Source organism: Pleurodeles waltl, chromosome 4_2, assembly GCF_031143425.1.
Source record: "Pleurodeles waltl isolate 20211129_DDA chromosome 4_2, aPleWal1.hap1.20221129, whole genome shotgun sequence".
Taxonomy (NCBI): Eukaryota; Metazoa; Chordata; class Amphibia; order Caudata; family Salamandridae; genus Pleurodeles; species Pleurodeles waltl.
Window position 1 is genome coordinate 231,054,244 of NC_090443.1, and position 1,153,433 is coordinate 232,207,676.

Here is a 1,153,433-nt window from a genome sequence, read left to right on the forward strand (position 1 = left end):
GGGGGAGAAAGAAAGACATGTTGAGTGCATGCATAGGCGACACCGTTGGCGGAGAGGACAGATACAGAAGCCCCCTGCACTACGCTGCGCTCTTGGGGTCCACTACCCAATCAGTGGGACATGGCCTACAAGCCTATGGACGACAACTGCACACATAGATGACACAGGGCCACGATTAGCTGTACTTGGCACCCTACAGAGGTGGGGGGCGGGGGCACAGGGCCATGCCTTACAGAGGGGCCTAGCCTACAGAAATCGCCCTGGCCTAGGGATACCCACAGCCCACCTCCCCCACCCAGACACCTCCACTGCGTGCAAAGTCACCAGAATGAGAGTGTACTCACCCCCTTGTGTCTGCTGTGATGTCCTCACGCGCCCATCCAAATCGGGGTAGGCCACTGCCAGGATCCGTGACATCAGGGGGGTCAAAGTACGACTGGCACCCCTCCTACGTTGGGAGGCCATCCCCAGCTGAGCCTCCGCAGTCTTCCTGCTCCAGCGTCGGATGTCCTCCCACCTCTTCCGGCAGTGGGTGCCCCATCTGTTGTGGACCCCCAGGGTCCGGACGTCCTTGGCGATGGCACGCCAAATAGCGACTTTCTGGTGGGCGCTGACCTATGTGACATGTACAGGGGGAGAAAAAAAATCATCACCTTCTGCATGCTCGATGTGAGTGGCCCCCCATCCCCACCCTTGCCATGTGGCCAATGCTCTCATCTGTCGTCTGATGCATGCCTCAATCGCTCCCCTCCCCACCATCTTTCATCCACCCGACTCAACCAAGGTATTGCCCACAAAGCATGGTCCCAGTGTACTTACCTGTTGGTCTGGAGGACCGTAGAGTAGCGCATACTGGGGAGGACCCCATCCACGAGTTTCTCCAATTCTTCAGAAGTGAAGGCAGGGGCCCTTCCCCAGTCGCAGCAGCCATTGTCTCTTCCAGACCGAGGTCACAGCAGCACTTGCAGTGTAGGTCCTCTCCTGTGGAAGATCAGGTATCAAGTGATTAAGTAGATAGAAAATGGCGGTCACGCCCGCGGCAGTGCGTACCGCGGCGGTGCGTACCGCGACCGCCGCCGCACATCGTCATTGGCTCGTGAAACCCATAGGGTTCAATGTTAACCAATGCGGCTTTGCGCCGCGGTCTTCGACCGCCTACCGCCACGGTGTGCCACGCCAGCGCATTGACCTCACATCCCATTGTCACACTTCACAGGTCAGGCAGCTGCCATTTCAAGGGCCCACATGGCTTAATTTCTACTGCGTCACACATACCTAGGCCTTTCCTCAACACTCATACAAACCATTCAATGCATAGTGAATCGTGTTGTGTGCAAGCTGTGGGAACGTACCTGTGGGTTGATTGACTCTGTGCTCTCTGTTGTCCTTCCTAGGCACCGTCCGCTGGGCCATGCGAGTAGATGGAGGAATCTTCCCGTGTACAGACCGCTGGTGGACCTGTCGACAATGGAGGAACGACATGTCATTCTGACATACAGGCTTGACCGAGCCACTATACATGAACTGTGTGCCCAGCTGGAGGCAGACCTGATGTCACCCATCCGCCAACCCACAGGGATCCCCCCTCTAGTGCAGGTGCTGTCAGTACTCCATTTCTTAGCAAGTGGGTCATTTCAAACAACAGTGGCAATATCATCAGGGATGTCTCAACCTATGTTTTCCAAGGTGTTGTCCAGAGTGTTGTCTGCCCTGCTCAAACACATGCGGAGCTACATCGTTTTCCCTGAGGTGGGGGATTAGCCTACAGTGAAGGGTGATTTCTATGCCCCTGGACATATCCCCAACATCATAGGTGCCATTGATGTCACACATGTGGCTTTGGTCCCCCCCAGCAGGAGTGAACAGGTGTACAGGAACAGGAAAAGTTATCATTCGATGAATGTACAGATGGTCTGTTTGGCAGACCAGTACATCTCCCATGTTAATGCCAAGTTCCCTGGCTCAGTGCATGACGCCTACATCCTGCGGAATAGCAGCATCCCGTATGTGATGGGTCTACTCCAGAGGCACCGTGTGTGGCTATTAGGGGACTCTGGTTACCCCAACCTGTCCTGGCTACTGACCCCAGTGAGGAATCCCAGGACCAGGGCCGAGGAATGCTACAATGAGGCCCATGGGCGGACTAGGAGGGTGATCGAACGCACCTTTGGCCTCCTGAAGGCCAGGTTCAGGTGCCTCCATATGACAGGTGGATCCCTAATGTGCTCACCAAAGAAGGTGTGCCAGATCATCGTGGCCTGCTGTATGCTTCACAACCTGGCTTTGTGCCGCCAGGTGCCTTTTCTTCAGGAGGATGGTCCAGATGGTGGTGTTGTAGCAGCTGTGGAGCCTGTGGAGGGTGAAGAAGAGGAAGCCGAAGAGGACGACATAGACAACAGGAACACAGTAATAGAGCAATATTTTCAGTGACACACAGGTAAGAGTACACACCGGCATATTACATTTACTTAAAGACTCCTACCTCTCTACTGTCTGACTTTTTCCACCAGTGTATGGTAACTGTGTTGTGACTTTCCCTTCCGTTTTCAGAGCTGTGGGCCCCACTGCATGACATCTGCTTTGTTTCCCCATGGACTACAGCTGTGTGACAGCGGTTTGTTGGCATCACAATGTGAATATACATTTTGGCACTGTCATGTCTAATACATTTGTTAAAATCACAGACAGACTCCAGATTGTTTATGTGCAATAAGTGTGTTTATTCAAGTGCTCTAATCTGGATGGGTGGTTGCAAATCGGTGAGGGGTGATGGTGGAGGATTGTCCATGGCAGAGTCCAGACTATCAGGTTCACAGGTGCATTGTCCAAATGCCTGTGGGAAGTGGAGCAGGGGCAGTTTAAGGTTGGACAGGGTGACAATGTGGGACAGTGGGATGACAATCAGGGCGGTATCCTTTGCTGGCGGGGGTCTTGACATGTTACTCTGTCTTCTTCCTGGATCTCAGGGCCCGCTTGCGGGGTGGTTCTCCTTCTGCAGGGGGTGGGGTTCTGGTGGCCTGTTGGTCTTGTGTCGGGGCCTCCTGTCCACTAGCGCCGGCGGAGGTGGTAGCCAGTTCCTGGTCCATGCTAGTGACAGGGGCCCTTTGAGGTGCCACAGTGTTCCGCAATGTGGTGATTAACTCATTCAGGGCCACTACAATGGTACCCATGGCGGAACTGATGTTTCTTAGGGCCAGATGTAGCAAAGGTTTTTACCCATTCTGTGTCTATGGGAAAAAGTGTTGGTACATATGACCCTTAGTTCCTCCCTGAACCCCATATACTGTTGCTCCTGCAGAAGCTGGATCTCCTGAAACCTGGCCAGGACCATCGCCATCGTCTCCTGGGAGCGGTGGTATGCTCCCATGATGGAGGAGAGGGCCTCGTGGAGAGTGGGTTCCCTTGGCCTGTCCCCCCCCTGTCGCACAGCAGCCCTCCCAGTTCCCCTGTTTCCCTGGGCCTCTGTCCCCTGGACCGTATGCCCACTACCACTGCCCCCAGGTCCCTGTTGTTGTTGGGGTGGTGGGTTAGCCTGGGTTCCCTGTAGTGGTGGACACACCGCTGATTGACGTGTCCTGGGGACAGAGGTATGGGCCCGCTGGGTGGGTGCTGTGCTGGTGTTCCCAGAGGGTGGAAGGTCTGCTGTGGCCTGTGACTGTCTGAGGGGAACCGACTGTCCCGAGGTCCCCGATGGACCGGGCTGGTCATCTAGATCCAGGGAGACAGAGCTGCTGTCATCACTGTGGGCCTCTTCGGGGGGTGGAGTGGACATTTGTGGACCCTCCTGCGCGGTGACCTGGCGTTCGGGTCCTGCAGGGGTATAAAAGTATGGTTATTGCTTCTGTGTGTGCCAATGGCGTGCAATGGGTGGGTGCCCGTGTACCCCAGTGCTGGCATTCCTTTGTGGGGGCTGTTGTGACGGTGTTTTGGGGGGGGGTGATGGGGATGTGCATTGGGCATGCTTTGGTGATGGGTGTCCATGCTTTGGGGTCGCATGCAGGGCTAAGTTTTGGGATGGGTGGGTTGTGATGGTGAGACATTTGCAAGGGGTAGTTGTGATGGGGGTGGGGGTGAGGGTGGGGGTATGAGTTGGCATGCAGGTGGGATGGGGGGGATGAAGTAGTGAAGATGAGACTTACCAGAGTCCATTCCTCCGCCTACTCCTGCGAGGCCCAGAGAATGCAGGATGTTCAAGACCTGCTCCACCCATGTTGTAAATTCTGGGGGAGGAGGTGGGGGTCCGCCGCCAGTCCGCTGCACCGCGATGTTGTGCCTTGATACCATGGAACGCACCTTCCCCCGTAGGTCGTTCAACCTCTTCCTGATGTCGTCCCGATTTCTTGGGTGCTGTCCCACAGCGTTGACCCTGTCGACTATTCCGCTCCATAGCTCCACCTTCCTGGCAATGGTGGTGTGCTGCACCTGTGTCCCGAACAGCTGTGGCTCTACTCGTACAATTTCCTCCACCATGACCCTGAGTTCATCATCTGAGAACCTGGGGTGTCTTTGAGGTGCCATGGGGTGGTGTGTGGGATGGATTGTGTGGTGCTAGGTGTGGTGATGTGTATTGTTGTGTTGTGTGAAGTGTGTGCTAATATTGCAGGGTGACAGTGAATTGGGCGTCTGGGTGCTCGGATGTCTTTTCTCGGTGCATGTTCACGAATCTCTAGGAGTGGAAGTTTGTGGGTGATGTGGGTGTGTGTTTTATATTGTATTGGGTGTGTGGGAGTGGTGTGTGTATGTATATCAGGTGTGGGTATTTCGAATTGTCCAATGTGGTAGTGTTTTGTACGAGTATGTGTATTTCGACCATGGCGGTGTGTACCACCAATAGAATACCGCGGTTGAAAGACCGCCACGTGGATTCATGGGTCGTAATTGCATGGGCGTATTTCTGTTGGCGTGACGGTGGAGGTTTGGTCATCGCCAGTTTATCGCTGACCTTTGGTGTGGCGGACTTTTGTGGATGTCGGTATTTTGGCGGTTTGCCTGTTGTGGGTCAGAATGACCGTGGCGGTTTACCGCGACCGCGGCGGTGTTATGGCGGTCTTCTGTCTGGCGGTAAGCGCCTTTTACCGCTGAGGTTGGAATGACCACCTTAGTCTCTTTTTTGGAGGTTTTCTTCACCGGGATAAAACTGCAAGTCAGGCCAGGTCACGGTTGAGGCAAGCGGCTAGAGTTGCCGCAGCGGGTCGGTCCCTCTATGGAACTTTTTTCCAAAAGTTCTTCAAAGTTCTCCAAATTTCTGGATCTTCTTCCAGATATTCTTTTAAGGTTCTTTTGGGGTCTACAGCCCACCCCTTGGTTCCAGAAGCTCTGAGATGCTCCTTGGGGGGTGTGGACTACAACTCCCAGAATGCACCTGGCGCAAACTCTTTTTTGGCCACTGGACAGTGGTCAGCTGGTTGCCTTCCTCAGGAGTTGGTGCAGGGTACTCTGGTTAGCAAGTTTTCACCTGTAGCAAACAGGGAGTCCCTCCATGAACCAGTTGAAGCCAGGAAAAGTCCTTCTTGTGGTGAAGCCCTAGTGTGCAGCTGGTGCAGTCCTTCAGAGTGCAGGGTCCAGGTGCAGGCCAGGGGTCCAGCAGGGCAGTCCTTCTTCTTCTGTAGTTCTTCCTGGTAGGGATCTGGTAGGGAACTGAGGTGTGGGTGCAGGTCTGCCAGGTTTATCCCTGCTCCTGGGTGAAAAACGGGTGGTCCTGGTTTTCCAGTCAGGTGCAGGGTCCTTCCCACTGTTATGACCACTTCCTGGGAAGTGTGGCAAAAATTAATCCCAGGGAGCAACATTCCTCAAAAATCCATCATGGTTGAAAGTGATTTTTGGAGGTTACATCTGGCTGAGCCCACCCACTGGTGTTGCAAAAATCCGAAACACACCCCTCTCCTGCCCTCTCCTAATCTAATCAAGGGGCCACCTAATTGTCTGGGTTTGCAGGATATGAGGATGTTGCTGGGTTGCTCCAAAAGTCCTTCTCTGCCTTTGAAGACCAGTTTGGCAGCCCTTCCTGCTTCACCATCTGCTGAGGGGAGACCTCCTCCCCCAGGTACATCTCTTTGCGTGGAGCCAGGCCACTTCACACCTCATCTAGGCAGCCTGGCCAGGCTACCAGAGGCTGGCCAATCAGAGAACATCAGCAAAAACACTGCAGGGCTGAAGTTGGCAACTTTTCAGGTAAAGTTTAAAACTCTTTACCTGAACAAGTCATATTAAATACAACAATTGGAAGTTGTGGGATTTATTATAACAATTCATTTGAAACCAAAATTCTGGTATCTGTTACTTAAGGGGACTTTTACAATTAAAATAAAGTCTCCCCATTCTAGCCTATGGAGGCCATTCACTAAAATGAGGGGAAAACAAATTTGGCTGTTTTACCTCACCAGGGCTTATAAAACTATTTTTATAAGGTCCCTGCTTATAGTTACATGGCACCCAGCCCTAGGGGCATATAGGGCACACCATAGGGGTGACTTATATGTAAAAATAAGGTAGTTTAAGACTTTGGAACTACTTTTAATTCCAAAGTCGAATTTGCATATAACTTTAATTTAAAAGCAGCCAGCAAGGTAGGCCTGCCTCACTGGGCACCTCAGCAGTGCACCCATGGGGGCACTACCTATGCTGGGGTCCCTAAACCTCCATGCCCTACCATATACTAGGGACTTACAGGTAGGTTGATTTAGCCAATTATAACTAGCCTAATTTGCCTACTGAGTTTACACAGAGCACAGTACTGGTTAGCAGTACCAAGGGCACCATCAGAGTCAAGAAAACACCAGCAAAAAGTGGAAAATGTGGGCAAAAAGGTAGGAGGCCTCTGCAATAATCCCTGTTCTCTCTCATTCATATTCATGTAATACTTTTAATAACACTTTTAGTATAAATTCACATTAGTACTTCATTTAATATGAATACAAAACTCTCATGTTAAAATGTAGTGTTTAATTTGAATGGTGGCCACAGGGTTCACAATATTTCAAATGTACACATTTTGCAACTGATGTTATTTTCTCTGTTAGGCCTTTCAATGTAGGTTAATTAATTACCATATGCTAAATTCTATGCCATTAATATAGTAATGAAATAATATCTCTGTCACTTACTTCACCCATAGAGCATGCTGAGGAAATGGACCTATGGCTCAGCACCAGGGTCCACAATAAGGTACCTGGAAGGGGTCACTAAAAGGGTGCACAAGGTTCTGACCAGAACTAAGAGTGCGGAGACAAAAAAGTAAAATAATGAGTTTTCAAAAGGCCAACAAAAGAGTTGTAAGAGAGTTGTAAGAGGAAGGATTTCCATTCCTAACCTGACAAAAACAAGAGTGGTTACCCTAAAAAGAAATCCTTAGGGAAGTTCTCCCTCAAATGCTATTAGTGCTACAGTTATGGGTATGTCAAGGGAGACGCCAAATGCCCTAAAAATACATTGAAAAAGGAAAATAACTGGTTTTCAGTCTGTGTTTATCTGTAGAAATCGACATCAATTTTAATCCGGGAGACCTAATCATAACCTGTAACTGCTCCGGTCCTATTAGCCGTTAGAATGCAGACAACACACAACAAATCTGCTACATAGTTCAAAATCACTAAGACACCATATAGACATAATTGACACTATTTTTCCTACTTTTTCCTGCAACCCACTAACCCACCAATCGAAACAGACTCTGGATAAAACAGTTTAACTCCTGAAAAGCTCTTGCAGGGAGAGAGCGTGGAATAGATTGAAATAAGCTTTAAAATGTGGCTGGACAACTATCCTGACTAAATTAATTATTTCATTTAGGAAAAGCGGTAACCACCACTACTTCTTCAATTATGCTTTAGTTTAAATGAGGCAAAACTTATAATTTAGAGCATGTCGTTTTATGATAATTAGAGACACCTGAATTCCAAGGTATCTGAAAGAGAGAACAAATGATTTTATCTCACATGCATTGGAAATCAGGGATTGATCTTGAATCAACAATAAAAACGCTAAAAAAAAATCTGTTTATTTTGTATCCATAGAGTTGACTAAACTCAGTGATAAAGTCTAGCACATTTAAAAGATCTTCGGATAGAGGTTCTAGATATAAAATATTGTCATCAGCATATAATTTACTTTTTTGTTGGCTCCAGGTGTCTTACATAGTGCCCTAGATTTCATAGGATTGCCTAATGATACCAGCTAATGGCTTAATGAAAAATGCAAACAATCGAGGTGAAATTGGTCATCCTTGAAGTCTTCTCATAGGTAAATATTGATCAAAATGCCTCTGTCACTTGTACCTTATGTCCTTCATAGAGATTTGCAAGCAATCTGTGTTAACTGAGCCAGAAACCTAATTTGAGTTAATAGCAGTTTTCTGGGCTCACTGCGTTCTCAGGTATGGAATGCATGGCTACTAAGTTAAGTGTTTCCATTAAGGGGTTGGGGTTTAAATCGAGTTTGGTGCCAATAATGTACCTAGAATGTAACCACCCTGATCCTTTCCTAGTAAACCCCTCACACAGAATTGTTATCAATTTAAAAGTACTTTCAGTAAAAACTCATAATCTACATTAGGAGCATTATAGGGCAATATGATCGATACACACGAGAGTCCTTATTAGGTTTTAAAAAAACAAGTCTTCCCAGTGGCATAGCAAAACTTCAGGGCGACCCCCATGAAAATTACATGGGAGGCCTCCGTCCCCAGCCCACCACCTGTCACCTCCTAGACCCTGTCAGTGCACTGTGCTGAGCGGTCCCCCTGGAAGTCAGGTGCACCCACGCACTGTGGGGGTTACGGGGGCTCTTTATACACCAGAATTGTAGTGTCAACATGACAGCTAGTTATGCTCTTCAACTCTTGTACTAATCCCATCTTCTCCTGGCATTTTCCTGCTTGGAAGAGATGGGGATACAACAATTACTTTGGAAAGTATAATTCTATTTTAAGAGCTTTTTGGTGTGGTCTAGAAAATTTAGGGAGCACCACATCAGATAACAAAAAAATCATAACTCAAACGTCACTCTTCCTATGCAGATTTTTGACAAACAACAGCAATATCCGATTTTTACTTTAACTCAGTTGGGCTTCTGGTTCATTAATAGTCCCTGTAATATGAGTCTGTATGCGACTTTCCCAAGCCAATAATTTTCCCAGCCTATTTACTTAGTTAAGGACTTTATGTTGTGCAATTAGCTTTCTTAAATATTGTAAAGTTATAGTGTACTTTAACTTGATCCTGAAAATCCAATTAGTAGTTTGCGCTGCAGCTGACACAACTTTCAACTCAGACCGGATATGTGATAACCTTAACACTGATTAAACCCGATTCGTTCTAAAGTAGCCGTGCCATGAAAAACTGTTTTGGTTGTCTCCCATGCCACTGATGGTAAAGCAAACCCATTATTGATATGAAAGAAGAAGCTCATCTATGCATGCAATCAGTCAACAAACTGCTAACTTGGTTAAAATAATGCATGTGTCTATTTTTTTTTTTTCTGGTAGACCTAGGTCTTTTACTACATCATTGGACATGTTCTTACTTTACTCTTTGTAAACTAGTCTGGCACAGTTTATATTGATTTTGAAGAACACGCCTGTCAATCCAGGTTGTTCATGCTGTAATACAATCTCTACATATCGAAAACGGGAGAGAAAATGCAGATAATAACACAGCCAATTCTTATAGTGGCTATCGGTCATCAGAGTGTGCAGGTATTTATGTTTATATACTTTTAACGCTGCTCTACATGCGGTGGTATCCATTGAATAAATCACTGTCTCACCAAATAAGATTTTCTCCTGTCAATGTGTGATCCTGATCTCAAATGATACTCTTGGTATGCCATCACATATTTAAATTTGCATGCGTTATTGAACCCATTTACTTTTGCTCAAATAAGGTCAATCTGAAAGACAGACATAAAATCATGTGGTTAAGCAATTCATCTGGCTGGCAACTCATGTTTTCCCTGCATTACCACAATTCCATCCCAGACAAAGAGAAGGCATTGCTGGCCATGCGTGCCCCCCTTGGCCAACCATAGAGAAAAAAGTCCTTTAAGGTTATGCTAAGCATTCACCCTGTAAAGTGCTACAGGTTCTGGCATCTCACCCCTCCGTAAGACCACCCTCCTTCACTAGTGCTCCTAAGACATGGACATCTCAATTGTACTTGGAGCTTTCTACTGAATTTCAATAGTTTTGATAGTGCTGTAAATAACATCTATTGTTAATAGCATCCTTTAATGCTAATTTAGTTATCGACCATAAACAGAGCAGACATCCTAGAGTTAATTTTGGTGTAGAGTCATAAAATATAATGCTCTATTAGTGTGACTCATTTCTGTTGGGTTGGGTTTTTGCACAGTGCATAAGCATTAACAGGGCTTGGAATTGAAATTTATCCCCCTGCATGAACTGCATGAAGAAGATGGCTGCCAGGTGCGTCACAATCGTACTGGGCTAAAAAATCTTTTTCCAATTACATATTTTTGTAACAGCCGTTCAAAACGAAACTATGTTGCAGACTAAGCCCAATTAATTTTGTGCTCAAGCAAGAAGGCTTGTGTGTGACTTAGGGAGACTTGACAGTGCCTTAGCGTTAATGCTGATTGGAAATGCGAAATACCCCCAGCCTGCTGCCACCTGTTGGTTGAATTACTATCATGATGCACGGATAAAAACTGCCTGTAGTGATACTCGTGTTTGAAACAGTCCAATCATACAGACATAAATCTTTGTCACTTATGTGTGGAGTTTCCTGCCCCTACTTCACATTCATAAACTTACCATTAACTCATAGTTTGTAAATACCCAAAAAATGTAATCTTACACAGATCACGCCGTCAGTTTCAGGATGTCAAAGTCATTGGCCCTCATTTACTGTTTAGTGGGGTGGGAGCAACAATTTAAATCAGTATCGGTCTTTAACCACCAATTGAGCTTCCTGCTTTTTTTTGGGTTTTGTGGAAGTGCTACTTCACACGTCAGGGATCGCCTCCAGGCAGGCAGAGATTTCTAGAAAGAGTGAATGGTCTTTCAGCCATGGCACTGATGCTTAGGCCAACTGGTGTACATCTGCCTGCATCTGAATGACCACAAACATTTTTAGCATTCACATCCATGATCTTTGCTCAAACAAACTTTATTTTGGTTTTCTACCGCAATATCCACAAAAAGAGTGCATCATAATATTGTGATCTTAATATCATAAATACAAAAAGAATCGTGGACCAAAATACCTAAGGGAAGTATATCTTTTTATGGTATTACTATAATGCCAAAGTTTAAAATATCACTTACTTTAGTATTGTGATTAATATGGTGATTATTGTTTTCTATTATGATTTTATTTTCTTAAAAATATTACTGAGATTGTTATTCCTTCAAAACATATTATATATAGTAGTATATATTTTTTGGGGTTCTTGCGTTTGTTAGGGGATTTGATGCGAAGTGTTTTAAATTATACTATTGCTATTAATTGATAAATAGTTATATAGGGTAATTTTTGATATATGTTCTGATGAGTAATGTATTATTTGTTTATGTAATAAATGTTAATTTTGGATTGTGGAGTTTACTGAGGGATTAGTTTGGTAGTGGTAATTAGGATACTTATATGTTTATTAGCAATCATCAATTTACATGTACATTTTCTTGCACCATTTTATTTTTACTTATTTGTTTAAATGTTCATTTATAGTAATCATGAATTACATTTTAATTTTAGGTTGTGGGGAATATTTGAGATTAGGTAGGTAGTATTTTAAATAATCTATATAAATAGTAAATAATTGAATAATGTATTAATTTTGCAAAATGTAACTAGAAAGTTATCAATTTTATGTTTTGTTAAAATAAGTAGGTAAAATATCTGTTTATATGTTTTCAACTTTAAGTGGTTTGCAAGGTATATTGAGCTACTGGGCATGATTTCTTTAAAGCAAATCTACAGGCATGTGTACTTTTACCATTGTTTGAAAGACTGGAGTTAAAACAAGAGATCTGTTCCCCTTTCCTGAATAGATGCACTTCCCCAATTATCCCACCCCAACATTTGTTAGATGGGAGCTACTAATTCTGACCATCCATCAACAAATTGTGTACTTCCCCTATCTGAGTAAGATTGTAGATAGAACAGATCATTTGAATTGATCTTTTTACATTTTATTTATATTTTTGTTCTGGTTCCTTTCTAACACATTTGAGGGCATTTGACTAAAAAGAATATATTTAATTGGAGCGGTTTCCATGCCCACACAATTGCTGCATTGACTTCCCGAGTCCCTGGCTGGGATAGGATTACATCCACCAGCCTCCCTATGGTTGAGGAGGGGCCTGGCAGCACTCAATGTGCCCTGTGCCAGTACCACAGCACGGGCTCTTCGAATAGAGCAGTTTCCCTGCCCTCACACTTGCTGCATTAAGTTTCAGAGTCCCTGGCTGGGGTAGCACTACTTACCCAGCCTCCTCTTGTTGAGGAGGGGTCTGGCAGTACCTGACGTGGTTTAAAGTGCAGTGTCAGTCCAGCAGTGCTACCTCCTCAATTGTAGCGGTTTTCCTGCCCCTACACTTGCCACATTGAATACCTGAGGCCATGGCTAGGGTGGGACTATGTACCCAGACTCCCTTTGGTTAAGGAGGGGCCTGCCAGCACCTGATGTGTTCTATGGCACTGTGTCAGACCCACAGCATGGGGCACCCAAGGGCAGCTGAGGTGTGTGCCTGGGTGAAGACCAGGAGAGAGAGAAGCAGGTCCATTTGTGCCCATCCGATGACAGACGTGGCTGAGCTGTGCTCCATCACTTGGCCCCTAGATATACCTTCCGGGAGCTTAGTACCATGGGAAAAATTGAAGCCCCAAGGGAGAAGGTTGCTGCCCCCACTAACCATCCTAGTGGCACAACATTGGACTCCTTCCTGGTACATGCAGTTAATGTTGTTTCCAAGGAGATGAAATTTGCAGAGAGGTAACTCTGCCGGGACTTTGAGGTTGCTCCGGGCTGTTTGTTAGCTCTTCCAGCTAGCCCATCTGCAGACGCCAGTACCACAGCTACTGAAAGTATTTCTGAACTGCCCCTTGTTATGGCTGCTGGCCAGGCTGTTGCTGTGCCAGCTAGCACTTCCCTCTACGATTCTGATATTTTGCTTTATAGTGACAACAGACCTTGTGATGAATTAAGTATAAATCAAAGAAAGGGGGCTTTGTCAACTGCAAGGAAGAAGCGAGTGAAGCAGTACGCCAAAAGAGCTGGTGGATCCTCTTTCACTGCAGATTGATGTCTATTGATTGGGATGTCATCATGGACCTCTTTGAGTCACTGGTATGAGCATGTATGTCTCCCTTGGTGGAAAGGTTCTACTCTTTAGAACTTATAGTTAGACAGCTACCCTCATCTGTAAACATCTTTACTGGTCAGGGGACTTCTGTACAAGAACAGGATTTTAGCATAACTGAGTATGATGATATTTTGATAGTAAGAAGGGTGGGTTGGGCTGGCCCTATGATAAATAGCATTAGTGAGGACTTTGTAGTTAGCAATTGTAGGAGCCCTGGTCTAGCTCAACAGTTGGTCAAGAGTGGAGTGGGGACTTGTAGAAAGAGAACTGGTAAAAATCTTGTTATCCAGGAATTTTTCCACAAACACCTCCAATTGAGGTCCACGGAGCTCTGTCTCAATGGACAATTGGTGATGGTAGGCCTCCAATCCCATGACCATTACTAGATTCCTGCCCTTATCCGATTTGGATGGTTTAGACTGACAACCAATATAGGCCAATAGCTACAGCGATCCTCCGGCCAGTGAGTCAGCTGAAAAATGGGGGAAGGTTTTTCCTATATTAGCCCCAGATAGAGTGGCACCCTCTTTAATTACTTTTCCTTGTTTTGACATTGTCTCCTCTGGATTTCGTACACCGCCACCCAGGTGTGAAAGGTTATCCCCTACATTGCTCATGGTGTTAGGGGTGCATGAGTCAGGTGATGTTTCCCTCTGTCTTCCCCATCTCACTACAGTAGTTTCTTGGAACGTTGCTGGTTTAACATCTAAGTTTTTGTGTCCCAACTGGGGCTCATTTATAGATTTGTTTGATATCTGTTTGTTCCAAGAGACTAGGGCACTAGTCCTGCATCTCCGTGCAGGATTTATTAATTTCTTTGTGGCTGATATTACCTCGGGCAAAAGGAAGACCTCAGGGGGATTATCAATCTGGGTTAAATCTACCCTATGTTGCACATTCAAGGAGATCGACATGGCAGCCCAGACATCCAATGTGTTTCCCTCTCTCTTTTCCATCTGGTAGGATATACTATGTAAACAATGTGTATTGCAGACCTGCAGGTAATGAAGCTGAGATGCAAGTAATTGATTTCATTAGTGTCAATTTGGCAGATTTGCACATTATTTTTTTTAAATATCTGCAGTTCATTTCAATTTCAAACTTGATCCATTTTCTGCTTTCCATGAGTATTTTAACAGGTATGAGGACCATGATTGGTGTATTCCTGGTGTTAAACTCCCCTTTGTCAAGAGGTGGTCTGCCACAGTGTTGCAGATAAATGTGTTCATGCTTAATCAAGGCCTAGGAACATGAAACAGGAGAAACAAAGCCCAAATTTATATTTTTCGGTGCAAAAGTATGAGAATGCAGTTTTGCACCAAAAAGTACAGTGTTGGCTTTTGTCAGTTTACCATGCCAGCCTGGGCTGTACTAATAGTATGGCGCAAGCCGGCACTAATCTTGGGCTAGCATCTAAAAAAAAGATGCTAGCCGGGTGGGCGTGGCGGTAGGGAATGAGGGGGTTGTGCGCCAAAAAATGACACTATCCTGGTTAGAGGAAAAAAATGCCTCTAGTCAGACTAGCGCCATTTCCTGTCGCACAACCACCAAAACGTGACTACTATCTTAGGAAAGACAGGAGTGGTGGCCACCAGCCCAATGGCCAGCACAGGGTACAAGTGTCCCCTGGGCATGGCCATTGCACCCTGTGCCAGGCAAGGGGCCCCAAGTTAGGGCCCTCAATTGCAAATTTATTTATTTTTAAATACTTACCTGGACTTACCTGGGATGGGGTCCCCCATCTTCCGGTGTCCCTCTGGTGGGGGTGGGGGTGTTCCTGGGGCTTGGGGAGGGCATCTTTGACCCATTCCATGGTGTTGAACCATGGAAATGGGTCCACAGGTCCACTAAAGCCTGGTCTGAACCAGGTGTTAAATAATGGCGCTAAGCAAGCTGAGCACCATTATTTAATCCCTCCTCCCACCCGTGTGTCATTTTACAATGAGTGGATAAATATGGGGCAATAACATTTTTGTTTGGATGGGAAAGCCTACCTTGCATCTCATTGACACAAAGTAGGTTCACTCATCCAAAAAATGGTGCAAACTCCTATATTTTGACGTAAGACGTGTCTAACGTCAAAATATAAATATGGAGTTAAGTTTGCACCAAATCTGTGTAGTAAAAAAAACTAGAAAGCCCCAGAAAGCCCCACATGAGCTTTTAGTCCAAAGGTTGGCTCCCACCAATAATCGCTGTAGACTTAAGTGAAATGTGGTGGCAGAATAAGAGCAAACCTTGAGAAAAGTTTTATAGGATGTGACTGCTGGATTGGATGCTGTATTAGCTGAGAATATGTCTAGTGATCACTTAGATGATGAATTTGTACACGATTAAATATGTTATGTTTGCTTCCCTCGGAAATGTATTCCTGAATGAGGCTAAGAGTATTTGGAAGAGAAAGAAGGAGGCCACACGTTACACCAAATCATGTACTGACAGTAGACTAGTTTTGTCAGGATCCATCAAAGCAGGGTCCAGAGTTGCCATTTGGGTGGCCAGGAAGCTTTACAGAGCCACCATCTCTATCTCTAAAAGAGCCTGGAATAGTACCAAATGGGACTCAATGTTGAACGCCATTTAAAGCAACGATTATCATACTTTCTAGTAAATAGTCACCTGTGGTGGGGCAGGAACCCATGCTCCTCTTCATAGTAATATCACTGTGGCTGTATAGGTTGAACATTTCCCCCAGTTATATTCCGCAGATGTAGCCTGGAAATTGAGCTAATTATACATAAGAGATGCAGTACAGGAATTGACCAGGGCTAAGTCCAACGATCAGGAAGCTAGGGAGGAGAATAGCAACCCTCTTTGGTGCAGTTTTTGTTGGGCCCCCTGCTGAGGAATTAACCCCAGCTAAGCCTATCTGCCAGAGGACTATGCTGAAGAGAGTCAAATCTTTTGACATGGCTTCTGTTGAGTCGCTTGTTGAATTAGTGTAGCAACAGGTTCCTCATAGATCTAGTATACGGTGTCGTAGTTTGACTCTTGCTCTAGGCAATACTGCTGGTTTAAGGATGACAGTACTTATGTTTGTAGGCGACTATGCCAGTCCTACAACAAATCGCAACTGTCGTCCCAAACCTCCTTGCTCACAAGCAGCACCTCACCAAAAACCCAAACAGTAAAAGCAGATTTGTGGCAGCCTTTATGCATGGACTCAAGAGTGCGACATCTCAGGGAGTGTTGTGGTTAAACGGAGATTGACCCTTTCTCAAATGAACAGCATATCTCAATCAAACACAGGCCCTGAGAGAGAGGCAGTAAAGATTTAAATAAGTTTTATTAACAAAACTGCAATCTCCGATAAATTGCATGGGCTGCAATGATAATGATAATGAACAATGCAAGAAACAAAATTGTGAACATGAGAGTCAGTAACACAAAGACCCCCACCATCTTGCAATAACATGAAATGACATGAGATATGAAATATGTCCTAACACCCTAGCATGATGAACGTAATCTCTAACCTAAAGAGAGCTAGGTGTGTTAAACCTAGTCTGCCAATGCCATGTCCATGAGAAGAGCCCCCCAACCCTCATTACCTTGGAATGAGGTCTCTAGCTCAGACTCCGTAGGGACACGAAAACTGGTTCAGCGTCAAGGCGACGTGCAGCATGGATAGCATTGATGGCATCTGGTAGGAATCCCTCTGACTATCTGTCTATGTGAGGTGCATTTATACAGATCTGCTCGGACCTCTGACGTAGGTCTGTCCCCAAACAATAGATAACAATTTCATAAACAATTCCCTCGAAAGCACAAAATGGGAAAGTACCTTATGTGCATACCTACATCGTATCTATCTCTGGTGCTGACAGTGACGCCTTAGCAGAGTAGCACTGATAGCACGGAACTAACACATTGTCCTAAGTAAAAACAATGCAGCCATCTTGGAAAGATATAATCAAATAACTGTTCTAAAACAGAGCAAGCTAAGTAGGGTAAAAGTCATTGGGTGACGGGGGCACAGGTCTGAAAGCCAGAAGGCTAAGCTAACTCCTGCTTCCCATTAAAACAAGGTAGGATTCTCTACAAGGGATTTTCAAAGTCCTGGATTCAATCATACCTAACAAGGAACCAGGGCAGGATAAAGGGCCAAGTGATTTTTTTCAAGTCATTTAAGGAAATATGTTGCCCTTATTTTGCCCTGTTTTTTAACATCTTATTGACTAGAGCACCTATGCCACCCACTTGGGCCAGGGCGGAGACAATTTCAATTTTTAAGACGGGTTGTAGGTTTCAAACTACTACTACAGGCCAATTAGTCTTATTGACAGTTCATACAATTCTGAACAGGCTGAGCGAGTGAATGATTGAGTCGAATGTTCTGACACCATTAAAAGCTGGCTTTAGGGACGGTATTGGAGCAATCAACCAGGTATTCCGCCTGCAGTTACTGTATCGAAAGTATGCTTGTCTGAGGGAGGAAGACTTGATGTAATTTTTGTGGACCTTCCATCTTCCTTTGACCTCATTCTTAGAGAGTCTCTATGGAGAGTGTTGTTGGACATGGGGGTCCCGGATTCTTTTTTGAAATGTATTATTAAACTGCACTCGGAAAATTAAGCCCGGGTCAGATGTGGATCTCAGGGTGAGCTAACTGACCCAATTTCTGTAAATCAGGGAGTGAGGCAGGGGTGTGTGTTGGTTCCAACCCTCTTTTTTCTCTACATCAATGATCTGGTATCCCAGCTGGAGAAATGTTAGGGTGATGCTCTATGCCTTGCCGGGGTTAGGATCCTGGCCCAACTGTTTCAGACAGCACCCTCTTGTCATCTAAACCCCCCATGTGAATTCAAAAGCTTCTGGATTGTTTTGGGTCCTTCAACAGCCAGCGTGGGCTAGAGATTAACCTTGGCAAGACTAAGGGGGTTATTACAATTTTGGAGGAGGTGTTAATCCGTCCCAAAAGTGACGGTAAAGTGACGGATATGCCACCAGCCGTATTACGAGTCCATTATATCCTATGGAACTCGTAATACGGCTGGTGGTATATCCGTCACTTTACCGTCACTTTTGGGACGGATTAACACCTCCTCCAAAGTTGTAATAACCCCCTAAATGTATGATTTGTAACCCCTGTCCAACATCTCGTTCAAATCCAACTTTTAATGTTGTACATTTTTAGCACTGTTCAAGTATTTGATTATTTGGGAGTTACTCTCACAGAACATTTTGAATGGACACTTCATGTCCAAAGTTCAGGCTGAAGCTCGAGCTATATGTGAGGGCATTTTGAGGGCCTAGTGTAGTTTTTCTTCTCTCCCAAAGGCCCCAGCACTAGAGATCTAGAAATGTCAGGCTCTAGGGATTACCCTATACAGTGGAAAACTGTGGGGCTTTTTAGATGCCAGAACCCTTGAGCAAGTAGAAAAATGATTCAAGAGGAGCTTACACAGCCTTTCAGCAGGTACCTCACTGCATTGTGGTTAGATTATGGTCTCAGACGTATTAATGATATAGTAGGGCTGAAACCACTGTTGTACTGGTGGAGATCATGGACAGGCCTGGAGCTCTTATCTTTTCTAAAGGCCCTAGAAGATGTAATGGGGCAGCCTGGGGCTAGCAAGACCTCTTGAATTAGGGTGGTCAAAGATCGATTGAAGCAGATGGGGCTTGAGAATCTTTGGTCTACTCCAGAAGATGCAATATTAGTCTTGAAACTGGTTTTAAAAGGCTCCTTCTGGCACTATATTGACCATCTTACCCTAAAGAGTGGATTCTCTTATTGCCTGGAGACTTATTTGGATAAGGATGAACCTCCTTTGGCACAGACCTTATACATTAAAATTTGCATGGAGATTCTATTCTTTTACAGCTGTATGGAATCGCAATGACCCTGATTCCATTAGATCTTGCCCCTTATGTCCCCAGGTGGTAGAAATGGCTGAGCATGTTGTACTTTTTTGTCAAACATATCACAGGTTCAGAGGTTTAAAAAGAAGTGGATTTTACCAGTCTGCTATACCCTGGGACTTATAAACTATATGACATTAGCCAATGTATTGTCTTCCCTGTCTCAAGGTTCCTGATGTACATGTGGAGGTCTACACAGAAGAAACTGCTTATTTGATGGATTGCGGTTCTTCCCTGCTGCTGTATTTTTATTCATTTTTATCTGTATTTTATTCGCTGCATTTTTATCAACAGATTTTTATAATATATTTTTATAATATGCACTATGTTGGATTTGTATATGAAAAATAAATTATATTTCTGGATTTTATTGTTTTATGTATTGTGTTTAAGATGTTCTTTTATGGTCTTCGAGCAGAAATAACGATTTTTGATGATGATATATTTTTTAATGAATGCATTTTCTTTTACTATTTTCGATTTTTTTATTTATTTTTTCTTATTTTTTTCATGTGATTTAGTATTTGTAAATATTTTTTTTTTGCATATTTCTACATATGTATTATTTATATGTATTCCCTGAATAACTATGAAATATATATGCTGTTTAAAAAATGATTAATATGTATAAATGGAACATTTTATTGGATTATTTAAGATTAATTCATAATATATTTCTATATAAGTAGAACATTTATTTATATAATACATTTATTTGAATTTATATGTTTGATTATTTTCCAGTGCAACATGCATTTTTAAGAATTACAATTTTAAAGTTAATAATTCTTTTGTATGTTACTGTTTGTATTAATTTGTAATATATATTTTTATGTTAATTGCGTTTTGTTACTCAATTTGTTTGTAGTCTATATTATTGTACTTTACATTTTATGCATTTCAAGTCAAAATTATGGATGTTGAAACTTTGACAACGATATTTATGTACCATTATATTTTTGTGGTCATAATTCTGTCGTGTAGTTGTGCAAAACATGAAAGGCTTAATCTTACAATCGCTGGACTAACTTGAGAGTCACATTCTCCATTTTTGATAACACAAAAAGACATGAGGACGCTTTTCAATCAGTATACAGCAAACTGATGCGGCCATTTGCCACTAAATGAGAAATTGTGTCAACGTTTGAAAATGTAACAGACGTGCTCTCTCGGCAATTACCAGAATCTAAGGGTGTGTAAAATTGCATACTTTGTTAGATACATTTTTTGGAAATGTTATGAATGTTTGAAGACAGTTTATTAAACTATGTTTTTGCACAAAACGTATTTGATGGTATAGTGGGTCATTTTTCCATGCATGTTTAGCATGAAAACAAACACATGGAAAACTGCCAGAAGAATGATTACAGCAAAAAGGTGTTCAGATGAGCGAAAATTACATGAATTAACACAATGCAAAATGCTGAGGAATTTTACAAATTTGGCATAGCACCAAATTTGGGAATTTCACATATTTTACCTTTCAGAAGTATGTTTGTCTCTGAGGCCTAAAAGAAATGGAAATGATTGAAAGTCAGAGAATAGTATCTACTTTAAAAAAACATTACAGCAAATAAAAATATATAGAACACTCGTTAAGCTTTTTAACAAATATATACAGGATAGAGACTTGACCAAAGAGTTGTTCTAGATTCTGAATAATTTCCGGAAGCCTTACGTGATATAAAATAAGACAAAGTCATCTGAAACAGAATGAAGAAGTTGCTGTACATCCACATTAGAGGTAGTTAATGAGATGAAATGTAGATATCTATATTTCTCCAGAAGTTGATCTGTATGGAAGCAAACCCTTCCACCTGGAGTCCAGAAAGTAATTAGTTCGATATACCTGGTGTTACTTCATAGAGTATTGTTTTGCATTTGAAAAAAGTGTCTTACTCATAGCAGTGTGCCATAGCACATTGTTGGACATTTAGCACGGTACGCCCAGGGGGAATGCTTGGTTGAAGGGTGTTCTTGCTCAGTACCTATGTCGAAAGCATTTTGGTGTTGTTCGTGAGTCAGTGCTTAATTTGTAAATGTGCCGGTGCCCACGGCCCCCCTCTTAAACACGCAGCTGCTGCCTTTAAATGTGCAAACAGGGAATACTGAGGCAGCATAATCCTTTAGACATATAGGGTCCCTTCAATCCATTTACAGACACCCCCTGCCACTTGGCTCACTCTTGCAGCTTTCTGCTTTCTCACATTGTGAAGCTTTTTTGTTTTTCTCTTCTGTCCGCAGTAAATGCTTGAGGCAGAAAAAAAAGTACCGGCCATCAAAAATGAGGCCCATATTTATACTTTTTGATGCAAACCAGCGCCGGTGCTGGTTTGCGTCAAAAAATGTACCGCCGGCTAATGCCATTACTACGCACCAGGCGGGTGCCTTATTTAAGGATTGACGTTAGCTGGCGCTGCGGGCTGGTCAGAGTAAAAAAAAAAGACTCAAACCAGACAGCGCCGGTAGGGAAAAATGGGGGTTGTGCGTCAAAAAATGGTGCAAGTCAGGTTAGAGTAAAAAATCATGGCTCAAACTGCACTTCTGTCCCCTGAGCATGGTCATTGGGCACAGTGGCATGTAGGGGGGCCCGAGTTAGGCCCCCCTATGCCACTTTAAAAAAAATAAAAAAAATATACTTACCTCAACTTACCTGTACTTACCTGGGATGGGTCCCCCCATCCATGGGTGTCCTCCAGGGGTGGGCGAGGGTGGCAGGGGGTGCCCCTGTGGGCAGGGAAGGGCACCTCTGGACTGCTTCCAGTCATAGACCATGGGCATGATCCCACAGGTACCTAACGCCTGCCCTCACCCAGGCGTTAAAAAACAGCACACATCAGGCAGGGGGCCGTTTTTTTAGGCCCTCCCCCTCCTATGTATCAAAATGACACGGGAGTATAAATAAGGTGCACATGACTTAAAGTTATTTTTTGGACGGGAACGCCTACCTTGCATGTCATTAACGCAAGGCGGTTTCCCACATCCAGAAAATGACGCACACAGAGGAATTTTGACATTTGCGGGGTCGGGCGTCATAGTATAAATATGGTGCAAGGTTTGCGCCGAATGTGCGTCAAAATGTTTGCTGCACATTCGGCGCAAATAGAGTATTAATGTGCCCCTAAATATGGTGCAAGGTTTGCGCCAAATGTGCGTCAAAATACTTGATGCACATTCAGCGCAAACAGAGTATAAATATGCCCCTTAGTGTTGGTGCCCCGCACCGGAAACAACAAGCACAAAGTAAGCACTGGCGTGAGTAACCAGAGTGGTGTGCTTCTTGTCTCTTGGTTCGCAGTAAGTAGCAGTGTATTGGGGACAATAAAAGTGAGAGGTAGGGTTCAATCATCTCATCAGTTTAATATGTAGGTACCGAGTTGAGTGTACAGTAATTACCAAACTATTATTAATCCATCTCCTGTGCTGCCGAAGCAATTAGGCCACCCATACTGAAAATGTTGTTTCTCTGAGGGGGAGTGGGTGATAGAAGATAGAGTTCTACCTGGATCGTCTGATTAACAGTCATCCTCCATATAGGTAATCTTTGTATGCCACATTTTTAATATGGTTAGGGATAAGGGGGTGACCTGCAAGGAGAGATTTTATTATAGCCCTCCGGGATACCAGACAAATGTGGTAGAGCATTTCAGTCTTTGATTGCATATCTTCTTTGGTGTTGAGTGGCTTGAGTTCTGTGGATTGATGGTGATTTTCTGAGCATATAAGCATGCCCTGCGGTATTTCTGATCTGCTCTAGTGATCTGAATTGGCTAAAGTATTTTATCATGACCTGCATTTTTTTGTCCCAGTTGTCCAGATTTCAGGCCCAAAGACAGAGCTCACTATCGAGTTAACGATGAGGAATAGGGCCCAGTATGAAAGCAGTGCTCATGCATAGTCTTGTCTACCTGAGTCCTAAGAAAACATTTCAGAACCCAACTGCAATGGCAGAGAGTTGTGTATGAGGGCTCCACTTTTGAAGCAGTATGGTGTCAACCTTTTATGAAAAAGAAATACCATACTGTACAATGGTGCAGGCTTATGTGATTCACGACCGAATGGTGCAGACAATCGCCTCAGTACAGTCAGTTATGGAGTTGCTCAGCTTAGGTGCGGAACACTTTTAGCTCTTAACACTAGACTGACAAATCCCTTGGTTTTTGTTGCCGTCTGCTGCCTTTGTATTTGAATAAAGGTGTCAAAATGGGTTTATGGGGTCGTGGCTATATGATTTGCTTTCTAATAATGTATGTATTTGTATTCCGTCAATATATATAGGTACTCGTCTTGTCAAATTGACAAGCATTCAGGACCAAAAGCAGAATTTCTGGTGACTGAGATGAGGACTACTGCTCAGTATCAACATGGTATGCATTTGCTCCCCTAGCTACTTGAGGCCTAGGGGGACATCCCATAACTCATCTACATCCTCAGTGACCTGTGTGAGCTAGTCGGTATAACTTTAGCTTTCTCCCACATGTTTGCTTGTCAGGGGCATAAAAGGATCTTGTCAATATACATTATTTTTGTGAGAGATCTGTCTTAGTGCTTAACACTCCCAAAAAAGCCTCAGGGAACTTTGATGGAAGACAGATACCACTGTGCAAAAGCTGGCATTTTAGCAAGGCTTAGGGCATACATCACTGAATGGAGTAAGCATTGACCTGTCATGTCTGGATACACAGCAACACAGTTTGGGTACATAGAACTGTTGGACATTAACAATAAGCTTTGTGTTGGACTTGTCCCTTTCTTCAGGGTCATAACCAAACGTTTTTGCCTTCACCCTCGTTTTTTCGTAACCTATTTTTATTTTCTTGTAGAATTCTGCACACTATACCACTGCTAACCAGTGTTAAAGTGCCTGTGCTCTCTCCTCTAAACATGGTAAATTTGCTTACATCCAATTGGCTCCTTTCATTTACTTGTAAGTACCTAGTTAAGTGGTAATGTGTGTACCCAGGGCCTGTAAATCAAATGCTACTAGTGGGCCTGCAGCACTGATTGTGCCAACCACTTCAGTAGCCTTTTAAACATGTCTCAGGGCTGCATTGCAGCCTGTGTGTACAGTTTAAACTGTCATTTCAACTTGGCAAATTAAACCTTTTGCCAGGCCTAAACCTTCCTTTTTGATACAGACACGTCATCCTTAGGTTAGAACCTAACCAGTCGTAGGGCAGGGTGTGGCCATGTTGTTTTAAGTTTTACATGTCCAGGTAATGAACTCCTAACTACATTTTTTCACCACAGCAAGGTCTGCCTCTCCCATAGGATGATATTTGGTTAGCTTATTACATTTAATAGGTGATGACTTTCAGTTGAAAGCTGGTCACAATGTCTAAATAATTGCAGTTCAAAAAGCTCTTTAATGGCAAAATCGGATTTTAAGTCATAATTCTGAAAATGCTACTTTTAGAAAGTTGGCATTTTCTTGTCCTAACCATTGGTGTCTGAGTCGATTTCCTGGGTCACATGACTAGGCATAGCTGGCAGTTGGTCTTTGTATATTTCTCCCAGATAGTGAGACCAAGTAACATAAGTGTTGTCACGATGCTCCAACTATGACTTGCTGAAGAGGAGGAGCTTTTACCTACTACACTTGCACATCATAAAGGCTTTGCCTGGGCACACTCACAAAGGGTTTGACACTCATCTATTGTGTCAAGCTGGGGCCAGGGCAGGGATGCAGGAAACTCCATACACCTTTGGGGGTGAAAACCCTCAGAACCTTCTCCTACATCAAAGTGGGCACCAGAGATAATTGTGCACCCTCAGACCTAACCCTTTAGTACACCTGTGGACTTCTGAAAGACTCAGAAGAACTGCTGTGCTGCTCTACAAGAAGGACTGTGCCCTGCTGCCTGCTGCCCTGCTGCTTGAGTGAAAGTACTGGACCTTCATCGTAAACCCAGGAACACCAGAGTGACTCCAAGGGCTAGTTGGCTGGCCTCTGGATCAGAGCCTCAGGGACAGAAAAGGCTCCAACCACCTTGAACTCAGCACCTGGACTCAGTCTGATGTGAGTATTACTCCCCTAGTGGTGCCACCCAATCCTGGAACATTGGGAGTGGGCCTGAAAGTGTTCTGCTAAACCAGGAGTGGTACTGTGAAGCAGAACTGACACAGCACAATGCATCTACTCATATCTGTAGCACAACAGTTGCAGTGCGGTGCATCCATGATGCTGGACCTTGCATCGCAGCTCGCAGTCTCCTCAGAAGCACTGCTGCTCTATGCATCCTCACAACAGAGCTATGCATTGCAAGGTCCTTATCGACGGAATCCTTGTCAATGACGCAGGATGTTGCATCACAACCTTGCAACTTCTTCAAAACCACCAGTGCTCAATGCACATTAGATGCAGGACTTCACATTGCAAGCCCCTCATTGATGGCATCCTCGACAACGATGCAGAACAGCACAGCCCAGCAGCATCTCAAAACTGCTGCTGTGCCACACTATCATGAAAGGGATCTAGCAATGCTCTGCAAACTAGGATTAAGATACTTTTTATCAGCATGTCTAACTTGGTCCCTGTAGCCGGCCTGCATTCCGATTCTGTCAATATGAACTTGTAACATTGTCCTGGTCTGGGGTGACCAGATTACCACACTTCACGCTTTGTGCTGTTAGGGACTATTTTTGCTTGTCTCTTTGATATTCCATATCTCCGGTTCTACTGACTGGATTTTTTTAGTTTTGGTCTCAAATAATTTATTTCATTTTACTCTACTTTCAGAAATTGGTGTGGGATGTTCTTCAGTTGTGTTTTCACTTTATTGCTGTTTGAAGTGCTGTGTAAATTCTTTACACATTGCCTCTACGTTAAGTCTTTGTACCACGCTCCCAGAAGGTTAAACACAGGTTAATTTGGGTTTTGCTTGTGACCTCACCCTGACAGTAATTGTGGTTGCTGCTTGCATATAGTTTCAGCTCCCTCTACCACTAACTACATTTTTTACATTTTCCTATTCCTTGTTTGTCTTTGTGGCATTTCTTAGAGAACAAAATGCACACATTTGTTTACAATATGTCAGTAACATGTTCTATTTAGTCAAGGGTTGGCTGGAATATGAGACAAGAAATATAGCCCATTATAAATTTAATGTCTTTCAGCATGTATCTTTGATTGGGCTGTTAGGGATTAGGCCCTTTATTCAGTAACAAACACAGCCGGTATATATGGTATATAGCTCCCTGGGGCCATGAAAATAGTGATCACATTTTTAAGTACGCCTAGAAGCTTGTAATTTAATTAAGACAAATAATTTCATATTGTATACATAGACGCAGTGCAGGGGTGCAAGACAAGGGATGTATTTTCCTCCTCCGCCATACTTAGTGCTAGAATACTAACCCGTGCACTTGGAGCAAATAGAAGAGTACAATGAGGAGGGTTGGAATGGTCATATGCAGCACAAGTAACCGATCTAGCAGGCTGGAAGGCAGTGCTCTGCTTTCATGGCTCTATGAGTTGAGGGATATGTTTTCTACAGACACCATTGCTTTTTGTGCTATGGTTGTTTTGTTCTTACCATGCCTGTCATCACAATAAATGTTGTTTTTCATTCCTCCCATTCTGTAAATGTGTGTTTAAGTTGTGGGTGTTTTTTTTGCAAAAAGTAGTATTTTGAACCTAGTCATGCACCCTTTAGGGAGTGGCTCTCAATGAGTTTGTGGACTCAGTTGTGCTCTTATTTTAAGTGTGCTACAACATGTAGAAAAGGTAGCAAATTGAGGACATAGAGCGTATAAAACACTAGAGGCCAGATGTGCAATGCTTTTTCCTGCTTGCAAATGGCCTTATTCGCAGTAAATGTTTTTGGCAAATCACTATGAGGAAGGGGCGTGCCAAGTGTGTCCCTTCTTAATAGCAGGTCGCAGGACATGTAAGATTGTTTTGTAACCCTCAATCCAGGTGCAAAACAATCACAGTTCCCACCATCTTCAAGTTGGTGGTAACTCCTTCGCAAACCGGAAGTGAAGGGGGTACCCGTTTGTTAATGGAAGCAAAAAAGTTTTTCAGAGAAGGTAGTGGTCCCACGGACCGCTGCCTACTCTGAAAAAATTACATGAAAACTTAGGTTTTTTTTTTTGTTTGAAATGCATCCCATTATTCTTTGAGGAAAATGGGCTAAATTAAAAAAAGTATAATTTATTTAAAAAGCAGTCACAAACATGGTGGTCCGCTATACCCAGCAGGCCACCATCCCTGTGAGTGTGGCCATTCCCAATGTGGTTGCAAATTGTGACCTACCCCATGAATATTAATGAGGTAGGTGATTTGCAATCCCATTGGGAATCACTAAGGCCCTCATTACGACCCTGGCGGTGAGTGATAAAGTGTCATTAATACCGCCAACAGTCCGGCGGTAAGTACCACTAAATTATGACCATGGCGGTGATAACTCCTGTAGACAGCCAATGTACCACACCAACCGTCAGGGTGGAAACAACACACACCACAGCGGTAGCCACCAACAGCCAGGTGGAAGACAAAGAACCGCCCACCATATTTTGACCCTGTAATCCGCCACCTTTTCCGAGGTTGTACCAACACCATTAAAAGCCTGGCAGAAATGCATCACAGAAGAGAAAGGACTCACCATCAGAGACACAGGGAAGAACAATGCCACCATGGAACCCAAACTGCAAGTTTTCCCGATGATCTTCTACTTTATGCTCCACCTGGAACACCGCCGAAGTCGATGATGGTGAGTACAGACGCCTAGCACATAAGGGAGGAAGGAAAACGAGAATGACACACACATGCATGACACACACCTGACACTCACACACCATACACACAACCAGCTGCACACGAAAAACAATTTGTCCCCGAAACACGGCAGAATAATGCAAGGACAACAGGAATGGACGAAAGTGATTGTAATCAAATCAATGTCTAGAAAACGTAATTGAGATGTGAACGAAACAGATATGTACACATGTACACAAAGGGATACTGCCCAGTCCAATGTTCAAAGGGCCCACATGGCCACAGGGCACAGTTTAAGGCCCAACTCGAATCCTGACTTCATCCGGATAGTACTCTGCAGGGGCATCAATTTGCAAATGGACAGGCACCTCAGCCTGATGCAGTAACAAGCCCACTGGTTCTAGATGGGGCTCCATGCCCTTTATTCTGTCCTGGGGAGTGCAAGGCCACAATCTCTGGAGTGGGAGACTTTCCCACTGGTTCTGGAGGGGGCAACTCGTACCACTGGACGGTGGCCTACATGGCATCCACTGGTGGTGATGGCTGCAGTGTGTTGGCAGATGGAGGTGCCTCCTGGGCAGCCCCTGCAGTTGCTGATGGCTCCAGTGTTGTGATGGATAGAGGTGCCTCCTGGGTGAGCGGGCACGGGCAATTCGCTGAGGGCAGGGCTGATACGGGGGTGACAGCTGTACCTGCAGCTGGGGCGGTCACATAGGTGTCCGGTACCACCAGGGAGCTACCATCGGAGGAGGTATCTGAGTCTGTGTTGTCTCCTCCAGTCTCCGCCGTGGTGCTCCCCTCGCCCTTCATCCCACTGGTTCCCTCGGCGTCGGTGGACTCTGCCTCCTTGGTCCTGTGGGATGCAGCTCCCTCGGTCGCCGGTGCCCCTGCTCCTCCGACACATGATGCTAATGCACACAAGGACAGGATGACAAAACAAGAGAGGGGGGAGAAAGACAAAGGATACACTGGGTCAATGACTGAACCAACACCATTATTGGCATACACATCACCATCACACACAGGGAACAGGCTTAAGCACTATGCATTGCACTACCAGTGATATGGCTAGTCTCTAAGGCAAGATGAGAATCACACACAACCAACTGCAGCACTCCTGGGACCCACAATGCCCTGGCTGAAATGGACTGCTAACAAGCTAGGTTACCTGTATTTGCCATACACCCATTATCCTTCAGATGGCCCATGCTGCAATGTCTGGCCTGGACTTAGGGGCACCCACTAACACACATCCACCACCCGCATACCACCCCACTAGCCAAAATATGTAATGATACTCACTGTACTCACCCCCTTGCTGTGATTCCCTCAAGCGCCCATCCAGCTCACTGTAGGCCACCGACAGTATGCGGGCCATCAGGGGGGTCAGGGTCCAATGGACACCCCTTCCTCATTGGGAGGCCATCCCCAGCTGGGCCTCTGCGGTCTTCCATGCCCAGCATCTCAGGTCCTCCCACCGTTTCTGACAGTGGGTGCTCCGCCTGCCATAGACCCCAGAGGGTCTGCACATCCTTAGTGATAACAGGCCATATTCTCTTCTTTTAATGGGCGCTGACCTGCAGAGGCAATAGAGACAGGAGAACACTATTAAACAAACAGTCTAGCCTGTCACACAAATGGCCCACCATACCCGTTTCCATCACCATTGGCACACACACAGCCCAGCGCATGCCATGTACACTGCCACAAGAGATTCCCCCACCCCTACTCCCCTTACATGATGCATGCACACACATCTCCATGCAGCCTTCCCACATGCATCGTGCCCAAAGTGTACTCACCTGTTAGTCTGGAGGCTAATACAGCTGACAGTACTGGAGTAGGACCCCATCCACCAGTCGTTCTAACTCCTCCGAAGTGAAGGCTGGGGCCCTTTCCCTTTCCCTTTCACACAGGCCATGGTAGGTTCCAGACACAGGTCACAGCAGCACACGCAGTGTAGCTCTTCTCCTGTTGAAGGTCAGGAAACAAGTGAGGAATCAGATAGAAAAAGACGGTCACGTCCGCAGCAGTATACACCGTCAATGACGGCGAAAATCCCCATTGGCCACTGTACTCCATAGAGCCCCATATTATCCAATGAGGAATTGCATGGCGGTGCAAGACTGCAGTCCGCAACAATGGCCAACGTTGGCGGAAATACCTCACTTCCACCTGTCCCTACATACAGGACAGGTGGTTGCCATTTGGGGTAGGGGAGCAGGCATATCGACAATTACTGTGTCACAAATTAGATTGGCACATACTTTGCCATTAACACGTTCCCAATACATAAGTGCACCATGTGGAGTGCAGTTGTGGTTTTGTTGTTCCAATTGTGACAGCCTACTCACTCTTGTGTCCCTTAGATACCTACTGCCGCGGATAAATAGGAGTTGGAGACATACCCCCGTGTACAGACCCCTGGTGAACTTAGCTACACTGGAGGACAGGCACATTATCCTCACCTATAGACTGGACAGGGAAACAATCACAGAGCTGTGTGTCTAGTTGGAGCCTGCCTGAACTCATCTATCTGTCATCCGACTGGGATCCCCCGTCTTTTGCAAGTGCTATCAGTGTTCCATTTCCTGGCAACAGGTTCTTTATAAGTGACAGTGGGCTTTGCAGCAGGAATGTCACAGCCAATGTTCTCAATCGTGCTGGCAAGAGTGTTGTCTGCCCTGATAAAACACATGTGCAGCTACATTGCTTTCCCTAGGTGGAAGATTTGGCCACTGTGAAGGCCGTATTCTATGCAATGGGACATATCCCCAATATTATTGGGGCGATTGATGGTACACATATTGTGTTTGTCCCCCCCTGCCAGAATGAACAGGTGTGCAGGAATTGTAAGAGTTTCCCCTCACTGAATGTGCAGATGGTGTGCCTAGTGGACCAGTACATCTCCCACGTCAATGCTAAGTATCTTAGGTCAGTGCATGCGGTCTTTGTTCTGAGGAATAGCAGCATCCCACACCTGATGGCCCAACCACAGAGTCACTGGGCGTGCCTAATATGTGAGCCTTGCTCCCCACCCACTGTATGTTAGTGTATGCCTCTGGTGTTAACCCCATAGGATTGTGTTTGTCTAAATGTTGTCCCTTAATACCTGCAGGTGACTCTGGCTACCCAAACCTATCGTGGCTGCTGACCTCTGTGAGGAATGCCAGGACAAGAGCTGAAGAACGTTACAATGAGGCACATGGGCAAACCAGACTGATCATCGGATCGGACCTTCGGCCTCCTGAAGGCCAGGTTCAGATGCCTCCATCTGACAGGTGGATCCCTGTGCTACTCACCCAAGAAGGTCTGCCAGATTGTAGTGGCATGCTGCATGTTGCCCAACCTGGCCCTCAGTCACCATGTACCCTTTCTGCAGGAGGAGAAGACAGGAGATTCCCCTGTGGCAGCAGTAGACCCTGATGACAGACAGGATGAAGAGGCTGAGATTGAGGATGAGGACAACAGAACATCAGTTATCCGTCAGTACTTCCAATTACACACAGGTGATACATTGCAACTTCAAATTTCTATGACTATTGGTGTACTCTGTGTGGCTGTGGCATGATGACATTAACTTTCCTTTACCTCTACTTACTGTCACCCATGGTTTGTCATTTTACAGATGTTGGTGATATAACAACTGTGTACCGATATGCTGACTATAGCCAGCTACAGGTCATTATTTCTGTGCTCTCACAAAGTACAGTTCATTTACAATGGAGTTTCTATAGATACACATTTTCAACACATGACATACAAGTAGTCAAGTTGTGTTCAAGGGTGTTTACTGTAGTGCAAAGAAATTTAGGGGAAGGTGCAATGGAATGGGGTGATGATGGAGGAGAGTCCAGGGTATTGTTCCAGTCTGTTTGTAGCACAGGTCCAGTGTCCAAGGGGCCATAGGAAGGGGAGCAACAGCAGTTCAAAGTGGACAAGGTGGCTCAGTGGGACACAAGGGGGACAATCAGGAGAGTCTCATTTCCTGGTGGGGTCTTGGCAAGTGTCGCTGGCTTCTGTCTGGGTCGCAGGGAACGTTTGCGGGGTGGTTCAACTTCTGCATGGGGAGGGATGCTGGTGGCCTGTGGGTCCCGTAGTGGGGCCTCCAGCCCACTAGCGGCAGCAGATGTGGAGGGTTTGTCACTGGACTGGCTAGTAGTAGGGACCCACTGGTGTGCTGTTGCCTCCATTATGATGTTAGCCATGTCTGCCAGCACCCCTGCTATGGAGATCAGGGGGGTGTTAATGGCCTACAAGTCCTCTCTGATCCCCTGATACTGTCCCTCCTGCAGCCACATGTTCTCCTGCACGATGTCAAGGATCTGGCCCATTGTGTTCCTGCGAATATGGGTAGGCTCCCAGGATCTCGGTGAGTGCCTCCTGGAGAGTTGGTTCCCTGGTCCTGTCCTCCCCCTGGCATCTGTTCCCTGAATGATGTGCTCACTGCTACTGACCCCAGGTCCCTGATTGTCTTTGGGGCGAGGTGTGGCCTGGGGTCCCTTTACAGGTGGGCACACTGCTGATTGACGTTTCCTGGGGACATAGGTGTGGGTACGCTGGGTGGGTGCTGTGATGCTGGATCCTGATAGTGGAGGCTCTGTGGTGGTCTGTGAGTGGGCTTGGGTGACAGGCTGTCCAGTGGCTCCTAATGGGCCAGGTAGGTCATTCAGATCCAGAAGTCCAGAGTTACTGTCATCACTGGGGACATCTTCTGTTGGGGGACTGGATAGTCGTGGCACCTCCTCTCTACTGACATTGGCTGGGGTACCTGTGGGGATGTAACTGATGTATTATGCTTCATGTGCATGACATATTGTACATCCCTGGCTTCCCCTCTATCATTGGTGTTGCCCTGCCACCTTTTGTTTGTGTATGGTGAAGTATTGTGGGATTGTTAGTTTCCCTATGCTGTGCATGTTTTTGTGATGGGTGTACTTGCAGGGCTGGCAGGGCTGGCCATGCTTTGGTATTGCATACAGTGCCTGGCATTGGTGTTAGTCATATGTGTAGGTGCAGTATCTGGGATGGAGTGGAGTGATGGGAGTGAGGGTGATGGGATGTGATGGCATGCAGGTATGGGGGGTGATAAGTGGTATATGTTGACTTACCAGGATCCAGTCCGCTGGCTACTCCAGTGAGTCCCTCAGGATACAGTATTGCCAAGACTTGCTTCTCCCATGCTGTGAACTGTGGGGGAGGAAATGAGGGTCCACCGCCAGTCCTCTGTATGGTGAGCTGGTGCCTTGCTGCTATGGAACGTACCTTCCCGAGTAGGTCGTTCCACCTCCTCCTGATGTCATCCCTAGTTCTTGGATGCTGTCCCACGGTGCTCACCCTATCCACGATTCTCCGCCATAGCTCCATCTTCCTTGCAATGGATATTTGCTGTACCTGTGCTCCAAACAGCTGTGGCTCTACCCTGACTATTTCCTCCAACCTTAACTCCTCATCTCTGAAACTGTGTCGCCTTTGTGGGGACATGGGTGTTGTGTGGTGTGTGTTGGTGAGAGTGTGTTGAGTAATGTGGTGGGGTGTGTAATGAGGGGTACGTGAGGGATGTATGGGTGTAAGTGGTGTGTGTCTAGTTGTCTAAGTGGTCTTGGTGTCAGTCTGGTGGTAATGATTTGCATTCGTAAAGGGTTTTGGGTAATGTCGGTGTGTGTTTTATAGTGCTGTGGGTGGGTGTGGTGTGTGTATTGTTGCCAGGTGTGTGTTTTTTGTATTGGTTAATGTAGTGTTGTTTTGTATGTGGGTGTCCATTCTGAGCGCAGCGGTATGTACCGCCAATGGTTTACCGCTGCTGAACGTCCGCTGAGGTGATTCGTGGGTCATAATGTGGTGGGCGTTGTTCTATTGGCATAACGTTATGTGTGTTGATACCACCACTTTTGCACTCACCTTTGGTCTGGCAGATTTGTGTATATGGCTGTATTCTGTCGGATTAGTGTGTGTGTGTGTCATAATACACCAAATGGATATTCGCCACCGCAGCGGTATGTTGGCGGCTGTCAGCGTGGCAGTAAGCGGCATTTCCCACCAATGTCATAATGAGGGCCTAAATGTGTCTCTGACTCACTTGCATATTTCATTTCATGGGTCTCTAGTTGTGATTTGCAATGAATCACAATTAGAGACCCGCAAAATGAAATGGTCGTACGTTTGGCACTATGTTGCAGGAGAATGCAGTGTTAAAAACATTGTAGCAAAGACCGTGCACATTCAGGGGCAAGGCTTCAGGGGAGGTGTGGGGTGTTTCACCCCCCCAATGTATTTTGTGATAAATAGTTGGGTGGAGGTGCTTTCAGTTGGGTATGGTGAGGTGTTTGTCGGATTTCACCAGGATTTTTTACACACACAGACAAAAACACACTCTCCCCCTCTCTGTTTGGAAAAACTTCAAAAATGTTGGTTATTTCACAAAATAATCCCCTTTCTCTCACTTAGTGCACCTACCAATACACATTCCTCTCCCTTTCCACTGCCCCTTAGGCTCCTCTTGTGTGCCTTGCTTGTCATATAATGAATTTTAACATCATGTGCCAGTGTGGTTGCCTGGAAATCTGAAGCTAAGACCTCCCAATCACACTGACCAAGCTACGCCCCTGTGCACATTCTTCACAACTGCACAGGAAAATTCATGATTAGAGTAAACAATTAATCCTATATCGTGAGATCAGACAACTGTATTTTGCCTCTTTTTTGTCCCCAATTTTTACACAGCACTAGAATGTGGCCAATGGTGCTTTCTGTTCCTCGTTTCAGATGGATAAATGTCTTCTTGATATAGTTAGTTTTTACTACCATTTAGGGAAATTTCATTGCTTAGCTGTGGAATTATTGGCGCTTCCATAATTGTTTCCTGGTGTCCTAGGCACAAAGGCCAGTTTAAATAGCTTGTGCTTTTCTATACAGAAAAAATATGTTTATATTCAATGTGTATTAATAAAAATACTTCAACAATCTCTAGCTTTCCTTCTGCTCATTACTCGCACGTTGTGTTTTGCTTTATCACATGCACAAAAAGATTGCATTTGTAATTCTTTGAATCATCCAAAGACATTTAAAAGGGGTTTTCTTGTCTATTTTTTCCAAAGCTGGCACGTGTAGATAAATGATGTATGAATGATTTATTATAAAAGGCATAGAATTTCTTGTTGATCATGGGAACATTAGAAAAAATGGAAAAATGCTCATGGGAAGGCTAATTAGCCATGCATGCCATCAGATAATGGATGTGTGCGTGAACGTTTTTGGGTGCTTAGAGAAATTATACATGAATGATCATGAAAACAAGACTAGGCTTAAATGTTTATTGTGTACAATTCAGGATTAGATCAGAGCATTTTAGCGAGCCTAAAGAGCAGTGGAGGCCAGTAATTTTATGATGGAGGGGGGCTTGAAAGGGGGAGGTTACACATGCACAAATACACCTCACTCCCTCCCATTTCTTCACACAGGCCCTCATACATCCATTCACAACACTCAATAAGAAATGCACTTACAATCATACATTCACGCACCCACATACCAAACATAAAAAAGCAAAAAGCAAATCTTACCTCAAGAATAGCAGCTCCAACAGGGAAGCCTCTGACGTCCCAGGAGGATTGCGACAGCTGCCTTTGCTCTTTGGCCGACCTGGGGTCAGTCACTGAGGGAAGGCGGCCGTCCCAAGACTCTGAAGTACCAAGAAGTTTGGGACTGCTACCTTCCCTCATTGGCTGCCTAAGGTCAGCCAGTGAGGGAAGGCAACAGTCCCATTCTCATCACAGAGTGGGATGGGGTCAGTGAGACTGCTGATCTCTCCCCACTCTGTGATGAGGTGTCACTAATTGACCCCCCGGCACAAGGCACTTCGGGATTAAAAATAAAGCACCCGGGTCCATGGCATTCGGTGATGCTCCCCTCATCATAAGGGGGAGGCCCTGGATGCACCTTTTCCAGGCTGAACCGGTCATGCCCACAGGGCTGTGACTTCTTCAGCCCAGCAAAGTTCAGCTCAGGCAGCCAGGAGTCTGCACATTTAGCATATGTCCAGCTCCTGTCTGCCTGACCTAAACCAGAAGAAGTGTGGGCTTTGCTTCAGCCTGACAGACATTCTTCACTTAGTGAAAAAGGTAGGGAAGGGGCGTGGCGCCTCAGCCTGTACGGACGGGTCACTGCTGCTGAAGAGGAATATCGGTTTCATGAACTTGGAGGAGTATAAAATGCACTTGGGTATTCATTGTTCTCCGTTCTTTAAAGTTCTAGGCAGAAAAATCTGAAAAGAAATTAGCAAAAACTCATAAGCATGGGTTTGAATATATTTGTTTTTATTAACAGGTTAAAATGCCACATACAAAATTGAATACATTAGTTGATGGCATGTGAAATAGAGAACTGAGGCCCATATTTATACTTATTTGCACCGCATTTGTGTAATGTTTTGATGCAAAAGCGGTGCAAACTTACAAAATACAATTAGATTTTGTACGTTTGCGCTGCTTTTGGGACAAAAAATGACTCAAATGCGGCGCAAAAAAAGTATAAATATGGGACTGAATGTGACTGTACCAGATGCATCACACAAGTAAAGTGCCCAGTCTTTATTTCCATATCAATGTAGATATCTCTATACTACAATTCCAGACAACAGCACTAGAGCACTTTAAATTTCTTCATTGCCACTCTGGCAGTGGCCTGCCTGCAAGTGCTCTGAGACCCATCGGGGATGGTTAGTGTCTCAGCCAGATTGCTCTTCATATTAGGCTCATGAAGTCGGACTAGAAGATGATAAGTGCATGTTAGGGAAGGGAGCAAAGTTCCTTCAGTATGTGGGGGATGCGGTCGACCTTCTTCAGGCCCATGATGAGATCTGCGGTGGCATGCGTCATTCCATTTGATGGGGCAGTGGGGCGTCTAGTAGGGTATCGACCAAAGTGTTGCCTTCGTTGAAATTTTATAGTAATAGGACTGAGGGCTGGGATACCAGCTCTAAAATCACTTATAGGGAGGAATGGTTTCACTTTTATCAAGGGCAGAAGTGGTAGCCTTTCATCTTGGTTTTTATGGCTGTATGTTCCTTGTGGCAAAGGTGGTTATCAAGGGTCAATTCAAGTGACTTGGCACTGGTGGTTAGTTGGGGCTTCAAGTCATCAGGATCATGCTAATAAGCCAGGATGTGACTAAGTGAAAATCAATCTTGGTAGGTGCCGTTTCAGGTAGAGGCCTGCCATGCATGTCTGAATGTAGAAGAGACTACTTGAATCACTGTAAACTTTGCACTTGTATAGCACACTACTCACCCGTTAGGGTCTCAAGGCGCTGTACTCATACCGCTATGGAACCCCTCCTGGCTTTTCCATGTGAGGTGCCCACTCCTGGGCACCCCCAGAGTGAAGCCAGGCATCCAAGCGCTGTTGGGGCCGTTGTGGAGATTAAGCAAGCTATTGCCCAGAGTTGCAGAGTGGTACTCATTAATTAGATTAGGCACCGAGGCGAGAATGATCTGGTCCAAGGGAATTGAGCCCAAGACCTGCCGAAGCAGGACTTGAACCCTGGTCTTGAGCCAGATCTCTGCTTCAGGGTCTGCCGCTCTAACCATTGTGCCACACTTCTCACGAATGTACAAGGGGAGTTGTGTGTCATCAGTTTCTTTGTATATTATGTTGTATCTGTCAGTGAGTAGTATTTAAAGGGGCTGCAAGTTCAGTGGCAAGATGGTGGGAAAGTGAATAAAACCTAGGGGTAGTCAGGATTTGATGGGAGATTTTTTACTCTTAAAGTCCGCTTCAGGATGAGATGATTGGGTTAGATAGATAGGAGGTAAATACCCTTCGAAATGTCAGGGTGCGAATGAGGGGTGAGTGGTCGGTGTAGCTGAAGATAGCAGCGAAGCCCAGTCATATGAAAAGGCATGGATTATTCTTGTCTGTGGTTTAGGAGGGCATCATTTATTATTTGTATAGTGGCAGTTTCAGTGCTTCAGTATGATCTAGGATCTGAAGCCTTTTTAATAGTTGTGAAGATGTGTAATATTTATAGGCTCTTGCAGTTGAAGAGGACTCTATTTTCAATTATCTAAGCATTGATACGTGATAGGATTGCATCTGGCTAGGTCTTCTGAAGCTCTTGTGGATTACCAAAGGAGCTGGAAGTGGCGTTTTGACCAGTCGTAAAGTCTTTAAGGAAGTTGCTATGAGCAAGGGGTGGATTGAACATGGTGAGCATAATCAGAGGACTTCTACAGTGAGATGTTGATGAGAGCTGTTAGTAGAATTGTCTTCCCAGGAGCTGTGTTTGAGGGGACTAAAGTTTCAGTGAGCTCTGGGAGAGGGAAGATTGAAACTCATTAAGGGATGTGTGAAGTAGGATTTGTAGCATTGGGGAAGTAGGCTTGGTGTTGTCAGTGTGTTGTCAGTAATTCCGTATTTTATCCTGAAGAAGTTGATGGAATTGCACGTGTAGTGAATTGTTGGACTGGTAAGTCTAGAAAGATTTTACACTGTGATTGATCATTTTGAAGAGTGCTCTGTTGTATTAGTGTGTATTAGTGTGGACTGAGCTGTACTGATTGTGTACAACTACAAATGCACAAAACTGTTAGGATCACAAACTATTGGTGTTTTTTTACATCATGCCTAGGTATCAGTTGTGATGCAAAATGCATGCACACTGCTTTAGATCATATTCATTAAAACTCGATGTTCCATGTGTTTCATGGACAGATGTGTCATGCAAATCAGGGAGCGCATATTGCCTCAGTGCCTGCTTCTTATACCTTCACTTAGGCCGAAAATATAGACCACTAAGAAGGTTATGGAAATTTTGCACTCCCAGTATGGCTCTGATAACTTCCGATGATATCCTACATAGCTTTGAAAGACAACCAAAAAGCTTGTGGTCAGGCAGTATACTCACCATAATAGTTGGGGCCCCCTTTTAAAGCCAGGAAGCTGGTTTCCCAAACAGAACCAGGCAGTGCTATTACAGTGAGCTAGAGTAGTTCTGTTCCAGAAAACCAGTTTTCTGCAGTAGAGTATTATGTGTGGACTCTCGTTTGGGCTGATGACATCAGAGAGTCCACAGAAAATTGTAGATGCCATTATGCACCAGCCATTAAGACTCAAGTGAGCATTACACACACTTGCAGCTAAACATGCGAGTGATGCTGCGTTCATGTTGCTCTGGGCAACTACAGCGAAACGAGTTGCACATTTCCGTGAAACTGTAGGCCATATTTACAAGGCTCTTTGCACTGCCGTCTGGCCGCGCACACTGCGGGCCATATTTACAAAGCACCCCGCTTGGATTTTCATTGCCTTGTAAATATGGACTGAGTCATTGCAGTGCAAGGCGCTGCATTGACTCACCCTGCGACAGGGAGGCGTTCCATGGGTGTTGCAGTGGGTGTTCCATTGCAACACCTATGGATTTTGTTGCATTCCTAAGTTTACAAGGATTTGAAAACCTGGGAATGCGTGAAAAGCCTACACAACCCCATTCTTTATCTATGTGTGCTGCATTTTTAGCACTTACCAGCAGTGGTAAAGTGTGCAGAATCCTAAGGCCAGCCAAAAGGAAGTCAGCAAAAAAAGGCTGCCTGAAGGTAAAATGCTAGAGGAAACTACGCCAAGGATGCCAGGACTAACAACTATCATCTAGAAAATTCCCTGACACATAGGTCCTCATTATAACCCTGGTGTTAAGTTGGCGGTAGCACCGCCAACAGGCTGGCGGTAATTACTGCCAAATTATGACATTGGCTGTTTGGCACATGCAAAATCGGCAATATACCAGACCGTCCACCATGGCGGTAATGACCGCCAGACTGGAGACAACGGTCTCCGGCCCGGCAGCAGTCACTAGTCCGCCTGCGGGATAATGACCCTGCATACCGCCATGGTTTTCAAGGTTTTTGTACTGCCACGAAAACCCTGGTGGTAGGCAAATTCCTTCCCTGGCACTAATAGGGGTCTCCCCCACCCCCCTACCCCTCCCCAGAGTCTTCCCCCAACAGCCACGGCCCCCCTACCACACCCCAAAGGTGGTAGGGCCCCCTCCCCTCCCCGTCCCCCCAACCTCCATGAGCCCCCCAGGCCATACCCCCCACCCCCCCACTCACACACGCACACACCACTAACACACATACACAAGCACATACATGTATACATGCACACATACATACACAACACATCTCCCCTACCCACATCACACCCCGCATACATTCACGCACTCACACCCCCCCATTCACGCACACACCACATAACACCCCCACCCCTATCCCCTGTCGGACGATCACCTTACCTGACTCGGTGCTCGTCCAGGAGGGAACTGGTTTCATCTTGGCTGCTCCGCCGCCAGCACCCTGTCACCAGAACACCACCACATAGAATACTGAAATGTAATTCGGTGAGCGGTGTTATGATGACATGGCGGTGACGGAGGAGCAATCTCCACTGCACCGCCAACCGCTAGTATGGCTGCTGGTGGCGCTCCAACCTAAATATGGCAGAGGGTCGTGAGCAGTCATAATATGGTTGGCCAAGACCGCCAACACTGGCGGTCTTCGGTCTGGTGGGACCTCGGCGGTCTTCTCTGAAGACCGCTGAGGTCATGATGAGGGCCATAGTATTTTTACCTGTTTGCCCTAAGGCAAGTAGGAACCACTGATACAGTGAGTAGGATAGCACCGAGGAACTTTTACCTCATTGGTTAGGGAGTGCCAATGGGTCACCCCGTCCTCCATAAGCTGCATAAATGTGGCTTCCTATCAGACCATTTTGTAGACCTGCAGAAGGACAGAAGGGGGCTGGACCTGCTGTGCGTGACCTGGGAGGAGTCCTGAAGGACTAAAACTGTTCCCCCTAATATCCATGACAACAAGGGGGGACAAGGAGGCCACAGCACACAGAGTATAATGTCCAACAGTATAGCACGAAAAAGTAATCCTGGTGACGTGTTGCAGGTAACAGGAAATATCAAGTTGAAGAAAGTCTCAAGTCCTTTTTTGTGTGGCAGATGATGTCTTTATTAGTACAATCGGTAATGCGGGCCACTAGACGCTCTTGAACTCTCACGAAGCCCGACGCTGCTCCTCTTCCAAGGTTACGACCACGGGCTTATCAGGGCCCGCATTACCGATTGTACTAGACATATCGAATTCCTGCACGCACCGACAGCTGTTTTAGCAGCCATACCACATGCAGATCTACTACTTTCTAATAGCCTTGATGAAGTCACTTGTGTGACGAAACACGTGTTGGCTGTTTCTCCATGATGACACAACCATCTCTAAACACCTACTAATAAAGACATCATCTGCCACACAAAAAAGGACTTGAGACTTTCTTCAACTTGATATTTCCTGTTACCTGCAACACGTCACCAGGATAACTTTTTCGTGCTATACTGTTGGACATTATACTCTGTGTGCTGTGGCCTCCTTGTCCCATTTTGTCCTGGGGTACTCCTAGTACCCGTATGGTGCCTATCGGGTAGTAAGGCACCGGGCCAGTTTGCACCAGACTTTTTGCTTTGTACGTTTATACCTATTAAGATACTATATGCTTACTGCCTAGAAGTGCGGCGCCTTTCACCCTTACTACCCCTATGTCTCTCCTCCCAGGTTATTTTCTATCCATGACAACAATGTAGACTCCAAGGGCCAGTTGGCTGACCTCCTCTGTGGCTACTGGACAGAACAAGCTGCAAGAGGCCATTTCCTGAAGTTACCCAGCTGACATTTGGCAACTGGACCAGGCCTGGACCCTGGTGTTGGCCTCTGCCTGACATTATGAGTTTCTACTGCCTCCCCTGAGGCCCTGGGGCCTTTAGAAGGACACTTATGTGGCTCTTTAGGCACCAGCACGAAAGACTGGAAACATGTGAAAACTCTTTCTCCAGACCAGTGAGACTTGGAAAATGTTTCAAGCTTTTAGACCTCAAGACGTTCACCTGGATGGCCTGAAATTGCACCTGGGTTCCTGTCCACCATGGTCCTTGACTATCATTTGCAGATTACATTTTCTTGTTTGGACTTTTTCCAAATAAATATGTTATTCAAACCTCTGGTTCTCCTTATTGTATGTCTGTGGTATTTGTGTAATTTTGTTTATTACATTTTACTGTAGTTTGTTAATTCTGTTTTAACTTTTTATTGGTTGGTGTTTTGGTGACTGCTGTACCAGTACAGCATAAACAATGTATTAATTGCCATAAGCCTGTCTGTTCTGTGCTATAGGTACCAGGGTTTGGGCTAAGTTTAGTTTAGTGACTTCAGGAGTTCACCCTGACAAAAGTCATGATTATTCCTTGAGGTGGGCATGAACCCAATTTCTTACAGGTATCCATTGTCCCCTTTGTTTCTATTAGCCACTGAACTACTTACAACTAGGCCTGATGTAGGAGGCTGGCCTGGCTTATAGTGGGTACCTTGTGGTACTTACACCTTGTGCCAGGCCCAGTTATCCCTTATTAGTAGAATAGAGGTGTTTCTTGCAGCTTAGGCTGATAGCGGTAGCTATAGCTGAGCAGCTTAGGCTGAACTAGGAGACATGCAAAGCTCCTACTATACCACTTGTATCATATAGCACTATATCACAAGTAACACAATACTCAGAGTTACTAAAAATAAAGGTGACAATATGCCAAAAGTATCTCAGAGGATACCCTCACTTAGGAGGTAAGTAATATACACAAATTATATGTACACAAACCAAAATCAGGTAAGTAACAGTAAGAAAAGTAGTCAAACAATGTAGAATCATAATAGGATGCAATAGGTAGAACTAGGCCTAGGCGCAACACAAACCATATACTCCAAACGTGGAATGCGAATCACGAATGGACCCAAGGCCTATGGTGGGTTGTAGAAGGTCGCTGAGACTGTTAGAAAACACTAAGGGTGTCCAAGATACCGAACTCCAAGACCCTGAAACGTAGGAGTAAAGTTACCCTACTACCCCAGAAAGACAGTATAGTCGAGATAGGGGATTCTGCAAGAACAACAACTGCCTGCACAACACTGAAGATGGATTCCTGGACCTGACGACCTGTAAAGAGTCACGCAAGTGTCCAGGCTACTCCTCCCCAGCCCTTCACACCTATTTCCAAAGGGAGAGGTTGTAACACCCTCTCTCAGAGGAAATCCTTTGTTCTGTCTTCCTGGGCCAGGGCTGCCTGGACCCCAGGAGGGCAGAAACCTGTCTGAGGGGTTGGCAGTAGCAGCAGCTGCAGTGGAAACCCCGGAAAGGCAGTTTGGCAGTACCCGGGTTCTGTGCTAGAGACCCGGGGGATCCTGGAATTGTCCCACCAATACCAGAATGGCATTGGGGTGACAATTCCATGATCTTAGACATGTTACATGGCCATGTTCGGAGTTACCATTGTGATGCTATACATAGGTAGTGACCTATGTATAGTGCACACGTGTAATGGTGTCCCCGCACTCACAAAGTCTGGGGAATTTGCCCTGAACAATGTGGGGGCACCTTGGCTAGTGCCAGGGGGCCCACACACTAAGTAACTTGGCACCCAACCTTCACCAGGTGAAGGTTACACATATAGGTGACTTATAAGTTACTTATGTGCAGTGGTAAATGGCTGTGAAATAACGTGGACGTTATTTCATGCAGGCTGCAGTGGCAGGCCTGTGTAAGAATTGTCAGAGCTCCCTATGGGTGGCAAAAGAAATGCTGCAGCCCATAGGGATCGCCTGGAACCCCAATACCCTGTGTACCTTAGTACCATATACAAGGGAATTATATGGGTGTACCAGTATGCCAATGTGAATTGGTAAATTTAGTCACTAGCCTGTTAGTGACAAATTTGGAAAGCAGAGAGAGCATAACCACTGAGGTTCTGGTTAGCAGAGCCTCAGTGAGACAGTTAGGCATCACACAGGGAACACATACAGGGCACATACTTATGAGCACTGGGACCCTTCCTGGCAGGGTCCCATTGACACATAGACTAAAACAACATATATACAGTGAAATATGGGGGTAACATGCCAGGCAAGATGGTACTTTCCTACACAAATTTAGGAGTCTTCCACTAGCAGCACATGTAAAACACATATGTACATCTTCTGTCTTGTACCTACGTAGCACCCTGCTCTATGGGTTACCTAGGGACTACCTTAGGGGTGTATCATATGTAGAAAGAGTGGAGTTTAGGTTTGGCAAGTACTTTTAAATGTTAAGTCGAAGTGACAGTGAAACTGCACACACATGCCTTGCAATGGCAGACCTGATACACAGTTAAGGGGCAACTTATGTTGGTGGCACAATGAGTTCTGCATGCCCACTAGTAGTATTTAATTTGCAGGCCCTGGGCACAAGTAGTGCACTTTATTAGGGACTTATAAGTAAATCAAATATGCCAGTTGGGGGTGAACCAATGTAACCATTTTTAAGTGAGAGAGCATATGCACTTTAGCACTGGTTAGCAGTGATAAAGTAAGCAGAGTCCTAAAACCAGCATAAACAGTATCATAAAAGTGGAGAGAGGGAGTCAAAAAGTTGGGGAATGACCACCCTAAGGCTGTCAGATCTAACAGGCCAGTAGGCAGGTTGATGAACAGAGAGCAAGAAAATCTGGCACCAGTGGATTGAAGGGGACACAGTCCCTCATTTCGAGTTTGGCAGTCAGCATTTCGCCACGGAGGAGTGGGCGGATGCACCACCGCAGACCCGGCGTTGAAGACCACCATATCACAAGTACTGAGAAGGCACTTGCAGAACACAGTCAAGTTACCATTTGGCCCGCCACAGCGGAAGGGCTGGCGTGCCAGGCGGCAGCCATTGTCAGCCTGGCGGTCAGGCAGGAAGACACAACCATATTACAAGGTTGCACACTGCCAGGATTTCCGGATCGGAACACTGCCACCAAAAGCCTGGCGGAAATTAACAATATAACACCAACCATAAGTACACCAGCCTAGCACACACTGGAGGGAACAATGTCAATACACACACACACACAACACACACACGACACGGTAAGCCATGCTGTTAGAAATGGGGTCTTTGTTTGGCAGTCAGGTTATCCCCTGTCAAAGCAAGGACCGTCACTCTGGTCAGGGTAAAGGAGAATCACCCTTAATTTAACCCCTGTTTACCCCCTCTGTAGCTTGCCACGAGCAGGCAGGCTTATTTTCAGAAGCAAGGTGTAAAGTATTTGTACCAACACACACAGTAACTCAGTGAAAACACTACAAAATGACAAACACAGATTTAGAAAAATAAATAATATTTATCTAAACAATACAAGACGAAAATGCCAAAAATCCAACATACACATGTTGAGTTATGAATTTAAAAGCAAAAAAAGTCTTAAATCCTTTAGAAAACAGTGAAAACGTTGTTAACATATGAAAGTGCCTGGGAAGCGTCAAAATAAAGCCGCACAGGTGAGCGTGCATCGAAAAAGGTCAGTGATGCATCGATTTCTCACTCGCAAGCGAGAGCGTGCATCGTTCCTCCTCCAGTCGGGTCGGCGTGCATTGTTTCTTCTCTCCCGCAAGTGAGCGATGCGTCAATCCGGACTGGCACCTCAGGTCCGGGAAGGGTTTGCATTGATTTTCCATGCCCAGCAATGTTGCGTTGAAATCCGGTCGAACGGTGTCAAGAAACCGCACTGCGTGGGGGCTTGCGTCGATAATAGCAGCCGCTGCGGGTGCTACGCATCATTTCTCCAGCCATGTTGCATCGATCCCCTAGCTGCGATGCAGGTGGAGTGTCTATTTTAACCGTGAGGCCGGCGGTGCATCATTTTTCAGATGCGAAGAGGGTGGTACGTTAAAAGTTTCCCCACATGGTGGTCTTTGCGGGGATTTCTGTCCTTTTCAACCAGTTGCACCTTTCAAGGGCCCAGAGACAGGTTAGGGCACCACTTGGCTGGCAGGACTCTCAGCAGAAAGCCCAAATGCTGACAGAGAGAAGTCTTTGCTGTCCTTGAGACTTCAACAACAGGAGGCAAGCTCATTTTCAAGCCCTTGGAGATTCTTCACCAGTGGGAAGTCACACAAAAGTAAGTCTGTCATCTCACAGGTAGAAGCAGCTACTGCAGGCCAACCCAGCTAAGCACAGTCACAGACAAAGGGGCAATATTCCTCCTCCAGCTTCTCCAGCTCTTCTCTTTGGCAGAGGTTCCTCTTGGTGCCAGAAGTAATTTGATTTTCTGGGGTTTTGGGTGCTCTTCTGATACCCCTTTCTGCCTTTGAAGTAGGCCTACTTCAAAGAGAAGTCTCTGTTCTTTTCAAGATCCTGCCTTGCCCAGGAAAGGCCCCAGACACACACCCGGGGGTTGGAGACTGCATTGTGTGTGGGCAGGCCCAGCCCTTTCAGGTGTAAGTGACCACTCCTCCCCTCCCCTCAGCCCAGATGGCACATCAGGATATGCAGGCTACAGCCCAGCTCCCTTTGGCCCTGATTTATTCATTTTGACGCAAACCTGAGCTAACGCAAAAAGTGTGTCAAAAAGTTTAGCCCTGGCTTGCGCTATTTCAGGACGCCAGCCGGGAACCATATTTATGTAATGGCTCAATCCAGTGCAAAGGGTGGGCTAGCGTAAAAAAAATGTACGTTAGCGGGTGACAGTATGGGAGATGGGTGTTTAGCACCAAAATACGACGCTAGGCTGGTTAGAGTAAAAAAAGATGACTCTAACCAGATTAGCATCATTTTATGTCACTAAACCTACCAGGCCACATGACTCCTGCCTTAGAAAAGGCAAGAGTCAGGCGCACCACCCCAATGGCCAACTAAGGGGACAAGGGTTCTCTGACGATGGCCATTGCACCCTGTGCCATGTATGGGGGCCCATATCGGGCCCCTTATGGCATTTAAAAAAATGTAAATACTTACCTTTACTCACTTGTACCTCCCTCCCGTGCGCAATTTTTGCATGGTAGGATAAATAAGGCGCAAGGGCCTTAGAGTCATTTTTTTCCTGGGAACGCCTACCTTGCATCTCATTGATGCAAGGTAGTTTTCCGCAGGCAAAAAATGACTTTAACTCCAATATTTTGATGCTAGACGGGTCTAGCGTCAAAATATAAATATGGAGTTAAGTTTGCGCTGAAATAACCTAAAAAAAGACACTATTTTAGCGCAAGCAGAGTATAAATATGCCCCTTTGTGTCACTGTCTAGAGGAGAGGTTTAAACAGCCCAACTGTCAAACTGACCCAGACAGGGAATCCACAAACAAGCAGAGTCACAGAGTGGTTTAAGCAAGAAAATGCCTACTTTCTAAAAGTGGCATTTTGAAACACACAATCTAAAAACCAACTTCACTAAAATATGTATTTTCAAATTGTGAGTTCAGAGACCCCAAACTCCACATGTCTAACTGTTCCCAAAAGGAATCTGTGCTTTAAAGGCAGCCCTCATGTTAAAATATAAGAGAGATAGGCCTTGCAACAGTGAAAACCGAATTTGGCAGAATTTCACTGTCAGGACATGTAAAACACACAAGTACATGTCCCACCTTTAACATGTACTGCACCCTGCCCATGGGGCTACCTAGGGCCTACCTTGGGGCTGCCTTACATGTATAAAAAGGGGAGGTTTAGCCCTGGCAAGTGGGTACACTTGCCAAGTCGAATTGGCAGTTTAAAACTGTACTTCCGGACACTGCAGTGGCAGGTCTGAGCCATGTTTATAGGGCTACTAATGTGGGTGGCACAACCTGTGCTGCAGGCCCACTAGTAGCATTTGATGTACAGGCCCTGGGCACTTCTAGTGCACTTTACTAGGGAATTACTTAGTAAATCAAACATGCCAATCATGGATAAGCCAATCTTCACATATCATTTATACAGGGAACACTTACACTTAAGCACTGGTCAGCAATGATAAAGGGTCCAGAGCAAACAAAACAGAAAAAACTGATTCCAGCACAGAGAAACAACCTGGGAAGCAAAGGCAAAAAGTTAGAGGAGACCATTTCAATGATGCCAAGTCTAACATACGCCCACACACACACGCAAACACCCGTACCTACACACACACACACATACACACACACATGCAAATACATTAATACCCACAACCACAACATATATATGTGGAAGGAACGCCAGGACAAGGTAGGTACCATCAACACCAATGGTGTTGTGGCACAGATATATTAAAAAGTTAACATTGTGAATGTACTTAATAATACACATGCCCAAGGCCAGTCCATTAGTTGCCCTGGGCACAAGGTGATGCCCCAACTTGACTCCTGACTACAGACTAAGTGTGGGCCTGTACAGGGCAGGGGCATCAATGGGGAATGCAGGTACCTCAGGGGTTTGGGGGTGGGATGGGGGGGTCCTTGGGCTTGGAAGGGGGTGTCATTTCATTTGGGCTTGGGGGGTCCTTAGGGGTGGACTAGGATGGGGGGTCCTTGGGCTTGCCCTTGGAGGGAGGGGTTAGCCAGGGGGAGGGGGTGTTGGGCTTGGCCTTGGAGGTAGAGGGAGTGGACTTGGCCTGGGAAGTGGAGGGAGTTGGCTTGTCCTTGGAAGTGGAGGGAGTGGGCCTGGCCTTGGATGTGGAGAGGGTGGGCTTGGGCATGGCAGCAGGAGCAGTGGACTTGACAGGGGTGGAAGTGGCAGGTGACGGAGGGGCATGGCCAGTGACAGATTGGGAGGTGGAAGGCAGGGGTATTGAAGGGCAGGCATGTGCTTGGGGGGAAAAGGGATTGGTTCAGTGGTGGAGAACAGGGAAAACTCATGAAGCAAATGTTTTTTTGGGACACATGGGGGGTCAAGGAAAGGATGTTTGGGAGTGGAGGAAGTGGGTATTGTTGTGAGGTGAGTAGGTGGAGGTGCCTTGAGTGCAGGTGCAGGTGGGTGGATGATATGAGTGTGCTAGGGAACTGATGGGTGGGTGAGTGTGGGAGTTTAGATGTACTGGGAGGAGATGGGGAGGAGATGCAGGGAGATGACAGGGGGGCATGTGACTGTATGTTGGGGTGGTGTCTGCAAGTAAGATGGATGTGCTGCATGTCGGTGTATTGACAGTTGTGGTGTCTGCACCAGTGGTTGTGGGGTACATGAATGTGGGTCAGAGGATGTGGTGACGGTGTCAGTGAGGGCACATATAGCAAGGTCACTGACTGATGTGGTGCAGACTGCAGGTGTGAGTGGTCTGCCGACTGTGAGAGGGATGTGGTGGGGGTTGGTGCAGCGTATGGATGTTGTCATATCTGCATGTGTCAGTTGAGTGTGTGCATGGTGGTGGTGGTGTCTGTGGTGCTTATGTCTGTTCTTGCATACCGTGTCTTTTGATGCAGATGCATGTGTGTCAGTAGGTGTGCGTTGATGGGTGAGGGAGTGGGGTGTGGGTATGGGAACAAGTAGCTGGAGGAGAGACGGAAGTAGAAGGGACACTGGCTGCCATTAAGAAGGAGGCCAGAGCCTGAAACAATCTCTGCAGGCCAGACAATGCACTGTGACTGCCTTCCAGGACCGCATTGCACTGTCGCATCTGAAATGTCAGTCCCTGGATGCCATTCATGATGGTTGTCTGCCCCACAGAGATGGACCTCAGGAGGTCAATAGCCTCCTCAATGAGGGCAGCAGGGCTGACTGGGGCAGAGGTGCCTGCGGCGAAGGAGGTGCCCAATTCTTGGGTGAGCAGGGACACGCAACTTGGTGGGGAGCTACAGGGAGGAGGGTGCTGGTAAAGGGGGTGGCGGACAAGGATGATGCAGCCATCGGCCCAAATGGGTCCGCCATCGCCAGGGAGTCGCCATTGGAGGAGGAATATGAAAATGGAGTGGTCGATCCTGTCTCCCTTGTGGCACTCCCCTCGCCCTCTGTCCCACAGGTCCCCTTGGCTCCTCTGGTATCAGCCTGTGGGCTGCAGCTTCCCCGGTCGCTCGTGCCCCTTCTCCTTTGCCAGAGGATGCTGATGCATACAAAAACAGAGGAGGAGAAGGAGGGAAGCTTGGTGGGAGAGAGAAACAGGGTGCAATTGGTCAATGCCAGCACAGCAGTCACACAGGGTAACTACATTATCTTCTGATGCCATGCCATGACAAGCCATGCCCTCACCTACACATGATGCAACAATGGAACACCATGGGGGAAAGCATAACTATGTACATGTGCACCGCTGACGCTGATACAGATGAAATTGTGTACATGATGAGAGGTATAGCCACCACACCTGCCCAATACCTGCCAGCTTCCCATGCCCATTGAAACACACAAGTCCTAGACAACCGAAACTACATAATCCTGCTTGGGTAGTTGGCATGCCTACTAGGCCATTGTCTATCTGTACAGTGACATCTTGCCCCACCTTACCTCACAACGCACAACAGATTGAGGACTCTACATTCGCCCCTGGCACATTGATTGGCAAAAACTGATTACAATGGCCTGACACCCCAGATGTAATGATCCTGTTGTGCTGCCTAGCCTTTCTTGGTAGTAGGTGACAACACAGATACCACATTGAAGGTAACTGCCTGTTTATTCACTGACTGTATGCATGGCCACACATCTATGATGTAAATCCTGCCCGGTTGTCTAATACCCACAAAGGACATGAATCCACCTAGTACCCATGCTACAGTTCCCCAATAGTGCTGACCCCAAGCCACCATGGCAACACATGTTGTAAGTGAGACTGTGTACTCACCCCCGTTGGCTGCTGTGCTGACCTCAAGAGCACATCCATGTCAGGGTAGGCCACCACCAGAATGAGGGCCATTAAGGGGGTCAGGGTCTGACAGGCACCCCTCCCACATTAGGAGGACGTCCACAGCTGGGCCTCTGCCATCTTCCGGGCCCAGTGTCTCAGGTCCTCCTACCTCTTTCTGCAGTAGGTGCTCTGGTGGGCATGAACCCCCAGAGTTAACACTTACCTGGCAATGGCACATTATATCCCCTTCTTCTGATGGGCACTGACTGTCAGGATGTCTGGTTGGACGTCCTCCCTGGTCTTCCACACCATCAAACGGAATTGCACTCAGGATATAGGCCACCTCATCAGATGTCAGATCAATGATTAGATTGGCAGACACATCCACCGTGCAGTAGTGCGCACTAGCTTCATGCGCAGACACATCCGCAATATCCATAGTAGCGAAGAGGGCCCAGACATCCACCAAGTGTAGCTCATAAGTGGCCTAGCAAATCATCCTTAGTCTCAAGGGACACATCGGTAAATGGAGCCTCAATGAGGACATCAGCAGCTCTTGGTCCACAGGAGGCACTGGCGGAACAGCAATGCACACGAGAGGTAGATTTTCAAAGTGGCACTATGTGCAGTGAAAGACAGACTGCACACACCACAGGGGTGGTTGGAATGACAAGGACCAGTCGTGCTCCAGTTCCTCCAGAACAGAGCTCCAAAGAGCTGTACCATGCGATTACGGCACAGCTCGGTTGATGGTAGTGGCTCCATTACTCCATTTTGCTGGAAAGCAACAACCACTGCGTATCAGGTACAACAGCAGTAGTATCCCGCCTAATGATGCCAAATTAACAAGGTAGCCGCAAAAAACACTTGATGGGAGTGATGGACGGTTGTAGGAATGAGTCATAAAACTGTATGGCAAAGGGACACTAATCCAGACCCGACAGACTTACAGCATTTCACAATCCCTGTAGTGCTTGCAGCGTTGGTTATACTGGATAGGAGCTCTCCAGAGTGGTTTGCGGAGTTGGAATATGATGGGGATTGTGTCTGGCAGACGTCTTCAATCTGCTCAGCTTGTTATAGGTAACATTCATGGTATCAGTGTGGGGCCACCTTTCTACTTCTTTGATCTGTTATGTGGGGGGGTTGTAACTTTCCGGCAACATGTTACAATATTTGAGACTGTGATCGCGAAGGCAACTCCTGGTATCATTGTGCAACAGCTGTGGTTGTTCAGGGCCACCTAACTTCCATTGTAAGTGTACGGGAGGCTGGATGTATCAAAGGGTCGGGAGTACCATTCTGACAGCAGGCCAAGTTTGCAATCCCCGCATTGCAAAGGCCATGAAGGGACACCTGTTTGCATATCATTGAATGACTAACAGCAGGCTTACAGGAGACCTAAGTTTCACCGTACCACCATTTATGTTGTAAGGACAACTTCCACTCTACTTTCATGTAGCTATCTCCTAGCTGCTCCTCTCTGCCCACTGCAAGATGTTTAATTAAGTTGGAAACACGAAACGTGGTAATGGGCAGATTGATGATGCAATGCATGAGGCATACTGTCAGTAGACTCTCTGCAACCGTGAAAGGCATGTTCACTGACTTTTCTATGTGACACATGGTGAAACTTACTTTCCTTCTGGGACTGTCCCAGCACCATCCTTGTCTGCCACCCTCCTTACCAGCACTCTCCTCCCTGAAGCTCCCAACCCAGTTGTCCGTGCCTGCTCACCCAGTGAGAGTGAGTACTTAACCCCATGTGGCTGCTCTGCTGTCCTCAAGCACCCATCCACTTCAGAGTAGGACACCACCAATATGTGGGCTATTAGGGGGGTCAGGGTCCGACGGGCACCTCTCCCTCGTTGAGAGGACGTCCCCATCTGAGCCTCTGTGGGCTTACAGGCCCAGCGTCTCAGGTCCTCCCACCTCTTTCTGCAGTGGGTGCTCAGCTGGGCATGGACCCCCAGGGTCCGTACCTGCCTGCCAATGTCACACCATATCCCCTTCTTCTGATGGGCGGTGACCTGCATGGGTGACACGGACAGAAGGACACAGTTATGTAGAGGGGTATCCCTGGGACAGTAGTGGAGAGCACGCAACACACTTCCACACCCACAAGTCCTCAGCCAAAGTAGACCCCTCGCACACGTCCATGCTCCATACACGCTGCCACCTACCAAGGCTCCCATCCACATGCGCACAAATCACATACCGGACAATGATATTGGGCTCACCTGCTGCTCAGGTGCCCCATACAACTGTCAATACAGGGGCAGGACCCCATCCACGAGCCGCTCCAACTTTTCTTGGGTGAAGGATGGGGCCCTGTCTCCTGTAGGACGTGACATCTTGGCTACCACAGTCAGAACACAGCAGCACATGTAGTGGAGGTCTTCAGTGCATAAGGTTCAGAACTCAAGTGAGCAAGAGCACATGAAATGGTGGTCACAGCTTCTGCAGACATGACCATCACCACCGGCGGCGGTCACCATTGGCTCCTGCCACCCATAGGCAACAGTGTTAACCAATGGTGAGTTGCATGGTGGTCGTGACCGCCTTGATGTGTTACGCCAGCGGGATTATCTCACAACATCTGTACCATGCATTCACACAGGCGACTACCATTTTACATATCTAATGTGTAATGTGTGTGAAAATGTGTGTGTCATGGGTGACATATGCTGGTCTGTGGCCACATCAACTCCATCAACACAGTCTATGGTGCACGACATGAAACCAACTCTCTCCTGTTCCCAGGTACGATGGACAGTTGAGGATGAGGAATACACCGGAGTACAGGCCCCTAGTAGACCTTGCCACCCTGGAGGAGCGTTACATCATCCAGACCTATCACCTGAACGTGTGACCATAATGGAACTAGTGGCCCAGTTGGAGCTGGCTCTGTTGCCTGCCATTCACAATCCCAATGCCATCCCTCCCACAGTGCAGGTGTTGTCATTCCTCCACTACCTTGCCTCAGGCTCCTTCCAGGTCAGAGCGGGCCTCGTAAGTGGGATGTCACAGCCCATGTTCAGCAACGTCCTCAGGGATGTACTGTGTGCCCTGGTAAAACATATGGCTAGCTACATCGGGTTCCCCTGATGTGCAGATTTGCCCACTGTCAAGACTACGTTCCATAATGTGGCACACATCCCACATGTCATTTGAGCAGTTGATGACACCCACATTGCCCTGGTGCCACCCAGGAGGAATGAACAGGTGTACAGAAACCGCAAAAACTTTCATTCGGTCAATGTGCAGGTGGTGTGTCTCGCGGACCAGTACGTCTCCCAGGTGACCGCAAAGTACCCAGGCATTGTGCATGATTCCTACATCCTGTAGAACAGCAGCATTCCATACATGATGGCACCACTCACTCCAGAGGAACCGGACCTGGCTCATTGGTATGTACCCCTGCATATGTGTGCCCCTCAGCTCATTGCACCCTTGTGTCCCTGCCCTATTACTCTCCCGGTCTTGACATGCCTCTTCCCGCTATGCACACAGGTGACTCTGGCTATCCCAACCTGCCCTGGCTCCTGACACCCGTGAGGCGTTCAACCTCAGCTGCAGAGGACCATTACAATGAAGCCCACAGTCTTACCAGATGGGTCATTGAGAGACACTTCGGCCTGCTGAAGGCCAGGTTCCGCTGTTTGCATGTCAATCAAGTCAAGTCCAAATAACTTTATTTAGCTTGTCAAAAAAAAACATAAATTTATGCAAAAATAATAGTCAATTAAAAAATATACAAAATTACAGTTTTGTGATCTGTTCAGTAGGCCTCAACCAGCATAACCTGACCAACATTAAAAATATATTTCTAGTACCAAAAACTCTATTAAAGATCAGCCAGTTAATTCTCTGTATATGCAACATTCATTAAACACTGTATCAAAAATACATTCCTGTCACTAAATTACAGGCATACTACGTAAAATATTAAGATCCCTATAAAGTGCTCAGACATACAATATTCTGATTTCGTCTGTTTCAAATTTAACAGTTATCAAAAAAACATGCTGGGTGAAATCTCCCAGCTCAACTAGGGACATAACTTCATAAAGTGCATATATATAAAATTAACGATTCACTAAAAGTCTAAATAGGGAAACTGATGATATACAAAAACATAAAATACAATTGCAAGTGAGGGTACACCAATTAATACCCTACTAGTTGTTCCCCATTGTTCTACTACTGCAGATAGCATATTTCCAAAAAGTACACACCCCAATGCAGACATCTGTGTTGCCTAACAGCTGAAGAAAAGTTAGAGCTGCTTTACACTTTCGAATAGCTGATTTTCTTAACAAGGGCTTAAAGTATGTATGAAAAAGTCTCCAATAAAAACCACAAAAAAACATAAAATGCAGTAGGGATTGTTTTGTGCCACCATTGCATGGACAAGGTGGCAATAAAGTACCCCACACATCATTTCCATCATTAAAACAGAGTAGTCGCCATACAGTACCTGACCTAAATCTAAAAAGTATTGATCTCTCCAATCTTGATAACTCTAATGTAAGATACGAGGGCATATCACCAACCGCCAGGGTGAAATACAAATTGCAGATGTTTGACTTAGTAAGAGCTTCATGAATCCTCTTTTGGGTGGTGTACTCCTCAAATCTCTGCTTCACCACTGTCTTGTCTAATTTGACAATCAGATCAGGGTTGCTAAACAAGTGTGGTAGGCTAATGTTGGTCAGGGAATTAGCTATGTACATTAACAAAGGTATTATGGGCCTTTTATCCAATTTCAAACAATCCTTAATTATTTCCCTATTAAGGCTCGCCTTATTATTGCACCACACTCTAACCCAGAGCAGGAGAGGAGCCCGCTTTATCAAATCTGTAATGTACTCCATGTTCAATTCAGAGTGTAAAATAAAACTAGCACTTGAAGATTCAATAAACACCTTAGGATTCTATTTTCTTCCACCTGAATTGCTGTGGAATTTTCATAGCCCCATACTCCTACACGACAAGTTGCAGTCTGTATACATTTCATTTTGTAGATATTCGCAAATTGTATGATCTTAGACCTTCCATCTTTCCTTACTAAATTAAGTAGAGAACCAGCAGATCTGCCCAATTTCCAATGAGCTATAGATACATGATTTGACTGGGAATCGATTGTAGAAAAGTCCTGTACCAAATAACAAAAGTTCCTAACAGCGCTCTGGGATTTTTCTCCCACTCTCAAGGCCACTACTGATCATTTTCCATGTTCAATGGTCATGATGTGCGATTTATAAAAATTGGTGTTCATGTCTAAGTTATGCATAATGTTCACAAAAGCATCAACTAAAATCTGTAAGGTGCGCGGCGTTCTAGCCAGCAGAACCACGTCGTCAGCGTACAACAGAGCCGGCACAGGGAGACTAGCAATTATCGGTACATCCTGCGCTGAGCTAGAGAGGCAGGCATGTAATTCATTAAAACAAAGAACAAAAAGAAGAGGTGCTAGGACACAGCTCTCTCGGATGCCAATTTCTAATGAAAAGGTGTCTGATAATTCACCCTGTCATCCATAACATACCCTAGCACCTACATTTTCATGTAAACCATACAAAAAGTTCACAAGATCAACATCCATCCCTAAGTTGATTAACATCATCCAGAGCTTACTTCTATTTACCCTGTTGAATGCAGTAGACAGATCCAGAAACGCCAGGTACATTGGGCAACGCTTAGCAACAGTATATATACATACAATGAGAGGAAATTCAAACACTGCTCCACAGTTCCAAGACCTGGTCGAAAGCCTTATTGACAGGGAGACAATACTTTGTTCTCTGCAGTCCAAGCCTGCAAACAATCAAAAACGACTCTCTCCATTATCTTAACAGCTCTATCAACTAAATAAATGGGCCTGTAACATTTAGGTTATCCCCTGTCTCCTTTTAAAAAAAATTGGGACAATTGCAGAGAGTGACCATGACTCAGGTATCTTATTGTAAAAATAATTATTGAATAAGTTTGCAAGTAGGGGTCCCCAGAAACCTTGGTGACATTTAAATAGATCCATAGGGATCCCATCCGGGCCTGGTGCCTTTCCCCCTGCACTCGAAATAATGGCTGTCTCAACATCCTGGACTGTTACTTGCAGCGGGCCAGCAGATACAAGGGACTTCTGCAAGACAGTCTCTAACTCTTTGTCCGCTATCTGTGAGTAAACATTTTTAGAGTGCCTTACTCAATCATGACCTGAAATACTACTGCTTATATGGTTTGTTTGTGGCACATCCCTTTAATAGAGTCTATTGACTTTCTTCCAGAACACCTTACTATTACATGTCCCAGTCCTTTAATGGCCGCATTATAAAAGCAACTTGCCTCCTGAACCTCTTTTTTATCTCTGGGGAGCTTCACCAACATTGATCTCAAACAACGATTAGCAATAGAACACTTTGCATCGAACCAACAAGGACTGTTTATTATGGGTTTAAAAGGTTGTGATAACATATTCTTGACTGCTTCACACAATAGCATATAGCACTGGAACAACTCAGCCCCAGAACCTTCCTCTAAGCATCCCAAAATAATCAAGCGATTATCTGTTATACGGCCCTTTAGTGTTGATGTAGGGTCTTTTAAATGCCACACTACCCTTAAACCATCCCTTTTATGTTATTAATACCATCATACACTTTTGGGTTAGCGCCCTTATTCAAGGGAAAACGAGCATCTAAATGGATGGCATTATAATCACTCCATGAAGTTTCTATCACCACACTATTAATACACCACCGAAGACAGTTTTTTGTGGCAAATATATAATCAGTCACAGAACCATGACCCCCTTCTCTGTACATTGGTTTATCTGGACCAGAGCCTTGAAAAAAATGTATTACATCTGTCAGATCATATGGAGCTAGTAGATTCCGCTGATACAGTCCTCTCGCATCATAGGGCACTATTTCTGTATCCTTACTCCTTAGCCCAAAATCTACATTTTTTATGGCCATTTTAGCATTAAAATCACCACAAATTAAAATTCTTGGTTGTTGAGTGATACTCTTCCCATAAAGCTTCAGGCCTATAATAAAGCTAAATAGCTCCTCAAACAGGTCACTATAAGTATTGGAAAAGAGTTGCTATGAAAATGTACTAAATACAAGCTGAACACTTGGTTATTGTCTCTAATAAGTGAGGCCTTATAAGCAGAACTACGTGAACCTAGAACTATAATAGTTATTCTGATACTAATATTTGCCCAGATAGCAAGACCACCACTATCTCTTCTGAATTGAACGGCTACAGAGGGGTAAGAATAACAAGAAAAAACATTCAAAACCACAGAAGTGATGTCCCAAGTTTCTTGGAATACAATAAAATCATGACCTTCAATAAAGGAAATCCACTCTGGGTTGTCAATTTTGCTTCTCAGGCCTGCCACATTCCAGCTTAACGGGGAAAACTGACTATCCCAAACCTGACTATTACAGTAGTTCTCACTTCCTTTGCCCCTTTCCCTCGATAAGGTATTTAACAAAGGCATAAGAGGGATGGAAGAGACCCGTTCAAAAGCAGACTCGTCATTACAAAGACAAACTATAATAAGAAATGGGTCTAGAGGGAACATCCCCGTCCTATTCCCTATCTCTGGCACATAGAGCTCCCGTATTAAGGACCCCTATACTGACAGTCCACCTCGTTATGATCTTCCAATAGCTCAAAACGTTTTTTACACATAACACTGGAAAAACCTAAGGAGGGCTGTACTGGGCAAGTCAAGGAAGGAATCTCGTTAAGATCTACCAATGGGCCAAAACATTTTTTACTCATAACACTGGCCGCACCTAAAGGGGGCTGTGCTAAGTAAGTCAGGAAGCAATCATAATCTTTCGGGGGTTATTTGGTCTGCAGAAAAAGCCAAGAGGTACAAGTCTAATTTTACCCAAATTGCCAAGGTCTCCGAAAGCTGGGTGAGAATTTTCTTCACCAAATGTGGATAACTAAATTTAGCAATAATGCTTTCACTAGAGATACATTTACCAGAGGGATCGATCCAAGCAACACGTCGAGTCAGCAAGATATTACCATAGTCATGGATATCAAATTTGAAATGATTAACTAACCAATGACAGACCTTGTTTTGTAATTGAGAGGTAGATTCTAAATGTGAGTTTTGCACAGAAGGAACATCAGCCAAAATGACATCATATGAACAGAAAGCAGGAGGGAGATTAATCACTGGTAAGTAAGAGGGTGCTACAACTGCTCGAGATTCTTGTAGAGACACGTCAGGGGCTCTTGAAGACACATTGGGAGCAGATGAATTACCTATAGAAGCTGCAATGGGTGCAGATCGCTTATCATGCAAACACAGGCCAGGGCACAACCAACTGCTTCCTCCTATGTCTTCCTGTCTGATGTTTGCAGGGGGGAGGACATTCAGTAAAGAAGGGTGTCTTGAAGGGGTCTTCACACAATCATTAGTAGTATCTATAGGCCTCCTCGTGACAACCCTTGTTGACTCTGACATAATCCTAAAATGTTCTCTATTGCTACTTCTAATTTCCCCAGTGTATCTCTCAGGGGGGTTAAACACTTGTTCAAGGAAATTATAAACTTTTGGGCAACTATATCCCAATCCGGTATTTGTACCATACCCTGATTGACTGTTCCACCATGCTCTCCTAAAATTGGCCCTCTTAAAGGAGGTGAAAAGGCATTGATAGTCTTAGCTTTCCTCTTGCGCTTAGTGGCAGGTGGGGCTGTAGTTGTAGATAGGTTTGGGTGCTCCGCATGAGAATTAAGTACCCTACTACTGACCATAGGGGCATCTGAACTAATTACAGGGATAGATCCATTTAAGGCGCTAATAGCCAGCTCTCTTTTCTCAATTTCTGCGTCAGGCATCCCTATCATATCAATATGGGGGGAACCTTCACAACCAAGATTCAGACGCATCTCTGCCAAATCAATCTCCTTAAAGACAACACTGACTGCCCGCACCAAAAAGGAATCGATGGTTGTAGGATTGCTCCCTATAGGCAGGACTAAGCTCTTCTTGCCCATGACTGCTTTCTAGTCTGATATTGACCACTACCAATTGACGTAAGCTTGTTATAGCCCTATTGCAATCCTTATTGTGCACCCTATTTTATTCACCACTTTCTATACTGTATGGGTTAGCATTCTATATCTATGCATAAAATCCGAAAAGAGAAAAAAACTGAAAAACCAAGAGAGTGGGCCCAGCCCAGCCTCTTCCGGCTGCTGACGGGTGTGGATCCACCCGCACTTGGCCTGGGATAAGTAGCATAACGCTTCCTGCGCTGCAGTGATCTGGCTGCGCTTTATAGTGCTCATTGGTGGGTTCTGACTGAGAGCAGCTGGTCTCCAAAATGGTTGACTCCTGGAGCCAAGAGGAGTCTGGGATATGTAGTTCCCCAGAAGTAGCTTAGTGTGTCCTGTGCTGCAATGATCTGGCTGCACTTTATAGTGCTCGTTGGTGGGTTCTGAGTGAGAGCAGCTGGTCCCTAAAATGGCTCCCTCCTGGGGCCAAGAGGAGTCTGAGATATGTAGTTCCCCAAAAGTCGCTTAGTGTGTCCTGTGTTGTGGTTATCTGGCTGCGCTTTATAGCGCTCATTGGTGGGTTCTGAGTGAGAGCAGCTGGCACCTTAAAATGGCTGCCTCCTGCGGCCAAGAGGAGTCTGAGACATGTAGTCCCCCACAAATAGCTTGGCGTGTCCTGCGCTGTGGTGATCTGGCTGCGCTTTATAGCGCTCATTGATGGGTTCTAAGTGAGAGCAGCTGGTCCCCAATATGGCTGCCTCCTGGGGCCAAGAGGAGTCTGGGATATGTAGTTCCCCACAAGTAGCTTAGTGCATCCTGTGCTGCGGTGATCTGGCCGCAATATATAGCCCTCGTTGGTGGGTTCAAAGAGAGAGCAGCTGGTCCCCAATATGGCTGCCTCCTGGGGCCAAGAGGAGTCTGGGATATGTAGTCCTCCACAAGTAGCTTGGTGCATCCTGTGCTGCGGTGATCTGGCCGCAAGTTATAGCCCTCATTGGTGGGTTCTAAGAGAGAGTAGCTGGTCCCCAATATGGCTGACTCCTGGGGCCAAGAGGAGTCTGAGATATGTAGTCCTCCACAAGTCGCTTAGGGTGTCCTGGGCTGCGGTTACCTGGCTGCGCTTTATAGTGCTCATTGGTGGGTTCTGAGTGAGAGCAGCTGGCACCTTAAAATGGCTGCCTCCTGGGGCCAAGAGGAGTCTGAGATATGTAGTTCCCCACAAGTCGCTTAGTGTGTCCTGTGCTGCGGTTATCTGGCTGCGCTTTATAGCACTCATTGGTGGGTTCTGAGTGAGAGCAGCTGGCATCTTAAAATGGCTGCCTCCTGGGGCCAAGAGGAGTCTGATATATGTAGTCCCCCACAAAGTAGCTTGGCGTGTCCCGCGCTGTGGTGATCTGGCCGCGCTTTATAGCGCTCGTTGGTGGGTTCTCGGTGAGAGCAGCTGGTTCCCAATATGGCTGCCTCCTGGGGCCAAGAGGAGTCTGGGATATGTAGTTCCCCACAACTAGCTTAGTGCATCCTGTGCTGCGGTGATCTGGCCGTAATTTATAGCCCTCGTTGGTGGGTTCTGAGTGAGAGGAGCTGGTCCCCCAAAATGGCCACCTGCTGGGGCCAAGAGGAGTCTGGGATATGTAGTCCCCCACAAGTAGCTTAGAGCATCCCCATGAGTGCCCTGAAGGTGTGCCAGATCATTGTGGCCTGCTGCATGCAGCACAATCTGGCCCTGAGGCATCACAACCCATTGCTGGATGCAGAGGACGGGGTAGCTGTGCCAGTGGCTGATGAAGGGGGCATGGAGAATGATGAAGAGGAGAATGTTGAGGATGTAGCTGACTCCAGGGCGGAGCTGATTCAACATTACTACGGCTGAGATGTAGGTATGTGAAAACTGTGTAGTATGTGTCCTCTACAACTGTCTGCCTTGTCCCTGATGCCACCTGTGGTCTGGGATCACTGATCATTGGTCGCAGCTCTGATTCTCGGTGGGTTGGGAGAATCTCACATGTGCCCATGACTGAGGTAGTCATAGTGTACAGGTCAGGCCTATGGTCAGGCAGATGTTGTGCTGGTGCACTAGTGCCATCAATGTGTATGTAGAATGCTCCTTGAGTTCCCAGTTCAAGTGCTTAGTGTGTGCCACACAGGGTTTCTGCATCTGTGCAGCATCCATCCTGGGAGTCGACATTGGGTGGGAGTGCAACACTGTTGTTGGTGGCAGTGGGTATAGGGCCAGGTCTGGGGCTGGGAGCTGTGAGGGTGGGACCTTTGGGGTGGTATGTGTTGTGTATGTGTGTTGGTACTGGTCATATGGTTGTGGATGTGACTGGCATAACTGTCCTGGATACCTGTTCCTGCAGTGCATTTGTGCAGAGTTGGCATCTGGGACTCCTACAGTGATTGTTGTCCCTGTCTTGTTCTCCTTTCAGGAAAATGTTGTGGAGTTCTGTGCTCCCTGCCCAGGCTGTTGCGTCCACTGACACATATCTCCAGCCATTGCCTGTTCCCACGATCGACATCCCGCCATTTTGCTCCCTCCTCTTACACCCTCCCATGAATGTGCTGGGTAATGGGTTGCCACTAGAACATATATTGTCAGTTCCATACATACTCAAGGCAAGTAAACACGTAGACATGGACTGTGCTCAATTGTCAGTTACATGGGATGTACAAGTGTAAGAAGTGATGAGTGAGGTTATGGCTGCGGAGATCATCAGAATGGTAAGGCCAGCTTTAGGTAGTCCAGGTCCAGTCTGCTGGCCATAGGTAGACTGAGATATGGGAGTGGAAGGTCGACAGGGTGTCACAGTCACACACAAGGGAAAATGTTTAGGTGAGGGTCACTTCCTGGCGGTGGTCATGGTCTGGGCATCATGTCCGGCTAGATGTCTACTCGGACATCCTCACTTGCGTGGGGGTTCCTCAACTACAGGGGTAGGGATTCTGGTGTCCTGCGGGTCCTCTTTCAGGGCCTCCATGCCACTGGCTGCCGCTGACCTGGAGGGCTGTTATGGGATAAGGCCAGTGGTCGAGTCCTGCTGGTGGGTGGGGGACTCACGTATGATAGTGGTCAGGTTATTGAACACCCCTACAGTGGAGGACAGGGTGGTATTGTGGGACTGCCACTGTTGCATGGCCTCCTGATGGTATTGCCCCTGCAGCCCCTGGGTCTCCTGCACGGTAGCGAGGATCTGGGCCACTGTGTCCTGGGTGTGCTGGTATCCACCCAGAACTGGTTGAGGCCTCCTGGGCAGTTAGTTGGTGTGGCTGTCCGAACCCGTGGGCCACAGTTCCCCTCCCACTAATGCTGGCCCCCTGTGCCTGTGCCCCTGGCACAGTGTGCCCTATCCCAGGAGCAGCAGGGCCATCATTGTCTGGGATGGGTACCCTTGACTCTGCCTGCTTTACTACGGGGCACACCTCTGATTGATGGGTCCCTGGGGCACAGGTTTGGGTTTCAGGGTCTCACTGTGGTGTTGTTGTCCCATGGGTAGGGTGTTCCGGTGTGTCTAGGGTGGGTGTGCCGTTGGTGGACTGTCCAGTGGCCCCACACGGCCCTTATCCAGATATCCAATGGGGCCTTCATCCTGGGGAGGGCTGTTTGAGCCTGGCATCCTCTGCAGGGTGTCAGTGGCAGCAGTACCTGTGGATGGATATAGTAGATATTAGTTGTGTGAATGTTTTTGTTGTGTCCCGTGTGTGATTCATGCAGTGGCTTGACTTGATTCCCATTGATAGCAATGACAGCTGCTGCACTGCAGACTTTGGTTTGGATTGGATTGTGGGAGTTGTGGTTCTTCACATTGTGGTTGAAATCCATGCATTCAGGGTGTGTGAGTAGGGATGATGGGAGTGGGGTTGTGTGGCATCCAGAGGAGGGGCGTGGGGTGTTTGGAACGGGGTCAGTGGGGTGGGTTGCAGTGGGTTGGAGAGCGGTGGGGAAGCATGCTGGGCATGGGTGGTTTGTGCTTGGGGGATATTGCTGACTTGCCAGTGTTGAGCCCTCCGCTGATGCCAGTCAGGCCCTCAGGATACATAATGTCCAGGACCTTCTCCTCCCAGGTTGTCAACTGAAGGGGAGGAGTTGGAGGCCCACTGCTGGTCTTATTACTGGCTATCCTCTGCCTGGAAGCCATGGAATGGACCTTCCCTCTGACGTCATTCCACCTCTTCCTGATGTCCTATCTTGTGCGTGGGTATGTCTTGATTGCATTGACCCTGTCGACGATCCTCTGCCATAACTCCGTCTTTCTGGCTATGGATGTTTGTTGTACCTTGACTCCCATGAACTGTGGCTCTACTCTGATGATCTCGTCCACCTTGACCCGCAACTCATTGTCAGTGAACCGGGGGTGCTTCTGGCGTGACATGTTGTTGGGTGGGTATGTGTTGTGCGTGTCAAATGCAGTACGGGGTGTATGGTGATGTGGGGGTGTTTGCCTGTGTGTGCTGGTGAGCTGTGGTGTTGATTTGTGCAATGTGTGCTGTGTGATATTTGTTTTCTGTGTTTGGGGTGTGCTTAGTATCGAGTGTGGCTGTGGCTGCTCGTATTTGTCACAATGGCTTATTGGGGGGTTATATGGTGGCGTGGTCAGGTGTGCATGGTGTGTGTATGGTTATCAGGTGTGGGACATTTGAATTAGCCAATGCGGTGTTGGCTACTTTCCGCAGTGCTTTTTTGTCCTATGGTGTCCTCTGTGCATGTTCTGCTGTGCTGGAGGTTGATTCATAATATGACAGTCAGAATGGTGTTGGCGTGCTGGGGACAGCGATTGATCAGTCACTCTTTTGCTGTGGGTTGGTCTGGTGGTGTTGGTTTTGTGTCTGTATTTCGGCGATTTGTGTTTTGCGACTCGTAAACTGGCGGTCGCTAAACCGCCACCGCTGCCGGTAGGGTGGCACCATTTCGCAAAGTAGTCTTGCTCAAAAACCGCCAAGATCGTAATGAGGGCCACAGTGTTCAAAATGGCAGTGTTATGTGGGGCAAGGACATGAACAGACTCAGTGGTACAGTGCTTGCTGGGGTGTGGCTCCATTCCATGACATATGTAATATATTCCTGGGATGGGAAGATATAGGAGCCTGACAATTAAGATAAACGCTTCTTGAAGCATATTAATACTTTGTTTGCACCACATTTGCGAAACAAATGTATGCCAATGCAGCGCAAACTTAACTCCAAATTTATATTTTGACGCTAGAGACGTCTAGCGTCAAAATATTGGAGTTAGTGCTATTTTTTGGATGCGCCAACCAACCTTGCGTCAATGATATGCAAGGTAGGCGTTCCCATCCAAAAAATGATGCTATCCCCTTAGCGCCATATTTTTCCCCGTGCTAAAATGATGCACCGGTGGGAGGCAGACCCAAGTGATGGCACTAAGCTTGCTTAGCGACATTATTTAATGCCTGGGTAAGACCAGGTGTTAGGGGACCTGTGGACCCATTTCCATAGCCAAACACCATGGAATGGACCCACAGGTGCCCACCCCAAGCCTCAAGAACACCCCCACCCACATAAGAAGGACACCAGAGGATGGGGACCCTATCCTAGGTAAGTAGGTTAAGTATGGGTAAGTATTATTAAAAAATGTTTAAAGTGCCATTGGGGGCCCTAACATGCGGCCCCCTGCATGACACTGGGTGCAATGGCCATCCCTGGGAACACTGGTCCCCTGTGCTGGCCATTAGGATGGTGGCCATGACTCCTGTCTTTGCTAAGACAGGAGTCATGTTTTTGGATGGTTGTGCATCTGGAAATGACACAAGGCTGGTTAGCAGCATTTTTTTTTTGCCTCTAACCAGCCCATTGTTATTTTTTGATGCAAAACCACCTACACTCCTACCGCCACCCCCACCCGGCTAGTGTTTTTTTTTTACAATAGCCCAAGCTTTGCGCGGGCTTGCAGCATTCTATAAATTTGCCATCCGGATGGCACTTTGGAATGACGCAAGCCGGCAGTAAACTTTTTGATGCAAAACTACGTTAGCGCAGTTTTTCACCAAAAAGTATAAATATGGGACTCTTGTGCGTACAATACCTTCTTAAAGCCAGTTACGAACTCCCATACCATTTAAGCATTTTGGGCCCTATCTTGAACGAAGGCTATGGGAGGGTGAACTCAAGGGTTAGGGATCAAAGTGTAGGTTCTGGTTAAAGATGTATTGCTGTTTTGCATGATAATTATGTCATGTTCTCCGTTTTTCTGTATCCTGTTATGTCCGATCAATGAATTGGCTAGCAGGCTTTGAAAGGTATGGTAAATGATGTCCAATGTTCTCCAAATATTATGTTTTTCCATTACTCTTTTTCTTTCTTTGTGGTTTCCTTTTTTGAACATTTTAGATGTCCCACACTATGGTTATGAATTTGGTCGCATCTATATATTGTTGTAAATTGTTTAAAAACACTGGCTAGTAGAGATCGCATTACATGATGAGCATGAATATTAGTCGGACTGGTCTAAACCACTTGGCAAAGAGCTCACCAGAGTTTACATAGATACACTCATTTCTGGGTTCACCCATGGTTTTTGGATAAAATATGGAGAAACAGATATATTGCGTGGACAAAATATTGTCTCCAAAATATTGATGACCAAAATGTTGTGAAGGCAAGTTTCTATGTGTAAGCATAATTTCACCGCACTTAACTCCACATATATGTACCATGATGGAATATACATCATCAAGGTACGGAGATGTGGGGTTATGATTAGAGAATCCATACTTTCCTATCTGCACTTACCTTCTCAATATTTTGGTTCTGGATATTTTGGACACAATATTTTGTCCACATAATATTTTTGATATCGATCTTCTACCAATGAATCCTCACCGCCCTCATCACAGAGTCTAACCTCAATGCAATCCAGCAGTTTTGGTAAGTATGAAAAATTGCAAGTCCATTCCCATAAAACAAATCAAATCTTAACAAATACAACTTTGCATCTCTGTCAGACCTTCCCAAAAATTCAGTATAGAAAACCAGTTCAGGCAAAGTCCATTCCTGATCCCTTCTTCCTCTAATGAGAGGATGACTATGGGCGAACTCAGCAGGAAAAATGTAACTATCAAAGATGGCAGCTTTTACTTCACTGATGCTGTCTACTATTTTGAAGTTTTAGCATGGATGGATGAGAATCAATGCTCTGAGTGAGGACCACCTGCAGGTAAGCCTGCAAAGGAAGCAAAAAAGTGCATGTTTGTGCTTCTATGCTTATGTGTGTATGAGCACTACATAGGAGGGTGCATGCTTGCGGCTTTGTGTGAGTATTAGGCATGGTCAAAATGTTAATGGCACTCATAACATTCATGCAATTTCCGAATCTTAGTTACATCGAATTCCCAAAATGTATCAAAATGTCTCAATATTTGATTTTCACATACTTTTTTTATATGAAGGCACACCTCATGTCAGAAAGTCTAGTGAGATGCCAATATGAGGCTAGTACACACAATAATTATCTTGTAAAGAGATATTATGGAATCAAATTAGTCTTGTGAAATTCTGATGTATCACAAGACTGTTTATGCAAGATGTCAGTTTGCATAAAAACGTCACGCGGGATACTGGCAACCACATTTCACTACAATAGTATAATTTCACATAATTTCATGACATTTTCATGCAATTTCACAGACGTTCCAATTTCATAATTTTTTTTGTCTGTATTTGTTTTTGGAGAAAAGAGTGAGGCTTAAGAGTTCATCAGTGCCTATCGCTGTGCTGCATAATAATTAGGGGTATTCTTGATTTACAGTGGACATTCTTGGAAACATTCTGGCAATCACTGGCATAATATTGGACATTACTTTTATATAGAACATTTTCGGCAATAATAGTATCAATCCTTGCTTTATTGTGAACACATGATTCTGGCTATTTCTGACATTGTGGTGGTGAAAATTCCAGCCTTATAATGAACATCCACGTATCCGATGATAGGAAATGCCCATTGAAAGCTGATACTGGCCCTGTGTGACTGTAAAACTTGTGAGTGGTCAGTGAAAATGACAAACTGATGCGTGGAGATAAAACATATATCTACTGAAAATGAAAATCTAATATTTCGAGCAGCAGTAGTTTTTTCATGAAAATGCGCTTCTGTTTTTGAGAATTGAGCTTAACTACACAAGATCAAAATAATGTATTTTAAATACAAAAAAAATGCTTCAGAAGGCATATCACTTTTTGATTTTGTTTTTTTGGTGTCCGAGGTTAATCAGTGAACAAATACAACAATTGTTTTTTGGAATTGTGGAACAGAATTGCACGCAGTGAAGTAGATTTCATTAGTTGACCTTTAAAAAGAACATTAGTGAATGTAATATAATCTGTCCCAGACATTACGCCTTCGAGGAATAACTAGTCTGACATTAAAAAAAAATGTGAAAGAGTACTAGATTTAAATGCATACCTGTGATGGCATACCATGTTATGGCTACATTTCATGACGTGGAGATATGTCATTATAAGAAAATCACTTTTTATTATGATCATCCTCACTTTTTATGAATTGATGCTGATAGCTTTTTGGCCCTGCACACGGAGCCAGTGCATGTGCTCTGACTCCACATGTCAAAATTGGCTATACTCCTGATTGGCATATTTATCTTACCTATATGTCCGTAGTATATAGTACTATAGTGTACCCAGGGCCTGTGAGTTAAATGTCACTAGAGGACTACAGGACATATTGTGCCACCACTATAGTGACAATGCAAATCATGTCTCCAGGCCTGCCCCCACAGACTAGATGGGCAGTTTTAAAGCTGACAATTTGACCAGGTAAAATAGACCTTTTGCTAAGCCTAACCCTTTCTGTTTGAAACTTCTAAGTCACCCCTAAGGTATGGCCAAAAGTCTATTGGGCCGGGTGCATGGTATTTAAAAATAGGACATGTATATTTTATGTTGTACATGTCCTGGCAATGAAAAAAAGTAATTATTTTACTGTGGCATTGCCGTCTCTCTACTGGGAAAGCCCTGTGTTACATTATAACATGCTATAAAGCCTAACTACAGATTAGAGTAGCTAGAAAATGACCCACAAAGTCACTGTAATAGTCAAGTCAAAGAAACTTTATTTCGGCTACAAGAGCCATAAAAGCGCATAGCAGCAATAAATACAAATAAATACACAAGGTAATAAATATAATGATACATATAATGAAAAAAAAAGGAATAAAGATAAAATACACTCACACAGTGTGATGGGACAGTCATGTTGGAATCATTAGACAGATAAGAATTTCCTTCTGACAAACCAACTAGCTCCGAGGAACTTGGCAACGGCGATCACTAGCGTTGGCCTAGTGTCTGATATGAGGATTCGCAGGATGATTTCAGAGCTGCGGACTCCCAGCAGTCTGCATGCCGGGGCCAGCCATTTCCTACGTGAGGCGGTGTACGCGGGGCAGGCAAAAAGGAAATGAGGGAGATTCTCCACAGGGGCTTTGCAGGCTGGACAGGCGGTTGATTCTTTGTGTGAACAGCGGCTGGTGAAAAGTCTTAATGGTAGCGTTCCAATGTGGAGCTGAAAGTACAGTTTCCTTTCCATTGGGACCGTGATTATGTCCCAAAAAGCCTCATACTTGCATGTCAACAAAATCACAAGATAATGTAGTGTGAAGTGCGGCCCCTATATCTTCGTGATCTGCCATTTGCCAATATAGTTTCTTTAGTTCGCTTTTCGAGGGAAAGACGGAGGTGGTTGGTGAATTCACTGAGTCCGAGTGAGTAAAGTGACCCCTTGATGTATCATAGCCAGGGGATTCTGTGAAGATGATCAGCTTTTAAAATAACCTGCAGGGCTTCAGTAAAGGTTTCAAGCTCTGGGGTAGGCCAGAGACGCCGCCAATACAGCAGAGGGCGTAGGCGGGCTTTATGACCGATGCGTTTTATGCCAAGATCCTTAAAAAGGGGGAACAGTGGAGTGCTTGGCAGAAGGGACACAAGGTTTCTCAGGAAGTTGTTCTCAGCGATGGTTATGTCTTGGATTTTGGCATAACCCCATAGTTCAGCCCCGTAAAGTGCTGAGGTCACAGCCTGGGCTTCGTATATCTGTATTGCTGGGCGAATTGGTTTTGTGTATGAGAGGTGGAAGTTTTTTGATAGTGCCCCTGTTGTTCGCTTTAGTTTTAAGGCTTACTTTCCTATGTGTGATTTCCAAGAAATGTTGTCAGTCAATGTTATACCCAGGTAGCTGAAAATGCCCACCTTCTCAAGTGTGGTGCCCTCTTGTGTAAACGTCCCTCTAAAAGATATATGGGGATTAAGGGTCATTAGTTTTGTTTTAGAGGCATTGATTTCAAGTCCCCGCGTTGAGCAGAATTTCTCAAAGCACATGAGGAGTTTCCTTAGTCCACTAGGGGTCTTGGAGATCAGGAGAGTATCATCTGCAAAGAGCAAGACAGGCATTTTGTTTTGTGCCAAGTGATGGTGCATCAGCCTCCGCTCTAAGCAGGGAAGGGATGATTTAATTGATATACAGAGAGAAGAGGGTTTAGGCAAGGACACACCCTTGCCGCACACCCCTTGATACATGGATTCTATCAGTTAGTTGCCCCTTGTTGTCCCACCTAACTTGTGCGTAGTTGTCCTCGTGGAGCCGCATCAATATTACTAGGATATGCTCTGGGATTCCAATTCGGGAGAGAGTGTCCCATAGTTTGTTGCGAGGTACTAGGTCAAAAGCAGACTTTAGATCCACAAAAGCAACGTAAAGGCTCCCTTTACCAATGAGCACTGTTTTCCAGTATAAAAATAGGAACCTGAGGGCTTGATCAGTGGTAGATATTTTCTTCCGGAAACCAGCTTGGAGGGGACTAAGGATATCATGTTCAGTCATCCAGTCTTCGATCTTTCCCAAGAGGCAGTGGCAGAAGACTTTATGCACACAGTCAATTAGACTTATTGGTCTGTAGTTGCAGGGGAGTGATCTGTCGCCCTTTTTAAAGATTGGGATAACAATAGCCCCTTTCTAGGACTCAGGGATAGACTCCCCAGATGCTATTGTGTTCGCTATGATGGTGAGGTATCTTGACCAGAATGCTATGTCAGTTGAGAACAGGTCTGCTGGGACACCATCTGAGCCAGGGGCCCTGCCGTGTTATATGGTGCCTAGGGAATAAGTTATGTCACTTTGAGAGAACAGCTGGGGTACTTCAGTTGTGGGTGCTAAAGAAGTGTTTAGGCAGGGGTCCATGCAGACAGGAGTGGGGCTATCATAGTCATGGGAGTACAGCCTGCTAAAATGATCTACCCAGTCTTTCGGGGTGATGTTGATTGTAATGTTCAATCCACTGCTTTCTGGGCCTCGCGCTGCCAGGGACCAGAACATACTACAGTTCCTCTCACGCACATCTTCACTGAGTGCTGTCCACCACTTTCGTCTTGGTCACACGTGGCTTTGCGTATGGCTTATTTGTAGGACTTTCTAGCTAGGCGGATGGCGGCGGCATCCTCAGATTTAATAGCTTGGATTAAGCGCTTATTTAGGGACCAACACATTTTATTGAACCAGCGGTGCCTACCTATGGGTCTCTTGCCATCATGGACTGTGGATACTGAGAAGTGGGCTGCGATATCCCTGAAGCATGAGGTGTGGATTAAGCTTATTTCCTTATAGGGGATTGCGGGACCCACCTCTAGGTTCATTAATGTAGTCTTTAGGGTGTTAATGGCTGCGTTGATGAGTGCGGGCCGAGCCGCAACCTTGTCCCACTTTAAGTGTTGTTTGTCGTTAACCAGACTAATACCCTCTGGTGCTGCTACTGAGGAGTTAATCGTGGGTGAGAGGTTGCCCAAGGCTAACGTGTGAACAGAGAGAGGATTCTGATCACTTTCAGTTCTTTCAACCATCGTCATATCGATGACTAGGGGCCATAATCTTATGTCAAATAGACAGTAGTCGATTCTGCTGGTGCGGTTGGTTTTGTTGAATGTGTGATGGCCTTTGGCGTCTGATTTGGTTCTGCCATTTAACGCCCTGAGCCTGAATTCTATGGTCAGTGACTTAACTTGAACTGCGACCTGCGTCCATCTTTTAATGGGTGGAATGGACAGGGCAGGGATAGACCAAGCTCGATCCTCCTCATCTGTGGACCTGAGATCATCCCAGTCTAGAGTTTGAACGTGACATTGAGGTCACCTGCCACAATGGTTTTTATGATGGCGCTGACAGTTTTGCAAAAGGGCTGCCATGACACAAAGGGTTTTGGAGACGACCCCCCCTGACCCCTCGGGTGTAGATATTGAAAATGTTCACAACAGTGTCAGGCCCCAATGATAGACGAAGACCTAACAGGTTGGGAGAATCAGTGGGTAGCTGTAATATATGACAGTTAAGTGATGTTCTGATCCAAATTGTCAAGCCCCGTGAAGGCCTGCTTCTAGTACTGGGCACGGCAGGGATGTAGAAGTTTGAATAGCCTTTTTGAAAAAGTGGATTGGTTGACCATGTCTCTTGAAGAAGACATATGTCATGTTCATCAATAAAAGAGGGGAAGGATGGAAGAATGAGAATAGATTTCAAACCTGCCACGTTCCATGAGACAAGTCGTACCCCAGTGAGTGGTTGAACTATCCTGTATAGTTGCCTGGTATTTACATGATTAGCTGCCAGAGATTGATTTGGCAGGTATGGTTGGGTGGGAAGAAGTAGATCAGTGCCAATGTTGGTCAGTGAGACCTGGGGTGAGTGGTGATGTTCCTCTAGTGGAGCTGACCTGGCCCTGGTGAGGGAAGTGCTTGCAGGCTTGGCTATCGGTTCTTTATTTGGTGGGCAATATTCCTGCAAGATGAAAGGTGCAGTATTGTCATATTTGCACAGTAAACTGTCAAAGGTCTTGGGGAATATGTCATGAATGGGAGAGAGAATACTTGCACTGGCAGTGTTAGGGATTGCAGCAGGCCTGGGGGTGATTGATATTAGTTGGTTGCGTGGTTTATCAGCGTAGATTTTAGATGAAGCTTTAAGTCAATCGTTCTCGCCAAGGGTAGATACATTTTTTGCTGGGCTGTAGCTCGGGCAATCCCCGTAGTGCGTAGGTGGCCTAGGGTATTTGAACTGGATGCGCGAATGTGCTGGTGGGCTTGTTCTAGCATCTAGGGCCACCAAATTGTCCACCATTGTCCCGTCCTTGAGTGTCAGTTTTAAAAGGTCAAAGTGTGTTCCCGGGTCTGGCCATCTTGCTACATTGATTATGTCCTCGCGTATTACAGAGCGACAGCCTCTTACATGGCGAATCCAATGGATTGCCTTGTTTTTAATAGAGTCTGCCCCTTCCTTATGTGTTGAGGTGTTTAACTTGGAACGTTGACCATTAGAACTACATTACCTGATTGAGACCAATCAGTGGCAGGCTGTGCAGAGTATCTTGGGGCAGTATTGCTCATGAGTTTGAGGATTTTGTGATGGTCGTCTAGTGTTTTCCCTGCACCTAAACTGTTGTGCGAAGGAGGGTGGAGTAAGTTCTTGGTCTTAGCACCGACTGGGAGGAGGCCATCTTAGCTGGGTGCTGAAAGAATTGGCAGATTTCTCATGGTGCCTGGTAGAGTTTGGCTTTGGGTAACGTTCATGGTGGCTGTGCCATCTGCAAAAGTTAACTGTTTTACTATTGTAATTAAGGAGTTAACCATGAGTTTAAGTTCTAGTACTTCCTTTTTAAAATCTTGTATGCAATGAGTGTGCTGGGGGTTTATGTGGGTTGAGTGTGTGCTTGCGGCTGCTAGCCCATCCACCCTGATACCTGGGTCGATGTCATCATGTGATTCTAGGGCGTTAATTAACAGGTTAAAGCGGTTGCTGCACTGGATGAAATCGTTAGGGCCCAGTGGTGGCTCCTGCACTAGAGATGGAGCAGTGTGGGTGATAACATTCCTGCCCTCTCCCTGCCCTGTAGTGGCTGTGTCTTGTTGCCCACATTTCACAAAAAGTTCAGCAATTTTCTTTGGGCCAGCCGTCCTATTGGTTGGGGCGTGCTCCCTCACAGTGCCGTTAGAATTATTTCCCTGAGGAGTAGTTAAAATTCCCTTCCATTCACCCAAAAGAGAGTCAATTCTGTCCATAAGAGAGTTACTAGCTGCATCATTGTGTCTTTTTCGCTTAGCTTTTAGCACAGCCCCTGCCCCAGCCTCTATTGCATTCCTTTTACCCATCTGGGATGGTTATTGGTGATAAAATGTTCTACAGAGTATCAGTATAATGAAGCAACCTACGGGATGGCACAGTGTTGGCAATACCGCATAGAGCTCTACTTGAATGGTCAAATGTTAGGGGGGTGACCCAGCCCAGCCTCTTCTGGGCTCCGATGGGCGTCCCGTGCAGCGAAGTGCCCCCACGCGCTTTATAGCGCTCGTTGGTGTCAAGTGGGTGCAGGTGAAAATGGCCGCCTCCTGGGGCCTCAAAGCAGCTTGGGATATGTAGTCCCTATCGAGTCTTTAGCGTGTCCCACGCAGCGAAGTGCCCCCACACGCTTTATAGCGCTCGTTGGTGTCAAGAGGGTGCAGGTGAAAATGGCCACCTCCTGGTGCCTCAAAGCAGCTTGGGATATGTAGTCCGTCTCAAATCTTTAGCGTGTCACAAGTCAATGACGTGAACAGCAATGCTCCAGCCTAGCGACACCAAGCCCATTGCTCACAGTTCCTCGGCATAACGGGTCTGAACGCAAACTCTAGGAACTGGCTCTGTCAGCACTCCCTGACATTGTAATAGTAATTTAAACTCTAGCTCAATGGTCAATTGGGGTTTTATACTGTAATTTTTTTAAATGAAACTTTTTTGAAAATTGTCATTTACCTGCTGAGCCAAATGTGTCTTTCTGACAGTCTTCAGCATGAACCAGGAGCTGAATTGACCCTTGATTAGGTGTGAAGTGGCTCCCAGGGCTGATAAAAAGGAGAGGGGTTGACCCATGGCCAGTTGGCCTTCTGGGGGGTGCCCATGAACTTAATTCTAAGGATTTCTAAGGATGCCTACCCTGTCACTGGTAGATATAGGTTACACCTGGGCCTCCCCCATTTCTTGTCTTGCTAGCCAGCTAGGCACAACTCCAGGGGGAGTAGACCTGCTCACAGAACTGCTTTTGAGTGAGTACAGAGGAGGTTATGCTCATTTCTATGGCCACACCTCTAAGGTGGTCACAGGAGCTCTGCACAGGGTAGGGGAAGACAGATTCTACCACGTCCGTTTTAGGCAGGGGTGGAACTGCAAGAAATTATATAGTAAAACAGATGGCAAGTGCTGCAAAAGTGGGTAAGGCTGCTCCTGGGAACATTTACCTCATTGTTTATAGAGTGGTCAGGAGGTTTTCCTACCCACAGCTTTTACTGAGCATAAATATGGCTCCCTCAGTACCCTCCTCAGAACACTGCTGACCCTGTGGAGAAGAAGGACAGCATCTGCTGTTGTGACCTGTGAGCAGAACCATAATGGCTGGTCCTATTCCCACTTCTACCAAGGACTAAGTAGTGCACTGCAAGGGTCAGTTGTCTGACCTCCTGTTAAGCTACTGGGACACACACGCTGCAAGGAGCCTACTTTCCTGAACAGCCCAGCTGACCAGTGTCAACAAGACCTGACCTGAATCCTGCAGATGGCTCCTGTTTGAATGACTCCTGACCCCCACACTTTGTTTCTGAGGACCTAGAGCCCTTGGCTGGTGTTAGAGTGTACTGCCCTTGAGACCAAGCTTCAAAAGATGGTATTTAGAAACCTTTTGTCAAATTATCTTCTGAAAAGCTAGGAGGAGACCAGGCCTGCCAATAAATCACAGCTGTATATATCAAATTGTGGGTCAGATCCAACCTGCCGAATGCCCCACTGCAGGAGAACTTCCAGGAAAAGTTTTGAATCCGAACATAGATGGCTTCACCGGGAGCTATGCTGTGCTGAAGCTTTGAGACCTTCCTGGGCATGGACTTTGTACTGCACCTGTTCTGAGTTTTCCCATCTTCATAGATGACTGCATTAATCAGCAACCACACATCATCGAACCTTGACTCGGATCCAGCTTGCCCTGCCAGCGGCTGGTCTACGTCAACTTTTCTTCAGAAAAACATTTTAGGCCTGAAGGTCATGCTTAGAGTAGGACCTGCCTGGGCCTCATATCTAACCTGCATTCCATTGCAGTTGACCTCAAACCTTACCTTAACCTACTCTGTCTAGTTTGACCAGCTAGCTCTCATTGGCTCTTTAAGATTTTTGGCCCTACTTTTTTTATCTTTTTTGGAATTTTAATTACTGCTTATTTAGTGCCACTTGATGTTTAATGACTTTCCTGAACATTGTGTTGCAAAATGTACAATTTGGGTCTGTTTTTTTAAACTTTCTTACTGGAGAACCCAATCACATTAAAACTGTCTGGCTAACTTGCTCACTCAGTGCTATTCGCAATGAATATTTATGTCCAGTCACTTGACATTTTTACTTCCCATCACCAAGATCTTGTTCCTGCCACATATAACTCTTATCTAGTGCAGAATGTCTTCACGAAAGATCAAAAGTAACTAGATACAGGATAGAATCAGTGTTTATCCAACTTTTGGGACCATTGGTGAGCAGCCAGAGCCAGCCAAAACTGAAAAGTGGTTAAAACGTCCAAAACGTCTAAAATAAGAACAATGGCCATCTGTTTTAGACAAAGCAGAAAATAGCTGCATGTATATATACATATATATCACTGACATGTAATGTGACCCTATAATTAATATTGCAAATTACTGCAGGTCAAGCATCTTCCATTCTATGCACACTGTGCAGAGTCACAGTCAGACAAAATTAGTGTAATTTGACACACACATACTTACACTCACACACAGGCATGTGTGCAGCACAACCACACACACACAGATGAAAAAGCCTCTTCCCCCTGAAATGATGATAAGCTTCAACCAAACATCTGCTTACCAAATATCTGGTTGGAATAGCCTCCCTCAACTATGTGTAGGGCTACAATCTGGGGACACACGATCACCTGGCAGAAACAGACATTACCCCTAATTAAGGAGCATTGACAGTAGACATATAGATTGTGAAATGTTTAACTAAGTCAGTGTGGCCAACCTATTCAAGCTATTTCTAGACTTTTGCCTATAGGCAACATATTCCATATTATTTGACTACCTTTAGCTTCACCCTGTAAGGGGTCATGTAAAAGTTGTTTTTTTTTGTAATGTGTGTTGTAAAAGTGAAGCATGTACATAACTTTTCTATGTGCACACAAATTCTAAATGTGCATGATATTGCCTCATCATAAATATCTCAAAAACAATGCCCTGCCTCTTTGTGCTCTCACTATAAACAATTTTATGCATGTGTCACAGACAGCACTGCATGCAATACTACGTAGAGTGGGATATGGTTCCCAAAATGCCCCACAATAGTACTGTAATGTATTGGACAAGATAAAGAGAGAGCAAAAAAGGAATAATCATCTGTGAATAAGACTTTTTATGGTAGAAATGCACCGATACAGTGAATGTTACCTTCTAGAAAATAAAGTATTCTGTTATAAAGCTTTCTGTAGTGCAGCATTCCTGTGTTTGGTGATGTGATTTGGTTTGGGAGGCGTGGTTGCACCTCAAGCATCTGCTACAGCAGAAAGAGCAGGCCAGGATTAAAGTGATCATGTTGGGGTCAAATATAAATATATATGGAGTACGCTCAATAAAGAATTACAGTTTAATGGTCTTCAGAGTGCTGTTCTCTTTTGATAATTTGGTGAGAAAAGTAGAAAAACAACAACAACAAAAATATATATATATATATATATATATATATATATATATTACTTTGTATTATTATTACCTAGTGACAGTCACCACTAGGTAGTTATAGTTAGGACCTAGTTTCTATACAAAAAACATTTTTTTTATTTGCCTATATCTTTGGCACTGCTTGATGAATCTTCACAAAACTTTCCAAAACATTTGCCAGTCACGTCAGCTGCTGTCTGCAAATTTTCATGGTGATCCGTCAAGGGGTGGCCGAGAAAAAGGGTGGTCCTCAAAAAAAATGTTCCCATTCATTTTTCCATTGGGGTTTTGAACAGCAATTGGGTCAAAACTACTGGGCGGAATTACACCAAATTTGGCAGAGAGGAAGGTCCTGGTCTAGTAGTTTTAGTGAACTTACAGAAAATACTGATTTGTACATATAAGGACGTAAAAGATTCGTGACCCCATCTGATCTCATGCTGAGCTCTGATCTGAAGCTGTTGTAGTGTTGGCGTACATCTTGAGTCCCAGAAAATAAATACAAATAGGGCAATGATACAACACCCTGACCCCTTAGCTCTTGTTTTGGGGTTCCAAAAGTAGTCCCCAGGACAAAAAAAGCTAAAAAAAAAAAAAAAAGCATTACCACAAATTTGCGATGGGATTGTGAATCTGTGATGTAAAAAAAAAAAAAAAGTGTAGGCTCACACGCTTGTTTTGAACTAAGCCACAGGGTGGGCCATGTCTTTTTAATGGGGGGGCCTCCTGGCCCCCCACAGTCCCAGGGACCAACACCTCCCAGGGGCTAATCGTAAAATATGAGTGGAGGGTGCACCACCCCAAGGAACAAAAATGCTTTTAATAAGTGAGGGAGGCCTAATGGCCTCCCCCACAGTCCTGGTGAACCATCACCTCCCGAGGGCTATACTGAAATATGAGTGGGCCGTACAGCCATCCCATGCCCCAGGACAACTAGCCCTGGGGCATAAAAGTTTTGATATCATGGGGGAGGACCGATGGCCTCCCCACAGTCCAGGGGACCACCACCTCCCTGGGGCTATACTGAAATATGGGCGGGGGTCCTCACAGCCCCCCTGCACCCAAGGGAGTACCACCCCCAGGGAGTTTGAGAACTTGGGTCCAGGGGGGTGCTCAGGCCCCCAACAGCCCCATGGCCCACTACCCCTTGGGTGCAGGGGGGCTGCTCTGGACCTCCAGCAGCCCCGGGGATCACCACCTTCACGGGGTTATTATAAAAATGGATACAGGGGGTCCGTTTTGAACCCCCTTAAGCCCCCGGGATCACCACCTCCCTGGGGCTATGATTGTTGGAGAGCAGCTGCATGGCCCCCTCAAGGAGCCACTGATGGCCCGGGGACCGCCAGCCCCCCAGGGACAGTTCTTGCTATGTGCTGGGGTGCCCACCCCCAGGACATAAGCATTTTTTGTGGCTTGGCTGCAGCTGCACTTTGGTTTTTGACAACGGGACCTGTCAAACAGGTCCCATTTTGTCAAAAAACAAAGCTTTCATCTCTGTTCCCTTTATGTAGGTATGCATGCAGAGAACAGAGATACAAAGGTGAGTTTCAGAAACCACAAAGCTGCTGTTTAAAGCAACTCTTTGGGTGCTGAAGCAATTGGACTGCGCAGGAGGCCCTGAGGCTCCCCACAAAGTCCCAGATAGCCTGTAAACGGCTTCCAAAAAAAAGAAAAAAATTAGGTGGGACTGCAGAGGAGACCTTGAGACTCAACCCTCACTTTCCTACCCAGGCACGCAATATGACAGTCACTCACACCTCCAGACACACCCTCTTACACCTATTCTTACACCCAGAGAGACCGCGTCAAACTCCAGTCATGCACAGCCAAAGGAACGTGCACAGCATGTGGTAGGGTGGTTAGGGGAGATTGGCTACAGGTTCTGGCTGCAGGCCGGGTCTTGCAGGCAACCTTCCCACACATAAACAATGATCATGATATTACTGATATGGAAATACTCTGTACACCAGGGGCATATTTATGAGACCCTTTGCATTGCTCTTGCACCACATTGCACACATTAAAAATGAGATTTATGAAGCCATGCAAAGCCACCTTGTATTGTCCTGTGTGACTTCATAAATCTTGAAAAATGTAAAGCAGCACAAATTGTTGTTTTGTTTTACTCAGTATATGTGTAAACTTTTGAGTAGCTCAAATTAACAATTTTGTGAAGGGGGTGGGTTTTCCCTGATGTTCATATTTCTGTTATCATGTTCAGCTTTATTATCAGCTTCAGGTACTCTACTAACTGGTAGGCAAAGTTTGCCATGTTCATTTCTTCCTAAAGAAGGCTGTGTATTCATCAAATGTAAGACATTGGTACTTAGCACTCCTGAGTCTTTCCCAACACTATGGGAGAAATGGGAAGATCTTAACAATTGGATGATTTTGAATGTGCGATATCGCAGATGGTCCTTTGAGAATCGCTAGATACCTCTGCTGTTGCAACTGATTCAATTCAAATACCTGCATTCTATATATTTACCCCAACAATGATTGCAGCAACTGAGCAGAGCAGCAGATCTAGCTTGTCTCCATTGTAGTCTGGCTGAGGGTGATTTTCCACACACTATGTTGGGTTGTATGGTCCTTCGCCCCTGCTGTGAGTCCCTTGAAGTGGCAGTCTGTGCTGTAATTGGCTGCCTATTTGGTCTCACTTGCAAAATGGTTCTTCTTAATGTAGTGGACGATGATTTTATGCATGCTGAAGAGGTGTTTCTGTGACCCAGGCTTATTGACTGTGAAAAGAGATAGCCTGTCGGAGGAGACACTCTTCAAAATTCAAATTTCCAATAAACAGATTATATAAAAAAACATACACTGTAAAGGGGCTACTCTGATTTTCTAATCTCAAAGGATATCCTGCTGACCAATGATGGCCCTTCCCAGTTCAGTGTTCTGATCACCTTCAGATAACAATCATACTGCCATTTGTGCCAGAAACCAACATTCCTGTGCTTCCCTAATATCTATACAATGAAAGTAAATATCTAAGAAATCTCAGGAAAAAGTGGAATCAATCCCCCCTCCCTCTAATCTGATTCAATTTATGGCTACCAGAAGAAGCTTAAAATCCTACATTTTCAAAGCTACATTTTGTCACATCAAATTGCTTCTGGACATCTCTAAACCTGTCCAATACCTGTCTTCCAACTGTACAAACAGTCATGTAACCTGTTCTCCACTAGAACAGTACATGCTCCTGAAGACAAGTATGAAAACTTTTTGAATTTGTTTGCTGAGAAAATAAAGACTATTTTAATAACCTCTTCCCTACTATATGACATCTGACAATCCAGGTGACTACATAATAGTGGGTAAAGCACAGATATAATGAAGGGTAAACGATCAGATTGTTTTAATGATGCAGTGTCTGGAACCATCAGAAAGGAGCTTTTCAAAAATCTGCTTCCTTATTCACTTTGGAGAACTTACCGCTTTTTAAGATATTTTTTCCAGATTATTTGAAAATTAACCTTTCTTAACCATATTCTTCCCATGGAAGTTGGTAGAAAGCTAGGAGACTCCCAGCACTCTTCACATAAAAACAATCAACCTCTTTAAAGATTTCGAATCTGGATTTAGAAAGGGTTGCAGCACACAGACTGCCTCACTAAACGTTGTTGATGACACTCTCCAATTACTTGACTCATGTAACTTCTGTCTTCTTGTTCTTCTAAAGCTTTCAGTAGGCTTTGATACAGACAACCAGAGCTCGCTTGTCAACATTTTGGTAGAACAAATGAGTATTAAGGGAACAGTTCAAAATTGGTTTAACTTCCATCTAAAAACTGCTCCCAAATGGTTAGAATAGGAATCTCTTATCTAGTAAAGTCAGACTAATTCCAGGGCTCCAAAGGGATCAATTTTCCCCACTTCTATTTAACCTACACCTGGAGCCCCTCTGAGAGATCCTCAAAAACTCTGACATACACTATCTCAAGCTCTATTTTAAGATTTCCTCTCTGAACATCATCTACCTGGTTTCCAGTACTCAAAATTCAAAAGCGAATATCCAACCACCACTTAAACTACACCTGACCAAAAAATAATTCCTAATAATGTCACAGAAAAAAATCTGCCCTATACGTCCAGGTATGGATTAAAATGTTTTCCAAATCAGATATTCTGGAGAAAGCCAAATCCCTGGTGACAATTGGCCTAAAAAAAACCCACTGTCCTTGGCAAGAAAAAGCCCAGTACTAACGCCAGCCACTATAAGGTATCAGACAGTATGGGCCAGATGTAGCAAAGGATTTGCGCCTCGCAAACGGCGAAAATCGCGGGACCGACTCGCAATATGCATTTCCGAATCGCAAATAGGAAGGGGTGTTGCCTTCCTATTTGCGATTCTGAGTGGTATGCAATACCATTTGCGACCGCATATGCGGTCGCAAATGGTGTCGCAGTTACCATCCACTTCAAGTGGATGGTAACCCACTCGCAAATTGGAAGGGGTTCCCATGGGACCCCTTCCACTTTGTGAATGGACCCACAAATATTTTTTCAGGGTAGGTAGTGGTCCAAGGGACCACTACCTGCCCTGAAAAAAAACCAAAACTAAAGGTTTTGGTATTTTTTTTAAGTGCAGCTCGTTTTCCTTTAAGGAAAACGGGCTGCACTTAAAAAAAAAAAACTGCTTTATTGAAAGCAGTCACAAACATGGAGGTCTGCTGACTACAGCAGGCCTCCATGTTTGTGAGTGCCTAGACTCGCTATGGGGCCGCAATTTGCGACCCACCTCATGAATATTCATGAGGTGGGTCATTGCAACCCTATAGCGAGTCCAGTACGGTGTCTGAGACACCGTACTTCATATCAATTTGCGAGTTGCAAATTGCGAGTAGCAGGGACTCGCAATTTGCAAGTCGCAAATTGTTTATTTGCTACATCTGGCCCATGATCCTTAAGTAGAACTTAAACTCTCTAGTCAAAGTGCTACTTCTCTTCTGTCTGCATTATGAGAACTCTATTATTTCCAAACTCCCAAAAGTTCATCTGCTGCTTCTGTGTTAGACGAGGCTACCCACTTTGTTTATTGGAGATAAGAAATTCAAACACATCTCTCCTGTCTCTTACTCTTTAAAGGTTCAGCAGTACAATTTAAGACTGTTGGATCACTCACAAAGCCCTGTACAACTTCACATCCACCTCACTGTTCAAGAATCTGAAAATCTCTGCCCCAACATGGGTTGAGAAATACTTAATCCCGGTTATTTGAGTATTCCACGCAAAACTGGTGTGTGGAGAGGTCCTTCTCTGGTAGTACAACAAAGATCTGGAGAACTCTCATCATATTTCTACATTTGGCTTTGTCTTGCTATCTTGAAAAAGGAAACCATACCCCCATTCTGAAGTCACTTTGGTTAAGATTGTACAAAGCTCCTTCAGACAATGTCCATTGCTTTGACATAACCGATATTAGGCGCTTAATCTTTCTTCTGTTTGTTTATTATTTGATACTTAACCTGTTGGGTACCAAGGATGTGCTGAGCACATCCTCAAATCTGGCACTTGGGTGGGCCCCCGCCATATGCCACCGCTAGTGATGGCAGGAAGAGGTCTTCTGCTGCCACCCCCAAATGATGATGACATTGTGTGCTCACAGTACACTAATGTCATTCTAAGGAACCTGGAAATTGCTGCCAGTGTGTCATTGGTCCAGGACCTGTTGCAGGAAAGTCTGCTGACTGGGGGAGGGAGTGGGTTTGAAGAGGTACACATGGGGAAAGGAAAGAGTTTTTCCTTTCCCCAGGGTCTCTCTTCAGCACATTGCTGCTGTATGAGCTTGTCAGGGACTGTGATCATGCAGAAGGAATGCACCCACTAGACATCAGTAATATCTTTTTGATGTGAGGAGAGGCCGGATGAGCAAGGGTCACTGTCCAAAGTATTTTGGCATTTGTTTTGGCTGTTTCTGCTCCCTGGGGCAGATCAGCCATTTGTTTGGGCTAATCTGCCTTCAGGTTGCGGAGCGCCACTAGACACCAGAGATTGTGGTGTAGATGTATGTTATCAGAAGCAAACCCTTGGGCAAGGGTTGTTCCACCTCAGGACTCCAATTTTCCATTATTTTCACCCCACTGAGGGCAGAGTGGACACTTTTTAGGCCAAACTGCCCCCTGGGAAGCGGGGAGGTTGACACCCACTAGATGCCAGGATATCAGATTTCTGTGTGCTGTGGAGTGGCTCCGGGGGCAAGGGTTGCTCCCCCAAAGTATTTGGCCATTTATTTTGGTTGTTTCTGCCCCTCCCAGGGTGACATCAGCCATTTATTTTAGGCATTTTACCAGGAGGAATCCTTTGGGAAAGGGTTGCTCTCCATTTTTCGCACGACACATCTTGTTTGGGGTCAAGAGCTACAAGTTTTTATGTTTACTTTGTTCTTGGGACAAGTAGGCCCAACCCTCTGCAGCACAAACCCTTTGGCTGTTTGTTTACAGAGAGTGGAACTCTCTGCAGTTGAGGTAATATGTTTCCAAAAAAGAATGCTGTTCGAACTTGTATTTATGGTTCATTATTTGAAAGCCTTCATTATTAGGGTGAGTGCTGTAAATAAATGTTTTAAGGTCACACTTCACTACTGACGTTGGTTGCAGTACAAAAAATAAATAAACGTGTATACACATGTTTGAAAAGTTTAGGCTATGAGGTTTAAGTATAATGCTCCCAGAATGCTCTCTGTTTAGATGCAAATGAAGTGTCATTTAGTAAAATGTTTTGATGCATGCTAGTATTTCCCAAAAATATTTCTGATGGAAAATCAGTGTAACCATTTTCAACACGATTATGAGAAGCATGAAAATAAACACTGACAAAGCCAACTGATCTGACATATTTTTATAAGTCTTTTAGTTTCATCAATGCGTGTCTTGTTTTGACATGGCTTTTGTAACACTTTATTGTTGTGGGAGCTACCAGGCCCTCAACATTGTAACTAACACTGGCAAAAAAAAACCACAATGTTTTTGAACTCTAAAAGCACACGTTGCCACCAGTGGCATAACAAAGGCCCCTCAGCCGCCCTCCAGGGGGCCCCTTCAGCACAGCACCTGCCCTGAGTGAGTCTGGAGAGGTGGCTCCTCCATGTTCTTTGCAAAGGGGCACCCTCCGGTTTCGTTACGTCACTGATTGCCACTGTAGTTCCTGACACTGAACAAAACTACTTTGTGTGCCAATATGCTCCTTGTGAAAGAGCAGAATGCGATCACTCACAGTAAAGCCAGCCGAAAGAGAGAGAAATAGAAGTTTAATAAAAACTAAATGTCTTTGTTAACACCAGACCTAATTAGGGACCAAGACCCACATGTTGGTAGCTTTTTGCATGTCGCAAACAGCGACTTTCGCTGTTTGCGACGTGCAAAAAGCACATTGCGATGCACAAACCCAGTTTTGCGATTCGCTAACCTGGTTACCGAATCGCAAAACAGGTTTGCGACTCACAATTAGGAAGGGGTGTTCCCTTCCTAATTGCGACTCGCAGTGCAATGTAGAATTGTTTTGCGAGCGCAAACCAATCGCAGTTTGCACCATTTCAAATGGGTGCTAACACTTTCGCCAAAGGGACGGGGTCCCCATGGGACCCCTTCCCCATTGTGTATGTCACTGTAAAAAAAATTTCAGAGCAGGCAGTGGTCCTGCGGACCACTGCCTGCTCTGAGAAAATGAAACGAAAACGTTTCATTTTTCGTTTTTGTAATGCATCTCGTTTTCCTTTAAGGAAAACGGGCTACATTACAAAAAAAAAAACTGCTTTATTGAAAAGCAGTCACAGACATGGTGGTCTGCTGTCTCCAGCAGGCCACCATCCCCGTGAGGGCCGCCATTCGGAAGGGGGTCGCAAATTGCGACCCACCTCATGATTATTCATGAGGTGGGCATTTGCAAAGCCCTTGCGAATCACAGATGGTGTCAGGGACACCATCCTACATTCGGATTTGCGACTCGCAAATTGCGAGTCGCTCTGACTCGCAATTTGCGGGTCTCAAATCTGAACCTACCTACATGTGGCCCCAAATTCTTAAAGAAAGTCACAAAAGTGCAACCATGGTGTTTGTCGTACCCCTATAAAATATTTGTGAACTGTATTTTAGCATGGGTAAATACGCATGTGTAGATTTGCTCATGTGAAAATCTGTTGAGCATTTGCAAGTTCATTTTCCCTCCAGCCACTTTCTTCCCAACCCTGGAAGAAGTTCTAATTCTGCCATTGTCAGGAGTAAATGTCCAACGTTTCTTATTATGGGAAACTATTAGAGAGAAGCTGGTGAAAATCTTTAAAACATGCAGGTTAGTAGGTTTGCAGACTCAAAGGCATTCCAGCCCTGGAACTATTGCTTACTGCTTCCTCCAGCCCCAGTATGCAGATCTGCAGAAAGGTGGCTAAATAAGGAAATTGCTACAGTAGGGACTGAAACTGCAAGTATTCAAGCCCTACTATGGTAGTAGCCTTGGCATAATCAGAGAGGCTATTATCAGAGCTCTTACATAATGAAATTGCTGCCATAATTTGGCGCCACACTACATGGCACCAAAGGGACAAGTAGATCTTTTTACAGGACAAGTAGATCTGAGAAGCAACCTGTCCCCTGGACAAGTAGATATTTTAATAAATTCCACACCCCTGAGGGATTCTAATGTTTATGCATTTTGAGGAGCAGCTCCTTGGGCAAGGTTGCTCCCTATTTTTTGGGGCCTGCTTGGCTCCTTTCTGCCCCCCCCCATGCTGGGGGAAGATCAGATACTTTTTAGGCTAATCTGCCCCCAGGGGAGTGGACAGCCACAAGACAAAAGGGATTTAATTTTTATGCATGTTGGTCGAGCTGCCCCTTGACCAAGAGTTGCTCCCCAGCACTGCCCACACATGTCCTTTATTTTCTGCTCTCCCGGGGAGGAGGGCGGAGATCAGAATTTTCTTAGGCCAATTTGCCTACGGGGGAGGGTAGAAAACCACTAAACATATGTGTGTGTGTGTTTGTGTGTGCAAACTGGTGTTTGGCTGGTGGTGTGCATGTACTGGTGTTTGGCTAGTGGTGTGTTTGGACTGACTTGTGGCTGGCATTTGACTGATCAATCAATCAATCAGTGTATTTGTAGAGTGCACTACCACCCATGAGGGTCTCAAGGTGCTGAGAGGGGGAGGGTGCTGCTACTGCTCAAATAGCCAGGTTTTGAGCTGCTTCCTGAAAGTCAGCAGGTCTTCGGTCTGTCGTAGGGGCAAGGGAAGGGTGTTCCAGGTCTTGGCAGCGAGGTGGGAGAAGGATCTGCCTCCGGTAGTCGCTCTTCGGATGCGGGGGACGATGGCGAGGGCGAGGTCGGCTGAGCGGAGTAGGAGGGACGGGGTGTAGAAGGTGATTCGTCTGTTGAGGCAGGCTGGACCGGTGTTGTGGAGCGCCTTGTGTGCATGGTTGAGGAGCTTGAAGGTTATCCTTTTGTTGACGGGGAGCCAGTGTAGGTCTCTCAGAAGGGGAGCGATGTGGCTGTGGCGGTGGGCATCGAGGATCAGGCATGCGGAGGCGTTTTGTATGCGTTGCAGTCGTTTGGGGAGTTTGGCTGGGGCTCCTGCATAGAGGATGTTTCCGTAGTCAAGTTTGCTGCAGACATGGGCTTGGGTGACTGTTCTTCTTGTATCAGTGGGGATCCATCTGTAGATCTTGCGGAGCATGCAGAGGGTGTTGAAGCCGGATGAGGAGACGGCGCTGACTTGCTTGGCCATGGAGAGTGTTGAGTCACGGATGATGCCCAGGTTGCGTGGGTGGTTGGTGGGTGTTGGGGCTGCTCCCAGAGTGGTCGGCCACCAGGAGTCGTCCCAGGCTGAGGGGTTGGCACCGAAGATGAGGACCTCCGTCTTATCTGAGTTCAACTTCAGTTTGCTGTTCCTCATCCATTCGGCGACGGCCTTCATTCCTTCATGGAGGTTGGATTTGGTGGTGAAGGGGTGCTTGGTGAGGGAGAGGATCAGTTGGGTGTCGTCAGCGTAGGAGATTATGTTGAGGTTGTGCAGCCGGGCAACGCGGGCGAGCTGGGCCATGTAGACGTTGAAAAGTGTAGGGCTGAGGGACGAACTTTGGGGAACGCCGCAGATGATCTTGGAGGCTTCGGAGCGGAATGGGGGACGTTGATGCTCTGGGTTCTGCCGGAGAGGAATGAGGTGGTCCATTCTAGAGCATTGTCCCGAATCCCTGCGTTGTGGAAGAGTCTGCGTAGGATGCCGTGGCAGACGGTGTCGAAGGCGGCTGAGAGGTCCAGGAGGATGAGGGCCGCGGTTTCACCGTTGTCAATCAGGGCCCTGATGTCGTCGGTGGCGGCGATGAGGGCGGTTTCTGTACAATGGTTGCTGCGGAACCCTGACTGGGATGGGTCCAGGATGTTGTTTTCTTTGAGGTAGTGCGTCAGTTGTCTGTTGACGATCTTCTTGAAGACCTTGGCCGGGAATGGGAGCAGAGATATGGGGTGGAAGTTCTTGATGTCTCTCGAGTCTGCCATGGGTTTCTTGAGTAGGGGTTTGATCTCAGCATGCTTCCAGCTCTCGGGGTACGTTGCGGTCTCGAAGGAGATGTTGATGACTTTGCGGAGGTGGGGTGCAATGGTGGCGCTTGCTTTGTTAAAGATGTGGTGCGGGCATGGGTCTGACGGAGATCCAGAGTGGATGGTGCCCATGGTTTTGATTGTGTCGCCTTCGTTCACGCTGGCCCAGACGAGCAGGGGGTCGTAGTTGAAAGTGGGTGGAGCGTCTGAGTAGTAGGTGATTGCGGGGTGGTCTAGCTGTTGAAGCTGTCATGGATGTCTGTGATCTGGTGGTGGAAAAAGGCGGCGAGGGACTTGCACAGGTCTTGTGAAGGTGGGATGTCGTTTGTGCTGGAGCTGGGGTTGGAGAGTTCATTCACAATGTTGAAGAGCTCCCTGCTGTTGTGTGCGTTGTTGTCCAGGCGGTCTTTGATGGAGGTTTTCTTGGCAGATTTGATGAGGTGATGGTGATTGCGGATGGCGTTCTTGAAGGCGGCATGCTTTTCTGGTGTCTGTTCGAGGAGCCACTTTCTCTCCAGTTTCTGACAGGTTTGCTTGGAGGCTTGAAGGTCCGAGGTGAACCAGCTGGCTCTCTTACTGGCACCTCTGTTGGAAGGTTTATTGAGGGGGGGGCGAGAGTGTTGGCACAGTCGTCGATCCAGCGCCAGAGGTTGCAGGCTGCGAGGTCAGGATTGGTGGATTTAGTGGGTGGTTTTTGGCTGAGGCTGGTGTTCAGCTGGTCTTGGCTGATTTTGCTCCAGTTGCAGCTGGGGATATGTTGAGTGCGGTGGTGCGTGGTGGGTTTCTGGAAGGTGAAGTGGATGCAGCGGTGGTCGGTCCATGGGAGTTCGGTGGTGTGGCTGAAGGTGATGTGGGGGCTAGCAGAGAAGACGGGGTCCAGCGTGTGGCCAGCGGAGTGTGTTGGGGCAGTGACGAGTTGCCTGAGTCCGAGGGTGGCGAGGTTGTTGATTAGGGTGGTGGTGTTGGGGTCGTTGTTATCCTCCAGGTGAAAGTTCAGGTCGATGAGGAGGACATAGTCCGCGGAGGCTAGGGTGTGCCTGCTGACAAGGTCGGTGATTGAATCGCAGAACTGAGGCTGTGGTCCAGGGGGTCTGTAGATGAGGGTTCCTCTGAGGGTGGTGTTGGGGTTGGTGTGGATCTGGAAGTGCAGGTGTTCGGCGGTGCTGAGGGTGTCGTAGGTACAGGTCTTGACCCTGATGGTGTTCTTGTGGACGATGGTAATTCCGCCTCCAACTCCATTAGTGCGATCCCTACGGGGGATCTTGTAGCCATCCGGAATGGCTGTGGCGATGTCTGGGGCAGAGGAGGCGTTCATCCAGGTCTCCATCAGGAAGGCGACATCCGGGGTGGAGGTGTCGAGCAGGTCCCAGAGTTCGACGGCATGTTTGCGTGCAGAGCGGGTGTTAAGTAGGATGCATCAGAGGTAGTTGCGGTCAGGCTCGGCAGGAGGTTTGGCAATTTGGAGGCTGGTGAGGTTGCAGTTCCAGTAGGTGAAGGGTCCCTGGGTGTGCTTAGGCGTGTGTTCGTCTGGTGTTGAGTGCACGGAGGGTGCTGGCGGTGTAATGGCATTGCTGCAGGGACACAGCGGAGGGAAAAGGGAAATTGAAGTTGAGGGAACGGAAGGGGGCGGGGCCGCAGGGATGCAGTGCTGGGAAAAGGAAACTTGAAGTGGAGGGATGGGGGCGGGGCTGCAGGGACGCAGCGGCGGGGCAGAAAAAAAAACTGATGTTGTGGTTGAACTCTGCCTTTTTCTCATGGTGTGTGTGGACTGGCTTCTGGCTGTTGATGTATTTGGATGGTGGTGAGTATGAACTGGTGTTTGACATTTGTTTTGATAGTGACCCCTCTGGGGTGCCAATTTCTCACAGTCACAGGTAGGGCAGCACTTCTCCTCAGCACTTCAGCTCTTCTCCAGGCAGAGGTTCCTCTTGTTTCCTGAAGTGTTCGAAAGTCTGTGGTTTTCGGTGCCTTTCTTATACCCAATTTCCCCTTTGAAGTAGGCCTACTTCAAAGTAAAGTCTCTTTTGAATGTGAAATCCTGCCTTGCCCAGGCCAGGCCCCAGACACTCACCAGGGGGAAGGAGATTGCATTGTGTGAGGACAGGCACAGCCATTTCAGGTGTAAGTGACCACTTTTCCCCACCATCCTAGCACAGATGGCTCATCAGGAAAAGCAGACTACACCCCAGCTCCCTTTGTGTCACTGTCTAGTGTGAGGTGCAACCAGCCCAACTGTCAAACTGACCCAGACAGGGAATCCACAACCAGGCAGAGTCACAGAAATGGTATAAGCAAGAAAATGCTCACATTCTAAAAGTGGCATTTTCAAACACACAATCTTAAAATCAACTTTCCAAAAAGATGTATTTTTAAATTGTGAGCTCAGAGACCCCAAACTCCAGGTGTCCATCCACTCCAAAAGGGAATCTACACATTTAATCAGATTTAAAGGTAGCCCCGATGTTAACCTACAAGAGGATCAGGCCGTGCAACAGTGAAAAACTAACTTAGCAATATTTCACTGTCAGGACATATAAAACACACCACTATGGGCCTGATTCTAACTTTGGAGGACGGTGTTAAACCGTCCCAAAAGTGGCGGACATACCACCTACCGTATTACGAGTTCCATAGGATATAATGGACTCGTAATACGGTAGGTGGTATATCCGCCACTTTTGGGACGGTTTAACACCGTCCTCCAAAGTTAGAATCAGGCCCTATATGTCCTACCTTAACCATACACTGCACCCCACCCTTGGGGCTACCTCGGGCCTACCTTACGGGTGCCTTACATGTAAGAAAAGGGAAGGTTTGGGCCTGCCAAGTGGGTACAATTGGCAAGTCGAATTTACAGTTAAATCTGCACACACAGACACTGCAGTGGCAGGTCTGAGACATGATTACAGAGCTACTTATGTGGGTGGCACAACCAGTGCTGCAGGCCCACTAGTAGCATTTGATTTACAGGCCCTGGCACCTCTAGTGCACTTTACTAGGGACTTACTAGTAAACCAAATATGTCAATCATGGATATGCCAATTACATACACATTGTGTAAAGGAGCACTTGCACTTTAGCACTGGTTAGCAGAGGTAAAGTGCCCAGAGTAACAAAAACAGCAAAATCAGAGTCCAGCACACATCAAAAACCTGGGGAACAGAGGCAAAACGTTAAGGGACACCACGCCAAGAATGAAAAGTCTAACAATACACCTGTGTTTGTTGAGTTCTAATTTGACATAGCATTTATTGTTGTCTTGTTTGTTGTGCTGGTTTCATAAGTAAGCATTATGGCTGCCTGCAAACTGCCTGTCCAGCAGGTTGTAGGTTTGCTGATTCTGCAGCTAAGGCAGAGGACCACGTTGAAGATTCTTGCAATGAATTTGCTTTTCGGAAGGAATCATCTGATGATGAATCCACTATTAGTGCTGATGAAGGGCCTTTTTGAGAGGAGGACAGTGACATGTCAGTAGTGCAGCAAGAGCAAACTGGACTGCAGCCTGGGGCTAGGCGCCTTTCTTTTGGAAGTGCTGAACCCTTAGTTGCCCCTTATAGGATGCAGCCTGTTTTCCCTGCCTTTAATGGTCTTCCATAGTGTGGAGACAATACAGAGAACCTTCTGCCTATCAATTTCTTTAAACTCTTTATCAATGATGTAGTTTTGGATGATAGTGTTGAGTAGACTCAGTTATATGCATAACACTTTTTGAGGGACAGCAGAGCCACATTTAAGACCTACTACAGAGCTACATATGTTGACTCCCACAAATCTCCATGAGATTAAGCATTTCTTGCGTTTAACTTTCCTTTTAATAAGGAAGCCATCACCGTCTTTATATTGGTCCACTAGTCCCATGATGGCAACTGCTATATGTCTAGCAACTATGAGTCGAGATCAGCATTTGTTTTTGCAGCTGATGCTGCATGTTGTGTATAATGCTACAGCTTTGTCAGGATTATGACCATATCTTCAAGAATCCGCCTGTCCTTGACCATTTAGTAGATTGTTTCCGAGAGATCTATGTTCCAGGAAAATATAAATCTGCTGATAAGTCTCTGGTCTTGTTAAATGGCCGTTTGGTTTTCAGACAATATATTCCCAGCAAGAGAGCACATTATGGCCCTCATTATGAACACAGCAGTCAAAACACTGACCAACAGCATTCCCGGATCCCCGCCAGCCGTATTAGGAACATTCCTGTGGACCGGCGGGCAGAAACATTGTTTCCGCCCGCCGGCCCACAGGAAGGCCTGGCTGGGACATTGACGGTGGCTCCACATGGAGCCACATCCAATTCCTCTGTGTGCCAGGTGCAGCTGCACCCATCGTGCAGATAAGCGTGATGGGGCACTGCACCAGGCCCCTGCACTGCCCATGCCAAGTGCATGGGCCGTGCAGGGGCCCCCAGGGGTTCCCTAGTGCACCCCTTCCGCCAGCCTTTCCCTGGTGGGGAAAGCCGCCAGGATAAGGCTGGTGGCTGAGGAAACATTATCCAAGGGGCAGCACCGCATTGGATAATGTTTCTGACCACCGACAGGCTGCCTGATGGAGGCAGCCTGGCGGTGAGTGAGGGCTGCCTATGGCGGCCCTCATGGGGTTCATTATGTGGCGGTGTGGCCCACCATGCCGGATGGTGATTTTATCCGCTACCGCCGGCATGACATGTTCATAATGACCGCCTATGATATTAAGCTGTATATGCTGTGGGATAGTGGCACTAGATATGCGTATAATTTAAGGGCATCTATGGGTAGGAATTTTTCAATTGACTCCCTCCGTTTGTCCTTCCACATTTGGAGTCAGTGAGAAAATTGTGGGCACTGTGCCATGTGCCGCAATCCACTCTAACCACATCATACTTATGCCTACTACCCCTCCTGGGGTAAATGCCATCAATCAGGGCTCTCCAGCCGTCTTTGTGCTGGGCTTTTCTTTCAATCTGACTTCAGGTGTCACCCACCTCCTTGCAGTCAGCCTCGAGTCCTCAATGTCAGGTCTTGGCCTTCCTCTTTTCCTTCTTCCAACAGGGTTCCAGTTGAGGGATTGCCTGATGGTGTTTAATGCAGGCTTGTGGAGGGTGTGACTTATCCAGCCCCACGGTCTTTTCATGATTTCTTCAGGAGCCGGGAGTTGGAGAATCTGCTGCCATAGGTATTTTCTGCTGATGGTGTTTGGCCACCAGACCAGGAGGATTTTCCTCAGACAAGTGCTGCTGAAGGTCTGGACTTTATTGATGGTGGACACTGTTTTCATACAAGTTTCTGCTCTATAGAGAACCGTTATAGGTTACCCTAAAGAGCTTGTGTATAAAAAACTAGAAAGAGAACAGAACACTGCTTTGCATAGTAATTAACCTCTTGCTGTGAAAGTTTCAGACAGTAGAGATGTCCACATGCTCACAACATTTCATGATGAAAGTCCTGTGCCTGTGACTGTTTGGGGTCAGGTTTCAGAAGTGTGCAACCAGTGTACATTCTATACTACAAAAAGCACATTGGAGCTGTAGATAAATAAGATCAATGGTTGGATCCCTACAATGCTGTTTGAATGCCCTATACCAGGCACAATAAGTTGACTGCTGATTTATTTCATTTATCATCCTTCAATGCTGATGTTGTTTCCAAAGATTGTTCTCCAGAATCCAAGATGACATTTCATACAGTTTCAGCAGTCCGTAATAGGCAGCCTTTTTGCGTTGAGCAGGCAATCGTTCCTAAAGTGGGAGTGGTGGTAGATGTAGCTTGATTGAAATCTCACCACTTTCCTGAATACATTCCTCCAATACCCATAAAGACTTGTCGGAGATGTAGTGTTTATTTCTGAAGAGCAGTATGAAAGGAGAGTTGTATGTACTGCCCCAAGTGTCCTCCTAATACTGGCCTATGTGTGACCACATGTTTTAAATTGTACCAACCACAACTTAAGTATTGGGACTAACCATAAGAGTAAAATGGAAACCGGCTGAGATATACGTTGCTATCTATTTTCTGTTTAGATACCTGATACGCAGTAGTTTGATGTGCTTAGCTTCACCTGTTGCGTATGCAGCCATACTTGGTATTTCATATTCTACTGGTAGGTTGGTTCTTTCTATTAGAAAAATTTGCTAGTTGGATGTTTTATGTTTTCCCGTCTGTGCTTTGTGTGTTCATTGTGGAGGTGTTTTTAAAAAAATGCTGTGGAGCTTCAGGGTGATGTCTGAGTGGTATTTGGCTGGTGTTGTGTATGACTGGCATCCGTCTGGTGCTGTGTGTGGACTGGTGTTTGTGTGTAGTGACGAGCAACAATTGAATACACACACCATCACCAAAACACCAGTCTACTCATTTGGCGAACTGCAGGTGGTGTGCTTGCTGTGTATGAAATGGTGTCTGGTTCGCAGTGTGTGTGGTTGGTGTTAGGCTGGTAGTGTAGGTGAACTGGAATCTACTGGTAGTGTCTGTGTGTGTGTGTGAAGTAGCTTGCTGCCCCTCACTACACACTCAGTGGCAGTCAAACCCCAATTCACACACTCTGGTAGCTGCCAGGCAGTGTGATTGTTGTGTCATTCCTGTGGATGTATGAAAGAGATTGGTCCTTGAATGACACAGATTGTTGATGTGAGTGTTGTCTTGTGCTGGGCCCACGGCTGGCAGTGTGATGCATAAAAGGTGTGTGAATGTCCTATAAAATGGTACGTATGGCTTTACAGAGCACGGGCTGTGATTCACTGCCTCAGTCGTACTAACTCTAAATTTCCTTAATACAAGTAATTTCTATGATTTAATTTGCATGACATCTTTTGTAAATTAAATTTACATTTTGAACCTTTCACTCACCTACGTGCCAAATTTAATCAGTATGTGTTGGTGTACTTGGTGGTGCAGTAATATGTGTCTCTTCTATCTTTCCCTCCCAGGGAATACATTGTCTCTAGGGAATGTTAGACTTTTCATCCTTGGCGCGGTATTCCCTAACTTTTTGCTTCTGTTTCGCAGGTTGTTGATGTATGTGGACTCTGTTTTTGCTGTTTTTGTTACTCTGGGCACTTTACCACTGCGATCTAGTGCTAAAGTGCAAGTGCTTCTGTATAAAATGTGTATGTTATTGGCTTTCCATGATTGGCATATTTGATTTACTGGTAAGTCCCTAGTACAGTGCACTAGAGGTGCCCAGGGCCTGTAACCTAGTGGGCCTGCATCACTGATTGTGCCACCCACAATAGTAGCTCTGTAAACATGGCTCAGACCTGCCACTGTAGTGTCTGTGTGTGCAGTTTTAAACTGCCAATTCGACTTGGCAACTGTACCCACTTGCCAGGCCTTAACCTTCCCTTTTCTTACATGTAAGACACCCCTCTGAGCTCACAATTGAAACGTACATCTTTTAGTAAAGTTGATTTTAAGATTGTGTGTTTGAAAATGCCACTTTTAGAAAGTGGGCATTTTCTTGCTTAAACCATTCTGTGACTCTGCTTGTTTGTGGATTCCCTGTCTGGGTCAGTTTGACAGTTGGGCTGTTTGCACCTCTCACTAGACTGTGACACAAAGGGAGCTGGGGTGTAGCCTGCATATCCTGATGAGTTATCTGTTCTAGGAGGAAGGGGAGGAGTGGTCACTTACACCTGAAAGGGCTGTGCCTGCCCTCACACAATGCAGTCTCCAACCCCCTGGTGTGTGTCTGGGGCCTGGCCTGGGCAAGGCAGGATTTCACAAACAGGAAAGACTTTCCTTTGAAGTAAGCCTACTTCAAAGGCCAAAATGGGTATAAGAAGGGCACCCAAAACCACAGACTTTAGATCACTTCTGGACATCAAGAGGAACCTCTGCCTGGAGAAGAGCTGAGGAGAAGTGCTGCCCTGCCCATGACTGTGCTTTGTGAAACTATCCTGCAGTTGCTGCTTCTGCCTGTGCAAGAGGGTGAAGACTGGACTTTGTTGTACAATCCTGTTTGTGAAGAAATCTCCAAGGGCTTGCTCTGAGCTTTCCTCCTTTTGTTGAAGTCTCAGGGCCATCAAATACTTCTTCTGCCAGCACCTGAACTCTCTGCTGAGACTCCTGCCCTGCCAAGTGGTGTCCTATCCAGTTCCTGGGGCCTTGGAAGGTGAAGTTGGCAGACCAAGACTGAAAATCCATGTACAGACTGCCGTGCGGGAAAAATATCGACACACATTGCAAGACACAGCTGAAAAATAATACGCTGCCGGCTTCTCTGCAGAAATCGATCCTGCACTGGCATCGCAGCTGAAAGATCGATGTACGCAACTGGAGAAACGACGCGCAACACCAGCTGACTGAGTCTGATAAAGTTGCAACCCACATTGCACGGTTTTGCTTATACCATGCGTCAGGATTTTCTATGCAAATCTTGCTGGGTGCAGAAAAACGACGCAACGCCAGCACGGACCCGAATGCTGCCCGGATCCACACATCGCTTCCCAGCAGGGAGGAAAAACGATGGCTGCCGACCCGACTGGAGAAGGAGAAACAGGGCACGGTCTCGCTCGCGGGTGAGAAATTGACGCACTGCTTACCTTTTTCGACACACACTCACCTGTGTGTTTTATTTTGACGCTACCCAGGTACTTTTCAACGCTAACAGTGTTTAACCTATTTACAAAAGGGTTTAAGATTCTTTTGCTTTTAAAATTAATAACTTCACTTGTGTATGTTGGATTTTTTTCATTTTGTTTTTGTTTTGTTTATATAAATATTTTCTATTTTTCTAAACCTGTTAATGTCATTTTGTAGTGATTTCATGAAGTTACTTTGTGTGTTGCTACAAATACTTACAACTAGCCCTCTGAAGTTAAGCCTGCCTGCTCGTGCCAAGCTACCAAGGGGGTGAGCGGGTGTTAGCTGAGGGTGATTCTCCTTTACCCTGACAAGAGTGAGGGTCCTTGCTTGGACAGGGGATAACTTGACTGCCAACCAAAGACCCCATTTCTAACAGGGAATATCTTCCAACTCCAGATATTTTCATAAACTAGATACCAGAGGGACTCCAAGGTGCTGTGTCTCATGTGGACTTCACAAGGGTTTCTTACACAGAAGACCTTGCAACCAAGAAAGGCTAAAACACACCTTTTCTTCATATTTCTGTCACTAATAGTACTGGAATCAGCAGGAAGCTACAAATTTCCTTCCACCCAGATTTCCTACACGTCTCCAGATAAAAAAGGTACTTCACCTGTGCATGTGGGCCTAACACCTGCTAACGGGGGAATTCAAAGACACAATGGGGCATTATCAACAATAGGGGTAGTTTCAGTTATTAAGGGGGTCATTCTGACCTCGGCGGTAAAAGGCACCTACCGCCGGTCAGAAATCCTCCATAATTCCGCCGCGGTCGCGGTAACCCGCCACGGTCATTTTGACCCGCAGCAGCCAAACCTCCGAAAATCCGACAGCCACAACAGACCGCCAGACCAGCGGTCGGCGGAAAAGTGGAGGTGACCAAACCTCCACCGTCATGCCAACAGAAATACGCCCATGCCATTACGACCCACGAATCCACGCGGCGGTCTTTCAAACGTGGTTTTCCATTGGCGGTACACACCGCCGCGGTCAGAATACACACAAACGAACAAAACTCAGCCACATTGGCCGATTTGAATTCCACACACCTGATACACATACACACACCACTCCCACACACACAATACAATATAAAACACACACCCACATCACCCACAAACCCCTACGACCAAAAATTCAGAAAGAAGCACTGAGAGACACATCAGCGATCACAGAATACCATCACACAGAGGCACACTACACCATCACCCACACAATATCCACACACAAAACAACACACACCACCACACTCAACACACTTAACTACACATACTCCACCCCACACATCATACACACCACTCCATGGCACCCCAAAGACACCCCCGCTTCTCAGACGAAGAACTCAGGGTCATGGTGGAGGAAATCGTTCGGGTAGAGCCCCAGCTCTTCGGCACACAGGTCCAATACACCAGCATTGCCCGGAGGACGGAGCTATGGCAGAGGATTGTCGACAGGGTCAACGCTGTGGGACAGCACCCCAGAAATCGGGAAGACATCAGGAAGCGATGGAACGACCTACGGGGGAAGGTGCGTTCCATGGTATCCAGGCACAACATCGCCGTGCAGAAGACTGGCGGAGGACCCCCACCTCAACCCCCACAATTTACAACATGGGAGGAGGAAGTCTTGAACATCCTGCATCCTGACAGCCTCGCAGGAGTCGGCGGAGGAATGGATACTGGTAAGTTGAAGCTTCAATACTGCTTCCCCCCCACCTGCATGCCAAATCATACCCCAACCCTCACCCCCATCCTCGAACCCCACCCTCACCCCCACCCCCATCCTCACCCCCACCCTCACCCCCACCACCATCCTCACCCCCACCACCATCCTCACCCCCACCACCATCCTCACCCCCACCCCCAGCACACCTATTCCCTGCCAATGTCTCACCATCACAACCCACACATCCCAAAACCTAGGCCTGCATGCGTCCACTAAGCATGGACACCCATCACCAAAGCATGCCCAATGCGTATACACATCCCCCCCACAAGCCACCCTCACCAAAGCCCCCACACACGAATGCCAGCACTTGGGGACACGGGAACCCACAGATACACCCATATGCCACACATTGAAACTATAACCATACCTCTATACCACTGCAGGACCCGACCGTCAACACACCGCCACGGAGGGCCCAGAATTCTCCACACCCCCCACCCAAGAGGCCGTCAGCGATGACAGCAGCTCTGTCGACCTGGACACTGATGACCAGCCCGGACCATCGGGGACCTCTGGACAGTCGGTTCCCCTCACACAGGCACAGGCCACTACAGACCCAAACCCCTCTGGGAACACCAGCACAGCTCCCACCCAGCGGGCCCATGCCTCTGTCTCCAGGGCGCGTCAATCTGCGGTGTGTCTACCACTACAGGGCACCCAGGATAACCCACCACCCCAACAACAACAGGGACCTGGGGGCAGTGGTAGTGGGCACACCGGCCAGGGGGCAGAGGCCCAGGGAAACAGGGCAACTCGGAGGGCAGCTGTGCGACAGGGGGGGGACGGGCCCAGGGAGCCCACTCTCCACGAGGCCCTCACCACCATCATGGGAGCATACAACCGCTCCCAGGAGACGATGGCGACAGTACTGGCCCGGTTCCAGGAGATCCAGGTACTGCAGGAGTAACACTATCGGGGGTACAGGGAGGACATCAGAGCCCTCACCTCCACCCTGGTTACCATGGTAGGGCTGCTGCAGGACCTCATCAACACCAGGACGGACACTCAACAACAACAAAGGGCTCCTGCCACTAGCCTGGACCAAGAACAGCCAACCACCTCCGCCGGCGCTAGTGGACAGGAGGCCCCCGCACAACAGCAGCCCACCAGACCCCCACCTCCTGCAGGAGAAGAACCACCCCACCTGATGTCAGCCCACTGTCCCACATTGTCACCCTGTCCATCCTTGAACTGCCCATGCTCCATCTCTCCACAGGCCTCTGGACAATGCACCTGTGTGACTGTTACTCTGGTCTCTGCCATGGACATTCCTTCACCATAGCCCCCACCCACTTGAAACCACCCATCCCATTTTGAGCACTGAAATAAACACCTATTTTGCACAAAATCTATCTGGAGTCTGGCTGTGATTTCAAAATATTGTAATTGACATGACATTGCAAATATGTCCTTGTACATAGTGAAGTCAACAAACAGCTGCCACAAAGCTGTAGTCCATGGGGAAACGAAGCACAGGACTCGTAGTGGGGACCCCAGATCTGAAATAGGGAGGGAAAAGCCACAACTCAGTCATCATACACTGGGGCAAATAGACAGGCAGCAGAGATGCAGGAGAGTAGTTCACATTTACTAAATTATGTTTGAATTGTTACCTGTGTCCTATTGGAAGTACTGTTCAATGATTCTGTCCCTGTTGTCTGTTTCAGCCCCGTCGTCTTCCTCCTCGTCACTCTCCACAGGTTCCACAGCTGCCACAACACCACCGTCTCGACCATCCTCCTGCAGGAAAGGCACCTGGCGGCGCAAAGCCAGGTTGTGAAGCATGCAGCAGGCCACTATGATGTGACACACCTTCTTAGGTGAGTACATTAGGAATCCCCCTGTCATATGCAGGCACCGAAACCTGGCCTTTAGGAGGCCAAAGGTGCGTTCGATCACCCTCCTAGTACGCCCATGGGCCTCATTGTACCGTTCCTCTGCCCTGGTCCGGGAATTCCTTACTGGGGTCAGTAGCCACAACAGGTTGGGGTACCCAGAGTCCCCCAATAGCCATACACGGTGTCTCTCTAGCTGTTCCATCACGTAAGGGATAGTGCTATTCCTCAGGATGTAGGCGTCATGCACTGACCCTGGGAATTTGGCATTTACATGCGAGATGTACTGGTCAGCCAAACACACCACCTGGATGTTCATGGAATGGTAACTTTTTCTGTTCCTGTACACCTGCTCCCTGTCTCTTGGGGGAACCAAAGCCACATGGGTCCCATCAATGGCACCAATGACGTTGGGAATATGTCCAAGGGCATAGAAATCACCCTTCACTGTAGCCAATTCGCCCACCTCAGGGAAAATGATGTAGCTCCTCACGTATTTCATCAGGGCAGACAACACTCTGGATAACACCTTCGAAAACATGGGCTGAGACATCCCAGAAGCAATTCCCACTGTTGTCTGAAATGACCCACTTGCCAAGAAATGGAGTACTGACAGGACCTGCACCAGAGGGGGAATCCCTGTGGGTTGGCGGATGGGGGACATCAGGTCGGGCTCCAGCTGGGCACACAGTTCATGTATAGTGGCACGGTCAAGCCGGTAGGTCAGGATAATGAGGCGTTCTTCCATTGTCGACAGGTCCACCAGCGGTCGGTACACGCGAGGATTCATCCGTCTCCTCGCCAAACCCAGCGGACGGTGCCTAGGAAGGACAACATGGAGCACAGAGTCAAGCAACCCACAGGTACGTACTCACAGCTTGCACAGTAAACGATTCTCTATGCAGTGAATGGCGTGTCTGAGTGGCTATGCAAGGCCTAGGCCTGTGTGACGCAGTTGAAATTGAGCCATGTGGACCCTCGAAATGGCGCCTGCCTGACCTGTGAAGTGTGACAATGGGATGTGAGGTCAATGCGCTGGCGTGGCACACCGCGGCGGTCGGCGGTCGAAGACCGCGGCGCGAAGCCGCATTGGTTAACATTGAAGCCTATGGGTTTCAGGAGCCAATGGCGAAGGGCGCCGGCGGTGGCGGTACGCACCGCCGCGGTACGCACCGCCGCGGACGTGACCGCCATTTCCTATCTACTTATCCACTTGCGACTTGAACTTTCACAGGAGAGGACCTATACTGCAAGTGTTGCTGTGACCTCGGTCTGGAAGGGACAATGGCTGCTGCGACTGGGGAAAGGGCCCCTGCCTTCACTGGAGAGGAGTTGGAGAAACTTGTGGATGGGGTCCTCCCCCAGTATGCGCTACTCTACGGTCCTCCAGACCAACAAGTGAGTTTAATTCTATATGGATTTGGGGCCACTGGCTGGCTTGGGGGCCTGGCGGCGGGCCTGGCGGGGATGGGGGGCATGTTGGGCCTGGCGGGGGGCCTGGCGGGGATGGGGGGCATGTTGGGGCTGGCGGGGGGCCTGGCGGGGATGGGGGGCATGTTGGGCCTGGCGGGGGGCCTGGCGGGGGGCCTGGCGGGGATGGGGGCATGTTGGGCCTGGCAGGGGGCCTGGCGGGGATGGGGGGCGTTGGGCCACTGGCAACGAAAATGCAGACAAACTTGAACGTGGTATTTCTCCCTCCCTGTACGTGTCACATAGGTCCGCGCCCATGAGAAGATCGGGATTTGGCGTGCCATCGCCAAGGAAGTCCGGACCCTGGGGGTCCACCATCGACGGGGCACCCACTGCCGCAAGAGGTGGGAGGACATCCGCCGCGGGACCAAGAAGACCGCCGAGTCTCTGCTGGGGATGGCCTCCCAACGTAGGCGGGGTGCCTGCCGTCAACTGACCCCCCTGATGTTCCGGATCCTGGCGGTGGCCTACCCTGATTTGGATGGGCGCGTGAGGGCAGCACAGCAGACACAAGGGGGTGAGTACAAGCATTATCTACTCTGTTGTCGCGCAGTGGAGGTGTCTGGGTGGGGGAGGAGGGCTGTGGGTCCCCCTAGGCCAGGGCGATATCTGTAGGCTGGGCACCCCCGTAAGCCCCTGTGTCCCCAGCCACCACCCTCAGTAGTGTGTCAGTACAGCCATCCCTGGGCCGTGTCATCCATGGGTGCAGTTGTCAACTCTAGGCGTGTAGGGCATGTTCCACGGAATGCGTAGCGGACCCCAAGTGCGCAACTTAGTGCAGGGGGCATCTGTGTCTGTCATGTCCGCTAACTGTACCGGTGATCCATGTACTCAAAATCTCTTTATTTCTCTCTCCCCCCCCCTTTTTGTTTGTCTTTCTGTGCTTGTGTGCATCAGCATCATCAGGCAGAGGAGAAGTGGCATCGGGGCAGGAGGGAGCTGCATCTCACATGGCCCAGGAGGGCCATGCCACAGAGTCTGACTGGACCAGTGAGACGGAGGGCGAGGGGAGCTCCACAACGGGGACGACTGGACCCTGCAGCGACACGGACACGTCCTCGGAAGGAAGCTCCCTTGCGGGGGTGGCACCATCCGTGCCCCCGCCATTACAGGTACAGCCGCCACCCAGCGCACCATCTCCGCCCTCCCAGCAGCCCCTCAGCGTTCGCCCCGTGCCCGCTCTGCCAGGAAGCCGGGCATCTCCTTCGCCCCAGGCACCTCAGGCCCTGCCCCTGTTACCCCCGCTGCCCTCAGTGAGGAGGTCATTGACCTCCTCCGAACGCTCATTGTTGGGCAGACTACCCTTTTGAATGCCATCCAGGGGGTGGAGAGGGAGGTTCATCGCAGCAATGCGTACCTGGAGGGCATTCATTCGGGTCAGGCTGCCCATCAGCGATCGTTCCAGGCTCTGGCCTCAGCACGGACGGCAGCCATTGTCCCTGTCTCCTGCCTCCCTCTATTAACTCCCTCCTCCCAGTCTCCTGTTCCTCTGCCTGTCCCACCCACACCATCAGACCAGCCTGCACACACCTCAACACCCAAGAGCAGCTCATCCAAACATAAGCACCACAGATCACGCTGACATTCACACAAGCAACATTCCGATGCAGACATGCCAACAGTCACTACCACCTCTGTGACCCCCACCTCCTCGTCTCCCTCCTCCCTCCCTGTGACGTCTACACTCACACCTTCATTCACCTCACCATCAGCCAGTGTTTCCATCACCAGCATACCCTCCACTACAGTCCGCACACGTGCAGTCACCACCCCCACTGCCATTTACACGTCCCCTGTGTCCTCTCCCACTGTGTCTGTCACCCCCTCTTCCACACCACACAAACGCAGCCACCCAACAGCCATCCACCTCACGACAGCCTCCCGCTCCTGCACCTGCACCCAAAGACAGCAAACTTGTCTCGCCTACAACCACATCCTCTCCCTCCACTCCCATACCCACTGTACCTACCACTCTCCATTGTCCCAAGAAAATCTATCTCTCTACTGCTACCTTCTTTCCTGACCCTGAGCCCCCCCCTCCTTCTCGTCGGGGTAAAAAGAGCACCTCAGCCACCACCAGCCCTGCAGCCCCCTTGACAAGGGTGCAGGGGTATTGGAGCCCACCAGCCCGCAGGTCTGGATCTTCGCCCAGCAGCAAGGGGGCAGCCAGCCCACCCCCTGGGAAGAGGAGCAGAAGGCGGAAGGGCCGCCGCCGGAGCCCGGATTCGATATCCCCCCAGGACACTAGCCAGCCACCGTCAACAGCCACAGCTCCAAAGGGAGGAAAGGGCCACAGACTCCCGACTAAGGAGGGCAAGGGCAGCAAGGCGGAGAAGTCAGGCAGCAGGCCTGCTGCCCATGGAGGACCCGTCACAGCTGCCCAGGAGGAGCCCGCAACCCCCATAGCCGCTGCCCCGGGAGGAACCGGCACAGCTGCCCCGGGAGAGCCCACCACCCCCATAGCCGCTGCCCAGGGAGGACCCAGCCCAGCTGGCCAGGAGGGCCCCACCACCCACAGCCCAGGTGGGCATTGAAGGAGCACCATCCCCGCTGCCCAGGAGTGCACCACCAGCTAATGAGCAGTTGGCCATAGAATGGCCGCCGTCTCCAGCACCGCTCCGCTGGGGACCGCCGTCTCAAGAACCGCTGAACTGGGCCCTTCAAGGCAAGAACCGCTGAACTGGGCCCCGCCGTCTCCAGCAAAGCTCCGCTGGGGACCGCCGTCTCAAGAACCGCTGAACTGGGCCCTTCAAGGCAAGAACCGCTGAACTGGGCCCTTCAAGGCAAGAGCCGCTGAACTGGGCCCTTCAAGGCAAGAACCGCTGAACTGGGCCCCGCCGTCTCCAGCACCGCTCCGCTGGGGACCGCCGTCTCAAGAACCGCTGAACTGGGCCCTTCAAGGCAAGAACCGCTGAACTGGGCCCTTCAAGGCAAGAACCGCTGAACTGGGCCCTTCAAGGCAAGAACCGCTGAACTGGGCCCCGCCGTCTCCAGCACCGCTACGCTGGGGACCGCCGTCTCAAGAACCGCTGAACTGGGCCCTTCATGGCAAGAACCGCTGAACTGGGCCCCGCCGTCTCCAGCACCGCTCCGCTGGGGACCGCCGTCTCAAGAACCGCTGAACTGGGCCCTTCAAGGCAAGAACCGCTGAACTGGGCCCTTCAAGGCAAGAACCGTTGAACTGGGCCCCGCCGTCTCCAGCACCGCTCCGCTGGGGACCGCCGTCTCAAGAACCGCTGAACTGGGCCCTTCAAGGCAAGAACCGCTGAACTGGGCCCTTCCAGGCAGGAACCGCTGGCCCTTTGGCAGACGTGGCAGGGCAGGATCTGTCTCGGGCAGGGCTGCAGGATGTCCTCTGGCCAACATGCCTCCTCCAGTGGCAGTGGAGTCTGTTATGGACTGTTTGGACTGTGGCTTTGCTCTCCCCAGGATGGCCCAGTGGGCAGGCCACCCACTGTATGGACTGTTTGGACTGTGGCTTTGCTCTCCCCAGGATGGCCCAGTGGGCAGGCCACCCACTGTATGGACTGTTTGGACTGTGGCTTTGCTCTCCCCAGGATGGCCAATGGTCATGGAGTCCCCTCGTGGATCTGGCGTTGTGTACTCAAGTGGCTGAGGTGCCCCCCCTTCCCTTCCCCCTGAGGTGCCTGTCCTTTTTTCTTTCTGATGCCCCTGCAGTGTTCTCTCCGTGGAGTTCTTGTCGTGGGACTGGGCCTTGCCCCTTTGCTCAGGACCCCTGTGGTCCACGGACAGTGGTTGGACTACATTTAGTAGCTGTATATATTTTGTACATAGTTTATTTATTTATTTGGATTACTGCTGTCCATTTTTCAATATCTGCCCGTTTGAGATCTCTTCTTTTGGTCTTTGCATTATTTCGGAAGGGGGGGGTTTGTGGGTTGTGACAGTGATCTGTGGGAATGCATTGATGTGTGTGTTGTAGTGGGTGTGGGTGGGTGGGTGTGTGCCGGTAATCTTTTCCCTCCCCTGTGTCGTAGGTGCAGTACTCACCGATGTCTTCCGCGCCGCCGGGCGTGCTCCTGGTACAGGAGCAGGTATAGGAGTGCGGGGATGACCTGCAACTCGGGTTCCATACTGCCGGAATCTCGCGTGGAGTATGTGGAGGTGAGCGTTTTCCCGTTCGTAGTCTGTTTCCGCCGTGTTTTTATCGGCGGTGCTCCCGCCCCGGAAAAGGTGGCGGATTGGTGGGTCGTGATAGGGTGGGCGGTACATTGTCTGCCGCCTGGCTGTTGGCGGGGACCGCCGCGCTGTTTGTTTGTTCCGCCGTGGCGGGCGGAGTGTTAATGCGGCGTTCTGTGTTGGCGGTTCCCGCCAGGGTCAGAATTGCATATTTTGGACCGCCGGCCTGTTGGCGGGTTGGCCGCCGCTTTATCACCGACCTCCAGGGTCAGACTGAGGGCCTAAGTCTGGGCTCAGGAGCCACCCAGGAAACCCTACTGACAACATTTTCTTAGTCACAATGCTCTGAAAAGCTCATATTTTGTCTAAAATCACACATTTTCCTGGCATTTCTGTGAGGTATTTTTCCAGAATCAGCAATAATCCACAGAATTCATACAACCCAGCATTCCCCCACTTGTCCCAATCCAAATGCTGCCCCACTTGTATGGCAGGATCTAGTGCCAGTGATAGAAATGTATCAAACTAAGGTCAATGGAGTCCTCCCTAAAGGACAATCATTGACCTCGGTTTGAGTTGTTTTTGTTGTGGGCACTAGGCCCAGCCCCACAAGCTAGGTGCTATTTTAATTGGGAAACTTGGGTAAATGGTAAGTGGTGGAAAATGTGTTGTTCCCTGTATATTACAGAATTGTCCATCACAGAAAAGTGAGTAAAATGTATTGTTGTAGTGAAAGTTTGATGTTTACAAGGGCTTCTGGGTAAGCAACCCTTTTGTAAGCCACACAAGTCACCTAACCTTGGATTCTCCTAGGTGCCTAGTTTTTAAAAAAGTGTAGGTTTGCCACGTTTCCCTAGGTTCCCGCCGATCTAGGGCCTAAAATCTACAGCTAGCCACACTGAAAAACAGGGACAGTTTTCAGTGAAAAAATGTGATGTGTCCATGTTGCGTTTTGTCGCCTTTTGTTGTTGAAGCTACCAGCCCCACCCACACAACTATGAAACATTTTTTTTCTGGAAACTTGGGGGAATGGTAGATAGTAAGATATATGCAGATTCCAGAATTTTCCATCAGAGGAAGTGGAGGAAAATGCACTTTTGAGACAATGTTTGATGTTTGCTAGGGCTGCAGGGTAAGAAAATCTGGTAAGAGCCACACAAGTTAACCCACCCTATGCCCCCCTGGGTGTCTAGTTTAAAAATAAATGTGCAGGTTTGCTATGTTTCACTGGGTGCCAGCTGAGCTAGGGCTCAAAATCCATAGCTAACCACATTCCAAAAAGGGTCCGTTTCCAGAGATAAAAAGTGATGTGTCCATGTTGTGTTTTGGAGACTTTCCTGTGAGGACCACTATCATTTTTATCGGGGGACATGGGGGAATGGTGGGCGATAGGTAATTTGTTGCTCCCTTCAGATTCCAAAACTTTCCATCATAGAAATTTGAGGAAATATGTCTAAAGACAAAGTTTGATGTTTGTAAGAGCAATGGCTAAAATCCACAGCTAGATATATTGCAAAAAAGGGAAAAATGTGATGTGACTGTAACAAATTTGGGGGCATATTTATACTCCGTTTGCGCCGGAATTGCGTCGTTTTTTTTTACGCAATTCCGACGCAAAACTAACTCCATATTTATACTTTGGCGTTAGACCCGTCTAGCGCCAAAGTCCATGGAGTTTGCGTCATTTTTTAGCGTGGACGCCTACTTTGCGTTAATGATATGCAAGGTAGGCGTTCCCGTCTAAAAAATTGACTCCGAGGCATGTGCGCCGTATTTACACTCCCGGGCAAAATTCACACCCGGGAGTGGGCGGGTCAAAAAAAATGCCGTACGGCCGCTTTTACGCCATTTTTTAGCACCTGGAAAAGGCAGGCATTAAGGGACCTGTGGGCTCTGAAGGAGCCCAGAGGTGCCCTCCGATGCCCCCAGGGACACCCCCTGTCACCCTTGCCCACCCCAGGAGGACACCCAAGGCAGGAGGGACCCATCCCAGGGACATTAAGGTAAGTTCAGGTAAGTATTATTATAATTTTTTTTGTGGCATAGGGGGGCCTGATATGTGCCCCCCTACATGCCACTATGCCCAATGACCATGCCCAGGGGACATAAGTCCCCTGGGCCTGGCCATTGGGCAAGGGGGCATGACTCCTGTCTTTGCTATGGGGGTTGGGAGTCAAAATAAATGGCGCAAATCGGGTTGAGGTGAAAAATTTGCCTCAGCCTGACTTGCCCCATTTTTTGACGCCCAAGCTCCATATCCCCCTACGCCGGCGCTGCCTGGTGTACGTCGTTTTTTTCCACGCACACCAGGCAGCGCCGGCGGCTAACGTCGGCTAACGTCATTGATTAAATACGGCGCCCGCATGGCGCTTCAGAATGGCGTTAGCCGGCGCTAATTTTTTTGACGCAAAACTGCGTTAGCGCAGTTTTGCGTCAAAAAGTATAAATATGGCCCTTGGTTACTGGTTGAGGGGGTGAATCCCTTCTCAACAGCTACCACAATTCTTGGGGTGAAGTCACAAGTAACCCTAAATGAACCTGTGCTCAGCCCACTGATAGCTTGGCACAGAGTAGTCAGGCTTAACTCAGAGGCAATGTGTAAAGTATGCGTGCAACACTACAAACAGCAACACAGTGAAAACACACCACAAAAGCAGCCCACAACAGTATTAGAAAAATAGAGTGTTTTTTTTATAAATAAAACAACACCATTTTAAAAATATTTAGAGAAAATAGTACCAGAATGTATAGAGCACCAACTGTGGAAATCTGATTGTACTGGACTGGAAGAAAGGTACAAGTTCAGGCCAACCAAGATGAAGCATGGACAGGCTACAGAGACCCAGCTAAGCCCTCTGAACAGAGTACCTTAAACCTTGTATAGTGCAGAGTTGTGTGGATCTGCATTGTAGATGTGTCTCCTACCTGAGGTGATGCTTCTGTTCTGAGATGCGGCAAGGCTGCAATCTGAGGTTCTGTTGTGTTGATGGTGAGGATCCCATCGACAGGGCTTGCACTGCAAAGTCCAGTGTTGGATATGCAGTGCACTGTTGGTGTGATGCGCCGGTTTCAAAGAGCTGCTAGGCTGCGATGTGGAGTCCGGCATTGCTGTCAAGGCTGACAACGATAAGAGATGCAAGGGTCTGCACTAAGAATGCATCACACAGTGTTGGTTCAGAAGGCAATGTGGGCTGCAGTGGTGAGGCAAGTCTTTGTGATGAGTGCAAACCATGCAGCAGCAGAGATGCTTTGGTTTGCAGGGTTGCACTATGCAGCAGAGGTGATGTGTCTTGTTCTGCAGGGTTCATCAAGGCTGTCAAAGCACCTTAAGCCCCCTTCCTAGGGTCCAGGACTGGGGTGGGACCACTTGGCAGGGTGGGCTCACAGATGGCAGAATCCAAGTGTAGATACGAGGTTGTTCAAAGTATGTTAGTTCCATCAGGCTTCAGATCAGAAGGCCTATCAGCTAGCCCTTGGAGTCAATCTGTATGCTGGGTTCAAGAGATGCAGGTTTGGTTCTTCTCACCCAGTCAAGAAGGCAGCAGGTCAGCACAGCAAAACAGGAGTCCAGAAAAGTGCAGTCCAACAGAGTGGCAGTCCTTCAGCAGCAGATCAGACTTTATCCACAGGTCCACAAGTGTAGTGAAGTGACAATGTCTGAGGTCTTTTATACTCTGGTGCCCTCTTTCTGGAAGGTGGGAGAAGCTTCGAGACAGTGCCTTTAAAGTTTTAAAGTGCATGGAATTCTTCATCTCCCTGCCCTGGCTCAAAGCTGGCTGAAGTGACAATGCAGGTTTGTTAGGCCTTTTCTGTTTTTTAATTCTCCTAAAATATGTTTATTTAAAGAGTTTTCTACAGAGCTGGAATGACCCAAGGGTATCAGAACGCTTTACAATAGTACATGTTATTAAACACATCAATTATATAAAAGTATAGCTTCCCATACTCATACATATTGGAGTGTAAATAGGAGTTTGGTGGAGAAATCGTGGTGGAGGGGAATAGGTCTTGGGGTGATGGATGACTCGCTAGCTAAGATGTTGGTTGAGGAGGAGTTCCTTCAGCTGCTTCTTGAAGATCTGGAAGGAGGGGTTTGACCTGATGTTTTCTGGGATGGAGTTCCAGATTTTAGGGGCGTTGCTTGTAAAGGAGCATGTCCGGGTTTTTTATTTTTGGGCTTTAGGCGGGATGAGGAGTAGGGTGTTTGAGCTTCTTAGTTTTCTTGTCTGTCCTGCCTTATTGAATTTAGAGGCGAGGTATGCTGGTTTCCCAGTGTGCAGGGCTTTGTGAGTTAGAGAGGTAGTTCTAAAGGTGCAGCGAGTTTCAATTGGGAGCCACTTTAGTCCTTTCAGGGCAGGGGAGATGTGGTCATATTTTTTAATTCCTGTTACCATTCTGGCCGCTGCATGGAGAGTGGATCTCATGGGTGCAAGATGGACATTTTCCATGCCTGTGAAGATGGCTTTCCCGTGGTCTAATCTGGAAAGCACCAGCGCTTGAATGGCATTTTTTAGGTGATCTGGCGGTAGGAATGGTTTGATTTTGTTCAGCAGTTTCAGGATGTATAAAGAATTCTTCGCACTATTCTTTATATGATCCTTCATAGTCAAATTGGTGTCCAGAGTGATTCCTAGGGACTTGACAGAGTCTGTTGGAGTAAGATTGCATTTAAGAGCGTCTATGGATTTTATCCATTCTAGCATCCGGAGGAACTGCTTTGTCTTTGATATGAGGAGAATTTCAGTCTTATCTTGGTTGAGTTTTAGGTGGTTGCAGGATAGCCATAGTTGTACTTCTTTGAAAGTGGAATTTAGTCAGGGTACGTCCTCTATTGAGGAGATTTCCATGTAGAGCTGGGTGTCATCTGCGTACAGATGGAAAGGGATGTTGGCTCAGTGGAGAATGACGGTAAGGGGATCCATGTAGATACTGAATAGTGTAGGCGAGAGGACAGAGCCTTATGGAACACCTCTGGTGATTGCAGTTGGGTGAGAGGTCATGTTGTTTACTTTTATTTGTTGAGAGCGGTTCTGTAGAAAAAATGAGAATCAGCGTAGGACCACTCCTTCCACGCAAATCCTTTTTTGGAGGGAGTCCAGGAGAAGCTTTTGGTTGACGGTGTCGAAGGCCTAGATCGAATGGTCTAGGAGAATGAGCAAGCAGCATTGGTCAGTATCTAGAGATTTGTGAAGGTCATCTATTATGTTCCGAATCGCTGTTTCTGTGCTGCATCTTTTTCTAAATCCTGATTGAAGAGTGTCCCGAAGGTCGTCATTGTCTATGTGTTGGTTTAGCTGAGAGAGAACACATCTCTCTAGAGTTTTGGCAAGGAAGGGTAGATTGGAGACAGGTCTGAAGTTGTTGAGGTCGTTTGGGTCTGTTCCTGGTTTTTTAAGCATTGGTGTGACTTGACCAAGCTAGAGGCAGTCTGGTATTACGCCGGTCTGCAGGGAGCTGTCAATAATCTTAGCCCAGATGGGGGTAAGAGCGTGGTTAAGTTTTTTTGCCAGGGAGGCTGTGAGGGGATCTGCCAGGTGAGAGGATGGTTTGGACGTAGCCAATGAAGCAGAAATGTCCGCCTCTGAGAGTGTGTTGAAGACCTTCCAGCTTCTGGGAGTTGCCGTAGGCTCTTGTATAAGATGACATCCGTTGTTTACAATTGGAGAGATAGATGGTAGGGAGTCCGTGGAGAGAGAGCAGTAATTATTGTTTTCCTTTCTGGGAGAAGGTTCTCCGTTGCTGACCGATTATCAGTTTCCAGGGAGAGCTCAATCTTTGTGATTTTGTCATTGAAGAAGTTGGCAAAGTTGTCACATCGTTCCTTGGAGGCCTGAGGGTTCATAAGGGGCGGTTTGGATGTTTGTTGTTTTTGGCCCTATCTAGCACATTGCGGAAGAATGTGTTTTTTTAATTCGTGATGTGTTTTTTGTAGTTTCTGCATTCTCTCCTGAGTTGCTCAAGGTGCACTGTGAATGGGTTGGATCTCCAAAGTCTTTCAGCTGCTCTCAATTGCCTTCATTCAGTATTTAGATCTTTTTTTAACCAAGCTCTTGTGGGTGTGTTTCTCACCCTTTTCAATTTCATAGGGGCTCCTTGGTCCAGTATGGAGGATACTGTTGAGTTGTAGTGGGTGGTGAGTTCAGTTGTTGAGAGGTTATAGGATGGCAGGGAAGAAGTGTACTAATTCTTTCTTCTCGGACTGCTATTGAAATTTGTCTTATGTTTCTTTTCCATTGGAAAGATCTTTGCTTGGAAGTTGGGTGTTGAAATGCTTTGTTGAGATGGAATAAAATAATGTGATGATATGACCAGTCAGTTGTCGATCGTTAGTGTTTCTTCCTGAGCTAATATAGCATCCAGTGTTGAGTCTTTGTTGTGTGTTTGATCTTTGCAGAACTGGGAGAGGTCCTTGCTGTGTAAGAGGTCCTTTTACGGGTTGGATTCGAGTATTGTTTTCATTGTTCCACTGGAGGTTGTCACCAAAGGGGAGAGTATTGCTAGGTGGGTGGTAAAGCAGGCGACAGATCATATTGATGTTATCTTTCATCCTTAAGGAGGCGCTAAGATATTCAAAAGAGTTGTTGTTGAAAGTGTCTTTTACCCCTATGTTGATGTTGTTCCTGTGAATAATAGCGATGCCTCCACTGTGGCGGTCCTTCCTGTCTTTTTTGATGATTGAAAATCCCGGCGGGACTAGTCTGTCCATGATCGGCTGTGAGTATTCATTTCGCCAAGTTTCTGTGATGAAAGCAATGTCAAAGTTGTGGTTCAGGATGACATCTGCTAGTTCTGTTGCATGTTTGACTGCAGACCTGCAGTTTATGAGCATGCATTTGGTTTGGCTTCTGTTCTTATGGTCCTGAGTGTCTGGGGTCAAGGGGATATTGATGAGGTGTGCTGGAGGCCTGGTCGAGCTCGATGGTGCGTGGTTTCGACCTAGTCCCGTGATAACCTGGATCTTAGATGAGGGATTGATTTTGGAAAGTTCCTGGTTGTATGATTGGACTAGTTCCTTGGCTTCGTTCTGCAACAATGTTGCACTTGTTCTTTTACGTTTTTAAAGTTGAGGGGCATTGTGGACCAGCTGACTGGTTGAGGTTTGGCTCTACCAAGGCATAGTGTGTTGGTATCCCTCAGTGTATGTTTTGGATATGGGTTTAGGTTCCTTGTGATATTGTTGATGCCCTGTATAACTATCTCTAGTTGGTTTTCCAGGCTAATTAGTCGCTTGTTTATTTTGGACATGGGCGTGTGATTTAATGGGGGAGTGTGCATGTTTCGCTTCATATTGTACGGGGTATGATGAGCCTGAGTCAGATGGTGTTCATCAGAGGTGGGAATTAGAGTCGAGGAAAAAGTGTAGTGCAGTTAGACATGCTATTAGGATCTTTATTTTTAATGACGAGACTTGGGGGGAAATCTTGTGGGTCTCTTAGAGTTGAGGACCTTAGTGTATTAGTGGAGGGTAGGTAGAAGGAGTTGGGAGCATGAGCCACTCTGTTGACATCCTGAGTGGTCTTTGAGGCAGGGGAAGAGGCTGAAGTTTGAGTGGGGGACAGAAGTAGGGGGATTTGTTAGATCGGGAGATGGGATTTGTGCAAGAGTTCAGGCCTGAGCGGCCAGTTTGGGATGGGATAGGAAGAGTGTTGGTGAGAGAGTCGAACATATTATACGAGAGAGTTGTAGTGGTGAGGACCTGTGGGCAGCCAGGGCTGCTGGGTTCATTACTGGCAGGGGTTAGGGCGCTATGAGTTGTGCCACGGGGTGGAGTTTGTGTTAAGACTCATGATTGTTTCATTCTGGTTGTAGATCTGTGGGCGAGGTCTCTGAGGGAGAGAGTTTTGTGGCTTTAATATGGCTCTTTTTAGTGTAGGGAATATGGATTCAAAAGAGCATAGGTTGGTATCATTAGCTTTTATCATGATGGTTGCATTTCTAAAGATGGTAATGTTGGCATTGCCCTGGAACGTGGGCAAGTTGGAGATCGTAAGTTTGCAACCATATGGGATGTTGGTGGATTTGGAGATGTGAGGATAATTGCTTAGGAATGTGTTCCATCTCGCAGGGTGTGTAGTGTAGGAAATTAGGTCTGTTCTTTCTAGGCTTTGGAAGCATTGAAATAAGTGTCAGCAATTAGCAGTTCGGGGTGTTTTTTAATCAGTTTGCGTTTGAGATATTTTGCTGCTGTGGGGAAGAGACTTGGGGGAAGGGTGATGAAGAAGGAGTTGGGACCATGGGTTTTTAGGAGGGGGGATAATGCGGGCTGGCGGGTTCTGTGGGGGCTAGGTTCCTAAGTCCTATTATGTGAACTTGTACTTTTAACTGAGAGTGGACTGGCAAGTTTCCGAGGTACTCTTTAGAGGGTCTGTTGAAAATGATGGCTGGAGGTCTGTGATCATCACTATGCTCTGTTGTGGGGGCAGTATATAGGAGTGGGGTGGGGGGTAGTCTCTCCACTAAAGAATGTTAATGTACTTGGAGTGAGAGGGGGTACGCTCACCATTAAAGAATATTGGTGTATTTGGAGAAAGGAGGAGCTCCTGGGGGTAGTGTACTTTAGAGCGGAGTGACAAAAAGTCATCCCATTCAGAGATGGCCACTAATCTGGGAGTGAGGAGGAATTTGTATTCAGGTGAACCTTTTTTACTTTCTTTGGTGCTTCTAAGGCTTGTGATCAGGTGGCCTTCTTTTTGTTTATATTGTTTGGGGGTTGGGCCAGGGATACTCGGGCCTTACTGGTCCCTTTTTAGTGTTGATACAAGACCCCGAGCTGTTGGGGAATATCGAGGACAAAGAGAATGTAAATATATGAAATAAGGATGGTGGATCTGATTACCACTTCAGTTCTTTGTAGGTGGGGACACCATGAGGAGACCAGGAATTCTTCTCTCTTACAGGGAGTGGCCCGAACCGAGGTGGAGGACACACAGAGGCCAGGACCTCTCCTCTCTTACAGAGAGCGGCTTGAACTGAGGTGGAGGGCACACAGCACCACCCCAAAGCACCGTGAGATGCTCCTCGCGACAGGTGGGCGAGAAGCTGGCACAGAGCCTGATCCCAAGGCCTAGGCATCCTTGAAGAAGCCCACCACAGCTCACCTCCTCGCTTCCCCCGTGGCTGGAGGGAGGGGCCCGGAGCCCACAACGAGCCTCGGCGGATTCGGACAGCCCACAGGACCACAGGTCAGGGGTCTCATGTGCAAGGGGGGCATGCTAGAGCTCCCGAGGTCGGCCATTCAGGGGAAGATGGTCTGACAGTCACGAGATTGTGCTACCTGGCTTGGACAAAACGATCACCCTACCGTGCTAGGGTCCTCAGCCCCTTCATCCTCTCAGACACTGAAGCGTGGTCCCAGTCGTGGTTCCAGGTCAGCTCCACAGTGACGGCAGATGGTGGAGGACTCCCACCTCTAAACGGACGGGGTCCAAGGCGTGGCTCTAAGTCAGTTCCGCAGTGATGGTAGACAGCCTCAACCTCAGTGCGGGTGAGGGACTGAGTCATGGCCTCAGGTCGGCTCAGCAGCAATGGAGGAGAGCCCTTAGGTGAGTCAAAAGTTAGGTAGACTCAAATATTCTGGTATTAGATTAGTTTCTTGTGCAGTTGCAGTTTATCAACATTTGTAGATAGGATGTCCAGGGGATTCCCAGGATTTTCATGGATGGTGATCCCATCCCTCAGGAGCTTGTCTCCGATGCTCCTTCTCTGGCGGCCATCTTAACAATCATCATTCTGTGAAGAAAGGACACAGCCTATTCAGGTATAAGTGGAGCTGTGCCCTGCTCCTCTCTTCCATCCTGCCAGTGATGGCCCATCCAGTCACACCTAAGCTCCCTTTGTGTGTCGCTGTCTAGGAGGAATACACAAAGCTCAAATGTCAGCTACACTGAGTCACGTGACCAAAGACAGGATGGAAGCACCAAATTGTGAAGGCAAAAGAAATGCCAACTTTCTGAAAGTAGCATTTTCAGAACTGTTATTAGGATTTTAATTTAGGATTCCAGAGACAGCAAACACGAACCAGTTATCTATTCCCATTTGGAAATTACACTTGTAATGCAATAAGGCAACTCCAATGTTATCCTATATGAGAGATGGGCCTTGAAGTAATGAAAAACACATTTAGGAGTTTTTCCATACCAGGATATGTAAAACCTAAACGTACATGTCCCCCTTTATAAATACATTGCACCCTGCCCTCTGGGCTGTCCAAGGCCTACCCTAGGGGTGACATATGTATTAAAAAGGAAGATTTGGGGCTGGCAAAATATTTATTTTGGCAGGTCAAAATGGTAGTTTAAACTGTATACATACGCTTTGCAACTGCAGGCCTGAGAAATTTTTTAACGCCTACTTAAGTGGGTGGCACAATCAATGCTGCAGACTAAAGAGTAGCATTTCATTTACAGGCCCTAGGCACAAGTAATGCCACTTAACAAAGGATTTATAAGTAAATTAAATATGCCAATTGGGTAAAAGCCAATTCCACCAGGTTTTGAAGGGGTAGCACAAGCACTTTAGCACTGGTTAACAAAGAGTAAAGTGCATAGAGTCCTAAGGCCAAAGGAAATGTATTCAGAAACAAGTAGGAGGAGGAAAGCAAAAAGTTTGGGGATGACCTTCAGAGAGGGCCAGGTCAAACAGCGTCCATCTTGCATTTTGGCGCCTTTCCTGTTGCAGCCATTAGCCCTAACCATACAAGTGTGGTGCCATGTTTATCTAAAGATTTGGAGCAATCATAGATGGAAGAAAAATTGTTGCTCCTGCAGATTCCAGAACTTTCCATCACAGAAAGTTAAGAAAAATGTGTTTTTTGCCATTGTTTGAGGTTTGCAATGGCTTCTTGGCAATAAACTCTGGTGAGAACCAAGCAAGTTACCCCTCCCTGGATTGCCCCAAGTATCTAGTTTCCAAAAATGTTCAGGCTTGCTAGGTTTCCCTAGGAGACAGCTGAAAAAGGGCCCAAAAGAGTTGGTTTTCAGTGAGAAAATGTGACATGTCCATGCTGAGTTTTGGTGTATTTCCTTTCCCAGCCACTGGCCTTACCCACACAAGTGAGGTACCATTTGTATCAGAAGACTTTGGGGAATAGTAGGTGCTAGAAAATGTTTTGCTCCTTGCAGATTCCATAAGTTTTCAGCGCAGAACTGTGAGAATTTTTTTTTTTTTTTCTGGTCAAAGCTTGATGTTTGCAAGGGTGTCTGATAAGAAATTCTGGTGAGAGCAGTGCAAGTTACTCCACTCTGGATTCCTCCGTGTGTCTATTTTTTAAAAATATGGGCAGGTTTCCTAGGTTTCACTAGGTGCAAACTGAGCTAGGCCGTAAATTCTACAGCTGGCTACACTACAAAAAAAGCTCAGTTTTCATTGGAAACATGTGCCAGAAGTAAAAGTTTCTGTCCATGTTGTGTTTTGAGCCCTTTCCTGTCACAGGCACTGGGCCTACAAACATAAGTAAGATATAATTTGTATCTGCTGACATGACAAGATCAAGAAAAAAAAATGTGTTATTACTAACTATATTTCTCTGTTTGTGCCTTCCAAATGTAAGCCAGTGCGTGGGAAAGAAGATATTTTAAAAATGCCCTCTGAATCACATGCATGCTATTATGGGCACCCACAAATGTAGAGATGTTCAAATAACCACAGCTCCTGAGCTCTGTATCTAGTGCCTATTTCAGAAATGCATAGCTTTCCTTGATTCCCATTTTTTGGTCTTAATATTTTGCCATTGGCATTGCTCTATACTTGGTACACAATGAAAAACCATGGTAAGTTGCAGTTCAGTTGTTGGCTCTGGGTACCTTGGGTTCTTGGAAAACCTACAAACCCTACATATCCCCACAACCAGAAGGGTCTGATAGACATAATAGTGTATTGCTTTTTTAAATCAGCCAATGCGACCAATATTTACAAATGAAAACTGTGTCCGAAATTGACTTTTTTTCCTACTTATTTTTTATATTTTTTTTCAACAGTTAGGTCCTCATTTGCAAGGTCCTAGCGGCACTCTCTGCCACAGGAGCGTCATTTATTTTGAAGCTCCTGTGGTGCAGTGTGCCTGCCCATATGTACAAGGCCACGCTAAGCCACCTTGAGTGACTTTTCATGGCCTTGCAAACATGCATGAAAGGGGTGTTCCATAGGTGTTGCTGTTGGTGTTCCAACACAACACTCATGGAAACTTTTAGGAAAGTACCATCTTGCCTGGCATGTTACCCCCATATTTCACTGTATATATGTTGTTTTAGATGTATGTGTCACTGGGACCCTGCCAGCCAGGGCCCCAGTGCTCATAAGTGTGCCCTGTATGTGTTACCTGTGTTATGACTAACTGTCTCACTGAGGCTCTGCTAATCAGGTTATGCTCTCTCATTTCTTTCCAAATTGTCACTAACAGGCTAGTGACCAATTTTACCAATTCATATTGGCTTACTGGAACACCCTTATAATTCCCTAGTATATGGTACTAAGGTACCCAGGATATTGGGGTTCCAGGAGATCCCTATGGGCTGCAGCATTTCTTTTGCCACCCATAGGAAGCTCTGACAATTCTTACACAGGCCTGCCACTGCAGCCTGAGTGAAATAACGTCCACGTTATTTCACAGCCATTTTACACTGCACTTAAGTAACTTATAAGTCACCTATATGTCTAACCTTTACCTGGTAAAGGTTGGGTGATAAGTTACTTAGTGTGTGGGCACCCTGGCACTTGCCAAGGTGCCCCCACATTGTTCAGGGCCAATTCCCCGGACTTTGTGAGTGCGGGGACACCATTACACGCGTGCACTACATATAGGTCACTACCTATGTGTAGCTTCAGAATGGTAACTCCGAATATGGCCATGTAACATGTCTATGATCATGGAATTGCCCTCTCTATGCCATCCTGGCATTGTTGGCACAATCCCATGATCCCACAGGTCTCTAGCACAGACCCGGGTACTGCCAAACTGCCTTTTCAGGGGTTTCACTGCAGCTGCTGCTGCTGCCAACCCCTCAGACAGGTTTCTGCCCTCCTGGGGTCCAGCCAGGCTTAGCCCAGGAAGGCAGAACAAAGGACTTCCTCAGAGAGAGGGTGTTACACCCTCTCCCTTTCGAAAATGGTGATAAGGCAGGGGAGGAGTAGGCTCCCCCAGGCTCTGGAAATGCTTTCATGGGCACACATGGTGCCCATTTCTGCATAAGCCAGTCTACACCGGTTCAGGGACCCCTCAGCCCTGCTCTGGCGCGAAACTGGACAAAGGAAAGGGGAGTGACCACTCCCCTGACCTGCACCTCCCCTGGGAGGTGCCCAGAGCTCCTCCAGTGTGCTCCAGACCTCTGCCATCTTGGAAACAGAGGTGCTGCTGGCACACTGGACTGCTCTGAGTGGCCAGGGCCAGCAGGTGACGTCAGAGACTCCTTCTGATAGGCTCCTTCAGGTGTTGCTAGCCTATCTTCTCTCCTAAGTAGCCAAACCCTCTTTTCTGGCTATTTAGGGTCTCTGCTTTGGGGATTTCCTTAGATAACGAATGCAAGAGCTCATCAGAGTTCCTCTGCATCTCTCTCTTCACCTTCTGCCAAGGAATCGACTGCTGACCGCGCTGGAAGCCTGCAAAACTGCAACAAAGTAGCGAAGACGACTACTGCAAGTCTGTAACGCTGATCCTGCCGCCTTCTCGACTGCTTTCCTGATGGTGCATGCTGTGGGGGTAGTCTGCCTCCTCTCTGCACTAGAAGCTCCGAAGAAATCTCCCGTGGGTCGACGGAATCTTCCCCCTGCTACCGCAGGCACCAAAGAACTGCATCACCGGTCCCCTGGGTCTCCTCTCAGCACGACGAGCGAGGTCCCTTGAATCCAGCAACTCTGTCCAAGTGACTCCCACAGTCCAGTGACTCTTCAGTCCAAGTTTGGTGCAGGTAAGTCCTTGCCTCCCCACGCCAGACTGCATTGCTGGGAACCGCGACTTTTGCAGCTACTCCGCCTCTGTGCACTTCCGGCGGAAATCCTTTGTGCACATCCAAGCCTGGTTCCACAGCACTCTAACCTGCATTGCACGACCTCCTGAGTTGTCCTCCGGTGGCGTGGGACTCCTTTGTGCAACTTTGGGTGAGCACCATTTCACTCCTCTTTGTAGTGCCTGTTCTGGCACTTCTGCAGGTGCTGCCTGCTTCTGAGAGGGCTCCAAGTCTTGCTGGGCGCCCCCTCTGTCCCCTAACGCAATTGGCGACATCCTGGTCCCTCCTGGGCCACAACAGCATCCAAAAATCCTAACCGCATGACTTGCAGCTAGCAAGGCTTGTTTGCAGTCTTTCTTCAGGAAAACACTTCTGCACAACTCTCCACGGCGTGGGACATCCATCCTCCAAAGGGGAAGTTTCTAGCCCTTGTCGTTCCTGCAGAATCCTCAGCTTCTATTGTCCAGTAGCAGCTTCTTTGCACCCACAGCTGGCATTTCTAGGGCATCTGCCCACTCTCGACTTGGTCGTGACTTTTGGACTTGGTCCCTTTGTTCCACAGGTATGGAAATCCATCGTTGTTGCATTGCTGGTTTTGGTCTTTCCTGCAGAATTCCCCTATCACGACTTCTGTGCTCTTTGGGGAACTTTAGTGCACTTTGCACTCACTTTTCAGGGTCTTGGGGTGGGCTATTTTTCTAACCCTCACTGTTTTCTTACAGTCCCAGCGACCCTCTACAAGGTCACATAGGTTTGGGGTCCATTCGTGGTTCGCATTCCACTTTTGGAGTATATGGTTTGTGTTGCCCCTATCCCTATGTGTCCCCATTGCATCCTATTGTAACTATACATTGTTTGCACTGTTTTCTAATACTATACTGCATATTTTTGGTATTGTGTACATATATCTTGTGTATATTTGCTATCCTCATACTGAGGGTACTCACTGAGATACTTTGGCATATTGTCATAAAAATAAAGTACCTTTATTTTTAGTATATCTGTGTAATGTGTTTTCTTATGATATTGTGCATATGACACTAGTGGTACTGTAGGAGCTTCACTCGTCTCCTAGTTCAGCCTAAGCTGCTCTGCTAAGCTGCCATTATCTATCAGCCTAAGCTGCTAGACACCCTATACACTAATAAGGGATACCTGGGCCTGGTGCAAGGTGTAAGTACCCCTTGGTACTCACTACAAGCCAGTCCAGCCTCCTACAAAACTGACAGATTCCCTGATTTACTCCAACTCAGGGGTGGCTTTAATGTGGCGTGATGGGAAGAAATAACATTATTTTCCCTTGTTTTTTCATCTTTTTAAAGAGGAAAACACCAATAATGATTGTTTATGTGCAAGAAGGTATCCCTTCGTCCACATAAACAATCATCCCTGCAATGCAGGTGCCCTTGCACCTGTTTGTGCACCAGCACTGAGAAAAGTATAGGATGCGTCGCATTTCTGTAAATGATGCAGCGTGGCGCAGCAAGCTCCATGGCAGTGCCACACTGCATTATTTCCTCATAAACTAGGCCCTTAGCTTCTTTGGAAAACCTTAAGGGATCTGCACAAGTAATCCCTAGCTGAACTTAGAATGCTATCTCCTTTTCAGAAACCTATAGCTGTCTGGGATCACCTCAGTTTTCACCCCAACTTGGAGGTACGTTCAAAGCACAGAAATTAGGAAAAATGGTCTACGCCTTTGAAAAAAGGCCAACACTGCTGTAAAAATTTAATTTTTTGATTCACCTCTGCATGTTCACATTTTTGCAGACGTTTTTTATTCCTATATTTCCCAAAACCCCCAAACTGTAGCTACATTTTGGCTATTTTCTCTAGGGGAATCAACAAACCCTGGCTACCTTTGGAATTGTTGGAAACAAGGATGCAAATTTGGGGTGGATACCATTTATGGGAAAAACGCTATGGAGGCCTAAGTGTGAACTACCCTAAATATCCCCCAAAAAGCTTAGTATTCTAGGGGGAAAAAATAGGCAGCTAAAGGATTCATTTTCATTCTATTGTGAAGCACTCCACTGCTCTTGGGCCACTTTGTGCTGGAGATAAATGCATAATTGAAAAGAATAAACAAAAAGCAATTACAAAACTGCATTTGTTGTCTGAATTTGACACATTTGTTCAGTTATAGATTTATTGATCCATCTGGGATTAAGCCTTTTGCCTGGAATTCTTCAACAAAGTGAGAATTGTGGCACTTGAACAGTACTTTTCTTCCATTATCTGAGGCAGTTTCATATGACAAGATCTGAATCCCTCACTGCCTTTATGAGGTTGGCAGTGGGTGTAAAATACTCATTTGTCAGAACTGTGTCTGAGGCTGAAAGGTGCTTAAAGTACAAACCAGTCAGGTTGTTTCAAGTCTACAATAATGTTGATACAGTTGGCTTCTTTTTGGTGCCATTGTACTAATATGTGGATTGGTTGTTCAAATGAGAAGCCTTTCATCCAGATCTAAGCAGACCTGGTGCATTCCATGATACAGACACTGACAGGTATAACATATTTTCCTAGCAGTCATTTTTGGCAAGAGTTGCAATACATCTGAAGTCTCCCAGTTGAGGCTCTTTGTTCCAGCAAATGTAACAAGCATTGGCAAAGCCAGTGGTCCTGGTTTTAAAGTAACACCAAAAGTAAACAGAGGCATTCACGAAATGCATTAACATGACTTAGCATTTTAAAATGAGCCCTACTGGGATAGTAGGATTGCTGACAGTTGGGGAAATATAAACATTTTTTGTGAATCTGCCAGTCTCCCTGTTGTTTTGTTTACTTATTCTATGCTACAAAAGCCATTGTACATTAATCCTGACGAGTTGTCAAAGAGACATTAGCATGAATTTCACATATGTACAGCTGTTTGCAAACTTTACAAATGGTTTGGGAAACAAAGTAAAAAGAGTGTCATAAAGCCACTGTCGAAGGTGAGGCAGGAGGAGAAAACACTTTTTTCCTTAGGAGATTTATGGTTTTTGGTTATTTCTAATCTGAGAGAGGTGGCTGTTAACATAGAGGCCCGTATTTATACTTTTTTTGCGCCGCATTTGCATCGTTTTTTGACGCAAAAACGGCGCAAACTTGCAAAATGCCATTGTATTTTGTAGGTTTGCGCCGTTTTGCGTCAAAAAGCGGCGCAAATGCGGCGCTAAAAAAAGTATAAATACGGGCCAGAATGTTTAATGTTGCATTGTGCAATTGTCAAAGTGCATGTATACCTACTGAAATTTCAAGAAAATAAGTTTTGGGGAGATTTCACAATGTCCTGCATAAACAAAGTAGTTGAAAATGCTATGATATTCCTTCTAGTACTTCAATTTAGGGCCTTATTTATGAGCCCTGTGCCCATTGGTGCATCACTTTTGTGTGGCTTTTCATTTACTTGTAGATATGGTGTAAGACAACGCAGAGAAAATCGATGTGTTACCTTACACTACGTCAGAAACGCACTTCATGGGCGTTGCAATGTGTCTTTCTATGCAACATCCATGGGTTTTGATGCATTCCCAGATGTACAAGAATCTGTAAACCTATGAATGCATCAAAATCTTACTTCTCCCCAAGGGATCCACAGCAGGAAGATATCTTTATTTCACCTCATGTTTTCCTCTTTCTGCAGCACACATAGAAAGAGCAAAAGGCGGCAATGGATTGTTTTTGTGCAGGAAGGTGTCCCTGGTGCAAGGGTGCATCTGTTGGCAATAGGCACCCCACTGTGTGGCAGAACAGGGGGAACATATAGATATATGCCATATCATGTAAATAAAGCACAGTTCTGCCCTTTCCCTGTGGCACGGGGCAGTGCAGCAAGGTCAGTTGCTGTGCTGCCCTTGCGCCATGGTGTTGTAAATAAGCCCTCTAGGGCCTCATTTACAAGAAACAAATGCATTGAGTCAATGCATCACATTTCATGCTCCTGTCACAAATCTCCTAATGACACCATGGATGGACTATATTTACAATACAGAGCTCCAGGACACACATTTTCTTGGATGCTCCAGAAATTCAGATGCATCTGTTGCCACTAAAGTGATGCATTGCTGGAGTTTCATTGTAAAACTGATGTAACTCCAGCAATGTGTCAGATCACAGAGGAGAGCTCCATTGGCAATTTTACACCTGGTCTGAGAAGGCATTACAATTTTGATGCAGTGAAGTTGTAGAGTGATCCAGTGAAAAGTTGTACATTTCACTGCATCATTTCTATGTGGCTTTTTAATTGGGGACACCTATCATGCATACATTATACCTGGCATAGGTAAAATGTGATGCAGGGCTTTACAAACTGACCCATTGGTCCCAATGCATCAGTTTGTAAATAAGGAGCAGTGTGCAGCACCGAATGCACCGCCACTGCATCAAAAAAACCAATAATGCAGCAGTGGTGCAAGGTTCTTGTAAATGAGGTATTTAGTCTTACATGTGGTTTATCACAGCACCAGTCTATGCCAGTCCAAGCCATCTTGTGAAGCTACGATAAAACCAATGGATTAACTGCACAGTTTCAACACTGCTGAAGTGCTTTCTTGTAAATAGCCCAGAGGTGCCAAATATTCTTACTCACTCTGCAGCTCCATTGGTGAATAGGGGCTTATTGTTTGGACCACCATGACCCTGAAATGGCCATTTCACAAAGCCTTGTTAATCTTGTGGTACTTCAGGAAATAGCCATCTGTGGGTCAGACTGATTGTATCTAAGGCAGAACAGTAGAGTGGCCATTTAAAAATCAGGCTTGCCCATGAGCTTGCTTAACACACTAATAAAGCTGTGGGTCCCACAAAGTCCTCTTTGCAGGGCTGAGAGGTCCGCTGATGATTCTTGTGGTTTTGCAACACAATCGTCACAGGGCAAATCATTGGTGGATGCTGGTGCACAATTTGGGTGACAAATCTGGTCACAACCAACACTCATGAGCAGCAGTCATGGTTGCACCTTTTGGCTATCTCTAAATTGTCCTTACGGGTGCCTGGCATCCGATAGCGGCAAGACTTCTGTGGTGGCTACTAAAGATGAGACGTGCTCTTCCAGCTTTAATATCCCCACTGCCATTTTGGGGGAACATTCAAATGACCCTTGGATTTGCTGCTACAGGCTGAGCATGGGAAATCAACTTTTCCCCAAGCCAGAAACACAGAACATGGTCCAAACTGTGCTAGACCAAAGTGCAGCACATGCAGTCGTTCCGCCTTCGCAGCCTCTATTTGTGCACTTCTAACAGCTGCAAAGCAGTCTTTTTCTCGTCCTCCTTCCAAGTCCAGCGAGTACTGACGGTCAACATGCCAAGGGTGACATATTTATCCCAGGAAAGTGCCCCGAGTTGACCACGCAGTCACATGGGTTACTGGGTTTCCTGCTACCTAGTGAGGAACCTCCTGTGATGTGTGACATCCGGCTATCCCAGAATGACAAATTCTTGCCCCTTTCAAGATGGCATGACCCTTCCTCAGCTGTGAGAAGCAAGGTAGCCCACTCTAGAGGTGAGGCTTCCTGAGGGCAACACGCCTACTGTAAAACCGGTTTGGGGCAATATTCCTCTCTCTGGCCCTCTCTTGACGCTGTCTACAGGAAAAAAAAGGCATCCTGCTGAGGCTGTTGGGCCAGACAGCACATCAAAGGAAACTTCCCCTTTGAATCTCACCTCTAGGCTAACCCCCACAGTGGGCATCCAGGCAAGGAAAGTTACTCCTTGCTGCTGCAGCACTGCCCTTTGTTCCTGAGGCTAGGAGTCATTCACACATCTGCCCAGGCGGTCAGAAACCTGTCTGAGTGTGTATGCCTTTTTGAGGCTGCTGAGCAAGCAGAACACAGAGGTTGGACTACTTTCTAAAAACTGATCACCATTAATAGTGACATTCATTTTGATCTGGCCACCAGGTGTCCTTCCATGGCACACTTAATTTGACATGACCCAGTTTGGTAGTCCCAGTCAAAAGTTAGCTGGGTGGGGATGTCACGCGGTAACCCTGTATTAACCAATGTATCTGCTAACTTTACCTGCAGCAACACAGTAATTTGGACATGTTGCTGCCATGACATATTGAAAAACATATACCTTACTTAACAAAACATTGTTATTTGCCCCAGGAGTCAATAAGACTTCCTTATTGGAGACTTACATATAATGTTAAGGTATATGGTGGCTTTGCCATACGTTTAAATGTCAAAGTCAAACTGGCAGTGTAAGAGCTGCCCCTCCTGTCTGCAGTGGCAGGCTGGGGGGCATTTTGCACGCAGTCACACAAAGGTGGCACAAACAGTGCTGCAGCCCTCAATAGACACTGCCCTGGTTGCAGTGGTTACCATAAACTAAAGATTTATTAGTAAGTCAAGCCTTGCCAAATGGGTGTATCCAATTCAACATGCAATTTGTAAAGGATTTAACCAGTGACACTAAGGTCTGGTTAGCAGGACTCAGTGCACTGTCAGAGTCAGTAAACCAGCAGCATCCGCCCACAAATATGGGGATAAACATGCAAAAAGAGGCATTTCCTTCACACTGAAGCACCGCAAATGACTAGAAAATAGGGAGGTGGGCAACCTCACCACATTCTGATACTTCTGTGCTCTCCCACCTCCACCTCAATGCATTACAACATACAACAGAGAGCAACTTTCGCTTTTCAGCAGTTACAGTTTAGCTTCAGTAGCTACAGCTTACCTTGGACAAATATCATTTTGGAGGGGAGAATAATGATAGGATGTACAGGTGGCATTTCAGCTTCACAGACAAACTCCTATTTGTACAAAACACAAAATAGTATAAAAAATAACATGGGAGTAGACACCAGCAACAAAAGTCATACCAGAGAATATTTTTCTACTGAAAAACTACATTTAGAAGTGAATATTATGTTTAAACAGAACATCAGAGAAATGTTGTCATAGCAAATATTGAGAAGTAAAATTAATACACCCACAAACCTGAATCTTCCAAGTTACCATCTGTGAGTATCAAATGTACTTATATATATAATAATTATTGACAGCTCACTCGATGGTAATGTCTCTCTCAGTAGCGTCGATATATGTACTTTAATCTTTGCCAGGCTAAACATATGGCACAGTGGTGGCACTCATATTTAAAAGCCACAGTAATTTGAACAAATATTGAGACCAGCTGGCCTAATAAATACTGGCACAGTCAAAATTCTAATATTTTACCTTGGGAATTTCGCATCCACTGTACATTCACTGTCTCATTGGCGTGTAAGTGCTTTTTTCATTGTTTCATTAACGTCAGGAAATCAAAAATATGGGCAGTTTACCATTTCATAAACTGACACATCCATAACGGTGACAATCATAGCAAACATTTGCCAATATCCCATCAAAAGATGAGCCATTTTCCGATCAATGTCAAGAAGCAACGCGGATGCTGTCATTTTCTACCCACATTCACACAGAAAGATTTGTTTAGGCAAAACCCGCGAGGAATATGATACAAGACGAGCAGTATGTGACAATCTCTTAGATGATGAACTGGCGAATTGGACTGATGGTATCTAGGGGATGTCATCGGCCAATTCCAGACCAGCTTCGGGACCCACAGGTTGTCCGCCTGCTAGAATTCTTTCATTCAGTAAACTTAGGAGCAGCAAACAGGGGACTACCTTCTGAAGTCCCTATTAATGAGACACATAATTTATCACAGTATCACAGACAAAGGCAGTGCTAGATTATATTTTTGTTTCCTAATGTTTGTGTTTTACAACTGAAATTTTACAAATCTTTGAAAGCGACCATAGAGCACAAGGACTTTGACAGTCAGGGATGCCGAAAGCAGTAAGGGGACTCCCTTCGTCATAACACCACGCTGAGTCCAGGAGGAGGGGATTGCCACATCCCGTGCAGACACAGCGATTAGGAGCACATGGGGACCCACCGCTCCCGGAACCCGAAAGCAGTCAGCTGAATGTACTCCCCATATAACACCATGCTGAGCCCAGAAGGAGGGGCTTACCATATTCCGTGCAGACACAGCACTTAAGACTGCCAGGAGACACATGGCACACAGGACATCGAAAGCAGTGATGAGACTCCATTCCCCATAACACCACACTGAGCCCAGGAGGAGGAATTCCTGCATCCTGTGCAGACACTGCGCTCAAGAGCGGCCGGAGACCCCTAGTGCATGGGATTTGCCCGGGCACATGCCTGGCTGAAGACTGGCCCATCTGAGCCTGTTACAGCCCTAGAAGAGACTGGGTCATGTCCCGTTCATCTGACTCATTGCAGGTTCTTTGACTACATTCCATTTGTTTTACAGCTTGTTAATTACTGCTGGCCATATGGGGAAACGGAAGCCTTTGAGGAGTGGCTCTAAAACCACCGACCGTGTCACCCTTGATGGATTCATACAGGGTGCCATTGGTGTAATCAGTAAAGGAAATTCAGCAAGGTGAGCATCGTTTGTCGCTGTCCTCGCCCCCTTCCCTTCTGCCACCCCAACCTGTTGTTAGCCCCCATGTGCCTGGATCAATTACTACCTTCCACTTCTGTCACTAGTTCCACTGCAGCCTGATTGAGCCCAGGTGAGCGTGCTACTACTTCATCAGAGAATACCACTAGCACAGAGCCGGAGGAGGAGATAGTTCATCCTCTGCCATGACTAAAGGCATGTAGCGTGGCAGCAAGGGTCCCTACGGCGAAAGAGGGCTGAGCCTGCTACTAGGTCTAAGAAGCAGTGTTTTGCTGGCCCCACTGCAGGGAGGGGCTGTGAATGTGTGGCTCAAGGATTTACTTTTGGATTCTATAAGGGACCTGCATAACAGTGCCTGCTACTAGGTCTAAGAAGCAGTGTTTTGCTGGTCCCACTGCAGGGAGGGGCCTTGAATGTGTGGATCAAGGATTTACTTTTGGATTCTGTAAGGGACCTGCATAACAGCCTTATAGAGGCCATGGTGGGCAAATTGGAGTCTATCTCTAATCATTTGGCATCCATTGAAGCTGAGATATGCAAGATCAATATCCCTCCCACTATGTAGCACCTCCTGATGCTCACAAAAAGATCCAGACCCATATCCTCACATCTAAAAGACCCGCCATCCCATTCAGTCAACTCTCTTCTACCCAGCTGGTAAGATGCCTCTGGCTAGCACAAGCAACGTAAAGGGCCCTGTTCACCCTCCGAATGTGCCATCCCCCACAGTGAGGCCAACCTAAGCCCTTACGTCTCCCTCCCAAGTGCACTCCATATGTTATCATTTTGGAGAGTTTTCCCCCACTGGATGAAGGCAACCATGAGCACTGGAATAGCCTAACATGTACGGCAGCATATTCTTGTAGAAAGAACACAGGATGGCAAACAGACTTAGTGGATGACATCATAATGCCCCGTAGAGTAGACTGGTTAGGCCCTTTGCCAAAAGCCTCCCAGGGAGACTCCATTGTAATCAACTTTAAAAACCCAGGTTTGTTGAGATCCCTTTTGCACCACATGAACTTTTTAGCAAATGACCAAAGAAGGATTCGTGCCCTTCCTTTGGGTTTCTTTTACCGTCCACATTATCCCCTAGTGGTTAACTCAATTAGCTCTAGATCTGACTCTACTGTCACTCAGAATCCCACTACCCAGCTGCCCATTAGTAATCGTTTTGCACCCCTATCAGGCTTGCCAGAGAAGGACGGATTGACTCCTAAGCGACTTGTCATCAATTCACTTCGAGGTTGTCGCCAGTACCTGAGTCAGTCAACTCATGGAGTTTTTCACCAGAATTGGAGTTAGTCCAGGCTTCAGTGTAGGTGCTGGGTTGAAATTGCTTTTTTGGAACACCGTGGGGTCTGACGTTGTCAAGTGATGACTGGCTACGATATATTAAAAGCTATGATATTGTATGTTGCCAAGAGACTTGGGCCTTAGACAATTTTTATATTGATGGCTTTCAATCCTTTTGTGCACCTGCCATCGCGTCCACTTTGCACACCTGCCATCGTGTCCACTTCAGGCAGAGCAAAAGGGGGGTTAGTGGTTTTAGTTTCCCTTCCATGTGCTCACTCATACGCAGAGAAATTGTTGTCCACTTCATGTTACCAAATTTTAAGATTATCTTTACCTGATTACACCAATGTTATTTTAATTAATTTGTATTTGAACTTTTTAGTGGATAGAGTGCAATATTTCAGCTCTCATACATAGCATTGGGAAACAAGTGTCTCTTGTCTGGTCAGGGGATTTTAACATTGGTAGGTGTGTCTTTAGTGGTCAATGTGTTTATGGGGTTATGGACTTGCGGGGAGATAATATTACCCACTTTTCACATACTCCCTATAGGCAAGCTCTAAACTGGATTGTTTTGACTCACAATCTATTTTCTTCATTTGATTTACATGGAGTGGGGGCTGTTTGACCACTAACTTTTCCTGGTAGAGGAAGAGGTAGTACTGTTGATTTGATACTATTACCTTCTGATCTCGTAGTGAACTGCGTTAATCTCAAAGGCAGTCCGACCATTATGAGTGATCATAACCCCATTGATGTTGTCTTTTTTACTTTCCTCCCCCAGGATAACCTAGCATGGGAATAGGGCACCTATACATTACCACGCTAACAAGGGATCCCATATGAGGTGGGACAGTATTGACCCTACTGTTGTGAATCCTAGTTTGTTTTAATGGGATACAGGAGTTAGCTTAGCCTTTGGCTTGCAGACTCGTGTCCCCTTCACCTCGTGACTTTTACCCTACTTAGCTTGCTCTGTTTTAGCTCATTTATTTAATTAAATCTTTTAAGATGGCTGCCTTGTTTTTAGTTAGGCCCATGTTTTAGTTTGCGTTTTCAGTGCCACCGCGCTAAGGTGTAAATATCAAGCTGTAGATGTTCACATTAGGTACTTTCCCTCTTCATGCTTTTGAGGGAATTGTTTATATAAATTACCGTCCCAAGCATGTCTTGTAATCTATTGTTTGGGAACAAACCTAAGTCAGGGGTCCTAGGAGATCTGTATAAATACTCCTCACTTAAACAGATAGTCAGAGGGATTCCGACCAGATGCCATCGCTGCTATCGATGCTGCACGTCGCATTGATGCTGACTCAGTCTTTGTGTCCCTACGGAGTCTGAGCTAGAGACCTCATTCCAAGGTAATGACAGTTGGGGGGCTCTTCTCATGGCATTGGCAGATTAGGTTTAACGCCCCTAGCTCTCTTTTAGGTTAGAGATTACGTACATGACATTAGGGTATTAGGACATATTTCACATCTCGTGTCATTTCATGTTATTGCAAGATGGTGGGGGCCTTTGTATTAATGACGCTTGTCTTTACCATTCTGTTTCTTGCACTGTTCATTATCCTAATCATTGCAGCCCATGCAATTTATCACAGATTACAGTTTTGCTAAATAAAACCTATTTAAACTTTACTGCATCTTCTTCATTGCCTGTGTTTGATTGAGATATTGAGTTTAAGTGAGACAAAGGTAATGTCTGTTTAAGTAAAACACTCCATGAGAGGTCACACTAATGAGTCCATGCGTAAAAGCTGCCACAAATCACCTTTTACTGTTTGGGTTTTTGATGAGGTGCTGCTTGTGAGCTGGGAGGGTTAGGACGACAGTTGCGACTGGCATAGTTGCCTACAAACATAAATACTGTCATTCTTAAACCAGCAGTCTTGCCTAGAGCAAGAGTCCAACTACGACACTACCCAGTTCTTTAAAGACCTTATCATAGGAAACTTTGAAGACATTGGCCCTCATTACAACCCTGGTGGTCGGTGTTAAAGCGCCGGTAATACCGGCAACAGGCCGGCGGAAAAAATTGTATATTACGACCGTGGCGGAAACCGCTAACATAGACAGACAATTTAACACTCCGACTGCCACGGCAGTACAAACAGTGCGGCGGATACCGCCAACAGACAGGCGGAAGACAATGTACCGCCCACCCTATCACAACACAGCTATCCGCCACATTTTCCGGGGCGGAACTAATGCGAATAAAAACATGGCAGAAACAGTACACAGAAGGGAAAACACTCACCTCTCCACACCCCACGAGGAACCAGGACGCCATGGAGCCAGATTTACAGATACTGCCGGCGATGGTCTTCCTGCTCCTCTATCAGGAGCTCCAATGGCGACAGCAACAACCACAGTGAGTACTGCACCTACAACACAGGGGAGGGGGGAGGAAAAAGAGAGCGACACACACACACAACACACAACACGCAACACCCTCACCCCCACCCACAACACCATACACACAAATACATGCTGCAACATTACATATACACCCCCCCACCCCTCCTTGAATAACACAAAAGGAAATGATTGTCACGATTGTAATCAATAAAAATGCATGTCAAAAGTCCAAATCCAGTATATACAATTATGTACATCAAATACACAAGTCCGGATAGTGCACAAATCATTGTCCGTGGACCACAGGGCCCAAAAACCATGGGCGAGGCCCACACTAGATACCTGACTCCAAACGTAGAGAACACTGGAGGGGCATCAGATAGAAAATATACAGGCACCTCAGGGGGAGGGGGGGGCACCTCAGCCTGGTGAACGCAGAACACCACTGCTCAACAATGGGGCTCCATGCCCATAGTTTGGTCCTGGGGAGTATAAAGCCACAGTCTCTCAAGTCTTTTCAGTGGGTGGTTTGCCCACTGCTTTATCTTGGGGAGTGCAAAGCCACAGTCTCTCATGTGGATAACAGTCTCCACTGGTTCTGGAGGGGGCTTTGTGCCCAGAGTGCTTCATCCTGCCAAGGGCTGGGGTAGTGGATGTGATTTGTGCCCAGAGTGCTTCATCCTGCCAGTGGATGTGATACTCCACTGGTTCTGGAGGGGGCTTTGTGCCCAGAGTGCTTCATTCTGCCAAGGACTGGGGTAGTGGATGTGAATCTCCACTGGTTCTAGAGGGGGCTTTGTGCCCAGAGTGCTTCATCCTGCCAAGGACTGGGATAGTGGATGTGATACTCCACTGGTTCTGGAGGGGGCTTTGTGTGCAGAGTGCTTCATCCTGCCAAGGACTGGGGTAGTGGATGTGAATTTCCACTGGTTCTGGAGGGAGCTTTGTGCCCATAGTGCTTCATCCTGCCAAGGACTAGGGTAGTGGATGTGATACTCCACTGGTTCTAGAGGGGGCTTTGTGCCCAGAGTGCTCCACGAGCATTGTTGCCGGAACAAAACACTCGCCTGGTTGTGTGTCCCACGAGATTGCCGAGGTACAGGTAGGATGATACGCCATGGAGGCAGAGACATACCCCACACTGCTGAGGCTTTGTATTCCATATGCAGGTGACAACTGTGATGACAGTGATGCTTCATGGAATCTGCCCAGGGTCCACAAACTCACCACCAGCCTCGGACGACTGACCACTGGGGATGGTAGCCATGTCTGCGGTGGTGCCACTGTCTGAGGATGTCGGGGCGGTGCTGGCTGCGGGCTGTGTGGCGGCGGTGCTGGCTGCAGGCTCTGTGGTGGCAGTGCTGACTGCGGGCTCTGTGGCGGCGGTGCTGACTGCGGGCTCTGTGGCGGCGGTCCTGGCTGTGGGCTGAGGTACTGAGAACCACAGGGCTCTTTCGCAACGGTGCTGGCTGCGGGCTCTGTGGCGGTGGTGCTGACTGCGGGCTGTGAACGTGGCGTTGTTCTCCGCCGTACAGGTTGGCGTCGATGTGGACAGAAGTTGTGACACTGGTCCCTCAGTCGGTGCCACCACGCCCTCTCCTGACCTGTCCTTCAGTTTTTGGCCCATCCCCACCTTTGATGGTGGCGCAGCTGTCTTGCCACTATCCCCTTTCGTTTTCCCTGACCCCTTGGTGGCAGGTGTTTTCGGCTTCTCCTTCCGGGATGTGGGCACCCAGGAGGATGTCCTTGCCCTCGCTCCATGGCACACTGGCAGCCCTGATGGTCGGCGCACTCCAATACCCCGCAGTTGCTGGCACCACTGTGTCTGGGGATGTGGTGGCTCAGGTGCTGGGCTGGGACCTGGAAAGTCTGGCCCTAGGGGAAAGATGGGGGGGAAGTGGAGGGAAGAGGTCAATATTAGCCAGGAAAAGTTTTTTAGACACACAGGTAGATGGAGGGGGTTTGGGAGTGGAGGTAGAGGTAGTGGTTGTAGGAGGTGTACATCTGTTGAATTTGGGTGAAGTGCATGGGCTGGAGGCTGTTGTGAGGTGGATGGCAGGGAGGGAGGAGGAGGACATGGAGGAGGGGGACACAGTGGAGGCAGTGGATGTTGCTGTGTCTGCATGGTTATGATGCTTGTGTGAGTGCCTGTGGGTTGTGTGGTGCTTATGTTTGCCTGAGCCACCCTTGTGTGTTGATGTGTGTGCATGCTGGTCTGGTGGTGTGCTTGGTATATGCAGAGGTACAGGGGATTGTGTCTGGGTGGAGGATGTTGGAGGGGGGAGGCTGGACACAGGGACAATGGCTGCCATCAGTGCTGAGGCCAGAGCCTGAAATGCTTTCTGTTGGGCTGCCTGGCCAGAATGAATGCCCTCCAGGTATGCATTTGTTTGTTGCAAATGCCTATCATCACCCTGGATGGCATTCAGAATGGTAGACTGCCCAACAGTGAGGGATCTCAGGAGGTCAATAGACTCCTCACTGAGGGCAGCAGGTCTGACTGGGGCAGGGCCTGAGGTGCCTGGGGCAAAGGAGATGCCCACCCTCCTGGGTGAGCGGGCACGGGACACACGCTGAGGGGCTGCTGGAAGGACGGTGCTTGTAGGGGGGTGGCAGCTGTACCTGTTGATGCGGGGGCACAGAGGGGCCCACCACCGCAAGGGAGATCCCATCAGAGGAGGAGTCACTGTCACTGCTGTCTTCTCCTGTCCCCGCCGTGGAGCTCCCCTCGCCCTCCATCCCTCTGGTGGCTTCAGACTATGTTGTTTCGCCCTCCAGGGCCAAGTGGGATGCAGCTCCCTCCTGCTCCGGTGCCACTGCTCCTCCGCCTGATAATGCTACTGCACACAAGAACAGGGAGACCACAAAAAGGGGGGGAGACAGAAGAAACATATTTTCAGTGCATGCAACACCACTACCGTTGGCGGACACTACAGATACAGCAGCCCTCTGCACTAAACCATGCACTTACAGTTCCTAGATTATTCACCTGCCCATGGGGTACAAGGCCTGAGCCTGATTGCTGCACACATGGAAGTCACAGGAGCCTGACTAGGTGTAGATGGCAATAACCACTAGTGGGATTGGGGTGCCAATGAGCCTGCCTCACAAGGGACCTTGCCTACCAAGATCACCCTGGCCTAGGGGAACCCACAGCCCACCTCCCCCACCCAGACACCATGTAATGCGTGCAGAGTCAGCTGAATGAGAGTGTACTCACCCCCTTGTGGCTGCTGTGATGCCCTCAAGCACCCATCCAGCTCCGGATACGCTACCGCCAGGGTCCGAAACATCAGGGGGGTCATGGTGCGACAGGCACCCTTCCCACATTGGGAGGCCATCCCCAGCTGGGCCTCCGCCATCTTCTTGCTCCAGCGGCAAAGGTCCTCCCATCTTTTACGGCAGTGGGTGCTCCATCTGTGGTGGACCCCCAGGGTCCGGACGTCCTTGGCAATGGCACGCCAAATATCCTTCTTCTGGTGGGCGCTGACCGAGAGGAACAGTACAGGGGAAAAGGAAAATTTCTACCCGTCCGGACCGTCATACACATTGGCCCACGTTCCCACCCTTGCCTGGATACACACACACTCACCGTACGCACATGCAGGCCTCAGTCCCCTCCCATTTATCATCCATCCACACCACTCCAAACAGGCATTGCCCATGCAGCATGCTCACAGTGTACTCACCTGTTTGTCTGGAGGACCGTACAGTTGTGTGTACTGGGGGAGGACCCCATCCACTAGTTTCGCCACCTCCTCCGAGGTGAAGGCAGGGGCCCTTTCCCCAGACACATGAGCCATCATCGCTTTCAGACTGAGGTCACAGCAGCACTTTCAGTGTAGGTCCTCTCCTTTAGAAAGTCAGGAATCAAGTGAGTGAACAGACAGAAAATGACTGTCACGTCCGCGGCGGTGCATACCGTCACCGCCGGCGTACATCATCATTGGCTCCTCGGACCCATAGGGTCCAATGTTAACCAATGCAGGATTGCGCCGCGGTCTTCGACCGCCTACTGCGGCGGGGTACAACGCCAGCGCAGTTACCTCATATCCCCTTGTCCCACCTTACAGGTCAGGCAGCCACCATTTCAGGGGGCCACATGGCATCAATATTAACTGCGTCACACCAATGTAGTCCTTGAATACACACAGTTACATGCAAATTACGGAATAATAAATGTGTGCAAATGACATGTTGTCATACCTCAGTGTTGGCTGACTCTGCTCGCTATTCTCGTCCATAGGGCACGTCTTCTGGCGCAGGTGATGAGATGGCGGCATCCTCCAGTGTACAGACTGCTGGTGGACCTGTCGACAATGGAAGAGAGACACGTAATAGTCACCTACAGATTTGATCGTGCAACAATCCATGAACTGTGTGCCCAGTTGGAGCCAGACCTGATGTCAGCTATCCGCCATCCCACTGGAATCCCCCCTCTAGTGCAGGTCCTGTCTGTACTCCATTTCCTGGCAAGTCGGTCTTTTCAAACAACAGTGGCCATGGCATTAGGGATGTCAACAGAAACAACATAATCGTGCAATATTTCCAGTGAGACACAGGTAAAAAGATGTCACTGCCTCCCACTCATACTATTGTTGGAGCTAGCATAAGTCTGTCATTTTCACTCAGTGTATGGACCATGACTTGTCACTTTGCCTTTCCATTTCACAGATGTGGGTCCCACTTTGTGTCCTCTGCTATATTTCTTTCAGCCCTACAGCTGTGTTACATCGGTATGTGCACATGTAATTTGACATTGCTGTATTCCATGGTTATTGCAATTACACGTTTGTGAAAGCACAGACTGACTCCAGATTGTTTTGGAATTGAAGTGTGTTTATTTATGTGCACGTAAGTGGAGGGGGTTGTAAAATGGGCAGGGGTGATGGTGGAGGAATGTCCATGGCAGAGTCCAGTCTATTTGTTTCACAGGTGCATTGTCCAAAGGGGCATAGGAAGTGGAGCAATGGCAGTTGAAGGATGGACAGGGTGACAAAGTAGGACAGAAGGGTGACATTCAGCGGGGTCTCATTTCCTGGTGGGGGTCTTGGCAATGTTCTCTGTCTTGTTCCTGGATCTCAGGGACCGTTTGCGGGTTGGTTCTCCATCTGCAGGGGGTGGGGTGCTGGTGTTGTGTTCCTGTGGTGGTGCCTCCTGTCCACTAGCGCTGGTGGAGATGGAGGGCTGTTCATCGTCCAGGCTAGTGTCTGGGGCCCCTTGTTGTGCCACAGTGTCCCTCCTGGTGTTGACAAGGTCTTGCAGCACCCCTGCAATGGTGACCTGGGTGTTGTTTATGGACTTCAGATCCTCCCTGATCCCCAGATAGTGTTCCTCCTGCAGCCACTGGGTCTCCTGAAACTTGGCCAGTATCGTTGCCATCGTCTCCTGGGAATAATGGTAAGCTCCCATGATGTTGGAGAGTGCCTCATGGAGGGTTGGTTCCCTGGGCCTGTCCTCCCCCTGTCACACAGCAGCCCTCCCAGTTTCCCTGTTTTTCTGAGCCTCTGTCCCCCTGAAGCGTGTGCCCACTGCCACTGCCCTCAGGTCCCTGATTTTCTTGGGTTGGTGGGATTTCCTGGGTTCCCTGTAGTGGTGGACACACTGCTGCTTGACGTGTCCTGGGGACAGAGGGATGGGCCCGCTGGGTGGGTGCTGTGCTAGTGTTTCCTGAGGGGGGAGGGTCTGTGGTGGCTTGTGCCAGTGTCAGGGGAACCGACTATCCCGAGGTCCCTGATGGGCCGGGCTGGTCATCTTGATCCAGTTGTGTAGAGCTGCTGTCATCACTGTGGGTCTCTTCTGTGGGGGGACTGGATATGTCTGGTACCTCCTGTCCGGTAACGTTGGGTTGGGGTCCTGTTGGGGTGTAAAGGCATGATTATTGCATCTATGTGTGCCATTGTGTGCAATGGGTGAGTGACCCTGTAGTCCAGTGCTTGCATTCTTGTCTTGGTCCTTGTTTGATAGTTGGTTTGGGGTCTGTGTGGGTATCTGTAGTGGACATGCTTCGGTGATGGGTGTCCATGCATAGGTGTTGCATGTAGGGCTTGGTATTGGGATGGGTAGGTTGTGATAGTGGGGCATATGTGAGGTGTTGGAGTAATGGGGGTGAGGGTGGGAGTATGTGATGGCATGCAGGTAGGGTGGGGGATATAGTCTAAAAGATTTGACTTACCAGAGTCCAGTCCACCTGCTACTCCTGCGAGGCCCTCAGGATGCAGTAGTGCCAAGACCTGCTCCTCCCATGTTGTTAGTTGTGGGGGAGGAGGTGGGGGTCCACCGCCAGTCATCTGTACAGCAATCTGGTGTCTGGAGACCACGGAATGCACCTTCCATAGTAGGTCGTTCCACCTCTGCCTGATGTCATCCCTTGTTCTTGGATGCTGTCCCACTGCGTTGACCCTGTCGACAATTCTGCGCCATAGCTCCATCTTCATTGCAATGGAGGTGTGCTGCACCTGTGATCCAAATAGCTGTGGCTCTACCCGGACGATTTCCTCCAACATAACCCTGAGCTCCTCCTCAGAGAACCTGGGGTGTCGTTGAGGTGCCATGATGTGGGGTGGGTGATGTGTGAGGTGGTGTGTGTTGTGATGTGTGAGGGGATGTGTTGTGTGTTGTTTGAGGTGCGTGGATGTTGTGTGAGTGATGGTGTTGTGTGTCTGTGGATGCTAGTGTTGTGTTAGGTGGTCTCTCTCTCTGGCCTTCTTTCAAATTTTTGGTAGTAAGGGTTTGTGGTTGATGTGGGTGTGTGTTTTATATTGGATTGAGTTTGTGGCTGTGGTGTGTGTATGTGTCAGGTGTGTGTATTTTTCGAATTATCCAATGTGGTTGTGTTTTGTAAGTGTGTGTGTATTTTGAGCGTGGCGGTGTGTACCGCCAATGGAATACTGTGGTTGAAAGACCGCCGCGTGGATTCGTGGGTCATGATAGTGTGGGCGTATTCCACTTGGCGTGACAGGGTCGGTTTTGTTATCACCAGTTTATCACTGACCTTTGGTGTGGCGGACTTGTGTGGGTGTCTGGATCATGGCGGATTCCAAGGAATGAGTCGTAATAGCTGTATCGGAATTTCACGGCTGCAGCAGTATGTTGGCGGTCTTCTGCACGGCAGTAAGCAGCATTTACCGCCAGGGTTGTAATGAGGGCCATTATGTGTTGCCTGTCTGAAGAGGCGGAGTCTGATAAGGTTTAGTTGGGCTTTGCTGCAATTTGCAATAATTCATCATGCATGCTGACTTCAAAGAAACACCCCAAGGAACCACCTGCCCAGAAATGGTTGGATTCTGCATGCACCACTGCTCTAAATTCCCTAAAACAAGTTACTAATACCTCACCACCTAATGCAGTAGCTATTAGAGCAGCCAGACAGGAAAACAAAACACTCTTAGACCGAAGAATGGAAGAAATTAGATCTAAGACCTGGGCTGATTTTGAATTGGCCTCATATTCCAGAGACAACAGGTTATTTTGGGAAGTCATTAACCGTCCCTTTTTCTCCAAAGGTTCTCAACCGAGCCTGGTTTGCCATATTCAATCGAAAGATTGAGTATCCCAATTTACTAACATCTTTGACCCAAATAATCAGCCAAGCGCCAATTTAAAAACCACAGACCTTCCTCCTTAGCCAATTAAGTGACTCCATTGATGTTTCTGATGTTGCTATTGCCATTTTAATTTTTCTAGTAGGCAAAGCGCCAGGTCTTGATGGGGTTCCTATTGATCAATTTAGGCACAATGCCACCTTCTGAGTGCATTTATAGGCAAACGTATTCTGTGCTGGAATTAAAGGATCCCCGCAGAAATCATGGATGGATGTAATAATAGTGCCTATTTTTTAAAAAAGGGGACAGAAACCTCCCAGCCTGTTATTGCCTCATTTTGTTGCTGGATGCAACCATTAAGATCCTGGGGCAAGTTATTTTTCGAGAAGCTGGAAGAATGAGGCTAACTCCTTTTTTTCAGTTATGCAATATGGATTCCGGCCAGGCATGGGTACGGTGTAACAATCTTTAAACCTACTCCTGAAAACGGACACATACGTCAAACCCAAGAGAGGTTCCTTACATCTGGCTCTATGCACCTCTCCTGTACCTTTGACTTGGTGAAGAGTGCCAATCTTTGGGATATGAGGGAGAAGGCAGGAATTAAACTATCCCTGATAGACCTGATTAAGCAGTGGCACAGGGACACCACCATTAGAGTGCACTATGGTCAAAATAGAAACTGCATACAACCAATTCGGTCAAATCGGGGTGTAAGGAAGGGATACATACTAGTACCCTTTTTATTTTGATTTTACATCAACGTCCTTGATTTGGTGGTTGTAAAAACAGGTAAAGACTTATCTAAGGTTGGGTGTTGTCCAGTCCCTGTTCTTTTATACGCTGACACGGTTTTAATAGCACAAACGGCAAATGGCCCTAGGTCCTTGTTCAGTTCTTTTAATGATTTTATGGATAACCTTCATAAAAGGTGAACAACCAAAAATCATACATCAGGACCTGTGACCCTATGAATACCCGTTCTCAAAAATTGTTTGTATGAGGGATCCCAATTGCAAGGTTCTCAATTGCAACTATTTTGGAGGCCAATCTAAAATAGGAACATTTACTCACTCAGAGAGTACAGAAGCTCACAGGGGCTTGTGGGTCAGTTTTCGGATCTGCAGGGAAATTAGGCCACAAGCCCATTAAAAAGCTATCTTGCTGTATAAAAGCAAATGCCTTCCTGTGGGGGCATATGGGGCAGGAGTCTGGGCTTATGTTAATTTAAGAAGTCTGCAATCCAAAATAAATAAATTCCTGTGTAGGATTTTAGCTGTTTCTAAAACCATTGCTAGCTATATGGCACACACTGAATTGGAAATTCTCTGTTTCGAGGTTCTTGTAAAAATCGCTCCCTTGCTCTCGTGGCTCATAATATGGTCCTTTTCCATGACGGACTTCTCCAGGTTTGGTGCTGGAGAACTGCATGAGGCTAGCCTTTCATGACATAGGTAGGCCTGATTACATTAATTCAACCACCAGTAATGATACTAACGCCAAGGGGTTAGTAAGGTCTTTATTTTACAAGTCCCAAATGGAAGCTAGAAAGGCTTGATTGTGAGCAATGGATTCAGTCCCCTGATATCTATCGATCTCGACCACCGATCAGTAAAGTCCTATTTATTATGGATTGCACACCCTTGATATAGATTTTAACTCTCACGCCTGAGATTATGCACAGTGCACTTTTTAGTTGCCTTCCTGCTAACAGTTTGCTGGTCTTTCTCTCTGCCCTGTTGCTCATGTGACTTATTTTCATTACAATTAACCACTCATTATATGCTCCTTTGTGAATTGTATAGTATTCTGAGTAAACTCTTCTTGAGCCCAATTTTGCGTTCACAAGGTATTTTATCCTATGAAAATGGCATTCAATTTCTACAGCTCTTAGACACAGAATCTACTTGCTACTCAGTGGTCGGCTATATTTGTTGGGCCATAAAGATCAGGAAGAACTAGGCTTTGTCATAACTATGTCTTAAGGCATTTGTTGTATTTCAATTTCCACCAGGGATGGAGCTCCTAGATGTTCCTTATAACAGCAAGGACCGTTTTTGAAGTTTTTTATTTGATAAGTTAATGTTGAGGGAGTCGGCCGGGCTCTGCCCCTGTCATGGTGTTTTGTATATGCAACCGTGCAATACTATTTATTGTGGAATGACTGCTTTGATGTTATGTTTTTTTTTATTCTTGAATCATGTAGGTGTCTTTATACATATTTATATGTGTACGCTGTATTTTGTTATGTGCTTTTATGGTCAATATTGGTCAAATAAAGTGTATTTGACTGACTGATTGACTGACTGTCTATTTCGAGAAACAATTAGGGAAAATTAATTATCACATGGGGATTCAAGGGGCCAAATATTTGTGACATGGGGGAGTTGCATGCTATCTGAGGTCTGGTGAGTCGAATATGTCGTCAGACAATTTTCAGTGCCACATTGTGCGCCTATTCAAAGATATGATGAAGTGGATCTGTGATGAAGCTTTTGATTCTTCTCATGGTAGGATTTCTAAACGCAGGAGAGGTCAACGTTAAAGGGACTGGTTTAATGTTCCTTTTTTATAACGTAGAAAAGTTGTACATAGAGATCTGAAGGTATTGGGGGAATTACTAGCTACCCACATAGTAATGTCTACAATAAAAACTCGGAGGCAAAATGATAAACGTGCCCTTGCGGGGCATAAGAAAAGATTATAAGAAAAGCAAATATTTGCATATTCTGGAATGGATACTGGCTTTGAGTCGGTTTCTGGCAATTCTATCCTAAGCATAATGTGGGAGAAACACATTCGAAAGTTATATTTGGACTTATTTGCTACTGGGTGGGATGCATTTTTGTGCAGAAAATACAAACCCCTGTGTCCTGTTAATGATGGTATTAGAATTAATAAGGCTCTAAGCCAAAGGACATCCTAAACAATGTCTTCAAACTCTATACAGATTACCCGGCAAAGTGACTTTCATCGTACAATTTTTTTGAGAGCCAGATTACACCATCTTCAGAAAGGGGGCTGATTCTTTCTCCACTTTATTTAAAAGGCGACTACCCCCCAATAAATAATTATAGAATGATAGCTTTGCAATTATATAGACTGTGCACTATGACCACCCCATCCTAATTTTTATTATTTTTCTTTAAGTATTTTTTTAGATTTTAGAATGCAGGTAACTATGATGCTTAATAGCATTTGTCAGAGACAGCGAGGCAAAGTTGTGCATTTGGTTCTTGTTCATGCCAACAATCAGAATATAACAATAGTGATTCCGCCATAGTTAAGAGTTTTTAGCGACTCTGGTGTATGCCGGGTTGTAATAGCCAGAGTGCCTTATCAATACAATAGGGGAAACAGAGAGTATTAGGGAAGGTGAGTAAGTGAGAGGGCAAGATACCAGCAAACAAGTGTGTATGGCATTGATTCTTGTTCGGGCAAGTCGGTAGTTAGGGTGGCAGTGTGTGTGCAGGGGCGAACAAAAAGTGGTTGTGAGAGGGTGCTGATGCTGGGACCTCTGGCAGTGGTGTTAGGTGACAAGGGTGTGTGGAGTGTTCAAAAGCACGGGGGAGATCATCATTGTTCACCTCCTGGTGGAAATGTGTTAGGACAGTGACTCACCGGGAGGAAATTGTGTTTTTTCACACGTGTTGCACCTCTTCATAGTGGAGGGTGGTCTTTTTGGCTGTACTCCACTTTCGCATTGCCCTATGCCAGACCGTTACTGGGGGACATTGGAGGACCGCTAATGTTAATGTGAATTTAGCCAGAAGAGCTAGGGACACAAAGTGGGTTGGCACTTTTTGTTGTTTCTTGCATTTAATGACTCCCAGGGAACATGCCTCCCATGTGAATGTCTGTGAGTTCTGTGACGGTTTGTAAGATCGTGTGAAGTGATCACCAACAATAGCTTTGAAGAGCTGGACAGGACCAGAGCATAGGTTTAAGATCGTCACCCAGAGCCTGGCAGTGTGGGCAGTTTGTGTGTCTGGAAAGAGGCGGTTCAATTGAGTCTGGGTTAATGCCCTGTGAAGTATGAGGAACTGTATATTTTTTGAAGCAGGAGTTTCAGAATACGATTTTGGGGAGTTGAAGTTCTTTGTCCCCTTCCTTGCCATTAATGATCCTCCCAAAGTTCCCTCCCATTTTTGGCACTGTGTTTTTAAGGAAACTAGTGTAAGTTCACGGATGGCTCTATAGATCAAGCATTAAAGTGATGGCCAGGGCCCATAAGTAGGATAAAGTGGATGACTCGGTGAGTGGGGAGGCTATCTCTCCACGGCGTCCAGTGTGCACAACAGGTATGGCTGAGTTGCCTATGTAAAAGTAACTACTATGGTGGGATACAGTATTCCTCAGTCAATTGTTCAAAGGGGAGGAAATGTCAGTCAAAAAGAGATCACCTGCCCCAAGCACAGAGTGTTCTATCTAGACCCTCAAGTCTCTCGAGCTGTGTAGAATCCCTGGAGGTGGGGTAAACCGACAAGGGGGAGTATCGGGGTATAAAGTGGGGTAGTGCAGGAGAGTGGATGTATTTGAATCATGCATATCCGGTCGACTATTATTTGTAAGGGCCATGGGAAGGAAGGCTGCAGCTTCAGGAGGAGAATACCCTGAATTATTGGAATCAGGATAGGCCTATGCTCATTGGTGGCTTCTCACAGGTAACTGCCCGCAGTCCAGCAGGACAACCACATGAGTTGTGCCACCAGAAAATATGCCTCGAAGGATGGAGTCCCGAGACCTCCTCAGTCTGTCGCCAGCTGCAATTTAGGAAGGGCAACCTGCTGGCGTTTAGTGCCCCAGATGGGTGTAATTAAGAGAGTGTCTAGCGATCTGAAGAAGGAGCATGGTGAAATGACTGGGAGATTCGTAATGTGATAGAGAAGGTGGGGTAGAATAACCATCCTTGCCAGAGCTATTTTGCCTGTGGGAGCTAAAGGATGAGTTTGCCAGAAGTGCACCTTGGCTCTGATTCCTGCCAGGACCTTTCAATGATTCCTTTCATAGAGGTCTGTGGAGGTATGATAAATGTAGACTCCCAGGTGTCAGACCACTTGTGTGCACCAGCTTAGGTGGGTATCACCCAAATGCACCTCATGTGGTTGTTGATCCAGATATAATGGATATGTGGTCGATTTTGGCTAGTTAACCCACAGTCCAGCAATGGAGATTAATTCAGTTAGAGTGTATCAAAGTGGCATGAGGTCTGTGGTTACATGTCACTGATATAAAAGTAGAGTCTCCACATATGGGGACACTGCATGAGCCCTGCCTGCGGGGGTATACTCCAACCCTGGCTTTCTATGCACAGGTGTATTGCAAGGGGCCCCATCGCAAGTGCAAATAACAGTGGAGAGAGTGGGCATCCCTGTCTTGTGCTGGGACTGACAGAAAACAGAGCTGAGATCAGGTGGCCCAGGCATATCGAGGAGGTAGAGTTGGAGTATAGTAGTTGAGTATACACTAAAGGGCATGTTTGAGAGCCCCTGGCACCTCCTTGCGCTACATTACATAATTTTTTTTTAAAACTAATGTGGCCCAACAAGGCCAAAATCCCTGCACCATATTTACAAAGTGGAGCAATGCATGCATTGCACCACTTTGTAACCCTTTGTGCTGCATTATGTTTGCACCAGGCACAATGTATGCAAAGGGGGCATTAAACAGATTTCTTTCTGTCATCTTTATATGCACTTTTAACGCCTGCTCAGAGCAGGCGTTCAAAGGAGGCACTCTACTGATTACAATGAGCCTCAATGAGCTTTTCAGGATTAACGTCAACATTTTTTACGCTAATCATGCAAAGCTCTGGACTAGCATAAACAATTCTGATGTTAGTCCCCTAAGTACCTCCATGATGCACTGTATTTTAATATGGCGCACACATGGTGGCACTGGGGGGGAGGCACTAAGTGGCGCAAGAAAAGTGTCTCTGCAATGTTCCAAGTGGGAAGGGTATTCCCAGACGTGGGTCCAGTGCTCCCTGCGCCACTGGATTGAAGCTAGCCTGGCTGGTGAAGGGTGATAACCTGAAACCAGTCCTAGTATGTTTGTTTCTGGTCCAGGGAGGATCTGGCTTTGCAATTCGGGCGGGACTGTTCCATGGGGAACAGGATAAAGACTCATTTGCATATGGCTGGGTCCAAACTGGGGTGGTGTGATGAGCAAAAAACAATGGATTAAGCCCAGATTTTTGTGACTGGGGTGAATGTTTGCATTGTTCAGCATTCTGTCCATCATCTGTTATTTTTTCATTTGTTTCCTTTTAGTGGGAAGGATATGCACAGATGTAGGACCTGTGCTCACTGCGCTACTGGATTCAAGCTAGCCTGGCTGATGAAGGGTGATACCCTGAAACTGGTCTTAGGAAGCTTGTTTCTGGTCCAGGGAGGACCTGGCTTGGCAGTTCAGGTTGGACTGCTCCCATGGGAAACAGGGTCCAGACTGATTTGCATATGGCTGGGTCCAAAATGGAGTGGAGTGGGCTGCAAGAAAACAATGGATTAAACCCAGATCTTTGTGACTGGGGTGAATGTTTGCATTCCGTCCATCATCTGTTCTTTTTGCTTTTGTTGCTCCAAGTGAGAAGGTTATGCCCAGGCGTACGTCCCGTGCTCACTTTGCCACTGGATTCAAGCTAGCCTGTCTGATGAAGGGTTATACCCTGAAACCAGTTCTAGAATGCTTATTTGTGGTCCAGGGAAGACCGGGCTTGGCAGTTCAGGCTGGACTGTTCCCATGGGGAACAGGGTCAAGACTGATTTGCATATGGCTGGGTCCAAACTGGGGTGCAGTGGTGAGCAAAAAAAACAATGGATTAAACCCAGGGCTTTGTGACTGGGGGTGAATGTTTGTATTGTTCAGCATTCCGTCCATCATCTCTTTTTTTGCATTTGTCGCCCCAAGTGGGAAGGGTATGCTCAGACGTGTGTTTCATGCTCACTGCACCACTGGATTCAAACTAGCCTGGCTGATGAATGGTGATACCCTGAAACTGGTTCCAGGATGCTTGTTTCCGGTCCAGGGAGGACCTGACTTGGCAGTTTGGGTTGGACTGTTCCCAGGGGAACAGGGTCAAGATTGATTTGCATAGGGCTGGGTTCAAACTGGGGTGGCATAATGAGTAAAAAAACGATGGATTAAACCCAGATCTTTTTAACTGGGGGTGAATGTTTGCATTGTTCACCATTCAGTCCATCATCTGTTCTTTTTGCATCTGTACTGTGTGCAGCGCCACTTTTCTTATAATATGCCCTCCAGAGTTTCGGCCCAATCCCCATGTGGGCAATAACAGTGGAGAGATACTGTCATGTCAGAGTATGAAATGCCTTTTCTAAGTCAATAATGATGAAGGCCGCCCTTGGAAAGAGGTCCTGGACTTGGTCCTGTATGTGGAAGAGGTGATGGATATTCAGAGATGTGCTACGTGTCAGTACAAAGCCGTTTTGTCCTCTATGGATGAGGTCTGGTAGAGTCTGGGCATATCTGTCGGTGAGGATTTTGCCTAATGTTTTGTATTCTGCACCAAGAACATTGATAGGCCTGTAAGAGTCCAGGCATGTTGAGTGTTAGGGATAGAGATCAAGATGGATTTGCGTAGTGTGTAGTGGAAGTTCACTGGTCTGCAGCGCTGTCTCATACATTTCTGCTAGGTGGGGAGCTAGCAGGGATGAGAAGGCCCTAACCTTCCCTTTTGTTACAGCTAAGCCACCCCTAACGTAGGCCCTAGGTAGCCCCATGGGCAAGGTGCAGTGTATTTAAAAGGTCAGACATCTAGTTGTGTATTTTACATGTCCTGATAGTGAAATACTGCCATATTCATTTTTCACTGTTGAAGGGTCTATCTATCTCATAGGTTATCTTGAGAATTGTCTTTAAATATATTTTAAGGGCAGTTTCCCATTGGGAGCAGTTAGAGAGCTGGAGTTTGGTGTCTCTGAATGCACAATTTAAAAATACACCTTTTAGTAAAGTTGGTTTTTAGTTTGTCATTTTGAAAATGCCTTTTTTATGAAGTGGGCATTTTCTTGCTTAACAATTCTATGCCTCTCTCTGCCTGTGGAATCCACGTGTGGGTCAGACTTACAGTTGGGCTGTTTGTGAATTCCCTCTACACAGTGACACAAAGGCAGCTGGGTTATAGCTTGCATAGCCTGCTGAGTCTCCTGAGCTAGAGTGAGGAGGGATGACCTGACACTTACACCTGAAAGGGCTGTGCCTTGCTTCACACAATGCAGTCTCCACCCCCCTGGAGTGTGTCTGGGGCCAGGCCTGGGCAAGGCAGGATCTTGTGAACAACAGACACTTTCCTTTGAAGTTTACCTACTTCAAAGGCAGAAATGGGTATAAGTAGTGGACCCAAAAACCCAGACCTTTAGATTACTTCTGGATCAAGAGGAGCCTCTGCCAAGGAGAAGAGCTGAAGTGCTGGAGGAGGTGTACTGCCCCTATGTCTGTGAGTGTGCTTTGCTGGATTGGCCTGCAGTTGCTGCTTCTTCCTGAGAGAGGACAAGGGCTGGACTATGTTGTTTTTTCCTGCTTGTGAAGCCTCCAAGGGCTTGGACTGAGCTTGCCCCCTGTTCTGAAGTCTCATGGACTTCAAAGAGTTCCTCTGCCAGCACCTAGATTCTCTTGCAAACACCCCTAACCTGCCAAGTGGTGCCCAATCCAGTCCCTAGGCCTTTGAAAGGAGAAGCTGATGAAACCAAGACTGAAATTCATGCACAGGAGCTGTGAGGGAGAAAAATCGATGCAGCACCTGCTTTGTGGCTGAAGAATTGACGCACCACCCGCTGTCGGCTGCCAAAATCGATGCATCACTCATGCAGAACAGCTGTTCACCACTGTGTGCCGGAATTTTGCATGAATCGTCCCTGGGTGACAAAATCACACTGAACCTGCATGGATCAGTGGTTGCCCATTCGGAATTGGACGCATCGCTCTTCTGCACCTACCCAACTGGAGAAAAAACAACGCATGGCCTCACTTCCGAGTAAGGAATCAATTTCTTGCTGCCTTTTTCAACTCACGCTCACCCATGCGGCTTTATTTTTTACACAAACCAGGTACTTTCTGTAAAAAGAATGCATCCATTGATTTCTATCGAATAAGGCTCTTTTTACTTTAAGAACTCATATATTTGCTTGTGTATTATGGAGTTTTGCTGTTTTGGTCTTGTGTGATTTAGATAAGTATCTGCTATTTTTCTAAACTGGTGTTGTGTCCCTTTTGTAGTGTTTTCACTGTAATACTGTGTGTTGGTAAAAATACTTTACATATTGCCCCTGAGATAAGCCTTACTGCTTATGCCAAGCTTCCAAGTGAGTGAGCAGGGGTTACCCTAGGTGTGTATCTCCCTTACCCTGACTAGAGTGAGGTTCCCAACTTGGACAGAGTGCATACTGACTGCCAACCAGAGACCCCATTTCTAACACTAGTGTATGCAGGGCAGGCGTTACATTGGAAAATCTGACTTACAACATACACAGTGATATTTACAAATGTTCCAATGTGTGACACTTTTTTCAGATGTGTCTTGCAATGTCTAGAATGCACCACCATTCCTACACCTCCATAACCCAGTCGTAGAAACTGACGCAGTGGCTGTGTAATAGGAATCTGATCATCGGAAGTGATTTAACACACTGGAATAAGTTATGAAATCACATCCCCGCTACTAGTAGTAGGTCTACACATGTGACAATCATGTTGTAATACCCCTTGACCAACCAGGAACCATGTCACTTATGACATCATCATCCACTGATGCAAGACAAAGTGACATTGTGTACTCCATGAAAGGAACAGGCCAGGATTGTCACGTATCCATGGAGGAATGGGGCCCCAAGTCCAGCCAAGAAAACTCAAAAGTACAACAGGTAAGTACATCCAGAAGATAGGCAACACAAGGATTGGCACTTAACATTACTGCATGTACTGGTATTCACTCACATTCAAGTGGAACTCACTATCTCACACATACTTAGGTCTCTACGTACACATAAGTAGTGTAATGTGACACATAGCCATACTTCACACTTGTATGCATTACATCAAGGACCAATGTAATAATGTTCAAGGTGACTATTCCACTATTTTACAGTCTATTACTTTGGTCCCCACACATTAGGCTACTTGCATCTGTCAGAACTGATGCACCACCTCTGCTTTTTAGAGCATTGTCCAAGTTTCATCGGTTGTAAGGCCAACTTCAGAAATGCACCCCTTTTGGGGCTGATGCGTTGCAGCATCATTCCCACTGATACATCACAATTTCTGACACATCCTTGAAACTTTATGTCATGGTGCTTTCTGTTGTAAATACAACACATCCATGGCATCATAAACTGTCGACGCAGCGCAAGGTAGATTGACGCATCACTGCTGCAATGCAGAAATGCATCAGTCCTTGTAAATATGCCCCTTAAATCTATGTTCTATCGTTTCTTTCGGCGATTTACATGAAATCACATTTTTTATAACAACAAACCAACTTTCTATGGAGTTCTTCGTCTTGCTTATAAAATCCCAAACTGATTAAAAAAAAAAAAAAAACAGTGAAACTGCTCTCTCACTGTCAGCATCTACATGAATGTAATTAAAAAGTGAATAGCTATTCTAAGGACTATCAACATATCTAAAATTACACTTGGCAAGGCACAGTTGATTTTAGAGTTTGAGTGCTGGTATTTCCTATATATGAATTCAGGTAATCGCAACAGGCTATGTTATGAATGACAATCTTTGTCAAAACACTGTTACACTGTTACATGTGTTATGCATTTGTATTCAGTTGTTAGTTGAATGGAGGAGATCACTTTTCCTATGCGTTTTAACAAGCCAAATAAGTAGCTCTCCAGCTGCACTGAAGCATACAGTAATCATAAAAGACGTTCAAATTGCAATTAATTAATCTTCATTTAGAATGGTAAAATTGTTTGAGATGTTGCATGATTCATCAATTTTGGCTGTTTCATTTGTATTGCAAGATGTTAATTAATAACCAACAAAAATTTAAAAAATGCGGGCCTCATTTACAAAAAACCAAAACATCGGCCCGATGCATCAGATTTCTTGCGCTGCCCAATGATCCCATAAAGATACCATGGATGTGCAGTCATTTTGATGCATTTGTTGGCGCTAAACTCATGCATTGCTGGGATAGCGTTGTATAAATGAGGCTATTCCAGCAATGCGAAGAGGCTACCATTGGAAAAAGTCCAGCATCAATTTTACACCTGGTCTGAGCAGGATGCAAAATTTTGACGCAGTGAAGTCACAGAATGACACAGTGAAATGTTGGAAATTTCACTGCATCAGTTTTGTATGACTTTATGCCTGGGAACACCTACCCTGCTCACAATATACCAGGCGCAGGTATAATCTGACGCAGGGCTTTACAAATGTATGCATTGGGCCCAATGCGGCTGTTTATAAATCTGGAGGAGTGCGGTGCACTGCTAGTGCCAGTGCTGTTTAAAAAAAAATTACACATCAGCGGCACAAAGAGCCCTTAGGGGCTCATTACAAGACCCTAGCTCCACTGGAGCTTCACTTTCAGCAACGTTGCAGTGGTGCTGGGTCTTTTTCCATATTAACAAGGTGGTGCTAAGCCACTTTGCATGGCTTAACGCCGCCTATAGTTTTCTGTGGCAGAGGGGCATGCAATGGGTGTTGCTGTGATCCCTCCACGCAGCACCCATTGCTTTTGACACTGCTTCAGATTTACAAAAAATTGTAAACCTAAAGTAGTGCTTGTTTCTGCGGCACACATAGAAACAGCAAAAAGACATTCATGATTAAGTAATCAGTAAATAATCATTAAATAGTGATGATTTGCTACTTCTATGTGTGCTGCCTTCTGCAGCACATGTAGAAGTAACAAATCCCCATTATTGATTGTTTATGTGCAGGAAGGGACACCTTCCTGCACATAAACAATCATTAACTGCACCGCAGGCACACTTGCACAATGGCGCAAGGGTGCCTGCATTGGTGCTAGACAGCTCATTTTAGCACCAGCGCTAGGGAACACAAAGGGGTGGAACATATTGTTGTAAACATGGCACATTCCTGCATTTTTCAAATTTGTCACAGCTCCATGCTCTGACATTTCCTAGTAAATGAGGCCCTTAGGGCTATATTTAAGAGCCCATAGCGCCACCAAAACATCACTTTCTATGTGTGCTGCAGAGTGCAACAGACAAAGAAAGAACAACAAAAGAGGAGAAATGAAAGCATTTCTCCTTGTTGTGCCCTGATAATGACATCCCTGGGGTGGCGTTATATTTTGGCACTGCCTCAGGTTTACAAAAACCTGTAAATCTGGGGCAGCATCAAAATGCAATGGGTGTTGCTGTGGCATGCTCTGATCAACACCCATTGCATTGCCCCTTCCACGAAAGTGCTGCGTTTGAAGGGGCCATATTTACAAAGTGGTGTTAATCCACATGAAGTGAGTCTCCTGGGCGTGTGGGCTGGGGGGGGGCTTGTGTGAGAGAACAGGGGTGATTGCAGAGGCCCCCTAACTTTTTGCCCCCATTTTCCACTTTTTTCTGGTGTTTTCCTGACTCTGATGGTGCCCTGGGTACTGCTAACCAGTCCCAGGGCCTGTGCTCTGTGTAAAATCAGTATGCAAATTAGGCTAATTATAATTGGCTAAGTCAACCTACCTATAAGTCCCTAGTATATGGTAGGCCATGTAGGTTTAGGGACCCCAGCATAGGTAGTACACCTATAGGTGCACTGCTTAGGTGCCCAGTGTCATTTTAAAGGCAGGCCTGCCTTGCTGGCTGCTTTTAAATCAAAGTTATATGCAAATTCGACTTTGGAATTAAAAGTAGTCCCAAAGTCTTAAACTACCTTATTTTTACATATAAGTCACCTCTAAGGTGTGCCCTATGTGCCCCTAGGGCTGGGTGCCATGTAACTATAAGCAGGGACCTTATAAAAATAGTTTTTATAAGCCCTGGTGAGGTAAAAACAGCCAAATTAGTTTTCCTCATTGTAGTGAAAGGCCTCCATAGGCTAGAACGGGGAGACTTTATTTTAATTTTAAAAGTCCCCTTAAGTAACAGATACCAGAAGTTTGGTATCAAATTAATTGTTATAATAAATCCCACAACTTCCAGTTGTTGGATTTAAAACAACTTGTTCAGGTAAAAAGGGGGTGGTTCCTGCTTATGTATAGGGGGATGACATAGACAAGTGGTTGGAGGCCTTTGCAAGGGCACTCCAAATGAGAAGGGTTAGGCCTCAATACTGGGGTTTACTTTTATGGGAGTTGGTCCCCAACTCAGGGAGGGATAGGCTTCTGACCTTAAGTGGGGAGGAGGCAGATTCATACCCTATTATGAAGAGGTGCTTAACCAAGAAGTTTGGTCTAACCCCAGAGCAGTATAGGATGAAGTTCAGGGACACCCAGAAGGTCAATACCCAGTCTTGGGTTGACTTTGTAGATACCTCACTTAAGGCACTGGAGGGCTGGATTCATGGTAACAAAGTAAATACTTATGAGGGGTTATACAATCTGATCATGAGAGAGCACATCTTGATCAATTGTATCCAAGAAAGGTTACGCCAGCATCTAGTAGACTCTAAGCTGACCAACCCTAGAGAGCTAGGGGTGGCAGCTGATGAGTGGTTGAGAACAAGGGGGGTTGTCAAGTCCCAGGGGGGAGACTCCAAGAAGGGGGGGTCAGGTCCCCAAAAACCTAAGGAGGGAGGTGGTAAGCCCACCACAGAGATTCCCTCTGTACCCCAGAACCCTAAGAAGGAGGAGAGTAAATCCCACTCCCACTCTGACAAGCAGAGACAGGGAGACCCAGGGTTAAAAAAGCTCTTGGACTGTAAGGCTTGCCTTGACTGTCAGAAGATAGGTCATTTCAGAGGAGATGCAGCCTGTCCAAAGAAGGTGGTTAGCACTGGGCTGTCCAGTGTAGCCATGGAGGAGGATTCCTCAGATGATGAAGTCCTCCTAGCATTGAGCTGGGAGACAGGACCAGATGGTAAGCTGGTGATCCCTGAGGGTGGGAGTAGGCACTTCCACCCTATTCAGGTGAATGGGATCCCTACCACTGGCCTGAGAGACACCTGTGCCAGTCACACTATAGTGAGTGACCGGTTAGTGACCCCAGACATGTATGTCCCAGGAGAGACCAGGAAAGTCAGGATAGCCACAGGGGAGGTCACCTCCAAACCTGTAGCCACAGTGCCCCTAGAGAGGGAGGGTTTTCTTGGCTGGTTTAGGGTGGTAGTCAGTGCTGACCTCCCCCTTGATTATATCTTGGGCAATGACCTCCCAGAGGTGAGTCTGGTCCCACATGGGGCGGTCCCCCAGGGCGCCCCCCCAACCCAAAGCCCTGGGGAGTCAGTCCCTACAGTTGGGAGACGGGGGTCCCCAAGAAAAGGAAAGAAGAAAAGGAAGGGTGGGCCACTCTTAAAGAGAGTTCCAGGGAGCCAAAGGCCATGAGCCCCAGTAGGGGGGAGCTCCGAGTTGGCCCTGGTGAGGCCTCACCTGACCCCAAGGAAGTCCTGAGTAGTCAGGCAGCTGTTCAGATGCAGGGTGTTGCCCCTGCACTGACAGAAGGGAGAGTGGAAGGAGGGTGTCTGCCACAGAAGGTGGTAGCCCCCCACTCTAGACAGCAAAAGGGGTGCAAGGACCCCACAGTTGCCCCCAAAGCAGCTCTGCCAAGAGCTTAGGGTGTAGTTCTGGGTACTGACAGCTGTCAGTAGCCTCTGCTGGGTGCTAGCCTTCCTGGCAGCAGTGTACTTGGCCTGGGAGGCAGACCCCAGGGCCAAAAGCAAAGTAGGCCCCCTGACCCTGTTGGTCATGGTGGGGTTGCTCAAGTGTTGGGTAACCTCTTTGGGTAAGCTAGGTGTTGCCCTAGCAAGGTTAGGAGCAGGGGAGGTGGGCACCTCACTACCCAGGTTGGCAGAGAGAGAGGAGGAAGACCCCCCTAGAGGGAAGTTTCAGTTTGAGATGGGTCCTTTCACTGTTGGGATGGGCTCACTACCCAGAGGGAGTGACCATGGCAGGAGGATGTAAGGCAGAGTAGGCCCTGCAAAGGGACAGCCTGTTCTCTTCACTGTCTTCCTCGCCTGACAAGCCAGGAAGACTCTCCCAGAGTGAATCGCCATTTAAGATTGTTTTTGTGCAGGAGGGTGTTCCTTCCTGAATAAAAACAATCTCTCCCTCAATGCAGCCATCCTTGCACAATGGGGCAAGGGTTGCTGCATTGGCGCAAGGCAGCAAATTCAGTGCCAGTGCAGGGGGATACATAGGGGTGCACCATGTTCTATTAAATACAGCACATTCCTGTGTTGTGAAAATGACGGTGCACAACGCTCCCAAATTTGGCGCAGTGACGTGCACCGTAATTTCCCCTGAAATCTGGTCCTTATTGTTTTAATCCTGCATCCACCTTATAGTGAGATGCATGAGGACATTATGCATTGCATGATCATCATTGAAGTAACCTAAAGATGCAAACATATTGAGATTAATGATGTCTATAGACAATGGGTACTTTACATAAGTGCCAGTACGGTGACACACTTTGTAACGATCCTGATTAGTTATTCAGTAATTATATATTGTAATTCTTGACCAATATAAAATTAGACATCAAAGATCAGTTGTGTAATATGCAAGCTGGGTTCATGAGTGTGGAAACAGGTTTTGATTAGGATGCTCCCATTTCAATTTGGAAATAGGAGCTTTGCTCCTCAAAGTGTAGGTTTTGTTGAAAGTGGGTGGCATTTACCCTTCATTGTTATAACAAAGTTGTGAGTAGTAATCAGTCATACATGATCCATACATGATCCATGGTCACCCATAATATTTAATTGTGTGCAACTTCTGAGATTGTTTATAGCTAATGTAGCTAAAAATGCTCCTTCAAAAATAACATTTTAGTAGGGGTGGTTGTAACTTGTGTGATGTGCTGTAGCGTAGTTACTTAAAATTACCATAAAATTATGCTAGATTATACAGAATTATGCAAGGAGAATAACCCAGCATTTAGCACTATTTTCTAGTTCAAAAAGCACCCAGGTGTTCAAAATGGTCTAGATAATGCATTTTTCACTAATAAAATAGCACCAAGTGCAACAGAACATGAACAGCAGCTACCAGCAGCCACTCCTGTCGTAGACGTTTTTTCCCCAAAATGACTCTAATTTACATCAGTGTGAGTAATCATGTAATTTCAAAAGAGTAATCCAAAATTACTGAACAGTATGATTATTCTTATGTAATTAAAATTCTGCCAAACAAAGGTAACAGGGAAGTTATAGTTTACCTACACAAAACCATAGAAATTCAGCAGTTATAGTTATACTTATAGCTATACTTACGTTAAGAAACTATAACTCATAGCCAAAAGTTACTTTCCGGCATATATAATTTCTTCTGATAGGTATAATGATAAGGATAAATATGACTGCTGAATTTCTAAGGTTTTGTTTTTTTGGTGAATTTCTAAAGTTTGACAAAAAGTGAGATATAAATATTGTACCATAATCCAAACTCAGTGTCATGCACAGCCTACGTCCAGGCCCTGCAGTCAACCTCCGAACATGCAACCAACCCCACACTGCACATGGCCAAAGGCTGGGCAGGGCTATGGCGTATGAGTTTTTTTTTTTTTTTTTTTCAAATCGGGCTTTGGATCAGTGGGTGCCTGGCGATCCCCCACTGGTACCTGTGAATGTGCAGAGGATCTGTGTCTCTGGATATCTGTATATTTTCCCTTTAATAACTCCAAAACTCATTAACAAATTTACACCAAATCATAAAAAACACATTCTAGCTTCCTGCCTAATTTGGTATAATTCCATTCTATGGTTCAGGCTGTAGCTGTGTCTACAGATTGCAATATCCCAATAGACACAGAATGGTGAAAAATCATTTTGGAACCCCCTTTTATCAACACCTGCTTGATGAATCACCACAAACATTTTCCACACAGCAGCTAAGGTGAGTGGCAAACTAGTTTTGAAAAGTGTGTGAAGATCATCAAACACCGGCAAAGTTATTAGCAAAACAAAAAAAAATCCACCTATAGGAAAAGTTTGTGCTGACTATAACTACCTACTGGCTATTGCCAGTAGGTAATATTTTGGCTGCATTTACCTAAAATATAATCACCCAAGTGAGTATCAGTATTATATTTTGTTTCATCTTTCATTTCATTGTCCTTACTAACCTTTTTATTTTTAAGCTTTTCACACTTTTCAATTTGATTACTTCTCTCATTTGTCTTTACACAGTATACTCCAGTACCCTCTACTATACATTTTTTCCATCTTTGAACATCCCAAATTGTATCTGCACAATTCCTCATTGCCCTTTTTGTTTGTTTTCTGTACTTCTTCGCTCTTTATTTCAAACCATTTTCTCCCAAGCACCAAGTGCTTAAAACTGTGTAGGTCTAGGAAGTGGTTTCATTTCACATTTGTTTTTCATTATATGTCAATAATTCTTAAATTAAATTGATCCCATTTAACAAAGCTCAATGCTCCTTCTTTCTCTGTGATCTTGCACCACTGACAAAACCAAACACATCTGTGTATCACCTCTTTCTAGGCTTTTAAGTGCTTTGAAAAATTTCTAATTTCAATTTAGTTCAGCAAAACCAATAATCAAAATTGCAGCATCTCAATGTTTTGAAATTGATTTGTATACGTCAAACCCCGTAACCCTTTTCTCCAAATCACAATGCAGTTCAGTATTCCCATCAACTAATGATTGAGTGACCCTTGACATAAATCAACCAATCACAGCACTGCGTTACAGCGACCAACCAATAACAACGCAGCACAATATGACCCAACAACTGACTCTTTGCACCAGCTCACTCTCCTTTAAAATGTCCTCACAAAACACAAAAGCTTCTATTATAATAACTAAGCAAAATAAAATAACATCAATCTTTGTCTGCTTCTTTTAAAGGAAACAATATACAACTCAATATTCAGTTCAGTTTGTTTTCCAGTTTTTACACCTCCCGACCTTTTAATCAACCAGATTTTTTCCCTCACAATGATGAGTTCTCGATCTGCAGGACGATCACCTAATGAGTGTTGTGTCACCTTTGCGCATCAGGTTTCATAAGCACTGATCAATATTAGTACAATCACAAGAATTTATTATGCCTCTATATATTTGTGTGCACAACAACATCTGACGACTTACACTTCACCTACCAGACAAGAATAATAAAACTATATTTCTTACATCTCTATCTTTATCCAAGGATATTAGAATACTTCTTAGTCTTATAACCTTTATCTAATTTTTAGCAAAAATAAATGTATCATATAAACACTAACAGTGCAATTCAAGACAACAATTAACAATTTTCAATGCAATTCATAATTCATGAACTACATTAATCATTACAGTTTGAACACATCACCCTATTGATACTCACACCCGTCACATCACTGGTATTCAGCTGCTTTCTGCAACTGCTTCAGAAACTGCACTCCATCAGTCTTCGAAATTAGGTTCTGTGCAACTGGGCTTTTATCTAATGTGGGCCCGTTTTAATTATTGCAGCTTCTTTCTCTCATCATCTAACCATCCTCTGCTACCAGCGTTTTGGAAGCGCAGAGCAACCTATGAATTCTCAAGTAATAATCTCAGTAACTCTTGGGCCATATACCTATGGATCTTAGTGAGAAGGGAAGAAGCTGCACACTCAGGATAGTCATCGGTTTCACTCTGATTTAAGTTTTGATTCGGGAGTCAATAATGAGAGATGGGACTGATTTGCAGAGGTTTGTTAATCATTAGTTCTCAAAACATGTATTTTATCAAATCAAGTACAAACTACAGAGAATAGCATAAAGACTGACCCATAATTAACTGATCCCTAATCTAATTCCCTAAATCAGAAATCATACATTAAGCTGACTAATTCTTAAAAAGTTTTTTCATATGACAGCTCTAGAAAACTCAGCAACTGAGAATAATCAGACAGTTATCAAAGAATAAAATATAAAATAGCAGAAAGGAACAAGCATCTGAGAGTCTGTCTAGCCACTAGAGCGTAATAATTGTGAATGGCAAGATTTAAGCTGGAGAGGAAGATCAGGAGAGTATGTCAACCAGCCAACTATTCTTTCATTGGTATGGTTTTATACAGAGTACAATAATACAAGACGTTTAATAATTTCACAGATACCATTCTTCTTCTGTCCAATCAGAAAGTGAAGCTTCCAGTTTCCATTGAGATGGTAAGCTCTAATAAAGAGCATTCTTAACACATTTAACATCTTTAAAACATCAACTTATGTTCTCATTCGCATTAATGTCTGAAAGACAGAAAATTCAAACAAGTTTTGTGTGCAAACACATTATTATTTCCATGCTCACACCTCTTTACTCTAGAAGCCTATTCAAAAAGAAACATGTTAAGATTAGCTAAGCAAACTAGCAATTAAGGTGCATATTAAGCTGTTGAAACATGATTTCTTTGCTAGCATAGGAAGTTTGCATTATGAGAAGTTATGTAAATGGTCATGCTAGAAGTAAAGAAATATTTCAGCTGAACTATAGCAGTTTGGAATTTGCCAGCATTAGCATTTTTGTCAAGTGCATGTCATGCAGGCTTTAGAAAACAAATGCTTGTTTAGTATTCAATGTTTAATTGGGACTACAATTGACTCATACTGGTTATTATTTTTATTGCATTTTATTTCTGTTAACATCTCTATCATATGGATGTTCCAAAACGTGTGCTTATAACTTAGTGATAGACCATTTGTAGCAAATGTTCCTACAGTGTTCTTTAATTCATATTTCTAAATCATTCCAATGTATTTTAGTCTACACGAGCAGTCCATAAAATGGATCACACTCTCACTGTTACAACATTTGAGCATTTGAGCATTTGAAGTTTCCACGTCGTGTCTAGGGCTAAGTCAAGTTGCATTGTTCTTCACTAAATAGGCAAACCCGACAAAATCACACAGAGAATGTTCTGTTATGTGTGGTATGTTCCATGCAGTTCTTCATTGTTTTTTTGCCCTCTAAAAAGATCTGCTCTGTACCAACATGTCCTTCAAGTTCCTGCTCCTCATAAAAACAGAATGGTTATTTTTATTGGAGACTTTTTTCAGTCTGTTTGATAACCTAACATAGGTTTAATATGCTTTATTCTTCTGATAGTTGTTTCATAGAAGGGATGATCTTATATTGTTCCTAGCCCTTTCCTCTCCTGCTGGATGTTAGACTTTTCATCCTTGGCGTGGTTCCCCTAACTTTGTGCCTCTATTTCCCAGGTTGTTGATGTGTGCTGGATTCTGTATTTGCTGTTTTTGTTACTCTGGGCACTTTACCACTGCTATCCAGTGCTATGGTGCAAGTGCTCCTGTACAAAATATGTATGTAATTGGCTTTCTGTGACTGGCATATTTGATTTACTGGTAAGTCCCTAGTAACGTGCACTAGAGGTGCCCAGGGCCTGTAAATCAAATGCCACTAGTGGGCCTGCAGCACTTGTTGTACCACCCACATGAGTAGCTCTGTAAACATGGCTTTACACTCCCAATTCGACTTGGCAAGTGTATCCACTTGCCAGGCCTAAACCTTCCCTTTTCTTACATGTAAGACACCCCTAAGGTAGGCCTAGGTAGCCCCATGGGCAGGGTGCAGTATATGTTTCAGGTAGGACATATACTAATGTGCTTTATATGTCTTAACAGTGAAATACTGCTATATTCGGTTTTCACTGTTACAAGGCCTATCCCTCTCATATGTTAACATGAGGGCTGCCTTTAAATATGATTAACGTATTGATTCCCTTTGGGAGCAGATAGACATGTGGTGTTTGTTTTTAAGATTGTGTGTTTGAAAATGCCACTTTTAGAAAGTGGGCATTTTCTTGCTTAAATCATTTCTGTGACTCTGCCTGTTTGTGGATTCCCTGTCTGGGTCAGGTTGACAGTTGGGCTGTTTGCACCTCTCTTTAGACAATGACACAAAGGGAGCTGGGGTGTAGCCTGCATATCCTGATGAGCCATCTGTGCTAGGAGGGAGGGGAGGAATGGTCACTCACACCTGAAAGGGCTGTGCCTGCCCCCACAAAATGCAGTCTCCAACCCCCCGGTGTGCATCTGGGGCCTGGCCTGGGCAAGGAAGGATTTCACAAACAAGCGAGACTTTTATTTGAAGTAAGCCTACTTCAAAGGGAAAAATGGGTTTAAGAAGGTCACCCAAAACCACAGACTTTAGATCTCTTCTGGACATCAAGAGGAACCTCTGCCTGGAGAAGAGCTGAGGAGAAGTGCTGCCCTTCCTGTGACTGTGCTTTGTGGAGCTATCCTGCAGTTGCTGCTTCTGCCTGTGCAAGAGGACAAAAACTAGACTTTGTGTGCCTTTCTGCTTGTGAAGAAATCTCCAAGGGCTTGAACTAGAGCATGCCTCCTGATGTTGAAGTCTCAGGGACAGCAAATACTTCTCTCTGCCAGCACCTGGAGCCTCTACTGAGACTCCTGCCCTGCCAAGTGGTGCACATTCAGTTCCTGGGACCCTGAAAGGAGAAGCTGGCTGAACAAGAGTAAGAAATCCACGCACAGACCGCTGTGCGGGGAAAAGATTGATGCAACAACGAGACGTGGCTGCAAAATTGGCGCGTCGCCTGCTTTGCGGCTGAAATCAACGCTCACCTGCAGTGCAGCTGGAAGATCCCTGCACGCAGCTTTGTGTGCCTTCCTGCTTGTGAAGAAATCTCCAAGGGCTTGAACTAGAGCATGCCTCCTGATGTTGAAGTCTCAGGGACAGCAAATACTTCTCTCTGCCAGCACCTGGAGCCTCTACTGAGACTCCTGCCCTGCCAAGTGGTGCCCATCCAGTTCCTGGGACCCTGAAAGGAGAAGCTGGCTGAACAAGAGTAAGAAATCCATGCACAGACCGCTGTGCGGGGAAAAGATCGACGCAACAACGAGACGTGGCTGCAAAAGTGGCGTGTCGCCTGCTTCGCGGCTGAAATCAACGCTCACCTGCAGTGCAGCTGGAAGATCCCTGCACGCGGCTGGTGAAATGGCATGCAGCATCACTGACGGAGGCTGTTGAGATCGCAACCCATGCTGCGACGCAAACATCACTGGGCGTGTAAAACGACGCAATGCCTGCTGGGACCTGAGAGTGCAGTTCAGATCGACGCATCACTCTCCTGCGGAGAGAAGAAATGACGCACGCCGACCAGACCAAAGAAGAAACGATGCACAGTCGCACTTGTGAGTGATATTGACGCATCGCAAGCCCCTTTTTGACACACACTTACCAGCGCAGGGTTATTTTTGACACGCCCAGGTACATTTCTATGCTAACTGTGTTAGCATTGTGAGAGACACTTTATTCGGTATGAGAATATTCAACCATAAAAACAAACAACATTTCAATACATAAAATCAATTAACAATAAGTCAATATATAAAAATGTTAATCCAAGATTCATTAAAAAGATAAAACATCAAAATTGAAAATTATAAAAAAACATTCTTAAAAGTGCTCTAAATTACTGCGCCAAGTGATAGCTCCCTTCAGAAAAGATCCCAACCCCTGCCACACCAATACATGTAATATAATGTAATGTAATTCTAGATTTATAAAGCGCGTTCCTACTCAAAGAGCATCGAAGCGCTGGGACGAAAGCACGTAGTAAAAAATAGACAGAGGATAAGAAAAATAACAGAAATAATGAAGATAGAAAAACATCCAATAGAAGAAACTGAAACAAACTGAATCAAAGACCCTGATCTTGAGGTACCAAAAAATTAACAAGGAAAGAGCCAAGTTTTCACCATTATCCTAAATTTCATATAACCTGATTCGTGCCTAATATTCTGTGGGAGAGAGTTCCATCCTCTGGCTGCAGCTACTGTAAAAGCTTTGTCTCCCCATTTGACTTTATGTTTGCGAGGGACCTGAATCAAGTGAGCTTGGGAAGACCTCAAGCTTCTCTTAGGTACATGCAGGAGGAGTCTGGAAGTCAGGTACCGTGGTCCTATTCCATGAACTGCCTTAAAAGTAAGACAGAGCGACTTAAACTGGATACGCTGCGCCACTGGTAACCAATGTAATTTCCTGAGACTCTCTCTAACTGATATACATCGTGGGAGATTAAGAACGGCTCTGACAGCAGAATTCTGAACTAATTGGAGTCTTTTTATCAGCCCCTTATCCAGATTTCAGGAACAGTGCATTACAGTAGTCTATCTTGGACATTATCAATGCCAGGATAGCAGATACTCTCCATTCATGTAGCATATAGGGGAAGATTTTTCTGAGCATTTTAATTGACCATAAACTGATGTTTACCACATGATTAATCTGTTTTTTAAAAGACAGATGTTCGTCGAACAAGATGCCTAGGTTTCTAGTAACAGTAGTGGGCACAGGGCAGTTACCACATTCAGAGGGCCACCACCGTGAGTTCCATAAATTCTTTCCAGGTCCAAAACATAAAACTTCAGTTTTGGTGGCATTCATTTTTAGCTAATTGGTCTTCATCCATTTACTCACTTCCACCATACAATTACTAAACCGATCTGCAACCTCCTCCCATGGCTGATTAATAGGAATAATAAGCTGGGAGTCATCAGCATAGGAAGATGGAATGAAACCAAAAGTACGAATTAGACTAGCCAAAGGCGCTACATACACATTTAACAATGTGGGGCTGAGGGAAGATCCCTTCAGAATCCCACATGCAGAAGATAAGGTCTAGATTTGAAATCACCACAGCTAACTGTGGTCCATCTATTTGTAAGAAAAGACTTCAAAAGTTAAAGCGCCTTGTCCCTCAAACCTACATGACGCAAACAGGACATTAATAGTGTGGGAGAGATAGTGTCGAAGGCAGTGGATAAATCTAAAAGAACCAAAACGGCCCCCTTGCTTTCATCATCCATCCTTCGAATAGTATCAGAGGATGAGATTAGGGCAGTTTCAGTACTATGCCCTTTTCTGAACCCGTATTGGGAGATATCAAGAGCATCCGCTTTTGTTAAAAACTCAATCAATTCAGAGTTCAAAATTGTTTCTAGAATCTTTGCCAAAAACGGGAGACGTGCTATTGGCCGCAAATTACTCATGTCCTGATTATCCCCCTCTAGTTTTTTCTTGAGGGGTACTACTATTGTTTCTTTCCAGATAGATGGGTACTCCCCAGACATAGATACCTCTTGGTAAATGGGGAACAACATCCGTGCCATTAAATCTGGAACCAAGTGAAAAATGGAAGGAGGACACGGATCCAGAGGGGAGCCCGATTTAATTTCAAGAATCTTCTTTTTAATAGTATCCATGGAAGGGGGTTGGAAATATGACATTAGTGACTGGCCATCTGCTGTAGCACTCTCTGTTATCATGGGGGGTAATACTTCGGGATTGATCTGGGTATCAAAGTTGTTATGTATCTGCAATATCTTATTTTTAAAATGAAAAGCAACTTTGTCACAGAAAACCCTGAGAGTTTTCTAGACCAGCTGGCTTCATGGGCACAGTTAGGGCCTTAATAGTCTTAAAAAGTTCCCTGGGGGCATTAATAGCCTCCTTTACTTTGATAGTATAAAATTTAGATTTGGCCATAAATTGTGCTGCTTTATAAGCCTTTAGAGTGGACTTAAGGGCCACCCTTTCCTCAGGTACTGGATTAAGTTTCCACCGTCTTTCCTGCTGTCTATACTTTCTTTGAAGGAGTTTGAGGTCTTTTGTAAACCAAGGGTGACCTGGTTTCTTCTGACTATTTGGACCATTTCTTCCATGGTCATTTCCACTCCTTTCAGAAAGCTGTCAATCAGGGGCAAGGCCATAGCTTTAGCCTTATCCTAACCAGGTTCTAAAGCTGGGCCTAATTCCTCTACTTTAACCTGTTTCCATAACCTGGCTACCTTGTTTGTTTCCACGTTAGCAGCCCCAACATTCTTTGAGGCGAGTTTAAATTTCAGCAGATGATGATCCGTCCAACTCAACTGTATCATGGTTACCTCTACCTGTTGAATAGCTCGTGCAAACACCCCATCCAGAATATGCCCTGCAATATGGGTGGCCGACGAGACTCTGGAGGTCCAATCCAGGGCCTCCATAAAGTCAATGAATTCACGGATCTTAGGAGTGGACGTCTCATCAAAGTGCATGTTAAAATCGCCCAATATCACAGCTTTTGCAGACAGAACCATAGGTTCTATCAACTTAGGCCAAGACTGTAAAAAATGTTTAGTCGGTCCCGGTGGACGATATATCAACAGCCCCTCTAGTAGTACCCCACTGTTTTGAGAAATTGTAAATGTCATCAGAAGTCATTCGCAGCCACAAAAAGGCAGGGTGATATTGCACAAAACCCTTGGGCCGCAGCAGGGGAAAAAAAAAATGACACCTAAAAGGTGCATAAAAAAAACAAAACAATGTAAAATGAGTCAAAGTCTGCAAAGACACCCTGTCACAGGGACAAGGTCTAATAGATTTTTCATCATACTGGCCTAGCGGGAAGCATAAATTACTTCTAATAACCCCAAGGCGAAATCGTGTTTTTCTCACGGCTGGTCAGACCCTAGGGACCCTCAAACATGTCAGGCCGCCCCAGTTCGTAGCGCAACCTTTCTTATATACATCAGCCAGGGAATATTCTTCACATGGTCACAAGCCAAACAATCCCGTAAAATCTCTCTATTAAAAGAGGCACACTCATTAATCTAAATAGAGATCCATAACAAGAGGGGATCAAGCTGGATGGTGTCTTGTACAAACTCAAGATCTAATTCCAAGTGAAGGCAGAAACCAGAGGTGTTTTGGCCAACTCCCAGTATCCTTCTGCAGAAATTATTTTCTCCTACAGCACGGGCTCGGGTGTCCATACACCCCCAAAGTGCAGCACCATATAACAGGACTGGGAGACATTTACATCTGCAAACTTCAAGCAAAGACTTAATAGGTTTGTTTCCTACTCTAGCAACAAAGTCAAATGTAGCACCAACTGTAGCATAGAAAAGCGTTCCTCTTCTGGCAATACAGGGTTTCCATGTACCTTTATCAACAAAGATAACCCCTAAATAGGGGAAGTCGTGGACCCTGCTAATAGTTTGCTCTTTAATCTTCAACTCCCCCACCCTGCTAAGAGGTTTTCCGCAGACCATAAAATGTGATTTTTTGCAATTAATCTCAAATCCAGAGCTGACATAAAAGAAACATAGGCTCTAACTGCTTCACGGAGGCCATTCATAGTGCTAGCCATAAGGACCACATCATCCGCATAAATCAATACAGGGACACTATTACCATTAACTTTAGGAATATCCCTACAGTGTGCCACCACAAAATCAAATAATCCATTTGTATATAAAAGAAAGAGAGTAGGGGCCAGGACACATCCCTGACGTACACCCCTATTAAGCTTGAAGGCATCCGAACACTCCCCATTTGTCCCCACCCTCACATTTGCAACCGTTCCTGAGTGGAGGTACCGAAGCAACTCCACAATGATGGGATCTATCCCTAACTGATTAAGCCTCTCCCAAAGTATAGCTCGATTTACCTTATCAAAGGCACAGCTTAGGTCCATAAAGGCAAGATAAAGGGTGCCCTTCCTGGCTTGAGTATATTTCCCAATCACCATCAGCAGATTTAGGCACTGTTCCCGGGTACCAAGCCCTTCCCTAAAGCCGTACGGGGTCCGGCTCTGAAATTCATTATCGGCCATCCAAGCCCCAATGCGCCTTAAGATAATCCGGCACATGATTTTCGCTGAAGAATCAAGGAGGGAAATAGGGCGATAAGACTTGGGATCATTCCGGTCCCCCTTTTCAAACACTGGAATGATACAAGCCGATCTCCAAGATGCTGGAATTCTCACAGTGACTGCTGCATTGAGAACATTTAGCAGAATAGGCGCCCATAACTGGGGACAGGATTTATAAAGATCCATGGGGATCGAATCCGGGCCTGGAGCTTTGTTTCTAGCGCTACCCTGGAGTGCCTCCCTGACCTCATGAAGTGTAAACCTAATAGCTAGATTGGGAGACACATCAAACTCTCTATCCCAGTTATTTCTTAAAGGGCTTCCCTGAAAAATTCTGCAGAAATAATTCACCCAGACCTCCAGGGCAATATTGGAGTCCAGGCCCGCAGATGTTTCAGTTTCAAAGGAGCCCCTACCTACCACCTTCAAAAACAAACCAAGGTTCTTAAGCACTGTTGCATGCTCCAAATAGTCCCAGGCTATTTCCTTAAGTTTTAGCTTTCTGTCCCTCAGAGCACTTTTATACTTCTCTCTTGCATCTCTGGCAAGGGCCCTATCTCTGGGGTGTTCTTTTAGGGCCTTCTTAAAGTTTTTCTTAGCATCATAACAGGCCTTACTGAACCACCCACACCTGTGCTTACTGGGGGGATGAACAACTGATAATAGACAGTCTTTAAAGGCTATGTTTATACTGAGCATCGCAGCCATAACTTCCTTTGGACTGGGAGTCTCTGCCAGAAGTATACCCGTGATCAGATTTAGGTTGTGTACTGCTATTTGATGGAGTTTGTTTTGACCAATGACTTTGTGTTTCACCACTGCGCATATTAGTTGCTCAATGTTCACCAGTAGCACATGGTATGTTTTGTTCAGTCTAGCCGCCTATTGGCTTTGACATGGCATTAGCCATTACTTTCTGTATTCAGTTGAGCCGCCTATGGGCTTTGACATTGCATTAGCCATTACATTCTGTATTCTGCCTATTGGCTTTGACATGCTGTATCCAGTCTAGCCGCCTATTGGCTTTGACATTGCATGCCTATTGACTTTGACATGATGTATTCAGTTTAGCTGCCTATTGACTTTGACATGCTATTAGATATTCTGCCTATTGGCTTTGACATGATATTATATATTGCATTTTGTATTCAGCTCCGCTGCCTATTGGCTTTGACATGATATTATACATTGCATTTTATATTCAGCTCAGCTGCCTATGGGCTTTGACATGATATAAGACATTGCATTTTGTATTCAGCTTAGATGCTTATTGGCTTTGACATGACACTAGACATTGCATTTGATATTTAGGTTAGCTGCCTATTGCCTTTAACATGACATTGCATTTGATATTTAGGTTAGCTGCCCATTGCCTTTAACGTGGAGTTAGACATTGCAGTTGAGAATCCAAGCTGTATTTTTCCAAGCTGTGTTTTTGCACCAGAGAACCAAGATGTTTTTCTCACAGTAGACTAGACATGATAAGAGAGAGTACATGGGTGTTGTTTTCTCTTCGCTTGAGCTTGGGAACAGGAGTAGTCTTGGAGACCTGGCCAGTCTCCAAAAGGCTTGCTCAGTTTCCCAGGTCTGAAAGGAGGGGGCACACCTTTGTAACGAATGTAACAGGCTGCAGAGAGTCAGATTCTAATCTGCCGGACCTCGTGCTGGAGCTTGGCGCCAGCTGCCAGCATCCAGTGTGGGTAGATGAAACTCTTTCTCGCGGCTGACAGGGGTCATCAGCTTGCAGACCTTAGAAAGATGTAGCTGTAAATAGTTCCTACACGGTGAAGTATTTGTTTTCCTTTGCATTCAATATCTTATAAATATAACCTGCTGTGTATATTGCAAACTGATATATTTTGTTTGATTAACGCGGACTGGAAAGCTACTAATTCGTCATTCATATAACAACAATAAAAGTCTTCTTTGACCTCAGAAGTGCATTTCTGTTGTGTTATGTTAGTGCTTAGAAACTAAATAAGAGGAAAGCACTACAATTGGTACCTGGAGTCGTGGGGTCGGTCATTAAGAGGTGATTAAGAAGGGGTTTGACGAGTTAGTAGATTTCTAAGTGCACACTTTAAAAGTGTAATTGTTTTTTTGTTGTTTGGAGAGTTACAGAAATTGTTTTTTGTTGTTTGGAGAATCACAGTAGCACGGCAGACCATGTCATGTGTTGTTAAACTGCCTGATGGTGCTACGAAAAACTGTGAATTGTTTGTTGTTTGGAGAATCACAGTAGCACGGCAGACCATGTCATGTGTTGTTAAACTGCCTGATGGTGCTAAGAAAAACTGTGAATTGTTTTCTGTTTGGGGAATTACAGAAGAAAATGCATGTGTAGCTAGAATGCCTGATGTAGAAAACGTGTGTTTTGGAAGTAATGATGACAGAAAGGTCTGGATACCTTTATCTGCTTACAGAGAAATGCAGGAGAAATGTAGGAAGTTGGAACATGAAAATAGGAATTTACGTGAGCAAATTAGCCCGACTGAAAGTCATAAGAGGGCTGTTTTTGAAGAATCTTTCTTGTCCCATTCCAGTAATGAGGGGGTACCGTTGCAAAATGCACAAGTAAAACGAAGGATTTTAGAGCAAGACACCCCGAGTTTCATTAGCTTGTTTGATTTTTGGAAAAAGAATAGCCTTCATTTGAGTGAAATCCTAACACTTTTGTATATGGTCACTGTGAAAAATTATATGCAGCTGCGCGCTTGTGATTTGGCAAATGAAATAATGCAGACTTTAGGTTTCTGCGCAGTGCAAGAAGGAAATACTTATGTACATGTAACTCAAGAACAAGGAAAGAAAATAGTGCCCCTAGCTAGAATCATACAATGGATCTGGTACTTGCAAGACAGGGCTAGAGTACCACAGGTAAAAGAGTTACCAACGAAGTTGTGTGCACCATTTGAATTCGTGTCCACTGAAGATAAAAAGCATGTTTGTTTTACTAATGATTCATTGACTGAAATGTTGTTTTCTGGCACAGGAGAAGGAATGGAGTTGTATAATGTGTGTCAGATTTTAATGCAAGAGCTACGTGAGATGTGTCATTTTTACGCTGATTTTTGGTTTATTGCTAATGTTTTAGCTGTTTGTTTTTACATATGGCTTGTACCTAACTGGTTCAATTTCCCACATGATGTTAATGAGAAAAATGCAGAGAGAGAAGTGTTCACCCAGAATTCTGCCTTAGTGGGGATGGCTAAGTGGGTGCCCCAGAAATGTGAACAGCTGAGAGAAAAAGCCACTTACAGGTGGGCAGAGATGAGAGAGATGCACATTCCCCTAGATTTGATAAAAACTGTGCAGCATGCACAAAAGCAATCTGTCATGCAAGCAGTCACAGAGCAGTTGGGGAGAGGAAAGTTACCAGGACAGAAATGGCAAATTGATCAGGTTTTAGGGAGAGTGATTGTTGCAAATTACCAAGGAAAAATCGAAATTATGCTGATACCTAGAAAAGAATCTGATTCATTCATACAAATTGGAGACAGAATGGCCCAACTTGGCAAAAATGCAGTGAATGGAGGTTTGGTAAAGAATGAGTCTGCCCCAGCCCTTCTGACAGTGCAAGAAAAGGGAAGCTGTGGCGCAGCAGATAAAAACCTCAGTGCTGGTGTGTGGGTTGAAGACCCAAGTGACCCTCCAGAACCTGCAGAGAATATAACAAAGGGCCCCAAAAACGTCCTGCTGATTATAAAACAGGGAAAGAAAGAGGAAGGGTGCAGTTTAAATGAAAAATGTTATTTGCAAGAAAAGTCATACTTGTTTCTTTTGCAGATCCTACCACGTTTCGCCACTGTCCCTGAGTGTGCTGTGTGGTCCCCCTTCCGGTGTGTGCGTGTGGGGTCGGGGAAGGGACCGAATCCCCAACCTGAACCTGGCTGAGTAAAGTGCCAGCACCATGGATCCATTTTGCGCAAACTGCGCCTTCAGTTCAAGTTCAACTTGTTTGATTGCATTCTGTGATTTTTTTTTTTTCCCTTCTCGTTTGGAACTCTGACTTTTGCTTATCTTCCAGCAAACCTTTCAGGTGGACCGTGCCTCTTTACATGAGCAGAACTCATGCCACATCAAATTGCTAACACTGTTGAATTAGAGACTCATTCAGAGAAAAAAAAAATTGCTCAGTCTTTTCTATGTAGATGTATCTAATGTGAAAAGTTATGAGATCAATGTGTTAATTCACTTCTATTGCTTTACAGGGATTGTTTTGATCATTCAAATCTGATTGGCTGATAATGTTTTTTTTGTGCTGATGTTTTTTGTTTTTGTTTGAAACAAGAGATATGTGAAACAAAAATTCATTGGTCAAAGGGCGGAATGTACTGCTATTTGATGGAGTTTGTTTTGACCAATGACTTTGTGTTTCACCACTGCGCATATTAGTTGCTCAATGTTCACCAGTAGCACATGGTATGTTTTGTTCAGTTTAGCCGCCTATTGGCTTTGACATGGCATTAGCCATTACTTTCTGTATTCAGTTGAGCCGCCTATGGGCTTTGACATTGCATTAGCCATTACATTCTGTATTCTGCCTATTGGCTTTGACATGCTGTATCCAGTCTAGCCGCCTATTGGCTTTGACATTGCATGCCTATTGACTTTGACATGATGTATTCAGTTTAGCTGCCTATTGACTTTGACATGCTATTAGATATTCTGCCTATTGGCTTTGACATGATATTATATATTGCATTTTGTATTCAGCTCCGCTGCCTACTGGCTTTGACATGATATTATACATTGCATTTTATATTCAGCTCAGCTGCCTATGGGCTTTGACATGATATAAGACATTGCATTTTGTATTCAGCTTAGATGCTTATTGGCTTTGACATGACACTAGACATTGCATTTGATATTTAGGTTAGCTGCCTATTGCCTTTAACATGACATTGCATTTGATATTTAGGTTAGCTGCCCATTGCCTTTAACGTGGAGTTAGACATTGCAGTTGAGAATCCAAGCTGTATTTTTCCAAGCTGTGTTTTTGCACCAGAGAACCAAGATGTTTTTCTCACAGTAGACTAGACATGATAAGAGAGAGTACATGGGTGTTGTTTTCTCTTCGCTTGAGCTTGGGAACAGGAGTAGTCTTGGAGACCTGGCCAGTCTCCAAAAGGCTTGCTCAGTTTCCCAGGTCTGAGAGGAGGGGGCACACCTTTGTAACGAATGTAACAGGCTGCAGAGAGTCAGATTCGAATCTGCCGGACCTCGTGCTGGAGCTTGGCGCCAGCTGCCAGCATCCCGTGTGGGTAGATGAAACTCTTTCTCGCGGCTGACAGGGGTCATCAGCTTGCAGACCTTAGAAAGATGTAGCTGTAAATAGTTCCTACTCGGTGAAGTATTTGTTTTGCTTTGCATTCAATATCTTATAAATATAACCTGCTGTGTATATTGCAAACTGATATATTTTGTTTGATTAACGCGGACTGGAAAGCTACTAATTCGTCATTCATATAACAACAATAAAAGTCTTCTTTGACCTCAGAAGTGCATTTCTGTTGTGTTATGTTAGTGCTTAGAAACTAAATAAGAGGAAAGCACTACAGGTTGTCACCCACAACCCTTTCTACAACTTGCTGAGTATTTACCTGTTTCCAACCAACTCTCCTGCCCTTATCTTTTATCCTCACTAATGCAGGCCCACCCCGTCCTAGTTTACATAAGACCTCTGAGAGATTAAAGCAGACTGTGAGGGGGTTATGATCGCTAAGGTGCTTCCCTAGCACCTCTCCTCCTGTCACCGGACTTTTAGTGGTAGGAACACAAAGATATAATCAGTTGTTGAGCCAGACCTTCTACCTACAAAAGTTGGGAGCTGGTAAGTGTCTACCACTTCAATGTCACAGATATTCAGAAGGCCCATCTTCCTTAGTCCCTTAATCAAAACCCTACCTCTAGAATCCTGTACACCTTCAGCCGAGTGATCCTCACAATCAGACTCAAAAGTATTCACCACTGTGCCAAGTCGTCCTATCTTTGCATTAAAATCTCCAGACACAATATCACAGAATTCCAGCCCTACCTCTTCCATTCTACACTTCAGTACCTGAAGAACTGAAAAAAGGGCCCTGATTTGGCACCCCACATCCCAGACAGCATTATAAAAATTAACCAAAAGAACATTAAAGCTATTCGGAAAAATTACCCAGACAAGTAATATACCCTGGTGGTTAAAGTTAATTTGAAATGCAGCCACTATTTTGGAGAAACAGATTAGGGTAATCAAACCACCTTTAGAGCGGCCTCCAAGAGACCGGGCAGCCGGGACTGCAAATCTATTATATCCATCCCACGCAGCCTGCCCATCCGACCAGGTTTCTTTAAGCATAATAATATCATAGTTAGCCAGACACCTGACCCATGCCTGATCATATAGCTTAGCATCATACCCTGCAACGTTCCATGAGATAAGGCAATACTGCGTAATCTTCCCCTCCTGCACCACCTTAGGCATATCAGCATTAGGGGATACTACCAGGTTCGCTGTATGTCTCCTAGCACATCGTCAATCCACCCCTTCCAAGTCAGGGTCTCTAATGAAATCAACTCTCCTACTGGTTGGCTGCAGGGCACTCTGACCTTGGGGGGGGATTCCTACCGATTTCAGGTAAAAACTCAGCACCCTGGCGCATATGATAATAAAAATAACCCAAACGGACCCTGCCAATTTTTCCCACTCTTGAGGAGGCTAGGCTATTTGTGGAGAGAAGCCATTGGGCCAGGCCGGGATATCTACAATTTATAATAATACAATTCTCATTACCCTCTTTTTTTGGGGGCCCGACCCAGTCAATTCTTCTAACAAACAAAATGTCACTAGGGTCCTTGCATGCAAAGTCTCAATTTTTACTCAGCCAATGGCCAGTGTTATTTTTAAGTTGTTCTGTGTAAGAAATGGGGTCTTTGGTTGGCAGTCAGGTTGCCCCGTGTCCAAGCAAGGACCCTCACTCTAGTCAGGGTAAGTCACACACAATCCAAATTATCCTGTGCCCATCCTCTGGTAGCTTGGCACTGAGCAGTCAGGCTTAACTTAGAAGGCAATGTGTAAAGTATTTGTGTAATAAAACATACCATAACACAATATAGCACCACAAAAATACACCACACAGTGTTTAAAAAAATATATAATTTATATCTGGATATTTGCAGGTCAAAACGATAAAAGATGCAATAAGAAAATGTAACTATATCACTGGAGAGTGATGTAAAGTGTCTTAAGTCTTTTAAAAGCAAACAATGTCTCTTTCAAGCACAAAGTACCTGGTTTGAGTGAAAAATCTCCGCAAGGGCCCGCATAGGAGGCGATGCGTGGAAAATGGTGTGTGCGTCGGTTTCGTCCCTTCATACACGGACTTGCGTCGTTATTTTCCATGATTTTTTGGAGAGCACTTCTGCAGCAAAGCAAGAGAGCAGCAAGACAGCAGGGCAACAGAAAGGCAGCAGGTCTCTGTAGAAAACAGTCAGGTGAGTCCTATAGGTAGCCAGGCAGTTATCCTTGTAGGGGTGCAGGTTCTGGTTCAGGTTTCTTCTCCAGCAAGTATCTGAGGTGGTAGGGCAGAGGCCCTGTTTTATACCCAAATGTGCCTTTGAAATGGGGGAGACTTCAAAGAGTGGCTTAGAAGTGCACCAGGTCCCCTTTCAGTTCAATCCTGTCTGCCAGGGTCCCAGTAGGGGGTGTGGCAGTCCTTTGTGTGAGAACAGGCCCTCCACCCTCGCAGCCCAAGAAGACCCATTCAAAATGCAGATGTATGCAAGTGAGGCTGAGTACCCTGTGTTTGGGGTGTGTCTGAGTGAATGCACAAGGAGCTGTCAACTAAACCCAGCCAGACGTGGATTGTAAGGCACAGAAAGATTTAAGTGCAGAGAAACGCTCACTTTCTAAAAGTGGCATTTCTAAAATAGTAATATTAAATCCAACTTCACCAGTCAGCAGGATTTTGTATTACCATTCTAGCCATACTAAATATGACCTTCCTACTCCTTTCAGATCAGCAGCTACCACTTCAACAATGTATGAGGGCAGCCCCAATGCTAGCCTATGAAGGGAGCAGACCTCACAGTAGTTTAAAAACAAATTTAGGAGTTTTACACTACCAGGACATGTAAACTACACAGGTATATGTCCTGCCTTTTACCCACACAGCACCCTGCTCTATGGGTTACCTAGGGCACACATTAGGGGTGACTTATATGTAGAAAAAGGGGAGTTTTAGGCTTAGCAAGTACTTTTAAATGCCAAGTCGAAGTGACAGTGAAACTGCGTACACAGGCCTTGCAATGGCAGGCCCTGGGCACATATAGTGCACTCTACTAGGGACTTATAAGTAAATCAAATAGTCCAATTTGGTGTGATCCAAGGTTACCATGTTTAAAGGGAGAGAGCATATGCACTTTAGCACTGGTTAGCAGTGGTAAAGTGTGCAGAGTCTAAAAACCAGCAAAAACAGTGTCCAGCAAGTGGAGGGAGGCAGGCAAAAAGTTAGGGGTGACCACCCTAAGGCTGTCAGGTCTAACAGTCTATGGATTCACTGGAGCCAGGGGCAATAGCAGGAACATTTGTCAACACCACCACATAGGGGGCACAGGCCGAGGGTATCTCCAAACGGACCAACGGGGAACTTTTCTCCAACAAGTACTGATTATGATTTCCACCATTCTGTTGAAAATCCCCCCAATTACCACAAACCCAATATCAACTTGCCTGCCACCACTAGATCTAGTTTCTGCCCTCACACCTGTTGATTAGATGATTGGTTGGGCCAGCACAGACTCAACACAGGCACCCTGTGCCCCAAGGTTTGCAAATTTTTCCTGTTGCTGTGTCACTCTCTCCAAAGCCCCAGAAGCACCCTCCTGCAAAAACACCTCCTCACTTGGTTGATTCAAACAGCTGGGGGCCACGTGTCCTCCTGTGAATTGGCTAGACCTCTTCTGCTCACATAACTGGGAGACTGCTTTTTCAGTAGCCAATAGTTTCACCACAACTGGAGAGAAGCTGGTCTCAATCATCTCCTTAAATTTTGACAGTAAATTGGTTACATCACAACCCGAGGGCTGGCAAGAATCAGTACCATTATTCAGCCCAGCGGAGCTTTCAAGAAGGGATGATTTCACTTTGGTCCCTGCTTTCTTCAATACCTTTTTCTTTCTCGGGGAGGGCTACAGTTATCCAGGGAGCAAGCCTGAGGAGAGGCCAACAGAAGTCTCTTACTTTTCCTCGAAGGCCCCAGGCCACCAAAATCCCCTATTGAAGCAGTTAGGGAGGTCTCAGAAGCAGCGCATTGTTCTCTCCCAGAATGAGCTGCGTCCTCATCCAGGGCCCCGAGGGATCACTAACTACAGAAACATGGCGCCAATCATACATCTCCATGGAAAGCCTCCTCTCGGCCAGATCGATCTCCTTGGTCACAACCCCAATGGCTCTTGCAAGGAAGGAATCCAATGTGGTATTTAAGCTCCCCTGCCTTCCACCACCACCCAGGGCTCCAGTTTGCTGACCCCTTTTCCTACCCATCTCCACACAAGATGTGTCCTAACTGGGCAAGTCAGCAACAGTCACAGATAAAAATGTGATCAATAACTTAAATCTCTCAAGGGATCTCAGGCATTAATAATAGATAGAATAGTCACAGACTCACCCTCCACAGAAGAATTAAGGGGGGTGGCCCAGCCCGGCCTCTGTCGGTCGATGACGGGCGAAGGACGGGCCCGCTCTTGGTCTGGGCTCCGCCCAGGTGCGGCCCGCGCGGCGGTGGAAAGTTTCTCGCTATGTAGCGCTGACAGGGCTTGCTCCGCCCCCTGCCTCAGATACCTTCTGGGACACGTGTCCCTGCTCCCAAGCAACAAATGCGCCTCCCACGCAGCGCTGGAAAGTTTCACGCACTCCGAAGCAACAAATGAGCTGTGTTTAAAATCACATGAAGACTCTTTTTGGTTTTTAATTTATAACTTGACTTTTGGATGGAGGATTTTTGTCGTTCTGGTCTTGTTTTGCTCAGATAAATATTTTCTATTTTTCTAAACCTGTGTTGTGTCCTATTGTAGTGTTCTCATTAAATTACTCTGTGTGTTTGTACGAATTCTTTACACCCAGCACTCTGAAGTTAAGCCTGCCTGCTCGTGCCAAGCTACCAAGGGGGTGAGGGGAGGGGGTTAGCTGAGGGTGATTCTCCTTTACCCTGACTAGAGTGACGGTCCTTGCTTGGACAGGGGGCAACCTGAATGCCAACCAAAGACCCAATTTCTAACACTGGATGACTATGGGGGGAGTGTAATGTGTCTAAGATTTCTCTGTTACTTTTTTAGCTTGTTCCTCAATTCATCTTGGGCGTGAACAATTTCAGCTCCATCTGAAGAATTGCTCAATTGGCAAGTTTTCTCTTTATGCTGTAAGGTGAAAGCTATCAAAGCAAAGAGAATAATCTCTATCTGTTGGTTTGAGGTAGGGTCCTGTGGCAATATGGTAAGTGTTGGGTACAATCAAGAGGTCGAGAAAAACTAGGTTGAGTTGCTCAAAGTACTGGTGAAATGAAGATGATGTTTAAGTACCTTCACCCACTCCATAATATAGTTGACATTGTCTTGCCAGGTTATTAACATAGCAGTGATGTAACTCTTCCATAGTTTAATATAGAGATGTATGGATTATACACATCATACATATAGGATGCCTTAAATCTCTGCATGTAAAGGTTTGTTAGATTTGGGGAATAGGTACTGCCCCTAGAAATGCTTTCTATTTGGAGATATAAAGCATTCATATAGCAAAGGAAGTTCTCCTTCATGATGACAGGGTGCATTTTATAACAAGCAAGACTTGGGTATAACAGGTCTGTAGGTCTATAGTTGAGAACCCACTTCAAGCAACAATCACAATCCTTGTCAAGTTGAAGTACAAAAGTCACTAAATAAACCTGTGCTTAATTCTCTGGTAGCTTTGCACAAAGCAGTCAGGCTTAAGGTAGAGGCAATGTGTAAAATATTTATGCAGTTCTCAAAAAGTAATAAAGTCCAGTGTTTGGAATAAAAGGACAGTGTAGAATTCCTTTGTGAACCCTGCACCACAGAAGTAATATGAGCAGGCAAACCTTGACTCTTTAGAGACCTCAGTTCAACCGCAAAACCGCTAGTGTGAGAGGCACCAGCAGCTGAGGGCAGGTTGATTTCAGAGGAGACAGAATCCGAGGAAGGATCCAATGTGGAGAACAGCCATGCTCTTCAACAATAACCACGATTTCCGTGGCTAAAACATAATCACTGCCACCACTTGTACACAGTGTTGTTATTTCTTTATCTGCAAGGACTGAATGAGAAGAAAGGGAGGAAATGCGTACAGTAATGTCGGAAGATACTTAAGCGACGGAGTACCTGTCAGGGACAGAAAACAAAACAGGAAGTGCTAAGGTAAGACTGGGTTGTTATAGCCTTAGTGGGAGGGTTCGTGGGGTCAGCAAGCATTTCCTGTTTTGTTTCCTGTATCTAATTGGATATCACTCATTAGTAATGACTTTGTCGAGGTACATTGATGTAATGTGAAAGTGACCTCTTTTTCGAGTAATGTTTTGCTTTGAGATCTTTTGATTAATTTCATCTTGGCTTCTATTGGCAGTAAAACTAATCCCATTACAAGTTGTTCCATAATCTAGTAAATTACTCTACACAATAAACACCTGCTTAGATTCCTATATTTGCCTCTGTTTCTTTTTCACCAATACTCAGAGACTGCTCCCAAGTCTCTTTTGAACAGACCTATGTTTCATTTACAATTTTGTCTTAACTATGGCGAAGTCACTGTATCCCACTGTCTTCACACTTTTTGTTCTTGTAGTCTTTTTCATTGGGGTGTCCAAAGAAGTTACAGCAGAGCCAGATACGTGTCTAATTTCAAAATAATGAAAAATCTCATGCAATGAATCGAAATGGAAATCGTTCACACAGTGGTTCTTCAGACAATCTGTCATGGGTCCTTCCTCCTAGAACTACACTGCATTTCCCTGTTTTTTTTTTCATTTAATTTCACGGCGTGGCTGCTGCAGCTTCCTTGTTTGCATGACAGGAAATGTCAGGTTGGGGTTATCACTCAATTTGGCATTCAAACTAATTCCTTGTATAATATACCACATTCTCTCGGATGAGCGTCTCCTTAATTGTGATATATAGTCATCTCAACACTGCATCTAATTAGTATCCCCCCCTTACTGGAAGTGGTCTCATGGGGGAAAAAAGCCCTGGCTGATCTCAAGCATTCAGCTACTTCTATCAAAATAGGACTCTCAATGTGTAAGTACTTTTTACACTGATTCTTAAATCTGCCAGCTGTGATCAATTAACAAACACCTAATTTGCATAGGGCAATTTTCCATAATCCATAATAGTTTGAAGCGACGCTTGTACTGCGGCTAATGTAAAAACAACTTCTGCACTGACTAACCAATGCAAAAATATCTTTATGTTCCAGTGCCAGTGATGGTTGAAGAGTGGTGAAGAACTGCCCTCACCAGTGCAAATTTTTACTGGCACAAGCTCGAAAATGAGCTGGCACTGGTGAAATGTATATAATGGGGATTAATTACACAACGTTGCTTCAATGAATGCCTATTTGGAGTATAAACTGCGAAAGTGAACGAAAAATAAGGCGCTAGATGTAGCGGATGCTGGCAAATGTTTAATTTTCCCCGCCCAAAAAAAAGAAAATCGACTTTGTGTAATGGAATTGGGTGCTCAAGTAAAGTCCTCTTATGCTGTTTGGCCAAGATTGCGCTATTATTATATTGAATTTATTGTTGATCTTATCCAACTCACATTTGAGCTATATTGGTAAAGAGACTAATCTGAAAACAAAACTAGTCTGCTTAAAATTTGTCAATTAGGCTACAATTCAAAATTAATTAGAAGACATTGCGCATAAACGAAAATGTGAGTATTGAAAAAAAACAAGGAGACTGAGGCTGATGGTTTGGTCTGGACCCTACCTTGTGGGGAGTGGCCAGAATTGAATCGGGTAAGGTCGGTCACAGACAGTAAGTGAACAGATGAGTTAAAACAATTAGCTAGAATGTAATTAAAAATGGCTGTGATTAATTCAATCGTTACTCTAATCACTATTCAACGCCGTTGATCTAAATAGGCATCGACAAAGCCAATAGCTCTAGCTTTACTGTGCTAATGCACGTAAACTTTGTCATCACTCTTGCTTCAACAAGAGCCATACTTTAACTGCTTTAAAGACCCCACACCAATGGCCATATTATCGTACACCATTGATATCGCAAAGGATCACAAAGGATCCATTTCTCTGGTTACAAGTAATTACAACCAAAAGGCTTTAATCGTTGATACAGATATAGGTTATTAATCGTAAAATTGAAAAGAATGAAATCAATGAAAAGCAATGCACCGCATCATAATAGATGCTTGAACTTATTTACTTACCAAAATTCTGCGACTGAAAAGAAGTAATATTTTTCAGGATTCAAACATCATTTAATATTTTGATGACATCACCAGAAATTATGGCATATAGCATTAAGCCTCTATGATGACATGAAAGGCAATCACATCACTGGAGCAAAATCAGCAGACATGGCAACGTGATTTTCACTCAAACGACATCCTAAGAAGACAATAACATTAATGAGTGACTTTTGAGAACCCTGGACTTCTTTAACCTCATTGACCTATGTAATTACTAGCAAACAGTTACCGACCTGTCCAACAACAGCCCTTCAAAACACACAACAAAAATTTTAATAAAGTACTGCTACTGTAAAGTAGTAGGCACTTTATTGTAACACATTTTTTTGGGTTTATGGAGTAACTATTTTTTTTTTTTGAGCCTTCCCCGTACAACCCTCTCTCCTGCTATCCCACCTGCAATGAAATTGTGAGAAATGGAAATCTCGACATTTTATGAAAGTTGTCAATTGTATGCCCAGGAAATTACTTTGCAATAAATGGAGCAGTGTGAAGTGGAAACAGTGTTAAGGGCCGTGTCTTTTGAAAATACTTTTTTAAAGTTGTAGAACTACGATGCTCCTCTTGTGAAGGGTAGAAAATAGACATCACGCAAGAAACATGCAAGTATGTTTTCATGTTTTGATAGTCAGGGTATGCACAGTGTACAACCAGGAACCACCGCTTCTGGTCAGGCTAAGCTAGATGCATACTTAAAGATAACCTGTGCTCACCTTCTGGTAGTTTGGTACAGAACCGTCAAGATTATTTGAAGAGGCAATGTGTAAAGTATTTGTGCAGTCAATCAAAAGAGGGACTAGGAGTTGATAAAGGACCAGCACCCATGTTCCTAAATTATCGTAGATATACTAAAAGGGGATGCTGTTTCTTCAGAAAAGAGAAGGCAACACAATGAAAAGCTGTCAGTCAGGACCAAGAAATGTGCTGCAACTGGATTGGGGGATCTGGGAGATAAGAAGTGACCCGAGCAGGTGTCATGCTTCATCATTGGGCTGTTCCTTGTTAGGCTGGCGCTGCAATGCCCAATGGGCCCCTCGAGGGGCTCTTCGTCAGAGACCTTCTGATTTCTTTGCCAAAATGATGAGTACAAGTGATGAGTGGAGTGGTAAGTGAGTTAAAGCTGTCTAAGGGGTATCAAGAGTGATTTTAATGAGTTGTCCCTTTGACAGGAATACAACAGAAAGAGCACTGACACAGGAACAAATAAACCTTGACAGCTTCAAAGTAAGTGACCTAGAGACAACATGTTGCATGCCTTGTGGCACAAATGAATCTTAGGCATTTCTTCAGGACCAAAAAACTGATCTCTACCACATACCTGATTGGGAGCCAAGGCGTGTGGAATGAATGTGTCTAATCAAAGTAGCCTGGAAGTTCGGGCTGCTAGACTCTGCCATCTGTGAGACCTACTCTTGTCTGAGGTGCCAATCTAGTCCTGGGCCTTAGAAGTGGGTTTTGCAGCTGCTTCTCTGCAAGAATTGGCACATCCAACTTGTTGCGCCACTTGGAATCGATGCAGTGCCCTCTGACACTGCATACTACCTTTTAATTACATAGTGCCCTGCCCTATGGGCTGCCTAGGGCCTACCTTAGGGGTGACATATGTAATAAAAGGGGAGTTTAAGGTTTGGCAATGGGTTTTAAATGCCAAGTTGAAGTAGCAGTGAAACTGCACCCACAGGCTCTTCAGTGGCAGGCCTGAGACATGTTTAATGGGCTGAATGTATGACGGAACCACGCCTGCTGGAACAACGCATGCCTGAACAACGAGGTCGAACAACGACCTCGTTGTTACCACTAATGCCTTTATCACGAATGCCTTAACAACGATTTTTCGTTGTAAAGGCATTCCTGGTCAAGGCATTAGTGATAGGCATACATTGTTCCAGCATGCGTCCCCCCTGGCTCCCCACCCCCACCCCTAAAAATTACCCGACCCCCAACCCACCCCTAAAACCTAAAACCACCCCAACCTCCACCCCTAAAACAACCCCAACCCCCACCCCATCCCTAAAACCTAAACTACCCCAACCCCCCCAAAAACAACCCCAACCCCCACTCCATCACTAAAACTTAAACGAACTCAACCCCCCCAAAACCACCCCAACCCCCACCCATAAAACAAAAAATACCGCAACCCCCCACCCCTGCCCCTAAAACTAAAACCCCAACCCCCCACCCCACCCCTAAAACTAAAAATACCCCGACCCCCCACCCCAGCCCCTAAAACTAAAACCCCAAACCCCCTCCCTGCCCTTAAAACTAAAAATACCCCGACCCGACCCCCCACCCCACCCCTAAAACTAAAACTAAAACCCCAACCCCCCACACCTCCCCGCCACCTAAAACTAAAAATACCACAACCCCGACCCCCCACTTCCGCCCCTAAAACTAAAACTAAAACCCCAACCCCCCACCTCGCCCCTAAATCTAAAAATACCCCGACCCCACAACCCGCCCTGAAAAATAAGACCCCACGCCCCTAAAACTAAAAATACCCCGACCCCCCACCCCCACCCCTCTTACCTGACCCGACCCCCCATCCCTGCCCCTAAAACTAAAACCACAACCCCGCCCCTAAAACTAAAAATACCCCAACCCCCCACCCTTGCCCCTTTTACCTGACACGACCCCCCACCCCGCCCCTAAAACTAAAACCCCAACCCCCACCCCCACCCCTGAAACTAAAGATACCCTGACCCCCCCACCCCTGCCTCTAAAACTAAAACCATTACACCCCCCTACCCCCGCCCCCTGCCCCTAAAACTGAAAATACCCAACCCCGCCCCTAAAACTAAAACCTCAACCCCCCCACCCTGCCCCTAAAACTAAAAATACCCGACCCCCCACCCCGCCCCTGAAACTAAAACCCCAACCCCCCACCCCCACCCCTAAAACAGAAAATACCCCGACCCCCACCCCCACCCCTAAATCTAAAACCCCAACCCCCCACCCCGCCCCACTTACCTGACTCGTTGAGTCGTCCTCCTCAGCCAACTCCCTTGTTTGTGCCTTAACCATGCATGTGTGTTGTTCAGCACATGCGTGGTTAAGGCACAAAACAACTAAGTCGTGGTTCATGAAAGCGTAGTTCTGCTTTCGTTGCCAATGACTTCGTTGTTCCGGAGTCGGCCTTTAGGGCGTTTCCCTTAATGGGCTACATAAGTGGGTGGCACAATCAGTGCTGCAGGTCCACTAGTAGCATTTAATTCACAGGCCTTGCGTATAAGGAGTAGTGCACCAGGACACAGGTATGTGAGGGGCCCATTTTCCCCCAAATAGTATGTGTGTTTTACTATCAACCTAAAAGAAGGGATCAGAAGGGACAAGGTCTTTGCTTGCATTAGGGCCGATGGTGCACTTGCTACCACTGTGCATGTCTGACTTAGAAATCATTTAGCAACTGATACCTGGTAAATGTTTTTTACTCTCAACCTAGAGAGTGGTGGCACGTGGGGGTCAAGGTCTTTCTTGCACTATAGCCCATTTTGCCCTTGCTATCATTGTGCGCGTCTGGTTGTGAAGTCATTTTGAATATGATGCTTCGGAATATAGAACTTTGCAAGTCATTTTGGGGCACAGCACCAGTACGTAAAATAAATTCATGAATCAGAACTGCGCAGAACTGGAGGTCTTTCAGCACACCTCAGATCTGATCTGGTAGGACTGAAATTCTCTTCAGCATGTACTCTGAATTGACAAAAATTGCAAGCTAGCATCGTGGTACTGTGTGTTTATTCTCTGAAATGAGTTAACGGAAAACAAGCTCTGTCAAAGTCAATAGGTCTGGTTAGTATTTTCAGTTATAAGTAAAACCTATAGGCTTTACTAGGGCTCAGGTCTCACTAATGCATGTGTACGGATACAGAAAAGGTATGAGATAGCAGATGAATGGGCAGAAAGAGGTGTGGCCATGAGATAATGCTAAGTAAAGAGAGTTGCAGATGGGAGAGGTGCAAGCAAGGGGATGTCCAGGTTGTGATATTTATTGACAGGAAGAGATAGGTCCAAGGATAAGTACAGAAAGGGAGAGGCTTAGAGATGAAGAAGCTGTTGCTTGGAGGTTAAGGACTAGGAGACAGGCACATATCCTGCCACTGATATCCCTTTCACTTTATACAGACTAACAAAATATATGGGCTCATTTGTCACATATGTTTTGTTTTTCACATTAACAGGCCAGACAAGGGCTTTTTCCCTCCTTCTGCTGCATTTTCCACTACACAAGCTAGCTGGGGATCTGCTTTGCAAACCTAAGTAGTCTTGCACAGTTTTGTACAGGAGAAAGGGAGCAATACAACAAGTGGCAGCTTCCATATACTTTGCAGGATTAGCGTAAAAAATGTTGACGCTAATCCTGCAAAGCCCAGTGAGGCTCATTGTAAACAATGGTGTGCCTCCTTTTAATGCCTGCTCTGAGCAGACGTTAAAAGTGCAGAAAAAATGACTCAAAGAAATCTCTTAGATTTCTTTGAGCCTTTTTTCAGCCCCCCTCCTCCCCTTAGTGGGGAAATTCCCCCTTTGCATACTTTATGTCTGGCTCAGGCATAGTATAGCGCAAAAGGTTACAAAGTCGCGCAATGCATTGATTGCGCCATTTTGTAAACTTGCTGTGGCAATTTTGGCCTCATGGGACACATTAGCTAAAAAAAACAAATTGGTGCTAATGTGGCTCAAGGAGGCGACAGGGGCTCTTAAATTTGCCCCTAAGTGTTCAAAACTAATTCTGTTCATTAATATAACGACAGAGGGTCATGGGCGGCTGACATGCATAGCAAAAGAAATAAAGAGGAAACATGAACATTGGTTGAAGTGGAGAGAAGAACAAATAGAAAAAAACGAGCATGAGAGAGAAAAGTAACAAAGGAAACGTGTGGATCAGAAACAAACGATTGGTAAATAGAAATGGGAAGGAAAGAACGGGGATTAAGGAAGAGTAAAAGTATACAAGAAAGAAAATGGGAAAGGTAGGATGGAAGGGTGAAAGAATGTGAAAACGGAAGACTGAAAGGATGGATGGAAGAGTGTAAGGGTTGACAGGTAAACAGGTGAATAAATAGAATGTTAAAGAACGGACAGAATGGATGTAAATGTGAATGGACTGACGGGCGGGAGAGCCCATGGATGGGTGGAAGAGAGCGTAAGTCCAAAACGTAGGGATAGGCTGTCTTACCATACAGCGTGATCAAAGATGTGGTATTTTAATATTCTAGCTACTCCATTGAGGAACAAGATGGGTACAGGCTGACAGAGGTGCACTCAGGCAGCAGCACATAAACCAATGGGTGTGGGATCGGTGCTGGCTGCCAGCGGTCTGGTCAGGGAGACATTTGTACGGGGATAGCTGATGGTAAGCAGAGGCACAGGTGGAGTGTTGAAGGATAAAAAAACACAACTTGACCGGTATATTTTTTTTTAGCCTAAGGGGTGAAAAGCATGGAAGCGTTTTATTCTCTTTCATCATTTTGGGGCAAAGGGTTTGAGGATGTCCCTCCACATACCAGAAAATGGGAATGAAGAAGTACAAGTGGTGGATTGGGAAGCCACGCAATGATTAATACATTACGAAAAGGGCTATGTAGGTGAAGGAACATAAAGCTAAAAGGTGCACGTTTTTTTCTGAAATGCATAGGCTGTTCTTGAGCCTCAATAAAATATGAAGCAGCATTGTGTACATCGTTAGCAATATGCGCAGTTATTGGTGTGGTTGAACTTATGTTAAATCGGTTTGAAACACTAAAAAAGGAAGATGCACCCGGCAGTTGAACACCCACCCTCTTTTAGAGGCACTACAGACTGCGAAGTTTGAAGCGCTCTCTTCCAAACGTGTAATTTCTAAACAAAAGACAGATGTGTGATGAAAGCGGTGAAAGAAGTAACAATGCTGAAAATGCACGTAGTCTGAAGGCTAGAGTCGTGTGCAATGCAACACAGACGAGCATCCAAAATGCATATTTCAGCTGTGATGAGCCAAGGCACGTGGCTCATCCTTAAAAGTGTCTGACTTTCATCACAATGCAGGTTCCTTGTTGAAAAGGGTATTTTAAATGCTTCAGAAGAATTTCAGAAACTGCGATTTCAAACCAGTACTGGTGTCGGACTAAGGTAGAGTGTGGAAGGGACAGGTAGATGCCTTGATATTTCTCACCTGATATGAGCACTTTGTCATGCTGTATGGTTGTTGTTATATCGATGGGCCATTTTGAGAGGGAATACAGTTTAAATACAGAAAAACAATGTTCAAAACCTAGTCATGATAAGAGGTGGGGGCACTGTTGGGGAGATGCACCAGGCTAGGGTACATAGGGAATCACATACGATTTCCAACTCGGTAGGTTTGCATCCAAGTAATGGCGAGAATGTGGAAAGGCTTTAAACCTAAATTTTCTTGGAGGGGATGGATTTTGGAGTGAGAAGTATTTTCAACATGTCGATGGTGGATTATTCAGACACATACAACAGACAGTGCGGCTTTGTCCCATCGTCAAAACCATATGTTACACTATTCCCTGGTTGAAGTGATTTTGGTTGAATGCAGCTACAAATGGACCAGTTGGGAACAGGTGAAGGAAAATTGGCAGTAGCTTAATCAGGAAATTTGTTAAGGCCAAAGAGTTGCGATGTCTGGGGTTAACTTTAAAAGATGATCTATGCCTACTCATCACACACCATTGTACGGTACACTGTATTAGTTCAGCTTAGACAATATTGGTTAAGATTGCGCTCCAGCATACATTACAGTAGTCGAATTCAAACGCTACAAGACCGAATAACTCAAAATCACACATTGCAGTGGTCCGGCTCTGTCAATGCAAGAATGCAATACACACTGCCATACATTTGCATAGTCCATTTCAACACTATCAATTTATATTACACATCCCTACATATTGCAACAGTCCAGTGGAAACATTACAATAGCACGTTACACTCTCCCATACATAGCAATAGTTCCACTCAGAAATTACCAGCTTCCACCAAGCACTTCTATGCATATAGTTACTCTCAGATACTACTAAATTCCAAAATGCCCAAAATGTATTGCAACCACTCAGGGTAGGCATTTACGTGTCACCCAAATGGCATATATTATAATAGCCCCCGTTCCTCCTGAACAAATCAGGCACCACAGTTTATTGCAATAGTCCAGCCAGAGCCTCACCATATCACTTCCATCCATATGTCAAGCTACTTACTTTGCAGTCACACACTGCCTTGTACTGCTGTAGGGGAGTTAAAAGTTTAATATGTCAAACTCGTCTTCGTTTTGGCAGTTTGGACATATGTATTATGGATCACTCATTACATGAATAGGCTCATCGTGTGCATCGACCTGCTGGAGAGATATGCAACTGTATTTAATAAGACTCGTGTTCATGAATACTGCACTATTATTGTCATGTCAACACATCTTACACATTCACTCCCACTCAGTTTGCTGAGCACATTAGACACGTTGTCACATTTCTTCTGGTTCCTTGACATACTCAATCAGTTCTTTCCTCTTTTGGTATTTCCATCAAAAACAGTCTTTGTAGCCTATGCACTTGCATTAAGCACTGCTAGAACTCGGGGGAGGGGCGGATTAATAATCCCTGCGGAGGCAAATGACAGATAACTAGTTTTACGCTCTTACAAGGATGTTTATAGGAAACCTACCATACTGACAGTCTTTCAATTTCCCTAGGATAAGGAAAGAGATAAGATGGACATTTATAAAGTGTCTGATACTTGCAAGGTGTGTCCTGGCCCTGGACCATAGACGGAAATTCACCTTAGGTTGAAAAGCACTGTTTTGAGTTTCTTCCTGAAATAACATTCTGAAGAGATGTACCGAATGTCAAGACACATGTGGTTCAAATACTTTGGGACAATGTCAGAAAAAGAAGGTCTACCCTGCCTCGCATATTTGCTGTTGGGAATGGAGGCCACCTTATAGTTAACAGACCATAGGTACCAAGAAAGGTGAAAAGGATGAATGAACTTGAAGACTAGGAAGACAGCTTTGAAAATCGAACGTGTTGCTATGGATAGCCAGTGCAGATCCTCATGATGTGCCAAGATGGAATGGTGATGGGGATTTGATGGTGGATAAGTAAGTTTGGCAGTCTGAGATGTATAGAATTGCTGTAATCCAAGCAAGGGGTGATCAAAGCATGGGCTGCTGTATTCCAAGATGGCAGAGGAAAATCCATCTAAGAAGCAGACTGCAGCTACCTTGGACAACTGAGATGTAAAAGAACGGTTGTGATCAAACCAAACACGTATATGTTTTTGCAGAAGCCAATTCACCAGGGGAAGGTCTAGTTATGAGAGCAACTAATTGAAAGACCAGGAGTGAGGTTGATTGCCAAACAGAAGGATTTTGGTATTGTCACTATTAGGCATAAGGCAGTTGTTGTTCATCCATTTGGCAACCAATGACAGGTAAGAACAAAACTTGCAGTGGATGGATGCCAAGTTATCAGTGACTGACACAACCAGCTGAATGTCATGTGCATGTGAAATAATCTTCAAACCTAAGGAAAGAACTAGTTCAGCTAAAGAGGATATATACATATTAAAAAGTGGAGACTAGAGATAATCCCTGCAGAAGACCCCGCAAGAAGGTATTAGAGGAGCTTCAATGAACCAAAGAAACTGATTGTGAATTGTCCGACAGGAAGGAGTGACCCCAAATGGAAGCAGATATTCAGACTCCAAAACAGGGAAGGTGATTGTGAAGAATGGAGTGTGAAAGGCTGTTGCAAGCCACGGAGGGGTCTATAAGTATCAAGGTGGCAGAGGCTATTTGATCCAAGATGAAATGAAGGTTATTCACAACTAATTACAGTGCCATTTCAGCTCTATGCTGAGGTTGGAAACAGGATTAAGAACGAACTAGAAATGGGTTGGAGTCAAGACACTGTGAGCGATGAACATTAACAAGTTTATCTCATGTTTTGGTAGGAGTAATAGGGACCTCTAATTACCAAAAATGTCGAATATATTGTCGATTTTTTAAGGAGAGGAACCATACTAACATGTTTCCGTGAAGGGGGAATATTTGTGAACGTAGGTGAGACTAATAAGCCAATGTTGCCTTCTCCTTTATGCTTCCTGTAGATTTATAGCTGGTTATAATTCACCGAGCAGAGGATGCATTTCCAGCTGTTGGGGGAGGGGCGGGGAGGCCACCATTCTGCCCGATCACTAACCAGAGTACACTAAATGCAACACATCCTCTTTTACTACCACTTTTTAAACGACTACCTTGAAACTGGCAACCACGTATATGGCTGCAATGCCTATATATAGCCCTGATAGAAAAGGGAAAAAAGTCCTAGGCTGCGAACATGCAGACATCACACCCGCAAGCTGCACACCCTTCCAGTGAGCATTACTCATTAATGAGCACTGCAGACAGTGAAGCAAATGGCCGAAGCGAAGGGGGGCATGGCTGTATATTGGGCATAGTCCGTAGCTTGTTCACGACCGTGTTGCTTGGTTTTTATGAGGGCGCAAGCTGCCACTTCTGAGACTGCCTCCCTCGATGTTTGCTGATTGGCTCCGGTGCCCGTCCTATCACAGACGAGCCTACCAGCTGTTAGACAGGGGCACACTTCTAGAGCAGGCAGGTTCGTGGGCTGCTTAGACGGACGTTTACCAAAGACCTTTCCTGCTGAGATGGTATATGATGATATTGCAAATGGTTCTGTACTTGCTAGCGTCTATTGGGAACGCACGGGCTGTGCATACAGCAGTGAAATGGGGGAGCTAAGTGGCATCTGGGAAGACTGTGAGTCAGGACTTGTTTCTCCAAACCCCCTTACATGTTGTGCACCAGTTACAGCCTGGCTGTTACATGTCAAGAGATATCCTGCCTTGAGCCTGGTGCACCAATGGTCTTCAAAAGCTTGCAGTCATTGAGACAGATTTCAGAGCAACGAGTCTGTCACCGGCTGCCAGCCTAAACAAGATGCATGGAGTTCACTAAGGGCCATCACAGTCAATGAGCACTTGAGATTTTTGTGCAGAATCTTGGGACTGGATGATTTGGCGCTCATTCAGATAAATTGACATCTTAACCCAGTTTTCCTTCTTCCCTCCTGTGACAGAGAAGAGGTGGCCAGTTGACAGGCTCGGCTGTACAGGGCTCTCTGTCCTTCTACCTGTCTTCTGTACTTGGATGTGCAGGAACCGTTGCTGCTTTGCTACCCAGTAGCAGCAATCATTTTCACGTGCTCAAAGTGCACGGCCCGACTTGTAACGGGTGGCTGCACAAAAAGAGCACTCACTTGCATTAGCTACTGCACATTTCTTACTTGCACAAAGTAATTTTGTGTGGCTGCTTCCTAACCATCTCGTGGTGCACGGGTCTCCATCAGGAACTTCCCAATGTGCTTGAGCAAACCCATGTTTCTTGACACAATGGCCTCGCAGTGGCTCGTGCTCATATGGACTCTCCACCTCTGGTTACAGTAGGGAGTGGGTTCTCTTCTGTTAAAAAGTGTGCACCAACTGCTGTGCCTTTCTCCAATATGCCAGCTGTCAGACTGCGCCCCAAGCTTTTATAAAACAAAATCCTTAGCACGTCATGACACGTTTCCCATTACAAGCATTGCATCATGAAGCTTGACTGCGGCTGCCATGTTGGTTAAGGGAACAGCCCCTGGAGCCACCAGGAGTGCAACAAGCACTCTTTTTCAGCAGTGCCACTGTAGTTACAGCTATCAGCATGTGGGAAAACGAAATGCCTCTCTCTCAAAAGTGCTTCTTATAGTTCTTTAAGAGCTACTGAACAATGCACTGCTAACTGCCATACATGAAAGTAATTGCTTTTCTCAGATCAAAAGAGAAATTACCTTCAGTCCTCTGAATTAGACTTGCCACAGATATTATAGCCAAACTAGTGGTTGGCAGGCAGGTTGCCCCCTGTCCAAGCAGGGACCCTCACTCTAGTAAGGGCAAAGGTGGAACACACCCGGTTAACCCACGCTCACACCTTTGGTAGTTTGGCGCAAGCAGAAAGGCTTAACCAAGAGACAATGTGTAAAGTATTTGTACCAACACACACAGTAATACAATGAAAACCCTAAAAAATTACTCAAGACAAGGTTTGAGGCTGCAACATCGTCTGGCCTGTGGGATCATCGCACTCCAGCGAGGACCACGGCTTTGGTTATAGGCAGCTTCACAGGTTTTGGCAGCGGCGTCAGTCTGGAGTCGTCCAAAGTCAGTTTCCTTGGATCTTCTTAGTTTTCCACCAGCTTCTCCTTTCAAGGGCGCATGGACTGGATTAGGCACCACTTGACAGGGCAGGAGTCTCGGCAGAGTCCAGGATGCTGGAAGAGGAAGTCTTTGATGGTCCTGAGAATTCAGAACAGGGGGCAAGCTCAGTCCAAGCCCTTGGAGATTTTTCTTTATCATGAATATACCACAAGGCCCAATCTTTGCCCCCTTTCACAGCAGAGGCAGCAACAGCAGGACAGTCCAACAAAGCACAGTCACAGGCAGGACCAGCACTTCTACTCAACTCTTCTCCTTGGCAGTGGTCCCTCTTGGTTCCAGAAGTGAATCTTGAAGAAATCTGAGGTCTTGGGTTTTGGGTCCAATACTTATACCCCTCTCTGCCTTTGAAGTTGCCCAACTTCAAAGAAAAGTCTCTGTTGTTCACAGGATCCTGCCTTGCCCAGGCCAGACCCAGCCACACACCAGGGGGTTGGAGACTACATTGTGTGAGGGCAGGCACAGCCCTTTTAGGTGTAAGTGATCGCTATTCCCTCCACTCTAGCCCATATGGCTCATCAGGATATACTTGCTACCCCTCAGTTCCCTTTGTGTCACTGTCTAGAGGAGATTCACAAACAGCCCAAATGTCAGTCTGACTTGGACAAGGAATCCACAAACAGGCAGAGTCATAGCATGGTTTAAGCAAGAAAAGGTCTACTTTCTGAAAGTGGCATTTTCAGACTAACAATCTAAAAAACAACTTCACTAAAATATGTATTTTTAAATTGTGTGTTCTTAGACCCCAAACTCCAAATTTCTATCTGCTCTCAAAGGGAAACTGGACTTTAAGAATATTCAAAGGCATTCCCCATGTTAACCTAAGAGAGAGATAGGCCTTGCAACAGTGAAAAACAAACTTGGCTGAATTTCACTGTTAAGACATGTAAAACACCTCACTACATGTCCTACCTTTAACATACACTGCTCCACGCCCATGGACTACTAGGGCCTACCATAGGGGTGCCTTACATGTATAGAAAGGGAAAGTTTGGGCCTGGCAAGTGGGTGCACTTGCCAAGTTGAATTTGGCAGTTTGAAACTGCACACACAGACTCTGTAGTCGCAGGTCTGAGCCATGTTTACAGGGCTACTCGTGTTAGTGGCACAATCAGTGCTGCAGGCCCACTAATAGAATTTGATTTACAGGTCCTGGGCACCTCTAGTGAGCTCTACTGGGGACTTACTATTAAATCAAATATGGCAATCATGGAAAAGCCAATTACACATACAATTTCACATAGGGAGCACTTGTACTTTAGCACTGGTCAGCAGTAGTAAAGTGCCCAGAGTAACAAAAACAGCAAAAACAGAGTCCAGTACACAGCAACAAAGTGGGAAGTAGAGGCAAACCATTAGGGGAGACCATGCCAAGGATGCCAGGTCTAATACTGTGTAATCACCCATTGTTAGAAATGGGGTCACTAGTTGACAGTCAGTTTACACCCTGTCCAAGTAGGGACCCTCACTCTAGTCAGGGTGAGGAAGATACACAGCTCAAATAACCCCTGCTCACCCTCTTGGTAGCTTGGCACAAGCAGTCAGGCTTATCTCAGAGCCAATGTGTAAAGCATTTGCACAAACACATCCAATACCACAGAGAAAACACCACAAAAGGACTCCACACCAGTTTAGAAAAATAGCCAATATTTATCTAAATCATACAAGACCAAAATAACAAAAATCCAACACACAAAAGTAAATATATACATTTTTAAAGAAAAATGAGTCTTAATCCATAAGAATCAATGGATGTGTTGTTTTAGCATAAAGTACCTGGTATGCATCAAAAATAAAGCTGCAGGGGCGAGTTTGCATCCGAAAAGCAAGCGATGCATCGATTCCTTACCCGCAAGTGAGGTCGTGTGTCGATTCTTTCCCTGACGGGTAATCGATGTGTCTTTTCTTTTTTCACAGGGAAGGGATGTGTCTGGTCTGTGTGGTGATGTTGAAGGTTTGATGCTCAGGGATGAAGCGTGGAAAAATCCGGGATCACGACAATGACGAATCCATGCTGCGCTGGCAATGTGTCGAGTTCTGCAGCCTCGAGGCAGGCGCTGCATTGATTTTACAGCTGCAAGGTGGGTACTGCGTCAGTTTGTCTGTCAAGTTCACAGGGCTACTGATGTGGGTGGCACAATCAGTGCTGCAGGCCAGTGTGTAGCATTTGATTTACAGTCCTTGGGCACACACAGTGCAGTATACTAGTGACCTACTAGTAAATCAAATATGCCAATCATGGATATTCAATCATAATGACATGTTACACAGGGAGCACTTGCATTTTAGCACTGGCCAGCAGTGGTAAAATGCCAGAGTACCAAAACCAGCAAAAACAGATCAGAAAAAATTTGAGGAAGAAGGCAAAATAAAATTGGGGATGACACTGCAAAAAGGGCCAGGTCCAACACAATAAATAATTATATTGAAACCCCAATGGTCCACAAAGTTCAAAAAAGATATTCATGCCAGCCCTCTACCTGTAGCCCATTCCATAAACCTCATAACATCTAGTCAGTTGGCACTTTGATAGACATACTCATAAAAGGGCGGTATCAGGGTCAAATGATCCCCCAAAAAACACGATTCGGAACCCTGCTATGTCACTAAGTAGGTAGTTTTAATATTACCCTCTCCCATTTCCATACTATACCAACTAAAAATGATTAGTGCACCATGGAACTAAGTGGCCTTATTTACTTAACAAGAGAATTGGGATGCAAATGCTCCACCACACAGGCTTGAGCCCATACATTTTGAAGTGTTTTGAAAAGTGCAAAAAATAGGCCCTATGATAAAGCATGCCACTGATTGGTGAGTGAGGGCTCAGTGTCTTTTAATTTAGCAATCTTAAGTGACATTAATAGATTGCTGCTGGAATGGGTCACAAGTAACCCTTTTTGGACCTACAATACAACCAGGAAGATTCTGTTTTTCTCTCCATAAAGTATTTTCTGCGGAAATGGTGTTAGTGAGGAGGATTTACTTTAGGTGGCACTTCCCCTTGCACACTCCCTAAGTGGTGCACATGAATGCACAGTTGCTTAGCTGTGGGAAGCACGGTGTAGTTGTAACTAAAGGATTAGCTGAGAAACATTTAGGTTGATGATTAGAAGGTACTCCTACTCAGACCAACTACAAAAGCAAGGTACAACACCATCCCAACAGACAGCACACAGTTAGGGAAAGAAAAAAAGCAGATAGAACATGCCAAACACGAACCCACTCTTAACCTTGAAATTATAGAATTGTGATACCAAAACAGGAACAATGTCCTTGCCTTCATCAGCACTTACAAGGGATGAAATTTAAAGTCAGATGAGAGTCTGAGGACTTCTTCCTGATGATCCATCTCAGATTTTGCTTCAGTGCCTCAGGGAATGAAAGGGCAAGAGACACCAGCCCAGGAACAAGGAAGAAAGACACATTTTATCTACCCCTACACACTAGTCCTCGTAGTGTCTTATCTTTTGAGAAGGCAGTCCTCAAAAAACTATCCAAAATCAATAGTAACAGCTTTCAACAATTCAAAAAGCTATTCTGTGTAGAAAGACACGCAATCAAAGATCTAATAATGCCATCTATGTGGCCACTCTCAAATAGGAATGGAACTCAGCAATAGAGTTCAGCTGTGGGTTTCATGTGTAACACGTCAGTCGCCCTCCTGATGCATTCTGGTTGGTGTGGTCCATCCCTGCAAAGTTGTTGGTTTACCGGTAAAGCAAAGCTTGATAACATTTAGTTTCTTCCAAAATTTCATTTTCTTAGCTTGATAGCAATTACGTTCTCCAAATAATTAAGTTGTTTAGCCCCATAAAGGTGTGTCACTCTTTCATGGAGAACAGCAAAGACCGGGAGCTGGTGTGCAGCCATTGCCCACGGGAACCATTGTAGCCACCAGAGCCTTCATGTGGCTTTACTGTAAACATAATCAGTATTCACCAACAGTTTTCAGCTGTGGGTTTCAAGTGAAAAACTAATCAGAAGAACTCCTAGTGCATTCTAGTCAATGTGGTCCATCTATGCAAAGTTGCAGTTTTTCCAATGGAGCAAATCTCCATAAAATTTGGTTTCTACCACTATTACAGTTTCTTAACTTGACACTTATTATTATCTCCCAATAGTTCATTTTCTTATCCCCAGACACAAAAGGTATTGAACACTAAGGCGGTTATTAGGACCCTGGCGGTCATGAAACCACAAGGGCCACAATGGAGGTCAGACCGCCGCCAATACGGTGGTACAGCCTCTACATTTTGACTGTGGCAAAACCGCCATGGTCCGACCGTCTGCTCTGCCAGGTTGCCCCCAGTCCACACCCTAGCGGTGACAGTGGTCTTAATCCATCAGGGTAGCGCTGCATGGGGGTTCCACTACCATGCAAAGTCCTGGGGGGATTGGGTGCTGAGGCCCCCTGGCGGCCCCTGCACTGCCCATGCACTTGGCATGGGCACTGTAGGGGCCCCATGGACAGCCCTGTTGCACTTTTAACTGCCTGCAAAGTAGGCAGTGAAAATTGCCGCCGGCTCGATTACGAGCCGGCGTCAATGTTTTGGTGAGTTTCCCACTGGCCCAGTGTGAAACCTTTAATAGGGCTGGCGGGCAGAAGACTGGTCTGTCAGTCTTCCGTCCTAAAGAGTTTGGCGGGCGGCCTCCCTAAAAGTAATTGAGGCATAAGATATAAAGCCCAGTGCCTTTTTAGATTTTCATCAAACATCATTCTCCAGCAAGGGTTGTCTCCCTTTGATGAGTAGCAATTGAACCTAACATGCACTGCATGCAACAACATCCTCCATATAGCCACACTCGGAACAGGACTAGCACGCACAAATAGTCTTCAGCAATTGGCTTCAAGTAAAATACGAGTCACTAGCCATCTCAGTGTATTATGGCCAATGTGGCACATTTATGCAAATTTTCATTTTTTCAAATGAAGCAAAGCTTGATAAATGTTACTTTCTACTAATATTTAAAATTGTTAGCTTGATAATTACTCGTTTTTTCAAATATTTATTATTAATCTCAGACATGTGTTTTCCTCTTCATGTTGTTGGAGGTGGAGCACATACGTTAATGAACACCAATTGTGTATGCAATACAACATTTAATGGCCAGTACCTTTTGTAGGTGGTCATTACACACCATGTTACAGCAAGGGTCATAACTCTCTGATTTATAGCATTGACCATAACACCTGTTATGTGCAACAAGGCCATCCATATGGTTCCCTCAAAACAACATGCCCACTTACCTACAGCTTTCAGCTGAAGGTTTCAAGTGACATACTACTCAGCAGCCCGACAAGTGCATTCTGGCCAATGAGGTAAATTTATGCAAAGTTGCAGTTTTCAATGAAGCAAATCTGGACAGCTTATAGAATCTGCCAATATTCCATTTCTTAATATGATAATTATAAACTTCTTCCAGTATTATATTTTCTTAGCCCCAGGCATGTGTGTTGCACGTATTGCTAAATTACAGCAGGGATTGTGCCAAAAGTATTTGTAGCATAACATTTTAAAACTGGTACTTTCTTAACGGTCGATCATAGAGCCAGTTTCTGCTAGGATCATGTCCCTCTAGTGCGTAACCATTGGCTTTTGGAGCCAGCTTATGCAACAACAACCTCCTTGTGACCACTCACAAAATAGGAGGTTGGTCTTACAGTCAAAGTTCTAAAAACTGATAATTCAATCATAAAGAGAAAAAAATGTGTAGGGACGACATGCTACAGGCATATTGAGGTGAGTACTTCAATCTTCTTCAGGATAGGAAGACCTACATAAAGATACATCAATACCCTACCAACATATTGCATCTGTTAGTAAGCTGCATGGCCAATAAAACATTACTGTTAGTCAGGATCACAAAACAGGAAGCAGATTTCTTACCAACAGACAGACCGGGGAACCCATACCCTGCACAAAACACACAGAAAGTAAAGAGACCACCACCAGGCAAAGCTTTTATGTTGGGCATAGGATCTTTCTTTGAACAACATTTGCAATGCAGCAAAATCTCCCTCAGACATCTCATCTACCTGATGCCATCATACTTTAAAAACACAAATGAAGTACTGTGTATACTGGAGGAAACGTTTGTGATACAACCAAAGTCATATTCCTGTGCAGAAATGTTTTATTCTGCATTGTAACACTGGAGCAGCATAAGTTTGGGCTCCACCTTCTGTTTATCATTGATGTGCATTTATATGTAACCAATATATTCAATGTATGTTTAACGTTATTAACATGTGTGTATCACTGTAACAGGAATTGTGGTAGGCCATCACTTTTGAGCATGTTAAGAATTCATACGTAGATGTACTCAGTTGAATGCTAACCCAAGTAACCAGATTTACTGAATATTTACATTTGAATAATAATTGTTTGATTTTAAAGGATTAATAATATTGTAATGTGTTTCCATTTTGAATTTTAAGACAACTTAGCTTGAAGTTGGGTCATAGCTGACTACTGCACAATTTAAAGTTTACCAGCCTGCTGTTTTTCTTTCTTCTGGAGGTGTTGCTCGTTACCTAGAGAAAGGCTTATTTTTATTTATTAGACAGAGAGTGAGGCCTGAGAAGAGAAACTTGGCAGATGATGTGGGCCACGTGGCCCGCTCCCCTTTAAAATAAAAATGGCCCTAGAGGATGGGTCCCAATGCGCCTAATGTGGCTTAGGGAGTGGGCTGCAATGGGTGACTACCTTGTAGCAAAGCAACAATGCCAAAGAAGAGAAACTTGACACATTTAGGGACAAGTTGCTCTACCTCCGAGCACATAATAAATACCTACAACTTCACCTGGAGGTTGAAATAGATCTCACTGGTCTAATATAAAGAATAGAGGTGTCACAGTCCTTGCAGACTCAGGCAGCCTAGAGGGCTATGTCATCCACCTCTTCCACCACATGCATCCAGATATTTCTGGCAAAGACATTGTGCCTGATCATACCGACAGAGCAGCAGAACCATCTACTGTCATGGAACCCACGCAGAAAATACTTACCAGCAGAAGGAAGCTATCATTACAGCGCTCAGTCACCAAGTTCCTATCCTATTTGAAGGTGTAAAAGTGTGCTTATACCAAGACCTACCAACTATCACTCTCCAGAGTGCACCTTCCTTAAAGCAACTCCCGCCTTTATACATGAGAAAGGGTCAAATAGAAATGGGGAAATCCATTTTGCCTCACTTTCATATGGAACAAAAAATTAGACACAATTTATAAGAAGGGGAAGGCCCTATTAGTCTAAGGGGTGAAAGCTCCCCCTGATGGGATAGGTCAGCCTGTTCAAACTTCAAAATCCATCCACACAGAGAACGAATGGCATGGGAGAGTGCTTTGCCTCAAAGAGATATGCACACAAACCACCAGTGGACAAAAGCCTTGAGAAATGTTGAGCACTGCTTCATCAACACCGCAATGCCGCTTAGAATTATTCTTCAGCTTGACAGAGACTTGATTAGCACAAAGACACCAGAGTGCAGCAGACTTTAAGGAGCTTATAACCCCTGGCTCTAATATCACAGAAATAGTCACTTATAAAGAGCTATGGTTGAGGCTTCACTTTACTCTTGTATGCCATCAGGATGGTGGAGGGCATGCACACATTTCACACCTGACTTGCTACAGTGTTCATCACCATGGCCCCCACAGAAGTAGTGTTCATAACCCACATGGAGGGAGCAGTTGAATTACATGTTACACCCACAGTTAGTTTTCCCTCTCCGCCCATGGCTGCACACCTCAGCCAGCAATTCTACTCACATTCTACGGGGTATCCAACTAGACAACTTAACCCTCATTCACTCCACACCTCCAAGCTACCAACTCTACACTGCACACATGGATAAGATCCTGAGCTTCAGGTTTTGCAGTCTGAACACACCCACAAAACGCTTAGAACTCTTGTCCTTGCTCAGAGATTCTGACTGTGACATGTGCCTATTGCAAAAAGATACACCTCCTGAACAAAGACTGGACAAGGATGGAATCTCACTGCTATAACAAACAATAGTTCTCATCAGGTCCTAGTGAGCAGGCTGGAGTATCAATTTTGTTGGCCATTACATTTCAAGGCTATGTCATGCAGACTCAAGCAGAGCTGACCTAGAGACTACTCTCTGTACAAATATTGCTAAGCAACTACGTTTTCAGCCTTTCCAGTCTCTGTGCACCCAATGAACAATAGGAACAATTTATCCTGCACAAACTGGGTCTAGTTACTTCCTTTGCTGATATTAACATTATAGTTTGAGGAGACCTTAATCTCGCCACTAATACTGTGCTGGATAGGTCGGCTCAAAGACCCACTCTGGCGCTTTCACAGTGGAAGGCTTATGATAGCTGAGAGATGTAGGACTTACTGATGCATGGAGGTCTCAATACCCTTCAACTAGAGAATACACATTCTTTTCTGCCTCCCACCAGACATATGCTTGAAAAGACTACTCCTAACCTCTCCTCATGTGTTGGTGAACACCACACAGTCTGAGATGGGCATTCCAGCAGTCTCTGATTAATCCCCTAACTTGACCACCTTCCATATGCTGAGGTTGCCCTCCCCCCCACGAATCCCGGTGACTTAACAACACCCTCTTAATATATGACTTCATTCTCAAGGAAGTAAAGCTGGAGGTTCAAGACTTCTAGCAGCGAATGACACACTGAACATCTATATCTCCCTGTTGTGGGAAACTCTGAAAGGAGTGGTCAAAGGGACCCTACTAGATAGCTCCATAAGATTCAGAAAGATTAGAAAGGCCAAATAATCCACTTTGGAGAATCAAGTGTGAGCCCTTGAAGGTGCTCACAAGCAAACAGGATCCTGCAGTGTATGGAGAGCTCTGACACTGGCTCACAAAAATCTCAAGGATTAAGATTTAGATAGAGCAGAATATGCCTTTTCTCCACATAAAGCAAAATACTATGCACGAGGAAATAAGGGTGGGTGACTCATCCGTTACAAGCTCTGGGCCCATGTTCACAAAATTAGAGATTCACTTGCAGACAGAGAGTAATAGGTACAAAGATGAGTAGATTGCTCAGGCCTTTGAAAATTCCTATGCTGACATCTGCACTATGGAAAAAGTGGACCCTGCAGAAACTGATGACTATCTTGCCAGTATCCATATAACATTTTCCAGTGATAAAAATGCAACCTCTAAAGGCTTATAACAACCTGGATGAGTCCTTCCGGCCATATTGCGACTACAACCAGAGAAAGCTCTGGGGCTGGATGGCTTCACTCCAAGCATTTACAAAGTATTTGCCAATTAATTGTCCCTTCTCCTTACCTCTAATATGATTCTTTTGGGTGCACAGGTGCCATCACTGACACCATGAGGGAGGCAGTGATTACAGTCACTCCTAATCCCAGGATGGAGCCCCACAAAATATTCTTTGTATCACCTTATCTCCCTCTTGAATGTAGATGCCAAACTCTTTATGGGCATCGTTGTGGCATACCTAAACCCACTCATGCAAGACCTTGTGGAACCAGGCTAAGCAACATTTATACCAGAGAGGGGTTGCAGCTTCAGTACCAAATGACTGCTGCACCTCATTGATAAGGCACCCCACTTCCAGATTCTAGTGGTCCTCATGTCAATCAACACTAAAAAAACATTTGATCGAGTGGACTGGCCATTTCTTTGGTGGGCGCTTGACAAGATAGCCCACGCCTTAGAAGATGAGAAATGTCTAGCTCCACTAGCTCCACAGAACGAGTGAGAGTTAATGATCTAACCTTGTGTGCCTTCTCCATTGCTAGAGGCACTCTCCAAGGCTGCCAACTCTCCCTGCTTCTCTTTTCTCTTTAAATGGAGCTGCTAGCAAAGAGGATCCAAGCAGCTACGTAGATCAGGGGCATCACTGTCAGTCATCAAGAACACAATATATCATTATATGTGGATGACTACATGGTGACTGTTATGCAACCCCTCCCCTCATTGCCTGCTTTACTGAATGAACTAGAGAGGTTTGACATTGTAACCAGGTTTAAAATAAACATCCAGAAATCACAGGCCCTCAATTTCACAATCTCACAACATGATAGGCTCCAACTGGAATGTCGTTTTCCACTCCTGTGAGAGGACTCTTTGGTTTCCCACCTAGGGCTTAAAATCTGTTCTTCACCCAGGAAAACATCTTTTGACCACAGCACACTCTGGCTTACAAACCTAAAAGGGTAAGGAGCCCTCTTTCACAAGCTGCATAGTTACAGTAAAAATGAACACCCTCCCAAAGATACAGTATGTTATGCGGACACTCCCCCTGTGACCACCTTATAAACTGCAACAAATGTTAGAGGCCTACATTTGGAGGAAAGGAATAAAAAGCCTTGCATGCCCCAAAGGAGAGCTCAATTATCTTTAGCAGAGGGGGGACTTGAAATACCCCATCTTACTCACTACTATCTCGCAGCCCAACTGTGCTATATGGTAGAACAGACCACTCAAAGACTCACTTGTGCTTTATGTACCAATGCATTGCCAGGATACATATTTGGAAAGCCCCCCGGTTCCTTAAAAAGCATTGTCCCCTGGTGGTTTTCATCTCACTTGCCACCCAAGCCTCAATATTGTCATGACTTCCAAGGGCTTGTCTTCACACATTTCCCCCTCACACCTATTAAAGGCAACCCTGAGTTTCCTCTTGCCACATCAGGGCATGTTTTCCAAGCATGGCAAAAAGCTAACTGCTATAGAATAGGCTAACTATTCGACCACACAGGCCTCATAGACTTCACACAAACCCAAGCATGTTCCGTGCTACCAGCTGAGAAAATCGGCAATATCTGCCATCAAGCACAGGGTTTCAACCCTAGATCTGTGTCTTAGCAGACACCTTACTAAATTTGAGAAATGGCTGATCAGTAGCACGATGATAAGGTCCTACTTTCGGATGTCTATGCATTCCTTTACAAACTCTATAGAAAAGCACACAACAATGACTCAAAGCTGCCTTGCAACTCTGCTGACTATGGTTACGGACTTAACACAGTTTTTTTTTTTAAAGCATTGCATACTGTCAGGACTGCTCACTACTCCGACTTACTTTTGAATGAATACTAAATCGCCATGATCTATTACCTTTTTAGATACACTCACTGTTTTCTATTGGAATTTGCTTGTGGATACTTGACTTCATCAGGACAAGGTGGTCTGACTACCCAAAGCTCTTTGACTCTTAGGACTGCTTTAGTAGGTGCGCTATCCATTGAGCTTGCTAGATAACTGGTTACATTCCAGCATTCACTCTGGCTTCCATAATACAAAATTTATGCCTTGAACAAGTCACATTGGTGACAAAACACATGTTGGCTGTTTAGTGTTAACACAAAAGACTAATAAAAGGATTTCAGCTTTACCTGTTCTTCTACGCATCCTTACTGTAAAAGGATTGTATGTGGAAAGAGAAAAACCTAGAAATACTGGTGTGTTGAGGGTATTTTTTGCTTAGAAACTCTGTAGAAAATACCAAAGGCCTATCAGCACACTGTGCCATCGTATTATTATTTGTTTTAACACTCCGGTGGTGCAGTGTGCCTTCCCATATTTACAAGGCCATGAAAAGCCACCTTGAGTGGCTTTTCATGGCCTTGTAAATATGGGCCCCTTTTACTCATAGATCTGCGTGAAATGGGTGTTCCATGGGTGTTGCTGTGAGTGCTCTCATGCAACACTCATGGAACACTAAGGAATCTGACACATTCCCTTATTTCCAAGTCTTGGAATGTATCAGATTCAAAGAAAGAGGAAAACACCTTTCTTGATTGCTTTTGTGCAAGAAGGTGTCCCTTCCTGCACAAAAACAATCATCTGCACAGCGCAGGCATCCTTGCACCATGGTGCAAGGGTGCCTGCGTTGGCGCTAGGCAGCAATGGTGCAGCCCAGGTGGAGAGGATAGAAATGTGCTGTATCTTGTACATACAGTGCATTGATGCCCTTTCTCGGTGGTGCAGGGTGGTGCAGCAAGACACTTGCTGCACAGCCCTGCACCACGGGGCTTGTAAATAAGCCCCCAAGTCCCTAGCCCAAAGGAGATGAGAGGTGGAGCTGAAGCGCCCATTCCCCTCTAAGAAGTAGGACCAACATACTCCATAGTGCGTGTGTTTTGTCCCTCGGTGCATCGGGCAGGAGGCATTTCTTAGGATTATGCAATACTGGTACTATACACCTGCAAGGTTTCCAAAAGGAAAACCAGCAGTATGGATGCGTGCAGGCACAACTGGAGCCACTGGGCACACTGTCATTCTTTCTTTGTCAATGCCTCAAACTTAAATGGTATTGGGAAGAGGTACTGAAAGACATCAAGGAGATTTTTGACACAGAGATCTCCAACCTAAATACTTTTGGGGTTATCTATTGCACTGACCTACCTACTACATTCTGGAAAGGGAAGGCCGACACCATGGCATTATGTGAAGCTAAGCAGACCTTTAGATCTAAATGGGTCAATGAATCCACACCTGGCCACACTGATTAGCTGCTTAAACTATGGGATACCAATGAAATGGGAAAACTCACAGCCTCACTGGAAGTCAAGTTGCCACAATTTGACAAAATGTCAGGTACATGCTTGTGATTCTTAACATACGAATTCCAGCAAACTCTCCTGTCCAAAATACCTCTGATTTCTTTGACTTACACAGAGTGAGAACATAGGATACTCCAGAGGAAGGGAAGATTGCACTTAATATGGATGCCTTGTTAGCCCCTTCTCCATGGCACTGAACCCTAGAAGGGAAAGATGGTGCTGGGGTAAAGAATACACCTTCCAGTTAGGACTACATCAGGGAACCTATTCCCCCATTACCTCCCTGCATGTTCCTTTCTCCTTAATCCTACCGCCTTTGGTAGTTTTTCCCCAATATTGTACCTCACCAGCCACTGGATGTAGGTGGTCATATGTCTTATGTGACAAAAATGAATAAAATAAATCTGAACAATAAAGAAGTTAAAACTCGTATTTACTTTTTAGCCACAGTTTAAAAATTCAAAACTAATGTTGATAAATTCCAGAGGATTTGCAGTTGTAGTGTGCTCAATGGAATGGTAAAGTAGACTGATCCGGGAACAAAACTTGCAGACTTGTCTTTTATATGTGCCCAATGTTCTTTTGAAGAACCTCCGTTGTCGATCCACACTCCGAGGTAACAGTATTTCCTTTGTCTGTCCACTCTGATTTCACCATAATACCATTTAGTCAACTTACAGTAATGATTACTAGAAATTAAAACTGTTGGTTTGTTTGAATTGATTTTAACTTGTCAGCAGCACAAAACCTATTCAGAGCACTGTGTGATTCCTGCAGGCAAGTGGCCATGTGATCTATAATGACTGTACCATCCGGATATTCCAGAAACTGAAAGACAAAACAGCCCAAACCGCCTTATTTTGGGGGATGGATCACTTGTGTCTTAATGGCACCAAGCAAATCTGCTATGTACAGATTAAAAAGAAGGCCCAGCACACAGCCCTGCTTCAGTCCTCTATGGGTGTAGGAATATCCATCTGTTTGCATGATCATCCCCATTTGTTTAGGACTGATGCTTCTAGTTTATGTCTCTGTGCACTGTGATTCTGCTAACTAGGCCCCAGTGCATGTGCGCTGGCCCCTAAAACATGTTGAAATTGGGTATACTTCTAAATGTCATTTTTAACATTTCTTATAATTCCCTAGTAAATATTACAAAGACTTACAAGGGTGCGTAAGTTAAGTGACAGTACCCACTGTGCCACCCAGTACAGTGAGACAATGCAAACATGACTGCAGGCCTATCACTGTAGTCTGTCTATGCCTGTTTTAAAACTGTGAATTCTATCAGCCAAAATATCCCCTTCTGACAAGCCTGGCATCCATCAGATTTGTAGCCTTATTTACATTGACATCATGGAAGAAGTGGTGCTGGGGTTGCTACAGCATCCCCCCAAAAAACCTCACTGGAGTCGAAAAGGTGAGTAAGCAGTAAAGGTGCTTTAGATTTTGTGTTTATCTTATTACATTTGGGTGCGTTCAAAAGCACAGGTTAAATGTCAGATTGTCTGCTCTGATAAATTGCTACTTATTTGAAACTCCTGTTTGTTTTTATTTCTCTGATTACAAAGTGAGAGCATTTTTTAATAGTCACCTAGGCGACAATCTTGCTGGGTAATGGAAGTTAAAGTAGAAGGCAGAAGGAGGTGAGATTTTTTCTACCACTTCCTAACACACTACACCTTTTAAATACTTGTAAATGAATTATACATGTAGTCAACATATATCAGCAATTAGGAGAAAACAAACGAAGCACATTTTTTGTAATTCTGAAGAGTCATGAAAACAAAGATTTTAACTGATAACAAAACTGTTGGAAATGGGGTCTTTGGTTGGCAGTCAGGTTACCCCCTGTCCAAGCAAGGACCCTCACTCTAGTCAGGGTAAAAGAGAATCACCCTCAACTAACCTCTGCTTACCCCCTTGGTAGCTTGGCATGAGCAGTAGGCTTAACTTCAGAGTGCTAGGTGTAAATTATTTGTACCAACACACACAGTAACTTAATGAAAACACTACAAAATGACTCAACACAGGTTTAGAAAAATAGAAGATATTTATCTAAACAAAACAAGACCAAAACAACAAAAGTTCACAATACACAAGTCAAGTTATCAATTAAAAAGCAAAAAGAGTCTTCATGTAGTTTTAAACACACACTAATACTGTTAGTGTGAAAATGTACCTTGGGTGCATCCAAAATAACCCCTCACGGTGAGTGTGAGTCACAAAGGGCTTGCGATGCGTCAATTTCATTCACAAGCGAGACCTTGCGTCATTTCTCCTTTCGCCGGATCTGGGGGCGTTGTTTGTTCTCTCTGCAGCAGAGCGATGCGTCGATCCGGTCAGCACTCTCGGGTCTGGGCAGGCCTTGCGTTGCTTTTACATGCCCAGTGGTGCTTGCATCGGAAATCCAGCTGCACGATGATCTGAAAACCACACAGAGTGGGTTGCGATCTCACCAGCCTCTGTCAGTGATGCTGCGTGTCATTTCTCCAGCTTTGTGCATCGATTCTTCGGTCGCTTTACAGGTGAGCATCGATTTCCAGCCGCAAAGCCAGCGGTGCATCGATTTTCCAGCCGCAGATCGGAGTCGCGTATAGACCTTTTCCCAGCACGGCGTTCTGTGCGTGGATTTCTTCCTCTTAGGCTGCCAGCTTCTCCTCTCAGGGTCCCAGGAACTGGATGGGCACCACTTGGCAGAGTAGGAATCTCTGCAGAGACTGCAGGTGCTGGCAGAGAGACATCTTTGCTGTCCCTGAGACTTCACACAACAGGAGGCAAGGTCTAAATCAAGCCCTTGGAGATCTTCACAAGAAGGAAGGCACACAATGTCCAGTCTTTGCCGTCTTACTCTGGCAGAAGCAGCAACTTAGGATAGCTCCACAAAGCACAGTCATAGGATGGGCAGCTCTTCTTCCTCAGCTCTTCAGCTCTTCTCCAGGCAGAGGTTCCTCTTGGTTTCCAGAAGTGTTCTAAAGTCTGTGGTTTTGGTTGCCCTTCTTATACCCAATTTTTCCTTTGAAGTAGGCCTACTTCAAAGCAAAGTCTCTTTTTAATGTAAAATCCTGCCTTGCCCAGGCACCAGAAACTCACCAGGGGGTTGGAGACTGCATTGTGTGAGGGCAGGCACAGCCCTTTCATGTGTGAGTGACCAATCCTGCCTTCCCTCCTAGCACAGATGGCTCTGATATGCAGGCTACACCCCAGCTCCCTTTGTGTCACAGTCTAGTGTGAGGTGCAACCACCCCAACTGTCAAACTGACCCAGACAGGGAATCCACAAACAGGCAGAGTCACAGAAATGGTATAAGCAAGAAAAGGCTCACTTTCTAAAAGTGGCATTTTCAAACACACAATCTTAAAATCAACTTTACTAAAAGATGTATTTTTAAATTGTGAGCTCAGAGACCCCAAACTCCACATGTCCATCCACTCCCAAAGGGAATCTTCACTTTAATCAGATTTAAAGGTAGCCCCCATGTTAACCTATGAGAGGGACAGGCCTTGCAACAGTGAAAAACGAATTTAGCAATATTTCACTGTTAGGACAAATAAAACACCTTACTATGGGGGTCATTACAACCCTGGCGGACGGTGTTAAAGCTGCGGTAATACCGCAAACAGGCCGGAAAAAAAAAAAAGGGAATCATGACCGTGGCGGAAACCGCCAACATAGACAGCCACTTTAACATACCGTACGCCACGGCGGTACAGACAAGCAGCGCGGCGGTCACCGCCAACAGACAGGCGGAAGACAAAGTAACACCCACAGTATTACAACACACCAATCCGCCACCTTTTCCGGGGCGGATTCACTGTGGATAAAAACATGGCGGAAACAGCTTTTGCAATGGGAAAACGCTCACCTGAACACACTCCACGAGGAAGGAGGCCACCATGGAGCTCGAACTCCAAATACTCCCTGCGCTTGTCTTCCTGCTCCTCTACGAACACCAGCAATGGCGGCGCCGAAGACAACGGTGAGTACTGCACCTACGACATAGGGGAGGAGGGAGGCAAAAGTCACGGACACACACACGCAACACCCCCACCTTCATCCCGACCCTCGCACACTACAACACACACACCAATGCATTTCCAAACATTACAGGAACAACCCACAACCCCCCCGGAAGACTGCAAAGACAAAACCAAATTACTTGAACCATTGTAATGTATCCAAATACAGTAAGCTCATATATTCAGAAATATATACACATTCCAAATATATACATCACGATTAGTAGTGCAGGTATGCACATTTCAATGTCCGTGGACCACTGGGCCCACAATGCATGGGTGAGGCCCACACTGTATACCTGTCCACAAACGGAGAGAACACTGCAGGGGCATCAGATAGCAATACAACAGGCACCTCAGGGGGAAGGGAAGGGGGGCACCTCAGCCGGATGAGTGCACCATGCCAGATCCCCAACGGGGCTCCATGCCCATTGAGGTTTCCTGGGGAGTGCAAAGCCACAGTCTCTCAAGTCTCTCAAGTGGTTGGTTTGCCCACTGTACCATCCTGGGGAGTGCAAAGCCACAGTCTCTCAAGTCTCTCAAGTGGTTGGTTTGCCCACTGTACCATCCTGGGGAGTGCAAAGCCACAGTCTCTCAAGTCTCTCAAGTGGTTGGTTTGCCCACTGTACCATCCTGGGGAGTGCAAAGCTACAGTCTCTCAAGTCTCTACAGTGATTAGTTTGCCCACTGTACCATCCTGGGGAGTGCAAAGCCACAGTCTCTCAAGTCTCTACAGTGGTTGGTTTGCCCACTGTACCATCCTGGGGAGTGCAAAGCCACAGTCTCTCAGGTCTCTACAGTGGGTGGTTTGCCCACTGTACCATCCTGGGGAGTGCAAAGCCACAGTCTCTCAAGTCGATTCATGTCTCCACTGGTTCTGGAGGGGGACTGGTGCCCAGAGTACTTCATCCTGTGAAGGATTCAGGTAGTGGATGCAGTTCTCTACTGGTTCTGGAGGGGGACTGGTGCCCAGAGTGCATCACGCTCCCCGTGACGGTCCCAGTTCCGTCACTGTCCCAGCTGCACATGGGCTAACGATGCTTGACTTGGCGGTCTTTGCCCTGTTCAGCGGTGCTTTGCCATGGCGGTCTTTGCCCTGTTCAGCGGTGCTTGACTTTGCAGTTTCTGACCTGTTCAGCGATGCTTGCCATGGCGGTCTTTGGCCTGTTCAGTGGTGCTTGACTTTGCAGTTTCTGACCTGTTCAGCGGTGCTTGCCATGGCGGTCTTTGCCCTGTTCAGCAGTGCTTTGCCATGGCGGTCTTTGCCCTGTTCAGCGGTGCTTGACTTTGCAGTTTCTGACCTGTTCAGCGGTGCTTGCCATGGCAGTCTTTGCCCAGTTCAGCAGTGCTTTTCCATGGCGGTCTTTGCCCTGTTCAGCGGTGCTTGACTTTGCAGTTTCTGACCTGTTCAGCGGTGCTTGCCATGGCGGTCTTTGCCCTGTTCAGCGGTGCTTGACTTTGCAGTTTCTGACCTGTTCAGCTGTGCTTGCCATGGCGGTCTTTGTCCTGTTCAGCTGTGCTTTGCCATGGCGGTCTTTGCCCTGTTCAGCGGTGCTTGACTTTGCTGTCTCTGACCTGTGCAGTGGTGTGTGGCATGACGGTCCCTCAGTGCCCAGCGGGGCTGTGGCTGACGGGGCCCTCCAGGGCACTGACGCTGGCGGTGGTCTCCGGACCAGTGACGATTGTGCTGCCCTCCTAGGCACTGACTCTGGCAGTGGTCTCCTGACCAGTGACGATTGTGCTGCCCTCCTGGGCACTGACTCTGGCGGTGGTCTCCTGACCAGTGACGATTGTGCTGCCATCCTGGGCACTGACTCTGGTGGTGGTCTCCCGACCAGTGACGATAGTGCTGGCGGTGGCGTCCTGGCCAGCGGGGAGGATGGCGGCCTTCTCCGCCATGCTGCTCTTCCCAGACTTTGGAGACTTCTTCTGCCCCTTCACTACCTTGTGAGGAGTCACAGCTGACTCCGCACTCCCCCCGGGACCCTTGTGAGCGGCTTTGCCGGCAGGAGTTTTCACCCTCTCCCGTCGGGCACTGTCCAACTTCTGGTGCTTTACAGGGGGTGTACTGGCAGTGCTTTGGCTCCGTGTCACACTGGCTGCCCTGGTGCCCGGTGCATTCCATATACCTCTAACACGCCACACTGGAACCAGACTTTTTTTGGCTGAGGTGCTAGTACGGGACCTATGAATTGGACGGGGGGGGTGGTGGGAAAGAGGTCAACGTTGCTCAGGAAAAGTTTCTGACGAACACTGGGATGGGTAGCTGGAGGGGGTCTGGGAGTGGAGGAAGAGGAGGTGGTTGTAGGAGGTGTAACTTTAGATGATTTGGGTGCAGGTGCATGTTCTGGGGGCTGTCGTGAGGTGGATGGATGTTGGGTGTGTGGGTGCCCGCATTTGTGTACTTTGGGAGGGGGCGTCACAGACACACTGGGAGAGGGCACAGGGGATGTGTAAATGGTAGTGGGGTGGTGAGTGCAGGTGAGCGGGGTGTGGTGCTGGGTGTTCTGGTGCGAGTCTTAGTGGCTGTAGATGTAGTGCATGCAGGTGAGAGTGTAGACGACACTGGGAGGGAGGAGGGAGATGACGAGGAGGGGGACACAGTGGAGGCAGTGTATGTTGCTTTGTCTGTATGTGGGTGATGCTTGTGTGGGTGCCTGTCGGATGTGTGGTGCCTATGTTTGCCAGAGCCACTTTTGTGTGTTGAGGTGTGTGCATGCTGGTCTGATGTTGTGGTTGGGATAGGCTGGGGTACAGGGGATTGGGTCTGGGAGGGGGAAGTTGGAGGGGGGAGGCTAGACACAGGGACAATGGCTGCCATCAGTGCTGAGGCCAGAGATTGTAGGGTTCAATGAAGGGCAGCCTGACCAGAATGAATGACCTCCAGGAATGCATTACTGTGTTGCAACTCCCTTTCTACACCCTGGATGGCATTCACAATGGTAGACTGCCCAACAGTGAGTGACCTGAGGAGGTCAATGGCCTCCTCACTGAGGGCAGCAGGGGTGGCAGGGGCTGAGGTACCTGGGGCGAAGGTGATGCCCACCCTCCTGGGTGAGCGGGCACGGAGCGAAGGCTGAGGGGCTGCTGGGAGGGCGGTGCTGGTAGGGGGGGTGATGGCTGTACCTGTAGAAGTGGGGGGCACAGATGGTGCCGCCAACACAAGGGAGCTCCCATCGGAGGACGAGTCCGTGTCGCTGTCTGCTGATCCGGTGACCGACGTGAAGCTCCCCTCGCCCTCCGTCCCACTGGTGTATTTGGAGTCTGTGGTGTGGCCCTCCATGGCCATGTGGGATGCAGCTCCCTCGTGCTCCGGTGCCACTGTACCTCCGCCTGATGATGCTGATGCACAAAAGAACAGGGAGAGCACAAAAAGGGGTGGGGAAACAGAAGAAAGACAGGTTGAGTGCATGGCTTACCGCTACCGTTGGCGGACAATACAGACACAGCAGCCCCCTGCACTACGCCATGCTCTTTGCCTCTACAGATGCAGTTCCTGGGATATGTCCTGCATGTCTATGAGTGTCATCTGTCCACATAGATGACATAGGGGCATGTATACCTTGGCACTCTACAGAGGTGGGGTGGAGTGGCACATGGCCTGCATTCTGGAGGGGCCTAGCCTCTGGAACTCGCCCCGGCCTTGGGAAACCCACAGCCCTCCTCCCCCACCCAGACCCCTCCACTGCGCGCAAAGTCATCAGAATGTGAGTATACTCACCCCCTTGTGTCTGCTGTGATGCCCTCAAGCGCCCATCCAACTCAGGGTAGGCCACCGCCAGGATCCGGAACATCAGGGGGGTCATGGTGCGACGGGCACCCTTCCCACGTTGGGAGGCCAACCCCAGCTGAGCCTCTGCCGTCTTCTTGCTCCAGCGGTGAATGTCCTCCCATCTTTTACGGCAGTGGGTGCTCCGTCTCTGGTGGACCCCCAGGGTCCGGACTTCCTTGGTGATGGCACGCCAAATATCCTTCTTCTGGTGGGCGCTGACCTACATGACATATACAGGGGAAGAAGAGAAGTCATTAGCAAAAGCGCCGTCGAAGTGAGTGGCCCACATCCCTGCCCTTGCCATGTGGCGCATGCATTCACACTCCTTCATGCTCGCATAACTCTGCCCCTTCCTACTTACATCCAGCCCTCTCCACCCAGGCATAGGCCATACAACTTGCACCCTATGTACTCACCTGTTGGTCTGGAGGACCGTAGAGTAGCGTGTACTGGGGGAGGACCCTGTCCACGAGCTTCTCCAACTCCTGTGCAGTGAAGGCAGGGGCACTTTCCCCAGACGCACGTGCCATTGTCTCTTCCAGACCGAGGTCACAGAAGCACTTGCAGTGTAGGTCCTCTCCTGTCAAAGATCAGGTATTGAGTGATTGAACAGATAGAAAATGGCGGTCACGTCCGCGGCGGTGACGTCCGCGGTGGTGCGTATCATCACCGCCGGCACACTTCGTCATTGGCTCCTGGGACCCATAGGGTCCCATGTTAACCAATGCAGCATTGCGCCGCGGTCTTCAACCGCCTACCGTGACGGTGTACAACGCCAGCGCAGTTACATCACATCCAATTGTCCCAGTTTAGAGGTCAGGCAGCCGCCATTTCAGGGGCCCACATGGCTTCATTTAAAACTGCGTCACACATACCTAGGCCTGGACTCAACACACTTACAGACAACTTTTTGGATTATGTTTCGTGTACTGTGTAGCTGTGGGTACATACCTCTGAGTTGCTTGACTCTGTGGTCGCTGTTGTCCTTCCTAGGCACCGTCAGCTGGGACATGTGAGGAGATGGCGGAATCCTCTGGTGTACCGACCACTTGTGGACCTGTTGACACTGGAGGAGCGACATTTAATCATCACCTACAGGTTTGACCCTGCCACAATCCAGGAACTGTGTACCCAGTTGGAGCCAGATCTGATATCACCAATCCGCCATCCCACAGGAATCCCTCCTCAAGTGCAGGTGCTGTCAGTACTCCATTTCCTTGCAAGTGGGTCATTTCAAACAACAGTGGCCATGACATCAGGGATGTCCCAGCCTATGTTTTCCAACGTGTTGTCTAGAGTGTTGTCTGCCCTGCTGAAACACGTGAGGAGCTACATTGTTTTCCCTCAGGTGGAGGATTTGGCTACAGTTAAAGGTGACTTATATCCCCTGGGACATATCCCTAACATCATAGGTGCCATTGATGGGACCCATGTGGCTTTGGTGCCCCCCCCCCACAAGAGTGAACAGGTGTACAGGAACCGGAAGAGTTATCATTCGATGAATGTACAGATGGTATGTTTGGCAGACCAGTACATCTCGCAGGTAAATGCTATGTTCCCTGGGTCAGTGCATGACGCCTACAACCTTCAGAATAGCAGCATCCCGTATGTGATGGGTCATCTCCAGAGGCACCATGTGTGGCTATTAGGGGACTCTGGTTACCCCAACCTGTCATGGCTATTGACCCCAGTGAGGAATCCCAGGACGAGGGCAGAGGAACGCTACAATGAGGCCCATGGGCGGACTAGGAGGGTGATCGAACGCACCTTCGGCCTCCTGAAGGCCAGGTTCAGGTGCCTCCATATGACAGGTGGTTCCCTATTCTACTCACCAAAGAAGGTGTGCCAGATCATCATCGCCTGCTCTATGCTTCACAATCTTGCTTTGCGATGCCAGGTGCCTTTTCTGCAGCAGGATGGTCCAGATGACGGTGTTGTGGCAGCTGTGGAGCCTGTGGACAGTGATGAGGAGGAAGCAGAGGAAGAAGACATTGATAACAGGGACTCTGTCATACAGCAATATTTCCAGTGACACACAGGTGAGAACACATTTTTTTACTATTACGTTTACTTTCACACTTCTACCTCTATCCTGTCTGTCAATTTGAAGCAGTATATGCTAACTGAGTGGTACATTTCCATTACGGTTTCACAGGTGTGGTTACCAACGTGTGTCATCTGCTTGCATCTTTCATGGGCTTGTGATGTGTGACATAGGTATGTTGACATTACATTTTCGAATGGATTTTGTCATTGTCATAGCTAATAGACATTTTATAAATCACAGACTGACTCCAGATTGTTTTGTGGTTCAAGGGTGTTTATTGAAGTGCTATTTATTAGAGGTGGTGGCAAAATGGTGATGGGTGATGGTGGAGGAATGTCCATGGCAGAGTCCAGTCTATTAGTCTCACAGGTGCACTGCCCATATGGGCATAGGAAGTGGAACAGTTACAATCTGGACAGGGTCACAAAGTGGGACAGTGGGATGACAATCAGGGTGGTCTCATTTCCTGGCGGGGGTCTTGCCATCTTGCTCTGTCCTGTTCCTGGATCTCAGGGACCGCTTGCGGGGTGGTTCTCCGTCTGCAGGGGGAGGGGTGCTGGTGTGGTGGTCCTATGGCGGGGGGGCGTCCTGTCCACTAGCGCCGGCGGAGGTGGTGGGCAGTTCATCGTCCAGGCAAGTGTCAGGGGCCCCTTGGAGTGCCACGGTGTCCCTCATGGTCTTCTGTATATCCTTCAGCACCCCTACGATGGTGCCCAGGGCGGAGCTGATGGTTCTGAGCTCCTCCCTGAACCCCAAATACAGTTCGTCCTGCATGCGCTGGGTCTCCTGAAACTTGGCCAGCACCGTCGCCATCGTCTCCTGGGAGTGGTAGTATGCTCCCATGATGGAGGAGAGGGCCTCGTAGAGAGTGGGTTCCCTGGGCCTGTCCGCCCCCTGTCGCACAGCAGCCCTCCCAGTTCCCCAGTGTTCCTGTGCCTCCTTCCCCTGGACCGTGTGCCCACTGCCACTGCCCCCAGGTCCCTGTTGTTGTTGGGGTGGTGGGTTATCCTGGGTTCCCTGTAGTGGTGGACAAACAGCTGTTTGACGTGTCCTGGGAAGGAGGTATGGGCCCGCTGGGTGGGTGCTGTGCTGGTGTTACCAGAGGGTGGAAGGTCAGTGTTGGGCTGTGCCTGTGCGAGGGGAACCGACTGTCCCGAGGCCCACGATGGTCCGGGCTGATCATCTGGATCCAGTTGGCCAGAGCTGCTGTCATCACTGTGGGCCTCCTCTGGGGGTGGAGTGGACATGTCTGGACCCTCCTGTGTGGTGACGTTACGTAGTGGTCCTGCAGGGGTATAAAAGCATGATTATTGCATGTGTGTGTGTCATGCTGTGCAATGGGTGGGTGAGCGTGTACTCCAGTGCTAGCTTTTCTGTGTGGGGGCTTGTGTGATGATGGTTAGGGGTTGTTATGAGTATGTGCAGTGGGCATGCTTTAGTGATGGGTGTCCATGCTTAGTTAGGTCATGCAGGGCTTGGTGTTGGGATGGGTGGTTTGTGTTATTAGTATATTAGTGAGGAGTTGGAGTGATAGGGGAGGGGGTGAGGGTGGGGGGGTGTGATAGCATGCAGGTAGGGTGGGGGATATGATAGTTAAGATTTGACTTACCAGTGTCCATGCCTCCACCGACTCCTCCGAGGCCCTCTGGATGCATAATGGTCAAGACCTGCTCCTCCCATGTTGTTAGTTGTGGGGGAGGAGTTGGGGGTCCGCCGCCAGTCCGCTGAATCGCGATGTTGTGCCTGGAGACCACGGAACGCACCTTCCCCCGTAGGTCGTTCCACCTCTTCCTGATGTCCTGCCGATTTCTTGGGTGCTGTCCCACTGCGTTAACCCTATCGACGATTCTTTGCCATAGCTCCATCTTCCTAGCTATAGAGGTGTGCTGCACCTGTGATCCAAATAGCTGTGGCTCTACCCGGACGATTTCCTCCACCATAACCCTGAGCTCCTCCTCCGAAAACCTGGGGTGTCTTTGGCGTGCCATGGGGTGGTATAGGTGATGTGTGGGGTGGTGTATGTGGTGATGAGTGTGGTGATGTGTAGTGGTGTGTGCTGTTTTGTGCGTGGATGTTGTGTGGGTGATGGTGTTATGTGCCTCTGTCTGGTGGGGTTGTCTATTGCTGTGCTCTCTCTGTCGCCTTCGTCTCTATTTTTTGGTCGTAGGGGTTTGTGGGTGATGTGGGTGTGTGTTTTATATTGTGTTGGGTGTGTGGGAGTGGTGTTTGTATGTATATCAGGTGTGTGTATTTCAAATTGTCCAATGTGGTGGTGTTTTGGAGATGTGTGTGTATTTTGAGAGCGGCGGTGTGTACAGTCAATGGAATACCGTGGTTGAAAGACCGCCACGTGGATTCGTGTGTCGTAATAGCATGGGCGTGTTTCTGTTGGCGTGACGGTGGAGGATTTGTTTTCGCCAATTTATCACTGACCTTTGATGTGTCGGAGTTGTGTGGGTGTCTGAATTTCGGCAGATTCCGAGATGTGGGTCATAATAGCTGTGGCGGAATTCCGCAGCCGCGGCGGTGTATTGGCGGTGTTCTGCACGGCAGTAAGCGGCTTTTACCGCCAATTTTGTAATGACCCCCTATATGTCCTACCTTAACCATACACTGCACCCTGACCTTGGGGCCACCTAGGGCCTACTTTAGGGGTGCCTGACGTAAGAAAAGGGAAGGTTTAAGCCTGGCAAGTGCATACACTTGCCAAGTCGAATTTACAGTCACAACTGCACACACAGGCACTGCAGTGGCAGGTCTGAGACATGATTACAGAGCTACTTATGTGGATGGCACAACCAGTGCTGCAGGTCCACTAGTAGCATTTGATTTACAGGCCCGGGGCACCTCTAATGCACTGTACTAGGGACTTACTAGTAAATCAAATATGCCAATCATGGATAAGCTATTTACATACACATTTTGTAAAGGAGCACTTGCACTTAAGCACTGGATAGCAGTGGTAAAGTGCCCAGAGTAACAAAAACAGCAAAATCCAGCACACATCAACAACCTGGGAAAGAGATGGCAAAAAAGTTAGGGGAGACCACGCCAAGGGTGAAAAGTCTAACGAAAACAAATTAGAACACTTAACTTGATAATGGTCAAATGCTAAATATTTTCTGAAACCCGATTTCCACACATTGTTATTTGTGTGCTACATAGTTTTACCTGGACGGTTTCATAACAGTGCACCTCAATGCACTACGGCTACATAGCACAACCTTAACACTCCTACTGAATCAACATGGTGCATTTGCCACACTTGTTTTTGGTGTGACACTTGGATTTTTCACAATCACTTTGACTTTAGGATGTAACATTAATGGCAGCATTCCACTCTGAAAATTGTTCCAGCACCAATGCATTCTGCAGTAGATGGGAGACAACAGGAGCGGCCATGTGGGCTGAAGAGTAGGGGCAGTCCCGTCCTGTAAGTTAATCAATATAGCACTCTTCTATATGGGCAATATAAACTAGTTCTGAAATAGAACTGCCTAAATATTGTGTATTATGCAATTCAAGTGTGTTTATAAATTGGCAGAATTTGTTTGTGAATCCTTACTTGCTGATTTGTACAATTTTATTTTCATTGACTTAAGCTTGAGAGGAGGTGATACAGCTTCTTTGGTTCCATTTCAGCTCCATGGCTAATATATTATCACACCTCTATATGTTGAGTCAACTGTACATATAAAAGTATTTGCAACAAAGGAGAGCTCGGGTGTCACAAACTAATGGCTATGTTTATGAAGTAGTTGTGTTGCTTTTGTACCATGCAAGTAGGTACTAGCACAACACAACTACTAAATGTGATTAATCAAGCCATTCAAGAGAAATCCAGAGTAATGAACTGCAGTACAAATCACTGCATTGCGTTACTCTGTCCTAAGGAGACATTCCATGGGTGGTGCATTTGGTATTTCCACACGAAACCCATAGATTTTGACGCATTCCCGGCTTTACCATGAGTGGTAGACCTGGGAATGTGCCAAAACTGCTACACCTCCAACAAGGGGAAATATGTATATTTCCCCTTGCTTTTTGATCTTTCTTTGTGTGCTGTATTCTGCACACAGCACAGCAAGGCAATGCTTCGCTGCATGATTTCTACATAAATACCCCAGAGAAGTCTGCATCTGCAAATAGCTTCAAAAGGCCAAAGACAATCCAAGAGCGTAATTAAACTGGTTCTTATCTCGATGTAGGTTGAGAATGATTCAATTACTTACCATTAACTTTCATTACTCCTAATACTCTTTTTCTCGTATGAATACTTACCATCATGAGGTATCCCACCTCTACCCAAGCCCATGTGACCTAGCCAGAGCAAATCATAATGCTCAATGCAAAGTCCCCCCTTCCTGATCTCCAAACCCCTCCACCCACGCTGGTGATAAAGAGGAATGGAGCCCAGAAAATATCCTGTTTTCTTCATCTTCTCAAGTCCACGTTTGTCCTTAGAGCCTTTTGTTTTTACTTAGATAAGCCCTGGGAGGTAAGACATCTCAGGGATTGTATTTTTGGCTTTCCTTGTTCTTTCTCGTGGTCTGTTGGGCACAGTATCAGCAGTTTAGGGGTTTGGTACTAATTATCCTGGAACCCTTGGTTGATCTGAATGCAGGGCCTTCTTGTGGTGTTGTTTGCCTATCGACCCTGGGTTGCTGAGGCTTATCTCATTCTGGGTGCTGTGTGCCCATCTTCACCCCAGACAAAGTCTTATTCACACCAGTTTTTTCTCTGCGTGTGCTGCGGTTGCTCCGAGGCAAACACACATGTTCTCTTGTCCTGCAGTTTTTGGGCACCTTGCTCGAAGCTGCGTTGTATTTTGGCCTTTGGCAGCCAGGTAGCACAGCAGCTGCATCATCTGCATATGGACGCTTCATGCCTGACCACCGTGCTCGAGAGTTGCTTGTGTTTTTGGCACCGTTTGCGTTCTCTTTAAGGCGTATGATGTCTGGGAGTTCTCCAGTGCCTCATTTGTCTCAGGGTTATTTCCCTGACTGGCTGAGCTTCCTTTCTGCTGCTCTGGCTCAGTTTCCTTGCTGGTGCTTCAGTGGCTCTCTCCTGCGGTGGGAGGTCTGTTGTTGCAGCTCAACCTAATTACAGCATCTAGAGGTTTACAGAAGCTCTGTTTGCAATTTGTTTTCTATGTATGGAGTCAGGACTGAAAAAATAAAATGAGGCAGGAATATATAATACTGCATTTTATTATATATACAGTATTGGGTAAAAGTATGTGATATGGCACATCAGTTGCACAGTTTGTGAACTTTTTCTTTCAGGCACTGAGTGGGCCTGGTTGGGGTCCTTGTGGTGCTTAAGTGAGGTTGCAGGAGCCAATGACGATGTACGCCGGTGGTGACGGTACGCACAGCCACGGACGTGACCGCCCTTTTCTCACTGTTCTTCGACAGGAGAGGATCTACACTGCAAGTGCTGCTGTGACCTCAGTCTGGAAGAGACAATGGCTCGTGCGTCTGGGGAAAGGGCCCCTGCCTTCAGCACGGAGGAGTTGGAGAAACTCATGGATGGGGTCCTCCCCAGTACACGCTACTCTACGGTCCTCCAGACAAACAGGTAAGTACACCGTTACCATGCAGTGTGGGCAATGCCTGTGTGGAGTGGGGTAGATGAAAGATAGAGGGGTGAATGAAACGACGGTGAGTGCATGTGCCTCATGGCAAGGGTAGGGATGCGGGCCAATGACTGTGACAGTGGCAGTTGGTAATTACTTCTCTTTTTCCCCTGTAGAATTCCTGTAGGTCAGCGCCCACCAGAAGAAGGATATTTGGCGTGCCATTGCCAAGGAAGTCCGGACCCTGGGGGTCTACCACAGACGGAGCACCCACTGCCGGAAAAGATGGGAGGACATTCGCTGCTGGAGCAAGAAGACGGCGAAGGCCCAGCTGGGGATGGCCTCCCAATGTGGGAGGGGTGCCCGTCGCACCATGACCCCCCTGATGTTCAGGATCCAGGCGGTGGCGTACCCGGAGTTGGATGGGCACTTGAGGGCATCACAGCAGCAACAAGGGGGTGAGTACACTCTCATTCAGCTGATTCAGCGCGCATTGGAGGTGTCTGGGTGGGGGAGGTGGGCTGTGGGTTCCCCTAGGCCAGAGCGAGTTTGCTAGTTAAGTTCCCTTTTTCAGGCAGTCCCTGTGGTACCCCACCCCACCTGGGTACAGTGCCAACTACACCTAGTCAGGCTCCTGTGACATCCATGTGTGCAGAAAACGGCCATAGCCTTGTAAGCCATGTCCCAGGGATTGAATAGTGGACCCCAAGTGTGCGACGTAGTGCAGGGGGCTTCTGTGTCTGTCGTGTCTGCCAACAGTAGCGGTATTGCATGCACTCAACATATCTTTCTTCTGTCTCCCCCCCCCTTTCTGTGGTCTCCCTGTACTTGTGTGCATTAGCATCATCAGGCGGAGGAGCAGTGGCACCGGAGCAGGAGGGAGCTGCATCCCACATGGCACTGGAGGGCGAGACTACGGCGGGGACAGGAGCTGACACCAGCGATACGGACTCCTCCTCTGATGGGAGCTCCCTTCCGGTGGCGGCCCCATATTTGTCCCTCGCATCTACAGGTACAGCCGCCGCCCCCCCTACCAGCACCGTCCTGCCAGCAGCCCCTCAGCCTTTGCCCCGTGCACGCTCACCCAGGAGGGTGGGCATCACCTTCGCCCCAGGCACCTCAGCCTCTGGCCCTGTCACCCCTGCTGCCCTCAGTGAGGAGGCCATTGACCTCCTCAGGTCCCTCACTGTTGGGCAGTCTACCATTTTGAATGCCATCCAGGGTGTAGAGAGGCAGTTGCAACAAACAAATGCATTCCTGGAGGGCATTCATTCTGGTCAGGCAGCCCTTCAGCAAGCTTTTCAGACTCTGGCCTCAGCACTGATGGCAGCCATTGTCCCTGTCTCTAGCCTCCCCCCTCCAACTTCCTCCACCCAGACCCACACCCCTGTACCTAAGCCTATCCCAAGGACAACATCAGACCAGCATGCACACACCTCAACACACAAAGGAAGCTCAGGCAAACAGAAGCACCACACATCCCACAGGCACTCACGCAAGCATCAGACACATGCACACACACCAACATCCACTGCCTCCACTGTGTCCCCCTCCTCCTCGTCTCCCTCCTCTCTCCCTGTCTCGTCTCCACTCACACCTGCATGCACTACATCTTCAGCCACTACGTCCATCACCAGCACACCCACCACCACACCCAGCTCACATGCAGTCACCACCCCTACTACCATTCACACATCCGCTGTGTCCTCTCCCAGTGTGTCTGTGAGGCCACCTCCCAAAGTACACAAACGCAGCCACACACTCACCCAACAGCCATCCACCTCACGACAGCCTCCAGCCCATGCACCTTCACCCAAAGTCAGCAAACGTACACCTCCTACGACCACAACCTCTTCCTCCACTCCCAATCCCCCTCCAGCTACCTGTCCCAGTGTTCCTAAGAAACTTTTCCTGGCCACCCTTGACCTCTTTCCCTCACCTCCCCACCCAGTCAGTCTCCTAGGGCCCGCCTCTCCAGGTCCCAACCTAGCACCTCAGCCACAACATCGGCGGGACCAGTGGTGCCAGTAGTCACCGGATTATGGAGTGCACCAGGCAGCAGGGTAGGCAGTGTGGCAAGGAGCCACAGCACGGACAGTCCCCCACCTGTCAAGCATCAAAAGTTGGCCAGTACCCAGCGGGAGAGGGGAAAGACACCAGCCACCAAAGCTGCTCCCAGGGGTACAGTTGGGATTGTGGAGACAGCTGCAACACCATCCAAGGTGGGGAAGGGGCACAAGAAAACCGGCAAGTCTGGGAAGATCAGCACGGCAGACAAGACTGCCATCAGCCCCGCTGCCCAGGAGGTGACCGCCATCAGCCCCGCTGCCCAGGAGGCGACCGCCATCAGCCCCGCTGCCCAGGAGGCGACCGCCATCAGACCCGCTGCCCAGGAGGCGACCGCCAGTATCCCCACCACCCCAGAAAGGACCGTCAGCAGCAGCCCCGCCTCCCAGGAGGCAACCGCCAGCAGCTCCACTGCCCCAGAAAGGATCACCAGCAGCAGCCCCGCTGCCCAGGAGGCGACCGCCAGCAGCCTCACTGCCCCAGACAGGACCGCCAGCAGCAGCCCCACTGCCCAGGACACCACCACCACAAGCACCGCTGCCAAGGACACCGCCGCCACAAGCACCGCTGAACAGGACAAGACCGCCAGCAGCTGAACCGCTGCCAAGGACAAGGCCGCCACAAGCACCGCTGCCAAGGACACCGCCACCACAGGCACCGCTGCCAAGGACACCGCCGCCACAAGCACCGCTGCCAAAGACACCGCCGCCACAAGCACCGCAGGCCCATGAGCGCCAAAAGCTCTGACGCTACTGAGGCCGCCACGAGCAGGATGAAGCACTCTGGGCACAAGGGCCCCTCCAGAACCAGTGGAGATTGACATCCACTACCTCAGTCCTTGGCAGGATGAAGCACTCTGGGCACCATGCCCCCTCCGGAACCAGTGGAGATTGACATCCACTACCTCAGTCCTTGGCAGGATGAAGCACTCTGGGCACCAAGCCCCCTCCAGAACCAGTGTGCCCCCTCCAGAACCAGTGGAGATTGGCATCCACTACCTCAGTCCTTGGCAGGATGAAGCACTCTGGGCACAAGGCCTCCTCCAGAACCAGTGGAGATTGACATCCACTTGAGAGACTGTGGCTTTGCACTCCCCAGGATTGCACAGTGGGCATGGGGCCTCTTCTAGGATTTGGCATTGTGCACTCAACCGGCTGAGGTGCCCCCCCTTCCCTTCCTCCTAAGGTGCCTGTTTTATTTCTATCTGATGCCCTTGCAGTGTTCTCTCCATCTTGTTCGGGTATCTTGTGTGGGCCTCGCCCATGCCTTTTGGGCCCAGTGATCCACAGACTATGATGGTGGACTCCCTTGGACTTGTGTTCTTGGTGTATTTTATTGTATATAGTATAAATGTATATATTTGTAAATATTTTTGATGTATGTAATTGAATATATCACAATTATTCGACTCATTTCCTTTTGTCCTTCCATTCTTCCAGGAGGGGTTGGGGGGTGTAACTGTGATGTATCAATATGTATTAGCGTGTTTGTTGTAGTGGGTGGGGGTGGGGGTGTAGCGTCTGTGTGTCACTGTTTCTTTCCCTCCCCCCTCCCCTGTGTCGTAGTTGCAGTACTCACCGTTGTCTTCACCGCCGGCGTTCATGCTCCTGTTAGAGGAGCAGGAAGATAAAGGTGGTCATTACAACCCTGGCAGTCGGTGTTAAAGCGGCAGTAAGACCGCCAACAGGCCGGCAATAAAAAAAATGGAATTACAACCGTGGCAGAAACCGCCAACATAGACAGCCACTTTAACACTCCGACTGCCACGGCGGTACTAACAAACACCGTGGCGGTAAACGGCAACAGACAGGTGGGAGACAATGTACCGCCCACAGTATTACAACCCACCAATCCGCCACCTTTTCCGGGGCGGATTCACCGCGAACAAAAACACGGCAGAAACAGGAGTTTGAAGGGAAAACGCTCACCTCTACACACCCTACGAGGAACCAGGATGCCATAGAACCGGAACTCCAGATTTTACCAGCCTTTGGGAGTTATTACAACTTTGGAGGAGGTGTTAATCCGTCCCAAAAGTGACGGTAAAGTGATGGATATACCACCAGCCGTATTACGAGTTCCATAGGATATAATGGACTCGTAATACGGCTGGTGGTATATCCGTCACTTTACCGTCACTTTTGGGACGGATTAACACCTCCTCCAAAGTTGTAATAACCCCCTTTATATCACTTTTCAGAGATAGCCTTACATTTTGTTATTGCATCTTTGATCGTTTTTGACCTGCAAGTATCCAGATAAATATTATATATTTTTCTAAACACTGTGTGGTGTATTTTTGTGGTGCTATATGGTGTTGTTGTATGATTTATTGCACAAATACTTTACACATTGCCTTCTAAGTTAAGCCTGACTGCTCAGTGCCAAGTTTCCAGAGTGTGGGCACAGGATAATTTGGAGTGTGTGTGACTTACCCTGACTAGAGTGAGGGTCCTTGCTTGGACAGGGGTAACCTGACTGCGAACCAAAGACCCCATTTCTAACACCTGGGCATTGTGTATCATCACAGAAGAGTAATATTTGGATTTTACCATCAGACTTCCCCAGTTAGACCCTGTAGACTCCCTCACAGCCTCATCCAACGTTTCAGTTCTTGCAGAGAAGATTGCGGACCTCCGCGGTTATTCTGTGTTTCCCGCTGGGCTGGCGGGCGACCGCCAGAAGGCCGCCCGCCAGCCCAGCGGGAAACCCCTTCCCACGAGGAAGCCGGCTCCAAATGGAGCCGGCAGAGTGGGAAGGATGCGACGGGTGCAGTAGCACCCGTCGCGATTTTCAGTGTCTGCATGGCAGACACTGAAAATCTTTTAGGGGCCCTCTTACGGGGGCCCCACCAGTGCCCATGCCATTGGCATGGGCACTGCAGGGGCCCCCAGGGGCCCCACGACACCCCTCACCGCCATCCTGTTCCTGGCGGTCAAAACCGCCAGGAACAGGATGGCGGTGAGGGGGTCGTATCACAGGGCAGCGGAAAACCGGCGGGAGACCGCCGGTTTTCCGTCTCTGACCGCGTCCATACCGCCGCGGTCAGAATGCCCTTGGGAGCACCGCCAGCCTGTTGGCGGTGCTCCCGCGGTCCATGACCGCCAGGGTCAGAATGACCGCCTAAATGTCTTCCTGAAAAAGCCTTGTTTCAAAATTCAGGGGGTCATTCCAAGCTTGGCGGGCGGCGGGAGCCGCCCGCCAAGCGGGAACCGCCAGAAGACCGTACCGCGGTCAAAAGACCGCGGCGCTCATTCTGGGTTTACCACTGGGCTGGCGGGCGACCGCCAAAAGGCCGCCCGCCAGCCCAGCGGGAAACACCCTTCCACGAGGAAGCCGGCTCCGAATGGAGCCGGCGGAGTGGAAGGGGTGCGACGGGTGCAGTAGCACCCGTCGCGAATTTCAGTGTCTGCTAAGCAGACACTGAAATTCTAAGTGGGGCCCTCTTACGGGGGCCCCTGCAGTGCCCATGCCATTGGCATGGGCACTGCAGTGGCCCCCAGGGGCCCCACGACACCCCATACCGCCATCCTGTTCCTGGCGGCCGAAACCGCCAGGAACAGGATGGCGGTATGGGGGTCGGAATCCCCATGGCGGCGCAGCAAGCTGCTCCGCCATGGAGGATTCCCCTGGGCAGCGGAAAGCCGGCGGTACACCGCCCACTTTCCGTTTCTGGCCGCGGCTGTACCGCCGCGGTCAGAATGCCCAAAGGAGCACCGCCAGCCTGTTGGCGGTGCTCCCGCGGACCACGGCCCTGGCGGTTTTTACCGCCAGGGTCAGAATGACCGCCTCAGACTCTTCAGACCATAATTCCACTCATCTGCCCCGGTAAAGGCCTGGCATCCTTGTGCTTGTGAGATACCTGTTAATTCCTGTTTCTCCAACTCATCAACAGTTCCTCCGCTTCTGTGTTGGGGGGGTCTTCAATGGCAGTTTAGGGTCCTTCCCTTCGGGCTCCCTACTTCTCCCAGGGTGTTCACCAAGGTCATGTCTCCCCTTATGGTTTCTCTCCTCACAGTCTGGGGCTGATGGTTCACCCTTACCTAGACGACATTATCTGGTGCAGTCCACCCTTCAATCCCAGGTCACTCTGGTGTGCCAGACTCTGTAAGACTTTGGGGGTCATTACAACCCTGGCGGACGGTGACAATGCGGCGGTAAGACAGCCAACAGGCTGGCGGTCTTTTTTTCAGTATTATGACCATGGCGGTTACCCCCATGGCCATTCGCCGCTTCCCCGTTCCGCCCGCCAGGGCGGAGACAACCGCTGGGCTGGAGACCTGGGTCTCCAGCCCGGCGGCCGTGACAATACCGCCGCTGGTATTGTGACCCGGCTTACCGCCGTGGATTTCCAGCGGTAGGAACTGCCATGAAATCCATGGCGGTAAGCAGTATCAGTGCCAGGGAATCCCTTCCCTGGCACTGATAGGGGTCTCCCCCACCCCCCACCCCGACTCCCTCCCCTACACCCCCCACCACCCCTGCCACCCCCCAAAGGTGGCAGGGCCCCCCTCCCCACCTCGACCCCCAACACACCATTACTGACACACACCCGACATGCACGCAGGCACCACCAACACACATACACGCACACACACTGACATACATGCCAACATCCACACACACACTCAGACTTGTACACCCACATTCACACATTCACGCACACATCCATACAGACATACATACAGACATACATACAGACATACACGCACACATTTCCGAAACACGCATCACCCCCGCAAGCACACACGCACTCACAAACCCCCCCTACATACACAGACGCACACCCCCATGCACCCACACAACTCACAACACCCCCCACCCCCCTCCCCTAACGGACGATCGACTTACCTGTTCCGTCGATCCTCTGGGAGGGGACGGGAGCCATTGGGGCAGCTCCGCCAACACCACACCGCCAACAGAACACCGCCGCGCAGAATCACATGATGTGATTAGCTCAGCGGAGTTCTGTTGGCGTGGCATGGAGGTGGAGCAACCTCCACTTCCCTGCCGCCCGCAAGTATGGCTGTTGGCGGCTCTCCGTCGGAAAAACGACGGAGGGCAGCCAACGGTCATAATACGCCGCGCAGCAAACCACCACTACTGGCGGTCTTCCGCACGGCAGTCCCTCGGCGGTCTTCTTAAAAGACCGCCGAGGTTGTAATGACCACCTATGTCTTCTGACAAATTGGGAGAAAGCTGCATCTCCTCCCCACTCAGGATCTGCAGTTCATTAGGGCTCGTTTCGGAACAGATGTGGGCGAACAGTATTGGGATGAGAAAGACGGTTGAGGATGTAAATATGATTATGCTGGCAAAGTGCAGGTCGAGATGTCTAACATGATTCTTTGCTATCTTAAGTGTGCTATACATAAGGTATGTGTAGATGAAAGCCAAAACCAGTCCTCTACCTTGTACTGGATCTGGATTGTATTTGCAGCATACGCAGTTCCTGCTTCCAGTGAATACTTAGTTGATAAATCATTTGCTAATGACGTAACATATGTAGAGCCTCGGGACCCATCTAAAATCCACTGAAGGGTGGTTTTAGCGCTCTTGGGGTCAGTGCTATTAAGGATTAAGGGTATCCAGTGCATGCATATTTGTAGAAGATACATGCAAATGCACGAAAGTCTTCCCTGCACTCCAAATTAAGTCACTCGCTTCCAGACTTGACCAAATGACCTTTGTGAGTCTCTTAGCAGGAAGAACAGCCCGCTTACAAACTAATTGCCTTCAATGTCATTATCGTTTAACCCTTTTAGCTTATACACATTAAGGGGGTCATTCTGACCTCGGCGGTAAAAGGCGCTTACCGCCGGTCAGAAGACCGCCAGAACACCGCCGTGGCCGCGGTAAACCGCCACGGTCATTCTGACCCGCAACTTGCAAACCGCCAAAAACCCGACATCCACAAAAGTCCGCCACACCAAAGGTCAGCGAAAAAATGGCGATGACCAAACCTCCACCGTCACGCCAACAGAAATACGCCCATACCATTACGACCCACAAATCCACGTGGCGCTCTTTCAAATGCGGTATTCCATTGGCGGTACACACCGCCGCGGTCAAAATACACACACACATAGAAAACTCAGCCACATTGGTCAGTTTGAAACACACACACCTGATACACATACTAACACCACTCCCACACACCCAACACAATATAAAACACACACCCACATCACCCACAAACCCCTACGACCCGAAATTATTGACGAAGGCTAGAGAGAGAGCACAGAATAGACAATCCCACAACACAGAGGCACACAACACCATCACCCACACTACTTCCACGCACCAAACACCACACACCACCACACGCACCACACTCATCACCACAAACGCCACCCCACACCTCATCCACACCACCCCATGGCACCCCAAAGACACCCCAGGTTCACTGACGCAGAACTCAGGGTCATGGTGGAGGAAATAGTCCGTGTAGAGCCCCAGCTCTTCGGGGCACAGGTGCAGCACACCACAATTGCCAGGAAGATGGAGCTATGGCAAAGGATAGTGGACAGGGTCAACGCGGTGGGACAGCATCCACGCAATCGGGATGACATAAGGAAGCGCTGGAACGACCTACGGGGGAAGGTGCGTTCCATGGTATCAAGGCACAACATTGCGGTGCAGAAGACTGGCGGCGGACCCCCACCTACTCCCCCAGAATTTACAGCATGGGAGGAGGAAGTCTTGCACATCCTGCATCCTGAGGGCCTCGCAGGAGTAGGCGGAGGAATGGACTCTGGTAAGTCAAATCTTCACTACTGCTTCCCACCCCCACCCCACCTGCATGCCAAATCCTACCCCCACCCCATCACACCAACTCCTTGCAAATGGCTCACCATCACAACCCACCCAACCCAACACCAAGCCCTGCATGCGACCACAAAGCATGGACACCCATCACCAAAGTATGCCCACTGCACACACACATCACCCCCACAAGCCACCCTCGCAAAAGCCCCCACAAGGGAATGCCTACACTTGGGTACACGGACACCCACCCATCACACGAAATGCCACACACAGAAGCAATAACCATACCTTTATACCCCAGCAGGACCCGAACGCCACCACACCGCCACGGAGGGTCCAGAGATGTCCATCCCACCCCCAGAAGAGGCCCCCAGCGATGACAGCAGCTCTGTCTCCCTGGACCCAGATGACCAGCCCGGCCCATCGGGGACCTCTGGACAGTCGGTTCCCCACAGACAGCCACAGGCTACACCAGACCCAACCCCCTCTGGGAACACCAGCACAGCTCCCACCCAGCGGGCCCATGCCTCGGTCTCCAGGACACGTCGATCAGCGGTGTGTCCACCACTACAGGGCACCCAGGTTGACCCACCACCCCAACAACAACAGGGACCTGGGGGCAGTGGTAGTGGGCACACCGTCCAGGGGACAGAGGCCCAGGAACACAGGGGAACTGGGAGGGCTGCTGTGCGACAGGGGGGGGACAGGCCCAGGGAACCGACTCTCCAAGAGGCCCTCTCCTCCATCATGGGAGCTTGCCACCACTCCCAGGAGACGATGGCGACGGTACTGGCCAGGTTCCAGGAGATCCAGGCACTGCAGGAGGAACGGTACATGGGGTTCAGAGAGGAACTGAGGAACATCGGTTCCGCAATGGGGACCATCGTCGTGGCCCTTAACCAGATAGTCACCACATTGCGGGACCATGTGGCACCCCAAAGGGCCCCTGTCACTAGCCCAGGCCAGGAACAGCCTACCACCTCCGCCGGCGCTAGTGGACAGGAGGCCCCCACACAACAACAGGCCACCAGAACCCCACCTCCTGCAGAAGAAGAACCACCCCGCAAGCAGAACCTGAGATCTCACAAGAAGACAGAGGGGGTCATTCTGACCTCAGCGGTAAAAGGCTCTTACCGCCGGTCAGAAGACGGCCATTCTACCGCCGCGGCTGCGGTAAACCGCCACGGTCATTCTGACCCACAACTGCCAAGCCGCCAAAAACCCGACATCCACCGAAGGCCGCCTCATCAGTGGTCAGCGATAAACTGGAGATGACCAAACCTCCACCGTCACGCCAACACAAACACGCCCATGCCATTACGACCCACGAATCCACGCGGCGGTCTTTCAACCGCGGTATTCCATTGGCGGTACACACCACTGCAGTCAAAATACACACCCAGCTCCAAAACACAGCCACATTGGACAATTTGAAATACACACACCTGATACACATACAAACACCACTCCCACACATCCAATCAACTATAAAACACACACCCACATCACCCACAAACCCCCACTACTAGAAATTCGGAGAGAAGGCGAGAGAGAGAGAGAGAGAGCACAGCTATCGAAAACCCCAACACACACAGGAACACAACATCATCACCCACACTACATCCACGCACAAAACACCACACACCACCACACACACCACACTCATCACCACAAACACCACCCCACACCACCCCATGGCACCCCAAAGACACCCCAGGTTCTCGGACCAAGAACTCAGGGTCATGGTGGAGGAAATAATTAGGGTAGAGCCCCAGCTATTCGGCACACAGGTGCAGCACACCACAATAGCCAGGAAGGCGGAGCTATGGCAAAGGATCGTCGACAGGGTCAACGCTGTGGGACAGCATCCCAGAAACCGGGAAGACATCCGAAAGCGCTGGAACGACCTACGGGGGAAGGTGCGGTCGATGGTGTCAAGACACAACATCGCTGTGCAGAAGACTGGCGGCGGACCCCCACCCACTCCACCCGAATTCACAGCATGGGAGCAAGAGGTCTTGAACATCCTGCATCCTGAGGGCCTCGCTGGAGTAGGCGGAGGAATAGACTCTGGTAAGTCTAATCTCAACTACCTTACCCCCCCCAACCACCAGCATGCCAACCCACACCCCCACCCTCACCCCCAACCCCCCAGCACACATCCTCCCTGCCAATGTCTCACCAGCACAACCCACCCAACACAACACCAATCCCTGAATGCCAACACAAACCATGGACACCCATCACCTAAGCATGACCACTGCACATACCCATCCCCCCCACAAACCACCCTCACAACTCCTCCCACAAGGGAATTCCAGCACTGGGGGACAAGGGCACCCACAAATCGCACGCCATGGCACACACAGAAGCAATAACCATACTCTTTTACCCCTGCAGGGCCCGAATGCCAATACACCGGCCAGGAGGGTCCAGATTTGTCCATCCCGCCCCCAGAACAGGCCCCCAGTGATGAGAGCAGCTCTGTCGACCTAGAACCTGATGACCAGCCCGGACCATCGGGGACCTCTGGACAGTCGGTTCCCCACACACAGACACAGGCCACAGCAGACCCAACCCCCTCTGGGAATACCAGCACAGCTCCCACCCAGCGGGCCCATGCCTCTGTCTCCAGGACGCGTCAATCAGCGGTGTGTCCGCCACTACAGGGCACCCAGGCGGACCCACCACCCCAACAACAACAGGGACCTGGGGGCAGTGGTAGTGGCCACACCGTCCAGGGGACAGAGGCCCGGGGAAACAGGGGAACTGGGAGGGCTGCAGTGCGAGAGGGGGTGGACCGGCCCAGGGAACCCACTCTCCAAGAGGCCCTCACCACCATCATGGGAGCATACCACCACTCCCAGGAGACGATGGCGACGGTACTGGCCAGGTTCCAGGAGATCCAGGCACAGCAGGAGGAACGGTACATGAGGTTCAGAGACGAACTCAGGAACATAGGTTCCACAATGGGGACCATCGTCCTGGCCCTCAACCAGATAGTCACCACATTGCGGGACCATGTGGCACCCCAAAGGGCCCCTGTCACTAGCCCGGACCACGAACAGCCTACCACCTCCGCCGGCGCTAGTGGACAGGAGGCCCCAACACAACGACAGGCCACCAGAACCCCACCTCCTGCTGAAGATCAACCACCCCGCAAGCGGAACCTGAGATCACACAAGAAGACAGAGTAGGATGCCAAGACCCCCGCCAGCATAAGATACCCCCTGATGTCATCCCACTGTCCCACATTGTCACCCTGTCCAACCTTGAACTGCCCCTGCTCCATCCTTCCACAGGCATATGGACAATGCACCTGTGCGTCTGAGAACTGGACTCTGCCATGGACATTACTCCACCCCCACCCATCACCGTTTTACTATCATGGACCCATATGCAGCACTTAAAATAAATCACCAATTGCACTTCAAAAATCAGGAGTCTGCTTGTATTCTTTACAAATGTATTACACATAACAGTGCAATAATGTTCAGTCACATTGTGATGACAACATACCAATGTCTAGCATTAGTCCATGGGCAAACAAAGCAGCAGTCACGCTGTGGGTCATACAGCTCTGAAAGGGGAAGGGAAAGTAAAAAATCCGTTAAAAGGAACTGGGGGGAAACACAGAAAGTAGAGATGCAGGAGGGCAGAAGTAAATGTAAAATGGCGTGGGTGACTCTTACCTGTGTGCTACTGAAAATACTGTTGTATAACTGTGTCCCTGTTGTCCGTGTCGTCCCCGTCGTCTTCCTCCTCTTCACTCTCCACAGGCTCCACAGCTGCTACAACACCACCATCTGGACCATCCTCCTGCAGGGAAGGCACCTGGCGTCGCAATGCAAGATTGTGAAGCATACAGCAGGCCACGATGATATGACACACCTTCTTTGGTGAGTACATTAGGGATCCACCTGTCGTATGCAGGCACCTATACCTGGCCTTCAGGACCCCGAAGGTCTGTTCTATAATCCTCCTAGTTCGCCCATGTGCCTCATTGTAGCGCTCCTCTGCCCTGGTCCGGGGATTCCTCACTGTTGTCAATAGCCAAGGCAGGTTGGGGTAACCAGAGTCACCTATTAGCCACACACAGTGTCTCTGTAGCTGTTCCATCACATAAGGGATGCTGCTATTTCGCATGACATACGCATCATGCACTGACCCAGGGAACTTGGCATTTAGATGGGAGATGTACTGGTCAGCCAAACAGACCACCTGGACATTCATCGAATGGTAATTTTTTCTATTTCTGTACACCTGCTCATTGTCTTTTGGGGGTACTAAAGCCACATGGGTCCCATCAATGACACCAATGATGTTGGGGATATGTCCAAGGGCATAGAAATCACCCTTCACAGTGGCCAAATCACCCTCCTCAGGGAAAACAATGTATCTCCGCATGTATTTCATCATGGCAGACAACACTCTGGACAAAACCTTAGAAAACATAGGCTGAGACATCCCAGATGACATGGCCACTGTTGTCTGAAAAGACCCACTTGCCAAAAAATGGAGTACTGACAGAACCTGCACCAGAGGGGGAATCCCTGTGGGTTGGCGGATGGGGGACATCAGGTCAGGCTCCAGCTGGACACACAGTTCATGTATAGTGGCTCGGTCAAGTCGGTATCGAAGTATAATATGTTGTTCTTCCATTGTCGACAGGTCCACCAGCGGTCGGTACACAGGAGGATTCATCCTTCTCCTCGCAAGTCCCAGCGGACGGTGCCTAGGAAGGACAACATGGAGCACAGAGTCAAGCAACCCACAGGTACGTTCACCCAGCTTGCACAGTACACGAATCGCTATGCATTGAAAGGCTTGTATGAGTGGCAATGCAAGGCCTAGGCCTGTGTGACGCAGTAGCAATTAAGCCATGTGGGCCCTTCTAATGGCGGCTGCCTGACCTGAGAAGTGTGACAGTGGGATATGAGGTCAACGCGCTGGCGTGGCACACCGTGGCGGTAGGCGGTCGAAGACCGCAGTGCGAAGGCGCATTAGTTAACATTGAACCCTATGGGTCTCAGGAGCCAATGACGATGTGCGCCTGGCGGTCGCGGTACGCACCGCGGCGGTACGCACCGCCGCGGGCGTGACCGCCATTTTCTATCTGCTTAACCACTCGAGACCTGACCATCCACAGGAGAGGACCTATACTGCAAGTGCTGCTGTGACCTCGGTCTGGAAGAGACAATGGCTGCTGCTACTGGGGAAAGGGCCCCTGCCTTCACTTCAGAAGAGTTGGAGAAACTTGTGGATGGGGTCCTGCCCCAGTATGCGCTACTCTACAGTCCTCCAGACCAACAGGTAAGTACACTGGGTGCACGTTGAATGGGCTATGCCTGGGTTGGGTATGGTGGATGTAAGATGGTGGGGTGGGGAGCGAATGAGGAGTGCAAGGCACAACAGATGAGAGCATGTGCCACATGGCAGGGTTGGGGAGGGGGGGCAATCACATCTAACATGCAGAAAAATGTTGAACATTCCTTTCCCACCCTGTACATGTCAAATAGGTCAGCGCCCATCAGAAAGTCGACATTTGGCGTGCCATCGCCAAGGAAGTCTGGGCCCTGGGGGTCCACAACAGACGGGGCACCCACTGCCGAAAGAGGTGGGAGGACATCCGCCGCGGGACCAGGAAGACCGCCGAGTCAATGCTGGGGATGGCCTCCCAACGTAGGAGGGGTGCCAGTCGTACCTTGACGCCCCTGATGTCCCGGATCCTGGCGGTGGCCTACCCCGACGATTTGGATGGGCGCGTGAGGACATCACAGCAGACACAAGGGGGTGAGTACCAGCACATTCTGCTATCTTTACGCGCAGTGGAGGTGCCTGGGTGGGGGAGGAGGGCTGTGGGTGACATTAGGCCAGGGCGCTTTCTGTAGTGTAGTCCCCTCCTTTAGGCATGGCCCTGTGCCCCCGCCCCCACCTCTGTAGGGTGCCAAGTACAGCAATCCATGGTCCAGCATCACCCATGTGTGCATTTGTTGTCCATAGACCTGTAGGCCTAGTCACAAGTACTGAGTAGTGTACCCCGATTGCGCGGCGTAGTGCTGGAGGCTCCTGTGTCTGTCCTCTCCGACAACGGTGTTGACAATGCATGCACTCAACCTGTCTTTATTTCTCCCCCCACCCTTTTTCTTCATCTTCTTGTGCATGTGTGCATTAGCATCATCAGGCAGAGGAGAATTGGCATCGGAGCACGAGGTAGCTGCAACTCACAAGGCCCCGGTGGGCCATGCTACTGACACCGAGGTCACCAGTGATACGGAGGGCGAGGGGAGCTCCACAACGGGGACCCGTGGTGACACCAGCGACACTGACACGTCCTCGGAAGGGAGCTCCCTAACGGTGGCGGCAACATCCGTGCCCCCGCCTCAACTGGTACAGCCGCCACCCAGTGCACCAGCCCCGCCCTCCCAGCAGCCCCTCAGCCTTCGCTCCGTGCCCGCTCGCCCAGGAAGGCGGGCATCTCCTTCGCCCCAGGCACCTCAGGCCCTGCCCCAGTTACCCCTGCTGCCCTCAGTGAGGAGGTCATTGACCTCCTCAGGACGCTCATTGTTGGGCAGTCTACCCTTTTGAATGCCATCCAGGGGGTAGAGAGGGAGGTGCATCGGAGCAATGCATACCTGGAGGGCATTCATTCGGGTCAGGCTGCCCATCAACGATCGTTCAAAGCTCTGGCCTCAGCACTGACGGCAGCCATTGTCCCTGTTTCCAGCCTCCCTCTTCTAACTACCTCCACCGTCTCCCAGTCTCCTGGTCCTCAGCCTATCCCATCCACACCATCAGACCAGCCTGCACACACCTCAACACCCAAGGGCAGCTCATCCAGACATAAGCACCACAGATCCCACAAGCATTCACCCAAGCAACATCCAGATGCAGACATGGCAACAGTCACTACCACCTCTGTGTCCCCCTCCTCCTCGTCTCCCTCCCCCCTCCCTGTGACGTCTCCACTCACACCTGCATGCACACCAACATCAGCCAGTACTTCCATCACCACCACACCCGCCAGTACAGTCCGCACACGTGCAGTCACCACCCCCACTGCCATTTACACGTCCCCGCCGTGAAGAAAGGCACCACTGAACAGGGCCCCGCCATCTCAAGCACCGCTCCGCTGGGCCCCGCCGTCTCAAGCACCGCTCCGCTGGGCCCCGCCGTCTCAAGCACCGCTCCGCTGGGCCCTTCCTGTCAAGCACCGCTTCGCTGGGCCCTTCCTGTCAAGCACCGCTCCGCTGGGCCCTTCATCTCAAGCACCGCTCCGCTGGGCCCTTCCTGTCAAGCACCGCTCCGCTGGGCCCTTCATCTCAAGCACCGCTCCGCTGGGCCCTTCATTTCAAGCACCGCTCCGCTGGGCCCTTCATCTCAAGCACCGCTCCGCTGGGCCCTTCCTGTCAAGCACCGCTCTGCTGGGCCCTTCATCTCAAGCACCGCTCCGCTGGGCCCTTCCTGTCAAGCACCGCTCCGCTGGGCCCTTCATCTCAAGCACCGCTCCGCTGGGCCCTTCCTGTCAAGCACCGCTTCGCTGGGCCCTTCCTGTCAAGCACCGCTCCGCTGGGCCCTTCATCTCAAGCACCGCTCCGCTGGGCCCTTCCTGGCAAGCACCGCTTCGCTGGGCCCTTCATCTCAAGCACCACTCCGCTGGGCCCTTCATCTCAAGCACCGCTCCGCTGGGCCCTTCCTGTCAAGCACCGCTCCGCTGGGCCCTTCATCTCAAGCACCGCTCCGCTGGGCCCTTCCTGTCAAGCACCGCTCCGCTGGGCCCTTCATCTCAAGCACCGCTCCGCTGGGCCCTTCATCTCAAGCACCGCTCCGCTGGGCCCTTCCTGTCAAGCACCGTTCCGCTGGGCCCCGCCGTCTCAAGCACCGCTCCGCTGGGCCCTTCCTGTCAAGCACCGCTTCGCTGGGCCCTTCATCTCAAGCACCGTTCCGCTGGGCCCCGCCGTCTCAAGCACCACTCCGCTGGGCCCTTCCTGTCAAGCACCGCTCCGCTGGGCCCTTCATCTCAAGCACCGCTCCGCTGGGCCCTTCATCTCAAGCACCGCTCCGCTGGGCCCTTCCTGTCAAGCTCCGCTGGCCCATTGACAGTGCCGGTTCTGTGTCGAGCTGGTGTTCACGCTGCACTCTGGGCACCCTGCCTCCTCCATGAGCAGTGGAGTCTGTAATCCACCTGATGGACTGTGGCTTTGCACTCCCCAGGATGGCACAGTGGACATGGTGGCCCCTTCGTGGTTCTGGCGTCGTGGACCCCTGTGGCTGAGGTGCCCCCCCTTCCCTTCCCCCTGAGGTGCCTGTAGTTTTGTCATCTGATGCCCCATCAGTGTTCTCTCCAACGGACTCAGGTCTCCTGTGTGGGCTTTGCCCATGTGTTTGGTAGACATTGGCCCACTGACTGTGGATATTTGACACACTGAGCAGGACTTATTGACTTTGTACATAGCTTTCGCACTGTTCATGATTTTTGCTTTGATATTTCATACCGATAATTTTCCATGACTTCAATGAACCTAATTTTACATAAATTTAATTTAAAATGTTATTATGTCTTTGCATTTTTCAGGGGGGTTGGGGGGGTGTCACTCAGTTGTTGCTCTGCATTGGTATGTTGATAGTTGGGGGGGGGCGTATGTGTGTGCCCGTAACCTTTCGTCCTCCCCCCTCCCCTGTGTCGTAGGTGCAGTACTCACCGTTGTCTTCTGCACCGGAGTTCGTACTCGTGGTAGATGAGCAAGTAGACAAGAGCTGGTAGGATGTTTAATTCGGGTTCCATGCTGTCCTCCGTCCTCGTGGAGTGTATAGAGGTGAGCGTTTTCCCGTTCGTAGTCTGTTTCCGCCGTGTTTTTATCGGCGGGGCTCCCGCCCCGGAAAAGGTGGCGGATTGGTGAGTTGTGATACTGTGGGCGGTACATTGTCTGCCGCCTGCCTGTTGGCGGAGACCGCTGCGCTGTTTGTCTGTCCCGCCGTGGCGGTCGGAGTGTTAAAGTGGCGGGCTGTTTTGGCGGTTCCCGCCAGGGTCAGAATTCAATTTTTTTAACCGCCAGCCTGTTGGCGGGTTGGCCGCCGCTTTATCAACGACCGCCAGGGTTGGAATGACCACCAGAGTAGGATTGCAAGACCCCCGCCAGCCTAAGATACCCCCTGATGTCATCCCACTGTCCCACATTGTCACCCTGTCCAACCTTTAACTGCCCCTGCTCCATCCTTCCACAGGCATATGGACAATGCACCTGTGCGACTGAGAACTGGACTCTGCCATGGACATTACTCCACCCCCACCCATCACCGTTTTACAATCATGTACCTATATGTAGCACTTAAAATAAATCACTTATTGCACTTAAAATAACAGGAGTCTGCTTGTATTCTTAACAAATGTATTACACATAACGGTGCAATAATGTCCAGTTACTTTGTGATGACAACATACCAATTTCAATAAGCTTTAGTCCATGGGCAAACAAAGCAGAAGTCACACAGTGGGTCATACAGCTCTGAAAAGGGAAGGGAAAGTCACAAATCAGTTAACAGGAACTGGGGGGAAACACAGACAGTGGAGACGCATGAGGCCTTAAGTAAATGTAAAATGGCGGGGTGATTCTTACCTGTGTGCTACTGAAAATATTGTTGTATGACTGTATCCCTGTTGTCCGTGTCGTCCCCGTCGTCTTCCTCCTCTTCACTCTCCACAGGCTCCACAGCTGCTACAACACCACCATCTGGACCATCCTCCTGCAGAAAAGGCACCTGGCGTCGCAAAGCAAGATTGTGAAGCATACAGCAGGCCACGATGATATGGCACACCTTCTTTGGTGAGTACATTAGGGATCCCCCTGTCATATGCAGGCACCTAAACCTGGCCTTCAGGACCCCGAAGGTCCTTTCTATGATCCTCCTAGTTCGCCCATGGGCCTCATTGTACTGTTCCTCTGCCCTGGTCCGGGGATTCCTCACTGGGGTCAGTAGCCACGACAGGTTGGGGTAACCAGAGTCACCAATTAGCCACACACGGTGTCTCTGTAGCTGTTCCATCACATAAGGGATGCTACTATTTCGCATGACATACGCGTCATGCACTGACCCAGGGAACTTGGCATTTACATGGGAGATGCACTGGTCAGCCAAGCAGACCACCTGGACATTCATCGAATGATAACTTTTTCTGTTTCTGTACACCTGCTCACTTTCTTTGGGGGGAACCAAAGCCACATGGGTCCCATCAATGGCACCAATGATGTTGGGGATATGTCCAAGGGCATAGAAATCACCCTTCACTGTAGCCAAATCGCCCACCTCAGGGAAAATAATGTAGCTCCGCATGTATTTCATCAGGGCAGACAACACTCTGGACAAAACCTTAGAAAACATAGGCTGAGACATCCCAGATGATATGGCCACTGTTGTCTGAAAAGACCCACTTGCCAAAAAATGGAGTACTGACAGAACCTGCACCAGAGGGGGAATCCCTGTGGGTTGGCGGATGGGGAACATCAGGTCTGGCTCCAGCTGGGCACATAGTTCATGTATAGTTGCTCTGTCAAGCCTGTATGTAAGTATGATATGTCGTTCTTCCATTGTCGACAGGTCCACCAGCGGTCGGTACACGGCAGGATTCATCCTTCTCCTCGCAAGTCCCAGCGGACGGTGCCTAGGAAGGACAACATGGAGCACAGAGTCAAGCAACCCACAGGTTCGTTCACACAGCTTGCACAGTACACGAATTGCTATGCATTGAAAGGCTTGTATGAGTGGCAATGCAAGGCCTAGGCCTGTGTGACGCAGTAGAAATTCAGCCATGTGGGCCCTTGAAATGGCGGCTGCCTGACCTGTGAAGTGTGACAGTGGGATGTGAGGTCAATGCGCTGGCGTGGCACACCGTGGCGGTAGGCGGTCGAAGACCGCGGTGCTCAGCCGCATTGGTTAACATTGCACCCTATGGGTTTCAGTAGCCAAGGAGGATGTGCGCCTGCGGTCGCGGTACGCACTGCGGCGGTACGCACCGCCGCGGGCGTGACCGCCATTTTCTATCTGATTAATCACTCGAGATCTGATCATCCACAGGAGAGGACCGATACTGCAAGTGCTGCTGTGACCTCGGTCTGGGAGATACAATGGCTGCTGAGACTGGGGAAAGGGCCCCTGCCTTCACTTCTGAAGAATTGGAGAAACTTGTTGATGGGGTCCTCCCCCAGTATGCGCTACTCTACGGTCCTCCAGACCAACAGGTTAGTACACAGGGTGCACATTGAATGGGCTATGCCTGTGTTGAGTGGGGTGTATGTAAGATGGTGGGGAGGGGAGCGAATGAGGAGTGCAACGCACGAAAGATGAGAGCATGTGCCACATGGCAAGGTTGGGGAGGGGGGGCCACTCACATTGACCAGGCAGAAAAGTGATGAGATTTCCTTTACCACCCTGTACATGTCACATAGGTCAGCGCCCATCAGAAGATCGACATTTGGCGTACCATCTCCAAGGACGTCCGGGCCCTGGGGGTCCACAACAGACGGGGCACCCACTGCCGAAAGAGGTGGGAGGACATCCGCCGCAGGACCAGAAAGACCGCCGAGTCTCTGCTGGGGATGACCTCCCAACGTAGGAGGGGTGCCACCCGCCAATTGTCCCCCCTGATGTCCCGGATCCTGGCGGTGGCCTACCCCGATTTGGATGGGCGCGTGAGGACATCACAGCAGACACAAGGGGGTGAGTATCAGCACATTCTGCTATCTTTGCGCGCAGTGAAGGTGTCTGGGTGGGGGAGGAGGGCTGTGGCTATCTCTAGGCCAGGGCGCATTCTGTAGGCTAGGCCCCTCCGTTAGCCATGGCCCTGTGCCCCCGCTCCCCACCTCTGTAGGGTGCCAAGTACAGCTATCCATGGTCCGGCCTCACCCATGTGTGCATTTGTCGTCCATAGACCTGTAGGCCTAGTCACAATAACTGAGTAGTGTACCCCGATTGCGCGGCCTAGTGCAGGGGGCTTCTGTGTCTGTCCTCTCCGACAACTGTGTTGCCAATGCATGCACTCAACCTGTCTTCATTTCTCCCCCCCTCCCATTTTCTTTGTCTTCCTGTTCATGTGTGCAATAGCATCATCAGGCGGAGGAGAAGTGGCATCAGCACACGAGGGAGCTGCATCTCACATGGCCCCGGAGGGCCATGCAACAGATTCTGAGTACACCAGTGAGATGGAGGACGAGTGGAGCAGTGGAGCTCCACAACGGGGACCCGTGGAGACGTCAGCGACACCGACACGCCCTCGGAAGGGAGCTCCCTTGCGGTGGCGGCAACATCCGTGCCCACCGCCACAACAGGTACAGCCGCCACCCAGCGCACCAGCCTCGCCCTCCAAGCAGCCCCTCAGCGTTCGCCCCGTGCCCACTCGGCCAGGAAGGCGGGCATCTCCTTCGCCCCAGGCACCTCAGGCCCTGCCCCAGTTACCCCTGCTGCCCTCAGTGAGGAGGTCATTGACCTCCTGTGGACGCTCATTGTTGGGCAGTCTACCCTTTTGAATGCCATCCAGGGTGTAGAAAGGGAGGTGCATCGGAGCAATGCATACCTGGAGGGCATTCATTCGGGTCAGGCTGCCCATCAGCGATCGTTCAATGCTCTGGCCTCAGCACTGATGGCAGCCATTGTCCCTGTCTCCAGCCTCCCTCTTCTGACTCCCTCCACCCAGTCCCAGTCTCCTGTTCCTCTGCCTATCCCATCCACACCATCAGACCAGCCTGCACACACCTCTACTCCCAAGGGCAGCTGATCCAGACATAAGCACCACAGATCCTGCAAGCATTCACCCAAGCAACATCCAGATGCAGACATGCCAACAGTCACTACCACCTCTGTGTCCCCCACCTCCTCATCTCCCTCCTCCCTCCCTGTGATGTCTCCACTCACACCTGCATGCACACCACCATCAGCCAGCACTTCCATCACCAGCACACCCTCCATTACAGTCCGCACACGTGCAGTCACCACCCCCACTGCCATTTACACGTCCCCTGTGTCCTCTCCCAGTGTGTCTGTCACCCCCTCTTCCAAACCACACAAACGCAGGCAGCCACCCACCCAACAGCCATCCACCTCACGACAGCCTCCGTCACAAGCACCTGCACCCAAAGACAGCACACTTGACTCTCCTACAACCACATCCTCTTCCTCCACTCCACTCGCATACCCACTACACCTACCCGTCCCTGTCCTTCCCAAGTGCTTTTCCTTTCCAACCTTGAGCTCGTTCCAATCACTGACCCACCCCCTCCATCTGGTAAGAGTCAAAAAAGCACCTCAGCCACCACCAGCCCTGCATCTACTATGACCATAGTGCAGGGCTATTGGAGTCCACCAGCTCCTAGGGCAGGAACATCGGCCAGCAGCAAGGGGACAGCCAGCCCACCCCCTGGGAAGAGGACAAAAAAAACTAAGGGCCGGCGCGACAAGCCTGTGACGGCTGCCACCAAGGACAGTAGCCTTGCCCCGTCACCTGTCACATCATCATAGGGAGGCAAGGGCCACAGAGCTTCAGCGAAGGAGGGCAAGGGCAGCAGGGCGGAGAAGTCAGGTAGCAGGCGAGCTGCCCAGGAGGGCCCCACCAGCCCCATTCCGGTTGTGACGGACGACACCCACGGGCCCAGGACTCCATCACAGGAGGGTCCTGCGACCGCAAGGTCGGATGGCGACTGAGCGGGAAGTCTTGGCCAGGTCTGGCTCCCTAGAAACACAGGAGAAGCACCGCTGAACAGGGCCCCGCCGTGAGAAGCACCGCTGAACAGGGCCCCGCCGTGACAAGAACCGCTGAACAGGGCCCCGCCGTGAGAAGCACCGCTGAACAGGGCCCCGCTGTGACAAGAACCGCTGAACAGGGCCCCGCCGTGAGAAGCATCGCTGAACAGGGCCCCGCCGTGAGAAGCACCGCTGAACAGGGCCCCGCCGTGACAACAACCGCTGAACAGGGCCCCGCCGTGACAAGAACCGCTGAACAGGGGCCCGCCCTGAGAAGCACCGCTGAACAGGGACCCGCCGTGAGAAGCACTGCTAAACAGGGGCCCGCCGTGACAAGAACCCGCTGAACAGGGCCCCACCGTGAGAAGCACCGCTGAACAGGGGCCCGCCGTGACAAGAACCGCTGAACAGGGCCCCACCGTGAGAAGCACTGCTAGACAGGGGCCCGCGGTTCGTGCAAGAACCGCTGAACAGGGCCCCGCCGTGAGAAGCACCGCTGAACAGTGGCCCGCCGTGACAAGAACCGCTGAACAGGGCCCCGCCGTGACAAGAACCGCTGAACAGGGCCCCGCCGTGAGAAGCACCGCTGAACAGGGCCCCGCCGTCAGAAGCACCGCTGAACAGGGGCCCGCCGTGACAAGAACCCGCTGAACAGGGCCCCACCGTGAGAAGCACCGCTGAACAGGGGCCCGCCGTGACAAGAACCGCTGAACAGGGCCCCACCGTGAGAAGCACTGCTAGACAGGGGCCCGCGGTTCGTGCAAGAACCGCTGAACAGGGCCCCGCCGTGAGAAGCACCGCTGAACAGGGGCCCGCCGTGACAAGAACCGCTGAACAGGGCCCCGCCGTGACAAGAACCGCTGAACAGGGACCCGCCGTGAGAAGCACTGCTAAACAGGGGCCCGCCGTGACAAGAACCCGCTGAACAGGGCCCCACCGTGAGAAGCACCGCTGAACAGGGCCCCGCCGTGAGAAGCACCGCTGAACAGGGCCCCGCCGTGAGAAGCACCGCTGAACAGGGCCCCGCCGTGAGAAGCACCGCTGAACAGGGGCCCGCCGTGACAAGAACCGCTCCGCTGGGCCCTTCATCTCAAGCACCGCTCCGCTGGGCCCTTCCCGTCAAGCACCGCTCCGCTGGGCAACGCCGTCTCAAGCACTGCTCCGCTGGGCACCGCCGTCTCAAGCACCGCTCCGCTGGGCAATGCCGTCTCAAGCACCGCTCCGCTGGGCCCTTCCTGTCAAGCACCGCTCCGCTGGGCCCTTCATCTCAAGCACCGCTCCGCTGGGCCCTTCCTGTCAAGGCCCGCTCCGCTGGGCCCTTCCTGTCAAGCACCGCTCCGCTGGGCAACGCCGTCTCAAGCACCGCTCCGCTGGGCCCTTCATCTCATGCACCGCTCCGCTGGGCCCTTCCTGTCAAGGCCCGCTCCGCTGGGCCCTTCATCTCAAGCACCGCTCCGCTGGGCCCTTCCTGTCAAGCACCGCTCCGCTGGGCAACGCCGTCTCAAGCACCGCTGGCCCATTGACAGTGCCGGTTCTGTGTCGAGCAGGGCTTCACGAAGCACTCTGGGCACCTTGCCTCCTCCATTAACAGTGGAATCGGTAATCCATCTGATGGACTGTGGCTTGGCACTTCCCAGGATGGAACAATGGGCAAGCCACACACTGTAGAGACTTGAGAGATTGTCGCTTTGCACTCCCCAGGATGGCACAGTGGGCAAGCCACCCACTGTAGAGACTTGTGAGACTGTGGCTTTGCACTCCCCAGGATGGGACAGTGGGCATGGAGGCCCCTCGTGGATCTGGCGTCATGGACTCATGTGGCTGAGGTGCCCCCCCTTCCCTTCCCCCTGAGGTGCCTGTAGTTTTATCATCTGATGCCCCAGCAGTGTTCTCTCCAATGGTATCTGGTCTCCTGTGTGTGCTTTGCCCATGTGTTTGTGCACATTGGCCCACAGACTATGGAACTTTGACAGAATGGGCAGGACTTATTGCCTATGTATATATTTTTAACTATGTTCATTCCTTATTTTGTATCTTTCATATTGCATATTTCCCATAACTTCAATGGAGCTATTTATACATATATTTGATAGATCATTTTAATTGTGTCTTTGCATTATTCCGGTGGGTTTGGGGGGTGTCACTATGACTTGTTGCTCTGCATTGGGGTGTAGGTATTTGGGGTGGGGGGTGGATTTATGGCGTATGTGTGTGCCCGTGAGCTTTCCTCCTCCCCTCTCCCCTGTGTTGTGGGTGCAGTACTCACCGTTGTCTTCTGCGCCGGCGTTCGTACTCGTGGTAGATGAGCAGGTAGACAATAGCTGGTAGGATGTTTAATTCGGGTTCCATGCTGTCCTCCTTCCTCGTGGAGTGTGTAGAGGTGAGCGTTTTCCCGTTCGTAGTCTGTTTCCGCCGTGTTTTTATCGGCGGGGCTCCCGCCCCGGAAAAGGTGGCGGATTGGTGAGTTGTGATAGGGTGGGCGGTACATTGTCTGCCGCCTGCCTGTTGGCGGTGACCGCCGCGCTGTTTGTCTGTCCCGCCGTGGCGGTCGGAGTGTTAAAGTGGCGGGCTGTGTTGGCGGTTCCAGACAGGGACAGAATTCCATTTTTTTGACCGCCTGCCTGTTGGCGGGTTGGCCGCCGCTTTATCACCGACCGCCAGGGTTGGAATGACCCCCTAAGAAGCTTAGGGATATTCCCTCTATTCAGATTATCTTGTTTACCCCATGACATATGTTCTAGTGTTAAGAAAAGTACATGTGAAGCCTCATCTGTTTTCACAGTTTAGTTTTTAAGGTTCTTAGATACAATGGGCCTCATTATGACCCTGGCGGTAGAGAACCGCCAGGGCCAACGGGGGCGGGAGCACCGCCGACAGGCCGGCGGTGCTCCCTTGGGCATTCTGACCGCGGCGCTTTGGCCGCGGTCAGAAAGGGAAAACCGGCGGTCTCCCGCCGGTTTTCCACTGCCCCTAAGAATCCTCCAAGGCGGTGCAGCTCGCTGCGCCGCCGAGGAGATTCTGACAATCCTTACAGCCATCCTGTTCCTGGCGGCTCGCCCGCCAGGAACAGGATGGCGGTAAGGATTGTCGTGGGGCCCCTGGGGGCCCCTGCAGTGCCCATGCCAATGGCATGGGCACTGCAGGGGCCCCCGTAAGAGGGCCCCGCTAGTATTTCACTGTCTGCGTAGCAGACAGTGAAATACGCGACGGGTGCAGTAGCACCCGTCGCACCTTCCCACTCCGCCGGCTCGATTACGAGCCGGCATCCTCGTGGGAAGGGAGTTTTTCCCTGGGCTGGCGGGCGGTCTTTTGGAGACCCACCCAGCCCAGGGAAAAACTCATAATACCCTCCGCGGTCTTTTGACCACGGAGCGGTATTATGGAGGGCTGAATTCTGGCGGGCGGCGGAGAATCAGAATGAGGGCCAATGTTCTGTTCAGGTCGATTGTGTTTGATGAGATGAGTTCCTCAAAGTGATGAGGGGGAGGTGCCTTTGAAGGAGGGTGAATACTACGGAGAGTTAATAGTGTTCAGGGTACAATTTTGTAACTAACTGATCTGGCTCTGATTTCGTACTTAAGATTAAGGGGCATATTTACACTTTTTTGTGCCACATTTGCGTCTTTTTTTAATGCAAATTTGGCACAAACCTAACTCCTTATTTATATTTTGACATTGTCTAACGTCAAAATTTAGGAGTTTGCATCATTTTTTGGATGCGTGCACCTACCTTGTGTCAATGAGATGCAAGGTAGGAGTTCCCATCTAAAAAATTGTGCTATTCCCATAGCCCCATATTCATCCCCGTGCTAAAATGACTCACAGGTGGGAAGAGGGGCTAGATAATGGTGCAAAGCTTGCTTTGCACCATTATTTAACGGCTGGGTCTGACCAGGCATTAGGAGACCTTTGGACCCATTTCCATGGTTAAACACCATGAAATAGGCCCACAGGTGCCCTCCCCAAGCCCCAGGTACACCCACAACAGAGGGACAACAGAGGATGGCGACCCCATCCCAGATAAGTAGGGTAAGTGTTGGTAAGTATGTTTTGATTTTTGTTTTAAAGTGCCATCAGGGGCCCTAACTTGAGGCCCCCTACATGGCACAGCGCACAATGGCCATGCCCAGGGGACACTTGTCCCCTGAGCTGGCCATTTGGGTGCTGGGCATGACTCCTGTCTTTCCTTAAACAGAGGTCATGTTTGTGGTGGTTGTGCGTAAGGAAATTTTTGCTAGTCTGGTTAGAGGCATTTTTTTGCCTCTAAGTAAGCTAGCGTCATTTTCTCACGCACAAAGCCCTCCTTCCCTACTGCCACCCCACACATATAGCATCTTCTTCTAAGATGCTAGCCCAAGTTTAGTGCTGGCTTGCTCCATTCAATAAATATGGCATCCGACTGGTGTTGTTTAATGGCGCAAGCCAGCGCTAAGCATTTTGCCCCAAATCTGCACTACAACAGTTTTCAGCAAAAAGCATAAATATGGGCCTAAGTTTCTCTGTGATCAGGGTTTCATTGACAGTAAAACTCAGCTCTTAATTGGTGTAAGAAGGAGTGCCAGTGCCCAAACTCTGCTCAGAAGCCTGCAGCAGTTGCAATTAAAAATCAGTCTTAAACCACCTGATGTCTCTTTAATCCACTACCAAACAATTCCTGCCTCTTTATCTCACTCTTGCAGGTCCCTTCTTCCTCCCTTTGAGACAGTTTGTGTTTCTTTTTCTTACTTCATCTTTTTGATTTGTGGGTTTTCCCTTTCTTCCTTTTTGTTAATATGCGATGCAGAGAAATAAGAGTCAGTCCCCAAAACTAAATGCCAGGGGCCCCCACTGGCAACTACCGGCTCAAATTAAGCACTAGTGAGGCTTCTCTCCTTTCTACTGTTAGGAAACAATGAAGTACATTGTGAAACTTTGTCATGGGTTCCGATAGGCTTGGTTCAGCCCGAGAAGCTAAAGGAAAAGAAACTGTTGGCCAAAAGGATTTTGTTTTGCTAAGTGTGTCATTGCAGGGCGTTCCAGACACTCCTAAGCAAAAGGTGGATGAAAAAGCTGCTTATTATTGGCAGGGGGATGTCATGTTATTCCATGACTTCTAAGTGAACTTGGGTTGGTAACTTTACATAAGGGTCAGTCTGAGGTAATGGTAGATCCTTTACAACATGAGAAATGGTGAGTGTATTGGTGGTTTCTTTTGGCAGGTCTAGGTTTGCTTCCAGTAAAGTGGAGTTTAGGCAGCTAAAGAAAATTGGGTATTTTTAAATGTTTGGCCTTATGTTTGTATGAGAATTCACAAAAGCTTTTGTTCTGTGTTTCATGTCTGAGCTTTTTCTTCGCTCTCCTGATGAAAGATTTTTAGGTCTTCGGAATTTCTATGTGAGGATGTGCTGACTAGTTTGTGGCACTATCTTCTGTGATGGCATCCACATGTGATGGAACAAAATGTGTTGCTTGTTAGGAAACACAGGTTAGGCAGGTCTCTCTAAAGTGATTGATGTAAAATGATCTCTCAGTGATCTAACTCCTCTGAGTTCCTCAAGCATCTCGGGGAAAAGTTGGTGTATCGACTTACCCAGCCTGGTACTCCCTGAATAACTAGGCCACAAAGGAGCTGTAAATCACACATCGTCATTCCTCTGTGTTTACCTGTGAACTCCAAACATTCTTAAGTAAACTCTTATACATTCTATTCTAGTATTTGCATCACACAGAGATATGGTGTTCTCAGGGAGCCATAAACGTTCTGTTCTAAATCATGAAAGACACTACCTGGTGCATCAGCTCTGATGCGCCACTTTTTCTGCTCCACACTACCAGCACCTAATAACACCATGGTTCAGTTACATAAAATAAGCCTCACCACGGCGGTCAGTAGAACAATAGCATCAACCTTTTTTACGCTATTGTGGCGCTTCACTAAACTAGTGTCAAAAATGTTGGCACTAGTGTAGCAAAGTTCAAGGAGGCCTATTGAGTTTTATGGGTGCATCTTTTTAATGGCTGCTCTGGGCAGGCATTAAAAATGACTGAGAGAATGGAGCAGTGAAATATTTCAAATTTCACTGTGCCATTTTCTCAGGCCTTCTAGCACTGGAACACCTCCCCTTGCACACATTATGCCTGGTGCAGGCATACTATGGTGCAAAGGTTTACAAAGTGGCGCAATGCAAGAATTGCGCCACTTTGTAAATGTGGCATGTGAGAATGCTAACTTAACACCACATTTGCATGAAAAAATTGACACAAATGTGACACAAGGTGGCGTTAGGGGCTTCTTAAATATGCCCCTACTTCTCCCTCTCTATTAAAAGAAAAATTGCAAAGTTATAGAAAATGATTAGACAGACACAAAATCTGTATGTAGAGAAACATGTACAACTATATCTTTTCAATTAATCTTCTCAGTGCTTTGATCTGTCAACCCGATCTGGTTACTGGAAGATATGATTGGTCATCTTCAATGTTATAAATTGCCAAGAATGGTAAGGAACCAGCACCAGTCAATGATTTTTCACAATCAGACTTTCTTTCACCATAGTAAGCTAAAGACCAATGAGACAGAGGGCTGAAGTGAGAAGAGTCTCTGGTAAGGGTCTTTCCTGGTCTGCAAGCCACCATGTGTCCTTTGGGAGACACTACTTGAAAACGTTCAACACCATAAGGAGCATCAGATTTTCTTTTCCATTGCTGTTGAGCAATCACCAAGTTTCCCGATCTAACAAGAGGTTTTTCGTGTCGCCTCTTGTCTGCATACATTTAAATTTTTTGTATTTGAACCAAGTCCCTCAAACAAACCAAATTTTAATGTGTATCTCTTTCTATCGTCCATTGGGGTATCTTGATTGCCAGTGCCCTCCAAAATATCAAAGTCTCAGTACTTTCACCTGAAGTTTAGGCAGGGGTCAAACAATAAGCTAGTAGAGTAAAGTTTAGCACTGTTTTTAAACTGAGCTTCCCAGGAGTTACATTTTGCACTGCTTTTTTAGCATACGACTAAAAAGGCTTGTAGCTCAAATGTGGATTTACCTTAAAAAATGAAAGACGAGGTGTTGGGCAAAACAGGAAAAGTTGGTTTTATTAAACACAGCCGCCAGGAGAACAGTGCAGATTTGGGGTCTGATGACTTTCTCGAGGTCATATGCATTTCTTGAAGCGTCATAAAACAATTCTATGCATTCTTTGGAGAAAGAAATCTGGTCTTAGTCACAGAGTCATAAATCTAACCATCTGATAAAGTACACTGGTGGTTCATGAACTTGCGTGGACATATTGTGGGCCAGAAGGTAACATGTCCAGATGTCCAGCATGGGGAGCACATGATCACTGTCTGTCGTGCGTGTGTTGTATTCTGATTGACTGAGTGTTCTAACTTCATGTGGCATCTAACATTTATGGTGTTTTGGGTGTTTTGGGAATGTGCACCCCTCTAGCCAAATTTCTTTTATTGGGGGCTGATCTCTTATGATTACTGTGGTGAAGCTACCAATCTAGGGGATTGAGCTATGTTTTTCCTGTTTGTGCTCTTGTCTACGGGCTAGGTATATCCCCACCTTTGAGCTGTCAATCAATTTCTTCAGGCCTAGGTCACAGGGCTTTCCTGAGTATTTCGGACTGGTTGATCAGGAGGTCACATCGGGTGGATTTAACAACAGTGATGCAAGTTTGTTGTTGTGCTTATATATATCCTAGTGTACACTGACATTGTTTTCATCGCTATATTAGCTACCCTATACTACATGACAGTCACATTATTTGAGGTCTGGCATGTTTCTGTTGTGTCTATTACTGTTTCCCTAGATACCTGCATTCTCCCTAGTTTGAGGACTGTGGGGGTCATTCCTAAGGGGACGGAGGAAGCACCGCCAACAGGCTGGCGGTGCTTCTGGGGCTATTCTGACCGCGGCGGTAAAGCCGCAGTCAGAAAAGGAAAGCCGGCGGTTCCCGCCGGTTTCCCGCTGCCCCTGTGAATCCTCCATGGGGATTCCGACCCCCTTCCCGCCAGCCTGGTTCTGGCGGTTTTCGCCGCCAGAACCAGGCTGGCGGGAACGGGTGTCGTGGGGCCCCTGGGGGCCCCTGCAGTGCCCATGCCACTGGCATGGGCACTGCAGGGGCCCCCTAACAGGGCCCCACATTGATTTTCAGTGTCTGCTTGGCAGACACTGAAAATCGCGACGGGTGCAACTACACCCGTCGCACACCAGCAACTCCGCCGGTTCCATTCGGAGCCGGCTTACTCGTTGCTGGTGCTTTCCTGCTGGGCGGGCGGCCTTTTGGCGGTCGCCCGCCAGCCCAGCGGGAAAGTCAGAATGACCGGCGTGGTCTTTTGACCGCGGTACGGTCTTCTGGCGGTTCCCGCTTGGCGGGCGGCGACCGCCGCCCGCCAAAGTAGGAATGAGGGCCTGTGTTATTACAGCAGGAAATCCCCACTTGTAGGAAACAAAAAAAAACAGCACAAGAATGAGGATCAGCATCAATGACATGCAGTCTGCTCACCTACTGGGGGAGCCAGAAAAAACAATCAAATAACCAGTCCTGCTCAGGGACACCTCCCTTCTTCTTCATGTCAGCTTGTAGACAATGCAGTACTTGGATGGCAAGAGTTAGAGTCCCTTTGTTGAGGTCGTTTAATGGGGATAAATGTACAATAGTATGCAACGATCTTGGAACACACCCCATCCTCCATTGCAGTCATCAAGTCCAACACATAACGATGACGCATCACCCTGAGGCGGATAGCTCTTAGGGCCAGATGTAGGTACAAACAAATTTGCGAGTCAGAAATAGCGACTCCATGCGAATCGCTATTTCTGACTCGCAAAACGATATTCCAGTAAAATTCACCATTCCAAATAGCGAGTCGCAGCGGAGTCGCACCGCATTTTGCGACCTCGCAATTTGCGACCTTGCTTTTAGCGAGGTCACAAATTGCACGAAGGGTGTGGTCCAGTGTCGCAAATTGCGACTGACTCGCAAATTGCCTACAGGTGGAATAAAACTTTTGAAATACCGACTTCCTGGTTCTGTGTGATGACATCAGAACCAGGAAGTAACAACATGAAACAGGGAGGAGGGAGGACCCCACCCAGCCCAAACTGCAGAGCCACACCCAGGTGAGAGGAGCAGTAGCAACAATGGCTACACAGGAGAAGGAGACACCCAGTGGAGGCAGAAAATGAAAAATCAAGTTTCCTGACAAGGAGTTGGAGGTGCTGACTGAGGAGTGCTGCCTGTACCATGAACAATTATTTGGCAAGGCAGCAATGCTGACAACCAAAAAAAGAAGATCTGGCAGGACATCCAGAACAAGATCAATGCCATTTGTGTGAGCCACCGCACCCTGGATGAAATACGCAAAAGATGGTATGACCTTCGCTCCAGGACCAAGGAGAGGGTGGCGGAGCACATGAGGGATATTCAAGGCACTGGAGGAGGGCCATTTACTGTTCCACCCCCTACAGCAATAGAAAGCATGGTGGAGACAACTCTGGAGCCTGAGGCTGTACTGGGCATTGGAGATGTAGACAGTTCGGCATGAGGAACATCGAAAAGTAAGTACCGAAATATATGCATTCACACCCGCATATGCACTATGCACACAATCCCAGTACACATCAGCAGGCACCTCCAGACTAGCTCCATTCACAGTTTAGCAACCTATAGAATAGTGCACTATGGGCAATGTAGTACAGTAGTCCAAATATAGGCAAATGTTTATTTTGAGGCATCAACCATATGTGCGAGACTGACAGTGCATCCCCTATGTCCCACAGGTCTCCCACAAGGCCCCCCCCATCAGTGCCACTGTGCAGGGAGAGGAACATGGCACAGACCCACAGGAGGAGGCTGTCACAGACACCGCAGGGGAGTGCAAGACCACACCACCTGTGGAATTGGCACAGAAGACCATGGACGATCCTGCGCTGGGTATGGAGGCAGCCTTTGAAACACCAGGGCCAGTGCTTATGGAAAGGCAAACACATGCATCATCAGGCGCAGTGCGTAGATGACGACACACATTGCAGTCTGTGCGCAGTGAGGATGTGTCATATGTAGATTTTGTGGGACTTGAGGCATTCTTATTGCAGAGTCAGTGCCTGCAAAATAGACAGATGAGGTTAATGAAGCGGGACCTCTCAAGACTGCAGACCACTATCACACATGGGCTGGCAAATGTGGACAACCAGTTCACAACAATGAACACACATCTGGGTAACCTGACGACCTCCATTGACAATTTGGTCAGGGAACTGGTGACTGACAGGACACAGGCACGGCGCAGGAAGTGCAACACTGCTGCCCGTTTAAACAGGCTTGGGGCATCCATAGTGCGCCTGGCAACAAACACAACCTGCCTGTAAAGGCGCACTTTCAGCCTGCAAGTAGAACTGGGGCATTTTGCAGGAGATGTGGCACGTGGACTTGGCTGCATCAGCCCTGGGGTAGATCTGCTGGAGACCAGACAGGCTGCAAGGGGAATAGGGGATACCCCGCAGGACAGTGAGGAGGGCTCAACTGTGAGTAGTGTGTCTGCCACTGATGCACATGTGTTGCGGAGTAGCAGTGCATGGCAGGGCTCAGGTGACTCAGCTGGAGTGAGCCATGGTGGCCGCAGTCATAGGAGGCTGTGAGCCACTGACACGTACTGGTACAGAGGCACATGAACATAATGGGGGTCATTACAACATTGGCGGTAAAAGCCGCTTACCGCCGTGCAGAAGACCGCCAATACACCACCGCGGAATTCCGCCACAGCTATTATGACCCACATCTCGGAACCCGCCGAAAATCAGACACCCAACAAGTCCGCCACACCAAAGGTCAGTGTAAAACTGGCGAAAACAAAACCTCCACCATCACGCCAACAGAAACACGCCCATGCTATTACGACCCACGAATCCACGCGGCGGTCTTTCAACAGCGGTATTCCATTGGCGGTACACACCGCTGCGCTCAAAATACACACACATCTCCAAAACACCGCCACATTGGACAATTCAACATACACACACCTGATACACATACAAACAACACTCCCACACACCTAATTCAATATAAAACACACATCCACAACACCCACAAACCCCTACGACCACAAGTCACGACCGAAGGCCAGAGAGCACAGCAACAGAGAACCCCACCACACAGAGGCACACAACACCATCACCCATATAACATTACACGCACAATACACCACACACCACTACACATTACCACACACATCAAGACTGACACCACCCCACAGATCACCCAAACCACCCCATGTCACACCAAAGACACCCCCGGTTTTCCGAGGAGGAGCTCCGGGTCATGGTGGAGGAAATTCTACATGTAGAGCCACAGCTATTTGGCTCACAGGTGCAGCACACATCCATAGCCAGGAAGATGGAGCTATGGCGCAGAATAGTCAACAGGGTCAACGCAGTGGGACAGCACCCAAGAAATCGGGAGGACATCAGGAAGAGGTGGAACGTCCTACGGGGGAAGGTGCGTTCTGTGGTCTCCAGGCACAATATTGCGGTTCAGCGGACTGGCGGCGGACCCCCACCTCCTGCCACACCACTAACAACATGGGAGGAGCAAGTCTTGACCATCATGCCTCTAGAGGGCTTCGGAGGAGTCGGTGGAGGAATGGACACTGGTAAGTCATATCTTAACTATCATATCCCCCACCCTACCTGCATGCCATCACACACCCCCACCCTCACCCCCTCCCCTATCACTCCAAATCCTCACTAATGTACTAATAACACAAATCACCCATCCCAACACCAAGCCCTGCATGACACAACTAAGCATGGTCACCCCTCACCAAAGCATGCTCACTGCACATACCCATAACAACCCCCTAACCATCATCACACAAACCCACACACAGGAATGTTTGCACTGGAGTACACAAACACCCACCCATTGCACACCATTACACACAAACACACAATAATCATGCTCTTATATCCCTGCAGGACCACTAAGGAACGTCACCACACAGGAGGGTCCAGACATCTCCACTCCACCCACAGAAGAGGCCCACAGTGACTACAGCAGCTCTGCCCTACTGGATCCTGATGACCAGCCCGGACCATCGTGGGCCTCGGGACAGTTGGTTCCCCTTGCACAGCCCAACAACGACCTTCCACCCTCTGGTAACACCAGCACAGCACCCACCCAGCGGGCCCATACCTCCGTACCCAGGACACGTCAATCAGCGGTGTGTCCACAACTACAGGGCACCCAGGATAACCCACCACCCCAACAAGAACAGGGACCTGGGGGCAGTGGTAGTGGGCACACGGTCCAGGGAACGGAGGCACAGGAACACAGGGGAACTGGGAGGGCTGCTGTGCGACAGGGGGCGGACAGGCCAAGGGAACCCACTCTCCACGAGGCCCTTTCCTCCATCATGGGAGCATACCACCACTCCCAGGAGACGATGGCGACGGTACTGGCCAAGTTTCAGGAGACCCAGCGCCTGCAGGACGAACTGTATTTGGGGTTCAGGAAGGAGCTCAGGACCACCAGCTCTGCCCTGGGCACCATCGTAGGGGTGGTGAAGGACATACAAAAAACCATGATGGACACCGTGGCACTCCAAGGGGCCCCTGACACTAGCATGGACGATGAATTGCCCACCACCTCCGCCGGCGCTAGTGGACAGGACGCCCCGCCACATGACCACCACACCAGCACCCCACCCCCTGCAGACGGACAACCACCACGCAAGCGGTCCCTGAGATCCAGGAACAGGACAGAGCAAGATGGGAAGACCCCCGCCAGGAAATGGGACCACCCTGATTGTCCTCCCACTGTCCCACTTTGTTACCCTGTCCATACTTAAACTGCCCCAGCTCCACTTCCTATGCCCATATGGGCAGTACACCTGTGTGACCAATAGACTGGACTCTGCCATGGACATTCCTCCACCGTCCCCCATCACCATTTTACAACCCCTTTCCATTTTTGAGCACTTAAATAAACACCCTTGAACCACAAAACAATCTTGAGTCAGTCTGTGAGTTGGTTAATTTGTATAATCAATGACAGTGTCAAAATGCGTTCCCAATTGTAAAGCCAACATACCAATGTCACACATCACAAGTCCTTGAAGGATGCAAGCAGATGACGCACGTTGGTAACCACACCTGTGAAACCGTAATGGAAAGGTACAACTCAGTGACCAAATACTGCTATTAAGTAACAGACAGGATAGAGGTAGAAGTGTGAAAGTGAATGTAATGTGAAAAAAAGTTTTTCTCACCTGTGTGTCACTGGAAATATTGCTGTATGACTGACTCCCTGTTGTCTATGTCTTCTTCCTCAGCTTCCTCCTCATCACTGTCCACAGGCTCCGCAGCTGCCACAACACCCCCATCTGGACCATCCTCCTGCAGAAAAGGCACCTAGCGTCGCAAAGCAAGATTGTGAAGCATGGAGCAGGCGATGATGATCTGGCACACCTTCTTTGGTGAGTAGAATAGGGAACCACCAGTCATATGGAGGCACCTGAACCTGGCCTTCAGGAGGCCGAAGGTGCGTTCGATCACCCTCCTAGTCCGCCCATGGGCCTCATTGTACCGTTCCTCTGCCCTGGTCCTGGGATTCCTCACTGGGGTCAATAGCCAGGAAAGGTTGGGGTAACCAGAGTCCCCTAATAGCCACACACGGTGCCTCTGGAGTTGACACATCACATACGGGATGCTGCTATTCCGCAGGATGTAGGCGTAATGCACTGAGCCAGGGAACATAGCATTTACCTGCGAGATGTACTGGTCTGCCAAACATACCATCTGTACATTCATGGAATGATAACTCTTCCGGTTCCTGTACACCTGTTCATTCCTGTGGGGGGGGACAAGAGCTTCATGGGTCCCATCAATAGCACCTATGATGTTGGGGATATGTCCGAGGGCATAGAAGTCACCTTTCACTGTAGCCAAATCCTCCACCTCAGGGAAAACGATGTAGCTCCTTACGTGTTTCAGCAGGGCAGGCAACACTCTGGACAACACGTTGGAAAACATAGGCTGAGACATCCCTGATGCCATGGCCACTGTTGTCTGAAAAGAGCCTGTGGTATGGCGGATTGGTGACATCAGGTCTGGCTCCAACTGGGTACATAGTTCCTGGATAGTGGCAAACCTGTAGGTGATGATTAAATGTCGCTCCTCCATTGTCAACAGGTCCACCAGCGGTCGGTACACCGGAGGATTCCGCCATCTTCTCAAATGTCCCAGCTGATGGTGCCCAGGAAGAACAGCAGCGACCACAGAGTCAACAAATTTCCAGGTATGTACCCACAGATACACAGAACACGACACCAAACACAAAACCCTTCCTGTATGTGTGTTGAGTGTAGGCCTAGCTATGTGTGACGCAGTAGTAAAAGAAGCCATGTGGGCCCCTGAAATGGCAGCTGCCTGACCTCTAAACTGGGACAATGGGAATGTGAGGTAACTGCGCTGGTGTTGTACCCCGTCGCGGTAGGCGGTCGTAGACCGCGGCGCAATGCTGCAGTGGTTAACATTGGACCCTATGGGTCCCAGGAGCCAGTGACGAACTGTGCCGGCGGTGATAATACGCACCGCTGCGGACGTCACCGCCGCGGACGTGACTGCCATTTTCTATCTGTTCAATCACTCAATACCTGATCTTCGACAGGAGAGGACCTACACTGCAAGTGCTGCTGTGACCTCGGTCTGGAAGAGACAATGGCTGCTGCGTCTGGGGAAAGGGCCCCTGCCTTCAAAGCTCAGGAGTTGGAGAAGCTAGTAGACGGGGTCCTCCCCCAGTACACGCTGCTCTACGGTCCTTCAGACCAACAGGGAAGTACACAGGGAGCACGTTGTATGGGCTATGCCTGGGTGGAGAGGGCTGGTTGTAAGAGGGAAGGGGGCAGAGTTCAGGGAACATGAAGGACTGTGAATGCATGTGCCACATGGCAAGGGTAGGGATGGGGGCAACTCACATCGATGGTGCAGTTGGTAATGACTTCTCTTCTTCCCCTGTGCATGTCATGTAGGTCAGCGCCCACCAGAAGAAGGACATTTGGCGTGCCATCGCCAAGGAAGGCTGGACCCTGGGGTCCACCAGAGACGGGGCACCCACTGCCGGAAAAGATGGGAGGACATTCGCCGCCGGAGCAAGAAGACGGCGGAGGCTCAGCTGGGGATGGCCTCCCAACGTGGGAGGGGTGCCCGTCGCAACATGACCCCCCTGATGTTCCGGATCCTGGCGGTGGCCTACCCGGAGTTGGATGGGCACTTGAGGGCATCACAGCAGACACAAGCAGGTGAGTACACTCTCATTCTGGGGACTTGGCGTGCAGTTGAGGGGTCTGGGTGGGGGAGGAGGGCTGTGGGTATACCTAGGCCAGGCAGAAATACGTAGGCTAGGCCCCTCCGTAATGCAGGGCATGTGCCACTCCACCCCACCTCAGTAGTGGGCCAAGTACAGGTATAGATGCCCCTGTGGCATCCATGTGTGCAGATGTCCACCATAGCCATGTAGGCCATATCCCAGCAATTGCATGTGTACTGGCCAAGAGCACGGCGTAGTGCAGGGGCTGCTGTGTCTGTATTGTCCGCCAACTGTAGCGGTAAGCCATGCACTCAACCTGTCTATCTTCTGTCGTCCCCTCCCCCTTTTTCTGCTCTCCCTGTTCTTTTGTGCATCAGCATCATCAGGCGGAGGTACAGTGGCACCGGGGCACGAGGGAGCTGCATCCCACATGGCCATGGAGGGCCACACCACGGACTCAGAATGCACCAGTGGGACGGAGGGCGAGGGGAGCTATACGTCGGTCACCGGATCACCAACCAGCGACACGGACTCGTCCGCCGATGGGAGCTCCCTTGTGGTGGCGGCACCATCTGTGCCCCCCACTTCTACAGGTACAGCCGCCACCTCCCCTACCAGCACCGCCCTCCCAGCAGCCCCTCAGCATTCGCCCCATGCCCACTCACCCAGGAGGGTGGGCATCAATTTCGCCCCAGGCACCTCAGGCCCTGCCCCTGTCCCCCCTGCTGCCCTCAGTGAGGAGGCCATTGACCTCCTCAGGTCACTCACTGTTGGGCAGTCTACCATTGTGAATGCCATCCAGGGTGTAGAAAGGGAGGTGCAACACACTAATGCATTCCTGGAGGGCATTCATTCTGGTCAGGCTGCCCATCATCGAACCCTGCAATCTCTGGCCTCAGCACTGATGGCAGCCATTGTCCCTGTCTCTAGCCTCCCCCTTCCAACTTCCTCCACCCAGACCCAATCCCCTGTACCCCAGCCTGTCCCAAGCACACCATCAGACAAGCATGCATACACCTCAACACCCAAAAGTAGCTCAGGCAAACATAGGCACCACACAACCCACAGGCACTCACACAAGCATCACCCACATGCAGACATACCAACATCCACTGCCTCCACGGTGTCCCCCTCCTCGTTGTCTCCCTCCTCCCTCCCAGTATCGTCTACACTCTCACCTGCATGCACTACATCTACAGGCACTAGGACTCGCACCAGAACACCCAGCACCACCCCCACTCCCATTTACACATCCCCTGTGTCCTCTCCCAGTGTGTCTGTGACGCCTCCTCCCAAAGTACACAAACGTGGGCACCCACACACCCAACATCCATCCACCTCACGACAGCCTCCAGTACCTGCACCTGCACCCAAAATACCTAAAGTGACACCTCCTACAACCACCTCCTCTTCCTCCACTCCCAGACCCCCTCCAGCTACCCATCCCAGTGTTCGTCAGAAACTCTCCCTCACCAACGTTGACCTCTTTGCCCCCGCCCCCACCCCTCCAATTCATCAGTCCCGTAGTAGCGCCTCAGCCAAAAAGACTCCAGTACCAGTGGTGCGTGTTACAGGTGTGTGGAGTGCACCGGCCCCCAGGGCAGGCAGTGTGACACTGCCAGTCCACCCCCTGTAAAGCATCTCAAGTTGGCAAGTGGCCGACAGGACAGGGTGAAGACTCCTGGAGGCAAAACTACTCACAAGGGTCCCAGGGGGATTGCAGAGTAAGCTGTGACTCCTCCAAAGGCAGTGAAGTGCCAGCCTCGTGAGAGCAGCACGGCGGAGAAGGGCGGCCTCCTCCCCGGCGGCCGGGATGCCACTGCCAGCACCGTCATCACTGGTCCGGAGACCACCGCCAGAGTCAGTGCCCTGGAGGGCCCAAGTATTGTCACTGGTCCGGAGACCACCGCCGGAGTCAGTGCCCTGGAAGGCCCAAGTATCGTCACTGGTCCAGGAGACCACCGCCGGAGTCAGTGCCCTGGAGGGCCCAAGTATCGTCACTGGTCAGGAGACCACCGCCGGAGTCAGTGCCCTGGAGGGCCCATGTATTGTCACTGGTCAGGAGACCACCGCCGGAGTCAGTGCCGAGGAGGGCCCCGGCTGCCACAGACCCGCTGGGCAATGAGGGACCATCTTGCCACACACCAATGCACAGGTCAGAGACCGCCATGCAAAGCACTGCTGAATAGGGCAAGCCCCGCTGAACAGGTCAGAGACCGCCATGGCAAAGCACCGCTGAACAGGGCAGAGCACCGCTGAACAGCCCAGAGACCCCCATGGCAAAGCACCGCTGAACAGGGCAAGCACCGCTGAACAGCCCAGAGTCCGCCATGGCAAAGCACCGCTGAACAGGGCAAGCGCCGCTGAACAGCCCAGAGACCGCCAAGGCAAAGCACTGCTGAACAGGGCAAGCACTGCTGAACAGGGCAGAGCACCGCTGAACAGCCCAGAGACCGCCATGGCAAAGCACCGCTGAACAGGGCAAGCACCGCTGAACAGGGCAGAGCACCGCTGCAGAAGGAAAAGACCGCCACATCAAGCATCGTTATCCCATGTACAGCTGGGGCAGTGACGGGACAGGAACTGTCACGGGGAGCCTAATCCAGTCTAGGCACCATTCCCCCTCCAGAACCAGTGGAGAGATCCATCCACTTCCTATGTCCTTCACAGGATGAAGCACTCTGGGCACCAGTCCCCCTCCAGAACCAGTGGAGGCTGTTATCCACTTGAGAGACTGTGGCTTTGCACTCCCCAGGATATGGCAGTGAGCAACCCATCCACTGTAGAGACTTGAGAGACTGTGGCTTTGCACTCCCCAGGATGGTACAGTGGGCAACCCACCCACTGTAGAGACTTGAGAGACTGTGGCTTTGCACTCCCCAGGATGGTACAGTGGGCAACCCACCCACTGTAGAGACTTGAGAGACTGTGGATTTGCACTCCCCAGGATATAACAGTGGGCAACCCACCCACTGTAGAGACTTGAGAGACTGTGGCGTTGCACTCCCCAGGATATGGCAGTGGGCAACCCACCCACTGTAGAGACTTGAGAGACTGTGGCTTTGCACTCCCCAGGATGGTACAGTGGGCAACACACCCACTGTAGAGACTTGAGAGACTGTGGCTTTGTACTCCCCAGGATGTAACAGTGGGGCAACCCACCACTGTAGAGACTTGAGAGACTGTGGCTTTGCACTCCCCAGGATGTAACAGTGGGCAACCCACCCACTGAAGAGCCTTGAAAGACTGTGGCTTTGCACTCCCCAGGATGTAACAGTGGGCAACTCACCCACTGTAGAGACTTTAGAGACTATGGCTTTGTACTCCCCAGGATACATCAATGGGCATGGAGCCCCGTCGTGGATCTGGCGTGGTGCTGTAATCCGGCAGAGGTGCCCCCCCTTCCCTTCCCCCTGAGGTGCCTGTTGTATTTCTCTCTGATGCCCCGGCAGTGTCCTCTCCGTTTGTGGACAGGTATCTTGTGTGGGCCTCGCCCATGCATTTTTGGCCCAGTGGTGCACGGACATTGAGATGTGCATATCTGCACTACTTCTCTTAATGTATATACTTTTGAATGAGTTTATATATTTCTGTATATATTTGAAAAATGTATTTTGACACATTACAATGTTTGAACTGATTTATTTTTGTCTTTGCATTCTTCCGGGGGGGTTGTAGGTTGTTACAGTGATGTTTGGAAATGCATTGATGTGTGTGTTGTAATGTGCAAGGGTGGGGGTGGGGGTTTTGCGTGTGTGTCCCCCTGACTTTTGCCTCCCTCTCCCCTATGTCGTAGGTGCAGTACTCACCGTTGTCTTTGCCGCCGCCGGCCCTGGTGTTCGTAGATGAGTAGGAAGACAAGGGCAGGTAGGATTTGTAATTCCGGCTCCATGGTGTCCTCCTTCCTCGTGGGATGTGTTAAGGTGAGCGTTTTCCCATTGCAAAAGCTGTTTCCGCCGTGTTTTTATCCACGGTGAATCCACCCCGGAAAAGGTGGCGGATTGGCGGGTTGTGATACTGTGGGCGGTACATTGTCTTCCGCCTGTCTGTTGGCGGTGACCGCCGCGCTGCTTGTCTGTACCGCCGTGGCGGCCGGAGTGTTGAAGTGGCTGTCTTTGTTGGCGGTTTCCGCCACGGTCATAATTCCCTTTTTTTGTCCGCCGGCCTGTTTGCGGTATTACCGCACCTTTAACACTGTCCGCCAGGGTTGTAATGACCCCTAATATGTCCGATTTTACTGTTTTATAACCATACTTTAGCATAGTTTACAATGATTTCAACATTATAGTTCTGCAATAAAAAGGTTTAGTTTGTTTGACTACACAACTGGGCTATGTGTGTCTTAAGTACCTGCCAAATTAGTGGGTTGCAATGTGGTTCCGTCTCTGTCTGCCCTCCATTGCAATGCTTCTATCCCCAGGCTATTGGTGTGGTAGCTCTTGCTCCTCATCCTCAGTATCTGTGTCTTCAGGGGTGAGATATAGCCCACGTCTGGTGGCAATGTTGTGTAGGATTGCACAAGTGGCAACTATCTTGCATGCTGTTTCTGGGGCATACTGGAGTGCTCCTCCACTTTTGTGGAGGCATCGGAATCTTGACTTCAACCAGCCAAACGTCCTCTCGACTACAGTTCTGGTCTGCCGATGTGCAATGTTATATCGCCTCTCATTCTGATTGCCAGGTGTTAGGTATGGGGTGATTATCCATGGTCTCAGGGAATATGCACTATCACCTGTTTGACAAAAGAGGCAAATTTAGCAGGGCATCACAGGGTTACACAGTGACCTGTATGTAAGGCTTCAGAGTGTACTTGCCAATACCTAATAAATATCCTTCTCCAAACTCCCCACGTTCTAGGCGTTGGTGTATCCCACTGTGCCTGAATATTTATGCATCATGTGTACTCCCTGGATATTTTGCCACAATGTCAGTAATGACATTATGGGCATCACATACCACCTGGAATTTTAGTGAGTGGGTACATTTCCTATTGCGGAACACATATTCCAGATTTACTGGTGGGCAAATTGGTATATGTGTCCCGTCCACACACCCTATTACATGGTGAAAGTTGGCAATTCTGTAGAAGTCCAACTTGGTGCTGTTCATTTCTGCCTCATTTCTTGGAAGGTGTATATATCTGGACATTTGTGCGAGTACGGCATCTAGTAAACATCTGAAGAATCATGAGAGTGCACTTTGGGATACCCCACCTGCACAGCAATTACCCTCTGATAGCTACCCGAGGCCAAGAGGTGCAGTGAGCATAGCACTTGCACATTTGTGGAGACGGCGCTGCCGCGCATTGTCTGTTGTTCAAGCTGAGGTTTCAGTAGTTCAGTTATCTCTAAGATAACAGCACTGCTCAGTCTGTATTTATCATATATCTCCTTCTCAGTTTGTTGAAATAGTGTCTGCCTGGTCGATATATCCTCTCCTGTCTCTGCCTCCTCCTCCTCTGCTGGGCAGCCTGGACTCTCCTCCTCCATGCAATCACGTATAGTGCAGCAATTTTGAGTAGCCAGATGCCTTCTGGGTCTCTTTTTATACTTTGGTTCTGGTTAACACCTGCTCTGAATCAGTGGTAATCTGGCTGTGCAAAACGGGCTTTTTGCAACTAGTCGCAATTTGCGACTGGCTTTTGCATACGGTTTGCGACTCGCAATTTGCGACTTCCCAATTGCAGGTCGCAAAATCAGGTTGCAAATTTTGCGAGTCTGTAATGGGTCGCATCGCTATTTGGTGACTCGAAATGGGATTTCTACATCCCATTTCGCATTTTGCGGGGTCGCAAATAGCACTGCGAGCAATTTGCGATTCGCAATCTTTTGCTACATCTGGCCCTTAGTTCTTCCCTGACAGCATTTAGACAGAGCTCAGTATTGTTGATCATTTTCAGCATGTCACACCTTGTAATTTGCAACCAGTGGGCTTTTGCTTTTGTCTGTAGGGTAAAGAAGGGTATAGACCCTCCTGCATTTACATTGAGTGACAGTAAATAGTCTAAATTCTTCCACTAATCCAGCCAAAATTATCAGCAGTTTTTTTTTTCTCAAGCTCGATGCAACAGAGTTATTTTCTTCTGTAGTGGATATTGAAACAATTAAGACAGGTATTTTCCAGGGATGGTCAGGGTCAGGGTGTGTATGGTCATGAGGGAGCAGAGGCCCTGCTATCCTGGGACAAGCTGAGCATAAGCAAATTCTCCACACTGCCAATAGAAATCCATCAGAGTGGAGGTGCCCCAGTGCACATCTGGTACGTGAAGAATTGCTTCACATTTCTCATTTCCACCGAGCGGAGTTGTCCCTTTGCCTCTGAAACACAAGGAATACAGTGTAAGTTTCAATACAATTAGGAGTTGCCCCTTCCCTTCTAACCACATATACCTATCTATCTCACCATCCCAGATTTCATGGGATGGGATATCTATGCTGGCATTCAGTCCTCTCCTATGAGACTCATTTCCCCTTGTGTCATTGAGTTGGATGACCCTACACAAGAAATTTGTGTCTGAGGTACATTTGTTATTAAAGAAGACTGCTTGAGATGCTCTAAGGCCCACCCTGGGACCACATATGAAGGTGGAAGTGGATGTGTTTGTGCACTGGTGCAGTGGTTTTGCTTTCTCTAAGAACCTCTTTTCTGGAAAGCCTTGGGGCCAGACAATGACCTTCCCCACAGTGCCTGGCTGTGCATCCTGTCTAGCTCAGATTGAATATTGCTAGGCTCAATGTAAAGGTACAGTGCGGTTGTCCGAACACGGCTGGTGCGCGATCTAGGGCCCGTTCCAGCTAAGTTACCTGCGCGCTAATTATTACCATTGTGTGCCAAACCATCTTATGGGGAAGCTCATGAAGCCACCTGCAAAGCCAACTGCTGGTCTTGTTGCTCGTTTTCTTATTAAACGGTTTTATTACCTTATGATATATCTGATGGTACTATTTGGCATGTCTTGAATTTTTAGACAAAGGTTTGTTGGTTCATATAGTTGTGTGCTAGAGTTGTGCTGCTTCATTCTCTTTTGTTTTTGTAGTAGTCTGTAGGAGACTACAAATCCCAGCAGGCTGTAAAGCCGCCATCTTGGGTGTGGCACCTAGTATAAAACCTGCCCCGACCAACAACCAATGCTCACTATCCTTTTCCGGATTCCTTCTGAAGGTCAGCTGATTCCCTGTGCCGATTTCATTCTCCTCTGCGATGCTCCAGCTTAGAAGAGCCTTCTCCTCTTCTAAGGTCATGTTTTGTACGGTAAGGCACATGGAGTGTTAATATTTTAGCCCAAAGTAACATATGCGCAAGGTTCGTTTCACTTGGTGTTTTAAGATTATTGTAGAGCTAACGGCCACTAACCATTATTGCACCATTTCTTGAGTTGCTTGATATTTTGGGTATTGCTGTGGAGTGTATATTTGTTTACGAATCTTTGACTCACATTGAAATCACAAGTGTGAATTATGGTATAATTTGAATGAAAGCGAGTGCAGTGAACTCATTTGGAAATTACAGCACAAATCTTGTGATTGAAATAGAATTGGCAGCAGAGATTACAAGAGTTTGGTTTCTTTGATGAAGACGACTCATATTTGTCCATAGGAAAATAAGTTTATGAAAAGTGGTAAATGAATCCCACTCCAGGATATTTACATATACAGGTCTTCTAGAATTTCTATGCATGAATAGTAAGAATATTCAGAGTTGTACGATTAGTTTTTTCCTTACAGGTCTCCTTCCCTGCTGAACCCATCCCACACCCTTCCTCTCATCAGATCACTCCAAGAATCTGCGCTATAAGAGCATTCAGATTTGAAGGTATCTGGAGGTGGGCCCTGTTGAGCTTCATACAGACCCTGAGGAAGTGTTGCTCCACCTGACAGAATAGTGATCCCTGAGGGAGGCCACTTTACGCTGAATGGAGTCCGTCTTGTTCTCTATCATGCTGCTGCCAGTTTGGGACGGGTAGTTGTTGTGGTCTCTCCCTCATGGCAGCAGCTATGTCCACCAAACACTGCTGGACTCCACGCAGTGGGAAGTGTGTCGCTTGGGTGGCAGCTGTGTGTTTATTAGCTGTCACAAGGCATGTGCACACTCCCTTTAGGCTGTCTGCACTTTTTTGAAGGATACGACCCATGTTCTTAACCTGATTGAGAACATTAACTTATCCAATGAAGCAAAAGCTCTCATTACACTTGACGTGGAAGCTCTATACACAAACATCCCACAGGATTCGACCTTACAAGTAGTGGAATCTGCCCTACTTGCCAGCACATGGACATCTTCTACTCCTGTCCATTTTATTATGCAGTGTGCCACTCTTGCAATGAAAAACAACTTCTTCCAATTTGAAAATTCTTTATTTCATCAAATTCAAGGGACCTCAATGGGAAGTACTTTTGCCCCTAGTCTGGCATGTTTGTATATGTATAATTTTGAAAAACTCTTTATATTACAAACATCCAATCCATTCCATAACAAGATTTCTTTATGGAAGAGGTACATTGATGATATTCTCATTATTTGGAATGGCCCTTATGATGAAATTGACAAATTTACCATTTGGATTAATTCTCTGGATCCCTTCCTGAGATTTACTGCCCACTCATCTCTCACACAAGTATCATTCTTGGACTTGGTGATCAAAATTGACAATGGTGTACTTACCACCACTACCTTTCATAAGAGCACTGATCGTAACAGTTTACTGGTATACGATAGTCATCACCCTAAAGCATTGAGGGACAATCTTCCATTTGGGCAATTTTTGAGGTTACGACGGAATTGCAGCACTACTCAAACCTTTGATATCCAATCCCGTGATTTGAAACATAAATTACAGGACCGACACTATCCTGACAAGATTATCAATTCTGCGTATAAAAGAGCCCGCAACAACCATAGGGAGGCTCTGTTATCTCCAACACTTAAAAATCCTGAAACACGTTTGACATGTGTCTCGACCTTTACTCCATTGTCAAATACCATCAAAAAATTAATTAACAAACGATGGAACATACTACAGAGTGGTGGTACGGGAATCCCAAAACCCCTCTTTGCTTTCAAAAGGTCAACTAACGTACGAGACCTACTTGTTCATACTCGCCCTCGCATGCCCAACGAGACACAAAAACAAACGACATTATGGAATCTACCTCCAGTGATGGGTCATCACCCCTGTGGCACATGTAATGTCTGTCCCCTTACCAAACGCTTAAACAGCATTGACCTTAAACATTTCGGGATTTGGCATTTAAACAAACACACTAATTGTAATACACGACAATGTATCTACCTGATTTCCTGTCCCTGTAACTTAATTTACATCGGAATGACTACTCGTCCAGTAAAATTACGTATTAATGAACACCGGAGCAATATCAGATGCTCCCGCATCACCACAAAGCTGAGTGCCCATTTTTTGGAGGCGAAACATGGCCCCGACGATATGTGGTGGATAGTACTACAAGTACCAAGATGTGACAACAATAACCCTAACTATCTATTTAAGACTGAACAGAGATGGGTGTTCCGATTAAAAACCCATAATGAAGGATTGAACGATGATATACCTTGGAATTTATTAACACCCTAAATCATATTCCAAGGACATTACGTTAAACTTAGACAGAGTGACAGTCACTAGTTTGTCTAGACTTTCCTGCAAAGCACCATAAGCATTACCAATTAAGAGATTCCTACAGATCAGGCGTTAGGTATATATATATATATATATCTTAGCTTCAACATGGATGATTTCTCCTCCTTCCCCCTCTATCTATTACGATATGAATATTTTCATTACTAAATTATTTTTGACTTTTTTGTTATTTAATTATAATGAGAAGGTGTCTCTGGTTACCGTGTCATTCCAGCCCCATTACATGCACTGGATATTCTTGTGTTATTCCGGTTTTTGTTGATTAAACATGGCCGCTATAGTAACCTGTCTTTGAAGTCCAGACAGGATTAGCTATATGCAACAACCACTCGACATCTTTATGATTCCCCAAGATGGCCGCCGAGATACGAGTCCTTTTTCGATTTCTAGTACCCGGAACAACCGGACGGTTTGTTCCGGGTTGCTCACGCTAGACAGCGTGAGCTTAAATAACCCCCTACCGCCTTGACTCGCCGTCTACAGGCGCGCGGCAGGGGGGTAGGTTTTCCCGATGAATCAAGGATAAAACCAAGTAAGCACGGGACTACGGCGATATGTGTGGTGGTGTGTTTAGCATAAGGTATTACCTATCCCTCACGCTGTTTGATTCATCGTTTGCATGGTGTCTTTAATTCAATTGGGCGACCACCTTGATTCAGCTTAGATCTTGCCGCACTTTGCTGGACACCGTGTTTTTTCATGTTTTTTCATCTTTTGAAGCAAGAATGGATATGTGATACATACATGAGGCCCTCCAGGGACAATCTTAGCACAAATCATCCACGTAAATAGGTCATTAAGGGCTAAAATATAATACGTGTGTGTCTGCTATATATGTTTGATGACAGTATGACTTTTATTTATTGACAAAGCAACCTATTTTGAAGATAACTGTTCAGTCTACAACATCTACATTCTCTAGGTTAGAGACATTGCTATCAAGCACATTTGAATACTTTCTCTTTTCCATATCAACGTCATTTTACCAAATTCTAGAAATGTGAAGACACACATCTCTTTGCACAAGTGTGTCTCATACCATATTTAACAATAGAAGTCAGACAGGCATTCTTAGACTTGTTCAGTATTATGTATTACTATGTGGTTTCACATCATTACATATCATTATTATCTCCATTCAGTTTGTTCTCCTTGGTTGATGCTAGCGCAGACCTAGGGAGCCCAATCTCTAACATGGGATGGTAAGCATTGCAATACCTTGATATCTATATATTTTTTACACACGGGTTAGGGTGGTTGTCACTATAATAATTTGTAATTGTGTCTTTTTCTGCGTTTGATCACTGGCACTAATTGTACCGTGTCTTTTTGATTACATGCAGGGCGACTGTACTGACCAATTGACTTAGACATATTCTGTCTTCTACACTGTAAGTGACTTGATATGCACTTAATTTATTATTGACACATAGGAGAAGTAGTTTAATAATCAATAGTTTTTTTGTGTGGGTCCTGAAGAAGCGTCACTGGATCACTTTGTGACCAACTACAGACGCGAAACATGTTGACCATGCAGGATTAGGCTAACTACCTTCCCTGAAATATAGAGTGTGACGGTACATTATTTCCAGTAAACACTCTTATATTTATTGTTTTTAATCTTGGCCTGAACCCCATTTCTATCACATTAAAATAATGGCTCAGGTTCAGAGCTAATTTTAAGATTTTTCTGTCGTATTCTACACTCTCCTTTCCTTACTCAGTTTTGTTCCCAGACCCTCGTTGCTAGCGAATTTACAATGGTTGAGTGCCACCCAGAATGCTGGGAGGCCCGCCAGGCATTGCAGCACCAGTCTGGCGAGGAGTGAGCCCGATGATGATACCTGTCACCCTAGTGGGTGCTTGAGGGCCCTCCTAAGAATACTCAGTATAGATTCGCCAATTTCTTATTTGATTAGTTTTCTCGTTTCCCTCTCGCTTATGGAACAGTGTACCCCCTTTTTCGATATTACAGGTTTAGTTTGGGAGACCGTGCACTGGACCAATAATCTCCCAGTCCCTACCTTGTATTTATAGAGTTCAGCACAGCAGCTTCGCTGTGGGACTTATATACGGGTCTGAATAAATAGACCCCTTTCTTTTCCTTTCTTTCAACTTCTATCTGACCATGGACAATTTCCAAGGTCTGAGTTTCGATGACGAGGCGGTTTCTGCGATCCTACAAGCTCCGTCTATACTTGATAATGATGGAACTGCCCCTGCTGGTAGTTTAAAAGAAGACTGGGATAAACTCTCCTCTCTCAAACGTGACTTAATAAAAACTGTCATGCACGGCACAATAATGACAGAATATCTGAGAGCCAATATTGCTCCTAACGGTCTCTTGGTTGCTAATATACCCAGGATTTTTCTACACGATCTGGCATTCAGGAAAGACTGGGCACAGATCGCATGGAAATGCACCAGAGACTGGTTAGTACTAATCATCAATGCTTCAAAGCGGTTAGCTGAATCCATTATGATCCAGATCACTTGCATTGAAAGTACTATAAAAACAACTATAACTCTGTCTTCTTTTAAAAGCCGTCTTCTAGAAATTAACACAGAACTTAACGAGACGAGGGAGTTTCTAACTCAGCAAAAAATAACAAAACTACAGAAAGACATTAGGAGATTCGATCGTGAGAAAGTCTACCCTTATATTAAGGAGGACTATGATATAGGTGCTCAGTCTCGCTCATCTGATGACTCTACAACTCCCAATAGAAGAACCCGCAATTACAGCAACAGTTCTTCATCCGATGGATGGAGTACTGATGACGGGATGCAACCACCCAGATTCAACCACCCTCCCATGTATAACCAGCTACCATACCCCCCCAACCAACCTCTCTTTTGGCAGTCACCATACCCCTTTTTCCAGCCCCGCCCTATGCCCCCCTATGTGCCTTTTTTAGGCCGCGGCCAGGGCAGAGGAAGAGGAAGAAGGAGAGGCAGAGGCAGACGGGTTCACTGGAACAGAGAAGAACCTCAAATGGTTACTCGAAGTCAGGGCAAAACCCCTCCTCCACCGAGAGCCTAGTGGTTAATCTTTCTAACAGACATCTCTCTACTGATGAATTCTCAGCCCTGAACAAAGGCTTGGGCTTTGTCCCCACTCCCTCTGAAGATCCTTTTCGCCTCAACTGTGAACTGGCGCAATTTTTCAGGAAAATACGCCTTCACTTTTTCTTCTTAGATAGGCCGGTTCCCCCTGGAAACAATGACACAGGCCTCAAAAAACCATCTACTTTCATTCCCCCTTCACATTCCCTCCCTGTTGAAGTACTGACTTTTGAAAAAGCAGTCATGACTGATCTAGCCACCATCGGTCCTAGCAGACCGTTCATGAATTTACCTACCAATGAGAAGAAGGCCCTGAAAGATCTAGCCTCTGATCAATCCATCATCATAAAACCAGCTGACAAGGGGGGAGCGATCGTGATTATGAATACCGAAGATTATAGACAGGAGTGTCTACGACTTTTAAGTGATAGGATTCACTATGCCGATTTGACTCATGACCCTACTGCTGATTTACAGAAAACTATCAGAAATATGATAGAAGAGGCTAGAAATAATGCATGGATATCTCCTAAGGAAGCCGAGTTTCTAGACACCATCCATCCTAGGACTCCATACTTCTATTGTCTGCCGAAAATACACAAAGGGACTCTCCCACCTCCTGGGCGACCGATTGTATCCGGCATTGGATCTGTTTTAGAGCCCCTCTCAGTATTCTGTGACTTCTTTCTTCAACCACTGGTAAAAGAATCAAGCACTTTTTTGAAGGATACGACCCATGTTCTTAACCTGATTGAGAACATTAACTTATCCAATGAAGCAAAAGCTCTCATTACACTTGACGTGGAAGCTCTATACACAAACATCCCACAGGATTCGACCTTACAAGTAGTGGAATCTGCCCTACTTGCCAGCACATGGACATCTTCTACTCCTGTCCATTTTATTATGAAGTGTGCCACTCTTGCAATGAAAAACAACTTCTTCCAATTTGAAAATTCTTTATTTCATCAAATTCAAGGGACCTCAATGGGAAGTACTTTTGCCCCTAGTCTGGCATGTTTGTATATGTATAATTTTGAAAAACTCTTTATATTACAAACATCCAATCCATTCCATAACAAGATTTCTTTATGGAAGAGGTACATTGATGATATTCTCATTATTTGGAATGGCCCTTATGATGAAATTGACAAATTTACCATTTGGATTAATTCTCTGGATCCCTTCCTGAGATTTACTGCCCACTCATCTCTCACACAAGTATCATTCTTGGACTTGGTGATCAAAATTGACAATGGTGTACTTACCACCACTACCTTTCATAAGAGCACTGATCGTAACAGTTTACTGGTATACGATAGTCATCACCCTAAAGCATTGAGGGACAATCTTCCATTTGGGCAATTTTTGAGGTTACGACGGAATTGCAGCACTACTCAAACCTTTGATATCCAATCCCGTGATTTGAAACATAAATTACAGGACCGACACTATCCTGACAAGATTATCAATTCTGCGTATAAAAGAGCCCGCAACAACCATAGGGAGGCTCTGTTATCTCCAACACTTAAAAATCCTGAAACACGTTTGACATGTGTCTCGACCTTTACTCCATTGTCAAATACCATCAAAAAATTAATTAACAAACGATGGAACATACTACAGAGTGGTGGTACGGGAATCCCAAAACCCCTCTTTGCTTTCAAAAGGTCAACTAACGTACGAGACCTACTTGTTCATACTCGCCCTCGCATGCCCAACGAGACACAAAAACAAACGACATTATGGAATCTACCTCCAGTGATGGGTCATCACCCCTGTGGCACATGTAATGTCTGTCCCCTTACCAAACGCTTAAACAGCATTGACCTTAAACATTTCGGGATTTGGCATTTAAACAAACACACTAATTGTAATACACGACAATGTATCTACCTGATTTCCTGTCCCTGTAACTTAATTTACATCGGAATGACTACTCGTCCAGTAAAATTACGTATTAATGAACACCGGAGCAATATCAGATGCTCCCGCATCACCACAAAGCTGAGTGCCCATTTTTTGGAGGCGAAACATGGCCCCGACGATATGTGGTGGATAGTACTACAAGTACCAAGATGTGACAACAATAACCCTAACTATCTATTTAAGACTGAACAGAGATGGGTGTTCCGATTAAAAACCCATAATGAAGGATTGAACGATGATATACCTTGGAATTTATTAACACCCTAAATCATATTCCAAGGACATTACGTTAAACTTAGACAGAGTGACAGTCACTAGTTTGTCTAGACTTTCTTGCAAAGCACCATAAGCATTACCAGTTAAGAGATTCCTACAGATCAGGCGTTAGGTATATATATATATATATATCTTAGCTTCAACATGGATGATTTCTCCTCCTTCCCCCTCTATCTATTACGATATGAATATTTTCATTACTAAATTATTTTTGACTTTTTTGTTATTTAATTATAATGAGAAGGTGTCTCTGGTTACCGTGTCATTCCAGCCCCATTACATGGACTGGATATTCTTGTGTTATTCCGGTTTTTGTTGATTAAACATGGCCGCTATAGTAACCTGTCTTTGAAGTCCAGACAGGATTAGCTATATGCGACAACCACTCGACATCTTTATGATTCCCCAAGATGGCCGCCGAGATACGAGTCCTTTTTCGATTTCTAGTACCCGGAACAACCGGCCGGTTTGTTCCGGGTTGCTCACGCTAGACAGCGTGAGCTTAAATAACCCCCTACCGCCTTGACTCGCCGTCTACAGGCGCGCGGCAGGGGGGTAGGTTTTCCCGATGAATCAAGGATAAAACCAAGTAAGCACAGGACTACGGCGATATGTGTGGTGGTGTGTTTAGCATAAGGTATTACCTATCCCTCACGCTGTTTGATTCATCGTTTGCATGGTGTCTTTAATTCAATTGGGCGACCACCTTGATTCAGCTTAGATCTTGCCGCACTTTGCTGGACACCGTGTTTTTTCATGTTTTTTCATCTTTTGAAGCAAGAATGGATATGTGATACATACATGAGGCCCTCCAGGGACAATCTTAGCACAAATCATCCACGTAAATAGGTCATTAAGGGCTAAGATATAATACGTGTGTGTCTGCTATATATGTTTGATGACAGTATGACTTTTATTTATTGACAAAGCAACCTATTTTGAAGATAACTGTTCAGTCTACAACATCTACATTCTCTAGGTTAGAGACATTGCTATCAAGCACATTTGAATACTTTCTCTTTTCCATATCAACGTCATTTTACCAAATTCTAGAAATGTGAAGACACACATCTCTTTGCACAAGTGTGTCTCATACCATATTTAACAATAGAAGTCAGACAGGCATTCTTAGACTTGTTCAGTATTATGTATTACTATGTGGTTTCACATCATTACATATCATTATTATCTCCATTCAGTTTGTTCTCCTTGGTTGATGCTAGCGCAGACCTAGGGAGCCCAATCTCTAACATGGGATGGTAAGCATTGCAATACCTTGATATCTATATATTTTTTACACACGGGTTAGGGTGGTTGTCACTATAATAATTTGTAATTGTGTCTTTTTCTGCGTTTGATCACTGGCACTAATTGTACCTTGTCTTTTTGATTACATGCAGGGCGACTGTACTGACCAATTGACTTAGACATATTCTGTCTTCTACACTGTAAGTGACTTGATATGCACTTAATTTATTATTGACACATAGGAGAAGTAGTTTAATAATCAATAGTTTTTTTGTGTGGGTCCTGAAGAAGCGTCACTGGATCACTTTGTGACCAACTACAGACGCGAAACATGTTGACCATGCAGGATTAGGCTAACTACCTTCCCTGAAATATAGAGTGTGACGGTACATTATTTCCAGTAAACACTCTTATATTTATTGTTTTTAATCTTGGCCTGAACCCAATTTCTATCACATTAAAATAATGGCTCAGGTTCAGAGCTAATTTTAAGATTTTTCTGTCGTATTCTACACTCTCCTTTCCTTACTCAGTTTTGTTCCCAGACCCTCGTTGCTAGCGAATTTACAATGGTTGAGTGCCACCCAGAATGCTGGGAGGCCCGCCAGGCATTGCAGCACCAGTCTGGCGAGGAGTGAGCCCGATGATGATACCTGTCACCCTAGTGGGTGCTTGAGGGCCCTCCTAAGAATACTCAGTATAGATTCGCCAATTTCTTATTTGATTAGTTTTCTCGTTTCCCTCTCGCTTATGGAACAGTGTACCCCCTTTTTCGATATTGTCTGCCATGATCTCCATCCCCACCCGCACTTGCTTGGCCAGCTCCCACTGAACTCCTACCACAGTCCTCTTGAAGCTTGTCTCTGGGTACTCGGAGTCAAGAGCTGTGTTTGTACTGGCAGGTAATATATTTTGGTTGTTGGGTGGGTCATCTGCGGATAGATGATTGACCTTTTTGCAACTGGAGGTGGTGTCTGGAAGGATGCCAGGACATCCTGGAGAGTCTGTTGGCTGATGGTTGTCAGCTGGTCATCCAGGTCATCGGTGAACTCCAGGACAGGCAAATCAGCAGGAGAGCCATCATCCTCTGCAATGAGATGGTGTAAAATCAATCTTTCTATGTTGTGGCAGTTGACTTGGAAAATCATTGAATTGCTATTGGAGGCTTAGTGACAACTTACAGCCCAAACATTGTTCTTGTACATTATGGGTCCTATTTATCAGCCCTTTGCCCCACCTGAGTGTCACTTAAAGGGAAGCTCAATTGGCGCAATAGGCTGTGTCATATTTGCTAAGTATGAGGTATTTCCTCATAGTGTCTTGACACCACCTTGTTATTATGGCCCCTTTCCATGCATCAATTTGCATGGGAAGGCCTTGCAATGGTTGTTGCGGTGATCAAGCCATACCAACACCCCTTGCATTTTACCCCGTCCCAGTATAACGTGTTTTCATACACCTGAGGCAGCACCAAAATATTACACTACCCTAGGGATGGCATTACCAAGGCATAATGATGAGGTTTACTTTGGTTGCTCATCATGTTTAAGTTTGTGTATGTCTGCTGCATTTCACAGCACACATGGACCTAGCATGTTGCCATTTCAGTTTATGGTTGTGCTGGAAGGTGCTCCTCCTACACAACTACGATCTCTCCCTCAACGCAGCCAAACTTGCAGTATGGTGCACGGGATGCAGCATTATGGCAGGGCAGCTAATTTACCACTGGCACAGGATGGACCCAGGGATGGCCGGCATGGGTATCATTTATTGACGTGAACACCATTTTGTACATGACAGTTCCTGATTCCACTAAATTATGGACATAGCAGGTGGACTTATTTTCAACTTTGATCAGGTCCTCTAGCTAGTTTGATGGAGATATTGCATCTAGTTGTAGCAGTGCACACATGGACCCTCATGACAAGTCTGGCAGTCCTATGATAACCAGACTGCCATTGACAATAAGGGCACCGCCAACAGCACAGGTGGAACTGGCACATTTTGACCGTGGGGAAAGCTCCATGGGCCAATGGCCTAGCACTGGCAGGTTGCCATCACCTAACGGACTGGCAATGCCACCTGTCTTGTGACACCAGCCCAACATTACGATCAGCACTACCCTCCAGATTATGATCCCCCTTTTCCACCAGCCTTTGCATGGCAGTCCAACAACCATGCACAGGTTGTTAGTAATGTTGGTGATAATGTGGTGTGGTGTGTGCCTGGGTGCCCCTGCACTGCCCATGCACCTGTCATGGGCAGTGCAGGGGGCCCCCATGCCCAGGCCATTTGCGCTTTCCACTGCCTGATTTGCAGTGACAAGTGCAGCGTGTGCTGTCACGCCCAATGCACCCCAATATTGACGTTGGCTCTATGTGATCCAGCACCTTCCCCACAGAGCTGACTTGAGAAGACATATTTCCATCCCAGAGTGAAAATTGTAATGCCAACCACGGAGGGAAGACTGCACTGGCAGTCTTACCAATGCCAGACTTCCCCATGTGCCATCCCCCACCAGCCAATGTGATAATGTGCACCATGATGTTCACAGACACACACCATATGTTGTGTTTGTGTAATTGTTTCCCCATTCCTATGTGGCTCACATGGTTGTGTCAGAGTTGTTGTGGGTTCAGCCTGTATGTGTTGTGTTCTGTAGTGCACATTTTTCTCTAGTGGCACAGTTCTGATCAGTGTCTATATGTGTGGCTCAACACTGCACTAGGTTAGTTACGCAGGGTAGTGCCATGCTTACTGTGATACGGGACCACTCTGCAATTCTCCCAGCAGCCTCACAGATTAGTTCTCCCTGCACCCAGGCAGGCATTGATGCAGCATGATGAAGAAGTGGCTTCCTTGTGAGGATGTCTTGTTTATGTTCAGGGTGGTGTTCCTTCCTGAGCATGTACAAGTAATGTTAGCTAAGGTGCCATTTTAATGTGTTATGTAAGATGCAGCACAAATGTGTTTTGACAATGGGACATGGCAGTAGTGAAGTGTTTCTATAAGAGACACCACCATGATGTAACCCCAGGAATGGTATTGACTTTCTTCATCATCTCTAATGTCTCAGTTGTGTAGGTAGGGTGGATTTGACTGTATGCAAGGGGTGTTGTGATGACGCAGCCACAGACACAGTAATTAGACGTGCCTTCTATCCAATGTGCTGCATATGTACATGTTGGTGTATAGCCCTGGGGATTGACATATGTCCAGGTTGTGTATGTGTTGTGTACATGGCACAACCAAGGCGTGTGTTCATGTGTTGCTTATGTGTGAATAGTGCATCTTGATTCTTGGGCAATGTGTCCCACTGCACATCTTTGATGTGCATTGAGTGTGTCCTATGTGCCTTGCCCTTCTGGCATTAGACAAATTGCAGTTATTTATCCCATGCAACTCACCCTGCATTTGTGGTGGTTTTTGGACGTCAGCGCTGTCCTGTCCTTGTATTCCTGTGACCAGCTCTTCCGGGATGACCCCTGCAAACATCTCCTCCATGTCATCCAGGTCCTCCTGTGGTGCTAGACTTCTACCTCCAGTTTGTAATGCTGCCTTTCTGTTCCTGGCCATTTTATCCTTAGTTCTACACTTACAATCATGCCAGCGCTTCTTGCATTCAATGACAGCTCGCTTCACCTCTGCCACACTGTTGATTTTGTCTACTATTTGATACCATTTAGCCTCTCTCTCTTACCAATTGGTAATTTGGAGGTGACAAAGAGCTGGTGTTGGTGCTCCATCACCTCTCTGACAAGAATGGTGTGCTCCTTCTCACTGAACCAACACTTGTGCCTTTTCTTTTCCTTCTCCTGGGACTTCTATGTATCCTCCTGGCTGGTTCCTGGGTGTATGGGGTCACGCTGTGGTCTCTCCTGACCTGCTGCTTCCATCTTCACTTTAAACTGCACTCTTTCCTGCGTGTTGGTCTAAAGTTGATGCAAATGCAGTGTTAAAATGGGACAAATCCGTTTGCTACATGTTTATGTGCCACAAAACGGGTTAGAGTCAGTTTTGCAGCATTAACGTCATTTTGTCTTACGACAGGGCACAAGGGTTTACGTCAACATTTTGTACTATAAACATTTCTTAGCACCATTATACATCATAGTATTAATATGGTGCATGGATGGCGCTGAGAAATGGTGCAAGCCGGCACTAAACTTTTTGGTGCAAAACTGTGTTTGTGCAGTTTTGTGTCAAAAAGTATAAATATGGCCAGAAATCCTTCCTGAATAATGAGCTACCACACTGTGAAGTTACTGGTACGGACTGCCAAAATGTCATATAGTGAATGTCTGCTTCCACAATATTGTAAAGCTAAGTGTATATATTGTAATGTATGAGTATAGATTTACCATTCCTAACTCAACATCAACATACCTTGTAGAGATGTGGAACTAAAAATAATAAATGTAAATATACTTATATAGGTGATTTCACAATATTATTGTAGTTGATATTATGGATATAATATTATGGTAAAATGATATTTTGTCACTCAATGTTGTGCCATACATCCTGCTAATGTTCGCATTTGACATTGAGCCTTGTTCCAATTTAGATATTCAAGGCCTTATGGACAGTTTACTTTTGTAAGGACCTTTAGATTCTTCCAAACACGTAGGGGCAGACTTAAGAAAAGTGGCACTGCACCTAGACCCCCCCCAACACCACCATGTGTGCCCCATAATTAAAATATGGCACACTGTGGCACAGGGTAGGGGGCAATAGTGTCATTTTTTTATGCCATTGATGTACTCTCCAGGAATGGCGCCAAAATGTTGGTGCTACTCCTGCAGAATACATAGGGGCCCATTATAAATATTGGTATGCCCCCTTTTAACATCTGCTCTGAGCAGGCATTAAAAGTGCCTAAAAAAATGACACAAGGAAATCTCTTAGATTTCCTTGCACCATTTTTTTGGCTCCCCTAACGGTGGAGCACCCCCTTGCATACATTATGCCTGGCACAGGCATAATGGGGCAAAAGGGGTTGCAAAGTGGCACAATGTATGCATTCCGCCACTTTGTAAACATGGCATGGAGAAAATGTTACTTTAGCACCGCTTTAACATATAAAAGAGGATACTATGGTGGCGCTAAGGTGGCACTAAGGGCTCTTAAATATGTCCCTTAGAGTCTGATTTAGATCTCAGCAGAGAGTTTATTCCGTTGTGACAGTTATGGAATCACCTCTCCATTAAGATCTAAATCAGGCCCTTAGTGACATCCTCATTACTCTATCAAGCGGTGATGGTAGCTGCCATGCAAAAGGAAAGGGGAATATATGTCAAAACCTAACAAGTGTGAAGAACTGCTGGTATGATTCAGGTGCAGGATCTCATGTCAGGTTCTAAACAGTAAATGATGGAAATTCACATCTTGCTAAATTGTTTTACATGACTAGCATCATCCACAAAGGTTTAAAGGCATTCTGGTATGCCTGGGGACCATGGACTCCACAATCCAGTCCCTGAAGGAATGAAGCACCAAAGAGGGTTATTTTAACCTTTAGAGCAGATACTGAGGGTATTCACCATTTTGTGCATTCTAGTTCAAAAGCAAATTAAATATAAACTACAAAAGTGCTGTTGGCCTGAACGCAGCGTTGAGAGAAGAGATGGTCCCTTTAGTAGAAATACAATGAAACACCATCAAGCAACCCTACTGCTTCACTCACAATGTTTCCTCCTAACCTGCAGACTTACCAAGCAACCACAACTGTCCGTACACAGTCCAAGCCCCTAAAACTCCAGCAACTATTCCAGTGGTTCCTGAAGTATGTTTGAGTAAAATCTTACCTTTGAAAACCCTGAGATTCCTGAAACTTCAAATAAAAGAGTTTAGGTTTATATAGGTCTAAATATAATCTCTTCACTCCTGCCTCTGACTCCCAACACTACATGCTGGTAATGGCGGGTAAGCACCAGAAAGCTGAACTAAATACGCAGGTCTTGGCAGATTGATATAGAATAGACTTTGGGCATGACTCAATCATGAAGATCCAAAATTCAGTAACATCAATTCAGAGAGCAAAACAAAGGAGTTTGTTTAGGATCACAATTTCTAAAATGTGAAAACATGACTCCATGAAAATCTTCAGGAACAAAGTCTAAGTGTGGGCTCAGGGTTTGTATGCCAGACAGTAAAACACCAATAGCATCTCTGTCAAGGACTGCGGCATAGAAGAAGATGGCATGATGTTGAATTAAGGGAAGACAGTCTTCCTAAAACATTGTCATTTCTTTGACAAACCAAGACTTTCAGTGGAAAAGGCTTGTCCTACAATTATTTCTACACTCCACGAATCATGTCTAAGACAGTTTTTTTGTACTAGGAAGCAATTGTTTAATCTTTTCATGTTGCAACACTGAATACCTTGAATACCCATCTTTAAACAAATTCTCACTTCAAACCCTATTTAACACTGTAGCATTAACAAACCCACTCTTATGTCTTAGGGCGTGTGTAGCTCATTCATCTTCTCTGCTCAGTCACCCTGGACATTTTGGCTTTTTCTGGAGACAAATGTTGTGGTCATTAGGATTTTGTACACTATGACATTGATATTCAATGTTACAGTTAATATGCTTTGGTCCCAAAACTGTGATGGTAAAAGTTGTTTAATCTAAGTTAACTGTTTTACTTCCTGTAAGGCCATGGTAGATGGTGCAGAAAATGCACCAATAGCACAGGGCTTCAACCACATTAGTGGGATGCAATGTATATTTAGACCATACGCATATATGATCAAATATTTCACAACCAGGAACACCACTGTTGTTTGGATCCCAGGAGCACTACTGTACTCTTGCTAGGCTGCAGCTTAAAGGCATTACCTTTAACACATGGCAAGGAGAAGTGGCTTTTTCATAAAGTTCAACCAACTTTTACATATTGACTATATCGATTTCACTCCTACAGTATGCATTGTAATCCCAAAAGGCTGGGTTCCTAATAAATAAAGAGTAGTGTTCTATATATTTACAAAGTATTACTGCAGGTTCCTATCCTTTAAATTGTCAGCAGCAATCAAAACCTTTGCAGATGCTATAAGACCCTATCATGTTGGCACTTTATTTGTTAAATTTGGAATAGGAACCTTGGAGGTAGGCCAATGTTCTAATAAGTCCAAATCCAAGCAGGACACATAGATTTTCTGTCCGTCTTTAGGAGCTCTGTAGAAGACGATGAACATTTGTTCTTTTTTTGCCCACTGTATAAAAGTGCAAAAAGAACATAGGTTAGACCATTATGCTTAAACCTTGTCATTACTCAATACTGATTTGCTTTTAGGATACTTTGGACAAATACTAATTTGGTTGTTGGGTATTGTGTAAGCTGATATCTTTATGCCCTTTGGTCAGTAAGGAAGAGGATGGTGTATTCCTTAAGAAATAAAAATCCTGTAATAATCTTTTAGGAACTTAACACAGTAGTAAGGAGGTATTGATATGGCTTTGTTTATTGATTGTGAATTTTCTATAATTCTGATTTTTAATAGATAAATATTGTTTTTTTGACTGTAAAAATTATTATTTGATTTTACTTTTTCCATATATTGTTTTGAGTGCCTAATTAGCTGGATTTTACTTTACAGAACTTTTTCCTCATTATTATATCGATGTTATGAATTTATTGCCATTTGAAATGATAATTCTGCATTGTGTCTTGGTTTGTGTGAGTAACACTCATTCTGATGCTTATGTATTGTTATTTTATGTATGTACATGTTTTATGGGGTAAACACCCCAAACTAAACTTTATGAATGCATAAATAACTTACAAAGTGGTCCCTCACAGTGACTGAAGGCTGAATACCTACTTGTGTAACTTTTGCTGCACTTTTTCTAAAACAATGTTTAATTCTACATCTCTGGGAAAAAGGCTAGAAGCCTAATTCAAAGGTATTTTCCACTATACGTTTACAAAAATCTGATTTTTAGAAATTGGGTTATTGGTTGACTGTGGTGGACATATTAGTCAAACAGTAACCATAATCCTAGTCAGAATAAGTTTCAGACAAACCCTAAATTAAACTTTGCTCACCCTCTGGTAGCTTGGCACAGAGCAGTCAGTCTTGACTTAAGAGACAGTGTGTAAAGTATCTGTGCAACACTTCAAACAGTAAAATAGTGAAAATTCCACACAAAATGAACCTACATCTGTTTAGAAAAATAGGTATGACTTAATAGATAAAACAAGACAAAAATGACAAAAATCCTATAAGTAGAATTTGACAAATTCATTTTTAAAGAATATACTTTAAAATAACGCTTAGAAGCAAGAAGCACTAATCTGGGATAACTAGTCGCACCAGACCGTGACAAAGTCAAAAGTTAAGGCCAACCATGATGGAGCACAGGCCAGTTACAGGGACCCAGTTAGGCCCAATGAACCAAAGTTCCTTAAATCCTGGTTGCAGAACATCGTGTCCATTGCGGTAGAAATGATGGGTTGGTTCTGCTCCAGCTGTCAGTGATGTTGCGTCAGTTCCGAGGTCCGACAAGGCTGCAGAGTAAATTTCTGCTGCATCAACATAAAGGATACAGGCCCCGTGGATTGGGAGGTGAAGACCGGTGTTGAGGAAGTATTGTGCAGTTGAGATGATACATTGGTTCCGATGACCACAAAGGCTGCGATGCAGAACTTCGGGGACATCTTCAAGGTTGCCACTGATGGGATGTGAGGGCCTTGCGCTGGTAAAAACATTGCAGTAGTAGTTCTGAAGGTGATGTTCTAGTCCCAAGGTGCAAGGTGAAGGGATGATGCTAGTCTGGTTGCGTCGGCTCAGACCCATGCAGTACCTGCAATGCATTTTTTCCGTTTCTTGCAACAGTGGCAACGCATTGAATCTGTCCCCACAGCAGAGCATGTAATGGTTCCACTGCTGCAAACACTTTATGCCCATATCTGAGGGTCCAGGACCCTGGATGACACCAGTTGGTAGGGTAGACTCACATATGGCAGAGTCTAGTTGCTTGAGCAGGATGGTTGGAAGTCTTTTATGTCCCTGAGACTTTGGATCAAGAAGCCAGTCAGCTAACCCTCATAGTCACCTTGGGTTCAAGTGATGCAGTTCCACTCCTTCTCGCACATGTAAGTAAGGAGCAGGCAGCAGAGCAGCACAAGACTGGAGTCTAGTAAAACTGCATTCCAGTAGAGTGGCAGCACAACAGTCCTTCTTCCTGGCAGAGTGGTCAAAAGTCCAGAACCGTACTGAAGTGGGTCAGAGGTCCAGCACTTGCATCCACTTGGGCTTTTGAACTGGAAAGATTTCAAAGACAGGTCTTTGAAGGGCACAGTGGTCCTGCTCTTCCTGCCCTGGCTCTAGACTCACTACAGGGGGGGTATGCAGCCCTTTGTGTGGGAACAGAACACAGCCTATTCAGTTGTAAGTGAGGCTGTAGTCAGCTTCTCCCACTCATCGTGCTGGATGACCTATCAAGTCACACCTAAACTCCTTTTGTGTGTGGCTGTTTAGGGGAATACATAAAGCCCAGCTTTCACCCACCCCAGACAAATGATCTGAAACAGGCAGCAGGCCCCGAATGGCCAAAGTAAGAATATGCCAACTTTCTAAAAGTGACATTTTCAGAATTACAATCTAAAGTCCAACTTCACCATAAGTTGTCTGTTTAAATTTTGACTCCAGAGACACCAATCTCAAAAGCTTATCTCTTCTCGATTGTGACTAACACTGATAAGATGCAATTAGTGAATCCCATGTTATCCTATGGGAGATATATGCCTTGACATAGTGAAAAACGACTTTGGGAGTTTTTCACTACCGGGACATGTAAAACTTAAACATATGTATGCCACCTTTAAAATACATTGCACCCTGCCCTTTGTGTTGTCCAGGGCCTCCCTTGTAGGTAACATATATATAAAAAGCAAAGGTTAGGGCCTGGCAAAAGGGTTATTTTCCAGGTCAACATAGCAGTGTACACTTCACACACACACTCTGCAATGGCAGTCCTGCGACATGTTTAAATCGGTACTTAAGTGGTTGACACAATCAGTGCTGCAGATCCACCAGTAGCATGTAATTTTCAGATACTGGCTACCCATACTACCACTTTACTGGGGACTTATAAGGAAATTACATATGCCACTTAGGGATAAACCAAGGTTACCATGTATGGTGGGAGAGCACAAGCACTTTAGTACTGGCTAGCAGTGGTAAAGTGCACAGAGTCTTAAAGCCAGCAAAAACAAGTTCAGAAACATAGAGGAGGAATGCAAAAAGCTGGGGGTAAGACCTCCCTAAGTTTGTGAGATCTAACACTGATTTAATGTGAAATCCGATTTGTATAACTTGAATGGAATGGTAACTTCATAAAATGTACTTTAGGCTGCTTGAGCCAGAATTGACTTAAACTTCTGCCACTCGTCATAATTTCAGAGCTGAAAGACACATCCTTGGCCAGTAGAGGTAACTATCAAGGCTCTGAAGAAAATAGTATGCTTCTGAGCCCAGTAGAGAAAGGTTATTGGTACGTAAGAGCAACATAGCATTGATTAGCCATCTGGGAGGGGTGCAGGATAGATGGCAGTCGTAAGACTTCCTTTTAGTTTTCAGTTGCTTCCTCCTTTTCATCCCCACGACCTGTCACAATAGGAGAGATATTCATCTTGAACCATGTTAGGTGAGCAAAAACCTCATCTATGTAGGGGCTAGCTAGTGAGCTGAAGAGAGGCCTGAGTGGTAGTGGAGACGTTCTGCTGATTTGAAACAGGGGCTTATGAGCAATTTTACAGTAATTTAAAGAGGAAGTGTTTCAAAAGGCGATGGGTATAGGATGAGAAAGTGGCCATGATTTTGTGGAGGATTTTCTGCAATCAATGCTTATTGGATCGGAAAAGACAGGTATGCTGACTATCACCTCCGAGCATTTTCTGACCTGTGATGACTATGCTTGCTATAAAAAGAAGACTCCTGACTCTTACTGGAAGAAGAGGATTTATTGAAGGACTCCTCACTTGTGCTGGAATCCAGGGAGTGGAACTATTTTCGAAGGGTCTTTTGGTTTGTTTCCTCTTTGCCTGTTTCAGGAACTCAAGAAGAAGAATAGCTTCTGACTCCGCAAGGTTACAGCTGAATACAGAGTACCAAGCCCTACAGGGGACCTAGCAAGAGAGAGACTTGATGCATAGAAGCCTGCCCTGAGGAGCTAGGGGCTGAAGGCCCGATCAGACTTTGCAAGCAGTTGGAGAAAAATGAGACCTAGTTATTTTTCTACTTCTGGAGGACTGGTGCACCCGAAGAGGGCAGAAAAACCAAGTCTGGCCCACTCTTGGCTTTTTGCCATGTTGAAAATGGACTCAGCTGTTAAAGGTTTGGGGGGCAGGTTACTCTGTCACAAATGTCACATTACAATCTCCATAGGCCATTATAGGATTGTAACATGGCTGACGGGATATAAGTCACATTTGTGAGGGAGTAATCCCCTCCGCCAAACTCTAAATCAGGCCCAAAGTCCAAAGTTAAACCTTTGAACAGAATCTAAGTGACCGACAAAGTGACATCAATGACTATGAAATCCATCTCTATTTTGCTTGGCTCTTTTGGTGACAAAACCCACAGCTTTAATAATGGGATATCTTACTTTGAGAGTCCGCCACACGTATTTGACTTGGAATTTTCCCAGCTGAAGGATTTTTAGTTCAATTTCAGAGACTATGGGGCTGATTTAAATTTAGGAGGATGGAATGATTACCATTGCAATGACAAATTACATTACTCCCACCATGGCACGGATACTCCAACCACTGTGGTTATAGATGTCTGCTGCTCCTGTGGATATATCTTGCATTTCCAAGAATCACTGTTGTAGTGATTCCTGGAAATGGATTATAAGTATCATACCAAATACCAAAGTAGAATTTCCTTTTAGAAAAAATAAATTCACAACTCTCCGAAGGTGTGGGGGCGATTTAAAAGTTTTCACTGCCCCTTACTCTGTCAGGCCATCAGAGATGGGTGTAGGCAACGGAGACAAAGATGAAGTATTCTCCGCAGTCTATACACTGAAGGTCCACCTGACTCAAAATGAGGTGGAAGGTCCTTCTGGTTGGCTGAAATGGTACTCCATCACTATTACGATGGACTTTCCACCAACATTAAAATCAGGCACTAAGGGCCTGACTATGACCTTGACGGAGGGGATTACTCCTTCCCATATGTGACGGATATCCTGTCTGCCATGTTACAATTTTCATAGGATATAATGGAACTTGTAATACAGCGGGCTAGATATCTGTCACATTTGGGACGGAGTAATCCCCTCCGCCAAGGTCGTAATCATGGCCAAAGTCTAAATGTGAAATCTTTGATCCCAACACACTTGGCTTATTCAACCTCCTTTCTCCATTGTCGTCAGCCTGAAATTCCAACTGGGTCCTGGGCAACCTTGAACCCTTCTTTTTCAATGCCACCTAACATTTTATACGTTTTTTGCCTTCAAATTTTTAAAATTCAGAACTCAAGAACCCTTCATCCTTGATGGTCCTAGAGGCTTTTTGCTCATTAAAATGTTCTCATTTTTTCTAAATTGATGAAGGATTTTTATCAGTTTGTTTTCTGTACTTTAGAATTGCTGGTACTGCTTGAATTTAAAATGTGCTTCTCTGGGGCATGCCTGTTGCTTTTGCCATCGCTTTCAGGGGTTGAACAAAGATTCCCAATAACTGTGTTTTGGCCTAAACAGACTGTTGTCATACCTCTCTGTAAGTTGACATTGTGATCAATTTGTTTTGATCTCCAGAATTTCCACCTTCATTTTGTGTTTGTTTATTAATTCTGTTTTACTTACCATACACTGAATTTGGACTTCTTGTGGGACTTTAAGCCCCTAGATATATATTTTTTAATCCTCAAACCTAGAACTCCTTGAATCATCTTAACATTAGGTTGTCTTACAAATAACTTTTGTTGTACTTACAGTGTTTGTACCATATTTTCTAGATTTCACATACTGGGGGAGTTAAAAAAACTAAGGGGCATATTTATACTCTGTTTGCGCTGAATGTTCGTCAAAATTTTTGACGCACAATCGGCGCAAACCCTGCCCCATATTTATACTTTGACATCCGACGCCGCGGGCGTCAGAATTCCACCATGTGCGTCATTTTTTGGAAGGGGGAACCAGCCTTGCGTTAATTATATGCAAGGTAGGCGTTCCCTTCCAAAAAATGACTTTAAGGCCTGTGCCCAATATTTATACTCTGACGTCATTTTGACGCACAGGAGGGGGCAGGCCTTAAAAAACGTCGCAGAGCCTGATGGGCGCCGTTTTTTAACGCCTGGGTCAGGGCAGGCGTTAAGGGACCTGTGGGCTCAGAAGGAGCCCAGAGGTGCCCTCCCATGCCCCCAGGGACACCCCCTGCCACCCTTGCCCACCCCAGGAGGACACCCAAGGATGAAGGGACCCATCCCAGGGAAGTTGAGGTAAGTTGGGTTAAGTATTTTTTTTCGTTTTTTTTTTGTGGCATAGGGGGGCCTGATTTGGGCCCCCCTACATGCCACTATGCCCAATGACCATGCCCATGGGCATAAGTCCCCTGGGCATGGCCATTGGGCAAGGGGGCATGACTCCTGTCTTTGCTAAGACAGGAGTCATGTCAATGGATGTTGGGCATAAAAAGAAATGGGCCAAATCCGGTTTGAGGCCTGAATTTTGCCTCAGACCTGACTTGCCCCATTTTTTGACACACAACCCCCATTTTCCCATATGCCGGTGCTGCCTGGTGTGAGTCATTTTTTTTGACGCACACCAGTCCGCAGCGCCGGCTAACGTCATTTCATAAATAAGGCGCCCGCATAGTGCGTTGGATTGGCGTTAGCCAGCGGTAAAATTTTTGACGCACAACTGCGTTGGCGCAGTTGTGCATCAAAAAGTTTAAATATGGGCCTAAGGGTCTGATTTTGAATTTGGCGGAGGGGGTTACTCCATCACAAATGTGACAGATATCCTGTCCACTGTATTGCGATTCCATTTTAGCCTAAGGGCATTGTAATATGACGGATATCTGTTTGTGACGTAGTAACCCATCTATCAAACTCGAAATCAGGGCCTAAGTGTCCTGATGAACCAGAAATACGGAGGAACTTCTTCATATTTGATATGGGATTAGGTGAGTCTTGATTTTCCATTAATAGGGGAGAATTTGTTATTGCCATTGTTTGAGACACTGCTGTAATGACTATTAGTGAGTGTAATTGGGCATTTAGAAATGCATTGGAACTGGAATAATTTTAATGTTTGTATCAAAATCAGGTAAAATGTATAAAAAGTTGGGAACCGTGAAAAGTAAAAGACCAAGGAAATGGCAAAATAAAAACATATACATTGCATTGAGAAACAAGTATTGCAATGTAGAATTAATTGATAATATAGTGCTAAATGAATTAATGGATCTTATGCCAATCCATACGTCTTTGGACAAGATCACATTCTGTTGCTATTTTTCATTTACTTTCCCAATTTCTCTATTTTTGCCTTTGTAAAATGTGTTTAATGTTTGCTTTATAAGAAATTGGGCAAAAAGTTAATGGTATGTTCAGAGATCTTCTTGTGAGATTGAAATGGATATAATGTTGTTACAGAAAGAAATAACACCTAAGGTATAGCATTGAATGTGTTGTCCCTGCACACCTATTTTTAAAGCTAAGCTATATAGGTGTCACGACTCACGTGCTGCTTGCGCCTGGAGTTTGCAGATCTTGAGGCGTGGATCTTGAGAGTTCGACTTTGGCCCAAAAAGGGGCGACTCTTTCTGGTAGCCACGGTGCTGTAGGGAAAGGAACGCCAAGGACAGACCGTGACCGTAAGAAAGTAGCGCCAGAGGGAAAAAAACCCTTCAAAAGAAGAGGAAAAAACCTCCAAAGAAGATTCACAGAGGATTCCTGAAACAAGAACAGAGGAACAGGAATCAAAAAGAACAGACGTTATAACACAGAAATGGCGAAATCCAGAACCAAAGGCTAGGAAATCAGGAGCGAGGACACTAACTAAACAGAGAGTGTTGCAGCGCAAAGAGGAGAAGAAAACACCACCCTTAAATACCATAAAACAGGAAGTGACCCACAGGAAGAAAAAGGACACCATCTTAGATAGGGAAAAGTAGATAGAATAGAATGGAGTAGAAACCATAGAGAATAGGGAAGGAGGAATGCTGGGAAGACAAGGGTAACCTGGGAAAGGGGAAAAGACATAAAGGAAAGTGCAAGAAACAGACCCAAAAAGAAAGAAGACAGAAGAAAGAAGAAAAGGAGCCCAAACAGGTAAGAGGGGTCAGGAGACCCCAACAAAACGGAGGGAGAGAGCAGAGCGAGGCCCCAAGTAAGCCTTGGGGCCTCATAGGGTGCAGGAAAGGCTCGGGGCGCGCCGCGTCTTAAAGACGCGAAGCGCGGCCCGAGCCGAACGCGCGGCTTGTGCCGAACGCTCGGCTCGCGCCGCGCGGTGCGGCGCGACAATAGGATTTAAAATGGATAGGCAATTATTTTGAATATGGAGGTGTTAACATGCATGAATAATCACTGAAAAAACGTAGTATTTGAATGGCATCCGATTGTTTTGTAAAACGTACGATATGTTTTAATTGTAAGCCTTGAGAAAGGGGATTGTCCTGGAAACGCATGTTGACTGTGGCTATACCTTAGATGCTGAGAACAAAGATTAATTTTGGAGTTGAACATTTCCTGTGATTTGGACTTTCTCTATGATATTATTGCTTTGTGAATGATTTAAAAAGACTGTGCTCATGCCTTCCCAAAATAATAACCTAGGGGCAGATTTATACCTTTTGCGACAAAAGGTATAGCACTGGCTAGTGCCATTCCTAAACGACGAATGTCCACTGGGCATGACCACTGGGGCCAGCGCCATGCTGGGGACACCAAGTCTTTGCATCCTCGTGGCGTTGGACAGAAGAAAAAAAATACCTACCCGAACTTACCTTCGGATGGGTCCCCCATCCGTGGGTGACCTCCTGGTGTGGGTAGGGGTGGGTGAGGGTGTCCCTGGGGACAGGGAAGGGTCTCTGACCATGGAAATCGTCCTGCCTACAGGTCCCCTTACACCTGCCCATACTCAGGCATTAAATATTGGTGCTAAACAGGCTTAGCACCATTATTTAGGGCCTTGCACAGGAGGATAAATAAGGTGCTAGGGCCTTTGAGGCATTTTTTGCCCGGGAACGCCTACCTTGAATCTCATTGACGCAAGGTAGTTTTCCGCAGGCAAAAAATGTTGTTAACTCCATTGTATTTACGCTAGATGGGTCTAGTGTCAAAATGTAAATATGAATTTAAGTTTGCGCCTGATTTGCGTCAAAAAGAATGATGTAAATCCGGTGCAAACAGAATATAAATATGGGCCCTAATTTCTGCTACTAATTATGTGAAGGCCACAGCATTGTACATTATCACAAAGTTTGCTGTTATTCTTCTTAGCACAACATCTAGGAATATTCTCACAAAATAAAATTTTCTTGAAGATTTTTTCTTTGCAAATCGTTTAGTGAGGGAATTCTTTCACTGGAAGTAAGTTTCCAGGATTTATCCCATGAAACCTACATGTATATTTAGATCTGATGTGGAGTTTAGCAGATAGCGATACCCTGTTCACCTTCCTACAAGTCTCATAAGATTCAGTTCTGTTGAATATATCTAACTTTCTTCATCTCTCCACACTCAGTCCCCCTCTTTTGTGTCTCAGCTATCCAACATACCTGCCCTTGCTACCTTTGATTGTGTCTTGAAATGGCTATTTGCCTCATGTTGGAGTGTCACGACATGCTTGTGTATTTTAAGATTGATATATATACCTGTATCTTTTCTATATTGTATATCAGAGGGACATGCTGCCACATTGATGTGCAAATAAAAATGAATGTACCTGGTTTTTGCCTTTTTTAAATTCAAATATATGCTTCCGATGTCAACATTTGTATAGTCAAACATCTTTAAAGAAATTATTAGAGAACACTTTAAAAAAAAAATCCCTTTGTGTATGACATGAACATATTTTCATGACCATTATGCCCTTTCCAGATCCTATGAGGTCAGTTTGGAATCCCTACTGCTGTACGGAACACTCAGGCCCTGATTTTTAAGAAAAGTGGCACTGAACCTCGTGCACGCCTCTTTTCTTGTGCCCCTTAGCGCCGCCCTAACGCCACCATGTGTACACCATATCTAAGATAAGGCACACCATGGCGGTTGTTAGGGGAACTAACATCAAAATTGTTGACGCTATTTCAGAATGTTGATGTTAATCCTGCAAAGCCCACTGAAAACAATGGCATGCCTCCATTTAATGCCTGCTCTGAGCAGGCGTTAAAAGTGTTGAAATAAATGGCGCAAAGAAATCTTTTAGATTTCTTTGCTCCATTTTTTTGGCCCCACTAACTGGGGAATGCCCCCTTTGCATATATTATGCCTGGTGCAGCCATAATGTAGCGCAAACGGTTACAAAGTGGCGCACTTCATGCATTGCTCCACTTTGTAACTTTGGCATGGCGATTTTGGCTTCGTTGGTAAAAAAAAATGTACGCTAATGTGGCACAAGGAGGCGCTTGGGGCTCTTAAATCTGCCCCTCAGAGTGCTTTGAATGGCTCTTAATTAGTTGAATTTCAAGTAACACATCCGTTCATTGATCTGTGAAAATAAAGATTAAAACGGCATTTTCTTCCCTTTAGGTTTGTCAAGGATTATTCCTTTTTGGCAGGCTTGTTTGCTGTTATATAGTATTTGATTTTATATAGAATCGTTACAACTTTAGGGCCGTACATCTATCCCCCATTATTGCCCTTAAGGGCATTGCTGGGCCCCTAATCTGCCTATTACTACCTTAAACACTTGCATGCAGCAATCTGTTCACCGCTGATGTGCAATATACCCAGGTCGTGCTGCATGTAATGGCTTTGCTTATGTTTAGCCCATTGTTGCAAATGGGAACTGTCAATGCTTGCACGCCTGTTGTTTGATTTATATTTACATAAATGTACAACATTAATCTCGCGCCCTCGCGAAGCGACAGAAGTAGTTTACTGAAGGTGTTTGCTAGAAAACCACATTAAATATTAGTCTCCGTTCGGGAAAACAGGTTTTCTGAAGAAAAGAAAAAAATTGTCATAAAAAATAAACGTTCAGAGGTGGGAATATTCAGAAAGGTGGGAATATTCAGAAAGGACAGCTTTCTACCCGATAAGTTCTTAGCTACACCCTGATGTATTTTTAAGAGGAACATAGCCCCGTTTAAGATAAAGCGGATTTACTCACGTTTAGATCTCGCCTACAGACTTCTACAGCTGTCTTTTGGAAACAGACCTTTTGTATTCAATATAGATTTGGAGCAGAAATTGCTACCGCCCCTTGATCTTGTAGCAATGCTTTCCTTGTCCATCTTTAGTCTCTGCTTCTGTCCTGAAGGCTTACCTCCCTGCTCGTGTGTTCATCGCACCTAAAGTGCATTTATGTCTCAGCGCGTTTAAATTGGATGAGTTGTATCCTTCCACTGTCGACAAGTATCTAAAAACCACTCCAGGATATCTGATGAGCATGTATGCCCATTCACGGTGTTCATCTGGGGGGAAACAAGCATAGCTAAAGTCAGTAGCTGTATCTGGTGAGGTCTATTTGTGTTGCCAATGTTTGTTTTCAAAGACTGCCGGCACACCAGCTTGACATCTCTGTAAATGTGTCGTTCATCCAGAAATGGAGGATTCAAGATCTAATGGCAAGGACACGAAATAATTCCAGGACAACAAGCACAAAATGATCCAGTCCAGACTTTCTTCTCCCATGCAATTGTAATCCAGTGACAGGAAGTTGTACTGTCTCCCTCTCTCTCTTCTGTCATTCTTTAACTCTACGTTCAACTTCTTGCCACACTCAGCCACACATAAGGTTTTGAGTGTTGACAGTGCTAAAATGGTGTACTCTATTTTTACAATGATTTCGAGTTCTATGACAGTTTTTTCCCCCACAATGGGGGGGGCTTAGTGGACTGACGCTGTACGGAATTTACCAGGGAGGCTGCGGTGGCGCCAAGCTCCTGTCTTGAAGTGTGCTGTGACTTAGATCCCATGCCAACTGTTTAAGGGGCACACAAGCAGAAAGCAGTGTTTCCCTCAGGGATATCATTCGTCTCAGCTTTGGTAGCTTTGCTAAGCACAAAGCTTTTTGTTTAGTGACGTGTGGGGTGTGTAGCATAGCAGCACAACAGACCGCAAACTGCTAAATAAGCGAACATCTTGAAGATCCAGGGCAAGTTGTATTTATTACCAAATACCACAACGATTTGATAAATTAAAAGGGAATTGAAGATAGTGATCTCTTCCCCGACTTGTTTAACTATGGGTTAAACATATAAAACTAAAATGTCTATAGAAATCAAGAGCCAAATTATAATGATCCTTTTGAGGTACAAATGCGATTTACAATTTACTGAGAAGTTTGAATCGGAAGGACAGAAGTATTCAGCTCCCTAAATATTTTTTCATGAACTGCCCCTAAGAAGCCACCAATAATATTCATGACAATGGCGTTGTTCTCCAGATAACAGAGGACAATGGGACTACAGTGATTGCCTTGGTAATTAATTATATATGATTTCTCTTTGTTAATGTTGCAGAGGTAACAGGTGTAATATCTACCCAGTATTTCCATATCCTTCAGGTTCGGTTCTTATGGCAGCTTAAAGTCATTTGAGGACTTAAATGAAGCAAGTACCAATAAGTATTTCAAATGAACTAAAAGCACAACTGTTCAGAACTGTGCAGCTTCCAGGAGCTTTCACGCTGAAATGTCAGATGATTGCTGAGACACTTAAACCAAAGATTCAACTGGGTCTGGTAGTTAGTCAGAAGGCATTCTTCCTTAACCTTGATGCAAACTGTTCTGGCAGGAAGACCTTCATACAATCCTGAAAATAAACCTTGCATTTTCTCAGGGAGCAAAGTTGTCGTTTACTTTTTGTTCTCTCATACAAGCTTGAATGCAAGCATTGTTAGTCCAGCATGATGTTAAAAAGGAGACTAGCTATGTGGGCTCTTAGACCTGTCATCCTTAGGGTGGGCTTCCCCTAAACATGTTTCCTACTTACCTCCTATTTTTGCTGTATATTTTTGTTGGCCTTAGGACTCTGATCACTTTACCACTGCTGAAAAGTGCGATAGTGCGTGTGCTTCTCCTCTAAACATGGTCACATTGGTGTATAGAAAAGTGGGATTTTTTAATTTATTTGTGAGTCCCTTGTAAAGTGGAATACCATTTATCCATTTTGCCACCCACTCAAGTAGCCTTTCAAGCCTGTCTCATGCTTGCCTTGCAGGGTGTGTGTGTGCAGTTTACTGCCACTTGAATTTAACATTTAAAACTACTTGCCATGCCTTAACCTATGGGCAAGATGCTTTGTAAATTAAAGGTTGGACATGTACTTTCAGTTTCACATGTTCAGGTAGTGACAAACAGCCACATTTGTTTATTTTACTACTGTGAGGTCTACTTCTCTCATAGGCTAGCTTTGGGAATTCCTTACTACACTATTTAGCTGATTAGAAAACAGTGCTGGACCTCTGACCCTGCTAAATCATTACACTACTGGATCTGGGAAGAACACTACCAGTTGTAAGGACTGCTGTGATACAAGGATTGCCACTCTGCTGAACTGCTGCTCTGGAAGGACTTGTCCCTGCTTTGCTGAGCTTCCATGCTGCCTGATGAACTCTTTCCCGCTGATGACAAGGACTGAACCCATCTCACTTGAACCCAGAGTGACTCCAAGGGCTTTCTGGCTTGTCCCCTGTTCTGAAGTCTCAGGGCCTTCAAAGACTTCCTTCAACCCTGCAACAGCACCACAACTCTGCAATCTATAAGTCGTGCCCTGGCAAGTGGTGCCAGTTTGGTCGTGGGCCCTTAAAAGTTGATTTCTGCTGTGCTGACCTATTAGAGCCAATGCATTGATGCGGTTGCGCTGATCGGAACCAGCGCATTTCAACCTGAAAATGATACATTGCTGATCTTCTCTGCTGCTCGAAGCTTGAGTTTCCCTGACTGACCAGCTCAACGACCGCACTGCACCTATATCACATAGAGATTTGTCGATGAAGCCTTCACTGACTGCGTGGTTCGGAACCAATGCATTGCCTCTTCTGTTCCATGCATTGAGCCTTCAATGTCAACACTTCCTTCATCCAGGATACTTTTTCAGTAGGACTTGCACGAGTCCTGTAGCCCCCCTGCCCTCCATCGCAGTTGGCCTAGACTTTGAACTTTCCCCGGTCTAATGTGACCTCAATTAACTTCTAAGTGCTATTGACTTCTAAGCACTACTTTTTGATTCTTTATTTAAAAATTCATAAATTTGATGCAATTTGCTGGTTGATTTTTGTTGTTTTGGCCTTGTTTACCTCCTAAACATATAGGCCACATTACAACCCTGGCGGTAAATCCTGCTTAGCACCGTGCAGAAGACCACCAACATACCGCTGCTGCTGCGGAATTACGCTACAGGTATTACGACCCACAGCCTGGAATCTGCCACAATAGTCAACACCCACACAAGTCCGCCACACCAAAGGTCAGTGATAAACTGGCGATAACAAAACCAACACCGTCACGCCAACAAGAATACGGCCACAGTATCACGACCCACGAATCAATGCGGCTGTCTTTCAACCACGGTAATCCACTGGCTGCACACACCGCCGCGCTCAAAATACACACACACTTACAAAACACAACCACATTGGACAATTCCAAATACACACACCTGATACACATACACACACCACACCCACACACCCAGTCCAATATAAAGCCCACACCCACGTCACCCACAAAACCTTACTACAAGAAGTTTAAAAGGACACAAGAGAGAGACACCACCTAAAACAACACCAGCATCCACAGACACACAACACCATCACTCACACAACATCCACACACTTTAAACAACGTACACCAACACACCCCCTCACACATCACAACAGACACCACCTCACACATCACCCACACCACATCATGACACCTCAACGACACCCCAGGTGTTCTGAGGAGGAGCTCAGGGTCATGGTGGAGGAAATCGTCCTGGTAGAGCCACAGCTATTCGGATCACAGGTGCAGCAGACCTCCATTGCAAGGAAGATGGAGTTATGGCGCAGAATTGTCGACAGGGTCAACGCAGTGGGACAGCATCCAAGAACTAGGGATGACATCAGGAAGAGGTGGATCGACCTACAGGGGAAGGTGCGTTCCATGGTCTCAAGACACCAAATTGCTGTACAGAGGACTGGCGGTGGACCCCCACCTCCTCTCCCACAACTAACAACATGGGAGGAGCAAGTCTTGGCAATACTGCATCCTGGGGCCTCGCAGGAGTAGCAGGAGGACTGGACTCTGGTAAGGCAAATCTTTACTACCTTATCCCCCCCCACCACACCTGCATGCCATCACATACTCCCACCCTTACCCTCACACCCATCACCCCAACAACCCACAGATACCTTCTAACACAACCCACACATCCCAAAACCAAGCCCTGCATGTAACACCAATGCATGGACACCCATCACCCAAGCATGTCCACTACAGAGACTCACTCATGCCCCAAAATCACCAATCACACAAGGACCAAGCCAATAATGCAAGCACTGGAGTAGAGGGTCAACCACCCATTGCACACGATGGCACACACAGATACAATAATTATGCATTTACACCCCAACAGGACCCCTACCCAACGTCACCGGACAGGAGGTGTCAGACATATCCAGTCCCCCCACAGAAGAGGCCCACAGTGATGACAGCAGCTCTGCACAACTGGATCAAGATGACCATCCCAGCCCATCTGGGACCTCGGGACAGTTGGTTCCCCCGACACTGTCACAAGCCATCACAGAGCCTCCCCCTTCAGGAAACACCACCACAGCACCCACCCAGCGGGCCCATCCCTCTGTCCCAAGGACACGTCAATCAGCAGTGTGTTCACCACTACACAGAACCCAGGCAACCCACCAACCCAAGAAAATGAGGGACCTGGGGGCAGTGGGCACACGGTTCAGGGGACAGAGGCACAGGATAACAGGGAAACTGGGAGGACTGCTCTGCGACAGAGGGAAGACAGGCCCAGGGAACTCACTCTCCACAAGGCACTCTCCAACATCATGGGAGCTTACCATCATTCCCAGGAGACCATGGCAACGGTACTGGCCAAGGTTCAGGAGACCGAGCGGCTGCAGGAGGGACACTACCTTGGGATCAGTCCATTAACAACACCCTGGTTCACCATTGCAGGGGTGCTGGCAGACCTTGTCAACACCAGGAGGGACACAGTGGCACAACAAGGGGCCCCTGACACTAGCCTGGACAATGAATAGCCCTCCACCTCTGCCGGCGCTAGTGGACAGGAGGCACTGCCACAGTAACAACAGGACACCAGCACCCCACCCCCTGCAGATGGAGAACCACCCCGCAAACGATTCCTGAGATCCAGGAACAAGACAGAGAACATTGCCAAGACCCCCCCAGGAAATGAGACCCCAATGAATGTCACCCTTCTGTCCCACTATGTCACCCTATCCATCCTTAAACTGCCATTGCTCCACTTCCTATGCCCCTTTGGACAATGCACCTGTGAAACAAATAGAATGGACATTCCTCCACCACCACCCCAGCCCATTTTACAACCCCCTCCACTTATAAGCACAGGAATAAACACACTTCAATCACAAAATAATCTGGATTCAGTAAGTGCTTTCACAAATGTGTAATTGCAATAACTATGGAATATAGAAATGTCAATTTACTTGTTTACATACCAATGTAACACAGCTGTAGGCCAGCAGTAAACATAGCAGATGGCACAAAGTGGGACCCACACCTGTGAAATGGAAAGTCAAAGTGACAAGTCAGGGTCCATACACTAAAAGAAAATGACACACTTATGCCAGTTCCAACAGTAGAATGAGATGTGGGAACCAGTGGCATCTTCTTACCTGTGTCTCACTGGAAGTATTGCATGATGATGTTTTTTCAGTTGTCGATATCCTCTTCTTCTGCCTCCTCTTCTTCACTGTCCACAGGCTCCACAGCTGCCACAAGACCACCATCTGGCCGATCCTCCTGCAGAAAAGGCACCTAGCATCGCAAAGCCAGGTTGTGCAGCATACAGCAGGCCACAATTATCTGGCCCACCTTCTTCGGTGAGTAGTATAGGGTACGACCTGTCAGATGGAGGCACCGGAATCTGGCCTTCAGGACGCCGAAGGTGCCTTCGATCACCCTCCTAGTTCGCCCATGTGCCTCATTGTAGCATTCCTCTGCCCTTGTCCAGAGATTCCTCACTGGGGTCCGTAGCCATTAACAGGTTGGGGTAACCAGAGTCACCTGCAAATGTTGACACACACTAACCCTTAGGGACAGCCCCATACCCAGACACCTATGTCAACTTTATTGTGACCTTGGCCTCACCTATTAGCCATACACAGTGCCTCTGGTGTTGGCCCATCACATAAGGGATGCTGCTATTCCTCAAAATGTAACTGCCATGCACAGAGCCAAGATACTTGGCATTCACCTGGGAGATGTACTGGTCTGCCAAACACACCATCTGTACATTCATAGAATGGTAGTTCTTCTGGTTTCTGTACACCTGTTCATTTCTGTGGTGGGGGGTACTAATGCCACATGTGTACCATCAATGGCACCAACGATGCTGGGGAAATGTCCCAGGGCATAGAAGGCACCTTTCACTGTGGGCAAATCCTCCACCTGAGGGAAAACGATGTAGCTGTGCATGTGTTTCAGCAGGGCAGACAACACTCTGGACAACACATTAGAGAACATTGGCTGTGACATCCCTGATGCCACGGCCACTGTTGTTTGAAAAGACCTGCTGGCCTCGTAATGGAGTACAGACAGGACCTGCACTAGAGGGGGGATTCCTGTGGGATGGCGGATAGCTGACATCAGGTCCGGCTCCAACTGGGCACACAGTTCCTGGATTGTTGCACGATCAAGTTTGTATGTGACTAGGATGTGTCCATTGTCGACAGGTCCACCAGGGGTCTGTACACCGGAGGATGCCGCCATCTCATCACCTGCCACAGCAGACGTGCCCTATGGAGGAGAACAGCGAGCAGAGAGTCATCCAACACTGAGGTATCACAATGTCTTATTTTCAGAAACATTATTAATCCTCAATGTGCCGGTATCTGTCTATATTCTCGGCCTAGATAGGTGTGACACAGCTAAGATCCATACCATGTGGCCTCCTGAAATGGCGGCCACCTGACCTGTAAGGTGGGACAAGGGGATATGAGGTAACTGCGCTGGCGTTGTACACCATAGTGGTGGGCGGGTAAAGATCGTGGCACAATTCTGCATTGGTTAACATTTTGCCCTATGGGTGCCAGGAGCCAATGGCGATTACGCCGACGGTGACGGTACGCACCACAGTGGACGTGACTGCCATTTTCTGTCTGTTCACTCACTAGATAACTGACCTTCAACAGGAGAGGACCTACACTGCAAGTGCTGCTGTGACCTCAGTCTGGAAGCGACAATGGCTCATGAGTCTGGGTAAAGGGCCCCTGCCTTCACTTCATAGGAGTTGAAGAAACTAGTGGATGGGATCCTCCCCCAGTACACACAACTGTACGGTCCTCCAGACAAACAGGTGAATACACTGTGAGCATGCTACATGGGCAATGCCTGTTTTGAGTGGTGTGGAAGGAAGATACATGAGGGGGGCTGAGGCCTGCATGTGCGGATGATGATTGTATGTGCATCAGGGTAAGGGTGCAAACTGGGGAGCAATGAATATGACGGTCCGGACGGGTAAGTAATCTCCTTTCCCCCTGTACCATTCCTCTAGGTCAGTGCCCACCAGAAGAAGGGTATTTGGCATGCCATCGCCAAGGACTTCCGAACCCTGGGGGTCTACCACAGACGGAGCACCCAATGCTGTAAAAGATGGGAGGACCTGCGCCGCTGGAGCAAGAAGACAGCGGAGGCCCAGCTGGGTGTGGCCTCCCAACGTGGGAGGGGTGCCTGTCGCACCATGACCCCCCTGATGTTCCGGATCCTGGCGTTGGCCTATCCGGAGGTGGATGGGCGCTTGAGGGCATCACAGCAGCCACAAGGGGGTGAGTACACTCTCATTCAGCTGTCTCTGCGCACATAATAAGGTGTCTGGTTGGGAGAGGTGGGCAGTGGGTTCCCCTAGGCCAGGGAGAATTTGGTAGGCAAGATCCCTTGTGAGGCAGGATATGTGGCACCCCAACCCCACCAGTGGTAAGAGCCATCTACACCTAGTCAGGCTCCTGTGACTTCCTGATTTCCAGCAATTGGCCTTAGGCCTCATAACCCATGGTCAGCTGAAATTTCTAAGAACTGTTAGTGCATGGCGTAGTGGCGAGGGCTGCTCCCTGTGTGGTGTGTCTGCCAACGGTAGTGGTGTTGCATGCACTGAACATGTCTTTCTTCTTTCTCCCCCCCCCCCTTTTTGTGGTCTACCTGTTCTTGTGTGCAATAGCATCATCAGGCGGAGGAGCATTGGCACCGGAGCAGGAGGGAGCTGCAACCCACTTGGCCCTGGAGGGCAAAACAACGGAGTCTGAAGCCACCAGTGGGACGGAGGGCGAGGGGAGCTCCACGGCAGGGACAGGAGCAGACAGCAGTGACAGCGACTCCTCCTCTGATGGGAGCTTCCTTGCAGTGGTGGGCACCTCTGTGCCCACCGCATCAACAGGTACAGCCGCCACCCCCCTGCCAGCACTGCCCTCCTAGCAGCCCCTCAGCGTGTGTCCCATGCCCGCTCACCTAGGAGGGTGGGCATCTCCTTCACCCCAGGCACCTCAGGCCCTGCCCCAGTCAGCCCTGCTGCCCTCAGTGAAGAGGCTATTGACCTCCTGAGATCCCTCACTGTTGGGCCATCTACCATTGTGAATGCCATCCAGGGTGCTGAGAGGCATTTGCAACAAACAAATGCATACCTGGAGGGCATTCATTCTGGGCAGGCGGCCCAACAGAGAACATTTCAGGCTCAGACCTCAGCACTGATGGCAGCCATTGTTCCTGTTTCCAGCCTCCCCCTCCAACTTCCTCCACCCAGACCCAATCCCCTGTACCTCAGCCTATCCCAAGCACACCATCATATCAGCATGCACACTCATCAACACACAAGAGTGGCTCAGGCAAACATAAGCACCACACATCCCACAGGCACTCACACAAGCACCATCCCCATGCAGACACAGCAACATCCACTGCCTCCACTGTGTCCCCCTCCTCCACGTTCTCCTCCTTCCTCCCTGTCTCGTCTCCACTCACACCTGCATGCAACACATCCTCAGCCACTATCTCCAACACCAGCACGCCCATCACCACACGCCGCTCACATGCACTCACCACCCCCACTACCCTTGATACATCCCCAGTGTCCTCTCCCAGTGTGTCATTGAGCCCTCCTCCCAAAGTACACAAACGCAGGCACACACCCACCCAACAGCCATCCACCTCACAACAGCCTCCGGCCAATGCACCTTCACCCAAATTCAGCAGACGTACACCTCCTACAACCACTACCTCTACCTCCACTCCCAAACCCCCTCCATCTTCCCGTCCCAGTGTGTCTAAAAAACTCTTCCTGGCTAACATTGACCTCTTCCCTACACCTCCCCCACGTCCTTCTCTTAGGGCCAGGCTTTCCAGGTCCCAGCCCAGCACCTCAGCCACCAAATCCCCAGCCACAGTGGTGCCAGCAACTGCCGGGTCATCAAGTGTGCCACACATCAGGGATGCCAGTGTGCCACGTAGCGAGAGCAAGGACATTCCGCCACCTACCAAGGTGAAAAAGGTGCCTACATCCCGGAGGGAGAAGCCGAAAGTACCTGCCACCAAGGGCTCAGCAAAAACCAAAGGGGACAGTGGCAAAACAACTGCAGCACCATCAAAGTTGGGGAAGGGCCAAAAGCTGAAGAGCAGGTCAGGAGAGGGCATGGTGGCACCGACTGTGGGACCAATGTCACACTTTCTGTCCACGACCACGCCAACCTGTACTGCGGCGAACACCACTAGCTGCCCCACCACCACTTCCACCACCTGCACCGCCACCTACACTGCCACCTGCACCGCCACCTGCACCGCCCCCGGCACGTCTACAGCCTCAGTGACAGTCCCCAGCCTCTTCCCCAGTGGGCAGCTGTCCGAGGCTGCAGGAAACGTCCTGCTGTGTCACTCTGCAGGTGCTGATCCATGCACCGCTGCCAGCACCGCCGCAACAGACACCACCGCAAGCACCACCGCAACAGACACCACTGTAAGCACTGCCGCAACAGACACTGCCGCAAGCACCGTCACCTGCACTGCCCCCGGCATGTCTACAGCCTCAGTGACAGTCCCCAGCCTCTTCCCCAGTGGGCAGCCATCCGAGACTGCAGGAAACATCCTGCTGTGTCCCTCTGCAGGTGCTGACCCATGCACCGCCGCCAGCACCACTGCAACAGACACCACCGCAAGCACCGCCACCGGCCCGCGGCGTCCTCGGACACTGGCACCACTGCTGACATGGCTACCATCCCCAGTGGTCAGTCGTCTGAGGCTGGAGGAGAGTTCCTGGACCCTGGGCAGCTTCCATGAGGCATTTCTTCCATCACTGTTTACACCTGAAGGTGGAAGGCGCAGCCGCAGCAGTGTGGGGTATGTCGCTGCCTCCATGGCGTATCATGCTACCTGAACCTCGCAAATCTCGTGGCACGCACACCGAGGTGAGGGAATTGTACCGCCCACACTGCATGTGGAGCACTCTGGGCACCATGCCCCCCCAGAACCAGTAGAGAGATACATCTACTACCTCAGTACTTGGCAGGATGAAGCACTCTGGGCACCAGGCCCCTTCCAGAACCAGTGGAGTATCACATCCACTACCTCAGTCCTTGGCAGGATGAAGCACTCTGGGCACCAGGCCCCCTCCAAAACCAGTGGAGAGATACATCCACTACCTCAGTCCTTGGCAGGATGATGCACTCTGGGCACCAGGCCCCCACCAGAACCAGTGGAGTATCACATCCACTACCTCAGTCCTTGGCAGGATGAAGCACTCTGGGCACCAGGCCCCCTCCAGAACAAGTTATCCACTTGAAAGACTGTGCAAAACAATGCCAACAGGGAAGATATTCATAGGATTTGGGCGCTCACAGTAAGTCCAATCAAGTAATAGTCCAATAAGTTTATGGTATGGTGCTCATGACAAGAGGATCTCCCTTAGTCCTCCCATGTTTCAAGGCAAACACACAGAAAAAGAACAGGTGTCAGAGCACACATGATATTCCTAATTAGGAGTTATTGATGTATCCAGTCTTCTTAGTCAATCAATCACCGACTCATGTTCATCTCAGAGTCCAGATTTTATTCTCAATGTATGGAACTCTCCATAAGTATAGTACAGTACAGCCAACACGTGTTTCATCCCATGAGAAGTTAATCTCTTAAGGACTTCATCAGGGCTGCAAATAGACAAAATAATATCGTCTACATATGTGGTAACGAGCGTTGGTCAAAACAGAGACCATATCAGCACCCAAAGTGACAATAGTGCATTTTAACAGAGCAAGATATAATGTGACTTTTGTGATATTCGTAAAAAATTATTAATGGTTAAGATAGAACAGTATAGACCGACAATTTTTATATTCCCATTCAAAAGAGGGTGAAATGTATAAATCAGTCATCTGTTATTAAAGCTTTAGTTAACTATTGATTATACATGTCATGTACCATATAGGTTTATATAATAAGAATGTGCACGTCACCCAAAGAAGACAAAATGGAGTGAGACGCCCTATGAGTAAGGCAGAAAAAAGGGGATCCAGGTTTTATGTAGAGATTATAAAACAAAACCCAGAATATATAGAAAACTAAACTAGAGATTATACAAGCAGAAGTAAATAAAATAAATAAATTAAGGAAAACCTAAAATAATCTGTCATTATCCCATTAAGGCATCTCATCTGTGCCATACCTTAATTAGAATTAGTCAGTTTAGTAGCGAAATATCCAACAAGGCCATTGAGTAACCTGTACGAGATCCACAAAAGGAAAAAGGGGGGGAGAACAATCAGTCTTATATAAGGTCCATATCAGGTATAGAGTATAAAATCCAAGCAATTAAGTAAGACAGTTCACAAATATACATACACCGACCTTAAGTTCTATGTTGCATCCAAAATAAAGTTGCACCGAGGTAAATTCCAAATCAATCTACAAAAAAGAATTATAGACATGAATCTATCATGCTAAGGTAAGCGTCACCGCGTGGGTTCTATGTCAAAAAAGAAAAGAAGAAAAAAAAACCCACAAAAAACAAGAAAGAAACCCCGATGTCGAACCTCGAACAAACGGAGCCAATCCAGATGTTACAAACCAATACACCCCTCACCTTCTGTGATAGATTAACAACTTATATGTGGGGAACCGAAACGGAGTCAAAATACATCCCGCTACGTCCCAGTCACAATGAGCCGCATCTCGTCTAAACGCCCGAGAAAGCCGTCCCTTTTTAAAAGGAACTGTATCCGCGGAAATGATTAGAGTGGAAGACGGACTTTAACCAAAAACCATGGGCGCCATATTGTAATGCCTAGAAATATCCGTAGAACGTTGATTATATCATATCGAGTACTTAATGTTCTAAAATTTCACCCGTTATCAATCGATATGCCACATGAGAGAAGCAAAACGGTCTATACTGTAAAGTGTAGTGTCCAAATAACGAAATGTCGATTCTTAACAATATGAGTAGCAAGCATACTGCTAATCAGGTAGATATAAAAGAAATACTGGGCAATGGTTTCTTTAACCTTGTTGACTCTTCAAAATAGGGGGAAAGAAAAAACGGGGGGCCTCGAAACCCAATCATAATAAATATCCCTCATCTTAATAAGGATAATAATAACTATCTATAGTCATAAAATTAGAATAAGCCAAAATATACAATCAGAAATGGGATGGGAAATAGCAAATGATCGCACTATAACCAAAAAGGAGGATAAAAGTGAAGTACATATTCAAAACATATATACCTAATGATAAGATCTGTAGTAACAACACTTTATCTATGAGAAATCATGATGTAAATATGTCGGAGATGGGATAGAAAGAAACATGTGGTCATTAATACAAAAAAGAGAAGGGGATGAAAATAAAATGACATTTACATCACATATAACATGATATGTCTGTTGCAGGGACAGCTCATAAACAGTGACGTAAGGACGTCTTTAAAAGAGAGATAACATAGTAGCCTCATCAGTTGCAATGAGTCAATAATGAAATGAAAATCACATTGAATGCATTTGGACATGCGTAAAGAGCTGAAATTGATAATAGTACCAAGTCTATTATATTGAAACAATGTATACTTCGAATCAACTATACGTACAAAATATACAGCAATAACATTGTATAACACCCCGTACGCTGCCTCAATAACAATCATTGACATGGATACATATCTAATGGACTGACATACGGATACAATCATTATGGAAATCCATAAGTATCACATGAACCTACACTGTATTCCAGCCATGATTGAAGATAAGATGTTAGTCACCTAAGTAGTACTCCATCTCAAAATTGGTGTTCAGGCCATCCTCCACAGCTCTGAGTTTTAAAATCCAATAGCATTCCCTTCTTCTAAGGGCTAACTCCCTGTTACCACCCCGAGGGTCTCTTTCAATGAGATCAAACCCAAAAAATTCAAAACCACATGAGTTGTTACGTTCAGGGCATAGCCGCATGTGATTTACAATGGGATATCTCCCATCATCCTGTCTGAGGGCTCTAAAATGTTCACTTACTCTAGTTTTTAGTGATCTAATGGTGCTGCCTATATAGTACAGGCCACACTTGCATACGATCATATAAATGACAAAATTACTGTCACATGTGATATTGTAGTTAATATTAAATGAAATTCCAGTGGAGCTCATGAAGGAGGAGATGCCAGATTTTGCCCATCTACACATGCCACAGTGTCCACATACATTTCTTAAGAAGCATATTAATCACGTCTGAAGAATATTCCCGTGCCTCAAATCTATTGCTCATATCTTTAATGCATAATTTAAAATCTTCCTCAAGGCTGCAGTTTCGTCTTGCCCTCACCATCTCACCATAAGGTATTGAATTGATCTGGTGGGTCGGATGTGCGCTCTTAGCATGTAAGATAGAGTTACAGGAAGTACTTTTTCTGTAGAGACGACTCTCTATTCTGTTGTCACGGATGAATAGTTCAACATCTAAGAATATTCTTCAGAAGTGATTAATAACGCCCGTACTCGGGCAATGCGTCTGAAGAGATCGGATACATTATGTCAGAAATCTAGACCTAGAGATGACACCATTCGTTGTATAGTTAACTATACGAAACCAGCTATGCTTCTTAAGAAATGTATGAACAGACATTGGAATATTCTTACAGCTGACCCTAACTTTAAGAAAATGATTCCTAGGACCCCGGTTTTTACTTTTAGGAGGGGCAGAACTCTTAAGAACATCCTATGCCTCAGTTTCCGCACTAAACTGAGACACAATGATTGGCTTAGTAAACGTAATAAGGGTTTTTTCAAGTGTGGACACTGTGGCATGTGTAGATGGGCAAAATCTGGCATCTCCTCCTTCATGAGCTCCACTGGAATTTCATTTAATATTAACTACAATATCACATGTGACAGTAATTTTGTCATTTATATGATCGTATGCAAGAGTGGCCTGTACTATATAGGCAGCACCATTAGATCACTAAAAACTAGAGTAAGTGAACATTTTAGAGCCCTCAGACAGGATGATGGGAGATATCCCATTGTAAATCACATGCGGCTATGCCCTGAACGTAACAACTCATGTGGTTTTGAATTTTTTGGGTTTGATCTCATTGAAAGAGACCCTCGGGGTGGTAACAGGGAGTTAGCCCTTAGAAGAAGGGAATGCTATTGGATTTTAAAACTCAGAGTTGTGGAGGATGGCCTGAACACCAATTTTGAGATGGAGTACTACTTAGGTGACTAACATCTTATCTTCAATCATGGCTGGAATACAGTGTAGGTTCATGTGATACTTATGGATTTCCATAATGATTGTATCCGTATGTCAGTCCATTAGATATGTATCCATGTCAATGATTGTTATTGAGGCAGCGTACGGGGTGTTATACAATGTTATTGCTGTATATTTTGTACGTATAGTTGATTCGAAGTATACATTGTTTCAATATAATAGACTTGGTACTATTATCAATTTCAGCTCTTTACGCATGTCCAAATGCATTCAATGTGATTTTCATTTCATTATTGACTCATTGCAACTGATGAGGCTACTATGTTATCTCTCTTTTAAAGACGTCCTTACGTCACTGTTTATGAGCTGTCCCTGCAACAGACATATCATGTTATATGTGATGTAAATGTCATTTTATTTTCATCCCCTTCTCTTTTTTGTATTAATGACCACATGTTTCTTTCTATCCCATCTCCGACATATTTACATCATGATTTCTCATAGATAAAGTGTTGTTACTACAGATCTTATCATTAGGTATATATGTTTTGAATATGTACTTCACTTTTATCCTCCTTTTTGGTTATAGTGCGATCATTTGCTATTTCCCATCCCATTTCTGATTGTATATTTTGGCTTATTCTAATTTTATGACTATAGATAGTTATTATTATCCTTATTAAGATGAGGGATATTTATTATGATTGGGTTTCGAGGCCCCCCGTTTTTTCTTTCCCCCTATTTTGAAGAGTCAACAAGGTTAAAGAAACCATTGCCCAGTATTTCTTTTATATCTACCTGATTAGCAGTATGCTTGCTACTCATATTGTTAAGAATCGACATTTCGTTATTTGGACACTACACTTTACAGTATAGACCGTTTTGCTTCTCTCATGTGGCATATCGATTGATAACGGGTGAAATTTTAGAACATTAAGTACTCGATATGATATAATCAACGTTCTACGGATATTTCTAGGCATTACAATATGGCGCCCATGGTTTTTGGTTAAAGTCCGTCTTCCACTCTAATCATTTCCGCGGATACAGTTCCTTTTAAAAAGGGACGGCTTTCTCGGGCGTTTAGACGAGATGCGGCTCATTGTGACTGGGACGTAGCGGGATGTATTTTGACTCCGTTTCGGTTCCCCACATATAAGTTGTTAATCTATCACAGAAGGTGAGGGGTGTATTGGTTTGTAACATCTGGATTGGCTCCGTTTGTTCGAGGTTCGACATCGGGGTTTCTTTCTTGTTTTTTGTGGGTTTTTTTTTTCTTCTTTTCTTTTTTGACATAGAACCCACGCGGTGACGCTTACCTTAGCATGATAGATTCATGTCTATAATTCTTTTTTGTAGATTGATTTGGAATTTACCTCGGTGCAACTTTATTTTGGATGCAACATAGAACTTAAGGTCGGTGTATGTATATTTGTGAACTGTCTTACTTAATTGCTTGGATTTTATACTCTATACCTGATATGGACCTTATATAAGACTGATTGTTCTCCGCCCCTTTTTCCTTTTGTGGATCTCGTACAGGTTACTCAATGGCCTTGTTGGATATTTCGCTACTAAACTGACTAATTCTAATTAAGGTATGGCACAGATGAGATGCCTTAATGGGATAATGACAGATTATTTTAGGTTTTCCTTAATTTATTTATTTTATTTACTTCTGCTTGTATAATCTCTAGTTTAGTTTTCTATATATTCTGGGTTTTGTTTTATAATCTCTACATAAAACCTGGATCCCCTTTTTTCTGCCTTACTCACAGGGCGTCTCACTCCATTTTGTCTTCTTTGGGTGACGTGCACATTCTTATTATATAAACCTATATGGTACATGACATGTATAATCAATAGTTAACTAAAGCTTTAATAACAGATGACTGATTTATACATTTCACCCTCTTTTGAATGGGAATATAAAAATTGTCGGTCTATACTGTTCTATCTTAACCATTAATAATTTTTTACGAATATCACAAAAGTCACATTATATCTTGCTCTGTTAAAATGCACTATTGTCACTTTGGGTGCTGATATGGTCTCTGTTTTGACCAACGCTCGTTACCACATATGTAGACGATATTATTTTGTCTATTTGCAGCCCTGATGAAGTCCTTAAGAGATTAACTTCTCATGGGATGAAACACGTGTTGGCTGTACTGTACTATACTTATGGAGAGTTCCATACATTGAGAATAAAATCTGGACTCTGAGATGAACATGAGTCGGTGATTGATTGACTAAGAAGACTGGATACATCAATAACTCCTAATTAGGAATATCATGTGTGCTCTGACACCTGTTCTTTTACTTGAAAGACTGTGGCCTTGCACTCCCCAGGATAAAGCAGTGGGCAAACCACCCCCTTGTGAGACTTGAGAGATTGTGGCTTTTTACTCCCCACGATAAAGCAGTGGGCAAACCACCCACTTGTGAGACTTTAGAGACTGTGGCTTTGCACTCCCCAGGATAAAGCAGTGGGCAAACCACCCACTGGAGAGACTGGAGAGACTGTGGCTTTGCACTCCCCAGGATAAAGTAGTGGGCAAACCACCCACTGGCGAGACTTGAGAGACTTTAGCTTTGCACTCCCCAGGATACATCAGTGGGCATGGAGCCCCCTTGAGCAGCAGTGACGTCGTGAGTTCATCAGGCTGAGGTGCCCCCCTTCCCCTCCCCCTGAGGTGCCTGTATATTTTCGATCTGATGCCCCTGCAGTGTTCTCTCCGTTTCCAGTCAGGTATCATGTGTGGGCCTCGCCCATGCATTTTGGGCCCAGTGGTCCACGGACAATGATTGGAACACTATCCGGACTTGTGTAGTTGGTGTACATATTTGTATATACTGAATTTTGACTTTTGACTAATGGATTTTTCATGATTACAATGGTTACAATCATTTCCTTTTGTCCTTGCGTTCTTCCAGGGGGTGGGGGGGTGTATATGTAATGTTTCTGCATGTATTTGTGTGTATGTTGTTGTGTGTGAGGGTGAAGGTGGGGGTGTTGCGTGTTGCGTGTGTGTGTCACTCTCTTCCCCCCCCCTCTGTGTTGTAGGTGCAGTACTCACCGTGGTCGCCACCGCCGCCGTTCGTACTCCTGGTAGAAGAGAAGGTAAACCAACATGGGGCAGTACGTGTAGTTCAGGCTTCATGGCGTCCTGGTTCCTCATTGGGTGTTTAGAGGTGAGTGTTTTCCCTTCTGTGTACTGTTTACGCCGTGATTTTGATGCCGTTGGTTCCGCCCCGGAAAAGGTGTCGGATAGGCCTCTTGTAATAGGGTGGGCGGTACTTTGTCTTCCGCCTGTCTGTTGGCGGTGACCGCCGCGCTGTTTGTTTCTACCGCCGTGGCGGTCAGAGTGTTAAAGTGGCTGTCTATGTTGGCGCTTTCCACCATGGTTGTAATCCCATTTTTTTTTTCGCTGGCCTGTTTGCGGAATTACCGCCGCTTAAACACCGACCGCCAGGTTTGTAATGAGGCCCTTAATGTATTTTTCTAATCCTGTGTGGAGTACTTTTTAAAAACTTTTTTTCTTTTTTTTATTGCTGAGCAAGAAAGAGCAGCAATAACATATTCATAACACATACAGGAACAAAATAAAATGGAGCAGTGCCCTAGGTCTGGGTGGATACTCAAAACAGAACTTTTGAAAATATAATATATAGTATAAGCAGTTACATAAATATCAGCATCATAATCCATTTATAAAAAACAATCAGTGGCATAATTTATATAGCATAATTAATGAACCATCATAGCTATTAAAGTGCGGACAGTGTCGATATTGAAGTGCAAACAGTGTCCATGATGGAAATAATCTCTAACAGCGCCTTAGCCTCTATAGCCTCCCCAAGGCTGCAGAAAATAAAACGCAAAAAGAAATACGCCCAAATCATCTCATATTTATTTACAGCCCCTACCCTTTTGGTGAAGTCTCCTTCAAAAGCTTGGGTCCTTTTCATTTTGGTGGACCATAGCTGAAATGACAGGGCTACGGATGTTTTCCAGCACTGAAAAATCAGGGAGTGGGCTACGGCAAGGACAACTGATAGAAAATACTGTTGGTATTTTCACAAACTATGCAGCTCATTCGAAAACCTAAAAAGCACAACAATGAAGTCGGGAAAATCTCAATCTGGGCACTCTACCTAATTGCAATAAAGACTTCACACCAGAATTGTTGAAGACTAGGGTAATCAAAGAAAACATGTATCCATCCACAACACCCCATAGCCGAGCACCTAAAGCCCTGATTGGGCAACAAAGAATATTTAGTACGAAGCCTATGGGGTGTATAATATGCCAACCATCTTGACAGAAAAGCCACACTTTTGAAATTGGCTGCTCTTAAAGATCTGTACCCTACCTCACTACGAAATTACCATTCCTGACTAAAAAAATCTGCAATTTGTTTCCTGAAAGATTTTCTGCAGTAGTTCAGGAAGTAAGGGCCATATGTACGACCACTTTTTCCCATAGACACAGAATGGGTAAAAACCTTTGCTACATCTGGCCCTAAGTTCTGATTTGCATGGTGACCTAACAAATGGTACCAATTCCCCACGCCTGTCAATTTGGTTACATTCAAAACAATATGCTATCAGCCTGACAGCTTTGTTCATTACTTTATAATTTTTATTAAGGAAGCTGCTATTTAATTGAAACTAAAACAAATTTAAGTGCCTAGATTACCAAATTGCTGTGCCAAGTTATCCCAGGTTATTATATTTGCCCTGTTATAAAAGTCAGTGAGTTCAGTGAATGTCCTAAATCGAAGTGCCTTCCAAATGTCTAAAACATGCTTAGATGCCCGAACCTCACAGTCTTGTAATGGGATAAAAGCATATCAAAACAGGATACACCAGAATCTAAGAATCTGGACAAAGACAGAACTGATACTGTCCTATATCTAGTCTTCTTTGGGAGTTTGGCTGTATGTACAAAGACTGGTAGCCTAATGTGGCTTTCATTGACCATTAAATTTAGCAGAAAGTTGTAGTAAACTAGGGAGTCTGATGCCAATTGGACTATGTAATAACCAAACGTTGCTTGATAGTATGTCTGAAGATGCTGTAAGGCTAAACCTCCCTGGGCTACATCTAATTGCAGTATAGGGAGTTTAACTCTAGGCTGCTTGCTTGCTCATATACAAGTTCTAAAAACACTGTCCATCTCCTTAAAATATGAACTAAAAATTCCAAAGGGGATGTTGGAGAATAAAAATAAAGGGAGGATAGACATCTTAATTAATGCAACCCTCCCAATCAATGCAATAGAGTTTTGACTTTCAACAGCAAAGCCCTATAGTTGAGTTGGAAAATTGAGAATAGTTATTCAACACATTTATTTCTATGTACCTAATTGGACAATTCTGAACTAACTGCATGCTAACGGGAAGTATGGAGCGGGCTGCATTAAATAAGAGGAGGTCTGTTTTAGCTTGGTTAAGTTCATACCCGCCTATCTGAGTAAATGATTGTTGATGGCATTCTGCACATTTTGCCATTTAGCCTCTAAATATAGACCTGCATCATCAGTGAACAGCTTAATCTTTGTTGTCCCAGTTTTAAGAGTCATAATCAGGGGGTTGGCATGAATCCTAACTGCTAGGGGTTCAATAAGCAGAACAAAAAGCAACAGAGACAAGGGACACCCCTGCCGCATGCTCCGTTTAGTCCTTACAACCCTTCTTCTTTCTCATTAAAAATAATCTTGGCCTTTGCGCCATTAAAAAGTTCTTTAAGCATAAGAATATATGAGGGCAGGAATCAATTTTTTTTAAAAAATGGCTTCCAATTTACAAGATCAATTACTTTTTCAGAATCAGGATTGCCGCCTTTTCCCTACTAATTGTAAAATAATTGATTGCTTAAATCAGAAAATGGGTATTGGTGGCCATCACCCTATTGGGCAGAAAACCATTTTGGTCCTCATGGATTACCTGCTGAACACAAGGTGCAAGACGTTCAGCCCATATTTTCATAATTACTTTATAGTCGATGTTCAGCAGGCTTATGAGACGCTAGGAATTAGGGTCTAAGGGATTTTTATTCTTTTTCCGGAAGCTTACTACTAAAGACTCTTTAAGAGTCTTTGGAATAAATTCAGACTGATTGATATAATTAAAAAGTATTACTAGAAATAGAAGAAGTTCTGCCACAGTGGCTTTATATACTTCAGTGGGAATACCATCACTCCCACTGGCTGTAGTGCTTGCCATACCTTTCAGAGCAGACTACTATTTGCTTTGACAGAACATCCTTTTGATTACTAGAGATTTGAGCTAAGCGTACCGAGGAAAAATAGTTGAACAATTGTTCTTGAGATAGTGCCTGACCTTCTTCAAAAATCTGCCTAGAATGATTGAGGAATAGCTCTGTTATTCCTATGGCACTGTCCTCCAACACCCCTGCGGCTGGATCCTCTAGATTATTATTAAATGCCTACTTTGTTGACTTTTTGTTGATTATGCCAAATACTTTCCCACATGATGGAGATTCATAGAGCTTCAGTTGAAAAGCTTTGCTCCTGGCAATTACCTCTAAAGTAAAGAAATTCCCAAACTCTTGCTTTGCTCTAATTAGTTGATCTTGCACTGCCTGCATGGGGGATGCAAGCATTAACTTTGAGACTTCTCTCATCGCAGTTTCTACAGCTGCCTGAAGATTCTGGATCTTATGCATTAAGGCCCTGGGTAAATTTGCTTTATCAGATATTACCTGCCCTATAAATGCTGCCTTAAAAATGCAGACCCACGCCATGAAGATGGGGTGGTGTTAAGATTTAACTAAAAAAAAAGTCCTGAATAAACTGACGCATTTCGTTTAGCCAAATTTGATCAGAAAGTAGTGACTTATCAAATTGCCATTACGGCCTCTTTACCTCCCCTCCTTCCCAAATACCTTCCAGCTGCACTATTGAATGGTCTGATAAGGAATTTGCATCAGTCTCAACCTTCTCACTTTTCAACCACCTTGATAGTAAGAAACAGTCTGTGCTGGAGGCAGAACGAAACCTGGCAGAGTAACATGTATATTGGGTGAATTTAGGATGTTTACGTTGCTGTAGATCTGCCAATGCCATATCCTGCTTGATTATATTCAGAATTCTAGCAGTCTTCAGCTTAAGCTGTCACTTATCTTTATTGGCAGTGTCTAAGAACAGGTCTTGTATAAAGTTAAAGTTGCCACCAAGAACTAATAATCTCTTTGCCTGAAGCAGGAGATTATGGGGGTCATTACAACCCTGGCGATCTTCGACCGCCAGGGCTGTTTTGGAGGAAGCACCGCCAACAGGCTGGCGGTGCTTCCAGGGGCATTACGACCGCGGTGTAAGCACCACGGTTGCTCCGCCGGGACCGACGGTTTCCCGCCACATTGGTCCCAGCGGTTTAAATCCCCCAGGGCAGCTCTGCAGGGGATTACGAGTCCCCTGCCATGGCCCCATGGAGCATTTCACTGTCTGCTATGCAGACAGTGAAAGGCGCGACAGCTGCAACTGCACCCGTCGCACAGCCGCAACACCGCCGGCTCCATTTGGAACCGGCTCCCGTGTTGCAGCCGAGATCCCTGCTGGGCCGGCGGGCGGAAACTGCATCACAGCAGACATATGCACATTTTGGGGCTAAACATCCACATACTGTTTCTGTCACAACATGCAATGCATTGTACATTGATGAAATGTCAGAAACTGACCAGATGCTCATCGTTTTGCCCCTTAGATTACAACCGCTGAGGATGAATAGGAGATGGAGACATTCCCCCCCTGTACAGGCACCTGGTGGACTTGGCAACAATGGAGGACAGGCACATTATCCTTACCTACAATCCAAGAGTTGTGTGCCAATTGGAGCCAGACCTGATCTCAGCTATCCGTCAGCTCACTCGGATCCCGCCTCTTGTGAAAGTCCTAGCTGTGCTCCATTTCTTGGCAACTGGCTCCTTCCAAGTGACAGTGTCCTTGGCAGCAGGAATGTCACAGCCAATGTTTTCAAATGTGCTGACCAGAGTGTTGTGTGCCCTGATGAAACACATGCACAGCTACATCGTTTTCCCCCAGGTGGAGGATTTGGCCACAGTGAAAGCAGATTTCTATGCAATGGGACATTCCCCAACATTACTGAGGCAATAGATGGTACACATAGTGCCTTTGTCCCCCCTCCGGAGAAATGAACAGGTGTTCAGAAATCAAAAGAGCTTTTACTAAATGAATGTGCAGATAGTGTGCCTGGCAGACCAGTACATCTCCCATGTGAATGCAAAGTATCCTGGGTCTGTGCATTATGCCTTTATCCTGAGGAATGGGAGCATCCCATATGTGATGGCTCAACTCCAGAGGCACTGGGTGTGGCTAATAGGTGAGCCCATGGTCCCCACCCAGTGTATGTTGGTACATGGGTGTGGGGTTGGCCCTACGGATTAGTGTCTTGCTAACAGGTAACCCTCAATATTTGCAGGTGACTCTGGTTACCCCAACCTCTCATGGCTACTGACCCCAGTGAGGAATCCCAGAACATGGGCAGAGGAACGTTACAATGAGGCATTATAGAGTGAACCTTTGGCCTCCTGAAGGCCAGGTGTCGGTGCCTCCATCTAACAGGTGGTTCCCTATGCTACTCACCCAAGAAGGTGTGCCAGATCATCGTGGCATGCTGCATGTTGCACAACCTTGCCTTACGTCGCCAGGTGCCTTTTCTGCAGGAGGATGAGGCTGGAGATGGACGTGTGGCAGCGGTGGAGCCTGTGGATAGTGACTAAGAGGAGGCAGACAATGAGGATGTGGACAACAGAACATCACCCATTCAACAGTACTTCCAGTGATACACAGGTAAGACACCATTACTTCACCTTCCATTGCAGTTTTGTGTTATACATTTTCACTGGCAGGCTGCTGTTCCCACTACTATGGCCACTTATTGCACCCTTTGACATGTCTATTCACATATATCTGTGCCATACTATGCCTCCCGGTGTATTGACTGCAGCAAAATACAGGTCATACCTGTGTATACATCACCACACAATATAATTGCAATGTCTACAGATTGTTAAACGCATACATACTTAAATCATTTGACATACTACATACTTGTATTTTTTCAAAGGGTGTTTATTCAATTGCTGAGAAATGGGGATGTGCAATGGGCTTGGGTGATGGTGGAGGAGAGTCAAGGACAGAGTCCATTCTATTTGTATCACAGGTGCATTGTAAAATGGGGCATAGGAAGGGGAGCAATGGCAGTTCAAGGTGGACAGGGTAACAGACTGGGACAGAAGGGTGACATTCAGGAGAGTCTTATTTCCTGGTGGGGGTCTTGGCAATGTTCTCTGGCTTCTGCTTGGATCACAGGGACCTTTTGCGGGAAGGGTCTCCTTCTGCAGGGGAGGGTGCTGGTGGCCTGTTGGTCCAGTGGCGGGTCCTCCTGTCCACTAGCATCAGCGGAGGGCTGATCATCGGTGTGGCTAGCGTCAGGGGCCTGTTGGTGTGCCACTACCTTCCTCGTGGTGTTGGCCATGTCTGCCAGCACCCCTGCAATGGTGACCAGGGTGGTGGGGATGTCCCTCAGGTCCTCCCTTTTCCCCAGGTACTGTCCCTCCTGCAGCCACTGGGTCTCTTGCAACTTGGCCAGTATGTGGCCCATTGTCTCCTGGGAATGGTGGTATGCTCCCAGGATGTTGGTGAGTGCCTCATGGAGAGTTGGTTCCCTGGGCCTGTCCTTCTCTTTGTCGCACAGCAGTCCTCCCAATTTCCCTGTTGTCCTGTGCGTCTGTCCCCTGAACCGTGTGCCCACTGCCACTGATCCCAGGTGCTTGATCGTCCTGTGTTTGTGGGGTGTCCTGGGGTCCCTGTAGTGGTGGACACACTGCTGATTGATGTGTCCCTGAGATAGAGGTATGGGCCTGCTGGGTGGGTGCTGTGGTGGTGTTTCCTGAGGGGGGAGGCTCTGTGGTGGTATGGGACTGTGCCTGGGAAACCGACTGTCCGGAGATCCCTGATGAGCCATGTTGGTCATCCAGATCCAGGCGAGCAGAGCTGCAGTCATCACCGTGGACCTCTCCTGGGTGGGGACTTGTTGTTGCTGGCACCGTCTCTCCAGTGACATTGGGTGTGGGACCTGGGGGGATATAAATGCAGTCTCATTGTTTCTGTTTGGGACATCTTGTGCATGGGTGTGTTGGCCTCCATGGTTGTGAGTGCCCTGTCAGCTTTGCCTTGTGTAAGTAGTTATTTTGTGGGCTAGGTGATTCTCTCTAGTGTGCATGCTGTGGTGATGGGTGTATATGCAGGGCTTTGAGTGGCGTCCATGCATTATTGTTGCATGAAGTGCTGGGCATTGGGATGGGTGGATTGTGATGGTGGGGTGTGTGGGAGGCGGTAGAGTGATGGGAGTGAGGGTGAGGGTTGGGGTGTGTGATGGCATGCAGGTAGTGGGGTGATAGAAATAGTGAGTTAACCTACCAGAGTCCAGTCCTCCTGCTATTCCTGCCAGGACCTCAGGATGTAGCATTGCAAGACTTGCTCCTCCCATGCTGTTAATTGTGGGGGAGGAGGTGGGGGTCCACGCCAGTCCTCTGTACAGCTATCTGGTGTCTTGCAACCACGGAACGCACCTTTCCCCATAGGTCGTTCCACCTCTTCCTGATGTCATCCCTTGTTCTGGGGTGCTGTCCCACGTCATTGACCCTTTCCACGATTCTCCGCCACAGCTCTATCTTCCTTGCAATGGATGTCTGCTACACCTGTGATCCAAATAGCTGTGGCTCTACCCGGATGATTTCCTCCACCATGACCCTTAGCTCCTCCTCTGAGAACCTGGGGTTTCTTTGTAGTGCCATGGGTGTAGTGTGAGTGGTGTGTGTGAGGGTGTGTGGGGTGATGTGTTGGAGTGTGTGCTGTGAGGTGCGTGGATGGTGTATGGGTGATAGTGTTCTGTGGCTCTGGTTATGTGGGTGCTCCTGCTATATCTCTCTCTAGTTGCAAATTAGTCGTAAAGGGATGTGGGTATTGTGGGTGGGTGTTTTATAGTAGTGTGGGTGTGTGGGTGTGGTGAGTGTATGTGTGTCAGGTGTGTGTAGTTTGAATTGTCCAATGTAGTGTTGTTTTGTATGTGTGTGTGTGTGTGTATTTTGAGCGTGCGGTATGTAACGCCAATGGTTTACCGCGGTTGAATGTCCTCCACGGTGATTCATGGGTCATAATGTTGTGGACGTAGTTCTGTTGGGCGTAACGGTGTGGGTTCTGCTACCACCATTTTATCACTGACCTTTGGACTGGCTGACTTGTGCGTGTCTGTATAGTGATGGATTGCTATGTGTGGGTCATATTATGGGTAGTGGTATACCGCCGCGGTCGCGGTATGTTGGCGGCAGTCGGCATGGCGGTAAGCTGGACTTACTGCCAATGTCATAATGAGGGCCTATATTGCTTCAAAAAACTCACCTCTTGGGCTACTTGTGTAGGGCCCTAGCTAGAGGAGGGTACAGGATGATTGCACACACCGGTTACACCCCTGACTCTAGAGGGGTGGAAATTCTATTGAAAATCTTAGTCCTGTTTGTTCCACACACCTGGACGGAACCCCAGGAGAAATATATTGCTCTGTCAGGCACATGGGAGGGGATACCCATTAACTTTTGCTAAGTGTCTGTCCTACTGCGTCACCAGAGTCATATGCTACAAGGGTTGGGAGACATCCTACTACAAGTACCTGACAGAGTGCTAGTCATGGGTGGGGACTTCAATGTCACCTTATCTGAAACCTTGGACATACAATCTCAAGCCCGAAATACACATTGGAATCCTGCATTTGCCACCTTTATATCGCTGATGGGGGTCACTGATATTTGGGGTCTTTGTCACCTGCTCGAGCGCCAATATATGTGCATGTCCAGAGCACAACACAGCTTCTCCCAACATGACTATATATTCATGCAGATGGCCAGCATGGCCCAAATCACTAACATACACTACCAAGCATGGGGGATCTCGGATCACTCCCCGGTGTGGTTAGAGCTATGGGGGACAGAATCCTAGGCCTCATGGACCTAGAGCCATTAATGCTTGGCACCTCTTAGATATAACAGTAATGCACAAATTGAAACTGGCAACTGTCTCCTACTTTGAGGACAATGAGGGATTGGTTGAATCCCAGCTAATACTTTGGGAAGCCTATAAAACAGTGGTCCAGGGACAGGCCTACTCCCTGATTGTGGGGGAGAAGAAAAAACAACATGAACACCTTCAAACCCTAGAGGCAGACATAATGGCTCTGTAGCAGCAAGACCAACAGGGGACAGATACGGAGTGAATGCACGCCGTCAGAATTAAACAAAAGGAATATGGAGGCTTGGCCGAAGAGCATGCACAAGCATGTCATATACTAACCCAGTGACTGCTTTATGACGTCAGGAATAAAGTGGGACAGTTGCTGGCCTGGCTGAAATACTGCAATCAGAAGTGCGGCCGGGTCCTGCAACTCAACATCAAGAGGGGGAAGACCAAAATCAGATTCAGCAGGATAACAGACAACTTTGCAGAATATTATGAACACCTCTATTCCAGGAAAACACACTGCACTCTGTCAGTGGTGAAAGCCTTCTTAGCTGACATAAAACTTCCCCAACTCACAGCAGACCATAAACTCCTCCTTGGGGCAGACATACAGCCACATGAAATAGGTCAAGCACTATGCACCATTAACTCTGGTAAGTTAAACCAGAACCCCACATACTGAAAATGTGGTCTGAGGCATGATCCGTGGGCCACCGATTGGAGGACCAAAGACAAATATAGTGGTAATCCGCAAGGCTGGGAAGCCTCCAGACAAATGTCATTTGCATCGGCCCATCTCCCTTCTTAACGTAGAGATAAAACTCACGGCTAAACTCCTGGCCAATCGTCTTCACCAGGTAATAACGTCCCTGGTCCATCCGGATCAATCTGGCTTTATGCCCAACATGGGGACTAGGATGAACCTCCGGAGACTCTTTAGGGTCATGACGGGATCTAGAGATGAGATGGTCCTACATTGGTGCTATCTATGGGTGCCACTATGGCATTCAATACTCTGGAGTGGAACTATATGTTTTGGTGCTGGAATGGATGGGGCTTGGTCCCAACTTCATAGGATGTACCTCCTCTATAGCGATCCTATGGCGCATTTCAAAGTGAATGGAGCGATCTCCCCAAGCTTTGTCCTCCACAGGGCCATAAGACAGTTCTGCCCACTCTCCCCGCTAATCTTTGCCTTATCCTTGGAAACCCTTGCAGCATGGGTCTGGGAATACCCATTGATAAGGGGTATATTCTGGGGGGAACCCTCGGAAGAGCGTTTTTCAGTATATGCCGATGACATCCTTTTTATATCACAAATCCCTCCATAACCAATGCTAAAATAACCAATTTCCTTCAAAATGTTTGTGCAATACCCATGATTTACTAATAACTGGGACAAATCCCTTGTGTGCTTAGTTAAGGGCCCTATGCCTGTCCTGCCCACGGCAGTTCATAGAGCTTCAAATATTTAAGGATCCACACAAAAGATCCTGACCTTTTCTACTAAAAGAATCTCATCCCTACATTGGTTCGCTTCTCAGCAGATGTCCTATATTTGAGGGGCTTGTCAATCTCCCTACTGGGTAGAACGGCAATTTTCAAGATGTTGATGCTACCCCAGATGTTGTATGCCCTCCAAAACACTCCATACCACATGCCAGTAAACATTTTTTGGAAGACTGAGAACTTACTCTGCATGCTCCTATGGAATATGAGCCCACCCTGTATAGCCCCCCAAAAACTCACATGTTAAGTATACTATGGGGAGATTGGCCTCCGAAACATCAGAAAATACTACTGGGCCACGCATTTGGCGGTGGTTAATGACTGGGCATTCGTCCCCTGGGATGAACCGGCACTCAAATTGGAGAGATTTTCATGGGGGGGTGCAGGCTGCTAAGGGGTAATCTACAAATCAAATGCCTTGGGTGGGTTACTGCCTCAGACCCAATCTATGGCGCAGGTATGGGGCATGGCAATGGCCTTTTGGGATTTAAAGAGACACCTACGGAGAGGACCCCCCTTTGGTCCAGTGATGTCTTGAAGGAAGTGTGGAAGCTTGGAGGGTTCACAAAATGAAACTCCCTTGGCATATCCATCCTAGGAGATGTTTGGAAGGCGTATACTATGCTCAATGTGACTGAAATGCAGGCTCAATATGAGTTGGCACCCACAGAAACCTACAAATACATCCAGGTTTGACATGCACTAATGACACATAATCTCAATCATACCCTGATTGCAGAGTCCTCACCTTTGGAAGATTGCGTCCTACTGGAACCATTACTGAAAAAGATAATCTACCTTATATATAAAAGCTGGTTAATAACTCTCCAGACACTCTTTCTGCACTAAGATCTAAATAGGAGATTGATTTGGGGCACTTTGAGGAGGGTGAGTGGAAAGAAGCGACTGGGGCTTTCAGAGAGGTGGCCAGCAATTCAGGTTTTCGTCTCATTCAAATCATGCTATGAGTCGCAGACCCTCAGATCTCTGTCTCCAGGTATGTGTGGAGAGAGGTACGTTTTTCCACACCATATGGGCCTTCCATTCGATCCAGCCCTATTGGTTGGCAGTGAAGAAACTAACAGGGGAGGTCCTAAGAATCACAATACCAGACTTGGACAAACCATGCCTCCTACATCTGAGGGGAGAACCCACCACCCAGATGAAATAACCTGTGGTTATATTTGGGTGTCTCAGTGGCTAAAAGGAATATAGCATGCCTACGAGATGCACTAACTTTGGTGGAGTGAGAGAAAGACATATACTGGTGCATGCTGGCAGAAAAAAACTATGGGTCATATTTAAGAGCCACTAGCACCTCCTTGCACCACACTAGCATCATTATTTGACGCTAATGTGGCCCAACGAGGCTGAAATCCCCCTGCCATATTTACATAGTCCCGCAATGCATGCATTGCACCACTTTGTAACCCTTTGAGCTACATTATGCTTTGCCAGGTATACTGTATGCAAAGGGGGAGTTCCCCCATTATGGGAGCTGAAAAGATGGCACAACATTTTTTCTGGCATTTTTAATGCCTGCTCAAAGCAGGCATTAAAAGGAGGCACACTTGATTACAATGGGCCTCCATGAGCTTTGCAGGATTAGGGTCAAAATATTTCACCCAAATCCTGCAGAGCTCCGGACTAGCATAAACAAATTCTGACGCTAATCCCCTAAATACTTCCATCATGCCCCATATTTTAATACAGCGCACACATGGTAGTGTTAGGGGGGTGCTAAGGGGCGCATGGAAAGTGGCGCTGCACGTTGTGCATCACTACTTTTCTTAAATATGCCCCTATATACCTGGGCAGAGGGTGCCCCCATAAATGGGAAAAGATTTGGTCCCTGGGGCGATCATACTGGGGAGTGGTGGAGGAACCCATTGATAGTCCTCGAGTCCATAACAGGGACAATACTTGAATTATACATCGAGAAATAATGTCTGAAGTATTGTTACTGTGTCCACTCTCTCTTGTTTTTGTATAAGATAAATAACTGATATACTTGTCCTTCACCCTTTTGAGATGCTTATCAATGCTGCACTGCTTGTTATATCTGTTATTTTATAAAACTCAATAATAAAAGGTATTAAAAAAATAATAATACCAGAAATTCAGAAGCCTTCCAGCTAATCTGGCCTTAATCCACATGCACCTTCATTCATTGTTTTTATGGGCCTCTTTTATATCCCAATCCAATGTGTTAGAAATCAGTAGCATTCCCCATTACCGTTCCCCCTGATGCATAGAATGCCCGTGTGCACTTGGCCATGTGGAGTAATTTTGTGGTGTTTTCATTGTCTTACTGTGTATGTGTGCATTTTACACATACTTTACTCATTGCCTAATTAGATAAGTCTGACTGCTCTGTGCCACACTACCAGGGGTGACCACAGGTTATCTCTAAGTGCTTATCTAGCTTACCATGACTGGAGTGATGGTTCCTGCTTGTACGGGGTGCAAACACTGAAAACCAGAAACCCCAGTTCTAACATGGGTCTTTTTTTTTTTTTTTTCAGCTGTATGCAAAGCCTTTCTGGCTCTTGTGTAACATAAAAAGACCATGTTTAATATAGAAAAGGAAATTCTACACACTATTAAACATTACCCATTATTACACTATTACATGTCAATGTGGCATGGCTGTCCCATGTTACCAGTGGATGCAACCTGAGAGAATAGTACACATTTTTAGAGAGCATCTAGAGGCTGAAGCTGTATGCGCAAAACTCAAAACCCAAATCATTCAAAAGCAAGACTTGTGGAGATTAATCGTACTACATGAGGATCAGTTGGCTCTAAGGGGGTGATTCTGACCCCGGCGGTACAAGACCGCCGGGGCCAGGGTCGGCGGGAGCACCGCCGACAGGCCGGCGGTGCCCCGCAGGGCATTCTGACCGCGGCGGTTCAGCCGCGGCCAGAAAGGGTAAACCGGCGGTCTCCCGCCGGTTTACCGCTGCCCTTAGATTCTGACACCCCCTACCGCCATCCTGTTCCTGGCGGTTCGCCCGCCAGGAACAGGATGGCGGTAGTGGGTGCCGCAGGGCCCCCGTAAGAGGGCCCCACAAAGTATTTCAGTGTCTGCCTAGCAGACACTGAAATACGCGACGGGTGCAACTGCACCCGTCGCACCTTCCCACTCCGCCGGCTCAATTCTGAGCCGGCATCCTAGTGGGAAGGTTGATTTGCCCTGGGCTGGCGGGCGGCCTTTTGGCGGCCGCCCGCCAGCCCAGGGCAAATGTCAGAATCACCGCAGCAGTCTTTCGACCGCGGTGCGGTGTTATGACGGCGGTACCTTGGCGGACGCCCTCCGCCGTCCGCCAAGGTTAGAATTAGGGCCTAAGTCTGCTTCTGAAGCCTGACATTTGTGCTAAAATTAGATAAATGAAAGACTTGGACATTTCCCACAATAACATGATTTTAAATCAGATCTTTTGGGGTTCTGCCTTCTGGGTTTGTTGCTTCTGGTTGTTTTTCATTCTCCAAACCAGGGGATAATTTTTATGTTTCTTACACATTTCCCTGAATCAACAAATAATCCAGACTGCAACAGCTTGTCAATTGATGGATACTCACAGACAAGGCCATTCTGCACCCGTGTCTAACAGATCCACTCCATTCCTGTAGCCCAGAGAATAATATTCAGTATTCCTTGCCACACACATCTGGTCCACTATAATAAAGGTCCTTATTGCCTATTTGTCAAGCTGAATTTTATAAGCTATGGACCTACCCATGTAACACTATCCTCTGACAATTCTGGGCTTTCACAGAGGGGGTACATGTGTGTGCTCCTTCTTGGTGTTGGCCCTTTCATTGTGGAATTCTGTTTCTCTTTCATTGAGGTCTCCCACAACAACACACTTGGAGATATGGAGTCAAGGCTTGTCCTATTGCTGTCTTGTTTAGTTGTTCCCCATACGTGTTTAACTTCACGGTTCACAAACTCTAGATAATTGTACTGCAGTGTACACAGTATGTGATCCAAAGTAACTCACAGTCACTAGTTATGTATATACACTGTATATAAACAATCTTCATTTCTGCATCAAGGACATTGACTATTGTGCCTGTGCTGGCCAAAGGCAACACAAACTTCCCTGGGCACTTTCATTAATTACTTTATGATGGAAATGTCCCTCTCTACAGGGTCACCCCCAAACTTGTTGCCTTTCTCCTCCTACTTTTTCCTGGATTTTTGCTTGTTGGGTTTAGGGTTCTGTGCACTTTACCACTGCTAGCCAGTGCTAACGTGTATGTTCTCACTAACCTAAAACATAGTCAGTTACAGGTCAGTGACTTTTTGTGGTTCACCCTGCAAGGGATTGTGGCTGTTGCTTGACCAGGGCTCACACCCCAGTCAACCAACAACCCAATAAAAACCCAAATTCTCACATAGGTGTTCAGCTGTGTGGTTCAGGACTTGTGTTTGTGTAGTGCCATACAGTGTTTTGTGTTACACAAAAATCCTAGTTAAATGATGTGGCAGCAGAAATTAGTTTGAAAAATTCTCCTTAGTTTCTGTTGGCCATTATTGTTTTATTCTAAACTTAAGTAGCCCTGTCTTCCTCTACTACCATGGAGATGGAGCTGACCAGTGTTGACAACCTTACCATGTCTGAGCTGCACAAGCTCTGCAAGGAGAGGGGCTGAATATGGGCAAGAAGGCTCCCACAGTAGACCTAGAGATAGCCCTCCAGGCCTTTGAGGAGGACAGGAAGCTGCAAGTAGTGATAGATGAGGATAATCCTGAAGGGAGCCTGGGACCAGATGAGAAAGAGAAAGAGAACCCAGACTCAGAGGAGAACCCCTAGCTGCAGCAGGAACATCCCTGCCTCACGGAGGAGAATCAGAATGCCCAGGATGGTGAAGGGAGCGGTGTATTTTCCAGAGGCCTGCAGTGGAGTGTGAGGACAGAAGAGAGGAAAGGAAGATAAAGTTGGAGGTGGCCAAACCAAGGCTGGAGGAGAAAAAGATTATGCTGGCTCATGAAATGAGTCTGAAGGAGCTGGGCATAACAGCCAAGCAAGTGGAGTTCAGCAGCAATGGTGACAGTGAATTAGCAGTGTCTACTGGAGAGGTTAGAGTAAGCATACCCAAAGACCTGGTGCCCAGTTATAGGTTAGGGAATGATATAGATAAATTACTTTCAGTCTATTAGGTAGCCCTGATGGTACATAGGGTTCCAGGGTAGCCTGGGCGGATGGTTTGTGGAAGTATTGCCTCTGGTGAGGAGGGACACACTCTTGACACTAGAGATAAAGGACCAGACCAAGTATATCCCCATGAAGGTCATTATTCTTGCTAAATTTGGGTTGACCCCTGAGAAACAAAGGCAAAGTTTGAGGGACAGCCACAAACTTCCAGACCAGTCTCGGGTGGAATTCATTGATTATGCCCGCGAGGCACTGTTGGTCTGAGTTAGGGGCAGCAAGGTACATGATTTCAATGGGCTGTACAACCTAACCTTGAGGGAGCACACGCTGCACCAACACCTGATAGATAGCAAGCTTGCTGATTCCAGGAAGCCTGCTGAGGAAGTGGATGTCTTGTGCAGAACCAGAGTACCCAAAAAGGTACCTGGGAGTGACTCGAAGAAGGGTGGCTCAGGTTTCCCCCAGCAGAAGGAGGGGGAGGTCAAGGGAGACCCAGACAAGTCTCACGGTAATGGGGAAGTAAAGGGTTCCCATGTCCCTTCTGAGAAGAAAGAGGGAGTTTCTTGTGGGCTGTGGCTCAGGGCACCCAATTCCCAACCCTGCTGCTTCAATTGTTCTCAACTAGGACACACACAGGGGGACTCTGTCTATCCAAAGAAACTACGCACTTGAGGGCACTCTACAGGAGTGGCCCATGCCTTAGAATGAGGTAGTCTCCATGGGCAAGAGATAGAAGATGCCCTAATCCCCCTTAGTTGGGAGATAGACTCAGAGGGTGAACTTGTGATCCCTGAGGGTGAAAGATATCACTTCCACCAGGTGAAAGTAAATGCAGTCCCTGTCACTGTTTTGAGGGACACTGGGCTCGCAGGACCATTGTAGTGAAAAGGCTGGTTTCCCCAGAGCAGTACACTTATCAGGTGTGTAGGATAAACCCAGACCCAGGGGCATGTCTCTGTCCGCCCCATGGCCCTGGTATCCCTGGAGTAGAGTGGGGTGGGGTAGGGAGGTGACCCATGGAAGGGGTGAGTCCCCAGATGCACATAGACTGCCTTCTGCGGAATGGGTTGGCACTGGTAACAGAAGAGCCAGGAGGGGCAGCTACCGAGGGTGCCCTGAAGGCTCAGGCATCTGGGCATACCACTCCCAGGCAGAGGGTACAGAAGCCCAGATGGGAGGGTGGGGGGAAGGACTCACCCCTGACTCCTGATCAGCCTCAGGGTACAGATCTTGTGCTGAATGACCAGTCTCAGGTTACCACTCCAGAACTGATGGGATGGAGAGTAGAGAAAGGGTACCTAACACCTGAGGCTACTGTCCCCCACTCTGAGAAATATCAGAGGTCGTGGACTCTGAGGAGAACTGAGGCCTGGCTCTTGGCACTCACAGTTGCCAGTGGACTTTGTTGGTTGTTGTCCTTGTCGACATAGTTTTCCTTGGGTTGGGGACAGAGGTCAGACCCAAGGGGTAGGGCAGTCCAAGTTACTTTGTTGGCCATGGTGATACTCTCCGTCTACTGGGATGCATCTGTGAGCAAATTAAGGTTATCTGCTGCACAGATGGAGTCCACAGCTGAGGAGAAGGGTTTCCCATGGGTCAGTTCAGTGGCTCAGGAGAGTGTTGACAGTGGGGTCCAACTGAATTCAGAGAGGTGTGGCCTCTGCAAGTGTCCCTTCTGTAGAGGGAAATTGTCCACGTTCTATCACCTAAGCAGGGAAGTCCATCAAGGTATTGATTAGTCTACCGTGTCTTTCAGCTGGAGGGGGATTGTGATGGAAATGGCCCTCTCCATAGGTTCACCCCCAAAAATGTTATTTTCCTACTACTACTTTTTGCTGGAATTTTGCATGTTGGCTTTAGGACTCTGTACACGTTACCACTGCTAACCACTGCTAAAGTGCAGGTGCTCACTCCCCTAAAACATGGCTTGACTGCCATATACCTGATTGGCATATTTATTATACATATAAGTACCTTGTAATTTACCCAGGGCCTCTAAATTATATGCTACCAGTGGGCCTGCAGCACTTATTGTTCCACCCACATAAGTAGCACCTCAAAACGTGTCCCAGGTCTGCCATTGCAGCCTGAAGGCAGTGTCCCATTGCTATGTCAACTTGACATTTAAAAGCTCTTGCAATGCTTAAACTCCCCTTTTATTACATATAAGTCACCCCTAATTTAGGCCCTAGGTAGCCCAATCGGCAGGGTGCTGTGTAATTGAAAGTTAGGACATGTACTTGTTAGTTTTACATGCTCTAGTAGTGAAAAATTACCAAGTTTGTTTCCTCACTACTGATAGGCCTACCCCTCCATTAAGATAACAATGGGAATTCCTTATTAAAATGAATACGTTGTAAATCCTAAACCAGAGGCGGTAGATATGTCCCGTTTGGCACTGATTAACATGTAATGTTAAACCCTCTTGAATGGTAAAGATGGATTTATCATCACAAGTTTGAAAATGCCACATTTAAAACATTGGCATTTTTCTGCCCTTAGCTGTCTGTGCATGTAACCTGCCTTAGGTCACATGACTGGCTCTAACTGACAGTTGGGACTTTGTTAATTAACCCCAGACAGTCACACAATAGAAAAGACTGAATTGGCCATTAACTGACTTGATGGGGGGCTGGAGCTAGGCACAGTCCATCATACAAATGAATAGGCTGGGCTCTGCCACCACACAATGGGCACGATTCACAAAGGTAAACCTACACTTTTGGTCTAAATTTAGACCCAAAGTGTACGTTTACAATTTTCAGGTATTCACAAAGGTAAGTTTCTAGTAGTATCTTTACGTCTCCACTCAGGGTAGATCGTTCGCATATGGACAGATCATCCGCACTCACGCCGAATGAGGCAAAAAAGCATACTGACACACATGTGTAAGGGCCTACCATCCCCCCACCCAGCTTCAGCTGAAACTCCTCTACCCACACCCAATCCCAGCCTTGCTGTACACATAAAAGCAAAACTGCTGCAAATAAACCCTTTCAGTTCTTTCAGCATGCCTCTGAATGTGTTTGTTGGTTTGCACCTTGCTATGTGACAAGGTGATGTGAGGAGAAGGAGGAGGAGGAGGAGAGTAGAGAGGATCTTCAGACAAAGGATCAACCTCTTTGGGATGTCCAGCCAAGATGTCATGGCAGGATACCATTTTTCCCCTGATACTGATACCATCTTAGAAATGGCTTGTCAGTTGGAGCAGGATCTTGACTCTGTTACCTACCACTCCCACGCCGTCCCATCCTTTGTGGGGATCCTAGCAGCTCTCCATTTACTTGCTGCAAGGGCACTCCATGGGGTCTCCAGTGACCCTGTGGGCATCTTCCAGGCAACCCAGGCCCGAAGCCTGCATCAGGTACTGAGCTGCATAAATAGGAGGGCCCATTGCCACAGAAAAATGCTCATATACTGTCCAGAAGGCATAGGTTAGCTAAGGAGTTCTACCTCATTTCCCGCTTCCCACCTGTGCTGGGTGCAGTTGATTGCACTAATGTGGTTCTACAACCACCTTGCCACAAGGCACACACCTTCTGCAACACACACCGCTGGCACTTCATCAACATGCAGGGTGTCTGTGATACCAGTGGTAGCTTCATTGATGTGCATGCAGTGTTCTCTGGCAGTACCCATGACGGCTATGTATTCCACAGGTCATCTCTTGCCCAACAGATGGCAGCAGGAGAATTTGGCAACATGTAACTACTGGGTAAGTATCAAGCACCACACAAGTATGATATGTATAATTGTATTTGTACTTGTACACAACCATTAGACACCACTAATCCTCATGCCACATACATGCCCTCAACAGACACAGTATGTACCATTTCATACAGCATCTACTGTACAGATACATGAGGGACACTTACAAATATTACTCTATTTCCTTCCTCAAGTGATGCTGCATATGCACTCTCCCCTCATCTCTTCACACCACACAGATGTGCATCCACTGCACCTCAGCAGAGGTGCAATAGGGCATACGGATGTGCACAAGCCATCATTAAGCACAGTTTGGGCCTCCTGAAGTCAAGATTCAGATGTCTCGACCGTATGGGGGGTGCTGCTGTACTCCCCTCAAGTTGTGTGCAAGATCATAAAAGCCTGCTGTGTTTTGCACAGCATATCATTGAATCATGGCTTACACATACCTGTGGACCCTCAGCTTGGTCTAAATCTTGGAAACCGGGCCACTGTACAAAACAGAGGACGGGGTATGCAGGTGTGTGACCAGCTGGGTGACAATTTTTCACCGGAGCAACATGTTGTGTCATGGCCTTCATGTGGTTTGCAGTCTGTTGTCAAAGATGATTGGTGGATTATTGAGACTCTGTCATGAGACTATGTTGTCAGCTATACATGATGTTTGTATACAACAGCTATTGCAAAGAGTCAAAAGATGGGCCATGCATTGTCGTGTGCACATGTCAGGGATTAGCATGGAAAATGTCTCTTAAGGTTTCATTGACTCTGGGATCAAATGTCTGCATGTGTGAGACCTCCCTGGACAGTGTCACAAAAGAGATCTGCTTCTCAAAGGCCTTGCCTGTTGGAGTGAAGGTGCCACATCAGAAGGTGACTACCTGTAACAAATGCAAAATTCCTTCTATGAGATTTTATAGTTTGGTGATCCTGCCCCAAGTGTGATGAATCCCCCACAACTGTGTGGCCTCTGCCCCAGGGGCAGAGGTCCCTTGTGAACCAGGCCCCTTGTATGTGTTTTTCTGGCAAATCATATGGCGGCCTGGCCATATGTATGACATAGGTACACCATGGAATAAGTGGACCAGTGTTAAGACATGGATAGTCCATGCTCAAAGCTGGTATGTTTGGCAGCTGCACATGAGAAGTGCCACTCCAGGCCTGTGGTGAATTATAGCGGAGATTGGGAAGTTTGTCCCTGTTTCTCCATGGAATGACTGAGACTACAAGACCCAGAACACATTATGATCATCAGACCCAGATCAGCACATCATGAATGGACCAGGTACATTTTGCAGGGCTGCATGTTCACAAAAAGTCTTCCTTATGAATCGGACTAACACCTACTGGAAAACATTCAAAATGTGTAGCCATTTTGTATTGTGTGTAAAGGAGAGTGCATCATACATGCAGGTCTCATGTTACCCATTGATGACATGCCACTGTCTCCTGGCAAACCAAGAGGCACCTTACAAGACATGTGACATGTAGGGGGCCACCACTAGCTGTGCATTAATGTTAGGATAACATATGCCCTGCTCTAAAGGTACATCCTGGACTATTGCAGGTAACAAGACACACTACCCTGCAGCATGCAGTGAACAAACTCCATTGGCTATCTACTACAAAATTCCCCAGGTATGCATTGTGAATGTGCGCCCGCTCTCTGCACCCCCAAGGCACATCTATAGTGCAGAAATACCAGCAGAGGCTTATGCTGCCCGTTCTGCAAAACAGACGGTGCTTGTGGACATATGGTGCCTGCACTAGCACCAGTGGGTGTACACTCATTGGAATATGGGCATAGCCCCCTGCTGATGATGGACAAACTTTGCCACTGCAGTCAAGCACATATTAGATGCAAGTGCAGAGCCAAAGAAGCTGTTAGGAGATGCACTGACAGTATGCCATATAAAATGTGCTCCACTGTCAGTGCATACCCTGTTGGGAACCCCCTAATGGGAGACAGGTGGTCCTATAGACCCCCACAGACATACCTTTGCAGGTGGGTCTAGTCATCCCCTGCACCTGCCTGCAAGGGAATCTCTATTTCCCACTAAAATGTGCATGTGGGTTGACACCTGCACAGTCCTACATGGAGCGGCTGCTGTATGACAGCTCATTTGTCAACATGACTGGGCTACACCCAGGGTAGTGAGAGTGTGTAGCTGCCTTCGGGGCACTGTACTCATTGTTGTAGGGCTCACTTTTCCACACTAAACCTTTTTTTAGCTCCGTCCTGGTGCAGACAGAGAAAGTGTATTCCATGTACAATCACGCCCCAGTCATCAATGTGGATAGCAGCATGCATCTGTTTCCCTAGGCCCACATAATACTGGGACTATCTAGCAAACACTGTCCATATCAGTATCACTGTCTTTGTGGGTGCCTCGGCCACAGATCCTTCAGCCATGTTTGGTGAGGTTGGTTCAGCAGTGCAGCAGAATGGCAGGGTATCCTGCTTGGATGTGAGGCTGACTCTGAATGAAATGAAAATGACAAGAAATGGATGTCAGCAACTCCATATATTGAAGGGGATTTGGAGGGCTGTTCACTTCTGATGGTCAAGGAAATTCCAAAACTCAAATCTGAGCCTGAGTCATTATGGCCCCAGCTCTTGGATGTCTCAGTGTGGAGATTGTGCCACAAGTTAAATTATTGAGGAGTCTCTGCACTAGCATTGAGGTCGTTGGGGTGGCTAGACTGGCCAGGGGGTTTACAGGACATTTGCTAGGAGGGGTGGAGGGTTGGGGACAGGTTTCATTGCTGTGTTTCAGTTCAAAACTGGCACTGCAGTATGTGCCCCAGTTACAAAGCAGCAAACCTGCATGATCCATACACTTGTGTTTATTGTCTCTGTGATGGGGCTGGTATGACAAACTTGCCAGTGCTGCTATGGGTTCCCTTTCTTGCTCTGTACCACTGGCCCTTGGTGTACTTGGCACTATGGCCTTCATTACAACCCTGGTGGTTGGTGATAAAGTGGCTGTAATACCCACCAACAGGCCAGCGGTAATTACCGCCAAATTATGACCATGGCGGAAAGATCTACACTAGACAGCCAATGTACCACACCGACCGCCAGGGAGGAACAACAGTCACCATGGTGGTAGCCACCTATAGCCAGGGCGGAAGTCAATGTTCTGCCCACCATATTAAGACACAGCAATCCGCCACCTTTTTCGGGACGGTACCAACAGCATCAAAAGCCTGGCGGAAACTGAGCTCAGAAGGGAAAGGAGATACCTGGAACAACCACGCTGCCATGGAGCCCAAGCTGCATGTCTTCCCTATGATCTTTTACGTGCTGCTCCACCATGAACATCAACACCGGTGAAGACGACGACGGTCAGTACAGCCGCCTAGCACACAAGGAAGGGAGGGAGGAAAACGGCAGTGACACACACACATGCACCACACACACCCCACACCATACACACAATCAGCTGCATCACAAAAAATATTTAGCCCGTAACTCGGATGAATAATGCAAGGACAAAACGATTTTGAAATAGGGAATGTAATGAGACCAACACATCAAGATAAACAACTTGGCAGGATAATAGATGTATACATATGTTCACAAAAAAAGGGACACAGCCCGGACCACAATATTCGTAGGTCAAATGGCTGCAGGCCAAAGTCCAAGGCCACACATGTCACCTGCATCAACACAGAGAGAACACTACAGGGGCATCAGTTGGTAAATAGGCAGGCACCTTGGGGGACGTGGGGCACCTCAGCCGGGTGATGGAACAAGACAACTGGTTCTGGAGGGGGCAACATGCCCTCTGCTTGGTCCTGGGGAGTGCAAGGCCACGGTCTCTCAGGTGGGTGACTTGCCCACTTGCTCTGGATGGGGCAACATGCCCTGTGCTTCGTCCTTGGGAGTGCAAGGCCACAGTCTCTCAGGTGGGTGACTTGCCCACTTGCTCTGGAGGGGGCAACATGCCCTGTGCTTTGCTCTGGGGAGTGCAAGGCCACAGTCTCCTGAGTGAGTGACTTGCCCACTAGTTCTGGAGGGGGCCTCATGCCCTGTGTCTTGATCCTGGGGAGTCCTGGCTATGTGGGTGTCTTACCCACTGATTCTGGAGGGAGCCTTGTGCCCTGTGCTCTTGTTCCTGGGAGCCTTGGGCATGTGGGAGTCTTACCCACTGCTTCCAGAGGGTGCCTCATACCCTGTGCTCTTGATCCTTTGGAGTCTTGGGCATGCAGGTGTCTTACTCACTTGTTCTGGAGGGGGCATTGTGCCCTGTGCTCTTGACCCTGGGGAGTCTTGGCTATGTGGGTGTGTTTCCCACTGGTTCTGGAGGGGGCATCGTGCTGTGTGCTCTTGATCCTGGGGAGTGCAAGCTCACAGTCTCTCAGGTGGGTGTAATACCCACTGGATTTGTAGGGTGCAGGCCGCAGAGCAGCCCATGGAGGCAGGATTACATTACCATTTGCCGACTGTGATGGCTGCTCAGTGGTGGTGCTGCTGCTGGTGGGGGAGGCTCCTGCCAATCCCCTGTAACCTCGAACGGCTGCTCACTGGAGGTGGTGGTGCTGCTGGTGGGGGGAGGCTCCTGCCCATCCCCTGCAACCTCAGACGGCTGCCCACTGGAGGTGGTGGTGCTGCTGGTGGGGGGAGGATCCTGCACATCCCCTGCAACCTCGGACGGCTGGTCACTGGAGGTGGTGGTGTTACTAGTAGGGATAGGCTCCTCTCCATCCCCTGAAACCTCGGACAGCTGCCCACCGGAAGTGGTGGTGCTGCTGGTGGGGGAAGGCTCCTGCCCACCACCTGCAACCTCGGACGGCTGCACAACCATGGTTGGTGGCGGGGGGCTCCTTTGAAGTTGAGGCCCCAGGCCTCTTGCTCTTCCTGCCAGCTGGTGCAGGCTGCTTGCTCTTTCTGGCAGCTGGGACAGGCTCCTTTACTTTCTTAGCAACTCCTGGGGCAGCCTTCATGCTCTTTCTGGCAGCTGGAGCAGGCTCCTTTACCTTCTTAGCAGCTGATGGTGTAGGATCCTTGTTCTTCCTGGCAGCTGGGGTAGGCTCTGTTACCTTCTTAGCAGCTGCTGGAGCAGGCTCCTTGGTCTTTCTGGCAGCTGGGGCAGGCTCCTTTCCCTTGGGGCTGCCTGGTGCAGACTCCTTCACCTTCAGGACATGTGGCCTGGATCCTTTTCCACCACGAATGGGTGTGGTGATGACTGGGCCCATAGACTGGGTGGCTGAGGTGCTTGGCTGGGTTCTTCCTACCTTGTTCATACATGCAGGATGGGGTAGGGGTAGGAAAGAGGTCAATGGTGGATAGGAAATGTTTTTTAGGGATATTGGGGCGGGAAGAAATGGGATTGGAGGAAGAGGGAGTGGTTGTTGGAGGTGAATGTCTGCTGATTTTCAGTGCAGGTAGATCGCTGTTGGGTGTCTGAGTGCTTGTGTTTGTGTACCTTAGGAGGAGGGGACAGACACAGGGGGAGAGGACACAGTGGATATTTGCATGGCTGTTGTGGAGGTGTCTGCCAGTGAGGTGTGTGTTCTGCTTGGTGTGGTGATGATGATGGTAGTGGATGAAGATGTAGTGCAGGTGTGAGTGTAGACAGAACTGGGAGGGAGGTAGAGGAGGAGGAGGAAGAGGAGGAGGGGGAGACAGTGGAAATAGTAAAAAAAAACTGTAAACTTCACACTTGTATAGCACACTACTCACCCGTTAGGGTCTCAAGGCACTGTATGCATTCCACTGTGGAAGCCCTCCTGGCTTTTCCCTGGGAGGCACCCACTCCTGGATAGCCCCAGGATGAAGCCAGGCATCCAAGCGCTGTGAGGGCCATTGTGGAGAATTGAACCCTGGTCCTGGGTCAGATCTCTGCATCGGGGTCTGCCACTCTAACCATTGTGCCACAAATAGCGGATGTTGGTGTGTCTGCATCTGGGTGGTGTTTGTTTGATTGCCTGTGGGATGAAGTGTGCTGCTTGTGTTTGCTTGTACCACTCTTGTGTGTTGTCTTGTGTGCATGCTCGTCTGGCTGTGTGCTTTGGATGGGTTGGGGTTGAGGAGAATGGGACTATGGTTGACTCCGCTACAGAGATGGATCTCAGGAGGTCAATAGCCTCCTCACTTAGGGCAGCAGGGCTAGCTTGGTCAGGGCCTAAGGTGCCTGGGGCAAAGGAGATGCCCACCCACCTGGGTGAGTGGGCATGGGCAACACGATGAGGGGCTGCTGGGAGGACAGTGCTGATACAGGGGTGGCGGTGGTACCAGTAGCTGGGGTGGTCACAGAGGTGTCTGCCACCACCAGGGAGCTTCCATCAGAGGAGGTATCTGTGTTGGAACTGTCCCCTCCAGTCTCCACTGTGGTGCTCCCCTCGCCCTCCATCCCACCGGTGCCCTCAGGGTCGGTGGACTTTGCCTCCTGGGTCCCGTGGTATTCAGCTCCCTCCATCGCTAGTGGATCTGCTCCTTTGCCAGATGCACATAAGGAAAGGGTGACAAACAAAAAGGGGGAGAAGAGACAAAGGACACACTTGGTCAATGGCTGCACCACCACCACCATTGGCGTACACAGCACCCTCACACACAGGGAACAGCTGTACGCAATATGCCATAGTACTAGCAAAGATATCGTTAGTAGCCAAGCCATGGGGAGGGGCACACACCGCCAACTGCAGCACACCTGGGACCCACCCAGCCCTGAGCAGTTGTGGATGCCTACGAGCTAGATACCTAGATTATCCCTTCTGAACACCTAGCCACCAGGGGACATATGCTGCAATGTCAGACCTGGCTAGGGGCACCAAGTGACACATCCCCCACCTGGATACCACCCTACCATGCGTAAGTTGTAATGATGGGCACTGTACGTACTCCCTTGTGGCTGCTGTGATGCCCTCAAGTGCCCATCTTGCTCATCAGGCCATCAGGAGGGCCAGGGTTCGACGGTCACCCCTTCCTCGCTGGGCCTCCGCCATATTCCGTGCCCAGCGTCTCAGGTCATCCCACCATTTCCAACAGTTTATGCTCCACCAGCCGTAGATCCCCAGGGTCCGCACATCCTTGGCGATGGCATTCCCTATACCCTTCTTCTGATGGGTGCTGACCTGCAGAGGAAATACACACAGGAAAATGGAATTAATCTATCAGTCCTGCCTGTTACACTTATGGCCCTCCATACCTCTTCACATCACCATTTGCACACACATGGCCCACCACACAACCAATACGCTGCCCAGAGGAAATCCACCCCCCCCCTTACACGAGGCCTTCACACACACCACTCCATGCATTCATACCACATGCATTGTGCCCACAGCGTACTCACCTGTTGGTCTGGAGGCCCATACAGCAGTCTGTGCTGGGGTAGGACCCCATCCACCAGTCTCTCCAACTTGCAAAAGTGAAGGATGGGGCCCTTTCCCAGGTCACACGGGCAAATTAGGTTCCAAACACAGGTCACAGCAGCACATGCAGTGTAGGTCCTCTTCTGTTGAAGATCAGGTAGCAAGTGAGCAATATGATAGAAAATGGCGGTCACGTCCATGACGGTCCATACCGTCACAGCCGGTGTAGATCACCATTGGCCAGTGTAACACATAGGGCCCACTGTTAGCCAATGAGGAGTTGCGCGGGGGTGCCTGACCGCTTCCCGCAATGGGGCACAACGAAAGCACCTCACTTCCACCAGTCCCTCCACACAGGACAGACGGATGCCATGTCAAGGGGTGTGGGGGCAGGCCCTGGATAATTGCTGCGTCACTGGTGAAATTAGGATATACTGTACAAATCACACTGACCCATTACAAGTTAACAGCATGCAAAGTTCTATAGTAGCCCTATTATTCAGATTATGACTGGCTCCTCACTCTTTTACCCCATAGATTGCTACCGCTGCGGATGAATAGGAGATGGAGACATACCCCGTGTACCGACCCCTGGTGGACTTCTCAGCAATGGAGAACAGGCACATTATCCTCACCTATAGACTGGACAGGGCCACAATCACAGAGCCTGACCTGATATCTGCTATCCGTCACCCCATTGGGATCCCCCCCTCTTGTGCAAGTTCTATCAGTGCTCAATTTCCTGGCAACTGGTTCTTTCCAAGTGACAGTGGGCGTGGCAGTAGGAATGTCACAGCCAATGTTCTCATCAGTGCTGACAAGAGTGTTGTCTGCCCTGATTAAATACATGTGCTGCTACATTGTATTTCCCCAGGTAAAAGATTTGGCCACAATGAAGGCTGAGTTCTATGCAATGGGACATATCCCCAACATAATTGGGGCGAATACTGGAACACATATTGCATTTGTCCCCCACCGTCAGAATGAACAGGTGTTCAGAAATAGGAGGAGTTTCCACTCTATGAATGTACAGATGGTGTGCTTGGTTAACGAATACATCTCCCAAGTTAATGCTAAGTATCCTGGGTTGGTACATGATGCCTTTGTGCTGAGGAATAGCAGCATCCCAAATATGATGGCCCAACTACAGAGGCACAGGGTCTGGCTGATAGGTGAGCCCTGGTTCCCACCCAGTATATCTTGGTGTATGGGTATAGTGTGGGCCATATGGGATAGTGTGTGTCTAAATGTTGTCCCTCAAAATTTGCAGGTGACACTGGTTACCCAAACCTATCATGGCTGCTGACCCCTGTGAGGAATGCCAGGAAAAGGGCATAATAACGTTATAATGAGGCACCTGGGCGAACCAGAAGGATCATTGAAAGGACCAGATAGTCGCATTGCTGCATCTTGTACAACCTGGCCCTCAGACGCCATGTACCTTTTCTGCAGGCTGAGGAGAATGGAGATGTCCCTGTGGCAGCAGTGGACCCTGTGGACAGTGAGGATGAGGAGGCAGAGGATGAAAATGTGGACAACAGGACATCTGTAATCTGTCAGTACTTCCAATGACACACAGGTGAGACAGTGTAACTTTACATTTCAATGATGTGGTTGTGTTCTGTGTGGCATTGGCATGCTGGTATTTCCCACTTCTCTTACTGTTACCTCTGGCTATTCATTTTGCAAATGTTGCTGATTTGACAAAAACTCCTGGTGTGATCACAATGGCCAGCTACAGGTCATTGATTCTATGCTAATTCTATGTACAGTTGCTTTGCAATGGTTGTAGCTGTTTTAATCAATACATATTTGAAATACATGACATAATCAAAATCTGTTTATATCCAATGGTATTTATTGCAGTGCTAATATATAGAGGCGGAAGCGCAATGGGATTGGGTGATGATGGAGGAAAGTCCAGGGTATTGTTCCAGTCTGTTTGTAGCAGGTGCATTCTCCAAGGGGACATGGGAAGGGAAGCAATGGTAGTTCAAGGTGGACAGGGTGACTAAGTGGGACACAAGGGGGACAATCAGGAGAGTCTCTTTTCCTGGCGGGTGTCTTGGCCAGTGTCTCTGGCTTCTGTCTGGATCACAGGGAACATGCGGGGTGGTTCACCTTCTGCAGGGAGAAGGGTGCTGGTGGCCTATGGGTCCTGTGGCAGGGTCTCCTGGCCACTAGCGGCAGCAGAAGTGGAAGACTGTTCAGGTGACTGGCTAGTGGCAGGGGCCTGCTGGTGTGACACTGCCTCCCTCATAATGTTGGCCATGTCTGCCGGTACCCCTGCTATGGAGATCATGTCCTGCAAGTCCTCCCTGATCCCCTGATACTGTCCCTCCTGCAGCTGCCTGTTCTCCCACACATTGTCTAGGATCTAGCCCATTGTGCCCTGGGAATGTTGATAGGCTCCCAGGATCTCAGAGAGTGCCTTCTGGAGAGTCGGTTCCCTGGTCCTGCCCTCTCCCTGGTGCAAAGCAGTCCTCCCAGTGTCCCTGTTGGCTTGTGCCTCTGTCCCCTGAACCGTGCCCACTGCCACTGCCCCCAGGTCCCTGACTGTCTTGTGTGCGAGGTGTGGCCTGGGGTCCCTGTATAGGTGAACACACTGCTGATTGACATGCCCTGGGGACAGAGGTTTGTGGACCCTGGGTGGGTGCTGTGGTGTTGTTTCTTGATGGGGGAGGCTCTGTGGTGGTCTGTGACTGGGCTTGGGTAACCAGTGGTCCCTGATGGGCCAGGTAGATCGTCCAGATCCTGAATACCGGATTTACTGTCATCACTGTGGGCCTCTTTAGTTGGGGGACTGGATAGTGCTGGCACCTCCTCTCCAGTGACATTGGCTGGGGTACCTGTGGGAATGTAAATGATGTGTTATGGTTGATGTGCATGACATATTGTATGTCCCTGGCTTCCCCTCTATGGTTGGTGTAGCTCTGCCAGCTTTTACTTGTGTATGTTGGTGTATTGTGAGATTGTTAGTTCTCTATGCTGTGCATGCTTTAGTGATGAGTGTCCATGCAGGGCTGTGAGGGGTGTCCATGCATTGGTACAGCATACAGGGCTTGGCATTGGGATTAGAGAAATGTGATGGGGAGTGTGCGGGGTGGAGTGGAGTGATGGGAATGAGGGTATGTGTTGGCATGCAGGTAGGGGGGTGATAATAGTAGAAAGTTGACTTACCAGAGTCCAGTCCTCCTCCGACTCTGGCCAGGACCTCAGTATGCAGTATTGCCAAGACTTGCTACTCCCATGCTGTGACTTGTGCGGGAAGAGGCGGGGGTCCACCACAGGTTCTCTGGATAGAGAGCTGGTGTCTTGCTGCTATGGAACGTACCTTCCCGGGTAGCTCGTTCCACCTCTTCCTGATGTCATCCCTTGTTCTGGGTTGCTGTCCCACAGCGTTGACCCTGTCCATGATTCTCACCCATAACTCCATCTTCCTGGCTATTAATATCTGCTGCACCTGTGCTCCAAATAGCTGTGGCTCTACCCTGACAATTTCCTCCACCATGACCCTTTGCTACTCCTCTGTGAAACAGGGGTGTCTTTGTGGTGCCATTGGTGTTGTGTGAGGTGTGTAGGTGGAGATGTGTAGGGTAATGTGGTGGGGTGTGTGATGTGAGGTGTGTGAGTGGTATGTAGGTGTGAGTAGTGTGTGGCTCTGGTTGTGTCAGTGGACTTGGTGTCTGTCTGGTGGCAATGCTTTGTTGTCATAAAGGGTTGTGGGTAATGTGAGTGTGTGTTTTATAGTGGTGTGTGGGTGTGGTGGGTTTATGGGTGTCAGATGTGGGTTGTTTGAATTGTCCAATGTGGTGTTGTTTTGTCTGTGGGTGTCCATTGTGAGCGCAGCAGAATGTACCGCCAATGGTTTACCTCAGTTGACTGTCTGCCATGGTGATTCGTGAGTCATAATGTGGTGGGCGTAGTTCTGTTGGCTTAACTGTGTGGGTTTTGATACCGCCAGTTTATCACTGACCTTTGGTGTGGCAGATTTGTGTATGTGGCTAAATACTGATGGATTGGTGTATGTGTGTCATAATATGGTGAAAGGATATCCGCCGCGGTAAGTTGTCAGCAGTCAGCGTGGTGGCAAGTGGGATTTACCGCCAATGCCATAATGAGAGCCTATGTGTCCAGGGATTGACATCGCTACCTGCGCCTACTTTGGTAATTCAGATCAGTCTACTTAGATGTAAGCAAGATATGTTGACCACGTGTACCATAATGCAATGCAAAGGGCCAAACCGTCTTTGGAAATGGTGTAGTGTACAGTGTATCTACAAAACCTTCCCTATCTCCCTTAGTATTCCTGCCCTTCTTACACATGTTTGCATATGTCCTAAGCCCCACATGCAAATCCTGCTCCCCACAAGTGGATCCTGCGATTCGTATGCGGAGCATACCCTCTGGGTAAGGATGATTGCGCTTGGGGGAAAGAGTCGTGAGATGGGCCAGGACAAAATGTATTTGGCCAGGAAATGACACAGAGGAAATGCAAGGCAGGAAGTTGCAGGCAGCTATTTTACTGTCATTCTGAGTCATCCCCACCTACAGATAGGATCCTCTACCATCCTGCTGCTCTCTTTACCCTAACTGCCTCCAACATGGCTGAGGGAGTTGATGAGAGGGCACACCCCTTCAGCGAATGTGAATTGGACATTTTAGTTAGACAATTACCCTCAACTTTATGAGGGGCCCTTAGACCAGCTGAACAATGTAGTATGCGCAAACTCTGAGAGGAGATTGTGCAGCACTGCAGTGTAGTTGGTATCTACCACCAGTTGGCCAGGACATGCTGCAAGTGCTGGGAGGACCTTAAACATTGTGCCCGACTGAGGGCCCAAGAACTATTGGGTCAGTCCTTCTAGCCCCAAGTGCTCTGGCCTCAACTCATTCCACTGTATAGGGAGTCCTGAGGACTGCCTGGCCAACCCTCTATGCCCAGTTGAAGAAGTAGGAACAGCAAAGACCTGGTAAGTGCATGGGCTGCAAACTGTGGGGGTCATTCCGACCCCGGCGGGCGGCGGGCTCCGCCCGCCAGGCAGAGACCGCCATAAGACCGTACCGTGGTCAAATGACCGCGGCGGTCATTTTGACTTTCCCGCTGGGCAGGCGGGTGACCGCCAAATGGCCGTCCGCCCGCCCAGCGGGAAAGCCCCAGCAACGATGAAGCCGGCTCCGAACTGAAAATCTTAATGGGGCCCTGTTAGGGGGCACCTGCAGTGCCCATGTGGCATGGGCACTGCAGGGGCCCCCAGGGGCCCCACGACACCCGTTCCCGCCAGCCTCTTCCTGGCGGTGTAAACCGCCAGGAACAGGCTGGCGGGAAGGGGGTCGGAATCCCCATGGCGGCGCTGCTTGCAGCGCCGCCGTGGAGGATTCCCTGGGGCAGGGGAAAACCGGCGGGAAACCGCCGGTTTCCCTTTTCTGACCGCGGCTTTACCGCCGCGGTCAGAATTGCCGCTGAAGCACCGCCAGCCTGTTGGCGGTGCTTCCTCTGTCCCCGGCCCGCCAGGGTCGGAATGACCCCCTGGGGCATATTTATACTCCGTTTGCGCCGGAATTGCGTCGTTGTTTTTTACGCAATTTCGACGCAAAACTAACTCCATATTTATACTTTGGCGTTAGACGCGTCTATCGCCAAAGTCCATGGAGTTAGCGTCATTTTTTAGCATGGACACCTACTTTGCGTTAATTATATGCAAGGTAGGCGTTCCCGTCTAAAAAATCGACTCCGAGGCATGTGCGTCGGATTTATACTCCCGGGCAAAATTCACACCCGGGAGTGGGCGGGTAAAAAAAAATGACGTACGCCCGCTTTTGCGCCGTTTTTTAGCGCCTGCAAAAGGCAGGTGTTAAGGGACCTGTGGGCTCGGAAGGAGCCCAGAGGTGCCCTCCCATGCCCCCAGGGACACCCCCTGTCACCCTTGGCCACCCCAGGAGGACACCCAAGGCTGGAGGGACCCATCCCAGGGACATTAAGGTAAGTTCAGGTAAGTGTTTTTTTTTAAAAAATTTTGTGGCATAGGGGGGCCTGATTTGTGCCCCCCTACATGCCACTATGCCCAATGACCATGCCCAGAGGACAGAAGTCCCCTGGGCATGGCTATTGGGCAAGGGGGCATGACTCCTGTCTTTGCTAAGACAGGAGTCATTTCTATGGGGGTTGGGAGTGAAAAAAATGGCGCAAATCGAGTTGAGGCAAAAAAATTGCCTCAACCTGACTTGACCCATTTCTTGACGCCCAAGCCCCATATCCCCCTACGCCGGCGCTGCCTGGTGTACGTCGTTTTTTTTAACGCACACCAGGCGGCGCCGGCGGCTAACGTCATTCAATAAATAGGGCGCCGGCATGGTGCTTCAGAATGGCGTTAGCCGGCGCTAATTTTTTTGACGCAAAACTGTGTTAGCGCAGTTTTGCGTCAAAAAGTATAAATATGGGCCCCTGTGTCTGGTAGTATGATGTAAGTGGTGACTGAGTTGTACCACCATGTATCATGTCACCATGTACACATTCTGAGCAATTGCTGCAGTAGTCATAAGGCCATTGCCCCATTGGAGCACATTGAAAGCACAAACCAGAATGCATCCTGGGACTTGAAGCGTTCTGACCACTACAGGGCAAATAGTTATCACTCTTGCATTTATATGAAAAAATGCAATGCCAACACCATGACTGGTGAACCAAGGGCCTTATCACTGCTGGGGGCAAGGGCAAATGGATGGCTCAGACACTGTCCAGTGTGGAGTCAAGATGTTTTTTTTTCATGTCATATGCCGTATCATGTATGCTTTTTGTGTGTCTCTTTTCACAAAATCCCAGTAATTGCTGCAGCACTCATAGGCCAATGCCCCTTGGGAACACATTAGGAGCATTAACCAGAGTGCACCCTGGGACTAGTGTACTGACCACTACAGGGAAACAGCCATCACTCTTGCAATTATATGAAAAAATGCAATGCCAACACCATGACTAGTGAACTAAGGGCCTTACCACTACTGGGTGTATTGGCAAAGGGATGATCCAGACACTGTCCAGGGTGGGGTCAATACATTGTTTTTGGTGCTGGGTGCCGTATCATGCAAGCCTTTGGTGTGTGTTTCATCAGTGTAAAGTATCATTTCATGTATCGGGGAATAAAGTCTGACTTTGAAAGTGTTGGTAACATTTTGTATGAGACAAGTATTTCAAAGGACAACAAACGGACATGTATTCACAACAGAGGTTTGTGGGTCCTATGTAACATCTAGCTAGCTGAGCCAACTTTGCACCCGTGTCAATTGGTGTACAGCACCAACAGGCAGTCTTGACAGGTCAAATATGGCACATGCCATATAGATTGGGTGATATTTTCAGACTCACAACTTAGCAAATGTCAGAACTAAGGCTTGGTTTTTAGATTTACACCCACTCAAGCATTTATGTGGAACTGGACAAGGCTACACATCAAATGACATTCTATAGTTTGAGACTATAAATTCTGTACTTGACAGGGTGATCATGGATACATGCTTCGGGGTGGACAGATCCATATAGACTACGGGGGGCATTGTGACCTTGGGGGTCGGTGTAATTGTGTCGGTAGTACCGCCAACAGTCTGGCGGTACATACCGCAACATTATGACATTGGCGGGTTGGGTGAAGCCAACCTGCCAATATACCCCAATGACTGCCATGGTGGTAGCAGCTTCCGGGCTGAAGATAAAAATCTCCAACCTCCAACCAAATTCGTAATGCCGTGAAAACCATGGCGGTAGGCCCTACCAGTGACAGGGAATTCCTTCCCTGTCACTGATAGGAGAAACACCCACTCCCCCACCACTCCACAGACACCCCCACCCCCCTCCATCCTAGCTTCCCCCTTCCAATCCTCCCCCCATGCATGCACACTTGCAGGCAATACACCACACGTTCTCTCACACAGGCATACACGTATGCATCCATTCATTCACTCACACATCCGTACACATATTCAAACTGACACGCAGACACGCATTCGCATTTCCATTCATACATGCATTCCCACACATGCACACAAACATGCAAACAACACTACACACTCATTCGCATTCACGCACACATTCATGCACACACCCCAACACACACACAACACCCCCCGCCCCTCTCCCATCTAAAAAAACCTGACTTACCAGGGGGTCTTTTGACATAATAGGGCTGGCGTGGCGTTGTTGGTGGTAGCAGTGCCACCTTAACACTGTCCGCCAGCATTTCTGGACAATGTCACAGGGCCTACAATGATATGTGTGTGTTCAGTTAACCTACTAGTTGACACATGTGATATACAACATTATCTAGTTCATTTCATAGGTTTGGCACCGTGTATTAATTCCATGTAATGTAACTATGAGCTAACTGATAACAGTGTAGGAGATAATGCCCTCCTCTGGCCATACTTATGTACCAGTTGATGCTGATGGTATGGGTTGTTGTGGTCCATGACATTTCCTCCCTGATGGTATAGAGACCTGTGTCCCAGTGTTTGACTGTTATTGGGCTGTATGTGGCAACAAAAAGGAAAAGTCATCAGACACAACCAAGAAAGTTAATTATGTGCAACCTGTCACATAACTACATATTTGCATCCATATGCAGCAATGGTAAATGAATGATGGACATTATCTATTGCCATGTACCAATGTTAAGTTGATGAGGCAGCACTGATGGGCCATTGCTTGGGACTGAGGGTTTGTAATTTGAAAATGCCGTTACAAAGGATTCTGGTACTTGTAGTGTAATGGACTAGCTTAGACACATGAGGGTCTGGGTCACCATGTAGATTGCACTTAACTGGAACAACGTTCATGGTCACATTTTTGCAATATCACAAACATTACTCATTTGGTGTCATTGTTAGTATCATCACATATTACTTGGCACCACATTGAGGTCATCATTCACAGGCAGCCCATGGAGCAGGTGGGGGTTCTGTGGTGACAAGGACATCTCTCTCAAGTGGGGTGAGTCAGAGGTGGGCTCTAGTTTGTACACCTGTGGGAGCTCAGGCTACCTCTATCCTGGAGTACTTCTCCTTCACCCTCCTCTTCTCATCTTTCCACTTCTTCTTGATATCATTTATGGTGTGTATGTCCTCCCCCAATGCAGTGACTAATGTGGCCAACTGCTGCCATAAGGCTTCCTTCTTTGAAGAACTGCTGCTATAGGTTGGGAAACAATGCAGTCTCTTGTAGTTACTTGCAGGACATGTCAGTGTCCTGTAGGTCTCCTCCTCTGTATAGTTTATTTTCCTTCTAGTGTGCATCATGGCTTCAGGATTTGCAGAGCAGGCAGGCTTAGTGTGGTTGTGGAAAAACCAGACACTTGCTTGTATGCTGCTTGTATCTGGTTTTTAGAGCTGGGTTGCAGGAGGTATTGATGATGTGCAGGTGCATGTGATTACACTGATTTTGGGCCATGGTCGAATGAGCTGCCCGAATGCGGATGATTTGCCCCAAGTGTGGATAATCCACCCAAGTGAGGATGATCTGCCCCAAGTGTGGACATAAAGATAATACTTGTAACTTACCTTTGTGAATACCTGAAAATTATAAATTTATACTTTTGGTCTAAACTTACACCAAAAGTATAAGTTTACCTTTGTGAGTTGGGCCCAAAAGGTTTAACGACCTGGTATTGTCAGTGCAGCCAGCTATTAGCCAGGGCTGGGGAGCCAGGAAATCCCTAAAACATCATAGAACCCTCATGAAAACTTCACCCAACTTCTAGGAGCAGGGCACCAAGGTATAAAAATAGGGCTCTCAGACCTGCTCCTCAGTTCACTACCGGACCCATGGAAGGAATCTCAGAGGACTGTCTACTGCTATGACCTGCTGTGCACCCTGCCAGACTGTTGCTGGACCTGGTAGGACTGCTTTGCTTCCTGGAGCCTGCTTGGAACTTTCAGAGGCTACATGCATCCAGGACTTCAGATGTGACTCCAAGGGCTAGTTTAGCTGGTCTCCTGTTCTGAGACACAGGGTCATAACAGGTTTCCACCATCTTAAACCAGCACTTGGACCGAGCCTGAGCGAGTCTAGAACCTCCAAGAGGTCTCATTCATTCCTGGAGCCTCGGTTGTGGTGATAAAGGTGCCCACTTGACCATTTTCAAAAACTGAGGACTTGCTATTTTTGAACCTTAAACTTGAAAAATGTCTAACTCCGGTTCTATTAATTGGGTTTTAAGGTTACAGTGTCTAATAATTCATTAAAATTGTAGCTATTTTTCTAAATTGGTTTAGGATTTTTATTGTGTTGTGGTTTCTCTGTGTTGCTGTTTGTGTACCGCATAAATCACATTGCCTCTAAGCTTAGCCTAGCTGCTTTTTGTGCCAAGCTACCCACGGTTAAGCGCAGGTTAAATTAGTGACTTTTGAGGTTCACACTGAAAGGGATTGTGGCTGTTGCTTGACCAGGGCTCATACCTCAGTCAACCAACAACCTAGATTCTTACTGTAGATTTCTAAATGTTGTGTCCACATCAGGCAGATTATCTTAGAGGTAGGACTGAACTGAGGGGTGGACACACCTCTCTAAATACTTATTGGCAGATTTATGGAAAGTGGCACTGCACCGAGTGCATCGTGATTTCTCTGCACACCTTAGCGCCCCCCCCTACTGCCACCATGTGTGCGCTGTATTTAAAATACTGCTCACTATGGCGCAGAGTAGGGGAAATAGTGTCATTTTTCATGACGCTATTGATGTACTCTGCAGGACTAGTGCCAAAATATTGGTGCTACTCCTGAAGAGTACATAGGGGCCTATTTTAAACAATGGAAGCCCCCTTTTAACACCTTGTCTGAGCAGGCACTAAAAGTGCCTTACAAAATGATGCAAGGAAATCTCATTGATTTCCTAGCGCCATTTTTTCACCCCCCCCTAACGGGGAACGCACCCTTTGCATACATTATGCCTGGTGCAGGCATAATGTAGCGCAAAGGGTTATAAAGTGGCACAGTGCATGAGCTGTGCCACTTTGTAAATTTAAGTCAAAATAAATTACGCTAATGTGGTGAAAGCTGGCGCTTGGGGCTTATAAATATGCCCCACAATTTCCTACCTGTCCAGGTGCCAAATGGGCCCTAGGTCAGGGGCGTCAGCATCACTCCTTTGAGTTAAGCCGGATCTGCATACCAAGGGAGTTGGGCTTCTTTGAATCTCCCTGCCTTGGAATTCAGGTTCGCAATTGGGTGGTCCTAGATCATGGTTTGTTTCTGACCGACCGAGAGTAAAGACTCTCCCCCTTGGAGGTTAGACTTGTGTCTGGTGGTGACAGGCTGGCTAAATCTAATCAGTCCGCACACTGGTAGTTGATAGGTTTATGGGGGGCACCTCTAAGGTGCCCTCTGGATGCATGTATTAATAAATCCAACACTGACATCAGTGAGGGTTTATTAATATGAGATGTTTGATACCAAGTATCATTGAAGCAATCATGTAGCTGACAAACTCGCAGAGACCAGTGTCCAGCACATGTACTTAAAATGGCTTCTCTTTCCACTCACTATGTCTGACAATTGACAAATATACAGCAGAGGCATATGTAATCAGATGTAATAAAATGCACCCTGCCTAGGGCTGTAAGGTCCCCTGTAGGGGTGATTTACATTTATTACATGCAGTATTTAGAGGACATGGCACACAGGCTGTGTACCATGTCGTGTTTTCACTTTTACTTACACCAAGGAACGGCAGCCTGCAATGGCATTCCGCTTGTGCTAGGTGAAGGGCCCCATACGGTGGCACAATACATGCTGTAGCCCTTAGGGACTCTCTTTGTTACCCATGCCTTAGGTACCAGGAGTACAATTTACTAGAGACTTATAGGGGGGCATAGGTATTGCCAATTGAGGAACAATTGTACAGTTTTAACAAAAGAGATCTGGCACTGGAGATCTGCTTAGCAGGAATCCAGTGCACTTTCAATCAAAATTGCATTTAATACCAGGCAAACAGTGGGGGGCACCATGTAATAAAGGGGCACTTTCCCACAATGGGTACATGGTGTATGAGTGAAAGGATGTGTGAGTGTGGGAAATGATATGTAGGTGGGTGATAGGAGATGCATGGGTGGGTGAAAGGATGGATGATAGGGTACATGGGTGAAAGAATGCCTGGATAGGTGAAGGGTGGATGGGTAAAGAAAAGAGAAGCTCAAGCAGGTGAATAGGTAATGAAGCATGGATAAATAGATGAATGGGTGGAAGGATGGTTGTAAAGGTTGATAGGTGAATATATGGATGGATGCGTGGATATATGAGGGATTGGAATGGTGAAATACTGGATGAGAGAATGTAAAGCGGGGACCCTGAGGATATGACGCTCATGGAATCCTGCCAATCATGCCCTGGGGGCCTATTAGTAGGAGAATGTGAGTGCAACGGAGGCAGCATGCACCAAAGGCAGCGTTGATAGGCCAGAGGAGCCAGGAAATGGAAAACACGACATTTGTGAGATGCCGAAGGTACAGAGGGGCGAGAGAGATTTGCAGTGTCCAGAGCAAAAAAAGAAGATGGACGGAGAGGATGGATCCACAATGACCAAGACGTGTCTGTGGACCACCTGCGAAGAGAGCAACTTTCACAGTCCAGGAGAGGAGAAGAGAGCAATCTCCAGCCACGTTCAGGAGGGAAAGTGGATCTCACAGGTCTGGGGCTTCACATGCAGTCAGTACGAGTAGTTTCCAGGCTGAAGTGTGGGACTTCAGTGTGAACGGGTTGACACACCAATAATTGATTTATTCTTTATATTGAACACTCTTTCATTTATGTTTTCCATTTTGCTTGCATATTCTGGATTCCCAAAATCCGTGGCAGTTCTGACACTGATTACAAGAGTAAAAGTGTGATTTCCAGTCGCTACTGATATTAAATAAGTGGCAAAGGAGAAACAGAAAACATGAGTGGGATAATTAAGAATATTCAATGCCCTCATAAGACCCCATCACTCCATTCCCTCCCGTCCCCACTTTTAGAACACTATGAGTATAGAAACCCCAACACTTACCTCATATCTTTCTACCTTCTCCTGAGGCAAAAAGAGCTTCCTGTCATCCAACCAGAAGAAAGAGCTCCAACCTAAAAAGAAAAAGAGAAGAAGAGACAAGAATAAACAGCAATAAAAGACCACATCCCTCAAGCTCACCGGAGAGCTATGTTGTGACAGAAGAAAAACATTGTGCATTCTTTTTTCCTTGTTTTATTTCTCTCAAAATTAAATTGACAATATAAGACCAACCTTCAGATTGCCTTCCTGATAGTTAATTTTGATCAAAACAGCTGACAGTGAATATGGCCTAATGAGTAAAACCTGCTACAGGTGGGTGTAAAAGGGTGAATGGAACAACGAAAGGATGAATGGATAATTGCTAGGATAAATAACTAAGGGAGCTCTTCTGGAGAGGAACGTGTTCACCTACTTTGCTTTGAATAATTTATTTGTGTCACGGTTTCGGGCAGGTCTGATCAGGACTCTGGTTGGGACACCCCTTGAGGCCACAGAATATCCCAAAGAGGTAGAGGAGAAGAGTAGCTAAAGGCATATACGGGAAAGGACAGCTATGGACAGGCACAGGAAACAGGAAAGTAAAAGCAGAGCAACCCTTGTGTGAACAAACAGGAAACAGATTACTAATGGAAAAAACACACTGGGGTTGTACACAGAGTAGGGCCCAGCACCTCCCACAGTGACAGGGAAAGTCAATGCCTCAGTGCAGTTTGCTCTTTCAGATAGTCACCCCACCAGCCCCATAGAAAGGAGGCAGCAGAAGTGATTATGGCCCTCATTCCAACCGCGGCGGTCAATGACCGCCGGGTTGGTGGACCGCGGGAGCACCGCCGACAAGCCGGCGGTGCTCCAATGGGCATTCCGACCGCGGCGGTAAAGCCGCGGTCGGACCGGCAACACTGGCGGTCTCCCGCCAGTGTACCGCCGCCCATTGGAATCCTCCAAGGCGGCGCAGCTAGCTGCGCCGCCGAGGGGATTCCGACCCCCCCTACCGCCATCCAGTTCCCGGCGGTTCTCCCGCCGGGAACCGGATGGCGGTAGGGGGGGTCGCGGGGCCCCTGGGGGCCCCTGCAGTGCCCATGCCAATGGCATGGGCACTGCAGGGGCCCCCGTAAGAGGGCCCCGCTAGTATTTCACTGTCTGCATAGCCGGCTTCATGGTGGGAAGGTCGTTTTCCCCTGGGCTGGCGGGCGGCCTTTCGGCGGCCGCCCATCAGCCCAGGGGAAAAGTCAAAATACCCGCCGCGGTCTTGCGACCGCGGTATGGTATTTTGACGGCGGGACTTTGGCGGGCGGCCTCCGCCGCCCGCCAAGGTCCGAATGAGGGCCTATGTCTCTGGACCCTAGAACAAAAACAAGGATAGTACTTACATACACAAAACAAGCTCTTGTGAGTCCAGCTGGAAACACAGTGGCAATTTCTGGAAGCATAGCAATAGCACACTGTTAAGCACAAAAGACAACGTACTACACTAGACAGATATGGGGGCTGGAATTGCCTCCTGGAAACCAGGAGCCAACCCCAGTAGAAAGGAGGACATATACACTGGTGAAGACTGATAGAACACTTACCAGAAACAAACACCGAGAGGAAACAGAAACAGAAGGGACAAACTAAGAGAGAGGCAGGAACTAGTAACAGGCTCAGGCCGAAGCAAAGGCAGAACTAGGACTGGAAAACAGGGTGCAAACGTCTGGCTGGAAAAAACAGAGACAGGACTGAGAACAGAGAGCAGGCTGTGGCTGGACAAGCAAGGACAGGGCTGGAATACAGGCAGTAGGAATATGTAGAAAACAGGACTTGGAAACAGAGAGTAGGCTCAGGCTGAAACAAGGCAGGAACAGGACAGAGAAACAGGGAGCACGCTATGGAAGAAACAAACAGGTACTGAGGTACTGGGTTTTTCAGAACCGGTACTGATCCGGTAACCCAGCGGTGCCAGGGTACACCCAAAGACCTCGGGTACTTTCCTGATTCAGACCACAGAAACTCAGAGTCTTCTAGGTGAAGTCAAAGATCGAATTTATTGGCTGCAGCCAAGTAACAAGCGTCCTAGAAGTACAACAGCACGGTTTGTATGTTCTCAGGAGACTGTTCTCCAATGCAAAGTCAGGTTTCCTTATATAGAGTTTTTTAAGCTTCAGGCAAACATTCTTGACATTTTGGTTGGTCATTCACATGTTTTCACTACAAAGGAAAAAACAGTGTCATGATGAAACCTCATATTTCATGTCATCCAACCCATAATAAATTACCCGGCAAGGCCTAGTATTTTACATCAGATAAGTGTGGACCCCCAATAAAAACGGGCACCTCCCCCTCGTAAAGTAAGAAGAAGAAAAGAGCAGGTGCAGGTGTGAGCAAGATTAGGCAGGGTGTGTGAGCGATAATAAGGGTTTTATGGCATGGTGTGCCTTGATGCTATCTGATTCGGCCACTGGGAGAGGGACTGACCAAACAGGTTTGGCCTGAGGCAATGGTTCCAGCTTGCCCAGGTCAGAGAAAAGTCAATCAAGGTGTACGTGTCCTTGGAATCAAATCTGACTGTATTATAAGCCTATGTGAGGGCAACTTTTAAAAATGGCTGCCGTGTATAAAATGGGAGCCACGAGTGCAGGACGAAAATGGCGATTTCGAGGTGAGAACGCTGCTGGAATTGAGCGAAAATGCTCATGCTTAGTGTACTAGTCATTATCGGTCTTTTGATACTAAAATCATACTGCTGTGGCAAAGTAAATTACATGGGTCCAGAATTTTTAGAACCACAGTACAATGCTAAGAGACAGGGAGAAGACTCTGGCTGGAGCAATCAGGAGCAGGGCAGAGAAACAGGAAACAGGTTCAAACTGGAACAGAACATGAACAAGACTGGAACTCCATCCGACAAAGGGTCTGTAACACAAAGGAATCAAACTCCAATCCACAACGAAGGATCTTGAGGAAATGGCTGCTTATAAGCAGTTCCATGCTGCAGAAAACCCCAGGTGGAATCACATGACTGGGCTGCACAGGAGAGGTATCAGGTATGTGTAGTTTCAGACACTTGCAAGTCCTGGGGGAGAGGATCCAGTGAAAAGGAGCAACCACAAAAAACAATGTAAAACAGAATCCAAGCTTTCCTGACTACTGGGCTGTGCATTATGGGATTTGCAGTCCCAGGAAGCAAATGGAATACTACAAAAGCATACCATGGTTAAAAGAGAAACAAACAGGAGTCAGCAAGGGACTCCAGATAAGTGTTCAAGGTGATTCCCAGGCTTCTGACAGTTCCCTTACATCACTCCCTAGAAATGGGACAACAGAGCCGTAACAATTTGACTTTATTCCACATGTCTTTATTTTGGCGTTTTACCGTCTTTGAACACAGCCTGTTTTTAAAATCTGTCTTACTACCCTCTGCAACTACATTGACTACTAGGGTGTGATTACCATTGCCTATATTGCCTACAAAAACATAGATACACACAAAAGACATTGTCAGTAGAAGTTAGTTACTAACAAAACAATTTCACTTCACTCCATACTACTCTTACCTGCATAGATGAGGTGAGGGTGGCTACCTCTCTCAGTCTTCTACTGCAGGTTTTCCCAAGGTGACATCTTATGGCAGTGGTAGTAGTATCAGGCTAGTGCACAAACAGGGAAGTCATCACAAGTGAGGTTTCATTCCCACCTAGGTGAACTCCAGCTTTAGGGTTAGTCAAAGGTTTATCCATCACAAACAACTAGATTGAAAGAGAACACAGGTAGTGAATTATATTATTTCTGTCATAACTTTCGAAAGACTGAGACCAGACTACCACCATGACACACAAAAAAAGCAGACTTCATAGGATAGCAATTTCTTTGGAGAAATGGGGAGACAGTATTTAATTAAAACTAAACATATTAAATTCTCGAGTCAGGAGAAGTGGACTTACAGTCAGGAGTGGAGTTAAGGTTAAGCATTTAAGCAACACAACACAATGCCTGAATGATGATGCTGACAAATGATGCATGGTGGGTAAATGAGACTGCTTTGGATTATTGCTCAGCTAATAGATTATCCCGCAGTAAATTGATGTCACTTTCACCATATCCGTACCACCAAGTGTGTGATCCATTTTTGGTGTAAAATTAAGTCACACTTCAAGAGGGTTAGGGGTTTGATGGGGATTTGGGAAAGGGTGTTACAAATAGAAACACTGCACAGTGACAATATTCATCAAGTCGCTGAGCAGCACACCATCATCAATCTGTTGTTGAAGGAAATGAAGGAATGAGTATGACACAGTTCAGTTAAATGCATTGCAAACAGTCCTTCAACCCCAGAGACCCACGTTATTATATATCTAAATGTTCTGTCATCTAGGTTTGAAAAACACAAATTATGTATGAGGGACCTCACTCACCCAGTTCTAAATATGATGGTTGTTAAAAGAAAAATTATACTATATTGCCAAAGTGAGAAGTGCATCTGCATCCTTATCTGAATGTCCATCACTCTTGGGTACCCTGCTGAACCAGTCTGGTAGGTAAGCAGGAGTGTTCAGCTTCCACCTTTTTTCGTGCAGGAGATGAGAAGGGCTGTGGATTGAAAAACATAAACTGTATTGTACAGTCAAAGAGAAGCACAGAAGGAAGGTAAGCTTCATGAGAAGTCAGGAGTGTACCGAGAATACTCAGAGGCAGAACAAAACATAGTAGGAGTTTTATCTTTATGTCAGCAGCTTTTCTCAATCAATGCACCTCTCTCCACTCCAAAGAGCTGAGTACTAGGTCTAAGAGTCACCATCATGGTTTCCCTTTGAAGTCAATATCTTCCCTCTTCTGAGTGTTGAGGTAGTCCCTTCCTGAGTCCTTCCATCCTTCTCCTGGCGCAGAGTAAGTCCGTGCGAGTCCAGACCCATGCAAAATAGACCTGCTGTGCACTGCTGTTAAAGAACGAGTAGAGAAACATAATTTGAGTATTTTGTTGTGTAGTAGATTTGTGCTTGTTAACTACTATGGTGGTCTGGTCTTTGAAGAACCAGAATAAAGGAGCAGACCCTACAGGTAAATTCCACTATGTTTGAAAGGGCCAATCTCCTTCAGGAAAAATGATCAACCATCAGCCCCCAAATATTGCAGATCATCAAGTTTACATATTTTTTTAACACCCTCCTTCACTGACTTTCACCACATAAGTTATCAATTATCACTCTCAAAAACTCAATAATATATCATCACTCATTGGTGCAATAGTTAGTAGTTACCTTTTACAATTCAAGTATGGTGGTAGGTACACAATTGTATCCCTCTTTGATACAAGGAAAACATTGGAATTCGGCATTTGCACTAGCAGTCTTGTAAATCAATGATCGTTTGGGACAGCCCTACTAGGTGATGCAAAAAAGGATAAACATGCTAAGGAGGCAGGCATTGTCTCTAATATCCTGAAGGGAATGTGAAGGCTTCTTCACTGCACGCTGGTCTAACTCCAATCAGGCCATACATGTGACATGGGGCAGCGTAAATCAGACACAAACATAATGTTCCATAGCTATATCTATTTTTTTTGGGGGGGGGGGCAAAGAAAGAAGTTTGACGGCAAATAATTCAAAAATAGTATGGTGGCATACTCAGTCTGGGAAGTAGAGTTTTTCCTCAAACTCGGGTGGTTTGCCCAGAAGTTGGTCAGATAACACACTTGATTCGGACCAATCATCCTCCGCCTCAAGTGTTGTTTAGGAACTGTATAATCCTGTGGTATGAAATGTTGGTTCATTTTGATCATGGTCAACCTCTCGATGTATTGAGGCGAGAGACTGGTACTTCTCACTATGACAATGTGCTAGCAGCACTTTATACAAACTCAGCAGAAACACTTATGTCATGACAAGCCAGATACTTTGGTCCAGATTTACAGGGCCTTAGCACCACTGGAGCATCACTTTTTCTAATGCTCCAGTGGTTCTGTGCAGTGCATCACATTTACAAGGAGGCGTTAAGCCACTTTTTGTGGCTTAATGCCACCTTTTAAATATGGGCCCTTCTGATGGAGTTTTCTGCATCAGAGGGGTGTGCAATGGGTGCTGCTTTGGGCATTCCACTGCAACACCCATTGTTTTCATTGCTGCCACAGATTTACAAGATGGATTCAATCTGTAGCAGGGACAAAAACTAATCCCAAATCAGACATGGCACAATGAGCAGGAATACATTTATTCCTCCTCGTTTTTGCTTTTTCCATGTGCTCTGCATTCTGCAGCACAAATAGAAAGAGAAAAAGGCCATGAATGAATGTTTAAGTATAGGAAGTTGGCCCTTCCTGCACATAAACATTAATTCAGTGAATATGGTCCATCCCTGCATTTCTCATGTGATGCAGCAAGGCAATGCAAATTTTGGTGTAGCACTGCGCTGCTCCACTTTTTAGTAAACCTGGCCTTTTATTGCCAGCGTGCTGAGCAATGGTCATTGGTGCATCTTTGCATTTTAATACACCAATCAGTTTTGATCAACATCAACCTCTTTTGGGTAATCCAGAAACTCAAAGGTCATTGGTGCTGCCACTTGCTCGACCTCTTTTGCCTTTGCCTTTACACTGACCGTAAGACCTGCCACTTGAAACCAATCCACTGCACAGGTTGAGGCTAATTCTTCTCTTCCTGTAGCTGTGGTTTTTCTGGTGTTCTTGTTACTGGTTTTTGCTGCTGTGAGTCAAGACTGTCCTCTCTGGAAGATGAAGGGGACCACACATAGGTTTTGCACAGGAGTGGGACTCCTGTAATTTCCAGCTGTTCTTCTTCCAGGTCTCCTGCATGCTCAACAATCTACCTCTTGTATTTTGAAACATCCCCTTTAGAAAAAGGAATGAAAGTGGCAAGAACCTTTAGGATACCTTCTTTAGTTGGTCCTGTAGCAGACGCAACAACAGTATAGCTTGGCCCATCGTACTGTTGTCCTTGCTAACTTCATGTGTGAAAACCTCAATAGGGAGTAGCATCTGTGTCAGGCATTTGACTACGCCCCATTTGCCTGCATCCATGGTCGTAGATTTCCCAATTGCATCCCCTCCTCTTTGAATGACATAGTAATTGATCTGCCTGTATTGCTCAAAGAGATGTTGCAATAAGTAATAGGTTGAGTTCCAATGTGTTGACACCTCCATTATGAGGGCTTTAACAGGTATACTATTAGAGTGCTAAATAATCCTCAACAGCTTCTGAGATTTAAAAGAATGGCTGAAATGAACACAGATGGTCAGTATGTTGCTGGCTAGAAATTCCTGCACCACCCGGTTGATGCAATTCAACAGACACAGGACCCTGAAATAACCACCATCTGACATGGCCTTGACTATATTACTGTGATTATCTGTGGCAAAAATACAGTTCTGAGACCTCTGGGTGTCATCCATTCACACACCTTGCTCTTCATTTCATCCAGGATGTTTGCAGCTTTATAGGAATTTTCCAAGTTGAACATAGCTATTGTTGCATACCGCCAAATGCTCATGAAAGTATCTTCAGATCTACCTTAAAAGTATGTTCAGTGCTGAGGACCGTTGCCTAACCCTCTGCCAAAGAGACCCAGTGTGCTGTGACACAGAAGTAGTCAGATGCTTGACAACTGATCCACATGTCTGTTGTCAGGTGGATAGTGTGAACAGCACTTTTCTGCAAAGCATGTCCAAGTAATTGGAGTACATTTTTGTTGGACCTGACAGCCTAGGGGCATAATCCCCCAGCTTTTTACCGACCTTCCTCCATTTTTTCAACCTGTTTTTGCTGGTTGTAGGACTCTGCACAATTTACCACTGCTGACCAGTGCTAAAGTGCATGTGCTCTCTCCCTAAACATTGTAACATTGGTTCCTACCCAATTGGCACATTTAATTTACCTGTAAGTCCCAAGTAAAGTGTATTACACATGCCCAGGGCCTGTAAATTAAATGCTACTAGTAGGTGTACAGCACTGATTGTGCTACCCACATAAGTCGCCCCCTAACCATGTCCTAGGCCTGCCATTGCAAGGTCTGTGTGTGCAGTGTCTCTGCCACTTCGACTTCACATGAACAAATACTTGCCAAGCCTTAAACTCCCCTTTTTCTACATATACATCAAACCCAAGGTGGGCCCTAGGTAATCCATAGGGTAGGGTGCTAGGTAAGTAAAAGGCAGGACATGTACCTATATATTTTACATGTCCTAGTAGTGAAAAACTCCCAGATTAGTTTTCCATTACTGTGAGGCCTGCACGTCTCATAGCCCAGCACTAGAACTGCCCTTACATACTTTTTAAGTGGTAGATTCTGATCTGAAAGGAGAAGCCCTGTCATGTCATGTTTGGCCGGAATGGCAATAGAAAATCCTGCTTACTGGTGAAGCTGGATTTAATATTACTATTTTAGAAAAGTCACTTTTAGAAAGTGGGCATTTCTTTGTATTTATTGCCATCTGTGGCTTACAGCCTGTCTCCAATCCATGTTTGGTCTGTTCTGGTTGATAGCTCCCCTTGCACATTCCACCCAGACAGCCATAAACACAGGACACTCAGTCACATCTGCATTCATCTGCGTCTGAATGGGTCTCACTGGGTAGAGAGGGTGGAGAGGCTATTTTTTACACTTCAAAGGCCAGTGGTCTGCTCTCACACAAAGGACTGATAACCCCCCACAGGATCCTGGCAGACAGGGCTGGGCTGAAAGGGGAACTTTGTGCACTTCCAGGCAACTCTTTGAAGTTTCCCCCCATCAAAGGCCCTTTTGGGTATATACTGGGTCACTGAATCCACCAAATAAGACACATCTGGACCTACAGAACTCTGTCAGAAGCTCTGCTGTGCTGCCCAAAGGACTAATCTGGACTGCTTTGCTGAAGGACTGCTTTCCTGCTTGTTGCCATGCTACCAGCTGCACCTGCCTCTGCTGGAAGGACTCTGCCTTCCTCCTAATGTGCACTCCAAGGGCTTGGATTGAGCTTGCCTCTTCAAGAAGATCCAGTTCATAAAAAAATCAATTCAATGCCTGCAAAATTCACTGCACCGCCTGCCAAAATCCACACAGTGCCTGTTTTGTTGCTCGAAAATTGCCTCACCACCTGCCTGATCGATGCAGCGCCTGCCACGTTCGGATTTCTGTGGCATTGTCCGTGCGCATCAAACTAATCCCCATATCTCAGTGAGGACCAAGCCTGTGCGACAGAAAATCAGGGTATCACCTTGTAGCGTGAAAAGAATTGACACATCTCGTGGATGCGTGTAAAGAAATGATGGATCACTTCACCCGCACCGGTAAAATCCACAAAGCTCTTTGTTTTTCAATGCTCCTCTTCCTCTGTGGCCCTCGGCTTCATTATTTTTGACCCACACCAAGTCAGTTCAAAGCATTCACAGGTTTCTGAGACTATTTTGCAACCTTTTAAAAGTGATAACTTTGCTTATGTACACTGGATCTTGATCCTTTTTACTTTATTTTTTCAGATAAATGTTATCTATGTTTCTAAGCCTTCCTACTAATGTGCACTCCAAGAGTTTGGATTGAGCTTGCATCTTCAAGGAGATCCAATGCATAAGAAAATTAAAGCAATGCCTGCAAAATTTGCTGCACCGCTTGCCAAAATCAACACAGTACCTGTCTCGTTGCTGGAAAATCACTGCACCGCCTGCCTGATTGACGCAGCATCTGCCTCATCTACCCAGCACATCCAGATTTCTGTGGCATCATCCCTGGGCATCAAAATAATCCCTGAATCGCAGTGAGGACCAAGACTGTGCGATGGAAAATTGGCCACCTTCTAGCGTGAAAAGAATTGACATATCTCCTGGCCACGTGTAAAGAAATGATGCATTGCTTGTCCTGTGCCAGGAAAATCCACAAATTGCTCCTCTTCCTCTGTGGCCCTCTGCGTCATTATTTTTTATGCACACCAACACCATGTGTTGTGACTTACCCTGACTACGATTGTGGTCTCTACTTGGACAGGGTGCATACCTCTGACAATTAGAGACCTCAATGTTTAACAATCATGATGGAGCACTAGAACAGCAACTCTGGCAAAATAGGTACAACTTGAAACCTTACATTTCGGGCAGATGGCTGCCACAAATTCTAAAAATCCCACTCCTTCTACACAAGAAAAAGGGAGGAGGACCAGCACTAACATTTTAGCCAGCTTCCCATTGTACAAACATGCTGCTGGGTGATTGGGATCATAGGGACCCTCTTGCCTAAACAGGTGCATAATAGTAGCCCAGATCTTCTTCTTTTCTGAGGCCACTGATGCAGGTGACTTCTGAGAAGTATGAGATAGTGGACTCAATGTGCGTCTTGAGGCCACTTTGAGGTCGCAAAGGTGGGTGGTGCTGGCATGCTGCTGGGGGCAGGCCTGCTCCATGTAAATATGTCACCCTCTTCTTCTTCATGACCTCCCACTGATAATGGAGTTGATGTGTCCTGTCTCTCCTCAACTTCACCATGACCATGTTCGGCATTTTGTTCCAGATTGCACGATGTTTTTTCATATAGGTTGTTCAGCCTCCAGTATCACACTGTTGTTGTGTAGCCATTTTAGTTATAGCTCCATGCACGTTGTTTTAACACACTAGGCCTCTGTGTATTTTAACCTAGAAATATTTTATTCAGCTTTGTCTTATTATTGTTACAATAACCATTTTTACGGTCTTGTTTTATTTCCGTCTATCTAACTGTTTTTGCCTACGCCAACACTCTGATCTCAAACAAGACATTCTTGATCACTCTGTGCTTTTTCCAAGGCTACAGCAAGGTACATTGCCGGTGAATGTGGTAAAAGTTTAGTCTCCAACATTTGCAGAAAATACACATTTTTACATCAGGACAATTTCTCAGAATATCAGCTGTGTTATTATAAAAACACTTCCTTGTCCCTCACACGTTAGAGGGAGATTCCAGCCAGGGAACCACAACTGCATGCCGATTGCCGAATGCTTTGTTACAGATGCTAACGCAGACCGCAGGCCTTTGCTCAGGTATGGGAGTTGATGTCTTCCCAGGGGAACCTGAAGGGAAGACTTAGAGCTTAACATGCTGTGCTCTATCCTAGCCGAGGTAGGGATTCGTCCATTGACAATAGTGACAATATGATAGCATTGTTTTTATACTTCACTTTTCTCGTCACAATTTTAATACTGTCATGTTGTGTCGTCCTGGTTATTGCAGCTCACGCCTTGCTATCTAAGATGCAGCTGTTTTAATAAACTCATTATTGAAACATATACCGCTTCTGTTTGTCATTTATATTTGAGACTGAATTGTAAATAAGAGAACCGGATGAGACCTGAGTGACCATGACTTCCTTGAGAAGCCAAATATGTAATGCGCTCGGCTGCCCAGTCATCCCTATCCTCGGGTAGAGATGAGGCACTGCTAGTTAGCCAGAGCAAAACCCGGATTGGAGCGACAGGTCTCACCAGCAGTGGGTTAGACAAAGTCTCCCACACCGTGGGCGATTTTGCAGCTCAAAATCCAGTAGTCTCATTAGAATAATGAGAGCCTACGCGACACTGTCAACTAGGCTTACTGCGACGAACATGCAAGTGGCAAATTGCAATATTCTTCTCCTGCTTGCTAAGCATAAAAAGTGCCAAACTGGGCAGGACTACTTTCTTTGTGGGCTGGTGCCAATGCTTGAAGAAGAACTGGAGGTAGGTGCGTGTATCATCGATTGCCTCTTTGCAGTGCATACCTTTACTGAAGTAGAGGTTGGTGCAGGTCTCAACTGGGGCTTTACAAATATGGGAGTGTCGTTGGTACCTGTGCCACATCCCTCAGAGTAGGGTGAATAGGAGGGGTAATGTCAGACTCCTCTGTGCCAGCTTCCACAATGACTGGCTCATCGTCATCCTCTTCATCATCATCTTCCATAATTCTCAAGCTTTCAATAACTTTTCTTTTTCCTTGCCTTGCCAGGTGTCTCTTGGACTCTGCAGGAAGCCAATTCATGCCCAGATCATCATCAGAAGGGGTGCTTTGAGAAGACGGTGGAATAGTACAGCTCCTTTTACTTGCTGGAGATCTGGGAGACAATGTTTCTAAAAGAAGATGTTCTTGATACCTCCTGTTTTGCTCCAACTTCAACAAAATCCGCTCTTGCCTGTTGTGGCTGCTGTTCACCTTGCTCTGTTTCTTGAAATGAATGGCTACTACTTTGCAAAGGGGACAAATCCAATTCAATTTCACTGTTCATTGGCATCGCCATAATTGCAGTGGCTGCTTTGCTGGCAGATGTCGGCATGGGCTGAGGCTGGGATAGTGCAGTTGATGTGAAAGTGCTGCTCCCAGGTTCTCCCTGGAGGCCGGTGCGGCAGGCACATGTCCCCCGAAAAAGGTTGTGGTCCAGTCTCAAGTGGTGGAAAGCTGCTTCTTCTCACGGGCCAATTTTTTGGCATCATCTTTCTTTGGGACCATCTTAAAGCTGGCAATTGACAGTGGCTCAAGCTGCACAAGCGGAAGAGACTGGCAGGCTGACATCTCATCTTTTTGTACAGGTCTTCTGTTTGGCAGTACTGTGGATGATGTCTCTTCTTCTCTTGTGCACCTAAAAGCAAACAAGCAACAAAACATTTAGTGATACATGGTATTGTTGCAGTTTGAATTATTAGAGACAAAGGCAATTTAATTTATTGTTTTTGATTACTTAGGTAAAGTCAAACACTACCACCATAACATAAAATTTCCTTTCCAGTCTGGATAACACAACAAACAGATTTAACACCTTGCATTATGTGCATCTACTCTTAAGGAGACACCTGTGGCAGTCTGGGAGGTGCATGGAATATTCTTTAAAAAATCAAAGCTAGTGTGCACCTATGGCAGCCAAGTTGGTCCAGAGGAAATGGAATAAACATTAAGAAATGAATTATCCTGGTGTGTGTGGGGTGCACCTACTCTATCGCAGGTGTATGGTCCCGGGGGAAATGGAATTATAGCTAAAAAAAATGAATGCTTTTGTGCAGAGCTGTGCCTATGGCAATCAGGGGAGTGGATGGATCAATTTGATGCAAAATGTAAAAAATAAAAGATAAAATTAAGTAAAAAAAACAAAAAAATCAAAATAAAACATTTAGACTAAAATCAAGAAAAAATGTAAACCTATTAGGAGACAAGGAGGAGCAGATGAACAATGCAAAAACATATGTGTGATATAAAGCTCTGTTCTTCATAATCATATTCATAATAGACATATACTACAATGATCCTCAAGCATATTTTTAACTTGGTATCACATGCAATCCTATGGCAGAAGCACATTGGCAGGCTGCACAAAATGGCCACCAGCCACATGGTCAAACAACAACAACAAGCACGGAGGTATGGAGAACAAAGAACAAATGCAAGCCTTTGGAAAAAGCACAAGGTTGGCTGCACAAAATGGCCACCAGCCACATGGTCATTTAACTGTGAGGAAGGAGGCATAGTGAACAAGGAACACATACAAGCCCATAGCAAAAGCAACTGGCTGTCTGAACAAAATGACTGCCTGCCACATAGTCCAACAACAACAGTGAGGAAGGAGGCATGGAGAACAGAGAACACATGCAAGGCTATGGCAAAAGCACACTGACTGAGTACACAAAATGACCTCCGGCCACATGGTCAAACCCACAGGAGCAAGCAATGAGGTGTGGAGAACAAAGAACACATGCAAGCCTATGGTAAAAGCACATTGGCTGGCTGCTGAAAATGGCCACCAGCCACATGGTCAACAACAGCAAGTAAAGAGGCATGGAGAACAAAGACACATGCTAGCTTATGGCAAAAGCTCAGAGCCTGAATACACAAAATGGCGCCGGCCATAAGGCTAAACAACAACAGCGATCAAGGAGGCATGGAGTAAAAAGAACACATGCAAGCTTATGGAAAAACAGACTTGATGATTTCATGAAATGGCCTCTGGCCACATGGTCATACCAACAACAGCAAGCATTGAGGAATGGAGAACAAAAACACATGCAAGCCTATGGCAAAATCACACTGGCTGGCTGCACAAAATGGCTGCCATCCACATTGTCAAACAACAACGGCGAACTAGGAGGGATGGAGAACATAGAACACATGGAAGCCTATGGTAAAAGCACACTGGCTGGCTGCATGAAATGGCTGCCAGCCACATGGTCAAACAACAACAGCAAGCTAGGAGGGGTGGAGAATAAAAAAACACATGCAAGCCTATAGCAAATGCACACTGGCTGGCTGCACAACATGGTCTCTGGCCACATGGTCAAACAACAAGGAAGGAGGCATGGAGAACAAAGAATAACACATTCAGACCTATAGATACAGACTATATAGAATGGCCCTGGCCACATGGCATGGAGATCAAAAACAAACAGTGGCCTATGGCAAACATACCCACACACATACTAGCCAGGCAAAGGAGGCATGGTAATACTGAAGAAAACACTACAGGTGATTCAGCAATGGTAAACATGAAAATTAACTGAGCTATAAGGACTTTAAAGCAACATACATCCTCCTATGACATCAAATGATGCTCCACATACACACTTTTTGCAGAAAAAAACGAATTACAAACAATAACCAACATTTAAAAAAAAATCAATATAATGCCATCCCTGCTCTCATTTATGTTTTAAATAAAACAACATAAGCCACAAAAAAAGTTCTTTCATGTATTGATGACTAGTACTGGGCCTATTGGCTGCATGGCCTGTTCGCAGACTAGGATAATTGGTAAAATAAATGAATATTTCAAATGTAACAACCATGGATAAAAGGTACTGAACTGTGCAACATGTCCTTTACAAAATGTGAAAAATGAAATGCAAAAAAATAACTAGTCCCCCGCTGAAACTCCAAGTAACTCACCACAATGAAATTTAAAAATCAAATAAAAGTACAAAGCAATACTGGTATATCCTCAAGCAAACAAACAATGCGCTTATACAATAGTTTTTGAAATTACTTTTGTGATATCACACAAACAAAACAATTAAAATCTCATCAGTTTAGAGATGTGGATGTTTTCTGTCTTTGTGGGCAGTTTCTGTGCTTAGCACCAGGACACTCTTGTAGTAGCTGTGCACTTTACAAAACCTATCATTCATTCATTCATATCACAAAAACAAAGTCCTTAAATCCAAAGGCATATATTAATCAGGCAAAGAGATTGATCCTTCTACCTTGAAATCCAAGTGAAAGGTAATCAGGAGATGGACAAGCACTAGGAGGAGCTTACTGGACAAGAAAAAGAAGTTGATGTCTCTTGGGTACTTCTTTCCTTCCTGTTGGAAAAAATCAGAGTCCAAAAGGCTTCTTGCACTAAAAAAAAACTTGAATGATCTGTTAAAGTAAAAAATCCACTGAAAACGTATTTTCTAGTAGATTTAGCTGCTTCTTGAGTAAAGAATCTGCACGTGGTGTACCTGTGGTCAAGCACGAGGGGCACTGTCACGGCCAAAAGCTGTGCAAGCATGCTCAAAATCTGGCACATGCTTGCTAGTGGCCTGAGAATATTGTGGCACTTGTGAGCTGGATGGCAGAAGTTACCTGCTAAATACTTGCATTTTCATTGTAAAGACATGCTTGGTAAACACATATTAGTGGTAAACATTTTCGCTGTAAAGACATTCACAGTAAAAATGCATTTGTTGTAAAGAATGCATGGTAAATGGTATTGTGTGGTTCCACACGCATTCCAAAGGCTGTTTCCCAAGCTTGTAATTACCATGTACCATGGTATACTGCAAAGTTATCATGGTATATCATGACCCAAAACATAACTAAGGCCTACTTGTATTATTAGATTGCAGTACTCTTGCATCCCGCATGGTGTCGCCTGGGCAATGCAATCAGATTTACAAAGGTATATAAGTCCTCCATGAGTGGCCCTGCATTGATTGGTAAATCTAGAGAAATACAAGCAGTGCAATTCACTGTTTTGTGATACTCTGCACACCATTATCTACGTTACTGCTAAATTTCACACATACCTGTATGCCATGCCATTGTAGCCACTCTACTACAGGCTATTCCACTTTACACCTCTCCACTGTAAGAGAATCCTCTTTATGACCCTCCACTCCACACCATTACGCTGCATCCAATGCCACTGTATGCCACACCAGCATATGTCACTCAACTGTATCCTATTCCACTTGACGCAACTCCACTGTGCAGGATTCCACTCGACACCATTCTACTGTATGCCTTCCACTCTACTCTTTTCCACTCGATGCCCCACCACTCTCTAACACTCCACTGTATACTATTCCACTGTTTGATTGGACCACACTCCATTGTATGTCACTCAACTTTATGTTATTACACTCTACCACATGCCACCATACCCCACTCCAGTGTGCACCACTCCATTATACGCCACTTGCTATACGTTACTCCAGGATATGCTATTCCACTCTACATCATTTCACTGTATGGTACTCCACCCTGTGCTATTCCACTATATGCCACTGCATTGTATGCTATGCCACTCCAGTGTATGGCACTCTACTCTACTCTACTCTATTCTATGCTATTCCATTGGATGCCCCTCCACTGTATGCTATTACATTCTACCCCATCCCAGTGTTCGCCACCACTTCACTTTACACCACTGCACTGCATGGTGCTCCATTATATGGCTTTCCAGTCTCTGTCACTCTACTATACACCACTTCACTCTATGCTATTCTACTATATGTCACTCCAGTGTACAACACTAAACTATATGCTATTTCACTCTACCCTACTCCACTGCATACTTCTCCAGTCTTCACCACTCTATGCTATTCTGCTTTATGATATTTCACTCTGCACTATTCTACTCTATGGCACTCCACTGTACTCCACTCTATACTATTCCACTGTACGCCACTCTATTCTATGCTATTACACCGTGCGCAACTTCAAGCTTTGCCCCTCTACTGTATGTATTCTGCACTATCCCACTCTACTGTATGCCATTCCACTGAATGCTATTATGTTCTACACCATCCCAAAATACACCAGTCCAGTCTAAACCACTTATCTGTATGCCACTCCACTGTATGCTTCTACACTATATGCTACTACACTTTATGCCACTCTACTGGATGCTATTACACTATACACTATTACACTCTCACTATATGCTACATTGCAGTCAGGCCCCATGGAAGCGCTATGTTCTGCTCCATGCATGGCCTTTGGCTGTGCGCAGTGGGGTTTGGCAGCCGGGTCTGGCATGGGGCCAGGCCCTACGGCCTACCCCACAACCAACCAACCATGTGCCATGCATGGCCTTCAGTCATGTGTTGCGGGGTTGGCCACAGGGCCTAGGCTACGGCCAGGCCGTGCAGCCAAAAGCCCAGTAAGCCGTCAATGCTGCACCTTGCACAACCTTGTCAAAGAAAAAAAAAAGGTCTGGGAAGAAATACCCTGACCCCCTAGCCTTAGTGCTGGTGTCCCTCTGTATTCCCTGAAAAGGCATATATATTTTTTTTTAATGTTTGCCCCTTCACTTGTTTAGCAAAAGTCCCCTGGGCGGACTAGGACCTGGTGGCATGCACATATCTTAAAAAAATAAAGGAGAGGGGCACATGGGGCCCTGGGATCACCATCTCACCAGGGCATTATTGAATTAAGGAGGAGGCCACTGAGCCCCCCCGCATAGGACTCTAAGAGCCCCAGGGACTGTAACTTCTGCAGAGCTTCATGCAAAACAAAGGAGGGTGGGTTGCGTGGACACCCCTCTTGGAGGTCACTTATTCCCCAGAGACCGTCTCCTCCCTGTGGCTAAATAAATACTAATGAGGGGCACCATGGACTCCCCGTTGACCACCACCTCCCTGGGGTCAAAGACATTCTTTAAATTTGGGTGGAGGACAGAACTGGCCGCCTCCCCGGCCACATTTGTCCCCCAGGTCCAGGCTACTAGCACCTGGGTGCTCAGCCAGGACTCCCAGAGTGTATCGCTGGAGGCCTCAGAGGAAGTCTCAAGGCCACAGCAGTCCCAGCCAGCTCCCCGCCTTCTGCGGGATCCGTCATTGCTCCCACACTGGGTTCTGCTAGAAATGCAGCTCCCTGCATGCGGGAACAATTGTTTCATCTGTGTCATTGCCTGCATGGCAGCGGGCAGGGAATCAGATAAAATCTCTGCTTCCATCAAGTGGTAGCAGTTTTCATGTTCCCACTTGCTCTAAACAAAGTTATGTTTGCTCTCGGTTGGCTGTAGCGGTCAGCTCTGGCCAAGCAAAAGCAAACTGCTATCTCCTTGGGGTAGGCACCTCCAGAGGTAACAGTAACCAGCCTGGGAGGGCGGTCCTCAGTGCCATTAATGGCTCCAGGAGGGGGTCCACACAGCCCCCACTCCTTTGAATAGCCTGGGCCGGCCCCAGGGTGGTTGTGGTCCCTGGGGCAGTATATGGCCCGGCACCCCCTTCCATTTTCTAATATGTATTTGGCCCCAGGAAGTGGTGGTCTCCGGGGCCTAGGGGTGCTGCAGGGCTCCCCCATTAGTATTTATTTAGCCTCCGGGAGGTGGTGGTCCTTGGGTATATAAAAGCCCAAGAAGGGATTATGCGTGGTCCCCCTTTTCATTTGTACACAAAGTCCCAGGGAGGTGGTGGTCCCTAGGGCTTTCAGAGCCCAATAGAGAGGGTTCCACATGGCCCCCCTCGCATTTTTTATAAAGCCCTGAGGAGGCAGTGTTCCTCCCTTTTATTTTTTTTTACATAGCCATGACCCGGGACCTAGATCACCTGAGAGCTTTTATTGAAAGAAGCACTGCATCCCGTGCTTGTTTTTTTTTTTTTTTACATTGTTGCCAGAAATTTGCTGCAAATTTGCTGCTAAAATAAAATAAAACCCTTTTTTGACTAGACTCGGTTTCAGGAGAACCCAGAATAAAGGCTAGGGGGTCGGTATCTATACTCAGCCCCCTTTCCTTTATTTTTCATCTTTTTGTTTGGGACACAGCTGAGTCTGAGTCCCAAAATGACTGGCAACACTTCCTTGTTCAAGTGTTGGCAACCAATCAGATCTCTTCATTTATGGGGGAGTGACTGTGTGCGAGATTGGTGTATGGGTGATTGAGTGCATCGGTCTGGGTATGCATTTGTGAGTGAGTGTATGAGTTGTGTAGGGGTGATTGACAGTACACGAGTGGCAAATGGGTCATGTATTAGTGGTGAATGGGTGACTGACAGAGTGTATGAGCATATCTAAGGGTGAGTGAGTGAGCGCATGAGTTCTATATCGATGATTGACTGAGTGCATGTACGGATTTGTGACTGAGTGCAGGAGTGCATGTATGTTTGAGTGAATGAGTGCATGTATGGGCAAGTGACTGAGTGCATGAGTGCATGTACGGGTGTGTGCTTGAGTACATGAATGGTGTATAGGTGAGTGAGTGAGTGAAGGATGTATGTGTGAGTGTATGAGTAGTGTATGGGTGATTGAGTGAGCTCATGAGTGCATGTATCGGTAATTGACTTACGCCATCATTATGACATTGGCGGTAAATCCCACTTACCACCACGCTGACTGCAGCGAACTTACCGCCGCCGCGGCACATATCCATTCACCCCAGTGCCAAGCCCTGCATGCTCCACCAATGCATAGAAACCACTCACAGCCCCGCATGGACACTCATCACTAAAGCATGCACACTATAGAGAATTAACTATCCCACCATGCACCAACGTACACCAGTGAAAGTTACCCGGGCAAATCCAACCAAAGAGAGCAAACCACAGATGCACAATATGTTAGACACAGAAACCATAACACACCATTTACATCCCCACAGGTACCCCAGCCAATGTCAGTGGAGAGGAGGTGCCAGCAATCTCCAGTCCCCCAACTGAAGAGGCTCACAGTGATGACAGCAACTCTGGACTTCGGGATTTGGATGACCTACCTAGCCCATCAGGGACCACTGGACAAACGGTTACCAAGGCCAAGTCACACACCACCACAAAGCCTCCCCATCAGGAAACACCACCACAGCACCCAATCAGCGTATCCACACCTCTGTCCCTAGGACACGTCAAGCAGCAGTGTGTCCACCTCAACAGGGACCCAAGGCCACACCTCATATCCAAGACAATCAGGGACCTGGGGTCAGTGGCAGTTGGCACAGTTTAAGGGACAGAGGCACAGGCCAACAGGGAAACTGGGAGGAGTGCTGTTCGCCACTGGGAGGACAGGCCCAGGGAACTGACTCTCCAGGAGGCACTTACAGGGATCCTAGGAGCCTACCAACATTCCCAGGACACAGTGGGCCAGATCCTGGATAACGTGCAGGAGAACAGGCGGCTGCAGGAGGGACAATACCAGGGGATCAGGGAGGACTTGCAGGCCATCAACAACACCCTGATCTCTATAGCAGGGGTGTTGACACACATGGCCAATATTATGAAAGAGGCAGTCTCACACCAGCGGTCCCCTGCCACTAGCCAGAGATCTGAACAGCCTTCTACTTCTGCTGCCGCTAGTGGCCAGGAGGCACTGCCACAGGACTTACAGGTCACCAGCACTCCTCCCCCTGCAGAAGGTGAACCACCCCGCAAACATTCCCTGCATTGCAGACAGAAGCCAGAGACACTTGCCAAGACCCCCACCAGGAAATGAGACTCTCCTGAATGTCACCCTTGTGTCCGACCCTGTCACCCTATCCACCCTGAACTGCCATTGGTCCCCTTCCTATGTACCCATGGACAATGCACCTGTGCTACAAACAGACTGGAACAATACCCTGGACTTTCCTCCATCATCAACCCATCCCATTACACTTGCCCCTCCATATTTTTGCACCTCAATAAACACCCTCGGGAAAAAAATAAGTTTGGATTATGTCATGTATATTAAATATGTATTCATTGAAACAGGTACAAACATTGCAAATCAACTGTACAGAAAATGAGCATCTATTAATGACATGTAGCTGGCTACAGTGATCACACCAGGAGTATTTGTGAGGTCACCAGCATCTGCAAAATGAATTGCCAGAGAGAACAGTAAGTGGGCAATGAAGTGAGAAATATCAGCATGCCATTGCCACACAAATTCAAAAAAATATAATTGAAATGTGAAGTAACACTCTTCTATCTGTGTGTCATTGGAAATATTGTCGGATCACAGATGTTCTGTTGTCCTCACTGTCCGCAGAGTCCACCGCTGGCACACAGGCATCTCCAGCCGCCTCCTCCTGCAGGAATGGGACACGGCGTCTGAGGGCCAGGTTATGCAACATGCAGGACGCCACCACTATCTGGCAGACCTTCTTTGGTGAGTAGCACTGTGATCCACCTATTAGATGGAGGCACCAGAGCCTGGCCTTCAGGATGCCAAAGGTCCTTTCAATTATCCTTCTGGTTCACCCATGTGCCTCATTATAACGTTCTTCAGCACTTGTCCTGGCATTCCTAACAGGGGTCACCAGCCATGACAGGTTGGGGTAACCAGAGTCACCTGCAAATATTGAGGGGCAACATTTAGCCACACACTATCCCATACAGTCCACACCATACCCATACATCAGAGTATACTGGGTGGGAGCCAGGGCTCACCTATTAACCACACCCTGTGCCTCTGTAGTTGGTCCATCACATTTGGGATGCTGCTATTCCTCAGGACAAAGGCTTCATGCTCCGACCAAGGATACTTAGCATTGACGTGGGAGATGTACTGGTCCGTAAGGCACACCATCTGTACATTCATAGGGTGGAAACTCTTCTGATTCCTGAACACCTGTTTATTCTGCGGGGGAGGGACAAATGCAATATGTGTTCCATGAATCGCCCCAGTTATGTTGGGGATATGTCCCATTGCATAGAACTCAACCTTCACTGTGGCCAAATCCTCATCCTGGGGGAAACAATCTTGCTGCACATGTGATTAATCAGGGCAGACAATACTCTTGTCAGCACTATTGAGAATATTGGCTGTGAGATTCCTGCTGCCAAGCCCACTGTCACTTGGAAAGAACCAATTGCCAGGAAATGGAGTACAGATAGCAGATATCAGGTCAGACTCCAATTGGGCACACATCTCTGTGATTGTGGCCCTGTCCAGTCTACAGGTGAGGATAGTGTGCCTGTCCTCCAGTGCTGACAAGTCCACCAGGGGTCTGTACACTGGGGTACGTCTCCATCTCCTATTCATCCACAGCGGTAGCAATTTAAGGGACACAAGAGTGAGGATCCTGTCACAAACTGAACAATGGAGCTACAACAGAACTTTGCATCCTGTAAACATGTAATGGGTCATTGTGATTTGTCCAGTATGTCCAAACTGCTCATGTGACGCAGCATTATTCCAGGCCCTGCCCGCCCCAGAAAGGGTGTCTGCATGTTGTGTGTGGAAGGACGAGTGGAAGTGAGGTAATTCTGCTGATGTTGTGCACCGTTGCGGGAGGCGGTCAGGAACCACTGTGCAACTCCTCATTGGTTATAATTGGGCCCTATGGGGTACAGTGGCCAATGGTGATCTACGCTGGTGGTGACGGTATGCACCGCCGCAGATGTGACTGCCATTTTCTATCATATTCTTCACTTGTTACCTGACCTTCCATAGGAGAGGACCTACACTACTTGTGCTGCTGTGACCTTTGTCTGGAACCTACCATGGCCCGTGTGACCGGCAAAGGCCTCCAGCCATTACTTCAGAGGAGTTGGAGAGACTCGTGGATGGAGACCTACCCCAGTACGGACTGCTGTGTGGGCCTTCAGACCAACAGGTAAGTACTCTGTGAGCATGATGCATGTGACATGAATGCATGGAATTGTGTGTGTGAAGGTCTTGTGTAAAGGGGAGTAGGTGGATGTCCTCTGGGCGGCATCAAGTTGTGTGCGGGGTGATGTGCGTGTAAATGGTGATGGAAACGGGTATGGTGGGCTATATGTGTAACAGGCTGGACTGTTTGTCTAAATCTATTTTCCTGTGTGTATTGCCTCTGCAGGTAAGCGCCCTGTAAAAGAAGGGTATATGGCGTGCCATCGCAAAGGAGGTGCGGACCCTGGGAGTCTATGTCAGGCAAAGCTCCAACTGTCACAAACGGTGGGAGGACCTGAGACGCTGGGTACGGAAGACGGTGGAGGCCTAGCTGGGGATGGCCTACCAACGAGGAAGGGGTGCCCGTCGAACAGTGACGCCCCTGATGGCCTGCATACTGGCGGTGGCCTATACTGAGCTGGATGTGCACTTGATGGCATCACAGCAGCCACAAGGGGGTGAGTACAATGCCCATCATTACAACTTACACATGGTAGGGTGGTACCTGGGTGGGGGATGTGTGTCAGTGGGTGCCCCTAGGCCAGGCATGACATTGCAGCGTAGGTCCCCTGGTTGCTAGGGTGCAGAAGGGCAAATGTAGCTATATAGCTCGAAGGAATTCACTACTGGTCAGGGCTTTGTGGGTCCCACGTGTGCAGCATTTGGCGATGTGTGCCCTCCCCATGCCTTGGCCGCTAACTATTTCTCTGGTAGTGCAATGCATATTGCGTAGGGCTGTTCCCTGTGTGTGAGGGTGCTGTGTACACCAATGGTGGTGTTGGTGCAGCCATTGACCAAGTGTATTCTTTGTCTCCCCTCCGTTTTTGTTTTGTCATCCTGTCCTTATGTGCATTAGCCTCATCTGGCAGAGGAGCAGAGGCACCGGTGACAGAGGGAGCTGCATCCTACAGGACCCAGGAGGCAGAGTCCACCTGAGGACAGCAGCCCTTCATTGTGTTGCCCGTGCCCCCTCTCCCAGGAGGGTGGGCATCTCCTTCTCCCCAGGCACCTCAGGCCCTGCCCCAGTGAGCCGTGGTGCCCTGACTGAGGAGGCTATTGACCTCCTGAGATCCATCCCAGAACCATTGTGAATGCCATCCAGGGGCTGGCAGCCCAAATACAACAATCTAATGCATTCATGGAGGGCAGTCACACTTGATTGGCGGCCCAATAGAGACCAATTTAGGATCTGGCCTCCTCTCTGATGGCAGCCATTGTCCCTGTTCCTACCATTCCCCCCTCCAACTTCCACTGCCCAGGCCCATTCCCCTCAACCCCAACCTATCCCAGGCATACATACAGATGAGCATGCACACAAGATAACACCCAAGTGTATCGCAGGCAAACACAAGCACCACACTTCATCCCACAGGCACTCACACAAACACCATCCAGTTGCAGACACACCAACATCCACTATTTCTACTGTCTCCCCCTCCTCCTCCTCCTCCACCTCCCATCCAGTTATGTCCACACTCACACCTGCGTGCTCTACATTATCATCCACTACCAGCATCACCACACCAAGCAGAACACACACCTAACTGGCAGACACCACCACAACAGCCATGCACACGCCCCCTGTGTCCTCTCCCACTGCGTGTGTCCCTTCCTCCTAGAATACACAAGCAGAAGCACTCAGACACCCAACAGCCATCCATCTCACAACAGCATAAAGCCCATGCTCCTGCACCCAAAACAGCAACAGACAGACACCTCCAACAACCACTCCCTCATCCTCCACTCCCATTCCTTCTCCCTCTTCCCACCCCAATGTCCCTAAAACACAGTTCCTATCCAACATTGACCTCTTCCCTACCCCTCCCCCCTGTCCTGCATGTATGGCCAGGGTAGGAAGAACCCAGCCAAGCACCTCAGCCACACAGTTCACAGGCCCAGTCATCACTGCACTCACTAGTGGTGGAAAGGGATCCAGGTCACATGTCCTGAAGGGGAAGGAGCCAGCACCAGTCAGCCTAAAGGGCAAGGAGACTGCCCCAGCCGGCAAGAAGGGAAAGGAGCCTGCACCTGCCTCCCTAAAGTAAAAGGAGTCTGCACAAGCAGGCAGGAAGACCAAAGAGGCTGCACTAGCAGTCAGGAAGACCAAGGAGCCTGCCCCAGCAGGCAGGAAGACCAAGGGGCCTGGACCGGGAACTGTGATGAAGCCCCCACCACCTAACATGGTTGTGAAGCTGTCAGAGGTTGCAGGGAATGGGCAGAAGCCTCCCCTCACCAGCAGAACCACCACTGTGCAGCGATCCGAGGTTGCAGTGTTGTAACTTAATAGCGATTAGATTAAGCATTAGCAGAAGACATCTTGTATTTAGCAACTATTGTGAACATTTGGCGGAATCCATTTTGTATTCATGGCAGCCATTTTCTCTGCCATGTGCTCGGTCCTACCTTTCTGTTAACTACTCTTGAAAATCTGTCTAGTGAAGTTATATTTAGCATCTCCCACTTTCGCACATGCCCAGTAAGATCTGCAGCTGTTAGTAATCAGTAACAGACAGTAATGTGTCAACTAGTCCTTGAAACTGTTAGCCCCTCCTACCTGTCAACTGTGCATTTACATATGACCTTACATGTATGTAAGTCTTGCTTCTATAATTGTACCACCTTCTTTTAGCCCCTGTGTGGGTATGAAAAGAGCATGCTCTCTTAGTTCAGTGTGCTACTTCAAACATTACCGAAGGGTGCTGTTTGAACTGTAGTACCACCTCATGAGGTTTAATAAACTTTGGGGGTGATTCTAACCCTGACGGGCGGCGGAGGCCGCCCGCCAGAGTTCCCCCCTCCAGAACACCGCTCCGCGGTCATAAGACCGCTGCAGTGATTCTGGGTTTTCCACTGGGCTGGCGGGCGACCGCCAAAAGGCCGCCCGCTAGCCCAGTGGAAAACACCCTTCCCACGAGGACGCCGGCTCCGAATGGAGCCGGCGGAGTGGGAAGGTGCGACGGGTGCAGTTGCACCCGTCGCTAATTTCAGTGTCTGCTGAGCAGACACTGAAATGCTTTGTGGGGCCCTCTTACGGGGGCCCCTGCAGTGCCCATGCCATTGGCATGGGCACTGCAGGGGCCCCCAGGGGCCCCACGACACCCCATACCGCAATCCTGTTCCTGGCGGGAGAACCGCCAGGAACAGGATGGCGGTATGGGGTGTCAGAATCCCCATGGCGGCGCAGCGAGCTGCGCCGCCATGGAGGATTCATTTGGGCAGCGGAAAACCGGCGGGAGACCGCTGGTTTTCCACTTCTGACCGCGGCCAAACCGCCACGGTCAGAATGCCCTGCGGGGCACCGCCAGCCTGTTGGCGGTGCTCCCGCCAACCCTGGCCCCGGTGGTCCATGACCGCCGGGGTCAGAATGACCCCCTTTGTCTTTTATTTCAGTTTCGGTGCCAACTTTTTCTTATATGGTCTGAGGACTTTGTGCAGAGAAGGGCGAACCCCTTGCACTAGTAGGTCTTGCTGAGGCTTACATCAACAAATTGGTGCCCGAACAAGGACTCATTGGCGACTCGGACGCCCAACGGATTGGTCGCGAAGAAGGATTGGGATCTCGCTGCAGACGATCAATGCCTGAGGAGACCCGAGTCTTGGCAACCACAACGTTTTTCCCTTCTTTCTGATTTGACCATCCAGGTGGCGCCGGTCCTCGACTGAGATCCTTTTTGTTCACCCTGTGATTGGTAAGAGCCGTTTTACGGCACTTGCTGTGGGTTTTGATGCCTTTGTTTGGTAATGAAGTTTAGCACTACTTACTGTGGCTCTCGTGTTTTGGGTGACTAGTCAATTTGTGTCCTTTGAATTGATATATAAATTGCAATTTATATAGGCAGGTAATGAGAAGAATTTTCTCCAATTTAATTTTGATTTGAATGGCACCTTAAGTGCTACTTTGATTATAATATTGCATATTCTGCACTATTTTTGGCATGCCGGTTTTTAGCGCACTTCGTAGGATGTGTTGCTTTTGTAATGGTACCAGTTTGAGATTGGAAGAATTGCAACCGGCACCCCCAGAGAGGACACCCAATAGAGATATGTATGTTAAACATGGTCTTTCTTTTATAATGTACAGCACATTATGGAATAAATACACTTGTGCGGATCCTGAGTTACGTTGGCCTATGCATGGGTCATTTGATTTGCGAAAGATTGAGTATGTGGAACACTGTATGTGTAAGCGAACGTCTAGGCAAGATATGTTTGACTATGTACAAATGTGGGAGAAAGAAGTGCATGGACGAGTGAAGCGTGAGCAAGCCTTGCTTGAGAAAGAGCAGCGGAAGAATGTATATGTGAAAGCATTGGAAATGAGAAAGAAATAAATAAATGACTTAAAGGAGCTAGAAGAAAAAGAATGTAAATTACAGGTAACTGGCCAATACACCGTTAGGCAACCTCTCTATCCTATCCTTAATAAACCACACGATGATTTTATGTTACTAGATCGCCCTCCACCTCAGTAAGTCGTTCCTTCTGCCCCTCATGAGTTAGCTAAGGTCTCCGGTTCGGAGCAAAAGAAGATACGAGACAGTCGCTCTATGTTGCCTGCTGACCGTGCGTCTGAGCTTAGATCTATTGCTCGTAAAACAATTTGTAGCGTTGTCTCTGCTTCTGAACTTTTTGACAACATGAAAGGGTGGACGGAAAAGGAGCAGCTATATTTTACTGAGGCATTTGGCACAGAAGTTATTGAACTATATCGGAAATATTCTGATGAGTTAGAGCCCGATGATGTAGCAGCTGATCATAAGCAAATGCGTGATGGTCTTTTTGTTTTCTCCCAGGTAGCTGATGCAATCAGGCGTTTGATGAAATTATGTGTTGTGGCAGTCCGTTTGCAAGAGGAGAAAAGGGCCGTGGACGTAGTTGCACGGACACCTCGGACCGGCGGGGTGCAAGCTTCCATCTTCGGAACAGATAAGACTATGATAGTTCACGAGAAAGCAATGCGGAAGGCCGCGCCTTTGTATGTTCCTCCTAAAGGACTGGGTACAAGTGATGATAAAACTTCTGTTGATGCTAATGGTTATTTTATTTATAATTGGGTGTATACTCCTTGGAATAGGGCAGATGTAATGGCACTTAAAACAGCATTACCTGACCCGTGGAAAAATCCAGCCGCCTTTTTCTGAGGAAGTTGAGGGAGCAATTAGTTCTTGTACTATGACTTTGGCTGACATTGATTTATTTTTCGGATTGATATTACCGCCAGATATGTGGAGAACTGTTTGTAAAGTTGATGATCGTGTAGTTTTTGGGGCGTCATGGAAAGAATTAGAACAGATGGACGGGGATAGGGAACCTGCGAAAAAGCCATATCAGTTGATTCAAGATCTTCCCGCAGCCATATTAGTTAAGTTAAAAACGATTATTCCCCCTAAAAAGATAAATTGGACTGTTTTAAGCGTCTTGTAAGCAAAAGGCAGATGAATCGGTCTCTGATTTCTTTACATGCTTTGAAGAAGCATTTCATAATTTTAGCGGCCAGTTATTTTCAGATGATACGGGCAGACATTTGTTTGTCGATAAATATGTTGTAAATCTGTTACCAGGAATAGCTAATCGTCTAAAAGCTAGTGAAAGTTCATGGACTATCTCTACTCCTGTTTCTCTTTTGACTATGGCTCAGTATTATGAGCATCAGGAATTAGAAGCAAAAGGTAGCGAGGATAAAAAGATTAAAGAATTAAAGACGAAGGTTATGTTAGCTCAAGCTTATGGTCCGCCTTTTAGAGGTAGTGATAGAGGTGGACGTGGACTTTAGGTTCTTCTTACACTCGTTCGAATTTGTCTGTTGATCAGTGTGCGTATTGTAAGAAATTTGAGCATTGGGCTGCCGATTGTCCAGCACTACATGTTCAGCAGTGTTCACGTGGTCGGGGACAAATGAGAAATCGCTCAGGATATTCAGGGCCTAGAAGAAGCACGAATGATCATGCTAGGGTTGATGCTAATGTACAAGGGCAGGATGGGTTTAACACTTTTGATAGACGGAACCAATACCAGATGTCTAACTATATGCAGCCTGATTTCCAAGATTCTGCTTATGCATAGGATTGCCTAGGATGGGATAAGGAATCAGTTGAAGTTCCAGTAGATCAGAGGGGTCCCTATGTTACAGCACATGTTTTGGGTTCTACTGATCAGTTTCTGGTTGATACAGGAGCTACTCGTATCGCCTTGTCTAAACAATTGATTCCAAGGGCTCCCCTGTCTGGCTTAACCATTACATCGATAGGTTTCGATGGAAGACCTTCCCCTAGCCCATTGTAACAACCACTTGCATTCCATGTTGATAAATTTACTGCTCCATGTCCATTTTTGCTTTCTCCAAATACACCAGACAATATTGTGGGTCTTGATATTCTCAAGTATTTCAGGGCTACAATACGATGCTTTCCTGAAGGGGTGCATGTTATTTTCAATGATAATCATCCTGTGATGGAAAGAGTTTGTCTTGTTAAAGAGGATATTGCATTAGCTTCACTCCCTTGTACTTTGTGGGCTACTTCAGATACTGATGTGGTACAAATGATTATTCCACCTGTACATATTAGTGTCAAGGAGGGAGCTGTATTGCCACGTTTGCCTTAATACAAAATTTCACAGGAGGGTGAAGAAGCACTCACACAAATTGTGCATGATCTTATTGCAGTTGGAGTTGTTGAGGAAGTTCTGTATAATGTTTGTAACAGTCCGATTCTTCCTATTCTGAAAAAGGATACGGATACTAGGATTTACTGATTCATTATTGATTTACGAGAAGTCAATAAGATTGTGATACCACAAAATCCTGTGGTATCTGACATCACAACACTTCTTACTTTGGTTCCCCCGACAACAACTACGTTCTCTGTGATAGATTTGAAGAATGCTTTCTTTTCGATCCCTATTCATCCTGACAGCCGATATTTGTTTGGTTTTACTTTGAATAAACGATCGTATAGATTTTGCTGAGTTCCTCAAGGCTATACTGAGAGTCCAAGTATTTATAGTCAAGCGTTAAAAGGACAACTTGATTCTTTTGTTTTGCCTGAAGGTGTGGCTCTCATACAATATGTCGATGATATTTTGTTGGCAGCTGATACCCCTGAGCAATGTGAAAAGTGCACTTTGTCCTTACTTTCTTTTCTTGCTTCACACCATCATAAAGTATCACGAAAGAAATTGCAATATTGCAGACCAAAGGTAACCTATTTAGGTCACCTTTTGTCTAAGGAGGGCCGTGCACTTACATCAGATCGTATTCAAGCAATTTTAGACACACCAGTACCCTCTACTCAGAAAGATGTTCGTGCATTCCTTGGTCTTACTTCTTTTTGTAGACAATGGATACTAGGGTTTTCACACATTGTCAAACCTTTGCTAGCATTTTTGACTAAAGATACTCCAATGCCCCTCCCATGGACAGATTAATGTGATACTGCTTTCTGGCAGCTACGACAAGCCCTTTGTTCAGCACCAGTGTTAGGTACTCCAGATTACATGAAGCCTTTTGCACTTTACGTACATGAGAAAGATGGATGTGCATTGTCAGTTTGAGTAAAGGCACATGGTGATAAGCAGCGTCCCTGTGCATATTTTTCAGCAGTACTTGATCCTGTCGCTCGAGCGTTGCCTGGATGTTTTCGTTCAGTTGCCGCAACAGCTGTGTCAATATGTCAGAGTGAAGGGATAATTTTGTCACATAAGCTGTTGGTGTTAGTACCCCATGCGGTTGATGCTCTTTTAAATCAAACAAAGACACAACATTTAACTAGCGCTCGCCTGACAGGATATGAATTGACATTGGTGGTTGCTCACATTACACTGAAGAGATGTGCAACACTAAATCCAGCCACTTTGTTGTCATATCCGGTGACTTAGCCTCAGTCACAAGAAACACATGATTGTATATTCCTTACCGAAGAACAGACAAAGGGTCGTATTGATTTACAAGATACGCCCCTTCCAGATGTAGACGGGGAATTGTGGGTTGATGGGTCTTGTTTGAAGTTGCCAGACGGTACAACCTCAGCTGCATATGCAATCACCACAATACACACGGTAGTGGAGACAGCTCGTTTGCCCCAGAAGTCAGCTCAAGCAGCTGAACTAATAGCTTTGACACAAGCATATGAGCTTAGTACTGACTTATGTGTGAACATTTATACAGACAGCCGCTATGCTTTTGGAGTGGCTCATGATTTTGGTTTGCTTTGGAAGGAGAGAGGCTTTCTCACATCCCACGGGATGCAGATAATGCACGGAGAAGTAGTACATAACCTCTTGACTGTATTGACATATCCAAAGAAACTAGCTATTGTGAAATGTAGTGCACACAAGAAAGTGACCGATAAGATAGGGCAAGGTAATGCCCTTGTGGACCGCGTAGCACGTGAGACTGCGATGCAGCGAAGTACTACTTCTCTGTATGTAGTGAAGTCACAAGCTGAACATTGGCATAATGCTAGACAAGACGTATTAGATATACAGAATTCTGCTTCTGTGAAAGAACGTGAGTCTGAGGAATTAGAACTGGATGATGAGGGCTGTTGGCGGAATAAGCAGATGGATAAATGGAAATTGCCTATAGCTTTTGTACAACCTATGGTTCAGATGGCACATGGGCTGGCACATGTTGGAGCTTCAACAATAACAAAGTTGCTTACGCAAGTTTGGGAGCATCCAGAAATTTCCAGTACAGCTAAGAGAGTAGTGCAGTCTTGTTTGATCTGTTTACAATACAATCCTGGAAAAGGGACACGTACTCCTGCGGGAGGGTTTGCTACACCAACTGCACCTTTTGAAGTTCTACAAATGGATTATATTCAGCTTGAATGCTGCAGCAATTTAAAGTATGTCTTGCTGGTGGTATGTGCCTTCAGTAAATGGATAGAGGCATACCTCACAAAGGATAATACTGCCATTACCACAGCGAAGGTGCTTTTGAAAGAATTTTTCCCTAGGTTTGGTGTTTGCAGAGTTTTATGGAATGATAACGGACCTCATTTTGTTGGGGAAGTTATTAAGTATGTCCTGAAAGCATTAGGGATCAAACAGAATTTCCTTGTGGGTTTCCACCCACAATCAATAGGGTTGGTGGAAAGGTATAATGCTACTTTGAAGCCTTAGTCCTTACGAAGTGGTGTTTGGAAGGCCAATGAACATTTGGGGAGTTCCTTAGCCAAATTCTGTATATGATGTACCTTGTGTCCTTCTCATGACCACACAAACTTGCCAAGTCAAATCAAAGAAGTGCATGAGAAAAGCAAAGAGATATCCTCAGGACAGCAAAGCCCAAACTGGAAGAAGGTTTGCAGAGTAATCTTGCGCTTATTTCAAAGGAAGAATCAAGAAGAGAAGATCCAAGATGGCCGCTGTGAGTCCTAAAGGTTAGTTACAGATCTAGTCTTGCAATCGGTTGGTTGCTAGGTTACGAGCTCTCCAGCTGGAAGCCTTGCACTTCAACTGAGGTCTGACAGGAATCAGCTGTGTGGAGAGAGAGCGCGCTTCAGAACAGAAACTCCTGTGAGGTAAAATTACATTTGAAGATTATATTACAGAAAACGGATAAATATTGTCAAGGTTTATTCGAAGAGTTTGATAGTAGACCGTTCCCGTGGAAGTCGGCAAGGCTACAGAGTTAATGTATGAATTAACCTTATGTTTACAAGGTTCTTGTTTAAGATATTAAAGTCAAAGAAAAAACGAACTTTAAAAGAGCAAGTATCTACAAATGTCAAGGTTATAAATGAAGGCCAAGTTTAAAGGAGAAACGAACTGTTAACAAATAAGCATTTACAAATTCAATGGTAATAAACCAAAATAGAGTTTAAAAGAGAAACGAACTTAAATAAACAAGCATTTACAACTACAAGTTATCGACAGATGTCGAAGTAAGGAAGGAGAAACTAACTGTAATAAACAAGCATTTACAAATACAAGTTATCAACAAATGTCAAAGTAAGAAAGGAGAAACAAACTTTAATAAACAAGCATTTACAAATACAAGTATTGACAGAAGTCACAATAAGACAGGAGAAATTAAATAACGTCAGCTGATTTGAAGAACGCATTATCCCCAACTATATATATATATATAGCAACATAAAATCAATCTCTAACAAAGGTTGAGAAGTTCTTCCAGAATCAGTAATAAGCATTTTTTTAAGAAGAGCTATCATTTATAGAGAGAAGCAAGGCTACAGAGAACTCAGTGTGAGTGAAGAAATAATAGAATTAAAGAGAATTAAGTGTTGAGAGTAGAAAGTGAAAAACTGATTTTGTATGTCCCTAGTAATTGTGACTGTGACTCTTGCAGGTGCTGTATCCAATCTTAGATGTGAAGAGGCAGACTGAGTACTGGTGTTCATCATCTCTGTGGCAGTCTCTCTACCATCCCATTCCCCTTTCCCCCTCCGGGGTACTCAGCACGAAGGATTAATATATGTTGTGAGTAGCTCGGGTCGGGACTGAGGAGTTATCTTCTGCTTCTGAGGAAATCGAATTGAAGTATCCTGACAGATTGAAGTGCCAACACCCTAATTTTAGGGACAAAACAGATTTCCTCCTGAGCAGAATGGCAGAAGGAATTGATATAAAAGCATTAGCCACCGTTTTGGAAGGGTTACAGAAACAATTAAATAACACCATAGAAGAAACAGTCCAAATAAAACAGCGAATAAATGAGTTAGGGAACACCGCTAAATCAAATGAATCTGTGTTTTCACAAATCCCTAGCCCTTCACAGTCTGCAGGTATATCCACTCAAGTAATTTATGCAGTTTCCCGTAATATTCCTTTGGCTCAACCCAAGCGCTTTGGTGGGGATCCAAATAAGGCGCAGATTTTTCTGACCCAATGCTCATTGCATTTTTTATGTAGACCAGTCATTTTTTCCAAAGACCAGTCCAAAGTGGCATTTATATTGTCTTATCTGACAGGAGATGCGGCCGCATGGTCCATGGCAATAATTTCCAGAAATGATCCTGTTTTATATAATTTCCAAAATTTCAAGGAAGAGTTCTTAAGAATATTTGATCGGCGAACTGCAGCTCAAGCCACTGACAATGAACTACTGAAAATCAGGCAAGGTAATAAAGGTCTAGTAGCCTATCTGGCTCATTTCAATAAACTCATTGTAGAGACTGCCTGGCCGGAGTCAAAAAGAGCCGCCATATTATATCGTGGACTGAGAGATGAATTGAAAGATGCCTTAGCACAAGTTCCAAATAGACCCACCGAAATTTCGTAGTTAATTGATCTTGTGTTACAGATTGACCACCGGTTAACTGAACGAAGAGCAGAAAAGAGAAGAGAGTATCGACCATTTCCCCTGAGAATTGATCGTGTAAGAAATGATCATACGAGAGCCGGAGAAGGGATAACGATAGAAGAACCAATGCAAATTGGTTCCATCCGAGGTCCTTTATCTAAGGAAGAAAAAGAGAAAAGAAGAGTGAATCAACTATGTTTATATTGCAGTGCATCTGGGCATTTTGTTAAAAACTGTCCCAAGAAACCCAAAGCTCTTCAGTCGGGAAAAGGCCAGCTTCATCAGTAGAGGGAGTTGCCCTGATGAAAGCAGAACCCAAGACAACTCCTTTAGATCAACGAGTGGCGAATACCTTACAAACCGCAGCGCCACATTTGGTACAAACAGTATCAGTTAAGACACTTGAGAAGGAAATTCGAGGGATCTCAGTTATGATAGACTCTGGAGCTACAGGCAACTTCTGTGATATCAAATACGCTCGTAAAATGGGTATTCGATTTATCAAGAAATCTGCTTTGGAAGTAGTAAGAGCTGTGGATGGAACCAATCTTTCTTCAGGACCCATTTCCCATGAGACCGAACCAATTCAGATGCAAGGTTTTGGTGGACATCAGGAGCAGATAATCTTTAATTTGATAGATGCTCCACAATTTCATCTCATTTTGGGTCTGCCGTGGCTTACAGAACATAATCCACAAATTGATTGGAGCAAAAGAACGATCAAGATGAATTCCTCTTACTGCAAAGAGAATTGCTTTCATGATGGAGTGGAAGTGTCCACCAAGTCCCAAGCGACCTGTTTATCATCACACTCTTCAGTGATCTGTGCACTAAAGACAGCAGAAATCCCAAAAGAATATGAGGATTTAGTCGCCGTTTTTGATGAAAAGTAGGCTGAGAAATTGCCAACACATCGACCCTATGACTGCAAAATTGAACTGGAGTCAGGTGCGATATTGCCATGTAGCAGAATATACGCATTGACCGAAGCAGAGAATCAACATTTAAAGGAGTATTTGGATCAATATCTTGCTAATGGTTTTATTCGTCCTTCTGAATCTCCAGTGTCATCCCCACAATTTTTCATACCAAAGAAGGATGGGAGTCTTCGAACTTGCATTGATTATCGAGCCCTCAATCAGGTTACCATCAAGAATCGATACCCACTGCCTTTAGTGTCAGTTTTATTAGATCAAGGAAAAAATGCTAGAATCTACACCAAATTGGACCTGCGAGGAGCATATCATTTGATTCGAGTGGCTTCAGGGGATGAATGGAAAACCGCTTTTTGGACTCGATACGGATTATTTGAATATCAAGTGATGCCTTATGGGTTATGCAATGCTCTCGCTGCCTTCCAGCATTTCGTTAATGATATATTACGAGAATTCCTCGACCGGATTGCTGTGGTTTATATAGATGACATTTTAATCTTTTCCGACAATCTACAGGAGCACATTTCCCATGTTCGATCCATCCTCACAAGGTTGCAAGAAAACCATCTCTATGTAAAATTGGAGAAGTGTGCAAGGACAGCAGTTCGAGTGACGAACCGAAAGAATTGGGTCCATTATACTCACTGCAAGAGAGTGCTACCTACCTTGGTGGACCCTGCTGTGCTGACCGATCATCGAGAGATTTTGACTACGGAGAAAGGGCGTGCTATATCACCTGACGAATCTGCGGGGGCCTTCCCGGACCATACGATTTCAGGAGTGTCGCGATATAATTTGAGACCGAGGAAACCCCTGTAGTGCTGGAAAAAACTGGTTGAGCTACCGCCCTGGGTTAGTGAAACGGAGAGCCAATGTGGCAAGGGGGGGGATCAGCCATGCATTAGAGTAGTGGCACCCGTCTTGGCCCATGGTGAAGAAATCAGCGGCTGCCCAGGGATAAGAGCTCCAACAATTGTTTTTAATTAATTTCTGAAAGGGTCGATTATCACTGTTGCTAAAATGAATAACAAACTGATCATTAGTACTATGGGGTTTGTTGTTGTTTTGGTGGTTATAGCAATAATCACCTGGTTTGTTGAAAAGAAGGCTCCTGCTCGTGAGTTTTTTCTTGCCACTACTCCAGTACCAGAGGATCACTATTACTTTACGTTTCCCTATCAGGAGCAGAAGCACCGTCAATCGTACTTCAATAATACTTTCATTCAGATGTTGCATCATACTCATAATGCTACAAATACTACTAACTGTTGGGTATGTGGAATCATACCTGCGCATCAAAAGAAAGGAGGAACACCTTTCATTCCGCTTCCTTTTTCACACAATGGTTCTTGTCAAGCTTGGTATACGCTTTTGTTTGCATCTGGAAAATGTACAGAGGGTGGACTTCTTTTTCGCCTTAATAAAGTATGCTACCAAGACAAAGATGGGTATCCCCAAGCCAAAGGAACTAAATGGGAATGGGAAGAGTATCAACCGGACAATGTTTCAATACCATATGTCTTCACAAATATAAGAGACTCTGACAAGAAAGAACAATTTGTGATTTCTGTTACAAAAACTAAAGCAGATTTATGTATACGTAGCATTGGGCGAATTCCAGTAGGGATAAGCGATTGTACCTTGATTTGAACTATTGAGGGTGTAAATAATAGTAGTATTACAGCTTCACATAATACATATTTTGTTTGTGGTAACTATGGATATTACCAAGTACCTGTTGGGTGGTCAGGTGTGTGTTATGTATCTTTTCTATTACCCCCTGTGTTTTTGGCCCCTGCATCATATCACCGAGATTTTAAACTGTACAATGACATCATTAAAAATAGATATAAAAGGACAATAAGTACAAATGAGGTACACCAAACGGATACTAGCCTGCAATAATAGGTTGATTTTAATTTAGGGTTGTTCTCCTTTGTGGGTGCTGCGTTAAACAGTAGGAAAGTGAGACGATTGACTAGGGTTGTGGAAGCTGTTACCAATCAGGCAGCTCTGGCACTTGGGAATATTACAGAGGAGCTCCAAATTGCAAAGATTGTAGCGCTCCAAAATCGTATGGTACTAGATGTGATATTAGCTGATCGAGGTGGTGCATGTCGCGTCATTGGTAGTAGTTGCTGTGTTTTTATTCCAGATCACTCACCTTCAGTATATGATGCAATATCTAAATTGCATAAAATTGCTGCAGAAATCCACACAGAGACTGGTACTTGGACTTTTTCTGGATGGTTTTGGGCTCTTGTTTCCGGTTGGGGCTGGAAACTACTGACTATCCTGTGTGTAATGATTGCAATATTTTTCACATGCTGTATCTGTATTCAGTGTGGTCCAATGTTCTGCTCCATGTGTATTACTGCTTGTATGCCTTCCAAAAGAAATATTACAGAAATGAAAGCACAACATATATTAGATAAGGAAATAGCTGAAATGATGAGCATAAATATACAAGATGAATATTTAGATTATCCCAGAAAGACGAATGTCTGCAGCTAATGCTGAAAGGGTTGTCTGTTGTAACTTAATAGCAATTAGATTAATCATTAGCAGAAGACATCTTGTATTTGGCAACTATTGTGAACATTTGGCGGAATCCATTTTGTAATCATGGCAGCCATTTCCTCTGCCATGTGCTCGCCATGTGCTCTGTCCTACCTTTCTGTTAACTACTCTTGAAAATCTGTCTAGTGACAAGTTATATTTAGCATCTCCCACTTTTGCTCAAGCCCAGTAAGATCTGCAGCTGTTAGTAATCAGTAACAGATAGTAATGTGTCAACTAGTCCTTGAAACTGTTAGCCCCTCCTACCTGTTGACTGTGCATTTCCATATGACCTTACATGTATGTAAGTCTTGCTTCTATAATTGTACCACCTTCTTTTAGCCCCTGCGTGGGTATAAAAGGAGCATGCTCTCTTAGTTCAGTGTGCTACTTCAAACATTACCGAAGGGTGCTGTTTGAACTGTAGTACCACCTCATGAGGCTTAATAAACTTTGTCTTTTATTTCAGTTTCTGTGCCAACTTCTTCCTATATGGTCTGAGGACTTTGTGCAGAGAAGGGTGAACCCCTTGCACTAGTAGGCCTTGCTGAGGCTTACTTCAGCAGCAGAGGATGGGCAGGAGCCTCCCCCCACCAGCAGCACTACTACTGTGCAGCCGTCTGAGGTTGCAGGGGATGAGCAGGAGCCTCCCCCCACCAGCAGCACCACAACTGTGCAGCTGTCACCACTAACGGACAGTATGTAATCCTGCCTCCATGGGCTGGTGTACGGCCGGCCCTCTCCAAAACTAGTGGGTGAGACACCCAGCTGAGAGACTGTGGCCTTACACTCCCCAGGATCAAGCACATGGCATGTTGCCCTCTCCATAACCAGTGGGTATGACACCCAGCTGAGATACTGTGGCCTATCACTCCCCAGGATCAAGCACAAGGCATGTTGCCCCCTCCAGAACCAGTGAGCAAGTCACCCACCTGAGAGACTGTGGCCTTGCACTACCCAGGACCAAGCACAGGGCATGTTGCCCCCTCCAGAACCAGTGGGCAAGTCACTCACCTGAGAGACAGTGGCCTTGAATTCCCCAGGACCAGGCACAGGGCATGTTGCCCCTTCCAGAACCAGTGGGCAACTCACCCACTTGAGAGACTGTGGCCTTGCACTCCCCAGGACCAAGCACAGGGCATGTTGCCCACTCCAGAACCAGAGGTCTTGTTGCATCGGCCGGCTGGGGTGCCCCCCCTTCTCCCGTCCCCCTAAAGTGCCTGCCAATTGTCCAACTGATGCCCCTGCAGTGTTCGCTCCGTGTTGAAGCAGGTAACATGTGTGGCCTTGGACTCTGGCCTGTGGCCATGTGGTCTACGCAAATTGTGGACTGGGCTGTGTCCCTTTTTCTGTTCATTTGTATATATCTATTATCTTGCCTAACTATTTTTCATACTGAGTTGATCTCATTACATTCACTTTTGCAAAATTGTTTTGTCCTTGCATTATTCAGCCAATTTAGGGGGAGTAACTTGCTTTCTTGTGCATCTGGTTGTGTGTATGGGGTGTGTGTGTGGGGTGTGTGTTGTGCATGTGTGTGTCACTCTCTTTTCCCCTCTCCCTTGTGTGCTAGGTGGCTGTACTCACCGTCATCATTTTCGCAGGCGTTGGTTTCGTGGTGGAGCAGAATGTAGAATATCATCGGGAATACATACAGTTCAGGTTCCATGGCGGCATGGTTTTCCTTGTGTCTCCAATGGTGAGTCCTTTCCCTTCTCAGCTCAGTTTCCAGCAGGCTTTTGGTGTCATTGGCACCACCCCGGAAAAAGTGGTGGTTAGCAGGGTCTTAATACGGTGTTCCGCCTGGCTGTAGGTGGCTACCGCCGTGTTGGCTGTTGTTTCTGCCCTGGTGGTCGGTGGGGTACATTGGCTGTCTATCGGAGATCATTCCACCATGGTCATAATCTGGCGATAGTTACCACTGGCCTATTGGCGGGTATTACCAGCACTTTATCACTGACCCCCAGGGTCATAATGAGGGCCTTAGTGTATAAGAGCATTTGTGAACGAGTGATTGAGTGCAAGAGTGCATGTGGGGTAAATGACTGAGGCCCTCATTAGGACCTTAGCAGTATGTACCGCCTACCGCTGTAGCGACGGCCGCCAAAAGACCGTCGCCGCAGCTACGAGCCGTCCGCCGTATCGTGACCACGGCTGGATTTCCACCAGACATATGGCAGAAATGCAGCTCTGGCCATATTATGAGAATAATACGGCCTGGCGGTGTTCTGCTGGCGGACGCTGGATCCAGGTAAGTGGGTGCTCTGATAGGGAGGGGGGTGGGAGGTGTTGTGTGTGTGTGTGGGGGGGGGGGGTGTATGTCTGTGCATCCATGTATGCAGGTGTGATTGGCATGTTGTATGTGTGTGCATGTTTGGGGGTTTGCATGCGTGTATGTTGAGTTGTGTGAATGCGTGGCTACGTGTATGCATGTGTGTGTGGATGTGTGTGTGAATGGATGTATGCATGTGTGAATGAATGTTGGAATGGGTGTGTGTATGCGTGTGTGAAGGGAGGGGTGTGTATGAAGGTGGGGTCTGGAGAGGAAGGGGAGTGGGGGAAATCTGGGGACGGGGAGGCAGCGGGGAAGCCCCTATCAGTGACAGGGAAGGGATTCCCTGTCACTGATAGTGCCTATCGCCATGGTTTTCGTGGCGGTAAGGATGCCACAAAAACCATGACGGTAAATGGGGTCGTAATCCCACAGGCGGGCAAGTGACAGCCACCAGGCTGGAGATTGAAGTCTCAGCCTGGCAATCGTTAACACCGTGGCGTTCGGTGTGGTACATTGCCGGTTTTGCTTCAGCCAAACCGCCAATGTCATGATAAGGAGGAAAATACCCCCAGCCCGTTGGCAGTACTTTTCTCCATATTAACGCTGACCGCCAGGGTCATAGTGACCCCCTGAGTTTATAAGTGCATGTATGGGTGAGCAGGCGAGTGCATGAGTGCATGCATGGGTGAGTGATTGGGTTCATGAGTGGGTCAATAGGTGAGCGACTGGGTACATGTGTAGCTGTATGGATGAATAAGTGAGTGTGTCTGTGGGAAAGTGCCCTTTTTGACACGGCTAGCCCCCCAATTTTTTGCCTTGCACATGATGTGGTTTTGAACTGTAAGTGCATCGGGCCACTGCTAAACCAGTCTTCAGGGCCAGATCTCTTTCCCCAAAACTGTAATGTGATTGCCACTTTAGCCACCCTTGTACTTTTCTAGTAAATGGCACCTAAGGTACCAAGGGCATCTGTACTGAAGAGGGCCCCCCCAGAGCTGCAACACTAATTGCATCTCTCTGAGAGGCCCCACAACGGACTCTTACAAACTGCCATTGCAAGTGCATGATAAGGTTTACCCAAAGTTGCAAACTCAATGTGGCACTCACTATGGGAGCCATGTCCACTAACACTTCATGCAATAGAGTTAAGTCACCCCTCTAGCAGGCCTTGCAGCACTAAGGCAGGGTGCATTATAATGCACGTGAGGGCATATGTGCATCGGCACATGTGCCTCAACTGTGTTTTTGCCAAATTTTAGACATAGCAAGTGTACAGAGAAGCCATAGCAAATGCACTGGACACTGGTCGCTACAAGTTCCCCAGCTACAGGATGGCCTCTCTGAACCCTGGGTGGTTTGGTATTCAACAACTCAGAATAATAAATCTACACTGATGCCAGTGAGGGATTTATTACAAAATGTACTCAGAGGGCACCTTGGAGGTGCCCCCCTGCAAAACCTAACAGCCATAGCATGGTTCCTGAATTGTCTCAAACAGCCTGCCACCACCAAGCATGATTCTGAACTCCTGAGGTGAGAGTCTTTGCTCTCAGGAGCCCTATGACAAAGGCCTTTTCTGGGTGGAAGTATCACACCTCCTCCCGCAGGCAGTCACCCTGCTCCAGCGGTCATCTTCACAGGCCTTACCACCTTTGAAATCTAACCCTCGCATCTGTTGCTAGCAGCAGAAGGCAGCCTGATGGTTCTACCCTCACTTTAACTGGGGAAAATGGGAGGAAACGTAGTAAGAATAGGAGGAGTGGCCACCCTCAGCCTGCACCACCCCTTAAGTGTGGCAGGCAAAGTGACCACTCCATTTTAATGTCCTCCATCTTAGTAGGAAAAATAACCTGGGATGTGTTCAGTTCCAACAGAAAGTGATCACTTAGTGGGTGTATCCACCCTAAGGTAGGTAGCCCAGTGGCCCCTACCCAGTACTCCTACTGCCCCCTAAATGCAGTATTTAGGGGGCATCCCCTGACCAAGATCTTAGACTTGATGGACACAAGAAGGCCAGTAACAAAGAAGACCCAAGGAACTAGAACTAAAGTCCTGCTGCACAAAGATAAAAGCCACCAAACTCTGCCTGCTGCTCCAAGGACTCAACCAACACTGCTGAGGTGTCGCCTCGAAACCTGAAGGACTCTACAAAACCCCAGAGAACCACGACCCTTCGAAAAATTGGCAAGAACCTTTCTCAGAGTGAAGGTATCACTCTCCTGCACCTTTCAGGCCAGGAACCTATGAAGTTCTGTTTACTTTGCTGCTGCTTACCAATGACCCAGATCAAGCAGCCCAGCCAAAAACTGTACTACAGCTCCAAAAGAGCAGACCTGCCACTGAGCCAAGATTGATGGCACTAGGAATTTCTAGTGCTGTGGCATACAATTGCCTGGGGTACTTGACCCTAATGTCAGAGACCCAGCAGCAGAGTCCACTACAGAATCCTAAAAGCACAGGAGCAAGCACTAGTCGAAGGACTTCAGGCTACCTGATATCTACTTCCTGAGTGGCCCTGCTGACCTGCAATCTACCCTCAAAGTTGCCTGCCCCTGAATTTGAGGACTTCAAGACACATGACGCCTGGCTGCCCCATCTGCACTGCACCTGGCCTCTCTGTCCCCCTCACCAATGAACCAGCTGTGCCCTTGTGGTCCCCAAGCCCTTGCAACCTCCTCCCTCCAAGTGGACCCGGCAAACATCTAAGTCCTTCTGTGCAGTGTGTTTCCAAGTGGCCCCTTCTCCTTTGTGCACCCACTCCAAGACCTTCAGCTGCTGTTCCCCAATTGAACCGGGAACCACCCAAACCTTTCCGGCTGGACCATTGGACCTCTCCATAATCTTGACCTAAAAACAGAAGGTGACAGTTGCGAGAGCATCATCTACTTAATGTATATGACTTTCTCTAGTTTTTCTCATTGATTTCTGCGGTGCATAATTATGCAGAAAAACAGTACATTTTCTAAATTTTGAATAATGATAACTAAAAAATTACTTACTGTAAAATGACAGTCTTGGGCTTAAAAAATTCATAAAAATCTGAAATAGTTTTGTAAATTTGACTTGAGTTATTCTTCTGAGTGTGTGTCTTCATTTATTGATAGTGTGAGTACAAGACATGCTTAGCACATCTCCTGGATTACCCTATTTGCTCGTCCACACTACCACAAAACAGAACATTAAGTGGATGTATGGACACGTGAGTGAGTGCATGAGTGCTGTATTGGTGATTGAATGAGTGCATGAGTGCAGGCATGGGTGAGTGACTGAGTGCATGATTGCTATATGGGTGATTGAATGAGTGCATGAGTGCATGTACGGGTCAGTGCGTGAACACATGAGTGCATGTACAGGTGAGTGCATGCAAGAGAAAGTTTATATGAGAGTCAATGTGTGAGGAGTCTGTGAGTGACTGAGTGTATGAGTACATGTATATGTGAGTGAGTCAGTGCTTGAGTGCATGTATGGGTGAAGGAGTGAAAAAGTGCATGTATGAGTCAGTGAGTGTATGAGTGGTGTATGGTTGATTCACTGCACAGGTGAAAGTATGAGCAAGTGAGTAAGTGCATGAGTGCTATCTGGGTGATTTACTGAGTGCATGAGTGCATGTTTGGGTGAGTGATTAAGTGTATGAGTGCTGTATGGGTAATTGAGTGCATGTGTGGGTGAGTGATTGACTGCATGAGTGCTGTTTGGGTGACTGACTGAGTGCATGAATGGGTAAGTGACTGAATGCACGTATGGGTGCATGACTGCATGTGGGGTGAATGACTCAGTCCATGAGTGCATGTACGAGTGCGTGATGAGTGCATGAGTGCATGTAATCGGCAAGTGAGTGTATGAGTGGAGTATCAGTGATTAAGTGAGTGTATGAGTCCATGTATGGGTACTTGGCTGAGTGTATGAGTGCATGTATGAATGAGTAAGTGGGTGCATGGGTGGTGTATGAGTGATTGAATGAGTGTATGAGTGCATGTATGAGCTAGTGAATGATTGCTTGGGTGCTGTATGGGTGATTTAGTGTATGTGTGAGTGAGTGAGTACATGAGTGCATGTATGGATGAGTGACTTAGTGCATGAGTGCAAGTATGGTCAAGTTAGAAGGTGCTTGAGTGGCTGTATGTGTAAGTTAGTATCCGTGTGAGTAGCTGTTTGGTTGAGTGAGTGGTTGTATGGGTTAATCAGACGGTGCATGAGTAACTGTATAGGTGAGTGAGTGGGTGGGAAAGTGACTGTACATGTGAGTGAGTTAGTGTGTGAGGGGCTGTATCAGTGACAGAGAGGGTGTGTGAGTGGATTGTGAGTGAGTAAATGGGTATGTCAGTGGCTGTTTCAGTGAACAAGTGGGCTCTTTTCTACTGTATGTGTGAAACAGTAGGTAAGTTAGTGGTTCTATCACCGAGTGACTGCTTCTGTAGATGTGAGGCTGCATGAGTAACTCATTGGTTGTCTGTGTACATTAACAAGGGCCTAAATGATTGAGTAAGTAGTTGGGTGCGTACCTGAAAATCGGTTGTATTACACTGGAAGTGTAAGTAGAAAATAGGCAAAATAAACTAATTAAAAAATATGGCAAGAGCAGTTTATGTTTGAAAACACTCTCCATGATATCTCTGAGCAATATGTCTGTGGTTGAAGAACTGTTTTGAGACGTGTAATGTCGTTCAACTGCAGCCTTTGTGGAAAAACAAAAAGAAGATAAATATATTTTAATATTTGAGCTTTGAAGTTACAAAAACATAACAATACACATTGCTTATATTGTAAGACTATATAACAATGTAGTAAAACATTCATTTTAACTTTTCAACAGTTCTCATCTTTTAAACTTCTTCACCGTAAATCATGGTTTGAATAAAGCATCATCTTTGAACAGTGGGGAAAAATAGTGACTGGATTGTAAAAAAAACAAAAAACCTGCACAGTAAATCACTATAAGTAAGTGATGCTATTCATTCCACTCACTACAATTCATTACTTGCAGTGTTTTTTTCTAGGCTTACTACAGTGATCTAAACAACCATATTTTAAGTATTACTTATAATTATATCTGGTAAAATAATCACAAATAAATATGATTCGCTCTTCAATTTTAGAGATTCTTTTGAAAACATCATCCCTGGTAGGCCAAATGATATCTAAACTGGTAATAATCAATATATGGAAAAACCCATGCAGTACTATTTCCCACAATTAGGACGTTGAAGTTTAGTTGGAGAAACAAAAGGGGATAATTTTGTAGTTTTGAAGGCAGCTTTGGTTTCACCTGCTGTAAATGAAGTATATCCGTTTAGTTTGAGATTTTAATTAAAGAGTGTTGCATTGCTTTGCTGTATTAACTCCTTTCTAGAACACAAAATAACTTATGATTTTTTAAGGTCTTTTTTAAAACATTACCTTTAATAGGCCAAATAATGTCTAAAATGAGTTGAACTACGTAGATAAAAAAATGTATGCCACTCCCTTAACCAGAATTCTTCCTTAGAACCTCAGCTGAAGAAAGAAAAGATACAAGTTTGGTAGTTTGAATGGCAATTTTGGTTTGTATTTTAGGTTGATGTCATTACATTCTGTCCATTCATTTTCACTCCTTAAATACACTTTGTGGTGTTGGAAAGTTGAATGAACTCGCCAAAATAGTAAAAGTTCTTCCTGAAAGTGCTTTTTGTCCAGCTTTGAAGTTTGTAATCTGAGTTTCCAATTTGAAACCATCTGCTCTGCATCGTTGTAGCATTACTATAAGGTATTTTGCGGTTGTTTGTAGGAACACAGTAGATGCAATGTCTGATCTGTAGTTTGGGCATTTCATATTTCGGTTAGTATTTCTGTACAATTTATCAAAAGACACAGTTTTAGAATCTGCTAATGTTAAGTACAGAAATTGTTGAGAATTGATTACACTGCTAGATGTGAAAGAGCAGTCTTTGCAGTCATTGTTCCACTTGCAACTGACCTCAAATAAATCATCAACATTTACTTATTCTTGTTCTAAGACTCCAACGATGACCATAATAAATTCTTGTGCATCTTGTTGATTGTTGAGAGTAACTGTCATGTACCCAAGAAATGTTGAATTCCTGAAGCAGAATGTATTTCACTTCTGTTACTCATTTAACAGTGCAACAAATTATATTGTGCAGAACACATTCTCTTATATAAAGTTTGTTCAATTTGATTTACTACATGTGGTAAATGGAACACTACATTGAGAACAACATTCGCATAGCAGTTGACACCTAAACTGTTTTCCAGGTGGTAACCTACAAATTCACAGTCGTTTTCTAATTTTCTCTTCTTAGCACCATCTGTGTTTTACAAGCAAAAAACATACAATATATCACCAATCTTTTTTATATAAACTAACTGATCAAATTTTATAGCCACATATTCTACCTCATCTCTATTTGGAAATGAATGAAATCAATATCTTTACCCACTACACCATTTATTATACCTTTAGGAACATTTGAATTAAGTCACAAAATAATTGGACAATTTTTCCAGACATGTAAACACTTTTCTAATCCTGCTGTCTTGGATACCCATTTCTCTAAAGAATCCAATTTTGATTGCAGTTTATCTGTTAGTAGTATTTTGACTCCCTCTTGTTCCATTTTATCAATAGCTGTAATTTCCAAAATCGCTTCTTTCTCCAGTTGCAGTAATGTTTTATTAACGTTGGAGCACTCTGGAAGTGTTGGCATTAAACAAACTGTAGAGTTATCTTCTTTTTTTAAATTGAACATTGGTTCTGGTGGTGTAATGTTAGATAGGAATACACTCTTGGCGAGGCAGCTTTGCAAAGCAAAAGTTCCTACTTTTGTGAGTAACCCCACTCTAATATTTTTCAGTATATCTCAGTTTTCCAGATCAAATGTATGGTACATATTTTTCACTAATTCTTTATATTCAAAGTTTAATCAAATATTCATGCTACCAATAATTCCAAGGAACTTTTTTGTTTCATTATGCAAACGTGTTTTGATACAGGTTGCCCTTTTACAGGGGTAAGATGGAGTAGCTTACCAAACACAGTTAAATGTTGTCCTCCAAAAAGTACATCATAGTTTGTTCTTAAAATCTGCTGCATGCTTAAGAGTATGAGGTCAAGTATTATGTTCGATACCATGCTGACTTCATCAATAATTAGAAGCTTCCATTTTTTCAATACTCCTGACACATCATGGCAAGCTTCACCAGATAAATTTTGATATTCTGATTTATTGTCATGTTCAACAGGTAGCATTAGTAGTCAACGTAGAGCTATTCATTTAATGTTATATGCAGCTAATCCTGTTGGTGTAGCAGCAACACATGACACATTTGAATCTCTAGCCTTCTGTAGATAACCAAAGAGAACTTTAATTAGAAAGCTTTTGCAAGTGCCAGCTTGTCCACTGATGTATAATATTGGTTTATATGAAGAACAATCACGTTGTTTCTTTTCATGGAGAAATTCATGCTCTATTTCATCTTCATCTTCATTGTAAATTTCTCTCTGTTCATTGTTCAGCTGGCCCACTGCCTGTTTGAAATCCACAGTGTCCTCTCTTGCCTGTTGTATTGCAATCTCCACCTCATTCATAGCTATAGCTGATTCATTTTGAATTACTGGTCCTCCAAAAGAATTTAGACTTCCTGGTGCAGAACTTTGGCTGCTTTGTGAACTCTTCCCAAGTATCTCAGCAACAATGGTTTCGTCCTGTTGAATCTCATCTTTCAACATTTGCGAGTATGTTGGAAACACGAAGCACTGAATATTGTCTTTTACAGCGTTGAATAATTCTTCAGAACAGTCATAGTGTCCAAGTAAATCTGATTCAGTACGTTATGGCTTGAACAGATGCAAAAGTGACAAGTAGAATAACTCTTCTCTCTGCATTTGGTAAATTAGCTTTCTGTGGTTAATTAGATTTCCTTTGTTGTGTCTCACCAAACAAACGTCACATCCAATGACTGCAAACTTTTTTTCTTCTATGCTTTCAGTTGCACTAGTACTATGGCCCTCATTACAACCCTGACGGTCGGTGTTAAAGCAGCGGTAATCCTGCCAACAGGCCAGCGGAAAAAAAAATGGAATCACGACCATGGCGGAAACCGCCAACATAGACAGCCACTTTAACACTCCGACCACCACAGCGGTAGAAACAAACACCACGGCAGTAACCGCCAACAGACAGGCGGAACACAATGTTCCGCCCACTGTATTACAACACGCCTATCTGCCATCTTTGTCGGGGGTACTAATGCTATCAATAGCACGGCGGAAACAGGACTTGGAAGGGAAACCACTCCCATCTCGACACTCAACGAGGAACCAGGTCGCCATGGAGCCCGAACTACGGGTTCTGCCCATGCTGGTCTTCCTCCTCTTGTATCTGGAGCAGGAAAGACGCCGTAGACGACCACGGTGAGTACTGCACCTACAACACAGGGTGGGGGGAGGGAAAAGAGAGTGACGCACACACGCAACACGCAACACCCCCTCCCTCACCTACAACACCATACACACAACTACATGCAGCAACATTACATATACACCCCCTCACTCCCTGGAAGAACGCAAGGACAAAAGTAAATGATTGTAACAAGTGTAATCAATAAAAATCAGATAGGGCAATTTAAGAAATCAGTATATATAAATATGTACACAAACTACACAAGTCTGGATATGAATCAAATCATTGTCCGTGTATCAGTGTCCCAAAATGCATGGGCGAAGCCCACACAAGATACCTGACTTGAAACGGAGAGAACACTGCAGGGGCATCAGATGGAAAATAAACAGGCACCCCAGGGGGATGGGGGCACCTCAGCCGGATGAACGGATGACGTCACTGCTCCACGAGGGGGCTCCATGCCCACTGATTGGTCCTGGGGAGGGCAAAGCCACAGTCTCTCAAGTCTTTCCAGTGGGTGGTTTGCCCACTGCTTGCTCCTGGGGAGTGCAAAGCTACAGTCTCTCAAGTCTTTCCAGTGGGTGGTTTGCCCACTGCTGTCTACCGGGGGAGTGCAAAGCCACAGTCTCTCAAGTGGATAACAGTCTCCACTGGTTCTGGAGGGGCATTGGTGCCCAGAGTGCTTTATCCAGCCAAGGAGTGAGGTAGTGTGTATATGTCTCCACTGGTTCTGGAGGGGGCTTTGTGCCCAGAGTGCTTCATCCTGCCAAGGACTGGGGTAGTGCATAACAGTCTCCACTGGTTCTGGAGGGGGCTTTGTGCCCAGAGTGCTCCATCCTGCCAAGGACTGAGGTAGTGGATAACAGTCTCCACTGGTTCTGGAGGGGGCTTTGTGCCCAGAGTGCTTCATCCTGCCAAGGACTGGGGTACTGGATAACAGTCTCCAATGGTTCTGGAGGGGGTTTGGTGCCCAGAGTACTTCATCCTGCCATGGACTGTGTTAGTGGATGCTTTTCTCCACTGGTTCTGGAGGGGGCTTTGTGCACAGAGTGCTTCATCCTGCCAAAGACTGAGGTAGTGGATAACAGTCTCCAATGGTTCTGGAGGGGGCTTGGTGCCCAGAGTGCTTCATCCTGCCAAGGACTGAGGTAGTGGATAAGAGTCTCCACTGGTTCTCGAGGGGGCTTGGTGCCTAGAGTGCTCCATCCTGCCAAAGACTGAGGTAGTGGATAACAGTCTCCACTGGTTCTGGGGGGGCTTTGTGCCCAGAGTGCTTCATCCTGCCAAGGACTGGGGTAGTGGATGTCATTCTCCACTGGTTGTGAAGGGGGCTTGGTGCCCAGAGTGCTGCACATGCAGTGTGGCATGTCCCATTCATTCACCTGGGTGTGTGTGCCACAAGATTGCCTGGGAACAGGTAGCATGATACGCCATGGAGGCAGAGACACACTCCACCCTGCTGCGACTTTGCCTGCCACCTGCAGGTACAAACAGTGCTGGGAGTCATGCCTCATGGACCCTGGGGGAGGACCAGGACGTCTCCTGCAACCTCGGATGGCTGCGCACTGGGGATGATTGCCATGTCAGCTGTGGTGGCACCGTTTGAGCATGTTGCGTGGCTGGTGGCAGTGGTTGCGGCGGTGTCTGTGGCGGAGTTGCTGGCGGTGGAGCATGTGTCTGCACCTGTTAAGGTACACAGCAGGATGTCTCCTGCATCCTCGGAAGGCTGCCCACTGGGGATGATGTTGGGGACTGTTGCTGAGGCAGCAGAAGTGCAGGTGGCAGTGCAGGTGGCGTTGCTGGTGGCGGTGTCCACTGCCGTAAAGGTTGATGTTGTGGTTGACAGAAGGGGTGACTCTGGTCCCTCAGCCGGAGCCATTGTGCCCTGTCCTCACCTGCTCTTCAGCTTGTGTCCCTTCCCCACCTTTGATGTTGCTGCTGGTGTCTTGCCACTGTCCCCTTTTGGTTTGGAGGAGCCCTTGCTTGCTGCTTCTCACTTTGGCATGTGGGCACCTTCTTCACCTTGGCAGGTGGCGGAATGGCCTGCTCCTTGGCCTTGCTAGGTGGCACACTGGCAGCCCTGATGGGTGGCGCCCGCGATGAGACCGGAGTTGCTGGGACCACTGTGCTTGAGGATTTGGTGGCTGAGGTGCTGGGCTGGGACCTGGACAGCCTGGCCCTAGGGGAAGGACGGGGGGAAGTGTAGGGAAGGGGTCAATATTAGCCAGGAAAAGTTTCTTAGACACACTGGAATGGGAAGATGGAGGGGGTTTGGGAGTGGAGGAAGAGGTAGTGGTTATAAGAGGTGTACATTCGCTGAATTTGGGTGAAGGTGCATGGGCCGGAGGCTATTGTGAGGTGGATGGCTGTTGGGTGGGTGTGTGCCTGTGTTGGTGTAGTTTGGGAGGAGGGCTCACAGACACACTGGGAGAGGACACAGGGGATGTGTGAATGGTAGTGGGGTGGTGATTGCACGTGAGCGGTGTGTGGTGATGGGCATGCTGGTGAATGAGGTAGTGGCTGAGGATGTAGTGCATGCAGGTATGAGTGGAGAAGAGACAGGTAGGGAGGAGTAGGACGTGGAGGAGGGGGACACAGTGGAAGCAGTGGACATTGCTGTGTCTGCATGGGGATGGTGCTTGTGTGAGTGCCTGTGGGATGTGTGGTGCTTATGTTTGCCATGTCCACTTTTGTGTGTTGATGAGTGTGCATGCTGGTCTGATGGTGTGCTTGGGATAGGCTGAGGTACAGGGTATTGGGTCTGGGTGGAGGAAGTTGGAGGGGGGGCTGGACACAGATACAATGGCTGCCATCAGTGCTGAGGCCAGAGCCTGAAATGCTCTCTGTTGGGCCGCCTGGCCAGAATGAATGCCCTCCAGGTATGCATTTGTTTGCTGCAAATGCCTCTCAACACCCTGGATGGCATTCAAAATGGTAGATTGCCCAACAGTGAGGGATCTCAGGAGGTCAATAGCCTTCTCACTGAGGGCAGCAGGGCTGACTGGGACAGATGCTGAGGTGCCTAGGGCGAAGGAGATGCACACCCTCCTGGGTGTGAGGGCACGGGAAACATGCTGAGGGGCTGCTGGGAGGGCGGTGCTGGTGTCCGAGTCACCAGATCCTCGGGGTCTGTGCACGTTCCCAACACTTCCACCACAAGACAGCTCCAATACTCTGATTAGATTTATCACAGAGTCTAAGAGAGTCCAAGTGGGGAAAAGGGGATTAGGACGGGAACAGCTGGGAAGGAGACCTGTAGGAAGCAAAAGGTTAAAACACAACATCAAAATTACATCTCATGAAATCAGTACCATGCTACAACTCTAAGCTTCGTCTTTTCCGAAAAAACATGAACAACCCTAGAATAGTCCTAAAACTGACTAGGCTTTAGATGACCGAATGCCTGAGGAGGAAACAGGAAAAGTTAAATAGGACTTTCAGATTTGAGTACTTTCTGTAGCATGAGAATCAGGAAACACTCTGAGCAATTTCTAAACAACCATATGAATCTCCTTTTAAGAATATATATCAGGAACACACAGCATTACATTTAGAACTCTGGTATTGTTGTGTTCATCTCAGAAAAAACATTGGGAAGTGAATTGCGCACATTGCAGATTTTTATATGAGTATTAAACACCATAAAGGATTGTGCACCATGAAATCACACAACGTAGATTCAAGGAATAAATCACGCAACGTGTCAACTTGAAATGCTACCAAGAAAATGTCTTAGAATAGTAGCGCACAGTAATTTACATTATTTATACAGGAGGAAAGAATTGCGCGTCTTGCCGATTCAAATGCCACCATACAAATGCCAAGAAATGGTAGGGCACAATGAACAACATGAAAAGCACTCAGGGAAAGAATTGCGCGTCTTGCCGATTCAAATGCCACCATGCAAATGCCACGAAAATGGTAGTGCACAATGAATAACATGAAAAAACACTCAAGGAAAGAATCGCGCGTGTTGCTGATTAGAATGCCACCATGTAAATGCCAGAAAATGGTAGCGCGCAATGAACAACAAAGTTAAATGCTCATGAAACGAGTTGCTCGTCTTGCCAACTCGTAAAACATCATGTAAATGTCAAGAAATATCAGCGCGCAATGAACAACAATGTAATAACGAAGTCAAATCTTTATGGAATAAATTGCGCGCCCTCCCTATTTGCAAACCACCATACAAATGTCAAAAAATGGCAGCACACAAGTAATCTGTTATTCATTTAAGAATTAAAATCAAGAATATGAAAATTCTCAATTACGGTGTTGGGAAATGTCCAAACACCGTCTTACCGCCTGGAAACAGTAATCACCAATGAGAGATGAGCGCAGAAGACTGGAAAATCCAAATAGGCCGCCGGGACAGGAGCTCAGGAAGAAGCTGCTGCTCTGCACCGGGACCTCTGAATAGTGAGCACTGGAAGTTGGGCTGACTCTCTTTCATAGAGTCTTGGCCCAGCCTAGAACCATGCCCAGGCATGTTGCAGGGAAAGTCTCTAGAAGGCCCTGGAAAGGGACCACACCCTAACACACTCTGAATGTCTGAAGCAATACATTGCAAATGTACAGTATTTATAAGCACCTTAAAAATGAATCTTTTGGGTGGAATTCTGCAATGCAAAAGGTTAAACAATAACATATCATCACAATGCATAAATTACATTATCTTGCGAGTGTTGGGTTTTTGCATTCTAGATGCCCGTAGAGCGCGCACTGTCCTGGTGTTGACAGTACTCCCCTCTCCCAGGCGCGCTCTAGGGCCTGGTTTATCTGGATTGAGACGATGAAAGCGTCTCACAAGTACTGGAGCATGAACATCAGATGCGGAAACCCATGAATTACTTTCAGGGCCATAACCTTTCCATGAGATTAAGTACCATAGGTTATGCCCTCTCAGTTTAGAGTCCAACACTTTGTTGACTTCATATTCTTCTTCCCCCTGTACTAGAACAGGAGCTGGATGAGGGTGGACCTTTTGGACTGCCTTTTTTAAGAGGGAAGTATGGAACACTGGATGAATCCGTAATGATTTTGGCAATTGTAGTTTATAGGTCACAGGATTGATTTGCTGAAGAACAGTGTAAGGACCTATATATAAATTTGGGGTTAAACATGTGCTTCTTCTTGAAGTTTATATGTTTTGTGGAAAGCCACACTTTGTCACCAGGTTGATACTGCGGTCCCTCACAATGTTTCTTGTCATAATGGTTTTTGTATTTTTTTTTGGCTTTTTCCAAATGTTGTTGAATCGATTTCTGTTTGATGCAAATGTTGAAAGATTTCTGACACAGCTGGAGTGAGAGAACTTTCTTGAAGAATTGTGATGGGCAAGGTGTCAGGATGATAGCCAAACAAACCAAAGAAGGGTGTAACGCCAGTAGACGTGTGGAAGGAGTTGTTGTAGGCTAACTCAGCTAACCAGAGCATTGATGTCCATGAATTAAGTGCTTTTTCAGCGTAAGCACGTAGGTATTGCTTCAAAGTCTGATTTAGTCTCTCCGTTTGACCATCTGTTTGAGGACGGTGGCTAGTAGATAGGGTAGATGTCACTTGGAGTGTTTTACACCATGTCTTCCAGAAGTTGGAGGCAAATTGCGATCCCCACTTTTGACAGTCCATGATAACGAACCACTCTATTCAGTAAGATAGTTGCCAGTTCACTAGAGGTGGGTAATTTCTTACAGGCAATGAAATGTCCATATTTCGTGAGACTATCTACTACCACCAGAATTACTGAATGCTGTTGAACCACTGGCAGACCTGTAATAAAGTCTAAAGAGATGTGTTCAAACGGATGACTTGGGGTTGGGAGTGGGTGTAACAACCCTTTCGGTTTTGAATGACTTGTTTTAGTGCGACCACAGACTTCGCAGTTGTTTACCATTGTTTTTACATCCTTTGTTAAGGTAGGCCACCAAAAATAGCGTTGGATTAATTCAAGAGTTTTAGGAGTACCAGGGTGACCTGCTGTAGGTATAACATGCAACCAATGAAACACTATCTTGCGAAGTTTGGTAGTGGGCACGAACAAACGAGCATCGTGAAAGGGTAATCCTTGCTTGATTGATCTTTTCGGATCTGCTTGGGCCCACGCCTGCCATTTTTCAACAGTGAATGAATTGCGGATGTCTTCAAATTTATGATACATAGGACCTTGTCAGGAGCAATGATAGCTCTGGAGGTTTGAACTGCAGGCAATGTGGTAGACTCTTGGCGGGACAAGGCATCAGCTTTGCGATTATCTTTACCAGGCCGGAAGGTTACCACAAAATCAAACTCGGCAAAAAACAGCATCCAGCGTAATTGCCGAGGAGTCAAAAGTCTGGCAGAACTCATGAATTGAAGATTGCGATGATCAGTATATACTGTGACAGTATATTTAGCTCCCAACAAATGATGTCTCCATTCTTTAAAGGTGTCACGAATCGCCAGAAGCTCTTTTTCAGCAATGACATAGTTCTGTTCGGCTTCGTTCAACTTCCGAGACATGTAAGCTACAGGATGAAGCTGACCAGTGTCTTTGTTTCGTTGTGACAAGACTGCTCCTATCGCCACATCTGAAGCATCAGCTTCCACTATGAAAGGTCGATCCGCATCTGGATGAGTCAAGACTGGGGCAGTGGAGAAAGCTTCTTTCAAAGTTGAAAAGGCTTGGTCTGCTTCTGGGGACCATACAAATTTTTCTTTCTTTCTTAATAACTTAGTAATTGGAGCCACTGTCTGGGAGAAATGATTGATGAACCTCCGGTAAAAATTTGCAAAGCCCAGGAAACATTGTACATCACGAACAGTCTTTGGGATGGGCCATTCAGATACGGCTTTTACTTTCCTTTCTGCATTCACCATACCTTGAGGGGTAAGGATAACCCCTAAAAACTCAACTGTGGTAACATGAAACTCACACTTGGTTAGCTTGCAATATAAATGGTGTTTACGAAGGGCTGCCAAAATTTTCTTGACATGTTGAACATGTTCATTCTCATTGTCTGAGTAGATCAACATGTCATCAATGTAAACTATGGCAAAGATATCAAGGTACTCTCTAAGAACGTCATTTAAGAAAAATGTAAATGCTGCTGGAGCATTGCACAGACCAAAAGGCATGACGGTGTATTCAAAAAGGCCATATCTTGTTTTGAATGCCATTTTCCATTCGTCACCCTCTCTCATTCTGACCAAATGGTAAGCACCTCGAAGATCAAGCTTCGTGTAGATTTTTGCTTTCTTTACTTGTTCTAGTAAGACCGGAATTAGAGGCAAAGGATATTTGTTCTTGATGGTGATTTTATTCAAGCCCCTATAGTCGATACAAGTTCGAAGCTCTCCGTTCGCTTTTGGAACAAAAAACAAAGGAGAAGCTGTGGGAGACTTAGAGGGGCGGATGAAACCATTCTCTAAGAATTGATCCAAGTATTTTTGTAAATGTTGATTTTCATGTTCTGACAGGGCATACACACGACAGTTGGGAAGTATCCCCCCTGGGACTTGATCAATTTGACAGTCATAAGATCTATGAGGAGGTAAGTTCTCTGCTTCCTTCTCATCAAATACATCTTCATAAGACGAATACTGTTTGGGCAACTGAACTTCTTTCTCTGCGGCGGTAGCTATGTAAGAATGGCGAACTTCCGATTCTTGAGTCTTTTGGAGACAATGTTCTTTACATAGCACTGATGAGAACACGATCTTTCGTTCTGCCCAATTAATCTCTGGATTGTGATGAGTTAACCATGGCAAGCCAAGGATGATCCCATACTGGGGAGCATGGATCACATCAAGGATGAGTTCCTCTTTATGTTTCTTTCTTTGATTTTTACCTTCACAAATTATTGTCAAGGGGACAGTCTGAAGAGTTATCGGACCTCCAGTCAAGAGTTTTCCATCAACTGCCTGGATGGTTTCTGGGGTCTTCTTTTCAATACATGGGATCCCCCATGGACGAACCAATTGGGCGTCAACAAAGTTTCCGGTAGCCCCAGAGTCGACTAGAGCCTTCTTGAAATAGGTCTTTTTCTTGACCTGAACTCTTATTCCCAATTTTAGATGTTTGGATTGTGAAGGATCCACGGTGACACCCAAGAGCAACCCTTCTCTGCAACTTGGGTGCTTTAGATTTTCCGACTCAACTGATGCATTGGTTGCAACTTTCTGAACTGGGCCTCGCTTGCTCTTTGTTTTGATTGGACAATCTTTGGCGAAATGACCTTTCCGCCCACAATAGAGACATTGCCCATTTTTTCTGCGTAGGTCCTTTTCATCTTTGGTCAAAGGTCTCCTGATGGTTCCAACTTCCATCGGTTCCGGCGTTCTTTCTCTCGGAGTTCTTGAGTCTTTGTTATCATGAGCATGCCTAGAATGTTTTTCAGTCTTTTTACGCGTTCCTTTTCGTTCGTTTAAATGATGATCAAGCCTTAAGACAAGGTTTATTAAATCTTGACAGTTTGCAGGTTGTGGGTCGATTTGCGCTAAGATGTCTTTTAGCTCCTCTTTGAGTCCCCTGTAAAACAAGGCCGCTTGTTTTTCTTCAGGCCAGGATGTCTCAGCGACCAGCCGATTAAAGTTGGCTAAATATGACACTAAGGGGGTCATTCCGACCCCGGCGGGCGGCGGGCACCGCCCGACGGGCGGAAACCGCCCAAACACCGCACTGCGGTCAAATGACCGTGGCGGTGATCACAACTTTCCCGCTGGGCCGGCGGGCGATCTCAAGCAGATCGCCCGCCGGCCCAGCGGGAAAGCCCCAGCAAAGATGAAGCCGGCTCCGAATGGAGCCGGCGGATTTGCTAGGGTGCGTCGGGTGCAGTGGCACCCGTCGCGATTTTCAGTGTCTGCTTTGCAGACACTGAAAATCTTAATGGGGCCCTGTTAGGGGGCCCCTGCAGTGCCCATGCCAGTGGCATGGGCACTGCAGGGGCCCCCAGGGGCCCCACGACACCCGTTCCCGCCAGCCTGGGGGTCGGAATCCCCATGGCGGCGCTGCATGCAGCGCCGCCATGGAGGATTCCCTGGGGCAGGGGAATACCGGCGGGAAACTGCTGGTTCCCCTTTTCTGACCGCGGCGGTAATTGCCCCGGAAGCACCGCCAGCCTGTTGGCGGTGCTTCCTCTGCCCTCTGCCCTGGCGGTTACAAACCGCCAGGGTCAGAATGAGGGCCTAAGTCCTGATTCCCTTGGCGTAAGTCTAATAATTCACGATCTGCTGACTGTGTTACAGTTCTACGATCGAAAACTCTCTCAAATTCACGAACAACATTTTTCCAGTTGTACAACAGGGGACTATTTTTACGCACAAGAGGAATAGCCCAGGAAGCTGCATCTCCAGACAGATATGACAACAAGAAAGCTACTTTAGACTGGGCATCGGGGAAAGTATGTGGTCTGCAGGTGAAGTGAATTTCCACTTGAACCAGAAAAGATTGCGCTTTCAAGGGATCACCTGAGAAGCGTTCTGGGGGAGCTAAAGGAATGGCTGAAGGAATATTGAGGGAAATGTTAGTTGGATTACCTCCAGAAGTCTGAGAAGAAGTACCTGGCCAAGACACACCTGTGGGACTTTGTTCTTTCTTCTCAACCTTATTCTGTAACTGACTCACCCTCTCAGCTAGACTATTTGTCAAATCCTTTGATGATACCACTTCTGACTGGAGCTGGGTGATAGCCTTGACTAGCTCGTCCAGTGTGGCCATGCTGAGAACATACACAAACCAGGAGGATAATTATTCGTGGGCTCACTATTCTGTCAGAGTCACCAGATCCTCGGGGTCTTTGCACGTTCCCAACACTTCCACCACAAGACAGCTCCAATACTCTGATTAGATTTATCACAGAGTCTAAGAGAGTCCATGTGGGGAAAAGGGGATTAGGATGGGAACAGTTGGGAAGGAGACCTGTAGGAAGCAAAAGGTTAAAACACAACATCAAAATTACATCTCATGAAATCAGTACCAGGCTACAACTCTAAGCTTCGTCTTTTCCGAAAAAACATGAACAACCCTAGAATAGTCCTAAAACTGACTAGGCTTTAGATGACCGAATGCCTGAGGAGGAAACAGGAAAAGTTAAATAGGACTTTCAGATTTGAGTACTTTCTGTAGCATGAGAATCAGGAAACACTCTGAGCAATTTCTAAACAACCATATGAATCTCCTTTTAAGAATATATATCAGGAACACACAGCATTACATTTAGAACTCTGGTATTGTTGTGTTCATCTCAGAAAAAACATTGGGAAGTGAATTGCGCACATTGCAGATTTTTATATGAGTATTAAACACCATAAAGGATTGTGCACCATGAAATCACACAACGTAGATTCAAGGAATAAATCACGCAACGTGTCAACTTGAAATGCTACCAAGAAAATGTCTTAGAATAGTAGCGCACAGTAATTTACATTATTTATACACGAGGAAAGAATTGCGCGTCTTGCCGATTCAAATGCCACCATACAAATGCCAAGAAATGGTAGCGCACAATGAACAACATGAAAAGCACTCAGGGAAACAATTGCGCGTCTTGCTGATTCAAATGCCACCATGCAAATGCCAAGAAATGGTAGTGCACAATGAATAACATGAAAAAACACTCAAGAAAAGAATTGCGCGTGTTGCTGATTCGAATGCCACCATGTAAATGCCAGTAAATGGTAGCGCGCAATGAACAACAAAGTTAAATGCTCATGAAACGAGTTGCACGTCTTGCCAACTCGTAAAACATCATGTAAATGTCAAGAAATATCAGCGCGCAATTAACAACAATGTAATAACGAAGTCAAATCTTTATGGAATAAATTGCGCATCCTCCCTATTTGCAAACCACCATACAAATGTCAAAAAATGGCAGCACACAAGTAATCTGTTATTCATTTAAGAATTAAAATCAAGAATATGAAAATTCTCAATTACGGTGTTGGGAAATGTCCAAACACCGTCTTACCGCCTGGAAACAGTGATCACCAATGAGAGATGAGTGCAGAAGACTGGAAAATCCAAATAGGCCGCCGGGACAGGAGCTCAGGAAGAAGCTGCTGCTCTGCTCCGGGACCTCTGAATAGTGAGCATTGGAAGTTGGGCTGACTCTCTTTTATAGAGTCTTGGCCCAGCCTAGAACCACGCCCAGGCATGTTGCAGGGAAAGTCTCTAGAAGGCCCTGGAAAGGGACCACACCCTAACACAATCTGAATGTCTGCAGCAATACATTGCAAATGTACAGTATTTATAAGCACCTTAAAAATTAATCTTTTGGATGGAATTCTGCAATGCAAAAGGTTAAACAATAACATATCATCACAATGCATAAATTACATTATCTTGCGAGTGTTGGGTTTTTGCATTCTAGATGCCCGTAGAGCGCGCACTGTGCTGGTGTTGACAGCTGGTAGGGGGGTGTAGCTGTACCTGTTGATGGGGTGGGCACAGAGGTGCCTGCCACCGCAAGGGGGCTCCTATCAGAGGAGGAGTCGCTGTCGCTGGTGCATGCTCCTGTCCCCGTCGTGGAGCTCCCCTCGCCCTCCGTCCCACTGGTGCCTTCAGACTCTGTTACGTCACCCTCCAGGGCCATGTGGGATGCAGCTTCCTCCTGCTCCGGTGCCACTACTCCTCCACCAGATGATGCTAATGCACGCAAGAAGAAGGTGACAAAACAAAAAGGGAGAAAGACAGAAGAGACACATGGTCAGTGCATGCAACACCACTACCGTTGATGGACACAACACACAGGGAGCAGCCCTATGCACTAAGCCATGCACTAACAGTACAGGGGAAAAGCACATGCCCTAGGGGGTCTCTGTCTAGACCCATTTCATGCACAGCTGGAACCCATGGGAGCCTGAATAGGTGTAGAGGGCAAATACCGCCTTTGGGGTTAGAGTGGGAATGAGGCTGCAAAACTATGGATCTACCTTTGCGTGTCTGCCCTGGTCTAGGGGAACCCACAGGCCACCAACCCCCAACCAGACAACTCGTCAAGCGTGCAGAGTCAGCTGAATGACACTGTACTCACCCCCTTGTGGCTGCTGTGATGCCCTCAAGTGCCCATCCAGCTCCGGATATGCCACCGCCAGGATCCAGTACATCAGGGGGGTCATGGTGCGACAGGCACCCCTTCCACGTTTGGAGGCCATCCCCAGCTGGGCCTCTGCCATCTTCTTGCTCCAGTGGCACAGGTCCTCCCATCTTTTCCCGGAGTGGGTGCTCTGTCTATGGTAGACCCCCAGGGTCCGCACACCCTTGGCGATGGCATGCCAAACACCCTTCTTCTGGAGGGCGCTGACCTAGAGGAAAATTTAAGTTATAATGGATGTTACTATCCCGTACAGTTCTTCTCATACATTGCCTAAAAACCTCCCACCCTGGACCAGACATACATACACACACATTACCCTCACATGCTGGCCTGTCCCCCCCCTCTTCCATCCACGACACTCCATACAATCATGTGCCATACACCATGCTCACAGTGTACTCACCTGTTTGTCTGGAGGACCAAACAGTTGTGTGTACTGGGGGAGGACCCCATTAACTAGTTTCTCCAACTCCTCTGAAGTGAAGGCAGGGGCCCTTTCCCCAGACACTGTAGCCATTGTCGCTTCCAGACACAGGTCACAGCAGCACTTGCAGTGTAGGTCCTCTCCTGTTGAAGGTCAGGTATCAAGTGAGGGAACAGATAGAAAATGGCAGTCATGTCCGCAGTGGTGCATACTGCCACCACCGGCGTACATCGTCATTGGCTCCTGGAACCCATAGGGCCCAATGATAACCAATGCTGAATTGTGCCGCGATCTTCGACCGCCTACCGCGACGGTGTACAACGCCAGCGCAGTTACCTCTTTTCCCCTTGTCCCACCTTACTGGTCAGACAGCCACCATTTCACAGGGCCACATGGCAGGCCAAATAACTGTGTCACACCTATTTAGGCCAGGAATACGGACAGACAAAGGCACATAGAGAAAATGTAAAGTTTTTGCAAAACAGCCTTGTAATACCTAAGTGTTGTATGACCCTCTGCTCACCGTTCTCCTCCATAGGGCATGTCCGCTAGGGCAGGTGATGAGATGGCGGCATCCTCCGGTGTACAGACCCCTGGTGGACCTGTCAACAATGGAAGACAGACACATCATTATCACTTACAGACTTGATCGTGCAACAATCCAAGAACTGTGTGCCCAGTTGGAGCCTGGCCTGATGTCAGCTATCCACCATCCCACAGGAATCCCCACTCTAGTTCAGGTCCTGTCTGTACTCCATTTCCTGGCCAGTGGATCTTTTCAAACAACAGTAGCCATGGCATCAGGGATGTCCCAGCCAATTATCTCTAACTTGTTGTCTAGAGTGTTGTCTGCCCTGCTGAAACACAAGCGCAGCTACATCATTTTCCCTCAAGTGGAGGATTTGCCCACAGTGAAAGGCGACTTCTATGCCCTGGGATATATCCCCAACATCATTAGTGGTACACATGTGGCATTTGTCCCCCCGCAGGAGTGAACAGGTGTACAGAAACCGGAAGAGCTGCCATTCTATGAATGTGCAGATGGTGTGTTTGGCAGACCAGTACATCTCCTATGTGAATGCCAAGTATCCTGGCTCAGTGCATGATGCTTACGTTTTGAGGAATAGAAGCATCCCTTATTTGATGGGGCAACTACAGAGGCACTGTGTGTGGCTAATAGATGAGCCTAAAGTCCCCACACAGTTTCATTTGCTGTCTGGGTATGGGAGATGCCCTAATGTCTGGAGGATGTCTAACAGTTGTCCCTCGATATTTGCAGATGACTCTGGTTACCCCAACCTGTCATGGCTACTGACACCAGTGAGGAATCCAAGGACAAGGGCAGAGGAACGCTACAATGAGGCACATGGGCGAACTAGGAGGATAATCGAGCCCACCTTCGGCCTCCTGATGGCCAGATTCCTGTGCCTCCATCTGACAAGTGGCTCCCTATACTACTAACCGAAGAAGGTGTGGCAGATCATCGTGGCCTGCTCTATGTTGCACAACCTGGCTTTGCGACGGCAGGTGCCTTTTCTGCAGGAGGATGCGCCTGATGCTGGTCTTGTGGCAGCTGTTGAGCCTGTGGACAGTAAAGATGAGGAGGCAGAAGAAGAAGATGCAGACAACCAAAACAACATCATCATGGAATACTTCCAGTGAGACACAGGTAAGAAGATGGAACTGCTTCCCACATCTCATACTATTGTAAGACCTAGCATAAGTCTGCCTTTTTACCTCTGTGTATGGACCCTGACTTGTCACTTTGGCTTTCCATTTCACAGGTCTGGGTCCCAATGTGTGGCCTCTGCTATGTTTGCTCCTGGCCTACCGCTGTGTAAAATTGGTATGTGAACAAGTACATTGACATTGCTATATTCCAGATATTTTGCAATTGCACATTTGTGAAGGCAAAGACTGACTCCAGATTTTTTGGTAATTCGAGGGTGTTTATTTCTGTGCAAATAAGTGGAGGGGTGTGTGAAATGGGCTGGGGTGATGGTGGAGGAATGTCCATGGCAGAGTCCAGTCTCCTGGTCTCACAGGTGCATTGTCCAATGGGGCATAGGAAGTGGAGCTATGGCAGTTTAAGGTGGACAGAGTGACAAAGTGTGACAGAAGGGTGACATTCAGGAGGGTTGTATTTCCTGGCGGGGGTCTTGGCAATGTTCACTGGCTTCTGCCTGGATCACAGGGACCGTTTGCGGGGAGGTTCTCCTTCTGCAGGGGGAGGAGTGCTGGTGGCCTGTTGGTCCAGTGGCAGGTCCTCCTGTCCACTAGCCTCAGTGGAGGTGGAGGGATGATCATCGGTGTGGCTAGTGTCAGGGGCCCGTTGATGTGCCACTGCCTCTCTGATGGTGTTGACAAGGTCTGCCAGCACCCCTGCAATGGTGACCAGGGTGGTGTTAATGGACTTCAAGTCCTCCCCGATCCCCAGGTAGTATTCCTCCTGCAGCCGCTGGGTCTCGTGAAACTTGGCCAGTACCGTGCCCATGGTCTCCTGGGAATGGTGGTAAGCTCCCATGATGTTGGAGAGTGCCTCGTGGAGTGTCGGTTCCCTGGGCCTGTCCTCCCCCTATCCACAGCAGTCCTCCCAGCTTCCCTGTTATCCCATGCCTCTGTCCCCTGAACCGTGTGCCCACTGCCACTGACCCCAGGTCCCTGATTTTCTTGGGCTGTGGGTTTGCCTGGGTTCCCTGTAGTGGTGGACACACTGCTGATTGACGTGTCCTGGGGACAGAGAGATGTGCCCACTGGGTGGGTCCTGTGGTGGTATTTCCGGAGGGGGGAGGTTCAGGGGTGGTTTGGGACTGGGTCAGGGGAACCGACTGTCCCGAGGTCCCTGATGGGCCGGGCTGGTCATCTTGATCCAGGCGGGCAGAGCTGCTTTCATCACTGTGGGCCTCTTCTGTGGGGGGACTGGATATGTCTGACACCTCCTGTCTGGTGACGTTGGGTATGGGTCCTGTTGGGGTGTAAATGCATTATTTTAGTATCTGTGTGTGCCATCTTGTGCATTGGGTGAGGTACCCTCTACTCCTGTGCTTGCATCATTGTTTGCCCTTTTGTGATAGTTGGTTTGGGGTCTGTGTGGGTATCTGTACTGGACCTGCTTTGGTGATGGTGGTCCATGCATAGGTTTTGCATGCAGGGCCTTGGTATTGTATTGAGATGTGTGGATTGAGATAGTGGGACATATGTGAGATGATGGAGTGATGGGAGTGAGGGTAAGGGTGGGGGTATGTGATGGCACGCAGGTGGGGTGGGGGGAAAAAGTAGTTAAGATATGACTTACCAGAGTCCAGTCCTCCTGTTACTCCTGCAAAGCCCTCAGGATGCAGTATTGCCAAGACTTGCTCCTCCCATGTTGTTAGTTGTGGGGGAGGAGGTGGGGGTCCACCGCCAGTCCTCTGTACAGCAATCTGGTGTCTGGATACCACAGAACGCACCTTCCCCCATAGGTCGTCCCACCTCTTCCTGATGTCACCCAATGTTCTTGGATGCTGTCCCACTGCATTGACCCTGTCGACGATTCTCCACCATAGCTCCATCTTCCTCACAATGGAGGTGTGCTGCACCTGTGATCCAAAAAGCTGTGGGTCTACCCGGATGATTTCCTCTACCATGTACCTGAGCTCTTCCTCTGAAAACCTGGGGTGTCTTTGAGGTGCCATGATGTGGTGTGGGTGATGTGTGAGGTGCTGTCTGTTGTGATGTGTGGGGGGATGTTTTGGCGTGTGTTGTTTGAGGTGCTTGGATGTTGTATAAGTGATGGTGTTGTGTGTCTGTGGATGCTAGTGTTGTGTTTTGAGATGGGTATGTAAGTGGCTGAACAAATACCTTACTGCCTGTGTTATGGAATAGAGGGGTATGTGGGTGTGTCTTGAACTGCCTTTGATACTGCTGCAAACATAAGTAGTTTCTGAATTTGTGAGTAGATATAGAAGTTCTTGTGTCGCTCTGTGACTGGGGGAGACAGAAGAAGCATGCTTTGGAAACATATATGTTAGTTCCCTATGAGTTGTATACTGTATGTAGTTCTTGACCTAGGGGTCTGCAAGTGTACGAGTAAGTTCCTAAAATTTAAAAGAAGATCTCTTATTCACTTGAGCACAAATCACCATCCTTGACAGCATACCTAGAGCATATCTCAGAGCTGACTTATTTGTACTAAAACGTGGGTTTAAGACTTGACAAAGGGGTTTTAGAGACCAACTTGAGTGGGCAGTGAGAGTGCCCACTCAGGCTCTACATTAGTAGGCCTCACCCATGACTAACGCAGTACTTGTCTGCATGCATAACAAGATTATGTCACTACATCCATACATTCTCACTGAATGCAAGAGAGCAACTACAGAAGTGCTATGAGATGTTACAGTACATGTGCTGGTATGGGATTCTCTGTTTTATACCCCTATGGCTTTCCAAAGGGGTATGTAAGTGGCTGAACAAATACCCTAGTGCCTGTGTCGCTAGGAGTGATAGATCATCTATGCTTTTGTGAATATGTATGTCACTTGCTTTATGGGTAGTTGGTGTATAGGCCTGCTAGTGCAATAGTTCCCTATTTTCCATGGGTTCTAGGCTCTACGTATCACTTGGCATAGTGCCCTGCAAATACATGAGTGTCTTATTCTTATTCATCTAAAAAACAAAACTAACTTCTTTTAAACACAAAGTACCATAGTTCATGACATATGAAGAGCATATTTCTGAAATGAGTAGTAGCTACTAAAACATGAGTTTCACAGCTAACAAACACCTTGTACATGCCCTGAGCATCTGCCTCTTTTGCAGTATGGACAGGATCTGCACTCCTAGGCATCACTCAGATTTTAAACACTGCATATTTAAGTATGGTTATCAGAATTGTGCTACATGTGTAACTCAATATACGTTTAAAGAACATATCTTGCATCTAAGAACACAGAAACCTGCCCTATAATTTACCAACTCCTATCCTGAATGGTATCTAATTCAGTTCTCTGAACTTTCACAGGTTTGTGCATCATAAAACCTACAGTGCATATGTATCTGTTTCAGTTTAGAGTCTTGTATTCCTCTTTTGACTAAAAATTCTGAAACTCTGTTTAGAACAATCTTTCAGCACATCATGTACAGACTTGAAAAAATGTACACCTACTAGTACATTATTGACTATAGGTTTAGCCCTTAGTGTACAGTTTTCTTTCTAGCAATTAGACAATGCAGTAAGCAGCACATGTACAATATGCAATACTTTGTCAACAGTTTGTGAACCAACCTCTCACACACCTAGTTTGTACTGAAGAGCGAATGCATCTTAGTCACCTCTTAATAAATAAATAAAACCATGTACACTACCACTCATAGATAATGTCAGGTACTTTTAATATTTTTCAATATATTTTGTAGTCTTTTAACAATTTCACATATGCATCTACATCTGTAATTATTTTTATCTTCTTAGAATTAAAATATAATTAACAAATCTGAAGAATTAGTTAATTGGTGAAATGCTTTTTTGTTCTTATTAGATGGATTCAATCGTCTCAGCAATTGTGAAAACTAAGCGTAAGAATGACACACCTCTCTCATGCACACCAACCATAAATGGCAACCTTTTCAACTTTGTAATATCTGATACTGTGGAAGTCAGCAAAGAAAAGTATTCCTTTCATATTTTACTTTTGTAAGTCCAGGTCTGAATGATTAGTATGTGTTAACTCTTTCATGCACTTTTCTAAAAAAGCCTATCATGGTGGATGTTTTGTTCATATTCACATCTTAATCATGACTATCACTGGAAATTTGTGGGAAAAAACAGGTGTTTCAAAAACAAATATAGCTTAAAAGGTTTATGACTTTAGCACTACAGCACAATTTATAAGTAATTCAGCACTAGGAAGTCAAACGCTTAATAATCAATAATGAGTACACCATCTTTAATTTTTAAAAAGACAGAAGTCTCTCTTTAGCACCCTTCCCCAATACACTCTTAGCACATTCACCATAACAACCCACTACATCCAGCAGGTCACACGTTTGCAGCATATCCAAGTCTGTACTACAATTTTTGCCAGACCCAATCATGGATCAACTTACTAATCCTTTCAAGACACTATCTAATTTTACTCCCTAGCACATTCACACCATCCAATTAAATATGTGTTTTTAAACATGAGGCACACCTCCATTTATCTGCCTTCTATTTTCAAAGCTACCTCATTTACACTGGCCTTCTGTCTGCTACTGCTGCTTCACTTCAAAATGATTAGTGTGTGGATTGTGGGCCACAGCTATGTTATTTTGGGCTGGGAGGCTGCTAGAAAAAGTGGTAGTGACAGAGACAATTTGGACATTAATTGGATTGGTCAGAGAGGGTTGAAGTGGCATCAATTGCTACCTTTAGTTCAAAGTATTAAGAATTGCCAATCCATTGACCTCATGATTGTGCACTGTGGTGGAAATGACCTAAGCACTCTCACTGGGGTAGGACTGGAAATCCTAATTAAGGATACCTTTGCTCAACTGATGTCACTTCTCCCTCACAATGTCTTGGTGTACTCCAAAATGTGCAAAAGACAGAAGTGGAAGTTATCAAATCCGTTCTATCCACAGTTTGAAAAAGTCAGAAAACATGTTAATAAAACTGTTTCTGCATTCATCAAAGACCATAACATGGGCTGTCTCTACAACAACAATCTGTGCTATGACATGGATGGTATCTATAAAAGTGAAAGTGTACACTTCACAGATGAAGGCAACAGGATGTTTCATTCCAACCTGAAAAATGCATCTGGTCTTACATGAAGGTGTCACATAATCACAATGAAAACAAAGGCTCTTCATTGAAATATATATATTTTTTCAATTTTGTAAAATATTCATGATGACGTTGTGATCTTCATTGCATAATTGCAACTGTGCAAAACAAAAGTAGGCATTCAATAACACCTGCCCATTCACAAATCATAACTATAGGAACTTTTTACATCCCACTTGTGACATCAATTTCTAAATAACACAATACACACATCTATAACTCTCTGAGTGTGCCTTTGACTGTGTTTATAAGAGTTAGAGTCTGTCTGTGAGTGGGCATGTCACTGTATGACTGACACTGTGTATGGTAGAATTAATGTCTGAGTGGGTCTGTCAGTAGGTGCTTAACTGTCTGCGTGAGTCTGTAAGTGGGTGTGTGAGAGTCTCAGTGGGTCTGTAAGTGGATGTGTGAGGGTCTGAGTGGGTCAGTGGGTATGTGTGTGAGTCTCTGAGTGGGTCTGAGGGAGTCTGAGTGGATGATTGAGGGTCTACGTGGGTCTGTGAGTAAGTGGATGAGGGTCTGAGAAGCTCTGTCTGTGGGTGCGTGAAGGTCTGAGTGGATCTGTGAGTGGGTACATGAGGGTCTGAGTGGGTCTGTGGGTGGGTGCATCAGTGTCTGATTGGGTCTCTGAGTGGATGGATGAGTGTCGGAGTGGGTCTGTCAGTGGGTGCGTCAGTGTCTGAGTGGGTCTGTGAGTGGGTGTGTGAGCATCTGAGTGCATCTATGAGTGGATGCATGACAATCTGAGTGGATCTGTCAGTGGGTATGTGAGTGATTTATGGGTCTGTGAGTGGGTGAGTGAGAGTTCGAGTAGGACAGTGAGTTGGTGCACGGGGTCTGAGTGGGTCTGTGAGTTGGTGCGCCAGTATATTGGTGAGTCTGTGAATGGGTGCAAGGGTGTCTGAGTGGGTCTGTGAAGGGGTGTATAAGTGCCTGATTAGTTCTGTGAGTGGATGCATGAGTCACTGAGTGGGTCTGTGAGTAAGTGCATCAGTATCTGAGTGGGTCTGTGAATTGACGTTTGAGGGTCTGAGTGGGTCTATAAGTGGGTGCATCGGTATATGACTGGGTCTGTGTACGGGTGCATGAGTGTCTGAGTGGGTCTGTTACTGGGTGTGTGAGGGTCTGAATGGGTCTGTGAGTGGGAGTGTGATGGTCACAGTGGTTCTGTGAGTGAGTGCATGAGGCTCTGGGTGGGTTTATGAATGGGAGCATCAGTGTCTGAGTACTTCTTTGAGTGGGTATGTCAGTGATTTTATGGGTCTGTGAGTGAGTGAGTGACAGTCCAAGTGGGTCTCAGAGTGTGCACATGAGGATCCGAGTTGGTGAGTCAGTATATTACAAGTGTCTGTGAATGGGTGCATGAGGGTCTGAGTGGGTCTGTGAGTGGATGCATGAGCATCTGGGCGGGTCTTCGAGTGAGTGCGTGAGGCTCTGAGTGGGTCTATTAGTGGATGCGTCGGTGTCTGTGTTGGCCTGTGAGTGGGTGTATGAGTGTTTGAGTTGGTCTGTGAGTGGGTGCATCAGTGTCTGAGTGGGTTTGTGAGTTGGGTGCATTACGGTCTAAGTGGGTGTGAGAAAGTGTCTCTTTTGTTATGGTTAGCCCCCACTTTTTGCCTGCAACATGTCTGCGTGGGTCTGTGAGTGGGAAGATCTTAGTGGGTCTGTGAGTGAGTGCATGAGGCTCTGAGTGGATTTGTGAGTGGGTCCATCAGTGTCTGAGTGAATCTGTGGGTAAGTGCATGAGTGTCTGAGTGGGGTTGTCAGTGGGTGTGTGAGAGTACGTGCTGCTCTGTGGGTGGGTGCTTGAGAGTTGGGATGGGTCTGTGAGTGGGTGTGTGAGCATCTGAGTGGGTCTAAGAGTGGGTGTGTCAGTGTCAGAGTGGGTCTGTGAGTGGGTGCATGGGTGTCTGAGTGGCTGTGAGAAAGTGTCTCTTTTGATATTGTTAGCCCCCCACTTTTTGCCTGCAACATGATGTGGTTTCAAACTGTAAGTGCCCTGGGCCCCTGCTAAACAGGTTCCCAGGGCCAGATCTCTTTCCCCAAAACTCTACTCTGATTGACACTTCAGCCACCCTTGTAAGTCCCAAGTAAATGGTACCGGTGGTACCAAGGGCATGGGTACCGAAGAGGGCACCTCAGAGCTGCAGCACCAATTGTGACACACGAGCCTCATGCAAACTGTCATTGCAAGTTGCATGACAAGGTATCCCCTGAATTGCAAACTCGACCTGGCACTCACCTTGGGTGCCATGTTCTCTAACAATGCATGCAATATAGATGTTGCCCCTCTAGCAGGCCTTACAGCCCTAAAACAGGGTGCACTATAATACATGTGAGGGCATATGTGCTTGAACAAGTATGCCCCTGCTGTGTCTTTGCTAAATCCTAGGCATAGTAAGTGTACAAAAGAAGAGCCAAGGAATCAGATTTGAAGCCCAGGTGCACCAAGAAAAAGTCACCAAACCCTGCCTGCTGCTCCAAGGACTCAACAATCATCGCTGTGGTGCAGACTGGAAACCTGAAGAACTCTACAAAGCCTCAGAGCCCCTCCAGCCTTCTAAAAACTGCCAAAACCTCCCTCAGAGTGAAGGTATCACTTTCCTGTAACCTGCAGGCAAAGAACCCACAAAGTACTGTTTAATGACTTGCTTCTGACCAATAGCTCCGACAAAGCAGCCCATTTCTAAGAGAGAAACTTGACAATTTGCAGTAGGCAATTATGTAACAGGTGCAGGAGTAAGACATCCCACGATGGTAGGTATTTAGGAGCCTCCCTATGCCTGGATTCCAACATTGCCAGTAAGTCCATCAAATGTAGAAACCATGCAAAAAATGCAATTTCTTACAGGATTGTACTGGTAATACCAGTGGATGAAATGCTGTGTGAGTACAACGAAACTGGCACAAACATTTTTCACAGTTGTTCTGCTTGAATTCAAGTGGTCTACTTCTGTTTTATTAATGCACTACCGAGAGTGGTCTGGGTACACACTGATTCCCTTTTACAAACACATTGTTCAAATTACAACATCTAAATAAATAATGTTCATTTCACTGTAGGCTTTTGCCTTCTGACTGCTAAAAGCTGTCACTGAGGGAAGACTTAAAAATGGTGATGTTGTAAAGCTGTAGAGTACATGGAGTCAAGTCGAAAACTTGTGGAGCTGAAAGAATAGAGGACTCCTTTGCTCCTCTTTGGCACTTTTCTGGGTGGGCAAAGGTACAGCTTGTGCTTTGTGTCGAATGGAAGAGTCGTGCATTTAACTGAAATAAAAGAAAGCAGCGACCCGTACCTCCTCTACTTTGATATCCCAGGCCTTGATTGTAGGTCTCGGAGGTCCTGGTGAAACTGGGCAGGTATAGAAGTGGTGGTTCATTATTTATTCCCTGGAACGATTGACCTAAGAGTCATGCGGGTGACTTGGCTCCCTGGCAAAGAAGATCGGCCTCTCTTGCAAGATACTGCAAGGTAGAGTGCAGGAGAGGCAGAAGCAATATGGAGATGGGGGGTGAAATCACCGAAGACAGGGTGGAGGTAAGCACGATGGGAATGGGGGGAAGCCATATGCAGGGTGCTGGAATGGACACAAAGTAGGAGAGAGTGCAATGTGAAGCTGAGGAGAAAAAGTAAACAGGTGACAGAGAAACAGGAGCAGGCAGGTAAAAAACACACAAGTAAGACAGAGAAAAACAGAGTGGGGGGGGGAGAAGCAGAGTCCTAGAAAACATACAATGTTGTGGTGTGCCGAAGAAAAAAGAGTGCCTGAAAAATTAAAAGTGGAAGGAGACATGTAGTGCATCCCTGGTTCAAGGGTGCGGCAAAGACAAGAAGAGCAAGGAAATCCCACACAACCTAATAAATAAGAAGTAAATGAGATTGGAAATGATGCTCCCAAGTATTAAGTAATTTGCGGATTCTAAGCCCACTGTAAGATAACAATATATTTCACAACAGACAGCTCATGCACAGTCCAGTTTCTGAGACCTAAACTTAGGCGCCTGGTTCTACACTGAAGCAGCACAGCCAGTCATTCTAAGGCCACAGCTTGGTAAGGCCAATGCAAGGGTGAAAAAGAACAACCCATTTTATGCCCTCAAATGATTTCAATGTGTGCGTAAAAATACTCACTGGTGACTGGTGTTCGCTGGTGAAAATCAACGTGTGCATGAAGTTGTCAAATTGTCCAATTAAAATACAAAACGGTAGTTCAAAAATGTGAAAGATACAATTAAAATAGAAAACGAGTAGACGTTTTTATTTACTATTGATTGCCAGTAAGTTTGGCATTGTCTCTTTCTTTAACTGTTAGTTACTATCTGCACTATATTTCTCAAAAATGAAAAATAAATGAGGCTCGGAGAAAGTGGAGCACACAGAAATGGAAAAGCTCCATTTCACACTACACTCTTCATTTTTATCACAATAACACTAGGGCCATTAAGCGCACAGTGCAATTTGTTATTGATTGCTTTCAGCCAGTTTGCCCAAGCTATGGGCCCTTTTTTCGATTATGAATGAGACACTCTCTGCATCAGAAATAATGTTTGTTTGGAATTAGATTTGCCTTTGATGAGAACTTTTGTCGCTATGGAACACATAATACCCTCACTCTGTCTCTGTACCAGTCAATTTTAATTCCAACTCACACTGCCTCCGGTCTCTTGAGGTGTCAGGCATTTGCAGACATCTTGCTGAAGCTTACTAAGCAACATTTGTTAAAATGGTTCTGGCCTTATTTACAGTTAGATCTGTGGGCGCCTGATAATGCCTGCATTGATTTCTGCTTGGTTTGACACCGTGTACACTCACAAGGATCAGCAGTTCACAGTTTCCTTTGGTGGGAACAGAAATACATTTTATTAAAGGGCATGCAGCTCTGAGAATTAAATCAGCAGATCTGAAAGCCCTTTTTCCCAATCCCCTCACCTAGCAAGCAGAGGATGAGATCAGAATAACTGATGGGAATGGCCATAAAAACGCTATAATAAGAAATCTGATTTTGGCATCTTTTCAAAATTTCTTGAACGAGGTGAACAAATTGCATAACATAATATTAATTTCTTTGAAATCGACGGCACTATTTTTCTGTTGTATTTTATAATTTTATTACTTTTTATTACGTGTATGCAGCTTAAAATATGACCACAAGATGATTCTTTTAATTTAACAATTGATTCAAACCCAACAAAGTGGAACAAAAACCTTGATTAACTCATAAATATAGTCTTAGACTTAATAATTGCATTTTAAATAAGACCTTCCCTGAGCTGTCTGTGCATTGTCCTGGCATTTAGCAGATTTGCACAATAAGTGCTATTAAAGCTTAACAGGAGTTATTTCGAGGGTATAGGTTGAAAAATTCTAAGTTGATGTTCAAGAATTATTAAACAGGCTTGTGGGAACGAATGAGTGGGCGGCTGGTAAAAAGCGAAGTGTGTCTTTGCTAAGATTTACAAATTGGTTGCCCGTAAAATACAGGACAGCTGGCAAAGAAAATGAGTTGGTAAAGATCTGTGTGGTTTGTGTAATAAATCATAGAATAGCTCTCGAAGACTTGAACGACGATTAGAGATTAGAGAATGGAGAAATAGAACTGCGAAACTTTTGGGAAAAGTGTTATTGTACTTGATGCTGTGCTATGTGATGTTGCATTATAATATGCCATGCCGTGATATCATGACGTTATGACCTATCTTGGGTTATGTCATGTTATTTTGTTTTACGTTATGTGTTATATGTATCGTGTAGTGATGCATTCAATAATCTATTGTGTTAGGTTATTTTATGATATGCTGTGTTATGTTGTTTGTTTTTGATAGTTTCGACATGTTGTTTTCAGTTTTTTATGTTGCTTTGCCTTATATTTCATTATGTTATAGTATGCCTACTCATTAAGCCCTTTGTAAAGCAGTAATGTTGCTGCTAATTTGATGGAGTAAAATTAACTCCATATCTGAGAAAGTGCAAAAAGCAAAGGAGAAATATTTATTTCATTTATTTATTGGTAACATTGTTATGTTAAGAACTCAAATACTAACTCGGGAAGCACATAACGATCTCACAAGGGAGAGCAGGGAATAAGCTGAGCGTGGAGACTATTTGCTCAACTATTGATCAAAACAGGATAGTGAATAGATCCCAATAAATCACAGCACAACTGATGTCAAGTCTTCCGGTAATAACAGATGAACTAGAATTTTCTAAGCTTCTTCATAAACTTAAAATACTAGGCATTAGACATTCCTCTGGTAGAAGAAAGCTTCAAAGTCTGGGGTTAGTGCAGTAGAAGGCCTTTCTGATTATCTGACCTTTTCACCTTGGCCATCTTGAATCAATCATCATTCTTCTGGCTGACCTTAGGAGTAACTTCAGCTATGGTCTGTTTATTTTTGGAAAGAATTGATTGATGTGCAGAGTCTTGTAATTATTAAAAAGGATTGTAAGTTTGGGTTTGCTGGTAGTATACAATGTAAGGACAGTGTAACATTAACCAGAAATGCCGAACCGCCTGTGCTAGAAGAGCGAGTGGGGAGTTCAGGTAACCCAAACATGTGACTTCTCTGTGGAATATGGTGAAAAATGTATCTTTGAATTCATCCATATGTAAGGGCATTAGGGGTATGACACCACAAACATGGTTACTGTAGTATGTTACCAACTGTATTTCAAATGAGAAATTGAGAAATTGGTGAAGTTGGTAAGGTTTGAAATATTTACAGAATTGGAGTGAATACAATTTGCAAGTACAATGCAGCTTTACTATTGATTTTACACACAGTGTTAATGAATAACCTATATGCCTATTAACATTGAAAATTATGCATAAGCCCAAATGTAGAGTTGGCCAGTTTTGCATTACAGAGATTGTCAGCCAACTCAAGCTATTCTCCAGTTCCTGGCATTACATGACATTAAGGGTGGACATAAGACTGATATTATGTAAACCATATCATCAGTGTTTCTGCAGGAAAAAAACTCTGGCAAGCCCATCAATATGCCCTTTGTTACTGAATCCAGAATCATGACTCAGCGCCTTTCCTGCCCTTCGACCACAGTTAGGATCAGCAAAACCTTGAGCACACTGCAGGCAGCGACCTCATGGTCTCCCTCTGTTCTGTGGCAACCCGAGAGTCGTAGGCAACTTGACGAACTGTAAACCACCTTTCTTTTGCCACCCTCAGCTCTCTGGAGACTGGTGCTAGCAGTGGATCAACCCCTGCTAAAGAACCTACTTTTAACCCAGTTTTTCAATGCTTCAACATGAGATCGGTGAAAATAAAACAGTTTTTAATGCTATGACATTGGAGCAAGGACAAATCAGATGTTGAAAACATTGTTTTTGCACACATGAGACAGCCAATCCCAAACAACCAGTGGGTGAAAATGTCATCTTTGTCACCCTTCTCACCATACACTCAATAGACTACCTTCTTCTCAGTGATCTCAACTTTCACCTGGAAGACAAAAACAACCACTGCTGCAAAGCACTCCTTGAAAGCTTGAACAACTTTGGGACCCACACTGGACCCCATCTTCACCACAGGTGACCCCATCAAACACAACTCCACCACACCACTCATATCACCCAACCAATCCATAAGCCACATCCAAATCAACACACATCAAGTCAACACCCCTGCAAGGTTCAGCATTCCAAATCACAGAAGAAGACTTGCTTTGCGCACTCAGCACAGATCAACCTAGCCCCACCGAGAACCTTGACATCAACAACGTTAACAACTGGATGAAGAACTTTGCAGACTCCCTGACACCCATCAAACCCAACAAGCATATTAGATCACACAAGCAGCTCAGCTAGTACACCGAAGACCTCCAAGACACCAAACAGCACTGTAAACAGCAAGAAAGGAAATGGAGAGTGAGCCACAACACAACTGACAGAGGTACCTACAAGGCTGCACTCAGACACTACCGGCAGCAAATAGGAGACACCAAAAAAAAAGCACTAGTGGATCGCATCAAAGGAGGCTTCAATAGCTACAAGAGGATCTTCTCCATTGTTAAGAATTCCTCCTCAGCCACTGTCACCAACATCGCTGTTTCCCAGCAACTCTTCCACAGCATGTCCAACTTCTTCCACAGCAAAATCACAAACATCTACAGCAACTTCACACACCAATTCAACCATAGAGATCTTGTTAACAATCTACCCACCACCAACCAATATGCCACCTGACTGAATGGACAACCTTCACCAAAAATGACATGGCAGCATTCATGCAGACTATCTACTCAGGGGCCTGAATGGACTCATCCTCCCACCATATCTACAACCTTGGAACATCACTAATCAGCACCAGAATAACTGACATTATCACCACCTCCATCATGTCCGCCACATTCCTGGATAAATGGAAACTTGCAGAAATCAATGACCTACTCATGAAGCTTACAGCCAATACGAATCAACTGAACAACTTCCAACCTATCTCCCCGCTTCGCTATCCAGCTAAAGTGATTGAGAAGTCAATCAACAAGCAACTCACAACCCACCTTGAACTACACAATCTTTTATGAAATACTCAATTAGGATTGAGAAATAACCACAGCAATGTAATATTACTCATCGCGGCCACCAATGGCATTCAAATCATCCTGGACTAAGGAAAAACAGTGGCCTTCAGCCTGCTTGACCTTTTTGAGGCCTTCAACACTGTTCCCCATAACACTCTCATCAGACGTCTCCACAAGATCAAGATTGACAAACAAGGATCTGCTGTCAAATGGATCTGTTCCTTCCTCATAGGAAAAGCCCAAAAGTTCAGGCTGCCACCCTTCACATCGGAGACTAAGAAATTGATATGCAGAGATCATACCTCATCCCCACCTATTTCATCATATACACGACAAAACTCACAAGTATCATTTGATTACAAGACATCACCATCATCTCCTATGCCAATGATACATCCTTGCCCTCACAGACAAAACAACCACCACCAGAACCAACTTTACCAACTTCATGATCATGGTAGCAGACAGTACGTCAACCAACTGCCTGCAGCATAACACCGACAAGACAGAGATACTAGTCTTTGGCAACAAGACCTCACCATTGAACTCCACCTTGTGGCTGTCGGATCTAAGACCAAAGGCACCAGACCACGGATACAAATCATCCTAGACGTCAAGTTCAACATGACGGCTCAAGTTAACAAAGTGTACACCTCCTGCTTCCACATCCTACACATGCTGCAAAAAATCTTCAAATGGTTCCCTCACACATTACCATCAGGATATACTACAGCAACCCTACACAACACAGGACCAGGATACCTGAACAGCTGCATACACTTTCACCAACCTACCAAACACCTATACTCTGCTTCACTCTCATTCGCACGCATTCCCGGCATCCTCAAAAGCAAAGCTAGAGGTCACGAAATCACACCCATGACATGGAATAACCTCTTTCTACACATCTGAGCCAGCTCCTCACTTCTTGAGTACTGCAAGAGGCTAAATAATTTGCTCCTCATATTAACACATAGGAACCACAAACTTACTCACCTGTCCAAGCTCCTGGGTACTCTCTCAGGTGATTAGTGTGCTATACAAATCAACATAACATAATGTAACATGACATAACATAACATATCATAACATACCATAACATAATGTAACATGTTTGCCTGTTTGGAATTCCTTAGTACTCACCATTGCTGTTTATACCAGCACACAAATAGCTGTGCCTAGCATGACATTTCAGATATGTGACCTCCACTCATTCTGGCAAGCAAATTAACAAACCCATAGTGTGTCTACAGCTAAACCATCCAACATGAGACTTAGACTTACCTTAAAAGACCGGTATGTCTAATGCTGACACCCTTCACCCTCAAATTACAGCATGCTGCCCTGCGAGAAAAAGCTGTTGTACTAAAGTGCTCCTTCATTCTCTTGAATGTGTGAAAAATAATACTATTGGTAGACATACATATGCTAAACACCACTTTGTTTCAAGATATATCATTCTGATGGTTTATAAATTTTTCCGGTTGTTGAAGCCCATAAGTTCCTCCTGGATTCTTTTGTAAATCTGCGATATGCTGTACATTGTGCGATCATGCTATATGTTGAATCTTCACGGGAAAATTCTTCAGAGACCAAAATTGAAATTTACTACATTTATTGAATTCCTTTTCAGTTGTGAAAATCAATATCTTGATGTTTTGTTTATGTGCAAAAATGATCAATTTAATTGAAATGAAGCAATGATGACAGAAGGATGGGCACTTAGTGGCATGAGAGCACTTTCTTTCCACTTGGTCAAAGGTTTTTCAATTAGACCTTGACATTTTCCAGCAGAGTCAGATGCCCTTGTGGGATAAAGTGAGAGCTGACAGTCAGTGAGAATTGAACAAAGTCACAGTTACTTTGCGTGAGAACTCTGTTAGAACCTTTTCTGGACTGAAAATGCTTATATATGGAGACTGCTGTTTGGCTATCAGACATAGTTGCATCTGAACAGGATATTCAGCTCCAATCAAGACCTCTAGAACATTTGAATAGGGAGCATTACTGCCACTAAACAGGCAAGTATTTTGCAAAGCAAGATTTTCAAAGAGAAATAAATAATCCCAGATGTTTTTTTCAGGCATAGTAAGGGATTTTTCAGTGCCCTATAAATTCCTAAATAAGTGTTCCATCTAATTCCTTTATCTTTCCACATAATTGGGAACGTATAGTGGTTTCAAACATTCTTAATTCAGATACCTTCTTAGGACCAGAAAACATTTCATCTACAGCTGGTCCCAGTAGTCCATAACAAACTAATTAGTAGTGTACATCCACTCAATATTTTCAATATTTCAAGGCAATCAGGAAGCCTCCACAGGCTAGTAATACTCTGAGGACATGTACATCAACCTCTAAACAAAAACAACAGCCATGAGCTGTTTCCCAATAGGAAAAGCACACTACTCAACAGTTAGTTCTTCCTATCGCTGAAGGCCAAATGAGAAATCTGTGATCGATGTTGTAGAACAGATACTAAAACACTGAATAATAGCAAGAGTGATAAATTCCCTTTCCAATATTTCTTTGCAGTTAAATTGGAATTCCTCACAACCAGATCGTTTCGGTGTTATGACTCAGTTCCAAATTTCAATCTGAGTAAAACTGTCTGTGTAGTATATTTTTTAGCAAAATCTTGGGATATGATTAGTAGGGACATTCAACTCAGTCATTTAGCTATCCTATGTTTTACAAACTATGAGGCAGTTCATGTGCATGGAAGGTGGATCATGGCAGTTACATTTCACAGACCACTTTGCAAAGCCACAGGAGAAACCCATGATGATGTTGCAATTGTGAAATGGAGCTCCCTTTTGAAAGCTCTTCATTCCTCCGCTAGAAGCCAAATGAGTTCTCAATAAGAACAAAGGCTGTCTTTATTCCTCATCAAACCAATGCACGGGAGCTTTATCAGTACATGACGTGGTAGAAAATGACGTCCTAGTGTATGCAATTTGGGAAACAATCATAAACAGGTTTCAAGCTGAACAAAGGGGGTCCCTAACATCTCTGACTTCCTTATGCTCTTTTTTCAGGAAATCTTTGATCTCCAGGCCTGGCAGAGTTTACAAAAAGTTTATTAAATTAACATAATTGAGTACATATCCAGACTGTGGGTCGCAGTTCTACGTTACACTTGTCTCTGTTTCTCAAAAAGATGACAACTTTCAGCATAAATATTTCAAAACATGAAGTAGATATTGCATTCCTGCCTTCTGATTGATTATATTACATAACAGAACCTGCTGCATGCTCACAACATGAACTGTGATACTTTAGATCACAGTAAAATGTATTTGCCTGATGTTTCTTAAAGTTGTGGTTCACAATCCCATAAGAGGATCATAATTTTAGCTGTGCAGGTCATGGTCTTATATGTTACTATACATGATTTCTGATATCGTCATTTGTATTTTATACTACAGAGGTGTAGTCAAGGGGGCTACCTTTATATCAGACATGTTTCAATAGCCACAGCAAGGCCGAAATCCAAGGGGCCAAAAAACTGAAAACAATACTGGAGGGCATATTTTTGTACAGCCTACCCAGGAAATAGACATTAATTACTACTGTTTTTACAGATTTTAAGAGATGCATGTTCCAAAATCCTCTGGTGACCATTTTTTTCATTACCTCTTGAACTGCCTACATTTAGAAATGTTTTCACAGCGAAAACTAACCAGAAAGAAGGATCATGAAAATTTGCAGACCACGCATCATTTTTGACATTTCTGATGGAGCCTAAGATTCCATGAAGCAGTTGATAATGACTGGTATGACCTTTATTCTCTGTGACGAATACCCTCCTCTAATTTACATGTATATAGAGTCCAAATACATAGTTCACATTAAATTGCTCCAATAAAATAAAAAACAATTTAGAACTATCAAGTGTGGCAACAAACATCATTTAACATAGGTCACATCCAGTATCATCATTCTTGCAATGAATTTTGCCTAGAGCTACTTTGCTGGCCTTCCTCTCTACAACAGGCTGTTTACTCATATACACATTTGTTCTACAGCTGCACTGACACAGCTTACAGTCTTTCCAATGCACCAGCAGTTTTTAACCTTTTGACTTCTGTTGAGCCATTACTGGAATCCAGGGATTCCTAATTGAATCATTACTGGAAGCCAGGGACCCTGTCCTAGGCAATTTTTATTATTTGAATCTCAAAACAATACACCACAAGCATTTTTAAATTCATTTGAAGGAGTGAAGTAATTTAATGAACTTTAGACTGTCACTTGGTCATGTTTGCTCCTAATGTGTAACTCATCAGCAATACTATATTCTTTTTGCAGTACTTAAGCTGTTCCTACCAATCCAGCTAAATATCCTAACTTAATTTTTAGTTTTCAATTTCAAATTCCTTTACACTTACAGAATGTTTTTTACATTTTATATTTTACATGTTTATTTACATATACTTTAGTAACCTCTTAATATTTAATTTTCTAAACAGGAGAAAACCCCAGGAGATGTGAATCCCCAGATATCCATGTACCACAGGTTAGGAATCATTGTGCTATACTTTGTGCACCACCACGGAAAGCACTTATTAACATCAGAAATTAGCCAATGAACATCTGCATTTCTCTATCCATCTGAAGAAAGATAGGCGATACCAATTCTGCATAGTGCCACAATGCCATACCATTGGCAGTTATCATATAAATGAAAAAAGGGCCAAAACATATTATGATTGTGAGTTTTGATAAATATTCAGGCAGGTAAATATTTAGATCTTCTAATTAAATGATTCTTCATCAGAAATAAGGACAAATAGCATAAGCAAATGTTCTGTCTCCAAGAAAGTATGGAATACTTACTGATCTTTTAAAAAAAAGTAATGCATTTGTCATGTTAAAGCTGTAAACACGCACCCATTATTGAAATTGATCAGCATTCCTGCTTGACACATACAACTTGAGAAAGAATTAATTAATAAGCACTACCCACTTTTGAGTGTTTTAGTATTGTTGACATTGTAAAGAAGGATTGTAGGTGTAATCTGGGTACTTTATAACATGCGGTTTATCCATTATTATTCAGCTATCACCTCTTACAATTATTGTTAGATTCTGGAAGATTGCTTCTTTCATCTTTGTTGATAGTAAGCCAATGTGCTAAATGCAGGGTTGTACTATTATTGAAGTACAGTTGAGCAGTGGCTCATGATCAAGATCCCTAACTCTGCATTGTACCAAATTAGCAAATCATGAAAAATGCTTGAAGCCTAAGAGTTGCACACTTGAATATTATATTCATTCCTTTATTGGTTTTTTAAAGAAAAATATTTACAATGCCATACATTTTTTTCTAAGAATTAACAACAATCATTACTGTCCAGTATCTTGTATTATTTTATTTTGCGAGAAGAGGTATAGCATTAAATTAAATATTAGTGGTCGAGAGTCGAAAGAGATTTAGCTCACAACGTGCTCATGATGGAAGCTGATGAAACTGAAAGGGTTGTTTAACTCTGCTTAGAGATGTAACAATTCGTTTGGCATGTGCTGCAAGCCTAACGTTTTTAGGATGACATTCGATAGCAAAGAAATATAAACAAGGCAAATTTGTGTCAGTCCCCAAGTATTTAACTTGGGTTGTACTTTGCAATTACTGCCGTTGTATATTAGTAGTTTGTTTTTTATCATAAGTTAAATAATCTGTACAGTTCGTCGACACCAGTATAGGAGCACTGCCATGTTTTTCATGCAATTGATGTGGCGCAGGTTTAGTTCCAAGAAGCAAAAGAAAGCCTACTACACATAGATGTTTAAGGTCTGGCATAGAAACCACATTCAATATGTTTTTTTTTTTACTGCAAGAGCTATTGAGAATACACATATAAACATACAAGGAAGGGCCTTTCGGTCAGCCCCTTAATTCATTGACTTGTCTTGATTTTCAGTGAGATTTAGGGCCAGGCAACAGAACTGCTACTTGCTGTTTCAATGAGTGATTGGATGTTGTTTGCTCACTTCAAAGTAAGTACTCGGAAAAGGGGGCAGCAACAGAAAAGAGACTTTCATGCTCATTCTGCATCTGTTCACCAGTAGCAGTATTTGGACAGTTTTGCTATGTGCCATGTCCTTGCTGCCTTGGAACCTGTCTGCTCTCTTGCCCTTCTTCAGTGGTGATTATGTTTGGCCGGTGTTATGAGCACTTCTTGAACACTGCTGGTGTTTGGTTCACTGTCCTACCCTTCTTCTTTCTATTCTGCACCTGTACTGTGTGCCTCTCCCTCACAGCTTACTTTGTGCAACATCTTGCGGCTATTCACAGATTCCTCCAGTGAGCAGTGCCAACACTGTGTCCAACAGTACTACTTTTATACTGGGGGCTACGTGTATTTAAGCAGTTTTGCCATCTGCTCTAGGAAGGACCTGTGAACCTCCCCACCTTCAGGCACTATCTATACACTTCAGTGTCCTACTTCAACTAGTGTTGCTAATTGTTCCACCTCACCCACCCTGCCCACTCCCTGCCAGATGCACAGATTTTACAATGAGATTTTTCAAAAGCCCTATGTGCAAGTAATTTGCAAGCAAGGGCAAATGTGCTCTGTGATGATGTGACATACCAGTAATTATTCTAAAAGATTAATGCACAAAATATGCTCTGAGAAGGTAAAGAACAACATTCCTTATGGAATGAAATTGAAACCGAAGTTCCCAGCGGAGAAGGAGACATATTTTTCTATTTAGCCTTTTGTTTCTTTGTCACATCAGAAATTGTGTGCTCTTTCTGTGCCCCCTGTGCCTCAGTCTTGAGCGTGAGTTTCAGTTCTAAAGGATGAGTACCTAAAGTTTAGAATGACAATTCCTCCTGCCTTCACACTGTCCTTGGTGTCCTTAGACTATCCCTTCTCAGCTTTTTCATCGCTTCTTTGAAACTTAAGTTGTCTGGCCCTTTTGTTTTGCTGAACACTAAAGCCCTCATTTCAGGCCCAGCGGAAAAGTCACATCAACATTGCTGCTGGCTCGTAAAAGAGCCGGCGGCAATGCTGATGCACAGTGGGTGCAGTAGCACCCGTCGCGCATTTCACTGCCTGAAATTCAGACAGTGAAATGCGCAGCGGGGCAATGCTATGGGGGCCCCTGCACTGCCCATGCATGATGCATGGGCAGGACAGGGGCCCCTAGTGCCAGCCCAAGTCCCCCTTACCACCAGCCTTTCCATGGTGGTGTTTACCGTTGTGGCCAGGCTGGCGGTCGGGGACTCATAATACCCAGGTCAGCGGTGCTTGCACTGCTGCCCTGGGTTTTATGACTGCCAGGCGAAAGCCTGGTGGTATAGCGGAGGGGCCGGTGGTATGGCCATGGCTATTGATCCACGGTCATAATAGCTGGAGAAACACCTCCAGCCTGTTGGCGGTGTTACCACCAGCTTACCACCGGCCCCCAGGGTCGTAATGAGGCCCTAAGTACTCTGAGTGTGTGCTCTCCCAGGATCATGTAAAGGACATGAAGAAGGGGTATTGGTATACTGAAACTGATCAGAATTTCTAATCATGGCCCTTCAAATTGTAACTGTCCCTGCTGGAGTCCTGTCTTGATGGAGATCCAGTTCATGTTGTCTATTTAACCTTTTCCTTCTTTTCCCCATGAGAAGGTGTGTTCTGTTTCGGTGTTTCCTCTGCATCCGTCTTGAGTATGAGTTCCAGTTTTATAAAATGAGTGCCTAAGGTATTTCAAGCTGTTCAGGTACATGTTTCAGAAATAATTTAAGGCAATTCATGTTCCTGCTACAGTAAGGGTAGGGTGCAAGACAGCGGTGTAAGGCCAACTATGCTCCTTCTCCACAAATGTGACTAAGAACTATCAAAAAGATTGCATCAACATTTTTTATGCAATAATTGATTGCTGGAGTAGACACATGCCCACTGTGTGTTCAGGCAAAAGTGAAATACATGTAATGGAATATATGCTAGCAAATGTTGTTCACCAAATACCATATTCTTCAATGGACAGTGTCATTCCAATAGAAAGGCACATAGTCAATATTCTTTGTTTACCTTGGGGCAATTCTGTCTCGCTTTTCATATCTTATAAGGATCCTTTGAATTTCATAGAGTATATATTTTACAGGAGGATGTATTGGCTTACATATGGCAAAGTGTGAGTAGCAATCTTAGCTGGTCCATCAACACGATAAGCTGGACCTCCTGTGACTACTGGAATTAACTCAATCCCAGTAGCAGGAAACCTTCAAGGTGATTATTTACTCAACTCCATTGTCCTTTATACGTACGGTCTCATCTGCCATTACGACAGACCAAGTACCTGATTACGAGTTTGGCAGTCTGGAGACCGCCATGGCAGCGGCGGTCCAACTGCCACAGTGTTGGCAGTCCAACCACTGTATTACGATGCATGAGATTAAATAGGTGGAAGACCATCACAGTCCCACCCACACCGCCAGCAAATCCCGATCACTATGGGGGTCATTACAACATTGGCGGTATAAGGCGCTTACCGCCGTGCAGAAGACCGCCAACACACCGCCGCGGCCGCGGAATTCCGCCACAGCTATTATGACACACATCACAGAATCCGCCGAAATTCAGACACCCACACAATACCGCCACACCAAAGGTCAGCGATAAACATGCGGAAACAAATCCTCCACCTCCACGCCAACAGAAACACTACCATGCTATTACGACCCACGAATCCACGCGGCGGTCTTTCAACCACGGTATTCCATTGGCGGTACACACCGCCGCGCTCAAAATACACACACATCTCCAAAACACCGCCACATTGACAAATTCAAAATACACACACCTGATACACATACAAACAACACTCCCACACACCCATCACAATATAAAACACACACCCACATCACCCACAAACCCCTACAACCAGAATTTCTGAGAGAAGGCCAGAGAGAGACAGCACAGAATAGAGAACCCCATCACACAGAGGCACACTACACCATCACCCACACAACATCCATGCACAAAACACCACATACCACTACACTCACCACACTCATCACCACATACACCACCTCACACATCACACACACACCACCCCATGGCACGCCAAAGACACCCCCGCTTTTCCGAAGAGGAGCTCAGGGTCATGGTGGAGGAAATCGTACGGGTAGAGCCACAGCTATTTGGCTCACAGGTACAGCACACATCCATAGCCAGGAAGATGGAGCTATGGCAAAGAATAGTCGACAGGGTCAATGCTGTGGGACAGCATCCAAGAAATAGGGAGGACATCAGGAAGAGGTGGTACGACCTACGGGGGAAGGTGCGTTCCACGGTATCCAGGCACCACATCGCGGTTCAGCGGACTGGCGGCGGACCCCCACCTCCTCCCCCACAACTATCAACATGGGTGGAGCAAGTCTTGTCCATCTTGCATCCTGAGGGCCTCGCAGGAGTCGTTGGAGGAACAGACACTGGTAAGTCAAATCTTAACTATCATAGCCCCCACCTTACCTGCATGCTATCACACACCCCCAACCTCACACCCTCCCCTATCACCCTAACTCCTCACTAATGTACCCATAACACCAACCACCCATCCCACCACCAAGACCTGCATGACACAACTAAGCATGGATACCCATCACTAAAGCATGCCCACTGCACATACCCAGAACACCCCCCAACCATCATCATACAGGCCCCCACACAGGAATGCCTGCACTGGTGTACACGCACACCCAACCATTGCACACCATGAAACACACACATGCAATAATCATGTACTTGTACCCCCGCAGGAACCCAAAGGAACATCACCACACCAGAGGGTCCAGACAACACCACTCCACCCCCAGAAGAGGCCCACAGTGACGACAGCAGCACTGCCCTACTGGATCTTGATGACCAGCCCGGACCACCGTGGGCCTCAGGACAGTCGGTTCCCCTTGCCCAGCCACAGCCCAACACTGACCTTCCACCCTCTGGTAACACCAGCACAGCACCCACCCAGCGGGCCCATACCTCCCTACCCAGGACAGGTCAATCAGCAGTGTGTCCACCACTACAGGGCACCCAGGGTAACCCACCACCCCAACAACAACAGGGACCTGGGGGCAGTGGTAGTGGGCACACGGTCCAGGGGACGGAAGCACAGGAACATAGGGGAACTGGAGGGCTGCTGTGCGACAGAGGGAGGACAGGCCAAGGGAACCTACTCTCAACGAGGCCCTCTCCTCCATCATGGGAGCATACCACCACTCCCAGGAGACGATGGCAACGGTCCTGGACAAGTTGCAGGTGACCCTGCGTCTGCAGGAGGAGCAGTATTTGGGATTCAGGGAGGAGCTCAGGACCATCGGCTCTGCCCTGGGCACCATTGTAGGGGTGCTGACGGACATTCAAAAGACCTTGAGGGACACCGTGGCACTCCAAGGGGCCCCTGACACTAGCCACGACTATGAAATGCCCACCACCTCCGCCGGCGCTAGTGGACAGGACGCCCCGCCACAGGACCAACACACCAGCACCCCACCCCCTGCAGAAGGACAACCACCACGAAAGCAGTCCCTGAGATCCAGGAACAGGACAGAGCAAGATGGCAAGACCCCCGCCAGGAAATAAGACCACCCTGATTGTCCCCCCATTGTCCCACTTTGTTACCCTGTCCAAATCAGAACTGCCCCAGCTCCACTTCCAATGGCCAGATGTGCAATGTACCTGTGAGACTAATCGACTGGACTCTGCCATGGACATTCTTCCACCATAACACATCCCCATTTCACAACCCCCCTTCATTGTTATGCACTTAAATAAACACCCTTGAAACACTAATAAAACTGGAGTCAGTCAATGATTTTGAGCTTTGTATTGTCAATTACAGTGTCAAAAATGGTTACCCATTGGAAGGCCAATATACCAATGTCACACATCACAAGCCTTTCAAGGGTGCAAGCTGTTGACACATAGGTTACCCCATTTGTGAAACTGAAATGGAAGGGGTCAACTCAGTTAAAAAATAGTGAGTGAAATGTAGGTACAGGATAGAGGTAGACGTGTGAAAGTTAATGTTATGTTAAACCTGAAAATGTACTCCCCTGTGTCTCACTGGAAATATTGCTGTATGACTGACTCCCTGTTGTCGTTTTCTTCTTCATCAGCTTCATCCTCATCACTGTCCACAGGCTCCACAGGCTCCACCGCTGCTACAACACCGTCATCTGGATCATCCTCCTGCAGAAAAGGCACCTGGCGTCGCAATGCCAAATTATGGAGCATGGAGCAGGCGATGATGATGTCGCACACCTTCTTCGATGAGTAGAATAGGGACCCACCTGTCATATGGAGGCACCTGAACCTCACCTTCAGGAGGCCGAAGGTGCGTTCGATCACCCTCCTAGACCGCACATGTGCCTCATTGTAGCGTTCTTCTGCCCTGGTCCTGGGATTCCTCACTGGGGTCAATAGCCAGGACAGGTTGGGGTAACCGGAGTCCCCCAATAGCCATACACGGTGCCTCTGGAGTTGACCCATCATATCAGGGATGCTGCTATTCTGCAGGATGTAGGCGTCATGCACTGAGCCAGGGAACATAGCATTTACCTGCGAGATGTACTGGTCTGCCAAACAGACCATCTGGACATTCATCGAATGATAACTCTTCCTGTTCCTGTACACCTGTTCACTCCTGCGGGGGGGACCAGAGCTACATGGGTCCCATCAATGGCACCTATGATGTTCGGGATATGTCCAAGGGCATAGAAGTCACCTTTCACTGTAGGCAAATCCTCCACCTCAGGGAAAATGATGTATCTCCTTTCGTGTTTCAGCAGGGCAGACAACACTCTGGACAACACGTTGGAAAACATAGGCTGGGACATCCCTGATGCCATAGCCACAGTTGTCTGAAATGACCCACTTGCAAGGAAATGGAGCACTGACAGCACCTGCACGTCAGGGGGGATTCCAGTCGGATGGCGGATTGGTGACATCAGCTCTGGCTCCAACTGGGTACATAGTTCCTGGATTGTGGCACGGTCGAACCGGTAGGTCACGATCAAATGTCTCTCTTCCATTGTCAACAGGTCCACCAGCGGTCGGTACACCGGCGGATTCCGCCATCTTCCAATATGTCCCAACTGACGGTGCCTAAGAAGGACAGCAGCGAAGAAACAGTCACCATTCCTCCAGGTATGTACCCACAGTCACACACAAGACTACAATAGACAATTAACCCATCCGGGAAATGTTTTGAGTGTAGGCCTCGGTATGTGTGACGCAGTAGTAAATGAAGCCATGTGGGCCCCTGAAATGGCGGCTGCCTGACCTCTAAACTGGGACAATGGAATTGTGGGGTAACTGCGCTGGCGTTGGACACCGTCGCGGTAGGCGGTCGTAGAGCGCGGCGCAATGCTGCATTGGTTAACATTGGACCCTATTGGTCCCAGGAGCCAATGAACAGGTGCGCTGGCGGTGATGATGCACCCCGCCGCCGACGTCACCGCCGCGGACGTCACCACCATGTCCTATTTCTTCAATCACTAGATACCTGACCTTTGACAGGAGAGGACCTACACTGCTAGTGCTGCTGTGACCTCGGTCTGGAAGCGACGATGGCTGCTGCGTCTGGGGAAAGGGCCCCTGCCTTCACTGCACAGGAGTTGGAGAAACTTGTGGATGGGGTCCTCCCCCAGTACATGCTACTCTACGGTCCTCCAGACCAACAGGTTAGTACACAGGGAGCACGTTGGATGGGCTAGGCCTGGGTGGAGAGGGCTGGGTGGGAGAGCGAAGGGGGCAGAGTTCTTACAACAGAAATGCGTGGGGATGAATAGGCCACATGGACAGAGTTGGGAGGGGCCGACTCACATTGACGGTGCAGTAGGTAATGACTGTTCCTCTGTCCTTGTGCATGTCATGTAGGTCAGCGCCCACCAGAAGAGGGACATTTGGCGTGCCATCGCCAAGGAAGTCCAGACCCTGGGGGCCCACCAGAGATGGGGCACCCACTGCCGTAAGAGATGGGAGGACATTCGCCGCTGCAGCAAGAAGACGGCGGAGGCTCAGCTGGGGATGGCCTCCCAACATGGGAGGGGTGCCTGTCGCACCATGACCCCCCTGATGTTCCGGATCCTGGCGGTGGCCTACCCGGAGTTGGATGGGCACTTAAGGACATCACAGCAGACACAAGGGGGTGAGTACAACCTCATTCTGTGGACTTTGCGTGCAGTGGAGGTGTCTGGGTGGGGTAGGTGGGCTGTGGGTGTTCCTAGGCCAGGGCGAGTTAGGTAGGCAAGGCCCCTCCGTAATGTAGGCCATGTGGGACTCTACCCCAGCTCAGAACAGATGCAAGTTGATGTATAGTTGCCCCTTTGCCATCCATGTGTGCAGATTTCTACCATTGCCATGTAGGCCATATCCCAGAAATTGCATGTGCAGAGGGCAGGAGCACGGCGTAATGCATGGGGCTGCTGCGTCTGTCTTGTCCGCCAACGGTAGCGGTATGCCATGCACTAAAACTCTCTTTCTTCTGTCTCCCCCCCCTTTTCCTGCTCTTCCTGTCCTTTTGTACATCAGCATCATCAGGTGGAGGTACAGTGGCACCGGAGCACGAGGGAGCTGCATCCCACATGGCCATGGAGGGCCACACCACAGACTCTGAATACACCAGTGGGACGGAGGGCGAGGGGAGCTTCATGTCGGCCACAGGATCACCAACCAGCGACACGGACTCGTCATCCGATGTGAGCTCCCCTGTGGTGGCGGCACCATCTGTGCGCCCCACTTCTACAGGTACAGCCGCCACCTCCCCTACCAGCACCGCCCTCCCAGCAGCCCCTCAGCGTTCGCCCCGTGCCCACTCACCCAGGAGGGTGGGCATCACCTTCGCCCCAGGCACCTCAGGCCCTGCCCCAGTCACCCCTGCTTCCCTCAGTGAGGAGGCCATTGACCTCCTCAGGTCACTCACTGTTGGGCAGTCTACAATTGTGAATGCCATCCAGGGTGTAGAACGAGAGTTGCAACTCGGTAATGCATTCCTGGAAGGCATTTATTCTGGTCAGGCTGCCATTCAGCGAACCCTGCAATCTCTGGCCTCAGCACTGATGGCAGCCATTGTCCCTTTGTCCAGCCTCCCCCCTCCAACTTCCTCCACCCAGACCCAATCCTCTGTACCCCAGCCCATCCCAAGCACACCTACAGACCAGCAGGCACACAAGTCAACACCCAAAAGTAGCTCAAGCAAACATAGGCACCACACACACCACAGGCACTCACACAAGCATCACACCCATGCAGACAGCAACATCCACTGTCTCTACTGTGTCCCCCTCCTCCTCTTCTCCCTCCTCCCTCCCAGTGTTGTCTACACACACACCTGCATGCACCACATCTACAGGCACTAGGACTCGCACCAGGACACCCAGCACCACAAGCCGCTCACCAGCACTCACCACCTCCACTGCCATTTACACGTCCCCTGTGTCCTCTCCCAGTGTGTCTGTGACACCCCCTCCCAAAGTACCCAAACTCTGGCAATCACTCACCCAACATCCATCCACCTCACGACAGCCTCCAGTACCTGCACCTGCACCCAAAACACCTAAAGTGACACCTCCTACAACCAAAAAGCCTCCAGTGCCAGTGGTGCGTGTTCCAGGTTTTTGGAGTGCACCGTCCACCAGGGCAGGCAGTAGGACCCGGAGCCAAGGCACTGGCAGCCCACCCCCTGTAAAGGCTCTGAAATTGTAGAGTGGACGACGGGACCGTGTCAAGATTCCTGGTGGGACAACAACTGAAATGGGATCGAAGGCGATTGGTGAGTCAGCTGTAACTCCAAAGAAGGTGGGGAAGGTCCCGAGGAAGTCTGCCCAGCCTGTTGTGAGTGTCACGGCGGAGAAGTGCGCCAGCATTTCCGGCGGTCCAGACACAACCGCCAGCACCGTCGTTACTGGTCAGGAGACCACCGCCGAAGTCACAGCCCAGGAGGGCCCAAGTCTTGTTACTGGTCAGGAGACCACCGCCGGAGTCACAGCCCAGGAGGGCCCAAGTCTCGTTACTGGTCAGGAGACCACCGCCGGAGTCACAGCCCAGGAGGGCCCAAGTCTCGTTACTGGTCAGGAGACCACCGCCGGAGTCACAGCCCAGGAGGGCCCAAGTCTCGTTACTGGTCAGGAGACCACCGCCAGAGTCACAGCCCAGGAGGGCCCAAGTCTTGTTACTGGTCAGGAGACCACCGCCAGAGTCACAGCCCAGGAGGGACCAGGATCCCACAGCCCCACTGGGCAATGATGGAACATCAAGCCACACACCAATGTCCAGTGTGGAGATCGTCATGCCACACATCAATGTCCAGTGTGGAGATCGTCATGCCACACACCAATGTCCAGTGTGGAGATCGTCATGCCACACATCAATGTCCAGTGTAGAGATCGTCATGCCACACACCAATGTCAGTATCCGAACCGCCAGGTCAGAGCACCGCTGAACAGGGCAAAGACTGCCATGTCAAAGCACCGCTGAACAGGGCCAAGACCGCCATGGTGAAGACCGCTGAACAGGGCAAAGACCGCCATGTCAAAGCACCGCTGAACAGGGCAAAGACCGCCATGGTGAAGACCGCTGAACAGGGCCAAGACCGCCATGGTGAAGACCGCTGAACAGGGCAAAGACTGCCATGTCAAAGCACCGCTGAACAGGGCCAAGACCGCCATGGTGAAGACCGCTGAACAGGGCCAAGACCGCCATGGTGAAGACCGCTGAACAGGGCAAAGACTGCCATGTCAAAGCACCGCTGAACAGGGCAAAGACTGCCATGGTGAAGACCGCTGAACAGGGCAAAGACCGCCATGGTGAAGACCGCTGAACAGGGCAAAGACTGCCATGTCAAAGCACTGCTGAACAGGGCCAAGACCGTCATGGTGAAGACTGCTGAACAGGGCAAAGACTGCCATGTCAAAGCACTGCTGAACAGGGCCAAGACCGCCACGGTGAAGACCGCTGAACAGGGTAAAGACCGCCATGTCAAAGCACCGCTGAAGAGGGCAAAGACTGCCATGTCAAAGCACCGCTGAACAGGGCCAAGACCGCCATGGTGAAGACTACTGAACAGGGCAAAGACTGCCATGGTGAAGACCGCTGAACAAGGCAAACACTGTGTGGGTATGAATAATCTGCCACATCAGGCATCCTTATCCCATGTGCAGCTGGGACAGTGACCGGACATGAACTTTCACGGGGAGACTCATCCTGTCTGGGCACCAGTCCCACCCAGTACCAGTAGAGAACTGCAGATACTTGCGAAAATGTAGCTTTGCATTCCCCAGGATGGTCTAGTGGGCAACCCACCCACTGTAAAGACTTGTCAGACTGTGGCTTTGCACTCCCCAGGATGGCACAGTGGGCAACCCACCCACTTGTGAGACTTGAGAGACTGTGGCTTTGCACTCCCCAGGATGTAACAGTGGGCAACCCACCCACTTGTGAGACTGGAGAGACTGTGGCTTTGCACTCCCCAGGATACATCAATGGGCATGTAGCCCCGTCGTGGATCTGGCTTTGCATTCATCTGGCTGAGGTGCCCCCCCTTCCCTTCCCCCTGAGGTGCCTGTAGTGTTTCTATCTTATGCCCCGGCAGTGTTCTCTCGGATTTTGGTCAGGTATCTATTGTGGGCCTCGCCCATGCATTTTTGGACTGTTGGTGCACGGACATTGTTGTGTATATATGTGCACTACTTCTTGTATTGTATATATAATTATGACAGATTTCGAGATATATATCAGTATTTTTTTGTATGACGTGTATATTGGCACATTACAATGTTTGACTGCAATTCGCTTTGTCTTTGCATTCTTCCGGGGGGATTGTGGGTTGTTCATGTGATTTTTGTAAATGCATTGGTGTGTATGTTGTGATATGCGAGGGTGGGGGTGGGGGTGTTTGGTGGGTGTCCCCCTAACTTTAGCCTCCACCCTCCCCCGTGTCGTAGGTGCAGTACTCACCGGTATCTTCTGTGCCTACGTCGCTGTTGGTCGTAGAGGAGCCGAAAGACAAGGGCAGGTAGGATTTGGAGTTCCGGCTCCATGGAGTTGTCGTTCCTCGTGGAGTGTGTTAAGGTGAGCGTTTTCCCATAGCAAAAGCTGTTTCCGCTGTGTTTTTATCCACGGAGAATCCGCCCCGGAAAAGGTGGCGGATTGGCCTTTCATAATAGTGTGGGTGGTACATTGTCTCCCGCCTGTCTGTTGGCGGTGACCGCCGCGCTGTTTGTCTGTACCGCCGTGGCGGGCGATGTGTTAAAGTGGCTGTCTTTGTTTGCGGTTTCTGCCAGGGTCGTAATTCCTTTTTTTTTCCCGCCGGCCTGTCTGCGGTATTACCGCAGCTTTAACACCGCCCGCCAGGGTTGTAATGACCACCAATGTATTGGAGAGATAGTCCAATGTGGCTATTGTAGGGCAGATCTCCAGTGTAACCTCAATCCCAATCACGATGTTGCTTAGCTCTGATGTGACCATGGTGGGCCAACCACCACATTTGAGCTAGCTGAAAGTGGGTATATATGTTCACAACTTACCCTTAGGCAGCCCCACACATCCAGTACCACCATGGAGCCGATTCTACATGTCCTGCGATTACTAGTGCTGATCGATGGTGCACGAAATCAATGGCGGAGGGGATGCTACCACAGGTAAGCCAAACACCTACCCATTCCCTCACACTCCACATCAATTCAATGGGCCGCCATTGACCTTGTATGTGGGCTCTACTCCTTGGTCCAAAAGATTGCCAATGTCCGGATTCGGAGCTGTACACAGCATAGGTCATAATCACAGCCCCATAGCATCCCCTTTGGCCAGGTCATTGACACTGCACTGCAACACGCTACAAAGCTGTCAATGTGAGCACATCCCAGTCACAGGGATAGTGATGTGTTCATAACATTTTGTCACAAAATAGCAGATCCTCATCAATCTCACACCTACAAATTGAAGTGACACCCTTACATTGTTCACATGCAATTGCCCATCTGATACATCTGCATGAATGTGTCATTGAATCCAAACACACCTCCCCTGCAAAATCCTTGTAATGGGCCCACACAAATCACCCACATTGAAAGAGAATGAAAGGTGAATGGGATATAAAATAGTTTGTGTAACAAACATCCAAAGCACACAATGTAAACAACCCCTGCAGAATAGTTATGGTGGCATAGGGGGACCTCAGGAAGGTTGCTGCCCTGGGACACATTCCACTTTGCACATGCCTCTAAATCACTATTTGCACAGGAACTGGGGCTTGATGAATATCAGGGACAACCACTGGCATTGCCAAGTGCCATGGCCATGTGGCAAATGTGTAAGTGCATGTCTAGTCAGCAAATACAACAGTAATAGCATGGGTCACACAGTTAGATAAAGTATGTTTGGGGTACACATTTCAAAAAGGACACAACCATTAAATTGTATGTGAAAGTAGCACAATTGAGCATCTTCCATGTGTGTACAAACAAACCTCTAGCCTGCACACATAATGCAAATGTCCAATCTACAACAGAGAGAGACATGAAACACAATAGATGTTGACAATGGCCAATCCAAGATGAAATAATTACCATATGAAACAGCACGCAATTCAATGCCACTCCAATTGGATTACATTCCACACATCCATCCATCCAACATCTCACCATGTCCTGGATGACTTCAGCACTGGTTTTAAAGTAAGATCTTCGCCACTACATAAAAAGGATCATCAATCAGGCTTGAACAAATCCAACTGTAGTCATAAATCACACATTATACATGAACATCAAAAAAGGTAGACAAGTAATTGCAGGACCAAGGTTTAGCACAACAACCAAATTAACTTTATTGTGAAAGCACCAAAAATGGAGCAAATGCCAATGACAAGTCCTTGAAAACATGAGCATAGCATATTGTTGTGCTCCAAAACATGCCTCAATAATCACTGCCACAGGAACCTCCACATGATAGGGCATCTAATGGGCAGCCCAGGTTCCTCAATGATCACTCTTGAGTGGAGTGGGGTTTGCTTTAAGATGGGTGGGTTTTACTTTGGGAGGGGTATGTTTCTTCTTGTGTGTGGGGTGGAGTATGCCTGGGTCTAGAGGGGCAGGTGTCACCGGGAAGGACTTTGACATGGAAGGAATGGTTTGGGTTGTGCGTGGGGTCCTTTTGGATTTGGGAGGGGGGATTTCACAGGAGTAAGGGCAAGGCTAAACAGGAAACATTCCTTGAGAAAATAAGGAGGGTGTGCCGAACTGAAAGGGGTTGGGAGTTTGAGGATATGCCTGTGTCGGCTGTGGCTTTGTGTGTTGTTGGTTCTGGTGTTTGTGTGTCTGAAGTATGTTTGTGTTTTGCTGGTGTCTGTTTCATGTGTGAGTGTGCAAATCTGCATTTCTTGGTGGGCTGGGATGTAGTTGAGCTGGGTAAGGTGGGAGTAGTGGGTGTGTTTGTGTGTGTTGGGGTGGTGCCCGGGGGTATGGTGGATGTGGTATGTGTATCTGCTCATGTTGGGGTGGTGTCTTGGGGTATGGTGGTTGTAGTGGCTGTGTCAGTGTGTGATGGGGAAGTGTCTGGGGATATGGTGGATATGGTGGATGTGTCTGTGTGTATTGGAGTGGTGTATTGGGGTATGGGGTGAGTGGTGACTGGATCTGTGGGTGTTGGGATGGTGTCTGGGGGTATGGTGGGAGTGGTGCCTGGGTTAGTGTGTGTTGGGGTGGTGTCTGTGGGTATGGTGGATGTGGTGGTGGTTGTGAGTGGGGTGAGTGACTGTTGAGTGCTTGGGTGTTTGTGTGTTTTGTGGTGTTTGTGTTCATGTGTGCTGCTTGTGGCTACTGAGGTGTGTGCATGCGCATGTGTGAGTGTGCTTTTAACAGGTTTGGAATAGGGAAATTGGATGTGCAAGTTGAAGGTGGTGGGGGAGAATTGTGAAGGGTGGAAGGCTGCTGTGAGGGAGGAGGCCAGAGTATGAAAAGATCTCTGTTGGCCAGACATAGCACTTAGAATGTTTTCCAGGTACACAGTTATCTGTTGCAGGTGGGTGCCCTGCACCTGGATGGTATTCAGAATGGCAGGCTGACACACAGAGATGCTCCTCAGGAGGTCAATATTCTCCTCACTCAGGACAGCAGGGGTAACAGGGGTAAGGTGTCCCGCACAAAGGAGATGGCTAACCCCTTGCGGGAGCAGGTCCGGCCTACTGGGTGGGGAGCAACAGGGAGGGTGGAGATGAGACTAGGGGTATATTTGTATTTACATTTATAGAGTGTTTTCCATCCATAACATTTAAGTGCTAGCAAGTGAGAAGAGCAGAGTCAAAACAACAGAACAGATTACTCAGAGAAAAACCAAGTTTAGAGGTGTTTACGAAAGGATATATAACCCTTCAGCCTTCTGATACATACCGGGAGGAAATTCCAAAGCCTAGCCGCAGCAACCCAAAATACCCTGTGTCCACATCTGACTTTCTTACAGTGGGGGTCAAAGACCTTGTAGAGACCCTCTGATCTTAAAAGGCGGCTAGGAGTGTACCACCTTAAAGTGGATTGGAGATATTCAGATCCCTGGGAATGAAAAGCCTTATATGTAAGACATAAAGGTGTTCATTATGACAATGGCCACGCCGGCGATGGTGGTGGGTCCATTGCCAGGCTGGTGGTGAAAACCGCCAATTCATGACCATGGCAGTTATCTCTCCCATAGACAGCCAATGTTCCACCCGAACCTCCAGTGTGGTCCCTCCAGTGACCACGGCAGTAGCCATCTTCAGGCTGACAAAATACCACACCCTACCCATCATATTATGCCATAGCAGACCACCAGGATTTCTGGGGCGGGACCACTGCCACCAAAAGACTGGCGGAAACAAATCCTATAAAGGAGACACCCACCTCCAGAGAGGAGTCTGTAGTTGCCATGGAATCCGAACTGGAAGTCTTCCTGATGCTCTACCATGCGATGGGGCAGTCCAGGAGCAACAACACCGATGACAACGGTGAGTACAGCCGCTTGGCACACAAGGGAGGGAGGGGAGAGTGACACACCCACCAGCACAACACACACCATACACACATACTACACACCGAAAACTATCTGCAGAGCAATTCAACAACAACATAACCCAGGAGCAATGAAAGCCAGGACACCTACCTTAGGTCGAACCACAATAATTAGGTGGGAATAGCGACCTCAATTAAATTTTTGTTACATATATATATATATATATATATATATATATATATATATATATATATATATACACACACAGAAAGGGCTATTGGCCAGTCCAATGTCATTGATAAGCCACAGGGCAACGTCCAAGGCCCAACTTGACTTCTGACAGCCCAAGTCACTCCACTGGGCTGGGGCATCATGCTGATGGTAGGCAGGCACCTCAGGGGGAGGGGGTGCAGAGGGTGGGGGATTTCTTTGTGAGGGATGTCCTTGGACTTGGGTTTGGGAGGGGGCAGGTCACTGCTCCGTTGCTTAGGGGGCAGGGGTGCTGGCTATGATCGGGGGCCATAGTGTCACTCTTGTGCTACTTAGTGGCAGGTGTGGCTGCAGGGGGAGTGGACTGGGAGCTGGAGGTACTGGGCTGGGGGAGAGGCAGCTTCTGCTTACTGGCAGGACAGGGGAGGAGGAGGGAAGAGGTCAAGTTAGGAAAGGAAAAGTTTCTTAGGTCCAATAGGGCGGGTTATGGGAGAAGGTTTGGGAGTGGAGATAGAGGTAGTGGTTGTAGGAGGAGTAGGTATGCTGGATTGGATTGCAAGTGCATGTACAGTGGGCGTGTGTGAGGTGGATGTCTGTTGAGTGTCTGAGTGGGAGCGTTAATGTGTCTTTGGAGGGGGAGACAGGTGAGAAAGGACAAACAGGAGATGTGTATGTATGTTGTGGAAGTGTCTGCAAATAAGGTAGGTGTGCTGCATGATGTTGTGATGATGGTAGTGGTGACTGAGCATGTAATGTATGGAGTGCTAGTCTGCATATCTGCTGTTGTGGTGACTGTGGGCAAGGATGTAAAGGTGGCAGGATCTGGGACTGAAGATGCTGTGCTTGCAGGTCTGAGTGTTGAGGTGACTGTGAGGGAGGAGGAAGAGGGTACGACAGTGGAGACAGTGGCTGTTGTTGTATGTGCTTCTGTGTGTTGGTTGTGTGCGTGCTTGTGGAGTGAAGTGTAGTGCCTGTGCATGTCTGTGTGAGTCCTGTCTGCTGTCTTTGATGCATGCTGATCTGATTGTGTGCGTGGGATGGGTGGGGGAGAGGGCTTTGGGACTGGTAACAGGTAGTTGGAGGGGGGAATGGAAAAACCAGGGACACTGGCTGCCATCAATGAGAAGGCCAGAGCCTGAAACGATCTCTGTAGGGCAGCCAAGTCACCATGAATGCCCTCCAGGTAGGCATTGCATTGCTGCATCTGGGATGCCAGCCCCTGGATGCCACTCACTATAGTTGACTGCCCTACAGAGATGGATCTCAGGAGGTCAATAGCCTCCTCAGTGAGGGCAGCAGGGCAGACTGGGGCAGGGCCTGAAGTGCTTGGGGCGAAGGAGACACCCACCATCCTGGGAGAGCTACTTTGAGGGTGGCGCTGGTAGTGGGAGTGGCAGAAGATGAAGTAGCTGGGGTGGTCCCAGAGAGGTCCACCACTACAACGAAGCACCCATCGGAGGAGGAATCTGAATCAGATGTCGTAGCTCCTGTCTCCAATGTGGTGACCCCCTTGCCCTCCAACCTACCAGTCTTCTAGGCATCGGTGGACTCTGTCTCCTGGGTCCCATGGGCTGGTGCCCCTGCTCCTTTGAAAGATGATGCTAATGCACACAAGGACAGGATGAGAAAAGGAGAGAGGGTGGGGGAGAACGAAAGGGAGCACAGGGTCGATCACAGCAACAACAGCACATATGGTATACACATCACAAGCACTCACTGGGACTATCACTGTGCAGTATGAACACAATGCCAAACCATTACCTGGAAACAACAACAGAAATTAACCCAAACACTGCCATCTGTACACCTACTGGGAGCCACTAAGCCATGTCTGCCATGGTATGGCAACTACATCTCATTACCAAATATACATACCACACTTCATTGTTAACAGTGCTCCACAAGATTAGCTAATCCAGAATATTGGGTCATCCACAGACTGGACCCTTGTACAAAAACACCCTGGCAGCTGATAAATAACACACAGTGTGTACTCCCCCTAGTGGCTGCTGGGCTGCCCTCAAGCGCACATCCAACTCAGGATTGGCCACCGCCATTATGCAGGCCACTGGGGGGGTCAGGGTCTGACTGGCAGCTCTCCCTCATTGGGAGGCCGTCCCCAGCTGGGCCTCTGCGGTCTTCTGGGCCCAGCATCTCAGGTCCTCCCATTGTTTCCTGCAGTGGGTGCTCCACCGGCTATGGACCCCCGAGGCTCGCATGTCCTTGGCAATGGCACGCCACAACCCTCTCTTGTGATGGGCGTTGACCTGCGTAGAGAACACAGATGAATGGACACCATGAACTCAACACTCCAGTCTGTAACGGAAATGGTCTACATACTACATAGATTCAACATCAAGCCCACACATAACCCGCACCTCTGTATACACACTGCATGCAGGAAAAATACACTCCCCAAATGACACATTGCCAGCACATACATACATCTTCAAACAGCCATGTTGCATCCAACTTACCCCTTAGGAACTCAACTGTTGGTCTGGAGGACCATACAACTGCCCATTCAAGGGTAGGACCCCATCCACAAGCTTCTCCAACTCCTCTGATGTGAAGGCTGAAGCCCTTTCCCCTGTAGCACGGGCCATTGCGGGTTCCAGACAAAGGACACAGCAGTGCACGCAGTGGAGTGTCACGGTTTTCACTGGGCTTACCGTCAAGCTTGATGAGGGTTGGGGAACGACCCCGATTCCGGCAGGTTCTGCTCTGACCGAGGTAGGGGCGATCCCTTCCGGTAGCCACAGTGCTGTTTGACAATAGCAAGCCACTACAGTCCGTGCCCTCCAGAAGGAGTCCCAGAGGAAAAACCCCAAAAAGGTGAAAAACCTCCAACAGGAACTCCCTGAAACAGAAGGAGGACACAAGTGCGTTAGAACTGAAGATCCGAGAGTACAGGAAACACTGGAGACGAAGACAGGTCAGGAAATACTGGATCCACAAGAGGAAACCAGCCGGAGTGTGACTACCACCAAAGGAGTGTTGCAACGCAATGAGTAAGCAGCTGAATTCCCCTTATATACCCCTATACAGGAAGTAGGAAACAGGAAGTAGAAACACCACCATCTTGGATTGGGGAAAAGAGTATAATAGTGAATAAAGAACATGCGTCCAAACAGAGAGAAACAATGCATGCTGGGAAGAGAGGAAGTGAGCAGCATGCTGGGAAAGGGAAAAGGCATGTATAAAAACACCACCATGTGCAGGTTTCCGGCTTTTGCCTGTTGTGACCGGTAAGTGGTGAAGAAGAAGGTTTCTTTGATGTTAAAAGTGTAAAGCGCACTAAATGCGCTATGCGTGGCAGGTCTGAGACCCACTCGGGGTCTCAACCCCTGCCGCGTCTGCCCTTGTAGCAGAAACGAAAGAATGGGGCGCGGTGAGTGCTGCGACCCCTGGCCAGACTCGCGGCTTCTCCCGCGGCCTGTCTGCAAGCCGCGGCTTCCCCCGCGGCTTGCATGCAGGCCGCGGTGTTCATCAAATGCCGCGCTGCGGCGGCCACGGCCTCGGCAGCCACGTGACAGAAGGTCCCCCCGAGGTCCTAGGTTTGTGAGGGAAGAGCCGAAAAAAGCGACGGACCAAAAGAGGGGCATGAACTGAAGGGGCATCTTCCCAGGAACACTCACTCATAGGGTAGCCTTTCCAATGAATAAGATATTGGAGGCGTCCATGGAAAAACCGAGAGTCACAGATTTCCTGGACCTCGTACTCAGGCACATTATCAATTAACAGAGGGGATGGACAGGAGAATTGTCTGTGAAAAGGATCAGGAAGGTAAGGTTTAAGTTGGGGAACATGGAATACAGGGTGTATCTTCCAAGTCCGGGGCAGGCGAAGACGCACAGACACTGGGTTAATCTTTTTGAGAATCAGGAAGGGACCATAAAAACGGGGTTTGAATTTGTTCTGAGTAAGTCGGAGAGGTAGGAATCTAGAGGAGAGCCAAACTTTATCATGGACTTGATAGTGAGGAGCCGCACAACGTCTCTTATCAGCTATCTTTTTCATGCGAGACTTAGTGGCCACAAGGTTGGAATGGATAACACGTTGGACACCCCGTAGCTGTCGAACATAAGAGGAGATGGCAGGAAGATTGGAAGTATCTTTCAAGGGAGTTGGAAAGGCCTTAGGATGGAAACCGTAGGAGCCATAGAAAGGGGAGACCTTCGAAGCGCTGTGTATTGAGTTGTTGTAGGAGAATTCTGCAAGTGGTAAATAGGTAGCCCAATTACTCTGCGTAGCATTGCAGAAGCTAAGTAAATATTGTTCGAGACCTTGATTGAGTCGTTCCGTCTGTCTGTTAGTTTGAGGATGGAACCCTGATGATAAGGCCACTTCGATTCCCAAGGTCTTACAGAATTGTTTCCAGAATCGGGAGATCTATTGAGGACCCCTATCCGATATAATGACCTGAGGTAATCCATGAAGTCGAAAGATTTCTTGTGTAAAGATTTGACCTAATTCTTTTGCCGTTGGTAACTTTCTTAAGGCCGTGAAGTGAGCCATCTTGGTGAAGGAGTCCACGGTTACCATTATTACGTGATTTCCCATTGAAGAGGGTAATGAGCACATAAAATCTGTGGAGATAGTGTGCCATGGACCTGGGGGAACTGGTAGTGGGCGAAGTAATCCTACGAGGTGTCTTGGCTTGAGCACATATAGGACAGGATGATATATATTCTTCAGTATCTGTCTTGAGAGTTGGCCACCAGAAGGAGTGAAGCAGAAGTTCTTGGATAGCTTTCATTCCTCGATGACCTGCTATGGGGGAATCATGGCACATACGTAAGGCTTCAGTCTGTACTAGTTTAGTGGGTAAGAACAGGGCCATATCATGATAATAATACCCTTGATCTATATGAAGTTGCGGACGCAACTTATGCAGCTCTGTATCTTCTAGACGGGCATATCCGGACTTGACTTGGTCTAAAAAAGTCTGTACTAACCCAATGATCTTGTTATTGTCAAATAGGTTCTGTACAGGAGAATCGCTGCACTCAGGGTAACGTCGGGACAAGGCATCCGCCAGGATGTTCTGAGAGCCAGGGATGTATGTGATATAGAAGTCATATTGGCTAAAAAAGAAAGCCCATTGAGCCTGCCGGCTATTCTGACACTGAAAGTTTCTCAAGCACTGTAGATTTCTGTGGTCTGTCCAGGCTTCAAAGGGTTCTTTCGAGCCCATCAGAAAGTGTCTCCATTCTGTGCATGCGGTCTTTAAGGCGAGTAATTCACGTTCTAGCACGGAATAGTTCCATTCTGAATCGGATAGAATGTGGGACAGGTAGAATACCAGGTGCTCTAAATCATCATTGTCTTGTCTTTGCAGTAAGGCAGCCCCAATGGCTCTTTCGGATGCTTCTGCGACAACAATGAATTGTTTGCTGGTGTCTGGGTGTCGTAGAATGGGGGCTTGAACAAAGGCTTTCTTTAAGTCTTGAAAGGCTAACTCTGCGTCTTGTGTCCAACAAAAGCCATTCTTTAGATGATCTTTTTTAAGGGTTTGAGTAATATAGCTGGTTCTCTGGGCAAAGTCTGCTATAAATTGTCAATAGAAATTGGCTAATCCCAAAAAACACTGAGGGGGTCATTACGACCTTGGCGGTATAAGGCGCTTACCGCCGTGCAGAAGACAGCCAATACACTGCCGCGGCCGCAGCAGACCGCCACAGCTAATATGACACACATCTCGGAATCCGCCGAAATTCAGACACCCACACAAGTCCACCACACCAAAGGTCAGCGATAAACATGCGGAAACAAATCCTCCACCTCCACGCCAACAGAAACACGTCCATGCTATTACGACCCACGAATCCACGCGGCGATCTTTCAACCGCGGTATTCCATTGGCGGTACACACCGCTGCGCTCAAAATACACACACAGCTCCAAAACACAGCCACATTGGACAATTCGAAATACACACACCTGATACACATACACACACCACTCCCACACACCCAATACAATATAAAACACCCACCCACATCACACACAAACCCCTACGACCAGAATTTCTGAGAGAAGGCCAGAGAGAGACAGCACAGAATAGAGAACCCCATCACACAGAGGCACACTACACCATCACCCACACAACACCCACGCACAAAACACCACATACCACTACACTCACCACACTCATCAAGACATACACCACACCACACATCACACACACCACACCATGGCATGCCAAAGACACCCCCGCTTCTCCGAGGAGGAGCTCAGGGTCATGGTCGAGGAAATCCTACGGGTAGGACCACTGCTATTTGGATCACAGGTACAACACACATCAATAGCCAGGAAGATGAAGCTATGGCAAAGAATAGTCGACAGGGTTAACGCTGTGGGACAGCACCCAAGAAATAGGGAGGACATCAGGAAGAGATGGAATGACCTACGGGGGAAGGTGCGTTCGACGGTATCCAGGCACCACATTGCGGCACAGCGGACTGGCGGCGGACTCCCACCTCCTCCCCCACAACTAAGAACATGGGAGGAGCAAGTCTTGTCCATCTTGCATCCTGAGGGCCTCGCAGGAGTCGTTGGAGGAACGGACACTGGTAAGTCAAATTTCAACTATCATATCCCCCACCCTACCTGCATGCTATCACACACCCCCACCATCACACCCTCCCCATCACTCCAAATCCTCACCTATCTACCCATGACACCAACCACCCATCCCAACCCCAAAACCTGCATGACCTAACTAAGCATGGATACCCATCACTAAAGCATGCCCACTGCACAGACCCACAACCCCCCCCAACTATCACCACACAAGCCCCCACACAGGAATGCCTACACTGGGGTACACGCACACCCAAACATTGCACATCATGAAACACACACATGCAATAATCATGTACTCATACCCCCGCAGGAACCCGAAGGAACGTCACCACACCAGAGGGTCCAGACAACACCACTCCACCCCCAGAAGAGGCCCACAGTGACGACAGCAGCTCTGCCCCACTGGATCTTGATGACCAGCCCGGACCATCGTGGGCCTCAGGACAGTCGGTTCCCCTTGCCCAGCCACAGCCCAACACCGAACTGCCACCCTCTGGGAACACCAGCACAGCACCCACCCAGCGGGCCCAAACCTCCCTACCGGTCAATCAGCGGTGTGTCCACAACTACAGGGCACCCAGGCGAACCCACCACCCCAACAACAACAGGGACCTGGGGGCAGTGGTAGTGGGCACACGGTCCAGGGGACGGAGGCACAGGAACACAGGGGAACTGGGAGGGCTGCTGTGCGACAGAGGGAGGACAGGCCAAGGGAACCTACTCTCAACGAGGCCCTCTCCTCCATCATGGGAGCATACCACCACTCCCAGGAGACGATGGCAACGGTACTGGCCAAGTTGCAGGAGACCCTGCGTCTGCAGGAGGAACAGTATTTGGGGTTCAGGGAGGAGCTCAGGACCATTGGCTCCGCCCTGGGCACCATTGTAGGGGTGCTGACGGACATTCAAAAGACCTTGAGGGACACCATGGCACTCCAAGGGGCCCCTGACACTAGCCACGACGATGAAATGCCCACCACCTCCGCCGGCGCTAGTGGACAGGAGGCACCGCCACAGGACCAACACACCAGCACCCCATCCCCTGCAGACGGACCACCACCACGCAAGCGGGCCCTGAGATCCAGGAACAGGACAGAGCAAGATGGCAAGACCCCCGCCAGGAAATAAGACCACCCTGATCGTCCTCCCACTGTCCCACTTTGTTACCCTGTCCAAATCGGAACTGCCCCAGCTCCACTTCCAATGGCCAGATGTGCAATGTACCTGTGAGACTAATAGACTGGACTCTGCCATGGGCATTCCTCCACCATCACCCATCCCCATTTCACAACCCCCCTTCATTGTTATGCACTTAAATAAACACCCTTGAAACACTAATAAAACTGGAGTCAGTCAATGATTGTGAACTTTGTATTGTCAATTACAGTGTTAAAAAAGGTTACCCATTGGAAGGCCAACATACCAATGTCACACATCAAAAGCCTTTCAACGGTGCAAGCTGTTGGCACGTAGGTTACCACAATAGTGAAACTGAAATGGAAGGGGACAACTCAGTTAACAAATAGGGAGTGAACTGTAGGTACAGGATAGAGGTAGACGTGTGAAAGTTAATAATATGTGAAACATGAAAATGTACTCACCTGTGTCTCACTGAAAATATTGCTGTATGACTGACTCCCTGTTGTTGTTTTCATCTTCATCAGCTTCCTCCTCATCACTGTCCACAGGCTCCCCAGGCTCCCCCGCTGCAACAACACCGTCATCTGGATCATCCTCCTGCAGAAAAGGCACCTGGCGTCGCAATGCCAAGTTATGGAGCATGGAGCAGGCGATGATGATGTCGCACACCTTCTTCGGTGAGTAGAATAGGGATCCACCAGTCATATGGAGGCACCTGAACCTGGCCTTCAGGAGGCCGAAGGTCCGCTCGATCACCCTCCTATTCCGCCCATGGGCCTCATTGTACCGTTCCGCTGCCCTGGTCCTGGGATTCCTCACTGGGGTCAATAGCCATGACAGGTTGGGGTAACCAGAGTCCCCCAATAGCCATACACGGTGCCTCTGGAGTTGACCCATCATATCAGGGCTGCTGCTATTCCGCAGGATGTAGGCGTCATGCACAGAGCCAGGGAACACAGCATTCACCTGCGAGATATACTGGTCTGCCAAACAGACCATCTGGACATTCATGGAATGATAACTCTTCCTGTTCCTGTACACCTGTTCATTCCTGCGGGGGGGACCAGAGCTACATGGGTCCCATCAATGGCACCTATGACGTTGGGGATATGTCCAAGGGTATAGAAATCACCTTTCACTGTAGGCAAATCCTCCACCTCAGGGAAAATGATATATCTCCTTACGTGTTTCAGCAGTGCAGACAACACTCTGGACAAGACGTTGGAAAACATAGGCTGGGACATCCCTGATGCCATGGCCACTGTTGTCTGAAAAGACCCACTTGCAAGGAAATGCAGCACTGACATCACCTGCACGTCAGGGGGGATTCCAGTCGGATGGCGGATTGGTGACATCAGGTCTGGCTCCAACTGGGTACATAGTTCCTGGATTGTGGCACGGTCAAACCGGTAGGTCACGATGACATGTCGCTCTTCCATTGTCAACAGGTCCACCAGCGGTCGGTACACTGGCGGATTCCGCCATCTTCCAATATGTCCCAACTGACGGTGCCTAAGAAGGACAACAGCGAAGAAACTGTCAGCATTCCTCCAGGTATGTACCCACAGTCACACACAAGACTACAACAGACAATTAACCCATCCGGGAAAGGTTTTGAGTGTAGGCCTCGGTATGTGTGACGCAGTAGTAATTGAAGCCATGTGGGCCCCTGAAATGGCGGCTGCCTGACCTCTAAATTCGGACAATGGGATTGTGGGGTAACTGCGCTGGCGTAGGACACCGTCACGGTAGGCGGTCGTAGAGCGCGGTGCAATGCTGCATTGGTTAACATTGGACCCTATGGGTCCCAGGAGCCAATGAACAGGTGCGCCGCCGCTGATGATGCGCACCGCCGCGGACGTCACCGCCGCGGACGTCACCACCATTTTCTATCTCTTCAATCACTAGATACCTGACCTTCGACAGGAGAGGACCTACACTGCTAATGCTGCTGTGACCTCGGTGTGGAAGTGACGATGGCTGCTGCGTCTGGGGAAAGGGCCCCTGCCTTCACTGCACAGGAGTTGGAGAAACTTGTGGATGGGGTCCTCCCCCAGTACACGCTACTCTACTGTCCTACAGACCAACAGGTTAGTACACAGGGAGCACGTTGGATGGGCTAGGCTTGCGTGGAGAGGGCTGGGTGGATGAGGGAAGGGGGCAGAGTACATAGAACAGTTATGCATGGGGATGAATGGGCCACAGGGCTAGAGTTGGGAGGGGGCCAATCACAACGACGGTGCAGTAGGTAATGACTGTCCTCTTTCCTTGTGCATGTCATGTAGGTCAGCACCCACCAGAAGAGGGACATTTGGCGTGCCATCGCCAAGGAAGTCCGGACCCTGGAGGCCCACCAGAGACGGGGCACCCACTGCCGTAAGAGATGGGAGGACATTCACCGCTGCAGCAAGAAGACGGCGGAGGCTCAGCTGGGGATGGCCTTCCAATGTGGGAGGGGTGCCCGTCGCACCATGACCCCCCTGATGTTCCGGATCCTGGCGGTGGCCTACCCGGAGTTGGATGGGCGCTTAAGGACATCACAGCAGACACAAGGGGGTGAGTACTACCTCATCATATGGACTTTGCGTGCAGTGGAGGTGTCTGGGTGGGGGTGGTGGGTTGTGGGTGTCCCTAGGCCAGGGCGAGTTAGGTAGGCAAGGCCCCTCCGTTATGTGAGCCATTTGGCACTCTACCCCAACTCAAAACAGAGGGAAGTTGATGTATAGTTGCCCCTTTGCCATCCATGTGGGCAGATTACTACCATTGCCATGTAGGCCATATCCCAGAAATAGCATGTGCAGAGGTCAGGAGCACGGCGTAATGCATGGGGCTGCTGCGTCTGTCTTCTCCGCCAACGGTAGCGGTATGCCATGCACTAAAACTCTCTTTCTTCTGTCTCCCCCCTTTTCCTGCTCTCCCTGTCCTTTTGTACATCAGCATCAACAGGCGGAGGTACGGTGGCACCGGAGCACGAGGGAGCTGCATCCCACATGGCCATGGAGGGCCACACCACAGACTCTGAATTCACCAGTGGGACGGAGGGCAAGGGGAGCTTCACGTCGGCCACCAAATCACCAACCAGCGACACAGACTCGTCCGCCGATGGGAGCTCCCCTGTGGTGGCGGCACCATCTGTGCGCCCCACTTCTACAGGTACAGCCGCCACCTCCCCACCAGCACCGTCCTCCCAGCAGCCCCTCAGCGTGTGTCCCGTGCCCGCTCACCCAGGAGGGTGGGCATCACCTTCGCCCCAGGCACCTCAGGCCCTGCCCCAGTCACCCCTGCTGCCCTCAGTGAGGAGGCCATTGACCTACTCAAGTCACTCACTGTTGGGCAGTCTACCATTGTGAATGCCATCCAGGGTGTAGAACGAGAGTTGAAACACGGTAATGCATTCCTGGAAGGCATTCATTCTGGTCAGGCTGTCCTTCAGCGAACCCTGCAATCTCTGGCTTCAGCACTGATGGCAGCCATTGTCCCTGTGTCCAGCCTCCCGCCTCCAACCTCCTCCACCCAGACCCTATCCCCTGTACCCCAGCCCATCCCAAGCACACCTACGGACCAGCAGGCACACAAGTCAACACCCAAAAGTAGCTCAAGCAAACATAGGCACCACACACACCACAGGCACTCACACAAGCATCACACCCATACAGACACAGCAACATCCACTGTCTCCACTGTGTCCCCCTCCTCCTCTTCTCCCTCCTCCCTCCCAGTGTCGTCTACACACACACACCTGCATGCACCACATCTACAGGCACTAGGACTCGCACCAGAACACCCAGCACCACAAGCCGCTCACCTGCACTCACCACCTCCACTGCCATTTACACGTCCCCTGTGTCCTCTCCCAGTGTGTCTGTGACACCCCCTCCCAAAGTACACAAACGCCGGCAATCACTCACCCAACATCCATCCACCTCACGACAGCCTCCAGTACCTGCATCCAAAACACCTAAAGTGACACCTCCTACAACCACCTCCTTTACCTCCACTCCCAGACCCCCTCCAACTACCCATCCCAGTGTCCGTCAGAAACTGTCCCTCTGTCAAATTGACCTGTTTTCCCCCACCCCCCCTCCAGTTCATCAGTCCCGTCGTAGCACCTCAGCCAAAAAGCCTCCAGTACCAGTGGTGCGTGTTCCAGGTTTTTGGAGTGCACCGTCCACCAGGGCAGGCAGTAGGACCCGGAGCCAAGGCACTGTCAGCCCACCCCCTGTAAAGGCACCGAAATTGGAGAGTGGACGACGGGACCGTGTCAAGACTCCTGGTGGGACAACAAGTGAAATGGGATCGAAGGCGATTGGTGAGTCAGCTGTAACTCCAAAGAAGGTGGGGAAGGTTCCGAGGAAGTCTGCCCAGCCTGTTGTGAGTGTCACGGCGGAGAAGTGCGCCATCATTTCCGGCGGTCCAGACACAACTGCCAGCACCGTCGTTACTGGTCAGGAGACCACCGCCAGAGTCAGTGCCCAGGAGGGCCCAAGTATCGTTACTGGTCAGGAGACCACCGCCAGAGTCAGTGCCCAGGAGGGCCCAAGTATCGTTACTGGTCAGGAGACCACCGCCAGAGTCATTGCCCAGGAGGGCCCAAGTATCGTTACTGGTCAGGAGACCACCGCCAGAGTCATTGCCCAGGAGGGCCCAAGTATCGTACGCCAGAGTCATTGCCCAGGAGGGCCCAAGTATCGTTACTGGTCAGGAGACCACCGCCAGAGTCAGTGCCCAGGAGGGCCCGAGTATCGTCACTGGTCAGGAGACCACCGCCGGAGTCAGTGCCCAGGAGGGGCCAGGAACCCACAGCCCCGCTGGGCGATGATGGTACATCATGCCACACCCCAATGTCCAGTGTGGAGTTCGTCATGCCACACCCCAATGTCCAGTGTGGAGTTCGTCATGCCACACACCAATGTCCAGTGTGGAGTTCGTCATGCCACACCCCAATGTCCAGTGTGGAGTTCGTCATGCCACACCCCAATGTCCAGTGTGGAGTTCGTCATGCCACACACCAATGTCAGTATCTGAATCGCCATCTCAGGCTACCGCTGAACAGTCCATAGCCAGCCATGGCAAAGCACTGCTGAACAAGGGCAAGGCTGCCATGGTGAAGACCGCTGAACAGTCCATAGCCAGCCATGGCAAAGCACCGCTGAACAAGGCCAAGACCGCCATGGTGAAGACCGCTGATCAGGGCAAACACCGTGTGGGTATGAATAGGCCGCCACATCAGGCATCCTTCTCCCATGTGCAGCTGGGACAGTGACAGGACAGGAACTTTCACGGGGAGACTCATCCAGTCTGCCCACCAGTCCCACCCAGTACCAGTTGAGAACTGCATCTACTTGCGTCAATATGGCTTTGCACTCCCCAGGATGGTCCAGTGGGCAACCCACCCACTGTAAATACTTGAGAGACTGTGGCTTTGCACTCCCCAGGATGGTCCAGTGGGCAACCCACCCACTGTAAAGACTTGAGAGACTGTGGCTTTGCACTCCCCAGGATACATCAATGGGCATGGAGCCCCGTCGTGGATCTGGCTTTGCAGTCATGTGGCTGAGGTGCCCCCCTTCCCTTCCCCCTGAGGTGCCTGTAGTGTTTCAATCTGATGCCCCGGCAGTGTTCTCTCGGATTTTGGTCAGGTATCTATTGTGGGCCTCACCCATGCAGTTTTGGACTGTTGGTGCACGGACATTGTTGTGTACATATCTGCACTACTTCTTGTATTGTATATATAAATATGACAGATTTTGAGATATGATTCAGTATATTTTTATATGACATGTATATTGGCACATTACAATATTTGAACGGATCTCGCTTTGTCTTTGCATTCTTCCGGGGGGATTGTGGGTTGTTAATGTGATATTTTTGACTGCATTGGTGTGTATGTTGTAATATGCGAGGGTGGGGGTGTTTGGTGGGTGTCCCCCTAACTTTTGCCTCCCCCCTCCCCCGTGTCGTATATGCAGTACTCACCGGTATGTTCTGCGCCTACGTCACTGTTGTTCGTACAGGGGCAGAAAGACAAGGGCAGGTAGTATTTGGAGTTCCGGCTCCATGGAGTCGTCGTTCCTCGTGAAGTGTGTTGAGGTGAGCGTTTTCCCATAGCAAAGGCTGTTTCCGCCATGTTTTTATCCACGGTGAATCCGCCCCGGAAAAGGTGGCGGATTGGTGTGTTGTAATAGTGTGGGCAGTACTTTGTCTCCCGCCTGTCTGTTGGCGGTGACCGCCACGCTGGTTGTCTGTACCGCCGTGGCGGGCGAAGTGTTAAAGTGGCTGTCTTTGTTGGCGGTTACCGCCAGGGTCGTAATTCCCTTTTTTTTCCACCGGCCTGTTTGCGGTATTACCCCACCTTTTACACCGTCCGCCAGGGTTGTAATGACCACCTGAGTCTCCTTGATGGAAGAAGGAGATGGCCAATTCAAAATAGCTTGCACCTTGTCTGAATCCATGGCGACTCCAGTTTGGTTAATGCAATATCCCAAGTATTTTACTTCCGTCTGATCAAACTCGCACTTTTCAGGTTTGCAGAATAAATGGTGTTGTCAGAGTCTCTCCAGAACTTAGCAAACATGCTTAGAGTGTTCCTCTGGGTGAACAGAAAAGATTAAAATGTCGTCGAGATACACCACCACTGTCTGTTGCAAAAGATCAGAAAAGATAGAATCCATGAACCTTTGAAAAATGGAAGGGCCATTGGTGAGTCCGAATGGCATTACTCGATATTCGAAGTGACCAAAAGGTGTTCTAAAAGTGGTCTTCCACTCATCACCTTTCTTAATTCTTAAAAGATGGTAGGCTCCTCTGAGATCCAGCTTGGTGAATCTCTTTGCCCCTCTGACTGCATCTAGGATGTCCTTAATGAGGGGTAACGGGTACCGATCCTTAATAGTGATCTTGTTTAATCCTCTGAAATCAATACAGGGACGCAAATCTTTAGTCTTCTTAGGCACAAAGAAGAGAGGAGCCCCTGCAGATGAAGAGGAGGGAGCAATCTACCCACTCTGTAGGCTCTCATCAAGGTATTCTTTAAGAATCTGCTTCTCAGGTTCTGTGAGAGAGTACATTCGCCCGAAAGGAACCACTGAATCTGGTTCTAAAGGAATGGCGCAATCGTATTCTCTATGGGGTGGCAGTTCAGGTTTTTCTGGCTTCTGGAATACATCGGGATATTCCTGATAATGCCTGGGAACTCCCTGTAGGACGTTAATAGAGCATCCCACCTTAGAGGGTGCTGCTAAGAGACCTTTTGGGGACCAATAATCACCTGCTAGGTAGCAGTGGTGTTGGCAAAAGTAAGAGGATAAAGAAATAGTTCTTGTTTCCCAGTTGATGTAAGGGTTGTGACGTGTGAGCCATGGAATCCCCAGGATCATGACGTGGTGTGGTGATGAAATTAAATCAAACAAAAGATTTTCTTGGTGTTTCCAAAACTGTAGACAGAAAATAGGGGTGGTATATTGTATGGGTCCTGAGGCCAAGAGTGATCCATCCACCGTGTATACTTGTTCAGGTACTTCCTTAGGTATTTGTGCTATCTGTCATTCTTTGGCCCATGCTTCATCTAAATAGATGCCACTGGCTCCGCAGTCCAATAAAGCCAGGGTTCTTTCTTCACGGCCATCAGTTAAGTGAAGGATAACTGGTAAAAGAAAAAGAGCAGTTCCTTCCTCCCTGGAAGAACAAATGGAAGATATTTCACGATATCCCGTCCTCACCCTTCTCACTGAGGATGGGAGTTGGCGTTTCCCAATGGCTTGGTTGGACGAATGGGGCAGGTGCGAATTAGGTGACCAGCTGCACCACAATATAGACAAAGTCCTTTTCTTCGTCTGTGTTCTCTTTCACTAGCTGATAAAGGTCCTCGAGTGGTATCAACCTGCATTGGCTCTTCCTCGGTAGTCCCCTTAGGTTCAGAACGGACTTCTTCGGTACGATGAAGGAAGGTGCGAGATGTCATTGGATGTCATGGCAAACGATTCTTCTTTTTCTCCATTCTTCGTTCATTCAACCGATATTCTATCGTCAGAGTCTGATCCATCAAGCCTTTAAGGTTTTCTATTCTAGCAGAGTTCACCAGTTCGTCCTTAATGTCCTCTCTGAGACCTCTGCGGAACAGTGTCACCAGGGTACGTTCCACCCAGGATGTTTCGGCTGCTAATTGTCTGAAACGGGTGATGTATTGTAATACATCTTGATTTCCTTGTTGGATATCGCAAAGAGCTTCTGCTGAAGACTCAAGTCCAGGGCGTTCAAACATCTGTTTAAAGGTAGTGACAAAGGTGGGATAATTAGACAGACAGGGGTCATTTCTTGTCACTAAAGGAGTGGCCCAAGCCAAGACTGGCCCCGATAAGGCAGTAGCCCCCAGCAGTACAGGTACTGTCAGTGCTCCACTTTTGGGCAAGTGGTTCCTTCCAGGTGACTGTGTGCTTGACTGCAGGAATGTCACAGACAATGTTTTCAAATGTGCTTGGAAGAGTTTTGGCTGCCTTGCTAAAACACATCAGCAGCTACATCTCACTACCCCAGAGTGAAGATTTGCCCACTGTGAAGGCTGAATTCTACGCCATGAGACACATACCACATGCGATTGGGGCCATTCACGGGAACCATATTGCCTTGGTCCCTCCCAGGGAAAATGAGCACGTATAGGAAGAGTTACCACTCTATGCATGTCCAGATGGTGTGCCTTGCTGATCAATACATCTCCCCCTCACCGCCAGGTTTCCTGGATCTGTGCATGATGCCTATGTATTGAGGAATAGCAGCGTCCCACAGGTGATGGCATGACTACAGAGGCACAGAGTGTGGCTTATAATTGAGCTTGAGTCTTCACCCAATGTGTGTCACTGTATACCACCTTAAGTTGTACTCTGTGCCATTGTACATGAGTGATGTGTGTCCCTCACTACTTCCAAGTGACTCCGGCTACCTAAACCTGTCCTGGTTGTTGACCCCAGTGAGGACTCCGAGGACAGGGGTAGAAAATCGATAAAATGAAGCACATGGATGTACCAGGAGAGTTATTGAAAGTACATTTGGGCTACTGAAAGCCAGGTTCTGGTGCCTTCATGTCACTAGTGGATCCCTATTCTACACCCCTAAGAAGGTCTAACAGATAGTGGTGGCTTGCTGCATGCTACACCTACTTGCAGGTTGAGGGGGGAGACAACGCAACTGTGGCAGCAGAGGACACTGAAGACAATGAGGATGAGGAGGAGGATGTGGACAACAGGACACATATGATACAGCAGTACTTCCACTGACACTCAGGTATGAATGTACTACTGTTCCTACCTCCATTACAGTTAAGTGGCTACTGTTTTATGCCAAGTGCTATCTTTACTTCTCAATTGACTGTCACTTATGCTATCCCTTTTTGCAAATGTTGGTGTGGTCACAACTGTGTACTGATGTGATGACTACAGACTGCTTACATATATTTGTTTGATGGATTCACACATTACAGGACATTTGCACAGGATAATACAGGATAACACTTCAGTTGTGTTCAGGGGTGTTTATTGAAGTGACGAAAAGGATGGGATAGAGCAATGGAGTGGGGTAATGGTGGATGTACATTTCAGTGTAGTGGCCCAGTTGGTCTGTTGCACAGGTCTGGTATCCATGGGGCCACAGGAAAAGGAGCAATGGCAGTCCAAAGAGAACAAGGTGTCTCTGTGCCACAAAGGAAGATATTCAGGAGGGGCTCATTTCCTGGTGGTAGTTTGGGTCTTGCAACAGTCTCTGGTGTCTCTCTCGGTTGCAGGAAATGTTTGCGGGGTGATTCATCTTGTGCAGGGGGAGGGGTGCTGGTGGCCATTGAGTGATGTGGCAGGTCCTCCTGTCGACTAACTGCAGCAGATGTTGTTGGCTTGTGAGTAGACTGGCTAGTGGAGGAGGCCTGCTGGTGTGCTGTGTACTCATGCATCATGTTGGCCATGTCACCCAGCACCCCTGCAATGGTGGCCATGTGGCATTTAAGGACTGCAACTGCTGCATAACCTCCTTGTGGTGTACCCCCTGCAGCTGCTGGTCCTCCTGCAAGAAGGTAACATCGTGGCCCATTCTCTCCTGGGATTGTTGGTAGGCCCCACAACATGTGTGAATGCCTCCTGAGCAGTGGGTTTCCTGGGATGGGCCTCCTCCTGGCGCAAAGCTAACCTCCCACTGGGCCTGGTCCACTGTGGCTGTGTCCCTTGACTGGTGTGCCTACTCCCACTTACACCAGGGCCTTCATCGTCTTGCATGTGTGGTGTCAACTCGAGTCCATGTACAGGTGGGCACACGAGTGATTGATGTGTCCTGGTGACAGATGTTTTGGAACTTTTTGTGACTGCTGTGTTGTTCGAGTCATATGGGGGGCGCCCTGTGGTGGACTTGGTGTGGGTTGTGGAAGCTGACTGACCACTGGTCCCAGATGGGCCAGGGACATCATCCAGATCGGGACATCCAGAGTTGCCGTCATCACTGAGGGCATCTTCTGATGTAGGAGTGGGTCACCCCGGCACATGCTCATCGCTGACATTGGCTGGGGCACCTGTGGACATGTAAGAGATTTGTTACTGTCATTGTCTGTCACATGTTCAGCATTTATGGCTTTCCCCATGGGTTCGGTGTTGTTCTCCTAGCTTGGTTAAGGTATGCTGGTGGATTGTGGGATTGGTAGTACTACATGCGGCCCATGCATTACTGTTGTCTGTGCATGCAGAGCTGGAAGGGGTGTGCTTGCAATGGGAAGGGCATGCAGGGGTACACAAATGAGGGAGGTTATGGGGTGGTTCAATATGTGGGATGGAGTGGGGTGAGGGGAGTCAGGGTGAGGGGGTGGCAAGGCATGCAGGTATTGGTGGTGATAGGGTAGTAATGGTCACTTACCAGTGTCCAGCCCTCCAGTGAGTCCAGTGAGGCCCTAAGTATTGCCAACATTTTCTCCTCCCATGCTTTCAACTGTGGAGGAGGGGGTAAGGGTCCACCACCAGTTTTCATGATAGCAACTTGGAGCCTGGAGGCCACTGCACGCACCTTCCCCCGTAGGTCATTCCACTTCATGCAAATTTCATCCCTTGTGAATGGATATGTTTCCATGGATTTCTCCCTGTCCACGATCCTCCATCATAGCCTCATCTTCCTGGCAATGGATATCTGCTGGACCTGTGCACCAAAAAGCTGTGGCTCTACCCCGACAATTTCCTCGCACCATCACCCGCAACTCCTCATCTGTCAAACTGGGATTTTTTTGTGGGACATGCCTATTGCGTGGTGGCTGTGGTATGTGTGGTGTGTGGTGTGTGATGCTTGAAAGGTGAATAGGTGGCTGTGGCTTGTGTGTGCAGTCCTTGTATTATCTTTTGCTGTCAAGGTGTAATTAGTTTTTTGTGTTTACAAAGAATAGTGGGTTGTGTGAGGGTATGTAGTGCTGTTGATGGGTGTGTATGGTGTGTGTATATGTGTCAGGTGTAGGTTTTTCAATCTGCCAGTGTTGGCTTTTGTTGGTGCTGGTGCCCAATTCTACTGCGGCGGTGTGCACCGCCAATGGATGACCGCCGTTGAGTGTCCGCTGTGGTGATTCGTGGTCCACAATTTGGAGGGGGGTGTATTGATAGCGTAGCGGGGAGGGTGGTGGGGCTGAAAGTTTGGGTCTGGTGAAATTGTTGTTGTGGCTGGTTTTTGTTGGTTTTGTGTTTGTGTGTGATAGCCTGGTGGGCGGACTGCTGCCTCCATAGCAGTCTGTTGGTAGCCATCACCACTGCAGTCTTCGAAAAAGATTGCCAATGTCATAATGAGGGCCAAAGTCTTGAAGGAGATGTACTTTCTGATAGGAAGCCATTGCATCTGTCTAAGACTGTCACTGGCTGAGGCTGACCTTAGAAGACCCATGACTAAGCAAGCTGCAATATTCTGTATGAGCTGAAGCTTATATAAGGAGCATTGATTAATGTTCAGTAATAATGGATTAAAATAGTCCAGTCTGGATATGACCAAAGCAAGTAAAACAGGAATTCTAAGCTCATTTGGAAGAAAAGGAAAACATTTCTTTATGGTTTTAATCATCCAAAAAGAGACTTTGGTGGTTTGATTAACCTGTAGGTCAAAAGTCAGGAAGCTATTGAATAAAATGCCTACATTTTTAACTTCCTACATTGTGGATGGTCAAGCCCCACAGAATTCGGGCCAGCAGTTGCCCCAAAAGGGCCTCTCTGTTCTGAAGACCAAAATCTCAGTCTTCTCTTTGTTCATTTTTAGCCAGTTCCCGCTCATCCAATTATTCACCTCCCTCATATAATTATGGAACCTGTCAGCAACCTCTTCACAGTCTCTAATATTAGAGACAATAAGCTACGTAACATCAGATTATGAAGAGACCTGGAAGGTGTATGAACGGACCAGTTTTGTCAGGGGTGCCACATACAAATTAAACAGAATAGGGCTAAGCGATGATCCTTAAGGTACACCTCAAGGAAGTTGAAATGTGGTGGATATATTGTCCCCACAACTCACAATAGTAGATCTCCCACTCAAAAAGGACTCCAAACTACCTAGTGTGGCGTCTTTCACCCCCCACCCCATTTGCAGATGTTGCACCATGAACTGTGGTGAAATGGTATCAAATGCCGCCGGGAGATCTAACAATACAAAGATTGCTGCTCCTCCTTGGTCCACATGTCAACGTATGGAGTCGGAGGTGGAAATTAAGGAAGACTCCGTACTATGGACCTGCCGGAACTCATGGTGAGAAGGATCCAGACAGCCTTTCTTCAAAAGAAAGTTTTCCAACTCAGTATTAAGATGTTTTACAAGTATCTTCGCTGGAGCAGCCAGGAGGGAGACTGGGCATAGATTCTTCAGATCGCTAGAATCACCCCAAGGTTTTTTTTTAAAGAGATATAACAATTGCCTCTTTCCAGATAGTGGGAAAACCTTAGTCTTCAACACCTCTGCGAAGGTAGTTTCAAGAACCTTCGAAATATGATTTGGGGCCAACTGGAACACCTTAGGTGGGCACGGATCATCCAGAGAGCAGGACATAATCCCCGCAAGAAGGGATTTTATCCTAACAGCAGAGAACCTAACTAGTGATGGTTCGCTAACCTCTCCTGTGCCTCCCACCAATACTTTAGCTCTCATTATGAACATGGTGGTCCGGACCGCCATGCCGGTGGTGGTGGAAATTACCGCCACAGGCATTGCGGTCCGGACTGCAATATAAAAAACACTGGGAGACCGCCACAGGTAGAACTTCGCCACCACCAGGCTTCCGCCGCCAGGCAGCCTGACAATGGCAGGGTTCCCTATCCGAAAGGGCAGTGCTGCAAGCAGCGCTCCCTGTCTGATAATGCACCTGTGTTCCCCCAGCCTGGCGGGAGAATGGGTGCCCTGGGGACACCCTGGGAGCCCCTGCACTGCCCATGCACTTGGCATGGTCAGTGCAGGGGCCCCCATGCATAGCCCCGTCGCGCATGTCACTGCCCAATTGAGGCAATCCAAGATCTATGTCATCAGTTGGAGCCACATCTCATGCCTCAAAACACCAATCAAACATGTATACCATCCATTGTGAAACTCATGGCAGCATTACATTTCCTGGCCACAGGGTGATTTCAATATACAGTAGCTATATCTGGTGGTATGTCACAAACTATGTTCAGTGTTTTTTAAAAAGATGTGCTATGAGCAATGATGAAACAGATTGTCAGCTATATCAGGTTCCTCATATGTGTGGAATTAGAAAATGTGAAGGTTGATTTCTAAGGATTTGGGTGCCTCCCACCTGTCGTGGGAGTCATTGATAGCACCCATATTGCATTTGTGCCACAGCATGCCAGTGAACAAGTCTATCACAACAGGAAGCACTTCATTCGATCAACATGCAAGTTGTCTGCTTGTCAGATCTGTACATTTCAAACATCTGTGCCCAGTTCCCAGGTTCAGCACATGGGGCCAGATGTAGGAAACGATTTGCGACTCGCAAACGGCAATTTTTGCCGTTTGCGAGTCGCAAATGTGAGTTTCCTATGCAGAAATGCATTTTGCGAGTCGGGACCGACTCGCAAAATGCATTTCCGACTCGCAAATAGGAAGGGGTGTTCCCTTCCTATTTGGGACTCGCAGTGGGATGCAATTCCATTTGCGACTGCGTACGCGGTCGCAAATGGAGTCGCAGTTACCATCCACTTGAAGTGGATGGTAACCCACTCGCAAATTGGAAGGGGTCCCCATGGGACCCCTTCCACTTTGTGAATGGACCCAAAAATATTTTTTCAGGGCAGGGAGTGGTCCAAGGGACCACTCCCTGCCCTGAAAAAATACCGAAACTAAAGGTTTCGTTTTTTTTTTTAAGTGCAGCTCGTTTTCCTTTAAGGAAAACGGGCTACACTTAAAAAAAAAACTGCTTTATTTAAAGCAGTCACGAACACGGAGGTCTGCTGACTACAGCAGGCCTCCATGTTTGCGAGTGCTTATACTCGCTATGGGGCCGCAATTTGCAACCCACCTCATGAATATTGATGAGGTGTGTCATTGCGACCCCATAGCGAGTCGCAGTCGGTGTCTGAGACACCGTACTGCATACCAATTTGCGAGTTGCACTTTTTTTTATTTGCTACATCTGGCCCATGGTTCCTTTGTTATGTCAAACAGCACCATACCCTAGCTGATGTCACAACTGCAGCTAGATAGCACCTGGCTTGTTGGTAAGTTGCATCTGTGTGATCTTGTGTGCTCATTTTCAGGTGTTACAATCAGGTAGTGTGTGACTCATTGTGGCACTTATAACTCACTACAAAACAGGAGACTCAGAATATCCCAACCATCTTTGATTGTTAACACCGCTGAGGAATTAAGCAACGCCAGGGGAAGTCCACTTCCATGAGGCTCATGGAAGAACACTACGGCCAGTTGAGCAGGCTGAAGGCCAGATCATGATATTTGGAGAAGACCAGGGGAGCCCCCCTCTACTCACCCAGGAATGTGTGTCAGATCACCGTTGCTTGCTAAAAGCTCTGTAACATCGCCCTGTGAAGGAACATCCCTTACGTCCCACAGGAAGGGGAGCATGAGGTCCCATTGGGTAAGAATCCAGAAATGACAATTGAAGATGATAGTGGTGAGGAGGAAGGATCTGGCTTGCGACAAGATCTCACCAAGAGCATCTTCTCATGAGTGTAAGTATGTCATGAGATGTCATGACTTTGTACAATGCACTCTTGTTGTGATAATGTGAGGAGTATATTTGTTGGAAAACTTTGGAAGCTGTAGCTCTGACAAATACTGACATAGTGTGTCTGATGAGGAAGCATTTGACACAAATACATTTTGGAGGTGTTGCTTTGTTTGTGAAAGATATTTGATATGGGCTGCATTCTCCAGACATTTGGTATGTGAATTGTGTCAAATGCATGGTTTCATACCTCTACTCCTTGTTTGTGTGTTTGGTCAGGTGACTTCACCATGATATCTTCTTTGGGACATTTCTACGTCGTGACATTGGCAGGTATATGATGCTGTTTGGACACACTAAGTGGACATGGATTGTTCCTGGGAATGTAGGTCACAGACTTTGGGTGTACTAGGCCTGTGCCACGGCAGCTTGCACAGTGATAGGATTGAAGTTTAGAAGACTGCATTGGACTTGTTCTCAGGTGTGTGGTGGCCCTGATGCATCATGTGTGTCATCATGTGGTCAGCAAAGATGTGGTCCTATGTCAAAATTTTGTATGTTTCCTTTCACATTGGCTAAAAATTATTTTTGTATGAACTATATTTAGCTGTTAATGTGTTTCATCATTGTAGGCTGAAGGGCCTCTGACAAATCACTGATATGTGTTTGTGTCATAAGCAGAAGCACTGGATTGTGATGACCCTGTGATCTGAAACTGTTGTACTGCCATCTGTCTGAGTATTGTTTTATAAGATGTTGGATTCCTTTTGTGAGGTAGGCGATATGGCTCCAGCTGATGACATCAACCAATTTAATGTTTGCCTATTGTACAGGACAGGACAATGGGGGTGATTCTAACCCTGGCGGTCGGTGTTAAAGCGGCGGCCAACCCGCCAACAGGCTGGCGGTAAAAAATATGGAATTCTGACCCTGGCGGGAACCGCCAACACAGACAGCAACTTTAACACTCCGCCCGCCACGGCGGTACAAACAAACAGCGCGGCGGTCACCGCCAACAGCCAGGCGGCAGACAATGTACCGCCCACACTATCACAACTCACCAATCCGCCACCTTTTCCGGGGCGGGAGCACCGCCGATAAAAACACGGCAGAAACAGACTACGAACGGGAAAACGCTCACCACTACACACTCCAGGAGGAAGGAGGACAGCATGGAACCCAAATTAAACATCCTACCTGCTCTCGTCTACCTTCTCATCTACCACGAGTACGAAGTCCGGCGCAGACGACAACGGTGAGTACTGCACCTACGACACACGGGAGGGGGGAGGGCGAAAGGTTACGGGCACACACATATGCGACCCCCCCCCCCAACTATGTACACACCAATGCAGAGCAACAAGTCACAGTGACACCACCCAAACACCCCTGAAAAATGCTAGGACATAATCAAATTTGGAATAAATATTTATGTACCAAAAAGCTCCTGAAAATTATCGTACAACCATGAAAGATATTCACAAGAAAACAAATGATATACACATCAGTGTATAACTGAAGTAACAAGTCCTGCACATCCTACGAATTCATCATGTCCGTGGGCCAAAGTTTTGAGAAACAAGGGCAAAGCCCACACAGGAGACCTGAGTCCTTTGGAGAGAACACTGCAGGGGCATCAGATGTAAAAACTACAGGCACCTCAGGGGGAAGGGAAGGGGGGGGCACCACAGCCACATGAGTCCACGACGCCAGATCCACGAGGAGCCACCATGCCCACTGTACCATCCTGGGGAGTGCAAAGCCACAGTCTCTCAATGTCTCTACAGTGGGTGGGCTGCCCACTGTACCATCCTGGGGAGTGCAAAGCCACAGTCTCTCAATGTCTCTACAGTGGGTGGGCTGCCCACTGTACCATCCTGGGGAGTGCAAAGCCACAGTCCATCAGGTGGATGACAGTCTCCACTGGTCAAGGAGGAGGCATGGTGGGCACAGTGAACCATGAATAGTGATTGAGACGGCGGTGCCCAGCGGAGCGGTGCTTGACAGGAAGGGCCCAGCGGAGCGGTGCTTGAGACGGCGGGGCCCAGCGGAGCGGTGCTTGAGATGACGGGCCCAGCGGGGCGGTGCCTGAGATGAAGGGCCCAACGGAGCGGTGCTTGACAGGAAGGGCCCAGCGGAGCGGTGCTTGACAGGAAGGGCCCAGCGGAGCGGTGCCTGAGACGGCGGGGCCCAGCGGAGCGGTGCTTGAGAAGAAGGGCCCAGCGGAGCGGTGCTTGAGAAGAAGGGCCCAGCGGAGCGGTGCTTGAGATGAAGGGCCCAGCGGAGCGGTGCTTGACAGGAAGGGCCCAGCGGAGCGGTGCTTGACAGGAAGGGCCCAGCGGAGCGGTGCTTGAGACGGCGGGGCCCAGCGGAGCGGTGCTTGAGAAGAAGGGCCCAGCGGAGTGGTGCTTGAGATGAAGGGCCCAGCGGAGCGGTGCTTGAGACGGCGGGGCCCAGCGGAGCGGTGCTTGAGAAGAAAGGCCCAGCGGAGCGGTGCTTGAGACGGCGGGGCCCAGCGGAGCGGTGCTTGAGAAGAAGGGCCCAGCGGAGCGGTGCTTGAGAAGAAGGGCCCAGCGGAGCGGTGCTTGACAGGAAGGGCCCAGCGGAGCAGTGCTTGAGACGGCGGGGCCCAGCGGAGCGGTGCTTGAGAAGAAGGGCCCAGCAGAGCGGTGCTTGAGAAGAAGGGCCCAGCGGAGCGGTGCTTCAGAAGAAGGGCCCAGCGGAGCAGTGCTTGAGATGAAGGGCCCAGCGGAGCGGTGCTTGACAGGAAGGGCCCAGCGGAGCGGTGCTTGAGACGGCGGGGCCCAGCGGAGCGGTGCTTGAGAAGAAGGGCCCAGCGGAGCGGTGCTTGAGACGGCGGGGCCCAGCGGAGCAGTGCTTGAGAAGAAGGGCCCAGCGGAGCGGTGCTTGAGAAGAAGGGCCCAGTGGAGCGGTGCTTGAGATGAAGGGCCCAGCGGAGCGGTGCTTGAGACGGCGGGGCCCAGCGGAGCGGTGCTTGAGACGGCGGGGCCCAGCGGAGCGGTGCTTGAGAAGAAGGGCCCAGCGGAGCGGTGCTTGAGACGGTGGGGCCCAGCTGAGCGGTGCTTGAGAAGAAGGGCCCAGCTGAGCGGTGCTTGAGAAGAAGGGCCCAGCGGAGCGGTGCTTGACAGGAAGGGCCCAGCGGAGCGGTGCTTGAGACGGCGGGGCCCACCGGAGCGGTGCTTGAGAAGAAGGGCCCAGCGGAGCGGTGCTTGAGAAGAAGGGCCCAGCGGAGCAGTGCTTGAGATGAAGGGCCCAGCGGAGCGGTGCTTGACAGGAAGGGCCCAGCGGAGCGGTGCTTGAGACGGCGGGGCCCAGCGGAGCGGTGCTTGAGATGAAGGGCCCAGCGGAGCGGTGCTTGAGACGGCGGAGCCCAGCGGAGCGGTGCTTGAGAAGAAGGGCCCAGCGGAGCAGTGCTTGAGACGGCGGGGCCCAGTGGAGCGGTGCTTGAGAAGAAGGGCCCAGCGGAGCGGTGCTTGAGAAGAAGGGCCCAGCGGAGCGGTGCTTGAGATGAAGGGCCCAGCGGAGCGGTGCTTGAGACTGCGGAGCCCAGCGGAGCGGTGCTTGAGAAGAAGGGCCCAGCGGAGCAGTGCTTGAGACGGCGGGGCCCAGCGGAGTGGTGCTTGAGAAGAAGGGCCCAGCGGAGCGGTGCTTGAGAAGAAGGGCCCAGCGGAGCGGTGCTTGACAGGAAGGGCCCAGCGGAGCGGTGCTAGAGACGGCGGGGCCCAGCGGAGCGGTGCTTGAGAAGAAGGGCCCAGCGGAGCGGGGCTTGAGAAGAAGGGCCCAGCGGAGCGGTGCTTGAGATGAAGGGCCCAGCGGAGCGGTGCTTGACAGGAAGGGCCCAGCGGAGCGGTGCTTGAGACGTCGGGGCCCAGCGGAGCGGTGCTTGAGAAGAAGGGCCCAGCGGAGCGGTGCTTGAGACGGCGGGGCCCAGTGGAGCGGTGCTTGAGAAGAAGGGCCCAGCAGAGCGGTGCTTGAGAAGAAGGGCCCAGCGGAGCGGTGCTTGACAGGAAGGGCCCAGCGGAGCGGTGCTTGAGACGGCGGGGCCCAGCGGAGCGGTGCTTGAGAAGAAGGGCCCAGCGGAGCGGTGCTTGAGAAGAAGGGCCCAGCGGAGCGGTGCTTGAGATGAAGGGCCCAGCGGAGCGGTGCTTGACAGGAAGGGCCCAGCGGAGCGGTGCTTGACAGGAAGGGCCCAGCGGAGCGGTGCTTGAGACGGCGGGGCCCAGCGGAGCGGTGCTTGAGAAGAAGGGCCCAGCGGAGCGGTGCTTGAGATGAAGGGCCCAGCGGAGCGGTGCTTGACAGGAAGGGCCCAGCGGAGCGGTGCTTGAGACGTCGGGGCCCAGCGGAGCGGTGCTTGAGAAGAAGGGCCCAGCGGAGCGGTGCTTGAGACGGCGGGGCCCAGCGGAGCGGTGCTTGAGAAGAAGGGCCCAGCAGAGCGGTGCTTGAGAAGAAGGGCCCAGCGGAGCGGTGCTTGACAGGAAGGGCCCAGCGGAGCGGTGCTTGAGACGGCGGGGCCCAGCGGAGCGGTGCTTGAGAAGAAGGGCCCAGCGGAGCGGTGCTTGAGAAGAAGGGCCCAGCGGAGCGGTGCTTGAGATGAAGGGCCCAGCGGAGCGGTGCTTGACAGGAAGGGCCCAGCGGAGCGGTGCTTGACAGGAAGGGCCCAGCGGAGCGGTGCTTGAGACGGCGGGGCCCAGCGGAGCGGTGCTTGAGAAGAAGGGCCCAGCGGAGCGGTGCTTGAGAAGAAGGGCCCAGCGGAGCGGTGCTTGAGACGGCGGGGCCCAGCGGAGCGGTGCTTGAGACGTCGGGGCCCAGCGGAGCGGTGCTTGAGAAGAAGGGCCCAGTGGAGCGGTGCTTGAGACGGCGGGGCCCAGCAGAGCGGTGCTTGAGAAGAAGGGCCCAGCAGAGCGGTGCTTGAGAAGAAGGGCCCAGCGGAGCGGTGCTTGACAGGAAGGGCCCAGCGGAGCGGTGCTTGAGACGGCGGGGCCCAGCGGAGCGGTGCTTGAGAAGAAGGGCCCAGCGGAGCGGTGCTTGAGAAGAAGGGCCCAGCGGAGCGGTGCTTGAGATGAAGGTCCCAGCGGAGCGGTGCTTGACAGGAAGGGCCCAGCGGAGCGGTGCTTGACAGGAAGGGCCCAGCGGAGCGGTGCTTGAGACGGCGGGGCCCAGCGGAGCGGTGCTTGAGAAGAAGGGCCCAGCGGAGCGGTGCTTGAGATGAAGGGCCCAGCGGAGCGGTGCTTGACAGGAAGGGCCCAGCGGAGCGGTGCTTGAGACGTCGGGGCCCAGCGGAGAGGTGCTTGAGAAGAAGGGCCCAGCGGAGCGGTGCTTGAGACGGCGGGGCCCAGCGGAGCGGTGCTTGAGAAGAAGGGCCCAGCAGAGCGGTGCTTGAGGAGAAGGGCCCAGCGGAGCGGTGCTTGACAGGAAGGGCCCAGCGGAGCGGTGCTTGAGACGGCGGGGCCCAGCGGAGCGGTGCTTGAGAAGAAGGGCCCAGCGGAGCGGTGCTTGAGAAGAAGGGCCCAGCGGAGCGGTGCTTGAGATGAAGGGCCCAGCGGAGCGGTGCTTGACAGGAAGGGCCCAGCGGAGCAGTGCTTGACAGGAAGGGCCCAGCGGAGCGGTGCTTGAGACGGCGGGGCCCAGCGGAGCGGTGCTTGAGAAGAAGGGCCCAGCGGAGCGGTGCTTGAGAAGAAGGGCCCAGCGGAGCGGTGCTTGAGACGGCGGGGCCCAGCGGAGCGGTGCTTGAGACGGCGGGGCCCTCTTCAGCGGTGCCTATCCTCACGGCGGACCCTGTTCAGCGGTGCTCTTCTCCACGGCGGGCCCTGTTCAGCGGTGCTCTTCTCCACGGCGGGCCCTGTTCAGCCGTGCTCTTCTGCACCGCGGGCCCTGTTCAGAGGTGCCTATCCTCACGGTGGGCCCTGTTCAGCGGTGCTCTTCTCCACGGCGGGCCCTGTTCAGCGGTGCTCTTCTCCAAGGCGGGCCCTGTTCAGCGGTGCTCTTCTGCACCGCGGGCCCTGTTCAGCGTTGCTCTTCTCCACGGTGGGCCCTGTTCAGCGGTGCTCTTCTCCACAGCGGGCCCTGTTCAGCGGTGCTCTTCTCCACGGCGGGCCCTGTTCAGCGGTGCTCTTCTCCACGGCGGGCCCTGTTCAGCGGTGCTCTTCTCCAGGGCGGGCCCTGTTCAGCGGTGCTCTTCTCCACGGCGGGCCCTGTTCAGCGGTGCTCTTCTGCACCGCGGGCCCTGTTCAGCGGTGCTCATCCAGCAGGTCAAGAGAGCCAGACCTGGCCTGGACTCCCTGCTCAGTTGCCCTTGGACCGTGACGTTTCTGGACCCTTCGGGGATGGACTCCTGGCCTCCTTAGTGTCCTCCTTCCCAGCTGGGATGTGACATGTGGGGTCCACCTTCTCCGCGCTCCTGCTGCCCTTCCGCTCCTTTGATGGGGCTCTCGGGCCCTTGCCTCCCCTAGATGGTGTGGGTGGTGAAGTGGCCGCACATTGCTCCTTGGGGGCAGCCCTGTCGGTCCTCGCACGGCGGCCCTTGTTTTTGCGGGTCCTCTTGCCGGGGGGGGGCTGGACGTGTCCTTGCTGCTGATCGATGTGTCACTGCTGGCAAAGGGTGGGCTCCAGAACCCATGCACAACAGTGACACCCGAAGCTGGGCTGGTGGTGGCTGCGGTGCTCTTGGGACTCTTTGCAGATGGAGGGGGGAGCTCATCGGAGGGAAAGAGGTCAAGATTAGCCAGGAAAAGTTTTTTAGGGCCAAGGTAAAGGGTAGGAGAAGTGGAGATGGAAGTGGAGGAAGAGGAGGTGGTTGTAGGAGAGTCAGGTGTGCTGTCATTGGGTGAAGGTGCTGGTGCTGTAGGCTGTCGTGAGGTGGATGTCTGTTGGGTGGGTGGCTGCCTGCGTTTGTGTGTCTTGGAAGAGGGGGTGACAGACACAGTGGGAGAGGACACAGGGGACGTGTAAATGGCAGTGGGGGTGGTGACTGCACAAGTGTGGACTGTACTGGAGGGTGAGGTGGTGATGGAAGCACTGGCTGATGTTGGGGTGCATGCAGGTGTGAGTGTAGACGTCACAAGGAGGGAGGAGGGAGACGAGGAGGAGGGGGACACAGAGGTGGTTGTGACTGTTGGAATGTCTGCATCTGGGTGTTGCTTGGGTGAGTGTTTGTGGGATCTGTGGTGCTTGTGTTTGGATGAGCTGCTCTTGGGTGTTGAGGTGTGTGCAGGCTGGTCTGATGGTGTGGATGGGATAGGCTGAGGAACAGGAGACAGAGAAAGGCTGGAGGCAGTAAGAAGAGGGAGGCTGGAAACAGGGACAATGGCTGCCGTCAGTGCTGAGGCCAGAGCAGTGAACGCTCGTTGATGGGCAGCCTGACCCGAATGAATGCCCTCCAGGTACGCATTGCTCTGTTGCACCTCCCTTTGCACCCCCTGGATGGCATTCAAAAGGGTCGTCTGCCCAACAATGAGCGTCCTCACCAGGTCAATGAGCTCCGCACTGAGGACAGCAGGGGCAACAGGGGCAGGGGCTGAGGTGCCTGGGGCGAAGGAGACGCGCGCCTTCCTGGGCGAGCGGGCACGGAGCGTAGGCTGAGGGGCTGCTGGGAGGGCGGTGCTGGTGCGCTGGGTGGCGGCTGTACCTGTAGAGGCAGGAGGCCCGGATGTTGCCGCCACCGCTAGGGAGCTCCCATCCGAGGACGTGTCGCTGTCGCTGCTCTCACCAGCGGTCCCCGTCGTGGTGCTCCCCTCGCCCTCCGGATCACTGGTGCCCTCTATGTCTGTTCCTGGGCCCACCGGGGCCTTGTGTCCTGCAGCTCCCTCGTGCTCCGATGCCAAATCTCCTCCGCCTGATGATGCTAATGCACACATGCACAAGAAGATGAAGAGAAAGGGTGGGGGGAGAAAAAAGAAGACCAGGTTGAGTGCATGCAATGTCAACACCGTTGAGAGAGAGGACAGACACAGGAGCCTAATGCACTAAGCCGCGCATTCGGGGTACACTACTCAGTACTACTGACTAGGACAACAGGCCAAGAGACGTCAAACGCGCACATGGGAGATGCTGGACCTTCAATGGCTGTACTTGTCACCCTACAGAGGTGGGGGCCGGGGGCACAGGGCCATGCCTAAGGGAGAGGACTACACTACAGAAAGCGCCCTGGCCTAATGTCACCCACAGCCCTCCTCCCCCACCCAGACGCCTCCACTGCGCAGAAAGATAGGAGAATGTGCTGATACTCACCCCATTGTGTCTGCTGTGATGTCTTAAGGCGCCCATCCAATTCAGGGTAGGCCACCGCCAGGATCCGGGACATCAGGGGGGTCATGGTGCGACTGGCACCCCTCCTAGGTTGGGAGGCCATCCCCAGCAGTGTTTCTGTGGTCTTCCTTGTTCCGCGGCGGATGTCCTCCCACCTCTTGCGGCAGTGGGTGCCCCGTCTGTTGTGGACCCCCAAGTTCCGGACTTCCTTGGCGATGGCACGCCAAATCTCGATCTTCTGATGGGCGCTGACCTATTTGACATGTACAGGGTGGAAAGGAGGAAATCATCAATGACCTGCATGTTAGATGTGATTGGCCCCCCCCACCAACTTTGCCATATGGCACATGCTCTCATCTGTCGGGCGTTGCACTCCTCATTCGCCCCCCACCCCACCAACTTACATCCACCCCAATCCACACAGGCATAGCCCATTCCATGTGCACCCGGTGTACTCACTTGTTGGTCTGGAGGACCGTAGAGTAGCGCATACTGGGGGAGAACCCCATCCACGAGCTTCTCCAACTCTTCAGACGTGAAGGCAGGGGCCCTTTCCCCAGTCGCAGCAGCCATCGTATCTTCCAGACCGAGGTCACAGCAGCACTTGCAGTATAGGTCCTCTCCTGTGGATGATCAGGTCTCGAGTGATTAATCAGATAGAAAATGGCGGTCACGCCCGCGGCGGTGCGTACCGCGGCGGTGCGTACCGCGACCACCGGCGCACATCGTCATTGGCTCCTGAAACCCATAGGGTTCAATGTTAACCAATGCGGCTTTGCGCCGCGGTCTTCGACCGCCTACCGCCACGGTGTGCCCCGCCAGCGCATTGACCTCACATCCCATTGTCCCACTTCACAGGTCAGGCAGCCGCCATTTCAAGGGCCTACATGGCTTAATTTTGACTGCGACACACAGGCCTAGGCCTTGCATTGCCACACATACACGCCTTTCAACCCATTGCCATTCTTTAACTGTGCAAGCTGTCTGTACGTACCTGTGGTTTGCCTGACTCTGTGCTCCATGTTGTCCTTCCTAGGCACCGTCCGCTGGGACTTGCGAGGAGAAGGACGAATCCTCGCGTGTACCGACCGCTGGTGGACCTGTCGACAATGGAAGAACGCCATATAATACTTCGATACAGACTTGACCGTGCCACTATCCATGAACTGTGTGCCCAGCTGGAGCCAGCCCTGATGTCCCCCATCCGCCAACCCACAGGGATTCCCCCTCTGGTGCAGGTTTTGTCAGTCCTCCATTTTTTGGCAACTGGGTCATTCCAGACCACAGTGGCCATGTCATCTGGAATGTCTCAGCCTATGTTTTCAAAGATTTTGAGCAGAGTATTGTCTGCCCTGATGAAACTCATGCGGAGCTACATCATTTTCCCAGAGGAGGGTGACTTGCCTACAGTGAAGGGTGATTTCTATGCCCTGGGACATATCCCCAACATCATTGGTGCCATTGATGGGACCCATGTGGCTTTGGTACCCCCAAAAGACGATGAGCAGGTGTACAGAAACAGAAAAAGTTATCATTCGATGAATGTCCAGGTGGTCTGTTTGGCTGACCAGTACATCTCCCATGTAAATGCCAAGTTCCCAGGGTCAGTGCATGACGAGTATGTGATGCGAAATAGCAGCATCCCCTATGTGATGGAGCAGCTACAGAGACAACGTGTGTGGCTAATAGGTGACTCTGGTTACCCCAACCTGCCTTGGCTACTGACCCCAGTGAGGAATCCCCGGACCAGGGCAGAGGAACGGTACAATGAGGCCCATGGGCAAACTCGGAGGATCATCGAAAGGACCTTTGGCCTCCTGAAGGCCAGGTTTAGGTGCCTGCATATGACTGGGGGATCCCTGATGTACTCACCAAAGAAGGTGTGCCACATCATCGTGGCCTGCTGTATGCTTCACAATCTGGCATTGCGACGTCAGGTTCCTTTCCTGCAGGAGGATGGTGCAGATGGTGGTGTTGAAGCAGCTGTGGAGCCTGCGGAGAGTGAAGAGGAGGAAGACTCAGAGGACGACACAGACAACAGGGACAGAGTAATAGAACAGTATTTCCAGTAGCACACAGGTAATAATCACCCATGCCATTTTACATTTCCTGAAAGCCTCCTGCATCTCAACTTTGTCGATTTCCCCCCAGACCTATAAACATGATGTTTGATTTTCCCTTCCCTTTTCTGTGCTGTATGAGCCACTGCGTGACCTCGGCTTGGTAGGCCCATGGACTAATGCTAAGTTACCTCGGTATGTGTAATTCACAATGTTAATAATACGTAATTGATATGTAGTGTGTCATACATTTGTAAATAAGACAGGCTGAGTCCTGATTGATTTCAGTGCAATGTGTGATTTATTATTAGTGCATAGATATCGGTACATGATAGTGAAACAGTGATGGGTGGGGGTGGAGTAATGTCCATGGCGGAGTCCAGTTCTCAGTCTCACAGGTGCATTGTCCATATGCCTGTGGCAGGATGGAGCAGGGGCAGTTCAAGGTTTGACAGGGTGGCAATGTGGAACAGTGGGAGGACTTCAGGGGGTATGTGATGCTGGCGGGGGACTTGACATCCTACTCTGTCCGTTTTTTTGATCTCAGGCTCCTTTTGCGGGCGGTTGTTGTTCAGCAGGAGGTGGGGTTCTGGTGGGCTGTCGTTGTGGTGGGGCCTCCTGTCCACTAGCGCCGGCGGAGGTGGTAGGCTGTTCCTGTTCCTGGCTAGTGACAGGGGCCCTGTGTGATGCCACATGGTCCTGAAACGTGTCCTCTATACGGTTCAGGGCCTGGACTCTGCTCCCCATAGCGGTTGAGATGTTGCTGAGTTGGTCGCTGAACCCCATGTAGCGTTGCTCCTGCTGTGCCTGGATCTCCTGGAACCTGGCCAGTACCGTCGCCATCGTCTCTTGTGAGTGGTGGTAGGCTGCCATGATGGTGGTGAGGGCCTCTTGGAGAGTGGGTTCCCTGGGCCTCTCCTCCCCCCCCTGTCGCACAGCAGCCCTCCGAGTTGCCCTGTTTCCCTGGGCCTCTGTCCCCTGGACGGTGTGCCCACTCCCACTGCCCCCAGGTCCCTGTTGTTGTTGGGTTGGTGGGTTACCCTGGGGGCCCTGTAGTGGTAGACACACCGCTGCTTGACCTGTCCTAGAGACAGAGGCATGGGCCCGCTGGGTGGGAGCTGTGCTGTTGTTCCCAGAGGGGGTTGGGTCTGCAGTGGCCTGTGTCTGGGTGAGGGGAACCGACTGCCCAGAGGTCCCCGATGGTCCGGGCTGGTCGTCAGGTTCCAGGTCGACAGAGCTGCTGTCATCACTAGGGGCCTGTTCCGGGGGGGGGGATGGACATTTCTGGTCCCTCCTGACCGGTGTGTTGTCGTTCGGGTCCTGCATGGGGTAAGAGGGTATGGTTATTGTTTCTGTGTGTGCATTAGCTTGCGTTTTATGGGTGCCCTTGTCCCCCAGTGCTGGCATTCCCTTGGGGGAGGTGTTGTGAGGGTGTTTTGTGGGGGGGGGGGATGGGTATGTGCAGTGGTCATGCTTAGGTGATGGGTGTCCATAGTTTGGGGGTGGCATACAGGGGTTGGTGTTGGGTGGGTTGTGCTGGGGAGACATTCTCAGGGAGGATGTGTGCTGGGGGGTTGGGGGTGAGGGTGGGGGTTAGCATGCTGGGGGGGGGTGAAGTGGTTGGCCTTGTACTTACCAGAGTCCATTCCTCCGTGTACTCCAGCGAGGCCATCAGGATGCAGGATGTTTAGTACCTCTTGCTCCCATGTTGTGAATTCGGGTGGAGTGGGTGGGGGTCCCCCGCCAGTCTTCTGCACTGCGATGTTGTGTCGCGAGACCATCGAGCGCACCTTCCCCCGTAGGTCGTTCCATCGTTTGCGGATGTCCTCTCAATTTCTGGGATGCTGTCCCACCGCGTTGACCCTGTCCACGATCCGCTGCCAGAGCTCCGCCTTCCTCGCTATGGTGGTGTGCTGGACCTGTGAGCCGAAGAGCTGGGGTTCCACTCTTATGATCTCCTCCACCATGACCCGGAGTTCTTGGTCCGAAAAGCGTGGGTGCCTTTGTGGTGCCATGGGGTGGTGTGTATGAGGTGTGGGGTGGTGTATGTGATGACGTGTGTGTTGGTGTGTGGTGCTTTGTGCTTCTATGTGGTGTGTGTGATGTTGTGGTGTGCCTCTGTGTGTCTGGCTCTCTATTCTCTGATGTGTCTCTCTCTCCTTCGTCTCTGGTTTGTGTTGGTAGGGGTTTGTGGGTGATGTGGGTGTGTGTTTTATATGGTATTGGATGTGTGGGAGTGGTTTGTGTATGTGTTTCAGGTGTGTGCCTTTCAAATTGTCCAATGTGGTAGGGGTTTGTAAAGGTGTGTGTATTTTGACCGCGGCGGTGTGTACCGCCAATGGAATACCGCGGTTGAATGACCGCCGCGTCGATTTGCGGGTCATAATGGGATGGGCATATTTCTGTTGGCGTGGCGGTGGAGGTTTGGTCTTCTCCAGTTTACCGCTGGCCGCTGATGTGGCGGACTGCAGTGGAGGGCGGATTTTCTGAGGTTTTGCAGTTGTGGGTCAGAATGTCCGTGGCGGCTGACCGCGGCCGCGGCGGTATTGTGGCGGCCTTCTGACCGGCGGTAAGCGGCTTTTACCGCCGAGGTCAGAATGACCCCCAATGTCTTATATATCCTCTTCTTCCACGGTCTGGAGGTCTGTACCTCTGACTTTGATCATTTAGCCAGCACTATTTAATCACATATGATTTGCTATGTTTCAGGAATATTGCCAGCCTATGAGCTGAGCAATCTATCAAATGTACTTCTTTGACAAGACACTTGTATGTATGTGTTTGTGTGTAATGGTTATAATTCTGAGCTGGACACTATACATGACACATATACATGTTTTCACAAGTAGTTATTTTTTGTTCATTGTATGGTTCACATGTTCTTACATATTTATAATGTAATACTCATTGCTAAATATGAAATTTAAAACAACAGCCAATGGGCCAGATTTGCAGCTGTGACGCGCCACTTTTCTTGCGGTCCCCCTTCCAACAACTAATGGCACCAATACAGTGCACCATGGCACACGTTAGGACAATAGCGTCATTATTTATGATGCTATTGTGGTACTCTGTAGAATTAGCAGCATAAATATTGGTGCCAATCCTGCAAAGTAAAGGGAGGCCCATTGAAAGTAATGCTCTGAGCAGGCATTAAAATGAAGTTAAAATGGCGCAGTGGAATGTACTAAATTTCACTGTGCCATTTTTACACGCCTCCCACTGCCAGAAAGCCCCCCTTGCCTACATTATGCCTGGCGCAAGGGGTCGTAAAGTGGTGCAATTCAAGCAAATGTAAATATGGCAGAGGAGAATGGCCTACTTAATGCCACATTATTGTTAAAAACTGACGCTAGTGTGGTGCTAAGAGGGGATAGGGCCTTGTAAATCTGGCCCAATGTGTTAGTGACTTGTACATTTATTACAGTACTAGAACTGAAAAGAAATTTGTGGCAAAAAAGTAACATAGATGAAAAGTGAACTGGTGAGCCATGGTGAATGACATTATAGGACTAGATGCCACACCATTGGAAGTTCAAAGTCCGGCATACTCAACCCATCAAAAATGGAATAGTTTTCAGGATCAGTCCATTGTGTGTATGTATGAGACACAAATGAGGACAATAGGATGAGGTTTCTTGCTGGCAATAGTGGGTGTCTTGCCATCCGCACCCCCTGGATTCTTACATGGACATCCCCGCTTGTCAGGAAGGGGGGGTCAGCTGCTGCAGAGTCAGGGTGTCTGAGGGTGGTTGGTCTTCTGGCAGGGCCTCCCTTCCTGTGTCTGCTGCAAATATACTTGGGTTTGATGTAGTTGGCCCACCCAGAGGAAGGGGTAGATGTTTGGAGAAAAGCCCTGTTCAGGGAGGTATGGATGCCCCTCAGCACCCCTGTTAGGGTGCCCATGCTGGTGTTATGGGCCTCCGTATGTTGGATTATGCACCTCTGCAGCTGCTTGATTTCCCAGGGTTTGGTTAGAATCTGACCCATCATGTCTTGGGACTCATGACAGACCCCCACGACTTGGCTGATTGTATCCTGGTAGTGATTGGCCACAGTGTCATCACTCTGATGGCCCACAGCATCTCTCCCATGGACCCACCCCCACACACTTGTATCTTTGGCAGATGGTGCCCTTTCCACCTGGGTCCTAGACCCTCAGTGTCAGGATTGTTGGTTTGCACCTCAGGATCCAGGACTAGAGGGAACAAGATGGTAGCTACTGTGCTAGGTACACAGGTTGGGGGACATGCTGTTGTCTGTGATGTTGAAGCAACTGAGGTGGAAAGTGTTGTTTGTGGGCAAAGTGAGACTCATTGTTGCTATCTGACCAGATGGGCCAGGACGGTCATCTATGTCCAAATGTCCAGGAGTGTCTTTATCACTTCATACAGAGGTGGGTTGGGGATCTGGTCAGTGGACAGTTTGCCAGTTCGACCTGTTGAGAAATACAATACATTGTTATTGATTGAAGTGTGGAATTTACATCCAAAGGTTTTGTGTCACTGTAAGTAGAGATCTTGGACACTGTTAAGTGGTAGGTTTGCTGATTGTGCTATGTTACCATGGTATTGAAGTTGTTGACATCACATGATCACGTGAAGCTTGCAGTAACTATTGGACCCAAGCAGCTCATTAGATGTGGTGATCAGTTTCACTTTAGAGGATGGAATAACAACTAAGCTAACATAGTGGAGAGGAAAAATGTGTATTTGAATATTCCTAGGACTAGTTGTGTGAGATACAGGTGAACACACAACTTTGTTGGATATGTAGCTGTAGCCATCATATGAGCAGTTCTCAGTCAATGTGTTCACTGCCTTTGCCAATCGGATGTAGCAGATTGATGCTTTAGAAGCACTTGATGTACAAATTTGTTAAGGTGTCATCTCTGTCGTCAATAGTTTCATTTTGTGATACCAGGACAAGAGGCAGCTAGGTAGACAGACATGTCTCTGAGTTGAGCATGATATGTAGATTGCTCATTCCCCTGGGAGGATGCATCATTTGAGAGATGACACACAGGTGTATTTGGACAAGTGCAGGGAGGCCCCCTGGTAATTGTAATTATGTCACTATGTACTTTTCAACACTTGACAAATGTCTAGTCTTGCATACCTGTTGCCACACTGCAGTTAGGTTGGCCCATACATTTACATGCAGACACATACCATGGGTGCTGGGATGATCGTTTGGTATTGAAACACCTACAGACTCCTTTTTAACATATGGCATGTGATAGGGATTGATACATGTGAGGTTCTGTACGACAATGCACATTGACAAGCTTACATCTCTGCAACTCTGGGTATTGCATCTTGGAAAAGTAGATGAAAAACATAGTGGCAAAAGGGAGATGTAAGCATGCAGGACATTGAAGATTTGTGACAGTTTTTGTGTTGTAACTTTTCAGACTCCACTCCCCCGGATAATCCTGTCAAGCCCTCTGGATGCACGATGGCCAAGACCTTCTCCTACCAGGGAAAGAGCTGTAATGGGGCACTGGGAGGACCACCACAAGGCTTCAGGTACTCCATGTGTTGCCTGGGGGTTCAGAAAACACACCTTCCCCTGAGGTCATTCCTCCTCTTCCTAATGTGCTCTTTTGTGTGCTGAGTAGTACCTACAACATTCACTCTGTCAACTATCCTTTGTCACATTTCCATTTTCCTACTGAGAGAAGTATATTGGACTTGGGCTTCAAACAATTTTAGCTCTACAGTTATAATTTCATCTACCATGACTCTCAACTCATCTTCAGAAAAACAGGGATTGTCGGGACGTGACATACCTGTAAATTAAAGTGGGTGACAGGGAATTACTGAAAAAAAAACTATTATAGGGAATAGATGGACAGAAGTGGGTGAAAAGTGTTAAAAGGGTGTGAAAAAGGGGTTCCTTATCTATCACTGATGAGTAAAACGGTGGTCTCTGGTCTCTGATTTGCAGGTTTGGCCACTGAGTCAATGTATGTTAACTGTGTGTTATTTTAATCCATCCAATAGGCACGTGTCTGTTGGGTTGCTGAATGTGTAACACAGCACCCGACTGCCATCAGATGACCACCGCAAGAAGACCGCCACGTAGACTGTGTTATCGTAATGAGCTTGGCAGTTCCACGCAGCCAGGTCAGCCACGGAGTACGTACTGCCAAGATGGCAGCTGGTGAACAGCCATTTGGTTTGGAGGATGATGGTTCAGCCTGCATACATCATAATACAGCGGTCTAGAGACTGTGGGCGCAATGGTCTTTTTGGGACCGCCGAATGGTGATCTGGCAGTTTACCCGCCAAACTCAGAATCAGGCCCTGAGTAAGCAATTTAACACTCAATCGATTTATGGGGAAGTCCCTAACAAACACTCCAACAGTAGAGACTTCCTACATGACCAGAGAAAGGATAACCATCATTACAATGGTTAGCTCTGTAGATTCTGATAGTGCTCAAGCATCCAGTCCCACTTTCGGCATTAGGTTACAATTTTGTAATCTTTATGTTAACACAATCGGGTAGATTCTTCTTGGCCTTTTTACAAGTACAGAAATGCACCAATGTGCCAAATTTGAGGGGAAGGAGGAAACTACTCAAAACAAAATGTTTCCCTAAGCTTTCTCAAATACTTGTTTGACATATAGCTTTCTCTTAAAGACTATCAGGCAGGCGTATTTATGGTTGTAATTTCTTGAATCCTTTCCTCACAAGTGCAACATTCACACACAAAGGCCCATATTCATACTTTTTTCGCGACGCATTTGCGTCATTTTTTTACGCAAAAGAAGCGCAAACTTACAGAATACAATTGTGTTTTGTAAGTTTGCGCCACTTTTGCGCCACAAAGCGGCGCAAATGTGGCGCTAAAAAAGTATAAACATGGGCTTAAATCTGCACTGTTATTTGTAAAGGCTTTCTTCCAAATCAATTTTAGGGCAGAAAAAATGGAAAAGTATTCTTGGAAGGTGGGTCATTAGTTGTGTGGTCTTCACAAGTAATGGGTCTGCACAGGACCAACATTGGGAACCAATCACCCCATTGTAGTGCTTGACTCTCATAGGGCAGCAGTGCAGAGCAGTCCAAGGCTTACTCAAGGGAGGTGGTGTGGGCTAGTGATCCCCATTCACAAGCATACAAGCATTACACTCGATAAATGATTGTCCAGTCTGTTCTTTTTCTTTTGATAAATTAAAAGTACATTTATTGCACACGCACTACTCAGTACAATGCAACAGATTTGAAAATATACACAAATTGATGGAATTACTCTTGCATGACATGTTGTAATCATTCTTGTCTCCCTTGAGGGGAAATATAATCCAACAACCCGCATGGCAAAACATTCCCTGGAATCCCAATGCAATAGTTGACTATAAGTTGGACTGAAAGCACCTCATTAATCATGAAGAAGTAACATATAGAGGCATGTTGGAATAGTTTAGAGATGAGAGTTATCTTTAGATTACTCTTAGAATACTTTCAGATTACTCTTGATTAACATTGTGAAATATCATCCTACACCACAAAGGGTGCAGTCCCACCAAACAAAGAACAATGGGCCAGATGTAGGAAGCACTTTGCGAGTCGAAAACAGCAAAATTTGCCGTTTGCGACTCGCAAATGCGTGATTCCTATGCAGAAATGCATTTTGTGAGTCGGGACCGACTCGCAAAATGCATTTCCGAATCGCAAATAGGAAGGGGTGTTCCCTTCCTATTTGCGATTCGCAATGGTATGCAATTCCATTTGCGACCGCGTATGCGGTCGCAAATGGAGTCGCAGTTACCATCCACTTGAAGTGGATGGTAACCCATTCGCAAACGGGAAGGGGTCCCCATGGGACCCCTTCCCCTTTGTGAATGGACCCCATTTTATTTTTTCAGGGCAGGGAGTGGTCCAAAGGACCACTCCCTGCCCTGAAAATTCCGAAACTAAAGGTTTCGGAATTTTTTGAAATGCAGCTCGTTTTCCTGTGAGGAAAATGGGCTGCATTTAAAAAAAAAAAAAAAAACCTTTATTTAAAAGGCAGGTCGCTAACATGGAGGCCTGCTGACGTCAGCAGGCCTCCATGTTAGCGAGTGCCTATACTCGCAATGGGGTCGCAAACTGCGACCCACCTCATAAATATTTATGAGGTGGGTCTTTGCGACCCCATTGCGAGTTGCAGAAGGTGTCTGAGACACCTTTCTGCATGTCAAATTGCGACTTGCAATTTGCGAGTCGCGCAGACTCGCAAATTGCAAGTCGCAATTTGATTTTTTCCTACATCTGGCCCAATAACTCCAAAAGGCGTGTGCTTTACATTGTGTTGGTACCCTTATGGGCTTACAATTCTTTTGTCCCACCCAACTTAGGGTGGGGACACTAAATGTGAATTGGAGGGAGACTGCGCTGCTCCTGCAGCTTCTCCTGTCCATGGGTGCTTGGTTGGCTGTGGCCTGATCTTACTGGGGCCACCACGAGCTGAGCAACAAGCTCAGATAGATGTTGGGCCTTGCAAGGCTTTGTGGGACACATGCATATGTGATGAGCGGCTCTCCCACATGGCAAGAACCTCCAGGTGGGGCGATGGCACTCCCCCCTCCTCTCCTGCCACATCGAGGACCCAATATGTGGTCCCTGGCTCCTCCTTTCCTTCTTTCACCTCACGCTCTCCACTCTCTTCTTCACAAAACACCCTAATCTGGTCTGTGGCCCCTTGTGGTGGCCTCACAGGGGGTGTGACAGGTGTGCTCCCTGACTTTGACATCTACATGGGGGCCCCTGAATTTGTCCCCAGCTTCATCTTCGGCCACCGTCCTCTTCCTCAGCCGGCAGCCATCAGCGCTGCTTCATGGCTGGGCCCAGGATGGGGTTTGGGGCCCATTCTTCCTTTTGTCTTTCACAAGGAGCACACCGGTGCTCCCTGACTTAACTTTTTCTGTGGGGCCCCAGGATGGGGTCTGGGGCCTCCACTACCATCTTCACTGGGGTTGCGACGGCACCCCCGGTTTTACTTCTTTGTGGAGCAGCACCTGGGCCCTGGCCCACCGCGGGGGCATCGGCCAGATTAGCGGCAGAGCCCCACATGCTTTGCTGCATGCTATGAATTCGGTCAAAGGTCACAGACCTTCTTCATCTGATCTCAGGCCCCCCTGCAGTCAAAATGGTGTTAGAATAAATGGCACAGATGATCTTGGTACTCCTCAACTCAAAGTCCTCCTCTGCTCTCTGTAATGTCATGGGAGTCACAAACCCTAGAATTGAGCACTAGAGACGGCTGTGAACAGCATATGTACGCCAATCATTTTTTATTTATTTTGAGACAAATAAACCTTGTGATCCTGGTATCAAGTGAGAATAATAATATGAGAGTTCTCTTGTACACTCATGCAAAATCCTAAGCATCAGCTATTTAAACAAATATGCAAATGTGTGACTTGGATGCAACCTATCACAATGCACAGTAAATAAAATGTTAATTGCTACAAGATAATGAAAATGAATCCATAAGCTATTGCAAGTGAATACTGACTTATAAAGCCTAAAGCCTTAAGGAGCTACATGTTGTGGGCATCTAATAGACTTTTAGAGAAATATATATGGTAATAGGATGGTAGCTGGCTTTAAAGGATAGCTGGTGTTCCATTCCTGTACCTCTCTCTTGATCCTCCAAGGCCACCCTCATCTTAAAACCAGTTTTATTTAACTCTTACAGACAGCTTACATTCTATACATAGGACACTGTGTAGCACTTCAAAATGGCCCTCATACTAATAGTGTTGAATGTGGTGCCATGCATTAAACAGTAATGTCACCATGGAGTGTTTTTACCATGGTCTACAGGATCAACACTCTGCATCACATATCTCAGGATGAGTAACTTTTCTTCCCTTTGTGGCAGATTACCACACTCTCACACATTCAGGCAATCAATCAAACAAAGAGGCATATATATACCTGTTTTGTGACGAAATTGCATCATTTTTATGCAAATTCAGTGCAAAACTAACTCCATTGGCGCTAGACCCACCTAGCGCCAAATTTATGGAGTTAAAGTAATTTTTTGGATGTGAACCCTACCTTGCATCAATGAGATGCAAAGTAGGTGTTCCCGTGCAAAAAATGACTCTATGGCATTAGCGCCATATTTATCCCCTGTGCTAAAATCAAGAGAAGTGAGCTTTGCACCATTATTTGATGCCTGAGCCAAGGCAGTCGTTGGGAGCTGTGGACCTATTTCAATGGGGGAACACCATGGAATAAGCCCACAGGTGCCCTCCCCAGGCCCCAGGGACAACCCCACCCATACCAGAGGGACAGCAGAGGATGGGGGACCCCATCCCAGATAAGTAAAGGTAAGTGCAGGAAAGTATTTTTTACAGTGCCATTGGGGACCCTGAAGGGGACCCTCTACATGGCACTGGGTGCAATGGCCTTGGAGTGGTGGGCTTGACTCCTGTATTTTTTAAGACAGGAGTCATGTGGTATTGATGGTTTAGCGTCAGAAAATGAAGCTAAGCTGGTTAGAGTCATTTTTTTTACTCCAACCTGCCTAACGTCATTTTTTGATGCAAAATCCCCTTCTTCTATACCACCAGCCCCACCCGGCTAACGTCATTTTTTTTACACTAGCCAACCCTTTGCACTGGCTTGCACAATTCCATAAATGTGGTGCCTGGCTGGTGCTCAAAAATAGTGCAAGCTGGTGCTATACCTTTTGGTACAAAACTGTGTTGGTGTAGTTTTGCACCAAAAAGTATAAATCAGGGCCAAAGTTTTTCTCATATATATTTCATACCCTGCTTGAGTGGGGTGTTAACCCAGCTCAATCAGCAGCCACAACCCTTGTCAGGGTGAACCACAAAACTCACTAAGTTAGCCTGTACTTAACCCCCTGGTAGCTTCGCAGAAATGAAATCATGTGTAACCTAAATGCAATGTGAAATGTATTTATGCAGCACACAAACAGTAATAAAGTAAAAACACAACACAAGAAAAGTCCTACGTCGATTTAGAAAAATGGAGTACATTTTAATTCATTATTTGGTATCAAAATGACAAAACTTCATCAGTAGAGTCATGTATTTTTAATGTTTAGGGTAAAAACTAGCCCCTAAAAGTTCAGAGCTCTAAGCTCGAACATCTAGTCGCTCAAAACTTGGTCAAAGTAAAAAAATATGGCTGACGGTGATGGAATGCTAGTCAGCTACAAGAAGTGAATTGGACGCAGTTGGCATTTACCTTTGGACTTGGAAGAAATGTCACCAAACATGTCTGAGAAGGTAACGTTTCAGTGGGGCAAGGCTGCATTTGGTGTCTGAGGGGGAGGTGTTAATACAGTATTAGGGAGCTGCTGGACAAAACACAGTAAAGATTTCTGTGTTTGAATCTAATCTCTTTTTTGGAAATCGAAAATCTCCAGTGGGACGAAGCCATCATCTGTAGCCTACGAGGGCTCCACAGTCAGCTTTTCTAGTTTTTCTATATTAAGCATGGTGTAACTTGCTTCCTATGTAGCCATTATCTGTTGTTCCATGGACAAATTAAAAGCAGAGAACAAGGCACTACTGTTAATGTATTTCCATGGGACGCAGACATTTTTCAGAATCTGTAATGTCCATGATACCACAATTAAGTTCATCCCAAAAAAGAAACAAAGTACACTTATGGTGCACTCTGTGTCACCCTCAATTGAATATTTACATCATGATCCCTGTTGGGTGGGAGAACTCACCCATTCGCAGTCTCGACTGAAAGAAAGTCACATCCAGATGATCTTTCAGACTCCGCTGACATATCATGACTTAGGCCAACCATTGATACACCTTGGGTGGATCCACAAAGAGGTAGGTCCCACTCTCTTCTAATTTCTCAGAGCAATTTTTAGCCAACATTTTTCAAATACCAGGTTTTGGATGTTGGTTATCTAGGAACCTTTAGCATCACTTCCAGAGGCCCAGGATCAGAGAGGCACCACTTGAAGGCTCATGAATCACTCAGGATGGGTCCAGGTGTGGGTTCAAGATAGTTGAAGCCTTTTTTGTCCTGATGCTCTGATCAAAAGTCCGGGCAACTAGCTCTTTGAGTCACTCTGGAAGTTCTGGGTTCAAGAAAGGGAACAGGGCTCAATCAGCAGGGCAAGCCTCTGAGGGTCCAAGGCAGGCTTCTGGAAGCAGAGCAATCATTCCAAGTGCAGCAAAGCAGTCTTCTGAAGTACACATCAGGCCACAACTTCAAAAAGGAAACTGAAGAGTGGGTCTCAGGGTCCTATATTTATACCTTTAGGCTTTCTGTCTCTGTGCTTGGGGTTTCCTATCTCCTCTGCCTTGCCCTGGCTCCAGCCTGGCTATAGAAACAATGATACAATATGAAGACCTTTGTGTGAAGGCAGGGCACAGCCTATTGATTTGCAAGTAGGGCTGTGCTCAGTCCCACCCTTCCCCCATCTTGCCAGTGATGGCTCATCCAGGCACACCTAATCTCTCTATTGTGTGGCTGTCTGGGAAGAATAATAAAAGTCCAATTGCCAATTCCATTCAGTCATGTAACCCAGGAACGGGCTTCAGGCATAAAATAGCTAGGGCAGGAAAATGGCACCTTTCCAAAAGTGGTATTTTTGAAATTGTGACTTAAAACCTGAATTTGTCACTAAACAGGATTTTAATTTATAATCTTTTAGACATCAAACATGATTTTCCTACCAGCTTCTGCTCAAACATTAGCGCTTATCAAATATAATAATGCAACCCAATGTTATCCTATGGGAGAGGTAGGCCTCACAGTTGTGAAATACGCATTTAGGATTTTTCACTGCCAGGACATGTAAAACGTAAAGTACTTAAAGTACCTGTTGAACCTTTTAAGTACAACACAGACTGTCCTATGGGCTACCTAATGCCTACTTTAGGGTGACATGTATAATGAAAGAAGAGTTTAAGGCTCTTAGAGTACAAGAAGGTTATTTTGGCAAGTCAAATTGATAGTTTAAAACTGCTAGCAGACTGCAATGGCATGCCTGAGATGTTTAAAATGGCTACTTAATATGGCAGCACAATGAGTTCAAGAGACCTGCTAATGGTATTGAAATTACCAGCCCTGAGTATATATTATACAACTTTACTAAGGGCATATACCTAAATTAAATATGCCAATCAGGTATAAGCCACTTTTACCATGTTTGAAGGGGTGAGCACAAGGACCGTTTTAGCACTGGCTACCAGAGGTGAAGTGCACAGTCATAAGGCAAGCAAAAACAAATTCAGAAAAATTGAAGGGTTAAGGCAAAACGTTTGTGGGAAAACCACAATAAGGCTGACAAATATTACAATATCTTTCCTCATAATCAATAAAATTCTGTTCCAAATTACATAGAATTGCCTAAGTCCAGTGTTAAATCACATTGTAGTCTTTTTACATTTACCCATGTAATACGTTATCACTAATCTAAACAAACTAAAGATTCAAGCAGTCATCAGCGTATTCACTCACTGGGAGACGGAAGGAAATACACAGTCTCCTGGACAAACTATGTGCAATGTATCAGTATTTATGTCATGCAAAAAGGAGATTAATATGGAAAACAAAAAATGAAGCTCAGAAATGATCCCCCACAAACATGAGATTGATCTAAGTATTTAAAGATTTCATCTATCTTGATTGAAAAATCAGTTAGGATTGAATATCCTCTTCCTAAATTGATAACAAATAAGGACGGGATAAACTGGAATGAAAATTCTATGTTTTGGTTTCTGACATTAAAGACTTGACAACAACATAATGGATTTTAATGTGTTTTTAAGTGTATGAAGGAATGATAGTTTAATATATGCAAATTAATTACTTTTTGGTGAGTATATACATTCGTAATGATGAATACACAATGATGTTAGGTAAAACCTTCATTTAAATAATGTAAGCTTTGTTTTTATTTATTTTTACATATTTGACAAAGAGGGCTTTCTAGAAACATATTTTGGCTGATAAATGGCTGTGTGAAAACTATAATATGAAAATAAGGCTGAAGAAATACGAAGACTATAATTTGAAATAACATTGGACTGTGGTCAGACTGAAGCTGTTGTGTCGCTCTTCAGGGGAGCCAGGGTGTTGGTAATCCAGCTATTGAATTCCTTGATGGTTTTCGGCAGGCTGCTGGTGTGATTGGGCCTGTGCATGGATAGGGTAGAAGTCCAGTACTCCTTTGGGATATTTTTCTAGCTACAGCAGGCAGGTTCTTTGGTGGGTAGGTCTGCAATTATGCGGAACAGGGGGCGGGAATGCTGAAGCTGTTGAGGTGTAGTCTGTCCATTTCATCGATGATGGCCTGCTATGTTATGTTAACACATTTCATAGAGCACACTATACCCAAAGGTGTAAAAGTGCCTTTGGGAGGCAGTACAGAGCAGTCTGTGGTAGTTTGGAGGAGGACAAGCAGGACTGGGAACAAAAAAGGCACATTTTGAGGTGTTTTTTAAAGACAGAAAATGAGTCGTGTCTAGAGATGTGGACAGGAAGGGTGTTCTATAGTTTGGCAGTGGCCACAGAAATGGAGGGACCTCCCATCTGACCTTCCAAAATCTGATAATTATTACCTTCAAATGGAAGGAAGATCTAAGGAGCCTGCTGGGAGTGTACCAGCAACAGAGTCAATTAAGTTGATTGGGTCCTTTCTGATGTAAGACTAAAAACGCCAGAAAGAGAGATTTAAAACAGATTCTTTTTTTTATGTTGAGCCAGTGAAGGAAGCGAATCCCGTCCCTGACCAAGAGCTGTCTGGGGTTGATAAGAATCAGATGGACTGCTATGTTCTGCGTGATTTGAAGCTTATTTTAGTGTTGAGATTTAAAGAATTGTAGTAAATCAATTGCAAGGTGACTGGAGTGAAGATGACAGATTGACGCAATTCCAGGGCAATGTAGTGAAAACTCTTCCTCAAGATCCTGATAATGAGGAAGTAGGTGCGGCTGACGTGAGTGTCAAAGCTCAAGGTGTTATCAAAGATGACACCCAGTTTTTGTTGGCTGATTTGACCGAAGTGGGAAGAGGTCCACTGTTGTTCGCCCACCAGATGTTGGACCACATGGATTCCTGCATGCCACCAAACCCTAAAACTTCAGTTTTTCATCATTCAATTTTAGAGCATTGTCTTTCATCCACCTGCCAATACTAGTTGTGCATTGGTTGACCATCTCTGACACCAATGTAGGGTCATTTGAGATGGACATGATTATCTGGGTGTCGTCGACATACAATAGTACATGGAACCCAAAGGAGCACACGACTTCGGTCATACATTAAAAACGGTCTTTTAGCCCAAGGGAGCTAAAAACTTCTGCCTTGAAAACCCTGCAGCTGACATTTTGTGTTCTAGTGGTTAGAAAAGAGTGTAGATGCATCAGGGAGATACCCAAACACTGACTTGCTGTAAACGTTGGACCATCTGTGCTGGCAAGTTGGTGTCAGATGCTGTGGATAAATTGACCATAAACAGAATGACCATCCCCCCCCCTCACTAACCTGGCACCAAATACAATCTGCAGCCACAATAAGAGCCAGTTCTGTACCGCGGCCATTCCTGTTTTGAGAGGGGTCAAGGACATCATGAGTCTCAATGAACTTGATTAATTCTTGGTTCATTAATTATTTTCAAGTATTTTAGCAGGTGCCTTGGAGGAGGACAGGGATCTGTTGGAGTTCCAGATTTTATGCTTTGCAATATGTCCTTGGTTTGCTGACAAGAGATGGGCAGACATTCTGAAAGCTGAGAGCAACTGACAGTGGTTTCAGAAAGAGGCTTGTCAACTTTGATGTTGCTGAAGGTGGGTAAAATCAGGTACAAAAGTTGTCCTGCAGCATGGGTGGGCCAGGCAATGAACTGGGTGAGGCTGAATTTTCCAAGGTTTTCTAGGAGGGCCATCAAGTTCACTTTGGTAAATTTATCTAAGTGAACATTCAGGTCTCTGAGAAGGATTAAGATGCTGGATTTGATGATGATGGGAGCAACAAATCTGGGATGTTGATGGTGAAGCAGGAGTGTGGTCTTGGCAGTCTGTGTTTGAGGGTTCTGTGAAAACTGAAGTTTGCTGTGACTTGCAGGTTCAATGTGTGGTAATATATACAGCTGTTAGGTATGTCTCTAGGTGTGGTGCAGCTGATGGTTCTTGAAAACAATGGTGACTTCAACATCAGGCCTAACCTGGCATTCCTGCCTGGCAAGCTTTTACTGAACATGTGATGGGCATGTAACTGTGAGGAAGTCAGTCAAAGATCATGGATGAATCAATAAGATCTACCTTCAATGGATGAGTAAGGCAGTGCTGTCATTTTGTGTTAAAACAATATTACTATAAGTTAGGGTTTCTTATAAGGATAAACACATGTATACTTGGTATAGGAGCATATTCCAAGTGTTTTTTTGTTAATATGCAACAATAGTTCAAACATCAAGAGACAACAGTCAATTTCTCAAATTAGTGTCAGTTAGGCCTACTACCATGTGATCAAAGGAACCAGTTGTGCATGAGACATGCTCAGCCAAGGTTAAATCAGACCTAATTACTAAGTAGCAATGTCTTTTGCTAAGAAGCCAATTAATCCAATATTTGTTAGTGAAGTCTAATCTTCATGATTACTAGGTGACATCTTAGGAACACCAACCATATATAAACAACCTTTTCTTTTTGATTAAATGTTTCACCATATTGGCTCTCTTTATTATAAGCACTAGAAATGTTACAAAGCATAGTTACTCCTCTGGGTATAGGTGCCATTGCAATCGTTCATACTGGGCTGAGATCCTCTCACGTCGAAACCCAGGTGAAGCTTCATGGGAGATAGAGTAAATTCGTTTTGTCTTTCTATTACATCATGCATCATGTTTGCACTATTTTGGTTGTTAAATCACTAACATGCACGTTTAGGATTTCTAATGCTACAGCTTCCCAAACTCTAATGTCAGACACAAAACAATATTATCATTCAAATAAATCAAATGTAAAAAAGTATGAAACATAAGACATTTATTTAACCAGTGTAACTGTCTGCAATATTGGTCACATTTTATTACAGCTCCAGGAAGCTGATTATTTAGAAACTGGGGAACAGCATAGACACAACAATAAATATTTATAATAATTGAGCCTTTACAGCATTAGAAATATTATATGTAACCTTATTCAGAAAACATATTTAATTGTAATGTATAAAATACAGGCACACAAGAATATTCATCTAGTATCCAGTTTGAGCTGCTGTTTCACAGTTGCAAAAATTGGCATGCTTAAAGGGTCCGTCTGTTAACACCAACAATATAACTGCCTAGCCACACAAACATCAGAGCACCCACCAGGTTTATCCTCTCCTACCGATTGATCCTATGTGCACATTCACATGGGCTGCCCTTCAACTACTCTTTGGGCAACCACTGAGAAATATGATACAGATTGTGGCATAATACTAGTATAGTCCCCATTCATGTGCTTGGCACTCCATGTAGGAAAGTACCATTGGCATATTACCCCCATTTTTACGTGTAAGTCAGTATGTTTTTGCCTGTTTTACCCCAGTGCTCATAGTTTATGGCCTAATCTGTGTGTCTGTATAGTGCTTAACTGTGTCACTGAGGCTCTGCTAATCAGAACCGCAGTGCTTATGCTCTCTCTGCTTTTAAATTTGTCACCATAGGCTAGTGACTTAATTTACCAATTTCAATTGGCACACTGGACCCCCCTTATAAGTCCCTAATATATGGTACCTAGGTACCCAGGGCATTGGGACTCCATGAGATCCTTATAGGTTGCAGCATTTCTTTTGCCACCCATAAGGAGCTCAGACAAACCCTTTCACAGGACTGCCACTGCAGCTTCTGTGAAATAGTGCACACATTAATTCACAGCCCTTTTCACTGCACCTAAGTAACTTATAAGTCACCTATATTTCTAACCTTCATTTAATGAAGGCTAGGTGCAATGTTACTAAGTGTGAGGGCACCCTTGCACTAGCAAAGGTGCCCCCACATAGTTCAGGGCCAATCCCCGGGACTTTGTGAGTGCTGGGACGCAATTCCATGCGTGCACTACATATAGGTCAATACCTATATGTAGCTTTACAATGGTAACCCCGAATATGGCCATGTAAGGTGTCTAAGATCATGGAATTGTCCCCTTATGCCAAATCTGGTATTGGGGAGCCAATTTTATACATCCTGGGGTCTCCACCATGGACCCCCAGTACTGCCAAACCAGCTCTCTGAGGCTTGCAATGCAGCTACAGCTGCTGCCACCTCACAGACTGGGTTCTGCCCTCTGGGGGTCTGAGCAGCTCAGTCCCAGGAAGGCAGAACAAAGCATTTCCTTTGAGAGCAGGGTGATACACCCTCTCCCTTTGGAAATAGGTGTTGCAGGCTGGGGAGGGGTAGCCTCCCCAGCCTCTGGAAATGCTTTGAAGGGCACAGATGGTTCCCTCCTTGCTTAACCAGTCTACATTGGTTCAGTGACCCCTTGTCCCTGCTCTGGTGTGAAACTGAACAAATGAATGGGGAGCAACCACTCCCCTGTCCATCACCATCCTAGGGGTGGTGCCCAGAGCTCCAGTGTGTCCCAGACTTCAGCTATCATGCTTTGCAAGGTGTGGGGGCACTCTGGAGGACTCTGAATGGCAAGTGCCAGCAGGTGACGTCAGGGACTCCTCCTGATAGATCCATACCTGATAAGGTAGCCAATCCCCCTCTCAGGGCTATTTAGGATCTCTCCTGTGGGTTCTCTTCAGATTCTACTTGCAAGTTTCCAGCTTGAATCCTCTGCAACTACTACTTCATTCTATGACCTCAGATCAACCGCAGCCTGCCCCAGGAACTGCTGTAACAGCAACAAAGTGTCCAGAAGGTATACTTGTCCTCTGCAACTTCAGCTCCAGCCAGCAACTGCAACAGTTTCCCCAGTGTGCATGCTCTTGGGACTCCCTGTCTTCACCCTGCACCAGAGGGACCAAATAAATCTCCTGTGGGGTGACAGAGTCACTCCACTGCTGAAGTAGGCACCTTCTAAGTTGATGACCGGTTCTCTTGGACTCCTCTCCTGGCAACGAACCTGCTCCTTATAACACAGAGGGTGAACTCCATTGACACAGACTGTCCTGAGGTCCTCCTGTCCCAATTTGGAGGGGGTAAGACCTTGCCTTCCCTGAGAACAACAGTACCTCTGTGCACTGTGTCTTCTTCCCCTCCAGAGGCCTCTGTGCACTATTTGCAAAATTCCTTCATGCACAACCTGGCCCAGGTCCCACGATCTTTATCCTGTAATGCTCAACTCGCTGAGTTGTTCTCCGGAGGAGTGGGACCTTCCTTTGTAGTACTGCACCAACCATATTTTGCTCCTCCTTTGTCCCCGTGCCCTGAGACTCCCGGCGGTGCTATCTGGTGCTCTGAGGGCTCTCTGAAGTACTAAGTGCCCCCTCTTCCTCCTGACACCGAGTTGAGGTCCCCAGGTCCCTCCTGGGTCCAGATAGCACCTACTTCACACAAAACATGTCGTAGCCAGAACCAAGGCTTGTTGGAGGAATCCAGAGCCAAAACTCACCTGCATCCAACTTCACAACGTGGGACATCCAGTATATCATGCAGAAACCCACTGACATCTTCCTAGGGTGCATTTCTTCAGTCTTCGTCCAACCGGGGATTCTTCTTTAGCACCCTCTTCTAGGTTGGCAGAGGCTCCTGTCCTTCCTGGAACTTCTTTCGACTTCTGGGCTTGGTCTCCTTCCTTTGCAGGTCTCAGGTCCATTAATCCACCATCTGTTGTTTGCACACTTGGTTGGATCTTACAATAAATCTAATCACAACTTGTAGTGTGTCCTTAGGAAACTTGCAGTACTTTACTCCTTCTTTTCTGGGCTCTGGGGTGGGGTAATTTACTTACCTTTACAGTATTCTTACTCTCCCAGCGGTTCTGCACACACTACACTTGTCTAGGGGGGAATTAGTGAATAGCATTCCACTTTCTTAGTATATGGTTTGTGTTGCCCCTAGACCTATTTTCTCCCATTGCATTCTATTGCATTTCCTATTGTTTGCACTACCCTATGTCTAATTACTTACCTTATTTTGGTGTCTAGTGTATATATTGTGTATAGTACTTACCTTCAGAAGGAGTATTGCCTCTAATATATTTTTGGCCTTGGCCTTGTGTTACCCAAATAAACTACCTTTATTTTTGGTAACACTGAGTATTGTCTTTACTTGTGTATAAGTACTGTGTAACTATAAGTGGTATTGCAGGAGCTTTGCATGTCTCCTAGTTCAGCCTAAGCTTCTCTGCTCTAGCTACCTCTATCAGCCTAAGCTGCTAGAACACTACTACATTTCACTAATAAGGGAAAACTAGACCTGGTGTAAGGTGTAAGTACCCAAGGTACCCACTACAAACCAGGCCAGCCTCCTACACTCTACCACCCTTCATCTCCAATATATTGTCTCAGTCAGTAAAATACTTTATTCAGCTCAATCGAGCCATAAAGATACATAAAAAACAAATACAATGCAGTAAACCAAGGAAAAGTACAAAATTGCATAAAGTTAAAAACTATTCAAATTCCACTACAATTGATAAAGGTTAAAATGTATTTTCTATTATGAATCTAGAAGGCACTTAAAATGTAGTTTAACACTCCCTAATTAACATTGAGGCTTCCCGGATGATATAGATACGCCAGGGTCAATTCATGTTATCTAGTCCCTAACAATTGTAGCACTGGTCAAAGAAACTTTCATCTGTGAAGTATAAAGATTGCAAAATAAAAAAATTGTGTTTGTGCATTGATGTATTGGTTTACCAAGCCATCTCGAGGGCAGGGCGGGAGTGATGAGAACCAAGTGCCTTGTGTTGGAAAAACTGCCAGGAAGTGTATAGTTTGAAGGAGAAACCTGGTCAACATTTTGTGTCTTTCACTTACAGTGCAGGCTGTGCAAGGGATTGTTGAGTAATAATTTCCAACTCAGTATGTCTATTGGTAGTTCAATCCATGGTACTAAAATTATTTAGAAAGGTGTTTGATTCCAGCAGGAGAGACTTTGCTAAGACTATCTAAGTTATAGAGTACTGTGGAAAACCCATTATAATGAAGTTACGTTTAATACACTTGAACCATGGTATGTCCAAGGACTTTTCCAGGAATAGGCAGTCAGTCAGTACTGTTCTACAGAAGTGGGCCTCAGGATTATTCCAAAGTTTGAGCCAGAGCAAAAGAGGTTGAAATTTGAAGTAGTCTTCCAAGAAACCCAGCCCCTCTTGCCTGTGGCAAAAAGATGTAGAAGTAGATTGTGGCACAGGCAGGAGCTTCTCCGAAATTTGTTCTCAATAAGTTGAAGAGAACTGCGGTTGGCATAACACCAGACACCAGCGCCAAAAGAAACAAACAATAAACACTTAGGGCCAAGATTATGGAAAAGTGGCACAGCGCGGTGCTGCACCAAAATTGGCACCGCTGCGTCACTTTAGAAACACAGGGATGTACCAAAATTATGTGAATTACGGCGCACCCCTGTGTTGTCCCCTGCGCTGGAGCTAAATTCAGCTGCCAGCCTCAACACAGGCAACCTTGCACCATCGTGCAAGGAATTCTGCGTTGAGGGGTGTGATTGTTTATGTGTGGCAAGGTGTCCCTTCCTGCACATAAACAATCACTAATGGCGGTTGTGCACTTCTCTGTGTGCTGCAGAAGTGCCAAAGCGTCATTTTCAAATTATGGTTTCTGTGCAGGAAGGGATACCTTCCCACACATAAACAATCATTTCTGGCATTTAGTTTTTTCTATCCATGCTGCAGAATGCAGCACATATGGAAAAAGCAAAAACGGGGAGGAATAAAGGTATTCCTCCTTGCTGCACCCTGCTAACGCCTCCCCTGGGGGTGGCATTAGATTTTGGTGGTACCTCAGGTTTACAAACTTTAGTAAATCTGAGGCATCATCAAAATGCAATGGGTGTTGCTGTGGCACGCCCGCAGCTACACCCATTGCATGCCCCTTCCGCATACAGTGCTGCATGGAAGGGGCCGTATTTACAAGGTGAAGTTAAGCCACAAAAAGTGGCCATTGGAGCGTCTCAAAAACTGACACTCCTGTAGCGCTAGGGGCCCATAAATACATCCCTTACTTTTAAAAACAACCAATGAGTCTTTCATTGGCTAGTGACCTAGCCTTTTGGTGAATCTGAAAAACAGTATCACTTGACCTCTGAGTGCTGAGCCCTTATGCTCAATAAAAACATCAATTTGAACTCATTGTCAACTAGTACTCCTGTATTGAAAAGAATCCTGGATGTTACTGCCCAGATCCACTAAAAGTTCCATGGTTAAGGGATTGTGATCACTTATGAAGCTGGTCGGATTTAAACAGTCTTTCAAAACTGGTAGCAGTTCCTTAGAAATAAGCATGTGATCAATGGTAGACCTAGTATCCCACCACGCAAACACTGGTATCTGTCTTTGAACTATATTACAAAAGTCTTGAGTGAAAACAGGATTAATGGTGATTATTACTCTGTTTAGTGAATCCCTGAATGGGGTCTACTGAAAATGCATGAAGGGTTAATCTATCTCATAACAAATGACACATGATGCCATATTTTTTTGGTTACAAAGCTGAGTATAAAAATCTCACACCCAAATGATTAGTAATTCTTTATTGTGATTGTTGAGCACCTTATGCAGGGATTCCTCCAGCCCATCCACCACCTCTTTCTTAGCAGAGTCAAATATATTGTAAAATATATTGTAATAAAAATGTAACAGTAGTAGACAAAGGGTCTTTGCAAAGTAATTAAGAGGATGTAATAGTACAGGGAAATGGATACTACTCATGCTCTGACACACACCAAAGTCACTGATATAAAGGTAGCCAAACCACCTTTTGCCCCCCCAATAATGAAGGAATGGCTGGAACACAGAAGGTAACAAAGCCATCTAATTGAGGGGGATCTAAAACTCAGGTCTCTTGACAACAAATTATCTTGTGTTGGTCCACTAACTTTAGCCAATTCAGTATTCCTTAGCTTGGGGCAAAGTCTGGCCACGTTCCATGAAATTAGGGCTTTCCCTTATTGGCAACTACAATAGTGTTGCCCTGGCATTAAAGAGACACAGAAAAAATGTCAGGTTCACAGAGCTTTTTTGGGCTTTTGGCACCTTGTGGAGGTCAGTTTAATTGTTCCAGTGATGACAGAGCTTCAAATCTGTTTTGCAGAGGTAGGCTACTTTGTGAAGGTTGGGTAGCTACTAAATGCCTAGTAGGACCGCTCATCTGGTCAGGCTGAGGGACCCTATTACTAGAATCAAGAAATTGAGGGGATTTTGGGCCATAGAAAAAAACAAATGGTTGAGCTCTAATGTCCTCCGAAGCAAGTGGAATTTTAGCAAGACAGTGTAATAAGACCCGCAAGAGGTTTGGGCTCCTAAAATGCATTATTACACAGTCACTGCGTGATGCCTTTGCCAGCAGCCCTACCCATGAGACTCTCATTGTGGTGATAATGCCTTTGGACAGGTCTCTAGACCAGCCAGAATGTCTTCTCAGCCAATGAGACACTTTATTAAGAGGGGATGTTTGAGATTCAGGTTGTTGATGCTTGATTTGAGGTACATTTTCTAATACAATTATGTGGGGGCTACTACCCGGGGAGATGTGGAGGCAAACATTAAATGCTACATCTCATTTTAAATTGTACAAAGTATGAGCGCACCTCTTGCAAGGGGCCTCCTGATCAGAGACTAACTGCTGCCTTTGTGTTCATAACTTTGATAAACTTGGTCTGACAGGCTTGAGGTTTCCTTTTTTGTCGCTATGGAGGGATCAGGGTTGAGTGGCTGGGCGTTTTTGCATAGGTTGATTGAATATGCACACATCCTAAAGGCAAATAGCCAGGGAAAAGATTTTATCCGAAAATTTCTCTTTGGCCAATTCAATAAGATCACCCCTCCAGGGCAGTTAGTTTCAATAAAACAGAGGAGCAAAATTGAGATGTATTCTTAAAGCAGTCGTCAAGAAGATCCAGTCTTGTTGAACAATTTCATATGCACTTTCTGATTTTAAGCTCAGCCATGGCAGCCTTTTTGACAGTCTTTTTCTCCACACTTCTCTTATCATTCGGTCCTTATTTCCCCTATGATACAGGGATAGACTTTGAATTCATGGAGTTAGCAAGTTCCATTCCAGCCACCTATTCTCTGCTTCTCTTTAGAGGAGGGCTATCTAAACTGGATATCATTTCAAGACTCCCAAGGGCTTGTGAGTGTTGGATGACACATAGATTGGGCAAACTGGGAGGCGTCAAATTTCTCCTAGGAATAAGGGATGCTGGGTAAGAGTGCAAAGTGTCTAAGGGAATCTGGCTATGAGGAACTTTCTGCACAGGTTTAGTGGGTTCAATGAGATCTACGGCGATGGCCTTTGTACCCATCAAATTGCTTCCAGGGAGGCCAGATCTCTTTAGCGTAATATCCATAATGGCCTCCACTCAATCAAACTCTGTTTTAATTGCCCTCATAACAGATGATAAATAGATAGTAATAGGGTAAGAACCGACTCTCCCCTTTTTTACACATGCAGACAAATTGCTTACATTGTGCTTCCCCATTCTCATGTTCGGTACCAGTTATTTGCATGTCAGGGCTCAAATCAATATTCTCCTCTATATACAAAGTCATACCGCTGTTGTTTCCTGGATCCCAGAGCCAAAAGATGGGGCCCGACCCAGCCTCCTCCAAGCTCTGATGGGCACAGAGGGGCCCGCTCTTGGCACCGCAGGAGATGGAAAGCATTTTGAAAGTGTGGGGGGGAAGCAGACACTCCTCCTTGTGAGGCAAAAGCATCAGGACCCTTTGGGACTACGAGTCCCAAGATGTGCTCCTACACTTCTCGTTATTCATGTCCCATGCCACAGGAGATGGAAAGTACTTTTTAAAGCATGTGACGGGAGGAAGCAGCCCCTCCTACTTGTCAAGCAACAGCATCCGGGCCCTCTGGGACTAAGGGCCATATGTACTAACACTTTTTTCCCATAGACACAGAAAGGGTAAAAACCTTTGCTACATCTGGCCCTATGAGTGCATCCAAAACTTCTCCTTGTTCACGTACAATGTCTATTCACATGGGTTCCTCTTTTGCCACATCTTTAGGAGCACAGAGGATGTGCAGCACCCTTTGGAAGCAAGCACCACCATGAACAGCTCAGACTAAATGTAGATTAGCTGTTTAACATAGACCACTTCATGAATCTCAAGGATTTAATGGCTTGCATAACAGCATCTTTTCTCACACAATTCCTAAAACAGTTGAATTGGTGCAGCGACACACCTGCTGGGTTAACTGCTGAGTTTTGTTACTCATGCATACATAACAGAAACATGCTTCGTATTTCGACCATGTCTCCCGTATTCTTTTCCAATCACTGATGAGCTTTTAATGGTTAAGCATCCTATTCCCCACTCATTTTCACTTTAGACGCATGCTTCAGCACAGTGTCAAATTACAATAAGAACACAACTGTGGTCCTCATGTACAAAACAAAAAACAATCTCCACCGAAACCACAACACATGCTCTCCCATACATAGCACTTCCACGGAGTCTACATAAACTATGCAATATTGTTTGCTGTTGATTAAAGACATACGCATGAATAGAAATATGCGTTGGGAGTGCCAATAGGCTTTGCCTAATGAATTTCTCACTTCCTTTTTCCAGGGGCAGTATAGTATTGGAGATGCTGGAGAGCACGCGAAAATAAAGCATGCTCATGTGTATGCATATATGCATCATCATGCATGCATGCACACAAATAATGATTGCTCAGCCATTTCCATTTTTTTAGTTTACTTTTTCAAAATGTTGGTAGCCATTATTGGATCAGTAAATTAGGACAATCTGATAAGGCACTAAAGCTCTTTTTTAAAGAAAGGGTGGCCGAACAGCAAATTATAGCTACTGGGCTCTCCAAAAAGGAAAAATAAACTAAAAAAGAATGAAATGAGGTGCAGGGAATAAGCGTAAATCGGAAGGGTTAATGGGTAAAAAAATGCTGACCAGTGTTGGTAGCAGCGGCTGGTTGTGGACAGAGAACATTTTGTGGTGGGGTGTAGAGAAAAAGAGTTGTGGGGAAAGTGAATTTGACATTGCTCAACAAACTTTCATATGTATGGGAAAGGATACACAAGTAGGTTTGTTAACGCAATAATGGAATTCACACAATTTTAAAAGGAGTATGGTTTCCATATCTGCTTCTGAAAAATCTTACGAATTCCTGAAAGTTGTACATTTGCAACAGTACAAAGACATGTCAGCAGTTGCACGTTTAGGACCTTCCATAAACTGTGGTTGCTAGATTATTTTCACGTTTCCCATAATGGTGTTCCTGACTCTTCATAATTAACTATTTTTTAAATATATCAATGCATCAAACCTGTTTTACTAAATGATACCGCAAAAAAAAAACTAATAATAGTTGTACAATTGTTTAGCAACATATTTCCTTTCAATTTGCTTTTTTTGTGTATATGTTATTTTGTTATTTTAAAAGCAAACAATCATCAGTGCTGCTTTCAGGTCTCTGCATGTATTTATATGTAATCAGGGAGCATTCTGGAACATCATAAATGGACTCAAAGTTTTCCGTTCTACAAAGGTGTATATATTTATATACTAGGTGCGCTGTTAGTAATGGAAGTGGACTCACAGCTTGATTTATTTCCTTTGAGCTCTCAGAATGCAGCACACATGGAAAGATGAAAAAGCAAGGCGAAATAAAATTGTTTCTCCTCATCTCCTCACCTCATTACGCCTCACCTGTGGAGGTGTAACATTTTGGCACATGCCCAGGATTACCTAGTTTTGTAAATACGGGGAACCATCAAAATCCATGGGTGCTGCGTGGAAACACCCACTGCAATGCCCATGGAACACCTCCCAAGCGCAGAGTAAGGTACACAGCAATTTGCACGGTCTTGCCAAACTCCATATCAATAGGGCCATTCAAAGCGGATCTGTGTAGCCTCAAAGAAATGATTTTGTAGTCTGCGCCTCTAGAGCATCACAAAAAGTGACACTCTGGCAGCGTAAGGGACTCACAAATATGCCCCTAAATTTGCAGTTGTTTCCTAGGTGGTGACATTTATTAAATGTAATATCCCAATGGAACAGCCATCCCTGGTGCAGTGAAAATAGCTGTGAAGTGCTAGACACTGTAAGGACATGTTTAACAATAACTTTCACTTGTCCTACTTTCAAATACCTTGCCCCCTACCTTAATGGGCTGTAAGGCATACTCATGCTGAATTATACATATTTAAAAGGAGGGTTTTAGGCCTGTCAAAAGGGGTTATTTTGACAGGTCGAATTTAAAGTCTAAACCTGCATAGAACAGGCTACTGGCATCAGACCTACAGTCATGTTTTAATTTTCACTGCAACAGGTGGCACAATGGTTGTTGCAAACCACTGGTGACATTTAACATACACGTCCTGGGTACACTTTGGGCACCATATGCTTAGAGGTAAGTTACATATGCCAATTAGGTGTTTACCGATTTCATCATGTTGAAAGGGGGAGCACAAGCACTGAGTTCTATAGCCAGCAAAATTAGGGTTCAGCAAAAAGCCAATAAAACATTCTAGGATGACCCCTCATAAGGGGCAAATTTCCAACATTGGGCCAGTCATCTGTGCAAAGCGTTTGCTTCCTTACTGGGCAGTTTATTTTTCAATTATTCCTCAGCATTAAAGTCTGCTCCACCTCACAAGTTTATGTTCCATTAAGGAGCTATAATGGAAGTGAAAAGTTATACTGGAAGGATAGAAGCTTAGGGTTACTGAACTATATTAACTGTTTAAATCAAAGGAAATGTCCTCCTTGAAAACTGTACAGCGTTTTACTGCTAATTGATGACTGAATAATAAAAAGATGCCAGGAGTTTGTTTACCAACAGGCTTACGGCAGACACACAGCTGTGAAAAGTGTTAGACCGCTTTGTTTGGGCATTAGTACAATGTGGGAAATAATTGTAAGCCCCTAGTGCCTCCTTGCACCACTTTGTGATTTTTTTACAGTAATGTGGTGTTAGGAAGGCATTTTTGTCATGTCAGATTTACAAAATGGTGCAATGCATGTATTGCGCCACTTTGCATCCTCTTGTGCCGCATTATGCCTGTGCCAGGCATAATGTATACTAGGGGGGCTTTCCCGCACAAGGTGGCCAGAAAAAAAGGCGCTGTGAAATGTATTAGTGGGAGAGGCTGATACATGAGAGTGCAAGGGACAAATCTATGGTAATATCCAAGAAGACCTAGAAAGGCCATTATTTCCTGGTTACCCGTAGGGAAGGGCACTTCAATAATGACTCTCACTTTCTCTTCCTAAGGTTCAAACAAACAATTACCAATTATATAATCTAGGTATTTGACTTTGCAGTGGGCAATCTTTAATTTGTTTGAGTTAACATGTAGCCAAACCCCTTGAAGGGCAGTAAAAATAGCAGTTAAATGGAGCAAATCATCCTGCCAGGTTTGGCAAAATATGACAATATCATCCAGGTATGCAGATGCATAAGATTTATGTGGTTCTAGAATCTGGTTCATGAGTCTTTGGAAAGTGGCAGGGGCTTTGTAAAATCCAAATGGTTGTACAGTAAATTGAAGAAACCCTTGAGGTAAAACAAAATAAGTTTTCTATCTGTCTGCTGCCCTAAGAGGATTATGTCAATAAACCTTCATAAAGTCTATGGCGGATATGTACTTAGCTTCACCTAGCTGTTCAATCATTTCATCCGCTTCACCTAGTTGTTCAATCATTTCATCAATTCAGGGCAGGGAGTAATTATCAAGCTTGTAAATATGATTGACAGCTGTAAACCAGAGAGCAGTTGCTGGATTTCCTTCCCCATCAGCCTTTGGAATCCTATAAGCTCTTTGTTTTATAATGATCCCAGTTGCCTTCTGTTAGGCCTGACAGCCTCAGGTTTGTATTTCTCCAACTTTTTGCTTGCCTCCTCCACTTTCCTGACCTCGTTTTTGCTGGCTTTAAGACTACCAGCACTTTATCACTGCTAAATAGTGCTAAAGTGCTTGTTCTCGCTCCCCTAATTCATTGTAACATTGGCTTAACCCCGATTGGCATATTTAATTTACTACTAGGTCCCTAGTAAAGTGCACTACATGTACCAAGGGCATGTAAATGAAATGCTACTTGTGGGCCTACAGCACTGATTGTGCCACCCATTTACGTGTCCCTCTAACCATGTCTAAGGCCTGTCATTGCAGATCCTGTGCATGCAGTGTTATACTATCATTGCAACCCTTTTTGCAAGGCCAAACTTTACAGTTTTTACATATAAGTCACACCTAAAGTAGGCCCTGAACAACCCAGATGGCAGGGTGCAAAGTATGTAAAAGGCAGAACATATACTCCCAAAGTCATTTCTCACTACAGCATTGCCTATCTCTCCCATAGGATTAGATTGGGATTGCCTTATTAGATTTTATAAGTCTAATTCACAGTCTGGAAAAGATGTGTTTGCCATTTTTGGTGTCTCTGGACTCACAATTTAAAATCACAACTGAACAGATTTTCAATTGCAGTTCTAAAAATGCCACTTTTAGAAAGTTAGCATTTTCTTACATAATTGATTTGGTACCACCCTTCTGTTTCCAATACACGTCTTGGGTGGGGTGACAGTTTCCTCTAGAAAGTCACACACAAAGGGAGCTTAGGTGTGACTGATGGGCCATAGGGGCTGACACTTAAGTCTTAATAGGCACTGTGCTGCCCCCACACAAAGGCCTGCGTACTCCCATGTAGTGAGTCCGGAGTCAGGGAAGAAAGGGAGGACTTCTATGCACTTCAAAGACCTTTCTTTGAAGTCTTCCCAATTTCAAAGGCACAACTGGGTATAAGTATTGGACCTCTGACACCGCCAACTGAGGACAATTCTGAACCTGTGGATACTCTGCCAGGAAAAAAGACTGCTGTGCTGATACAAGGACTGCTAATCTGCTGGACTTCTGCTCTACAAGGAACTACTGACCTGCTGTACTGATCTGGCGCCTGCTGCCCTCTTGCTTGGGGAAGGAGAACTGGACCTGCACTTGACTTTGAACCCAGCACCCCAGAGTGACTCCAAGGATTAGTTCCCTGGTCTCCTGATCTGAACCTCAGGGACATAACAGGCTCCCCACCAACTTCTGGGTTGGTCTTCAATGAGCTCCTGACCCCCAAGAGGTGCTTCTCAGATACTGGGCCCTAGGAAGTATTTTTGCTGCTCCTTGAGAACACACACCGCCTGTGGGCTATGTAACATCGCAGCTCCTAGAAGATTCAGCATGAGCAGCTTCAAGTTTGTCCCGTCAAACAGAAAGCATTGTCACTTGTGACCATGTGGCTCCAGCCCACTAGTTCACAATGCTCGGCTGGCTATTCGCCCTGGAAGACCACCATCAGCGCTGCTATCCTTGCTTACGGCAAACTTCTTCCTCTCGAATGGGAATCTTGGCCCAATTATTGAGAAGGTAAAATTTCAGCCGGACTTCTTTAGCACTGTATCTAAACCGTGCTCCATCACAGTTGGTCTTTTGGCACTTTTAGGTACTAATTTACAATTTAATCTAATTAATAAAAAAGTTGTTCCTAATTAGTTTTTGTCATTTTGTTAATTAAATTAAGCTTCATTTTTATAACCTGGTGTGGATTATTTTCGTGCAGTGTTTTCACTGTTTTACACATTTGCTCTTAAGTTAAGTCTGACTGCTCTGTGCCAAACTTCCAGAGGGTGAGCACAGGTTTACCTAGGGTGTGTTTGTGTCATACTCTGACTAGGATTGTGGTTCCTGCTTAGACAGAGTGCATGCCTCTTCCAACCAGAAACTCAATTTTTAACACCAAGATTATAGAAAGATGAGTTAAGAGGGTTCTTCTGGGTTAATGGAAAATATCATAGAGGAAGGGAGTTTTTTCTCAGTACCAAAGAACAGAAACAACGTTTGTTGTCATGCCTTTGGTTTTAGAGTGGTTGACTCTATTTACTTAATTGGGACATGGACCTAGCATTTTTTCAGCAGTTTACTGTGATTATTTTTCCATCTATTTTTAGTCATTTGGAGGTGATATGTGAACGTTCCCATTTGTTCCACTTTCAGATGCATCTTCCTTCTTGTTCTGCGATGTAGCCTCTTTGATCCTCCTCTTTATTGGTTTCTCAGTCTCTTCTGCCTGACTTCTGCCCTTCATGTCTCCTCCATTCCTGCTTCTCTGCCTGTGGAGATAGAGGAAGTCTTTTTGTCTCTGTCTTTACACAGTACATTTTTTTCTGTCTAATCTCTCTTAGGAGCTAGAGCAATCACGGAGGGGAAGAGCAAAGCATCTGGGTTTATGGGTAAGTACTCTATTGTATCCTCCGCTTCCTCATAATGGGTAACGCACAAAATTAATTAGGGAGCATTTCCATGATAAATCTGTCATTTAAGATTAGTGTTTGAAGTGAGGAAATCACAAACTGATGAGGAAAAAACATTCAATGCTTATTGAAGTACAAGCTGTAGATATAAGGAGCCCAGGAGACACCCACAGAACCAACTTCTTCACTGGCTGTCCAGGGGCCTCTGAACTTTCTTAGAACATTGGATATTTCTATGTCATAAGAGATCCTAGATCATGTCATCACACTACACAGATAAAGGCAAACATACACATAGACACCAGACTATTCCACACATCTTCCCCCTTACAGACATTTATCCCCACACACAATAAATGTAAACACATGTAAAACAGCACAGAAAAAGAACGTTCAATCAACAAATCTTCTGGGTAATCTCTTAACCTGAGAACTCCTTCTTACATACTTTACTAGGCTTCTCTCCTGAGACATTTTATTTTTGCACTGTGTTCTTTTTTACTAAATCCGTGTTGCTGTCAACAGCTTCTTAAGTATTATTTATCACTTTTGCTACAAGGGCCAATTTCCACCATTGACCATTGGAAATCTGTACAGAATTTCCACACACTCTCTCACTTGAACGGAATCTCTAAAATGTTACATACTGTTTTTTTAACAGCAAGGGATCCTTACTATGGAACAATCACCGACTTGCACTAAAGAAGCATTCTTTGTTTTTCTTCTTTCGTTCTAATACCTCTTCAACTTTGAGCCTGTTGGCCTGATCAATTGACATTTTATATTTTTTCACCAAAAGCATTACAACATCACTTACAACCAACATCCACCCTGAAGACAGACACAATTTCACACTCCTCCATCTCATTGCCTCAAAAGGTATTTGTCCAGTAACAGGGTGTGGAGTCATGTGGTACTTCCATATATTGTCCCTGATAGCTTCAGCACAGTCCACCTGAGATTTAGAAGCATTTTGTATACACTCAACCAATACTTTGTTGGATCTTTCAGCTTTATTGTTGAATTTTGGACAATATAATGGACTACAAGCATGTTTAATTCCATTTTTCTGAGAACACTCCTGCATGGGTACTGAGACAAACTGCACACCATTGTCAGCCAAAATTTAATCTGGAACACCTTCTCTATAAAACACTTATTTGAATAGTTTCAAAACACTTGTAGTATTGGGTTCTGAAATGCCTTTCTTCTCTAACTATCTGGAGAACTGGCCAATTACTACAAAACATGTCTCATATGCATGGGTAGCACATGGAACAGGCCCAAAAAAGCAATGGAACTTTTTACCACATTTTTCAGGACTGGATTCTGGAACCGATGTTACAAAGATGCTTATCGCTAATGCAGCACTGACTATACTCCTGTACCACTACATCTATCCAAGGATGCCCAACAATATCTTGTTGTTACCCTTTTCTTGGTAGTGTTCACGCCCAAATGGCCAGAATGTGCAGTTTCAATAATTATCTTCCTCTAACACACAGGCAGCATTATTTTTTCTCCCATTACTATAATACCACTTTAAATAGACAACACATCTGCCATTTTCCAATGTGATTGTAAAGAAGATTTCAAGATATTTTCCTTAGGCCAACCCTCCAAAACACATTTCATCACTTCCTGTAGTTCAACACCCTTACTCAAATCACTGCACTATGCATTCATACTCTCACACACTACATGATATTTAACCATTGCGACCATGCATTCTTCAATTTCTTCATTCTCCATAAAATGTTCCTGCCTCCGGGTATATACATTAGTTCAAAATTGAATTTTCAGATAATGTAGCAAGCCTAGCTGTAGATTTCTTTATCTTGCAACCTTTAAGAATGTCCACCAGTGGTCGGTGATCAGTTAGTAAGCAAAATTACCTTCCCCATAGATAAAGCTTAAACTTTCAACTCCCCATGTGCTCGCCAGCATCTTTTTTTCAATAACAGAATATATTGTTTCAACTTCAGATAGTCTTCAAGAAGCAAATTCAATGATTGTTTTCCTGATCCCATCATTTTAGGAAAGCACTGCCCCAATCCCATATGCATTAACATCCACAGTAATGAAAGTTCTTCATCCTTCCACATATGGTTGTAGAGTGGTAGCAGATGCCATACATTTCTTAATGAGATCAAAACTTTGCTGACAAATAGGTGACCAAATAAAGTCTGTGTTTTTAAAATAAGTTTCTGAAACACATTTAATCAGAATAATTTCATACCAATTTGAAATAAAACTCACACATCCCCAAGAAAGATATAAGCGGATTCTTGTCTTTGGGATGAGGATCTTTTGCTATTGCCTCAGCCAAGCCTGGCTTGAGTTTGACACCTTCTGCTGAAAAGATTTGGCCAAGATACTCAAATCCCTTCAATGCAAAAGACACACTTACCCTTTCTCAGATTTACACCATTTTCACATAGAGAGTTCAAAACTAGTTTCGAAGTTAAAATGTGTTCCTCAGTGGTGTTAGCAAACACCAGGATGTCATCTTGGAATGCTACTACATTTTTTTATACCCTGCGAAATCTTAGTCATACATTTTTTTAAATATGGATGCAGCAGAGGCCAGGACAAATGGCACTCTACAAAACTGACTTGTGCCATCAGGTGAAACAAAAGCAGTTAAATTGCATGAATCAGACTTCAACAACACTTGATGGTATGGTGCTTTCAAATCCAACTCTGCATACCCTTTGACCTAACCTGCCACAGTGATAAGATCTTCTGTACCTGGCAGAACAACGTTTTCCACCCGTATTGTGGTGTTAACACTTCTCATATCAATACAGAACCATAGCTCTCTAGAACCATTTTTTTTATAAGACAGCCAGAGATAACCAAAAAGCAGCATCCACTGGCTCAATTATGCCATCTTTCTACATTTTAGTCAACATTTCTGTTTAATCACCTCTCACACTCAGAGGACCGATCTATAGTTTGTACTTAACAGGCATGCATCCTTCTTTAACTTTAATAACATGTTTAAAGTTCCTTATTTCACCATCTCATCCATGTATACTTTAGGAAACTTTGATATCTAATGGACACTTTCATTTATGGCCACACCTCTAATGCTGTGACACTCTACTACTGTGGCAAATGATGCCTTTCCAAATCTCATAACAATACTGAACTCAGTTTGGTGCCACCACCAAAGTACATTGATTCATTTTTTATCTACATACACGTATCCTTTGATTGTTTTATTCAAGAATCCAATATTTACCCTGAAGTAACCTAGCAAATGAATTCTGCTCCATTCAAAAGCTGTAGTAACCACATCTGGGGGTAGTCAAACTTGATCAGACCAATTCTGATTGAATTTAGTAATGTCAATAATGCTTATCTTGTCACTAGAATCAACTAACAAAAGTATAATGGTATCATTAATGGTAAATTCCACCAATGGGTCACTATAACATTTGGTATCACATTCACCTTTTGTCTCCCCTACATTCAATTTGTTCACTTTGTTTTCCACAAATTGTAAATGATCTTGACTTTGAACAGTCTGAATGAACATACCACTGGCAGTACAACTAACTCCTCCAGGGCATCTACCAGCTCTGCAGACCTTTCCAAAATGCCCTATTCTGTTGCATTTCGAACATTCTTGTGTGACTGAAGGACAACTCTTGAATGAAGAAACATGAAATAATGAACTACACCTAAAACAGTGAGATTTGGTACCTCCTTGTCCTCTCCTTGAAGATGAAGTACCAAGCTGCATGTGACTTTTAGTAGTATTCAGATTTATGGTAGCAACTTGTTGAGTACTAGATTCTAACTGTTTGGAACCTTCCCTATCACACGTAAGCTCATATTTAAGTGAAAATGATGGAGTGCGACGCTGCACCATATTTGGCAGCTCCACGCTCCATCACTTTCACAATTCAGGGATGCGTCATATTTAATTGAATACACTGCACCCCTGTGTAGTCCCCTGCGCTGGTGCTAAATTGAGCTGCCTAGCACCAATGCAGGCATCCGTGCACCATTTTGCAAGGAGGTGTGCATTTAGGGATTTGATTATTTAAGTATGGCAAGGTGACACTTTCCTGCACATAACAATCACTAATGGCGATTTGGCACTTCTATGTGTATTGCAGCAAGCGTCATTTTGAAATGATTGTTTATGTGCAGGAAAGGACACTTTCCCACACAGAAACAATCATGTCTGGCATTTTGGTCTTTCTTTGCGTGCTGCAGAATGCAGCACACATGGAAAAAGCAAAAAACTATGAGGAATAAAACTATTCCTCCTAGTTGCACCCTGCTAACCCCACCCCTGGGGTGGTGTTAGATTTTGCTACTGCCTCAGGTTTCCGAAAACTCATAAATCTAAGGCAGCTTCAAAATGCAACGGGTGTTGCTGTGGCACGCCCACAGCAACAGCCATTGCACACCCCTTCGACGCAAAGGGCTGCGTGTGAAGGGGCTGTATTTACCAGGTGGTGTTAAGCCACAAAAAGTGGCTTAACACCACCTTGTAAATACAGCTCAGTGCTTAGGGCCACCGGAGCGTCATAAAAAGTGACGCTCCAGTGGTGCTAGGGGCACATAAATATGCCCCTCACTGCTTTTAGCAATCTCAATTGCCTCGTGAAATGTAAGGTTTTACAAGATAGCAATCTTTCTTGGATTTTTTTGGGAGACCCATTTTGCTCCCTGGTAAGTTATTAGGTGAAATTATGTAACTCACAATGAGAAGCCACCACTTTTAATGCTATTATGTATGAGTCAATAGATTCAGTTAGTGCTTACGCTCAAGTGAAAAATTGATGTCTTCTTACCACAAGGTTAACACTACCCTCAAAATGAACTTCTAACTGTCTAACAGCACTCTGATACTCATCTAATTCGTCAGTTCCAGCAGATTTATTTCAGGCAAATGATTAAAAATGTTTTGCCGCTCAACTCCTATGTAACAGTATAGCAAATTTCTTCTCCTGTCAGGACAATATTTTTGACCATCAATAGCACCTATATAGGCATTAAGTGACCTGATTCATAGTCGCCATTTTAATGGTTGTTCTCCAGGCTCTTGGAAAAAGGTGCAGGTGGTGTAACAGTTTGCATCATGTTGACAACAAATAGAATACACCAAAAAATAATTCTGCAGTGTTGAAACACCTTTAACATATAATGCAATTCATTATTTTTGTAACACTATATATATTGAAAACTGCTACACTGAAAGCTTGCTGATCACTGATTTATACAGTAGATGGTGTTGAGTGCACACACAGCCATTCCTTATTAGCCAAATTGTGTGTATGTCACAGATGATGAAATACAATGGTGAAATGAAAAGCTGCTAATAAGCTTGTGTATCACTGATAATGACATGCAATATCAGGGATTACTCCTTGTGTTCGTGTCAGAGTATGTCTGATGCAAATACACTGGTTGACATACTAAAAAAAATTGAAGGTAAGTCCTACTATTTGGTTGGCATTGATATTTAACATGAAGGGGCTGTGAATTCTCTTTAAGACACTAACTTCATTTGTTTTGTATTATTTATGGAACCATTTGAAACTGTGTAGTGTTGTATATGGTTTAACTATGGACCAAGTGTAAAAAGCTAGGTAGCGGTAACAACCTGTGAAATTTACCATTTTGCGGCTGCTAAATAGAGTTGAACCATGTACCACCCTATTTTGTGAGTCAGTAACCTATTATGGAGTCGCAAAATAGGGTTTGCGACTCTCTATTTGGAAGGGGTGTGCCAAGGGCGTCACTTACTATTAGCAAGTTGCATTGGTATGAAGAAATGTTTTCCAACCTGGAAATCTGGATGCAAAACATTTGCAGATTACCACCAACTTCAAGTTGGTGGTAACCCATTCGCAAACAGGAAGGGGTCTCCAAGGGACACCTTCCCCTTTGTGAATATGGGTGAAAACATGTTTTTTAAGACCAGGCAGTGGTCCCATGGGCCACTGCCTACTCTTAGAAAATAAAAAGAAACTTTTACTTTTTTGTAATGCATCCTGTTTATCTTTAATGAAAATGGGCTGCATTACAAAAAGAAAAGATTGCTTTATTTACCCCAGCAGGCCACCATCCTTATTATTGTGGTCAATCCCAAATGGGTTGATAATTGTGACCTGCCTCAGGCCTCTTGCAACCCATTTGGGAATTGCAAAAAGTATGAAACACACTGACGTACATAGCTATTTCACTATTAGGAAACTGCAAATGTCAAGCTATGTCTATCTGGCCCTATAATCACTACTTGAGCACTGCATCATCTGCACTATCACATTGTACTACATATGAATTGGCTTAATGTATTTTAGACAGGAACTAAGGGGCATATTTATACTCTGTTTGCACCAAAAGAGCGCCATTTTTTTGTACCCTAATTCATTGCAAAACAAGCTTGATATTTATACTTTGCGCTAGACCCGTCTAGCGCTAAATTTATGGAGTTAAAGTCATTCTTTGGAAGTGGAAACATACCTTGCCTTAATGTGATGCAAGGTAGGTGTTCCCCTGCAACAAATGACTCTATGGCCTTAACACCATATTTAAACTCCAGTGCAAAAATGGTGTACGGGAGGGAGGAGGGGTCAAGAAATGGTGCAAAGCTTGCTTTGCCCCATTTTTTAATTAACGCCTGGGTCAGGGCAGGAGTTAGGGGACCTGTGGGCCTATTTCCATGGTGGAAAACCATGGAATAAGCCCACGGGTGCTCTCCCTAGGCCCCAGGGATACCCCCACCCACACCAGAGGGACAGCGGAGGATGGGGTACCCGATCCCAGGTAAGTACAGGTAAGTATTTCATTTTATTTTCGAAGTGCCATAGGGCCGTCAATTGGGCACCCATACATAGCACAGGGTGCAATGGCCATTCCCAGGGGAGCCTAGTCCCCTGTGCTGGCCATGGGGATGGTGGGCTTGACTCCTGTCTTTTTTAAGACAGGAGTCATGTGGTATGGATGGTTTTGTGTCAGAAAATGACTCTACGCAAGTTAGAGTTTTTTTTTTTTTTTTTACTCTAACCTGTCTAACGTCATTTTTTGGTGCAAAACCCCCTTCTTCCATACAGCCAGCCCCACCCGACTAAGGTCACTTTTTTTTTACACTAGCCTACCCTTTGCACCAGATTACACCATTCCATAAATATGGTGCCCGACTGGTGCACAGAAATGGTGCAAGCCGATGCTAAACATTTTGGTGCAAAACTGTGTTAGTGCTGTTTTGTACCAAAAAGTATAAATCAGGGCCTAAGTTTGTCCATTGCTTGTTTCCCCCCAACAATTTCGAATTTCAACTAAAATTATTTTTTTGCTCAGATTAAGGATTTATCTAATGCCCTCTTGTCAGAAGCTACAAACATAAGGGCCAAAACACCTCAGTGTATGCTTTTTCCACTTTTATGTATTACATGAACTCCCGCAGGCAAATAACTTTGTTCTTGGCCAGTTTTAAAAAAATTTGGGAAGGATTGATATCTTCCTAGCGGTGACTGTCTTCAATTCACTATATTTCAAAATACTGCATACATTTCAGGCTCACATACTTGTAGTGTGAGGGCTCATTTGCAAAAAGCTTGTTAATCATGGTCTAAAATAAGTGGGTAGCAATATTACGTTGTAAGTGGAAATAAAACATTCAGGGATTTTGGTGACTTTAGAAAGAGCAATAAATGACTCTTTTGATCCCTTCTGGTCTTTTGGTTCATTATGCCATATTGAGTTTTAAGGGAGAGTTTCCGGAGAATTTTTGAACGTTCTATCATCCAAAATGATTCTTCTGAATTCCCTCTGACTGCATACATCACATATATTTTAGATCATGATGTTTCCATAGAAATAATGCTAAGATAGCAGGTAGATCACATCACTAATAACATTTCCCCTGAAGCTTAGCTTTCTAATAAAAAGTTCTTATTCATCTTCCACTGTTATGAGAGCTTGACGAGTGAGCTCTCACTATGGAAGCATGCACTGATCAGCTTATCATGACTTAAAATCATAACAGGGCAGATTCAGTCTTATTTCCGTTTAAGATTTGTAACAACAGTATCATTAAATTGGGTAATAGTTGTACATGTAATTCACAGCACTTACTCATAGCAGAAGTAAGATAGGAAGTGCTAAATTAAAAGACAAAATCTTATTGTTTTGCTGTGAGCAAGAGATCATGTAATTAAATCCACGATATTTGCAGTTTCTGTTGGTTTGGGCTTGTGTATATTTATGCCATATCTAGGGTGGCTGTTATGGTATAGTACTTCATTTACTTTTGCACAATTAGCTCCCAAGAACAGGGGAGCATCTTACACAGATAACTGTTATAGAAGAGAAAAACTCTACCATGAGGTGCTATACATAGAACACTATCATCTGTGTGTGTTCACTGTTATATCTGGGATATGTTCCAGACAAGATTATGGAAACAAGTGTACACTAGGAATGTGACTGGAAGCAGTGCTTAACTGAAGTGGAAATATAGGAACTTATGTTGACATATCTAAATTAAGCAAAAGAAAATAACATCATAAACAAAGCAAAATATCAAACAAATTAAAACATAACATAGCGCAGCCTGACCCATGAGACATCATTTGACTGAAGGTAAGGCCAATCATTTTGTGACTGTCAAATGAGTTTCTAGTCCCATAAAAAAGCACCAGCTAGTTAATAAGGCACATATTTATACTTTTTTAGTGCCCGCATTTGCGTCATCTTTTGATGCAAAAGCAGAGCAAATGGCGCTAAAAAAGTATAAATGTGGGCCTAAGTGTACAGGATGGCATTGCGTTCTTTAAAAAACCCTACTTGACCCTATCCATCCTTAAAAGAAAACAGGTTGTCCTATGTTCAATTCTGACCAGTTAGTAAAATAGCACTACTAAAATATCCAGTTTCAAGACTCTACTTCTACTTGTAATGTTGAACTTTGACAAATAAATATTGCAGATAAGTTCTTAGTGGCAATTTGTTGAAACTCAGTACAGGCTATCCTCAGGAGCTTGCATATTCTACTGCAAGAACTACAATATCAAAAATAAACTTGGAATAGTTTGAATTTGGAGTAGTGCATAAATAGGACAGGAGGAGAACATTTTGACAAAGTTCCACCTGCAAAGACTACACATAAAGGATGCAACAGGGTAAAGTGTAGGAAATTACCTTACAGAATACCAACCATTCTTATTTTCAAGTTGGGCACATTCAGACATGCTTGCGGCATTTTTTTAAATGCTAAGAACAAATTCAACTAATTAGGGGAATAGAAATAATTGTTCTAATAGTAGGATTGGTCTTGGATATAATAATGACTTATTTGGTGACCTTTACACAAGGCAGTTTGCAGACTACTGGAGATTTGCTAGAGCTCTTTGCCTGCTTTTACACTGGTATATAGTTGCCCATTCTTGTAATGGATGACGTTTCTCAGCCAGATGCCTCATCACTAAAAATGCAGCAGTAGCAGTAATGAGATTTGTAATAAAGATTAAGGACCTGATTTAGATCTTGGCGGAGGGGAATACTCCATCACAAACATGATGGCTATCCTGTCTGCCGTACTATGATCCCATTCTATTCTATGAGTCAACTGGATATCCGTCACACTTGTGACTGAATATTTCATCCGTCAAGATCTAAATCAGGCCCTAAGTCCTCAGACCCATTATTTTTCTGGGTAAGCATCTATCAATCAATCAATCAAAAGATTTGTAGAGCGCGCTACTCACCCGTGAGGGTCTCAAGGAGCTGGATCCCTGGATCTCACCTGGATGAAGGATCTCACCCATAAAACTGCACAAAATGTTCAGTACACCATGGATTTCACAATGCCATTGGAGTCCATATATAAGACAACTCTCATTATTGCTTCCAAGCAGGTAAGCATGCAACTGGGTCTGGATCTTACTAACTGATATTAATAAATAATGAGAGTAACACTTTGGCAACTAGTCCAAATTGATTTGTTTATGATAAGTGCTCTGACAATATGTTTTACCTCTTCAATGCATGAGCAGGCCCCCTCTGAGTATGTCCACTTTCCTCAGCAGTCGGAATGGCTGCAAAGGGATACTAGCCCCAACCCTCTTATAATTTTTGTGAGCTTCACTCTTCAGGAATCTTGCAAAGTTTTTAAAAAAAAGTTGTTTGTCCCTTGACTTTGTAACTTCACACACCCCTACTTATGTCTACAGTTGGCAATAGCTATATATAAAGAGCAGGGAAAGGGTTTGTCTAATGCTGCAAATTACCTTTACTACTTAGTCAGAGCAGTGGTCAAGGTGCATTAACACAGAATGAGAACTGTGATCCAGAGTGCAACGGGGAAGAGTCTGTGGGGGGGGGTCTGGACCAAAGTGTGGCTAAAAAAAGTAATTCTATAATTTTTTAAACTAAAACTAATCAGTGAGAGATGCACTAACTTAGGTTATAAAACCAGTATTGTTTAATGTGATCACTGCAAACGTTTGTGTGTTTAACCAGAGAGCAGCAGAACTGAAATATGGTTGGTGCAGTGGGGACTAGTGATTTGAGTGTGTTTGTGTTATTAGTTTCTAGCCTCAGACAGAAACGATTGTGAATATGCATGCCATTATTATAAACTTGCATTACACACAGTATAAAATAGGCTGCCACAAAGTGTGAAAAAGAATTTATGTCTGATATAGAAAAATGTGCTTCCAAATTATAAATCTTAGTACGGTATAAACTATACCTAGGACAAACACGTTTATAATGATATTTGACTCACTAATGAGTGACTCACAGCTCAGCTAGTCACTGTACAATACCATTTTAATAGAATAAATCACCAGGCTTTGAGTAACTCCATCAACCAAAGCCAATACTGCCTTCCAGGCGGCCTTCACATTTGCAGGTTAATCAATTGTGAACTGTCAGAAATTCGGTCTGTAGTTGACAGAGGTATACACCCTGTCCAAGTAGGGACTAGTCAGGGTAAGTCAGATATACAACCTAAATGAACCTATGCTCACCCTATGGTAGCTTGGCTCAGAGCAGTCAGGCTTGACTTAGGAGGAAATGTGTAAAGTATTTGTGCAACACACACACAGTAACACAATGGAAGCTCCTTAAAAGGATATTTAGCTGATTATAATAAAATCAAAACAACAAAAATCCAATCAGTAAAACAAAAGTTATTCACTTATCAAGACACCAAATGCAGTGCTGTAAACAGGGCTCGCTTTAGAGCCTTTATAGCAATTCGAAGAACACATTAAATATTGTATCTCTGGAAGCCGATGCACTTTTCGTAGCCAAATAGGGTGCCACAGGGGCTGTGTTATAGAAATTGTGTGTGTCTCCCCTAATGTAGAGGGGGGGCAGTACACCAATGTTGGGACTCCTTGGGCCCAAGTCAGGCAACTAAGTAAACCACCATGGTCGCAGGGCTTGGCAACCTGGCCAGTTGGAGGCATCAACACTGGGAAAGAAGTTGCATTCCAGCACAGCTTATAGGGCAGCCGAGGCATGCCACTGCTCGCATCCATCAGCAGAGCCCATGGAGGCCAGTGAATGTGCACCCAGTGTGTCGGAGTTGTCACAGCAACTGGGAAGTCCGAAAGGAAGGATCTCTTCTGGTAGAGCAGCACAGACTGGAACGAAGGACTTCGCTGACCAGGGACACCCAAAGGTCACAAATTTTGCGGGAGTGGTAAATAAGCACAACACTTAAGCTTCAGCTGGCAGTCAGGAATGCTCCCACAAAGCAGAGTTCTGGCGCCTGCCGAACGGCGTGAATCGAGCAGCTCATGAGGTCTTTGATATCCCTGAGACCTCAGGAAAGAACACGGGGCTGAAAGCTCTTGGAGTCATTCTGGGAGTAGTCCTTAGTTCCTTCTGGCAGTGCAGAGGTGATCAGGCATCAGGCAAGCCCAACAAAGCAAGGAAGCAGTTTCTGGAAACAGTCAGGCACAGCAAAGTGGCAATCTTTTCAGCGCAGCAGCCTTTACTCCAGCTGAGTTCCATTAAGTTTCAGAAGTGTACTGGTTTCATGTGGTCAGAGAACCAGTACTTATACCTAAAAGTGTCTTTTATGTTGGGGATGCCTTTAAAGGATCTTTCTAAAGTGCACAGATCCCCTTTCAGCTCAGCCATGGTTCCACACTATCAGTGGGGATTAATCAGCCCTTTGTGTGAAGCTCAGGCCACTCCCCTTTTACGTTTAAGTGTGATTCCTTCCCATCCTCCATGCCCCTCTGAGTATGCAGCTGCGTGTACTGTGTTGTGGGTGCCTGGAGGAAATGCACAAATGTAGTTGTCATCAAGCCCAGACGAGACATGTATTGGAGACAGACTGTCAGGCATACAGGGCAGTGTGAGCAGAGAAATGCTCGCTTTCTGAAAGTGGCATTTCTAAAATAGTAGTAATAACTCCGATATTACCAATAAAGAGGATTTATGATTATCATTCCAATTTTATGAAACATGATCAGCTACACCATTCTGATCAGGAATTGCAGCTTAAAAGTATATTAAGGAATTCGCAATGCTGGCTTATGAGAGGAGCAGGACTCAAAGTAAAGAAAAATGACTTGGGGGTTTTTTCATTTCCAGGACATGTAAAGTTTAAAAGTACATGTCCTGCTTTTTTCTTACAAAGCACCCTGCCGGATGGGCTACTTAGGACTTACTTTAGGGATGACTTATATGTAAGAAAAGAGGAGTCTGAGGCTTGACAAGGTGTTTTAAATGGCCACTCAAAGTGGCAGTGAAACTGCACACAAAGGCCCTGCAATAGCGGGCCTGAGACATGTTTACAGGGCTACTTAAGAGAGTGTCACAATCAGTGCAGCAGGCCCACTAGTAGCATTTAATTTGCAGGCCCTGGGTTTAGGGAATACAACTTTATAAGGGACTTACAAGAAATTAAATATGACAACTGTGGATAGACCAATGTTTAGCGGAGAAGCACATGCACATTAGCACTGGTTAGCAGTGGCATAGTGCTCATAGTCCTAAGGCCAACAAAAAGATACAGTTAGAAATTGGAGGTAAAGGGCAAAAAGTCTGGGATAAGACCACCCTAAAGATGCCAGGTCTAACATGCCCATTTGCATTTCTGGCAGAAGGCACTCTGGCAAGAAGGCATGTTTTTGTTAGACTTTCGGTCCCTCTCTAGGCTTCATAGTACTGGAGACTCCCACCGTTCCAGTTCAGTTGAGGAATATGAAATGTTCTCAAATAACTGACTAGAATGGTTGTGTGTTATTATGAGGTAGGGGAACTGATTTTTATCAAATTAAATAAATATGGACACATCATGCCCCTCAGATCCTCCCCACTTCAACTTTTGACTCAGAGGCACACACAGCCACACACAATAACATACATAGAAACATCTCTCAGTTGTAACTCATATTAATAAAGAAGTCCTAATCTAAACTCACAACCATTGATAAAAGGAGAGAAATAAGTTATAGCAGCAATAATAACAACAGGGGAACACAACACCTGAGAGTGCCTGTATTCAGTGTCTTAACTCGATGCTTTAATACACATTTCCGTTGGAATACTCTTCTTTAAACGAGAGTCTACATGAAAAACGGGGAAAGTTGAAAAAGACATGCTGGTATTTATTATCCACACTTTCTAGAAAATCACCATTAAGTTGCACTTGCACTGTTTTTATTGTCAATGAAACAACATAAATAACTTTCAGCGCGTTCAGAGCACCATAAATATACACAGGGCACATCAAGCACCGCTAACCAGATGCTGCAAACAGATGATGGCACAAAAAAAGGACGGCTGGGAGAAACTGGGCACTTATGCGGTGCAGCTGGCTGTACAAAATGCTTCTGTAATTTATAAAGATCCAGCAGCTGGTTGTTAGTCATTCTGATTTTCAAGCATACATACATATGAGTCTTAATTCTGAAAATGCAGATCTGGCACTCGCTAATTAGATATTTTAACACTTTTAAAGGTATCTGGAGCTAGACAATGACCACTGAATTCCTGCAGAGCATTTCTAAGTTAAAGCATGAAGAGCTCAATGCAAAATGATTGACACGAGGGTCAAGCAGCAAGCCTGCCGACGAATACAAATGAGAGAAAACAGTCAGCGGGGGTGAAGCAGCTGCTGAGCCACAATCAATGGTACACTGATAGCAAAGGAAAATAAATGTGAATTAAAACGTAATATGTTTTACAATCGAAAATACAGTACATGTAGCGTCTTCTTAAAACTCTTTATTGACTCATCTGGTATTTGGTGTAATGCAATGCAGTCGCATCTGGAGTCGGGAATTCGTGTCTGTCATGATGTAAGACATTATTAACATTCCCAGAAAAAAAATCCAATTTCCTGTGGAATCCTCCACTTATTCTGAAAATTGTATTTTGTTGGGTTTATTACAGTAATTTGTCGCCATCACTACATGGTGCGCTAAGGCAGATGTACTTCCCTGTATGGAAGCTCTAGCCCTGCTCCTGATCCTTATTTAGATTTTAGTTTACTTTTGACCGTTCAGTCTGCTGTGTAATGTTTTGAGCAAATGTCAATCACCATTCATCAAAGGTAAAATGTGATTGTTTAGTATAATCTGTGTAATATGCATGTGTCGTTATGTGCATGTCATGCCGGATAGGAAATCCAACATAAAAGGTATCTTTAACCCCTTCGCTGCCAGGCCTTTCCCCCTCAGGTGCCAAGCCTTTTTTTGGCTACTTGGGGCAGGTCGCGCTTAGGCCCTTATAACTATTTATCGACATAAGCTACCCACGCCAAATCTGAATCCTTTTTTCCAACATCCTAAGGATTCTAGAGGTACCCAGACTTTGTGGGTTCCCCTGAAGGAGACCAAGAAATTAGCCCAAATTCAGCAAGAATTAGTTTTTTCCCAAAAAAAGGAAAAAAGGGCTGCAGAAGGGGGCTTGTGGTATTTTCCCTGAAAATGGCATCAACAAAGGCTTTGCGGTGCTAAAATCACCATCTTCCCAGCTTTCAGAAACAGGCAGACTTGAATCAGAAAACCAAATTTTTCAACATAATTTTGGCATTTTACTGGGCATACCCCATTTTTACTATTTTTTGTGCTTTAGCCTCCTTCCAGTTAGTGACAGAAATGTGTGTGGAACCAATGCTGGATCCCAGAAAGCTAACCATTTTTGAAAAGTAGACAAAATTCTGAATTAAGCAAGGGGTAATTTGTGTAGATCCTACACGGGTTTCCTACAGAAAATAACAGCTGAAATAAAAAAAGATTGAAATTGAGGTGCCATTTTTCTCCACGTTTTACTCTGTAACTTTTTCCTGCGATGTCAGATTTTTGAAAACAATATACTGTTACATCTGGTGGACTCTTCTGGCTGCGGGGATATATAGGGCTTGTAGGTTCATAAAGACACAAAGGTTCCCAGAGCCAATAAATGAGCTGCACCTTGCAATGGGTTTTCATTCTGTACCGGGTATACAGCGGTTCATTTGCTGAAATATAAAGAGTGAAAAATAGGTATCAAGAAAACCTTTTGTATTTCCAAAATGGGCACAAGATAAGGTGTTGAGAAGCATTGGCTATTTGTACATCTCTGGATTCTGGGGTGCCCATACTAGCATGTAAATTACAGGGCATTTCTCAAATAGATGTCTTTTTTACACATTGTCTTACATTTGGAATGAAAAAATGTAGAGAAAGACATTGGGCAATAACACTTGTTTTGCTACTGTGTGTTTCCCCAAGTCTCCCGATAAAAATGGTACCTCACTTGCGTGGGTAGGCCTAATGCTCACGTCAGGAAACGCAAAATGGACACATTTTTACATTGAAATCTGATGTGTTTTTTGCAAAGTCCCTAGCTGTAGATTTTGGACTCTAGCTCAGCCTGCACCTGGGGAACCTACCAAACCTGTGCATTTTTAAAAACTAGACACCTAGAGGGATCCAGGATGGGGTGACTTGTGGGGCCCTTACCAGGTTCAGTTACCCAGAATCCTTTGCAAACCTCAACATTTGGCAAAAAACACTTTTTCCTCAGATGTGGTGACAGAAAGTTCTGGAATCTGAGAGGAGCCACGAACGTGGACACATCACGTTTTGCCCCCAAAAACAGAGGTGTTTTTTGCAAAGTGCCTAGCTGTGGATTTTGACCTCTAGCTCAGTCGGCACCTAGGGTAACCTACTAAACCTGTGCATTTTTTCAAAGTAGACACCTAGGGGAATCCAACATGGGGTGACTTGCCGGGCTCTCACCAGGTTCTGTTACCCAGAATCCTGTGCAAATTCAAAATTTGGCTAAAAAACACTTTTTCTTCGCGTTTGGTGACAGAAAGTTCTGGAATCTGAGAGGAGTAATTTCCTCCCACCCAGCATTTCCCAAAGTCCCCCAATAAAAATGGTACCTCACTTGTGTGGGTAGGCCTAGTTCCTGTGAAAGGAAATGCCCCAAAACACTATATGGACACATTAAAGTTATCAAATACGAAACTGTTTTTGTGGGGCGTCTGGAAGAGAACCTGTGTTTTTGGTCCTGGGCTCAGCAGCCATATAGGGAAACCTACTAAAACCAAGCATTTATGAAAATTAGACACCTGAATCCTTTGCAAAACCTCCAAATTTGGTTAAAAAACACTTTTTCCTCACATTTTGGTGACAGAAAATTCTGGAACCTGAGAGGAGCCATATATTTCCTTCTACCCAGCATTCCCCCAAGCCTCCTGATAAAGATGATACCTCACTTGTGTGGGTGGCCCAGGTGCCTGCAACAGAAAAAAGTAAAAAACTAGTAGAGATTGAGGGATAACACATATTTTTCTTTTCTTTAGGCTGACTCTGCTTTGGGTACCCACACAAGGGAGGCATAATTTTACTTGGGAGACTGAGAGGAACGCTGGGTAGTAGGAAATTTGTGTCGGAGCGGTGATCCTACAAAGAAAAGTGAAGAAAGTATGCTTTTTTAAACAACTTATGAGGTTTTCAGAAGAGTCTTGGTAAGAAAATGTTTGGGATCCAGGCAAGCCACACCTCCCTGGACTCCTAGGGGTGTCTAGTTTAAAAAAATGTCTGGGTTTGGTAGGTTTCCATAGATGAAGGCCGCACCTGGGACCAAAAACGTAGGTGCTCCCCCAAACACAGGTAGTTTTGCAATAGATCATTTTGATGTTTCCTCGTACTTCTGTGATGTTCCAGGCACTAAAATTGTGAAAAGAAATGCACTTAGGTTATGTTAAAAAGACCCCACATCCACCAACCAAGTTGGTGGCATGCTTCATAATTGGGGTCCCACTCGAGACACCTAGCTGTGATACCTTATTACAGCAGAGCAGGTTTTGTCATTTTTCCCACACACACATGAGAGTGAGTGATGGTTCAGTAGATCAAATTTTAATAAAAAGAGATTTCACAAAAGTGAAATACACTGTTAATAACTTAAAGGCCAAAAAACTGAACCAATGACTCACAGTTCGTGAGCTGTAAAACCGCGTCAAGGCACCAACTGCTTTACAGTCCATTCACACACCTTTCATACATCACTTGCACAAGACCATTCATGCTGCCAGCCGCGGGACAAGCACATTACAATACTCGCATCAACAGACAGCGCCATTCAAGGGCCCATCGCTTTCATACACGATATGCCTGATCACACCAGCTGATGGGAGTGTGTGGACTGGCGTTTGGCTGGCACTGCCAGCCAAGCGCCGCTCTACGCACACCGCCAGCCAAGCACAACCCTACACATAGCGCCAGCCAAGCACCACCCCATGCAAACCGCCAGCCAAGCGCCACCCCACACACACTGCCAGCCAAGCGTCACCCCACACACACCGCCAGCCAAGCACCAACCCACACACGCAGTCAGCCAAGCTCCAGTCCATGCAGACTGCCATCACTTTTTATTTTGTTTTTAAACAACAAAGAAACCACATAAGAACAAAACTACAAACACAAAAAACTCTAACTGAATACATGACAGTAATGCCAGACATGAAACTAAACATATAAAAATATAAAACAGCAGTTTCCGCTCACGGTATTTCCCAATAATTCTTCTGTGTGTGGTAGCTCCTGAAACAGCCACCCAAACACAGCCCAGGCTTTGAAGGACAATCAGGGCAGAACATCATAGTCTCCTTTCTGATACTTCTTCGAGCACAGACTCTACATCTCTTAGCAGGAAAGTTTTTTTGGGCCGTGGGAGGACTGTGCTCAGCAAAGTGACGATCTTGCAATCTAGCCACATCCTCTACCACTGCTTCTTTAGGAACTCTTGCCTATTACAGCACAACAAGGCTCGCTATGATAGACTCCTGAAATTTCACAAATGTCATCCTTGACTCTGGAGAACTATCCTTGAACACAACAAAAGCATTAAAAGTTGGCTAGTGGAACAGGTGAACCACTAATTTCTTATTCCAAACATAGTACTTGCGAGCAGCAGAGTAAGGTTCCAACTTCTGATCTACTCTATCAACACCACCCATTTGCTTTTTGTAATCTAAAATGGACACAGGTTTGCGCACTTCAGTAACTTAACCCCAAACAGCCACAGGTGAAGTACTCTCATCATGGATGATAGTTAGCATGTACACATCCCTCCTGTCTCCAAATTTGATAGCTAGAAGCTCATCATTCCGCAAGGCACTATACTGTCCCCTCTCAAGTTTTTTGTAGACAAGCTCTCTTGGATAGCCTTTCTGATTAAAGTGGATTTTGCCACAAGTAACGGTGTCCACTCTGAACAATTCCTTGAATAACTGAACTCCAATGTAGAAGTTATCTACATATAAATAGTGACCTTTGTTAAACAGTCATCTACCAAGTTCCAACACAATTTTCTCACTAACTCCAAAAGTGGGCAGACAACCAGGGGGGTCAATACTCAAATCCCTACCAGTGTAGACCTAGAAATTATAAACATATCCTGTACTACTTTCAGACAGCATATGCAATTTAATTCCATACCATGCCCTCTTGCTAGGAATGTACTGCCCAAAAACCAAACGACTCTTGAACATGACCAAATACTCATCTACAGATATTTCTTTGCCTTTAACATAGATCTCTGAAAAACAATCTATCAAATGATCAAGGACAGGTCTAATCTTAAAAAGACTGTCAAAATCAGGGTGATCTTATGGCAAGGCTAAAGCATTATCAACAAAATGCCACATCCGAAGAAGAAGCTCATACCGGTTACGACTTATGATTGCAGGAAATATAGCAGTTGTCATCAAGGGACTAGTAGACCAATATGAAGACTGTGGCTTCCTTATCAGCTCCATCAAAAAAGTTAAACCCAAGAAATTTTTCAACTCTTCCAGATTTGTGGGAATTCGCCAGCTAGCTCTAGAGTGTGGCCTAAATCTGGTAGCACTGTCACTCAAATACTGCTCTGCATACAAATTAGTCTGCTCAACAATCTCTTCTAGAAATATATCATCTGTAAACAACTCAAAGAAGTTGACAAGCAAAAAGTTTTCCATATTTACTTTACACCCTGGGAAAACACTAAACGCAGGCGACTGTGGCTGCTCCATGTTTGGTGCAACCCATGTGTCAGGTCTTCCAGTGAGGAGCCTTTCAGCCACTGGCTGCTGCACCATTGGCACATCAGTGTCCTCCTCTAAAACAGACATTTCATCAGCACTGAGATGATTCCTCTCCGACAGAAAATTCACTTCCAGAATCTTGCACTTCCTCCCCTGCATCAGATGCAGAGTCAGTCTCATAATCATGGTCAGAAGACAGCTCACAAAGTACACCAACAACCTGCTGATAAGTCAGCCTACGGCTAGCCATGATCCTTCCTATGAAAAGTAACTGGACAAATGCACCTCCAACAACCAGCACTGTGTAAGATAAGTAATAAACAAAGTGTAGCTTTATCACTAAGGCCCATATTTATACTTTTTGATGCAAACCAGCGGCGGTGCTGGTTTGCTTAAAATTTTTTAGCGCCAGCTAACGCCATTCCAACGCACCGGACGGGTGCCTTATTTATGGATTGTCATTAGCCGGCGCTGCGGCCTGGTTAGAGTAAAAAAAAAAAATGACTCTAACCGGGCAACGCAGGCGTAGGTAAGAATGGGGGTTGTGCGTCAAAAAATGGTGCAAGTCAGGTGAGAGTCAAAAATCAGCGCTCTAACCAGACTTGCACCATTTTTTAATGCACAAACCCCATTGAAATGACTCCTGTCTTAGGAAAGACAGGAGTCATGCCCCCCTGCCCAATGGCCATGCACAGGGGACTTCTGTCCCCTGGGCATGGTCATTGGGCACAATAGCATGTAGGGGGGCCCAAGTAAAATAAAAAATTACTGAAGTCTACTTACCTGGGATGGGTCCCCCCATCCATGGGTGTCCTCCAGGGGTGGGCGAGGGAGGCAGGGGGTGTCCCTTGGGGCAGGGAAGGGCTCCTGTGGACTTCTTCCATGGTCAGAGACCAAGGAAATGATCCCACAGGTCCCTTAATGCCTGCCCTCACCCAGGCATTAAAAAACGTCACAAATCAGGCCCCCTCCTGTGCGTCAAAATGACGCAGGAGTATAAATAAGGCGCACATGCCTTAAAGTCATTTTTACGGGAGGGGCGCCTACCTTGCATGTCATTAACGCAAGGTGGTTTCCACGCATCCAGAAAATGATGCACACTGCTGAATTTTGATGTTTGCAGGGTCGTGCGTCAAAGTATAAATATGGTGTTAGGTTTGCACCAAATTTGCATCAAAAATGTTGATGCAAATTCGGCACAAACAGAGTATAAATATGCCCCTAAGAGTTATAAACTCACAAACTATACCGCTCACTTGCTTGAAAAAGCTTGACTCATTGGCAACTACTCTGCACAGCCACAGCAATGACCAATAATATCCCACTAAAAAGAAAAAAGAAAAGCAAATTAGACATATGACGACAAAAATATCATTGTGCATAAGTGTAAGGACAATTTCACACACAATTCTGCATTTAGTACAACACCTGAAAACATGTCATTCATGCATGGCAACAAAACTCCTTTGGAGTAAATTTATTTACTTACCTAAAACATGCAGCTACACAGACCGCAGGACAACCACTGCCAAAACTTCAACAAGCCACAGCAAAGGAAGCAAAAGCTTTGAACTAGAACAAAAAGGAGAAATAAACTGTTATGATCACAAATGTAAATACTTTGCCAGTTGACAAACAACCTGCCATCAAACATTTATAAAGTTTCCCTGGTCTCTAGTGTTCTTTGCCCCCCCCACCCCCTGGGGAGCAGATGAGCCTAAACAAAAAGGCCCATCTGCCACCCAGGGAGGGAGAAATGGCATAGAATATATTGCCTTTTTGGGGGGCGACCCTTGCCCAAGGGGCCAACCCCCTCACAAAATACACACTCACATGATCCCTTACGCTATGTGGATTCTGCCCCCCTTGAGGGAAGATGGGCCTAAAAAAAATAGGTTGATCTGCCCCCAAAGAGGGCAGAACTACCCAACAGTGTTTTGTCCCCTTTGGGGGCGATCCTTGCCAAAGGGGGCGCCCCCCCAACACAAAAAAAAGAAACAAAGGAAAGAAAAAAAAAATCCCTGGCATCTTTATGGCTTCTGACCCCACTAGGGACAGATGGGCCTAAAAAACTAGGCCAATCTGCCCCTCCAAGGGGGCCAGAAATTGCAAAGAATATATTGCCCCCTTTGGGGGGGCGACTCTTGCCCAAGGGGCCACCCCCCCACACAAAGCACACACACATGCACACATGATCCCTGGTGCTAAGTGGATTCTGACCGCCTTGGGGGCAGGTGGGCCTAACAGTGCTTTGTCCCCTTTGGGGGGTGACCATTGCCAAAGGGGGCGCCCCCAACACAAAAAAAATGAAGGAAAGAAAAAAAAATCTGGTGTCTTTATGCCTTCTGCCCCCCCTATAAACAACAATAAAAACATAACAACTATAGTCTATTTTACATGTTTCTGAAAATAAATAAAATAATTCTTAAACATTTATTTTGAGTTATAATTATGTCACTGTCTTAAGAAAACAACAATACACAAATCAGTGATCTTATACCACACAAAGACTCTTTTAGCTAGGTCTTGAGAAAAACTTCCAGACTTTGTGACAAAGGTGACTTTACACATGTAGACTTACTTGAGTGTACATTTCCTCTTAAACCTAGGTGTACATTTTTACTTTTCCACTATTCAAAATTTCGGAGTGTAGATTTACACATAAGTGTAGACTTACAGGTCTCCACCCTCTGAAGTCAGTGGTTGGAGACATGTAAGACAGAACTCACAATTTACCAGGGGTGGCTCCTCCATAAGGGCGAAGGAGTGTCTGCCCCCCTAGCAGCAGCGGCAGCTGCAAACCTTTTAGCATCCAGCATAAAAAATATGGAGTTAACGTCATTTTAAGGATGTGTGAAACCACCTTCGTCAATGAGATGCGAGGTAGGCGTTTCTGTCCAAAAAATGACTCAAAGCCCCTAGTGCCGTTTTTATCAAACAGGACAAAAATGACGCACGGGTGGGAGGCGGACCCAAAAATGACACTAAACCCGATGTGTATCAAATATTAACACCTGGGTCAGGGCGGGCATTAAAATGAGGCAAACACACCACTACTTAAGAAAACACACTCAAGCAACATTACAGACCAACAGGACAACATGGAGGTGCTACTGATGCCACTTGCATGACAACGCCAAGCACAGGACCAGCATCGGCAGCTACCACCACCCTAACGCAGCCCACAAAGGCAACTCAGAAGGTAGGAGAGACTTTTCAGAAACAGGACAGCCCTCCATGTCCACAAGGAACAGGACATCATTCGGGGGTATCAACTCAACTGGCAAGCTATACATCAGCTGCTGTGCCATATTGAGAGACAACTAACAGCTAGCCTGTCGACACCACACAACATACCACCAGTGACCAAGCTGCTAGATGTCCTGCATGTGTTGGCAAGTGGCTCCTTCCAGACAAGGGGTGCCCTGGTCGCTGGAGTATCACAGCCCTCATTCTCTACCTTCCTGCCCAATGTGTTAGATGCCATAATCTCCCTCACACCCAGCCATATCAGTTTTCCCAACACCCAGCAGAAGCAGCAGGAGATAAAACAGGGATTTCATCAAATCCATGGCTTCCTGCATGTGCTTGGTGCAATTGACTGCAGCCATGTCCGGATCGTCCCACCTGCAGCAACAGAGCACCTATTCAGGAACAGAAACCACACACATTCTATCAATGTGCAGGCCATAGTCGACCATCAGGGATTGTTCACAAACATCTTGGCCAAGTATCCTGGGAGTGTCCATGACTCATTCAATCAATAAATCAATAAATAACTTTATTTCGGCTGAAAGCCATAAAAGTATCCAATAAATAACAGACAATTACCATACAATGAGATTTGAAATGATAAAAAGCACAATTTCCACATGAAACATTAAAAGGAGGAACAATAATTATATTGAATTAAAATATAAAACTCATTTGTTAGATCAATTACCGGACAACTATCTAATTTTATAGATCTGATAGCCTACCTAAAATTGATTCCATAACATAGTCTATTTCTTCCTACGATAGATTGTGCAAAAATTAGCTGTTGATACACACAGTTATGTTACAATGTAAAACTAACATCAAGTTTCCTTTTTCTTTACTGCAAATCTTTGTGGTTTCATGCCCATAATGGTCAACAGAGGCCTAGGGTAATTATAGCTAATCCAATCAGTCAGCAGTGTATTCTCTAGTTCTTATGGCCCAAGCATTTTGTAGGTACTTTGCAACGGCAAAGACCACCTTATCACTCGTGTCACTAGCAAGGATTCGCAAGGATATACTATGTTTTCTTATACCCATTAATCTGCATAAGGGGATTACCCACTTCTTCCTGGGCATCAGATACCTAGGACAAAAAACATAAAATGGGCCAGTGTCTCAGATTGCTCAGGACAGAAGTGGCAGAATCTCGATTTATGTACCTCGTTGCACCATCTCATAGTAAGCGTATGAAGTGGCAATACCCCTAGCCTAAATGTAATAAAAAGTGTTTTGGCGTAAGGGGGATTGATATTATCCATAAAAGCCTCAAACTTAGGGCTACACTGGTGGTCCAAAAACTGTAACGTCCTACTACCATGTACTTGCTTCGTCAAGCTATGGGGGTCTGACCACACCTCGTCCATTTTAATGAGTTGGCACGTATCTCTGATGTATTTAAGCCAGGGAACTTTTAACGCACCACGATCCGCTAAAAGCTCAGCAACTGCTGTTTGGTAGGGGGACAAGTATTCGGATGTCCAAAGGCGGACCCAATAAATAAGGGGTCTTAAGGCGGCCTCGTTGTGGATCTCATTTAAGGGTAAATCCTGTCTTAGAGGTGTGAGTGGGGTACTTGTCGGTAAGCGCAGAAAATTATGCATAAAGCGATTTTCCACCTTCGTCAAGCAGCTAGAATTGCAGTGCCCCCATAATTCAGCACCATAGATTGAAGCTGCCACAGCAGCTGCCTTATATGCTGTGATAGCAGTTGAAATTTCACCTTGCGTAGTATTAGCAATTTTTCTAGCTATCACAGTTGACCTCTGTCGAAGGGTGGACACACTCTTCTCAATCTGTGCCGACCACTGTTGGTCATCGGATATCCTAATCCCCAAATAGTCAAATTGCTTAACTTGCTCTATCAGTTGGCCTACAAGGGTCATTTTCCCTCTAAAGGACTTATGAGGATTAAAAGCCATAAATTTAGTCTTAGAAAAATGTATCTCTAGGCCCCTCTTTGCACAAAATTTAAAAAAGGCATCAGCTGGTCAACTGCACCGTTAATATAGAGATGGAACAGAGTGGGGGCCAGAACGCACCCTTGTCTGACCACCCTATCGATTGGTATAGCTTCTGTCAAATCTCCACCTTGGGAGCAGCGTACCTGGGCATAAGTGCCCTCATGGAGATACCTAATCAATTTCAACATCTCACTGTCTAGCTTATAGGACTCAAGGGTGTTCCACAGTAAATCCCTTGGGACCATATCAAACGCAGATTTTAAGTCAATGAAGGCCACGTACAAGTGGCCCTTATATAATGTCAGATGTTTCCAACAGAGAAGGTTGAACCTAAATGCCTGGTCAATAATACTCACACCCTTCCTAAAACCTGCCTGGAGGCCAGAGATGATATATGAGGCCTCTATCCACACCTGCAATCTAGCCAAAATTTGTTTGCAGAAAACTTTATGGCTAATGTCAATTAAACTTATTGGCCTGTAGTTGGAAGGAAGTTACGCCCTTTTTAAAAACGGGAACTATAATAGCTCCTTGCCATGTGGAAGGAAGCCCACCGCCTCTCAAAGTCTCATTACTAAGTGTGTTTAAATATAAGGACCAGGTTCTAGGTCGGGACAAGTACAAATCACCTGGGATACCATCTAGCCCTGGGGCCCTCCCTTTGCGTAGTGTTTGGAGTGCCATGACTCATTCATATTCCGGCGCAACAGGATCAATCAGCACTTACAGGATGGACAATATGGCAATGGTCTTTTTGTTGGTAAGACAATAAAGATAGCAATATACACACAGCACAACAACCCTCTAGGGCACTCAAGACATACACCACTACATTGACACATGGGCAGGGTGACACTGAGGTGTTACACTGGAGATTATGTTGTACAACCTGACACAATGGGATACACACCTCTGGACAAATGACGGCTGCCACAAACATTAGCTGCCACTCTAGAGCACCAAGGGACCAATGTCAAAGTCCACAGTGACAAAGACATGGCTTGAACTGGAAGTACAACTTGGAAGATGAACGATTTACAATTACATTAGGCCACATAGTCAATCGGCCACCCTCCCAAGCACCATGGGACGCAGACTCACATGTAGGTGACACGGAAATACTGAGGCTTCACCAACATCATACACCACTCCTGGGGTGCCGTTTCCAGGTAGCTATAAGGAAGTGGACTGTGCTACGAACACATATTGATGTGCCACCAATGCAAACTGCACAATGTGGCACACACTGAAAGAGCCAATTGTCCACGAAAATAGCATATGTACAGGGAGATGGCCCTTCCTGCACAGACACATATATCTCCACAAGGCAGTTAGCCAGGTTCCCTAGAGCAAGTTTGGTAGTGTAGGTGCACGGTTGCACATGAGCTTCTGGTAGAGGGAACAACAAAGGCTTGCCTAGAAACAAGTCACACATGGGATAATTGTGCATTGTCAATACTAAACAGTTCAGAGCTGTCAACCTATGGAGATGTGTTGTACATTGTCACCTACCTAATTCAAAGGGCCTCAGTGTCGCATTTCATCTGCAATGACATATGTCTAAATGGATGGGATGTCTAGGCCATGTATTGCAACCATGTTACCACCACATCTGAATCCATTGTGTGTGTGGGTGTATCATGTCTTCTCCAGCGAAAGCATACTAAAACATGTGGAACATTACACAACACATGGTATATACATACTGACCAACAGTTTGGAAAACAAATCATAGATCCCAGGTCAATGAGCCAAACACAAGTTGTCATGTCAAGCAACGCAGTGCAGAGAACACCTCATAGAATCCCAGGAACTCACGCATTACCACAAACACATATGAGTCACAGACGATATGAGATATCAACTGCCATGCTACGTGGAATTCCTGATGCAAGCACGAACAAAATACTCACTACTATTTTCTTTTGCAGCGGATCAGGGTTATGGGATCCAGCCATAGATCATGGCCCCATTCCCCAACCCAAGCACAACAGCAGAGCGAGCCTAAATGAGGCACATGGGAGGACACGCACCATTGTGGAAAGGACTTTTGGCATCCTGAAGTCCATATTCAGGTGCCTGGACATCACAGGAGGCAGCCTCATATATGCCCCACACATTGTGTATAAAATAATACTGACCTGTGCTATCCTGCACAACATTTGTGTGATGATGAACATCCCATTATATGAACTGGACCAAGAACTGCCTGAGGAGGAAGAGGAGGAAGATGGTGGCAGGGAAAAAGAGGGGGAACAGCAGAACACAGCTGCAGGAATGCGCCACAGACAGAAAATAGCACACAACTTTTTTACTGAATAGTCACCCTACACACCTTGTTAAGATATGTAAATAAACACCTTACTTGATCACACAGTCCTGCTCTGGTGTCTTTGTTCTCCATCACATGTACCTTAGGAATGTGAGTATTACCACAGGAAGCATGTTACAAAGACAAATCTGACTACTTTTGATGCAACATCACATGTGATGCATATGATTGTATAGCAAACATTACACCCATATAAAAAATACTCATCTCTTGAATGTCACATATGAAGGACACGATCAATGGACCACAAGATATGAGTCACATCCACGTTGCCAACAAGGTCAACTGTAGCACATGACACGCAACTATGACATCTCCAATCATGAGGTAAATATGGGCCCCAGACATAAGGCAACTGGTGTGAAATATCAGAAGCATAGGAATGTATTAACAGCCCCTGACATTACTAAGTGTGACACTTGCAATGTCTGCAAGGAGCTTGTGTGATGAGGGGGGCATCATTTGTGACAATGGATAGCATGATGGACCCAGGTATGAGAAGCAATGTTCAAAACACATGCCCTGTGCAGTCCATGCCTGGAAATCAGTCCTGCCACTGCCATGGAGCCCAATCCTGACACAGGGTACACATGCCCACACACTTGGACTGGACACTTCTGTGAAATGCACATCTGAAAATATGTGAACACATGCAGCCAGGGCAGCAGGTCCACCACAGCAACACAAGTACCATAGCTAATTGTAATGAGTCAAACTGACGTGTACCAAACATTTTATTGGTGGATTCTAGGCACAATTTTTTAAACACAGTACGTACCAAACATGTACACATGTCAGACATTTTTGCAGTACACACGCAGTGGTGGTTTTGAGTCACCATGAACTCAAAACCGAAAATTAATGACATATGAGTGGTAACATTTTCGACATAGCACTCACCATCTATCCTCAAGGGTACCTGAGCTTTGTTTGTTGTCTGAAATGTAATGTCACCTAAGTCAAACAACTACACACATCACATGAGTCAACACATGTTACAAACACATACCATGACTGTTATAGATCGCTGATTGCCATCAAATGTAAATACACATTTGGCACACATTCATACATTTGTATGACATCCAAAGTATTGCATTCCGTTCCTTCAGGAACACACACATCGTTGTTGCAGACCATTCACACCCAAATCCCAAAGTAGCATGCTCTCCCACATGTACACATACACTATATTACACACTGCAGGCCATACCATCTTATCTACCTGTTGATACAGGGTGCATCCATGTTAAATATTAGAAAATCACGCAGTCACAGATAGAGTCAAAGATTTTGACAGAAATGCATCAAAAACACCGCAAACGCAAACTAACCACCCATGGGCCCTTAGTGTGAATTCCACCCGCGCACCACACTCATGCGGATATCCATTGAAATTGAAGTGTACAGGTAATGCGTTGTATATTGCCTCACATGTAGGTGATGAGTCAAAAATATTCACACAAACATTGTATGCATCAAAAAAATACCCACATGATGTAAAAATGTGCCGCAAGAGGACAGGAAGTGATGTAACAGGAAATCCTGTTTACAGGCATGGTAAAGTCGGTGTACTTTCCCTTTCACTTTACAGTCTGTGCATTTGTTGACTGTGTGGCTGTGTCTCGGTGTTTCTGGTGTGTTGATTGCAAATATTGTATCTTGTGGTGTCTCTCTTGTGTCTGTCACGAAATCTGTTTGTTACTTTTACCGGTGTATGTCATTTTGTGTAGTTTAGTGTCTTTCATATTGTATTTGTACTGTTGGGTGTCTGTCTGGGTGTTAGATTAGTTGGGTAAGTTGAGGTTCTTACGTTTTGGTAGTAAGTTTCCTTTATCCTAATTTATTTTCTTTTTTTTCAATATTTACGGTTTGAAAGTGTGGTTGAGGGACATGTCAGGAAGGGTGAGGCTGACACAGATGGTGGAGGAGGAGCTTGGGGCCTTTGTGTGGATGGTTTGCCACTTCCTACCCATGATCCTCGAGATGGGTGACAGGGTGATACAGAGGTATCATACAGAAGCGTGGCTGCTGCGGTGGGGCAAGGTGCTCCACCACCTAAAGAGGGTGTACCATACCAGCCAGAATGAGCAGCAGCTAAAGCATCTCTGGTCTGACCTGGTGGCCAGAGAGCAGGATCTGCTGGACCACCTGGGCGTGTTGATCGGTGGCCCTGTTGGTGAGTATCACATTGACAAATATGTTCAGTAGAATGTTCCTGAGTGACAGTAGCAGATGTGTTGGCGTGCTGCATGCAATGTTTGTGGCCAGGTTGAATGCAACCAGAACAAAGTGTTAGTGTTCCAGTACTGAGATGGAGTCCACATGTCTATACATGTTAACAATGGAGGTCGGAGGTTTCTTGAGTCATGTACGACTATCACTTAGGGCCACATGTACGCAGCTCTTTTTTATCGTCGCAAATGGCCCAGTTTGGAGAACTGGGCTGTTTTCGATGAGAAAAAAAGCGTTTTCTAATGCACAAGACCAATTATGCCATTTTGCAAATCACATTACCGAATCACTAAAGAGGGTTTGCGAGTCACATTTAGGAAGAGGCATTCCCTTCCTATTTGCGAGTCACAGTCTGATGTATGATTGTTTTCTGACCATGAATGCCGTCACAAAACAATTGCAGTTACCACCAGTTTCAAGCTGGTGCTAGCCCATTTGCAAAAAGGAAGGGGTCCCCGTGGGAATGCATGCAAAAACATTGGTTTGGAGCAGGCAGTTCTGAAAAAATGAAAATAAAGTACTATTTTTTGTTTTTGACATGCACTCTGTTTACCCTCAATGGAAACAAGCTGCATTAAAAAAAAAAAACAGGCTTTATTTAAAAGCAGTCACCGACATGGTGGTCTGCTGACCCCAGCAGGCCCCCATCCCTGTGAGTGCTGCCTATGAGTGCTGCCATTCCTAAAGGGTTTGCAAATTGAGACCCACCTCATGAATATTCATGAGGTAGGTCTTTTGCTACCCCATTGCGAATCGCAGACAGTGTTATTGACACTGTTGTACATCCGGTTTTGTGACTTGCAAATTGCAAGTTTGCGTTTCGCAAAACCAGATCTTCGTACATGTAACTTAATCCTTAGAAAACAGTGGGAATTATTTTATTGCACAAAATTAGCAGAGGGTAGGCGTGTGTCAAAAAAGGCCAGCGATGTGTTGATTTCCCACTTGCAAGCGAGATCGTGCTTCGTTCCTCCTCCGGTCGGGTTGGCGTGCATTGTTTCTTCTCTCCCATAAGAAAACTATGCGACAATCCCGGACGGGCACCTCAGGTCAGGGCAGGTTTTGCATTGATATTCTGCGCCCAGCAATGTTGCATTGAAATCCAGTCGCACAGTATCAAGAAACCGCACTGCGCCGCTGCGGGTGATGCGCATCATTTCTCCAGCCACGTTGTGTCGATCTCTCAGCCGTGATGCAGGTGGATAGTCAATTTTACCCACGAGGGCTGGAGGTGGGTTATTTGTCAGTTGCGCGGTCATAATACGGCAGACTGTACTGCCAGCCTGTTGGCGGTACAATCGCCTAGGCCCATAGAATACCACTCATGAAAATACAATACCTGTGTTAGAACAACTTGTTTTTACAAATTTGCGTATTCATTAAAGCTGGAAAGATGGTGATCTTAACTCAGCATACATTTTACTGATATAATTTTTAGAAAAATCCAGTACTTATTTCCATTTTTAAAAAGAAAATGATTTGCAGTTTTTTGGCTATTTTCTTGCTTTCATCCATGGGAATTAATAAACCCTGGTATATTTAGAATCCCCAAGATGAAGGAAAATTAGGAAGCAAACATAGCATGGATAACTTTTGATGAAAACAGTTTAAGCTTGAAGTGCCCTGAGCATGAACACAAGGTTAATCATTGAGTGGGAAAACCTCAGAAGCTACTGAGTTAAAATGTGTAGTTTTTAACTTAGCCTGATTTAATATTTTGTACTATTTTTTCTTATCTCTTCGCTGTCTCCGTTATTTTCCATAGCATTAAGATGCTGCATGGCTGGGTTTCCATGTGTGGTGCTAGGCTTACTCCAAAGCTAAGCAGAATACATGTTATATTGTTTTGTAACATTCGTGGTTGTTGTAACTTCATAAGTGTAGTTTTAAAACAGCAATGAACTTAGGGCCAGATGTAGCAACTTTGCAAATTGCAAGTTGCAATTTGCAAGTCCGGGCGACTCGCAAATTGCAACTCGCAATATGCAATGCAGAACGGTGTCTCAGACACCGTCTGCGAGTCGCTATGGGGTCGCAAAGACCCACCTCATTTAAATTAATGAGGTGGGTCGCAAATTGCGGCCCCATAGCGACTATGGGCACTCACGGGTATGGAGGCCTGCTGGGACCAGCAGACCTCCATGTCCGTGACTGCTTTGAAATAAAGCAGTTTTTTTTTTTCAAGTGTAGCCCGTTTTCCTTAAAGGAAAACGAGCTGCACTTAAAAAAAAAAAAAAAAACCTTTAGTTTCGGATTTTTTCAGGGCAGGTAGTGGTCCCTTGGACCACTGCCTACTCTGAAAAAATATTGGTGGGTCCACTCACAAAGGGGAAGGGGTCCCATGGGGACCCCTTCCAATTTGCGAGTGGGTCACCATCCACTTCAAGTGGATGATAACTGCGACTCCATTTGCGACCGCGTACGTGGTCGCAAATGGAATTGCATACCACTGCGAGTTGCAAATAGGAAGGGAACACCCCTTCCTATTTGCGACTCTGAAATGCATTTTGCGAGTCGGTCCCGACTCGCAAAATGCATTTCTGCATAGGAAACTCTGGTTTGCGACTCACAAACGGCAATTTTTGCCGTTTGCGACTCGCAAACTGGTTGCTACATCTGGCCCTTACTCTTTTTTGATTGTCCATATGTGTATGTCCATCCCTAAACACCTTTTTCCCATTCCCTTAACTATCCCCATTTAGAAGTAGGTACTCCTCATTTTCCAAGCATTCTTCTTGGTCCTGCCCACATTTACTACCCAAACATATCTACACAGACAAGATAGAAGTGACAGAGTTAAAAAAGCTAGTGGAAGTTAATATCATTTTGTAATACATGAGCATTACTGCCGTAGTACTTATTCACATACTACAAAATCCAGTTTGTGAATCGGTCTCAGAGCTGCAGAACACGGATTCCTTCTATTATACGCAGCATCTTCGGGCCAGATGTGTGAAGCGAGTCTGTGAGTGGCAGAGTTCTAAGAGGCCAGGAACTGGAGTGACAAAATAGATGGCTGCAGTGGCAGCCTAAGAAACATCAGATAACAGGCAAAAATGTACCAGCTACAGCTACAACAGTAATCAATTAAACCAAGCAGAGGTAACATGGAAGAAGAGACTCATGATAGAAAGTCGGGAAGGGATTTCTACAGGTAAGTGGATGAGTCACTGACAACTGTAGTTAGAGCTATTATGCTGGATCTTCATGCAAATCTCAGGGTAACAAAACATACAAGAACCAAGAAATGAAAGGCGCCATAAAATAAAATAAGCTAAATGTGTGAGAAGTTATTTAGTAGGAAGACATTTAAGTGCAATATAAACATAATTAATTAGGAGGAAAAAAACATGGAACTATTCCACGCTTGGATACACCTAATTCAGCCAATATTTATTGGATTTATTTTGTAAAAAATGAAGGATTTGCTTAATCTTGATAGGAGGCTAGCAAGAGAACTAAAACTAAAAGAAACTATTCACAATTTACTGAGATTGATGGGACACCGCCACGTTAAAATATTTTATTTCAAAGATCAAGTGAATGAAATGTTTGATAAACAAGTATTTTTTTTCTGAGTTAACTGGCTGAGCACTGTGGAGATGCTGCTGTGCATGCCACAGAAAATGTCCCCAAAGTTCTTCAGGCATCTGTGTGAGAAAATTTGACAAAGTTTGAGAAGGGACTGGACAGAAAGTGGATCATGAAGTTGTTTTTGTGACAAGAGAGCAACAAAAAACATACAAACTGAAGTTCTCATCCTGCAACGGACCCGTACTCCATCTACTGTTGGACTACATTAGGTGATTATTTAGAGAGGTTCTGTCCAATGAGTGAGCTTGATAGAGGTAGAACCAAGGGTTCTTGCGAATGCCATGTGAAAGGCCTCTATAAGACCTGCTAAAACGTGCCTTACCTTGCAATTTTAATTTAACACTGTAGCAGAAGGTAAAGCTTTTAGGACCAGATGTATCATCACGCCCCTTTGCGAATCGGAAATTGCGATTTTTAAGATATCGCTATTTCCGACTCGCAAAGTGCCATGTATCACATTTGCAATTCGGTAATAGCGATTTCTTAAAAATCGCAAATGCTATTACCCAATCTCAAATTACGATACCGGCCCCATTCGCAGCTATGGGCCTGTTGGCCCATAGCTGCGAATTTTTTGCATTTCCAAAATTGCGATTTCTGAACCAGAAATCGCAATTTTGGAAATGCAAAAGGCCAGGGTGCTGGGGGCCTAAGGCCCCCCTCTGCTGCACCCCAAAATCATTTTTTGCAACCTGTAAGGTACACACATGCCAAAAGGGCATGGTCAATTTAAAAATGCAGTTTAACTGCATTTTTTAATTTTGCACCAGGTTACCACCTGGTTGCATATCATGGTATTTTGCATGTGCAAAATGCCATTCTGCGAAAAATCGCAATTTGCAATTTTTTGCAGCATAGCCTTGCGACCTGGATCACAAAATCCAGGTCGCAATGCAAGAAATCACAATTTTAGTGATTTCTACTTTGTGGTCTGCGAATGCCTTTCATGCATTTCAGACCACTATTTTGCACTCGCAAACAGCCGAATTTACCGATTCGCACCGTTTGTGAGTGCAAAATATTTTCATACATCTGGCCCTTAATCCCTAAGCAAGCATTCTCGAGATAGAAGTCCTCAGGCATATTTGTTAGCGGACCAACAATAGTTGGAGGGTTAGGCTAAGCGCAAACTAGGGGCCAGATGTACGAAAAATCCAGTTTGTGATTTCATAATTGCAAAACTTTGCGATTCTCAATTAAGAAATCGCAAACTGTGATGTAATACATTGTGTTTGACACCGTTTACAATTCCCAAATGGCTCATAATCGACCTGCCTCATCAATATTCATGAGGCCGGTCATAATTTGCAACCTATTGGGAATAGCCAGCACTCAAAGGAATGATGGCCTGCTGGGGTCAGCAGACCACCATGTCTGTGACTGCTTTTTAAATAAAGACCTTTTTTTTTGTTTTGTAATGCATCCCTTTTCCTTTAAGGAAAGGCATAATGTATGCAAAGAAATGTTCCACAGTAAGGGGTGCAGAAAAATGGTGTAAGAAAATCTATGAGATTTCCTTGCGCCATTTTTTATGGCACTTTTAACACCTGCTCAAGAGCAGGTGTTAAACAGGGGCTTCCATTCTTTTGAATGAGGCCCTTTGTACTCTACACGAGTAGCGCCAATACACAATTTACACGAGAAATTGCGCTATTGCCGCCTACCCAGCAACATGGTGCGCCATATTTCAAGTACGGCGCACACATGGTGGTGATAAGGAGGTGCTAATGAGTGCAGGGAAAGTGGCGGTGCACTTGGTGCAGCGCCACTTTCCATAAATTTGCCCCAGGTGCTGCATCTTTGCAAAACACTGATTGTGATGTTCATGGAGAGTTTATTTTAGTGATTATTTCTCACCCCTTGCCATAACACTTTAGATTGTGCTCAGGTCTCTGAATGATTTAGTATAAACTAGTGTTAGTGTGATCCATGCAGTCACCACACCTACTTATTTCCTATAGTGTTTGACAATTACAATTCATTCTATGTCACTTAGGGCCTGATTTAGAGTTTGTCAGACTGGTTACTACGTCACAAATGCGATGGATATCCCATCCGCCGCTTTAACATTCCCTTCTTTGCAAACCCACAGCTCATGAGGTCCAATTCTGAAAACAGGCTCTCTCTGTGAATCCACAAGTACATAACTGAAATCGTGGATGTATGATAGATTTCAATTTAAGGTTTTCTGCATGATTACTGCCTGCCATGTTTCTCCTTTAGTATGAGGGATTAGGGTGAGGGGATTTTTGGAACAGCTCTACATGGTCGAAGGGTTCTGATGAACAGGGCCACAGTTAGCAACTGGCTGTGGGGAACAGGGTTATTGGAGCCCCAGAGAGGAAAGCACTCAAAACACATTAGGCCATTCATCAGTACATACACCACAACTTCCCGGAAATGAGTTTGAATAACAAACCAGCATCACTCTTGACAACTTGTAAGAACAAGTTGATGAAATTGCTCGCATGATGTCTCACCACTTTAAAGGTGGTGCGATAAAAGTCAAGTGCCTGTTATTTACTAGTTACCTGGTCACTACTGTAAGAAATACATCTACATAGTCTCCAAACTGTATTCCGGTTTAACTACTTTAATGGTATTCAACTGCTGCCTGTGGAATACGTATTTGTCTCTGTAATTGTGAGCGTCTACTAAAATTACATTACGCTGGTAATAACAGTGATGCTTAACAAAGAACATTCCCACTCCCGTGTGAATGAGGCTCCGATTTATAAAGGATATACCTAGTTAATATATATTTAATATATGCAGAGCTAGTGATGTGTTAGGTCTTATAAAGAATTGTTCTGCTCTTAAAATGAGTGCACCTCTCCCAGCTTCTACAAACATCTGCCAGTGTGCAGAGACAGCCGTCTCAAGGACATACACAATGCTCACTGCATGTCCGTCTAATACTCTCTTTGATGCATAATAGTCCACATTGATTTCTCTTTTGTCTCATTGTAGTGGACAATTTTATGAATATTGAAATAAAAAATACCTATCCAATTTCATGAAACACTTTAGGGAAAATGTTAATTGCAAACAAACACCTATTGAGTATTTTCTCTAGCTTAATCCTTTCCTTCAGAAATTGGAACATATTCAATTTCTAGGAAGCTCTGAATAGAACCCTGAGGGGCATATTTAAGAGCCCCTAGCAGCACCGGAGAGTCACTTTTGTGATGCTCCAATGGCGCAATGCCTTGCACCGTATTTACAAGGTGGGATTAATCCACTTCTTGTGGCTTAACTCCACCTTGTGAATACGGCCCCCTCACACGCACCCCTTTGTGTGGAAGAGGTGTGCAATGGGTGTTGCTGTGGGCATGCCACAGCAACACAAATTGCATTTTGGCGCTACCAGGATTTACATGTTTTCATAAACGTGAGGCAGTGCCAAAATATAACACCACCCCAGGGGTGGCGTTAGCAAGGCACAACAAGGAGGAATACTCTTATTCCTCCTCGTTTTTTGCTTTTCTATGTGTGCTGCGTTCTGCAGCACGCACAGAAAGAGCAAAATGCCAGAAATTATTTTTTATGTGCGTGAAGGTTTCCCTTCCTGAACATGAACAATCATTTCAAAATGACGCTTTGACAATTCTGTGTGTGCTGCATTCTCCAGCACATACAGAAGTGCCAAATCGCATTAGTGATTGTTTATGTACGTGAAGGGACACCTTCCCACACATAAACAATCAAACCCCTCAACGCAGACATCCTTGCTTGATGGTGCAAAAATGCCTGCATTGGTGCTAGGCAGCTCAATTTAGCGCCAGCACAGGGGGGAAACAAAGGGGTGCGCTGTATACTAGTAAATAGTGCTCATCCCTGCTTTTCTAAAGTGACAGCGCAGCGCTGCAAATTTTAGCGCTGTCCTGCACTGCGCCACTTTTTAGTAAATCCTGCCCTAAATGTTTATTTTTGTACAATTTCAGCCCAATCATCCCTCTTAGCTAATATACAGCACTATTACAGGAATACCCTGACATTCATAAATGAGCGAGTGAGGAAAATCATAATTTAATGGACTTTGTTGGGGTAGTCTTTGCAATGAGATGCAAGGTAGGCGTTCCCATCCAAAAAATGGTGCTATCCCCCTAGCCCCATACTTAGCCCCGTGTGAAAATGACACATGAGTGGGAGGGGCTAAATAATGGTGCTAAGCTCTCTTAGCACCATTATTTCACTCCTGGGCCAGACAAGGCGTTAGGGGACCTGTGGACCCAATTCTATGGTTAAACAACATGAAATGGGTCCAATGGTGCCCTCCCCAAGCCCCAGGAACACATCCACCCCCAGGAGAGGGACACCGGAGAATGGGGGATCCCATCCCATGTAAGTCCAGGTAACTTTTTTTTTTCTATATTTTTATTGCCATCAGGGGCCCTAACTTGGGGACCCCTGCATGGCACAGAGTGCAGTGCCCAAGCCTATGGGACACTTGTCCCCTGTGCTGGCCATTGGGGTGGTGGGCATGACTCCTGTTGTTCCTAAGACAGGAGTCATGTTTTTTGGTGGTTGTGCACCAGGAAATGGCGCTAGTCTGATTAGAGGCATTTGTTTAGCCTCTAACCAGTCTAGTGTCATTTTCTGACACACAACCCCCACCTTCCCCACCGCCATCCCCACCTGGCTAGCATCTTTTTTTAAGAGAGTAGCCCAAGCTTAGCGCCGGCTTGTGCCATTCAATAAATAGGGTGCCTGGCTGGAGTTATGAAATGATGTGAGCCAGCGCTAAACTTTTTATCGCAAAACTGTGTTAGCACATTTTTGCTGCAAAAAGTATAAATGTGGGCCTTATTTTCCTAGATATTGGTACTTCATATTCACAATGTCAGACACAGCTTTAGTGACTCCTAGACATGCACAGCAGCCTTTCTGCTCTGCTCCCAGGGCTTTAGCTCCAAGGGGGGTGTTTGCAGTGTGGCACAACCCTACTATGTCTGTGATCGGGTTTCCACTTAGATTAGGAGCACTCATAGCACAGACACACTCTTTCCGGAGTTTTATACACCCACCTCTCCTCTTCCCTCTCTCACAACACAGTCCAAAAAGGACTGGATGGTTATTAGGTGGTGCTGAGAAACCTTTTATGTTTATGACTGTATTCAATCATTTTGCTATTGAAATCTTTATTTCACACTCCTCAAATCTAACTCACGAAGCTACTTCCCTGACTGCTCCATTATATTAACCCTTTTTGAAGCATTACAGGACTAAGAACCACCAACAGAAGGATCTAACAATGTCACTGTTACTGCTGGGGATGGTGGAGCACTATCCCTTCTCCTTTGCCCTGATTTCTTGCTGAACGAGACCCACATGTCAGATGATGTGTACTACAAGGTTAACTGTAGGTTTCCTATCAGAACAAATAAGCTAGAAAGTGCTTGAAAATCCTTATGAGTTTAAGAGTCTGTATGCTCTTTCTCTTGTGCCTGGATGCATACAGAACAGGTGAAGGACGTACACTAAAAACGCCTTCCAATGTGGAAGTTTATTTCTTCATAAACATAACTGAAAATATTCCTGAGTGACATTCAGTCAAATGAGCAGAACAACATCAACACAAAAAAGCTGGTTTTCAAGGACGGAGTAAATTAGTGAAATTCACGGTTCGGTTTGCAAAACACATGTCCATGCTGGTCTATTAAGCACCACTCACTGGCTGCAGCATTGTTAAGTGACAACAACGTTTTAACTGTGTGCCCCATAAGCTGTTATTGAAGATGTTTGACTATGACAACCATGCCCACTGAATTAAAAGAAGCTTTGTGATGGCCGCAAATACAGTAGAGAAGGAGCAACTCATATTCTCACAATGAGCCTTAATCATAAAGGGCTGTCTTGTATTAACTAGAGGTTTTTATAGCTATATTCTTTCTTCTTTACTATGGCATCAAAAGATCATCAGAAGTTGTATAATCCCTGCAGAATGAAGTTCTAATATCCACCCAACAGTAAATGTATTGTTCTAAGAGTAATAACAATACCTCCTGGTTTACTACTTAATTTACTGATCCCACAAGCAAAGAGGTCCCCCTGTTCAAGATGTGGTTGACACTGAACTTCTAATTTACCATGTCATCTGAGTTTATTGTTAACTTTCTTCCTCTGCCAAACCACTCATTGCTAACTGACCAATGCAACCGTGAGTTAAGTCCTTTTTAGGGTCGAGCCTGAGCTGGCATGCGCTTGCGCATGCGTATCACTTGTGAGACGCTGTAGTAGTTAGAAAAGGGCTCAGAGCCCCGTCCATGTCACGTCAGTGTCTTTCATTTGTTCGTGGAGTTGCCTTTTAAAATCTGCTTGCTTTCATTAGTGGAAGGCATGCATACATCATGCCTTTTCCGGTGGTTAGCCCTCCTCGAGCGCAGCGACCAAGTACTGAAAGCATATGAGGCTCACTGTTTTCCATCCCGTTTTTGGACTACTTTTTCTCTTCTTTTTGCAGCATGATCTTGCTTGGCAGAAGTCGAGCGCTTTGCATGCCATCAACCCTGTTACATAGTTAATTGCACTTTTGTTGATTACGTAGATAATTGCACTTTTGCCGATAGGTTTCACTACGAGGGAACTGTAGCAGCGCAATGGCGCTCATTTTTTCCATTTAATGAGGCAAGAAAAGTCAGGTTGGGAGTTTACTTCTGCTAATAGCTCTAGCTCTGAGAAATGCGAGACCCTTTGCATTGCAAATGCTTGTTTAACATGGTCCCTCTTTAAGGTCACATGAAAACACTTTGGTACAATCACCTTCAGAGAAATGTGTCCATCACTGATTCGGTAAGGACACCACATTAATGGGAGTCCCTTGTATCATTTCATATTTTCTGCACCTCTCATGGAAAATATAGGTCACCCTGGAATAGGGTGGATGTTTCATAACTGATGAATAGCTGTGGGTATCTGTTGACTTGAAGCCTCCAAGAGAGAATCTTATCAAACTTCACCATGTGACCCATGGCTCTCTATATCACAATACTGAATTCAGTAATGATCTTGTGAATTGGGTTGTAAGATACAAATAGTCATCTAGGGCCAGATGTATGAAAGCATTTTGCATTCGCAAACGGTGCGAATGCCCGTTTGCGAATGCAAAATGCCATTTCAGAATGTATGAAATACATTCTGAACGCAATTTTAATGAATCGCCAAAATAGCAATTCCTTAAAATTGTGACCCTGTTTAGACAGTCGCAAATTGCGACTCTCTAAATTAGAAATCGCAAATAAGGATTCCTTATTTGCGATTTCTTAGCACATGTATGAAGCAATTCCTAAATGCGATTTTGGCATTTAGGAATCGCTAATTACCACCAAGTTGAACTTGGTGGTAACCATGTGCAAGATTTAAAAATACATTTTTAAATTGTACATGTAAAGCACACATGCCCTTTTGGCATGTGTGCACCTTACATGTCCCCCCCAAAAATGTGGGGTGCAGCAGAGGGGGCCTTAGCCCCCGAGGACCCTGGGGTTTTGCATTTCCAAAATTGCGATTTCTGGTTCAGAAATCGCAATTTTGGAAATACAAAAAATTTGCAGATATGGGCCAACAGGCCCATAGCTGCGAATGGGGCTGGTATCGCAATTTGCGATTCGGTAATAGCATTTGTGATTTTCAAGAAATCGTTATTACCTATTAGCAAATGTGATACATGGCACTTTGCCAATCGGAAATAGCGATTTCTTAAAAATCGCTATTTCCGAATCGCAAAGGGCCGTGATGATACATCTGGCCCCTAGTGTTGAGTGTAGTTACCTCTGACTCCTGGACTATATTATTATTTCACTCAGTTGAGGTAATTAGATTGTAAACCACTCAAATGGTATGCAGAACTATGGTAGTCTACGTTTCTCCTGTAGATCAAAAGACTGCCATTGCCTCAGTAATCTTATGATAAACAAATGTCAGGATACAGCGTGCATCCATTCCATTCTGAAATGGCCACCTAAGTTATTGAAATTCATGCATTTTACACGCTGTTCTAAAAATGATATGCCACGTTTCTAGACATGAATCGGGCCACTGCATAAACTTAATCAGTGTGACCCAAGGTCGCTTCTGTGAGGCATCTCCTTTCCACAAAATGAGGGGAAGAGCTTTCTCACCTTAAAAAATAAGAAACCAACATATCTCTCTGGTATGGCAACTTGGCCTAAATTTAAGCAGGTAATTACCCTTTTAGGAAAAAAATACAAGGAAAGTAAACCATTCAGACAAATTCCTTGGTGTTGTTATATAGGGACGTTTTTGAGATGTTGAGTGTGGAGAGGGGCCATGACTCATGAGAGGTGAAGTCTCCCAATCAAAATGAATCGCACGTTGCCCCCTGTGCATCTGCATAAAGGGTTTGTGCCATACCATTTTTACATGCGTGTTTGTTCTAACAAAAGGTATTTAACCGAAAACCATGATGCAAGGGGTTACATTTGTGTGTTGAAATCAAATTGAAGAGATTTATTTAGTATTAGGAATATTGTTTCCTTATGTAATTTAACTATTACGAACGGTGTGTGAGGTCATGTTAATTTGCTGTACTGTATTCATACATTCAAATTTGCCCTTTAAACTGTAGTAATACATGTGTGAATGTGTGTTTATTATTAGAGGTGCTCTAAATAGTGTAAGTTATTGGGCCACATTATATTTCTCTGTCATAGCACAAGCAAAAATAAGCAATGATTAAATGGGACTGATAGAAACGGTTCTGCATTTAACAGGCAGATATACATTAATTCTAGTTGGATTGTTTGTGAATGTCTCAGTGGGCTGTAATATTGCTGCAAGAACTTCAATTTAAATCTGAAGTACCGTTTGTCAACATTCTTTTCAATTCAAAGGGAACAGTTTTAAAATGTGCACTGCTTCGGTCATATGCTCTTCTCGGTTAAGTTGCCCTAAAACAGAATATCTATCATTTTGTCCTTATGCTATTTCTGGAATTGAATTTGAAGAGCAAGAATAATAAAAATCTAAATCATTTACTAAGAGGCTCACCATTTCCATTTTATCCATAAATGACAGCCCAGTCACTATACCTATTAAACTTCTTGAACTGTTCATAGACAAAGAGGGATCCCCTCAATTGCCTTGCTCATAGAGCTACTTTGCATTTTATGCAACTGCCACTCAACTGCAAAACCAGCAAAACACGTTATTGTTAGATATGGAAAATGAAATAAACTTTTGTATATATATATACACAAATATAGTTCAGGAATTCTCCATGCAAGAGAAAGTAAAGGCACAGACTCCAATGTGCAGAATATATATAGAGATTCAGGCCCATATTTATACTTTTTGATGCAAAACTGCGCCAGCGCAGTTTTGCGTCAAAAATATTACCGCCGGCTAATGCCATTTCGGTGCGCCGTGCGGGTGTCAAATTAATACTTTGACGCACGGCAGCGCAAACCACAGGTGTAAGTCATTTTTTTTTGTTGCCAATCAGTACGAGAGAGGCAATATGGCAACAAATTGTTGACAAAATTAACATTGTGGCAGAAGTATGCAGAACAGTCATCGAGTGCAAGAAACGCTGGCATGACTGCAAGCGCAGGACCAAGGAAAAGATGTCCAGGAACAGGAAGGCAGCACTGCAGACTGGAGGTGGGAGTCCAGCACATCAGGAGCCCCTGGACCACATGAAGGAGATGGTCGCAGCCGTCATCCCTGAGGAGATCGTCACAGGGATTCAAGGACAGGACAGCGCAGACTACCAGGAGACAACACACATGCAGGGTAAGTCGCATGGGGAATTAAAATGCACGAATGTCAACTACAACCGGGGGGGGGCTACCGACTACAAAATGCATAGAAGTCATCATACACATGGAGTGGAATGGGTAAAGGGGTACGGCACGGGGGCATGGCCTGTACAGAGAGAAGCTGGGGCACACCATAACACAACACTAACAACAGTTCCATGGCGGTATGCAGCCATGCCAACGATGTAGCAAAGGTAAAGCCACGCCAGGAGAGAAGGGCACAATGTCAAACTGACATCCTGTCACACGTCAGCCACTATACCCCCTACATTAAGAAGGGCCCAATTAACAACCTTTAGCCATACCGACAACTAGAATGTAACAGTGACAACAGTTGCCACTACCACCTCCGCTGTGTGTGCAGCTCAAGTAGCCAATGGCAGTAACGTTCCCATGGATCATACACACCTAAATTAGTGGGTTGAGGAAGACAACTTTCACAGTCCCCTGAAACAAGACTAATGTTCCAGTCCTGTCAATTGTGAATGCCAATAGTTGCCGCAAACATCAGCCAATGTCATCAACATTAGGAGCTACACAGCACTAAGGTCACACCCATGCAGCATATGTCAGGGTCCATCCTGTGCCTGGGTCACAATGCAACATCCCAAATGTCATACTGCTCAGACAACAGCATGGAGGGGGAGGACACATGTAACTGGTTACTGAAATACATCTGCACAGTCAGAGGAGGAAATAGGACACTGCTACGACTATCAGGGCAATCCAATGTCCACACATTCCTCAACATCAGCTGTACACATTACCAATGCTAACATCCATATCGTGCCATAACAATGCTATGCATATGATATGCTACATTTCAACTACATATGAGTGGATGTGAAAGATCAGAGACTGGGGCAGGGCCAGATTGTTAAGTGTACTGCTAGTGCCATCAGAGCACACACAGCCAGAGAAAGGTCTCACCATTAGAATGGATGTAGACGGAGGGTTGTGTAGGACAAGAAGGTGGCAATTCACTATTTGGCCTAAACCAACACCTAGAGGAGATGATGCCGACAAGTCAAAAAACTTACCACAATACATGTGACGTGCAGGTGAGGTATAGGCCTGGGAGAATGCCCATCTGAAAGACTGGATCAATGAACAGGAACCAAGATCACAATGTGTAAATCATCACAAGGCAGGCATGTCACATCACAAATGCCACAACACAGATACACTAATTGTACCCTATTTCATTGCAGAGGATGATGGATCTCCTGGGGATATGCCTGTCCAGGACCACCCTGATGACATGGATGACGAGCTGACAAACATCAGCCACCAGACCTTCCAAGATGTCCTTGGAACCCTCAAGACCCCACCTTCAGTCACAAGGAGGAGCACAGAACAAGCAGCCATCACAGAGGACCCACCCACAACCCCAATTGTAAGACCTGCTAGCTCCAATACAGCTGAGGACTCAGATGACACAGGCACCAGCTTTGAGAGAACTGTAGTCGGAGTACCGCAGGAGCTGGCCAATGAGGTGCGGGTGGGGATGCAAACTATGGCAGACAGCCTAGAGGGGGTGTGTTTGTGCATGATGTCAACTGAAGAACAGGCAGCATCTATGCAAGGGCGAACAACTATCTTGCAGGAAGTAGAAAAAAGGCTGAAGGAAATCAGCACAGCTGTAATACAGTTGACCCAACACCTACAACAGCAATCCTGTTAAAGCATGCACGAATGCAACATTGAACCCCTCAGGGCCGACCTGGCTGCCTATCATTGTGATGTGGCTGCTATTCTTAAGAACCAGCAGATCCTCCTTGCAGCATTACTGCCATTAAGACCCTCACAGGTAGCAGCGACAGGGATGTCTGACTCCACGTCTTCAAACACTGAGGTGTGTGTTGCCCCTTCACAACCACCACCACCAAGGACAGAGGAGGCAACACACACATCAGAAGAAGAAGACATGGAACAGATCACTTTCACACATAAAAGTACCCGGAAACACTAGTCCCTGCCACATGGCCACCTATTACCAAGGTCCTGCGCTTTGTAACATGCCAGTCTTGCAACAAATGTACTCAATGACTGTTCTGCAAACCACTGTATATCTTGTCAGCCTGCCCAGTGATTGTCTCTCACTTACTCATTGGCAAATCCTGTCCCTCTGCACTGTCTGACACATCACCCCAGCATGTCAAATGCATTTTTATTTAGCACTTGTATAGGATCACAATGGAAGAAGTCACTATAATGGACTCACAATCATGGACAATGTACATATAGCACTACAGCACTTTCAATAAATAGCACTTCCACAACCACTTTGTCTCTGTGTACTGTGACACATCAACCGTGTAGTAGATCACAGAATTTTGCCTCCTGTCAAATGACATAGCTTGTCAATACAACTGTCCTGAAATAATGTAGTCTGCTAACTATGCGCAGTGGCCTGGACTGCACCTTACTCTGCCCTTCCTGAGGGTAATATCTGATGAAAAGAGAAACCATACACCATAATGCTGTGTTGGCCAGAACAATGCTTCCTCAAGTGATATCTAAGCCATTAAATAGTAGCAGCAAAATGTTGCCTCCATGCAATACTAATACATATAACATTGCCTACAAATCTAAGCAAACGTCAACAAAATGCATGAATGAAGGTGTCTGAGTTTATATCCAAATAAGTAATCATGCTGAACAGTGTCACAAATGATCTATGTGAGTCATGATCAGGATACTACAAGAGTGCATACTACCACTCACCTTATAAGGGTTTCCTTGAACATCACACTGCAGTCAGACATAACACAGTGTCCCCAATACCAAATCTGGAAGCTCAGTATGTGGCATTGAAAACATACTTATTGAAAAAAACACGTTGGTATCCATAGTAACTGTGATTGGTGGTTGCAATGAATGGTCAAATCCTTGCAAGGTAGCTTTGTGGTAGCTGCCAATGTTACAGCTAATTTGGGATTTGTTTGTGGCATAGGACACAAATGTAATTCAAAAGAAATCATGTACACTCATGCCAAGGCCCTGATCTACAAGCATTTCACATATACTGTAAAGGATTTACTAAATATTTATTAAACTGTAAAAACAGAAGAGATAACTCGGGGAAAAGCCTTACGTACCCTAATCTACCCTAACTACTCATTACCCACAACTGTCCCTAACTAACCTAAGCTAAACTTACTTATCACATGTACCGAAATGTTCTAAACATCAACCACCTACCCCCCCTTATGAGACGGGACACATGGAGGACAACAGATACTAACCTAAACACATACTATCCTATACTAAACAAATATATTTTTTTTGTAATTTTTTATTTTATAATTTTTATATATATATATATATATATATATTTTCAAAACACACAAGAACCCCAACATTGCCCTACACACTCAAAAAGAAACAGTAGAAATAACCAGGAACCCCCACCCACTAACACTAACTAAACTAACAGCCTATACTAAGCTAACACTAAGCCCCCTAAACCCACAAATATACGAATAAGGAAAGAGGAGGGAGGGGAGGGAATAGTGTCCATCAAAATGTCTAGAGGTTGGCCCTCCGGAGGGTCCGCTTAATGGACTGCACCCGCCGGTTAATATGGCGAACATCCTGCCGTAGGCGACTCATTTTCCTGAGGACACGGTCCATTTTACTCTGCATGTCCACAAAAGCAGCAGGGTCAATAGCATCAGCTGGGGTGGTCTGTGTGCCAGCTGAGGAAGTGTGGGGCCGTGTAGGGTCAATGTCTGTGGGCTGCCCTGCAGGTGGTTCTGTGCTAGGGCCTGGAGCACTTGCAGATGGTGTTGCCACAACAGTCACAGCTGTTGGTGGTGCCACCTGGGTGGTAGTGGTGGTGGTGCTGGTGGTGGCTGTGGTGGGCAAAGAAGGGCCATCCTGTTGGAATGCCCTCCAGGCTCCGGAGGCCCATTCATTTCAGTATCTGCGGGCCATTCTTCGGTACCCCGACTCAACCTGCAGCATATGCTGGTACTGCATTGCCCGCCTTTGCAATTCCCGCACCTGGATGGGTGTCATATTAGCAGCTGTGAAGACAATTAAAAAAAAATACATTAGGAACTGCATTGTGTGAAATTGCACAAGAAGTAAATCAGACAATACATCTTCTATACTTGTAACAGCTCATATCATCAAACAGATCATTGAATGTCCCTGAGGAATTACATGGCAGGCCAGCCTACAAAGGTCGTATCACACATAGCACATCCAAACCCTACAAGATGGGTAACAACTGGCATGTTTTGGCATCAGAGTTCTGCCAGTTGTCAGCTAACAATCATGCAGCACATTCTCCACCAAGGCCAGGGCTACAAATGTCAATGTACGGGATGGGAATCTAGGGCCACATGATCTGCAAGTTGTAAATGGACTTGCTAGTATAGTACTCATGTGCTAAACATGAGTGTGTATACTAGGTTCAGACAAAAGATTCACTGATTTACATGTCTGTGTACCAAACTTGTATCATCAGTCCTAGGTACACTATTCACAAACCCATGCTTGTGTTTGAGGGTGGGGGGGTGGAGAAACAACTAACAATTTCACACAACATGGTCACCCATGAAGCTTATGAAAGCAGGGCATGTGTTTGGCTCAACACACACACCACAGGTAAGGTGTATCTACAAATAGGAGACAGCAAACCCTTGACCAATCCCAGCACCACACGTCTGGTTATGCAGACCTTTGTCCACATCATATACGCCCAGTAAGCCATGACATACAACTAACACAGAGATGCAAGAACACCCCTGGCCATGATTTGTATGCACACCTAGGCCATTGCACTTAAGTGCCACTTACTCGTAGCACTACATGTGGAGCTACATGCTGCTAGGAAGTTTAACCTACATTTTAATCAGTACATTAGTGAATAGGGAAGCAGAAGTATGTTGGTAAGTATTTTGCAGCCCCATTCTGGGAGAATGTGAGACTGACAGGCTGACTAAATCACAGATTCGGTCCAGTTCAACTCTTGCTGATACAAGTGTTATCCACATGACTCATCCCCATTCACATTTCGGGGCCTACAGGACTGACCTAGAATCCCTAAATAAGACAATAGGATTAGTACTGGCCAACTCTACAATGGTGAGAAAATGAAATCCCACTAATGGAAAAAGACAAATGATGGGCCAGCGCATCACACCTTGCTATTTGTTCAACTCACAGGAGTCCATCACACATCACCAGCAAACACAACACATAACAGACACATCAACACTTACTGGAGTTGTCGGGGTCCTCGAATGAAGCCACCTTGCCCACAGTGTAGGGTGCGGGTCCACCTGTAAGGAATGGAAGGGAGAAATGTGCTCAAATTCTGTGCACTGTCCAACAATTTCAAAGGCAAATACTATGTGTAAGATTACATAAGTAAGTAAAGCCAATCAGACATGATGATACTGCATCCGATATAGCACGGCTAACATGTACATACCATGGGTATCCTGTAAAATTTACACACATATCTGCACACATGCAGTGGCCCTAACTATCATGTGTTGGCAAACATACTCCTTCATTAGTGAGCAGACATAATAATGGAGTGTATTGGTCTCATCATGTGTATCCAAGAGAGACATCCAAAGCCACATACCTTGAGGAGTGCATTACCTTTCATCCAGCCATTGTGGCCATGACAAATTTATGACACACAGGTACAATGTACAGAAGGGCAGGGACAGTTGTAAACCCTCATGTTGTTACAGTTTCTTCATTTGATGTGGTCTAGCTATGATGAGCTGCACCAACCATAGAGATTTGAACCCATGTGCACACCTTTGGCCAGCCATCCCTAAATGAAAGCTGGAACAACAAACACCAAATACCAGTCTAAGGTGTTAGCTGAAGGCACCTTGCACTTTTTCCCTATGTCTCCAAATCCAGGTCTGACATGTATCCGAAATGACGAAGGACCACAATAATCCCTAACATATATAGAACTTCCATGATTGCTTGCCTTACACACTCACCAGACACACATGAGACATATATTTGGGCCACATTGCTATCATCAATTGACGTGAAGCCTGCACTCATTTTCAGCATCATGTAGTGTTTAGAAAGTCAGTCTAGCTGTTGCGTCAACAAATGTTGGTAATGATTTTGAAAATCTATACCTCACAGGCAAATGTGACCTATATATACATAATTGGCTCCTGATTTGTGTTGCTGTTTCACACAATGGCGGCACCAACTTACATTAAGCAAAAGTATTCAGTAAGTTTGCAGAGCACTAGCTTCCTGACAGCTAGTGTAAGGAAATGGCTCCCTGTTGCAATTACCCCCCCACTTTTTGCCCAATGTTGATGCTGACTTGACTGAGAAGTGTGCTGGGGCCCTGCTAACCAGGCCCCAGCACCAGTGTTCTTTCACCTAAAATGTACCATTGACTCCACAATTGGCACAACCCTGGCACCCAGGTAAGTCCCTTTTAACTGGTACCCCTGGTACCAAGGGCCTTGATGCCAGGGAAGGTCTCTAAGGGCTGCAGCATGTCTTATGCCACCCTAGGGACCCCTCACTCAGCACAGACACACTGCTTGCCAGCGTGTGTATGTTGGTGGGGAGAAAATGACTAAGTCGACATGCCACTCCCCTCAGTGTGCCATGCCAACCTCACACTGCCTGTGGCATAGGTAAGTCACCCCTCTAGCAGGCCTTACAGCCCTAAGGCAGGGTGCACTATACCACAGGTGAGGGCATAGGTGCATGAGCACTATGCCCCTACAGTGTCTAAGCAAAACCTTAGACATTGTAAGTGCAGGGTAGCCATAAGAGTATATGGTCTGGGAGTCTGTCAAAAACGAACTCCACAGCTCCATAATGGCTACACTGAATACGGGGAAGTTTGGTATCAAACTTCTCAGAATATTAAACTGGATTTATTAAAAAATGCACACAAAGGGCATCTTAGAGATGCCCCCTGTATTTTACCCAATTGTTCAGTGCAGGACTGACTGGTCTGTGCCAGCCTGCTGCTGAGAGACGAGCTTCTGACCCCATGTGGTGAGGGCCTTTGTGCTCTCTGAGGACAGAAATAAAAGCCTGCTCTGGGTGGAGCTGCTTCACACCTCCCCCCTGCAGGAACTGTAACACCTAGCAGTGAGCCTCAAAGGCTCAGGCTTCGTGTTACAATGCCCCAGGGCACTCCAGCTAGTGGAGATACCCGCTCCCTGGACACAGCCCCCACTTTTGGCGGCAAGTCCAGGGGACATAATGAGAAAAAGAAGAAGGAGTCACCCACAAGTCAGGACAGCCCCTAAGGTGTCCTGAGCTGAGGTGACCCCTGCCTTTAGAAATCCTCCATCTTGATTTTGGAGGATTCCCCCAATAGGAATAGGGATGTGCCCCACTCCCCTCAGGGAGGAGGCACAAAGAGTGTGTAGCCACCCTCAAGGACAGTAGTCATTGGCTACTGCCCTCCCAGGCCTAAACACATCCCTAAATTCAGTATTTAGGGCTCCCCAGAACTTAGGAAACTAGATTCCTGCAACCTAAGACGAAGAAGGACTGCTGACCTGAAAGCCCTGCAAAGAAGACGGAGACACCAACTGCTTTGGCCCCAGCCCTACCGGCCTGTCTCCCCCCTTCAAGAAAAACTGCAACAGCGACGCGTTCCCCAGGGTCCAGCGACCTCTGAAGCCTCTCAGAGGACTACCCTGCATCTAAAAGGACCAAGAACTCCCGAGGACAGCGGCTCTGCTCCAAAGAAGAAACAACTTTGCAACAAAGAAACAAACTTTAAAGGACTGCACGTTTCCCGCCGGAGGCGTGAGACTTTCCACTCTGCACCCGACGCCCCCAGCTCGACCTGCAGAGAAACAACACTACAGGGAGGACTCCCCGGCGACTGTGACCCTGTGAGTAGCCAGAGTTGACCCCCCCTGAGCCCCCCCAGCGACGCCTGCAAAGGGAATCCAGAGGCTCCCCCTGACCGCGACTGCCTGCTTCAAAGAACCCGACGCCTGGTAAAGACACTGCACCCGCAGCCCCCAGGACCTGAAGGATCCGACCTCCAGTGCAGAAGCGACCCCCAGGTGGCCCTCTCCCTTTCCCAGGTGGTGGCTACCCCGAGGAGCCCCCCCTTGCCTGCCTGCTTCGCTGAAGAGACCCCTGGGTCTCCCACTGAACTCTATTGCAAACCCAACGCCTGTTTGCACTCTGCACCTGGCCAACCCCGTGCCGCTGAGAGTGTACTTTTTGTGCTGTCTTGTGTCCCCCCCGGTGCCCTACAAAACCCCCCTGGTCTGCCCTCCGAAGACGCGGGTACCTACCTGCTGACCAAATGGAACCGGGGCACCCCCTTCTCCATTGAAGCCTATGTGTTTTTGGGCACCACTTTGACCTCTGCACCTGACCAGCCCTGAGATGCTGGTGTGGTAACTTTGGGGTTGTCCTGAACCCCCAACGGTGGGCTACCTTGGACCCAACTTTGAACCCTGTAGGTTGTTTACTTACCTACAAAACTAACAAATACTTACCTACCCCAGGAACTGTTGAAAATTGCAGTGTGTCTAGTTTTAAAATAGCTTATTGCAATTTTTGCCAAAACTGTACATGCTATGTTGCTGATTCAAAGTTCGTTTGATACCGAAGTGAAGTACCTTTCATTTGAAGTATTGATTGTAAATCTTGAACCTGTGGTTCTTAAAATAAACTAAGAAAATATATTTTTCTATACAAAAACCTATTGGCCTGGAATTGTCGTTGAGTGCATACAGAGCCAACTTCCTACAGCTAGCAATTGTGGTCCTTAACATAGTCCATCAATGACCCTGTATATTTCCAAAGCATTCCACACACTCAACAACATTGCCGGCAGATATTGTACAAATCATCTGATGTCACTACAGAGCATTTAATTGTGCACCTGTACATGATTTTTACTCACCAACAGGGCCACCAATCACAATTCCCAGGTGGTCCAGCAGATCTTGCTCCCTGGAGATGAGGTCAGCCCAGCGGTGCTTCAGCTGGTAGTCATTCCTCTGGTTCGAAATACACACTACAAATGATGCAGGACCTTTCCCCACCGGAGCCTCCGTGCCTCAGTGTGATACCCCTTTATTACCCGCCCACCTGCATAAATCATAAGGGGGAGGAAATGGCACACCAGCCATATGAACCCCCCAAGCTCCTCCTCACCCATCTTGCCAAGACGTGGCCTACCCAACACCTCAGCACAAAAAAGGGTAATAGGGGATAAAGGTGAACAAAGGAGAATAGGGGGAAAGTAGAATTAGAACAACATAAACTAAACAACTAAAAGAGCCCAACTGTCCCCAAACTATCACTACCCACAACAGACTCCCAAAAACAACAAAGACAACAAAATACTAGACAATAGTACACAAGAAACACTCAGGCAGGATACAACAACAATATTTTATTCACAAACTGACAAGTAATGGACCACACAGGAGACAAAAGCACAATTTCACTAGACAAAACTCTAAACACAGCCACACAGTCTAGAAGAATCACAGACTGCAAGGTCAAACTTTCAGGGCATTAACTGGGGTTGGGTCATTTTACCATTTTAATGTAATGTTACATTTGTGACACAACTGAGATAGGCTGATTGCACCCACTTTGGTCTTGACGGTGTATGGGCACCTGTGAGACATCATACTGCTGCGGACCATGATCCGCTACTTCCTTAACATGATTTTCACTCTTGGCTGATGCACTAGATGGCCATATGTGTGGCCTACATATATGTATTGCACAAATTGGGCATGTTTGGCACATAAGTACAATACCTCAATGCCTATGGCTCAATGTGTGTGCATTTGCTACTAATGTAGTTGTTGACCCAGTGTGTGTGCATCACAAGATGCAGTATTGAAAATATGCTTGTATGAATGTGAAGTCAATGTGTCCTAGCCTTAGATGCAAGTCAGTGTGGAAATGAGAGAGGACATGTGTTAGTCATACATGTAGCAACATCTGTTGTGTGCACTTCCAAGATTTTGGGTAACGCAGACACCACAAATGACAAAGCATGCACCGGATAGATGGCAGTCGCTTGTTCATGTCAATGGTCCAAAAGTTGCCCATCACGTGTCCAGGAACTTTGGAAACTGCTTCCTAGGCACTTGTTGGTGAACCCACCGTGAGTCAGGCACATGTACAGACTAAGTGGGTACCATGTTATTGACAAGGAAAGCCAAAGGTGACCCACAACTATAATTTCCCTCCACAGTTGTGGTCATACGACTGAGCCACAATTCTCCTGTGGCAGTGGTGGACCAGCAGACGAGGCAGCACGTGGCCACATATTTCCAGTGATCAATTGCACAGAGGTGTCTGGTTCATGTGTGTGGTCGAATGTTGATCCTGTATATTTTTAGGGGTCAATGTTGTCACAGTTACGTCCAGGTCTCATCATGAGTCAGTGGCGGCTATTCATGTATCTACTGAGTTTCCTTCAGAGAACAATGGAAGTAAAGCCAATGAGGACATGAGAACCTACATGGGGATGGTCCCACCCTGTCACTGCAGACGTGTTATGAGACTGTCAACAGGGTAACCTTGGTGTGCTGAATGAGAACATATCTCAGGAGTCATGTTCCGGCAGGTGTCATTTACAACATTTGTACACAGGTTGGCCTGTAAAGTTCCCACTGCATCTGGGAACATCATAGCCTCTGTGTTGATTAATCTTGCAGCTATTCAGCACGCACAGGCCATCAATATGTTGTGAGCAATCTGATTCTGCGTGTGAACTGTCAGGGTCCTAACAAGTGTGGAAATTTCATGCACATTATCAGAGGTTGCTGGTTCTGCTGGAGGTACCATACCCAATCCCTGAATACGGCCCTGGTACACTGTCACACTTTGTTGTTCATGCATACATGAGACCCAGACAAGGGATAGGCCATGATTTTGGTATTCCAAGACAATTTTACAATTATGGTACAATTAAAAAGCAGATGATTCTATACAATGTATTTGGGTATGCATTGAGGGAGCACCTGACAAAATACCCCCAGAGGAATGTGAGGTTTGGGAAGGCAAGTGTGGTACATATGTGGCCACAAGGAACCTTTAGGGTAATGCACAGACAGGTGCCAGTCAGGCTGACAGGATGCAGGGTCAATCAGGATCCAGAATTCTCACAAGGTACATACTCAGTGGTCTGACTGACACTGGTCGGAGGGAGAACAAGACAGTTGACATGGGAAACTGTGTTTGTCCTATGTTTTGGAAGGTGACACATAAACCCAAGGGCTGTATTACACAGCTTATTTTCTAGCAATGCATAACAGTGTTTTTGACAAAATGACAACTTCTATGTTGTTCCAAGCATCTACAAGGGCAGTGTATGTACAAATGGGTGGTCTGCATGGAGGTGCTCACAGGAGTGTGCTGCATCAGTTTATCACAAGTCCTGTGGGTGAGATTTGAGTTCAAATGGCCAACAGTACCTTTCACACAGGAAGCTATCTACAAATGATAACAGGACTTAGAAACTACAAGCCAGTGTATTAATTGACCTGACGCCCATGCAGTCAGATGTACTATGACAATGGCATACCATAGGGAAGGGTGAAGCACACTGGATTACTATTGTTAGTCTGTGTGTGTAGAGGAGGGAATATCAGGGTACACATACTACCATTCCAGGGACCTCTTCAGACATGTGGGGTGAGACCAGGAGCATAGGTGTGTCAGGAGTTAGGAAATGGGCTGACATGTACATGGAATGTCATGTGTGCAATGCTTGTCATAGGTGTGGCACTTGTGCTGTCTATGTTCTGCTTATATGGAACTCTAGTCACAGATAGTCCTTGCAAAGATAGGTGCTGTACGACTTACTGCTGTCAAGGGTCTGGTCATACATTCCTGTTACCAATGCAATTGCACATCCACTGCCTCATGTATGAGGCATTTTTTTCCCTTATAGACTGATGGTGTCTTAGTTGTGTGCCATATGCTGCGATGAACCATATTGCCAACATGGATGTGTGAAATAGGTGTGGTCCCCTGCTATTGCCCTTCAAAGGTGAAATGTACAGGATGTATGTCATTTACAGTGTGTGTGCATGTGACTGTTGTGTAATACGCATCACAAATGCTTTGGAAATTTCTGTGTCTTGATCAGCAATGCTCCATGAGGCTACACTGTTATTCTGATAGTTAAAGATAAGGGTGAGCAAAAATGATTACCCAGACCATGATATGGTGATTATTATCGGTGTTTATTTACATATGTTGCTACAGTGGTGATGGTGAGTTGTTTTAAAAGAAATTGTTCACAATATGTTGGTGCCTACGCAGTCCACCAGCTGTGTTTTGTTGTTCCCCCTCATGTTGCAGGCCAGTATCCTCCTCTTCCTCCTCTTCAGACATTTGTGGCTCTGCTTCTAATAGGGGAATGTTCCCTTGCATGCAAATGTTGTGCAGGATGGCACATGTTAAAATGATCTTGCAGACCATTTCTGGTGAATATAGGAGGCTGCCACCAGTGATGTCGAGACACCTGAATCTCGACTTGAGGATGCCGAAGGTCCTCTCCACTATGGTGCGTGTCCTCCTATGTGACTCATTGTAGGCACGCTCTGCTGCAGTACTTGGGTTGCCAAATGGTGTCATAATCCATGGCTGGATCCCATACCCCGGATCAGCTGAAAGAGAAAATGATTGGGATCATGTTGATGTAGCTTACCCCATTAATATCACCTTGCATGGCAGTAGTTGTCTTGTGTTGTCTGGGAAATCTCTTGTGTTGTTGTGTTGATTGCTAGGCTTCTAGGATGTACCATCTGCATTGTGCTGTTTCCTTGGCTGAACAAGTGTTTGCCTGCTGACCAGTTGTCAGCAGTATGTTTTGGGAATTGCAGTACAGTGTGCAATCCCTAGCATTGTGACTTGTGATACAGGGGTCCCTGTGTCTTCACCGGGGGTGAGATGATAGCTCCATACACAGATTCAAATTGACAGTGGTGGTAACACGTTAGCATCTATGTACCCTGGACATCCCATACCTTTGCAATGCAATGGATTCATTTAAACATCAGTGAGACGCTTACATTTTGCAAGATGACAATTAGCCAAACCTCTCCATACGTTGTGATCATTGACGTATTGACATTAGACTGTACACTAATTTAAGATGTGTGACAGGTTCACTGCAGACCTATCAAACATGGCTAGCGGTGTCAGACCTCAGTGTGTTCCTGTCCACATGTTGCTGTTGTGGTGTATGTGTTGTGTGTCCTAGAGGGTTGCTGTGCAGTGTGTATATAAGTAGGTTTCTGTACTTACCAACAAGTAGTCCATTGCCATATCGTCCATCCTGGAAGTGTTGATTGATGGGAGAGTGACGGAAGATGACTGAGTCATGGACACTCCCAGGATACTTTGCCACAATATTGGTGATCAATCCTTGGTGATCGACAATGGCCTGCACATTGATGGAATGTGTGTGCTTCCTGTTAAGGTAGAGGTGTTCAGTTGCAGCAGGTGGCACAAGGCGTACATGTGTGCAGTCAATGGCACCAAGGACGTGTGGGAATCCATTAATGAGGTAAAACCCCTGTTTTGTCTCCTGCTGCTTCTGCTGTGTGTTTGGGAAGCAGATGTGGCGGGGTGTGAGTCAAATGATGGCATCCAGTACTCTGGGCAAAAAGGCAGAGAATGATGGCTGTGATACTCCGGCAACCAGGGTGCCAGTGCTTTTGAAAGGAGCCACTTGCCTACATGTGAAGTACAGCTAGCAGCTTGGTTTCTGTTGGGATGGTGCGGGATGTCAGCAAGGTGGGTGCCAACTGTGGCTCTATGTTGCGCAGCAGCTGCTGAATGGCCTGCCAGTTCAGCCTGTACCTTTGGATGATGTATTGTTCCCTGAGGCCATGAAGGGTTGTTCCGGTGCGGAATATCCTTTCCTGCCTTCTGTGCTGCCTTTGGGGTCCCTGCTGTTGTTGTTGCTGGGCTCTGCATCTGCATGCACGCTGCATGAGAAGCACCTCCATGTCTCCCTTTTGCTGCTCTGCTGTTGCTTCTGTGTGTTCTGATTAAATACAGGTGTGTTTGCCCCATTTTAACGCGTGCTCTGACCCAGGCGTTAATTTTTGCCACAAATCGGGCTGTGCGTCATTTTTCGCCTCCATCTCCCAGCCATGCAGGATTTTTGCCCGGAAGCATAAATACGACTCACGGCCGTTTACGTCTTTTTTTGGACGGGAACGCCTACCTTGCATTTTTTCAGAGCAGGCAGTGGTCCTAGGACCACTGCCTGCTCTGAAAAAATGAAACAAACACGTTTTATTTTTTGTTTTTGAAATGCATCTCGTTTTCCTTTAAGGAAAATCACTCATAGTGTCATTGACTTGCAGATTGTGAGTCGCTTTGAGTCGCGAAACCAAACGTTGGTACATGTGGCCCTTAATTATTTAGTCATAATCTGCTTTTCCTGTTCAAAATCAAAAACACTGCTACAGATTCTTCTTGCCCTAAGTAATTCCTCATAAGGGATACTGTATACAATCTAATTGGGATGTGCACTAGTGGTGAATAGTAAATTGTTTCCCACAGTTGGTTTTCGATGTAGTCTGGTGTTCATCCTGCCATCCTGTATTGTTCTATTATTTTTCAATTCTCCAACCAGCTTTCAGTGCTTTGAATTATCCCTGCCCTTAAATGGCCTAAATTTGTCTTTGGTGCTAGATGACCACAACCCTACTGTGGAATAGATCACACAACGGTCAATGTTGTTCCTTACATGAGGCAACAGTTGACCCTGAGGTGATCCATTCCTGAAGCAAGCACTAGGTACAGGCACTCAAGTGGGGTATTGTTTTTATCAGGACAGGTGAGGAATCACTGGGTGGTAGGAATTATGTGGATCCCAGCATATTCCTGTAGTTTGTGTGACAGAAATGCAAGAAAAAATAGAGTTTGTATTAAACATTTCAGCTTTGCAGGGTATTCTGGGTAAGAAAACACAAGTCACACCTCTGTAGACTCCACCGGATGTCTAGTTTCCAGAAATTTCTGGGTTTATTATGTTTTCCTATATGGCCGCCAAGCCCAGGACCAAAAACGCAGGTGCCTCCCTTACAAAACCAGTTTGATTTGTGATATATAGTTTTGATGTCTCCAGAATACGATTTGGGCAGTGGAATATGGGGCTGAACTGAGTTGGGGAGCTCCCAAGAGAGCACTCTCTCTCAGTGCTTGCTGCCGCATTCACCTGCTCTCTTGGTTGGGCTAACCCGCTATTGTCCTGTTGCACAGACTGTCCTCATCACCTCCCTCATAATTATTGGAAGAGGAGTTATCGAAACGGACTCCTCTGACTGAAAAATCATTCCCAAAGTCTCCAACATTGTCCTATCCCTCAGATGCTGTCTCAGTATCTGCTGTCTCAGTCTCTGATCCTATGTCAGAGCTGTCCTCTATAACCCGAGTGATAGTGTGAGCAGCAGCCATCCAACGAAATGCCATCTCTGCTACTGGCTAAACTGTTGCTCTAAAAAACTTGCCTACGTAGACAGTCACAAAATTGATGGTGTGTGTGTGTGATACGTGCAACAGTAGAGGTCACCTTACCTTTGCTTCTTTCCTCAATCAGCACGTTCTTTCCAGACACAAAAAAAGAAACACCTTGTCACATACCAATCGTCACAATCTTTAGCACCTCTAGCGCCCAGTCCAACAATCATTATTGGTGCTCCCACTCCCAAGTCCTCCTCCTCGGATTCCCTCACTACCACCCAGCAAAAGTGCCCTTCATCTCTCCATAGCTGCCCCACCGCACATACATTTCATTAGTATTATAGCGCAGGTAATGGCTGACTTTACAAATGTACTCAGCTATTTACCTAAAATACAGATTTACTCTTTTCAGTAGGCATCTAAACCTTCATTGCTTTTTTATGGCACCAAATCTACCACTAGACAAAATTCGGATCCTTTTGTAGCACAAACATAATCGTAAGACTTTTTTGACTTTTTTAGTGCTGCCTAAAAGCTACAGTTGAAGCGCGTCAGTTGAAGTATGTGCATTGCTTTGAAGACGCAAGCTGCAACTGCAAGACTACTGGTGGCAAACATATATATTTAAATATATATACATGTATACGTGTAAAAAAAAAATATATATATATATACATACATATATATATATATATGAATCCAAAAGCAAATCCCGAAATACTGAGGCTCTAAAAAAAGTTGCGGTCCGACCATTGATTCGGGAATACCCATCAAATAATTCAACACAAATTCTTGTAACCACAAGAAAGGTCGGGAAAATTCCAGATGAATGTAAAAAAGTTTTACTATCACACAGATTCTTCCTCCCAACGCGTTTCAGCCATAGCCTTGTTCACAGAAGTTACATTCCTCGAAGTATTGCTTCCAGGATTATCTTTCCACAACAGCGGCAGGAGAGAACTTGTCTGTTTATGGTGAAAGGAGTTTATAACTGTTCAACACCGAGTATACATACAATAATGACAAAGATAATCGTGGCTGTGTGTGGATGGTGCACACTTCCAAGAACTGTTTGCTAATTATAATACAAAGTTCATGGTAAGAAAGTCTCTTCTTGGAGAAGAATGCGGCCTGGAACGACTCCTGGTGGCCCACTGACCTCGGCCCCCCACCCACCCCAGCCAGCCACGTACGAAACCTCGGCTTCGTCCTCGACTCTGCTCTCACCATGTCCAAACAGATCAACGCCGTCTCCTCCTCTTGTTTCAACACCCTCCGCATGCTCCGCAGGATCTTCAAGTGGATTCCAACAGGAACCAGGAAGACGGTGACTCAAGCCCTCGTCAGCAGCAGACTTGACTACGGCAACGCACTCTACACAGGCATCCCAACGAAAGACATCAAACGACTCCAACGCATCCAGAACGCATCCGCCCGCCTGATCCTCGACATACCCCGCCGATGTCACATCTCCCCCCACCTGAAGGAACTCCACTGGCTCCCTGTGGAAAAAAGGATCACCTTCAAACTCCTCACCCACGCACACAAGGCACTACACAACACCGGACCCACCTACCTGAACACCAGACTCAACTTCTACGTCCCCACACGCCAACTCCGCTCTGCCAACCTCGCCCTCGCCTTCGTCCCCCGAATCCAGCGCAAGACCTCTGGCGGCAGATCCTTCTCCTTCCTCGCCGCCAAGACCTGGAACTCTCTCCCCACCTCTCTACGCCAGACCCAGGACCTCCTCACCTTCAGGAGACTCCTCAAGACATGGCTCTTCGAACGCTAGCAGCACCCCCCCCCCCCTCCCCAGCGCCTCGAAACCCTGTCGGGTACATAGCACGCTTTATAAATTCACTGATTGATTGATTGATTGAGAAAGGGTGTGCTCAAGCGGTTGTACACCCAGCCACAGGGTGTGTAAGCTGTCACCTAGGAAAGGTCACAGTCCATGTGTGAATGAGAAAACCAAGGCACATCACAGGATCGTAGTGTGAAACATTTATTATTTTGTGGTGTTTCAGGAAAAACAGATATCCTGATCCAATAGATCACACTAAGAAAGTTTCTTGTAGATCAATTTCATAATGGTAAAAAAACAGCCGACACGTGTTTCGTCATCATTGACTTTTTCAAGGCTCCTTAGAATTGGAAGGAATAGATAAATTGTAAGACTCCCATGTTCAGAAAAGTTTGCAAGCGCAGTCACTTAGGCATCTGATGCAACACGGCACCCGGATGAACTAATTGACAGTCCTGCTACAGACTTACCACGGTCTTTGGACTTTTCCATCATTATTGCCTAAGGGACTGCGCTTGCAAACTTTTCTGAACATGGGAGTCTTACAATTTATCCATTCCTTCCAATTGTTCAACACCGCTCTATCTGTTTTTTGTTACACACTGCTAAGTTGGTGATGTGCTACCCTGACAGCCTCCAGTCAAGGAGACAGACCGGCTTCTGTTTGGTGCAGGAAAGGCTCTTGCTTTGGGGTGCAATACAAGCAGGTGCATGCGAATCAGGCTTGACCCTAAAAAAACAACAAATATTGCCCACAGCACAAAAATGGTTAAATTGAAATCTTCAATTCTTTGTATCCCATTGATCTTTAACACAAACGAAAGCCTATTTACTAGTGCAAAAGCTCGTGGGATAATTATTATAAAACTTTATTTGATCTCAGCACTTTCAAGGCCACATGCAAAAATGAAAACACAATATCACCACCACAAATCCAGATGGTTCTCAATGCCAATAATAAAAGCACTTGGGTCTGATAAAACTGTCAATCAATGGTCTCTTGTCTTTGACTCTCTTTTCCCTTCTCAGTGCAAAAAATCATAATACTAACCCCTTAAGTGCAGTGTTCACCCCTCTTATCCCTGGGCTTGAGAGTTTTTTTTATGTTCAGTTTGTGCTCACGACCTACATGGCTTTTTACCTACAATTGCTGATTTCTAAAGGTAAATCAGGTGTGTGGAAATGCCCCTCGAGGGAACCAAGAAAATCGGCAGAATGTAGCTTTTTTTTTTAATGGAAAAAATGTGCAATATTTCTTTTTCCAAGAACAACTTCAAAAAATGCTTTGCTGTGCTAAGATTTCTCTCTTCCCAGCTTTCAGGAACACTGAAAGTTATTTAAAAAAGTTTATGCAATGTTCTAAATGGTGATGATGTTTTCTTATTTGTGTGGTTTTTACCTACTTGCAGATATGGTGGAAACAGAGATAAAAATGCATGGGTGTTCCTGGAAAGCGACAAATTTCCGAAAACAACACAATATTCTGAATTCCATAAGGGATTACATGGTTCGAACCCTTTTGAGTTCTGGGGACCCCTTTGAAACAATATCAGAAGATGAGCTCCCAAGCCTAACCAATTTCTACAATTTGAACTACACAAACTATGAAATATTAGAACACTGGAATGTTGAGCACTCCATTGAAGACAATGGAGTGGCTCCAGGCTTCTAATGGCTGGTAAATGGACGGGGCAACAACATTCCAATGTTTGCCTTTCACATTGCTGTGAACAAAGGCTTCAGGGAGCCCGAGGGCATTTCAACCCCCTCGGGCTCCGTCAGGCCTTTGTTTTACTAATTAGAGGATTCAGCCCTCTTTGGGAGGAATAATAGCCTTATAGCCCACCATAGCTGAGCTATACTGGCCATTATAGGCCCGCTGAAGGCAAGGCCTATAATGCTGGAGTGGGCCTTTAATGGGCAGTATAGCCCGCTACCCCAAGATATAATGCTATATTATTTAATTTAAAAAAAATATATATATATATACAAACATTGAATTTTTATTTTAATCAAATGGTTGCAGGTTTACGAACGTTGGTTTTATTTCTAACAGATGAAGTGATCTGCTAGATTTTAGCATATCACTGACTTTTTTGCTTGAAAAGAAGTAGTCTTTTTGTTGACACATATCACTGCCTAAATTGAGGACACTAATGCTCCAGATTCAATTCTGTTTATTGTTATTACTTAGTTTTTATTCTGCAATTTTAAATCCTTCACATTTACAAAGTGTTATATATTTTACATTGTGTTTTGTTTATGTCCATAACCTTTATTTATCTGCTATTATTCAATTTTCCGAACAGTCACAGACCCCCTGAAACGTTTTTTTTACCCCCCTCCCAGGGACCATGAATGCCATGTTATGAATGGCTGGTGTGCGTCACTCATTGTTCCCCATATAAACAAACAATTGAAAACAAGAACTAATGAAAATAAGTAGGAACAATTAAAAATAAGTTACAATGTTTTCACCTGTAAGTTTTCACACTTGTTGGCAATTTCTGAGAAGTAATATACCAATACATACATTAGAAAGTTTTGCTGGTAGGGATATATAGTGAATGTTGATTGTCTAAAAGCAAGAACCCAAAAAGGAGTTCTGGAAGAAGATTCAGAAGTTTGGAGATGTTTGGAGCAAATTTGTGAAAAAGCTCCATAAGGTAACCAACTTGTCTTAACTGTGTGGCAAACCCCACCAAAGACCACTCAGACCCTCTTTGCATGATTCTCCGCTAACTAGAGTGGCTCTGCGGTTTTTATACTGGCAGTCACATTGGAGCCTGGTAGATGCGTGGCAAAAGTTGCACCCAGATACCAGGGACTACTCGTACTTCTCTTATTTGCATGAGCTGCATGTCTGGCTAGATGCATTCTTGTGCACAGCTGATGTATTCCCACATATACATAATGCTGAATACTTGGCTCACACTATTTCAGATCATAACCCACTCTTTTTATCACTGAAGTGGGGTCTGCCCCTCCCCGTAACCCCACATGGAAATTGAAACTAGAATCATTAGAGGATGTACATTATCAGTGGGAGTTGAAATAGCAAATTACTCAATATTTTTCGGATACTGAGGCCACAACCAGCAATCCTTTGATAGAATGGGATGCTTTTAAGGTGGTGATGAGAGGAAGGTGTATAGCAGGAGCGGTGGGGGTTCGTAGAACACTGCTTAGAGACACCATGGAGGCGGAGGATAAACTGAGAGTGGCTGAAAAGAATAGGCCGGGGAAACCAAACTTACAGCACCCCATTCTGGGGCTTAAAGAAATAGTAGCAGAGTGTGTGGAACGTCTTTGCTGCTTCGACTATAGGAATTATATCACAAGAGCCCACGGGGAGAGGGAAAAAGCAGGCCGGATGCTGGCATGGGTGGTATCGCCGACTCAGAGAGGTTCAACCATACTGGAAATGAAAACAGACTAGGGGAACTGTATATATGGACAGGAACAAATTAACACGCATTTCCTAACCTACTATGACCGATTATATAAAAGTACCTTCCAATGTGAAAGGGAATCCACATACGCCTACCAGGCCCAGATGCAACTCACATCACTAACACCTGACACAGCAGGGCAGTTGGGAGAGGCCATCACCCAGCAGGAAATCAAGGGGGCCATAAAGGAGTTAGCCAGGGGGAAGACACCGGGAACGGATGGTTTCCCAGTTGAGTTTTATGCTACATATGCAGAACTACTGGCTCCAACGCTAGAGTCCCTCTATGAGGCCGCCAAGGAGTGGGGAGTACTACCGGCGACGGCACGAGAGGCGATAGTGGTGTCGCTACTAAAACCTGGTAAAAATCCCACTGAGTGCACGCTTATTGACCTTTATCCATGTTAAATTTAGACTACAAGATCCTCAGTAAGATTTTGGCAACAAGGCTCCTCCCACAGATGACAAAACTGATACACCCCGATCAGGCAGGTTTTGTCCCTGGTCGAAACACAGCAGATATTAAACGCCGGTTGTTAGCAGTCTTGAGGGACCCCGCTCATGATGACAAGATGGCTGGGGTGCTGGCTGTAGATATCGAGAAGGCCTTCGAAATCCTAGTGTGGGGGTTCCTTTAAGCAGTGATGGCCAGGCTGTGTCTGAGTCCTGAATATATTGCATGGGTGCGGTTACTGTATACCAAACCTGCAGGCAGAGTGCTCACCACCGGATGGATAATATCAGAAAGCTATGTCGTGGGAAGAGGCACAAGACAGGACTGCCCCCTGTCTCCGTTGCTCTTTGTGTTGGCAATGGAGCCGCGGGCAGCTGCGGTGCGAGATGGGAGGGGGAGGTCAGGGAGTAAGTGTAGGAGGGGGGAAACACCAAATTACCTTATATGCTGACGATCTGCTGATTTTTTAGGGGGATATGCATAGAGACCTACTTAGGGCACACCAATGCTTTCACAGTTTGGTACACATTCGGGACTGGGAGTAAACTGGGACAAAACCAGGTTGTTCCTTTTGGGAACCACAGAAGCGCCCCCCTATTGGACTAGGTATGGTCAAGTGGAAGTCACAAAGCCTTTCTTATTCAAGAGTTAAGGTGTACCACGACCTGCAAGACATCCTGGAGGGTAATGTTAGAAGAACATTGCAGTCCGTGAGGACCAATGTGGCCTTTTGGCAAACATTGCCATTGTCTCTAGCAGGTAGGGTAGTGCTTCTAAAAATGATAGTCCTGCATAGGCTACTATATCACTTCACAGTTTTACCGGTGTGGATACCCAGGGCAACCTTTAGGGAATTAGAGGCAATGGTCATAGCATTCCTGTGGGGTAGCGGACGAAGAAGAGTGGCATTAGCCAAACTCCAGAGGCAGTCCACGGATGGAGGACTTGCAGTCCCCGACTTTGAAGCCTTTTACTTGGCAGCACAGCTCCAATGGCTTACACAGTGGATATTAAGCAGAACAGACCCTGAGACACTAGAGCAACTATTCACCCCTCCGTGGACAAGGTTAATCAAGGTGTTGTTGGGGAGCCGAGGAGGCAAGATGGGGAACTCCCCTGAATTTAAAAGTTTGATTCAATGCTGGACAAGCTGTTTACGTAAAATTAAGATTAATACCCCCTACTCCCCGGAGCTGCCTCCGTTGTCCTTACTGGCATTACTGCATCGTAGTGGCCGGGAAGGGCTCCAAACCTGGGTTGCGATGGGGATTCAGACTATGGGAGTACTGCTTACGGAGGGGATGATGACAACATTTGAAGACCTTAGAGTGGAGTTTTATTTACCGAGGGGTCATTTTCTACTCTACTGCTCACTCACTGCTAGTATTCAGCGGCACTGGTGGGAGGGATTGAGAGAGCCCCCAATGCAGACAACTTGTACCTGCCTGGTGACCTCCACTGGTAAGCTCAAAGCGGTGACAAATTTTTATGGCAGGATACGAGCAGATAAGACCCTTCCATTGACCCAACATTGCCAACTAAACTGCAAGAAAGATCTGGGCACCGATATTCCTGACAAAGCATGGGAGCACATACTGGAGGGCTTCCCCTAGATGACTAGAAATGCTAGATTTAATCTCATTAACTTTTATGTGCTGCATCAGGCTTATTTAACCACTAGCCGGATCAACAAACACTTTGGAACGAACGGAGCGAAATGCCCTAGGTGCGGGTTGCTTGGAGCAGAATTCAGGCACATGTTTTGGGATTGCCCAGTTCTAGTGATGTTCTGGGGATGGTGACCCAGTCAGTGGCAAGAGCTATAGACAAGGAGATTTCCTGTGCAATAGGCCATTGCTCACTTGGGTGAGATCTTAGGGTCCCAGTTTAGTAGGGATCGTGACTGGATAGAGTTGAACCACTGTATTGAAACAAAATGGCTGCTCTATTTTGTATCGCACCATGATTGCATGATAATGAGACGAATGAAACTGCAATAAAAAATATGTCTAAAAAAAAAAGGTGACTGACTTGTCGATGAGAGCCAAGCCGGTGATGTCAAACTACGACCCTGCCTGAATTTCAGGTTTGTCCCGCTGAAGCTTCAGAGCTTTTCCCCATTGAAGAGACTTCCAGGAGTTGACCAGAACCTCGCACTGAGCCAAGCCAATGATGTCACATTGCAAGCCGGCCTGAAGACGAGACTCGACCGAAGACAAGAGAAAAAGCTCCAAAAAGAAGACTAAGGCCCTCATTGCAACCCTGGCTGTCGGTGATATAGTGGCGGTAATACCGCCGGCGGTAATAAATATTAAATAATGACCACGGCAGAAACTGCTCAGACAGTCAGCCACTTTAACACACTGAACGCCAGGGCAAAATCAACAGGCACCACAGCGGTAACCTCCTATAGCCAGGTGGAAGACAATGTTCTGTCCACTGTATTATGACACACCAATCCACCACCTTTTCCGGGGCTGTACCAATGACATTAAAAGCCTGGTGGAAACACTGCACAGAAGGGAAACAACTCACCTCTGGAGACTCAAGGAAGAACCACGCCGCATTACATATTCACCCCGTACCCCTCAGGAATAATGCAAGGACAAAATGAATTGATTAAAGTGAGTGTAATAAGATAAAATAGTATTAATACGTGCATGCAAATCAACAAGCATATTTAGAAATGCCCAGTCCTCAATGTCTGTGGGCCACAGGGCCACATCACATAGTCCAAGGCCCCACTTCACTCCTGCAACAACACAGGGAGAACACTGCAGAGGCATGAGGTTGAAAATAGCCAGGCACCTCAGGGGGATGGAGAATGGGGGGGCACCTCAGCCAGAAGATGGTACAATCCCACTGGTCCTGGAGTGGGCAACATACCCATTACTCTTTCCTTGGGAGTACAAGCCCACAGTCTCTCAAGTGGGTAACTTGCCCACATGATCTGGATGGGGCAACATGCCCTGTGCTTGGTCCTGGGAAGTGCAAGGCCACAGTCTCTCAAGTGGATTGTTTCTTTCACTGGTTCTGGAGGGGGCATTGTGCCCAGTGAGCTTTATCCTGTGGAGGATGGGGTGAGTGGATGGCTTCTCCACTGGTTCTGGAGGGGACACTGTGCCCAGTGAGCTTCATCCTGTGGAGGATAGGGTGAGTGGATGGCTTCTCCACTGGCTCTGGAGGGGCATTGTGCCCAGTGAGCTTCATCCTGTGGAGGATGGGGTGAGTGGATGGCTTTTCCACTGGTTCTGGAGGGGGCATTGTTCCCAGTGATGCAGATCTTTGGGAGTGCAAGGTCAAGGTCTCCCAGCTGGGTGTCAGACCCCCAGGATTTTCAGGGGGCAGGCTGCAGAACAGCCCATGGACGCAGGACCACACCCTGTCCATCGGCTGTGATGGCTGCTCAGTGGTGGCAGTGGTGGTGCAGCTGGTGGAGCTGGCAGTAGTGGGGGTAGGCTCCAGCCCATACCCTGCAGTCTCTGATGGCCGCCCACTGGGGCTGCTGCTGCTGGCAGTGGTGCTGGTGGCAGTGTTGTCAGTGATGGGGGGAGGCTCCAGCCCATCCCCTGCAGCCTCAGACTGCTGCCCACTGGGGCTGCTGCTGCTGGTGGCGGTGCTGATGGGGGTGCTGGCAGTGGTCGGAGGAGGCTCCAGCCCATCCCCTGCAGCCTCGGATGGCTGCCCACTGGGTTGCTGCTGCAGGCAGTGGTGGCAGTGATGGCAGTGGTGGGGGGAGGCTCCAGCCCATCCCCTGCAGCCCCGGACGGCTGCACCACCATGGTTGGTGGAGGAGGCTCCGAATGAGTCCCTGCACCAGGCCCCTTGTCTCTACTGCCTGCGCCTGCCTCCTTGCCCTTCCATCCTGCAGCTGGGGCTGCCTCCTTGCCCTTTCTTCCTGCAGCTGGGGCTGGGCTGCCTCCTTACCCTTCCTTCCTGCAGCTGGGGCTGACTCCTTGCCCTTCCTTGACGCACTTGGGGCTGGCACCCTGTCCGTCTGGCTGGCTGGTGGTCGGGATCCTATCCCACCTGGAGTAGTTGGGGATACTGCTGTGCCCGTGGACTGGGTGGCTGAGGTGCTTGCTTGGGTTTTGCCCTCCCTCGCCTGACGTGAGGGACAGGGGGCCAGTAGGGAAAAGGTCAATGGTGGAGAGGAAAAGCTTCTTATGGATATTGGGGCGGAAAGAGGGCGATGGTTTGGGAGTGGAGGAAGTGGGAGTTGTGGTAGGAGGTGTCTTTCTGCTGTGTTTGGGTGCATGTGCATGGGCTGGATGCTTTTGTGAGGTGGATGGCTTTGGGTGTCTGAGTGCTTGTGTTTGTGTACTTTGGGAGGAGGGGGCACAGACACAGTGGGAGAGGACACAGGGGACGAGTGCATGGATGTTGAGGTGGTGACTGCCAGTGAGGGGCCTTTACTGTTAGGTATGCTGGTGATGGTGGTAGTGTGTGAGGATGTAGTGCATGCAGGTGTGAGTGGAGACGCAACTGGGACGGAGGTGGACGACGAGGAGGACTGTGTGCTTGGGATAGGTTGGGGTTGAGGGGAATGGGATTGGGAAGAGGAAGTTAGAGGGGGAGGCTGGAAACAGGGACAATGGCTGCCATCAGAGAGGAGGCCCTAGCCTGGATTGATCTATGTTGTGCCACCAAGCCAGTGTGAATACTCTCCAGGAATCCATTTGTCTGTTGCATTTGGGCTGCCTGCCCCTGGATGGCATTCACAATGGTTGACTGCCCAACAGAGATGGATCGCAGGAGGTCAATAGCCTCCTCACTCAGGGCAGCAGGGCTAACTGGGGCAGGGCCTGTGGTGACTGGGGCAAAGGAGATACCCACCCTCCTGGGTGACCGGGCATGGAAAACTCACTGAGGGACTGCTTGGAGGGGGGTGCTGGTACTGGGTGGCGGCTGTACCTGTAGCTGGGGTGGTCACAGAAGTGTCCGCAACCACCAGGGTGTCCGAACTGTCCCCAGCCTATGGATAGGGACTCCTAATGCCAATTGCAGCATTCCTGAGACCCACAGACCCCTGCCCAGTAGAGGATGCCTACTAGCTTGGTTGCAGTACTTTCACATCAGTACCCTGCCCAACATGAGACCTACCCTGCAATGCCAGGCCTGGGATAGAGGCACCCACAGGGACCACCCCCCCCACCCTGATACCACCCACCACTGTACTCATCCCCTTGTGGCTGCTGTGATGCCCCCAAGCGCCCATCTAGCTCCGTGTGGGCCACCGTCAGTATGCAGGCCATCAGGAGGGTCAGAGTTTGATGGGCACCCCTTCCTCCGACAGTGGGTGCTCTGCCTGCCATAGACCCCCAGGGTCCACACGTCCTTGGCGATGGCACACCATATACCCTTCTTTTGATGGGCGCTGACCTGCAGGGAAATAGACACAGGGAAAGTTATGAGTCCCACCATCCTGCCTGTTACACTCCTGGCCCACCATGCCCCTTCCCATACCCATTAACACAGACATGGGCCACCATACATGCTGCACGCTTCCCAGGGCCCATCCACCACCCACCCCCCTACATGAGGCCTTCACACACAGCACTCCATGCATTCACGCCCCATGCACCATACTCAATGTGTACTCACCTCTTGGTCTGGAGGCCCTTACAGCAGTCAGTATTGGGGTAGGACCCCATCCACCAGTCACTCCAACTCCGTCTGTGACAGGGGCCCTTTCCCCAGTCACAGGAGCCATGGTCAGTTCCAGACACAGGTCACAGTTTGTTAAAGGTAAGGTAGCAAGTGAGGAATTAGATAGAAAATGGCTGTGACGTCAGTGGTAGTGCATACCGTCACAGCCAGCATACATCACCATTGGCCACTGTACCCCATAGGGCCCAATGTTAACCAATGAGGAGTTGCACGGCGGTTCTTGACCGCCTCCTGCAACGGTGCACAACGTCAGCGGAATTACCTCATTTCTACCTCTCCCTCCATACAGGACAGGCAGACGCCATTTTAGGGGGGGTGCAGGCCATGGATCGTAACTGCGTCACAGTACAGAAATGCACCATTTGGACATCTCCAACAAAATACTGTTACAATCATAACATGCATTGAACTGTAGAGGTTGGAATGCTGAAATAATGACCAGCTCCTCACTATTTTACCCCATAGTTTGCAACCGCTGTGGATGAATAGGAGATGGAGACATCCCCCCGGTGTACAGACCCCTGGTGGACTTGTCAACAATAACGGACAGGCACATTATCCTCACCTATAGACTTGACAGGGCCACAATCACAGTGCTGTGTGCCCAATTGGAGCCAGACCTAATCTCTGCTATCTGTCACCCCACTGGGATCCCTCCTCTTGTGCAAATGCTATAATTTCCTGGCAACTGGTTCCTTCCAAGTGACAGTGGGCTTGGCAGCAGGAATGTCTCAGCCAATGTTCTCAATAGTGCTGACCAGAGTGTTGTCTGCCCTGAGTAAACACATGCAGCTACATCATTTTCCCCCAGGTGGAGGATTGGGCCACAGTGAAAGATGATTTATATGCAATGGGACATATCCCCAACATTATTGGGGCTATTGATGGAACACATATTGCATTTGTCCCACCTGGCGAAATGAACAGATGTTCAGAAATCGAAAGAGCTTTCAATGCATGAATGTGCAGATGGTGTGCCTGGTGGACCAGTACATCTCCCACGTAAATACAAAGTATCCTGGATCTGTGCATGATGCCTTTATCCCAAATGTGATGGCTCAACTCCAGAGCCACAGGGTGTGGCTAATAGGTAAGCCCCGGTTCCCACCCAGTATATGTTGGTGTATGGGTACGGTGTGGGCCCTAAGGGTTAGTGTGTGGCTAACAGTTGTCCGTCGATATTTGCAGGTGACTCTGTTTACCCCAACCTCTCATGGCTACTGACCCCTGTGAGGAATCCCAGGACAAGGCAGAGGGACGTTACAATGAGGCACATGGGTGAACAAGAAGAATTATAGAGAGGACCTTTGGCCTCCTGAAGGCCAGGTTTCGCTTCCTCTATCTAAGAGGTGGATCCCTGTGCTACTCACCCAAGAAGGTCTGCCAGATCATCGTGGCATACTGTATGTTGCACAACCTTGCTTTGCGTTGGCAGATGCCTTCTCTGCAGGAGGAGGAGGCTGCAGATGGCCATGTGGCAGAAGTGGACCCTGTGGACAGTGAAGATGAGGAGGCAGAGGATGAGGATGAGGATAACAGAAGTGCAATTATTTGTCATTACTTCCAATGACACACAGGTAAGACAGTGTAAGACACATTTAATTGACAGTTTTTGTGTTTGACATTGTCACAGACAGGCTGTGATTTCCCATTTCTATGGCCACTCACCGTACCCTTTGGCAACTCTTTTTGCAGATGTTGGTGCCCCGCAACCTTCCCAGACACCTGGAAGCACGTCGAAGTCAACGCGCTCCTCAAAAAACCCATAGCAGACCAGGAAGACCTCATGAACTACCGCCCCATCTCTCTTCTCCCCTTCTCCGCCAAGGTCGCTGAGAAGACAGTGAACGCCCGACTGTCTCACTTCCTAGAGGAAAACAACGCACTCAACACCTCCCAGTCTGGATTCCGCAAGAACAACAGCACTGAGACCGCCCTCATCGCCTGCACAGACGACATCAGAACCAGAGTGGACAAGGGTGAGACCGTCGCTCTCATCCTTCTGGACTTCTCCACAGCCTTCGACACCGTATGCCACCAAATCCTCCATGCACACCTTTTTGATGCAGAAATCCAACACAAGGCCCTAGACTGGCTTACATCCTTCCTCGCCAAAAGAACCCAGAGAGTTTGCCTCCCCCTTCCAGTCCCAAGCAACCAAGATCATCTGCGGGGTCCCCCAAGGATCCTCTCTCAGCTCTACCCTCTTCAACATTTACATGGCCCGCTCGCCAACATCCTCCACCCCCATGGACTCACCATCATCTTGTGCGCAGACAACTCCCAGCTCATCATCTCTCTCACCAGGAACCCTTCCACCGGCAAGACAAACCTCCATGCCGGACTCCTCGACATCGCCAAATGGATGACAGCAAGCCACCTCAAACAAAACTCCAACAAAGCAGAAATTATCATCTTCGGCCCCAACAAGACAGTATGGGATGACTCCTGGTGGCCCTAGGATCACCCCCAACACCGTCCACCCATGCACGCAATCTCGGCATCATCTTAGACTCATCTCTCTCCATGGCCCAGGAAATCAACACCATATCGTCCTCCTGTTTCAACACCCTTCGCATGCTACGAAAAACCTTCAAATGGATTCTCTTAGAAACCAGAAAAACAGTCAACCATGCACTCATCAGCAGCAGACTGGACTATGGCAACACCCTCTACGCTGGTACCACAGCCAAGCTTCAGCAAAAACTCCAGCGAATCCAGAACGCAGCCGCACGTCTCATCCTCAACCTCCCCTGCCACAAACACATCTCCGCTAACCTCAGATCCCTTCACTGGCTGCCCATCAGCAAAAGGATCCGCTTCAAAGTCCATATCCACGCTCACAAATCCCTCCACGAAACTGGACCAGCCTACCTAAAACAACAAGCAAACTTCCACGCACCTACTCGGCTTCTCCACTTTGCTGACCTCACTCTTGCCACAGTCCACTGCATCCAATGCACCACCTCCAGCGGCAGATCCTTCTCTTACCTCCCTGCCAAGACCTGGAACTCCCTTCCCACCAACCTACGCAAGACCCAGGACCTCCTAACTTTCAGAACGCACCTCAAGACATGGCTTTTTGAGCAGTAAACGGCATGCCATTCCCCCCCCCCCCCACAGCGCCTTGAGACCCTAACAGGTGAGTAATGCGTTTAATACATTTTATTGATTGATTGACTATTGCTCCTGGTTTGTTCACTGCAGCCAACTACAGATCTTTCCTATGCATACCTTACTATACAGTTGATTTGCAATGTTTAAACCTTGTTAAATGAATACATACTTAAATAATTTGACATACTCCATACTTGTATTTTTTCAAAGGGTTTTAAGAAGTAGAGGGGGAAGTGCAATGGGCTGGGGTGATTATGGAGGAAAGTCCAGGATGGAGTCCAGTCTATTTGTATCCCAGGTGCATTGTCCAGGTGGGCATAGGAAGGGGATCAATGGCAGTTCAAGGTGGATACGGTGGCTGAGTGGGACACAAGGGTGACAATCAGGAGAGTCTTATTTCCTGGCGGGGGTCTTGACAATAGTCTCTGGCTTCTGCCTGGATTGCAGAGAATGTTTGAGGGGTGGTTCTCCTTCTGTAGGGGGAGGGGTGTTTGTGGCCTGTTGTTCCTGTGGCGGGGCCTCCTGTCCACTAGCACCGGCGGAGGTGGAGGGCTGTTCAGCGGTTTGGCTAGTGTCAGGGGCCCGGTGGTGTGCCACTGCCTCCCTCATAGTGATGGCCATGTTTGCCAGCACCCCTGCGATGGAGACCATGGTGGTGTTGATTTCCTTCAAGTCCTCCCTGATCCCCAGGTACTGTCCCTCCTGCAGCTGCATGTTCTCCTGCAACTTGTCCAGTATCTGGCCCAGTGTATCCTGGGAATGTTGGTATGCTCCGAGGATCGCAGTGAGTGCCTCCTGGAGAGTCGGTTCCCTGGGCCTGTCCTCCCCCTGTCGCACAGCAGTCCTCCCAGCTTCCCTGTTGTTCTGTGTCTCTGTCCCCTGAACCGTGAGCCCAGTGCCACTGACCCCAGGTCCCTGATTGTCCTGTGTTTGTGCGGTAGCCTGGGGTCCCTGTAGTGGTGGACACACTGCTGATTGATGTGTCCTGGGGACAGTGGCATGGGCCAGCTGGATGTTTGTTGTGCTGGTGTTTCCTGAGGGGGAGGCTCTGGGTGGAATATGACTGTGGCAGGGTAACCAACTGTACAGAGGTCCCTGATGGGCCAGGTTGGTCATCGTGATCAAAGCATGCAGAGCTGCTGTCATCACTGTGGGCCTCTTTTGTGGGGGGACTGAATGTAGCTGGCAACTCCTCTCCAGTGACATTGAGTTGGGGTCCTGAGGGGATGCAAATGCAGTGTTATTGTATCTGCGTGTGCCATCATGTGCATGGGTGTGTTTCCCTGTATGGTTGTGATTGCCCTGCCAGCTTTGCCTGTGTGAGTTGTGATTTTGGGGTGATGTGATATGTGAGTGATATGTGTGAGGATGTGTGGGGTGATGTGTTTTGGTGTGTGATGTGAGGTGCGTGGATGGAGTATGGGTGATGGTGTTCTGTGGCTCAGATTAGGCGGGTGCTCCTGGCTTGTCTCTCTCTCTCTGTTGGCAATCTGTTTTTTTCATTGAAAGGGTTGTGGGTAATGTGGGTGTGTGTTTTATAGTGGTCTGAGTTTGTGGGAGTGGTGTGTGTATGCGTGTCAGGTGTGTGTAGTTTGAATTGTCCAATGTGGTGTAGTTTTGTTAGTGTGTGTGTATTTGAGCGCAGCAGTGTATACCGCCAATGGTTCACGCGGTTGAAAAACCTCTGTGGTGATTTGTGGGTCCTGATACTGTTGGTGTATTCCTGTCGGCGTAACGACGTGGGTTTTGGTACCGGAGGAGCAGGTAAGTACATCATGTGAACAGTTTACTCTGTACTTTACCATCCCTTCCCTTCTCACAGGCTACAATGTGTGCCAGGTTGACTAATCATGTGCCTTTTGTTGTAGTCTATGTGGCATTAATTGGAGGGACAATGTGCAGGCACTGGTGTCTAGTGCCATATGTTATGTTCAGTCACATTGTGTTGTGTGAGATTTTGGGCTCCTAGATCCTCCTTGTGTTGGATGCACGTAACTAGGTGAGGAGACAATACTACCATTCACTGACATTCCTTTCCTCATGATTGTTGTTAATGTCAGAAAACATGTATGTGCATGACAGCGTGAGCTGAGTATGTATGTTGCATGAGTCATTTGATAGTAATGTGAGCAACATGTGTGGTGACGCAGAGATTTCCTCACACATCTGCCCTTGCTAAACTGTTGTTTGGGAGGCATATCATGGCAGGTCCCTTACTTCCACAGCCATGTTGTCACCTTCCCACAGGTCAGATTTGTCCTGTACAGGCTTACTGCATAGATGATGGTTCCACAGTGCAGGCAGTGTGTTGCTTCCTGTAAGGCCATGATATGCGGCTCAGTAGATTGGTCACATGTCAAAAACAGTACAATGCATACCTTTGTTTATTTGATGCCATCTCTGTAGGATGGACACCCTTGTCCAAAAGAGTGTTCTGTGGTACAGGTACATAATACAGTACCCCACCTACTGAAGTGGCATAAGCCTGCATTTTTTTATGGCACATGTCCACAGGTGGACAGGGAAGACACTTTCTGTAACCACCATTCAGTCCTGTAGGGACTGTATACAGAGAGTCATTCTCACAGAGTTCTGAATGTGTTGGTCCATTCATGCCTAAGGAACTTACCCTTCAGAAGCCACATAGGTGTGATGTGTTTCATAGTGGCTCACATCACAATCAGGTTGCTAGAACATTGGATTCATGATGGCAGTAAGATTGCTTAGTCATTCTAAGGACTGAGCAGGGTAGTTTGTTAGTCTGTAGATGGAGAAATGTATGCCTGTAGTCACGTCCCTGTACCTATTAGCTTGTATGTGTCACACTTGGGGAGTATTGACAAATAGGAAAGTCCTAGCTTAATGTTACCGACATGCATGTGACTCAACCATTTGTGATGAAACTTGTGATCATGATCGCTTGATTTGTCTTTTACATTCATGCAGGTCAACGCACATCAAAAGAGGATATTATGGAAAGCCATCATCAAGAAGGTGCAGACCCTCGGGGTCCACAGCCAGCGGAGCGTCCATTGCAGGAAAAGGTAGGAGAACCTGAGATCCTGGGCCCAGAAGATTGCTGAGGCCCAGACAGGGGGCTGAATATCTGTCAGACCATGACCCCTCCAATGGCCCGCATTGTGGCGATGTCCTATCCAGAGCTTTATGGGTGTTGGTGGGCAGCACAGCAGTCACAAGGGTGTGAGTACAGGGCCTATTCCTGCCAGTCACTTTGCCAAGTGAATGAATTAGGTTCTGAATTCTCCCCCTGACAAATAGGGATGAGCCTTGTATCACTCAGTAGATTAGTGATCGTTTGTGTAGACATGTCATGTGGTGCATACTGATGTACCATGCATAACAGCCCAGGAACCTAGGACACAACTGGATAGAATTCACAAACCCCTTGCACTGCAGGGATGACATATGGCTGGGTACATCAAACATCTATTGTTTGTTGTTGTAGTGTATGTAATTGCTCTGCAACAGACAACTATACCAAATAATAGCTGCCAAAAGTGAGTAGGTGATGAATCACTGTCCTCAGCCATGTGTCTGCGTACATGTGTATATAGGCATCTGCTACCCAGGGGTGAGAAGTCTTCAGCATATGATGGATGCTGCTGCCTCACTGCAGTCTGTAATGTGAAGATGTCCAACATACATGTCACAGAGCTTACACTGTTCTTTGGAAGCAGCTATGGGTCAATACTCTCCCTTGGTAAGTGAGGAATGTCCATTGACATAATTTAAGTGCCATCACTGTTGATAACAATCCTTGTACCTACATGTCAGCATGTGTCCCTTTCTCTTTTGAAAAAACATTTGTAAGCTGCTGTTTCATGCCTGGTTTATCTATCTTGATGGGGGTGATTACTGTATTCCCTCACATGTATGTGGATGGGCCTAAAGCTTAGAGCCACAATGTGAATATCTATGCCCTTGATGAAGCATCATGTGGAAAAGTGCACTCCACATATGTAATGGATATGGTTTGTGCCCTGACTGTTGGCCAGCATCATGGAGTGACTTGCACTTATTTTAAAAATCACATGTGTTTGGGTACAAGCATTTGTCCACAGACAGAGATCTGGGTCTGCATGACCATAAAGGAGACAATGATCTTGTATCTAATTAGGTAACATGTTGAGGGCCTTCAACAAGTACTTGCAAATTTCAGGGACTCTCCAAAATCCACAGGACTAATGGTGTCTAGTGATGCACTCAGAGTATGTCATTGTAAGTGGCACCAGACATTAGTGGTGATTACCCTGGGGCTTGCTGATTCATTCATTGTCTTGTGGATTTTAGGGAAATCTCTCCCTGGCATATTGCACATGATGTATTTTCATGTCACCTTCTCCAGGGTATTGTACTTTTGTCATCAACGTGGCGGGATTTTGTACCATCATTTCATATTGTTGGGTCATTATCTATGTGACAAATAGAGGTGCGCATGACCTTGTAGGGGAGATGTGGAAATGCATTTGGCACTGGCCTACTATTTTATGCCACCATGTAATTGAGGTGTGCTCCACGGGCAAAGGTTTGAGGTTGATGGTGTCTCCTACTTGTTGAATGATTACTGTGATTGCACAACTTCAGCCATGCAATTGTAGTTGTCTGCGATCACAAATTTCCTGTGGGCAACTGTTGACAGTTAAGATGGCATGCATGCATATAGTATGGTAACTGTTTAGGCCACTTAGGTGGAGTTTGTTGCTGGGGGCTACTTGATAAGCACATATCCACATGAACTCACAAGTGCAGCACACACAAACACAAGCACCACAAAACAAACCAGCACGCAAGCTAAAAACATCCACCCAAAGACACAACAGTCACCACTTCCCCAGACACCATCAACCCTTCCAGCATTACACACATAACATGCAACATAACAACAGGCACCACACCAACAGTCAGTGACATACCCACACCACATCGTACCTGCAGACACCACCTCAACAGACTCCCAGACATCCACCACAAGTACCATATACGGAGACACCATAAGAACATACATGCTGTCATTCATCACATGTAGCATACCCACATTCACTGCCCCAACAGACACACACATATCCACCACTCCATCCCCTAGCACCTCCACCTCCAAGACCACCAAGAAACACACAACCTCACACACCCACCCAACAGACTTTCACCAAACACAAGCATACCTCCCAGAAGCACGCACCAACAACATTCACACCAACACAGCAGACAACCACCCCCTCGACTTCCAAATCCCGACCCCCTTCTGATGACTGTCCCTGTGTATGTAAGAATTTTTTATGTTTGACCTTGGCCTTTCCCCTTTTCTCTCCACCCTGTCCCAAACCCAAGAGGCTCCCACCAACTCCCACCCCCTCCCTTCCCACCTCCACGACCTTCCCTGACCTCAGCAAGCACCCATACCTCTACCACCAAAAAGCCCATCCCTCCCAAAAAGCAGACCACCCCACCAAAACACAAGACCAAACCCCCCGTCCCAAATCTGATCTTCCCCCCAAGGATGATCCCTGATGTACCTACATTTTCACTTGATGATCAATCAATCAGTGATTTCTAAAGGGCAACTAATCACTCATAGGGTCTCTAGGCGCTCTTTGCAGGCATGCTGCTCCAACGAAGAACCAGGTCTTGAGGTCTTTCCTGAACTGATTCAGTGATGCGGTCTGCCTCAGTTTGATGCTTCTTCTTGTGGAGATTCCATGGCAGTTAGGAGTCAAGTGAGGCACCATGATGTGCCTGTGCATCCCAAACAGTTCTTTTGTTTGGGTATATATGTGCACTGCACTTACTTTTCTACCTTAATGTTGTTCCTGAGTGACTTGTGTTGTCTGCCTACAATTGTGTATGTTGCAGCCTGCTTGCTAATCAATTTGCTGTTGAAGGGGTATGTGTCGATTTCTTGGGCCGCACACAGTGATGCGTTGTTTAATTTTCACGCAGGGATGGCTGTGCGTCGATTTCCTGCGCTTGATCGTGAATCCTCTTCTGGTTGTGGGGTTTTCAGACACCCCGGGGACGATGCATGGATTTCCTGCGCTGGCAGGATAAAGTCACGGGCTGCATCGTTCCGGATAGGCTGTGCGTCGTTCCGGTGGGCCGTGCGTCAAATTTCCAGTCGCTACCCTGGGGCTGCGTTGATCTTCTCGTTGCGAAGTCGGGCTGCGTCGTCGGGCTGCACGTCGGGCAGCGCGCGGGGACATTTTCACTGCGGTGCAGGCTGTGCATCATATCTGGCAGGCTGTGCATCGAATTTCATAGCACAAGGAGTCCTTTTGTATAGATGAAGTCTTTTTGGTCCTAAGACTTCAGGGAACAGGAGTCAAGCTCTATCCAAGCCCGTGGAGAACACTTCTTCACCACAGCCAGAAAGCAGCAAGGCAGCAGGGCAACAGAAAGGCAGCAGTCCTGCACAGAAAGCAGAAAGGTGAGTCCTTTGGGCAGCCAGGCAGTTCTTCTCGGCAGGATGCAGGTTATGGTTCCAGTTTCTTCTCCAGGAAGTGTCTGAGTTGGTATGGGTAGAGGCCCTGTTTAAATACCCAAATGTGCCTTTGGAGTGGGGGAGACTTCAAAGAGTGGCTTAGAAGTGCACAAGGTCCCCTTTCAGTTCAATCCTGTCTGCCAGGGTCCCTGTATGGGGTGTGGCAGTCCTTGGTGTGAGGGCAGCCTACTGTCCTTTGTCATGCAAGTGTCAGGCCCTCCACCCTCCCAGCCCAGGAAGACCCATTCAAAATGCAGATGTATGCAAGTGAGGCTGAGTATCTTGTGTTTGGGGTGTGTCTGAGTGAATGCACAAGGAGCGGTCAACTAAACCCAGCCAGGTGTGGATTGTAAGGCACAGAAAGATTTAAGTGCAGGGAAATGCTCACTTTCCAAAAGTGGCATTTCTAGAATAGTAATATTAAATCCAACTTCTCCAATCAGCAGGACTTTATATCACCATTCTGGCCATACTAAATATGGCCTTTCTACTCCTTTCAGATCAGCAGCTACGACTCAAATAATGTATGAGGGCAGCCCCAATGTTAGCCTATAAATGGAGCAGGCCTCACAGCAGTGTAAAAACTAATTTAGGGGGTTTATACTACCAGGACATGTAAACTACACAGGTACATGTCCTGCCTTTTGCCTACTCAGCACCCTGCCCTATGGGCTGCCTAGGGCATACCTTAGGGGTGTCTTACATGTAGAAAAAGGGGAGTTTTAGGCTTGACAAATACTTTTAAATGCCAAGTCGAATTGGCAGTGAAACTGCACACACAGGCCTTGCAATGTCAGGCCGGAGACAAGGTTACGGGGCTACTTAAGTGGGTGGCACAATCAGTGCTGCAGGCCCACTAGTAGCATTTAATCTACAGGCCCTGTGCACATATAGTGAACTTTACTAGGGACTTATGAGTAAATTAAATAGTACAATTGGGTATGATCCAGTGTTACCATGTTTAGAGGGAGAGAGCATATGCACTTTAGCACTGGTTAGCAGTGGTAAAGTGCACAGAGTCTTAAAACCAGCAAAAACAGTATCTAAAAAGTGGAGGGAGGCAGGCAAAAAGTTAGGGGTGACCACCCTAAGGCTGTCAGGTCTAACATCATGGCATTGTGTACTGTTTGTTAAGGTAAGTATTTCATCTTGTGATATCCGATGTGAGCCAGCATGGTGTTAGACTTGTCTCCCTGATATGGATTATGTATTCATCAGATGTGTGTCAGCTTAGTTTTGTTTGTGCAGACATGGAGTGTTTTGAATTGTACTAGCTTAGTTTGCATTTGACGGTGAATGTGTCCAGTTAGCTGTGTGTACCTTGCAGCTACTTCATGTAGAGGTGTGTCCCATGCAGTTGGAGTTGTATGTGCTTTGTTGACAGATAGGCATGTCATTTGGGTCTGATAATGTTTGACCCAGAGATACATGAAAGGGCAGTTCTTGTGCAATAGTTGTTTTATGGGCAATTGCAAGGTGAGATATGTTACAGTGCAGCCTTCTTCCATGGGTGTTGCTGCTAGCCCCATCACTATTGTGCAGGTATTGGTTGCATAATGAGCTTTGTATATTTGTCTCTCTGACCATTGTGCATGCCATTGTCCTTCCATTGTGTTGCAATGTATGTGATGTGTGTGTCCATTGCAGGGCTATTTACTGGCAGTGTTGTTTGTGTTCCATGTCACTTTCATACATATGTGTGTTGAATGAGATGACAGTCCATGGCATATGAGGAATGTGAGCAAGCGAGTTGTATTTTTATATGTGATGTTGGTGTGTTGGTATTGTGTGAGAAAATGTTGTGTACTCTTCATTGTCCTTGTGCCTGAGATGGTCAGACGTGTGTTTTTGTGTAGTGTTGCGGTGAGGTGTGAGTTACCTGCCCAAAGAGGGCGTATTGTGACTGTGAATGGGTCCTTCTGTGTGAATGACTCCTACTGTGGACACAATGATGCATGTACTTGGTGCCAGTACCAAGACCCCCATCTCATGTGGACAACGGCACAACAATCAGTTGTAACGGTTGATGACACAGGTAGGTTTGTGAACTTATGGTCGGTTGCACCCACGGTGGCATGGATTCTGTGTACTTTTGATGATTAGCAACAGGACATGTGTGATAGGCTCCATGGCAACACCAGTCGTGTAAGGCTGCCTGCAGGTGAGAGTCTCCCTTTATACTCCCTGTTTCTCCCTGCTGTGACATTGTGGTTGGAACGCCACGGTCACATTGATGGTGGGCAACCTCATAATGTGCCTGGCGGCAACACAGGCTCCACCGGCATGTTTGACCTCCCTCGTGACCATGGCGGTCTGTGCTGCCTAGCGGTGCTGGCAAGGCCACAGCAGTCTTTGCTCCATAGGTGGTGGCAGTGCTCCATAGGCAGCGGCGGTTGCTCATGATGCACAATCTGGCGGTCCGACCACCAACCTGAAGCAGTCGGACCACCGCCACCATGGAGTTCGACGGATCGCATAACTCATTATGAGGCCCTTAATCTTTAAAAATCTGTCTCCAGTTCCCTACATTGTTTTTTTGTCGCTTTGATGTCATTTTAAAAAGAAAAATATTTCCTAATTTCATAAATTTGTGTTGGATATTTATTGTGTGTTGTGTTTTACTCTTTTACTGTTTTACTGATCTTAAATGATTTACACACCTGTCTCCTAAATCCTGGGCCAAGCTACCAAGGGATGAGCAAGGATTAATTTACTGAGACCTTGACTGGACCTAACGTGAGATTATGGCCTATTACACAGTGCAGGTACCAACCTGCCCTTACTAATAATCCAATGTTCAACACATAGTACATTTTATAGGTGTAATTTCCAATTGGAAAGAGAGGGAACCCCTAAGTTTGGTGACTGTGGATTCATAATTCAAAATCACAACTTAGGGTGAAGACAGATTTTGAATTGTAATTCTGAAAATGCCACTTTTAGAAAGTTACATACAGTAACAACAGTTTCCCTTGACTGACATTTTGTAACCAAAAAGAACAGATGGTGGACGAAATCAAACATTCACCATGCCAACGTACTTTGGAACCAGCCACATGCAAATCAGTCTTGAAGCTGCTCCATATGGGAACAGTCCAGGCCGAACTGCCAGGCTAGGTCCTCCCTGGACCAGAAACAAGCATCCGTTTCTTGATATCACCCCTCATCAGCCAGGCTAGCTTGATTTCCGTGGCACAGTGAGCACGGGACCCACATCTGGGCATACCCTTAACTGTTAAGGTGACAAAAGCAAGAAGTGCAGATGATGGCTGGAACAAATCAAACATTCACCCCCAGCCACAGATCTGGGTTTAATCCATCATTTTTTTGCTCACCATGCCACCCCAGTTTGGACCCAGCCATGTGCAAATCATTCTTGGGAACAGTCCTGGGGGTGAATGTTTGATTTGTTCCACATTCTGTTAATTATCTTTTCTTCTCAAAATTATTTAACCAGCACAAGAAATTATTCTTTCATGATCAAGTAATGTAATTAACATGACCACAATCTTTTGCATTATACTTTTTTTTACAACCCTTTTGTTTGCCCCATTTTGCAAATCAAGTCATACCCATTGGACAACACAATCAACTGTTAATAACCTACGGACGTGTTTTACCTATTTCATGAGTTTTGAAAACAAAAATATTAATTGACACTTTTTTGACAAATTAACAGTTTGTGATGTGTAAGTGAACTAGCCCTCCCTTTTTAAAAAAAGGAGTGTACATATTTATCACAATTATCCAAACTCTGTGGATCGAGCATCAAGCATATAAAGGGGTTAAAGCAACTCATTAGATGAATCAGAGCAAGGCACCCAGTTTTTCATAAAGGTTTTGCCTATATTTGGTTTAAATGTCCAATAACTCCCCTATGAGTTGTAGTTGATGCGTTTTGAAGCCTGTCGTTATAAGGTCTCCTCAGGATCAAGAACTTAGTACAACTAGAAGAAAATTAAAGATATAAAAAAAGTTGCCTTATCATATTCGCAACGTTTCTGTGGTTATTTCCCTTTTAACTTCAATCCCTCATCATCAGGCACTCAGAGCCTGGGCAGAAGTCAATCAATCAATCAATCAATCATTAAATTTATAAAGCGCGCTATGTACCCGTTAGAGTTTCAAGGCGCTGAGGGGGGGGGAGGGGGCAGCTGCTATTGGTCGAAGAGCCAGGTCTTGAGGAGTCTCCTGAAGGTGAGGAGGTCCTGGGTCTGGCGCAGGGGGGTCAGGAGGGAGTTCCAGGTCTTGGCGGCGAGGTAGGAGAAGGATCTGCCGCCGTAGGTCTTGCGTTGGAATCGGGGAACGATGGCGAGGGCGAGGTTGGCAGAGCGGAGTTGGCGGGAAGGGACGTAGAAGTTGAGTCTGTTGTTCAGGTAGGCGGATCCGGCGTTGTGTAGTGCTTTGTGCGCGTGGGTGAGGAGTTTAAAGGTGATCCTCTTGTCCACGGGGAGCCAGTGGAGGTCCTTCAGGTGGTGGGAGATGTGGCATCGGCGGGGTATGTCGAGGATCAGGCGGGCGGATGCGTTCTGGATGCGTTGGAGTCGTTGGATGTCTTTTGCTGGGATGCCTGTGTAGAGTGCGTTGCCGTAGTCAAGTCTGCTACTGACGAGGGCCTGGGTCAACGTTTTTCTGGTTTCCGTTGGGATCCACTTTTGGATTCTACGGAGCATGCGAAGGGTGTTGAAGCAGGAGGAGGAGACTGCGTTGACCTGTTTGGACATGGTGAGGGCGGAGTCGAGGATGAAGCCGAGGTTGCGTGCTTGGTTGGCTGGAGTAGGGGGGGTACCAGCACGGTGGGCCACCAGGAGTCGTCCCAGGCCGAGGGGGTGCGTCCGAGGATGAGGACTTCCGTCTTGTCGGAGTTTCATTTCAGGCGGCTGTTTCTCATCCACTCAGTGATGGATTTCAATCCCTCATGGAGGTTGGCTTTGGCGGTGTGTGGGTCATTGGTGAGGGAGAGGATGAGCTGGGTGTCGTCGGCGTAGGAGAGGATGCTGAGGTTCTGCTGACGGGCCAGTTGGGCGAGGGGTGCCATGTAGACGTTGAACAGCGTTGGGCTTAGCGAGGAGCCTTGGGGGACGCCGCAGATGAGGTTGGTGGCTTCGGAACGGAAGGGTGAGAGTCGGACTCTCTGGGTTCTGCCGGAGAGGAATGAGGAGATCCAGTTGAGGGCTTTGTCTTGTATTCCGGCTTCGTGGAGACGAGTTAGTAGGGTGCGGTGGCATCTAGGAGGATGAGGGCTGAAGTTTCGCCGTTGTCCATTTGCTGTCTGATGTCATCTGTGGCGGCGAGGAGCGCAGTCTTAGTGCTGTGATTGCGTCTAAATCCGGATTGGGAGGGGTCTAAGATGGAGTTGTCCTCAAGGTAGTGGGTGAGCTGGGCGTTGACGATCTTCTTGATGACCTTCGCTGGGAAGGGGAGGAGGGAGATCGGGTGGAAGTTTTTGAGGTCGTTGAGGTCAGCCTTGGGTTTCTTGAGGAGGGCTAGGATGTCGGCGTGCTTCCAGCTGTCCGGGAAGGTCGCAGTATCGAAGGATAGGTTGATGATCTTACGAAGTTGGGGGGCGATGGTGGAGTCGGCTTTGTGGTAGACGTGGTGTGGGCAGGGGTCTGAGGGGGATCCTGAGTGGATGGAGTTCATGGTCTTTCGGGTTTCGGTGTCATCTACGTGGGTCCAGGTGGTGAGGCGGTCGGCGTAGGAGGAGTTGTCGGGGGTGGGGTCTGGCGGAGGTGTGGTGTTGAGTCTGTCGTGGATGGTGGCGATTTTCTGGTAAAAGAAGGTGGAGAGTGCGTCGCAGAGTTTCTGGGATGGTGGGACGTCGTTGATGTTGGCGCTGGGGTTGGAGAGCTCCTTCACGATGCAGAAGAGCTCCTTGCTGTCGTGTGCGTTGTTGTTTAGGCGTTCTGTGAAGTGGGAGCGTTTGGCGAGTCGGATAAGTTGGTGGTGTTTGCGGGTGGCTTCATTGTGGGTTGCCAGGCTGTCAGGTGTGCGCTCGAGAAGCCATTTTTTCTTAAGTTTCTGGCAGGTGTGTTTGGAGGTGATCAGTTCGTCTGTGAACCAGGCTGCTTTTTTCTTTTCTTGGTTGACGGTGGGCCTCTTGAGTGGTGCGAGGGTGTTTGCGCAGTTGAGTATCCACTGTTGGAGGTTGATGGCGGCGGAGTCCGGGTCGGTAGGGTCGGTCGGCGGGTTCTTGGCGAGGGTGCTGGTTAGTTGGTCCTCGGTGACTTTGCCCCAGCGGCGGTGCGGCGGTAGTGGGGTGCGGTGGTGTTCGGTGTGTTTCTTGAATGTGAAGTGGACGCAGTGGTGGTCGGTCCAGTGGAGTTCGGTGGTGTGGCTGAAGGAGCTGTGGTTGCTTGCAGTGAAGAGTGGGTCTCGAGTGTGACCGGCGATGTGGGTGGGTGTGTTGACCAGTTGTCTGAGTCCGAGGTTGGAGAGGTTGGTGGCCAGTGATACGGTGTTGGCGTCGTTGTTGTTCCCCATGTGGAAGTTGAGGTCTCCAAGGAGGATGTAGTCCGTTGAGGCGAGGGCGTGGGTGCTTGCGATGTCGGAAATGGTGACACTGAAGGGGTCCTGGAGGTCGGTATATGAGAGTTCCTCTGAGGGTAGTGTTGGGCTCCGTGTGGATCTGGAAGTGAAGCTGTTCAGCTGTCTTGAGGGTGTCGTCCGTGTGGGTGTGGATGTTGAGGGTGGATTTGTGGACGATGGCTATTCCTCCACCGATTCCGTTGGTGCGATCTCTTCTGGTGATCTGGTAGCCGTCAGGGATGGTGATGGCGATGTCTGGGGCCGAGGAGTCGTTCACCAGGTTTCGGTCAGGAAGGCTACGTCTGGGGCGGTGGTGTCAAGCAGGTCCCAGAGCTCGATGGCGTGCTTTCGTGCGTAGCGTGTGTTGAGGAGGATGCAGTGGAGGTGGTTGGTGTTGGTTGTTGCAGGCTTCCTTGTTCTGTTACAGGTGAAGTTACAGGTGCGGCAGGAGAATGGTCCTTTGGTGTGCTTCGGAGTGGCCTGGAAGCAGGCTGTGGAGGAGCCAGGGTTGAGGGCGAGGAGTTCGCTGGCCGAGTAGCGAAGGCTGGTAGTGCGCGGGGCGTGCGGACCAGGGGGGGTGGCGCTGGGCACGGTCCAGACGCAGACGGGCGCAGACGGGCTTGCCTCTGGCACGCCTCCAGCGCGCCATCGGCGCGCCCGCAGCACACGCTCAGCGCCAGCCATTAAGAAGGGAGGGGGGAGGGAGGAGCAGCTGGGAGGTGGGAGGGAGCGGCGAATGGGGGTACGAGGGGGGCGGGGCCGCAGGGAGGCAGCGGCAGGGGAAGCGGCAAGGGGGAGCGCAAAAGGGGCGAAAAAACTGATAAAAAAGGCACAAAAGTGAACGATAAGCACAAGTCAAAAACAGTCACAAATACGGTAAAAAGGCACAAAGTACAAGCGGAAAACAGCAATCAGAAGGGGCACAGATTGGGGCAAGATCGCAATGAGGCAAGGCGCTGAAAAGTAAAAACACTTACAGATACGGCAAAAGCAGCAGATTGCACACGGGTCAGCAAAGCTTACCAGAGCCCACTAGACACCAGGGATGAGGCACAGGAGGATGCCTGCGGGTGGAGGAGGGCCTTGAACACGCTAGCAGCAGCGTGGGCGGGGGTCAGGGGCACGAGACAGCAAGGTGGTGCTGCGGACTTGGGGTGCGAGCTCTAGACCAAAAACAGGTCAGAGGTCGCTCACCCTCGATGCTTAGCGCCAGCCATTAAGAAGGGAGGGGGGAGGGAGGAGCAGCTGGGAGGCGGGAGGGAGCGGCGAATGGGGACACGAGGGGGGCGGGGCCGCAGGGAGGCAGCGGCAGGGGAAGCGGCAAGGGGGAGCGCCTAAGGGGCAAAAAAACAGGTAAAAAAGGCACAAAAGTGAACGATAAGCACAAGTCCATCGATCATTGGCTACAGAAACAGAGGATGAAATGGACTGTAAAGGAGAGGATTTAGATACCACATCTGCGGACCTCCTGCAGCTTAGGGGGATAATATGGCCCCTGTATTGTTAACAGCTCACTGAGAAGGGAGCAGTGTGTCTTCTTAGGGCATGAGCCCAGAGTAATTGGAGGACTGTAGGGAGGAAAGGAGTCTCATGCTAGAGCTTCCCAGACTGGAAATGGAGAGTGAGGCAAATGAGCTGTCCATAGATGACAGAATCCCTTTGAAATGGTTGGCTCATGAGAGGAGCCTGAGGGAGCCTGGACATCAAGACCAGACAGGCGGAGTCCAGCAGTGATGGTAGCAGCTTTTCTTCAGGTACGTGACATGGGGGTCCACGTACCCAAGGGTCTGCTGCCTGACATTGTGGTGGGAGATGACATAGATAGATGGGTTGAGGTATGACATTTCTCTACAGTTGTACAAAATCCCTGAGTGGAGTATGGAGGCACATTCCTAGTGAGGGAAGAGACACCTACTGGCGTTAGATGTCGATAACTGTATAAGGTATCCCCCCATGAAAGAAGCTCTGATCAGGAAATGTGATTTGAACCCATAGACATAGAGGCAGTAGTTCAGGGACAACCAGAAGCCATCAGACCTGGGTGGATTGCATTGATTCCTTTTGCAAGGCACTGGATGGTTGTACAAAGGGCAGTGAAGTAAAGGATTATCAGGGGCAGTGTAACATCACATGTTCACACATCAGCACATGTTCAGTACAACAACAGCACATGTTCAGTCTCTGTTTTCCATATCTTCGCCAACACCTTGTTGACAGTAAGCTCTCTGATCTGAGGGAGCTTGCTGCAGAGGCAGACCATGGGGTCCGCAACAGGATCCACATGAAGTTATATGTGGGGGGACCACCACAAGGGTGAGTAGGGTGCTCACCACAAGAAGACAAAAAGCAGGGAGTTCAATAAAGTGTCCCAAAACAGTTATTTGGGTCTTGGGTCAGGCATCCAACCCCCCCTACTGACAAGAAAAAAGATGGTTCCCTGACAGTAGGTCTGCAGGGAAGGTACCTCCCAAGAGCTATGAGTGCCAGTAGGAAGGGCACTTCTAGAGAGATGCCAAGTGTCCCAAGTTGTGGGCAGTCATCGGGATTGGCTAGTGTAGTGTAGAGGTTACCCTAGTGTCCCTGGGTGATGGAGAAATTGGGCAGAGAACCCACATGCCTAGTAATGCTAGGAAGTACAGGCATGGGTCTCTATTAAAGGGCAGAGAGTGGAGGCTCTGAGGGACACTGTAGTCAGTATGACAACCTTCTGGTGTCATCTGTGGTACCCAGAGCAGGTATTCCCTAATGTGTTCTACCACGTTGTTGCTGCTGACAACTGTGAGAGCCACTACCAAGTGGCTCTGGTTCCCTTTGAATGGGGAGAGTCTTGGGTTCCTTGAGAGTAGCTGTGAGTCCCTCCATGTCTGTTGATCGTCTGCTTGGCAATTACCTGGAGCATGCCACCTGGAAAGAGGTGGACCTCAGGTCCCATTTGGAGATGTTAGGGTGCCTGAGTGGGTGCTCCTGACCACACGGTCCATGGCAGCCCAAGACGGTGGTCCTAAGCACCTGGAGCATAGAAGAGTGGCCCAGAGTCCTGCCAAAAAGAGGACGGGCAAGGGGCATGGGAAACCCACTACTGAATCTCCCATGGTCTTGGAGGAGGCTGGCTCTAGGAGAATATTCCGGAACCTACTGGGGAGAATGTGGCTGAACATGGGAATCTGCCTGAGCTGTCCAACTTGCAGCAGGAAGGGGGTCTCACCATGGAGTATTTTTGCAAGGTGCAGAGGAAATAGCCTACTATTGTGGAATCTGTGTCAGCTGACTGAGACTCAGGCAGCTTGTAGTGCCCCTGGTAAATACCTAATTGACTGGGAGAACAGTCTCCTGTATAGTGAGGCCAAGGCGTCCGAGCCAGTGCAACCTATGTGCTGGTGGTCCAGAGGTGTTGCAGGGCCTTCCTCCTTGGACTGGATCATGATGTGTCCTTGCAGGTCATTTGAGGCAGTACAAGACCTTTGAAAGCCTTGTCACCCACTTTTTCTGCCCCAACATGGGGGATACCACAGGTCCTGTCCAACCTGCCAGGCAAGTGGCAAGATGTGGGGAAGTGCAAGGCTCCTCTGCAACCTTTTCTGTCATTGGCTCCCCCTTTGAAAGGGTGGGCATTGACATCATTGGGCCTCTGGATCTCAAGACAGCTATGGGCAACAAGTTGGTGTGAATCTTGGTGGACCATACCACCCAGTTCCCGGAGGATACCTTCTAAGGACTTTGACTGCACCAGCAGTGGCCAGGGCATTAATGAGGATCTTTACCATAGTGGGTTTCCTCAAGGAGGTGGTCTCTGATAGGGGTACCAACTTCATGTAGGGTACACGAAGGCCATGTGGAAGGAGTATGGGGTTGCCTACAAGTTCTCCACTCCTTACCACCCCCACCAAAACCAATGGGTTTGTTGAGAGATTCAACAGGACCCTTAAAAGCATGGTTATGGGTCTGTCAGAACCCATGAGCCATAAGTGGGATTCCCTTTTGCCATGTCTTTTGTTAGCTATCTCCCCTTTGAACATCTGTATGGGTGCAGTGTGTGAAGACTTCTTGGTCTGGTGACGAAGCGATCTGGAGGAAGCTCCTCCAAATGCACCTCAGAACGTGGTCAGCTGCATGCTGGCACTCAGCAACCAGATAGCACGCTACTGGAAACTCGCCAAGGAGAATCTGAAAGCCCGACAGGAGGATATGAATTTCTGATATGACCAGAATCCCACTCTGGTTGAGTTTCAACCTGCCCAACAGTAGGGGTGATGGAACCTGTGGAGCCTGTGGCATTGCAAGACCATTGGTCTGGGCCTTATGAGGTGAAGGAGTGCAAGAGGGATATTACCTACTTGGTGAACCTCAAGACTCCAAGAAACCCTTTGAGGTTCCTACATGTCAATCACCTTAAGCCCCACTTCGAGAGGTCTGAGCTTACCATGCACCCGGTTACTGATAATGGGGTGCAAGAGGAGATTGAACCTCTCACTAACCTTCTATCTTCCAAGGAGCAGGATGGGTCAGTGGGGGGTGTCAGCATCTCCCTTACCCTGACCCTGGACAAACAGAGAAATTTCCACTAGTCACTGGGGAAGTTTGCCTCTCTATCCTCACCTACCCTGAGACTCACTACATGGTGTAACCATGATGTTGACACTGGGGACAGCACACCTGTGAAAAACAACATTTACAGGTTGTCTGACAAAGTGAGGGCCAGCATTAAGGATGAAGTCTCCAAGATGCTGGTGTTAGGGGTTACTGAGCCCTCAAACACCCCTTGGTCAAGTCCAGTGGTATTGGTCCCTGTTAGAAATGGGCTCTCTAGTTGCCAGTCAGTTTGCACCCTGCCAAGTAGGAACCCTCACTCAAGTCAGGATAAGGGAGATACCCACTCAGATAACCCCTGCTTACCACCTTGGTAGCTTGGCATGAGCAGTCAGGCTTATCTCAGAAGCAATGTGTAAAGCATTTGTACATAACACACAGTAATTCAGTGAAAACACTACAAAAGGACAGCACACCAGTTTTTAAAAAATGGCTAGTATTTATCTGTGTAAATAAGACCAAAACAAGAAAAATCCAACATACAGTAATAAAGATATGTATTTTGCAAGAATTAAGTTAAAAATACAGTTCTTTGAAGTCGCTAGCTCCACCTGGGACTATCACGGCATGGTGATCAACAAAACCAACGGTTGAAGCCAGCCATGGTGTTGTGGGCCAGCAACAGTGTCGGGGAGACCCGCAAACAGTGCCATTGGAATTGCAGGGCGTTGTGAACCTCGCGATGAGATCAGAAGAGCTGCATCGCCAGCATTGCGGTGTCGGTTCCAGAGGTCAGTGCGGAGGTCGTCAGGCCCTTGAAGTCACACGCATTGCGAATCGAACTTCGGGCTGATGAAATCAGGAGCGCTGGCATTGATAGCGTTGGGGCTGCAGTGCGAAGCCGGACGATGCGACATGCAGTGCCCTGCCCACCGGTCACGGTGCAGGCAACATATCAGTGTCGGCATCCAGCGGCGTAGGTGAGACCAGGGCTGCGGTGTGAAGCAGGGTGGTGTAACATGCAGGGTCACCAGGTCATGGTGCAGACAGGGGCTCAATCGATGCTGAAGCGCTGTTGTCGGTAGGCCCAAGTCAGCAGTGCGGCATGGGCTGGGCTCCGTGTGGCATCCACGGCTCGTGGTGCAGACAGGGACACCTGGTGATAACACTGGATTCAATGGTGCTGGCATCAGTGGGCGAGGGCTGCGTTGCCATGGTACATGCAGCGGCACCGGTGTCAGCAGGAACGGCGGCATGGGGATGCCCAGGCTGCAGTGTGAGCAAGGCAATACTGGAGTGCAGGGTCCACAGGTCCGGGTGCAAACAGCGGCTCGGTGGCGGCGTCAGATGGTGGCATCAGTGAGACCACGGGTGAAGTAGGGCAGTGCGACTCTGTGCAGCATCTGCAGATCACGTTGTAGGCCAGCCTCATCGTTGATGATGTTGCAGTGGTTTTTCGTCTTGAACAGCACAAAACACACAGTTCCAAGTGCTGTAAGCAGATGAAACCAAAGTCTTTGGTGTACCTAAGACTTTCAACATGAAGCAAGCTCTACTCCAAGCCCTTATAGAACTTTCTCAAGCAGGATACACAGCAAAGGTCACCCTCTGTTCTCTTTTCAGGCAGAAGCAGCATTTGTAGGCCAACCCAGCCACACAGCAAAGGGGCAGTACTCCTTCTCCAGCTCTTTAGCTCTTCTCCTTGGCAGAGGCCCCTCTTGGTCCAGAAAGTTTCTAAAAGTCTGGGGTTTTACACTGTCCAGGGGGTCGAAGATTGCATTGTGTGAGGGCAGGTACAGCCCATTCAAGTATAAGTGACCACTCCTTCCTCCACTCTAGCCCAGATAGCTCATCAGGATATGCAGGCTACACCCCAGCTTCCTTTGCCTCACAGTCTAGAGGAGAGGTGTAAAAAGCCCAACTGCAAACTGACCCAGACAGGGAATCCACAAACTGGCAAAGTAACAAAATGGTTTAAGCAAGACAATTTATGCTTTCTAAAAGTGCCATTTTCAAACCAACAATCTAAAAACCGACTTCACTAAAATATGTATTTTTAAATTGTAAGTTGAGAATCCTCAAACTCCAAGTCTCTATCTGCTCTCAAAGGGAAATTGCACTTTAAGGTTATTTAAAGGCAGCCATGTTAACCTATGAGAGAGATAGGCAGTGCAACAGTGAAAACTGAATTTGACAGTATTTCACTGCCAGGACATGTAAAACACATCAGTACATGTTCTACCTTCTAAATACACTGTACCCTGCCCCTTGGGCTCCCTATGGCCTAACTTAGGGGTGCCTCACATGTTGTAAAAGGGGAGTTTTAGGCCTGGCAAGTAGGTACACTTGCTAGGTCAAATTGGCAGTTTAAAACTGCACACACTGACACTGCAGTGGCAGGTCTGAGACATGTTCACAGCACTACTCATGTTGGTGCCACAATCAGTGCTGCAGACTCACTAGTAGCATTTGATTTACAGGCCCTGGGCACCTTTGCTGCACTTTACTAGGTACTTACCAGTGAATCAAATATGGCAATCATGGATAAACCAATCACCAATTCAATTTGCATAGGGAGCAGTTGCACTTTAACACTGATTAGCAGTGGTAAAGCGCGCAGAGACAATAAACCAACACAAACAGATGCGCCAGAAAGCTGCTAGGTCTAACAGTCCCCAAGGCTGCCCCTCCAGACATCGCACTCAAATGTAGTTTCTGTGTGGACTACCATTGTGTCAATGCAGTTTCTAAGACAGCGCACACCTCACCCCCAAGCTGATGAGCTCATAAATCGGCTTGGAACCACCAAGTTTATCGGCATGTTTCACTTAATGTCTGGGTACTGGCAAATTGCCTTGACTGATGGGGCCAAAGAGAAGTCTGTGTTCTCTACTCCTGAAGGGCATTTCCAGTTCTGGGTGATGCCCTTCGAGTTGAAGACCATCTTTGCCACCTTCTAGAGGTTGGTCAACCAGGATTGTAAAGCTTCAGTTCTTGGTATCTAGATGGCATTGTGGTGTTCAATTCTAGCTGGGAGGACTACCTGTGCCACCTCAAGAAGGGCTTCAGGCTCTGCAGAAGGCAGGCCTGACAATCAAGGTCAGTAAGTGCCAGATAGAACAGGGTTCAATAGTCTACCTAGGTCACCAAATGGGAAGTGGCAAGGTACAGCACCTGCATGCCAAAACTAAAACAATTCTGGTTTGGAAACCCTCAAGACCCAGACAGAGATGAGAGCCATCCTAGGCTTCACTAGCTATTACAGGAGATTTGTGAAGGGACATGACGCCATTGTTGCCCCTGTTTAAGAGCTGACTACCAGGAAGTAGCCAACGTCAGGTGATTGGGACAAAGGAGTGGCAGACAGCTTTTGAAACCCTGGAGGAGGCCTTGTGCAAAGCACCTGTGCTCAAAGCCCCTTAAATCTCCCAAGAATTCATTGTGCAGGCAGACACCTCAGCGCAAGGCCTAGGGGCTGTGCTCTTACATCTAAAAGAAAAGGGATTTGTTCAGCCTGTTGCCTTCATCAAGAGGAGGTTACTTCCCAGGGAACAGAGGTGTAGCGCAGTAGAATGAGAAGCCTTTGCTATGGTATGGGCTGTGAAGAAGCTGAGCCAATAATTGTTTTGGTACTTATTTCTGGGTTCACATGAATCACACACCCCTCAGATGGTTAGTGCAAATGAGGTGTGAGAATCCGAAACTGTTGAGGTTGTCCACCTCCCTACAGGGAATGGACTTCACAATGGAACACTGTCCTGGAACAGACCACACTAATTCTGATGGTCTATCCATGTTCTTCTGCCTTAGTGAAGAGAACTCCCAAGGGGTTGGGTAGGTGTTCCTACTTTCAACTGGGAGGCCACATCTTAGACCAGGCATCCTTGGCAAGTTTTCCCCAACCTTTTTTGCCTTCAGGCCTCCAGTGACCTTGTTTTTGCTGCATTTAGGACTCCGGGCACTTTACCAATGCAACCAGCGCAAACGTGCATGTGCTCTCTGTTTAAAACATGGTAGCATTGACTTATCTACAATTGGCATATTTAATTTACTTATGAATCCCTAGCAAAGGGCACTACATGTGCCAGGGCCAATAAATTAACTGCTGCTGGTGGGCCTGCAGCACTGCCTGTGTCACCTACTTCAGTAACCCTCTAAACATGACACAGGCTGGCTTTGCAAACCCTTCGTGTGCAGGTTTACACTGTTATGTCGATCTGGAAAGTTAACCCTCTTGCCAGGCCTAAACCTTCCTTTGTAATAAATATGTCATGCCTAAGGTAGGGCCTAGATAGTCCAGGGGCTGGGTGTACTGTATTTAAAAAGTAGGGTATGCACTTTTAAGTTTTATATCTCCTCATAGTGAACAACTCTTAAATTCGTTTTTTGCCACTGCAAAGCCTATCTCTCCTGTAAGATAATATTGGCATTGCCTTATTACATTTTAGAGGTGTAAATCCCAATTGGGAAGAGATGGGACCCCTAGCTTTGGTGTCTCTGGAATCACAATTCAAAATTGCAACTTATGGTGAAGTTGTATTTTAAATTGTGATTCTGAAAATGCCACTTTTAGAAAGTTGGCATTTTCGTACTTTATCCATCTACTGCCTTCTGCTTATCTCTGCATACATATCTGGGGGGGTGTCAGCAGGGCTCTTGTGCATTCCCTCCCGACAGCCACACGTACAGGGACCTTAAGAGTTACTGGTGGATCATCCATATCCTGATGGCTAATCCTGGGCAGGATGGAAGGGAGGAGGTGACACACCGGAATGTGTTGTGTCCTGATCCCACACAATGGGCTGCATAACCCCCTGTAGTGAGTCTGGAGTCAGGGCAGGAAGGATGAGAACTCTATGCACTTCAAACGCCTCTCTTTGAAGTCTCCCTTACTTCAAAGGCACCACTGGGTATAAGAACTGGACTTGAGACACCACCACTTCAGTATATTTGTGGACCTGTGGATACTCTGCCAAGAAGAAGAACTGCTGTGCTGCTGAAAGGACTGCCACTCTTCTGGATTCTGCTGGACTCCTTATCTGCTGAGCTGCTGTCTTCCTTGATAGTTATTGAAAAGGACTGGACCTGAATCGCAGAACCACAGTGACTCCAAGGGCTTGCTGGTTTGCCTCCTATTCTTCTGAAGACTCAGAGACACAAAATATTTCTAATATGACTGCTGCTGCTTCTGGACCTGTCTTTAACCATCTCTTGACCCCCAAGAGGTGCCCCTGTTTTTCAGTGCCCTTGAAATTGGTTTTGTGGTTCATTAAATCAAGCTTTTAACATCTTGGTGACCTCAAACAGGCCCGCTCACACTGGAACCTCGGGACTTGCACGAAGAATCAGCACAAGCTGCTGCAAGTGACCCACACTCCACCAAGGTTGGCCTGAACTTTCATATTTAATCCGGTCTTGCTTCACCAGATAGCCCTGGTTAATGCTTTATATTTTTACGCACTACTTTTCAATGTAATATTTCAGTATCATAGCTTGACTTCTACTTGTTGGTTTTATGTTGTGTTGTTATTGTTTTACTCATACAATTAAGCTCTATTTTTCTAAAATGGTGTGGTGTTTTCACTATTTTACTCTTTGAAGTGCTGCACAAATACTAACACATTTCTTCTTAAATTAGGCCTGCCTGCTCTGTGCCACACTACCAGAGGGTGAGTACAGGTTAATTCATGGTGTGAATCTGTTTTACCCTGACTAGGACTGCGGTTCCTGCTTGGGCAGGGTGCATACCTCTGCCAAGCACAAATGCAGGGACTTATTTACAAGCCCTGTAGCACAGGTAAGTGCAGCAAGTGACCTTGCTGTGCTGCCCTGTGCTACTGGAAAAGGCAGAAAGGCACTTCTGTCCTCTCCCCCACGCTGGCACAGAATAGGGCCATCAAGCGCCAAAGCAGGCAGCCCTGCACCATGGTGCACGGATGAAAGCATCGCAGCACGATTGTTTATGTTCAGTGAGGGACACATTCCGGCACAAAAATAATCCATGGAAGCTTTTTCCTCTTTCTATGTGTGCTGCAGAATGCAGCAGACATAGGAGGAAAAAAGAAGGAGAAATAAAGACATTTCTCTTCGTTGAACCTCCCCTGGGGAGGCGTAAGATTTTGAAGCATTCCGAGGTTTACAGATTCTTGTACATCTGGGAATGTGTCAGAACCCATGTATGTTCCTTGGGAAAACTCACAGCAAAGCCCATGGATGCCTCCCTGACACAGTCTAAGGCAATGCAGCTCAAGTCTTTAGAAGGCCATGAAAAGGAATGCAATGTGGCTTTGCGTGGTGGCCTTGTAGCTATGGGCTTGCACATTGCACTGCCAGTGCATCACAAAAATGGCACACCGTCGTTGCACTGGGCTTGTAAATAAGCCCCCACAATTTCTAACAGGCTTGAGCACACAACCTGCTTTTTGTTATCCAAATGATCATCAAAAACATTAGCCACTATCGGCAATTATTCCATCTTTGCTAGTTCTTAAAATTTTCAGAGCGTCTCAGTGCTGTCTTGCCTTTAACATGTGAAAAATGGGTAGGGTCCATTTACTCCAAGGAAGAACATTAACATTGCAAAAGAAAGGCAAATATTGTAATGATTTTGTCTCTATTGTGTAACTGTCACAGACATTCCTGACCCACATTAAAGAAAAACTATTAATGGGATGGAGCTGCTAAGCTTAATTGTTACAACATAGCTTTTACATATGCAAACCAAAGGATGTTTACTTGGTTATGTAGTTGCAATAGTTTTTCAAGTGGTCCTATGTAGGCTAAACTTATCTGTATGCAGCAGTCATCATCATCATCATATATAACTTTATTTCGGCTATAAGCCATAAAAGTAAACAATACAAGACATAACATGATTAAGAAGCATAGCACTTTAAAAATTTTAAGAATGTATAGACAACGTTATTTTTAAACATTTTTTGTTTTTACGAAATCTCAAAGACATATAAAAGTATTAGGTTGTTAAAATTTAACTTCAATTAATTAAAATTTTATCAAACTAATTAAATATAATCTAAAATCAGGACATTAGAAGCACATGATTATCAGAATTCTAGTTCGTGTCACCTGTGTATTTTACAAGAACCTTGCCGCTGAGTGACCAATTTTAACATTTGTCTCTGTTATCCGAGATAAAAGAAGAAAATTGCATAATTTACTTTTTTTTTTTTAAGAACCCTAAATAAATAGTGAGGTCATATATTTATAAAACATACAAATCGTCATTATTCTTTAAACTAAAATCCAGACCGTTTAGGTTTTAGGTTCATCCGGTTAAAAACTGATGTATTAAGTGAATATAGTCTAGAACCAATGTATTAAAATTACACATTTATAATAGTTCTTTTGTTCTTAGTAACCATGCACTTCGCAGATATCCCACCACAGAAAAAACTATTTTATCATTTGTATCAGTTGTTAGGAGTCGTAATGCCGTATTCCATTCCCTTATCCCAATAGCCCTACATAGTGGAGCAATCCACTTTTTCCTAGGTACCAAATATCTAGGGCAGAAAAACATAAAGTGCGCGAGTGACTCTTTTGTCTTTTGACAATGATGGCAGTATATTGAATTGCAGTCCTCCGGTCTCCATTGCGCTGTAAATGACTTAAGCGGAAGAGTCCCTAGTCTAAATTTAATAAATAGTGTTTTGGTATATGGAGGATTTACATTATCCATATAGGCCTCGAACTTGGGACTACATTTATGGTCTAAGAACTGCAAAGTCAGACTACCATGATTTTTTAACCAAATTTGGGTCAGAATGCTCTCCCAGTAACACCTTTTTACACGTTCCTTTGTTCCCTTTGCCAAATTGTGGGGAGCACTCCACACCTCCTCCATTTTAAGAAATTTACACGTATCTCTGATGTATCTGAACCAAGGGATCTTTAATACGCTGTCATTTGCAAGAAATTCATCTAGTGCTTTATGGAGAATGGACCGGTCCTCTGAGGACCAAAGATTAATCCAATACATTAGGGGTCTTAATGCAATTTCATTGTGTATTTCATTTAGGGCTAAATCAAATCTTAGTGGAGTGAGAGGGGTGCTCATCGGCAACTTTAGGAAATTTCGAATAAACCGGTTTTCTACAGTGGTCAGACACCTAGAGTTGGTATGACCCCAAAGCTCGGCACCATAAATTGAGGCCGCTACTGCCACTGATTTGTAAACGGTGATGGCAGGTGTTTTCTCCCCTTCACAAGTATTAGCTATTTTCTTAGCTATCACTATAGACCTTTGCCTAAGTGTTGTCAGACTCTTCTTAATCTGTGCCGACCAACGTTGGTCGTCACTTAACCTAATCCCCAAATAATCAAATTGTTTGACTCTCTCCACTGGTTGGCCTGCTATCATCATTTTCCCCCTAAATAGTTTGTGTGGGTTATAGGCCATAAACTTAGATTTTGTTGAATTAATTTCAAGTCCTCTGTTAGAGCAAAAATTATAAAAAGTGTCCAATTCATTTTGCAAGCCCATAGGTGTTCTTGAAATTAGTAAGGTGTCATCGGCGAACATTAAAATAGGGACTGGGGTTCCAGCTAATCTAGGGGCATCATGATTACAGTGTAGCAATTGGTCCACAGCACCGTTTATGTAGAGGTTAAATAGTGTTGGTGCCAAGATGCAGCCCTGCCTAACCCCTCTATTGACGGGTATGGCTTCCGTTAGGTCGCCACTATCTGACCAACGTACATGAGCGTAAGTCCCTTCATGGAGATATCTAATCAGTCTTAGTAGTTCGCTATTGGGTTGATAACTCTCCATAACTTCCCATAATGTATCCCGAGGTACCATGTCAAAAGCAGCTTTTAAGTCGATAAAAGCTACATACAGTTGACTTTTGTTGAATGACAGGTATTTCCAGCAGAGGAGGTTAAACCTAAATACCTGGTCTATTGTACTCACTCCTCTTCTGAAGCCTCCCTGGGATTCTGAGAGAATTTGGGCATCATCTATCCATGTCTGTAATCTGTTCAGCACTTGCTTAGCGAAGATTTTTTGGCTAACATCAATAAGACTGATAGGTCTATAGTTGTTAGGTTGTTCCCTTGGCCCTTTCTTATAAATAGGGACTATAACTGCTCCTTGCCATGTAGTAGGGAGTCCTCCCCCCCTCAGTATTTCGTTACTAAGTGCGTTTAGATACAATGACCACGTTGTCAGACGAGAAAGATATAAATCTCCTGGGATACCATCAAGACCAGGGGCCTTTCCCTTGCGTGTGGATTGGAGAGCCTCTGTTGTTTCTTTTATGGAGAATAAGTCCAGGTCAAATTTGGGTGGTGTTGTACTCCCCCACGTTAGGTTATTGCCAACAGGATCATTAGGTTTTAGTAGGGGTGTAATAGTGCTATTGGTATGTGGTTTTCTGTATATATTTGAAAAGTGCGTCATCCAAATTTCTGGCTGGATGACAGGGTAACTTTCCATTTCTTGAGGGCTACTCTTATCTGACACTAGTTTCCAGAATAGGTTAAGGTCTTTCTCCTGGAGCGCCACAACCATCTTGTTCCAATTCCTATTCGCCCATTCTTTTTTTGCATTTTTAAGTACATCTTTGTATACAGTCCTGCTCTTCCTTATTTCTCTTAAATTCCCTTCCTTAAGTGCTCCCAGTAAGTGTATCTTAGCTTGACGGCAGGAGTTGGAGAACCACCTAGAGGTTTTAATCACAGTCTCTGTCCGCCTCCTTACCGTCTGAAAGTGTGGTTTTAGTCGGATGGCCAAGATATTATGAAGATAGACCAAATCAACCAATTTGATATTTGTATGTTTCAGGGGGGAAAGTGTTGTTGCAACTGTTCTATAGATCGCTAGCTGGAAATTTACATCACTTTCAACCCGATCCCATTTCACATTTTTACGGTCATTGGTCCTAATGAGGGCACTATTTGAAGTCCACGTTGATAGTGTCTTGGAACTAAATAAGATAGTGGAAAAGGAGGTACTTAAGGCTAGATGGTCACTATCAATGCGAGGGAGAACTATCATGTCAGTTAGGGATTTCCAGAGGGCGTCATTTACTAAGACATAGTCCAGGTGGCTAGTATATACACCTCTCCTATATGTAGGTGACGCCGGATTGTCTGATCTGGTATTCCCATTTACTATTCTTAATCCCTTTATTTTTATTAGGTCTTCCAGTAGGTCTAAGGCTCCTCCTTCTTTCTTAGATGTAATTTGCACCGGCCCTGATCTATCCCATGAGTCTGTGAACTGGGATCCCTCTTGCTGATTGCCATCTCCGCGGTTCAATTGCATATTGAAGTCGCCCGCAACCATTATACCCCGCCCAATAGGTAAGCAGTTAAGAAATTCTACTATTGAACTCATCTGGATGGTCTGGGTCCTTTGGGTGCCAGGTCTAATATATAAATTTACAATTATTATGTTAACAAGACCTTTAACAGTACTAATTTCAACTGCAACGGCTAATAAATCCCTCAAAGGGGATACTATCTCTTTAACTTTTGGGAACAAGTCGTGTTTTAACCAAATTATCAGGCCGCCTGAAGCCCTACCTGATGGTGATGGTAATGCAGCCTTCTGGAAGGTCCAATAGCCTTCTCTATTTACTGCAGATGGCGCCCAGGTCTCCTGTAATAAAATGATGTGGTGTTGATCTATAAGTCTGCACCAGTCAGGATTAGCTATTTTCTGAGTCAGGCCTGCCACATTCCAGGATAGAATCTTAATCGGTGGGTCATGGTCATGCCCATTTTCTGATAGATTTTCCCTAGTCTCATATGTACAAAATATTTCTTGCAGGGACTTTCCCTTTGGCGAGCCACTACAATAAGTTTTAGGCTCTGCTCCCAGGATATTAGGTAAGTCATTTTTTGTAGTATAAGAGTCGGGATTGGGTATGCCATTGCTCCCAACTTCAACGGCAGGAACTTCAACGGCAGAGACTTCGCGTCAATCTATGTCTGAAGTATGGGTTTGCTTTCGATCCCTTCTCTGCGGGCAAGAATATTGGGCCATTATAGTACTATTTATCTCTTGTGGAGACCGGTTTGTCAATGATTGCGGAAGTTTGTGAACAAGTGTCATTTGGGAGGAGGTGCCCGGTCTCATTCTTTCCTCAAGTGCCAAAAGGCCCTTAACTAGATTCTGACTGGTCAATTTTATCCCTATGAGATCTGATGTTGAACCTATTTTTATAAGTCTCTGTGCAATGACTATATCGTCCCTTGTATGCAGCAGTCAATGCAATACAGAAAATTCACAAGCACTGAGTGCCTTCTAGTGTCACATTAGGGTCATATTTTTATGCTAATGTGTTGTTTGGAAGGTTTTTTTGCCATGCCGTAATTACAAAGTGGCTCAATGCTTGCATTGCACCACTTTGCACCCCTCTGTGCCACATTGTGCCCGTGCCAGACATAATGTATGCAAGGGGGCGTTTCGGTGCTAGGAGGTCCACAAAAATGGTGCAGTGAAATCTACAAGATTTCACTGTACCATTTTTGATGTCATGTTTAACGCCTGCTCAAAGCAGGAGTTAAAATGCTGCACTCATAGGAACCTATGGGCCTCCTTGCACTTTGCTGCACTATCGTCAAAATGTTTGAGGTTAGAGCACCAAAGCTCCACAATAGTGTCAACATTTTGACGCTATTGTGCTAACGACCGATATGGTGCGCTGTATTGTAAATACAATGCACCCATGGTGTTGTTAGGTGGCACAAGAAAACTGCCAGTTTCTTGTAAATATGCCCCTTATTTTAATGATGATGATAATGATATGAACAGTTGCCAAGTCAATGTACAGTGGAAGAAGGGTGGCACTCTGTAGCAAGTTTACCAATTATTTAATAATCTGTTTTGCACAACAGTTAGCTTAGTGTGCTTTACATATCCCCACAGCTCTATTCCATAAGGGGCTGTCACCAAAACTATTACATTGTATATTTCTAAGGCAAATGAGATACTTACTACTGTTGTTTTAATATAATTTTAAGATTGCCATAGCATGATGTTATAACTTTAGTGTACTTTCATTGAAGTGAAGCAACCAAGGCATATTGTTAGTCAGTCAATATTTTCCTTACCAACATTTAGAGAGTTATTGTGCAAGTTATAAAGATTGAATGACATATATTTGAATTAGATGTATTAAATTCTAACCGTCAGACATTGCAGAATGCCATAAACGGATCAAACATGGTCTGTGGTCTGAAGGGAGTTTTGGAAATTAAGAGCATGTCATTCGCAAATAACATTGCTGGCACTCTTAATGCACCTATTTTGGTGCATCACTGAAGGGAATGTCTAGACATTTTCCTACTTCATTTACATATAATGAGAAGAGGGTCAGACCCTCCCCTGCCTGACCCCCTTCTAAATTGCAATACGACTGGTCATTGGCTCTTACTTTGCCATCTCACCTAGCAATAACTAGTGTTATGTAAAATAAAATTGACAGGAAGTTATCTGGGGCATCCATACTTTCCAGTACAAGCCGGGGGAAGATCTTCAAGAGCCACATAAAGGTAGGCCTGGCCCAGTGTTATAGTTTCCCCGTACTTTGAGGAGAATCAAAGTATCTAATCAATAGTACTAATTTTGTTATGAAAGCCTGCTTGTAGGTCCCACAGTATTCTTTTGTCTATGACTTCTGCAGACTATCAATTACATTTATGGGCCAATAACTGTAGGATTTTTCATGGGTCCCTTTTTGTATATCACAACAATCTTTATACTGCACCAAGATTTGGTATCACGGTGCCCTCTAAAATGCTGTTGATAAATCAGGCCTTCGTGGCGAACCACAGGAAATCCCATAGATAGCATTATAGGTTTCTTCTACCATTATCACTAGTGGGCTTGATATTTCTGGTACCCCCTATGACTAAAACCCTGATTTAAATATCAGCAGAGGAGAATATTCTGTCACAACCATGACGGGTATCACATTGCCATAATAAAACCCCATTACATGCTATGGAGATTATAATAGAATGGACAGGATATCTGTCACGTTTGTGAGTATTCCTTGACCCTATCAAACCTGTGCATTTCTGAAAACTAGAGACCTAGGGGAATCCAAGATGGGGTGACTTGCGGGGCTCGGACCAGCTTCTGTTACCCAGAATCCTTTGCGAACCTCAAAATTTGGCTAAAAAAACACATGTTCCTCACATTTCTGTGGCAGAACGTTCTGGAATCTTAGAGGAGCCACAAATTTCCTTCCAACCAGCGTTCCCCCAAGTCTCCCAATAAGAACGATACCTCAATTGTGTGGGTAGGCCTAGCGCCCGCGACAGGAAACGCCCCAAAGCGCAACGTGGACACATCCAAATTTTTTAAAGAAAACAGAGGTGTTTTTTGCGAAGTGCCTACCTGTAGATTTTGGCCTCTAGCTCAGCCGGCACCTAGGGAGACCTACCAAACCTGTGCATTTCTGAAAACTAGAGACCTAGGGGAATTCAAGGAGGGTTGACTTGCGGGGCTCGGACCAGGTTCTGTTACCCAGAATCCTTTGCAAACCTCAAAATTTGGCTAAAAAAACACATGTTCCTCACATTTCTGTGGCAGAAAGTTCTGGAATCTTAGAGGAGCCACAAATTTCCTTCCACCCAGCGTTCCCCCAAGTCTCCCAATAAAAACGATACCTCACTTGTGTGGGTAGGCCTAGCGCCCGCGACAGGAAACGCCCCAAAGCGCAACGTGGACACATCCAAATTTTATAAAGAAAACAGAGGTGTTTTTTGCGAAGTATCTACCTGTAGATTTTGGCCTCTAGCTCAGCCGGCACCTAGGGAAATCTACCAAACCTGTGCATTTCTGAAAACTAGAGACCTAGGGGAATTCAAGGAGGGTTAACTTGCGGGGCTCGGACCAGGTTCTGTTACCCAGAATCCTTTGCAAACCTCAAAATTTGGCTAAAAAAACACATGTTCCTCACATTTCTGTGGCAGAAAGTTCTGGAATCTGAGAGGAGCCACAAATTTCCTTCCACCCAGCGTTCCCCCAAATCTCCCGATAAAAATGATACCTCACTTGTGTGGGTAGGCCTAGCGCCCGCGACAGGAAACGCCCCAAAGCGCAACGTGGACACATCTAAATTTTTGAAAGAAAACAGAGGTGTTTTTTGCGAAGTGTCTACCTGTAGATTTTGGCCTCTAGCTCAGCCGGCACCTAGGGAAACCTACCAAACCTGTGCATTTCTGAAAACTAGAGACCTAGGGGAATTCAAGGAGGGTTGACTTGCGGGTCTCGGACCAGGTTCTGTTACCCAGAATCCTTTCCAAACCTCAAAATTTGGCAAAAAAAACACATGTTCCTCACATTTCTGTGGCAGAAAGTTCTGGAATCTGAGAGGAGCCACAAATTTCCTTCCACCCAGCGTTCCCCCAAATCTCCCGATAAAAATGATACCTCACTTGTGTGGGTAGGCCTAGCGCCCGCGACAGGAAACGCCCCAAAGCGCAACGTGGACACATCTAAATTTATGAAAGAAAACAGAGGTGTTTTTTGCGAAGTGCCTACCTGTAGATTTTGGCCTCTAGCTCAGCCGGCACCTAGGGAAAACCTATCAAACCTGTGCATTTCTGAAAACTAGAGACCTAGGGGAATCCAAGGAGGGTTGACTTGCGGGGCTCGGACCAGGTTCTGTTACCCAGAATCCTTTGCGAACCTCAAAATTTGGCTAAAAAAACACATGTTCCTCACATTTCTGTGGCAGAAAGTTCTAGAATCTGAGATGAGCCACAAATTTCCATCCACCCAGCGTTCCCCCAAGTCTCCCGATAAAAACGATACCTCACTTGTGTGGGTAGGCCTAGCGCCCGCGACAGGAAACGCCCCAAAGCGCAATGTGGACACATCTAAATTTTTTAAAGAAAACAGAGGTGTTTTTTGCGAAGTGCCTACCTGTAGATTTTGGCCTCTAGCTCACCCGGCACCTAGGGAAACCTATCAAACCTGTGCATTTCTGAAAACTAGAGACCTAGGGGAATCCAAGATGGGGTGACTTGCGGGGCTCAGACCAGGTTCTGTTACCCAGAATCCTTTGCAAACCTCAAAATTTGGCTAAAAAAACACATGTTCCTCACATTTCTGTGGCAGAACGTTCTGGAATCTGAGACGAGCCACAAATTTCCTTCCACCCAGCGTTCCCCCAAGTCTCCCGATAAAAATTATGCCTCACTTGTGTGGGTAGGTCTAGCGCCCGCGACAGGAAACGCCCCAAAGCGCAACGTGGACACATCCAAATATTTGAAAGAAAACAGAGGTGTTTTTTGCGAAGTGCCTACCTGTAGATTTTGGCCTCTAGCTCACCCGGCACGTAGGGAAACCTATCAAACCTGTGCATTTCTGAAAACTAGAGACCTCGGGGAATCCAAGATGGGGTGACTTGCGGGGCTCGGACCAGGTTCTGTTACCCAGAATCCTTTGCAAACCTCAAAATTTGGCTAAAAAAACACATGTTCCTCACATTTCTGTGGCAGAAAGTTCTGGAATCTGAGAGGAGCCACAAATGTCCTTCCACCCAGCGTTCCCCCAAATCTCCCGATAAAAATGATACCTCACTTGTGTGGGTTGGCCTAGCGCCCGCGACAGGAAACGCCCCAAAGCGCAACGTGGACACATCTAAATTCATGAAAGAAAACAGAGGTGTTTTTTGCGAAGTGCCTACCTGTAGATTTTGGCCTCTAGCTCAGCCGGCACCTATGGAAACCTATCAAACCTGTGCATTTCTGAAAACAAGAGACCTAGGGGAATCCAAGATGGGGTGACTTGCAGGGCTCGGACCAGGTTCTGTTACCCAGAATCCTTTGCGAACCTCAAAATTTGGCTAAAAAAACACATGTTCCTCACATTTCTGTGGCAGAAAGTTCTGGAATCTTAGAGGAGCCACAAATTTCCTTCCACCCAGCGTTCCCCCAAGTCTCCCGATAAAAACGATACCTCACTTGTGTGGGTAGGCCTAGCGCCCGCGACAGGAAACGCCCCAAAGCGCAACGTGGACACATCCAAATTTTTTAAAGAAAACAGAGGTGTTTTTTGCGAAGTGTCTACCTGTAGATTTTGGCCTCTAGCTCAGCCGGCACCTAGGGAAACCTACCAAACCTGTGCTTTTCTGAAAACTAGAGACCTAGGGGAATCCAAGGAGGGTTGACTTGCGGGGCTCGGACCAGGTTCTGTTACCCAGAATCCTTTGCGAACCTCAAAATTTGGCTAAAAAAACACATGTTCCTCACATTTCTGTGGCAGAAAGTTCTAGAATCTGAGATGAGCCACAAATTTCCTTCCACCCAGCGTTCCCCCAAGTCCCCCGATAAAAACGATACCTCACTTGTGTGGGTAGGCCTAGCGCCCGCGACAGGAAACGCCCCAAAGCGCAACGTGGACACATCCAAATTTTTGAAAGAAAACAGAGATTTTTTTGCGAAGTGCCTACCTGTAGATTTTCGCCTCTAGCTCACCCGGCACCTAGGGAAACCTATCAAAACTGTGCATCTCTGAAAACTAGAGACCTAGGGGAATCCAAGATGGGGTGACTTGCGGGGCTCAGACCAGGTTCTGTTACCCAGAATCCTTTGCAAACCTCAAAATTTGGCTAAAAAAACACATGTTCCTCACATTTCTGTGGCAGAACGTTCTGGAATCTGAGACGAGCCACAAATTTCCTTCCACCCAGCGTTCCCCCAAGTCTCCCGATAAAAATGATACCTCACTTGTGTAGGTAGGGCTAGCGCCCGCAACAGGAAGCGCCCCAAAGCGCAACGTGGACACATCCAAATATTTGAAAGAAAACAGAGGTGTTTTTTGCGAATTGCCTACCTGTAGATTTTGGCCTCTAGCTCAGCCGGCACCTAGGGAAACTTACCAAACCTGTGCATTTCTGAAAACTAGAGACCTAGGGGAATCCAAGGAGAGTTGACTTGCGGGGCTCGGACCAGGTTCTGTTACCCAGAATCCTTTGCGAACCTCAAAATGTGGCTAAAAACACACATGTTCCTCACATTTCTGTGGCAGAAAGTTCTGGAATCTGAGAGGAGCCACAAATTTCCTTCCACCCAGCGTTCCCCCAAGTCTCCCGATAAAAACGATACCTCACTTGTGTGGGTAGGCCTAGCGCCCGCGACAGGAAACGCCCCAAAGCGCAACGTGGACACATCCAAATTTTTGAAAGAAAACAGAGGTGTTTTTTGCGAAGTGCCTACCTGTAGATTTTGGCCTCTAGCTCAGCCGGCACCTAGGGAAACCTACCAAACCTGTGCATATCTGAAAACTAGAGACCTAGGGGAATTCAAGGAGGGTTGACTTGCGGGGCTTGCACCAGGTTCTGTTACCCAGAATCCTTTGCAAACCTCAAAATTTGCTAAAAAAAACACATGTTCCTCACATTTCTGTTGCAGAAAGTTCTGGAATCTGAGAGGAGCCACATATTTCCTTCCACCCAGCGTTCCCCCAAATCTCTCGATATAAACGATACCTCACTTGTGTGGGTAGGCCTAGCGCCCACAACAGGAAACGCCCCAAAGCGCAACGTGGACACATCTAAATTTTTGAAAGAAAACAGAGGTGTTTTTTGCGAAGTGCCTACCTGTAGATTTTGGCCTCTAGCTCAGCCGGCACCAGGGAAATCTATCAAACCTGTGCATTTCTGACAACTAGAGACCTAGGGGAATTTAAGGAGGGTTGACTTGCGGGGCTTGGACCACGTACTGTTACCCAGAATCCTTTGCAAACCTCAAAATTTGGCTAAGAAAACACATGTTCCTCACATTTCTGTGGCAGAAAGTTCTGGAATCTGAGAGGAGCCACAAATTTCCTTCCACCCAGCGTTCCCCCAAATCTCCCGATAAAAATGATACCTCACTTGTGTGGGTAGGCCTAGCGCCCGCGACAGGAAACTCCCCAAAGCGCAACGTGGACACATCCAAATTTTTTAAAGAAAACAGAGGTGTTTTTTGCGAAGTGCCTACCTGTAGATTTTGGCCTCTAGCTCAGCTGGCACCTAGGGAGACCTACCAAAGCTGTGCATTTCTGAAAACTAGAGACCTAGGGGAATTCAAGGAGGGTTGACTTGCGGGGCTCGGACCAGGTTCTGTTACCCAGAATCCTTTGCAAACCTCAAAATTTGGCTAAAAAAACACATGTTCCTCACATTTCTGTGGCAGAAAGTTCTGGAATCTTAGAGGAGCCACAAATTCGCTTCCACCAAGCGTTCCCCCAAGTCTCCCGATAAAAACGGTACCTCACTTGTGTGGGTAGGCCTAGTGCCCGCGACAGGAAACGCCCCAAAGCGCAACGTGGACACATCCACATTTTTGAAAGAAAACAGAGGTGTTTTTTGCGAAGTGTCTACCTGTAGATTTTGGCCTCTAGCTCCGCCGGCACCTAGGGAAACCTACCAAACCTGTGCATTTCTGAAAACTAGAGACCTAGGGGAATTCAAGGAGGGTTGACTTGCGGGGCTCGGACCAGGTTCTGTTACCCAGAATCCTTTGCAAACCTCAAAATTTGGCAAAAAAAACACATGTTCCTCACATTTCTGTGGCAGAAAGTTCTGGAATCTGAGAGGAGCCACAAATTTCCTTCCACCTAGCGTTCCCCCAAATCTCCCGATAAAAATGATACCTCACTTGTGTGGGTAGGCCTAGCGCCCGCGACAGGAAACGCCCCAAAGCGCAACGTGGACACATCTAAATTTATGAAAGAAAACAGAGGTGTTTTTTGCGAAGGGCCTACCTGTAGATTTTGGCCTCTAGCTCAGCCGGCACCTAGGAAAACCTATCAAACCTGTGAATTTCTGAAAACTAGAGACCTAGGGGAATCCAAGATGGGGTGACTTGCGGGGCTCGGACCAGGTTCTGTTACCCAGAATCCTTTGCGAACCTCAAAATTTGGCTAAAAAAACACATGTTCCTCACATTTCTGTGGCAGAAAGTTCTGGAATCTGAGAAGAGCCACAAATTTCCTTCCACCCAGGGTTCCCCCAAGTCTCCCGATAAAAATTATACCTCATGTGTGTGGGTAGGCCTAGCGCCCGTGACAGGAAACGCCCCACAGCGCAACGTGGACACATCTAAATTTATGAAAGAAAACAGAGGTGTTTTTTGCGAAGTGCCTACCTGTAGATTTTGGCCTCTAGCTCAGCCGGCACCTAGGGAAAACCTATCAAACCTGTGCATTTCTGAAAACTAGAGACCTAGGGGAATCCAAGATGGGGTGACTTGCGGGGCTCGGACCAGGTTCTGTTACCCAGAATCCTTTGCGAACCTCAACATTTGGCTAAAAAAACACATGTTCCTCACATTTCTGTGGCAGAAAGTTCTGGAATCTGAGAAGAGCCTCAAATTTCCTTCCACCCAGCGTTCCCCCAAGTCTCTGATACCTCACTTGTGTGGGTAGGCCTAGCGCCCGCGACAGGAAATGCCCCAAAGCACAACGTGGACACATCCAAATTTTTGAAAGAAAACAGGGGTGTTTTTTGCGAAGTGCCTACCTGTAGATTTTAGCCTCTAGCTCAGCTGGCACCTAGGGAGACCTACCAAACCTGTGCATTTCTGAAAACTAGAGACCTAGGGGAATTCAAGGAGGGTTGACTTGCGGGGCTCGGACCAGGTTCTGTTACCCAGAATCCTTTGCAAACCTCAATATTTGGCTAAAAAAACACATGTTTCTCACATTTCTTTGGCAGAAAGTTCTGGAATCTGAGAGGAGCCACAAATTTCCTTCCACCCAGCGTTCCCCCAAATCTCCCGATAAAAATGATACCTCACTTGTGTGGGTAGGCCTAGCGCCCGCGACAGGAAACGCCCCAAAGCGCACCGTGGACACATCTACATTTTTGAAAGAAAACAGAGGTGTTTTTTGCGAAGTGCCTACCTGTAGATTTTGGCCTCTAGCTCAGCCGGCACCTAGGGAAACTTATCAAACCTGTGCATTTCTGAAAACTAGAGACCTAGGGGAATCCAAGATGGGGTGACTTGCGGGGCTCGGACCAGGTTCTGTTACCCAGAATCCTTTGCGAACCTCAAAATTTGGCTAAAAAAACACACGTTCCTCACATTTCTGTGGCAGAAAGTTCTGGAATCTTAGAGGAGCCACAAATTTCCTTCCACCCTGCGTTCCCCCAAGTCTCCCGATAAAAACGATACCTCACTTGTGTGAGTAGGCCTAGTGCCCGCGACAGGAAACGCCCCAAAGCGCAACGTGGACACATCCACATTTTTTAAAGAAAACAGAGGTGTTTTTTGCGAAGTGTCTACCTGTAGATTTTGGCCTCTAGCTCAGCCGGCACCTAGGGAAACCTACCAAACCTGTGCATTTCTGAAAACTAGAGACCTAGGGGAATTCAAGGAGGGGTGACTTGCGGGTCTCGGACCAGGTTCTGTTACCCAGAATCCTTTGCAAACCTCAAAATTTGGCTAAAAAACACATGTTCCTCACATTTCTGTGGCAGAAAGTTCTGGAATCTGAGAAGAGCCACAAATTTCCTTCCACCCAGCGTTCCCCCATATCTCCCGATAAAAATGATACCTCACTTGTGTGGGTAGGCCTAGCGCCCGCGACAGGAAACGCCCCAAAGCGCAACGTGGACACATCTAAATTTATGAAAGAAAACAGAGGTGTTTTTTGCGAAGTGCCTACCTGTAGATTTTGGCCTCTAGCTCAGCCGGCACCTAGGGAAAACCTATCAAACCTGTGCATTTCTGAAAACTAGAGACCTAGGGGAATCCAAGGAGGGTTGACTTGCGGGGCTCGGACCAGGTTCTGTTACCCAGAATGCTTTGCGAACCTCAAAATTTGGCTAAAAAAACACATGTTCCTCACATTTCTGTGGCAGAAAGTTCTAGAATCTGAGATGAGCCACAAATTTCCTTCCACCCAGCGTTCCCCCAAGTCTCCCGATAAAAACGATACCTCACTTGTGTGGGTAGGCCTAGCACCCGCGACAGGAAACGCCCCAAAGCGCAATGTGGACACATCTAAATTTTTGAAAGAAAACAGAGGTGTTTTTTGCGAAGTGCCTACCTGTAGATTTTGGCCTCTAGCTCAGCCGGCACCTAGGGAAAACCTATCAAACCTGTGCATTTCTGAAAACTAGAGACCTAGGGGAATCCAAGATGGGGTGACTTGCGGGGCTCGGACCAGGTTCTGTTACCCAGAATCCTTTGCGAACCTCAAAATTTGGCTAAAAAAACACATGTTCCTCACATTTCTGTGGCAGAAAGTTCTGGAATCTGAGAGGAGCCACAAATTTCCTTCCACCCAGCGTTCCCCCAAGTCTCCCGATAAAAATGATACCTCACTTGTGTGGGTAGGCCTAGCGCCCGCGACAGGAAACGCCCCAAAGCGCAACGTGGACATATCCAAATTTTTGAAAGAAAACAGAGGTGTTTTTTGCGAAGTGCCTACCTGTAGATTTTGGCATCTAGCTCAGCCGGCACCTATGGAAACCTATCAAAACAGTGCATCTCTGAAAACTAGAGACCTAGGGGAATCCAAGATGGGGTGACTTGCGGGGCTCAGACCACGTTCTGTTACCCAGAATCCTTTGCAAACCTCAAAATTTGGCTAAAAAAACACATGTTCCTCACATTTCTGTGGCAGAACGTTCTGGAATCTGAGACGAGCCACAAATTTCCTTCCACCCAGCGTTCCCCCAAGTCTCCCGATAAAAATGATACCTCACTTGTGTGGGTAGGGCTAGCGCCCGCAACAGGAAGCGCCCCAAAGCGCAACGTGGACACATCCAAATATTTGAAAGAAAACAGAGGTGTTTTTTGCGAATTGCCTACCTGTAGATTTTGGCCTCTAGCTCAGCCGGCACCTAGGGAAACCTACCAAACCTGTGCATTTCTGAAAACTAGAGACCTAGGGGAATCCAAGGAGGGTTGACTTGCGGGGTTCGGACCAGGTTCTGTTACCCAGAATCCTTTGCGAACCTCAAAATTTGGCTAAAAAAACACATGTTCCTCACATTTCTGTGGCAGAAAGTTCTGGAATCTGAGAGGAGCCACAAATTTCCTTCCACCCAGCGTTCCCCCAAGTCTCCCGATAAAAACGATACCTCACTTGTGTGGGTAGGCCTAGCGCCCGCGACAGGAAACGCACCAAAGCGCAACGTGGACACATCCAAATTTTTTAAAGAAAACAGAGGTGTTTTTTGCGAAGTGCCTACCTGTAGATTTTGGCCTCTAGCTCAGCCGGCACCTAGGGAAACCTACCAAACCTGTGCATATCTGAAAACTAGAGACCTAGGGGAATTCAAGGAGGGTTGACTTGCGGGGCTTGCACCAGGTTCTGTTACCCAGAATCCTTTGCAAACCTCAAAATTTGCTAAAAAAACACATGTTCCTCACATTTCTGTTGCAGAAAGTTCTGGAATCTGAGAGGAGCCACATATTTCCTTCCACCCAGCGTTCCCCCAAATCTCTCGATATAAATGATACCTCACTTGTGTGGGTAGGCCTAGCGCCCACGACAGGAAACGCCCCAAAGCGCAACGTGGACACATCTAAATTTTTGAAAGAAAACAGACGTGTTTTTTGCGAAGTGCCTACCTGTAGATTTTGGCCTCTAGCTCAGCCGGCACCAGGGAAATCTATCAAACCTGTGCATTTCTGACAACTAGAGACCTAGGGGAATTTAAGGAGGGTTGACTTGCGGGGCTTGGACCAGGTTCTGTTACCCAGAATCCTTTGCAAACCTCAAAATTTGGCTAAGAAAACACATGTTCCTCACATTTCTGTGGCAGAAAGTTCTGGAATCTGAGAGGAGCCACAAATTTCCTTCCACCCAGCGTTCCCCCAAATCTCCCGATAAAAATGATACCTCACTTGTGTGGGTAGGCCTAGCGCCCGCGACAGGAAACGCCCCAAAGCGCAACGTGGACACATCCAAATTTTTTAAAGAAAACAGAGGTGTTTTTTACGAAGTGCCTACCTGTAGATTTTGGCCTCTAGCTCAGCTGGCACCTAGGGAGACCTACCAAACCTGTGCATTTCTGAAAACTAGAGACCTAGGGGAATTCAAGGAGGGTTGACTTGCGGGGCTCGGACCAGGTTCTGTTACCCAGAATCCTTTGCAAACCTCAAAATTTGGCTAAAAAAACACATGTTCCTCACATTTCTGTGGCAGAAAGTTCTGGAATCTTAGAGGAGCCACAAATTCCCTTCCACCCAGCGTTCCCCCAAGTCTCCCGATAAAAACGATACCTCACTTGTGTGGGTAGGCCTAGAGCCCGCGACAGGAAACGCCCCAAAGCGCAACGTAGACACATCCACATTTTTGAAAGAAAACAGAGGTGTTTTTTGCGAAGTGTCTACCTGTAGATTTTGGCCTCTAGCTCCGCCGGCACCTAGGGAAACCTACCAAACCTGTGCATTTCTGAAAACTAGAGACCTAGGGGAATTCAAGGAGGGTTGACTTGCGGGGCTCGGACCAGGTTCTGTTACCCAGAATCCTTTGCAAACCTCAAAATTTGGCTAAAAAAAGACATGTTCCTCACATTTCTGTGGCAGAAAGTTCTGGAATCTGAGAGGAGCCACAAATTTCCTTCAACCCAGCGTTCCCACAAATCTCCCGATAAAAATGATACCTCACTTGTGTGGGTAGGCCTAGCGCCCGCGACAGGAAACGCCCCAAAGCGCAACGTGGACACATCCAAATTTTTGAAAGAAAACAGAGGTGTTTTTTGCGAAGTGCCTACCTGTCGATTTTGGCCTCTAGCTCAGCCGGCACCTAGGGAAAACCTATCAAACCTGTGCATTTCTGAAAACTAGAGACCTAGGGGAATCCAAGATGGGGTGACTTGCGGGGCTCAGACCAGGTTCTGTTACCCAGAATCCTTTGCGAACCTCAAAATTTGGCAAAAAAAACACATTTTCCTCACATTTCTGTGGCAGAAAGTTCTGGAATCTGAGAAGAGCCTCAAATTTCCTTCCACCCAGCGTTCCCCCAAGTCTCCCGATAAAAATGATACCTCACTTGTGTGGGTAGGCCTAGCGCCCGCGACAGGAAACGCCCCAAAGCGCAACGTGGACACATCCAAATTTTTTAAAGAAAACAGAGGTGTTTTTTGCGAAGTGCCTACCTGTAGATTTTGGCCTCTAGCTCAGCCGGCACCTAGGGAGACCTACCAAACCTGTGCATTTCTGAAAACTAGAGACCTAGGGGAATTCAAGGAGGGTTGACTTGCGGGGCTCGGACCAGGTTCTGTTACCCAGAATCCTTTGCAAACCTCAAAATTTGGCTAAAAAAACACATGTTCCTCATATTTCTTTGGCAGAAAGTTCTGGAATCTGAGAGGAGCCACAAATTTCCTTCCACCCAGCGTTCCCCCAAATCTCCCGATAAAAATGATACCTCACTTGTGTGGGTAGGCCTAGCGCCCGCGACAGGAAACGCCCCAAAGCGCAACGTGGACACATCTACATTTTTGAAAGAAAACAGAGGTGTTTTTTGCGAAGTGCCTACCTGTAGATTTTGGCCTCTAGCTCAGCCGGCACCTAGGGAAACCTATCAAACCTGTGCATTTCTGACAACTAGAGACCTAGGGGAATTCAAGGAGGGTTGACTTGCGGGGCTCGGACCAGGTTCTGTTACCCAGAATCCTTTGCAAACCTCAAAATTTGGTTAAAAAAACACATGTTCCTCACATTTCTGTGGCAGAAAGTTCTGGAATCCGAGAGGAGCCACAAATTTCCTTCCACCCAGCGTTCCCCTAAATCTCCCGATAAAAATGATACCTCACTTGTGTGGGTAGGCCTAGCGCCCGCGACAGGAAACGCCCCAAAACGCAACGTGGGCACATCTAAATTTATGAAAGAAAACAGAGGTGTTTTTTGCGAAGTGCCTACCTGTAGATTTTGGCCTCTAGCTCAGCCGGCACCTAGGGAAAACCTATCAAACCTGTGCATTTCTGAAAACTAGAGACCTAGGGGAATCCAAGATGGGGTGACTTGCGGGGCTCGGACCAGGTTCTGTTACCCAGAATCCTTTGCGAACCTCAAAATTTGGCCAAAAAAACACATGTTCCTCACATTTCTGTGGCAGAAAGTTCTGGAATCTGAGAAGAGCCTCAAATTTCCTTCCACCCATCGTTCCCCCAAGTCTCCCGATAAAAATGATACCTCACTTGTGTGGGTAGGCCTAGCGCCCGCGACAGGAAACGCCCCAAAGCGCAACGTGGACACATCTACATTTTTGAAAGAAAACAGTGGTGTTTTTTGCGAAGTGCCTACCTGTAGATTTTGGCCTCTAGCTCAGCCGGCACCAGGGAAATCTATCAAACCTGTGCATTTCTGACAACTAGAGACCTACGGGAATTTAAGGAGGGTTGACTTGCGGGGCTTGGACCAGGTTCTGTTACCCAGAATCCTTTTCAAACCTCAAAATTTGGCTAAGAAAACACATGTTCCTCACATTTCTGTGGCAGAAAGTTCTGGAATCTGAGAGGAGCCCCAAATTTCCTTCCACCCAGCGTTCCCCCAAATCTCCCGATAAAAATGATACCTCACTTGTGTGGGTAGGCCTAGCGCCCGCGACAGGAAACGCCCCAAAGCGCAACGTGGACACATCCAAATTTTTTAAAGAAAACAGAGGTGTTTTTTGCGAAGTGCCTACCTGTAGATTTTGGCCTCTAGCTCAGCTGGCACCTAGGGAGACCTACCAAACCTGTGCATTTCTGAAAACTAGAGACCTAGGGGAATTCAAGGAGGGTTGACTTGCGGGGCTCGGACCAGGTTCTGTTACCCAGAATCCTTCTGTTACCCAGAATCCTTTGCAAACCTCAAAATTTGGCTAAAAAAACACATGTTCCTCACATTTCTGTGGCAGAAAGTTCTGGAATCTTAAAGGAGCCACAAATTCCCTTCCACCCAGCGTTCCCCCAAGTCTCCCGATAAAAACGATACCTCACTTGTGTGCGTAGGCCTAGCGCCCGCGACAGGAAACGCCCCAAAGCGCAACGTGGACACATCCACATTTTTGAAAGAAAACAGAGGTGTTTTTTGCGAAGTGTCTACCTGTAGATTTTGGCCTCTAGCTCCGCCGGCACCTAGGGAAACCTACCAAACCTGTGCATTTCTGAAAACTAGAGACCTAGGGGAATTCAAGGAGGGTTGACTTGCGGGGCTCGGACCAGGTTCTGTTACCCAGAATCCTTTGCAAACCTCAAAATTTGGCTAAAAAAACACATGTTCCTCACATTTCTGTGGCAGAAAGTTCTGGAATCTGAGAGGAGCCACAAATTTCCTTCCACCCAGCGTTCCCCCAAATCTCCCGATAAAAATGATACCTCACTTGTGTGGGTAGGCCTAGCGCCCGCGACAGGAAACGCCCCAAAGCGCAACGTGGACACATCTAAATTTATGAAAGAAAACAGAGGTGTTTTTTGCGAAGTGCCTACCTGTAGATTTTGGCCTCTAGCTCAGCCGGCACCTAGGGAAACCTATCAAACCTGTGCATTTCTGAAAACTAGAGACCTAGGGGAATCCAAGATGGGGTGACTTGCGGGGCTCGGACCAGGTTCTGTTACCCAGAATCCTTTGCGAACCTCAAAATTTGGCTAAAAAAACACATGTTCCTCACATTTCTGTGGCAGAAAGTTCTGGAATCTGAGAAGAGCCTCAAATTTCCTTCCACCCAGCGTTCCCCCAAGTCTCCCAATATAAATGATACCTCACTTGTGTGGGTAGGCCTAGCGCCCGCGACAGGAAACGCCCCAAAGCGCAACGTGGATACATCTAAATTTATGAAAGAAAACAGAGGTGTTTTTTGCGAAGTGCCTACCTGTAGATTTTGGCCTCTAGCTCAGCCGGCACCTAGGGAAACCTATCAAACCTGTGCATCTCTGAAAACTAGAGACCTAGGGGAATCCAAGATGGGGTGACTTGCGGGGCTCAGACCACGTTCTGTTACCCAGAATCCTTTGCAAACCTCAAAATTTGGCTAAAAAAACACATGTTCCTCACATTTCTGTGGCAGAACTTTCTGGAATCTGAGACGAGCCACAAATTTCCTTCCACCCAGCGTTCCCCCAAGTCTCCCGATAAAAATGATACCTCACTTGTGTGGGTAGGGCTAGCGCCCGCAACAGGAGGCACCCCAAAGCGCAACGTGGACACATCCAAATATTTGAAAGAAAACAGAGGTGTTTTTTGCGAATTGCCTACCTGTAGATTTTGGCCTCTAGCTCAGCCGGCACCTAGGGAAACCTACCAAACCTGTGCATTTCTGAAAACTAGAGACCTAGGGGAATCCAAGGAGGGTTGACTTGCGGGGCTCGGACCAGGTTCTGTTACCCAGAATCCTTTGCGAACCTCAAACTTTGGCTAAAAAAACACATGTTCCTCACATTTCTGTGGCAGAAAGTTCTGGAATCTGAGAGGAGCCACAAATTTCCTTCCACCCAGCGTTCCCCCAAGTCTCCCGATAAAAACGATACCTCACTTGTGTGGGTAGGCCTAGCGCCCGCGACAGGAAACGCCCCAAAGCGCAACGTGGACACATCCAAATTTTTTAAAGAAAACAGAGGTGTTTTTTGCGAAGTGCCTACCTGTAGATTTTGGCCTCTAGCTCAGCCGGCACCTAGGGAAACCTACCAAACCTGTGCATATCTGAAAACTAGAGACCTAGGGGAATTCAAGGAGGGTTGACTTGCGGGGCTTGCACCAGGTTCTGTTACCCAGAATCCTTTGCAAACCTCAAAATTTGCTAAAAAAACACATGTTCCTCACATTTCTGTTGCAGAAAGTTCTGGAATCTGAGAGGAGCCACATATTTCCTTCCACCCAGCGTTCCCCCAAATCTCTCGATATAAATGATACCTCACTTGTGTGGGTAGGCCTAGCGCCCACGACAGGAAACGCCCCAAAGCGCAACGTGGACACATCTAAATTTTTGAAAGAAAACAGACGTGTTTTTTGCGAAGTGCCTACCTGTAGATTTTGGCCTCTAGCTCAGCCGGCACCTAGGGAAACCTACCAAACCTGTGCATATCTGAAAACTAGAGACCTTGGGGAATTCAAGGAGGGTTGACTTGCGGGGCTTGCACCAGGTTCTGTTACCCAGAATCCTTTGCAAACCTCAAAATTTGCTAAAAAAACACATGTTCCTCACATTTCTGTTGCAGAAAGTTCTGGAATCTGAGAGGAGCCTCATATTTCCTTCCACCCAGCGTTCCCCCAAATCTCTCGATATAAATGATACCTCACTTGTGTGGGTAGGCCTAGCGCCCACGACAGGAAACGCCCCAAAGCGCAACGTGGACACATCTAAATTTTTGAAAGAAAACAGAGGTGTTTTTTGCGAAGTGCCTACCTGTAGATTTTGGCCTCTAGCTCAGCCGGCACCAGGGAAATCTATCAAACCTGTGCATTTCTGACAACTAGAGACCTAGGGGAATTTAAGGAGGGTTGACTTGCGGGGCTTGGACCAGGTTCTGTTACCCAGAATCCTTTGCAAACCTCAAAATTTGGCTAAGAAAACACATGTTCCTCACATTTCTGTGGCAGAAAGTTCTGGAATCTGAGAGAAGCCACAAATTTCCTTCCACCCAGCGTTCCCCCAAATCTCTCGATATAAATGATACCTCACTTGTGTGGGTAGGCCTAGCGCCCGCGACAGGAAACGCCCCAAAGCGCAACGTGGACACATCTAAATTTATGAAAGAAAACAGAGGTGTTTTTTGCGAAGTGCCTACCTGTAGATTTTGGCCTCTAGCTCAGCCGGCACCTAGGGAAACCTATCAAACCTGTGCATTTCTGAAAACTAGAGACCTAGGGGAATCCAAGATGGGGTGACTTGCGGGGCTCGGACCAGGTTCTGTTACCCAGAATCCTTTGCGAACCTCAAAATTTGGCTAAAAAAACACATGTTCCTCACATTTCTGTGGCAGAAAGTTCTGGAATCTGAGAAGAGCCTCAAATTTCCTTCCACCCAGCGTTCCCCCAAGTCTCCCGATATAAATGATACCTCACTTGTGTGGGTAGGCCTAGCGCCCGCGACAGGAAACGCCCCAAAGCGCAACGTGGATACATCTAAATTTATGAAAGAAAACAGAGGTGTTTTTTGCGAAGTGCCTACCTGTAGATTTTGGCCTCTAGCTCAGCCGGCACCTAGGGAAACCTATCAAACCTGTGCATCTCTGAAAACTAGAGACCTAGGGGAATCCAAGATGGGGTGACTTGCGGGGCTCAGACCACGTTCTGTTACCCAGAATCCTTTGCAAACCTCAAAATTTGGCTAAAAAAACACATGTTCCTCACATTTCTGTGGCAGAACTTTCTGGAATCTGAGACGAGCCACAAATTTCCTTCCACCCAGCGTTCCCCCAAGTCTCCCGATAAAAATGATACCTCACTTGTGTGGGTAGGGCTAGCGCCCGCAACAGGAAGCACCCCAAAGCGCAACGTGGACACATCCAAATATTTGAAAGAAAACAGAGGTGTTTTTTGCGAATTGTCTACCTGTAGATTTTGGCCTCTAGCTCAGCCGGCACCTAGGGAAACCTACCAAACCTGTGCATTTCTGAAAACTAGAGACCTAGGGGAATCCAAGGAGGGTTGACTTGCGGGGCTCGGACCAGGTTCTGTTACCCAGAATCCTTTGCGAACCTCAAAATTTGGCTAAAAAAACACATGTTCCTCACATTTCTGTGGCAGAAAGTTCTGGAATCTGAGAGGAGCCACAAATTTCCTTCCACCCAGCGTTCCCCCAAGTCTCCCGATAAAAACGATACCTCACTTGTGTGGGTAGGCCTAGCGCCCGCGACAGGAAACGCCCCAAAGCGCAACGTGGACACATCCAAATTTTTTAAAGAAAACAGAGGTGTTTTTTGCGAAGTGCCTACCTGTAGATTTTGGCCTCTAGCTCAGCCGGCACCTAGGGAAACCTACCAAACCTGTGCATATCTGAAAACTAGAGACCTAGGGGAATTCAAGGAGGGTTGACTTGCGGGGCTTGCACCAGGTTCTGTTACCCAGAATCCTTTGCAAACCTCAAAATTTGCTAAAAAAACACATGTTCCTCACATTTCTGTTGCAGAAAGTTCTGGAATCTGAGAGGAGCCACATATTTCCTTCCACCCAGCGTTCCCCCAAATCTCTCGATATAAATGATACCTCACTTGTGTGGGTAGGCCTAGCGCCCACGACAGGAAACGCCCCAAAGCGCAACGTGGACACATCTAAATTTTTGAAAGAAAACAGACGTGTTTTTTGCGAAGTGCCTACCTGTAGATTTTGGCCTCTAGCTCAGCCGGCACCTAGGGAAACCTACCAAACCTGTGCATATCTGAAAACTAGAGACCTTGGGGAATTCAAGGAGGGTTGACTTGCGGGGCTTGCACCAGGTTCTGTTACCCAGAATCCTTTGCAAACCTCAAAATTTGCTAAAAAAACACATGTTCCTCACATTTCTGTTGCAGAAAGTTCTGGAATCTGAGAGGAGCCTCATATTTCCTTCCACCCAGCGTTCCCCCAAATCTCTCGATATAAATGATACCTCACTTGTGTGGGTAGGCCTAGCGCCCACGACAGGAAACGCCCCAAAGTGCAACGTGGACACATCTAAATTTTTGAAAGAAAACAGAGGTGTTTTTTGCGAAGTGCCTACCTGTAGATTTTGGCCTCTAGCTCAGCCGGCACCAGGGAAATCTATCAAACCTGTGCATTTCTGACAACTAGAGACCTAGGGGAATTTAAGGTGGGTTGACTTGCGGGGCTTGGACCAGGTTCTGTTACCCAGAATCCTTTGCAAACCTAAAAATTTGGCTAAGAAAACACATGTTCCTCACATTTCTGTGGCAGAAAGTTCTGGAATCTGAGAGGAGCCACAAATTTCCTTCCACCCAGCGTTCCCCCAAATCTCCCGATAAAAATGATACCTCACTTGTGTGGGTAGGCGTAGCGCCCGCGACAGGAAACGCCCCAAAGCGCAACGTGGACACATCCAAATTTTTTAAAGAAAACAGAGGTGTTTTTTGCGAAGTGCCTACCTGTAGATTTTGGCCTCTAGCTCAGCAGGCACCTAGGGAGACCTACCAAACCTGTGCATTTCTGAAAACTAGAGACCTAGGGGAATTCAAGGAGGGTTGACTTGCGGGGCTCGGACCAGGTTCTGTTACCCAGAATCCTTTGCAAACCTCAAAATTTGGCTAAAAAAACACATGTTCCTCACATTTCTGTGGCAGAAAGTTCTGGAATCTTAGAGGAGCCACAAATTCGCTTCCACCCAGCGTTCCCCCAAGTCTCCCGATAAAAACGGTACCTCACTTGTGTGGGTAGGCCTAGCGCCCGCGACAGGAAACGCCCCAAAGCGCAATGTGGACACATCCACATTTTTGAAAGAAAACAGAGGTGTTTTTTGCGAAGTGTCTACCTGTAGATTTTGGCCTCTAGCTCCGCCGGCACCTAGGGAAACCTACCAAACCTGTGCATTTCTGAAAACTAGAGACCTAGGGGAATTCAAGGAGGGTTGACTTGCGGGGCTCGGACCAGGTTCTGTTACCCAGAATCCTTTGCAAACCTCAAAATTTGGCTAAAAAAACACATGTTCCTCACATTTCTGTGGCAGAAAGTTCTGGAATCCGAGAGGAGCCACAAATTTCCTTCCACCCAGCGTTCCCCTAAATCTCCCGATAAAAATGATACCTCACTTGTGTGGGTAGGCCTAGCGCCCGCGACAGGAAACGCCCCAAAGCGCAACGTGGACACATCCAAATTTTTGAAAGAAAACAGAGGTGTTTTTTGCGAAGTGTCTACCTGTAGATTTTGGCCTCTAGCTCAGCCGGCACCTAGGGAGACCTACCAAACCTGTGCATTTCTGAAAACTAGAGACCTAGGGGAATTCAAGGAGGGTTGACTTGCGGGGCTCGGACCAGGTTCTGTTACCCAGAATCCTTTGCAAACCTCAAAATTTGGCTAAAAAAACACATGTTCCTCACATTTCTTTGGCAGAAAGTTCTGGAATCTGAGAGGAGCCACAAATTTCCTTCCACCCAGCGTTCCCCCAAATCTCCCGATAAAAATGATACCTCACTTGTGTGGGTAGGCCTAGCGCCCGCGACAGGAAACGCCCCAAAGCGCAACGTGGACACATCTACATTTTTGAAAGAAAACAGAGGTGTTTTTTGCGAAGTGCCTACCTGTAGATTTTGGCCTCTAGCTCAGCCGGCACCTAGGGAAACCTATCAAACCTGTGCATTTCTGACAACTAGAGACCTAGGGGAATTCAAGGAGGGTTGACTTGCGGGGCTCGGACCAGGTTCTGTTACCCAGAATCCTTTGCAAACCTCAAAATTTGGCTAAAAAAACACATGTTCCTCACATTTCTGTGGCAGAAAGTTCTGGAATCCGAGAGGAGCCACAAATTTCCTTCCACCCAGCGTTCCCCCAAATCTCCCGATAAAAATGATACCTCACTTGTGTGGGTAGGCCTAGCGCCCGCGACAGGAAATGCCCCAAAACGCAACGTGGGCACATCTAAATTTATGAAAGAAAACAGAGGTGTTTTTTGCGAAGTGCCTACCTGTAGATTTTGGCCTCTAGCTCAGCCGGCACCTAGGGAAACTTATCAAACCTGTGCATTTCTGAAAACTAGAGACCTAGGGGAATCCAAGATGGGGTGACTTGCGGGGCTCGGACCAGGTTCTGTTACCCAGAATCCTTTGCGAACCTCAAAATTTGGCTAAAAAAACACACGTTCCTCACATTTCTGTGGCAGAAAGTTCTGGAATCTTAGAGGAGCCACAAATTTCCTTCCACCCAGCGTTCCCCCAAGTCTCCCGATAAAAACGATACCTCACTTGTGTGAGTAGGCCTAGCGCCCGCGACAGGAAACGCCCCAAAGCGCAACGTGGACACATCCACATTTTTTAAAGAAAACAGAGGTGTTTTTTGCGAAGTGTCTACCTGTAGATTTTGGCCTCTAGCTCAGCCGGCACCTAGGGAAACCTACCAAACCTGTGCATTTCTGAAAACTAGAGACCTAGGGGAATTCAAGGAGGGGTGACTTGCGGGTCTCGGACCAGGTTCTGTTACCCAGAATCCTTTGCAAACCTCAAAATTTGGCTAAAAAACACATGTTCCTAACATTTCTGTGGCAGAAAGTTCTGGAATCTGAGAAGAGCCACAAATTTCCTTCCACCCAGCGTTCCCCCAAATCTCCCGATAAAAATGATACCTCACTTGTGTGGGTAGGCCTAGCGCCCGCGACAGGAAACGCCCCAAAGCGCAACGTGGACACATCTAAATTTATGAAAGAAAACAGAGGAGTTTTTTGCGAAGTGCCTACCTGTAGATTTTGGCCTCTAGCTCAGCCGGCACCTAGGGAAACCTATCAAACCTGTGCATTTCTGACAACTAGAGACCTAGGGGAATTCAAGGATGGTTGACTTGCGGGGCTCGGACCAGGTTCTGTTACCCAGAATCCTTTGCAAACCTCAAAATTTGGCTAAAAAAACACATGTTCCTCACATTTCTGTGGCAGAAAGTTCTGGAATCCGAGAGGAGCCACAAATTTCCTTCCACCCAGCGTTCCCCCAAATCTCCCGATAAAAATGATACCTCATTTGTGTGGGTAGGCCTAGCGCCCGCGACAGGAAACGCCCCAAAACGCAACGTGGGCACATCTAAATTTATGAAAGAAAACAGAGGTGTTTTTTGCGAAGTGCCTACCTGTAGATTTTGGCCTCTAGCTCAGCCGGCACCTAGGGAAACTTATCAAACCTGTGCATTTCTGAAAACTAGAGACCTAGGGGAATCCAAGATGGGGTGACTTGCGGGGCTCGGACCAGGTTCTGTTACCCAGAATCCTTTGCGCACCTCAAAATTTGGCTAAAAAAACACACGTTCCTCACATTTCTGTGGCAGAAAGTTCTGGAATCTTAGAGGAGCCACAAATTTCCTTCCACCCAGCGTTCCCCCAAGTCTCCCGATAAAAACAATACCTCACTTGTGTGAGTAGGCCTAGCGCCCGCGACAGGAAACGCCCCAAAGCGCAACGTGGACACATCCACATTTTTTAAAGAAAACAGAGGTGTTTTTTGCGAAGTGTCTACCTGTAGATTTTGGCCTCTAGCTCAGCCGGCACCTAGGGAAACCTACCAAACCTGTGCATTTCTGAAAACTAGAGACCTAGGGGAATTCAAGGAGGGGTGACTTGTGGGTCTCGGACCAGGTTCTGTTACCCAGAATCCTTTGCAAACCTCAAAATTTGGCTAAAAAACACATGTTCCTAACATTTCTGTGGCAGAAAGTTCTGGAATCTGAGAAGAGCCACAAATTTCCTTCCACCCAGCGTTCCCCCAAATCTCCCGATAAAAATGATACCTCACTTGTGTGGGTAGGCCTAGCGCCCACGACAGGAAACGCCCCAAAGCGCAACGTGGACACATCTAAATTTATGAAAGAAAACAGAGGTGTTTTTTCAAATCAAATCAAATCAAATCAAATCATTAACATTTATAAAGCGCGCTACTCACCCGTGCGGGTCTCAAGGCGCTAGGGGGGAAAGGGGGGGTAATCGCTGCTCGAACAGCCAAGTCTTTAGGAGTCTCCGGAAAGCGGAGTGGTCCTGGGTGGTCCTGAGGCTGGTGGGGAGGGAGTTCCAGGTCTTGGCCGCCAGGAAGGAGAAAGATCTCCCACCCGCCGTGGAGCGGCGGGTGCGAGGGACGGCAGCAAGTGCGAGGCCAGCGGAGCGGAGGGGGCGGGTGGGGACGTAGAAGCTGAGGCGTCTGTTGAGGTATTCCGGTCCCTTGTTGTGGAGGGCTTTGTGTGCGTGGGTGAGAAGACGGAAGGTGATCCTTTTGCTGACTGGGAGCCAATGCAGGTGTCTCAGGTGTGCGGAGATGTGGCTGTTGCGGGGTACGTCGAGGATGAGGCGGGCCGAGGCGTTTTGGATGCGTTGCAGGTGGTTTTGGAGTTTGGCTGTGGTCCCGGCGTAGAGGGTGTTGCCGTAGTCCAGGCGGCTCGTGACGAGGGCGTGGGTCACGGTTTTTCTGGTGTCGGCGGGGATCCAGCGGAAGATCTTACGGAGCATGCGGAGAGTGAGGAAGCAGGCGGAGGACACGGCGTTGACTTGCTTGGTCATGGTGAGAAGAGGGTCCAAGATGAAGCCGAGGTTGCGGGCGTGGTCTGCGGGGGTCGGTGCGGTGCCGAGGGCCGTGGGCCACCAGGAGTCGTCCCAGGCGGACGGGGTGTTGCCGAGGATGAGGACTTCCGTTTTTTCAGAGTTCAGCTTTAGGCGGCTGAGCCTCATCCAATCTGCGACGTCCTTCATACCCTCTTGTAGGTTGGTCTTGGCGCTGGCGGGGTCCTTGGTGAGGGAGAGTACAAGTTGGGTGTCGTCGGCGTAGGAGGTGATGATGATGTCGTGCTTGCGTACGATGTCGGCGAGGGGGCTCATGTAGACATTGAAGAGTGTCGGGCTGAGCGATGAGCCTTGAGGTACGCCGCAGATGATCTTGGTGGGTTCTGAGCGAAACGGAGGGAGGTAAACTCTTTGGGAGCGGTTAGCGAGGAAGGAGGCGATCCAGTCCAGGGCCTGGCCTTGGATCCCGGTGGAGCGTAGGCGGGTGATTAGGGTGCGGTGACAGACGGTGTCAAAGGCAGCCGAGAGGTCGAGGAGAATGAGGGCGACTGTTTCACCGTTGTCCATCAGGGTTCTGATGTCGTCTGTGACTGAGATGAGGGCGGTTTCCGTGCTGTGGTTGGTTCGGAATCCGGTTTGTGAAGGGTCGAGCAGGTTGTTGTCTTCCAGGAAGGTGGTCAGCTGTTTGTTGACGGTCTTTTCTAATACCTTGGCTGGGAAAGGTAGAAGAGAGATGGGGCGGAAGTGCCTACCTGTAGATTTTGGCCTCTAGCTCAGCCGGCACCTAGGGAAAACCTATCAAACCTGTGCATTTCTGAAAACTAGAGACCTAGGGGAATCCAAGGAGGGTTGACTTGCGGGGCTCGGACAAGGTTCTGTTACCCAGAATCCTTTGCGAACCTCAAAATTTGGCTAAAAAAACACATGTTCCTCACATTTCTGTGGCAGAAAGTTCCAGAATCTTAGATGAGCCACAAATTTCCTTCCACCCAGCGTTCCCCCAAGTCTCCCGATAAAAACGATACCTCACTTGTGTGGGTAGGCCTAGCACCCGCGACAGGAAACGCCCCAAAGCGCAATGTGGACACATCTAAATTTTTTAAAGAAAACAGAGGTGTTTTTTGCGAAGTGCCTACCTGTAGATTTTGGCCTCTTGCTCACCCGGCACCTAGGGAAACCTATCAAACCTGTGCATTTCTGAAAACTAGAGACCTAGGGGAATCCAAGATGGGGTGACTTGCGGGGCTCAGACTAGGTTCTGTTACCCAGAATCCTTTGCAAACCTCAAAATTTGGCTAAAAAAACACATGTTCCTCACATTTCTGTGGCAGAACGTTCTGGAATCTGAGACGAGCCACAAATTTCCTTCCACCCAGCGTTCCCCCAAGTCTCCCGATAAAAATGATACCTCACTTGTGTGGGTAGGCCTAGCGCCCGCGACAGGAAACGCCCCAAAGCGCAACGTGGACACATCCAAATATTTGAAAGAAAACAGAGGTGTTTTTTGCGAAGTGCCTACCTGTAGATTTTGGACTCTAGCTCAGCCGGCACCTAGGGAAACCTACCAAACCTGTGCATATCTGAAAACTAGAGACCTAGGGGAATTCAAGGAGGGTTGACTTGCGGGGCTTGGACCAGGTTCTGTTACCCAGAATCCTTTGCAAACCTCAAAATTTGGCTAAAAAAACACATGTTCCTCACATTTCTGTGGCAGAAAGTTCTGGAATCTGAGAGGAGCCACATATTTCCTTCCACCCAGCGTTCCACCAAATCTCTCAATATAAATGATACCTCACTTGTGTGGGTAGGCCTAGCGCCCGCGACAGGAAACACCCCAAAGCGCAACATGGACACATCTAAATTTATGAAAGAAAACAGAGGTGTTTTTTGCGAAGTGCCTACCTGTAGATTTTGGCCTCTAGCTCAGCCGGCACCTAGGGAAACCTATCAAACCTGTGCATTTCTGACAACTAGAGACCTAGGGGAATTCAAGGAGGGTTGACTTGCGGGGCTCGGACCAGGTTCTGTTACCCAGAATCCTTTGCAAACCTCAAAATTTGGCTAAAAAAACACATGTTCCTCACATTTCTGTGGCAGAAAGTTCTGGAATCTGAGAGGAGCCACAAATTTCCTTCCACCCAGCGTTCCCCCAAATCTCCCGATAAAAATGATACCTCACTTGTGTGGGTAGGCCTAGCGCCCGCGACAGGAGACGCCCCAAAGCGCAACTTGGGCACATCTAAATTTATGAAAGAAAACAGAGGTGTTTTTTGCGAAGTGCCTACCTGTAGATTTTGGCCTCTAGCTCACCCGGCACCTAGGGAAACTTATCAAACCTGTGCATTTCTGAAAACTAGAGACCTAGGGGAATCCAAGATGGGGTGACTTGCGGGGCTCGGACCAGGTTCTGTTACCCAGAATCCTTTGCGAACCTCAAAATTTGGCTAAAAAAACACACGTTCCTCACATTTCTGTGGCAGAAAGTTCTGGAATCTGAGGAGCCACAAATTTCCTTCCACCCAGCGTTCCCCCAAGTCTCCCGATAAAAACGATACCTCACTTGTGTGGGTAGGCCTAGCGCCCAAGACAGGAAACGCCCCAAAGCACAACGCAGACACATCCCCCTGCCGCTGCAGCTCCTCCAGGTTCCTGAGTTCCTGAGACCCACCTCACAGTAAGTACCCCCCGCCCCTCGCTCTGCCCCGCGCTACTCACCCTCTCTCCTGCTTCTTTTCTTCTTTTCTTCTCTGTTCTTCTGTTCTTCCTCCTCGCTCCTCGTCTGTAATCTTCTTCTGTACTCTTCTTTCCCCCGTCTTCACTCTTCTTCTCTTCTTCCTCATCTTCTTCTGTGGTCTTCTGCCCTCTGTTCTTCATTTTTCTGTATCTTCTTCTGTGTTCTTCTGTGTTCTTCTGTGTTCTTCTATGTTCTTCTGTGTTCTTCCGGTCTTCCTTTCTTCTCTCCTTCCGGTCTTCTGATCTTCCTTTCTTCTCTCCTTCCGGTCTTCTGTTCTTCTGTTCTTCTGTTCTTCTGTTCTTCTGTTCTTCCTGTCTTCTGTTCTTCCTGTCTTCTGTTCTTCTGCCTCCTCCGTCCTCTTCTCCCCGCGCCTGCCCTCCTGCTCCTGCCTCATCCCCCTCCCCCACTCGCATCCCCCTCTCTATCTCTCCTATCTAACCTGTTCACTAGCTACCTCCCTCACTCCTCCTATCTACCTATCTCTCTATCTCTCTATCCCACTATCTAACTCCCTCACTCTCCACCTCCTCCTATCTTCCTATCTCTCTATCTATTTCCCTATCTATCGATTTCCCTATCTATTTTCTCTATCTATTTCTCTATCTCTCCCCCCCTCCATCACCCCCTCTATTACCTATCTTCCTATCCTCTCACTCTACCTCTCACCCTCACCCACCTCTACAACCCCCCCTCCCCTATCTTCTCAACCCTACTCCTATCTTTCTCCCTTATCTCCTTAACCTCCTAACACTCACCCCCCTCCACCCTTAAACCCCCCTCCCCCAGCTCTTCTCACTCTCCCTGTCCCCCCCCTCCCTCGCGCTTTCCCGCCGCGACCTCCTGCACGCCCCCGCCCCCCAGCTCCCATTCGCCCCCACCTGACCCCTCCCCCCCTCCTACCTCATATGGCGGCCGCTGCGTGACAGTGGTAGCGACCCTTGACCCAAGGGTAGGTCGCTCCCCCTGCCGCTGCAGCTCCTCCAGGTTCCTGAGTTCCTGAGACCCACCTCACAGTAAGTACCCCCCCCTCCCAGCCCCTCGCTCTGCCCCGCGCTACTCACCCTCTCTCCTGCTCCTGCTTCTTTTCTTCTTTTCTTCTTCTCTGTTCTTCTGTTCTTCCTCCTCGCTCCTCGTCTGTAATCTTCTTCTGTACTCTTCTTTCCCCCGTCTTCACTCTTCTTCTCTTATTCCTCATCTTCTTCTGTGGTCTTCTGCCCTCTGTTCTTCGTTTTTCTGTATTTTCTTCTGTGTTCTTTTGTGTTCTTCTGTGTTCTTCTGTGTTCTTCCGGTCTTCCTTTCTTCTCTCCTTCCGGTCTTCTGATCTTCCTTTCTTCTCTCCTTCCGTTCTTCTGTTCTTCTTGTCTTCTGTTCTTCTGTTCTTCTTGTCTTCTGTTCTTCTTGTCTTCGGCTCTTCTGCCTCCTCTGTCCTCTTCTCCCCGCGCCTGCTCTCCTGCTCCTGCCTCATCCCCCTCCCCCACTTGCATCCCCCTCTCTATCTCTCCTATCTAACCCGTTCACTATCTACCTCCCTCACTCCTCCTATCTACCTATCTCTCTATCTCTCTATCCCACTATCTAACTCCCTCACTCTCCACCTCCTCCTATCTTCCTATCTCTCTATCTATTTCCCTATCTATCGATTTCCCTATCTATTTTCTCTATCTATTTCTCTATCTCTCCCCCCCTCCCTCACCCCCTCTATTACCTATCTTCCTATCCTCTCACTCTACCTCTCACCCTCACCCACCTCTACAACCCCCCCTCCCCTATCTTCTCAACCCTACTCCTATCTTTCTCCCTTCTCTCTTAAACCTCCTAACACTCACCCCCCTCCACCCTTAAACCCCCCTCCCCCAGCTCTTCTCACTCTACCTGTCCCCCCTCCCTCGTGCTTTCCCGCCGCGACCTCCTGCACGCCCCCGCCCCCCAGCTCCCATTCGCCCCCACCTGACCCCTGCCCCCCTCCTACCTCATATGGCGCCCGCTGCGCGACAGTGGTAGCGACCCTTGACCCAAGGGTAGGTCGCTCCCCCTGCCGCTGCAGCTCCTCCAGGTTCCTGAGTTCCTGAGACCCACCTCACAGTAAGTACCTCCCCCTCCCAGCCCCTCGCTCTGCCCCGCGCTACTCACCCTCTATCCTGCTTCTTTTCTTCTTCTCTGTTCTTCTGTTCTTCCTCCTCGCTCCTCGTCTGTAATCTTCTTCTGTACTCTTCTTTCCCCCGTCTTCACTTCCTCATCTTCTTCTGTGGTCTTCTGTGGTCTTCTGCCCTCTGTTCTTCGTTTTTCTGTATCTTCTTCTGTGGTCTTCTGCCCTCTGTTCTTCGTTTTTCTGTATCTTCTTCTGTGTTCTTCTGTGTTCTTCTGTGTTCTTCTATGTTCTTCTGTGTTCTTCCGGTCTTCCTTTCTTCTCTCCTTCCGGTCTTCTGATCTTCCTTTCTTCTCTCCTTCCGGTCTTCTGTTCTTCTGTTCTTCTGTTCTTCTGGTCTTCTGTTCTTCTGTTCTTCTTGTCTTCTTGTCTTCGGCTCTTCTGCCTCCTCCGTCCTCTTCTCCCCGCGCCTGCCCTCCTGCTCCTGCCTCATCCCCCTCCCCCACTCGCATCCCCCTCTCTATCTCTCCTATCTAACCCGTTCACTATCTACCTCCCTCACGCCTCCTATCTACCTATCTCTCTATCCCACTATCTAACTCCCTCACTCTCCACCTCCTCCTATCTTCCTATCTCTCTATCTATTTCCCTATCTATCGATTTCCCTATCTATTTTCTCTATCTATTTCTCTATCTCTCCCCCCCTCCCTCACCCCCTCTATTACCTATCTTCCTATCCTCTCACTCTACCTCTCACCCTCACCCACCTCTACAACCCCCCCTCCCCTATCTTCTCAACCCTACTCCTATCTTTCTCCCTTATCTCCTAAACCTCCTAACACTCACCCCCCTCCACCCTTAAACCCCCCTCCCCCAGCTCTTCTCACTCTACCTGTCCCCCCCTCCCTCGCGCTTTCCCGCCGCGACCTCCTGCACGCCCCCGCCCCCCCAGCTCCCATTCGCCCCCACCTGACCCCTCCCCCGCTCCTACCTCATATGGCGGCCGCTGCGCGACAGTGGTAGCGACCCTTGACCCAAGGGTAGGTCGCTCCCCCTGCCGCTGCAGCTCCTCCAGGTTCCTGAGGTCCTGAGACCCACCTCACAGTAAGTACCCCCCCCCTCCCAGCCCCTCGCTCTGCCCCGCGCTACTCACCCTCTCTCCTGCTCCTGCTTCTTTTCTTCTTTTCTTCTTCTCTGTTCTTCTGTTCTTCCTCCTCGCTCCTCGTCTGTAATCTTCTTCTGTACTCTTCTTTCCCCCGTCTTCACTCTTCTTCTCTTCTTCCTCATCTTCTTCTGTACTCTTCTTTCCCCCGTCTTCACTCTTCTTCTCTTCTTCCTCATCTTCTTCTGTGGTCTTCTGCCCTCTGTTCTTCGTTTTTCTGTATCTTCTTCTGTGGTCTTCTGCCCTCTGTTCTTCGTTTTTCTGTATCTTCTTCTGTGGTCTTCTGCCCTCTGTTCTTCGTTTTTCTGTATCTTCTTCTGTGTTCTTCTGTGTTCTTCTGTGTTCTTCCGGTCTTCCTTTCTTCTCTCCTTCCGGTCTTCTGTTCTTCTGTTCTTCTGTTCTTCTGTTCTTCTGCCTTCTCCGTCCTCTTCTCCCCGCGCCTGCCCTCCTGCTCCTGCCTCATCCCCCTCCCCCACTCGCATCCCCCTCTCTATCTCTCCTATCTAACCCGTTCACTATCTACCTCCCTCACTCCTCCTATCTACCTATCTCTCTATCTCTCTATCCCACTATCTAACTCCCTCACTCTCCACCTCCTCCTATCTTCCTATCTCTCTATCTATTTCCCTATCGATTTCCCTATCTATTTTCTCTATCTATTTCTCTATCTCTCCCCCCCTCCCTCACCCCCTCTATTACCTATCTTCCTATCCTCTCACTCTACCTCTCACCCTCACCCACCTCTACAACCCCCCCTCCCCTATCTTCTCAACCCTACTCCTATCTTTCTCCCTTATCTCCTAAACCTCCTAACACTCACCCCCCTCCACCCTTAAACCCCCCTCCCCAGCTCTTCTCACTCTACCTGTCCCCCCTCCCTCGCGCTTTCCCGCCGCGACCTCCTGCACGCCCGCGCCCCCAGCTCCCATTCGCCCCCACCTGACCCCTCCTCCCCCCTCCTACCTCATATGGCGGCCGCTGCGCGAAAGCGCAGCGGGCGCGCCAGAGGCAAGCCCGTCTGCGCCCGTCTGCGCCTGGCCCGCGCCCAGCGCCACGACCCCTGGTCCCCAGCTCTCCCAAGCCCCGCTGACCCGCTACGACCCCACCACCCTCCACGCCCTCAACCCAGGACGCTCCAACACCTGCTTCCAAGCTCACCCCAAACGCACCCATGGACCCTTCGCCTGCAACTCCTGCAAACGCATCTTCCACCACGCAACAACCACGACCACAAGCCCACGCGCCATCAACCACCTCAAGCGCATCCTAGTCAACGCTCGCTCCATCCACAAACACGCCATTGAACTCTGGGACCTCCTGGACTCCATAGCACTGGACGTCGCCTTCATCACGGAGACCTGGATGAACGCCTCCTCGGCCCCTGACATCGCCACTGCCATCCCAGAAGGCTACAAGATCTCCAGAAAAGACCGCACCAACCAGGTAGGAGGAGGTATCGCCATCGTCTTCAAAGACTCCATCAGCGTCACCACCTCCACCGAAGACACCCCTCTCGCCGCTGAACACCTGCATTTTCAGATTCGCACCGATCCGAGGACCACCCTCAGAGGATCCCTCGTCTACCGACCTCCCGGGCCACGCGCCCCTTTCAGCGACGCAATCGCTGACTTCATCTCCCCGCACGCCCTCGCCTCGCCGGACTACATCCTCCTAGGTGACCTCAACTTCCATCTGGAACAAAACAACGACCCCAACACCACCACCCTGCTCGACAACCTCGCCAACCTTGGCCTCAAACAACTGGTGAACACCGCCACCCACATCGCCGGACACACGCTTGACCCCATCTTCTCCGCCAGCAAACACCTCATCTTCAGCCGCGCCTCCGCCCTACACTGGACCAACCACAGCTGCGTCCACTTCACATTCCGACGCGAGACCCGCCACCTCCGCACCCAACCCATCCCTCGTCGACAGTGGAACAAGATCCCCGAAGAGCAACTCTTCTCCGCACTCGCCGCCAACCAACCCACCCTCACCACCGACCCCAACGACGCAGCCCTCAACCTCACAAACTGGATCTCCAACTGCGCAGACAGCCTTGCTCCCCTCAAACGCACGCATCGACAGACCAACACCAAAAAACCTCTCTGGTTCTCTGACACCCTCAAAGAATTAAAGAAAACTTGTCGCGCCCTTGAGAAAGCCTGGCGCAAGGACCGCACCGCTGACAACATGACCGCCCTCAAGAACGCTACCCGCGAACACCACCACCTGATCCGCGCTGCCAAAAGGAACTTTTTCACCGACAGACTGGACAAAAACAGACACAACAGCAGAGAACTCTTCAGCATCGTCAAGGAGTTCTCCAACCCCAGCGCCAATGCCAACGCCTTCACGCCCTCACAGGATCTGTGCGAATCCCTCGCCACTTTCTTCCATCGCAAGATAAGTGACCTCCACGACAGCTTCGGACACCAGACCCAACCATACACCACCGAACCGGCATCCACGGCCATCACCCTCAACAACTGGTCCCACATCAACACGAAAGAAACCAAATCCATCATGAACTCTATCCACTCCGGCGCCCCTTCGGACCCCTGCCCGTACTTCATCTTTAACAAAGCCGACGACATCATCGCCCCGCACCTCCAGACCGTCATCAACTCTTCTTTTTCTTCTGCTACCTTCCCCGAATGCTGGAAACACGCCGAAGTCAACGCCCTACTAAAGAAACCTACGGCTGACCCGAGCGACCTAAAAAACTTCCGCCCCATCTCTCTTCTGCCTTTCCCAGCCAAAGTAATAGAGAAGACCGTCAACAAACAGCTGACCACCTTCCTGGAAGACAACAACCTGCTCGACCACTCACAAACCGGATTCCGAACCAACCACAGCACTGAAACCTCCCTCATCTCAGTCACTGACCACATCAGAACCTTGATGGACAACGGTGAAACAGTCGCCCTCATTCTGCTCGACCTCTCGGCTGCCTTTGACACTGTCTGTCACCGCACCCTAATCACCCGCCTCCGCTCCACCGGGATCCAAGGCCAGGCCCTGGACTGGATCGCCTCCTTCCTCTCAAACCGTTCCCAAAGAGTTTACCTCCCTCCGTTTCGCTCAGAACCCACCAAGATCATCTGCGGCGTACCCCAAGGCTCATCACTCAGCCCGACACTCTTCAATGTCTACATGAGCCCCCTCGCCAACATCGTACGCAAGCACGACATCATCATCACCTCCTACGCCGACGACACCCAACTTATACTCTCCCTCACCAAGGAACCCGCCAGCGCCAAGACCAACCTACAAGAGGGTATGAAGGACGTTGCAGATTGGATGAGGCTCAGCCGCCTAAAGCTGAACGGAAGTCCTCATCCTCGGCAACACCCCGTCCGCCTGGGACGACTCCTGGTGGCCCACGGCCCTCGGCACCGCACCGACCCCCACAGACCACACCCGCAACCTCGGCTTCATCTTGGACCCTCTTCTCACCATGACCAAGCAAGTCAACGCCGTGTCCTCCGCCTGCTTCCTCACCCTCCGCATGCTCCGCAAGATCTTCCGCTGGATCCCCGCCGACACCAGAAAAACCGTGACCCACGCCCTCGTCACGAGCCGCCTGGACTACGGCAACACCCTCTACGCCGGGACCACAGCCAAACTCCAAAATCGCCTGCAACGCATTCAAAACGCCTCGGCCCGCCTCATCCTCGACATACCCCGCAGCAGCCACATCTCCGCACACCTGAGACACCTGCATTGGCTCCCTGTCAGCAAAAGGATCACCTTCCGACTTCTCACCCACGCACACAAAGCCCTCTACGACAAGGGACCGGAATACCTCAACAGACGCCTCAGCTTCTACGTCCCCACCCGCCTCCTCCGCTCCTCTGGCCTCGCACTCGCTGCTGTCCCTCGCATCCGCCACTTCACGGCGGGTGGGAGATCTTTCTCCTTCCTGGCGGCCAAGACATGGAACTACCTCCCCACCAGCCTCAGGACCACCCAGGACCACTCCGCTTTCCGGAGACTCCTAAAGACCTGGCTGTTCGAACAGCGATAACCCCCCCCTTTTTTCCCCTAGCGCCTTGAGACCCGCACGGGTGAGTAGCGCGCTTTATAAATGTTAATGATTTGATTTGATTTGATTCACCAAGATCTAAATCGGGTCCTCAGTGTCTGGGATTCCTCTTCCCTCAATAACAGTTTTTGAAAACAGTCTTTTAAAGTGCTCTACTCATACCTGAGGTTCAATATAGTAGTTACCCTTAGATGCAATCCAGTGACTGCCATGGGTGACCCCATGCTAGAATAGTTTATTATCCACCATGCTGCTGCTGCAGCTAAATCTTGCCACAGTGCATCCTCCATTCTGACCTCACTACCACCTGTGTGTTTCCCGATTTTTTATTTTGATAGATGCTATAAGGGCAGACATAGCTCTTAATAGTGTTTATTAAACCAGGATGATTGAGCTCACTGTTTAGCAGTGGTTTTGGCTTTTCTACTGAACATTTAATTTAGGGAATGATTAACCTTCTCGCGGACTGGTAGAGTGCCAATAGGTTCTCTAGCTACTTTAGTATTATTTATCAAAATATTTAACACCTTTGCAAGTTTGATATAGATTTGGGAAATTAGTTACACATGACTCTTGATGTGGGACCATTTTAACGCATGCTTATTATTCGAGAGGCACGATTCCCCATGTTGTATAGATGTTGGTGCGCTAGGCCCGATATTAGATACCCTTGTATCATGAGGTGAAGGGCATTGTGGTCATTAGCTTTTCTCTCTAGTATCACTATGTCCTTCCTATTTGGCAGAAGGTGGAGATCTAACATTAGCTAATCTATTCTTCTGATCAGACTGGCACTGGCACCCTTAACTGTATAAAGATTAAGGGCCAGAATATCAGGTGAATGCACAGGCATCAAATTAATTCTGCAGTTGAGCGCTGTTCTCAACCATATCACAAATCCCCCAGACGGTCCGCCCTGGCCATGAGAAACAGCATAAACCTGATCATTAGTGTAGCTTGTTCCATGGGCTGCGCTATTACACCAGGTCTCCAAAAATAAATATATATTAAAAGAATCAATACGCTTTCCCTAGTGGTCGGCTCTGTGCTTGTCTGAGGAGCAGACTGGGGTACACCCCTCAATTGCCATCCAGAGAGATTGAAGATGCCTCTTTTATGTATAGGAGCACTTGGTCTTGCAGTTTTTTCTCCTTACAGCATTCCCTGGTTTCCAGTGACTATATTGCTGTTTGAGGATTGCCCTCTTGCAGCAAAGTCCAGCAAGGAGTCACTAGAGAGCTTCACCATTGAAAAGGGGACATTCATCCCTTTCCAATAGTACCTCACTTTTAGAGCTGGGGTTTCTGGTTATGAGAGTATGCACCCTGTACAAGCAGGAACCACCAATTCAAGTAAGGGTAAGCTAGATACACACTTAGTGATAACGTGATCACTCTCTGGTAGCTTGGGACAGAGCAGTCAGGCTTATTTAAGAGGTAATGTGTAAAATATTTGTGCAACACACACACACACACACACACACAATAACACACTGAAAACACCACACAAAGTACTCAACACAGGGTCAGAAAAATAGATTATATTTTTATGAGTAAATCAAGACAAAAACAACAAAAAGCCAAACATTAGAAGTCTAGATATGAATTTTTAAAGAATAAACCAAAACTAATGCTTAGAAGTCAAAAGCGCTAGAAGGTTATTTGAGTTTGCGCTAGACCGGAATAAATCCAGACTTCAGGCCGACTGCGATTGAGGGAAGGCAGGCTACAGAACCTACGAAGGGTCCTCTGAAAAAGTACCTTGGATGGAAGAAGTGTCAACTCAGACGACTCGATGCATGGATTAAAGGAGAACATGTCGATTGAGGAGATGTAGGTGATGCGTCAGTTCCAAGCTGCGCAGCATTGAGGATGTGTCAAAGATCAGGTGGGGTTGGGAGTCGAAGTGATGCATCATCTGCAAAACGCTGGGCTGGAGCGAAGCATTGGTGCCGAGCCATGCAAGATCAAAGATGCGTCGAAATCCAGGGATCATACTTTGTGCAGTTGGCAATGCGGTGCCCGCAGCTCATACAACCGCAGCAATGCATTGGCATTGAGGGGAAATGCAGAAATTCTAACCAGATTAATGTTGTCGATGCATTGTTTTTCTTGTGTTTCAGCATAGATGCTCACCTCTGAAGGCCCAGGATTGCTGGTTGCAGTCAGTCTTTGATGTCCCTGAGACTGCAGGAGAACAGGGGGGAAGCCAACAGGCCCTTGAAATCACTCTGCGTTCAGATGATAGGGGTCCAGTCCTTCCTCAGCAAGGCAGAGATTAGTAGGCAGCATGGTAACTCATCAAAGCAAAGAGTCATCCTTTTTGGGAAGCAGTTCAGTAGGGTGCCACACTTTATAGCACAGTAGTCCTTACTCCTGGCAAAGATTTTCTCAGGTCCAGTAATGTACTGATTTCAGCGGGTCAGTGGCCCAGTTCCTATACCCAAATGTGCCTTTGAAGTGGAGGTGACTTCAAAGAAGGGTCTTTGAAGTGCACAGAGGTTCTTTCTTCCTAACCATGGCTCCAGCCTATCAGAAGGGGGTAATCAGCCCTTTGTGTGGCAACGGGCACTCCCATTAAGGTATGTGTCAGCTCCCCTCTGCCCTTCCTGCCCAGGAAGAGCCATCAGAATGCAGATGAATGCATATGAATGATCAGACACAATTAACCTTCCTATTTTTGTGCCTCTTTATGGGGAATGCACAAAGTGTAGCTTTCACCCACCCCAGATGTGTATTGGAGACAGGTTGCATTCACAAAGAGTTGTAAGAGCAAAGAAATGCTCACTTTCTAAAAGTAAAAAGAACAGATGATGGACGGAATGCTGAAAACTGTCAAACATTCACAGACAGTCACAGATATGGGCCTAAATCCATCGTTTGTACCTCCTCACTCTAATCCAGTTCAGAACCAGCTATCTGAAATCAGTCTTGACCCTACTCTCCATGAGAACAGTCCAGCCCGAAATGCCAGGCCAGGTCCTCCCTGGACCGGAAACAAGCATCCTGAGCCTGGTTTAATGGAATCACCCCTCATCAGCCAGGCTAGCTTGAATTCAGTGGCACAGCGAGCATGGGACCCATGTCTGGCGATACCCTTCCCACTTAGGGCGACAAATCCAAAAAGAGCAGATGATGGATGGAATGCTGAGCAACATCAAACATTCACCCCCTGAGAGCCCCTCCATCCGTCCTTCCCAGGGAGACCCATTCAGTATGCAGCTAAATGTAGATATTACTGATTGTCTTGTGTTTAGGGATATCTGGGTGGAATGCACAAGGGGAGCTGTCAAACAGCACACACCAGAAATGGATTGGAGACAGGCTGTAAAGTACAGATGGCAGTAAGTGCAGAGAAATGCCCACTTTCTAAAAGTGGCATTTCTAAAATAGTAGTATTAAATCCAACTTCATCAATAGGCATGATTTCCTATTACCATTCTGGCTACTCCTTCCAGATCACAATCTGCCACTTAAAAGTATAAGAGGGCAGTTCTAATGCTAGTCTAAGAGAGGAGCAGGCCTCACAGTAGTATAAAATGAATTTGTGGGTTTTTCACTACCAGGACATGTAAAACACATAAGTACATGCCCCCCCTTTTACTTAGATACCACCCTGCCCCATGGGTTACCTAGGGCCTACCATATGGTTGACTTATATGTACAAAAATGGGAGTTTAATGCTTGGCAAGTAGTTGTAAATGCCAAGTTGAGCTGGCAGTGAAACTGCACACACGGGCCTTGCAATGGCAGGCCTCAGACAAGGTTAAGGGGCTACTTATGTGGGTGGCACAATCAGTGCTGAAGGCCCAGTAGTAGTATTTAATTTACAAGCCCGGGCCACATGTAGTTCACTTTGTTAGGGACTTACAAGTAAACTAAAAATGACAATTGGGTATGAACCAATGTTACCATGTTTTTAGAGCGAGAGCACTTGCTCTTTAGTTCTGGTTAGCAGTGGTAAAATGTCCAGAGACCTAAAGCCAAGAAAAATGATGTCAGAAAAAAAGGAGGAGGAAGGCAAAAAGTTTGGGGTGACCGTTCACAGAGGACAAATGTCCAACACTTATGAATAAAACCAAAACAACAAAAATCTACTAAGCAGAACTTGAGGTATGATTTTTTAAAGATTATACTGCAAAATTGCTCTGTGAAGCAAGAAGCGCCAAGCGGGGATATCTGGTCCCATTGGACTCGGACAAATTCATAAATTCAGGCTGAAAGCGATGGAATGTGGGCAGGTTACAGGGTCCTGGGTGGGCCCACTGAGCATAAGTACCTTAATCTTGGTTGGGTTGACGTCAAAGATGTGTGGAGTAGGCTGAAGCACTGTGTTAGTGTTGATTTCCACAGTGGAGGTGATGTCGATCCTTCCCATGCAGTAACAAAGGTATGTTGATTTCCTACATGCAGCAGTGCAATACGGTAGTTCTAAAAGTGATGCACCAAGGTTGATCTTCACTGGAAAGAGATCCATACAACAGAGATGATGCGCCACTTCCGATCCAGGAAGTGGAGTGATGCATTGACTGAAGCAGCACTATACCCACTTCCAAGGGGTCAGGAACTGATTAGCACCACTTGGCAGGGCAAGACTCACAGTGTGCAGAGTCCAGGTGCTGTAGCAGATGAGGTTAAAGTCTTTGTTGTCATTGAGACTTAAGAAAACATGAAGCAATGCAGCAAGCCCTTGTACTTACTTTGGTTCTGGGTTTGAGAGATGCTGGTCCAGCCCTTTTCACTCTCAGGCAAGGGGGGCAGTTGGCAGCAGGTCAAGGCAGCTGACAGCATGCCAGGGCAGCAGAGCAGAAGTGCAGCAGAGTAGCAGTCAAGCAGAGGGACAGTCCTTTCAGCACAGCAGTCGTTCTTCCTGCCTGAGTATCCAGAGGTCCAGACGTGTACTTAAATGGTGGTGTCTGAGGTCCAGTTCTTAAATACAGTGATTTCTTTCAAGTGGGAGTGCCTTCAAATAGAGGCCTTTGAAGTGCACAGAGTTCCTGCCCTCCTTGTCCTAGCTCCAGACACACTATAGGGGGTATGCAGACCTTGGTGTGATGGCAAGACAAAGCCTATTCAGGTGTAGGTGTAAGCTCCATTTCCCCCATCCTTCCCAAGATGGGCCATCAGGATGTGGATGGATCATCATTCCTTTGTAAGTTGTCTGCTTAGAGGGAATGAACCAACCCCAGTTGTGACCCACCCCAGATGTATTCAGAGATAAGCAGATGGACCCAAATGGCTAAAGTAAGAAAATGACAACTTTCTAAAGGTGGCCTTTTCAGAATTTAAAATCTGACTTCACCATGAATTCAAAATTGTAATTGTGATCCCAGAGACACCAATCAAGGGGATTCCATTTCTCAGCAATTAGAAATGACACTTATAAAGTTGATAAGATAATCTCAATATTAACCCATGTGTGAGACAGGCCTTGCAGTTGTGAAAAACGAATTTAGGAGTCTTTCACTAACAGGACATATAAAACTTAAAAGTATATGTCCTATCTTTTAGTTACACTTCGATCTGCCCCTGAGCTGCTCAGGGTCCATCTTAACAATGATATATGCATTCCAAAGGAAGGTTTGGGCATGGCAAGAGGGTTGACTTGCCAGGTGGATATGGCCATTTAAAACTGCACACAAAGGCTCTGCAATGCCAGGCCTAAGATATGTTTGAAGTGCTACTTAAGTGGGTGGCACAATCAGTGCTGCAGGCTCACAAGTAACATTTAATTTACAGGCCCTGGGCACTGGTAGTGCACTTTACTAGGGACTTCTGAGTAAATTAAATATGCCAATTGTGGATAAGCCAATGTTACCATGTTTTAAGCAGAGAACACATGCACTTTAACACTGATTATCAGGGATAAAGTGCCCTGAATCCTCAATCCAGCATTAACAATATCAGAAACAAAGGAGGTTTGAAGGCAATAGGTCAGGGGAAACCACACCAAGAGTGCCAGGTCTAAACGTTTTCATGTATGTTGTTCAGATCACTCAGAATCATTGATTCACACCATACTTTGCGGTTTCTGACTCTTGGCTGGTGGAGTTTTTGATCTCATGCCAATGTTGCAGCATGATTGGCCTCAAAATGTTCCCTTTCTCCCTACAGCGATGGTTGGTGTAGGTTCTTCTCTAGGGCATTCATCCATTGGGTGATGACTCATTGATGTGCATGTGAGTCATCTCCTGGTTCTTGTCACTGTCCCCTCTGTTTTTCTTGGATGTGGCCTATGCCTGAAGTTGCCTTGGCTTTGCCTCCATCTTCAGGGTTTAATTGTTTTGGATGGGCACCTGGTCCCCATCTTGGGTGTCCTTGTTTGGCTGTCACAGGACATTGCCTCCCTCCTAGACATGTTGGTGGGTGTGTGCTTAATTTATTTTTAGGCTTTGCTATTCTAGATATTCCCATCTCCCTGATGGGATTGTTGGTGACTTTGTTTGTTCCTTCATGTGCTTCCTGTTGTCCGCTTGCTCCCGGATAAGATGATTGGGCTTTTCCCTGGTTGGGTCTGACCCTTTTTCTGCCGTTGTGCTTTTCCTTTCCTGATCGGATCAGTGGCTTTCTAGATCTGGTTCTTCTGTTTGGCCTGGCCTTCACTGACTCACTGTTGGTCTTGGGATCTGGACTGATGCCTCTATGTGGTGTTTATTTTGGAATTGGTCCGCTGTTGTCACTGATGGTAGGGAACTGCCGTGGGGATCTTGGATGGAAGTAGTAATCCTCTATGTTTGACTGAGATCCCCCCTCTCTACTGGTCAGTGATGGGCCACCCATTGCCGTGGTCGGGGTCCTGGTCTTGGGCCTCCCTCTGAGCTCTGTCTTAGGCTTAGGTCTTGTTATTTTGGTGCCACGACCCTAACCCTTCAGGTTGTGCCTGTCTACCTGTGTGTTAGAGCTGACATTCTTCCTGGCATCCCTCATCCTGTACCAACATTTAATCTCTCTTTCTCCATCCCATTAGTTATTTGCTCTGGGGGTTGATATGGAGTGTGCTATCTGCCATTACCCTTGGTGGACTGAAACTGCTCTCTTTAAGCACATCCAACCCTGGCTGCTAACTCCTGCAAGTTGTAGCTTCTAACGTATACAATAAAAGTGATGGACAGAATGCTTGAGGTAATGTTAGCCACATGTAATTACTCAGCCCACATCCCAGTCCATAATTATTTTGCACAACATTCCAACTATGTTTGGACCCAGCCATGTGCAAATCAGTCTTGACCCTGCTGCAATAGGAATATTTCATCACAAACTGCCAGGTCAGGTCGTCCCTGATCCAGAAGGCAAGCAACCTAAGACCGGTTGAGCTCATATTAGGGCTCATCAGTTGGTAACAGCTTGTCTCAAGTTGTACAGTGTGCATAGGGCCCATGTCTGAGCATACCCATCCCACTTAGGGCATCACATCGAAATATACATAAAAATTAAGGATAGAATGCTTGAATTAATCTCAGCCACTAGTAATTACTCGGGTTACCTCCAAGTCAATCAGTATTTTGCACACCATGCCACTTCTTTTTTAACACAGTAAAAAATGAGTATTGACCCTGCTCCAAAAGGGAAGATCCAGCCTGAGCTGCCAGGCAAGGTCTTCCCTGAACTGGACCACAAACAAGCCCAGCTCGGTTTGGATCTTAGGGCTCATCAGACAGGTATAGCTTGGCTCATGGGGCACAGTGTGCAAGGGTCCCATGTCTGGGCATACTCGGCCCACTTATAGCATCACAATGAAGTATAAAAAAGGTGATGGATGGAATGTTTGAATTAAACTCAGTCACTGATAATTTCTCGGGCCACATAGAAGTCCATCTTCATTTTGCTCATTAAACCAAGTCAGATTAGGCCCAACCACATGCAAATGAGCCTTCACCCTCCGCAATAGGAATAGTCCAGGCCAAAATGCCCGGCCAGGTCATATCTGACCCTAAACACAAGCAACCCAAAACTGGTTTCATTCTTATTAGAAATCCCTAGTGAGTTGTAGCTTGGTTGCAATGGTACAGTGTGCACAGGACTCACTTCTAGACACAGATGTCCCTCAAGGCTCAATCACCTCACCCATGCTTTTCAACATCTACCTGAAGTAATTACCAGCAATAATCAGTAAACCTCAGCTCACATGCTACAATGATGCAGATGACACATCCCTTAGTTGGCAGTCAGGTTACCCCGTGACCAAGCAAAGGCCCCCACTCTAGACAGGGTAATGGAGAAACACACTTATATAACCCCTGCTTACCTCCTTGGTAGCTTGGCACAAACAGTCAGGCTTATCTCAGAAGCAATGTGTAAAGCATTTGTACCCCCACACACAGCAATACAGTGAAAACACTACAAAATGGACACCACACCAGTTTAGAAAAATAAGTAATATTTATTTAAATCAAACAAGACAAAAGCGACAAAAATCCAACATACATAAGTCAAGATCTGAATTTTCAAAAAGTAAGGTTCATATTTATACTTTTTGATGCAAAACTGCGCCGGAGCAGTTTTAAGTCAGAATAATACGGCCGGTTAACACCATTTTGGTGCGCCGTGCGGGCGTCAAATTTATACTTTGACGCACGGCGGCGCAAACCACAGGTGTGAGTCATTTTTTTAATGCACACCGCAGCGTCAAGTCGTAAAGCAAAATGATGTTAACGCGGCAGCAATGACTGTGGGTCGATTTACGACACCGCAAACCGGATATGGGGCGTTTTTTGACGCAACAGCATCAAAAAACCCCGCGAACACTGCCATTTCAGCATAGGAGAGCCAAAATGGATCCCAGATGCCTCTACAGACCCCAGGAAGATGACAACAGACCAGGAACCAGCCAGGGGGACCCACACAAGAACCAGGACACTTTTAAGAAGAAAAGAAAGTGTCGCTTCAGTGCAGAGGAGCAGGAAATTCTGGTTAAAGAGGTGACGGAACACCAGCACCAACTGTTTGTCACCTCAAAATTGCCAATTAGTAGGAGAGAGGCTATATGGCAACAAATTGTAAACAAGATCAACAGTGTGGCAGAAGTACGCAGAACAGTCATTGAGTGCAAGAAACGCTGGCATGACTGCAAGCACAGGACCAAGGAAAAGATGGCCAAGAACAGGAAGGCAGCACTGCAGACTGGGTGGGAGTCCAGCACACCAGGATGCCCTGGACCACATGGAGGAGATGGTCACAGCCGTCATCCCTGAGGAGATCGTCACAGGGATTCAAGGACAGGACAGCGCAGACTACCAGGAGACAACGCACATGCAGGTAAGTCACATGGGGAATTAAAATGCACTAATGTCAACTACAACTGGGGGGGATACTGACCACAAAATGCATGAAAGTCATCACATACATGGAGTGGCATGGGTAAAGGGGGATGGCATGGGGGCATGGCCTGCACAGACAGAAGCTGGGGCACACCATAACACACCAACAACAGTCCCATGGGGGCATGCTGCCATGCCAACGATGGAGCAAAGGGAAAGCCACGCCAGGAGGGAAGGGCACAACGTCAAACTGACATCCCGGCACACGTCAGCCACCATACCCCCTACATTAACTAGGGCCCTATTAACAACCTCTAGCCATACAGACAACTGGAATGTAACTGCAACAACAGTTGCCACTACCACCTCCGCTCAGTGTGCAGCTCACGTAGCCAATGGCAGTAACCTCCCCATGGATCATACACACCTAAATTAGAAGGTTGAGGATGACAGCTCCAGTAATCCCCTGAAAAAAAGACAAAGGCCCCAGTACTGTCAAATGTCAATGCCCATAGTTGTCGCAAACATCAGCCAATGTCAACAACAATAGGAGCTACACAGCACTAAGGACATACCCATTCTGCATATGTCAGGGTCCATCCTGTGCCTGGGTCACAATGTAACATCCCAAATGTCATACTGCTCAGACAACAGCATTGAGGGGGAGGACACATGTAACTGGTCACTGAAATACACCTGCACAGTCAGAGGAGGAAATAGGACACTGCTACGAATATCAGAGCAATCCAATGCACCACACATTCCCAACATCAGCTGTACATATTACCAATGCCAACATCCATATCCTGCCATAACAATGTTATGCATAGGATATGCTACATGTCAACTACATTTAAGTGGATGTGAAAGATCTGGGGCAGGTCCAGATTGTTAAGTGTGCTGCCAGTGCCATCAGAACACCCACAGCCAGTGAAAGGCCTCACCATGAGAATGGAAGTAGGGGGAGGGTTGAGTAGGACAAGAAGGTGGCAATTCACTATTTGGCCTAAAACAATACTAGAGGAGATGATGCAGAGAAGTCCAATAACTTAATACTATACATGTGACATGCACGTGGGCCATAGGCCTGGGAGAATGCCCATCTGAAAGACTGGAGCAATGAACACGAAACAAGATCACAATGTGAATTCATCACAAGGCAGGCATGTCACATCACTAATGCCACAACACAGACCCACTAATTGTACCCCGTTTCATTGCAGAGGACGATGGATCTCCTGCGGATATGCCTGTCCCAGAATACCCTGATGACATGGATGACGAGCTGACAAACATTCCCGAGGAGACCATCCAAGAGGTCCTTGGAACCCTTCAGACACCACCTTAAGTCACAAGGAGGAGCCCAGAACAAGCAACCATCACAGAGGACACACCCACCACCCCAATTGTAAGTCCTGCCAGCTCCAATACAGCTGAGGACTCGGACGACCCAGGCATCAGCTTTGAGAGAACTGTAGTCAGAGTACAGCGAGACTTGGCCAATGAGGTGCGGGTAGGGATGCAAACTATGGCAGCCAGCCTTGAGGGGGTGCGCTCGTGCATGATGTCATCTGCAGATCAGGCAGCAACTATGCAAGCGCTAACATCTATCTTGCAGGAACAGCAAAAAAGCCTGAAGGAAATCAGCACAGCTGTAATACAGTTGACCCAACACCTACAACAGCAATCCTGTCAACGCGTGCACGAATGAAACATTGAACCCCTCAGGGCCTACCATCGTGATGTGGCTGCTATTCTTAAGAATCAGCAGATCCTCCTTGCAGCAGTACTGCCCCTAAGACCTTCACAGGTAGCAGCGACCGGGATGTCTGACTCCACGTCTTCTAACACTGAGGTGTGTGTTCACAACCACCACCAACAGGGACAGAGGAGGCAACACACACATCAGAAGAAGAAGACATGGAACAGATCACATTCACACGGAAAAGTACCCGGAAGCACTAGTCCCTGCCACATGGCCAACTATTACCAAGGTCCTGCGTTTTGTAACATGCCAGTCTTACAACAACTCTACTTAATGACTGTTCTGCTAACCACTGTATATCTTGTCAGCCGGCCCACTGATTGTCTCTCTCTTACTCATTGGCAAATCCTGTCCCTCTGCACGGTCTGAAACATCACCCCAGCATGTCAAAAGCATGTCCTTAACCCCTTTTGTAGGATCACAATGTAAGATGTCATTATAATGGACTCACAATCATGGACAAAGTACATATAGAACTACAGCACTTTTCAATAAATAGCACTTACATAACAAATCTGTCTCTGGGTAATGTGACACATCAACCGTGCAGTAGATAACTGAAATGTGCCTACTGTCAAATTACGTAGCTTGTCAATACAATTGTCTTGATATTATGTAGTCAGATAAATCTGCACAGTGGCCATGATTGCATCATACTCTGCCCTTCCTGAGGGTAATATCTGATGAAGTGAGAAACCCTACACCATCATGCTGTATTGGACAGAATAATGCTTCCTCAAGGGATATCTAAGTCATCAAATAGTGGCATCAAAATGTTGTCACCATGCAATACTAACACATATAACAGTGCACACAAATCTAAGCAAACACTACAAAAACAGCATGAATGAAGCTGTCTGAGTTTACAACCAAATAGGTAATCATGCTGAACTGTGTCACAAATGATCTATGTGAGTCATGAAGACAAGAATACAAGAGTGCTTACAAGAACTCATCTTATAAGGGTGTCCTTGAACATCACACTGCAGTCAGACCTAAAACTGTTCCCCAATACAAACTCTGGAAGCACTGTTTGTGACATAGAAAACATACTTATCGACAGAAACACGTTGGGATCCATAACCCACTTATCACATGTAACGAAATGTTCGAAACATCAACCCCCCACCCTCCTTATGAGACGGGACTCATGGAGGACAACACATACTAACTTAAACACATACAATACTATCCTAAACAAATCTATAATTTTTTGTATTTTTTTTTTTTTGTTTTTTTGTTTTTTTGTTTTTTCATTAATCACACAAGAACCCCAACATAGCCTACACACAGAACCCCCCACCCCCCACCCACTAACACTAACTAAACTAACAGACTACAATAACCTAACACTAAGCCCCCTAAGCCCAATAAGTATGAGAACAAGGGAAGAGGGGGGAGGGGAGGGAATCATGTCCATTGTCACCAAAGTCTAGAGGTTGGCCCTCCGGAGGGTCCACTTTATGGACTTCACACGCCTGTTAATGTGGCGAACATCCCGGCTCAGATTGCTTATCTTCCTCAAGACACGGTCCATCTTCTGTTCCATTTTGTGGAATGCTGCAGGGTCAACTGATGGAGCTGGGGCAGTCTGGGTACCGGCGGAGGAGGTTTGTGCGCATGTGGAGCCAAGGCCAGTGGGCTGTCCTGCAGCTGTTGCAATGCTGGGGCCTGGAAGTACAGCAGACGTAGGGACAACAGTCCCAGCTGTGGGTGGGGCCACCTGGGTAGAACTGGTGGTTGTGCTGGTGGTGGCTGTGGTGGGCAAAGTAGGGCCACCCTGTGGGAAGGCCCTCCATGCCCCGGAGGCCCGTTCATGGCGGTATCGACAGGCCATCCTCCCGAACCTTGACTCTACCAGCAGGATATGCTGGTATCTCATGGCCTGCCGCTGGAACTCACGCACCTGGTCGGGAGTCATGTTTGCAGCTGTGAAGATAAATGCAAATGATTTACATTAGGAACTGCATTGTGTGAAATGGCACAAGAAGTCAATCAGGCAATACATCTACTGTACTTGTAACAGCTCATATCACCATACAGATCATTGAATGTCCCTGAGGAAGTACATGGCAGGCCAGCCTACAAAGGTCACATCACACATAGCACATCCAAAACCTATGAGATGGGTAACAACTGGCATTGACTTGCCATGTGAGTTCTGCCAGTTATCAGCTAACAATCATGCTGCATAACCTCTGCCAATAACTGGGCTACAAATGTCAGTGTACGGAATGCAAAACTAAAGCCACATGGTCTGCAAGTTGTAACAGGACTTGCCAGTATAGTACCCATGTGCCATACCTGAGTGTGTATACTAGGTTCCGACCAAACAGACACTTATTCACATGTATGTGTAACATGTTGGCAGCATCAGTCCTAGGTACCCTATTCACAAACCCATGCCTGTGTTTGAGGGGAGGGGTGGAGAAACAACTAACAATTCCAAACAACATGGACACTGAGGAGTTTATAGAAAACTCCACACGTGTTTGGCTCTAAACACACACCAAAGGTAAGGTCTATCAACAATTAGGAGTCTGCAAACTCTTGACCAATCATAGCGCCACATATGTCAGGAAATGCAGACCTTGGTACACAATATATACTTCCAGTAAGGCATGACTTACACCAGACACAGAGTTGCAAGAACACCCATGATCATGATTAGCGTGCACACCTAGGCCATTGCACTCAAGTTCCACATACATGTAGCACTACTTGTGGAAGTACATGCTCCTAGGAAGTTCTACCTACAGTTTAATAAGTACCTTGGTAAATAGGGAAGCAGAAGTCTGTTGGAAAGCAATTTGCAGTGCCAATCTGGGAGAATATGGGTCTGACAGGCTGACTAAATCTGAGCTGACTTCCAGTGCGACTCTTGTTGATACAAGTGTCATCCACATGACTCACCCCAGTACTCATTGTGGGGCCTACAGGAATGACCGACAGTCCCTAGATAATACAATAGGATAAGCATTGGCCAACTCAAAACGTTTGAGAAACTGAAATCCAACTCATGGAACAAGACAAATGATTGGCCAACGCATCACACCTTGCTATGCGTTCAACACACACGAGACCATTACACATCACCAGCAAACACAACACATAACAGACATTTCAACACTTACTGGAGTGGTCGGGGTCCTCAAATGTAGCCACCTCTCCCACAGTGTAGGGTGCCGGTCCACTTGTAAGGCATGGAAGGAAGAAATGTGCTCAAAATCTGTGCACTGACCAACAATTTCAATGACATATACAATGTGTAAGCTGAATAACAAAATGACAGCCATTAAGACATGATGATACTGCATCTGATACATCACAGCCAACATGGACATAGCCTGGGTCTCCTGTGACAGTTACACACATATGTGCACACATGCGTTGGGCCTAACTATCATGTGGTGGTAAACATGCCCCGTCATTAGTGATCAGAAAAAATAATGGAGTGTAATCGTCTCATCATGTGCATCCAAGAGAGACATCCAAAGCCTGCTTACTTGAGGACTGCATTACCAGTCAAAAAGCCTATGTGGCCATGACACATTTCATACACATAGGTACAATGTACAGAGGGGCAGGGACTTTTGTAAGCCCTCCTGCTGTTACAGTTTCTTCATTTGATGTGGCCCAGCAATGGTGATTTGCACCAACCATGGCGATGTGAAGCCATGTGCATACCTTTGGACTGCCATCCCTAATTGGAATGTGGCACAACTAACTCCAAATACCAGACTAATATGTTAGCTGAGGGCACCTTACACCTTTTCATGATGTTTTCAAATCCAGATCTGACATGTATCCAAAAAGATGAAGGACCACAATAATCCCTAACATTCATAGAACTTCCGTGAACGCTCTCCTTCCACATTCACCAGACTCACATGAGACATATGTCTGGGCCACTTTGCTATCATCAATTGACGTGAAGCATTTTCTGCATCATGTAGTGTTTCTAAAGTCAGTCTAGCTATTGCGTCAACAAAGTTAGCCAATATTTTAGTACATCTTTACTTCTCTGGCAAATGTGGCCTATATAGACATGATTGGCTCCTATTTTGTTTGGTTGTCTGACACAAAGGCAGCACCAATTTACTAAACAGAAAAGTATCTTGTAAGTTTGCAGAGCACGTGCTTCCTGACAGCTAGCAATTGTGATCCTTCCCATAGTACATCAAGTACCCTGTATGTTTCCACAGCATTACACACAGTCAGCAAGTTAGCTGGCAGATATTATACAAATCATCTGATGTCACTACAGAGCATTTAATCATGCACATTTACATGATTAGTACTCACCAACAGTGCCACCAATCACGATTCCCAGGTGGTCCAAGAGATCCTGCTCCCTGGTGATGACGTCAGCCCACCGGTGCTTCAGCTGGTGGTCACTCCTCTGGCTGGCATACACGCGCTGCAGGTGATGAAGCACCTTTCCCCTCCGGATTCTGCGCACCTCAGTGTGATACCCCTGTGTCACCCTGCCCCCTGCCTAGATCATCAGTGGTAAGAAATGGCACACAAGCCATATGAAGCCCCCCAACTCCTCTTCACCCATCCTGCCAAGACGTGGCCTACCAGACATCATGCAAATGAGAAGGGGAAAAGGGGTTAAAGAAATTGAAAGGGGAAAAGTAGGGGTACAAAAACAGATGAAAAGTAAACTTAACCACTAAAAGAGCCCAACTATCCCCAAACTAGTACTCCCCACAACAGACTCCCACAAACAACAAAAACACTAGAAAACTGGAAAAATGTAAACAAAACAGAGTAGGACACTATACACCAACAATATTTATTTCACAAATTGACAATTGAGACTCCACACAGGACACAAAAGCACAAAATCACTGGACACCACTCAGTAAACAGGCACACAGTCTAGAAGATTCACAGACTGCAAAGTGAAAGTGAAAGTACACCCACTGTACATGTTCTGTAAACAGGATATCCTATTACATCACTTCCTGCATAAAATGGCCGCCGTTTTTCGCGTTATGCATCATATTTTTTCACGCATACAATTTGTGCGTCATATTTTTCGACGCACAGGAGTGAAAATTAGCCCGCATCCAAATAATAGTAAATTGTCTGTACAATTATTTGGATGCGGCCTAATTTTCACTCCTGTGCGTCAAAAAATATGACACACAAACAGTATTTGTGGGGGGAAAATGACGCATAACGCTAGCAACGTAAAAATTTCGGTGCATGAACTGGTTTTGGGCATTTGTTCTGTTTTTATGTTATGTTACATTTGGGACACATCAGAGATAGGCTGATGGCACCCACTATGGTGTTGATGGTGTATGTTCACATGAGACATCATACTGCAGCGGACCAAGACCCGCTACTTCCTTAACAGTATTTTGACAGTTGGCTGACGCACTAGATGGCCATATGTGTGGCCTACATATATGTATTGCACAATTTGGGCATGTTTGGCATCAGGAGAGGATAGCAATGTGATGCACATATGTACAATACCTCAATGCCTATGGCTCAATGTGTGGGCAGTGGCAACTAATGTATTTGTTGATCAAGTGTGTGTGCATTATTGAACATATGCTTGTGGGAATGTGAAGTCAATGTGTCCAAACCTTAGATGCAAGTCATTGTGGAACTGAGAGAGGACATGTGTTAGTCATACATGTAGCAACATGTGTTATGTGCACTTCCAAGATTTAGGGTAACGCAGACACCACAGATGACAAAGGATGCACCAGATAGATGGCAGACGCTTGTTCATGTCAATGGTCCACATTGTCACCATCCTCTGTCCTAGATTTTTGGTAACAGCTTCCTGGGCACTTGTTGTTAAATCCCGCAGTGAGTCAGACACATGCATTGAGGAAGTGCGTACCATGTAGTTGGCCCAGACAGCCAAAGGTGAACGACAAATGTATGATGACGCCACAGTTGAGGTCATATAACTGAGCCACAACTCTCCAGTGGCTGTGGTGGACCAGCAGACGAGGCAGCACGTGTCCACATATTTCCAGTGATCAATTGCACAGAGGTGTCTTGTTCATGTGTGTGGTCTAATGTTGAGCCTGTATATTTTTAGGGGTGTAATTTGTCACAGTTAGGTCCAGGTCTCATCATGAGTCAGTGGCAGCTCTTCCTGTATCTACTGAGTATTCTTTGTTGATCAATGTGAAGAAGTGGATGTGGACATAAGAACCTACATGGGGATGGTCCCACCCTGTCACTGAAGACGTGTAATGAGACAGTCAACAGGGCAACCTTGGTGTGCTGAGTGAGATAATGTCTCAGGTGTCATGTTCCGGCAGGTGTCATTACAACATTTGTACACAGGTTAGCCTCTGCAATTCCCACTGCATCTGGGAACATCATAGCCTCTGTGCTGATTATTCTCGCAGCTATTCACCACACACAGCCCATCAAAATGTTGTGAGCAATCTAATTCTGTATGTGAACTGTCAGGGTCCTGACATGTGTGGATTTTTCATGGACATTGTGAGAAAGTAGCCTCTTCTAGCATTGTTAACCCCACTTTTGGCCTGTTTGTGAGTATATGTCAGGGTGTTTTCACTGTCTCACTGGGATCCTGCTAGCCAGGGCCCAGTGCTCATAGACAAGACCCTATGTTGTAAGTGTGGTTGTTATGTGTCACTGGGATCCTGCTAGCCAGGACCCCAGTGCTCATAAGTTTGTGGCCTATATGTATGTATTTCCTGTGTGATGCCTAACTGTCTCACTGAGGCTCTGCTAACCAGAACCTCAGTGGTTATGCTCTCTCTGCTTTCCAAATTTGTCACTAACAGGCTAGTGACTAAATGTACCAATTCACAATGGCATACTGGTACACCCATATAATTCCCTAGTATATGGAACTGAGGTACACAGGGTATTGGGGTTCCAGGAGATCCCTATGGGCTGCAGCATTTCTTTTGCCACCCATAGGGAGCTCTGGCAATTCTTACACAAGCCTGACAGTGCAGCCTAAGTGAAATAACGTCCACGTTATTTCACAGCCATTTACCACTGCACTTAAGTAACTTTTAAGTCACCTATATGTCTAACCTTCACCTGGTGAAGGTTGGGTGCAAAGTTTCTTAGTATGAGGGCACCCTGGCACTAGCCAAGGTGCCCCCACATTGTTCAGGGCAAATTCCCTGGACTTTGTGAGTGCGGGGACACCATTACACGTGTGCACTGTACATAGGTCACTACCTATGTACAGCATCACAATGGTAACTCCGAACATGGCCATGTAACATGTCTAAGATCATGGAATTGTCACTCCAATGCCATTCTGGCATTGGGGGGACAATTCCATGATCCCCCGGGTCTCTAGCACAGAACCCGGGTACTGCCAAACTGCCTTTCCGGGGTCTCCACTGCAGCTGCAGCTGCTGCTGCTGCCAACCCCTCAGACAGGTTTCTGCCCTCCTGGGGTCCAGGCAGCCCTGGCCCAGGAAGGCAGAACCAAGGACTTCCTCTGAGAGAGGGTGTAACACCCTCTCCCTTTGGAAATAGGTGTGAGGGCTGGGGAGGAGTAGTCTCCCCCAGCCTCTGGAAATGCTTTGATGGGCACAGATGGTGCCCATCTCTGCATAAGCCAGTCTACACCGGTTCAGGGATCCCCCAGCCCTGCTCTGGCGCGAAACAAAGGAAAGGGGAGTGACCACTCCCCTGACCTGCATCTCCCAGGGGAGGTGCCCAGAGCTCCTCCAGTGTGTCCCAGACCTCTGCCATCTTGGAAACAGAGGTGTTTGTGGCACACTGGACTGCTCTGAGTGGCCAGTGCCAGCAGGTGATGTCAGATGCTCCTTCTGATAGGCTCTTACCTCTCTAGGTAGCCAATCCTCTTTCCTAGGTAGCCAAACCTCCTTTTCTCTGCTTTTAGGGTCTCTGCTTTGGGGATCTCACCAGATAATGAATGCAAGAGCTCACCAGAGTTCCTCTGCATCTCCCTCTTCACCTTCTGCCAAAGGATCGACCGCTGACTGCTCAGGACGCCTGAAAAAACGCAACAAAGTAGTAAGACAACTACTAGCAAACTTGTATCGCTTCATCCTGGTGGTGCATGCTCTGGGGGTAGCCTGCCTCCTTTCTGCACCAGGAGCTCTGAAGAAATCTCCCGTGGGTCGAAGGAATCTTCCCCCTGCAACCACAGGCAACAAAAGACTGCATCACCGGTCCTCTGGGTCCCCTCTCAGCACGACGAGCTTGGTCCCTGGAACTCAGCAACTCTGTCCAAGTCACTCCCACAGTCCAGTGACTCTTCAGTCCAAGTTTGGTGGAGGTAAGTCCTTGCCTCCCCAAGCTAGACTGCATTGCTGGGTACTGCATGATTTGCAGCTGCTCCGACTCCTCTGCACTCTTCCAGGATTTCTTTTGTGCACAGCCAAGCCTGGGTCCCTGACACTCTAATCTGCAGTGCACAACCTTCTGAGTTGTCCTCCGGCATCGTGGGACTCCCTTTTGTGACTTCGGGTGGACTCCGGTTCAATTTTCTTCTAAGTGCCTGTTCAGGTACTTCTGCCGGTGCTGCCTGCTTCTGTGAGGGCTCCTTACATTGCAGGGCGCCCCCTCTGTCTCCTCATCCAAATGGCGACATCCTGGTCCCTCCTGGGCTACAGCAGCATCCAAAAACCCTAACCGCGACCCTTGCAGCTAGCAAGGCTTATTTGCAGTCTTTCTGCATGGGAGCACCTCTGCAAGCTTCATCACGACGTGGGACATCCATTCTCCAAAGGGGAAGTTCCTAGTCCTCTTCGTTCTTGCAGAACACCAAGCTTCTTCCAACAGGTGGCAGCTTCCTTGCACCCTCAGCTGGCATTTCTTGGGCTCTTGCCCACTCTTGACACTGTCGCGACTCATGGACTTGGTCCCCTTGTCTTACAGGTACTCAGGTCCCAAAATCCACTGTTGTTGCATTGCTGGTGTTTGTTCTCCTTGCAGAATCCCCCTATCACGACTTCTGTGCTCTCTGGGGGTAGTAGGTGCACTTTACACCCACCTTTCAGGGTCTTGGGGTGGGCTATTTTTCCCTCACTGTTTTCTTACAGTCCCAGTGACCCTCTACAAGCTCACAGAGGTTTGGGGTCCATTCGTGGTTCGCATTCCCCTTTTGGAGTATATGGTTTGTGTTGCCCCCATACCTATGTGCTCCTATTGCAATCTACTCTAACTTTACATTGCTTGCATTACTTCCTTTTGCTATTACTTGCATAATTTTGGTTTGTGTACATATATCTTGTGTATATTTTTCATCCTCATACTGAGGGTACTCACTGAGATACTTTTGGCATATTGTCATAAAAATAAAGTACCTTTATTTTTAGTATGTCTGTGTATTGTGTTTTCTTATTATATTGTGCATATGACACCAGTGGTATAGTAGGAGCTTTACATGTCTCCTAGTTCAGCCTAAGCTGCTTTGCCATATCTACCTTCTGTCAGTCTAAGCTGCTAGAAACACCTCTTCTACACTAATAAGGGATAACTGGACCTGGCACAAGGTGTAAGTACCTCTGGTACCCACTACAAGCCAGGCCAGCCTCCTACATTGGTTGTGCAGCGGTGGGATAAGTACTTGTAACTACTTATCACTTTGTCATTGTGTACTTTTCATAAGAGAATAATATATAAAACAAGTACAGTGTATGTACACTTAACCAAAGAGTTTTGCTTTTCTCCTCTTACACTTTCTACAAAGTGCTGAAAAGTACTCCAAAACTTCTAAAAAGTTTCTAAAAGTTTGAAAAAGTTGTTTTCTCTGTTCTTTAAAAAGTTCTGAAACTTTTTATTTCTTCTCACTGTCTCTAAACCTTCTTTTATCATGTCTGCTGTAGAGTCTGCTCTTAAAATGGTCAATACTACCTATGACAATTTAAATTTTAAGAGCCTAAGGAGCCTCTGCTTAGATAGAGGTTTAGTGATAGGAAAGAACCCTACAAGAGAGTTTCTGTATAACATGCTCATTGTGAATGATGAGTCCCTAGCTGGCACTTCAAATGAGAAGTTAATAGATAGCTCCCATTCTGACTCAGGGGAACTCCTTGAGGGAGGTGGGGAGGGTTCTGTTCCAAATCTGCCCCTTAGCAGACCACATCGCAATGCTGGTAGTAATAGGAGGTCCCATCATAGTAGGGATGATTTTATTCCTGGAGGCCAGGTTGTTAGAGTCCAAGCTGGTACGGACAGATCTCCCTCTGTTGTTTCCAATTTGTACTCAGTGTCCAAGCATTTCCAACCCACCCACCCTGAAGACAACATGTTAAAAAGGGAACTAAAAAAGTTGAGAGTGGAAGAGACCAGACTTAAGCTTAAACGGCAACAGCTGGCTCTAGACAGGGAATCCCTAGACCTGGAGAAGGAGAGACAGAGATTGGGGTTTAGGACCCCATGGTGGCAGCAGCAGTATTCCTGATAGTAATCCTGTTAGAGAGCATGATTCCAGGAATCTGCACAATATAGTTCCCCCTTACAAGGAGGGGGATGACATCAACAAGTGGTTTGCTGCACTTGAGAGGGCCTGTATGGTACAGGGGGTCCCTCAAAGGCAGTGGGCTGCTATATTGTGGCTATCTTTCAATGGAATGGGTGGGGATAGGCTCCTTACTGTTAGAGAAGGTGATGCTAACAATTTTGCAGTTTTGAAGGATGCACTCTTGGATGGATTTGGCTTACCCACTGAACAATACAGATTAAGTTCAGAGACACCAGAAAAGAGTCCCCACAAGACTGGATAGACTTTGTTGACTGTTCAGTGAAGGCTTTGGAGGGGTGGTTACATGGCAGTAAAGTTTCTGATTATGAAAGCCTGTATAATCTTATTCTGAGAGAGCATATTCTGAATAACTGTGTGTCTGATTGTTACACCAATATCTAGTGGACTCAGATATGACCTCTTCCCAAGAATTGGGAAAGAAGGCAGACAAATGGGTCAGAACAAGAGTGAACAGAAAAGTTCATGCAGGGGGTGACAAGGATGGCAAGAAGAAAGATGGTGAGAAATATCAGGATAAGCATGGGGATAAGGGTAAAACCAAAGACCCTTCTTCAAATCCTAAACACTCTTCAGGGGGTGGGGATAAATCAAATTCTTACTCTTCTTCACAACATACACACATTAAAAAGCCTTGGTGCTATATGTGTAAAAATAAAGGCCATTGGCAAGGGGATAAGTCCTGTCCAGGTAAACCCCCTGAGCCAACCACCACTAATACATCAAACTCTAGTGCCCCTAGCAGTAGTGGTAATAGTGGTGGGACTGCTGGCAACAGTCAAATTAAGGGTGTAGTTGGGTTCACTTATGGGTCCATCATAGAAACTGGGATAGTCAGTCCCAAGACAGTTTGTCACACCTAGTTGCATTGGCCTTGCCACACTGGCTGCTTGTCCCCTTACAATGGATAACTACAGGTAGACAGTTTCAATAAATGGTGTTCAGGCCCAGGCCTACAGGGACACAGGTGCCAGTATCACTCTGGTGACTGAAAACCTAGTGCAACCTGAACAACACATCACTGGACAACAGTACAAGATTATTGATGTCCATAACTCCACTAAGTTTCTTCCCTTAGCTATAGTTCAGCTTAGCTGGGGTGGAGTTACTGGTCCTAAGCAGGTGGTAGTATCACCTAGCTTACCTGTAGACTGTCTCTTAGGTAATGACCTAGAGCCCTCAGGTTAGGCTGAGGTAGAGTTTCATACCCATGCAGCCATTCTGGGTATCCCTGAGGAATTGCTTCCTCTCATTTCAGCTGAAATGAAAAAGCAAAGGGGAGAAAAAGGTGTGAAAACTCAGGATCCTTCTCCAACAACAGGTAAAAAGGGTATCACAGTATCCCCTAACCACCCTGCCATTCAGGATACCATTCCTGTGGTGGGAGAAACCTCTCCTGGGGTGGCACCTGTACCAAGGGAATCATCAGCTGGCAAAGCTGTACTCTCTGAGGTAAAAGTACCTCTCTGTGGGATAACTAATATTGGTGAGAAAAAGAGCACCATTTTAGTTAACATGAAGCATCCCTCCAACCCTCCCAGAGAAACTTTAGTGCAGAAACCCTGCACTGCCTCACAACACTTAGGACAGCAGCCCTGCCCTAGTGTGGAGCTCATAGGACAGAATCCCTGCCCTGCTCCAACTAAAGAGAAACAGCATCCCTGTTCTCTCTTACAGCCATACGGAGAAAGTTTTTGCCCAGCTATGACTTTACTGAGACAGCATCCCTGTCTGGCATTCTTATCACTAGAAATAGGTCCAGTGGACAATTCCCACTGTTCTAAACTAAAACTTACTGATAGGAACTCTGAAAATATATCTTCACATTGTTGGTTAGCTAAAAAACTTCAAACACGGTGGTTTACATCCCCACAGGGAAGTAACCATAATAGTGGATGATAAAGGGAGTGACCAGTATATTGCAGAGCTACTCTCCACTTATCACCACTTAGACAATCAATAAACACTCAACTGGCCAAGGTTAGCCTTATTGTCCTTCGTTTGGAGGGGGGGGGGTTGTGTGAGAAAGTAGCCTCTTTCTAGCCTTGTTACCCCCACTTTTGGCCTGTTTGAGAGTATATGTCAGGGTGTTTTCACTGTCTCACTGGGATCCTGCTAGCCAGGGCCCAGTGCTCATAGTGAAGAGCCAATGTTGTAAGTGAGGTTGTTATGTGTCACTGGGATCCTGCTAGCCAGGACCCCAGTGCTCATAAGTTTGTGGCCTATATGTATGTGTTCCCTGTGTGATGCCTAACTGTCTCACTGAGGCACTGCTAACCAGAACCTCAGTGGTTAGGCTCTCTCTGCTTTCCAAATTTGGCACTAACAGGCTAGTGACTAAATGTACCAATTCACATTGGCATACTGGTACACCCATATAGTTCCCTAGTATATGGTACTGAGGTACCCAGGGTATTGGGGTTCCAGGAGATCCCTATGGGCTGCAGCATTTCTTTTGCCACCCATAGGTAGCTCTGACAATTCTTACACAGGCCTGCCAGTGCAGCCTGAGTGAAATAACGTCTACGTTATTTCACAGCCATTTACCACTGCACTGAAGTAACTTATAAGTCACCTATATGTCTAACCTTCACCTGGTGAAGGTTGGGTGCAAAGTTTCTTAGTATGAGGGCACCCTGGCACTAGCCAAGGTGCCCCCACATTGTTCAGGGCAAATTCCCTGGACTTTGTGAGTGCGGGGACACCATTACACGTGTGCACTGTACATAGGTCACTACCTATGTACAGCATCACAATGGTAACTCCGAACATGGCCATGTAACATGTCTAAGATCATGGAATTGTCACTCCAGTGCCATTCTGGCATTGGGGGGACAATTCCATGATCCCCCGGGTCTCTAGCACAGAACCCGGGTACCGCCAAACTGCCTTTCCGGGGTCTCCACTGCAGCTGCAGCTGCTGCTGCTGCCAACCCCTCAGACAGGTTTCTGCCCTCATAGGGTCCAGGCAGCCCTGGCCCAGGAAGGCAGAACAAAGGACTTCCTCTGAGAGAGAGTGTAACACCCTCTCCCTTTGGAAATAGGTGTGAGGACTGGGGAGGAGTAGTCTCTGCCAGCCTCTGGAAATGCTTTGATGGGCACAGATGGTGCCCATCTCTGCATAAGCCAGTCTACACCGGTTCAGGGATCCCCCAGCCCTGCTCTGGCGCGAAACAAAGGAAAGGGGAGTGACCGCTCCCCTGACCTGCATCTCCCAGGGGAGGTGCCCAGAGCTCCTCCAGTGTGTCCCAGACCTCTGCCATCTTGGAAACAGAGGTGTTTGTGGCACACTGGACTGCTCTGAGTGGCCAGTGCCAGCAGGTGACGTCAGAGGCTCTTTCTGATAGGCTCTTACCTCTCTTGGTAGCCAATTCTCGACTGTTTCGAGGTGGTGCATGCTCTGGGTGTAGCCTGCCTCCTTTCTGCACCAGCAGCTCTGAAGAAATTTCCTGTGGGTCGACTGAATCTTCCCCCTGCAACCGCAGGCAACAAAAGACTGCATCACTGGTCCTCTGGGTCCCCTCACAGCACAACGAGCGTGGTCCCTGGAACTCAGCAACTCTGTCCAAGTAACTACCACAGTCCAGTCCAAGTCTGGTGGAGGTAAGTCCTTGCCTCCCCACGCTAGACTGCATTGCTGGTTACCACGTGATTTGCAGCTGCTCTGGCTTCTGTGCACTCTTCCAGGATTTCCTTCATGCACAGCCAAGCCTGGGTCCCCGACACTCTAACCTGCAGTGCACAACCTTCTGAGTTGTCCTCCGGCATCGTGGGACTCCCTTTTGTGACTTTGAGTGGACTCTGGTTCACCTTTCTTCTAAGTGCCTATTCAGGTACTTCTGCGGGTGCTGCCTGCTTCTGTGAGGGATCCCTACGTTGCTGGGCACCCCCTCTGTCTCCTCATCCAAGTGGCGACATCCTGGTCCCTCCTGGGCCACAGCAGCATCCAAAAACCCTAACCGCGACCCTTGCAGCTAGCAAGGCTTGTTTGTGGTCTTTCTGCGTTGGAACACCTCTGCAAGCTTCTTCACGACGTGGGACATCCATCCTCCAAAGGGGAAGTTCCTAGTCCTCTTGGTTCTTGCAGAATACCAAGCTTCTTCCAAGAGGTGGCAGCTTCCTTGCACCCTCAGCTGGCATTTCTTGGGCTCCTGCCCACTCTTGACAATGTCGCAACTCATGTACTTGGTTCCCTTGTCTTACAGGTACTCAGGTCCAGAAATCCACTGTTGATGCATTGCTGGTGTTTGTTCTCCTTGCAGAATCCCCCTATCACGACTTCTGTGCTCTCTGGGGGTAGCAGGTGCACTTTACACCTACCTTTCAGGGTCTTGGGGTGGGCTATTTTTCTAACCCTCACTGTTTTCTTACAGTCCCAGCGACCCTCTACAAGCTCACATAGGTTTGCGGTCCATTCGTGGTTCGCATTCCACTTTTGGAGTATATGGTATGTGTTGCCCCTATACCTATGTGCTCCTTTTGCAATCTACTGTAACTTTACATTGCTTGCATTACTTCCTTTTGCTATTACTTGCATAATTTTGGTTTGTGTACATATATCTTGTGTATATTTCTCATCCTCATACTGAGGGTACTCACTAAGATACTTTTGGCATATTGTCATAAAAATAAAGTACCTTTATTTTTAGTATATCTGTGTATGGTGTTTTCTTATGATATTGTGCATATGACACCAGTGGTATAGTAGGAGCTTTACATGTCTCCTAGTTCAGGCTAAGCTGCTTTGCCATAACTACCTTCTATCAGTCTAATCTGCTAGAAACACCTCTTCTACACTAATAAGGGATAACTGGACCTGGCAAAAGGCTGGTTTTGCTGAAGGCCCCGTATCCAATCCCTGCATACGGCCCTGTGACACTGTCACACTTTGTCATTCATGCATAAATGAGACCCAGACAAGGGATGGGCCATGAATTTTGGTATTCACAGGGGATTTAACTCATATGGTACAATTAAAAGGCAGATGATGCTATACAATGTGTTAGAAATGGGGTTTTTGGTTGGCAGTCAGGTTACCCCCATATCCAAGCAAAAGCCCTCACTCTAGTCAGGGTAAGTCACACACAATCCAAGATTATCCTGTGCCCACCCTCTGGTAGCTTGGCACGAGCAGTCAGGCTTAACTTAGAAGGCAATGTGTAAAGTATTTGTGCAATAAATCAGACAATACCACCATATAGCACCACAAAAATACACCACACAGTGTTTAGAAAAATATATAATATTTATCAGGATAATTGTAGGTCAAAAAGAATAAAGTTGCAAAAGGGAAATTGTAGAGATATCACTGAAAAGTGATATAAAGTGTCTTAAGTCTTTAGAATATAAACAAAGTCTCTTTCAAGCACAAGTACCGGGTTTAGAGTGGAAAAATCTCCTCAGAGGGCCACAAAGGAAGAGGTGCGTGGAAAAAGGGTGTGTGCGTCGATTTCTCCCCAGCACACACGGACTCGAGTCGTTATTTTCCTGCTTGTTCTCCGGCTGCGCGTCGGTCTGCGGGGCTGCGCGGCGAAATTACGATCTCACGGCAGGCGTCGCGTCGATTTCTCCTCTAGAAGTCGGTCCGCGGAGCTGCGCGTCGAAATTACGATCTCACGGCAGGCGTTGCGTCGATTTCTCCTCTAGAGGTCGGGCGGCGTTGTCCTTGCGAAGCCGTGATTCGGATTTTCGGTCGTCCCAAGAGCGTCGCGTCGATCAGCTTCGGTGTGCGGCGTTTTTCTCGCTGCGGAACAAGCTGTGCATCTGAATTTTCGGCGCACGGAGCGTCCAAGTGAAAAAGAGAAGTCTTTTTGGTCCTGAGACTTCAGGGAACAGGAGGCAAGCTCTATCCAAGCCCTTGGAGAGCACTTTCACAGCCAGACAAGAGTTCAGCAAGGCAGCAGGGCAACAGCAAGGCAGCAGTCCTTTGTAGAAAGCAGACAGGTGAGTCCTTTGAGCAGCCAGGCAGTTCTTCTTGGCAGGATATAGTTTCTGGTTCAGGTTTCTTCTCCAGGAAGTGTCTGATGAGGTAGGGCAGAGGCCCTGTTTTATACCCAAATGTGCCTTTGAAGTGGGGGAGACTTCAAAGAGTGGCTAAGAAGTGCACCAGGTCCCCTTTCAGTTCAATCCTGTCTGCCAGGGTCCCAGTAGGGGGTGTGGCAGTCCTTTGTGTGAGAGCAGGCCCTCCACCCTCCCAGCCCAGGAAGACCCATTCAAGATGTATGCAAGTGAGGCTGAGTACCCTGTGTTTGGGGTGTGTCTGAGTGAATGCACAAGGAGCTGTCAACCAAGCCCAGCCAGACGTGGATTGTAAGGCACAGAAGGATTTAAGTGCAAAGAAATGCTCACTTTCTAAAAGTGGCATTTCTAGCATAGTAATATTAAATCCGACTTCACCAGTCAGCAGGATTTTGTATTACCATTCTGGCCATACTAAATATGACCTTCCTGCTCCTTTCAGATCAGCAGCTGCCACTTCAACAGTGTATGAGGGCAGCCCCAATGTTAGCCTATGAACGGAGCAGGCCTCACAGTAGTGTAAAAACAAATTTAGGAGTTTTACACTACCATGACATATAACTACACAGGTACATGTCCTGCCTTTTACCCACACAGCACCCTGCTCTAGAGGTTACCTAGGGCACACATTAAGGGTGACTTATATGTAGAAAAAGGGAAGTTCTAGGCTTGGCAAGTACTTTTAAATGCCAAGTCGAGGTGGCAGTGAAACTGCACACACAGGCCTTGCAATGGCAGGCCTGAGACAAGGAAAAGGGGCTACTTAAGTGGGTGGCACAACCAGTGCTGCTGGCCCACTAGTAGCATTTAATTTACCAGCCCTATGCACATAAAGTGCACCTTACTAGAGACTTATAAGTAAATTAATAGTCCAATCAGGTATGATTCAAGGTTACCATTTTTTAAGGGAGAGAGCATATGCACTTTAGCACTGGTTAGCAGTGGTAAAGTGTGCAGAGTCTAAAAACCAGCAAAAACAGTGTCCACAAAGTGGAGGGAGGCAGGCAAAAAGTTAGGGGTGACTACCCTAAGGCTGTCAGGTCTAACATGTGTGTCCCCCAGCTGAAAGTGGGGAAAGCTACCCGACCTCGTGGGAGCTCTCATCGCTAAGGCGGAAGTACCTGGAGAGACCATCAGCATTGGCGTGGTCAACCCCTGGGCGATGTTCCACCGTAAAGTCCATCCCCTGTAGGGAAATGGACCACCTCAAGAGTTTTGGATTCTCACCCCTCATCTGCATGAGCCATCTGAGGGGCCTGTGGTCTGTCTGGACCCGGAAGTGAGTCCCAAACAGGTAGGGTCTTAGCTTCTTCAGTGCCCAGACCACAGCAAAAGCTTCTCTCTCAATAGCACTCCACCTCTGTTCCCGTGGTGATAGCCTTCTGCTAATAAAGGCTACTGGTTGATCTCGGCCCTCCTCATTTAGCTGTGCTAGGACTGCCCCTATGCCATGCTCTGAAGCGTCTGTCTGCACGATAAATTCCTGGGAGTAGTCAGGGGCCTTGAGCACGGGGCCGTGCACATGGCTTCCTTCAGGGCGTCAAAGGCTTTCTGACAAGCCTCTGTCCAATTCACCAACCTAGGTTGTTTCTTGGAAGTGAGCTCTGTCAAGGGTGATACAATGGTACCATAGCCCTTGACAAATCTGCGGTAGTATCCTGTGAGGCCTAATAAGGCTCTCACCTAAGTCTGCGTTCGCGGTGGTTGCCAGGCCTTGATAGTCTCAATCTTGGCCTGGAGTGGCTGCACCTTGCCACCACCCACTAGGTGTCCCAAGTACACCACGGAACCCTGCCCAATCTGGCACTTACTAGCCTTGATGGTCAGGCCTGCCTGTTGCAGGGCCTGAAGCACCTCCTTGAGGTGAAGCAGGTGTTCCTCCCAGCTGGAACTGTAGACAGCTATGTCATCCAGGTAGGCTGCACAGAAGGCATCCTTGCCAGCTAGGACCCCGTTAACCAACCGTTGGAAGGTAGCGGGGGCATTTTTCAATCCAAACGGCATCACCCGGAACTGGTAATGGCCATCAGGGGTTGAAAATGCGGATCTTTCCCTAGCCCCCTCAGTCAGGGCGATCTGCCAGTACCCCGAAGTAAGATCAAACGTACTCAGGAACTTGGCAGCGCCCAGCCTGTCAACGAGCTCATCAGCTCGGGGGATGGGGTGAACATCAGTCCGTGTGACTGAGTTGAGACCCCGGTAGTCCACACAGAACCGGAGTTCTGGCTTCGCACGTGGGGCAGTAGCTTTAGGGACCAAAACCACTGGGCTGGCCCAGGGACTACTGGATTTCTCGATAACCCCTAGAGTCAACATCTTGGAGACCTCCTCCTTGATACTGGCCTTCACCTTATCCGACAACCTGTAAATGTTGTTCTTCACAGGGAGACTGTCACCGGTGTCAATATCATGAACACAGAGGTGGGTCAGTCCAGGAGTAAGGGAGAACAGGGGGGAGAACTGCTCCAACAGCTCATAGCAGTCTCCTTTCTGGTTTAGAGTCAGGGAGTCAGAAAGAATGACCCCGCTTACTGACCCATCACCTTCTTGGGCAGAGAGGAGGTCGGGGAGAGGTTCACTCTCCTCTTCCATTCCTTCATCTGTGACCAGAAGCATGTTGATCTCCGACCTCTCACAGTGAGCCTTTAGTCGGTTCACATGGAGCACCCTTAGGGGATTCCTAGGGGTTTGGAGGTCCACGAGGTAAGTGGCCTCCCCTTTCCGCTCCTTGATTTCAAATGGGCCAGACCAGCGGTCCTGGAGAGCTCTAGGCTCTACTGGCTCCATTACCCACACTTTGTCTCCAGGTTGAAACTCTTCCAGGGTGGCCTTCTGGTCATACCAGTGTTTCATTACCTCTTGACTGGCCTCAAGGTTACTTTGGGCCTCTTTCCAGAAGCGGGTCACCTGGTTGCGGAGGGCCAACATGTAGCTGACCACGTCCTGAGGGGGTGCCTTTTGAGCTTTCTCCAATCCCTCCTTGACAATGCTTAAGGGTCCCCTGACAGGGTACCCATAGAGAAGCTCAAAGGGACTGAACCCTACCCCCCTCTGGGGGACCTCTCTGTAAGCAAAGAGAAGGCATGGTAAGAGGACGTCCCACTTACGCCTCATGGCCTCAGGGAGGCCACCAATCATGCCTTTCAGGGTCTTGTTGAATCTCTCCACAAGACCATTAGACTGGGGGTGATAGGGTGTGGTGAACTTGTAGGTTACACCACACGCATCCCACAGAGACTTCATGTATGCAGACATGAAGTTAGTGCCTCTGTCAGACACTATCTCCTTGGGGAATCCCACACGGGTAAATATCCCCATCAGAGTTCTGGTCACCACCTGTGCAGTTACGGTCCTCAGAGGGATTGCCTCTGGGTAACGGGTGGCATGGTCCACCAAAACCAGGATGAACCTGTTGCCTAAGGCAGTTTTGGGGTCCAAGTGACCAACAATGTCGATGCCCACCCTTTCAAAGGGGGTGCCAACGACAGGAAGTGGAATCAGGGGGCTTTTACCCCTTTTTCCTGCTTTACCACTGGCCTGGCAGGTAGGACAAGATCTGCAGAATTTATCTGAGTGTGTCCTCATTTTGGGCCAATAAAAGTGGGTGACAAGCCTGTTAAAGGTCTTGCCCCAAATGTCCTGCCAGGGGAATGTCGTGAGCCAGACCCAGTAGGAAGGTTCGGTAACATTGGGGGACCACCAGCGTATGTGCTGCCCCAAAGGCCGGAACCTTACGCTCACTGTAGAGGAGATCATTCTCCCAATATAGGTGGTGATCGCCAGAGGTGTCACCTGCCGCCTGGTTTGAGGCTTGTTTCCTCAGACCTTCTAGAGTGGGACATTCTTTCTGCGCCTTGCAGAATTCCTCCCTGGTGGGTCCACCCTCATTTTGCCAGCCAGCAAGCTCAGGTAAGTTACCTAGGGTGGCAATGTCTTCCCCAGTTGGCTCGGGAGCCTCCTCCTCAGGAGCCCCGTCAGCCACTGCGGGAACTTCTGGGGCCGGTTTCCGGTGCCCCTGGTCCCTCCTCTTGGCAGCTCTCTGGGCCATCGTTCCAGGCTCCAGACGCCCTTGACTTCCCTCTCGGTCAGCCATGGACCGTGTGGTCATGCAGACCCACTCAGGTAACCCTAACATCTCCAGGTGAGACTTGAGCTCCACTTCTTTCCAAGCAGTATGCTCAAGATCATTGCCTAACAGACAATCTACAGGCATGGCAGGACTCACAGCTACTTTCAGAGTACCAGAGACCCCCCCCACTCAAAGGGAACCAGAGCCACCGGTAGGTGACTCTCGCGATTGTCAGCGACTATGACCTGGTGGAATGTATTAGGTACTATCTGCTCTGTTGACACCAGCTGACTCTTGATAGTAGTCATACTGGCTCCTGTGTCACGCAGAGCCTCCACCTTCTGCCCATCAATGGTGACCCACTGCCGGTACTTGGAAGTATTTTTGGGCATGTGGACCTTGGGCACCATTTCTCCTTCTCCCAGGGACACTAGGGAAATCTCTACCTGTTCCCCAAAGCTATCTGGGTCCATCTCCCCGCCGAGCGCTACACTAGTCAACCCAGGTGCCTGTCCGGTAGTGGACGGTGCCCTCTTGGGGCACTGGGGATCGCCTTTATACTGACCATACTGGTAACACTCCATGCATTTGGGGTTAGGTTTCCCTGACCTGTCATATGTCCCTGGCTTTTTACCAAATTTGGAAAAGGAAGGGTTGCCAACCCCTCCCTGGGGATTCTTTTGGGGGCCTTTGGAGAGTTCCTTATCTGCAAGTTTATCTCCCCCCTCTTTCTTCTGTTGGGAACCCTGACCACCTTTGTGGGAGTCCCCCCCAGGTACCTTCTTGGACACTCTGGTGCTAACCCAGAGGTCTGCCTCCTCAGCAAGCTTCCTGGGATCAGTCAGCTTGCTATCCACTAAGTGCTGGCGCAACTCTGTATAAGTAGTATTAAGCATATGCTCTCTTAGAATCAAGTCATATAAACCTTTATAATCAGCTACTTTGTTGCCCCGCACCCATCCATTCAGTGCCTTACTGGAGAAGTCAAAGAAATCTACCCATGTTTGTGTGGTTTGTTTGATGCTGTCCCTGAACCTCTGACGGTATCCCTCAGGGGTCAGCCCAAACTTGGCAAGTAAAATGGCTTTCTGAAGTGGGTATGTGTTTTGATCAGGTTGATCCAATGTGAGGAGTGTATCCCTCCCCAATGGCGGTACATAACCCCACATAGCTACCCCCCATTGCCCTTCAGGAACCTCATGAGCCCTTAGTGCAACTTCATAAGCAGCTAACCATTTATCTATGTCATTTCCCACCACAAAACTGGGCACCACATTTTTGGGTATACGAACCTTCTTTTCTCCAGCAGGTCCTGTCAGTATGCTGCCACCATTATTGCTGGATTCAGACTGTCTTGCCTTGATCTCCAGCTCCTTGAGACTCAGTTCATGAGCCAACAATAGTTTCTTTTCAGCCAAAGCTCTTTCAGCTTCCACCTGTTTGGCTGCTCTTTCAGCTTCTGCTTGAATCTGTTTGGCTGCTCTTTCAGCCTCAGTTTGTTTGGCTTCTCTTTCTGCCCTTCTCTCCTCCTGTTGAGCCTCAATTTTCAGTTTTGCCATTTGCAATTGGAACTCCCTTTCTTCTCTCCTTTCCTCTGCGGTCAGGCTTTGCACAGAGACACTGCTCCCTAGTCTGGAAGGGTGCACAATTGCAGTGGTAACACCATCCACAGATAGTGAAAATTCCTCTGAGAGGCCATTTTCTGGCTCCTCTTCCTCATCATCCTCTAAATGGGCTTCTACCCAGGCCCTCAGCGCCACTTGAAAGTCCTCCTTTCTGGAGGCCCATTGGGTGGGTACCCTCAATGCCCTGCAGAATCCTCTTAGTTGTTTGACCGTATATGTATCCAACTGGACTAGGTCAAAGTCCCGTGTCTGAGACCCAGTCAGAGACATGTTGAGTGAGGATTTAGTTTTTGAAAATTGTCAGGAAAAAAAAACGGATTTGCAAAAAGAGATAAAAACCAAGTTGACCTTCAACTGTGGGTAGGTAGTGAAATACTTAGCTACTGTATGTCACTGCCCAAATACAAGTCCTATCCTCACCGCTGATCACCAATGTTAGAAATGGGGTTTTTGGTTGGCAGTCAGGTTACCCCCTGTCCAAGCAAAAGCCCTCACTCTAGTCAGGGTAAGTCACACACAATCCAAGATTATCCTGTGCCCACCCTCTGGCAGCTTGGCACGAGCAGTCAGGCTTAACTTAGAAGGCAATGTGTAAAGTATTTGTGCAATAAATCATACAATACCACCATATAGTACCACAAAAATACACCACACAGTGTTTAGAAAAATATATAATATTTATCAGGATAATTGTAGGTCAAAAAGAATAAAGTTGCAATGGGAAATTGTAGAGATATCACTGAAAAGTGATATAAAGGGGGTCATTCTGACCCCCGCGGGAGGCGGGAGCCGCCCGCCTGGAGGGAGCCGCCATATGGCCGCTCCGCGGTCGAAAGACCGCGGAGGCCATTCTGGCTTTCCCGCTGGGCTGGCGGGCGACCGCCAGAAGGCCGCCCGCCAGCCCAGCGGGAAACCCTTCCCCACGAGGAAGCCGGCTCCGAATGGAGCCGGCGGAGTGGGTATGTGCGACGGGTGCAGTGGCACCCGTCGCGTATTTCAGTGTATTTCAGTGTCTTACGGGGGCCCCACAACGCCCCATACCGCCATCCTGTTCCTGGCGGGCGACCCGCCAGGAACAGGATGGTGGTATGGGGTGTCAGAATCCCCATGGCGGCGCAGCAAGCTGCGCCGCCATGGAGGATTCTGCAGGACAGCGGAAAACCGGCGGGAGACCGCCGGTTTTCCTGTTCTGACCGCGGCTGAACCGCCGCGGTCAGAATGTCCTGAGGAGCACCGCCAGCCTGTTGGCGGTGCTCCTGCATCCCCGGAATGACCCCCAAAGTGTCTTAAGTCTTTAGAATATAAACAAAGTCTCTTTCAAGCACAAGTACCTGGTTTAGAGTGGAAAAATCTCCTCAGAGGGCCACAAAGGAAGAGGTGCATGGAAAAAGGGTGTGTGCGTCGATTTCTCCCCAGCACACACGGACTCGCGTCGTTATTTTCCACGCGGGGAAGTCGTGCGTCGTTTTCTGGCGTGCGGACAGTCTCTTTCTGTGGATCGCGGGGATTACCAGATGTCCCGGGTCTGTGCGTGGATTTTCCTGCTTGTTCTCCGGCTGCGCGTCGGTCTGCGGGGCTGCGCGGCGAAATTACGATCTCACGGCAGGCGTCGCGTCGATTTCTCCTCTAGAAGTCGGTCCGCGGGGCTGCGCGTCGAAATTACAATCTCACGGCAGGCGTTGCGTCGATTTCTCCTCTAGAGGTCGGGCGGCGTTGTCCTTGCGAAGCCGTGATTCGGATTTTCGGTCGTCCCAAGAGTGTTGCGTCGATCAGCGTCGGTGTGCGGCGTTTTTCTCGCCGCGGAACAAGCTGTGCATCGAAATTTTCGGCGCACGGAGCGTCCAAGTGAAAAAGAGAAGTCTTTTTGGTCCTGAGACTTCAGGGAACAGGAGGCAAGCTCTATCCAAGCCCTTGGAGAGCACTTTCACAGCCAGACAAGAGTTCAGCAAGGCAGCAGGGCAACAGCAAGGCAGCAGTCCTTCGTAGAAAGCAGACAGGTGAGTCCTTTGAGCAGCCAGGCAGTTCTTCTTGGCAGGATATAGTTTCTGGTTCAGGTTTCTTCTCCAGCAAGTGTCTGATGAGGTAGGGCAGAGGCCCTGTTTTATACCCAAATGTGCCTTTGAAGTGGGGGAGACTTCAAAGAGTGGCTAAGAAGTGCACCAGGTCCCCTTTCAGTTCAATCCTGTCTGCCAGGGTCCCAGTAGGGGGTGTGGCAGTCCTTTGTGTGAGAGCAGGCCCTCCACCCTCCCAGCCCAGGAAGACCCATTCAAGATGTATGCAAGTGAGTACCCTGTGTTTGGGGTGTGTCTGAGTGAATGCACAAGGAGCTGTCAACCAAGCCCAGCCAGACGTGGATTGTAAGGCACAGAAGGATTTAAGTGCAAAGAAATGCTCACTTTCTAAAAGTGGCATTTCTAGCATAGTAATATTAAATCCGACTTCACCAGTCAGCAGGATTTTGTATTACCATTCTGGCCATACTAAATATGACCTTCCTGCTCCTTTCAGATCAGCAGCTGCCACTTCAACAGTCTATGAGGGCAGCCACAATGTTAGCCTATGAAGGGAGCAGGCCTCACAGTAGTGTAAAAACGAATTTAGGAGTTTTACACTACCAGGACATATAACTACACTGGTACATGTCCTGCCTTTTACCCACACAGCACCCTGCTCTAGGGGTTACCTAGGGCACACATTAAGGGTGACTTATATGTAGAAAAAGGGGAGTTCTAGGCTTGGCAAGTACTTTTAAATGCCAAGTCGAGGTGGCAGTGAAACTGCACACACAGGCCTTGCAATGGCAGGCCTGAGACAAGGAAAAGGGGCTACTTAAGTGGGTGGCACAACCAGTGCTGCTGGCCCACTAGTATCATTTAATTTACCAGCCCTATGCACATAGAGTGCACCTTACTAGGGACTTATAAGTAAATTAATAGTCCAATCAGGTATGATTCAAGGTAACCATGTTTTAAGGGAGAGAGCATATGCACTTTAGCACTTGTTAGCAGTGGTAAAGTGCGCAGAGTCTAAAAACCAGCAAAAACAGTGTCCACAAAGTGGAGGGAGGGAGGCAGGCAAAAAGTTAGGGGTGACTACCCTAAGGCTGTCAGGTCCAACACAATGTATTTGGGTATGCATTGATGAAGCACATGCCCAAATACCCTCTGAGGAATGAGAGGTTTGCTAACGCAAGTGTGGTACATATGTAGCCACAGGGAAACTTTAGGGTGACGCACAGACAGGTGCCAGTCAGGCTGACAGGATGTAGGGTGAATCAGGATCCAGCAATTTAACAAGTTACATAATCAGTGGTCTGACTAAGACTGTTTGGAGGATGAACTAGACAGTTGGCATGTAAAGCTGTGTATATCCTGTGTTTTTGAAGCTGACAAATGAACCCAAGGGCTGTGTTACACGGCTTAATTAGTAGCAATGCTAAATGGTGTATTTGACCTAATGGCAACTTCTCTGCTGTTCCAGGCATCAGCAGGGGCAGTGCTTGTTGAAATGGGTGGTGTGCATGAAGGTGATCACAGGTGTGGGCTGTATTAGTTTCTTACAAGTCCTGTAGGTGAGATTTCATTCTAATGGCCAACAGACATTTTCACACGGGAAGCAATCTACAGGTGTTAACAGGGCTTGGAAACTAGAAGCCAGTGTATTAATTGACCTGACGTCCATGCAGTCAGATGTTCTATGACAATAGTATACCATAGGAAAGGGTGTAGCACACTGGATTGCTATTGACAAGCTGTGTGTGTAGAGGAGGGAATATCAGGGTACACATCTTACTATTCCAGGGACCTCTTCAGACAGGTGGGTTGTGACCAAGTGCATGGGTGTGTCAGTAGTTAGGAAATTGACTGACATGTACATGGAATGTCATGTGCGCAATGCTTGTCATAGGTGTGGCACTTGTGCTGTCTATGTTCTGCTTATATGGAACTCTAGTCACAGATAGTCCTTGCAAGGATTGGATGCAGTTGGACTTACTGCTGTCAAGGATCTGGTCAGACATTCCTGTTACTGATGCAAAAGCACATCAACTGCCTCATGTATGAGGCTTGTTTTCCCCTTATTGAGTGATGGTGTCTTAGTTGTGAGCCATATGCTGCGATGAACCATGTTTTCAACATGTATGTGTGAAATAGGTGTGGTCCTCTGCTATTGCCCTTCAAAGGTGAAATGTACAGGATATAAGTAATTTACTGTGTGTGTGTATGTGACCGTTGTATGGTACGCATCACATTTGCTCTGGGATTTTCAGTGTCCTAACCAGTATATCAGCAATGCTCCATGAGGCAACACTCTTAATCTGATAGTTAGAGATAAAGGTGTGCAAAAATGAATAACCAAACGATGATATGATGATTATTATAGGTGTTTATTTACATTAGTTCATAAAGTGGTGATGGTGATTGTATTTAAAAGAAATTGTTCACGATATGTTGCCGCCTTTGTAAACCAGCGGCCGTGTTTTGTTATTCCCCCTCATGTTGCAGACCACCATCATCCTCTTCCTCCTCTTCAGGCATGTGTTGCTCGGGTTCCAGGAGGGGAATGTTCCTTTTTATGCAAATGTTGTGTAGAATAGCACATATTAGGATGATCTTACAGAATATTTCTGGGGATTATAGGAGGCTACCACCAGTGATGTTGAGGCACCGGAACCTCGACTTGAGGATGCCGAAGGTCCTCTCGACTATGGTGCATGTCCTCCTATGTGCGTCATTGTAGGCACGCTCTGCTGCAGTACTCGGGTTGCCAATAGGTGTCATTGTCCATGGCTGGATGCCATACCCCTGATCAGCTGCAAGAGCAAATGAATGGGATCATGTTGATGTAGCTAGCCCCATTGAAATCACCTTTCATGGCAGAAGTTGTCTTGTGTTGTCTGTGATTCTTTTGTGTTATTATGTCGCATCCTAGGCTAGTAGGATGTACCATCTACATTGGGTTGTTTCCTTGGCTGAACAAGTGTTTGGCTGCTAACCAGTTGTCAGGAGTATGTTTTGGGATTTGCAGTACAGTGTGCCCTCCCTAGCATTGTGACTTGTGATACAGGTGTCCCTGTGTCTTCACTAGGGGTGAGATGATAGTTCCATACACAGGTTAAAATTGACAGTGGTGGTAACACGTTCCTATCAATGTACCCTGGACATCCCATACTTTTAGACTTATGCAATGGATTAATGTAAACATTATTGAGATGCTTACAATTTGCAAGGTGACATTTAGGCAACCCACTCCAAACGTTGTGGTCATTGACGTCTTAACATTAGGCTGTACAGTAATTTCAGATGTGTGACAGGTTCAATAGTGACCTAAGGGACATGGCTAGCGGTGTGACAACCTCAGTGTGTTCCTGTCGACATGTTGCTGTTGTGGTGTATGTGTTGTGTGTCCTAGAGGGTTGCTGTGCAGTGTGTATACAGGTAGGTTTTTGTACTTACCAACAAGTAGTCCATTGCCATACCCTCCATCCTGGAAGTGTTCATTGATGGTGCTGTGACGGAAGATGAATGAGTAATGGACAATCCCGGGATATTTAGCCACGATGTTGGTGATCAACCCTTGGTGATCGACAAATGGCCTGCACATTGATGGAATGTGTGTGCTTCCTGTTGCGGTAGAGGTGTTCAGTTGCAGCAGGTGGCACAAGACGTACATGTGTGCAGTCGATTGCACCAATGACATGTGGGAAGCCACTAATGAGGTAGAACCCCTGTTTTGTTTCCTGCTGGTTCTGCAGTGTGTTAGGGAAGCATATGTGGCGGGGTGTGAGTCCAATGATGGCATCCAGTACTTTGGGCAAAAAGGAAGAGAATGATGGCTGTGATATTCCGGCAACCAGGGTACCAGTTGTTTGAAAAGAGACACTTGCCAGCATGTGAAGTATGGCAAGCAGCTTGGTTGGGATGGTGCGGGGTGTCAGCAAGGTGGGTGCCAACTGCAGCTCAATGTTGCACAGCAGCTGCTGAATGGCCTGCCAGTTCAACCTGTAGGCCATGAAGGGTTGTTCTGGGGTGGAATATCCTCTCCTGCCTTCTGCGCTGCCTTTGGGGTCCCTGCTGGTGTTGTGGTAGCTGCCGTTGTTTCTGCTGGGCTCTGCATCTGCATGCACGCTGGATGAGAAGCACCTCCATGTCTCCCTTTTGCTGCTCTGCTGCTCTGCTGCTCTGCTGTTGCTTCTATGTGTTCTGATTAAATACAGGTGTGTTTGCCCCATTTTGACACAAATCGGGCTGTGCGTCATTTACTGGCTCCGCCTCCCGGCCATGCGTCATTTTTGCCCGAAAGCATAAATACGACGCACGGCCATTTAAGTTTTTTTTTTTACGGGAACGCCTACCTTGCATATAATTAACGCAAGGCGGGTTGCCGCATCCCAAAAATTACGCACACGGCTGAATTTTGTCGTCCGTGGGCGTCAAAGTTTAAATATGGGGCATGGTTTGCGCTGAATGTGCGTCAAAATTTTTGACGCACATTCGGTGCAGACGGAGTATAAATATGCCCCTAAGAGTCTTAATCCTTAGAAAACAGTGAGAATGCTGTTGTTGCACCTAGTTAGCTTAAAAAATAAAGCCCCACGGGCGAGCTTGCATCGGAAAAGGCAGTGATGCATCGATTCCTTCCTCGCAAGGGAGGCCGTGTATCATTTTCTTCTCTGGTTGGGTCGACGATGCATTATTTCTTCTCCCTCACAAGAGAGTGATAAATCAATTTCGGGATGAGACACTTCGGATCCGCGCAGAGGCAGGTTGACTTTGAAGCCCAGAGACGATGCATGGAAAATCCTGTTGCATGGTGTTAGAACACACGCTGCATGGGGTTTGCATTGTTATCAGCAGCCGCAAGCAGGTTTTGCACATTGTTTCTCTAGCCGCGATATGTTGATCTCCCAGCTGCAATGCAGGTGTAATGTCCATTTTAGCTGCGATGCTGGCGGCACGTCTATTGTCAGTCTTGTTGCACATGGTGCATCGAAAATTTACCTGCACGGCATTCTGTGCGTGGATTTTCAGCTCTTGTTTGCCATCTTCACCTTTCAAGTGCCCAGGGACTGGAATGGACACCACTTGGCAGGACCGGAGTCTCAGCAGAGAGTCCAGATGTTAGAAGAGCAAGTCTTTGATGGCCCTGAGACTTCAAAACAGGTAGCAAGCTCAGTTCAAGCCCTTGGAGATTCTTCACAAGCAGGAATATACCACAAAGTCCAGTCTGTGTCCCCTTTCACAGGCAGAAGCAGCAACTGCAGGATAGCCAAACAAGTCACAGTGACAGGCAGGGGCAGAATTTCTCCTCAGCTCTTCAGCTCTTCTCCTTGGAAGAGGTAACTTTTAGTTCCAGAAGTGATTTTGAAGAAATCTAAAGTCTTCGATTTTGGGTCTACTACTTATACCCCTTTCTGCGTTTGAAGTAGGCATACTTCAAAGGAAAGTCTCTGTTGTTTACAAGATCCTGCCTGGCCCAGGCCAGGCCACAGACACACAGCAGAGGGTTAGTGACTGCATTGAGAGGACAGGCACAGCCCAGTCAGGTGTGAGTGACCACTCCTCCCTCCACCCTAGCATAGATGTCTCATGAGGATATGAAGGGTACATCCCAGCTCCCTTTGTCTCACACTCTAGAGGGGATTCACAAACAGCCCAGCTGTCATACTGACCCAGACAGACAATCCACAAACAGGTAGATTCACAGAATGGTTGAAGCAAGAAAATGACTACTTTCTAAAAGTGGCATTTTCAAACTAATAATCTAAAAACAAACTTCACTAAATGATGTATTTTTAAATTGTGAGTTCAGAGACCACAAGCTCCATATTTCTATCTGCTCTCAAAGGGAATCTAATATTTAAAGGCAGCCCAATGTTAACCTATGTGAGAGATAGGCCTTGCAACATTGAAGTGAAGTGACTGAGTTTAGCTCTATTTCACTGTTAGGACATGTAACACGCGTCAGTAAATGTCCCATCTTTAACATACACTGCACCCTGCCCATGGGGCTACCCAGGGCCTACCTTAGGGGTGCCTTACATGCATGAAAAGGGAACGTTTAGGCCTGGAAAGCGGGTACACTTGGCAAGTTGAATTGGCAGTTTAAAACTTCACACACAGACACTGCAGTGGCAGGTCTGACCCATATTTACAGGACTAATCAAGTGGGTGACACAACCAGTCCTGCAGGCCCACTAGTAGCATTTGAGTTACAGGCCCAGGGCACCTCTAGTGCACTTCACTAGGGACTTACTAGTAAATGAAAAACACCAATCATGGATAAACCAATCAACAATACAATTTACACAGAGAGGATATGCACTTTAGCAGTACCCAGAGTGCTAAAACCAACACAAGCAGGTCAGAATAAATAGGAGGAAGAAGGCAAAACGTTTATGGATGACTCTGCAAAAAGGGCCATTTCCAACAACAAATAAATACTCCTTAATTTGGGAAGCCCGAAAGACATTGAAAACTCACAAATCTTCAGTTGCCTCAGAGCCGTTAATCAGTGGATGACCTGGAGCCATCTCAAACTGAATGCTTCCAAATGGAACTACTCACATGTGGCAACTGGAATAATTATTACCCACTCTGCGTCTAGCCTGACAATCTGGAACACCTCCTAAAGTATCTAAGAGAGTAAGAAAATTTAAAATCACCATGGACTCCAAGTTAACAATGAATGACCAGGTGGGCAAATTAGCAAGATCAAGCTTTATCACCACGGAATCTTCCCCTACCTGGGATTTCCACACAAGGTGCAGGCTACTATCTCTGTTGTACTGTCTTAACTGGATTACGCCAATGGCCTCTACCATGGATCATCTCTAGCTGCTATGAAAAGACTACAACAGATTCAGAACTCTGCTGCCAGAGTATTCCTACATGTAAAGCCACAAGCCCACATCTCCCTTGCCTTGAGGGCCCTACATTGGTTTCAGGTTGCCAGAAGATCCACCTTCAAGCTGCTTTCTATCACCACACAAAACAATACATTGAACAGGACCTTTTTATCAGGAATAAAATCACCAAATACATGCAACAAAGGAACCGCCGCTCAATATTGGCACCTCGCCTCCAAACCGTACCATGCATGAAAAAGACAGTAGGTTGTGGCATTATCCCTTACAGTAGAGACCCTTGTGAGTGAAGGCACTTGGTTGTGTATTCCCCAGAGGAATAATAACCAGTGACCCCTGGGACAGGTTTCACACCTCTCTGTTGTGTTGGCATTAGGCGCTGAGGCACTGAACCCTTGCCAGGAATGTGTGGTGGATGAAGCATTGCGTGACCCACGGAAAGCATGGGCCTAGACTTGATCAGGTTATGTAGGTAGTTAAGGTTCTGAACACACCTGATATAGAACCAGGACCAGAACAAGAAGAGTTCTCAGTGCAGTCTGGGTTCTCTGTTGGGAGTGGTGGCCTCATGAGTGAGTCTCACTATTTGTGTCTCACCCACGGTAATCATTTGGTCAACTGAATGTACATCTTTACCACCAGTGTTCATCTTTCAAGTTAAGGTTGTTTTGATGCAGCCAGAGTAAGGGGCACTTGGCTGATACATGTGAAAATGTGTGCACACTTTTGCACACATGTGTAAGCCCAGTGTGTAAGGCTACTATTTTGCACAGCCTGGTAACAGGGAGGACTCTGCAAGGTTAGATGCTGATCTGAGATAGGCCTTATAATATTAGTGGACACTCACAGGTAAAGTTTGTAGGGTTTGCTGTTTTGTCTGCATTATTACTGCTTTATAAACATAAGGGGCAATCTGTCCTAGAGTGCAGTTTTGCCTCACTTAGGCCTACAAAGTCCACTACGGTATCAAACTGTGATAAAACATGTATGCAAGGTTTGAATACGCAAGTCCCACCAACCTACATGTACAGCTTATGGGTTGCCCATAATTTTCATGTTTCTCTGGCTCATGTCAGTACCAGATTCCAGGGCTTTTGCCACCCTGCTGGGCCCAATTAATTACCTTGCTTCCCAGCAGAGTGAAGAAAAGTCTCCCCACAGAACAGATGTACTTAACAGTGCTCCACTCAGCTATTGTGGAGGGAGGAGTAAGGATGTAAATCTTCATGTATTAATTAGCTGCTGCAATATACCAGGGTTTGGACAGTGCAGGTCCATTGAATAAAGACAGAAGCCCAGACAAGAGAGGCCAGCATAGGATAGGGTTTCACTTTGAAGTTTTGTTCTGAACGTCCCTGCAGTAATATCAGCTAGGGATGGAGCTGAGGCTCCAGGAGAGATGTGAACAGAGACCTCTTGATGGTACCAACTTGAATTGTCCCAGCATGATGTGTGAGAGCGTTGGAACAGGGGCTGAGGGTGATTTGGAACCATTGGATTTTTCACTGATTCATGGCTCCACCTCCATTTATACACTCTTGCACAAGGTAGAGAAAGGGAGTTGGACATTTGAACTAGGCGACATCTGCAACACCATGGAGAACTGGAAGGACAAGCCACCTGATAATCTAAGGATTATGCACACAGCTAATCCCAGGAACAGTCGGTCTCTCCAGTACCAATGAGGCTGGTTCCCTTACAGCCTCCTAGGAACAGCTGGATGGAAGATGTGTAGATCCGTGCCCCAGCAACATAAAAAGAGCACTAGCAACAAAGACCAAAAGAAAAGCTGGTTCAGGGAGCCAGTAGACAGAGCTCTCTGCAATGTATGCCAACTTTGTTCTGGCTGGATTGTTCCCCTGGGAAAGAGGGTCAAGACTGACTTGCATATGGCTGGGTTCAAACTGGAATGGCATGGGTAGCAAATAAATGATGGATTTAGGCCCAGATCTCAGTACTGGGGGTGAATGTTTGACATTGTTCAGCATTCCGTCCATCACTTGTTCTTTCTGCATTTGTTGCCCCAAGTGGGAAAGGTATGTCCAGACGTGGGTCCCTTGCTCCCCCATGCCACTGGAATCAACCTAGTCTGGCTGATGAAGAGTGATACCCTGAAACTGGTCCTAGGATGCTTGTTTTCAGTCCAGGGAGGATCTGGTTTGGCAGTTCGGGCTGGACTGTTCCCATGAGGAACAGGGTCAAGACTGATTTGCATATGGCTGGGTCCAAACTGGAATGGCATGGGTAGCAGAAAAACAATGGATTTAGGCCCAGATCTCTGTACTGGGGGTGAGTGTTTGACATTGTTCAGCATTCCGTCCATCACTGGTTCTTTTTGCATTTGCTGCCCCAAGTGGGAAGGGTATGTCCAGACGTGGGTCCTTGCTCCCCCATGCCACTGGAATCAAGCTAGCCTGGCTGATGAAGGGTGATACCCTGAAACCTGTCCTAGTAAGAGTGTTTTCAGTCCAGGGAGGATCTGGCTTGGCAGTTCGGGCTGGACTGTTCCCATGGCAAACAGGGTCAAGACTTATTTGCATATGGCTGGGTCCAAACTGAAATGGCATGGGTAGCAAAAAAACAATGAATTTAGGCCCAGATCTCTGTACTGGAGGTGAATGTTTGACATTGTTCAGCATTCCGTCCATCACTTGTTCTTTTTGCATTTGCTGCCCCAAGTGGGAAAGGTATGTCCAGACCTGGGTCCTTGCTCCCCCATGCCACTGGAATCAAGCTAGCCTGGCTGATGAAGGGTGATACCCTGAAACCTGTCCTAGGATGAGTGTTTTCAGTCCAGGGAGGATCTGGCTTGACAGTTCGGGCTGGACTGTTCCCATGGCAAACAGGGTCAAGACTGATTTGCATATGGCTGGGTCCAAACTGGAATGGCATGGGTAGCAAAAAAACGATGGATTTAGGCCTAGATCTCTGTAGTGGGGGTGAATGTTTGACATTGTTCAGCACTCCGTCCATCACTTGTTCTTTTTGCAATTGCCAACTTTGATGCCATGAGGCCTGCTGAAATTGCTCATGGTGGCTAGAGTTTCCACCAGGAGAAGAATGAGCCGAGGATCATCCACATCAGCCCAACAAAACCTGCATAATTGACTTTTAAAACTGTGTGACCTTTGGGGCTTCACCGTTAGTTTAGAAATTTACCTCTGGTGTGGGCCAGTGCAAGGGAGGTTTCCACAAATGTATTCATTTTGAATGAGCTGGAAGGAGACATGCTTGGCGCCTCCTCTCCAGAGCTTCTTGAAGCCCGGGGACCCCATTCCCCAGACAAGCATATTCTTTTAAGGGGCCTAGGTCGGTATCCCAGGGCCCCCAACGAGAAGGATGAGGGAAAGCACTGTTGTGACCACCATAAAGGAGGAAAGGGGCCTGAAATCCCATCTCCTGCCCCAACGCAAAATAAAGAGGGAGACCTTTTGAAGCCTAGGCAACCAATCCTCCAGACAAGCATATTCTGTTAAGGGGCCTATGACCCATTCCCTGGGTCCCTGATGAGAAGGATGATGGGGGCACTGTTGTACCCCCCACAACAGAAGACTGGTGCCTGGGATCAAATCCGGGCCTGATTCAAAATGAAGAGAGAGTGCTGTTGCTCATCCACTCCTCTCACACAGTCAAAGTTGAAGAGGGTCTGGAGCCACAGGGGAGTGCCTTCACACCGTTCCCTATGGCAATGTGCTTGTGGCCACTGCAAACCAAGCACCATGCCCACATGGAGGAGACTGCTGACTTCTGTGCTGGCAAGGACCATGTCTGTTGCACAGAGAGACAACTGAGCCATGGGGAAATGGGCTCCCATCGCAACTTAAGCAGATTGGAGAACTGGAGTGCCCTGGTGGTACCAGGCATCTCCCATCTAAAAAAGAGGAGAAGGAAAAATGTACACGCTGCACAAGGCTGCGTTCAAGGTAAATTTACTGCTTCTCGAGGGAGCTCTCTATGAACGTCAATTCATCAAAATACCAGGAGTAGCGGAAATGACATCACACACCCATTTTGACCTTCAGCTCCACTCACAAACACATGCTTATATAAACACACATTCACACTTGCACACACTCTCAAGCATGTGCACAACATACACTCAAAAGCACTTTTTTTGTTTACCTCAGCTGTGAGGGAGGATCTAATCCAGCTAATTGTACTCCATATTTTCATTGCACTAAGGCCCATATTTATACTCTGTTTGCGCTGGATTTGCATAATTTTTTTTACGCAAATTCTACGCAAACTTATCTCCATATTTATACTTAACCGCCAGACCCGTCTAGCGCTAAAGTTTTGGAGTTTGAGTCATTTTTCCTCCGGCGTCAAAATGACGCACAGGAGGAGGCGGGCCTTAAAACATGACACCCAGCCAGATTTGCACTGTTTTTTAACACCTGGGTCAGGGCAGGCGTTAAGGGACCTGTGGGCTCATTTCCATGGTCAGGGACCATGGAAGCAGTCCACAGGTGCCCTTTCCTGCACCCAGGGACATGCCCTACCACCCTCGCCCACCCCTGCAGGATACCCATGGAATGGTGAGTGCAGGTAAGTACAGGTAAGTATCTATTTTTTTTTTAGTTGGTGGCATAGGGGGACCTAACTTGGGCGCCCTTATATGCCACTGTGCCCAATGGCCATGCCCAGGGGACAGAAGTCCCCAGGGCATGGCCATTGGGCAGGGGGACATGACTCCTGTCTTTGTTAAGACAGGAGTTATTTCCATGGGGGTTGTGTGTCTAAAAATGGAGCAAGTCAGGTTAGAGCCAATATTTTTTACTCAAACCTGACTTGCACCCTTCTTTGGGGCACAACCACCAGTCTTTCCTTCGCTTCTGCTGCCCAGTTCCCGTCATTTAATTTTGACGCAAACTAGGCCGCAGCGCCTGCTTATGTCATTCCATAAAGAAGGCGCCTGGCTGGCGAGTTGGAATGGCGTTAGCCGGCTGTAACCTTTTTGACGCAAATCTGCCCTGGTGCTGATTTGCATCAAAAGGTATAAATATGGGCCTAATTGTGACTAACCAAACATTCCACACATCACTGTAATACAAATGAAAGAAAACAAAGAGAAAGGAGCCCCAACCATAGTTCATAACGATGTGATGTGCTGCCACTGTGTTTCTGGCGCTGCTTTTTCCACCTCTGAAGCCAGGGGTCACAAAGAGAGTGCCAAGTGTTGCAAGGGGCTAGCCAGGGGTAGCAGCTGCAGCCCTTGGTGACCCCTAAATGACGTCTATGGAGCACTCCACAATGCCCTGCGGGGCTACTCAGCATATTTTTTTCTGGTGCTCCTTCTCAGCTTTGTGGTGCCCCAGGAGAGCAGGGGGCACCACAAATGATATTGTAGAGGCTGAAGGAGCCAGAGCAGCTCCCCCAGAGAATTAGAAAAGTGACCCAATTGACCCTAAGTTAGCAGGTTTGGGAAGTATGAAACCCTTTACGATTTTCACCATCACATTTCAAGTATTCCCAAGACTGGAATCTGATAGTGCAGTGGCTTCTAGAGATTGGTTTTGTGGCTCCATTTTGTGAGTCCTGAAGGTGTTTAAAAAATGAATCAGACACATGAAATGTTGATTTTAAATGCTTTATAAATGATATGTGGCTGACTGAGATTTTTAATAAACATTGACATGCTTTATTGGTAGTTATGACTGCATTTGAACATGGATATTGTTAATGGGACATAATGGTGTTTTTTAAAATGTGGATATTTTATCTTATAATGTTGCAAACCTTTGACAAAGAAAAATAACTGACTGAACAATATTGGGAGTCAATATTAGGTGCCAATGAATGGTGATTACTAACTCACACCACCTCCCCCTGAATAGGGACTGGGCTGCTTTTCTTTACAACACTGTGAGAGTTGCCTGCTAAAAAGAAAGAATGCATGGTTGTCAGCAAAAGGAACTGTGCACCAATTAGTTGCGATAAAAATACGCATGTGTGTGATGTCTATATATATATATATATATATATATATTTATATATATATATAACAAATGTATCTGCTCTTGTGGATCATAATCAGCTTACTAAATAGTCAATCATGTGTTCATTATGCAAGCCGATTCAGCATACACAGTTGCGAAGCATGACAAAATTGTTCTTATTTTCAGTGTTTCATCAGTACAGCAGACCCTGAGAGGTAAAGTTTCAATTTAGAGGTGCACAGACTAGATTTGTATTGCTCAAACCCCTACGTATGGTGTGATTGGCTTCCGCTGATGTTTCTAATTACCGCAGGTAGCAGCTAGGATGATGAATTAACAGACAGCTTTAAGAATGATGCCTCACTTCATGCCTCATTGACCGCACACCAAACATGGCAAAATAAACACTGAGAAACTAAGCGTGGGGTTTTGTTCATGAGAGATATGAGAAAGTGTCTCTGGAGGAGGGCTCGAGGGAGGCACAGTTAGCTCCTGTGTTATGGTAATTAGCCAATCAATAAGATGGAGATCAAGAGCCCGAGTGGCATATGGCACTGTTGATGACTCATCATCACTTGACAATAAATGAACTGTCCCTCTCACTTGAGCTGTACAGGCTGCAGTCATTAAACCACCGGACAGACTCTTGAGGAGTTACTGCGGATTCTATAAATAGAAAGGAACAGCCGTCCTGAGGAGAGTATCCTCTTTTCGCATTTCTGCTGCACGTGTGTGTATGTGCACCTGCCCACATTGCCGTGCTCTTTAATGTAACTGAATATTTGTTAAAAGTACCTGATAGCGCAAATGTATTCATTAAAAAGCATTAATGAATGTTTATGTATTTTGAGTAATGAAAAATGAAGAAAACGATTAACGTAGAAAATAATGTGCACGTTGAGAATATGCCCTCGGAGAGCATCACCAAGCTCCACAAATGTATTAACAAAATGAACAGCATATATGAAATATAGAAAAACGTATAGAAATAACGTAGTAGTATGTCATATTGAGAGATATAACTTGTGTTTTTGCATTATATTGTAGAATTTAACTTAGCCAAAGTCGTGGCCTAGTTTTGCCAGGCCTTGTGCAGAAGCTGAGAAGCTGAATATTAAGTTAAAATGAAAGGTGCTGACAAATCAGACAAAGTGCAAACTGCTCATTGTTTAATAAAAATTGTCTAGCTGAAACCTCTGCATGAACCACAGACAGGAGGTGATGGAAACCAGAATGTATCAACTATTGTGTAAAGGGCTCAGAGCATACTTTCCCAGGAATGGAACAATGGAGACACTGACTGGAGAAGAAGATGCAACATTTTTGATACCTGAGGAGTTGGATGATGAGGACATTGCAAAGTGGACCAATCAACAATCTGAGAACTGTACAATATTACATTTTATAGATTTGAAGTAAATATGCAATTGGACAAAGTCATAACTGGTGATTAACTGACCAATTAGGAATTGGGGGATAGTCTGGAAGACTTTGATATAATAATGTGACAGAGGGGATAGTTCTCAGACCATATTCCAAAATTGATGCGAGACAGAAGAAGATTTGAGATTCTGTCATTGGGCTCATGCTCTTGAGAGCCTGATGTGATGCTGATCGACTGATGACCTGAGGACGAAGACTGACTTGTTGCTCATCCATACAGAGGATAGGTAGATATGACAATGTGACTGAATTAACTTTTGTGCCTTTTCTTTCTAGGTACCAACGGCTCTGTTTAAATAGTTTTTCTCTTAGCTAGATGTTTTCCTGATTCATTTTCTAAACTGTTTTCGCATGAAATCCCACATGCTGATGCTAATCTGGGTTTAGGTGAGGTTCCTACCTTATGACATTGACAACACAGAGACAAATGATTGATGAACTGATTTGCTGAACTCTGCTACTCATGCTGACTTATTAATTCCTGATTCGATTATTGACTTGTGCTACTGCTTTAGAATGTACTCTGATGCATGTTTTGATTAGACTATGTTTCTGGCGCCTTCTAATTAATTAATATGGATTTGTGGATGTGAATAAAGTTGACATAATTTTCATGAATTAGTATTGTAACTAATAGGAAATAAAACTACTAAAACATATATATGAGTTGTGGTTATTCATGACTGGAGAGTCATGAGGTGTTATGGTTTCTGATTCATTCTTATTGATGTCTAATGTTTATTGAATTGCATATTAATTATTAGTGTGACTACCATTAGCCTATCTAGGAAACTCCTTGCAAATCAAAAGGTCCACAGACCTATACGCATCCCCTTGTAAGTTTACTAACTAAGGACCAGGCGTACTAGCATACCTGTCTCAAGTTGCACATTTTGTTTTAAACAATGTAATAATGGAGTTTAGTGTATTAGACAAATCAAACGAAAACCTATAGACATAAATCGACAAACCAACATTTTGAACAGTCACTGCGGACATGTGCCTACACTGTTGACAACATAGGAGAAAGTGCCTGCATTGTATGTCTTAAAATGAAGGAAACTTACAACTACATAGTTCGAATACGGCAGAAGATATTTTTTCAGCATACAGATTTATTAAATCTTGCTTTTGTGACATCTGCAATAGAAAGTTCACCAAAGCACAGTTCAACTGCAGGTTCCCAGGTTCAAAGCACGCCATCACTGCTTGTCTCCATGTCTGTATACCTTTTTCATTAAATTTGATCTTTAGTAGGGCTTTTCGTTCTAGTGCAAGATGATTGCATGAGCAGAGGATATGGAGGAGGTCTTCCTTGTCCTCACCACACAGCAGATAGAGTTGGTTACGTCCCTCAGCCAGGGGGACGCATTTAAAGCAAGTGGAAGGAGACCTAGTCGATACTTTAAGAATTCATCCTTTATTCGTCTGGAGACGCCTTGGCCTATGTATGACTGTGGTACCAGAGATGTGTAAGTGTGCAAAGTAATTCATGCATTAGACCTCCGTGAGAAGGCTGCTTTATCCTCCAGTAGTGACTGAAGCCTTAGGGCCACATGTAGCAAAGTTCCGACTTGCAACTCGCAAATTGCAGGTCAGAGAGAGTCGCAATTTGCGATTCGCAAATCCGAATGTAGGGTAGTGTCCTTGACACTAATCGCGACTCGCAAGGGGGGTCGCAAATGCCCACCTCATGAATATTCATGAGGTAGGTCGCAATTTGCAACCTCCTTGCGAATGGCGGCCCTCACCAGGATGGTGGACTGCTGGAGACAGCAGACCACCATGTCTGTGACTGTTTTCAATAAAAAAGAAAACGAGATGCATTACAAAAACAAAAAGTTAAACGTTTTTGTTTCACTGCCTGCTCTGAAAAAAAGTTTTCAGTGACATTCACAAAGGGGAAGGGGTCCCAGGGGGACCCCTTCCCGTTTGCGAATGTGTTACCACCAGTGTGACACTGGTGGGAACTTCAATTGCTTTGCGACCGCGTTCGCGGTCACAAAACAATCCTACATCGCACTGCAAGTCGCAATTAGGAAGGGAACACCCCTTCCTAATTGCAAGTTGCAAACCCGTTTTGCGATTCGGTAACAATGTTACCGAATCACAAAACTGGGTTTGTGCATAGGGAAGTGCTTATTGCACGTCGCAAACAGCCAACAGCCAGATTCGCTGTTTGTGAGGTGCAAAAAGCATCGTACATGTGGCCCTAAGTGATTTCCCAGCTGATTTCTTGAAGGCGTTGTGCATGATTGGGGTTCTCTACAGGTCGGTGAGCCAAGTCTTCTTATGTGAATCATCTAAGTGGATTCTGAACAGGCAGGTGTTCTTGCATTCAAGCTCTTGCCACGTGTGGGAGTTAAGGATGCCCAGGGAGGCACCCAGGGCTTTGCTCCAGAAGTTTATGTAGGCAATGCGTCGAGCCAGGGATTGGCTCAGCAGACCAAACTCTAATCTCAGTTGGGCAGGAGAGGTGAATCTGGGAATGTTAAAGATCGCCTGGTAAACTTTGCTCACTGCATTGTTTAAGAATCAGAATCCCTGCCTCTTTGACCTTCACTCTATGTTATTGTGAGGAGGAGCTTGGCTTTTACAGTTTTAAGAGGGGGTATTTGAGGGCCCATTAAAAAAGGTTTTTAGTCTTTTTAGAGATAGCGCTATGGCTTTTACTTTGATGCAAGTTCCCCGATTTGTCAATAACGACTCCAAGATATTTATACTTGTCTGTTTGAACAAGTCGTGTCTCACCACAAAACCAAGCTCTGGAGGGTGCCTTTGATCTGATTGATAGTGTGCGTGTTTTGCCAACATTTGCTATCAAGGCATTAGTGGCTGAGTAGTGCTGAATGGCGTTTAGTAGTCTCTGAAGGTCTATTTCTGTATGGCTGATCAGTACGAGGTCGTCGGCGTACATGAGGCATGGTAGTTCAAGGTCCCCATTTTTTGGAGGGTGTGAGTTTGTGAGGGTGAGTGCACCCACTAAGTCTGCTAGATATAGAGTGAACAGTGTGGGTGCCAAAACAAAGCCCTGTTTTAGGCCTTTGGTAGGAAGGATCCATTTTGAGAGATGAGTGCCTGTGCGCAATTTTATCTGGACCCATGTGTCTGTGTGAAGGGCTTTTATCAGGCGTAGGAGTTGTAGGAGGCTTGCCTGGTTTGTAGTGGGTACCTTGGGTACTTACACCTTACACCAGGTCCAGTTATCCCTTGTTAGTGAATGTAGTAGTGTTCTAGCAGCTTAGGCTGATAGAGGTAGCTATTGCTGAGCGGCTCATACTGAACTAGGAGACATGCAATGCTCATGCAATACCACTTATAGTTACACAGTACTTATACACAAGTAAAGACAATACTCAGTATTACCAAAAATAAAGGTATTTATTTGGGTGACTGTAGGATGCTGGCCTGGCTTGTAGTGGGTACCAAGGGGTACTTACACTCTGCACCAGGTCCAGTGATCCCTTATTAGTGTAGAACAGGTGTCTAGCAGCTTAGGCTGATAGCAAAGGGAAGCTTAGCAGAGCAGCTTAGGCTGAACTAGGAGACATGCAAAGCTCCCACTATACCACTGGTGTCATATGCACAATATCATAAGAAAACACAATACACATATATACTAAAAATAAAGGTATTTTATTTTTATGACAATATGCCAAAAGTATCTCAGTGAGTACCCTCAGTATGAGGATAGCAAATATACACAAGATATATGTACACAATACCAAAAATATGCAGTAATAGCAATAGAAAGCAATGCAAGCAATGTACAGTCAAAATAGATTGCAATGAGAGCACATAGGTATAGGGGCAACACAAACCATTTACTCCAAAAGTGGAATGCGAACCACGAATGGACCCCAAACCTATGTGAGCTTGTAGAGGGTCGCTGGGACTGTAAGAAAACAGTGAGGGTTAGAAAAATAGCCCACCCCAAGACCCTGAAAAGTAGGTGTAAAGTGCACCTAAGTTCCCCAAAGAGCACAGAAGTCATGATAGGGGAATTCTGCAAGGAAGACCAACACCAGCAATGCAACAAAGGTGGATTTCCGGACGAGAGTACCTGTGGAACAAGGGGACCAAGTCCAAGTGTCGCGACACAGTCGAGATTGGGCAGATGCCCAGGAAATGCCAGCTGAGGATGCAAAGAAGCTGCCACCGGATGGTAGAAGCTGTGGATTCTGCAAGAACGAAGAGGACTAGGAACTTCCCCTTTGGAGGATGGATGTCCCACGTCGTGAAGAAGCAGAAAGACCGCAAACAAGCCTTGATAGCTGCAAGGGTTGCAGTTAGGGTTTTTGGATGCTGCTGTGGCCCAGGAGGGACCAGGATGTCGCCAATTGCGTGAGGAGACAGAGGGGGCGCCCAGCAAGACAAGGAGCCCTCTCAGAGGCAGGCAGCACCCGCAGAAGTGCCGGAACAGGCACTACAAAGAAGAGTGAACCGGAGCTCACCCGAAGTCACAAAAGAAGGTCCCACGACGCCGGAGGACAACTCATGAGGTTGTGCACTGCAGGTTAGAGTGTCGGGGACCCAGGCTTGGCTGTGCACAAAGGAAATCCTGGAAGAGTGCACAGGAGCCGGAGTAGCTGCAAATCACGCGGTTCCCAGCAATGCAGTCTAGCGTGGTGAGGCAAGGACTTACCTCCACCAAACTTGGACTGAAGAGTCACTGGACTGTGGAAGTCACTTGGACAGAGTTGCTGAGTTCCAGTGACCACGCTCGTCATGCTGAGAAGGGACCCAGAGGACCGGTGATGCAGTCTTTTGGTGCCTGCGGTTGCAGGGGGAAGATTCCGTCGACCCACGGGAGATTTCTTTGGAGCTTCTAGTGCAGAGAGGAGGCAGACTACCCCCACAGCATGCACCACCAGGCAAACAGTCGAGAAGGCGGCCGGATCAGCGATACAAGGTTGCAGTATTCGTCTTTGCTACTTTGTTGCGGTTTTGCAGGCGTCCAGAGCAGTCAGCAGTCGATTCCTTGGCAGAAGGTGAAGAGAGAGATGCAGAGGAACTCTGATGAGCTCTTGCATTCGTTATCTAAAGAATTCCCCAAAGCAGAGACCCTAAATAGCCAGAAAAGGAGGTTTGGCTACTTAGGAAGGAGGATAGGCTAGCAACACAGGTAAGAGCCTATCAGAAGGAGTCTCTGACGTCACCTGCTAGTACTGGCCCCTCAGAGCAGTCTAGTGTGCCAGCAGCACCTCTGTTTCCAAGATGGCAGAGGACTGGAGCACACTGGAGGAGCTCTGGGCACCTACCAGGGGAGGTGCAGGTCAGGGGAGTGGTCACTCCCCTTTTCTTTGTCCAGTTTCGCGCCAGAGCAGGGATGGGGGATCCCTGAACCGGTGTGGACTGGCTTATGCAGAGATGGGCACCATCTGTGCCCATCAAAGCATTTCCAGAGGCTGGGGGAGGCTACTCCCCCCCAGCCCTGACACCTTTTTCCAAAGGGAGAGGGTGTAACACCCTCTCTCTGAGGAAGTCCTTTGTTCTGCCTTCCTGGGCCAAGTCTGGCTGGACCCCAGGACGTCAGAAACCTGTCTGAGGGGTAGGCAGCAGCAGCAGCTGCAGTGAAACCCCAGGAAAGGTAGTTTGGTAGTACCCGGGTCTGTGCTAGAGACTCAGGGGATCATGGAATTCCATGATCTTAGACATGTTACATGGCCATATTCGGAGTTACCATTGTGAAGCTACACATAGGTAGTGACCTATATGTAGTGCACGCGTGTAATGGTGTCCCTGCACTCACAAATTCCAGGGAATTTGCCCTGAACAATGTGGGGGCACCTTGGCTAGTGCCAGGGTGCCCACACACTAAGTAACTTAGCACCCAACCTTTACCAGGTAAAGGTTAGACATATAGGTGACTTATAAGTTACTTAAGTGCAGTGGTAAATGGCTGTGAAACAACGTGGACGTTATTTCACTCAGGCTGCAGTGGCAGGCCTGTGTAAGAACTGTCAGAGCTCCCTATGGGTGGCAAAAGAAATGCTGCAGCCCATAGGGATCTCCTGGAACCCCAATACCCTGGGTACCTCAGTACCATATACTAGGGCATTATAAGGGTGTTCCAGTATGCCAATGTGAATTGGTGAAATTGGTCACTAGTCTGTTAGTGACAATTTGGAAAGCAAAGAGAGAGCATAACCACTGAGGTTCTGGTTAGCAGAGCCTCAGTGAGACAGTTAGTCATCACACACGGAACACATACAGGGCACACTTATGAGCACTGGGGCCCTGGCTGGCACGGTCCCAGTGACACATACAACTAAAACAACATATATACAGTGAAATATGGGGGTAACATGCCAGGCAAGATGGTACTTTCCTACAGTGAAACAGTAGCAACAAAATCTTAGAGACAATACTCCTTCTGGAGGTAAGTATTATACACAACATATACACTAGACACCAAAATTAGACAAGTAAATAGTCATAGAACAATGCAAACAGTAGGAAATCCTATAGAATGCAATGGGAAAAAAACAGGTCTAGGGGCAACACAAACCATGTACTAAAAAAGTTGAATGTGAATCACAAATCCCCCCGTAGACAAGTGTAGTGTGTGCAGAATCGCTGGGAGAGTGAGAATATAGTAAAGGTAAGTAAATTAACCCACCCCAGAGCCCAGAAAAGCAGGAGTAAATTACTGCAAGTTTCCTTGGGACACACTATTCCTCGTTTTTGGGATTTTGCAGCATCCAACCAAGTCTGCAAAGAACAACTGCTGGATTATTGGACCGGAAGACCTGCAAAGAAAGGGGACCAAGTCCAGAAGTCGAAAGAAGTTCCAGGAAGGACAGGAGCCCCTGCCAACCCAGAAGAGGGTGCAAAAGAACAGTCCCCAGTTAGTAGAAGACTGCAGAAATGCACCCTAGGAAGATGCCAGCAGGTTTCTGCATGATGCAAAAGATGTCACTCTAGCTTTGGCTACGGCAAAAGTGAGTTTTTCATCAAAATCGTGCTGGATGGACCCAGAAAGGATCTGGGGGCCTCAACTCTGTGTGAGGAGCCCTCAAGATGCCAGCCAGCACCCCCAGAAGCTGCAGGATCCGGGTTCAAAGGAGGTGCAAAATGCAGTTGATGCAGCACAGCAAAAGAAGGTCCCACGCCACCAGGGAACAACTCAGCGAGTTGAGCAGCACAGAGTGGAGTGCTGGGGACCTGGGCCAGGCTGTGCACAAAGGAATTTTGTAAAGAGTGCACAGAGGCTTCAGGAGGTGAAGAAGACACAAAACACAAGGGTACTATCGTTCTTGGGTAAGGCAAGGTCTTACCTCCTCCAAATTGCATCAGCAGGACCTCAGGACAGTCTATGTTGATGCTGTCCACCCTCTGTGTCTTTAGGAGCATGCTTGTCGCTGTGAGAGGAGTCCCAGGGTACTGGTCATTGCCTTGGAAAGTGCCTGCTTGGAGCAGGGGAGTAATTCCGTCACTCCACGGGAGAGTTCTTCAGTTATTCTGGTGCAGGATGAAGACGGGGAGTCCCCAGAGCGTGCACACCATGGAAACTGTCACAGTTGCTGACTTGGAGCTGAGGTTGCTGAAGAAAAGTGTCTCATGGTGACACTTTGTTGCAGTTACAGCCTTTCTTGGAGCAGGCTGTGGTTGCTCTGAGGTCAGAGGATGCTGAAGTTGTTGCAGGTGATTCCTGAAGGAAACCTGCAAGCAGAATCTGAAGAGAACCCACAGGAGAGACCCTAAATAGCCCTGATAGGGGGTTTGGCTACCTTATCAGGTATGAACCTATCGGGGGGGTCTCTGACGTCACCTGCTGGCACTGGCCACTCAGAGCCCTCCAGAGTGCTCCCACACCTTTCAAAGCAAGATGGCTGAAGTCTGGGACACACTGGAGGAGCTCTTGGCACCCTTGGGGTGGTGATGGACAGGGGAGTGGTCACTCCCCTTTCCTTTGTTCAGTTTCCTGCCAGAGCAGGGGAGAAAGGGTCCCTGGACCAATGTAGACAGGTTTCTGCAAGGAGGGTGCCATCTGTCCCCTTCAAAGCATTTCCAGAGGCTGGGGGAGGCTACCCCTCCCGAGTCTGTAACACCTTTGTCTAATGGGAGAGGGTATAACACCCTGCTCTCAGAGGAAATACTTTGTTCTGCTTTCCTGAGACTGGGCTGCCCATACCCCAGGAGGGCAGAACCCTGTGTGTGAGGTGGCAGCAGCTCTAGCTGCAGTGCAAGCCTCAGAGAGCTGGTTTGGCAGTACTGGGGTCCATGGTGGAGCCCCCAGGATGCACAGAATTGGCTCCCCAATACCAGATTTGGAATGGGGGACAATTCCATGATCTTAGACATGTTACATGGCCATATAATTGTGAATCTACATATAGGTATCGACCTATATGTAGTGCACACGTGTAATGGCGTCTCCGCACTCACAAAGACCAGGGAAATGGCCCTGAACTATGTGGGAACACCTTTGCTAGTGCAAGGGTGCCCTCACACTCAGTAACTTTGCACCTAACCTTCAGCAAGTGAAGATTAGACATATAGGTGACTTATAAGTTAATCAAGTGCAGTGAAAATGGCTGTGAAATAGTGTGTGCACTATTTCACGCAGGCTGCAGTGGCAGTCCTGTGTAAGGGTTTGTCTGAGCTCCTAATGGGTGGCAAAAGAAATGAAACAGCCCATATGGATCTCCTGGAACCCCAATGCCCTAGGTACCTAAATACCATATACTAGGGACTTGTAAGGGGGGTCCAGTATGCCAATTGAAGTTGGTAAATGAAGTCACTGGCCTACAGTGACAAGTTTAAAAGCAGAGAGAGCATAAGCACTGAGGTTCTGGTTAGCAGAGCCTCAATGACACAGTTAGGCACTACACAGACATACACATTAGGCCACAAACTATGAGCACTGGGGCCCTGACTAGCAGGATCCCAGTGAGACAGGCAAAAACATACTGACATACATGTGAAAAATGGGGGTAACATACCAAGGACGATGGTACTTTCACACAGGAGTGGATGTGGAAGCCCCCATGTTTCAAGCTTCTTCCACAGCAGATTCCTGTCTTGAAGTCAACAAAGCATAGATGGAGCTGACGTTTCAGTGTTATTGCTTTGTCGGTTAGGAGGGCAATAGCCATGATATTTGTGATGGTGCCAGTATGTTTGGAGAATCCTGTTTGAGTCGTGGGGATTATTCCCTTTTCAGTAGACCATGCAAGCAGATGATCCAAAAACAGTTCCAAAAACAGGCCTGCAAAGTACTTTGCGTCGTTGTCAATTAAGGCAATCAGACGATAGCTATCAGGGAACGACCTGTTCTGTTTTAAAGATGAGGGAGATTATGGACCCCTTCCAGGACTGCAGAATAATTCCTGTCAGACCTATTTCCAGGTAGAGAGGTTCTAAAATCTTTTCCCAGAAGAGTCTATTGTGCTTGAAGACTGCGGGTGGGAGGCCATTTGGTCCAGGGTCGCCTTCTCTCCGGCCCTTGGCTGTCTGATTTTTTATAGTGACTGAGTCAGTGAGTAAGGGGAGCGTAGTCTTTAATAAGGGCCTGTGTGGAACAAGAGTTCCTGGTGAAATTGTGCTGTGTGTGACCTTGCTAAGTGATATCAGTCTGTTGAAGTGGACTCCAAGATGTTTGGCCCAGACAGCTTCTGGTATATGCAATGTAATGACACCATGATATGGACGTGTGAGGTTGCATATTGTACGCTAGAAGCGAGCGCTGTTATTACTCTTTGCATCCGAGTGTAGCCTGGCCCACAAGTCTTCATTGCGGTTCCTTTTGATTGCCCTTTTTAGCTTATTCAGTGACTGTTTGTGGTGCCTTAGGATTGTCAGAAGGTCTGGATTGCCCAGGCTGCCACAGAGTCACCTTATACTGGAGTTGATTTTTCTCTTTGCATCCAGTAGTACTGTCCTGTGGACTTGTGCCAAGTGAGTTACAGCTGCAGGAGGTAGCAGTCACCTGTTAGGAATTGGTTCCGCAAAAATTCTACTAAGCCTGGTTGTGAGTTGTTCCCATTTCTGCACTTCACTGTCATTGTTTATTTCTAGTTCGAGTGCGAGATTCATTGCTGCTTTGATGACATGATCAATGTTTGATTGCCCATTGACACGTTTACAGTTTGTGGTGAATGTGGTAATGTGTGCAATATTTGTTTTCTCCATTTTGGTTATCCCCAGGATGATGGATAATTCCTGTGGGCAGTAGTCGCTCTCGCTACTATTGCCTGGATGGAAAGAGGCTACTTGCTTGAATAGTGGAAGGGAAATGAACGTGTAATCAATTGTGGTAGAGGATGTGGTCAAAAGATATGATGCTGCCAGAGGTGAATCCTCAGTAAATCTGCCGTTCAGGGCTCTTAGCCGTAACAATTCTAAGCCATTGAACAAGGTCCTGCTGGTCTTTGTGGGACAGCCATGTTTATTGGCCCCTTGAAGGGAAGGTCCAAGGCGCTGGAAATGGCAGTTGTGGTTTCATCTGTTGAGGATCCTAATAGATGCAAATTTAAGTCACCTGAGACGATGATGTCGCCCACTGCTTATGTAGCTCTCGAGTACAGCCACTAGATTATTAGCGTCACTGAGTTTAAGTTTGGGGTGAAAGTAGGTGTTTACAAGAACTGTCTCTGCTGTGGGCGCACTCATTGTGGCAGCAATTGAAACAATATTGATGGAGGAGCAGGTGGAGTGCAAAGGGGTGACTCTAACCAATAGTGCTAAAGAGACATGTGGCCAAGGCACCTTGCGGGTGTCCATAGTTTGCCTTCCTGGTTGCTGGGGTGATGAAGCACATATAGCCCTGCAAGTGGAATGGTTCATCCACCCAAGTTTCCTGCATTGGTATAATGTCAAAAGTGCTAATGTATTGGATGAAGTCGGAGTCCAGAGCTTTGGAGAGGAGGCCGTTTAAGTTGCATGAGCACATGTGGAGGATCTCCTTTGACGGTGAGGAGCCCAGCTTTTTTTCTGAGGTTTTTCACCCTTGCCTATTGCAATTGTTGATTGTTTTTGAAAACCACATTAGATCATTATTGTTTGAAAAGAGGTTGGTTGAGGTGATGAGTTTTTGGGGCCGAGATTCGCCCCTAGCAGTCGTGGAGGAATGTGAGAACACCAGAGAGCAGCCCAAGTGCTCCTGAGTATGGAGCGTGTTTCCCTGCACTGGGGGCGTGATTCAAAGGCAGGATCTGGTGACAGCAAAGGAGTTGGGTAGCCAACCTCACAGTGTGTGGTAATACGCAAAGGTTGTGCTTTATCATAGGATTGGTTGGGCAATTAGTCTTGTCTTCCATGTGGCTTTAGTGGATTTGGGAGCAGTGGTGTTAGTTGAGTGGAGAAATTCTACTGCTAGATCAGTTGAGTTGGGGCAGCTTGTGAAGCGAATATGTGAAAGTAGCCGAAGAATATTCCACCTGTTCAGGATATCACCAGACCCCTTAGTTTTGTAATGAGGATGAAAAAATAGTGAGTTGGAGGTTGAGGGATCTGGTCAAGTTTTACGTTTCTGTGGCGGATGTAGAGGTTTCCCTGGGAGGGGAGTCTCCTCCCAGATTCTAACAATTGTTTGACCTGCTGGTTGTAGAGTCCCCAACTTGTGCTTGATGGGTGGTGCTAGGAGGTATAATAGTTGCTCCCAGGGCCTGTAGAGGAGGGGCCATTAGCTGGACCGGGGAGGGATTGGGGGAAGTTGCTTCTGCAGATTTCATGTGACTTCCGGAAAATGAAGATTAGAGTTCCCCAGTGATGCCCACCTCTTCTGTAGACCAGGGGTGGTCGATTTTGGCAGCGTTCTTCTGCTTGTTGACCAAAACCGAGGATGGGACCACAGAGATTGCTGTTGGAGTACGTGACCTGGGAGATACAGCTTGGTTGGAGGCCCAGGTGTCACGTATTGTTAGTTTGGGGGCTGCTTCTGGGATCACTCCATTCCCTGCGATTTGCTTCTTGCGGCCTTTCCTCTGCTCAGTACGTCTCTGCTTGGCATTGAGTTTCATCAATGTGTTGCCATCCCCAGGACTGCCAGTTGAGAGTATATGCCTTGAAGGTTCGGGAACTCTTGCTGTTGGGGTCACATTGCAAGAGTTTGCTATCGCAGGAGTCACCTGGATGGGGGCGTTTGCTCTGTCATTGCTTTTTGTTCCCAGGCCGATGGCTGTGGTCTTGAGTGGATCCAAATGAATCTTTCCCAGGACTTGTGTGGAAAGGTCAGGTGAGGGATGCAAGTGAGGTGCTGGCTGGAGGCTCCCATCTTTAGAGATGCACAGAGGTTGGTTAGCATCAAAGGTAATGTGGCTAGTTTGTCTATTATGGGGTTGCATAAGCAGCTTGTGGAAAGGCTCATGGAGTTATCTCGTAAATGCACAAAGAAGGATTTGATGTCGCCTAATTTCTCATCAATGCCTTCTATGAATACTGCAAAGGTAAATTTATCCAACAAGAGGCAGCAGGCTATAACTCCATGCACCTAACCTCTATCCCCTTGTAAATATACAAACACTCAGGGGCATATTTATACTCTGTTTGCGCCGGAATTGCGTCTTTTTTTTTACGCAATTCTGACGCAAAACTAACTCCATATTTATACTTTGGCGTTAGACGCGTCTAGCGCCAAAGTCCATGGAGTTTGCGTCATTTTTTAGCGTGGACACCTACTTTGCGTTAATGAGATGCAAAGTAGGCGTTCCCGTCTAAAAAATTGACTCCGAGGCATGTGCGGCGTATTTACACTCCTGGGCAAAATTCACGCCCGGGACTGGGCGGGTCAAAAAAAATGACGTACGGCCGCTTTTGCGCCGTTTTTTTGCGCCTGGACAAGGCAGGCGTTAAGGGACCTGTGGGCTCGGAAGGAGCCCAGAGGTGCCCTCCCAGGCCCCCAGGGACACCCCCTGTCACCCTTGTCCACCCCAGGAGGACACCCAAGGCTGGAGGGACCCATCCCAGGGACATTAAGGTAAGTTCCGGTAAGTAATTTTTTTTTTTTTTTTTGTGGCATAGGGGGGCCTGATTTGTGCCCCCCTACATGCCACTATGCCCTATGACCATGCCCAGATGACAGAAGTCCCCTGGGCATGGCCATTGGGCAAGGGGGCATGACTCCTGTCTTTGCTAAGACAGGAGTCATTTCTATGGGGGTTGGGAGTCGAAAAAAATGGCGCAAATCGGGTTGAGGTGGAAAATTTGCCTCAGCCTGACTTGCCCCATTTTTTGGAGCCCAAGCTCCATATCCCCCTACGCCGGCACTGCCTGGTGTACGTTGTTTTTTTCCACGCACACCAGGCAGCGCCGGCGGCTAACGCCGGCTAACGTCATTGATTAAATACGGCGCCCGCATGGCGCTTCAGAATGGCGTTAGCCGGCGCTAATTTTTTTGACGCAAAACTGCGTTAGCGCAGTTTTGTGTCAAAAAGTATAAATATGGCCCTCAGTGTAACAAAATTGTGTGCACACATTCAAACACCTGCTGCCTAGGTGCAATCCTGAAAACAGGGAGTGTAAACAAATCAATTATTGACTGTGCAACACCCTGAACCGTATTCAAAAAGTCCAGTTCATTAATATCAGTTCATTTCAAATCTTCTCTTTATTCTTCTTGTCTCTCTTTAACATAAGCCACACATCACAATAAAAAAACGACCACAGCCAACGCGTATCATCCACACGAAGGAATTAGTCAGGGCTGTAATACAATACATATAAATTACATTAAAACAAACATATAAATATATATAACAACATAAATATAAATACATAAAACACTAAAACAAGACACAAATGAGTATGAATGTAATGATCCCTATTAAGACATTATTAAAGTGAAACAAGAAAAGGAAAGAAGAGAAAAAGGAAACAGGAATCAAAAACCCAAGTATAGATTTATATAACAGCTACTATATACAAAGCCAAACTCCAATAAAAAATTATTTCAGAAAATCTTTTTCAATCATCCACACACGAAAGTGAAAAAATCTAAACACATAAAATTAATCGAAAAAGTGAGCACCCAAATGATCCAACCATAGATGTCAAATGGAATAAGACATACCCATAAATTCAATGCATATTAAGCAGTCATGTTCACATTCATATTATGGACAAAGCATTCAGTACATTGTACATCAAGACGTAATCAAAAATAAACAATTATTTTATATCTTAAAAATAACATATATAATCCAAATAACAGTATTGTTTGTAAGACAACAACACCAATTAGTAATGAATAGTATATTTCAAAATGAGGGATCTATGTTTACCCCAACCCATTAGTACAGATAACAAAATAGTTGCACACCACAAATACAAATGCCCAAAAGTCAGTTGTGGTGATAGTGACACCCTATTTGGCAAATCCTGATTCATATTTATTTATGCTAATACACAATTACAAGGAGATTTGAAGGTAACTAAACAAATTATATTCAATACAAATTACACTTACTCCTATCAATAACACATTATTTTCCTCCCCACCATACACCAACACATATTAAGCATTAAAACTCAATAGGTTCTAAAACTGCAATGCTGCTGCCTCAAAAAATATAAACGCCTGTATGTATGAGTGTAAATAAGATTAAAACTCACACATCCCAACTCCCCACAATACACGGGATGGGCAAATTACAAAAAATGGCAAATAGTTCTTTAAAAATACCTTGCATCCTGACAAAAGCGGCAGTATTTCCAAGCCGTTCTATGCTCATAAGTCGTATTTTGGAAATCTCCAGCAAATCCCGACTAAGCGAGTTCAATTGAATTTAAAGCTCCCACTTACCCACAATTTGCGGGACGATCACGGCATTAAGAACCAACGCCAAGAAGGTAACAAGGTGGCGGCCATTTTTAAATAGGGTTGATATACTGACAACAACAGCAGTACATCCAAACCATTCCTTAATCATAAGTCATAAGTCAAAAATATACAGCAAAAATCGACTAGGCAAGTTAGATTGAATTTTAGAGTTACCCAATTGCCCACAGTTCGCGGGACAGTCACAGCATCAGGAACCAACGCCATGATATTATAAAGGTGGCCATCATCTTTAAATAGGCATCTACGTTAGTAAGAAGACATTATCAAATAGAACAACCCCCTTCAAAAAGGCCACTGTACTTGTTGATAATCAATCGCACATAACTCAATCGAACAAGTACTACAGAGCATTAAAACAACAGTCTGTGCTGGTGGAAGGGACTCTTATCCACACCCCTCAATATAACATATTCTTCATAAAATCAAACTAAACCATATTGATACCACAACACATTATAGATGTGGCAGCCATCTTTAAACAGACTACTGTATTTTAGTCAACTATTCCAAAAAAAAGAACAATCACACAAAACGTGACCAAAAGGAATAACAATCCTCTATATTTGGACCACTATGGTTGCTAGCACCTATTCAAAAAATAATATAACAAACCACCACCCCTAATAATAATACTAGAAACCACGGTCATATTAGTCATGGGATATTTAGGGCCATATTTATACTTTTTGATGCAAATCTGTGCTAACGCAGTTTTGCGTAAAAAAATGTAACGTGGGCTAACCCCATTCCAATGCGCCTGCCGGGCGTCATATTTATGGAATGGCGCTAGCCGGCACTGCTGCCTGGTGAGCGTAAAAAAAATGATGCGAACCGGGCAGCGCTGGCGTAGGGAATAATGGGGGTTGTGCGTCAAAAAATGGTGCAAGTCCGGTTAGAGTCAAAAAATTTGACGCTAACCTGACTCGCGTCATTTTATGACGCACAACCACCATGGAAATGACTCCTGTCTTAGCAAAGACAGGAGTCAAGCCCCACTGCCCAATGGCCATGCCCAGGGGACTTCTGTCCCCTGGGCATGGCCATTGGGCACAGTGGCATGTAGGGGGGGCCAAGTTAGGCCCCCCTATGCCACTCAAAAAGATATAAAAAATACTTATCTCTACTTACCTGTACTTACCTGAGATGGGTCCCCCCATCCATGGGTGTCCTCCAGGGGTGGGCGATGGTGGCAGGGGGTGTCCTTGGGGGCATGGGAGGGCATCTTTGGGCTCCTTCCGAGCCCACAGTTCCCTCAACGCCTGCCCTGACCAGGTGTTAAAAAATTACGCAAATGCGGCTGTGCGTAATTTTTTAAGGCCAGCCCCCTCCCGTGCGTCATTTTTGCACGGGAGTTTAAATAAGGCACAAATGCCTTAGAGTCATTTTTAGCGTGAAAACCCCTACCCTGCATCTCATAAACGCAAGGTAGGTGTCCACGCAAAAAAATTACGCTAACTCCATGAATTTTGTCGTTCGACGGGTCTAGCGTCAAAGTATAAATATGGAGTTAGCTTTGCATGGATTTGCGTAAAAAAAACAACGCAAATCCGGCACAAACAGAGTATGAATATGCCCCTTAATGTCTTTGTTTCTTATTGCTCGAACATGTTCCTGTATACAAAATTGCAAAGAACGGATTGTGCTACCCACATAGATCATATATTACATGAGCAACCCATCACATAGACCACAAAATTTGTCCTACAGTTTATTAAGTGCCTAATATCATATTTTCTTATAGTATTATATGAAAAAAATAGTAATTTTATCTAATCCTAATCTACACATGATACATTTATGGCAGAAAAAATAATCCCTTCAATTCTGTTGATAACCACGTTTGTTTTTTAGTAGCAGTGATATAACTGGGACATAGGCTGTCCCTCGATGTCCTGCCCCTGCGATAAGTGACCTTTGGTACTTTGGAGACTTCATGTTTGATCACTGGTACCTCCGTAAGCAAATGCCATTGTTGCTTAAGGATCTTGTAAACATCATTACTTAATAACGAATATTGAGTCACAAACGCTAAGTGGGCAGGTTTGGTTACTATTCTAGCAGATCTTTTATCTTTGCTAGCAGGTTTTATCTGCAGTGTCACTTCTCAAAACGTGTTTAATCCGTTTCTCTAATTTAACCAAGACATCTTCATTGTAGCCTCAGTTCCTAAATCGATGCTTAGCATTATTAATATGAGTAACAAATGTATTCCTCGTGCTACAATTTCTCCTTATGCGTACCATTTCACCAAAGGAAATGTTTTCAATGACCATCTTTGGGGGAGCACTTGACGCATGTAGAATACTGTTACATGCCGTCTTTTTTCATTGTGCTGTGTATCTTGTTATTTTCTACATAAAAATGTATTTCCAAAAAATCTATTCTTTCCCTACTGTGCTGAATACTCAGTTGGACGTTATAGGGATTGTCATTGAGGAAGGTGTGATATAATAACAATTGACCCCCTCCATAGCATTATGATATCATCTATATACCTCCCCCAAAAGACAATTGAGTCAGTCCAGGTGGAGGTATACCTACCCGAGGCATGCTCTCGCTCGTACCAACCCATAAAGAGGTAGGCATACGATGGAGCAAATCTTGAGCCCATTGCAGTCCCCTGTATCTGATAGAACCACTGGCCGTCATGTAGGAAATAATTTTAAGAAAGAATGATATCAATCATTTAAATAATCATGTTGTTGTGGTCGCAATGGTCCGCAGTTCTAGTATGCAAAAAGGATTCAATAGCTCTAATACCAAATTCTTTACGTATACATGTATATAGGCTAGTGACATCCATGGTTACAAACATTAGGTCTTCCGACCAAGTAAAATCATCAGATTTGTTCAATGTAATATGTAATAATATATATATATATATATATATATATATATATATATATATATATATATATATATATATATATATATAATTCCTTTAATTTTAGTAGACGTGCAAATTTACATACATCAACAAAGACATCGAACGGATCATTAATTTGTGTGGGAAAAAAATCCCAAACCTTAAATTAGTACATCAACTTCAGCTTTATTAAGAATACGATTGGACAAATTGACAATAACCAATTCTACGTCATGTGGAGTATGATCGGTGCAGTCTTCTGGTACCAAAAAGGTTGGATCACTAACTCCTTGTTCACCCAATTCTTCTTAGTGTGTGTCTCAAGCCTGAAATTGGTAGGGGGTGGATCACCGCTATTCATCAACCATGTTGTGCAATTCCCCCAACAAGAAGCCCTGTCTTAGAAGCAGGGCAATTTCTGACAGCAAGGAATTGTCAGTGTGCAATTGCCAAGTGATGGCGTTATAGCCACTCGTTCTTTGGGCAAAACCAACTCTGACCATTCTCCACCCCATGCTTTTTAACCCCCCTCCCCCAGCAACATTTACCTAGCAAAAAGCATTGATTGAATTCCTGATGCTGGATCTCTTGCTTTTATTGGAAAAGTGCAGTGCTACAGAAAAACACGAGCTGTGTTAAGCAAGCAGACTGAGCCTCACACTTGTAAAATCAGTCACCCATCCTAATGAAGTGCTAAGGTTCCCCGCTTCCGCCCAATTCTTCAGCAAATTAGTTATCTTCACCCAGACCTACTAGGAAGATACCCTATTATAGATGTTTTGTCATCAGTTGATTGTGTAATTTTATGTCAAGTGTAGCCTTTAGTATTTATCCAACATGTGCTGAGATAAAAAAGGAGAATTTTATGTTGAATTTTTCAAAACTACTTTCCAATTGGTATTCAAGGTTTAGAAGTTGTCGTTACAATGGGTTCGTAACTTTATTTATCTTGCCTGGAAATCTTTTTTCCACCAAAAAATGTTTCACTACAGATTTCTGCAGTGATTCATGTATACAACCAATAAATTAAAGGATCATAATTTGTCATTAGGAGCCAAATGCCAGTTTACTGAATACCAGGTCTGCAAAACCCTTGACTGTACCACATGCCTCTTTCTAACACAACACTACACTTTCTGTCTTTTTATCTCATTCTATAAGGCTTGGTTATGTTTCTACTTTCTCCATTTGGCACTATTTTCCAATTGTTCTGATTCTATGTGTTTCTTATCTGTCTTTCTCCTTTTCTGAGTCAATGTCTGATAATGAATATAGGTCCTGGTCTCCAAAGGTGAGTGTTAGTACTCACAACCTTCAACTGCCAGCATGAAATAATTACTGTATTCTAAAATATACACACACTTCCATGTTTGAAAAATCAAAAATAAAATGTATATGCCAGCAGAAATACTTTGTAGTCTGGACAAAGCTGTGCCTCTCTTATGGGCTCTAACTAGCAATACAAAATGTGTCAGAGTTGAATTTATTCAGGTTGTTTTTTTGTTTTTTTTGCCAATCTAAAGTTGTAATACTGGGCTGTGTGGTAAAAAGATGCTAGTTTAAATTGGTAAAGGAAGGTTTTCGTAGCATGGAATTTTAACATATTTGTGGCTACAAAAGCACTATGCCATGTGTGTTGTAAGCTAGGCCTGAAAGGCCCCACTGGGACATTGTAACAGCTAATAGTGCAGTTTTGACCTGGCAAAATAAACTTTTGGACAGGTCTACACCTTCCTTTTTAAAACTTTTAAGACACCCTTAAGAGCATGGGAGCTGTTCCCATGATCCCTGTGTGCCCCTCCCAGTACGTGCATGTCTGCTAACTTCTTTAACTGATGTCTGTCTTACATGACACAATCACATGTCTGTTGAGTTCTTTGGCCCTCTTGGTATTGTTTTCAGTACTGAAAGAGTTGTGTGTCTCTCCACAGTGGCCATGCACGGATTGGAAAAGTCAATGACATTTCAGTTGCCTCTTCCGACTCTCTCACCCATGTGTGACAGCACTAAAATTTAGCCCTCTATGCTACCCCTATTTGAGCCATTTCCCTAGTTCTACAGGGGATCTGTGTGGTTCAACAATGTCACTTCAATGTTCTAAAACCTGCAAAAGCAGAGGCCATGGCTGGAAGAAGTTGCATAAGTGGCTTAAACTGTGCTGCACCCATGTATCCTTTAGCTGCTTCCGATCCCCCTTCCTGTAGGAAAAAAAAGAGCAGGCTGACACCCAGAAGGTGAAGATGAGGACATTAGAAAAGGAGGAAAGAACATAAGTTCTAGAATCCAGTGACCTATCAGAATCTTTCTCCAAACAAAAAGATATGAAAATAAGAGAAGAATGGAGCCAAACATTGTGCTTGCATGATGATTAAGAAATGTTCAATTAAAACTAACATTCATGAAATAATGGCAACTGAAAAGAGAAGGTAATGTGGACGGGTTTGTATTTCTGCCCTTTTGAACTGCTGCATGTTTCAGCTGAAAAGGTTTTGTCATCTTTATTTGTGTAGGCAGATTACTCTAGATTTTAATACTTGTTTTGATATGTTTTGTTCTGTTACCTTATAGTAAAGTTATTTGTATGAGACAAGTTGGCATTCAGGTGGCTTTAAAGTACATAGTAATGAGGTTCACTGTTAAATGGTATACTTGGTTTGACGATTTTCTTACAGAAACCAATTAATTGAAAGAGTGGTAATGAAATTAGTGGGTAGCTCATCTGCCCTCCCCACTACTGAAAATATCAGCATGCACTTAATAGTTTTTAGGGTTTAGCACAAAAATGTTATGTTTTATCAGTCACATAAATTAACTGACAAGTTTTAGGGTACAATTAACCTGCTGCCGCCCAACCTTTGGGTTTGAGGGGCCATGCCCCCCGAACCTTTTGTTCCTCAAAGAGAGTGTCTGTCAGGCTGAGCAAAGGTCAGCCTGACAGACACTCTTTATTTTCAGGGCAGGCAGCCAGGAGCTAGGCATTAGCTATTTGTGCAGGCTTCCAGCTGCCTGAGCTCAACTTTGCTCGGCTGAAGGTTTCACACCCCTCTGGGCATGACCACTTCAGCATAGCAAAGGTGTCTCAAGGCCATCCCCTCATGACGAGAGGGAACATCACTGATTGCTTCGGACCTGGGCACTTTAGTTTTAAGCCCTGAAGGGCTTAGGGCGGACCTGGGCACTTCAGTTTTAAGCCCTGAAGGGCCTAGGACCAAATATCAATCAGTGACGTCATCCCCATCTGTGACGAGTTGGGACTGCTACCTTCTCTCATTAGCTGACCTTAGGGTAGCCATTGAGGGAAGGCAGCAATCCCAACCATCCTGGGACCTCAGAGGTAGATTTCAAGGTAAGTTGTGTGTGTGTTTTTTAAATGAGTGTTTGGTGCATGCGTGTATGTTTGAATATTTGATAATGAGTGTTGTGAGAGGATGTGTGTGTGCTCATGTGTGGCATGTGTGAATTAATGAGTGTGCATGTGTGCCTGTGTGCCCCGCCCGCCTCCCTCCTAAAATTACTGGCTGCCAATGCAATAAACTTTGCAATGTGTACACCAATTTCCGGGGTGTTTACCACAAGCTAAGAGACATTGAAGTCACATCACAAGAAGGAATTTCATTAACATCAACAGCAAAGCTAATCTTCAACAATTTTAATGGATTCCTCCCGGGCCTATGGGGATGAGCGATATAGAGCCTCTTAGAGAAAGTAATCACTGAATTTCTTCTGCAAAAACCCCCACTTCTTCCATCTTTGTTTACGAGTTTGTGACAACACACACTAAAACATCTCATTACTAATGGTTCTCAGAGATTCTTTGCTGTAGAATTGACAAATCCATACAATTCAGTGCTTTAAAGTGAGATCGCTATGTATATCTGATTAATGATGAGTCTCGGGGCAAACCATCGATGAAGGAGAAACATTTCAGCAAAATTACAGCTCTGTCAAATCAATGTTAACGACAAGTCAAACTAAAGTGCACGGTAGAGAACCTATCATGTATGTACTGCCTATATTTAAGCTCTACTTTGAAAATGTATGTATCCTTTAGGAGTACTGTGTTAAATTAAGCAGAAAATCATATTCATCCAAACTAAATGCCAGTGCCTCTACATTATTAGAAAAGTCGGGCAAAAATAGAAATATGAATTACTTTTTTGAAATATAACTACAGTTCTTATTAGATTTACCTCGCATTCAGGGATGCACGCACTAACGTTATGTTCATTAATGATGATCGTGATTTTTAACCTGAAGTAATAAACAGGTTTTAGCGCCACGAACAATGTGATTTTGTAGCATAAATGCTTTGTTAATCTCGGAATGTTCCTGAAAAACTTTTGTAACTTTGTTTTCTGAAGATGTGTCTTGTAACTTTTTTTCTGAAGATGTGTCACTAACAGGAATATTGTTATTGGTTTGCAAAACAGGGAACACAATTTAATTCAAGTTTTCCAGAGAATGCAACTGGAATCGACCCGTGATGTACAAATGAACTGTATCAGCTGAAGACAGTAGTTCGTTTCGACTGACAGTATATTAGCATAGGAAACGTATTAGATCTGACATCTTTGAGGTGGTACTCCTCGAAGGTTTTACCTTCACCTCCCTTTCAAACAATCAATCAATCAATCAATCAAAACAATCTTTATTCGCTTTCAACAACTCATAAAAGATAAACGAGTTCATACAAAGCAGTTATGAGATAGTAAACTATTTAAAATCAATTCATAATCGTATCTTAACCATCTTCATAAAATGCAACATCTTTTAAAAAAACGTACCCTGGACCGGAAAAAAAGCGCTCTACTCACCAAATAATGGGCACACATTTGCTCTTTAACAACCCTCTATTTATTTTCTGCAGTTTATTGCTATTTTAAGAAAATACCATACTCTAAAAACACATTCCTGGCTTCCTAGAAGGTGTAAATACAGTAAAGCTTCACTGCATTTCTTAATATGGGAGGCCTTTAGGATTGGTTATGGAATTAGATAAAATATTTTGTATAAAATAAAAAAATACAAACAAAGAATGCCACAGTGATTGGGAAGACGCCCAACCACAGGGTCAGACAGACAATCTGAATTCCCACTGATAAACAGTCCCCTGAAAGCATAATCATCTCCACACAGTGCCTGAAACAGAAACTGAGCGATTTTTAGGTCATGCCTAGACAGCACGCCTGTGCTATCTGCAAGGCCTGTTGGATGGAGTATAGGACTTTGCTCCCACCTGCCGCTGCCTGCCAATTACAGTAGGTTGAAGGTAGTTTTGCTCTTGTGCTGCCTACTAAGTGGTTTGGCAGCTGCCACATCACTTCCTGTACTTGGCTGAGAAGCACCTGCCAAGTACAGTTTAACTACACCTGGAATGTTTTTCTGTTGCTTGTACGGATTATTTTTCTTTGTTTCTTGCCTCTTGTGTTTGTCAGTAAGCACTCGTCTTCACGTCCGCGGTTCGTTTTCCACTTTTGTCTTTAACTTGGTCCTTACTTGAAATAATCAGTAATTGCAAGTAGTTGTGTTGTGTGTGTTTTGAACATTTTTTGTGGCTTTATATAGCATTAAATCGACCCTGGATTGAATTCTCAACAGCGGCTATACCCACACAGCACCATACTACATACTACAATATTCAAGGCACTTGGGGAAACTCATCCCATAATGCTTTGCAGGTACTCCTTTTACCACACAGTTTTTCCAATAACTCAGCCTGTGGCCAACCCAGGACAATGTGACCACCACAAAAACTTTCAGAATGATGTGCTCTTTCTGCCCAGGCCATCTTGAGGGGCCAAGATCATAACCTCTTCCACCATTCCATATATATTTAAACTTTTTTTGTGGGAACTTTTTTTTGTTGTAAATTTTTTTATGCTAAAAGGCCCTTGTCCAGTGGTATTGCACCTTCTGCTAATGCACAAACACAGTTTATTTCTGATAAAGGTTTAGTGTATGCTCAGAAAATCACCTCATAATGCTTTGCAGGCATTCCTTTTACAACCCATTTTGACCATACCTCAACCTGTGGTGGCCCTAGGGCAATGGGGCCACCATCAAAACATTCAGAACAATGTGCTCTTTTTGTCCAGGCTGTCTTTTGGGGCACACAAGGTTAGAGGTGCCCCAAAAATCATAACCTGTTCCACTATTCAATGCATATTTACATTCTCTTATCGTGGGAACTTTTGATGTTATAGCTGAGAGAAGTTTGTGTTACAAGTCCCTTGTTTGCAATATGATTCTGACAGACTTGCTTGGTCTGTAAATGTGTAACGCACTATGATCTCTAAGGGCTGAAGGATGATAATTGTCCCAAGGCACTACTGACTCAGTAGGCTTCACAGGGACATCTGGCCATGACCAGTGGTATTGCATCTTCTGCTAATGCACAAACATGGGGTCATATTTATACTCCGTTTGCGCCGAATTTGCGTCGTTTTTTTTCGACGCAAATTCGATGCAAAACTAACTCCATATTTATACTTTGGCGTTAGACGCGTCTAGCGCCAAAGTTCATGGAGTTAGCGTCATTTTTTTGCGTGAACATCTTCCTTGCGTTAATGATATGCAAGGTAGGCGTTCCCGTCTTAAAAAATGACTCCGATGCATATGCGTCGTATTTATACTCCCGGGCAAAAATGACGCCCGGGATTGGGCGGGTCTAAAAAACCCGCATTAGCGCCGGATTTTAGCGCCTGGGTCAGGGCAGGCGTTAAGGGACCTGTGGGCTCAGAATGAGCCCAGAGGTGCCCTCCCCTGCCCCTCCCCTGCCCCCAGGGACACCCCCTACCACCCTTGCCCACCCCAGGAGGACACCCAAGGATGGAGGGACCCACCCCAGGGACATTAAGGTAAGTTCAGGTAAGTATTTTTTTTAAAAAAAAATTGTGGCATAGGGGGGCCTGATTTGTGCCCCCCTACATGCCACTATGCCCAATGACCATGCCCAGGGGACATAAGTCCATTGGGCAAGGGGGCATGACTCCTGTCTTTGCTAAGACAGGAGTCATTTCAATGGGGGTTGGGCGTCGTAAAAAAATGGCGCAAATCGGGTTGAGGCGATTTTTTTGCCTCAGCCTGACTTGCACCATTTGTGGACCATTTGTGGACGCCCATACGCCATTTTCCCCCTACGCCGGCGCTGCCTGGTGTACGTCGTTTTTTTTAACGCACACCAGACAGCGCCGGCGGCTAACGCCGGCTAACGTCATTCAATAAATACGGCGCCCGCATGGCGCTTCAGAATGGCGTTAGCCGGCGCTATTTTTTTTGGCGCAAAACTGCGTTGGCGCAGTTTTGCGTCAAAAAGTATAAATATGGCCCATGGTTTAATTATAATAATTATTTATCAATGTATGCACAAACACAGTTTATTTCTGATTAAGATTTAATGTACAGAATGGCTAAATATTTGAGCCATTTCACTGAGGAACTTGGCCCATATTTATACTTTTTTAGCGCCGCATTTGCATCATTTTTTGACACAAAAGCAGCGTGAACATACAAAATACAATTGTATTTTGTAAGTTTGCACCGATTTTGCAACAAAAAACTACGCAATTGTGATGCTAAAAAAGTATAAATATGGGCCGTGGTAGTTCTGCAGCCGTATCCAGGTTTGGAGGACATTCTGTGAGTCTGACATCACAAGAAGTTCTAGCATTGTTCTCTGACACTGTAGTCTGAGTACTTTTAGCTGCAGAAGGAAATCTAGCCACAATCAGTGGTGCGGCACCTTCTGCTGTTGACTCTACAGGGACATATAGCCCTAACAAGTGGTACTGCACCTTCTGCTGTTGACTCTACATGGACATCTAGCCATGACCAGTGGTACTGAACCTTCAGCTGTTGGCTCTACAGGGACATCTAGTAATGACCTGGGGTACTGCACCCTTGTGCCACTGACTTCACAGTTAAATGATATTTGAAAGGCCTGCTAGGCCTGAAAATGTGTAATACACTATGCCCTCAAGAAGCTGATTTTATGGTTACACTGCAATGTTCTTTACCATTCTTTGTATGTGATTATGCCCTCTAGGGGCTGAATATATGGTTATATGACCATATTTCTTCCATATGCTATTTTTACTGTGGTGCTCTGTAGGGGCTATTCAGACCGCTACAGTCTAATGGCAAGTATATGAAAGAATGCACAAACACAGTTTATTCCTGAAAAGGTTTTGGCCCATATTTAAATGAAAATAATGGAGCGCAACACTGCACCAAAATTGGCAGTGCAACGCTCCATCATTTTCACAATGTAGGGATGCACTGTATTTAATTGAATACGGCACACCCTCTGTGTTGGTCCCCCTGAGCTGGTGCTAAATGCAGCTTCCAGTGCCAACACAGAAATCCTTGCACCATCGTGCAAGGATGTCAGTATTGAGGGGTTTGATTGTTTATGTGTGGGAATGTGTCCCTTCCTGCACATAAATAATCACTTACAGTGGTTTGGCACTTCTGTGTGTGCTGCAGAATGCTGTTTTTTTAAAATGATTGCTTATGTACAGGAATGGACACCTACCCACACATAAACAATCATATCTGGCATTTTGCTTTCAATGCGTGCTGCAGAATGCAGCACACAGAGAAAAAGCAAAAAACAAGGAGGAATAAAAGTATTCCCCCTCATTGCGCCTTGGTGATGTTAGATTTTGGCCCTGTCTCAGGTTTACAAAAACCCGTAATCTCAGGCAGTGTCAAGATGCAGTGGTTGTTGCTGTGGCATGCCCACAGCAAAACCCATTGCATGCCCCTTCCACGTAAAGGGCGGCATGTGAAGGGTTCGTACTTACAAGGTGGCTATAAGCCACAAAAAGTGGCTTAACACCACCCTGTAAATACGGTGCAGGGCATGGTGCCCCCGGAGCATCATAAAAAATAATGCTCCATTGGCGCTAGAGGCTCAAAATATGTCCCCTAATGTGCTGCATGGCTAAATGTTTATAAGGTCCTAAATGCAAGGCTGTCATTATCATTTACAATGCCAACAGCTCTAACTCTTGCTAATGCGAGACCTATTGCATTTCAATTGCTTGTTCCCATCTGGTTAGCTCAGAAGTAAGATAAAATGCTGGGTATGGGTGCTAATTTATAAAATAATAATTCACAGAGCTTTTAGTACACTCCCGATACAGATGCTGATTTAAACTAAAATCCCTAAAGCTGTTCTTCATCAATGATTTGTCTGATTTAGCTAAGGCGAGTGGTGCATTGAAAAAGTTTGATAGACTAGCTAGGCCCAGATTTAAAAGGGCCTAGCTCCATTCTAACGATATAGTAGCATAATTTTTTATGCTAATATTGCTTTAGATGAACAAAAAAAAACATGCATTGCGCCCCTTTGTAACCCTTTGCGCTACTTTATGTATGCACCAGGCATAATCTATACAAAGAGGGCATTCCCCTGTTTACAGATTTCTTTGAATCATTTTTTTTCTGCCACTTTTAATGCCTGCTCAGAGCAAATGTTAAAAGAGGGCTTCCATTGGTTGCAATGGGCCTCTGGGTGCTTTGCAGAATTAGCGTCAACATTGTTGGCGCTAATCCTGCAAAGTGCTGGACTTTTGTCAAAAATTCTGATGCTAGTTCCCTAACTACTACCATGGTGCGCTGTATGTTAAATACGGCGCACACGGTGGTGTTAGGGGAGGCGCCAAGAGGTGCGAGAAAAGTGGAACTCCACTAGGTGCAGTGCCATTTTTCATAAATATGCCACTTAGGTTGTTAAAAGACCTACTTACATAATTCAGCCAGGGGATGGAGAAACATCTATTGAGTTAAAACTGGCCTTAGGGTTGGTCCATATCCTAACCCACAGAAGTAGTGGGCCAGCTTGATTCAGTCAGAGATATACTGCAAATTCAATTCAGAGTGTAAGATAAAACATGAATTTGAGGGTGAAAGATTAAAAAGTCACCAGCAGATACGGTTTTCTTCAGTCTGCAGAACAACTGGATTTTGATAGCCCCCGATCTTGGTACCATACACGGCTGCAAGAATACACTGATGATTATAGATTTGTTATAAAAGGTGCAATTGAGCCCTCAAAGGTTGAATGTGTGAGGTTTAAGATGGCCCCAGCAGCCCTGTTTAGCTGCAAGGGTGAGATATTAAGTTGAGGCCGCCAGGAGTCATCCGAGTTAAAAGTAACCCTGAGGTAACCTTAAGTTACTCACACAGCTCATAGACCTGTCCATAACTGATAAGGTGGCCATTCTTCCCTGTGGGAGTTGCCAAAATGTGTTTATAAATCCGAACTGCCCATAAACAAAACAAAAGATTCCACTAAGCTTTGCAAGGCACTCATGGCCCGCATCATCAGCACACAATAATGCCAGAACTACACTAGTCACAATTTTTGGTACATCAGTGGCAGCATCTCCCATTTGGGGGCATAAGTTCTTTATGTATCAAAAAAACAGAAAAGGTGCCAAAATGCAGCCATGTTGAACCCTTCGGGCTACCTGGAAGGTGTCTGAGGTTTCTCTGGAAGGACCATAGGCCAGATGTATGTAGTTTGTTTGCGGTTTCCTAATGAAAATTGCAATCTGCGTTGTATGATAGTGTGTTTGACACTGTTAGTGAACCACAGTGGGTTGCAAATGAACCTGCCTCATCAATATTCATGAAGCAGGTTGCAATTTGTGACCCATTGTTAATGGCAACAGTCACACATCTGGGGGCTTGCTTGGGTCAGCAGACCATCATGTCTGTCATTGCTTTTAAATAAAGCAATATTTTTTTTGTGGTGCAGCCCATTTTCCTTGAAGGAAAATGGGATGCCTTGCAAAAAGAAAACGGAAAAGTTTTCTTTTTATTTTTAAAAGTAAGCAGTGATCCATGGGTCCACTACCTGCCCCTAAAAAATGTTTGCACTCCCACTCCTTTGAGGACCCTTTCCCGTTAGCGAGTTGCTTACCACCATCTTGAAGTTGGTGGTAACTGTGAATGTTTTGCTACTGCATTCACGGTCGCAAAACATTCCTACATACCAGTGCAACTCGCTATTAGGAAGGGATGCGGTAGGCACCCCCATTCCTAATAGTAAGTCACAAACCCAATTTTGCAAGTCACTAATAGGTTACTGATTGCAAAATGGGGTTAGTACATGCCAAAAAGCATTTCATACATCTGGCCCCATATCTCACCTTAGCTGATACATTTTTGTGCAAAATATTAGGAAAATTCACAATGGTGACATCAATGCCAATATGCTGCAGCTTTAGCCAGAGCTTAGTCCTGTTGACTGAGTCAAAACCTGTGGACAGATCCATAAATGCTAGGTACAGTGAGCCAAGACCAGTTGTACATTAAAACACTGCTCCACTGTGCCAAAGCCAGGTCGGAAACCATATTGAAATGGAGAAAGGATATTATTCTGGCTAGACCAATGTCATAAACCTTTAAAAATTACTCTATCAAAATGTTTTACTGTGCTATCTATAAGCGATAGGGGGCGGAAATATTTCAACAGCTTCTGATCACCATTTTTCAAGATGGGAACAATAATCGACAAATGCCAGAACCCTGGAATTTTGGAGCTAAAAGAGTGATTGAAAAGATTGTAAGGAAGGCACCCCAGAGAATTCTGTTACTTTTTATAAGGTCCATGGGAACCGCAGCTGGGCCTGGAGCCTTCCTTCCTGGACTTTGTTGTATCGCATCCATAACCTCACGTAAGGTAAATTGCAGGGGAGAGGAAATCCATAGTCTAGCCCATAGTAAATCTAATAAAGACGTGTCCTCCACTACTTGATAATTAGCACTAAAATGTGTGACCCAGGCCAGGCCTGCTATACAACATGACAATAATTGATTAGATGGGGCATTTCTCAGTCGAATATTATTAACTGTGTTCCAGAACACTTTGCTATAGTTTCCTGTTGCAGCTTGCTCAAGCAGTTCCCAATCATTTCTAACTAAGAAAGTCTTCCTGTTCCTAATAGTAAGCTGCTAACATCTCCTTGCCTCTACAACTTCCTTGTGATCCCTGAGAGTTGATGTAAGGGTCCTACATAATCCGAGATTAGCTGCATAACAGGGTCCATCAAACCGACATGAGTATTTCGAAACTGGTCTAAACAGCTTCATCAAATAATTTCATTAAAAAATATATATATTTTTTGTACATTTTCACCATATTTAATAATCTTGTTCCAGCCAAAAAGACACAAATATCCAAAAACCAAGGTCACTGGTACAACAAGAAAGACTAGCAGAGAAAAATCTTATGTGCCTTTGTTAAGAGATAGAGAACGTTCACCACTCCTCTAAAAATCATATTCCTATGTAGGGAAGAAAAATGTACAAAAGCTTGGTTTCTGAACAAAAGTAACAGTAATAGTTATGCATGACACTTGCCGTTGTACAAGGACAAAATAAAGGAGCATAACCAGGAAGTAGAACATCAATAATAACAATAATAATAATAATAATAATAATCCTCCCTCAAAAGCAATATGCTCAGATCGTAAACAGTAATCATATCCTCAGCAATATACTGCAGTGTTGTAATGTCGGTAGAACTGAGTGGTATGAGCAAGAATTTGTAGGAGCATGTGTAGGGTCCTTTTGCCAGCTGCAGGGAGAACCAGGTAGTAGTAGGTGGCAAAGCGGACCATAGTCTGTGGCACAGGGCTGGGCCCAGCACTAATACCCAAGATGATAGTATTTCCAAGGGATCATGTGTTTGCCCTCCTGGTGGGAAAGATGGCGGGCACCATAACAGTCCCAGAGCTCCGTGCACATATGTAACACAGCTAGGTGCAGCAGCACAACAAAGAGAGAGTGGAGGTGTCAGAAAAGAAATTTTAAGCATTAAGCACTGGGGGCTGACATTGTATTGTAGAGACAGAGGGAATGGTCGTGCATACATGAGGAAATAAGAGATAGAGAGAAGGGAGAGGGGAAGTAAGTAGGGAAGGTAAAGAGTGATATAGAGAGAAGGAGTAGAGTGAGAGAGAGTGGAAAGAGAAGAAGGGGAAGGGAAGTAGGAAGGAATATCCAGAGAGAAGGAGGAATAGAAAGAAATAGCATGTGGATGGAGAGGCGAGAGAAAGAAGGGAGACCATGCGAGTACATTTGGCACAAAGGGTGGGGGGAGGGAGGGAAAGGGGAAGGGGACAAAAGGGGCAGCAAGCGGGGGCGGACATAGAGGAAGGAGGGAGGGGGTTAATTATTTGCTAGTCCGAGAAAAGAGGCCCATGTTTGCAGGAATATCTCTGTTTTGTCCTGCAGGGTATTTTCGATACGTTCGTTGACAGCAGTTTGGAACATTGCCGACAGGCATTCATCATGGGAGGGGGCACAACTGCGCGCTAGTGTCGAAGAATACAAAGTTTAGCCACGATTAGTGCTGTATGCAAGAGGCAAAGTTGTATACAGGACATGCTTTGGATATCTCCCGTGTCATGCAAGAGAAGCAGGGTTTTTGGGGGAGAGGGCGGCAAGGGTATAATCTCTCTGAGTGTGATCACAAATGCAAATAGAATTTTGGAGCTAAGAGTTATTGAAAAGATTGTAAGGAAGGCACCCCAGAGATTTCTGTTACTTTTTATAAGGTCCATGGGAACCGCAGCTGGGCCTGGAGCCTTCCTTCCTGGACTTTGTTGTATCGCATCCATAACCTCACGTAAGGTAAATTGCAGGGGAGAGGAAATCCATAGTCTAGCCCATCGTAAATCTAATAAAGACGTGTCCTCCACTACTTGATAATTAGCACTAAAATGTGTGACCCAGGCCAGGCCTGCTATACATCATGGCAATAATTGATTAGATGTGGCATTTCTCAGTCGAATATTATTAACTGTGTTCCAGAACACTTTGCTATAGTTTCCTGTTGCAGCTTGCTCAAGCAGTTCCCAATCATTTCTAACTAAGAAAGTCTTCCTGTTCCTAATAGTAAACTGGTAACATCTCCTTGCCTCTACAACTTCCTTGTGATCCCTGAGATTTGATGTAAGGGTCCTACATAATCCGAGATTAGCTGCATAACAGGGTCCATCAAACCAACATGAGTATTTCGAAACTGGTCTAAACAGCTTCATCAAATAATTTCATTTAAAAAAAAAAAAATAATTGTACATTTTCACCATATTTAATAATCTTGTTCCAGCCAAAAAGACACAAATATCCAAAAACCAAGGTCAATGGTTCAACAAGAAAGACTAGCAGAGAAAAATCTTATGTGCCTTTGTTAAGAGATAGAGAACGTTCACCACTCCTCTAAAAATCATATTCCTATGTAGGGAAGAAAAATGTACAAAAGCTTGGTTTCTGAACAAAAGTAACAGTAATAGATATGCATGACACTTGCCGTTGTACAAGGACAAAATAAAGGAGCATAACCAGGGAGTAGAACATCAATAATAACAATAATAATAATAATAATAATAATAATAATAATAATCCTTCCTCAAAAGCAATATGCTCAGATCGTAAACAGTAATCATATCCTCAGCAATATACTGCAGTGTTGTAATGTCGGAAGAACTGAGTGGTATGAGCAAGAATTTGTAGGAGCATGTGTAGGGTCCTTTTGCCAGCTGCAGGGAGAACCAGGTAGTAGTAGGTGGCAAAGCGGACCATAGTCTGTGGCACAGGGCTGGGCCCAGCACTAATACCCAAGATGATAGTATTTCCAAGGGATCATGTGTTTGCCCTCCTGGTGGGAAAGATGGCGGGCACCATAACAGTCCCAGAGCTCCGTGCACATATGTAACACAGCTAGGTGCAGCAGCACAACAAAGAGAGAGTGGAGGTGTCAGAGAAGAAATTTTAAGCATTAAGCACTGGGGGCTGACATTGTATTGTAGAGACAGAGGGAATGGTCGTGCATACATGAGGAAAGAAGAGATAGAGAGAAGGGAGAGGGGAAGTAAGTAGGGAAGGTAAGGAGTGATATAGAGAGAAGGAGTAGAGTGAGAGAGAGTGGAAAGAGAAGAAGAGGAAGGGAAGTAGGAAGGAATATCCAGAGAGAAGGAGGAATAGGAAGAAATAGCATGTGGATGGAGAGGCGAGAGAAAGAAGGGGGACCATGCGAGTACATTTGGCACAAAGGGTGGGGGGAGGGAGGGAAAGGGGAAGGGGACAAAAGGGGCAGCAAGCGGGGGCGGACATAGAGGAAGGAGGGAGGGGGTTAATTATTTGCTAGTCCGAGAAAAGAGGCCCATGTTTGCAGGAATATCTCTGTTTTGTCCTGTAGGGTATATACGATACGTTCGTTGACAGCAGTTTGGAACATTGCCGACAGGCAGTCATCATGGGAGGGGGCACAACTGCGCGCTAGTGTTGAAGAATACAAAGTTTAGCCACGATTAGTGCTGTATGCAAGAGGCAAAGTTGTATACAGGACATGCTTTGGATATCTCCTGTGTCATGCAAGAGAAGCAGGGTTTTTGGGGGAGAGGGCGGCAAGGGTATAATCTCTCTGAGTGTGATCACAAATGCCTCCCAATATGGTTGTATTTTAGGACAGTCAAATAGTATATACAATCTGTCACAAAGCAGGTGTGGGCATCGCCAGTACATTGCATGGGGCAATAGTCCAGCCGCTGTAAGCTTCTGGGGCGTCCAGTACCAGTCGTGTAGAGTCTTAAAAAGGCAAAATGTAATTTTTGCCTCTCCAGCCCCCCGCTCCCGCCTCTCCAAAAAGTCAGTGCAGTCTTCCATATTTTAGTCTTCCTGCAATTGGGTTTGCCATCGTGTCCTAAGAGAGGTGAGAAGGGGGTAGAGAAAATATATGTTGGTTCAAGAGGTTGTGTAGCCCTGACGTCACTCCCCGAAAGGAGCCCACGGATTATAAATACTCAAGCACTTGTGAGTGTTGTAGGGTCCATGGGTGGTTCTACAAACGGCTCCGCAGACAGTGTGAAAGCTGTCGGTATTGCCAAAAACATTGGTCAGGGAGTCCAAATTCAGCTTGTAACTCCGGAAGCAATTTCATCTTCCCATTATCTATGAGTTGGTCAATGGATAGGATGGCCGCCTATTCAGAAGCCAGTTTTGTCCCAGAGCAGTGCATCCATGTGGATCCACGCATCTACTCCCAGAAGGTGGTGAGTCAGGCGCCAGGAGTCTAGCGAGGTCTGTATAACTGGATGAGCAGGGTGTGGCTGGGGGGCTCTAGAACCAGAGCAGATCCCGACCAGTCAGGATATTCGTGAGTTCTTGTTCTGTCTTTATCCATAGGGGTGGGTCTGGTATGCCCAGAAGCATGAAGGCCCACTGCAAAAGAGGTAATGTCAGCGCATAATGTTCTATGGAAGGAAATCCCAGTCTCTCACATTCCCACTGTGCAATTGGTTTAGCTTTGGAGAGCCGTGGTCTAAGGGATCCCCACACAAATTTATGTATGCAAACATCAACCGTTCTGAGCATTGACAGAGGAACTAATAGTGGTAACATCCCTAGCACATAGGTTTACCGTGGCAGAGTGACCATGCATACCACTTGTACTCTCCCCTATAGGGAGAGCCCCAATTGGGACATTTTAAAAAATCATGCTTGGTACGCTCTAGCAGGAGTTCCAGATTATCTCGTGCCGTGTACAATGTGCAAGATATTTAAGGCATGATTGTTTCCAGGAAACCGGAAGTGCCGTAAGAGCTGCACTCGTAGTTACTGGGGACAGGGGTAGAGCTTCACACTTATCCCTGTTTATTTTATATCCTGATAGTGCTTGGAATTCTGCCAGGCTATCTCGCAGCACTGGAAGGGAACATGAGAGATCCGTAAGTGTGAGCAATATAGCAATAGAGCATATAGGTACATCGTAGAGCAGCCTCCAGGGATAGGGATGCCAGCTATGGTGGGTGACTGTTGGATAGTGGTTGCCAGGGTCTTAACTGCCAATAGGAATAGCAACGATAACAGTGGACAACCCTGTCAGGTTCCCTGTTTGACGGAAAACACGTCAGAGAGGAATCCTCCACAATTGATCTGTGCCATGAGTGAGTCGTAAAGCCATCGGACTTCGGCGATAAACCCATCACCCAGACCAAAGTGTTTCAGGGTCCCAAAAAGATACCACCATTTGATCCGGTTGAAGGCCTTCTGAGCATCAAAGGAGAGGGCCACAGTCTCCTCTCTGGAGTTTCTGGTAGCCTAAAGTGTATGTGCTAGGGTGCAGATGTGGTTTCTGGAGGAGCATCTGGGTACCAAATCCACCTGGGTCTGGTGGATCAGAGGCAGGATGACTTTTTTGAGGCAAGACTCCAAGATGCTGGCCAGTATTTAAACATATCCATTAAGAAGGGAGATGGGACTATAGCTGCCACATAGTGAGGGGTCCTTCCCTGGATTCGAGAGGACCGCTATTGACGCGATAAAAGGATCCTGTATTTTCTGCACCCCAGAAGGCTTCATAGAGGGATGACACTATCTGCTCCAGTCCATTTGTAATATTCCACTGGGAATCCATCCTCCCCCAGGGCTTTGTGGTAGGGTAGGTTGGATATTGCATGTATGATCTCCTCTTTGCTGATCTCACCTCCTAGTAGCCCTCTGCCTTCCTCAGTATGCTGAGAATCTGGGCACTCTAAAAAAATGAAGCCTGTCTGTCATGATGTCCTCTTCCTTTTTGGGGGTATAGAGGTTTTGATAAAAATGTCCGAATGCATCAGGTATATCCTGTGGATGGGTGAAGAGCGTCCCGTCAACATCCCAGATGGCAGGTATGGCGAGAGCTGCCTCCTGCTGACATAGCTGGGTCGCTAGCACCCAACCTGCCTTTTCGTCCTTCTCATAGCCTTTCATTCTTTGCAGAGTGTACTCTGCCTGGGATGTATATAATGCATTGAGCTCCATCTTTGTCTTCTGGAGATGACTGTGCATGACCGGGGAGGGGGATACCATATAATCATGAGTATATGTTGCTATTAATCATTCTATTTCCTATTTGCAAGAGTGTCTCTGAGTGTTAGCAAGGTCTTCGTCTCTCATGAGTTGTCCTCTGATTGTTGCATTTGCCAGTGCCCAGAAGACTTGAGGAGAAGAGACCAAACCTTTATTGTCAGTTATATAGGCAGAGACATGGGCACTTAGCTGATCTTTACCTTATGGCGTATTATAGCGTGATAAGGTTAGACGCCGCGGTTTAAGGCCGGGAGAAGTCAGGCCCCAGTCTAGCGCCAAACTAATGAGGGCTTGGTCGGATATCGTCCTTCCAATATCTGGGAGTCTCTGACCATGAAGACCAGTGTATGAGAGATGAGGAAGTAGTCCAATCGGGACTGTGTCCCGTGAACCGGCGATATAAAAGTATACTCTCGGTCATCCAGATGTGCTAAACGCCAATGATCTACTAATCCATGGTCCGAGATTACGTCTCCCCCCAGTGCCCCATCTGCGTTGTTGGCAATGTCCAAACTGCCTGTTCTGTTGAGAATCGGATCTAGAGCCAGGTTCCAATCTCCACCCGTAGAAAGAAGGAATGTTTGAAGCCCATATCGGCGTACACAGACCGAATGCAATTTGTGCAACCTCCAATAATGAGTTTAGTAAGGATATATCAACCAGCTGGGTCTGACCAAGAATGGAGCACCTTAAACTGCAAGGAACGGCGAAGAAGAATCGCAACCCAACATTTGCCTAAAGAACCAAATGAGGACAGCAGGCTACCGCTATAGAGCACTTTACCTACCCAGTCACAGCACAATTGTTTGAATTCCAAGGATGACAGATGTGTTTCCTGCAAGAGGGCAATATCTGTGTGTTTGGATCACAAATAAGAGAGGACCTTCTTCCTTTTGATATAATGCGTGAAACCATGAACATTCCATGATACTGTCTTCAATGGCAGGATGGTCCCATGCCAGAGGTCGTCATGTGTGTCTGTATCAGTAAAAAGGGGTCCTTCTGGATCTGGAAAACACGGGAGGGTGTATCAGACTTCCTATGTCAGGCAAAGTGGGAAGGGGAAAAACAAAAACAGACAAAAACACAAACAGGGGTAAAAAGAGGAAGGCAGGGAAAGGATCTGCGGTCAAACTCAAAAGATAGAAACCAGTCGAGGGGGAGAAGAAGTAGTAGAGGGAAGGGAGAGGAGGAAAAGAAGTAAGAGGTGAGAGCGAGAAGAAAGAGACAAAGAGAGAAGAAGAGAGGGGTAGAGAGGAGGGCCTACTGGTTATGGGTAGGGGTAGAGCCCAAAAGGTCCGAAACTGTGGACTGTGGGTCTAGACCTATGGAGCCTGAATGATCAGCCAGGAGGACCCCCTTCCAGGGGCAGGACATGCATAGGGAGCCGCTGGCATAGTATATTCATAATCATGATCCAGGATTGAGCACATGCAAGTGAGTATGGAAGTGTGTTAGTGTGGAAGCCCCAGGGTCACAGTGAGGGTCCCAAGGCAGGGGAGGGAGGTCGGCACGATATAGCACTCTATAGAGAAGAGCAGATGGTATTGAGTGGGTATGGGGTAATGGAACCTACAATACAATCTTGGTCATGAGCAATTTCGGCTTACATTCGCAGAATCCGGGGTGCCTAATCAGCCTGGTTCCAATATCAGTTTAAGCATGAAAAAGCAATATAAAAGACACATCATAGAATTCATGAAATAAGACATTATGGGCTTAGCCCCTGTTAACAACCACATTCAGCTTGGCCAGAGAAGGCTACATTGCAGCCTGCATCTTACATGCTGAGTGGTACTTTCAACAAATTACATGTTCCTGCAGGTGTTATTGCTGGACCCTTGTATGCCAACGGGACTATAAGAAAGTAAGTAGAGGAAGAAAAGGAAGGACGTATAGGTCGTAATCCTGAGAAAACAAAACAACACTATAGACCTGTATGCAGAGCTAAATGTATCTCGACTAACTAGTGAATCTGAACTATATTCTAAGTGCTTCGCAGTTAGGGTACGGTAATTAACAACTAACACAATGCAGCAAAATACTCATCTGTCTGCCGATACTGAGGTGAGCCAATATTGGTTTGCAATTGCAGAGTCCGGGGTGCCTAATTAGTCCAGTTCCAACATCGTTTAAACATGAACAAACAACATAAAAGATGCCTTGTGGAATTTTCCAAATAAGACATTGTGGGCCTAGGCCCCATTAATAACCTTCTTCGGCTTAACTGGAAGATTGTACACACTGCAGCCTATGTCTTACATACTGCGTGTTACATTCAACATATCACACGTTCCTGCAATTGTTCTGGCTGGACGCTGGCATACCAACAGCGCAATAAGAAGGCAGTTAGGGGAAGAGAAGGAGGTATGAAGAAGAAAAGACGTAAAGGTCAGAATCTTAAGAAAGAATAACGCTAGAGACCTGGAAATGTATCTTGACTATTTAGTAAATCCAAGCTAGAATTTAAGTACATCGGAACTTAGATGCCGTAATTAACAACTAACACAATGCAGCAAGGTACTCATCCGTCCGCCTATACTGGGGTGAGAGTTCCGCAGCTCAATCAAGCCTCTCGGGCAGTAAATGTTCATGCCATCCTCGTGATGTCAGGTGGGGGCAGGAAACGGTTTCAGAGGGGTGCGAGATTTGTCCCTGTCCGACTGCTGAGTATGTGCGCCACCACCTGTAGTATTTGATCTCTCTAATCATGGATCCTCGCTGGTCTCTCTGGATCCCTGCCTCTGAGGTGGAGATTATCATTGTGACTGGGTCCTACTTCCAAGGTGGCTGAAGGAGGTGGCGTGCCCTGAGTGCCAATAGGCTGTCCTGAAAGTTGGCTCATAGGAGTAACCTGCAGGGAGGGGGGCCCTCATAATGAACATGATGGGAAAGACCACACCTCTGGCAGTGGCGGTAACTACACAGAGCAGGAAAAGGTTTTTAGGGGAAGTTTGGGGTGGACACGGAGGAAGGTGTGGGAGTGGAGGTAGAGGGAGTGCTCATAACGGGTGTAGGTGTGCTTGATGTGAATGCAGGTACCTGTACAGTATGCTGAGGTGTGGTGGATGTGTGTTGGGTGGGTGTCTGGGAGCGTTTGAGTGTCTTGGGAGGAGTGGGGCGGACACAGTGGGACAAGACAGGTAGCCAGTGTAAATGGATGTTGTCTGGGTGTCAGCAAGTTTGGTGAGTGTGCTGCAAGTGTCACTCAAAGTCGTTGTGGTGAGTGCAGGTGTGGTGTCTGGGGTGCTTGACTGGATGTCTGATGTTGTGGTGACTGCAAGAATGGGGCCAGCTACAGTGACAGAGGGTGCAGTGCATGTGAGTGAGCATTTAGAGGTGAGAGACAGGGAGTCAGGAGAGGTGGACACACTGGGGGAAGTGGATGTTGTAGTGTGTGCCTTTGTATGTTGGCTGTGTGTATGCCTGTGGTGGAAAGTGTGGTGCTTGTTTTTCTCTAGGGTAAAGGGAGTGGGGTGCTGGAAGGAGTAGAGGTGGTTAGAGCGGGGATGGAAAGGCCAGGGACACTGGCTGCCATCAAAGAGGAGGCCAGAGCCTGAAAAGATCTCTGTAGGCTAGACATGGCACCTTGAATGCCTTCCAAGTATGCACAGCACTGCTGCATCTGGGATGCTCGCCCCTGGATGGCATTCACAATGGTTGTCTGCCCTACAGAGATGGTCCTCAGGAGGTCAATAGCCTCCTCAGTGAGAGCAGCAGGGCTGACTGGGGCCGGGGATGAGGTGCCTGGGGCGTTGGAGACATCCACCCTTCTGGGTGAGCGGGCACGGGCAACTGGGTGGGGAGCAACTGGGAGGGTGGAAAGAAGATGTCAAAGAATGGGTGGCCCACTAGGGTCCATCACCACCAGAAAGCTCCCATCAGAGGAGATATCTGAGTCACTACTGCCAGTGGTAGTAGCCTCCCCTGTGGTACTCCCCTCGCCCGCCAACCCACTGGTCCCCTTGGCGTCGGTCAGCAATGCCTCCTTGGAACTGTGGGCCGCTGTATCCCCACTCGCGAGTGCCACTGCTCCCTCGCCAGATGATGCTGATATACACAGACAACACAAGAGTACAGGGGTGAGGAGACAAAACAGGAGAGAAATATGTTAACACTTGAATGAATGTACATATTTGGTTCACTCATACTCCCACCCAGGTAATATACCAACATGCAGCACCTACAGCTATAGTCATGCCTATGCCCCTGACTAGTGGTCACAACCCCAGCATACAACCATCTCCCACATGACAGAAGGACCTGAGGAACTGCAGTGCAGCCCCTGATCATCTCAGTGCCTATGGGGGCCATGTTGCTGTAAGCCACCAGTCAGAGTCCCTGCCACTAGACAGCATGCATACTACAGCACTCTCAGACATCGATCAAGGAGGCATAAAATGGTCTTGGTACTCACCCCTTGTGTCTGCTGTGCAGCCTTCAAGCACTCATCCCAGCCTGGACATGCCACCGCCAGAATGTGGTGCATTAGGGGGGTCAGTGCCCGACGGGCATCCCTTCCTTGTTGGGAGGACTTCTCGAGCTGCGCCTTGAACGTCTTCCTGGCCCAGTGCCGCAGGACCTCTTACCGCTTCCTGCAGTGGGTGCTCTGCCGGCTGTAGACCCCCAGGGTCCACACCTCCCTGGCAGTGGCCTGCCAGAGTACCTTCTTCTGATGGGTGCTGGCCTGTAGGGGACACACAGAAAAGTAACACAGAGGTCAGACAATGCCTATTTGATACCGCTGGCTAAACGTCCCCTAAGGGAGGGACACTTAGCAACATCATTTCACCACCTAACTCATGCTAATTGTAAAACATTCAATGCCTGTGCAGTTACAATCGTGTGCACATTCATACAGGCATCCACCACCTTCACACACATCCATGCACGCCATCTGCCTACTCACCTGCACCTCTGGTCCCCCATATAACGTGGCATACAGAGGTAGGACTCCGTCCACCAGCTTCTCCAGCTCCTCTGTGGTGAAGGCTGGGGCCCTTTCCCCTTTTCTCTTGCCATTTGAGTAACCAGAGTCAGGACACAGCAGCACACTCAGTGGAGTACATGCATGGAATTCGGGAGTCAAGTTAACCTGGGGTGACGAAATGGCGTACGCTCCGCGGTGGTGTGCACCATCACCGCCGGCGACTTATATGATTGGCCCATATCCCCATTGACAACCATGTTAACCAATGAATGAGAGCACGGTGGTGAACACCGCCTTACGCCATAACAACATCTAGCGGTATGAGGTCACTCGCACTGCTACATATCTGGATGGCAGGGAACTGCCATTGTGCAAGTACTACTCAGATATTTCTTGGTCATGGGCCCCATGCCGGCCCTATGGACCCCAGCCCTCAATCGCATGCCCAAATGACTATTTTCTTCCCACAACAGTCCAGACATATCAGTTCAAACATGTCACCCCAGTTGTACATCCTACAATGCTTGTGTGTAACTTACATGTAGTACAGCAGTGTTTTATATACAACAGGTTGTGCAAATGAATGTGTGTCCCTCACATGTGTTCTCCACTCCTCCTCGGTACAGACCCATGTGGCAAGGGAGGACCCCATCTGTGTACAGACCTCTTGTTGATTTGGAGACCATGGTGGAACGTCATCATTATCAACTACAGACTCACTCATGCTACTATCCATGAGCTTTGTGCATTACTGGATCCTGTACTGAGACTGGCAAATCGGAATCAGCATGCCATCCCTACTGAAGTGCAAGTGCTCTCTGTACTCCATTTCCTGACCACAGGCTCATTTCAGGTGACAGTGGGCATGAGTGCAGGGTTCGTACAGCCAATGTTTAGCCTTATTGTGTCCAAATTCCTGGATGCATTTGTACTACACCTGCATACATATGTGAAGTTTCCCCAAAGGGCTGAACTCCCTGCCATCAAGTCATACTTTTATGCCTTTGCTAACATTCCCCATGTGATAGGTGCCATCGATGGCACCACATAGATCTCACCCCCCCAAAAGTAACTGAACAGGTGTACAGAAACAGATAGAACTTCCACTCAATGAACATACAATTGGTGTGTACTGCAGACCAGTACATTTCACATGTGAATTCCATGTTCCCTGGATGAGTCCATGATTCATTTGTCCTGAGGAAGAGCAGTGTGCCACACATGATGGAACAACTACAAGGGGACAGAGGATGGGTCATAAGTGAGTGTGTTTGACACTTTTTCTGTACATAGCTGACAGCAAGACTGTGTGCAAGTGATGGTACTTTGTTACAGTCCTGTTTTGCCCACTTTTGCAGGTGATTCTGGCTACCCCAACATGCATTGGCTCCTGACACCAGTGAGGAATCCTAGGACAGATGCAGAGAGAAATTACGATGAGGCCCATGGACATTCCAGGAAGGGTGATAGAGCGCACACTATAGGTCTCCTGAAGGCTAGATTTCGTTGCATCCATCTCTGTGGGGGATCCCTGTGCTATGGCCCTGAGAAAGGTGTGTAGAATAGTGGTGGCCTGCTGCATGCTGCACAACGTGGTTGTGAGGAAATCTGTCCCCCTACTGGAGGAGGAGGGTGCTGTATATCTCGACCTGCTTCCTCTGAGAGGGGATGAGAGTGATGGTGATGATGAAGATGGGGAAGATGTTCACTCCAGGAACCAACTGATCCAACTATACTTCCAGTGACTATGAGGTAATGTTCACTGATGATGTTGTCTGCACTGCATAATGTCAGTCTGACTTATTCGCTATGGGGATGTGGGGTCTGTAGTCATTGACACTGTTACAGGAATTTATGGTGCCATGTGCCATGATAACCAACATGGTGTACATTTCTGTTTACTCCACACAATGTTGTGTGTGGGGTGCCATTCCTGCAATAAAGGTCTGATAATTGAACTTAACTCGCAAATGCATTCACACTTACAATTGATTCAACATAATGACAGGGGACATAGGAATTGGTATACATGTGTTTTATTTTATTTTCAGGAATGCATTGGTGCGCATTACAGTGATAGAGAGTGGGCTGAGGGTGGTTGTCCATACTGGGTACATGGCCTCAGCGATGGCTGGCAGTGGGTATAGGTCCTTTTGTACCTTGCAAGGTGTTGAGTTGCTATTGGCCGGTGAGGATGGTAGCACAGTGGCACGCTTGGGAGACGGTTCCTGTCAAAGTCACTTCTTTGAGGGTGCCTTGGTCTTGGCAGGCATTCCTGTACCATACCTGGGTCTGAGGGACCGTTTGAGTGTCTGGTGCTGGGCTGCACGGGTAGGGGTGTGGTCTCCTGTGTGTCCTTTGACAGTGACACCAGTCCAGTTTACTGCTGCTGAGGTTGATGGCTGGTCTGTGTCGTGGTCAGTGGTTTGTGGGGCTGTCAGGCTGGGTTGGGTGGTGGTGCTGCAGCACCCCTGCAATAGTGGCCATGCTGGCATTGAGTTGTTTCCACTGCTCAATGGTCTCTTGATGTTGGGCTATCTGCAGCCTTTGACTCTGCTCCAGGGTGGCCAGGATCTTGCCCATCCTGTCTTGGGTATGGTGGTATGATCCCAGGACCCCAGAGATCACCTCCTGGGCTGCAGCATCCATCCCTTGGCCTCCCCCTTGGGCCACTGATACCCTCCCACTGGGCCTAGACCCCTCTGCCTGTGTCCCATGCACAGGTCTGGCGGTACCACTTGTTCTGGGGCTATCATCATCCTGCCTGTTGGTAGGTGGAGACTCTGGCCTCTGTACTTGTGTTCCACCAGTCTGTGGCCTGGATACACTGGTATGGGGTCATTTGGCATATGCAGATGTTGGTGGCTGGGTGGTAGGGGTGTCAGTGGTTTCCTGGATGGGGCTGCTGCAGGGTGACAGTCCAGGACTGTGTGACGGGCCAGGGTATTCCTCAGTGTCCTTAGTTCCCTCTCCAGTGTCCTGAGTGGTGCCTCTGTCTTCATGTGGGGCCCCGGCACTCCTTTGTTGTTCCATCAGGGTGGCATGGGTGGTGGTGCCTGTGGGGGGGAATGGACATGTATGTTACATTTACTAATTCGGATGAAGATGCACAGCTCTGCCCTGTTTTGTGCAGTTTTTTCCCCTGTTGGGCCATGCAGGGACCTTTTTTGGGGTTGGTTGCCATTGCATTTTGCATGGGATGTGGTGGTGCATTGTGGGTGGTATAGTGCCTTTGTGATACCTTGCAGGGGTGAGTGGCTTTGCACAGGGGGAGGGATATGGGCATGTGGGAATGCAAGGTGCCTGGATGTGGTGAATGAGGGCAGGGTGGAGTGTGATCCTGGTGGTAGTTGGAGGGTTGTGGTGGTGCATGCATTACAGGTGTGGTGGATATGGGGTAATTGTAGATGACTTACCCGAGTTCATTCCTCCAATGAGTCCAGTGAGGCCCTCAGGGTGCGGGATGGCCAGTACCTTTTCCTCACATTCGGTCTATTCGGGGGGTGTAGGTGTGGGGTCCTCCCCCAGTCTTCTGTACCGCAATGTTGTGCCTGGATGCCATGGACCTCACCTTCCCACGCAGGTCATTCCATCTCTTGCTGATATCGTCCCTCGTGGGTGGATGGTTTCCCACTGCGTTGACCTTGTTCACTGTAGTCTGCCATAACTCCATTTTCCTGGTGATGGGTGAGTGCTGGACCTGTGCTCAGAAGATTTGTGGCTCGACCTTGAGTATCATCCACCATTGTTCTTAGCTCCCTTTCTGTGAAGCGTGGGTGCTTAGGGGGTGCCATGGTGTGTGTTGCGGGTGGTGTGTTATGTGGATATTGGTGAGGGTGCTGTTGTGTGGTTGGTTGTGTGAGTTCTGTGATACTTCATTCAGTGTCTGCGTGTTGTGTTGTCAGTCTGGCTTTTCCTATTGGCGATGCAAAGAACTGTGGGGTGTGTCTGTGCGTGTTTTATAGTGCTGTGGATTTCTTGCTGTTGGGTCTCATTGCTGGCCGTGGCGGTCTGTACCGCCAATGGTCGTTCGACATCCACTAACCGCCGCAGTGATTTGTGCATCATTATTTGGAGGGTGGGGGATTTGTGTGCTTGGCGGTGGCGGGGTGGGATGGGCAGCCTTTCCACCAGCAAGGCCCTGGCGGTGGCTGGTGGTAGCAGAAATGTTGGCGTATTCTGTTGTTGGCATCTTTATATGGTGGGTTTCTGTTCACCGCCAATGGCGATCTTCTGTTCAAGTTCATCACGGCAGCTGATGGTGTTTACTGCCATGTTCATAATGACCCCCAGGGTGTCCAGTAAGAGCAGTAAAGTCCTCTGGTTTATAGAAGTCCCTTGGAAATTCCATCTTTGGTGGTTGATATCCACGCCGGGTCAAACAGACCATATTTCACATCCAGTTGGTGTAGTCGGGGTCTGAGTGACAGGAATGCTTTCCGACGGTCATTGGTCTTCTTCAAGAAGCCCGCTCTGATGCGGACCTCAAGGTCTCCTGTTCAGAATGGTCCGTGAGATTGAGCCACGAGGACCTGCCACTGGCGCATGAGACAGGCAATGATTGAACGGGGTCTGGATGCTCCATTCAATCGTTTTGGGCCCAGTCGGTGTGCCCTCTGACACTCCAATAGAGGGTCAAAAGTTAAGCCTGTCAGTGTGGGGAGGGTTGTCCGAAGAAGGTCTGGATATCCGTCCCTTCTATTTGTTATGGGAATCCGAAAAAAAGGACGTTGTCTCTGCAGCTCCTGATCTCCAAATCAATGAACTCACTACTGAAATAGAAAAGTTCTTGATCGTGGTCCGGAGTGGTGTCCACTGTCACTACCCACTGTTCCAGTCATGAGGCAGGTCTGTTTGTTTCAGTTCCTTGGCAGAGGTCATTAGCGTGTATGGTCGAGGGCTTCGGAGGAGTGGAGTTGTCTCGCTAATTTGCCGCAGGCATCTCTTTAACAGATTTCCCGGATTGGTACCATAGGATCAGGTCCTTAAGGCTTCGCTCCTGGCTCGCATGCTTTGTCTGGCATTGAAAGGAGATTTGTCAAGATGAAGGGAAAGTGCAGAGGGCCACACTGGTCACAGCGTGACCGCCGTCATCAAAGGGGAAGCAGAGTATGGATGAGGGAGGGTGTGCAGGGTGTCCGTAGACCCCGAGTCGCAGAGAGCCCCCACCTACAATCTCCACTCTCTTCAGATTCCCTCTGTCAAGATATCCTCACCCGGTTTTCCAAGCTTCACTGATGGTATTATGTGGGGAGGTAGATAGCCGGAGCTGGTGAACAGTGGTATCTCTGAGGGACCAGGCTGCTCATGTTAGTCCTTTGGAGCAATGGCCCACGTACTGTAAGTAATGAGTGTAAGACCTCAAAAGGATGGGCAGAAGAAGAACACTGAAGGCTACTCCTAATGAGACGGAGCTAGACACATCACAGTAGGGCAGTTCACTGTCCCCAGCTCCAAGCTTGTTGGGAAGGGAGCTAATCCTGTTGAAAGGGGAAGAGGTCCCCTATTGATCCAGGGGCATGCTGGTGGTGGGGGGCTCTGGGTGGGAATGCCTAATCATCACACCCCACCTGCGCCCCCCTAGCTGCGGGCAAGCCTGTGATGTTTCACATCGTTAAGTAGGGGCAGTCAGAGCTGGGAGGGCGGGAGGAGGCAGTCCCCTGGGTGGCCCTGGACAGCACTGACAAGTCACCTTCACAGAGGAGGGGAGGCCATAGCAACTTCACGCCACCCCGTTTCCCCATCAGGCCAAATACTCCTCATGTGGTTGCAGGCGGAAACAGACTGCTGTGAATGGAGCTCCGTCGATGGGAGAGGAGTGTAAGTAGTAAGGATCTCCGGGTGAAAGATGGGGAGAAGGGACCCCCAGTAAAGCCACTTTTCTGGCTGATGCGGTGGAAGCAGGTCCCTGATACTGCGGCCCACCTGAAGTACCCCAGGTGCTCCACTTCCCGGGTACGCGAGGCCGCTGCTGCAGGCTGCCGTCTTTGCCCTGCCCACCCCATCCAGCAGGAAGCCGCTTATGGTGATAAGAGTGCCCCGCTCACATCCGCGGCCGGGCGTGGCACTCCGAGAATCTCCTGGGGCAAATCTGAGTAGCCATGCAGCCCTCCGGGTGCCCCCACCCCCATCTAGGGCCGGCCACCTCTCGGAGCTCCAGTGTCAGGCAGCCCTTTCCCCATGTGGCCAGACAATGCCCCACCAAATAATTTCTGATGCCTATACATATGGAACTATACTGGCCATGTAGTTCTTCCCCACTCTCTTCCACTAGTCAACCGAAAACAATGGTAGAAATTGCACCACTAGAAGCGTAAGAGTTGCATTGGGATCCTTAAGGAACCATATTAATCTTAAGCCATGCTTTGAGTGTTGTGAAATCTCAATGGTTAAAACCAGGGGAATAACCTTGTGGACTGGAAAGTATCCAACTGGCATCAGCGCATTTAGGTTACCCAATTGTGTCTCTATTACTGTGCTCTCAGAAAACTATAGAAGAAAATCTTGAGTGACAAAAATATAGACAATAGTGGATCTCTGACTTTTAACTCTATATGAGGGTAAGGTACAATCATCTCCATTAACATTTGAGACCAAACACACCAAATCATTCTCCGCTAGATAGTGACCCAACTCAACCCCTTTCTTTTCGCTGGGGACCTTACGGTTAACAAAACCTTTAGTCAGCACTTCCTCCAGACGAATTATAAACTTTCCATTAAAATCTCCAGTGGTGCATATTTATGCTTGCCTAGTGCCATTTTAGTTTTAAAAATGTTGACGCTAAAATGGCGCATAGCTAACTCCATATTTATATTTTGATGCTAGACCCTTCATATTGTGGATGCGGCAAACTACCTTGTGCTAATTAGATGCAAGGTAGGCATTCCCGTCCACAATATGATGCCAACCCCTTACCGCCTTATTTATACTCTGGCGCAAAAATGATGCACACGGTGTAGGCGGACCCAAATAATGGCACTAAGCCTGCTTAGTGCCATTATTTAACGCATGGGTCAGACCAGGTGTTAGGGTACCTGTGTACACATTTCCAAAAACCATGAAATGGGCCCACAGATGCCCACCCCAAGCCCTAGCAACTCCCCCACCCACCCACACCAGAGGGACACTGCAGGGTGGGGTACCCCTTCCTGGGTAAGGATAGGTAAGTATATATGTATTTTTCCTGTGCCATTGGGGGTCGCTAACTTCCTGCCTTGCATTGGATATTATAGCCTTTGCAGGGGACACTGGTCCCCTGGGCTGGCCATTAGGTTGGTGGGCATGACTCCTGTCTTTACTAGTACAGGAGTCATGTTTGGGTGGTAGTGCATGAGCTAACAAGCCTAGCGTTATTTCTGGCCCAATAGCGCCTTTTATCCTCACGTCATGTCACTGGCTAGTGTCTTTTCTTTAGATGCTAGCCTGTCCTTTGCGCAATTCAGGCTTACGAAGGAAATCAAAAAGTTAAAACCCCTCCTGTGGTCTTTTGCACTGATAGCAAATTATGGGCCTCTGCAGCACCTGTGGAAATCTGAAGTCTCCACTGGTTTATGAAGGGCATCGGCCAATCCAGCCATGAGAAAGATGAAATGAAAAAACCCTGTGGTGAACAAACCAGTCAAAAACTTTGTTGAACAAATTCTCTTAAGGCTCCAGCTAGTTTTCTTGTAAGGAAGTGTGGGAGAACAGGGCTGATTGCAGAGGGCCCCTAACTTTCTTCCCATTTTCCACTTTTGCTGGTGTTTTCCTGACTTTGATGGTGCCCTGGGTTCTGCTAACCAGTCTCAGGGCCTGTGCTCTGTGTAAAATCAGTATTCAAATTAGGCTAATTATAATTGGCTAAGTCAACCTACCCATAAGTCCCTAGAATATGGTAGGGCTTGTAGGTTTAGGGACCCTAGCATAGGTGCACTGCTGCGGTGCCCAGTGTCATTTTAAAGGCAGGCCTGCATTGCTGGCTGCTTTTAAATTGAAGTTACATGTAAATTCGACTTTGTAATTAAAAGTAGTTCCAAAGCCTTAAACTACCTTATTTTTACATACAAGTCACGCCTAAGGTGTGCCCTATGTGACCCTAGGGCTGGGTGCCATGTAATTATAAGCAGGGACCTTATAAAAATAGTTTTATAAGCCCTGGTGAGGTAAAACAGCCAAATTAGTTTTTCCCTTATTGTAGTGAATGGCCTCCATAGGCTAGAAAGGGGAAACTTTATTTAAATTTTAAAAATCCCCTTAAGTAACAGATACCAGAAGTTTGGTATCAAATTAATTGTTATAATAAATCCCACAACTTCCAGTTGTGGGATTTAATATAACTTGTTCAGGTAAAGAGTTTTAAACTTTAGCTGAAGTGATTTTGCTTTGCGCTCTGATCAGCCAGTTTCTGGCAGCCTGGCCAGGCTGCCTTGATGAGCTGTGAAGTGGCCTGGCTCAGCACAAAGAGATGTTCCTGGGGGAGGAGATCTCCCCCTCAGCAGATGGGGAAGCAGGAAGGGGGAGGGCTGCCAAACTGGTCTTCAAAGGCAGAGAAGGACATTTGGAGGACATTTGGAGCAACCCAGCAACACCCTCACATCCTGTAAACCCAGCCAATTAGGTGCCCCCTTGATTAGATTAAGAGAGGGGAGGAGAGGGGTGTGTTTAGGATTTTTAGCCACACCAGTGGGTGGGCTCAGCCAGATGTAACCTCCAAAAATCACTTTCAGCCATGATGGATTTTTGAGGAATGATGCTCCCTGGGATTGATTTTTGCCACACTTCCCAGGAAGTGGTCATCACAGGGGGAAGTACCATGCCACTGATTGGAGAACCGGGACCCCCCTGTTTTTCACCCAGGAGCAAGGATAAAACTGGCAGACCTGCATCCACACCTCAGATCCCTATCAGATTCCAACAAGGAAGAACTACAGGAGATGAAGGACTGCCCTGCGGGACCCCTGACCTGAACCTGGACACTGCACTCTGGAGGACTGCACCAGCTGCACACTTGGGCATCACCACTAAAAGGACTTAACCTATCTTTTACTGCTTCAAGAAAGGGACTCCCTGTTTGCTACAGGTACAAAGGAGCTGCCCAGAGTCCCCTGCATCAAGTCCTGCAAGCAGAGCCCAGCTGACCAGCGTCCGAGGGCCGTTTGAGGATTCTGACCAGGTGCATTCCGGGAATTGTAGTCCCAACTCCTAAGGAGCAACTCAGAGCTTTTGGAACCTTGGATCAAGTTATGGACACTTCAAGGACACACAAAAAACCTCTGTAAGAAGATCCAGAAGTTTGGAGATGTTTGGAGCAACGCCATAAGTTGAAGAGGTGCATTCTGGGAGTTGTAGTCCCAGACCCCAAGAGGCACACCAGAGCCTCTGAACCCTTGGCTGGTGCTGTGGACCACTTTCCTAAATCAAACACTTCTGAAAGTAAGTGTGACAGTGTCACCTCGTGGGTGGCCTGAACTCTGGACTTTGTTCCTTTCCAGTGTGACCTTTTGTAACCCTTTGAGTGCTAGTTGCTTCTATGTTCTAGAAAGCATTAATTCTTCAAAAATTCATATCCCCGGTTCCCCGTATTCGATTTTATTTGTTTTGGTGTCATTTTAAAGATAAAAATATCATCTATTTTTTATAAATTGATTTTGGGTTTTTAAACTGTTTCCTGTGTTTTATTTAATTACTGTTTTGTGACATTAAATGCTTTACGCTTTGTCTCCTGAGTTAGCCAAGCTACCAAGGGTTGAGTTACGTTTAATTTACTGAGACCTAACTGGACCTAAGTGGAGGTTAGAGCCTATTGCTAAGTGTAGGTATTTACCTGCTCTTACCAATAACCTATTTTCCAACAGGAGGGAACTCCAACAAGCACACACGCATACGGGCAGGCTGAGGGAGGGAGGTTGATATGCACTTGGTTTGGAGAACGGGAACTCTTTCCTCCTTGACCAGCCCTATCCTGCTGTGTTAGAATCCTTCCTGGCTCGCTGAATAGCTACTCAACTGATGCTTGCCAAAGTCACTAATTATGGTGGGGACAGCCCATGAGATGTGCAATTATGCTGGTTTCGACAATAAGGCCCATATTTATGGAAGCTTAGCGTTGCCTTAACTCCATTTATTGCGGCGCTAAAGCAGTGCTAACTTAACTCTATATTTATATTTTGACACTAGGCCCATCTAGTGTCAAAATATTGGAGTTAGTGCCATGTTTAGGATGCATGAACCCACCTTTCATCAATGGGATGCAAGGTAAGCATTCCCGTCCTAAATATGACGCTAGATTCGCAGTGTCATATTTAACTCCAGCTGCAGAAACAATGCGAGGTGGGAGGATGGACCTAAATAATAGCGGTAAGCCCATTTAGCACCATTATTTAATGCCTGGTCAGACCAGGCATTAAAGTGCAGGTTGGCCAGTGAAACACCATGGAGTGGAGACAAAGATGCCCATCCCAAGCCCCAGTGACACCACCACCCACACCACAGGGACACCACAGAAGGAGGGAGCCCACCCCAGGTAAGTTACAGGTAAGTGTTTGTGTCCGTATGAGGTGTGCCATTGGGGGCCCCTTACATGGGGCCCCCTGCCTGGCACTGGGTATTTTGTGCTTGCCCAGGGACATTGGTCCCCTGTGGTGGGCATTGGAGTGGTGGGCATAACTCCTGTCTAAACTTAGACAAGAGTCACTTTTTGGCTGCTTATTCATCAGAAAATGATGCTAGGCTGAGAAACTGCACAGTTTTCCCTGTAACCAGCCTAATATCATTTCTGACCCACTAGTGCCTTTCCGCAGACGCCATCCCCTGGCTATTGTCTTTTTTTTATGCTCTCCATTTGTTACCGCCATCATGAGTCATTACACAACTATGGCTCATGGATGGCTTTAAGGAATGGCGGTAAGAAAAATGATGCACAGCTGTGTTAGCGCAGTTGTGAATTTTTTTTCATAAATATGGGCTAAAGTTCCCCCTTGCTCCATCCATGTTTGCTAAGCTATCCAGGCTGGATCGAGATTCTGATACTCCATGTATATCGGTTAGGACTGTAGCCTCAGAACTCTGAGTGGGAGTCTCTATATCAGCAAGACAAGAGAGTGAACTGTCATTCTACAGCCTCTAAGCGGTGGCATGAAGGAGACAGCTTGCTCTGCGGCAGTTCTTCCATCCTTTGGTAACAACCCTCCAAAAACTGTATGCTTTCTCTTCAGTCTGTTTGAATACCGGCTTCCTTCATGGGGGTTGAGTACCCTGCTTTAGTGTCTTACATTTGGCTCCTTGAGGTATCCGATGTTAAACCTCTAGTTAGAGTAGTGGTCATCTCTAGTGGGTTTGTTAAAATACCAGGAGGTGACAATGTCAGAGATGTGGGTACCAGCTCCTCCATGGGCAGTGTATCCAAATTTGGACCAAAGTTCAGGGAGAGTCTCCTCTCCGTGAGTGCTATTTCTGTACTAATAATGCCCGCTGTTCTTACCAACGTTCTATCAATCGAGGTGCTCTTAGGTGCCAAGAAGCGAGCGTGTGACACTCCGTCAGAATTATTTTTCCCATCTCGCTTTAAGAGTGCGAAAGTCAGATACATTCCATGGACTCCAGTGCATCAGAAAATCCACACAATTGATAGAGTCCCCCAAGTCTGCCCGGTCCTGCAACAATAAGTCCAAATGCCCCGTGCTGTGAGAGATTAACCTGCTGATAAGCACTGAGCAGAATGAGGGAGGCAGGCAAATGTATGTCAGTGCCTCCTGGTGAAAAGCCTTGTGTGTGATGGTGTCCTCGAAGTCTGCCCGCTACCTCAGCAATAAGTCCAGGTGTCGGTGATGCAGGAGAGTAACACATTGCTAAGTGCTGAGCAGGAGGTGAACAAACGGATGTCAGCATCTCCTGGCACAAAGCCTGGTAGGGATATGGAGTCCCAAAAGTCGGCCCAGTCCTCCATCAATAAGTCCAGGTGTCCTCCTTATTGGCTAAACTCTGTTGTGTTGGCATTAGGATTATATGCACTTCAAAACTAATCACTGCTAAATTGCTTGTTCAGACTCCTTACAAAAATGGACAAATTTGCCTACACTAAATAGGCATATTTAATTTAGATCTAAGTCCCTAGTCAATGGTACTAGCGATACCCAGGGCCTGTAAATTAAATGCTTTTTGTGGGCAGCAGCGCTCATGGTGCCTCGCACTAGAGATAAACCTTTTGACAGGCCTTAACCTTCCTTTTTACACTTTTACATCACCTTTTAGGTAGACCCTAAAGGATCACAGGACAGAGTGCATGTGTGTTTAAGTTTTACATGTTCTGACAGTGAAAAACTCCTAAAGTCATTTTTCATTGTTGTAAGGCCCATATCTCCCATAGACTAACACTGAGTTGCCTCATTAAGCTTAATAAAATAAGTACCAACTTCAGATCAGGACGACGTAGAGCTATGCGTTTTACACTCAAATAAATTGTAACTTAAAAATCTCTTCAATAGTGAAGTTGGATTTTAAGTTAAAATGTAAAAATGCCACTTACAGAAAGTTGGCATTTTCTTGTCAAAATCAGCTGTCCCTTCCTGCCAATGTCCTGGGCCACATGACTGTGAATGGTTCTGCTGGTGGGAGTTTGTTTATTGCTTCCAGACAGTGAGAGAAAGGGAACCTAGGTGTGAGGGGAGAGGGCCTTCCTGCCAGGATAGCTCTGGCGAGTCTGTACCCTGCCCTGATTACATTTTAAAGGGCTCTTCTTGCAGCACACACAAAGGAACCTGACACCAGGCCTGCCCTGCTTTTGGTCATCCTGGACAGTTTACAGTTGGGACAAAGGGAAGGGCAAGACTCACCAGAACTAGTATTGGGTGTAGGTCAAGGACTTCACTCACACAAAAGTTGGCACCAAGTATAACAATGGGACCTTCAAAACCTCTCATCAGAACACTCCAGGACCTGTGGAAGATTCAGTAGAATGGCTGCCCTGATACCAGAAGGACTACCCTGCTTCCCGAAGAACTGCTTTGCTGTCAGAAGGAGGAAGAATGGACCATATTGCCTTAATCCCAGGATACCCATGGTGACTTCAAGGGGTGGTTGGCTGACCTCCTGTTTGAGCTACAGGGGCACAATAATCTTCTATTGCCTCCCTGAAACTATCCAGCTGACCAGCACCATCTGGACTTACTTGGACTTGCCAGAGCCCTACTGATGGCCTCGCTGGAGTGAGCCCTGATCCCCAAGAGGTGCAACCTAGGTCCTGGACCCTTGGCTGGCAACAGTGAGAGCTCCACCCAAAGAAAAGGTGAAAATTCTGACGTCTGGGCTCCTTGCAAGAGCAAAGTGACCTCTTCTCCCCATGTATAGACCTCGCATGGTAGCATTAGCGCAAAGCCCCAGATCAACCCGCTCTTCGTGCCAACAGCAACCACCCATGACAACAAACTTTATGAGTTATGCACTTCAAACTAATACCGACTGTCTGTGACAACCAACCAAATCAAAACTGCAGCAACAACCTGCTGTTCAAACTACAGCTACGACCACCCGCAACACATCACCTGCTCTTCAAATCCTCATCACTGCCTCTTTCAATGTGAACATAATTCTTTCAACAGACTCTTTAGTGGGACTAGCCTAGTCCATGTATCTGACCTGAGCTCCACTGCAGTCGGCCTGAAATGGTAACCAGCCCTAGGTCTAGAGTGATCTGAAAACTGTGAGTGGTGCTTTCTGCGTATTGATACTATTTTCCATAAAAACATTCTGCCAATTGGATTTTGTTTGTTTTAGTGTCAGTTTATTTATTAAACTTGACTCTGTTTCTCTAAATTGGTTAGGGTTATTTCTTTTATTGTGTTTCCCTTTATGATTGTTTTGCTGCAGAAATACTTTATGCATTGCCTCTAATTTAAACCTGACTGCTTTTGTGCCAAGCTACAGAAGGGTTAAGCACAGGTTAATTTAGTATCTTTTGCAGGCGAAACTGACAAGGAATATGTTTATTATTTGCATGAGGCTTCCACCCCCCTAAACTAATTAAGCAATTTCTTACCAAAGGATACTATACCTGTAGCTAATTTGCAAATTTTGTTATTTTATTCTGCATTTTTTAAATACATGTTTAGTAGATAAGCAAGTAATACAGTCTTACTTTCTGGAAATGAATTTACCTTTACCTCCTAGATGACATAACCAGCTATCTTTGAGTCTTGCATAACACATTGGTTCAAATAAGCTAGGAATTGATCAATAGTGAGAGTCCAGTTCAAACTAATTTGCTAGTCCTGCTCATTGTCCCTTATCCTGGAGCTGGTTTTTCCATTTACAGTCCCATTTCATTCAGCACTTCTATTTTCAGAGCAGGAAAGCATATGGTCTTACTTTTGGGGATGAGTATATCTAACTTTCGTGTACACCCTGAATATTGACCGCAGAATATTGATTGTGATACATTATGGAAGACATAGGGGGTCATTCCGACCCCGGCGGGCGGCAGGTGCCGCCCGCCGGGCGGAAACCGCCCAAAGACCGCACTGCGGTCAAATGACCGCGGGGGTCATTTTAACTTTCCCGCTGGGCCGGAGGGCGATCTCCAAAAGATCGCCCGCCGGCCCAGCGGGAAAGCTCCTGCAAAGAGGAAGCCGGCTCCGAATGGAGCCGGCGGATTTGCAGGGGTGCGACGGGTGCAGTGGCACCCGTCGCGATTTTCAGTGTCTGCAAAGCAGACACTGAAAATCTTCATGGGGCCCTGTTAGAGGGCCCCTGCACTGCGCATGCCAGTGGCATGGGCAGTGCAGGGGCCCCCAGGGGCCCCACGACACCCGTTCCCGCCATCCTGTTCCTGGCTGTAAAAACCGCCAGGAACAGGATGGCGGGAAGGGGGTCGGAATCCCCATGGCGGCGCTGCAAGCAGCGCCGACATGGAGGATTCCCTGGGCCAGGGGTAAACCGGCGGGAAACCTCCGGTTCCCCTTTTCTGACCGCGGCTTTACCGCCGCTTTCAGAATAGCCCAGGAAGCACCGCCAGCCTGTTGGCGGTGCTTCCTCTGCCCTCCACCCTGGCGGTTTGAAACCGCCAGGGTCGGAATGAGGGCCATAATATTTTAAACTACCTTTATTTTCTGTACATAACTCCATGCTAAGGGCCATATTTATACTCTTTGATGCAAAACTTCACCAACACAGTTGCGCGTCAAAAAGCTTAATGCCAGCTTACGCCATTTCTTTGCGCCACCCGGGTGTCAAATTTATACTTTGACGGTCCGTGGTGCAAACCACGGGATAGAGTAATTTTTTTTACTCTAACCATTCCGCCGTGTCGTAAAGCAAAACAACGTTAATATGGAGAAAAGGACGTTGCAAACCGGATATGCGCCATTTTTCCCCCGCAGTAGCATCAAAAAGTGGCGCAAACGCAGTAAACAGTGCTAAGGAGCCCCAAAATGGACCCCAGGAGCCAGGAGAGACCCCAGGGTGACCCCAATCGACCAGGAACCAGCCAGGAGGACCCAGAGAAGACCCAGGAGAGGTTGAAGAAGAAAAGGAAGTGTTGTTTCAGTGCAGAGGAGCAGGAAATACTGGTGAAAGAGGTGACGGAACACCAGTATCAACTTTTTGTCACCTCAAAATTGCCAATTGGGAGGAGAGAGCCAATTTGGCAACACATTGTGGACAAGATAAACAGTGTGGAAGAGGTACGGAGAAGAGTTACTGAGTGCAAGAAACACTGGAATGAATGCAAGCGCAGGACCAAGGAAAAAATGGCAAGGAACTGGAAGGCAGCACTGCAGACTGGAGGTGGAAGACCAGCATCGCAGGAGGCCCTGGACCAGATGGAGGAGATGGTGGCAGCTGTCATCCCAGAGGAGATTGTCACAGGAATTCAAGGACAGCACAGTGCAGACTACCAGGAATCAACACAGATGCAGGGTAAGTTGCATGGGGGACAAAAATGCCTAAATGTTAACTGCAAGCAGGGAGGGTACATACCTACTACACAATGCATGTCAGCCATGGAAATCAGGCAGGGGAAAGGGGAAAGGGGCACGGCACTGGTGCATGGGCTGTGCAGGGGAAACCAGGGGCCTTTGCATGGGGGTACTCTGCCATGCCAAGACTGTTAGAAAGGCCAAGCCAGTCCAGGAGGGTAGGGTAGAACGTAAAACTGGTATTGTTACAACATGAACTACGGCTCAATTTCCAGTCTCAGGCCATATCCGCAAGTGGTATTTACCATTGACAACAGTTGCCACTACCACCTGTGCTGTATGTGCAGGTCAAGTAGCTAATGGCAGTAACGTGCCCATGGATCAAACACACCCAAAATAGAGGGTTCCAGAAGACAACTTTATCAATCCCCTGTAGTTCCTAAGTGTAAATCCTCTCAAATGCTCATGACTATAGGCGCTATAAACATCAGGTATTGTTACTTACATTATGAAGCACACAGCAGTAATTTAATATCCATGCTGCCCATTTCAAGGTCCACCCTGTGCCTGTGTTACAATAGCTGCAATGTCACCTTGCAACATCACAACTGTCATACTGCTAAGACAACAGCATTGAGGGGGAGGACATATGTGTCTTGCTAGTTAAACACACCCGCACAGTCATAAGAGGAAATAGAACACTGCCAGGCCCATCAGTGCAATGCAATGTAGCACACATTCACAAAATCAACATGACACACTACCAATGCTGACACCTGTATCGTGCCATGTCAATTCTGTACATAGTATGTGCTTGGTATCAGCAATGTATAGGTGTATGTGAAATATCAGAGACTGGGTCAGTCCAATATTGTTAAGTGTGGTGCAAGTGGCATCAGAACACCCACAGCCATTGCAAGGCCTCACCAAGCTAATGGAAGTCAAGGGTGGGTTGAGTAGGACAAGAAGGTGACAACACACAATTTGGACAGAACCTACACCTGTGATGCAGACAATTCCACAAACTTCCCACCCTACATGTGACATGCAGGTGGGGCATAGGCATGTGAGAATGCTAATATTAAGGACAGGAACAATGAAGATGAACCAAGATCACAATGTCTCACTAATAGGAAGTCAGTGATGTCACATTACAACTGCCACAACACAGACACACTAATTGTACAATATCTCATTGCAGAGGAAGATGGCTCTCCTGTGGAAATGCCTGTCCTGGACTTCCCTTATGACATGGATGACGAGCTGACAACCATTAGCCAGCAAACCCTGCAAGATGTCCTTTGAACCCTCCAGACCTAACCTTCAGTCACAAGGAGGAGCACAGACGCAGCAGCCATCACAGAGGACCCACCCACCACCCCAATAGTACGACCTGCGAGCTCCAACCCAGCTGAGGACTCTGATGACACTGGTACCACCTTTGAGAGGACAGTAGTGGGAGCACAGCGGGAGCTGGCCAAAAGGTGAGGGTGGGGATGCAAAATATGGATGGCAGCCTTGAGGGGATGCGTATGTGCATGGTGTCATCTGCAGAACAGTCAGCAGCCATGCAAGCGCTACAATCCCTACTTCAAGGAATACAACAATGTGTGAGGGATTTCACCACAGCAGTTAGGGAGTTGCCACAACACCTGGCATCCCAAACCTTTCACTGTGTGCACAAATGCAATCATGACCCCCCTCTGGGCCGACATGGCTGCCTACCACATTGATGTAGCTGCTATACTCAAGAACCAGAGGCTCCTCCTTGCTGCAGTAATGCCCTTAATAGCCCCACAGTTGGCAGCTACCGGGAATTCTAACTCCACGTCTTCAAACACTGTAGTGTGTGTTGCCCCTTCAAACCCACCACCACCAAGGGCAGAGGAGACTACACACACATCAGAAGATGAAGACCCGGTAGCACCAGTCCATGCCACAAGAGCACTGATTTCCTATGTCCTGTGCTTGTTAACATGCCAGTCTTGCTACAGTTGTTAACATGCACTGTTCTCCAGCACACTGTTTACCTTACCAATATGCACTGCAATGGTCTCTCACTTTCTCATTGGCAATTTATGTTCCTCTGCATTGAATGACACTTCACCACAGCATGTCCAATGACATGTCCCTCACCATTGCACTCACAATAGAAGGCGTCACACTAATGGCCTTACAATCCTGGACTATGTAAATATTGTACTACAACACTTTAAAATAAATAGCACTTACACAACCACTTTGTCTCTGTGTAATGTGACACATCAACTGTGTAGGAGATTTGTGACGTATGTAACATGTCAATGACCACAGAATGTCAATACAACAGTGTAGAAAGACTATGGGCTGATAACTATGCACTGGGGTCTGGATTTTATCATCATCTGTGCTTCCATAGGCTTATTTCTGAAGTTAAAAGATTACAAACAGTATAATGCTGCGTAGAACTGAAAATGTCAGCTCCAAAGTATGTACAAGATGAAACTCAATGTGGCCGACATTCCCTTCAAGATAATCATTGTGTATGTAACATCTGACTATGAACTTTAATCACACACACACACCATACAGCAGGAATGGATGCGTACGAGTGTATGGACAATTATGTAACCTGGGAATACAATGTAATTAATGATAGGTGTGAGTTATCAGGGTTCACTTGAATATCAGGGTGCAGGCAGACGTCCCACAGTGCCCAAGATTTCAACACAGGACTCAAATGATGACAGATTAAAAAAAAACACCAACCTTTAAAACACATTGGGAACCATAGTTACCTTGAGTGGTGGGTGCAATGGATGGCAGATGCATAGAGAAGTAGCTTTGTTGTAGCTGCCAATCTGACAGCTAATTTGGAAGTGGGAATAACCATGTCAAGAATGGGATTTGGATGGAGGATGGAACACAAATGCAAATACTAAATTGACACTGTACACCCATGCAAACGCCCTGATCCGCAAGCATATGACACACACTGTAAAGGAGTACCTAAAACGTTATTGTATCAGCATTAAAGGAAACTTAAACTAGGGGAAACACCTTAACTAACCTAACCTGCTCTAACTATACATTACCCACAACTGGCCCTAACTACCCTAAGCTAAAATTACTTACCACATTTAACTAAACACTCTAAACATCAACCCCCCTTATACGACGGTACGCATGTAGACCAACATATACTAAGCTAAACACATACTAACTTATCGTAAACAAATATATGTTTTTTTGTATTTTTTATATTTAAAAAAAAATAATTGTATTCTTTTTATGCACATAAACCCCAACATCATCGTCCACCCACCCACCTACAAAAAACATTTAATAATATAACACCTTCCACCCCCAACCTACTAACTAAACTAACAGCCTACTCTAACCTAACACTAAGCCCCCTAAACCCACTAAAGAAAAGAATGAGGAAAGAGGAGGGGAGGGTAGCATGGGTGAGGATCCAAAAGTCTCAAATTGGCCCTCCGCAGGATCTTCTCAATACCCTGCAGTCTCATGCTATTGCAGGCCACATCCTGCTGCAGCCTGTCCATCCGGCGCAACATACGTTGCATGTCACGTTTTAGTGTCTGCAATTCTGTAATGTCCCCTGCAGCAGCTGGGGTTGTCTGGTTACCACTTGTAGAAGCTGTTGCTGGTGCTGGTGCCGTAGTTGGAGGGGGAGGTGCAGGAGGTGCTGCTTGTAGGCCCTGGGCTGACGAGGTCGAGTGGGTGTCATCCCTGGGGCCACTGTGGTCTGAGCTGTGGTGGTGGTGGTGGTAGTTGTGGGCAATGCTGGCCCCCCGTGGGCAAGTGCCCTGCATACCCCTGTGGCTCTCTCATGGCGATATCTTCATGCCATATTGCGGAACCCAGCCACCAGATCGAGTATGTGGCAGTACTGCACTGCCTGCCTCTGAAATTCCTGTATCTCCTGGGCATTCATGTTGGCAGCTGTAAAAATAGAGACAGCCAAACATTAGTGACATTATTGGGTGATACATCTACAGATGATATTCTAACACTTCATCAAAAATAGCACATTCAGTCCAAATCACAGTACAGATGATAGAATGTCCCTAAGGAATGACATGCCAATCCTACCCAGCCTACCCATCAACTATCTTACAGCACAGCAATGCACAACAAGGTGTGTACTTAATTAAATGTACTGTGCATATTTGTACTGCTATTAGTCACATAACAAATGCTGCAAGTACTGAACATGTGCCAGGCCGACTAATAACTATCTTCAGGATCAAAATCAAGGCACACAAGACCTGTGATTTGTATATGGAACTGCCCGGACGGTATGCAGTTGGCAATCATGAGGGGGCAATGTAGTTTGGAACACATGAATGCTTGAATTACATGTCTGTCATCTACACTGTGATCATCACACCTAGGTACACATATTTTCTATCCCTAACCCTGTGCCTTAAGGGGGGGTGGATATGCAACACATACTTTCAAACATCAAGGACAACCACAAAGCTTTGGACAGCTGTCCATGGTTATAGTCAGTCCACCACAGGTAAGGAGGCCTACCAACTAGGACTGAGTCAACCATTGGACAATCACATCTACATTTATTTTTCTAATTGCAGACAATTGTCAACATCATTAGATCTCACTGACACCTTTCCAAAATCAAGCACAATGATGCAAGCACCCATTTGGCCTTGACCTGCATGCACACCTATGACATTTCACTCAAGTGCTATGTAAATGGAGTACAACATGTGGAGCTAGATGCTGAGGGAAAGTCACCCAAACAGTCCTACATGTTTATTACTTAACAGGGATGCGCAAGTCTATGTGTAAAGCTTATGCATCACTGGTCTGTGTGAATTAGGGTATGACTTGCTGAGTAAATTATGACACTGTCCACCTCCAAATTATTGATTGGCATACATGTAGCAACAAATCAACCTTGTTCACCTGCCCATGCCTATTGCGCAGCAATTGACTCCCAATATATGACTCTCTACTGCAGAATGTCTAACTCTACCATGGAACAAAATGTCAACCTCCAGTCAAGTCACATATCAGATCACGTGCCAGCACATCATACCTTGCAATGAGTCCAACACACAGGAGTCAATCTCACAACAGCTGCAAACACAACACAGGACAAACATATTAACACTTACTGGATACGTCTGGGTCCGCAAATCGAGCCACTTGACCAGTTGTGTAGGGGGACTGGTCCACCTGTCAAACATGGAAGGGTGATATGTGCTAAATGTCTGCTCACTGTACAAAACTTGGAACAACAAATCACTGTGTGACATTTTATATGATAGAGCTGTACATCACGCATGTAGACACCCCAACAGACATACTACTGCAAACATGCATTGACACTGTCACTCTAGTGAGTGATAGACACACATATGCACACATGCACTGGCCCTAACAATCATGTGGTGCCAAACATGAATACTCAATTTTGTGCTTAATTTATTGCAGAGGGTACTCCATTTCATCATTTGTAATTGTGAGACACAAGCAATGCCACATTCCTGGTGCACTGCAATACCAGTGACTCAGCTATTGTGGCTTGTGCATCAAGGGACAATGAGTAACTGTGTGATGCTCATGTGGGTTGATTTGCTTTCATGAATTATTGTGCTTTCAGTGGTCCATTATATGTGTGCCAGTGTTGTATGCAGGTTACATATGCCACATTGGCAGTGTACCCAGAGCCGTATATGCCGCCAATGACAACATGATGGCAAGGATCCTGTGTGTTGCTTGATGACAATGTTACGCTAAACATGGATTGGCCACTTATCTGATTCTCAACAACAAAAAGATGTATGCTGAGTGTCTAATTTGATCATCCGTGACAGAATGCATGGGTACAGGTGTAATCATTGCACATGAAGGCCCATATTTATACTTTTTTAGGGCCGCATTTGCGTCATTTTTTGACGCAAAAGCGGCGCAAACTTAAAAAAAACAATTGTATTTTGTAAGTTTACGCCACTTTTACCTAAAAAAAGTGGTGCAAGTGTGGCACTAAAAAGGTATAAATATGGGCCAGAATGTGTTACTCTGGGCCCTGTGTACCTATATCAGGGTATTGTAAATTACACTCTGCCACATTCATTAACTTAGAATTGGCAAGTTGGGTGATCAGTGGTAGTACAACCGAACTGACACTGTCCGCTAATTAAAACATGGGTTAGCAAATGTCCTACTTCTGCAATCATGATGAGGTAGTCTCTTTTTGAATGCACCTTGGGAATGGCGCCACTCACAGGAATGCTGGCCTGCTGATCTTAGCATAACACCATGTATGTGATAGCCTTCATACTGAGAAGTTGATAAATGTACATATGCTGTACTATATCAGCAGGGGTGTACCAAAAGTAAAATAACAACCTATTTTGTCACTTAAATGGTAAAATGGAAGCAGTCAATGGTCCCTTGCACAACATCATGCTAATAAATAGTTTATGGCCATGCATTCAGAAAGAGCAGGGATCCCATGATGAGCCATTCACTTTACAAAATTGTTTGGCTATAAAGTGACACAGATGGTAACTCCACTAGCTCAGTACCAGCAATTGCGCCTAAGCCAAAAATGTTGTTGGGCCCTGCTACTCAATGATAGGATTTCAATGCCTACTCCGAAAAGCCACAAGATGAACCTGTTTGTGCTACTGCAAACTGGTAGCATCCTGGCACAATTGGGTTTGGCCATGTGAAAGATTTTCTGTCCAGACGTAAACACACAGAAACAATGAACTTAGGGCCAGATGGGTCTTTTTTTTGTGTTGCATTTGCTTCATTTGTTTACACTACAGCTATGGAACGTAGCAAAATAAATTTGATTGTAGCAAGTGTGCTATACTTTTGCATCCAGAAACAATGCAAATGCAGCACAAACAAAATATAAATATCGGCCTAATATATTAGCAGAGGTTAGGAAGAGCTTTGTATGTATGGCCATGAATACTGTTCAGACATGGTTTAAAAAAACTGGGGACTAAATTGTTTCTTTGTATTAGCATGTGAAATTAGCAAAATATATTTGATTGTAACAAGTGTGTAATACTTTTGCGTCCAGAAATAACACAAATGCAGCACAAACAAAGTAGAAATATGGGCCTAAGATAACAGCGGAGGTAATGAAGAGCTTGGTACGTCTGGCCATGAATACTGTTTGGACATGGTTCCACAAAACTGGGGACTACATTGTTTTCATTACCATGTAAAATACATCCCATTCCTGGTGCACTCACTCACAGGCCCTGATCCGCATTACCATCATCTATTGACACCAAAGCAGCACTAATTTACAATACAAATTTGTCTTTTGTAAGTTTGCACAGCTTTTGCGTCAACAAATGATGGTTATGCGTTGCAAAATTTGTATAAATCAGGGCCACAGTTTGTTCAACTTTCATTCCACATGTCCACAAACATTGCATGCAGCATGTCACAAAATCTGCTACTGTCACTCCAGAGCATTGTACTGTACACATTAGTCAAATTTGTACTCACCAACAAGCCCACCAATCACCACACCCAGGTGGTCCAGCAGGTCCTGCTCTCGGGCCACCAGGTCAGCCCAGTGATGCTTTAACTGGTGGTCGTTGCGCTGGCTGTTGAATATTCTTCTTAGGTGGAACAGTACCTTTGCCCACCTGAGGCTCCTTGTCTCCGTGTGATACCCCTGTATCGCCCACCCCCCAGCATCCAAACATCAGGGGGAGGAAGTGGCACACCAGCCAAACAAATGCCCCTAGCTCCTTCTCATCAATTCACCCCAGACGTGGCCTTCCCAACACATCAAGAAAAATAGGGGAGAAAAGTGTAAAGACGGAAAAAGAGGGAAAGGAGGTAGGTAAAGGAAACTTAACTAACCCACAGACAGCCCAACAATACCCCTACTAACAATACCCACAAACACACTCCCAACAGTACAAAGACAAATCTAATCGCAATAAATGACAAAAAAACACTTAGACAGATTACCCCAGACACTTACAAAACACTAAAATACAATAGCAATAGCACACAGGACACAAATTCACAATATTCACAGAAACAACTTAAGACACAGCCACACAGTCTACAATAATCACAGACTGCAAAGTGAAAGTGAAAGTGAAAGTACACCCACTCTCCCATTTCTGTAAACAGGATATCCTATTACATCACTTCCTGTCTCAATTGCGGGCCGTTTTTTTGTATTACGTGTAATTTCATGACGCTTACGGGGTTTGCGTCAATATTTTTTGATGCATATGCATGAAAGTTCCCCCGCATTCAAGGATCTGTACATTTTAAATAGACAACCAATTTCCTGGGGTACAGTGTTGAAATTAATGCTAGAGACCAATTGATGGATAATGTGTGTGAGCGTCATTTTTTAACGCATTTGTGTTATATGTTGATACATATGCGTCTTTTTTGATGCGTTTGCATAAAAAATTCTGTCTTCAACTGTGTTTGTGTGAATTTTCAATTTTTTACATGCATGCAGCCTATAACTATACAAAGATAGGATGGTATGACCTGCAGTGTGGGTTCTAGTGTTAGGGCACATGTGGCAGACCATACTACTGCGTCACATAATACTCAGGATTAGCTCTCTTAATTGATGCAACATCAATACAAACTTTGGAAATAAAATTGGTAATTTCTAGTTTGAGCAGGTGTTACATCAATAGAGGACAGCAAGGCTACACAACTAAACAAATAGACTCATGGCCTCTGTGGGAACGTCACGAGAAAGTTTTGGCATAGGGTGCATGTATGAATGTGTTATAAATGTGTATAGCCATCAGATGCCATTCATTAAGGTACATCAGTCATGATATGTGTTTGTTATATCTGTTGCATCTTATGCTGCGTGTACTTCCTTAACTTTGGGGACAAAACATTTCCCATTACGAACTATACACAGGATAGATGGAGGACTGTTGATAATGGCTATGTCAGATATGTTACCCCTCACATGTAATGAAATATTGGATACCACTTCATGGTCACTTGTGTGTATATTACCCATGAGTGCATCATTTGAACATGCTAGGTAGGTACAGTGTTTGTGACACAGAGGGGGTCATTACAACCCTGACGGATGGTGTTAAAGTGGCGGTAAGACCGCCAACAGGCCGGTGGTAAAAAAATTGCAATTACGACCATGGTGGAAACTGCCAACAAAGACTGCTACTGTAACACTCCGACCATCACGGCGGTACAAACAAATAGCTTGGCGGTCACCGCCAACAGACAGGTGGGAGACAATGTACCGCCCACACTATTATGACAGGCCAATCCGCCACCTTTTCCGGGGCGGATTCACCGCAAATAAAAACACAGCGGAAACAGGAATTCCGAAGGGAAAACGCTCACCTCAACACCCACACGAGGAACGAGGACACCATGGAACTGGAACTCCAAATTCTACCTGTGATAGTCTTCCTGCTCCTCTACCAGGAGCACGAATGCCGGCGGCGAAGACCACGGTGAGTACTGTACCTACGACACAGTGGAGGGGGGAGGCAAAAAACTGGGACACCCACACACAACACCCCCACCCCCACCCTCTCCCACTACAACACACACACTAATACATGTTGATACATTACAGTTACACCTCCCAAGCCCCTCGGAAGAATGCAAAGACAAAAGGAAATGAGTGTAACCATTGTAATATATTAAAATATAGTACTCAAAAATATAAATACACTATAAACAAATATATACACCAATAATACAAGTCCAGGTATTGCACCATTTATAGTCCGTGGACCACTGGGCCCAAAATGCATGGGCGAGGCCCACACTCGATACACAATCAAAACAGAGAGAACACTGCAGGGACATCAGATAGAAATGCAACTGGCACTTCAGGGGGAAGGGAAGGGGGGCACCTCATCCGGATGAGTGCACAACGCCAGATCTACAAGGGGGCTCAATGCCCACTATTCAATCCTGGGGAGTGCAAAGCCACAGTCTCTCAAGTCTCTCCAGTGGGTGGTTTGCCCACTGTATTATCCTCTCAAGTGAATAACAGTCTCCACTGGTTCTGGAGGGGGACTGGTGCCCAGAGTGCTTCATCCTGTGAAGGACAGAGGTAGTGGATGACAGTCTCCACTGGTTCTGGAGGGAGAATGGTGCCCAGAGTGCTTCATCCTGTGAAGGACAGAGGTAGTGGATGGATCTCTCCACTGGTTCTGGAGGGGGACTGGTGCCCAGAGTGCTTCATCCTGTGAAGGACAGAGGTAGTGGATGGATCTCTCCACTGGTTCTGGAGGGAAACTGGTGCCCAGAGTGCATCACTCACCCCGTGACGGACCCAGTTGCGTCAGTGCCCCTGCCAGTCATGGGCTAGCGGTGCTTGAGTTGGCAGTGCCCTGTTCAGCGGTGCTTGATTTGGCGGTGCCCTGTTCAGCGGTGCTTGATTTGGCGGTGCCCTGTTCAGCGGTGCTTGAGTTGGCGGTGCCCTGTTCAGCGGTGCTTGATTTGGCGGTGCCCTGTTCAGCGGTGCTTCAGTTGGCGGTGCCCTGTTCAGCGGTGCTTGATTTGGCTGTGCCCTGTTCAGCAGTGCTTGATTTGGCGGTGCCCTGTTCAGCGGTGCTTGATTTGGCGGCGCCCTGTTCAGCGGTGCTTGATTTGGCATGCCCGGCCCAGCGGTGCCTGTGCTGGCGGTCCTTCATGGCCCAGCGGTGCTTGTGCTGGCAGTCCTTCATGGCCCAGCGGGGCTTGTGCTGGTGGTCCTTCATGGCCCAGCGGTGCTTGTGCTGGCGGTCCTTCATGGCCCAACTGTGCTTGTGCTGGCGGTCCTTCATGGCCGAGCGGGGCTTGTGCTGGCGGTCCTTCATGGCCCAGCAGGGCTTGTGCTGGCGGTGGCCTCCTGGACAGCTGGGCTGGTGCTGGCGGTGGCCTCCTGGGCAGCTGGGCTGGGGCTGGCGGGCCCTCCTGGGCAGCTGGGCTGGGTCTGGCGGGCCCTCCTGGCCAGCTAGGCTGGGGCTGGCGGGGCCCTCCTAGGCAGCTGGGCTGGCGGGGCCCTCCTGGGCAGCTGGGCTGGGGCTGGCGGTGGCCTCCTTGGCAGCGGGGATGATGGCGGTCTTCTCCGCCGTGCAGCTCTTCCCAGACTTGCCTGGTTTCTTGTGGCCCTTCCCCACCTTGGGAGGTGTAACAGCTGACTCCACACTCCCACCGGGACCCCTGGGAGCGGCTTTGGTGGCTGGAGTCTTCCCCCTCTCCCGCCGGGCACTGGCTAACTTCTGATGCTTCACAGGGGGGGACTGGCTGTGCTGTGGCTCTGTGCCACACTGGCTGTCCTGGTGGCCGGTGCACTCCACATACCTGTGACAACAGGCACCACTGGCCCTGTAGATGTTGTGGCTGAGGTGCTACTTTGGGACCTATGAGATGGACGTGGTGGGGGAGGTGTGGGAAAAAGGTCAAGGCTGGACAGGAAAATTCTTTTGGACACACTGGGACGGGTAGCTGCAGGGGGTTTGGGAGTGGAGGAAGAGGTGGTGGTAGTAGGAGGTGTACGTTTGGTGACTTTGGTTGCAGGTGCATGCACTGGAGGCTGTCATGAGGTGAATGGCTGTTGGGTGGGTGTGTGCCTGCGTATGTGTATCTTGGGAGGTGGCGTCACAGACACACTGGGAGAGGACACAGGGGACGTGTGAATGGTAGTGGGGGTGGTGACTTCACGTGAGCGGGGTGTGCTGGTGGGTGTTCTGGTGAGGGACGTAGTGGCTGTAGAGGTAGTGCATGCAGGTGTGAGTGTAGACGAGACTGGGAGGGAGGAAGGAGATGACGACGAGGGGGACACAGTGGAGGCAGTGGATGTTGGTGTGTCTGCATGTGTGTGATGCTTGCATGAGTGCCTGTGGGATGTGTGGTGCTTATGTTTGCCTGAGCTTCCCTTGTGTGTTGAGGTGTGTGCAGGCTGGTCTGATGATGTCCTTGGGATAGGCAGAGGTACAGGGGATTGGGTCTGGGTGGAGGAAGTTGGAGGGGGGAGGCTGCCATCAGTGCTGAGGTGAGAGTTTGAAAAGCTTGGTGAAGGGCCGCCTGACCAGAATGAATGCCCTCCAGGAATGCATTAGTTTGTTGCAACTGCCTTTCTACACCCTGGATGGCATTCAAAATGGTAGACTGCCCAACAGTGAGGGACCTGAGGAGGTGAATGGCCTCCTCACTGAGGGCAGCAGGGGTGACTGGGGCAGGGCCTGAGGTGCCTGGGGTGAAGGTGATGCCCACCCTCCTGGGTGAGCGGGCAAGGGCGAAGGCTGAGGGGCTGCTGGGAGGGCGGTGCTGGTAGGGGGGGGGTGGCGGCTGTACCTGTAGATGGGGGGGGCACAGATGTTGCCGCCACCACAAGGGAGCTCCCATCAGAGGACAAGGCCGTGTCGCTGGTGTCAGCTCCTGTCCCCGCTGTGGAGTTCCACTCGCCCTCCATCCCACTGGTGAATTCCGAGTCAGTAGTCTCGCCCTCCACGGCCATGTGGGATGCAGCTCCCTCGTGCGCCGGTGCCACTGCTCCTCCGCCTGATGATGCTAATGCACACAAGAACAGGAAGACCAAAAAAAGGGGGGGAGACAGAAGAAACACATGTTGAGTGCATGGATTACCTCTACCGTTGGCGGACAAGACAGACAGAGAGGCCCCCTGCACTACGCCGCGCTCTTGGGCTCCACAGTGCAATTCCTGGGAAATGGCCTACAAGGCTATGGACGACACCTGCACACATAGATGACACAGGTGCATGAATAGCTGTACTTGACACTCTACAGAGGTGGGGTGGGGGGCCACAGGGCCATGCCTTACGGAGGGGCCTACCCTACGGAACTCGCCCTGGCCTAGGGAAACCCACAGCCCTCCTCCCCCACCCAGACAACTCCACTGCGCACAAAGTCAGCTGAATGAGAGTATACTCACCCCCTTGTGTCTGCTGTGATGCCCTCAAGCGCCCATCCAACTCCGTGAGGCCACAGCCAGGATCCTGAACATCAGGGGGGGTCATGGCTCGACGGGCACCCCTCCCACGTTGGGAGGCCATCCCCAGCTGAGCCTCCGCCGTCTTCTTGCTCCAGCGGCGAATTTCCTCCCATCTTTTCAGGCAGTGGGTGCTCCATCTGTGGTAGACCCCCAGGGCCCGGATGTCCTTGGCGATGGCACGCCAAATATCTTTCTTCTGATGGGCGCTGACCTACAGGAAATGTACAGGGGAAGAAGAGAAGTCATAACCAACTGCACCGTCAAAGTGAGTGGCCCCCATCCCTACCCTCGCCATGTGGCACATGCACTCACCGTCTTACATGCACGCAGCACTCTGCCCCCTTCCTTCTTACATCCAGCCCTCTCCACACAGGCATTGCCCATACAACAACATGCTCCCTGTGTACTTACCTGTTTGTCTGTTTGTCTGTTTGTCTGGAGGACTGTGGAGTAGCGTGTACTGGGGGAGGACCCCATCAACGAGCTTCTCCAACTCCTCCGATGTGAAGGCAGGGGCCCTTTCCCCAGAGGCACGAGCCATTGTCTCTTCCAGATTGAGGTCACAGCAGCACTTGCAGTGTAGGTCCTCTCCTGTCGAAGATCAGGTTTTGAGTGATTGAAGTGATAGAAAATGACGGTCACGTCCGCGGCGGTCATGTCTGCGGCGGTGCGTACCATCACCGCCGGCGTACATCGCCATTGGCTCCTGGGACCCATAGGGTCCAATGTTAACGAATGCAGCATTGCACCGCGGTCTCCGACCGCCTACTGCGACGGTGTACAACGCCAGCGCAGTTAGCTCACATCCCATTGTCCCACTTTAGAGGTCAGGCAGCCGCCATTTTAGGGGCCCACATGGCCTCAATTTCAACTGCGTCACACATACCTAGGCCTAGTCTCAACACACATACAGGCCACGTTTTGTGTATGATTGGTGTTCTGTGTAAACTGTGGGTACGTACCTCTGAGTTGTTTGACTCTGTGCTCGCTGTTGTTCTTCATAGGCACCGTCCGCTGGGACATGTGAGGAGATGGCGGCATCCTCCGGTATACCGACCGTTGTTGGACCTGTCGACAATGGAGGAGAGACATTTGATAATCACCTACAGGTTTGACAGCGCCACAATCCAGGAACTGTGCACCCAGTTGGATCCAGACCTGATGTCAGCAATCCGCCATCCCACAGGAATCCCCCCTCAAGTGCAGGTGCTGTCAGTGCTCCATTTCCTTGCAAGTGGGTCATTTCAAACAACTGTGGCCATGGCATCAGGGATGTCCCAGCCTATGTTTTCCAACGTATTGTCCAGAGTGTTGTCTGCCCTTCTGAAACAAATGCAGAGCTACATCGTTTTCCCTCAGGTGGAGGATTTGCCTACAGTGAAAGGTGATTTCTATGCCCTGGGACATATCCCCAACATCATAGGTGCCATTGATGGGACCCATGTGGCTTTGGTCCCCCCCCCACAGGAGTGAACAGGTGTACAGAAACCGGAAGAGTTATCATTCTATGAATGTACAGATGGTATGTTTGGCAGACCAGTACATCTCCCATGTGAATGCCATGTTCCCTGGCTCAGTGCATGACGCCTACATCCTGCGGAATAGCAGCATCCCTTATGTGATGGGTCTACTCCAGAGGCACCGTGTGTGGCTATTAGGTGAGCCCCTGGAAGCAAGACAGTGGAAATGGTTGTCTGGGGTTATCCCTACAGGTTAGTGTGTGTCTAACAGTTGCCACTCACCATTTGCAGGTGACTCTGGGTACCCTGACCTGTCATGGCTACTGACTCCAGTGAGGAATCCCAGGACCAGGGCAGAGGAACGCTACAATGAGGCCCATGGGTGAACTAGGAGGGTGATCGAGCGGAACTTCGGCCTCCTGAAGGCCAGGTTCAGGTGCCTCCACTTGACAGGTGGATCCCTATTCTACTCACCAAAGAAGGTGTGCCGGATCATCGTGGCCTGCTGTATGCTTCACAACTGGCTTTGCGACGACAGGTGCTTTTTCTGCAGGATGATGGTCCAGATGGCGGTGTTGTGGCAGGTGTGGAGCCTGTGGACAGTGATGAGGATGAAGCAGAGGATATATTTCCAGTGAAACACAGGTGAGAATAGAATCCTGCCTACTACATGTACTTTTACACTACTACCTCTATCCTGTCTGTCGTTTTCACCCAGTGTATGGTCACTGAGTTGTCACTTTCCTTTACGGTTTCACAGATGTGGGTCCCACTGTGTGTCATCTGCTTAAATTCCTCATGGACTAGAGCTGTGTGACAATGGTATGTTGACATTACTATTTCAAAAACATTTTGTCACTGTAATTGCAAATACACTATTTCGAAATCACAGACAGACTCCAGATCATTTTTTGCTTTAGGTGTGTTTATTTAAATGCAAAATATTGGAGGGGGAAGTTAAATGGTGAGGGGTGATGGAGGAGGAGTGTCCATGGCAGAGTCCAGTCTATTAGTCTCACAGGTGCATTGCCCATATGGGCATAGGAAGTGGAGCTGGGGCAGTTTAATTATGGACAGGGTGACAAAGTGGGACAGTAGGATGACAATCCGGGTGGTCTAATTTCTTGGCGGGGTCCTGGTATCGTTCACTATCTTGCACCTGGATCTCAGGGACCGTTTGCAGTGTGGTTCTCCGTCTGCAGGGGGTGGGGTGCTGGTGTGGTGGTCCTGTGGCGGGTGTCCTGTCCACTAGCACCGGCGGAGGTGGTGGGCAGTTCATCGTCCATGCTAGTGGAGGGGCCCCTTGTTGTGCCTCAGTGTACCTCCAGGTGTTGAGTAGTTCCTTCATCAACCCTACGATGGTGCCCGGGTGAAGCTGATGGTTCTGAGTTTCTCCCTGAAGCCCAAATACTGTTCCTCCTGCATGCGCTGGGTCTCCTGAAACTTGGCCAGTACCGTTGCCATCGTCTCCTGGGAGTGGTGGTATGCTCCCATGATGGAGGAGAGGGCCTCGTGGAGAGTGGGTTCCCTTGGCCTGTCTGCCCCCTGTCGCACGGCAGCCCTCCCAGTTCCCCTGTGTTCCTGGGCCTCTGTCCCCTGGGCCGTGTGCCCACGGCCACTGCCCCCAGGTCCCTGTTGTTGTTGGGGTGGTGGGTTATCCAGGGATCCCCGTAGTGGTGGACACACAGCTGATTGACATGTCCTGGGGACGGAGGTATGGGCCCGCTGGGTGGGTGCTGTGCTGGTGTTTCCAGAGGGGGGAAGGTCTGTGGTGGCCTGTGCCTGTGTGAGGGGGACCGACTGTCCAGAGGTCCCCGATGGTCCGGGCTGGTCATCTAGATCCAGTTGGACAGAGCTGCTGTCATCACTGTGGGCCTCTTCTGTGGGTGGAGTGGACATGTCTGGACCCTCCTGTCTGGTGACGTTGGGTAGGGGTCCTGCAGGGGTGGAAAGGCATGATTATTGCATCAATGTGTGCCATGGTGTGCAATGGGTGGATGACTGTGTACCCCAGTGCTGGCATTCCTGTGTGGGAGCTTGTGTGATGATGGTTTAGGGGGGTGTATGGCTATGTGCAGTGTACATGCTTTAGTGATGGGTGTCCATGCTTTGTTGTTGCATGCAGAGCTTGGTGTTGGGATGGGTGGTTTGTGATATTGGTACATTTGTGAGGAGTTGGTGTGATGGGGGTGAGGGCGAGGGTGGGGGTATGTGATAGCATGCAGGTAGGGTGGGGAAAGTAATAGTAAAGCTTTGACTTACCAGAGTCCATTCCTCCAGCTACTCCTGCGAGGCCTCCAGGATGCAGAATTGCCAAGACCTGCTCCTCCCATGTTGTTAGTTGTGGGCCATGAGGTGGGGGTCCGCCGCCAGTCTGCTGAACCGCCAGGTGGTGTCTTGAGACCACGGAACGCACCTTCCCCCGTAGGTCGTTCCACCTTTTCCTGATGTCCTCCCGATTTCTTGGGTGTTGTCCCACTGTGTTGATCCTGTCCACTATTCTTCGCCATAGCTCCATCTTCCTTGCAATTGAGGTGTGCTGCACCTGTGATCCGAATATCTGTGGCTCTACCCGGACGATTTCCTCCACCTTGACCCTGAGCTCCTCCTCCGAGAACCTGGGGTGTCTTTGCCGTGCCATGGGGTAGTGTAGATGATGTGTGGGGTGGAATGTGTGGTGATAAGTGTGGTGATATGTAGTGGTGTGTTGTGTGAGGTGCGTGGAAGTTGTGTGGGTGATGGTGTTATGTGCCTGTGGATGCTGTTGTACTTGCTGGTGGTGTCTCTCTCTGGCCTTCTTTCTGTATTTTTTGTCATGGGGGTTTGTTGGTGATGTGGGTGTGTGTTTTATATTGTAATGGCTGTGTGGGAGTGGTGTGTGTATGTGTCTCAGGTGTGTGTATTTTGAATCTTCCAATGTGGCTGTGTTTTGTAAATGTGTGTGTATTTTGAGCGCGGCGGTGTGTACCGCCAATGGAATACCGCGGTTGAAAGACCGCCACGTGAATTCGTGTGTCATGATAGTGTGGGCGTATTTCTGTTGGCGTGACGGTGGAGGTTTTGTTATCGGCAGTTTATCACTGACCTTTGGTGTGGCAGACTTGTGTTGCTGGTTGACTTTTGGCGGATTCCGAGATGTGGGTCATAATAGCTGTGGCGGAATTCCGCGGCCGCGGCGGTGTGTTGGCGGTCTTCTGCACGGCAGCAAGCAGCTTTTACCGCCAATGTTGTTATGAGGGCCAGAGTCTCAAATCCAATCCTAAAATTGTTAAGTACACCACAGTTTGAGTCATGTAAATGACCCATGTTTCTCCTGTGGCTGTGGAGGACCAGCAGACCATGCTGCATGTGTTCACATATTTCCAGTGGTTCATTGCACAAAGGTGTCCAGTTCTAGTGTGTGGCCATGTGTACCTTGTGTCAGTATTGGCTTCCATGTTGTCACAGTTACATGCAGGTCTAGTAATGAGTCTGTGGAGCCAACCCTTGAATTAATAGAGTATTCTTCTAAGCAGAATTGACCAGAAGCCAAAGATCAACTAATGACACACATGGGGATAGTCCAGCTTTGGCACTGCAGAACTTTTATAAGGCTGACGACATAGCAACCTTGGTATGCTCTAATTCGTTATGGATCAGTAATAGGAAACATGCAGATTTCATCACAACATTTGTACACAGGGTGGGTTCTAAAATTGCCACTGCAACAGGGAACATCAGTGCCTCTGTAGTGATTAATCTCACAGCTATTCACCACGCAAGCGCCATCTGTGTTTGTGGTATTGTGTGGGATCCTAGGCTTCAGTGATGTTCATTCTGCATTGGGTTGTTTGACTATCAAAACAGGTGTTTGGATGGTTGACATGATATCAGTGATATATTTAGAAACTTGCTGTTCAGTGTGTATCTCCCATGTGTTATGTAATGTGAAAGAAGTGTCCGTGGGCCTTCACTGGAGGTGACATGATACTTCCACACACTCAATCGATTCCACTGTGGTGGTAACATGGTTGCACTATATGGCCTGAACATCTCATCCAATTTGACATATATAATTGCAGGTGAAATGCAACAGTGTGGCCCTTTGATTTGGCTTGGCCACAATGCACAACACATCTCCATCATTTGGCAGCACTGAAGTATTCACAATTGACAATGCACAATTATCCCATGTGTGACAAGTTCTATGCAAACCTATTTTTGTGCCCTCACCGAGTTGGTTCATGTACAAACGTGTACCTACACTACTGAACTTGTTCCAGGTAAGCTAGCTAACTTGGTTGTGGGGTAAGAAGGTCCATCTGCCTGTACATCTGTTATGTATATGGGGAATTGTCTCACTCCCTATGTGTAGCAATGTGCATTAGTGTCACATATACATGTTTTCATAGCACAGTCCACTTCCTTATTGCTAGCTGGCAATGTCACCCCACAAGTGATGTAAGATGTTGGTACTGCCTCAATAATTCAATGTCATCTTCATTAGAGTCAGCGTCATCTTGCTATGTGTCTCATGGTGTTTGACTTGCAGCAACACACATTACACACCCCTTACACAGGACGTATTGCTTGGAAGGGTGTGAGATTGAATGTTATTGATGTGATTTAGAAAGGTTCATCTTCCAAGTTGCACTGCCAGTTAAGGCCATGTCATTGTCACTGTGTGGTTTTAAAGAGATCCTGTGTGGCTCTGGAGAGGCATCTCTTGTTAGTTGCATCTGTCATTTGTCCATGGGTGTGTGTCCCATTGGGTCAGGAGATCAAACATGACTACCAGTGTCACACCTCATTGTCTTCCTGGCCACGTTTCAATATAGTGGTGTATGTGTTGTGTGTCTTACAGGGTTGCTGTGTGTAAATTACTAGGTTTCTGTACTTACCAACAAGTAGGCCATTGCCATATCGTCCATCCTGGAAGTGCCGATTGATGGTGCTGTGGCGGAAGATGAATGAATCATGTACACTCCCAGGATACTTTGCCATGATGTTGGTGAACAATCCCCGGTAATCCACAATGGCCTGCACCTTAATGGAGTGTGTGTGCTTCTTGTTGCGGTTTAGGTACTCGGTTGCAGCAGGTGGCACAATCTGGACATGTGTGCAGTCAATGGCACCAAGCACATGCGGAAAGCCATGAATTTGATAAAACCCCTGTTTGGTCTCCTGCTGCTTTTGCTGTGTGTTGGGGAAGCTGATGTGGTGGGGTGTGAGGGAGAGGATGGCATCAAGCACCTTGGGAAGGAAAGCTGAGAATGAGGGCTGCGAGATCCCGGCAACCAGGGCACCATTAGTTTGAAAAGAGGTGTAGGAATGTACCATCTGCCTCGCATGTTACCCCCATTTTCACTGTATGTATGTATTTTTTAGCCCCTGTGTCACTGGGATCCTGCTAGGCAGGACCCCAGTGCTCATAGTATGTGCCCTGTATGTGTTCCCTGTGTGGTGCCTAACTGTATCACTGAGGTTCTGCTAACCAGAACCTCAGTGTTTATGCTCTCTTTGATTTCTAAATTTGTCAGTGCAGGCTAGTGACTAAATTTACCAATTCTCATTGGCACACTGGTATACCCATATAATTCCCTTGTATATGGTACTTAGGTACCCAGGGTATTGGGGTTCCAGGAGATCCCTATGGTCTACAGCATTTCTTTTGCCACCCATAGGGAGCTCAGGCAATTCTTAAACAAGCCTGCCACTACAGCCTGAGTGAAATAACATCCACGTTATTTCACAGCCATTTTTCACTGCACATAAGTAACTTATCATTCACCTATATGTCTAATCCTCACTTGGTGAAGGTTGGGTGCCAAGTTACTTAGTGTGTGGGCACCCTGGCACCATTACACGCGTGCACTATACATAGGTCACTACCTATGTATAGCATCACAATGGTAACTCCAAACATGGCCATGTAACATGTCTAAGATCATGGAATTGTCACCCCAATACCATTCTGGTATTGGGGGGGAAATTACATGATCCCCGGGTCTCTAGCACAGAACCCGGGTACTGCCAAACTGTGTTTCAGGGGTTTCCGCTGCAGCTGCTGCCAACCCCTCAGACAGGATTCTGCCCTCCTGGGATCTAGGCAGCCCTGGCCCAGGAAGGCAGAACAAAGGATTTCCTCTGAGAGAGGGTGTTACACCCTCTCCCTTTGGAAATAGGTGTGAAGGGCTGGGAAGGAGTAGCCTCACCCAGCCTCTGGAAATGCTTTGATGGGCACAGATGGTGCCCATCTCTGCATAAACCAGTCTACACCAGTTCAGGGATCCCCCAGCCCTGCTCTGGCGCAAAACTGGACAAAGGAAAGGGGAGTGACCACTCCCCTGACCAGTACCTCCCAGGGGAGGTGCCCAGAGCTCCTCCAGTGTGTCCCAGACCTCTGCCATCTTGGAAACAGAGGTGTTGAGGGCACACTGGACTGATCTGAGTGGCCAGTGCCAGCAGGTGATGTCAGAGACCCCCTCTGATAGGCTCTTACCTTTCTTGTTAGCCAATCCTCCTTTCTTGGTAGCCAAACCTCCTGTTCTGGCTATTTAGGGTCTCTCCTCTGGGGTATTCCTCAGATAACGAATGCAAGAGCTCACCATGGTTCCTCTCCACTTCCCGCTTCGACTTCTGCCAAAGGATCGACCGCTGACTGCTCCAGGACGCCTGCAAAACTGCAACAAAGTAGCAAGACGACTACCAGGGACATTGTAGCACCTCATCCTGCCAGCTTTCTCGACTGTTTCCTGGTGGTGCATGCTCTGGGGGTCACCTGCCTTCACCCTGCACTGGAAGCCAAGAAGAAATCTCCTGTGGGTCGCCAGAATCTTCACCCTGCTAACGCAGGCACCAAAAGACTGCATCACCAGTCCTCTGGGTCCCCTCTCATCCTGATGAACGTGGTCCCTGGAACACAGGAACTCCATCCAAGTGACTCCCACAGTCCAGTGATCCTTCAGTCCAAGTTTGGTGGAGGTAAGTCCTTGCCTCCCCACGCTAGACTGCAAACCTGTGTTATGCATGATTTGCAGCTGCTCCGGCTCCTGTGCACTCTTCCAGGATTTCCTTGATGCACAGCCTAGCCTGGGTCCCCAGCACTCCGTCCTGCAGTGCTCAACTCTCTTAGTTGGCATCCGGCATCATGGGACCGTCCTTTGTGACTCTGAGCCAGCTCTGGTTCACAAATCTTCTAAGTGCATGTTTGGGTACTTCTGCAGGGGCTGCCTGCTTCTGTGTGGGCTCTCTGAATTGCTGAGCACCCCCTCTGTCTCCTACTCCAAGGGGCGACATTGTGGTCCTTCCTGGTCCCCAGCAGCACCCAAAAACCTCTACTGCGACCCTTGCAGCTAGCAAGGCTTGTTTGCAGTATTTCTGCATGGGGACACTTCTGCAACCTTCATCGCGACGTGGGACATCTTCCATCCAAAGGAGAAGTTCCTAGTCCTCTTTGTTGTTGCAGAAATCCAAGCTTCTTCCATCCAGAGGCAGCTTCCTTGCACCTTCATCTGGGGTTTTCTGGGCACCTGCCCCCCTGGACACTATCGCAACTCTTGGACATGGTCCCCTTGCTTTGCAGGTCCTCAGGTCCAGGAATCCGTCTTCATTGCTTTGCTGGTGTTTGTGGTTCTTGCAGAATCCCCCTATCATGACTATTGTGTTCTTTTGGGGTAGTAGGTGTACTTTACTCCTACTTTTCAGGGTCTTGGGGTGGGGTATCTTGGACACCCTGACTGTTTTCTTACAGTCCCTGCGACCCTCAACAAGATCCCATAGGACTGGGGTCCATTCATGATTTGCATTCCACTTTTGGAGTATATGGTTTGTGTTTCCACTAGACCTATGTTCACCTATTGCATCCTATTGTAATTCTACACTGTTTGCATTAGTTTTCTTACTCTTACTTACCTGTTTTGGGTTTGTGTACATATAACTTGTGTATATTACTTACCTTCTTACTGAGGGTACTCACTGAGATACTTGTGGCATATTGGCATGAAAATAAAGTACCTTTATTTTTAGTAACTCTGTGTATTGTGTTTTCTTATGATATTGTGCATATGATACAAGTGGTATAGTAGGAACTTTGCATGTCTCCTAGTTCAGCCTAAGCTGCTTTGCCATAGCTACCTTCTATCACCTAAGCAGCTAGAAACACCTCTATTCTACCAATAAGGGATAACTGGACCTGGCAGAGGGTGTAAGTACCACAGGGTACCCACTATAAGCCAGGCCAGCCTCCTATAAGAGGCACTTGCCAACATGTGCAGGACAGCTAGCAGCTTGGTCTCCAGTGGAATGTTGTGGGGTGTCTGCAAGCTGGGTGCCAACTGTGGCTCAATGTTTCACAGCAGTTACTGTATGGCTTGCCAGTTTAGTCTGTACCTCTGGATGATGTCATGTTCCCTGAGGCCCTGAAGGGTTGTACTGGTCTGGAATATCCTCTCCTGCCTTCTGCGTTGCCTTTGGGGTCCATGTTGGTGTGGTGGGGTGGTAGCTGCTTCTGTTGGTCCTGTGCTCTGCGTCTTCGTGCATGCTGCATGAGTATCACCTCCATGTCTTCCTTTTTGAGCAATGATGTTGCTTGTGTGAGTATTCCTTAAGTAGTGGTGTGTTTGCCCCATTTTAGCGTCTGCCCTGACCCAGGTGATAAAATTTGGAGCAAATCGGGTTTTACGCCATTTTCCAGCTCTGCCTACCAGACGTGCACCATTTTTTAGCGGTTGGATAAATATGGTGCACGGGTGTTTAAGTCATTTTTTGGACGGGAACGCCTACCTTGCATCTCATAGACGCAAGGCGTTTCACGCATCCATAAAATAGCACACACTGGGATATTTTGACGTTAGACAAGTCTAGCGTCAAAGTATAAATATGGTGTTAAATTTGCGCCGGATTAGCGTCAAAAGAAATTACGCTAGTCTGGCGCAAAGGGAGTATAAATATGGGCCTAAGTATCTAAGGTGTAGATATTTCTTCAAGGTACACAGATGTACAGTTATGAATAGTGAATACATAATTCCACATAGGCACTCACTTTTCAAAATGTTGTCCCTTGATATTCTGTCCTCAATATTATTTCACCACAAAATTCACGGTTTCAATAGTCAGTAGTGCAATTCCTGATTTTGCACCAACACCTTTGACAGCCATCAGTGGCGCTGAAACAATTTTCTGAGAGGGTATGCTGGCCGTTGATGACACCATGGAAATATCAGAGGAGTTAGGAATACCAGAATCACTGAGCAGGTGAGCACAGCAATGTACCTATACCTTCCCAGGGGGGCCACAGATGGATTTTTAGGCCACAATATTTGAAAAGTTAGCACCGCGTTCTCACCATATTTTAAGCAAAAGTGGCGAAAACCCAGCATCATGTTATCAAAATGCAGCTAGACCAGTCTAGGGGCACTTTTCTAGAGTTGGCGTCATTTTTTAGGAGCATCGCCAAACTTTGCATTGCTTATCAACAATGATATGCAAGGTAGGTGTTCCCTCCAGAAAAATGACACTATATTTATGTCTCATCGGAAAAAAAATGCATATCTAAAATTGCATACCAAAAATGACGATAACTCTGGTTAGCGTCAAAATTACAATGCCTTGTCAGACCAGGCGTTACAAAGACGCACAGGAGATCCCACAGAAGGAACTCTGGCAACCAACTAGACAACATGGACTTGTTACTGCTACAGCTGCCACACAGAGATGGCGACAGCAATGTTACCAACGCCCATATTTATACTTTTTGATGCAAACCAGCGCCTGCGCAGGTTTGCTTGAAAAAATTTAGTACTGGCTAACGCCATTGCAACACGCCAGGCAGGTGCCTTATTTATAGATTGACGTTAGCCGGCGCTGCGGGCTGGTTAGAGTAAAAAAAAAATGACTCTAACCGGGCAGCGCAGGCGTAGTGAAGAATGGGGGTTGTGCGTCAAAAAATGGTGCAAGTCAGGCTAGAGTTAAAAATCATGGCTCTAACCGGACTTGCGCCATCTTTTGACACACAACCCCCATTGAAATGACTACTGTCTTGGGAAAGACATGAGTCATGCCCTCCTGCCCAATGGCCATGGCCAAGGGACTTCTGTCCCCTGGGTATGGTCATTGGGCACAGTGGCATGTAGGGGGGCCCAAGTTAGACCCCCCATGCCACTTAAAAATAAATAAAAAATACTTACCTCTACTTACCAGTACTTACCTGGGATGGGTCCCCCCATCCATGGGTGTCCTCCAGGGGGTCGGCGAGGGTGTCATGGGTGTTCCTAGGGGCATGGAAATGAGCCCACAGGTCCCTTAACACCTGCCCTCACCCTGGTGTTAAAAAACGGCACAAATTAGGCTATGCGCCATTTTTTAACGCCCGCCCCATCCTGTGCGTCAAAATGACACGGGAGTATAAATAAGGCGCACATGCCTTAAAGTCGTTTTTTTTTACGGGATCGCCTACCTTCCATGTCATTAATGCAAGGCAGTTTCACACATCCAGAAAATGACACACACTGCTGAATTTTGACATTCGTGGGGTCCGGCCTCAAAGTATAAATATGGTGTTAGGTTTGCCCCAAATTTGTTTAAAAAGGTTTTACACAAATTCAACGCAAACAGAGTATAAATATTCCCCCAAGTGCTACCAGCACCACCGCAGCACCCTGAACCACCACAACAGCAGCTACAAAGGCAGCGCAGAAGGAGGGAGAAAATATTTTTGTCAACGCACATCCATCCTTGGCCTCAGGGAACAAGATGTCATCAGACTCTACTGTTTCATGCGGGAGTCCATTGTGTGCCTGACATATTTTTGACTCTACTCCTGCAAAGCTCCGGACTAGCATACAAAATTCTGACGTTAGTCCCCTAACTACATCCGTGACGCTCTGTATTTTAAATATGGTGCACATGGTGGCACTGGGGGGGAGGCACTAAGTGACACAAGAAAAGTGGCTCTGCAATGTTCCAAGTGGGAAGGGTATGCCCAGACGTGGGTCCCGTGCTCACTGTGGCACTGGATTCAAGCTAGCCTGGCTGATGAAGGGTGATATCCTGAAACCGGTCCTAGGAGGCTTGTTTCTGGTCCAGGGAGGACCTGGCCTGGCAGTTTGGGCTGGACTGTTCCCATGAGAAACAGGGTCAAGACTGATTTGCACATGGCTGGGTCCATACTGGGGTAGTATGGTGAGCAAAGGAACGATGGATTAAACTCAGATCTGTGACTGGGGGTGAGAGTTTGCATTTTTCATCACTCTGTCAATCATCCTTTTGTGTTGCTAAAGTCTTTCCAGACCACTACAGCACAAGTAGGTGGGATCATCCTATTCTGGCTTCCTCCCTATTTTACTGGACTTCATCATCCACTTCACTTCCTGACACATCCTGTTCCCCAACACCCAACAACTGCAGCAGAACACCAAAAAAGGAATTTATCAGCTTGCTGGGTTCCTGCATGTGCTAGGTGCAATAAACTGCACACACGTCCAACTTGTCCCTCCTGCTGCAACAGAACACCTCTTCAGGAACAGGAAACACACACACTCAAATAATGCTTAGGCCATTGTGGACCATTGTGGGATATTCACAAACATCCTTGAAAAAAATCCAGGCAGCATTAATGATGCATACTTCTTCCGACAATAATCAACCAATGTTTCCAGGATGGACAGTATAGCAATGGGCTACTTGAAGGTAACCAAGCCTACATAACAACATACATACAATAACTACACCACACTCCACACACATGACCTGGAAAACACAGATGATCGTTTAACAACATATATGCAACATGCAGCTCTCCACACACTCAATGCACATCACCCTCACATATTGCCACATGTACAAGTCCCTTGCACAACTGCACTTTAGCATTTAATGATGCTCTGGTGCAGCAATCCCCTCTCTGCAGTTCAAAGGTGGTGTCAAGACATCACATGGTCCTGACACTACATAAAAAGATGAGCCTTTCACACCCATCACCAAGTGTGGAAGTGGTCAGGAATCAGTTTGGCATTGGGCATGCCACCTCCCACAAAATTGCATATTGGCACTGCCACACATTTACTTCAATCTTGAAACCTGAGGTAGCAGCATCCAATTATGCCATTCTAGGGGTGGCCCCACCGTAGTTACACCCAGTCATATAACTGATATGTTTATTCTGTATACATGTACCATGTGTTGTGCATAGTGCAGCACACATACATACTGGAACTTGCCATCATTGATTGTTCATGTGTAGGAAGGGACACCTCACTCCACAGCAACTATCAAATATACTAAGCACACATCTCCATCTCATTATACAAGGGTGCTTTCAGTGGACTATGGCAGCTGGACTACTCCCAGTGCAGTGGTTGAGTCCAGCAATCATGGAGAGATGCCACACTGTTGGCCTTTACTGGTGATGCAGGAAAACAAAACTCATTCCCTGTCCTGTCCCACAGGTGTATGTAAACTTGTCATATACATAGAAAGACATCTCTATGGCACTAAGAAATAATTTACATAAACATCACACATATCCTGCATGGGTGAACTGATATGCCAGACAATTCCCACAATCACCATGCTCCTGAGGCTCAACCTGTGACTGGAAAGTGAATCACCATACAGCAATACAACCATGCATGCAAACAGGAACACACAGAATGCCAGATGCAAGTCTTATCATCCTCTCATCTGACAAATACGTTGGCACGTCAGTTTGAAATAAATACATGAATACAAGTTTGACATGGTATCTCTCCTTCCACTACAGCAGACCAAGGTTACGGCATTCAGCCAGGGGTCATGACCCTATATGGTAACCCTCAGATGGATGCAGAGAAGGCGTACAAAGATGCCCACAAAAGGACTAGAAATGTGGTGGAATGGACATTTGGCATCCTCAATTCGAGACATACCTAGCTGAACACTATTACATGCCCCACTCTTTGTGTGCAAAATCATACTAGTATGTGATATATTGCACAACATTTGTGTACACACCAATGTGCGCCTGGCAGGAACAAGTTGAGATCCCCAGAGATGAGGATGATGCACCAGTGGTGGATGTGGAAGTACAAAATACTGCTGCTGGAGAACACAGAAGGGAACACATTGAGCACAACTTCTTCAAGGGGGGGCTATCCCTCAATCACTGAGCACACATTTTACAAATAAATCACAAAAACACAGATTTGTCATGGAGTACTTCTTTTCACCTTCACATACCTTACTAAATCACCTATATCAAGGAAAGCATGACTAGGCCACAAAAGTTGATAAACAAGTAGTAAAACACCCAGGTACAACAAATAACTACACATATTGCACAAATAAATGAATGTGTATGTGAAATATATGCACAGCCTGTTGTAGAAATATCTTACATTGCAACACACACAATACACAAGGGTGCCTAGTTGACATTTGATAGCAGCCACACACAAAAATACATGTGAAGACTGCTGTTCAGATGTAGGACAAGAGTAGTCAGTAACAACAGTAGGTCAGTGTCTGCTATGTACCGAATCAATGTGTGAGTGTCACAATCACAGATGGCAACTTACAGCATACCTCTCAGTGGCACTCACATGTATGACTAATAGAGAGTTAACTACAGAGGAAAACAGTCCTTAATGTCTTGGTCTGTCTGACTATACCTATTTGGCATCTTGCATTCATGTCAAGCAATGTCAAATCAATTCACAAATCCTTGACAATCTGCACATGTGAGTAAGGAGACAGACATGTTGAGACATGTATGGTCTCCTCATAGCTCTCAGGAGTATTTACAAAATCCAAAACACTTAAAGTGCATGCGGCAATGAATGGTGAATGAAGCTCTGTGTGAGCGTTTATGTCAAACAAACAAATGTAGAAGGACAGCTGAGACACACTTATACATACATTTGCCAGCCAATATGTTGAGGTGACTTAGACACTACACAAGTGGTGTGGCTGATGCAGAGAGATGTGTGGGGTCAGTTGTCTCAAATTGCAACTAAGTGCAAATGTAATGGCACATATTGTGTAGCCTGTAGACGAAGCAATAGCCTACTATAAAGTTCACAGGTATATTTAACCATGACATGCATGAAGGATGGGACAGTGAGGCTAAGGAAGATGAGTAACATGCAACATCTCCTGAATTTGTGCCAGCAGCATAGACCTAACAGCCTACTCACACAGTCTGGCTTCAATGTGTATAAATGATCACACATTGTCAAATACTCAATGTATCAAATGTACTTTGGAGACATGTAAGTCCAGAAATATATCTACATACATTGTGGTGGACAGTAAATATACCCATCTCATTTCCATTAACTACACCTGTATGCTTAGCCAGCACAAACAAGTGTGACTGATGCAAGTGGCAACTGACACCTTCTGTGCCCTGGGTCTGCAGGAATGAACCTGTTCCACAATCTACCAATGATTTAAAAATGCAGAAGAGAATCAAGTATCATGACATAAACATAGCCTTGCTAATTCCGACATAATGATTAGAAAAGCACAACACAACCACCCTGTAAGTCCCTAGTACATAATAGAGCAAGGCTGACACAAATAACCTGTAAGTCCCTAGTCCATATTATGGAAAGGCTGACACCAACAACCTGTAAGTCCCTAGTACCTAACTGAGGAAGGCTGACAACAGTAACTTGGAAATCTCTTGTACATAATAGGGCAAGGCTGACACCAATAACTTGTAAGTCCCCAGGTGACTTCAGGTGTGCAGTTGAATTTCTTGACTTGGATGTGAACTGCAGTGCTGATTAGTCATTTGAGGATGACAGACCCAATAAATGAACAATGATTTTGACTTACACACACATTTCATGTACACCCCATATACTAATTGTGATGTGGCAACATAGAAAATCCATATTATCCTCATAGCACTTGACATGTGCATATGACAAGAGGGTTCTCCATACACCATTAGACGATGTCATGCATTTAATCAGTACACTTTCAAAACGTTAAGGTCCTGAGAATAATGTCCAATGATGTCATGCAACCAGCTCCACACAATAAGCAGTACCCCCCAGTGCTGCTGCTAGATCACTGTGTAGTTAACATGTGGGGCATTCATGCACCCATATATGAGATGGTGTAGCTGACTTTTTTTTGTGGAATACGCATGCACCTATTTGCTGGTATACAGACACTGGGCATCCTAGTGTCACACATCAAGTTGCATTGGAACTATGCATGTTGTCATGGCAAGCCTATCCTGTAGTGAGCTGAGTGGATATAGGAGTGGATCCATATATCTCAGTGTCACACGAGTGAGTAATCCACTCTACATTCACACATACAATACATGTCACATGTAGATTCAATGTAGCAGAGTGTCCAGGCATCTGCCCTTGCCTGATCGCGCACATAGCTGCTTCCTTACATGGCCACTGCGCTGTTGGTGCATCCCTTTTTATAAGGGAAGCAGTGACACACAAATGGTGAAAGGGCCTTGTGGATTAGCACCGTTGTTTTTGAGCCCACATATACGTTGCAGGCCTTGTTCTGATGAGTGTGGTACAAGTCTGGGGGATCGTAGATAAATGATGCGTGCAGAGGCACATTCATGAGCCATCCAGCATGATGTGTGTGACCAACTGTGGTGAGAAAAATGGTGTATTGGATGAACATGCTGAATGTTTACCTAGTACTTTGGAGATGTTAAAAGCTTGTGCACTGGTAGTGTGCAGCATTGCTTAGCTTTGACACCTTGGACATGAGGAATGGGCAGAAGATGGGCGTGATACAGACCTAGACCTTCAGGATGGTATTGTGTGTCGCTTTGGAAAATGTATGTCATCTGAAGATGCTGTTCTTTTTGCATTATTGCTCTCCCTTTGCCAGACACACATTTCTGTAACATGCTCCATTCATGTTTCATCAGCCTCCATGACTGCAGCACAGAAGCAGGCCTATGAAAAATGCAGAGAACCCTACAAGCACATCCGTGCTGTATATAACACCTACCAAACAATGGGCCACAGATACAACAAGGAGAAAGCATTGGGGTCCTGGCAGTCATTTGCACTTGCAGGGCCACCAATAGAGCCTGAGACCAGCAGCAATACAGCAGGGAGCTCCAAGAAGAAGGACAGGGGTGGCTTTAAACCTCGACAGGCCAAACTGCAGCACCATCACATCCCCAGCCTGGAGGTCCAATCATGGCCCAAAACTTTCAACAGGAAATGCTCCAGGATATGGCAGAAGTGAAATTGAGGCTGGACATGCTGGAGGCAGGGCAGGAGAAGTCCTACAGGATGTTATGCTACAATAAAAAGAAAGTTTCATAACAATGAAATGTTTTAGCCCTCCTACTCTCCTCACCTTCCCTTCCCTTCCCCATGTTTTATGGTATTTTACTTACACTATGGGTTTTGGATTGTTAGGCTTAGTTTAGTTAACAGAGGGTAAGTTAGTTTTAGATCATTGTTTTAAATCTTGGTAGGGTTGCTTTTGGGTCTTATTTGTTTTGGGGTGTTTTTAGGGGGGGGTCATGTTTGGATATGTGTTATTATAAAACAAAATCCAATTGTTAAAAAAAAAAAAATATATATATATATATATATATATATATTTGTTTAGCCTATATGTTCAGTCAGTCAATGTTTAGCTCTAGTCACTGTTGTTGCTGTATACTGATGTCTCTTAAGGGGAGTGTGGGTTGATGTTTATCGTGTGGCGTTACATGCTTAGCATAAGATTAGATTAGATAAGTTAGCTGTAGCTATAAGTTAAGATAGTATAGGTTTATGAGTTTAGGTTAGTCTGTAGAATGGATTAGTGTTAGATAAAAGCATTTGGGCACATATTTATAGGAAAATGACAGAGCGCGATGCTGCACCAAAATTGGTAGCGCTGCCCTCCGTCATTTTCACAACACAGGGATACTCTGTATTTAATTGAATAAGTGTACCCCTGTGTTCTCCCCTGCGCTGGCACTAAATTTAGCTGCCAGCGCCAACGCAAGCATCCTTGCACCATTGTGCAAGGATGTCTGCATTGAGGGGTGTGAATGTTTATGTGTGGGAAGGTGTCCCTTCCTGCACATAAACAATCACTAATGGCGATTTGACACTTCTGCGTGTGCTGCAAAATGCAGCACACACAGAAGTGTCAAAGCGCTATTCTCAAATGATTGTTTATGTGCAGAAAGCGACCCTTTCCCGCACATAAACAATAATGTCTGGCATTTTGCTCTTTCTATGCGTGCTGCTGTGGTGTTAGATTTTGGCGCTGCCTCAGGTTTATAAAAAACTCGTAAATATGAGGCAGCGTCAAAATGTAATGGGTGTTGCTATGGCATGCCCACAGCAACACCCATTGCATGCCCCTTCTACGCAAAGGGCTGCATATGAAGGGGTTGTATTTACAAAGTGGCATAACACCACCTTGTAAATACGGTGCAGGGCATAGCCTCACTGGAGCGTCACAAAAAGTGTTGCTCTGATGGAGCTAGGGGCTCATAAATATGCCCCTTGGTTTTGCATCCAGTCCCACTTTACATGTCTTACTACGTGTATTCCATATGTCCAAGTCCCTGTCAGGTTGGCAATGGTTTGATATCAGCTACTCAAGACAGTCATCAGCACTGTAAGTAGCACTCTGGTTGTGCACGAACAGACATCCTAAAACTGATTCTCTTAGACCATTCTTTTGTGTTGATGGCAGTGCACTCACCCAAATTGCAAAATTGTTACTGAAACATACATGGCTGCCCCGCACAGTTTTTTAGCTGCCTAACTTGGATTTTGCATCAGTGTCCTATGGTGCTAACATCCTGGCTTTTCCCAAACACTAGAGTAGTACATCATGCTCACCACAGCAAATTTTGATTCCTACCTATTGCATTACATGCTGGGGAGACTCAGAATTTACTTGCCAGTCTACATTACTATCAGTCAGCTTGATCATATTTCTGTCATTGTGTGTGGCTTGGTGTGTGACACACTGCCAGGCATTTCCTTTTGTTAAGTACTCAGGGGCAGATTTATGGAAAGTAGCACTGCACCGAGTGCAGAGCCACTTTCCATGCACCCCTTAGCACCCCCCTACTGCCACCGTGTGTGCGCCCTATGTAAAATACAGCACACCATGGTGCAGGGAAATGAGCAAAAGCGTCATTTCTCATGGCGTAATTGATGTACTCTGCAGTAGTAGCTCTAAAATATTGGTGTTACTTCTGCAGAGTACATAAGGTCCCATTCTAAAGAATGGAAGCCTTCTTTTAAGGCCTGCTCTTGAGCAGGTGTTAAAAGTGCCATAAAAATGGTGCAAGGAAATCTCATAGATTTCCTTACGCCATTTTTCCATCTCCCCTAATGGGGAAACGCCCTCTTTGCATACATTATGCCTAGCACAGGAATAATGTAGCGCAAAGGTTTACAGAGTGGTGCAATGCACGCCTGTAAATACGGTGCGGGTATTTCGGCCTCGTTGGGCCACATTAACATAAAAAATAATGACATTAATGTGGCAGAAGGTGGCACTAGGGCATTATAAGTATACCCCTCAGTGTACTAGTTTCACACAATGCAAACAGGTCATACAATTACAGCATCAGACACCATATTAACATTTGTTTTACATTTAGTTTATTTATTTTATTAGATGTGCTCTTTTGTTTTCTGATTATGTACATTGCACAGGAAACTGACCCCATGATGGATTTTAAACCATTGGCTGTCCAGACGGAGTCTAAGGTGGGAGCATGTCATACGATATGTGTAGGAGAGGAGTACATCATTCAGGAGGTTTACAAATTGGCAACAGGTGGAATTGGCCACAATAACACTTGGGAGCATATTTATACTTGTTTTGTGCCGAATTTGCATCATTTTTTCTACGCAAATTTGGTGCAAAACTAACTCCATATTTATACTTTGGCGCTAGACCTGTTTAGTGCCAAATTCATTGAGTTAAAGTCATTTTTTGGACATGGAAACCTACTTTGCGTCAATGAGATGCAAAGTAGCCGTTCCTGTGCAAAAAATATCTTTGTGGCCTTAGCGCCATATTTATCCCCCCCATGCTGAAATCACGCACGGAGGGAGGAGGGGTCATAACATTATGCAAAGCTTGCTTTTTTTAACACCTGGGTCAGGGCAGGCGTTAGGTTACCTGTGGATCTATTTCCATGGTGGAACACCATAGAATAAGCCTAAAGGTGCTCCCCCAGGCCCCATGGACGCCCCCACCAACCCCAGAGAGAATGGGAGACCCCATCCCAGGTAAGTATAGGTAAGTACAAGGATGTATTTTATTTTATTTTTTAAAGTGCCATTGGGGGCTCCAAAAGGCCCCCCCCCCCCACATGGCACTGGCTGCAATGGCCATGCCCAGGGGACCCTGGTCCCCTCTGCTGGCCATTGGGGTGGTGGGCATGACTCCTGTCTTTTCTAAGACAGGAGTCATGTGGTATGGATGGTTTTGCATCAGAAAATGACTCTAGGCAGGTTAGACTCATTTTTTTTACTCTAACCTGATTTACATCATTTTTTGGTGCAAAACCCCCTTCTTCCATAATACCAGCCCCACCCAACTAGCGCAATTTTTTTTACGCTAGCCCACCCTTTGCACTGGCTTGCATCATTCCATAAATATGGTGCCCGGCTGGTGCAGAGAAATGGTGCAAGCCAGTGCTAAACCTTTTAGTGCAACACTGCGTTAGTGCAGTTTTGCACCAAAAAGTATAAATCAGGGCCTTGATGTCTGATAAGTCAACAGTGGGACAGTGAAGAGAGGGAGTTGCCAGTTGTTGCAACACTGGCATGATCATCAGCACAGAACTAAGGACATTCTATCCATGTGCCACATACTGTAGCTATAGAGTGGTATTTCATGTGACTGTTATTCCTTCCATATCTTCATCCTCTGATGTGTGCTTTGCCTCTTGTGCAATGGGTGGTGGTGGTGTTGAAGTTGAGGAAGACACATACACATCAGGGGTTGGAGATGGGGTCAAGGTCCTGGCAGCTATCATCTGTGGAAAGATGTGAAGCATCACTGCATCAAAGAGGAACTGCTGGTTTTGCAGGACAGCAGCTACATCACATTGGTAGGCGGGCAGGTTGTCAGTAAGGGAGCCCAGCAACCACTGCATGGACTCTAGGACAGTATGGATAGCTCCATGCCTGTTGTAAATCATTCTGGTGGCAGTTTGGGAGGGGATTTGTTCAACCCTCTGCCTCAGGTCAACAGCTATGTTGACCAGGGACTGCTGAGACCACGTAGCGGATAGTGGGTGCCTCTGATTGCAGCAAAGTTGTCCTTATTGGGACTGAGGCACCTCTGTATTCTCTCTAGGCTGCCTGCCATAGTCTCCATCCCCAACCGAACATGCTGTGGCAGCTTCTGCTGGACTCCTATCGCTGTTTTTGGGAAGATTATGGGGGTCATTACAACATTGGCGGTAAAAGCCGCTTACCGTCGTGCAGAAGACCGCCAACACACCACTACGGCCGCAGAATTCCGCCACGGTCATTATGACCCACAGCTCGGAATCCGCCAAAATCCAGACACCCACACAAGTCTGCCACACCAAAGGTCAGTGATAAACTGGCAATAACAAAACCTCCACTGTCACGGCAACAGGAATACGCCCACACTATCATGACCCACAAATCCACGGAGCGGTCTTTCAACCGCGGTTTTCCATTGGCGGTACACACCGCCACACTCAAAATACACACACTTTTACAAAACACAACCACATTGGACAATTCCAAATACACACACCTGATACACATACACACACCACTCCCACACCCAATACAATATAAAACACACACCCACATCACCCACAAACCCTTACAACCACAATTGCGACAGAAGGCCAGAGAGAGAGACACCACCTGAAAGAACAATAGCATCCACAGGCACCCTGCACCATCATTCACAAAACATCCACGCACCTCACACAACACACACCTAAATATCACCCCACACATCACAGCACACACCACCCCACACATCACCCACACCACCCCATGGCCCCGCAAAGACACCTCAGGTTGTCTGAGGAGGAGCTCAGGGTCATGGTGGAGGAGATCATCCAGGTAGGGCCACAGCTATTCGGATCACAGGTGCAGCACACCACCATAGGTAGGAAGATGGAGCTATGACGCAGAATCATGGACAGGGTCAACGCAGTGGGACAGCACCCAAGAACTAGGAATGACATCAGGAAGAGGTGGAACGAGCTACGGGGGAAGGTGCGTTCCGTGGTCTCAAGACACCACATCACTGTACAGAGGACTGGTGGCAGACCCCCACCTCCTCCCCCAGAACTAACAACATGGGAGGAGCAGGTCTTGGCTATACTGCATCCTGAGGGCCTCGCACGAGTAGCTGGAGGAATGGACTCTGGTAAGTCAAATCTTTCATTACTCCATCCCCCACCCACCTGCATGCTATCACATACCCCCACCCTCGCCCTCAGCCCCATCACTCCAACTCCTCACGTATGTCCCAATATCACAAACCACACATCCCAAACCCAAGCCCTGCATGTAACACCAAAGCATGGACACTCATCACCAAAGCATGGCCACTGCACATACCCATACACCCCCCTAAACCATTATCACACAAGGTCCTACACAGGAATGCAAGCACTGGGATACAGGGTCACCCACCCATTGCACACCATAGCACACACCGATGCAATAATTATGCCTTTACACCCCTGCAGGACCCCTACCCAACGTCACTGGACAGGAGGGTCCAGACATGTCCACTCCACCCACAGAAGAGGCCCACAGTGATGACAGCAGCTCTGTCCAACTGGATCTAGATGACCAGCACGGTCCATCTGGGACCTCAGGACAGTCGCTTCCCCTCACACTGGCACAGACCACAACAGAGCCTCCCCCCTCTGGAAACACCACCACAGCACCCACCCAGCGGGCCCATACCTCTGTCCCCAGGACACGTCAATAAGCAGTGTGTCCACCACTACAGGGAACCCAGGCTAACCTACCACCCCAACAACACCAGAGACTTGGGGGCAGTGGCAATGGGCACATGGTTCAGGGGACAGAGGCCCAGGGAAACAGGGGAACTGGGAGGGCTGCTGTGCGACTGGGGGAGGACAGGCCCAGGGAACCCACTCTCCACAAGGCCCTCTCCAACATCATGGGAGCCTACCACCATTCCCAGGAGACGATGGCAACGGTACTGGCCAAGTTTCAGGAGACCCAGCGGCTGCAGGAGGAACAGTATTTGGGGTTCAGGGAGGAATCTCAAATCCATCAATTCCACCCTGTGCACCATTGTAGGGGTGCTGAAGGAACTCGTCAACACCTGGAGGGACACATTGGCACAAAAAGAGGCCCCTGACACTAGCCTGGACGATGAACTGCCCACCACCTCCGCCGGCGCTAGTGGACAGGACGCACCGCCACAGGACCAGCACACCAGCACCCCACCCCCTGCAGATGGAGAACCACCCCGCAAACGGTCCCTTAGATCCAGGACAAAGACAGAGAACAATGCCAAGACCCCCGCCAAGAAATGAGACCACCCTGATTGTCATCCTTCTGTCCCACTTTGTCACCCTGTCCATCCTTAAACTGCCCCAGCTCCACTTCCTATGCCCCTTTGGGCAATGCACCTGTGAGACTAATAGACTGGACTCTGCCATGGACATTCCTCCACCATCACCCCTGACCATTTTACAACCCCTTCCACTATTTAGCACTTAAATAAACACCCTTAAATCACAAAACTATCTGGAGTCAGTCTGTGCTTTCAAAAATGTGTATTTGCAATAACTGTGGAAAAATGCTATATCCATTGTATTGTCAACATACTTATGTCACACAGCTCTAGTCCATGAGGAAACAAAGCAGATGTCACACAGTGGGACCCACATCTGTGAAATCGAAAGGGAAAGGGACAACTCAGGGTCCATACTCTGTGCGAAAATGACAGACAGATGAGAGGTAGAAGGATCAAACAGATGTAGCAGGCAGTGTTGTCTTCTTACCTGTGTCTCACTGGAAGTATTGTTGGATCACGGTGTTCCTGTTGTCTATGTCCTCTTCTTCTGCTTCCTCTTCTTCACTGTCCACAGGTTCCACAGCTGCCACAACACCTCCATCTGGACCACCCTCCTGCAGAAAAGGCACCTGTCATTGCAAAACCAAGTTATGAAGCATACAGCAGGCCACGATGACCTGGCACACCTTCTTTGGTGAGTAGAATAGGGAACCACCTGTCATATGAGGGCACCTGAACCTGGCCTTCAGGAGGCCAAAGGTCCTCTCTATAATCCTCCTAGTTCGACCATGTGCCTCATTGTAGCGTTCCTCTGCCCTTGTCCTGGGATACCTCACTGGGGTCAGTAGCCATGACAGGTTGGGGTAACCAGAGTCACCTGCAAATATCGAGGGACAACTGTTAGACACACACTAACTCTTAGGGACATCCCCAGACACCTAGTCACGCTGTGTTGGGTCCATGTCCTCACCTAATAGCCACACACGGTGCCTGTGGAGTTTCCCCATCACATAAGGGATGCTGCTATTCCTCAGAATGTAAGCGTCATGCACTGAGCCAGGAAATTTGGCATTCACATGGGAGATGTACTGGTCTGCCAAACACACCATCTGCACATTCATAGAAAGGTAACTCTTCCGGTTTCTGTACACCTGTTCACTCCTGCGGGGGGGGCCAATGCCACATGTGTCCCATCAATGGCACCTATGATGTTGGGGATATGTCCCAGGGCATAGAAGTCACCTTTCACTGTAGGCAAATCCTCCACCTGAGGGAAAACTATGTAGCTCCGCATGTGTTTCAGCAGGGCAGACAACACTCTGGCCAACACGTTGGAAAACATAGGCTGGGACATCCCTGATGCAATGGCCGCTGTTGTTTGAAAAGACACACTTGCCAGGAAATGGAGTACTGACAGCACCTGCACTAGAGGGGGGATTCCTGTGGGATGGCAGATAGCTGACATCAGGTCTGGCTCCAACTGGGCTCTCAGTTCCTGGATTGTGGCACGATCAAGTCTGTAGGTGATGATCACTTGTGGCTCCTCCATTGTCGACAGGTCCACCAGCGGTCTGTACACCGGAGGATGCCGCCATCTCCTCACCTGCCCCAGTGGACGTGCTCTATGAAGGAGAACAGCGAGCAGAGAGTCAACCAACACTGAGGTAAGTAAACACAACTTTATATGAAAAATTTACAAAATCGTCATATGGCTGTCTTAGTGTATAATCAAGGCCTATATATGTGTGACACATTTAAAATTAATGCCATTAGGCCCCCTGAAATGGCAGCTGCCTGAGCTGTAAGGTGGGACATGGGGATATGAGATAATTGCGCTGGTGTTGTACACCATCGCGGTAGGCGGTCGAAGACCGTGGCGCAAACCTGCATTGGTTAACATTGGACCCTATGGGTCCCAGGAGCTAATGACGATGTACGCCGGCGGTGATGGTACGCACCGCCGCGGACGTGACCGCCATTTTCTCTCTGTTCAATCACTTCATACCTGATCTTCGACAGGAGAGGACCTACACTGCAAGTGCTGCTGTGACCTCAGTCTGGAAGAGACAATGGCTCGTGTGTCTGGGGAAAGGGCCCCTGCCTTCAGCACGGAGGAGTTGGAGAAATTAGTGGATGGGGTCCTCCCCCAGTACACAGTACTCTACGGTCCTCCAGACAAACAGTTGAGTACACTCTGAGCATGCTGTGTGGGCAATGGCTGTTTGGAGTGGTGTGGATGAAAAATGGGGGGGGAGAATGATAAGTGCTTGAAACTAAATGAGGCATGCTTGAAACGACGGTGAGTGCATGTGCGACATGGCAAGGGTAGGGATGCGGGCCAATGATTGTGACGGTGCGGGCACTTATATATTCTCCTTTTCCCCTGTACTATTCGTGTAGGTCAGCACCCACCAGAAGAAGGATGTTTGGCCATCGCCAAGGAAGTCCAGACCCTGGGGGTCCACCACAGACGAAGCACCCTCTGCTGGAAAAGATGGGAGGACATTCGCCGCTGGAGCAAGAAGACAGGAGAGGCCCAGCTGGGGATGGCCTCCCAATGTGGGAGGGGTGCCCGTCGCACCATGACCCCCTGATGTTTCAGATCCTGGCGGTGGCATACCCGGAGTTGGATGGGGGCTTGAGGGCATTACAGCAGCCACAAGGGGGTGAGTACACTCTCATTCAGCTGATTCAGTGCGCAGTGAAGGTGTCTGGGTGGGGGAGGTGGGCTGGGGGTTCCCCTAGGCCAGGGCGAGGTTAATAGGCAGGGTCCCTTCTTAAAGCAGGTCCTGTGGCATCCCTCCCCACCTGTGTACAGAGCCAACTGCACCTAGTCAGGCTCCTGTGACATCCATGTGTGCAGCAATCGGGCATAGCCTTGTAAACCATGTCCCTGGGATTGATTAGGGAACTGCAAGTGCACGGCGTAGTGCAGGGGGCTTCTGTGTCTGTAGTGTCCGCCAACGGTAGCGGTATTGCATGCACTCAACATGTCTTTCTTCTGTTCCCCCCCTTTTTGTGGTCACGCTGTGCTTGTGTGCATTAGCATCATCAGGCGGAGGAGCAGTGGCACCGGAGCAGGAGGGAGCTGCATCTCACATGGCCCTGGAGGGCGAGACAATGGAGTCAGAAGCCACCAGTGGGAGGGGAGCTCCACAGCGGGGACAGGAGCTGAGACAAGCGATACGGACTCCTCCTCTGATGGGAGCTCCCGTGCGGTGGCGGGCCCCTCTGTGCCCCCCACATCCACAGGTACAGCCGCCACCCCCCTACCTGCACCGCCCTCCTAGCAGCCCCTCAGCGTTTGCCCTGTGGCCACTCACCCAGGAGGGTGGGCAGCTCCTTCGCGCCAGGCACCTCAGGCCCTGACGCAGTCAGCCCTGCTGCCCTCAGTGAGGAAGCCATTGACCTCCTCAGGTCCCTCACTGTTGGGCAGTCTATCATTCGGAATGCCATCCAGGGTGTAGAGAGGCAGTTGCAACAAACAAATGCATATCTGGAGGGCATTCATTCTGGCCAGGCAGCCCAACAGAGAGCATTTCAGGCTCTGGCCTCAGCACTGATGGCAGTCATTGTCCCTGTGTCCAGCCTCCCCCCTCCAACTTCTTCCACCCAGACCCAATCCCCTGTGCCTCAGCCTAACCCAAGCACACCCTTAGACCAGCATGCACACACCTCAACACACAAGGGAAGCTCAGGCAAACATAAGCACCACACATCCCATAGGCACTCACACAAGCATCATAAACATGCAGACATACCAACAGCCACTGCTTCCACTCTGTACCCCTCCACCTCGTCTCCCTCCTCCTTCCCAGTCTCATCTCCACTCACACCTGCATGCACTACATCGTCAGCCACTACCTCCATTACCGGCACACACACCACCACACCCTGCTCTCGTGCAGTCACCACCCCCTCTACCATTCACACATCCCCTGTGTCCTCTCCCACTGTGTCTGTGAGTCCAGCTCCCAAGGTACACAAACGCAGCCACACACCCACCCAACAGCCATCCACCTCACGACAGCCTCCAGCCCATGCACCTTCACCCAAAGTCACCAAACGTACACCTCCTACAACCACTACCTCTTCCTCCACTCCCAAACCCCCTCCATCTACCCATCCCAGTGTGTCCCAAAAACTTTTCCTGTCCAACCTTGACCTCTTCAACTAACCTCCCCCACCCCTTCAGTCTCCTAGGGTCCGCCTCTCCAGGTCCCAACTCAGCACCTCAGCCACAACATCAGCGGGAGCAGTGGTGCCCTTAGTGACCGGCTTCTGGAGTGCGCCAGGTAGCAGAAGAGCCAGTGTGCCTAGGAGCCAGAGCACGGACAGTACCCCACCTCAAAAACACCAAAAGTTGGCCAGTGCCCGGTGGGAGATAGGACAAAATCTTCAAACAAAGCCGCTCCCAGGGGTACAGGTGGGAGTGTGGATCCAGCTGCTCCACGATCCAAGGTGGGGAAGGGGCACACTAAAACTGGCAAGTCTGGGAAAACCTGCACGGTGGACAAGACCGCCACAAGCACCGCTGCCAAGGACACCGCCGCCACCAGCACCGCTGCCAAGGACACCGCCCCCACCAGCACCACTGAACAGGACACCGCCGCCACCAGCACCGCTGCCGAGGGGACCGCCGCCACGGACACCGCCGCCACCAGCACCGATGCCAAGGACACCGCCGCCACAAGCACCGCTGCCAAGGACACCGCTGCCACCAGCACTGCTGCCAAGGACACCGCCGCAACCAGCACAGCTGAACAGGACACCACTGCCACCAGCACCGCTGAACAGGACACCGCCGCCACCAGCACCGCAGGCCACTGAGCTCCAAAGATTCCGACGCTACTGAGGCTGCCACGAGCAAGATGAAGCATTCCGGGCACAAAGCCCCCTCCAGAACCAGTGGAGAATGACATCCACTACCTCTGTCCTTGGCAGGATGAAGCACTCTGGGCACAAAGCCCCCTCCAGAACCAGTGGAGAGATACATCCACTACCTCTGTCCTTGGCAGGATGAAGCACTCTGGGCACAAATCCCCCTCCAGAACCAGTGGAGAATGACATCCACTACCTCAGTCCTTGGCAGGATAAAGCACTCTGGGCATAAAGCTCCCTCCAGAACCAGTGGAGAGATACATCCACTACCTCTGTCCTTGGCAGTATGAAGCACTCTGGGCACAAAGCCCCCTCCAGAACCAGTGGAGAATGACATCCACTACCTCAGTCCTTGGCAGGATGAAGCCCTCTGGGCACAAAGCCCCCTCCAGAACCAGTGGAGAATGACATCCACTACCTCTGTCCTTGGCAGGTTGAAGCACTCTGGGCACAAAGCCCCCTCCAGAACCAGTGGAGACTGGCATCCACTTGAGAGACTGTGGCTTTGCACTCCCCAGGATGCAGCAGTGGGCAAACCACCCACTGTAAAGACTTGAGAGACTGTGGCTTTTCACTCCCCAGGATGCAGCAGTGGGCAACCCACCCACTGTAGAGACTTGAGAGACTGTGGCTTTGCACTCCCCATGATACATCAATGGGCATGGAGCTCCCTCGTGGATCTGGCGTCGTGCACTCATCTGGCTGAGATGCCCCCCTTCCCTTCCCCCTGAGGTGCCTGTTTTATTTCTATCTGATGAGTGTTCTCTCCATCTTGTTCGGGTATCTTGTGTGGGCCTCGCCCATGCATTTTGGGCCCAGTGGTCCACGGACTATGATGGTGAAATCCCTTGGACTTGTATTCTTGGTGTATATATTTGTTTATAGTGTGAATATCTTTATATATGTACATATTTTTGATTCATGTCTTTGAATATATTACAATCATTTGACTCGTTTCCTTTTGTCTTTGCTTTCTTCCAGGGGGGTTGGTGGGTGTAACTGTAATGTATCATGATGTATTAGTGTGTGTGTTGTAGTGGGTGAGGGTGAGGGTGGGGGTGTTGTGTGTTGTTTGTGAGTGCCAATCTCTTGTCCCTCCCCCCTCCACTGTGTCGTAGGTACGGTACTCACCGTGGTCTTCGCCGCCGGCGTTCGTGCTCCTGGTAGAGGAGCAGGAAGACAAAGGCAGGGAGAATCTGAAGTTCCGGTTCCATGGTGTCCTGGGTCCTCGTAGGGGGTGTAGAGGTGAGCGTTTTCCTGTCCAAGTCCTGTTTCCGCCGTGGTTTTGTTCGCAGTGAATCTGGCCCGGAAAAGGTGGTGGATTGGACTGTTGTAATTCTGTGGGCGGTACATTGTCTTCCGCCTGTCTGTTGGCGGTTACTGCCGCAGTGTTTGTTTGTACGGCCTTGGAGGGCGGAGTGTTAAAGTGTCTGTCTATGTTGGCGGTTTCCGCCACGGTCGTGATTCCACATTTTTTTCCGCCGGCCTGTTGCCGGTTTTACCGCCACTTGAACACCGACCGCCAGTGTTGTAATGACCACCTATATCTGGTTGTCCAGGCCTGTTGTTGAGCTGGCCGGTGTTGTGTGTTGGGTGGGTCATGTGGAGACCCTGCAACACTGTGTTTCCTCCCTGTTACTGGAGATGGTGTGTGGATGGCACTTATGACATCCTGGAGAGTGTCCTCACTGATAGCTGGTCATCCAAATCATCAGAGAATTCCAGGTCAGGCATCGCAGCAGAAGGGAAGGCATCATCATCTGCAATGGGATAGTGAAATGATAAACTTTGACTATAGAATCTGTTGACATTAGTCATGATTTTCTAGATCCTGGTCCCTTATTGACATGGTCCATAGCCACACAACAAGGCCCTCAATTATGTGCCCCTAGTGGCGCACTGTGCCACCAGAGTGTCTTTTTTAGTTAAGCTCCGTCGGCACAATCGGCCAGTCCCTATTTCCCAGTCTGTTACACTTACCTTGCATAGATTATCATGGACTTCTGCATATGGACCCCTTACCTTAAGTTGACTGTGTGACATCTGCCTGACACAAGCATTGTTTTGGATTTGTTAAAGGCCAACACCATTGAGGGCATATAGTGTATGTTGCTATGACAAGGCATGACTCTTTAGTATGTCTCGTATTCCTCTGCAAGACCATGTATCATCCTTGCTACGCAGGTCTCCTTGCAGCATGGGGAATGCATGCCGATATTTTAGGGCTGGTTGTTGTTGTGCAGGAAGGGAACCCTTCCTGTTTGAGAACATATCCAAGAGGCGGTTGATCCTTACAACGGGTGGTCCAGGATGCACAACACAGCACTTAAGGTGAGGGGGATGATGCATGTGGACATCTCACCCCTTTCTATCACTCTTACAACACACATGGGGGTTGCATAGGGACCTAATAAATGTTCAGACTTGGTGAACGGATGCATCAGCTTGCGACACCACTTCAGGGGTGTCATTGTTGTAGTGCTACAAAGGGCTAGAAAGGACTGACATTGCTGTAGGCTGAGTTTTTGTATCTTCCAATTTGTTGCAATATTAAACAGTCATTGTAATTGGCAGGCAGTATTCTTGTCAGTTGATGTTTCAGGATGTGTCCCTTCCTGCACATGTGAATTTGGACCTTCAACAGGAACACTTCTACAACATGCTGATTGTGTGGCTGTGTTGGTGTTGGCCATGATATATTTGGCCCATCACCAAGGGGTAGGTCAGGGATGCATTGCATGCTAGTGACTACTACACATCCCTACTCATTTGAAAATGATGCAGCTAGCACAGCATGCTGGGCTGTCCCACTGCACAACATCATTTGATCATAAATGGGAACATCTGTGACACATTTTCCAGACACTGGAATCCTAGTGCTCCACCAGTGCATATTTGTTACCTTTTGTTCCAGTGGTGCTGTGTAGTAATGCAGGTTAACGATGCCAGGGAAAGGCACCTTGCATGCCTTATCATGGCCTGGTAATGGTGTGCCCCTGTCACACCAGACTATGCATGGCGATGACATTCCATGGGTACTTCTGGAGGTATTCCCATGCAACACATGTGTTACCCACCCAGCTTCTGGAGGTTTCCTGATTTGTCAAATTTGTATTTGCTACAGTTTTGTCCAATGATTCAAGGGTGGTGTGGGAGTGATAAGAGGGTGTCCAAAATCTTTGTTTGCTCCCAATGCAATAAGTTTCTTCCACCTCCTTGCCCCAACTGATGACTCCATGGTAGCACTAAGGGCCATATTTATACTTTTTGACGCAAAACTGCGCTAACGCAGTTTTGCGCCAAAAAAATTAGCGCCGGCTAACGCCATTCTGAAGCGCCATGCGGGCGCCGTATTTATTGAATGACGTTAGCCGGCGTTAGCCGCCGGCGCTGTCTGGTGTGCGTTAAAAAAAACGACGTACACCAGGCAGCGCCGGCATAGGGGGAAAATGGCGTATGGGCGTCCACAAATGGTGCAAGTCAGGCTGAGGCAAAAAAATCGCCTCAACCCGATTTGCGCCATTTTTTTACGACGCCCAACCCCCATTGAAATGACTCCTGTCTTAGCAAAGACAGGAGTCATGCCCCCTTGCCCAATGGCCATGCCCAGGGGACTTATGTCCCCTGGGCATGGTCATTGGGCATAGTGGCATGTAGGGGGGCACAAATCAGGCCCCCCTATGCCACAAAAAAAATTATAAAAAAATACTTACCTGAACTTACCCTAATGTCCCTGGGGTGGGTCCCTCCACCCTTGGGTGTCCTCCTGGGGTGGGAAGGGTGACAGGGGGTGTCCCTGGGGGCAGGGGAGGGCACCTCTGGGCTCATTCTGAGCCCACAGGTCCCTTAACGCCTGCCCTGACCCAGGCGCTAAAATCCGGCGCTAATGCGGGTTTTTTTGACCCGGCCACTCCCGGGCGTGATTTTTGCCCGGGAGTATAAATCCGACGCACATGCCTCGGAGTCGATTTTTTAGACGAGAACGCCTACCTTGCATATAATTAACGCAAAGTAGGTGTCCACGCTAAAAAATGACGCTAACTCCATGGACTTTGGTGCTAGACGCATTTAACGCCAAAGTATAAATATTGAGTTAGTTTTGCGTCGAAATTGCGTAAAAAAAAACGACGCAATTTCGGCGCAAACGGAGTATAAATATGCCCCTATATGTCCAATACCGTGCATCATGATGCACATTTTTACAGTTTCGTGTTATGGCACTGTTGTAGTGTTTTACTTTATTAGCCCCATAAATTGTGGCACTAGTGCATCAAGGCACAGTGTGTACTATAGATTCCAGTGGGTGCATCTCCTAAACATCTGCCTTTGGCAGGCCTTACTTATGAGTTAAAAGATCACACAGGTAAATATTTCTGATTTAACTGTGCCATTTATTTCAGCACTCCCTGCGTAGGTACTTCCCCTTTGCATGCACCATATGTGGCACAGGCATACTGTGGGTCAAATATTTATAAAGTGAAGGTATACATGCATGGTGCAACTTTGTTGATATGTCAAAAAGTGAATAGGCACCTTAAGGCCGCATTAGCATCATTAAAACAGATGATAGTGTTGCACTGATGCCTTTAAAATTCAGCTCCTAGTGATGTGGTAAGACCACCTGTAGCTGGTGTTCGGCAGGGATGTGTCCGTTATTGTAGAACATCAACCATCCCCAGTACACAGGCATGATGACATGGCAGCTTCTTGTACAGCTGCACAGATGATCATCACAGACATGCCCCATTTGTGGTGTATACTGACATTTGTGGCCATTCCCAATGGTGCTGGGGGGCTTTAGCGAGTTGTTGCTGGACCACCCAGTGCAACAAGCCATGTACATGTTGGGCCATGAAGATTACACATGGGCAGATGTTATAGTTGCTAAAGTGAGCCGAGAGATTTGAGGGTTTGGGAAAAGGTCTGTGCATATGGGTGGAAGGTGTGTGCTCATTACAAATGTTTGGATATTACTGTGGTCACATGCAGCCCTTTTGTGTGCAAACAGTGGGCCCTACGTGCCTTCCCCTTCTGCCATTTGTTGATCATAAGATTGTCCCCCACTGCAACTTACCCTGCATTAGTGGTAGTTCTTAATATGCTGCATTGTCCTGTCCCTGGTCTCTGGTGACAAGCTCCTCCAGGATGACCGTTGCCACCATCTCCTCCAGCTGTTCCTGGGGTGCTGGACTCCCATCTCTGGTCTGCAGGGCTGCCTTTCGGTTGCTGGCTAATTTCTCCTTAGTTCTGAGCTTGCAGTCATGCAAGCTCTTTGTACAATCTATGACAGTCCTCTTCAATTCTGCTACGCTGTTGACTTTATAAAGTTTTAACTGCCATATATCCTCCTTTCTACCTATTGGCAACTTAGAGGTGACAAAGAGCTGTTGTAGGTGGTCCGTCACCTCTCTGACCAGGAAGTTATCCTCCTCCCGGCTGAGTGACACTTCCTCTTCCTTTTCCCCTTCTCACAAGCATCTGTCTGTCCATCTGAACTTGTACTGGGCTGGTTGGGGTCTCCATGGGGTCTGGTCTCTCCTAAATTCTCCATCTTGCGTCCTTGTTGTTTGTTTTTAGCATTTTATCAGACTTTTTATTATGCTTGTGATGCTTAAAAGGCGCTAGCATGATTAGCGCCAAAAACCGTGCTGCAAATCTTACTAATTCCACTTTTGCAGCATTAGCGTAATTTTTTATTTACGACTTGTTGCAAAGGTTAGCATCACTTTTTTTTTGTATGGTAGCCTTTTCTTAACACCATTATGTGCCATTCCCTAAGTATGGTGCACACATGGTGGTAAAAAAAGTAATTATACTGCGTTAAGAAATATGCTGCATAACTGCGCTGGCAAAGCGCTGTGTTGTCTTACTCTACCTCAATGAGGCATTTCAAAGGCAATGCAGTGGGTTTTCCCACTCAATACCCATGCGTTTTGGATCTTTCCCAGATTTAAAAGAATGTGTCAAAACTTTGGCCTTTATGTATATTTTTTGGTGCAAAACTGCACTAACTGAGGGGCATATTTATACTCTGTTTGCGCCAAATGTGCGTCAAATATTTTGATGCACATTCGGCACAAACACTGCCCCATATTTAAACTTTGACACCCGATCCCGCGGACGTCAAAATTCCACCATGTGCTTCATTTTTTGAAAGCGGGAAACTGCCTTGCGTTAATGATATGCAAGGTAGGCGTTCCCTTCCAAAAAATGACTTTAAGGCCTGTGCGCCTTATTTATACCCCAGCGTCATTTTGACGCACAGGAGGGGGTGGGCCTTAAAAAAACAGCGCACAGCCTGTTGTGTACCATTTTTTAACGCCTGGGTCAGCGCAGGCGTTAAGTAAGGGATCTGTGGGCTCAGAAGGAGTCCAGAGGTGCCCTCCCGTGCCCCCATGGACACCCACTGCCACACTGGCCCACCCCTGGAGGACAGCCATGGATGAGGGGACCCATCCGAGGGAACTAAAGGTAAGTTCAGATACTTATTTTTTAATGTTTTTTTCTAAGTGGCATTGGGGGGCCTGATTTGGGCCCCCCCTACATGCCACTATGCCCAATGACCATGCCCAGGGGACATAAGTCCCCTAGGCATGGCCATTGGGCAAGGGGGCATGACTCCTGTCTTTGCTAAGACAGGAGTCATGTCAATGGGTATTGTGCATCAAAAAAGAAATGGCACAAGTCCGGTTTGAGGCCTGATTTGTGCCTCAGACCTGACTTGCACCATTTTTTTATGCACAACCCCCATTTTCTCATACGCCCGCACTGCCTGGTGTGAGTAATTGCTTTTTACTCAGACCTGTCCGCAGCGCCGGCTAACGCCATTCCATAAATAAGGCGCCCGCATGGCGCGTTGTAATGGCGTAAGCCGGCAGTGAAATCTTTGACGCACAACTGCGTTGGTGCAGTTGTGCACGAAACATTATAAATATGCCCCTCAGTGTTGCACCAAAAAGTTTTGCACCGGCTTGCACCATTTTTAGAACCAGCTGGGCACCATATTTATGGAATGGTGCAAGCCGGTGCAAAGGGTAGGCTAGCGTAAAAAAAAAAAGGATGTTAGCCGGGTGGGCTTGGCGGTATTGAAGAAGGGGGTTTGCACCAAAAAATGACGTTAGGCAGGTTAGAGTCAAAATAAATGACTAACCAGATTAGCGTCATTTTTTGATGCTAAGGGGCATATTTATACTCTGTTTGTACTGAATTAGCCTAAATGTTTTTACTCCAATTCGGTGCAAAACTAACTCCATATTTATACCTTGGTGCTAGACCCGTCTAGCGCCAAATTTATGCAGTGAAAGTCATTTTTTGGAAGTGGAAACCTACCTTGCCTTAATGAGATGCTGCACAAAAACAATTGTGCCAACACGCCAGAAACCCTTGCTCCATGGTGCAAGGGTGCCTGCGTTGACGCTAGGCACAAATTTGTGAGCCAGCACAAGCACAACGGACAGGAATGCGCCGTGTTTGACTAATACGATTTGTTCCTGTCCTGTCGGTTTGACGTAGGGCTGAACACCAAAATGACTTGCTATGCTGGCCTGCAGCAAAAACTCACAAATGAGGCCCCAAGTATTTTTCCCAGGAGACACCAATACTATCTCTGATCCATAAGTTATGGATGCTCGCTCTTTCAACATCAATTTAAAAAGATCATCAGCAAAGAAAGAGAGTGGGGGTGTTGCTTTTACCAGTATTTTATTTAACCTACATATTTCAATGATAGACGAGTGTAGTTTGACTGATGAACAAAGCAAATGAAAAAGGAACAATTATAAAAATGGTTTCGCATTTGTACATGTGCCATACCCTTGTCTTGTTTAATTATACAGCTACTTACACGACTGAAGGGAAACAGTGGACCATAAATACCTGTTCTGCTCCTGCCTTTTATCTGTTTAGGTTACTTTGCTACAGAGAAAATGGCCAAACAATGGCACTGCTTGAGATCCGTCTTTTTTATAAATATAAGGACCACTGCCTGCTCTGAAAAAATGAAAAGAAAACTTTTCATTTTTGTTTTTGAAAAGCATTCCGGTTTCCTTTAAGGAAAATGGTCTGCGTTTTAATAAAATACTGTTATATTTAAATGTAGTCATTGACTTGGTGGACTGCTGTCGCCAGCAGGCCACCATCCCTGTGAGTGTGGCAATTCTCAAAGGGGTCACAAATTGGGACCTACCTCATGAATATTAAAGAGGTGGGTCATTTGCAACCGCACACCATGGGAATCACAAACAATGTGAGTTACACTGTTCTGCATTTGGTATTTAGACTCGCAATTTGCGATTGCCAAAGGTTTACAAATTGCGATTCGCAATTCCAAAGGGGCCTACACCCAGCCCTTAGTCCCTGTGTCACAAAAGGTACTTCTATTGACATTGTGTTGCAAAATTAGCATGTGGTAGGCAGGAAAGTAGATATCTGGTGTCTTCAGCCTGGGAATGAAAGACATTTAGGGCCACAAACAACCCTGGGTGCAGTGTCCATTTTTTGATTTAACAGAGGCCCAACACTGGTTGGCCCTGTGCCATTTAGAACACTGGTACCATCACTTACTGAGTTGGGTCTTGTGTTGGCGATACGCAGCGAGACAAATTGGCAGGCACTGACATGTTTCACCATCAGGGAACACAGCTCAGAGGTATAATCATGTGAAGATGTTTTGCCTTCCAGCACCAAGATGGACCATGGAGCTGTCCAACCTGGTTGTCTTTCTAACTGCACAGCACTAAATAATTATGCAAACTGTGGGTTGAATTTAGCTCAATTTCAATGAGTAAAACAAATGTTTTAAACTTTGTAGAGTCCAGTAGATCAATCTAACATCCATCTAGCAACCTACTCCCTTTGTTTGAATATCCCTTTTATCTCATTTCAGGTGTCTAACTCAATTACATTATACCAGAAGAAGAACAGTCTATTTTACTATGTACCAGTTCTTTTATTCTTTTCTTTTTCCTTAAGACTCCTGCTCTCCTTCCTATCTTTTTTTCTTTATTTTTACCTTCAGCTGTTTTTTTCTGTCTTTTTCCTCTTACTCGCTCACTTAACTGAAATAGTCACCAATAAACAAAACAACTTACATTTACCTTCCATGGCTTTGAGAGAAAAAAAACCCTTGCTCTAGGGTCTTAAAGAAAAACAAAAGAAAGTAGGCTTTTAGCTAAAGGAAACCTGGGAGGCCCTCCTCCTAATGTTTGCCTCCTCTCTACATCCTCTGCCAAGAACGCTTTTGCCACTCATGTTTGTGGGAATCCACCTGGTCTAGCCACGCTCCCCAGTGAGTTTGGCTGGGGTCGAGCACCTCTCCGGTCTCATTGGCATCTGGGAGACAGTGCAGCTGAAGGGTCAGAGTCCCTTGCCATCTTGGGCTCCACTGGGCCCTTTGACCAGCACCTTGACCTTTTGCTTCCTTGGTCTCCACCTCTCAAAGAGGACTGCAACTCTTTGTCTCTCTCCTTCTTTCACAACCAGCGGTTGGGGTTTTGATCAGCTTTCTCCCTCTCTGGTGACGTCTCTTCTGTTTCCTCATTGGTTCTCCCCTCCTCTTCCTCCCTGTGCTCCCCTTTTTCTGGTCCCTTCTCTGTGATTGACTGATGTCTTTCTATCTGATGAGAAAATGTGATTCTGATTTCTATGTTTGCTTGTTTGTCCTTTCTTAGTGTCAATCTTCTGTTTCCCCCTAAGATGGCTTTACTTTTCTTCTTTTGTCGTGGGAGGAGTGAGATGGACTCTGAACAGACGTTTCACGGGTCACCAGTTAAGTGCATAATTCCATCTAGTTTCTGTTCCCCAGCCTACTCCCAGGGTCTAACTGGTCCCTTTAGCTGGTCTGTGCTCAAACAAGGTTGGCCTGAACTTGTGACTTTGTCCTAGTCCGCTGTGACCAGATAACCATAGTTGGCTTTTTGGCACTATTTTGACTGAAATCCTTAAAATTGCATGGCTCTGGTTTAACTAATTAGACTTTTGTTGTTTTATCTTGTTTAAAAATTTAAACTTGGTGTAGGCTTAATGCCGCCTTGTTAATAGGGTACAGGGCATAGCGCCATCGGAGCATCATGAAAAGTGACGCTCTGGTGGTGGTAGGGGCTCATAAATATGACCTTGAGTCTATACTGTATAGATTGCATTCATTCTAACCATCTTCTTTCAAGTTCCAAGAGTCTGTTGATGTAATTCCCTCTTTGAAGGTCATATCTCAGCACCTCCACCACCTGTCTAATGTCCTCCATTGTGTGGCAATGTTGTAAGAAATACTCTACTAGAGGTGCTCCTGGTGCCTTGCAATTTATCTGTTGCACTGTTGAAGAATATGGGTTTTCACTTTCTGCTTTGTTTGATCAATGTATATTTTAGAGCATGGGGACCAAAGAACATAAATTACATTGATGGAGTTACAATTAGAAAAGGACCACAGTTTATATTTCACATTTTTATGTACAAGCAAATGAGGGGCATATTTACAAGCATTGTGCGCTGCCAGAGCGTCAATTTTTATGATGCTCCAGCAGAGCAGAATGCCAGCCCTAATCTATTAGGCAACGCAAAGCCACTTTTCTTGGATTTTCATGGCCTCATAGATATGGTGTAAGACAAAGCATTGGAAGTCGCTGTGCTGCCTTACTCTGTATCATGGGGGTGTTCCATAGGCGTTATTGTGGGTTTTCCCTCCTCAACACCCATGGGTGTCTTATGCAAGGAGAAATATCTTTATTTCTTCTCTTTTTTCCTCTTTCTTTCTGTACTTCATTCTGCAGCACACAGAAAGAGGAAAATGCCTCCATGGATTGTTTCTGTGCAGGAAGGTACCCCTTCCTGCACAAAAACAGTCCTGCGTGCACCTTGTTGCTAGGGTGCATGCATTGGTGCTAGGCTGCCTAAACAGCTCCAATGCAGGGGAAAAGGACAGGAATGCACTGTATTTCATAAATGCGGTGCACTCCTGCCCTTTCCCTGTGGCACAGGGCAGCTCAGCAAGGTAAATATTCTAGTCCATATGCCCCTTAGTTTCAAGGCAATATTTACATGCTAAGAATTTCCCACCCTTGTTATGACCCTTAAAAGTTGAAAATGTTTTGTGGGGGGAAATGAGGCCATTAAAGCAGCAGTTTGTCTCGTATATTGGACCCTTTTTTGATCCTCTTCAAAGAACATAGTGGCAACTCATCATGTTTAACATTGGGCCTGATTAAATGCCAATGTCTTTAAATGACTTTTATAACGGCATTGCTGTTCATGTGGAATGCACTCATGAATATAATTTGATCCTCTGTATTGGTATGTACCTTAGGTACTAGCAGATGTTCCCTTTATTCCATGCATTTTTCCCTTCTCTCCTGAGTAGTCTACTGGGCTAACTTCTACCTGCCAATCATTGAATGAATAAATCTGGTTCATTGAAAAGGTCTTCCTTTTTGGTGCAATTCCTACAAACCCTTGGGAGTTGGAAATGAGGAAGGTTGTCACACAGGCCCGTTGGGTGATGACTTGAATAAATAAGCAAGGAATTTCTCTCTGTTAGTTTCCTGAACACTGAGGTATATAGTGATCCCCGACCTATTTTAACAGTTAAATAAATGAAATAGTGCTGATGTTGTTGTGGTCCTCAGTGAACTGAATGTAAAAGAAGCAGGAATTGATCCAATCAACAAACAATTTATGTTCTGTTTCATTGCCATCCCAAATCAGGAAAACATCATTTATGTAGCAACACCGGAAACAAATACTATGCCTGTAGAGATTATTGGTGCTAAAAAGATTTGTCTTTTCATTATCATCCATTTACAAATTTGCTAAACGTGGAACAAATCCTGCTCCCATAGCCGCTCTCTTTCTTTGATAGTAGTAGGAATCCAGAAATTGAAAAAAAGTTCTTATTTAATGTAATTTCCTTAAGTTGTGTCATAAATGAGGTGGGCACCCAATGGAGCATCTCCCTAATGTCTAGAGTAGTTCTAACAAACCTAATTCCTCATTCTGTGGGATGATGGTGTACAGACATTGTGGCCCATATTTATACTTTTTGACGCAAAACTGCACTAACGCAGTTTTGCGTCAAAAAAATTAGCGCCGGCTAACGCCATTCTGAAGCACCATGCGGGCGCCGTATTTATTGAATGACGTTAGCCGGCGTTAGCCGCCGGCGCCGTCTGGTGTGCGTTAAAAAAAACGATGTACACCAGGCAGCGCCGGCGTAGGGGGATATGGGGCTTGGGCGTCAAGAAATGGGGCAAGTCAGGTTGAGGCAATTTTTTCGCCTCAACCCGATTTGCGCCATTTTTTTTCCACTCCCAACCCCCATAGAAATGACTCCTGTCTTAGCAAAGACAGGCGTCATGCCCCCTTGCCCAATGGCCATGCCCAGGGGACTTCTGTCCCCTGGGCATGGTCATTGGGCATAGTGGCATGTAGGGGGGCACAAATCAGGCCCCCCTATGTCACATTTTTTTTTTTTTAAAACACTTACCTGAACTTACCTTAATGTCCCTGGGATGGGTCCCTCCAGCCTTGGGTGTCCTCCTGGGGTGGGCAAGGGTGACAGGGGGTGTCCCTGGGGGCATGGGAGGGCACCTCTGGGCTCCTTCAGAGCCCACAGGTCCCTTAACGCCTGAATTTTGCAGGCGCTAAAAAACGGCGCAAAATCGGCCGTACGTCATTTTTTTTGACCCGCCCACTCCCGGGCGTGATTTTTGCCCGGGAGTATAAATCCGACGCACATGCCTCGGAGTCGATTTTTTAGACGGGAACGCCTACCTTGCATATAATTAACGCAAAGTAGGTGTCCACGCTAAAAAATGACGCTAACTCCATGGACTTTGGCGCTAGACGCGTCTAACGCCAAAGTATAAATATGGAGTTAGTTTTGCATCGAAATCGCGTAAAAAAAAACGACGCAATTCCGGCGCAAACGGAGTATAAATATGCCCCTGTATGTCCATGGTCACTCATAATTTCTTTGAACTGTGAAAAGTCATCTTTCTATTTCCTTGATAGAATCTGTGCTATCCCTGACCTACTATCATGTCAGGGGCAGAAATGTTTAGAAAAATATCACATATTGGCATGAGAAGGGTTCCAATAACGAACCACAGCTAGAGAACATGGGATGTTCGGGAGTCTTAGAGAGATTATTGTGAATTTCTACCAGGAAGAAAGATGGCCCTGCTGCTAAAGGACTGCCACTCTGCTGCACTGCTGCTTTGCTGTATTCCTGCCTTGCTGTGCTTCCCTGCTACATACTACCCCCCTGTCTCATCGAGAAGGACTAGACCTGCATCACTTGAACCCAGAGTGACTCCAAGGACTAGCTGGTTGGCCTCCTGATCCAGCCATTCCAATTCCCCCGGTCACTGACACTACTGACTGGAGGCTACATAGCGCCTCCAGTCAGTGCCTTGGCCAGCCTGCTGCCTCCCTCTGCCCAGCTGCTGCCTGTTTAGCCTTTCAAGTCCTCCAGCCTCCCTGTTCTTTTCCTGCTCTTTTTTCCTCCCAGTTTACCCCGCTCGGGTCCACCCACATCCCACTGTTTCATGTTGTTCTGCCCCCTGCCTCCCTGACCCCCTCCAACCCAGGACCTACTGAATGGAGGTCTGCGCGACCCCATTGAGCAGGACTTTCAGCTCCCCCGCTTGATGACACTACTACAAAGTGCTGCATGGCACCTGTAGTCAGTGCCTTGCTCAGTCTGCTGCCTCCCTCTGCCCAGCTGACAAAGGCCTATCCCAGCCTCCCTGATCTTTTTTCTGCTCTTTATTGCCATCAGTTCACCTCCGCTCAGCCCCCACATCCCACTATTTCCCACAATTATACCGTTCCGGCCCCCTCAGGCCCCCCACTCAGGACCTTCTTAATGGAGGTCGCAGCAAGACCCCATTGAGCAAGCCCTCCAGCTGGTCACTGACATTTCTGCAAAGCACTACAAAGCACCTGCAGTCAGTGTCTTTCCCAATCTACTGCCTCCCTCTGCCCAGCTTTCTCCTGCTTAACCCTTCAGGCTCCCCAGCCTTCCTGCTCTTTTCCTGCTCTTTTTCGTCCCCAGTTTACCCCGCTCAGGCCCCCTGCATCTTGCCGTTTCCTGCCATTCTCCCCTTGTGCCCCCCAAAGTACAGGCCCACCCAGGACCTAGTTAATGGAGGTCACTGTGCGATGGCACAGTGGGTGCATGCAGCGGGCGTGCTGCTGGTGTGCTGAAGGCGTGCCAAAGGCAAGCCCATTTGCTCCCATCCACACCTGGACCACGCCCAGCACGAGGACCTGTGGACCTGCAACCCGGCACTGGTACTCGTCAGACAAAATCAAAAACCTCAGACCAAAGACCTGGGACTCCAACTGCAACACTGCATCACCACGGTCCACCAGAGGCCCCTTCTCCTGCCACAACTGCCGTTTCTCCTGCCACATAAAAAAAAACGCTGCCTCCACCCAGCCAACACCACGCAAAAAAACTCAACTCCACTGCATACTACTCAACGTCCGATCCATCTACCAGCACGCCATAGAAATCTGAGAGACCCTCAACACCCTCGCACCTGACATCATGTTCATAACCGAAACCTGGCTCGCCCATGCCTCTGCACTAGATATCACCAGACCCTCTGGATACAAGATGGTTCACCGGTACCACCCCAACAAACACAGTTGAGGCATTGCCATCATCCTCAAGGACTCCCTCCACTGCACCACCTCTGACAATGACATTATATGGATCATGGAACGCCTCAACTTTCAGATTAAACCCAATGCCAAAACCACCATCAAAGAAACCCTGAGCTACAAATCCCCTTGCCCCTGCCTCAGCTTCTGCCACTCCATCTCAGACTTCATCGACACCCGGCCATTGAATCCTGCACTTCATCTTCCAAGGGGACAGAACTTCCACCTAGAAGATCGAAACAATGCCAACTCCGCCTCACTACCCAACAACATGAGCATCATCGACCTCTCTCAGCTGGTCACTGTACCCACGCACAGTACAGAACACACACTTCTCTAGCTTCTCCTCCAGCAGCATAACTAAATTCTCCCATACCTCTGAGGTAACATGGACCCACCACAAACTCATCCACTTCACCATCGAGGGGCCACCGGAAGCCCCGGCAAGACACCCCACCTCCTCCACCAAAACGAATGCAACATCACAGAATCTCCCTGGACCGCCGCCCTCAAAAAGACCAGACCCACCCCTGCGGACACCCTTGAACACATAGGTCAAATATTCTCCAACTGGATCTCCTCAGCTACCAACACGGTTGCCCCGCTACAGAAGACCACCAGGAGCAAGCCCACCAAATAAGCCAAATCGTTCACACCAGAACTTCTGACCCTCAACGAACACTGCAGGAAACTAGAAGCTCCAACAAGACCACCACCAACTTTGACACATTCAGGACCACCCTCAAAAGACACCACCACGTACTCAGAGACGCAAAGAAAGAAGCACTCACCACCCACATCGAAGCAAGTACCCACCACACCAGAGAACTCTTTAACATCACCAGAGAATTCTCATACCCCGTCGCCACAGAGAACATGATCCACCCCTTTGAGGACCGCTGTGACAAGCTATCGGACCACTTCCACCACAAGATCACTGACATCTACAGCAACTTTGACCCCCAACTCACCAGCCTTGCCCACCCGCAAACTCTGTCCCACCAATCCCCCCCTACAGGACCATCGAACAGAGGCGGCTTTCCACTGAAGACACTCTATCCATCATGACCTCCATTTACTCTGGATCCCCTGTGGACCTCTGCTTGCACCATATCTACAACCTAAGAGGAGAAACTATCTGTTCCACACTCATGGAACGCATCAACACCTTAATCTCCCAGCCATCGTCCTCAGTGCCTGGAAGCACGCTGAGGTAAAGCCCCTCCTCAAGAAACCCTCCGCCAATCCAAGCAAACTCAAGAACTACCACCCTATCTCGCTCCTCCCCTTCCCTGCTAAAGTCCTGGAAAAGGCCATCAACCAGCAGCTCACGGAGTACCTTGAGCACAAGAGCCTGCTTGACCCTTCCCAATCCGGTTCACAGCCAAATCACAGTACCAAAACCACATTGATCTCAGGTACAGATGACATCAGGTGCCTACTCAACCAACCCTCATCCTCCTCCCCCTATCCACAGCCTTTGACACCATCACACACCATACTTTCATCTGCAGACCCCACAGCATCAGCGTTCAAAACAATGCACTAAACTGGATTGCCTCCTCCCTCTCCGGTCAAACTCACAGGATTCTCCTCCCTCGAATGCAGCAGCAAGACTAGTCCTTGACCTCCTTAGAAGAACCATCATCACCCCACACCTCAGAACCTTCCACTGGCTCCCGTTCAGCAGAGATGACTCTTCAAGTTCCTCACTCACGCACCCAACGCCCTCTACAATCTCAGACCCACGTACATCAACAACCGCCTCTGCTTCCGCCAACCTAGCAGAGACCTCCACTCAGCCTCCCTCTCCCAGGCCCACAACCCCTGTATATGCTGCGTATGCTATGGAGCTCTCCGAACTTGTCAACAGATCCTGGAACAACCTCCCCCTGCACTCCTCCCCTTCCCTGAAGGGCTTCAGGAAGCATCTCAAAACTTGGCTCTTAGACCACAAGCAACAGCATGAGAAGGCTTGTGAAACACCCCTCGGTCCTTGAGACCCCTCAAGGTTACAAGCTTGTGCACTACAAAAACTAGTGTATTGTATTGAAGTCTCAGGGACATAGAAGGCTTCCAAACATCCTGCTTCTGTACCTGGACTCTGCCATCTGTGAATTTACCCTGCTAAGTGGTGCCACCCTGGTCCTGGACTCTTGGAAGTGTGCCTAAAGTTGTTACTAATGGAGCCAACATGTGGTTGCTGCTGCGTGGATTGTACCAATCGCAAAAGGCCCATCAATGCCACATCCCACGTCTTTGGGCCAACGCATCACCTTCAGAACTGCCACTGTGCAACACTGCCCATTGCAAGCTTCTTGCATCTTCCCTTGATGGCAACCTTGATGATGATGCCAAAAGTACACATCGCAGCTTCACCACTCATCGGAACTGATGCATAACATTGCCTGAACTGCACAATTCCTCCTTAACACCGCCCTTCTTATCGCAATCCTCATCAACAGGATCTTTGATGTCAATGCATTATGACCTCATACCACAACCTTACCGCTTCTCAGAACTGACACATCAACTTGGCTGCATGATTTATCTTTGATGTGGATCAACACAATGTTCTGCAACCTAGGATTCAAAGGGGCTCATTTACAATCCCCTTGTGCTGCAGTAGCATAATTTTTTATGATGGTACGGTGGCGCAGAACAATCTCTTACCCCGCACTGTAATTATAAATTGGGGCAATGGTACCATTGCACCAGTTTGTAAACTAGTGCGTCATCATATTCCAGTGCCGGGTATAATGTATGCAAGGGAGGCAATTCCCCACATGGAGGCCCTTAGGAATGGCACAGTGAAATCTATAAGATTTCTATTACCAGATCATTCTAGCATAATTTTTTAATGCCTACTTAGGGCAGGTGTTAAAGTGAATGCTGTGCCTTGATCTATGGACGTCCGGGCAATTTGTTGAACTAGGTTCAACATTTTTGCCATAGTCCAGCACAGCGCCACAACTGCATCATGACATCTGAAGCAGGTGTGCTAATGAGCGCCATGGTGTACTGTACCATGGTGTCGTTAGGGGGGCGCAAGGCAGTGAAAGCAAACTGGTGCATCGTAAGCAATGTGAGCGATGTGCCACTTTATAGTAAATGAGACCCAAAGTACTTTGGTTCAGCTGGCCTAACTGGGTCCCGGAAGCCTTTTACCTTTGAACTTTGAAATTCAATACCTTCAGTTCTACTAATTGGATTTTTATCAGTTTGGTCTTGTTTTATTTTTTGAATTCAGATATATTTTGAGTAGTGTTTTCCCTGTCGTACTGTTAGAAGTGTTGCACAAAGACTTTACACACTGCTTCTAAGTTAAGCCTAACTGATCTGTGCCAAACTACTAGAGGGTAAGTAAAGGTTAATTTTTGGGTTTGGCTGAACCTTACCTCAAAAAGGATTTGGGTTGCTGCTTGACTACGACTCATACCCCAGTCAACCAACAACTCAATTTCTAACATTGTTGTTTAGCGGTGGGATAATGACTTGTGTTTGTGCAGTTCCATACAGGGATTTGGTGTAAACTACCATTCTGCATCTAAGACAAATTCACATTTTAAATATCCCTGATTCGCATTTTTTCCAAAAATTAGGTCTACACTATGGCCTCCTTCAAGGATTCCTGCAGAGGCTGTGGACTTCCTGCTAACAGCACCACCAGGAAAGTGGAGTTGCACAAGTTGCTGAGAGGCTATGCAGAAGCCCACTCTGCACTGGGTGTAACCACAGGAGAATATGATGCGATAGAGGTGCACGAGGAGGACTCTTCAGAGAAACAATCGGCAGTGGAAGGGGAGGAGTTGACCCCTGAATTAGGGCTCCCTGACAGGTAGGGAGCAGTGCCTCATCCTATAGCCTCTCCCCAGAGGAACTGGCACAGAGGAGGGAGGATAGGGAATTCAAGCTGCAGATGTCTAAATTGAAGATGGAAGCAGAGGAGAAAAAAGGCTGAAAGAAAAGCAAGAAGGGCTGAGGCAGACAGAGCCTTAGTAGAAAAGAATATATTTCTGGATCATTAACTGATTCTGAAGGACCTGGAAATCAAGGCCAGGCAGGTAGAATCTAGCAGTAATGGTGGCAGCATACCTGCAGTACCTGAAGAAGAAAAAAGAGTTTGCATACCCAAGGATCTGGCACTCAGTTATGTGGTGGGAGAAGACATAGGTTAATAGTTTTCTGCATATGAGGTGGCACTGTGGGTTCACAAGATTCCTTAAGAAATTGAGATGTGTGGTCTGTGGAAACACATTGCTTCTGTGGGGTGAGAAACACTTCTAACACTAGAGTGTGGGGACTAAACCAAGTAGTTCCCATGAAAGCCATTTTACTCACAAATTTGGGCTGACCCTTGAAAAGTACAGCAAAAGGTTCAGGGACTGGCAGAAACTCCCCAACCAATCCTGGGTAGATTTTGTAGATTACTCCAGCAAAGACACTGAGGCCCTCATTACAACCTTGGCGGTTGTTGACAAAGTGGCAGTAATACCGCAAACAGGCTGGTGGTAACTACTGCCAAATTATGACCATGGCGGTGAGAACTCAGATAGACAGCCACTTTACCACACCAACCGCCAGAGCGGAAACAACAGCCACCATGGACATAGCTGGCTACAGCCAGGCGGAAGTCAATGTTCTGCCCACCATATTATGACACATCAATCCACCACCTTTTCCGGGGCGGTACCAACGACATCAAAAGCCTTGAAGAAACAGACCTCAGAAGGGAAAGGAAGTACCTTTGGAGACACAGGGAACAACCAAGCTGCCATGGAGCCTGAACTTCAGATCTTCCCCATTCTATTCTACGTGCTGCTCCACCACGAACACCAACGACGGTGAAGACGACCATGGTGAATACAGCCACCTAGCACACAGGGGAGGGGGGAGGAAAAATAGAGTGACACACACACACACACGCACCACCCCCACTCCCCACTCCATACACAAAATCAGATGCACTAATAAAACATATTCATCCCGTATGCCTCAGGAATAATGCAGGGACTACAGGAATTTATGAATAGTGAGTGTAATAATATAAATACAGTAGAACACGAAAAATCAGACTAACGGTATATACATATGTACAAGTCAAGGGACGCTGCCCAGTCCATATTGTGCGTGGGCCACAGGGCCACAGGCTATAGTCCAAGGCCCCACTTGTCACCTGCACCAACATGGAGAGAACACTGCAGGGGCATCAGTTGGAAAATAGGCAGGCACCTCAGGGGGATGGGAAACGGGGGGTACCTCAGCCGGCAGATGGAGCAACACCACTGGTCCTGGAGGGGGCAACATGCCCTGTGCTTGGTCCTGGGGAGTGTAAGGCCACAGTCTTTCAAGTGGGTGACTTACCCACTGGTTCTGGAGGGGGCATCGTGCCTTGTGCTTCTGTTCCTGGGGGGGATGGGGTGAGTGGGTGGCTTACCCACTGATTCTGGAGGGGGCATCTTGCCGTGCACTTCTGATCCTGGGGAGGATGGGGTGAGTGAGTGTCTTACCCACTTCTGATCCTGGGGAGTGCAAGGTTGCGGTCTCTCAGCTGGGTGTCATTCCCACAGGATTTGCAGGGCAGGCCACACAGCAGCCCATGGAGGCAGGACTACAGGCCGTCCACCGGCAGTGACAGCTGCTCAGTGGCGGTACTGGTGCTGCTGCAGCCACTGGGGGGGAAGGTTCCAGCCCATCCCCTGCAGCCTCAGATGGCTTCTTACTGGTGGTGGTGGCGGTGCTGCTGCTTGTGTGGTGGTGGGAGGAAGCTCCAGCCCATCCCACGCAGCCTCGGATAGCTGCACAGCCATGATTGGTGGTGGGGGCTCCGACTGAGTCCCTGCACAGGGCTCTTGTCCTTCCTGCCTGCTAGTGCAGGCTCGTTTGCCATTCCTGGCAGCACCTGGGACAGGCCCCTTGCCCTTCCTGGCAGCACTTGGGGCAGGCTCCTTGCCCTTCCTGGCAGCATTTGGAGCAGGCTCCTTGCCCTTCCTGGCAGAAGCTGAGGATGGCTCCTTGTCCTTCCTGGCAGCACTTGGGGCAGGCTCCTTGCCCTTCCGGGCAGCACTTGGGGCAGGCACACTTTCTTTGAGGCTGGCTGGTGCCCTGGATCCTTTCCCAGCATGAGTGGGTGTTGAGACCACTGGTCCTGTGGACTGGATGGCTGAGGTGCTTGCCTGGGTTTTTGGCACTCTGTGGCCAGCCATGAAGGATGGGGGGTAGGGAAGAGGTCAATGGTGGAGAGGAAGAGCTTCTTAGGGACACTGGGGTGGGAAGAGGCAGAAGGCTTGGGAGTGGAGGCAGAGGGAGTGGTTGTAGGATGTGTCTGTCTGCTGTGTTTGGGTAGAGGTGCATGGGCTTGATGCTGTTGTGAGGTGGATAGCTGTTGGGTGTCTGAGTGCTTGCGTTTGTATACCTTGGGAGGGGGGGCAGACACAGTAGGAGAGGATACAGGGGACATCTGCATGGCTGTTGTAGTGGTGTCTGCAAGTGAGGTGTGTGTTCTGCTAGGTGTGGTGGTGATGCTGGTAGTGGATGATGGTGTAGTACATGCAGGTGTGAGTGTAGACGCAACTGGGAGGCAGGAGGAGGAGGAGGAGGGGGACACAGTGGAGGCTAGTGGATGTTGGTATGTCTGCATCAGGATGGTGTTTGTGTGAGTGCCTGTGGGATGATGTGTGGTGCTTGCGTTTGCCTGTGCCACTCTTGTGTGTTGTCTTGTGTGCAGGCTCGTCTGCCTGTGTTCTTCGGATAGGTTGGGGTTAAGGGTAATGAGATTGGGAAGAGGAAGTTGGAGGGGAGAGGGTGGAAACAGGGACAATGGCTGCCATCGGAGAGGAGGCCAGAGCCTGGATTGATCTCTATTGGGCCGCCAAGCCAGTGTGAATGCCCTCCAGGAATTGATTACTCCTTTGCATTTAGGCTGCCAGCCCCTGGATGGCATTCACAATGGTTGACTGCCCTACAGAGATGGATCACAGGAGGTCAATAGCCTCCTCAATCAGGGCACCAGGGCTAACTGGGGCGGGGTCTGAGGTGCCTGGGGCGAAGGAAATGCCCACCCTCCTGGGTGAGCGGACACAGGAGGTATCTGTGTCCAAACTGTCCCCTTGTGTCTCCGCCATGGTGCTGCCCTCACCCTCCGTCCCACTGGTGTCCTCACCATCGATGGACTTTGCCTCCTGGGTCCTGTGGGATGCAGCTCCCGCCGTAGCCGGTGCCTCTGCTCCTCCGCCAGATGATGCTAATGCACATAAGGACAGGGTGACAAAACAAAAGGGGGGGAGAGACAAAGGATACACTTGGTCAATGGCTGCTCCAATACCACCTTTGGCGTACACACCACCGTGACACACAGGGAACAGCCCTATGCACAAAGCAATGCACTACCAGTAATAATGCTAGCCACCAGGACACTTTGACCCTGTCACCAGGCAGGTCGCTCCCCCCATCTGCCACGCAGCCCCCTGTGGGTTGCACCTCCGTTGCCGCTTTTGCCACCTGACTACTCGCTCCCTTTTTTCTGTACCCCTGCGCTTGGCTTCTGTGCCACTTCGTTTTTTCATTCTGTGCCCGTGTTTTGCTTCTGTACCCCTGTGCTCTGTTGTCCCTCTCCCGACATCTTTTCCCGCTGTTTTTTCCCGGGTTTTCCCCCGGGTTTTTCCCCGTTTTTTTCCCTAGCTGCTGAGCCCCTGCTACCCCGCCCCCTTCACTCCCATTGGCCGCCCACTCCCACCTCCCAGCTGCTCCTCCCTTCCTCTGCCCTCATATGGAGGCCGCGAAGCGGGCGCGCCGCTGGCACGCCGAAGGCGCACCTAAGGCAAGCCTGCCTGCGCCCGTCCGCGCCTGGACCGCACCCAGCACCAGAACCCCTGGAACCCGCACCCCCCGCAACGCCAGACTGCACTACGACGCAAGCACCCTCCACGCACTCAACACCAGACGAGACCACCCCTGCTACCGGGCTACCCCGAAACGCACCCAGGGGCCTTTCACCTGCCGGAACTGCAGATTCACCAGCATCCAACCCTCCACACCACCAGCCAGAGAACCCAACCACCTCCGCTGCATCCCCCTCAAAACCCGCTCCGCTCGCAAGCACGCCATCGAACTTTGGGACCTCCTAGACTCCACCGCCCCGACGTCGCCTTCCTGACGGAGACCTGGCTGAACGCCACCTCAGCACCAGACATCGCCACAGCCATCCCACAGGGCTTCAAGATCTCCCGCAGAGACCGCACCAACGGAGTGGGAGGAGGAATCGCCATCATCCACAAAGACTCCATCAAAATCTCAACGAACACCAATGACACCCTCACCACCGCCGAGCACATGCACTTCCAGATCCACACCGACCCCAACACCACCCTCAGAGGAACTCTCATCTACAGACCTCCCGGACCCCGCCCACAGTTCAGTGACACCATCGCCGACCTCATCAGCACCCACGCCCTCGCTTCCACGGACTACATCCTTCTCGGGGACCTGAACTTCCACCTCGAGAACAACAACGACGCTAACTCCACCGCCCTGATTGACAACCTCGCCAACCTCGGACTCAAACAGCTCGTAACGACACCCACTCACGCCGCTGGACACATGCTCGACCCCATCTTCTCCGCAAGCCCCCACGTCTCCTTCAACCACACCACCAAACCACACTGGACCGACCACAGATGCATCCACTTCACCTTCAGAAAACCCACCACACACCACTGCACCCAACAGCTACCACACCGCTGCTGGGGCAAGGTCACCGAGGACCAACTGACTATCGCCCTCGCCCTGAGACCACCCACCGACCCCACCGACCCAGACACCGCCGCGACCAACCTCACACAGTGGATCAACGACTGCGCCAACACCCTCGCCCCTCTCAAGACCTTTACAATCAACCACACCAACAAGAAAGCCGCCTGGTTCACCGAGGACCTCCGGATCTCCAAGCACACCTGTCGGAAGCTGGAGAAGAAATGGCTCCACGACCGAACACCAGACAACCACACAGCCCTCAAGAGCGCCACCCGCAGACATCACCAACTCATCAGGACTGCCAAGAAGACCGCCTTTAAGGACCGCCTAGACAACAACGCAAACAACACCAAAGAGCTCTTCAGCATCGTGAAAGAACTCTCCAACCCCAGCTCCATCACCAACGACATCCCGCCATCTCAAGACCTGTGCGACTCCCTGGCCACCTTCTTCCACTGCAAGATCACCGACATCCACGACAGCTTCAAACCCGACCCCCCGCACCCACCACCGAGTCCACCACCCCTGCGACTACCACTCGCACCAGTCGCCTGACCGTCTGGTCCAGCGTCAGCGACGAAGACACCATCAAAACCATGAACTCCATCCACTCCGGATCCCCATCGGACCCCTGCCCTCACCACGTCTTCAACAAAGCCAGCGCAGCCATCGCGCCCCACCTCTGGAAAACAATCAACTGTTCCTTCGAGACAGCAACCTTCCCAGAAAGCTGGAAGCACGCCGAGATCAACGCCCTTCTGAAGAAGCCCAAGGCGGACCCCAAGGACCTCAGAACTTCCGGCCCATCTCCCTGCTCCCTTTCCCGGCAAAAGTGACCGAGAAGATTGTCAACAAACAGCTGACCAGATACCTCGAAGTCAACAACATCCTGGACCCTTCCCAATCCGGTTTTCGCAGCAACCACAGCACCAAGACCGCCCTCATCGCCGCCACTGACGACATCCGGACCGTAATGGACAAAGGAGAAACAGCCGCCCTCATCCTCCTAAACCTATCAGCAGCCTTTGACACGGTCTGCCACCACACCGTATCAGCACGCCTCCATGACGCCGGTATCCAAGAGAAGGCCCTGGCCTGGACCACATCGTTCCTCTCCGGCAGAACCCAGAGCGTCCGCCTCCCACCCTTCCGCTCCAAAACCACTGAGATCATCTGCGGCGTCCCACAGGGATCCTCCCTCAGCCCGACACTGTTCAATATCTACATGGCCCCCCTCGCCCACGTCGCACGATAACACAACCTCAACATCATCTCCTACACCGACGACACCCAGCTGATCATATCCCTCACCGAAGATCCCCACACCGCCAAAGCTAACCTCCACCGAGGAATGAAGGCAGTAGCCGACTGGATGAAGGACAGCAGACTGAAGCGGACCTCAGACAAGATGGAGGTCCTCATTCTCGGACCCACCCCATCAGCCTGGGACGACTCTTGGTGGCCCACGTCACTAGGCACAGCTCCGGAACCCACGGACCACGCACGCAACCTGGGGGTCATCCTCGACTCCACTCTTTCCATGACCAGGCAAGTCAACTCCGTCTCCGCGTCCTGCTTCAACACCCTCCGTATGCTCCGCAGGATCTTCAAATGGATCCCCCTCGACACGAGAAAAACCGTTACCCACAGACTCGACTACGGGAACGCCCTCTACTCAGGAATTACAAACAAGCTCCTGAGACGACTCCAACGCATCCAGAACGCCTCTGCCCGACTCATCCTCGATGTCCCCCGCCGCAGCCACATCACACTCCACCTGAGAGGCCTGCACTGGCTCCCCGTCAACAAAAGGATCTCCTTCAAGCTCCTGATCCACGCACACAAAGCACTGCACAACACCGGACCCACCTACCTCAACAACCGACTCAGCTTCCACACCCCCACCCGAAGCCTCCGCTCAGCCAACCTCGCCCTCGCCACAGTCCCCTGCATCCAATAAACCACCGCCGGCGGCAGATCCTTCTCCTACCTCGCCGCCAAGACCTGGAACACTCTCCCCACCATCCTACGACAGACCCAGGACCTGCTGGCCTTCAGAAGACTCCTCAAGACCTGGCTCTTCGACCAGTAGCACCCCCCTCCCTCCCCAGCGCCTTGAGACCCTCGCAGGTATGTAGCACGCTTTACAAATGCAGTGATTGATTGATTGATTGATTGATTGACATGGGAAGGGGCACATACTGCCAACTGCAGCACACCTGGGACCCATGCAGCCCTGACCAGTAGTTGATGCTTACAAGCTAGGTAGCAGGATTATCACTTCGGAACCCTGCCCAACATGGGACCCACTCTGCAAAGTTAGGCCTGGCCTAGGGGCACCCACTGACACACATCCCCACCCGGGTACCCCCCTACTATGCGTAAGTTATAATGATGCGAACTGTACTCACCACTTTGTGGATGCTGTGATGCCCTCATGCGCCCATCCAGCTCCGGATAGGCCACCGCCAGTATGTAGGCCATCACGGGGGTCAGGGTTCGATGGGCACCCCTTCCTCGTTGGGAGGCCATCCCCAGCTGGGCCTCCGCCATCTTCCGTGCCCAGCGTCTCAGGTACTCCCACTGGTTCCGACAGTGGGTGCTCCACCTGCTGTAGACTCCCAGGGTCCACACATCCTTGGCGATTGCATGCCATATACCGTTCTTTTGATGGGCGCTGACCTGCAGAGAAGTACACACAGGAAAAGGCATCAGTCAGACCATCCGGCCTGTTACACTTATGGCCCACCATACCCCTTCACATCGCCATTTGCACACACAAAGCCTAGCACACAAGTTGTACGCTGCCCAGGGGACATCCACCCACCCCCCTACATGAGGCCTTCACACACACCACTTCCTGCATTCATGCCACATGCATCCTGCTCACAGTGTACTCACCTGTTGGTCTGGAGGCCCATACAGCAGTCTGTACTGGGGTAGGACCCCATCCACCAGTCGCTCCAACTCCATTGAGATGAAGGCAGGGGCCCTTTACCTAGTCACACGAGCCATGGTAGGTTCCAGACACAGGTCACAGCAGCACATGCAGTTTAGGTCCTGTCCTGTTAAAGGTCAGGTAGCAAGTGAGTGATCAGATAGAAAATGACAGCCATTTCCGTGACGGTGCATACTGTCACTGCCGGCATACATCACCATTGGCCACTGTACCCCTTAGGGCCCAATAATAACAAATGAGGAGTTGCACAGCGGTTCCCGATCTCCTAACGCAACAGCGCACAATGTCAGCTGAATTACCTCACTTCCACCTGTCCTTCCACACAGGACAGGTTGGTACCATTTCAGAGGGGGGCAGGCCCTGGATAAGAACTGCTTCACAGTTCAAAATTAGACATACAGGACCAAGGCCACTTATACACTGAAATTTAACATCATGCATTGAACTGTTGTGGCTACGATGTTCAGTTTGTGACCGGCTCCTCACTCTTTTGCCCTAAAGATTGCTACAGCTGTGGATGAATAGGAGATGGAGACATGCCCCCATGTACAGACCCCGCTGGGCTTGGCAACAATGGAGGACAGGCACATTTTCCCTACCTATAGACTTGACAGGGCTACAATCACAGAGCTGCGTGCCCAACTGGAGCCTGACGTGATATCTGCTATCCGTCACTCCACTGGGATACCCCCTCTTGTGCAAGTCCTATCTTTGCTCCATTTCTTGGCAAGTGGTTCCTTCCAAGTGACAGTGGGCTTGGCAGCAGAAATGTCACAGCCAATGTTCTCAATAGTGCTGACAAGAGTCTTCTCTGCCCTGATAAAACACATGTGCAGCTACATTGTTTTCCCCCAGTGGAGGATTTGCCCATAGTGAAAGCTGACTTCTATGCAACAGGACATATCCCCAACATAATTGGGTCAATAGATGGTACACATATTGCATTTGTCCCCCTCGTCAAAATGAACAGGTGTTCAGAAATCAAAAGAGTTTTCACTCAATGAATGTAAAGATGGTGTGCTTGGCGGGCAAGTACATCTCCCATGCCAATGCTAAGTTTCCTGGGTCTGTGCATGATACCTATATCCTGAGGAATAGCAGCATCCCAAATGTGATGCCCAACTACAGAGGCACAGGGTGTTTGCTAATAGGTGAGCCCTGGTTCCCACCCAGTAGATGTTGGGGTATGGTGTGGGCCATGTGGGATAGTGTGTGGCTAAACGTTGTCCCTTGACATTTGCAGGTGACTCTGGTTAGCCAAACCTATCATGGCTACTGACCCCTGTGAGGAATCCCAGGACAAGGGCAGAAGAACGTTATAATGAGGCACCTGGGCGAACAAGTAGGATTATCGAACATACCTTTGGCCTCCTGAAGGCCAGGTTTCAGTGCCTCTATCTAACAGGTGGATCCCTGTGCTACTCACCCAAGAAGGTCTGCCAGATAATCGTGGTGTGCTGCATGTTGCACAACCTGGCCCTCAGACGCCAAGTGCCTTTTCTGCATGAGGAGGAGGGAGGAGATGGCCTTGTGGCAGCAGTGGACTCTGTGGACAGTGAGGATGAAGAGGCAGAGGATGAGGATGAGGACAACAGAACTAATTTCAATGACACACAGGTAAGACAGTGTTACTTCATGTTACATTTTCATTTTATGGTTAATCTTTGTCGCTGGCATGCTGTTATTTCCCACTTCAATGACCACTTACTGTACCCTTTGGCAACTCATTTTGCAGATGTTGGTGCCCCACTATCGCTCCTGGTGTGATCACTGCAGCCAATTACAGGTCTTTCCTATTTGGACTTTACTGTACAGTTGAATTGCAATGTTTGAACCTGGTTAAACAAATACATACTAAAATAAGTTTAACACACCTCATACTTGCATTTTTTTCAAGTGTGTTTATTTAAGTGCTAAGAAGTAGAGGAGCAAGTGCAATGGTCTGAGGTGATGATTGAGGAAAGTCTGGGGTACTGTTCCAGTCTATTGCTAGTAAAGGTGCATTGCTCAAGGGGATATGGGAAGGGGAGCAATGGCAGTTCAAGGTGGACAGGGTGACAAAGTGGGACACCAGGGTGACAATCAGGAGAGTCTCATTTCCTGCCGGGGGTCTTGGCAATAGTCTCTGGCTTCTGCCTGAATCACAGGAAATGTTTGCAGGGTGGTTCTCCTTCTGCAGGGGGAGGGGTGCTGGTGGCCTGTTGGTCCTGTGGTGGGGCCTCCTGTCCACTAGCGGCAGCAGAGTTGGAAGTCAGTTCAAATGTCTGGCTAGTGGCAGGGGCCCACTGGTGTAGGACTGCCTCCCTCATGGTGTTGGCCATGTCTGCCAGCACCCCAGCAATGGAGACCAGGGTGGTGTTAATGGCCTGCAAGTCCTCCATGATCCCCTGGTACTGTCCCTCCTGCAGCCGCCTGTTCTCCTGCTCGGTGGCCAGGATCTGGTCCAGGTTATTCTGGGAATATTGATATGCTCCCAGGATCTCAGTGAGTGCCTCCTGGAGAGTCACCCTGGGCCTGTCCTTCCCATGGCACACAGCACTCCTCCCATTTTCCCTGTTGTCATGTATCTCTGTCCCTTGAACCGTGTGCCCACTGCCTCTGACCCCAGGTCCCTGATTGTCTTGGGTACGAGGTGTGCCCTGGGGTACCTGTACAGGTGGACACACTGCTGATTGACGTGCCCTGTGGACAAAGGTATGGGCACGCTGGGTGGGTGCTGTGGTGGTGTTTCCTGATGAGGGAGGCACTGTGGAGGTGTGTGACTGTGCCTGGGTAACCGACCGTCCAGAGGTCTCTGATGGCCCAGGTTGGTTATCCAGATTCAGGCGACCACTGTTGCTGTCATCACTGTGGACCTCTTCTGTGGGGGGACTGGATAGAGCTGGCACCTCTTTGCCACTGACATTGGCTGGGATACCTGTGGGAATGTAAAGGATGTGTTATGGTTTCTGTGTGTGACATATTGTGGCAATCAGTGGGTTGCCCTGTTTGTTGTATTTTCACTGGCAGCTTTCACTTGTGTACATTGGTATGTGGTGGGCTAGCTGATTCTCCCTAGTGTACATGCTTAGGGACAGGTGTCCAGGCATGTCTGTGAGTGGTGTCCTTGCATTGTTATGGCATGCAGGGCTTGGCATTGGGATAAGTGAGATGTGATGGTGGGATGTGTGGGAGGTGGTGGAGTGATGGGAGTGAGGGTGTGGGTCGGGTTATGTGATGGCATGCAGATAGGGGGGTGATAGTAGTATAGATTTGACTTACCAGAGTCCAGTCAGAGTGACACCCCCCAAACCCCCCAGAATAATGCAAAGACAAAATAAAATGTTCATTAAAATTGAAGTATATTAAAGCATATTTGAACTTAAGTGAAATATGAAATTTATCAAATAAATATATTACAACATGAACAATATATACATAGTCAAAAAGTCCGGCACATATTGGCTACATTCCATTGTTCGTGGGCCAATGTGCATAAACACATGGGCAAAGCCCACACACGAGACCCGAATCCATTGGAGAGAACACTGCTGGGGCATCAGATAATAAAACCACAGGCACCTCAGGGGGAAGGGAAGGGGGGCACCTCAGCCACATGAGTCCACGACGCCAGATCCACGAGGGGCCTCCATGCCCACTGTACCATCCTGGGGAGTGCAAAGCCACAGTCTCACAAGTCTCTACAGTGGGTGAGTTGCCCATTGTACCATCCTGGGGAGTGCATAGCCACAGTTTTCCAAGTCTCTACAGTGGGTGGATTGCCCACTGTACCATCCGGGGGAGTGCAAAGCCACAGTCCATCAGGTGGATTACAGACTCCACTGGTTATGTAGGAGGCATGTTGGCCAGAGTGCTTCGTGAAGCCCTGCCCGACACAGATCCGACCCTGCCAATGGGCCAGCGGTGCTTGAGATGAAGGGCCCAGCGGAGCAGTTCAGAGACGGCGGTGCCCAACGGAGCGGTGCTTGACAGGAAGGGCCCAGCGGAGCGGTGCTGGACAGGAAGGGCCCAGCGGAGCGGTGCTTCAGATGAAGGACCCAGCGGAGCGGTGCTTGAGAGGAAGGGCCCAGCGGAGCAGTTCAGAGACGGCGGTGCCCAGCGGAGCGGTGCTTAACAGGAAGGGCCCAGCAGAGTGGTGCTTGACAGGAAGGGCCCAGCGGAGCAGTGCTTGAGATGAAGGGCCCAGCGGAGCGGTGCTTGAGATGAAGGGCCCAGCGGAGCGGTGCTTGAGAGGAAGGGGCCAGCGGAGCAGTTCACAGACGGCGGTGCCCAGCGGAGCGGTGCTTGACAGGAAGGGCCCAGCGGAGCGGTGCTTGAGATGAAGGGCCCAGCGGAGCAGTGATTTAGATGAAGGGTCCAGTTCAGCGGTGCTTGAGACGGCGGTGCCCAGTGGAGCGGTGCTTGAGATGAAGGGCCCAGCGGAGCAGTGCTTGAGATGAAGGGCCCAGCGGAGCGGTGCTTGAGACGGCGGTGCCCAGCGGAGCGGTGCTTGAGATGAAGGGCCCAGCGCAGCGGTGCATGAGATGAAGGGCCCAGCGGAGCGGTGCTTGAGACGGCGGTGCCCAGCGGAGCGGTGCTTGAGATGAAGGGCCCAGCGGAGCAGTGATTGAGATGATGGGCCCAGTTCAGCGGTGCTTGAGATGGCGGTGCCCAGTGGAGCGGTTCTTGAGATGAAGGGCCCAGCGGAGCAGTGCTTGAGATGAAGGGCCCAGCGGAGCGATGCTTGAGACGGCGGTGCCCAGCGGAGCGGTGCTTGAGATGAAGGGCCCAGCGGAGCGGTGCTTGAGACGGCGGTGCCCAGCGAAGCGGTGCTTGAGGTGAAGGGCCCAGCACAGCGGTGCATGAGATGAAGGGCCCAGCGGATCGGTGCTTGAGACGGCGGTGCCCAGCGGAGCGGTGCTTGAGATGAAGGGCCCAGCGGAGCAGTGATTGAGATGAAGGGCCCAGTTCAGCGGTGCTTGAGACGGCGGTGCCCAGTGGAGCGGTGCTTGAGATGAAGGGCCCAGCGGAGCGGTGCTTGAGATGAAGGGCCCAGCGGAGCAGTGATTGAGATGAAGGGCCCAGTTCAGCGGTGCTTGAGACGGCGGTGCCCAGTGGAGTGGTGCTTGAGATGAAGGGCCCAGTTCAGCGGTGCTTGAGACGGCAGTGCCCAGTGGAGCGGTGCTTGAGATGAAGGGCCCAGCGGAGCGGTGCTTGAGAGGAAGGGCCCAGCGGAGCGGTGCTTGAGATGAAGGGCCCAGCGGAGCGGTGCTTGAGATGAAGGGCCCAGCGGAGCAGTACAGAGACGGCGGTGCCCAGCGGAGCGGTGCTTCTCACGGCAGGGCCCTGTTCAGCTGTGCTTGTCTTGGCGGGGCCCTGTCCAGCGGTGCTTCTCACGGCGGGGCCCTGTTCAGCGGTGCCTCTCACGGCGGGGCCCTGTTCAGCGGTGCTTCTCACGGCAGGGCCCTGTTCAGCGGTGCCTCTCACGGCGGGGCCCTGTTCAGCAGTGCTTGTCTTGGCGGGGCCCTGTTCAGCGGTGCTTCTCACGGCGGGGCCGTGCTTCTCATGGCGGGGCCCTGTTCAGCGGTGCCTCTCACGGCGGGGCCCTGTTCAGCGGTGCTTGTCTTGGCCCTGTTCAGCAGTGCTTGTCTTGGCGGGGCCCTGTTCAGCGGTGCTTCTCACGGCGGGGCCCTGTTCAGCGGTGCCTCTCACAGCGGGGCCCTGTTCAGCGGTGCTTCTCACGGCGGGCCCTATTCAGCTGTGCTTCTCACGGCGGGGCCCTGTTCAGCGGTGCCCCTCACGGCGGGGACCTGTTCAGCGGTGCTTGTCTTGTGTTCCTAGGGAACCAGATCTGGCCAACAATTCCCGCTCAGTCGCCATCCGACCTTTCGCTTGCGGGGCCCTCCTGTGCTGGAGTCCTGGGCCCGTGGGTGTCCTCCGTCACACCCCAAATGGGGCTGGTGGGGCCCTCCTGGGCAGCTCGCCTGCTGCCGGACTTGTCCGCCCTGCTGCCCTTGCCCTCCTTGGCAGAAACTCTGGGGCCCTTGCCTCCCTTTGTGGATGGGCCAGGTGACGGTGCAAGGGTGGTGTCCTTGGGGTCAGCCGTCACAGGCCTGTTGCGCCGGCCCTTCCCTTTTTTGTTTTTTTTCCCAGGGGGTGGGCTGGCTGTCCCCTTGCTGCTGGCCGATGTTCCTGCACTAGGAGCTGGTGGACTCCAATAGCCCTGAACGATGGTCCTAGTAGGTGCAGGGCTTGTGGTGGCTGAGGTGCTGATTGGAGTCTTATGAGATGGAGGGGGTGGGTCAGTTGTTGGAAAGAGGTCAAGGTTGGAAAGGAAAATCAATTTAGAAAGACAGGGACGGGTAGTTGTAGTGGGTATGGGAGTGGAGGAAGAGGATGTGGTTGTAGGAGAGTGAAGTCTGGTGTCTTTGGGTGCAGGTGCTTGTGCTGGAGGCTGCCGTGAGGTGGATGGCTGTTGGGTGGGTGACTGCCTGCGTTTGTGTGGTTTGGTTTGGAAGAGGGGGTGACAGATACACTGGGAGAGGACACAGGGGACGTGTAAATGGCAGTGGGGGTGGTGACTGCACGTGTGCGGACTGTTCTGGTGGGTGTGGTGGTGATGGACGTGCTAGCTGATGGTGGTGTGCATGCAGGTGTGAGTGGAGACGTCACAGGGAGGGAGGAGGGAGACGAGGAGGAGGGGGACACAAAGGAGGCAGTGGCTGTTGGCATGTCTGCATGTGGATGTTGCTTGGGTGAATGCTTGTGTGATCTGTGGTGCTTATGTCTGGATGAGCTGCCCTTGGGTGTTGAGGTGTGTGCAGGCTGGTCTGTAGGTGTGTCTGGGATAGGCAGAGGAACAGGGGAGTGGGACTGGGTTGAGGAAGTTGGAGGGGGGAGGCTAGACACAGGGACAATTGCTGCCGTCAGTGCTGAGGCCAGAGCGGTGAACGATCGCTGATGGGCAGCCTGACCCGAATGAATGCCCTCCAGGTATGCATTGCTCCGATGCACCTCCCTTTCTACCCCCTGGATGGCATTCAAAAGGGTAGACTGCCCAACAATGAGCGTCTGGAGGAGGTCAATGATCTCCGCACTGAGGGCAGCAGGGGTAACTGGGGCAGGACCTGAGGTGCCAGGGGCGAAGGAGATGCCCGGCTTCCTGGCCGAGCGGGCACGGGGCGAAAGCTGAGGGGCTGCTGGGAGGGCGGAGCTGGTGCGCTGGGTGGCGGCTGTACCTGTTGTTGCGGTGGGCACGGATGTTGCCGCCACCACAAGGGAGCTCCCTTCCGAGGACGTGTCGGTGTCGCTGACGTCTCCACGGGTCCCCGTTGTGGTGCTCCCCTCGCCCTCCGTCTCACTGGTGAACTCGGAGTCGGTTGCTGGGCCCTCCGGGGCCATGTGAGATGCAGCTCCCTCGTGCGCCGATGCCACTTCTCCTCCGCCTGATGATGCTAATTCACACATGAATAGGAAAACCAAAAAAAAGGGGGGGGAGAAGAAAGAAAGACATGTTGAGTGCATGCATTGGCGGCCCCGTTGGCGGAGAGGACAGACACAGAAGCCCCCTGCACTACGCCGCGCACTCGGGGTACACTACTCAATTCTTGTGACTTGGCCTACAAGTCTATGAACGACAAATGCACACATAGGTGAGCCCGGACCATGGATAGCTGTACTTAGCACCCTACAGAGGTGGGGTGCGGGGGCACAGGGCCATGCCTAACGGAGGGGCCTAGCCTACAGAAACCGCCCTGGCCTAGAGATAGCCACAGCCCTCCTCCCCCACCCAGACACCTCCACTGTGCGCTAATATAGCAGAATGTGCTGATACTCACCCCCTTGTGTCTGCTGTGATGTCCTCACGCGCCCATCCAAATCGGGGTAGGCCACCGCCAGGATTCGGGACATCAGGGGGGTCAATTGCCGTGTGGCACCCCTCCTAGGTTGGGAGGCCATCCCCAGCAGAGCCTCGTCGGTCTTTCTGCTCCTGCGGCGGATGTCCTCCCACCTCTTGCGGCAGTGGGTGCCCCGTCTGTTGTGGACCCCCAGGGCCCGGACGTCCTTGGCGATGGCACGCCAAATGTCGATCTTCTGATGGGCGCTGACCTATGTGACATGTGCAGGGTGGAAAAAGAAATATCATCACTTTTCTGCATGGTCGATGTGAGTGGCCCCCCCTCCCCAACCTTGCCATGTGGCACATGCTCTCATCTGTCGTGCGTTGCACTCCTCATTCGCTCCCCTCCCAACCATCTTACATCCACACCACTCAACACAGGCATAGCCCATGCTACGTGCTCCCTGTGTACTTACCTGTTGGTCTGGAGGACCGTAGAGTCGCGCATACTGGGGGAGGACCCCATCAACAAGTTTCTCCAATTCCTCAGATGTGAAGGCAGGGGCCCTTTCCCCAGTCGCAGCAGCCATTGTATCTTCCAGACCGAGGTCACAGCAGCACTTGCAGTATAGGTCCTCTCCTGTGGATGATCAGGTCTCGAGTGATTAAGCAGTTAGAAAATGGTGGTCACGCCCACGGTGGTGCGTACCGCGACCGCCGGCGCACATCGTCATTGGCTCCTGAGACCCATAGGGTTCAATGTTAACCAATGCTGCTTTGCGCCGCGGTCTTCGACCGCCTACCGCCACGGTGTGCCACGCCAGCGCATTGACCTCACATCCCATTGTCACACTTTACAGGTCAGGCAGCCGCCATTTCAAGGGCCCACATGGCTTAATTTCTACTGCGTCACACAGGCCGAGGCCTTGCATTGCCACTCATACAAGCCATTCAATGCATAGCGAATCGTGTACTGTGCAAGCTGTGGTTACGTACCTGTGGGTTGCTTGACTCTGTGCTCCATGTTGTCCTTCCTAGGCACCGTCCGCTGGGACTTGCGAGGAGATGGAGGAATCCTCCCGTGTACAGACCGCTGGTGGACCTGTCGACAATGGAAGAAAGACATGTCATACTGACATACAGACTTGACCGAGCCACTATACAGGAACTGTGTGCCCAGCTGGAACCAGACCTGATGTCCCCCATTCGCCAACCCACAGGGATTCCCCCTCTGGTGCAGGTGCTGTCAGTACTCCATTTTTTGGCAAGTGGATCATTCCAAACAACAGTGGCCATATCATCAGGGATGTCTCAGCCTATGTTTTCTAAGGTTTTGTCCAGAGTGTTGTCTGCCCTGATGAAATACATGCGGAGCTACATTGTTTTCCCTGAGGTGGGCGATTTGGCTACAGTGAAGGGTGATTTCTATGCCCTTGGACATATCCCCAACATCATTGGTGCCATTGATGGGACCCATGTGGCTTTGGTTCCCCCCAGTGGAAGTGAGCAGGTCGACAGGAACAGAAAAAGTTATCATTCGATGAATGTCCAGGTGGTCTGTTTGGCTGACCAGTACATCTCCCATGTAAATGCCAAGTTCCCTGGGTCAGTGCATGACGCGTACATCATGCGAAATAGCAGCATCCCTTATGTGATGGAACAGCTACAGAGACACCGTGTGTGGCTAATAACTGACTCTGGTTACCCTAACCTGTCGTGGCTACTTACCCCAGTGAGGAATCCCAGGACAAGGGCAGAGGAACGCTACAATGAGGCCCATGGGTGAACTAGGAGGATTATAGAAAGAACCTTCGGCCTCCTGAAGGCCAGGTTTAGGTGCCTGCATATGACAGTTGGATCCCTAATGTACTCACCAAAGAAGGTGTGTCATATCATCGTGGCCTGCTGTATGCTTCACAACCTGGCTTTGCGACGCCAGGTGCCTTTCCTGCAGGAGGATGGTCCAGATTGTGGTGTTGTAGCAGCTGTGGAGTCTGTGGAGAGTGAAGAGAAGGAAGACGACGGGGACGACACAGACAACAGGGACACAGTGATACAACAGTATTTTCAGAAGCACACAGGTACGAATCAACCACGCCATTTTACATTTACTTAAAGTCTCCTGCCTCTCTACTGTCTGAGTTCCCCCCAGTTCCTGTTAACTGAGTTGTGACTTTCCCTTCCGTTTTCAGAGCTGTGGGCCCCACTGCGTGACCTCTGCTTTGTTTGCCCATGGACTACAGCTAAGTGACAGTGGTATGTTGTCATCACAATGTGACTGAACATTTTTGCACCGTTCTGTCTAATACATTTGTTCAAAATACAAGCAGACTCCAGAATTTTTAAGTGCAATAAGTGATTTCATTAAGGTGCTACATTTAGGAACATGATTGTAAAACAGTGATGGGTGATGGTGGAGTAATGTCCATGGCAGAGTCCAGTTCTCAGTCTCACAGGTGCATTGTCCATATGCCTGTGGAAGGATGGAGCAGGGGCAGTTCAAGGTTGGACAGGGTGACAATGTGGGACAGTGGGATGACATCAGGGGGTATCGTTTGCTGGCGGGGGTCTTGGCATCCTACTCTGTCTTCTTGTGAGATCTCAGGTTCCGCTTGCGGGGTGGTTCTTCTTCTGCAGGAGATGGGGTTCTGGTGTCTTGTCGTTGTGTGGGGGCCTCCTGTCCACTAGCGCCGGTGGAGGTGGTAGGCTGTTCCTGGTCCAGGCTAGTGACAGGGGCCCTTTGTGGTGCCACATGGTCCCGCAATGTGGTGACTATCTGGTTAAGGGCCACGACGATGGTCCCCATTGCGGAACTAATGTTCCTCAGTTCCTCTCTGAACCCCATGTACTGTTCCTCCTGCAGTACCTGGATCTCCTGGAACCTGGCCAGTACCGTAGCCATCGTCTCCTGGGAGTGGTGGTATGCTCCCATGATGGAGGAGAGGGCCTCTTGGAGAGTGGGTTGCCTGGGCCTGTCTCCCCCCTGTCGCACAGCAGCCCTCCCAGTTCCCCTGTTTCCCTGGGCCTCTGTCCCATGGACGGTGTGCCCACTACCACTGCACCCAGGTCCCTGTTGTTGTTGGGGTGGTGGGTCAACCTGGGTGCCCTGTAGTGGTGGACACACCGCTGATTGACGTGTCCTGGAGACAGAGGCATGGGCCCGCTGGGTGGGAGCTGTGCTGGTGTTCCCAGAGGGGGTTAGGTCAGGTGTAGCCTGTAGCTGTCTGGGGGGAACCGACTGTCCCGAGGTCCCCGATGGGCCGGGCTGGTCATCTGGGTCCAGGGAGACAGAGCTGCTGTCATCACTGGGGGCCTCTTCTGGGGGTGGGATGGACATTTCTGGACCCTCCGTGACGGTGTGGTGGCGTTCGGGTCCTGCAGAGGTATAAGAGTATGGTTATTGCTTCTGTGTGTGGCATTTCGTGTAATGGGTGGGTGGCCGTGTACCCCAGTGCTGCCATTCCCTTGTGGGGGCTTTTGTGACGGTGGCGTGTGGGGGTGATGAGTGTGTGCAGTGGGCATGCTTTGGGGATGGGTGTCCATGCTTTGGGGACGCATGCAGGGCTAGGTTTTGGGACGGGTGGGATGTGATGGTGAGGCATTTGCAAGGAGTTGGTGTGGTGGGGGTGAGGGCGGGGGTATGATTTGGCATGCAGGTGGGGTGGGGAGAATGAAGTAGTGAAGATTTGACTTACCAGAGTCCATTCCACCGCCTACTCCTGCGAGGCTCAGGATGCAGGATGTGCAAGACTTCCTCCTCCCATGCTGTGAACTCTGGGGGAGTAGGTGGGGGTCCGCCGCCAGTCCGCTGTACCGCAATGTTGTGCCTTGATACCATGGAACGCACCTTCCCCCGTAGGTCGTTCCACCGCTTCCTGATGTCGTCCCGATTGCGTGGATGCTGTCCCACAGCGTTGACCCTGTCGACTATTCTGCTCCATAGCTCCATCTTCCTGGCAATGGTGGTGTGCTGCACCTGTGCCCCGAAGAGCTGGGGCTCTACACAAACTATTTCCTCCACCATGACCCGGAGTTCTGCGTCAGAGAACCTGGGGTGTCTTTGGGGTGCCATGGGGTGGAGTGGATGTGGTGAGGGGTGGTGTATGTGTTGTAGAGAGTGGTGAGTGTGGTGGTGTATGGTGTTTTGTGCGTGGAATTGTGTGGGTGATGTTGTGATTTGCCTCTGTGTGATTGTCTACTCTATGCTGTGCTGTCTCTCTCTGTCCTTCAGTCGCAATTGTGGTCGTAAGGGTTTGTGGGTGATGTGGGTGTGTGTTTTATATTTAATTGGGTGTGTGGGAGTGGTGTGTGTATGTGTCTCAGGTGTGTATATTTTGATTTGTCCAATGTGGTAGTGTTTTGTAAAGGTGTGTGTATTTTGAGTGCGGCAGTGTGTACCGCCAATGGAATACCTCAGTTGAAAGACCGCTGCGGGGATTTGTGGGTCGGAATGGTATGGGCGTATTTCTGTTGGCGTGACGGTGGAGGTTTGGTCATCGCCAGTTTCCTGCTGACCTTTGGTGTGGCGGACTTTTGTTGTTGTCGCGTTTTTGGCGGTTTGCCAGTTGCGGGTCAGAATGACCGTGGTGGTTTACCGCGGCAGTGTTATGGCGGTCTTCTGACCGGCGGTTTGCGCCTTTTACCGCCGAGGTCAGAATGACCCCCTTTGTGCCTTATGGGTGTGAACCTCTTAGTACGTAGTTTAAATAATGTCAATGTAATATATTTTTTGTTTTTGTATGGCTCCCTTAAGTACACCTGCACTGCACTGTCACTTGAAGCACCTGCATTGATTCTGATTACCTGCCATTTTCCTTGTAGAAGATTCTTTGAGTATAAAGTTCGAATAATCATATGTGGTGAACTATTTGTCATTTGTGATCACTTTGGTCTTATTCAAATAATGATTGAATGTTTCCTAGGTGAACACAGTTTTTTGTGGTTTATTACCCTTGTTCTTTGAAATAGTAGGAGCCCCACATATTTTTGTGGCAATAACCTAGAGCACACCATCTGGAAGGAGGTGGAGCTCAGGTCTCACTCCGAGATATTAGGGCTGCCTGAGTGGGTGTAACTGACCACATGGTCCATGGTCAGGGTAGTTTTGAGTACTTGGATCCTTGGAGAATGGCCAAGGGTTCTGCCAAAAAGAGGAAAGGCAAGGGACCCTGAAAGCCAACTCCTGAAACTCCCATGGTCCAGAGGAGGCTGAGCCTGAGGGTAATGCCCCAGAACATACAGGGAGGACATTGCCACCCTGGGCAACCTACCTGAGCTGATCAACTGGCAGCAGGAAGAGGCCCGACCAGGAAGGAGTTCAGCTAGGCACAGATGACAGCTGGCAACATCTTTGGTGACTACCTAAATTTACTTGTAGAATGGTCTCTTGTATAGCGAGCCTAAGGTTCTTGACACTTGTGCAACTTGAGTGTTGGTGGTCCCCCAGTGCAACAGGGCCTGCCTACTGGAGCTGGCTCATGGTATTTCTCTGGCAAATCATCTAAGGCAGGGCAAGACTGTTCAGAGGCTTTAAAGCCACTTTTACTGTCCTCGGATATAAATGGCCTCAGATACATTCTGCAGGTCATGCCCTACCTTCCATGCCAGTAGCATGTCAAGAGGGAAATGCAAGTCTCCCCTACAGCCATTTTCTGTCATTAGCAGTCACTTTGAATGGGTAGGCATAAACATTGTTGGGACTCTGGATCCAATACATCCCTTGGCAACAGATATATCCTGGTCTTGGTGGACCCTGCCAATCAGTACCATGAGGCTATACCTCTGAGTATAGTAACTATACCCGCAGTGGCCCAGGAACCTCATGGGGATCTTTACCCACCTGAGGTTCCGTGAGAGGCATTCCCCATTGAGGTGGTATCTCATTGTGGTACCAACTTCATGACGGTGTACAGTTCAGGTGGAAGGAGTTTGGGGTAACCCACAAGTACTCCACTTCTAACCACGCCCAAACTAATGGGCTTTTCTAAAGGTTCAACAAGACCTTAAATGGCATAATCATGGGACTGTCAGAGCCCCTGAAATGGAAGTAGGTTTTCTTCTTGTCATTCCTTCTGTTTTCTTAGAGGGAGGTACCGCAAAAAGTGTTGACTTCAGCCCCCTTGAACTTCTGTGCAGATATCCTGTGAAAGGACCTCTAAGTCTGGTAAAGGGGGGCTGGGAGCAAGCTCCCAGAAAGCCCCCCCCCCCTCAGGATGTGGTCAGCAAAATGTAGGCACTCCGTACCCAGATGAAGCACTTCTGGAAGAAAGCCAAAGAGAATTTAGAAGAAAGCCAGGAAGTGATGAAACAGTGGCGTTATAAGAAGGCCACTCTAGTCAGGTTTCAGCCTATCCAAAATGTGTGGGTGATGGAGCCTGTGGAGCCCAGGGCCCTGCACAACTGCTGGTCCGGCCCCTATGAGGTGAAAGAGTGCAAGTGTGAAGTCATCTAGCTAGTGGACCTCAAGACTTCCAGCAACACTTTCAGGGTTGTGCATGCCAATCACTTTAAACCCCACTTATAAAGGTCCAACATAACTATGCTCTGGTCATGGATGATGGAGTGGATGGAGGAGGTTAGTGAACCTCTCCCTGACCTCTTTTCTTCAGTGGAGCAGAATGGGTGAGTGGAGGGTGTCAGCCTCTTCCCTACACTGACCCCAGAACAACAGATAGACTGCACCAGTTTTTGTGCAACCTGCTTTCTGATCTTCCCTACCCCTGGACTCACTACGTGGTGCACCCAGGATACTGGAGGCATCATGCCTATGAACAGTAAAATCTGCAGGCTGTCTGACAAAGGTAAAACCAGCATTAAGAAGGAAGTCTCCAAAATGCTGACGTTAGGGGTCATTGAGCCCTCAAACAGCCCTTGGTCCAGCCCAATGGTGTTGGCCCCCAAGGCTGCTCCCACAGGTGCCACACCCAAACATAGGCTCTGGGGGGCATATTTATACTCCGTTTGCGCCGAATTTGCGTCGTTTTTTTCGACGCAAATTCGACGCAAAACTAACTCCATATTTATACTTTGGCGTTAGACGCGTCTAGCGCCAAAGTTCATGGAGTTAGCATAATTTTTGGGCGTGAACACCTTCCTTGCGTTAATGAGATGCAAGGTAGGCGTTCCCGTCTTAAAAAATGACTCCCAGGCATGTGCGTGGTATTTATACTCCTGGGCAAAAATGACGCCCGGGAGTGGGCGGGGCAAAAAACCCCGCATTTGCGCCTCTTTTTAACGCCTGGGTCAGGGCAGGCGTTAAGGGACCTGTGGGCTCAGAATGAGCCCAGAGGTGCCCTCCCCTGCCCCCAGGGACACCCCCTGCCACCCTTGCCCACCCCAGGAGGACACCCAAGGATGGAGGGACCCATCCCAGGGAAGAAAAAGGTAAGTTGTGGTAAGTATTTTTTTTTAAAAAAAATTGTGGCATAGGGGGGCCTGATTTGTGCCCCCCTACATGCCACTATGCCCAATGACCATGCCCAGGGGACAGAAATCCCCTGGGCATGGCCATTGGGCAAGGGGGCATGACTCCTGTCTTTGCTAAGACAGGAGTCATGTTAATGGCACCCAAAAAAAATGGCGCAAATCGGGTTAAGACGATTTTTTTGCCTCAGCCTGACTTGCCCCATTTTTGGACGCCCAAATGCCATTTTTCCCTACGCTGGCGCTGCCTGGTGTACGTGTATTTTTTTCACGCACACCAGGCAGCGCCGGTCGGCTAACGCCGGCTAACGGCATTCAATAAATACGGCGCCCGCATGGTGCTTCAGAATGGCGTTAGCCGGCGCTAATTTTTTTGGCGCAAAACTGCGTTAGCGCAGTTTTGCGTCAAAAAGTATAAATATGGCCCTGAATGTATTACTGGGGGCTCAATGCTGGCAGCCACTAAGACTGACTGACACACAATCCAAACCCAGAGCTGATGAGCAAGAGATTTGACAAGAGGTATGTAGGAGGCTGGCCTGGCTTGTAGTGGGTACCAGAGGTACTTACACCTTGTGCCAGGTCCAGTTATCCCTTATTAGTGTAGAAGATGTGTTTCTAGCAGCTTAGACTGATAGAAGGTGGCAAAGGCAAAGCAGCTTAGGCTGAACTAGGAGACATGTAAAGCTCCCACTATACCACTGGTGTCATATGCACAATATCATAAGAAAACACAATACACAGAGTTACTAAAAATAAAGGTACTTTATTTTTATGACAATATCCCAAAGGATCTCAGTGAGTACCCTCAGTATGGGGATAAGTTATATACACAAGATATATGTACACAAACCAAAATTAGGTAAGTAATAGCAAGAAAAGTAATGCAAACAGTGTAGAATTACAATATATTGCAATAGGAGCACATAGGTATAGGGGCAACACAACCTTATACTCACAAAAGTGGAATGCGAACCACGAATGGACCCCAAACCTATGTGACTGTAAGAAGACAGTGAGGGTTAAAAAAATACCCCACCCCAAGACCCTGAAAAGTAGGTGTAAAGTGCACCTACTACCCCCAGAGAGCACAGAAGTCGTGATAGGGGGATTCTGCAGGAAGAACAAACACCAGCAATGCAACAACAGTGGATTTCCAGAACTGAGTACCTGTAAGACAAGGGGACAAAGTCCAATATTTGCGACAGTGTCGAAAGTGGGCAGGAGCCCAGGAAATGCCAGCTGAAAGTGCAAGGCAGCTGCCACCTGTTGGAAGGAGCTTGGAGTTCTGCAAGAAAGAAGAGGACTAGGGATTTTTCCTTTGGAAGGCTGGTGTCCCACGTCGCGATGAAGCTTGCAGAGGTGTTCCCATGCAGATAGACCGCAAACAAGCCTTGCTAGTTGCAAGGGTTGCAGTAAAGGTTTTTGGGTGCTGCTGTGACCCAGGAGGGACCAGGATGTCACCATTTGGAGGAGGAGACATAGGGGGCACCCAGCAACTCAGGGAGCCCTCACAGAAGCAGGCAGCACCCGCAGAAGTACCACAACAGGCACTTAGAAGCAAAGTGAACTGGAGTCCATGCGAAGTCACAAAAGAGAGACCCACAACGCCGGAGGACAACTCAGAAGGTTGTGCACTGCAGGAAGGAGTGCTGGGGACCCAGGCTTGGCTGTGCACAAAGGAAATCCTGGAAGAGTGCACAGGAGCTGGAGCAGCTGCAAACCACGCAGTACACAGCAATGCAGTCTAGCATGGGGAGGCAAGGACTTACCTCCACCAAACTTGGACTGAAGAGTCACTGGACTGTGGGAGCCACTTGGACAGAGTTGCTGTGTTCCAGGGACCATGCTCGTCAGGATGAGACGGGACCCAGAGGACCAGTGTTGCAGTCTTTTGGTGCCTGCGTTAGCAGGGGGAAGATTCCGTCGACCCACAGGAGATTTCTTCAGAGCTCCTGGTGCAGGGTGAAGGCAGGCTACCCCCAGAGCATGCACCACCTGGAAACAGTTGAGAAAGCCAGCAGGATTAGGCGCTACATTGTTGCTGGTAGTCGTCTTGCTACTTTGTTGTGGTTTTGCAGGAGTCCTGAGCAGTCAGCTGCCGATCCTTTGGTAGAAGGTGAAGAGGGAGATGCATAGGAACTCTGGTGAGCTCTTGCATTCGTTATCTGAAGAATTCCCCATAGCAGAGACCCTAAATAGCCAGAAAAGGAGGTTTGGCTACCAAGTTAGGAGGATTGGCTACCAAGAGAGGTAAGAGCCTATCAGAAGGAGCCTCTGACGTCACCTGCTGGCACTGGCCACTCAGAGCAGTCTAGTGTGCCCCAAACACCTTTGTTTCCAAGATGGAAGAGGTCTGGCACACACTGGAGGAGCTCTGGGCACCTCCCCTGGGAGGTGCAGGTCAGGGGAGTGGTCACTTCCCTTTCCTTTGTCCAGTTTCGCACCAGAGCAGGGCTGGGGGATCCCTGAACCGGTGTAGACTGGCTTATGCAGAGATGGGCACCATCTGTGCCCATCAAAGCATTTCCAGAGGCTGGGGGAGGCTACTCCTCCCTAGCCCTTCACACTTATTTCCAAAGGGAGAGGGTGTAACACCCTCTCTCAGAGGAAATCCTTTGTTCTGCCTTCCTGGACCAGGGCTGCCTGGACCCCAGGATGGCATAAACCTGTCTGAGGGGTTGGCAGCAGCAGCAGCTGCAGTAGAGACCCCGGAAAGGCAGTTTGGCATTACCCGGGTACTGTGCTAGAGACCCGGGGAATCATGGAATTGTCCCAATACCAGAATTGTATTGGGGTGACAATTCCATGATTTTAGACATGTTACATGGCCATGCTCGGAGTTACCATTGTGACGCTCGACATAGGTAGTGACCTATGTATAGTGCACGTGTGTAATGGTGTCCCCGCACTCACAAAGTCCGGGGAATTTGCCCTGAACGATGTGGGGGCACCTTGGCTAGTGCCAGGGTGCCCACACACTAAGTAACTTTGCACCCAACCTTCACCAGGTGAAGGTTAGACAAATAGGTGACTTATAAGTTACTTAAGTGCAGTGGTAAATGGCTGTGAAATAACGGGAACGTTATTTCACTCAGGCTGCACTGGCAGGCTTGTGTAAGAATTGTCAGAGCTCCCTATGGGTGGCAAAAGAAATGCTGCAGCCCATAGGGATCTCCTGGAACCCCAATACCCTGGGTACCTCAGTACCATATACAAGGGAATTATATGGGTGTACCAGTATGCCAATGTGAATTGGTAAATTTAGTCACTAGCCTGTTAGTGACAAATTTGGAAAGCAGAGAGAGCATAACCACTGAGGTACTGGTTAGCAGAGCCTCAGTAAGACAGTTCGGCATCACACAGGGAACACATACAGGGCACATACTTATGAGCACTGGGGCCCTGCCTGGCAGGGTCCCAGTGACACATAGACTAAAACAACATATATACAGTGAAGTATGGAGGTATCATGCCAGGCAAGATGGTACTTTCCTACACAACCCCCCCCAAACGAAGGACAATAAGACTAGCCATGACCTGATGAGTCTTCATTGTTTTAAGTGGAAATGTCTGGAGAGTCCATCTGCATTGGAGTGGGTACTCCCAGGTCTATGTTCCACTGTATAGTCCATTCCCTGTAGAGATATGGACCACCTCAACAATTTAGGGTTTTCACCTTTCATTTGTTTTAGCCAAAGTAGAGGTTTGTGGTCTGTCTGAACAATAAAGTGAGTGCAAAACAAGTATGGCCTCAACTTTTTCAGTGCCCAGACCACAGCACAGGCCTCCCTCTCTATGGTAGACCAACTTTTCTCTAGGGGCCAACCTTCTACTTATAAAAGCAACTGGTTGATCCTGGCCCTCAGAATTCAGTTGTGATAAGACTGCCCCTATCCCTAATTCAGATGCATCAGTTTGAACAATGAATGTCTTGGAGTAACATGGTCTTTTTAGGACAGGTGCAGAGCACATGGCCTGTTTGAGCTCCTCAAAAGCTTTCTGACAACTGACTGTCCATAATAGTTTTTGAGGAACCTTCTTACTAGTGAGATCATTAAGAGGGTCTGCTATGGAGCCATAGTTTTAAATGAATCTCCTGTAATACCCAGTGAGGGTTTGAGATGTAGGGGGAACCCAATCCATGATTGTCTGGATTTTCCCCTGAAGTGGTGCAATCTTTTCTCCCCCTATCAGGTGTCCCAGATAAACCACCTTTCCCTGCCCTATCTGGCACTTTGAGGCCTTGATAGTGAGGCCTGCCTTTTGCAGGGCCTCCAAAACTTTCCAAAGGTGGACCAGGTGCTCATCCCAGGTGGAACTAAGGACAGCTATATCATCTAGATATGCTATACTAAAAGCTTCCAACCCTTGCAGGACTGAGTTCACCAACCTCTGAAAAGTGGCAGGTGCATTTTTCAAATCAAAGGGCATCACTGTAAATTGGTAGTGCCCTCCTATAGTTGAAAATGCAGTTTTGGGTTTAGGATCCTCAGCCAATTAGATCTGCCAATACCCTACAGTCAAATCAAAGGTGCTAAGATACTTGGCAGATGCCAGTGTATCAATGAGCTCATCTGCCCTGGGTATAGGGTGAGCATCAGTTTTTGTCACCTGATTGAGACCTCTGTAGTCTACACAAAACCTCATCTCCCTTTTTCCATCTTTTGAGTGAGTCTTTGGTACAAGCACCACAGGACTCGCCCATGGGCTTTCAGAAGGTTCAATCACTCCCAGATCAAGCATTTTCTGCACATCTTGTTTTATGCAGTCCCTGACATGGTCAGGCTGCCTATAAATCTTACTCTTGACAGGCAAGCTATCACCAGTATCAATTGTGTGTTCACAGCAGGATGTTGTACCTGGCACAATTGAAAAGAGGTCAGAAAATTGTCCAAGGAGATTTATGCAGTTGTCTTTCTGATCTGCAATCAGACAATCTGCCAAAACTACTCCCTCCACTAAAGCATCAGTTTCAGTGGTGGAAAAGAGATCAGGGAGAGTGTCCCTCTCTTCTTCCTGTCCCTCATCTGTTGCCATGAGCAGGGTGAGATCAGCCCTGTCAAAGTAGGGTTTTAGGCGGTTGACATGAATCACCCTAAGGGGACTCCTGGCAGTGCCCAGGTCTACCAGATAGGTAACCTCACCCTTCTTTTCAACAATTAGATGGGGTCCACTCCATTTGTCCTGGGGTGCTCTTGGGGCCACAGGATCCAATACCCACACCTTCTGTCCTGGTTAGTACTGGATCAGAACAGCCCACTGGTCATGCCATTGATTTTGCAGCTCCTGGCTGACCTGAAGGTTTTTACTGGCTTTTTTCATGTACTCAGCCATTCTGGATCTTAGGCCAAGTACATAGTCCACTATGTCCTGTTTGGGAGCTTTTAAAGGTTGTTCCCAACCCTCCTTCACAAGAGTTAGTGGACCTCTTACAGGGTGTCCAAAGAGGAGTTCAAAGGGGCTGAAGCCCACTCCTTTCTGGGGTACCTCCCTGTAAGCAAAAAGGAGGCAAGGTAACAGGACATCCCATCTCCTCCTGGCTTTTTCATGGAGTCCCATTATCATACCTTTGAGAGTTTTATTAAACCTCTCTACCAGTCCATTAGTCTGTGAATGATAAGGAGTGGTGAACTTGTAGGTAACACCACACTCCTTCCACATTGCTTTCAAGTATGCAGACATGAAGTTGCTACCCCTGTCTGATACAACCTCTTTAGGGAAACCCACCCTGGAAAAGATTCCCAGGAGGGCCTTTGCCACTGCAGGAGCTGTAGTGGTCCTTAGAGGAATTGCTTCAGGATATCTTGTGGCATGGTCCACAACAACCAAGATAAACCTATTGCCTGAAGCAGTAGGAGGGTCAAGGGGGCCAACTATGTCAACCCCTACCCTTTCAAAGGGCACCCCAACCCCAGGTAGTGGAATAAGGGGAGCCTTTGGAGTGCCACCAGTCTTGCCACTGGCTTGGCAGGTCTCACAAGACTTGCAAAAATCTTTAGTGTCCTCTGACATCCTAGGCCAGTGAAACAGGGGGACAAGTCTCTCCCATGTTTTGATCTGGTCCAAATGCCCAGCCAAAGGAATGTCATGTGCAAGAGTTAGGCGGAACTCTCTGTACTGCAGGGGAATGACCAATCTCCTAGCTGCTCCAGGTTTTGGGTCCCTTCCCTCGGTGTACAACAGGTTGTCCTCCCAGTAAACTCTGTGTGAGTCACTGACATCCCCATTTTGCTGCTTGACATCTTGCTGTCTGAGACCCTCTAATGTGGGACAGGTTTGCTGTGCCACACTCAGCTCTTCCCTGGCAGGTCCCCCTCCACCAAAAGCTCAGCAGTGTCTGCTGCCAGCTCATCTGGTGAAGGTTCTGCACAGGGAGGAAATTCTTCTTCCTCAGAAGGAGAATCATCTGTAGAGGGAGGGATAGTGGGTAGGGAGTTACCCTTGCTACCCCTAGCTATAGGGAGCACTTGATCCATTGTTCCAGGATCCAAAATACCCTATCCTTTTTGCTTTTTGGCCTGAGCCCTTGTCAAAGCAAAAATATGCCCAGGAATGCCCAGCATTGCTGCATGCGCCTCCAACTCCACTTCTGCCCAAGCTGATGTCTCTAAATCATTTCCTAGTAGACAGTCTACAGGTAAATCTGAGGCAACCACAACTTTCTTTGGACTAGTAACCCCCCACCCCCAGTTGAGATTCACAACAGCCATGGGGTGGCTAAGAGTGTTGTTATGAGCGTCTGTCACTTGGTACTGGTGACCAAGTAGGTGTTGTTCAGGGTGGACCAGTTTCTCTATTACCATGGTAACACTGGCACCTGTGTCCCTGTAGGCCTGAACCTCAACACCATTTATTAGGGGAAGTTGTTTGTACTTACCCATATTAAGGGGACAAGCAACCAAGGTGGCCAAATCAATGGCACCTTTAGAGACTAACACAGCCTCTGTGGTCTCCCTAACAAGTCCAACCCCAACTACATTACCAATAGTGAGCCCAGCTACTCCCTTGAATTGGCTATTTGTAGGTTTGCTCCCACCACCACTGCTATTACTAGGGGCACTAGAATTTGCAGCAGGGGTTGTGTTAGTGGGAGGTTTGGTGTTTTTCTTTGGACAACTGGAGTCAGTTGCCCAATGGCCTTTGACTTTACACAAATAATACCAAGGCTTTTTAGGTTGATTATTGGAAGAGGATTTGGACCCACCACCCCCACCAGAGGATTTTTGTGAGCCTGATGAAGACTCAGTTTTACTTTTGTCCCCAACCTTGTCAGAAGACTTACCATCCTTCTTCTTGCCATCCTTGTCACCCCCTGTATGAACTTTTCTGTTCACTCTTGTTCTGACCCATTTGTCTACCTTCTTTTCCAATTCTTGGGGAGAGGTCAGATCTGAGTCCACTAGATATTGGTAACAAGTCAGACACACGGTTATTCAGAATATGCTCTCTCAGAATAAGATTATACAGGCTTTCATAGTCAGATACTTTACTGCCATGTAACCACTCCTCCAAGGCCGTCACTGAACAGTCCACAAAGTCTGTCCAGTCTTGAGAGGACTCTTTTCTGGTGTCTCTGAACGTAATCCTGTATTATTCAGTGGTTAAGCCAAATCCATCCAAGAGTGCATCCTTCAAAGCTGTAAAATTGTTAGCTTCACTTTCTCTGACAGTAAGGAGCCTATCAATACCCTTTCCAGTGAAAGATAGCCACAATATAGCAGCCCACTGCCTTTGAGGGACCCCCTGTACCATACAGGCCCTGTCAAGTGTAGCAAACCACTTGTTGATGTCATCCCCCTCCTTGTAAGGGAGGACTATCTTGTACAGATTTCTGGAATCATGCTCTCTAACAGGATTTCTATCAGGAATACTGCTGCTGCCACCATGGGGTCCAAACCCCAACCTCTGTCTTTCCTTCTCCAGGTCTAGGGATTCCCTATCTAAGGCCAGCTGTTGCTGTTTAAGCTTCAGTCTGGTCTCTTCAACCCTCAACTTTTTTTGAGTTCCCTTTCTAACAAGTTATCCTCAGGGTGGTTGGGTTGGGCATGCTTCGACACAGATGACAAATTGGAAACAACAGAGGGGGATCTGTCCCTAACTGACTGAACCCTAGCAACTTGTCCTCTAGGAACAAAGATGCCCTACTGTGATGGGAACCTCCATTACTACCAACATTACTGGGTGTCCTGCTAGAGGGCAGATCCTGTTCAGAACCCTCCCCACCATCCTCAAGGTGCCCCCCTGAGTCAGAATGGGAACCTTCTATTAACCTCTCATCTGATGTGCCAGCTTGGGACTCATCATTTACAATAAGCATGTTAAACAGAAACTCTTTTGTAGGGTTCTTTCCTATCACTAAACCTCTATCTAAGCAGAGACTCCTTAGGCTCTTGTAATTCACATTGTCATTAGTTGTATTGACCATTTTAAGAGCTGAATCTACTACAGACATGATAGCAAAAGGTTTAGAAATAGTGAGAAGGAAGAAAAAGTTTGATAACTTTTTAAAGAACAGAGAAAAAAACTTTTTCTAACTTTTAGAAAACTTTTGGAAGTTTTAGAAAACGTTTCAGAACTTTGTAAAAAGTTTAAGAGAAGAAAAGCAAAACTTTTAGGTTAAGTGTACATACACTGAACTGTTTTATATATGATTCTGTTATGAAAAGTACACAATGACAAAGTGGTAAGTAGTTACAAGTACTTATCCCACTGCTGCACAACCAATGTAGGAGGCTGGCCTGGCTTGTAGTGGGTATCAGAAGTAATTACATCTTGTGCCAGGTCCAGTTATCCCTTATTAGTGTAGAAGAGGTGTTTCTAGCATCTTAGACTGATAGATGGTAGCTATGGCAAAGCAGCTTAGGCTGAACTAGGAGACATGTAAAGCTCCTACTATAACACTGGTGTCATATGCACAATATCATAAGAAAACACAATACACAGAGTTACTAAAAATAAAGGTACTTTATTTTTATGACAAAGGGGGTCATTACAACATTGGCGGTAAAAGGCGCTTACCGCCGTGCAGAAGACCGCCAATACACCGCCGCCGCCGCGGTATTCCGCCACAGCTATTATGACCCACATCTTGGAATCTGCCGAAATTCAGACGCCCACACAACACCGCCACTCCAAAGGTCAGTGATAAACTGGCGGAAACAAATCCTCCACCTCCACGCCAACAGAAACATGCCCATGCTATTACGACCCATGAATCCACGTGGCGGTCTTTCAACCGCGGTATTCCATTGGCGGTAGACACCGCCGCGCTCAAAATACACACACATCTCCAAAATACCGCCACATTGGACAATTCAAAATACACACACCTGATACACATACAAACACCACTCCCACAAACCCAACACAATATAAAACACACACCTATATCACACACAAACCCCTACGACAAAAAATTCAGAAAGAAGGCCAGAGAGAGAGCACAGAATAGACAACTCCATCACACAGAGGCACACAACACCATCACCCACACAACATCCACGCACAAAACACCACACACCACTACACTCACTACACTCATCACCACATATACCACCCCACACATCACCTACACCACCCCATGGCACGCCAAAGACACCCCCGCTTCTCCGAGGAGGAGCTGAGGGTCATGGTGGAGGAAATCGTACAGGTAGAGCCACAGCTATTTGGCTCACAGGTACAGCACACATCAATAGCCAGGAAGATGGAGCTATGGCGCAGAATAGTCGACAGAGTCAACACTGTGGGACAGCACCCAAGAAATAGGGAGGACATCAGGAAGAGGTGGAATGACCTACGGGGGAAGGTGCGTTCAACGGTCTCCAGGGACAACATCGCGGTACAGCAGGCTGGCGGCGGACCCTCACCTCCTCCCCCACAACTAACAACATGGGAGGAGCAAGTCTTGACCATCATGCATCCAGAGGGCCTTTGGAGGAGTCGGTGGAGGATGGGACACTGGAAAGTCACATCATAACTATCATATCCCCCACCCTACCTGCATGCTATCACACACCCCCACCCTCACACCCTCCCCTATCACTCCAAATCCTCACTAATCTACCCATAACACAAACCACACATCCCAACACCAAGCCCTGCATGACACAACTAAGCATGGACACCCCTCACTAAAGCATGCCCACTGCACATACCCAGAACACCCCCCCAACCATCATCACACAAACCCACACACAGGAATGCTTTCACTGGGGTACACAAACACCTACCCATTGCACACCATTACACACACACCTGCAATAATCATGCTCTTATGCCCCTGCAGGAACACGAAGGACCGTCACCACACCAGAGGGACCAGACAACACCACTCCACCCCCAGAAGAGGCCCACAGTGACGAGAGCAGCTCTGCCCTACTGGATCCTGATGACCAGCCCGGACCATCGTGGGCCTCGGGACAGTCGGTTCCCCTTGCACAGGCACAGCCCAACACCGACCTTCCACCCTCTGGTAACACCAGCACAGCACCCACCCAGCGGGCCCAAACCTCCCTACCCAGGACAGGTCAATCAGCGGTGTGTCCACCTCTACAGGGAACCCAGGCTAACCCGCCATCCCAACAAAACACAGGGACCTGGGGGCAGTGGTAGTGGGCACACGGTCCAGGGGACGGAGGCACAGGAACACAGGGGAACTGGGAGGGCTGCTGTGCGACAGGGGGCGGACAGACCAAGGGAACCCACTCTCCACAAGGCCCTATCCTCCATCATGGGAGCATACCACCACTCCCAGGAGACGATGGCCACGGTCCTGGACAAGTTGCAGGAGACCCTGTGCCTGCAGGACGAACTGTATTTGGGGTTCAGGGAGGAGCTCAGGACCATCAGCTCCGCCCTGGGCACCATCGTAGGGGTGCTGAAGGACATACAGCAGACCTTGAGGGACACCGTGGCACTCCAAGGGGCCCCTGACACTAGCATGGACGATGAAATGCCCACCACCTCCGCCGGCGCTAGTGGACAAGATGCCCCGCCACTGGACCAACACACCAGCACCCCACCCCCTGCAGACGGACAACCACCATGCAAGCGGGCCCTGAGATCCAGGAACAAGACAGAGCAAGATGCAAGACCCCCGCTAGGAAATGAGACCACCCTGATTGTCATCCCACTGTCCCACTTTGTTACCCTGTCCTTACTTAAACTGCCCCAGCTCCACTTCCTATGCCCAGATGGGCAGTGCACCTGTGAGACTAATAGACTGGACTCTGCCATTGACATTCCTCCGCCATCACCCCTCACCATTTTACAAACCCCTCACATTTCAGAGCACTTCAATAAACACCCTTGAAACACAAAACAATCTGGAGTCAGTCTGTGATTTCGAAAATATGTATTATCAATGACAGTGTCATAATGGGTTTACCATTGTAAGGCTAACATACCTATGTCACACAACACAAGCCCTTGAAGGATGCAAGCAGTTGACACGTAGGTAACCACACCTGTGAAACCGTAATGGAAGGGTACAACTCAGTTACCAAATAGTGATATAAATCGAGAAACAGGACAGAGGTAGACGTGTGAAAGTTAAGGTAATTCTAAAAATGTAATTTTTCTCACCTGTGTCTCACTGGAAATATTGCTGTATGACTGACTCCCTGTTGTCTTCTTCCTCAGCTTCATCCTCATCACTGTCCACAGGCTCCACAGACTCCACAGCTGCTACAACACCGTCATCTGGATCATCCTCCTGCAGAAAAGGCACCTGGCGTCTCAAAGCCAAATTATGGAGCATGGAGCAGGCGATGATGATCTCGCACACCTTCTTCGGTGAGTAGAATAGGGATCCACCTGTCATATGGAGACACCTGAACCTGGCCTTCAGGAGGCCGAAGGTGCGTTCAATCACCCTCCTAGTCCGCCCATGGGCCTCATTGTAGAGTTCCTCTGCCATGGTCCTGGGATTCCTCACTGAGGTCAATAGCCAGGAAAGGTTGGGGTAACCAGAGTCCCCCAATAGCCATACACAGTGCCTCTGGAGTTGACCCATTATATCAGGGATGCTGCTATTCCGCAGGATGTAGGCGTCATGCACTGAGCCAGGGAACATAGCATTTACCTGCGAGATGTACTGGTCTGCCAAACAGACCATCTGGACATTCATTGAATGATAACTCTTCCTGTTCTTGTACACCTGTTCACTCCTGTGGGGGGGGACCAGAGCTACATGGGTCCCATCAATTGCACCTATGACGTTGGGGATATGTCCAAGGGCATAGAAGTCACCTTTCACTGTAGGCAAATCCTCCACCTCTGGGAAAATGATGTATCTCCTTACGTGTTTCAGCAGGGCAGACAACACTCTGGACAACACGTTGGAAAACATAGGCTGGGACATCACTGATGCCATGGCCACTGTTGTCTGAAAAGACCCACTTGCAAGGAAATGGAGCACTGACAGCACCTGCACGTCAGGGGAGATTCCAGTCGGATGGCGGATTGGTGACATCAGGTCAGGCTCCAACTGGGTACAGAGTTCCTGGATTGTGGCACGGTCAAACCGGTAGGTGACGATGACATGTCTCTCTTCCATTGTCAACAGGTCCACCAGCGGTCGGTACACCAGACGATTCCGCCATCTTCTCATATGTCCCAGCTGACGGTGTCTATGAAGGACAACAGCGAAGAACCAGTCATAATTCCTCCAGGTATGTACCCACAGTCACATACAAGACTACACTACTCACAAAACCCTTCCTGTATGTGTGCTGAGTGTAGGCCTAGCTATGTGTGACGCAGAGGTAACTGAAGCCATGTGGGCCCATGAAATGGCGGCTGCCTGACCTCTAAACTGGGACAATGGGATTGTGGGGTAACTGCGCTGGCGTTGCACACCGTTGCGGTAGGTGGTCGTAGACCGCGGGGCAATTCTGCATTGGTTAACATTGGACTCTATGGGTCCCCAGGAGCCAATGAACAGGTGCGCTGGCGGTGATGATGCGCACCGCCGTGGATGTCACTGCCGCGGACGTGACCGCCATTTTCTATCTGTTCAATCACTAGATACCTGACCTTTGACAGGAGAGGACCTACACTGCTAGTGCTGCTGTGACCTCGGTCTGGAAGCGACGATGGCTGCTGCGTTTGGGGAAAGGGCCCCTGCCTTCACTGCACAGGAGTTGGAGAAACTGGTAGACGGGGTCCTCCCCCAGTACACGCTACTCTACGGTCCTCCAGACCAACAGGTTAGTACACAGGGAGCACGTTGTATGGGCTAGACCTGGGTGGAGAGGGCTGGTTGGAAGAGGGAAGGGGGCAGAGTTCATAGAACAACAATGCATGGGAATGAAAGGGCCACATGGCCAGAGTAGGGAGGGGGCCACTCACAACGACGGTGCAGTTGGTAATGACTGTTCCTCTTCCCCTGTGCATGTCATGTAGGTCAGCGCCCACCAGAAGAGGGACATATGGCTTGCCATCGCCAAGGAGGTACGGACCCTGGGGGCCCACCAGAGATGGGGCACCCACTGCCGTAAGAGATGGGAGGACATTCGCCGCTGCAGCAAGAAGACGGTGGAGGCTCAGCGGGGGATGGCCTCCCAACGTGGGAGGGGTGCCCGTCGCACCATGACCCCCCTGATGTTCCAAATCCTGGTGATGGCCTACCCGGAGTTGGATGGGCGCTTGAGGGCATCACATCAGACACAAGGGGGTGAGTTCAACATCATTCTGCTGACTTTGCTTGCAGTGGAGGTGTCTGGGTGGGGGAGGTGGGCTGTGGGTGTCCCTAGGCCAGGGCGAGTTAGGTAGGCAAGGCCCCTCCGTAATGTAGGCCATGTGGCACTCTACCCCACCTCAGCAGAGTGCCAAGTCGAGGTACAGTTGTCCCTGTGGCATACATGTGCGCAGATGTCCACCATTGCCATGTAGGCCATATCCCAGAAATTGCATATGCAGAGGGCAGGAGCACGGCGTAATGCAGGGGTCTGCTACGTCTGTCTTGTCCGCCAACGGTAGCGGGAATCCATGCACTAAAACTCTCTTTCTTCTGTCTCCTCCCGTTTTCTGCTCTCCCTGTCCTTTTGGACATCAGCATCAACAGGTGGAGGTACAGTGGCACCGGAGCACGAGGGAGCTGCATCCCACATGGCCATGGAGGGCCACACCACAGACTCTGAATGCACCAGTGGGACGGAGGGCGAGGGGAGCTTCACGTCGGCCACCGGATCACCAAGCAGCGACACGGACTCGTCCGCCGATGGGAGCTCCCTTGTGGTGGCGGCACCATCTGTGCCCCCCACCTCTACAGGTACAGCCGCCACCTCCCCTACCAGCACCGCCCTCCCAGCAGCCCCTCAGCGTCGCCCCGTGCCCGCTCACCCAGGAGGGTGGGCATCACCTTCGCCCCAGGCACCTCAGGCCCTACCCAGTCACCCCTGCTGCCCTCAGTGAGGAGGCCATTGACCTCCTCAGGTCACTCACTGTTGGGCAGTCTACCATTGTGAATGCCATCCAGGGTGTAGAACGAGAGTTGCAACACAGTAATACATTCCTGGAGGGCATTCATTCTGGTCAGGCTGTCCTTCAGCGAGCCCTGCAATCTCTAGCCTCAGCACTGATGGCAGCCATTGTCCCTGTGTCTAGCCTCCCCCCTCCAACTTCCTCCACCCAGACCCAATCTCCTGTACCCCAGCCCATCCCAAGCACACTTACAGACCAGCATGCACATAAGTCAACACACACAAGTAGCTCAAGCAAACATAGGCACCACACACACCACAGGCACTCACGCAAGCCTCACCCACGTACAGACACAGCAACATCCTCTGCCTCCACTGTGTCCCCCTCCTCCTCTTCTCCCTCCTCCCTCCCAGTCTCGTCTACACACACACCTGCATGCACCACATCTACAGGCACCATGAATCGCACAAGGACACTCAGCACCACACGCCGCTCACCTGCACTCACCACCCCCACTGCCATTTACACGTCCCCTGTGTCCTCTCTCAGTGTGTCTGTGACGCCCCCTCCCAAAGTACACAAACGCAGGCAATCACTCACCCAACATCCATCCACCTCACGACAGCCTCCAGTACCTGCACCTGCACCCAAAACACCTAAAGTGACACCTCCTACAACCACCTCCTCTTCTTCCACTCCCAGACCCCCTCCAGCTACCCATCCCAGTGTTTGTCAGAAACTGTCCCTCTGTAACGTTGACCTTTTTGCCCCCACTCCACCCCCTCCAATTCATCAGTCCCGTCGTAGCGCCTCAGCCAAAAAGCCTCCAATACCACTGGTGCCTTTTCAAGGTTTGTGGAGTGCACCGGCCACCAGGGCAGGCAGTAGGACCCGGAGCCAAGGCACTGGCAGCCCACCCCCTGTAAAAGCTCTGAAATTGGAGAGTGGACGACTGGACCGTGTTAAGACTCCTGGTGGGAAAACAACTGACATGGGTTCCAAGGGGATTGGAGAGTCAGCTGTGACTCCACCAAAGGTGGGGAAGGGCCTGAGGAAGTCTGCCCAGCCTGTTGGGAGTGTCACGGCGGAGAAGTGCGCCATCATTTCCGGCGGTCGACACACAACCGCCAGCACCGTCGTAACTGGTCCTGAGACCACCGCCAGAGTCACAGCCCAGGAGGGCCCAAGTATCGTCACTGGTCCAGAGACCACCGCCAGAGTCACAGCCTAGGAGGGCCCGAGTATCATCACTGGTCAGGAGACCACCACCGGAGTCACAGCCCAGGAGGGCCCAAGTATCGTCACTGGTTCAGAGACCACCACCGGAGTCACAGCCCAGTAGGGCCCGAGTATCGTCACTGGTCCGGAGACCACCGACTGAGTCACAGGCCAGGAGGGCCCAAGTATTGCACTGGTCAGGAGACCACTGCCGGAGTCACAGCCCAGGAGGGCCCGAGTATCGTCACTGGTCAGGAGACCACCGCCGGAGTCAAAGCCCAGGAGGGCACAAGTATCGTCACTGGTCCAGAGACCACCACCGGAGTCACAGCCCAGGAGGGCCCAAGTATTGTCACTGGTCAGGAGACCACCGCCACAGCCGGAGTCAGTGCCCAGGAGGGCCCAAGTATCGTCACTGGTCAGGAGACCACCGCCACCGCCTGGATGGAACGTCATGCCACACACCAATGCCCAGTGTAGAGAACGTCATGCCACACACCAATGTCCGTATCAGAACCGCCATGTCAAAGCACCGCTGAACAGGGCAAAGCCCGCCATGGCAAAGCACCACTGAACAGGGCAAAGAACGCCATGGCAAAGCACTGCTGAACAAGGCAAAGACCGCCATGGCAAAGCACCGCTGAACAGTGCAGAACCGCCATGTCAAGGCACCGCTGAACAGGGCAAAAACCGCCATGGCAAAGCACCGCTGAACAGTCCAGAACTGCCATGGCAGAGCACCGCTGAACAGGGCAAAGACCGCCATGGCTAAGCACCGCTGAACAGGGCAAAGACCGCCATGGCAAGGCACCTCTGAACAGTCCAGAGCCGCCATGTCAAGGCACCGCTGAAAAGGGCAAAGACCGCCATGGCAAAGCACCGCTGAACAGGGCAAAGACCGCCATGGCAAAGCACCGCTGAACAGGGCAAAGACCGCCATGGCAAGGCACCGCTGAACAGTCCAGAACCGCCATGTCAAGGCACTGTTGAACAGGGCAAAGACCGCCATGGCAAAGCACCGCTGAACAGGGCAAAGACCGCCATGGCAAAGCACCGCTGAACAGTCCAGAACCGCCATGTCAAGGCACCGCTGAACAGGGCAAAGACCGCCATGACAAAGCACCGCTGAACAGGGCAAAGACAGCCATGTCAAGGCACCGCTGAACAGGGCAAAGACCGCCATGGCAAAGCACCGCTGAACAGGGAAAGCACTGGGTAGGAATGATTAGCCCGCCACATCAGGCATCCTTATCCCATGTGCAGCTGGGACAGTGACAGGACAGGAACTTTCACGGGGAGACTCATCCAGTCTGGGCACCAGTCCCCTCCAGTACCAGTAAAGACCTGCATCTACTTGAGAGACTGTGGCTTTGCACTCCCCATGATTAAACAGTGGGTGAGCCACCCACTGTAGAGACTTGTGAGACTGTGGCTTTGCACTCCTCAGGATGGCACAGTGGGCAAGCCACCCAGTGTAGAGACTTGAGGGACTGTGGCTTTGCACTCCCCAGGATACATCAGTGGGCATGCAGCCCCGTCGTGGATCTGGCTTTGCAGTCATCCGGCTAAGGTGCCCCCCCTTCCCTTACCCCTGAGGGGCCTGTAGTATTTCAATCTGATGCCCCGGCAGTGTTCTCTCCGATTTTGGTCAGGTATCCTTTGTGGGCCTCGACCATGCATTTTTGAACTGGTGGTGCACGGACAGTGTGATTTACATATCTGCACCACTTCTCGTATTGTATATATTTATGACTGATTTTCAAAGATATATCTGGATATTTTTGTATGACTTGTATATTGCCACATTTCAAGGTTTGACCGAATTTCGCTTTGTCTTTTCATTCTTCCGGGGGGATTGTGGGTTGTTACTGTGATTTTTGTGAATGCATTGTTGTGTATGTTGTAATATGCGAGGGTGGGGGTGGGGGTGTTTGGTGGGTGTCCCCCTAACTTTTGCCTCCCCCCTCCCCATGTCATAGGTGCAGTACTCACCGTTGTCTTTGGCGCCTACGTAGCTGTTGCTCGTAGAGGAGCAGAAACACAAGGGCAGGGAGTATTTGGAGTTCCGGCTCCATGGAGTCGTCGTTCCTCGTGGGATGTGTTCAGGCGAGCCTTTTCCCATAGCAAAAGCTGTTTCCGCCGTGTTTTTATCCACGGTGAAACCGCCCCGGAAAAGGTGGCGGATTGGCGGGTTGTATTACTGTGGGCGGTACATTGTCTTCCACCTGTCTGTTGGCTGTGACCGCCGCGCTGCTTGTTTGCACCGCCGTGGCGGTCGGTGTGTTAAAGTGGCTGTCTTTGTTGGCGGTTTCCACCAGGGTCATAATTCACTTTTTTTGTCCGCCTGACTGTTTGCGGTATTACCGCAGCTTTAACACCGTCCGCCAGGGTTGTGATGACCCCCAACATGCCAAAAGTATCTCAGTGAATACCCTCAGAATGAGGATAAGTTATATACACAAGATATATTTACACAAACCAAAATTAGGTAAGTAATAGCAAGAAAAGTAATTCAAACAGTGTAGAATTACAATAGATTGCAATAGGAGCACATAGGTATAGGGGCAACACAAACCATATACTCCAAAAGTGGAATGCGAACCACAAATGGACCCCAAACCTATGTGAGTTTGTAGAGGGTCGCTGGGACTGTAAGAAGACAGTGAGGGTTAGAAAAATACCCCACCCCAAGACCCTGAAAAGTAGGTGTAAAGTGTACCTACTTCCCCCAGAGAACACAGAAGTCGTGATAGGGGGATTCTGCAGGAAGAACAAACAACAGCAATGCAACAACAGTGGATTTCCGGACCTGAGTACCTGTAAGATAAGGGGACCCAGTCCAATAGTCTTGACAGTCTCGAGAGAGGGCAGGACCCCAGGAAATGCCAGCTGAAGGTGCAAGGAAGCTGCCACTGGTTGGAAGAAGCTTGGAGTTCTGCAAGAAAGAAGAGGACTAGGGACTTCTCCTTTGGAAGGCTGATGTCCCACGTTGCGATGAAGCTTGCAGAGGTGTTCCCATGCAGATAGACCACAAACAAGCTTTGCTAGCTGCAAGGGTCGTGGTAAAGGTTTTTGGGTGCTGCTGTGGCCCAGGAGGGACTAGGATGTTGCCACTTGGAAGAGGAGACAGAGGGGTACCCAGCAACTCAGGGAGCCCTCACAGAAGCAGGCAGCATCCGCAGAAGTACCCCAATAGGCACTTAGAAGCAAAGTGAACTGAAGTCCATGCAAAGTAAAAAAAGGGAGTCCACGATGCAGGAGGACAACTCAGAAGGTTGTGCACTGCAGGAAGGAGTGCCAGGGACCCAGGCTTGGCTGTGCACGAAGGAAATCCTGGAAGAGTGCACAGGAGCCGGAGCAGCTGCAAACCATGGGTACACAGCAATGCAGTCTAGCGTGGGGAGGCAAGAACTTACCTCCACCAAACTTGGACTGAAGAGTCACTGGACTGTGGGAGTCACTTGGACAGAGTTGCTGTGTTCCAGGGACCAGGCTCGTCAGGATGAGAGGGGACCCAGAGGACCAGTGTTGAAGTCTTTTGGTGCCTGCGTTAGCAGGGGGAAGATTCCGTCGACCCACAGGAGATTTCTTCAGAGCTCCTGGTGCAGGGTGAAGACAGGCTACCCCCAGAGCATGCACCACCTGGAAACAGTCGAGAAAGCCGGCAGGATTAGGCGCTAAAATGTTTCTGGTAGTTGTCTTGCTACTTTGTTGCGGTTTTGCAGACGTCCTGAGCAGTCAGCGGTTGATCCTTTGGTAGAAGGTGAAGAGGGAGATGCAGAGGAACTCTGGTGAGCTCTTGCATTCGTTATCTGAAGAATTCCCCAAAGCAGAGACCCTAAATAGCCAGAAAAGGAGGTTTGGCTACCAAGTTAGGAGGATTGGCTATCAAGAGAGGTAAAAGCCTATCAGAAGGAGCCTCTGACGTCACCTGCTGGCACTGGCCACTCAGAGCAGTCCAGTGTGCCCCCAACACCTGTGTTTCCAAGATGGCAGAGGTCTGGGACACACTGGAGGAGCTTTGGGCACCTCCCCTGGGAGGTGCAGGTCAGGGGAGTGGTCACTCCCCTTTCCTTTGTCCAGTTTCACACCAGAGCAGGGCTTGGGGATCACAGAACCGGTGTAGACTGGCTTATGCAGAGATGGGCACCATCTGTGCCCATCAAAGCATTTCCAGAGGCTGGGGGAGTCACTCCTCCCCAGCCCTTCACACCTATTTCCAAAGGTAGAGGGTGTAACACCCTCTCTCAGAAGAAATCCTTTGTTCTGCCTTCCTGGGCCACGGCTGCTTGGACCCCAGGATGGCATAAACCTGTCTGAGGGGTTGGCAGCAGCAGCTGCAGTGGAGACCCCGGAAAGGCAGTTTGGCAGTACCTGGGTACTGTGCTAGAGACCCGGGGGATCATGGAATTGTCCCCCCAATACCAGAATGGTATTGGGGTGATAAGTCCATGATCTTAGACATGTTACATGGCCATGTTCAGAGTTGCCATAGTGACGCTATACATAGGTAGTGACCTATGTATAGAGTCGCGTGTAATGGTGTCCCCGCACTCACAAAGTCCGGGGAATTTGCCCTGAACGATGTGGGGGGACCTTGGCTAGTGCCAGGGTGCCCACACACTAAGTAACTGTGCACCCAACCTTCACCAGGTGAAGTTTAGACATATAGGTGACTTATAAGTTACTTAAGTACAGTGGTAAATGGCTGTGAAATAACGTGGATGTTATTTCACTCAGGCTGCACTGCCAGGCCTGTGTAAGAATTTTCAGAGCTCCCTATGGGTGGCAAAAGAAATGCTGCAGCCCATAGGGATCTCCTGGAACCCCAATACCCTGGGTACCTCAGTACCATATGCAAGGGAATTATATGGGTGTACCAGTATGCCAATGTGAATTGGTAAATTTAGTCACTAGCCTGTTAGTGACAAATTTGGAAAGCAGAGAGAGCATAACCACTGAGGTTCTGGTTAGCAGAGCCTCAGTGAGACAGTTAGGCATCACACGGGGAACACATACAGGGCACATACTTATGAGCACTGGGGCCCTGCCTGGCAGGGTCCCAGTGACACATAGACTAAAACAACATATATACAGTGAAATATGGGCAGGCAAGATGGTACTTTCCTACAAGGTATGGCACCATTGTTGCACCTTCGATATAGCTTACCTCTAAGAAGCAGCCCAGTCAGGTGATCTAGATGGAAGCATGCCAGAAAGTTTTTGACAGCCTAAAGGAGGCAATGTGAACATAATCTGGCCATTATACAGACAGAAGCCTCAGAGCATGGGATGGTTCATTTCTCTCATAGCTGATTGAGGCGCCCCTGTACAAGCCCCTAGCCTTCCTCAGTAGTAGGTTACATCCCTGGGAACAGAATTGGATCATAATAGAAAGGGAAGCATTTGCAGTGGTCTGGCACTAAAAGGTTGAGACTATACCTGTTTGGTGGTTACATACGAATTCAGGCAGACCACAGACCCCTCAAATGGCTACTGATGAAGATGGGGGGTGAGAATCCCAAACTGTTGAGGTGTCCATTTCCCTACAGGCAATGGACTTTATGGTGGCACACCATCCTGGAACAGATCGCAGCAATTCTGATGGTCCTTCCATGATTTTTCATCTTAGTGAAGAGAACTCTCAAGGTGTTGGGTAGTTCTCCCCATATTAAGCTTGGAGGGACCGGGCTTCCTTCGCATGGTTTAACCCTAGCCTTTTGCATTTAAAACTCCTGTTTGCTGACTGTTTTTGCTGGCTTTAGGGCTCTGTACGCTTTACAACTGCTAACTAGTTCTAAAGTGCTTGTGTTCTCTCCTTATCACATGGTAGAATTTATGTTTACCCAATTGGCACACTACATTCACCAGTATGTCCCTAGTAAAGTGGTACTACCTGTGCCCAAAGCCTCTAAATTGGTACTAGTGGGCTTGCAGCACGGATTGTGCCACCCATTTAAGTAGCGCTATAAACATGTCTCAGGCATGCCATTGCAGGCTGTGAGTGCAGATTTAAGATGTCACTTTGACCTGGCACAATAAATCTTTTGCCAAACCCAACCCTCCTCTTTTAGTTCAAATAAATCACCACTATGGTAAGTCATGGACAGACCAGAAGGTAGGGTGCGGGTTATTTAAAATGTTGGACACAAGCATTCAAGTTTTACATGTTCTGGGTAGTTAAAAATGCTTGAATTCATTTTTCATTACAACAAGGCCTACCTCTACCATAGGATAACATTGGGATTCCCTTATTACATTTAATAAACTGTGATTTCCTAATGTAAGCAGATAACCAGTTAATATTTTGTGTCTGCAATTATAATGAAAAACCCTAACTTAGGGTGACGTTGGATTTTAAATTAAAATTGTGAAAAATCCACTTTTACTGATTTAGGGGGTTATTACAACTTTGGAGGAGGTGTTAATCCGTACCAAAAGTGATGGTAAAGTGACGGATATACCACCAGCCGTTTTACGAGTCCATTATATCCTATGGAACTCGTTAGTTTGCTGGCCCCTGACTACAGCGTCAGGGACAAAATGTTCCAAAAACCTTCAACCCAGCACCAGGACTTTGCTGTCTGTCAGTCCTGCCCTCCTCAGTGGTACCACCGTGATCCGGCACCATTGGAAGTGGTTCTGAAGGTGCTCTGCCATGTCGAGCTGTGGTGCCCATCGGAAACGTAATGAGGCAACGCAAAGCTCCGTAAAGCCTTGCCACACGGATGCTTGGCTCATCATAATCAATGCTGAGTGACACAAAGTCCCACAAAGCCTTGCTACACAGCTGCTAGCCTACTGGAATTGACACAAAGCCCCACAAAGCTTCGCCGCACAGCTTCATCTGTATCGATACCTGGCTAAGCTGTGTCTCGCAAAGCACAGCATGCAGACAGCATACCAGGATTTATGATGGTTTCATCAGTAGGCCCAAATGGGTCCCTGTAGCTGGCTCATGCTCCATCGTGGTCAGACTGAAGTTGTGACCAGATGTCAACAGTTGGACCTTTGTATATTTTGATCCAAATTTTACTGAAATCTTGGAAAATTAATTCCCAGTTCTACTGATTGGATTTGTGTTTTTTTGGTCTTGATTTATTTATTAAAAATAACTCTAATGTTGTACCTTGGTGTGGGATCCTTTTAGTATGGTGTTTTGGTTGCTGCATGACCAATGTTTACACCCCAGTCAACCAACAATGTAATTTCTTACAGCCACCCTCTTTACAAATATGGCTAGAGCTGAATCTTGTACTGCATAACTGATATTCTACTGCCAATGGAGCACACCAATCAGACCTTCTAGGTGGCATAGACTGAAATTCCATGGGTATCTGCCTAGAATTAGATTACCCTTTAGTTGATCCTATATGGGGCAGTGTATGAATGGAGCATCTGCTGTCCTAGAGATGGTCCAGGGTATCCCAACTCATAACTTTCACTTCTCACTGGGTCTCTGGAAGAGCACTGGGTGGAAAGAGAATGGAATATTGTAAACAAATGGGAGCTCTAGTTTTCTGATTGGGTGGTCGTTGCCCAGTGCAAACTGTGTCCTCTTTTGTTTATTGCCTTGCATAAAGAAGTAATTCTTAATCTAAAATGCAGTATTTGTGTAATATCTGCCTAGATGCATTTAAAACAAAATAAATACCAAAGGTGAAATACTGTGCTAATAACTGGCTAAGGAGTGCTTTTAATAGGAACTTGAAAAGAAACAATATAGAGTAGGATACATTGGGGAATGCCTTTAAGGGGCCATCCAATTGAAGAGAAAAAAACACTGATCTTTTTAGCAGTCCTGTATCATGAATAAGTACCAACAATAGGCATACTCAAATTCAGTTTTGAGGGTGCCTCATGTGTGATTAAGGTCTGCTCTGTTACTGTTCACCAGATGACGTCTTTATGGGTAGTATGAAGAACATTGAAGAAACTGTCAAAGACAGGGCATGCTATATTGTACTGTAAAGTGAATAGCTCAGAATTGTGGAGATTCCAGAATAAGAGGGAATTGAGTTACTAGAAGCATTAGGTTCATATAATTCATGAATAGAAGTATTTGTATTGCACTGTAATAATAAAAATATAGTAGGGGAAAATAATGCGGATGTGAAACCACAGTATTCAGTGTAGAAACCGCCTGATAATAAAGAGAGGTTTGAAAATGAATGAGACAGATTGAGATTTGGAAAATTCAATTTGCTCAGAATTTAGGTCTTTGAGCTGCATATCACTGTTTGCAGAAACAAAAAAACTAGGCACTATTTGTGTAGTCTATTAGTAATCAGCTGATGAGTCCCCACCCCCTCCCCAAGAGTTATAAATGCCCCCAGCATGGGTAATGTGATGAGAGAATTCCCATTACTGGGCAGCCACAATGAGCCCAGATGATAGCTAATATGCAGCAGAGGCAACATGCAAATAGAAGTAGTTAGGGTAGGCAGAAGCACGGCATCCAAGTTAAAAAAATAAATTAACAGATAACATATGTCAATTAGGCCTGTGTGATATTTGTACTATGCAGGAGTGATCAGAGTAATTTGATAATTTCATATTATCAATATGTTGCAAAATTAGCACTTGGGCCTGGAAGTAAGGAAGTTCTAAAACATTTCTGAGTTCTGATCTGAAAACTGACTTTACAGTTTTTCTGACAAAAAAAAAACAAAACTGTTCTCCATGGGCAAACAATAATCCCATATAATGGAACTGTTAGTTAGATACTTTTCGTGGTCAGTACTCTTGAAGCTTTGGAACAAAAGTTTCGAAAATGGCGAAAGGCTTGGTTCATACTAAATCTGGGCTCTGTGACTTGGGGTATAAGTGGGGAGTGTACTATAGTTTTCTTAGTGTCCTCACACATATAAAAGTATAATCCAGTTTGAAGTAGGTACTGTGTCCACAGCAAATTTAGAGACAGAGGTCTGGTAGGACAAAATCAGGGTCCTTTAAAAATCAGACAGGTGATAGATAAGCGTTCTCCTGACAGCCTGTTTCCTCCGTTTTAAGGGTGCAAAATATGTATATGTCTTACAGATAGACATGTCATGCAACATTTGACACTGGGATGTCAACTAGAGAGGCGCCTCCCCCCCACCCACACCCCTGCATATTCTGTTGAGCTCAAAGGAATATTTTTTACCTATTCACGGCTGTTTATTGTGCTCTCCTGGGAGGAATTTCACACTTCATTCAAGTCTGAACATTGGCTTGGAGTAGAGGGAGAGCTAATGTAAATTAGCCTTCAGATAGCTTAGGCAGGGAAAGGATAATTTTCTAATAGTTACTTTTCGTCGATATTTATTAAATTGTGACTGCCATTTAATTGATTTTTAACAACTATAAAAGATAGTGGCTTGATTTTTTTCTACATAGAATAGCTAGGCATACCACAATGAAAAATAGTTTTTTTGGCCTTTTCACTGTAGGGGCATGGTAATATAATTTTTCTGCATGTACCACTTTTAAATACCATGCACCCTACTTGGTAGGTACAAGACGTTCATATGGGTGACATAACACTAAAAAAGGTTGGGCTTCACCTATCAGAAAGGATTATTTTAGCAGGGTACAATAGCAGGCCTGAAGACATGTTTTACTTTGTCACACCAGTGGATGACACAATAAGTGCTGTAATCCACAGGTTTAATTTTTAATCCCATGGGTGTATTTCCCCACAATATACTATGGCCTCATGGAAAAGTTAAATATGTTAACTAGCCAATTTCTACATGTTTCAGTAAACATTGGGGTGCCCATGCATAAGAAACGTTTCCTTACACATAGGTATCAGCCACAATAGGAAATAAAGGGAAAGCGGTGAGAGAAGAGATGTATTCGATAAATACATGTAAATATCAAGTCAAGTATACCTTGAGAATGTAGGTTAAGGTTACAAATAAGATTGAGAGTTTGAGACGTGATGGAACATTCCAGCGACAGGTGTACTCAATAGGCTACCAGCAGGCAGATCACACATTCAGTTACAGACTTCAACTGCTGTACAATGACCGTCACATGTCCCCACCAAACATACTTTTTTGTGTAACATCAAATCTATAGCCACACAAATGGTTGGAAAATGATTATTAGTTCACTCACTGAAAATAAAGACAATGCTTATTTCTGCCACAGTAATAACCTCCTCAGCCAACTACTGGCGTATCTCAAAAGCATACAGCTCATTCTTTATTGTGGAATTTTGAAACTATGAAATATTACCATCATTGACAACCAAGAAGAGGGGGAAGCTCAACTAGATGGAAGTGTCTCCATGCAAACAAAGTTCAACCTTCTACCACCAAGGACCAATATTAACAAAGCAGCATTATGTACTTGACAGTAGCGAGTAATACACCACTGGAGAATAGCTCAGCTATTTGTTTGTCTAATCACTCTGTGCCTGGTGTTAACGCCTATTAGATTTAAAATATTGGCACATATTTTGGAGCCCCTAGCGCCATTCAAATGCCACATTAGATTCATTTTTTTCCACTAATGTGGTGTTAGAAGGCCAAAAGCGCAGTGCCATATTTACAAACTGACACAATGGATGCATTGCGTCACTTTGTAACACTTTGCACTACATTATGTTTGCACCAGGCATAATGTATGCAAAGGGGGTTTTCCCACATTAGGGGGGAGATTTCCTTGTGCCATTGTTTTCCGCACTTTTAAGGTTTCCATTGGTTACAATGGGTCTCTGGATGCTTTGCAGGGTTAGCGTAAAAAATGTTCACACTAATCCTGCAAAGCGCTAGACTGCATAAAAAATTCTGATGGTAGTCCCCTAACTACTGCGATGGTGCGCCGTTTCTTAAATATGCCCGTTGTTTTCCCAGAAGGATGTTATTTTACCTAACGGGAACCTACAGTCTGTGCAGATTTTCATTAACCGGCTGTTTCCTATCTTGTGGTTAATTAAGATTCATTTTTCATTCCAGTCACTGATTCAGTACATCTATCATGACACATTGAGATGTTTTTAAATTAAAATAAGAGAGATGTTATTATGTGCAAATGGATGTTTTGAACCCATCGCATTCAATCAATCAATTGGGTTTATTAGCATTTTCCATATACCAAGAATTGAACTAAGGCATGGGAATTGATTCTCACTTAACTCACAATGTAAAAAAAAAGTGTAAAGTAGAGGCTTTTGAATGGGCACGAAATAACATTTCTCAACCTTCCGTAACAAGCATACACATTCATGGATGAATCACCAAGAACATCTGCCTTGTTCCTCCACACTGGTGTCAAAAGAATTGAGACATAAAAGAAGGTACTGTTCAATGTAACCATGGGCCATATGTACGAACTATGAACTTGGGGCCTCATTTACATGGCCCTAGCAGCACACTGCCCACTGGAAGCGTCATTTTATTTTATGCTCCGGTGGCACAGTGGCGCAGTATGCCAGCCCATATTTGCAAGGCCACGCAAACCGACCTTGCTTGGCTTTTCATGACCTTGTAAATATGAAACCCTTTCACACATAACTCTGCTTGAAAGAGGCATTGCTTGGGTGTTGGTTTGGGTATTCCCACGTAAACCCATGGAATCTGATGCATTCCTATATTTGCAAGACTGGAAATGTGTCACATTACTACTCTACATCAGGGGTGGCATTAAAATGGTGCAATGGGGAGAAATAACAGTATTTCTCCTCGCTTGTTCCGCCTTCCGTGTGTTCCGCATTCTACAGCACAAATAGAAAAAGGAAAGCACCATTAATGATTTTTTATGTGTAGAAAGGTACCCCTTCCTGCACATAAACAATCATCCCTGCATGGGAAAAGTGTGCCTGCTTTGGTGCTAGACAACAGGTTGTGTGACAGCGTATACAAAGGTACAGGGATGCATTGTATTTCTGTAAATACACTGCAGTCCTGCACTTCCAAAATGATGCAGCGCTGTGCAGCAAGTTGGCTTGCAGCCCCCCCGCTGTGTCATTTCTTAAAAAATGAGCCCCTAACTCTTTTACCATAGACATATGCTATTTGTCTAGTCCCACTCAGTTTTTGAAATGGTTGTGCATAGACCACATAGAAAACACACTCCCCAAGTCACACTTAGAAAGAGGAAAACAACTCTCATGATTGTTTTTGTGCAGGAAGGGAGGATGTGTGGGGGAATTTGACACCCAAATGAAATGATGGAATCTTTAGCCCTTTAGCTCATCTTGGGATTTTCAACAAAATGTCGATTTCTTCTAGGGAGGGTTTTGAATGTACAAATAGGAATGGGCCTCTCTTTTTCTGTGGTTCTGTTACAGAATCTGGCTCTAGAAACAGACAGTGAAATTGTGAAAGTTCTTTTATCAACCAATTTTCCAAAGTGTTCAGTTCCGATCGTTTCAAGGTGGATGGGATTAAATGAATGAAAAAAAGAAGAAAAAATAAATATATATATATATATATATATATATATATATATATATATATATATATATATATACATATACATATAGTGAAAGAGTGAGTGTTAGGTATAGAAAACCTAGACGTACAAACCACTCAGATTTTTTTTAAAAATATTCTGCCCTCAATATTCTATCCCACCATATCATGGGTTGAAGATTCGGGTCGGGTTGCACACCAGGCTAAAGCAATACTTTGATATGCGAAGCTCGAACCTCGTATACAAAAATATCTTACATTCACAATCCTGCAATGAAAAATCTCACTGGCTTTGTAACTGCAAAACACATTTGTTTACTGTAAGAAATGCATTTAGCAAGCTGGAAAATCCTTTCCCACTTGAAAAAGGGCTACTATGACCTACTCGGAATCATAGTTAGGACTGGCATGGAACTGGCCACTCGTTCTAATTTGTGATTCACAATGGTATGCATGTATGGTTTACAACAGTATAGTGATTGTAAGCCATTGATTAGTAACTGTCATCACACTTGGAATAGCAACTGATTCCAAAGTCAACAATCTTTTCCAAGCCAATAGGTCTGCCCTCAGCTGTGTCTTTTATATGACTATATTAAATGCAGTATGCATTTAATAAAATAAAAAATACATGTATACTATTAGGTTTCATAAAGAGGCTTGTACCAGTATTAGGTATGGCATGTAATGGTACTTGCACCATTTTGACAAAACATATAAGGCCAGCCCTCCTTTCACCTAGGGTGTCATGAGATTACTATTGGTAACCAAGCTAGGTCAAGGAGAGCTGTACTTTACTACACAGCTGTCAGATGCTTCAAAGGAGACTACAATTGCTTGAAAGCTTAACTTGCACTATATTGTGAAAAGACATCCCCACAGATGAGTACAATGGATATATTAAGGTGGATTTGTGCTTTACTATCGACAGTTTCTCTAAAAGAAGATGGGAATGTGGACACTGGCGTGCTCACACATAATTATAACGTAGGAGAGAGAAAGAACTGGAGCTTCACAAAATAGTTTCTTATATAAAATTAATGCTGAAGGGACATATAATTGGAGGATGGCATCACTTTCTGAGTGTCACAGCTTTCCTGGCTGAATAATTAATGGCTTATCCAGTCCAACCTTTTTTTCTGTATTGTTTTATTTGCAATCTTTTATTAATACCTCTACACAAGATAGCAATATGAGACCAAAATGGTAATAACTCTGGCCTTCTAATATTATTCATACCTAGGGTTTGGAAGAGTGGGAAATGCAACCTCCATATTTATTCTGTGTAACTGTGTAGCCATATTTGCACAGTACAATACAAATGCATAAGTATCTACTGGCAAAGTAGATACCTGTGAAAATGCATACAGCACTGCCCTGCATCTAGGTCCAAATCTCCTCAGCCTTAAACAAGTGTTGAAAAGCTGAGGTGTCACTATAAGGCTTCAGATAACCTCATAGAAGAGTGCAATGGAGATGGAAAACATGTTGCACTCTTCTACCAACAGATGTGCTATGTACTCACATAAGAGTGCAGCACAGATGGAGATAGACCAATGCAGTTGCTCTAAACTCCATGCCTGGATACCCAGAGAAGAGGCCACTGGAAATGGAAAGCTCAGTTACCCTATATTACTAACAGAGGTCCTCACAGAAGAGTTAAATGTAGATTGACAACTTTCTGCAGTCTACCATCAACAGAGGTCTGCACAGAAAATTACAATGGAGACACAAATCTGCAGTTGCACTTACTACCAACATAGGTCCTTACTCAAGAGTACAATAGGTTAGGAGAGCTCATGCTGTAAAGAAAGGTTCTCAAAGAAGAGAGATAGTTATAGCCATTCCTGGGAGTATACTTAAACTTTGGAACATGCAAAAGGCACAAAACATTCATATCTTAAAAAAATGCATTCAGCATTGCTTTACATTTAGGGCAAGGATTCCTCCAACAAGTGCAAGAAATAAGCATAACAACTGCAAGATCACATTTGCAATGGACTGACTTTCACCATTAAATATTCCCTTTCATTTTAGGAATTAGAATGTGCACCCAAGTGGAGAACGGCAATTGTACAGTTAGTCTGGGGTGACTCTAACATCCTGGAATAATTGTAAACAATGAATACATGAAATGGTAACACCAGCGTATAGGAAAGGGCTGCAAAACAGCTTAGATTTTCAAGTTGTACTAGAGGTCCCTCTCAAGTCTGATAACACTGCTTGAAATATCAGTCACAAAATGATATGGGTGTGGCTTCAAACTAGCAATCCACATATACACTCTTGCTACTCTAATGGCTTTTGCTCATTTTTCTAAATGATAAATAAACATTCAAAAGCTGGTTGAGAGTAATGTGTCAGCATTGATACTTACAATGTCTTGAGTGTTATAGAAGGAGTAACTCTTTACTGTACATAGGGACTAGCATTCACTGGGAAGTACAAGTATCTAAAACATTCTATTCTTAAGGAACGTTTGTAGGTATAAGTATGCATGTGCAAGGGCACAATGCAGTCACTCAAAGTGAAGGCACCCAATGGGTGACGGTACTGGTCCATTGACCTATGCTTTGATTTGTGGTGGATGGGAGTATTATTTGAGGGCTATTTGAACAAACCAATAGGGAAAGAGTGTTAAGTGCCTGTCTGTATGTATGTATGTATATATATATATATATATATATATATATATATATATATATATATATATGTGTGTTTTTTATTGGAAACCACGAGGCTGGCAAATCAGGTAAAGCTTTTGTTAGATCTGATGTAAAAATGTCCTGTGGCAAATGTGTTGAACAGTTTTGGGAAGCAGTAGACAGTGCCCTATAGACACACAGAATGCACTTCCATGGTATTTCAATTTTTCCTAAGCATCCTGTGCCTCTATTATGGATACAGGCTGTTTTTTTTTTAAACCGGTTTACATTTTTCGAATGACTGTGCAGGGATATAGGCATACTCGCCCTTGCATTTATCCATCCCTGCTTTCACGGACATTAGGAGGGGTCGCAAGAGGCAACCTGCCTCCTTAATATTCAAAAGGCAGAACATTTTGAGACTTGCAAGCATACTTTTTGCCGTGCAGCCTTTTAGTACATCATTTGCATTGCAAAATGCTGTGCAAGTTGCAACTAGTAAGGATGCAATTTGCAAATACTGGTTTGTTTCATGACCTATGACAAAGTCTTATTCCAAGTCTTGTTCTAGCTAACAGAGGGTAGATCTCCAGAGTTGTATTTGTCTCATAAATAAAAAAAGAAAAATGTGTCAACCATATTTTTCTATTATCCCCTTAGGCTCCTGAGTCAAATCCCAGACACTTTTGTGCTAATCGTTTTTTATTGTTGATGAATAAAACACTTGGGCCCGTATTTATACTCCGTTTGCGCCGAATTTGCGTCGTTTTTTTCGACGCAAATTCGGCGCAAAACTAACGCCATATTTATACTTTGGCGTTAGACGCGTCTAGCGCCAAAGTATTGGCAAAGAGCGTCATTTTTTAGCGTGAACGCCTTCCTTGCGTTAATGAGATGCAAGGAAGGCGTTCCCGTCTAAAAAAATGACGGCGACGCAAATGCGTCGTATTTATACTCCCGGGCAAAAATCACGCCCGGGAGGTGGCGGGTCAAAAAACCCCGCATTTGCGCCACATTTTAACGCCTGGGTCAGGGTAGGCGTTAAGGGGCCTGTGGGCTCAAAATGAGCCCACAGGTGCCCTCCCCTGCCCCCAGGGACCCCCCCTGCCACCCCTGCCCACCCCAGGAGGACACCCAAGGATGGAGGGACCCACCCCAGGGACATTCAGGTAAGTTCACTTAAGTATAATTTTTGTTATTTTTCAATTTTTTTTGGGTGGCATAGGGGGGCCTTATTTGTGCCCCCCTACATGCCACTATGCCCAATGACCATGCCCAGGGGACATAAGTCCCCTGGGCATGGCCATTGGGCAAGGGGGCATGACTCCTGTCTTTACTAAGACAGGAGTCATTTAAATGGCGTCTGGGCGTCGAAAAAATGGCGCTAATCGGGTTAAGACGATTTTTTAGCGTCAACCCGGCTTGCGCCATTTTAAGACGCCCTAGCGCCATTTTCTCCATACGCCGGCGCTGCCTGGTCTACGTGGTTTTTTTCCACGCACACCAGGCAGCGCCGGTCTGCTTGCGCCGGCTAACGCCATTCCATAAATACGGCGCCCGCATGGCGCTTCGGAATGGCGTTAGACGGCGCTACATTTTTTGACGCTAAACTGCGTTAGCGCATTTTAGCGTCAAAAAGTATAAATACGGGCCTTGTAGACTCTTAATCCAATTATTGTAACTTGATTCAAATCAACAGCCCAAAAAGCACTAAGCTACATGTGTTGCAGAATGATACCATACAAAAGTTCCAAATACAATAATGAAATAATATACAATTTCCAACTTAAAGTAAATTTCATTGCATACCTGTCTTGAATTTTTGAAAGACAATGGTTTGACTCTCACACAAACAATGAAACTGCTATCTTTATCTGAAATGTAAATCAAAGCTCTTTCTTTCCGCTTAGTCTTTAAATTGTGTGACGGAACTGTTGTTAATGAGGTACAGATTGTGAGTTTCTTAATAACGATGCCCACTTCATCTATGACACATTCCTAAACACTACTACTTATTCAACAATCTGCAATGCCAGCAAACCTTCTGGAAATAAACATCTACATCTTATAAACAGCTTCGCTACACAGAATGTGTCCTTAGCACTGTATTACAACTATTTCAAATGGGCATGTGCCTAAATGTACACTGGTGGAGCTTAAAGCCACACCCTACTTTCAAAATTACCTGTGCAACCCACATCAGGTGCACTTAGCCTCTACACTCGTGAAGACTAACACTTGTACAGCTAACATTATGGTACATATAATATATATATATATATATATATATATATATATTTATTTACCTAGTGGTGGTTGCCACTAGGTAGTTATAGTTAGATCATAGATAGAGCCTTTTTTCTTTTGCCTATAACTTTGGTGCAGCTCGATGAATCTTCACAACATTTTTAAAACTTATAATTTGGTCAGTGCTGCTGCTGTATCAAACGTTTCGGGTTGGTCTGTCAAGTGGGGGCTGAGAAACATGGGGGTCCCAAAACGCGTTTTCCCCATTCACTTTTACGTAGGACTTGTAGACACACCTACAGCCCAAACCACTGAACGTAACTGCATCAAATTTGGCAATTAGCTAGATCCTGTCACGCAGATCACACATTTTATGTTTTGGAAGAAATCCATTCAGTAGTTTTGGATAAATTGAAGAGCAAATAATATAGATATATAGGGATTCTGATCCTTCACAGATCAGTCAGTCAAATACAAGTTTATTCGAATTCAGAAAATCCATAAAAAAGATAAACATCATAAACATTCCTCCTAAACAAACAGAATAAAAATCCAATGTGGCTCCAACTGTCCCCATGCTGATGTGCGATTGGCTGTCAACACTTCTTCTAAGAAGTATTGGCCGCCATCTTTAAACTCGTCTTTAGCCCCAGAAAAAAAGTGAAAAAAATGAAATGGGGCCAGGGTAAAGTCCCCCTGACCACTTAGCTTTTGTGCTGGGGTCCCTGAGGGAGCCCATCAGGGCTTAAAAGCATTTTTAAAAATGTAGTGGAAAAATCTGTGGATCTGGATCTGCAGATTTTTCCAATATATATATTTTTTAAAAGGGCGGTCTCCCACTTTTTTGTTTTCATTAACCCCCAGGTGGGCCAGGTCACTGAGGCATTGGAGACTTTAACGAGGAGGGGGCATATTGGGCTTCTCTGCTAGGGCTTCCTTCAGCCCCAGGGGCCACCATCTCCCAGGGATGATGAGTTAAATATGTGCAGGGGAGCCACGTGCCAGCCCCTAGACACCACCTCGCGGGGCATTAATGAAAAGATGTGCGGGGGCTGCGTGGCCCCCACAACCCCAGGGACCACCACCTACCCAGAAAAAAAGTATGTGTGAGGGGCCACGTGGCCCTCCCTGCGGACCACCACCTCCCTGGTGCATTTATGAAAAGATGTGCAGGGGGTGTCACGGCACCCTGGAACCTCAGGGACCACCACCTCCCCGGTGCAGATTAAAAAGAAAAGAGATCGGAGGTCTGTTTCGGGCCCCCTGCAGTCCCAGAGACCACCACATCCCCAGGGCTATGTATGGCCCCTTAAGGAGCCAATGATGGCCATGGGGCCTATCACCCGAGGTCCACCCCTGGGACATAGCTGTTTGCTGAGACTTGGCTGCAGCTTTGAAGTTGCCACCTAGTCACAGCAAACACTGTGCTCTGATGAAGGGAGAGCTGTAAATCAGCTCTTCCTTCATTGGAGCTCAGGTTTCCTCTGTCTGCCTGCCCGTGGAGATGCAGGCAGGCAGACAGAGGAAAGTGCTTTCACAGAGAGGGAGCTGCTGTAGGAACTCCCTATCTGTGGCAGCACTACTAGCTCCCAAAGGAGGTGGGGAGCTACCTGGGGCTGTGGGGGTCTTCAGGCTCCCTCATGGTCCCCAATGTCATATCCCAGATCAGCTCTGTGGAGGTGGACCATGTGGCCCCACTCCACCAATAAATAATGTAATTAGGCCACACTTCAGGGGATGGGGTCCCCGGGTCCAAGATATGCCCTGTGGAGGGGGGCCATGTGCCCACCCCCCAATAAATAATTTAGCTGCAACATGGGAGGGTAGAGTCCCCAAGCTAAGATGGGCCCTGAAGAGGGGGGCCATGTGGCCCCTCCTCAAAAAAAAAAAAATTAGACCGTGCCCCAGGGGATGTTGTGAGTGGGGCGGAGATCAGCACTGCGGATGTTTTGTCCGACTACATGTTAGTGTGTGTGTTAGGATCTGCAGATTCACTAATTTACCTAATAAATTGATTTTGCCTGCAATAGTTTGTAAATTAAAATACAGTTTAGCATGGATGGATTTCAGATCTACTAAGAGGTTGTACTCTTTATTTATAAAGAATCAAGGTAATTTGAAGATTCGCCGAATCCGTGGATTTGTTATGAAATCTGCAGAATTGGGGAAACAAATACAGAAGTCCTAACTTTCTAATGGTCTTTGAGAACCATAGTGTGGCTTTCAAACAAACCACACCAACCAGTCATTCTGCTGTTGTCTATTCCTGTACAAGGCTGCATTGTGCTACTTGGGAGTGTAAACAGCAGAAGGTGGAGATATTGAAAAGTCTCCCACCATGGAGGAAGAGGATGAATATCTGCTTCAAGGGCACAAAAAAGAAAGTGATGTGTGGAGGTGGTTCACCATTCCTAATTCTGAGAGGAAAGCTTGTGCCAGAGATGTAGAGTGCAGTCAATGCAGAAAAATAATTTCTGGAGGCACAGAAAAAAGTACTGTTATGGTGCTTCCACTGTGTGGAAAACATTTGAAAACATTCCATGAGCTATCATATCGGCGCTACATATGAAAGAAGCTTGCTGATTCTTCTGCACCAGGTCCATCTTCTTCATTGGGTGCTCCACATTTGCAAAATATATCTATCTCACCAGTTTGCAATGAGCTCAAGTAGATGGCGATCCATTGTGGCAAATGTCAAGAATTGTTCTTAAGAAAAATACTGATATTATCAGTATGCTTGAAAAGGTGAGAAGCCACCCTTGTTAATTTATTTTAGTTATTTTTCCAATATGCAACATTTTTGCATACAGCATTTTCATTATAAATGTTGCTTTGTTAACCCTTTTCTAAAAAAAAGCACTCCAGAAAAAAAAGTAAAAATTAAAAAATACATTTTTGTTAACCTTAAAAAATAAAAAAGTTTTTTTTTTAGAACTGCCACATATTCTACATAGATCTATCTCATGTTTTTATTTATCTAGTTTATGGATGATAGTGTGCTTCGCTGTGTCAGTATTTGCATCAGTGTCTCATGGGTTTCTCACTGTATGCATCAGTGTGTCTCTCAGTGTGTCAAGGTATAAGTCACTGCTTGTGAGGATGTGTTGGAGTATCCATTAGTGTGACTCGGGATCTCTCAGTATATGCATAAGCATGTGCTTTGGTGTGTCAGTGTATGCATTGGTTGTGGCTGCATGTGTTAGTGTATAAATCAGTGTGTATTTCCATATGTTAGTGTATGCATCAGTGTGTCAGTGGATGTGTCAGTATATGCATCAGTGTGTCCCTGGATGTAGTAGTGTATGCATCAGTGTTTACCTTGATATGCTCATGTATGCATCATTGTTTTTTTTTTGTCCTCACTTATCCCAGGTACCAAGTCTTTTTCCTTCGCTCTTATAACCAACCATTCTCCTTGACCTGGGGGGGAGGGGCCTCCTTCTTTCTCTCTCACCAAGTCCACCTCACGATGAAGTAAGAGGGAGGAAATTTCGAGAGACAGCAGGGAAGAAATAATCATCTGACAAAATGTATGCATTCACCAGTAGTGCTTCCAACCAGGCTTTAAAAGGTAGCCAGATTTTCCTTGATTTAGTGATACCCATTACCGTATCCATTTTAAATACATGTTTCACTTGGTCCAACCATTCTTTATAGGAGGGACTAATACTACCCACCCATTTCCTACAAATTTCTCTTCTAGCTAATAAGACTACATAAAATAACCACTTCTGCATGTCCGCCTTTAGATTTATTAACTGCTCCGATCTGCCAAACATAACTAATAGTGGGGTAATCTGGATCTCAACCCCCAACACATCAGACATCGTATGTCTCATTGCATCCCAAAAAGGTTGAATCGCCGAGCACTCGAAAAACATATGGACATCTAACGCCTTTTCCATCCCACACTTTCCACATTTGATCACCTCACCTTTCGCCATCTTTGACAGTCTATATGGAGAAAAAAAAGCTCTATGTAGTGTAAATATATGATTTTGTCTAAACGGAGCAGGTTTGACCACTTGATATAGAGTACGCATAGACACATGCCAAGCCTCCCCGAGCTGTATTTCCGAGAAAACATCACCCCATAGTTCTTTAGGCAGATTAAGTTCGCCATCCCCTGCCTCTACCAACTTCCAATACCATAACGCAACAACTTTTTTGGGGAGAGGATCTACCAAGATTTTATCCTCTATCTGAGACTGCCAACCACATCTCTTATTATCCTTAGCTATCCACCCTTTCAATTGGAGATATTTTAACCTCGACAAAGCCCCATCTGTCTTCTGTGAAATTTCTTCCCAAGACAATAAGTCCCCTTCCTTAACTAGCTCTCCTCAGTATTTAAAACCTGCCTTTTTAATTGGGATGGCCAAAACATCCTTCAAACATTCTGGCGAGTCCCAGATAGGTGACCATTTGCTATAGTAATCAATCCTAAACTGAGACCTGACACTAAACCATAATTGCGCAGCATCCCTCAGAAGTTTTTGCTTGATTTTTTTGAAGAATTTGGGATCCCCAAATTAAAACAAATAGCAGTTTAAACCCCCTCCTTTACTTGTGCTAACATCACCTTGAACATGCAACCCATGTCTGTGGTACCTAAAAAAGAGCACACAATCCTGACATTTTAAAGTTGGGACACCCAACCATACACTAGCAAATCCGTTAATGCTAATCCACCTTTTTCCCTTTTCCTCCGCAGCTTTTTCCAAGAGATCCTCACTCCCTTCTGTGCCCAAATAAATGAATTTATTTCTTGCTGAAATTTGCCAATCAGAACTTTATCAAACAGTAAAGGAATTGTGTCGTATAAAAAAGTAACTTTAGGTAAAATTATTATTTTGACTAAATTAACTCTACCCAAAATTGATAAAGGTAAATACATCCAATTTTTCATAAGCTTAAAGCACTCCCTCCTTAACATATTAAAATTAGCGTCTGCAATTTGCTCAATATCTTGGAGTATTTTAATACCAAGATACCTAATTTATCTTTTACTCGTCCGATTCCCCATGCTATGATTCCAGGCCATTATAACTGTTTTATCAGCATTTATCTAATAGCCCGATACCTTACCAAAATTCCCAATTATATCCAAGAGGGCTCGTAAAGCCGTGTGTAAATCAGATGTGCAGACTAACAAGTCATCTGAATAAAGGAAGGCTTTTTTCTCCCATTCCCCGTATACAAAAGAAGGGATTTTCTGCTCCTGTCTGATTCTTCTGGCAAGAGGTTCAATATATAAATTGAACAATAATGGCGAAAGTGGGCATCCCTGTCTCGTACCCCTAAATATTTGGATCAGAGGAGTCAAACTTCCATCTACCAAAATCCTAGCCACAGGTTTCGAATAAATTAAACGCATCACCCAACAAAATGTATCCCCAAAACCGTATTCTTTTAAAATATTAAAAAGAAAGACCCAATTCATGCCTTTGCAGCATCCAACATTATTGCAGCTAAAGGGAGGCTAAATGAAGTGGCTATATCAATCATCTCTATTAAACTCCCTGTCAATTCATGTAAATACCTCCCCTTCATAAATCCTTTCCGATCCTTATGTATAAGACCACCCACCACTTTATTTAATTGATCTGCCAGTACCTTAACAAAAACTTTATGATCAGCATTCAATAAAGAGATTGGTCTATATGACTCACACCTAACTGGACTTTTGCCTGGCTTCAAAACCACGGTAATTATAGAACTGTTCCATGATTCTGGTAGTTCCTCCCCTTATAGTATATCTCCTCAAACAAAGCCAACATTATCGGAACAATAGCATCTCCCAACATTTTATATAAATCAATTGGAATACCGCCAGGGCCCGCCACTTCTCCCCCTTACGTTACATAATTGCTGATTTAATCTCTTCCATCATAATTTTCTGATTCATCATTTCCTTCTCTGTGTCTGAAACTTTGGGAAGTATATCCACCTCCAACCAACTTCGAACCTCTTCATTCGTTAGTACAGTATCCTCTTAGTATAGACCCGAGAAAAAAAATTGGAAAACCTCCCTTATATCATGGGAACTGGACTGTCTCTGACCCTTTTGATCAAGGATCTCTCGAATTTCATTTTTTGTCCTCTCCGTCTTGACTTTCCAGGCCAACAGTTTGCTGGGGTTCTCTCCATATTTGAAATGAGTCAACTCACTGACGTCCCATCGTTTTTTTAACCTAGACTGTAATAACACCTCTAATTGCAATTTCAGATGAGACCTCCTAACCTCTAAGTGCTCTAAAGATTCTAAGCCACCCATCTCCATGCAATCACACTCATTCAATTTACTTTCCAACACCTTCATTTCCATCCTATACTTCTTATTCCTAAGAACAGTGAGACTCATAATTTTGCCTCTTAGAAAGGCTTTAAGCGGATCCTAAACCATGCTTATTGAAGCAGAACCGATATTAAACTTTAAAAATTCTTCCGTCTCTATAAACAATTGAGACTTCACCTTGTCCTCCAATACTAATGCTCTATCTAATGTCCACCTTCTAATCTCTCTTTTGGTGCTAAGATTCAGTGTTAAAACAACAGCAGAATGATCTGACAAATGTGCGGCCGTTGTGTTCCAGCTCTTCCTCTCCAGATATCCCGCAGGCCCAGTTCTCTCATCCTGGATTTCAGAAAACTCTGAGATTTTAACATGACTGCGGCCCTAGAACTTTGTGACCTATCTAAGTCATTATCCAACAAAACATTAAAATCACCCCCATAACTATTGGGTCAGGAAAATCCAAAAAACGCAAGAACATTCCCTTCATTGGTTCTAAATCATCAGAGTTTGGACCATAAAAACCAACCACCATTAACACTACATCTCGGATCTTAAGTTTAATAATAACCTAACGACCCATGCTATCCACCGCAGTTTTTAGCACGATCGCATTGAGTTGCTGTTTGGTGATTATGGCCACCCCCCTAGTATTAGTAATATTCGCCATGGAAACCACCTGCCTGCCCCACTGCTGAGAATTAAATAACTTAGAACGTTCTGGCCCCTTTAAATGAGTCTCCTGCAAAATATAAATGTTTGCTGGATAGTCTTTCAAATATTGCAGAATTCTATTTATCCTACCGTGTATTCTTAGCCCATTTACTTTCCATGTCATAATATGAAGGAGACTACTGTCCCTACCCGGTTTCTCTTCAACATCGCCTATCTCTACCTATTCTTAATTTGTGAAAGAGGTTTTTCTTTTATATATATATATATTTTTTCTTTTTCCCAAATGCTCCATACCTTGTACTCACCCACCACCCCACCGTGCCCCACCTGTCCTCCCACCCCCCAGCTAACCCATCCCTTATTCATATGGGCAAGTTGGTAAAGCCCTAAATACGGAGCGCCATCAAGAGGAAACCGACAAGAGGGATGTTGAGAGGGAGATACTACCCCCATCTTTCAAGATGTTCCACTTCTGATTGACTCTAGTAAATCATCCGCTGTTTTTATGTCTATTAAATTGTACATCTTGTTATTGTACATCATTCGCAAAGTAGCTGGGAATTTGAGCTGTGCTGACGCACCCAACTTCTTGAAATCCTCAATACGATTACCCAGTTCCCACTGCCTATTAAGAGTTGCGCTGGCAAGATCCGACCTAACTTCAAAGGAAAAACCATCTACTCTTAGTGTTTCCTGTTTTAAGGCTTGCAACAAGATTTTCTCTTTTAAAGCATAGGTCAGAAATTTGATTAAAATCTTCTGAGGTTTCTTCCTGGCAGGATCTCACCTAAATGCGTCCCTGGTGTCCCCTCTGTATATCTGCCGTGATCTCCCTTTCCGATTCTTCCAACTGTAGGGAATTCTTGATAAGTGAGGTACAATACATCATAATATTATCCGTAGATTCTTCCAGCAGCTGCGTTCTTTTTGCCAACAAGTAAAATTTATTCTCCAATTCCTCACACATCTCCTTTATGCCAGCCTGGTTTGCTTCGAATACCGAGAAACCTCTTTTGATCTCCCCAGTCAGCTTCACAATCATCTCTTCCGTGGGAGAGAGACAAACAGCCCCCCCTTCCTCCGTCCTTAACATCTGCGGGAAGCCCAACACAACATTATCATTTCCCATTAGAACTGGGGAAGGCTCACCAGTCTGATCCTTTTGTAAATTAAGATCCACCACAGCAGCCGAGCACTGATCTTCTTCCCCTCCGCTGTTATCGCCTGCCGTTTCCACACCTCCATCCTCTTACTTATAAAGGGCTGCGCCTCTTCCTCTAGGCCCATAAGCCTCGTACTGTCTTCTGAAGCCACTAATGGGAGGATTTTAAAGTAGTACCGCAATGAGGGGGTTATTTTAGGCCTTGCACTGACAGGGGGGTCTGTCTTCCCCCATTTAACAAAATGCTTTCCCTGATGGAAGTTCTCTAACGGAGTCTCCTTTTGACAATCACTGCTCACACCCCCACACCCACCAGTCTTACCAACAAGGCTCACCTCTTGTAGAGGACCAGTTCTTTTCAGGCTGCCGGGCTTCTCCTGTCCAAGCCTCCTCCTGCCTCCACCTCTCCCCCTCACCAAGCCAGCTGTCTCCTCCGGAACTACCTGGCTTCCCTTATTCATACTGAGTAAAGACACTCCGTGTGCCTCTTCGTCGATTACCAGCTGAGTCAGCAAACTGCTTGTGCTGACTCTGCCGCTCCTCCTGGTGCCGCCGCTGTTCCTCCCTCGAAGAGGGAAACGAGCCACCGCCAAGCACGTCCTTCGCAGCTCCAGAGCTGCAGATTGCCAGAGCACCGCACCAGCGGCGCCGTTTGGAATCGGCTGTGTACCGGTAAGCCGGCACATGTGCCCTCATCTCCTTGCTCCCCAGTCTGGTTTCCCTCAGACGGACGCTCTGCAGCCCACGTCAATGCCGGCCGCCATGTTCCCCAGCAGTGAATCCCCCAATAAGGTGTGTATGCATCATTGTGTGCATGGCTGTGTCGGTGTATGCATCAGTATGTTTGTGGGTGTCTCAGTATTAGTGTGCACCTGGATGTATCACTTTATAAATCAGTGTCTACCTGGATGTATTGGAATCCTCATTACTGTGTCCCTGGGTATGTGTCTGTATCTATCAATGTGTGCTTATGTGTGATAGTGTATGCATCAGTGTGTCACTAGGTGTGTTAGTGAATGGAGCAGTGTATTACTGGCTGTGTTAGTGTATGCATCAGTGTGGGCTTGTATCTGTAAGTGTGTGCATCAGTATGTGCCCGGATCTGTCAGTGTATGCATCAGTGTGTTGTTGCATATGTTACACTATGCATCAGTGTGTGCATGAATGGGTTTGTGTATGTATTAGTGTGTTTCTGAGTGTCAGTGTATGCATCAGTGTGTGCCTGGCTGTGATAGCATATGCATCAGTGTGTGCCTGTGTGTAGTAGTGTATGCATCAGTGTGCACTTGGCTGTGTCACTGTATGCATCAGTGTTTGCTTGAATGTGTTTGTGTATCCATCAGTGTGTGCCCGGATGTGTTACTGTATGCATTAGTGTGTGTCTGGGTGTGTGAGAAATAGTTACTTACATTAGCACAGTAAATAGCTCATTTAATCTGTATTAAATAGAAAACATAAATACAAGTTAAAGTTTCATATTGATAACCTAATAATAAAAATTGCCAACCTATAATAAAAATAATATTAATTTTCAGGACAGAAGAATTTTATGTTTCAGTAAAAAAAAAAAAAAAAAAAAAAAAAAACTTTACTTAGGTATGTCACATTTTCTTCTCCACTGCTCTCAGCTTCTATACTTTTCACTATAAAATAAGTGCATATAGATACTCATCCTTGTCAGTGGGGAGAAAAAAAAATAGTTGCATTGACTTAAAAAAACATAAATACGTAGCATATTTTTTAAAATTAACATTACTATTTATGATATACATACATCCACCATTCCTACTTCCGAAAGAATTCATGTATCAGATATGCGGAGTGCACTCTGTGCAAAAAACCTTTCTATAGGCACAGAGAAAAAGTACTGTTATGGTACTTCCACTGTGTGAAAACATTTGAAAACATACCTTAAGCGAAGATATCTGCATTACATGAGCAAGAAAGTTGCTGATCCTTCTGCGGCAGGTCCATTTTTTACTTTGGGTGATCCATCTCTGCAAAATTTATACATTTCCCCAGATTGCAATGAGCGCAAGGTGATGGAGATCCATTGTGCCAAGTACCAAGAACTTGTCCTTAAAAAAACACAGATATAATCACTATACTTGAAAAAGTGAAGACTCACCAGTGCTAATTATTTTACTTATTTTTCAGTTACCAAAATGAGTTTCTCCAATATTACCATTACTATGAATGACACTCACTTCAAATATTAACCACATTCTTTTAAGTCTACTTGTCAAATTTTATGAAGTACCTTTGTAATATAAATAATGTGTATGAATCATAGTAGCACTAAAAAAGGTGCCTAAAGTCATTACCCTTGGTAGGCCATATGATGTCATAAAGTACAACAATCCATTGCAGAGTAGAAGAGTATATCCTTATCCTAATTATTTTCCAGCTGTTCTGAAACAAAAGTGTAGGAGCCATGTTTTGAATCTTCTATAGATGTTTGTTCTAGTTCAAGGTTTCTAATCTCCATTTCCAGTTTACCACTATGACTGGGTTTCAATCAAATAGTAAGAATATTTGAACATTAAGGCCCGTATTTATACTTTTTTTAGCGCCGCATTTGCGCCGCTTTTTGCCGCAAAACGGCGCAAACCTACAAAATACAATGGTATTTTGCAGGTTTGCGCCGTTTTTGCGTCAAAAAACGACGCAAATGCGGCGCAAAAAAAGTATAAATACGGGCCTAACAATCCTTTAGATAGACATCACCCTTTTTATGCCTTATTTTGTTGTATAAAAAATTCCACCCGTGTAATATTGCATTTCTCCAGTAGTAATCCTCATTCGAACTTTGGTTGAAAAAACAAAAAGTAAGAATTTGGTTTCTTACGAGTAATCTCTGTTTAGATGCAAGTTTAGTATCATTACACTCTGTCCATCCAGTTGTGTTTTTTATATAGATGGTGTAATGCCCAGACGTAACACTTACACCTTCATGGAAAATAATGGCTGTTCAGGTATATGTTTTAGTGGAAATTGAAGTTTGTCCTGTTTTAAAATTTGTAATTAGTTCCATTTTAGTTCCATCTTCGTTGCATCGCTGTAGCATTAAGATGATATACTTGCCAGTTCTTCTTATGTTTAGAGTTTTTAGGAGTCCTGACTTGCATTTTGTGCAGGTATTATTCTTTAAACAATTTGTCAAAACTGACAGTTTCACAGGCTGGTAGAATTAAGTAGATAAATCTTTTTGAATCTATGTCTGTTTTTGAAGAAAAGGAACAATTTTCACAGTCATGCTGCCATGAGTAACTTAGTCCAAATAGGTCATCAATAGGTACCATCTCTTCTTCTAAAATACCAAGTACTGCCATCAATAATTCTTGTGCATCTTCTTGAGTGTTTTTTGTGAAAAATACAGATCCAGTGTACACATCAACAAAATCTCTAATATGAGATGCGTAATATGTTTTACTTCTATCACTAGACAAGTGTCCAATTAATATAAATAGTACAGTGCATAATCTTTTATCCCTATTCTGATTAATTGCATGAACCAGAACAGGTAAAGAGAACAGTACATTGAGAGTTTCATTGGCATACCGGTGCATTCCAGATAAGTTTGAAAACTGATAACCTATAACTTCACCTCCTTTCTTTGTTTTGTTTTTCTCCAATACTTTTTTTTTTTTTTTTTTTTTTTCTCAGGAACGTCAGTATGATCTTTCAAAATCTTTTGTTTTGGTAATAATCTAGGTTTTTCATACTGTAGATTTGATATTGTCCTTAATGAGGTGCATGCCGCTTTCTTGAACAGTTATACTCTATTACACAACTTGAATCAGCATTTACTTTACTGTCAAACTCTATTATATGCAAACTGGACAAAGTTCTAACCCATGATGAAGCCACATATGACATCCCTTCCTTGTATACAGTACTACTAATGTTAATAAATGCAGAGTGTATACTTAGGCCTTGAGACCTATGAATTGTTACAGAATATGCTAAACAAATTGGAAATTGCTTTCTGCGAACATACAGGTCTTTTACAAGCAAAAAACACACAACAGACCATTTTATCTGTTTTATAGCTTCAACATCATCAAATTTAGGGGCATATTTAAGAGCCCCCTGTGCCATCTACTGACACATTGGCGTAATTTTTTAGTTTTTTTAGATGCATTCTTTTGTGATTTTCTTGCCAGTGTATGCCTCACTGAAGATAAAAAGCTGTTCACTCTCCCCTTAGAAATCATAGGCTTTGGAAACTCAGAATCATATCTTGTATAAAACTTTCCTCTGCATGAATATCTTCAGCAGCATTACTTGCCACATCTATGTGATTGAAAGTGTAGAACTTGTTGTCGTAGGGGTTTCTTCTGATTGTCATCCGGATTGGTGCATGAAAGACAGTACAGACTCATCAGTATCAGTTCCACATTTTGATGCATCCTTTATCCATAATAGCATTGGTAGATTTACAACTCATCCTTTAAGTCCTTTCAGAAGTTCTGCTGGTGGAAATTTTCCTGTCTTCACTCCATTCGAATAATTGCTTGAAATGGATGAGCAGTTTGTAATAGAATCTATTTATACACATTGAATTACTCGAGTCCCTCTGCAATTGGTACCAATTCTAATCTATTATAAATTTCTCTAGCAGGCATTTTGTTATCTTCTAATTTGTCATAACAATACTTACCTATATTTTGCTTGGTGCCTAAATTAAAGCATTCTTCTACAAACAGGTATGCACCAAATTCCCGCCACTTATCATTCTTATCTTCTTCAGTTTTAGAAACTACAACTACATTATGGGTTTTATTTTATTTTTATAGTGAGTGTGGAGACAACTAATACAGACATACTCTGGTTTCTAAGAACATAGGGGGCCATTACGACCCTGGCGGACGGTGTTAAAGCGGCGGTAAGACCGCAAACAGGCCGACGGACAAAAAAAGGGAATCATGACTCTGGCGGAAACCGCCAACAAAGACATCCACTTTAACACACCGCCCGCCACGGCGGTACAGACAAGCAGCGCGGCGGTTACCGCCAACAGACAGGTGGAAGACAATGTACCGCCCACACCATTACAACCCGCCAATCCGCCACCTTTTCCGGGGCGGATTCACTGTGGATAAAAACACGGCGGAAACAGCTTTTGCTATGGGAAAACGCTCACCTGAACACATCCCACGAGGAACGACGACTCCATGGACCCGGAACTCCAAATACTACCTGCCCTTGTCTTTCTGCTCCTTTACGACCAACAGCGACGTAGGCGCAGAAGATACCGGTGAGTACTGCATCTACGACATGGGGGAGTGGGGAGCCAAAAGTTAGGAGGACACCCACCAAACACCCCCACCCTAGCATATTACAACATACACACCAATGCAGTCAAAAATATCACATTAACAACCCACAATCCCCCCGGTCAAACATTGTAATGTGCCAATATACATGTCATACAAAAATATACAGATATATATCTCTAAATCACTCATAATAATATATACAATACAAGAAGTAGTGGAGATATGTACACAATAATGTCCGTGCACCAACAGTCCAAAAATGCATGAGTGAGGCCCACAATAGATACCTGACCAAAATCGGAGAGAACACTGCCGGGGTATCAGATAGAAACACTACAGGCACCTCAGGGGGAAGGGAAGGGGGGCATCTCAGCCAGATGAATGCGAAGCCAGATCCACGACGGGGCTACATGCCCATTGATGTATCCTGGGGAGTGCAAAGCCACAGTCTCTCAAGTCTATACAGTGGGTGGGTTGCCCACTGTGCCATCCTGGGGAGTGCAAAGCCACAGTCTCTCAAGTAGATGCAGGTCTCTACTTGTTCTGGAGGGACTGGTGCCCAGACTGGATGAGTCTCCCTGTGAAAGTTCCTGTCCTGTCACTGTCCCAGCTGCACATGGGATAAGGATGCCTGATGTGGCGGTACATTCATTCCTACACGGTCTTTGCCCTGTTCAGCGGTGCTTTGCCATGGCGGTCTTTGCCCTGTTCAGCGGTGCTTTGCCATGGCGGTCTTTGCCCTGTTCAGCGGTGCTTTGCCATGGTGGTTCAGGACTGTTCAGCAGTGCTTTGCCATGGCGGTCTTTGCCCTGTTCAGCGGTGCTTTGCCATGGCGGTCTCTGCCCTGTTCAGCGGTGCTTTGACATGGTGGTTCAGGACTGTTCAGCGGTGCTTTGCCATGGCGGTATTTGCCCTGTTCAGCTGTGCTTTGCCATGGCGGTCTTTGCCCTGTTCAGCGGTGCTTTGCCATGGCGGTCTTTGCCCTGTTCAGCTGTGCTTTGCCATGGCGGTTCAGGACTGTTCAGCGGTGCTTTGCCATGGCGGTCTTTGCCCTGTTCAGCAGTGCTTTGACATGGCGGTTCAGGACTGTTCAGCGGTGCTTTGCCATGGCGGTCTTTGCCCTGTTCAGCGGTTCTTTGACATGGCGGTTCAGGACTGTTCAGCGGTGCTTTGACATGGCGGTTCAGGACAGTTCAGCGGTGCTTTGCCATGGCGGTCTTTGCCCTGTTCAGTGGTGCTTTGACATGGCGGTTCAGGACTGTTCAGCGGTGCTTTGACATGGCGGTTCTGATACTGACATTGGTGTGTGGCATGACGATCTCCACACTGGACATTGGTGTGTGGCATGACGATCTCCACGCAGGACATTGGTGTGTGGCATGATGATCTCCACACTAGACATTGGTGTGTGGCATGAAGATCTCCACAGGGGACATTGGTGTGTGGCATGACGATCTCCACACTGGACATTGGTGTGTGGCATGACGTTCCATCATTGGCCAACTGGGCTGTGGCATCCTGGCCCCTCCTGGGCTGTGACTCTGGCGGTGGTCTCTGGACCAGTGACGATACTTGGGCCCTCCTGGGCACTGACTCTGGCGGTGGTCTCCTGACCAGTAACGATACTTGGGCCCTCCTGGGCACTGACTCCGGCGGTGGTCTCCTGACCAGTGACGATACTTGGGCCCTCCTGGGCACTGACACCGGCGGTGGTCTCCTGACCAGTGACGATACTTGGGCCGTCATGGGCACTGACTCCGGCGGTGGTCTCCTGACCAGTGACGATACTTGGGCTCTGCTGGGCACTGACTCCGGCGGTGGTCTCCTGACCAGTAACAATACTTGGGCCCTCCTGGGCTGTGACTCTGGCGGTGGTCTCTGGACCAGTGACGATACTTGGGCCCTCCTGGCCACTGACTCCGGCGGTAGTCTCCTGACCAGTAATGATACTTGGGCCCTCCTGGGCTGTGACTCTGGCGGTGGTCTCTGGACCAGTGACGACGGTGCTGGCGGTTGTGGCTGGACCGCCGGAAATGATGGCGCACTTCTCCGCCGTGACACTCACAACAGGCTGGGCAGACTTCCTCTGGACCTTCCCCACCTTCTTTTGAGTTACAGCAGACTCACCAATCTCCTTCGATCCCATTTCACTTGTTGTCCCACCAGGAGTCTTGACACGGTCCCGTCGTCCACTCTCCAATTTCAGAGCCTTTACAGGGGGTGGGCTGCCAGTGCCTTGGCTCCGGGTCCTACTGCCTGCCCTGGTGGTCGGTGCACTCCAAAAACCTGGAACACGCACCACTGGTACTGGAGGCTTTTTGCCTGAGGCGCTACGACGGGACTGATGAATTGGAGTGGGGGTGGGGGCAAAAAGGTCAATTTGACAGAGGGACAGTTTCTGACGGACACTGGGATGGGTAGCTGGAGGGGGTCTGGGAGTGGAGGAAGAGGAGGTGGTTGTAGGAGGTGTCACTTTAGGTGTTTTGGGTGCAGTAGCAGGTACTGGAGGCTGTTGTGAGGTGGATGGATGTTGGGTGAGTGATTACCGACGTTTGGGTTCTTTGGGAGGGGGCGTCACAGACACACTGGGAGAGGACACAGGGGATGTGTAAATGGCAGTGGAGGTGGTGAGTGCACGTGAGCGGCTTGTGGTGCTGGGTGTCCTGGTGCGAGTCCTAGTGCCTGTAGATGTGGTGCATGCTGGTGTGTGTGTAGACGAGACTGGGAGGGAGGAGGGAGAAGAGGAGGAGGGGGACACAGTGGAGACAGTAGATGTTGCTGTATCTGTATGGGTGTGATGCTTGTGTGAGTGCCTGTGGTGTGTGTGGTGCCTATGTTTGCTTGAGCTACTTGTGTGTGTTGACTTGTGTGCATGCTGGTCTGTAGGTGTGCTTGGGATGGGCTGGGGTACAGGAGATTGGGTCTGGGTGGAGGAAGTTGGAGGGGGGAGGCTGGACACAGGGACAATGGCTGCCATCAGTGCTGAGGCCAGAGATTGCAGGGTTCGCTGAAGGGCAGCCTGACCAGAATGAATGCCCTCCAGGAATGCATTACCGTGTTGCAACTCTCGTTCTACACCCTGGATGGCATTCACAATGGTAGACTTCCCAACAGTGAGTGACCTGAGGAGGTCAATGGCCTCCTCAGTGAGGGCAGCAGGGGTGACTGGGGCAGGGCCTGAGGTGCCTGGGGTGAAGGTGATGCCCACCCTCCTGGGTGAGTGGGCACGGGGTGAACGCTGAGGGGCTGCTGGGAGGGCGGTGCTGGTAGGGGAGATGGCGGCTGTACCTGTAGAAGTGGGACGCACAGATGGTGCCGCCACCACAGGGGAGCTCCCATCGGCGGACGAGTCCGTGTCGCTGGTTGATGATCCGGTGGCCGACGTGAAGCTCCCCTCGCCCTCCGTCCCACTGGTGCACTCAGAGTCTGTGGTGTGGCCCTCCATGGCCATGTGGGATGCAGCTCCCTCGTGCTCCGGTGCCACTGTACCTCCGCCTGATGATGCTGATGTACAAAAGGACAGGGAGAGCAGGAAAAGGGGGTGGGAGACAGAAGAAAGAGAGTTTTAGTGCCTGGCATACCGCTACCGTTGGCGGACAAGACAGACGCACCAGCCCCATGCATAACGGCGTGCTCCTGGCCTCTGCACATGCAATTTCTGGGATATGGCCTACATGGCAATGGTGGAAATCTGCACACATGGATGCCACAGGGGCAACTATACCTCAACTTGGCACTCTGCTGAGGTGGGGTTGAGTGCCACATGGCCTACATTACGGAGGGGCCTTGCCTACCTAACTTGCCCTGGCCTAGGGACACACACAGCCCACCTCCCCCACCCAGACCCCTCTACTGCACGCAAAGTCCGCTGAATGAGGTTGTACTCACCCCCTTGTGTCTGCTGTGATGTCCTTAAGCGCCCATCCAAATCCGGGTAGGCCACCGCCAGGATCCGAAACATCAGGGGGGTCATGGTGCGACAGGCACCCCTCCCACTTTGGGAGGCCATCCCCAGCTGAGCCTCCGCCGTCTTCTTGCTGCAGCGGAGACTGTCCTCCCATCTCTTACAGCAGTGGGTGCCCCGTCTCTGGTGGGCCCCCAGGGTCCGGACCTCCTTGGCGATGGCACGCCAAATGTCCCTCTTCTGGTGGGCGATGACCTACATGACATGCACAAGGGAAGAGGAACAGTCATTACCAACTGCACCATCAATGTGAGTGACCCCCTCCCTACTCTGACCATGTGGCCCATTTATTCCCATGCTTTACTGTAGTATGAACTCTGCCCCCTTCCCTCTTCCACCCAGCCCTGTCCACCCATGTCTAGCCCATACAACGTGCTCCCTGTGTTCTAACGTGTTGGTCTGGAGGACCGTAGAGTAGCATGTACTGGGGGAGGACCCCATCCACAAGTTTCTCCAACTCCTGTACAGTGAAGGCAGGGGCCCTTTCCCCAGACGCAGCAGCCATCGTCGCTTCCAGACCGAGGTCACAGCAGCACTAGCAGTGTAGGTCCTCTCCTGTCGAAGGTCAGGTATCTAGTGATTGAACAGAGAGAAAATGGCAGTGACGTCCGCGGCGGTGACGTCCGCGGCGGGGCGCATCATCACCGCCGGCGCACCTGTTCATTGGCTCCTGGGACCCATAGGGTCCAATGTTAACCAATGCAGCATTGCGCCGCGGTCTACGACCGCCTACCGCGACGGTGTGCAACGCCAGCGCTGTTACCCCACAATCCCATTGTCCCAGTTTAGAGGTCAGGCAGCCGCCATTTAAGGGGCCCACATGGATTCATTTTCAACTGCGTCACTCATACCGAGGCCTACACTCAACACACATACAAGAAGGGTTTATTGTCTGGTGTAGTCTTGTGTGTGACTGTGGGTACATACCTGGAGGAATAGTGACTGTTTCTTCGCTGTTGTCCTTCTTAGGCACCGTCAGCTGGGACATATGAGAAGATGGCGGAATCCTCCGGTGTACCGACCGCTGGTGGACCTGTTGACAATGGAAGAGAGACATTTAATCGTCACCTACCGGTTTGACCGTGCCACAATCCAGGAACTATGTACCCAGTTGGAGCCAGACCTGATGTCACCAATCCGCCATCCGACTGGAATCCCCCCTGACGTGCAGGTGCTGTCAGTGCTCCATTTCCTTGCAAGTGGGTCTTTTCAGACAACAGTGGCCATGGCCTCAGGGATGTCCCAGCCTATGTTTTCCAACGTATTGTCCAGAGTGTTGTCTGCCCTGCTGAAACACGTAAGGAGATACATCATTTTCCCTGAGGTGGAGGATTTGCCTACAGTGAAAGGTGACTTCTATGCCCTTGGACATATCCCCAACGTCATAGGTGCCATTGATGGGACCCATGTGGCTCTGGTCCCCCCCGCAGGAGTGAACAGGTGTACAGGAACAGGAAGAGTTATCATTCTATGAATGTCCAGATGGTCTGTTTGGCAGACCAGTACATCTCGCAGGTAAATGCTATGTTCCCTGGCTCTGTGCATGACGCCTACATCCTGCGGAATAGCAGCATCCCTGATATGATGGGTCAACTCCAGAGGCACCGTGTATGGCTATTGGGGGACTCTGGTTACCCCAACCTTTCCTGGCTATTGACCCCAGTGAGGAATCCCAGGACCAGGGCAGAGGAACACTACAATGATGCCCATGGGCGGACTAGAAGGGTTATCGAATGCACCTTCGGCCTCCTTAAGGCCAGGTTCAGGTGCCTCCATATGACAGGTGGGTCCCTATTCTACTCACCGAAGAAGGTGTGCGACATCATCATCGCCTGCTCCATGCTCCATAATTTGGCATTGCGACGCCAGGTGCCTTTTCTGCAGGAGGATGATCCAGATGACGGTGTTGTAGCAGCTGTGGAGCCTGTGGAGCCTGTGGACAGTGATGAGGATGAAGCTGAGGAAGAAGAAAACGACAACAGGGAGTCAGTCATACAGCAATATTTCCAGTGAAACTTAGGTGAGTACATTTTTAGGTTTAACATTACATTAACTTTCACACGTCTACCTCTATCCTGTACCGACATTTCACTCACTATTTGTTCACTGAGTTGTCCCCTTCCATTTCAGTTTCACAAATGTGGTAACCTACGTGTCAACTGCTTGCATCCTTGAAGGGCTTGTGATGTGTGACATTGGTATGTTAGCTTTCCAATGGGTAACCCATTATGACACTGTAATTGATAATACAAAATTACAAATCATAGACTGACTCAGGTTTTTTTTAGTGTTTCAAGGGTGTTTATTTAAGTGTTAAAAAATGAAGGGGAGTTGTAAAATGGGGATGGGTGATGGTGGAGGAACGTCCATGGCAGAGTCCAGTCTATTAGTCTCACAGGTACATTGCACATCTGGCCATTGGAAGTGGAGCTGGGGCAGTTCCGATTTAGACAGGGTAACAAAGTGGGACAGTGGGGGGACAATCAGGGTGGTCTTATTTCCTTGCGGGGGTCCTGCCATCTTGCTCTGTCCTGTTCCTGGATCTCAGGGACCGCTTGCGTGGTGGTTGTCCGTCTGCAGGGGATGGGGTGCTGGTGTGGTGGTCCTGTGGCGGGTCTCCTGCATCTTGTCCAGCACCGTGGCCATCGTCTCCTGGGAGTGGTGGTATGCTCCCATGATGGAGGAGAGGGCCTCGTGGAGAGTAGGTTCCCTTGGCCTGTCCTCCCTCTGTCGCACAGCAGCCCTCCCAGTTCCCCTGTTCCTGTGCCTCCGTCCCCTGGACCATGTGCCCACTACCACTGGCCCCAGGTCCCTGTTGTTGTTGGGGTGGTGGGTTAGCCTGGGTGCCCTGTAGTGGTGGACACTCCGCTGATTGACCTGTCCTGGTTAGGGAGGTTTGGGCCCGCTGGGTGGGTGCTGTGCTGGTGTTACCAGAGGGTGGAAGTTCAGTGTTGGGCTGTGGCTGGGCAAGGGAAACCGACTGTCCTGAGGCCCACGATGGTCCGGGCTGGTCATCAAGATCCAGTAGGGCAGAGCTGCTGTCGTCACTGTGGGCCTCTTCTGGGGGTGGAGTGGTGTTGTCTGGACCCTTTGGTGTGGTGACGTTTCTTCGGGTTCCTGCGGGGGTATAAGTACATGATTTTTGCATGTGTGTGTTTCATGGTGTGCAATGGTTGGGTGTGCGTGAACCCCAGTGCAGGCATTCCTGTGTGGGGGCTTGTGTGATGATGGTTGGGGGGTGTTCTGGGTATGTGCAGTGGGCATGCTTTAGTGATGGGTGTCCATGCTTAGTTGTGTCATGCAGGTCTTGGGGTTGGGATGTGTAGTTGGTGTTCTTAGTACATTAGTGAGGAGTTTGGGTGATAGGGGAGGGTGTGAGGGTGGGGGTGTGTGATAGCATGCAGGTAGGGTGGGGGATATGATAGTTCAGATTTGACTTACCAGTGTCCGTTCCTTCAACGACTCCTCCGAGGCCCTCAGGATGCAAGATGGTCAAGACTTGCTCCTCACATGTTGTTAGTTGAGGGGGAGGAGGTGGGGGTCCGCCGCCAGTCCGCTGTACTGCAATGTGGTGCCTTGATACCGTGGAACGCACCTTCCCCCGTAGGTCGTTCCACCTCTTCCTGATGTCCTCCCTATTTCTTGGGTGCTGTCCCACTGCGTTGACCCTGTCCACTATTCTTTGCCATAGCTCCATCTTCCTGGCTAAGGATGTGTGCTGTGCCTGGGAGCCAAATAGCTGTGGCTATACCCATAGGATTTCCTCCACCATGACCCTGAGCTCCTCCTCGGAGAAGCGGGGGTGTCTTTGGCGTGACATGGGGTGGTGTGGGTGATGTGTGGGGTGGTGTATGTGGTGATGAGTGTGGTGAGTGTAGTGGTATGTGGTGTTTTGTGCTTGGATGTTGTGTGGGTGATGGTGTTGTGTGCCTCTGTATGATGGGGTTGTCTATTCTGTGCTCTCTCTCTCGGCTTCTCTCAGAATTTTTGGTTGTAGGGGTTTGTGGGTGATGTGGGTGTGTGTTTTATATTGTATTGGATGTGTGGGAGTGGTGTGTGTATGTGTATCAGGTGTGTGTATTTTGAATCGTCCAATGTGGCGGTGTATTGTAAATGTGTGTGTATTTTGCGCGCAGCGGTGAGTACCACCAATGGAATACCGCGGTTGAAAGACTGCCGCGTGGATTTGTGGGTCGTAATAGCATGGGCGTGTTTCTGTTGGCGTGGAGGTGGAGGATTTGTTTCCGCATGTTTATCGCTGACCTTTGGTGTGGCGGTATTGTGTGGGTGTCGGAATTTGGGCGGATTCCGTGATGTGTGTCATAATAGCTGTGGCCGTCTACTGCGGCTGCGGCGGTGTATTGGTGGTCTTCTGCACGGCGGTAAGCGCCTTATACCGCCAATGTTGTAATGACCCCCATAGTGCATTAAACTTGTCTGTCTCTTTCCCACATTTTTCAATACAAAATGTTGTGTCCAGTTCCTCTACACCTCCAATCACTACCTCGTCATTCTCCCTACTCTCTTCTTCAGGACCAAAGAAATGGAACTGAATGTCTTCAAAAACCTTCTCAACCTCTGCCACAGTATCATGTAAAAGACCTCCATTCAAATCCCCCAAACATAAAGCTGGACTTTTTACAAAATAAAGTCTCTTTACTAAAGTTCAAATTTTTTAATGATGCACAACTAGCCTTCTAAAGTGATGAAAAGTACTTCTACACACTTTTTTGAAACACATGCCAATGAATGGCCTTGTAAATTGTATATTATCTGACTGTGCATTGATCTAATTCTTGAAGAATTCTAACTTTCTGTTACATACTTCTCCATGAAAAGTCTCGTAAAGGTTTTCAATGAATCAATAGATTCCGATTGGATACTACAAATACTACTACACTTTCACTTGTGCACAGGAGCCTGTTTACATCTTCTTTCTACTTCTTCAGCTATCAATTCTTAAACCTTCCGTGGAATTATCTCTTCTTTTTCCAGGGAGTACCGTCTTTTTCATCGTGACAAGAATCAGTTGTGTCAACTGCATGCACTAAAGTACTCTCTTTTAATTTGCTCTCTTCATTAAAATACTGTTCTGTACCAGATGTGTGCATCCATTCACCCTTAACATTTTTTACAAAAATGAGTCTTGTTGATAAGTTTTCTGTCAGTGTTCTTTTTCTCATGCACATGGCTATTTGGTCTACTGTCTTCATTCTGTTCAATATTAAGATAAAACATTTCATCTTCACAACAAATCCTTTTCCAATATATTCTCACCATGATTCTTCTGGTTTAGAATAGAAGTTCTTCTCTTATACTTCTTCACATTCTCCCATAAATTTTTAACTATTCTGTTTAAAAAAAAATACTCTTAATTCCTTAAACTGTTTGTGTCTGAAAGTTTCAGTTTTCTCTTAGATATCCTAATTTTCACAACATCAATTTGCTCCTCTTTCTCATTCTGTTTTAAGTCTTAATTTGTCTTTATCTAATTTTTCATTTTCTGGCATATTTTCTTCAAACAATCCTTAGTACTCTTATCATGGAGTGTTTTATTGCCACTTTCCACCTTATCTTCTTTTTGACTATCAGTTTTAACCAGGTAGTATTGCTCTTTGTGCTTTTTTGTTCTTTGTGTTTTGTTAGGCATTATGAATCTTCTTATATATCTGGACGTGTATATCTGAGAAACAAAGAAACAATACATTTAGCTTTACAGAAAAAATAATAATAAGAAGAATATTTCCTAATACAAAATTCAATTCATACTAAATATACACTCATGCACTGCATCAGTATGTGCATGGATGTGTCGCTATATGCATCAATTTGTGTCTCAGTGTATTCTTGTATCTATCACTTTGTCCTGGGTGTGTGAGGCCATATATGACTGCCTATCTGCATATGTCAGTGTATGCATGAGTGTGTACCTGGGTGTGATAATGCATGTATTAGTGTTGCCTAAGTGTGCCACTGTATGCACCTGTATGTGCCTGGATATGTCACTCATCGGAAATGCATGTGAGTGTATTACAGTGTGCATTTGTCTGTTATTGGGTGTGTCAGTGTCTGCATCAATGTGTGCCTGGGTGTGTTTGTAGGTGCATCAGTGTGTCAATGGGTGTATCAGTGTGTACGTCAGTGAGCCCTACCTGTCTTGGTGCATGTAACAATGTGTTATTAGATGTAACAGTGTACATGTTAGTGTTGCCTGGGGTGTGAACGTATCAGTGTGTACCTAGTTGTATAACTGTATACATCAGTCTGGGCGGGATGTGTTAGTGTATCTATCAGAACCCCCTGGATGTGTCACTTAATGCATCATTGTGTCCCTTGGTGTGTCAGTATATGCATCAGTGTGTGAATAGGTGTGTCAGTGTATGCATCAGTGTCTATCTAGCTGTGTCAATCTATGCATCAGTGTCTGTCTGGGTGTCTCAGTGTTTGCATCAGTGTCCTCCTATGTGTATACATCTATGCTTCAGTGTGTGTTTCGGTGTATTAATGTATGCATCAGTGTGTGCCTGACTGTGGCAGTATATGCATCAGTGTGTAACTATATGTGTTACTGTAGATATCTGGCGCATCGTTACTGATGCACCAGATTCTTGCAAATCTGGATCTATGTATATATTACACAAAGAACATTTTAATGCTTCCTAAGCAGCCTTTTTCAATGCTATCTGAAAATAACAGTAAACATTCACAGTTACACCCATAAGTAGGATGGTTCACTTGTGTGCTCTCTCATTTCTCAATAAAAATGTAACTCTCTATAAGTTCTACATAAATATCTATAACAGTATAGGCATAGACATTTCACTTTTTAATATTAAGCACAACATTTCTAATGTTTTCTATATACTAGCTTTAACATAGCTCAGGGATCAGTTTAGTATATTGAAACAACATAGAAATGCCCATAAAGCACCTTTTCTCATTTCTACTAAACCCTTAAGTCACTTATTGGCTTGTATAATTTCCTTATATCAATTACAAACCTACCATGTATATTTGTGATGACATTTTGGTAAAACACTACTGACTTGCATTCACCTACTATTCATTCATTCCTTTATTAATACTTTCTAACATAAAGTCCATTTTACTACACATACCTGATAAGTGTGCTTGTTGCAGTGCGTGTTTGCAATGCAGTATCAGTTAAAATATCTTCTCAATGAAAAATGTACAGTAAAAAGAATTATAAGAATGGAAATCCACTCTCACAGCAGGCAATTATGAAATGGCAACCTTTTCAACTTTCCTTTCAAGGTTACTCATTCAGAAAACCAATCACAGGCTCCCTTTCATCTGAAACTTATGTTCTATCACTAGTGACTGTCTTCCACACTTAACCCTTTCCAGCACTTGTTAAACGATAGCCCAATTCGGTAGATGTTTTGTCGAATCTGAGGATCCACCACAGAGCTCAGATCAGCTCCCTGTGTAAATCACCCAATAGAGCTGCGGATCCGTAGCAAAATCAGAAAATTATTTTTTTAATATTTGAAAAAATACACATCCATATCCAAGGTTTTTTCATACAAAAGCAAATCTGAACAGCAAATAATTATTGCAAATGAATATTGCTTCTACATTTGCAACAACAAACTCACAGTCTTGTCTTTTTTTGTATACCCTTCCCCCTAATGCTTCTGTAGCTGTGTTACCATGGTTACACTGTCTGCAACATTGTTCTGCAGCAGGTTACAAGTCCATAACACTTTCTGACTGGAGACTACCTACTTTAAAACCACCTTTAACATTTGTGGTTAAAGCTTTCACAATAAATATATCACAGGTAGTAATATTGTTTTCCAATTTTTGCAAGGTTAATCCAACATTTACTTACAATTCACATAACCTCACTACCTACCTCCATCAACAAACATATATACAATTCTACTTTCGACCCTCCATGTTAATTGAATTTCATTTCATACCAGGCTCATTCAGCTGCAGCCATCTCCTGTGTGGTTCTCCAGATTACCTCCAAGATGCTCAGAGTGTAGTTTATAGGACACAACTTTGTGTTTTGGGCAAGAGAAAGTGCAGAAAGAAGTGGTAATGACAGGAACCTGGATTTATCTAATGTGGATATTACTTGGGGTTGACCAGAGAGGGTTAAAGTGGCATCAATTACTCCCTTTGATTGAAACCATTAAGGATTGCCAACATCCAGATCTAATGATTGTGCACTGTGGGGTCAATGACCTAGGTACAGTTACAGGGGAGGATTTGGACATCCTAATGAAGGATACCCTTGGAACATTAATGGCACTTTTTCCTCACACTGTCTTTGTATTTTCAAAGATTTGTGAAAGGTAGAAATAGAACTAGCCAATCCAATTTTGCCTACAAATAGACAAATCCAGGAAATGTTAATACAATTGTTTCTGCATTCCTCAGGGACCATAACATGGGCTCTATATATCACAACTTACGATTTGACATAGAGGGAATACACAGAAATGATGGAGTTCACCTAATAGACAAAGGCAATACGATGTTCCTGCTTAACTTGCATCCTCTAGCATTAGTAGCAGTCACCTACATATCATGAGCACAAAGGCTCTTCTCAGAGCCAATACACTAACCATACACAAATATATATATTTTTAAAGTATTTATTTTTCTTAATGTCTTACCGATCTGCGGATCCACTGGCAGATCCCCAAAACAAATATATATATATATATATATAAATATATTTATCAGATCCTGTACACATTTTCTCAATGAGCCATACCAATTTAAATGTATTTAGTAATAGATCTCTTACCCTAGCTCATTTACATGCATCAGTGCCCACATATTGCCCCAGGACCCTTTTTTATTGACTGTCTGGACACTGGATTTTACAGCATCTCTCTAACTATGAGACAGCTGTGACAGTGTCTATCCTACTGTGATAGTCAATGTGACAGTGTATGTCTCCATGTGAGGGTGAGTGTCAGAGTGTGTCTCTGGGTGTGACACTATGTGTCAGTGTCTATATTAGTGTGAGACTGAATATGAGACTTTCTGTCTGGTTGTGAGAGGAAGTATGATAGTGCTTCTCTAATATGAGAGTGAGCATGAGAGTGTCTGTGTGGGTGTGACTGTAAGTGTCAGGGTGTGTCTCTGAGTGGGAAACTACATATGAGAGGGTCTGTCTGGGTGTGACAGCAAGTGTGACAGTCTCGGTCTTGGTGTTGGGGGAATGTGACAGTGTCTGGCTCAATGTGAGAGTGGGTGAAACAATATCTCTCTCTAAGTGTCAGAGTGAGTGTGAAAGTATCTGTGTGGGTGTGAGAGTGGGTGTGGGTGTGAGAGTAAGTGTGAGAGGGCCAGTCTTAGTGTGAGAGTGTGACGCTGTCTACCTCAATGAGACAATGAGCATAAGAGTATCTCTCTTTGAGTGTGATAATAAGCATGAGAGTGTCTGCATGGGTGTGACAGTGTCTGGGTGGTAAAGTGGATGTGACAGTGGCTATCCTGCTGTGAGAGTTGATCTGAGAATCTCTGTATGGGTGTCAGACTGAGGGTCAGAGTGTGCCTGTGGGTGTGAGACAAAGCATAACAACATCTCTCTGGGTGTGAGAGTGAGTGTGAGAGAGTCAGGGTGTAAGAGTAAGTGTAACAGTCGGAGTCTTGATTTGAGAATGGTTGTGAGTGTGTCTCTCTGACTGTAAGGGTGAATTGAGAGTGTCTGCATGGTTGTGAAAGTGGGTGTGAGAGTGTCTGGGTGTGAGAGTGGATGTAGCAGTGATATCTTGCTGTGAAACTGTGTCTGAGAGTCTCTGTATGGCTGTCAGACTGAGTGTTAGAGTGTGTTTGTTGGTGTGAGAGAAAGCATGAGAACATCTCTATGGTTGTGAAAGTGAGTGTAAGGGAGCCTGGGTGTGAGAGTAAGTGCGACAGTGTGAGTCTGGATTTGAAAATGGATGTGAAAGTGTCTCTCTAAGTGTAATAGTGAGCGTGCAACTGTTTGCATTGGTGTTAGAGTGGGTGTGAGAGTATCTGTGTAGTGTGAGAGTGGATTTGACAGTGTCTCTCTGGGTGTGACCATGGATGTTAGGGTATTTGCCTGAGTGTTTGAATAAGCATATAAATGTATATCCATTTTTTCAGTTGTTTCACGAAATCTGCAGATCCACCAGCAGATTTACACTGAGGGCTGCGCTGAGCTCCAAAAATGGATTTGGAGATCTCAGAAACCATTAAAAAAATATGTTTTAAGGCATATGAAGACCATTTTCAGTATTATTACATAACTATGTAACTCCCATGGGGTCAGAGAACCTCAACCCTGAACCCATCATCTATATTCACCCAAGATTTCAGCCCATTTCCTGATGAAATAAAATAGCAGCCGCAACTTTCCTTGCAGGTTTCAGCCAGCCAATCAGATTCTCCTTGTGGCATGTGGATCCACAGATCGATCCATGGTGGCTCTGAGCAGAATCCGTGGTGCTAGCTATCTATATTTTTTGGGCATAAATTACTCCTAAACTACTGAATTGATTTATATCAAACCACCAAAAGCACAATCTGTGGAACAGGATCTAGCTTTGTCCCATATTTAGTGTAATTCCTCTCAGCGGTTTGGGCTGTAGCCGTGTGTAAAGGATGCAAAATCCCCATACCCACAGAAGGGAGAAAAAGTGTTTTGGGACACCCCTATATTCCTTCACTCACTTCAAAGATCACCCTGAAGTTTCAAGACAGCAGCTGAACTGACTAAAGTATAGGTTTTGAAAATGTCATGAAGGTTTATCAAACGGAGCTAAAGTTATTAGCAAAACAAAAGATGCTCAGTCTACGGAAAAAAACTACCTACTAGAGACCACCCAAAGTGGTCACCAATAGGTAGTTATAATGAGGTCTGCTTTTCCTTTGATGGAAAAAATGTTGGTTTGCTAATAACTTTGGCACCGTTTGACAAATATTCACAAAACCTTCCAGAAACAAAGTTCAGACACCTCACCTCCTTCATGGAAAGTTTCCGGGTGATCTGTTAGGCGGTGGCCGAATAAAAAGGGAGGTGACTAAAGCAAAAAATGCTGAACAGAATTACACCAAATTCAGCAGGAAGCTAAAACTTGGTCCACAAATTGTGATTTGAGAAGTTAAGGGTCAAATAATAATTGTGTATTTGGATAGTTGGGCTTGTCAGGCTCCCGCAGGCCTCCTATGAGAGTGCAAATTAAAAAATGGGGCCCTGTGATTGGTCAAGAGGCCAGTTTTTCCTGTGATCCTTCACAATCTCACGGAAGCGAGAGGCTCCCACGAGTCTCACAAGAATGAGCACTCTGATTGAATGGCTGTTAAAATGAAATGGCGGCCATTACTATTTACTATGACAAACTGGAGGTGTTGTGGAAATGAAGTTAAAAAGCTATATAAGGGGGCAGCAGAAAGCCATGCTGTCCCTATATATTTAGTGAGAAGGTGTCTAAGGGATAACTATTCTGATAAAAATAAATATATATTGTTTTAAACTAATACTCTTGATCTCACAGGAATATTGCAAGATCGCATATTGTGGTGATTATTTTTTAAAGGAAATGTGTAAGAGATAAGTATTGTGATGAATAGGTGGTTAATTCCTATTTTCCCAAAAAGTTACGATTCCACAAGACCCGAGGGATCGTCAACAGTAGAAAGGAGTAGATGATTTTTGAATACACCGAAGTATACACACTTGCTACTGTAGGAAGGAGTATTTCTAGAGATGGCGTTTGTCAAAATGTACTATTTACATGCATCAGCATTGTAACAGGTGTGAGTAGGGTAGGTCTCTGCCACACCCTACTATGCACATCCATCAGGGAGAGGGGTGCTAGTAGGGAGGACAGACCCTAGATAGAGCATACTATGCTCACCTGTCATCCAAGGGAGGGGTCTCAGCAGATACGTCAGTCTCTCCTCACAAACCCTACTACACACACCCATCATCTGAGACAGAGTTGTGACACAAGAGGCCAGTCCATGTACACAGCCTAATATACATACTTTTCATCTGAGTGAGAGGTATGACAAGAGAGGCTAGTCCAAATGCACACCCTACTATGCACAGCCATCATACGAGACAGAGGTCTGACAGAAAATGGTAGTTCATGTATACACCCTACTAACCACTCCTGTCATCTGAGACAGAGGTCTCACTGGAGAGGACAGTTTTTCTTGATACAGCCTACTATGCACACCTGTCATCTGGGAGAGAGGTCTGGAGGGAGAGGGCAGTTTATGTACACACTCTACTACGCATCGGCATCATCTGAGACAGAGGTCTGAGAGAACATGCCAATCACACACGTGGATGTAGGAGTCAATCTCCATTCCTCTTCACAGCGTACTTGGGATTTTAAAGTTGTTGCAGCACACTGAAACGTTTTGTATGAACACAGATTTGAGTTTTCTCTTGAGTTTGGTTTTGCTCTGTTCCACTGAAATATTCCCCATATTATGTGTAATAGATTGTTATTTGCCACAGTTATGAAACCCATGTTGGCTAGGGTTAGACAGGAACTCCCAGAGTTTTACTCCCCTTAATTTTGCAGAGTAACATAAATCCTCCACGAGAGTCCGCAGAGCTTCTCCCACCTCTAACTGATTACTAACATAGTACCAGGTGAGACTGGTGACCAGAATCCAAGCCCAGACTCAGTGCCCAGTTTAGTTTTAAAGATCTGGATAGAGGGTGCAGGAAGGACATTCTATCTTACGCAGTCCATGGCCCAAAAGATGTATTTTCTGAAGACTTCTTCCAGAAATTTGGAATGTGAGAAGTCTAAGGGCTTTGCTTCTATTGCAACCACCTCCTTTTCTGTGAGAGGTCAATGACTTCAAGGGAAAGGCCTATTAATGAACGCAAAGGTCTCAGGGGAATGAGCTGATTACAGAGGTCCTAGTTTGCCAGGACATTTGTGAATGCATTTTGCGTATGTTTTAGCACAACTGCGGAATTTGGTTAAATGAAATGGAAAACACACTAAGGCAAGATAAAACAAATGTTATTACAAAATAGTTAGCATGACACAATCACAGTATTGTATAATGTAACACAAAATATAATCTAACCATGCAGAGCCCCTCCTAATATGATCTGAAATTAGAAGGCTCCATGCATTAAGCACTCGCCTCTAGCATTGAGTGTGATCTGGAATTCACACTATCCTTTATCCACCTGATGTTCCTAAACTACCATTTAATCGAGTGACACTTTTCAAGAGTGCTAAGAAACCCCAAAAGTGCTGTTGAATCACCATATAAAAAGTTGGTATTATAGTATTATCCCAAACAAAATGCCACGTGACACACCACAATAGAATGTGACACAACATATATGTGAGTGAAAAAGCTTGAAGTTCTACATTAATAACCTCTGACAGAACATTTGTGATTTTAATGGAAAGCATCATTGGAGCGAGAGCGGTGCAAGACAAATACTCAATGGGGGTCATTACAACATTGGCGGTAAAAGCCGCTTACCGCTGTGCAGAAGACTGCCAACACACCTCCGCGGCCGCGGAATTCCGCCACAGCCATTATGACCCACAGCTCGGAATCCGCCAACATCTAGACACCCACACAAGTCCGCCACACCAAAGGTCAGTGATAAACTGGCAATAACAAAACCTCCACCGTCACACCAACAGGAATACGCCCACAATATAACAACCCACGAATCCACCCAGCGGTCTTTCAAACATGGTATTCCATTGGCGGTACACACCGCCGCGCTCAAAATACACACACCTTTACAAAACACTACCACATTGGACGAATCGAAATACACACACCTGATACACATACACACACCACTCCCACACACCCAATACAATATAAAACACACACCCACATCACCCACAAACCCCTACGACAATAATTGCGACAGAAGGCAAGAGAGAGACACCACCAGAAACAACACTAGCATCCACAGGCACTCAACACCATCACTCACACAACATCCTCGCGCCTCACACAACACACCTCTAAATATCACCCCACACATCACAACACACACCACCCCACACATCACCCACACCAGCCCATGGCACCGCAAAGACACCCCAGGTTTTCTGAGGAGGAGCTCAGGGTCATGGTGGAGAAAATCACCCGGGTTGAGCCACAGCTATTCGGATCACAGGTGCAGCACACCACCATAGCTAGGAAGATGGAGCTATGGCGCAGAATCGTGGACAGGGTCAACGCAGTGGGACAGCACCCAAGAACTAGGGATGACATCAGGAAGAGGTGGAACGACCTACGGGGGAAGTTGCGTTCTGTGGTCTCAAGACACCAGATTGCGGTTCAGAGGACTGGCGGCGGACCCCCACCTCCTCCCCCAGAACTAACAACATGGGAGGAGCAGATCATGACGATACTGCATCCTGAGGGCCTCACAGGAGTATCTGGAGGAATGGACTCTGGTAAGTCAAACCTTTAACTACCATATCCCCCACCCTACCTGCATGCTATCACATACCCCCACCCTCACCCCCATCACTCCAACTCCTCACACATGTCCCACTATCACAAACCACACATCCCAAACCCAAGCCCTGCATGCAACACCAAAGAATGGACACCCATCACCAAAGCATGTCCACTACACATACCCATACACCCCCCTAAACCATTATCACAGAATGTCCCACACAAGAATGGAAGTACTGGGGTACAAGGTGACCCACCCATTGCACACCATGGCACACACAGATGCAATAATCATGCCTTTATACCCCTGCAGGACCCCTACCCAAAGTCACCGGACAGGAGGGTCCAGACATGTCCACTCCACCCACAGAAGAGGCCCACAGTGATGACAGCAGCTCTGAACAACTGGATCAAGATGACCAGCCTGGCCTATCTGGGACCTTGGGACAGTCGGTTCCCCTCACACTGGCACAGGCCACTACAGAGCTTCCCCCCTCTGGAAACACCAGCACAGCACCCACCAAGCGGGCCCATCCCTCTGTCCCTAGGACACGTCAAGCAGCAGTGTGTCCACCACTAAAGGGAACCCAGGCTAACCCACCACCCCAACAACACCAGGGCCCTGGGGGCAGTGGTAGTGGGCACACGGTTCAGGGGACAGAGGCCCAGGAACACAGGGGAACTGGGAGGGCTGCTGTGCGACAGGGGGAGGACAGGCCCAGGGAACCCATTCTCCACGAGGCCCTCTCCAACATCATGGAGCGTACCACCATTCCCAGGAGACGATGGCAATGGTACTGGACAAATTTCGGGAGACCCAGCGGCTGCAGGAGGAACAGTATTTGGGGTTCAGGGAGGAACTCAAATCCATCAATTCCACCCTGGGCACCATTGTAGGGATGCTGAAGGAACTCGTCAACACCAGGAGTGACACTGTGGCACAACAAGGGGCCCCTGACACTAGCCTGGACGATGAACTGCCCACCACCTCCGCCGGCGCTAGTGGACAGGAGGCACTGCCACAGGACCATGACACCAGAACCCCACCCCCTGCAGACGGAGAACCACCCCGCAAGCGGTCCGTGAGATCCAGGACAAAGACAGAGAACAATGCCAAGACCCCTGCCAAGAAATGAGAACACCCTGATTGTCATCCTTCTGTCCCACTTTGTCACCCTGTCCATAGTTAAACTGCCGTAGTTCCACTTCCTATGCCCCTTTGGACAATGCACCTGTGAGACTAATAGACTGAACTCTGCCATGGACATTCCTCCACCATCACCCCTGACCATTTTACAACCCCCTCCACTATTTTCCACTTAAATAAACACCCTTAAATCACAAAACAATCTGGACTCAGTCTGTGCTTTCGAAAATGTGTATTTGCAATAACTGTGGAAAAATGCTATATCCAATGTAATATCAACAGACCTATGTCACACAGCTCTAGTCCATGTGGAAACAAAGCAGAGGTCACACAGTGGGACCCACATCTGTGAAATCGAAAGGGAAAGTGACAACTCAGTGTCCATAAACTGGGTGAAAATGATAGACAGATGAGAGGTAGAAGAATTAAATCAGAAGTAGCAGGCAGTGTTGTCTTCTTACCTGTGTCTCACTGGAAGTATTCCTGGATCACTGTGTTCCTGTTGTCTATGTCCTCTTCTTCTGCTTCCTTGTCTTCACTGTCCACAGGCTCCACAGCTGCCACAGCACCTCCATCTGGACCATCCTCCTGCAGAAAAGGCACCTGTCGTCGCAAAGCCAAGTGGTGAAGCATACAGCAGGCCACGATGATCTGGCACACCTTCTTTGGTGAGTAGAATAGGGAACCACCTGTCATATGGAGGCACCGGAACCTGGCCTTCAGGAGGCTGGAGGTCCTCTCTATAATCCTCCTAGTTCGCCCATGGGCCTCATTGTAGCGTTCCTCTGCCCTTGTCCTGGGATTCCTCACTGGGATCAGTAGTCATGACAGGTTGGGGTAACCAGAGTCACCTGCAAATGGTGAGGGACAACTGTTAGACACACACTAACTCTTAGGGACATCCCCAGACCCAGACACCTAGTCACACTGTATTGGGTCAATGTCCTCATCTAATAGCCATACACGGTGCCTCTGGAGTTGCCCCATCACATAAGGGATGCTGCTAGTCCGCAGAATGTAAGCGTCATGCACTGAGCCAGGAAACTTGGCATTTACATGGGAGATGTACTTGTCGGACAAACACACCATCTGCACATTCATAGAATGGTAACTCTTCCGGTTTCTGTACACCTGTTCACCCCTGTGGGGGGGCCAAGGCCACATGTGTTCTGTCAATGGCACCTATGATGTTGGGGATATGTTCCAGGGCATAGAAGTCACCTTTCACTGTAGGCAAATCCTCCACCTGAGGGAAAATGATGTAGCTGCGCATGTGTTTCAGCAGGGCAGACAACACTCTGGACAACACTTTGGAGAACATAGGCTGGGACATCCCTGATGCAATGGCCACTGTTGTTTGAAAAGACCCACTTGCCAGGAAGTGAAGTACTGACAGGACCTGCACTAGAGGGGGGATTCCTGTGGGATGGCGGATAGCTGACATCAGGTCTAGCTCCAACTGGGCACACAGTTCCAGGATTGTGGTACGTCTGTATGTCACAATTACATGTCACTCCTCCATTGTTGACAGGTCCACCAGCGGTCTGTACACCGGAGGATTCTGCCATCGCCTCACCTGCCCCAGCGGACGTGCTCTTTGGACGAGAACAGCGAGCAGAGAGTCAACCAACACTGAGGTACGTAAACACAACTTTATAGCAAAATGTTTGTAAATTGACATATGGCTGTATTAGTGTTTAAGCAAGGCCTAGATATGTGTGACGCAGTCAAAATTAATGCCATGTGGCCCCCTGAAATGGCGGCTGCCTGAACTGTAATGTGGGACAATGGGATATGAGGTAACTGCGCTGACGTTATACACCGCTGCAGCGCAATCCTGCGTTGGTTAACATTGGACACTATGGGTCCCAGGAGCCAATGAGGATGTATGCCGGTGGTGACGGTACGCACCGGCGCGGACGTCACCGCCTTTTTGTCTCTGTTTAATCACTTGATAACTAATCTTCGACAGGAGAGGACCTACACTGCAAGTGCTGCTGTGACCTCAGTCTGGAAGAGACAATGGCTCATGTGTCTTGGGAAAAGGCCCCTGCCTTCAGCATGGAGGAGTTGGAGAAACTAGTGGATGGGGTCCTCCCCCACTACACGCCACTCTACGATCCTCCAGACAAACAGGTAAGTACACTGTGAGCATGCTGAATGGGCAATGCCTGTGTGGAGTGGTGTTGATGAAAGATGGGGGGGGGAATGAGGCGTGCATGATACGACGGTGAGTGCATGTGCGTCATGGCAAGGGTAGGGATGCGGGCCAATGACTGTGACGGTGCGGACGGTTGTATCTTCTCCTTTACCCCTATACCATTCGTGTAGGTCAGCGCCCACCAGAAGAAGGATATTTGGCATGCCATCGCAAAGGAAGTCCGGACCCTGGGGGTCCACCACAGACGGAACACCCACTGCCATAAAAGATGGGAGGACATTCGCTGCTGGAGTGAGAAGACGGCGGAGGCCCAGCTGGGGATGGCCTCCCAACGTAGGAGGGGAGCCCGTCGCACCATGACCCCCCTGATTTTCCAGATCCTGGCAGTGGCATTTCCGGAGTTGGATGGGCGCTTGAGGGCATCACAGCAGCCACAAGGGGGTGAGTACACTCTCATTCTGCTGATTCAGTACGCATTGTCGGTGTCTGGGTGAGGGAGGTGGGCGGTAGGTTCCTCTAGGCCAGGACGAGTTTGGTAGGCAGGGTCCCTTCTTAAGGCAGGCCCAGTGGCACCCCACCCCACCTAGTCAGGCACCTGTGACTTCCATGTGTGCAGCAATCGGGCATAGGCCTTGTAACCCATGTTCTTGTGATTAATTAGGGAACTCTAAGTGCACAGTGGAGTGCAGGGGGCTTCTGTGTCTGTAGTGTCCACCAATGGTAGCGGTATTGGATGCACTCAACATGTCTTTCTTCTGTCTTCCCCCCTTTTTGTCGTCTCCCTGTTTTTGTGTGCATTAGCATCATCAGGTGGAGGAGCTGTGCCACTGGAGCAGGAGGGAGCTGCATCCCACATGGCCCTGGAGGGCGACACAATGGAGTCAGAAGCCACCAGTGGGATGGAGGGCGAGGGGAGCTCCACGGCGGGGACAGGAGCATAGACCAGCGACACGGACCCCTTCTCTGATGGGAGCTCCCTTGCGGTGGCGGCCCCCTCTGTGCCCCCCGCATCTATAGGTACAGCCACCACCCCCCCACCAGCACCGCCCTCCCAGCAGCCCCTCAGCGTGTACCCCGTGGCCGCTCATCCAGGAGGCTGGGCATCTCCTTCGCCCCAGGCACCTCAGCCCCTGCCCCAGTCAGCCCTGCTGCCCTCAGTGAGGAGGCCATTGACCTCCTCAGGTCCCTCACTGTTGGGTAGTCTACCATTTTGAATGCCATCCAGGGTGTAGAGAGGCAGTTGCAACAGACCAATGCATACCTGGAGGGCATTCATTCTGGTCAGGCAGCCCAACAGTGAGCTTTTCAGATTCTGGCCTCAGCACTGATGGCAGCTATTGTCCCTGTCTCTAGCCTCCACCTACAACTTCCTCCACCCAGACCCAAACCCCTGTACCTCAGCCTATCCCAAGCACACCATCAGACCAGCATGCACACATGTCAACACACAAGGGAAGCTCAGGCAAACATAAGCACCACACATCCCACAGGCTCTCACGCAAGCATCATGCAGATGCAGACATGCTAACATCCACTGCCTCCACTGTGTTTCCCTCCTTCTCGCCTCCCTCCTCCCTCCCAGTCTCGTCCCCACTCACACCTGCATGCACTACATCTTCAGCCACTACCTCCATCACCAGCACACCCACCACCACACCCCGCTCATGTGCACTCACCACCCCCACTACCATTCACACATCCCCTGTGTCCTCTCCCAGTGTGTCTGTGAGCCCGCCTCCCAAGGTACACAAATGCAGCCACACACCCACCCAGAAACCATCCACCTCACGACAGCCTCCAGGCCATGCACCTTCACCCGAAGTCATCAAACGTACACCTCCTACAACCACTACCTCTTCCTCCACTCCCAACCCCCTCCATCTACCCATCCCAGTGTGTCCCAAAAACTTTTCCTGTCCAACCTTGACCTCTTCCCCTCACCTCCCCCACCCCTTCAGTCTCCTAGGGCCCGCCTTTCCAGGTCCCAACCCAGCACCTCAGCCACAACATCTGCGGGAACAATGGTGCAAGTAGTAACTGGCTTCTGGAGTGCGCCAAACAGCAGGGCAGCCAGTGTGCCAAGGAGCCAGACCACAGACAGTCCCCCACCTGAAAAGCACAAAGCGTTGGCCAGTGCCCGGCGGGAGAGAGGCAAAACCTTTACCACCAAAGCCTCTCCCAGGGGTACAGTTGAGAGTGGGAAGACAGCTGTGCCACCATCCAAGGTGGGGAAGGGGCACAGAAAAACAGGCAAGATGCTGAAAACCTGCACGGTGGACAAGACCGCCACCAGCACCACTGCCAAGTACACCGCCGCCACCAGCACCACTGAACAGGACTCCGCCGCCACCAGCACCGCTGCCAAGGACACCGCCGCCACCAGCACCATTGCCAAGGACACCGCCGCCACCAACACTACTGAACAGGACACCGCCACCACCAGCACCGCTGAACAGGACACCGCCACCACCAGCACCGGTGCCAAGGACACCGCCGCCACCAGCAGTGCTGAACAGGACACCGCCGCCACCAGCACCGCAGGCCAATGAGCGCCAAAGCTTCCGACGCTACTGAGGCCGCCACAAGCAGGATGAATCACTCTGGGCACAAGGCCCCCTCCAGAACCTGTGGAGATTTACATCCACTACCTCAGTCCTTGGCAGGATGAAGCACTCTGGGCACAAAGCCCCCTCCAGAACCAGTGGAGAAAGGCATCCACTACCTCAGTCCTTGGCAGGATGAAGCATTCTGGGCACAAAGCCCCCTCCAGAACCAGTGGAGTAAGGCATCCACTACCTCAGTCCTTGGCAGGATGAAGCACTCTGGGCACAAAGCCCCCTCCAGAACCAGTGGAGTAAGGCATCCACTTGAGAGACTGTGGCTTGGCACTCCCCAGGATTAAGCAGTGGGCAACCCACCCACTGGAAAAACTTGTGAGACTGTGGCTTTGCACTCCCCAGGATGCAGCAGTGGGCATGGAGCCCCCTCATGGATCTGCCGTTGTGCACACACCTTTGACCCTGCTACTGCAGGCAGGTCGATCCCCGCTCCACCTTTCCGCACTCCATCCCGTTTTCTCACCGCTCCTTTAGCCAGTTTCCCGCCGCTGCATCCCCTGCGGCCCCTCCCCCTCCTTCTCACCGCTCCTTTAGCCAGTTTCCCGCCGCTGTGTCCCCTGCGGCCCCTCCCCCCTCCTTCTCACCGCTCCTTTAGCCAGTTTCCCGCAGCTGAGTCCCCTGCGGCCCCTCTCCCCAGCCCTCCCATTGGACAGGCCCTCCTGCCTCCCAGCTGCCACACCCACCCTCACGTCCTCTTATGCCAGCCGCAGCGCAGTGACAGGGAGTAACCTTTCACCCTGCTACTGCAGGCAGGTCGCTCCCCGCTCCGCCTTTCCACGCTCCATCCTGTTTTCTCACCCCTCCTTTAGCCAGTTTCCCACCGCTGTATCCCCTGCAGCCCCTACCCCTCCTTCTCACCGCTCCTTTAGCCAGTTTCCTGCCGCTGCGTCCCCTGCAGCCCCTCCCCCCTCCTTCTTACCGCTTCTTTAGCCAGTTTCCCGCCGCTGTGTCCCCTGTGGCACCTCCTTCTCACCGCTCCTTTAGCCAGTTTCCCGCCGCTGCGTCCCCTGCGGCCCCTCCCCCCTCCTTCTCACCGCTCCTTTAACCAGTTTCCCGCCACTGCGTCCCCTGCGGCCCCTCCCCCCTCCTTCTCACCGATCCTTTAGCCAGTTTCCCGCCGCTGCATCCCCTGCGGCCCCTCCTTCTCACTCCTCCTTTAGCCAGTTTCACGCCGCTTCGTCCCCTGCGGCCCCTCATCCCTCCTTCTCAGCGCTCCTTTAGCCAGTTTCCCGATGCTGCATCCCCTGCGGCACCTGCCCCCAGCCCTCCCATTGGACAGGCCCTCCCGCCTCCCAGCTGCCACACCCACCCTCCCCTCCTCTTATGCCAGCTGCGGCGCGGCCGTGCCTTTGGTAGCCGAAGGCACGCCAAAGGCAAGCCCGTCTGCGCCCGTCGGCGCCTGGACCGTGCCCAGCGCCCCCCCCCCCTGGTCCGCGAGACCCTTGCTCCTCCAGATGCCGCTACACGGCCGACCAACTCAACGCCCTCAACCCTGGGCGCATCACAGCATGCTCCCTGCCCTCACCAAGGAACACCCATGGACCCTTCGCATGCCACACATGCAGATTCACCTGCGACAGAACAACGAAACCAACAAAGACCGAAACTAACCACCTCCACTGCATACTCCTCAACACCTGCTTTGCACGCAAACACGCCATCGAGCTCTGGGACCTGCTCGACTCCACCGCCCCTGACGTAGCCTTCCTTACCGAAACCTGGTGGAACGACTCCTCGGTGCCCGACATCGCAATAGCCATCCCGGGCGGCAAAAACGGAATCGGAGGAGGCATGCCATCGCCCACAAATCCTCCCTCAAGGTTGACACCCACACTGACGACTCCCTCAAGACCGCCGAACACCTACACTTCCGCATCCACACCAACCCCAACACCACTCTCAGAGGAACGCTCATCTACAGACCCCCCGGACCACGAGCACCATTCAGCAAATCCCTTGCCAACCTCACCAGCACCCACGCACTCACCTCAACGGATTACATCCTCCTAAGGGACCTAAATTTCCACCTGGAGAACAACAACAACACCAACTCCACTACCCTGATCGACAACCTCACCAACCACGGCCTCAGACAAATCATCAACACACCGACCCACATCACCAGCCACACGCTTGATCCCATTTTCTCCTCAAGCGCCCCCATCACCTTCAACCAAACCACCATACTCCACTGGACCGACCACCACTGCATCCACTTCACCTACAAGAAACCTACCGAGCACCACTGCACCCAACAACCACCCCGCTGATGCTGGATCAAAGTTACGGAAGACCAGCTTACCAAAGCCCTCGCCCAGAACCCACCCCCGACTCCACCGACCCAGACACCGCTGCCAACAACCTCACCCTGTGGATCAATGACTGCGCCAACACCCTCACGCCACTCAAATAACCCACCGACAACCAAGCCAGAAGAAAAGCTGCCTGGTTCACTGACGAGCTCCTAAATTTCAAACGCGACTGTAGGAAGCTAAAAAAGGAATGGCTCCTCAAACGCACACCTGACAGCCTCACAGCCCACAAGGACGCCACCCGCAAGCACCACCAACTCATCAGACAAGCCAAACGATCCCACTTCAAAGACCGCCTGGACAACAACGCACACGCAAAGAGCTCTTCAGCATCGTGAAAGAACTCTCCAACCCCAGCGCCAACATCAACGACATCCCTCCATCTCAAGAACTCTGCAAAGCACTGTCCACCTTCTTCCACCAGAAGATCACCGACATCCACAACAGCTTTGACGCCACTCCCATGCCAGACCCCACCCCCAAACACTCCACCTGTGCAAACCACCTGACCTCCTGGACCAACGTGAACGACACAGAGACATGCAAGATCATGAACTCCATCCACTCAGGATCTCTGTCAGACCCTGCCCTCACCACGTATACAACAAAGCCGACTCCACCATCGCCCCCAACTACGGAAGGTCATCAACATCTCCTTCGAAACAGCGACATTCCCTGAAAAATGGAAACTCGCTGAAATCCACGCCCTCCTCAAGAACCCCAAAGCAGACCCCAACGACCCCAAGAACCTCCGACGCATCTCCCTGCTCCCTTTCCCAGCAAAGGTGATTGAAAAAATCGTCAACAAACAACTAACCAGCCACCTCGAAGACAACGGCATCCTAGACCCCTCCCAGTCCGGCTTCAGACTAAACCACAGCACCAAAACTGCCCTTTTCGCCGCCACAGATGACATCAGACACCAAATGGACAACGGCGAAACATCAGCCCTCATCCTCCTGGACCTATCTGCCGCTTTCGACACAGTCTGCCACCGCACCCTGAAATCACGCCTCCACGAAACCGGAATCAAGGTAAAGCCCTTGACTGGATCATCTCATTCCTCTCCGGCAGAACCCAGAGAGTCCGCCTCCCCCCCTTCTGCTCCGAAGCCACCGACATCATCTGCGGCGTCCCCCAAGGCTCATCCCTCAGCCCGACGCTGTTCAACATCTACATGGCCCCCCTCGCTCAAGTGGCCCGACAACGCAACCTCAACATTCTCATCTACGCCGACAACGCTCAGCTTATCCTCTCACTCACCAAAGACCCCCACACCACCAAAACCAACTTCCACAAGGGAATGAAATCCATCACCAATTGGATGAGAAACAACCGTCTGAAACTGAACTTAGACAAGACGGAGGTCCTCATCCTCGGACCCACCCCCTCCACCTGGGACAACTCCTGGTGGCCCACCGCACTAGGAACCCCGCAGACACCGTCCGACCACGCTCGCAACCTGGGCTTCATCCTCGACTCCTCCCTCACCTTGTCTAAACAGGTCAACGCAGTTTCCTCCTCCTGCTACAACACACTCCGCATGCTCCGCAGAATCTACAATTGAATCCCGAAAGAAACAAGAAGAACAGTGACACAGAACCTCGTCAGCAGCAGGCTGGACTACGACAACGCACTCTATACAGGCATCCCAGCAAAAGACCTACTATGCCTCCAACGTATCCAAAAACGCCTCCGCCCGGCTGATCCTCAACATACCCTGCCACAGCCACATCTCCCACCACCTGAGAAACCTTCACTGGCTCCCAGTGGACAAAAGGATCACTTTCAAGCTTCTTACCCACGCTCACAAAGCGCTCCACAACACCGGACCAGCCTACCTAACCAACAGACTCAGCTTATACACCCCCACCCGTCAGCTCCGCTCCACTAACCTCGCCCTTGCCGTCGTCCCCTGCATCCGAAGAAAGACCTCCGGCGGCAGATCCTTCTCATACCTCGCCGGCAAAACCTGGAACACCATCCCCACCAACCTGCGACAGACTCAAGATCTACTCACCTTCAGAAGACTCCTCAAGACCTGGTTCTTCCACCAGTAACACCAGCTCTCCCCCCCACCAGCGCCTTGAAACCCTCACGGGTACATAGTGTGATTTATAAATTCAATGATTGATTGATTGATCCGGCTGAGGAGCCCGCGCTTCCCTTCCCACTGAGGTGCCTCTTGTATTTCTATCTGATGCCCCAGCAGTGTTCTCTCCGTTTTGATTGGGTATTGAGTGTGGGCCTCGCCCATGCATTTTGGGCCCAGTGGTCCACGGACTATGATGGTGGAATACCTTGGACTTGTATTCTTGGTGTATATATTTGTTTATAGTGTAAATATTTATATATATATATTTTTGATCACTGTATTTGAATAGATTCCAAACGTTCAACTCATTTCCTTTTGTCCTTGCATTCATCCAGGGGGGCTTGGGGGTTGTAAATGTAATGTTGCTGCATATACTTGTGTGTGTGTTGTAGTGGGTGAGGGTGGGGGTGGGAGTGTTGCATGTTGCGTGTGTGTGTCACTCTTTTTTCTCTCCCCCCTCCCCTGTGTCGTAGGTGCAGTACTCACCGTGGTCTTCGCCGCCGTCTTTGTTGTTCCTGGTAGAGGAGCAGGAAGATAAATGATGGGAGTATCTGGAGCTTGGGTTCCATGGCGTCCTGGTTCCTCGTGGGGTGTGTAGAAGTGAGCGTTTTCCCTTCCAAGTCCTGTTTCCGCCGTGTTTTTGTTTGCGGTGAATCCGCCCCAGAAAAGGAGGCAGATTGGCCTGTTGTAATACAGTGGGCGGAGCCTTGTCTTCCGCCTGTCTGTTGGCAGTGACCGCTGCGGTGTTTGTTGCTACCGCCCTGTCGGTCGGAGTGTTAAAGTGGCTGTCTATGTTGGCGGTTTCCGCCATGGTCGTGATTCCATTTTTTTTTACCACCGGCCTGTTGGCGGTTTTACAGCTGCTTTAACACCGACCGCCAGGGTTGTAATGACCCCCAATATCTTCTTGAGTCTGCCCTTGCTTCCTTCCATCACTGCTCACAAACAGACCATTGCCTTGGGGTTTGAATTATGCACACATCCTGTTTCTCAAAATAATCTACACATTTTAACGACCTAACAAGAATGAAATATCAATCGGGTCTGGTGAGATTGGAGCCCGTGTACTTATAGGATATGTGCAATTCTCTACACAGGTGAGTTAATTAATAGAACTATCCTCCTCATCTTGGGTATTTATAAATTAATAATGTAGATCCCACCTTCCTTCTTACGTTGTTTCTTTCTGAAGGGTGGGGTGGGTTCTCTCCTGGGCTGTCCGATCCTACTCCTGCAGATCAACACATCAGTAAGCAACGTCGACCGCCGTGGTGACGGCGAACAGAAGACCGTCATTGGCGGTGAACAGAAACCCGCCATATAATGACGAAAAAATCTGAATCCAACAAAAATTTGCCTGCCACCAGTCACTGCCAGGACCTTGTCGGTGGAAATGCTGGACCTCCCACCCCGCCACTACCGAGCACACCAACACCCCGCATATCAAATAATGAAGCACAAATCACCGCAGCGGTCAGTGGAAGCCGAATTACCATTGGCGGTGCAGACCGCCACGAGTGGCAAGTGGACCCAGAAGTGAGAAGTGCACACATAGGATAAGTTAGAAACCCATACACCTGACACACGTCTACAACACTATAAAACACTCACAGACACCACCCCACAATCCTTTGCAATGAAAGTAGGCCAACAAAGACAGAGAACACCAGAAGCAGACACCGAATGTCACAATCCATGATACTTACACCCAACTACACAAGAGCACCCTTACCTGGATCCACACAACACACCATTCACAACACTCACCATGGCACCCCCTAAATACCCACGCTTCACAGAAAGGGAGCTAAGGACCATGGGGGACGAGATCCTGAAGGTTGAGCCACAACTTTTTGGGGCACAGGTGCAGCACACACCCATTGCCAGGAAGATGGAGCTATGGCAGACAATACAGTCACTGCAGTGGGACACCATCCACATACCAGGGCTGACATCCGCAAGAGATGAACGACCTGCAAGGGAAGGTCAGGGCATTGGCAACCAGGTAACACATTGCAGTCCAGAAGACTAGGGGAGGACCTCCACCAACACCACCCGACTACACTGACTGGGAGGAAAAGGTACTGGCCATCCAGCACCCTGAGGGCCTCACTGGACTCACTGGAGTAATGGACTCGGGTAAGTTGTCTACAATTACCCCATATCCATCACACCTGTAATGCATGCACCACCCCACCCCTCCAACACCCCCCAGGACTACTACCCCAACCAGCCCACAAGCACTTAATCCAGTCCCCCTGCATGCCCACTAACCCACTAACAGGCCCACATCCCTCCCGTTGTGCACAGACACCCACCCCTGCAAAGAAACACAATGGCTTACATCACCCACAATGCACCTCCACATCCCAAGCTAAAAGCAATGCTAACCTCACCAAAGCATCCTGCATGGCCCCAAAGTGTGTAACCTGCAGAAACCCACCCAGGCCTGTGCACCCATCCGACCATGTTAATGTAACAGACATGTCCATTCCTCCCAACAGGCACCACCACCCATGCCACCCTGACGGACAGGACAAGGAGTGGCAGTGCTCCACAGGGAGACAGAGGCACCTTCCAGGTCAGTGGTGATGGAACCCTGGACACTGATGATCAGCCTGGCCCCTCACACAGTCCTGGCTTGTCACAATCCAGCAGCCGCACCCAGGATACCACTGACACCCCTACCACCCAGCCAATAACATCAGCCGAGGGAAACCGTCCCACACCTGTGTATCCAGGCCACAGACTGGTGGAACACAAGTACAGAGGCCACCGTCACACCCTACCCACAGGCAGGAAGACGATGGCCCCAGTACAAGTGGTGCCACCATACCTGTGCAGGGGACACAGGCACAGGGGGCTAGGCCCAGTGGGAGGGCATCAGTGGTTCAGGGGGGAGGACACAGGGTGGATGCTGAAGCCCATGACATGATTTCAGAGGTCCTGGGAGCATATCACCATACCCAGGACAAATTGGCCCAGATAGTATCTACCCTGGAGCAGAGTCAAAGGATGCACAAGCACACCACCAAGAGGCCATGGAGCAGTGGAAACTGCACAATGCCCCAATGGCCAGCATAGCAGGTGCGCTGCTGCAGCTTGTCTAAACACAGCCTGAGGCTCACAGAGAACAGGAAGCCCCTACTACAGCACAAGATACAGACTGGACCACAAGAGCATCAGCAGCAACTTCACATGCACCACCCTCTGAGGATACACAGGGGACATCCATCTCAATCCCTACAGGCCAACAACAGGTCCCCAAACGGACCCTCAGGCCAAGATAAAGCACAGGAACACCTGCCAAGAACAAGGCCCCCTCTAAGAAGTGACTCTGCCAAAAAACTGTTCTCCAAGTGTCCACTTAATCCACCACAAAACAGTGCTACAAATACTGCAAACTCATGTAAGTTTTGATGAACCTACCACTACTGCCAACAATGCTGCAACCATGATGCCATATTGGACAACCAACATTAGCCCACTCCCATCACTGTAATCTGCACGATTTAATCCCTGCACCAAATAAAACACATTTTCAACTGTTACAATATCCCCTGTCATTAAGTTTGAACAAAGTGAAGTATGAATGCAACTGGTTGATAACTCCTTTATTGGTATCTGAGTAGCATGAAAAGCACCACACGCCTTACATGATGTTGTGCCAAAATATGTGGAGAAATATTAGACAAAATTGTAATCTGTCCTATGCAGACCTAGTCACAGTGACAATTAGTATTGACCCAACATCCCCCTAGATGACAAGGCACTCTGACAGTATGATGCACAGACACCAGTCTCATCCAATTGCCCCACATAGTTATTGGAAGTAGAGTTGTATAAGTTGGGTCCTAGAATTTACTTCTTCCCCTTCCTCATCATAACCATCACTCTCATCCCCTCTCTGAGGAAGCTGGTCTGGATATACAGCACCCTCCTCCTCCAAGAGGGGGATAGAATTTCTCACTGCCACATTGTGCAGCATGCAGCAGGCCACCACTATTCTAAACACCTTTTCAGGCCCATAGGCCAGGGAACCACTAGAGATATGTAGACAACGAAATCTAGTCTTCAGGAGACGGATTGTGCGCTCTATCACCCTCCTAGTACGTCCATGGGCCTCATTGTAATTCCTCTCTGCATCTGTTCCAGGACTCCTCACTGGTGTCAGGAGCCAACACAAGTTGGGATAGCTAGAATCACCTAGAAATAGGTGCAAAACCGAACTTTCATTGACAAACATCAGAGGCAGACAGCCTGGCTGTCTGCTATGTGGCAATAAGTGACAGAAACACCTACCTATGATCCACCCTCTGTCCTCTTGTAGTTGCTCCATCTTGTGTAGCACACTATTGTTCCTCAGCACAAATGAATCATGGACTGAACCAGGGAACATGGCATTCACATGTGTGATGTACTGGTCTGCAGTACACACCAATTGAATGTTCATGGAATGAAAGTTCTTCCTGTTTCCATACCCCTGTTCACTGACTCTTGGGGGGATGATAGCTATGTGGGTGTCATTGATGGCACCTATCACATGGGGTATATTGACAAAGGCATAGAAGTCCGACTTGATGGCAGGGAGGTCAGCACTTTGGGGAAACCTCACATAGGACTGCAGGTGTCGTACAAATGCATTCAGGAATCTTGACAGTATAATGTTAAACATTGGCTGTGAAAAACCTGCACCCATGCCCATTGTCACTTGAAATGAGCCTGTGGCCAGGAAATGGAGTGCAGAGAGCACCTACACTGCAGTAGGGATGGCATGCTGATTACGATTTGCTGGTGTCAGTGCAGGATCCAGTAATGCACAAAGTTCAAGAATAGTTACACGAGTGAGTCTGTAATTGATAATGATGTGAGGCTCTACCATGGTCCGCAAATCAACAAGTGGTCTGTACACCAATGGGGCCCTTCCTCGCCACAAGGGTCTGTACATAGGAGGAGTTGAAAACACGTGTGAGGAACACACATACATCTGCACACATTGTTATTCATTCAGCACTGCTGGCATGATTGTCTTCAACACTAATGCATAGTGTGTGTGACATTACAGCAACATGACCACAATGATAGATCAGGGCTGGTCAGGTGTGATAATGTTAATTGTCAAATGCCTATGGGTGTTTGGGGAACAATAGGGACTGCATTGTGCAGATAAGAGTTTTACAAATGAGTAGTTTTGCCCAAAATGTCTGCCCCCTGTAATCCAGAACTGTCATTGTAGAAGAGACCTCATACCGCTTGCGGTTGACGTAACAGCGTAAGGCGGTGTTTACCGCCATGTGCAAATTCATTGCTTAACATGGATGTCAATGTGGAATCCTAGCTATCATGATCGCCTACCGCGGTGACAGTGTACACCGCCGCGGTGCGTACCCGAACTCGTCACCCCAACTTCACTTGACTCCCTGATCTCGTGCAAGCAGGTACTCCACTGAGTTTACTGCTGTGTCCTGCCTCTGGTCCTGGAAGTGGCATGTGTTGCAGGAGACAGGGCCTCGGCCTTCACCCAGGAGGTACTGAAGAGGCTCGTGGAGGGGGTCCTGCCCCTGTATGCCAAGCTCTACAGATGGACAGAGGTACAGGTGAGTAGGAGGATTGGGGCCATGGATGTGTGTAGTGGTTGGTGTTGGCTGCATTCATGTGTGCACCTCTGACACTGGATGGTCCAGAATTCCTGACATGCTGCGTGGGTGTGTGCTGTGCGGTTTGAACTGTCCGTCCCATAGTGGACGTATAGCCAGCTGTATATGATTGGCCAGTGTCTGACTACTGTGTTAAATACCTGTGTGTCCTTTTTAGGTAAGCGCCCACCAGAAGAGGGGACTTTGGCATGCCATCGCCAAGGAGGTGCAGACCCTGGGGGTCTACAACCGGCAGAGCACCCACTCCAGGAAGAGGTGGGAGGACCTGCGGCATTGGGCACGACAGATCTGCGAGGCCCAGCTGGGGGAAGTCCTCCCAATGTGGAAGAGGTGCCCGTTGGTCACTGACGCCCCTTATGCTATGCATCCTGGCGGTGGCGTACCCGGGCCTGGACAGGTGCTTGAAGGCTGCACAGCAGTCACAAGGGGGTGAGTACACATACCATATTTTTTACCCTTGTTGGATGTGTGTGTGCGTGTGCATTTGAATTTATGCTGCGTAGTTGCAGGGACTATGACTGATGTCGATCTACAACATGGCCCCCGTGGGAAGTAGGGGTGTTTTGGTTAGGTCTACTACACGTCAGGCCCTTAAGTTATTTGGGGAATGGCTGTAGAGCAGGGTTCTGGCCACTAGTCATGGGCATAGCCATGGGTATAGTGGCAGGTGCTGCCTGTTGGAGGGTTTTCAGGGTGGGTGTATGTGTGAACCACTATTGAACCTCCATTCAGCTATTTACCAAATATCTCCTGTTTTGTCCACCCATCCCTGTTCTCTTGTGTTGTCTGGTTACATCAGCATCATCTGGTGAGGGAGCTGAGGCACCGGTGAGTGGGGGTGCAGCGGCCCACGGATCCTCGGAGGCAGAGTCGTCCGACGCCAAGGGGAGCAGTGGGTTGGAGGGTGAGGGGAGTACCACGGGGGAGGCAACTATCAGCGGAGGTAGTGACTCCAATACCTCCTCCGATGGGAGCTCCCTGGCGGTGGCGGATCCTAGTGGGCCCAGCCCTACTGTGTTATCTTCCGCCACCCCCATTCCATCATCGCCCTCCCATTTGCTCCCCACCGAGTTGCTCGTGCCTGCTCACCCAGAAGGGTGGGCGTCTCCTTCACCCCAGGCACCTCCTCCCCTCCCCCAGTCAGCCTTGCTGCCCTCACGGAGGAGGCTATTGACCTCCTGAGAACCATCTCTGTAGGGCAGACAATCATAGTCAATGCCATCCAGGGGCTAGCATCAGAGATGCAGCAGACCAATGCCTATCTGGATGACATTCATGGTGCTGTGTCTGGCCTACAGGGATTTTTTCAGGCTCTGGCCTCCTCTTGGACAGCAGCCAGTGTCCCTGGTCATTCTGTCCCCCCTCCAACCTCCTCTACCCCTTCCAGCACCCCACTTTCTTCACCAGTCCAAAGCACACATTCTGACACACAGGAACACACCTCAGCAAACAAGAAGCACACTTCAAAACACAAGCACCACACCTCCCACCACAAGCATACACACAGCCAACATAAACATGCACACACAACAACATCCACTTCCCCCAGTGTGTCCACCCCTTCCGCCTCCCTGTCTGTCCCCAGTACATGCACACCCCCATGTACTGCACCTTCATTCACTGTTGCTGACCCTATTCCTTCAGTCACCACAATAGCACACATCCATTCATGCACCCCATACACCACAGATGCACTCACCACAAATACTTTAGTTGACACATGCAACACACTCACCAAACTTGCAGACACCCAGACAACATACATTCAAACTGGCAGCCTGTCTTGTCCCACTGTGTCCACCCCCCCAAGACACTCAAATGCACCAAAACACCCACCCATCACACATCCACCACACCTAGCATACTGTCCAGACACCTGCACCCACATCACGCACACCTACACCACTTCCGACTACTCCCGCTACCTCCACTCCCACGCCTTCTTCCAGGTCCACCCCAATTGCACCTAAGAAACTTTTCCTCTCCTGTGTTGACCTCTTACAACCCACTGGCCCACCCCATCTCGTCCCTAAACGTGCTCCCCTCCTTGCCATCCCACTCCTTCCACGTCACAGCCCGCCCCTGTCCGCCCTTCACATTCCTGTGCCCTTTCCCCAGAGAGGAAGAAGACCCGTGCTGAACCTGTTCCATCTGCCACCACCCGGTCCATGCACTCTCCCCCACCTTCCAAGGCCAAACCCAAACCCCCTCGGCCTTCCGAATGAAAATCCAAGCCCCACCCCCTGTTGTAAATCCCCACCCCACCATCCCCTGCCCCTGTTCCCTGAAGTGCCTGGATGCCCCATTGTTGCCCCTATGAGGTGGAGTACCGTAGCACTTGTGGGAGTCTGGTTGGGGCCATTGTGGCCCATCGGACTTGTGTTGTGAAGGACTGGCCATTGGCCTTATATGCACTTTGGTTGCTCAGTGAGCATAATAAAGGTTAATGTGTGTCCTGTGTTGTTGGAGGCACACTCTGGATCCGTGGTCTCTTGTTTCATTGTCTGTGGGTGTGGGGCACATGTATGTACTTTGGGCAGGTTGGATTTGCCTTATGTTGGGTAAGTACCTCTTGCTGTGGGGTGTATGGCTTGTGCTGCTGTGAAGGGTTGTGGGAGCATTGCAGGGTGGGTGGAGTGGGTGGGTATGTAACTGTGCCCTTTCTTCACTTGTTTAATAGGTTGCAGTACTTACCGTCGACGTCTTCGTTGGTGGTCTCAGTAGTGGAGGTATATGGCAAGGAGCAGGGCTGTCATGATCTGCAGCTCTCTATCCATGTCTGCTTTGGAGTGTTATGTAAGCCTCCGGTGAGTGTTTCCTTATATTTGGTTGGTTTCCACCTGGCTTTGCGTGGGGGTGGTTTCCGCCCTGGAACTGACGGTGGTCTAGTGCTTTACTATTTGATGGGCGGTTAGGGCCCTCCGTCGGCCTGTGGGCGGGCTCTGCAGTCATTGTTGGCACTCCTCCGCTGGCGGTGAGTGGTTTTCAGCATGCCTGTGTTTCAGTTGGTTCATTATTTGGCAGTACGGACTGCAAGTCTGTTGGCGGTTGTTACTGCCACCGCCGCGGTGCGGTGTTTACTGCTGTGTTCATAATGAGGGCCATAGTTGAGTCTCCTGCCAAAGCCCGGCCTGTACTCCGGTGCCTTTAAGTGCTGTCTCTACACATAACATCCCTTCTCCCCTTCCTGATCCAATGGGGGGTGGGGGCTGAGTGGTCTGTGTGCCCCCACAATATATCCAGCCTAAATGGGGGTGGGGGTGATGTGACATTTGGTATCGCTCAGAGATGGATCTGTGTATACCAGTGCAGCCAATTAGGCTGGAACACAAAAGTAGTGTATAGCACTGTGGGTGACACACTCAGCTGTAGTCACTTTAAGGGTTAGCAGATTAACACCCTATTATTGTATACTATTTATGTGCACTCTTCAAGCAAGGAGAAGGCGGAACACTTAATGCATAAAGGGACTCCCTGGATTGCTTTACTGATACTGGCCGGGCTTCCAGCTGACCCCCTAATTCTGGACTTACCACATTTTCGAGCCTGCACAATTGCAAGAGGACAGCTAAATTACTGGAAGGAACCGCCTTTGGCCTCAGTTGCTCACATGTGCTGGCCTGCCAGTCTGCTGCCTGCCCTACTTTTTGTCCATGTTCTCTCCAAGGGGCCCCATCACAGGGTGGGTGCTGGTCTCTGCCCCTTGTTTGCATCCCTAAGTGAAATGCACATGAGCACATAATTTTTTTCCTTCTTTTATTCAACATGCCCCCTTTAACAGCACGTGTTGGGTGATGCCTTGCTTGCCCCCTTTTGTAAACTTGAGCATGGCGAGCACTCCAATCTTTCCACTCCCTCCTGGTCACAAGTGTGGCTCCTCATCTTTCTGGACCACGGGGAGAAAAAGCACCTCTGATTAGGTCCATTCTGTTGTGAGCAGCCTGCTGCTTGCATGGAAAGACTACCTCACCATGAGGACACCCCATAGAGGGTCCCTGGCAGCTGGAGAAAAGTGACCTCTGCATTCAGAGGCTTCCTCAACATGGCCACATGACCCTGAGAGCTGCAAGGAAGGGAGCGCACTGGTGGCAGGAAGGCACCACACCAGAACAAGAGGGGTTACTGGGCCACATCTACATTTCCTATTGGGTGATGAGGTGGAGAAGGTAATGTGTGGGGCAGCCGCACAGCATGGTTAGAGGACGTGGGGAGGAAGCCCTCAACCCCCTTTGAGAAGACTCTCCACTACGCTCTCCAGTATTAATGCTCTTCCCTCCCTGTGGTGACAGGACTATGGAGACGACTGGTTAGACTTCCAAGAGGCCCTGGGGAAGTCCTCGCGCATGGGTGGGTCCAGGAGAGGTCCTTCTGCCACAACTGGCAGTGCATGTCACCCCCGTTGCATTTTTTCACCTTGGGATGTCCCTGGGGGTCACTCCCCACTGACGTAGTGGATTGACACAACAACCCCCTTAGGAGTAGCAATGGGTTGCCTCCGTCATGGCCCACACAAATTACCATATTGATCCTCTTAGGAGTGCCAGAGCACTGGGTCAAAACGGGTATTATCACTTGAGGTCTTGGCATTGTTATTGATGGTTCATGCATCATAATGCTTTCTTGTTCGGCAACTTTACAGTAGCTACCTGGCTGTTCTCAGTGCTGTGGCTGTGACAATTGCCTACGCAAAGTATTCACTGAGTTATGTTGTATTGGTTTATGATTCATGTAAAATGTACTTTATATTTTTATATATCTTTGTGGAGACTCTCTTTGGTGGTGTATTTATTGTGTCACTGGTGTGAGTGTGTTGCACAAATGGTTTACACATGACCTCTGGGAATAAGTCTGACAGCTCTGTGCCAAGCTACAAGGGGGTAAGCATAGGTGTGTAACTTAGGGCCAGATGTAGCAAGGCTTTTACGCGTCGCAACCAGCGAAATTCGCTGTTTGCGAGGCGCAAAACCCACATTGCGATGCCCATTCCCGTTTTGCGAGACGGTAACCTGGTTACCGACTCGCAAAATTGGACTGCGAGTCGCAAATTGGAAGGGGTGTTCCCCTTCCTATTTGTGAGTTGCAGCGCGATGTAGGATTGCTTTGTGAATGTGATCCCAGTCGCAAAGCAATCGCAGTTACCACCAGTGTCACACTGGTGGTAACCAATTCGTAAAAGGGAAGGGGTCTCCATGGGACCCCTTCCCCTTTGTGAATGGCCTTGAAAACATCCTATGGGCCACTGCCTGCTCTGAAAAAATAAATCTGACACGTTTCATTTTTTCGTTTTGTAATGCATCTCGTTTTCCTTTCAGGAAAACGGGCTGCATTACAAAAAAAAAACTGCTTTATTTAAAAGCAGTCACAGACATGGTGGTCTGCTGTCTCCAGCAGGCCACCATGTCTGTGAGTGCTGCGACTCGCAAGGGGGTCACAAATTGCGACCCATCTCATTAGTATTTATGAGGTGGGCCTTTGTGACCGCCTTGCGACTCCCACATGGTGTCAGGGACACCATCCTGCATCCTGCATCGCGACTCGCAAATTGCGAGTCGCTCAGACTCGCAATTTGCGAGTCGCAATGCAGGAATTTACTACATCTGGCCCTTACTCTCCCTGACTTAGCAAACCAGAAACCTCATTTCTAACAGGCTGAAACACAAAAATCTCTAAATGTACAACCAAAATAGCATATATTGCATCACTGGAAGTTACAAATGTGAATGTGTATGATGTTTATTGCAGTGGTAAATATTCGGTTAAAATCACACTTATCTACAAGAATGTTGAAAAACATCACAAATTCAATTACACATCTTTTCTACAGTTTCACATTTAATTCACAGTCATGGGTCATGTAAAGTCTTCTACAAATAGTCAAATTGTGAATGTAATATACCACTCTAAATCTATGAACAACCATCAGATTCTTAAGTTTCTCCCAAACACACCACACTCACACCTGGGTCAGTGCTTACCATGCCCCACCTAACTCCAGCTGGAATTTGTTAGCGATTCACAGACTGCTTGCAGACATAACTTCTGAGCTACCACACATAGGGGGTCATTCTGACCTCGGCGGTAAAAGGCGCTTACCGCCGGTCAGAAGGCCGCCACAACACCGCCGCAGTCGCGGTAAATCGCCACGGTCATTCTGACCCTCAAGAGGCAAACCGCCAAAAACCCGACATCAACAAAAGTCCGCCACACAAACGGCCAGCGTTAAACTGGCGAAGACCAAACCTCCACCGTCACGCCAACAGAAATACGCCCATGCCATTACGACCCACGAATCCTTTCAACCGCGGTATTCCATTGGTGGTACACACCGCCGCGCTCAAAATACACATACATCTCCAAAACACAGCCACATTGGACAATTTGAAATACACACACCTGAGACACATACACACAACACTCCCACACACCCAAATAACTATAAAACACACACCCACATCCCCCACAAACCCCTACGACCACAAATCAGAGATGAAGCCCAGAGAGAGACAGCACAGAATAGAGAACACCATCACACAGAGGCACACTACACCATCACCCACACAACAACCACGCACAAAACACCACACATCACTACACTCACCACACTCATCACCGCAAACACCACCCCACACCTCATCCACACCACCCCATGGCACCCCAAAGACACCCCAGGTTCTCAGACGCAGAACTCAGGGTCATGGTGGAGGAAATAGTTCAGGTAGAGCACACCACCATTGCCAGGAAGATGGAGCTATGGAGCAGAATAGTGGACAGGGTCAACGCTGTGGGACAGCATCCACGAAATCGGGACGACATCAGGAAGCGGTGGAACGACCTACGGGGGAAGGTACGTTCCATGGTATCCAGGCACAACATCGCGGTGCAGCGGACTGGCGGCGGACCCCCACCTCCTCCCCCAGAATTTACAACATGGGAGGAGCAGGTCTTGAACATCCTGCATCCTGAGGGCCTCGCAGGAGTAGGCGGAGGAATGGACTCTGATAAGTCTCATCTTCACTACTTCATCCCCCCACCCCACCAGCATGCCAACTCATACCCCCACCCTCCCCCCCACCACCATCACACATCCTCATTGCTAATGTCTCACCATCACAACCCACCCATCCCAACACCAAACCCTGCATGCCACCACAAACCATCGACAGCCATCACCTAAGCATGCCCACTGCACATACCCATCTCCCCCACAAACCGCCGTCACAACAGCCCCCACAAAGGAATGCCAGCACTGGGGTACACGGTCACCCACCTATTGCATGCTATGGCACACACAGAAGCAATAACCATACTCTTATACCCCTGCAGGACCCAAACGCCACCACACTGCCCAGGAGGGTCCAGAAATGTCCATCCCACCCCCAGAAGAGGCCCCCAGTGATGACAGCAGCTCTGTCTCCCTGGACCCAGATGACCAGCCCATCGGGGACCTCTGGACAGTCTGTTCCCCTCAGACAGCCATAGGCTACAGCAGACCTACCCCCCTCTGGGAACACCAGCACAGCACCCACCCAGCGGGCCCATGCCTCTGTCTCCAGGACATGTCAATCAGCGATGTGTCCACCACTACAGGTCACCCAGGTTAACCAACCACCCCAACAACAACAGGGACCTGGGGGCAGAGGCCCAGGGAAACAGGGGAACTGGGAGGGCTGCTGTGCGACAGGGGGGGGACAGGCCCAGGGAACCCACTCTCCACGAGGCCCTCACCTCCATCATGGGAGCATACCACCACTCCCAGGAGACGATGGCGACGGTCCTGGCCAGGTTCCAGGAGATCCAGGTACTGCAGGAGGAACAGTTTATGGGGTTCAGGGAAGAACTGAGAAACATTAGTTCCGCAATGGGCACCATCGTTGTGGCTCTCAACCAGATTGTCACCATATTGCGGGACCATGTGGCACCACAAAGGGCCCCTGTCACTAGCATGGACCAGGAACAGGCTACCACCTCCGCCGGCGCTAGTGGACAGGAGGCCCCGACACAGCAACAACCGGCCACCAGAACCCCACCTCCTGCAGAAGAAGAACCACCGCGCAAGCGGGCCTGAGATCTAGGAAGAAGACAGAGTAGGATGCCAAGACCCCCTCCCGGAAAGGATACCCCCTGATGTCATCCCACTGTCCCACATTGTCACCCTGTCCAACCTTAAACTGCCCCTGCTCCACCTTCCACAGGCATATGGACAATGCACCTGTGAGACTGAGAATCTGGACTCTGCCATGGACATTCCTCCACCATCACCTATCACGATTTTCAACCATGTCCCAAAATTGAGCACTTTAATAAACACACTTATTGCACACAAATAATCTGGAGTCTACCTGTTTTTTTGAAAATATGTATTAGACATAAACGTGCCAAAATGACCAGTTACATTGTGATGACAACATACCACTGTCACACAGTTGTAGTCCATGGGCAAACAAAGCAGAGGTCACGCAGTGGGGCCCACATCTCTGAAATTGGAAGGGAAAGTCACAACTCTGTTAGCATCCACTGGGTGAAAAGGACAGACAGTAGAGAGGCAGGAGACTGTAAGTAAATGTAAAATGCCGGTGTTGATTCTCACCTGTGTGTTATTGAAAATACTGCTGTATCACTGTGTCCCTGTTGTCTGTGTCGTCCTCTTCGTCTTCCTCCTCTTCACTCTCCGCAGGCTCCACAGCTGCTACAACACCACCATCTGGACCATCCTCCTGCAGAAAAGGCACCTGGCGTCGCAATGCCAGGTTGTGAAGCATACAGCAGGCTCCACCTGTCATATGCAGGCACCTAAACCTGGCCTTCAGGAGGCCGAAGGTTCTTTCTATAATCCTCCTAGTTCGCCCATGGGCCTCATTGTAGCGTTCCTCTGCCCTTGTCCTGGGATTCCTCACTGGGGTCAGTAACCACGACAGGTTGGGGTAACCTGAGTCACCAATTAGCCACACACTGTGTCTCTGTAGTTGTTCCATCACATAAGGGATGCTGCTATTTCGCATGATGTACGCGTCATGCACTGACCCAGGGAACTTGGCATTTACATGGGAGATGTACTGGTCAGCCAAACAGACCACCTGGACATTCATGGAATGATAACTTTTTCTGTTCCTGTACACCTGTTCACTTTCACTGGGGGGTACCAAAGCCACATGTGTCCCATCAATGGCACCAATGATGTTGGGGATATGTCCAAGGGCATAGAAATCACCCTTCACTGTAGGCAAATCCCCCACCTCAGGGAAAACGATGTATCTCCGCATGTGTTTGAGCAGGGCAGACAACACCTTGGAAAACATAGGCTGAGACATCCCTGATGAAATGGCCACTGTTGTTTGAAATGACCCACTTGCTAAGAAATGGAGTACTGACAGCACCTGCACTAGAGGGGGGATCCCTGTGGGTTGGCGGAATGGTGACATCAGGTCTGCCTCCAGCTGGGCACACAGTTCATGTATAGTGGCTCGGTCAAGCCTGCATGTCAGAATGACATGTCGTTCCTCCTTTGTCGACAGGTCCACCAGCGGTCTGTACACGGGAACATTCCTCCATCTCCGCGCAAGTTCCAGCGGACGGTGCCTAGGAAGGACAATAGCGAGCACAGAGTCAATCAACCCACAGGTAAGTTCCCACAGCTTGCACAGTACACGATTCTCTATGCATTGAATGGCTTGTATGAGTGTCGATGCAAGGCCTAGGCATGTGTGACGCAGTAGAAATTAAGCCATGTGGGCCCTTGAAATGGCGGCTGCCTGACCTGTGAAGTGCGACAATGGGATGTGAGGTCAATGCGCTGGCGTGGCACACCGTGGCGGTAGGCGGTCGAAGACCGCAGCGCAAAGCCGCATTGGTTAACATTGAACCCTATGCGTTTCAGGAGCCAATGACGAAGTGCGCCGGCAGTCGCGGGACACACCGCCGCGGACGTGACCGCCATTTTCTATCTGCTTAATCACTCGAGACCTGATCATCCACAGGAGAGGACCTATACTGCAAGTGCTGCTGTGACCTCGGTCTGAAAGATACAATGGCTGCTGCGACTGGGGAAAGGGCCCCTGCCTTCACTTCTGAAGAATTGGAGAAACTCGTGGAAGGGGTCCTCCCCCAGTATGCGCTACTCTACGGTCCTCCAGACCAACAGGTAAGTACACTGGGAGCATGCTTTGGGGGCAATGCCTGTGTTGAGTCGGGTGGATGAAAGATGGTGGGGAGGGGAGCGATTGAGGCATGCATTAAACGACGGATGAGAGCATGTGCCACATGGCAAGGGTGGGGATGGGGGGCCACTCACATCGAGCATGCAGAAAATTATAATAATGTTATTTCTCCCCCTGTACATGTCACATAGGTCAGCGCCCATCAGAAAATCGACATTTGGCGTGCCATCGCCAAGGACGTCCGGACCCTGGGGGTCCACAACAGACGGGGAACCCTCTGCCGCAAGAGGTGGGAGGACATCCGCCGCGGGAGCAGGAAGACCGCGGAGGCTCTGCTGGGGATGGCCTCCCAACGTAGGAGGGGTGCCACTCGTCAATTGACCCCCCTGATGTCTCGGATCCTGGCGGTGGCCTACCCAGATTTGGATGGGCGTGTGAGGACATCACAGCAGACACAAGGGGGTGAGTACCAGCACATTCTGCTATCTTAGCGCGCAGTGGAGGTGTCTGGGTGGGGGAGGAGGGCTGTGGGTATCCCTAGGCCAGGGCGATTTCTGTAGGCTAGGCCCCTCCATAAGGCATGGCCCTGTGCCCCAGCCCCCCACCTCTGTAGGGTGCCAAGTACAGCTATCCATGGCCCTGTGTCACCTATGTGTGCAGTTGTCGTCCGTAGGCTTGTAGGCCAAGTCCCAATGATTGAGTAGTGTACCCCAAGTGCGCGGCGTAATGCAGGGGGCTTCTGTGTCTGTCCTCTCCACCAACTGTGTTGCCAATGGATGCACTCAACATGTCTTCATTCCCCCCCCTTTTTGCTGCTCTTCCTGTTCATGTGTGCATTAGCATCATCAGGCGGAGGAGAAGTGGCATCGGAGCACGAGGGAGCTGCATCTCACATGGCCCTGGAGGGCCATGTAACCGACTCGGAGTTCACTAGTGAGACGGAGGGCGAGGGGAGCTCCACAACAGGGACACGTGGAGACATCAGCGACACAGACACGTCCTCGGAAGGGAGCTCCCTTGTGGTGGCGGCAACATCCGTGCCCACCGCAACAACAGGTACAGCCGCCACCCAGCGCATCAGCTCCGCCCTCCTAGCAGCCCCTCTGCGATCGCCCCGTGCCTGCTCGCACACGAAGGCGGGCATCTCCTTCGTCCCAGGCACCTCAGGCCCTGCCCCAGTTACCCCTGCTGCCCTCAGTGAGGAGGTCATTGACCTCCTCAGGACGCTCATTGTTGGGCAGTCTACCCTTTTGAATGCCATCCAGGGGGTAGAAAGGGAGGTTCACCGGAGCAATGCATACCTGGAGGGCATTCATTCGGGTCAGGCTGCCCATCAGCGATCGTTCAACGCTCTGGCCTCAGCACTGACGGCAGCCATTGTCCCTGTCTCCTGCCTCCCTCCTCCAACTTCCTCCACCCAGTCCCACTCCCCTGTTCCTCTGCCTATCCCAGACACACCTACAGACCAGCCTGCCCACACCTCAACACCCAAGGGCAGCTCATCCAGACATAAGCACCACACATCACACAAGCATTCACACAAGCAACAGCCACATGCAGATATACCAACAGCCACTGCCTCCTCTGTGTCCCCCTCCTCCTCGTCTCCGTCCTCCCTCCCTGTGACGTCTCCACTCACACTTGCATGCACAACATCATCAGCCACTACGTCCATCACCAGCACACCCACCAGAACACTCCGCACACGTGCAGTCACCACCCCCACTGCCATTTACACGTCCCCTGTGTCCTCTCCCAGTGTGTCTGTCACCCCCTCTTCCAAACCACACAAACGCAGGCAGCCACCCACCCAACAGCCATCCACCTCACGACAGCCTCCGTCACAAGCACCTGCACCCAAAGACACCACACTTGACTCTCCTACAACCACATCCTCTTCCTCCACTCCCATACCCACTGCACCTACCCTTCCCACTGCTCCTAAAAAGTTTTTCCTGTCCAAAATGAACCTCTTTCCATCACCTGACCCACCCCCTCCATCCAATCAGCACCTCAGCCACCACAACCCCTGGACCTACAAGGTCCATAGTACAGGGATATTGGAGTCCACCACCTTCAAGGGCAGCGACATCGGCCAGCAGTAAAGGGACAGCCAGCCCACCCCCTGGGAAGAAAACTAAGAAAGGCAAGGCCCGGCGTGAGAGGCCAGAGACGGCAGCCTCCAAAGGCACTACCCTGGCACCGTCAGGAAGTAGGGTGCCACCTGGCACATCTACAAACGGAGGCAAGGGCCACAGAGAATCACGGAAGGATGGCAAGGGCATCACAGCTGACAAGTCCGGCAGCAGGCGAGCTGCCCAGGAGGGCCCCACCAGCCCCATTCCGGGTGGAAGGAGGACACCCACGGGCCCGGGACTCCAGCACAGGAGGGCCCCGGAAGCGAGAAGTCGGATGGCGAGTGAACTCCATATATTGGCCGGATATGGTGCCCTGGAGACACATGTCAAGAACCACTGAACAGGGCCCTTCAAGACAAGCACCGCTGAACAGGGCACCGCCGTCTCATGAACCGCTGAACAGGGCCCTTCAAGACAAGCACCGCTGAACAGGGCCCTTCAAGACAAGCACCGCTGAACAGGGCACCGCCGTCTCAAGCACCGCTGAACAGGGCCCTTCAAGACAAGCACCGCTGAACAGGCCACTGCCGTCTCAAGCACCGCTGTACAGGGCCCTTCAAGACAAGCACCGCTGAACAGGCCACCGCCGTCTCAAGCACCGCTGAACAGGGCACTGCCATCTCAAGAACCGCTGAACAGGGCCCTTCAAGACAAGCACCGCTGAACAGGCCACCGCCGTCTCAAGCACCGCTGAACAGGGCCCTTCAAGATAAGCACCGCTGAACAGGGCACCGCCATCTCAAGAACCGCTGAACAGGGCCCTTTAAGACAAGCACCTCTCCGCTGGGCCCTTCATCTCAAGCACCGCTCCGCTGGGCCCTTCATCTCAAGCACCGCTCCGCTGGGCCCTTCATCTCAAGCACCGCTCCGCTGGGCCCTTCATCTCAAGCACCGCTCCGCGGGGCCCTTCCTCTCAAGCACCACTCCGCTGGGCCCTTCATCTCAAGCACCGCTCCGCTGGGCCCTTCATCTCTGCACCGCTCCGCTGGGCCCTTCATCTCAAGCACCGCTCCGCTGGGCACCGCCGTCTCAAGCACCGCTCCGCTGGGCACCGCCGTCTCAAGCACCGCTCCGCTGGGCCCTTCATCTCAAGCACCGCTCCACTGGGCCCTTCATCTCAAGCACCGCTCCGCTGGGCCCTTCCTCTCTGCACCGCTCCGCTGGGCCCTTCATCTCAAGCACCGCTCCGCTGGGCCCTTCATCTCAAGCACCGCTCCGCTGGGCCCTTCCTCTCTGCACCGCTCCGCTGGGCCCTTCATCTCAAGCACAGCTCCGCTGGGCCCTTCATCTCAAGCACCGCTCCGCTGGGCCCTTCATCTCAAGCACCGCTCCGCTGGGCCCTTCATCTCAAGCACCGCTCCGCTGGGCCCTTCATCTCAAGCACCGCTCCACTGGGCCCTTCATCTCAAGCACCGCTCCGCTGGGCCCTTCCTCTCTGCACCGCTCCGCTGGGCCCTTCATCTCAAGCACCGCTCCGCTGGGCACCGCCGTCTCAAGCACCGCTCCGCTGGGCCCTTCATCTCAAGCACCGCTGGCCCATTGGCAGAAGGGGCAGGCCCGGATCTGTGTCGGGCAGGGCTGCACGATGCACTCTGGGCACCATGCCTCCTCCAGTACCAGTGGAGTCTGTAATCCACTTGAGAGACTGTGGCTTTGCACTCCCCAGGATGTAAAAGTGGGCAAGCCACCCACTGTAGAGACTTGTGAGACTGTGGCTTTGCACTCCCCAGGATGGCACAGTGGGCAAGCCACCCACTGTAGAGACTTGTGAGACTGTGGCTTTGCACTCCCCAGGATGGCACAGTGGGCAAGCCACCCACTGTAGAGACTTGTGAGACTGTGGCTTTGCACTCCCCAGGATGGCTCAGTGGGCAAGCCACCCACTGTAGAGACTTGTGAGACTGTGGCTTTGCACTCCCCAGGATGGGACAGTGGGCATGGAGACCCCTCGTGGATCTGGCATCGTGGACTCATGTGGCTGAGGTGCCTCCCCTTCCCTTCCCCCTGAGGTGCCTGTAGTTTTTCTATCTGATGCCCCTGCAGTGTTCTCTCCAATGGCTTCGGGTCTCCTGTTTGGGCTTTGCCCATGTGATGAGGCCCATCGGCCCACGTACAATGACTGAAACCCAATTTGGACAGGACAATTTACATATGTGTATATAGTTATAGATGTTTGAATTTTTTTTTTACGTAGCCTTACAATATATTTGAATTTCATGATCATTTTATTTTGTCTTTGCATTCTTCCGGGGGGTTTGGGGGGTGTCACTCTGAGTTGTTGCTCTGCATTGATGTGTAGGTAGTTGTGGGTGAGGGTGGGTGTGTCGCGTATGTGTGTGCCCGTAATCTTTTCTCCTCCCCCCTCCCCTGTGTCGTAGGTGCAGTACTCACCGTTGTCTTCTGCGCCGGCGTTCGTGCTCCTGGTAGAGGAGCAGGTAGACAATAGCTGGTAGGATGTGTAGTTCTGGTTCCATGCTGTCCAGATTCCTCGTGGAGTGTGTAGAGGTGAGCGTTTTCCCATTCGTAGTCTGTTTCCGCCGTGTTTTTATCGGCGGGACTCCCGCCCCGGAAAAGGTGGCGGATTGGTGAGTTGTGATAGGGTGGGCGGTACATTGTCTCCCGCCTGTCTGTTGGCGGTGACCGCCGCGCTGTTTGTTTGTCCTGCCGTGGCGGTCGGAGTGTTAAAGTGGCGGTCTGTGTTGGCGGTTTCCGCCAGGGTCAGAATTCCATTTTTTTGACCGCCTGCCTGTTGGCGGGTTGGCCGCCGCTTTAACACCGACCGCCAGGGTTGGAATGACCCCCATAAACCCTTGTAGTTCTTACAACATGTCGCTGAATGTGTTTTTTGTGCTGCCAGTGATCATGCAACAGAATGATGTGAGGAGAAGGAGATAATGGAGAGCAGATAGGATCTTCAGGCAGAGGAGTAATCTCTTTGGGATGTCCAGCCAAGATTTCAGGTCCAGATTCCATTTACTCCCTCATGTCCTCTTGGAGATGGTTTCTGAATAAGTGCAGGATCTTGAGTCTGTGGCCTGCTGCCCCACGCCATCCCAGCCTATGTCAAGATCCTAGCAGTTCTCCATTTCTTTGCCACTGGTTCATTCCGGAGGGTGCCCAGTGACATATTGGCAATATATGAGGCAAGCCAGTTCCAATGCTTGAATCAGGTTCTGAGCTGCATAAATAGAAGTCTGCATCAGAACATACATATGCCCTTAGACTGGCAGGAAGGCAGAGAGCTGCCAGGGGTTTTTACATCTTATCCCGCTTCCCACATGTGGTTGGTGCAATCAATTGCATTCATGTGGCACTTCAGCCACCTCACTACAATGCCCACATCTTCTGCAACAGACACCCCTGGCACTCCATCAAAGTGTAAGGTGTGTGTGATGTCAATGGCTGCTTTACGAGTGTGCATACAGTGTTCCCCCGACGTACACATGACATCTACATATTCCGCAGTTTACTTCTTGCCCAATGGCTGGCAGGGGTAGAATTTGGCACATGTGGCTTCTGGGTAAGTACTCAAACTGCAGACAAGTTTGCATATGTGTAAAGTTGTTTTAATACACATACATCACAATTTAATTGTTCTTGCGACACATACAATATTTCAATAGACAATGTGTAAACCATTTCATATCTTAGTAACTTAATATATTCAACAGGGATATGCACTGAAATCTGCAATGTTTCTTCCTCAGATGATGTTATAATGCAATTGTCCCTCATCTTCTCACACCATACAGACAGATGTGGACACAAGCCACCATAGAGTGGACATTTGGACTTCAGATTTATTGACCTACAGGGGGCAACCTGCTGTACTCCCTGAATTTTTGCACAAAATAATAGTAGCCTGCTGTGTTTTACACAACATTGCAGTATCTCAGGGCTTCCACATACCTCTGAACCCTCACCTATTTCTGACTCCAGGGAACAGGGCCATTCTATCTCGCAGAAGGAAGAAAATGCAGGTGTGTGACCAGCTGGTTGACACTACTTTTCTCTTGAGTCAATAGTTGTGTCACAGACTTTATGTGGTTACACAATCTGTTGTCAATGATGATTGGCAGGTGTTTAACAAATACATTTTATCCAGCTACTACTCTGTGAGTCATACATATAGTTACACTCATGTCAGTGGACAGTGTTGACAAAGTAGTAAATTACTCCATTGCCGAAAGGGAGTACATGTCAATGCATTTGTGTGATCTTCCTGGAAAATGGTCATCTTAAACTTTCTCCACACCAAGTGTCACAAGGATTGGTGCCTATACATTGAGCCAATGACGTTTGTCACTGAGTAAAATAAAGAAATCTACAGGTGTATGTGAAATTGAAAATTGTATAAGTAAATATCAACTTTTGACTTTTGAGATACTCATACTCCAAACAAGCACACCTTCCCCATTGGTTGTAGGAGGCTTGCTGTGTGGCAGACTGTTGATTGGACAATTGCCTTTACACATAGGGAACATGGGGGGTGTCAGGCAATGTTATGAGCTTGGGGGCATATTTCTTACAAAGTGGTGTTGTATTGCGCAACAAGTCACCTTGCTGCTCTGCACTGAGTAATTGAGAAATGGCAGGAATGTGCTGTATCTGAGGCATACAATTGATTCCTGTCCTTTACCTCTGTGCAGGTGCACATTAGGCTGCCTAGTGCCAATTCAGGCATACTTGCACCATGGTACACTTTATAAATATGGCGCAGGATTCTGGGTTCAGTGGGCCACATTAGCATTAAAAAAAAAATGATGCTAATGTGGTGCAAGGAGGTGCTAGGGGCTCCTAGTTTACAATATAGGAAAAACTGATCAGTCTCTTTTTGAAAAATAAACATGATGTTTATGTAAAGACTATGAAAAGTATGGTGGGAATTGTTCTGAGTGTGATAATTACAACAATTAAGAATTTGAATTTTCTCAGCACAAACATTGTTGGAATAGTTAATTTCTAAGTATTTATAAATATATTGTTATTTTTTTAAACCCTAAAAATTAACTGAAACAAAACAAAGGTTAAAGTAACATTATAGTTATGTGTAATGAAATCATTTTTTTTGGTTAAACAAAACATTAGAAATTCACTGACAAAAACAAAGGTTAACCCCTTGGTGCTGAGAACCGCTTCAATCGATCCATGCACACGTGGGAGTGTGCAGAGGACGGGTTAGTGCAAGCAACAGAGGGATTTCCTTTTGTTATTTTCAACCTTGGTTCCTGGGGAGCAGCTTCTCCAGAAACCAAGGCTGTTTGTTTCCCATCCTTGCAATAATGATCAGCCCCATCACCCCCAAAAAAAGGCACAGTGATTCTGCCCCCCACAGAGGAGATTGGGATAATTACCTCTGATCTGCCCCACCAGGAAGGGGAGAAAGCCCACAATGCACCTGGGATTTTTTTTTTACTAAAGTGTAGGGGTAGGTGCTGCTCAGAATGGGCATGGCAGTGCCCCCACCCCCTAAAAAATGGGCACAGTCTTAGACACCATGGAATAATTTTCTTCAAAAAAGAGTGGTGCGAGCTGCCCACAATGGCCATGGACCTGACCCCAGCCAAAATAAATGGGAACCAAAGTTTTTCTGCCCCCCGGGGGCAAATGAGGCAATAGTCCCCAATCTGCCACTGGGGTGCAGAAAGCTAACTAGGCACAAGGGATTTTGGTTTAAAGTAAAGTGGAGGTATGGGGCTGCCCAGAATGGGCATGGCAATGCCCCGACCCCCAAAACACGGGCATAGTCTTTGTGGTCCCCTGGGTGGCAGGTGGGGGTAACTACCCCAGATATGCCCCCCTGGTGGCAGAAAGCCAATGAGCCCTGAAGGGTTTTTTCAAGAAAAGAAAAGAGGGGTGGGGGCCTTTCACCATGTGAATGGCCATGCCCCTATCCCTAATAAATGGTGACACATTTTTACTTCCCCACTTGGGGGTAGATGGGGTCATTACCCCCAACTTGCCGCCTGGGGGGGCAGAACACCCACTAGATGCTACGATTTTTTTTATTTATTTTTTAAAGACGGGTGGGGTTGCCCAATAAGGGCATGGTCATTTTCCCACCCCAAATAAATGGGGATATAGTCTTTCTTCCCTCCTGAGGGGCAACTGGGGCCAAATACCGCAGATTTGTCCCATGGGGGAAGACAGCCCACTAGAACCCTGGGAATTATGGTTATGCCCCCAACCCAACTGAAGGGGGCAACCGTCTTTCTGCTCTGCCTGCAAACTGAACTATCTCATCCCAATGGCAAGCAGGAGGACAAGTGACTCTTTTGGGTGCTGATTTTACATATAGGCCAAGAGAGCTTTGCTAACTCTCAATATCGTCCCACATTCAACGGTGGACAGCAGCACGTATGGGCATTCCCCTCCTTTGTCACTTACCACCTCCCCTGATTCCTTACATGTTCTTCTGTCATGTCTCCTTCCTGCTTCTTCTTCCCATGCTTGGTAGCCCCACCCATCGCCTCTGTGCTCCTCCCCCTTCCAGGACCTAAATAATGCTTTCTGTAGTGCATCTATGAAGCAGGTGTGCCACTGGTGCACCAAAGGCAATGCGAGACAAGCTGTCTGCACCCATCCATGCCTTACTGTTAGAAATGGGGTTTTTGGTTGGCAGTCAGGTTACCCCCTGTCCAAGCAAAAGCCCTCACTCTAGTCAGGGTAAGTCACACACAATCCAAGATTATCCTGTGCCCACCCTCTGGTAGCTTGGCACGAGCAGTCAGGCTTAACTTAGAAGGCAATGTGTAAAGTATTTGTGCAATAAATCATACAATACCACCATATAGCACCACAAAAACACACCACACAGTGTTTAGAAAAATATATAATATTTATCAGGATAATTGTAGGTCAAAAAGAATAAAGTTGCAATGGAAAATTGTAGAAATATCACAGAAAAGTGATATGAAGTGTCTTAAAGTCTTTAGAATATAAACAAAGTCTCTTTCAAGCACAAGTACCTGGTTGGGAGTGGAGGAATCTCCTCAGATGGCCACAAGAGAAGAGATGCGGGGAAAAAGGGTGTGTGCGTCGATTTCTCCCCAGCACACACGGACTTGCGTCGTTATTTTCCATGCGGGGAAGTCGGGCGTCGTTTTCCGGCGCGCGGACAGTCTCTTTTTGTGGATCGCGGGGATTACCAGATGTCCCGGGTCTGTGCGTGGATTTTCCTGCTTGTTCTCCGGCTGCGCGTCGGTCTGCGGGGCTGCGCGTCGAATTTACGATCTCACGGCAGGCGTTGCGTCAATTTCTCCTCTAGACTTCGATCTGCGGGGCTGCGCGTTGAAATTACGATCTCACGGCAGGCGTCGCGTCGATTTCTCCTCTAGAGGTCGGGCGGCGTTGTCCTTGCGAGGCCGTGCGTCGGATCTTCGATCATCCCAAGAGCGTCGCGTCGATCAGCGTCGGAGTGCGGCATTTTTCTCGCCGCGAAACAAGCTGTGCGTCGAAATTTTCGGCGCACGGCGCGCCCAAGTAAAAGAGAGAAGTCTTTTTGGTCCTGAGACTTCAAGGAACAGGAGGCAAGCTCTATCCAAGCCCTTGGAGAGCACTTTCACAGCCAGACAAGAGTTCAGCAAGGCAGCAGGGCAACAGCAAGGCAGCAGTCCTTTGTAGAAAGCAGACAGGTGAGTCCTTTGGGCAGCCAGGCAGTTCTTCTTGGCAGGATGTAGTTTCTGGTTCAGGTTTCTTCTCTAGCAAGTGTCTGATGAGGTAGGGCAGAGGCCCTGTTTTATAACCAAATGTGCCTTTGAAGTGGGGGAGACTTCAAAGAGTGGCTAAGAAGTGCACCAGGTCCCCTTTCAGTTCAATTCTGTCTGCTAGGGTCCCAGTAGGGGGTGTGGCAGTCCTTTGTGTGAGGGCAGGCCCTCCACCCTCCCAGCCCAGGAAGACCCATTCAAAATGCAGATGTATGCAAGTGAGGCTGAGTACCCTGTGTTTGGGGTGTGTCTGAGTGAATGCACAAGGAGCTGTCAACCAAGCCCAGCCAGACGTGGATTGTAAGGCACAGAAGGATTTAAGTGCAAAGAAATGCTCACGTTCTAAAAGTGGCATTTCTAGAATAGTAATATTAAATCCGACTTCACCAGTCAGTAGGATTTTGTATTACCATTCTGGCCATACTAAATATGACCTTCCTGCTCCTTTCAGATCAGCAGCTGCCACTTCAACAGTGTATGAGGGCAGCCCCAATGTTAGCCTATGAAGGGAGCAGGCCTCACAGTAGTGTGAAAACGAATTTAGGAGTTTTACACTACCAGGACATATAACTACACATGTACATGTCCTGCCTTTTACCTACACAGCACCCGGCCTTAGGGGTTACCTAGGGAACACATTAAGGGTGACTTATATGTAGAAAAAGGGGAGTTCTAGGCTTGGCGAGAACTTTTAAATGCCAAGTTGATGTGGCAGTGAAACTGCACACACAGGCCTTGCAATGGCAGGCCTGAGACAAGGAAAAGGGGCTACTTAAGTGGGTGGCACAACCAGTGCTGCGGGCCCACTAGTAGCATTTAATTTACCAGCCCTATGCACATAAAGTGCACCTTACTAGGGACTTATAAGTAAATTAATAGTCCAATCAGGTATGATTCCAGGTTACCATGTTTTAGGGGAGAGATCATATGCACTTTAGCCCTGGTTAGCAGGGGTAAAGTGCGCAGAGTCTATAAACCAGCAAAAACGGTGTCCAAAAAGTGGAGGGAGGCAGGCAAAAAGTTAGGGGTGACTACCCTAAGGCTGTCAGGTCTAACACTTACCTACACCCAACACTTTGAACCTTGATCTGAACAGCCATCACCACTACACTGCAGTGACCTTCCACTGGCTGAGCGCAGGCTCCTGCTCTGCCCACTGCTGCCATGCTGCACCACAGACCATGGTAGGACCTTTGACATGCTCCCACTGTCACTTCACCTGCTGTAGCACAAAAACACATGTCCCCCACACACCCACAATTTCACCTCCCACTCGAGCTAACAACACACAGCACACCAACCCATCACCAGAACAACCACTTGCGTATCATTGATTCTGTGCTCCTCCCACTTCCAGTATCTTCTTAATGGTAGCTGTAGCCCATCTGCACAGCCAGTGTTTCATAGGTGCACCAAAGGCATGCCAAAGACAAGCTGTCTGCACCTGTTCATACCTGGACCGCACCCAGCATCTTGAACCTTGGTCTGAACAGCCCCCACTGCTACACCGCAGCAACCTTCTGCACACTCAGCCCAGGATCCTGCTCCACCCCCAGCTGCCATGCTGTGCCACACACCATGGTAGGATACTTCACATGCACACACTGCTGCTTTACCTGCTGCAGCACACCCTCTATCATCCCCCACACACCAACAACCTCTCCTCCCACTCGAGCTAACAACACACAACATACCAACCATCAATTCAATCTCCCACCACACCCTCATCAGAAGACTGCACAAGATAGACTGAGGAAAATATAAGGCATGGCTTGCCTGCATTCCCCAAGCCCTACTTACCAAGAGGCCCTGCAAACATCAGATACTGAGGAAAATTTGTATTTCCATACATTTACCTAGAGGTAAACAGCAGAATGTAATGCCAACAGGAAATTACTACATTTCCAGTGCATCCTTATAGGACTAGTAATTGCAGTGGGTGGGCACATCATGAGTGAGAGGGTCAGAGGAACTCCTACCATCTCAAATCTAGTTTTCCACAGAAGTTATCAACAAAATGTATGTTGGATTCATCCTGCACTAGTGTAACTCCATCAACCACAGATATATTTGAAAGCTAGAGAGTTGAGGGAATCCAGGGAAGCATGGCATCTATTGATTGCACTATTCTTTCACACAAAACATATACTAGAAATGTCAATGTTTTTGTGAAAAATAAACTATTTTCCAACATGGATGTGTAGTTACTAAATTATGTTTGCTACTAATTGCTAAGTGGTCACTAATGGAATGAACCCATAATGCAGCATGTGAAAATGTGAAATTGCAAACATGTAGTAATATCATTTTTATTTGGATTAAGATAAACCATGAAAGCATACACATACATATTGTAGCAATACAACTCATAAAGCACATTACTTTGAACATCACAGTTGACCATGTCACAATTCATCTGGATACAAGCAAATGTTGCAACAATTGTGCTTAATATAGGAACTGCAGCTAATGAGGTAACCAGTGACAATGCAATACAATCATCTAACTAAGTTGCTTACTTACTTATTTGGTAGCACATTTTTCATAACCATTATAGGTAAAGATATAGGTAAAGATATATAGGACTTATATCATCTTTCATTGTGCTACATCTCAGAAGCCAAGCATACAATAAATATGTAGAGAGTGCAAAAACTAACCATTATGTATTATCACTTTATAATACCCTAATTGCTTCCTTCAAATGGGATATTGTAACCAAGTCTACAAATAGTGGAGCCTTGACTGTGGTAGTTACCAGGACAAAAAGTAGAAACCTTGGAAGCTGGGACAAGTAACATAGTTGATTTTCCTAAATTCTCCAAAAAAACAACCTTTTACAAAAATTAGTATTCCAAGATTTAGATTACTACAAATGATGCCTATCAATATAATCAGATTATTGTGTAAATTTAATAATTACATAGCTTTTCTTAATACCCATTTTACAAATTATTTTATTTTTTACTGTCAAATGATGCATGGTTGGCACACAATAAAAAACTATTGGATGAACTACAACTTAGATATCATGTCATGATATAACATTCTGGGTTCTACCATGTAGACAGAAAAGTAAATATAGCTAGAACTGATTGCCACTCACAAAAATGCTATGATAATTTTAGAAGAAATTATTACTTTCCTTTCTGCCTTGTTCAGGTACGTGGGAAGAAGCTGATTTCACCATAGCAAGGTTTTGTAAAACTAATTTTGGAGAAAAGGGCATTGACATCTGTGAAAGTTGATTACTAGTTGAAGTGGAGGGTAGTCTTCTTTGAGTAATAATTGCACTATGGCAGACTAGGTCCAGTTAGGTTTCAAGAGCTTAAATCTGAGCTCAACCACCCCCCCTTCCCCGTTGGTAGCTGTAGCACAGAGCAGACAGGCTAAAAAAATACAATACAAATCTAATTCCAATTTATAAAAATAGCAAAAGTGTAATGAGCAACAAGACACCAAAACAATATAAATCAGATGTAGGGAACCAGAGATATATATATATATATTTTAAATGTAGCTGCTTCTAGCACCAAAAAAAGCAAACTGCGAGCTGTGGATGTCTGGTCATGCGTCGAAAGTTACGAATGACCTCAATGGAACACAGGTCAGATACAGGGACCAGGTTCGGTACAGTGGAAAGTTTTACATTCTGACATACAAACTTTTTTGGAAGAAAAAGATCCTCAGCAGGGCAAGGCAAAAGGCCTTGACATGGGTCCTATTTGGATGGATAGCCATTGAAGGAAGTACTGGTGAAGCCTTTGACTTTTGGTAGTAAAGCTCAGAGCAGGAGAAATGTCAAATTTGTACCCATCAGAGTTCCCTTCCTGGACAGATACTTTCAGTGTCTTCTCCCGGTGTAGATTTCCACCTCAAGACTTAGAAACTTTTTGAAAGTCAAACTTCTTTCAGTGGGGCAAGGCATGCAAGATAAATCCAACCGGCAATGGGATGTTGATGGCTGTGGCTCAGCAGCAACCTGTTGGTAGCCTGTGGTTCCTTTTGCAAAAAGTTTGGAAAACGTTTCTAAGTATTCAGTTTTGCATAGAGAGGCCACTCTTCACCAGCCAAGGGTCAAAGATACTTTGGGCACCACTTGTGTTTTAGGACTAAGTAAAGACAACATTTTATTAAGCTGGATTTTGTGAGTAATTTTGGCAATTGTGCATTACTTTTGTCATGATATTTCTGAGTAATTTGGCATTAAGAATCCTACTGCAGGGGTACAGGAAATATAAACTTAACAACACTTAGTGGCTGCTAGCTGCTGCTGTTTGCATTATTTTGCATTTAGCACAATTATCATACCACAAAATGCATCCTCTGTTTAGTTCTGGATGCGACGGCGCACTTTGTACTACCAAAATAGCACTAAATACTGGGTTATGCTCCTTGTGCAATTCTGCGTAATCCTGCATAGTTTTACTGTTATTTTGCTTAATTGTTCTACAGCTAATTATGGTTAGACTCAGTCTTCCATTAACCATGAGCAGAGTCTATAGCAAATCCAGTTGAAACTAGTCAGCTTGCTTCAGCAGAATCTTGGCCTTCTTCCAGATTTTGTGTTTCTGGAGCTTAACAATCCTGGGTACTAATAGGAGAAGGCCTAACCCTTGGGGACTCTCTCCAAAAGGTACAATAGGTGCCATCTACTTGAAGTGGAAGGTTCACCAGGAGCAGTCCTACTGTATTCCACAGGTCCAGAGGTGTTCTGAAGAACGTATCCAGGAGTGCCATTTTTATGCTTGGCACAAGCTTTTGGGTGGGGAGGATTCCCCATCCAACAGGGAAAAAAGGTCCCCATAATTTCCTGGGGATCTAGCCCTAAACAACTCTTCAGTGCCCTGCTCTGCAAAATAGAATATGCCTGAATCTTTCTTCGCTTGGTTAGACTTCTGGACACACCCCTGAAGCATGTCTAGGACAATTAGGAACACCCTCCGTAAACCAGTTCTTTGTTCCACTGTTGCTACTTGGACAATGGCAGGGGCAGACCTACTTTTTGAGTTACATCATTCTGTGACAATGGAAGCCCCTTTGAAGATTTCAGTTAGTAGGCACATCCCTCAGGTTGTCCTGTCAAGGGGAGGTCACACCTCCTGCCAGCCAAGGCTCTTTTGTTCCCTTTACTGGGAGCCATTCACACCTCCCCACAGGCTGCCAGATTACAGATGGGGGTTAACTCTGAAAAGTCTACCGGAGGATTTAGGCAGGAAAATGCCAACTTTATAAAAGCTGCATTTTTAAAACAGTCATTTAAAATCCAACTTGACAATTTGATTGTATTTTAAATTCCTATAAATTTGAGTCCTTAAATCATGGTTTTAGCTACTACCAAAAGAAAGTTATGCATCATAAGGTGTTATAATATAACATAGTGCTTTTCTAGAGGAAAGCTAATCTTGCCACAATTAAAAACTACATAGGAGAATTTTAACCAACCTATTCTTTAAATACCATGCATCCTGCCCCTACGAACATTTAGGGCATGATTTACTGTTTATAAACATAATATGTAATGTGAATAATAAACTGTTTGAAGATGTAGGCCCTCATTACAAGTTTGGCCTTTTTTTGGGAAGACCGTCATGGTGGCGGCTGCCAAAAGACCACCATATTGGTGGTAATCTGACCACCGTATTTAGAGTCACACTGTGAAGACCGCCGAAATTTAGCCAAAAATCCGAAACTGCCAGGACACTAGAGGGCGGGAGAGAGGCGGTCCCACCACCAGCATCGCCACCCACCAGATTACGAGCCACAAATCACCACAACCGGTCCTCCATGTCAGAAACCCATTGGCGGTGAGAACTGCCGCAGTCAGAACTCACATCATTGAGAACACCACACCACATTCGATAGTTTGAATATTCCATACCTGACACACATCCACACACCCGAACACCTACTCACTGGACTACATAACACACCCTATGCAACCCACAATCCTTTAAAACAAAAACACCATTCAAATACCCAGAGAGAAGGCAATATTTTATATATATATTTACACAATAGGCACACATGCTCATCACACTCAGCACACAACCACATCAGCACAACTAACAGATTACACACATCACTAGCACACACAATCTGTGACAACTGTCTCACCCTCACAACGCAGCACACACACCTCACAAATTACACAACACTGCACCCTTAAACTCACAAAACTCCCACACACCATCTACACAACCATTACCATGTCCCCACAAAAACACCCATGTTTCGCTGATGACAAGTTGAGGGTCATGGTGGATAAAATTGTCAGGGTGGAGCCACAAATGTTTGAAGCACAGGTCCAACAACCATTGATTGACAGGAAAATAGAGTTGTGGCAAAGGATAGTTGACAGGCTCAATTCAGTAGGCACCCATCCATGCACAAGGAAGGACATCAGGAAGAGGTGGAATGACCTCAGGGGGAAGGTGCTTTCAATGGCATCACACCACCAGATAACCGTGCAGAAGACTGGCGGTGGGCCCACACCTCCTCCCCCACAGTTCACATCATCGGAGGAGAATGCCATAGACATACTGCATCGTGGGGGCCTAATTGGAATACCTGGCGGACTGGAGTCTGGTAAGTTCCCACACAAGTCATGTCACACCTTTGTCTTGTCCTGCATGTTTCCTCATCACATAAATACTGCCTAATTAACTAAATGTCCCATTAGACCTCCTACCTAATCACCAATCAATCAATCAATCAATCAAAGACATTTGTATAGCGCACTGCTCACCCGGAGGGTCTCAAGGCGCTGGGGGGGGGGGGGGGGGAAACGCTACTGCTCGAACAGCCAGGTCTTGAGTTGCTTCCTGAAGGCGAGATGGTCTTGCGTTGTCCGGAGGTGGATGGGGAGGGAGTTCCATGTCTTGGCTGCCAGGTAGGAGAAGGATCTTCCTCCGGCGGTGGCTCTGCGGATGCGGGGGACGGTGGCGAGAGCGAGGCTGGCGGAGCGGAGCTGGCGGGTGGGCTTGTGGAAGGTCAGGCGGCTGTTGAGGAACTTGGGGCCCAGGTCGTGGAGGGCCTTGTGTGCGTGGGTGAGGAGTCGGAACGTGATTCTTTTGTTGACGGGGAGCCAGTGCAGGTCTCTCAGGTGTTCGGAGATGTGGCTGTGTCGGGGGATGTCCAGGATGAGTCGTGCTGAGGCGTTCTGGATCCGTTGGAGTTTCTTCTGGAGTTTGGCGGCGGTGCCGGCGTAGAGGGCGTTCCCGTAGTCCAGCCGACTGGTGACGAGGGCCTGGGTGACCGTCTTCCTGGTCTCGGTGGGGATCCACCGGAAGATCTTTCGAAGCATGCGCAGGGTGTTGAAGCATGAAGATGAGACGGCGTTGACTTGTCTGGTCATCGAGAGGGAGGAGTCCAGGATGAAGCCTAGGTTGCGAGCGTGGTCCGTTGGCTTGGGGGTGGCTCCCAGGGCGGGGGGCCACCAGGAGTCGTCCCAGGCGGATGGTGATGATCCCAGGATGAGGACCTCCGTCTTGTCTGAGTTCAGTTTCAGGCGGCTGTTCTTCATCCATTCGGCGACGTCTTTCATCCCTTCGTGTAGGCTGGCTCTGGCGGCGTCCGGGTCGCTGGTGAGGGAGAGGATCAGCTGGGTGTCGTCGGCGTAGGTGATGATCTTGAGGTTGTGTTGACGTGCGATGGTTGCGAGGGGGCTCATATAGACGTTGAAGAGGGTGGGGCTGAGCGATGACCCTTGTGGAACTCCGCAGATGACTTCGGTGGCCGCTGACCGGAACGGGGGGAGGCGGACTCTCTGGGTTCTTCCGGCGAGGAATGAGGCGATCCACTCCAGGGCCTTCCCCTGGATGCCGGTGTTGTTCAGGCGCTGTACCAGGGTGCGGTGGCAGACAGTGTCGAACGCTGCGGAGAGGTCCAGGAGGATGAGGGCCGCAGTTTCCCCATTGTCCATTAGGGATCTGATGTCGTCTGTGGCTGCGATGAGGGCGGTCTCCGTGCTGTGGTTGGCTCGGAAGCCGGATTGCGAGTGGTCGAGGGATCCGTTGGTCTCGAGGAAGGCAGCTAGCTGTCTGTTGACGGTCTTCTCGATGACTTTGGCAGGAAACGGGAGGAGCGAGATGGGGCGGTAGTTCTTGAGGTCGGAGGGGTCTGCAGTTGGTTTCTTCAGCAGGGCACTGATCTCGGCGTGTTTCCAGCACTCCGGGAAGGTGGCGGTGTTGAAGGAGGCGTTGACGATGTCACGGAGGTGGGGTGCGATGATGTGGTCAGCCGTGTTGAAGATGTGGTGTGGGCAGGGGTCCGTAGGGGATCCGGAGTGGATGGTGTTCATTGTGCGTGTTGTGTCTTCAGTGCTGACTGGGGTCCAGGTGCGGAGGGTGGCGGTGGGGGGCATCGGTTCGGTGGTGGGGTTTGTGGTTGGTGGGCCGAAGCTGTTGTGAATGTTGGCGATCTTGTCGTGGAAGAAGGCTGCGAGGGAGTCGCAGAGGTCTTGCGAGGGAGTGATGTCATTGTTTCCGGCGTCGGGGTTGGAGAGCTCTTTGACGATGCTGAAGAGTTCCTTGCTGTTGTGGGTGTTGTTGTCCAGTCGTTCCTTGAAGGCTGTCTTCTTTGTGGCGCGGATCAGTTGGTGGTGTTTGCGGGTGGCGTGTTTGAGGGCCGTCATGTTGTCTGTGGTCTGGTTGGTGCGCCAGGTGTTCTCCAGGGAGCGGCAGTTCTTCTTGGAGGTGATGAGCTCGTCGGTGAACCAGGAGGCTTTCTTGCTGCTGCGTCTGCTGGGGGGGTTCTTCTTCAGTGGTGCGAGGGCGTCTGCGCAGTTGGTGATCCACTGTGTGAGGTTGTTGGCGGCTTCGTTGGGGTCCGTTGAGCTGGTGGGGGGGTTCTGGCTGAGGAAGGTGGTGAGCTGGTCGCCGGTGATCTTGTTCCAGCTCCTGCGGGGGGTTTGTTGAGGGTGGTGGTGGGTCGTCGTTTTACTGAAGCTGAAGTGGACGCAGCTGTGGTCAGTCCACTGGAGATTGGTGGAGTGGCTGAAGGTGACATATTTGCTGGATGAGAAGACTGGGTCAAGCGTGTGGCCGGCGTGGTGTGTAGGGGTGGTTACCAGTTGCTTGAGTCCGAGGCTGGCCAGGTTGTCCAGTAGAGCAGTGGTGTTGCGGTCCTTGTCGTCCTCCAGGTGGAAGTTGAGGTCCCCCAGGAGGATGTAGTCGGTGGAATTGATGGCGTGGGGGCTGACGAAGTCTGTGATGTCTTCGCTGAACTGTGTGCGTGGTCCCGGTGGTCTGTAGATGAGGGTGCCTCTGAGCGTGGTCTTGGGGTTGGTGTGTATCTGGAAGTGGAGGTGTTCGGCGGAGGTGAAGGTGTCATCAGAGTTGGTCGTGATGCGGATGGTGTTCTTGTGGATGATGGCGATGCCTCCTCCTGTCTGGTTGACGCGGTCCCTCCTGGTGATTTTGTAGCCTTCTGGGACGGCGATGGCGACGTCGGGTGCTGAGGAGGCGTTCATCCAGGTTTCTGTCAGGAAGGCGATGTCTGGTGCTGTCGAGTCGAGGAGGTTCCAGAGTTCGACGGCATGCCTGTGAACGGAGCGGGTGTTGAGCAGGATGCACCTCAGGTGTTTGTTGCTGGGGCTCGGTTTAGTAGGTGCAGTGTTGGGTCGTAGGCTGGTGAAGCGGCAGGTCAGGCAGGTGAAGGGTCCGTGGGTGCGTCTCGGGGTGGCTCGGTAGCAGGCGGTGTTTGGGCCGGCGTTGAGTGCGTGGAGGGTTCTGGCATCGTAGCTGTGCAGGGTGTGCTGGCGAGGGCGAGGACCAGGGGGTCTGGCGCTGGGCGCGGTCCAGGCGCGGACGGGCGCAGACGGGCTTACCTTTGGCGCACCTTCGGCGCTCAGTCGGAGCTCCCGCTGCGCGCGTCCGCTGCGCGGTCGCTCTGGGGGCGTCATAAGTAAGGAGCCGGGAGGGAGGAGCAGCTGGGTGGCGGGAGCGGTCCGGCGAATGGAATCACAGGGGGGCGGGGCCGCAGGGAGGCAGCGGCGGGAAATCCCAGGAGCAGCGAGCGAGCGAAGGAATCTGCAGGCAGGAGGCGGCAAAGGCAGGCAGGAGCGGCAGCAGTGAGTGGGGCGACCAAATGCCCCTCTCCTGCATGCCCCACTCAACTCAGCCCAACTGCCCTCACAGCCCTTGGCAATGGCATGTTAATTATTGGCTAATCATATCAGTACGACTCATTGGCTTCGCTAAAACATCATTGTGAAAACCTGGAGTGTGCACATCACATCACATGTAATGCATGTACAACTAAAGTACTAACTGTACGATCGAGGTTGTGCTAGTGAAGACCAGTGCATGGCAATGACAGCAGCACAGTGGCACACTCACAATAGCAAACAAAGAAAAATACAGCTACAGCTGAATGACCATTTCTAATGGCCACAGATCAAATTTCCCAAGCCAGAAATAGACTGACATGGGTTTGAAGGTAAGATGGCTGAGTCGATGCACATGCACAACATCTATATACAAGACTATTACCCTTGCATACTCACATACTGTGTTCCCACTAGGGCACCATTGTGCATTGTGCAGTTTAATGTGTGACATCTAGCAAGCCTAACTATTCACTAGGTAACAGAGATGAACAGTCATGTCAAATATCCGACAAAACCAGAACCCATCTGCAGTGCAACCTGTACCAAACGTGTTTGACAGCTCCTAACATGGAGTATGGAAATCAACTCACAGAGTTGTATGTACCACAAAGGTATGCTGTGCATCACCTGTCAATGTCATTGCAGGGAATCATGTAAAGCCACTGCCTGCATTTCACAAAGAGCTAACCAAACACATATTATAACCCGAACTACGTGGATCAATCCCTCCACAGGTAACCATGCCATTGCCACCATGGAGAGTATGCCTGAGAATGCCATTCTCCCTCAGGATGAAGGCCCCAGTGAGGAAAACACACCTGGATGTCTGGACAATGAGGAATAACCTGGCCTATCTGGGACACCTGCTCAGTCAACGACTCCCTGCCTCTCCCTTCCCACATCAACCCCTTCCACCCCTGATGCCTCCACATCACAGGCAACCATTCACCCCCAAACCTGTGTCCCAAGGACCGTTCAATCAATTGTGTGTCCCACAGAAGAGGGACCTGAGTCAAACCTTGACATGCCTGAGAATGAAGGACCTGCTACCGCAGGGAGTGGGCACAGACACTTGGGGGTAGGTGCATTGGAGGGTGGCTGTGGGCCAGAAGATGGGACCTCAAAGGGACTCCACTGACCAGGAAACCATCTCCCAAGTCCTGCAAGCATACCAAAGTTCCCAGGACAGGATGGCCAAATAATCACTATATTGGGGGAAAATCAAAGGCTGCAGAGCGAATATCACCAGGAAGTCATGCAGCAGTCACAAAATGCCCACATGTCTTCCATTGCAGGGGTACTGAGGGGCATCAATACCACCCTGATTGGTTTCTCAACACACCATAAGGCTCCTTCCACTAGCAACATAACATCTTTCCCATCTATATATGTGGCAGCTAGTGGAATGGAGGTCCTGCAGGGGAACCACATGCCTCAGACACCCCTCCCTCTGTAGCTAAATAACCCCCCAAAAGCGTGGACATCCACCCACAAATCTGGCTGGAGCAAATGCCAAGGCCAAACCCACTGCCAGGAAGTGAACCTCTCTTGATTTGTCACCCTTGTGTGCCACTGAGACACCCTGTAGAGTGTTCTGAGACAAAACTCAATTTCCCCATGGTACAAGGACACTGGACCTGTGTTACCAACTAGTGTAGCAGCTACTCTGATGAATCCATCTACCATGACCTCAATCATCACCTTAATTTTCATTTATGCACTTTTATTTGAATTTTATTTCTGATATCCACAATATATCACAATTAAGCACAGCTACTGTAAATGTGTCTTTTATAATATATCAACAATTGTCATGCTTGCCAACTGTGGTCTGATCATGCACAGCATCGAACAGCCTGTGTATCAGCCATCAGACAAAGGCTCCATCAGCAGGAGACACATGACAACAGAAATGTCACAGGACAGATGTCAGAGAAGTTGAAACCCAGGGCAACACAATAGTATAGTCAGTATTCCAATCTGAAAATAGAGAGTAGAATCAGGATGGAAGGCATGGTGGCATAAAATGCACATAGATATAATAAAAGTCATGCCCATGGTAAACTACCTACAAAGCAGGGGCATCCAGATTGGACCTATATATCACCAGGTATAGGCTCTTCACATACCATGCCATAGCTACAGTATCACATATCCCATGGAACACCCAAAGAATATCACTGAAGAACAAAGTACTTTAACCATACACTAACATAGGCCCGATACCAGCAGTTTTGTCTCTTAGCTTTGTCAAGTCACAGTTACCTGCACCTTGGACAGCAACGTCAGAATACAAACACAGCTAGGTTCCATGGTCATCACAAAGTACCCCACCTATTGTGAAGCCAGTAGCCATGATCCAATCATCACACATGGGACACAAACGTCAACTAACATGTAATACACCATTTCACATCTCCAAACCCACTGGTAATAGGAAAGGACTAAGCAGTCACAACCCCACTTGTATGAAGGTACCATCCCTCTGTAACTATATCCATCTTACCAGCTATCTGTCAGATACACCTCTCATGTCTGTCAGCAATTACCATTGGCTACTGACAATGGATACCTGAAGCCTGGGTTGCAGTGGCAACCACGAAATAGCAATGTCAGCGAGTGAAGGAAAAGAGGATAAGAGAATGCAAGAAACATACCTCAATACTGAGTAGTCCATTACAGAAGCATATGTTAGGATCAGATGTAACAATACATGATATATCAGACCATATTGTACAGTACACATTACAATCTATCAGACTGTATCCACAAGTCACATATAAGCATTGGAGCTCATGACACCCCCACTGATGACTCAAGTTAGGTGGAGTAATGACAGCCAGCTACTTCAGGTTGTGTACATTCAACACATCAAAAATTCCACTCTACATAACTGTATGTCAGTGGAACTACTGATTGTTGAGATTTGCCATAGAGTCACCTGCTCCTTCTTTCTCTGGGTCTTCATCACTTGCCATATCAGCATTTCCAGCGACTGGTCCAGGTGCCTCTCCCGCATCTGCTATCAATTGTATCTGATGTCTCATGGCTAGATTGTGGAGCATGCAGCAGGCACCAATAATTGGCATAACTTGTGGGGTGAGTAGAGGAGGGCTCCTCCAGATCATTCCAGGCACCTGAATCTTGCCCTCAGGAGCCCAAATGTTTGCTCGATTACAAGCCTTGTCCTCCTGTGGGCCTCATTGTAACAGAGTTCCCCTGGTGTGGGTGGGTACCTCACTGGTCTCAAAAGCCAAGGACGGTTTGTATAGCCACCTGCAAACACAATGGTAGAACAACTCATAAATAGTTCCTGCAACTGGCTATATTGGTGATGATAGGAGTAAAACACACAAACACACACTACAATCCAAACTTACCAAGCAGCCAGGCCCTCTCTGTTTGTAGTGCCTTCAGATGTGGGACATTTCTGTTCCCGCATGATGTAAGAATCATGCAGAGATCCTGGAAACTAGGCTGTGACTTGTGAGATTTACTGATCTGCCAGACACACCACCTGTATGTTAATTGAGTGGTAGTTTTTGATGTTCTTATACACCTGTTCATTGGCACTGGAAGGGACCAGGGCAATTTGGGTGCCATCAATGGCTCCTAACACATGAGGAATGTGTGCCATCCCATAAAAGTCTGCTTTCACATAGGCCAAATCCACTTGTTGAGGAAACCTGATGTAGCTTTTCACATGTTTCAACAATGCACACAGTCCATCCTTCAACACCAGACCGATCATGGGCTGAGAAATCCCTGCAGGCAACAGTATTCTGAAAGGACCCTGTGGCCAGGAAGTGTGGCACTGACAAGACTTGAATGATGGGAGGGATTGCAAATGACAGGCATCATATCTAGCTCCACCTGAGTACAACGATCCATGATGGTATGACGATTCAGGCAATATGTCTGGATGACATGCCTTACCTCTATGGTTTCTAGGTCTACTAGTGGACGGTACACTGATGGTTGTGTCAGTCTCCTCATGGAGGATAGTTATGTTGAGAGAAGAGAATATACTATTAGTTATGCAGTATGCACACATCATTAACACATTGGATATTACCTGACACCTAATATCTGTAGAGGATGCGGAACACTTCTAACATATACAGTACATCCCAGAAATATGCACCTAATTCACCCTCATTGCTGCACATTGGCTAACATGTAAATGGGATTGTACATATGAAACTTATGGTAGTGTACATGTGTGTAAGACTTATCTGTCCTGCACTAATCACACATATGTTTTGAATTCTACCAATATCAACCCATGGCCTATGTACGTTAGAGTAGCTTAACATAGTTCTCGCCATGTATACTCCCTCAACATGTCATTTTGTTAAATTTGGCACAATATGTTGCACAACCATGATGGTACTACATACAGATACTCAGCATTTTGGGGGAGTAATTGATTGATGCAGATAAGTAAGCCCACCCATCAATCACATGTGCCCAAAATGGCAGATGCCTGACCTACTGTAGTGGACATTTGGAAGTAAACTAAGTCTTCCGGCGGGAGTCGTCGTGGCAGTAGGCTGCTGCAACCACCGTGCAACTTTCCATTGGTTAACATTGCTGCCTTTGGTGGACTTGGGCCAATGTCCATGACCGCTGGCAGTGACGGTCCTGTACGTGGTAGCCGTGACCGCCATTTTCTGCAGTATTGCTCACTTGACTCCTGACATTGTTGCCAGAAAGACCTCCACGATGTGAGCTGCTGTGTACTGCCTCTGGGATCGTTCATGCCACATCCTGCAGGTGACAGGACCCCAGCCTCCACCCTAGAAGAGCTTGAGCGGCTAGTGGAGGAGGTCCTACCCCTGTATGAACAGCTATACTGGGCACTGGAGGAGCATGGTGAGTCCAATGCCCTAGTCATGTGGGATAGGTGTTATGCGTGATGTTGCACTGAGCATGTGAACTTGTGAGAGTGTAGATGCATGCAGATGGCATAATGTAAAGGCATGTGAGCAGAGAGGTTGGGTATGTGTACCTACTTGCCGTGACTGATGTGTACTGACCACTCCTATTGGTATGGTGAATGTGTACATGACTTTCTCCTTTTGTCTGTATCATTCATGCTAGTCAATGCCCATCAGAAAAAGGTAATCTGGTGTGCTATCGCCAAGCAAGTGCAGACCCTGGGGGTCCACAGCCAGCAGAGCACCCATTGTAGGAAGGACAGAAGGACCTGAGACACTGGGCCTAGAAGACCACTGAGGACCAGCTGGAGATGTCCTCCCGATGAGGGAGGGGTGCCCCTGTGACTCTGTATGTATGGAGGTGTGAGTGCATGTATGTTGTGTTCTGTGAATGCATGTCTGCGTGTATATATGACTGTGTGTGCAGATGTGTGTGTGAATGAATGTACACATGCGTGGATGAATGTGGGAATGGGTGTGTGTATGCATGTGTGAAGGGGTGTGAATGTAGAGGGGGTTTGGAGAGGAAGGGGAGGTTGGGGGGAATCTGGGGAGGTGGGGAAGGCCTCTATCAGTGACAGGGAAGGGTTTCCCTGTCACTGATAGTGCCTACTGCCATGTTTTTTATGGCGGTAGGGGAGCCACGGAAACCAATGTCATAATATGGTGGAAGGTACCGACAGCCTGTTGGCAGTTCTTTCCACCATATTACCACCGACCGCCAGGGTCATAATGAGGGCCGAGGTCTTCCTTCTTCACTAAACTGCACGAAGAAAACATTGTAAGTTCCATATACTTCCAAATACTTCCATTAATTTTCTTTACTAAATTGTTCATGACCTCCCCTACCTGCAATCCTTTAGTGAATTTAGAGAATTGCCTCAGACCAGCTGGTGGTTTTACTTTGACCCTGACTTCAACTTCCATGTTGGTTGTACCCACAGCTCTTTTAGTGTCAAAGATAGCCTTCTTCAGTTTCTCACACTCCATTATTTACTCTTTCACACTAATCTTTATTTCCATCCATTGACCCTGGAGATATGCAAACATTATGGGGCATATTTATACACTGTTTGCACCAAATTAGTGTCATTTTTTTTTACTCTAATTCGGTGCAAAACTAACTCCATATTTATACTTTGGTGCTAGACCCCTCTAGCACCAAATTTATGGAGTTAAAGTCATTTTTTGAAAGTGGAGTCCTACTTTGCCCTAATGAGATGCAAGGTAGGCGTTCCCGTGCAAAAAATGACTCTATGGCCTTAACACCATATTTAGGGGCATATTTATACTCTGCAGCGTATTTATACTCTGTTTGCACCGAATAAGTGTCATTTTTTTTTACTCTAATTCGGTGCAAAACTAACTCCATATTTATACTTTGGTGCTAGACCCATCTAGCACCAAGGCCCTGATTTAAACTTTTTTTGCACCACATTAACGTCATTTTATGACACAAAAGTGGTGCAAACTTACAAAATATTGGCCCTTATTCATACTTTTTGCTGCAAAACTGCACTAACTCAGTTTTGCACCAAAAAGTTGAGCACCGGCTTGCACCATTTCTGTGCACCAGCCGGGCACCATATTTATGGAATGGTGCAAGCCGGTGCAAAGGGTAGGCTAGAGTTTTAAAAAATGACTTTAGTCGGGTGGGGCTGGCAGTATAGAAGAAGAGGGTTTAGCACCAAAAAATGGCTTTAGGCAGGTTAGAGTAAAAAGAAATGACTCTAACCAGATTAGCGTCATTTTATGGTGCTAAACCTACCATGCCACATGACTCCTGCCTTAGGAAAGGCAGGAGTCATGCCCACCACCCCAGTGGCCAGCACAGAGGACAGGGGTCCCCTGGGCATGGCCATTGCACCCGGTGCCATATATGGGGGCCCATTTCAGGGCCCCCTATGGCACTTTCAAAAATAAAATGCACTTACCTGTACTTACCTGGGATGGGGTCCCCCATCCTCGCAGTCCCTCTAGTGTGGGTGGGGGTGCCCCTAAGGCCTAGGGAGGGCACCTCTGGGCTTATTCCATGGTGTTCCACCATGGAAATAGGGCCACAGGTCCCCTAAGACCTGCCCTGACCCAGGTCTTAAAAAATGGGGCAAAGCAAGCTTTGCCCCATTTTTTGACCCTTCCTCCCTCCCTTGCACCATTTTTACATGGGAGTATAAATATGGTGTTAAGGCCATAGAGTCATTTTTTGCACGGGAACACCTACCTTGCATCTCATTAAGGCAAGGTAGGTTTCCACTTCCAAAAAATGACTTTAACTCCATAAATTTGGTGCTAGACGGGTCTAGCACCAAAGTATAAATATGGAGTTAGTTTTGCACTGAATTAGAGTAAAAAAAAAATGACACTAATTCATTGCAAACAGAGTATAAATACGCCCCTTAGCGTCAAAAAATGATGCTAATCTGGTCTGAATCATTTATTTTGACTCAAAACTGCCTAACGTAATTTTGTTTTTAAGCTAGCCTACCCTTTGCACCGGCTTGCACCATTCCATAAATATGGTGCCCAGCTGGTGCTAAAAAATGGTGCAAGCCGGTGCAAAACTTTTTGGGGCAAAACTGCCTTAGTGCAGTTTTGCACCAAAAAGTATAAATAATGCCCAAAATCACCTACCTTCAATAGTTCAAATAGACTCCTACTTCAGGTACAGTGCAGAATTCTGAGACTAATACCTTGTGTACTTAAAAAAAACAGTTTACTTGAGCTCATTGCACCCTATTATCTGTTTGCAAAATTTTAGTGAATCTTTGGAAAATCTGATTCATGCATTCTATAACTTTTCCCTTTTTAATAGCTCTGACTACCTACATCAGAGGCTATCTGGTAAAAGGTAATCTAGTACTGTAATATAAAACAGACCATTCACTTCTTGTATAATCCCAACATATCTGACACTTTTTTGAAGCTCTCTAGAGACCACAAGAGATGCCCTTATCTTTCTAACTTACTCACTCACCTGACATAATTCGCTATATCTACCAATCTCCCTTTTATACTTATGGTAGAACTAACATTGGTCCTCTAAATGCTAAACTTTTATTAGTAGATAATTCATTGCATCTTTCAACAAGATTGCCATTTGCCATTCAATGTCTTTTGAAAGGATTGCATCCCTTTGATGTTTTTGCAAATTTCAGTTAACACCTATTTTTCCCATCTCCTTGTACCTTTCTTCTCTCTGTGAGTAACCATCAGTCACTTCACAAATTTTAATTTAGCTGATTTTATCTAGAAAATCCTCAATCTCCTCACCTTCAGAATTCCCTTTCTTAGTTAATCTGATTAAATAATCAGAAGGGACATGGTTTACTCCTTTTGGATACTGTATCTTAAAATCATATCTGCATAATTAAACCATCCTCTTGTTTCTATGGGATACATATCATTCAAGTCTTTCCTATTGAAATATGCCTGCTTGGGTTTTTGATCTTTTCTTATTTGGACTTTTCTTTCCCAAAGGTTTAAATTTTCTTTTTTGCACATTCTTGCTTAGTAACTAAAAGCTTCTTTTCATTGTTCTTAGGGCCAAACATGTAAAGGCAGTAGTGTTCACCTTTTTTCATCAAAACTACACAAATTCTATTGTTGCCGTTGTCAGTATTTATGCTTCTCTGCTTACCAGGAACAAATGATTGCAAAGTGGAACCTTCTATTAAGTAATTTTTAACGTTGATAGTTCTCCTTCACACTTATCATTCATTTAAAATAAATTCTACTTTTTTTATTTAACAGTACTATCATGTTAGTTGTTTAGTTGCAAAATTCTTCATAGACCTAATTTAAAATTCCACCATGCCTAAAAATGTCATTAGTTCTTTCTTCATAAGTCTGTATAAACGATCTCCAGTGGGATAAAATTCCCCTTAGGTCTTACCCTCTCCATACCTTTGGTATCCTTGGTATTCTATCTTGTATTTCGCAAAACAACACTTCCTCACTTTAAGTATCATTCCAGTCATTTCATTTATATTCTATGCAATACTACTCTCAACCTCAGTTAATGGCTTTCTTTATGCCTACCTTCTGTCGGTACATTGTTTTGGAAGAAATGAACACTCTCAATGCCTCCCTTGACTGTTTTAAATATTTATTTTGCTGTAACAAGCCCAAACGACATTTCTACAAACCTGCACAAGCTGATTAGAGTGACAAAAACTATGAGGTACTTTGAGTTTTTGTGCAGCAAAATTTGGTGATATGCAGAAGATAAGTCAAGGGTGGCAAAGACTATGGACCCCTGCAATAAAGTCACCATCTCCGCTATGGTCAGAAGGAGAAGTTTGTCTGCTAAAACATTCTTATTTAGTTCTATCATGCTAGACCTGGCATTCTTGTTGGGGTATTTCCACTAATGGGTTGCCTTTCGACCTCCTGTTTTAACTTATTTTGTTTTTGCTGGCCTTAGTACTCTGCATACTTTAGCACTGCTAACCAGTGTCAAAGTGCCTGTGCTCTCACCTTCAGACATGTTCAACTGACTTATAGACAATTGCCATATTTAATTAAGTTTAAGTCCCTAGTAACATGGCACTACCTGTGCCAAGGCCTGTATATCAAATGCTGCCGGTGGACCACGGATATAAATGTAGTGTGGTTAGTTTTACGTATCTTTTGCGCATTAGCTTTCAGGCTTTAGGCCTTTGTGCACTTTGCCCTGGATATATTTTATTCATTTGCTTGCAACTTAGAGCCTCTGTGCACTTTGCTCTAAATACTTTTTATTAGGCTTCGTACTGTTATTTTTCAAATAGCCAGTTCTACGGTCTTGTTTTATATTCATATCACACTGTTTAGCCTACTTCAGCACTGGAGTTCTCCATAACACATTCCTGTTCACTCTGTGCTTCAGTCAAGGATACAGTCTGGTACATTGCCGATAGACGTGGTAGGAGTTTAGTCTTTGGCATTTCTGCGTAGGGACATTTTGTGATCACGCTGACATGTTAGTTATAAAAACATTTCCTTGTCCCAATACACGCAAGAGGGAGATTCTGACCAGGGAACCACAACTAGACGCTGACTGCCTCGTTGCAGATGCTGAACCAAGATCACAGGCCTTTGCTCAGGTATGAGGGTTGATGTCTCCCCAGTGATTCAGAAAGGCAAGTTAGAAGCTTAACATGCTGTGCTCGAAATAGAACAAGCAGAGGGAGAGTAAAAACTATTAGACACAATGATAGCTTTGTTCTTATGTTTTACTCTCCTGGTGACTATTTCAATCCTACTGTGTTGTATGGTTCTGGTTATTGCGGCTCACGCCTTATTATCTAAAATGCAGTCGTTTTATTAAAACATTATATAAAACTTATACTGCCTTTGTCATTTGTATATGGGATCATACTGTAAATGAGAGAGTTGGTTTGGATCTGAGTGACCACGACTTCCCTGAGAAGTTCCAAAGATGTCATGCGCTCGGCTGCCCAATCATCTCTTCCCCGTGGGAGAAATGAGGCACTGCTAGTTAGCCGGAGCAAAAACCGGATTTAGGGTGACAGAGTTCCTTACACGTGGGTCAGACTCAGTCCCCCACACCGTTATCGATCCTGCTGCCTAGAAATCCAGTAGTCTCATTTAGGATAATGAGAGCCCACGCGACATAAATAGCATTTTAAACATGTCTCAGGCCTGCCATTGCAGCCTATATGCGTGCGGTTTTAAACTGCAATTTTGACCTGACAAAGTAAACCTTTTCTTTGTACTATATAAGTCATCCCTAGGGTAGGCCCCGGACAGCCCAGAGGGCACGGTACAATGTATTTAAAAAGTAGGAGGACATTTACTTTAACTTTTACATTTCCTGGTAGTGAAAAACTCTTTAAATCATAGTCTTGAGCCAGGGCCAGAAAGGCAGGGCACCTGTTCAATTAAAATGTATGCCTCTAGAAGCTTTTTTCCACTTCAAAGGCATAACTGTGTATAAATACTAGACCTCAGTCAACAACACTTCAGTACACATATGGACCTGTGGATATTCTGTCAGAAAGAAGGACTGCTATTCTGAAAGGACTGCTACTCTGCTGGACGCTGCTCTGAATGACTGCTAACCTGTTGTGCTGACCTTTTGCCTGCTGCCATCCTGCCTGGGTGAGAAAGACTGGACCCGTATCTCTTGAACCAAGAACCCAGAGTGACTCCAAGGGCTAGTTGTCTGGCTTCCTGTTCTCAAGCCTCAGGGACACAACAGGCTTCCAACAAACTAGCACATGCAACGGGACTCTGCCATCTGTGAGTCTACCCTGCCAAGTCCTGAAGCTTAGGAAAATGAGGTTAAGATGCTCTGCCAGTCTCTGTGGACCCATCAGAACCAATGCATCTCCTCTGCTGCATGGCACAAACCTGAGCAGAACTGATGCACCACAGCTGCTTTGTGGATTGGACCCATAGCAAAGACTGACACTGTGTTTGCAACCCCTTCGGAATTGCCAGTGCACAACTCATCCTCAGCGCAGGCCCTTATATCCCTTGCCAATGGCATCCTTGATGACCATGGCAGACTCTGTACAGCAGCCACACAGCTCCAAGGGGATCCCCCAAACTACACGCCACATCCTCAATGCTGGACTTGGCCTTACAAGCCCAATTAACATGATCCTCTATGACAACGCAGGCCCTCTAACTGCAACCTTGTCATCTGTGCAAAACATTTTCAACGCAAATCCTCACAATCTTCTACAGACTTGGATTTAAGGTACTTCATTAGAGTTGGCTTGTGCCTCACCCTGACAAGGATTGTGGTTGCTGCTTGACCATGGCTCACACCACAGTCACCCAACATTCCAGTTTCTTACATCTCAGATCAATGCAAAAGTTTGATCTCTACCCAAGTTTTATCGGTCGCTACCACACGTGCTAGCTATTCTTCAGCCTGCACTGATTCTAAAATACATTATTTCTGTAATTCATAAAAAAGGCTTATTCATATTTTACCTATTAATGGCTTGTCCCTTTAATTAGTTTAATCCATGTACAGATTATTTGAGCCTACTGGAACCTATCTGAACACCTAGTGATTTTTTCCTACAAAATTATCTTCTAAGCTCTTATCTTTATTGGCACTTGTGGTTCCTCATAAGCATTAAGTTCCCATCAAGTAAATTACGGTGAAGCCAACTGTGCAAGCTATCGGCATTTTGTCTGGACTTGTACTTGTACTATTATCTTCAATTCAATTTCTATGAAATATAGCACTGTATCAAGAACCCTCCCCATTGAACGGGAAGTCTTTTCAATGTGCACATGTTCTCTTTCACCATATCTTTAACAAATCCCTTTAAAATGTTTGTTATCTTTGTAGGTACCTTTATAATTTTCTTTCTTACCACCTGTACTGATTGTTCGGATTCCTTACAGGTGTGCTATTTTTTCCTGTACCCCACTCTCTTTTCTGATCTCCTCAATGCAAGGCAATGAATGTTCTATGGGCCAGCTGTATCAAACGAATTTGCATTTGCAAACAGTGCGATTCGCATAAATCGGCCGTTTGCGAATGCAAATACGTGGTCTGCGATGCATGAAAGGCATTTGCAGGCCAAAAACAAGGAATCTCAAAAATTGCGAATTTTTCCGAAGCGACATGGTTTAGCGTGTCGCATTTTGAGTATCTCATTTTGTGACATGAAATACCAAATCGCTATTTGAATATCGCAAATTGCGAGTCCAAATAGCGACTCGCAAATACAGATTCGGTACTTCACATCACAAATTGCGATATGCAAAATGCAACACGCTAAACCATGTCACAATTCGATGCATCAAAAAATCCCAATTAGCAAATTATCGCAGAATGGCATTTTGCACATGCAAATTACCACGGATTGAAACCAGGTTGTAACCAGGTTCAACCTATATAAAGAGACCCAGAATGCATCGGCGTCTTTTCCACAATGGCTGCACTCTACGTCATGGCGAGGAGAATGAGGATCTTGGCAGGTTTGAGGAGAGGGAGGAGGAGACATGAGCGTATTTTCAGAGTGCGCATAACCCTCCTTGATCAGACTGAGGAGGAAATATTTGAGAAGTACAGGTTGAGCTCAGCCAAGATACTTGACCAGATAGCTGAGCTACAACCCATACTTCAGCGCACAACACACAGGACCAATAGCGTACCCATCCATGTGCAGGTATTATGCTCCCTGCACCTACTAGCCACAGGGAGCTATCAAGGGGTCATAGCAGCAGCTGGAGGGGTATCACAGAGTGCCCTTTCTAGATTTTTCAATGCATTTCTAAACGCCATGCTGAGCAGGATACACCAGTACATCAGATTCCCCCACACCCCACAGGAAATACAGCAGAAAAAAATAGATTTCTACCAGATAGCACAGTTCCCCCACGTCCTAGGTGCCATAGATGGGACACATTTTGCAATCTGACCACCATCGGCCACAGAGTATGTGTACCGCAACCGTAAATACCAACATTCAATGAATATACAGGTGATATGCGATGCCTTCTACATCATAACAGATCTCGTGGCCAGGTACCCAGGGAGCCCACATGATTTGTACATCTTTCGCCACAGCGGGATTCACACAAGACTACTAACTGGGGAATTTGGTGAAGGATATCTACTAGGTATTTTCCCTCTTTACAATGGTGCATTGATGGCAGTGTGACGTCAGATGGCTCAGCTACTCATTATACCCTCTGTTCCTTCCAGGAGAGAGTGCCTACGCATTGCGCACCTACATGATGACGCCCTACCTAAATCCTGCAACACCAGCAGATCGGAGATACAATTCAGCACACAAGGCAACCCGCAATGTTGTGGAGCGCACCTTTGGCCTACTGAAGAGTCGCTTCCGGTGCATCCACAAAAGTGTAGGGGCACTACAGTACAGCCCGGACATGACCTGTAGAATAGTGGCCACATGTGCAATCTTGCACAATATAGCTACCATCAGGGGCATACCTGTGGAAATATCGGAGCCAGACTCAGATGAGGATGATGATCCCATACCACCCCTACAGCCATCAGACAGGACCAGTGCAGCAGAGGGCAGGCAAAGGCGTGCTGACATCAGGCACAACCATTTTAGATGTAAGTTATGACATCACAATATCACTGACGTATTCCAGTAGTTAGCACCTTTATTACCTTGACTTCAGGTAACATACGTGTCACTAGGACATAGAAATACACATGAGTCAGACAAGAGCCATTAACAGTGTCGGACTATTGTCATCATAGTTTACTGTAATTCTACATGTGAAGGTAGTCCCCTGTGGCCTTCAATGTCACTTTTTACGACCACGCATCCATCTTGAGTGCGCAGTGGCCTCACCAGCAACTCTTATTTCAGGCTCACAGGCAGTACTGTGCCTGGCACTGCGACGCCTAGGATCCATCACAGGCACTGCAAGACTGCTGAGGCTAAATGACTCCTCAGTATCCCCAACTCCCAGTTCACTGGGTGTAGCACTGCATGCTGTCAGCATAGTGTCCAGAACATTGGTAATTTGCACCAATCCCTGGGCAACATCCCGAATTCTGCCTCCACCTGTGTGGCCAAAGCACGCCGTGATATCAGGGCAGTAGATGTAGCTAGACAATTTACGGATCTGCAAAAGCCACTGAACATACCCATTAATAGCCTGTGCGCCTGCGGTGGCTAACTCGCTCATGCCTGATCTCAGTACAGAGTTCCTTAATGGCATTTGTCAGTTCTTTGGTGTTCTCCTCATCTGTTTGCTGTCCCTCATGCAGCTTGCAGATGTTTGTATTCAGACACTCCAACTGCTTGTGCAGCCCCCCATATTGGCATTGTGTGACTGCAACTGCCTGTGCATTGCCCTCATGTTATTGTTTTGCAGGCGCTGCACTTTGAGCATGGATGCTTCCGGTCCCCCGAAAAATGATGGGCCCTCACCTACATCTGTGTGCTGTGTGCCTGCATCGTGAGGCCTCCTGCGGGGAGTTGAGTGGCGCTGGGGCAGAGACTGCTGCCTTCCGGTGGATCTAGCTTCTGGGGATGGAGTGTGGCCTTCATCACGCATGTCATCGGAGTCCAGGTTCAGATCGCGGATAGGTAACACCCTTGTCTGATTGGTTCTATACACAATGACTCGCTGGTGTTGGAGTCGGACAGAGGCTGTGTTTCTGCATCCCCCACATTGGCACATTCTGCTGCTGCTGGGCCTGAGCCATCTGCAACAACAATGTGCAGCATGTCATTTATGTATGTATCACCAAATGTGTCACAATGGTAATAAATATACACTTACATCGTCTCACTATGTACTGGGTGTTTTGTTCTTCTGGGTGTCGCTCTACTACATTGCATTCTATGTGCTATTTTCAGCTCAGGGTTGTGGACAACCACTCCCGTAAGGCATTGTTGTGCTGCATGTAATATGTGGAATGGACTACTTATCACAATGCTTTGCACTAATTATAATTTCCTAAAGGGCATTTGTACATGCACATGTGGGGTTACATATCATTATTGGACTTACCTTTACTGGTGCTGGGTGTGCCGGGCGTGTCAATGTCAGTGACCCCACTGACAGCTTCTGGAAGCAGTGTGGACTCCACCAGGTCTTCCATGGGGGTAGAGGGTGTCTGGGTAGATGGTCCGCCTCCTGTGCTCCTTGCCTCCTTTAGCCTGCTGGCCAACTCTTGCGTATCTCTTCCACTGAGCGCTGCGCAACCCCCACTGCGCAGATTTTGGTCTGGATGTCAGCCCAGAGTTTTCGCTTCTCACTCTCTGGTATCTGGAGTGAGCTCTTCCCAAAAAGCCAGTCATGGCTCCTCACCACCTCCTCAGTGAGAACCTCCAATTGTTGCTCACTGAATTTGAGCTTCCTCTTCCTCTCTTCCTTCTCCTTCCCATTACCAGCATTGGCCATGTTGATGGCTTGCTCACAAACTTGCTCCCTGGGGCTGGTCTGTGACGTTCTGACTGCTCCTGTGGGTGTGGTACCTGGAAACAGCCTGGGCTGACTCACTTCCTGCTCGTGATGTCATCAGGCTGTGTCAGATGTCCGTTTTCGCAATTTGCGATTTTCAAATACCGAATCGCAATTTTGTTACATGGCATTTTGCGACTCAGAAATAGCGATTTCTTAAAAATCACTATTTCCGAATCGCAAAGGGCTTTTTTCATACATAGGCCCTATATTTTTTAAACTATCAACGCTTTACTTAAGGATAGGTCATTTTTAAACCATAGTTCAGCAACGATTGCCAAACAGCACCCTTATATAATTGCAACTTCCCCGAACAGCACCTACTATGAAAAAAGTGCAGGCTATGTGGACTTAGGGCCAGATGTATCAAAAAACTGTTTAACACTCCTAAAATAGCAAATTTTAAGAAACCACTATTTGAGAAACACAAAATGGTATGTAAGAAAATAGCTATACCCTAATAGTGATTTCATAAAATTTGCAACCACTTTTAGGGAATGGTCCTCTGTTCACATAGGTGTGAATGGTTTTGCATTTCCTAATTGGTGATTTCCTTTTTAGGAATTTGCAACTTAGGTAATGCAAATCCAAGGGTGCTAGGGACCTAAGGCCCCCTTTGATGCACCCCCCCCCAAACAAATGTACACAGGTAAAGCTCACACAAGCCCTAAGACGTGTGCGCTACATGGCACTTAAAAAATGCATTTTCAATACATTTTTTTAAAATTGCACATGGTTATCAGCAACTTGGAGTTGGTAGTAATTGCATTTCCTAAATGCTCAGTTCACATTTAGGAAATGCATGACACACGTGCAAAGGTAATCGCAAATAGGTATTCCCTAGTTGCGATTTCCTATTTAGGGAATCACAAATTGCAATTCCCTATTTGGAGTCACAATTTTAGGGAACCACTAAAAATTGTGATTCCCTAAAATTGCACTGCGATGCCTCTCATACATCATGAAAGGAGATTTTGTATTCGTAAATGGTGGAATCTTGTGATTTGCACCGTTTGCAAATGCAAATTGTCTTGATATACCTGTCCCTTAGAGAGCTCCATATGGTTGTATATGTAATCATCAGTTCTCGGGTAATGCAATGCTAGGCATTGAGCTACTCAACTCCTTAAAAGGAAAGACATTTCTCAAGGTGGACTCCATGAGCACTTTCATTAATACCGTCCTCTATATATGAGCTGATGTATATTACATGACTGCACGATTACACAATTACACAAATTTGCCTGAACCTATTTTAATCAGTTGTATACTGAGTGCTTCACAGCTTTACCTATTAGCAAGTTTCATTATGTTTATGAGGTTCAGATTTTGAATTCCCAATGGTTATATCTTTCTGCATAAAAATGACACTATAGCCTCAATTATGAGTGTTTCATATAAATGTGACAGCTGAGTACAACCCTGTTTGACATCGATCGCAAATACACATGGGTCTGAGTTTTCTTCAAATACATATCAGCCACTCAAACCTGCTGAAAAAACCTGCAGGTTACTCTCCATTACAATGGGAAAAACTTGTAATATAGCCTTAGAACCTGTGTAGCGGGCTCTACCGGCTATTAAAGGCCCGCTCTTGCGTTAAAGGCCCGAGCCAAAGGCGGGTTCCAAGGCTATTAGAACATTCTGCCATTAGAGGGCAGAATGTTCTAATAAATAAAACAAAGGCTTCATGGAACCAGAGGGGATTATAATCCCCTCAGGCTCCGTGTGGCTTTTTTCACAGCTATTGCTGTGAACAAAGAAGTTTGGAATGTTGGCACTCCGGTAAAAGCCCGGAGCACTCCATTGTCTCCAATGGAGCACAAACTTTCCAATGCTCTAATAGTTGTTATTTAGGTCATCTCTTAAATTTCCAACCCAGGGGATCAAAGTTTAAATGATACGATAAATATCACCTGTTCTCTGAGGCATTCATAATTAAGGCCTATACATTGTTTTGTACATTCACGTTATTTTGTATTTTCTCTTATAAATGCAGGAACAAATAAAGCATAGTCAATGTCCAGGTTATAATTTAAGTTTTCATGAGTTCACACATCCTGACTGTATTAAGTGCCTTAAGCCATTTCCAGTGCAGAGTGATAAAGATGCTTCAAATGGATCTGGCCTCTTGTCCTTCCATATTATATTTCAACCCTATCATTTTTCTAAAACTGAAGAAATACCAGGGACTCCGATTCATTAAGTTCTGTAATTAAAATGTAACATCCATGTACTTTACAAATAATTGGAATTAAGCTATGGAAAATGGTAAAGGAGCACGACTTAAGTGTGGAACGGCAGAAAAAGCATATCACATTACTGCAGCAACGAGAAGGGCATGGTGCCATTTGCTATTTGTGGAAGTGGAAGTCTATACAGAATACAAAATGCCTAGAGACTTTGCTCTTATAAATATTAAAAGCCAGAACACAAGCAGCCGAGCATGTGAGATGTTGTTCTAGTCATCAACGTAGTGCAACTCTTCGGATTGTTTGTACAATAGCCAAGACTCAAATAAACACGAACAATCCGTTATTTACTGTTTCTCTCAATGAACCTTACATAATACAGTAGTTGTCATGCGTGTAGCATCTGCTGTATGACCCTAACCCACGTAGCTGCAGAAAAATATAGAATTTTGGTTTGAAATCAACAGTCTTTCAGAACTAATATGCATGGACTTTTCATTATGAATCCAGTGGTGTCTGGTAATGTTTCAGGCAGGTGGGGAGTAAATACCACGAGAAACTGTTAGAGTTTAAAGGACATCCTTAAGTATCACTCACAGTTTATTCCAATATTTGAAGATCTGCTGAACAAGCTCGGTCTTCCCCCGGACTGTTTCAGGACGTTTTTTCTCAGAAGAAATTAGAAATAAATGAGGCTAAAGGGAATAGCCCAAAGAAGTAAGTTATGCAATTCAAGATAGTTCCGTTAATCGTGGTAGGCAATTTCACCATTTCCTATGGTTTGATCAAACATATAGGTGGTCATTACGACCCTGGCGGTCAGAGACCGCCAGGGGTAATGTGGCGTCCGTACCGCCAACAGGCTGGCGGTACGGAGGCCTGGAGAGCCGCGGTTGCACCGCCGGGGCCGGCGGTTTCCCGCCGTTTTAGCCCCGGCGGTGATAATCCGCCAGGGCAGCGCTGACCCCCGTACCGCCAGCCTGTTTCTGGTGGTTTGCACCGCCAGGAAGAGGCTGGCGGTAAGGGGTGTCCTGGGGCCCACTAACAGGGCCCCGGCCAGCTTTTCACTGTCTGCATAGCAGACAGTGAAAAGCGCGACTGGTGCAACTGCACCCGTCGCACGGCCGCAACACCGCCGGCTCCATTAGGAGCCGTCTCCTATGTTGAGGCCTCATTCCCGCTGGGCCGGCGGGCGCAAACTTGGTTTGCACCCGCCGGCCCAGCGGGAATGTCATACTGGGGGCCGCGTGAGTGCGCCTGCATTGGCGGCTACACGGCGGTTACCGCCTGGCGGGCGGCGGTAGCCGCCCGCCAAGGTCGTAAAGACCACCATAGTGACAGATGTGCGACCTTGAGTTTTGCGACTCATTTGCGAGGTGCAATTTACGAGTTGCAAAACCAAATGCACAACAGTGTAACTCACACTGTATGAGATTCCCAATGGGGTCTCAAATGACCTACCTCGTTAATATTCATGAGGTTGGTCGCAAATTGTGACCCATTGGGAATGGCTGTACTCACAGACATGGTGGCCTGCTAGGGACAGCAGACCATCATGTCTGTGAATGCTTTTAAAGAAAGTTTTTTTTTTTTTTAAAATACAGCCTATCTTCCTGTATACATTTCAAAAAGAAAAATAAACTGTTTCAGTTTCATTTTCATTTTTTCAGAGTAGGCAGTGGTTTGTGGGGTTCTAGGACTCTGTGCACTTTACTACTAACCAGTGCAAAGTGCATATGCTCTCCCCCTTAAACATGATGACATTGGATCATACCCAATTGGCTTATTTAATGTACTTATAAGTCCCTAGTAAAGTGCACTATATGTGCCCAGGGCCTGTAAATTAATGACAGCTAGTGGGCCTGCAGCACTGCTTGTGCCACCTGCTTAAGTAGCCCCTTAACCGTGTCTAAGGCCTGCCATTGCAAGGCCTGTGTGTGCAGTTTCACTGCCAATTCGACTTAGCATTTAAAAGTATTTGCCAAGCCTAAAACGTCCCTTTTTCTTCATATAAGTCACCCCTAAAGTAGGTATTAGGTAACCCATAGGGCAGGGTGTTGCGTAGACAAAAGGCAGGAAATGTACCTGTGTAGTTTACATGTCCTGGTAGTGTAAAACTCCTACATTAGTTTTGCACTGCTGTGAGGCCTGCTCCTTTCATATGCTAACATTAGGGCTACCCTCATATACTGTTTGAGTGGTAGCTGCTGATATGAAAGGAGTAGGGAGGTCATATTTAGTATGGCCAGAATGGTAATACAAAATCCTGCTGACTGGTGAAGTTGGATTTACTATAACTATTGTGAGTACCTTCCGTCACATAAACAATCTATCCCCTCATGATGCAACAATGCCTGCATTGGCATGAGGCAGCTTAATTCAGCACTGGCACAAGGAGAAACACAGGGGTGCACCGTATTCCTGTAAATAGGACGCATCCCTGCATTTAAAAAGGGGCGCGGCACTGCTATTTTTGGTGCAGCACTGCACTGCACCACTTTGGCATAAAACAGGGACTACATTTTTTTTTTTTTATACATAAACACATTTCTTCTCAAATATCAGTGTGTTTTCGAAACATGTTCTTAGTTTCTCCCCAAATGTCTGTTTGCCATTTTCTGCCCTCATACATAATTCTTAATTTTTCTAAACAAATATATTTCCTTGAATATCATCATAATCTAATGGTAAGCCTATTGTGGGCTAGCCTTTGTAGTCACTGGCTCAGGTACTTCAGCATTTACTATGACTATATGCCATGGTACACCCAGAATGCAGGTCGGTTGCATCACAAGTCTGGGTGTTATTATCATATGCCACTTTAAGTCAATGACATTTCCAGATATTTGCTGTCAGGCATTGTCATGATGATAACCCAAGATCAAATGCTATTAGATGCCACAATCTGTGGCACATCTCGCACACATCTGGAAGTGATGCCATCATATGGCATTGAATCCATGATGTATCCTGCTATCCCCCAGAGATCAATGCCATCAGCCTAGGTATCCCCTTCACATGTGAATCAGTCCGAGTGCCCAGATATTGCCAATCATATACTAGTCATTTCTACTGTTTACCTATGTATCCCCCTTTCAGTCAAGATAGTCATTTTCCCCTGTATCCAGCAGTTTAATCCATTTAATGGCGTAATATGCCCATTCATCCCATACTACCAGTTGAAACCTTCATATGTAAAAGCAAAACACATTTGAATTCATTCAGTTACATAGCATTATATACAAACTCACACCCATATGCTTGGTTTCACATTCACAAAGTACACATGTACTACCAGTTGAAACCTTCATATGTAAAAGCAAAACACATTTGAATTCATTCAGTTACATAGCATTATATGCAAGCTCACACCCATATGCTTGGTTTCACATTCACAAAGTACACATGAAGGCAGGGATACCAGTTAAGGTATCTATTATACATAAATGCACACTTTGAATGCAAATGCAAGTAAAAGCTCACAACCTAAACTTCAGGTGAGCCATTTGTTTACTTATTACACTAGCAGCTAGACAGGTGGATGAGAATCCACTGCACATGTTTTACCCTGAATGAATAACTCTGCACATGCCTGAGGACTTCGAATCACTGAAGTAAATAAGAGACACCTTAGATTGTCGTGTTAGAATCAATGGTGCAATTAAGTATAACTTCTGAGATGAAACAGCGAGGGGCTTATAGTGAGGAGTCAGCAAGTTTGTTACAGTATGAATTAATTGATGAAACTTTATTGTTTGATTAATTACTATAATCACAAAGTGATAAAGTACATGTCAAGCCATATTAGCATATAATACTTCCTATAAATACCATGACCCTTCGACTCTTTTGATTAAGACTGATACATAGGAAACTCATCAAGGTTAAAAATAAAACTGCATTCGTTCTAGCCCGCAGAAAAACAAGAGGGTTACTTCAAAAAATGCCAAGTACTTGGAAACAATATGGGCCTCATTTACAATGTTTAGATGGAGGGCAGCACAGCAGCCTTCTTGCTGCGCTGCCCTGCATCAAAACAAAAGGGGCAGGAATGCGCTGTATCTACAAGATACAGCGCATTCCTGTCCTTTTCCCCTGTGCTGGAGCACAAGTTGCTGACATGCTACTGACGCAGGCACCCTTATGCACTGCGGGGATGATTGTTTTTGTGGAGGAAGAGACACCTTCCTGCACAAAAACAAAACAATCACAAGAGGCATTTTGTGTGCGCTATGTGTGCTGCAAAATGCTGCACACATAGAAAGAGGAAACAACGGGGAGAATTAAGGCTATTTCTTCCAGTTGTGTCACCCTTACACGATCCTAGGGTTGGAGTAGGCCTTTTACGCATTCCAAGGTTTAAAAAAACTTGCGCCACAAAAAGTGACTCATCTGCCACGCAGGTCACTTGTAAATAAGCCCCTATATGCATAAAAATCCATCAGAATTAAAATATGTGTCAAAACACCATGAGAAATCATTCAGCAATCTAACTAAAACTAATACATGTAAACTTTATCAGGAAAAAATAAACTGCATTTATGCTATCGCACACAAAACCATACAGGTTGCTTCAAAGTGCCAAGCACTTGCAAATATGATATACATAAAATTAATCAGAGTTAGAAGATACATCAGAGTTCCATGTAGTTCCAAAAATGTATGTCCTTAATTGACAAAACCCATGCAAAGGCATTTTAGAAAAAATGCTGAATGGATTATCCTGAAAAAAATACTCCAGCCCAAAAAAATGTGAAGGAAAAATATAAAAAGGTGTAAAACCTATTACAGAAAAACTTTATGATGATAAAGATACAAACATTATTTCTAGCAGAACCAAAACCTTTTTCAACTGACAGGTCAGTGTGATTGAGGCTAACTGATAAGCATAAAATAAGGGCCTGGTGTACTGACCTCACCCCAGCATCACGAAAATGAGGCCTTAATGATATGTGGCGTACAGTAAGCAAGTTTGGGCAAACACATACAATATGCAATAGAGTTTCTTGCGAGCACCCACATGGTCTACATACACTAGGGGCCTGATTACTACTTTGGAGGAGGTGTTAATCCGTCCCAAATGTGACGGATATACCACCAGCCGTATTACGAGTTCCATAGGATATAATGGACTCGTAATACGGCTGGTGGTATATCCGTCACTTTACCGTCACTTTTGGGATGGATTAACACCTCCTCCAAAGTTGTTATCAGGCCCCTATAGATGCCCATTGCTGTTTCCATTTTGGCATGCCATTCTTGGTGGAATATCTGCCAATTCCCAGTTTTAGAAATTTGTCCCTCATATGTGGGGGGGGAAATGGTGGGCAAATAGGACTAAAGGTGGTCATTACGACCTTGGCGGTATAAGGCGCTTACCGCCGTGCAGAAGACCGCCAATACACCGTTGCGGCCGCGGTAGACCGCCACAGCTATTATGACACACATCTCGGAATCCACCGAAATTCAGACACCCACACAACACCGCCACACGAAAGGTCAGCGATAAACATGCAGAAACAAATCGTCCACCTCCATGCCAACAGAAACACGCCCATGCTATTACGACCCACGAATCCACGGGCCGGTCTTTCAACCGCGGTATTCCATTGGCGGTACACACCGCCGCGCTCAAAATACACATAGATCTCCAAAACACCGCCACATTGGACAATTCAAAATACACACACCTGATACACATACAAACACCACTCCCACACACCCAATACTTTATAAAACACACACCCACATCACACACAAACCCTTACAACCACAATTTCTGAGAGAAGGCCAGAGAGAGACAGCACAGAATAGAGAACCCCATCACACAGAGGCACACTACACCATCACCCACACAACACCCACGCACAAAACACCACATACCACTACACTCACCACACTCATCAACACATACACCACCCCACACATCACACACACCACCCCATGGCACGCCAAAGACACCCCCGCTTCTCCGAGGAGGAGCTCAGGGTCATGGTCGAGGAAATCCTATGGGTAGAGCCACAGCTATTTGGCTCACAGGTACAGCACACATCCATAGCCAGGAAGATGGAGCTATGGCAAAGAATAGTCGACAGGTCAACGCTGTGGGACAGCACCCAAGAAATAGGGAGGACATCAGGAAGAGGTGGAACGACCTACGGAGGAAGGTGCGTTCCACGGTATCCAGGCACCACATCGCGGTACAGCGGACTGGCGGCGGACCCCCACCTCCTCCCCCACCACTAACAACATGGGAGGAGCAAGTCTTGTCCAACTTGCATCCTGAGGGCCTCGCAGGAGTGGTTGGAGGAACGGACACTGGTAAGTCAAATTTCAACTATCATATCCCCCACCCTACCTGCATGCTATCACACACCCCCACCCTCACACCCTCCCCTATCACTCCAAATCCTCACCTATCTACCCATGACACCAACCACCCATCCCAACCCCAAAACCTGCATGACCTAACTAAGCATGGATACCCATCACTAAAGCATGTCCACTGCACAGACCCACAACACCCCCCAACTATCACCACACAAGCCCCCACACAGAAATGCCTGCACTGGGGTACACGCACACCCAAACATTGCACATCATGAAATACACACATGCAATAATCATGTACTCATACCCCCGCAGGAACCCGAAGGAACGTCACCACACCAGAGGGTCCAGACAACACCACTCCACCCCCAGAAGAGGCCCACAGTGACGACAGCAGCTCTGCCCCACTGGATCTTGATGACCAGCCCGGACTATCGTGGGCCTCAGGACAGTCGGTTCCCCTTGCCCAGCCACAGCCCAACACCGAACTGCCACCCTCTGGGAACACCAGCACAGCACCCACCCAGCGGGCCCAAACCTCCCTACCCAGGACAGGTCAATCAGCGGTGTGTCCACCACTACAGGGCACCCAGGCTAACCCACCACCCCAACAACAACAGGGACCTGGGGGCAGTGGTAGTGGGCACACGGTCCAGGGGACGGAGGGACAGGAACACAGGGGAACTGGGAGGGCTGCTGTGCGACAGAGGGAGGACAGGCCAAGGGAACCTACTCTCAACGAGGCCCTCTCCTCCATCATGGGAGCATACCACCACTCCCAGGAGACGATGGCAACGGTACTGGACAAGTTGCAGGACACCCTGCGTCTGCAGGAGGAACAGTATTTGGGGTTCAGGGAGGAGCTCAGGACCATCGGCTCCGCCTTGGGCACCATTGTAGGGTTGCTGACGGACATTCAAAAGACCTTGAGGGACACCGTGGCACTCCCAGGGGCCCCTGAAACTAGCCACGACGATGAAATGCCCACCACCTCCGCCGGCGCTAGTGGACAGGAGGCACCGCCACAGGACCAACACCCCAGCACCCCATCCCCTGCAGACGGACCACCACCACGCAAGCGGGCCCTGAGATCCAGGAACAGGACAGAGCAAGATGGCAAGACCCCCGCCAGGAAATAAGACCACCCTGATCGTCTGTAGAGACTTGAGAGACTGTGGCTTTGCACTCCCCAGGATTGTTCAGTGGGCAACCCACCCACTGTAGAGACTTGAGAGACTGTGGCTTTGCATTCCCCAGGATTGTTCAGTGGGCAACCCACCCACTGTAGAGACTTGAGAGACTGTGGCTTTGCACTCCCCAGGATGGCACAGTGGGCAACCCACCCACTGTAGAGACTTGAGAGACTGTGGCTTTGCACTCCCCAGGATACATCAATGGGCATGGAGCCCCCTCGTGGATCTGGCTTTGCAGTCATGTGGCTGAGGTGCCCCACGTTCCATTCCCCCTGAGGTGCCTGTAGTGTTTCAATCTGATGCCCCGGCAGTGTTCTCTCGGATTTTGGTCAGGTATCTATTGTGGGCCTCGCCCATGCATTTTTGGACTGTTGGTGCACGGACATTGTTGTGTACATATCTGCACTACTTCTTGTATTGTATATATAAATATGACAGATTTCGAGATATGACTCAGTATATTTTTATATGACATGTATATTGGCACATTACAATGTTTGAACGGATCTCGCTTTGTCTTTGCATTCTTCCGGGGGGATTGTGGGTTGTTACTGTTCTTTTTGTGACTGCATTGGTGTGTATGTTGTAATATGCGAGGGTGGGGGTAGGGGTATTTGGTGGGTGTCCCCCTAACTTTTGCCTCCCCCTCCCCGTGTCGTAGATGCAGTACTCACCGGTATGTTCTGCGCCTACGTCGCTGTTGTTCGTACAGGAGCAGAAAGACAAGGGCAGGTAGTATTTGGAGTTCTGGCTCCATGGAGTCGTCGTTCCTCGTGGAGTGTGTTGAGGTGAGCATTTTCCCATAGCAAAGGCTGTTTCCGCCGTGTTTTTATCCACAGTGAATCCACCCCGGAAAAGGTGGCGGATTGGTGTGTTGTAATAGTGTGGGCGGTACTTTGTCTCCCGCCTGTCTGTTGGCGGTGACCGCCACGCTGTTTGTCTGTACCGCCGTGGCGGGCGATGTGTTAAAGTGGCTGTCTTTGTTGGCGGTTACCGCCAGGGTCGTAATTCCCTTTTTTTTCCGCCGGCCTGTTTGCGGTATAACCCCACCTTTTACACCGTCTGCCAGGGTTGTAATGACCCCCTAAATTTGCTGTCTCTGATAAGAATTTGTCATTGTCCAAGCATGCTTCTTTGTAACTAAAGCCTCGTCAGCATTTAATGAGTTAACTTTTATCTTACGGTTTAAAACAGGGCTTATTCATGTCAGGAAACCCCTACTGTAAGTCAAAACTTTGGAAGCATTCTGAGAGGTAAGATCTCCAAGCACCAGCATATTCAGAATGATTATTTTCATACCAGCAATTGTTTGCTAAGAAGCCAACTTCTGATAAAAACAGTGAATGCATGCATTTCAAGAAAGACCCCTGCCTCACTATGATTTGTCTTTGGAGAACAAATTCCAAAGATATTTCAGCTTGGCCAATAGCTTTTGGATTTTTAAAAACAGACTTACAGGCCTTTATTATTAATAAGCCTAATGGTTTGGCATCCTTTCTCTTGCAGATAGGGGAGCCATAGGAAATGGTCAAAAGCAACTGCAATAACTTTCAGAAGATGATCATATGATTGGAATTTTAGTGAATCTCATAGTGACTTAAAAACGAATATTAAAGATTATGGGGGTCATTCTAACTCTGGCGGGCGGCGGAGGCCGCCCGCCAGAGTTCCCCCTCCAGAACACCGCTCCGCGGTCCGAAGACCGCCGCGGTGATTCTGTGTTTCCCGCTGGGCTGGCGGGCGACCGCCAGAAGGCCACCCGCCAGCCCAGCGGGAAACCCCTTCCCACGAGGAAGCCGGCTCCGAATGGAGCCGGCGGAGTGGGAAGGGTGCGACGGGTGCAGTTGCACCCGTCGCGAATTTCAGTGTCTGCTAAGCAGACACTGAAATTCTTTGTGGGGCCCTCTTACGGGGGCCCCTGCAGTGCCCATGCCATTGGCATGGGCACTGCAGGGGCCCCCAGGGGCCCCACGACACCCATTGTAGTCCAATATGGGTTTGGCTAAGTATTATCGTATTGTCAGCATACAGAAGATATTTTTGATGACAGTTGGCAAGTTTAGGAGGGTGAGTATTGGTGGCTTCTTAGTGCTGGAACAAATCTGACATTAAAAGATTAAAAAGAAATGGGGCCTGCACACAAATTTGGATTCTCTGAGACAGACTGGAGCCATCACATTATTTAAATTGTGCCCATGTATTTGAATACAGAAGTATAATAGCCTCCAACAGTTTTTGGGGGATTTCCGAACCATCAAGTTTTCTCCATAAAATAGCTTATGGAAAAGAATCAAAAGCAGTTTTTAGATCAATAAAACAAATGTATGAATCTTGTTTTGTCAAAACAGCTCCCTCCGCCAGCAGGGTGAGGGTCAATAAACTAGTAATAGTGGATTGGCCCTTACGAAATCCCAAATGGTTTATTAGAATTAGTTCCTGTGCTGTTGCCTAGTCTTCCAAGTCGACCAGAGACAAAAACCTTTGCCTCAACATTAGCTAAAGCAATTAGCTGATAGTTTGAGGGGTTATCTACCGGGCCACTTTTATGGATTTTCGAGATTCAAACTATAGAAGCACACCTTGTAACCATAGCAGCTGCAAGTCAATAGCTTCTGCCTCAATGCTAAATTCTGTTGCAATAAAAATTGAGAGGCTGCCCTTGGCACAACCTTGATTTGTTGACTGCATGGCTGGAAGGTTGAATTCCTTGTAACAATGGGGTACCATGCTCTTTCCATGTTTTCCTGAAACATTAAAATATCAAAGGTTTGTAAAAAGATATTGTATCTGGGTCGGTCAATGATCATGCACGACCATGAACATTTCAAGAACAGATTCTAATTTGCTCGTTTTTCTTACTAATATTATTTAGACATCAGTCCCCACTGCCAGATTCTGTATTAGTAAATGCTGCCGGGATCCAAGCCAAATATTCAAAATTTGTGATTGAGAGGCATGTGGCATTTACTGGTATATTAAGAGGATCAATCGCTTTTCAAAGTAGGGGAGTTAATTTCTTAGTAATCGCATATCTTGCATTAACCGAGACACCCTTTGCTTTTAGAGTTGCCAATTTCAACATAGAAGGATATTTTGAATGGGAAAATGTCTTAACCTCAATGCCACCTTCTGTAAAATGAGTTGCAGTCAAATATGTTGTTAACAATTTCAGTGTTGGACCAGGTGGTAATACATCACATGTTTAAATTGACCAGCTAGAAGATCCACCAATGGGATGAAAGATAATTCAGGCATAGAAGTTCTAAGCTTCAATAGTGTTCTCTGGTTCAAAATGTCATGCATGCCTCTGGATTCATACAAGGGGTGAACTATAATTTTCTTATCATTAACAGTTCTACTTTTGCAGTTACGGTAGATCATTAAGTTATTTGCTAGCTGCTGAAATATGTAGTATCTACAGGAAATGAGTCTTAACTCCAGAAAGGCAGACTGTGCCTTCCATCTTTCTAAATTTGGTAAATTGAGTGCTTTTATATTGAGTACGATTACTATATGTAATTTTCACAGATGTTAGAAAATGAATACTAGTGGTATGAAGAGATTTATAAAAAAACGAATTATTACTATTCAATGAGAAAACATTATTGTAAATGCAGTTAAACACATAGGAGCATATTTAAGAAAAGTGGCACTGCACTGTGTGCAGCTTCACTTTTCTTGCACCCTTTACCTCCCCCTTACCACTACCATGTCGTAGGAAGCTGGCCTGGTGTGTGGTGGGTACCTAAGGTACTTTCACCTTACACCAGTACCAGGTATCCCCTATTAGTGAAATGTAGGCAGTGTTTAGAAGCCAGGTTCTCTGGAGGTAGCTGTGGATGAGCAGCCAAGGCCTATCCATGAGACATGCAAAGCTCATGCAGTACCACTGTAGTCACACAGCACTTACACATGAAAGAATACAACGAGGCCCTGATCTATAATTTTTTTATGCTAAACTGCGTTAGCGCAGTACAGCATAAAAAAAGTATACCACCGGCTAGCGCCATTCCAAGATGCCGGTCTAGAGTCTTATTTATGGAGTGACGCAATCCGGCGCAAAAGGGAGGGCTAACGTCATGGAGAATTACGTTAACCGGGTGGGGGTGGCGGTATGGGAGAAGGGTATTTTGCACCAAGAAATGACGTTAGGCCTGTTAGAGCAAAAAACAGATGACTCTAACCAGCCTAGCGTCATTTCTTGATGCTAAACCCACCATACCACATTACTCATGTCCTATAAAAGACAGGAGTCATGCCCACCACTACAATGGTCAGCACAGAGGACAAGGGTCCCCTGGGCATGGTCATTGCACCCAGTGCCATGTTTGGGGGCCCATTTCAGGGCCCTCAATGGCACTTTTTAAAAAAATCCCAAAATACTTACCTCTAATTACCTATACTTACCTGGAATGGGGTCCCCCATCCTCTACTGTTCCTATGATGTGGGTGGGGGTGTCCTTGGCCCCAGGGGAGGACACCTGTGGACTTATTCCCTGGTGTCCCACCATGGAAATAGGCCTTCAGGTGCCCTTATGCCTGCCCTGACCCCGGGGTTATATAATGGAGCTAAGCAAGCTTAGCGCCATTTTTTAGCCACAATTCCTGTTGTGTAGCCATTTTAGTTGTAGCTCCATGCATGTTATTTTAGCACACTAGGCCTGTCGCTGTGCACTTTAACCTAGATATACTTCATTCAGCTTTGTTTATTATTTTAACAATAGCCACATTTGCAGTCTTGTTTTATCTCTCTCTATCTAGCTGTTCTTGGCTGAGGCCAGCACTGCGTTCTTAAACAAGACATTTCTTTCACTCTGTGCTTCTCTCAAGGCTGCAGTAAGATAGGTTGCCAGTAAAAGTGGCAACATTTTGTGTCTGGTATTCATAGAAACTTACACATCCTTACATAGGTACAGTTTCTCAGAACATCAGCGGTTCTATTATAAAAACACTTCTCTGCCTGATACACGTTAGAGGGAGATTTCAGCCAGATGACCATGACTGTATGCTGATTGCTGAGTGCTTCACTACAGCTGCTTATGCAGACTTCAGGTCTTGCTCAGGTATGGGGGGTGATGTCTTCCCAGGGGAACCTGAAGGGCAGAACTAGAGCTTAACATGCTGTGCTTTAATATAGCCTAAGTAGGAATTAGTCTATTGACTCTAGTGACAATATGGTAACGTTATTTCTATGCTTCTCTTTCCTTGTCACAATTTTAATCCTGTCAAATTTATCGTCCTGGGTATTGCAGTACATGCTTTAGTATCTACGATGCAGTTGCTTAATTAAAAACCTTATTAAAACTTATACTGCCTCTGTTTGTCCTTGTATATGTGAGACTAATGTAACTGAGAGAAACGGATGAGATCTGAGTGACCATGATTTCCATGAGGAGTCAATTGTGTCATCTGCTCGGCTGCCCAATCATCCCTGCTCTTGGTGGAGATAAGGCACTGCTAGTTAGCCAGAGAAAAACCCGATTAGGCCGACAGGCTTCACCTGTAGTGGTTTAGACTCAGACCCCACACCACAGGCAATTTTGCCGGTCAAATCCAGTGGTCTCATTAGAATAATGAGAGCCTACGCGACATGGAGCAGCCAACGTTTGGTCGGGCTCTAATTTTTGGGTCCTCCTGAGTATCTCTGTCTCACTTCATACAAAGACACATCAGTACTATATACAGAGACGTCCGTGGTATTCAAGACTTCCTCCTCAGCTAAGTAGGGGGTACCTAACTAACGCTGTAGGTTGTTCAAGCTTGAACTTTAAAAGGATAATCCCCAGTTGGTGTGCTTATCTCTGAACAAAAAATTTACCCTTCATTATGGCAAATCCACAACAGGTCGCAATTGCAGTCAATATGCGACCACCTCTTACTGCACATTTACTGGCACATGGACTAAAGGCCCAGGGGGGTCCAGTCGAATTTGTTGTTGATGCTCACCCAGCCTATAGAACTGAACCTTTTTTTTTCTTGGGTCACATTTTCAGCAGTTGATGGGAACACTATGCAGCTGCAAATGTACCTGCACAATACAGAACATCTACATATCTAGAAATGCCTTTATCTTATCAAGAACATAATAATTGGCTTGGGGGCGCCCTACCCCCCACAATTCTACATGTTTGGTTTGGTCTTATAAGTAATGATGGTCCTACCTGGGCTTTGTTGGGCACTTATACACCTCACCCTGCTGCAGAAAACCTAACGGTAGCTGAAGTCTGTCACTTATATGCTGAGCTGACGGCAATATACAGACGATTAGTACAGTTTGTAATGCAAACGTTAAATACAAACACAGCACGTGCTGCTCTGGAGAAACCACATGCAGTAATGCTAGGCATTAACCTTGCGGCTGTACATTCGATGATAGGTAAAGTACCTGCCAAACAAGAAGAAATTCTTTTTTGGTTAGCTCAAAAAATAAACACACTGGAAGCAGTAGTTCCCCATTAACAACCTCAGGATAAACACAGAATATTAACAATTGTAATACATGGGGCACGGTATTTGCAATGCTCTATACTACTGCACATGGTACGCTGACACTTGCCAAATTACCGGAAGTGTTGAAACAAATTCAAGATGAATACGGGGCTGCCCCGGCCCTTGACTTGGGGATGCAATTAATGGGCAACTTTGCCACCATATCCTGAATTATTTTAGGTAACCTTAAAGGGGAAGCGGTCGCACTAGCAGTGCGCATGGGGCTCCAGAACATGAGCTGCCAAAGATTATCTCAGAGACGTACTCTAGTATTGGTCAAGATAGTCTGGGGGCCAGAGCAAAAAAAAAACAATTTCAAGGTAAAACTTATAGAGATTTTGCCAAGCAAAGCTCCTGAGGGTACTAAGGCCCTCATTACAACCCTGGCGGTCAAAGACCTCCAGGGCTGTTTTGGAGTTTGTACCACCAACAGGCTGGCGGTACAAACTTGGGCATTACGACCACGGCGGAGGCGCCGCAGTCGCACTGCTGGGACCGGCGGTTTCCTACCACTTTTGTCCCGGCGGTTGTAATCCCCCAGGGCAGCTCTGCTTGCAGCGCTGCCCAGGGGATTATGAGTCCCACTCCCGCCAGCCTTTTCACAGCGGTATGAACTGCCATGAAAAGGCTGGCGGGAAGGGGAGTCACGGGGTCCCTGGGGGCCCCATAGAGCTTTTCTCTGTCTGCATTGCAGGCAGTGAAAAGCGTGACGGGTGAAACTGCACCCGTCGCACAGCTGCAACACAGCCGGCTCCATTTGGAGCCGGCCTCCCTGTTGCGGCCAAGATCCCCGCTCGGCCGGCGGGCGGAAACCAGGTTTGGATTGGGGATCTCAAAATAGACCCCGGGGGAGTGCGGCTGCAATGGCGGCCGCCTGGCGGTTTCAAATTGGTGAAGGTTGAAATGACGGCCATAATCACAGAAATAGAGATAATATAAAAATGCCTGACAGATGTCAATATACTGATCCACTCAGATCTTGTTCCTTTCAGGACTCATGCAGTGATAGAGGTGGGCAGTCAGAGCGAAGAACTAAGTACGTGAAACTGAGACAGGAATCACAACGATCAGCAGTTTCTGTTAAAAAAGAAGAGAAACTTCCCCAACAAAAAACACAATTCAAAAAGAAAAAGGTGACAGCAGTTGCAGTTCGACATGCCACTCAAGAACAGGGCTTTCTTGAAGAACAAGAAATGGGCATTGGCGTGGCAGAGGTCACAATAATTCACCAGAATCTTCTGAAGCTACTGGAGGTGAAAGCAACTGATAACTTCCTACAAGTAGAAACTGCGGACATGGTTGTCTCCACACCTGACAGGGTGTACAAAGTAACGATATTGTTAGAAGGAGACATAGAGTACACAATAGACTCAATCATTTGGGACCGCGTCGTAAACATATATGATATTCTATTGGTGAAAAGGATTGGCCACCAGAATTTGTCCGTACATGCCCATATGGGGAAGATGTTATTAAACATTCTTTCTCACCCCTTGGTCCCGAGAAGCTCGCAGAATCCTACACCATCGATTGGACATTGGCACAGGCACCCCCGTTATATCGCATCCACGTGGGATGGGACAAAGATTCCCCCTATTATGTAATCCCTTTCGAAAATTATCCCCAACCTCTATCCCAGTATCCAACAAAACATGATGCAAAAGCACCTGTGAGGGAAATCCTCACACAATTGGAGTACCAGGGCGTAATCGAACCCTGTGTCTCACCCATGGATAACCCATTAATCCCAGTAGCTAAACCGGACCATTCATACACACACACTTGCTATACAAACCTCACATAGCACAGCACTCATGAACAACATAGTGCGTAAAAAATACAAAACAACACTGGACATTTCCAATGGTTTCTTCTGCCAAAGTATAGTGCCTGAGTGTAGAGACTTAACATGTTTCAGCGCACTAGGCTCACAGAAAATATTCTGGCGTTTACCCTAGGGGTACAAGAGCAGTCCAGGACTATTTGCAGCTCGTGTAACTTAAATACTGCATGATATTTACCCTGAAGCATTGTCCTATGTAGATGATATCTATCTTGTATGATGAACTGCTGCAACTTTAAGACGGGTAGCCTGCATTATTGTGGGATTTGCTGAGTTCAGTTACAAATTCAATTATGAAAAATCAAAAATAGCCTTCCTTAGCGTCCTGTTTTTGGGATATGAGCTTTTGAGTGAAGGAAAGAGCCTAGGGCCACAATTCTTGGGAAAATGTGCACAGTTACAACCTCCAGTTATAATTAAAAAACTCCAATCTCTATTGGGTTTCCTGAATTTTGGCAGAACTCACATTCCTGATTATGCTTCACGCATAAAACCTTTATATGACTTAATACGTCCTGACTTTTCAATTAAATTTTGGACAGTCAAACACACACGCATTCTCAGAGCTTTGCAAACAGACATGCTTGCAGCACAACACCTACACACGGGACAACAAAACACATTTGGCCATCAGAGTAATTGCTGGTGCCATTGGTTTCAATTATGCAACTTTCAACGAGGGTGAGACAGTCCTTATTGCATACAAATCACATTTGTATTCAGCAGCAGAAAAACACTTTGCTCCCATTGAGAAAATTCTCACTGCTGTTCAGATGGGCGTCATTAAAGAAAGACCTCTAGCCCAAGGCAAACGCATTATTGTTGTCTGTGCAATCCCAGCCCTTGAGGCTGTTACCAAAGGTATTATATCCACACTGGATTCAATGGGCAACATCTTTGACAGCCACTGATGTGGACTACATTTTTGACCCAAAATTATAAACTCAAGAATTTTTGAAATATGAACTAGAATACTCAGTTCCACCAAATACATTGCCTGTTGATCAGTATCAAAGAACCATGTATACCAATGGCTCAGCGCAACCTGCAATTGGCACAAAACATCAATACTCCCCTTCTTGCGCAGTTGTAAGTGGCTTTATGGAGGATAGTAAATTTTTTCCCCAGCATACGTTCACGCAAACCCTAGGGTATAACACTGCACAATTAACAGAGCTAAAGGTTCTGGTGATGGCACTGGAACATACGGATAATTCCAGCTAGCACTGATTGTTTGTGATTCATACTACTGTTTCCAGTCCTTCAATGAATACCTGCATTACTGGCGCCAGAATGGGTTCAGAGATTCTAAAGGCAATACCATTAAACACAGACTTCTGTGGGGGAACGTATCGGATCTGACGCTGCAAAACGTCCATGTTGTACATACACTTGGACACCAGCACATTGGAATACACGTTGCTGGAAATACATTGGCTGATGAAGCCGTAAAATCAGCAGTAGCAACAGCTACTGTTGCTGCAGTAACCCACTCAGGAACAAAACCGGGCGATGACATATGGGCTGCCATGAAAGCTACGGCTGAAGGCACGCCTTATCCAAAAGCATTTCCTGCTAATTATTCCTACAGAATGGGAGGCTTCCTAGATGCCGACGTACAGATATCAGGCGTGGGGGTTTGAGTAATTCCCAATAAAGATATAAGATCAGAGTTGATTAAAGCAGCACATGAGGGGGTAGCATCTGTCCATGCTGGTGTGGCGGCTACAATATAATTGTTGCAAGCACGTTATTGGTGGCCAGGTCTATACAAACAGGCCAAGCAGTGTGTCCTTTGTTGTGACATCTGCCAACAAATTAAGGGTTCCACCATCAAACGCCTACCGCAGACACCCCTTCTAATTTCCAACAAACCATTGTAATGTGTGTGCTTGGACCATTGTGGTCCCCTTATACCGGATAGTGCATACAAATATATTTTAGTCACTGTCGACTCCTGCTCTAGATTTCTATGGGTGTGGCCACAAAGCTTGACTGACACTCGGACTGTCATTAAAGATTTGCCAGTCTTTATCGGTACATATGCAGTTGCAGTTTTCCACTCGGACCAGGGACCTGCTTTCGTATCAAGGGCATTCAGGGATGCCATGGCTTAGTAAGGGGTCCAACCCCATTACTCATCTCCATTTTCTCCTGAGGGAAATAGTGTTGTGGAGTGACAAAACCATGATTAAAGCAGTCCTTAACAGCCAGAGTCTTAGGAATGGGTCATAGTTGGCTTAATCACCTATATGGAGTCCAGAGAGCACTTAACAATCTGCCTAGAAGGTCCCTGGGGGGTCGTACTTCATATGAGTTTGTGTTCGGAACTCAAATGTATGTTCCAGATCTTGATGGTCCTGGCTTGAATGCAGCAGAAACACCTTTTGACATAAATTAATGTGTCACTGTCTTGCATGAATTACAACAGTTCCGTGAAGACGACGCTTCTGCCAGTGCTGCCTCCACGGGAATTGAGGATATACCAATAACACCTACCGGCTGGATTCCTAAGGTTGGGGATCTAGTACGTGAAAAGGTTGCTGTGAAAATGGAGTTTGGTCCTTCTTATCGTTCACCAGTCCAAGTCTTCGGAATACACAGTACCAGAACTGTCATTCTAGCACCGTTGGCTGGTGCTAAAGAAAACCGCTTTGTATCTATCAACAATGTCAAGTTACACCATGTGGCCGATCCTGCACAGCAGACCAAGAGGAACAGCAAGTAGTACCCTAATCCCTCTCACTACTGGTCAAGAAGTCCCTCTACACGTTTTTAGCAGCAACGCTGACACCTCTCCGAGCTTGGGGAGGGTGGACAATGATCTTGCATTAGTTCCACTAACATCTGTTTCAACAAACAATACAAAAATAACTGATCAATTTGACACAACCTCAACACAGATGGATGGCGTCATTTATTCTGAACCACTGGGGTAGACACCTACCAGTTCTCATCCTACAAATACGGCTCAAGCCTTTGCATGAACTGCTTCTGGATACTTCCCTGACATCAACAACACCTTAGCGGGCACATTCGCCTCTTCCAAATCTGAACTGTCAAAAACATGTAAGCTGATAGACTGGCTTAAAACAAATTACTTTATTTTCACTTGAGACCATCTATGGCTTTCTTTGACTGCATTAGCTTTCCTCCTATAGATTGGCTTTGTAATAACATTCTTTCTATTAATACATGGTCATTTTCTTCCTTAAAGATCAACAGTTGAACTGATGGATGAAGTCCTAAAACCCAATTTTTCTTCTCACAAGGTCCGCAGAGACTTCTATTTTGTGAACATTTCTGCTATACCAATTCCTGATGGGATTGTTTGGGATAAAGTAGCATTTGATATATATGGCCTGACAGGGGTCATTCAAATACCATATATGTTTAAACTTTCAATGAACGATGTAATAATACCTAGAGTTGTTTCTGTTGACTGGGATGTGAAAACAGTTGATTCTATCTTGACTGAATTGCAGTATTATACTGTATTTGAAAGTGACAAAGTTTATCAATTTAAAGAGAATTATGGTGATATGTTTTGCTATAATTATTATAGGCACCATTTCATTCATAGAGCAAGTACCCCAAAGACTGTTTTTAATTACACAGAATGGGAACATTGTCCAACTCCACCGCAGGGGAGTTCTAAAACATAATCTGAAAAATGTGCATATTTTTCTGGGCACAGTGTTAAAAATGCTGAGTCATATTATTTTAAACTGCCATCAATGGAAATGTACATCTATTATTGACAGATACGAAATTTATTTATTCTGATTCCTTTGTTTCCCAGTTGGCTATAGAAGGCTATGAATATTGGCTGAAGTCTATTGACTTGAAAAGTGTGTGGGGAACACGAAATTGGCAAATAAAAGAAAAGGAAGCTTTGTTTAGAGCATGCCTGATTCCTGTTTAAATGATATTTTTAAATGAAACTGTACAACAAACAAATTGTTTAGGCTTAGCAAAGATTACGGAATTGAATGCGTCCAGTATTCCTGCCCCTGCAAAATTTCACAGATGGCAAAATTATATAAATGCAACTGAAGATCAGCTTGATGAATGGGTCCAGAATGGCACGTTTAATGCTTCACTGTCACGTCCTGGCGGGAGATTATTGTGGACAATAGATACCAATAGGTGTCATAAACCTTTTATAAACTTCACAGGGGGTTTTAAAACTAATAGGTCGGACCCTCGCTATGTGTCATCCGAACATGTGGGTATAGTAACAACATACAGTGCAGGTAAATTATGCAAGGAATGGTTAAAGAGTTGCTCTGCTGAGTGGTTGATACACGGGGTCATTAATCTGCCTATTTCAACACTCAAATTAATGTCCTGCTTAAAACACATTCCAGTAGGCAGATATGAAAGGCTGGGAGATAGTTACATCCATGAGGTGTGGGAGCTGCCCTTCTCGTACAAATGTCTCAGTGGCATGAAAGAGGTCTTTCTTAGCAGTATTGAAGGCAAGACTTCTGTCAGCCATTCAATGGTTTGTAAACAGCTGTCCTTGCATGGGGGGTGTAACGCTTCAGCAGCGATCTTGGCTTGTTATCTGAAGGGAGTTCCTATCCCCTTAATTAGACCTGCATTCCAGGTGCTTTCAAATGGCAGCTATGTTCTCCTCAAAAGTGAAAACTGTTGTGGGATGTGCGCTGGAATAGTTTAAGTTGTTTCCGTCTCTAGGATTGTTACATGCTGCGAGAACGTAATTTTCCTCCCACAAGAGAAATGGAAGTAGCTGAGATTTGGTCCCATATTGCTACTTCTAATGTGAATTTTGACAAGTTGAGTAGACTCCAGGCTTTGTTGTTCCAAAAACATGTGGCGCTCACATCTGCACGCGAGAACACGCACTTCTGGTGGCAAGGTCATCAGCAGAGATACAGGCCCTTTTAAGTACCAACTTTCCAAGACACTTTGGTGAGCTCATGGGACGAATATTTAATGCGTCCAGTATTACTGGAATCGCAAATTTCTTTAAGGTTGTTGGTTCTGGTTTCATTCACATCTTCTCCTCTATATTCGGTTTAATACCATCAGTCATTCACTCAGTATTCTCCAGTATGTTCGGGGGATTTCCGATAACTTTGGCTATAATAGGTGGCATTTTGCTTTTGCTACTTTTTCTGCTCAATGGCTGACCCACCTGCAACAAGAAGGAATAAAAACGCTCCCACCAGCGCAGCTGTGTCATGAGCGCATGATGCAGTGCTTTGGAGCATCACTCCTGGAGCAATTGGAGTATGACTGGTCTCTGTTATTCAGACTGGTTTTGCATTGTGTGCAGCCCCTGTTTCGATGTCTCTGGTGCTCGTTTGAACATGCACTGAAAGTTTGTCTTTCTACGAAACGCTTGCTTTCATTGGATGCTGATCTGTTGATGTTCTCGCTGAGGGTTCATTACCAAACATGCACCTTGAGGTTGCATTTGCTACAGGAAGCTGCTTATGAGTTGCCCTCCATGGAGGATGTGGCTCTGAACTCATTATTGGGCACACCACGGAACGCTGCTGCCTTGGCTAAAGCTCAGATTATGGAACAGGAATGCTCCTTGGTTCTTCTTGACGATGAGTTTTCTACTTTGCCGAAGTGGAAGATTTCCTGTCTTCAATTGTCTCAGATACAATTGGCCACTTCCAGAATGACTCTGACTCTTGAAATCCAGCCTTTTTTTACACCACAAATTAATATTTTTAAATTGTACTTTTATATATGCTCAAGTGTCTTTTAACTCGTCATTATTGACGTTTTATATATATGTTAGGTTGAGTTTTAGTAGCTTTTATACATAATTAGGCTTTTGAACCACCTTTAAACTGGCAAGAGGAGGGTGTTGTGTAACCATTTTAGTTATAGCTCCATGCACGTTATTTTAGTGCACTAGGCCTGCCGCTGTGCACTTTAACCTAGATATATTTTATTCAGCTTTGTTTATTATTTTAACAATAGCCACATTTTCGGTCTTGTTTTATTTCTTTCTGTTTAGCTGTTCTTTGCCTAGGCCAGCACTGTGTTCTTAAACATTTCTTTCATTCTGTGCTTCTCTCAAGGCTGCAGTAAGATAGGTTGCCGGTCAACGTGGTAACGTCTTGTGTCCGGTATTCATAGAAACATACACATCCTTACGTAGGGACATTTCCTCAGAACATCAGCTGTTTTATTATAAAAACACTTCCCTGTCCCATTCACGTTAGAGGGAGATTCCAGCCAGATGACCACGACTGTATGCTGATTGCTGAGTGTTTCGCTACAGCTCCTTATGCAGACTTCAGGCCTTGGTCAGGTATGGGGGATAATGTCTTCTCAGGGGAACATGAAGGGCAGAACTAGAGCTTACCATGCTGTGCTATAATATAGCCTAGGTAGGAATTAGTCTATTGACTCTAGTAACAATGTAGTAGCGTTATTTCTATGCTTCTCTTTCCTTGACACAATTGTAATCCTGTGAAGCTTTATCATCCTGGGTATTGCAGTACATGCTTTAGTATCTAAGATGCAGTTGCTTCCTTAAAAACCTTATCGAAACGTATACTACCTCTGCTTGTCCATGTATATTTGAGACTAATGTAACTGAGAGAAACGGATGAGATCTGAGTGACCACGATTTCCCTGAGGAGTCAATTACATCATGCGCTCGGCTGCCCAATCATCCATGCTCTTGGGTGGAGATGAGGCACTGCTAGTTAGCCGGAGCAAAACCCGGAGTAGGCCAGCAGGTGTAACCTGTAGTGGGTTAGACTCAGTCCCCCACACCACAGGTGATTCTGCAGCTCAAATCCAGTTGTCTCATTAGAATAATGTGAGCCTAGGCGACACTCCCTCCTGTGCACCATTTTTGCACAGGAGGATAAATAAGGTGCATGGGCCTTAGAATCATTTTTTTCCCGGGAACACCTACCTGGCATCTCATTGACGCAAGGTACTTTTCAAAATGCAGAAAATGACTTTACCTCCAATATTTTGACAGTAGATGGGTCTAGCGTCACAATATAAATATGGAGTTAAGTTTGCGCTGAAACAGCATAAAAAAAGATACTATTTCAGCGCAAACAGAGAATAAATATGCCCCTCAGTGTTACAAAAATAAAAATACTTTATTATGGGAACACAACACCAAAATTACTATATAGGCAATATTCCCTTAGGAGATAATACAAAAGTTGTATACACTAGTTTTCAGAAATATGCATGAGAATAGTTAGAAAACAGTGCAGATAGTGTGAAACACAATAGAAAATAGTGGACATAGGGGAAGCACAAACCAAATACTAAAAAGTGGAATGCAAAATTATCATCCGCCAGCCAGGTAAATGGAATGTTTAGATGGTAAGTACCACAATACCCCCAGCAACCAGGAAAGCAGGAGTAAATTACAAGAATTTCCCCAGAACACCCACTTAGAAGAAAATAAGAAAATTGCAAAACCCAGAGATGACTGCAAGAAACCAACAGTAGATTTCTGAAGAGGAAGACCAGTGGAAAGAGGGGACCAAGTCCAGAAGACACATCAGAGTCCAGTGGGGGCAGGAGCCCCTACCCACCAAGCTGAGAACTGCAGGAGTTGGTTGACGGTGCAGTAGGAAAGTCAGCACTGCAGCCCTGGAGTCGGAGTCAAGTTCCTGGAGGATGCAAGTGAAGTTAAATGCCAGAAGATTGTAGTCTGGTTTGAGTGTCCAGATTCCACAAAGAAGCCTTAGCACATGTGTAGGAGGCTGGCCTGGTTTGTAGTGGGTACCTAAGGAACTTACACCTTATACCAGGTCCAGTTATCCCTTATTAGGGAAATGTAGCTAGTGTCTAGAAGCCAGGCTGTCTAGAGGTAACTGTAGGCAGATCAGCCAAGGCTAAACGAGGAGACATGCAAAGCTCTTGCAATATCACTGTAGTCACACAGTACTCATACACAAGAAAGACAATACTCAGTGTTACCAAAAATAAAAGTACTTTATTTTAGTGACACAAGACCAAAAATATCTTAGAGGCTATACTCCCTTAGGAGGAAATTAGTATACACAAAATATACACTAGTAACCAAAATCAGATGAGTAGAATAAAAAAATAGTGCAAAAAGTAAAAGTCACTATAGGTAGAATGGGCCTGGGGGCAACACAAACCATGTACTAAAATAGTGGAATGCGAAAGTCGGTTCCCCCAGGCAAGAGTAGTGCATAGAGGGGTACTGGGAGTGTAAGAAAACACCAAAGGTAAGTGAAGTACCCCACCCCAGAGCTCAGGAAAGCAGGAGTAAAGTACAGTAAGTTTCCTCAGAACACACTAGAAGTCATGATAAAGAATTATGCAAAATAAAAGCAAGACTGCCAGACACCAACAATGGACTCCTGGACCTGAAGACTTGTGGAGAGAGGAAACCAAGTCCAAGAACAGCTGAAGAGTACAAGAAGAACAGGAGCCCCTGCCAACGCAGAAGAGGGTGCAAAAGTGGATTCTTTGGTTAGAAGAAAAAGTCAGAAATGCACCAAAGGAGACAGCTGCAGGGTTTCTACTTGGTGCAAGAGATGCCCCACGTTGAGTAAAAGAATGCAGGCTGTTTTTTGTTGTCGGATTCCGAAAACGAGCCTTGGCTCACGCAAAAGACGTGTTTGGTGGGTAAAGGTGCTACCTGGACCCAGGAGGGACCTGGGGTCTCAGCTTGTACTGAGGAGAGAGAGGGGGCTCTCAGCACTTCAGAGAGCCTTCAGAAGATCAGGCAGCATCCACATGAATCCCAAGACACGGGGACAAAGGATTTGAAAATCATGGTAGTCGCAGCACTACACAAAGGGATCCAATGCCTCCGGAAAGCAATTCAGGTTGCTGAGCATGGCAGGATAGAGTGCCGTGGACCCGAGCTATGCTGTGCACAAAGGATTCCTTGAAGAAGCGCAAAGAAGCCCTAGGAGCTACAAACCACATGGTGCACAGGGGTATTGTATGGCTCAGGGAGGCAAGCTCTTACCTCCACTAAATTGGGACAGTTGGACCTTTGGACAGTCTGGGTCACTTCAGTCCACCACCTGTGTTCCAGGATCCAAAAGCGTCATTAGGAGAGGGGACCCAGAGTACGGGTTGTCACTGCAGAGAGGTGCCTGCTGAAGTAGGGAAGTGACTCAGTCACTCCACAGCAGATTCCTTCAGTCCTTCCGGTGCAGGATAAAGACAGAAAGTACACAACCTGGAAAAAGTTGCAGTTGCTGGCAGGAGCTGAAGTTAAAGTTACAGAGTTGCAGTAGCCTTCTTGGACACTTTGTTGCAGTTGTATAGTTCCTGGAGCAGTGCTGCGGTTGATCCGATGGTAGAAGGTAAAGGAGAGGAGTCCTGCTGGAGTCTTTAAAAACTGAATCTAAGGAAACACTCCGAGGAAAAACCCTAAATAGCCGTGAGAAGTGGGATTCATCACCTAACCAGGTAAGCACCTATCAGGAGGGGTCTCTGATGTCACCTGCTAGTACTGGCCACTCAGATGCTCCCAGAGTTCCCTGACCATTCTGAAAACAAGATTACAGAACCCAGAGACACTCTGGAGGAGCTCTGGTCACCACCCTTTGGGTGGAGATGGACAGGTGAGTGGTCACTCCCCTTTTCTTTGTCTAGTTTTGTGCCAGAGCAGGGACTTGGGGTCCCTGAACTGGTGTAGACTGGATTATGCAAGGAGGGCACCATTTGTGTCCTTCAAAGCACTTCCAGAGGCTCTCCCTCCCATGTCTGTAACCCCTATTTCCAAAGAGAGAGGGTGTAACACCCCTGTCCCAAAGGAAATGCATTGTTCTGCCTTCCTGTGATTGAGCTCCAGGAGGGCAGAAGCCTATCTGTGAGGTGGCAGCAACTGGGGCTTCAGTGGAAACCTCAGAGAGCTGGTTTGGCAGTACTCGGGGCCCATGGGGAGCCCACAGGGTGCATGGCATTGGCCACCAAAACCAGAATCAGATTGGAGGTTACATTTTTCAATCTTAGACATCTCGTATGGCCATAATCAGGGTTACCATTGTGAAGCTACATATATGTATTGACATATATGTAGTGCACGCTTATAATGGTGTCCCCGCACTCACGAAGTCCAAGAAATTGGTCATGGACAACATGGGGGCACCTCTGCTAGTGCAGGGGTGCCCTTCCACACAGTAACGTTGCACCTAGCATTCAGGGTCTGAAGGTTAGATATAAAGGTGACTTATAAGTGACCTGGTGCAGTGAAAATGGCTGTCAAATAGTGTTCACACCATTTCACTCAGGCTGCAGTGGCAGTCCTGAAGAAGTGTTTTATGAGCTCCTTATGAGTGGCAAAAGAAATGCTGCAGCCCATATGGATCTCCTGGAACCGCAATGCCCTGGGTACCTAGTCACCATATACTAGGGACTTATAAAGGGGTCTAGTATGGCAATTTGGAGTGGGATACTAGGTTACCAATATGTAAGTAGAAATCTCGAATCAGAGAGAGCATAAGCACTGGAGTTCTGGTTAGCAGGACTCCAGTGACACAGTCAAGCATACTGATAAAAAAGCGACATGTAGGTCACAAATTATGACCACTGGGGTCCAGACTAGCAGGATCCCAGTAAAACAGCAAAAACACACTGACAAACATGGCCAAACAGGCCAAAAATGGGGGTATTCATGCTAGAAAGAGGATACTATCTCACATCAGGCAAAACTCGTGGTTGGTGGAAAGTGGAGCTGCCGGGGACCAGCAAAGCCCAGGAGGACTCAACCCAGGAAGAAGTGTCAGAGGGAACCCTTAGCATTGCAGAGAGCCCACAGAAGTACAAGCACCACTCACAGGAGTCCCACAGGATGGGGACACAGAAGGTGCAAAAGGAGCCCACGCAGTACTACGAAAATGAGTCCCACTGTGCAGGAGAGCCACTCAGGGAGCTGTGCATCACAGGAAGGAGTGCTGGGGGCTGGAGCTACATGAGAAATGAAGACCCCTTGGATGACGTCCCAGCAAGACTTAACAGTTGCAAAGGATGTGGTGCATGGGGGTACTGTCCTGCATGGGAAGGCAAGGCCTTATCTCCACCCAAGTTGGACAGCTTGTAGAGACGACCATTCTGACCACTGCCAACCACTGCCAACCACCACCCATGTTGCAGGATCCAGGCAGCTCAGCAGGAGAGGGGATCCACACAGCCAGTCGTCATTGCTCTTGGTATATATATTTTGATGGTGGATCACTCAGATATATCCAAGCATGTCCAGTGATTCAATATAATTTCATTATAATCTTCTCTTTATTCTTCTTTTTTTTCTTCTCTTACAAAAGCATATCATCACAACATCAGCCAACACGTTTCATCTTCAACACAGGACTTCTTCAGGGCTTTTTTATGGTTCCATTTTTTATTCAATTCTTATCTTTCCAGTTTACATCATGGATTTCATTTGTCCACATTGTCTTACCTACATTAGGCAAAATGCCTCATTTGGAGCATCAACATTGTATCTCTCATGAAAATAGTGACAGCTGTCACTGAAACCTAAAGTTGAAGGCAAGAGCTTACCTCCACCTAAGTTGGACAGCTGGTAGAGAAGATCATTGGGACCACTTCTGACACACCTGTGTTGCAGGATCCATGAAGGTCAGCAGGAGAGGGGATCCATGCAGTCAGTCTTCATTGCTCTTGGTGCCTGCAGATGTGGGGTAGTGACTCCTTCACTCCAAGGGAGATTCCTTCTTCTTTCCTGTGCAGACTAAAGCCGGGATGTCCTCAGAGGATGTACGACTGGGGAAAAGTTGCAAAACCTGGAAGGAGCCAGAGAAACAATGTTGCAGTCCTAGTCTTCGTCTTTGTTGCAAGTTGTCGGGTCCTGGGGAGTCCATATGCAGTTTCTTTGGTCAGAAGTCTAAGTAAGGGATGCAGAGGAATCCTGCTGGAATCTTGTAAGCCGAAGCTGTGGAACCACCCAAAAGAGAGACCCTAAATAGCCCTGAAAGGAAAAAAAAAAAAAGGGAGCACACTGCCTCACACTCCAGCAAAAAGTTGGCCACAATGCATCTTGGTAAATGCAGTCAGATTCATTTCACATTATCAAAAGTAATCAAAGTCTTTCACCTTAGTAGGTGCAGCAAGTGCTGTGTATCTCTGGACACGTGTTTCTGGGTTTCGCCCGTCATCAGCAGAGAGCAGCATATTTTGTGGGGTTGCTTGAAATGCCACCAAACGTCTTCTCAGGTTTATGTACCACTCTGGTGCGCAGGTGCCTCACCAAGACTCGTCAGCCCGTTAGCTCAAGGGAGCCGTCATTGGACACAGTGCAAAAAAAAAAAAGGGAGCACACTGCCTCACACTCCAGCAAAAAGTTGCCCACAATGCATCTTGGTAAATGCAGTCAGATTCATTTCACATTATCAAAAGTAATCAAAGTCTTTCACCTGAGTAGGTGCAGCAAGTGCTGTGTATCTCTGGACACGTGTTTCTGGGTTTCGCCCGTCATCAGCAGAGAGCAGCATATTTTGTGGGGTTGCTTGAAATGCCACCAAACGTCTTCTCAGGTTTATGTACCACTCTGGTGCGCAGGTGCCTCACCAAGGCTCGTCAGCCCGTTAGCTCAAGGGAGCCGTCATTGGACACAGTGCAAAAAAAAAAAAAGGGAGCACACTGCCTCACACTCCAGCAAAAAGTTGCCCACAATGCATCTTGGTAAATGCAGTCAGATTCATTTCACATTATCAAAAGTAATCAAAGTCTTTCACCTTAGTGGGTGCAGCAAGTGCTGTGTATCTCTGGACACGTGTTTCTGGGTTTCGCCCGTCATCAGCAGAGAGAAGCATATTTTGTGGGGTTGCTTGAAATGCCACCAAACGTCTTCTCAGGTTTATGTACCACTCTGGTGCACAGGTGCCTCACCAAGGCTCGTCAGCCCGTTAGCTCAAGGGAGCCGTCATTGGACACAGTGCAAAAAAAAAAAAGGGAGCACACTGCCTCACACTCCAGCAAAAAGTTGGCCACAATGCATCTTGGTAAATGCAGTCAGATTCATTTCACATTATCAAAAGTAATCAAAGTCTTTCACCTTAGTAGGTGCAGCAAGTGCTGTGTATCTCCGGACACGTGTTTCTGGGTTTCGCCCGTCATCAGCAGAGAGCAGCATATTTTGTGGGGTTGCTTGAAATGCTGGAGTGTGAGGCAGTGTGCTCCCTTTTTTTTTTGCACTGAGCCCTGAAAGGAAGACTGGTCACCCAGCTGGGTAATGAGCTATCAGGAGGGGGATCTGACGTCACCTGCCTGACCTGGCCACTCAGATGCTCCCAGAGTTCCCTTCCAACCTTGGATTCAAAATGGCAAAACCCAAGGACCCTCTGGAGGCCCTCTAGGTACCACCCCTGGGTTGGGGATGGACAGGGGAGTGGGCACTCACCATTTCCATTGTCCAGTTTCATGCCAGAGCAGGGACTGGAGGTCCCTGAACCAGTGTAGTCTAGTTTATGCACGGAGGGCACCAAATGAACTGTTCAAATCATAGCAGTGGCTTGGAGTGGCTACCCCTCCCAAGTCCGGTAACACCTATTTCCAAAGGGAGGGGGTCTAACACCCCCTCCCAAAGGAAACCCTTTGTTCTGCCTTCCTGAGCTTGAGCTGCTCAAGTAACAGGAGAGCAAAAACCTGTCTGTGAGGTGGCAGCAGCTTGGGATGCCTGGAAAACCTCAGAAAGCTTTAGGAGCAAGGCTGGGGGTCCTCTAAGGAGCCCCCAGAGTGCATGGAATCATACAGCCAATACTTGAAAAAGTATTGGGGTATGATTCCAACATGTTTGATACCAAACATGCCTAGGTTCAGAGTTACCATTATGTAGTTGGACATGGGTAGTGACCTATATCGATTACATGCATAAAATGGTGTCTCTGCACTCACAAATTCCAGGAAAATGGACCTGGAGTTTGTCGGGGCACCTCTACTAGTTCAGGGGTGCCTTCACACATAGGTACCTGTACCCTGCCCTCTGGGCTAAGAGGGCCTACCATAGGGGTGACTTACAGAGGCCTGGTGCAGTGATCCATAGTGAAACTGGGTGCATGCACCCAGTAAGCAGAAGCCTTTACATGGGCACACTATGGATGGCAAAATAACTGCTGCAGCCCATAGTAATCCCCTGGAACCCCAATTCCGTGGGTACCTAGGTACCATATACTGGGGACTTATATGGGGGCACCAGTATGCCAATTGTGGGATGAAATACAGATTTTGGGGAGAGAAAGCATAATCACTGTTGTCCTGGTTAGCAGGATCCCAGTGAACACAGTCAAGCACAGTGGCATCAGGCAGAAAAGTGGGTAGCCATGCTAAGAATGTGTGCACCATATTTAAAACACATCACACCATGGCGCAGGGTAGGGGGCAATAGAGTAATTTTTAATGACGCTTTTGATGTGCTCTGCAGGAGTAGTGCCATTATCAATAATCGAAACCCCCTTTTAATGCCTGCTCTGAGCAGCGTTAAAAGTGCCATACAAAATGACGCAAGGAAATCTGTTAGATTTCCTCGCACCATTCTTTCAGCTTCCCTTTTGGGAGAACGCCCCCTTTGCATACATTATGCCTAGCCCAAAGTGTTACAAATCGTTACAGAGTGGTGCAATGCATGCATTACACCACTTTGTAAATGTGGCGTGAGGATTTTGGCCTCATTGGGCCACATTAGTGTAAAAAATGACTCTAATGTGGTGCAAGGTGGTGCTAGGGGCTTATAAATATGCCCCTTAATTCCTTGATTCGCCTGATATCATGGTAGAGGAAATACAGGTTCTCAAGCCAGTGATCAGGCGAATGTGATGTTCCAAACCCATTGGGCTGTGGGATGACTAAGGGCCTGATTTCTGAAAAGTTAGTGATGACTTTGTGCCATTTTTTTAAGCAAAAGCGGCACAAACTTGCTAAATATTACATTTTGCAAGATTGTGCTGCTTTTGCGTAAAAAAAGGTGCAAAGGCAGCACTAACTTTTCATAAGTCAGGCCTAAGTGCCACAGAGGAAAGCAGGTGGTACTCTTGTTGTCAAACGTCACTTATCCTGTCCGACACAGGTCTGCGCAGATCCACAGGCATTACTCAGGGCAGTGCCAGCAATTTCCTTCAGCTCTCTTCTCTCAGATCGAGTGGCATACTTATACTTGCTTTGCACTGTTTTAGAGTCATTTATTTTGACCCAAAAACAGTGCAAAGTTAACTGCATATTTATATATTGACACTATACCTGTCTAGCGTCAAAATATAGTGCTTAGCGCCATATTTTGGATCAGGCAAACTACCTTGTGCTAATTAAATGCAAGGTAGGTTTTCCTGTCCACAATATCATGCTAACCCCCTAATGCCTTATTTATACTCTGGTGCAAAGAATTATGCACACGGAGTAGGCGGAGCCAAATAATGGTCCTAAGCCTGCTTAACATCATTATTTAACGCCTGGGTCTGACCAGGTGTTAGGGACCTGTGGACCCATTTCCAAGGCTCAACACCACAGAATGGGCCCACAGGTGCCCACCCCAAGCCCCGGGAGCACCCCCAGCCACATCAGAGGAACATCATAGGATAGGGGACCCATCCTGGGTAAGTAGAGGAAAGTATATATATTATTTTTTTCAGTGCCATTGGGGTCCTCTTACATGGGATCCCCTGCCTGGCACTGGGTATAATGGCCTTGCCCAGGGGACACTGATCCCCTATATTGGCCATTGGGGTGGTAGGCATGACTCCTGTCTTTACTTAGACAGGAGTCAAGTTTGGGTGGTAGTGGTCAGGAAATTATGCTAGGCTGGTTAGCTGCATACTTATTGCAGCTAACCAGCCTAGCTTTGTTCCTGGCCAACTAACACCTTTTCCCCTCCAACCATCCCATACCGGATAGCATCTTTTCTGTAGATGGTAGCCTGTCTTTTGTGCCACCATGCACCATTCCATTAATATGGCACCCGGCTGGCGCTCTGGAATGGCACTAACAGGCGATATGGATTTTGATGGAAGACTGCTCTAACAGTCTTGCATCAAAATCCATAAATATGGGCCAGAGTGTACAAGGTATTGTCTTGGTATGAAAAAGAAGGAACTCATCAGAGGGTGAAGTTGGAAAGATGTAATTTATTAATTTTGTCATTAAAATGGGGACAGAATTATAAGGGACAGTGTGGGAGGGTGGGAGGATTGCAGGTATTGGTTTTGTTTAAATTTTGGGTTGCGGAATTGGTATCTAGGATGCCAGGGGAGTCTGCATTTTTTTCCATATGTGGTGGTGAGTTTACTGCAGAGAGTGGTGCGGAAGTGTGGTTGTATGGCAAACATTGATCACAATTTTTGGGGGCTAGGATTGGTGGAGAGATACATTTTTCTAAATGCCTCCCCCATGACTCTTCTACCTTTGTGCGACTGATCTCTGGGTACAGCTGTGCATGTAGAAGAATTTAGACATATATGACATGTTGGACCTGACCCTTGTGGCAGGTTCACCCTCTGACTTTTTGCCTAATACTTCCTATTTTTTCTGACCTCTCGCTGTTGGCTGTAGTACTCTGAGCACTTTATCACTGCTGATCAGTGCTAAAATGCAGGTGCTCTCCCATCTAAAGTTGGTATGATTGGCTTATACCTAATTGGCATATTTAATGTACCTAGAAGTCCCATGTACAGTAGTATTTCTATACCCAGGGCCTGTAAATTAAATGTTACTAGTGGGCCTGCAGCGCTGCTTGCGCCACCCACTGAAGTAGCCTTTCAAACCTGTCTCAGGCCTCCTAGCACAGGGCATGTGTGCGCAGTTTTCTGCCACAGGGACCTGGCATCTAAATTTACTTGCCAGGCCCAGAACTCACTTTTTACTACATGTAAGTCACCCCTAAGGTAGGCCCTAGCTAGCCCTATGGGCAGGGTGCTATGTATGAGAAGGCAGGACATGTGCCAGGTTGTGTGGCCTGTCCTGGTAGTGACAAACAGCCTAACTAGGTGTCTCACTGCTGTGAGTGCTGACTTCTCATAGGATTACACTAGAAATGCCCTGCCTTATGTGTAAGGGGTATTGTCTGATTTATGAGGGGTAGCATAGGCATGTTTGGTATGGTTGTAATGGTGGTATGAAATGTTGCTTACTGGTGTAGGTGTATTTCTTATTACTATTACAGAAATGCCACTTCTAGAAAGTGAGCATTTCTCTGTGATTATAACTTAGGTGTTTTGCAGCTTGCCTCCAATCCACGTCTGGGCAGAGTGACAATTTTGCTTTGTGCATACTTTTCATACAGCCTGTACACAGGGAGGGTGGAGGTGTCACAGAGGTGCATCTGCATACTGAATAGTCTTCCTGGGCTGAGAGAAGGGAGAGGCGGGACACACCTGCATTTGCAAAGGCTGTGCCCTGGCCTCACAAAATAGGGTTGTTTACCCCCAATTGATGTTAGGAGCCTGTGTTGGAGGAGAGAGGGGGCACTCCAAGAACCAGTTGTAACTGGTTGGAACCTCCCCTCCCCTTCATTTGTAACACACTGTAAAAACTGAATATAAGTACAGGGAATTTTCCCCACAAGTGGAAGACATTTTGGGAACTTACCTGGAACTGGACACAGACTGCTGGAAGGACTCCCCAGGAACCACCATGGACTGCTGCTGCTGTGCTGACCTGTGACCTGCTAAGTCAACTCAGAGGAACTGCCACTTGCCTGCATCCACCTTGTGCTGGCCTGCTGCTGGGGTCTGCCCCCCTGTGCTCCATTAATCCTTGTCCCCCAGGGCCTGAGTGCTGTGAGCCTAGACCCCTGTAACAAGCCTAAAGCACCTGGAGAGCGCTTTGCCAGCTGTTTCTGAAGTGCTGTGAAATCGCCTCTCGTGTGGGGCATTTTGTGTGCTGGAAAGCACTTGCCGTGTCATTGCGCGCTTCGAGGAGCGTGTTATTTGTGGCCAAGGATTCATGCCCGTGACCCGGGTTCTCTGAGAATCTCCCCCATGCTCGTAAGCGCTGTGTCGATGTCCAAAACCACCACTGCGGCCCTGCTTGTGTTTTCTTGAGAAGCGCTGGAGTCACGCTGTGGCTAGCACCCACCGGGTCACCATCCAGAAAAGAGACAGAGCGAGCGTGCTCCTACCGTGCCCTGGGGTGAAGTACGCGCTCTAAGGAGTGCCCCAGGGGCACAGGCAGGCACCCACTCTGGTGCTTGCCGACTTCTGTGTCCCGGGCAAGCTGCAGCGTGCAGATTGAAGCAGGGCATGGGGATGGAAGCCTCATTAGAGGCTCCTCCTGCCCCAATGAAGCCTGAATATTACCTAGAGGGACCACGGATGGGGCGGAAAACTCGCCGGAGGCCCGCCGTGCCGCAGGTCTCCCTTGGGGGCCAGTGAGAGTCGGGAGAGGCCCCTCTTCGGCAGCCCTACTTGGTGTTCTTAGGTTTTGCCCCCCCTTCTGGAGGGCCAGTTGAGGCTGGGGCAGGCCCCCAGAGAAAGTGGGCCCCAGGAGGGCCCCGTTACTAAACCGGAGGGCATGGTTGGAGCCCCCTCCTTTTCCAATTGTGGGCTTTGTTTGGCTGACTTTGGCCCCCCCTTGAGGGGGCCGGTTGAGGCCCGGGGGGCCCTAGAGATCACAGGCCCCAGGAGGGGCCCGTCATAAATCCAGAAGGGGTGAGTGCCGTCCCCTCTTCCTCTCAAATCACCGGCCCCCGTTTTGCACAGCGGAGCATTGGGGGCCCCTTTTGATCTTTTCCTGGCACTGGAAGTGATACTATTCATAAACAGGTACTTTTGAAAGACATACAGGCCCTCATTACAACATTGGCGGTAAATTCCGCTTACCGCCGTGCAGGAGACTGCCAACACACCGCTGCGGCTGCGGAAATCCGCTACAGCTATTACGACTCACAGCCCGGAATCCGCCAAAATCCAGACACCCACACAAGCCCGCCACACCAAAGGTCAGTGAAACTAAACCTCCACCGTCACGCAATAGGAATACACCCACACTATCACGACCCACGAATCGAGTCTTTCAACCGTGGTATTCCATTGGCGGTACACACCCCTGTGCTCAAAATACACACACATTTCCAAAACACAACCACATTGGACAATTCGAAATACACACACCTGATACACATACACATATCACTCCCACACAGCCAATACAATATAAAACCCACACCCACATCACCCACAAACCCTTACGACCAGAATTGCGACAGAAGGCCAGAGAGAGACACCACCATCAACAAACTAGCATCCGCAGGCACTCAACACCATCACTCACACAACATCCACGCACCTCACACAACACACACAAACACATCCACTCACACATCACAACACACACCACCTCACACATCACCCACACCACCCAATGGCACCGCAAAGACACCCCAGGTTTTCTGAGGAGGAGCTCATGGTTATGGTGGAGGAAATCATCTGGGTAGAGCCACAGCTATTCGGATCACAGGTGCAGCACACTTCCATAGCTAGGAAGATGGAGCTATGGCGCAGAATCGTGGACAGGGTCAACGCAGTGGGACAGCATCCAAGAACATGGGATGACATCAGGAAGAGGTGGAATGACCTACGGGGGAAGGTGCGTTCCGTGGTCTCAAGACACCAGATTGCAGTTCAGAGAACTGGCGGTGGACCCCCACCTCCTCCCCCACAACTAACAACATGGGAGGAGCAGGTCTTGGCTATACTGCATCCTGAGGGTCTCGCAGGAGTAGCTGGAGGAATAAACTCTGGTAAGTCAATTCTTAACTACCATATCCCCCACCCTACCTGCATGCTATTACATACCCCCACCCTCACCCTCACCCCATCACTCCAACACCTCACAGATATCCCACTATAACAAACCACCCATCCAAACACCAAGCCCTGCATGCAACATAGCATGGACACCCATCACCAAAGCATGTCCACTACAAATAGCCACACAGACCCCAAAACAATTATCACACAAGGTCCTACACAAGAATGTAAGACTGGGATACAGGGTCACCCACCCATTGCACAGGATGGCACAAACAAATGCAATAATCATGCCTTTACACCCCTGCAGGACCCCTACCTAACGCCACTGGATAGGAGGTTCCAGACATGTCCACCCCCTCCACAGAAGAGGCCCACAGTGATGACAGCAGCTCTGTCCAACTGGATCTAGATGACCAGCCCGGACCATCTGGGTCCTCGAGACAGTCGGTTCCCCTGACACAGTCACAAGCCACCACAGAGACTCCCCCTCAGGAAACACCAGCACAGCACCCACCCAGCGGGCCCATACCTCTGTTCCCAGGACACGACAAGCAGCAGTGTATCCACCACTACAGGGAACCGAGGCAAACCCACCAACCCAAGAACATCAGGGACCTGGGGGCAGTGGCAGTGGGCACACGGTTCAGGGGGCAGAGGCACAGGAAAACCGGGGAACTGGGAGGTCTGCTGTGCGACAGGGGAAGGATGGGCCCAGGGAACCCACTCTCCACGAGGCCCTCTCCAACATCATGGGAGCGTACCATCATTCCCAGGAGAAGGATGGCAACAGTACTGGCCAAGTTTCAGGAGACCCAGCGGCTGCAGGAGGAACAGTATATGGGGTTCAGGGAGGAACTCAAGTCCATCAACACCACCCTGCTCACCATTGTAGGTAGGGGTGCTGAAGGACCTTGTGAAAACCAGGAGGGACACTGTGGCACAGCAAGGGGCCCCTAACACTAGCACCGACGATGAACTGCCCACCACCTTCGCCGGCGCTAGTGGACAGAAGGCACCGCCACAGGACCACGACACCAGCACCCCACCCCCTGCAGATGGAGAACCACCCCGCAAACGGTCCCTGAGATCCAGGACAAAGACAGAGAACAATGCCAAGACCCCCGCCAAGAAATGAGACCACCCTGAATGTCATCCTTCTGTCCCACTTTGTCACCCTGTCCATCCTTAAAAAGCCCTAGCTCCACTTCCTATGCACCTTTGGACAATGCTCCTGTGAGACAAATAACTGGACTCTGCCATGGACATTCCTCCACCATCACCCCTGCCCATTTTACAACCCCCTACACTATTTAGCACTTAAATAAACACCCTTGTACCACAAAACAATCTGGAGTCAGTCTGTGCTTTCACTAATGTGTATTTGCAATAACCGAGGGAAATAGCAATGTCCATTGTATTATCAACATGCCTATGTCACATAGCTCTAGTCCATGAGGTAACATAGCAGAGGTCACACAGTGGGACCCACATCTGTGAAATCGAAAGGGAAAGTGAAAAATTATGGTCCATACACTGGGTGAATGTGACAGACAGATAATAGGTCGAACAATTTTATCAGATGTAGGAGGCAGTGTTGTCTTCTTACCTGTGTCTCACTGGAAGTATTGTTGGATCACGGTGTTTCTGTTGTCTATGTCCTCTTCTTCTGCCTCCTCTTCTTCACTTTCCACAGGCTCCACAGCTGCCACAACACCTCCTTCTGGACCATCCTCCTGCAGAAAAGGCACCTGTGGCTGCAAAGCCAAGTTGTGCAGCATACAGCAGGCCACGATGATCTGGCACACCTTCTTTGGTGAATAGTATAGGGAACCACCTGTCACATGGAGGCACCGGAACCTGGCCTTCAGGAGGCCAAAGGTCCTCTCTATAACCCTCCTAGTTCACCCATGTGCCTCATTGTAGTGTTCCTCTGCGCTTGTCCTGGGATTCCTCACTGGGGTCAGTAGCCATGACAGGTTGGGGTAGCCAGAGTCACCTGCAAATGTCGAGGGACAACTGTTAGACACACACTCACCATTAGGGACAACCCCAGACCCAGACAACTATTCAAACTGTATAGGGTTCTTGTCCTCACCTAATAGCCACACACCGTGCCTCTGGAGTTGCCCCATCACATAAGGGATGCTGCTATTCTTCAGAATGTAAGTGTCATGCACTGAGCCAGGAAAGTTGGCATTCACATGGAAGATGTACTGGTCGGCCAAACACACCATCTGCAGATTCATCGAATGGTAGCTCTTCCGGTTTCTGTACACCTGTTCACTCCTGCGGGGGGCACCAAGGCCACATGTGTCCCATCAATGGCACCTATGATGCTGGGGATATGTCCCAGGACATAGAAGTCACCTTTCACTGTAGGCAAATCCTCCACCTGAGGGAAAACGATGTCGCTGCACAGGCGTTTCAGCAGGCCAGACAACACTCTGGACAACACGTTTGAGAACATAGGCTGGGACATCCCTGATGCTATGGCCACTGTTGTTTGAAAAGACCCACTTGCCAGGAACTGGAGTACTGACAGGACCTGCACTAGAGGGGGATTCCTGTGGAATGGCGGATAGCTGACATCAGGTCTGGCTCCAACTGGACACACAGTTCTTGGATTGTGCACCAATCAAGTCTGTAGGTGACAACTACATGTCGCTCTTCCATTGTCAACAGGTCCACCAGCGGTCTGGACAACGAAGGATGCCGTCATCTCATCACCTGCCCCAGCGGACGTGCTCTATGGATGAGAACAGCGAGCAGAGGGTCAGCCAACACTGAGGTACTAAAACAACTTTATTGCACACATTTGTCAATCCTCTATGTGCCTGTCTTAGTGTGTATGCAAGGCCTAGATATGTGTGACGCATTTAAAAATAATGCCATGTGGCCCCCTGAAATGGCGGCTGACTGACCTGTAATGTGGGACAAGGGGATATGAGGCAACTGCGCTGGCGTTGTACAACGTCGCGGTAGGCGGTCGAAGACCGCAGCGCAATCCTGCATTGGTTAATATTGGACCCTATGGGTCCCAGGAGCCAATGACGATGTATGCCGGCGGTGACGGTACACACCGCCACGGATGTGACCACCATTTTCTCTCTGTTCACTCACTTGATACCTGATCTTCGACAGGAGAGGACCTACACTGCAAGTGCCGCTGTGACCTCAGTCTGGAAGCGACGATGACTCATGTGTCCGGGGAAAGGGCCTCTGCCTTCACATCAGAGGAGTTGGATTAACTAGTGGATGGGGTCCTCCCCCAGTACACGCTACTCTGTGGTCCTCCAGACAAACAGGTGAGTACACTGTGAGCATGCTGTATGGGCAATGCCTGTTTGGAGTGGTGTGGATGGGAGATGGGGGGTGAGGCGTGCATGATCCGATGGTGAGTGTATGTGCGTCAGGGCAAGGGTGGGAACGTGGGCCAATGACTGTGATGGTCCGGTCCGTTAATGTTGTACCTGTATTATTCCTGTAGGTCATCGACCACCAGAAGAAGGAAATTTGGCGTGCCATCGCCAAGGATGTCCGGGCCCTGGGGTTCCACCACAGACGGAGCACCCACTGCCATAAAAGATGGGAGGAAATTCACCCCTGGAGCAACAAGACGGTGGAGGCCCAGCTGGGGATGGCCTCCTAAAGTGGGAGGGGTGCCCGTCGCACCATGACCCCCCTGATGTTCCGGATCCTGGCGGTGGCGTATCCGGAGTTGGATGGGCGCTTGAGGGCATCACAGCAGCCACAAGGTGGTGAGTACAGTCACTTCCATCTGACTCTGCGTGCATTGGAGGTGTCTGAGTGTGGTAGGTGGGATGTGGGTTCCCCTAGGCTAGGGCGAGCCTTGTAGACAAGGATCCTTTGTGAGGCAGGCTAAGTGGCATCCCAACCCCACCAGTAGTAAGAGCCATGTACACCTAGTCAGGCTCCTGTGAATTCCATATGTGCAGCAATCGGGCATAGGCCATGTACCCCATGGTGATGAATTAGGGAACTCTAAGTGCATGGCGTTGTGCAGAGGGCTGCTGTGTCTGTAGTGTCCGCCAACTGTAGCGGTATTGCTTGTACTAAACATGTCTTTCTACTTTCTTCACCCCCTTTTTGTGGTCTCCCTGATCTGGTGTGCATTAGCATCATCAGGTGGAGGATCTGTGATACCGGGGCAGGAGGGAGCTGCATCCCACATGGCCCTGGAGGTCGACACTACGGATTCAGAATTCACCAGTGGGACGGAGGGTGAGGGGAGCTCCATGGTGGGGACAGGAGCAGAGACCAGCAACACCGACTCTACCTCTGATGGGAGCTCCCTTGCAGTGGCAGGCCCCTCTGTGCCCCCCGCATCTACAAGTACAGCTGCCACCCCCCTACCAGCACCGCCCTCCCAGCAGCCCCTCAGCATGTGCCCTGTGGCCGCTCACCCAGGAGGGTGGGCATCTCCTTTGCCCCAGGCACCTCAGCCCCTGCCCCAGTCAGCCCTGCTGCCCTCAGTGAGGAGGCCATTGACCTCCTGAGATCCCTCACTGTTGGGCAGTCTACTATTCTGAATGCCATCCAGGGTGTAGAGAGGCAGTTGCAACAGACAAATGCATACCTGGAGGGCATTCATTCTGGCCAGGCAGCCCAACAGCGAGCATTTCAGACTCTGCCCTCAGCACTGATGGCAGCCATTGTCCCTGTGTCCAACCTCCCCCCTCCAACTTCCTCCACCCAGACCCAATTCCCAGTACCTCAGCCTATCCCAAGCACACCATCAGACAAGCATGCACACATCTCAACACACAAGGGTTGCTCTGGCAAACATAAGCACCACACATCCCACAGGCACGCACACAAGCATCATACCCATGCACACATACCAACATCCACTGCCTCTACTGTATCCCCCTCCTCCACGTCTCCCTCCTCCCTCCCTGTCACGTCTCCACTCACACCTGCATGCACTACATCCTCAGCCACTACCTCCATCACCAGCACGCCCATCACCACACACCGCTTAGGTGCAATCCCCACTCCCACTACCATTCACACATCCCCTGTGTCCTCTACCAGTGTGTCTGTGAGCCTCCTCCCAAAGTACACAAATGCAGTCACACACCCACCCAACAGCCATCCACCTCATGACAGCCTCCAGCCCATGCACCTTCACCCAAAGTCAGCAAACGAACACCTCCTACAGCCACTACCTCTTCCTCCACTCCCAAACCCCGTCCATTTACCCATCCCAGGGTGTCTAAAAAACTTTTCCTGTCAAACCTTGACCTCCTCCCTTCACCTGCCCCACCCCTTCGTCCCCTAGGGCCCGCCTTTCCAGGTCCCAACCCAGCACCTCAGCCACCACATCACTGGGCACGGTGGTGCCAGCAACAGCCGGATTCTGGAGTGTGCCAAGCAGCAGGGCTGCCAGTGTCCCAAGGAGTAAGGCCAAGGACATTCCCCCATCTCCAAAACAGAAGAAGTTGCCTGCATCCCAGAGGGTGAAGGCTAAAACACCTGCAACCAAGAGCTCAGCCAGGACAACAGTTGGGAGTGGCAAGTCAGCTGCGCCACCATCCAAGGTGGGGAAGGGCCTGAAAAAGAAAGGCAAGTCAACGTCGCCGCCAACCTGCATGGAGGACAAGACCGCCACCAGCACCGCCAGATGCACTGCCGCCACGGACACTGCCAGCAGCACCCAAGATACTGAGCCCTTCACCTGCGCCGCAGACACTGTGCCCTTCAGCAGCACCAAGGTCAGTGAGCCCGCCACCAGCACCGCCACTCATGACACTGCCGCCAGCACTAAGGTCAGTGAGCCCTCCACCAGCACCGCCACTCATGACACCGCCGCCAGCACCAAGGTCAGTGAGCCCCCCACCAGTCCCGCCGCTCATGACACTGCTGCCAGCACCAAGGTCAGTGAGCCCCCCACCAGCATTGCCGCTCATGACACAGTCACCAGCACTGAGGTCAGTGAGCCCTCCACCAGCACCGCTGCCCAATGAGGGCACAAGCATCGCCGCTACTGAGCCCGCCGCCAGCACCACCAGCGACCACGCCACATCCTGAGCCAGTGGCACCACCACAGACATGGCTGTCATCCCCAGTGATCATTCGTACGAGGCTGGTGGTCAGTTCCAGGGGCCTGGACAGCTTGCATGTTGCACCACCGTCAGTGGAGTGTCACATCCATTACCTTTGTCCTTGGCAGGATGAAGCACTCTGGGCACAAATCCCCCTCCAGAACCAGTGGAGTATCACATCCGCTACCTTTGTCCTTGGCAGGATGAAGCACTCTGGGCACAAAGCCCCCTCCAGAACCAGTGGAGACTGTTATCCACTTGAGAGACTTTGGCTTTGCACTCCCCAGGATAAAGCAGTGGGCAAACCACCCACTGGAAAGACTTGAGAGACTGTGGCTTTGCACTCCCCAGCATAAAGCAGTGGGCAAACCACCCACTGGAGAGACTTGCGAGATTGTGGCTTTGCACTCCCCAGGATAAAACAGTGGGCAAACCACCCACTGGAGAGACTTGAGAGACTGTGGCTTTGCACTCCCCAGGATACATCAATGGGCATGGAGCCCCCTCGTGGAGCTGGCATCGTGCACTCATCTGGCTGAGGTGCCCCCCCTTCCCTTCCCCCTGAGGTGCATGTGTTTTTTTCGATCTGATGCCCCTGCAGTGTTCTCTCCGTTTCGATCGGGTATCTTGTGTGGGCCTCGCCCATGCATTTTGGGTCCAGTGGTCCACTGACTATATTGGTGCAGTACCTGGACTTGAATTCTTGGTGTACATATTTGTTTATAGTGTATATAAATTTATGATTAATGGATTTTACATGATTACAATCGTTAAACTCATTTCCTTTTGTCCTTGCGTTCTTCCATGGGGGGTTCGGGGGGTGTAAATGTAATGTTTCAGCATTTATTGGTGTCTGTGTTGTGGTGGGTGATGGTGGGGGTGGGGGTGTTGCATGTTGTGTATGTGTGTCACTCTCTTTTCCCTACCCCCTCCCCTGTGTCGTAGGTGCAATACTCACCATGGTCGTCGCCGCCGTCGGTCGTGCTCCTGGTAGAGGAGCAGGAAGACAATCGCAGGGAGTATTTGGAGTTCAGGCTCCATGGCGTCCTGGTTCCTTGTGGAATGTGTAGAGGTGAGTGTTCCCCTTCCAAGTCCTGCTTCCGCCGTGTTTTTGTTCGCGTTGAATCCGCCCCGGAAAAAGTGGTGGATTGGCCTGTCATAATAGTGTGGGTCGGTACATTGCCTTCCGCCTGTCTGTTGGCGGTGATCGCCATGCTGTTTGTTTGTACCGCTGTGGCGATCGGAGTGTTAAACTGGCTGTCTATGTTGGCGGTTTCTGCAACGGTCATAATTCCATTTTTTTTACCGCCGAGCTGTTGGCGGTTTTACCGCCAATTTACCACTGACCGCCAGGGTTGTAATGAGGGCCGATATCTATTTCAAGCTATGTATTTCATTTTTGTTTTTCCTCCTCAGTGTTCTAATATTGATTACTTTAGACCTTGTGTATTTTAGTCCTTGTGTATTTCTAACACCCATACGGCTGATACTGGTGTTGACCATCGCCCTCTACACACTGCTTTCTTTAGGAATATGCACAGGCACATCTACATCCAACACCAGTTGTTATGTATGCTCCCTCATTTCCCATGCCTCTGCATTAGACATATTGCACTGCCCTAAAGAGGTATCCCCAGACATTACACACTGTCTCTTGCACCTCTTTTTAGGTAGAATAAAATCACAACTGCAACCAATACGTTAGCCCTGTTACTGCATGAGTCAACACAAGTAGATGTGATACCTTCCCTGAAGTACTACAGATCCTGACAGATAAACAACTGATAAGAGATCAGATATCAAGAATGAAGAAAGCAGGTCATGAGAGAGAGTGTGCAAAATGGAAACAATCTATATTAGACAAGGGCATCTTAGGGGTAACCTAACAACCATCTGAATGTACTAACTATAAGGCTATGCCCCTACCCCCTGACTGCATGAGCAGACCACGTCTCAGCATCACATGATCGGTATTTGCCCATGACAAATGGCATACTGGAGCCAAGTTCACATGAAGAGCAATATCATTATTGAATGGTACTGAGTCAGACGGTCCTTTAACCCCTTCCCCGCCATGGATGTAATGCTTCCGTCCGTGGCTGTGGCGCTGAGGCGCCACAGACGTAACCATTACGTCCTGGTATCCGCTATCGGGGGAAGCGCTAGTGCCATACTGAGGGCCACCCCCCCGGGCAGCGCTGGAAGGGGAATCACTTTCCCTTCCACCCCGACACCTCCAAACCCCCCCAGTGACGTCTTATGATGTCAGAACGCGATCGCGTGCTGACCTCATCAGAGGTCACCTCCATGCTTCCAGCGCGATGCAGAAGAGAAGTGCTCAGCATTTCTCTTCCACTCTGGAGGAAGGGGCCGGAATGCCCACTAGACACCAGGGATTTTTTTTTTCATACTAACACATAAGGGGAGAGGGCCGTTGGGCAAGGCCCGCTCACCAGGGGGCCAAATAATTTTTAGCCCATTTCTGCAGAAAACCTCTAGACACCAGGAATAATTAGTATTATTTTTTTTTTATGTATGAGGAGTGACCCCTTAGGCAAGGGTCACTCCCCTGGGGGGCAAATTTTATTCAAGCCATTTTTATTAGGCTAATGTGCCCCCAAGGGGGGGGGGGCAGAAACCACTAGACACCACGGATTGCTTTTTTTTATATACTTGCACTTAAAGAGAGCGGACGCTTGGGCAAGGGCGGCCCCCCAGGGGGACAAAATATTTTTAGGCCTTTTCTGCCCCTCCCTGGGGCAGATCAGCCTATTATAATTAGGCCGATCTGCCTCCAGGAGGGGCAGAAACCACTAGACACCAGGGATATCTTTTTGTTTATGCTTACTTTTGTTTTTTGTCTAGGGGGAGCAACACCTTAGGCAAGGGTCGCTCCCCTGGGGGCAAATTGTATTTAGGCCATTTCTGCCCCCCTTGGGGGCAGATTGGCCTATTATTTTTTAGACTTATCTGCCCCCAAGAGGGGCAGAAACCACTAGACACCAAGGATTATAATTTTTTTTTTTGGCATCAATTTCCCGCAGTGTGAGTGACCCCTTAGGCAAGAGTCGTTCCTGTGGGAGGCAAATTTATTTAAGGCCAGTTTTTATTAGGCCGATCTGTCCCCAAGTGGGGCAGGAACCACTAGGCACCTGGGATTTATTCTTTGCACCAATTTCATGCAAGGCAACCCCTTAGGCAAGTGTTGCTCCCCTGGGGGGGGAATTATTTCAGGCCATTTCTGCTCCTCTTGGGGGCAGATCGGCCTATTTCTATTAGGCCAGGCATAAACCACTTAGGCACCAGGGATTGGTGTGTGTGTATCTGTGTGTTTTGTTTGGGGGGTAGCCCCTTGGGCAGGGGTTGCTCCTCATGGGGGCACATTACTGTTGGCCATATCTGACCCCCTTGGGGCAGATGGGACTATTTTTGGAATAGTCCTGTCCCAGCACGATCCCTCACTCTAGTCAGGGCAAAGGAGAAATACACACGGTTAACCCACGCTCATCCCCTTGGGAGCTTGGCACGAACAGAAAGGCTTAACCCAGGGGCAATTTATAAAGTATTTGTTTGAGCACACTCAGTAATACAGTGAAAACACTTACAAAATGACTCAACACCAGGTCTTAAAAATAGCCAATGTTTATGTGTCCAAAACAAGACCAACATGACAAAAATCCAACAAACACAAGCAAAGTTATGAATTTTTAAAACATTAAACCTCAATATAGAGCTTAGAAACACAAATGCTTTGAATTGGTGATATCACAAGATTGTGACGGAGTCGTTCCCAACAATCTGATGCTAATGGTGCGAGTCATGGAGTCACACGGACCCTAAGGTACAGTACCTTGTGAAAATGAGGAAACAAGCCGGTGCACTGAGTCGTGGGATCGAGGCGTCACTGTATCCGGTGCGGCATCGGTTATGGTGCTGCAGGGCAAAGGAACTGAGGCATTGCAAAGAGACATCAGATCTTTACTGCGGAGCGGTTGAGGTGAGGTGGCCTCCGTGTGATGCATTGGATCTGCGCACTTCTGGGGGAGTCCATATCCAGCGGTCACAGCTTGGTGCAGCGAAGTCGGGAGTCACTGACTTCGGTGACACAGCACTTTGAGAGTCACGGAGTCACGGACTTTGGCAAGGCTACTGCGGTGTCGGGTTTGTGGGATCGTCACACTCCAGCGAGGACCATGGCTTCTAATATAGGTGGTAGCACAGAATCCAGCAGCATCATCAGTCCGGGGTCATCCAAAGTCAGTGCACTTCGATTTTCTTGGTTTTCCACCAGCGTCTCCTTTCAGGGGCCAATGTACTGGATAGGGCACCACTTGGCAGGGCAGGAATCTCAGCAGAGAGTCCAGGTGCTGGCAGAGGATGTCTTTGATGGCCCTGAGACTTCAGAACAGGGGACAAGCTCAGTCCAAGCCCTTGGAGATACCTCACAAACAAGAATATACTACAAAGTCCAGTCTTTGTCCCCTTTCTCAGGTATAAGCAGCAACTGCAGGATAGCCGAACAAAGCACAGTCAAAGGCAGCACTTCTCCTTCAGCTCTTCAGCTCTTCTCCTGGCAGAGGTTCCTCTTGAATCCTTAAAGTGATCTAATGCCTTGAGTTTTGGGTCCCACACTTATACCCCTTTCTGCCTTTGAAGTCGCTCATCTTCAAAGAAACGTCCCTGTTATTTAGAAGATACTGCCTTGCCCAGGCCTGGCTCCAAACACACACCAGGGAGTTGGAGACTGCTTTGTGTGAGTGCAGGCACAGCCCTTTCAGTTATAAGTGACGACTCCTCTCAGCAGCCTAGCCCAGATGGCCCATTCAGGAGATGCAGGTTGCACCCCATCACCCTTTGTGTCACTGTCTAGTGGAGATGCACAAACAGCCCAAACTGTCAGTCTGACCCAGACAAGGAATCCACAACCAGGCAGAATCACGGAATGGTTTAAGAAAGAAAATACCCACTTTCTAAAAAATGACAATTTCAAACTAACAATCTAAAAACCACATTCACCAAAAGATGTATCTATCTGTTCTCCAAAGGAAACTGCACTTTAAGAATATTTAAAAGAAGCCCCCAGCTTAACCTATGGGAGAGATAGGCCTTGCAACTGGGAAAAACGAATTTGGCAGTATTTCACTGTCAGGACATGTAAAATACCTCAGTAAGGGCCATATGTACCAACACTTTTTCCCATAGACACAGAATGGGTAAAAACCTTTGCTACATCTGGCCCTAAATCTCCCACCTTTTACATACACTGCACCCTACCCATGGGGCTACCTAGTGCCTGCCATACATGTATAAAAAGGGGAGGTTTGGGCTTGGCAAGTGGGTACACTTGCCAACTCAAACTGCCAGTTTAAAACTGCACACACAGACACTGCACTGGAAGGTCTAACCCATGTTTACAAGGCTACTCTTTTAAACGATACAATCAGTGCTGCATGCCCACTAGTAGCATTCCATTTGCAGGCCCTAGGCACTTCTAGTGCACATTACCAGGGACTTACTAGTGAATCAAATGTGCCAATTATGGAAAAGCCAATTACATATGCAATTTCACATTGGGAGGACTTGCACTTTAGCACTGGTCAGCAAGGAGTAGCAAAAACAGCAACAAAAGTCCAGCACAGAGCAACAAACTGGGAATTAGAGGCAAAAAGTTAAGGAAGAGCACGTCATGGATGCCAGGTCTAACACGTGACCCCCCCACCCTCCTGGTAGTTCTCTACTCCTAAGGTGGAAGAACCTCAACAGACCATCAGCATTGCTTGGTCTGTGCCAGGGCGGTGTTCCACTGTAAAGTCCATTCCCTGTAGGGAGATGGACCACCTCAACAATTTTGGATTCTCACCCCTAATCTGCATTAACCATCAGAGTGGACTGTGGTGGGTCTGAACCCAAGCAAGTAGGGTCTTAGCTTCTGCAGCACCTAGACCACAACAAACTCTTCACACTCAATTGCACTCCACCTACGTTCCCTGGAAAGTAACCTCCTACTGATTAAGGCTATAGGTTGATCTATGCCCTTTTTGTTTAGCTGTGACAACACTGCTCCTACACCATGCTCTGGCTTGCTTCCAGGTTCTCTTGAGCGAGCTTCCTGAAGCAGGAAGTCTGGTTCCTAAAAGCCAGCATGTAAATGAATACATCCTGGAGAGCACTAAACGTGTAGGTTACCCCACACTCCTTCCACAGAGACTTCATATATGTAGATATGAAGTTGGTATCCCTATCAGATACCACCTCCTTTGTGAACCCCATTTGTGTAAAAACCCCCAACAATGCATGTCCCACCACAAGGGCAATGGTTGATTTCAAAGTAATGGCTTCTGGGTACCTGGTGGCATTGTCCACCAAGACCAGTATGTTTTCTGTGCCTCACAGATTGCTTCCTTAGTGGGTCCCCCTTCCTGCTGCCAACTGAGCCAGCTTAGGTACATTCCCCACTTCAGCCACCTGTTCCCCTATAGGCTCCGGGGCATCCCCCTCAGGTTCAGACTCTTCCTGGACTGTGGGAACTTCTGGGGCGGGTTTCCTGCACCCCTAGCATTTCTCCCTTTTAGCAGCCACCTGGGCCACTCTTTCAGGCTCCTGATCACCCTGACGGGCTCCATTGACCGGATGAACACACACACACCTAGACAGGCCCAGCATCTCCAAGTAAGACCTGTGTTTCATCTCTTTCCAAGCCAAATCCTCAAGGTCATTGCCAATCAGACAATCTACAGGAATGGCTGGACTCACAGCTACACTCAAGGTACCTGAGACACCCTACATTCAAAGTGAACCTGCGCAACTCTGCACAGATGCTCTGAGTTGTCTACCTCAACTACTTAGTGAACTACATGGGTAATTACTTGCTCCTCAGACAGCAGGTGACTTCTCACAGTAGTCACACTGGTTCCTATGTCTCTTAGAGCCTTCAGCCTCTGTCCATTGATCGTCACCCACTTCCTGTATTTTCAGGCATGAGGGTTTTCTTGACCATCTCACTGTCCCCTAGTGAGACATTTGGGATCTCCCCTCACATGACCAACCTGGTCACGTGCCTAACACTTACAGGCACCCCTCTCTGAAGGTTTCCCTGTAGAGACCCATGGCTTCTTTTCAATGGGGGGCTGGGAATCCTTACCCTGGGAACTAGCTTGGGGCCTTTTAGAGAACTCCCTCTGTTTACCCTTATCCTCCCCCTTCTTCTGATGGAGACCCTGACCACCCTTGGTAGTGTCTCCCCATACCTCTTTTGGACCCTGGTGTTCTCCCAACCGTCCACTTCCTGCACAAGCTTCCTGTGGTCAGTCAGTCAGTTTGCTATCTATCAGGTGCTAGGGCAGCTGGAAAACAAAACCTGTACAAGTGCTCCCAAGCAATCACATTGCAATGTTCCTCATAAGTTCTTGCCTTACTGCCCTTCAGCCAACCATCCAGTGATCTGTAGAAAGAGTCAACACATTCAAACCGTGTTTGGGATTCCTTCTTTTTGTAGGACCTATACTTATCCTTATACTGATCTGGGTGAGACTATACCTTGCGAGTAGGGTGTCCTTCATTATGGTGTAGATGAGTCCCTGAGGATGCCCTAAGGATGACAAGGTATCCCTCCATTCAACCTCAAAGTCCATCTACAGACCCATCCCCCAATGTGCTTCAGGGAACATGTTTTTTGTGAAGAGCAGACTCATTCCCCTTAAACCACAAGTAGATATCATCCTCCCTCTTACAATCCTTCTGCAGTTCTTTCGGAATGAGCACTCTCCTCTCAGGCTGCACTGTGGTACTGCTGTCACCATCTCTACTAGACTGCCTCCTCTGAGCTAGTTCTCTTAAACTAAGCTCATGAGCCAGCAGTATCTTCATCTCCTCATTGGCCAGCCTTCTCTCCTCCATCTCCATTTTGAACTTCTCCAACTCAAATTGGTACACCCACTCTGGCTGTCTGTCCTGCAACTCTTCAGTAGTCAGACCCTTAGAGGGCACAATGCTACCCACCTTGGAGACCCTCCCACCAGGCAGAACAGGTACCTCTACTATGCCCTAATGGCTGTTGTGCTCCTCTTCATCATCGATTTCCTCTGTGTGCACCCCAACCACCTTTGCTGTCATACAGGCCCCAGTGCCTTTTGCAGCTCCTCCTTCCTGACAGATCTTCTAATGGGACAGGCAAGATCTTTATTGAACTGTTTTAGTTGGGCAACTGTATAGCTCTCCAGCTTTTCCAACTCAAAAACATTATGGCAAGTCAAAAGTACAAAGTTCTAAGGCAGAACAAGAAGTTCCCAATGAGAGATTTAAAAGGTAAAGAAAATGGAAGTAGATGAAGAGAAGAAAAAAACAACTTCACAAAAACAAGTGGTCTGTGGTCACATAATGGTCTGCACTGAAAATAGTAGTGTACACTTATGTATGTCAAATACAAATACAAGTTCAATCCTCACCGCTGATCACCAATGTTAGAAATGGGGTCTTTGGTTGGCAGTCAGATTGTCCCCTGTTCAAGCAAGGACTCTGACTCTAGTCAGGACAAAGGGGAAGCACACCCAGTTATCCCATGCTCTTCCCCTCAGTACCTTGGCACGAGCAGAAAGTCTTAACCCAGAGGCAATGTATAAAGTATTTGTACCACCACACACAGGAATACAGTGAAAACACTACCAAATAACTCACCACAAGGTTAGAAATATAGTCAATATTTATCTGAGCAAAACAAGGTAAAAATGACAAAGGTCTAGTATACACAAGCAAAGTTATGAATTTTCAAAAGATTAAACTTCAATATAGCGATTAGAAAAACAAATGCTTTGAATTGGTGATATCACGGCATTGTGATATTGAACGCAAATGGTGCCAGTCAAGGAGTCACACGGGCCCCCAGGTATTTGTGAAAATGAGGAAACAAGCTGGTGCACGGAGTCGAGGATTGAGGTGTTGCTGGATCTGGTGCAGAGTTGGTTCCAGTGCTGCAGGGTGAAGGTGTGGAGGCATCACAATAAGGTGTCAGGTCCTTGCTGTGGAGTGGTGGAGGTGAGGTGGGTTCGTGTGAAGTGTTGTATCCGCGCAGTCAATATCTGGCGGTCATAGCGTGGAGCGGCAAAGTTGTGTGTCACGGATGTCGGTGACACCGCACTTTGGGACTTACGGAGTCACGGACCTTGGTGAGGCTACTGTGGCGTCGGGTCTGCGGGGTCATTGCACTCCAGCGAGGAACATGGCTGCAGTTACAAGCGCACTTGGTTCTTCTCGGTTTTTCATGAGCTTCTCCTTTCAAAGGCCCAGGAACTGGATAGGGCACCACTTGGCAGGGCATGAGTCTTAGAAGCGAGTCCAGATGCTGGCAGAGGTAGTCTTTGATGGCCTTAGCACTTCAGACCAGGGGACAAGCTCAGTCCAAGCCCTTGGAGATACTGTTGTAGTTTTACTCTTGCTCTAGGCAAGACTGCTGGTGCAAGGATAACAGTACTTATGTTTGTAGGCGACTATGCCAATCGCAACTGTCGTCCCAACCCTTCCGGCTCAGAAGCAGCACCTCACCAAAAACCCAGACAGTTAAAGGTGATTTGTGACAGCCTTTACGCATGGACTCAAGAATGTGACATCTCAGGAAGTGTCATGGTTAAACAGAGATTACCCCTGTCTCACATGAACAATCATGTCTCAATCAAACACAGGCAATGAAGAAGATGCAGTGGAGTTTTCAATAGGTTTTATTAACAAAACTGCAATCTACAAAACATTGCATGGTCTGCAATGATAAGGATAATGAACAATGCAAGAAACATAATCGTGAAAACAAGAGTCATTAATACAAAGACCCCCACCATCCTGTAATAACATAAGATGACATGAGGTATGAGACATGCCCAATACCCTAGCATGATTAACCTAATCTCTAAACTAAAGAGAGACAGGTGTGTTTGACCTAATCTGCCAATGTCATGTCCATGAGAAGAGCACCCCGGCCCACAATTCCTTGGAATTAGGTCTCTAGCTCAGACTCTGTAAGGACACAAAGGGGGTTATTCTAACTTTGGAGGAGGTGTTAATCCGTCCCAAAAGTGACAGAAAAGTGACGGATTTACCACCAGCCGTATTACGAGTCCATTATATCCTATGGAACTCGTAATACGGCTGGTGGTATATCCGTCACTTTTGGGACGGATTAACACTCCTCCAAAGTTAGAATAACCCCCAAAGACTGGGTCAGCATCAAGGGGACGTGCAGCATCAATAGCAGCAATGGCGTCTGGTCAGAATCACTCTGACTATCTGTCTAAGTGAGGTGCATTGATAAAGATCTGCATGGACTCCTTCTGACGTAGGTCTGTTCCCAAACAAATAGATAACAAAACATACTTGGACGGTAATTTATGTAAACAAATTCCCTCAAAGGTGTGAAGGGAAAAAGTACCTAATGTGAATACCTACAGTTTGTTTATCTTTGTTGCTTGATATTGATGACTTAGCGCTGTGGCACTGATACAGTGAAACTAAAACATTGGCCTAACTAGAAACAATGCAGCTATCTTGGAAACATATAATTAAATAATTGCGCTAAAACAGAGCAAGCCAAGTGGGTAAAAGTCACTAGGTGATGGGTGCACTGGTCCGCAAGCAAGAAGGCTAAGCTAACTCCTGTTTCCCATTAAAACAAGATGGGATTTACTACAATACCTCTCAATCAGGAATATACCACAAAGCCTAGTCTTTGTCCCCTTTCTCAGGCAGAATCGGCAACTGCACGATAGCTGAACAAAGCACAGTCACAGGCAGGGGCAGCACTTCTCCTTCAGCTCTTCTCCTGGCAGATATTCCTCTTGAATCCTTGAAGTGATCTAAAGCCTAAGGTTTTGTGTCCAATACTTATACCCCTTTCTGCCTTCAAAGTCTCCCAACTGCACAGAAAAGTCTCTGTTGTTTACAGGATCCTGCCTTGCCCAAGCCAGGCTCCAGACAAATGCCAGGGAGTTGGAGACTGTTTTGTGCGAGGGCTGGCACAGCCCTTTCAGGTGTAAGTGACCACTCCCCTCTCCACTCTAGCCCTGATGGCCCATTCAGGAGATGTAAGTTACACCCCGGCACCCTTTGTGTCACTGTCTAGGGAGATACACAAACAGCTTAACTGTCAGTCTGACCCAGACAAAGAATCAACAAACAGGGAGAGCCACAGAATTGTTTAAGCAAGAAAATGCCCACTTTCTAAAGGTGGGATTTTCAAACTAACAGTCTAAAAAGCACCTTCACTAAAAGATGTATTTTTAATTTGTGAGTTCAGAGACCCAAAACTCCAAATGTATATCTGCTCTCAAAGGGAAACTGCACTTTAATAATATTTAAAGGCAGCCTCCATGTTAACCTATGAGAGAGAAAGGCCTTGCAACAGTGAAATCTGAATTTGGCAGTATTTCACTGTTAGGACATGTAAAACACCTCAGTGCATGTCCCACCTTTGACATACAGTGCCCATTGTGCACGGGGATACCTAGGTCCTACCTTACGGGTGCCTTACATGTATAAAAAGGGAAGGTTTGGGCTTGGCAAGTGGGTACATTTGCCAAGTCGAGTGGGCAGTTTAAAACTGCACACATAGACATTGCATTGGCAGGTCTGAGCCATGTTTACAGGGCTACTGATGTGGGTGGCACAATCAGTGCTGCAGGCCCACGAGTATCAATTGATTTTCAGACCCTAGGCACCTCTAGTGCACTTTACTGGGGACTTTCTGGTAAATCAAATATGGCAATTATGGAAAAGCCAATTACACACACAATTTTACATGGGGAGCACTTGCACTTTAGCAATGGTCAGCAGTGGTAAAGTGCCCAGCGTAACAAAAACAGCAAAAACAGCATTCAGGACGCAGCATCAACCTGGGAAGTAGAGGCACAAAGTTAGGGGAGATCACGCCAAGGATGCCAGTTTTAAAACGAATATACAGAGATATACATGGACATACCCTAAAATAGCAATGAAATTAATGCAATGTTTGCTTCATTTCAGAGGAAGTGGGAAAATAAAAATTGGCAGTTACCTCAATTGCAACACCACCATACATAACGCTGGGTTGCACCTCCAGCCTGATCGACCACTATTGACAGGGCGAGGCATGGCTTCACATGCAACTACCCCCGAACTGGAATGGCCTTTACTTACACGTGACTCTACACACCCCCTCCCTGGTAATTATAGGAGTGGACTTCTTTGATTTGTGTGACAATCTCATGAGCCATCCAATGAGCTTGCTTCACCATCACCGGAAGAAAAGAGCTGCAGAATACTGTGGCACTGTGGTTTGTGAACCCCCCACAGAAGGACAGGCCATTCAATGAGAGAAGTGGTTATAAGTAGTGTGGCGGCAGTCTTTAGGGGTTGCCACTGGTAGGTTGAACCGGGGAGGGGAGCCTAGATGGTCTGGTTAGGCCAAGGTGCAGTCTGCAAGCTCCCTGTGAGCTCCCCTACACTTGATTTTGAAATGTAACCAAAATTAAAGTTGATAATGATGGCCACAAAGGGATGTGTGCAATCGGCCAATGGGACATTGGCTGAGGCCATTCAGACATTGCATGACCTACAAAAGAAAATGTTCGATGAGGGGGTGCCCCTGTTGAGTGGTTCATAGGTTGGCTTGAGTGCGTGACATCCTGGATGTGGGGGTTGTTCAAGGGCTTTTTGCCTCTAGTGGTTCTGTTGTTCTTGAACTGTCTTCTTGTTCAGATAATTATGATATGCTGCAAGTGGATGACAGCTAAAATGGGAAGTTAAGAGAAGTAGTTGAAAAAACAACTAGAGGGGGAATGATAGAGGGAAAAATTGATGCATTGTGTAGCGATCCAATCAGATCTAAGACCCCAGACCCCAAAATGAACATTTCAGTTAAAAGATAGTTCAAACCAATGTAGGTAATGACGGGTCCAAATACATGGTGAAAAGCAGAGGGGTCAGCCAACATGGACTAGTCACAGTACACATTAAGTTTCAGGAAACACCTGGTGGTTAGCTGACTGAGCTTCTGCCCGAAAATAGGTCACATTTCCTGTAAGTTTCAGGAAAATGACAAAACAGTGGCAGTTGGTGCAGATGTTACAAAATTGGTTACCACAGTGTCAATCTTCTAGAATAAATGAGCTGAGATGATCAGGTGTGCATCCTGTCTGAAGACATACTGACCCATGTATGCATGCTTCTCAAGAAACCATAAGCACACTCAAGACAAAGCAGATAGCTTAGCAAAGTACACCACATGCAAGAGCCAAGTGGCCAATCAGCATTTAGTAAGGCCTGACCATGCACTGTGTAGTCTGATAAATATATTTCTAAAATCTTTGTGTACCTTCAAACCACACATTCAGGCCGATTCTAAAGGTCAGATAGTTAGGACCAATCAACTTTCAGCACACCATAACCACATGCTGCTAGGGATACATAGAGGTGCTTCATTGCATGGTAAACAAACCGCAAGGAGGGGAAATTCTGCATGTTTGCTGCTAAGAATTGCTATCATGTTTCTAAGAATTAACATGTCGAATTTTGCTCTTTGTATATCCTGTGTGGAAATTACATACATCACAGATCGAACTAGAACCTTTCTGTGGCTATTCCTTCTGTGTTTTTTGGCATAAATACAACATCCTCTGAGCAGTTCATCAGACAGTATCTCCATGGAGGTGACTGATCTCTCCTGCAGTATTTAAGTAAACCTATTTTATTTTGTCAAATGTGCCTTGGTTTATCAGATTTTCTATTCAACAGTTTATCCAGCATTCTGGAGAAATCTTTGTATTTGGGTGTGACTAATGGTGGCTGATGACATAAATAGGGAGAAACGGTTTGAGGAGCAGTCTTTGTAATGTTCTTCTCAAATTTTGGAATCTTTAAGTTCCTTACTATATTGAATTTCAGGGGATGAGTGTAATCACGGCTTTCAACAACTTTCCACATAATTTGAGCATTTGTGAAATTAGGTCAAACATACCGCTCCCCTTCCAAGCTGCTATAATGTAGAGGATAAATTGAATTGGAAGTAAAATAAGCTGACCAAATATTTTCGCTGTAATACATGTAAAAACATTATCTGTGAGGAATGGGATGATTAAACCCAGAGGTGTTGAAAGCAGAAAACTAATGCTATGGGAGAAGTATGGTCTTGTCAACTTCACTTAACCAACAGCCACGAGAATATGGTTAGACATTTGCGCTTAACATCATAAGATTCTTTAATTCTCAGCTGTCATCAATCTACTATATACGGCTGACACAGCCTCTGTCAACTTTCAGAAAAACCAAAGAAATTGTCCTTGAAATATAACACGGTGTATATATGCTTGTATATGAAATTAGATTAAATGTTCTAATATAAATTAGCAAAGCAAAATAAACAAAACAGTTTCTGCGGTCTTGATCTTTGCATTATCTGAAATATGTTGAGTGTTTACCAACTCAGAGAAATTTTTCTTCACCAAGTGTGTGACCTTGCAGCTTCCGCTTTAACGTTGTAATTCTTTTTAAGATGTTGTACATGCCAGCACACTTTTATTAAATAAGGCGACTAAACGATAGCATTTATTTCCTCAGTAATTGAAAAGATGAACACTTACATGCACTCCTACACTTAATGACAAGCATTTCCACAAAGATGAAGGCAAGGCCACCTCATGGAGATTTCTAAGTTGATGGACCACATGTCCAAACAAAGAAAACAGCTGCTAATGCAAGCTCGAAGAGAGATACAGTGACGAAAGAACAATAGGACGCTGCACTTTTAAAGACAACAGACACCAATTTAATTAAAGTTGTGAAGCCATAAATATGGGCTTAGACACTGGCTACACACACTAAACTTGCACTGGTACGCACACTTTGTAAACCACAGTTCCGTGGGCCAATAATATGCAAACAATGGAAAATACCATTGGAAATAATGAAAACTGCCCCACAGTGCTTAATTTGTAAACAAAAAATAAGTGCCAGAGCTCTCGTCAGAAGGCCACTGCAGCTGGCACCGCACATTGCACCTGGCATACTGCCAATAATAGTAGCAACACAGCCATTAACCATCACACTCCTGCAAGTGTGCTAATTTGCACTATGCCAGGTCCCAAAAGCAAAAAAGAATGGCCTGGCAGCAGGTAATAGTAATCTTTAATGTACATTATTAAATTAATAATTACCCGCTATCTCTAAATTAGCCAGACAACACTACCTTGTGACAGACTGTCAAAAGCGCTCGTATTGACAATTAAGTGCTGATGCCGAGCACCAGAAGAAACATACTCAAATTAAGCACTGCTGCCTTGCACAAAACGACCATAACGTAATACAGCATAAATACTGAATTACATAACATAACATTAGAGGAACAAAATGAAAAGCATTCGCATAACCCACCTTGTACCAAGAGGAGTGATATTATCACAAACATTAATGGACATCCTTCCCCTACCTCTGTAGAAGGAGCAGGAGGTGACGAAAATGCACTTCTCAGCTGCAGTGATCAATACTGCAATACCTACTTTGATTATTCTGTACATTGGCCTCTTTCATTTCAGTACTCTACAGTTAAGAAGTGAAAGACCACTGATGATAGGTCAATCAAACATATATCTAGTGAGGCTGCGCTGAACAATTGAGACCTTGCCTGCATGTGGGGCGTCAACATGTGGCATTGAAGATCTGGGGCCAGATGTATGTCCATTTTGTTTTGCAAATCACACTTTGCAATTTTTTGTGAGTCACAAATTGCAAGTCCCAAAACAAAATGTAAAACAGTGTCAACCACACTGTTTGCGGTTCGCAAATGAGTCTCAAGGGACCTGACTAATTAATATTCATGTGGATGGTCAGAATTTGCAACCCATTTGGTAATGGCCACAATCACAGGGATGGTGGCCTGCTTGGGTCAGCAGAGCAAAACTTCTGTGACTGCTTTTTAAATAAAGCTGTTTTTAAATGCAGTCTGTTTCCTTAAAGGAAAACAGGATGCATTTCAAAAATGAAAATGAAACACTTTAGTTTCATTTTTTCAGAGTAGGCAGTGGTCTGTTGGATTTCTGTCTGCTCTGAAAAAATGTTGGTCCCCCATTCACCAAGGAAAGGGGTCCCTTTGGGATCCCTTCTCATTTGTGAATGGGTTACCACCAATTTCAAACTGGTGGTAACTATGATTGTTTTGCGACCACATTCACTGTTGCAAAGCAATCTTACATTGGCAGTTGAGTCGCAATTAGGAAGGGACGACCTTTGAATGTCCTAATTGTGAGTTACAACCCCTATTTTGTGAGTCAGTAACTGGATACTGGCTCGCAATATAAGGATAGTACATCCAACAAGGCCATTTTGCGGTTGCAAAAGGCGAATTTAGCACTTTGCGAACTCAAAATCGCATTATACATATGGCCCTTGTGTCTGTTTGGCACCTACTCTCCCAACTGAGCAGCTGCACCTGCACTGAGCATTGGAGGCATTTATTGGTGTTACAGAGGACAACTGAAGCTATTCTTGCATAGTGGAAATTGCGCTTGACATTTGCGACCTATATTGCATTGTATTGTATCAATTTATATTACTATACCTATATGGGTCGCTGAAGCACTTGTATGGTATCGTGATAGACTGCACTGGCCTTTTCATGCCCTACATGCATATATGGAGGCTGCCCTAGCTTTGGAGGGTACATTTGTGCAAGGAGAGGCTCTTTGTGGGCTTTTACTACATAACCTGATATTGGGAGGCAAACCTAGGCATTTTATGCTATCTTTAAATTGGCAGCCCGTTATGGACATTTAAGGCAATATATGTGCACGGGGTAATGGCACTTGACCTTTGAGCATATAATTACACATGGGTAGTCTGCACTGGATATTTACTGCTGATCCTGCTTATATGGAGGATGCGCTGGGTATTAAAATTACATTTTGTGCTAGCAAACCTGTCCTTATAATTTGAAACTGTGCATTGAAGGTATGGACTGGGTATTTAAGACACTACTCCACACAGAAAGGATGCACCGTGACCTACCTGTATGGGCCCTATGTTTGCATGGTAAGTCTGCCAGAATACTTATGACTGTACCTCTGCATGTGGCAGGCGACACTGGGCATATCAGCCCCAAATAGTCATCTATTGCTGCATTTACGAGACACTGCTGGATATATATGTCCATACTTGAGCACAAAATGTTATACTAATGTATGTACTGGTTCTGCTGTGTGACTTGAGGCTGTTCCTCCGCACATGATAGTTGTCCTTGTGCACTTGGTGGTTATAATTGGTATATTATAGCTGTGCCTTTGCAGAAGTATTGAGACTGTTCCAGAGCTTATGATGCCTTTACCTGCACACATGAATGCACATATGCTGTTTGTGCCTGCCCATATGAAGCATGTGGATCAACATGCTATGACAGTATTTGTATGATGGCCAATCTCTGGGCATATTATCACTTTCCATGGGTTTATCATTGCTGGACCCAAGCGTGCCATCACACCATTACTGGCACATCAAAAAGAAACCTAGAAAGTATCAAGCTCGTAAACATTTTACTGATGTGTAATGTATCCCGCAAATGAAATGTGTGTGGAACCTATGGGAGAGAATGAACAATTACCACGGGTATTGGAAACGAAATTGCTGATTCCTATGGTAATTTGGTATTAATAAAGGTTGAGCCCACAATTCCCTTAAATACTGCTACTCCTGATATAAGAGAACCCGTAGTTTCATTAGCTGTCGAGTGGATGATTCAACAGTCTGCACTGGGGCACTAATACGGAGGCCTAAATGTTTTCAAGTGAAGTTACGGAGTGGCCCTCACTGTTATATGCTGTAACCAGCGATCTGCAATGACGGCCAAACTATGTGCAATTCAGACAGCCCAGCAAAGCAGTAACTAAAGAGCATTCGTGGTGGGTAAGAGTTACAGTCATAGATGCTAAATGGTGCGCATTGTGGGTGGAAGCCAGTTTTGCACATTGATGGCAGCTGGGAATAAATGGCTGTTAGTGCAGTGTAGCAGTCAGAGTTGGTATGAGTAAAGTGGCAAGAACAATGTGCACTGATGGTATTGTTAACAGCAACTGAGATACATTGCTGGCAGCAACTGAGGTGCTCTCGAAGATTATCAGTTATGTACATGAACTGATGGCGTAAATTGCAGGAGAGTAAAATTGATGCACAGTGGCTGCAGAAATGAAGTCACGTTAGGCTGTTGTGATTATTATTATAGCTGCACTGAATGACAAGATACAGTTATAGAAACTGCAATGGGGCATGTTCCAGAATGAGTGGTGTGCATTGGCTGTGGTCTGTAGTTGCCTGATAGTGTACGCAGTACGCAGAGAGTCAGACTTCCTCTGCTCCTTTAAGAACCCATGGAGATCAGCTGCAGAGTGCTCCAGGCCTCCTCACTGAAGCCCCACCCTCTTCAACATCTACATGGCTCCACCCGCAGACATCGTCCGAAACCATGGACGCAACATCGTCTCCTATGCTGACGACACCCAGATCCTCTCCCTCACCAATGAACCCACAGTTGGCAGGAGCAACTCCTGCAATGGGATGAAGGCTGTCACCACCGGGATGAGGGACAGTTGTCTCAAGCTCAAATCAGATAAGACTGAAGTGCTCATCCTGGGATACACCCCTTCCACCTGGGATGACTCCTGGTGGCCAACTACTCTGGGTACCCACCACACATCTTCGGACTACACACGAAACCTCAGCATTGTACTGGACTCCTCGCTCGTCATGATCAGCCAGATCAACACCGCCTCATCATTCTGTTTTCACACGTTGAGCCTGCTCTGAAAAATCATCAGTGGATCCCCACAGAGTCCAGGAAGATGGTCACCTATGCACTCATCAGCAGCAGACTCAACTACAGCAATGGACTCTACTCTGGCATCACCCAGAAACTCCTCAAGAAACTTCAGAACAGACTTGTCCTAAACACTCCCTGCCACAGCCATATCACGGGCACCTGAGAGATCTCCACTGGCTACCTGTCAACAAAAGAGTCACTTCCAAGCTCCTCATACACACCTACAAAGCCCTCCGCGACACGGGACCTGAGTACCTCAACAACTGTCTTTCATTCCACGCACCCACCAAAAACCTCTGCTCCGCCTACCTGGCCCTGTCCACCGCCCCACAGATCTGTAACACCAGGAATGGAGGAAAATCTATTTTCCTACCTCGCTGCAAACACCTGGGACAGCATGCCTCTCCACCTCAGGCTATCTCTGTTGCTGCCCCAATTCAGGAAGAAACTCAAGACCTGGCTCTTCAACTGAACCACAACTCCCAGTCAGATCAGCAGCCTCCCCAGTGCCTTGAGACCCTTATGAGTGAGTAGTCCCACTTTACAACCCGTGATTGATTGATAGTGTGGCATCAAGCGACCTGAGGTTGAGGTAGTGAACGATGCACTTATCTAAAACTTCATTACCAGTCGGTGACATGCTGTAGTTGTCATGCATTGGTGACAAACCAACCTAATGGAAAGTTTTTTTTCACATTTAAAAGTTAGGTCGAGAATAAGTTCAGTGGAGGGGTTGTCAACATTAATGGAGAAGGTGTAGGTTGATCCTGAGTTTGCAATCATGTTCAGTGCAGTTTTAGGTTGTTTCACAAGGATACTGTTTTTTAAGGCTTCCTCTCACAGACAATATGATGGCTTCTGGTGTCTATCTGCTGCCTCAAGTAGCTTCCAGTTCCATAGTGCAACTTTCTTTTTCCCTTGGTGTTGTACTTTGTTCTATCTGTGTCCAAGCATAGTCCCTTTGTTTGAATCCACATGATCAATTGATAATAATAATATCTTGTTAGGGTGCTGCTCGATTTTTCTTTTAACCAATCCCAAGAATGCAGCTTATCTTCTTCTATCAATTGCCCCCCATTTGTTGATTCTTTTCTTTCTTAAAGTGAGGATCAACTTATTTTTCATGTACTCTGGCTCACCTAAGGAATCACCTATTGGGGCTAAGTTACTGAAGTATGAAATGTCAAATATGATCCTAATATCAAACCACAGTTTGGCTGCTGCTTGTAAAACCTTAAGTCCTAAGCTTTTGAAATATTGTAGTGCCTTAAACTTATATAAAAAAGTAAAGATTCCCTCACACTGTGGCATATTTACATAGAACTAGCGGGCTGTTGCAGCAAAATTGGTAGCGCCATGCTGCATCAGTTCTGAAATGCAGGGATGCGCCATACTTACAAAAATATGACACACCCCAGTGCTTCCCTTAGCGCTGGCACTAAATTTAGCTGCCAGCGCCAAGGCAGGCATCCTTGCACCATTGTGCAAGGGTGTCTGCATTTAAGGGAATTATTGGTTATGTCCAGGAAGGTGCCCCTTCCTGCACATTATCAATCTGCAATGGCAATTTGGCACTTTGATTTATGCTGGAGAATGCAGCACACATAGAACTAACAAATCATCATCATTGAATGATTGCTTATGTGCAGGAAGGGGCACATTCCTGCACATAAACATTCATTAATGGTCGTTTGCTCTTTCTATGTGTGCTGCAGAACGCAGCCAACATAGAAAAAGCAAAAACGAGGAAAGAAATCAAAGTATTTAACTATCTCAATATTGTTAGCGTGTCGGTCCTTAATAAGTAAACTTACAAGGGCACACGTATAGGTTGATGAACCTTTAGATTCATTTAAGGCATTCTTGCCATAGTTCAGTTCAGAATCAATAATCAACACACAATAATTAATATCCATTAGTCAAATTAATAATTAATTGAGTCAGTAAATTTCACATACCACGACTCTTCAGCCATGAATAACCACACTTTTAGTTATACGTTTAGTAAGTTTATTTCCCTTATGTTAACAATACTAAGGCCCTCACTATGACCTTGGCGGGCGGCTACAGCCGCCCGCCAAGATCTGACCGCCGGGCAGCCGCCAATGCGGCCGCACCCCCGCCGTGGTAATTATGAGATCCCCGCTGGGCCGGCGGGGATCTCAGCCGCAACATAGGAGCTGGCTCCAAATGGAGCCGGCGGTGTTGCGGCCGTGCGACGGGTGCAGTGGCACCCGTCACACTTTTCACTGTCTGCATAGCAGACAGTGAAAAGCTGCATGGGGCCCCCAGGGGCCCCGCGACTCCCCGTACCACCAGCCTTTTCCTGGCAGTTCAAACCGCCAGGAAATGGCTGGCGGTAGGGAGGCTTGTAATCCCCTGGGCAGCGCTGCCCTGGCAGAGTACTACCGCCGGGGCCATTGTGGCAGGAAACCGCCATCCCCGGCGGTGCGACCGCGGCACTTCCGCAGCGGTCGTAATGACCAGGGAAGCGCCGCCAGCCTATTGGCGGTGCTTCCGTCATTTCAGCCCTGGCAGTCTTGTACCGCCAGGGTTGTAATGACCCCCCCCAAGTCATAAATCTTAATCATCAACTCAAATCAAAAACTATTTTAATAATGCTTGTTAAGTAGCAAGTCGTAGAAAACATGATCTAATCAAAGCTTGAATCAAAAGACATTCTAAGGCATCAACACAAAACATTTGTCAAACCCATTTCAACAAAGTTATGATGTCCATAAATTTCAGAAAAGTAGGCCATCAACCAATTGTCTCTACAATTCGTCAGTGGTCATGTGCGTAGCCTCGACTAACACAGATTAGCATCAGCATATGGGGCTTCATGCAAAACAATTTAGAACACAAATTTGGAAAAAATCTACCTAAAGAAAGTATTTAAGATAGTGCAGTTGGTACCTAGAAGAAAAGGCACAAAAATGCATTTGAGCCATTGTCATATCTACCTTTCCACGGTATGGGTCAGCAGCAGAATCAGTCTTCATCCTCAGGTCATCAATCGGTCAGCAAACATCAGACTCTCAGTCAAAGAGTATGAGCCCAATGACAGAATCTCGAATCTCTTCTTCTCCCAAATATCGCCTCACATATCAGAACAAGTCTGAATAAGTTCAAATCTGAATCTGGGCTCCTCTGTCACGTTGTAATATCAAAGTTCCCCAACCTAACCCCCAATTTCCAATTGCTCAATCAATCGTACGTTATTACTCTGCCCAATGATGCCCATATATCATATCTATGAATTTTAATATTTCACTGTTCCCAGGTCGTTGATTGGTCAGCCTTACGATGTTCTCATCATGCAGCTAGTCAAGTATCAATTTTGTTGCATCCTCGTCTCCAGTTAGAGTCTTCATTGTTTGCGTCCTGGGAAAGTACATTTCATGCACATTACACACGTTTTGTTACGATTCTAGAGACCTCATCTCCTGTCCATCGGTTCCTATAGAAAGCTTCTGCTAAGCATTTATTAAAACAATGAGCATTTCACAGTTAGCTCACCATGTCAGCATTTTGTATTAAACACTAAGAAATACAGCTTCTGCATGAGGCCTGGCAAAACTAGGCCAAGACACTCGCTAAGTTCAGGCCTACAATTAATAAGTGAAAACATCATTCCAAACCCTTAATATGACATATTATCACATTAATCTAATACATTTTTAATATTTCATGTGGATTAATTATATTTTAGCACAGTTCGTGATTACTGGTGGCCATTCTTCGAGGTCACATTTTCAAACGTGCACATTCATTTTCTATGTTATTCATTTTCCTCCATGTCATTATTCAAACTACGTGAACATTCACTAATAATTTCTAATTAGGACATCTGCTTCAGCAATATCTTCCTTTCTCTCATCCCATTCCCGTTTCTATACCAGGAGATGCTACTAATCTTTCCCCTTATAAATGACTTATATGAATCCCTTACCATACTGATCAGAGTTCACCCTACATTTCTGTAGGAGAAATGTTTACATTTGTATTTCTCGTACCACCTCCTGCTCATATATTAAGGCCCATATTTATACTTTTTGACGCAAAACTGCGCTAACGCAGTTTTGCGCCAAAAAAATTAGCGCCGGCTAACGCCATTCTGAAGCACCATGCGGGCGCCGTATTTATTGAATGGCGTTAGCCGGCGTTAGCCGACCGGCGCTGGCAGGTGTGCATGAAAAAAACCGACGTACACCAGGCAGCGCCGGCGTAGGGAAAAATGGCGTTTGGGCGTCCCAAAATGGGGCAAGTCAGGCTGAGGCAAAAAAATCGTCTTAACCCGATTTGCGCCATTTTTTTGGGGCGCCCAGACGCCATTAACATGACTCCTGTCTTAGCAAAGACAGGAGTCATGCCCCCTTGCCCAATGGCCATGCCTAGGTGACTTATGTCCCCTGGGCATGGTCATTGGGCATAGTGGCATGTAGGGGGGCACAAATCAGGCCCCCCCTATGCCACAAAAACAAAATTTAAAAAATACTTACCACAACTTACCTTTTCTTCCCTGGGATGGGTCCCTCCATCCTTGGGTGTCCTCCTGGGGTGGGCAAGGGTGGCAGGGGGTGTCCCTGGGAGCAGGAGAGGGCACCTCTGGGCTCATTCTGAGCCCACAGGTCCCTTAACGCCTGCCCTGAGCCAGGCGTTAAAAAGAGGCGCAAATGCGGGGTTTTTTGCCCCGCCCACTCCCGGGCGTGATTTTTGCCCGGGAGTATAAATACCACGCACATGCCTGGGAGTCATTTTTTAAGACGGGAACGCCTACCTTGCATATCATTAACGCAAGGAAGGTGTTCACGCAAAAAAATTACGCTAACTCCATGAACTTTGGCGCTAGACGCGTCTAACGCCAAAGTATAAATATGGAGTTAGTTTTGCGTCGAATTTGCGTCGGAAAAAACGACGCAAATTCGGCGCAAACGGAGTATAAATATGCCCCTAATTGTCTATTTCTGATTGCCTGTCAGCTCGGGGTGAGTAAGTTCTAAAAAAAACAGCAGAATGGTCTGACAAGTGTGCCGGCATGGGCTTCACTGAGATAACCTCATCTGCTATCCTCCAATCTATCAAAACTAACCTATCTTGCAGTACCCCTGCTCTCATTCGCCACAAATCACACAACTTAATATCTTTTATCATGATCTAAAATATCCATGCATCCTAGGGGAGTTTGTATTATCACCCTTAGAACGACTGTCTAACTTATTGTATAATATCACATTAAAATCACCACCCATTATAATAGGAGAAGTACACACAAGTAATTTATCAACTAGTCTACTCAGAACTTTTAAATCATCAATATTTGGACCACAATAACCCACAAATGTAAACATGCCCTCCGCCAACTATTTACCTCATCTCTTTCATGGTTCAAAATCTTTCTTGCTTCCGAGGAACATAGTTACCTCATTAGTGTAACAGTTGAATTATGCAGACAACGTGCTGGATACTTTTCTGCTATTTTAGGAGGCCCTTCATCTTTCAGTCAATGCGTTTCTTGGAGTAATATAACTGTAGGCGGGTGTCTTCCACCACGCCTACCAGCTCCTCCGACTGGCACCGTTCGCGCGCATCAGTCGGAGGAGTCTCGCGTTCCCATGATGATGTGGGAGCAGCCGCAGACGCCTGGGACTCGGATTTCCGGGTCCCGGGCATTGAAATGAATGACGGACACGGATCCATGGAGGAGGAGCTTTCCTCAGGATCGGACGAAAGGAAACGAGACGAGGAGCAGGAGAGCCCGAAGAAGACGACCACCGGAGACGACGAGACCGTGGACCCAAAGCTTTCCGGAACCTGGACAGAGCCTGAAAATCCAGCCAGACCACAGGAGAGAAGCACTTTCCGCCACACCCCCGGAGGGACGTGGCTCAACAAGGTACGGTCCTTGTTTCAAGGACACCATAATCAAAAAAGAATACAAGGGCACAGGGGAGAGGGGAGCGAGACAGGTGGGGAGGGGGTCTGAGGAGGAGGGGTTTGAAAGGACCTACAGGGGAGCACTAAGGGTGTTTTTGGGCCACGCACATGTTCCTACCCTCCCACTCATACACAACCGTTTTTTTCTTTCTCTCTCTCTTTCTCTCTCTCTCTCTCTCTCTCTCCCTCGTCCCCTTTGTCTTAAACTCTTAGTTGTCTGTTAGAGATGTCCCTTCGTTCAACTTACCTTTTCTTCCGTTCCTTTTGATTTTCCGGTATACCTGGGAGTTCACATCTAAACAGCGCCAGTCAAGAGGGGAACCTATAAAAGACACAGAGAGAGAGAGAGAGACATTAAAGAGAAAAGCCCGGAGGAGTGAAACAACATTATTTTTTCTTCTTAATTTTCACAAACTCTTTAATAAATAAGCACTATCACTTAAAACAAGTGTCAGAGTCCTTCGTACCACCACACACACCCCGCCACAATAACCTTTGCTTAACTCTCACACAACTATTTGATTGCTATTTGCTGTTTCTTTTGTTCACACATAAGCTTTATTCGGCCAACAGACCATCAAAGCAATACAATACAGTACGATATAAATATAAGTAAACATCATAATATCATAGAAAAATTTAAAAGAAGTAAAATCCATGTTTGCCCGACTAGTAACAATTTCAAATCATTGTAAATAAAAAATACGTATGCGCCATGCCATTACTAAAAACTTACTTACTGCATAAATTGTCACATTTGAATTATGGCTTTTTAAAATCCTCAAAGCTAAAAAGCATTTCCTTAAGTTCAATTCCCGACAGATTTTGTGAATCCATTTAAACCTTGGGGTTGTGTAAGCGGGACAGAAAAACATAAAATGTTCTACTGTTTCGGAAGAAGTGCCACATACAGGACAAATATCAGAGCTTAACTTAGGTCCCCATCTGCTCGTCAAGGCCTTCAGAGGTAATGTTCCGAATCGAAATCTGGCATACAAGCTTTTGCCTAGTAAGTCAGGTATTATATCTAAATATATTTCGAACTCTGGGTACCATTTAAAGTCAATAAACAAATTAGTTAAATGGCCATTCGATTTTTGAGAAATGTAATTATTGCGTATGTGGGACCAGTAAGCTCCTTTCAGTACTTTTACATGGGACTTCACGAGTTGCTGGGGATTCTCCCAAAAGCTCCTCAATCCCAGCGTGCAAAACCAGCCGGATACATATTTGATCCATGGGATTGACGTAGAATTAGGGCTTTTTAACAATTCTAATAGAGAAAACTTATATACGGCCAGTTCGGGAACTACCCAAAGCCTCACCCAATATACGAGAGGCCGTAAGATAATTAAATCAGCTATTCGTTTAAACCCTAGGTCTAAAAATAGGGGGGTTAATGGGGTACTAATAGGGCAAGCACACAAAGCCCGTGCAAAGCTATTCTCAGTTTTGGTTATCCTACTACTATCTGCCATGCCCCAAATCTCTGCGCCGTAAACAGCAGCACCCTGTGCCTTAGCCACATAAATCTTTACTGCTGGAGACACAACTTTAGCGATCGTATTCCTATAGAGGCGCAATATGGATGCTGCCCGATGTTGCAAAAGCCCAGCACTCTTGCCAACTTGTTCCTCCCAAAGGAGTGAATCTGTAAGTCTCACACCCAAGTAGTCAATGGAGCTAACCTGGTCCAAAATAGCTCCATCTAACCTAATAGTACATTTCTTACGAGGGCCAGAGCGAAGCACCATTAATTTCGTTTTCTTCAAGTTCAGCTCTAAACCAAAATTCCAGCTGTTTCTTTTATTCTTATCTTAAACCATTTATGTTTCAAGAAAAAATTAAAAAATCGGTCTTAAAAGGAGTTTTTGATGCTCATTGCGGATCACGATGTTATTTACTCCGTACCCCACCCTCTTTTTCACATTAGGGTCTGTAATATTTCATGTGATGTTAGAGCATTTTTTTTCTTTATTTTTTTCTCCCTCTTTTGCTCCCTAACCCGTGACCCTAGTCCCTTAGCCTAACCCAGGGGAACACTACCCAGTCTTTTATGGCTTATGATCCTTCTGTCCAATATTGAGCTCTTGACTTCATGTCTGTCACTATGTATTCTCAATTGCATCTTACTTTATCTCCTTTTTACGTAGGATGCATTTTCATCCGCTTATTCTGATCATTAGGTTCACGCGGTTCACTCAGGTTGTGCATTTCATTGTTCCACGTCACTCCAAGCGTTGGTGGATTTCAGTTGCGCATTCTCTCCACATTCCTGATGCTCCCCCAGACCTTTCCTCAGTTTCTACTCTCTGTCTTCCATGGAGTGTGATATATCAGATCTGATAATAAATGTACACTCTTGTACTTGTAAAGGTTTAGTCTTTAGAGCTATGGCTGGTGTCTGTTGCTTCCCCATAAGATATATTAACTAGGATCTTCCTTTATTTGCCTTCAAAAGGTCTTGATGCAAATATGTTTTGAAAGATTAAGCTTTTGTAGCAGCCAGCATCATTATCTCTGCGTGCATAGAGCTTTTCTTCTTATATACTAAAATCATCCCAGGAATTTGGCAAAACTGCAAGCATACAAAGGGCTAGCATCAGTTCTCATGATTCTAATAATAATTATGTATGCCCAATTGATTGCTCAGAGGCTTTAGCCAAGTCCAACGGGGAGAAGCATATGAAGGACAGTCAAGAACAAACACGGAGAACTGTTTCCACAGCTTTGCTGCAAGCTGGACACAGAGGAGGGTCATTTGAGGCCAATTTGCTAGTAAATGATCTCAGGGGGAGTGACCCGACCCTCATTTTGAAATACAATGTCCTATCTAATTGAACAGATATGTCCCAATAGGTTTCCAAAACACTGTTACATGGTGCCTTCCGCCAGTCTTTCAAACCTATTGAAGTCAGCAAGTTTTTGATATAAAACAGTCAGCTAATTTTGTTGAACCTCTGTCAGCAAGATTAACGTCCAGTAACCCCATGGCATAATGCGAGCGTTCCGACGTAGACTGTGTCCTCCTCCAAAACATCAGGGGCCGTAACCTTGCCTTATGAGCTATTGCCCTCCTGCCCATGTCAAGCATAGGGAGGTGCTATATAGAATCTCGACCGAACTCCTTACAAACGTATTTTCTAAATTCGTTAGTCTCGTACAACTAGTAAACCCCTATAGATCAGAGTCATAAAGCAGAATTGTATGCACCATCCTTATCAACTCCTTCAACCATGAGAGGTCAGTGGCTAATATTTCAGTAATGGGTGTATATAATCTGGTATGGAAACATTAATGAACCAGAGGTTGGAAGATACGGTCATAAAATGCACTCCAAAATGTCATGATAGCATGACTGCATGAGGAACAAAAGTGTAATGATCAATTTGTTTCGATCGCAGATCACGTTTGCATTTCTATATGTACATTTTGAATGGTGGAATGCAAGATACAAGTTAAGACTTGAAAAAATGTGAGAAGATATTATGGTAAGTGAATTAATCCTATGCCACTTAAATTATTTCTGGATTGATCCATTTAACTGTATCGAAGCCTTCTTAAAGTCTGTTAGAATCACATAAATGAATTTTAAACAATAGTCCAGGACCAAATCTTTGACACTGCTTTGTAGGACTAATTGTAGGGATGGAATATACATCTGCTACCCTTTATCTCTAAGTACCCCGTTCACATTTTGATGGGTTAGGTATCACATAAACCACGGATCTTTGGACTAGATGTTTGGATTTCATAAACATTGATTCATTAGTTAGACCAACTTCAACAAATCCATAATCTGTCTTCCCATACAGTTGTGAAAAAAGAATGTGCTTTGGTTTTCTTTGGTCAAATCTAACCAATAGACGTGCTTTACCTAGAATTCATAAGAAAGACTTGATGCAGCAGCACAAGATTTGGCTAATAGGCACGGGACACTGTAGTTATTTTCCTAAGGTAAAGAAACGCACCAAAGACTCGGTAGAAGCTCTTATGGAGCAAATGTGCTATCTGTGTGGAGAGAGGAGCAGTCTCATGACCAAGAGACAAAACAAAGGCCCAGTTCGATGAAGACAGTGTGGATACAATTGTAGGTAATGAGATTCCAAGAGGACTTGGAGCTCAGCTCTCCAGGGCAAACTCTAGAAGTATCTTGTGATGACCAAGTTGGGAATCTGCAAAATACATCCTTGGACTGCAAGTATGGGTGCTAAATCTGCATTATTCCAACTACCTGCCATTATGTTCGACTTGTGGAAGCATTATGTGCACATTTTCAGTCCTAGTATGGTAAAACGATTTTTCAATTTCACTTTTCTTATTTAGTGTAAAGTTCTGTTGACTGTGATCAATCACCTTCTTTCTTTCTCCTTTGGAATTGTCTCTACAGTAGGCTCGGGAAAAACGTAACATATGCCACTATGGTTTACTTAATTTCAGAACTTTCAGGGAAATTACACAAAATCAGGATTAGTACATTGAGAAAAAGTTTACCATGAGCATTCGAGAGCAATGTGAACGGGCGCATGCAAGCGCTGTAGCCTGCTGCACTTGTTTTTTTCGTGCTTTTCGTAACGCAAAATGCGTCCCTGCATAACTAATTGAACAAGGGTGTATTTTGTGGTGAAATCAGTGCTTAATTTGTGCTTGTTGTGTCCGGTACTGTGCACCGGCACTTATTTCTGAGGCCCAGGGCTTATTCTTCTGCCTCAGGCATTTGCTGCGAGCAAAAGACACATACGGGAAAGATGGATGAAGAGAAAAACGAAAAAGCATCACAAAGGGAGAAAGTAGAACGCTGCAAGAGTGAGCTGAAGGGGCAGAGAGTGGCTTCATATGGATTGAAGAGGCCGAGATGGCCTCAGTATTCCATTTTCACACATTTAATTGCAGCAGCCGCGTGCTTAAGAGGAGGGCTTTGAGCACCAGCACTTTACAAATTAAGCACTGGGTGAAATGTAGATCTTAAATGACAGATTAACATTTTGCCAAGTTACACGTAATTTCAGATAACTATGTGAAAACACATTACATGAATTTCGCACACCCCTAATCCCTAGCCCGTATTGTTTTTTAATTAACAGTTTGACTTTAGTTCTATTTTCCAATTTAGGTGGTTAATAGCCCAGTTCCAGCACCGATATGCCCCTGCGCTGAACATTGGCTGTTAGTCCTGTATAGAACTCAACTGCTCCGCCCTCATGTCTTGTGTTAGATGATATCTACAAGTAGTCCCATTAACTGGACACCGACATTTTGTATATTGGTTCATTGGCAACACAACCTTTTACTTTGGATATCACAGTGTAATGGTGCAGTGCATTCAAACATCATTCGAGTTCTCTAACCATTTGCTTGGTTCTTCTGCACATGCAACAGGCAAAACTTACTCAGATCGAGAAAGTATGTATTACACCAGCAGAAGATATGTTCACTACCATACTAACAGGCATAGTTTCGCTCGTAATAATGAAAGTTTGCTCACATTAACAACAGACGCAGCAAGGGCAGCAATAGTCATGCTTGTCTCATTCAAGCAGTTGTCACAGCACAGACAACAACATTGCAGGAATCTCTAGCACCCAGACGGACATATAAACATGCAAACAGCACGGGAGCAAGCCTGCCTCGCACATGCACTATAAGCAGTCTGAGCATGAACGTGGCGGACTTCCCTCGTCAAGGACTGGTTGTATTTCTTTTTTTTCAATTTTTTTTTCCAGAAATGCCACAGCCAGGATTTTAAGGTCTGGTGCTTTGAATCACGATAATAATATAACAATGATAGGCAAATGGCATTGGCTATGACCCTCGAGGTGAACTTCCAAGTGACTCAAACGAGCAGGCCAGACAAATGGTTACACAGTGAGACAGGACTCAAGGTCTGCTAATACACATGCATGAATGATACAGAATGTATTTAACAGAAAGAGGCTGACAGTGCAATGTCCATGATGAAATTGTTCAACTCCCGCAATAGGTTTGTCATCCATGATAAGATATGAAGGGGCATATTTATGAGCCCCTTGCTCCAGTTTGTGCCACATTACCGTCATTTTTGTGTATGCTAACGTGGTGCTAGGTGGGCAAAAATGCTGCGCCATATTTACAAAGTGGCGCAAAGCATGAATTGTGCCACTTTGTAAATCCTTGTGCTCATTATGCCTGTGGCAGGCATAATGTATGCAAGGTGGGTGTTCTGGTATCAGGAGGCCCAGAAAAATTGCGCAGTGAAATCTATGAGATTCCACTATGCCATTTTTAGTATCACTTTTAACACCTGCCTAAAGTAGTTGTTGATATGACGCTCCCTTTATTTTTAATGGGCTGCCTTTTACTTCGCAAGAGTAGCGTAAAAACTTTTTATGCTAACCTGCAAAGCTCAATGTTAGCGTCAACATTTTGAAAATTAGTTCCCAAACATGTGCCATGGTGCGCCGTATCATAAATACGATGCACACATGGTGGCGTTGGGGGGGGGGGCGCAAGAAAAGTGGCGCATCATGATGTTAACGCGTCCCTTTATGACTAATTTATACACTCGGGGAACTCGTTTTAGGCCAATGAATCTTTTGACCCTGATTGAAGACACCTTAGGACGAGATAGCTAATCAACATGTCAATCAATATGTCAATAAGGTCATCAATAGTTATTATAACAAGGCAATTCACTTTAGTCAATACATTTAATAAGACTCAGGACACCACCATGACCTTTCAGTCATGAATAACCACACAAGTTTAGTACGTTTTGTGATATTTATTCCCTATTGATTACAATTCTACTAGCAAGTTTATTAATCTCAGGACCAAGAAACACAATAGCATAGTCACAATATGGCAACTCTGATAAGATTTAATCAAAGCCAGAATCACAAATATTAGAACATAACACAGCGTCAGCATAGATCAACCTAAGCAGAATAACATTAGCACATTGTTCAACAAAGTATAGATTCAGTCATTTGTCTATTTGCGTCCGTTTAGTGAACCCCTTAACTAACCTCGAATTAGCATTAGCATGTTGGACTTCATGCAAAACAATTTAGCAACACCAATTTAGAAAAACCTCTAACATGGTGTCTGTCAAAAGTAGCAGTTGGTACCTAGAAAGGAAAAGCAAATAGACAATCACAATATCATTGTCATATAGTTACCCTCCATATTGGGTCAGCACTCAGATTCTGTCTTCATCCTCAGGACATCAGTTGATTCGCCATCAGTCAGGAACTCAGCTCGGGCAGGAAGGGCAAAGGGGTACTTCCCTCATAAGGAGGTAAAGTATAAACCGGCAATATAAGGGCGAGGTTGGTTCCCAGAACCAAACAGCAAAGTCTCTATTCAGAGTGACAAAGTGTCTGGATCATAGCAAATCGCATCAGCATCTCCCTAACTCTCTAACTCATTTCCATGTGTCAAGGGTTTTTATCCTTTTTCTGTTGTACAATCCCCTAAAAGTTCATTGGTTGGGGTCAGTACCCCACTGTGAGAAACTGGGGCTGATTGCAGAGGCCCCATAACTTTTTGCCCCCATTTTCCACTTTATGCGGGTGTTTTCCTGACTCTGATGGTGCCCTGGGTACTGCTAACCAGTCCCAGGGCCTGTGCTCTGTGTACAATGGATATGCAAATTAGGCTAATTATAATTGGCTAAGTTAACCTACCTATAAGTCCCTAGTATATGGTAGGGCATGTAGGTTTAGGGACCACAGCATAGGTGGTGCACACCTAGGTGCATTGCTGAGGTGCCCAGTGTCCTTTTAAAAGCAAGCCTGCCTTGCAGGCTGCTTTTAAATTAAAGTTATATGCAAATTCGACTTTGGAATTAAAGGTACTTCCAAAGTCTTAAACTACCTTATTTTTACATATAAGTCACCCCTAAGGTGTGCCCTATGTGCCCCTAGGGCTGGGTGCCATGTAACTATAAGCAGGGACTTTATAAAAATAGATTTATAAGCCCTGGTGAGGTAAAAACAGCCAAATTCGTTTTTCCCTCATTGAAGTAAATGGCCTTCATAGGCTAGAATGGGCAGACTTTATTTTAAATTTTAAAGTCTCCTTAAATGTTACATACCAGGAATTTGGTATCAAATTGATTGTTATAATAAATCCCACAACTTCCAGTTGTTGGATTTAATATAACCAGTTCAGGTAAAAAGTTTAGACTTTACCTAAAAAGTTGCCAATTTCAGCTCTGCATTGTTTTTGCTGCTGTGCTCTGATTGGCCAGCCTGCAGCAGCTTCTGCCAGGCTACTTTAATGAGGTGTGAAGTGGCCTGGCTTCACACAAAGGAATGTGCTTGGGGGAGAGAATCTTCCCTCAGCAGATGGTGAGGCAGGAAGGGGGAGGGCTGCCAAACTGGTCTTCAAAGGCAGAGAAGGACATTTGCAGCACCCAGCAACACCCCCACATCCTGCAACCCCAGACAATTAGGTGCCCCCTTGATTAGATTAGGAGAGGGCAGGAGAGGGGTGTGTTTATGATTTTTGGCCGCACCAGTGGGTGGGCTCAGCCAGATGTAACCTCCAAAAATCAGATTCATCCATGTTGGATTTTTAGAGACTGTTGCCTTCTGGGATGGATTTTTGCCACACTTCCCAGGAAGTGGTCATCACAGGGGGACGACCCTGTCCCTGATTGGAGAACCAGGGCCCCCCTGCTTTTCACCCAGGAGCAAGGATAAAACTGGCAGACCTGCACCCACGCCTCAGATCCCCTCCAGAAATCAACAAGAAAGGAACTAAAGAAGAAGAAGGACTGCCCTGCTGGACCCCTGGCCTGCACCTGGACCCTGCACTCAGAAGGACTGCACCAGCTGCACACTTGGGCTTCACCACAAGAAGGACTTTGCCTGGCTTCAACTGGTTCAAGGAGGGACTCCCTGTTTGCTACAGGTGAAAAATTGCTAACCAGAGTCCCCTGCACCAACTCCTGAAAAAGTGACCAGCTGACCACTGTCCAGTGGCCAAAAAGGAGTTTGCGCCAGGTGCATTCTGGGAGTTGAAGTCCGTACTTCCCAAGGACCATCACAGAACTTCTGGACCCTTGGGGTGAGCTGTGGACCCCAAAAGAACCTTAAAAGAACATCTGGGTGAAGCCCCAGAAGTTTGGAAAAGATTGGAGAATTTTTTAAAAAAAGCTCCATAAAGTGACCGACCCGACGCGGAAATTCTAGCCGGCTTGCCTCAACCGCGACCCGGCCTGACTTCGTGGTTCGTCCCGGTAAAGAAAAACATCCAAAAAAGAGACTAAGTCCGAACGTAAAAAGTTGACCGGGACCTTCCAGCCATCGTATCCGAGAAGGGCTCCACGGACGTCGGATCAAGATCCAGGTTTACCCCGGTCGAAGGATTTTCATCTCGAAAAAACGACTAAGTCCGAAGGTAAAAATCACCACTGAGGAAACCGACTTCGCGTATCCGGACAAGGGCTCCAGGAGGTCGGATCCAACTGGCAGGTTCGTCCCGGGGAAGAAAAACATCAAAAAAGAGACTAAGTCAGAAGGTAACTTTTTAACCGAGGCCTCCCGCGACTTGTAGCCGAGCAGGGCTCCATCGCGGTCGGCCTGAAAGTTTGACTTTGCCCCGGTCCTGGTGCAACCAGATGACCCGATTGGCGCTTTTTGTTTCTAAGCGCTAGAAAATAATAATACTTTAAAAATTCATATCTCCGGTTCCCCTGAACCGATTTTAATCGTTTTTGTGTCATTTTAAAGATAAAAATATAAGCTATTTTTATAAATTGGTTTTGGATTTTTAAACTGTTTCCTGTGTTTTATTTAATTACTGTTTTGTGATATTTGAATGCTTTACACTTTGTCTCCTAAGTTAAGCCTTGACGCTCGATGCCAAGCTACCAAGGGTAGAGCTGGGATTAATTTACTGAGACCTAACTGTACTTATGTGGAGGTTTGTGGCTTGTTGCTAGGTGTAGGTACCTACCTGCCCTACCAATAACCCATTTTCCAACATAATTGGAAGCAGCGACGGGATCCTGTACTTGTGTTCAATATCACGTTACAGTTTTAGATAAAACAAATTAAAAATCCTTTAAATTGTCCTAGTGCAAAAATTGTTTTTAATTTTTAATTTTAAATTTTTTTTTTAAATTAATTTGGATTAATTTCAATTATTGAATTTTTGTAATTTTTCTAAATTCTTGTTTCCAATTTTTGCAAAAAGTTTTTGTTGACACAAAACTAGGGAACCATGGAGCTTGATCTGGCTAGCCTACCCACACTGACAGTAGTCCAGCTTAGGGGGTTGTGTATTGAGAGGGGGTTGCCTGCAACCCCTGATCTCAGGAAGCAAATCCTGATTAAATCCCTGACAGCATGGGCTGAGGCCCAAGAGGTAGAGACAGAGGAAGCTCCAGAGGAGGAAGAAAAAGAGGAAGATGCTAACTCTAACCACTCAGGGGAGGGAAGGCATCAGACCCCAAGTGAGGAAGAGGAGGAACGGTCCTCACTGGATACAGTCACTAGGGGCAGACCCAAAGCTAGTGGTAGGAAGAGGGTCCTTTCAGGGGGAGAGAACCCATCCATCAGGGAAAGAGAGCTGGAAGCCCAGCTAGCCTACATAGCTTTGGAAGCAGATAAGCTGGCCCTAGAAAAGAAAAAGTGGGCATACAAAGAAAAAAGAGATGGAAGCAGCGATAAAGAAGCTGAGGTGTCCATGGGTGGGGGAGTTTGCCCCAGGTTACCCAAGGGGGTAGTTCCTGCTTATGTAGAGGGGGATGACATAGATAAGTGGCTGGGGGCCTTTGAGAGGGCACTCCAAATGAGAAGGGTTAGGCCTCAATACTGGGGTTCCCTTTTGTGGGAGTTGGTCCCCAACTCAGGGAGGGATAGGCTTCTGACCTTAAGGGGGAGGAGGCAGATTCATACCCTAGTATGAAGAGGTGCTTAGCCAAGAAGTTTGGTCTGACCCCAGAGCAATATAGAATGAAGTTCAGGGACACCCAGAAGGTCAGTACCCAGTCTTGGGTTGACTTTGTGGACACCTCACTAAAGGCACTGGAGGGCTGGATTATTGGCAACAAAGTAAATACTTATGAGGGGTTATACAATCTGATCATGAGAGAGCACATCTTGACCAATTGTATCCAAGAAAGGTTACGCCAGCATCTAGTGGACTCTAAGCTGACCAACCCTAGAGAGCTAGGGGAGGCAGCTGATGAGTGGTTGAGAACCAGGGTGGTTGTCAAGTCCCAGGGGGGAGACTCCAAGAAGGGGGGGACAGGTCCCCAAAAACCTAAGGAGGGAGGTGGTAAGCCCACCACAGAGACTCCCTCTGTACCCCAGAACCCTAAGAAGGAGGAGAGTAAATCCCACTCCCACTCTGACAAGCAGAGACAGGGAGACCCAGGGTTAAAAAAGCTCTTGGACAGTAGGGCTTGCTTTGACTGTCAGCAGACAGGTCACTTCAGAGGAGATGCAGCCTGTCCAAAGAAGGTGGTTAGCACTGGGCTGTCCAGTGTAGCCATAGAGGAGGATTCCTCAGATGATGAAGTCCTCCTAGCATTGTGCTGGGAGACAGGACCAGATGGTAAGCTGGTGATCCCTGAGGGTGGGAGTAGGCACTTCCACCACATTCAAGTGAATGGGATCCCTACCACTGGCCTGAGAGACACCGGTGCCAGTCACACTATAGTGAGTGACCGGTTAGTGACCCCAGACATGTATGTCCCAGGAAAGACAAAGAAAGTCAGGATAGCCACAGGGGAGGTCACCTCCAAACCTGTAGCCATAGTGCCCCTAGAGAGGGAGGGTATCCTTGACTGGATTAGGGTGGTAGTCAGTGCTGATCTTCCCCTAGATTGTATCCTGGGCAATGACCTCCAAGAGGTGAGTGTGGTCACAGATGGGGTGGTCGCCCAGGGCGCCCCCCCCAACCCAAAGTCCTGGGGAGTCAGTCCCTACAGTTAGGAGACAGGGGTCCCCAAGAAAAGGAAAGAAGAAAAGGAAGGGTAGGCCACTCTTAAAGAGAGTTCCAGGGAGCCAAAGGCCTTCTGCCCCAGAAGAGGGGGAGCCCAGAGTTGGCACTGATGAGGCCTCACCTGACCCCAAGGAAATCCTGAGTAGTCAGGCAGCTGTCCAGATGCAAGGTGTTGCCCCTGCACTGACAGAAGGGAGAGTGAAAGGAGGGTGTCTGCCACAGGAGGTGGTAGCCCCCCACTCTAGACAGTAAGAGGGGTGCCAGGACCCCAAAGTTGCCCTTAAAGCAGCTCAACCACCTGTCAGTGGAGAGCTTCGGGTGTGGTTCTGGGTACTGACAGCTGTCAGTAGCCTCTGCTGGGTGCTAGCCTTCCTGGCAGCACTGTACTTGGCCTGGGAGGCAGACCCCAGGGCCAATAGCAAAGTAGGCCCCCTGACCCTATTGGTCATGGTGGGGTTGCTCAAGTGTTGGGTGACCTCTTTGGGTAAGCTAGGTGTTGCCCTAGCAAAGTTTGGAGTAGGGGAGGTGGGCACCTCACTACCCAAGTTGGCAGAGACAGAGGAAGAAGACCCCCTAGAGGGAAGTTTCAGTTTGAGTTGGGTCCTTTTACTGTTGGGATGGCTTCACTACCCAGAGGGAGTGACCCTGACAGGAGGATATAAGGCAGAGTAGGCCCTGCAAAGGGACAGCCAGTTTTCTTCACTGTCTTCCTCGCCTAACAAGCCAGGAAGACTCTCCCAGGGTTGGGCTGAGTCTCCTGGGCGTGTGGGCTGGGGGGGGGTTGTGTGAGAAACTGGGGCTGATTGCAGAGGCCCCATAACTTTTTGCCCCCATTTTCCACTTTATGCGGGTGTTTTCCTGACTCTGATGGTGCCCTGGGTACTGCTAACCAGTCCCAGGGCCTGTGCTCTGTGTACAATGGATATGCAAATTAGGCTAATTATAATTGGCTAAGTTAACCTACCTATAAGTCCCTAGTATATGGTAGGGCATGTAGGTTTAGGGACCACAGCATAGGTGGTGCACACCTAGGTGCATTGCTGAGGTGCCCAGTGTCCTTTTAAAAGCAAGCCTGCCTTGCAGGCTGCTTTTAAATTAAAGTTATATGCAAATTCGACTTTGGAATTAAAGGTACTTCCAAAGTCTTAAACTACCTTATTTTTACATATAAGTCACCCCTAAGGTGTGACCTATGTGCCCCTAGGGCTGGGTGCCATGTAACTATAAGCAGGGACTTTATAAAAATAGATTTATAAGCCCTGGTGAGGTAAAAACAGCCAAATTTGTTTTTCCCTCATTGAAGTAAATGGCCTTCATAGGCTAGAATGGGCAGACTTTATTTTAAATTTTAAAGTCTCCTTAAATGTTACATACCAGGAATTTGGTATCAAATTGATTGTTATAATAAATCCCACAACTTCCAGTTGTTGGATTTAATATAACCAGTTCAGTTAAAAAGTTTAGACTTTACCTAAAAAGTTGCCAATTTCAGCTCTGCATTGTTTTTGCTGCTGTGCTCTGATTGGCCAGCCTGCAGCAGCTTCTGCCAGGCTACTTTAATGAGGTGTGAAGTGGCCTGGCTTCACACAAAGGAATGTGCTTGGGGGAGAGAATCTTCCCTCAGCAGATGGTGAGGCAGGAAGGGGGAGGGCTGCCAAACTGGTCTTCAAAGGCAGAGAAGGACATTTGCAGCACCCAGCAACACCCCCACATCCTGCAACCCCAGACAATTAGGTGCCCCCTTGATTAGATTAGGAGAGGGCAGGAGAGGGGTGTGTTTATGATTTTTGGCCGCACCAGTGGGTGGGCTCAGCCAGATGTAACCTCCAAAAATCAGATTCATCCATGTTGGATTTTTAGAGACTGTTGCCTTCTGGGATGGATTTTTGCCACACTTCCCAGGAAGTGGTCATCACAGGGGGACGACCCTGTCCCTGATTGGAGAACCAGGGCCCCCCTGCTTTTCACCCAGGAGCAAGGATAAAACTGGCAGACCTGCACCCACGCCTCAGATCCCCTCCAGAAATCAACAAGAAAGGAACTAAAGAAGAAGAAGGACTGCCCTGCTGGACCCCTGGCCTGCACCTGGACCCTGCACTCAGAAGGACTGCACCAGCTGCACACTTGGGCTTCACCACAAGAAGGACTTTGCCTGGCTTCAACTGGTTCAAGGAGGGACTCCCTGTTTGCTACAGGTGAAAAATTGCTAACCAGAGTCCCCTGCACCAACTCCTGAAAAAGTGACCAGCTGACCACTGTCCAGTGGCCAAAAAGGAGTTTGCGCCAGGTGCATTCTGGGAGTTGAAGTCCGCACTTCCCAAGGACCATCACAGAACTTCTGGACCCTTGGGGTGAGCTGTGGACCCCAAAAGAACCTTAAAAGAACATCTGGGTGAAGCCCCAGAAGTTTGGAAAAGATTGGAGAATTTTTTAAAAAAAGCTCCATAAAGTGACCTACCCGACGCGGAAATTCTAGCCGGCTTGCCTCAACCGCGACCCGGCCTGACTTCGTGGTTCGTCCCGGTAAAGAAAAACATCCAAAAAAGAGACTAAGTCCGAACGTAAAAAGTTGACCGGGACCTTCCAGCCATCGTATCCGAGAAGGGCTCCACGGACGTCGGATCAAGATCCAGGTTTACCCCGGTCGAAGGATTTTCATCTCGAAAAAACGACTAAGTCCGAAGGTAAAAATCACCACCGAGGAAACCGACTTCGCGTATCTGGACAAGGGCTCCAGGAGGTCGGATCCAACTGGCAGGTTCGTCCCGGGGAAGAAAAACATCAAAAAAGAGACTAAGTCAGAAGGTAACTTTTTAACCGAGGCCTCCCGCGACTTGTAGCCGAGCAGGGCTCCATCGCGGTCGGCCTGAAAGTTTGACTTTGCCCCGGTCCTGGTGCAACCAGATGACCCGATTGGCGCTTTTTGTTTCTAAGCGCTAGAAAATAATAATACTTTACAAATTCATATCTCCGGTTCCCCTGAACCGATTTTAATCGTTTTTGTGTCATTTTAAAGATAAAAATATAAGCTATTTTTATAAATTGGTTTTGGATTTTTAAACTGTTTCCTGTGTTTTATTTAATTACTGTTTTGTGATATTTGAATGCTTTACACTTTGTCTCCTAAGTTAAGCCTTGACGCTCGATGCCAAGCTACCAAGGGTAGAGCTGGGATTAATTTACTGAGACCTAACTGTACTTATGTGGAGGTTTGTGGCTTGTTGCTAGGTGTAGGTACCTACCTGCCCTACCAATAACCCATTTTCCAACACCCACTATCTCCCTCCAATAGAGTTTCAATTACTTCAGCAAATTTGTCACCCCATAACTGTTCTCACGTAGTTTATTGGTCCTTATGATTGACGTCTTCAGGAGTAGAATGTCCGGTATGATTTCAACCTCTCGTGGTTCTTTGCACATCTTTAGTCAGTGGCTCCTTTGTTTGTACCAGTTCAGGCAACCTTGTACCAGGTATAAATCTACACTGTTGTATTCGGCTAAAATGTTTCTACAAGCAAGTCAAATTTCATGAGAATGGATCTACTACAGTTGCATTCAGCTTTTAGCTTTGGAAAACAATAGTTCATGTCCTTCAGCAAGTCAGCACACTGCACGTTAGAAAAACACATTTAATATGAGAGCCAGGCAGCTAGGCCTCGACTCATGCTAACTAAGGCCTACTGATTTATTAGCAGAACTCTAGCATATAACCTTTAATAATTAGTGTAAAACTATATCTTAATATAATAATTCATCATTATTAGTCATTTTCATTAGTCCCCGTATATATTGGTGGCCACTCCCCGTGGGCACATTTCAAGCACGCGTTTTAGCAAAATACAGTAGTACATTTTCTATGCAGAATTATTATACATTAGTTCATAAAATTTTCATGTCAATATTGATTATATAAGCTACGCTCTCTCAATGACATGATGCACCACTTTTCATAAATCTGGCCCTAAGTATGTCAGCCTTGTAGGATGAAGATCTGCCGCACTGACGCAGCGATCATCTTGTGACACCATAAGCGGCCTTCTAATTCCATCCTTAATACCCCACTCACACGTCAGCATTGTATAGTGTTGCTGCTCCAGGCCAGTTGCTGCGGACTGGAGTTTTGGAGCGGGCATGGCCAGGGACGCTAGTGAGAGTGAGGCGTGTCCAGGCGGCAGAGGCTGGTTCCTCACTTCTCTGTGAGAAACCCAGGGGGACTTTGAAACTCGGACCCCCCCACCTTTCCACTGAATAGTTCCAGAGCAGATTGGCAGATGGGCTTCAACTGCAAGGAGCAGGAGAAATAAAAGTGAGGCAACCAGTAACATCAAGTGGAAGTGAGAGTGCTGGGGTGAACAAAGGTAAGGCCCATAGGGCTGTGGGGCATAACTGGTAGGTGCGTTGGTGGCTGGCATTAGGTCAGTGCAACTTGTGCCATCCAGTTTAGTGCCACACACCAGCTCTGCCCCCCTCTCTCCTGCATTAACCGCAGCGGCTCTGAGCAGCTCCAAGCTGCCGTCTTCAATCCTTGTCTCAGAGAGCAACCTATTTTTAACTAAAATTATCACAATGGCAATTTGCATCTGCAAACAACCTTTGTCTGCACATTACCTGTACAGCACCAGCAGTCCTAACTAAACATGCCATTTAAATTTTGACATGTGGGATTGTGGGTGTTAGGCCTGGCATCCTTGGCTAGTCTCCTCTGCCCTTTTGCCACTGCTTCCTATGTTGTGACTGTGTGCTGGACTTTGTTTTTGCTGGTTTTTAGTACTCTGGGCACTTTACCACTGCTGACCAGTGCTAAAATGCAAGTGCTCTCTGTGTAAACTGTATATGTAATTGGCTTTTCCATGATTGGCATACTTGATTTACTATTAAGTCCCTGGTGAAGGGCACTAGAGACACGCAGGGCCGTTAAACCAAATGCTACTAGTGGGCATGCAGCACTGATTGCGCCACCCACATGAGTAGTCCGGTAAACATGGCTCAGATCTGCCACCGCAGTTCTGTGTGTGCAGTTTTAAACTGCCAATTCGAACTGGCAGGTATACCCACTTACCAGGCCCAAATCTTCTTTTTTTCTACATGTAAGGCATCCCAAAGGTAGGCCCTTGGTAGCCCCATAGGCAGGGTGCAGTGTGTGTTAAAGGTAGGACACGTACTGATGTATTTTACAAGCCCTTACAGTGAAAAACGGCCAAATTCGTTTTTCTCTGTTGCGAAGCCTATCACTCTCATAGGTTAACATAGGGACTGCCTTTAAATGTCTTTTAAGTGCAGTTTCCCATTGGGAGCAGATAGAGATGTGCCCTCACACAATGCAATCTCCAACCTCCTGGTGTGTGTCTGGGGCCTGGCCTGGGCAAGGCAGGATTTCACAAACAAGAGAGAATTTCCATTCAAGTAAGTCTACTTCAAAGGCCAAAAGGGGTATAAGAAGTGCCCCCAAAACCACAGACTTTAGATCACTTCTGGACATCAAGAGGAATCTCTGCCTGGAGAAGAGCTGAAGAGCTGAGGAGAAGTGCTGCCCTGCCTGTGACTGTGCTTTGTGGAGCTATCCTGCAGTTGCTGTTTCTTCCTGGTGAAAGGGAACAAAGACTGGACATTGATGTGCATTCCTGCTTGTGAAGAAATCTCCAAGGACTTGTCCTGAGCTTATCTCCTGTTGTTGAAGTCTCTAGGCCATTAAAGACTTCCCCTGCCAGCACATGAACTCTCTGCTGAGACTCCTGCCCTGCCAAGTGGTGTCCTATCCAGTTCCCAGGTCCTTGACAGGTGACGCTGGCAGATCAAGATTGAAAATCCACGCGCAGACTGCTGTGCGGGGAAATTTCCGATGCACTGCTGGCTCTGTGGCTGAAATTGACGCACCGCCTGCAGCACTGCTGGAAGATCGATGCACGCGCATCACTAACAGAGGCTGGTAACATCGCAATCCACACAGCATGGCTGTGCTAATGCTGTGCGGCAGGATGTTTGATGCAAACCTTGCTGGGCGTGGTAAAACGTTGCAACACCTGCCCGGAAACCGAGTGCTGCCCAGACTGACGCATCCCTCTCCTGCAGAGAGGAAAAATTATGCACGCCGACCAGAGAAGGAGAAACGATGCACGGGTCTTGCTTGCGGGTGAGAAATCGAAGCACTGCTTACCTTTTTTGACTCACACTTGCCCCAGGTACTTTTCACTGCTAACAGTGTTTTATCTGTTTACAAAAAAATGTAAGACTCTTTTGCTTTTAAAATTAATTTCTTGACTTGTGTATGTTGGATTTTTGTTATTTTGGTCTTGTTTTGTTTAGGTAAATATTTTCTATTTTCCTAAACCTGTGTTGTGTTATTTGGTAGTGTTTTCATTAAGTTACTGTGTGTGTTGGTACAAATACTTTACACCTAGCACTCTGAAGTTAAACCTGCCTGCTCATGCCAATCTACCAAGGTAGTGAGTGGGGTTAGCTGAGGGTAATTCTCCTTTACCCTGACTAGAGTGAGGGTCCTTGCTTGGACAGGGTGTAACCTGACTGTCAACCAAAGACCCTATTTCTAACAGCAATAATGTCACCTCAGTAACTTGGATAAAACATGTCACAACTATGTGCAAAGTTACAACAAAAGAGCCTATTAGCAACTTAGCGTGAGCGAGCAAAGACCTGGGAAACAGAAATCTGCGGTATTAGAAGCACAAATCTGTCATCAAGCGACAACTCTAACGGCCACAAAAATAGCCAATTTGATCCAGAAATGCAAGCTGATGGTGTCCTGGGCCCCAGCTGCATTCCAGCTTCTGTATGTAAATAAGATATTGAGTTTTGGTCAAGGTCCCTGGAAAATTTGTTTAACCTGTGTATAATCACTGAATCTATTACATCTTCCAGGAATGGCTTGATTTTAAACCCCAGTAATGAACATGGTCCAGTGGAGCTTCCTGACAGTTATTGTAATATTGCAATTTTGGGCATTAAGGCCAAATATTTTGCATTGCTCCTGCTGGAGGATATAGAAGAGTGGGCCACCACAAATAACGTGTTGCCATTCAATCAAACTGACTTTAGACCATTCTCCAGCACTGTCAACAATCTTGTGGCCACAAGGATGCTTGCAGAGAAACATGTAAGGAAAAAAGGAGCTGCTCAGCTGCTGTTTCATAGACTACAGCAAGGCATTTGATCATGTTATCCACCAACTGTTATGGACCAAGCTTAAAGCCTGGAAAATACCTGAACCATTACTCCGCTGCATTTTGATTATTTACTCTGACACATGGGTTGGAGTGAAACTAGGCTATAATACAGCAGTTCCTGACAAAATAATATAGAACAGGGTGTTAAGGAGGGTTGTTTATTATCTCCAGCTTTATGTGACTTGTTTATGTCTGACCTGGTATCCACATTAAATCTAGCAGTCAGTCATGCACTAAAATTGGTGAATCTTCACATCACCTCCCTTCTCTAAACCGATGACGTAGTGCTTTTGAGCCAAACACCGATTGGGCTCCAAAGCCTGCTTGATCTCTCACACAAGCATTGCTGCTCAAATGGCATGACAATAAACTACAAAAAAACTAATATTGTGATATTTGGCAGGAAGAAAAAAGGTAGCTCATTGTATCTCAATAACCATCGTATGACTGTAGGAAAGTGCCATCTTTCTTGGTATGTTACCCCCAATTTCTGCATGATGTCAGTGTGTTTTTGACTGTGTCACTGGGATCCTGCTATTCAGGACCCCAGTGCTTATGGTCTATGGCCTGCTTTTCAGTGTGTTACACTGTTTTCTAAATTGTCACTGGAGTCCTGCCAATCAGAACTACAGTGTTCATGCTCTCTCTGTTCCTAAATTTGTCACTATAGTCTAGTGACTCCATTTTCCACTCCAAATTGGCATACTGTATGCCCCTTATAAGTCCCTAGTATATGGTACCTAGGTATCCAGGGCATTGGGGTTCCAGGAGGTCCTTATGGGCTGCAGCATTTCGTTTGCCACCCATAAAGAGCTCATACAAACACTTCTTCAGGACTGCCATTGCAGCCTGAGTGAAATAGTGTAAGCAATATTTTACAGCCATTTTCACTGCACCAGGTCACTTATAAGTCACCTATATATCTAACCTTCAGACCTCGAAGGCTAGGTGCATAGTACCTGTGGGTGAGGGCACCCTTGCACTAGCAGAGGTGCCCCACGTCATCCAGGCCCATTTTCCCAGCCTTCGCGAGTGCGGGGACACCATTATAAGCGTACACTACATATCGGTCAGTACATATAGGTATCTTCACAATGCTAACCCCGAATATGGCCATGTGAAGTGTCTAGGAACTGGAAAGTGTACACCCAATCTGATTCTGGTATTGGTGGGGGCAATTCCATGTACCCTGGGGACTCCACTATGGACCCCCAGTACTGCCAAACCAGGTATCTGAGGTTTACAGTGCAGCCCCAGCTGCTGCCACCTCACAGACAGGCTTCTGTCCTCCTGATGCTTGAGCAGCTCAATCCCATGAAGTCAGAACAATGCATTTCCTTTGGGACAGAGGTGTTACATACTCTCCCTTTGCAAATAGGCGTTACAGGCATGGGAGGGGTATCCTCCCACAGCCTCTGGAAATGCTTTGAAGGGCACAAACGGTGCCCTCCTTGCATAATCCAGTCTACACTGGTTCAGGGACCCCTAGTCCCTGCTCTGACGTGGAACTGGACAGAGGAAAGGGGAGTGACCACTCCCCTGTCCATCACCACCAAAGTGGTGGTGCCCAGAGCTCCTCCAGAGTGTCCCAGGGTTCTGATATATTGTTTTCAGGATGGTCACGGAACTCTGGGAGCATCTGAGTGGCCAGTGCCAGCAGGTGACGTCAGTGAACCCTCCTGATAGGTGCTTACATGGTTAGGTGACCAATCCCCCTCTCAGGGCTATTTAGGGTCTCTCCTCTAAGTGTTTCCTCAGATTTGGTTTGCAACACTCTAGCAGGACTCCTCTGCACCCTTTGCTTCACCTTCTACCATTGGATCAACCACAGAACTGATCCATGAACTCTACAACTGCAACACAGTATCCACAACCGCTACTGCAACCCAGTAATTCTAGCTCCTGCCAGTAACTGCAACAGTTTCCAGGTTGTGCACACTCCAAGAACTGCCTGTCTTCAGCCTGCACCAGAAGGATCGAAGAACTCCCCTGTGGAGTGAAGGACTAATTTCCCTGCTTCACCAGGCACTTCTCTGCAGCGACAACCGGTACACTGAGTCCCCTCTCCTGATGATGAGCGTGGATCCTGGAACACAGGTGGTGGACCAAAGTAACCCTGACTGTCCAAAGGTCCAGCTGTCCAAATTTGGAGGAGGTAAGAGCTTACCTCCCTGAGCCAGACAGTACCCCTGTGCACAGTGTGTTTTGCAGCTCCTAGGGCTTCTGTGTGCTTCTTCGAGAAATCCTTTGTACAGAGCATAGCCCACATCCCCAGTACTCTCTCCTGTGATGCTCAGCTCCCTGAGTTGTTATCTGGTGGTGTGGGATCTCCTGGTGTAGTTCTGCAACAACTGCAATTTGCAACTCCTTTGTCCCCATGTCCTGGTCTTCTGTGGGCTCTCTGAAGTGCTGAGTGTCCACTCTTTCCCCCTCAGTCCAAGGTGAGACCCCCAGGTCCCTCCTGGGTCCAGGTAGCACCTTTTCACACAAAACATGTCTTTTGCGTAAGGCAAGGTTTGTTGGCAGATTCCAATGACGAAAACCAGCCTGCGTCCAGCCACTCAACGTGGGACATCTCTTGCACCAAGCAGGAACCCCCAGCTCTCTTCTTTGGTGCATTATTGACTTTTTCTTCTAACCGGCTAATCCACTTTTGCACCTTCATCCGGGTTAGCAGGGGCTCCTGTTACTCCTGGACTCTTCAGCTGTTTTTGGACTTGGTCTCCTCTCTCCACAGGTCTTCAGGTCCAGGAATCCATCATTGGTGTCTTGCAGTCTCGCTTGGTTTTTGCATAATTCTTTATCACAACTTCTAGTGTGTTCTGAGGAAACTTGCTGTACTTTACTCCCGTTTTCCTGGGCTCTGGAGTTGGGTACTTTACTTACCTTTGGTGATTTCCTACCCTCCCCACGCCCCTCTAAACACTACTCTTGCCTAGGTGGGTAACTGACATTTGCATTCCACTACTTTAGTATATGGTGTGTGTTCCCCCAGGCCCGTTGTAACCAATGGTTATTTTCACTGTTTGCACTATTTTAACTTACCTGATTTTGGTTACTAGTGTATATTTTGTGTATAATACTTACCTTCTAAGGGAGCAGAGCCTCTAAGATAGTTTTGGCCTTGTGTCAGTAAAGTAAAGTACCTTTATTTTTGGTAACACTGAGTATGTGTTTCTTGTGTGTAAGTACTGTGTGACTACAGTGGTATTGCAAGAGCTTTGCATGTCTCCTAGTTCAGCCTTGGCTGCTCTCGCTTACAGCTACCTCTAGACAGCCTGGCTTCTAGACACTGCCTACATTTCACTAATAAGGGATAAGTGGATCTGGTATAAGGGGTAAGTACCTTAGGCACCCACTACAAACCAGGCCAGCCTCCTACACTGAACATATCAAATAAATATAAATATCTGGTGTGCTGGCTGGATGGCAAGGGAGTTCATTTATTGCATCTTAATCCAATAAAACCAAAGTCTGTCTCATTGCAATTTGCCCTTCAAACTATTTTAAATAACACAGAAGAGCACACCTTTTAAGCATTGCTGAAAATAGTTACTGTCAAACTCATACCAGCTTTAGCATATGGGTCAGAAACATTCCCATGGAAACTTAGGGCCATATTTATACTTTTTCTGCGCGCATTTGCGTCGTTTTTTTATGCAAAATCGGCGCAAACTTACAACAAAATACCATTGTATGTATGGTATTTTGTAAGTTTGCGCCAATTTTGCGTAAAAAAACAACGCAAATGCAGCGCTAAAAAAGTATAAATGTGGGCCTTAGTGCCTTTATGAACAATTCACAGAGTGCAGTATTCAGGACCTTGTTCAAACTCTCCTGTAACACTTCTCCAGCCCAGATTAGGATGGAATTTAAGATGAACAACTACATTTTCATACAGAAAGCCAGTGTTCTAAAGTACATTCACTCAGCATGTCCTGCAAAAAAATGCTCTGTGAAAAACCTTATTTGGCTGAAATGTTATCCGACAGTAGCCTGAGTCTTCAAAATGCTTTGTTGAATGCTGTTTCTGATGCTCTGCAGCTAAGAGGTACAGCAGACCTGCGGATTTTATCAAAAGAACACATGCTGCTTTAGTTCTTCCTAGTTATGTCCAAAGAGGCATTCAAAAATATGTTATGTAATCCTTCTCCTCGTATTATAAAGCCAAGTTTTGCCAACTTTGAATGGGCTGTTTTTCATCATTGGATATATTGCCCCATGGGTAGGTCAACCAGCTACCAAAAAGTGCTTTTTATGAATCCTATTTCAGGGATCTTTTACACATCTGCTCTGTATATGCCCCGTCTTACTTAACTGCAGAAGATTCCTCTGACATCCTTTGAACAAAGAAGGAACGCTGACAATTCCAGCAGCCCTCAAAATTCTGCTGAATGTTGGCCCATGGCATTACTAGACTCATCAAATTTCTAGACATGGTGGATAAATCACTAAGGCAAAAAAAAACATTGGCCCTCATTACAACCCTGGCAGTCGGTGTTAAAGCGGCGGTAAAACCGCCAAAGGGCCGGCGGTAAAAAAAATGGAATCACGACCGTGGTGTAAACCGCCAACATAGACAGCCACTTTAACACTCTGACTGCCACGGCGGTACAAACAAACAGCGTGGCGGTCACTGGCAACAGACAGGTGGAAGACAATGTACCGCCCACAGAATCATGAGAGGCCAATCCACCAGCTTTTCCAGGGAGGATTCACCGCAAGCAAAAACACGGTGGAAACAGGACTTAGAAGGGAAAACTCTCACCTCTACACACCCCACGAGGAACCAGGACGCCATGGAGCCAGAACTCCAAATTCTATCTGCCATTGTCTTCCTGCTCCTGTACCAGGAGCACGAACGCCAGCGATGACGACCACGGTGAGTACTGCACCTACGACACTGGGGAGGGGGAGGGAAAAGAGAGTGACACACATACGCAACACGCAAAACCCCCACCCTCACCCACTACAACACACACACAAATACATGTAGATATATTACATTTACACTCCCCAACCCCCCTTGGAAGAACGCAAGGACAAAAGGAAATTAGTTGAATGATTGTAATCAATAAAAATCCATTGCACAAAAATATATATACACTATTAACAAATATATACACCAAGAATTCAAGTCCATGTACTGCACCTACATACTCCGTGGACCTCTGGGCCCAAAATGCGTGGGTGATGCCCACACAAGATACCCGATCAAAACGGAGAGAACACTGCAGGGGCATCAGATCGAAATAAAAAAAGCACCTCAGGGGGAAGGGAAGTGGGGGCACCTCAGCCGGATGAGTGCACAACGCCAGCTCCACGAGGGGGCACTCTGCCCATTGAGGTATCCTGGGGAGTGCAAAGCCACAGTCTCTCAAGTCTCTCCAGTGGGTGGTTTTCCTACTGCTTTATCCTGGGGAGTGCAAAGCCACAGTCTCTCAAGCCTTTACAGTGGCTGGTTTGCCAACAGCTTTATCCTGGGGAGTGCAAAGCCACAGTCTCTCAAGTCTCTCCAGTGGGAGGTTTGCCCACTGCTTTATCCAGGGGAGTGCAAAGCCACAGTCTCTCAAGTCTCTCCAGTGGTTGGTTTGCCCACTGCTTTATCCTGGGAAGTGCAAAGCCACAGTCTCTCAAGTCTTTACAGTGGGTGGTTTGCCCACTGCTTTATCCTGGGGAGTGCAAAGCCACAGTCTCTCAAGTGAATAACAGTTCTCCACTGGTTATGGAGGGGGCTTTGTGCCCAGAGTGCTTCATCCTGCCAAGGACTGAGTTAGTGGATGCCTTTCTCCACTGGTTCTGGAGGGGGCTTTGTGCCCAGAGTGCTTCATCCTGCCAAGGACTGAGGTAGTGGATGTGACACTCCACTGACTGTGGGCCTACATGGAAGCTGTCCATGCCCCTGGAACTGACCACCAGCTTTGGACGACTGACCACTGGGGATGTCTGCGGTGGTGCCACTGTCACATGATGTGGCGTGGCCACTGGCAGTGTTTGCGGTGGCCTCAGTTGCGGCAGTGCTTGCGGTGCTCATTGGCCAGCAGTGCTGGTGGGTGGCTCAGTGAGCGTGCTGCTGGCTGCGGTGTCCTGGGCAGCGGTGCTGGTGGCGGCGGTGTCCTGGGAAGCGGTGCTGGTGGCGGTGGTGCATGTGGCGGTGGCGGTGGCGGTCTTGTCCGCCGTGCAGGTTGGCAGTGACTTCCCTTTCTTTCTCTGCCCCTTCCACACCTTGGATGGTGGCGCAACTGCCTTGCCACTCCCAACTGTATTCCTGGGAGAGCCCTTGGTGGCAGGTGTGTTGCCCTTCTCCCTCTGGGCTGTGGCCAACTTCTTATGTTTCTGAGGTGGGGGACTGTCCTTGGCCTGGCTCTTTGGCACACCGGCTGCCCTGCTGCTTGGCACATTCCAGAAGCCGGTTACTGCTGGCACCACTGTTCCCAGTGATGTGGTGTCTGAGGTGCTGGGTTCGGACCTGGAAAGGCTTGCCCTAGGGGACGGAAGGGGTGGGGGAGGTGTAGGGAAGAGGTCAACATTTAAGAGCAAAAGTTTTTTTGACACACTGGGACGGGTAGGTGGAGGGGGTTTTGGGGTGGAGGAAGAGGTAGTGGTTGTAGGAGGTGTTCGTTTGCTGACTCTGGGTGAAGGTGCACGGGCTGTAGGCTGTCGTGAGGTGGATGGCTGTTGGGCAGGTGTGTGGCTGCATTTGTGTAGTTTGGGAGGTGGGCTCACAGACGCACTGGTAGAGGACACAGGGGATGTGTGAATGGTAGTGGGGGTGGTGAGTGCACGTGAGCGGTGTGTGGTGATGGGCGTGCTGGTGATGGACGTAGTGGCTGAAAATGTAGTGCATGCAGGTGTGAGTGGAGATGTGACAGGGAGGGAGGAGGGAGACGAGGAGGAGGGGTACACAGTGGAGGCAGTGGATGTTGGTATGTGTGCATGGGTATGATGCTTGTGTGAGTGCCTGTGGGATGTGTGGTGCTTATGTTTGCCAGAGCTACCCTTGTGTGTTGAGGTGTGTGCATGCTGGTCTGAAGGTGTGCTTGGGATAGGCTGAGGTACTGGGGATTGGGTCTGGGTGGAGGAAGTTGGAGGGGGAAGGCTGGACACAGAGACAATGGCTGCCATCAGTGCTGAGGCCAGAGTCTGAAAAGCTCGCTGTTGGGCTGCCTGACCAGAATGAATGCCCTCCAGGTATGGATTCGTCTGTTGCAACTGCCTCTCTACAACCTGGATGGCATTCAGAATGGTAGATTGCCCAACAGTGAGGGATCTGAGGAGGTCAATGGCCTCCTCACTCAGGGCAGCAGGGCTGACAGGGGCAGGGGCTGAGGTGCCTGGGGCGAAGGAGATGCCCACCCTCCTGGGTGAGCGGCCACAGGGCAGGGCACACGATGAGGGGCTGCTGGGAGGGCGGTGCTGGTAGGGGGGGTGGCGGCTGTACCTGTAGATGCGGTGGGCACAGAGGGGCCTGCCACCGCACAGTAGCTCCCATCAGAGGAGGAGTCAGTGTCGCTGGTCTCAGCTCCTGTCCCCGCCGTGGAGCTCCCCTCGCCCTCCGTCCTAATGGTGAATTCGAAGTCTGTAGTGTCGCCCTCCAGGGCCATGTGGGATGCAGCTTCCTCCTGCTCCAGTGGCACTGCTCCTCCGCGTGATGATGCTAATGCACACAAGAACAGGGAGACCACAAAAAGGGGGGGAAAGAAAGTAGAAAGACATGTTCAGTGCATGCAATACCGCTACCGTTGGCGGACTCTACAGACACAGCAGCCCTCTGCACTACGCCATGCACTTAGAGTTCCCTAATTAATCACAGGGCCATGGGGTACAAGGCCTATGCCCAATTGCTGCAAACATGGAAGTCACAGGAGCCTGTCTAGGGGTAGATGGCTCTGAACAGTGGTGGGGTGGGGTGCCACATGGCCTGCCTTACGAAGGGACCTTGCCTACAAAATTCACCCTGGCCTAGGGGTACCCACAGCCCACCTCCCCCACCCAGACACCTCCCATGCGTGCTGAATCAGATGAATGTGAGTGTACTCACCCCCTTGTGGCTGCTGTGATGCCCTCAAGCGCCCATCCAACTCCGGATACTCCACCGCCAGGATCCAAAACATCAGGGGGGTCATGGTGCGACGGGCACCCCTCCCACGTTGGGAGGCACTCCCCAGCTGGACCTCCGCCGTCTTCTTGCTACAGCTGTGAATTTCCTCCCATCTTTTCCGGCAGTGGGTGCTCCGTCTGTGGTGGACCCCTAGGGTCAGGACTCAGTTGGCGATGGCACGCCAAATATCCTTCTTCTGGTGGGAGCTGACCTAGAGGAATAGTACAGGGGAAAAGGAGAAGATATAACTGTCCGGACCAGCACACTCAATGGCCCACGTTCCTACCCTTGCCATGACGCACATACACTCACCGTTGTTTCATGCACGCCTCATTCCCCCCCCCAATCTCCAATCCACATCACTCTAAACTGGCATTGCCCATACAGCATGCTCACAGTGCACTCACTTGTTTGTCTGGAAGACTGTAGAGTAGCGTGTACTGTGGGAGGACCCCATCCACTAGTTTGTCCGACTCCTCCAATGTGAAGGCAGGGGCCCTTTCCCCAGACACTTGAGCCATTGTCGCTTCCAGACTAAGGTCACAGCAGCACTTGCAGTGTAGGTCCTCTCCTGTCGAAGATCAGGTATCAAGTGAGTGAACAGAGAGAAAATGGCGGTCACGTCTGCGGCGGTGCGTACCATCACTGCCGGTGTACATCGTCATTGGCTCCTGGGACCCATAGGGTCCAATGTTAACCAATGCAGGATTGCGCCGCGGTCTTCGACCGCCTACCGCGACCGTGTACATTGCCAGCGATGTTACCTCATATTCCCTTGTCCCACCTTACAGGTCAGGCAGCCGCCATTTCAGGGGGCCACATGGCATTAATTTGAAATGTGTCACACATATCTAGGCCTTGCATACACACTAAGACAGGCACATAGCACATTGACAAATGTGTGGAATAAAGTTGTGTTTTCGTACCTCAGTGTTGGCTCACCCTCTGCTCACTGTTCTCATCCATAGAGCACGTCCGCTGAGGCAGGTGAGGAGATGGCGGCATCCTCCGGTGTACAGACCGCTGGTGGACCTGTCGACAATGGAAGAGTGACATGTAAATTGTCACCTACAGACTTGACCGTGCCACAATCCATGAACTGTGTGCCCAGTTGGAGCCAGACCTGATGTCAGCTATCCGCCATCCCACAGGAATGCCCCCTCTAGTGCAGGTCCTGTCAGTACTCCATTTCCTGGCAAGTGGGTCTTTTCAAACTACAGCGGACATAGCATCAGGGAGGTCCCAGCCTATGTTCTCCAACGTGTTGTCCAGATTGTTGTCTGCCAAGCTGAAACACATGTGCAGCTACATCGTTTTCCCTCAGGTGGAGAATTTGCCTACAGTGAAAGGGACTTCTATGCTTTGGGACATATCCCCAACATTATAGGTGGCATTGATGGGACACATGTGGCCTTGGTCCCCCCGCAGGAGTGAACAGGTGTACAGAAACCGGTAGAGATACCATTCGATGAATGTGCAGATGGTGTGTTTGGCAGACCAGTACATCTCCCATGTGAATGCCAAGTTTCCTGGCTCAGTGCATGACGCTTACATTCTGAGGAATAGCAGCATCCCTTATGTGATGGGGCAACTCCAGAGGCACTGTGTGTGGCTATTAGGTGAGGATATGGACCCTATACAGTGTGAATATTTGTCTGGGGTTGTAACTAAGGGTTAGGGTGTGTCTAACAGTTGTCCCTCGACATTTGCAGGTGACTCTGGCTACCCCAACCTGTCATGGCTACTGACCCCAGTGAGGAATCCTAGGACAAGGGCAGGGGAACGCTACAATGAGGCATTTGGGTGAACTAGGAGTGTTATAGAGAGGACCTTCGGCCTCCTGAAGGCCAGGTTCAGGTGCCTCCATATGACAGGTGGTTCCCTATTCTACTCACCAAAGAAGCTGTGCCAGATCATCATGGCCTGCTGTATGTTGCACAACTTAGCTTTGCGATGACAGGTGCCTTTTCTGCAGAAGGATGGTCCTGAAGGAGGTGTTGTGGCTGCTGTAGAGCCTGTGGACAGTGAAGAAGAGGAGGCAGAAGAAGAGGATATAGACAACAGAAACACTGTGATTCATCAATACTTCCAGTGAGACACAGGTAAGAAGACATAACTGCCTCCTGCATCTGATACACTTGTTCTACCTCTCATTTGTCTGTCACTTTCACCCAGTGTATGGACCCTGATTAGTCACTTTCCCTTTTGATTTCACAGTTGTGGGTCCCACTGTGTGACCTCTGCTATGTTACCTCATGGACTAGAGCTGTGTGACATAGGTATGTTGACAATACAATGGACATTGCTATTTCCCTCAGTTATTGCAAATACACATTTGTGAAAGCACAGACTGACTTCAGATAGTTTTGTGATTTAAGGGTGTTTATTTAAGTACTAAATAGTGAAGGGGGTTGTAAAATGGTCAGGGGGGATGGTGGAGGAATGTTCATGGCAGAGTCCAGTCTATTAGTCTCACAGGTGCATTGTCCAAAGGGCCATAGGAACTGGAGCTAGGGCAGTTGATGGATGGACAGGGTGACAAAGTGGGACAAAAGGATGACAATCAGAGTGGTCTCATTTCTTGGTGGGGTCTTGGCATTGTTCTCTGTCTTTGTCCTGGATCTCAGGGACCGCTTGCGGGGTGGTTCTCCATCTGCAGGGGGTGGGGTGCTGGTGTCGTGGTCCTGTGGCGGTGCCTCCTGTCCACTAGCGCCAGCAGAGGTGGTGGGCAGTTCATCATCAAGGCTAGTGTCAGGGGCCCCTTGTTGTGCCACAGTGTCCCTCCTGGTATTGACGAGTTCCTTCAGCACCCCTACAATGGTGCCCAGGGTGGTGTTGATGGATTTGAGTTCCTCCCTGAAACCCTAATACTGTTCCTCCTGCAGCCGCTGGGTCTCCAGAAACTTGGCCAGTACCGTTGCCATCGTCTCCTGGGAATGGTGGTAGGCTTCCATGATGTTGGAGAGGGCACTGTGGAGAGTGGGTTCCCTGGGCCTGTCCTCCCCCTGTCGCACAGCAGCCCTCCCAGTTCCCCTGTTTTCCTGGGCCTCTGTCCCCTGAACCGTGTGTCCACTACCACTGCCCCCAGGTCACTGGTGTTGTTGAGGTGGAGGGTTAGCCTGGGTTCCCTGTAGTGGTGGACACACTGCTGCTTGACGTGTCCTGGGGACAGAGGTATGGGCCTGCTGGGTGGTTGCTGTGCTGGTGTTTCCAGAGGGGGGAGGTTCTGTTGTGGCTTGTGCCAGTGTGAGGGGAACCAACTGTCCCGAGGTCGCAGATGGGCTGGGCTGGTCATCTAGGTCCAGTTAGACAGAGCTGCTGTCATCATTGTGGGCCTATTCTGTGGGTGGAGTGGACATGTCTGGAACCTCCTGTCCGGTAACGTTGGGTAGGGGTCCTGCAGGGGTGTAAAGGCATGATTATTGCATCTGTGTGTGCCATGGTGTGCAATGGGTGGGTGACCCTGTACCCCAGTGCTTGCATTCCTATGTAGGACCTTGTGTGCTAATTGTTTAGGGGTCTGTGTTTGTATGTGTAGGAGCCATGCATTGGTGATGGGTGTCTATGCTTTGTTGTTGCATGCAGGGCTTGGTGTCGGGATGTGTGGTTTGTGATAGTGGGACATATGTGAGGACATGGAGTGATGGGGGTGAGGGTGAGGGTGGGGGTATGTGATAGCATGCAGGTAGGGTGGGGGAGGTAATAGTTAAGAGTTGACTTACCAGAGTCCATATCTCCAGCTACTCCTACGCGTCTCTCTGGATGCAGTATAGCCAAGACCTGCTCCTCCCATGTTGTTAGTTGTGGGGGAGGAGGTGGGGGTCCGCCGCCAGTCCTCTGAACCGCAATGTGGTGTCTTGAGACCACAGAACGAACCTTCCCCCGTAGGTCGTTCCACCTCTTCCTGATGTCATCCCGTGTTCTTGGGTGCTGTCCCACTGCGTTGACCCTGTCCACGATTCTGTGCCATAGTTCCATCTTCCTAGCTATGGTGGTGTGCTGCACCTGTGATCCGAATAGCTGTGGCTCTACCTGGATAATTTCCTCCAGCATGACCCTGAGCTCCTCCTCATGGTGTGGGTGATGTGTGAGGTTGTGTGTGTTGTGATGTGTGGGGTGATGTTTAGGGGTGTGTGGTGTTTTGTGCGTGGATGTGTATGTGTGATGGTGTTGTGTGCCTATGTATGCTGGTGTTGTCTTTGCTGTGCTGTCTCTCTGGCCTTTATCCAGATTTTTGGTAGTAAGGGTTTGTGGGTGATGTGGGTGGGTGTTTTATATTGTATTGGGTGTGTGGGAGTGGTGTGTGTATGTGTATCTGGTGTGTGTTTTTGGAATTGTCCAATGTGGTAGTGTTTTGTAAATGTGTGTGTATTGTGAATGCTGCGGTGTGTACCGCCAATGGTTTACCGCAGTTGAAAGACTGCCACGTGGATTCCTGGGTCGTGATGGTGTGGGCGTATTCCTGTTGGCGTGACAGTGGAGGTTTTGTTATCGCCAGTTTATCACTGACCTTTGGTGTGGTGGACTTGTGTGGGTGTCTGGATTTTGGCGGATTCCGAGCTGTGGGTCGTAATAGCTGTGGCGGAATTCCACGGCTGCGGCGGTGTGTTGGCGGTCTTCTACACGGCAGTAAGCGGCATTTACCACCAATGTTGTAATGACCCCCATTGTCTTAAATGGCTTAGAAACATAGGCCCAGTCTCAAAGCATCAGAAACAAAAATGCACGTTTTTGCTGCACTTTCACTAGATCTGAATTGGATTTTTAACATCTTAAGCCTTTGGCTTTCTTCATTTCTCTTTTCCGATCCTCAGGAATCATTGCTTTGAGCAAACTGTACTGCTTCAACATAAAACTGCAGTAACCACCAGGGTTTGTTGTTAAATCTTTTTAAGATGCGTAGAAATTAATTGTCAAGCACCAAACTTTCTGTCTCATGCATTTTAAACGTTTTATGTTTATGCTGCGATGTGCGTTTACCCTACATGAATTCACAGAAATTTTGGATGAGATGCTGTCATCTGTCCTCAATTTTGATTTAAATTTGTTTGAATTTATGCAATATGATGTTGTTTTTTATCCGTATTTGGCACTTTAACCCCTTCTGTGCCGCAGACGTAGTGGTTACGTCCTGCGGCACAGTGCTGCTGTGCGAGGACGTAACCACTACGTCCTCAGCACACAGCCCAGAGGGAGCGCTCTCGCTCCCTCTGTGTGCTTCCCCCCACCCCTCCAAAGTCAGGGATGGAAGGGGAAGCCCTTCCCCTCCCACCCCAACCCCCCCCAACCCCTCCTGTGACGTCAGCGCGCGAGCGCGCGCTGATTAGTCACAGGGTCTCCCCTCTGCTTCCAGCGCGATTGAAAGAGAAATGCTTTTGCATTTCTCTTTCAATCCCATGGGGGAGGCCCCGAGAGGCTTCAAAGGGAAGGAAATGTATTTCCTTCCCTTTGAAGTCTCTCACAGGGTTTCAAAAGCCGGATTGCTTGCAATCTGGCTTTTGAAACCCCACTAGACACCAGGGATTTTTTTTTTTTTCAATGAAACTGTCAAAAGAGAGCGACCCCTTGGGCAAGGATCGCTCCCAGGGGGGGCATTTTCTTAGGAAGGCCTTTTCTGCCCCCCTGGGGGCAGATTGCCCTATTATTAGGCTGATCTGCCCCCAGGGAGCTTTTTTTTTTTTTTTTTTTTTTTTTTTTTTGTGATGTTGTCTTTTTTTTTTAGGTAGGGAGCTACCCCTTAGGCAAGGGTCGCTCCCCTAGGGGGCAATATATATTTAGGCCATTTCTGCCCCCCTTGGGGGCAGATTGGCCTATTTTGATGACGCCAATCTGCCCCCAAGGGGGGCAGAAACCATTAGACACCAGGGAGTTTTTTTTTTTTTGCGTGAATTTCACGCAAGGGGAGTGACCCCTAAGGCAAGGGTCGCTCCCTGGGGGGGGGGGGGATTATTTTAGGCCATTTCTGCCCCCCTGGGGGGTAGATCAGCCTATTTTGATTCGGCTGATCTGCCCCCAAGGGGGGCAGAAACCACTAGGCACCTGGTAATTTTTTGTTTTTTTGTTTTACAGATGGGGAGAGACCCCTTGGACAAGGGTCGCTCCCCTGGAGGGGCAAAATGTATTTAGGCCATTTCTGCCCGCTTTGGGGGCAGATCGGCCGATTTTAGGTCAATCTGCCCCCAAGGGGGGCAGAAACCACTAGGCACCAGGGATCTTTTTTTGCGCCGTCACGCAAGGGGATCGACCTTGTAGGCAAGGGTCGCTCCCTGGGGGGGAGGGGGTAGGGGGGCAAAATTATTTTAGGCCATCTCTGCCCCCCCTGGGGGCAGATCGGCCTATTGGTATTAGGCCGATCTACCCCCAGGGGGGGCAGAAACCTCTAGGCGCCAGGGCAAATTATTTTTTTGTGTTTTTTTTAAAAAAAAAAAAATTTTTTAGAGATGGGGAGCGACCCATCAAGCAAGGGTTGCTCCCCTGGGGGGCAAATTGTATTTAGACCATTTCTGCCCCCCTTGGGGGCAGATTGGTTGATTTTAGGTCAATCTGCCCCAAGGGGGCAGAAACCACTAGGCACCGGGGATTTGTTTTTTGGCGCCAATGTCACGCAGGGGGAGCGACCCCGTAGGCAAGGGTCGCTCCCGGGGGGCTGGGGGTTCGGGGGGCAAATTTATTTTAGGCCATTTCTGCCCCCCCTGGGGGCAGATCGGCCTGGGGGCAGAAACCTGTAGGCGCCAGGGCAAAATTGTTTTGTGTGTTTTTTTTTTGTTTGTTTGTTTTTTTAGAGATGGGGAGAGACCCATCAGACAAGGGTCGCTTCCCTGGGGGGCAAACTGTAGTTAGAGCATTTCTGCCCCCCTTGGGGGCAGATTGGTCGATTTTAGGTCAATCTGCCCCCAAGGGGGCAGAAACCACTAGGCACCGGGGATTTGTTTTTTGGCGCCAATGTCACGCAGGGGGAGCGACCCCATAGGCAAGGGTCGCTCCTGGTGGGGGGGTGGGGGTTGGGGATGCAAATTTATTTTAGGCCATTTCTGCCCCCCCTGGGGGCAGATCGGCCTATTATTAGGCCGATCTGCCACCAGGGGGGGGGCAGAAACCTCTAGGCGCCAGGGCAATTTTTTTTTGTGTGTTTTTTTTTTTGTATGTTTGTTTTTTTAGAGATGGGGAGCGACCCATCAGGCAAGGGTCGCTCCCCTGGGGGGCAAACTGTATTTAGACCATTTCTGTCCCCCTTGGGGGAAGATTGGTCGATTTTAGGTCAATCTGCCCCAAGGGGGCAGAAACCACTAGAAAACACGTCTGTTTTCTGTGAAAAAATATGTTGTGTCCACGTTGTGTTTTGGGCCATTTCCTTTCGTGGGCGCTAGGCCTACCCACACAAGTGAGGTACCATTTTTATGGAGAGACTTAGGGGAATGCTGGGTGGAAGGAAATTTGTGGCTCCTCTCAGATTCCAGAACTTTCTGTCACCGAAATGAGAGGAAAAAGTGTTTTTTGGCCAAATTTTGATGTTTGCAAAGAATTCTGGGTAACAGAACCTGGTCAGAGCCCCGCAAATCACCCCATCTTGGATTCCCCTAGGTCTCTAGTTTTCAAAAATGCGCTGGTTTGCTAGGTTTCCCCATGTGCCGGCTGAGCTAGAGGCCAAAATCCACAGGTAGGCACTGTTTTCTATGAAAAAATGTGATGTGTCCACGTTGTGTTTTGGGCCATTTCCTGTCGCGAGCGCTAGGCCTACCCACACAAGTGAGGTATCATTTTTATCGGGAGACATGGGGGAACGCTGGGTGGAAAGAAATTTGTGGTTCATCTCAGATTCCAGAACTTTCTGCCACAGAAATGTGATAAACATGTGTTTTTTTAGCCAAATTTTGAGGTTTGCAAAGGATTCAGAGTAACAGAACCTGGTCCGAGCCACACAAGTCACCCCATCTTGGATTGCCCTAGGTCTCTAGTTTTCAGAAATGCACAGGTTTGGTAGGTTTCCCTAGGTGGCGGCTGAGCTACAGGCCAAAATCTACCGGTAGGCACTTTGCAAAAAACACCCCTGTTTTCCTTCAAAAATTTGGATGTGTCCACGTTGCGCTTTGGGGCGTTTCCTGTCGCGAGCGCTAGGCCTACCCACACAAGTGAGGTATCATTTTTATCGGGAGACGTGGGGGAACACTGGGTGGAAGGAAATTTGTGGCTCCTCTCAGATTCCAGAACTTTCTGCCACAGAAATGAGAGGAAAAAGTGTTTTTTGGCCAAATTTTGATGTTTGCAAAGAATTCTGGGTAACAGAACCTGGTCAGAGCCCCGCAAATCACCCCATCTTGGATTCCCCTAGGTCTCTAGTTTTCAAAAATGCGCTGGTTTGCTAGGTTTCCCCATGTGCCGGCTGAGCTAGAGGCCAAAATCCACAGGTAGGCACTGTTTTCTCTGAAAAAATGTGATGTGCCACGTTGTGTTTTGGGCCATTTCCTGTCGCGAGCGCTAGGCCTACCCACACAAGTGAGGTATCATTTTTATCGGGAGACTTAGGGGAACGCTGGGTGGAAGGAAATTTGTGGCTCCTCTCAGATTCCAGAACTTTCTGTCACCGAAATGAGAGGAAAAAGTGTTTTTTGGCCAAATTTTGATGTTTGCAAAGAATTCTGGGTAACAGAACCTGGTCCGAGCCCCGCAAATCACCCCATCTTGGATTCCCCTAGGTCTCTAGTTTTCAGAAATGCACAGGTTTGGTAGGTTTCGCTAGGTGGCGGCTGAGCTACAGGCCAAAATCTACAGGTAGGCACTTTGCAAAAAACACCTCTGTTTTCCTTAAAAAATTTGGCTGTGTCCACGTTGCGCTTTGAGGCGTTTCCTGTCGCGGGCGCTAGGCTTACCCACACAAGTGAGGTATCATTTTTATCGGGAGACGTGGGGGAACGCTGGGTGGAAGGAAATTTGTGGCTCCTCTCAGATTCCAGAACTTTCTGCCACAGAAATGTGAGGAACATGTGTTTTGTTGGCCAAATTTTGAGGTTTGCAAAGGATTCTGGGTAACAGAACCTGGTCCGAGCCACACAAGTCACCCCATCTTGGATTGCCCTAGGTCTCTAGTTTTCAGAAATGCACAGGTTTGGTAGGTTTCCCTAGGTGGCGGCTGAGCTACAGGCCAAAATTTACAGGTAGGCACTTTGCAAAAAACACCTCTGTTTTCCTTCAAAAATTTGGCTGTGTCCACGTTGCGCTTTGGGGTGTTTCCTGTCGCGGGCGCTAGGCCTACCCACACAAGTGAGGTATCATTTTTATCGGGAGACGTGGGGGAACGCTGGGTGGAAGGAAATTTGTGGCTCCTCTCAGATTCCAGAACTTTCTGCCACAGAAATGTGAGGAACATGTGTTTTTTTAGCCATATTTTGAGGTTTGCAAAGGATTCTGGGTAACAGAACCTGGTCCGAGCCACACAAGTCACCCCATCTTGGATTCCCCTAGGTGTCTAGTTTTCAGAAATGCACAGGTTTGGTAGGTTTCCCTAGGTGGCGGCTGAGCTACAGGCCAAAATCTACAGGTAGGCACTTTGCAAAAAACACCTCTGTTTTCCTTCAAAAATTTGGATGTGTCCACGTTGCGCTTTGGGGCGTTTCCTGTCGCGGGCGCTAGGCCTACCCACACAAGTGAGGTATCATTTTTATCGGGAGACATGGGGGAACGCTGGGTGGAAGGAAATTTGTGGCTCCTCTCAGATTCCAGAACTTTCTGCCACAGAAATGTGAGGAACATGTGTTTTTTTAGCCAAATTTTGAGGTTTGCGAAGGATTCTGGGTAACAGAACCTGGTCCGAGCCACACAAGTCACCCCATCTTGGATTCCCCGAGGTCTCTAGTTTTCAGAAATGCAAAGGTTTGGTAGGTTTACCTAGGTGGCGGCTGAACTACAGGCCAAAATCTACGGGTAGGCACTTTGCAAAAAACACCTCTGTTTTCCTTCAAAAATTTGGCTGTGTCCACGTTGCGCTTTGGGGCGTTTCCTGTCGCGGGCGCTAGGCCTACCCACACAAGTGAGGTATCATTTTTATCGGGAGACGTGGGGGAACGCTGGGTGGAAGGAAATTTGTGGCTCCTCTCAGATTCCAGAACTTTCTGCCACAGAAATGTGAGGAACATGTGTTTTGGTAGCCAAATTTTGAGGTTTGCAAAGGATTCTGGGTAACAGAACCTGTTCTGAGCCACACAAGTCACCCCATCTTGAATTGCCCTAGGTCTCTAGTTTTCAGAAATGCACAGGTTTGGTAGGTTTCCCTAGGTGGCGGCTGAGCTACAGGCCAAAATCTACAGGTAGGCACTTTGCAAAAAACACCTCTGTTTTCCTTCAAAAATTTGGCTGTGTCTACGTTGCGCTTTGGGGCGTTTCCTGTCGCGGGCGCTAGGCCTACCCACACAAGTGAGGTATCATTTTTATCTGGAGACGTGGGGGAACGCTGGGTTGAAGGAAATTTGTGGCTCCTCTCAGATTCCAGAACTTTCTGCCACAGAAATGTGAGGAACATGTGTTTTTTTAGCCATATTTTGAGGTTTGCAAAGGATTCTGGGTAACAGAACCTGGTCCGAGCCACACAAGTCACCCCATCTTGGATTCCCCTAGGTGTCTAGTTTTCAGAAATGCACAGTTTTGGTAGGTTTCCCTAGGTGGCGGCTGAGCTACAGGCCAAAATCTACAGGTAGGCACTTTGCAAAAAACACCTCTGTTTTCCTTCAAAAATTTGGATGTGTCCACGTTGCGCTTTGGGGCGTTTCCTGTCGCGGGCGCTAGGCCTACCCACACAAGTGAGGTATCATTTTTATCGGGAGACATGGGGGAACGCTGGGTGGAAGGAAATTTGTGGCTCCTCTCAGATTCCAGAACTTTCTGCCACAGAAATGTGAGGAACATGTGTTTTTTTAGCCAAATTTTGAGGTTTGCGAAGGATTCTGGGTAACAGAACCTGGTCCGAGCCACACAAGTCACCCCATCTTGGATTCCCCGAGGTCTCTAGTTTTCAGAAATGCAAAGGTTTGGTAGGTTTACCTAGGTGGCGGCTGAACTACAGGCCAAAATCTACGGGTAGGCACTTTGCAAAAAACACCTCTGTTTTCCTTCAAAAATTTGGCTGTGTCCACGTTGCGCTTTGGGGCGTTTCCTGTCGCGGGCGCTAGGCCTACCCACACAAGTGAGGTATCATTTTTATCGGGAGACGTGGGGGAACGCTGGGTGGAAGGAAATTTGTGGCTCCTCTCAGATTCCAGAACTTTCTGCCACAGAAATGTGAGGAACATATGTTTTTTTAGCCAAATTTTGAGGTTTGCAAAGGATTCTGGGTAACAGAACCTGGTCCGAGCCACACAAGTCACCCCATCTTGGATTCCCCGAGGTCTCTAGTTTTCAGAAATGCAAAGGTTTGGTAGGTTTACCTAGGTGGCGGCTGAACTACAGGCCAAAATCTACGGGTAGGCACTTTGCAAAAAACACCTCTGTTTTCCATCAAAAATTTGGCTGTGTCCACGTTGCGCTTTGGGGCGTTTCCTGTCGCGGGCGCTAGGCCTACCCACACAAGTGAGGTATCATTTTTATCGGGAGACGTGGGGGAACGCTGGGTGGAAAGAAATTTGTGGCTCCTCTCAGATTCCAGAACTTTCTGCCACAGAAATGTGAGTAACATGTGTTTTTTTAGCCAAATTTTGAGGTTTGGGAAGGATTCTGGGTAACAGAACCTGGTCCGAGCCACACAAGTCACCCCATCTTGGATTCCCCGAGGTCTCTAGTTTTCAGAAATGCAAAGGTTTGGTAGGTTTACCTAGGTGGCGGCTGAACTACAGGCCAAAATCTACGGGTAGGCACTTTGCAAAAAACACCTCTGTTTTCCTTCAAAAATTTGGCTGTGTCCACGTTGCGCTTTGGGGCGTTTCCTGTCGCGGGCACTAGGCCTACCCACACAAGTGAGGTATCATTTTTATCGGGAGACGTGGGGGAACGCTGGGTGGAAGGAAATTTGTGGCTCCTCTCAGATTCCAGAACTTTCTGCCACAGAAATGTGAGGAACATATGTTTTTTTAGCCAAATTTTGAGGTTTGCAAAGGATTCTGGGTAACAGAACCTGGTCCGAGCCACACAAGTCACCCCATCTTGGATTCCCCTAGGTCTCTAGTTTTCAGAAATGCACAGGTTTGGTAGGTTTCCCTAGGTGGCGGCTGAGCTACAGGCCAAAATCTACAGGTAGGCACTTTGCAAAAAACACCTCTGTTTTCCTTCAAAAATTTGGCTGTGTCCACGTTGTGCTTTGGGGCGTTTCCTGTCGCGGGCGCTAGGCCTACCCACACAAGTGAGGTATCATTTTTATCGGGAGACGTGGGGGAACGCTGGGTGGAAGGAAATTTGTGGCTCCTCTCAGATCCCAGAACTTTCTGCCACAGAAATGTGAGGAACATGTGTTTTTTTAGCCAAATTTTGAGGTTTGCAAAGGATTCTGGGTAACAGAACCTGATCCGAGCCACACAAGTCACCCCATCTTGGATTCCCCTAGGTCTCTAGTTTTCAGAAATGCACAGGTTTGGTAGGTTTCCCTAGGTGGCGGCTGAGCTACAGGCCAAAATCTACAGGTAGGCACTTTGCAAAAAACACCTCTGTTTTCCTTCAAAAATTTGGCTGTGTCCACGTTGCTCTTTGGGGCGCTTCCTGTCGCGGGCGCTAGGCCTACCCACACAAGTGAGGTATCATTTTTATCGGGAGACGTGGGGGAATGCTGGGTGGAAGGAAATTTGTGGCTCCTCTCAGATTCCAGAACTTTCTGCCACAGAAATGTGAGGAACATGTGTTGCTGTTAGCCAAATTTTGAGGTTTGCAAAGGATTCTGGGTAACAGAACCTGGTCCGAGCCACACAAGTCACCCCATCTTGGATTCCCCGAGGTCTCTAGTTTTCAGAAATGCACAGGTTTGGTAGGTTTCCCTAGGTCGCGGCTGAGCTACAGGCCAAAATCTACAGGTAGGCACTTTGCAAAAAACACCTCTGTTTTCCTTCAAAAATTTGGCTGTGTCCACGTTGCGCTTTGGGGTGTTTCCTGTCGCGGGCGCTAGGCCTACCCACACAAGTGAGGTATCATTTTTATCGGGAGACGTGGGGGAACGCTGGGTGGAAGGAAATTTGTGGCTCCTCTCAGATTCCAGAACTTTCTGCCACAGAAATGTGAGGAACATGTGTTTTGGTAGCCAAATTTTTGAGGTTTGCAAAGGATTCTGGGTAACAGAACCTGTTCCGAGCCACACAAGTCACCCCATCTTGGATTGCCCTAGGTCTCTAGTTTTCAGAAATGCACAGGTTTGGTAGGTTTCCCTAGGTGGCGGCTGAGCTACAGGCCAAAATCTACAGGTAGGCACTTTGCAAAAAACACCTCTGTTTTCCTTCAAAAATTTGGCTGTGTCCACGTTGCGCTTTGGGGCGTTTCCTGTCGCGGGCGCTAGGCCTACCCACACAAGTGAGGTATCATTTTTATCGGGAGACGTGGGGGAACGCTGGGTTGAAGGAAATTTGTGGCTCCTCTCAGATTCCAGAACTTTCTGCCACAGAAATGTGAGGAACATGTGTTTTTTTAGCCAAATTTTGAGGTTTGCGAAGGATTCTGGGTAACAGAACCTGGTCCCAGCCACACAAGTCACCCCATCTTGGATTGCCCTAGGTCTCTAGTTTTCAGAAATGCACAGGTTTGGTAGGTTTCCCTAGGTGGCGGCTGAGCTACAGGCCAAAATCTACAGGTAGGCACTTTGCAAAAAACACCTCTGTTTTCCTTCAAAAATGTGGCTGTGTCCACGTTGCGCTTTGGGGCGTTTCCTGTTGCGGGCGCTAGGCCTACCCACACAAGTGAGGTATCATTTTTATCGGGAGACGTGGGGGAACTCTGGGTGGAAGGAAATTTGTGGCTCCTCTCAGATTCCAGAACTTTCTGCCACAGAAATGTGAGGAACATGTGTTTTTTTAGCCAAATTTTGAGGTTTGCAAAGGATTCTGGGTAACAGAACCTGCTCCGAGCCACACAAGTCACCCCATCTTGGATTCCCCTAGGTCTCTAGTTTTCAGAAATGCACAGGTTTGGTAGGTTTCCCTAGGTGGCGGCTGAGCTACAGGCCAAAATCGACAGGTAGGCACTTTGCAAAAAACACCTCTGTTTTCCTTCAAAAATTTAGCTGTGTCCACGTTGCGCTTTGGGGCGTTTCCTGTCGCGGGCACTAGGCCTACCCACACAAGTGAGGTATCATTTTTATCGGGAGACGTGGGGGAACTCTGGGTGGAAGGAAATTTGTGGCTCCTCTCAGATTCCAGAACTTTCTGCCACAGAAATGTGAGGAACATGTGTTTTTTTAGCCAAATTTTGAGGTTTGCAAAGGATTCTGGGTAACAGAACCTGGTCCGAGCCACACAAGTCACCCCATCTTGGATTCCCCTAGGTCTCTAGTTTTCAGAAATGCACAGGTTTGGTAGGTTTCCCTAGGTGGCGGCTGAGCTACAGGCCAAAATCTACAGGTAGGCACTTTGCAAAAAACACCTCTGTTTTCCTTCAAAAATTTGGCTGTGTCCACGTTGCGCTTTGGGGCGTTTCCTGTCGCGGGCGCTAGGCCTACCCACACAAGTGAGGTATCATTTTTATCGGGAGACGTGGGGGAACGCTGGGTGGAAGGAAATTTGTGGCTCCTCTCAGATTCCAGAACTTTCTGCCACAGAAATGTGAGGAACATGTGTTTTGGTAGCCAAATTTTGAGGTTTGCAAAGGATTCTGGGTAACAGAACCTGTTCCGAGCCACACAAGTCACCCCATCTTGGATTGCCCTAGGTCTCTAGTTTTCAGAAATGCACAGGTTTGGTAGGTTTCCCTAGGTGGCGGCTGAGCTACAGGCCAAAATCTACAGGTAGGCACTTTGCAAAAAACACCTCTGTTTTCCTTCAAAAATTTGGCTGTGTCTACGTTGCGCTTTGGGGCGTTTCCTGTCGCGGGCGCTAGGCCTACCCACACAAGTGAGGTATCATTTTTATCGGGAGACGTGGGGGAACGCTGGGTTGAAGGAAATTTGTGGCTCCTCTCAGATTCCAGAACTTTCTGCCACAGAAATGTGAGGAACATGTGTTTTTTTAGCCAAATTTTGAGGTTTGCGAAGGATTCTGGGTAACAGAACCTGGTCCCAGCCACACAAGTCACCCCATCTTGGATTGCCCTAGGTCTCTAGTTTTCAGAAATGCACAGGTTTGGTAGGTTTCCCTAGGTGGCGGCTGAGCTACAGGCCAAAATCTACAGGTAGGCACTTTGCAAAAAACACCTCTGTTTTCCTTCAAAAATGTGGCTGTGTCCACGTTGCGCTTTGGGGCGTTTCCTGTTGCGGGCGCTAGGCCTACCCACACAAGTGAGGTATCATTTTTATCGGGAGACGTGGGGGAACTCTGGGTGGAAGGAGATTTGTGGCTCCTCTCAGATTCCAGAACTTTCTGCCACAGAAATGTGAGGAACATGTGTTTTTTTAGCCAAATTTTGAGGTTTGCAAAGGATTCTGGGTAACAGAACCTGCTCCGAGCCACACAAGTCACCCCATCTTGGATTCCCCTAGGTCTCTAGTTTTCAGAAATGCACAGGTTTGGTAGGTTTCCCTAGGTGGCGGCTGAGCTACAGGCCAAAATCTACAGGTAGGCACTTTGAAAAAAACACCTCTATTTTCCTTCAAAAATTTAGCTGTGTCCACGTTGCGCTTTGGGGCATTTCCTGTCGCGGGCGCTAGGCCTACCCACACAAGTGAGGTATCATTTTTATCGGGAGACGTGGGGGAACTCTGGGTGGAAGGAAATTTGTGGCTCCTCTCAGATTCCAGAACTTTCTGCCACAGAAATGTGAGGAACATGTGTTTTTTTAGCCAAATTTTGAGGTTTGCAAAGGATTCTGGGTAACAGAACCTGGTCCGAGCCACACAAGTCACCCCATCTTGGATTCCCCTAGGTCTCTAGTTTTCAGAAATGCACAGGTTTGGTAGGTTTCCCTAGGTGGCGGCTGAGCTACAGGCCAAAATCTACAGGTAGGCACTTTGCAAAAAACACCTCTGTTTTCCTTCAAAAATTTGGCTGTGTCCACGTTGCGCTTTGGGGCGTTTCCTGTCGCGGGCGTTAGGCCTACCCACACAAGTGAGGTATCATTTTTATCGGGAGACGTGGGGGAACGCTGGGTGGAAGGTAATTTGTGGCTCCTCTCAGATTCCAGAACTTTCTGCCACAGAAATGTGAGGAACATGTGTTTTGTTAGCCAAATTTTGAGGTTTGCAAAGGATTCTGGGTAACAGAACCTGGTCCGAGCCACACAAGTCACCCCATCTTGGATTCCCCTAGGTCTCTAGTTTTCAGAAATGCACAGGTTTGGTAGGTTTCCCTAGGTGGCGGCTGAGCTACAGGCCAAAATCTACAGGTAGGCACTTTGCAAAAAACACCTCTATTTTCCTTAAAAAATTTGGCTGTGTCCACGTTGCGCTTTGGGGTGTTTCCTGTCGCGGGCGCTAGGCCTATCCACACAAGTGAGGTATCATTTTTATCGGGAGACGTGGGGGAACGCTGGGTGGAAGGAAATTTGTGGCTCCTCTCAGATTCCAGAACTTTCTGCCACAGAAATGTGAGGAACATGTGTTTTGGTAGCCAAATTTTGAGGTTTGCAAAGGATTCTGGGTAACAGAACCTGTTCCGAGCCACACAAGTCACCCCATCTTGGATTGCCCTAGGTCTCTAGTTTTCAGAAATGCACAGGTTTGGTAGGTTTCCCTAGGTGGCGGCTGAGCTACAGGCCAAAATCTACAGGTAGGCACTTTGCAAAAAACACCTCTGTTTTCCTTAAAAAATTTGGCTGTGTCTACGTTGCGCTTTGGGGCGTTTCCTGTCGCGGGCGCTAGGCCTACCCACACAAGTGAGGTATCATTTTTATCGGGAGACGTGGGGGAACGCTGGGTTGAAGGAAATTTGTGGCTCCTCTCAGATTCCAGAACTTTCTGCCACAGAAATGTGAGGAACATGTGTTTTTTTAGCCAAATTTTGAGGTTTGCGAAGGATTCTGGGTAACAGAACCTGGTCCCAGCCACACAAGTCACCCCATCTTGGATTGCCCTAGGTCTCTAGTTTTCAGAAATGCACAGGTTTGGTAGGTTTCCCTAGGTGGCGGCTGAGCTACAGGCCAAAATCTACAGGTAGGCACTTTGCAAAAAACACCTCTGTTTTCCTTCAAAAATGTGGCTGTGTCCACGTTGCGCTTTGGGGCGTTTCCTGTTGCGGGCGCTAGGCCTACCCACACAAGTGAGGTATCATTTTTATCGGGAGACGTGGGGGAACTCTGGGTGGAAGGAGATTTGTGGCTCCTCTCAGATTCCAGAACTTTCTGCCACAGAAATGTGAGGAACATGTGTTTTTTTAGCCAAATTTTGAGGTTTGCAAAGGATTCTGGGTAACAGAACCTGCTCCGAGCCACACAAGTCACCCCATCTTGGATTCCCCTAGGTCTCTAGTTTTCAGAAATGCACAGGTTTGGTAGGTTTCCCTAGGTGGCGGCTGAGCTACAGGCCAAAATCTACAGGTAGGCACTTTGAAAAAAACACCTCTATTTTCCTTCAAAAATTTAGCTGTGTCCACGTTGCGCTTTGGGGCATTTCCTGTCGCGGGCGCTAGGCCTACCCACACAAGTGAGGTATCATTTTTATCGGGAGACGTGCGGGAACTCTGGGTGGAAGGAAATTTGTGGCTCCTCTCAGATTCCAGAACTTTCTGCCACAGAAATGTGAGGAACATGTGTTTTTTTAGCCAAATTGTGAGGTTTGCAAAGGATTCTGGGTAACAGAACCTGGTCCGAGCCACACAAGTCACCCCATCTTGGATTCCCCTAGGTCTCTAGTTTTCAGAAATGCACAGGTTTGGTAGGTTTCCCTAGGTGGCGGCTGAGCTACAGGCCAAAATCTACAGGTAGGCACTTTGCAAAAAACACCTCTGTTTTCCTTCAAAAATTTGGCTGTGTCCACGTTGCGCTTTGGGGCGTTTCCTGTCGCGGGCGCTAGGCCTACCCACACAAGTGAGGTATCATTTTTATCGGGAGACGTGGGGGAACGCTGGGTGGAAGGAAATTTGTGGCTCCTCTCAGATTCCAGAACTTTCTGCCACAGAAATGTGAGGAACATGTGTTTTGTTAGCCAAATTTTGAGGTTTGCAAAGGATTCTGGGTAACAGAACCTGGTCCGAGCCACACAAGTCACCCCATCTTGGATTCCCCTAGGTCTCTAGTTTTCAGAAATGCACAGGTTTGGTAGGTTTCCCTAGGTGGCGGCTGAGCTACAGGCCAAAATCTACAGGTAGGCACTTTGCAAAAAACACCTCTATTTTCCTTCAAAAATTTGGCTGTGTCCACGTTGCGCTTTGGGGTGTTTCCTGTCGCGGGCGCTAGGCCTATCCACACAAGTGAGGTATCATTTTTATCGGGAGACGTGGGGGAACGCTGGGTGGAAGGAAATTTGTGGCTCCTCTCAGATTCCAGAACTTTCTGCCACAGAAATGTGAGGAACATGTGTTTTGGTAGCCAAATTTTGAGGTTTGCAAAGGATTCTGGGTAACAGAACCTGGTCCGAGCCACACAAGTCACCCCATCTTGGATTGCCCTAGGTCTCTAGTTTTCAGAAATGCACAGGTTTGGTAGGTTTCCCTAGGTGGCGGCTGAGCTACAGGCCAAAATCTACAGGTAGGCACTTTGCAAAAAACACCTCTGTTTTCCTTCAAAAATTTGGCTGTGTCTACGTTGCGCTTTGGGGCGTTTCCTGTCGCGGGCGCTAGGCCTACCCACACAAGTGAGGTATCATTTTTATCGGGAGACGTGGGGGAACGCTGGGTGGAAGGAAATTTGTGGCTCCTCTCAGATTCCAGAACTTTCTGCCACAGAAATGTGAGGAACATGTGTTTTTTTAGCCAAATTTTGAGGTTTGAGAATGGATTCTGGGTAACAGAACCTGGTCCCAGCCACACAAGTCACCCCATCTTGGATTCCCCTAGGTCTCTAGTTTTCAGAAATGCACAGGTTTGGTAGGTTTCCCTAGGTGGCGGCTGAGCTACAGGCCAAAATCTACAGGTAGGCACTTTGCAAAAAACACCTCTGTTTTCCTTCAAAAATTTGGCTGTGTCCACGTTGCGCTTTGGGGCGTTTCCTGTCGCGGGCGCTAGGCCTACCCACACAAGTGAGGTATCATTTTTATCGGGAGATGTGGGGGAACTCTGGGTGGAAGGAAATTTGTGGCTCCTCTCAGATTCCAGAACTTTCTGCCACAGAAATGTGAGGAACATGTGTTTTTTTAGCCAAATTTTGAGGTTTGCAAAGGATTCTGGGTAACAGAACCTGGTCCGAGCCACACAAGTCACCCCATCTTTGATTCCCCCAGGTCTCTAGTTTTCATAAATGCACAGGTATGGTAGGTTTCCCTAGGTGGCGGCTGAGCTACAGGCCAAAATCTACAGGTAGGCACTTTGCAAAAAACACCTCTGTTTTCCTTCAAAAATTTGGCTGTGTCCACGTTGCGCTTTGGGGTGTTTCCTGTCGCGGGCGCTAGGCCTACCCACACAAGTGAGGTATCATTTTTATCGGGAGACGTGGGGGAACGCTGGGTGGAAGGAAATTTGTGGCTCCTCTCAGATTCCAGAACATTCTGCCACAGAAATGTGAGGAACATGTGTTTTTTTAGCCAAATTTTGAGGTTTGCAAAGGATTCTGGGTAACAGAACCTGGTCCGAGCCACACAAGTCACCCCATCTTGGATTCCCCTAGGTCTCTAGTTTTCAGAAATGCACAGGTTTGGTAGGTTTCCCTAGGTGGCGGCTGAGCTAGAGGCCAAAATCTACAGGTAGGCACTTTGCAAAAAACACCTCTGTTTTCCTTCAAAAATGTGGCTGTGTCCACGTTGCGCTTTGGGGCGTTTCCATTCGCGGGCGCTAGGCCTACCCACACAAGTGAGGTATCATTTTTATCGGGAGATGTGGGGGAACGCTGGGTGGAAGGAAATTTGTGGCTCCTCTCAGATTCCAGAACTTTCTGCCACAGAAATGTGAGGAACATGTGTTTTTTTAGCCAAATTTTGAGGTTTGCAAAGGATTCTGGGTAACAGAACCTGGTCCCAGCCACACAAGTCACCCCATCTTGGATTCCCCTAGGTCTCTAGTTTTCAGAAATGCACAGGTTTGTTAGGTTTCCCTAGGTGGCGGCTGAGCTAGAGGCCAAAATCTACAGGTAGGCACTTTGCTAAAAACAGCTCTGTTTTCTGTGATGTGTCCACGTTGTGTTTTGGGGCATATCCTGTCGCGGGCGCTAGGCCTACCCACACAAGTGAGGTATCATTTTTATCGGGAGACTTGGGGGAACATAGAATAGCAAAACAAGTGTTATCGCCCCTTGTCTTTCTCTACATTTTTCCCTTCCAAATGTAAGACAGTGTGTAAAAAAGACGTCTATTTTAGAAATGCCCTGTAATTCACATGCTAGTATGGGCACCCCGGAATTCAGAGATGTGCAAATAACCACTGCTTCTCAACACCTTATCTTGTGCCCATTTTGGAAATACAAAGGTTTTCTTGATAGCTATTTTTTACTCTTTATATTTCAGCAAATGAATTGCTGTATACCCGGTATAGAATGAAAACCCACTGCAAGGTGCAGGTCATTTATTGGCTCTGGGTGCCTATTGATGAACCTACAAGCCCTATATATCCCCGCAACCAGAAGAGTCCAGCAGACGTAACGGTATATTGCTTTCGAAAATCTGACATTGCAGGAAAAAGTTACAGAGTAAAACTTAGAGAAAAATTTATGTTTTTTTCACCTCAATTTCAATATTTTTCTTTTTCAGTTGTTATTTTCTGTAGGAAACCCTTGTAGGATCCACACAAATTACCCCTTGCTGAATTTAGAATTTTGTCTACTTTTCAGAAATGTTGCGGTTTCTGGGATCCAGCGTTGGTTTCATGCCCATTTCTGTCACTGACTGGAAGGAGGCTGAAAGCACAAATAATCGTAAAAATGGGGTATGTCCCAGTAAAATGCCAAAATTGTGTTGAAAAATTGGGTTTTCTGATTCAAGTCTGCCTGTTCCTGAAAGCTGGGAAGCTGGTGATTTTATCACCGCAAACCCTTTGTTGATGCCCTTTTCAGGGAAAAAACCACACGCCTTCTTCTGCAGCCCATTTTTCCCATTTTTAAAAAAAAAAACGAAATTTTCACTGTTTTTTGGCTAATTTCTTGGCCTCCTTCTGGGGAACCCACAAAGTCTGGGTACCTCTAGAATCGCTAGGATGTTGGAAAAAAAGGACGCAAATTTGGCGTGGGTAGCTTACGTGAACAAAAAGTTATGAGGGCCTAAGCGCGAACTGCTCCAAATAGCCAAAAAAAGGCTCGGCACAGGAGGGGGAAAAGGCCTGGCAGCGAAGGGGTTAATGGGTTTGATTGTCCAAATAAAGTTTATTTGAATTTGAAAATCTTAAGTCCACCACATGTCAGGAACAAAACTTTGAACCACGAAGAAATAACCAGCAAGCAGGAACTAGAACACCAAGAAAAAAAAAAACACTTACATATTTTCCTGCAGGTGCGTGCTTGTTGAAAACAGCATACCTACTTTAGGTCAAATCATATATAGAGAAGTAACATTGGCCTCTATAACAGGAAGACTCCAGTTGAGACATATTGCAGTAGTGCCATGGGCAGAGTAAGCACCACATGAGGATGTGTACGAATATTTGGCTCTGCGGGGACGCCTAGCAGGAGCTGCTAGTACCCAGAAAAAAGAGGGTGCACAGTGCACTGAAAGAAACATCCCAGCTCAATTCCTCAAGCCTGAAACATATGGAGTTCCCAGCACATTACGATGAGGCCTTGGTGCTTTCTATGAGGTTTAAATCACTCGAAATTCGTGAATTACGTATTGCAGAAATTTTGCAAGATTTTGCAGACCTGACATTTCACATGTTTTTTGCCCATGTATGGGAGAGTGGCTCTAACAGTCTGTTGTAGAAACAGTAAAATGCAGTTCAAGCACATTTATTTTTCAGACCAGTCTCCTGCAGGTTTGTTGTGTGCCTCTTGAATCAAGTGAGTACCAAGGGTGCAATGGTCCCTCATTCAAATATAATCACGACCCATTGGGCCCTTCAGACGCCTGGACTCTGGTGCTTCTGCACCCTCTTCACTGTTGATAGCTATGTCACTATTTTGAGTGCAAAGTGTGCCCAGTCAGATCCAATTCTCACATGAGATACCTACAAATACATTTCACGAAATTCTGAGAAATGTTCAAAGAATGTGCTTTGTTCCACCCCTAAATTCTGTGACACAATAATCTTCAAAACGTTTGAATTATTTGGGGAAATTCCATCCTCTGGTTTAGATAGTCTTCAATCTCACTAAAGCTAGTTTGCCCTTTTGTTCCTTTTTATCTGAGCATGGACAGTAAGGGGCACATTTACAAGCCCCTTGTGCCTCCTTGCACCACCCTAGTGTCATTTTCTTTTTTTTACTAAGGAGGCGTTAAGGAGACCCCCACGATGTTGTGCTAATGAGCGCCATGCTGCACTGTGTAGCAAATACAGCGCTACCATGGTGATGTTAGGGGAGTGCAGGGTGACACAAGAAAAGTGACGCATCAGAGCTGATGCAGCACTTTCTTGTAAATATGCCCCCAAGAGGCATATTTACATGCCCCTAGCACCATTATAGTGTAACGCTCCAGTGGCACTGTGCACTGTGCCATATTTACAAGGCGGGATAGGCCACTTTTTGTGGCTTAACGCCGCCTTATCAATAAGGACCGCTCCAATGGAGTTTTCTGCAGCAGAGCGGCATGCAATGGGTATTCCTGTGGGCGTTACACCACAACACCCATTGCTTTTGAGGCTACCTAGATTTATAAGAATTTGTCAATCTGTGGCAGCGCCAAAAACTAGTGCCACCTCAGCACACATAGAAAGAGCAAAACACCATGAATGAATAATTGTTTATGTGCAGAAAGGTGTTCCTTCCTGCACATAAACAATCATTCAATAATGACGATTTGCTACTTACATGTGTGCTGCGTTCTGTAGCACACATAGAAGTAACAAATTGCCTTTGTAGATTATGTGCAGGAAGGGAGACCTTCCTGCACACATACAACCATTCCCTTCAACACAGTTATGGTGCAAGGATGCCTTTGTTGGCCCTGGCAGCTAAATTTAGCACCAGCGCTAGGAGAAACACAGGCTTTTTGACATACTTGTGAAAATATGACACATCCATGTGTTTCAGAAGTGACGCAATATGGAAAAACTAATTATGGTGCAGCACCGTGCTATTCCAGTTCTGTGTAAACATGCCCCTAAATGTATTGTAAGTAGTTCACTTGCGGAAGTTAATGAACAAGTATAAATACAAATAGAGAGTAATTGCCTTGTGAGAACATAAATCAAATAACACAAGATACTGAATAATGAAATATATTACTCTTCATGAAGAAGCTTCTCATGCACAGTATGTTATTTGCACTCAGTGCTCTTTATTACCTATGGCACTATATTTTCTGTATGCACCAGCGCACCTCTTAAGAACACCAAATAATTACTCACTGCGGGTCTTTAAAAGCCTACGCGGATACATTTAAAATAAGTGATCAGAGAACTCTTTGCAAGATAAAATTAAAATTCTCGTTTCATAATGTGTCATGTTTGATGTTTCTGGCCATAATACGGCAAGTTTCTTGTAGTGTTATGCTATTAGGTAATTAGATGATATGATATTTGTGTTGGCAAGTTTCAAGTCTTAGACATTTTGAACGTTGCAATGCAACACTCAACGATAAAGTGTGGCAACTAATAATGAGAACGGGATTTTATGATATATTTCTGAGAACACTTTCTTATAATTACCATTCTTTGTCACTGCTAGAACAGAAATGTCTAGAGACTTTCTTACCTGCAGTTTGAAGTTTTAAGCACATGTCATCTCTGCCATTAGCCTTTGACAGTGGAACCTTACTTTTCTGTAATGTAGTCGGTTCGCCCGACACATAGCACACTTATTTTCCGACAGCATGCTAACTCTTTTTTTTGCTACCGAGTTAAAGTTTCCCTGACTGATAAGACATATTTGGAAGTGTGTAGATGATACATTATTAGACCCTTTTATTATGAACTAATACTATTATAAATCTGTTAAAAAGAGAGCGCTACCCTTCATTCTCATGTATTCCTAACATGTATATTGAAGTATGGCTGGCTTTTGTTGAACAAGTTGCACGCAGAGCCTGCTGACCCCAAGACAGAAGAGGGGCGGTGGGAGGGAGAGGGAGTCTGAGGAGTAAATGCCTATGAGGAATGAATATGTGGCAGGGGTCTGCACCCTTTCACATCTCGGGGAGAATGCTCCTGAAACTGCTGCTGCTTCCTGTAATGGAATTATTAACCAGGAAGGATTCATCTCTCCTAATTGACTTGCAGGGTGATGATCTGATTTAACCTTTTAACCTTTACAGTAGATCTCGCGACCCAGCTTTTGGAATTTTTTGAAAACAGCATTGCACCCAGGATACTTGACATTAACTGTGTGGTCTGTGAATAAGGATATTATCATATACTGCTAGGAAGGTTCTACCTAAATCATCATTAAGACTCAACGAGCTTCAGCACAAATGAAGCAGTGACGCAAGTGTTTTAAAGCATGGGCATAGTGGGCAATTGCCGAGGGCCCATACTTTCCAAGGGGCCACCATGAGAAGGTGATCTCTCCCTCTCTCTTTCTCTCCCTCTCTCTCTCTTTCCGTGTAAGTGTTAGGATTTTTAGATCCCCAAGAAAACATATTTTTTCGGTTTATGTGCGAAGGTATGAAAGAAACTTTAACCTATACTTAAATATTATGTGACACCATAAATGCTTAAATTATCAGAAAATGGGTAATAAAGCCCAATGTTGCTCCAAAGGACCCACAATATGTCTTGCTTGGGGCTCCAAAAATCATACGATGACACTGAGCAGTTGCAGAATTTCATTTAAATTACAGGACAGACAGGAAAATACACTGGAACGTGTATGGATGTCTAACTTCAGAACCTAAGAATAATCATATTAGTTTGATGGTAGCTGAACAAGATTCTAAAAATAAAACCATATAAAATCGCCTGTTAAGAAGCTTTCTAAAAGGATCAAGTAACAGCTGAAAGTTGAGTGCATACATTGCATCATATCAGCAAGGCCCTCATCAACTGAATTAATGGTTCAAGGTTATCTCTGATTTCAAAACTACAGAAGTAGAAACATTGGCAGTCCAGATTCACATGAGCTGTTGTATAGCATTATCTTTTAACTCCTTGAAAAGTCTCTGATCACCTGATGCCACAGATTTTGGGTTGCCACAAGGTGCCACAAATGCTTGTGCAGCCCCTTCTGTAACACAAATCACTCTGAGACATGCACCTGCGAGATCATATGAGAGCATTCCCTCACTTGCATGGGGATGTCCCTGTGCAAATGAGGAACACTTTTCCTCTGTGCCTATGCCATATTACAGACACAGCCATACGGGAAAAGGTAGGTGTCAGTGGAAACTCTGACTTAGTGGCAAAAAGAGATGTGGTACAGTCATTGCTAATGGAGTCATATATAACCCCCAGAAATCCCCCTGCAGGTGGGGGCAGTCAATAACTGCACCCACTTGCAGGGAGATCTCTAGAGTGGGTCTGGTTTTCACTCATCCAATCATTATTTATATCAGATAAAGGCCCATATTTATTCCCTGTTTGCACTTAATTAGCTTCATTTATTTCGACCCTAGTTCAGCTCAAACTTAACTCCATATTTATATTCTGATGCTAGACCCATCTAGCGTCAAAATATTGGGGTTAACGTCATTTTTAGTATGCGTGAAACCTCCATGCCTCAATGAGATGCAAGGTAAGCGTTCCAGTGCAAAAAAATGACTCTTAGCTCCGCGCTCCATATTTATCCATCCAGACAAAAATTAGCACAACATGGCCACAAAGGTAATGCAGAGGGAAGCGCTCGGTGTTGTGGAGGCGGTGGTTGCAGACAATGGCAGCAGCCCTTTAAATTTATCATCGTGTTCCCGCCTCGCGGGACGCGTTCGCAGAGAAGGCGGCGGCTCCAGTAAAGGGCAGGAGCCCTATAAAACCATCTTTGCGCTCCCGCCTCGCGGGACGCGCTTGGTGTTGTGGAGGCGGTGGTTGCAGACAGGGGCAGGATCCCTTTAAATTTATCATCGCATTCCCGCCTCGCGGGACGCGTTCGCAGACGTGGCGGCGGATCCAGTAAAGGGCAGGAGCCCTATAAAACCATCTTTGTGCTCCCACCTCACAGGTCGCGCGTGGGCCCGTCTTTCGCCCGTCATCGCCAGGAAGAGGCTGGGCAGGGCCCCCCCTCTTTAAAAAAAAATTCTGTGGAATCCTTGGAGTAGCCCTTCGTAATACTGGTAATTGTATGGTGGATTTGACAAGGAGGCAGCAAAGTCTTCTAAGTCTCGGAAAGACATTTACCCCGATGAGCAATTTAAGTCCTCTGCTTACTGGACACACAAGTGAGAACGTTGTTGTTTCATATGAGATTTGACTCTTGAGCTGTCTGACAACCTAGTGTATATTGACTGTGTATTTAATCCTTTGGTCAGGTAATCTAATTGGGGGCAGTGTGTAACTGAGGGTTGGTTGGCAAGTCAAACCAATTCGTATTCACCCTCTCAGCTTTTCTTCTTTTTTGGTATAAGCCTGTTAGAGTATAAGATATGGGCAAAAGAAAACACTCAACACTGAATCACCCCGCAAATTTAAAAGATAGTACATCCATATTAAAATACATCTCAGGAGCGATGGGGATGATAGACAAACAGATTGCTAATGCGGAGGGAAAATTGCTGACTCCTAAAGAACATACCTCCCAATCTCCTAATTATATTGGGATATTAGATGATGTTAATCATAGTAATTGTGGGCCTGTAAATATAGAAGAAAGGCACATAAATGGATGTATTCAAAATAATTCGGATTTAATCGATACTTCGGATGATCTTTCCCCGGTAGCCAAACGCCCAAAGAAGCCGGTGGAAGGAACGGTAACTAATGGTCAAAAAAAATTGTCAAAGAAAGACTCAGTAATCATCTCAGGCCAATTGCCATCAAAGAAACCGTCCCAAAGGAAAATTCCAAGTAATTCAGCAGATACAACCCGAACCCTTCTTATAAATCTCTATGATTTAGTAAACACCTTGAAATCATCAATTGGGGCTTCATTGGATTCCTTGTCGGTTCGCCTAAAAATAGTAGAATCTAATCTTGAAGTAGGATTAGGAATCATAAAATCCCTACAACCTAAGGACTTACATGATGTGCAGAAAGCCTTTAGTACATCATCGTTGATTTTAAATCATGAGACTAATAATCAACCTGCCACGAAAAATAGGGCAGACGATTTATATTTGAACCCAAAGCCCCAGAGGAGATCACAATCATCATCACCATCAATAGCACTAAACATTAGGCAATCATACCCAACCTTCAAACCTTTGACCAAGTCACAACCACTTCCAACAGTATCTAACATTAGTTATACTCTGCCAAATACAGCAACTACAACAAATATTCTTCCATCCACGATAGATCACCCCCAGTCAGATTCAGGACGGAATCATCCCAGTGGAATAAGACCCTTGAAGCCTATATACATCCCAAGTGACTTTTTACATCTTCCTCCGGAGGCCACCCCATATGTAGTGGTTTTGGCCAACGCCCCCCCTGCGGATGATCAACAGTAGGAATCGTGGACGGCACTGAGGAACAAGGCACTTAATTGGATAGGTACCCGTCTGGGCCCCGGAACAGTGGGGGCCCTCTTTAATGATATTAAAATGATCAGAAGAGTCAAGTGGGTAGGAAGTAGTAGGAAGGTACTGGAGGGACACTGTCTGGTCCTTTCATTTACATCTCCTGACCTGGTGGATAGAATTATCCGCTAACAAGGACCCAGGCAAGTCACCCCCGAAGGAATTTCCCTACTTCCCCTGGGATTCTTTTATCAAAGATTGGCATGGCACTACACTGAGATCTCACAATAAACAAGTAAAATACCCATGAACAGACCAGATCCCATCCCCTTTTTCAATAGATTCCATTCTCTTACAACTTTAGAAGACATAGATTGACTCAGCATTAATAAGAAAGATTTACCCTACGAACTGGCCCCAGAATCGAATACAGAAGGGTCTCTCACAACTAAGAAAGATATACCCGCTGATGTGGAATTTGAAAGGAACTTAGCAGGAATCCAGAGAGACCCCCTCCTAACAGTAACCCACTCAATAGAGGGTGACATATCCCCCATAATCATAAATAATGTGCATTGCCAAAACCATCAGAAACCCGAAATAACCCTACTTTATTGGAATGTGGCAGGCCTAACTAATAAGATCAATAACCCACTCTGGGTGAACTTCATAGAAGATTTCACATGCCTATGTCTCCAGGAGACTTGGTTATTGGATCCTGTTCATATAAACGGCTATAAGACTTTCCACACTCCAGCTGTGCAGACTAACCATGGCAGGCCAAAAGGAGGCTTATGCACATATATTTCCAATAAAGTATGGTTACGGAATTTAAAGATGCAAACCATGAGACCGTATTATCAAATGATAGAAAGTAATTGGATCAGAAGACCCAGCTAGTGATCATTATTTTTTATAATAATGCCCCACCAGGGGAAGTTCCCAAAATTTTTACGGAGATGGGTGAGGACTTAGAGAGAATATGGGCAAATAACAGGCGTGAGACCCTCATTACATGGGGCAGTGATTTTAATGTCCATCCTTGTAAAGAACCTTTGGAGAAGGTATGTGGCTGGGACACTGAAAACATGGCTCAAGGCGCAATTTTACTCATAGCACCCAAGAAGATGCAATGAATCTAATGATCAAAAAAATTTAATCTGTTGTTTGCAAATGAACTATTTTCGGAACCATTTCAGTTTAAACCAACCTTTAATGGAAGGGGTGCAGTTACAGTGATTGATTATGTGTTAACTTCAACCCATCTTGCACATTATCTTAAAAACTATACGTTATTTGACATTGCGATAAGCGATCACTTCCCTCAGAGTGTGAACCTTTCCCTAACCTATAACGGTCAAACTCGACAAGGTCACAGTGGTAAATGATATCGAATTAGCCTCACAAAACGGATACACATTGCGATGGGCCCAAATGGATCCACAGACCTTACTTAAGCAGCTAATATGTGACCATAAACAAGCCTTTATAGATTGCCTTACCGAGAACATTGACCAAGGAAAGTGTCTAGTGCCTTCTTGCAGATTACGCAAGGTGTGAAAGAAGCTCTCACAATCAGAACGGGAAAGGTAGGACAGAGAAGGGAAATGGGCTGGTTTGACCATGACTGCATGAAAGCACACAAGAGATTAAAAAAGGCTCTAAATGCCCCAATAAGGTGCCAGACTGAAATACGCACGTACAGACAGGAATACAAAATAGCCATAACTAAAAGGAAATCTATCTTGAAAGAAAAAATGTGGGAAACCTTACATGAAGCTAGCCGAATGAAGGACAACATTCTTTTCTGGAAAACAATAAATACTCCAATGCTGGGGGACAGACACACTCCTAGGATGGAAATCGCAATTTCCGAAGAGGATTGGATTGCACATTTTTCAAAAATGTATTCTCACCCCAGCGATCGAGAGTCTCCAGAACTTTTAAAAGATTTAGGCCCATATTTATACTTTTTGAAGCTAAACTGCGCTAACGCAGTTTAGCGTAAAAAAAATTAGCGCCGTCTAACGCCATTCTGAAGCACCATGCGGGCGCCGTATTTATGGAATGGCGTTAGCCGGCGCTAGCAGACCGGCGCTGCCTGGTGTGCGTGGAAAAAAACCACGTAGACCAGGCAGCGCCAGCGTAGGGGGAAAATGGCGTTAGGGCGTCTTAAAATGGGGCAAGTCAGGTTGAGGCAAAAAAATCGCCTCAACCCGATTTGCGCCATTTTTTTCGACACCCAGACGCCATTTAAATGACTCCTGTCTTAGTAAAGACAGGAGTCATGCCCCCTTGCCCAATGGCCATGCCCAGGGGACTTATGTCCCATGGGCATGGTCATTGGGCATAGTGGCATGTAGGGGGGCACAAATAAGGCCCCCCTATGCCACCAAAAAAATGTAAAAATATAAAAAATAATACTTACCTGAACTTACCTGAATGTCCCTGGGGTGGGTCCCTCCATCCTTGGGTGTCCTCCTGGGGTGGGCAGGGGTGGCAGGGGGGGTCCCTGGGGGCAGGGGAGGGCACCTGTGGGCTCATTTTGAGCCCACAGGCCCCTTAACGCCTACCCTGACCCAGGCGTTAAATAGTGGCGCAAATGCGGGGTTTTTTGACCCGCCAACTTCCGGGCGTGCTTTTTGCCCGGGAGTATAAATACGACGCATTTGCGTCGCCGTAATTTTTTTAGACGGGAACGCCTTCCTTGCATCTCATTAACGCAAGGAAGGCGTTCACGCCAAAAAATGACGCTATTTGCCCATACTTTGGCGCTAGACGCGTCTAACGCCAAAGTATAAATATGGCGTTAGTTTTGCGCCGAATTTGCGTTGAAAAAAACGACGCTAATTCGGCGCAAACGGAGTATAAATACGGGCCTTAGTCGCCCAGGAAAGCCCACGCCCGACCGTAATACCTCAGTTCAGTTTAGAGGAAGTAGTGGAAGCCATAAATTTAAGCAAAGCGGGGAAGGCGCCGGGTCCTGACGGTGTCCCGATAGATTTATATAAATCTACTACGCAGCTATGGGGCCCCTTATTGACTCAGACACTGAGGTCACTCTGTATACAGGGCCTTCCATCATCATGGTGAGACTCTATTATCGTCTCTATATACAAAAAAGGTGACCGGCTGAACCCGGTTTGCTATAGGCCAATCTCTCTACTCGACACATCAGCTAAAATAGCAGGGAGAATTATCTTGAATAGATTACAAACATGGGCAGATGAAAAAGGTATTTTGGCCCGTATTTATACTTTTTGACGCTAAACTGCGCTAACGCAGTTTAGCGTCAAAAAGTTTTGCGCCGGCTAACGCCATTCTGAAGCGCCATGCGGGCGCCGTATTTATTGAATGGCGTTAGCCGGCGCTAACAGACCGGCGCTGCCTGGTGTGCGTGGAAAAAAACCACATACACCAGGCAGCGCCGGCGTTGGGGAAAATGGCGTTAGGGCGTCTTAAAATGGTGCAAGTCAGGTTGACGCCAAAAAATCACCTCCACCCGATTTGCGCCATTTTTAACGACGCCCAGACGCCATTTACATGACTCCTGTCTTAGTAAAGACAGGAGTCATGCCCCCTTGCCCAATGGCCATGCCCAGGGGACTTATGTCCCCTGGGCATGGTCATTGCGCATTGAGGCATGTAGGGGGGCACAAATCAGGCCCCCCTATGCCCAAAAAAAATATAAAAAAATTAAAAAATTATACTTACCTGAACTTACCTGAATGTCCCTGGGATGGGTCCCTCCATCCTTGGGTGTCCTCCTGGGGTGGGCAAGGGTGGCAGGGGGGGTCCCTGGGGGCATGGGAGGGCAACTGTGGGCTCATTAGGTCCCTTAACGCCTGCCCTGACCCAGGCGCTAAAATCCGGCGCAAATGCGGGGTTTTTTGCCCCGCCTACTCCCGGGCGTGATTTTTGCCCGGAGTATAAATACGACGCATTTGCGTCGCAGTCATTTTTTTAGACGGGAACGCCTACCTTGCATCTCATTAACGCAAGGAAGGCGTTCACGCAAAAATATGACGCTCTTTCCTCATACTTTGGCGCTAGAAGCGTCTAACGCCAAAGTATAAATATGGCGTTAGTTTTGCGCCGAATTTGCGTCGAAAAAAACGACGCAAATTCGGCGCAAACGGAGTATAAATATGCCCCTTTGTCTCCAGTACAATATGGCTTCCATACAGGAATAGAACGGTGGAGCAGGGTTTGAACTTAAGCATCATAATTGGGAAGTACACAAGGACCAGAGAGAGTAATTTGTATTTGGCTTTTATAGATTTATCTTCAGCCTTTGATTGCGTGCTACATGAGAAGTTATGGGATATTCTAAGCAGAATGGGGGTAGATTTATCAATAATTCAGTTCATACGGGACCTCTATACAGGGTGCAAAGCAAGAGTAAGGTATGGGACAAGAGGGGAATGCACTAGGCCCTTTAGCATATATAGAGGAGTCCGCCAAGGTTGCGTACTCGCCCGCTCTTGTTTGCACTATATATAAATAATTTAGAATACGAACTGACAACTAGATGTAAAGATCTTCCTCAAATCGTGCCGTTCCGGTATTACTCTACGCAGATGACGCAGTTCTTATGGCCAGGACACCACTAGCCCTTCAAAAACTTTTAACTGCCTGCATAATATTTATGACAGACTTGGGCCTCTCCGTCAATTACTCCAAAACTTTCATAATGAATTGTGGTAGGAAACAGGGCAAGATTAAAAACATTACTACCCACGGGGGGAGGTCGACATAGCGCGAACATTTTCATACTTGGGCCTAATGTTTGATAAAAAGGGTACCTGGGCACACTGTATGAAAACGAAAAAGGACCAGATTATCAAGACAACGGCGGCGCTGAAAATCTTCTCAAAAAAGCTAGGAGGGATTACCCCGCCGAACATGGTAAAAATTTATAAAGCCAAGTGTATTCCGTCCGCGATGTATGGATCAGGTATTTGGGGATATATTAATTGTAAACCAATCCAGAAGATGGAAAATGACTTCCTTAGACACCTGTTATTAGTACCAAATGGTACATCATCGTATATAATCCACACAAAGTTAGGGGTCTCGTTTTTATCTGATCTGATAAGGATACTGCCACTGTTATTATGGCACAAAGTTTGGACCTCTGAACACACTGACTGGATTAAACAAAATCATCTTATCTGATTGTATTTCCCTAACATATTCGTTAAGAGTCCCCTGGTTGAGATATATTAAGACCTTTTTTGAAGACATGGGTAGTAAAGAATACTACACAAATCCGGACTCATTGGAATACATTACTAGGAAGGAATTGAGGGTTTTAACATTGAAGTATCTAGAAGAATGTCAATGAGAAGCGGAATCAAAAAAGCCCAGTGTAATGTCTAACCAATTAATTCTGTCCGTGGAGGGTATGCAGCCTTATTTGGCAAATGTGGTAAATCCTCGGCATCGCGTTGTTCTCACAAGACTAAGGTTAGATACCTTCCACCGTTTAGTAACCTTCCCGACTATGAATGATTGGAGTACAATCTTGAGGGTATGTCCTTGTCACGCAACGTCATTACAGTCTACGATTCATGTGGTTTTGTTCTGCAAATTTTATATAAAACAGAGAAAGACCCTCTTAGTTCCAATTTTAAAATCGCTTAACTTGCGTCAGTCCCGTAGTGCGTATATCAGCATACAGGTTTTATCCTCTATTGAAATGTGTGGAACCTTGGCAAATTTTTTATGTTCGGTACTAGCTGCAAGAAGGTCTATGGGGGCATTGGTGTAAATTTAAATGAGGTCATATAGCCAGGCACGAATGGAAAATTGACTCATATGCATTTTTATTTCTGTCATTTATATTTATATTTTTTACACTTTTTATCTATTTATTGTGTCATTATATACAGACGTGTTTTAATTTATACTTTTATGACTTGCTGAAAGTCGAATAAAGTTTTTGTACTACTAATGCAGAAGGCAGCAGAGGGTATGCAGAAACAGGACAACCCTCAGCGGCCCTTAGGGAACAAGAGATCATGAGGACATTCAGACTCAACTGGCAAGCCATACTTCACCTGCTGCACCACACTGAGCCACAAAGCACAGCCAGCCTGCAGACCCACACAACATACCACCTGTGACAAAGCTGCTGGCTGTCCTGCAAGTGCTGGCAAGTGGTTCATTTCAATCAATTGGTGTCCTGGTTGTTGGTGTGTCACAGCCGTCATTGTCTGCGTTCCTACCAAAGGTGTTAGGCGCAAAAATCTCCCTAATACCCGTCACATCATCTTCCCCAACACCCAGCAAAAGCAGCAGGAGTTTAAACATAGGCTCTGCCAATTTCATGGCTTCCGCATGTGCCTGTATGCAATTGACAGCACCCATGTGAGACTTGTGGCACCTGCAGCAAATGAGCACTTGTACCGGAATCGCAAGCACATGCATTCCATCAATGTGCAGGCCATAGTGGACCACCGGGGACTATTCACTAACATTTTGGCCAAGTATCTTGGGAGTGTGCATGACTCCTACATATTACGGCACAGCAGGATCAACTAACACTTCCAGGATGCACAAAATGGAAATGGTCTACTTGTGGGTAAGTCAACAAGCCTAGCAATAAACACACAACAGACCAACCCTGTAGGATACACAAGACACACACCACTACAAAAACACATGGCCTTGGTAACAAAGATGTTTAGCTAACATCACATATGCACCATGCTGCAGTACAGCACAATCAATGCACACCACAAACACTAACACCCACATGTATGTAACACAGCCACAACTTTTCAGGCACACCACATGAAGGACAGGTGCAGAGATGTACCCTTTGCAAACAGTAGAAATACACAAACCACTACAAGTGCCCACAGGTTCTCTTTTATGTACTCTTCACACAAAATACACCAAATAAAGAATAGCACAGTAATGTCAATGGCACACACTATGCTCATGTTACATAAGTCTCACATAGTCATAGATCCCTCAAATCATGCCTGTTAGAAATGGGGTCTTTGGTGGGCAATCAGGTTACCCTCAGTCCAAGCAAGGACATTCACTCTAGTCAGGGTTAAGGAGAATCACCCTCACTTAACCCCTGCTCACCCTCTTGGTAGCTTGGCAAATGCAGGGAGACTTAACTTCAGAGTCTAGGTATAAAATATTTGTACTAACAAGCACAGTAACCCAGTGAAAACACTTCAAAATAACACAACACAGGTTTAGACAAATAGGGTATATTTATCTAATCCAAACTAGACCAAAATTACTAAAATCCACCATACACAAGTGAAGTAATGAATTAAAAAGCAAAGAGTTTTAAGTCCTTAGAAAACATATCTAACACTTTTAGCTTGAAAAAGTACCTGAGTTGCGTCAAAATAACACCGCACGTGGGAGTGTGCATCAGAAAAGGCTCGCAATGCGTCAATTTCTCACCCACAAGCACAACTGCTCCCAATACCAACTATATCTCATCAACACATACCTGACTTACCTGAAGTGTGCATATACATCTGCCTGATACATTAGCTCACACACACAGCAATACAAAATTAATGCCCATCACACACCATGTGTCAGATCTGTGAGAAGTGGCACCACACCTACTGTGGTTCCACTGCAAATGCACCACTTACTCACCCACAACACCATCATGTCTGTACCATAAACAATAAATGGCCCACCATGGGGCAGAGTCACTGTTAGACAGTGCAGCTCATTGATGCCATAGTGGGACCCTGTAGGAGTATAGAGGACATCAGTGACCTTACATGCATTATGTAAAGGGACATATTTGCTAAGTAGTTGAGCGTCATCTCATAGCCTGCAGTGTGCATGTGTTGACAGTATAAAGGCTGAATCATGATTTGGAAGATAGGAGAGACACTGGTAGCAATGTCGATCATCCTGAAACAATGAGATACACACCCTTGGACACTTCATGGCTGGCACAAACATTAGCTGCCACTCAGGATCACTAAGGGACTTCTGTTAGATCCCCCAGTGCCTTTGTCAACGCCTGCACTATATGTACAAGTTTGAGGATGACCTCTTTTATGTGACATGAAGTCACACTGGAAATTGGCCACCCTCACATACAGCACTTCGCATGGAAGTAGCGTGCAATGTGAGTTGCTGCAGGCCTGTCACCAAAGGTCACATAGCATGATTATGCTGACTCAGATTTAGGTGTCACCTAAAACCGGACACAGTGGCAACATCAAACACCACACCAGGGGTGCTGTTTGCAGGTTGCAATAAGGAAATAGACTGCGATTTGAACCACAGGGCAGCTAGCTAAGCACCCTAGTGCAAGGTTGGTAGTGTTGGTGCATGGCTGCCTACACGCCACTGACGCAGGGGACAATAGAGGGTTGCCTAGTAACATGTCACACATGATGCATTCCTGCATAGTCAAAATATGGCAGCACAGTGCTGCCAGTGTTGGGGCTGTGTTGTGCATTGTCACTTACTCATTGAAATGGGTCTAAGTGTTGCACTTCATCTGCAATGACACATGTCAAAATAGCTGGGATGTCCAGGCTCTGTGGTGCCACCATGTTGCCGCCACATCTGACCACATTGTGTTGTGAGGATGTGTCATGTCCCCTCTAGTGGTAGCACACCGATACAAAGATGCACAACACAACGCATGGTACATACATACGGACCATCAGTTAGGATGCCAAATCATATTACCCAGGTCCTTGAGCCAATACTCAAAATGGTTATGTCCAGCAAAACAGTGCTAAGACAACTTTGCTTAGGGCCAAGACCTCACACCATACCACAAACACATATGAGTCACAACAACCTCGAAATTACTACTGTCATGCAACATGATGAACCTGTTGCAAGCCTGAACAACAACTTAAGCCTATTATCTTTTGCAGCGGATCAGGTTTATTATGAGCCCATTTTCTAACCCTAGTACCGCAGCAGTGCGGGCATACAATGAGGGACATCGTAGGACAAGGAGTATAGTGGAGGGGACATTTGGCATACTGAAGTAAGGTGCCTGGACCTCACAGGAGGCATCTTCCTATATGCCCCACACTTTGGGCCACATGTATCAATGGTTTTTACCCATTCTGTGTCTATGTGAAAATGTGTTCATACATATGGCCCCTTGTCTTCAAAATCATCATGATATGTCCTATCCTGCACAACATATGTGTGCGGATGAACATCCCCATGTATGACTAGGTTGATGACCTGCCTGAGGAGGAGTGAGAGGAGGATGGTGGTGTAGAAATGGAGGGGGAACAGCACAACACAGCTGCTGGGATACTCCGCAGACAGCACATAGTTGAAAACATTTTTACTTAATCACCACTTATATCACCTTGTCATTTTTGTAAATAAACACTTCACTTATACAACTGTTCCTGCTTTGGTCTCTTCAATCTCTACCAAATACAGCATAGGATTGTGAGTCAAACCTCAAGTAGCATATTACAAATAAGAATCTGACAAGTATTGTTGCAACATGATACATGATCTGTAAGATTGTACTGCCACCATCACAAACGTCACTAATAGCCTCATCACTGGTATGTGGCAACTGAAGGACACAATCTATGGACCACAATATACCTTGTACAACCAGGTTGCCAACTTGTTCATCAAAAGCTCATCACACACAACTACATCATGTCCAAGTAGGGAGTGTGCAAGGGGCCCACACATAAGGTAGTGGTTGACAAAAATTAGAAAGTTAGTCATGTTGGAACAGAACACTGTCACAACTCAGTGTTTGAGTTGCAATGGCTGCATGGACCATGTGTGACACTGGGGGGACATATTTGGAAACAATGGTTATTGTGATTTGCCCAGGTATAAAAAGCATTGGAAAAAGCTGGGCCTGCGCAGTACATCCATAGTAATCAGTCCTTCCACTGCCATGGGGCCCAATTCTGGCACAGGGTACACATGTCTTCACACATTGCATGGACACGTCTGTGGGATGCTCTTTAGTATGGATAAGAACATATGAAGCTAGGGCTGCAGGTCCACCACACAAAACCAACAACCCTTGCTAAATGTAATGAGTTTAATCAAACATTTGTTGTCAAAACATAATCTGGGTGGAATATAGGCAGAGTGTGTCATACACAGTATGTACCAAAGATGTACATATGTCAGAGATATGTGTAGCCCACACACATGTCACTATAAACTCCAAATCTACATACAGAGTCAGTTGCCGGGTAACATTTCCTAGGTAGCTTTAGTTCAGCCATCATCAACAATGCCTGAGCTGTGTATGTCATCTTAAATATTATGCTCTGTATGACAAATTCACACATTACATATGAAAACACAATTCACAATCACAAACCAGAACTATTGCATTGTGCTGACTGCCATACATTTGTGGATGCACTGTTATCACACATGCATACATATGCACGACGTGCAACTATTTTCATGCTGTAGACTCTGTAACAAACACATCGGTGTAACAGACCAATCACACCCTCATCACATTGTTGCATGGGTTACCAAATGTGTGCCATACACAATACACCACACTGCAGCACAGCCCATGTCATTTGTATCTTGATACAGGGTGCATCAAAAACACACAATCAGTAATTGAGTCAAACAAAATTGATGCAAATGTGTCTAAAACATCTGCAAACTCCAAGTATATGACACATGGGCCCTTAGCATGAATTTCACCTTCGGACTCTTCTCCATGCTGATTTTCAGTGAATTTGACGCATAAAGGTAATGCGTCAATAAAAATGACACACATACGTCTAAAATACCCACACAAATATCATAGGTGTGATATAAATATACGCAAACCAGAAAACGTGACTCCTGGGGAAAGGAAGTGATGTAATAGGAAATCCTGTTTACAAACATGGTACAGTGGGTGTACTTTCACTTTCTCTTTACAGTCTGTGCCTCTTTTGACTGTGTGGTTGTGTTCTACAGTTGGTGGTTGTGATTTTGTTACGTATTGTATCTTGTGGTGTCCCTCCTGTCATTTTCTGTTAATTATTGTCTGTATTTTGTCCCAGTGTTTGTAAATTTGTGTGTTTTTTGTGTATATTTGTATTTGTACTGTGGGGTGTCTCTCCGGGATAGTTGTTAAGTTGGGATAAGTTATTGGGCTTAAGTTTCCTTTACATTTATTTCATTTTTTTTTTCAAAGTAGTTATGGTCAACCTTTACTGTTATAATATGTCTGATAGGGGGAGGTTGACCAGGATGGGGGAGGAAGAGTTGGGTGGCTTTGTGTCACTGGTAGCCCACTACCCACCACTGATGTTGGAGATTGGGGGCCGGGTCATACAGGGTTACCGGACCAAGGTGAGGTGGCTGCGGTGGGGCATGGTGCTCCACAACCTGAAGAGCGTCTTTTGAAGCACTAGGATTGAGCACCAGCACAAGCATTGCTGGGCAGATCTGGGGGTCAGGGAGCAGGATCCGCTCGATCATCTTGGTATCGAGATCGATGGCCCTGTTGGTGAGTCTCCCATTGGCATACTAGTTACTGTTTACTGCTCTTGGATAACAGAAGCAGATATTTTGGAGTGCTGCATGCAATGCTTGTGGACAGGTTGCATGCAACCAGAATGAAATGTAACTGTGTCAGTCTAGACATGGAGTTCACATGTCCTACCCTTTTACCAGTGCAGGTCGGATGTCTGGTGAGTCATGCACAACATCACTAAGTCACACATTTCATGGGCCATGGCGACACCTGTGCCCCGGCATAGTTTCATGTATGACACGCCAAGACACCGTCAACCCACCATATTAACCTGGATTGTGTCAACAAAGTAGGGCAATGCATGTATAGTGCTACTTTGTCATCATTTCATACACATGAACCCTGTCATTGTGTTAGCAAAAGGGGCTTACCAGTCGTAGGGGCTAATGTAAATGGGGCATTTGATACCATCAGACAACTTTGCCACATCAGTCATGGATTAGTCAACGCATGATCATTGCAGACTTATAATTGAGCTGCATGTCCATCACAAAGTGCCTCTGGGTGCCTTGCAGGACAAGCTTGAATACTTGAGTCAACTATCTTGCAAAGCACCAGGGTAGTGTCATGTAATTGTTACACAGCTCCTTCTTATACCATGGAGTTCCATCTTCTATAGATGGCCCACATTTGGTTGTTGCAAGTGTAGCACTACATGAGTCTCAGGCCCAATGTAAGCATGCAGATGTGTGGCTCTCACTCACCTGAGTGTCTGTGTCGTTTTGTGTTTATAGTGGTGTGTCTGTTGCACTGTTTTACACTAGGATAACTAGCTCATTTTTATAAAATAGTACACACTGTAATTTGTTGTCCACTAATAGTGACAGTGATATGACACTAAGCATGGTTTACCATTCATATCTTACACGTGGACCTGCCTCATACACAATCGGCGAAGTGGCATGATTTGAGGACCCAGATGTATCCAGTAAGTGTGATAATGTGTGCCCTGTGAAGTAATCCAGGATTTGGTGTCAGTGAGTCATATGGTTGCCACACAATGCTAGATGTGATAGGCTGTTAAATGATCAGATATCAAAGTAGGCTGGATGGTGACATTGTGTCTCATTGAAAAGTTCTGCATGCGCCACTAGAGGGTCATATCTTGTGAGGCTCATGGTGCTCAATGGACAGCATCGTGTAAACAAGATGATTACAAGCCACATGTAGGGCCATATGTGACTAAGAAGTGCAATGCTGTGAGAATATTGGCAGTGAGGCACTCCGTTATTCTCACAACATAGGGATGCATCATTTTAAACCAATTTGGTGCATCCTTGTATTGTAATGAATATGGGGGACTGGTCTGGCAATTGTCCCCTAGCATGGCATTCCGTATTTTGCACTCCGTGTACGTAACACTTATGTGCAATGTAGTAGGCGTGCATGCAGGTCAATGCCAAATGTGTGCTGGCATGGAAATTGGTGTGTAAGGAATAGTATTGGCAGTTCAGGTATTGATGGATGTCTACACCTGGACACATGAATGTAGATATGATAGACCTATGGACATCCGCTCCCTAGTTGGCAGCCCTCCTAACAGATGGTCCACTCTTTGACTCCATGTATGAGTGGGCATGCCTTGGTGGATGACCAGGACAGTTGAGATGATGGATTGCATGGCCATCCCCCCTTAGGCACAGGGGGAGACGAATAGAACATTTGTACGTAGATTTGTTGCTCAAAATATAGGTTGCAGTCATACTGCATCCCATCCTCCCAATAACATATTCAAGTTACTGGTGATGTCTGATTGAAATTGATCAGATGATGAGGAAACTTAGGCCTGATCTATGTTAAGTTAACGCTGCCTTTGCATCACTACATTTTGCAGAAAAGCAATGCACACCTCATTTGGTTTGTTCCTAATCTTGTTGTGCGTCACTTTGGTGTCAATAAAATGATGTTAAGGCAGCATTTTTGTTCCATTTATCAGGGCCATTGACTTTTCCGGTATGTGTGTTGGAGTGCATTTCTAATTAGATGTAGACCGTAAGCCTGTAATCTGAACATACTCCAAACAATGCTGACACTGATGGTTGCCAGTCTCAATTTAACAGCTGCCAACATGAGCAATGAGGAACTGTGAGCATTCCAGAAGAAGGCAGTCCGCTACAGATATATCCTGGCAGTGGAATCTGGATATCGCACAGAAATATCAACCAGGAAATGGCGGGTGTTAGAACTGACAGCGTTAGGGTGGTCACCCCTAACTTTTTGCCTGCCTTCCTCCACTTTTTGGACACCGTTTTTGTTGTTTTTTAGACTCTGCACACTTTAGTTATAAGTCCCTAGTAGTGTGCACTTTATGTGCCCAGGGCCTGTAGATTAAATGCTACTAGTGGGCCTGCAGCACTGATTTTGCCACCCACTTCAGTAGCCCCTTACCCTTGTCTCGGACCTGCCATTGCAAGGCCTGTGAGTGCAGTTTCACTGCCAATTCGTCTTGGCATTTAAAAGTACTTGCCAAGCCTAAAACACCCCTTTTTCTACATATAAGACACCCCTAAGGTATTCCCTAGGTAACCCATAGGGCAGGGTGCTGTGTAGGCAAAAGACAGGACATGTACCTATGTAGTGTACATGTCCTGGTAGTGTACAACTCCCAAATTCATTTTTACACTGTTGTGAGGCCTGCTCCCTTCATAGGCTAATATTGGGGCTGCCCTCATATATTGTTTGAGTGGTAGCTGCTGACCTGAAAGGAGTAGGAAGGTCATATTTAGTATGGCCAGAATGGTGATATAAAATCCTGCTGACTGGTGAAGTTGGATTTAATATTACTATTTTAGAGATGCCACTTTTAGAAAGTGAGCATTTCTCTGCACTCAAATCTTTCTGTGCCTTAGAATCCATGACTGACTGGATTTAATTGACAGCTCTTTGTGCATTCACTCAGACACACCCCAAACACAGGATACTCAGCCTCACCTACATACATCTGCATTTTGAAAGGGTCTTCCTGGGCTGGGAGGGTTTAGGGCCTGCTCTCACACAAAGGACTGCCACACCCCCTACTGGGACCCTGGCAGACAGGATTGAACTTAAATGGGACCTGGTGCACTTCTAAGCCACTCTTTAAAGTCTCCCCCACTTCAAAGGCACATTTGGGTACATAAACCGGACCTCTGCCCCTTCCAACTCAGACACTTCCTGGAGAAGAAAACTGGAACCAGAACCTGCATCCTGCCAAGAACTGCCTGGCTGCACAAAGGACTCACCTGACTGCTTTCTGTGAAGAACTACAGCCTTGCGTTGGCCTGCTGCCTTGCTGCTCTCTGGCTCTGGTGAAGAAGTGCTCTCCAAGGGCTTGGATAGAGCTTGCCTCCTGTTCCATGAAGTCTCAGAACCAAAAAGACTTCCCTCTTGCAACTGGACTCCTTGTGCAGTGAAAATTGCTGCACAGCTTGTAAAAAAAACGCACAGCCTGCCCCGCGGTGAGAAATTCATTGAACGCTGAACCGGAAAAACACAGCATGACTTTGCAAGGAGAAGATTGACGCAGCGCCTGCATTGTGACCAGAACTTCTATGTACGGCCCACTGGATCGACGCACAGCCGACATGGGACGACACAGCCCAACTTCCAGACGTTAAATCGACGCAGTGCCTGCCATGCAGAAGAAACTTCCACGCAACACCCATCGGAACGATGCAGCGCTTGTGACTTCGCTCAGCAAGCCCAGGATTCCACGCACAGACCTCGGGGCATCTGAAAACCGTGCAACCCAAAGAGGATCCATGACAGAGCACCGGAAATCGGCACACAGCTGCCCTGCGTGGAAACTAAATGACACATCACTGTGTGCAGCCCGAGAAATCAACGCACACCCCTTTGTTTCCACGCTTCTCCTCCTCTGCGCCCCTTTGTGGAGATTTTTCACGCAAACCAGGTACTTTGTGCTTGAAAGAGACTTTGTTTGCTTTAAAAAAAACTAAAGACACCTAGGCCGTCATTACATCCCTGGCGGTAAATGCCACCTACCGCTGTGCTGACGGCCACCAACATACCGTGCCCGTGGCGGTATTCCGCTATAGGTATTATTACCCACACTTAGAATTCAGCCGTATACAGACACCCATACAAGTCCACCAGCCCAAAGGACAGTGATAAACTGGCAATAGCAAAAGCCACACCGTTACGCCAACAGGAATACATCCACAGTATAACGACCCACAAATCACCGCAGCGGTCTTTCAAGTGGTAAACTATTGGCGTTATACACCGCTGTGCTCAAAATACACACACAATTACAAAACACCACCACATTGGACAATTCACTACACACACCTGACACTAATACACACACCACACCCACACACTCACACCACTATTAAACACACACCCACATTACCCACAGCGAAAAAGATTGCCAAAACAGAGAGACACAAGCCAGGAGCACCCACTCAATCAGAAGCACAGAACACCATCACCCATACACATCCACGCACATCACAGCATACACCCCAACACGTCACGCCACACAACACACCTCACACCACACATCCTCACACATATCACTCACACCACATCCATGGTACCCCAAAGACACCCCAGGATTTCAGAGGAGTTGCTAAGGGTCATGGTGGAGGAAATCACCCGGGTAAAGCGACAGCTATTCGAATCACAGGTGCAGCAGATGTCCATTGCGAGGAAGATGGCGCTATGGCGGAGAATTGTGGACAGGGTCAACGCCATGGGACAGCACCCCAGAACAAGGGATGACATCAGGAAGAGGTGGAACGACCTACGGGGAAAGGTGCGTTCCGTGGTTGCAAGACACCAGGTAGCAGTACAGAGGACGGGCGGTGGACCCCCACCTCCTCCCCCACAACTAACAACCTGAGAGGAGCAAGTCTTGGGGATCATGAACCTGAGGGCCTCGCAGGAGGACTGGATTCTGATAAGTCAAATCATTACTACTTCATCCCCCACCCTATGTGCATGCCATCACAAATACCTACCCCTACCTTCACCCCATCACTCCACCACCTCACACATACCCCACCATCCCAACCCACCCATCTCAATACTAAGCCCTGCATGTAACACCAATGCATGGACCCCCAGCAGAGACCTGCATGGACACCCATCACCACAGCATGCCCATTAGAGAGACTCACACATCCCACAAAATCACCACTCACGCCAAGCTGACAGGGAAATCACAATCATACAGGGAAACACACCCATGCAAAAGATGGCACATGCAGATACAATAACACTGCATTTGCATCCCCACAGGACCCATACTCAATGTCACCGGAGATGAGGTGCCAGCTACATCCAGTCCCCCCTGAAGATGCCCACAGTGATGACAGCAGCTCTGCACACCTGGATCAGGATGACAAACTTGGCCCAACCGGGACCTCTGGACAGTCGTTTCCCCTGCCACAGTCCCAACCCACCACAGAGCCTCCCCCTCAGGAAACACCAGCACATCACCCACCCAGTGGGCTCATGCCACTGTCCCCAGGACACGTCAGTCAGCAGTGTGTCCACCACTACAGGGACCCCAGGCAACCCCACAAACCCAGGACGATCAGGGACCTGGGGTCAGTGGTAGTGGGCACACGGTTCAGGGGACAGAGGCACAGGACAACAAGGAAGCTGGGAGGACCGCTGTGCGATGGGGGAGGACAGGCCCAGGGAACCCACTATCCACAAGGCACTCTCCAACATCCTGGAAGCATACCACCATTCCCAGTAGATGATGGGCCAGATACTGGCCAAATTACAGGAGACCCAGTGGCTGCAGGAGGGACAGTACCTGATAATCAGGGAGGACCTAACAAACATCTACACCATCCTGGTCACCATTGCAGGGGTGCTGGCTGACATGGGCAAGACTATAAGGGAAGCAGTGGCACAACAACAGGCGCCTGACACTAGCCAAACTTATGAACATCCTTCATCCTTTGCCGGCGCTAGTGGACAGGAGGCCCCGCCACAGGACCAACAGGCCACCAGCAACCCACCCCCTGCAGAAGGAGAACCACCCCGCAAACGGTCCCTGCGATCCAGGCAGAAGCCAGAGAACACTGCCAAGACCCCCGCCAGGATATAAGACTCTCCTGATTGTCACACTTCTGTCCCACTCTGTCACCCTGTCCACCTTGAACTGCCATTACTCCCCTTCCTATGCCCCATTGGACAATGCACCTGTGATACCAAGAGACTGGACTCTACCATGGACTTTCCGCCACCATCAGCCCAGCCCATTACACATCCCCCTCTATTTATGAGCACTTAAATAAACACCATTGGAACAAATACTAATCTGGAGTCTGTCAAATGATTCACATATGTATTAGTACAACATTATCAAAGCATTGCAACTCAAATGTACAGTGACATATATTTTGGAATGTCCTTTGGTGGGCATCAGTACTGTAGGAAAGTACCATCTTGCCTGGCATGTTACCCCCATATTTCACTGTATATATGTTGTTTTAGTTGTAGGTGTCACTGTGACCCTGCCAGCCAGGGCCCCAGTGCTCATAAGTGTGCCCTGTATGTGTTACCTGTGTTATGACTAACTGTCTCACTGAGGCTCTGCTAATCAGAACCTCAGTGGCTATGCTCTCTCATTTCTTTCAAATTGTCACTAACAGGCTAGTGACAAATTTTACCAATTTACATTGGCATACTGGAACACCCTTATAATTCCCTAGTATATGGTACTGAGGTACCCAGGGTATTGGGGTTCCAGGAGATCCCTATGGGCTGCAGCATTTCTTTTGCCACCCATAGGGAGCTCTGACAATTCATACACAGGCCTGCCACTGCAGCCTGAGTGAAATAACGTCCACGTTATTTCACAGCCATTTTACACTGCACTTAAGTAACTTATAAGTCACCTATATGTCTAACCTTTACCTGGTAAAGGTTGGGTGCTAAGTTACTTAGTGTGTGGGCACCCTGGCACTAGCCAAGGTGCCCCCACATTGTTCAGGGCCAATTCCCCGGACTTTGTGAGTGCGGGGACACCATTACACGCATGCACTACATATAGGTCACTACCTATGTGTAGCTTCACAATGGTAACTCCGAATATGGCCATGTAACATGTCTAAGATCATGGAATTGCCCCCTCTATGCCATCCTGGCATTGTTGGTACAATCCCATGATTCCAGGGTCTGTAGCACAGACCCGGGTACTGCCAAACTGCCTTTTCAGGGGTTTCACTGCAGCTGCTGCTGCTGCCAACCCCTCAGACAGGTTTCTGCCCTCCTGGGGTCCAGCCTGGCTTGGCCCAGGAAGGCAGAACAAAGGACTTCCTCAGAGAGAGGGTGTTACACCCTCTCCCTTTGGAAAATGGTGTGAAGGCAGGGGAGGAGTAGCCTCCCCCAGCCTCTGGAAATGCTTTCATGGGCACACATGGTGCCCATTTCTGCATAAGCCAGTCTACACCGGTTCAGGGACCCCTCAGCCCTGCTCTGGTGCGAAACTGGACAAAGGAAAGGGGAGTGGCCACTCCCCTGACCTGCACCTCCCCTGGGAGGTGCCCAGAGCTCCTCCAGTGTGCTCCAGACCTCTGCCATCTTGGAAACAGAGGTGCTGCTGGCACACTGGACTGCTCTGAGTGGCCAGTGCCAGCAGGTGACGTCAGAGACTCCTTCTGATAGGCTCCTTCAGGTGTTGCTAGCTCATCCTCTCTCCTAGGTAGCCAAACCCTCTTTTCTGGCTATTTAGGGTCTCTGCTTTGGGGAATTCCTTAGATAACGAATGCAAGAGCTCACCAGAGTTCCTCTGCATCTCTCTCTTCACCTTCTGCCAAGGAATCGACTGCTGACCGCGCTGGAAGCCTGCAAAACTGCAACAAAGTAGCGAAGACGACTACTGCAACTCTGTAACGCTGATCCTGCCGCCTTCTCGACTGTTTTCCTGGTGGTGCATGCTGTGGGGGTAGTCTGCCTCCTGTCTGCACTAGAAGCTCCGAAGAAATCTCCAGTGGGTCGACGGAATCTTCCCCCTGCTACCGCAGGCACCAAAGAACTGCATCACCGGTACCCTGGGTCTCCTCTCAGCACGACGAGCGAGGTCCCTTGAATCCAGCAACTCTGTCCAAGTGACTCCCACAGTCCAGTGACTCTTCAGTCCAAGTTTGGTGGAGGTAAGTCCTTGCCTCCCCACGCCAGACTGCATTGCTGGGAACCACGTCTTTTGCAGCTACTCCGGCCTCTGTGCACTTCCGGCGGAAATCCTTTGTGCACAGCCAAGCCTGGGTCCACGGCACTCTAACCTGCATTGCACGATCTCCTGAGTTGTCCTCCAGCGACGTGGGACTCCTTTGTGTAACTTCGGGTGAGCACCATTTCACTCCTCTTTGTAGTGCCTGTTCCGGCACTTCTGCGGGTGCTGCCTGCTTCTGAGAGGGCTCCTCGTCCTGCTGGGTGCCCCCTCTGTTCCCTGACGCAATTGGCGACATCCTGGTCCCTCCTGGGCCACAGAAGCATCCAAAAACCCTAACCGCACGACTTGCAGCTAGCAAGGCTTGTTTGTGGTCTTTCTTCAGGAAAACACTTCTGCACAACTCTACATGGCGTGCAGTATTCATCCTCCAAAGTGGAAGTTTCTAGCCCTTGTCGTTCCTGCAGAATCCTCAGCTTCTACTGTCCAGTAGCAGCTTCTTTGCACCCACAGCTGGCATTTCCTGGGCATCTGCCCATCTCCGACTTGCTTGTGACTTTTGGACTTGGTCCCCTTGTTCCACAGGTACCCTCGTATCCATCATTGTTGCATTGCTGATTTGTGTCTTTCCTGCAGAATTCCCCTATCACGACTTCTGTGCTCTTTGGGGAACTTTAGTGCACTTTGCACTCACTTTTCAGGGTCTTGGGGTGGGCTATTTTTCTAACCCTCACTGTTTCTTACAGTCCCAGCGACCCTCTACAAGGTCACATAGGTTTGGGGTCCATTCGTGGTTCGCATTCCACTTTTGGAGTATATGGTTTGTGTTGCCCCTATCCCTATGTGTCCCCATTGCATCCTATTGTAACTATACATTGTTTGCACTGTTTTCTAATACTATACTGCATATTTTTGGTATTGTGTACATATATCTTGTGTATATTTGCTATCCTCATACTGAGGGTACTCACTGAGATACTTTTGGCATATTGTCATAAAAATAAAGTACCTTTATTTTTAGTATATCTGTGTATTGCGTTTTCTTATGATATTGTGCATATGACACTAGTGGTACTGTAGGAGCTTCACTCGTCTCCTAGTTCAGCCTAAGCTGCTCTGCTAAGCTACCATTATCTATCAGCCTAAGCTGCTAGACACCCCTATGCACTAATAAGGGATACCTGGGCCTGGTGCAAGGTGTAAGTACCCCTTGGTACTCACTACAAGCCAGTCCAGCCTCCTACAAGTACACATAGCAGGAGCCAGAGTGGGGCACAGAGATCTGAAAATAGAGATGTCAAAGGGTACAGTCAGTGGTCATAGACATAGGGAAACAGGCTGCCATGTGCATTGTCCAACAGAAAACTGAAATGTAAAGTGAACTTACAGTGTCTTACCTGTGTGTCACTGGAAGTACTGCTGAACTATATTGCTTCTGTTGTCAACATCTTCTTCCTCTGCCTCCTCTTCCTCACTGTCCACAGGCTCCACCGCTGCCACAAGACCATCTACAGGCACATCCTCCTGCAGAAAAGACACCTGGTGTCTCAAGGTCAGGTTGGGCAACATGCAACGATGATCTGGCACACCTTCTTGGGTGAGTAGTACAGGGAGCCACCTGTCAGATGGAGGCACTGGAACCTGGCCTTCAGGAGGCAGAAGGTCCTTTCAATAATCCTCTTTGTATGCCCATGTGCCTCATTGTAATGTTCCTCTGCCCTTGTCCTGGCATTCCTCACTGGGGTCAGTAGCCACCTACAAACCCTATATATCCCCGCAACCAGAGGAGTACAGCAGATATAACAGTATATTGCTTTAAAAAATCTGACGTTACAGGAAAATGTTAGAGAGTAAAACGTAGAGAAAAATGGCTGTTTTTTTACCTCAATTTCATTATTTTTTTATTTCAGTTGTTATTTTCTGTAGCAAACCCTTGTATGATCTACACAAATTACCCATTGCTGAATTCAGAATTTTGTCTACTTTTCGGAATTGTTTGGGTTTCTGGGATCCAGCATTGGTTTCACACCCATTTCTGTCACTGACTGGAAGGAGGCTAAAAGCACAAAAAATCATAACAATGGGGTATGTCCCAGTAAAATGCCAAAATTGTGTTGAAAAATGTATTTTTTTTATTCAAGTCTGTCTGTTCCTGAAAGCTGGGAAGCTGGTAATCTTAGCACCGCAAACCCTTTGTTGATTCCATTTTCAGGGAAAAAAACACAAGCCTTCTTCTGCAGCCTTTTTTTCCCATTTTGTTTAAAAAAACTAATTTTTTACTGTATTTTGGCTATTTTCTTGGCCTCCTTCAGAGGAACCCACAAAGTCTGGGTAGCTCTAGAATCCCTAGAATGTTGGAAAAAAGGACGCAAATTTGGCGTGGGTAGCTTATGTGGACAAACAGTTATGAGGGCCTAAGCACGCCCTGCCCCAAATAGCCAAAAAAAGGCCTGGCACCTGAGGGGGAAAAGGCCTGGCAGCGAAGGGGTTAAAAGTATGTCAACTACAAAAAGCAAAGCTGGGACTTTCAGTGTGCCGATTTAGTGTTTCACTGAATAGGACACCACATGGTTGATGTGCAGCGATGAGAGAATTGAGGCGGATAAACTTTCTGTCTGTTTCCTTTTTTGGCTGCTGTGTGCCTAGTTAATTCGCCCATGCCTCCCCACCTCACCTGGATGTCATTGTTATATGAAACCCAATTAGAATTTAAAGTCTATTTTTTGGAATGCCAATGAACCCCGGCATAATCCGAAGTTCATGACAGGGTCTAGTTTTCAGTAATGTGCTGCACCTAGAGCAAACTGATGTTTACGACTACACTGGGGGCATCACGTTAACTGTAATGTACGCACTATCTCTGTCCATGAAACACTCATTTAAACATATGCCACAGCACAAACAGGAACGTGCACACCCCGCAAATAACGTAGACCATATTTGACCTCTAATTTAGATGCAAACTCCTCAGTCCAGCCAGTTACGGAACATTTTCAGCCGTTTCCTTTAGTGGATAGTGATCTATGTGTACATTTTCCATTTTCACTCTATTGTTGGCTGCTGAATGTCTTGCTCAGCTGCAGTCAGTCTGCCATTTAGGATTGCCCTCTGGCTCTATTTGAGCTACATTGTGTTCCAGTGTTTTAGGTGAGCAATTTACAGGTCCACTGACATTGTCTCTAAGTGATACACCATTTTTCTCACAGCTCCTTTGCTGATGAATAAGTTCAGACTTGGTCAATGTTGATCACTCTTGTCTGGATTAACATGCTTTTTCTCTGAACAATTCAAAGACACATATACCTATACATATACCTATATTATCTTTTTCAGGGACAGAACATTTAAGGTATCAGAAGATGTTCTGGAAAAAGCGCTCTTCCTCACTTAGAGGAACACACATTTATCATTTGCAGAAATTTCTAAAAACCCATCTTTTTGTTCTTGACATTAAAAAAATCTGGCATTAGAATTCCTAGCTTCAAACAGGCTGTTGCATAGCTATTTTAGTCATGTTTAAGGCACCTTATTATAGCAAACTAGGCCTCCTGTTGTGGACTTTAGCCCAGTTACATTCTACTCAGCATCTCTTTGTTTTTCTATCATTAGCCTCATTTGCAGTGTTGTTTTATTTTTTCTGTCTGGTTGTTCTTTCACCTGGGAAAACATTATGTAGCACAGAATTCATTTCACTTTGTGCTTTCCTCAAGGCTGCAGTCAGATAGGGTTTCTGGCAAAAGTGGTACGCTGTGTCTCTGACATTCACGGAAACATACATATCCTCACATGGGGATCTTTTCTTAGAACATCAGCTGTTTTATGATAGAAAACCAGATGACCACGGACTGCATGCTGAATGCTGAATGTCTTCTCTAAAGTTGCTTGCTTAGATTGACAAATCTCTGTCCTTTATGGGGACAGTGTCATCTTAGACAATAGGCTTCCTTGCTCAGGTATGTGGGATGATGTCTTCCCAAGGGGGAACCTGAAGGGTGGATTAGGGCTTATCACACTGTGCTCTAACATAGCTTTCTTGGCATGTTATTTTCTGCACTTACAAAATGGTCAACAGGTTGCCCACAGATGCAACATGGCTGCCTTCTTGGAAATTTTAAAAGCAAAGTTCCACAATGGAACTTTACAGGTGCTTGCAACACAACTTTAAAGTGCTGCCAAACACAATAGCAGCATCCAGCCACTTTAAAATGTTATTTTCTATACATCAAAGATAGCTGCCATGTTTTATCTAGGCGTAAAATGAATGGTCTTCTTGGGAAAACAAATTAATGTTTACCATCAGGAAATATATTTTGTATACTTGCAAGTTTGCTACAACATTGCTACTACACACAACATGGTGTCAATTGAGAAGGCTTCTAAATAACAGTCCAAGATGGCTGCCTGCTGCTAATGGATTGGCCAATAATTGCATCACATTTGCAAAACCAATACTGGTAGCCAAGAAACATTGGCAATGTGTGACAAGTTGGCTTTGCCAATACTCGTTTAATTGAAGGTTCTTAAATATAGCAACACAAAAGGATGATTGGCATAGTGCTGAACAATGCAGTCACAGATCTGGGTTTAATCCATTGTTCTTTTGCTCACCGTGCCACCCCAGTTTGGACCCAGCCATATGCAAATCAGTCCTTCCTGGACCAGAAACAATCATCCTGGGAACGGTTTCAGGGTATCACCCTTCAAAAGCCAGGATAGCTTGAATCTTAAATATAGACATGTTCACAACTGAGATCATACTCATCTCATCTCCATCTTTAATTCTCAATACTCAGACCTGGCCAAAGTTTCCACTATGCACTACTTTTAGTTTTCAATAGGGTTACTGAAAGCATCCTATACAAATTCCTGGTCCATGGAGAATTTTGAATACTTTGTTGCTGTTATTGGATTTTGAAATGATACTGTAAATAATGTCTAAGAAGTACAATGGTCATATACATCCCATTTTGAAAAACGATATCAACCAATTCAACTTGCATCTCCAAAATATTAAAGACACACAATTCCAATAACAAAGGAACAACTGTTGTCATATAAGCAACAAAAAGTGTATTGACCATAAAAGCTCCACAACAAAAGGACAACAAATGAAGATTAGTGCAGATAGCACAGCACTCCTATAGTGAAGAAAATATATACAATTGAATCGGACAGTCAAATTAACAACAATGACATAGGCTGATTCATCATTTTGGGGTTGAAATATGGCCAGTACAGCTTTCAGGTGCTTTTGTTTGCTTCACATGAACACCATGATTTTGAATTGACTTGTTACCTGGATTGGTATAAAATCCCTTGTTCATTTGAGCAAATTCGGTTTGGGAGGGGGACAGAAACAGTTGGCAAAACAACAGTCTCGGAGATACCAAATGGGGCTAGTAGGTCGGGCTCAATTCATTCCCAGGTTCCTCCTATACTTTCAGGCTTAATCCGCAGTAAGAGGGAGAACTAGTTTTGATCTTACCACAGAGTAGTACACCTAATTTAAAAAGCATGACTAGATTGAAGGAATATTTATTTTAATGTACCTATTAATGTATTCCTTTTATATTTATGTGGTGATATTGCTTTAATTAATCATCAATAACATTTCTATTTAATCTAAATAGGGGAGTGGCAATTGGAGAGCCACTGCTCCTCCAGATGGAAGAAAAGATAACCCATTTTTTACATATGGATTCTGGGAATTTTTACCTTAAAGCCAATAGGAAGTGCTTCCAAATGAATCAAGCATTGGGAAAGAAAGGATGCAGGATTGATTATAAAAGTCCTTCAATCACTGAATAGTGCACAGGATATGTATGCCACATCACCACCAATTCCTCAGACCACTATTGGAAGTGGGGACCCAACACCTCAAGAAAAAAGGACCTACTGGATGAAAATGACTTGAGCATTCCTGACACCTGCTCAAACCCAGGGACTGACCTTGTCCTTCAGTGGTCTGGTGTCTGACCTTCAATTTTCTTGCCCAGCACAATTGACTCTGGGAGAACCCTGCTAACTACAGAGGACTGGAGCATGCAGGACCCTCCCTAAAGAAAGACCTGCTGTCTCAAAGCCTGTTGAGTAAATAAGGGCTGTAGAAGTGACTAGAAGGAACCTTCCCAGAGGCTGAAGAAATTGAGAATGCGTCCTTTTACCCATTTCTGGATGACCAACTAAAGAAACTGCTAGTTTTTGTCCCATTAAATACAGCAAAGAAAGGCAAGAACGTCAGGATTGTATCGCACAGAGTTTTTAGGTGTGCTGAAAACTGATTCAGCCGCATCTTGAAATTTGGATAATGCACTGAAAACACATCCCTTCCAAATGCTGAATCGCAAATGCAAATTGCGTAGCAAGTTACTGAATCGCATTTTGCATTTTGCACCGGAAAAAAATGCATTTTCATGTTGCAAATAGCCTGATTCTATGAATTGGGCCGTTTGCGACCAGAAAAATGCTTTGTACATCTGCCTAAATTCCAAACTAAAACCTTGGACTGGAATGAGGCTGTAAATAGGTTAGAGTAAAAAAAAAATGACACTAACCTTACTTCTGTCCCCTGGGCATGGCCATTGGGCACAGTGGTATGTAGGGGGGGCCCAGGTTAGGCCCCCCATGCCACCTAAAAAAACAAAAAAATTACTTACCTCTACTTACCGTAGATGGGTCCCCCATCCATGGGTGTTCCCCAGGGGTGGACAAGGGTGGCAGAGGATGTCCTTGGGGGCATGGAAGGGCACCTGTGGACTGCTTCCATGGAAATTAGCCCACAGGTCCCTTAACGCCTGCCCTGACCCCGGCATTAAAAAACGACGCTAATCCGTCTGGGTGCCATTTTTTAAGGCCGCCTCCTCCTGTGTGTCAAAATGACATGGGAGGATAAATAAGTCGCACATGCCTTGGAGTAATTTTTTGCACTGGAACGCCTACCTTGCAGGTCATTAGCGCAAGGTAGGTCTTCACGTACAATAAATTACGCAAATTCCATAACTTTGGCGCTGGATGGGTCTAGCGCCAAAGTATAAACATGGAGTTAAGTTCGCACCGAATTTGCATAAAAAAGAAATGACGCAAATCCGGCTCAAACAGAGTATAAATATGGGCCTTGGTGTCAAAACCAACAGCTTTCTGCAAGATCACATAAGTGATGCCCCGTGCTATGAGGGATACTAATCAGCTTCAGCCTTGGACTTTACCCAGCTCAAAGACTTTGACCTCCAAAAAATAAACTCATTTCTGAGGTAAATACTTTGATCAGAATAACTGACTTGTTGTATAGGAAATTGGGTTACTGGTTGAGGGGGGTGAAACTCTTCTCAAGCAGTAACCACAGTTCTTGTCAGGATGATGAAGTCACAAGCAAACTCCATGTTAACCTATGATAAAACCTCTGGTAGCTTATCACAGAGCAATCAGGCTTAGCTTAGAGGCAATGTGTAAATAAAACTATTTATGGAGCACTTCAAATAGTAATAAAGTGAAAACGCCACAGAAGAAAAACCCCACAACAATTTAGAAAATTAGAGCAACATTTAAAACATAAATCAAGACCACAATAACAAAAATCTAATCAGTGGAACAGGTGATATGCAATTTTCCAATTCTAAGTGAAAATAGTGCCAAAAAGCCTGTTGTGCCACTCGCAACTTTCTGGTAATGCAAGCCCTGGAGAAGGTCACAAGCAAAGGCCAACCGCAATGGTGCGCAGATCAGATAAAGGGTCCAGGTTAGTCCCTCTGAAAAGTTATCTTCTCAGTTAAGCACAAAGAGTGCCGTTCACAGTGGAGGGGGCCGCAAGAAGCAGGAAAGCATTGAGGATGGTGATCAATGTAGTGCAAAGATCCTATTGTCGTTGCGGACAGTTGAGGAGGTGCTTTGTAATGAAGTTCCTTGCAAGCTGTTGATGCCGTAGCATGAAGGATCAGGTTTACAGAACTTGGAATTAGCAGGTAGTGCAAACAGCAAGGTTTTGGTGCCAACAGTCCCATTTACAGTCGCAAAGAGCCCTAAAAACTCATTTCAGCTCCACTGAGTGCACACCAAGGGTCAAGTCCTGAGGGGCACCACTTGGGTGTCTGGGGCGTGCTCCAGACTGATCTGGGTGCTGATTCATGTGGTTATGAGCATGTTATGTATCTGTGGCTCTGAATATGAGGGCAGCAGACTAGACCTTGGAGTCAAGCTAGGAGTCTTGGATTTAGGTGCAAGCCCAGGCCCTCTGAAACAGACAGGAGGGCAGCAAGGCAGCACTACAGCAAGGCAACAGTCCAGCAAGGCAGTAGTCTGGAAGGGAAGCAGTCCAGTAGAGTAGCAGTCCTTTCAGCAGCACTACAGTCCTTCCTCCTGGCAGTCTCCATATTCCAGAAGTGTACTGAAGAGTTAGTGTCTAAGGTCAATATTTTTATTAGGTGCCCCCTTTGAAATGGGAAACGATTCTAGAAGTTTCCCTTTCTTTGAAGTGCAGGGGTTTCCTGCATCCCCTTACCTGGCTCCAGGCTAACTACAGGAGATAGGCAGCCCTTTGTGTGGCTGCAGGACACACCCAATTCAAGTGTAAGCAGGGCTATACTCAATGCTGCCCTCTCATCCTACAATTGATGGCCCTTTCAGACACACCTAAGGTCTTTATTGTGGTTGGCTGTCTAGGAGGAATACACAAAACCCAACTATCAGCTACAACCAGTCAAGTGACCCAGAGACATTCTGCTAGTGCTAAACGGCTATGACAGGCTTTTATGAAGGGCACTCTTACCTGTGAAAATGCTTGCAGGGTCACCACTCATTTGCATGTAAATAAACTTTTTACAATGGACAGAACATAATACAAATCACAGGGCCTGGGAACTGATTCCAAGCATGGCTCCAGCATATTGCCTCGGGCTGTAATCTAGTGGTAGGGTACCTTACAGCCTTTCAATATTTATTCCTTGATGTCACTCTTTTTTTCAAAATTTTCCCGGGCAGAACCCCCCTGAATCCCCCTTAGGGTGGTTGGGCTCACTCAACATGCTCGCTGGCCACTGAGCGCTCATACCAAAATTTATGCCCCACCACTTTTAAATGTCACCAGCCACCACTGGCCAGGACATGTAAATTTGAAACTCCTGGGTCCTGATTTTTAAATAAAATGCATCCTCCCATATGGGCCTTAAGGGCCTATCTACGGGGTGCCTTATATGTAATGAAAAAGGAAGGTTTAGGTTTAGAAAAAGGTTGAAACAGTAGTTTAAAACTCCACTCAAGGTTTCAGTGGGAGACCTGAGAAAGGATTTAAAGTGCTACACGAGTGGGTGGCACAATAAGTGCTGCAAGCCCACTAGTAGCATTTAATTTACATGCCCTGGGTGAATGTAGTACCATATACTTGGGAGTCAAAGGTAAATTAAATATACCAATCACATGTAAGCTCATTACCCCATGTTTAAGGTAGAGAGCACAAGCACTGTAGCATTGGTTAGCAGTGACACTGTGCCCAAAGCCCCAATGCAATTATTTTTAATAAAATTTGTTTCAAGAAAAGTCAACCATCAGAATACAATGCACTTTATTTCATTAACTTCCTAAGGCAAACTATACAAATTTAAATGTGTTTATTACATGAGAGCAAATAGTTTGGAGATACTGATAAAAGCTACATGTCTCACAACCCACAGTGACGTCAGTGCCTCCAAAGATAAAAGTGAGTGATGAGATTAATTTAATCAGTGTTATCTGGTCATTTTACAAGTATTTTTATTGTGCTGAACCTTGCTAAAATAAGATAGCAAATTCAAATTAGGCCCCACTATGCCACTTAAAAAAAATAATTAAAAAAAATACCTACCTGAACTTACCTGTACTTACCTGGGATGGGTCCCCCCATTCATGGGTGTCCTCCTGGGGTGGGCGAGGGTGGCAGGGGGTGTCCCTGGGGTCAGGGAAGGGCTCCTCTGAACTCCTTCCATGGTCAGAGACCATGGAAGTGAGCCCATAGGTCCCTTAACGCCTGCCCTGACCCAGGTGTTAAAAAACACTGCACATCAGGCTGTGCGCCATTTTTTTAAGGCTCGCCCTCTCCTGTGCGTCAAAATGACGCAGGAGTATAAATAAGGCGCACAGGCCTCAAAGTCTTTTTTGGGCGGGAACGCCTACCTTGCATGTCATTAACGCAAGGCAGTTTCCTGCGTCCAAAAAATGACTCACACAGAGGAATTTTGATGTCCGCGGGCTCTGGCGTCAAAGTTTAAATATGGTGTACGGTTTGCGTCGAATGTGCGTCAAGATTTTTGACCCACATTTGGCGCAAACATAGTATAAATATGCCCCTAGATCTAGTAATTTTCCACTCTACAAACGAACGTGAAAACACCCAAAAAGTTCTCATGTAACTAACATTTTACTTAATCTAGGCTTGAGGTTCTTACAATCCTAAAAGGTATAACAAAATCTTGCAAATTAACCTGCTTTTGAAAACAATCTAGTGAAAAAACAAAACCGAAAGTAATAACCATCACACTCAGAAATTAAGATTAATCGTAGGTTTTCAACCTAATCTACAGACATTCTTGAGCACAGTGCTGTATTAATTTAGGACACTCTTGATAGTTACAATCAATTGACCAGGTGGTGTGCGTGGCAATGCAGTTATGAAAATAATGTGTCCCCTACAGGGTCTCAATTTATTTACTCCTAGTCTTGAAAAAAGGTCTGGCACAACCCATTATTGAGGGAAACGTGTTGGATACAAGCAAGTTGTTACGAAACTACTTTTACATGAGAAATCGTGTTTTAAAGTTCAAAAAGGAGAGAGCTCATAATTTCTAGACCATATTAAAAATAAAATGTATAATACACCATTATCTAACTAACTCTGAACTCCATTAGGCAGAGAAAAAATGCACCAGTGTCCGAAAAGACCTGGTATTTAAATATAACAGAAGACCGGCACAGGAAATGCCCCAAGAGACCATATCAGTGGCTTCTCCATTGACCATTACTTAAACACGGGTTTGTTCGTGCTTGTTACTGGTTAATGTGCTCAATAAAGTCTTCATCTTTTCTCTTTACATCTTAAGGAAATGCCCGGTGACCCCCATTATTGTCTACGGAGGGCATAGATACATAATGTCCGATTCAATTGTTGATTGCTGAGACAAATCCACAAAAAGCGCGTAACGTGCCAGAAGACCATGCTTTCACTACATAGAAGATGTGTTGGCTCATAAACTTTCGTCTCTGGAATTTTCGAAATGTATTGTATTCGAAGACAATTTAATCTTGCATAAACTCTAAAGAACATTGTAGAAACTTCCCAAAGGCACTCAAAGTATAACGATTCCCCCTCCCCACTATAGAATAACCGTGTAATTAAAATTTTATTTCTAGGAGTTAAACATAAAATCTTGGCCGGCCTTCAGAAGACATCACCTGCATTATTAAATGTGCTGCTTGCAAGAAAACGAAAGACTTTTCAATATATGCAGTGTAACACATATTCTTCAAAACACCGTATAGTGATCGCAGCTGTTTTTTTTTCTTTTTTTTTCTGGTTATTGTGCTGTAAGATAGTGTTTGCTGTACTGAGATGTGCTACTGGCCACATGCGGGGTGGAAAGTATCTCAGAAAATCCTCAATTGTCCATAGAGATGTGTCTCTATAAAACATTGCAAATATTAATCCCTAAACCTTGTTTGAGGACTTACAGCTAACACAATCACCGCATTGTCATTTAGCTAATAAGCATTGAATGAGTTCACAAAAAATTACTTCAAAAGTCAAATGAAATTTTGGACATAAATTCAATCAATAAGCAAAAAATATGAAGGCTATGAAATAATAATCAGAGACGATTAAAAACTAATAAACAGCAAGAGGTGAGGTCATATAAAAATATATTTTTTTGTCAAGCTTCATCTTTCAGAAGTCCAAACGCAGGGGCCCGTATAGAGCACGCTTTCCCTGTTTGCGCCATGGCGCACCTTTTGACAAGTGCGCCGGGTGCAAGCAGGTAAAGTGCATCCTGTTATGATGAATGTGCTGTCCTCAGGGTAGCCGCAAACTCATGCAGCGCATTCAGTGAAATATGGAGCTGTTTCTTCAAAGCTGCTCTGTGTCTCTACGTGCAGGTGGCAACTTTTCTAATCTCTGAAGTGGAGATAGACGTTCCCCAGCAGACTGGTGCCTAGGAAGTCCATGGGACCCTTTCCACCCTCGAGAATGCTTCCTTCAGGAGACACACTTTTGCGTCAAAAAATGACACACATGTGACTCTAAATTTGTGAAATACCCTCTAATTCGTATTCTACTATGGATACCCACGAATTCAGAGATGTGCAAATAATCCCTGTTTCTAAACTCCATTTCTTGTGCTCATTTCAGAAATAAGTAGGTTTCCTTGATACCTACTTTTCACTATATTATATTTCAGCATGTGAATTGCTCTATAGCTGGTACACATCAAAAAAACATTACAAGGTGCAGCTTAGTTTTTGACTCTGGGTACCTCAAGTTCTTGGAAAACCCACAAACCTTGTATTTCCCCACAACCAGAATTGTCTAGCATATGTAATGGTGTATAGTTTTTCTGAATCAGCCATTGTGATGACAAGTTACAAATGAAAACATTGCCACAAATTCCTGTTTTTTTCAACATATTTTCAATATTTGTTTATTTCAAAAACTTTGTTTCTTTGAGAAAACTATGAAGGATCTACAAAAATGACCCCTTTCTGAATTCAGAATTCTGTCTACTTTTGAAAAATTTATAGCTCTCTGGGATCCACCACAAACTGGCAGGAAGTCGAAAGCACAAAAAATAAAGAAAATGGGATTTTTCCCAATAAAATGTCAAAACTGTGTTAGAAAAGGTCAAAACTTTGTCTGAATCAAGTCTGCGTCAAACTGAAAGCTGGGAAGATGGTGATTTTAGCACTGCAAATCTTTTGTTGATACCATTTTCAGGAGAAAAAAACAGACGCTTTCTTCTGCAGCACTTTATTTGCTTTAACCCCAAAAACAACAAAATGTAGCTATATTATGGCTAATCTCTTAGTCCCCTCCAGCAGAACCAACAAAACCCTGAGTACCTTTAGAATTCCTATGATGACTGAATAAAAGGATGCAAGTTTGCTGTGGATAGCTTCTGTGGACCAAAAATTATGGGGACCAAAACGTGAACTACCACAGATAGTCAAAAAAGGCTTAGCACGGGGGGGAAGGCCTAGCACTGAAGCAGGTAAAGGGGGTAGATTAAATTATAACTATATTCCTAGGTGTGTCACACACCCTTTATAGAGCTCACTGTGAAGAAACACCATGACCAACCAAATGTTTTTCTCCTTACCTTTGGTAGAGGCTATCACTATGTTATTGTATAACAATTCGCAGAATCCATTTGTAATCATGGCAGCCATTATCTCTGCCACATGCTGCCATGTGCTCACCATGTGCTCTGTCCTACCTTTCTGTTAACTAGTCTTGAAAATCTGTCTAGTGACAAGTTATATTTAGCATCTCCCACTTTCGCACATGCCCAGTAAGATCTGCAGCTGTTAGTAATTAGTAACAGACAGTAATGTGTATACTAGTCCTTGAAAACTGTTAGCCCCTCCTACCTGTTGACTGTGCACTTCCATATGACCTTATATGTACATAAGTCTTGCTTCTATAATTGTATCACCTTCTTTTTTAGTCCCTGCATGGGTATAAAAGGACCATGCTCTCTTAGTTCAGTGTGCTACTTCAAACATTGCCGAAGGGTGCTGTTTGAACTGTAGTACCACCTCTTGAGGTTTAATAAACGTTGTCTCTTATTTCAGTTTCTGTGCCAACTTCTTCCTATATGGTTTGAGGACTTTGTGCAGAGAAGGGCGAACCCCTTGCACTAGTAAGCCTTGCTGAGGCTTATTTCAACAAATTGATGCCCGAACAGGGACTTATCGGCGACTCGAATGCCCGACGGATTGGTCGCGACGAAGGATTGGGATCTCGCTGCAGGCGATCAATGCCTGTGGAGGCCTGCGTCTTGGCAACCACAGCGTTTTTCCCTTCTATGGGATTTGACCATCCAGTGGCGCCGGTCCTCGACTGAGATCCTTTTTGTCCATTCGTCGTGCAGTGACCATTTGGTTGATTTTAGAACTTGGCAGTTGGAACCTGGACACCCTGTGATTGGTAAGAGCCGTTTTACGGCACCTGCTGTGGGTTTTGATGCCTTTGTTTGGTAATGAAGTTTAGCACCACTTACTGTAGCTCTTGTGTTTTGGGTGACCAGTCAATTTGTGTTCTTTGAATAGATATATAAATTGCAATTTATATAGGCATGTAATGAGGAGAATTTTCTCCGATTTAATTTTGAAGTGCTACTTTGATTATAATACTGCATATTCTGCACTATTTTTGGCATGCCTGTTTTTAGCGCACCTCGTAGGATATGTTGCTTTTGTAATGGTACCAATTGAAGACTGGAACAGTCGCAACCCGCACCCCCAGAGGGGATGCCCAATAGAGATATGTATGTTAAACATGGTCTTTCTTCTATAATGTACAGCACATCATGGAATAAATACACTCGTGTGGATCCTGAGTTACGTTGACCTATGCATGGGTCATTTGATTTACGAAAGATTGAGTATGTGGAACAATGTCTGTGTAAGCAAAGGTCTAGGCAAGATATGTTTGACTTTGTACAAATGTGGGAGAACGAAGTGCATGGACGAATGAAGCGTGAGCAAGCCCTGCTTGAGAAAGAGCAGCGGAAGAATGTATATGTGAAAGCATTGGAAATGAGAAAGAAAGAAATAAATGATTTAAAGGAGATAGAAGAGAAAGAACGTAAATTACAGGTAACTGGCCAATACACTGTTTGGCAACCTCTCTATCCTATCCTTAATAAACCACACAATGATTTTTTGTTACTAGATCACCCTCCATCTCCTTATGTCGTTCCTTCTGCCCTCATGAGTTAGCTGAGGTCTCCGGTTCGGAGCAACAGAAGATACAAGACAGTCACTCTATGTTGCCTGCTGACCGTGCGTCTGAGCTTAGATCTATTGCTCGTAAAACAATTTGTAGCGTTGTTTCTGCTTCTGAACTTTTAGACAACATGAAAGGGTGGATGGAAAAGGAGCAGCTATATTTTACTGAGGCATTTGTCACAGAAGTTATTGAACTATTTTGGAAATATTCTGATTAGTTAGAGCCTGATGATCTAGCAGCTGATAGTAAGCAAATGCGTGATGGTTTTTTGTTTTCTCCAATGTGGCTGATGCAATCAGGCGTTTGGTGAAATTATGTGTTGCAGCAGTCTGTTTGCGAGAGGAGAAAAGGGCCGTGGCCATAGTTGCACGAACATCTCAGACCGGTGGGGTGCAAGCTTCCATCTTCGGAACAGATAAGACTATGATAGTTCACGCGAAACCAATGCATGAGGCCGCGCCTTTGTATGTTCCTCCTAAAGGATCGGGTACAAGTGATGATAAAACTTCTGTTGATGCTAAGGGTTATTTTATTTATAATTGGGTGGATACTCTTTGGAATAGGGCAGATGTAATGGCACTTAAAACAGCATTACCTGACCTGCGGAAAAATCCAGACACCTTTTATGAGGAAGTTGAGGGAGCAATTAGTTCTTTCACTATGACTTTGGCTGACATTGATTTATTTTTTGGATTGATATTACCGCCAGATAAGTGGAGAAGTATTCGTAAAGTTGATGATCGTGTAGTTTTTGGGGCATCATGGAAAGATTTAGAACAGATGGACAGGGATAGGGAACCTGCGAAAAAGCTGTATCAGTTGATTCTAGATCTTCCCGCAGCCATATTAGTTAAGTTAAAACGATTATTCCCCCTAAAAAGATAGACTGGACTGTTTTAGCGTCTTGTAAGCAAAAGGCAGATGAATCAGTCTCTGATTTCTTTACACCCTTTGAAGAAGCATTTCATGATTTTAGCGGCCAGTTATTGTCAGTTGATACGGGCAGACATTTGTTTGTCGATAAATATGTTGCAAATCTGTTACCAGGAATAGCTAGTCATCTAAAAGCTAGTGAAAGTTCATGGAGTACATCTACTCCGGTTTCTCTTTTGACTATGGCTCAGTATTATGAATGTCAGGAATTAGAAGGAAAACGTAGCGAGGATAAAACGATTCAAGAATTAAAGACGAAGGTTATGTTGGCTCAAGCTTATGGTCTTCCCTTTAGAGGTAGTGATAGAGGTGGACGTGGATCGTATGGTTCTTCGTACACTCGTTCGAATTTGTCTGCTGACCAGTGTGCGTATTGTAAGAAATTTGGGCATTGGGCTGTCGATTGACCAGCATAACGTGTTCAGCAGTGTTCACGTGGTCGAGGACAAATGAGAAATCGCTCAGGATATTCAGGGCTTAGAAGAAGCATGAATGATCATGCTAGGGTTGATGCTAATGGACGAGGGCAGGATGGGTTTAACACTTTTGATAGACGGAACCAATACCAGATGTCTAACCATGTGCAGCCTGATTTCCAAGATTCTGCTTATGCATAGGATTGCCTAGGATGGGGTAAGGAATCAGTTGAAGTTCCAGTAGATCAAAGGGGTCCCTATGTTACAGCACATGTTTTGGGTTCTACTGATCAGTTTCTGGTTAGTACAGGAACTACTCGTAGCTCCTTGTTTAAACAATTGATTCCAAGGGCTCCCCTGTCTGGCTTAACCATTACATCGATAGGTTTCGATGGAACACCTTCCACTAGCCCATTGTCACAACCACTTGCATTCCATGTTGATAAATTTACTGCTCCATGTCCGTTTTTGCTTTCTCCAAATACACCAGACAATATTGTGGGTCTTGATATGCTCAAGTATTTCAGGGCTACAATACGATGCTCTCCTGAAGGGGTGCGTGTTATTTTGAATGATAATCATCCTGTGATGGAAAGAGTTTGTCTTGTTAAAGAGGATATTGCATTGGCTTCACTCCCTAGTACTTTGTGGGCTACTTCAGATCCTGACGTGGGACAAATGATTATTCCACCGGTACATATTAGTGTCAAGGAGGGAGCTGTATTGCTACGTTTGCCTCAATACAAAATTTCACAGGAGGGCGAAGAAGCATTCATACAAGTTGTGCATCATCTTATTGCAGTTGGAGTTGTTGAGGAAGTTCCGTATAATGTTTGTAACAGTCCGATTCTTCCTATTCGGAAAAAGGATACTGATACTAGGATTTACCAATTCATTATTGATTTATGAGAAGTGAATAAGATTGTGCTACCACAATATCCTGTGGTATCAGACATCACAACACTTCTTACTTTGGTCCCCCCAACAGCAACTACGTTCTCTGTGATAGACTTGAAGAATGCTTTCTTTTCGATCCCTATTCATCCTGACAGCCAATATTTGTTTGGTTTTACTTTGAATAAACGATCATTTAGATTTTGCAGAGTTCCTCAAGGCTATACTGAGAGCCCTAGTATTTATAGTCAAGCGTTAAAATGACAACTTGATTCTTTTGTTTTGCCCGAAGGTGTGGCTCTCATACAATATGTCAATGATATTTTGTTGGCAGCTGATACCCCTGAGTAATGTGAAAATTGCACTTTGTCCTTACTTTCTTTTCTTGCTTCACAACATCATAAAGTGTCACGAAAGAAATTGCAATATTGTACACCAAAGGTAACCTATTTAGGTCACCTTTAGACTAAGGAGAGTTGTGCACTTACATCAGATCGTATTCAAGCAATGTTAGACACACCAGTACCCTCTACTCAGAAAGATGTTCGTGCATTCCTTGGTCTTACTTCTTTTTGTAGGCAATGGATATTAGGGTTTTCACACATTGTCAAACCTTTGCTAGCACTTTTGACTAAAGATATTCCAATGCCCCTCCCATGGACAGATGAATGTGAGACTGCTTTCTGGCAGCTACAACAAGCCCTTTGTTCAGCACCAGTGTTAGGTACTCCAGATTACACAAAGCCTTTTGCACTTTACGTACATGAGAAAGATGGATGTGCATTGTCAGTTTTAGAACAGACACATGGCGATAAGCAGCGTCCCTGTGCATATTTTTCAGCAGTACTTGATCCTGTCGCTCGAGCGTTGCCTGGGTGTTTTCGTTCAGTTGCGGCAACAGCTGTGTCAATACGTCAGAGTGAAGGGATAGTTTTGTCACATAAGCTGTTGGTGTTAGTACCCCATGCGGTTGATGCTCTTTTAAATCAAACAAAGACGCAACATTTAACTAGCGCTCTCCTGACAGGATGTGAATTGACATTGCTGGCTCCTCACATTACACTGAAGAGATGTGCAACACTAAATCCAGCCACTTTGTTGCCATATCCGGTGACTCAGCCTCAGTCACAAGAAACACATGATTGTATATTCCTTACTGAAGAACAGACAAATGGTCATATTGATTTGCAAGATATGCCCCTTCCAGATGTAGACGGGGAATTGTGGGTTGATGGGTCTTGTTTGAAGTTGCCAGACGGTACGACCTCAGCTGCATATGCAATCACCACAATACACACGGTAGTGGAGACAGCTCGTATACCACAGAAGTCAGCTCAAGCAGCTGAATTAATACCTTTGACACGAGCATGTGTTTAGTACTGACTTATGTGTGAACATTTATACAGACAGCCGCTATGCTTTTGGAGTGGCTCATGATTTTGGTTTGCTTTGGAAGGAGAGAGGCTTTCTCACATCCCACGGGATGCAGATAATGCACGGAGAATTAGTGCATAACCTCTTGACTGCATTGACATATCCAAAGAAACTAGCTATTGTGAAATGTAGTGCACACAAGAATGTGACCGATAAGATAGGGCAAGGTAATGCCCTTGCGGACCACGTAGCACGCGAGACTGCAATGCAGCGAAGTACTACTTCTATGTATGTAGTGAAGTCACAAGCTGAACGTTGGCATAATGCTAGACATGACGTATTAGATATACAGAAATCTGCTTCTGTGAAAGAAAATGAGCAATGGTCTGAAGAAGGAGAATTGGATGATGAGGGCTGTTGGTGGAATGAGCAGATGGATAAATGGAAATTGCCTATAGCTTTTGTACAACCTATTGTTCAGATGGCACATGGACTGGTACATGTTGGAGCTTCAACAATAACGAAGTTGCTTACTTAAGTTTGGGAGTATCCAGAAATTTCCAGTACAGCTAAGAGAGTAGTACAGTCTTGTTTGATCTGTTTACAATACAGTCCTGGAAAAGGGACACAAACTCCTGCGGGAGGTTTTGCTACACCAACTGCACCTTTCAAAGTTCTACAAATGGATTATATTCAGCTTGGATGCTGCAAAAATTTAAAGTATGTCTTGGTGGTGGTATGTGCCTTCAGTAAATGGATAGAGGCGTACCCCACAAAGGATATTACTGCCATTACCACATTGAAGGTGCTTTTGAAAGAATTTTTCCTTAGGTTTGGTGTTTGTAGACTTTTATGGAATGATAACGGACCTCATCTTATTAAGGCAAGGTAGGTTTCCACTTCCAAAAAATGACTTTAACTCCATAAATTTGGCGCTAGACGGGTCTAGCACCAAGTATACATATGGGGTTAGTTTTGCACCGCATGAGAGTTGCTAATTCAGTGCATATAAATATGCCCCTTAGCGTCATAAAATGACGCTAATCTGGTTAGCTTCATTTATTTTGACTCTAACCTGCCTAACGTCATTTTGTTTTACGCTGGCCTACCCTTTGCATCGGCTTGCACCATTCCATAAATATGGCGCCCAGCTGGTGCTAAAAAATGGTGCAAGCCGGTGCTAAACTTTTTGGTGCAAAACTGCATTAGTGCAGTTTTGCACCAAAAAGTATAAATAAGGCCCTTAGTCTTCAGTGTGGGCCCTTAAGCCTCCACTGGTTGACAGTAGCCCAGCCAAGTGTCACAAATCACACATTGAATTACTGCAGATTGGTAAACTCCCTGCATCACTGCCGGCCGATGTGCTACTGCACAATGGGCATTCCAATCAAGTACTGGCTTTTATCAGTGACTGAGAAGAGTGCATTGTGGTGCTTAGTTGCCAACACTGACCTCCACGTTACTAAGACTTGTATTGCAGCCTATGTAACCATCCATGTCCCTGCTGCTGACCATTCTTCGCAGTTCTGTCATTGCTCAGCTGCCTTAGTTGTAACTGCATCATTGTTGGACTTTACCACGTCATGCTGCAGTGGAGATTGGCTCAGAACCAGGAGCAAAGACGCATGCATATTGTATAACAGGGAGCGAGTGGAGGCTTACTTCTCCCGATAGAAGGCATGTGTGTTGCACAAATGTGTGACTGTTCAGCCAGGAGCTTTGCTGAAGCAGCCTGTCAGCTGATTTTCTCACTATGGGGCATATTTAGGAAAAGTGGGGCTGCATTGGATGCAGCGCCACTTTCCTTGCATCCCTTAGTACCCCCCTAATGTCTCCCTATGTGCACCGTATTTAAGATATGGCGCACCATGGCGTTAGTCAAGGAACTAGTGTCAAACTTTTTGACACTAGTTGGGTGCTCTGCAGGATTAAATAAGGGTGTACCTCCATTTAACACCTGCTCTGTGCAGGTGTTAAAAATGCAGCAAAAAATGTTGCAAAGAAATCTTTACAAAGTGGTGCAATGCAAAAAACAAAATGACGCTAATGTGGCTCCAAAGCTTCTTAAATCTGAGCCTATGTTTCTAAGGCAGTGGTACAGCACCCCTAGCAACTGTGCTGACAGAGTCCTGAAGGAAGAGAGTGCATAAGCATCTGGATTACAGGGTCGCTGGTGCAGGCCTGAAAGAAATGAGTGCTGCAGATGTTTGCTGGAGAGAGCACAGAGAGGGACTTGGAGTAGAGGACACATCATGTTGTTGTGGGCTTGGTGGAAAAGATTTCTGAAGGTGCTGGAGGAAGGGTGCACTGCAAGGGCATAGAGGGAGCAAGTGCTAAAGTGCCTTAAAGAATGGGATCTCTGCAAGCACTGAAGGAAGGGATCTCTGCAGGAGTCTGGAGGAAGGGACAACTGCGGGGACCTTTAGGAAGGGTGATACTTTTGAAGCCTCAAGAGATGAAGCACTGCAAGAGTCTTGAAGGGTGGATCACTGCAGGAGGCTAAAGGGAGTGAGTGCTGCAGCAGCTTATATGAATGAGGTGCTACAGAACTCAGGAAGTAAATGCACAGATGAGGAGCAAGGGAAAGTGGCAGCAGCCTAGAGGAAGGAAGCATTGCAGAAGGAAAGAGACACTGCAGGAAAAGTAGTGGCAGGAGCTACATGAGACTGGGGGGAATGCCTCAGGATCCTGAATGGAGTAACTGCTGCAGAACCCCAGAAGGAGGGTGTGCTGCAAGAGCTTGGAGGGAAGGAGCAATGTCAAGGAGGAGAGATGGGTTATTCACCAGGAAGGAAGAACTGCAGGAATCAGTAGGAAACGGCTGCTGCATATATCCAGGAGGTAGGTCGGGAGTCCATGAGAGTCTGGAGGAAGCAAGCCATGAGTCAGAGCTGAGGGATTATTACATAGCTCAGAAGGGGGCATGTGGTGCAGGTGCCTGGAAACACTGCCCAGCCCAAATAAGTGCTTCTGCTGCCGTAGCTAGGTGGGAGGATTGTAGCATATTATTGGAAGGAGGTGCTGTCTGTAGGGAGGACTACACACACCTATACAGTATGAAGAGAGCACTACAGTTTGAATACCTTGTCATAAGCCTGGAGGGGAGGGTTGCTGCAGAAAGAGAAGTAAGGAAAGGATTGTGGAAGTCTAGAGGGAGGGACCACTGCATTATCCTTGAGATGAGCTCAGATTATGTGGAAATAGAGGCTTTACCATAGTTGATTACTACTTGTACATTATCTTTTGAGCCAGTAGTCTCCTAATCCAAGCCCTGCTACCTAGTGGTTAGTTAGGCTTCTCAGGATTCATTGGCTCTGCTGCCCAGCCAATTGCTCAGAAACCTGCCGAGTTTTATTGAAATAATAATACCACTGTAGCCAGCCAGTAGCACCAACAAATTTCATACACTCAAGTGACCACAAATGGATTTTTAAATGTATCCCATCACCTGGAGCGATTTGTAAAATTCCCCCTCCATGGAAAGGTGAAGTGAAGCCCGCCTGGTAAACAGGCCACTGAGGTATCCTCTAAACATCCACTCATTAAATTATGGATGTTTAGTAATCATTTGTGGGTGGAGTTTGTTAAGACAGTAGGGAAAGTCCCAGAAACCTTTCACTCCTCATCCCAACCCCAAAGGTAGCTGTGAGATTACATGTGCACATCCTATTAGCAGCCAGGTGCAGGGGTGAAGCAGGCGCAGTAATGCCAGGCCCCAGACGTCTGAGGTGCCCTCTGTTCTCTGATTATTGCTGTATTTTACTGCACAAGCTTGCCCTGGGACCAATTAAACCCATTTTACGCCACTGGTCGGGTGTTGACAAGATTTTCCCATGCGTAAGGTGGTTAGTGTCATCACGCACCTTCCGATCTTTAGATGACATCATAGTATTAAAATATTTTCTCCAACTTGGCCTCTCAACAGCGTAAGTGGGCAACGAGTAGAAATATCGATAACAAAAAAGCATGGCTGCTTTCGACTGCGGTCATTGCCTGAGAGCAAGGGTTTCAAGGACAGTGCTAAGGTTACCAACGGGCAAGTCTTTTGTACAGTTAGCCATAACTCACATTCCTGTTTTCTACGATTTAACCATAATCTATGACGAAGTTAATTTATTATCCAAGTGGAGCTAGAGGACTGAGGCTAAAGTTGTGATACATAATACACTTTAGGGTTATTTCTATTGGCAAGAAACCCTCCCAACTTCCAGCCACTCATCAAGTAACAATGTTCTAACTTCTAAATGCATTTCTTGGGGTTTTCACATGTGTGGCAGTGCAGAATGACTGATACCACACACGCACACTAAAATGTGATTCAGAAACAAAAATAGAAAATATATATAATATAAAAAATCAATAATGACAGCTAATTTGTGAAAGAGCTGTAAAATCCTACCTTGGGGCGACGTAGAGCACTGCCTGCCCATCTTAGTAATAACTTTTCCATTTTAGCCACAGGCAATGTTTTACAGCCATTACCCTCAAACTTGGAAGCTATTTATACTCCATTTTATATATTTTTTACCTGGTAGTCCCGCTGCACTAGCTTGTCAAATATAATTAATTGACGTGGCAAGTGAAAAAGTATTCTGTTTTATTCCCCGTGCTCGGTCCAGACGGTTGTTTGCAGAAATATGGTATGCATTTATGTATCGCGCTGATGAGGAAAGTAATATTCCGCATATCGGAGGAATTCAGATGGAATTAATATTTTTCTAGCCGCAAATATGTGTGTACTGAAAGTTTCGGTGAGGTGGTTTTCATAACTTTTGTCCACCCGGTCCTAAAAGTGTACACTGATCATGTTCAAAACAATCACAAAGCCAGCAGTACTTTCTGGAACACCTGAGAAGTCTGGCTGACGAAAAGACAATATCTAAAGGAGAACATTAATACTTTTATTGAAATTGAAGATGAATATAATCTGCCGAATGGCCATCTACAAAGAAGCAGTTTATAAACCCGAGTGTCCAGAGACAATAGAATCAAAGAAACGAAAATATTACACATTACTATCTACGGGGAATGATATCTGTTCAAGTACTCTAAGGCGAGTACCAAATCAAGGAAACAGTAAAAGAAAGGTGTTTGTAATATTATCACTTAGTAAGAAGGGGCTCGGTTTGAATGGAAAAGATTCAAATGCCTAGCTCTGACATTCGCTTCTGCACTGTTGTCTTTTAACAGTGTTGAAGGCATTATATTTTCTCATTAATGGCACACAATGCGGCAACCTCAGAAGGATGAAAGGTTGATTTGACCTGTCCAAATTCAAACCGCTGGTCTGCTGATCCAAGACGGTCTGATAAAAAACATGTTTATTGCTTGAGTTAGTTTACCAATATTACTCATGTCATTAGTACCAAATTCTTCATTTTCTGCCTAGCTTAATAGTCATTTTCCGAGTGTAGAAACCGGAAAATTACGTTATGTGAAACAACATCCTAATCTTTAAAAAGCATGAAAGACATTACTGTAGACAAAAGCTCTAGCCAGGGGCTTGGCTTAGTGAATGAGATTTGAGAGGCATGAGTCTGACATTTCCCAACCCTCTTGAGGTGGGGCCACAAGATGCACTTAAACTATGCAATAACATGAACAATCAGAACACCAGCGGTAACTCGAGAATGCAAGAGGCTTCTTCAATGCAGGTGGTCACCGGTCAGCGTTTCAAGTAGATGTTTTAGTCGAACAGCTAGGAGATCAACTTGAAATGCATTTTTGAGTTTAAATTTTACATGAGTGAATCGGTTTGATATTTTTTCAGTTCATAATGCACTTTTTTCAAAACAGGAATGAAGTGCTAAAGAGACTGGGAGGCTACTGTACATACAGTAACAACTTGCTCTTCCTGTCCAGAAGACGTTTCCCTTTGCTTTGTCCAGCCTTTGGTCACTTTTCATTTGGATTTTGGAGGGAAAGCATCACTCTCTCATCTTGTCTGTAATCCCTGATGTATTCACACTATTGGAGTCTTAACTTTTTGGGAGAAAATAAGTAAGTTCAATCCAGCACTTTGGAAAAAAATGCTTGAGTTTAGGCTAAAGTAAGGGCTTCTTAGCTTTTTGCTTTGCTGGCCATGCAATGATCATCATTTCATGCAGCCTGTAGATGCTTCAATCTCTCTATTGCACTTTTAAAAGCCATTTGCTAAGACCATTGAGGGAAGAGGTCTATGATTTTTTTTCTTATTTCTTGATATATGTATTTGTGCTTGTGGCTGATTGTAGTCCAGTTGTTGTTTTTATTTTTTTTTTTGTTATTTTTTTTTGTTTGCCTCCTCCTTCCTCAAATGGAGTTTCCATGTGCCCTTGTGGGGCACAAACAATTATTTGATGTCTTTTTTTATTTTTTTTGCCAGTATGGGAGAAAAAGGCTGCCATGTGTTCCTTGTTCTCCATGCCTCTCCTTCGCTGTTCATGAAGCGATGGCCACTTTGTGGTCACAGTGGCCATTTTGGTTTTGTTCTCTATGCTTCTTCTTTGCTGGCCATGCAGCATCCACTGTGTTGTGGAGTCAGTTTTTGTGTGAGTATGTGTTTAGAGGCCATTTCAGCTTTGCCCTCTAAACCTTCTTCAAAGGCCAGGGCCAGCTCTTTAGTGGCGCGACAGGAGCCAATTCGCCAGGTGCTGAATTCGGGTGGGGGGTGCCATGTTTGCAGGTAGATTATGGTTTTAAAAGCACCTTCTGCGGCATTGCTTGCCTCCAACCATTTTCAGGCAACAATAAATATGTCAAGATAACTCTGGTGAATAATGTTCTGCCTGGTGAGAGATCGGAGTTTTTCAAAGTGGAAGTTTTAAGATAGCATATAGGGTTAATATGCTTGCTGCAAAGAACATGTACCAAGCAGATCACAAAGTGCATATAATGCAAATAGGTCAGTGGGTTGCTACTTTTGTCAGAGAGGCCCTTTTGTTACTTGCAGTTTATAAGTTAAAATCCTAATAAAGAACAGTAAGCTATTAACTGTCATCAACTGTCATCAAAGAACTAAATGCGTACTGCAAATTATAGATTAGAGTGTTATGATTTATTTCCCCAGTCTTTCATTATCTTAATGTTGCAAAAAGGGTTAATTTGGGTGGAAATACATTTTTCTTATTAAACAGTTCCCCCAGTCATGGTGCTACATTTTAAAATCTGAGTTTGTGCTTCTCCAAACCAATCACTCTTAAACTATACAGGCTAACGGTATGGATGACATGTGACTCCTACACCTTGTAATCCTCTGTCCTATGTAACATTTCTTATACACTGATTTACACACCTATAATTGATTGTACCTGTGTAAAGTGTGTGCAATAAAAAGTGCTCTGATAAGCTAAGCTACACTAGTATGAGTCGCCTATAAAACAAATTAAATTAATCTGAGAGAGCCTGGTTATGGAGACTTGAAGGGCACTGTTCAAGGGTGGTTGTGAGGGAATCCATGGTGGGGGTGGTCACTGAAGTGTGCCAACAAAAATTGTCGCACAGGGTGCCATCAATGCTAAGGCAGGCCCTGTCAGTAGGCATTAGAGGAAGAGCTGGATTCCACCATTTTGTGCAGCTAGTGTTTGCTTCAATCCCTTTATTCCACTTTTAAAAGCCATTTCCTAGGACAATTGATAGAAGATGTCTATGAATTTTTTATGCATGTTATTCTTTTTTCCTGAAGTATTTATTTGTACTTGTGGTTAATTGTAGTACAGTATTGTTGCTTTTAATCATTTTATTTATGTTTTTGCATGTCTCCCTCTGATCCCATAAAGTCCCCATGGGTCCTGGTGGGGCACAAGCAAAATAATTATTGTATGTTAAATTTTCCTGCCACCCATAGCGTTCATAAGGGTTCTAGGGCTTAGTGAGGCACCAGAAACTGTTTAATGTATTTTTTCAATATTTGCCTGCCTCCCATAGAGTCGTCATGTGTCCTGGAGCCTAGTGGGGCATCAGCAATTATTTAATGTATTTTTTTCCCTATATCCCTTGTCTTGAATAGGGTTCCCACCATGACTCTGGAGAGATACAATCTTACCTTTTCTGTGTTATGTTATTGTCACCTAAAAAATAGTTAATGCATGTTTTAGCTACACTATTGTCACATTAGCTAGATTCTTCTAACTGTCCACATTTCACTGTTTTTCTGTGATTGCTTATAGTTGCTGCAAAAGACATAACATACAGAAATGAATTCCTTTCTCTGAAGAAATCAATTGACATAGACACTGCAGTCCTCCACTGCTAAGTATTTCTACTCCTAGTGCTAAGTTCTAGTGCCAACAAAATGGCCCCAAAGAGCGAGGTTCATGCCAAGAAAGTAGCCAGTTGAGAGTAGTAGAAGCATGTTGCCAATACTTGCTTCAAGCCTTCATTCTTTTTTCATGGAACTTCACATACCTGCGGCAGCCTCTTTTGGGCAGAAAGAGGCTGAGACTCTACATCAACGGCACCAACACCACCAAAATCTAAGGCCATGTCTAACAGGGCTGCAGTCATTGCAGTCATGAAGAGCAGTGAATCTGAAATGGTATTGTCTCAGCCATAAACCACATCATTGTAGGAAAGTAGACTACAGAAGTCACAGTCAGCAAAATATCTTCTTCTGGACATAGGAGCTAAACAGGAGGTTGAGGTTCTTGCTAAGCAAGATATTGTTGAGAAGACTCCTCTTCCCCATCAGCTTTATAAATGTCAGCAAAGAAAAGAAAAAGTACTCCCCCCACTTCCACAAGTCCCTCTTCTGATGAGCTGGGCATTGGTTAGACCTTGGCCGTGTCTGAAAGACAAAGGAAAACTAAGCTTTCCTGAAAGGATTGCAAGTGAAGAAGGAGATGATGATGACAACCAAAGGATCATCAGTGTGGAGAGTGGCACAGAGGAGGTACTGATCACCTCGATGTAACTTTATCAGAGGTCTGTGGATCCGACAATACTGCAGGTGTAAAACCACCACCATCACCAATACACAGTCACAGCATACCTTACAGAAAAGGCAAACAACAACAACACAGCCACTTAGCTTTACCTACAGTTCTCCAGGCTTGGACACATTAGGAATGCTCTCCTTCCCAGTTTGAGACTTGCTTAGCCCACATGAGAATAACATTGCAACATGCTCTGTTTCCCTCAAGAAAGATCAAAGTGGTAAATAAGGTAGGCACTACAGTACCAAAGGCCAACTGTACCATTTGCAAAGCTGCTGTTGGTGAATGACAACCAGCAGCTGATGTGTTAGAAGAAGGTGGTCAGATGGAGGAAGGGAATGCCAGCACTAGCATCTTGCAAATTAGTCCTGTAAACCTCTCCAATAGTGTACAGCCTCCATCTGCAGCAGCCTCTGCATAGCACAAGACACAGTGGGATACAGCAACGCCCTCTCCAAAGCTCCCAGGCAGTCTACCTCCTGCTTGTAGCTGTAGGTCACTTGTGGCAGTAGTATCACAAGAAAAACAGCCTGGGCAATGTTTACAATGGAGTCGGTGTACCACTGGACCCACAAAAAAGCCTGTTTCTACAACAGTAAGATGTCTAAAATGTTAGTGCTTGAGCTCCTCCTTTTATGTTTGTGAAAGAGTGGTTTTAGAAATGGTTGGCAGTCAGTTTGCACTCTGACCAAGCAGGGACCCTCACTTTAGTCAGGGTAAAGGAGAAACACAGCAGGGTAACCACCACTCACCCCCTTGGTAGCTTGGCATGGGCAGAAAGACTTAACCCCAGAAGCAATGTGTAAAATATTTGTACCAACACACACAGTTTAGAAAAATAGGTAATATTTATCTAAATCAAACAAGACCAAAACGACAAAAATCCAACATACACATGTCAAGCTATGTCTTTAAAAAGAAAAAGAGTCTTAATCATTAGAAAACAGCGAAAATGCTGTTGTTACACAAAGTACCTGGTTTGCATCAAAAATAAAGCTGTACGGGCGAGTGTGCATTGGAAAAGTCAGCGATGCACTGGTTCCTTACTCACAAGCGAGGCCGTGAGTCGTTTCCTTCTCCAGTCGACGATGCATCGTTTTTCTCCCTCGCAAGAGAGAAATGCATTGATTTCCAAACAAAGCACCTCGGATCCAGGCAGGCTTTGCATCATTCTTTCACGCCCAGCGATATTGCATTGAAATCCGGGCGCGTGGTGCCAGAAAAACGCGCTGCGTGTGGTTTGCGTCATCAGCCTCTTTAAGCGGGTATTGCGAGTCGTTTCTTCAGCCATAGTGTGTCGATCTCCCAGCCACGATGCAAGTGGAGCATCGATTTTAGCTGCGAAGTTGGAGTAACGTCGCTTACCAGCCACCTTGCGGAAGGTGTGTTGAAAATTTCCATGCACGGCAGTGTTTGCATGAATATGGATGCTGGGCAAATCCCTTAATCTCCCCATGCCTACTAAAAATTAATGTGCCCTTGTGTACTGTAAGCGGTGGTCATATAAAGTGCTCCAAGTCCTTCCATTTGACTTCTGTCTATACAAAATTAGCTATATTGGAGGTAGGAGGGAGGCAACTAGCAAAAGGATAGGGAAGGGGCATGCAACAATAGGAGTAAGGTGGTGGGAGGGGCAGGCAAGCAAAGAATAGGCAAGGGGCATTCTGCAATGGGAGTGAGGTGGTGGAACAGTTGAGCTAGCAGCAAACTGAATGCGTATGCTAGAGGTGGCCTGTAAAATAATAAATCATTGAGTGCTACCGTGGAAAGTAAAAAAATATAAAGAATCTTTATAAGTGCGCTGCCACTGGAAGAACACGAGCCACAGGAAGCAGTGCTTGGTCCAAGCTTTACAGCAAGGATGAAAATGTGAAACTGTGTAGGAAGTTGGAGGCTCAGGATGTACTGTCAACAGGAAGAAAGGAAACGCAAGTGACATAGGAGCCAACAAATGAAAAGTAAAGGTAAGTGATCAGTGGGCTCTAAGTCCCGTATAAGATACATATATTTTTTTTACAAGGGATTTCTGGAACACCGTGCAAGTGCCATGGAGGTGAAACCTAAAAAAGAACAAACTGATGTTGTATTGTTTTTGAGACCCCAGCTTTAACTTTTCAAAAAAAGGAAAGCATAAACTTCATTTAAATTTTATGATATAAACATATAGAAAATGTGATTGTTAGCTACAGTAAGTATGTCCCTGTGCAAATTTCCTATTTCACAAGCACAAACTGATGCTAATGGCTTGCCTTGTTTTTGCACCACTGCAAAGTGTCTGTATTATACCCCTAGATGTCAGGATGCTGGCCACTAAACCACAATCGAGCTAATTTAATCTTGGAAGTTTCATGAGCAGTCGCCAATTTCCCAAAGACAATTCTGCTACTATCAAAGACAATGCTGCTGCTATTTGAATGGCACTCATCACACAACTCTGACTGTGACCATGCTCATCATCACTCCTTATAAGTGATGATTCAAATTAGCTATTGCGAGACAACTTTGTTAAGAATCCATGTTTAGTAACACATACTCATTACTATAAATTGTTTTGTCCTATCAAGTGCTGCTTCTCTGAATGAGAAAATATACAGTGGCATATTTGGCAGCCCCTTGTGCCACCTTGCGCCACATTAGTGTAATTTGTTTGATGCTAATGTGGCGGTAGATTTGCAAAAACGCAGCACCATATACCAGCATTGTGCCACTTTGTAAACTCTTGTTCCACATTGTGCCTGCGCCAGACATAATGCATGCAAGGGGGGGGGGTTTCCGGCATTAAGAGGCCCAGAAAAATGGCACAGTAGAATCTATGAGATTTCACTGCTCCATTTTTTGCGTAATTTTCAGCACCGGTTTTAATGCCTGCCTGAGGCAGGTGTTAAAATGACGCTCCCATTGTTTTCAATGAGCCTCCTTTCACTTTGCAGGACTGGCATCAATTTTTTTTGGTGCTAATCCTGCAAAGTGGCAAACCAGCATCAACATTTTTGACACAAGTTCCCAAATGTGCGCCATGGTGCACCGTATCATAAATATGACACACACATTCTGGCATTAGAGGGGCGCAAGAAAAGCGGTGCATCATGACATGATGCACCACTTCTCATAAATATACACTATAATACCTACCGCTAGCCACAGATCAGCCACCTACCCTTAAACTATCAGCCTCACCCCATTCCATCACCTAGTAGTTCTAGGGACTTAACAAGAGCTATGGAGAAAACATGACAGTACAAACATCCATTTTGTTAGATAGGTAATTTAAAATAAGGCATCATCCAAACCAAACGTACCTTATAACTAGATACAGTCAATGAAGCTAATGTGAGGTGGCCCATTTTCTCTTTACCTTCTTCTGCCACTCATTTAAAATTCTATAACTTCAAAGACATGGTTGGGTTGTCAGTGTGTGGAATTTCAAATAGTCCATACATATGCTGGTCACAAACCGTGTGATTTACTAAATTACAGGGTTCACTAAATTGATTAGATTTTTTGTATTTATAGATCGCAAACAATTACTTCATAAGAAGTGGCCTGGTCCTTGTGTACATTACGGAAGAAGGATGCATGCGCTATCTTAACAGGACAGGGCCTGAGTAACATTAACAGACTCATTTCCTAAACTAAGTACAAACATACGGGTCTTGAACAATTTCCTGAACTGTAACGGGTTCGCTGTGGCCTGATGAACAGCAGTAGGTAATTCTAAATTCTATCTGTGAGCGCTCCCAATTGATGTCCTCTCTGCCTAACTTTCTTAAATATGGGGCGAAATGAAGTCACTGTTCCAGGAGTATACAATTAAAAGATGGAGTTCATGTATGTGTTGTTATTTGGCCAATACATGGTTTCATGACAGAGCTCTTTAAAAAAACATCTTTTGTGTACAGGTAGGAAGTGTAATTTTTCTAAGTGTGCAGAAAAGACACATTTCTTTTAAGACCTACTAGTAGCTTATATGCAGCATTCTGCAGGAGTTGGAGGTGATGGATAAGATATGTAGGCGTACCCACTAGAAGGGAATTGCAATAGCCCATGGAAGAGATCATAAGTGCCTGAACCAGTTGTCCATACCCTTCTATCAGAATTAAGTATGTGAGGCAGAATCTTCTTTAGAACGTACACAATCTGAAACCGGTGGTACATGCAGGTTTCACATGGGCCTCAAAACTGAGGTCCTGTCTACTACCACACCCAACTTGCATGCCTGAAGCACTGCCACATGTTAATCTCCAAGCTCCTTCGGCCACTATTCGGCTGTCCACTTAACAATAGGCGTGAATACTACAACCACATTTTTATCCCCATGAAGAGGGAGAAAGTTTCCCTGCAACAAATATGCCACCTTACTTCAGCACATGCTGGCTCTTTTGATTTACCATAAGTCATCAGTGTAGGTATTCCAAAGGATTTTATCAACTAAGCCAAGGCGGTCTTATAGAAATTAAAAAGCAATGAGCTTAGCTCGGAGCCTTGAGGGACCCTTGTGGTAACTTGTAAGGAATGTGACCTAAAGCTCTCTGGCCCCACTGCCTGTGATCTATCTTGCAGGAAGAACTGAGACGACTTCGGAGGTGTACCACCTATGCTACAATCTTTGAAATGCTTCATTAGAGTATAACGAAAGATGATGTCAAACATTGCAGATAAATCTAATAAAAGCAGGGTGCAGACACCATCTTTGCCTCATATACGTCTGAACTAATCACTCACCTCAACCAACACGGTTTCTGTACTGAAACCTTTCCTCACGCCAGCCGAAACTGGATGAAAAGCATTGTTAAGTTCATTGTAGAGCAACAGTTGTCTATAAACCATAGTTTCAGTTAGTTTAGTGCAGGTGGGTAGCAAAGAGGTTGGTTGGAAATTAGTTAGAGTCTTGGGATCTAGAGATGACTATTTTAACAAAGGTGTTACCATTGCTGTGTGTCACTTGACACGGATGGAGCGCAAGGAGATAGTGTTAGAAATCGGGTCTCTAGCAGACAGAAGTATGTACTCTCTCCAGTAGGGATTACAGTGCTATTCTGGGTAAGCCAGATACACACCCTACATTAACCTGTGCTCACTCTCTGGTAGCTTGGCACAACGCAGTCAGCATTAACCTATAAGGCAATGTGTAAAGTATTTGTAAAACTGTAAAACTGTGAAAATACCACACAAAAATATTCCACACTAGGTTAGAAAAATAGATCTTAATTTAATGAACAAAACAAGATCAAATGAAAAATATCCAATGAGTAGAATTCAACATATGAGTATCTGCAACTGTAGTGCTTAGAGACTTAAATTGTCAACCGGAGCTATCTGGTCTTGCTAGAATGAGGTAAATACAAACTTCAGGCCGACTGCAATGGAGCATAGACAGCCACAAGGAACTTCCTTGTTCATCTTAAACAGTACCTTGGTTAGAGGGTTGGGTCGACGTCGAAGATCCGATGAAGGGAGCAGAGGAGGTAATGCGAAGGCAATGTCTCGGTTCATCATCGTCCAGACACGCAATTTGCAAAGTGAAGTCCTTCTCCTTAGTGGCAGCAGTGATGCATGTGCATCGAGGAGAGATACGACGATTCCGATCAGAGCAGTGATGCGTGGATTTTCCCAGAACACAGTTGCAGAAGCAGCTTTCAAGGACCCAGGACAGAGTTGGTAACACTTGGCAGGGTACAATTCACAGTTGGGAGAGTCCAAAAGCTGTAAAGAGATGCAGGCAGTCTTTGATGTCCCTGAAACTGCATAACAGGAGGCAACCCAGCAAGCCCTTGCAGTCACTTTGGTCTTGGGATGAAGAGATGCAGGTTCATACCTTATCACTCCCAAGAATAGACGTTAGTAGGCAGCAGGGCAAGTACAGAAAAGCAGGAGTCCAGCAAGGTTCCAGCAGAGTGGCAGTCCTTTCAGCACCATAGCAGTACGTCTTCCTGGCATAGTAGCCTCCGGTCCAGATTAGTACTGATGTGATATACCCAGTGGTGCTTTGAAGTGGGGATGACTTCAAAGAAGGGCTGTGAAGTCCACTCAAGTCATCCCTTTCTTGCCCTGGCTCCAGACACACCACAGTGGGAAGGCAGCTCCTTGTGTGGGGACAGACACAGCCCTATTCAGATGCAAGTGTCAGCTACTCTCTCCCATCTAGCCCAGGAACGCCCATCAACCCGGTGATGAGCCATCAGGATGTAAATGGCACACCTCAGCTTCTTTTGTGTGTGACTGTTTAGAGGGAATGCACGAAGCCCAGCTGTCACCCAACCCAGGCATGTCTTGGAGGCACACAGCAGGCACACAGGGCTTAAGAGCAGAAAATTGTCAAGTTTCTAAAAGTGGCATTTTTAAAATTGTAATCATAAATCCAACTTTACTATTAAAGTGGATTTATTATTACAAGTCCATAGGTACCACACAAGACAGTTCTATCTCTTCTCAATCATCAGGAATTACAATTAATAAATGTATTAAGCAATCTCCAATGTTATCGTATGAGAGGGGCAGGCCTCGCAGTAGGGATAAAAGATTTGGGGAATTTTTAACTGCCAGGACATGTGAAACTAAATAGTATATCTTCCACCTTTTCATTATACCTCACCTTGCCCAATGGCCACCTAGTGTCCACCTCAGGGGTATAATAGCAGGGAAGTGTGAGACTAGGCAAGGGGTTTTAAATACAATGTCGACATAGCAATGTAACTGCACACACAGGCTCTGCAGTGGCAGGCCTGAGACATCTTTAAAAGGCTACTTAAGTGATTTGCACAATGAGTGCTGCAGAGCCGCTAGTAGCATTTAATTCACAGTCCCTGGGCACATATAGTGCACTTTACTAGGGACTTAGAAGTAAATTAAATATGCCAAAGGTTTGTTGATGAGTAGGCGATAGCGCAGTTGTGCGTCAACATTTTTAATGTAAGCTACTGTCATTCCCTAGCACCATCCATGCGCCATATATAAAAAACGGAGCACAATGGCACTAATGAATGGTTAGCATCCAAAGAAATGACACTAGCCATTGCAACATGGCGTAAGGAAAAATTATGCTAATGCTGCAAAAGTGGCTCTAGACTGTTTGCGGCACATATTTTTTACGCAAAACATAAAAACCTATCCTAAAAATGACCCTACACTAAACTAACCTAAACTAACTTAACTTAAATTACAACTTCATCTATCTAACCTATTCTAAACTAATCTTACACATGTGATGCCACACTCTAAACATTGCCCCCACCCCCTTAAGAGACAAGATACAAGTAGGACAACATAAACTATGACTACACATGTACTTACTTAACCTATGGCCTAAACAATTTTTTTTTTTAGTATTTTTTGTTTTTTTGCGTATAAACCCCAACATAAACCCCCGCCTAACCCCCCAATTAAAAAAGTGTACTAAAAGCCATCCCCCAACTATACTTACTCCTAAACCTATGCTTACCCTACACTATTTCACTAGCCTAACACTACCCATCTAAAACACAATGTAAATAAATTAATAACAGTAAACGGAAGAGAGAAGGAACTTAGAGGTTGTGGCACTGACACATCACAATTTCTTCAAATTTCTTTTGCAGTACTTAAGTAACTTGTGATTTCTGGCACTTTCCTGCTCCAACATGTCCAATCTGGCCATCATGGTTTCCATGTCCCGTCTCATGTCACTTTCAAAGTTTGGGCCGAAGACTGCAGCAGATGGCTGCAAGGGTGCCTGGCGTGTGACAGTTGCAGAAGATGTGGTGGGGTGTGAGGCTCATGATTGCATCCAGAATATGGAGGGAAGCGAGGAGTTTGGTCATGGGTGGTATGTTTGTTAGAGTTGATATGATATGATATCTATTGCATGATTAATTAAAATCATTGCACAGGATACAACAAAAGAAATTACAAGCCCATAAAATACAAAAAATATTATCCAACACAAACGCCCACTTAAAAAAACTCATATGAGTAGACAAATGGTAAATTAGCCTAAAATAGACACACATAAAATATGTATAGTGTAATCCAGTTATGTGTCAGCCTAAAAGTCTGCGATCGCAGATTATATTCCTCCATTGCCCCTCAATGCACAAGCACTTTTCTGTTTGTTAGTTCATTTGTCCCGTGTGCATCTATGTTGTTAATAAACTCCAAACTCTTGTAAATAAAGTCCTGAGTGCTAATTTACATATGCCCCACTAATTGACCAATCTTCTGGGAATCAAGTGCAAAATGATACATCCCATGTACCCCACTAATTGACCACAAAAGACTCCTACTCTGTCTCGATATCATGGGCTCACTTTGCTAGACTAGGTTCACATGAAAGCATGAGAATCAACCATCCCCCCCCCAAATGAAACTGTAATAAGCAGCTTAGCTCTCGGCTTTTGGACATATAGGCCCTCATTACAACTTCGACGGTCTTTGTCAAAGACTGCTGAAGCTGCGGGCACCCGTATACCACCAGTGCTGGTGGTGTATCTGGCTCCCTAGTTTGAGGTTCCACTAGGCAAGCGGACAGTAACAGTGTTACCATCCGCTGGACCAGTGGAAAAGTCACATCAACATTGCAGCCGGTTCATAATAGAGCTGGCGGCAATGCTGATGTGCAGCAGGTGCAGTAGTACCCGTTACACATTTCACTGCCCGAATTTGTGTGATGGGGTTGTGCCTGGGGGCCCCTGGACTGCATATGCCAAGTGAATGGGCAGTGCAAGGGCCCCCAGGGGCACCCTGCGTCCCCCTTACCACCAGCCTTTCCATGGTAGTGTTTACCGCCGTTGCCAGGCTGGCGGTCGGAGATTATGGCTTCCAGGTGGAAGCCTGGCGGTATGTTGATGGCCCGGCGGGATGGCCGTGGCTATTGCACCACAGTCATAATAGATGGTGGAACACCACCAGCCTGTGGGCGGTGGAACCCCCAGCTTACCGCCGGCCGCCAGGGTCGTAATGAGGCCCATAATGTCTTAAAAGTGCTATCTCCCGTATGCCCCTTCTATTTAGCCACAGAGAGAAAACAAACCGCCCCCCCCAATGGTATTTTGACTCTCAGCTCTTTTGGTACATATAGGATCTTAAAAGTCCAAATTCAAACATCCGTCTGCCTCCTCTCTTTCGCCTTAGAGTGACTAGGGACAACCTCTTACATCACATTACTACAATGCCCCATGGGGCAGAGACCGCTCCATCTAGGGGAAAGGTAAAGTCAATTAGGAGATAGGAACAATTTTGTCAGCATGGTTTCTTTATAGGGCTTGCCCCCCTTGTGGGTTCCCACATTTATTTGGCTCTATGCATAGTTTAATGCTTGCCTCACTTTAAAAAAAACTTCCCAAAACAGGCCAGTTCCATGGGAATGACTGCAGTAAATATGTTTCTTATGGCTTCTTTACATGTTCTTAACCCATGTTTCAAGAACAGGTATTTTTAAAAGTTGATATCTGTCTAAGGCCAGACATGGGCCGCAGCCTACAAGATGTGTTATAGATTCAGTGTGATATTTACATAGAGGGCATTCCTGCAAACATTCCCTACGATGACTTCCATTTACATCTGTAGTCCCAGACAGGAAGAGTTAAGTGACACATTTGCAAGATGCTCTGGAATGCTCAAGCTCCTAGAGATGCTTTCATGTAAGGCTGGCCTTTGGTGGTTGCTCAAGATTCAAGTAAGCCATCGGCCTGCTGATATTTCTAATTATAGAGATCTCTTTTTCCCTAGCGGCTTGCACGCCTATCTCTTTCTTTAACAGAGCCTTCGTAATAGAGGGATCTAATATATGGGAGGGAGCCAGATTGAACTGTTCATTGGCCTGTGTTAAATAGATGGCCCAGCTGCTGAATTTGTTTTCAGAGCCCTACTCAGGTTACCGGTATTAGCCTTGCAAACACTCTGATAGAACTTCATCATGTCCCTTCTGCACATTATATCCATTTTTACTATGTCTAATTCCAGATGTATCCCTGTATATCTAGTTGGTCTAGGGATCTGAAATACCCTTTTGTAAGCTCTCATCTGGCTATTCTCCAATAGAGTTGTCAATCTACCGGGGAGTGCACGATAGGTGTAGGAGATTGCAGGTAGTAATTTGGCCTTTAACACTCTCCTTATTGCCTCTGATATTGGTGCCTTGAGCCGATGATGGAGTTTAGCTAGTGCACAGGAGATTTTGCCTGCTTTGGCTGTCAATGCCGCTAGCTGATAAGATGTTTTCCCCACATTCTATAGCCAAACTCCAAGGTAGTGATACTTGACTTCCATCTCTATACTTAGAGGTCTAAGTTTCCAATCGATTTTACATGGCGGCCAAACATCAGAACCTTGGTTTTTGCTGCATTTGCTCTTAACACGATTTTCTCAGTATAGCTGTGTAATATATACAAACCCCTTTTTCGCCCTATCTGGGTTTGGGCAAGCAGGACCAGATCATCCGCGTATTGGATTATGGGGATCACAGTTTGACCCAGTCTCAGAGGGATCATATTTCCTCTAAGCAACTCCGCGCCCAGGTCAGCTGTGTACAGATTGAAAAGGGTGGAGACAATAACACAGCCCTGCTTAAAACCTTTGTTGGTATAGATCTTCCCGGTAGCGTGCAATGAATAACAAGATTAAATTATCATGAAACGAATTGCGCGTCTTGCCGATTCACAAGTCACTGTGCAAATGTCACAAACACTCAAGCGCATATTTCACACGCGTGAAGTACTTTGTCAAATCATAAAAGAATTAGGCCCAAGAACATGAGAGTTCTCGATAACGGCATCGGGAGGCCAGCCCAACCACCGTCTTACCGCCCAGAACAAGGATCTCCAAATGAAGAATGAAAGTCAGATGTCTGGAAGATCAAATAGGCCACCGGGGCAGGAGCTCAGGAAGTAGCTGCTGCTCTGCACCGGGACATCTGAATAGTGAGCACTTGGAGCTGGGCAGGCTCCTTTTTATAGAGTCTTGGCCCAGCCCACAACCACACCCAGGCATGTTGCAGGGAAAGTCTCTAGAAGGCCCTGAAAAGGGACTACACCCTAACACACTCTGAAAGCCTGCAGCAATACATTGCAAATGAACAGCATTTGTAAGCACATTAAAAATAAGTCTTCAGGATTGAACTCTGCAATGCAAAAGGTTAAACAACAACATATCAGCACAATGCATAAATTACGTTGTTTTGAGAGTGCTGGGTTTTTGCATTCTCGTCGCCAATAGAGCACGCACTGCCCTGGTGTTGACAGCAGTTTCCTTGGTATTCGCCAGGTCGCCAATTTCTTCCAAAGGATATGGCGCACCACCCCATCAAAGGCTGCACTATAGTTTATGAAGCATGCAAAGAGTGGCTGAGATGATGGCTTCAAAGCTTTTTGACCTAGATATGAAAGTGCAAGGACATTATCTAGAGGAGAGGAACTAGGTCTGAAGCCAGTTTGGTATGTAGGTATGATATAGTTTTCTGATATTCATCTTTCAAGCTCTTGGAGCAAAAACCTTGTGTAAGCTTTACCATCGACATCTAGTAAGTCTATCAGCCTATAGTTTTCAGGTAGGGTGGTGTCCCCTTTTTTGTAAATAAGCAGGAGTATTGAGCCTTTCCAGGCCTCTGGGACCACAGGGTAGCGTAGGTAGTTATTAAATAGAGCGGTCAGAGGTTCGGCCCAATAAACTTGATCGTCTCTGAATGTGCTCTCTGGAAGACCATTGGGGCCGGGAGCCCCGTCGCGCCTCATGTTGCCCAGGACCTGTCGCGCCGCGCGGTGCGGCGCGAGCCGAGAGCTCGACTCAAGCCGGGCGTTTGGCTCGGGCCGCGCACCGCGTTGCTAGGACGTGGCGCGCCCCCAGCCTCTCCTGCGCATTTCGAAGCCCCAGACTTGCATGGGGCCTCGTTCTACCTTCTGCTTTCCACTATACTAGGGGTCTATGACCCCTCTTACCTGTTTTTTCGTTTCTTTCCTTTTTTTTTTCTTTTCTTCTTTTCTGCAGTCTTTTGTTGTGCCTTTCTTTATGTCTTTTCCCCCTTCCCAGATTCCTGTTCTTTCCCAGCATTCCTTGTTTCCTATTCTCTATGGTTCCTGTTCTATTCTGTTCTATGTGTTGTTTCCCTGTCTAAGATGGTGTCCTTTTACTTCCTGTGGGTCACTTCCTGTTTTTTAGTATATAAGGGCTGTGTTTTCTTCTTTCTTTGCGCTGCAACACTTTCTCCTCAGTTAGTGTCTTCGCTCCTGATTTTCTCACCTTTTGGCTCTGGATTTCAGCATTCTGTGTTTCCTGACTTTTGCTCCTTTTGGATTCCTGTTTGTTTGTTCTTGTTTTTTCCAGGAATCTTCCTGTTTGGAGGTTTTTCCCCTTTTTCTAAGGGTTTTTTTCCCTCTGGCGCTATTTTCTGAAGGGCACGGTCTGTTCTTGGCGTCTCCATTGCCTACAGCACCGTGGCTACCAGAAAGAGTCGCCCCTTTTTGGGCCAAAGTCGAACATTGATGATCCACGCCACCAGATCTGCAAATTCCAGGCGCCAGCAGCACGTGAGTCGTGACAGATTGCAGCGCCAAACCATTCGGACGTCCTCAAACACCATGGATGACACAGTGGCGGCTGCTGCAGATCCGGAACAATCTCTTTTGACCACGATTCAGCAACAAGCTCAGGAATTGCAACAACTACGCAATGAAAATGCTGTGTTACGACAGGCTTTGGTTCTCCGCACCAGTGATGTTCCAACTATCTCCGCTTCTACCCCTTGTTTCTCTGGTGAACCAACCAGGCTTCGCGAGTTCCTGGATGCATTAACAGTGTACTTCGCCTTCCGACCTACCCAATTCTCCCACGACAGGACCAAGGTGGGTTATCTTATCAGTGCCTTAACCGGTCCAGCCTTGGCCTGGGCAACCCCGATGGTGTCCTCCAACGACCCTGTATTGTCGGACTATTCCACCTTTGTGAGTCGCTTCAAACAGATGTTTAGCCGTCCTGGATTGGAAGCCTCTGCTGAAGAAGCCCTATGTGACATCCAACAAGGCTCTCAAGACGTCCTGCAATATATAACCTGTTTTCGTCAGCTGGCGGCAGAGACCACTTGGGTGGAACGTACTCTGGTAACTTTATTTCGTAGAGGACTCAAAGAAGAAATAAAGGATGAACTAGTACATTCTACCAGAGCGGAAGATCTTCGTGGCCTGATGGATCAAGCACTGTCCATCGAATATCGTCTTCAGGAACGGAGATCGGAAAAGAAAAGGAGTAGAGGGTTTTCCCAGCCAAGTAGCTCACGAGCTTGCCTGCAGCGTTCCGAGGAACCTCGCACTCCTGCTAGAGACATTGAAGGGGAACCCATGCAGGTGGATACTACCCGTGGTCCGATCTCTGCTAGTGAACGAGAAGAAAGACGCAAGAGAGGGTTGTGCCTGTACTGTGGTTCTGCTGGTCACATGCTTCGTACCTGTCCTGTACGTCCGCCCAGGCCTTCGGGAAACGCCACCTCCCGTCCTCTGTAAGAAGGGAGGGGACGGGATCTACAGCTATACCTTCCATCAGCTCCTTTAATGACAATACAACCGCCTTGTTCATTTTTCCTGTCCTGTTACAACTTCCTGACGGTCGTCAAGAAAAGACTATGGCATTACTAGACTGTGGTGCTAGTGGTATATACATGGACAAGACGTGGGCTGCTGCTCACCAAGTTCCTACACAAGCAAAAGAAGTACCCGAACAGGTACACACCGTGGATGGATCCTTGATATCCTCGGGTCCTGTAGACACTACTACCTTGATGTTAAGTCTACAGGTGGGAAACCATCAAGAACACATTTCCTTCGATCTTATCACGTCCCCCAACCATACCATCATTCTTGGAATTCCGTGGTTCATCAGACATAACCCGTATATAAATTGGGTAACCCGGACAGTTTCTTTGTCTTCGCAATTTTGTCATGAGAACTGTTTTACTTCCGACAAGTATTGGTCTCCGAAAAGATCCTTAGATACTGAAGGTGCCACTGGTATGTCCATTAATATGGTCCAAGGGGTTCCAGACCACTATTTGGAGTTTCAGGATGTTTTCCAAAAACCGTCGAAACCTGTACTACCTCCACATCGAGAATATGATTGTGCTATTCCATTGGAACCCGGCACAATTGTTCCTTTTGGGAGGATGTACTCTCTCACGGAACCCGAAAGGGAAGTTCTAAAAGAGTATCTGGACGAAAATATACAGAGTGGTCTTATTGTTCCATCGTCGTCTCCGGCTGGGGCTCCTCTCTTTTTTGTGCCCAAGAAGACAAAGGATCTTCGTCCTTGCCTGGATTTTCGAGGTCTGAATAAAATAACAATTAAAGATCGTTATCCTTTGCCTCTCATCAGGGACATACTAGAAGCTATCAGAGGGGCTCAACGTTTTACTAAATTAGATTTACGAGGAGCTTACCACCTTTTACGCATAAAAGAAGGCGACGAATGGAAGACAGCTTTCAGGACTCCATTTGGCCATTTTGAATATAGGGTTATGCCGTTTGGTCTCACTAACGCCCCCGCAATCTTCCAGAGATTTATGGACTCAGTGTTTTCAGACCTTCTGAATCAGACAGTCGTGATCTACCTAGATGATATTCTTATTTATTCTAGAAATCCTGAACTCCATTCTTCCCATGTGAAACAAGTTCTTCAAAGACTTTGTGCTCATCAACTATTTTGCAAACCAGAAAAATGTGAGTTCGACATGACGGAAGTCAAATATCTGGGCTATCATTTAAGTCCCACCGGCATAACTATGGATCAAGAAAAGGTACAAGCTATCCTAGAGTGGCCTTCTCCTTCTTCCATAAAAGAAACACAATGTTTCCTAGGGTTAGCAAACTTCTATCGACAATTCATTCTAGACTTTGCCAGACTGACTAGCCACATAACTCACACCTTAAAAAAGGAAAATTTAAAGAAAGGGTTTGTCTGGACTGAAGCGGCTGAAGCAGCCTTTCAAGAATTAAAGAGAGCCTTCACCCAAGCCCCCATCTTGAGACATCCAGATACCACCAAACAATTTATAGTCGTAACTGATGCTTCTGAGAGAGCCATCGGAGCTGTCTTACTCCAACGACAAGAGGATGATGGTCTTGAACATCCTGTTTTCTACTTGTCTCATATCCTTTCCACAGCTGAACAACACTATTCTGTACTGGAAAGGGAATTATTGGCTCTGAAAACAGCCTGCCTTGAGTGGAGACGGTTTCTGATGGGTTCCAAGGAACCATTTGAGGTGAGGACAGACCACCGTAACCTACAATGTTTACGAAATTTTGTATGCCAGAATAGTCGTCAGGCCCGCTGGGCCTTTTTCTTCAGTCAGTACGATTTTTTCATCACATATATTCCTGGATCTCAAAACATTCTGGCTGATGCTCTGTCTCGCCGATATCCAGAGTGTACTCCTTCCTCATCTCAGTATCTTCTGGAACCCAGTAAGATCGTTGGAGTGGCTCAGTCTTTCCTGGAAGAAGTACAACTGGAATACGCCAACCTATCGGACCACGACATAGAAGAACTAAGACCATTATTACATAAGAAACAAGGATATTTTTATTATCAAAACCTGATATTCCTCCCTACTAACAAGGTGCAAGAAAAGGCATTACAAATGTGCCATGATTCACCTGTAGCTGGTCATAGAGGCATCAAGGCCACACAAGAACTTCTTTCACGATTTTTCTGGTGGCCTACCTGGAAGCTGGATGTGGAAAGATACGTTCAAGCCTGTCCCATATGTGCCCAAGATACCCCATACCAGACCGGCAGGATTACTACAGCCTTTGCCTGTTCCACCGGCCCCATGGCATACCATCTCTACGGATTTTATGTGTTCACTCCCACATTCAGCAGGAAACCGGGTCATCATGGTCACTGTGGATTCTTTCACGAAGATGGCTCATTTCACTGCCCTGAAAAGGCTACCTACTTCTCAAGAACTAAGTCAAATATTCATTGATCATATCTTCCGTCTCCATGGACTTCCACATACCATAATATCTGATAGAGAACCTCAGTACATTTCCCGATTTTGGAGGCATTTTTGTAAAACACTAAATATTAATAGAGCCCTGTCTTCAGGGTTCCATCCTCAGACCAACGGCCAGACCGAGCGTCTGAACCAAGGACTAGAGCAATATCTTCGATGCTTTTGCAATTCTACCCAAAGTAACTGGAACACTTACCTCTCTATAGCTGAATTTTCCTACAATAACTCAGTCCATAGTGCCTCCAAGGTCACTCCCTTTTTCTGTTCTTATGGTTTTCATCCTACCTCTTTTCCTACTTCTCCACAATCCAACTCTCCTTTACCCGCTATTACCTATTTCTCCAAACGCCTTCTCCAAATCCATAGACTAATTCGATCTAATTTGTTACATACCAAGAGATATATGAAGAAGGCTGCAGACAAGAGACGTGCAACCAATCCAGACTATCATCCGCAAGATAAAGTCTGGCTCTCCTCCAAATTCTTACCCTCACGTCTTTCTCAAAATAAGTTCACACCTCGTTACTATGGGCCTTTCCGTATTCTTCAGTTGGTCAATCCTGTCACTGTCCGTCTTCACTTACCTCATACATGGAAGATTCATCCGGTCTTTCATGTTTCTCAGCTTAAACCTTATGTGCCTGACCCTTACTCACGTCAGTTTCCTTGTCCACCTCCTGTACTCATGGATGATGTTCCTGAATATGAAGTACAGGAAATTTGTGACTCTCGTCTTTTTCACAAACGCCTTCAGTATCTGATTCATTGGAAGGGTTATCCTCTCAGTGAATGCTCTTGGGAAGATGCATCTTCCGTTCACGCACCTCTCCTGATTCAACGCTTTCACTGTTTATTTCCTCTGAAACCTGGACCTTCGGGAGGGGGACCTACTGTTGCGCCGCGCGGTGCGGCGCAAGCCGAGAGCTCGACTCAAGCCGGGCGTTCGGCTCGGGCCGCGCACCGCGTTGCTAGGACGCGGCGCGCCCCCAGCCTCTCCTGCGCATTTCGAGGCCCCAGACTTGCATGGGGCCTCGTTCTACCTTCTGCTTTCCACTATACTAGGGGTCTATGACCCCTCTTACCTGTTTTTTCGTTTCTTTCCCTTTTTTCTTCTTTTCTTCTTTTCTGCAGTCTTTTGTTGTGCCTTTCTTTATGTCTTTTCCCCCTTCCCAGGTTCCTGTTCTTTCCCAGCATTCCTTGTTTCCTATTCTCTATGGTTCCTGTTCTATTCTGTTCTATGTGTTGTTTCCCTGTCTAAGATGGTGTCCTTTTACTTCCTGTGGGTCACTTCCTGTTTTTTAGTATATAAGGGCTGTGTTTTCTTCTTTCTTTGCGCTGCAACACTTTCTGCTCAGTTAGTGTCTTCGCTCCTGATTTCCTCACCTTTTGGCTCTGGATTTCAGCATTCTGTGTTTCCTGACTTTTGCTCCTTTTGGATTCCTGTTTGTTTGTTCTTGTTTTTTCCAGGAATCTTCCTGTTTGGAGGTTTTTCCCCTTTTTCTAAGGGTTTTTTTCCCTCTGGCGCTATTTTCTGAAGGGCACGGTCTGTTCTTGGCGTCTCCATTGCCTACAGCACCGTGGCTACCAGAAAGAGTCGCCCCTTTTTGGGCCAAAGTCGAACATTGAAGATCCACGCCACCAGATCTGCAAATTCCAGGCGCCAGCAGCACGTGAGTCGTGACAGGACCATTTGCACTGTTTTCATAGTGATGGTAAATGCTGTTTGATTTAGCCCATCTACCTCCTGGTGCAGCCCAGTGATATCCTGGACATCTGTATACTTTGGGCCCACATAAAGATTTCCCAAGTGCCTTTCCCAATCACAAGCAGAAATCACATTAACAGCGGTTGTTGATGCATGTAGAAAAGAGTTGATGTAGTCCCAAAAGTCTCTACTTTTATTAGGTGACAGCAAAGCCACTAAGCGTTTCCAACATTCTTCGGTCTCTATTATCTTCAATGACCATATTGCTCTTTTATACTTTGTCCGTGCCTCCCTCATAATAGTTTCCATTGCAGCAGTTTTATTCCTCCTATAGCACCTTTCTGCCTGCCACAATCTCCTTTTGATCTGTGAGCATTCCCTGGTTACTGGCAGTGTGCCCGCACTTTGTCTTTTACACCCAGTGTGACAAGCCTGTGCTCTGCTACAAAGCTGGGCATGTAAATTCTTAAGCGCATGGCCCCATTGGTCAGTTATCTGACTTACACCAGATTTAAAGTTTATAGGGCCATGTTGGAGTTGCCATCCTTGCAGTGATGTCTGATGCAATGTGGTGAAGCAGGTGTACAATTGACTCCTGGTTTAGACAGTAAGCGCTGATGACATCTTGTTTCCCAAGCCCAAGGATGGTTGTACTCCATTGAAAGATCCTCTCTCACCTTCTGTGCTGCCTTTGTGGCTGCTGTGATGGTGTTTTGTGTTGCTGCAGTGGTGGTGGAGGGACCTTTCGTCGCCGCTGATGTCTGGGGCATGGGCCAAGATACAGCAGTAACAGTTCCATGTTGTCCTGGAGGTTGCAAATACTCCTTCTGTGTGTTTTCCCTAAGTGGTGGTGTAGGCCTCTTTTTAATGCCTGGTCTGACTACAAATTGGCCCCTTGCGTCATTTTTTGGGTCCGCTTCCATAGTGTGTCTTGTTCTTGCATCGGGAGGTAAATATGGTGCTGGAGGGCTAGTGAAATCTTTTGGAAGGGAACGCCTACCTTCCATATCATTGTCGCAATATAATGCAAGGCAGCTTGGCGTGCCAAAAAAATGAAGCTAGCTCAGATATTTTTATGCCAGATGGGTCTAACGTCAAAATATAAATATGGAGTTAAGTTTGTGCCCCTTTTTTTCGTTAAACAAAATGACAAAAACGCGGCACAAACTTTTCATATATTTGGGCCTCAGTGCAAAATTTGTGATCCCTTTTTGCATTTTTTTGTACATCAGGCCCTCAAATCTCTATTTGCTCAAATGGAGAAAGAAAACTAATATCAATAGTACTGCTCACCACCAGAGAGTTTTGAGAAACAACGACACAGGTTGTGAAGAAATGTGTTTTCTGCTGCTGCAAAACCTCATTGTGGCTGATGTTCCTGGATTATCCATGAATGCATCTAGGACTTCTTTTACCCACACCCATTCGTACTGTCAGCTGATCCTTAAAGTGGAAATGTCCATATTCCAATGAAATATATGCAGATGTGGATGCTGCAGATTGATGTATTATTGTTTACAACTTATAGTGATTGTTACAAGGATTCTTAGATGGTGGTGATCCAGGAACCTTCACTGACATGCCAATCCCTTTATTCAAGCATAAAGGAGTGTTCTAGCTTCACGTTGGTCTTTTCAGTATTCTGGTGAGATTTTTTTTAATACTGATTGGTTCTTAAGTTCCTCTCTCTTAGGGGCTAACATTCAAGGTACCAAGTGAACCGTCTACTTACTTTTGGTCATCATAGGGTCTTGGCAGGAAACTGGATTCTGGGACCTACAAGGAAGAAAGTAGGCTCCCCAAGGCAAGGAAAAGGTCTCCAACCTGAGTTTAACTAAAACCTGGAGTGAGACTGTAATTTGGGATTGGAAAGACACCTCCAACCATCCTTTTCTGCTGTCTTGATATCGGATTGGTTTGTTCTGCTGTGAATCATGTTGCTTTACCCTCTTAAATGAGTTGTTCCATCCATTGTGTGTTCCTCTCTTCTGAGGTAGCAGTGGGTGAGGGACAGGGCCTTCACCCTAGTGCTTTGGCTCACTTCCACTGCTTGTCAGACCTGCTGTGCTGCATTGTGGAACCTCATACCTCTCTACACATTGAGGATAATTTCAGCCTTCTTGCAGAGAGGAGATGATAACACTGTTTATTTGCCTGGAGTGAGAACACAGAAGTACACCCACATGACATTCATCCAGAAGGGTGACCCTGTTCCCCATCACAATGAGCCCATACTAATCCTGGTGGCTACTTTTTTGCTTTACACTGGCAAGGTGGTTTGTGTGACTAAAAATATGCCGTCATTCTTCCCCCAACTGGGTTATGGCAATTAACGTATCTAAGTGTTAGCAGGTATCCATTTCCTCACACAACAATACTAGGGTGAAGCAGGATAACTATGCAGCGGAATAACCGCCAACATAGTTGCAAAATGTTAGTGTTATAAGCTTAGGAGCGTTAACTTTGTAACAATAATTGTATTTTGCATGAAACTAAAAACCGACTAGAACATCTAACACTGCTAACAAGGACATCTCAGTTACAGATCGAATCTTGAACTACAGGGGGACTATGTAGATCACTCCACTAATCAAAGTTGTATCCAGTAGTGCTCTTTTTAACTCTAGTAATGACGATAATAAAACCACATTTATAATAAATGACTTCTCTGCGCGATCAGAATAAAGCCAATTTGGCCACGTTACTATACATTAAGAGAATGTAATTTTTCAACACCTGATGCCTATGGGATCTTTTTAGCCGTCCATGCTTGTGGACATCTGTACAGATTTACCATGCTAGTACAACATAATTGCGACCTTTTTGTTTAGCTGATTAGGATGTTTACTAATAGCAGCGCCTCTGTGAAAAAACAGTCACAAATGTCATTATGGACAAAGACTGTTCTGATATAATAGATTTTTTGAAGGATGGATTAAGTAGTTATTTTGGTAGTTTCTACATAACGATGCAAAGCATAATCCTGAGATACCAGAAACTTTGCTGTGTTCAATATTTTCCTATTGACACCATCTAAAACATGGTGCTTCAAATTTTCTTCAAATACATTAGTTCACTTGGCATGCAGGTGCTGTTTGAGCAGACATTGTCAGGTGTAAACACAGGTAATATGTTTATTTATATATTTTTTAGCATTCTGGTTGGACCACTTGATTGCTGTTTTGTGAGCTGGACACCTGTAAATTAGGTTGACAAACTTTGGAATGATGACTACTGTGTTATTATTATTAAAGTTTTGTAGAGTGCATGTGTTGTAATGAGCTTTCCGTCCTCATGAGGCTCGTTGGTGTAATTACATGTACAATGGAATGTGATGACATGGGATTGGAATGGAAGGATGTCATCCTAAAGGTGGTAGAGACAACAATTGGATGGAAGGTCGTGGAGGTGTTTGGCCTGCGTGTCACAGGTTCATCTTGCCATTAAA